General features: G+C 41.3%; 11 protein-coding genes and 5 long non-coding RNA genes across 47 annotated transcripts; 8 read left to right on the plus strand and 8 right to left on the minus strand.

Moving 5' to 3' along the window:
* The first annotated feature begins 58,962 nt into the window (after nucleotides 1-58,962).
* Nucleotides 58,963-90,560, plus strand: NAMPT (nicotinamide phosphoribosyltransferase). 2 transcript variants are annotated; one of them, XM_037388039.1, is made up of 12 exons: nucleotides 58,963-59,130; nucleotides 70,374-70,530; nucleotides 71,832-71,935; nucleotides 75,296-75,424; nucleotides 75,904-76,062; nucleotides 76,424-76,560; nucleotides 78,604-78,829; nucleotides 80,067-80,186; nucleotides 82,688-82,705; nucleotides 85,472-85,612; nucleotides 85,769-85,903; nucleotides 87,662-90,560. In XM_037388039.1, exons 1-12 carry the CDS (start codon nucleotides 59,071-59,073, stop codon nucleotides 87,773-87,775), a joined length of 1,500 nt encoding a protein of 499 aa, XP_037243936.1. In that variant the 5' UTR covers nucleotides 58,963-59,070; the 3' UTR covers nucleotides 87,776-90,560. The 2 variants fall into 2 exon arrangements, with proteins under 2 accessions (XP_037243936.1, XP_037243937.1); XM_037388040.1 differs by lacking the exon at nucleotides 82,688-82,705 and having other exon boundaries at nucleotides 58,964-59,130.
* Nucleotides 90,561-123,511: 32,951 nt separating this feature from the next.
* Nucleotides 123,512-127,386, plus strand: SYPL1 (synaptophysin like 1). The gene is made up of 5 exons (XM_037390257.1): nucleotides 123,512-123,580; nucleotides 124,324-124,442; nucleotides 125,135-125,339; nucleotides 126,213-126,401; nucleotides 127,255-127,386. The coding sequence occupies exons 1-5, from the start codon at nucleotides 123,512-123,514 to the stop codon at nucleotides 127,384-127,386; spliced, it is 714 nt and encodes a 237-aa protein (XP_037246154.1).
* A 14,762-nt stretch (nucleotides 127,387-142,148) lies between these two features.
* Nucleotides 142,149-208,848, minus strand: CDHR3 (cadherin related family member 3). Its single transcript, XM_037388272.1, has 21 exons — nucleotides 208,712-208,848; nucleotides 208,347-208,663; nucleotides 179,848-180,050; nucleotides 175,578-175,746; nucleotides 171,773-171,858; nucleotides 169,771-169,865; nucleotides 169,561-169,665; nucleotides 168,567-168,701; nucleotides 165,797-165,945; nucleotides 164,275-164,464; nucleotides 162,472-162,640; nucleotides 160,892-160,991; nucleotides 160,648-160,746; nucleotides 156,762-156,988; nucleotides 154,857-155,028; nucleotides 152,957-153,201; nucleotides 150,200-150,381; nucleotides 148,797-148,810; nucleotides 147,261-147,292; nucleotides 146,291-146,339; nucleotides 142,149-143,384 (listed from the first exon to the last, which is right to left on the minus strand). Exons 1-21 carry the CDS (start codon nucleotides 208,846-208,848, stop codon nucleotides 143,110-143,112), a joined length of 3,150 nt encoding a protein of 1,049 aa, XP_037244169.1. The 3' UTR covers nucleotides 142,149-143,109.
* On the plus strand, nucleotides 208,688-323,237 carry ATXN7L1 (ataxin 7 like 1). Of its 11 annotated transcripts, none has more exons than XM_037387944.1 (12): nucleotides 208,688-208,961; nucleotides 209,478-209,546; nucleotides 249,164-249,268; nucleotides 291,816-292,038; nucleotides 297,346-297,629; nucleotides 302,580-302,662; nucleotides 303,515-303,771; nucleotides 306,080-306,272; nucleotides 308,704-308,825; nucleotides 312,010-312,955; nucleotides 317,192-317,266; nucleotides 320,575-323,237. In XM_037387944.1, exons 1-12 carry the CDS (start codon nucleotides 208,847-208,849, stop codon nucleotides 320,614-320,616), a joined length of 2,514 nt encoding a protein of 837 aa, XP_037243841.1. In that variant the 5' UTR covers nucleotides 208,688-208,846; the 3' UTR covers nucleotides 320,617-323,237. The 11 variants fall into 11 exon arrangements, with proteins under 11 accessions (XP_037243841.1, XP_037243843.1, XP_037243842.1 ...); XM_037387945.1 differs by having other exon boundaries at nucleotides 208,847-208,961; nucleotides 320,122-323,237; XM_037387947.1 differs by lacking the exon at nucleotides 208,688-208,961 and adding an exon at nucleotides 235,795-235,847 and having other exon boundaries at nucleotides 209,304-209,546.
* An 8,812-nt stretch (nucleotides 323,238-332,049) lies between these two features.
* On the plus strand, nucleotides 332,050-333,799 carry EFCAB10 (EF-hand calcium binding domain 10). Its single transcript, XM_037387890.1, has 4 exons — nucleotides 332,050-332,167; nucleotides 332,355-332,519; nucleotides 332,777-332,861; nucleotides 333,384-333,799. The coding sequence occupies exons 1-4, from the start codon at nucleotides 332,068-332,070 to the stop codon at nucleotides 333,418-333,420; spliced, it is 387 nt and encodes a 128-aa protein (XP_037243787.1). The 5' UTR covers nucleotides 332,050-332,067; the 3' UTR covers nucleotides 333,421-333,799.
* A 209-nt stretch (nucleotides 333,800-334,008) lies between these two features.
* On the minus strand, nucleotides 334,009-346,486 carry RINT1 (RAD50 interactor 1). Of its 4 annotated transcripts, none has more exons than XM_037387878.1 (15): nucleotides 346,397-346,486; nucleotides 345,381-345,562; nucleotides 344,800-344,995; nucleotides 344,427-344,668; nucleotides 344,103-344,276; nucleotides 343,876-344,025; nucleotides 342,579-342,735; nucleotides 340,619-340,729; nucleotides 340,198-340,423; nucleotides 339,469-339,606; nucleotides 338,530-338,729; nucleotides 337,083-337,297; nucleotides 336,153-336,333; nucleotides 335,946-336,064; nucleotides 334,009-334,720 (listed from the first exon to the last, which is right to left on the minus strand). In XM_037387878.1, the coding sequence occupies exons 3-15, from the start codon at nucleotides 344,974-344,976 to the stop codon at nucleotides 334,507-334,509; spliced, it is 2,304 nt and encodes a 767-aa protein (XP_037243775.1). In that variant the 5' UTR covers nucleotides 344,977-344,995; nucleotides 345,381-345,562; nucleotides 346,397-346,486; the 3' UTR covers nucleotides 334,009-334,506. The 4 variants fall into 4 exon arrangements, with proteins under 4 accessions (XP_037243775.1, XP_037243776.1, XP_037243773.1 ...); XM_037387879.1 differs by lacking the exon at nucleotides 346,397-346,486 and adding an exon at nucleotides 345,952-346,060 and having other exon boundaries at nucleotides 344,800-344,987; XM_037387876.1 differs by lacking the exon at nucleotides 346,397-346,486 and adding an exon at nucleotides 345,952-346,060.
* Nucleotides 346,487-346,957: 471 nt separating this feature from the next.
* PUS7 (pseudouridine synthase 7) lies at nucleotides 346,958-371,505 on the minus strand. Of its 9 annotated transcripts, none has more exons than XM_037387885.1 (19): nucleotides 371,371-371,505; nucleotides 370,054-370,200; nucleotides 368,357-368,434; nucleotides 367,313-367,706; nucleotides 365,532-365,628; nucleotides 365,322-365,423; nucleotides 364,253-364,397; nucleotides 362,212-362,229; nucleotides 359,533-359,644; nucleotides 358,179-358,256; nucleotides 356,365-356,493; nucleotides 355,977-356,102; nucleotides 355,635-355,696; nucleotides 354,461-354,621; nucleotides 353,451-353,577; nucleotides 352,622-352,723; nucleotides 349,436-349,565; nucleotides 348,408-348,499; nucleotides 346,958-347,717 (listed from the first exon to the last, which is right to left on the minus strand). In XM_037387885.1, exons 4-19 carry the CDS (start codon nucleotides 367,675-367,677, stop codon nucleotides 347,581-347,583), a joined length of 1,983 nt encoding a protein of 660 aa, XP_037243782.1. In that variant the 5' UTR covers nucleotides 367,678-367,706; nucleotides 368,357-368,434; nucleotides 370,054-370,200; nucleotides 371,371-371,505; the 3' UTR covers nucleotides 346,958-347,580. The 9 variants fall into 9 exon arrangements, with proteins under 9 accessions (XP_037243782.1, XP_037243778.1, XP_037243779.1 ...); XM_037387881.1 differs by having other exon boundaries at nucleotides 367,313-367,791; XM_037387882.1 differs by having other exon boundaries at nucleotides 369,958-370,200.
* Nucleotides 371,506-392,747: 21,242 nt separating this feature from the next.
* On the plus strand, nucleotides 392,748-540,446 carry SRPK2 (SRSF protein kinase 2). 4 transcript variants are annotated; one of them, XM_037387416.1, is made up of 17 exons: nucleotides 392,748-392,886; nucleotides 392,990-393,074; nucleotides 491,050-491,201; nucleotides 498,150-498,258; nucleotides 498,813-498,900; nucleotides 499,154-499,241; nucleotides 504,588-504,694; nucleotides 510,368-510,533; nucleotides 512,611-512,636; nucleotides 514,090-514,336; nucleotides 515,306-515,794; nucleotides 520,687-520,787; nucleotides 520,889-520,996; nucleotides 530,971-531,040; nucleotides 531,749-531,841; nucleotides 532,296-532,388; nucleotides 538,787-540,446. In XM_037387416.1, exons 1-17 carry the CDS (start codon nucleotides 392,871-392,873, stop codon nucleotides 538,969-538,971), a joined length of 2,223 nt encoding a protein of 740 aa, XP_037243313.1. In that variant the 5' UTR covers nucleotides 392,748-392,870; the 3' UTR covers nucleotides 538,972-540,446. The 4 variants fall into 4 exon arrangements, with proteins under 4 accessions (XP_037243313.1, XP_037243317.1, XP_037243316.1 ...); XM_037387420.1 differs by lacking the exon at nucleotides 532,296-532,388; XM_037387419.1 differs by lacking the exon at nucleotides 531,749-531,841.
* On the minus strand, nucleotides 534,163-536,219 carry LOC119147976. The gene is made up of 2 exons (XR_005104258.1): nucleotides 535,452-536,219; nucleotides 534,163-534,480 (listed from the first exon to the last, which is right to left on the minus strand). It is a non-coding gene; the product is annotated as an uncharacterized LOC119147976 (long non-coding RNA).
* Nucleotides 536,292-542,074, minus strand: LOC119147974. Its single transcript, XR_005104256.1, has 4 exons — nucleotides 541,850-542,074; nucleotides 541,611-541,760; nucleotides 540,796-540,908; nucleotides 536,292-538,690 (listed from the first exon to the last, which is right to left on the minus strand). It is a non-coding gene; the product is annotated as an uncharacterized LOC119147974 (long non-coding RNA).
* Nucleotides 542,075-542,271: 197 nt separating this feature from the next.
* KMT2E (lysine methyltransferase 2E (inactive)) lies at nucleotides 542,272-604,864 on the minus strand. Its single transcript, XM_037387415.1, is given in 28 exon segments — nucleotides 542,272-543,980; nucleotides 543,982-544,560; nucleotides 545,434-545,525; nucleotides 545,684-545,791; nucleotides 545,893-545,981; nucleotides 548,008-548,306; nucleotides 551,279-551,845; nucleotides 553,162-553,218; nucleotides 553,333-553,586; nucleotides 554,353-554,497; nucleotides 554,678-554,932; nucleotides 556,839-557,147; nucleotides 558,152-558,316; nucleotides 560,140-560,238; nucleotides 562,317-562,578; nucleotides 564,193-564,302; nucleotides 564,527-564,644; nucleotides 565,712-565,842; nucleotides 567,272-567,484; nucleotides 569,043-569,081; nucleotides 570,311-570,483; nucleotides 575,463-575,521; nucleotides 576,460-576,540; nucleotides 578,266-578,495; nucleotides 578,828-578,939; nucleotides 586,798-586,982; nucleotides 596,660-596,719; nucleotides 604,259-604,864. Coding segments are annotated over 26 exon segments (5,553 nt in total). The 5' UTR covers nucleotides 586,869-586,982; nucleotides 596,660-596,719; nucleotides 604,259-604,864; the 3' UTR covers nucleotides 542,272-543,044.
* Nucleotides 604,865-605,506: 642 nt separating this feature from the next.
* On the plus strand, nucleotides 605,507-669,965 carry LOC119147975. Its single transcript, XR_005104257.1, has 3 exons — nucleotides 605,507-605,942; nucleotides 606,118-606,184; nucleotides 668,220-669,965. It is a non-coding gene; the product is annotated as an uncharacterized LOC119147975 (long non-coding RNA).
* Nucleotides 606,221-615,516, plus strand: LOC119147973. Of its 2 annotated transcripts, none has more exons than XR_005104254.1 (2): nucleotides 606,221-608,159; nucleotides 608,282-615,516. It is a non-coding gene; the product is annotated as an uncharacterized LOC119147973 (long non-coding RNA). The 2 variants fall into 2 exon arrangements; XR_005104255.1 differs by having other exon boundaries at nucleotides 606,221-608,042.
* LOC119147977 lies at nucleotides 631,137-642,816 on the minus strand. Its single transcript, XR_005104259.1, has 2 exons — nucleotides 635,551-642,816; nucleotides 631,137-635,366 (listed from the first exon to the last, which is right to left on the minus strand). It is a non-coding gene; the product is annotated as an uncharacterized LOC119147977 (long non-coding RNA).
* On the minus strand, nucleotides 665,082-917,244 carry LHFPL3 (LHFPL tetraspan subfamily member 3). Of its 2 annotated transcripts, XM_037387422.1 has the most exons (4): nucleotides 916,512-917,244; nucleotides 744,991-745,227; nucleotides 701,455-701,502; nucleotides 665,082-667,776 (listed from the first exon to the last, which is right to left on the minus strand). In XM_037387422.1, exons 1-3 carry the CDS (start codon nucleotides 916,978-916,980, stop codon nucleotides 701,486-701,488), a joined length of 723 nt encoding a protein of 240 aa, XP_037243319.1. In that variant the 5' UTR covers nucleotides 916,981-917,244; the 3' UTR covers nucleotides 665,082-667,776; nucleotides 701,455-701,485. The 2 variants fall into 2 exon arrangements, with proteins under 2 accessions (XP_037243319.1, XP_037243318.1); XM_037387421.1 differs by lacking the exon at nucleotides 701,455-701,502.
* Nucleotides 917,245-986,976: 69,732 nt separating this feature from the next.
* ORC5 (origin recognition complex subunit 5) lies at nucleotides 986,977-1,063,421 on the plus strand. 5 transcript variants are annotated; one of them, XM_037389548.1, is made up of 16 exons: nucleotides 986,977-987,026; nucleotides 990,133-990,316; nucleotides 991,920-992,012; nucleotides 996,016-996,213; nucleotides 999,849-999,923; nucleotides 1,002,362-1,002,473; nucleotides 1,002,831-1,002,961; nucleotides 1,005,608-1,005,656; nucleotides 1,006,216-1,006,306; nucleotides 1,008,554-1,008,606; nucleotides 1,010,765-1,010,877; nucleotides 1,014,513-1,014,560; nucleotides 1,021,319-1,021,429; nucleotides 1,058,093-1,058,205; nucleotides 1,061,775-1,061,863; nucleotides 1,063,173-1,063,421. In XM_037389548.1, exons 2-15 carry the CDS (start codon nucleotides 990,206-990,208, stop codon nucleotides 1,061,818-1,061,820), a joined length of 1,344 nt encoding a protein of 447 aa, XP_037245445.1. In that variant the 5' UTR covers nucleotides 986,977-987,026; nucleotides 990,133-990,205; the 3' UTR covers nucleotides 1,061,821-1,061,863; nucleotides 1,063,173-1,063,421. The 5 variants fall into 5 exon arrangements, with proteins under 5 accessions (XP_037245445.1, XP_037245448.1, XP_037245446.1 ...); XM_037389551.1 differs by having other exon boundaries at nucleotides 1,063,177-1,063,421; XM_037389549.1 differs by lacking the exon at nucleotides 986,977-987,026 and adding an exon at nucleotides 987,046-987,563.
* Nucleotides 1,063,422-1,088,582: the final 25,161 nt, after the last annotated feature.

The following is a 1,088,582-nucleotide window of genomic DNA, read 5'->3' on the forward strand; positions in this document are numbered from 1 at the left end:
TGTGCCAGATCCTCTGCTTGTCCATGAGTTCCTCTGCCGAAATGTGGTGCTCGCACTGCCCTGTATTTTTAGCTCCTTTATCATGAGACGGAAGAGCTGGACAGATACCAGGAAAACTAATAGCCTGACTGACTGTGCAGAGGCACAGTACATGGGAATGGCCTCTGTGTCCTGACAACTGTGCCAATACACAAGGCGAAGGAGGGAAGGACTCTTCTGAGTAATCGTCCTGTAACTGCACAAGCAAGAGGTGACAGAAGACAAAACATTTTTCCACTTGGAAATGTTATTCTTTTAGGGGCCTTACCTTCCTCCTGCAATGATGTGGTGGCAACCTGTGATAAACACGAGCAGCACAATGAGCACTAAGTCCTAGTTAGAGGGTCAGGAACAAACCTTGAGCCACAGAACAGAAATGCCTTTTTGAATGCATTTATACCAACTCCGTGCAGTGATTCGATTGGCTGACAAAAATTCTCAAGGGGTTTTAATTCCATTTTGTTTTGGTTTGGGGTTTTATTCTTTTATTTCTTGCAATCTAGCCGTTGGAAGTTGATAGCAATGGTAGGAGCTATAAAGTGTAATTATTACAGTTGCTGTTCTGATTTTGGTTTAAGTTCCTTGAAGGCAAGGCTTTTATGAGCTGCAAATCAAGGGCACGCTGGTGAGTGCTTTCCTGGCTTTCAGAGAGTGATCAGCAGTGACAGCTAAAGAACCCATCTATTATTTATCAGATTTATCATAGTTTTGAGTTTTACCCTTTATATCATGCAGGCAGTGGAGTGGAGTAATAAAACACTGCTGCATGGGAAGTGATTTAACATCACATGGATTGATCCAAAAATAAACTTGACCAGCATCCAGGTACAGGCAACACGGACACTAGAATCTTTATGGAGGAGGTGGATTGCCAAATGCTGGGGTTTCTTCATTGATTGTTCCTTATGATGTCTTTCTTTTTTTAAAAAAAATGGAACTTTTGTCCATACTGACAATCAGAAAAGGCACTTTCATTGCCTGTTTATGCAGAGGATGGTGGGCCAGCATGTGCCAGACACTACTGTTATTACCAGAAGTGCTGCACCAGCTTGAAAAAATGACCTTTCTAAGACTGATCCTGGGTTAAATTTCTACAGAAAAGCCTGGCTGCTCTGCTGTCACTCCAGGACACCCCATTTGTGGGAGCAGCATGACTCCTCTCAGCCTGGCACCCAGCGCCTGATGTGCTACACCAGGAGGTGCTGATCCATGGTAGTGCCCATAAGAAATGCCCTCAGACTCTGTAAAGTATCGTTTAAAATGCTGTTTATGAGAACTAACACTGCAAGGATAAAATAGCACAGATAATCTTCCATCCCTTTAGATGCCAGGAACCCTGAGCTGTGCACCCACACGCAGCATGCTGTGCAGACCCCTCCACTGACAGGGTTACCCCAGTTTGAGCTGGTTTAGGATTTTCTTACAAGAGAACAACTCTGTGCATCATTTCTACTGTCAAGCAGAAAGGATATTTGCATCACAAGTCCTTGCCGCACTTTTGGACAAAAGCAAGGCCACGCTAGTGGTGTAATTGCTGGCACCAAGTGGGAGCTGCCCGCAGGCTCCTGTGTTACAAGATGGTGGTGAAGTTTGTCCTGCAGCTGCAGGGTGCCCCAGCACAGGAATGCAGTGCACGAATGGAGCTCCGTGGGTCCCCAGCTCCTCTGCGCACAGTGCCCCTCTGGTCAGGCTCTGGTCAGGTGCACTGAGGCTTCCCCGCACCCTGGTCTCATACAGAAGCTGTCCCAGCCAGCAGCGCTGTACAAGGGGGTCCCGAGGGGGACCTACGGCAGCATCACAGTGCTGCACCATGATGTTATGTGCCAGTTATCCTGCATTCACACACCAGACTGCCAGCAGTGGTAATTATGGCTCAGACATATGGGCTAATCCATTGCCTCTTGCTGTGAGATCATCATCCTCACAGCACATCTTTCAGCAAACCTGGCCAGGGAGCTTTAAGACACCTGTAAAAGCCCCTCAGCAAGCAAAAACTGAACCTCAGATCAGTGTTGTCAAACTCCTGAACGTCACTAAGCAGATGTTCTTCAAACAATGTAGATGTAAGCTTAATTGATGCAAGCAACTGTGAGTGTGTTTGTGCACCAGCTGATTCATGCCGGCATATTTTTGGTTCTACAGCTACTGCAGAAAAATAGAGTCCTCATCCCCCGTGACCCCACCACTGTCATTCCTCAGGCCTCTGCCAAGGGAGTAGAAAATGCTACCAAAGCAGAAGAGCAGCCTGCCTGTTCTGTGGCACTCAGGATGCATCGGTGCGAGCGGGCGCAGCGTGTGCACAGGCTGAGCCCTCCTGCCAAAGGCAGACACTGAAGCAATGACCACAGACCTAGGGGGGAGACGTGGTGGGGCTAAGGCAGTAACCTCCCTGAGCACACGATGGATGCTGCAGGTTTCTTCTTGCTCCCTTCAGTACAAGCCAGGAAGAAAATGGGAATGTGTACAGAGGTGTACGGAGGTGCATGGGGACCCTGAGCCATGGTGCTGTGGGGCGCATGGTGGCTGGTGGGCAGCGGGGGCTGCCAGGACCACCCCTGTGTCTCTTATGGGTTGTGCTTGCAAAGCACCAGTCTCTCAGCTCAGTGCTGCACAATGGCTGCAGAGAAAATCACTTTGGCCCTCCTTACTCAGTACTTTCATGTCTGCTTGGCCAGGATAGTTTTATTTTTCTCACCTTGTAAACAGAGTTGCCTTAACCTTCACAGAGGATTATCACAAGTTACTGGGGCACATCTGGAGCATACAGTGTGGCTGCTCAGGCTTCGAAAATCAGATTATATTTCCCTTTTAAAACCTAGAGCAATGTGTTCTTGAGCCATGAGTCACTTTAACTGTGACATAATCATTTGGATCATTTATGCTCAAAAAAGAAACCCTGAGCATCAAACAACAGCAGGAGGTGGCAAGGGATGGACAAAAGCCTCCAGATGCTTCCTCCCAAGTGAAACCCAGCAGAGAGCATGTCCAGTGCCAGCAGCAAGGAGCTGCATCCTTGTACCCTGCAAGGGCAGCTGGGTGGGCTCCTGCCCAGTGGCACATGTTGCAGCTTGGAAGGAAGCACTCCAGTGTTGCAGAAACTCATGCTGACATGACATGAAAACAAATGGGCTGTGGTGCTTGCAGCCCGAATGGGGCAGTGCTTTGGAAGCAGGGGGCTTCTCCTGTGCTCCCACTGCTGCACCCATGGCTTCTACCTCCAGCCCCACAAGTGCCCAGTGCACTGCTAGCATGGCCCAACCTGTGCCAATGCCCTGCAGCAGGGCCACGGCCCCAGTGTGCGATGGGGTGGTGAGGGCTGCACTGGCACCCAGAGGCTGTCCCCCAAATGGGATCCCAGACCCTGACACAGCCCTATAGCAGTGAACGCCACCTTGGGGTGCACCAGGAAGAACAGCCTTTCACAGGGGTTAGACAAACCTGACCTGACAGTGCCTCCAGGGAGAGTTTGCAGCAGTGGGGAAGGATCGATCATGTTGGATGTGATTCAATGGCATGGAGTCGTGCTTCCCAGGGAGCTGCAGCTGACTGCTGCCCCTTCCCGTGGCCAGCTCCTGCCCTCAGCCAACAACAGAGCAAAACAATGGCCCAGCGAAATGAAACCCTGAAAACCTCTCTGCTTTCCTCACATGATTGAAATGCAGCCTGCGGTGAGGGGAAGGGGAAATCACCAGTTTGGCAGCTCTTTTTAATTAGTCAATGAGTAAGCAAGGTCCGACAATAATCTGGTGAAGGTCCCATCATTGTAGGTGGCAACCCCTGACTTACAAGTCCCCTCTTTGACTTCAGCACAGGATTTTGCACTTGTGTAACGCAGTCCTGCTGTTATACAACTAACCCCAGCCACACGTTTTCTGGTTTCACTTGTGATTCATGTCACACAGGAGCCGAAACATGCTCACTGAACAAAAGCCGCACTGCATTATTTAGGTTAAGGTTTGTAATACTCAGACCCTTGGACAGCAACAGGAATATCAAACAAATTGACAGCAGTAAATGTTTACAGGACCAAAGATCACAGAAAATCAATAAAGTCTGTGAGATGATTGTGAGCAAAAACTTCAAAACCAGAGGCAAAACTTTCCAAACTAAAGGGCCAGCAAAAGATCCATCAGTGCTGATGATGCAGTTTGCTTCTTTCCCTTGTATGTCTTGTGCAATGCCACATGTACAGCTCAGACCAAAAGCTTCTGACCCTAAAATCAGGCTTTATATCATGTGCTTCAATGAAAGGACTTGTAGTAGGCACAGGGAGCACCAGGCTGGTCCCAAAGGTGTCTGGTTTGTGGAGTGCTTTCCTGGAATTTGTGCAACAACCAAATATCGCAGGCTGGTGCTTCCTAAGCTGCCTTGTGGTCTGTAGGGCGTGGGTCCATGGGCAAATTTTTTTGGTACACAACTCCCACTTGCAGATCAATAACTTTGTGCAGTCCCAAATTCTTGTGTGAGAGTGGAGAGGTGGTGCACAGCACACCACATTTTCAGTCCCAGATGGTGCTCTAACTGCAGGCTCGTTTGTGGAATCAGAGTTAAGCTGGAACTAGATGCAGCTTGGGGCTGAGTCCCCTTGCACTGGGCTGGGGGAAAAGTGCCCATGACAAAAGGCAGGCAAAAAGGAGGCAGCATCACAAGAGGAGGTGCAGAGGTGGCCAGTCATGGCTGGAATGATGCTGGGCTAAAGGGGACTCTGGAATTGTACCTGTGGTCTCAGAGCTCAGGTGTAATCCCAGGAAGGAGGAAGACTTAATGCAAAAGGCTTGTTATGAGGCTGAGGCTGCCCAGTGCCTTTCCCAACGGATACTTCTCTGGTCTTGTGATCCCTCAGCCCAGCAACCCAGAATATCCCTGAAACAAGAAATCCTGGAAAGGAGCTTCCCATAATCACCCAAGTTAATCTTCCACTCCCCCCCTTCCTGCAGCCTGGAGTGGCTGAGCTCTTTCTCTTGCAGCATGACAAATGCAAAGAAATCCTTCTACAGAATTAAGTCGATTAATATTTAAATCAGCAGCTTTCAACCTGCAGCCCGTTAAATCCCCTGGGTACAAGGTAAGTAACCAACAAATGGGAAGCCTACTGTCAGAAAGCTTGAATTTGTCACAGGGGGATCCCACATCTGTTAGGGAAAATATCTGCACCCATAAAGGTAAAATGATCCATAGCCTCCCAGATTTGTGTTTGCCTGTGAAACATCTGATATTCCAGTGGAACGGCATTCCTATGGAGTTAGCATTTAGCCATGAGAGAAAAACAGCCAGGACTAACATTTGGAAAAGTCATGCAAGTTTTACAAATTTGTAAAAATCCATTATGCAAAACCAGTTGTGTCATGCCTGTGTCATTTAATATCACAGGGATTTAAATCTTGGCTAACCCAACTGGCCAGGCCAGTTCTTTTATAATCCTTAAGACAAAAATGCAAAGTCATGTGTATTCTGTGTGGGGCTCTATTTTTATTTCTTGCAGGCTTCTAGCTCTTTCTCCATTGCTGAACTGCTTGCATAATACATTGCAATTTTAATTCAGGGAGAAAAGCATTTTGTGGCTGCCAGTGACCCAGGAGGTAGGAAATGTTTTACCAGTGAAATAGAGCAGGTTGTTTTATTGGTGACCAAGGAAGAGGAGGAGGTTAAAGCACGTGAAGCTGTTCCTGTGTTCTAGCATTTATTAACAAGACAATGCTGGACTGTATGTGCTCTCAGGGGGATCGGTGGTCCATGCTGCAATGCACTTTCATGCTGCACAAGGAAAGCTTTGCTTAAAGCCTTTGAAGGGTGAGAGTGAGTTAAGCAGAGAATGCCATTTCACCTGGTCCCATTACACAGGGCATTCAGCATATAAAAAAGCTTTTTGGCTGTGAGCTCATCGTGCCACATCCATATTTATTGAAGATAATGCAGAATTAGACAGCACTGAATGACACTTAGCTCTTTGCAGTACGACAGCAAATAGCCTCATTGAAGTAGGCACATGCTGTTTGCCTCGGTTTGCAGATGTGAAAACTGAAGTGCAGAGGTGGGCTGCTCAAGGTGATAAATGCCATCTGGCAGGACTGCGATGAGGACCCAGTCCTGCTCTTTACTGGAGTGCCCTTGTGTGACATGTTTCCAGACTTTGTGTTATGGATCAGCTCCAGCCTTGCCGCTGAACTTTTGACCTGTCATGTGTGGCTGTAGCTCAGCAACTGGGACATCCCTGGGGGCTCAAATGGTTGCCCTCCTCTTGGCCCTGAGCATGAATTAGCCACTCTTCTGATTTCTTGCTCTCTGCAGTACTTTAAACACTGCCCCACACTGAGCTTCCTACAGAAGCATGTTCATGCTTGGAAGTTATTTAAGAAAGTGTTCAGTAGCTGTTGTTCAGAAGTGCTATAAGGGCAGCCAGGTAGGAGGCTGGATTAGCTGATCTCCTGAGATCTGCTCCCATCCTAACTGATCTTATCTGAATGGCTGAAAAACATTGACATCCTGTTTTCTGGCAGGGATTGTGCTGAGGTGCCTCAGCTGTTTATCACCTGACATCTTGTGAGAGTTGTGGTGGCTCCAGTCATTGTGCTCCAGAGCCGTCGCTGCTGGAACCAGCCTGAGGCCACCAGTGCCTTGGGATGTGTACACCAGGGTTGCTGTCGAACCAGTGGTTGATGGTTTAGCTCTTGAAGATGCTGGGCACGTGTCAGCAGCAGGTTCCTCTCAAATTAATACATAGCTGCCTAGAGTACACTTGATTTTCATGCAGCTGGCTTTCCTGGTAGCTTAGCCAAGGTGAAAACCACCAAGGAGTGAGGATATGCCTCTGCCTATGGCACAGTGCTTTTCCTGAGCTTGGAAGACACTAATCCCACTCAGCTATTAAAATACAAATTTTCCTTACAGGGTGGGGCAAGCACTTAAATAACTTGATTTGATTTATTAAAGCCTTTTAACTAACCTGTCACAAGCACTTCAGTAACCTCTGAAAAATAGCTTGGGTCACCACTGCCTTGGGATCTCCTACATTTTCGTGCCCAGGCCATACATCACATGCATATAGAGTGTATAGTATGTTCAACATGTGTGTGTGTAATTTGGTTCCCATTCTCACTATATCTGAGCACCTGCTATTGTACTTTTGAGAAGGGAAACACTATTATCCCTGTTTACAAAGAGTAAACCGAGGCACGAGGAGCCCAGTGCCCAGGTGAGGAGTGCCTGACCCTTCCCTGTCTCTCACTGGAAGTCTGATGGGCGTTGGGTAAAAAAACGCTTTTTGGGTTGTGCAGTTTAATTACTTGTCTGGGGGCACAGAGGACAGCTACAAAGAACTGAACCTAGATTTCAGACTAGCACCTCATGCACCAGATCATCCCCTATACCTCTCCCATGGAGGCAGAATTATAATGTTTGCATAAGAAAAAAAAATTGCTGTCCTTGGCAAGTACTGATTTTCTTGATTGAGTAGTTTCTCTGGTTTCATAGTTTAATTCAAATCTAAATAGGAATCCAAGTATTTCTAGCATCTTAGTAATGTGATTTTTCTACTACTGTGAGTTTTGAGTTGTCACTGCTTTGAAATTTTCTAAGTTAGAATTCTTAGACATTACACACATTTATACCTGTCACATTGCATTCTCCCACTTGCTTTTGAAAAGAAGGAATCATTAATGTGTTTTTTTCTCATGGGAAAATATGTTTTCTCTTTCCAGAATTACATTGAAATAGAGAATCAAAACTGAGCCTTCATGCTTTTTTATTCAGTAAATTGAACTATTGTACACTATTTTTCTCTCCATACTTTGTGTTAACTTATGTTTAATGCATGCCATTGTCATTTCCAAAGCTTACATTTTTCAGGGAATTTAGATGCATGTTTTTGGTCCTTTGAGGGTAACACATGATATTTCTAAAGACCTTGGTTTGCTGTCTCTTAATTCCTCTGTTCTTTGCAGGTGTCCTTTTCTGCACTTGAGAATACTTCTCATTATTCCATGGATTCCAGCTTAAAATTACATTCCTTCCCAACACCAGCTGGTTTATCGATTCCTTTGAAATGTGAGCCTGTATGCAAGGGTATGATTGACACACGACAGGTAAAATGACTTCTCCTTAGGCCCAACTCTTACTGAGAACTTGGCTGCCTCCAGGTGAGGCATTCACAAATGAAATGCAGGACTCTGCACCCTGTTGGGTGTTTATGGACCCCTCTCCCATGCACAAGAGCCCTCAGGATTGGATCCAAAACAGTCAGTGCTCCAGGCAAGCCTTGGAGAGCTGCTACGCCCAGAGCAAGGCAAGAGCTAAGCATCAGCCCCCAGGCACCTCAGCCAGGGCTGTGGGCAGGCACTGAAACAGAACAAGGTCTTAAAAAAAAAGATTGGTCAGGATGAGTTTGGTACAATGCTCTGGGTGATGCTCTGTTTGTGTTGAGAAAGGAATGTACTCTGAATAATTAGAAAAGGTTCCAATGAATGTACTCTGAATAATTAGAAAATGTAAGGTGGGCATCTGAAGGAGATAAGGAGACCATCAAGTCAGGAAATCATTGAACAAAGAAAATTGAAAGGTCTACCCACCTAGATCCCACCTATTGTGAATGGAATGATTAGGTGTCAAAATCAAATGAGTATGTATGTAAAGATGTTGTGTTACCTCTCATGAAAACTATATAAAATACCTAACTTTTCACTGAAAACTTCAGAGCTAGTTTGTCCAGTGCGAATCAGCTAGCTCCCCAGCGTTGCACGAAATAAATACCTTTGCTGCTTAAAGACAAAATTAGTCTCTGAGCAGTTACTCTGTGCCGTTTTGGCATCAGCACCTCCAGAAAGGATTTGTCAGGGTGAGTCGTCAAAGATTTTTCTTTCAAGGAACCAAGCAGGACTCACTTCTTTAAAACTGGGCTGGGGAAAATGTGGCTCATGCGGCCCCCTTCCCCTGTGATTCAGGTGATTCAGGAGTTCTTAAATACAGCAAATTAGCAATTTCTAACCATACTGCGAGGCAAATTTGATGGCACTAATCATCTGTGAACACATAAAAACATTTGCATTTTTGGTTGAAAATTTTATGTTTTAGGGATATGCTGGCATTTCTTCTAGGTGTTTAACTAAATGGTTCCTTATCAGTTTTTGCTTTGTATGTTCCTGCCTAACCCTTCCAATATTGCATGTAGTCTGTCTCTATTTCCTTCTCTTTCCATTCATATCAACCTTTTCAGAATTCCTCAGTCATCTGATGAAATTGCGATCTATTATCCACATCTATACTTTCTAAGACTAATAGGGGAACAAGTCAAGAATAGAAAGATGTGCAAACTAGCATCTTGCTGTGACTTACTGCTACAGTCCCTCCAATTTCTTATTAGACAAGGTGATTCAGGAACTGTGATTCAGGGGATAACAGGTACTTTGGTGGGAAACATCTGTCTTCTGGGATGGGCTTTTTGTTTGCTTGTTTGTTCTTAGATTTGCTGTATGAGGTTTGAATGGTGTTACCTGATAGGCTTTTCAGGTGCAAATCGGCAATGTCAGCACATGAACAAGATGACTGCAGCAATTTCAGACCTATCAGCCTGACCCTGGGAATGTATCTGGAAATGTATCTACTAAGGTGCACTCACAAAGGTGAGTTGAGGTATCTGTGTCTATGACTACAAAAATTACTCCCCCACCCGAACCTACCCAGGGAAGTACCACAGATACCACTATCCCTGACCTGCAAGCTCTGTCTGCGTGTAGAGCAGCAGGTCCATGCAGCTCCTCCCTGTCTCAGACATTGCACCTGCCCAGGGAGGGTTTGTTCACATTTGTTGGGCAGTCCGGTCTGGTTGGCCTTTTTGAGGCTGAATCCTTCTTATCCTCACCCTCCTGGTGATGCTTCACCGATCTCCATGAAATTATGAAGTCACTTAGCAGCCAGGTACTTAAAGCACGGAGTTGGGCTGACCCAGCGAGCAGCCAAACACCCACAAAGCCACTCACTCATTCCCCCTTCCCCAAGACAGGGGAGAGAATAGGAAGAACAAAAGCAAAAAAACTTGTGGGTTGAGATAAGGGCAGTTTAATAGAATGAGGAAAAAAACCCAGAAGTGATGCAAAGGAAATCACTCGCTACCTCCCACAAGCAGACTGATGTCCAGCCAGTCTCTGAGCAACAGCTCCCTTAGAAGCCCCAAACCTCCCCTTCTTCCTCCTGTCCCTAGTTTTATTGCTGACATGACATTGTACAGTACGGAATACCCCTTTGGCCAGTTCAGATCAGCTGTCCCAGCTGTGTTCCCTCCCTGCCTCTGGCCCACTGCCAGCCTACTCGCCGCAGGGAAGCAGAGTGGGGGAAAGAGAAAGCCTTAACGTTGTGCAAGCACGGTTCAGCAATAACTAATACATTGGTGTGCTATCGACACTGGTTTAGCCACAAATCCAAACTGCAGCACCGTACAGGCTGCTGTGAAGAAAGTTGACTCCATCCCAGCCAGACCCAGTCCAAGCACCTGCCTGGGACAGAGAGGGAAGGCCAAGTCCTGCTCCCCACACTTGCTCCTGCACTTTATCCGAAGGCTTGGCAGGCTATCACACAGGGGCCAGCCTGGGCAATAAGGAGAAGAAACTGGGGCTTCCCTGCCTGGCTCAGTGTAAGGACCACCAGACCAGTGCCAGCCACTTGTGTCTTTGGTCCTCTGACATCCCCAGCATGTCTGATACCCGCTTTTACACTGTCAGCTTCAGTGCAAGGGTATGTTCCCGACCTGCCAGCGGTCTCCCTGGCTCCTGGAAGATGTGCTTTCAAATCCTCTTCTGGCACAAGAGGCAACTCAATTTACCACATTTACCTTAGGTAAAAGAGGCTGGTATTCAGTATTTCTGCATTTAATGAGACGCCTGATGCTGTTAGTGTGTGCTAGCTGCATTATGAGGGTACTGGACAGAGTCAGCCCCCAGTTGTCCAGTCTGGAGCCATGTCTGCATCTTACCCTGAACACAGGCATGGAGCAGCTCCTCCTGACAGCCTGGGGCCGCTCCAGCCTCCCCTGGGAGTAAGCTGGAGGCCCCGAGAAATTTAAAAACCAGTATTTGTGTGCCTCAGCATGGTGCTAAGCAGAAGTCTTCAGACCCACAGATATGAACAGAATTGGAGTTTCAGCTTATAGCTCCTCCAGCTCACTTGGTCTGTGATGCCACTTCTCCACTCCCTCCACTGAGCCACGGCACATTACCCATGCTCACAAGCACTCCTTCAGAAAATGTCTGAAAAAACAGTGGTCCATTTCTTTCTATTCTTTCTTTAAATATCCACAATAATCTCTAGGCTTTAAGCAGCTAGTGCCCTAAAAGCATGTGTTCATCCGTATGCTCTATTAAAGACCATAAGCAAGATATAGGGAAATTTTCAGCTTGAAATAAAATGCGTAGTTACAATTGCCTTAGTTCTTTCTGGATCTCTTGGTGCTTCATAATGCATCTGAGCATCCTACATCCACAAGGATAAAAAAGACAATTCATAGGCACATTAATTGTTACCAATAGTAATATAATCTGACTGTCATGGAATCAAGACTCAAATAAAAATCCCAATGTCTGGAAATCAGCTCTGTTGTTTATAATACCTTCTGTTAGAGCTATAATGAGGCAGAAAGGTGAGGAGGAGGTCCGAAGCTGTATTTCATAGACTATCAAATCGCAAGATGGAGCCAGATTCATCCACATAAATATTTATATTAGAGAGACAAAGCTGCAGCAAATTCTTGGCTGATGTGAAGAGGCTTCAGATGATGTGAATTTTTATGGCTTGTGCTTTCCAGCAGGGCTGTGACAATTCACATCAGCAGAGGAGCTGCTACTCTATAATTAGCCAAATCCTTGCAACAGGGACTGCTGTCACCTTCCCATCAACCCTGCTCTCCACACACAGTTGCTATTTAACCAGTCACAGAAATGCTGCTTATCAGAGCATCTCGGCAGTGCACCAAACAAAAGATTATCTAGAACTCAGGCTCACTGTCAGACAGGCAGAGCCACAGACAACAGCCGAATTAATTCAGGATCTTTAGTTATGTCAAAAGATCAAAGATCAGCAGATCACAGGACACAGTTTCTTTCACAAAATGCTGGATGCAGGAGTTGGACTGAAGTTGCTCCTGAGCTGTCACCTCCGGGTTATGGCAAGGGAGGCAGCATGGGAGGGAGTCAGACAAGCTCACCCATGGGGGAGCAGGGAGAGCACAGGCATCTGCTTCTGACTGCAGCCTGGGTTGCTCCTGCACACGCCAGGGTCTCTGAAATTGGTTTTTATCCTGAGCGTTACATCCAGCAAAGATGCCTGTTAATACAGACAAAATAACAGAAGGATTACTGGGGTGATGAGGTCTTGGCCAAATGCCCTTTATTACATTTTTCCTGGGGCAGCGGGGGGAAAGGACAAGCTTTCCTGGCCTCGCTGCAATGTGGGAGAACTTGGGTTGACCTGCACGGCTCAGTGTGGTGCAGTGCTTGCAGCTTCCCTGGTAGGCCAGCAGCCCTGCCCTGTCCATTGTAGCCTGGTGCAAAAATAGGCCAGAAGGGGCTTTCCTGGAGGTTGCACAGTCCCATCAAATGCCCAGGCAATGCCAGAGTTTAGCTGAGGAAAGTGCCTGCGATATTAGAGAAAGACATGGACAAGGCAAGTAATTAGAAACTGGAAACCAGAAAGGTCACGACATTCCTTTGTATAAAGTGAACATAAAGCCCATGCCCAATCCACTTGCAACCCTCATTATCCAAGCAAAAACAGGGACTCGCCACAGGCCAAGGAGTGGCCTGCACTGGGGTTGACCCTCCAGCTCACCTTCCAAATCACAGACCCACATCTGGGGTCACAGCAGTGCCTGTGGATGCTCCATGGGGGTTCCCCTGCTCTGGGACATCCATGCGTGGCTGGGCACCATGGACGGGAGCTGGTTTCTGCACAGCATCCCTCAGCTCAACTTCTGGCACGAGCTTGCTGAGGCTGTGGTCTGCCACACCTGGTGCCCTGATCGGACTGTTCAGGCAAGGACCACAGTGCCCTGCCCCAGCATTTCCATGCTGATCTGCGCTGAGCAGACTCGGTGCAGCTCCACACAGCCCTTACTCAGACCAGGGGTTTAACTGGTCACCTCATACTCCTCGCCAAGCTCCAGGGAAGGCTCTTTCTTCGGGACATAAGTGCTATTTCAAAGAAATGCTGCCCTTCAGGAAAATCACAAGTGGGTGTTTTGTTTCCAGGAGTGACTTTTCCCAAGGCTTTTGCAGTGGCACTGCCTGTGTGGGCTCCCACACCAGCCTGCTCTCTGGAACCCAGGCTGATGCTTTTTTTGGAAGTTTACACAGAATTCGATTGCTCTTGTTCTGCAGTGTGACTGTGTATTTCTACTTCTGGCCTGGAAGATTTGCAGAGTCAGGGCAACCCCTGCGACATTGTCCTGAGGGATGTCTGCATACAGCATCCCCCCACTGCCCCACCTGGAAGCTGCCCCGGCCACTTCTCCAGTTAAATGCTTGAACCCTCCTGAGAAGAGAACCTCAAGATGCCTTCGCATACTAGCACAGATCACGGAAGTATTAGTTAAGCATCCTCAACTTCTTAAAAACAAGGTAAAGGCAGTGGGGTAGGAGACGTTCCCCTTGGCATTACAGCAATATGAAGAGTTATATCCCGTTATATCCCGTTACTCTCGTCTCTGACTCCACCTTCTCACAACACTTCTGTGACCGCCTCTTTGGCAAACAGGTATTACCTAACCCTTAAGCAAACACCACTCAGTTTATCAAAGTGTAGTTGAAAAGGTAAATTGCTTTATGATTATGACTTTCCACCACCTGTTCCTGCGTGATTTGATTGCAGAAGCTCCAGAAAACTACAGACAGAATTTCCAGATTATTCTTAGAGAGGATATATATAAATGTGTGTGTGGAGTATGTGTGTGTATTTGTTTATATGAATGAATATATGTATATACACACACACGTTTTGCTTATTGTCTTTTATGTGTGTATGACTACAGAGAGAAAGACAGCAAAATGGGTGGGGACCAACTTCCCTCAGCCCTGTCCATGCAGTGAGCTGTGTCCTTGCTTCCCTCCATCTGCCTCCATGCTCATGTGTCACAGCTGCTACCATACGCATGGTGCTCCTGCTCACTGCCAGGATGCAGATGTTGTAGCAACTTCAGTTCATGCCACCACTCCTCTGTGTGCCCTCAGATGTGCTGCACAGCCCAGGGCAGCCTGGGCAGCAGATGGAGCCTTCCCAGGGATCTCCTCCCCTGCCAGGGTGATGCACAGACCCAAAGCAGGGCAGACGTGAGGCTTCACTCAGCCCCTGTGCTCTCTGCCCTGGGGACAGGAGGGGCATTAGCCCACAGGCTGTGCCTCTCATCCCCATGAGACCGCTCCCCTTGCACACAATGAAGGCATCAACACCTTCCCATCATGGCTAGTGCATTTCCACACCCATTCCGAGTACGAACAAGCAACTGCTAGGCAAAAATAGGATCTCAGTTGCTGTGGGGCTCTCAACACTTTGCTGCAGTCATTGACATTGCCAAAGCATCACTGCCCACAGTGAGGATATCACCACAATCCCCAGCTGCAGCCCAGTCTGGTCAGCCCTCTGCCAAACAACAGCTTGGAATGTGCGAGACCAGTGCCAGGCCCTGCTGAGGTCTGGAAGACATCAGTGCACTGCTGGGGTGTCCAGTCCCTGACTTTGGTAGCCTGCTGTGCTTGCTTCTGGGTGTGGTGGTGACTGGTGGGGGGCAGCTCCTGTCTGGGGGGCAGGAAGAAAGACCCCAATGGGTCACAGCCATGATGGTTGTGAATCTGGCCCACACCATTCCTCTTCCCTGTGAGGTCCCTCAGGCTGTGACGGGGATATGGGGATCATCACAGGCTGCCCATAATGACAGGGAACTGCCGGGAGTTTCTCTGGCTTCAAAAGCTCCACCACACCCATCCTAAGTGGTCTTCTGGACATCATCGAGGACCCTACCCTCCTAGTCACCCTTCTGTGACCCTGCCCAGACCCCACTGTGGGAGCAGGGTGCTTATAAGCTGGGGAGGCCACCAGGACACAGCTGGAGCAGGGGTGCCTGTTTGCTGGGGTACGTGAAAGGCTTGGAGCCCATTTTGTGTCTACAACTTCAGTGGAAGCTGCTGTGCAGAGGGATGCGGAGGGAAATGGGGAATGGCTGTGGTGGCCTTGGCTGGCTGCACCACCAGGCTGACCAGCAGTCTGGCCAGAACAGCTGCCAGTGAGAAAGCCCTAGGACCACTGTATGTAACCAGGGATTTTGGCAGCCCCAGTCCATGGGAACCTTGCTTTGGGGGTCTGCAGGGCAGGGCTGAACTGCATTTCATGGTGATGCAGGCTGGAATGGGGTCCTGGGCTGTGGGCAAGGCAGGTAGGAAAGGATGAGGCCATGGTGCCTTTCCGCTGCCTGCTGCCTCAGAGGCATTCCTGGTTCTGCCCTCTGCATCAGACAGGGTCTGTCAGACCTCAAAAAGTTCCGTTTTTTTCTTGATTTCATTACTTTAGGCTTGCCACATATGGTGTGAGTTGTGCTGCTCCTCAAGTCTCAGCAGTACCTTGTATGAGCTTTGGGTGGGAGCTCAGTTCATCGAGTGCTTGATGCTTCAGGTCCCTTAATTAACAACCTGTCCGTCTTCAATAATATTGGAAGAACTGGTACAGTGATCCACTAATAGATAATTAAAGGAAGATAATAGGATTAGTGTTGCATAACTTAGATTTATGAAAGATACTACATTCTCATTTTAAAAGTAATGTTAAATTAGTTTGAGAAGTTCGGTTGATAAACATGATGCAATTAGAGCAATACGCTTAGACTTGTGTAAGGAAGATTGCTTAATCTTGTATTCTGACTGAGATAGAAGATAAGACAAAATTGACACTGAATCTTTGTTTTTTTCAGGAGAGATCCAGAAGAAAATAATCATTATTGACAGTGTTGGAGGAATTAGTAAAAATACTGGCAGAAGCAAATAGTAAGTATTTCAGTCTGGTAAAATATGATAAAACATCTCTAGGAACAAAAAAAATGCAGGTCATGTTTGCCTAATAAGGTGTTCTGTCTTGCAGAGCAATAATTCTGGAAGAGATTAGGGCTTACTGGTAGATAATCAGTTGTAATGAAATTGCAGAATGATGTTGGGACCTTCAGAGCCAACGCTGCTCTTGAATGTAGCCCCCAGCTTGTCACTGGGCATGAGCTCAGTAGCGTTTGCTGCCTCCACATTTGGCACAGGTGCAGCTGGAATATGATGTCCAGTCCTGCACTTTGTGCTCCAGAGGGATATAAAAAACATCAGAGAAAGTTCAGCACAGACTAATACCGTCTGAAGGCCTGAAGAACCTCTTACTGGAGACACAAACTACTTGTCCTCTCTAAATGGTCTGTAAGAACCTGGTAAAAGTTTTTGATGTTACAGATAAAGATACAACAGCATTCTTGATTTAAAGTTGATAGGTAAGTTTAAGTGAGAAATACAATATAATTATTTTCACTAATGAGTGAAAAAAAAATATTTCACTCATGACTAAATTGTCATCGATTTGCCATCCCTGAAGAAGTTTTCAGTCAGTGTTTCTCTGAAGGATACCTTCAGATTCACCTGTAGTTACTGGAATTGAATCAAGGGCTACTTTGGGGGAATTAGGTAAGGACTCAGACAAATGATCTCTCCTGGCCTGACGGTTAGAGGTAATCGCACAGCTCAGCCCTATGCAAACCTGAAAATCAAAGTCTGAGTTCAGTATCTTTTCATGCACTGCCGCACAATGTTCAACATCTTGGCAAATGCCAGGGAGGAACAGAATTTGTGCTAGTGACTGCAGGGCAGCCAACACACTCCTTCCCTTTGGGGAGCTCCAGTGCTTGTGGTACCTGCTGTGTCCCAGCTGCTGGCTCGGTGGCTCTCAGTATGCACCTGAGCAGCAGAACAGAATTTTATGGCGCATTTAAGACATATCAGATGTAAACTACAGAATCCCATTTCCTATGTACCTTTGTGAATGCTATTCTAATCTCCAAGCCTGTGTAGTGGAATTGCAGAGTAAATCATGACTGGTAAGCTTGCATGAAGCCACCTGTGTGAATACCCACCTCATTGCTCTGTGAGGCCGTGGGGAAGGCTTGCCTGGAACCTGCAGTTCTGACCCTCCTTCTCCAGGACCTTAAAGCTGACGTGAGGGGCATCTCTACTCACTCAGGGGGAACTCTGCCAGCTGCCATTCTCTGATGGAAAGCTGGATAGGAGACCAGATCTAGCAGCCAGTGCCAGTGTCTGAGGGCCAGCTGACAAATGTGGCGATGCATGCTAAGCCCCTTGCTCCAGCACATCGCACCAGCTATCGGTTCAGTCCCCATTGCCAGCAGCCGATGAACACCTACACTTTTACTTCATCCCTTGTCAATGTGGGTTGTATCATGCTCCCATCTGATTGCATTAAGAGCAAATGGATGTGAAGCTCCAATCTTCAAAGCTTCTCATGGATTAGGAGTGGCTTTAAGGCAAAGCTTTGTGATCGTCACCTGCTTCAACCTTGGGTTGCCACATCACCAGCAGTGTCTGTCGGTACTTGCAGCCTTGTACGCAACAGTTTACCCAGCAGACTGTAAACAAACATTTGTCAAGAAGATGGTGTGTGGCTCTGCACAGCTCGCACGAACAGTCTGGCTGCTTTATTATGTCCTTCTCCTGGAAACTCCAGTACCACTGGAATTTAAAAGAATGCTGTGATTATGTGTGTGTGTATACATAGACAGATACCCATATGCATATAGGGAGAGCTGAGGATATAAAATGTATATACTACAGACTACAAATATATAATATAAATAATGTAATTATGAAGCAATAGAGTATATTTATATAAACATATATATGAACACACACACATATATATATATGTATTGTGTTGTATGGAAAGAGTTAGAGTCTGTGAGTACAATCGCCGCACACATGCCCATCACTTCTTCTTAGCCCCTTCAGCTGGTGTGAACCCAGAGCTGATAAAGGGCACTCAGCCCACAGCTCAGGCATGGAAGCTCCTCATTCTGCTCAGTGCAGTGCTGTCAGCAGCCCCATGAGCTGCTGAATCCTGTCCTTTCAATGCCCAGCAATTTAGCCTGGGCGGACTCATTTCTGGTGGGATAAGATTCTGAGGTCGGCTGAGACTAAAAGCTAACCTCGGGGCTAGATTTGCACAAGCAGTCTAGACACAGGAGCTTTCTCCCCTGCAAGGACTCTCTCTGCAGGCACTTCATTTTTTTCCTTTTAATTATTCTTTTGAGAAGATTAAAGCTTTGAAGAATTTTTAGAATAAGGAGCAAAAACTAAAAGTCTGCCACTTTGTGTGACTGTGTTTAACAAAATTCTCTATTTTGACTTTGAATGCTAATTTAAAAGCAAGCAGCCAAGAGCACAGGGCGTTTCTGATTATTCTGTGCTGTTACAGGCAAGAAGGTTCAGGAATGAGAACGACAAACCAGATGTCATGACTATTACTTGAAACTCTTCTTTCAACGGTCACATACGTTAGGAGTCTGGATCAGTGAGGAATGCTAGCTGCTTCTACAGGTTTCTTGCTTTTATATTCTTTCAATAGGACTGTATATCCAAATACAGCAGTATCTCCTTTCCCAGCTCAGACCATTAGAGCTTTGTAAATATATATGTTCATCCCATTTCTTGGTTTGGATTGCATCACCACTTTTAGCAAGGTGCAAAAGTTATTTTTGTGTAGCTTTTTTTTGTGTTGTATTTGTGCAGCTCTATGGAATCCAAGAGTAATTCTTCCAAGGCTTTTTATCTGGTGCATTAAATAAAAAGCTAGATGTGAACTGCTTCAGTAACATGGCTTGGTTTATTGACTATGCAATGGCAATACAGTTGACAGACCTTTACTTGACAAACTAAAAAATCTCTGCTGTCTCATTCTCCATATTTGAGTAAACATCAGATCCCACCTTAGAAGCAGAGTTAAAAGTCAAACCTTTGCGGGACATGTGATGCTTTATTTTGTATTTTACACCACGCTACAAATTATGTCTTCAAATGACTTCTTGACTTGTGTAAACACAGAAAAACAAGCCATACATAGCGACATGGTTAAAAAGGCACCCAAGATGGTTTTGTAACTCCTCCTTGACTGGTCTTAAGAGACTTGTGCGGTACAAGCTATTTTTAACTGTCTCTTACTGTGTAAGGATGAACACTGCAAGCACAAAGAAGTGTGTGTCTTCTCTGCAAGACCTGTGCCTGCTGCGTAGGTGCACCTGCTGGAGCTGTCCTTTTGTCAGGCAGGCACAAGGGATGCAGAGGTATTTTTAGTCTTTGTACATACATATTTTCCCCTTCTAATCCTTGAAGGACAGTATTCTGGGGCAAGGACTATGTCATCCAGTGAGTCACAGGAATCACCTGTAGGACAGTTTATTGCTTCCAGCCAGTGCAGCTTGCCAGAAGCACAAACATCCTTTGTTTCCCAGCAGTTCTCAGCAGCTCAGCCCCCTCCTCATAGTGAATGCTGTCCCTTGGTATTTCATCAGAAATGGTCCTCAGACATGCTTTCTCCCACTATTGTTTTATAAAAGTCTCTTCAGTTCTTGTGTCAGGGATTCAACCTTCCTGTTAAAGGTATCGCTGAAGTGACATTTCTGCAATATTCTGCTTTCCCTACGTCTGTCCCAGCTCAGAGCAGGTGTCACTCCATGGTTACAACAGGTTTGCTTGTTTATACTTTGGTGCTGTCCTCAAGGCTTTCTCCCCAGGCCAGCTCAGGCTCTGGAGAAGGAGCACATCACACACAAAGCTGTCCCTAGTGGATACCCCATCATCCTTCCCTCTGCAGCCGAGGTGGTGCTGGGCTGCCAGTGCACACAAGGGCCAGAGGAGTGTTTCACACAATGTCCTAATGCCCAATAACTGGCTTATTAAGCAGGGCAGCCATCCCTCCACCCATGCTACTCCTACAGCTGTTGTCCTCAGTTCCTCCAGTCCCTGTCTCCTCCAGCCAGCAGGCATTTTCACTCTGCCCATCAAATCCACCCCAGTGGATGCTAAATCCCCCCCTTTTTTGTTTGTTTCTCTACTTCTCAGACTATGTTATTGTGGGTGGAAAACAATCTTCTACATCCCCCTCTGCCCTTCCCAGTTGGATTTCTTTCCGTCTGCTCCTTTTGGTTGCCAGGTTGCCATCCCGGGCTTATTAGTTCCCTCTCCTCTCCTTTTCTTGCACCTGTCTGCAAAAGTACTTCATCTGATTTACATCATTCTTGAAGGTACTGATTTTGCCTGCAAAGAAGATGCCAAGTGAGACTTCTGCACAGCTTGTGTCAGAATGTGATTTAAACAATGACTGCCTTTTCTTGGCACCAGGTGATGCTTCATGGGACTGAGCTTTTGAATGCAGAGCTTGGAAGGATGAAATATAGCACTAACCTTTAAGGCATCTCCAGAAACTCAAAACGTGTCACTGATCAAATGTCAAGAGCAGTACTCTTAAAATATTTTATCTGGGCTATATGATTTGAAAACCCAAGCACTTTGCTACATGTGTTAATTGACGATGTATCACTGAATCAAATCATTTTTGTAATGATTATTTCTTATGCATTATTCTCCTGATTCTCCATATGCGTACTTTTAGGTGTTATATTTTTTAAATGAATTATATTTATTTGAAAATATGATGAGGGATATGTGCACGCCTGTACTATATGGCTTTGGACTCAGCCATTTGAGTCTGTATAAACAGAAAAATGGCAAAGCTTGATTTAAAAGTACTTTGAAATGTTTCTCTTCTGAGAAACCCTAAATCACTCAGAGTAACCATAGGGATCGAGAGCCATGTTCAGAACCTGCTTCAAGAACTCCTCAAGACCAGGGTCAAAAGCCAGAACTCCTTTGTCACCAAGCTGTACTGACCTTGGTAAGGTCAGGGAAGAGATCATACGACATGCTGCTACTCCGGGAAAAATGCACTTGATGATCAGAAGGTGTCCGTGTTCCTGAATGGTTGTATCAAGTATCAGTGTATAATCAGATTATCAGCCCTTGTATGGTCCTAAACTAGCAGATCAGGTGTGTGTATATGCTGACCTTAAGCCTGGGCAATTGGTTTTGCTTTTATTGGGCTATAGGTGCATGAAGTTAAGCAAATGTGTGATTGGAGTCTTCACAGGAGTATGGCAAGGAGTATGGCAAGGCCTTAATTCCAAAATTGGGTTAATGCAAGTGGGTCCTTGAGCCCCCATTGAAATTGGATCTTCAGCTGCTTCTGCACGTTCACACTTTTGTTGTACAACTTCTGCTACTGCTGTAGGTAAAAGCACTGTTCGCATGAGCAAAGTTCAGCACAGATTTCACCTGGCAGAGGGCAGGAATTGAAAAATGAGTTTACCTTGATAACACCATCTTCAAATCAACAGCAGCTGAGAATGCAACATTTTCTGAAAGGGTTCACTATTGAATATCTAGGATATTTGCAAAACTGCGTTTCAATCAACTACTGGATCCAATGGTTAACCCAGATGTCTGTGCGGCAGGCTGCTGTAATTTCCACCATCCTCTTATGGTCTCATTCTTGGACTTTTTAGGTTCCTTACATCCAACAGCTCAAACTACAATTAGCACTGACTGTACCCTTTCTGGGTATAGCTCTGAGGCTCTTGGTGATCTCCTTAGGACCAAAAGGATGGCAAGGATTTACCAGAAGTGAGCTGGGTTTATACTGATCATAAAAGATTTCCCAAGAGAGCTTACAAAAAAACTGAATTTCATGCATGTGTTTTATAGACATCCTGATAGTCCTTTAAAGCTCATCAGTTTAATACCAGCGATGGGGTGGCAAACAACTCGTATCAAGGAACTGATGATAAAACTGGGACAGCACAGCTTTGAAGGAAGGCATCCAGCTGACAGGTCAACAGAGAAAAGGTAATTTGAAGAAAAGTTCACCACTGCCTTGTCATCAACAGGAATTCATGCATTCAACCTATAACAACATCAAGTCCTCTCAGACTGGTTGCTTCTCCAAAGCCTGCAGAGACAGAAAAAGTAAATAGCCATATTACACAGAAGAAACACAACAGGCAACAGTGCATGTATATATATCTATATGTGTCTGTGTCTGAATGCATTGCATGCATAACAAAATGTATATAATGCATATGCAAACATAACAGATTTGGAAACACTGGAATGCAGCAAGCATTCTAGTAGAGCCTTATCACGTGTCATTTATGCATGTGCTAAGCTTTATGTACACACCTAGGTTGTTTACTCTGCAGTTCTTGAAGCAGAATTGGAATTTACAGTAGTAAAAAGCTATGCTTCTAAAATATTCATGTAAACATTTTACTTAAAACATTTAGGGGTCAGTCAGGCTTCTAGAAATAAAAGCAAATCAAAACCCCAAAAGAAACTAGTGTGGTTTTCTGGTGTCCTTTATGGCTGTGTTTTTCCTTCATTTCTAATTACAGGGAAAAAAAATATCACTAAATGTTCCTAAACCCCAAGTTTAAACCTCTCCTGTAGTCCCCAAGATTCTGCTTCCATGTGGATGACTCAATCTGATCACAGTGTTGCTTGAAAAGCAATTCTTGAGATTCATCTTGAACAGTTATGGCTGCTTCTGTGTTTTACATTCATCGAATTCTGTTCTGAATGCAGTGTGAACACCCTTTTCAAATGGATTTTGCAAAGGGTTTGGGGAAAGTTTTCCTAAGACAATCTTCTCCCTCACCTTTCTCTTTGCCACATGAGCAGGGCACATTTTTTGTGGTGGTTAAACTAATTTGCAGAGATGGGCCTGTAACATGTAAACTGTAATAGCCAACATTTAATTTCCTGGCGGAAGCATTCCTCATGAAAAACTGGCAATGCTTTGGCATATTTTTGGGAAGAAGAAAGAGAGGGGATAGAAGTGAACAGAAGGTAAAAAGGGAGGGATTTTATTTCTTTTTAATAGTGCTGCCAGTAACCATGTGCATCCAGTTTCACCTAATCATGTTCTTTTTTATTGTCCCCCACTGGACTTTTTCTCTGCCAGATTATGGAGATCTGAAATGTATCTGGTGGTCTGCAGTGACTGTACGAGATACCCACTACCCCAGCAGTCTCAGGCCAGATGTTAAAGAAACTTTCTGCTCTACAGAACACATACCAACTTGTATTTTCTCACTTTGTCTTTACCTGTGTTAAATGCAGATGTTGAATGAAGGCCCCTGATTACCAACCACTTGTATTCTGCCTGCTGCAAAAGCAGCTTCGTGTCCTTTCACAGCAGAAGCGCTGATAACATGCAGTAAGCACAGCCAGCATCATTGAGATGACGGACAGGAGAAGCTTTAAAAGCTTTGTTGAGGGACAGAAACCATATAAAATAAGGGTGATTTTCCACATATACCCAGCACAATAGCTCAGAAGGTCAGGAATGGATCTCACTGGCTATTTTTACCTGCCAGGACTAGTGCTGACTGCCACAATACCTTAATGCTTCACCTTCCCAAGGACACCAAGCCTGAAGGCTCCCAAAATTTACTGTTTTACCGTTGAGTACGAACATAAACAGTAACCCAAAAGCAGCTGACACACTACAAAGCCACACTGTTTATGGGGTAATAATGTACACTGTACCCATATCCAACACATTCCCATGGAACACTGGTTTCATAGCATACACTGCCATTCATGGGATCTCCATCAGCAAATCTCTGAAAGTGATCCACTGACTTGGGAAGCCACAGGAGGGCAAAATGAATAGAAACCACATTTCCTGTGGGTGAAAATCAGGAGAAAACCATTGAGGAAGCGGCAGTGTGTGGAGCTCACTGTTGTGCTCCCACGTGTCTGTTCAGTTGCCTTGTCCCCAGTGAGCCCTGGATACAGCCCCCAAAGTGGTCCATGGGAAAACAAAACCAAGAAAACCTGACACCCCCCTTTATGCAAAATCAGTTTTCTCCAGAGCATCTCGCAAGTAACACTTTGTCCTGTTTTCTCTGAACCTTAAGCAAGGGGTTCTCCTGAAGGAGGAGTTACCCCCTATGCCCACTCTCAGATTTCTGTTCCCTGTCTTATCAGCTATAAAGCTATTCTAAAAGTCATTTTAGCAATTATTTTAAAGCTGAAACAATACAGCTTTTTTTTTTTATCCTTCTCATCTTGCTAGGAAACACTTTTAATTTTTTTTTCTGACTCAAACTGGCTATTAGGCAGGGTTTCAGTATTGCTGGTGAAACTCATCCCTCCTCAGCTGCCCGAGGTTTTATTTGTGGCACCCTAACAACCATATCAGGTTCTTTTCATCTCAGACTCTCATCCCATGGTGCTCCTCATTATTGTTTCAAAAAATACTTTTACACAACAGTTGTGGAGGGCCAGAAAGTTATTACCGTCTTCCACCAATCTTGCCAAAGAGATTTATCTGTCATGACCAGGAAGCCAATGGCAGAAGGACTGAGACAATCCAGGTCCTCCACGTCCTATCTACCATCCCATAGGAGCAGTCTTAGTTTCCAGCAGACCCATCCCCACCCTGTACTTGTCACAAAACTTCTGTACAGACAGTTTTGGGTATTCAAACACCCTCTACCAGCCTGCCAAATCCTTCTGTCAAGCACTGCCTGGAATGAGGCAGGCAACCCAACAGCAGCAATCACATATGATCACATCAGAGAAGTTTATCACGGTGAATCCACACATAGTTTGAAATAATTGGGCTTTTGCAGACATGGTCTACAAGTAGAGGAGTCTCCAGCTAGAGATGGTACTGGGGTCAGATTCGTGGATTACGCCAAAGCCTCCTTCCACACCAGTCTCTGTGACTAAGCAGCTAGGGAATATGGAATTTAATCTGTAGCCTCAGGAAATTCTGTTTGCCTTTAAAGAGGCTTAGACTCCAGCTCACAGTCTGCAGCATGTAACCTGCAGTGAATATAGTGCAACACAAATGCATGCAGAGAAATAAGGGAGCACTGAGAGGACAGCACCATGGGAGTTGCTTTCAGACCTTTTCTGGGAAACCAGCAGGACCAAGTGCCTCTCTGAGGAGCCCGTACTGGTGTACACACACAGCAGGAATTACAAGATCTGTGATCTGACTGGGATCACGGAGACATGGTGTGGCAGCTCACCAACTGAAGTGCTGCCATGGATGAATACTGGCTCTCCAGGAAGGACAGGCTGAGAAAGCAAGGAAGGGGTTTGCCCTTTATGTGCAAGAGCAGGGGCAATGCGCAGAGCTCTGCCTGGGGTGGATGGTGCCAGCTGAAAGCTTATGCGTTAGGGTTAGAGGGCCAACTACTGTGGGCAATGGTGTGGTGGGCGTCTGCTACAGACCACCTGATCAGGAAGAGCATTTCCCACTGGTCTCAGGGGCCTGTGATTCTTGAGGGCAAATCTCACCAGTAAAGACCAAGGTAAAGTGACCACTGTTTATCTTGATGGTATCAAGGCTTTAGGCACTGTCTCCCAAAACATTCTTATAAACAAACCAATGAAGATGATAAACCAATGACTAGATAAATGCACAGTGAGGTGTGGATCAGTGGCACAAAGTCCAACCAGAGGCCATTCACTTGTGGGGTACCCCAGGGGTCAATACTGGGGCTAATACTGTTTAACATCTTCGTTAATGACCTGGATGATAAGACAGTGCCCTCTCAGCAATCTGGCAGACAGTTTAAAACTGGGAGAAGTAGCTGATGCCCCAGACTGGCTTGCTGCTGTTTAAAGAGCCCTGCACAGGCTGGAGAAACAAGCAGACAGGAACCTTATGAAGCTCAACACCTTCATAACACCTTGAACAGGGAAACACCAAGTCCATCACCTGGGCAGGAATGCCTTCAGGCAGCAAAGCAGGCAGGAGGTCAACTGACTGGAAAGCAGCTTTGCAGAAAAGGACCTGGGGGTCCTGGTGAAGAAGCTGGCCATGAACCAGCAATCTGCTCTTGCAGCAAAGGAGGCCACAGCCTCCTGGCTGCATTAGGCACAGCATCACCAGCATCAGCAGGTTGAAAGGGGTGATCCTTCCCCTCTGCTTACCACTGGTGTCTTGCATCTCAGTCTGGGCTCCCCAGTACAAGGCAGGCATGCACATACTGCAGTGAGTTCAGCAAAGGGTCATGAAAATGATTAAGGGACTGGAGGATCTGACACACAAGGAGAGGCTGAGAGCTGGGACTGTTCAGCCTGGGAAGAGAAGGCTCAAGGAGATCTTATCAGCATGTATGTATAAAGACCTGATAGGGTGAGCAAAGACAATAGAAACGGACCCTTCTCTGTGGTGCCTAGTGAGAGAAAGAGAAGAAATAGGTGTGAACTGAAACACAAAATTACACTTGAACACAAAAAAAGCCCAACACTTTTACTGTGAAGATGTTCAGACAACAGTGCAGGTTGCCCAGAGAGCACGTGGGATTTCCATTGTAAGAGATTTTCAAAAGTGCCCTGGACACAGCCCTGAGCAGCCTGCTGTAGCTGATCCTGCTATGAGCAGCGGGGCTGGACTATGTGATCTCCAGAGGTGCCTTCAAACCTTATCCATGCTGTGACTCTGCAGCCGTATGGTATTTCTTGTAGGTGCCTGCTCTGATCCTCAGCTCCTGGCTCATAGCACAGGTAGTTGACGAGCAGCCTGTCCCTTTTTCAGTTCACCTAAGCAGGCATCAGTGCCAGTGGCACCACTCACATTAATACAGAGATAGGATGGCTAAGGAGCTTAATGCCCAACTCCTGCAGCTGCCCCTGCTCAGGGACAGGAATATCCACAGTGCCAGAGCAGTAACCTTCTGAATCATTCCAGCCCAAATGCTCAAGAGTATGTCAGAGCATTTGTCTGTTTTGGACTGATGCAAGGAGAATGGCTTATTACACTGATAGAAAGAAAGAAGTTCTTTAACCTTTTAGCCAAGCTCTCTTTCAGCTGTTGAGATAAGGTGGACTAAATCCAGCGGAACTGTGAGTTTCCTTTTATTAGTGATAAAATCTAAGCTGTTTGAAACATCAGGGGGATTTAATAGGCTTAACAGAGACCCCTAAATTCCTCAGAAGGCCTGTGAACTTGGAGTCCAGATCTACAAGAGCTAGGAAGCACCTGGCACCTTATCAGCAGTCAGCTCAGCAGCCTTCAGAGAATGGAAATCACCTTTTTGTTCAGCTTCCCTTGGTAGCTTGCCAACCTTCTTGTTACTCACTAAGTCAACTGTCTCTAGAAAATATGCTTTCTGGTCTAAGCCACAGGATTCAAAACACAGCTTAATAATAAGCAGCAAGTTAATGGGAATTATATGGTATCGTAACATCTCAATGGGTGGAGGCAGTTCTGCTCCTTGACTGCACAATGTCCTAACCAGTCAATGAGTTTTGCTTGGTGGTGCCATTGCCCTGCAGGCACAGTGTGCTTCTCATCAAGCTGTCTGGCCTCTTCCCTTCTGGAAGGCAGCAGGCAGGCAGGGATACAGAGGGGTAGTATGGAGGAAAGGCCTGAGGAGAGAAAAGCCAAGTAACAGGAGTAGGTGGATGAGCAGTTAGCAAACAACCCCAGAGCCATGAAACTTCCTTAGCAGTTTTCTCAGAGCAGTTGAAGCATTCCCCCCCCCACACACACACTGCAGCACTCTCCAAACTAGCCAGGTGCAACAAGGTCTTTCACCACCTCATACCAGCATACTCTCCATGCCAGTCCCTCTGCTACCTTCTCCTAGTCTCACCTCATCCAGAGCCCACTCTCTTTTCCTCAGCTGCTCTCCCTTCATTGGCTGCCCAACCTCTTAAAAGAACCAGCCACAGCTGCACCTTATCTACATCGGCCAACCCACAGCTGTATATTATCAATGATAATTAACCCAGCTTCATTCTTCTACACCCCCCAAATTAGCCTCATTGTGACCCTGGGTGTTTCTGTTCGTGTGGCTGAAGTTTGCTGAAGCTGCTTTTCCAATAAGGTCATTTTAATAAACACAAATACTCCCTGTGAACCACTACAATTGGTACTGTCTGAAGAGACGTAGGATAAAATGCTCTTGCACTAGTAACTAATACTGAACTATAATCACAGCTATCACTAAGTCTTCTCCCTTCCCCTTCAAAAAATCTCAAATTTACATTTATTCTATCGGCACCCATGCCCAGTCACTGAAGAAGCTGTAACATAAGAAGAGCTGCCAAAGCTGTGGCCAAGGCCCAGTCAGAGACTCCCATGATACACGCTACGAGGGATGGGAGAAAAAAGAAATACAAGGGCAAAGGAAGTGGTATTCCCAAGTACATTCCTTTCTCTGAAATGTTAAATATTTTGCAGTTGCTTTGACCATTTGTGGAGTGCTCTCCATTAAATATCATCATTTGCTATCCCATTAATCACAGCAAGTGAATTAGTAAATAGCTGTGATGAATGTAAGATATGTGTCAGCAAGCACTAATAATTTTTTTCTAAACAAAACTCTGTCTAGCTCTAGAGAAAATACTCCCAAAAAAAGTCTGCATGCTCACAGATCTAAGCAAAATGTGCATGAGAATCCAGGACTTGACTGGTTCTCCCATGTCTGGCTGATTTCTGATTCTTCGCTCTTTTAATTTCAAGTAGCAATGTGAGTTTGCTTATTCTGCAGCACAGAGTGTATTGGCTGTGTCATTCCACTTGAATAGCCCTTTCGTCTGAAACGCAGCTTATGTTCCCTTTAGCATGACAAATAGCACACTTCATCTCCCCCTGGAGCCTGGAAAATTGGAGATGAGATTGGCAGTGCAATATAGGGAGAGATGTCCTCGAAAGAGAGGCAGTGGAGACAAAACCATTTGGCCTGAGTAGAAATAATCACTGGCACTTCCAGCCAGTCTTCTGATTTCAATCTGTATTTCAATGTAAAATTACTTTCATCACGTTTGTACAGCACCTAGCATAATTGCATCCTAATCTTGACTGTGGGTTTCTGGCACTGCAGTAAACCAGACGTTGAGCTTATAAAAAAAATACACAATCAATCACATGCCCTCAGCATAAATTAAATCCAGGCATGGGTCTTTGTACAACTTCAGCTTTGTACATTAAAAAAATAACATTGTGTCCAGAAGAAAACTTTTCTCAACTAATCCTGCATTTTAGAGCCAGCAAAGCTGGGGGTTTCTTTTTAAAAGATATAACATGCAGGTGGTCTACCATTTGCTGTGGGTACATAAAAGGAGTATTACACAGATAGCGAAGGAGGAATGGATGGATCTGGCAGATGGCATCATGTTCAGGGTTAGCCAAATCCCCTCTCAGGCACAGAAGCCCAGATGGCCAAGCAGAAACGCTTTCTGCCACAAACCCTTTGCGTGCCTTTGTGGCATTTCTGCGCTGGGAGGGGAAGCATGTCAATTCACAACCTTGCTGCAATAAAACAAAACTGGATGTATTTTGGCAAATATGTTCATTCTCAGGTCCCTCTTGGCCCCAAAACTTTCCTCCCCTCATCTGAGCCTCTGCCTGGTTGGAGTGCTAATTACAGCTCCTGCATGCTGTTAAAGGTGGTTATCACTGATTTTGAAAGCCAGTTTTGCAAAAAGGGGCAAAACCTCCCTCCTGGCAAGTTTCTGGCCATGCACGTCTAAAATCAGTAAGGTCTGTCTGAGAATCTGGTATTGCAGAGAGTGGGTGGATGCAGCTGCTAAAGGAATCCAGCAAAGGTGACTGGTGCTGATGGAAGTGCTTTGCAAAATGCTCAGCACATCCCATTTGTCTTGACATTGCTCTTCAGCTTGTGGGATTTCAAAAAATCTGCTTTGCTCAAACTCACTGGAGGTTTGAAGTACACAGTTACCCAATAAATTCTCACCACTTGTCTCACAAATGACATGGCAGGACATTTAAGGTGTCGAGACCTTGTGACCAGCTCCTGCCTGCTGCTTTTCATGCTCAGCCCCAGTTGCCACACACTTGTCTCCTCAAACTTGAAGGCACCCCGTGAAACCCCAACTGAGGGCTGTTGCACAGGCATAGTGACCTTCCAACCCTGTGCATCCTCTGCCAGGGCACTATGGTGTCATGGCCAGTGCTGGCACATGCACTGGCCATGGTTAGCCCAACAGTGGAATAAGGCTTGGAGAGATATTAGTGAGGGCTACAGACCCCATTCTCACCAATGTATCCCCAAGCTGCCCCTGCCTGATGCATTTGGTGAATTCTCAATACATGCAGAGAGAGTGCACAGGGACTGGATGGGGGAGGAGGAATAGGAGGAAGAAAAGTCAAAAATGGCAGAAAGAAGTAGGGCAGGACAAGGAGGGCAGAAGCAGGGCTTGGCTCAGAGGTAAGTGGAGGAAGCATCATACAGCTTGGATGAGAAGAGAGGGTGAATTACCAATTATCTTTAATCTCCCCTTCTCTTCTGCCTTTCTTGAAACCTGACGTTGCCTCCATACCATTTACAGACATGCTTAACACCTTGCACAAGCCTGCTCCCTCACATAGGTTTTCCTTTTCTCTCCTCGTCCCCAGTCCTCCCTCCTGACTGCCAGAGCCTGTGGCTGCTCCCTTGGTGCCTGCTCCATCCCCAGCTGAAGGAGCCCAGCTGTGAAGTCACTTGAGCTGGGATGTCATCTTGTCCTCCTCTACACACATGTCCTCTCGTGATTCCCTAAATGCCTGTAAAAATCTGATAGCTCCTGTTCAGGACAATGACTCCTTTATCATGAAAGCCCTCAACTCCAGCACATCCTTCCTCTTCCTTCCTGAAAAACCTCTCCTACCATAAATTTTTTGCCTTGTGCACACATTTGTGCCAGGGAACAGCCCCTCTACCATGCTTGCTGTGGTTTACGAGCAGAGGTGATGCCCCTAAGCCAGTTATCCCTTGGCTGTCAGGCCAGCTGGGCCAGCAGGTGCTGTGCTGCAGCCTTCACAGCTGATCATGGATGGGGTGGGCAGTCCACTCCATGGCGCCCGGCTGCTCATACTACCTCCTTTCAAGCCACAGCAGGCTTCTCCATGTTACACCCAAGCTGTAGTCTCCAGCAAAGAACAAATCCAAGCCAGAACCAAGGCCTAAGCACCAGTTTGTAGTAACTATATCATCTGAAAGGTCCTTGGCCAGCCAAGGTGCGGGCTGGCTTGAGCCTGGCTCCTTGCAGGCTGTTTGGATGCAGCCATCTGTATTGGTGATGAGCAAGTTTGGCTGTATAGACACAAGCTGAACCATGCCAGGGGGCCTCTGGGCCAGAGAACGGGGTTTTATTTCCTAGAACAAACATAGCCTCCACATCAGGAAAGCCTTCAGTGTAGCCTGCAAACTCTTGGAAGCAAGATACACACAACAGCCTCTTCAGCAAAGTGTGATGGATATAGTATGACTTGACTTTTTGCAGGTTACAAGCAACTTTGTTCCAGGGTTGAGTCAAGGCAGTGTAAAAGCTCTCCCAAAACCTCAGTGATTGTTGCATGCTCAGGTTTCATATTCAGCATTTTATTACTTTGGCATAAGCACCTTCCATGCCATGGAAAGGAATTCTGCATCTCCATAACACCAAGCAATGACTTTGCTCCCATCATCGGTTAAACTACTGTTGCTGCTCCTTCTGCCACCTCCGTTTCTGCATCTCTTCCCATCCCATAGACAGTCCCAGGTCAGACTGTCAGACTCTGGCAGATCCTAACAGATTCTGACTGCCAGGGGTGTCAGGATTAAGTCTAACTTTAGTGTTTAGGTTGCTGAGACAGTAAAATACTGAATGGAAAGTTCAGCGTGTCTCTGAGAAGGTGGGCTTTGAAAGGGCACATGGTTCCAGCAGCCTGGGCAGGCTCTAGCCAGCCAGAAGCATGTGAGGGGAAGAAGGATGGCAGCTCACGTTCCACTGTTCCCTAGCTATGGCAAGAGCAGTATTAGCTGGAAGGTTGCATCTCTGGGAGAGTCATGGAACAAGCCTGCAGTTTGCTCTTGTGCAAGGATGTGTATTAAAAAGAGACACCCCCATTTTGCTCTTGAAGTACCTAACTGAGCAGGTGGAGCACGAACGTCAACAGGGTGTTGAGAAATGGCGAGTTGTTGAAAGGAGAGGTAGTGTTTGCTAGCTTGATGGAACGAAGAAAAACAATTCTTAATTTATTCCTGTCTTTGAAACTCAAGGGCCTAGAAAAGCTGGGCGTAACCTTTATGAGCTCTTAAAGCTGACTGTGATTTCCCAGGGCTCCAGGAGAGGACATGGTATTGCTCACCAGCAGTCTGACAAGCAGCCATGACATACCACTGAGACAGCATGCATCCTGGCTGCTTCTCCCAAGCCCTTTGGTGTCCCTGCCTCCTGTCAGGGCCTGTCAGCCCGTGCTGAGCCCCACGAGCCCATGGCTCAGCACAACACTGCCACCAGCATTTCCGTGCTGCTGCAGCATGGGCTGGCCTTGACTCCTGTTTACTTGTTAGCATGAGAAAGGGAGGGGGTACTGCTATATTTGAAAAATAAGAAGTTGGTTTCTTCCACACCATTTCATTGTTCCAGCTCCTGATTCGGTTCCAGGAGCTTGTCACCCCTCAGCAGGGATGGCCCTGTGACAGAAACAAAGTCTCTTTGTTTGCTGTGGATCCCTGGGCAATTCTGGGACCCAACTCCCACTGAACTGCTTTCAAATGCTTTTTCCGGCAGTAAGCTTTGAGGTGGTTCCATTTCATCCCACTTCTTCAGGGAGTTATCCTGCATAAAAATGCTGTAGCTCTTTCCCCGACAGGTCCTTAAGATATATTATAACTATATTTCATACAGCTGCAAAGAGTCTGGCAGCATTAAATTCAGATGGAGCCATTTGTCACCAGAGGTTAGCAAGGATGAACATAATTTAATAACATGACAAAATTCTTGTTCTGTTTTTGCTGGAACCCCAAAGCTGTGGGCAAGAACATTTCAGGCCTGAGATCCAGACCTTGTTGCCCCTAAGTAATGGTGGGCACAGCCTTGGGGGCACTGCTGGAAAGAAATACTGACATATGATGCTAGTCTGACAAATCTGGGGGGATCTGTTATTTTCTGAAACTTCTGCATCTATTTCATTTTGTGCTGATCAAGAAAGCTCTGAGCTGAGACCAGATGGTACTGATTTGCACAGTGTTACTGCTGGTTGAAACTAAACAGTGCTGCACTTCTTTCACACAGACAGCTATTAAACTGGCAGTGATTATTATTTATTCATTGGTAATTTCAGTGATGTTCAGTTGGGAGTGAAACCACACTCAGCTGGGCACTATTCACTTACACACACAGGGAGTTACAGTTCTTTGTCCCCAGAAACCTAAGCCTGAAGTGAAAACCCCAGATGCAGAGTGCCCTGACCTCAGGCTGTTATCAAATACTTCACTATTTCAAAACCCATTTCTCAGCAAGATGGTTCCTCTTTTTTCCTCCCCAGCGTGAAGAGGCGAGATGTCGTATTACAGCAACTGCTGACTGGACTGGCTGAGAAGACACCCTCTGAGGCACCGCCGAGGTGGCCTGGGGTTGCTGCTTCTCTTTTCTGCATCAAGACATGCTCTGCCACGTTAACACCAGACTAGGCCACCTGCACCCATCTGAGAGCTGTTGGATTTTGTAAAACAGCCTAAACTGTGGACACTGGGAGATGTGGCCCTTGGGCGGCTTTTTTCTCCTCATGGAGGAAAAAGGAAACTGCATGAGGCAGCACTGGCTACAGAAATGTTTCCCTGAAGCAATTCTTGGCAAGCCCTTCTCGAAGTCTGTATTAAAACTGCTGATTTTTGAACACTATGATCCAGCAGAGCTTAGGGGACCTCAGAAGCTCAGTGTCCCATGTGGCAGGCCTGGGGCAGGGCCTAGACAATTCTTGGGGATGGGGGAAAACGGCACTTTGGAAGAACAAGGTATCTCTGGGGGCCTGGAGAGCCCAAGAAACAAGGCATCAATGCAACCCCCATTTACCTTTGTGAAAGAAATCAGCAGAGGGTGGTCTCAAGAGGTTTTGTGAGGCCACCTTGCTTTCCCTGTTACCCTTGACTCCTTGATGAATGTACCTGCTGTGCTCCAGCACGTGACAACATGCAGATAGTGAAATCCACTGATGGCAAACATCAAGATGAAAAAAAGCTTAATGTAACGGTTGCCATAATAATTTACACCCTATTAGAATTTGTTGTAAGGCTGTCTTGCTACAAGTGTGACAGAGGCCAGTGATACCCTTAAAATGGTAGAGCTAAGCCATAGGTTTGGATGGTAGAGCTAAGCCATAGGTTTGGATAAATAAAAACTTATCTGCAGCACTGATTGATTGCTTTGGACAATATTACAAATTTTCCTGGGAAGTTTTATGATCCAGAATGAATTGGAAGTTTGTTCAGTCTGAATAAATTCTTTCAGTCTGTAATCCAAGAACAGAGATTTCCAAATTCTAAAACCAGGAAGATACCCTGGAGTGGCAGGAGCTGTCAGACTGAAGTTCTAAGTCTGCCCCATAGTTACACTTGTGGCACAGCTAGGTACAAGCCCAGCACACTTCAGTCCTTAATTCCCTGGGTGGCCCAGGAACACCCCAGCCTGTTATCAGTACAGATGAGATGGTAGGGCTGGTTTGAGACAACAGACTGCCTTGAAAGCAGGTCTGAACTCCTTGGCACCTCCATAATTAATTGACACAGGAGATCTCCAGATGGGAATTTTGCACAGTTATACATATTCCCCCTGGTAGCTCTTGCTGTAGCTCCTCTCCTTTGCATGCCTAAATGTGTATATGTTGATTAATACCCTGGGTGGAGTGTCCCTGATACTCCCATACATCTCTGCTCCTTCAGCAGTTGCAGAAGGGATCAAGTTGTTTGTAGATAAGACATTTGCAAACAGTCAGTACAAACAGTTCCTGCCGATGCAAAAATACTCATGTAGGACAGTCTTTTGTGCACAGTTAAGATATTTAAACCAGTTTGGTATGTAGCTGTCATGGACAAAACAGTTCAGAGCTGGGAAATTTTACTTGAGTTCATTTATTGCCAGACCACACAAGCTTCTGATCCCTGATTTGGATACCAAGGGAAAGATGAACACAAACAGCTAGACAAACATTGACGTGAAACTCCATCATCCCTCCTTCCCAGCCTCAACTTCCCTTACTTTTGCCACAGTTACCAGTCTGTCACAGCTCCTCTGGTGATGGGATATGCGGTGTAGGATGCATGTGATGGCTTTCTGCTGCCTGGCACGTAACTTCTTCTGCCAGGCTGCATTTTGTGGTTCATTACACTCTTTGTGTAATGGTTTCTGCTGCACCGTACATCATGGCCTCTGCTGCTCTCTTCCTCAGTGTCCCTGCTGTGGCATGGGTCACCCATAGGTGTGTTTTTTCACCATGTAGTTTTCACCTATTTCAGGGCAGGCTGGAACCATTTTCAGCAGATGGCAGGTCATGGGCTCGCCCCAGGCAGGTCACCGCTGTAAACCAATGCTACATACAGCCTGCAACACCTGCCCACTGCAGCAGGTACGGTCACAGGGATGGATTATGCCTGGTCATGCAGGACGGTGGGACGGCTTGCAACCCAGAACTTGTACAAGCACTGTAGTGGGCACTCCTGTTGGCACGGGACAATGAGCAACCATTCTGAGAAATCTGATTCCCCATGTGAGAGTTAGCTTATGATAAGATTGAAAAGTAATGGTTTTGTTTTAAACAAACACTCAGTCATTGAGTGTCTACTCAACATTGGGCTGCATGAGACATGGTTATTAAAGTACCTTCATAGCACTCCCTCTGAAAGCTACACAGCTCAGTGGCTCAGTATATCACCAAAAGCATGGACATGAGGTTTAACTCTGCCTATCAGCAGTTGGCTCACTTCAGTTAGGAGCTGTAGCAACCGCCTCAGAAGTACAGCCAAAGATTATCAGAACTGAGTTTTTTGTTTATGCTGCCAAATGCAGGGAGTCTGAAAAGTGGCTGGCTGTCCACTTCTCAGAAAGCATTGCGAAGGAGGAAACCTGACAGCCCCATGTCTGCCAAGTAGTGGTCCTACTTTAGGATGAGTTTTGGTCCTATGATTGCCGTGTGCACACGTGTGTGTGTAATGGGGAATCTGCTGAACTGGCAGAATGGAAGTCAAAGCCCTACTCACAGTCAGGCGTCATGTAGCTAACTAACCTCTGTATGCTTTAAATAGAGATCTGGGACCACCGAGGCTTGCATAAAGCGTCTCAAACAATTCCTCTGTGTAGTCACACTATGAAATGGGGAAACTCTCCTCGTATCATGTAAGAGCTGTACAGGCCTGCTCCAGCTGTGCCCATTTTGGGAAAGGATTAAGAGAGGCTTAAGTGTGTGGGGCAGCCTGCACAGTTTGTACATTTGGGTGGACTCTATCCTTCTTGCTTCTGCTGGCTGACTTGGAGGTTTCATGCTTGGTAGTTTTTCACACCAGTGCTGCTCTGTCTGAAGGTACAACAATTGCTGTAATTCTTCATTGGTCTAAATAATTTCTGACAGCTTTATTTGTACTTAGCTAAATTTATAAAGAACAATGTCAACTCTGGTAGCAGTTATAAAGTCCTCAAATATGCTCAGATATTGCTGTCCATAATGAGTGCACTGTGAAACCTAAAGATTCTTTTCAAAATACACTTTTAAATTAAGACAGCCATGGCAGCTTCTCAGGGAATGCTGTTTGCAGTGGCCAGGCACTTAATTTTAATGCTGATCCCTAATCCTACTTCAAGTAAATCAAAAATGGAAATAAAATTGTGCTATTACACAATTTCCAAGGCAGTCAGTTCTGCTGTCAACAGATGCAGTGGCTGAAGATCCCCTTAATCACAGACACAGGTTGTCTGAGAGATACGCCCCTGGATAAAAGAACAAATAAAACTTCTGAGTCACAGACATGTTCTACTGTAATATTAGATGTTGCAGACTGTGAAAATGTCACCATTAGTACAAGTTCTGGCCCCTCATCAGGCAGAAAAAATATACATAGGTCAGTTAATCTGCCACATACCGTATTCTTTTTTACTGTTATGGCAATAGTATCTCCATTGAATTCCTATGTGTAATTTATCTCAGAATAGTTAGGAGAATAAATATATATTTATAAAAAAAAATTAAATCTATGTTTAAAAAAAAAAGTATCTCTTTTTTATATGTGGATCTCACTACTCTGGACAGTTGCAAACTTCTACAGTCACACCACAAAGTTTTCTCAGAAGCACTCACAAATTCCCCAGGGTAATTACTGTCACTCCATGTGTATCTTTCATCTGTCAGATATAGTAGATTGAGATACAGTCTGCCAAATGATCAATGCCTGTTTTCTCAAATCCCTTTAAAGATGCTCAACCTTTAACTGTTCTTCTCAGACACCAGATGAAAGCAGCATTTAGCCATTCAGCAACTGAGTTTTGCTCCATATATTCTCCCAAGGCCAAGAGAATGGAGATTCCTTGAGGATATATGAAGGTGATATCTGACAATGCATTCTCAGCTGACAGGTACTTCAGCACATAGTAAATAGCTGGAATAAAACCAAGTATTTTGGGGGGAGTTGTATAAAGACTAATCTGATTCAGAATTCCTGTGCAAATGTTGATAGGTGAAACAGCATAAGATAATTTTAAATACAGGCTGTCTTCCTCATTCCTTTCTGCACTCTCTTTCTTTTATTTTTTAACTTAAACTTTTGTCTTTGAATTCCCAGATCACATTTTTCCTTACACATGATTATATATGTAAAAAGCTGGAAACTGATGGGTTGTTTAATTTCAGTGTATGCATATGGGCTGCACTAAAGCCCATGTGAGTTACTATATTCCTGCTGAAAGCCTTGGAAACAGCAAAGGGCAGTATGTTACCGGAACTTGTGAAAGGCTGCAGCTGTCTATTTAATTAGTCTGAGATTGCATTTTTTTGGAGTCAGTTAAGATAAGAAGCTGTGAGCTGCAGACTGCTAGCTGACAAGGCTGTCATACCATGGCTTCAAGGGATTTGAACCTCTGCATTCACAGAAGAAGCAAAGCATTTTCAAGGCTGCATACAGGCAATGCCCTGTTATAAAAGAACACTGTGTAGGAGGAGCCCTTACCGTCATCATCCCCAAAACCCCAATAATTTTCTCGAAGAGACTGAGTGTCCAACCTTATGTAGATACTTCTCTGCTTAGTACCTTATCACTGCAAGTACTACGTACAGATTGATTGTATGCCTGTTGTAAGGCATGTGCTGCAAAAGGTCTGGCTCAGATTTTGCTTGTTGCATAACTTCCCCACTACGGAGTTATCTGTATCTCAAAGCAGGTTTCAAGCAATTGTCAGGTCTCTCAGTGTTATGGAAAACAAACGTTCAGCTAAACGTCCTTGCTGGGTAAGTCTGCAGTAAGGGTTTACTATGTGTTCTGGAGTGAACTATGGGGCCCAAACTGCTGCTGTCAAATTGCTGTGTCTCGCTGGTGGTTAATGGGAGATTGGGGATTGTTATTTTGGTCTGAATCACTGCCCAGATCGGGCAGGTCTCCGCTGCACAGTGGCTCAAGAGCCCTTCCATGAGCACTGCACCCGAATGCTGTGGACACCTCTAATGCACACCACAAACCTCATTTATCTGCTGCACATGGGTCTTGTCAATGTCTTTAGTGGCACAGCATTTAGAAGTTGCAACAAGGTCCCTATAGGATAAGTGACTTCTCCAGGACAAAAAGTGACACTGAGGCCTCTGGAGCAGAAGTATGAAGAAAGTGTTCTAATGGCAGAAAACTCTTGGGCTTTGATAGTTACTCCACAGAAAAAGAAAACTCTGGGGCTGGAGGCTCACAAAGCATGCTCTTGAATGGTCTTAAAGGCTTTGCCAATCCTGTTGCCTCAATTTGGACTGCTGGTGCTGCTCTGTTAGGAGTGGCTGCTCTGCTACCCAGTTCCAGTATGGTCAATAGGCACACATTTAGGGGAAATGATGTTCCCACTGCAGACCAGGTGTGAGTCAACAGACCAGTTCTGATTCAGGGTCCCTGGCAGGATAGGGTCACCAGTCTCCATTTACCTCTAGGCCCTGGGCAGAAGGACAAGCCATGGCAGCATGGCAGCAGCCTGTGTCTCTCCACCTGAGAATCCTGTGGAGAGAACATGCGTATCAATCCTGTCTGATTGCAGGTGAAGATTCTGAAAATGCACACTACAATGCACTGCTCACACCTGCTCCCTGCAGTGCTCTCAGTGACTGCAAAGGACTGAGAAGCCTCAGAGACTTGTTCATTTGTTGCCCGTGTTGTAAGAGGATTAGGCCATTGAGTGGCAAGGTTCTTTCAACACATTCAGCTCAGCAGCAACCTATGCTTCAGATCGCAGAGAGGAGTTGAGCAAGCACAGGCAAGGGGAGGGAAGAGTCAGTTTATGCACAGTACATGAAGTACATCATGGTAGATGTCCTCTTCTGCTGGGAATTAGACAACTCTAATTAGTGAGTGAACTGAGCACCTCTTGCTGATTCAGGCAGTCCTCTAGGAAGGTGAATGATGCCTTCAAATATAGAGACAAAGCCCTTCCCACACTTGCTCTTCACCTGCTGTATGCTATGCTGTGACCCATCCAGACCCAGAAGTGGTCTGGTCCAGCATGTTTCTGAACACTTTAACCAACCATTATTGGCAGTCAGGTGGGGATTTGGCTTTTACAAAGACAGGATATTATCTGAGGATTGAAGACTGCTGGGGAGTGACAGAATTGGGACCAGAGCATCTTTGTCAAAGGGCTGGCCATCCTGGTAAGAAGGACTTTAGACCAGAAAGATTGGGAAATGCAGGTTATGACCCACAGTTAGGTGAGGCAACAGAGGCTGGTAGTGGAAAGCAAACGATGCAGGTGGGTGGGAACAAGAAAGATGTCACAAACAATAGGACAGGGCAAAAGGACACCCATCTCAAATGCATGTCCACAGCCTGAAAAACAAGCATGAAGACCTAGAGCACTACATGCAGAACTGCAACATCACTGTAACAACTGATACGTGGTGGCACAGCTTGTATGACAGCAGTAATGTGAGGGATGGATAGAAGCTCTTCAGGAATGATAGGAGGGAAGAGGACAAGAGAGTTGTCCTCTATGTGAAGAGGCAGCTTGGACATACGGAGCTCTCCTATGGGATAGATGACATGCAAGTTGAGAGTTTATGGGTCAGGATCAGAAGACAAGCCAATAAAGACTGTATTGTGGTGGGACTTTGTAACAGACCACCCGATCAAGGTGAGAAAGTGGATTGAAGTCTTCTTGTAACATAGAAGTCTCTGGATCACAGACTTCTTAATACTTGTGGGGGGGTTCAGCCTCTCTGACATCTGCTGGAAGGGCCACACAGCAGGATGTAAACAATACAGGAGAATTTTGGAGGATGCCAGTGGTAAATTCTTTCCACAGGAACTGAATGGGCCAAACAAGGGTAACATACAGCTGGATCTGATATTCACAAAGGAGGAAGAATTAGTTGTGAATGTGATTTTATCAGTGGCAACCTTGGCTGTACTGACCATGAAATAGCAGGGCTCGAGATCCTGAGGAGAGTGAAGAAGGCAAGTAGGAGAGTACAGACCCTGGAATTTAAGACAGAAAACTGTGGCTTTTTCAGGCAACTGAAAAAAAATGTAGAATCCCATGGGAAACAGCTCTGAAGTGTGAAGTAGCTCAGGAAAGCTGCCAAGGCTCTAAGTACAGCATCCTCCAAGCACAAGTGCAATATGCAGGATGTCAAGTAGACTTATCAGGAGACTGGACAGTGTAAATAGGGAACTCATGACTGAGCCCCAGTGCAATCAAACAGCATACAGGAGGTTGGGAGCAGGGACAGGCAACAAACGAGGAATTTAGAAAGATTGTGCAGGCCCACAGGGATAGTTAAGAAAGCCAAGTTCAAGTGGAGTTGAAATCTGAAAAAGATGTGAAGGGTAATAATAGTAGAGCTTCTACTACTATAGTAGTAGTAGAAACCTGAAAAAAGAAAATATGGGACCGTTGCTGAATGGGGTAGGCTATTTAGTAACAGTGGACACAGAAAAAGCTGAGGTATAGAGCGCCTTCTTTGCCTCAGCCTTCGCTTACAAAGTCTCCTGGACATCTGGGTTGAAAAGCAGGGTTTAAGGAGAAGAACTACCAGCAATCAAGTCAAAGATGATTTGCTAGATTTCAGTCCACTCAATTCCATGGGACTAGACAGGCTGCATCCAATAATGCTGAGAGAACTGGTCAATACTGTAGTGAGACCATTGTAATTTTTGAAAGGTTGAGGAAAGTCCCCAACTAGTGGAGAAAGGCCACTGTTACACCCATCTTCAAAAGGGCATGGTCAGCCTCACTACAATCCCTTAACAAGTCATGGAGCAAGGCCTCTTGGAGCACATGTCTGGGCAGGTGAGTGAGAAGATGGTGATTTGGAACAGTCAGCATGGTCTTTACAAAGGGAAAATCATATCTAACCAATCTGACTGCCTTCTATGATAAAATGACTAGATTTGTGGTGAGGGGAGAGAAGTGGCTGCCCCTCGCTTTGAGTTTAGCAATGTTTTTGATGCACTGTCTCACAATAATCTTGTACCCAAGTTGGGATGTTACAATCTGGATAACTGGACAACTAGACGGAAAAAGCTGGTTGGATGGTTCGGCTCAGTGGTTAACGGGTAGTAGTATGCCTGTAGGCAAGTAACAAGCGGAGTACTGCAGGGGTCTATCATTCGACTTACCCTGTTCATTAACTTTACCAGTCACCTGAAGGAGGCACTGTCATAGAGTTTGCAGATGACACCAAATTGACAGAGAAGGAGGGAGAAATAGACAGTATGCTCAAGGGCATAGCAGCTATTCAGAGAGACCTAGCCAGCTTAGAGGAATGGACCAGCAAGAACCTTCTGAAAATCCACAGGGAGACATGAAAAGTCCTGCACCTGCAGCAAGGAGAACTGCCTGCAACTATGCAAGTTGGGCACTGTTTGGCTGGAGAGCAGCTTTGCTGAACCCAGAGGTCTGGGCAGACAACAAGCTGAACATAGGTCAATAGCGTGCCCTGGCAGCAAAGGCTGGCAGCCTCTGGGGTGTAATAACAGGGGCAGCACAAGCAGAATGAGCAAAGTGACTGGCATTCATTAGACCACATCTGAAATATCACATCTGAAATTCCACATCCAGTTTAGGGCCCTCCACTAATGATGTTGATCACTTGGACTAAGTTCAGTGAAGGTTCAGGGTGATCAAGGGGCTGCTGCACATGCCCCATGACGAGAGGCTGAGCTTCTATAGCCTGGAGAAGACAAGGTTCTAAGTGATCCATGGCAGAAAAGTAAAAGATAACAGGCATAAACTGAAATAAAAGAACTAGTATCAGACTGGGTATTGAGGACAACTTTTTTCAGCCTAAGGGCAATTAAGCATTAGAACGGATTGTCCAGAGAAGTTGTGGAGCCTCCATCCTCTAAGAATTTTAAGACCCAACTGGATAAAGCCCTGAGTAACACAGTCTGATCCCATAGATGACTCTAATACCTCCTGAGGTCCCTTCTAACCTGAAAAATCCTATGATTCTATAAACTTCATGGAGTTCTCATTGCTGTGCCCATTGCCAGTGAGCATGGCTACACACCATGGATTCTGTGTTCAGCTAGGGAACAGAACAGTAGGTTCTAATGGCTTTCAGTGGAAGTTATCTCCAACATACACTGGTCTCATGCTGACTTACAATTGTCTGTGCACCCTGGGGCTCAATTGTCTGAAGCATTAAGAGGTTCCTATCTTGCTTTATTTTACCAGAAAATACCTATTTCTTTCAGCCTTTTCCCCCTTCTTGTAGCATACTGCTGGAATGGTTCTGCTGATGACTGCTTGGACTCTTGGGAATGCCAGTGTAGCCTGACAATGGGCAGGCATTTTCCAAGGCTAGTGGAAGATGGAGAAGGAACACTGTAGCCCAGGAAGCTGGAAAAGGAAAAAGGAAGACATGCAAAAGGCAGCGCTGCACTGATTTTTCCCATGTAAGGAGAGCAAATGTAACTGCAGTAGCACTTTGCCAGTAACACCATGACTGGCAGGAAATGAAAGCGGATGCTGTTCAGAGCAATTCTTCCTCACAGAACTGCAATCACAATGTACACAACCAGCACAATTACTGCATTATGGTCTTAACCAGAGCGACTGATGTGATGCAGCTGCCGTCTCTGTAGAAGTCTTCTCCAGCTGATACCAAACAAGGGAAACTCCTGTTCAACAAACCCACGACACTCGACTGTCTGTAAGTGGTCTACAACAGTGAGAATGCTGGGACAGCTTTGGAAAATGTTTGCACTCACAGTCTGTTGCACTCATGCCCCCTTCCCCCTTCTCTTAGGGTTGAAGCAACTGTACAAAGCAAACCAATCACCAGTGTTAGGCTTCTGGGTAATCAAGAACCACGGCATGAAGACTGAGGATGGCAGTGACAGAGGAAGGACGCTCTTTACTGTTTCCATTGGATGGACTTTATCTAGATCACTGTTCTTGCCTTCAGATGGGAATGACAAGCCAGTGTCTCAGGTTTCCTCTCCCGTGACAGGCCTTATATAAAGGCCAAACAACATGTGGCACCACAACGAACTCCTAGTCAAAGTTTTCATCTTAATCATCTTAAGTGAGATCATTTTTGACAAGCCATTGACCATTGACTGACTAAACCTCAAATCAATATGCTGCTAATAAGCATCCCCTTCTTGCTAGGATGCTAGGAAATCCTTCTGGCAGCAAAACCTGACTCCCTTCTCCCAGCATAGCCTCACATAAACAATGTCATTTCTAGACCTCACGTCTTCCTTCTGTAGGAGGATGCAGTCTGGGACATTTACGTCTGTTTGAGGAGAATGAAAAAGCAAAAAGTACAGCAGAAAACCCCAGAAGGGATAATAGCGAACAGCAACCAAATGCAGTGCCCATGCCAGTGGACCCCAGCTGCTGAGTGGAGGGCTTCTTGGAGCTACAATACAGGCCATGGAGGAACATCAACAAAGTGATTAGAGAATGAAGTACACACAGTGACAAGGGCACCACAAAAACTCTTCCAGATGACTATGTGGAATTGAAAATTCAAGGGCTAAACACAATTAAATGCTGTAAACTGTTCTGAATCCAGAGCCTGGGACCAAGTCTTTCCCCATAAAAACCCAGTGGACATTTAAAAAATGGTTACAAATTTGTATGTCTTAATTTCCCAATTTATTAAATGAAAATAATAATTTACCTATTTGATATATTTCATAGGCTTCATTCCTTCAATGATCAAAGAGCTCTAAGATCTTAGGAGGGCAGACTGCTATAGAAGCATAAAACATACTCTTTTTGATTACCATCTCATTGATCAAAATGTCTCATATATTTGGAAATTCTCCCTGAATTGAAGTGACTTTTCAAAACCACACAGCAGTGTTTGACTACATGCGAAAAATAACCTGAAGACCTCTGTTCCAATTAAGCTGAAGAAATGGGAAATTTATTCAAAATGCTGGATTAAAATTACTTTTAAAAAATCTGTAAGGCTCTGTAAGATAAAAACACAAAAAAATCACAGAGTATAAATTCTTCCTATCACAGATCTCTTTGGGCTTCTGATCTGACTACAGGAGACAGAAAAATGTAAAATTACGGTTCTTGGAGAAATAACCTATTAAAAAAAAAACTGTGTGAAGTACATAAGAAGGCATTTACCAAGGAATGTTTGTAATCAACATTCCATGAAAGAAAGGTATGTTTTCCAAATCTAACCGCATTAATGGCTTTATCAAAACCTTCCAACGGTTTTTACATGACAATATAGTGATGTGGGCACTTCATTTCATTCTATAATGCAAGACCTTCTGATAACAGCATAAATAATCAGTGACTGATACTTGTAAAGTAAAAATGCAGTCTATTTAATAATAGAATATACTTTTCATCTTGTCCACTGGCTAGTCCATAGAAGATAGGAATCTACTACTGCTCCTGATAGTGTTTTTAATACTGAGAAACCCAGTCCTTGTGAGTTTAATCAGATTAAATGCAAGAAGCTCAATATTGATATGATACATGGTCACACTGATGTGACATACAGCAGTTTTATTCATTATTTGAAAATCTGTTTTTATCCAATATGTTAAAAGAAATTTGTTAATGGTACAGGTCTTAATTGGTCTTTGAAGGATTTAATTGTCATTATTTAGCCAAACTGGACATGGATCAGAAAAAAAGACATTTTAAATTGTTGTGCTAATGAGTCTTTTGCCTTTGTTGAATCAGAGTTCATATGTGATAATCCACTTTACTTAAACCAGAAGAGGGGAAACTTTAATCTTAAATATGCCTAATTCCACAATCTTACACCTGTTTTACATAGCAGTAATTACTACTGATTTCAATATGCTTATGCCTATTTTATATCAATGTAGCAGTGAATGAAACAAGCCCCAAACATTTTAATTTGACTCCTCTCAACCTTCCTTATTCACACAGCTAAGTTGTATGTAATCAGTACATATGAAACAAGTAAAAATTTATGCTCCATCACTGTCTTTAAAAATTGAAGCACCTGTACTTGCACAATCGGCACTGAGTGCCAGGTAGAGCCACACAGACCTGAGCTGTAGAAGATTAAAGCACCTCAATTGCACTGCCTCTATGTTAACTGCTAGGTGTTGCTCCCAAAATGTTAAGTGAAGTCCAGGTTTTCCCTAGGCATTTTTAATCTAAAGTATTAAATCTGTGCAGGAAGTCACTATGACTTTCTAGATAACCCAGCTGAAGATCAGAAATTTCAGAAGATAAAATATAACATAGTCTTTTACACATTAATAAATCACAGTAGCATTCGCAGAAGTACTCACAGGTGTTTTGGAAGTTCTTGGCTCCTTATGACAAATTTACAGAATTTAAAATCTTTCTCAAAAGGTGTGCAGAAATATCTACATGGGAAAAGACTTCGCTAGGCATTGCTTATACAGACCCACTGCACCATCACGTGCTGACCTCCTGAACCAGAACTGTTCTAAATTACTTTCACCTGAAGTTGACAGAAGAAATAGTGACTACAGCAATTGCTAGAAGGTATTTACAGAGCTTGTGGTGTCCTTCCAAGTGGGACACCTACAGCTGCAATCTACATTCCCCGTTCTGATGGGTCTTTCAATCAGCTCAGTTGAAGAAAGTCATCAAGAAGGCAGCTATCTTCATGAAGAGGTCACTATCTGTGCACAGTAAAAGGGCAACAGCTGATTCATGTACTGCCCTTTAGCCACCTTTTTTCACTGTTGGCATAGTATTCAGGGTCTTCCGTAATCTCTGGTTGTGATGACAGGTACCATCACTTCCTTGGTACCCAACAGCCAACATCATCGGAACAACAGTGCTGCATTATCTAAACAACTGGTTGGGGCATTTTCTGACTTAACAGGTAGGAAAGACTGAGTAGGTAGAACTAACAAATCTCATGAATATGTATAGGATTTAAAGAGTTTCTTATTGAAAAGAGAAGTTAAAATAAAACCTTATCCTGCTTGTTTCCAACACTTCTGTCAGGCTAGAGCATGCTCAGGCTTCCAGGAAACCCCAGTGGATGACCCAGCTTTATTTAGTGCTCTGACAGAAAATGGGAAGCCCAGAAAGCCTGCAGCCATTGGTTTCAAAGCTTCCAGGTTCAATCACTCTTCCCAGGGCTTCCAGTCTCCCAGTTCCTTTCATTCCACTCAGCTCCAAGAAGAGCATCCAACTTGTGCACTGCAGCTGAGGCAGGTGTCTTGAAGCTGAGGAAGACTGTTTTTAAGAATGTATTTGGTGTTTATAATAAAACAATTATTAGTAAATTCTTCCATATCAAATATTGACATTTCTACTTCTGTTACTAACACAAAGAATTTTCACTGCATACACACGTTTCCCACAAAGCAGATATTTCTTATTTCAACCAGCTCTGCTCCCAGTTATTTTATGTATTTATCATTATGATAAGACAGAGAAGTACAACCATCCTCATGTTACAAGGAAGGAACAGGCAGCAAGATACACCATCACAAGATGGTGATAACAGCTTGCAGGTAAGCAAGGGAGGTCCAGGTGGTAAGTAGGTGTGACAAAGTGAGGGAGCAAGAGACCCCTTGGGACGGATAAAACAGGTGCAAAGGGGCCACCCAAATGCATGTACACAAATACATGTAGCTAGAGAAACAGGAGCAGCTAGAGCTCTGCATCTGGATACAAAGCTATGACATCATTGGAATCACTCAGACATGAGACCAGTCATATCACCAGAGTTCTGGGAGGGATGGATGGATAGATGGATGGATGGATGGATGGATGGATGGATGGACGGACGGACGGACGGACGGATGGATGGATGGATGGACAGACGGACAGATGGAAGAAAGGCTTTCAAGGATGATGACAGGAAAACCAAAGCTGAGCTAGAGTTGAAACTTGCAAAGAACATCGGGGACAACAAGAGCTCCTACAGCTATGTTAGCATTGAAAGAAAGCATTAAAATAAAAATGTGGCCTGCTGCTGAATGGGGTGGGTAATTTAGTGACAGTGGGCACAGATAAGGCTGAGGTACTCAATGCTTCCTTTACCTCAGCCTTTCCCAACAAGGGCTGTTGTGTCTAGAGAGGGGAGCAAAGGAGAACTCTCTTCCTGGAAGAGGTTTGAGGCAAGTATCTCTTAAGAAATCTTGACTCGTCCAATGTGATCAGATCACACATGCCCCATGAGGTGAGGCTGAGCTTGTTTAGCCTGGAGAAGCATTTAGGGAGCACCTAACAGCAGCCTTACAGTGCCTACAAGCAGGCTGAAACACAGAAGGTTCCAGCTGGATATAAGGTGGGGTGGGCAGGGAGGGGGCGGTGGGGGGATATGTCTCGAGACACTGAAGAAACTCTGTCCTTTAAATTTTCAAGACCTGACACAACAAAGCCCTGAACAACATGATCTGAATTCCTTATTGACCTGCTTTGAGCAGCAGGCCAGACCAGAGCTCTTCCAAGGCCTCCTCCAATCTGGACAGCTCTATGAATTACCACAGAGCATTTGAGTTGCCTGAGGTCCATCAGGAAATGGTGGGAAAAGAAACGGACTCAGGATTTGCCAAGACTTCAGCTCACCTTTTTCCCTTCCTGATGCATTTCCGCTCCCACCAGCTCAAAATAACAAAAAGGTTTTAGAGACTACACATACACCATTGCATCCAGGGATATCCCTAATTCCCAGGTCTGAATCTGGAACCATACCACCTCCTGACTGCATCTGGAGCTCTCATATCACCTTTATGAGGCTGGAAGTTCATAGCCATCCTCCTTGCCCTAACCCAGCCTTGCACACTAATGTGCATACTAAATGATCTCAGGTACATCTCCTGGAAAGCTGAGATGCTAGAAGAGATGCTAAACTGGACAACAAGCAGCCAGAACACCACTGTTCCAGTGTGACTCAACACATAGATTAGGACACAACTCCTCTGCGGTTTCCTGATCTAGTGGAATTCCTGAGAACTCTCCCATAGCCATGACTCATAGGAGGGGTGGGGAAGATTGCTCCAGCACTGTTTGCATAAACAAAGATGACTGACCATTTCTTCTACATACATATTCTCACTGTTGTCTTCTGGATCATTTATTTTCAATCTTTAATTCCACTCTCACTCTTTTCCATTGCTCCATGCTAGTCAGTGGACTCTCATTGTCCCCTGAATATTTGTCTTTGGGAATAAAAGTTTTGACCCCTCAGTATTTCAGCACCAAATAGAACATTGTTTCTTAAGCTACACACTCAGACATCCCCCCTGCACATTTCCATCTCACATTTCCAGTGTTGCATTTCCATTCTCTCTGTAAAAGAGAACTTTGGGATTAATATATATTGCACAACACTTGTCAGTCAATTGTTATTTAAATCTCAGAAGTCTTCTAAATTTAAATCTTTTAATTGGAATCAAGTTGTTATCAAATGGCAGATCTTTGTGACAGTATAAGTTAGGTTACTGGATAATACAAAACCACCAAAAAATATCAAGTGACACAGAAATAAATCCTCTTAAGAGGAATATGGATTAATTTCCACTACTATGATCAGTTTATAAAAGAGAGAAAACATCACCATGTAAACCATAGAAGAAGGTATCTGCAGAGAAAAAGTGCATCAAATACCTTCTGCTTCTCCAGCAAGAAGAAACTCCTGCCAGAAGCAGCAAAGTGGGTGCTTTAGATAAAAAGACAAAATAAACAAGAAAATGAAAATGTTAAGGAAGGGACTGGTTCCTTTTATATATATATATATATGTATATCTCCTTATATATAATTAATTAAATATAGTAAAATTAACAGAGACTATAGAAAGGTTTGCATTTCCTTTGACACCAAGGATTGTCACTACCTAACTATTCACCTCACCGGGTTCATTGGATCACAAATTTCCCAAAATACTTGTGGAATGAATATTACTCACTACCTGATAAGCTAAAGATTATCTAATTTTCATGTTTAAAAAGTAATATTGCAGCAGATCTCATTATTGTTTCATCCCAACTTCAGTGCTGTTTTGACACAAAAATCACACTTCTAAAAATTAGCAATGTCTAATCTCACTTCTGTTACTCCCCACTAACTCTCCCTCTCCGCTAACCTTGAGATCTTAGGATCAAATTTACAGAGAAAGAAATATAAAAGACACCTTGCTAATGATCCCAGAGGAAGGACTAGCTATAAACAACTGTGGATTTCAGGGGTGTGGTTTAATTATTTGGTTCATTTGTTGAGAGCACTGAGGAAGAAATGAGACTATAGGCAGGAACTGAATTCAGGGAGCCTGGCAACCCAGGAGGCGAAGACAAACTGGCAAGAAAACACCGTGTGCAGGGGGCCATGCTGGAAATCAGTTCAGTGCAACTTATCAGATTGACAAACTCTCCTAATGTCGCCAAAGTGAAAGGGTAAAGCCAGACCCTACAGGTATCTGCTAGGTGGGTGCGATCCAAATCCAATAGCTTAAACTGGGATCCCACATTGATTCCTGATGCAGCACAAGCTGTTACACAGTATGCCTGCCATCTCTCTTCCTGCTAGGCTCAGGCAGCTTTTCCCTCCACTTCTCAGCACCTCCTGTGGTGCCTCATAATTTGAGGTTATGTGTTTTTTTAATTTATGCATCAGTCTGATCTGGATTGAAATGGATGCATAAAGTTCATCCCTGTCTCCTCTTCTCCTGCCACAGTAGGCTCCAATCTCCAGTTTTCATTTTGTGTGTAATTACAAAGCACTACATTAAAATTGGGACAAAGGTGAATAAAGTAGAATTTAACAGAAAGAAAAAAAAAAAACAACACAAAACTAAATCCAAACATACCATTCTACCATTCATAAAACTCTGTATAATGTAGTAGGTGCCTATTTGTTTAGCCCAAAGACCTTCATGGTGGCTATCGGTTTGCTTCTGTGCAAGCCCACAGCCTAACTGTTTTGGTGCCTACCTCTCTTCAGCCCATCAGCATCCACAAACCATCCCTCTGCTTATATCCAGCAAGCATTTCTAGGCCATGTTTTGTGCACACTAATGGGATTAAGCTCTTTGCAAAAGGCAGCTGCAATCTTTTTCTGTGCAGAGAGTGAGAGCAGAAAACTGCCCACACATTTCACCAGCAGCATGGCAGAAAGGGGCAGCGCGGATGCTCCCAGCCCACACCCTCTGGCACAGCTCCCCGACCAGCCTACCGAGGGCTGGGTGCTGTGTGTAGAACTGACAATGGATTGGGTCTGAAAGGGAGCAGAAGAAGCCTTCATCTGAGTTACACCGTAAGGATTGTGGGGCACTGCTCTAGGAGGGTGTCTGCTGCTCCAGTGACTCTGCATTTCACGTCCATCAGCACACAGAGATCCTGGGAAGCACAGTGCCCTGTGCACAGTGCAAATATTATGTAAAACCACTTTAAAAACAAACAACCAAACAAACTTCATCTCAGAGATTTCTGTTTGAGACATCAGAAAGAACTCCAGCTCCGCAAACAAGTGCATCCACACATTACTTCATCGCTTCTGCAATTACTCACCAAACATGCTGATTTTAATCCTGCTCGAGTCAATAAACTGGCAGCACCCTAAATTTAATCCCCTGAGGTAGTTTTTGCTGGTTATGAGTTTAGGCTAATAGTCTAAATTGAACTCTCTTCCCTTCATTGTTACCTTTGGAAGCAATAAAATACCAACCTAAACATAAATTTCCATGAGGATTTCCCCGGTTTCAAAGGTGTCCTCCTAGACAGCTCTATTCCACGTCTGCGCAAGAGAAGCACAGGCCACGGCACAGTCCAGCAGCAGTTTGCATGCACCAGCACTGGGTGAGCAGAAATGATCCTGAATCTGTCTGCCGGGTTTTCTCACCCACAGCTAGGATGACTTAGCACAACAGCCAGGCATCCGGCATCCTTACAAGTACCACAGCCCCAGCCACAGTTACAAGCACCCCCAACTGGCTAAAATGGTCTTAATTTCTCTCCTGGTCAAACCATAATCTGTGATGGACTGTTAGCAAAACGGACAACACTTGGGGCTCTGCCTTGATCCCTTTATAATCTAAATATTCACACTCCTCAGGAACAGCAGGAGCAAGGTCTTTGCCTGATAAAGCTCCCAGTTCTCCTTTAGAAAGGGTGCAAGGGGAAAAATCACACGTTTCTTTAAACTTGCAGTGTGACAAATTTTGTAACCTTGTGATATTTTTTTGCCAGAAAGCTGTCTGTTCAGTACAGCTTGCCCTCCGTAGCATTCTTTCAGAGAGCATAAATAATTTTGTCCTTTTTTTGCCTCTTTAAAGAAACAGTATTCAAGATCCTGAGCATACTAAAGACAGCAGCAGCTCAGAGTGCTCGCTGGAAAAGCACTGCACGTTACAGGATCAGGCCTAAAGTAGAAAGTGTCTGAGCGTGTTAACACAACCCCAAAGAAAAGACAGTTCAGGGCTGAAGTTCATATGAGGAGACTGGTCGATGTCATCAGCTGTGAAACTGCAACTCTAGCTGATGGGTGTTCCAAAATGCTGAAGGTCTGGCCCTCTACTGCTTTTTACAAATGTGTTGATTTACCTTGTTTTGCTTCACATATTGTCAGGCAAAAACATCATGAATATTACAGAAACCGGGCCATTACTACATATACTAAATATGTATAACCTCTCATTTTGTCTACACAGTGAAAACAGAAATTCCGGGCAATCAGTGTTTCTGGGGGGTTCCAGGTTTTTTCTTTTCTTCCTGGGTAGGCAGAAATCAAATTAAGATAAATGTAACTTTCAGCGTGCTAGAACAAACATGGAGACTTAGATCATTAGAAAGTCATCTTCTGCCTTTTCACTTTTCAAACTAGACAACTGTCATTTGGCCCTCAGACGTAACTGTGGCAGCATGGTTGAACCTTTGCATGTTCTGCCAGCTCAGTGGTGCAGCGGGTGTTGTCAACCTTGTATTTTTACCTAGACACACAACTGTATGTCTCTCTCTCATATTTGAATACATACTGTGTATTGTGAAATACTCAGAAAAACCCAATCAGTTTAGCTTCAGGTCTCTTATCCTTCCACCGTACAAAGCTCCATCATGCCCCGCAGAGACCGTGGTTGCTGTTGTTACTGTGTTAGTGCAGAGGCTCTGGCTGGAATCCGTCCTCACCCACATCAGGTGATAAAACAAACACGGAACGAGAAATGGTCTCAGCTCCAGAGGACTCACTATTTATTGTTTTACTCTGGAGCAGTAAAACTGATTAAATTAGAAATGTTACTCTAGACAAATGGCAGTAAAATCTTCACACTATGTCATAACATCATATATTCTCCATTGGCCAAACACTGCTGAAGAAACTATTTAGAAGTGCTTCTGAATCCTGAAATAGATTTATGAGAAGTATTTCACTCTTCTTCCTGTAAAAGCCAAATGCATTCACCATGATGAACTCTATTTGCCCAAGCTGAGCCTCAGGGCACTGTAATGAAGAAGAGGAGATTTGGGTTGGGAGACAAAGAAAATATTTTGTGCTTACTTGATTTAAAAGAAAAAGAAATCCAGCTGTTTGAATGTCTGGGGACCATGATGTGTGGGCAAAGGCAGGTGATCCAGTCTAATATTCATGTCAGCTCCCTTCTTGCACTGCCTCCCACACTCCACAGCCATCACTTAACAAGCTGTATGGGGTTATTTCAGTTGCACATCAATTATGCCATGGACACACTCTGTATAGCTCAGAGGTAATTAATACAAAGTTTATTGGCTCAGGTGCAGCACTGCACAAACAAGGTTTAACAGCTTTTGGTGTCAGTTCAGAACTGGGAGCAGTTTGGCCATTTTTATGTGATCTGGAACATGAAGATTAACTGACCTTGTGACCCAACTGTCAAAACACTGACCCAAACCAGCCAGACACTGTATATCTGGGCCACGGTACAAAACCAGGAAAACTCAGAAATGCTGCACCAGCACCTTTAACTTCATGGAGCTATGTTAGATTCAGCAACCTCCTGCCCACGAAGGTTGTTCTTGGTCCAAGCTGGTGCTAGACAGATGCACTCAAAATATCCATTCGTAACACTTGCTTGCCATCCAACTCACGAGGAATCTTAAGCATCAAAAAAAACCACAGAGCAGATCCACCTGAGTGGCTCTTTGTGGAGGGAGCCTCAGGACTAAGCCAAAGCTGGTAAACTGTGCTGGATCCACAGCACCTACGCAGAACCAGTCAGGCATCTCTGTAACACATGGAACTTCTGGGTGTCCTGTGGGATTCATCCACCTGTGTGACAGCATTTTCAACTTATGTCAGCTTCACATCACTCTGAACAATGAAGCAACTGAATTTTTGTTACTCTCTGAAGAACATGCAAAAACCTCAGTACTGGTTATGCAATGCATGCCAAGAAATAAAACATTATGTGCTGCGATACAAAGCCATAATCATAATCTGAAATTCACCTCTTCCAAAAATCAAGGCAAAAGCCTCACAGCACGTCTAGAAAGCTCGTAATCCAACTCTCAGCAGAAATACATGCACTGACTTCCAAAGCTAAGACCTAATGGCAAGATACAGTTCTTAAGAAGGTATAAAGAAAAAATGACTGGCTGTGACTCACGCTTAGAAGCACAAAAACTGACAAAACCTTTGAAGGTTAGCTGTGCTGAGGTGTGAATCTTACTGACCCAGGTCCTGCAGTCATATAAACACCTCTTGGTAGCTGGAGTTCAGGAAAGAGATGCTATGCCATGGACTGAACAGGAATTTCAGCAGACAGTCCACCAAGCCACAAAATATTAGGGTTTACATATATCTATATATGGTTTACATATATATATATATATACACACACGTGCACAGACAAAAGATCTAAATATCAAATTAGATATAATCTAGTGCGACTGATCACCAGAAGACTGCTATCTCCTGTAAACAGAATCTTGAACTGGATTGAACCTTGTCCTATATACTGCATAGACAAAGCAATTCCTCTGATTTTTCATACATATTATAGTCATTTATTTATACAGTCTGCACAGGACATAATTTTTAAAGACAGACTTCTACACAAGCCTTTGAATGACTATGAGGCAGAAATACTAGGCTTGCTTCATTCACTGAGTATGATGCGGCAGGATTTTTTTATTCAAGCCTATGCAAAATAATCTACCTCTCCGTGACTCCTTGCGATTGGGATACTGTTTAACAGGACTATTCATGGATACTGTTTAGCAATGAGAATTAAATTCTTGAGCCCACTAAAATCTACTTAGGTGATCTTAACCAATTATGCACTGATTAACTCTGGAGTCCCAGCCAGGTATTCAAGGAGAAAGAAGGCTACAAGAACACAGAGGAAACGCTGAGATGCTGCAGAATGTTGTTGGATGGGAAGCTTTAGGAAGGATGAAAGGAGATTTAGGAGACTTAGACTTGAATAAAAGTCTACAGGCTCCACTCTGTTTTCCTCCTGGCTCCACAGTGAAGAATTGTATGCACCGAGGTGGAGAGTGACAGATGCCTGATGAACTCCAGCAACACCAGCCTGGCTGTCAGGCACCGAGGGACTTGTTGCCAATCACTGTAAGCTTAAAGCCCAACATAAGCACTAGTTGCACCAAACCTAAAGCACAAGGGAGTACAGCTAAAATACTGCTCTTTTGCCAGCATATTTGAACAGAAAAATAACAGCATGAAGAGATAATGTTGACATTTAATCTGTCAATATGCCTTGGAATGATCATACAGATACAGGGAGCACAGGGGATTGGTTCGGGCTCCGAATTAACAACCAAAAGAACCAGAAAGACTTTAGGAGTGGAAATTCACACTCTGTGCGTAACCACGTTCAGTTACATAGATCTTCTGTGCAACTGTGACAGGACTCTCATGGCTAGATGAAATAAAGTTTTGCAACAGTGATCAAAGAACGGATATAATGTAATATTGATCTTAATTTGGTTGTCCTTGTATACCTCCTAAGACATCAACCTGAGGATATATTTGCAGGATAGCTTTCCCCCATACACAGCAGCAGGCTACACTATAGACTTCATATACATAAAATGCTGACTGGAGAGTTCTGCTATGCACAATATCACTTATTTATCAGAAATCCCTGGGAAACAAAACGTGTCCCTGGATTAATATGAATTTATTAAAGCTACCGTTAAGAGATTTGTTTGTTAAAAATATCTGAATGAGTACCTCTAAAAATCTCTCTCATGCCAAAGGAAAATGTTAGAAGGCAATTATTGAAGAACCCCAACATTATCAGCAGGCCAAATGGTATCAGAAACAATTTAGCTGAACTTGTATTTAAACTGAAGAACATGATTTCTTGGTGTGGTTCCATGTGAAAAGAGAAGCCAAGCCCCACATCCATTACAAATCCTGATTTCAATAAGCCAGATGAACAGTTCAAAGTCACTTTCACAGATAATAGATGACAAATGCAGCACAGGAACTGAGTTATTTGAGATTCCTAGGTTTATTTCTCTTCTACCATTTTAACTATACTCACACCATCTACTGCTGCAAGAGTTGTATTTAATTTTGTCCCAACTTAAAATATGTTCTTTTCACCAGCAAACTGTGATTTAATACAGTTCTGTTTAGCATAATACCATTTTCTATTAATACTCCAGTGTCCTAACTTTACAATATTTCATTACAGATACAGCTTTAGATATGTTCATATGAGCTAAATTAAACCATTATTCAAGTTCTGGCACGTCTTAAGATACAAGAAAGAGCCAGCAGGAGGAGGAGGAAGATGCTGACAAAAATTCTGTCTGAGCAAACCATCATCAATTATTCTACTGAAGGCTTGAAGATATATCTGGATAATTCTGTAGCAAGAAATGTCATTTTTTTGAAAAACCAACAAGCCCTGTAGTATTTCCCTGACTTTTCTAACTTCTTGCAACAGTTAAGATAAAAGACTGATCTGATCAAATTTATTTATTTTTTTCTTTTTACTAATCTGCCTTATATTAAAATAGACTTTCCAAGCAAAAAATAAGATTCAACCTTTGCAGCAGAGAAATTTCTCCATGAAAAACACACAAATAAATGATGTGGTAAGTGGGAAAATTCTGATGTAAATGACATCACAGAAGAAAGTTTTGGGACCAAACAAGGGAGATTTATATATCATTTCAAATTATCCCATAATCATATTGTCGCATTAATAGGACACACCACAAAAGGAATCCTTGGAAGGAATTAAGGAGAAGTCAAGCCCAGAGAACTTCAGAAAAATCATTTTATGTTTAAGGAGGATATGGGAAAAGGTAGAGCAGCTTTCTAGACTAGCAAGTAAATAGCACTTTAAGTTAAGTTTTGCTAAGGGAAGAAAGCAGACTGGGTTGACTATGCAGCAAGAAAAGAAAAAGAGGTAAGAAGGGAAAGAGCTATAGAAAGCCCTGAGAAAGAAAACTGAGAATTCAACTTTTTTTTTTTTTTTTTTTTTTTCCTGTAATGGGGAATTAATGGTAAGAACATAACTTGGTGACAAGGAGCAGAGTTAGTTGCAAGTTCACAGTGGATAACAGCAATAACAGCTGTCACGGTTTACCTTTTTAAAAAAAAAACCAACAGCAAATAACTTTAATACTTAGAAGTTGTAATTAAATAAAAGACCTGGAACTTCTCTCACATTAAATGGCATAAAGTAAGAGCACGCTGAAGTCAACAGGGGCACACAAGGGTGACTGAAAGAAGCTGCACTGAAAACAGTGCAATTATGGATCTGCCAGGACTGACATACAATCAAGTCCAAAATATCTGGATCCCCATTCCTGATCTTACTCTGTGCAATTTTCTTGGATTGTCACGTTTCTATGAAAACCTAACTGGTGAAAGCCATCTTTTCCGAATCATCCTAATGAAGTTTTCAGTTATACGCTTTTGGGTTTGGATTTGTATGTCATCAAACATCAACCTAAGTGTTGATTTGCGAATGGTTTTACGGAAAAGGCCAATTATGGAGCTTCTTTCTAACGTAGCACCAATCGGTAGTGTTGTTAATATTTCATGTTCTTTTTCTATATATCTACTTAGTACAAACTAAGCAGCCCATCTTCCTGTCACGGACGAGCCACTATTACACCCGAAGCCCCGTTTGCCACGCGCTCCCTCCAAGCGCAGCACTCCGCCGTCACAGGATCACATGTAACTCAAACACCTCCAGCATTTACACCACCAGACTTCAGCGACGGTGGCCACAAGGAAAGCTGTCGGAAGGCGTATGTCTCTTTGTACGTCGTCTACTGGACAGCACCTGCTCCAAAGAGGGTATAAGTCAGTGAAGCAGCATCGTGTTCTCGCAGGCGGCCGGGGGTGCCGGGACCAGGCCCGCAGGCCGGCGCTCCGGGGACAGCGGCAGGCCCGGCCGGGCAGCGCCTGGCTGCGCGGGCACACCGCGCTCCCTCCACTCAGCAGCTCCAGCCCCGCTCCGGGCGCTCTCGGCCTTCCCCGTCTTCCCAGTCCTGTCGCTCCCGCCTCTTCCCCCCAGCGTATGCACCCGTCTCCCGGCCCCTCCTCACCGCGGCGCCCGCGGGCCCAGACCCCGCCGGCAGCCGGCCTCGCCCGGGGCCCTGCCCGCCTCACTCTCGGGGGGGGGGGGGGGGGGCGGCCGCTAAACCCCCTCTCCCGGGCTCCGTCCCGCCTAGCGGGGGCCCTGCACCCCACGGCACAGGCGAGGCCAGGCCGCCGGGCGGCCGCCCTGCCCTCGCTTCAGCGTTCGGTCGCCTGCGGCTGCCGGCACCCTCCCCCGCGGGAGACAGCTGCGGCGAGCCCCAGGCCGAGGCAGCCCGGTGCGGCTCTGCGCCCCTCACAGTCCGGGAGAGCGGGGAGGCGGGCGGGGAGGCGGCCCTACCTCCCGGCTGCCGTGCCCCCGGCACCGCGGTGGCCCGGGGCACGGCACCTCGGGGCACGCCCGCCCAGGACCGGCCCCCCGCGGAAGCCGAAGCCGCCGCCCACCCTTTCCCGTAACCTCCGCCCGCAGGCGCTGGCCGCGGAGAATCGAAACCGAACCCCCCCTCGCCCCCGGCAGCTGCCCCCTCCCCGCCCGTTCTGCCGAGCACGCCGCCGCGCTGCTGGCCAATAGCGACAGAGCGCGCACCGCCCGCGCAGTGACGTCACCGGGACGGCCCCGCCCCTCCTGCCCTCCGCCCGGAATCCAATGAAAGCGAACGTGCGGCACGGGGCATCTTCCCGCCCCCCCAACGTCACAGCCAACTCCTCCCTTCCCCTGCACCGACCGGGCGGCGGGCCCAATCAGAGCCTGCCTGGGGCTCTGGCCCCGCCCATCCGGGCAGTGACCTCACGGCCCCTCCTTCGACGGCGGAGACGTGCGGCCAATCAGCGGGGCGGGCGGCCGCGCGAGCCCCGCCCCCCAGGCGTAATCCCCTTGTCCCCGCCTCGCCACCGTCTCCCCTTTCTCCTCTCTCCCCCCGCACCGAACGCCTGGCGGCGGCGGGTGGCGGCGTAGCCTAGTCCTGTCCGTGCTGGCGGCGGCGCCTCCTGGGGCTGGGCGACATGGAGTGCGCTGCGGCGGGGGCCGAGTTCAACATCCTCCTCGCTACCGACTCCTACAAGGTGGGCGCGGGCACGGCGGCCGGGAGGGGGTCACCTCTGTGGGCGCCCCTGCACTGCCGCACCGGACCCGCCGGGCCTGGCGCCGAGGCTTCTCCATCCTCGGGGCGCCGGGCCAGGCCGGCCCCGTCGCCACCGCTCCCTCCCCCTGCCCGCCTGGCCGGCCCTGGGAGGGCCCCCCCCGCCCCCCCCCCCCGCCTGAGGGGGTGCTCTGCCTCGGGGCGGCGCGAAGGGGCACCACGGAGGGAGGCCTGGCCGGGTGCTGCCCTCGCTGCCCCGCGCCGCCGAGGGGGCGGCCGGGCCCGCTGCCCTCCTCCCTCCTCCCCGCGGGGTGCCCGGGTTCGCTGGCGGTTGGGGAGAACAGAAAGTGAAAGTGGGCAGGGGGTGCGCCGCCGTCCCACCGCCCTGCCGGCGCGGCGCGGGGCCGCCATGGCGAGCACGCTGAGGGCGGGGGGGGGGGCCGCCGCCGAGCATCGTCTGCTGCCCGCCGGGGAGGGGAGCGGGCGCGCTCGCCGCCTCGGCGGCAGCCGGCGAAACTGTAACTCGCTTCTTTTTTTTTTCTGGTGGTTTTTTTTGGTTTTTCTCGCGTTTCGCTTCTCCCTGGGGGGAGAAAGGGTGCTGGTGGCTGGGTGCCCGCCGGTTAGTGCCCGGCTGCGATACAGGCCGCTTCCAGGACCCGGCTGCCTGACCCGGCGCGCCGGTAGCCCGCTGCTTGGGTCCCGCTCCTTGCGGTGCCGGGTGTGCCGGGCAGGGCGATCCGGCAGAGCCAGGGCATCGTAGTCCTTCGACGACCGCCCTCTTCCGTGAAATCACTTAAGAATCGGGGTGCTTGGCGCCGCGGCCAGGTACAGTCGCGCTGTCCGCCCCCCGACCCAGCGGCCCCCGCCGTGCCCCGCAGCCGGGTGTGCGGGGTGCCCCGGGCACGCCCGCCGCTGCGCAGCCTTGCGGTACCGTGAGCGCCCGCTTCCCGGGCAGCGGGCAGAGCCGGCGAGGGGTCCCCGACCCTGGTGGGACAGATGTGTCTCCTAGACTGAAAAACTTTCTTCCTTCCGGAGCTGCCCTGCGGTGTCAGAGAGGTTGGTGCCCTGAACAAACCACAGCGACGGACCCGATTGTCGTTATGCAGCGTGTATTATGTTACAGCTCTCTGACCACTCGCGTGGGTTTCAGCAGGGAGGGTACTTCTAGATAAGGAGTCGAAAAAAGCAAATACGATGTTGTGGCCGGGTCTCCTTACTGTCTAACTACCAAAATACCGGCCTCGGTACATGCTCCAGCTGCTGACTTGTGCTGTACACCTTTCCTGGCTCCTCCCGCTGTGATGTTGTTATTGTACGATGTTACAGGGTGCTTTTTTGGTAAAGAAATCCTTAACGTTTATTGTTGCTGTTTGTGGGAATGTGTGTTGGAAGACTGGAAGATGCTGTTAAATCTTAGAGTGGCTCAGGCGAAGCATCTGAGTGCTGCTGTTGAGGGCTAACGAAACTGCTTTCAGTAAGGGCTTAATCTAGCTGCAGTGATGTTTAAGAACTATGTTTAAGTGTTCGTTATCAAACCTGTTCGAATCTGGAAGATCCACTTTTCTTCTATGGCTGAGACTAATCACATTAAATACTGTAGGCCTGGCTTGAAACGGTGTCTTATTTTAAATCTAATTTGCACACTACTTCTAAATTCACGGGATTGTGCTCTAGGGTTAGTGGTAGTGAGCAGCACTGGAGTGACAGGTGACCAGTTTGCTTCTGTTTTGTAGATTATTCCAGGAGTGGTAGAAATCTTAAAAGGCCCAAGTTTTCTGTTTCTCTTCCAGCTTAAATCTGAAATTGGGTGAGGTTTTCTGTGGCAGCTAGGAGCATTTTGTGTTGTATTAAAAACAGTTGGGATTGTCTGTTTTGCTTTGTTAGGACTGCTCAAATTGTTTCTCTTCCTGTATGCTTTTTTCCAAATCTTAGGAACTTCAGACTCTTTGAAAAATGCTGAAACAAGTAGCTTCTTTTATCCTGTTAGGTAACATAAGCAAACATCGCTTATCTTCTCCTTTGGATGATACTCTCGTTTTCTAATCAATGAAACACTGAAAAAGTTCTGGTATCTCAGGGTCATATCTGTCAGAACTCATTAGTTTGAGTTAGCTCCAGTGTCCTAGTTCACAGTTGCTACAGTTGGAAATTTGGGTAGAGAGAAAACTGGTTGCTGGTTTAGTGCCTATAAAAACTCAGAAACAAAGTAGTTTGGTAGGCAAAGATTTGTCTGTTGACAGTTAACCCTGCCTCCCATTCCTCTAAACATTTTCCTGTCTGTGTGTACATCACAGGACATTTCCTCTTAAGTCATAGAAGATTATCAAATTCTTGCTTTCAAACTCTTACAAGCTGTTCCTGAAAAACAACTGGGTGTCATGCTAATTTCTAGCATACCGGATATTTTTAGATAGGAATAGTTCCCGTCAGGTGAATTTCAGAGACTTGCTACACCCTGGACCTAAGCACTGAGCTGCCGTTAAGAACTGGGGCTTAGTGAATTGTACAAATGCTCCAGGATTTTGAGGCCAGGCTTCAAATTGTGCAGTTTATCTCTAACCCCCCATAACAAGATAAACATTTTGACATCAGTTAGGTTTTTTTCTTCCGGTGTACTTTGATGCATATGCTTAAGCTTCTCCAAATCCCCTACCAGTGTAATTCCTTCTGTGTGCTGGATGTTATATGCCATCCCCTCAGACTCTGGGCATAGGCATATGGTATGGGGTGTGTGTATCTTGCTGGTAAATAATAGCAGTCTTTAGTTCTTTGGATCATCAGACTTTGAAGAGATTCATCAGAGCGGCGTTAGCTGGGGAAGCTCTTTGTGTGGATGTCCAGTGTAGCAATAACACTTCTAATAGTAAAGTCTTCTGCTGGTGACTCAGTATTGCTGAAAAAGGGAAGCACTTGTGGTCAGAACTGTTGTTGGTAGAAAGCTGCAAGTGAGGGGGATCAGCAGGCTCCTTGAAGCTCACTGTTCATGCTGCGTGATGTCTTACTCTCGTGTCTATACCAAGAAGTCCCTGCAGTCTTGCCCCTCTGTGACAGCGAGGGTGCTGTTTGCTTGAGAAGTGCAGTGAGTGAGGGCGTCTGCCCTTCAGTTCCTCACTCGTGTGATGTTGTTGACACACCACCTCTGCATTGTCTTTCTGTTCGATTCCCAACGCTCTGTTTACCCATATTTGTTTATTTCTACGCAGGCAAGAAATCCTCCAGGGTATGTGTAGTCTGAAGCTGTACTGAGAGGATCAGCTTAGCAGAGCTGTGGTGCCGTTCAGTCGGAAGATACCAGTGACTGGCGTATACCAGCCCTGGGTGGATGGGCCATGAGCTGCAGGCGTGAAAGGGCTATCCAGATGAGAACTGAACCTTGTTCGCTGCAGTGATGATAGCTTATTTTGCTTTTACCAGTGAGGTGTATTGCTGTTGCTTAGAATGTTTCGTAATTAACCTGATAGTCATAATAAGCTGTCATGCAATTACCCCATAGGAGGACCTGAACTGTAAATGAGATCTGCTTCAGAATTCAGTTCTTTCCGGACCCTTCAAGGAAGCCTGAAAGATACATTTTAACGCTCAATGCCTTACGTGTTGAATTTTATGTATTTGTCACTTTGAATTCTTTTATTTCACATGGATGTAGGAGAGCACTTCTGAAACACTTCATGTGAGTGTGTGTTAATTCCAGGCTCTGGCAGCCTGTATATTCTTTATTTAGAAGGCTAGAGGTATGCAAAGAAGAGACATGAGTACTCTTTAGCTTATTGATTTTGAGTAGTACATAATGACTACAAAATACTCCTTTCAGTAGCCCATATATGTGTGTATATTTATTTTTTTAATTAAAGTCTTGTGATTGAGGGGTTGAATGTGTTCTCTTACCTTCTGTAATTCTGTCAGTGGAAAAGCATTGGAAACTTACGCTTCAGCACTCCTCATAAGAAGCAGTCTGCGCTCCATCTAGGTTCATTATCTTCCAAGTCTTGATTTGCAGTCACACAGTCCTGTGACAAACCCCCAGTCATCGTTGTTCTAAGGGAACACTGCAACTGTACAGAATTCAGCCAGTTTTTAAATTAATAGAAAGTAACCCCTCCCAGAATCATTGCAGCTCTCACTGCTCAAAAGATAAATGTTTTTCTTTTTTCATTAAGGAACAGGAAACTTGTAGCAGTATGTGAAGTGGTACGGCTGACTGTTCACAAATGTGTAAGCAGTAAACATAAGGCATTTTGTCATCTTTATTACGATAATTTTGGATGCAAAACCATGCTGGTTTTGACTGGGGTGGAGTTAATTTTCTCCATAGTAGCTAGTACGGGGCTGTGCTCTGGATTTGTGCTGGAGACAGTGTGATAACACAGGGATGTTTTCGTTGCTGCTGAACAGCGCTTGCACAGAGCCAAGGGCTTTTCTGCCCCTCACCCCACCCCAGCAGCGAGTGGGCTGGGGGGGGCACAAGGAGCTGGGAGGGGACACAGCCAGGACAGCTGGCCCCAACTGACCAAGGGGATAGCCCAGACCATATGACATCATGCCCAGCATACAAACCTGGGGGAAGGAGGAGCTGGAAGGCAATATTCAGAGTGATGGCGTTTGTCAGCCCAAGTCACCGTTTGGTGTGATGGAGCCCTCAGTGCCTGGAGGTGGCTGAGCCTGCCTGCACGTGGGAAGTGGTGAGTGAGTTCCCTGCTTTGCTTGTGTGCACGGCTTTTGCTTTACCTGTTAAACTGTCTTTATCTCAACCCACGAGTTTTCTCACTTTTCCCCTTCCAGTTCTGTCCCCCATCCCACAGGGAGAGTGGTGAGTGAAGGCTGTGTGGGGCTTAGTTGCCAGCTGGAGTTAAACCATAAGAAAAACACACCAGAATTTTTAGTGGTAAAGAAACCTGCCATAAAGTGTTACCTTGTGTTTTTCTGAGTAATTTAGAATACATTCAGTTCTGGTGCATATACATGACCTTGTTTTTTTAATGAGTGTGGATGTGGTCGCTTACAGCATCTCTGCTGATAATGTGCAGCTTCCATAGGAATTCAGTTGCATGCATGTACTTTCCTTAGTTTAGTACTGACTGAGCTCTTAACTTTTCTTTCCTCATCCCTGGTCCTCTTATTTTTCAGTACACATACAAGAGATGACGGTTGAACTGGAATACAGAGACATTAAAAGTGGTACAGGATTAACCTTCAGTCATAACCTGCATTAGCTTATCCCTGTCATCTCATAAGATCAGATACCTCCTGATATTCCCACTTTAGTTCTCAAACATTATCTTAATCTGTATTTGCTTCACTTCACACAGAAACACACACCCTTTTTAATAAGGGGGTCTGGATTCTTTCTGAGGCTACTTTTGTAATTTGAAGCTCATGTATAACCAAAATAGTAAGGTTATACTTGTCTCTTATTTTTTTACTTACTTCAAGTGTCTTGCACTTTACCTGCTATTGTTGGATGCCCTTTTTGTGGAATTATTAAAAGATTGATTCTTCTGATGTTTCCTCTTCCGTTCAAATAAGCTTATAATTTTACCACGCTGACTTCTGGTTTGGTTTTCATTTCCACGTTTGTTTGTGTTGAGTATTCCTTTTGTGATTGCTTTGAAAGCTACAACAGCATCCTTGTTGAATATAACTGCTAGTCACAGTCGTGGTTGGTTGTTTTCCTGAAGGGGGTCAGCACTACCTTATAACTGCTGTCAGTTATGTCTCATCCCAGTGAGGCGTATCTGATAAGGCATTCCCTTTGTTCCCAAGTACCGGTTCACCTCCTCGCTGTTGTTAACGATGTTGTTTTCCGTATAGGTTGTTGGCAGCCTTTGCTTGTAATCGCTCCATTGGCTAAACCTCGTAAAGGTTTAGGTAAAGCAGTGTTTCAATGACCTCTTTCCACAATGTTTTAAAATAATCATGGGGATCTTAGAGGTGATTTGCAGCATTCTCCCCGGTGTAAATGCCAGAAGCACCACTGTGGTAAAATAAGCTAAATTGTACGTGGGGGTGAGGATCTCTTCCAGCACCAGCGAGCCATTCTGACACTGCACCCCACAGCCAAGGCTCTCATTTTCGCTTGTCACATCAACTAGGCTGCGGTCAATTCTCACCTATGCTGGAAAGGCTGTAGCTCACTTCAGTGTACAGGCAGGCTCGTAGGACAGTGACTGACCCATACCTGGGCCCAGTGACTTGCTGCAGACCTGAAGTGCTCTTGCTGAGTGGCCCAGCTATGAGCTTCCAGGGATATGCTGCTTCTGGCCTGTCTTCCACCTGTCCCTCTGATTCTTCATGTTTGTGAAGTACCATGGGTTCAGTAGCTGGGTTCTGTACATGGGTTGCATAAAGATTTTTCAGAATGGCTCCAGAAAGTTCAAATTCTGTCACAGTTGAACTGTTAACATCGTATCAACTGTAGGCAAGATCCTGCTGCCTAAACACTTGGGGACTGCTTTTCTTCACCATAGGCAGGGCTTGGAAGCATCTTTCTGGTGGTTCATGTTAGCACCCATCTGAGCCAGGTGAGCCCCAGGAATAAATCACTGACGGAGAATTTGGCCATGCCTGACCTCTCTACTCATGTCGGACTTGCTTTTCTCATGTTTTCAAGTGGTTGAGTTATATAGACTCAGTCTTTCAAAGGAACTTAATTGCAGTTTCTTGTCCAACGGTGCTTGTAGATTAGAAGATTATTTGGCTTTTATGCCAAAGGTTTTCTTATCTAGCCTATAAAAATACAGCCTTTACCTTAGTCATTCCTGTTTTGTGATGAATACCTGTTAAATCCTTTTTCTTAGAATTTAACTGTTAATGTTTGGGGTGGTTTTTGGGTTGGTTGATCTAAATGCAACTTGTGCTTCATGGTTTTCCTGTTTTCCTCAAATGGCTGGCTTGGTTTTAGTTAAGGAGATGTAGTTGTTGTGGAAGTGTTCTTTGTTCAGATATACCCTTATTTGGATTAAATTTAATAAGAAGATATCACAACTGGAATAAAAGTGCTCTATTTCAGTCATAGTACATAACCTTGTTGCAGGTGGTTGTTCCAAGGCTGTTTGTCATACTTTTTGTAGACAAAACCTAAACCACAGCCTTTGAACTGACTATCAAAAAGCATTTGAAGATATTTTGGGGTTTTGTTTTCTTGTAAGGGTCTCTTAATCCCAGTAGGGTCTTTGGGGTTTTGTTTTTGGTTTTTTGTTGGGTTTTGTTTTTACCCCTACTGACTTTATAGTCACTCCTGCCTACCAAGAGCTTGTCTGCACATGTCCTGCATCTGTCATCCCCTAACAGAAAGTACAAATTTATCAATACTCTCTTGATCTGTAAAACATAAAATACACTTCAAATATTTTACATTGTCACTGGTTGTTCCTTCTCTTCTTTAGAATACAGAAAGATGAAAACTTCATCTGACAACAAGGAAAGTCCAGGCGTTTTTTGAAGCATCATTTTCATTGTCCAAGTGCCTTGTAGTTGTTGTGTTGGGTTTTTGTTTGTTTTTTTTTTTTTAATTTGGTTGATTTGTTGTCCCTGGCATTCTTTGTGAACTGCTCCTGCTCCCTAGAGTTTGATCCTTTTTCAGACTGTTTTAACCACCAGGCATTTCACTACATGCCAGACCTCCCAGCCATCACTGTGGTGGATGGGTATTATTTCCCCGTGTCATAGTAGTCCAGAACTGCCAGCTAACGGTCAGAGCTGCTGTGATGTTTTGCAGGCAGATGCTCCTGACAGGTACAGTGCCCTCCCTGACAGCTTGAAAGCAAAACAGACAGTCAGATAAGTGAACAGGGGACGCCATGTCGTGGGCTTAACTTTTCACATACCTATACAGCATGCCTGTAGTAAGCCATGCTTAGCAAGTGTGGTGTCTTTAAATAGTGAGTTGTCTGCAAGAAGCCTTGTGGACACCCAAGGCGTGTTTCAGCTTTATAGATAAAACTAATAGTGTTGAGGAATGTCAAAAGAAGCACAAGTTATTTAAAATTGCAGTTGTAAAGTTTGCTTAGATCTAAATATCTTAATTGCCAGGGATGTGTATTTTTCACTGTTTAAATAGATTCTAATGTGTGAAGAATATAATTGAATCTTACACCTATAACTGTTGTAAAAGTAGTTCATGGGCTCTTTCAAGTACTTGAAGCAATTTAATTGATAAAATGACATTTTTACCATGCACAGAATTTTTATTTAGATTTGAGTCCCTAGAAATAACTGTGCTCTGGACATTAGCTGGTATGTATTTTCAGGTTAATATCTAATCTAATGTCAGAAAAATTAGCTAAACCTGTAATTTCATGTTTGAGGAAACCTGAGTGGGTTTTTTGGTAGGTAATCTGGAGGAGCAGTTTCCCCAGGTATGCTACATAAAGAATAAATCTGGTTGTTAGCATTCCAGCCTGATTTCAGCCCTCCAATTCTGATTTGCAGCCAGAGCACAGTGTGTTGTGATCATACTTCAAAGTAGAGCCAGAATGGGAGGTCCCTAAAAACCTTTGTATTTAAACACCTTAGGAAACGGTGGCACCAACTCAGTGTGTGCACTGCACACCTTCAGCTAATTTGGGTCTGTAACCCATTTGACAGAGAGAAGCTTTTAGCTGGAGGAGATGCTATGAACTGCAAAAGTAAAAAAAAAAAAAAATAATTAAAAGATAGTAGCTGAAGATCAAGCAAATTTTCATCATAACATAGGTGTTGGCTTGAGCAACCTGCCCATACTTAGTAAGCTGGATGATTAATTTTTTTAAAGAAATCTGAGTGGGCAGTCTCATGCAGATGTAGTTTTCTTTGTTTTGCTTGAACTGTTGTAGTAGAACAGTGTTACAGTAGTTTGCTCTGGAGCTTCTCTCAGGGAATTCAGATACCAGTTTGGGGAATTGTTCTTGGGCCACCTGCTACATGTACTGGAAGCTGGTGGGCTCTGCGAGCATTTACTCTGAAATCATGGAGCTGGAGCATGCCAGTAGGATGAAGAACAAAAACAAAAGTTGAACAGAGTTCCCGGGTGATACAATCACATCACAAAGATTCACCAACTTAAAGTCCAGTCCCAGTCACAAAACACAGCAAAATTTTTTCATCTAGTTGTTGTAACGGACTGAAGTGGCAAGCGTGCAAAGCGAGGAGTTTCTACTCACCATGCCCCATGGTGAATGGACCTGCTCGTGATCTGTTCCATGCTCTTTTTCTTGGAGTCCATTTAATGCAATTTTTTTGTAAGGGTGTTGGGGGGGTGGCATCCTTATTGCCCTTAGAAAGACATGTCAGCCAGCGTATTTTTGACTGCTCCAAGGTAAGGGTGGAGGAGGTTGTGTGGGGGTGTGTTTTGGTTTTGTTTCTTTGGTTTCCTTTAAAAACACTATGATATCCTGAGGAGAGTTTTCTGTGAGCTGGCAGTATGGTTTACTTTTTTGGAAGCTCTGTGTAGAACTAGGAAAGGACATGTTGTAATTTGTGGAGTGAGAAATTTAATAGCTAGAACTAGATCTAAAAGCCAGGTTTTGTCTTTGGGACTAACATTGCTACTGTTCAGCGTTTGGCGTGCAAGTGCCGGTGGAATCGGAACAGGAAAGGTGTGTGCTGTGTGAAGTAAAGGCAGAAAACCTGCAATGACAAGCTTGGGTTTTGTTTGATTGGCCTTGAAAACTTGATGCTGTTAAAGACGATGGAAAGATCTGCAAATTTACCTTTTTGTTATTTGAAGGTTTTCTTGCAGCATTGGAAACACAAGCGTAGCAGCGTTGTGCTGGTATAGGAGAAGGAAAAAATTCACTTGAGCAGTCTAGTTTGTTGACCAAACTGAGGGAAATACTAGGGATAAATGGTATCTGAGAGGAAAAAGAAAACTGTATTTTTAAAACACTTTAATATACAGTTTTAGCAATATAGGTATGGGAAAACCTTCAGATCTTTTATTTTGAATGTGTCAGGGATACATTTAAAAAAACAGGATGACAAGGAAGAAATGGTAAAACTGTTTTCTAATTCCTCGTGATATCACAAATAAAATATTTAAGGTGATTTGGAGTAAGAAGTAACAGCAAAAGACTATATGTTAGAGCATGACTGCCTTGTAAATATGGGGGTTTGCAAAAAATTCAGACGTGACTTTTACACCTTTTTGGGTTTTGTTCTGATGTATGATGGCACTTTACTTGGCTGTAGGAAGAGTTTTCCATTATGAAACATACAGACTTGTTCACAGACTTTTCATCATAATTTAAGAAAACTTTTCATAGCTTCACCTTTGGGAATGCCTTAAGCTGATTTATGTATCTTGTAATTTAAATATCGGTAGTCTGAAGTTAATGTCATTGTGTAATCTTTTTGTTTAATATGGAATTACGGACTTTGCATGGAGTTTGCCTTTTACACATTAGGAGATAAAATCTTGCAGGTTTAAGTTGTTAATATTTAGAGTGTACTTGCTTCAAATGATGCATTACTCTAAGTTTCTGGGTAGACTGACTATCAGTAGCTTAAAAAAAAGCTGCTATGGTTGAATCCAGCATAACACTGTATGTAGTCCATGCTTACAGGCTGCAACTTTTCTGCTTCCTTCACACTGATCGTGAACTTCCCTAAGGATTGGGAGAAGACCTCTGCCTAGCAAACTTACAAAACCAGTAATGCTGTTAAGCTGGTTTTGATGTAACCAGGGCTTGAGAAGCCCACTGTGCTCACAGTGAACGAGACGCCTGGGTAAAGGCCATTGCCAATGCCTCCTGGAGTCTGGATGGCTTTTATTTAAACTATGTTAATATGGCCTTCAAAACTTGAATCGAATACAAGCAGGTACTTCCACTTTGGTAGTGGCAGGCGATTTTGTGCTTCCCGTAGCTGTTTGATTTGGCCAAAGCGCGGGAGAGCAAAAACTGACCCGGCGTGTTGGTGCTCAGGGCTGCTCCTAAAATCCTGCCCAGTGGCTTTCCTGGTTAATGAAAGTGAAGTCATCAGGGGAGTGGAAGAGCTGACCGTGAAGATTACTCCAAGGGGAAAATGTTGACACAGAAGGAAAAATAAGATAAGGAAGAGAGTCTTTTGAACTGCAAATTGAAGGTGGCTGGAAAAGGAGAAATCCCCTAAGTATTGTCTAGAATGTGAATGGGATAAATAATAATAATCCAGAAGAACTGTGGGTTACTCTAAGCTGTAACGTACAAACATGATTTCTCTTGTGCTTTCTAGTGATGTCTTGAGCTCTTACTGAAGTTTTTCTTAATGTAGGTTACACACTACAAGCAATATCCACCTAACACAAGCAAAGTATATTCCTACTTTGAATGTCGTGAAAAGAAGACTGAAAATTCCAAATTAAGGAAAGTGAAATATGAAGAAACTGTTTTTTATGGTTTGCAGTACATTCTGAACAAATACTTAAAAGGTAACTGTCTCAAATTCCAGTAAAACTTTACCTGTAAATAAATACCATAGTATTTCTCAAGCCTGGAGTGTCGTAGTTGAAACAACTCTAGGTTATCTTCATACAGTGTAGGTGGTGACACGCATAAGACCTTATTTATTTGATTCTTAAAATGAGATGCCCACCCTCGTAAAATGATATTGACTGTTTAATTCAGATACCTCTCTACTATGTTATTTATGCCAACGGTTTATTAAAAATCAAGAGGTGTTTATATCCCAACTTCAGTGGGCTAAAATGAATGGAAATCGAGCAAGACTGTGCATACAATCACAAGAAGATCAGAGATTCAAGGGAAAATACATTTTGTGTTTTGAATTTAAATTTTAGTCTGTATTTACTGGCTTATTTACTGTGTAAACTAGTAACGGTTTTAATTTCCCCTAAATTTTGGTTGCCACTCAGCTTAGATCATGGAATATGGCAGCTATGTGTGAAAGTGTTTTCAACATTGACAACTTCAAGAGTAACATCTGAAAATTCCTTGGTGCCATTTAATGTGGTGTTTGCTTTTTTGCATTATGTGCAAATATCACCTGTTCTGGCCTAAATGCGAGTTGCCTTCTGCCAAGCTTTAGAAGGAAAGCTTTAGTCATAGGGCTTTCATAGCTTTGTCTTGATCCAGAATCTGTAAATCTCTGCCAGTTTTGCCAAAGATTGGAATTCCACTATAATCAAAACACTGGATAATCTTGTTTCTTTTCTCTTTAGCAATCTGAAGATTGTTCTCTAATGTTGATTTCCAGTAGATGCTTGATCCTACAGCAGTAGCAATGCTTATTCAAATAACGTGGTTACTCTTGTCAGTTCCTATCGCAAAGTGGTCAAACAAAGACTGGTTGTAAGGCTTCTCCACGGGAATTCTCCCTGGAGCAGCGTAGCTTAACCCTTGTGCTAGTGTGGCTATGTCTTGTTGCATGTGCCAGCTTGCACAGTCATCACATTCCTCTGGGAAAAGCACTGCTAATAAAACTCTTGACAGGTTGTTGTCTGTCATAAAAAAGTAATAATCTCAAATTGTTCCTGAGTCACCCGCAAACCACAAGTGTATTTTGTCCTGGTGGTTTTCCTGAGCATCTTAATCTATATAATAAATGAAAGTAAAATTTGGTTTTCACATAGCTGGTATACTGCATTTGACATGTTTTCCATCTTTTTGTGGGAGGCAAAGACTTTTCTGTGTCTGAACCTTTTTGTTATTTATTTTATAATTTGATGACTATCTTAAGTTTCTAAGCTTTCACCTGTTTTTGAAACCACAGGTAAAGTGGTGACCAAAGAGAAAATCAAGGAAGCCAAAGAAGTATATAGGGAGCATTTTCAAGATGATGTCTTCAACGAAAAGGGATGGAACTATATTCTGGAGGTAAGAATTTATGAAAACAGTATGAGATCATAATGAAGGATTTATGAATCAACTGTAGAATAAATAGAGCAGTCTCTCCTTTTAACTGTGATAGTAAAGACTGGATAAATTTAGCTTTTTATGTTTAGTGTACAGGGAGTAGCAGCTGTCAAAGAATAATCATATAATTGTAATTCCGTAGAGAAAAGTAATTTTCATCCTTTCAGATGCCAAATACGGCTTTGCAGGTAATAAGGATTTATGGCTGTCGTCAGCCAGCTAGTCTTAAGTGGGGGCTTGGTGGCAAGTCTCCGTATGTAATATAGTGCTTAGTGGTTGCTTGCATCATTTACATTGCTTTCTGTAACTAATCATAACCATTTTTATTCTAATGCAGAAAGCCGTACAACCTCTTGCATGTGTAAATAGTTCCAGAAAATACATGTTTTGTTAAATTCCTAAATTTTTCAGAGATACTCAAATTGAACTTTGTTATGAAATACAAGGCTTGAGCACTTCTGACACACAAATACTTCCAAATTAAGTCTTTCCACAATTATCCTCTTTCCCTTTTGTTTAAAAAGGTGTCAGTCTTCAGGTAATTGCAAACATCTTTTCTCGAGAAAAGCAGCAGATTCAGACTAGTAGCATTCATCAGAGCTGTTCTAATCTCGGCAGATTAATTAAATGCTAAGTTTCATTGTGGGTTCTAGTGAATGGATATTTTTGGCATTTGAAAACACAGGTTTTAGTTCTTTGCATTTATTTTTCCCTGGATACCCTGACTGTATGCATTTTATGGTGGCATCTGTCTATGCGTGTCATCGTGCAACCAGGGTGGACCATAGGGTGTGCAAGAGAAAAGTGACTTTCAGTTAAATGTTGCAAATGGCAGCAAGGTAAATAAAGCTGCTATTTACTAAGAGAGTGAGAGGTGTCTAGAGGACTTGCATCTATTTCAAATAAGTACAGATGTGAATTCAATCCATATTTGTCTTCAAGCTACATTATGCTTTGTGAACTGCTCTCATCTGTGTTTAAAGTAATCTTGATCCCTCTTTGGCTAAACTGAATTAATACACTTCTAATGCTGCATGTCTGTCCATGCTGAGTTTTAATGTGGTTTAACTAATTCCGTTCAACTTTTGGTTTAGTGAAGGGAAGCCTTCATCCATACCCCCAGTATACACTGTTTATTCCCTTGTCGGATTTTCTTGGTAAAATCGTGCATATGTAGAAACAAACACAGCTTCCACTTCTTGATCTTAGGTGCTGATGGCTCTCAAACTGGAGGTGTATGTACCCTTTGGGTCTCTGTATGCCCTTATATACCCTGCTTCTGCTCACTGAATTCCTGCATATATTTACATACCTACCACTGCTCGCTCTCTGGCTCTGTTACCTAATGTGTAGTGTTAGGTAAAGTGGAGGGAGCAGTAGCTGTATGAATGAAGTGCAAAAATGAATTTGAAAAGTACATGCATGAATTTGTACTGAGAGTAAATGAATGAGTAAATACTGATAGGGTGAAGGGGTGGAAGAAAGAAACAGACAGCCTGGAGAATGAGGGGGTCGTGTAGAGGCTGGAAGTTGGCAGAAATTGATGATGAGTGATAGAGATGTAAGCCCTAAATGATACAAGTTGACTTTACCTAAAAATTTCGAAAAGGGCTATAATACAGTGCTGTGCATGACCATACTGCTTTTTTTTCTGTGGATAAAATCAACACCTATGGCAACTTTGAAATCTGTTTTGTTTTTTCACTTAACTATACTTTTGTCTTTGTTGTATCATTAATAAATTATTTTGAGCCTTTTTGAGGGCTTCATTGGCATTTGTTAATCCAGAGCTGACATCTCCAAGTCTGCTGACTAAACCCTGTGTGGTATATAAACACAGTTTGCTTCAGTATATCACCCTTTCAAAGAAACTTTTAAACCATAGTGTAGAAGAGACTTCTAACATGTCTTGAGCGCTGGAGAATATTTTGACGCTGCTTATGAATCTGTGTAATATCTCTGAATTAATGCAATTTTTGTTGCCTTTAAAGGATATCTTATGAGAAGTTTCCTGACAAAAAAAAATTAATACACCAAACATTTTGAGTATTATCAGTTTAGCTTGCAAAGTTCTAAAGTTCTTTCAGCAAGTTATAATTAGTCTTTTAGAGTTGCTGTTTGCAACTTACTTTTTCAAAAGGCATATTTCACACAATATTTAGTCCTTCAGGGGTGAAAGACTGACTTTGACAAAAGAACGATGCTTCAAGATGAGTTTTCATGATAAATGAGTAGTTGATATGACAAAATACTCTCTAAAATAGTTATTAAATGGATCCTGGCCTAATAAACTAACAAAGCACACATCTATACTAAGCAAAACTAGGGGTTTTGTTGAAGGCCTAGTGTCCTGGTTTTGGCCTCGGCAGAGTTAATTTTCTTCCTAGTACCTAATGCAGTGTTGTGTTTTGGGCTTAATATGAAAATAATGTTGATAACACACTGATGTTTTTGGTTGTTGCTAAGCAGTGCTTACACTAAGTCAGGGGCTTTTCAGCTTCTCAGGCCCTGCCAGCAGAAGGCTGGGGGGGCCCAAGGAGCTGGGAGGGGACAGGACTGGCACAGCTGACCCCAGCTGACCAAAGGGATAGCCCAGACCACATGTCATGCCAGTATATAAACTGGGGAGAAAGCCGGCCAGGAGGCACTGCTCAGGAGCTGCCTAGGCATCCGTTTGCAACGGTGGTGGTTGGCAATGGCATTGTGTGTTACTTGTTTTGTATATTCTAATTCTTTTTATATCATTATTATTATTGTTCCTTTCCAGTCCTATTAAAGAGTCTTCATCTCAACCCACGAGTTTTCTCTCTTTTACTCTTCCAGTCCTCTCCCCCATCTCGCTGGGCAGGGGGCAGTGAGCGAGCAGCTGCATGGGGCTTAGTTGCCGGCTGGGGTTAAACCATGGCACTTAGATAATACAGCTAAACTTTTTTCAGCTTACTCCATGTGAAAGTGCTGAAGAAAACTGAGTTGCAAATATTTCTTGTTCTGCAGGTAGAACTTGTGGCTTTTTATACAATATTTAAGCCTTCCTGACTCAGTTTGCAGAAGGAATACAACTGATAACCATCATTTGGTTTGATAAAAGAGACTATTTTTTAAGTTACAGGATTTTCCTCCTTTTTTGATAGATGCAGATTTTGTTTGTTTACTTGGGCTTGTGGGTGTGCAAACAAACAAAATTATTTTTAAGGTTAAAAAATGAAGAAAACAAAAGCTTTATTGATAAACTTGTAGCCTGACTTTTATCCGTTGCAGTCAATAAAAGAGGTAGGTCCTAATCTTTCCTGTTGTCTAACAACATGACTATTTCTTACACAGAAGTACGATGGCCATCTTCCTATAGAAATAAAGGCTGTTCCTGAGGGCTCTGTAATTCCCAGAGGAAATGTTCTTTTCACAGTAGAAAACACAGATCCAGAGTGCTACTGGCTCACAAATTGGATTGAGGTCAGTTTTGAAAGTTAACATGTTTTTTCTAAGTAAATATTAATGCACTTAAAGGCTGAATCCTTTATTGGTTTAAGGGGAATCTGGCAGCTTTAATTTTCGCCTTTAAGTAAGCCTGGGTTCTGTTTTTAGTGCTTTTACATAGACCTTTCCCCCCTAGCTGGCAAGAGACTGTAGTAACTTTACAGGAAATGCACAACAGTACTTTCATCCACAAGGAAAGGAGGATGAGGAACAGGGCGTTGTGTGTCTTGTAGCTCAGGAGCTGTAACTCCTGAGGTGGCAAATATCTGGCCTACCTTATAAAGGTGTTATAAAGGCTAATTACTTCAGCCCTAAAGCAAACTGTTGAAGGCATCGGTACTTTCTGAGTGGGCGGTGAAAATAAATAGATCTTTTTGTGCCTGGTTAAATGCCAAGTGGGGATTTTTATTAGGTGTATGTTTGCTTAGGAATTAATGTGATGTGTTTTGTTTTAGACTATTCTTGTGCAGTCGTGGTATCCAATAACAGTGGCTACAAACTCTAGAGAGCAGAAAAAGATTTTGGCCAAATATTTGCTAGAGACTTCTGGCAGCTTAGAAGGACTGGAGTATAAACTGCATGACTTCGGTTACAGAGGAGTTTCTTCCCAAGAGGTGATACTACTTATCTCATAGTTGGAGAAGTGTAATTGTTCTTAACCATAAAGGACTGTAGTGTGCATCTGTTAACAGTTGTGTCCCTGTTCAGCAGTGAAACTGTGAATGGGGAGAGCATGCTGTGTTTGGACTTATGGGGGGGGGGGGGGCAGGGGGTAGATCTGTGCCTGAACTGTGAGCGCTAGGCTGGGAGAGCTTTTTTCTATATGGAAGCTGTCCTTCCTGTGTAAATGCATGAAGAGGGGGTTGGTGAAATGGGAACAGTGGCAGAGTTTTGCTGCTACAAACTAGTGCTAGGTGGTGACTGGGTTTAGGCTTCTATGCTTGGTGTGGCAGCTGGAAGTTGCATCTTTTTCAGACTGCAGGAATAGGAGCTTCAGCTCATTTGGTGAACTTCAAAGGAACAGACACTGTAGCAGGAATTGCATTAATTAAAAAGTACTATGGTACAAAAGATCCGGTTCCAGGATATTCTGTTCCAGCTGCTGAACACAGGTAAGATATTGGGCTATTAAACCCTTTTTAAAAATAGCTTAACAAAATGTACTTTTTTTCTTATCTGTCTTTGTATGCAGAAATATTAAACTGTTTCACTTATACAGTAGTAACTGTGACTGATCCAATTGTTGAGGCAGAAGTTCAATACTGATGCCTGTGTGTGTTCTAGGGGCACAAGAGTGGCACGATTGTTCTTAACCATAAATGTGTTTTTAAATGTTTTTAAGTATAACCTTCTTATCAGTGTCTAAGTAAATTTGAATTATTCTTTTTAGAATTAACTTGAAGGCCTACTGATTAAAGTAGATATTGAGGATTTGTGTTGTGAACTTAAATTTTGTTTTAAACAAAAAATTATAAAATTAAAAAAGCATAGTAGTTGCAATTCTGGACTCTCCCCACATCATGTTTTCCCTCCAGAAGTTCCTTTAAAGATTTCCATCCGCATAACTAATTCAGCCAATGGTAAATCCTTGATCTCGAAGAATTGTGAGAGTGTTCTTGGGAGTAACTGATCTCAAACACATTGAGATGAAGAGCTCTCATTTTTTATATCCAAATCCTGTACAAGGTCAGGAGTGAATGCAAATCGTTGGACTTCATTTGCATGTCTGCATACTGGAATGAACAGTAGATAAAGGAAGGGACAGTTATGCTTTTCTTAGAGTACAAAATCTGGTGCTTTTAAATAGTGAGTATTTTCACTTACTTTTGCAAGACAGATACTGGAAAGTCTTACACGAATAGCCCTTAGAGGATAGTGATCATCTTTAAAGGAATACTGCTTCATGTAGCTCTGGACCATTGCTGTAGTGCTGTTCTAGAACTCCTGCATCAGTAGAAATTACAGATGTTGTCTGGAACATCTTCTCTTGGCTTAGCTTAATACTAGTTAAATCCAGAAATGATGGCCCAAGCAACTATAAAATTCTTTGTAATGAAAGCAAACACACGGAGTCAAGAGAACAAGCGTCTTTTGCATAGCATGTTGAAATGGTGGCATAAGAACAGATGGCTTAAACTGCCCTAACTAAAGTTTGCATTGCCAAACACAGGCTGCAGTCACACCTTTCCAAGTTAGTACACAAAAAGGGGTCTTGTGCAAGAGACCAAAATTTTTCCAGAATTGTTCTACTGTTCCACAGCCACCAATGTGAGTTGGTGTGAGTGTGGTGCTCACCTCTGGTGTGCCACCAGGGTTATGCCTTGGACTTCCCCAACCTCTTTGGAAGAAATTTTGGTTTGTCTCTTCACTACTGTGACGACCTGGGGCTTGTCCACACAGTAGTTCATGCTAGCATTTTACAGTAAAAATCCAATGCCCACAAGCTCTTACTACACACCTGTTCTTTGTGTGAGGGTGTTTCTAGGTGTTCACACACAGGTTTAAGTCACTTAAACTGGTCTGTGGTGGCCTCATACAAAACAGCTACTGCCAATCCACTGGCATTCCATAACTTACTACCTCTTAGCAACTCTGGTTTACATGCTTGTTTGTACCCTTCTACCAAGGGTAATGCCCTGAGGTTCCTCTCAAAGAATGTTTGTATGAGTGAGGATAATAGTTTTATAGCACTGTTAAAACAGAAAAGGCATTGTGTTTCCTTCTACGACTTTTCTGCCATATGCTGCTAGTTCCCTGCTTCCCATTTTGCAGTCTGAAGTTGCCAGAGCAGATGTTCTGTACTTGTATCTGTAGTTCCCCACTGTCTGAATTTCAGGTTTAAAAGAGAAACTCTCTCCCAAATGTTTAAAAAAAAAAAAAAAAGAAAGTAAAAGAAACAAACCACATTTATATGTGAAAGGAGTTTCATGTGTCAAGTGTTTGTCTGAGTTGCCAAAGATAAATCCAGGGTGCTGTTTATTTACTATATAGCATATTTATTATCCGTGCAACACAGGGCTGATAAGACAGCATAAGCTATGTACTTGTAATCATGTTGCCTATTGTTATCTTGAACTGTGCTGGTAGGAAATATAGAATGTGTGATTTAACATATAAATGCTGCTCTAATACGGATTTTTCAATTGGCTTTACAGTACCATAACGGCTTGGGGGAAAGATCATGAAAAAGATGCTTTTGAACACATAGTGACACAGTTTTCTTCAGTGCCTGTATCTGTGGTTAGTGACAGCTATGACATTTACAATGCTTGTGAAAGAATATGGGGTGATGACTTAAGGCATATAATTGAAGCCCGAAGTCCAGAGGCACCGCTTATCATTAGACCAGATTCTGGGAATCCTCTTGACACTGTTTTAAAGGTAATCCTTGTTTAAGTCATTTGTATATAAGATTGGGAAGGGCAATTGTTTGTTTTGTAGTGACTGGCTAACAAACGTAGGAGACATAATGCTCTAACTTGCTACACGTAGTGTATAGTCAATGCTGGGCAATTTTGACCTATGAAAAAATGTAAACATTTACCTCATCTCAATATAGATATGGAAACTTTTGCAGTCTGAACAGTTTGATCTTTTTCATCAAACCCATTCTTGCATACCATCCTTGAAGCTTTTACAACAGTAACTAACCAGTTCTGCTGGTCTAACAATGCCGGAATGATTCTATAAAGAGAAACTTTCATCGCTTAAATAAAATGGGAAACAACTTGAGTATTAATAAATGGCAGGCCAGTAAGACTTATTACCAATGAGTTTAGGTATCTTGGCATCCTGTTTTAATGTAATTCAATGTTTTATGCTACAAATACAAGTTTAGCACTCTTCTCCCTTTTGTAAGATGTGCATTTAGGTCAGTGGCATGTGACCTCCAAGCTGAAAGATGCTTCTCACCACATAGCTCTTTAGAGAGCATAATGATTGTTGCAGTTCTGTAGTAAAAGCTTTGGATACCTCTGAATTTGAGTAGCTGTCAGCACTATTCTAATAGAAAGTAGGGGAGATTTTAGTTGTGTTGGTACTCAAATCAGATCCATACAGCTTCAACACTTTTTTCTTCGGGACAAGTGACATATCCCAAATAGGAACTTTGAATAATCTTTATCAGAACTGATAAGAAAAACTTGTAACTGAAGTGTTTAGTTTAAATTATTGGTCGCTAACAAAACCGAAGAAAAGTAAAAGCCTCATCTAACACCTTAAGGGATGTCAAAAGAAGAGCAGAACCTTCAGCTGACGCATTTAACAGCAAAAACTTACAGCAACCAAAGAGGGAGAAGAGGGAGGCATGGTTTTGATTAGCTCTTTGGGTACAAGTTCGTAGAGGCCATATGGTCTGTGACTGCTTTAATCTGATGGCTTCCCCCACAATGGTTGGCATGCTTTTTGTTTGTGTGCTGCTGTGGACAGATTTAGAACAGGATATGTGGATTTATTTATGAGTTGGTTTGTTTGCTTTTTTGCTGGTTTTGAGTGTTTTGGGTTGGTTGGGGTTTTTTTGAGAGAGAGCGAGCATGACTCAGTGTGGAAATCGTGTTTCTGTTTTGGAATGGCAGGTTTTTATTTTTATTTTGAACTGTCTCCCTTCTCTTTTCAACAGGTCTTGGAGATCTTGGGGAAGAAGTTTCCCATTACGGAGAATTCGAAAGGCTACAAGTTGCTGCCACCATATCTCAGAGTTATTCAGGGGGATGGTGTGGATATCAACACATTGCAGGAGGTAGGAGATCCTGTTCATGTGTCAGGGTGACACTGATAATGCTGATATTTAATCTGGACTCTGTTACCACTAGTCAGATGCTGCAGCAGAGACTGCTGACCCCACCCTGCCCCTTCATTCCAGATGCTGGCAGCTATATCCTCACATGTTAAACAAATTCATTAAAACTCCACAGGGAATTTTTAAGATTCATAAAAAAACTGAAAGGCATTTCCTAATCCCCCTGTTGTAACTCTTCTCCTCCCACTGTCTCTCCTTTTGTTTGCTTTCATCCTGCTTGTCAAATCTAATTCAAATCAAAATCTGGCAGTGTTTGGTCCTTTCATTGATATCTCAGGCATACTGTGTGATTGCTGTGCTATAGCAACAGTAGTAATTAACGGGTTTGGCTCATTAGTTATGTACCATCTGAAGTGTGCTTGCACTCAAATATTGAAGGTGTAGTTTTGAAGAAGACCTTTTTTAAAAACAAGGGTAAGGGTTCATTGATTTTTGGAGAGTGGAATAAGGATTGGTGAAAGCCCAGGCAACATGTATAACAGGTTAGACTGTAGTCTGAGTTAAAAGTCCAATTTCGTCAAGGCCAAAATTGGCTATTTAGTACATGCTGCATGCTTGAAACTAGTTATAAATTCACCACTATTGACTAGATGGAGATCCTAGGTAATATAATGTGGCTGCGAAGGTACAGACTGCAGTAACTGCAGATGACAGAGGAGGACGACTTGGCTTTTATTAGGTTTGTCCTGTATCATTCATCTTCAGCTGTATTAGAGTTCAAAAACAGAAAGAAGTTGAATAAACTTAAGATTAATTTAACTTGATTTTATTGACACTTGTCTTAGCTTTCTAGACTGACACATCCTTAGATTCTTCTTAACAAAGTTGGCTTTTGCCGGTTCTCAAAATTAGAAGCAAGAGAGCCATCAGGCTTGTTCTTTAGTCTGAAACTGCCTATCTGACATGGGCACCCATGTGAACCTCAACAACAGAACTCAGATTTGTCACTTGGATCCTTGGAAAGCAGTTAATACTGAGATTGTTACCCGACATGCGTTATGGTTTTGCTCCTCCTCCAATAGCCTTTAAAGCAAATTTTATTTTACTTTTTTTTTGTCCCATGTGGCTTTTTGAGACTGTACAACCGTGCTAATGAGTTTAACTGAACACAAGCAAGAGAGGCTAATAGCTGGAAAGAAAGTTTTCACTCAATACTAGGGGAAAAGGGCTTTATTTTTTAAAAAACTTTTGCTTGTTCCTAACAACCATTTGTCAGGACTGATGCCTGTATTAGGCAAAGTAGGCTGTCACTGAGACTTTCATGAGTCGTAACAGGAACGAAACTGGACTATTAATTCGTTCTTGTATGGAACTCAGTGGTTGCTTTCTGTAAGTTATACTGGATGCTTATATAACATTGATTGTAATCAAAATATTAAAACTAGTATTTAAAATTTTTTCATTAGAACTAGAAATGCAATGCTCTCAAAGTTCTAAATAGAGCAGGAAAATAATTCCTGTAGCGAATGGGAAAGGATGACGTAGAAGGAGCAATTCTTTGTTCAGATGATCTGCCTGTTTTACGTGTTTTCCTCATTGAACTGTAACTGATTACAGAGGGAAAAGGCTTCCTGTAGAAGAAGAGAGCTGAAGATGTAGTTCCACAAGATGTGCAGAGCAGACATAACTCACTGTTGCCTAGTGGCTGCCTTCTCATCTCTTCCTGACTCTGTAACCTTGCTGCACACATCATGTCAGCTTTGGGCATTGAACTGCCAGTCATTAAACTGATTTAGCCCACACATGTAGCAGCAAACTCTTTCAGCTGAAAGCAATCAATTTTGTGGTTTAATGAATTTAATTTGGCCCAAAAAAGGGGCCAGTACTCACTAGCACCATACAGGACAGGGAATAAACTGTCATTTTGAACTGGGAGAAGCAGTCAGGAAGGGAAGAGACACTTCTCATTTGACAGCAGCAAGTTATGTTGGAGCAAAAAGATTGTGATCTTGCAGCCTAATTTTAGTTATGTTTAAATTTCATGGATCTCTATCTTCTTTTATCAGCAAAACCAAGTTTACCATGCTGCCTTTTGGAAGACAGGGTAATAGCTTGCCGTTTAAAAAAATGAACCAACCACACAAAACCAACCCAACCCCAAAAAACAACACCCCAAAACCAATCCAAACCTGAAGTATAATTCATCCTTTTTAAAAAGGATTTTACGTGAACAAATATGAATATTGTTGTGGCAGTCTTTTCGCGCCCCCCCACCCCCCACTTATAGCCTGTGCAAGTGATTGTTCTAATTATTCCATATCAGCCTTATGTTGTAGGTGTGATTTATTGTTACGGATCACATGAAAGGTAATGGGTACAATAGGAAGATCTAGATGAGTAATGACCAATCAGTCTCATGTAATGATCCAAACTAGCTGAAACAACAATATAGAAAACAACTTGGAGTATAAACTGGATTTTAAAATTCTTTGTTTTAATAGGGGATGCTGGTAGAACAGGTAAGGAACATTTTCTGACTTTCTTTTAGCATTTTCACTTTTAAAAATCATTACAATCTGCTAATCCACAATTTACTACACTTTCAAAGGATTTTCTTTGAACATTCAATTTCCAGGTGTCTTCAAATTTTTACACAAAGAAAATCCTCTAATCTGGAGTCACAGTTGGTGTATCTAATCATGCTCATAATGGTCAGAGGAAGCTGGTCAAAATCTTGACATCTGAACTGTTCTGCCTGTATAGGTTTGAAAGTGCGAGGCAAGAAATTGTTCTGTGTTGTTTCCCTTTGGGGGAGGCTTGAGTTGTTTCAGATCTCCCCCTTTTCTTCTTCCCTGTTACTGCTGCTGTTTGCCGTATTTTCCCCATACCTAAGAAGCTGTTACCTAGTCCTCTGCTGCACGTCACTGGTAGTCAGAGCTGTCTTTCAACTTAGTCTCAATTTCCCTTCCCTTCCACCCTCACCAGCCAAAGATCAGTCTGAGTAAGGAAATCCCTTGGGAGAGAGTGGAAAGGTGGAAGCCAGCTCTTCACCCAGGGTGAGTGAGGAGTTGTGCCTGTGGCCCGAGATGAACAAGCCATCTGTAAATGAGAGCAGGAACACTAGCTGAAAAGGGGTTCACGTTTCTTCTCACACAGGCAAGAAGGTTAAGGGGCCATGGCCCACCTACGCTGTACTTGGGCTAGCAGCTGTTAGCCTACAAGTATCGGTGAACATCAAGTCTAAGCATAGTGTACCTTACTAGGATGTTGTTGATACCAGGTAGTTTGCGCTGCATCTTGTGGGCATGTTCAAGCAAGTTCAGTGTCAGACCTGATCTAGAAAACTGGATAAGGAAAGGAGTAGAATGCTGGCTTAGGCTTGGCCAGCAGTTCCTGTGGCTTCAGGCTTGGTCAGCATCTTGACAGAACTTGCTCAGAGTCCGGGTGGAGTTTACATACATTTACCCCTTCAAAAGGCAGTGCAGGTAAGCAGGGTGTGTATCCGAGCCCAGTCAAGTCTGGTTCCTTACGGTACTACAGGGCCTTATGCTTAAGTAGAGGGTATGCAAAATCCTTTTCCTTACCCTTTCTTTGTCATCTTCAGTTACTTCTGAGATGCTTAATTAATTTCAATCCTTTCTCCTCCCTGAGTACCCCTGACTGGTTCCAGGAGAACCTAATCACCTGAAAATACAGATTCCTTTTGTGCATGGTCACTGTCTGAAAGGGTGTGATGATTACTGCTAAAATCAATAGGATTGACACATATCAAGGAGGTATTTGTTCAGGCTACAAAGCTTCCAAAAGGTTCTCTTAAGTGAAGGCCATGGTGCTAGGGCCTGAGATTCTTTTGCTTGGCTTCTTAGATGAGGCTGAGTAAGCTGGTACCATTAGAATGATGAAAACTTATCAGTGAGATCTCTACTAGGGAGCAATCTGCTAAAAAAGTAGTGGGGAGGTGTTCAGAGCATACCCTGAAAATGTTACGGCTCTGCAGTCCACCTCCCCTGTTGGCTGGCCTCTGTAGGCATTCAGGCTGAGAGTATCCATGAAGAGACTGTATGTGACTAACTGGGTAAACAAAATACTAGTATGCTCTTTTATTTACGGTAGCTACCCATTTGCCACTGCCTTAGTTGGAATAATCTCTTTTTCTTTTTTTCCTTTTTTTTTTTTAATGAATGAACCTTTAATTTTGACTTAGCTGTCACCTAAAAAAAAAAAAATGGCTTGTCATCAGAGCTCCTGTAATGGTGCTGTTCGGTGTTACTGTGGCATTTCTTTTTGGTGCAGGAGGCTGAGATCGCACAAAGGATTACCACATTTCTGGCTGTGTTGAGCTCTGAAACTGCACTGTTCCGCATAGATCATGTCCTTCCATTCTGCCTCTCACCTTCCTTTTTTCTGGATGGATGGGATTTTGTTATTTCAACTGCTCTGAAGTTTTCTCACCCACTCTTGTTAGTAAAACGTTTAGGGGATAGGACTTTAAAGATGCCCTTATTGGGGCTATAGCAATCATTTCAGGCTGTCATAAAAGTAACAGGCCAGGGGAACAGATTTTGACCATTTATGAGCATGACAAAACTAGCACCCATTACTTCAGGCTAGAGGATGTCATGTTTGGCTGGACAGAATGAAGGTGGGGGGACATACTCTAGTAAGTTTTAACTTGACTGTTGGGAGCAGTGTAGCTCACATTGATCTGTACCTGCCTGAGGAGGTGGCAAAGTGAACTCTTTGAGCAGCTGTATGTATTTCCATTTCCCATCTTCAAAACTGCTAATCTGATTAATTCTAGTCAGTGTAGTTTTTCAGGAGAATTGCTCTGTTGAAGTCACTGGTCAAAGTGAATAACAACTCTCTGGAACGGATGAGCAAGATGACTGCATTGTTTCAGGATACACGCTATGCTTTGAGGTCTTCCCATAATTCAGAGAAACTGGAGGGCTCTGAAGTAGCCCACGAAGTCTCTTTATTTTCTTTAAAGTTTTCATTGTCTGGGCATTACATTACTGTGCTGCCCTAGTGTGGGAAGTATGTATGTTGGCATGGTAATAGTTTTACAGCACAAGCTTTCTGTAATTGTGCCATGCTGGAATCACAAATAAAAAGGCAAACAGCGAGCCAAGTATTGACAGAATTGTTACATACATCTCCTGGAAACTGAATGTTAGTTGGTTTAATTGTCTGTAAAAGCATCTTGTTTAAGTAGTATAATATTTTTATTGAAAAATGGCATGGCCTAGAACTATGCTTTGTCATAATTTTCTTTTTCTTATCAGATTGTGGAAGGAATGAAGAAGAATAAATGGAGCATTGAGAATATTGCCTTTGGATCTGGTGGAGCTTTGTTGCAGAAACTAACCAGAGATCTCTTAAACTGTTCCTTCAAATGTAGTTATGTGGTGACCAACGGTCTCGGGGTATGTTTTTGTACAACTTCTACTACTCTGTTTTCAGTAGAGGCCTCCCTACTTAAAAATCTGTTTGATGTTTCCTGTTACATTACCATCATCCACATTAGGTACACAAGCCCCACAAAGCCCTTTCCTTTTGAAAAAATACTCTTTTCATTTTAGGTAAATGTCTTCAAGGATCCAGTTGCTGATCCGAACAAAAGGTCAAAGAAAGGACGACTGTCACTGCATAGGACACCTGCTGGAGATTATGTGACACTTGAAGAAGGCAAGGGAGATCTCGAAGAGTATGGGCAGGTATGGATTTCCAAAATGCATTGCATCATTCTCATACAAAAATAGACTTGAGAAAAAAGCAGGTTGTAACTTAATATCATAATTTAATTCTTACTGTCTTTTTGTTCAGCTCCCGTCTTACTACTACTGAAGTGCACCTAGTGCCAAATTCAGTAACAGCAGAATGTTAGAATGTCAGTAGAACATTCAGGCTTTACAACTAGAGAACTTTTGCTTATGTTTGTCTTGAGAACATTGCTGCTTTTTTCAAAAACTAATGTCTCAACGTTGCAGAATATATACTAACAAAGAAGTTCTTTATGGGCTGTATCGCACAATTTGAGTAGTGACCTGACTTGCAGGTGGGGGAGGGACAGGCACAACTAAAATTTGTTTCTACTTCCCCATTGAGATTTTTAAATAGTTCCTTCGGGTGTTAATGCTCTGTACATGGAGTAGTTGCCCAGTTTTGAAAGACTTTAAACTAGAAATCTAATTTCCCTGGTATAATTGCAAAGCCAGATACTATTTCAGTAAGATAAGCACAAATTTTATGCTGATCTCAGGCCTTCAGTTTGATATCTCTTACATTTTCAGCATGCAAGCAATTAAATGTTTAACTGCATGTTGAGCCTCTTCCTGAAATAAGAGGTTGGAAAATAAGTGATAAATTGCACTTCAGGCTTTAGAAGCAGGAAATTTCTTGAGTTTTCTGTTATACAGAAGCATATTTCTGTGCTACTAGGCAGAGGGATACTACTAGGCATACTGTTCTTTGAAACAGTAAGCATAAAACTGAGATGTCTCTGAGAAATTTCAAGACAGAAAACAACAACCAGAGTTGTATACACTGTACGATAGTATTATAAAGATAATGTGGTCTGGATGCAACAATAAGAAAAGACTGACAAAGTTGTATATACAAGTACACACGTGCTGAACATTCATATATACATATATATATATGTATGTAGAGAGGGAGGGACCTAATGGTGAGAAATCTCTTCAAAACAAATCACAAGACTTTGGCTCTGAAGTTAGGCAATATACATTTACTAATTTTTTGAAAGATGAAGTAAGTAATTTTCCCAAATTTCTGTCCTGGGATATTAGAGGGGGTTGTTTGTGTGCAGGTTCTGGGGCTCCCTGGAAAGTGACAGGGTAACGTACACTCTTTTGTGGGCCCATTTCCCTAAAGCCGCAGGTCCTTGCAACAGGTCATCAAGCACAGCAACTGCTCAGCACGGCTTCTGTGCTAATTTTCTGTACAAAGCTGTACTTACTGATCTTGCAGTGTGCTGTTGGCAAGCACTTCTTGAGCCACTGTTTTACAAAATATATGTGCAAAGGGGACTGTGAAGAGAGATACATTTTTATTTATTTTTTTTACTTCTCCCCCCGTAGTTGCTCAAGAGGAAATAAAGATGTCGTTTAAAGCTTTGTAATAGAATTGTATTTAATTGGTGGAGTGGTTTTTTTTACTAGCTGCTCTAGCAAGGTGTATTTAGCGTGTGTGTATTTGGCTTTGGCCAGATGTGGTCACTTTAGGAACTACTCACCGCAAAGCTTCTGTCTGCACACAAGATTGCCTAAATTCCCTTCTTCTGTCTTACTGTTAGTGAAAGGTGTCAGGAGAAGCTGTAAAGATTTGGTATCTTGACGGTTTAAAGCTCTGCTCTTACACAGCTTGATGCGGGTGCTCGCTGTTGAGCTCGTGTAACCTGTGTTGTTTGTTCATTTGCCAAATCACCCTCACTAAAACAGTGGTGTTTCTTGCAGGATCTCCTTCATACAGTATTTAAGAATGGAAAGGTAACGAAATCATACTCATTTGATGAAGTAAGACAAAATGCCAGGCTGAAGAACAGTGAACTAGAAACGGCGTCTCACTAAGTTTCATTCCATGTCTCTGTGTGTGTGTGTGTGTAACAAGTACGTACTGCATAGCTACTGGGTTTATTGTACAGATTTGTCTGTTAGTGTTTTATGACATTGTAGCCAAATTATTTGTTGGTTTATGGACATACTGCCCTATCTTTTGCCAGTCTTTAGAAAAGATGAAATCAGGAAATGGTACTTACATTGTAAAACATATTTAATGCTACAGTGTGCTTTTTAGGGCCCTTTGCCGGTAGTGATTCAATCTGGTATTGATCTTTTCACAAATGAGACAGAGCTGAGAAACTTTTTTATATATAACAGAATATCACAAAATGGATTTACATAAAATTATCATAATTGCTTTATGTTTATATTTAACTTGTATTTTTGTACAAACAAGATTGTGTAAAATATATTTAAAGTTTCAATAATTAAGTCTTTCCAACTTTTCATGATTTTTATGAGCACAGACTTTCAAGAAAATATTAGGGGGGGGATCCATTGCCTTTTGTCCATTAATCAGCAAATAAAACATGGCCTTAAAGTTTGTTGTGACATTGTACCATTTGATGACTAAATCAGGACTTGTTTCTCCTTAAGATCCCATAGAATTGCTCACCTCACCGTTTCTTGTAGTTGTCTGTATTAGTAAATCTGCGTTAAAGAAAATTACTGTTCTTACTAGAAGGTTTAGGTACTACAGACCTTGCCGGCGCGGTAAGGTATGTAAATGAAATGCCAAATTTGAAAGGATTCTCTACTGCAACTTACCTTGCCAAGTCTATCCCACTTGGCATATGCACCTCAATATTTTAAGAGTAAAGTTTTTAAGAGATCTCCTCTTCCACTATAGAATATATGTGTAAAATACTGAAATATGGAAGCGGTGTATTTTAAAGTAACTACACTTCTGGGTTTATTTTTCATATACTGTAAGTGACATGACTTTAAAGCAAAATACTGGACTGGGTAGTGCACTTTTTTACTTTTTTGTATTTTTTTCATTGATTTGCCTTTTGTCAGACTGGATGTTAAATTGTAAAAATGTTTAACTATTTTTGTTAACAACTTTAATAAAACTTTATGCTAGCCAAACTCCTACATGAATGGCAGACCTGTTTCCCCTTCTCGCCCTGCCTCACTGGGGTGAGGAGGGGCTTTTCTTCTGCAGAGGGTAACTGTAAAACAATGTGTTTGAGAGAGACTTTTGAACTGTCTGCACTTGATTGTATTTGCTCTCTGCGTATGCTTGATTTGAATATCTGCTGGAAGACAAAACTGTTAAGGATTTTTTTGAGAAGCTATGTAGTAACCTCTGAAATGTTCGATAGTACTGTAGGATGGCTCTCGCTAGAAAAGTACCTCCCTTAAAAAAACAACAGCAAAAGCAAATGGCTCCTGCGTTATGTTGGTGATCAGCTATCAGCCAATAGCTCAATATACTGGTGTAATTAATGTTTTTAATTAGTAAATGATGTTCCAGAAAAATGTTAGGGGTCATCTAAAATAATTTCAGCCTATATCATTTTATAAAATGTGCTTTTAAAGGAAGATTGAAAAGCCATACTTCATTGTTCTTATTCTCTTGCCAAAAAGGGCCACATCAAAGCACCCACAGTATTTCCAGGGTTTGTGGTTAAGACATTTATGCCCAGTCTGAATAGTTCTTGTTAATAACAACTTGTTTTCCACTTGTAGTGTATGTAATTATACATTTAAGTGATGTATTGTTTTAAAGATAGTGCTTTAGTAAGACTCTAAATGCTGACCTTTCACACTGAGGAACTGCCTTCCTTTTGCTGTTAATGATATTGTTTGTATTTGGCCAGGAAAGGTTTGAAATCTGGACCTAGGATCAGTAGCAGGTAAACAGTACAGAGCCTATTTCACTCCTCCACATGTGTACTAGGGAATTTTATGATGTATGGTTTAAAAAAACAATAAAGTAAATGCTGCTTTCATTCTGTACCAATAAAAATTTTGATAACTATTGACTACCCATAACTGATATTTTTGTACTTGAGAACTAAGAATATACTGTGGAAGCACTGTGTTCTTGTGTACCATGAAATACATTAGTAATTGTTCGGTATTGTCTAAAACTTTTAAGAGTTGAAGCAACTTGTGCATGTCACCTTCAGAAGCTGTCGCATCACTCATTTTCTTAAATGTTAGTATCTTAAAAGAAGAAAAAAAAAAAAAAGAACACCTGGTGCTATTCAGACCTGAATACATGTCTCTGTGTTTGGCGGTTTGATATTCTGGGCATCAAGGGGTTGACAGAAATTACTGCAGTGCTTGAACCATAAAATATCCTGATTCTTCCACATGAAAGCAGGCAGCATGTTTGTTTGCTTTAAATTACTAGATTTGTAGTCATTGATATATTTTAATTATCCCCATTTCATAATATAATACAGTATTTGTATTTAAAAATAGGAATTGGGAGTTTTGTGTTTAAGACTCTTATTTGTAACCATATTTAGCATAAGAAATGGATTTTATAAGACTATTTTTTTTTCTTCAGCTGCATGATTATGAAAGGATGCTTTTTTGGTACTTCGAAAGATCTGAGGAGAGAACAGAAGAGTACTTAACTGTTGGTTTGCCAAAATCGGAACAAAGCTTAAACAGCTGGGTTTTTTTCTTAAAGGTTTTTACATTCCTTCTTAACCTGTTTAGTGAAGAATAAATATTCCTCACTTAAATCCTGTGTTAAAAGTAATTTTAATGTACTTGACATCAACTACCAGTATGTAATACACATGGAAATAAAGTTTAGTTCTGGCAGTGAAAATGATAGCCATCTGACTGTGTCTTGAAGTTGTGATGTTGGGCATCCGATTTCCTTCCTGTGCTCTTTGTTGCTGAACACGGAGCAGAGCGGTGCTGTCATTGCAGCGCTCTGTAGGGAGCTGCTCAGTTGGCTTGCATGCAGTTTGTGATTAGATGATTGAATTTAAGCAGCTCAGTTCTAGAGAGGGGAAAATGGGCTCTTTTTTTGCTTTATTGCCCCCCTCCCCCCCCCCCCTTTTTTTTTTTTTTTGCAGGGTTGTGTGTGAGCACATTGGTGCTTCAGCATCTTGCCTGTTTGTGCTTGAAAATGAAGCACTTGTAATTGAGCTTGATACAAGGAATTATCCTTTTTTTATATATATTTGACATAATCCTTTCTCAAATAAAGATGCATTATTTCAATTTTACCTCTAAAGCCACTAAAAATGCTTGATTAAAAGCAAATTAACCAAAGATGTTTCAGCCAGCCTTCAGTTCACTTCAGTATCTGTCAAAAAATGTCAGCTCTTCATCAGAGAGAACATCTCATGTCCCTTTGGACAGGATTTTCGTAACATTTTAACTTGCAGAGGGTATGTTACAAACACACATCCACACCAACAGCATTTGTAAGGCAGCTAGTGTAAAGATTATTTATTGTTATTTGTTGCTGGTCTCTTCAGGTTGTACCATAATGTAAAAAGGGGCTCTTGTAGCCTACAATAATGGCATTTTAGCACTTGAATTTAAAGTCTCTGTTACGTTATCTTTACAGAGAACACGCACAGCTTAAGCGGTAGGCAGGCCTCTTCCTCTTCCCCATGCTGGTAAGATCCTCCATCTACAACACTGGCTTTTCTCACTCTAGCCAGCCTTGGTGTAAGTGACTGTGGGCTCCCGGGTCATCACACAAAGGAGTCTGCAGGGAAATTCCAAGCCTCAGGCTGTGCAGGAGAAGGCAAGAGACTCACAAATGTGTCTCTTCCCACATCCTCCAATTTACTGTAATAAATAAAATAGTATCTGTGCTGAGCTGCCCGAGGCAGGAACTGTTAAGGATTCATTTGAGCAATAGTAATTGCATCTTTGCCTGGTACTTATGGGGGGTTTTGTCCACGAGAGCCCTATCGGGGTCCTCTAGGTGCACGCCTCTGTGAAACTTGTAACACCTGAAAGAAAGATGACCCTCTTCTCTTACACCTGGTGGATGAAAGCACCTGATGTGGAGAGCTGCATGCCTTCTAAATAACCCAATGATCGGAAATAAGGGAATGCTGAGACTGAAGATGCTCTGTGAAGTAACAGTTACTGAAATTGCAGTTGTTAACCAGGGATGATACTCGTTCCCCAGCCCCTGCTGTTTTACTAGTAACACAGCTGACCTTGTTAATGAGTTTAAACCATGCTTCACAGTTATTGAAATATGTTTGGTTTTACTTTATGATAAAGGATGAAAAGCAGTTGGCAACAGAGCATTTTGAAAAAGTATTTTCCTGTGGCATGGTGTGTTGTTGAAAAGTGCCCTGACTCCTGCTGTAACATAATCCAGAGCAATTCAAAGGGTAGGGGAGTGAAGTCAGCAGGATTCTTCTTGGGCAACATATTCTGTTCCATATAATTTCCTTACTAATCTTTATATGAGTACTCCTAGCTGCTTTTTTAATCGAATTTCTAGAATTTTCTGTTTATGGTGAGGTTTCCTGGAATCAGAACTGCAGTCCTCTCTCCTGACCCTGGCTGGTGTGGAGAGGTCTCTTAAGGATGGATAGAGAGCCATCATGCCTCCAGCAAGGTTTTTACTTCCCTCTTACAAAACTCAAGGGCAAGTTTATTGTTTGTTTACCTTTAAGCCAAAAAATGAAAATATTTGGGTTGTATAACTCCTTTTCCCCCAGCAATTTAGACTGTCTCTAAATCAATTCAAGCTGTTTCAAGATCACAAGATACATTTACTCAAGCATACTGTAATTTATCAAGATACATAACTATTTACATTTTCATACACTTCATTGATTAATATTGGTCTATGAGATCTGAGGATCTGATTTTTTGTAGTTGTTCCAATGCTTGTGTCAAGTAAACATACTATGTAGCCAGTTAATTATAGATTACTGAAAATGGCTTCAGAATTTTCTATAACTACAGTACTTAAGAAATTGAAGTGTGTAGATAAAGAATGCATGGACAGATCTAAGGGCTTGACATTTTTACTACTTTGTCAGTTTAGGTTAAAGCTTTCACATCAGCTTTTACACAAAAGGAGATGAGGTAGCTTATTTTATAATGACTGAGTATTCATATCACCAAATTATTAATAAAAGTGACATGCATATCAGGCTGACTGTATGGTCTCCAAACCTTCCATCTTCTAAAGTAAAGTGAAGAACATCACTCTCAAGTGTCTTCTTTTCCCACAAAAGGGAGAAGGTAAAAAAGGCTGTTTTCTCAGCCCATTTTGGATGTGGTTTCCTCAGCTCTCTGGCTAAAGAGCAAGGCTGGTGTGCTCTTCGCTTTCCAAGAAGTTTTCCCTATTCCAGACGATGCTGCCCTATTTTAAGCATAAGGAATTGTGGCTTGCTGTTGGATGTGGCAGAAGGCTGGCATACCCTGGCAATTGCAGAGGGTGATCTCTGGGTGACATGGCTTTGGGTAGAGGTACGCCTGTAAGTCACAGAAAGGTCAGAGCATGACGACTGATCTCCCCCTGGTGAGGGGGCCTCCCTGTCACTTCTGTTTCAGCTGAGCAGGTTCAACAGGTTCAAGTCCATCCTGTAATCTGCTGTGCAAATGTGGAGGCTGCTCAGCCGAAGCAGAGGGTTGCAGTGTCCCTGTGATAACAAAGCAGGGGTCTGTTAACGTGCCCTGGTCTCACCTTCATCCGTTTTTCAAGGTTTGTAGCTACTTGTTAAGCCAAATGCCAGTGACAAACTTCATTAAAGCTACTGTTCTTTCCACACGCTGGTTTTTGCAGCCTCACCACCACAGCACTAGTACTTGAAGACCATTATTTGCTTTTATTGCAACAATAAATCTCCAGAAGATAAAAAGGAAGATTTCACCTCTGTACGAGGTTTTGCAAATCTTTACACCTTCGGACACAAGCAAATAGATTCGCACACTAAAACCAAAAGAGAAAGCTGTCCTTTTGCTGCCTTTCATGTCCTGAGCTGTGACCATGAAAATGTTAATAGAGATGTGAGGATTTGGCAAAACAATGGATTTGTTCTCTTAAAAATTGGTTTCCTTATAAAAGCCATATACTAAAACATACACTTATAATCTTTATTGTAATTCATAAACCATAGATGAATACTCAAACACTTTAGCTTGGTTTCTGCGGGTGCTTTTTGACTCCCCGGTCCCAGCCAGGTGCCAGGCAGTTTCCAGACGGTTAATCCCATCGGACAGAGAGGCCACGCGGGCACACAGCAAGGCAAAGTACTCAAGTGCATAGAGAGCACAATGCTGGGCCTTGTGTCTGCTGGGCAAGTCCAGCGCTACTTGAAATAACCCCATCATGGACCCCCGAAGGACAAAATGCATTTGCAGTGGGTTTGGTGAGCCTAATTCTGCTCCAGCTCTACTTATAGCCTCGAGGCTATTCCTGTGGCTGGTTTGTTGTAAGAAAGCACACAAGTGTTGGATCCCTGGTCTGATTTTCACAGCCTGTACTGTGATTAGGCAAGACTTGGAAAGAGTTTCATTAGTTTCTTCCCTGTTAAAATACGGTCCTGCCCAAAGGTGTTTTGAGGCAAGAACCTATATGGTGTGGTGTAGGCCAGCATGAGAAGAGGGAGTGACTTTGCAGGTTGTGCTATGATTGTAAATAATAATTCCTTCCCAAGTCAATTGTTTAGATATACATACTGTCTCCAAGATGGTTGTTACAGTGCTGCAGCAAAGGCAAGGGTATGGAGATGCGTGTTGGCTAAGGCTGCTTCTGGTTCTTTTCCAACTGGCTTTCTTTACTACTCTCTTAAAATGTAGTTTGGAAAGTACCACTCTCACCAAGCAGCCACATGTAATTTTCCTACAATGCGGTAAAGCTCTGTGTTACAGTCTCTGTTCTTGCCTAACAGTTGAATTGCTTGGGTTTCTTTTTGTTTGGTTGGTTTTAGTGCTATTGAGCTTTGCACTGACATTTTTGTGAAGCTGTTTTTGATAACCCCAGGATTTTGTATTTAAGTGGTAGTAGATGAATCATAACACATCACTTCATGCGTGAGGTTAGGGTTATTTTTTCCTGTACTCATCAGTTTATGTTTATGCTAAATTTCATCTCCCATTTTAATTTGCAGTCACTGTGTTTCATAAGGTCCTTTTGCAATTCTTCACAATGAACTCCCATCTTTATTACCCCGAGTAACCAGCACCTCCAGCAAACTGTCACCTACCTACTCATCCTTCTCTAGATTGTTTAATAACATGTTGAGCAGCATGAGTTCCGGCACAGATCACTTAAGTGGAGTTTCACACTGTGAAAGCTGAGGGGGTTTCCTTCTGTGCTTTCTATCTGTTAACATCGTACCCATGTAAGGATCTCCTTTCACGTCTCAAAACTTCTTAGCTTCCTTCAAGACTTGATTACGAACCTTGTTGAATGTCTTTTTGAAATTAAAGTAGGTTATATTAAAAGGGTCTCATCCACAAAGCCGTTGACTCCTTCAAAGGGCTTCAAAGAAAGTGACTTTCTCTTGCACATGTCATCCAGAGTCTTCCCCAGGAGCTTAAATTCATTCCTTCCACTGTAATTACAAAGTTAAGTTTGTCTACCTTCATCATCCAGCCCCTCGGTCTTTCTGTGCCTTTGTCCACAAGACCAGTTCAAAATTTGCAAAATCTGGCTCCAGACAACTCAGGGAATTTGTGAAACTGAATCTTGTTCTCCTGCTGTCTTTGCCATGTTGCAATGCAGTCCTCAGCGATGAATGGCACAATGCCGACATTGTGCTGACATTCACCTATTCACCAATGCTATTCGTGTGCTGACAGTCACCTATTTCAGTGGAGTAGCTTGGGATAAGAAAATCAGCTGGGTATTAGGACAAATCTATTCACCAGGTCTGAAGTAAAGAGACACAGTTGTCAAGTGACAGACCAGCTTGTGGGAGGCTCGGCACCTGGTGATGCCTCTCAGGGACTTGCACAAACAGGAAAGCTGGACATTATGAAAGAGACAGCCTCACCAGCCTCTTCACGAGGAATTTGATGTGGACTAGAGGCAGGGAGAACCTAGTCTGCACAGTGCTCGTCCTTGGACTCCAGAGAAGTTCTTGTATTCCACAAGGGACTCTGGACTAAACCAGACTCCAGAGCACTTCTGAACAAAGTGCCGTTTGCTTTAGAATCCCATGCAAGGCTCTGTGGACATGTCTCATGTCCGAAAAAAATAGTTATATAAACCTGGTCATCTCTGTCCTTGAAATGAGGGTATATTGAAACCACTGAGGTGCCTCTGGCATATTTGGTGGGCATGAAGTGAGCACGGGCAACTGGTATTTTACATATGTTGACTGTACAGGGATCAATGCCTGTAAGTGTATGTACATACATGTATATTTTACATACACTAAGATGCAAATCTCTCTGTCTATAAATAGACAGATGTATATAGATGTGTATATATTCTATCTATAGAAGGATATGTCCATAAAGACTAAAGACATTCTAATATATTTCATGGACTATGATCTTTCACAGACTCGGTACAGGGATCCTTGCCCTATTTCTTCCCGACGGCTTCATTTTATACACAGAAGCGTTGTGTAAGCAGCCTTTTCAGCTACCACCTGTCTGGCAGCTTATGCTGAAATGATCATCTATGATTACTCCTAAATCTGTCTCTGAATTAGTGCTTGCCAAGACAGTCTGCATGTCTGCCTCTGGTGTTGTGTAAGTTGGTATTTATCTACCTGCCAGTGGACGTCATGTGACTGTGACCAGGCAAGACTGGTTTTCGGTTTTTGTAGCAGTCACCTGTCTTTATCCCTCTTTATTACCCTTCAGTTTACATGTCTTCCACAGACTTAATCAGCAGAAGTTTTATGGCATTGTCTAGTTCACTGATGAACAAACTGAATTGTGGCAAAAAGACCCCCGCCCTTTGGCACCGCTGCTAAAAATGGTTGTGTTTGTTGGTGACTCCCAAAGATCAATATTTTGATATCAGTGGAAGAACTAGTTCTTAATCCATCTAGTTAATTACCTGGCAATTACCTGTAAATAAATAAAACCAAATGTGGTGCTGTACTAATGCCTTGGAGGAATTAACATTGCATTAGGATGGTTTTCTTTATTCAACAGACCTGCAATCCCATCAATAAAAAGACACCAGCCTTATTTAATTCCCTTCATTACTACTTATTAAAGTTCTCTGAACTGAAAGGTTAAGGACGATGTCCCTTTAGGTTTGAGCAGAAAGTACTGCCAGCCAAATCCTGGCATCTACTGCAATTCCTAACAATGAAAGGAAATACCTTTAGCCAAGGAATGTGCTGGGAATATTTGGCTGGAGAAAGCGGCCCTGGAGGAGAAGTGAGACCTGTGTGTTATCTAGGTAAAGTCACAGGAGAAGTAGAAACCATCACGCTGGGGACTGTCCTGCCTCGCACAGCCCAGACCTGGCAGCTCATCCATCCCTGGGCAAATGTCTGCATTGGACCAGCTTGCTGAGCCACAGGGCTTGGGCTCCACCTCAGCACCAGGGGGCTCCTGGGTGAGGGGAGGTCCCAGGTGATGCAGGACAGGGCACTTTGAAGCACTCAACACCTGGACAGAACCAGCAGATGATGGTGCAGCTTGCACCTATGTTTCTATGAGATTAAAACCTGTGTACTTTGGTGATAAAGAAGGTGGAAGATAGCTGTGGTGGACCTAAATCAAGTTGATGATACATCCCCAACACTCTGCTCCAGCAACATTTAAAGGCTTCTGAAATGAACATAAATGTAGTGTTCCCCCATGTTTATGTGCCAGAAGTCACCACAAAACAGTGAGCAATGCTGATGAGGTAGGAAAAGAGTAAAGGAACAACATTTTTAAGGGAGAGCACAACTTCTTGAGATACACATGGTCCAGGGCAGGCTGGTGATACATCCTCTCCAGTGGAAAGGGCAGCCTCTAGCCCTTGTTATGCCAATGCTTGTCATACACACAAGAAGGCCCAGGGCATTTGTGTTTCAAAACTGAGTTCCAGGTCAGCCTGGCTGCAAGCTCGAGGACAGCAGAAGTCGCACAGACCAAGGCAGTCTGTAGGGAAATGGCTGCTTCGAGTATGCCAGATCCCTCTGTCTGCAGCTAAGAAAAGCCAGAGGGACGGACACTGCTGAGGGCATCCTGTTAAGCACAGGTGAGGACTGTATAGCTCTCACTAGTGACCTTTCAGCTTCCAAAACCTTGGCTGTAATTTGCAGAAATGCATTTTGCCTTTGCCATCACACCTGTGCAAGTGGAGGTGGGAGGGAAGGAACTGAACTGGAGCCAGCTGAGCACCCTTTGAGCACGCTGCTTCTCTGGAAGTGTCAAGCTGAAGCCAAGAAGCACAGCCAGGCCGTCTGGGACCCTACAGTGAGTCCTTTCCATCAGCAGTTGCTGCCCAGATGCTGCTCTCAGGAGGGACCCCTCTGTCCCCGCAGCCCAGCACCCTCTGGAGTGACTCCATTCCCAGCTCCAGGTAAGTTCCAAAGGTGAGTGAGCAGCCTCAGGACAAAACTACATCTGGTCTTCAGGCAGCAGCAGGCTTCTGGTGAAAACTATTCACCCGTCTTGTGTTTATTTCCCCTGGGGAGAGGCCCGCTGTCTCAGGACAGTGTGTGATGTTTTTCTCTCCTGTTGGTGCAGGCTGGGGACCAGGCACCCCCGGGTGATGGGCAGGTGTTGGCAGCGCCAGTGGCCCACAGGAGATGCGCTATACCTCTCCCTCACTCATTGATGCTTCCTTCTGATTAAGGTCCTCGCTGATAGGCTTGATGTCAGCTCAGTACCAGTCAGGAAAGGGCAGAAGACAACTCCAGAAAGGAAAAATTATTTCAGAAGTGGAAGAATCCAGGGTTCTCTGATGCTTTTCTCTGCTGGGTGAATAACAAACTACCTGGCCACAGCATTTGTAACTAGACTCTTCTCCATATTTTTAGCAACTGATCTATGAGATCATTTTTCTATTTTCAGTTGTTTGTGACTTGGGACTTTTCTGCTGGGAACATGCTGAGCAGGAAGGACCATATACCCTTACCTTCCAGCAAGGGGCTGAGCAGACCCTATGCACCCAGCAAAGGATACTAATTTTCTGAGCAATTTACCTCCCTGGAGCATCAGCAATCCAGGGCATCAACAACAGTTTTGGAAATGCCCTCCATATTGTTCCTCCGAGATGCATGAGAATAAGCATGTACCCAGGAAAAGTCCAGACAGTCCTCGTTAAACTGACCTGAACACTTCCATAAGCATGCAGAGTCTGTCTGTAAACCTGGATGTCATCTCTGGTGCCCCACTGGCAAGTGAACAGTGTCTTGCTTAAAGCAAGAAATGTAATTCCCACGCATGCCTTTCGGTGACTCAGCGGTTTCAGTGCCAAGGGTCACACAACAGATCATATACTCTGAGTATCCTACACCATTCCCAGTATTAACACAGTGCTTGCTACAAACACCTAGATCTGGTAGCTGGACACCACTAGCAGGCCCTGCTATCAGAAAAGGGCAGCTTCATCATCCCCCACTTGCCTGCTCCTCTCCTGCCTGCCCTACTGCGTTACACGCAATGTGCCTTACATCATCTCTTACCTCAAAGGACAAAGGGATCCAGACCCTGAGCGCTGCTGTTCATTCATAAATGAGTAAGGACACAGTAACTAGTTGACTGAGCAATAAGCCACAGCTATAACTTTACACCAAGCCAGCAAAATTACCTGCAGGATCCCCCTAATGCCACCTGTTTTGTGCTAAAACCGCAGCTTTCTTTATCTATGCCAGAACTTTAACACCCATTAAACAGAGACAAGCTCTTGCAAATGGGGCAAGGCTCAGAAGAGGCAAGTTACCTGGTCTGTCTGCAAGTGGCATGGTCCCAGCAGTGTAGGGACACAGGGCTGATGGCCACAGCTGGGCACGCTCCTGCCTGGTGTGTCAGACACAGCCTCAGCCACTTGCTCCCATGGCTAACAGCTCCCCCTCCAAATTTGTTTCACATTGTAGAAGTGATTTCTTGGTAGCAGCATCCTCCTGGCACCACATCTCACGAACCCAAGTCCCCCGTAATGTCACCTTTTCTCCCCAGGTGGCTATGTATGGACATGCATCAGCCACTCCCTGTCCTCTCTTTGGCAAGATAATTAACCTCCCACTGCAAAGTGCTTCATAAAGAGGAGTTTATGCCCCTTCCCCAGCAAACCTGCACCACATCAACAACCCTCCAAAAGCCCCCGCAGTAACTGCCACCTGGGTGGCAGCAGTGCCATCATCCCCTCAGCTCAGGGTGCCCCCCCCGCCGGCTGGTGTCTCACAGCAGGGCGCTAGGACTTGGCTCACACCCCAATCGCACTGCGCCCATGTGCTGGGTGGGTGAGCACTGCTGACCTTTAAGACCTTGGCACAGCAGCAGGTTTGTCAGCCAGGATGAAATTCTGGCTCTGGAAAACTGAGAGTAAATCCAGGCGCAGAAGATCTCGATTTTGCCTGAGCAGACCCCTACGTTCAAGGTAATCTGTGGGATTTTTGCACATTAGGAGCCTTGGCAGGGCTCCGCTAATGGAAGCACAGGCACCAACGTGGTGACCCTGTGTGGAGCCACAGGACACGGGAGCTCCTTGCAGCCTGATGGCCACCACCGACCTCTGTGAGCCAGCAAGCACAAGATGTCTCAGCTTTGGGACTTCAGCGTTTCCACAGCTTCAGGTTCACCAGCTCAGCTGCAGAAGTTTTAAGCTACTTATTTACTTTTCCTGTGGTGCTTCAAATGTATAAAGTTCTTATAGAAGTACAAAATGGCACTTCTACTACCAAAAGGGGATTGTTTATCAGGTTTTATTTCCTTTCAAGTTAGAGGAGGAGTGGAAGAAAATATGAACTTTTTTTTCTCTGAGAAAACAAACTGACCTTTGAGTGTTATGAAAGTCTTTATACAATAATTTGGGCAAAGAGAACTGGAATTTCTCCTGTGAGGCATATTTTTCCTTTAAAAATGTCAGTTTGCTAAAACCAGAACAGTTTGCAGAAAGGCTCGCTTTCAGTGAATCTGCCCATTTGATAGCTGGTTAGAAAAGTTTTGAAACTGCTGAAATGCTGAGTTTGTCAGCATAACTCTTCAAATATGAAGTTTGTCTACAGTTGGAGTTTAAAAAAATTAGAATTAAAAAAATAGAAAAAATCAACAATAATAAACAATAGAATTGAACTAAAAAATAACTGTTTTTGCATTATTTAAAACCAAAATGTTTAAACAGACCTAAACCAAAACACATGGTGACCATCAGTTTACAACAGCTTTGAAATTTGGGTTTCTGGGGAGTGGAACATTCACCCCATCCCAGGAGGAGACTGGTAAGCAGCCCTGGCAGGAAAGCTGCAGGGTATATGGGCACCAGGGCCGTGAGGCTTCATGCCTGTGCTTTAGGATAAACTGCTGACCTTGCGCAATGGCATCGCTTTCTTTACAGGTATCTCTTCCAAAATGGGCTGACCCTGACCTGTGGCTGTGACCATGGTCATGCAAAGCACGAACTCTGCCTTTGTTCAGGCCAGCACACAGCCAGTAACTCCTCTGAAGAGCTGTGCACAAAATAAATATGTCTAGCACCCTGATGCAAATATAATGTTAGTTAGAAATCAGGAAGCCCCTTCTGACTGATGAGTAGATTCTCCCAGTGGCTCGGAGGTGGGACACAGCCACTGCATGGTTTGCCTGAGCCCACAGGCAGCATGGGGAGGGATGAGGTGATGTAGAGTTGCCCTTATTTCTATTTATTTTACTGATCTGCCCCTATTTGACGGGTTTTTCAGTTTTCAGAATAGCACAGGTTCCAAGCAACAGGTGCAGCATTTCTGGCTCTCTCCCTCTTCACCAAAGGCAGTGCAAGACATCTAATGAAAAGAAGAAGAAACATTAAGCTAAAGGCACATGTTGGTCTTACTAACCAACACTAACTAACCTTAGAAGGCTTATTACTGTTCTGCTGCTACTTTTTACCTCAAAAAGGAAGTACTCTGGGCTGGAACTACTGTGAGACATGTTTAGAGCAAGATAAGAGTCCAGTCAAGATCCTGCCCTCCATTAAAGGTATTTTTGTTCAGGAAATATATTGGTAACCACTGGTGGGTGGGGGAAACCAAAGCAGATGATTAAAAATAGGTGAGTAAACTGTCTTTCTTTTTACTCTTTTTTTTCCCACCTGCTTTCTGCACCAGAGAAAGCACACAAAACCAGATACATTAATTCTAATTTTGGGAAAAGTGGGGGGTTTAAGGCTAAAACAGAAAAGGAAGACTTCATCTTGAAACAACACCCGCCAGAGCCTGCACTGGCAAGGTGCTAATGCGCTTCCCGCCTGGGTGAAATGATGCTGCCTTTGGCCTTGAGCCCCATGGCACACCAAAGGCATGAAACTATGGCTCATCATAGATAACTTTTATTGTGGCTTAGGGCCAAAAAGGCAAAAATAATGACTTATATTTGCACAGCACATTTCATAATCCACTGGGGTTGCAACTGAGCAGGTTGTGTGCAGCTGTGCCCTTCTCATTCAAATTCCTGAGTGCCAAATTAATGCGCTGGTTTGTGCTTGTTAGAGAAGACACTAAGTGGCCTGTCTTTCCTCTTTGTTGCTTGATAATGCATCCTGCTGCAAGTCACCCTGAGAGCTGCTGCTGTTGATTTTTATCCTCCTAGGGCTGAAACAACACTTTAATACCAGGCAGTGTATAATCAGTACAAACCTGCCCTTGCTCAGGTCCCCAGCTGGAGCAAGAGATGTATCTGTTTGAAAGCCAGAAAGACAAAACCATGTGCTCTCTCAGCTGTTCATCTCCAAACTGCTCTTTCTGGCAGCTGGGCATGAGGCTTCTTCATCTGGAATTAATGTCTATGTCTGCTCTTCAAAAAATCACCCATCACTTATTTTTTTGCCTCCTTGCTGCTTAGCCTAACATTTTCCTGAATAGCCAGGAATAAAGTGGCCTTGTGGGCTTTTTTAAGTTCACAGAGCTATAGGTGAATAACAATACCCAAGAATCAAAAGCATTATGTTTAAATGTGTCTAATAAATACAATGAAGAGAGAGAGAAGTCTGAAGGCTTTTCTACACCTGAAACAGATAATTCAAGGGTCATGAAAGATTCACTGCGATAAAAAAGGTAAGTCCCTGGAGCTTTTGGAATAAATCTGGTCCAAACCCAAAGAGAGTCAACCAGGGATGCCTTTAATAAATGTTTAATTAATCAATCATTGGATCATGCAGTTCCTAATTATCTTCTAATAGGCATTTTACCCAGTAATTAGTTTATCTACGCACTGAGCTCACACCAAAGGCCAGCGTCCTCCTCCCGCTGGGCAATATTGGTGATGAATGCTTGTCAACAGTCCTCATAGCCCCTGGAACAGCCATGCTGGCTCAGCACCCAGAGCTTAGCTCAGAGAGTCACCCCAAATCACAGTGCCCAAACGGCCAGATCAGGTGGGTGCCTGTACCTGCAGGCAGGGTTTGAGGGGTGGCTGGGGATCCAACATCCCCCACAGCGGGCAGAGGGATGCATCCTCCCACCAAGACCTGGGGTGATGCAGTAGCTTCCCTTTTCACCTGGGATTTTGCTGGCAATGGGAAATCTCTGTCTCCCAGCTCCTGCTGGCATTGTCTATGGGAGTTGCAGGGGCAGGATTTGGCTGGGCTGTTGGAAGTTTATCCTCACCCTCCAGGAGCCACAAAGCTCCCAGGGTAGCCAGTGGAGTGATGGGAGGGGTGAAACCCGAACCATGGGCACCCCAACTTGGGCCTGGGGGTCCTTCAGCCACCTGCAGTGCAGTGGCAGGAGCTCAGAGGAGCAGTGCAGCCTGAATAATGCCATTTTCCAGCCCAAAATAATGCCACTGAAGCCAAGTCAATGTCAGCTTGTGTTCTACATATTTATGGGTTGTTCTGCCCATGTCTGGTGCGGAAGAAATAATAACAGTTGTACACTAGACTGATGCGGTCCTTTTGGGCTTGGGCTTCACTGTGCCAGGCAGGAAGCCCAGCCCCGCTCCTGCCCAGCAGCCACCCCAGCACCCAGCCTGAGAGAGGAGCCTGACCCCAGCTTTGCAGAGCACCACCTGCCTCCTGGGGTGTCTAGTGCAGTCCCACATCCATCCCATGCTGTAGTCCCCATTCAAATAGCAATAGCATGAAACTGTATTTTATTTAACTCAGTTTTGCTTTCTATAAAAATACAGTAAGAAAGATTATTTCACCAACCAAACTGGGGGAATCCATTACATAACTATCAGAAAGCCCTGTGCAGCTTTCTGAACTACTCTGTTGTTAGATGGAACTGGTTTCTTTTGAGGACTATCTTTATTTTGACTATTTATTTAAAATATTTCAACTAACAACCAAACTAGTATAAAAAATGTTGCCTTGACTCCAGACCCAACCTAGAAGCTTTAAGGTTGATTTGCTTTAGGTTTCTGAGACCAGAAATCAGTGCTGGGCTTGCAGAGGATGCTCAGCTGCAGCCCTGTGGCACAGGCACAGTGTAACATCACACCTTTGCCTCTTGAGCATAATGCCACCTGAACACAGGCTGTGCCCCTTCCCTGCCTGCTTGATTTTTTGGGGCATTTTCTCTTGGTAGGTCTGTAAGGCCTTCCTCAGGGAAATACTTTGTAACCTCTACTAATCACGAAAATAATTAGGTAGAAACCCACATAGGAACCCTCTAGTTAGGATCTAGAAATGCATCTTGCCAAAAGCCAGAGCTGACATCTCCTGGAGCAAAAGGCTGGGTTTTTCCTTCTCAAAGGACAACAAAATATGAGGACGTCCCCACCAGTGCAATCCCGGGTCTGTGCTGCAACCACTGCAGTGAAGCCTTCATGCTCAGCGGTGGATTCATGCTCAGGCTGGCATTGGTTGCTGGAGGCTGTGTGTGACCTGCTGGAGTAATCCCATGTGCACAACAGCTCGGACATGTCTTTTGACATAAAGGTGACAACTTCATGGCTCGGCTGAGCAGTATGTTGGAGCTAGGTTGCTTGTCTGACTTGGCACTATGGGATGGGATTGTGTAGTGGGAAAAGTCAGTATCAATTAATTTCAGCATTTTTAGCTCCAGCTTCAGTTATGTGAAGGGCCGTCTCATTCTGTGAGTAGTTCTTCACATCCCATCATGGTTCAAGCCGGTTTCTTACCTGCCTCTTCACTCCTGTGCTGGGGCGCTTGTGGGCGGGAGGGTAGGGGATGGTATCTCCCTCCCTCTGTGTTCTCAGCCTGGGTAACTGGTCCCCAGCTGACAGCCAGCTCGTGGGGACACTGTCACTGCTGTCCTCACCATGGGGTTCCTGTGTGGCAGCACAGATGACCGCACATCAAGTGCACAAGACTGTCCCCACGTCATGCACATCACCATGTTATCCGTTACCACTGCTACAGTGTGACCGCTGGTCTCTCACTGATTGCATTTCTTTTTAATGAAAGTAGATGGACTTCAAAGCCCCAGAGGAGTGATTTCAGGTAGGGGAGGGTCAAAGTGTAGCTCAGTCTTGCTGGGCAACTTCATAAGCTGAATTTGACAGTGATTAGATAGAAATGCACGGATGTGCCTCTGCTCCAGGAGACACGTGTCCACCGATCCAGGTAGTCAGTGGCTACAACCTGTCTTGTCTGCAAGGGGATGCAAACAAATTTTCTATGGCTGGACAGAGCAGAGAGATGCATGCTTGTGGTGGGCATAGTTGCAGGGAGGGATTTCATGAAGATCCCAGTGCTGGCAAGGAGCCACCAGGACAAGTGCAGGGGTTGTAGCAGCCTCCTGGACAAGAAGCCAGCACAGGTTGGTCACTGCCCATAATTTCAACGAGGCTACTATGGCATGTACAGGCTTAATGTGAGAGCACAGGTATAGCTGGAAGGGATTCAAGGAAAGAAGAAGATACCATGTAGACAAACAGAAACAAACAGGAGTTTTTTCAAGGAAAGACCTACTTTTTAAACAAGAACGGGAAACCCTGGAGGAGTTGGGGATGCTGCTGCTGCTTCATCCTTTGACTCCACGAACAAGGCAGGGATCTGCAAAGCAGTTGCCAAACCCCTGAGAGTGTGAGTCCAAGGCATGTGGCAGCTACAGAGGCACCATTTCAGCTCAAGGCTTTGTCCCCCAGGGCCCGAAAACCCCCGAGGGTGGCTGTGGCTGACTCTGGTTTCATACAAATCACTATAAATCAGACATAGGTCCCATCAGGTTCGTAAATGCACATTACTGCTGTCTGTACCTCATTGCTCAGTCTCTTGTATGCCGTTTCACAAGGAATCCCCAACTCTGGTGCAGGTCTCCTTTTCCACACATTTAAAAGAAGGTGAATTAACCTGAGCCTGTTAGTATGTCAACCAAGTTGAAACATTTGCAGGTAAAACATAAAGCTCAGGTTGATAATGGCAACTGGAAACCTTGCTAGAGCAAGATGTAGCATCTGGAAACAAAACAGCTGGGGATGCACAACAGGCTATTGAGCTGGTTTGGGGGGAAGGGGATGTACATGAGGCTATTGAGCTGGTTTGATGGGAAGCATTGATTTTCCTCTATAGTCAAATGCTGCCACACAGCTTCGCAAATTCTCCCTGCTCCCACTTCATTCAAAAGTTAAAAATGGACTGCAGTGCTGGAGAAAGGGTTGATGAAACAATAGCTCTTTTTGTCTTTTCTTCCTCAGCAACACAGGGAGAACAAATTGCAAGGGAAAAAGAAGAAAAAAGTATGTATCTGCCAAGATGAGTCTCGTCCTTTTTGCCAGTGGGCTGAGCAGAGTACGTAGCGTCTTTCTCAGAGGAATCACAACTGCAGTGAAAACTACAACTGAGTCAACTCTGGTGCCAGGAAATCCCCAGTTTTCCCACATGAGATGACCAAGGAAGATTTTTGGTCACTGAAGACTGTTACCCTTTTCCCCAAAGGCAGCACAGGAGTTAAGAGTGTAAGCAGCTGCCCTCAAGTAACAGGACTATAAATCTCTGTCTCAAGGGCAATGAAAATGAAACTGCCTCAAGTGCTATTGGAAAATCCCTCCTTGTTTTTTACTGGATTCAGCCACACAGAATTAAATCACTGTTTTTTCCTTACTCAGGGCTGTGCAGCTTGTAGATAAAGGAAGACAAATGTAGTCATCTATGGCATCTTGCTTGGTTGATGCTCTTGTGCACAGGGGCTGTATAAAACCACCTTCCAGAGTGAGGCGACAACTCATCCATACAGGAACCAGGCCCTGTTTTTGTTGAACTTAGTTTTTTTCTTTCATGTATGGAATACCTGACATCAACATCGTTGTGATAGCAGCTGCACAAGGAAATACATTACTTCCTCTCTGAGTGTGTTCCATCACTCAACATTTTATTTTTGCACTAAACCACAACCGGGTATGTCACCCTATTCTGTGCCCCACTATCCCCTGCCACCGGAAAGGCACTAGAAAAGCATCATGGAGGCAAAATGTGCCACAAAAGGCCCGTTCAGTATTTGCGTCAAATGCCTTCCCCACAAACGTGATGCCGAGGCAGTTTTCTGGACTTACAGAGTAGCCGAGGGCTTTTCTTGCAGCATATGCCCCTTCCTCCCAAAGCTGTCAACCTAAATGGGGACAAGAAATCCAATCCTTAGCAAGACCTGCAGTCCAAACTTGCTCCAGAACCCAGAAGACAATGAAATCCTCTCTCTGGCTGTGCAAATAATGGAGAAAAACCCAAAACATTGACAAGCTTCTTATTGCTTTTCCTTTCCTTAGCAATAATTCCTTAGCAATAAATCCTTAGCAATAATAAGACAAAAGAGATAACTTGTATCCTAAAAGAACTAGGTTCTGCTTGGGTGCAATGCCGTTGATGTCTACGAGAAGGCTATCAGCAAGGGCGTTTGGGTGTTTTACCCCAACACAGAAATGCAGAAAACACACTGCTAGCTGACTGCAAAATTCATAAGCACTCCCTGCTCCCTCGCAAGCTTTTGCACAAGCTCAGGCTCAAACTGATGTGCCCTTGCACCAGCTGGAGCAGGAGGCAGCAGCTGGGTGCAACGTGACCTCCTCTGCCCAAAGCAGCTTTTGCAGCAAGAAAGTCATTAATGACTTTGCAGCAGCATGGGGCAGTTCTGGGGGCTCTGCTGCCTCCAGCCCTGGCTCCCCACAGGCTCCTGGACAATCTTCTGCATTCTCTGAGTGTCTGAGATGAATCCCATGCTGAGGGCTGATTTTCTTAATATGGCAGCTGAGTTCAAATAAACCGCATTTTATTCACATACAGCTGAAAGATTTTGTTGGTTCCAAAATGTCATGTTCTCCGTCTGATCAGGTTTGAATCTATTCTCATTATTAAATAAAGAAAATTTCAGAATAAAACATGTTTTCAAAATGAAAAACTACAGCATTTTAATTGAAAATATGTAAAATGGAAGTCTTATTTCTATACATGTATATTATATATATGTAACATTAATAAAAATATGTCATATCTTTTTCTTTTCTGTATATATATCATACCCTTATATTCACCCCAAAGACACTTTCTGAATTAGATACAATTTCTTGTCAACACAGGAGAACTTTGAGGGGAATAAGCCATTTATCAGAAATAAAAAAAAAAAAAAAGAAGAAAAAAACCCCAAACAAATCCCGACCCAGTCCCTTTTCTAGATCTGCAATTTTGCTTCCATTCATATTGCAGTCACCAGTAGGGCTGTTGGCTCTTCCGAATGCACCTGAGTGAAATTCAATCTAGTCCTGAGGTCAACTTGAATGTCAGCATTGCCTAGATGGGAGAGGTCTTACTTGAGCGGTAAGTGATCTACAGAGTTGTGCTGGTTCATTGCACGGGGCTGAATGCGACCTTTAGATTGCTCCTTCAGCTCATCCGAGACTTTGTACATTATCTTTGGGACATTAAGCACAGCAGGATGAGCTCTCTGGGGAAATTCGGCAGTGTTGCCAGCACTCTGATGTCTGGTCCTGTGGGACGCAATGTACTTCTATCTCCGGCTTCTGGAGTCATATGAATATGTGAGGATCTCAGCTTTCAAGACATTGAAAAGTAGGTTTCTAGCTATTGAGACTGCAGAGAAAAGCTGGCAAATGTCACCTCCTAAAGGTAAAGAATCAGAAGACAAATGACAAAGAATCAGCTGTAGCAAAAAACTGATTTTTAAGCCAACTGCATGGCTTAAAACCAGCACGTTTTTGAGGACCAACTATCAACTTTTGAATAGTTGGAATAAGAAATATCATTAAATTCATGAAGAAAGAAAAAAATGATCCTTGCTTTTTCCTTCTTCTCTCCCTGCCCTTCTTCCTTCTTTTCTAAGGCTCTAGCCTATTGCTTACAGTCCTTGATGCTTCTCGGTCCAGACATGCCATTGGAGGAGGATGCTGCTAACCAGTCAGATGAAGTGTGATTACTGGGAATTTTCCAGGATTACAAAATGTTTTCCTTGCATCTGCCAAAGCTAACAGCAGCAGCAGTCGCTGAACACGTGCCACTGGAAAATCACAAGCAGGCTGGCTGCCAAGTATGCAGAGCTCTTTGGACAGAAGCATGTCAGGGTCTTGTGAGTGTGAAAGGACATTGCCATGTCTGAGCTGGCAAGGCAACGCTCCGGGCTGGCCTCGGGCACGTGACAGCCCATGACTGTGTTCCCAGCCAGGAGGGCTGGGGCTGAGCCAGGTGCTGCCTGCAGAGATGCACTGCGAGCTGCTGGGCTTCACATCGCAGCAAGCCTTGTGCAAGGACTGTCCGTTTGCCATCAGAAGAGCACATTTATTTTTAATGGAACAGTTTAAGTGGAAGCAAAGTGGTCAGCATGGAATAAACAATCTCGGCTAATGGCATGCTGACATTCAGTCACAGTTCAGTGGGGACATCTCCAGCACCCCTTGAATCTTGTGCCAAGCCATCAAATCCCTCTCATTCAGCAATGCGCATTTGCCAAAAAAAGGCTAAAAAGAAATCTATTGAGGAGTTAGTCTACTGTGAGCACATGAAGAGGATCATCACCAGTTGGTGTGGAGAATTTTAAATTTATACTGCCCACATATGTCCACACTAGATCAGACCTGGAACCTGTCTGGCTCTGTAGCCTGTTCCATGGCAGTGCCCCAAACTAGGGGAAAGATACCTAAAACTATGGAAGTCTTTCTTCCAGCCTCACATGAGTTGTGACATGCGGGATTTGGTGAGGGAGTCCATTTGCCAGTGGCACTGTAGCAAAAAAGGAGCTCTTTTGTACAACTCTGAATCCCATGGCTACAGTAATGTCTCATCCAGAAAAAAGCTGGTGGGAAAGGATGCATGCATGTAACTTAGAGAGATCATAATTTTTCACAGAATCACAGAATGCTGTGGGTTGGAGAGGACCTTTAAAGATCATCTGATAGTCCAATTCCCCTGCCATGGGCGAGGACATCTTTCACTCGATCAGGTTGCTCAAAGCCCTGTCCAGTCTGACCATGAACACTGGGTGACCTGTTGCAGTGTGTTACCACCCTCATTGTAAAAATTTCTTCCTTATACCCTGTTTTGGTAGTATCTGTCCAGGTGAGAACCTCATCTTATGTATACAGAGAAACAGGAACACACACCTCTGTATACAATTGCTCTCATTTGGGTTGATTTCTACTTTCATGCTTTTGCACTGAAGCCTAATTCTTCAATTAAAGCTATCTATTTCCATGGGACATGTCCAATGGCATCCACATTTTTAGGATATGACTTCCAAGGAGTTATTCTTGATTTATATCATCTTAATGAAAAAATCGAATGAAGCTCCATCTTATAGAAGGTTTTGTCAAAACACTTAGGCCCTAAATTCTGCATTCCGTTAACAATATGCATTTTAATCAGGTACTTGAAATTCATATCTTAATGTAGATTATGTGTGCAATATGTTATGTGCCAAGCCTATATATACCTCTGTGAGGAGCTCAAAAAAACCCCTCAAATCCTCTCTCTTGGATGTTAACAGGCAAGCATGGAGAAGGTAGAATTTTTAGGCACTATGTATAACCAAGAATTTGGTGTACGCTCACAGAAGTGATCAAAGGGGGCAGTAACAGTGGATTTATGCCTTTGCGGAACCAGCCAAGCTGGGACAGCCTCACAGTTTGCTGCCTGTGGCCCTCAGAGGTTTTTCCAGCTTTATGTTTCACTAACACGCACAACCGAAATGCTGCCTGGGGGCAACAGATCAGCAGGACTGATTAAACCAACTACTGGAAAAATCCCCAGGAAGCTCGTCAAAACATAGCATCTCCAGCACTGAAACACAAGCTGTGTTAGTTCCTAGAACCCACTCCTGGGTTTGGTTGGTTTAAATGGTATGTTCATACAGACACAGACATGCAGCCAGCCCGTGATCCTGAGATGACAGCGCAACAGGTTATCTCTTACAGCACAGCAGAGCTGGAGGCATTAAAGCGCTGTGCACAGGTAAGGCACATCCTGCTGGCTGTGCTCTACTGACATGCAGGTATTTGCTGAAGGGCACATTACAATGACAGGGGCACCAGTATGTATAAATGACTCCAGAGCAACCACATAATTAGGCAACCTAGACTTTCCTTCTAAGCTTTCAGTTCTTCAAAATTTTCTCTGAGTAAAGGGCTCATCTGTGAATATGATGAATGGCTCATGAAATGGCTTGTACAGCAGGATGCTTACAATAAAATGGGTTTGGAGCAGACAAGGCAGCATTATTATTCCCCTGCCTGCCTGGCTTCTTGCCAGCCTCCTGCCGCCTTCTATCTCCCATCACAGGAGGCTGGAAAAATTCTCCCAGAATTGGTTAACATGAGAGAGATCCTATGAAAAAAGGATACAGTATGAAGGAGGGAGGTGATGGTTGAAGGGAGAAATCAGGATTGCAAGGGCTGACGCAAGCGTTAAGCACCTGGAGAGGTGGAAGAGCAATGAGAGTCACCACAACAGGGAGCAAGAAGGAAATCCCAGGCAACAACTTCTCTATGTACGCTCCAGCTCTTCCCCAAAAATGCTGCTCCTATATGAGAAAATTCAAGAGTGGCAAGGACAGCCACCTGCCCTGGAGGACTGTTGGTCAGCAAACGGGTGAAGCATTCCAGGGCAGGAACTAGACACATGGACCAGCTCTCAATTATCAGGCACAGTTTAGGAGTGAGCATGGTCCAGAGATCATTCCCACCCAGTCCTGCAGCCACCATGGTTTGGAGGTTAAGGCTTTATGAGTGGAGAGTCAGATAACGCCATGTCAGCTGGCCTCCATGTCCAGGAGGGTCCCTGGCCATGTTTAATTTACTGCAGCTGAAGCATCTGGGAAACTAAGGTTTTCTTCTGTATTTTATACTACATTTTACACTGCGTTTATACTGCCAACCACCACAGCCTTATGGCTGTGGAAAGATAAGAATTTTTAAAAACTGGACTGGAAAAACCTTTAAAGCAAACCTTTAACCTGATTTTTAAAAATCTTTCTGTGAGGGCCAGTTGTTTCTACAGCCCAAGTATCTGAAGGCTCAGACTTGTCAGGTAGCCTATAGGAGACCCTTTTCTTCTGGTTTCTCTGTGATATTGCTTTCCTAGGATAATTTGGCAACATTGCAACATCTTTCTCAACTGCTATCCTCGTTTGTTCCATTTTCTGCCAAAAATTGTGCTCCTGTTGAAGCTCACAGTCTGACTGCCCAAATTTATTCCCTGACTGGATGCAGCAAGCAAAGGCCAGAGGCCAGGGGTCACTGTGTGCCTACTTGGTTTGTCTCTGCTAAATGTCAAGCGCTGAAGCGGTCTTGGAGGAAAGATGTTAAACATGTAGCTACCAAATTACAGTGCCAAGAGTATGGTTTGCTTTTTCCATGCGAAGTTGGACTTGGCCAAACTCTTGGCTTGCATCGAGGAGAGACCTCACCCTTGCATTTGGAAGGCTATGAACTTTTAGGCTAAGGATTTATGAACTATTTTCTTTCATTGAGTAGCATTTGCTTTTAATGACATCAAGGAAGGCTTTTTTATTTACATAGATTGCTTGAGACTTGTTTGATTTGTGTTTTGTTTTCTAGAAAATTTAATCCAGTCAGATAATAACTGAATTAACTACATAGCAACACTTTAATTTTATTATGCCCTCTATTTCAGTCTTCACTTCTCATTGCCATTTCCATGTTATTTAACCCATGTGTATTTTTGCAATTTGTGATGTAAAAGATACGATCTACCTAGTGTATTTCATTGCTTCCAAATGCTTAACAGATTCTTTAAGAATTTCTATTGTCTCTCCTTTGGCAGACAAATAATACCTGCCTGACCATCTGTATTTGTGTACAGTTATCCCACCCAAGTACACAAGACTTCCTTTCTCACCATTTAGAATGAGAAATATTTGTACTGTTGAATAGATTAATTTTTATTTTATGGCCTGATGTCCATGACCCGGATTTGAGTTATAAACTGGTCATGTGTCAGGGCTCATTATCCACTGATTACATAAGCTATTGTTACCAGGATAAATTTAGAATTCATCTGAAAATCACAATTAATCATTTGACCAGCTCTACAAATAAGGTCAGCCAACATCTACTGTCTCTAAGTTCATGTATATTTTAGAATATCTTCTGTGGTTTAGCTGCCTTGATTTGTGTTATAATCAGATATATCTAATTACAGATTCAAATTGCTATGTATAGTTAGCTTACTAACTCAAGTGTGTTGGCATGTCTTTTAAAGACTATCATATTCTAAATATGTGCATAGACAATAAAGTAGCAAGATCTGAAATAATTACTATTTATATCCTTCCATTGTTTGCTCAAAACCCAGTATTTCATATTCAGATATTGTTTTCAAGATGATTAAGCTGACTCCTAAAATGTTTTTCCTAAAATGTTTTTGTTTTTTCAAGTCCAATAATGCTTCAGGACTATTTCCATCTGGTAGTAATAGTCCTGTTTATTCTGGAACATCTTGGTTTATATTATGCCTCTGTGTCACAAAATCTATTGAAATCATGCAAAACACCAATCTTTCTGCCAAAGTCAATAAAATTACTACTTGTTGAAGAAAACAGTAAACAACAGAACTTTTTAATGATGTCATTAACACATCCTTTGTCAACAGTTGGGAAATCTGGAACCTTCAAGAAAAATAAATAATAAAAAAATAATTAATTCAGCTTAGTTGTACAATTAATTACACATAAACTTCTAATGAGATTTGGCTAGAAATGCAAACAATTTTTGTAGCAGCATTAGCTGCACAGCAGCATAGCAGCTGTAGTTCAGCATGTAGCGTTGGTGCTGCATTTTATCCATCCATCTCATAAATGGACACATTTTAAAGCTTTTTTAATTCTGAGAGTCAGTACGCTCCAACAGGCCCTTTGCAACTGGTCTATAGACCTCAGCTGGTCTTGAATCCAGTTCAGGAGTCTGATTCAGTACATTTTGGGGGCTCCCAAGGGATTTTGTCCTACCCTACATTTTCTGCTGGGAACCAATTTCTCCTGTTCTTTGTGTTCAGAACATTCCTGGGATGTCACCCCAAACTACCTCTTGCTTTGTGCCAACACAAGCTTTTGTGCATCCATTTGGTACAAAAAAAAAGAACCTACTCATGAGTTTATTTTTTGCCCTGATCAGTTCAAATGTGTGACAGTATAAACTTCCGCTGAAAACAGTGCAGCCATGGATGAAGTATGTTTATTTAACAGTCAGTGCCAACGAAGCAGCACATAAAGCACTAGAAAACAGAGTGGTAGGCTGAAGTCCAGTGGACAGATATTGCCAGAAAATGGGGTGGTATGGTCAAAACTGAACTTGCTATGTTAGTTCTCAGACTGCTGTCAGAAAATGAAGAGAGGGGGAGAGGGAGGGGTTTTCTGATTTGTAGATTCATCAAAAAGTCAATTAATAATAGCATTACAGAGGTGTGTTTTCCATAGTGTACAGGTCACATGTAGTACTAAATGCTAAGCTTTCATGAGACCAATGTATATTCAGGGATCCTACTGATAACCCACACCAAGCTCAAGCGGTCTGGCTGCAGCACAAAGTATGTTCTATCACCTTTCCTCCATGATTTCCACTTTAAATCAGCATCTATGGTATTCTTAATGTCTTCCCTTCATCCAATCAATTCTGTTGGGTTTCACAGATGACAAACATAAATTAATAATAATTTATTAAACGAATAATAAGCCCCTTATCCTGAAAATGGGTATTTCCACAGAGTGCACTATCACAACAGGCCACTAGATGGTAGAACAGGATTCTGTCTGCACAGTGCTGTAGCCACTCAGAGCTCCCAGAAAAAACCCTTCCAGTAAGAAACTAAATTAATTCTGGTGGAAGATTCATAAGTCTAGAAAGTAATTTAGAGTTTTTATTGCAAGTGCATACATCATATTCTTCGTCCCTTACAGTTAATTGTTATGTTCCAGAAATGTCTTCAGCAATGACTTCCCAACGTGTATTTACAGAACAAGGCACATAACAGAATACTTACTGTAGAGGGCAAGTCCCGCAGCTACCTAGTTAAAACCTACAAAGCTATGAACTATGAAAATTAAGCCACAGGATTCGTTTGTGGATTTTGATCCCCCATGGAAATCACACTGCCTGGGAGACATGCAGTTACGAGAAACTTTTGCTCTGAAGCATCCTTCAGAGGAGCTACTGCCTCTGTGGCAAGGACTGCTCCCTCTTGCCCTTTGGAAATGTACACAAAAATGTGGGGGGTAAGGGACATGACTGCCTGCCTTTCGGTGGCTTCCACAGAGATCAAGGAGAGTAACAAGAATTTTTACACATGCAACAGTAGAAAATTGAAATTCAAGGCAGAAGGGTACTAATAAGCAACATAATAGTTCAGAAGTAACTGTCCTGCTATGAGTGAAATGTTTACCATTTATTTTAAAATTTTTGATATGGTGTCTCAGAGAAAATCTAACTTTTATTATCCACAGACCTTAAAACCTGCTTGGATATGATAGAAGAATGGTACATGCAATGAAATATGTCTCAAGGACTTTTAGTAGAGGACAACATTAAACAGTGATTTCCAGCGCCTTGGAGAAAAAAGCAGAGGGGTGCCTCAGAAATCAGGGAAAGGAACAACATCACTTGGCATTGTTATTAGAAATCCAAAAGAGAAATAAATGGAATAATAAATATACTACCAGGTCTAAAGAAGGAATATCTATCTAAAACATCAGAGCACACAAGCAAATAAAATGATACAGATACTAGAAAACAAACAGATAGCTAACAGAATGGACAAAAAATATGCAGCCTATTTACATCACAAGAAACTACCTGTAGACAGCTATTTGGCAGGTGAGATTTATTTAATATGGGAGGAAGAAAAGCATTTTCCCCACCTGCAGTTTCCAAAGTTATGACAGACCTACTGAATAGACAGCATTGTGGACAGAGTGGTACCATGCAACGGTGTGTCCCCTGCCAGATAAGCATTAACTTAATCATCCACTCTTTCTCTATCTATAAACACAGAGCTCAGGACTTCCCTGAATTAATCCTTGTTTGGACTGTGTAGGGGATTAGGATGGGAAAAGAACATCATGTATCATCAAGGTTTTTTCCACTGCTATCACAAGCAACAATATTGCAAATACTCTAAACTCCCTCTTAAAACAACTTCCAGTGTTTGCCTTCTGTTGGAAGACATTTCCAGAATCTCAGACTTAGACTTTATGTTCAGCATAAATTATATTCTTTGATTATATGCAGTGATCCCTGTGGTAAAACAGTCTTAATATAAATCTCTGCCTTCCCTAGGTCTACTCCCTCATGAACTTCAAGTCAGCAGTAATAACTTCAGTTACCCTTCCTTTTGCTAAGCTAAATCACCCAAGTTCTTTCAGTCTGAGAAAATGAGCTCTCCGTGACCCCTAATCATCCAGGTAGTTTGAATTAATCTTTCACAAGCATTAGTAAATGAGACCGCTGTGTAATGCTCCAGAGGAGGCTCACTCGCTCCTTGCACAGGGGCAGTAGTGTTTTGCTGTCTCCATCGGAGACACGTATCCCCAGGGCAGGCAAGAATCCCACTGGTCTCTCCCACAGTCTCGTCAGACACCATGAGGCCAGCTATATAAACCCACAGATTGTCCTTCTTTTTATTTTCCAAAGAATGGGATTCGGTAAACTGATAAATTTTTAATATTTAATATTTTATATTATTAAGAATGCAATATTCATTAATTAAAATATTTATTTTCAGTTTAGAGCTGTCAGTTACCTAGTTTCTAATTAAGTCTGTGTTTCACATCAGTTTCATATCCTTCTGGAGTCATCAAGTACCAGGTCAAATACCTTGTAGAACCTGGAAGCAGTTACAGTGACAATTATTATTGGCCCCAACCTTTGATCACCACTGGTTATTCATCAGCTAATCAGCAAAAACTAACTCCCACATGACTGTGTAGCTTGACATTAACTATATTGTTCTAATTTAATTCTCTATCAGTATGGTTCTGCATCAGTCAGCCCATATTTTTCTTAGGTATAGTGATAAATGGATAAGCCTATAATGCCGTAACACCTGACATCTGGATCTTGACCACCAATTTAAAGATGATGGGCAATTATTGTTCATATTAAGACAGTTCCTTTACCAGCCCTGGCCAAACACGGCTGCTGAGTATTGACAACTGATACAAAAGCTTTAGCAGATGTAACTCAACACTATCCTGAGCTCTGCTGGAGTGGAAAGGATTTATTACACAATTAGCGTATTGATACTTTGCTGCTTTTTCCCAAATACACAAAATAGTATTGCCCATTCCTGCATTTTTTTTTCCTTTTTATTCCCCCCCCCCGCCCCGGTTGATTTCCATCATTTATGTCTATTCACTTTGCTATAATGTCTTCCTTCTGCGTTTCAAAAATGCATTGCTGTTGTCTGCAGGGCTGTACATATACCGGTCCCTTGGTCCATTTGCTTTCTTATCACTTTTCTGCCATAGGCTGCCTCCTAATTTATATTCATTATTACCAAGTTCTCCCTGCTCCCATTTGTTATGTAATTTTTATACTTCTGTCGCTTTCTCCCTAAGCCAAACTGGTTTTCTAAGCAAAATAACTCTCTTTTTCTGTAGCGGGATATTTTTGTCCTCTTAAACAGTATACCTGCTTAAATTCTTCCTTGCAAAGATTTGGTTCAGAATTGGTTTTAGCTTATGAAATTAGCCCTGTGGAAGTACTAGCTATATTTAAAGTGTTTGATATCACTTTGGAATGCCATCCACTAGCAAAAATGTTCCAAAATACTTTTAAACCCAGTGGAGACATAAGTTATATGGAGTGAAAAATTAAGAGCCTTTTCCAATTTTGCATTAATGAGCCCACAGCTAGAACATTGTATATAGTTCAGAGTACACCCAAAGCAGACATCTAACAACTGAAAAGACTTGGGGAAGTAAAAAAAAAAAAAAATCAATCAGGGCTAGGAGCATTTTTGAAGAAAGTTTTAAATAGTGAAATGCTTTTAACTGACTGACAAGTGGAAAAGGAGAGGAATCAAACAAGTGCCTATATGCATTTTTAGGGAGATACATTGCCTACAGGGTGTAAGTAGAAGATGGGGAATAAGGAAGACAGAGAAAGAAAATACTGAAATATATTGGATGGGGGGCAAGGAGTTTCTTGGTTCATTTAAAATGAACCAAGTCTTTATATGCCACATGTATGGAACAGTTCTTGGGCATGAAGGATGTGGAGATGATGAGCAAATAGATATTCCATCTTCTATCTTGGTCTGTCCCTTTTTTGTATTCTTATTCTACTCCTTAAAGGCACTGGCTATTCAGGCAGCTAAGCTAATCAAGGTGGCTTGAACCCTCAGTATCGTACTGCTTGTCTGGACTGTGGAGGTTTTTTTGCGAGCTTCATGTAGTATATGGAGAGTAGGGGCATAGATATTCTCCCACAGGATATGTTTTCCTGGATTGGACACTGCTCATTTAAATCTGTGACAGACCCGTAGAAGATCAAAGGACATTTCACCAACTGCTTTAGAGATACCACCATGAAACACAGCAAAAACACTGTCAGTTCCACAGACTCCTCCACTGGACTTTGATCCTGCAAGACATGCACAGCCCAAACTAAAGCACATTTTAGTTGTGCCATTGCAATATCCCCACAAAAGAGACACTAGAAGACTTGCACAGCTCTACTGCAGTCTTGTTCCCTAGTTTGCATCCACTGTTCAGCTCCATTGCATTTAAGAAGGATTAATTTCATCACCAAAATCACAGCTTACTCAGTTACAGTTCTCCCCTTGTAACATCACTCAATGACATATCTTATGAAGTCAAATCATAAATTCATTATAACTGAAGTAACTAACTTCATTGTCTTAAACCTTATCCTGGAGGTACTCGGGTACCATCTGCTAAGCATATCTAAAGCATGCCCAAGGCAACAGGATGAAGGCTCAGGCAGAATCAGCTCTGCCCCTGCCGTACTACAGGGCTGATGGCACCACAGAGCAATGCACTTGCAGGAGATGGAACTGTTTCAAGGCTGTGTCCAAGACCACACCAGAGCACACACAGGAAGCCCGAACGCTCACAGATCTTGTCACCTTCACTTGGAAATGCAAGGTGTCATCATTCTGCAGACTGGTGGTTTAGGCTCCTCTTACCACCTTGGGGGCTGCCGTTCCTATGATACCCTGCTGCAATTTCCAACAGTATTGAGAGGTTGTAGCAGCCTCCTTTGAGGAGGGGCTGATCATTTTGATCTCACACAAACTGCGTGAGAACATTAGACCCTTCTGCCAATGTTTTGCACACATCTGGGAGTGCTCTGCTCCATGACAAAACTAAGAAATACAACGTTTTAAAAATTAAATTTAGCATGTGCTTGATGATACCTGTATGCTCTGCTAGAGCCATGGGAGGCTTGAGCACTTGCAGAATGGCCCCATTCTGCCAAGGAAAGCTCCACAGGTATGCATGCATGTGCTCATACCCTTCAGTGCACTCTGTACCAAGTGTAGTTTGTACCCATAAATGCATATTCTTGGAGATTTCCAATAGACAAGCCAACTAGTCATAATTTCTAAATTAGTTACTAATCTGCAAGTTGATCTTAACAGCGAGCTCATACACTAACAACTACCTTAGTAGTGATGCTAGCAAGCTTGCAGTTACATCAGATTTAAAAGCTGTTTGCAGATACTGAGATTAATAGAATCAGTAATAATAATTAATTGTATTTTGAAGTATCAATGGTGTAATGTTTATGTAATAAAGAACCTATTTTATTAATTTTTAAGAGTTTTTATAACCCTTAAGGACTTGCATGTCAAAATTTGACAACTGGGGAATGACCATATTTTGTGTGTGCAGTCCATGGCATGCTCACAAGCACAAACAAGAACAAAGTGTCAGGGAGGAGGCTGCCAGACTGGGCAGCAGCTGTATTTGTAACATAGCAGTGAAAGAAAAAGCCATCCTTTCCACAGATTTAAACTTGGACTACCTCCAGGAGCCCATAGCAGCAGGCAGATCTCAGCATCTCTCTTGCTTGTTGTCAAGCTAGGGTCGAAAATCCTCCTTGAACAGAGAGGCAAACTGCGTGAGAACATTAGACCCTTCTGCCAATGTTTTGCAGCAGTGCAGCCCCAGGCCGGCTGAAAGGCTGATGCTTTGCTGCTGTTCTCATATGTAGTCCCCAACCTGGAAGCTTCCCTATGCATTCCCACCCTTGGCTGGCCTCCCATGACTTATTCACTGTAGTAACATCTGTCACAAAGCAAACTCAGCCAATATTGCCCACCAGCCTCCATATCCCTGACCATTCCTTCCTTATCTGTCAGTATCAAGTCCATAGAGCACCTCACCTCATCAGCTCTTCCATCACCCGTGCGAGTGAGCTATCACTGCAGTCCAGAAAACTCCTGGATTGCTTGTGCCCTGCTGCGTTGACCTTCCAGCAGGTGCTTAAAGTTCCTCTCGGGAACCAGAGCCACCTTCTGGTTATCTGAAGGTCTCCTCTACTTCTTCCTGATTAGGTAGCTTGTAGTAGACAGCCACAGTAGCATCACTCATGTTGTTCTGCCCTCTAATGCTAGCCCATAAACTCTCAGCTGGCTCCTCATTCATCATTTCTTCTGCTCTCTCACCCATCTTGGTTTGTCCCTCTTAAGGAGCCTTTATCCAACCATGGCAACACTCCAGTCACATGAACTATACGATGCTGTCTCCATGACCCAAATGAGATTATAGCCCTGCAATTACACACAGATCTCCAGTTCCTCCTGTCTATTCCCATGCTACATGTGTTACTATACAGGCACTTTAGACAGTCACTCTTTCATGCTGACTTCCCAGAAGAGAGAGCTTGCACCACCACATTGTTCTGTAGGCACTTCCTTACATGCGTACGTACACTTGGAGGGGAAGTTCTGCCCTGTTTTCTTTTTTTAAAGTCTCCCCTTCAAATCATGTCATCCTGTGCACTTTGCTTACCAAACCAGTCCACCACTTCCTCACTTAATGTGGGTCATCATCTCTTCCCCTGATGCCCAATCAATCACTCCTAGTTTAAAGCTCTCCTCAGCAGATTAGCCAGCCTGTTGGAAAAGATGCTTTTGCCCTACTTGGTCAAGTGGATCCCATCTTTTCGTAATAATCTTGAGTTCTCAGAGAGGGTTCCATGGTGATAAAAGCTGAATCCCTGTTGTTGACACCAGCTGCGCAAATAATAATTGATCTGCAGGATCTTTTCACTTCTCCCCAAGCCCTTCTTCCTCACTGGAAAAACTGAGGAGAAAACCACCTGGGCCCCCAAGACATTGACCACAACTCCAGAACAACGCAGCAGTCATGCTTGAAATGTTCTGGGTCTCCCCTGGCAGTATTGTTGGTACTCACATGGAAGAGCAGCAGCAATTAATAGTTTGAAGCTTGTCTCTCACAGCATCCTGGATCCAAGTCCCTGGTGAGCAGCAAACCTCAGGCTCAGCTGGCACAGAAGCTTCATTGGAGAAAACTCCCCACCCTTTTTCTGCTACCAGGGTACTGACTCCATTCTATAGCTGCAGACCTACAGCTGCAGCCATCCTTCTGGTGCCAGGAGCCACAAGCTTCCAGCCTTCACGGTCATGGCAGCCTCCATTTCCTAGCCGCATGGGCACAGACTCCACCTGCCCCTCCTATAGGAATGCGGTGGATTCCATTTCCTGGAGTTGCAGGATCTCAGAGAAGATCCAGTTGATCCCTTTCTCACCATCTCTGATGCTGTGTAGGCTGCTGACCTCCTCCCACAGCTCCTGGTGACACACACCTTTCACCTATGCACGCATCCTGCAGGCAAGGAGCCTGTGTGCCATAGCCCCAGCAAGAGGCCCCAGGCACTCCTCTGCAGCCCCAGGACTGGGGAGCTGTACCATCCCTCAGCAGCTCAGTCTGAGCCAAGGCCTCTGATGCACCAGGGACAGCTGATCCAGACAGTGCTGGGGACCGTGACCTGCAGCACACCACCACCACTGAGCATGCATATGCTGCTCTGCAAAGGCCCGCTTCTGCACAAATGGCTGTACCTGCTAACTATACGCGGGAGCTGCACTCCAAGCCAGCTCTTCCATTGGCATACCCTCAACACCTGCTGTAAGGCTGCCTGAAGCCATGACAGGGCTCAGCTGGGACAAAACCTCCCAGCACCCTTTGGCCAGGAGCAGCTCATAGAGCTTGCCAGAAGCTGCTAGATCAGTTGGATCTAGCTAGAGCAGCCACAGCCTCCCTTCCCAAGAGCAGCACCAGACTCCCTCGTGTTCCTCAGTGGGTTCCCAGGAGTCCCCCTGCAATCCCAGAAGAAGCTTTTAGAAGATCTTGAAGCAAAGCCAGGAAACTGTGCTGTCCAGTCAGGGCGGAGGGCGGTGGCCAGCCCCTCACACAGGCCTCAAATCTTCTTCAGCATGAGTTTTAGCTCTTCGGTTTCACTGAAGGTTAATGTATGAACAACAGAGCACAATCACAAAAAAGATTTAAAGCTTAAAAAATTAAATGCTGATGATGACATTTCAGCAAACTTCCACTGTGCGTGAATTGTCAATTTGCTAGGAAAATCACTAAGCCCAAAGCCAAGGTATGGCACAGGCGATGCTCTGAAGAGTGCCAGCCTCTGCTGCCAGCCTCTGCTGCTGTCCCTGCTGTGAGGCTTGGCCACGGGGACATGCAGTCCCCACAGTGAGCCCTTGCTGCAGCCAGCCGCAGCCCCGCAGCCCCCACAGTCAGCCCTCGCTGCAGACCCACAGCCCCTCAGCCTGCCAGGGGAGGAGGGGCATCCCACTGCTGCCTTGTGCCACAAAATGGCTGACACCGTTTCTTCCTGTGACAGGTACCGCTCTGCTTCCCCACCCACAGACAAGTCCTCGGTGGCAGTAGCCCCCACAGCCAGCCCTCACTGCAGCCCCGCAGCCCCCACAGCCAGCCCTCATCGCAGCCCTGCAGCCCCTCAGCCTGCCGGGGGAGGAGGAGCGTCCCACACATTTGCTGCCTCATGCCACAAAATGGCTGACACCGTTCCTTCCTTGACAGTACTGCACCACTTCCCCCACGCACAGACAAGGTCCTTGGTGGCAGTAGCGCCCGCCCTGCACTGAAGAGCCCCAGATGAGGTCACGGAGGGTAGGCCAGCTCCTCTGCGAGATGAGCGGGTATGGCAGGGCAGAGCACAGCAACCAGCCCTACAGGGAGGTGGCTGTGGAGAGGCAGGTGGTGGTGTGAGTCCTTGCTGGCTGCTCTGGTGTCTCCCAGGATGGATGGCTTGAGGCTGGACTTTGGCTTGCTGCTGGAGCCTTTGGGCTTTATTAAAGTCCTCGAGTGGGTGAGTAGGGGTGGGGAGGTGTGAGGGGGACTTTGTTCTCTTTGTGGGGCTGTTTCTTCCCCTTTGCTAGGCCTGGCTTTGCTCTGTGCCTCAGTTGGGTAAGCCTGGAGAGGTGTGTGCTAATGGGCTGCCTGCCCCCTGCCTGGTGTTGCTGATGGTGGGTGTTCAACACCAGACTGCTCTTCAGCCAAGCCCTCTGACAGGGAGGGAGAAAACAGTTCTGCGGATACATAAAATCTACGTTAGTTACTGTTAGTTAGTCTGTCATACTGACTTGTGCTGTTGTGTGTTGTGATTGTTGGGGGTTTAGGGTTTTGCTAGGGAACAAAGGGAAAACAAGAGCTAGAGGGTCAAGCTGGTATGGATTACTCTGAGCATGTACCTTCTAGCTACTCCAATCTACAGTTGTAGATGTTTGGGACTCCTAAAAATACTTCTCTTACCCACCACAAGAGGTACTGTGCTGGCTTTTAGTATTAAAAAACAAACAAAAACTTCTGCAGTAGAGCTAAGAAATATAAACAAGAAGAACTTTCAAATGGGCTCTTGCTAGAGGTATTGCTCATGTTTGTGGATTATAGAAACTCAATGTTTTCATTAGTTCTTGACATCACTTCATACTTCAGCATTGCTAACTCTGTCCCCATTTCTTGCCCTCTTTAGCTGTTTCAGCTAAATACTGAGTTTATTTCCTTTGAGCTCTAGAGGTGTGGACTAACATGTCTATGTATCAATTCCTATAGATTTTTTCCATCTTTACTTTTGCCACGTGTGGAGGCTTTCAAGGTGAAACTACCCTTCTAGTTTCCTGCAAAGATGTGGTAAACAAAACAGTTACAGCTGCTTTTGCTTATCCATTCAGGTGAGTATGAGCTCTTCAGTTGTCACTCATATGCTAATTATTTATTATTCAGTCATTCCCCATCTGTCTCCCTTTGAATATGTACCTACTGTATATATCTGAATGAATGTGTGAAACCTTTGATTTGCTCTGTAGTAGCAATAAATAAATATTTAGTCATAATTGTTCAAAGCATTGTAGTTGTCAGTGCCCTATAGAAAGAAGTAGGTAGAAATGGCAACAGGCTGTATTACTGCTTTGTATCGTTCCACCTTAAGCTCCATTATAGCAGTGCATGAATGCTACAGAAGGTAATTAATAAGCAAAGCAACACAATTAATTGTAACAGCCTATTTCTTCATCAATTTTTAGCTGCTTTGGAAGCCCTAATAAGATTATTTTGGATGTGCTGTTATAATATTTTTGTTCAAAGATGGACTAGACAATACTCCTCCATCTGACCCCCTCTCCCCCAAGCCTCAGGGCTATTTAGCCACTTAGCGGGAACGAGCTACACCTGCACATCGTCCATGTCAATCAACCCACTGCCTTCATTCCTCTACATATAGCTGATACCTTCTACAAATATAAATTGCCTTTTGGACTAAACTTACTGAACTAGAATGCTGAAGCATTGTTATTGGAAGTATGACTACATGAAGTTTCCCCTATGTAGTAAACCCTTAACTACATGAAGGATGTAATCTTTGCAGGTTGAATACTGTTGTATTTAGTGCACCAGACCCAAAACATTGCGGTGGTACTTGGACTGATGTCTATCTCAAGGGCAACTTCTCCTCTTATGCACAATTCTTTGTTACACTTGCAGTGTTGGTATTCCTCTACTGCATTGCTGCACTTGTGGTATATATTGGATATAAGCATGTGTATCGGCAAAATAACAAGCTTCCGCTAACTGTAAGTAATACTAAGGTATCTTGATGTTTTGGCTTTGAAACCAGAAAGAGATGAGAAACACTGTTAACACAAGACTATCTGAATAACTTATGAATATTCAGTAGTTCCAAAGGCTAGATGGAGTGTGAACACAAGTATCTCAGTCTAGTCACTACAGCACTCAAGCAGAAAAGGGGACCCAAAGCCCTTGAACATCCATGGCATCGTACCATATGCAGTTATTGGAGCAGAGTGGAATGAAGTTCCACCTCCTCAGGCAAACGGTGTCTTCAACACAACTTTTCTTTTGTATTATGAATTTAAATATAGAATTGTTCCATAGGCAGAACCTCCTCTGTTAGTCTCTGGGAATTTTCCCTGTGTAGAGCACCTGCTGTGCAGACACAATTGGCAGAGGGAAATAGTTATCTTGTACATTTTAGTCACCTTAAATACCAAAGCCCTGATCCTCGAATGAGAAATTTCAGAGCGTGCCCAGAAACAGACCTAGTGAGCAGATTGAAATCCTCTGTCCTATCTCCTCTACCACCCCCACTTTACTAAACTTTGACTTAAATTTTTGTAACATAAGTTAATATAAATTCATATAATCAGAAATTTGTTTCTAAAATAAGATGCCTAGCACTTGATTTCTTACTAAGGATAAAATTGCTTATGCTTGATAGGTGCAAAAGGCATACAGTTTTGTAGCTGATTATCAACACAGAATATAACTTGTGTTGTAATTACAACATGGTTAACAGCTAAATTTGCTTGTGGTCAGTAACGCTGATGCAGTTATTTCGGAGATATAATTGATACTGTCTCTGCTTTGCTCTCTTATGTTACATTCATGCAAAAATTTTTCACCTAATAATGAGTATTCTTCCGCAGGACTTCACTATCACTGTCATAACAGCCTTTCTGTGGCTCTTCAGTACCTTTGCTTGGGCAAAGGCACTTGCTGACATCAAAATGTCCACAGGGGCCAGCATTATTCCAGGAATTGAATCTTGCAAAGCACTAGGAACAACTTGTCGTTTTGCTTCTGTGACCAGCATGGGAACTCTGAATGTGTCTGTGGTATGTACGCCTTCTGCCATATGGGTACAGTAAACATGTAGAAAATAGCCAATGGCACCTGAGAGCCCTGTTCTACTGATTGCATGTGTTGCTTTATGTGTTAAGATTGGTTTATGGGTTATCAGTCATTCAGGCCCATTAATGCTGTGGTAAAACACTGACCAGACTTCTTTTTCAGAAGGAAATAACTTCAAAGAAATTAAGAGAAAGAACTTGTAGGATCTGTCCCTAGAGCTCTTAGATGCAGCATTTCTAGACATATTTGAGTCTGTTATTTCTGACTGTATGCAAAATAAAATATTGCTGAGCCACCCAAGTGGTTTGACTGATATAAGTAAGGAGGAAACACTATGCTTCCTGCTTTGTCTTTTGGTGTTGAACCTAGCTTTTTAGTCAGCTGTGAGCACTTCTACACATCAAATGGAAGCTCCTTGTAATACAATGATATAAAGCTCATGTTCACAGGAAGAACTCCTCACAGCAGGGCAAATGAGGCTTATTGTATGATCTTCCTAGTGATTCCTGCTTTTCAAAACTCTGGCTGTTATTCGTTGGCCCGGTAGTAGTTAATCACATGCTCTGGATGTACATATGCAGACATGCCAAGTGACTGAAAAGAGCTTGTCTAATTCCATACCAAGGATAGAGTATGATGACTATCTGACTTCCAAAGAAGTCCGTTAAAATGTCTTGTAATACTCTAAAGCATGTGGGAATGTCTTTCCAAATCAAAGGGGTGCTAAAGATAGCAATTTTTTCTGGTTTGCCTTGAGGTCATATTCTGTCTTTTTTAAAAAACAAACAAACAAACAAACAAAAACAACTTAATCTCACATTTTTTCTTAACCTACAGGTGTTTGGCTTCCTTAATACGGTTTTATGGGTAGTAAATATTTGGTTTATGTACAAGGACAACAACCTGCACAACCAATCAAACAGAATTTCTCGAAGTCAAGGAACATATCCAGCTCAAACAGGAGTATAAAACCAAGGAGATAATTTGAAGGGCTTCAACTTTTACGTCACGCTGCCACAGAGCATGGAGCCATTATGATTTATTTCAATAATAACTAATAATACTTTGAATAAACTTCTGTTTTCTATGATGGTTTGACATAAGGTCTCGGATAATCCAAGTGTTTAGTTACCTTGAAATATATTATGCCTTTTGAAATTTTGCAGCTTTTTATTACAGTTCTTGATGAGCAAAATGTTGAAGCAATCTGGATGCTGACCCTTCCAGGTTCTTAAATTAGCCTCATAGGAGGGATGGGTGAGAAGCAACTGCATCTGGGTTAGAACTAAAGAAGTTGCAATAATAACAAGCCTTGGCTGAAAAAACAAAAAATAAATGCAGCTAGGGCATGTGAAAAAGCAGTTCAGCTTCTTTCTATCACTGATACCTTGCAAGAGCCATCAGAGTTGAACTCGTAGCTCTGTCAGCATTTTAGCCACCACATGTAGGTTTCTGGATATTCCATTCAGATTATTGTATCAAATCTGCTGACAAGCCTGTCTGGAAGGACACTACTTCTGTGTTTAATATGCTGTTACAGTGGCTTGGGACAATTTCTGAACAAGAAGGTAGCTTATAGTTCCACTGTAAGCTTGTTTAACAGAGTTGAGTGTGTATATGTGTGCAATAGATGACTTGAAAACTTGGAGAGAGGAAAAAAAGTAACGTATGGCCTAAAACTCATACAAGTACTGTAGAAATCAAAGCTGATATATTCTAAATGCTAGTGTCTGGGCTTCTCACATTCCTTGTGAGGTGCATGAACAATGCTTCTGTGTGAAAGTACGTAACTGGAAATATCTTAATATAACTGTCTTCATTTATGTTGTTCAGCTTATTCAGTAGGAGCGGTATTTGGCTTTTGTCACGTGGACTTCTTTATTAAGATATCTGACTCTGAATTGCAAAAAAAAAACCAAGCTGTTGGGTGTTTTTTGATCTAAACTGTGATGACAATAGACTTAAGTGTACATATAACAAATCCTAATTGTTCAGTGTGCCAGAGCTACTGATTTTCTGATAGTAAACCTCCAGTCCAAAGAGTATAATAAAATAAGTATGACTGTTGCTGAAAGAATGTGCCTTGCATCCTTACTGCTGGAACAGCAATGCAAGTGTATTGGCTTTGTAGCTTCTGGAACATGGCTCTAGCTATTGCCGTCCTTCCTAGCTGAATGAGTTATCTGTGCTAAAGAAGGGTTTTTACACTGATGCCTCGGGGGTTTTTGTAGAGAGGACTATATCACTCCTGCAGACTAGAGCTGCACTTCAGACACTTCTTTCTGTCAGCCCAAAGTGGGGGCTTTTATTACTGTCCGAAATTTCATTTGAATATCCTTCTGGAACAGCTAAGTGCAGTGTTGAGGTGTCTTTTTCTAAAAGCATGCTCTTCTGTTTCTTCTCTGTTCCTGGATAAAGGATTTGAAAGCAATGAGTTTCTGCTGTTTCTTAAGGACAATACTATCTGTGTTACTGCCATGAGAAAGCAGGCTTGCCTTTTCTCAGTGCTTACCTAAGTACCAAGTATTACAAAGGCCTCTTGAGGGAAGGTAAGAGAAAAGCAGTACTCTGTTCCAGCACTTGCACCAAAAGTATGGCACTCAAAAATCATAATGCTGTCTTCTCAGGACCTTCCCTCTGTGTCCTGGACCTTCTGCAACCCAAGAGGCAATTCTCAGCAGGAGAAGACTAGGGCATAGGGTTTAGGAAGGACAGTACCATTCTTGTATTCAGAAGTGAGATATGAAACCAGTTACTTCTATTATGGGTTTGTTTGGGTTTGTTTTGTTAGCAACACTGTGTTATGATCTAGACCAGGGGTCCTCAAACTACGGCCCGCAGGCCGGATACGGCTCCCCAGGGTCCTCAATCCGGCCCCCCCCACCGGGGGTTGGGGGGGAAACCAAGCAGCCGCAGATGACTGCCTGCCACTGCATCTGTGCGCTGGCCCCCTGGTTAAAAAGTTTGAGGACCCCTGAATTCTAGAGAGCTGATGAAACTGCCAAATGGCTTGACAATGGAGTGGGTTTTTAGGTTCACACTCAAAGGTCTTTAAGCAGATCTGTGTTAATGGAGCGACTGACCCGGTGCCCTCTACATTCTTGCATGAGTAGATGTGTTATGTGAGTGGCCTAGGGCATGTGCGTTCTTCTAGTAGTCCCATGCTGTTTGCACTTCCTTTGCTATCAGAAAATGAATTATGGTTGAGTAGTCTTCTGTCATTTCGGTGGTCTGAACTAGTCTTGAAGCTTCGCTGGAAGTATTGATGATAAAAGATGAATGTGATCTTTTCTTTCATCTCTGCTACCAGGCTCTACACACCAGAACTGCATTGAGCTTTAAATGTAGTGTAACTTTTGTGGAAAGGCTGTGTATATAGCAATTACAATGCTTTGGTGTTAGCTAACATAAAATACAAATCTTTTATTGAAATTTAAAGAACTGAGGCAGTTGATGATAAATACAAGGAAGTGTTATTTCGAAGTGTTCTTGTGCTAGCTGTTCTCCTGCCTCTCAAGAACCTCTGTCAGCAATTACTTTTGTGGTGTCCTTTCTGACCTCTTTGTTTGCATCAGTTCCATGTTCCAAATAGTAACTTTAAACCTTAAATCCTCATTCCTCCTTGAAGCGAGTTCACTTATTGCTGAATGCTGCCCTGAATTCACAGTTGTCACAGATGGCTTGTTTTGCAAGTTATACCTGTACCACTATGAGTAGTTGGGAAGAGCAGGACAGAGAAGAGATGGCCGAAGAGAATTACTTTGTTGCTGTGCATAGGACTGTTTTGTTGGGGTTTTTTTTCCCTTCTTTCTTTTTTCTGGGCAAGCCAAAACTATTGGACCTTCTCTGTTGCACTCTTCTGAACAGAACTATAGACACCTGAAATAAAAAGCTCTGTGCTGTTTCATCACGGTGAACTATGATAGGATCACTGGTACAACGTTACAAAGATCAGTATCTAGATGTTTTGGTAGTTCTGTTATGATATTTTAAACTTCAAAGCTAGACCTGAAGCAAATTGTTTGCCACCTGATCAAAGTTAGCAATGCTTTGAGAGGGAGGTTGTATCAAGTTTTTTTCAGAGGTCCCTTCTTTGTAATGTTTGGAGGTTTTTTTCCTAATTTAGGATAAACTTCTATGAATTTTCATATTGCTTAAGGTTTTTACTATAATATCTATAATTTTTTCAGGTTTTGGGGTTTTAAGGTCACACATGATGTGGCTAAAACACTTTATTAAAACTGTGTTCCTATTTAGTATGTGCTTACCTACCAAATGAAGCTCCGGTTCTATGACAAACTGACTTTGTCACAAATAGCCTTGTTAGTCATTAGGGTGGCTTAGTTACAAAATGGTAATTTTGTGTAGTCTTGCACACATGATAGTAGGAATGAATTAGATCAGTATATGCTTCACTGGTGGCTCAGATCTAGGCAACAACTGAAACTAAAACTGAGTTGGAAAGCTTAGCACACTATGATTGAGTATTTCAACAAAAACTTAAATTTCATATGCACTCAAAGAGACCACCTTGTTTTCCATAGGGCTAAAACTTTCCCTTACACTTCTTGTAGATGAAACCAGTGTGCCCCATCCCCAGAGTGCTTTCCTTCGGAAGACATGGAGACAAGATATGGCAGGCAGGACTATAGCTGGTAAAATACAGATCAACACATCTGTGGTTATGTTTATAGAAATTCAAGCTGCATATGTGTCTGTTCTACACAGCTAAATGTTAACAGCATTCTAGCTCTGCAGGCTAAGGTGAACATGATGTGTAGTCCACAGCAAGCAAGATCTTAAAAAGGAAAAATAACCACATGTGTACTTCTGGCTCATTAGGAGAAGACTTGTTTTCCTTTGCATGGGGGAGACTGATGCAGAACACTGCTGGCTTTGACGTCTGCTAGAGTCCTGCAGCTGAGATGAAATGGAAAGCATCATGCAGCAGCAACAAGCAGCTGCTCTCATTTACCCTGGACACCCACAACGGGCTGAGCAGCCTTTGCCTTTGAATTGACATCCCATGCATGCTGACAGCACCGAAATACTCTGTGCCTTATTTACCCACGGGAGATGGGGGCGGGGGGGGGTGGGGGGGGTGGGCAGAAGACACTTTGGCTAATTTACCAGCTTTATCTTGACTGCACAAGAATCACCACTGCTATCAGGAGATGCAGTGTGCTTGATCCCGCTGTACTGAGGGAACAAAGGGCCTGGAAATCTGCCAGATCTCTATAGGTGAGGTATCCTCAGCTGGCAACAGTCTCCCTTGCAGCCATCAATGGAGTAAGCTCATAAAAATCCTTGTATACTGTGTGATTTCTTCTGGTCGCAGGCTATAGTTATGCAGCTCTAGCAGGTGAAATGAATTATGATACCTGGTGGGACGCTAGAGAGAGGGATTGTAATTAGAAACCCATGGCTGGAACAAAGGCTGGATGGTGACAGTGAGGGAAAATGAAGCTGAGTCAGTATAGGATAGCAATAGGGAGCTCCATGGTGGAGAACAAAATCCGCCAGCATCAGGAGGTGTTTAAGGAACAGAGCACTCTGTGGTTTAGGGTGCTGTGACCAGTGATCTGAAGATCAGGCCTCTGTGACAATGCTGAGAAATACTGCGTGTGCCGACCCCCAGGAGTGTCCCTGCTATGGGAGCTGGTGTGGTATTGGTGGTAGCTGACAGCTTTGCCACCAGCCTGCAGGAGAAGTCATATGAAACTCAAGCACAAGAGAGATCTGAATGTCAGATCCCTGGTAGCCAGCGCAGGAAGTGCTGAATGGAGTCACTTTGGGATCTGTATTGCTGTGGTCACTATGGCTCCAGTGAGCAAACCCGTCTCAAATGCAGGCTGGAGCTAGGATGCTGAAATGCCAGCTGGCAGGGCAGCAGTATTAACACCTTTTACTGTACTAGAGCTGAACAGTGTTTTGTGATGTGCAGCAAATTCACTGGGGCTTTGGCTCTGTTTGTGCACCTCCTGTTGCTAGCAGCAGGCGCGGGTGTATAGCTGTCACTGAAAGCAAGAAAAGAGGATAGGTGCCGCCTTGATGTAGAGAGCAGTGAGACTGGGCTCATCACCTGTTTGAGTACACAGGGAAGCTGCAGCCTCTTCATTTTTCCCTATCCTTTAGTGCTGAGCAGCCCATAAAGACGGGGAACTTGGCCATGCTGTGCTGCACTATGCTGGTTTGGCTGTCTGCCCTGCTACAAACTCCTGGGGAGCTGACAACATATCTCACTCTTGGAAGCTGTCTTAAGATAGTCCCTGATGTTTCCATAAATGCCTGAATCGAGCAAGTTGTGACTGCCCATCAGATCATCTACTTTTATTCTTGTGGCAGTACTTAAGTGTTTGTTCCTAGAAGATTTGCTGTATAGCCCAAAACAAAGTTGTCACAAAGTCAGAGGCCAGTTTTTGCTGCTTAGTCACGTTTAAATATTAACCAGAATAATGAATTTATTCAAAAGAATGCTGCAGGGTAGGAGTGTGTTCGTTCTACTCTTAAATACTAGTGAATGAGGCAGTTTCTTTCAAGGTTAAGAACAAGTCTGTGTATGTGAGAAACAACTATTCAGAGCTGTATTTTAAAGCCTGACTCAAATATGGAATCCCTTTTCTGTCTTGTCAAGTGAATCTATGTGTACCCTTAATAACATTGCCCTCCTACAGACACTCAGTATTTAGAGCAGAGAAAAAGAAATGAAAATTTGACCTGTGTTTTTTAGAAGCTTTCCTTGTACTTTTCAGTTGCGACTGCCAAAAACTTGCCTGCGCTCAGTAGCACTCTCTTCTGGATATTTCATTCTTCATCTTGAGTCAGGGAGGAAGTAATATCGAGCTGGGTTGTGCCATTGTTAAAATTTGTGTCCGTGTGGACACAGTCAAAGATTTTTGCCCTTCATTTCAGGGCAAGCACTCTAGGGGCTAGAGAAATATGTGCTAACCTTGACTGTACTTTTCTTGCCTTCTTTCCTTAAGAAAATCTGCCTTAGCCAGATTATATTTTACTGTGGATCCTGCTTGGCTGACACCACTTCTTCCTCCTTGACCAAACCCATAATACTCAGTAAGATTTCAAATTATTTTTCTAGGTATTTAGGTAGGTTCCCTCTCATTCTGCTACATCGGTGCTTGTTGTGAATTGTGGGGATATATTTGGGCAAGCAGTTCTCAATCTATCCCCTGTTCAAGGATTGCTGTTGCTGCCAGAAGAGCTGCAGGTACCTATGCCCCATCAGCAATGCGTGGTTTTACTTGCTATTACATCCTACCAATATTTGAGCAATTCCACATTTATTCATAAAATGTGCTCTGTCTTTTCTTGGCTTGTGGCTTAACGTTGATGCTCCCAACTACGTTTTCTTACCTGTCTGTGCAGCAATTTGCATTAATGCAGTCCTTGAGGAGGCTGTATGCTGATCCTTTACTCACAATCTGAGTTAAACCTGGTGTTAGCACAAACTCTGATCAATTTACCTTTTATTTCATTTTAATTCAAAGTTTAGAGTAGTTTCTAAAAGGACCACACTCTAGTCCACAGTTGTGCTTGCTTTCTTGGCCCAAGATCAGCAGCTATGTGTCTCAAATAGCCTCTGATATTTATTGTATCGTAAAGCAGCAGTAATCTTACCTGCTGCACTCCCCTGCCTTGGGATGGTAATCTATCTGGTGTTATACATGCTGCTGCTTCCAGCTCCTTTTTTCTTTTCCCATTTATACATATCATCCCCCTAAATCATCTCCCTCTGGTGACTTCAAATCTAATTCTCTACCACTTTCTGCAGATACAGCAGCTCTTTTTAATTTTTGCATCCTGATCTGCTTTTGCAAGCTTCTAATTTTAGCTTCACATTTAATACGTTCAGGTTCCCTTGGAGCTCTCCTTTGCTCTAGGGTGAATGGCTGCACTGTGCATGTTAATCCTTCTGCTGGATTCTGCCGCTTTCTGCTTCTGTGGCTTTTCTTTCCCTTTTTTCTGAATTGAAAATACTGTATTTCACTATTACCTTCTTGAATCACTAGACTGTACTCCTTTTCAAATGTCTTAGCATTTTCTTTTAAACCAGTTTTCAGGTTAAAGCAGTCATTTTCTGCTTTTACTCTGGCTCTATTAGCACAAAATGTTTTAGCTGCTCCCACAGCAGTCACAGTAATACAGAAACTGTATCCTCAAGTTTCACTTTATAAGCTCTACATTAACTAGGGAACACTGCCTCTGTATCATCCCTGGTCCTATGAGCTGAAATGACACACCCTTTCATGGAGAGGTGCCTGTAGCCTGGATGATCCTGGGGTTTTTTTGTTGTTGATTCTCTTATATTGCTCAGACCTTCAGCTGGATAAGTTGGTATCATCTGAGTGGCATTAGTGGTTTGTCAGGGTCACTGCCTGCAGTGGCATAAAGTCTGTTGTCCAGCAAAGAAACAAAACCTGGGCAAACTATAAAGGACAGATGCTGGGTAACTAATTAAAAACAAAACATTTTTTCTGGTACCATACAACAACCTAGCCTGAACACAGCAAAAGGAGTCTCTGATGCCTTCAGATGGAAATTGGACTATTCTTACACAAGGGCTTCAAGGAGTATTGCATCTCGGGAGCCTTCCCTCTCTAAAGGGGCCAGTGTTGTCTCTGGGTTCTTTATCTACATGGTGTGCTTCTAGCACTCCTGGAACAAGTCATGTTTACACTATGGAAACAGCCTGCAGTTCAACTGAACATTTCATTTTGTTGAGATAGCCAGCAAAAAAAAAAAAAAAAAAAAATCCTGATCAGAAGTGGAAAAGGACACAATATGCTAATAACAAATCCGAAGCAGAAAAAGAGATACAGTCCCTCAAGCTGTGGAAGCCTAGAGCTGAACTCGGGGTTATCAGAGGTTTCCAGCAGTGACTGTGGCATGCAAGGCATCTTCATGACAGTGTACAAGCAATGACCCCAGGTACAGCGCCAGCAGTACCCCTGGAGAGGACTCATGCAGAAATGGGCGTGGTACTGGTAGGATCTTGTCCTGGAAGGCAACAAATGCAGGTAGATCAAGCAGTTACCATTAGAGAAGAAATGCTAGTAGTGTATAAACAGTATGTGCTAGTAGAGGAGATGAGGGTGATTATTTTTAGCTTTAGTTTCCACAGAGACTGTGCATCGAAAGTAATGAGAAAGGACTGGCAGGCACAGGAGGCTGTGAGGTTTGCACTCAGCTCCATGAGGAGCATCTTGAGGATGAAGCTAGACCAAGAAATGAATTTGAGAAATGCATTACTAAAGCAAAAAAGCCAAAGGGCCCACATTCCCATCCTTGTCCTGAGGCCCTGAAAGCTCTTAATCAAGTAGTTGAATTTTTAACTCTACTGATCGTCTGGTTATAGATGCAGCCAATGTGGGCACTTCAGAGTTTTCAACCTTGCTGGAAATAGAGCAGGATTGCTGGAAACTTGGAAGATCTCTGCTTTCTCCTTCAGAAGACTATGAACCTATTCTCCCATGTGCTGGGCAGTTACTTGTATGGATCTACAGCAAATGCAATAGGGCTTCAGTCTGGAGTGACAGTTTTACCTGCCATGCATCAGTGTTGGTGCCCCAAAACCGGCAGAACTGAGAAGGATCAGTCTCTTCAGGATTAGTCCCTTGGGGTACTGTTCAGTCGCAACCATGTGTCGTGACCTACAGGTAGCAAAGCCAAAAGGACAGCGAACCTTCCACACAGCAGTGTGATTGCAGCTAAATTCTGGCTGGAGGTACCCTGGGGCTGGCTGCTGCTTTGTTTTGCTAAGTGGGTAAGTTCATACTCTTTAACTCGGGGGGGGGGGGGGGGGGGGGGGGGGGGGGCGCGGAGGGAGCTTCTGGTTCACTGATGGGGCAGGATCTCTTCAGGAGCATGTAAGAACATGGTATTGATTCAGCCTTCGCTGTGCATGAAGAAATCCCTGGGAGCATCCACCTTTGTCCTGACTTACCTGTCAGAACCTGAAATGTTGTTATTTTAGTTCTGTGTTGATTGTTTGAGCTGGCTGCCTGACGCTAAACACAACAGTGATGGGGAGAGGGAACAAAAGGGTATGAAGCCTGGAGGGCACACTAAAGCGGGTTAGCTGTCAGCTGTCCCATGGAGACTATCCACCCGGTGCAGACAGCCAGGGAGGGTTACACCAACACTTTGCTCACTTCCCCCATCCCTCTCATCCCCTCCAGAGCCAGTGGGGTAGGTAGGACCTCAAAACACATCCTGGCATCAGGCAAAGTAGTGGGGGAAATTCCTCACCGAGGCTGATATGTCACTGTTGGACACCATCTGGACTCTGGTCTCTCTAGGCAGGCTAGGAAGTGCATGCTCAGGCAACTGGGGAAGCTTTTGGGGTGGTGATTGACAGACAGAAGTGCCCAGCTCCTTCAGGCACTTGCAGAGCTGGGTAGCAGCTGAACAGGTGAGGCTGCACATCTAGATTTTATTTCTTGCCTTTTAAGCTTTGAAAGCAAACAAATACTGTTGTCTCTCAGTGTAGGGAATAGGAAATAATAGGAAATACCTTCTGACAGAAGGTCGCTGGCAGAAACTGGTGTCTACTCTGAGATCTCTGAATGCTGTCACTTTTCTGAACTGCTTTTTTTTCTCTGGAATTTTAGGGGTGTCTGATCTCATAAGTGCTTCTGCCACAGGCTGCACGCCCTGGTGCCTGTAAGGCTGTTCCAGAGCAAGTGCATTAGATAGTTAGCCCTGGCTGCTGGCAGTTAATGGGGAAAGCTCAGCCTCCCCTGTAGATGTCAGAGGGGCTGTGTTGATTGCATGAAGTGGGAAGCCGTGGTTAGGCTGGATATTGCAGGGAGGAGCATTCAAGAAATTCAGTGTGAAAATGGGTTTAATATGATTCCTTATCACTTTGCTGTCCATGCCGTGCAGAGAAATGCCAGAGCATCCTTCCCTGCCTGCTGGTTGCACCTAGTCTGGATATAAAGACTAGTTGATGAAGACACAGGATGGATGCTCCTGTACATAAACAGTAAGGAACGGGTTGCCTTTGGTGTGGCGAAAGGAAAAGCTCAAGGAAAACACAAAACAGGGCACTTCATGATTCCAGAAGCTTGACCCAGCGTGCTCTGCAAGAAAATTAATCCCATAATGGGATCTTTCTGTGTACGTCTGCACTGCTACGATGCCTCACGACCCGGCTCTCCTCCCTCGTTTTCCCCCAACGTACTTGTTCCTTCTGCCTTGGCTCTCTCTCCTGGGCCCCCGCACACGCCGCCCCGCCCCGCCCCGCGGGGAGCCCCGCCGGCCGGGCGTGCCGGACCGGCCACGGCAGCGGGAGGGGCCGCCGGGGGTCAGTGTTGCTCCGCGGCAGCGGCGGGGCCGCGCTGCTGCGGGGCGGGGGGGTCGGCCCGGGGCGGGGGGCGGGGCAGCACCGCGCCTCGGTTTCTCCGTCCGAAATGCAGCGCTGTCACCCGCCTCCCTCTGCGCCAGCGGTGCCGGGGGCCCTGGAGAGAGTTTTCAGCTGACTAGTCACTGACCCGATGGCAGAGACCCCTCCCTTTGCTCTTGCTTTTAGTAATTACGGGAGAGATGGCCAGAGCAAGGGGGGATCGGGCCAGCAGAGAGGTTGCTGATGCTTCCCCTTCCCCCGGCGTCCACGTGCTGTCCTGGCAGCCTGCCTGGCCCCTGTCGGTTGCGGTGCCCAGAGCTCCGCTAAGCGTGCGGATCTGGCAGCACGCAGCCTGCCAGCTCTGCTGCCTGCGCCCGCCAGCTCCCCGGGGTTCGTGTGCAGCGGGCTGTGCTCAGCCCCTCGGGAAACAGCCGGCTGTCACAGCCTGCTGGCAGGGCACTGGGGAGTGAGTCCAGTGCAGACACCTGGGCAGGACAGGCTGTGCTGGGCCCAGTGGGACTAATCCAGGCAGGTCCTGTGCAAACGCAGCGCTGCTTGCTCCTGTGTGCGTGGCCCCAGCTAGCATCTGCCAGAAGGAATGGAAGATCAGGCACAACCGCATGGCTGGACCCAGCCTTGCCTTGCCTGTGTCATTTACCAACTGCTTTTTTCAAGCCCTGAAGTTAAGCAAGGACCTTGCCTCAAAATCAAATCTCAGGGGGTCTATTGACCTGTGGCAGCTGGAATTTTGTACCAGAGAAGTGTGGAGCAGTGGCATCCCAGAATCACATTCAAAGAAATATCTATTCATCTATTTTGTTATCAAGTGTGTCTTTCAGTCAGGACTATGGAGTTTGCTGCGAAAACCTGCAGAAGCTTGTGCGTGTAGTCCTCACTGGCCTGGCCTGGCCCATGCTTTTCTACTCGGCTGCTTTGAAGCACATCCCAATACATGCTTCTAGATGCAAAATGACCACAAAGACAGGTCCCAGAAAGAAGCCTGCAGACCTTGGAGCACTAACAAATCATGGGTGGTGCCCCCATCTCCTCCTGGGATCGGAGCAGGCAGCAGCAGGGCCAGGCTGATCTCCATGCTCAGCTCCACGCTGATTTTCAGCTTCCTCGGGCACTGGTGCAGCAGCACTGACATGCCCTCACCTGAACAACTGGGGCTGAGACTCAGCTGGGCTGCCTTTGTGTGTATGGTGTGTGGGCATCGATACCTGATCAAGTCAGCCAGAAAGAGCTGCTTGTAGGGCACAGTTCACCTGATCTGTTCTAGATAGGTGTGTACTTTGCAGTCAGTCATCCCCAAAGTCTCCTCCTCCCCACTGATGACATGGGGAGCTTGCAGCGTCTGGCTCAGACAAGGTGTGTGCAGGTGAAGCCCAGTGAGCACTGAGCCTGTGTCCAGCCTTTCAGCTGGAGCCTGGCAAAGGGCCGTTGTGGTTGGGGATCTCAGACAACTGATCAACTGGGGCATGTACAAGGTGTCGTCATCACTGCTTTGCTGTTAAAATGTTATATCCATTTTGGTGTTGCAATCTGGGTCTCGTAAAATAACATGGCAGCTGCATCCTTTGCTCAGGAGGAGGAGGATTGTTCCCCTTGTCTGACCTCCCTTCTCTGAGGGAGTTCAAGCCCCATCTCCTGCTCCTAGTGGGCAGGCACAAAGTGGCAGCCTCCCGGCCAGTCCTTTGCCATCTCTAGAGCTGAAACGGTTCTCCTGTGTAGGTCTTTTGGAAACCATGGACAAATACGGTACCAGCACTCTTACATGCCTTGATATAAATGAAGTTATGTGGCCAGAAGCTGAGACTTCTGATGTTTATTGCAAGTGCTATTTATAATACCAACATGAAAGCAGAGCACTTACATGTTAGAAGTACATTCACTTTGGAGAAAAGCACAAGAAAATACCAGTAATACGATCACGCATGAACTGCTGGGGGAACCAGATCTAGTCAGGAAACATGACCTGCGCTTTTCCGTAATCACTCTTGAAACTTCCAGAGCAACGTTAACCCAAAGGTCTCAAAGCACTTCAGGGGTGTCATAGGCAGGGACACAGCAATCAAAAGCTGTGGCAGAACTCGCAATGATTTTTGGAGACTATGGATAAAATTAATGCATAACTTGTAACAGACAACTGGCAGTCAGGAACTGTTGCCCTCAGCCACTCTCTGAACCAGACACCTTTCTTCCTCTTCTAGCTTCAGCTTATTGGTGTCATCATGCTAAAAAAATGGCACTGAAGTTCACACCTTGTGACTATATGCACAGAGGCTAACAGAGCTGTTGAAGACTAGAGAGGCTGTTCTCATAATCCAGTCTGACCCTCTACAGCACACAGCAGCTGTTCTTGACTTCTAAAGTCTTCAAACGATGGAAAGGCCTCACAGTCTTAGCTAATTGTTCTAATAATTAAATGCTTTTAATGTCTACAGCCTGCACTTAATCCCTGCTCTCAGTCCATCTAGTGCCAGTTTTCAACACTGAACCTGTGTTCTCAAAGACACTTCTGAATGAAAAAAAAAAAAAGCACAAAAGCTGGTTTAGCAATTAGATGAGGTTTCTAACATTTAAACCTGTACTGCACAGCGTAAGTATTATAATCTATATTTTATGAAACATGTATCTTTTACATATATTCAAAGCATTTTTTCACATATTGTTCCATACAATGTGCAATAAATGTACATCTAGGTCGGTCAGTTCTGTCTTTGCTTTTGCTCTACCAAGGACAGGCCAAAGAAATGAATGGCCGTGAGACCTGAATTAATTATTGATTCCTTCACAGGGAGGAAAGTCATTAGTAGTAGGGGCAGCTGATAGGAAAACTGTGCTGCTTTTGCATAAAGCTGATGCTCCAGTAAAGCCTTGTTATTCCTTGATTTTGTAGGTCCCGAGCAAGGAAAGTAGTCTTGTGCATGGCCAAAATAAGGTCTTACAGTGAAAATCAGGAAGAAGAATTAGTTAGAGCTGGAGATCAGCATTGCACATGTTGAAGCAGCAGTGTGAGTAAGGAAGGATGTAGCTGTGCTTTATGGTCAGCACACCTGTTTCCCCAGGCATGAGGTTGCATCAGATTCACAATATGCCTTATCTTGCCTGAACCTGTCCCCAGAAAGGCCGAGTACACCAATTAAACTCACCTCAACTGGATGGAGGCATCCTGGGCAGCGTTAGCTTTTGGATCTGGCAGCTCTTAGATCCATGGTGCCTCTTTGCAGAGCTGTCGGTTGTTCAGAGGTTAAAGTATGTGAGCATCACAGTGGGGGTAGTTGCTTTTCTCTCAGCTGTTGACCAGCTGTGGGACACTATGGCACCAGCAGCGTTGGCTGTGAAAATGTGTTTGCATACATGGATGTTCAGAGCATGCTGTGATACTGTGTTACGCTGCTGTTGGGTTTGGGTTTTTTCCTGAGAAGAAAGGAAAGAACTTCGTGCAGTTCAGCAGCAGGAACAGTAGTAAAGAAAGATGAGATTTCATCCATTTCTTTCCAGGTTTCCTGGCTGAAACTACACCCTGTCTCTGCCTCCCCTTAAAAAAGGGTAATTATTTCTTCATCTGAAAGTAGAATGAGAGGAATCAAGGCAGCAGAGCAGCTGCCCTAAAGAAATGCCCAGGAAAATAAATGCAAAAGACTGTGTGTCTTCCTGCCATGAAAAGAATGCAGCTATCTTCTTTGGGTAATGAAGATTTAATGTTTGTAGGTGCCAGGCGTGCCTGTGGGTAGCTTGGGGTCAGACTGATAGAAAGATCAGTTATAGCAGCACTACCAGTTACTGTAGAATTTCTTCATGTCACCAGAGAATCACCTGCATCGAAACTGAACATACTGTATTTACAGCAAATGAATGCAAACAATGGTGGGTTGGAGCTCTGAACGTGTGGCTAGCCTTGTTGGTGCTGGAGGGTCAAACAGCACTGTAGCAACCACCACAGGCACAGTAAACTGATAACATGCTCCGAGAGTACAAATCACTCCTTCCTGTCTCTATCAGTGTGGTGTTCATGACACGCTGGGTTTCTGGTTACATGATGAAATGGCATTTGACTGAAGACGTTTGGTGTTTGTAAGGGAAGTTGTTTTTGAGCCAAACTGCTCCCTCAGAGCACAGCAAAGCGTTGTAGCACCGTGATGGGTGGTTTTGTAAAGCACTGGATCTGCAGTGAAATTAGCCTGGACATCTCCATCCAGGTCCTCTGTTGTAACATAAAAATCAATGTATGTGACAGATTGGATAAAATCTTCCTTGATTATTCCTGCTCATCTTAGACTGAGTATTTTCTTTTGCCACCTGATATCAATCCCTTGCTACCAGAAAAACTTTTTGTAATCCAGAAAGGAAAGAAGCCAAGACATGGAGTATAAAGTCATCATTTATAATTAATTTTCTTCAAATTAAAATAATTTTCTGAAATCTTGTAGGGTTTGCTTGGTTTATGTCAGGTTTTTAGATAGCACAGACATTATACATTGCCACACAGAAAAGATTATTTTACCCCATGTGTTTGCTGTCATTATTCTTTTGAGTGTGTTCCACTTGATTCTGTAAAACATTAAATATGCCAGAGGAAATACCAAAGGTGAAGATACTGAATGCTGCTAGTGTTACAAAAGATAAATAAGCTGAAAGCATTGACATGACAGCCTGAGATACCATAACAAGCTGTGGGCTTTCTCCACTCCAAAATTGCTTTCAAGCCATGGTCTTTTCTACAGCAAGCTGGGAGGGTGAGGAAGGGCTGAAATAAAATACTCAATGAAAAGAAAATATTTTTACCCTGATGTGCTTTTCACCCATTCTGCTGCTCAGCAGGGACAGGACATCCCATTCACTGGTAAGAAAGCATGTCTGTGTGGATGCTGCCCTCCCCAAAGGCAGTCGGAGGATGTGGCCGTGTTGGTCTCGGGGTGCAGAGCTCTTCCAGGAGGAAACCTCCAGTGGCTGTAGCCCAGGGGCAGAGGGCAGCAGATGCTTCTGTCTGTGACCCCGCTTTTATTTCTTCTTCTCCCCCTTTTATGGTTTCCCCTTCTCTCCCATTCTTACCTGCACCTGCCAAAGGTAAGTCTGGCTTCATCCTGCCTTTTGGTTCCAAGTTTACACAGCAATAGCCACTTCATGTTTTGCAGCTGAGATATATATAGAGAAAATCACATCTGATTCTGGCTGTTCAGAGTAAGGGTCATTTAGGAGGTACCTTGGAGTCTCATGCACTCTGTTTTAAGGCTGGCTTAATAGCAATGCAGTGTTCATTTTGGGAAAGGAGGTCAGTATCTGCCTTGGGGGGCTAGCGAGGATAACCCCTTGTCCTCAGACTCTTATTTCTGTTTTTGTAATCTCAGCCCATCCTGGCCTGGTATTTCTGATTGCCCTGCTGAGGGCTTGGCATCTAGTTTTGTCCCTGCAGCCGACTCTTTCCCCTTCTCTGAAGGTTCTTTTTTGCTTGGTGTCTCTGCTCTGTCTGTAGCTTGGCCACTACCGTCTGCAGCACTGGATCTTGCTTGTGCAGCCAGCACCGGCTGAAGGGGCTCAGTGCTCTTCTTCCACCTCCGGGCCCCTGACCGCGTATTGAATTCATACATTTTGCCAGTAACTTGCAAGGGAAAAAGACAACCAATTAATAGAATTTAGCAGATTAAGTATGCTTTAGCAGATTAAGACATGACAGTTCTCCTCAGGATGGGGTTGAAATGAGAGATGTGAAGCACCTGGAAAATCAGCTGCATTGGGGAGGTAGCCCCGACAGGGAAAGTCTCCTTTCCACAAGTGAGCATGGGAACCTGGGTGTCATGGTGGCCACTCAGGGGAAATGCTATTCTATCAGTATAAAAACTGGCTCTGCAGTCCAGGGAATAGGAATATTCAAAACATTCCTGTTCCAAAACCCAGGGCCTTCTTATCACCCTATACCTCTTTCCAAGTTACGGCTACCATGGGTTAACATGGGCAGTTTAACACACACATCCATAGTCCTTAGCTGTTAGGACTTACTGTCCCAAAACTTTTGCCTTTAGCCATGCTGAACAAGGCCATTGTGTATGTCTGTGCCTATTTTGCCAAGTAGTTGCCTACCTGAGGTAGAAAAACCTGCTAGGAGCACATACATCTTCCACACCATGTCAGGTTGTCTATGTTGACCCAAGATGTTGAGATCTGGGATCCCCAACAAATTTTGCCTGTATGCATTGCTTCTTCATTTGTACAAAATGCTTTGCTCCAGGCTTGCTGTGCACACTGTCATTAACAGAGTGAAATACTATGCATTTTCTGTTTGTGCAAGTGCATGCATATAAAACTATTATATCTATAATACATATGTATTTACTATATATAAGTATTTCATATATATATAAAACACATATATATTTATTTAAAAAAAATGTGGGTTGTTTAGCACACATGGCTACCTTTCCTTGTTAAAAAGATTTTTGGCCACCATCAGATTTTATGGGCAATTTCCACTTGTACTTTAAAAGCAAGTACCTTCTCCTTCAGTTCATTTACTACCTAGAGATAGGTGGAAAAATTGCCATGCATCCAGCATGATTGTCTCACAGTCTAAATCACTGTCTCTAGAGAATCAGGAGCTATAGTGGCATTTCTTGTAATTAAACATTATTAATATGAGACAAACAAAAGACTATTAAGGCTTGGAAAGAAATGGTGGTTACTACATGTTACTACATGTTACAGTTTGTATCAGAACTAATGGTTTCTGACACATTAACACAATTTGAGCAATTAAAGATGAAACTGGGTCTCTTTACATGTTATTTTTTCCGACTGCTTACAAGGCAGGCATGTTAAAGCAGCCCAGAACAGGAAACTGCTCCTGACCATTCCTCCTAATCATATTCAACAGATGATGTCCTGGGAATTATTAAATGTCATTTCCAAACCACCAGCACTTGTTCCTCTAGGATCTGGGGTGGGCCATGGAGGGGGGGAGGGGAGGAGTGGGGAGCACACATTTATCTGCCAACACCACAAAGCTGTGTAACAGCTTAATGCAAGTGAGGCATGACACAGACAATATGGTGGGCGGTTTGGATGGGCTTAGATACCCTTAAGTCGGGTATGGTCAGGTTTGTTGAGGAGGGGAGCCACCATCTGTCCTGCAAAAACACCACGAAGCAACTCTTGCAGCGGCCTAGGGAACATCCATGTTTAATGTATTATGAATACAGTTACACAGGGAAATAGCAAGGACTTTGGAGCCCATCCCTAGAGATCTCTCTATAAATAGCAGGTGGGCTTGGAACTGGACCAAACTGGCCTTGAACAGTCTTGTGGATGGGCTTAATTGCACAGTAGGGTCCCATTTGTTTGCCCAAACTCTACTGAAGTCCCCATGCCCCTAATGCTTCCCATTAGCTCATGGCACCCGACAGCTCTGAACCAGCTAATAAGAAACACAAGGTACAGACACTTGGATGGAAATTTGGCTAGATGAATCCAAGCCTTGAAACAAGCCTGCTTTCTTCTGGATAATTTTTAGACTTATTGTTTCAGACCTATTTTCAGATCTATTTGTTAAAGACCTCTTTTGATTGACTGCCACATTTTGCCAGCCCTGCCTCTCCATGCTGGGGCCCTCAGCCATCAGAGACAGGGGTGGGCACCCTAATGCCAGGCTAAGCATCATGGCGCGGGGCTCAGGCAGGGGCTGTGGTTCAGAGGGACTGAGGTAATGCACATCAACCCTTAGAAAAAAAAAAAATCTTCTGTAATGAACCCTGCTGCAGAGCACAGTGGCCATCACTTGAGGAAGGGTATAAGCAGTATACCTCCTCGGTCATCCTGGCTTTCCTAGCTTTTGTCTTAATTTCACTTTTCCCAGCTGGTTAATCAGATATGCACAGTGCTAGCATAGCTGGAGCCTGGCAACACACTTGGTAGCTGATGCCAACAAAACTGTATCTAAAAGTGAATGGTCTTCCCTTTCCTCCCCAACAAGCAATGCTTGAGCCTTAGATAAACGGCAGCAATGCACTGTTGCTGCAAGGGAGGAAGTTTGTGCAGGAGCGAGCAACTCACCCACCCACCCTGCAGCCAGGGAGAGGTTTAAGAGGCAAAGTTGGTACCTCTGTGGCTGCTGGCCATTTGCTGGCCAACGGCAGCACATTCATCTCTGGGTCATTTCCCAGACATGGGAATGGTGAAACCACATAGCTGTAACAGCACCAGAGCAGGAGGCTTGCAGCGAATTCCTTCTCCCCTCACTCCTTCTTACACCAGATCCATATATTCAGGTTTAGCAGAGTGGTGAATAATCTGGCCATTGGATGTGTGCTGTCAAGGGCCATAGGTATATTCTACCATCAGAAGTGTTACTAGGGCACTGCCTTGATTTTCACTATCTGTGAAATACAGCTCCCATTCTCCTTGGAAACAGCAAACCTGAAATATGAAAAGCAAATGCCAAACCATATTTAAATCAACTAATCTAGTTTTTTTCCAGCCAGGCATTCATATCCACTGTTAATTGCTTTTTATTACCTGGGTCTCTGGCTTCTCCATCAAAGGCAGTGTTTAGCTTTGTCATTGTCTGTGAAGAGAGATAAAATGTAAAATGAATCCTGTGAATTAGTTAAGTAAGAAAGAGCAGCAGTGACTTGGAAACCGTGACCTACATGGATGAAGTTGGATTTGTATGACCTGCACATTGCATTCCTGTAGGCTGGGTTTAATCAGAACTGGCAACAAAAGCCATTTGTGGTGTAGGGTGTTGGCACTAGATGTTCACAGAAGACTTAATAAGGTCTGACATGCTAAATGCCTCCACGTGTGTAACCACAATAGGGTCACCTCCACTCAGAGGAGGCTTGGTAATCCCCTCTCTGAAAAACTTGCGGAGGGAGAGTACACTAATGAAAGTGCCTCGCAGTCTTTATGCTATTATGGCTATGAAAAAGGAAGGAGCCCCAAGAACTAGAAGCAAAGAAATATATATTACAGTGGAAGTAACTGTGGCATTTTGCTGCAAATAGCTCATCAAGACCAAACTCTACAGCTTGGATACACTTGTGTACCTTACTGGTTGCACTCATGTGGGTCAGGGTTAACTGCACAGGTTAGTAGTGTCTCAGCAATGCAACATTGCCATCAGTGAAGCTCGGGCACTTGTCATCCTGCCTCTGTGGCTGCAGTGAGCCTCCTTGTCAATGCTCTGGGCACAGCCTCTCTGGCCTCCTACATAGGGGGCTGCAGAGATTCTAGAAAATTCAGCACTTAAAAGCAAAGCGGCCACAGCGCAGGTAAGCACCCCTCACCTCAATGTTGTCTCCAAATACAGAAGCTACTTGGGGCACTGAAGTGTTTTGCATTTGGGGGCAATCCTTTTTTCCTCACCTATCATTTGTACACTGTCTTTGGGAAACAGACACCTCTCATAGAAAGGGTCCTACAATCATATTGCATGGTGGGGCTGGGCAAAACTGCATTTTGTTTTGAGGACAGCAGTACTTACCACAACTACTTCTTTCCTAGGTTTCTTCTTTTCTACAGGAAGGAAGATGCACATTGTAAAGGACCAGATTTTTTCTCACAGTGACTATAGACACTAAAGCCAAGACTTCCTCAAACAAACATTCTTGGTACTCAGCTTCTGAGACAACTCAGATGAGCCTTATTTCTTTTCAAAGGCTGATCCCTCAAACTATTTGAAAAGCAAACTCCTTCATAGTATTTTGGAGTGAGAGTCCAAACTTGTCAATGAGTAATCAAAAGTTTAGCCTTGAAAAGACTTATTCCTTCAGTAATGAATAAATAACAATGGCTTCTTTAACAAATTTCCCTTTCTAAATAATATGAACAGATATAGAAATTCACCCTTGGGGATATTTGAACTACAAATGTAGATTATTCTTTCTCCATGAATGTTTGTAGCGGCAAAGTTTGTGCAATCAAACATGCACTTGGAGACAAAACAGGGAAGTGCTGCAGATCCAGTCAAGTAAAATTCAGATCGAAGTACCATTTGGTTATGTGTGTTACCACACCATTAACTCATTCCACATGTAAACAAATAGAGCAGCACTGCCATGGGCATCTCGACAGCATGGATCTGTTGATGATACTCAGCTAGTTGCTGTGATTTCTTCTTGCTCGCTCCTTGCCAATTTGTTGAATGGCCTCTCTTTGAAGAACTGTATGCCTGGCCATGAATGGGCTTTACAGCTTCGTGTGCAATACTCTGAAGTGCTGCAGATGGGTCTCAACCTGAGCACTGATGGGAACCCTGTTCTGTCTGGCCTTTGCTGCCCACCATTTGGAACTAGATTTTCAGAAAGCACCAAGCATCCATTTTTCTGAAAACCAGCCAATGCTGAAATGTCTCAAATTGGGCACCCAAGACAACAGCTAATTTTGTTGGGTTTTGTTAGTCATGTGTTTTTTTCAAGCTGGGAGATACTGAGTGAGGAGAGGGAGTTATAAAAGCGGGGTCTTACTGAGCCCATATGAGCCGTGCTTGCTGGCAGAAAGCTAATGGGACTAAAAAGAACAAGACTGCTTAAAAATCCACTTTCTTTTAATGTACAACTTATGCCCCTGCTAAGTTATAGAAACCTCTTTTAAAAGCAGCAATACTTTAAAAATAAATCTTCAGGTACATAAAGTAATGGTGTCAAGGGAGCAAATGAAGGGATCAGAGAACAGGGAATTAGAGTGGAGAGGACTGTTGAAGGTGCCGTGGAGGGATGGGATTATTTTTTAACAGATAGCATGTGAATTGCATGTGAAAAGCACAGTACTTCTTTAGCATCCACACCAGAATACCAGGCTACTCTGAATTTGGAGTTTACCTAATAGTTAGTAGATTTGAAGACCAAAAGGACCATGAAATCACTTAGGCATGCCTCCCATACTCAGCCAGGTTTATTTAATCTCAGTGCTCTTGTACTGGGTCAAATTTATTTGTCTAGAAATGGATTTACAAATTTTATACTGAATCATAAACAAGGTCTTGTTGTGAAGTATTAAAATAAAGAAAAGAGGTACATACCTGGAGCATTTATCCTGTAATGAAAAAAAGATTAAAAGTGTAATTAACGAATGTCATACTTTTGCCTACATAAAAACATCATGCTTTCTTCTCTTTCATTTGGCAAAAAGGATGTGTTTCCTTGCGTTCTGGCATTTGCTTGATTTGTTTGGTTTCTGGTTTTGCTTTCACTGAAGGCCTGCATCATTTAATTCTGCTCTCAAAAAAGAAAACAGACCTGAGCATTGCTCTAACACCTCTCCAAGAAGGGTTGATATTAAAAATAAAGTCTTATTGATGACAGCATGATGGATTTATATAATCTGGAAAAATATATTTTCAAATATTATCACCTTGTTCCATGCTTGGAGGAAGGTCAATTTTTTGGATCTGATGTGCTCAGTTAATACCTTTTCAAATATCTGAAATGTTGTAAATGTTTTTGAAAATATATAAATTGCTTTTTAATGGGAGAGCCTGGCTTCCGATGAATCACTTGGCCTATTAATAAATAAAAACAATAGCCAAGCTATATGCTGCTAGATTCATTTGTCATTTTTATCACAAATTGCTAAATTCCTTGCACAAACCATTTCAATTATAATCACAGTCATATATTACCTCTTTATATTGACTATAATTTCTAAACTTAGGTCCAAATCCTGAGAATACTTATAAAAATCCTTTTTTTAATATCTCAGTCCACTTAAAGAGCTGCTTATCTTTGTTTTGTGAAGTAAAAAGTCAATTCAGGGGCAGTCTGGCTCCAGCCTGCTGCGAAGGCAGCCAGCAGGGATCTGTGCTGCTTCCCACAGTGAACCAGAGCCAGTCCCAGGTGCTTCCGTGGCTTTTGCCAAGCAGGAGCACTTAGAGGTACCATGAAGCTTTATGGGCCACAGCCTTGCAACGGGCTTGGGTAAAAACTCCAGGAAATCTGCAGAAGTTCTGCCGGAACACAGCATTTGGCATGAGCACCAAGGTTTGGAAAGGACTCTGGGATCCATAGCTGAAAGGGAGGAAAATACATCCAGTAACTACCTAGATGGGAGCTCCCTTGGAGCGGGAGCCAAACACAACCTAAAAACATTTGTGGTTTTGGTCAGCACAGTCAGGTACAGCCTCTGACTGTGCCTCATGAGCATAGCTGCCTTTAGAGGGTCATAATTGTTAATTCCACTATTAACTTCAGCTAATGCTAGTGTTAGTAAATCCATGAAAAAAAATTACATGGAAATTTTTCCTTAATTTCATATCATTAACACCAAATATCACTGTAGCTGGTAATAGCATTTACCAGAGTGAAGGACAGACCACTATAAAATATTCAAAGCATAGATTTCATCACAGCTGAAAGGCCTGAGTTATCTCTGTCATTGCCATGTGCTGCTGGGTATGTCCCCAGCATGACATTTGGGAGGACTCACGGAGCCACGCCATCTGCTTTGCTTGCCGGAGGGCAGCGGGTGCGGACCCACGTCACCAGCAGGAACCCTAGGTACCCCAGCAGTCCCAGGAGCAGCAAACCGTCGAGGGTGATGATGAATGGCACGTACCACGCTGATTCAGAGTAGATGTTTTCCCTTTTTGTCACAACAGTGAAGCCAGGCTTTTAAAACAAGATAGGAAAAGATCCTCAGTGCTGCATACTTGTAAGGTTACTGACACAAATAGCACCTTTCATCTGGTTGAACTTCTGCACTGAAGCACCTGGCCCAAACTTGCCCTGGGGCTCTGCAGATGATGGGCAGAGGGAGATAGTGTCTGCTGGAGACAGTGATTCATCCCATGTACTTGCCTGTTGACTGCCAAGGCAGCTCAGATGACTGAGATGGACCATGGAGGTCCTGAGGCAACCAAAGGCAGGTGAAATGGAGCCCACCCACGATGCAAAAAAGAGGTTCCAGATTACGTTTCAATGTCTTATATTAAAATAAGCATGTGATGGCGAGGTTTAAAAGCCTCAGGTTGCCTGAGAAGCTGCGAGCACACTGTCGAGGGTGAGCAAGTTCAGGGAATACTGCCATTACCAAGATAATGGTTTCTTGTTACCTAAGGCAAAACTGGAAGTAGGTCATCTTCACTGCAGTGATCGTTCCGCTCGCTTCATAAGAGGAGCTAAACCCCAAGGAATTGGGTTATTGTATAGAAAGAAATGAAACTCCTTTTCCCCCCCTGTGACTTGTTCCAAAAGGGAAAACGCAGACTTCCTGAGCAGTTGCAGTCTCCCACATCTTCCCAAGTGCCAGGAGACAAGTCTCTGATCTGGCACGTCACTTGGTGCTACCAACTCATTCATTAAGGTCCCATCATGAAACTATCCTCACATAGATCAGAAATTAATTCTCTCTACCTGGGTCATCATCTAGTGTGGTACTATTAGTTTTGATTGTCTACTGAAGTTTTTTATTTCATTTTCTGTAAGACATTTGTAATCACATTGCGTATGGAATTTAGTAGTGTATCTATTTCTTTCCTGTTTAAGGATACCTTTAGAATAACCTATTTAGCCTTGCATAGAAGATATATCCAATCCTTAGAGTAACTCTCAGATAGTCTCAAGATCACCACTACCACTCCAACCTCGCTGGGACTGAAGTCACAAGTGACTTTTTGTGACGGGGCTTCTTTTCTACACTACCAGCCTTCCAGCACCTGATTCATCAAGTTGCTGCACTGAACACATGTAAGGAGTAGTGATAGGAGAAGCTGCTGTAATGGAAGTGCTCTTCTGGAAAATAGACTGAAAGTGGAAGGCTGATACCTCTGGGGAGGCAGATTTAACGCGGTGGTATGTGGTCTAGACTGTTTGTATTTGTGGTAAAGCACGGGAAAGAAATACACAAGTTTTGTTATTCAGCTTAACTTTTCATTTCCACAGCAAGTAAAGGGAGGAGAAGGCTGTGAGAAAACCATTTATACCCTCCCAACAGAGCATTAGATAATAACAGGGTTATTAATCAGTCTGCAAGTTTGGATTTAAGCTTTTTCAGAGCAAAGGGTCCAGACTTGCTTATGCTATTTGCAGGATACTCTGGTTCTGGCTCAGTTACCAGTAGCCCCTGGCAGATCCAGACCATTTTACAGTGAATAGCTCTTCTACCCCTTCACCAGCATACTCATATTTTCATTCCTGCATGCAAGAGAAAAAAGGGTAATGCCACCTGCAGACAGGCAGAAAATGGATAGACTCCAGATGATGGAAAGATGGTGCAGCAGGGATGGAGGTGGCAACCAGCACAAGGATGGGGACAGGCTGTGCCACTTCTGCAGGCAGGACAAAAGCAAGATGTCCTCATGTCCTGCATGAGCTTGACGGAAATCAGCTCCAAAATGGAACTGGTGAGCCAGAGCTTGCCTGGGATGGCCATGCGGAGGACTAGACTATATTGCTGGCACACAAGCCCACAGCTCCTCAGGCTGTGCACAGCCAGATGCCACTCTGGCTGCCAAAAGTTGTGCAAGCCTCCCCAGCTCAGCTATGGACCACCATGCGGGCAGGGAGCTTAAGAAAGACCCATCCCACCTCTCTGGATTTGCTGTCTGAAACCTGCTGAAACCTCAGCAACATGCTGAGGCTGTGCACAACTGCTTCGGTTCCTGACAGGCAGCTCAAATTTTTGTATGACTGTGGTCATATAAAGGTATGGGAAAAGCTCCTTCCAAGTGATTAAGATTTGTTGTTATTGTTGTTGCTCATTTCAACTTTAGTAGCCACAGTTTAATGTGTCCCACTGCTAAAGAAGCACATAGAAGTGCAAGGCACTTGAGGGACTGAATAGCTATGAATAAAAAGTGCAAAATGCATGAGGTAATTTCAAGGTTCTAGGCAAAGGTTAACCCCTACTCTTTCCTTATTAACAAAGCTGCCAAAATCTTTAACTTTCCAGTTGCGTGGTAATGGCAGCATGCCTGGTCCTTTGGCTACTTGCCCTTTTTGTTTTAGAAACTAAAATATAAAATGTATGTTATGACTCTGTAGCTGGGACCAGTCCTTCATGACACTAAGCACATCAACCCCCTTTGACTTCAACATAAGAGCACAAGGCTCAGCAGTTCCCAGGGCTGGGCCCACTGAAGGTTTTTGCTTTCCTTTTGCATACACCTACTCTCTTTTCTTCACTTCTGTGGAGATTAGTCCATAAAATAAATGCAGAACTGAACATAAACTTCACTGAACTTACTGTTGTGGTAATGACTGTAGTTGGGTTTGGAATAACTCTGATGCTTAAAGTCAGCATCCCAGTTTTAATTGGGTGTGTAGTTTTGTCCCTGGCAGATAGTAAATTGTCGTCTGTTATATAGACGCGCAGTCTATAAATCCAGTTTGTGTCAAGTCCGCTCTCATAGTCAAACCTTGATGCAAGAATCAATCGAGATGTGTTGGAGCCAGCACTTGGTGAAAAGGTGAAATGATTGTTCACGTTGCCTGCAAAAAAACATTGAAATGCCCAAACGTTTACTTTAATCCCACATTAACGTAAATGAGTGGAACAAGCAAAAAGATCAGTTTCTGTTGACAATTTGCTATGGATCGCTGTACACCTGTACAGCGAAATGGTATCATTGTACCATCTACATGTACATGTATGCTTGTACCGTTGACAAGAATGGCTCCTCGATCTTCCTGGTACCAGATACAATAATTTAAAACAATATAGTCAAAAAAACATTAAGATATAGAATAAGGCCCTCTATGGCGACACAGCTGAGAGGAAGCTATGGAAAGACTTCAGAGCCTTAAGGCACACAAGAGGTCATCTGGATGACCTGCCCTTACAGCTTGAAGAGCACCCAGAAGCAGCAGCACTCGCCCAGGGTGAGGGCCCTATGCTGCTGCAGGGCTCATTCCACTTCTGGGCTATCCCTGGAGAGACCCCTTGGCCACATGGACACCTCCAGTGTCTTCAGAGGCCCCTCCAGCCCCTCTCCATGGCTCCTCTCTCCTGTCAAGAGGCAGAGGCCTTTGAACATGTCCCCCAGAAGAGAGCTAATGCCTCGGAGACATTCATTGCCTCGAGGGCTTTGTCTGCCCTGGGGGGGCGGGGAGGGGGGGCATTGGTGATGCTGGCTCCCCAGCCCTCATTTTCAGTTGGGATAGCTGGAGAGCTGCCAGCAGCCTGGGCTGCAGGTGGGCTAGCCCCAGCTCTTAGGCTCTGGACAAACATACAAGAGATCAGAGACATGAAAATGCACCAAATGTGCTTTGGTTTTGCTCTTGTTGCCCCATAGAGCTCCAGAGTTGAAGTGCCCTTGAAGGCCATGTCTATCGTACAATCCAAACCAGTCCATGGCTGCTCTGTGGCTCAGAGGCCAGCTGCATGGCACAGCTAACATCTGCACAGTCAAAACTGGACCTGCAGGCAGACCTTGATTTACTAATACAGACACAGCCCTTGTATGGGTTCATGTGTAAATACCACTGCTGCAGAACTCTCCTGCAGCATTAAGGGGCTGCAATAGGACACAAGTTCTCTCTTTTTATTCTCTCAGAAGTCACCTCAGCAGCAAAAAAAAGGAATTGCCCTAAGAGAGTGTGCTCCCTTTTTTGTGACGCTCTCATCCCATACCATTACAGTTCTCCAAGTGGATGCAGCTGATCATTAAGTTCAAACATACATTCTTAAAAGGGGCTTTTAATGCATACAGCATGGACCTAGGATGTGCAGGTTTGCTCAGTTGTTTTGAACTGTGTACCAGCATCTAAAGATGAGGTATGCAGAGTTACAGAACCCACCATCTTTTCTCAAGATTTATTCAGCTGTAATTGGAAGGGAAATTTGACCCTGCATATCATTCCAGCTCATTCTTCTGAAGTCCTTGTCAACTGTGTAATTAATTGCCAATTAATTAACATGGTAGGCAATCCAGTCTTGCAAGGGAATTGTTCTAGGTGGTAGCACCAGTAGGCAACTTGTGGAGATACAATTATTTTGCTAAGTAGCAAAGTAATGATGTGCAGAACTTGTGGATCACAACGAGTAGCACATAAACTGTGCTAGATTTTTATTTACAAATCAAAGTGAATCATCAGCATTCACTAATTTTTGCACTGCTCCCAGCTCATACACCATGACACAGTACCTTTGTTGATGAAGTAACGGAAAGACCTGGGATCAGAATCGCGATCTTGACATTCAATCCTGAAGCCATTAATATTGGTCCCAACAGCTAAGCTGACTGGAATTTGAAATGAATAGAATCTGGGTGAACAAATTGGTTCTTCATCATTTACTTCCAAAACATTGACAGTTACCTGAAAGAAAAGAGAATAGGAAGCTTAAGGCCCTCCACTGTGCTGAGCCAGGGTTTTATTAACTTCAGAAACTGTTTGGCTTTGCCCATTTTGCTCTTTTGATCAACAGCAGCTGAAGAGCAATGAACCTTCCTTCCAATCTAGTTTCTACCAGAAAATGTCTGTGATCATTTCACCTTCAATTCTTCTTGTGATCAGCACTCTTTTGGGAACAGGTTCCTTAATTTGAACCATCTTCCCAAACTGTGGAGTTTTCAAGCTGATGTGTCTGACTATTTGAATCACTTGAATTGTGTCATAGTTAGAATGAGAAATAATAATAGTAGCATGTATTCATTAAACTTCATTTCAAACCTCTCAAATTGCTCCACAGTCATTAGTTAGACTTCTTAGCATATTTAATAATAATTCAGTGCATGACCCATGGAAGAAAGGAAAACTCCTTATAGACTGCTCCCAGTGAGAGAGAAACGCTTGCAACGGCCTTCTGCATGACTGTGAGCACCCTGGGTAGCACCAGATGTGCTTAATGTCAGCTGGGATTAGCTGGCTGAGAGAAAAAGGTTGCCCTTCTCATAGCTCTTTCCTGTAATGTCTGGTGGTCTTTAACAGGCAACAGATAAACTTGTCATCATTAAAAGCTACTGATGCTGAATTTTCATTAATCATCACCTTGAAATATTATAGGTGATAAAGAGGTTTAATTACCTCCCACTTAGCATCTCTATGGGTGGTTCTTGGCTGGAAGAGAAAGCAAATCTAGCACTTGTACACCACCCCACCCCCCACCCCAACAAATGTTCAAAAATCAAATGCAAGGCAGTCATGAGGGAGAAGACGTGAAAAGGAGTAAAAAGAAGTATGTGAAGGATACCAGGATTCTTCGAAATAATTGACTATAAAATACCTTTGTGGGTAAATCGTCTCTATTTTTTCTTCTGAATAAAATGGGTCTGGGCAGCAAACTTGAGCACAACCCTGCTGTTTAACGTTATCATGGTCCTCAGACATGCTCTTGGCTCCTGCCAGATAGCATCATCAGGGAAAAAACTAGACCACGGTCAGGGGAAGGCACGTGTAAGGGTCCATCTCCAGTAAGCCGTGTGGACACAGCTGTACTGGGCTGGGCCCTCTGACATTATCCCAAGAGGCTGTCCAAGCCCTCATCCCATCCCCAAGGTATGCAGCACATCCTCTCTGTCCAACCTCATGAAAACACAACTGGTGGGCTGCAAAATGATTCTCACATTACTTTGGGCACTTTGCAGTGAAAAAACATCACATACAAAATGAAAAATGTATTTGAGAGCCAAGGGGCAGTATACGGGCTCCAAAAAGGGCTTAGTACTAAGCATGACTACAATAAGGTTGTGCTACCTGGCCTCAAGACCCTGTCATTTTTCTATTTTCTGGTACATATGTAGCCATAAAGAATATTTTAAATGGTCTAGAGCACAGAAAACAATTTCACTGCCCAGATGAAATAGAAAAAATAAAGACTGAGAAACAAAAACCAGAGTTAAAAATATAAAAATATTACTTTAATCCTTTCTGAAAGAAATAAAAAAGACTGAGTGAACACCACCTCTTTCATCTGACTAATACACTGCTCTGTGCAGAGGTGGACTTGCCTTTTACTGACCAAAGTGCTTTGCCCAGTATCTCACCATTCTTGCCAGGCAGAAGAGAGAAAAATGTAGATAAAGTGGGAGAAGTAGAGTGGATTTACTCACAGATGCTGTTGCAGTCTTCTCTTGGTCTGAGGCCTGGACTGTGAGGATGTGTTTCTGAGTTGATTCATAGTCTAATCTAGCTAAAAGCTTCACATCTCCTTTGGTTGGGCTGATCCAGAAGATATTTGTGTAATCCCTGGTGCCTTCTCCAGATATAATGGAATAAGTGATGACACTGGGTGGCCTGTCCTTGTCTCTGGCATTCACTCTTCCAATGCTGGATCCAACTGAGAGACAGAAAATCCATATTTCATTAACATTTTAAGGAAAACGAAGTACAGAGTATGTGTTCCAACAGAGTATGTGTCCAGAGTATGTATGTATGGAAGAGCATGTTCACTCTTCCAATGCTGGATCCAACTGAAAGACAAAAAATCCAGAATTCATTAACATTTTAAGGAAAAGGAAGTACAGAGCATGTGTTCCAACTAAAACTTGATAAAACTGAACTAAAGATTTGTTTTAGAGTTTTTCACCTCAAAAAACAAAAGCAAAGGTGTGAGCAATACCAGTTCGCCATGCTGTTGTATGGCTCCCCCATGTTTGGGCTTGCCCACTATAGCAATAAATACCAAAACACAAGTAGCCTACAGCAAACCACAATAGAAGTGCTCTGGTGGTGAGGACCACCCCAAGCCCTGCACCAACATGCACAAACTCCCACCTTGTGGCAGCCTGAGCGCTGGCTTGGTTGAAGGAACAAGGCTCTTTGTCTGCTCTGAAAAGTAATTGCTGCTGTTCCTTCCCAGGTGTTTGTTTTCAAAACAACAATTCAGAGCATGATCCATGGAAGTTTTGAATTACCTTCATGCCGAGCATTTATGAAGCAAACTACAAATGGCAGTGCTGTCACTGTAAGAACAAAGATGGAACTGTGCACACCTATCTCTTGATTCAATGCTAAGTGGATCCACATGAACTGGGGATATACAGGATGAATATTCCACATGCACGGAGTAAGACAGAAGGAGGGTGTAAATGAAATGAAAGGTTGGGGTTTTTTTGTTGGTTTTTTTTATTTCCTGACCCCATGAACTCCAGCAAACTTGGCTCCTGTTTGGTACAGCAATAGCAAGCACCCTATTAATGTCAACTCAACCCAAAACAAAAGGCAGTCGAGTCAGAAAAAACATGTTATTTCTCTTGATAGTCTCAGTATCCAGAAAAGTTCTGTGGCTGACACAGAGAGATTTACAGACACATCCATGTCACAGATGGGTTTGAAGTGTTATATTATGAAGAAACATGTCAGTGGCATGCGGAGACACATGCAGGATAGGAAATGCTACAAAATTCACCACATCATGCCCACTGAGAAACAATGAAGAAAGCCAAGCTGCATCCATGCACCATAGAAATAAAAGCTGGGCAAGAACAGGCTGCTGAGCAATGCGAGATGCTGGTATAAACACCTGAAGGTGTCCTGTGACTGCTGGGTGGCTGTCCTGTGCCTCCTCATACCCCCTTAGCCTTCCTTTCCTGACAGTTTGGCTCCTGCAGAAGCCAGGGCTGCCAGGGTTTCTCTGCCAGGCAGAACCCCCTGGAAGCCAGACCCCCTACTCCAGTCTCCCCCGTCTCTCCAGCTCCCTCCCAGGCCATGCCTCCCCACACCAGCTGCAGCTTTGCCATACTCAGCAGTGCCTGATGTCAGCTTCTCTACAGAGCAGGCAGGAGTGATTTTTGCAGACCTGTGGGCCTTGGCAAGATCCTCCTGACCAAAAAAGGAAGAAAACAGATTGATGAGTGTGAGGGCTGGAAACATGGGCTTGGTCCTTTGCCCATGGCAAGGGAGAGGAGGTTGTGGGCAGGATGGCAGGGCTACTTGAAGCATTTCCTCCCCACCACCCCCTGCCTCCTGGCTTAGGCAAATGGACACAGAAACACTATAGAGCCCACAGGTCTGCTGACCATAGCCACAGCTGCCTTCACCTGTGCTTTAAGCCTGCCCTGACCATAATAATTTGATGAATTCAAGCAGATACTAGATTAGCTGGCTGCTAAACCTCTTGGAGTTCCATGGGCAGCTTCACCATGTCTCACTGAGATGCAGTGGTGCATTTGGACATTCTCCTTGGTCATGTGGCCATTGGGGCAGGTCTGTGAGTAACAGCAGCCTGGGGCAGTGTTGGGTGTGTTGGGGGACAGGGCTGCCACTCAAAGGGGCCCAGCATGCTGGAGCTACTGGCCAACAGGACTCATGGAGCTCAGCACAGGCAAACGCAAAGTCCTGCATCTGGGCCAGAACAAGCCCATTCATCAGTGCAGGCTGAGACGGACTGAGCAGGCAGCAGCTCGGCAGGGCTGGGCCCCAGGCCCTGGGGGACAGGTTCTACATGCCCCACCAGGGCACCCTTGGGGAAATGGGGACTCCATCCTGGGTTGCATTAACAAGTATGTTACCAGCACATGCTGGGAAATGACTAATCCACTCTGCTCACCCCTCATAAAGCTACCTGTGACCAGTTTGGGGGCCCAGGTATGAGAGATATGTTAAAAAAACTGGAGAAAGGCTGGGGAGGGTTGAGCAGAGGATGCAGGAGGAGAAGCTGGTGGGGCTGGGTTTCTTCAGGCTGCAGAAGGGAAGGCAAAAGGGGGATTTAATTGCTGTGCTTCACTACCTAAGCACAAGAATACAGAAAACCAAGATACACTCTTCTCAGAAGGAGACAGTGAAAGGACAATAGAGAACAGACACAAGCCACAACATAGGAAATTATAGCTGGGTACAAGGTAAAATTATCTGGGATTAAGATTGCTTAGATGGAACAGGGGCTCAGAGAGGTTGTGGAGTCGCCATCCTTGGAAATTTTCAAAACACAACTGGATGAGGCCCCAAGCAAGCTGGTCTAGCTTTGAAATTAGCCTCTCTTTGAGCACAAGTTGGACTTGAGACCCCCAGAGATCCCTTACGCCTTAATATTTTTTATGACCCTAGGAAGTTCAGAATGAGGGTCAAGATTTATCCAGCATATATCTAACGTACCTCTCAATTTTTCTTCAGCAAAGAGAATAAAGCCAGTAAGTGAGGTCCTGGGGCAGAAGGCCTGTGTTTGGTACCTCGGGTCATGTGAGGGAGAGACTGAAAGCTAGGGAAAATGCCATTCCTGTGCAAACTCCTCTGTGCACCGAGCAGCACAGCACAGAGCTGGCTGGTGGTCACACCTGGCACACAAGGATTACCAAGGAGGCAAGGTGCTATGTCATTCCTCTGCAAACACATGAGATGCAGGACTCAGCAGGGGACAGGAAGGGTGCTGAGGTGAGAGTCAAGCATGTGAATACTTTCAACAAATGCAGTTTTAAGGCCATGTTTGCAGCTGCTGGTCCTGGGCTGTTGCAGTAGTGGGAGGGACCCTGGCTCCAGGCAGAAGATGCTGCTCTGACTGCCATCTGGCTGAGCACAGACTCCCCATCTGAGCATTCCTATCCCACCCCATCTTCACAGCACCCAGTGCACCCAAGGTGAGCTGGGTCTAAGGGGACAGGGTGCTGGCCATCCTGTACCACGCCTGGGCCAAGGAAGTCCTCACTCATTTGTGTCAGTCTATAATGGTGTCTTTGCACCACTGCAGTCCCTCCAAAAGGTTAATTTAGCAAGAACAGAAAGATGGTCTAAAACAAGGCAGCTGAGTTCAGTTCCTGGCTCTGTCACAGATTTCTTGTGCAATTGCTGAATTTGTCTGTGTCTCAGCTTCCATCTGTACAATTGGAGTTGTTGCCAGTTTTGTCTATTTAAGGGTAGTAGGTGGCTGTATAGAGAGACCCTGGTTGAACTGGAACTTCCAGACATTCTCCTCATTCAAATATATGAAAATCCATTTAGAGCAAAAAGGTAACTACCAACATGACAACACTATTTCTATCATGCCAGTGCTACTTACTGTACCTTTAGTAGTTTCTGGAACATTAAATACATATGATAAATTACTGAAGACAGGAAAAAATTCATTCACTGGCTTTATCCTGATGTAAATGTAGATGATATCTGGAAATATAACAGAAGATTAAATCATAGTTAAGTATGGCTGTGAAATTTTCTCATGCATATATTCAAAATACATATGGTATTCCTCTCTCCATGCTGTTACAGCACAGGAAAATATCAAAGGAAGTGTAAAAGGGATACTTGCTTGAGTAGGTAGGACAGGCAATATCTTGCACTCTGACAGTCAAACAATAAACTTCAACTCCTATATTAGCTGGGCTTTCTAAATCAATACTTTCAGTCATCTAAATTAAAAAGAAACACAATTGTATTTACACTTCCTTATATAAAGTCACTATACACATGATGGCAATTACTTTTTTCAGCTTCCTGTGTGATCTACCCCTTGGATATATAGAATTGCTCTATAGGAGTAATATAGGCTATTAATCAATTACAGGATTGAATTACATATTCACACTCTGGTGTTTCTTGGAAATTCAAAACTCTTTCCTTCTGCCAACACAATTTCTTCCCCTTAAGTGCAAGAAGTTTTATCATTTGGACCATAAAGTCTTGTCCTTTTACCTAGTTAGTTCAAAGCTCATGTAATGAGCTGGCTATTTACTCTGCCCTTTGTGGGCTCAACAAGAATCTGCTATTGCTAAATAGTAATAGTTACTCCTTGAGCTCATGCCTGCAGACATGTATTAAAGGTACTGGGTTCAGCCACAAGTGTTTATCCAGGAACCAAGTTGTTACTAAGTGGTGGCTCACACAGATTTAAATCCTAATCTCCTGAACTCTCTATCCTTCTGTAGAAGCCTCATAAACTTTGGGGCAGCAGGACTAAAGCATAGGCATCCACTGTTGATCATCTACAGGGAAATTCCTGGAGGAACAGGACACTTCAGATAGCCTGTTACATTATACACACATGGTGATTGAAGGGCTAACAACAATCATATCCTGTACAGCAATGAAATTGGCAGATGAAGCAGCTATGGGCAGTGCTCATTGACACATATACCTCTGATCAAACATTAAAGCAAGCCATAAAAATAATTTTACTTCCCTTGTAGCCCTATTGTCTTTTAGACAGAATGCCTATTTTTTGTTATGTTTCCCTTTTTCTGTAGTTGCCCACAGTTCTTTTCAAAGCAAAGAATCAACCACTATTGCACATGTCCAGCAACTGGTGGGGGTTCTGGCCCATGCAAATATGCCTGCGGCTACTAGTATAAGGAACCCATAGTTTAACAATCAGAATCACACAGGTTCAAATCCCACCACACTTTTGTGAAAATTTAGCAATCAAAGTTGTTTTACAATTCTGACCAACGAAGCTGAGAAGTAGTTACTGTGTGTGGGATTTCTCAAGTATTTCAATTGTTGGTGCTGAATAGCAAGGACCTTCCACAGTCTGGCATGAATAAATGGGTATGAAATAGCATCAGATTTCTCTGTTTATCTATATCAAAGCTGGTACTTCTCACTCCCTAAAAAAGGGTATTTTTTTTCAATCACATCTAGCACATTTATTTAAAACTGGAGAAAACAGTTCTCTGTTCATCGAATTCTGTACAATCTATAGAAAGCATCCTATCAAAGGCTATGTAGTTCACATCCAGTCAAAACAGTCATTATCACATCATACCCACTGTGACATGAACTACAGTAATTCTTCGTTTGTCTTGTACAGACAATGAATTCAAAGAACTTACAATATTTCATAAGTTGACTTATGACACGGGACAATCTAACATAAAGCCACAGATGACTGACCACAAGTCTTCCAGACACAGTAGATTCCAGAGCGAAGTTATTGCTTCCAAAACCAGATAATCCAGTGAATTTAAATTGATTGTTTGATGGATCAACATCAATATCTTTACAGTAATTTCTAAGATCAAGAAGAAATGTCCCAGCAGTCATATTTTCATTTGCCTCTTTCCTGTTTAAAACAAACACATTTCCCATCAGAGCAACTTATATTTCTCCTCTTGAACTTTTCACATATCACATGCCAAAACATTGACTTCCATTTATTTACTAAGTGAAATCCTAGAACTAAACAGGCAATAGTTGATGAAGCAACGCAGAATCTGATCCATAAGCCGTGGTGGACAACAGCCCTGTACAATGGGCAGGGCAGAAATATTTAACTAGATCTGAACCATAAACCTGAAACTCAGCTAAACTTCAGAAGCTGCCACAAGAACTTAATGTTCAAGATTAGCTTAGTTAACAGCTAGTATTTTTTTTAAATATCTTTACAACACTCATTTCTTCAGTATGTTATGAAGTCCTCCTGCTAAGAAGCTCATTCTTTTCCCCTTAACTAATAGCTGGACCATTCTGCTGTTTTGTGAAACTAGCATTTCTGGCCCTGCTGTTGATAGTGACGGTCCCTGTGATGCACGTGATGGAACTAGGGGCAGAGGGTGTCAATTATATTTTTTTAAATCAAGAGAATTAAATAAATTAAAAAAGAAGAACCAGCTGAAATACCACTAAGCCCTGATTTTGTTCCCTTGTGCAATCTCTGTAAGACTAGTTCTTTATTTGATCACATTTTTTCCCTGAAGATTTTTGCCTCCTTCAGATCAAAATTTAAGCTCACTAGATAACAAACAGACTGTTGTGTTATTGTCATGGATGTTGTAACTAAGCAGCACCCTGAAGAATTGGATTCAATTCCTGCTAGTATGTAAAAGTATGTGATTTAAGTGCAAGACATTTCTCTTAGATAGCGTGCAAGCAATTTAAACAGATACTAACTGGGAAATCCTCATTGCATAAGTTCTTGGCCCAAGATGCTGGGGTTTTACCTACAGGACCATAAACTACCATAAGTACACCTGAAGAACTGCACTATGCAATGTGGTGTACCTTGAAAGCTCACAGCTCAGGCACATCAAACACTTCAGGTGGACAATTTTTACTTCGGTCTTTCTATGACACTCTTCATCTGTAAAACGGAGTTAATGTTATGCCCTCATCTGCAAATATAAACTACTCAATCATCACAAAGGTCTCAGAACATTCATAGTCATAGCAAAGTCCATGACTAAGTTACTGTGTGCAGAGGACACTTATAAGAAGAGGTGATCTGAACTCTGAAGACCTTACAGATTGCATTAGACAAAACCATGCAGGTCACCAGAGAGAAATTCAGAAGAGAAGATCAGGAAGTTTAAAATAAAATTCCAGAACTGACTGGCAAGCTTTCCTTGTTGAATAATTCCCCACGGTTTAACATAAAGTAAGAAAGGAGGAGCCTGGACCTGTATAGGTCAGAAAAGTGACTCTATAACACATCCTAAGGGTTTAGATATCTGAAAGAAATAGAAATAAATAAGCTGACTATACACAGATATTTTTAGTCCAAATTTCCAGTTTGAATATGTCAGGAAATTGAGTTTCATGCCCTAAGACACTTAGAGTGAACACCAGACTTTAAAATCTGATGATAAATGTCCATTCAAACCTCTTGCTGTAGGTCTGGGGACCCTAACTGATGTGCCCTAGACAGCACACTGGTCTGGGGCAACAAGGCAGCACTAAGGCAATGAAAAGCCTCAATACCTGAAGGTAGAAGGATTGCATTCTGGTGGGTTGTCATTGATATCCTCAATAATGACTGTGATTTCAATTTCACTGGTGTGACCACTGCTGGGACTGTCCTCCACCCAGACTATCAATGAGATGTTAGGATGGAGCCGCAGAGGAATGGCATCTCGGTTGATTCTCCCAGTCACCTGCAGTGTTCCTGTTGCTGGGCAAAAAGCAGCCAGAAGTTAGATGTTCTCCAAGAGGGAAAATAACAAACACTCATGCTGTACCTGCAAGAGGACAAGGTAGCTCGGCAGGCAGGTAGCAGAATAAAAAGTCTTCTATTCTGTGCAAATCATGGCTAGTTCAGTCATTTTTTAAAATGATACAAAATGGCTCTGAAAGGTCTGTGTAAGACTTCCACGGATAGATACCCATTGCTCAAAAATATGCCATAGGTGGCCTCAGCAGAGGGCTTGGAAAGCAGTTAGATCTCCCTTATGTTCTCAAAGAGCTAGCGCAAATCAGAGTTGAGTGCACTCAGAGCATCAAGGAGAATGAGCTGCTAATGCCTGTGCTGTCATTGCTCTCCAAGCTAGTAAGGCCGCTTCACTTTCTACTGTTCAAGCATCCTTCAGCACCTCTAAATCTACTCACACATCAACAGAGCAGCTCTTAGCTGTGACAGATTCCACCAAGTACTCTGGTCAGTCATTCACTTCACATATTTTTTTTTCACTTCTGCTAGCCTCTGTTCAAAAAGAGATTTTAATGGCACAGCACAATACTATTCCCAGAGCACAAAGGAGGTAAAGGAACAGTGTGTATGTCCTCTGCCTTTTGGACTGTAATTGAGGGAGAGGGTGGCAATACATGGCCAAAGGGCATAGGGAATCCAAAGCATTTAAGGGTCATCCTGATCCCCCACAGCACTGTGTTGTGTGGAATCTCTTACAGCTGTGATAAGCAGTTCTAAAGCAACAGCAGATAAGGAGCAAAGCAGTCACTGAATGTCAGCCCTGGAGCAGAAACCTCAGGGCACTAGTGTACGCACCCCCAGAGAGCATGAGGAGACAGGACCAGCATGAGAAAGAGGACTCTTTTGGATGGCCTTGTCTGAGGAGGATCATGAATCAAACAATGAAGCTGAGGTGCAGATTTGCTGTGCATCTCAATGCTGGAGCAGATTTCAGGCAGGACAGAGGACATTATGCTTTATGTGCAGCTGTTTCAAGAGCCCCAGAAGGGTCATTGCAGTCCTCGGAGATTAAAAAGAAGACAGCTAATCTTACTACCACTGAAGGGACCTTCACCCTCCAGGCACAAATCAATATTTGTCAAGAAGTCACCTTTGGTCTACTTTCTTCAAGATGTCTTACTGAATCTTGGTCAGCTGACCAAAGAATTTGACCCTAATAATGTATTGAGCATTTCTTATTTCTAGGGGCAGCCACAAAATAAAGTAAGTAAAATTAAAACCAAGGCAAAAATGTTTTCGCCAAAGTAGCCACCCTCTTTTTTTGGGTGCCAGAATGCACATTTTTGTTTGTCTTACATGGATTTATGGAGAAATATCTGTCAGAAGACTGGATGCTGTAGAAAAGTCTGCTGGGAGAGTCTTCATCATCAGGATCTTTAGCTGTTATATTGGCAACAACAGTACCTGGGCTTTGCTCCTCTGGAATCCTGTAGATTCTTTGTTTTCTACAAGATAAAATAAAAATCAGCAAAGCGCACATCTGTGTTTGCAAGGGCAACTGATTACAGACTTAGCTGAGCAGCCAATTGTAGCAGCAGAGCCATAGCCATGCTTGGCTCAGAGAAGGCTATTTGCAAGTCAGGGTAAATGTCCCAGTCACTGGTTCTGCCAGCTGGACGTGTAGCAATAGCTGAACCGGTATGTGGTCATAAAGGATGACATAGCCACACAAATAAGTGTCCTTCCCCTGAAACTTTTTCACAGAAAACCCAATTTGACTTTCACGGAACCATGGAAGTTGAAGATGGAAGAGGCTGTTAAGTCATTCAGTCCATCTCCCTACAGAGCCACCAGCTTGTAAAGCCACTTGCTTTACTTCCTTCATTTTGCAAGAGGAAAACAAAACCAGATGCAGTAATGTAATTAATTATCTTTTGGAATGAATTCTGGAGGCCTTTTGGGGACAACAGTATTACTAAAAATCTGAGTTGCCCCTGCAGTAGGTGGAGGCAGGGAGGAGCACTTCTGTGGGTGCCCAACAGATGAACATGTTCCAAACTCCCAGCAACATCTGTCTGTCTGATTCATTTTACATACAGAAAATGGTTCTTTACTGCTGTTTGGTATGTCACTGCTTCCAAATTTCCCATGACTTAAGTGAATTTTCTATCTCAGATAGAGTATGGCAGGCAGTTGTGCAGGATTGTTTACAATGGTTGCAGTTGCATGTTCACATGGGTACTCAGGTATGCAATTATGGTACTTAATGTATAAGCAAACCACATGCAAAAGCAGGCATGGGCAAGCACAGTAATTGTGCAAGGATTTTATGAAGGCTGAAACACATACAAACATCTGCTTCAGGAAATCAAAGGGACTTCAAGGTGCTCAAGAGTTCAGAAAAGCATTAGGAGTATGTTTCAAAATTGACTCCTTTTTGCACGTTTTAAACTTCCTATGCCACCACTAAGCTAATGGCCTAGTCTATAGTTCCCATTATAGGAAAGCATGAGCCCTCCATTGTCCTCTGAAAACCAACATCACAGGGCACTTAGCAATTGGAGCAGAGAACTGCAGAGACAGAAGATCCCATGGCTCTGGGTCTTCACTTGCAATTTTAAAAATGGTTAAGAAAACACAGTATCTTCAACTGCTTTTTCAGATCCTACGAAAAGAGGCAAACATACAGGAGGGAAATCACATAGGGTTTTCCCAGTAAATATACCTAACTTACAGCCAGAAGTAAACAAGGAGTTTGTGAAAGCTGTGGAATCAGTGTATTTATTTTTTTTTACTAAGTTTCTATCTCACTTCACTCTTGGCATTGTATCTCTTCCTTGTTCCCCTGTTGCTTTTGGAGTCACTCAGAAACAAAACAAATAGCAACAGATCTCCTTCACTGCTACCAAAAATGCCACCCCAGAATGACTCTCTGATCACTGGGGAATACGGGAGGGACAGATCTAACTGGTTTTGGCTTGAAGTACGGAACTCCCTATGCCCACAGGGACCACAACTCTGTCCTCTCCGTGGACAGTAAACTCACCACAGCTCCACCTTCACAGCCTTACCAGCCCTCCTGCACCCTGCATGGGCCATTGTCCTGTCCCCACCAGATCTTTTGGGCCAAAGCTGGACTTTATTGAATACAACCCCATAGCACTAAGTACTAGTACAGCTGGGAAGGAGTTGGGGGCCACTTCCTCCGCAGCTATGTCTGGGCTGTGCCCTGTTGTCCATCTGTCTGCCACCTGTCAGTGGCTTTTTACAGGATGGTTCAAGCAGACATTTTAAACAGTGCAAAGTAGTTGCAAAGGAAGCATGTGTTTGCTTTCTTGTCTTCTCTTTGTTTTCCTGACTCCACAAGTCTTCATTGATTTTAACAGCCAGAAATTCAAAAGGCTGAATGCCAATGTAGTGTTGTGAACACCAAAACCAGATGTGCTTGCATATACTATGGGAACAGTTAAAAAGACCCTTTGAAACTCTGTTCTTGACAGCTTTGATCAGGAGAAAATAAAGAAGGTTTGCTAACTCATCAAGTTTCCCCAGCTCCCATCCCAGCACTAATTATTATAGCATCAGAAAGTACATAGCCCCAGCCTGCAGCACACATTTTAGCAGGGGAGAGGCCATACATGTGCATACTGAGGACAGATCATGAACTGTAACTTGAAGTTCTTTACAAACTGAGCTTCTCTTTTTGGTCTGTAGTGTCAATCTAAAAGGGAGAAGATTCAAATACCAGGACTTATTTGTGCCATATGATAACTGAATCTTGGACCTTAGGTGTTATGGATGCTCAAGTCACTGCAACTTTCATTAATTCAAACAAGTAGATAAATGTTTGAAAGAGTTCCTTTAGCATTCCAGACGTAAGGATAAATACATAGAAATAGCAACATTTGGAGGAAATAATCAGTCTAGAACACAATGTGCAAATGTTGACACTGGGAGGAGGGTTCTTCCTGCTTGTAGTAGTACAGAAACGTGGAGAAAGCTGTTAACCTTATTGATTATTGCAGACATGAGGTTAAAGTATTAATTAAGTAACAACAACAAAAACAATCCATCTCTGTTTCTAACACTTTATTCTTCTGTTTCTTCAGATTCTCCACCACTTTACCTAGCAAGGTCCAGATCCTTGGCCTCAGCCCAGGAACCATGCATTGTTCTGCCTCCACAAAACACCCAGAAGATTGCTCCAAACAAGTGGCTGAAAACCTCTTGGCATGACCCAGGTGCTACACTGTCTTCTCCTCTGCATAGATGGCAGGAGAGCAGACATGATAAATATTCTCAGCAGGAACCTTATAGAGACTCAGGATCAGAAGACATAAAGAAAGTGTCTTGAATCCCTTCAGAGCCTCATGCAAGTGACAGAGATACATCATCAGAATTGGATCGACTGTAATAACTGTCAAGCTCCTGCTTCAGAAACAATCACCCATCATGCTTTTCACAACAGCCTGCTGGTGTATATTCTGTAATCATGTATATTCTTTCCCTTTTTTCCAAATTTTCAACAATATTCCTGATTCCAACTAAAACCCCATTAATCTTCAAAATCTATTTCTGTGTATTATGACACAATTCCCTGCTTATGACACAGAAAGAGACAACGGTGTTTCAAAGATCACCAGAATCGTTTACAAGTGTGTCTGGGAAGAAGAGGAAGGCAGATCAAAAGTGAGACCTTTTTATGTCTAGACATTTCTGCATGAATAAACACTATTATGGTGAAATGCACATCTGCATGAGAGGTAAATTCTATATGATTGTATTCACACAGGGTAACATTCATCTCTTTGTCTGAACTTGTCCAAAGGTCTTTGCATAGCTTTAACCTCTCTAAATGCTAACAAATACAACAAGCTTGTTTGGCTGTTCTTAGTATGAAGGCAGAGCCTGGAAAACTTGAAACTATTAAGAATATAAAAAAGAATAAAAGAGGGAAATGAGGGCAAAGCTTTCCAGTATAAAAACAGGAATCATAACAAAATTAAAATACTGTTTTCAGTAGTATTTTGTTGTTATATTTACTTGCCCTTATGTTGGTGCCAAAGCAGTAAACTGGGAAAACATCTACGTTTCAAGTACAATGGAAGTTTTTCACTCACGTGGTAAAATAAGGTCTTTCATCATTGATATTAATTATATTTATGTTCACTGTTTTAGTCGTGTTGAGTCCATCTGGATCTGTTGCTGTTATATTTAAAAGGTAACTGTTAAATAAGAAAACAAAACACAAATCATGCTGTGGCTATACAGGAAAACATTTCTCTGCCTACTGTAAGCTAACAGACCACATGAATAAAATACACTCTCACCAATGTGGATCTTTCTCATAATCAAATTCTTTTGTGGAAAAAATGGCTCCACTTTCCAAGACCAAGAATGGCACTGATGCAGGGAGCAGTGAATACTGAAATGAAGAAAGCAAGGAGTTAGTCTTTGTAACTTTAAATATCCCTCCATTCACTCTTTGCCTTGTAGAACAGGCCAAGTTATAGTACAGCATTTGCCTCAAACTTTGTGTAATGAAACATGCTGACATACAGATGCCAGCACAAGCCCTGATCATCTGAGCTGAAGCAGCTCAGACTTGGTTGTAAGTGCTTTGCCTGCCAGCGAGCGGAGAGTCAGCCACTGAGCTGCATTAAAGCCCACGCTATACCTCTGTGAGCTCCAGGTCTGCAATGAGAATTTAACATAAAGGCCAGCCAGCAGAGCCACAGCGCCATAGGCAAAAATCAGCTTTATGGTGTCAGCAGAGTACATCCATAAAGAAGAGAGAGAAGAATCAGTGAGGCTGGATTTGGGGGACATAAGAGCTATGGAGGAGGCAATGAAGTTTGCGGGTCCGGATGATGGGAGAGGGCAAGAAGGAGAGAGTGGACTTTCACAGAGTACATGAGGGTTGTGAGAGTGAAGCATGTTCACAACAGCCCAGCGTTAACACGGCTGCCCAGCAGCAGCATGTAGCAGCAGCTGCTCTGGACAGTACACAACACAAACGGGTACAACAGCAGCGCGCAGATGTGGGAAGGACTAGAGTACCCCAACACTGTACACGGTAGGGTGGAAGCCAGCACCCTCCTCCCTGTGGCCATGAGGTAGCTACTACATACCCACCATGTCCTCCCCTGCTATCTTCCACATGCCAAGCCATCACCAATAAGCCCTCAAGGACATTTCCTTTGCTAGTGCAGATGCTAATACTACCCATAAAGTCTGAAGTATGCAACATCAGAGGGTCATGCACCATACAAGTAATCTGCAAAATCCACAGAGCAGATCTGTCCAGGGGATGCAACTGCTCTGGTGTTACCTTTTGGGAAAAAAACAGGAGGTACAGAGAGTTGAGTGAAACGACTTGCCTCCTGCAATGATAGATTTAATTGAAATTGCTTTAAAAAAGTGGCTAGGTGATCACAATTCTTTTAACAATTTTTTGCCAGTTGAACTTTTTAAACTCCCTCTCTGGATTATTATTTTACCTGTTGCCCAGCATTTCTGTATTTGCAGCTTCTTATCATGCCTGAGATTCATCAGGGGTTAGAAGGCGCATGGAACTCCCTGCTATTGCTTTCAGAAACAAATCAGAGCTAAACCCCCAGGCCTCTGCTTCCTTCCTCACCATCTCAGGTCGGTGGTTTAACTGGGCAAAGCCTGAGGATGGACTTCAAGTTAATTGCTCTCTTGAATAATGCTACACTACTCAGGCATCTTGAACTCCATTTCTTGAATGTGCTGTCTTTTACAAAGCCAAAGCCAATAAAGCAAAGCCACAACACAATTCTTAGGTAAGTGCAGTTACTTACCACTTTCCAGAAATTTTTGCTGATACCAAGAGTATTTTTAGATCAGCTAACATTTTCTTAACGTTTGCCCTGGGATTGTCAAAAAGCTGAGATTCAGTTGCCTTGTAAGTGACTTCCTTACTGTCTCATTTAAAAGAATTTATATTTTGATACAGAAGGTTAAAATTTTTAATTTACTTTTAGTCACTCTCAATTACAAGAAATGTTTTGCAAGCTATGTTACAAAAAAAAAAAAAGACAATTTCTACTGTATCTCTGATTAACTATATCAAACTCTGCCTTAAATATCCCTTAATTTTGGAGGGCTAAGAACTCAAAAAACAATTTGTGTCCAAACACTGAGGCTGGGTTTACTTAGTTTATTATTGAAAATTGTTCTTTTTTCCTGACTAAACCTTTTCCTGTGTTCCTGATAAGGAAGGAAGTTGTTGAAAGATGCTGGCAATTAGCATTTCAGATACAGTGGATTCTATCATCTCTGGGGTTTTTTTTCTTTAATACAACTTACTTTGAGATCAGCATTTTCAGGATCAGCTGCATCAACTTGGTAAATGTGTTCTGGAGGTGTTCCTTCCAAGACATAGATCATTACAGCTGCATGGATAGAAGAGTACTCGGTGTTAATTGGGTAAGAATAAAGGACACAGCAGTAAACGTACTGATACCCTGAAGCTGTCCAGATGAATTATTGCCTATTGCATCTTCTCACTTCACAATTCCAAAATCAACACAAAGAGCACAAACACAAGATAAAAAGAAAACAATTGCAGGTCTGTAAACAGGCAAACATCACCATGAGTTGCAATATTAACTGTGCCCATGAGTTGCAATATTAATTGTGCCTTCAGGAGAAAGACTGATCTTTACATACAGCCTATTTTGAGCTGCTCACAGGGTATGGAATGAAATGATGCATTTGGGCTACATCTGTGTCTTTATGTGCTGGTTTTGGCTGGGATAGTTAATTTTCTCCATAGTAGCTACTAGTATGGGGCTGTGCTTTGGATTTGTGCTGGAAACAATATTGATAAAGCTGAGATGTTTTCTTTCCACTGAGCAGCACTTGCACGAAGCCAAAGGCTTTTCTGCCCCTCACCTCACCAGCGAGTGCGCTGGAAGGGCACAAGGAGTTGGAGGGGACACAGCCAGGACAGCTGACCCCAACTGACCAAAGGATAGCTCAGACCATATGACATTGTGCCCAGCATACAAACCTGGGGGAAGAAGGAGCAAGGGGGGTACGTTTGGAGTCACGGCTTGTCTGCCCAAGTCTCCATTATGCATAATGAAGCCCTGCTTGTCTGGAGATGGCTGAACCTGCCTGCCCATGGGAAGTGGTGAATGAATTCCTTGTTTTGCTTTGCTTGTGTGTGCAGCTTTTGCTTTAATTATTAAATTGTCTTTATCTCAACCCATGAGTTTTCTCACTTTTAGTCTTCTGATTCCCCCATCGCACCTGGAGGGGAGTGAGTGAGTGGCTGCATTGGGCTTAGATGCCAGCTGGGGTTAAACCACAACACACTTTACTATGCTGATTGGAAGAACATAGTCCTGTACTGGGTCCTCATCACCACCCCCTCCCTGTTCACCCCCTGCACCCTGCCAGGAGAGCTCAGAGACTTTACTCTTCATTTCTGCTTTTCCTTTACACCTGCGAGTTAAATGAATAGTGAAAGGTCTGCTCTGACTTAAATTCTTGCCTTATTAAGGGTGCTAATTCAGTGCAAAGTGTATTTCTTCCCATGCCAGTAATTCTCACATTTGGGCTATCCTGTACTGGGCCACTGGCAATAGGCTTATCTCTCCTTAGGTAGAGCAATTAATAGAATGTCATGGTTTAACCCCAACCAGCAACTAAGTGCCACACGGTTGCTCACTTACTTCCCTCCCCACCCACCCCCCACCAGTGGTGAGATGAGGAGAATGAGAAAGAATGTAAAACCCATGGGTTGAGCTAAAAACAGTTTAATAATTGAAATAAAATGAAATGTAATTATATTAATAATAAAAAATAATTGTAATGAAAAGGGAGTCAGCAAAAAGAGAGAGAGAAATAACCCACCCCAAAACCCAAGTGATGCACAGTACAACTGCTCACTACGCACTGACTGATGCCCAGCCAGTCCCCCAGCAGCAATCAGCACCCCTGGCCAGCTCCCCCGGCCAGCTCCCCCCAGTTTATATACTGCGCATGGTGTTCTGTGGTATGGAATATCCCTTTGGCTACTTTGGGTCAGCTGTCCTGGCTGTGCTCCTTCCCAGCTTCTTGAGCACCTCCTTCCTCCTCACTGGCAGAGCATGGGAAAATGCAAAATCCTTGACTTAGGCTAAGCACTACTTAGCAACAACGAAAACATCAGCATGTTACCATTATTCTCATGCTAAATCCAAGGCACAGCACTGTACCAGCTACTAGGAAGAAAATTAACTCTATACCAGCTGAAACCAGGACACAGAACAACATATCTTTAGATCACATTATTTGCTTTATGCCCTTTTGTGTCTGCTGGACCTGCTATTTCTGGACTATTAATTTCCACTGTGACCCCTGATGACTGCTGCTTCTCATCACAGCAGTGGGAATCCCAGGGAAGCATAATGAGTTGTTGCCAGAGGACAACAATATTAATATAAAGTTTAATGAGAGGGAGATGCTTTTTCATAACCAGCGAATGCGCAATTAGTGTCTAATTGTGGCTGGTACTGTTAACTAAAGCCACACAGTTAGACAGATCAGACATCTGTGCTTGCCAATTAATGGCAGCTCTAGCTGAGAGTTAAGCTGATGCACTTATTTGTAACAAGCTCCCACGTAAAGTGTGTTTCATGCTGTGCCGATCCCCTGAAGTGTCACATTTAATTATTATTAGATTCCAGCAGCACCCATGATATGCAAGACACCAGCTATAGTGAGAAGATGACACAGCCTCTTCCCTCAGGGAAGCTAATTTGCTTTACAAACTAAGTAGTGTATGGAAGCAAGAGTGTCAACGTGCTTAGGAGGCATTAGTGAAGCAGGCTGAATTTGAGTGGACCTGGTCCGAAACCGTCCAGGCAGACAAGCCGTGCCCTCTGCAGCCGCACACAAAAATCAAGACTGCAGCCCTGCTGACCACACCAAGGGCTGCGAATCCAGCCTACATAATTCCAGCTGCTAGTCCAGACCTGGAGGGGGGGTCAGCAGCCAGCTCCGAATACCTCCCATGAACAGATCACAGTTTGATATTTTCAGATTTAAAAAAAAAAAGAATATTGAATTATTGAATGCTCTTCAGTACAGTGCTGTTAGAATATCAAGACTTCAAACAGGCTCTCAGTACCTTGTGAAATAATAGGAACATATTTTTACTCACTGCCTGAACTGTTCTGTCTGTGTGTGAATACATAATAAATACATCACTATACTCTGTCACCTCATGGTACAACTTTTCCAGGTCCCTCTCATTAGTAAATGAACAAAACGAGATTGCTCAGAGAGTAAGACAATTATTTCCTATCCTATTGATGGCATTGTCCCTTGTATTAAGTACTGCATGGCATGCAAATCCTGCACTGACAACAGCTGGTGTCCAGACTCTCCAGCCTCATTCCTAAGGCTACTGCATGCTCCTCCCCAATGCACCTTTGCCTGTGGTCTGAAAGTAAACCTGGTTAACACCATCTGCCCCATGCAGGAGAAAGAACTCTTTGATTCTACATTTGCACCACCATAGATCATAATCTCTGAGATCACGCTCTTCAAACTGATTTTCCGCTTAATTTCTCATGTGCAGATGCAAATGAAAAATGCAGGTGTAAAACATTGGCAGAGCAGTGTTTTTACTGTTTTCCCTCAGAAATTCTTGCATGTACACAACATACACTTATTTAAATGTGTCTTGCTTTTCCAAATCAGTAACATTTTCAACAAACTACTGAAACATACTCAACAGTTATATCCCCACCAAACATCAAGTTTCTAATACATACAGCTAGGTAGGTATTCATCTTACAAAAAAAAAGAACATGTATACTTAATTGTACAAAAAACATCTTTTTTTTTCTTTTAATTCTTCAGGTGCTTCAAAATGGTCAAATCATTTTTGGTCAAAACTTCAAGAAAACTAAAAGGGCACTTCTTCCAGAGATGAAGTATACCAAATATTTGTGTAAAATAAAGCTCTGATAAAAACAGTGTACCCTTCCTCCCCTGTTTTTCTAAAGGAAAATGCTCAGACCACTTTAACTACATTCACTGTATGCAGCTACATGGGTTTTTAATCTGATGTCATCTTTTCAAATATTGTTCTTTTCAAATACTACCATTATCTTACTTTGAATTGCCATATTTCCTCGAAACACAGGACGCTCATTTTTATCTATTACTTGGACAGTGAGTATGTTAAGGTCAGTTCTTCCAGATGTGTCTTCAACAAAAATTTCTAAATCAAACCTCTTTGGCATAGTTTCATAATCTAGAACAGGGTTTCCAGTGGTAACAACCTGAAAAGAAAAAAAAAATACCATTAGCACATGATGCAAAAGATGTAAGTTATAGTCTATATGAATGAAATCAAGTAAAGTGACACTTTCCATCAGTAAATGGTAATTTAGGTCACCTTCTACTTGCTGGCACATTTCTTGCCAGTGGCAGAAACGTGAGAAAAACAGAGTGGAAAGCCCAAAATGTTGTGGCTTCATAGAGCAACTCAAGGACCTCCTGTGTGAAGGACAGTTTGAGGAGGAGAAAGCCTGGAAGGAGCTGTCCTGCCTCACAGGCAATACTTTGCCTTACAGGTCAGGACTACACTTCGCAAGTACTTCTCTGTGCCAAGTCTTCACCTTTCCACACCAAGCTCCAGAAGCAGTTGAGGTGTGACGAGGCTGAAAACTGGGAGGAAGCCCTTCAGGACACAAGGGCAGCTTCACTATTTCTGTGAGTCAGGAGCATGAAAGGGAAGACCTTTTACTTGCAATAAGGGGAGAGCGGGGGGCAGGAAACAGTATAGTCTAGCAGGTAGCAGCCCCTGCCTTGTATAAGGTGTGTCTGGGAGAAGACTTGCAGGAAACCACAGGACGAAGGGAGCTGCAAAAGCACACTGTACGAGAGAGGGACCATAACTGTTTGGTGAAAATGCCAAACTCATTAAAAAACAACTTAAGCCTTAAGTTTTACAAGATTGATAAGGCAAATATTTGCTTTGTTTGTTTTTTTAATGCTTCCAGCTTTGCATATTGCCTCAACACAGAATATGTACAAGCACAAGACTGACACTCCATGAAAAAACATTAAATACATTCCTTTTGGAATTAGGATGAGTCCCAAGCAACAGCAGGATGCTGAAAGTTGCGTGCCTCAATCTTCACTGCTGAAGCTAATAAAGAAACAAGAACTTCCCTTTCTTGGACAAGAAAGGAAAATGTGACTGTCAAATTTGCTGTGTAGCTAAAAAACTGTGAAGCTTGAACACAGTAGCAGGGTGCTGTGGAAATGGAGAAGAGTTGAGGCTCAGAAGTATGTGTGACAAGGAGTGTGTCAGTGTATTCACAATACTGCAGAATGGAGGAGCCTGGAGATGATGCAGGAGAACAACAAAACAAATCCTTGATTTTAGATGAGATGCCATGGCCAGAGGACAAAAGTGATTTCAGCACAATTAGGAGTCAGAAGTCAAAACAGAGCCAATTAATAAAGACAGTTGGAGGAGAGTGAACAGGAACACAAACATTTTATGCCTTCTGGTATGTAAAACAGGTGCTCTCTGGAACCTCATGGATCTTTCTGTTATAGTACAGGAGAAAAAACCTGTGTCCTGGATGGTCTCCTTCTCTCCTATATTGCACAAATAGCAGTTTCCCATAAAAGTGATGCTAACTCAGAAAAAAACATTCTACAAAAGCTTGTAACACCAGTGGGAAGGTTGATCTCCAAAATAAATGTTTGCTGGAGAACTAAATACAGTAAACAGATGCAATTAATTCAAAATGAGAAACTGTCCAATTCTAAGCAGAAATTATGTGCTCTGGGGATTACCCCTCCAGTTCACAGCCAAATATTTTTATTGGTGGTGTAACTACATCCAGACTGCCTAATTATGCATCTTCTATCCTCCTTTATAGAGACCTTGCAAGTGAAGATGTGACTCTAGATGGCCTCTTTCTAGATTGCTTTTGAGAACAGCTTGCCACTGGCATAGGCTGTGAGCCACAGTTCACCTCTCCTCCAGGTAGGAGCAATGCCTACTGATAATGGCAACACTGTACACACTTGAAGCAGCTGCACACTTCATGAAAGGGGATCTAGAGTCACCCCATAACTGTCTACCCCTCATTCCACCTGAGAATTTCACTGCTCCCTGCTCCCCCCTTCACTCCCACGATGCAGAGAGAGCACCACTAACAGCATCAAGGCAGCCGCAGGCAGCAGTATGTTTTCATGCATTCAACATATCTTCTGCCCACGGGATTCTTCAAACAAGAGTAAAGTGAGGAGGAATGGGCAGGGCTCAGATCTCAGAAACTGTGACGTTCTCAGAATCTCAAAATATATCGGAAATTGTGATATTGCCTTGGCTTGCTGCAACAGGAGAAAATGTGCTTCATAAATACAGAAGAGCCTGTGCTAACAGGTACTTAGCTCATCTGCAAACCTCATAATTCATACATGAAATACTGTCTTTTTCTATATCTTAGCAAAGATTTAATGGCAGTAGGTAGAGCTGAAGTATCTCATTTTGGATCACATCACTTTTGCAGAATGTTGTACAGATCTGCCACAACACAGAATAAATAATCAGAAGTAGCAATCCTCATCACATAAATGAACCAAGAATACTTGTGTATTTATCCTTGTCTTATGAGTTGTAATTAGCACTCAGCTGCTAATTTGCAGAATTTGTATGTAGCTTGCTTTATTATTTTCTTATGACTGATATTCACTGGCCCAACTTCTTTGTTCTAGTTCCTCAAGTGAGATTAAAACCCCTGTAAACAGCTACAGTGTAAGCAAGGCATACAAGGGCTCACAGGCCATTCTGGTAATGGGGCTGTGGTATGAAATTAATATAAATTGGTGCTTTGGAAGACAGTCTCCAGCCTACACTTTCTTGGCCATTCATTTCCATTATTGTGTCACACTCTGCACTGTGCTTGAACAAGAATTTCTCTATCATGCCTGCCATTAAAAAAAATCAAGAAGAGACCTTTTATCTATTTGCAGACTTATTTTCCCTCCAGATTAATTTCTCAGTCCCACTCAACAAGCAGCAACATAAACTGCTTGTGCTGCACAGCATAGAGAAGGCATGGGACAGGAGCAAACAGGTATAAGAAAGGGCTATGTTTTGCAGCAGAATGGATAGCTTTGATTCAAAATGCCAAAATACAGCCTAGGGAGTCCCACATTACAAATTCTCTGTCAGCAAAGCCATCTAAAGGTATGTATCCATTTCCTTCTGCCTGTTACATCCCCTCAGCTGACCCAGTTCAGCTGTTTGTGCAGCCACATCCTATGCTTCACATGTGAAAGAAGGCTTTTCTGAGAGTTTTTTTTAACCATTTCACTGATCTGGCTGGGGAGCAGGTAAAGAACCAGCAGAGCTGGCACAACCAAGCTTTGTACTGTGCTGGGAGGGAGCAGTGGAACAGCAGCAGCTCCTTGAAGGCAGGTTGAACCAGTGAGCTGCAATTACCTGTGGTCACAGTCTTACTTTTCCCAAATTTCCCCCCCAGAAACACCAGCAAAGACAACAAGAAAAGAGCCCTTGTATCAGTTCTGTGAAAACCTGAAATTTCTTGGAAACACCCAGAAAAATGTATTCAAATTAACTGTTTAAGACTCTGCTCAGTGCCTGTCTGTATCTTTTAAAGACACTGTCACTGTTCAGGCTCAAACACACAAGCAAGTTACAATGGTATAACAAGTTATGTGCCTGAACACTCATTGCTAGTGACAAATGTGAGCTAATACTTGCTAATTTATCCAGAAATGAAAATTAGCCTGAAGTAAAAGGAATTGCTTTGCATTTGCCATAGGACAAGAGCATGCAATAAACAGAAAGAGATCACAGATGGGTGGAAGTGTGGTAACTTCTTACCTCAAGATAACTTCCTCATGTGTCACAGCCTTCATTCAGAATCAAATATGATTTTGACCTGACTCAGCTTACTTTATTTTGGAAGCGAGTCAAATTCATTTTAATTCTAGGTGAGAGTGACCCAACAGAAGCTGCATGTAGTTTAACTAAAGCATTTTAAATTCATGGTGACTTTATATAAATTGAAAAACTATGGACAAATCCTTAAAAGAGAAGTAGGTCCTATATGTCCTTCTCCACCTCTTATTTTCCAAAAATCACATTTTTTCTATCATGGAATCAATGGAATTATTGTGATATGTGGGTTTTGTCTAGATGCAATTAAAAATTATAATCACTATTGCTATTCATTTGTCATATCCATTACAGCATGTCCAAATACTACCACAGTCTGCATTTGCAACTCTTTTCTGATTAAATCATAAGGCACTGTGCTCTCGGTGCTTAGTAATCCAGGAAACATCAGCCTACATGACCAAACATTGTTCAAGCTAAAGGTAAAACTCACCCTGTATTCAAGACCTCCTCTTGATTCAATATCAAAAGCCTCTGTAAGTGGATTTGAATTTACTATGGTAGGAAGTATTGCAACGCCTTCAGAAGACAATGGAGAAACAGTTACGTTAAAGGTATAAACTGAAACACCAGCTGCTGCATTTTCTTCGACGGTGCTTGTTGCAGGTAAGCCCTTAAGCAACTGGGTTCTTCTTCCTGCAAGATGAAAATGAATGTAAAATTACTTCTGGGAATCTTAGGCTAGCAGGAGCACACAGCTTGTGCCAAAAGCTGCCATTATTAATGCACAAAACAGCCCGATTCTCTTCTTGCTTATGAATGGTGGCATTGCACAGTAGTAAATCCAGTGCTAATGGCAGAAGAATCAGTCTTTTATCTAATTCAGTACTATACTGCTGTCATCTACAGTGGCTGTTGTTAAAGTAGCATTGTTACTGCATCATTTGCCTTCATAGATGCCTTTATACAGAAGCAAAGAAATGGAACATGTTTCTGTTATTTCATTTCACCCCCTCTACTAATTGCTGCCTCTGTGCACTAATCACATCAAAAAGCACCTTGAATCACACTGACCTGGATGTTAAAGAAGCAATCTTTTTTTGTGAATTACACCATCTGCAGTGCCCATTTCTTCCATTTTCCCTCTTATTCTTTCTAGGATAGCTCTGTGCACGCCTGGCTCATGGGTAGTGTGAGTCAGCAATAACTTTGGGGGTTGTGCTGTTGTGTCTTCTGCTTTGAGCATGGAAGAGCAACCTCCAGTCCTTGGAGGAGATGCAGGCCCACAAAAGCACCCTATGGTTCAAAACTGCCTGGAAGCAGCATGGACTGCTGTGGCATCCAACAGCTTTGCATGAGCTCCTTGCTTCTCGGTCAGACCTCTGGACTTCCCAAACCAAAATCTTTGCTTCCTTTCTCATTTAGCTTCTGGGGTTTGTTATTTTAACAAATAGTAACATAATATTTTAACAAATTTATCTCATAAAGAATGTCTAGAAAACATAAATCAGGACAGCTTGTAGGGCATGGCCTGAAACATCTTGGTAACCTCACATCCCTGAACTGGCAATTTACCTCAATGTGAGACCATGGCAGGGCTGACCATTGCTTAGGGGAGCTTCGCTGGCTTGTCCAAAACACTTGCCAAGAAAGGCGGCTGTGTTCAGTCAAACTCCCTACACACTGTGTGTGAAGAGGGACGCAGATACTTCTCACACAGCTTGACCAGGCTGTTCATATACCAGCTATTACTGTAGCCAAAACTCCATGAAGTTTTTATTTTTACTGGGCAGCTGCAAGGTAAAAGACTGCTACAGGAACTAGTCTGAGGCCATTAGGGCTGCAACATGCTTATGCTTGGATGCTCAGCCTCAGCCTGGAGCTTGGGAATGTAATGCCAAAGGGCAAGCTTCTGCTTTGCAACACCTCTGTGGTGTGGGACAGAACCATCTCTCTTTGCCCCTCCTCATGTAGCTGGTGACTGACTGATGACCCACATCAGCTACCACAGAGGCATTCTAATTGCCATTCCTCCAGGGGCAGCAGGCCTTTTAATCTGGAGTGGAAGAGTTCAGCTCCAATGCTTTCCAATGACATTAGAAGAAGCCTTAGTGACATTTTTTCCCAAACTATCAAAAAATCTTCTTTCCTTACATCCCTAGAAAAATTTTGGAGCATTTTAGTGATAGCCCACATATGGCCTTTGTGTGATAGACATTGCTCCTGTTACTGGCCTCTTAAATAACTGTTCCCTATACGATCAGAGAAGACCTAGGATCCCAGTGCCTTTGCTATATGAGAAGCAAACCCAGTAGCAGTAGATGAGTCCCCAAGACAAAGCATGGAGTCCCACGGTCTCCATTCTTCTCACATCCTACCCCAGGAGGCACCTGTCCTTGGAGCATTTCCTGGAGTGCTTAGAGTGGCATGACTCCATCAGACACCCCCAGTTCTTTCTCTTGCAGTCTGCATTGTGGGGAGAAGGAGGGAACATGGCAGGTGTTGTTCATGTAACCAGCTGTACGAGGCTGTGGTGAGAGAGTTCGCCTCTGGGAAGGCCTCTTCTGAGCACAGGGCCTCACCAGTAAGAGGCAGAACTGAGGCACTTCCCCGGAGCCTCTCCACAGCTGCATGGAAGTTCCCATGCTCCCACACCCCAGATACATCAGGTCCATGGATCACTGATCTGGTTGGGATTACTCTGGCATTTATGGAAAAAAAGGCCTTGGGGATGCTCTGCAGGTAGGTGAGGTACAGGCTGGGATGTGGGAGACTGTGAGGTGGGAACTGCCTGTAGGAGCTAGTCTGAACAGGTCACACTGACACTGGTAGGACTGAGTTCAGCTGAGCTGTTACTGATTTATGTCAGTGGAAGCAAGACCCAGTGAAGGACCGAGTTTTTATCAATGTCCTTACAGATTCTGGAAAACATCATCAATAAAAATCACCTATGCAAATGAGACTGGGCTGAGACGCACTTTGGGGGATACATTTCCTTAAGCGGAGCTGAACTTTGAATATAATCTCTTGTGGAGAGTACCTGATGAATCCAGTTCCCTCAACAAGCCACAGTTCATTAATGGAAACCATTCATAAAATCAATGAAATTATTTGTAAAATTTAGAGATGTAGAAAGAAAAGAGTTGCCATTTTTATATTATCTCTAAAGATTTCATTGGCTGTTTATTCAGGATTTGTCTTTCTAAATCACAAATTCTTATTTCTTGCTCTTTATTTTCAACTGAAGTTTTTGGTACTGCATCTCAATGGCAACTTCTTCTTCCAACTGATTTTACAAAAGCTCTCCTTCCATATTCACAAGTCCTTGCCTACCTCCTTACTTCGGAGAACAAAACATGCCTGAAGCAATTTAACACATTATTTATCAGAATTACCAACCCCACACATTGACAAATGCTAAGTCTAAGACAAAGCAACCATAAGACTGGCTTTGAGAAGTATATATATATATTTAAGTCTTATTTATCTGTGATCTGTTAGTCTTCACAATGTGCTTGAGTCACACCTTCAAGCTTTTCTCTCTCCACAACCATGCAGGTTAGAAAAGTGCTGTTTTTCAGGGAAAGCTGAGATTCATATGCAGTGTCCTGCTCAGTGTTTTGGGACATCAGGAAAACAGCCAAATACGGACAGGTTCCTGAGGGCTGGCAGAACTATTTCAGTTCCTTGAGAGCAAACTGACCCTCCCTGAGCAGCTACCTTACTACAAGTAACACCAAGTGCTCCATGAGCCACACAGACTGCAGTCTGAAGATCTACCTTCAGTTGCTAATGTGCACATATTCATACTGGCTAATCTCCCACGTTTTTAGACTGGGCAAAGACAGTGATACTACCCTACTAATATTCTCCACATGTTTTCCTGTTTGGTCTTGTTTGGTTGCTTGTTTTACTTCATCAAAAAGAAATGTTATCAATATCTGGAAGATGATTATTGGAGTATTAATATTAGATACTGTTTCTTGGAGAGCTGTCCTCCTTTCCCACTCCAACACTGTCACACTGAGCAGTGGTAATTGCACATGAAGTGCCTCATCCAGCAAGGAGTTCTATTCCCTTCTTCATTATACTGCTGTAACCACAGAGCTCAATCTATTTCAGTAGGAAAATAATTGTTACTTGATTTTTTCCATCCGTGTCTGATCCCTAAATATGTATTATAAAGCTCCCAAGAGAAAGTATAACAGCCAACAGTGTTCTAATTTTAGCAGCATAATGAAATCATGTTCTTACCAGATACTACTGCCAGCGAAATGAGGAGAAGGAGCATGCTCTTCATCGTCTTTATGACCCTGTCCTTCATGTTCCCAGGATGCAAACTGAAGGAAGATCATGGTATGTTTTCCCTAGTTTACATTAGCTCCACCTAACTGCTTTCTCTTTTTCATGTTGTAGAGTGAGAAACAAAACAAAGGACCCGTGTCTCTAAGGGAGTTTCTAAACACTGTCACCTTGTTTGCTTGTCAGAAAACTGCTCCTTGCTGACACTCCATCCACAGACCTGGGCCACACTTGAGAAAACAATCATTAATAGGTCTTTCACTGCAATTATTTTATTTATTGAAGCATTATGAAAAGAATCAAGTATGTTCTAATCTGAAAATACCATGCTGCTTTCATCACTGGCAAATTAGGTGCTCTCTTCACACACCAGAATCAAATACTCATGCTTTTTTACTTAAACCAAGAACCTGAAGTTTTCTCATTTCTATGGCTATCAGAGAATTACTCAGGCCACATACACTGCATGCCTGGAGGTGAGATAGCAGCACACATACATGATGAAGTTAGCTTTGCTGTAGCTGTCTCAGGACCCGCATAGACTACTATGCAAAGTGCAGTGTCTCCCTTAGATTAGGCATTTAGCTAGCTAGCCCACAATACACCAGTGAAATGTTTTTGGTGTTGTTTTGTGGGTTTTTTTAATATTTAAGGGTAGTCCTAGCATTTTTTTGTCGAGCATAGTATAGAGGTGACACTAATACATGAACTGGATGCAATATCTGGTGCATCAGTATCAACTCAGAATAATTTAGCTTGGAAGGGACCTTTGGAGGTCACCTAGTCAAACCCTGCTCAAAGCAGGCTTAATTAGATCAGGTTGCTCAGGGATTCATGTAGTTGATTCTCAAACACCTCCACACAAACTTAACAGCTCTACTAAGAGGCAGATTTTAGAGATTCAGGTTTAACACAGCTCTAGAGAAACCACACTGATTTGTGAGCTAAGCTAACATCTCTAGATGGTTCTGTATCACATTCTGTGGCTGTCCCAGTGAAAGCTGACAGTAGTTTAGAGAGCTCTGTCCTGTGCTCCTGTGTTTTGTGTAGTATGAGCATGTTAATTGAACATGCTGAACATGAATAGCTAGTTTAACACTGGAGCAGGCATTGCCTATGCTTGCTGCGTGCGTATCTTAAACTACTATACACATGTGCCCTGGAGGATTCACTGATACAATGAAACTGGAAAACATACATCAGTGAAGCCTACTGATAGGAACTGAGCCATACCTACATATCTGATACTGGTTTGGGGAATCATAAGAAAAGTTTATTTCATGGTTGATCTGCATCTATTTAAAAGTGCTTCTAGGGTCTTGCCAAGTTCAGATCCAACCTGGGTTTAAAGTGAATGTGGCCACATCATATCATCTGGGAGCACATACTGCATCAACCTGTAGTACAGAGGAAGCTGGTCTTCCGCTGGCCCAGGAAGTGTGTGCCTACACTTTATGTTAGTAAAAAAATTACGGAAAATCCCACCCTCAAATGACCTAGTTATGCTGATAAGATATTAATGTAAATATATTTATACTGGCAAAAGGTCTAACCAGTCCTCTTACCTATCAGATCATTGGCTACCCCTTCATATGAATTTCCTGGGTCCACAAAGAAGCTTTTGATCTTACCAGACATCTCACAAAGATGAGCTCTGTGTGCACAGGCATGAACCAGGCTTGTATAATAAGCCTGTGATCTTTTACTAATTATCAGAGCACTGTAAAACTGCTGCTAGCTTTATTCCCTCCTTTTAGTTGCAATATACAATCTATCCCATTATTCTGTTGATTCTTTTAATATTGAAAGAACTACGGGAACATCTGGACTAAGTTTTAAAGTAGGCAGTCTTTTAGATACGTGTTTAAATTTGTTTAGCATCTAGCTTGAGTGATAGGACTGTTTCCATCCTTCTCCATAACTCAGAGATTACAAATTTTGTCCTTTATTTTCTTTCTCTTACTTCTTAGGCTGGGGTTTTGGGGGAATCACTTTTGTGTGGGGTTTTTTGTTGTTTGTTTTTTCTGTAAATACATTTTCTATCTTATTTGTTTTGTCCTTCCTTCATCTGAGAATGTACACAGATCTACTTTCAGTAAGAGTTCAACGTCCATACATATAAAGCAGACTTTCCTCTGCACATCTTGTGATAGAGACATCATAGGGGGATATGGGAGACAGCAAAGACATCTGGAACACACATGTGCTTGAAATGCTGCCATTCCCCAGCTTCACCTGGAAGTGTAACAGATAATTGTTTCAGGTGCTATGTGAATACCCATGGAGTGGTTAAGTTCTGTTTTCTCTCTGAGTGTGTCTCCAGGGCTTTCAAGTAGTTCCTGTTAAGCCTCATGGTTCAAGCATGTTGTGAGAAGAGACCATAGAGGTGACCAGGGAGACCGGGGGTAGAGCCAAGAGGAGCACACAGTGAGGGAGGAGAGCATGGAGGGCAGCTCATACAGGTGGAGTGAGTGAGCAGACAGGGCTCTGGCTCCTTCTTTTTCCTTCAGTCACTGCCAGTACCTCTCAATGCCTCCTATAGATCCCTCTTTTCTTATATCCCTCTGCTGAGTGGATTTCTGTGGTTCTCTGATTCATTCTGCCAGCCTATAAGGAATAAAGTGAAAAAGCAGCCAGAGTTAAAAAAGAGCCCCAAACAGGTTGAAAATCAAGTAGAAATAAATATATGCATATCATCAAGTACAGAGCTGGTTAGGAACAGATGAGTTAGGAGAAGGTGAGCAAGGCAGAAGTTCCCTGGTGAGACTAGCAACAGTAACTCTGCCGCTGCAGGAAGGTCAGGAATGAGCTTCCTGGGAATTTAAGGCAGCTGGATGAAGAGAGGTCAAGGCAGTGCAAGCAAGAATACACCCAGGGAGTTTGCAGGCAAAACAGAGGGAAGAAAAATTAATTGGAGCAAATGAAAAAGTCAAGGAACAATCTGGATTTTTAATCATTCCTTGGTTTTCAAGATTATTTGAAATCAGGGCATTTTAGAGTAGTGCAGAGAAAATGTACTTCTGAAGAAATGTCTTCTGGATTATCAGGTAAGGTGGAGAATGTGAGAAAGATGCTATATCTGCCAAGAAGTTAAATAATCTTCATTTCAAGAGAAAGACCAACAGATCAGAGTGCAAGAGACTGCACTGGTCTTAGGTTGGGGTGCAGAGAGAAAGAACATGGAAGTGAGGGATGTCGGGTGGGACTGAGCAGAACTGATGTGCAAGCTTTCAATTGCCTGTCCTCAGAAAAGTAAGGGATTTTAACAGAGGCCAGCCTCAGACAAGTAGCCTTGCATAACAAAATGTGCAGGTTCAGGACATTAATCTTTTTTCTATGCATTTAATTCTCAATTGGCTTCCAGTCTGTCAACAGGAAAGAAATGTTCTCTCTTCAAACACATCAGAGGTTCAAGACAATTTCCCCATTAATGGCTATTTCAGCCAGAGTAGTGGCTCTCTTCTTAGCCAACTCACATGAAAGGAAACATTTTGCTCTTCTGTGGTAATTACTCACCAAAAATTGAGCAGCCTAAGGAGAATTTTCACACACTGGTTCCAGCCTCAGTTCAAGCATATTTATTATTGTTATTTTATGAATTAAATCACCTAGACTGTCAGGTTTTATTTTCATCTCCTTTTTCTTTAAACAGTACAGCTTCTCCATCCACTGCCTTGGTAACCTTTCCTAACATATTAAAACAGTACCTTAGCATCCTACACCAAAAACTTATGTACCATTTAATTTGATTTCTCAGCTAAAAGCTTCCTCTGTACTATTTGTGATTGAAAAAAGCAAACTAAAAGTCATGAGTACTACCCACGCTACCTTAATCTCACCTAAAGCAATCCCATCTTAGCAAGGTTAGTAACCCATACAATTAAGCAAAAAAGTCCCAGACAGATCTCTGGGCCATCTATTTTCTAGCACTGACTTGCAGACACATAAACCCACTAGTCACCTCCTTGATAATTAACTTGAGATGTCTGCTAATAAGAATTTATTCCATCACACCAAGAGCTTTTTCTGGGATCCAGGTTTAAGTAAAGAATAGTCTAGAACAGGGGTCCTCAAACTACAGCCCGCGGGCCGGATATGGCCCCCCAGGGTCCTCAATCCAGCCCCCGGTATTTACAGAACGCCCCCGCCCCCCTCCCCCGCTGGGGGCTGGGGGGGGGGAAACCAAGCAGCCGCAGATGACTGCCTGCCACTGCATCTGCATGCCAGCCCCCTGGTTAAAAAGTTTGAGGACCCCTGGTCTAGAATCTGGGTAAGTACACACAGAAGCCCCAAAGCACTGCTGTTGTCAGTGCTGACAAGTTCCTCCCATTGCTCCAGCAGTTATACACCTAAGGGATGAAAGGATTTGTCGGAGAAGGAGGAATCCCGGGCGTCTGTCTTTTGCCACAAAGAATCTGAGCACTTATTTTAGAAGGACTGAGAATATGTAAGGCATTAAGAAGGGGAGATGGTTCTGGTACTTCCCATTCCCTCCACTCTATCTTGACAAATGTGGACTGAGGCAGATAGAAGATTACAAGGATGTAAGTTCAAGAAAGCTCCAGATGTACTTGAATCCTCCCTACACAGAGGTCAAGTGACTTCTCCAAGGCCATACTCCAGAAAAGCCAAAGTTCTCACTCCCAATCTCAGTCACGATGAGTGTAAAAAGCACACTGTTGCCGAATGTTTTTCTCTTTGAGAAGTTCTTGTACTGCTTAAAAATACTTCATTTTTCTTCTGCAATTAACACAACATGAAAGTCAGTGAAATACAAGCTTCAAATATTCATTCACCTGTGCAAAAGTAGACTATATCAGCAACTACTTCGTGTTTTATGGTTCAAGATCAAAAATATGGGGTGGTGTAGAACATTCAATACCTACGAGAAATTATGCCACTTGTCCACACCATTTACATATGTCACTTGAATTTTAATCGTGTGATTTGTCTTCAAAAAAACAGTTGTGCAAGTAATTATTCAGTGAAAAAATGTGTTTAGGCCAATGAAGTCTTCTTCCTGAGTTTAGTAGATATTGGATCAGGACCAAGACCCATGTGGCAATACTTTGTACCTCATGATACAGTATTTACTGCATATTACAAGTTTGTTTGTTATTGTAATTGCTTGGCCACCTGACCTGATTGGTAAATACATAAACAAGGATGTGAAGTAGCAAATTATGCAAATGCAACAAGAAAGAATGCTCTGGGCAAATATGGGTACAGAAACTCTGAGTTTGCTATGTACACAGCATGATGCACTTCACTTAGTCAAGTATTTTAATGTATCACAAAGAGTTCCTTGAACAGGCTTTTGCATCATGCAACATACTCTATTTTATCTATTTTATCATCAAAAGGCATCTGACTATATTTTGCAAAAGCAACCTTGCATTTTAGCACAAATAAAATATTTTCTATTGACTTTGGGAAAAAAAACCCAAACCCAAACCAGTATACAATTAACAAAAAAAGCGTCTCTGAGCAAAGGGTGAGTGCTCGGAGGGTGGAGTTTCACTTGGAGATGGACAGGTTTTTACACCTCAGTTCCTCCATTCTTTGAACTGGAGGAGTGAGAATGATTCACTACTTCCTAACAGTGTGAAAATTTGTTTGTTTATGGTTTCAACAGCTGTGAGCTATTCAACTGGGCTCTCTAACTCTCCCAGGGACCAGAGAAGGGGCGTGTGATGAGAGAAGGGCATGTAGATACACTCTAGTTTTGCTTGGGCTGCCAAGGCTGTGGCAGGGACTGACCTGTGCCAGGCCCCTGGGGCACCATGCTGTGTGACAGTCATCTTGTTCACTTCCAGCCCCTCTCAATGGCTGCATCCCCAGAGACACTGGTCAGAAGTAGCTCTGTGCTCTCCTGTGGGATTCTTTAATTTTTTAATCAGATGTAGCACACAAAACTAGCAAATCTCTACCTCAGGTTCTTGCTTTATACCTGATTCTGCTCTTCCCTGATCCTCATCCTTTTCTGGCTTATTGCTCCAGGGCTCCAATGAGCTTTGCCTTAAGTCCCAAAAGGTGCTGAATTTACTCATTTCTCCTTGGCAGATCATAGCCCAACAGCAGCCCATACCTGGAAGAGTAACATTCTCCTCCAGGTATTGGCATGGCAAAGCCAGTGAGGAAAAAAGTACTGCATATACCTCCTACCATAGGCTTCCCCTGGGGGAAAAGTGGCTTCTTCCCTCCTCTGTGGCTGAACCTGACATCTAGAAGACATGTGTAAGGGAGTAAAGAGGGATGTTTCACTCTCTTCGCCATTTGTTTCACAGTATAAGCTGCAGTCTAACTGTTGGACTGAACTGTCTGAAAGAGGACAATACTCTTTTCTGCAGGACTTTAAATAACTGCGAGGTCACTGCTCAAGGCTCTGTACTTCTGGTGTTCCTGTGAGCTTCTGCCCCATCAAATGACTACCCATCAGCTGACTGATGGCAACTGCAGCATGCATAGTCTCAGTCCTTCCACTACTATGGATCAGAGAGCATGCAGCTGTTTGATACCACCTGAGGATTTAGTGTATCATTTTTGTTTCTGCTCCGTTCACATACTTAGCAATAGTCAATGCAGTAGTACCACAATTTACTCAGCTACATGAGGACATGAGGACAGAGATTTGTGAGGCAGAGGATTAAAGCTGGGGCTTTATGAGCCCCATATGTATCTCATACATATGAAGTATGAGACAGTGAAGGGGCTTGGTGGAGAAAAGGTTGGATCTCTGCTGGGAAAGTTGGGGAGTGAAAGAAAGAAAAGGTTGGGCATGTGAAGCTGGGGTCTTGGTCTGAGGACATGGAGATGTGCAGTAACAGGATGAGGGAGGCAGTGTATGTGGTTTTGAGTTTTTCACTCTAAGAATCATGTGGCAGAACAGCTGTGACAGCACAGACGTAGGTTTATAAATTGGAAAAAAGGCTGAGTGGTGGGGTGAATGGCAAGTGGCAGGCATCTGCTTGAAGAGGAGGCTTTGGTGGTCCTATGACAGTGAGGGAACAAAACCCCCAGCTTTTCCACAATAATTTCTGTTTCTAACTCAATACCTTGCCTGGGACGTACATTGTCTAAAGCCATCCTTGGAATCTTTCCACATTTGGGTAACACTACTATTTCATCTAGGCTACTGGAAAATAATTTTAATAATCCTGATCTCACAAAGATCAATGACAAGCCTGATTTTGAAAGAAGCAGTTTCAACAGACCTGGGCCTGAATAAAGTTGTCTGAAGGCAAACAAAATCTTAATCATGCAAAGAAGACAGATGCAATATTCACCGCTGGCTCTGTTCCTTGCTGCCTGTAAGCTCTGTGACTAGAGAAAGCCTTTAGAAGTATCACACAGGGATAGGGCCAAAATAAACCGGGTGCAGACACAGAATCACTTTTTTACAGTTGCTGAGTTTAGGTTATGCTTATTTTATCTGACAGCAAACACGAGTGAAAAAAATAAGCCACTTATAAGTGACATGAGGCAACATTATATCTGAGTAATGACTTGACTGAGTCAGCCACCAGAGTAATAAGCAAAAGGCAGCAGGAAAGCAGTGCCATAGCCTGGATGTAGATACTTCTTGCCTGTGTATTTGAGCATCAACATCATGGAACAGCCTGAGACCACAGGAGCTTTCTTAATGAAACAGAAGACAACACACAGTAAGCACACTGTCCAACAAATATTTTGACAGAGAGCTGCAAAGCTCTAAAGGTAGGTGGATAGATGCATCGAGAGAAAAAGCCTCTGCAGTCCAGATTGACCTCATTCACATAAAACCCGGCTGTTACAATATGAGCTACATGGGTGATAACAAGTAAACAAGGTCAGAATATGTCCCATTGCTGTGTATGGCTCCCCTGTCCATTTCTGGAGCTGAGGGAATATTGCCATCTAGTGCCACACAGAAATCCAGCTGTCCAAACAGAAAAGTGCCATTTAATTCATGTAGGTGATGGTTACAAAGCATACTAAAAACCAGGGACATTATGTGCCAGGGACATCATTTTGGTCAATATCTTTGCCAAGCTTGTTATTGAAAATGGTACATTTTCTCCTTTAAAAAAATGACACTGTGTTGAGGGAACTAAGTAATAACACTTTGGAGGACATACCCTGTTCACAGTTGTTCAGAGGTCGCCAAAAAAGTGCAAAAGTACTTACATAGTACTTTAGCAAGTAGCAGTCAGAATGATGAGATGCTGTTGAGGATGGGTTTTATCTTACCTACCTTGAATTAACTAAACCACTGACCTGTATATGTTAATGTTATACAGTCACCCTAGGCTTCTTTTGGAAACAAAGAGGCACTACTAGGGCACAACTGGTGTCACCAACTTTAGCCATCGCCTTTAGGATGGGAAGCCCTGTACTTTTGAAACATCTGTTTCTCCACAGTGACAATCTGAAGTTCAGATCCCTCCAACCCCTAGTGCCTGTCTCTCTCTACCATTTTTAACTAGGTAGGCAATAATTTTGATGACCTGTTGGTGGAAAAATAAATATCACTTTCAGAGTCCTAAACCCCATGATTGTAGTTGTGTGATTCTCATTCGGGTGCAGGGGGGCACATGTACTCACACAAGAGTTCCCACTGACCTCAGTGGAAACAAGCGCTGGTCTGTAACATACTGCATTCGCTGCTAGGCAGGCACACCAGACCATAATATATTTTATATTCACCTCTGTGTGCAACAACATTATGAACTTCCTCACATTGTCTTGCCCAAAAGAGCTCTTAGGGGTGACAGAGCAGTTCAGTTTCCCTCAGTCAAGACCCTGCTGAGCCAGAGATGAGGGGTTTTTTTAATCAGTGCGTATGTTTGAGATACTTTTAACGAAGTCATCAACTCACTTATCTATCCTTCCAAATACGTGCCAGATTATAACAATTTTTAGTCATTGCCCATCTGGAGCAGATTCAAACCAGTGGTTGATTTTCAAAAGCAATTTGAAAATCAAAATCAATTAGGCAATCAAATCTTCCAGCTGCAAACAATGTCCAGATTTTCAAGCCAACCATGTGATGTTTATATATGTTGTCTTAAAATTACTTATGTCCCACCAGTACCTCTAAGTTAATTGTCATGTTATTGCTTGTGGTTGTGACTTTCCCACTATTTCTACCCACTAACCATGTAAATAAAAGGATTCACAGAGAGAATCAGAATCAATAATGTAAAAGAGTATTAATTTTCAGCCTGAGAAGGGTTAGAATATTTGAGACATCCACCATTCCATTTTCTTTTAAATAGCACGACTCAAAGTTAAGCAAAAGGCTGCTAAATTCATTTGTTTATATTTTAAAAATTCATTATTTCACATCATCAAATATAAATTCTTACAGGGGATTTTCTCCTTTTCTACGCTGTTTTTAAATATGCTGCAAAAAATGAGTATCACAGGTTCCCCCAAATGAGGAATTACTTAGGTAATAAAATGTCTCACAACAATAGTAGTGTATAAAGTTACTGATGTCAAACACTGTCAGTAATTTTTAGGGGTATTTTCTTTGCTTTAGAGGGGCAGTCACTTAGCAAAGTCCTTACATGTGATATTAGAAAAGAAGTAGCATATATACACTGTCCTGAGTGTCAATAAATAATGTTGAATTAAAATTCCATCTAAAAAGGAAACTGAAAAGCAAGGACGGTAGATTTATAAATACACTTTAAAGCACCTAGAAAGGTGACTTTATAAACCCCTCACTCTATCATCTCAGTTCCCCATAACTAAGATTAGCTAAAAAAAATCTAAGCTAACAGCTTCCAGAAATAAATACCAAGAAGCTAGCAGCATATTCTGGAATTCTCCCATACCTCTTAGTCCATGGGGACACAGACTGACCTTTCAGATGCAACATAAACCCAGCTGATTTCCTCAGGCTTTTGCCTGAGATGAAGGCTAGCTCAGACAGTCTGGGTGTTCCAGGCAGGCAGGAAAGGATTACTAACGTTAGCTCAATATCTTAATTGCTGTGCTTAAGAGGCTGCATACTTGCCTACAGCTGGATCCAGCACAGAGAGAAAGCACTCACTGACTTCACCGGGATCTGGATCAGCCTTTTAGGTTTGAGGGAGCTGGGGATGTGTCAGGATGGACATTTTACCTGCTGGTACAAACTGTCATGACCCACTGACATTTGCATTAGCTGAGCCTTTACTGCAGGACATGTGCAGCTTTATGAAGCTATGACATAAGATAAATTCACAAATTGTTTTCCTGTGCTAAGGAGCTGCAGTGACATGACATGCCAAATCTCTTTAAGAATGAAGAGATGGACACCCCAAAATGTTCACACAACCAGTAGTCCAGTTGGATGGACAATCTTAATGCAAAGAAAGGTAATGTCCATGCATGTTTAACAACAACACCTATGTATCTTTTGTGTTAATTGACACTAATGGCAGACAGTGGGGTTTAGCCATTTTGCTTTACTGATATTTGCAAACCTCTGAGACTGTTTCCTAGCATAAACCATTTTCCTGGACATAGGCATTTTTCTTGACAAAACCAGCCTAAGCTGTACAGTCCACTTAGTTGTTTCATCTCAGCCTGGGGTAGCCCAGGCTAACATGTCCGCACAAATGCTGGTGTTGCCGCACAGGGAACTGAATCTATGAATTGATGCTGGGTAAGAAGTGAGCAAGTGGATGACACAGCCAGGAACAAATAGCCAGGAAACAGGGGGTCTGGGCAACTGCCTGTGGAACCACAGCCTAAAACACTCCATTTGTGTCCAGAGGATGTGGAGTAATGATGATCCAGGCTGTGGGTACACCATAAATGGGTTTTACAGATCCTGAAACCTCTAATGTTGTTCCTGGTTTGTGAATACAGAAATTTAGCTTTGCTTCTGTTAAAAAAAAAAAAAAAAAGCTAAACATTACACTATTAGATTTTTCTGTTGAATTTAATGCTCTGGGAAGTATCAGAGGGGCAGTCACCATGTCCCAGCTAAATGGTTTGTAGCAAATTACTTTATATTCTTAAGCAAAAAGAATTTAATCAAGTGTCAGAAACAAACTACATCTTGACAGATTCACAGGGCTGCTGCTGTTTCAATGAATTTGTTGCCAGATTTGTTTACAAAACTTCTTTTTCAGGGATGGGTGAACTTCCTGGAATTTGCCAATCTTTTGAATAAATATTGTGGAGGATTTGTAAAATGAGAATTAATTAGACTTTTCCTCTGAGAGTAAACCAGGCATTTTCTCAGTGTAAAAAATTGCTTGCAAACAAAGGGAAGTATTTTGGTGACGGGTAGAGAGGCAAGGAAACCTAGGCACTCCCTTTCTTTTCCAAAAAAATTCTGGGATATAAGAACTATGACTAATACAGGAACTGTAATTTATACATTAGACTTGATGTATAACTTTTTAACCTTCTTTACACTTCTGAACTGAGCTCAATACATTTGACTTCAGCTTTCAAATTCCTCAGTTTTTTTATTTTTCTATGAGTCTTTTTCCTTTGGCCGCTTCTGTACAATAGGTGGCAGATACGTTCATTTCTGGATGTGGGGCTTTTTGATATTGACTCCTGTATATGACTTGTGTTTCTGTAACGAAGGCCTCTGAGTGTTAGTTTGGACAGGGGGTATCACCATCTCAGACAAAGAAATAAGCTTACTGTCATCATCCTTTCATTCTGCTGGGATATCTGAAAAGGATCAGATAATGAAATGCTCATCCTAGCCAGGGAGAAACAAGTATTTGTATTCCACCTTTTCCCTCACTGCAGGTTGTTTCTTTTGGTGGGATTTTCAGGGGAGTAGATGTTATTGTTTTAAGCGATCATGAGGAAAATATTCTTCATTCATGAAAAAGCAACCCTTCTGCTCTTTCATGTATAAAGTCAAGAAACAGTCGCTAAAGATCTCATCTATTACAATGATTTTGCTGTGGCTCCATTGGAGAGGAATTTCAAAGATGGTAACTGTTCTAATAGAGACAAACAATCCTCTCATTTAAACTAAAAAGAAATATTTTTTTTTTGGTCAAATGCCACTAACATGAGAAATTAGTCTTTGACAAAAGTCTTCACTGCCACTTCACATTTGGAAGATACTGTTTCTGACAAAGCCAGTGGCAGACGTCCGTCTGGCAACAGAAGTCTGCCAATGGCAGCAACAACTTGAGGTACACCAACATCACTGTCCAGGTGAACTAAGCACATGGGTTGTTGGCAGTTACCACAGATAAGTTACAAAAGAGTTCACAGACTTCACAGAAGACACAGGATTTTAAAAGCATGTGGCACTCAGGCAAACATCTTTGATTCTTTAGGTATCAGATCAGGAATATTGATTCTTCCCAGTTACCTTTCCCTAAAAAACTTCCAGCTTTTGAAGTTATCATGACTAGTCTTGAGGTCTGATCAGTCAGAGTTACCAGACACTGCTGCTGTCCTAACTAAATTAAACTCCACTGGGTCCACCCTTCCAAAGCCTTGCTGGGTGCTTTTAAGCAGTGTTTCCCATGGTCATATGCATGAAGCTGTATGTTGGCAGGATGGATAAGCATCTCCGTTTTAAAGACAGCCTCAAGCTTTTGCTTAAAGAGGCTAACACTGCCACTAACAACTAGGAAATCCTGGCAGATAGTCCACATGAATATCTCCTTCTATATTTGCACCATGTCAAGCACACTATCAGCACTGAATAAATAATAATCATAGAAACCTGGAGTCAGCCAGAAAATAGCTGTGAATGAGACATTCATATTTCAAAACTTGAAACTGCAAAATTATCTTGTTATGATTCTAGGAAAACTGTTCTTTTCCTTTTCACTGTTGTTTTCTTTTCCTAAAGGAGAAGAAATGCTACCCCAAAAAAAAGGTTCTTTGTCCTCTATTACAGAATTACACATCTGAAGTGTCCTTAATAGATAAAGGAGCTTCAAGGAAAATAACAAAGAACAGTCCTGATTTTAAATTGATAGAATCCATTTCTAACTGGGAAAAAAAAATTAGGAATGGAATGCAAATGTATTATATGGGAGAAAGAGAGAGAGCAGCTGAAAAAGGGTTTTACCCGATAATCTTGCTCTTGATAATGTCTGGACAAAGTCAACTTTTTTCTAAATATGATTGAAACTCCATGTTAAAAGAGATTTATATGAGTCATAAATCTTTGAAACACTGAGCAATATTCATAGGGAATTCAGTGTCCAGCTCTATAAAAATAATAATATTAAAGGGCAAATCCCTTTGGTAAAACAAGTTGAATTTGGTAACTTATTTAGTTCAGACACTTGACAAACATTTAGGGTTGCACTTTCTTCCCAAAAGAATCAATTATGTCACCTTTTCTGTTGAGGTGTAGGGCTACTGTAGCATACTAAGGGTATTTCAAGACTGTGTTTTTATGGTTACAGATAAGAAGAAACAGATTCTTAAGGTACATTGAAATCTGCTTTTATAATTGCTGCCAGGGATACATGTACAAACATTTTTTTCATGTATTGGTCATATTTAATGGAAATATAAAAAGATGTGAGGAATGCCTCAGTATAATCAAATTGCAATTAAGTTAGTCCAGAAGTATTTGTCAAAAGATATAATGGCAAGGATTATAAAGGAGAAGACTAAACTGAAAACACAGAATGCCAAAAATCACCATCTGCTGATATGATGGAGTATCATGCTCAAAGCTGTTAAGGTGTTACTAGAGCTGTTGTATGTTACAACATTAAACAGTTAATTGGAGTTCATGGATTTTAAGTAAAAGGACTGGGGACTGTTTTTTACCATAGCAACCACAAAAAAGAAATCTCTTAAAGCTTGTATGCAATGTGCACCAACAAAAAAGCAAAGAAAATAAATATATTTGGAATTCAGCATTTAAACTATAATTATTTGGAGGAATTCCTCTTTCCAAATTTACATTCAGAGTATCCTGGAGAGAATAAGACATTCATTCCAAAATTACCAAAAGTCTTTCCAAAGGGACAAGAAGATGTATTAAATTCTGTACCTTATCTCACTAACAACTGTTAAGATGACTCCTGCTGCTTAGGTAAACAGAGTAGGGAAGTGAATGGGTAGAAAAGAAAGGAAAACTTCTATCATCTCACTGATGTGTGGCCACTTGTGCTGCAGGCAGGGTGTGGGTATAAACGAATCAGTCAAGATCACATGTGTACCTATTGTAAACTGTTGTTTACCTTTTGCCACTCCAACCATTTCTGTTGTGTGCTGAGGTTAGCCTATATGTGCTCTTTTAGCATGAGAAGCAAGTTACGGTGACATTTCTGATTGTTTAATCCCAGGTCAGTTCAAGTTAGAGAGAAGGACAGGAAAAAAAGGAAAGTAAAAGACAACAGTGACATCATCATCATCACCATTCCTTAAATATTAACACATGACATTTTGATACCAATGGAACTTATTATCCATGCTCCCTTTTGAAACAAATTGCTGATGAGTTCAACCATCTTTCCAGCATAGTTCAGTTTTGATGGAATAGTTATTTTGATGTATGATTCTTCTGAAGCCTTTGCAAAGGCTGGATAGCTGTAGGGGCAGCAGATCAGAGAGGCAGCCCAGCAAATTACCTGAAGCAGTGATCTAAAAGGTGAGACTGGCAGGTGAAGAGCAAGAAGGAGCAAGAAAGATGGACGTCCTGCTGATTGTTTTACCCAGAGGATACACTGAGGGCAGCAGACAACAGGAAGGATTGTATTTCATCAGCCCCGAACTAACTAAAGATTTGAGTAAGGAAATGTTCCTAGAACATCTATTTTAACTGGTGAAAACAATTGCATCTGTGGTATCTGCCAACTCTCATAATTGTCTGCTGTTGTTTTAAACGTGTGTATGGGAAATTTTGCAAAATCTAGGACCAATAATCCCATGGCTGACACAGCATGCTCTTAGACTCTTACACCACAAATGCAGCGTGAGAACAGAACAGAACAGTTGGCTGCATTAAGATTCAGATTGACTGAGGGGATTCTGTAGGCTGATGTAAAAATTTCCACAGGCAAAAATATTAAACCCTGCATAAATGGAAGAATTCACCCACATGAGCACTTTCAGGACCTAGAGATGGCCTTCAAGTTTTCCCCCTGCAAACACAGAATACACATGTTCGTGGTTCCATGCACCCGTAAGTTCTCCAAACAAGACCATTTTCTAACCCCTCCAATGTAGACTCATCTCTCTATTTCAAGGAATTTGTACTGTACTGCTATTAAATGTTGTGTTTATCAAGGGACAGGTGTTAGGTCTTTTCACCACCTTAACTCACTGTTTCCATACAGCCTCTGACTTCCTATCTGTATTTGTTTATAACAGCATGACATAAGTTCTGATCCATTGGTTAAGAACAACTTTAGAAATATTTAACAGTGCCCAATTCTACTGTGACACAAACATAAATTCCATAAAATGCCACTGTTTATGCTACTAATACATTTGACTTGGCTGTACTGATTATGATCATTATGATGGTGGGTGTGGGCACAGAAAAAAGGCTCCACTATTCTTGTAAACGGAAGAGTAGACACCTCTTGCCAGCCAAAATATGTTTAGACAGATAATCTTCCTTGAGATTTTTCAGTCCGCTGTACATAAAGTATACTGATTTTGGTAGCTTTCCAAAAGATAAACTATACAGTCCACTACACATAAAGTATTCTGATTTTTTGTGGCTTTTCACAGGCTACAATCGTAACGGTATTTTGAAGTCACTAATAGGTGCAATGGCCAGAGAAAAATAACATTCTTAGCACAGAAGGAAAAACAAGCACTGTCTTATCAGATTATTATAGTCCTTGAATGTAAATATGAATACAATTAAAAAAGTAATAGCTCAGATTTATTATATGCAGAATAAGACTCCAATTCCACACAAGGAGGAAGAGGAGTTTGTGTTTAGTAAATGGTTTGAATTTAAATATGTTTAATTGATCTATTATTATTGTATATTTTTCAGCAGAATTAAACATAGAGAAAATTCACAGATGCCCACTGTCTCGTAAAGGAAAAACATTTTTTTTTTATCTGTCGATTACAAGATTTGGAAAACAACAGACAGTTCTGGCTATAATCTTGCATCAAACAGGTATCTGAACTACAAAATACTCAAATGCTGATTTTATAATGATTTTTAGTGTGGTTTTTTTCTCCTAAACCAGTATTTCTCACTTTTCATTGGTCTTGCAACTTTTGCATATATCAAATGTCACATGCTGATTATCTACAAAACCAGACAATTCAACACACAGAGCTGCATCACTGGAGGTTATTAGCCAGTTAAAATATTTGTTGGCCTTAGACATACAAAGATTTTCTTAATCTAAACCTGCAAAGTTGCAATCTTAGCTCCTAGGCATTTCAGAAGTGTGCACCCTTTACAGGCAACATGGGATATTTTTAATAAAGTCTCAACTTTTACTTTGTCTTCTTGACTAGCTATGTTTTTCCTTCTAACCCCAGAGAATCATTAGTACTTTGTGCTTATACTTTGTCTGCTTGAAGGAAATAGTGCCTTAGGAACACTCATCAAACTACAGGTTTCCAATAAATAGACTATCAAAGGACAACATATTTACATCATTAAGAGGAGGATTTAATTCAAAAATTCATTAGATCTGTGAGACTGTACCTGAGGCCTATCCAGATCTGTTCTTTGCAGCCATGTTGCCTTTGTAAAATGTCTGGTGAAGTCTGATGACAGAAGTGCAAGGTAGCCTGTGAGACGTTTTGAAGGATGGCAGTATCAAAACATCTGTGAAACAACCTCCTATTGCATGTAAGCCAATGCTTAAATATCAAGCAGATTTTTTACTTCAGGTGCCATTAACTGTCAGGCACGTCGCTCACTATACCCAAATTCCTGCTAAGGCCTTGGAGATCCATTTGGGCTGAGTACAGAATTCGCAGTGCTTATCAGAATACACTATCTTTGACTCTTCCAGGTTGGGATGGGGATCTTCTCAGGACAAAGCTCCTCACAAACTTAGCATGGCAATGTGAGGAGCTACAAGAGACTTCTCTGTACAATAGATGAGACACAATTGATTTCTGGCACTCCACTTCCAGCCTCAGCCAGAAATACAAGACGAACAGGCTTGCTTTCTTCTGTGATTTCAACATGTCTGCTTCCTGTACAAGCTGGAAAGAGGACATACCATAACAACTGTCAAAACATTTCAGGACCTCAAGCAATGTGTGATTGGAGCCAGCTTCTGGAAGCAGTGAGTGCTTGGGGAGCTGTGCAAGCGGGCTGAGCCCTCACTGTCGACTTGCCTCGCTATCCGGCTATCGACGGATTTAGGGCCCAAACGTGACCTCCACCAAAGGCATCACTGCGACCTCTTGTCTGGGCAGCCCCAAACTTCCAGAGCCAGGCTGAAGTAAAATTCAACTGTCTCCCAAATGCCAAGGGGCAGTCCACCCAGGCTGAAATCTTTATTTTGCTATTCTGGCAGCCCTTGGAGTGCCTCCCCTCAGCCTACTCACACACGCCGCTTGGCCCTGTCAGGAATGAGCCTCCATTTACAGTGGGAGTCAGTGAGCCCTTGGGACGGGGGAAGCCTGTGCGACAGCACTTACAGAAAATGGCGGGAGGGGAGGCAGGCCTCTGCGCTGAGGGAAAGGGGCCTCCAGCCAGGGCTGGGGGAAGGCTGGGAAGGACTGCTGGCTGCCCAGGGAGAGGCAGAGGAGAACTGGCTGCTGAAAGAAGAGGAGAAGGAAAGAGAGCTTTCCCCCAGACAGGTGAGGAAATGTTTAAAAAGGAGAAGAGGGCAACTCTAAATGGCTTTGTGAGGAGAGAGGCAGCCCACTGGTGGGAGGTGGAGACATGACTCCACTGAGGGAGGCAGGGGAGAGGAGAGGCTCCTAACTGCAAAGCAGGGGACAAAAAGCAAAGGAAGGCATATTAAAGACACGGTAGCGTTTGGTGAGGCAGCTGGGCCCAAGTGTGAGCATGGTGGGTGAGAGGCTGGGAGCAAAAAACAGGCCCCAAGATGGTGCTTCAGCAGAGAAACCCGATGGGAGATGAAAACCTACTCTGCAGTGTTAGGGTAAAAGTGACAGAAAGAAGCAAACAAAATTCAGAAAAGTGAAGCGTCTGGAATAAAGAGGGATACAAACAGGAGAAACATGGCATCTACACTGAGAGGCAACAGAAGCAAATTGACTGCGATGCAGTAAGGGAGATGCAGAAAGTTGCTGTTGTGTGCTGCCAACACACACAGACGTGGCTGGTGAATGGCAAGTTATAATATGCATTATTCAGCAGGGCAAACTTAATTTTTAATGAAAGAATATTTCTATGCCTACCTCATGAGAAATGTTTTAAGATCTTTGGGGAGCCGTATTTTGTGTTTTTTGTTATTCACACGGGCATTGTGAGAGACCAAAGCTTACGAAAGTAGCATGCTGTTTGAATGCAGACTTGATACTGAGGTGAGGGTAACTCCATCCCCCAGTGTTCTTTATCTCTAAATCTAAAGAACTTCGCCATATCTTTAAAAAATGCAGGGAATTCCTACAACTTTCTTCGTTTCTGTCCCAAGTGGACAGTTAAGAGCCTTCCTCTAGACTCTGGATATGGCCTTCAAAGATATTATTGTTGCTGTTATTTACCAAGAAACTGTTTCAAATAAAACAGATAAATATTTAGTAAGTAAAATACAAGTGATTCACTGCACCAGTTCTAGACATGCTTAATAATTTTAAGGAGCAGTAAGAAACATGCCCTGAGGATGTTTTAAAACAATTCCCCTGTTATCTTTCCTGAATACCTGTCAATACAGGGAAACTGAATTTTAGCCTGTCAAGCACTCTGACCTGTCATTCATGTCTCACATCTTCCCAAATAGCCATACTGTTAAGAATCTACCCCTCAGTGTTCTGCAGTGAATACACTCCCCCAACTTGGTCTAATCCTCAGCTCCTTGCCCTAAGTCCACCTGATGAAGTGTTACACCAGGGACCTTGGGTAGTGTGTTTTAAGAAGTTCCAAGTTTGAGATCCATGTTTCATAAGGGTTCATACTATAGCGCTGAGACTGGATATTCAAGTGTTTGGTGGAAGTCAGGACATGGGGAATGTTCTCGAGGGAGAGAAAGTATTGGAAAGGAAGATGGGTCTGAAGTGAACTCTCAGCCACTCCTAGATGAAACCTGAAACTGTTGCATAAAATAATGAAACTGCTTTGTTTCTTACAAGCTATTAGTAAGTCCTCACATCCAGTGAAGATGCATGTCTGCACTGTACAAAGCAGTCCTATAATACATTGATACTTGGCGTTACTAGCTTTGGTATCATAAACACTCCAGCTATGGTAATACAGTACATAAGATAAATTATCCTCTTGAAAAGCAGGATAAATTATCTGCAGTACAGTGCTATGTTAATGCATTTAGACTACAACCAATACTTGAGCAAAATTGTTTAGAACAAGCTTTTAGACACTGGAATCAAAGGATGTGCAATTTATTTTTTCACAGTGCTTGCATAACTGTCTTGGGTTTGAAATGTGTAGTAACTGTTGATTTTCACCTCTAGTTCACGGCCTTTTTTTGGTAGCATTTTTACTTGAAACTTTCCAGAGTTTACTGTAATACGTTATCTTATTGTGCATTTTCTGTTCATAGATCTGTGCAATATACCGTTTAGTTATACTTTAGATTTCCCTTTTCATCTGATTAGTGCTGCTGTAGTGTTTGGAGCATTGTTTTGTTTTGTGTGAAGCAATTTGCAACACTTGTTTGAGAAATATGTTTTTGTTAGGATACAAGAGTATCTCACTTAGAATTTCTTTTTCAGTTCTCCATTTTTCTAACTGTTTCTGTTTTGAGTGCTGGCTTCTTTGGCTAAGATGGAACCAAAAGCTTAATTTAGATTTTTTTTCTTGTGCTGTTTCAGAGGACATTAAAATAGATTTCTCTACTATGAGTGTCTATTTAATACAGTTTTCTAGCTCAAGATTTCTATGATGGCATCCACATGGTGTTTGAGACACCTTCTGAAAATACGAAGAGCTTAGAAATAGTACAGAGACTGAACTTCTGGCTAGAGTGGCTCTGGGGAGCCTGGCTCATAGTGGCTTTTACATTTGGCTTGTTAAGTGCTGAGCTGACTTGTTTTAATGGCCATCCTGTACGCATCTTTTTTGCAGAAACCTAGATAGGGGGAAGAGGGTTAACTATCTGGTTTGTTTAATGAATTTAGCTGTTGACAACGATCACATAGCAGACAAGAATGCTACACCACATTATTATTTTTTTTTTAAATCAGTTTTGCCAGAGAAAGGCAGGACTATCTATCTGGTGGGTTTTGCACCTTCCCGATATAAATGCCTCTGGCATCTTTTCCTCTGAAGTGTTGTTGTAGTATTAAATAGTAACTTGATTTATCCACTGTGGAAAGAGAGAGTACAGATAGTTAATCTACAGGCTAAAATTAGCAAGAGTGTAAAAATCCACTATAAAAATAATTTGCACACAAGTCAACATATAAATTAGTTTTACACTCCTCAAAATCCTCGAGGAGGTTTGATGCTTTTGTAGTTGTGTTACCAACAGCCAGCTAGTTTGCTGGTGATTTTCACATGCAAACTCCATTGGTGACTATCTTTAAGAAAGTCTTGTGATTCATCTACGGTTCCATTCCCACCAAACTAGATACCTGCGTTCATAAAACTGTCTGCTAGGTAATAATTTCTACTATGTAAGATAAAACCACTATTGTGGTAAATCCATTGCAAAATAGGATCCTGAGAAGTACTAATGAATCTCTTGCCAAACTGCTTAAACAATAATGACTTTGTCACAAAAATATCATATGTTTATAATCTTGTTATAATAGTGAAGCCTTATACAGCTGGGGTTTTTTAATACTTTTGTAGCCCATTAAAAGCCATCTGGTGCACGTACTGCCAGGTGTACATGATTTAAAGCAGAGGGTCACAAATTTTTGTTGTTGTTATTGTGACTACACATGCATCTTCAGCAAAGTCATGTTTTCTCAGCATATGACAGCGGAGTTGATATGGAATCATGTCATTATTTCTACATGGTGACTACATACAATGTTCCTGATAGCCACATGTGAGAACTGCTAGTTTAGTTTGTTATCTTTTAACATTTAGATCCTGAAAATCATATAAAAGTTGGATGAATCTCCACATAAGCCAGAGATTGATACACAGGTTTGGACCTCTTCTAAATGTCGTAACTTTTCCTGTGCTTTTATAAAGCCCAACTCTTTAACTATAATCCTAGTAAGTAGATGTAGGACCATATGATTTTTATCTCCTGGTTACTTGGTGGAAAGCTTGCATTTGGAAATCATCTTATTAAAAGACCTGTGATATATGGATTAAAAAGATTAGAGTTCAGGTTTCATCTGTATTTTCCTGCTTATTAATTAAAGGTCTTAATTTGCTTATAGTTTACTTTTTTAATTCCATGTTATGATTGGACCACTGTAGTATTTAGAAGCTGCAACTAAGATCAAGGCTGCATTATATTGAATTCTGAAAAAACACATGGTAACAGGAAGCCTCTAGTTGGCAGTTGAAATAAAACAAGATCCATAGGGACTGGGGAGGGAAAGAAGTACCTTTTCTGACTGACTTAATTATTTTTCTATAGCAAAGTGACTTGTTCAAGGTCATAGAAGAATTAAATTTTTGTATTGGTGAGCAGGTGCAAAAGAAACAGAGAATGTTTAATCTGCACTTTCATGTGCAGTTCTTTTGCTCATTTCCTATGGAAGTAATTCTTCTATGATCATGTTTGTGCCTTTCCCTCCCTTTTTTCCTCTCCACCCATAACTTTCAGATCCATTGATTAATAAAAACAAATTTGAAAGAGGAGCAAAAGTCTTAAATAGAACTGTCTTCCTACAAACTTTGTGAAAGCAGATGCCAGGAAAAAGGAAGAAGAAACCATCTGAATGCCCTTGCTATGGTAAAGCTGCAGCCTGAGTTCACAATCACAACAGAGAACTACGGATATTCCCAACCATGGGAAAAAGTTCTATAATGTCAGATCAGCTCTCTTTGTATTTTGCTACAGGGCTGTAGAGCATAACACAGTTGTCCATGCTCCATACACTAGTTTGATTTGGTTCCAGTCCGGAGTGAAATAAGTAGTGCTCTTGGGGAAAAGCCCTAGCGCAGAATGGAGGCTACTTTTGTGCAGCTTCAGGACTTGCACCCTACAAACCAATGGACACGAACTGATCTATAGTTTCCTCAGGGATGGGGTTCATTCCTTGGTACAGACAGAGGTAGCATAGACATAATCAGAGCAGAACTTGCACTTTTGAAACAAAAGATGCTGATCGTTAGGAAGTTGGGCAAATCTGTTCTGAAGACTGTGGAACCATTTGTTTAATGATAATGTTGTTCTTGAATACATATGGCTGGGAGGAGGAAGAATTCCTTTGGGAGGGCTTTGGAAACCTTTCTCTTGAACTGTAAGTCACTGGATTGTTTCTTTTTAGGAAGGAATTGGTACATCTTGCATCTTTGATTTAATGCTAATTTTCCTTCATATGGTCTGTTTCTGTTAGAGCCTAGACTGTAGTTCTGCAGTGTGTCATGGTAAGCAGCATGTAGATTAGTGCCATGTGTTAAAGTTGGAAAGTTTCTTCACTTTTTTTGCTTGGTTTGTGGCTGCTTGTATTAAATAGTTTCCCCCTCCCCCTCCTGTTTTTTCTCAGTTGTGTGGTTAGGAATTGCTTTATTGCTTGTGTATCCTGTGGCAGTGTTTAATACTAGATGCTTGGCCATACGTACTTCCCTGAAATCTTACGTTGGTTTTCATTGATGGGGATTTCCTGGGTGCTCACATGACTTGCTTTTGTACCTTCTCTCCAGATACATGTCTTGGGTAATCACAGAAGTGTTATGACATAAGCTGTGCAGTGTAACTTCTTTAATTATGAGACTGTTTGTCCGCCGTAAAGACTTTTGTTCAACTATCCTGCAGTGAATTTGAGCACAAGTGCCAAACATGGTTGACTATTAAGTTCATGTCATTTATCATTCCTTCTAAGGAATTCCATCTTGCTATTCCTAACCAAAGAGTTTTATGTGTAGTGAGCAAAGTTTTCATCCTCAACATAAGCACTTTATGTCTATTCTTTATTTTTTCTTCCTCACTGATGATTATGTCTCCTTGTAATTAAAAACATCAATCATATCCATTCCCAGCTGAATTTTGCTAGACTAAGTCAAGCTCTTCTCATATGATAGACTCTTAATTCCTTTGATCATTCTGATAACCCTTTCCACACTTTTTTGTAGGAAGATTAATTTAAACTGGTGGCTAGAACTGTACTTAATATTCCAGGATAGGTCTTGCCTGGGCTGCATATTATACCATGACTAACCTTTCTGCTTCTGGAAATTCCCTGTGTAATGTATCTAAGGTCACGCATCTTACGGCTGCTTCACACTGGTTGCTAATAAGCCTGCTGCCATTGACTGGTTCTCTTTTCAGGCATACTTTGGTGAGCTTTCTGCCTCTCTCTTTTAATTGCGCTCCTGTAGTTTCTTGTAGCTAATGTTACACAACTGGAGACACTCTGGCCAGGCCATAGGGTATGACAGCTTTTAGGCTTGCCTCTGGGTATTACAGATAGGACTTGTATATTCCAGCTACTTTTTGAAAGAGGTGGAGTGTGAATGCTGTCTGTATTTAATACTGCATCCGTTGACAGGATATATAAAGCAAAGGGTTTGTCCTTTGCCCCAGATGTTTATCCATTTTAGCACTGCAAAGAGCCCAGTTCTAATGAAACTGTAAGAAATTTACTTAAATTGATTGTAGACTGTACTACCACGTACCTTTCTGCAGGCAGCAGTGCTGACTTCAGCAACTCCTGTCCTGCCCTTCTGACCACTGCTCCAACCCTTGAGGGAGCCCTAAATGCTGTTCTTTTTTCCTGAGTCTAGATTAATTCCATGCTCTGCTTCAGTGTTGTCCCACCACGGTTTGAACCAGCAAAAAGTGAATGGTGACAAAGGGCCTTAAATGAGAGGCTGGGAAGAGAGGTAGGACGGGGAAGGGACCACATACAGTCCACACCACCACTCTGAGAAGTGTCTGTTGAACCACAAACTTCAATATCAGTACTCCTGCTGGGGCTGTACAGCTGTCTGAAAGATGCTGCATGTGGAGTCAGTGAGGCTGCTTAAATGAAACCAGGTCCTTCACCAGTGAGTGGTGTTTATGTTTGGCTTGATAGGTGTGAGCTGGAGCAATGTGCTTATGCCCTAACTCCTTAGCCAAATTAGGTATATCGAGTACAGAAATCTTCACGGTAGTGTTATCTTCTATTCTTATCTCAATAAATAAGCCAGAAATGACACGGTCCTGAAATTACATTAGAAGCATGTACATCCCATAGGTTATGTATTGCGAGATGGAAACCTTGGCATTATTGGAGAGGCGCGGGACCTGTGAGTTCAGAGCTGCTGTACTGCAGCCTAAAACATCAAAACAAGAGAAAACCCATTTGCAAACAGACGCAGCCCGTACTCACACACAGATTAGGTAGTATTTGGACAACAAAATGGCTGTGGTTGTGGTTATAGGTGATCCACAGGAGCGCAGCTGGAAGGGGTCGGGAGGAGGGGGAGCCGCTCCACCGCAGTCCGGGCCCGTTTCCGGGCCGCGGGGGCCGTGCCGCAATTACCGAAAGCGCGTCCCAGGGACTTACTGCGGGGCGCTGCGAGACGCGGGGCACACAACCCCCGGGCGCGCAACCCAGCGGCTGCCTTCCCGGCGAGGCTCTTCGGCCGCCGGCACCGCTCCGCTCCGCTCCACGGGGCGGCGGCGGCGGCTCCGCCGGGCCCGGCCGGGCCGGGCCGGGCTGGGCCGCGCCAGGCCGGGCCGGGCGGCGACAATGCGCGGGGCCGCGGAGCGCGGCGCGCAGCCGGCGCGGGGCCGGCGCCCCCCTCGGGGCGGGCGGCAGGCCCGGCTGCCGGCGGCGTCGCGGGGCGCGGCGCGCAGGCGCGGGGGGCGCGGGCATGCGCGCTGGGCGGCGGGGAGCCCGATCTGATAGGGAGCAGGGGCTGACACTACCCCCGTGTGGGCGGCGGAACGTCCCGAGGATGACGTGCGGCGTTCTCGAATCCCGTGTCTCGCTCGCTCGCTCGCCGCCGCCGCCGCCGAAGGAAACGGGAAAAGCAACAAGGAGGCAGGAGCAGGCGCGGCGCCATGGCGGCCCTGGAGCGGCCCGTGCCCAGTCCCGAGGCGTTCCTGGGCCAGCCCTGGGCCGCCTGGGTGCGGGAGGCCGCCCCCCCGCACGCGCACGGCGCCGCCCCCCCGCACAGTAAGGGCAGGGACCGGCCCGCGGCTCGGCACGCCGCTCCCCTCCCCCGGAGCGCACGCACGGCGGCGGGGCCAGGGGCCGGGGGCCCGGCCGGGCCGCCCCCCCTCCCCCCCTCCCCGGGGCCGCGCCGCGCGGCGGGAGGTGCCGCCCCCCCGGGCGCTCAGCTGACGCGCCGAGCCCCCGGTGCCATGTGTGCGGGAGGCGCTGGCGCACGCCGTGCTGTGCCGTGCCGCTGCCCCGCGGCGCGGGCTCCGCCGCTGGGCCGGCGCCGCGGTGGGGGAAGGGGGCGAGGGGGAGGATGCGCGGAGGGGCCGGAGGATGCTGCGGGGGGGGCCGGAGGGTGCTGCCGCGGGGGGCCCGGCGGTTCCGCTCCCTGGCAGATGCTCCGACCATTGTGCTTTTGCTGTTGCAAATAGAAACACTGCTCACCTCCTCACCTCTCCTCCTCCCCCCGCCAAACAATAAATGCACACCTCTGGGCCCTCGGCGCTTCCTGACTCTGCTTCTCTTCTGCAGGTGTAGATCTAGAAGAGACTGGAAAGGAGGGTGGAAAAAGCAGGGAGGTTATGAGGCTTAATAAAGAAGGTAAGTGGATAGTGCTGGCACACCTCTCTACCTGTCTGTCTCTTGGTGGCTGTGGATGACTGTGGTTTGGCCTTGACAGGGTAGCCTAATAGCCTATGGATCTCTCTGCCGTGAAGAATGTTTCAGGGTTGGATACACACAGATGACTGTCACTGTGTCAACTTCTTTTGAAGTATGGGTATAACAGGTGTATGCGTGCGACTGACAGACGTGGTAAAAGATAAGGCAATTTTAAGTCAAAAGACAACTACACATCAGTGGCCATATTGGATTTTTTTTGAGAAACCTGCCCCTTGGTGCAATGTTTCACATGCTTCTGTGTGAAGATAAGCATATAAACCTGTGCATCAACTTTAAATGTTTTATTATTGTTAGTGACTAGAGTGAAAAACATTTTCATTCACGGAGAGAAGCGGTCTGTTGCGATCTTTGAGTTCATTCAGTTTAGCTCAAGTCGCATTTTGTTCTTTCATTCTCACTGCTGAGTGTGACTTACAGTCAACTGAGTGAGTAACGTCTAATATTATCTTACGTTAGGCCAAGCCATGCATATTGTGCAAAACCAAATATAATAGGTCATTTGGGCCACAAGGTTTTCTTGTACCATAAGTATGAACAGGCAAATTCCACGCTAATGGTATTTGCTCACATGCCATACCTGACACAGTTCTGTCAGTTGCAAAAGGAGAAACTTCAGTGTTGAGCTTAGGCACATCTAATTTACACATTTTGTTTATTTTGTGCATGGCGACATCATGCTGGGGTAACACCTGATGCAACTAGTGAAATGGTTTGGGATATATATTTTTCTGTAGCTTTCTGTTTGTTTCCGGTTTGTTAAGAAAGCAGTATACATTACAGCCTTTCTGTAATGAGAAGTATTTCTTGTGAAGTCGGTTTAACAGTCCCATCAGAGTGAAACTTCGGTGTGACTTACTCATGCTGAGAAAAAAACCACTATTACCTGTAATGTCATAATATATATTCTGAAATGATGTTAAGTTTCTCGTTATATTATAGTTGTCGTTACACGTGCGTTCAATTTTGAGCATCTTGGCAGCTTAAATGAATTGTATGTTTTCTAAACAAGCTCTTGAAAAAAGAATGAATTAATCAGTAACGTAGATTTGTGTGGTAAACTATAAAATTGCACAGAGTACACATTAAATAAAATTATTTAAAATATCCTAAAACCTCCCTTTTGAAAGACCTTTATAGAGATGCCAAGCTTGATTGTATTCCTGTCTTCATTCTTACATGCCTGAACCTATCTTATTTTGCCAGCCCCAAAATAAGTGAGAGGCAGAACTGGGGTTTTCATGTAGTATATTTATAGGTAAAAGATTCAAGGCTCAAAGAACTTGTACGTCTTATCAGTAATGTTGAATGTACATTTGTTTCTGAATTAATCGGAACAAAAATCTTGCTACTAGAGCTTGGCCTTAATAAGGAGCTTAATTTGTTGAGGTAAAATACTTTGCACCTAGAAGTTCTTGGACACTAATTCCTACTATAAGCTTACTTGAGATATAAAGATTGAAGCACATCCCTGCTCCTTAGTCATAGATAATATGCAGATTGTTTCCTAGAAAGATTCGGTTTAGATTATCAGCTCTAATCTCTCATTGTTTGTTTTTGGGGGGGGTTAGAGACTCTGTCAAAGGAGCTCTATTTAAACTCGCTGTCCAGAAAAATTATTTCCAAACAAAGTGTGATGTCATTGCTGACAGTGACAGGTGTGAAGCACTCTACTAGCTTTTATAGTACTTATGTTGTAATATGGTTTAAAAAGCCCAAACTGACTGTTATATTTAGAAAATAAAAAGCTTTAGGAATTTTATTGCTTCTGAGTAGTAACTTGCTTTGGATCACTTAGAAAGAACTTTCACAGTTTGAATAAATTAGTACGTGTTGAAATATTTCTACTGTATTCACTTCAGCAGTCTGTTAATAGAGGTGTTTTCACTGCACCCATCTGTGTGTCTGAACACCCACTGTAAATCTTCCTTGAGCCTCACTGTCCTTATTAATAAAGGTGGAGAAAAATTTGAATAGTTAGATTGGTTTGCAGAAAATATTGCTCACGTACTTGTGGAAATGCTTGTGCGCTTATTCTGATCTTGCACGCATCTGTCATGTGACATGTTGGCATTTTTGCCTGCTTTGGTCATAGACAAGGGTTGTGGCCATGGTAGGTCTTAATACCAGACCCAATGCATTTTATTTTGCAATCTTATCTGAATTGCACCACCACTTCTTATGACGTTTGTGGTGCCAGAAGATTGTAAGCCGTGTTTTAGAAAAATAAGACTTTACTTGTATAAGGTAACAGGAGGATGACAGATGGACAGGACTTTTAAGTATCAAAAACTACTGTCCTGATTCATAAAGACAGTGTAAAATGTGATCTCACTGCATTTACTTCTTGTAATATTTTTCTGCTTAATAATGTCAACTTCAGTTGATAACAACCAGATTTACATGGCTGTTCCCTTGAAAGCAGTTAAGCAAGGAACCTTTTTAGACTAGTGAAACTGTGTGTGGAGAACCTGGTTGAGGGAGGGGCTGGGAAGATGGTGGTCTCCTCTGGACCATGATAAGGTGTTCCACTTCACTTTTGTAGAAGAAAATTATATCAGATGTCAAAAAGTGCTTCCAGCTAGCTTCATCCTTGCGTTGCTGCCTCCTTTCTAGGTGTGCCCGATATGTGTTTAGAGTGGTGCGCTGCTCTTCCGCCTCCTGTTGACCCAGGCAGGGACCCAGGAGGCAGCGTTCCCCTGTGGTAGTGGGGAGAAGCACTGCCAAACCTCTGCCTGCCAAAGTGGTTGGTACTTCTTAGTGCATGTCTGAGCAAAGGGGTCGCAGTCTGGCTATGCTGTTCATTTCTGCAATGCAAGAGATGCACTGAGGCCATGTGCCCCATCTTTAGGGCAGAAATAAAGATGTAGAAATACTGCTTGCTGCTTTCCTTTATTCTACAGCGTATATGTAGGCAGCACAGAGGGAGAGAAATTTCCTGAACGTTTGTTCAGTTTTGTAGACAGAATTGCTTTTTGCATGCTAATACTTACTTTATGTTTTCCTTTAGCAAATGCAGTATGGCCGTGGTTGACTTCTACTGGCATGTAGATTTGTGGAGAAGGGATTAGAAAGTTGCAAGTGTTCACAGAAAATGAAAAATTTTATGCATAAGTGTTTGTGCCAGGAAAAAAAAAATATCTGCTTATCTAATCAGGAAACAGAAACAGTATTGTGTAACTTATCTGACAAATCACTACCAACCAACTGGCTTAGCTAAAAGAGGGGTTATCAGAATTAGAACAGCATTTAGAATTTATATTGAATTTTAAAAAGTTGAATGGCATATTTGAAGAATTGAAGATTTTCTTGTAGATAGCATGCATACTACAAGGAGTCTATATTTATTTGACAGTTTATGTCCTCTAAAAAGTCACAGTAACTGTATGCCTGAGATAGATCCGTCATAACCTGTAACTGATTTTAGATTGATTTTTGGAGGCATGTGTTTTACTTTATACAATACTTAAGAAAGTAATAGAATAACGAGATTTTTTGGTTTTATGTGCAGATCTCTTATTAATAATCGGTTAGTAAATGTCCAAGCATTAAGTGATTATTTCTAGGTAGGCAGAGGCTGTAAAGAAGCAAAAGATACCCTGTGTTATCTTCATCAACTACAGCAGGGTTAAATATGACCTATGGGATTCAGATCTATATTTGAGTATTTGGTGTTGTACTCAACTTCAGTTTCACAGTTCAGTGGGTTTGTATTATTAAGGTTTCAATCTGATGTGTGTGTTTTGTCGTAGATAATCTTCTCACTAACTGTACTGATTCATTATTGTTTAACGTTAAGGATGTATGTGAAAAATTCTATTTTCTTTTTCTCATGTTGTGTTAAAATTAAGAGATTATCTATCATAATTGCGCAGCCCCAAACTTGACCATTTTGCTTGATGATTACACATGCAAATCACATGTTTTAAATCTCTTGGATAGTTGTTTACAATATATTTTTCCTATTTTGACTTCCCACATAAATATCTGATGGAAAGCTTTTTGGTAAATTCTTTGGCAACATCAGAACAAAATTAAAGGGATACTGATTAGTTTTGCTTTCAGTGTTTTTTTTTATTCTTCAGAAAAATATCTTGAAGATTTTATCATTCTTTGTGGAAAAATAAGTTAAGGAGGTTGGGCGATGGTAGGGAACACTTCTATAGGAAAGAAAGGATGTAGCATACAGTATTCTACTTTTTGAAAGGCAAGAGGAAGAGAACTAAAATTATTTATGAGATTGTGAAAGAAGAAAAGACGAGATAAAACCAGCTGGTTAATGTAAGCATGGGGATTCGAGTTGATCTTTTCTTTCAACTTTTTTGTTTTGTTCTGTTCACTAGTGGTTTGCCAACAGTGCTGTTTGTCTCCTTTAAAAACATACCAAACAAAGGCTTAAGAATAAAACATTCTTGGTTTTCTTAGCAAACTTCATCTTTCACCTTTTTGTGGTGGTAGGGGATGCTGGAAAGGGTTGAGAGGGAAGAGAAATTATAATAATGTTTTAAACACATACCCCAAAAGAAAGAGGTGAGGTTATTGAATTAGACCACCTTAGTTAGTGATTTGGAGTTGGTTTTGGTTTTGCAGTGAGCAGAAGAGAGGGGTGAATGTTGTATAATTTTTTCTCTTCACTGTAAGCTAATAATGTGTTCCATAGATACTGGTTCTTAAAACAGATGTCGTATTCAGGTGGACCTTGATGAGTGAAAGAACTGAGAATTATCAGGGTACAAAATTGTGGCTGTTGTCAAGAGAAACTTTTTCTTACCATTCTTGTCTCTCTGCTGGGAACAAGAATAGTGAGCAAAGGTCCCCAGGTGGGGTTTCTTTAGGATGAGAAATGAGAGTGGGATTCAATTCTGGTGTTCATTCTGGTATTTAAATGCCTGATCAGCTCACACATGATATCTGATGCCAAATATTTTTATTTTTTTTCCCCCATGGACAGCTTCTGCAAGGGGGTGGCGTGGCTTCTGGTTGTGGCTGTCACCTCATTTAATGTGTCTTAAGGAATGGTGACAGAGGAAGAATGAAACATTATGTATGTTAGTGCCCAGAAATTTAGTCAGAATTGTAGTTTATCCTCATAGTTATTTTCTGAAACCTGTCCTTTAGTTCATCAACCCACACACTGGATGAAAAGAGTGGAGTAATGATAAGGCTTTCTGATCAGGCATTCTGTGTTTTGAATCAGGATTTTGGTTTTTTTAATATGTATCTAAAACTGTTGTTCTATAAATTACTTCTTTAAAAATTCTGGTTTTGTTATGTGGCACATACTTTGATGGAGTTCAGGTGATGTTTCTCTCAGCATGTCTGCAACAGTTACTCTGAAGAGGTTAGATCTCCTGTAGGCTAAGGTACCTCTTTTGATCATTGATGAGGAATCTGTGTATGACTTTTTGTCAGCTGATAGCACTGTCACTAAGGATCTGTCTTTGACATTCTTTCTACTTGTAAATTACAAGCAGACTTGAGAAAGAGGGAAGTGATGTGTTTACTGGAGTGTACCCCAAGCCCTTCTGTCACCATGGAAAGTGAAATGACTCCTTGTGTGTGTTTCCTTGTTGATCTGCCTCTGTATGTGGTTAATAGTTTATAGATGAAATATATGTTTCCACATATAAACGAAGATGACTCCAAGACTTGAACCATTTCCGCTGTGAAAGGAGTAATTTCCTGGAAATGGCCTTTTCTAGCTAATTAAAAATTAGGACATTATCAGGTTCTGTTTTGCCTTTAGGGCAAAAAATGTTAGCCATTTGAGCAAGGCTGAGGTGTATGAGATGGAAGCAGTGGAAAATCCTGTAGAAAACATTTTTCAAGTCACATTTTATGTTCTGTACACAGAAAGCATAAGTTTCTGGTAGTCCCAATGAAAGTTCAGATTTACAACACTGCATGCATTACTGAGAAAGATCACCTTTAGTAAAAATAGTGTATTGGTATGAGTACTTCTTAGAGAGTTAACTCCACCATAAGGTTATATGAGTGCCATGATAACTTGTTAGGAGTAATTTTGGAATAACTAGCAAGAAAGATTTTCAGTTTATGTGGCGTGGGTTAAGTTACTGCATCTTTCTGTCTTCCAAGTTCAACTTAGTGCAGAAGTTCTCCAGCTTGTCCTTGAAAAAGCTTATTCAGGAGTTAATGGTGCAGAATGCCAGGTGAAGCCGGTGTCTCTAGGTAATTTATATGTCAAAAAACCTCTGGCAAATGCTGTCGTGACACAGTAATGGGGCTTGACAGAGGTCTTTCAGCAAGTTTATAGCAAGAAGTCTTTGATGGTTCTCTTGCTGGATGAGAAAGAGATGCTATGGGGGTAAAATTTTTTATTTATTTTTTTTATTTATACCATTTTTTTATTGTAGTCCTGTGCAACTGTCTAAGCAAACTCAAAATGGAGATGGAATCCAGCACAGTTACTTAGGACTGATAGGGGGCAATGGAAAAACACCTATTGCATACATCATTTCTCACTTTCTCTTTTTTGTGTCACTTTCTATGGTTGAATGTTGATGATTTTAAGGGATTGGTGTTATCATATCTTTTTGTATGGCATATTAAAAGCTATGCTTGAAAGCCACTGATGTTGCTAGAAAAGTGAGCTTTCTGATTACTCTTGGTCTTGCACTCAATAGAACTAGTGATGCCTTCCTTCTGAAATGTTGTGTATGTTATTCAGCAATTTCCTTTCAGATTTAACTAAGCTGTATTAATAACACAGCCCTTAAGCCTGAAACATCTTCCTATTTATCTGCCTTCTTGACAGCAGTTAGAATTTAGAATTGTTTGCTCTTCCTGCTTTTTGGTTTCAGCATGCAGGTATTTATAAAATGTGTAGTGTTTAGCAAAAAAGTGGAATTTTCCCAGATCAGAAAGAGCATCAGCCAGAAGCAGCAAAGAGCTTGAAGACAAAAGTTTTAGTATCTGCACAACTGTTGTTACCAGTGTATGTCTAGTGCAGTTTCACTTAATCCTCAGGCCTCTCCTGAATAATCTGTAAAACGGAAGCAGTTGTATTGTGACAGAGCTGTGCACAGTACACAAGGGGTTTAGGCTTGCTTCCCTTTCCGCTCCCTTGGAGCAGGTGTTCAGCAGAAGAGACAGAAGGGTGACTGATGAGTAACATCAAGACCTAAGAATGACTGGCAAAGGGCAAGAGTTCATGGGGTTTGATTCTCTGTGGTGATCATTGCTGTGCTCTTTGTTTTGTTTTGTTTATAATTTTTTCTAATATACAGTGTTTGATTTTTTTTTTTTTTCCTTTCCAGCCATTCTTTCTCTTCCTTTTCCTACTGCAGGGGCTAGACGTAGCAGGCAGGCAGAGACTGGGAAACTGCAGTTATATTTGTATTGAACATTAATAACATCGTATAAGTAATAGTTGTTGACAAGTTTGTTGGGTCAAAAGTGTCTTCTCTAGCAAGACACAGCAGGATGGGACTGGATCTCTCTAGTGGCAGAATAAGGTGACTTCAGCTTGTCGTTGTTCTGAGCTGAAATGGTCAGAATGGAAGCAGAGATTTACAGAAGTGTAATTCATCATGTGTGTTCATCTTTGAATCTCTGATAGGTATTCTGTCCTCAAGTGGCCTTTAGGCTGGCCCCATGTGATTGTCCAGATTAGATAGATTATCAGATGATAGTTAGCCTATTCAGTTATTTTTTAAGATGCTCTTAGTTATGTCTCATGCAGACAGGATGTTACTGATGATTTAAATCTGAAAAGTTTGTTGGACCCACACCACCACAACAACCACTGACAGAGCAAAAACCTTGTTTGCTTGGGGCTGATAATGGGAGACATTCAGAGGACAATGATCTGGGTGAATATAGGTAATTTTATCTGTTACTGCCATGATTAGGGAGGCAGTATTATTATTTGCATGATCCTAATGCCTAGCAGCCCCATCAGAGACTAAATACTACCAAGCAGAGTACCAGTGCAGAGAGGTTGTGTTGTGAAATTATTGTGCTGCAGAGAACTAGTTTTTTAATATGTGACGAAGCAGGAGTTTTAATGTTGACACACAGAAGCACTTAGTTGCTCAACATGACAGGTGGTAGACTCTAGCCTAAACTGTGGCTTTCTTAGAACTGTGGCAAGGAAAGATTTAAGGTGATGTTCGAAGGGCAGTGAAGCAGTTTTGCAAGAGCTTGGAAGGTATACTTACTCGTGTCCAAGTTGGCCTGAATGAGGACACAGACTGGTTGGTAAAAGCTTAGTAAATGGATACTGAATCACGAGCCAACTAGAAATGTGAGCAAATATTGTGATAGCAAGTAGGATGTGGACAGTATAGTGTAGGTAAGATAGAGGAGCCTGGAAAGCAAACACGAGTAGTTTCCAGTGTTTAGAGTTGGAATGGAGGATTAGGATTGTGCAGAGAGAGTAATGGTAGATTGATATGACAGTATAGAAGAAAGAACTTCTGGAGCAGTGTGAACGACAAGGATAATGTTTGTCAAGATGAACAAGAAGAGAATTTTAGTAACTAATGTGAGGTGAAGGCCCAGACAAACCTTTAGCTCTGAAGGTGTTTAGAGAAGACTTTGTCCTACAGATCCAAGACAAGAAGAATTACTTAGATATAGATGTAGCCTGAATGAACAGATCAAGAGATGACATAGTATTTCTTATCTGAATGATGGGCAAGGTGATAATGCTGTCCACAATGATCAAGAGAGGAGGTGGAGAGAAGAGGGTGGGAGAGGAGACATCTAAGTTCTGTTCTAGCAGTATTGAGCTGAAGCTGACAGTTACTCAGTGAAAAGAGGTGTCAAAAAGACAGACTGAGATTTTTCTGTTTAGTCATAAATCTACTCTATTTGAGATCTGCCTCCTTAGGAGCTGAGTTTGTGTATGAAATTCCCAGACATAAGGGAAGGGGCAAAAGATGTAGCTCAGTGGAGCCCTTCTAGAAGACAAAGGAGGATAAGGAGCCTCCCGGTAACCTGTGAGGGAGTTGATACAGGGAGGAAGGGAAACAGGAGAGGGTAGAGTCGTGGAAGTGAGAAAAGAATCAATGCTTCAAAAGGAGAAATGCATTTAATTTTTATGAAGAATGCACAAGGATTATGTGTGATGGAAATTATTAAGCTATTTTGATGTTGCAATAGTGAAAGACTTTAGACATTTTAGTGAAAATAGTTTCAGTGTAGTGCAGGGGACAGCTGAAGGGAATTCAGACTAAAGTTAGAGGCAAATTAAAAGTGTAATTTGTTATAAAATAGTTCATAATGTGTTTAAAGGTGAAAGAAGGATAGAAAAAGAAACAGTGTAGTTAGAGAAGCTAGGGGTCAGAAGTAGATTTCCAAATATATGAAAGACTGATTGGCTGTCCCATTGCTCCATCAGAGCAAGAGGGGAAAAGGAGAAGTGAGGTATGGGGTGATGTGAGTGAGGCAAGTGGAAAGTGGGATAGATGTGTTTCATATCTATGGTGCGAGGAAGAAGGGAGAGCTCTAAGGGGGAGAAAGAGAGTGGGAAGAGAGAAGGTGAAATTATTATTATGTTTCCTGGCTTTCTCTTGCAATAAATATTTGCATTCTATTGTGGAGAAAGAAATGGATACAAGAGAAAAGGTTTGAGGAGTGAGTCAAAAGTAGGAGGAAAAAAGGCTGAAATAGCAGGTGTGGGTTCAGCTCAACTGGAAGAATGGCACAGCTTAGTAAGCAGCAGGAGAGAAAGAGAGAGAAAGAGAGAATGTGCAATAACCTCATTTCCAGACTGGTTACCCTTTCCACTGCAAATTCTAGGACAGGCAAAAATAAAGCGAAAGAAGTGGATATTTAAGATGAGCATGGGTTCAGGATTAGTAGAGTTGGGCCTAGTTGTGGAAAGGAGAAGCAAAACCATAAAGGGTGGAAACAAAACAGGCAAAAAATGTTGTGTCAGTGTGAAAGAGGGTGGAGTCCTGGGTATCGGAAATAATGGGATGTGAATAATGAACAGTGCTGAGAGAGTAAATTGGTGCCATTCAGTATATGCCAGGTCAGCCTTTGAGTCACATTCTTGGATGAAAGATTCTTTGGAGATTACTGGAGTGAAGACTCCTGGCAGTTTGTGCTCTCTGACAACTTCATGCTTGAATCCATAACGCACCTTTAAGAAAGTTCAAAACCTTGAAGAGAAGCAGCATTTTGGAGAAGTCCAGAGGATATTGCCTTTTCTCCAAGGAGAGAGAAGAGTGTGTAGACCATGGCTGTGGCAGCAGGGTGCCTTAGTGACTGGTCATATCTATCACATTGCATGATGGACATGAAAGTACTTTGCTTGCTGGTTTATAGCTCAGTCATTCTGTTCTTTGCAGTGCATTGTAAGTAGATAATAAGTCTACATGATCATATACTGATATTGACCTGTGCTTCATGCTTCCAGAGCCAAGACAAGGCCATAATGGGATTACATTATCATGGACTGGGCCCCAGCTAGTGTCTACTGTGCAGGGTGTATCAGCAGAGCTTGAGTGCAGTGCTGCGGTAAACATGGTTGTATGGCTTTTGCTTGTCTTGCAGGACAAAACAAGCTTGTTTCTGTCTACATGCTATGGGCAGGCATGCTTTATGATACAGCACTTCCCACCCCCCCCACCCCCCCCGCCCGAGAAAGCAGGACTTCGTTATTTTTGAGGTTTTTTATAGAATGGCTGTCATTCATAATGCAGGCTTCTCAGTATTTAAGAAATTATCTCAGGTTTTTACATCTCTCTACTAAATCTAAACATCTGTCTAAGGAAAGAGCCAGGAAGAGGAGAATGCTGCGAGATAGAGTTGTTCACTCATGCACAAAGGATTGAGCTGATCCTTTGAGCTGGAAGGTTTTATCCATTACCTTGCCTGCTTTTACTAAGCAACTTTCTGCCTGTCCCTGTATGTTACTACTGTTCAGTCATCCCAACAGCTTACATACATTGTATTGCAGAGTTCCTGAGGAAAAAAAGGAAAGGAAAAAAAAGTCTTCAGATTTTCACTTCAGGGTCTCTCGGGGGTTTTTGTGCACTATCATAAAGTTTGTGGTTCTAATCTGTATTCATGCTTGTTTTATTTTTGGCTTTTTAGAAGACTTGAAGAACCTTGGGCAAATACACTAAGAAACTGAATGCATGACAATGGGAAAACATAAGGAGAAATAGGAGAAAAAATGTTTTAGCTCTTGAAATTATGGTGAGCTGTGTGTATAGCACTTTCAATAGAGTCTTTGTACATTCTGAGCTTGGTGTAAGTTTTCTTCAGCTACACTCATAACTCAGGACACGCTGGGTGTGAACATTACCAAGACTTGTAGGTATTTAAACTTTGAAAGAGGTAATGTAGCTTTACATATTTTGGGGTTTTGTGTTCACCAGAAAAAGCTATTCTTGACTGCATTACAGAAGGAAGGAGTGGTACAAGTTTTATTTTGCAGCATTTATTATTGTTTCCAGCCTTCTACCAACACTGTCAGATAACTGTCATTATTCTGACTGTTTTCCAAGTTCTTTGGCAAATCAAAGCTATTGTAAACCTTTATCACTTCCTGGAAGTTAAGAGTGAATCCTGAATGTGAGTTTTTGTGGGGTTTGGTTTTTCTTGGGTTTGTTTTTTTTTTAAATTTTTTGTTATTAAGTATATATTTGGAAAAGTTGTGAAGAGATGCACAACGTGTTCAAATGATGCAACGTGTGTAGAAGTGGTAGCTTCTAAAAACCAGGAAGGTATGGTCTATATCTCAGAGAGCTTACAATGCACTTCAAACAAAACCATAAGCAGTGTATGTTACAAAGACAAAAATCAGTCTATGAATGTTGAGAAATTTAATGCAGGCAGCTATTTTAAAGGAGGAATTTGAAGGAGATGGAGAATAATTAGTTGACGTGGAGGAAGGAGGCATCAAAGCTAATAGTATAGCACACAGGAAAGCAGTGTACAGAACAGATTTCTAGTGAAAGCAGTTTATTTGTAAAAATAAACTCTCCCTGTTTTGTTAATACTGTCTTACTGTCTTGGAGATGGAAAGCGAAACTAATTGTAATTGTCAAACTGCAAAAATAACATAAATATTGAAAGATAAATCTTAATCTTCCCTAACCATGCCCTCTGTCCTCCAAGTACTTAAAACACTCCCTTTCTTATTAGGTTTCAACCTCATCTATTCTTTTGAATGGTGCCCTAGTTTTGATACTGGGCAAAAAGTGAAGAGAAACTAACACATTATGTATGGAACATTGGTCATTCTTCCATACTCCTCCTCCTTCCTCTGTATTAGTACTTTTATGCCTATTTGTTTGTATATTACAGAATTGGAGAGTAAATGACATGTGAAATTCTAAGCAGCTTTGACTCTTGTTATGAACTTTCAGCCTTAGAGTGAGTCCTGTTGTGTCCGAATTCCTCTGAAGATTGAATTTTTCTGGTGCACCATGTGCAAGCATAGAGTGCTATGAAAACAATACATAGAACAAGTGCTTTTAAAAGCTTGTTTGTTTTAACGCTGAATTTGTGAGACTTTCCCTGTATTTAAAATCATCTATTAAAACTGTTTTGAGTAGTAATCGGGACAGTGTGTTTATATACAGGCAAAGGGTATAAAATGTGATTCATGCCTACAGCCCACCTATCGGTGTGAGGAGAGAGGCAGAGAGAGCAAGTGGATGGGAAGAAATAATGAGAATAAACAAGCTGACTACTGATAATGTTTATAGATCACCTTTCATTAGAAAAAGACCCAAAGTGTTCTACCAGATATGTGCAAAAATTAATCCATTTATCACTGAAAGGGGGCAGGAGTGTCTCTGAACATAGGTATGGCTGCTGCTTAAAGCTTTATCCTACCTGCACTGGAATTAAATGAAAGAAGGCTGAAAGCCTACTGTGTACTGATAGGGTGTAATCCAGTCCTCACTGAAATATATTATTGCATGATTATTTGGAAAGGAAAGGAACAATACCCTATTTCTAGATTACACAGAGAATACAGGTACATAGAATGAATTTATTTGCAAACAACAGCAAAAGTAAAATGACAAAAGCATGTTACTTTTCCCTGTGAGAGGTCATGGCATGCTTTATTGACTAGCAATCGTTTCCTGGTTTCCAAAATACGATGCTCCCATATTTTGCTCATTAAAATTAAGCAGTGATCAAAGAGTGCCATTTTTTCAAAATACATCGTTGTGGTTAATCTTTCTATCAAAGAAAGGTTATCCAAACCAAGCTTACAAAAATAGGCCAGTTTTTATGGCAAAAAATCACAGTCCTTCACTATATTTTAGCAAGTCACCACAAATACTAGTAGGGTGGGTTTCTATCATTTTAAAATTACTTAGAAGTAGAATTTGATGTTACTGCTCCAAAAGCTAGATTGCTTGCTCCTTTCCTGTGCAAACATCACTAGCAGCATCTTTCCTGCACCTGCCCTGCCAATGGGGACCATGTATACTTTATGAGATATGATCTTGTCTCTATTTTGATTTTTTTTGGGGGAGGCAGTTTGCTTTTTGTTTCTGTTTGTGGAAATGTCATCCTAGATACTTCGTGATTTTACTTGGGTTCTTTTTTCATCCAGCATAGGAAGGGAAACTAGCTGGTGATACAGTAATAATTGAAGATTATAACTGGCAATTAATTTTCACTACATGAGTAGATTTATAACATTAGCAAATCCTCCATGACTAGCCTGCAGCTCTGCCTTTTGTCTGGTAGAACACTGCCTCTAGCCTGAAGCAATCTTTCGTTGTGCCCACTGGATTTTGCTGAAAGTAAAATCTACTGTGGCCACCCAGCACCTTAAGAGGTGAATAATACACAAGTGAGCATCAGAATGCCATGTGCAGAATAGGTTGGAAGTGGTGAATTTATTCAATGAAATAGTTTGAAGAGGTAGCTTTAAATTGGGTAACCATTACATGATTACAATGTAATCTTTTTCTCTGCGGTTTTTCTCTTGTTAAATGTAGACACTGAATTCATAGGATCTTATGCAGTTGAGGTTAAAAAAATAAATGTTTTTCTTTATAACAAGTGGAAGTACATTTGTTCATGATCTGTTCTGAATTTGTTGTATTAGGAAGAACTATCTAGAATATAAGTAGGGATGGAAGAATTACCTTAGAGAGTTGATTAAGTATTACTCTCTGTGCAAAGCAGTCTTGAAGAAGGCTGAATATGCATGACCTGGAGAGTAGGAAGGAAGTGAATACTACTACTTTTTATACAGCTTTACTGAAATGCTGTATCACAGTTATGATGAGCACATCAGGTGTCAGGAAAAGTGGAAGGAGTTCTAAAAAATCTACCTTAATTTGAGGTCTGGATAATCAGCTTTAGAATGGAAGATTTAAGAAGCTCAGTCTATTTAGTTTATCAACAGACGGTAGAGGCTACCTGATAAGTCTATAAGTACTTAGACAGGGTGAAGGTATCTGACAGTTAGATGGTTCTTTGTCAGCTAGATTAAGGGGATTCTCATGGCTGAAAGCTGAAGCTAGATCAGTTCAGAGTAGAAATAAGGTGCAGTTTTCTAATGATACAATTAAATAGGAACAGCTTATCAAGGGATGTAGAGGCTCTCTGTCGCACAAAACACTCGCATAAGGCTCTATGCTTTCCCAGGAAGCACCTGGTTCTCTAGCCAGCCAGAAGGCTTGGGTTTGAAGCTAGAATAATATGGAATTCTATGTCCTGTTGTAACATAGAGATTCAGTACAGATCATAGGGAAGATTTTTGTTCTTAATTCCTGTCTTCCCTAAGATTTCACAATTTTTTTAAATGCTGCTTTTGTTAAAACTTTTTTTGTCCTGGTTTTACAAAAGAAATAGCGGGAATCTTTTGAAGCACTTGCATAATTTAGTTTGCCTCTTTGTAAAATCATCACCAGTCTGAAAGTGTCACCTTTTCTCTTGGTTATGCCCACAGTAAGGCCTATCAATGCTGATTTAAGGTACCATTCAACTTACATGAGAGATGTTGTGTATGTGGGGTTAAAGGAAACACATAAGCTACTTTCAGTGTAGACATACTTCCAGAGGTTTCCACAGCATTGGTGGTCTTGTAACTCTTGTAAGTACTATATACAAAATAAGTGGAAAGCAAAAGAAGTCAGCATAAATTGACATTCTAAAAAAGAAAACGTGCAATATTGGATTTGATTTCATGAAATCATTGTGTTTTGGGCCTACAGACTGAACAAAACCTAAAGAATTTCAGGACTGCAGAACAGGTGTGGGGTTTTTGTTGTTTTTTTGTTTGGTTTGGTTTGTGGTTTGTTTTTTGATGAGTTCCCCCACCCACCCACCCCCCAGTCAGGAAAGGCTAAAACTGTGAACTGGAAGATGAGATTTGCTTCAAATGTGTGTCAGTGTGTGTTCTGTTCTAGAACCATGTGAATTCTCTGTGTGTGAGCTTGGGCTGTTTTGGTCAGGAATGTGCAGGGTCACACATGTGCTGCCTTGTGGTACCATGAGGGGATTCTAAAGGTCCAGTGAATCTAAATCTTCTTAGTTCCTTGTTGTTGCCTGTGACAAGGTGGCACAGCTTGATAAGTGTCTGATCCATCAGTTCTTAGCTGAGTAGTTACAAAATATTTGGAAGTCTACACTTGGAGTTGCCTTTAGTGTGTTACTTGTGTAGTGCGCTGGACTGAATGTTTGGACTGAGTGTCCCTGTCATGGCCCTCTCACTGTGTAGATCCCTTTATCCACAATTTCACAAATGTTACATTGGGCCAGGATCTGCCTATTAGGCCAGTATTCTTTGCAGAATACTAACAACCATGCTATCAATCAAGCAGATGATTGGTCTACTTAACCTTTCCAGCATCATTTAATCCATACCTGCATTCAGGTAAATTGTATTTGAGACTATGGCAAATGCAACAACAAATGATTATATTTGCTTTGATCTAGGGCACTGAAAAGGGTAATTTCTAATCTGAAAGCAGGAGTTTTAAGGAGACTGATACCCTGCAGTGGAGACAGATTCATTAAAAACTGAAGGAAGTGGTCAGATAAAGTTACTCTACCTGCACAGTGTGACTGGTCAAGGCAGTGGATTGATGGGCTGTGTGTTAGGCAGAGCTATCTCACTATTATTATCAGATAAAGGTCTTTTAAAAACTCCATTGTACTGTAGAAAGCTTAAGGTTTCACCTTCCTTTGAGGTAGTGTTCCTCATGGCTATTATTCAAGCTGGAAGCTAATAGCACCACACTTCTTATTTCACTTACCTTCTACAAGAACAAAGTACATGTTGAAAAAAATCATGCTCTAGATTGTCATGCCACAGTCTCAAAGTCTAAATGGATCAGAACCATCATCTTCCAAAAGTTGTGCTTGCTTCAGGAGAAATGAGCTGCAGAGCTTCAGAACCTGTATGATGTTCTGAACCTTCAGAACATATAGCATATGATGGCACAAAACCGTTCTGAGTATTTCCCTGGCTTTTTCTGTCAGTATCCTGCCTACCAAAAGGCAGGGCATCTTAAACCACGTGTTTCCATCTGATGTCTGTTGATCATGAGGAAGCCCTTCTTCTCTTTCCCACTCCCATTACTAAAATGTCAAGGTGTGCTTCTGCAGGAGACAAATGACAGCAATCACTTGCAGCGGAAAAGTTCCTGTCCTGAACAGCAGCAATGTGACGAAGCCCATTAGCTCTTGCTGAGCAGTATGTACTTGATATGGCACATAAGTCAGATGCCAGCTCCAGGAGACGAGTACTTCATCTCTGTGCATCCGGTTGAACTGGAACTCTACTTTCTTACTGCCAGTCACCTGCTGAGAGTGAGCCACACTGACCTGTCAGGAGGAAATAATGTTACCTGTGCTGTAGTGACTCTTCAGGATGCCATGGGCAGGGTATTTTCCACAGTGTGGACTTGGAAGTGTGGAACTGAAATACTTTGTACTGATGCGGGAGCTTAGGGATGCAGAGAGCTAGTGCACAATCCTGACAGTTGTATCAGGCCATCTTTTAAATTGTGTGCTGGATAAACTAGCAACAAAGTGTAGCACAAATACACGTTTGCAGTCTGGAAAAGATATAAAGCACACCAAAAGGTTAGCATGAACAAGATGAAGGATGCCACTGCAGTATGGCCATATTTATATGCTGAAAATCTACAGGCAGATACCCTAAAAATATATGTATGTATATACATATATTCATATATTTAGAAAATTCTCTGTAATCACATTTGCTTTTGGGTTTTGAGATTTTTCTTAAGTATCTGGTGATTCAAAATGACCCTCTTGCAAGGCATAAGTTATGTTCCTTCATCTGATCTTACAAATTTTATACAGTGTGCTGGAGTTCTTTTGTCTAAATGAAAGCTGGTTTTAATCTGGATATGTGGGATAATGTTTGTCTTATTTGGCTATTCATGTTGTAATAATTTGAAAATTTACAGGAAATAAGTAGTTAGTCTCTTGAGTTTCTTATTTTGTTTCAGCTGTCTCTTTTATAGCAACTGGTTTTATCTATAAAAAGTATATATTACATACTCGTAAGTGTTCTTAAGTGGAACTAGTGTTTGGGAGTTGGTCAATGTGGCTGTATTGTATAGCCAGTATTTTGAGATGATCCTTGTCCATTGTCAGTATTTTAGGTGGACTGTTTCTTTTGCTAGGAATGGCTTCGTGGGAATTCTCTCAGTGATAATTGCAGCAAAAGCAACATTTACAAAAGAGCAAAAGTCTGAACCTTGGGTTTGTATAGATACAAAGTTCCATGTGGATACTGCTTTGAAAGAAGTCTAGTGCTTAAACAGTGTTCACTGCCAGTGTTGAATCTGTTGTCTCTTGCAGGTGTTGGGAACAGTTTGCTTTTGTCTGCATTAGCATCCAGACTGTTTCTGCCCAGATCAGGCAAGCTGTAGTTGACATCTGCTGTCAGTTGAAGATTGCTGACAGGCCTTGGTGTGTAGAGGTCTTCCCCTGTGGCCTGGGGACTGAGAGTCTGGCTGGGCATGTGTTACTTTCATTTGGTGTTACTGACGCGTTTCTCTCTGCTGATCACCTCCTTTAGGAGTGTAACAGTAAATGGAGGCAAAGGGGGTTCAGAAGAAAGTGAGTTCTCTGATGTCCTAGAATACCTGTAGTCTGGAGATTTTTGTTGTATAAAGGCAAATAAGGTAAACATGATGCTTCTACATTTAAAAAGTGTAGCCTTCTTTTAAGGATATTGTGGGTTTTATTTTGGTTTGACTTAACGATTTACCCTTTCAGAACCAAAGAACACAGTTTTAATGCTTTAGTAACACACTTTTCTAAAGCACTTGGCAGGCTGCTTAATAAATTAAGCCTCTCAAGCTTTCTGTGAAGTGTCACAGATGGAGAAACAGAAACATGGAGAGGCCAAGTGACTTGCTCCAAACGTATACAATAAATCTCCGGTTGTGTTGCTAGAGTAGTTTGCTGAAATGCGTCTTCATTTGGAGATTGTATGGGGCTGAAGTAAAAAAAATAAAATAAATTGCTGCGTGTAATGGCAGCACATGGCGAGTTTTCAACCATATTCCCCAAAAGATCTGTATCTTATTATTTACATTGTATCTAGTTGCATCCGTACAGAGGCTCCATCCCTTTTTGCCTCACTTTGGGTAACAATTGATACTTTTCTGAAAAGCAGGGGGATGGAGGACCATGTACATATGTAGGAACATGGAAACTGAGAGGAGCCACAGCTTTACGCTGCTACTGGCAAGTTTTAATTCTTCTTTTGTTTGAGGAGAGGAAAAACTGCTTTTCTGTATCTCTTCAGAAAGTGCCAATCTTACTGGGCTATCTTAGGGGGTAAAAAAATTGTCATCAGTATAGTTGAACTTTCCTGTCGTTGTTGTTTTCTTGTGTTTGATATTTTGCTATACTTGCAGTCAAACAAAGTCAGGTGCTTAGCAAAAACTACATTCTGTCCAGACAGCACTGCAAACCTTGCCTTGGAATTTATTATTTATACAGGAATATCTGTGGACTGCGTTCTACTATCCAGTGTATTGAAACCTCAGATAGCTTTGAATTGTGGGGGAGTTTTTGCTCAGAATTTGTGCTTAGATCCTAGGAGACTACAGAGTAGCAATTGGATGCTACAGTATATGTTCCATGGCTTGAATGAGGCTTTCCGTCACTTGAGCAGGTATCAGTTCATTATTTTCTCTTTATGAGAGCATACTGACTCAAGAGTGCTGCTATGGAGTTGGTTCATTCAGAGAGATATTTTGCAGCAAGGAACTTGCTGTTGTATGTGATACCTTCTTTTACTTGGTTTTGAGTTGCTCCTGACATTTTCTGCCATAGGTTTGTTTTTAATTAGAGGGGTTTGGGCAGGTGAAAGGGCACAGGGGGCTAGAGGTGAGAGGAAATTACCCTTGAGAAGGATAGGGAAGAGGAGCTGGGGGGATTTCACACAGTGGTAGAGTTCTGGGAGCATATCTTCTTAAGTTTCAGGTGATGTGTCCTTGCTAATAGTGTGCCCTCTTGCCTAATTTGCTTTATGTGTAAGTGCTTCAGATATGCCTAATGGGAATACTATGGGAGTTTGCAGATTACCAGAATCTGTTTGAAGGAATCAAGAAGAGTGGTAAATGATTAAATTTTTGTTTGGTTGAAGTGTTCCTAGTTTTGATGGTGTGTCGGTTACTGATGGCTTACAGTTCCTTTAGTATGTGTGTTCAGTGCTCTGCACAGCAAAATAGAGGACAAAGTTTTCATTAACAGCAGGATAGCTCCCATTATGAATAATCTTGCTTACCTTATGTGTCCAAGATCTTTCCTAAAAGTTCAGAATATTGACTGTTTTGAAAATGAGAACACTTCTTTTTCATTTGTGTTCGGAGATTGTAAAATCTAGTCATCTTCTGAATGTAATTGAAAGCCACACAGTCAAATCAATGCATTTCATTTTTAAGGGGATCCTTTTATCCTTGTATGCAGATGTCATGATGATAATATAGTAATCTGGTCATTAAAATATGTTTAGGCCTTGGCAAAGCTCTGCAACATTAATAAAGTGAAATGCAATCCCAGTGTGTGAAATACAGTTGATGACAGAACTGGAAAAAATAGTCCTGTATTATTTACATAAATTTTAATGTATTTTTTTGCAAAGAAGAAATATTCACATGGGAGGAATGCTTTAATTTGTTTTTGCATAGCATATCTGTTTGGTGGAATTGTAGCAGAGAGGATCTTATTTGTATTTTCATCAGTGGTTTTGCAACATGTTTGACATTTTGTGATCCTCTGTTTCCACACAGGAATAAAAGTCCTTGTCAGGTTATTGATACATGCAGTTGTAAAGCACTTGTGAATTATCTTGGAATGTAAACAGTGATTGTGAACTGGCCATGAATATGTTATTCTAATAAGAATTGGGCCATGTTGTGATAATTAACTGGGCATGAATGATTACTAGCAATTTTTATTGTATTATAATTTGTTTTTCATGATTGCTCCCTTTTTTTCTCCACCCCCACCCCCACCCTCTTTCTTTGGTTTGTTTTTTTTTCCTCCTTTCTTTCACAAGGGGGAAGGTTGTCACCTCTTAATTTCTGGTAGCCACCCTCTTGATACTGAACCAAAATAACTGTGATAGACAAATAGCCAGCTTCTAAGCTGTAAGTGGGTAGATAGTTGCAACATTCTCCTTGCTGTAAAATATAACTCTAGATGAAACTAAATCTTCTCACTTCACGTACGTGCTGTTATAGACTAAGATTTTGAATTTAGGTTTGGATCTTAGTTATGCCCATGTTTTCCATTGAAATTGTTAGTGCATTGTTGTATTTAATCGCTGATGACTTTGATAATGTTAGCTGTAAAATTCAGCTAGTGCATTAAATGGAAACTGCTTCCACTTAAGCGTTAAAGAAATAGAATTGTAATTAGCAAGTTCTGATTTGTGTTCATGAAGAGTTTAGTATGCTACAGTTAGAAAGAAAAAAATTATCTCTTTTTTGTTATTCACTAACCTAAAACTATGTTGAGAAAATGTAATATTACAAAATTTTTAATGGCTAAAGAGATGTTGCAAGTGTCCTTCAAGTATCGCAAATACAGGTGATGAGTGAAAAATTTATAAAGGAGTGTTTCAGACATTAAAGAAACTCATCAAATCAGTAAAGAAATTTATATGTAAGGTATCCAGACTGCCTTAACTCCTACTGTATACTCATGTAGCAACTATGCATCCTAGTAACTTAGAGTATGTGCTTCCCCATAGATAGTGTTGGGGTTTTTTTCAGCTCTTGTAGGCTTTTTATATTGCAGAAGCGTGTTATAACCAAAACAGAGTTCAGTTTTACAAACTACAAAGATTCCGGACTCTGATGCTTGCAATTGAGATACAGGGTTTAAAGTCTTTGGACTCTGTTTAAGTATCAAATGGTATACTGCACTTGAACTTGGAGACTTGAAAGAGCAAATGTACTCTGAGGTATGAAACAGGTTTAGGAATCCTCTGCCCAATACTTTGGAGATGCTTCATATTTTAATATTGTGGAAGAAAACGTATTCTGGGCTTAAGAGTTCTACTTAGGCAGAGGCTTTCTATCACAAATCCTGTTTAAAAGGACTGTTTAGTCTTTCTGCTCTGATAACTACAGAATATCCTTTCTGTTGGAAAGTTGTTGGAAAACATACCTATGATGATCTCAGAAACAGAATGGTATCTAATTGCTGAGTAGTTGAATAGATCATTTACAGAACCTTCATTAACAGGGAGTTTACCTTAGCAAGTGGTGTCTTATGCCAGTCAGATACAGCACGTCTATCAAACAGGAGATTGAGAAGGAAGGTGCACATCACTAACTTAGAGGTTTTGTGAGTGATGGATGCTCCACATATGTACCTTACAGATGTATATGGTCATTCCTTGTACTGTGCTGAGTGGGGTGTTAGTGCATACTGCATTTTTTTCTATACTCAGATATGTAGCCTCCTTAACAAAGAATTTCACGGCCTCTTTTGGTTAGAATAGGGATTCTGTCTGACACTATATTCATTTACCCTTCATTAAATCCGTGTACCACGTTAATCTCTCACCCAACTGCTGCCAAGAGCCCTGAGGCAGGTACCTTCCACAGGTCTGGTGCTGCAACAGCATACACAGTGCAGTCCTGCGCTGAACTATGTTGCATCCCTCAAGATATGTATGTATGTACCTCTTTCACAATAAAGTAGCTTCAGCTCACACAAGCAGCTCCAGAGGTTGCTTCTGATCCTCGATACATTTCCACTTGGAGGACATGCAAACAATTCTCAGTGGACAGATATTTGCTCACATGGCTGCTATACTGTATTTAGGCTATTTTCTGTTAGGTTTTTTGGGGTTTGGATTGTGGGTTGGGTTTGGGTGGTTGGTTTTTTTTTTTTCAGAAGCTGAATTTTGTTGAACTCAGTCTTCTGGAAAAGTGGCTTTTTCCAGATGAGATGTTGTGATAGGAATTAGCTGTCACTCATGCCATTGTAATTACACTTAAACTTGCAGATGAGGTGTTAACATATATTAAGATACAAGTTATAATGGATATACTTCTTTTCGTGTATGATGCTTTTCATCAGTAAATTTGAAAGTATTTAATTAGGAGTTACAATGTACATAATTGCTCCTGATGTACAAGGAAAGACAGTAAGAATTCAAGAAATCTGGCTAAAAGTTTTCCCAGTAGGCAATGAAGGAATGCGGGGTTTGACGACTCCTCTGTCCACTGACAGGTCTGTTGGATTGTGAGGTAATTAGTAAAAGCCCTCCAAGGACCCATACTGTTACAGTAAATGGGGGTAAAATTTGTTCCTTGTAATAGTGTGGAGGATATTTTTGTTTAATGGGTTTGGTGAAAAGGTCTCTTAAGTGGTCTCTGTCCATGAATCTTGATGACGTTTTATTGCTTTATGATGCTGGAGTGTACCTTAAATGCATGAGACAAGGCAGTGCATTTTTGCTTCTCTATTTCCTTTTTCTTCTCTCTATTCAAGGCGCTATCACCGCTGAAGACAAGTGTGTGCCAGGGAATTGACAGTGTCTCTGAAAACTTGTGTCTTGGACTCTATCTAGGAAACCTCTTATTCCACTGATCCTACAATTAGGTAAATCATGGAGTACTAGTAGCCACAGCAGACTTGAAGAAAAGCTGAAAAAAAGTGGATTCTAAACACATGAAGAATCAGTCTTTAAACAGAACTGTTTTGTTGTTTGGTATTTTTAACAATTACAGAGCTAGCACAACACTGTAATGCTGGCTGAAATAAATTAGTAAATGCTTTGCTACACCCAAATCCTCAGAATAGTATAATGCTGGAAGGGAGATGCCTTCTAAGCAAAGTTGACTGGCATCGGGCTGCAGCATAAGAAGTGTTAAGTGGTCTGCTCATGTCGGTGAGCTGTTAGGTGGATGAGATTATCTGGGACGCTGGGTGCTGGTGAAAGCATGGATTCTGGGATGAGGTCATGTCAGCAAATGTTGCTGCTGACCTTTTGCATGTTTGTGTGAAGAACCTGAGACAGTCAATGAGCAGACCCATTTTCGGCAGCTTGCTTTAATCTCGGTGCAGTTTTCTTTGTGTGTTTTCCTAGGATGTTCTTAGCTCCCCAGTAAAAATGGCTGAGCCATTTGAATCCTAATCTCAGTCAGGTGTCAACAGTAATGAAGCTGCAGGTACCCACTGCAAGGGAACTGGGCTCAAGCGCCTGCATTGAGAAGCCAACTTCCTACCTTCATGGTCAGATGGCTTCAGTCAGCGTAGCACATCTCAAGATCTGAATCAGCCCGCTGATTTTTGATTACATTCAATGGTCTTGCTTTAAAAAGAAAGACTTTCCAAGCCTCAGAAATGCTACCTTGTGGTATTCGAGTTACCTTCTGAATTACTAGCCAAGTGCTGATAAGTTATTGCTGCAGTGAAAAAATGGAAAGTGAGGTCACGTTCTGAAGAAGAGTGAGCTGGAAAGATCCTTGCAGTAGTCATATACTTAAGACTATAATTAGGAAAAAACAGTTGTCTTTCTGTATTTTGAGTAGTTCATTCCCCAAAAGCCACAGTTTTCTCCTGTCCAGGAAACAAACAAACCAGCTCCAAAGAAAACTAAAGCTTTTCCAAGTCTCTGTTTAAGAATGTGAAAATTAAATCGTTTCATAATTTTTTCGTTTGTTAAACAGCAAGAATTACATAGGTGCAGGTCAGAATATGACTTGTGCAGTATTCAGTATGGCAGAAATTGAAACAGAACAATAACATGATTGAACTAATAAACTGCTGCTTTCTTTCATTGAAAGAGCCCCATTAATAGCTTTTATTGTATTAGTGAGTATGTCTTTGAGTGATGATATTAAACTGGTGATTTGTATTATGAATAGGTACTGTGCAGCATAACAACTGCAGATTTTTATATTTTTTTTGACAGATAAAAATAATGTGTCTTCCGTTGCTTTTTAATTTCTTTTGCTTTTTCAGTACTACTGTATGGGCAGGTTTCTTTAGACTTGCTCTGTAAATTTTTTGAAAGATGTCAGAACTGAAATATCCTGATATTTCAGTGGTGAAATACTTACAGTTTCTTTTGCTTATTCCTTAGTTGGTAAAAACTCCTCAAGTTTCTTAAGGCCTTTTTTGCCTGATGTAGCAACAACAACAAAAAAATTCTCATTTTTCTTTCATCTAGTGGCAGTGAATCTCATGAGTATGTCTTGGTAGCGGAGTTTGTGCCTTCATAGGGTGATTGCTTTAACCGCAGAGCTTTATTTTGAGGCTTTAAATTGTGATTGATCCTGCACCTGTGACAAACTGTAACTTAATTAGTAGCACCCCTGGAAGAAGGAGGGAGCAGAAAGGAAGGGAATACCTCTGAATGCAGCATGTACATGTGCTTAAGGATGTTCATATTGAGGATTTGATGGACACTTCAGTGGCATACAGACTTGCACTGACCTAAGCTGTTTGTGACTGTGTTCTTCTTTAGGGTTGTGTCTCTTGGAAGCAAGAACACTCCCTGAGGTGTGCAGCAAGCTCTTGGCATGGGCTCAGTTAGTCGAGCAAAACTGTGCTTTTATCTCTTGCAATACGGAAGAGACTACTGTACCAGTGCAAAGTGCTGCATTGCCAGACTAGTTTTTCTATACTTAACATGTTTAACCAGGAGGAGCATATTCCTATACTGGAAAATGTGGTGTACATGTAACTGTACTGTATAAATCTCAGTGTAAGAGCTGATGATGTATGTATGCTTTTTCAGACAGTAGAAGTATTTGACTGATTGTACTTGCAAGGATAATTATTCCCTTGAGAGGAGAATTCTTAAAACAAGAGAGCTATTTTCTGGAGTTGTATGTTAGTGGAACTAAAGACTTCAATCTGCAGGAAATATTAATGTCTGTTTTACTGTTTTGCCGAAGTGGCCTTAGGATGAAGTTTTGGTATGTTTGGATTTTGGTTAAAAAGTTTCTCATTCATATTTCCATATCCTGTTACCCATTAATGAACTTTTTCTCATATTTTTCTTTGGCATAAAGTCCCCTAACTGAAAAAAAAGTGCAGTTGAGCATTTTAAGTGGTACCTCAATCTGCAGGCCAACAAGGAAGAGAATAAAATCAATTTCATTTGGAATTGTGTGAAGGAAAAAGATGATTGTACTGAAAGTCTATGTGTCTGTCATAGAAGTTACTTTCAAGTTACGTGAGAGGCAATATTCCTGGAGAGGTGCTGTTATAAGTGTAGGAGGCAATACAGAAGAAGCACAGAGAATTGGCGTAAGAATTATTTGTGTCCTTTTAGACAATGTTTTCATTTAATACCCAGCAGTTGATTAAGAACAAGCCGATACTTTCCATCTTGAGTGAGAAGAGAGTTGTTAAATTAAAAAAAATAATAATCTTATGTTCTTGCCCTTGACTTTTATTGAGGGGAGAAGTGAAGTGACAAAATAGAAACACCTTTGGCAATGGACGTGGGGATTGCAAAAAGCTAGGCAATTATTGGGGGGGAAGGAAAAAAAAAAAATAGAAATTGATATACATGGCTGCATAGAAAGTGCCCTCTTCAATTCGTTCAGTCAGGTTTTGAATGTTGAAGATTGTTTTGCTTGTAAAATGCATGTGTTGTAAATGTCATGGCTAATTAGTTTCAGAGGGTGCTTCTGATTGCTTTGAGATGCAAAGTATTTAGATATTTAGTTATGTTTGACTTTTTTTTTAGCTATGCTTTTGAAGAACTGACAGACCCAGAAACTGAAGTTGACTATAGAGCAGGTAAACAGCAAATTCCCTCATAGTATCTTATGATGTGATTTGCTGAAGACGAGTTCCCTTTCTGTTATAGTGTACCAGTGATGTCGTGGATCTGTCTGTGATTATTTCTGTTGGCAACCTTATTCTGAACAAACTTAGGTATACAGTGGTCACCAAATATTTAACGGACAGTACTACTAGTGATTTGCTTTGAAGTAGCAACTTAGTAGTGAAAGATGATATACACCAAACATGCTCTATTACTGGATATAGCATCTTTTTCTTAGGTCTACTGAAGCAACAGGGGTTTTCCTTACTTGGCATTAAGAAATAGTGACTTGACTGTAAAACTGTACAGAACACTTTGGGAGGTGAGGAACTGGATTTGAGTTTTCTATGGACTTTCTGGTGGCTGAGTTGTGGAGTATAAAGAAATACTGACTTTCCTCAGCAGCAATGGATACTATGACAGCAGTAAAGGCACCCATAACAGCACTTGATGAAATGGGAACAACATGTAGGTCCACTCTTCCTGTACATTGACAAGCAATGAGATACTTAGCATTTTCAAAATTACATAGGTGAGATTAGGGATTTTGTTTTTGTCAATATTTTTTGCTCATTTACTCAATATTTTCTCTCATAGAAAAATTAGAAGAGTATATTCATTAGCCATTGTCTGAGAAATATTTTCCTGATGATGCTATCTTTATTAAACTTTTATTATAAAAACAATAATAATCTTGTTATTAAAGAGCTGAGCTAAAAAGCTGTGAAAATTTTCATTTTATAGGACTTCTAGTAACACATGTTCTTATTCAAAAAAGCGGGATTTCTATAAAAAATGCGTAGCAAAAGTTTTGTTTGAAAATGTCAACAAAGACGAATATATGCTGCAATTATATATGCCCCTTGGATATGAAAACACTCCTTTAAACATTATTAAGACTTCTTTAATAAATCTTTGTGATAGCATCCCAATTGTCACACACCACTTCTAAAACATACTGAAAGTTATCTTATTCATTGCTTGTTCTATAGTCATAGTGAGGTCCCAGCCAAAATGAAGGGCCCCATTGTGGCCACAGTGTATGGACAAATAGTAAGAGAATACTGAAAGGCTGCAATCTAAACAGGCAGGGCAAACAAAGAGCATATTATCCTGATTTTAGAGATGGGATACTGAGGCACAGAAAAATCTAATCGGGGTCATGCAAGAATGTTGTTCAGGAGCCAGGAATTAAGCCAGCTCTCTGCTTTAGTCCAGTTGTACTGCCTTAAACCAGAGTTGCTCTTCTGCAGAAGATAATACAGCTTTGCAGGCTAGCAGCATGTGAGTGCCAGTTGTGTCTTGCTGAGTGTTTATGAAGAAAACACCAGTTGGAGGATTAAATTCTGTTTCATGGCAGTCTGCACAGAAGAAATAGGAGTGAAGGGTTGTTTCGGTCATGGGTTTTTTCTCCTGAGGACTGCTTTACTACATAGATAACATTTTGTTGTTAGTGTTCATTAATAAGGAAATGAAAGAAGAAAAAGTGCAATCCTTGTAGTATGTCATTACTGGTATTCCAAATGATGGGATTACTAAAATAAAGTATTACAAATTAGTTGTATTTAAAAGATTTCTGGGGGATTGTTCCACATTTCAGTATTCAACATTTCCTTAATGTAAGATCATTGAAGATGTGGCTTTAGCAAATGGGGGAAAAAAACCTTAGTACTCACTCTGACCCACTGTAAACATAGTCTGTAGCACAGTTGTCCTGTTGTGCAGTTTACAGATGGGTTATTAATTTATTTTATCAAGTATTTATTTTCATTTGCACAATGGGAAGCTTCAGGTCTTTGCCCTAAGTCCATGTAGAAGCCCTGCTGGTTTGAAATCAAATAATAGCATAGCTACATCATTAGTAAATACTTATTGATTATAGTGAACACTTAGGATTATTGTGCTATGATATAGAAGACAAATTGACAGTATTTTATGCTGTCTTCTCACCTCTTCAGCCAGCCACAATCAGAAGTGATATTTATGGTGAACTAAGAACTAAATTTCTCTGGTTACTCTGGCTCATCCTCAGCTATTTTAATAGCCTCACAGGATTTTTGTTCTCTGAGGTAGTCAGCTAGCAATTGTCAACTAAATTTGAACATTAGAAGATATTTGCAAGATTTGCTTTGCAGTAGAGAAAGACCTGCGTTTTTTCCAGTATGAAATTTCTTGCATTTTTCTTTCTTTTAAAAAGTCTTAATTGGTTTCCCATAAGGAGGAAATGTCTTACGCACATGGAACAGGTTCTTGGAGTAGATGCTGCTGCTGGTCCCACTGCAGTAGCACTTGCCACTGGTATGCGAGACTTAAGTATTTTTAACTGTGTCCAGTTCTTCTTTTAGCTTGGAAAGCTGAAGTCTTCTGTTTACAAAGTCAGGAGGTTGCGATAACAGTTGCAGCTTTCCCCTAGTTTCCTGTCACAACAGCAAGGTTGTACTTTGTGAATTTCTTGTGTTCCTAAGCTGAAGTTAAACATGCCCGTTCTCAACCTTTTATCTTTTGTTTCAACTGCTGTGTTCTGATGATCACTATACTCTGGCCTAAGCTTTGCTGCTTATGTAAGTAGCACCAAATGGGATCAAACCAAGTGCTGACCAAGAAGCTCAGAAAGAAAAGAGATCAGCCTTTTAACAAAAGGAACAGGGAAGCTTTGTAACAACCTGGATCTAAAGAGAAGCGTCAGACTGCTAGGCAGGGTGTTAGCAGTGTTCTTCCAACTAAATCTGCCTTCCGGGAGCAAGACTAAGGCAGATCCAGCTCTGCTGGTACCAGTCTGTAACCTGCATTAATACAGACTCTGTAATAAACCACAATGCCTTGTATATAGACAACTTCCTGAAAGAATAGTTGTTCTCTGTTACCATAAAATAGGTGTGTTTTCCCATCTGTCAAGCAGAACTGTCTCCTTCAAATTCTGCACGTTTTGCTTTGAAGGACCTGAAATGCCTTTTTTTTCCATTCCCTCAACTACCATTTGCCTTGTTGTCTGAATTGGTGCCAATCTTGGCGGTCTTGGCAATCACCTATGTTAGGATAGATAGACTTTGTAGAGCTGTGGAGGTATGAAGAAGAAGGTCTTAATCACAGATAAAAGGGAAGAAGTCTCATTCCTCGTTAGCATTCTTAGCCAGACTCTTGGTAGGAGTATTTGAATGGCCCGTCTTTCCAGCAAGAGATTCCCTCATTTTCACTGATACTGTGTTTTCACCTTTGGCTCTAGACAGACTAATATAATTGGATTTTCAGGGCTCTAATGACTTGCAGAAGTCCAGTATGCTTTTCTGAAACCTGTTAACATCTCAGGCTCCAAAAAGGATTGATCACTCCACGAATGAAGGACAGCAATACCAAGTTACTGCCCTGTGACAATTATCAGCTGCTGAAATGCCAAAGGTGAAAGCTGAGAAGGAGTCCTGGTTGAGTACTTTTGTAGCTTAGTAATATGCTGTCCTGAAGATTTCCAGACATAAGCGAGATGAAATTTGTAGCTGGAGGTGATATCTTTAATTAGAACAACTGCAGTGGGCAGGGAAAATAGACACATTTTGGGGCATCCATCTCCTTAAAGCCCAAAAGCCAGATCTAACTGTTTACCTGTTGGTCTAAGTGAAGATACTGTCTATATTTACATGACTCTTCTAGCTTGCTTTTAAACACATGAAAGCCTATTTCTTCCTTGTATTTTGCTCACCTTGATTTTTGAGGAAAAATTCAAAAAGAACCCATATATTTCAACCAGCATTTCATATATCTCCAGGTCTTCACTTTACTCAGTATTGTTATGTTGTTGCCTTGCCTCTTTAGTTTATTTGGCTAGGCATCAGAAAGCTTTGACCATCTTATGCCAGAAAATCAAAAGCTGAAACACTATTTCTGTGAGTTATTGTAATTAACTTGTAGACCTGTTATGTCTTCCTGTGTCGAGGTGTGCTCTCCCAGCAGAGAGGCTGACAGAGTCCACCTGCTGTAGAAGTCTCTGGGAAAGTATGTATGTGGTGCAACCCTCTAACTATTGCTACAGGTCAAACATCAAATTCAGGAGAGCCATACATCAATCTGAGCTGAAATTTAGTCCCATCATCCATGAAGGATACTACTTGTGCTGACAAGTCTCATTTGCAGTGAGACTTCTCTTGATATATGTTCAAGGAAGAAAGAATTGTTCTGTTGCTATATAGTAGTTCATGGAGACACTCTACTCAAGGTGCATGATGCTTACTTTGAATTATGAGGGAAATGAAGATGATTTCCAGCCATTCCTTCCCTTATGCCTGCCTATGGGAAATTGAGAAATTTGAACTCTTATCCAGAGACTGATAATCCTCCTGCACATTCCCTATCCTTTGTATGCACAGCTGTGTGCAGCCATGCTCACTGTACAGGGTTTTGGATAGTGATGTATGTGAGCATCTAAGAGAAATCCACTGTTTCTGAAGGGTGAGAAAGTCTCCTGATCAGGACTTCTTTGCCATGCTTTCCATACTCAGGAGTCAGGATAGTTATTCTCTATGTTCTACAAACAGGGTGTCACCTCTGCTTCTGGATATGGAGTGTGTAGTCTGGATCCTTATAAATAATGTATCTTTTAATGTTTCCTTGCCCTCAGTAGTTTAATTTTTGCTGTCATTTAATAATACTGTTGCTGTCCTGAAGATTTCCAGACATAAGCGAGATGAAATTTGTAGCTGGAGGTGATATCTTTAATTAGAACAACTGTAGTGGGCAGGGAAAATAGACACATTTTGGGGCATCCATCTCCTTAAAGCCCAAAAGCCAGATCTAACTGTTTACCTGTTGGTCTAAGTGAAGATACTGTCTATATTTACATGACTCTTCTAGCTTGCTTTTAAATACATGAAAGCCTATTTCTTCCTTGTATTTTGCTCACCTTGATTTTTGAGGCATGTTATTTAACTGAGGTGTAGAAGAAGGTTTGGGGTTCATTTTTCTTTTGTTTCTGACTTTGGACCTTAATATGCTTAACTGGTATCTATTTTACTGCATAACGGGATTTTTTTCCAGGTAGTGACTTTATACAATTTTACAATAGTAGACTTTGTAAGCAGTTGCTTTAGCTCCTGGAAGATGATGTTATATGTAAAATGGGAGGCAACTCAAAATCCAGGTTCATGAGAAGGATGCTCCTTGAGATGATTTCCCTGAAGTGTAATCTAATAATGAAAGAGAAACGTAAGAATAGTTACAATTTTGTAGGCAATAGTTTCATGTTACCAGAGTTGTTACAATTGCCTCGTGTTCATGTTATGATTACACTTACCTAGTTAAAACTGAGTATTATGTAATCCAGTTATGTCCATTTCAATTACAAGCATGTGTTTTATTGCCTGTCACCCTGCTAAAACTGTATTTTGCCTTGCCTTTCAGCCTTGTTCCACTTCCCAAATTCTTCCTTGCAGACTTGCAGGAGAAGGGCTGGTGCAGACCATGGCCAAGGCAGTGAACGGTCTGTCTCTGCTCTTGCTGTCCCTTTCCAGGACCATCCCCTGTCATTCCAGCCCTTAGCTGCAGCAGCCAAATGCTAATGTTCACTAACTTCGTTAATATATTTTAGCAGCTTTAATGTCTGTATTTGCCTTGTAGTTTAAACTCTGATGATAAAAAACTAAAAAGAAGGTGTTAACCAGAATTCTCATAACCATCCAAACAGATCTCAGTGTTATATGACGCTCTCTTAATGTGCACTCTTTTCTTAGCAGTATTACCTACATCCTTTACATCAGAAATGAGGCGGCTCTTTGACTGAAGGACAGGCAGGTAAAGCCAGTGTGTTCAGGAACTGAAAAGGTAAAAGTTAATCTGTCTGGTTACACTGCACAAAATAACTGAGAAGTTAAGTGGTGAAGTGAGAACCTGGGTTTGAAGATTAGTTCAGTAATCTGAAGTGTTAGAAACAAAGAATTATGTAAAAGGAGATTTTATGCTTCTGAGTGTTGTTATACAGTACAGATCAATGAACTTGTTTACTGCTATCTTTAATTGAGGGACAGGTAGCCTTATTCTTAGAAAGTTTCTTTTGGAGCCACGTGTATTCCCTTAATATTGCATACATAATCTGTGTGACAGATTTCAGTGGGAGCTAGAGAGGCACCACTGCTCCACAGTGGTTTTAACTGATCTTGATCCTGTTGGTCCTGCTCTCCAGTTCTGGGCTCTCCATTTCCTTCCCCTCACTTAACGCTAGCCTTCATCAGGTTCTGCAGTAGGGCAACTCATGAAATTAAACTGTAAGAAAACCTTTACCTGTTTTTTGTCCTTCCTGTTGTTACTTTGCTCCTGGTTCAGAGCAAACTATTGTCTCTAATTTGACTCCTTGTATAATCAGTTAATTGACAGTACAAGCACAAGGGAGGGGCAAAAATACGAAGTTTGGCGTCAAAAAGGACCATACCAGTGCCTAACTGATCAGTTTAAATTCTTGTGATGCTGCACAAAATTGCAAACCAGCATTTGTTTTCAGTGTCATACAGGGTTAAAGAAAGAAGATTGTTACAGGAGAAATTAAATGCCTTTGCAAACACAGAAGAGTAGCTGAGCATTTACTAGGTTTTTTGGTGTTGGAAGCTCTATTTGAGTTGTGTACAGAGATTGAAATAAAGACTCCATACCATAATCAGATGAGCTGTCTTCTGCCTGCTCCAAGGAGTAAGGGGCTGTATGCCTCCATATAAACAAGTTGTAAGAACTAGGTTTTTCAAGGAGAAAAACCTTACGTTAGCTACTGTCTTATCCTCTAGATGTCTTAGATGTAAAAAGCTGAGATTTCTTGGTGTCATGAGGCATACTTTCTAGACCTGTGAGTTGTGGGTTTTCTCCTCCAGTATTCTTATGATGCATTAGTCTGCTAGCCCAGGCAGTTCTGGTCCTGTGTTGCCAAATTATTTTAGACTGGAATGGCAGATAGCCTACATAAATTAATAAAAGTCTTCCAAATTGTAGAAGAAAAGCTTTGTCATGTTTTCCCATGTTTATTTCTTTTTTCTTTTTATTTAATATATAGTGTCTTGTGCAAAAACTAGTGTCAATGACGTGTAGTTTACTTTATAATCCCTTCCACACATGTTGTTACAAAAGGTATGCGAATACTCTTAATCTGCAATATTCATTTAGATCAGTAATTCCCAATCATGAACTTTTCTGGTTTTCTCTTCTGTTACGGGTCTTTGGGAATGGAAGGCATCACTTCCATCTTCAGTAGTTTCAAAGCACCTAGATAAAACAGTGTAGTACAAAAGCTTTCCAAGTCATTGGGAGTAGTATTTCCTGTATGAACGGTAATTAATGAAAAATTCCCAACATTCTTTAGGATTGCCAGCATCCTTATGCTTGCTGTAACCTAGGAGGCAGCATACCATTCAGAGTTACTGGTCTGATTTAAAAGGTGTCATGACCTTGACTCTTTACCGCCCTGACTCTTGTTAAATGTATTTACTGTTTTTTCCCTGCATTTTTTTTTTCTTTGTCACTATTGTGTTTCATTTATTATTGTTGTTGTTGAAAAGTCCAGTATTTCTGTTCTCATTAATTACTTGATTTTTTTAGCATGCAGAATCTTTAGTTCCTTGTATTAACATCCAAAGGATATCTATCAGTCAGGACTTATGACAGTTGTGTTTGGCCCTATGTTAGTTCTGTCCTGAATATTTTAATTTTACTTTTTTCCTCAATTTCTTGATTACTTCATCCATGACCTGCATTTTTTTCATCAGAAAAGAAATGAGCTTGAGCATTCCTTCATGGTTCTGATCCTGAAGTTAGCTGTGATTTCAGCAGGGTCTTGGAGTAAATGACATCCAGTAATCTCTTTTAGCTTAAACTCTTCTGTGATTAATTGCAGCTGTGACTCTGCCATTTTCAGGGGTAAAATGCAATTTATACTGGCTAACTAATTGCTGAAACAACCTACTAATTTTTGTGTAAAAAAAGGAAAACTAAAGGAAAACCATACTTGGGGGAGAATAAAGTTAAATGGAAAGTGTGTGACATTTATTTCTAAGATAAGACTATCGTGTCTATGCAAGCATGTTTAACTGCTTTCTGAGTAATACCCTGAAGATGTCTTTTTATTGTTTCAGCTTCAAGTTTCAATTCGGCATTCAAATTACTTATTTTTTAAAGTAATCTAATGCACTGAAAGATTTTGTGCTTGCCTCCATTTTTGATTGATGGATCAATTTGTCACTTCTATGGAACAAGAGGGAGATATTGAGCACATTTCTAGACACAGAGTTTAAAAATCTGTATCTCCAGGAGCTGGAGAAACCATGTGGATTTGGTTTTGTCCACTGCCATTGCCTTTTTTTGTAACTTTGCTTTGTTAATTTTAAGCTAGTGTTGAATAGTCCTCCTCTCTCCCCTCCTCCCTCTCCTTCTCTCTGTTTACACATAAACATCACTAATTTTCAAAGCAGACTTTGTGTGTATATTTAGTGGAGCAACAGAGATTTATGAGAAAGTTTAAAGTGTGTATAATTTATAGCAAAAGATCACAATTAAAAATTTAATTTCCCACACAATATTATGAGGCCTTACTGTTTGACAACGCCAATTCTTCAGTGGCAGAATGTTTTGGATTGTTTCTAGTGTGTGTTTTATTATACAGTTGGATGTAAATTATTATGAATTATATAATAATAGAGAATGAACATCATATAAGTCATCTGGCTTTGATTATTGCTAAAAATAGTTCCTTTGTGTGTTTTATTGGAGAAGATAAGTCATATCTGACACCTGAATTTTTGTGTTTGTGCCACAATTTGCAAGAAGCAACATTTTCTTTTGTTTCTATGGTATTTGTGTTTTTAATGCACATTTTACCAAGCCGATGTCTTATAAAACTGTCATATGGCTACAGCTGTCTTTTTATTTGCAAATGTTAGTAATATAAAAACTATAAGCAGAAGTTATATTTTTTACAAGTGCCATAGCAAAGTATACACAAAGTAATACTTGGTTTAAGATTTTAATCTAGGAAGGTCGTATTTCTTACACTCAGCATTCACTGTCTCTGATTTCCACCTATCTTGCATATTTTTCATATGATATGGGACACTCTCACATCCTGTTAGTCAAATAGCTCATTTTCAAGCAAGACCTTTGTCAGTGTGCAGTATCAAAAGGCATGAGTGGCCAAAAGATTTCATTGTCAGGGGAGGATGATTCAGTACTGCGGGGAGTGGGGTGTGTATAAGCAGCACTTCTGCAAAGTGTGTACATACTGGAAAATGAGTTATCAGTTCTCTCTTGCCATCAAGACTCTTCTTTGAATCCATCAAAAACATCATCCAGTGAAACGAGGTAACTGCGATGGGGGCTGTGGACTGCTTTTACTTACCAGAAGGGCTTTTACTTACCAGCTCTTCCTGTCCAGACTTCTAGGTGTCTGTATTTACACATAAGGAACAATCTGGTCACAAGCAGTGGTAGAGATCACCATGCTAGTCTGGGGTGAGTCATGCAGACCTTGGTCACTTTGTTTCCCTGTTAGGGGAGACCCAAGTTTTGGTAGAAAATAAATATTCTTTGCAGTTGCTCTTCAGTCCTTCCCTGTTCTTTTTGTACTTTAATAATTATTTCAGTACTGTTTGATAGATGTTCACCTTATCCACCAGTTATCTGCTGTCTTCCTCAGTGGTCTTGCCTTTTCCTATGAAGAAGTCTTTCCTCAGCTAACTTTGGAGAAAGACGTTTTCTCCTCCAAAATTAATCTTTTCTGAAAAGCTTATCACCATTGCATATTCACACATGCAGGGAGGTGTGATTGTTGCCTTTAGCAGACAAATTCTTTGGAGAGGCCATTGTCTTTTTTGCTACACGTACAAGGTCTAGATTGTCAAGTGGCTGTAATCTGATCTAGGAATGATAGCAGTGTCCAGAATAACCCTACAGTCGTGGTCCCTTTGAGTAGGACATGGTAACATTGACCTACTCTTATTAAAAACAAGAAAACATGTATCAAAAGATACATATAGTTAGTTATATTTTCTGCTTGCTTTTTCATTTCAGCTTTCCTTGTTTTCTTCATTGTAAATTCTCTGATCTGGATTGCATTTGTAATATTGTTATGCCTAGTAAAGTGTGTCCCCAGTTGGAATTTCTAGTGCAATATTAATGCTCCATACAGTTTTAATTAAAAAGTAATTTATATATACTCTTATATATACTGTGTGTGCTTACAAATCATGACTTTAATCATGAAAACTGGTTTGTGCCTATCTTGTTAACACTGATGAACTAATAGAATTAGTTAAACCTGCTTGGACTTGGTGAATTTTCCTTTCTTACAAACCTCTGCGTAGTGAGGCTTTTAAGGAATCCAGTCTGAAAGGTAGTGTTTAAGTTTTTTAGCTGTTCAGATTCAACAGTAATGATTTATTTCTGTATTGTGATTTCTATTTCTGGTTTCCAACCTGTGGTCTTGTGTCCTTGAGATTCTTGGATTAATTTAAGTGGACTTTTAACAGGTAGCTAATAACTTCAGTTCATATCAGAAGACTCACAATTAAAATAGATGCTTGCACCTCCACTGGGCTGTTCCTAGGCATCTGCAAAATGAAAAAACTTCCAAAGCACTGTTTCAGGATGTCACTTACTCTGCATCTGTGCATCATTTTGATGCTTTGTATCTCACAGACATTTTGGTGCGTTCTCCTACACATCTGTAGGATGTTTCTTTGCATGTCAACTTCTGCCACCTCGGTATCATAAAATCTTAAATGGTGCTGTTTACCTGTTAGGTGTGGTGCAGTTTGCCAGGGTTGTGCAGAGAGCTTGTAAGTACGGGGACTTTTCCTTCATTGCTCTGTCTCCTTGACAGTGCCTGTGAAAATGTAGATGATTTTGTGATCCTGTGAACTAACCTGATTTCTTATTCCATCTATGTCCTTGGATAGATTTCTCCAGTATTAATACCTTCTGTGTTTTCATAAGTTACTCCCTGCAGCCAGGCTTCATAAAGACTCAGACCCAGCCAGACTTCATAAGCCTCTAGAACTGGGCATGTTTGAAAGACTAGTAGTATACAGAGCTGTGAAGGCTGAATGGACTTCAGGAATATAAAATGAAAAAAAGTTGTAACTCTTGTGTTTGTAATGTGCAAAGTCTGGATGTTTTCTTAAGAAGATTGCCACCAGACCATTCAAACAACAGAAAAACATGTTTTTAAGTTGAGTTGTTTTAACCATTTTTGAAGTATTTCATAACTGTAATTAAATATATGTTTTCAAGCTGAGACTGTGTGTCAATTTATACCTGGAAGAAATACTTTACGTTGTGGAGTTTACAATGCTGTTAGTGGAAATCTGTAAGTTCTGATCAAAAATATCCTTGGCTAAGAATTGCCAATGTGAAGTGATTTTTAAGATCACTGACTTACGAAATTAAAACAAGAAATAAAATGAACAGGCCAGAGGAGTGCCTGCTTAGGGTTTTGTTTGTTTGTTTTAGCAGTAGGGAGGATTTTATTTGTTCTTAACTGTGCAGTTTTGGCTTCATCAGTACTAATGCTAACTACACCAAGAAGTTACCAAAGAAGTTTATATCTCACCATTGCTGTTCCTTTAAATGTATGTTGAAGTGTTGATGGTATTCATTTGGGTGTAAGGTATTTAAAGGCTTGGTTAATTGAAGACCAGCACTGCAAAGGGGTCATGATGGGTTAACCTTTCAACTGGATTTCATAGCTTGGTATGAGCAGTAACATAGAGAGAGACTTTTGGTTTTCAGGGGATAAAGGAATGATTCTCGTCATATCAGACTACAAAATATCTGTGGGTTTGTGGTGCTGATTTGTGCCCAAGGATGCTTGAACAAACTTGTTTGGATCTACTTGTGAATACTACCTGAACTACCGTGAGAGGGCTCCTCTGTGAGGTTTTCAGGGACACTTTGCACCTCATCATGCCAAGGTCAGGGCAGAATTACTTACAAAAATAGTTCTAGGGCCAAAATGTTTGCTGTGGTTAAGAACTAATGAAATAAGGTATCTGCTTGAATGTCTTTTTGAAAGAAAACACTGTTTTTAAAGAAAAATAAGACTAATTGGAGAAGTAGGATTTAGTCATTGACGTTTATCAATTTGCGTGCATGCTGTTGTGCATCTTTGTCTTCATTCAGGGTCTTCCAGTTTTTCCTCCTGTTTATAAGGCCCTAGGTTGGTATTTCAGTCTGAGTCAGAAACCACATTCTCAGTGCTGAATAACACTGGAATGCCATTTTATGACATCTTTAAATAAAGATGTCACTGCCTTGTTCTGAGAGGTAGTGCAATCTGTGCAGCCAATACTCTGCATGGGTTTACTAATGCAGCAACACTTTTGTTAACAACACTTTGTATGGTGACATGGTCACACTGAAGTGCATGAAAGTGACTGGAGTTTCTGCCTTCTAAGCTGAGCTGTGGTGGATGAGTATGTGTGCTTGTTTTTAACTTACAGCAATGCAGAGTGAAACAAGTTACCTCAATTGTAATGTTAGAGCTCTGAGGCCTTCAGTAGTAATTTAAGCCTATTTTAATCTGTGTTTGTAATGGCTTAAGAATGCATGTATTGCATTATGTGTTTCAGCTGAGAGGGACAAGTGCCTGTCATCATCTGACTGTACCCATCTTTTGATTTAATGAAATTCCTCGTGCTGTCACTGAGAAATACCTCATTAATCAACTTTGTCTCTCCCCAGAGCTTTTGTTGGGGAAACAAACAGCAGGGCATTTGATCTACATGGAATCAGAAATTTCATGTCATGACATATTTGGTTCAAAACAGGGATGACATTCCTAACTGCATTTTGAGCTGTAGGATTGTTGACCTTGGTTACTATAACTGGCTTTTAAACAGGAGATTTCTCTAGCGATCTGTAGTCAAGTTTGGAATATTGTAACGTGGAGCATAACCTGGGCACCATGTTTCCTAAAAGGATCTTTAGGCAGAGATTTTAAAAAACTTATTCTTTTACTGTTTCAACAGTTGACCGGTTCAGAAATGCTTATTCTACTTCTTGGCAGTGAGTGTTAAGACAAAGGTGTTGCTGCCTGTGTTCTGACTCAGACTGAGGGATGAGGCTGCAGCATTAGTATAGGACCTTGAAACCCAGAAGAGGAAAAAAAATATCTCTTTAACATAGTAAGAAGCTCTTATGGAGCAGTGTATAAATTTGTTTTGTATAAATTAATATAACAGTAGTGGCCCTACAGTATTTTCCTTTTTTTTTTCTTAATACATATTTAAAGCATAATTTCTAATTCTTGTATATATTTTTAACTTTCCCACAGATATGCACTTATTTGGCCATTATCCAGCTCATGATGATTTCTATCTTGTAGTGTGCAATATCTGCAATCAGGTAGTCAAGCCACAGGTTTTCCAGTCACACTGCGGTAAGTGAATGTTTTCTTTCCTGAATTACAGTGCCAAATTGGCGTATGGCTCTCTTAAGAATCACTGCATACGATCATGACAGAGGCATTGCAGATACACTTTTCTGGTTATCTTATGTTCTTTCCACAGAAAATAGCAGCAATGCCTTCAAATAAGCGTATTTCCTGTAGAGGAAGTTAAATTAGTTGTTCTAGAAGCTGGGCTTTTCAAGTTGAATTTGTTATACTAAATTAATGTATTACAACAAATAAATCCTGTTAGTTAAATACTAGCTAGGCTAAAACTATTATGATGTTAACATTGGATTGTCTTTTATCAAAGCTGTAAAGTGAGGATTGTAATACTGTTCTACGTTAACTACAAGTTGGATGTTATGGATTGTTTTCTGATGGGATTTATGCATGGGTGTATATAGGGTTTATTTTTATATTTATCATAGGGCTTCATTTTTTACATAATTGGCATGTTGAGTCATGTTTCTTAAGATTCTCTTGAAAAATGTTCATTTGAGAAGCTGCAGAAATGTGCAGATATTTATTTCTCAATTAGTGTGACAGCAGCAAGGTGACAATTTTTATGTTGATTATTTGTAAGCAGAACTACTTTAGTTAGAAATTTTTGCTATTGATTAACAAACTACTTTGAAATATTCTTGAAAAACTTCATCCCAAGGTCAGCTTTATTTATTACTTGTCCAGTGCTTTATTTGTTGTTTGTCCAGTGGTTTGTTTCTGTGGTGGTTTGGTTGGGGTTTTTTTGTTTGTTTGTTTTGGTTTTCTTTTTAAAGAATTGTAGAGTGTGACTGGAATGGCTAGCTTTTGCATAAGGTTTAATCAAATTAATTTGAAGGTGATTGCATAATAATGAAAGACAGCTAGTATTGAGGATGGAATCGATTAAATACATTAAGGGGAGAAAAAAAAAGATTTTCCTTGCCTACAGACAACAAATAAACATAAATCCTGTGGTCCTTTCAGTCTTCTTGACAGCAAAGCAAGTCAGTAAATGGAAAATGTAAGTGGGATGAGCAGAAAATGTAAAAAGTTTATTTACTTTTAAAGAGATATTACCAAAACTTTACCTTGGGTTTTTGTGAATAGACTGCTAACAACCAAACAGGAGTAACTAACTGCATTCATGCTAATGAGAGGCAGTTGTACGACTCACCACTACCTTTGGCCTGGACTGAAATAATTGTGCAAAAATGGTCCTAGTAGAATGTAGCATTTATATCCAGTGAATAAGAAAAGATCTGGAAGTATTAATGTAGTGAGATAAGAACTTACTAATTTAATGGTAGGGGCAGGTGTTAATTTCAGTGTTTTAACAAGCTGTCCTGCTATTATTTTCAAAATTTGTTTCTTGCCCTTAGTCATATATGGCTTCTTCCTGCCCAGCTTCAGGTATCTTATGCTTCTTTCACTGATAGAAGAGCATCTCTGCGTATGGTCATAGGTACAGTGGGTACCATAAACATTGAACTGGTGCATTAATAAAGCTCCGCTACAGAACAGAGGAACCTATATAACACCTTGCCATAGTCTTCCATAGTTGTGCTGGTTCCGACATGACGTTCTGGTTTCGAGAGCAGATGAAAGTTGGTCCTGTTTTCATGTAGGAGGCATATAGAATGGTGTTTTTTCTAGTGTCAGTAAATTAATCCATGTTAGAAGGAACTTTCTGAGCTTTTTCGAAGTAACAGGTTACCATCAGTGTATATTGCCTGTAAACTGCAAAGATCATGTGAGTCACTGCCCTTTTTTCTTCTTCTCTTTTCTCCATTACTCCATTTCTTATTCAATTCCTTTTACTTCATCTTCATTATAGCAATCCTGTTACACTGAAAATTGGGCATTAAATTCTGAATTGCTTGATTTAACAGCCTAAGGTCAACAAAGACTTTAAAAAAATAAAAAAAAAGTAGACTGTGTTAAGAGAAATGGAGAATACTGAAAATAATTGACCAAAAGTGCTACCTTTTGAAGATTGTACTTAATCTAGTCAGACTTGTTTCAGAAAAGGTTTACTGGAATATTGCTGAAAGGCCTGTGGAAGAACTTTAAATATATAGATAACATTTTCTGCTTTAAAGAAAAAGCAGTAAAGGTGAAGGTGCTGTACTAGAATGATATAAAAGAAGTTTTACAAGAGAGAAAGTTTCTTGGAGATCCTGAGAACTATTGTAAAATGACTAATAATTTATTTTAAAAAAAATTATCAATTATCTGTTCAAAGTACTCATATAAGTGACATGCATCTACTAACATGTAGTTGTTTTCATAAGAAATTAGTAAGATATAAAGAAGAGCTATACATGGATCTTCTTAATTGATCTGTAGTTGCATTACATGGTGAGAAAATGGTAAAAATCTTGCATTAGAGAAGATTAACTGTGAGCTGCTTGTGGCTGAATAATCGCTCACTGGATAAGTTATGTTACCAGTAGTCCATTGAGAAAGGTCTAGAGAAGGCTTCGTTTGAGATGCTTGTTCTGGCTGCACTAGGCTCTTCTGTGAAACAGGAATGTTTAATTTTCACATTTATTTAGTGTTTTATCACCTGTTGAACACAATTTGGTGGATCAGTTTTTGTTAGGTTAGTTAGGCCATCCAGCAGTATACCTGTAAATTCAGTGATGCTGAACATACCTGTCAATAGACTCTGAGGTGGTTTAGACTATCGTATGTATGATAAACCACATTATTTTACATGTCTTGAACTGCAGCTGTAAAGTTGTAACAAAGACAGTGGAATGAGAAAACATTAGAAGCCACTACTGGTTTTTTGGCTCTTGAAGGCTGCGACATGGGGAGTCTTTATTGCTACTGACAAGGACTTGTAGAGATCTATCCCAGAATCTCCCACAAAGTGTGGTTTGTTACTAATATCCCTGGTAAGATCCAGTCCATAGTCTCTCAGTAAGGATTTAGGTCTGTGCCAGATGCGTGCTTTATGTTTCTAGGTTCCCTGCATTGTAACTGGAAGGTCTTGGCTTTTTGAAACAGCACTGGAATGCTTAGTTTAGCAAACGTTTTTGTAACACTGCTCTTGAGCCCTTACTGGTATTTGCCTTCCTCCAGAGTGTAAGAAGGCCCACTGTTTCATTTGTCTCTAATTTCAGACCTGTGGCAGCCATCCTTGATGGCTCTGGGAAGTTGTGAAGGTTATAGAGGGAGATGTTGTTACTTAACTTTTAAGGGTTTGATTCCTGGAGTATCAAGCAGAAAAAGAGAAAAATCTGGTTGTGGTTCAGGCTTTTTTTAATGGGAGGCAATGAACGCATCATACAACCTTAGACCGGTAGAAATCAGGAAGGTAAAAGAAGACATCTGGCTAATTAGAGGGCTAGCTTGCTGGACTTCGGAGTCTTTGTAATAAAAACAGTGTAAAGCTCAGTGTTGCAAAGTAGTAGATCTGTTCTAGCCTCTTAAGTTAGAGAAATACTGAATTATTTTTAAGAGCAGTTTCACATCCCTTTATCTGTGGGATAAACATTTATATCCATTTGTAAGGATTAAACCGTTCATGTACATATGGTGTAAGCCCAACTGAAAGAGAGACTTACTGTTATAGGCTGCTGGATAAACCATATAAATCAAATAATATCTTGAGGTCATTCAGTATTATTGTGCACTTAGAAAATAATATATCATAATGTCATCAACAATAGGGTTGAAATACTGTTGTTTGCTTCTGAAGCTAGTTCTTTTGAGTAACTTGTTGCAGTGGTACAAGATGTGAACATGTAGTTGTATTTATTTCTCTGTAAAATAGTTTGAAATGAGCAGTCAATCTAGTTATGCAGCTAGGAGCATTTCTAAGTGTACTTGGCATGTGGGGAATTTTAGTTTCGAGATTTTGTTCTCAGATTCCAACTTCAGTGAAGATACTGAGCACTTCTTGGGACACCAGAAATGTTGTGGTTTAGTATCTCTCAATACCATAATGTTCTTGCTGTTTGTTTGGAGGTTTTTGTCCAATATATCTGTTTTCTAGGAGGTTTTTAGGGTGGCAGCCTATGCTGAGCTCTGTCCATATGACTTCGGTTAACTCCAGTTCTGTGACAGTCTGTCTTTTACTTAAGATGGGACCCGTACCATTTCCCAGTTGTTTGTATTTTCCTTTGGCCTGGAAGAGAGTAAAGCTTCATATTCTTATACTGTGTTGCCCTTTACTAGACTAAAGAGCATCAGATGCAGTTCTGGTTTTGGTTGGTGTTTTGAGGTTTTTTTTTTAATGTTCCATATGATAATAGGCTTGTTAACTTTGCTCTTTTCCTGTTGAAAGGAGAATCTCTCCTAAAAGGTAGCTCTGGCACAGTGAAGAACAAGCACTGTACATATAGAGAGCTTGTCAAAACTTCTTTACTTCCTCTAATATGAGGAAATAAATTAATTATGGGAAAGTGTTAAAAGTGGGGGGAAGAGGTGAACTATCAAGCTAAATAATGCAGCTTGGTTAAACAATAACTGCAGTATAATCATCAAAGAAGGTTTCCAAACATACTGTGGAACAGTTTCCAAAACTGTGGAGGGTATCTTAATGAACTCAATAGTTAAGATCCCCATTTGATGCAGTTGTAGCATACAGAGGAGAACAAATTTCCTTCGTCAAGGAGAAATGACCATGAAGATCTCTTCTTTTGCTGATTTATTTATTGGAGGTTCATTGCTGTCTATCCTGCCTGTCTCTGAGGTTATTCTAACAGGTTTCTAATTAAGAAGTAGAAGTTCTTATTCCTTAAAAAAAGAAAAAAACCTACACTTGTTTTTCATTACTTCCAAGTTATAAATCCTTGGATGGACATCCTTGTGTTCTCATGAAGGTTGGAAAAGGATATTTCCTTTTTATTCTTCTGTTTGGCTGTATAAGCATCATTTAAAAGAAAAACAAACTAGAAAGCAATGGAGTACTGAAGAATCTAAATAAATTATTTTCATGTTCATATCATAATAAGTTTCCTAAGAGAGGTTATATGTTTTTAATCACTCAGACTAAGTATTGTACATTGTACTGGTTGTATGTTACGATCTAATGAACCACGAATGAAGACAAAAAGGCTGAGCTTACTGTATGAATAAGAATTATTTGCTTTCTTAACACTAGCTGGAACATTACTAGCTGGCATCTTTTTTTGCATAAGGATTTTGATACAGGCAGGAATCACTGTCACATTTGATGGATTAGTCTCAGTTTTTATATTATTTTCAATTATTCAATGCCTTGTTTTTTATTAAATACAGCTGTTCAGGGTTCTGTAATTGTTAATATTTTATCCATTGCATTTGGCCTTTTAGCAGGGGGAGTGCTCTTGTGCCCTTCAAAACAATGGCATTTTGAGTGATTCTCCTTCTGTTACTGAGATTTTCATTTTTCACAGCCTTGTCAAAACTTGTTATATGATATCATTATTGATTGAATAACTTTCTGGTTGTTACATGGTTAGGCTTCACTGCATAAAAGAATTAGAATAATGAAAATTACCCTTGTTCCTCCTGCTTTTTGTTAAATATGGAAATAGTACCAGCTAGACTTACAAGAATCCCAGTTTTCTTTTGGTGGGGTGGGAGGAGAAGTAATTGAATGTTCTGTATGTACCTTATTTATTTGTATATTTTTACTTGTGTAATTGCCTAGGATACACTGATTTTGTCTGTAACTTTCATTTCCATTACTTTAAATTGGAACCCCCTAGTAGCTGAAAGCATACAAAAAATTCCCTTCAGCTTTACAGTCTTTCTATCAGAAATCTTTTTCTTGAGACCAAAGTACAGCCAGTGGCGTAAACCTCTTGTCTCCTATCTGCAATGAAAATCTAAGCTGTAGTTCCTGCAATTGTACATTCAGGTTATGTGGGTCTGTTGTGTCCATATCATTGCAAGTTCTCCAAACCCAGTGTAATGGCAGTCACTGTGAAACTGCAGTCACAAGCCATCTTTTGCACCGTTCCCATAGAACTTCAGTACATTGCTGTATGAACAATCCAGGTAGAATGAATATTACCTTTGAAGAGGCAAAACTAGAACAGCACTCCTTTGAATTAATCTTTTCCCCTACATGTTCTTGAAGTGTCATATTTTTAGACTGTCAGCAATTCTTGAGATTCTGGATAGGTACAGAAATGCAAAGTATGTCTTTGTTTACTCCTTGGAGAGACCAGCGCTATATCCTAACTGCTGGTGGACTCTGGCCAGATACAAAAAAGCACTTTGATTCATAAAAGGTAATCGATTGGCATTTTAATACTTGATTCAAATGAAGCAATAAATAAAAATCCATCTTAGCCGCTTGTGTGTGAGAAAGTGTTGGTCACCTCATTGTTGGCTACTGTGTTCATCCAGGGCTGCAAACAGCTTGGGGTTTTTTTTTGATATGTACCTTGGAGAGACATCAGTGAAAGATACTTTTACAAGGCCATGTTCATTCAAGAAAATAAAAAAAAAAATCCTACCTTCTCTGTAATTACTTGTCCAGGAAGCAAGAGGTTTGGATTGAGTAGCCTTGCAACATAGGAGCTATTCTCTCATCTTCCACCCCCTAGGAGAGGAAAATATCCTAACCACCAGGCACACCATAACCTAGGCTAAAACAGGGAGTAGTACCAGGACCAAGGGATGGGGTGTGATAGGATCTGAAAAATGTGCAGCTGTTGCTTAGAGCAACAGCAAATGTAATGTGTCTTCACCCTGCAGGTTGCTGAGATCTCACAAGGCTAGGAGGAGTTTGTTGTGTTTTCTTTTCTTAGTCTAGCATATGAATCAAAAGTGGAGCTGCATTCAGACTTACTGACCTGCCTGCTTAGAAATAAGTAGCAGGATATTTGATAGAGTTGGCTTTTTTTATGTTTCTACTCTCATCCCACTACTTAAACTGCTTCATCTTTGTTGTTACTAATTCATCATCAGTGACAGACCTAAAACAGCGAAGTTCAGATGTAGAAATATATGTGATACAGGGAGAGTTAGAAGGTCAATGATTCGTGTAAGTAGGAAGCTGACAACGTCCCATAGATAAATACTGCAGTTCAAAAATTAATCCTAGATTGATGTGTCAATTGAAAAATTCTTCATTCAAAAGATGCTTTGAATGAGAAAGCATCAATATTTTGGCAGCGTTGAATCTTAAAGGGTTGGGCATTGGGGAGCAGTGAATATTTAACAGAAGAAAATGTGTTAAGTTGTGCCTTTACAGTGCCTTGACTGTGCTGTAATTTTACAATGCTGATTTAAATAAATTGATATAGGAAGTAGATTGAAAGAGTAATAATGACACCAGGCTTTTCAGTGCACTGGAAGTGTATTGTTCCAGTTTATAGATAATTCCTATCATTATAAATTAGCTTATCTCTTTTGCATAGTGTATTCATTGATAGTATTTGATTAGTGAACCCTTTTGTATTTTTTTTTTTTTTACTTCATATAAATTGTGGTAAATGATGCAGTATGTACTTGAACTGAGTGTTGTTGTCATGGCATTGATGAGAGATACATATTACTTGTAATTTCTTTCAGTCAAGTTTTTAATAGAGATGTAGTTTTAAATAGCAACCAGTAAGGATTTCTTTTAAGGAGCGTCCATTAATAGAACTCAGCTGCTGAAGGTTGGCTGTAGCATTAGGCTTAAGTTTAATCTCCTACATACTATAATTTACAGGGCTGCGTTTAGTGCATCATTCTTCCAGCTGCTTCACTGGTAGAGGGATGGGGATTGTGATAGGGAGGGAGAAGTGAAAGGTACAGTGAAAATTTTCCATCATAACATGTAAAAATCTGGCAAAATTAAAAATAATAGTATTTGACTTGAGGTTTTCCGTAGCTTGTCTTACCTGGTCTGAATAAGGTGGATGTCTTCCATCTTGGAGAAGGCAAGTTTTTAAAAATAATTTTTAAAAAAGACTTTGTGGTCCTGTTCCTAGATAAAGTGCAAAACAGACTTAAGAGCTTCTTGAATTCACTGTTTGGAAGTGTTTTGGTGAGTAAAAGATAAGTAAGAACAAATGCTTTTTTATATCAAATTGTGATGCACTGTAAAGAAAAGAAATTTGAAGTGGAATCTGAATTTGCCAAAGGCCCTAATAAGTAGTAATTGTTTCTTCACTGTATTGAAAAGTATGGAAGTGTTAAGAGCAAGTCTCTTCTCTCTGTTATCTCTTTGTTTATCCTGCATGTGATCAGGCAAGGAAGATGTGGGGTTTTTGAGGGTGGGGTGTAGGTTTTTTTGGTAGTGCAGTGTTTCACTCTGCATGTGTTACAGAAGGTAATTAACATTTGGATTAGTCACTACTGAAGATCATAGGTTCCACTCCAAGTCTGTAGACGTCTTGTCTGAATATAGCCCTGCCCATTGACCATGACTTTGGGTAGTTGTCTAAACATTTTGGGTTGTTCATTTTCTGACTGTTGCAATTTCTACTATGTAACTGAGTAGCAATTTCTTCCAAAGCGTATTACAAGTTTAGGAATTTCTTACTCTCCTTGTACTAAGATTTTTGCTATAAGCTGGCTTATAAAGTTGATTCTTGTCCCATTGACTGTTGGCTTTTCACAAAGGGGACAGCAGCAATTTTTGGGTAGTGTCTTCTCCAGCAGCTGAACGTCTTCTCTGCCGTGAGTTGCGGTTGCTGAGTCTGCATGTGAGGTGGCAGGTGGGGCTGAAGGTGCATTCAGAGCTCCCTTGAAAGCTGGAGAACTGGGCCTGGGAGGAGGTTGGATGACCACAGAACATAGCGCTGGCCCTCACGGCTGCCAAGATTAGCTACCTTATGTACAATGGTGTGCGGAAAGAAGACTGGAGTGGCAGTTTGCTATTTTCCGGAAGTACTAGTTCTGATAGTCTCAAAACCTGCTTTCCAACAATGTTTCTGTTGCTTTTCTAATATCTGCAGGCCACTTGGGTGCAGTTGGGAAGACAAAAGTCCCTGGACAATACAGGAAGATAATAGGATAGTCATATGTTCTGTTTCACAGAGGTGCAATAGAGACCAACTGAGGTAAAGACCGAGCTGTAGTTCAAGAGCCTTATGTTTTTTTCAGGTTGGAAGTAGTGACATTAAATGCCTTTCATGAAGAAATAATTTTTTTATTTAGTATTTTTAAAATCCCTTGTATTTTAGTAGAGGGGAATCTCAACTGTTATAAGCTAGCTAGTACAAGGCTGGCAAATCTGTTTTAGGTATTATTCCACAATTTTAACCCAGATTTTGTACACCACCTTAATTTTTAAAATATTCCTTCTTCTTTATTTTAATATGATTTTTTTTCGTCTAGTATGCAAGTATGTTTGTTACAGCTGCATGTTTAAAGTCTAGTGAGTTCTGTTTATTTCATTGTAATAGCAGTACACAACCTAGTACCTGACTAGTGCCAAACCTATTCAAAACATTTTATTTGCATGCATAAAATACTGTACTTAAAATTCTCATCATTTCAAATATAGCTGAAGCTCTGTGTGTTTCCCATTTCACAGTCCTGTAGTGATTCATATAATTACCTTAATAGCTTATTGCTTTTCTATTTAACTGGTGATATTAATGTAATAATTGTCACATTAAATGCTAAAATATTGAATTAGGCCTTGTTCTAAAATATATTTTATTACAGATAGGTTAGATACACTGTAGGCTTCTGTTTTCAAAATAAAATTTTTTGCATTCATCTAGATAGGTTAAGGAAACTATATTTTACAAGATGTAATGAAAGAATTGTTTAAAATGTTAGGCAGATGATAATGGGCAACTTGTTCACCTCACTGTGTGTATATCTTGATATCGATTCAATTTCAAATACTTGATTTAGCTTCCTGCACCAAAACCTCGCTATTCTTAAGATGCCTAAATAAAATGCATGTAACTTGCCTCATTAGCTATTTATGTTTGTGAGACTAGTAATGCTGTTATTTCCCAGAACACTAATCAAAAGAAAATGTTCCCGGTTAACATCCACCCCCCCCCCCCCCCTTTTTTTTTTAGGACAGGCTTCTTGTTTCTGTGAAATACACTTATCATGCCTAGCATCTGCTCTGCAACTAGTGAAGTATAACTAATACCATACTTACATAAAATATCAAGCGTTGCATATGAGAAATGTGCAAGCATTAATGTATCATTTGATAAGCCTGCTTTCTATTTGTTCCCTGTGTTGTATAAAGTATTCTTTTCATGAGTATATCATCAATGTTGTGCTTTCCTAATTGTGTAACTAGAGAGTTTTAATATTTTTTTAAATGTAGTTTCAGGTTTGAGATCGGTGATTGAATAATTGTTTCTATTTTTTTAATTTAATTTGTTAGAAGAAAGATTGGCAGGGAGGAGTCTCATTTTTGGTGCTGCTTTTACCTCAAAATACTGAAGCAGGAATACATCTGTGCAAGCTGAAACATGGGCCAGTGGCTGGCCAACAATACTTAAAAGGTCTACATTGATTATAGGTGTTTCAGGTTGCTTTAGTGTGTGTTTGATGGTGATCAGATTGCGTGAACGGTGCAGACTGATGCATCCTCACGTGTACTTTAAGCTTGCAGTAGTGTTATGTATGTCCAAATGAGTCTAAAGACAAGTGTCTCTCAATTCTGTGACTATAGGTAGATGAAAATTGTAAGGTATGAGTAAAAATAATGCTTTTGAATTTGACTAGGACAACAAAGGATTAGTTTGCTGTTTAAATAAATATTTTTGTCACTGTCTAATGCCAGGTGCATTTAGTGGGAATGGTGAACTGAGCAGTAAAGCTTTTCAGCATTTCTATATGGGCAGGAAAGGCATAGTCAGGACCAGACAGTTAAGGCTGTGGAGAAGAGCACAGTGCAGAACTGTGTGATTAGTAAGATGGGTATAGAAATGGTACAGCAAAAAAATGGAACCTTGAAAAGTCTGGTGTTTGTCGTTGTTGACTCAGTGGTTTTTTTTTTTTAACATAATGGAAACTCGAGAGCTGTGGGGTCCTATGGAAAGGATTCTCAAAACTCAGCTATATGCTGTGTGACAAAATACCTCTTTTTTTGGTTTGTTCTTGAACCAGCAACAATCAATCATTTCCTGTCCACCTTCATAATAAATGTGCATCATAACCCTCCTCTGTAGTCACACATCCAGTTTGACAAGTTCAAATCTGTCTAATTGTCTCTCTTGCAGAGACTCTCCATGTCTTTGCTATGTATTTTTGACTCTTGCCCAACTCTTCTAAACCATTTTTGAAAGGAGGGGAGCAGTGGTATGATGTGCTATATTCTTTGCCTAACATTTGGTTTGCCTTTGTGACCACTAGAGATGATTGAGATGATAACTTTATAGAACTGTTACAAGACCAGTTTCTCATTACCGTGTAAGAATAATTCAGAGATCATAATTTTGTATGTAAAGTCAAGATTGTTTTCTTCCATGTCTGTCACTTTACATTTCTGTACATTGAATTTCATTTACTATTTTATTACACCATTCAGTAATGTTAGGTCTCTTTGCAATCTATTGATTTTCATCTTTAGTACTCTTGAGTAATTATATACAAAAGATCTTGTTCTCTCACCCATCGCTTTCTTTTTTGGATCACTTCTGAATATGTTGAATAGTTCAGGCGCTAATGCAGTCTCTTGCTGCATGCCACTGCTGAAATTCTCCTTGAGGACCATTTTTATCCTCTTTTCCTTGCTCTGTAAGTAGTTTCTTAGCCTTTGGGTGGGGGTTGCAACTCTCCTTCCTGTCTCACAGACTGTGTCAGTTGGATTTTCCCTTGTCCCTTGTCCACACATTGCTTTATGCTTTCCAGGGTGTTTGTGACTCGTATGTCTTCCACAAAACTACACTGACTTTCCCCCAATACATTGTACATATCTGTATGTACACTAACTTGGTTCCTTCTTAGGGCTTCTACCCCTCTGGCTTGGATACACTGCAAACTTGCTACTCTATTTGTTTGTGCTCCCACAGATGTCCACGTAGCTTTCTGATCTTTAGGTTCAAGGTGGTTTTCAGTGGGAGGCTTTGCTTTCTTTTTAACAGCTTAGTAACTGCATCTGTGGCTTCTGGGGAGCTCCTGAATGAATACAGATGGTCTGGCTCTGTCAAACCACTTTGCAGCCTCCTCTGCCACTGCTCAGTTGGAGACAGGATCTCCAAGTCCTCTGGAGCTTCTGGACCATGAAGGTCACTTTTGTCAGGACTAGAAAAGAAACAAAGCTTTATTTACACATATGTGTCTATGTGCATTTCTGTATGTATACATACATATCAGCTGATCAATCAGTTGCACCCTGAATGCAATTGTAGCCTTAATTCTAGAACGACTACTAGGGAGTGGTTCATTGCCATTTCCTGGGTAGATGCATTTGGAAAATATGGGATTTTTTTTTTTTCTATATCTTGCTGAAGAAGAAAACACACAGGTTTTTCATGTTAAAGAAATGACTTTAGTGTTACAAATTTTTCTCTCATTTTCTTATCAAAATAAATTTCATGCCTCTAGAGGTGAAATGTTGTACTTGGCCTGAGGTAAAAATCTTTCTTTTAGGAGACTGAAGAAAAAAACCAGAAGATGTTTAAGTCTAGGTCTGTAAAATGATTTCTGATCCTTTAGCCACTAGTGTGGAGATTAGAACAGTTAATATGCAATGTGGGACATTCTCTTTACCCTTTTCTTACCTAATCTGAGGGGAGTTGAATCAAGAGCACCTTAAGAAGGCTACCAGTGTTGATGGGTGTTTGTAGTCACCCATGTGGACAGTGTGGTTCTTTCCATTAATAAATGCTAATGGGAACTGGGGTGTTTCATCTGACAGGGAGTGATGGAACAGCTCTTCTTGCAAGGCTTTGCCTGCTTCTCCAGTGTGTTTTATATGGGAAAAAATGGAAAGGATTGAGAGAGGCCCAGAGTTACTTGCAGGCTGAGGGGGTTGGTGCTTTTGCTACTGGAAGACACAAGTTCAAGTCCACAGTGACTGCTTCTCTCTTTTTCATGTTTATATTTTGCTTAAAATAACTAAATAGCTGTTGCTCAGACTAAGAGAGAGTGTATCCCTAACTCTGACAAATAAAATGTTCACTTGGGATCCAATCTTTGGTTCAGGAAGTGTATTTATAAAAGGTTGAAATAATTTCATTGGGAGGGAGGGAGAGCAATCACCCTCAACACCCTTTATAATACTTTGCCCTCATAGTCAGGGCTGTCTTCTGCAGAGGGGAAGATTTGGGTTCAGATTGATTACAGAAAGTTGAGTGCTTTAATCAGGGAAGTGGTCATCTAACTGGGGTTCACCACCTTTCTTTTGAGACCTAACATTTAAATGGCTTTTTAATAAAAAAAATTTACAAATACATAGTACTTTGTCAGTCAGAATTTTAAAAACAAATCCACTCTCTGAACCAAGCCAAAGTAGCTGGTCATATAAAAGAAGTAAAGCCAGCCACAGAATTGTCAGAGAATTGTAAATTGATAGTTCGGGGGGGCGGGGGGGAAGAGCCATAGTAATACCAGCTCCTCTATTTGTTGGATCAGTTATAACTACTGATGTGTTCTGAATATAAAATAATTTTGAGGACAGTCATGATGCTCAGACAGCAGTTCCCAGCAGTAGGTTGGTTGACAAAGCCTGAGTGTTCCCTTATGGTTTGTCTTTCTCATTGCTGCACAGCTCATGTCCAGTAGGTCTGGTGGCTGTGGAGAGCTATGGACTGTGCACGCGCTGAGTTAAATATTCCTTAATACGTGACATGATAATACCTCAGATGCCCCGTAACATTTTACCTCTCAAGGTCAGGTTTTTTTTTCCTTGCAAAGAGGTAAAAAACGGCGTGGGGGGAGGGTAGGGTGGGGTGGGGCTGGGGGTGCAGACACAAACCAGAAACCCCAGCCCTTTATATTTTTCCCCCAAGGGCAGAAGGAGGGTGTTACAACCCCAGTGTAACAGTTTGTATTTCCTAGCTTGGAGTCCTGGGAGTCATGAAAACTTAGTCTAGTGTCTGTTTATTAGACTTGGGAAGAACTGGAATGTTTGGGGTTTTTTTTTCTCTTCCATGGTGCAGATCCCTACTGTTCCATAAGCCTTATCGGGCAGACTGGGAATAAATCAGATCAAAATTAGCCTGTCTTTCTATTTGAAAAGGGGCAAGAATGAAAGGTCAGTGGCAGTGTTGCAGTGAGGGACATGCTTTGCAGGGTTTGGGGGTTATTTAAGGGAACTAGGAAGAGAGGCAGGTTGGGATATTTTCATATCCGGTCCATGCTATGTTCACAGCTTTCATTTTGTTTTTATAAACTAGAGAAACAAAACCACAAATAGTGGACTACCATGTCTCACAGGCATTAGTAGTTTTGAGATCACTATGTTACCTATTCAGTCATTCCCCAATTTTGGGGATCTTGGAAACAGCTGAAAAGATTGTATCTTACAGTTAGCATGGGCGAAATGAAGATCCTGCCTGTGCATGCTCTGAGGTCATTACTTTTCAACACTTTGTGCCAGTGTTGTAGAGAGGCATAAGGGAACAAACCTGAATTGTTGCTTCTTCCCAAATTTGAGGATGCCCAGTCATTTTGAACCTGTAAGTATCCTGTTTGTTCTTCGTGTGATGAAAAGTCAAAATACAAAGGCAGATTTGGAAATGCAAGCAGGAAAAGGTGGAGTGCCTTTCTCCCTTGCGTTTCTGAGATCTGTGTCAGTGGAACCTGGCAAAGTTGGCTTCGGTCTCTTCTGCTTTGCTTTCATCCGCAGAGAGGGATTCAAGTTACTCAGTAGCCCCTGTGCTAGGACAAGTTTATTTCCAGTTGCTTATCATGTGATGCAGTTATATGAAGGAATTACAAAGTTGTTGCCAGCATTTGCACCAGAAGCACTGTTTAAGCAGGCAACTTAGATTTGGTTTTGTTTTTTAACACGTAGGTATGGATGTGATAATTCTAGTTAGTATCACTGAGAAGAAGCAAAGTTCAACTAAATGGTACATAAAGCTTCAAGCGTCACGGTTTCAAGAGAGCTATAGAAACAAATACATTCCACTGAACACTTAAATTCAGCTAGCTGGGTGCAAGATTTTATTTTAACCATTCATTATTCGTTGATTTTTTTGTTCCATAGTTCCATTTTATAAAAAAAGGTTTTCAGCTTTTAAGCTGTTTTTGTTTAAAGTCATTTTAGTAGAATTGCCTTGTGTCTTATTTTGAGTTGTTTGGGTTTTTTTTAATTTTGACATTTAATGTAGGGTTGGATTGGTTGGAATTTTTTTTGTTTTGGGTTTGTTGTTTTTTTCCCTCAAAACATAGATACAACAGAAAAAAGAGAAAACAATGTAATTATTTTCTTTAGTGCTTAAGGAAAGTTAGAATATCTGTTGGAAAGTCCTGATTAATGGCAAGACAATGTACGTACGCCAGCTCTGACTCTCTGTAGTCAAAGTTGCATAATATCAACTGTTAAGTAAAACAGGTGATGCTTTGATGTGTTCATGATCTAACAAAAGTAATCTCTGCTGCTGCAGCCTATCACACCTTTACTGTGCAGCCTTTCCTTCTTTAGCTTTGGCAGATACAAACTGTACTCCACTCAGATCTACCCAAACAGGATTTTGAGGGGTCCACTAGTACTTTCATTTTTTTGAAACCTCTTTTATGAGAAAATCTTCTTGAAAAGGTATTACATCCTTCTTAGTTCCAATTAACATAATCATCTGAAACTTCTGTGTGTGTCTGTATAAGAGTCGGCTAACTGAAGGTCTGACCTGGGCATTTAATGTCTGTGAAGGAAATTAATGCATAAAGTGTGGCTTAACTCAGCTTTGTAAAGCATGCCTTTGGAGTTACATTGGATGCCAAAGTAGCATTTTCTTTATGGTAGTCTTGTATTTTTTTTGTAAATGTAGAGTCATCATTTTTTGTTCTTATGTGGCTGTATAGCATCTGCTTTAAAAATGTAAGTTAACTTATAAAATATAAGTTATAAGCTATTTCATCACAAGTAAACTTACTGGGCAGTCCAGACAACAAAGATCTGAAGGTGCTCCTTCAAATAAGTATTCTATCTTTTCTAAAATTGGATGTAATACCAATATGGTGTCTTTTGTTTGATACCCATGTGTCTGTGAAGCTTATAGAATTGATGTTTGTTTTACTGCCAGTACAAAAAATATTAAGTAAGCATTGGGGAGTTGTGACACAGGAAGGGGTCAGACCCTTGCTTCATTCAAAGAGGAAGCTGCTGGCTCCTCGGTGTTTGTGTTGCAAATTGTGCTGGGCATTTAAAGACTATTTCACCCAGCTTCCCACCCCCGCCCCAAATTAGGATTCTTTTTTGTTAGTGCAATTCACATAAGACCTTTACACCTGGTGAGACAGCATCACTATTGACCTAAGCTGGTTTTACCAGTTAAGCTTTGCCATCCTCATTTTTCTATTATGCTTCACTTTAAAGCTCAGCTTCAGCTGAACCACACAGATCAGTCCCAATTGTTTTTTTAAAATGTTCTATTTAATGGTTAGTTTGGGGAAGGTCAGTTTGTTCTTAAATAATTCAACCCTCCAAGTTGAAGTAGGACCACAGATAGAGCACAAGCATGTTACATCGCGCAGGTATAGCTGGCTTCTTTGAGATCCACTTGGTTAGCAAGATGTATACTGGTGGTCTTCGGGAGAAATGGTTTTGGGGCTCTGAGTCCGCAAAATTTTTGCCAAGAACTTACATTAAGTTTTCTAAGATTTAATAAAGTTGAGTGGCCACATTGCTGCGCTAGTGCTGTTCCTTGCACACTCAGGTGTGGTCACCATAATGTTAGCTGGTGCTACTTTTTGTAGGTAGCTGATGCTACCTTAGAGACTGCAGTTGAGTGTATTAAGTCTCTGATTCAAATCACTTGAAGATACTTACATTGTCTATTTTTGTTGACTAAAAAATAAAGTATACCTATTTGCAAAAACTAAACTCTGCTTTTTTAACTAAGAACAAGAAGTTTAATTAGATCATTCAGAAATATGCATAAGAAGTGTTGCTGGGTGGAGCTGTAGTAATTAATAATTTGTGTAAGTTGAAGAATGACAGCTATGCTGAGTATTGTATAGGAAGCTGTGCTGTGGCCTAAAATAACTTTTGTGTGTTGATTTCTCTGTAAAAGGGATGAATGCTGATATCTTGGGAATCTATTATTACAAAAAAGTAAGATTTTATCATGTGGGCTTTGCACACGCTGTCATGGTACAGCATGGAGACCTAGGCTTACCTGTCTTTAGGTGAAGACAGTATAGACATCTATATGTGAGGTAGTTATTCAATATTGGCTTTATCTAAGTGAAAGCAAAGGGAATTTTCATATAATTACACTGACATTTAGCAGCTTATTTTAATTACACAAAAAAATACTACAGGAGGAAAGGCTGAGCAAGTTATTTTATTGCCTTGTATTTTCACCACGATATGAGTATCTCTGCTTTACCTTCCCTGCAAGCATTCCTTGGTATGCAGTGCTTCCCCCACACTGTGGGACTCAGCTGGGTGAACAGTGCCTCTCCCCATTAGTCATTGTTGCCTTCTCTACACTGCGTGCATGAAAGTAATTCTTTAAAGCAGTTGCTCATGGTTCATTTTTTAAAGATTATTTCATAATACACCATTGCAGTAGTACCTTCTTGTAGGCATGGACCAGATCTTGGTCACTAAGCATAAGCAGGTTTATGTGGAATAAAAAGATACATTGCAAATAAATCACTACTTATTTCCTTTAGTTTCAAAACTGTTTGACTTTTGCCATTCAAACACAGCTTCCATTCACATGTTTGGGAAGCTTTTGAAAGCATATGAATGGTAATTTTCCCAGTTTTTCTGAAAGTTAAGTAGTTCCAACAGTGTCTGCAGCTGGCTGCCTAATAAAAATAACTTGCATTCCTAGAAACATTAGATTGTATTGATGGCAAAAATGACTACACAATTTTAAAATATAACCTACATTAAAATATGTTTTGTCTTAGTTGATATTAATCTAAAGTAATAAAAACACAACATCACTGCAGTTAATCTTTTAATGTGGAGTAGCCACTTACAGCAAAGTTCTCATATTGTAGCAGTTTCCTTTTTAGCTTTGATTGCAATCCATCTATTCTTACATTATCAAAAGGCTTCCTGAAGTTTGTTGCTTGAATTGATCTCTTTCCTTAATGTGTGGAATATTCATGTAGTGTTGGCAAGAAATGCAATAACCTCTTCACTTGTGGTACAAATGAACATTTAGATCTTCACACCTAGCAGTCTTACACTGTCTTTCATGCTGTTTTTTCTTTTGACCAGTAACCTAGTTTTATGTATTCCATGCTGACTTACTGGTTTTAGTATAGTGAAACTTTCTTTTGACGTGGAACTTAGTTTTAATGTAGTGGGATTTATTTTTTTAAACTCTCAATTTAACTAAAAAAGTGTTCTTTTAATTAATTGAGAGAGGATAAACAGTGCAACTTATATTTCCAATTCATCTTTTATTTGAAAATTTTGGGGCAAATTAAAAATACAAAATGTTTTTATTGTAAAGTTTAAGTTCTAGAGAATTTTCAGTGGCAGGATTAGATTTTTTTTGGAATGAAATGTATTGGTCTCACAAGTAAGGTACTAATGTTACTTACTAGTATTGAGTCCCAAGTCTAGCAAGGTGCACTGAGTATAGAAGCGTTATAAAAAATTCCATGTGCCTCTGTATTACTTCTCTAATAGTCTTTTCTTAGATATGTAAAAGTCACTGATGGCATAGGTCTGCGTGTCCAGTAGGCTCAGCAGCTCTAAGTTATTCTAGTGTTTTATTCTTGAAAATGAAGCACACTGTTTTGTGGTGATACACAATGAATTAAGAGTTTTTCTCCTTTTGTATCCAGTTCTTTACATTTCACAGAATATTACTGTATGACTAGTTACTTATTCTTCCCACATTTGTCATGTCCTCTCCTCTGTATGAAGGCCATTACTGAAGGCAGCTAGTTAAGACCAGCCAGTGTGGTGCAACTAAGTATCAGACAATTGATGCCAGACTGTCAGCGCTTGCCATTGTTTCCCAAAATAACATTGTTATAAAGAGGACAGCAGTCAGTGATGTTTTGCGGGAATAAACTGTTGAGTGTCAATGGTAAACATTGGTAGATTGGAAGAAGGCAGTACGGGTTGGAGGCTCAGCTGTGAGAGCAGCCCCAGGTCACAAGGTGCAGTGATGCTCTTCTCCAGCAAGGATTGATCACCGAGTGACAGCAGCGGTCCTTGTAAAATAAGCAAGAACCTGCTTTGACAGCAGCAAAACCTTCAGCAGCTTTACAATGTTATTAGCTCTCCAGGATGTTTTCTCTGTTGGTGTCATCAGTGCCCTTTTTACAGCTCTGTTGGCTATCACTGTGCCAGGTTGTCGCTCATTGGGCATCTAATGGGCACCTGAATTAAACTAATAGCATGCTGCTGCATAGGTGGCAGAACCGACCCCTCTCATCTCACCCTTCCTACCCGGTCTTGGGGTCCTCTTCTTGACCTGCAGTGCTTCCACTGCTCATCTTGCCCTGTAGTGACACTATTCAACTTGCTATTGAATGAAAGGAGAAAGCTCTTTACTTTGATATTTTTTTTTCTTGTTGTTACACACCTTTCCCCCCTTTCTTTGGTTAGTTTTCAGCTGGTTTAGCAAGCTAAGCTCACCCAGCAGGGTGGCAGTGAATGCTAGAGACAGTGGCAAGGAAAAAGCAGGGAGAGTGCATGGTTGAGTAGCACTTACAGAGGCAACAGCAGCAGCAATTAATTATTAAATCAGCTCTGCCTGTCTTATCTAAACTACAATCTTAAAAGCGTATCTTTTGAAAAGGACACCTGACCTTGAAGATGAAAGAATTACTGTTTGAATTAATCTGAAAGTGTTATTTTTCAGGGCTATGCTGTTTGGCTTTGAGGGGTGGGGGTTTTGGTAGTTGGTGTCTACAGACTGTTGATGTATCTAAGAATTGATGGTTGTGTGCTGTTTTTTCCCCAAAAAGGCATGCTCATCTCTAACAGGAATTTGCAGCCCTAAAGGGAGATGTGGTAGGGAGTAAATTTTAATGTGTGGAGTAACCCTGTTAATATTATAAAAAGACACAGGAAGTCCAGAAAGGCAACTCTAAAACTCCACATATGCTGACTGAATAGGATTAAAGTAAAAGTTGTAAATTATAGAAAATTAGAATTAAATGGGGAAAAATGGGGAGGACTGCTGGACTGTGTAACCAGGACATTGCCTTTTGCAGCACTAAATTCAGGAGGGAAGAGCTAACAGATTAAATACAAGTTTGCGCAAGAACCTTATGAATTTTACTTATGGATTGCTTTTATTGTATAATATCTGAGCAAATGTATTTAATGACACAAAGGCTGGGGATCAGAACAAAAGAAGTTAGGACATTTTTAGGTTTAAAACTTCTAAAATGTATTTTTTAATCATAAAAGTAAAATTTTATAATAACCATTATGTGGGAAAAAAATTCTGTAAGTCTGAGGTGGTACATGTAGTCACAGAGCAAATAATGGAAAAAAAGCTTTGATTTGTGATTCAGGAATTAAAATATCATAATAAAACCTGTATTCCTTCCATGCATGCAGGTGTCTTTAAAATGTTTTCTGAGTGTACTTTTGTATGTACAGATAAATCCACTCTGGACTATTTTTCATAAGTCAATATTGAGGTACATGTCAGCAAACAATTAAATACTGGTTTCATGGTTTAAATCAACTTCTATGCAACTTGCAGTAGATTTTTGCAGTACTGTCAAACCATGCATGCCCACAGGACATGAAAATTAAGTGAATTTAATTTAAATCTATATCACTAAATCTAATGTGAGAGTAAAAGACTAACTGAAATAAAACAATAATTAGTTGATTTAAGTCATTAAGAGATAGCAACTAGGACCTAGGATTGTGGAATTTCACAGCGAAAATGTTAACAATGGGGTGCTTGTGAAGATGTATGCAGCATTGCACACATCAAGCAACAAATTTGCTCGTTTCTGTTAAGTGATTAAAGGATACATTTGAGACCTTTTCCATGTAACACCTTAAGGAAGCAATATGTGTATGAGGACAAAGGAAAGCACTACAATGTACAGCAGCATTGCTCCCGTAAGAAATACTATTTTTGCATATTTTATTTGTGCGTTCATTACCTCATTGTGTATCATTTACCATGTAAAACTTCTTTAAAAATATTCAAAAGCTTTCAGAATAGAGCAGTGGAAAAAAGTTGTATGATAGAAGTACTGAAGGATCTGTTGTCTCCGTGAGCTTGCTTGAAGAATTGCAGATTTAAGTGTTGGAGAACGAATGTTTGTTCCTTGTTGGATTAGTTTCATCAGCTGTCCTAGAAGCATGTAAGTGTGATGCTGCACTTGTGGTTTTACTGCTGAGCTCCATGGCACTGGTGAGGTGCTCAAATGTTTGATACCATCATTTATAAGCAATTGAGAAGAAGGAATGGTTTTTATGTGATTGTCTTTCCAAAACGTAGCTAGAATTAATAGTGTACAGTGTGATCACTTCTTGATAGTTCAACTTGCTTAGATAATTTAGGTTAAAAGTTTTACAGCAAGAAAACTTCAACTCAAAATGGAAACAAAATTTTGTTCTTAATTTTGTTGTTACAATGCTTTATTTTTAATAAGAGAAACTTATCTGTAAGGAAGCCCTAGGAATCATGACCAAGAAAGAGAAATCCTAGATTTCTAGAAATGCTAGACATTAAATAAGCATTTTCGGAAAAGATTATGTTTTTCCTAAGAAAGCAGATGGTAGCTTGTCTTTTCTTACGCTGTTACAGTATTTGAAGCTGTTTTTAAAATGTCACTTGTATGAGTATTGACATCTAAATGGGCAACACCACCTTGACCTGGATGAAGAATGAAAATGGAGAGAACTATGTGTGTCATACATCTCTGTATGGGAAGGATGGGGCAAACCTCATGCAAGGACTGACTGCTATCAAGTGAAAGGGACTGGAGTAGCTTCCTTGCTTGAAATACGGGCAGATCTCAGATGCATGGATTGGGCAAGCAGAAACACATGGAGTATCCAGGGTATGGATATATCTCAGGCCTTCTAGGATTTCCTAGAAATAATAGTCTAATTTATGGATTTAGGAGTGAACTGTGCAGAACTAAGGCACTCCTCAGTTAAACCTCTGTTCATTGCTTTTCATTTCCAAGAGGTTAAACAAGAAGCTAGAATGCCGTGGCCTTTCTGGAGCAGCTGCTGTGAAAATTCAGGACTGCTGAGGCATCAGTCTGATCTGTAGGGTAACCTAAGCATAACTGAGTATCTGTCAAGCAGCACTTATTAGTCAGGCTTTGTACTTTTCCTCAGTACAACAACAGTTGTTTGATTTATTTATGAAGGTCTATGATGCTTTAAGAGTAGCAGGGGTGTTTTATAGGCCACAAAGAACTTCACAGAGCACGTTTCTGAAACTGGATCAGATACTTGACCTGTTGGAGTTGTTGAGTCAGGATCCTTGGAATTCATAGAAATCGGGGGGCCCTCTCCTGTTTCCTGCTAAATATGGTTTAGATGAAATATCTGTTGGTACTTTTTACCCAGCCATCTGCGGAGTTTTAAGAGACTCTTCTGAAATTATCTCTGCAGGCAAAACCAGTACAATTTTGGCTTTCCCCAGTGCACTGACTTGCACTTCTCTTGACACCCCTCTTCTGTCCTTTGGTGTTGAAATATCCGTGGCATTGAAACATAAACCTGATTTGGGGCTCAGAGTGGGTTTAATATGCAATTACAGAAAACCCAGAAAGACTTCATACAGCTGCTACTCAAATATATGTACTGGTATTTTGTTTCTCTGTCAGGTTAGATTTTTTGCCTGAAGTCTGTTCTGTTGTTTTTGCTGGTGCTGAATTGCTGAAGCTGTAGCCTTGTTTCTAGGTGGGGAAAAAGACCCCTGCATGTTGACCTACCTAGCAGTATGAGAAAACAAAATTAAATTTGGCACTATTTTAGGCCCACACAGCTTTAGCAAGAAACATGTATACTCCCAGCAGATTGGACTCTTGTTTCTGCATTTTAAAGTTTTAGTCCCAGAACACATTCCAGACTAGGCAGTCTCCGTGTACTGGGTACTAAGAAATGTTCCCAGGTTCAAGTAGCTTAAATGTGCAGGCTGTCTGATAGTGCCAGTGTCCATCAGGAAAGCACTTAATATTTATATTTGGAACCTCCTATTGAAAATTCTGTCGGAATATTCTTCTGATGCACAGCACACAAAAGTTGCTATAAAGTGCTGCTGGCGTATCACTTGATTTTTTCAGTGTGGACAAACCCAGATCCATCAGTCCACAACTAACTACAGAAATTAGATGTTTTCTTTTCAAGATAGGATATCAGGGTGTTTTTAAGACTAACTCGGTGCTGACATCAGGTAAGTTAATGTCTATATCAAGACATAAATAGGCAGTTTCCTTGATGTTTTTATGTAGTACTACTATTACCAGAGCCACATTCATAGTCTGAAAAAAAGCAGGTTACAAAGGAATCGCTATTAGGTGCTCCTTATTTCTTAGTCACTTAATTAAAGCCTGTGAGATGAGCAAAGAGAGTGATCCTTTACCAAAAAAATCCTTCCCACCTACCCCACCCCCCATATTACCTACAATGAATTGTACTTCTGTTGGTTTGTTTTGTTCTCCACCTTTTTCCAGATTGTGTTCTGTAGCTAAAACTTATGTATTAAGATTCTAGAGTTAGAAAATAATTAATTGCTGTGCAATATTTTCTCTGTATGATTGAGTGCAGAACTTGTCTATCATTAGCACAAACTGTCTCTGTTAGCATCATATTGTATGAAGAAAACTATTTACAAGAAGTTAATCTATAAGGTTCTATATAATCTGTAAGTAACACATTCATCTGTGGTCTTCATCTCAACTGTGAAGTCCTCTTCTATTTAAATAAGCTTTCTGATACTGTTGATAAGTTCCTCTTTTTTTTAGATTGAAAATGAAAGCGTTGGTTATCACTTCCTGAAACATTTAGTTCAGGCAATCTATTGATGGATCACTTGAGATGCCTTATATTAAGACAGAGAAAACGGTCAATATCCTAATTGTACCTTAAACAAAAGCTAATGTTAGCTTTGCTTTTCAGGAGATGCATTTTTATTTTCAGATAGCAAAAGGATTATTTTGAATTTACTTCTGCTAGGTTGTTTGCATGGTTGCTATGCATACACCACCACCACCCCCCCCCCAGTTCTGGTATGTTTTTTTGTTTAAGTAGTTAACCCTTCTTTAGCATTACCCTTTGTTATATTTTAAACATTCAGAACCACACAATGACTTAATGGCCATTCAAGACCCGTGATAATGACCTTTATCACGTACTCATGTGAGGCAGCAGTCAGCACTCGCTTTGCAGCAGCCTTGCAATCCTGTGGATCCCCAGGATTATGTGTTACAGCATACTCCACAGGCATGAACCTGAGATGCACAAATAGGTATTAGCAGTGTCTAACATCCTAGCCAGCTTTGCTGGAGCTTTTTATGGGCATAAATTTTTGCTGGATTTTTTTTCAAGTCAGTTTTAAACTTTTAACTATTTGTCTTATTATTTATTTACATGTTGCTATTACTTAGCTATTCTTTCTGTACCTATTTCTTGTTTCTCTTCTGCTTATTTCTGCTTCAGTATGTTATTTTTTTTCATTATTTTTTTGCTTCAGTGATTGCCTCTTCTGTGAGGCATGTATACCTGTAGTGGATACTTTCTTACACAGAAATCCTGGGGAGGGACTCAGGATAATTTTGCTTATACGTGTGCTTATGCCCCAAACATACAATCTGTTTTATTTTTTACTTCAAGCCTCATGTTCAAATTAAATTAAAAAAAAAAAACAACCCCCCCAAAAAAACCAAAACAAAACACAAACCAACAGGTTATGTACCTTGAAAGATCTGTTGGCTAAATTTCTGGGCTCCATTTTAGGTCCAGTTGGGTCAGCATGTCTTCTACCCTATTAAAACTGCTGCCAGAAGGACTCGCAGTGCCCGCTGAAGAGCTTACTTACCGTAACTAATTTTTGACAGTGCTGGTTCCATGTTTTCACACTCCCCATCCGCTTTCTCTCTTCTTCCAAGGCCTCAGGCAGAGGATTTTGTGATTAAGAAAGAAACTGGAATAAATTGGGGCCATTCCTGCTCTACTGGGATCCCAGCGGAGTCAGGGAGGGTGCACAGCCAGGGAATGCAGCACTCTAGAGAACATCTTCCAGCTTAATTTCCTGGGGAACACTGCTCCACGCACATGTGCAAATGTACAGAATTTAATCCTAAAACATTTGTAAGTACCTTATGATTTGAGCTTATATTTGTTGGTATGTTTCATGTTGGACACAGCTGTGAGAATAAATTTGCGTTTAAACTTGGGTCCTATGCTGGTGTCCTGCAAACTGTTGAGTTTGGCTGGTTTTAGTGGACAAGCCAACAACTGCTCAGCTGCGAGAGATGTTGCGTGTTTGTGGGGGGAGCCGAGGGGCTGCCCTTTCAGATGCGGTTGAAACAAATTTGTTGTAATGGCATCGGGTAAGGCTTAAACACACTTGCATTCCACATCTTGAGAGTGATGCTGAAGGATTCCCAGCTACTGGTGAACCCACCATTTCCCGCAGCAGTCGGCTGCCTGAGGGCGGCATTAACACACGGAGTTGTGCCGCAGCAGAGCTCAGCTTGCTGATGTAGCTTTTTATTTTGGGTGGTGACACCACAGCTTGGAAATCTGTGTGAGTGTGGAGTACTTTTAAGAATTAAAATAGGTGATAAAGAGTTTAGTGTTTACCCAGGAGCTGACTGTAACAGGATCTTAGTTCTGGGTCTGCTTGGACACCGCTGGGTAAAAATCAAAGATAATCAGAATCTCAGAAGCTGAATTTTTAATTACCGGTTACCATGCATTATTCCATGGATTTTAGCAAGTGCTAGATTCTGAGAGAGGCAGACGGAGCACGTAACCTTACTGTAGAGTGGCTGAAGCTGTGGTATGGTGGGCTCGTCATCTGCTCGAAGGGCTTGCTTTCTGTAAGCCCGCCTAAACTCCCTGAGGAGTTTGACAACTTTTCAGGCGAAGAATGAAGGGATAAATGAAACGGGGGTTTCACGATGAAAATTTTTGCATTTACTGTGCCAATCCCGAGCTTTTCCTGCTCGTCGAGTTGAACAGGGACGTCAAAAAAAAAAAAAAATTTAAAAAAGAGCCTCGCGGGAGCATGCGTCAGTAAGTAACGCCTCTTGTTTCCGGAGCGCGGGCGGGCGGCGGGCCCGGGAGGGGGAGCTGCGGGGCCGTGCACCGGGGCAGGGCGCTGCGCGGAGGGGGGTGAACGTCAGCGTGGGCCGCCCCAGACCCCGGGTGGGTTTGTTGCCGCTGAGGACCAGCGGCTCAAGAAAGCTGCTGTAGGAGCCGCACGAGGCTATAGGGCACGAGTGTTCCTGGAGGGGAACACCCGCACTTGTAGATAGCTGCGTAATGCGCAGGCAGGTGGTTGGCAGCAAGAGACTTACCCAGGCGAGGCGAGAGGCGGAAGGGTGCGAGGGTACCGCCGGGGGTACCGCTGCGGCTCCCGCCCTGCACCGGGAGGTTTCTCCTGGGCCGAGCTTGGTGCAGGAAAGCTAAGTGCAGCGCTGGCCGGCCTGCCTGCCTGTGGCAATGCCTCCTGTGGAGTGAAGACCTTTTAAAACCGGCCTAATAGTTTATAATAACGTAAGCAAGCAAATCAGAAGTACAAATATGAAGGGGGCAAGAATAGTCATTCATTACTTTAGCTTTGGTTTTAGTATTTTAGAACAGGAAGTGCCAATACTGGAACTTAAAGCATAACCAGAACTTTGACCCTTGCTTATCTGTACTGTGACTTATTTTTTTTCCCCCCAACTATATTGGCATGTTGTTGTGCAAATAGGATAGCTCGTGTTGCTTACAGTCTTAGAATCTAATACAGTCTGTGATTTTTATTTTTATATGCAGAAACTACACAAATTACTGCAAAGATCTTTAACTTGAGAGCAGATGCTAAGCTCACAAACTAATTAGCGAGATCTAACTAGAAAGTTAGCTAGACCCATATATGCAAAGAAGTTACCATGTTTTCTCCCTTATGCGTGGTATGTGTTTGTATGTCCTATGTTTTGCTCTGCCACATACATTTTACAAGTGAGAATGTGGTAAACAAAAAATAGTGCAAACTGCATCTGATTACATTGGTAATAGGTAGTAGTTTAGAATTATATAATTCACATGGTGTTTCTTTAATTTGATTAATAACATGACAGTGGTAGCAAAGCAGTTTAAACACAATGTGCCACTGTAATGGGAAACTGCTGACTCTTGAATTAGAAGCTGTCAACTTTTTTATGGACTCTTTTATATATATTCCATAGAGCTTTTCAAATAAAGAACAAGGCAATTGTTGAGCATTTGCTTTTGGAAGCTTTGATATGGTTCTAGATATGTACGTTTAAATGAAAAGGAAAGGAGTACTTTCATGATACTGAACTATTCTTTACATATATTTGATTTCTCTCAGAGGAAAAGAGGGAGAGGGATTACCTGCAATCTCTAAGGGCTATATAGTATCAGGTTTAATGTCAGCATTACTGCTTTACCTCTGCTATGCTGTAGTATGAATTACAGCCGATTTGCTGTGTGCATGGATTACAGCCTCCCTCTATTTGTACTAATGAACTTAGAAGGAGAAAAACTGAAAGTTCTGTATCTCCATTACATTATTTTTTAAATGGTTATAACTATGAAATCTAAGTAACACCAGAGTTTTCAGGGGAAAAAAGAAAACCTACTTATTTACCTGAAACCAGTGGTATGTGATGTGTTAGCTCTCTAAATTTGGCTGTTAAATGAGCTCTGATTTCTGTGAAGATGAAAATGTCCTGAGGTATCTGACCAGTATTGCTTTATATTTAATTAAAATACAAAAGCAGTATAGAATAATTTGTGTTAAACTCGCTGTGTAACAGATTTTGACAGGTAATTATGAAGAAGACAGAAGTCATACAAAAGTAGTCCATATCACTACAGTATTTAATAATTTTACGGTTAACCAAAGGGGGGGGGGGTGGGGCATGGAAGATTTGTGCCTGGTAACCTGGTATAAAATAATTAAAAAGAGAGAGAGATCCCTGATACAGGATGAATCAGGGTTGCTTGCAAAAGCAGATTCTGTAAGCCTATTTCAATATACTGAATCTACGAGGCTGCATCTGGGTGCAGCAATACATGCTGTACTTGCAGGACGGGAGCAGCCTATTCTAGGAAGCAGTTACTGAAAGACTCAAGCTTATATTACGCAGTGTGCCTGGTCTCTATGCCTACACTGTAATTCAGCCATAGATTAATACCAGGTTGAAGCCAAAGGTAAGCCAGGAATGTTTTGAAAGGGAGGAAGAGCAGAAATAGAATTTGTGTATCTGATCTGTGGTACGACCGCAGCCGTAACACACGAGGCCTGATGCCAGCTGCCATGCTTTGCTCTGGGGCCTTCAGGACATAAAATTTCACTGTCTTTTTGCAAGCGCCACCTCTGAAGTTCTCTGAAAGTCTTTCACGGTCTGTTGCTAATCAGGTTCCTGGCTAGGATTGATATCTTGAGGTGGGGGGAGCAGTAATGTAGCAGGAAGTTTATAAGTGCAGTTCACTTGTATGTGCTTGACAGACAGGCAGCCAATTTACCTGGAAGTTACAGGCTGAAATTTGCTGTGGCAGTGGCCCCCAGGAAGGGGAAATATATTGGGTGTCTTTCCTCAAACCTTCTATCAACTGAGACTTTCAACAGGACAGTGAGGTAGTGCAGTGGTTTTGCATTTATGGTCTTTCCTAGTTTGATGGGGCTTAGCGGGGAAAGGAGGGGAGTGTTGACCTAATTTTGTTACAGTAGATAAGAGGTGAAAACTTCTAAACCTTTGGTTGATTTGACTTGTTGAATGTTTAATAGTCTTTTGCTCCTGGTTGTTTACAGTAATTGAGCCCTTTCCCTTCTAGTGCTTGTGCTGCTGTCCTCATTTAGTATGTATTCCAAGATAAATACCATACAGGAGACCTGCAAATACTCTACAGCAGAAGATATGTTTCTGGTTTTGTTTGCCGAATGTTACACCTTCCAAAACATGTTATCCACTAACACTGAGAATAAACTTCATGTCCTAAGATGAAACAGTGGAGAAAGACTATAAACCTCTAACTTCCACTGCTGCCACCTTTTAGGCAATAGCCATTTAGGAATCTGAAATGTAAGGAGAAATAATAACTAAAACTGCTAGAGTTCTCTGATAAGTAATACCTATCACAGTGAAATTTGGTTTTGAACTATTGTTTTTCTTGAATTACTTGTTTTTCAGACCTTAAGCAACCTGGGAAATGAAAGCATTTGGGGCTAGGGAGGAAGAAAGGAGGGGTAATAAGGTTGTAGCATTTGGACCTGCAGATTTCCTCGAGTGTTACAATGGTGTTCTGTTGGGATATGTCTGCCTCATCCTGTGCTTTGTGACCCTTCATTTCTTGCTGTCACTCGAAACTACTTGAGCAGTTCTCTGCTACGCATTGTGCTCTTCATTGTAAATAAACCTTTTTCTCTCAGTATTTAGATACAGTAGGCAAATCCCAGGGGTGATAGTTCAGGCATGGTTAGTTTTGGTTCACTTGTTAGCCATTGCTGGTTAAATCTGCTGTACTGTCTAGCTACCAATTGGCAGACTCAGCAAAAAGCTTTAGAAAAGACTTGCTCTGTGATCCATTTGCCAAATAGAGAGTTTAGTTCCTCCTCTGTAATCAAGCTGGAGTCAGCTGATTATAGCTGAGATTTTTCATGCCAGTATCCTTTTCGTTGTCCTTTCCCTGCCTCTTTGGTCAAGTGACTCCCATTGCTGGAAGAAAATAAACTGAATCTCAAACTCCTCCAATTTAGAAGTATCTCTTGTTATCTTTAAACAGTAGGATTTCTATCAACTATAGCAGCAGCAGTCTGATGAGGAGGGACAACTTCCAGAAGAGTCTAAAGAGCATAAAGTCTCTTCTGGAGTTTGCTATCTCCTGACAGATGGAAAAAGGTTTCAGCCCTTCAGCATGAACACAGATATTCTGATTCAGAGGAAGCAATTGGCAGGTATGAAATACAATGTTGGATTTTTTTCCATTTCCCTCCCTGTCTACCTTTTTATTTCACTGTCAGTTTCACTTTTGGCATTGTGGCCAGGAAAACAGCTTCAAGCTGGATTGGTATTGTCTGTTGCTGTGTTTTCCTTACAGTTAGGAAAGCACTTGTGTTTTAAGCTTTCCCTTATTTAGAATATCTGGTTTAAATGACTTAACTGTAACACATAATCTCAAGTGACCTCACAGCCCAGTCCCTCTGCACGGAGGCCATCCCAGCTGTATTTGGGTTTATTAGTGTTTGCAATGCTGGCTGGTGCCTGGCTCCTGCATTGTCACAAGTATCTTGTGCTTGTCTGCACCGAGCTCCCCGGCTCCCTGACGTCCAGGCAGAGGACGCAGCCCTGACGCAGCATGGCAGGAATGTATGCAGCCAGCTCGGGCTTGACACTGTGCCTGAGTTAATAAAAATTCTTGGGACCCAAAGCACGGAGGTAACTTGTCTCGAGCCAGTTGCCATTTTCACCAGTGCTCTTGCCTTTGGAAATGCCATACAGACACAACTGAAGAGCCTTATTTTAGGTTTTAAAAGAAGGACTTCAGCCTTAATGCTGAAAAAAAGTTGTTGCATAATTTCTGGACCCATGCTGTCCCTAGAAGTATAGGAACATTTGCACCGAGCTGCACCTAGGCTAATGAGCCCAGCTGGAGCTGATTTGTTTCTGCATCTCTGGTACAGATAATCTGACCATGGATAATTGAGTGTTGACTCTATAAATAACCCACTTTGAAATCCTTGTCTTAAAATTATTTTCTCTTCTTCCTGTTTGCTTCCAGTCTTACTCTCTCTGTAATCATTTCTTGGCTGACCAAAGGCTACTCTCATCTCTTGACAAACAGATGTACTATTCACTCTTCCCACCTGAAATGACATGTTACACCAAGCATGGGTGAAGCCAGGTTCTAGCACACTACAAAAAGCCAGCTAAGCCCTGGTAGGAAATAACCATCCTAATATGTTTTACTTATGCTCCAATTGACCTGGTGGTTTAAATAAAAAACCACTGATACATGTCAAACATTTGATACCTTGGAAAGTTGTTTATTGCATGCTTGTTCTCAAGAACATATCTCATGGTTGCATATCTCATAGTTAAGTGTCTTCAGGTAAAACTGATACCTTCATATGGACTTGCTTGCAAGTTGGACTTCTAATGATCTTGGTTTGTTTGCTTACTGTCCATGTTAAAACTCACAAGAATTCTTCTGAGTTGAGCTGTGCCTGGTTTAAATGAGAACTGAGGGTTTTCCCCCAGTGAGCTTATGTAAGTAATTATAGAAAGTAATTAGAGTGCCTCATAGGAAAAAATATCCTGTGTCATCACCTGATGAGAATCTACACATCTATTTTTTTCCTAAAAGTTGTTTGTTGTTTTTTTTTTTTTTTTAAATATAATATGTGTCTGCTTCTGAGAAGTTGCATAGGAAGTCGGAACCACCTGCACAGGGTGACAGGTTGTTCAAGGCATTGGAAGTGGTAGGAGGGAAAGCTGTGCCACAGTGCGGTTCATGCACCTTTGTAGGTAGTTGTAATGGAAATCTTGTGTCTCCCCTGTGCCACTTCTGCCACACTGATTCATGACGGAGGCAGCATAAGTGGGTTAGCAAACTTGGAATGTCTTAAATTCAGATCTGCACTCTAATCACTGTGTGGCCTTGGAAAACACCTTTCTTCACACACTGACCATGCTTCACAACATTTTGGAAGTCTCAATTTGCTATTAATTTTATAGTAGATTGAAAAAACTGAGTAAAGGGCCATTTGAAAGAAAACTTCTATATAGGTAAAACAGACATTTAAAATTATAAGTATAAAACACTCTCTCCCCTGCAGGGAGCGAAGGGAAAGCTTTTACAGTTTATCCAAAACAAGTAATTTGTAATACATTTATATTTGTTACAGTGAGGAATGGTTAAGAGGTGCATTCAGAGGCAGAACATGAAGTAGTTAACACTTGGACTCTCAGATGTTGATTTGCATCAATTTCATTCATGTGCAGTTAGGTCCAAGTCTCTTTGTTTTGCACAGTTAGAAGTCATAAATGATGCAAGTTAAAGTAGAAACTGTCTTTTTAGATCTTAAGTTGCATGTAACTATAGAACTAAAGAGATTTTTAAGGGAGAAGAACAGGTAAAAAATGCCATATAAACCCAGTTCTGTATTTGGGTATGTCCTTCGGTGTTGTCTGGTTCAGTTTTGTTGTGTAGAAGGTTCAGCTTGGTGGTTTGTTTGTAGGAGCTGGAAACATGACCAGGTGACCTCTGCAGAAATTATTTTGCACATCTGCTTTGGAGGGTGTGTATTAGGGGGTTATCACTTGTGGGTATTACTGCAGCATTCTAAATAACAGATTTTATTATCTATGGCAAATAATGTGCATGAAAGATGAGTGAGCTGATTTATTTAAAATGTCTGGATTGAGGAAATATTCTGCACTGACAGTTATGCTGCTTTTGTAGCAGGGTTTGATAAAGCAAATTGAAACTTAAATACAAGCTCATTCAATTGTCAAAACAAAACAGTGTCCTTTGTTGGGCAGATCTTTTGGGTTACCTGGATTTTCAAAAGATGTCAGAATATTCCAAGGGGATTAATTTGATGCCTGGGAATACCCATGAGAAGTGGCCAACACAGAAAAAGCAAGTAAAAAAAATTAATATAGAAATTTTAACTTGAGTTTCCTGAAATAATTATTGTAACAATGTTACTACTAGTAGTAGTAATAATAATAGCAATAAGGCTTATGTGATTATACCAATTTTGTCTAAGAATTTTTAACTCTTTGCTGATTTGGTCCAAAAATACGAAGTTTCAGCAATCTTTTGAAAATTAGCAACTGTGAAGAGACACCCTAACTAATGTGCCCCAGGGGAACAGTATTTCTTGTGGCAGTAGCAGGCTTGTACTGACAGTTGTTACATATATACCTACAGACCAGACAAAGCTTATGCTGTCTCTTTCTTTGGGGGGTGGGGGGGGTGGGGCGGAGTGGAGCAAAAAACTGGAAACAGGGTGAAATGGGGCGGGTGCTGGGGGGCAGTGAAACTCAGGTTAACAGAGATGGAGCAAATTTAGGGATCAAACCCATGGATTTTTAGAAAAACATTTTTCATTATTTCTGAGCTTAGAAAACAGCTTGTTAAGAAATACATTGTTTTACCAGATGCTTGTTTTGGAACCTAAGCAACAGTTAGAGCTGAAAAAGCCAGAAGGTTTAAACAATAGATCGTATAAAAGTCCTGCAAAGCTATTATTCTGGGCTGATTTCAGTAAAGTTACTGGGTTTGTACAAGTTTCTTCTAAGGAATGATGAAACGAGCTGATGATGTGTTATCTTGATATTGAATAAAATCTGACATGATACTATGCACAAAAACAGATTGAGAACATAAGTCTCCTAAAATCGGTAGCTTGTTTTCTCCGAGTTGTGGTACAGCATTGTTTTTTGCCAAATCACCTCAACAGTCCCACCTCACTCTTCTATGGCTTATCTTTTCTTATCTGTAAAAAAAAAAAAAAAAAAAAAAAAAAAAAAAAAGGAAAGGAAAAAAGCAGTTATATGTTTGGATTAAGTAAAGCTTTAAAGAAGTATAAGTTTTCTGTAATAGTTTTATGATTGATAAGGGGATACATCCAGTGAGTTCCTAAACCAATAATATGCACGAATTACTTTTGTTACTGTATTGTAAATATTGTTAAAGATGGAAATAGAGATACAGTGAAATATTTTACTTGATAAGTATAAGTAAATAAAAATATGTATCATCAGATGACCTTGAATGTGAAAGATCTCCCTGAGGCCGGAGGGAACAGGCCTTTTTGTTACACAGTATGTGAGAGGATGGCAATGCTAAATTTTCCCCTTTGTGTCTGGGTATTTGGAGGAATGAATAGGTGAGTTGCTTTTAAATTTATATAATTGATAAACTAGAGTGCTGTTCCTCTTGTAGTTCAGTGTTAAATGTGAAGATGCTTTTTTTTCTTACATCCAACAAATAGCCAAATAAAAAAATTCTGAGTTGTCAGTGGTGTTTACCTTTGCTTGAAGGGAAGTACCGTTGCTTGATTGCTAGAAATATTTTGGCATTCACCTAATGTATCTGCCCTAATTTTAGGGCTGATAATATTCTTTGCTGTGAGAACAAAAATGGAGGAAATACCATTACCACTGGTCAGCGGGTAGTAAGATACCAGTGCAGAGGAACCCGTGCAAAAGTATTGTGAGGGTTGGCCTTGTGGTATAAGCCCTGGACACGAGTTATGGGATGGTATTGACCTCAGACACTCCCAGACACATCAGAGTGGCTCACTAGTTTCATGATGGACAACCAGAGCATCTCCTCCAGCAGAAAGGGAAATTTCTGTGCTTAAGCTTTCCTTGCTTTGCTTTGGTGGAGTGTCACTCAAGAAAGGGTGTGCCTGGGATTTGCTTGCTCTGTTACTTTGGTTTTGCCCAGGGATTTTTGGCATTGCTGAGCAGAGAAATGCGTATGACTTATAGCTGAAAATTGTTAGTTTTTCTGCAGTAGCAGTGCATCAGGTGGCAAATGCTGATTATGCATGTGGAATTGTGTCATCACAGGAATTGATGAATTCCTACTTAAATCTCAAACTCTTTTTTTTTTTTTTAATCAAGTTAATACCCTAAATCATTAATATCCCCTTCTATAGCTGAAGAAACAGGCCTTGACATCCAAGTTAAATCTAGGTCTTCCAGCTCAGTGATGTGAAGACTGACGTTGTCACCAGGGCAAGGTATTCACTCTTCCATCATTTTCCTGTCTCTCTGATACATCAGTGATACTTTGGAGCTTTGTCTTTAGATCTCAAAATCCTTCCAAAAGAAGCAGACAAGTACCCAGCAGCTTCATTTTACATTTAGTGTAATTTATCACACTATTTGAAGCATATTTTTGCCGTGCTGGGTTTCCGTTTGACCCTTTGGTGGTGGGTGTTTTTTTTGTCTACCGAAGAGGAATGGAGGTATTTTGGGAAATGCTGACTGTGTGGCTTTTTATGGAATTCAGCCATTTTTAAAAGTAATTTAGTGACATTCTAGAGATTATTCCTCCTGTCTCTCATAATTACCCTGTCAAATGCCAAGTTATCCCATAAATAAAAGATTTTTCAGGAAAACAGCAGGTTCATCCTACTGTGTTAAATACAAGTGCCCTCCTCCTTTCCTGAATCAAGAAAGAAAAAAAATAATGCAGTATCTTCCTCTAAATATACACTTGTGTGTTTTGCTGCTTTTAATTTTGTACTTTGTTCATTTCTGCAGTTACTTGAGTTGTATCAACGATTATAAAAAAAAAAAAAAAAAAAACCCACACCACCGCAGCCGTTTTCAGCTCTTGTTGTTCTTGGCACGGGATCAGTTCTGGTGTCCAACTGGTAGGACCTGAAACTTGGTGCTTAACAAGTGCCTGTAGTCAAAACAGTTGGTGTGTGCGAGCGCTGATCTGGTATTTGCTGCAGCAGGTCATCTGCCTGATTTTTTACCGTGTGCAGAATACCTAATCACGTTGCTGTGTTTCTCTGACGGCATCTGTGGCAATGTGAATCGTTTCACGTTCCAAAAGTACATGTTTACAGTCGTCGTAGAATCAGATTAAGTTGGCAGCCTGCTCTTCTCTGTAAGTGGCTCAGTTTACATTTCTTCTTCTAGCAGGATGTTTTGCATAATTTTGCTGATCCTACTCACTTGTAGACTTTGTGAAATGGAGACTCATTTTAGTGGGTTTATGTCAGAAAGCAAAGCTTGTGTTTATTGTAAATAAACACCAGTAGAACAGTGGTTATTTTAGCACTTGATAATTTCCCAATTATGTCATTTGACCTGGAATGAAGCTTGCAATTGTCGAGCTGCATTTTATGCAGCGGATCAGTCTGGGGGTTTGAGCTGGCAGTTTATTTCCTTTGTCAGTTTACAAGAAGTATCAAAATGAAACCGACTGTGCTGTTTCCTTTCCAGTGCGCAGCGCAAGAAGGGTGGAACGGTTTGCAGATATTATTTCCAAACTTTTTCAGCTGGAATTGGAATAGTGTTTTGTCAAAAAAGCTGGTAAAGTTATCCTTCAGTCTTGCAATGTTATGCTGTAGTTTGCTAGCATTGAATCCAAGTTTATTTTTGCTTAACCTCACGTACTGGGTTTTGTTAGAGTTTTTCAGACTGTGGCTGCAAAATGAAAGTGCTTACAAGGTGTTTATGAACTCTTGTTATGAACCAGCTGCCAGTTACTGCAGGATGACACATTTCTGCAAGCAGTCTAAGTTGTTCAGTTTTCTGGTCGCTGGCTGTCGCTTTTCGGGCATGTATGGGTTTTTTTCTGTTTTGGTTTTATTAGAATTTATGCCAAGTACGTTTGCAAACTTTGAACTGGGATCAGTACAAGGTGGCAGGTTTCACTTACTATTTACTGAAATTGTAAGTATACATTGCTCAATGTTGCATAGTGAAGGGCTGTGCAACAAAACACCTCAGGATGTACTGTAAATAGAAAAACTGTAATTTGCGCATAGGTGGTGTATGGAGTTACCGTAAGTAACATCTTCATGAACAGGACTGTTGTATGTTACTGGAAGAGAGTCACGTTGTGGATGAGATGCTAAATTTCATTACCATCTGCTTAAATATTGTAAAATGGACAATAACAAACAGTATTCGTATTGTGTTAAGGGCAGTCGGATCAGTTACTTTATGCTATTTTAAGTAAAAGGGCTATGAACTCAAGGATTATGATGAACACAAGCTTAAAAAGAGTTCTATTATTTCTGTAAATGTAATGTTTACTAACAGCAAATAACATTTTTACCTTTCTGGGTTTTAGCAATTATTTTTGTTTGGTTTTGCCAAGTGCAATACCAGGCTATAATCCATAACAATACGTCTCTGGGTGATTTGTGGGTCAACCTAAAATTGATTTTTGCTTTAGGCCTCTTGTACGCAGGAAGTCGGATCGTGCTGAACGAGAGTAATGTTTCAAAATGACTGGTGCTGACAAAGTTCTACTGTTTCTCTTCTGACAACGTTAGAGGGATTTTTTTTCTTTTGTTTCAGCTACTAAATTACTGAAAAACCAAAGGTATATCTTTCTCTACGCTCAAGCTGTATCATGACTTTTCTCCTTTGCAGTCTTCTGTGTCTCACCGACGGAGAAGACACTAACTGTGAGCAAAATCTGTTCACTTGATTTGATCAAGTTTGAGTAGCGCATGTTGGGTAAGAATAGATGTAAGTGAGATATACTAAGAAATGTTTTTTGTTTGCAGTCTAGATTAGAGATACCTGCAGTTTCAGGATCATAGAAAGATCTTTTTGGGTACAAAACTACTGCAATCCACCTGGAAACACACAGTTGGCATATTTTACAGGCAGCGTTATTTACTGTTGTGTCTTTGTAAGGTTTGCTGTGAGTTAAGGGGAGTGCCTGATCTTGTGTAAGAGAGTCAAGGCAAAAATACGAAAAGAGACTTTCTACTCGGAATGTGGGTTTGCCTTTCTTTTCCCACATGCTGTGCTTGTGGCTCTGGAGCTCATGTTGCCTCTCTATTGCTTTGCTTTTTTGCTGATGATTAGAAGGAGATGTGGCGTTTCCTGCAAAACAGCTGCTAGTATTCCCTGGTGACCTGTCAGAGAGGATTCAGTGGAATTACAGATTCAAAAGCAGACCTAGAGGACTTTGGCAGCTGCAGCAGAGGTTTTGGGGAAAGGTGGGGGGGTTGCATTGTGTATGATGCAGGAAGGAGGATTAGAAATGGAGTACAAGGGCATGGGAGAGAAGCTCTGGAGATTCAGGGACTGTTAAGTCTCCAACAACATAAGGACTTCACATCTACAAACAATTCAGATTTGGCTGAGAAAGTTGGACTATATCCATGTTTCCATAGGACGTGGAGAATCTCCTGGAATAGTTTAAGATTGTTCGCAATGCTACTGATGCAGAGTTTGCAATGTGCGTTAGCATGGTATGTAGCGTTGGGCTTTTAGGCTCTTGCACAAACTAGAAAAAATAACAGATATTGATCTGAAATTGATTCTTTAGAAAGTGCAGTTAATTCCATGAGAGAGTGTTAAACTTTCCTCTGAGATTAATGTCATTAATACATTAACTGGTTGACAGCAGAAGTCACATGTTGCTTGTCCCTTGCTGCAACGGCTGCCCTAAGACAGCTGAGCGGTTGCAGAAGGATTAATGCAGTAATGAGGATTGTAACTTTGCTTGTGTTAGCTCTGCTCTTGGATTTGACAGCAGCTGCTATTTAGAAACAAAACAGAGTATGTGTTTTTATTTATGTGGAGTGGAAACATCCATTTGGAAGTATTTAAATGAACCAGAAAAGTTCTTTTTCATATTTTAAGCTTCAGCACACATTCATAGTGTTGCAGGCTTCTGCATAAACTGATATGCATGTAGAATTTAGGTTAGTATCTTATAAGTGATAACTGGTTTTCTAGTTGCCTTGCTGGCTTTTTATGTTTTTCAGGGGCCCAGATTTTCATTCTACTTCAGGTTCATTTATGTCCAGTAACTATGCCACTTCTGTACGTGAACAGGGACAGCCAATGTCTACAGCTGTGTGTGTACAAGTTCACCTGCCCTGCTAGATCTAATCTGTCTACACATGAAATGCAAACAAGCGTAGAAATTTTTACACAGATGGCTGGCTGTCTTCTGAATGTGTTAGTATGTGAATACCTAATTTTATAACAAGTATTTGATGTGCAAATGTCTTTCATTCACATATTATTACATAGGCTATACAATAGCAGATTTCTATATTGTGTGTAAGTCCTTGTATATATGTAAAATATGAATAGACAAATAAGTAGAAATTTAAAAAAATAATAAAAGTGACCAGGAAACTCGGTTTGATAGAGGATCACCACCACCCTGGTTTAAGCAGCCAATTTTGACAGCTGACAGCCTTCTTGCTTTGTCATATATTCCCATTATTTCTTTTTGAAACTTATTGCCAATGTTTAAAGCTGATTCACTACCACATACGTAGTAAGGAAGGAGGAAGCAAGAGGCAACCTAATAGTTCTTGAGAAGGAATATATCAATATCTATTTACAAGTTACGCCCCCACCAGTGAGATTTGTCTATAAGTTTTCACAGCTTCAGCAGGTTTGACCTCCTCCGGCTGTGCTTGCCCAGCTCAAACAGTGGTTTTCTGCCTCCTTGGAGGGAGTTACGCTTCCGGTTCTCCACTGTGGCCCTACCTGCAAGGTATTACTGCCATCTTCTCCTGCTGACACTGAAGTGATGTTAACATGTGACTGAACATGCAGACTTTACCCATCTGAGCAGTGTCTGAGAGCACTGATGGTTGTGTGGTGCTGGCTATTTACATTCTTCCTCCTGTTATAACTTTACAGTGGTCATAATTTCCATTTCGCTTCTAGGAAATTTCAAGAGAAGCTGGGTAATGCTGATAATTCTCAAATATGTATCAGACACTGTCTAAAAGGTAGAAGCTTTCTGTAGCCATCTTTTGGGGGAAGAGGGGAGTTTCAGGAGGTAAACGGAAACACCAAATAGTGCAGTTGGTTCTGACACGAGAATGACCGCCAATCTGACACACTCATAAAATAAGTAATCTTGTAATCTTTTCCTTTCCTATCTTTTAAGTAAACATTTATTTAAAGTAGTGGGATGCACTTTATTATATTATCATATCCCAACACTGCCTCTTCCACCATTTTCTATGTTACAGTAAAAAATACAAAGTTAATATACTGGTTTGCTCTTGGAAGTTAATAAATTGGGAAAGCTATCTAGGGAAAAGCACCAAATTGTTTAGCTTGACTAAAACTCCAGTGTAAAGAGACTGTGAAGAAATAACTTGCTATGGCATGTGATACTTAGATGACTTTAAACTATAATTTTAGATGGTCAGTATCTTGAACATCCATCTTTCCAGAAGATTAATTTTGATAACAGTAGTGTATTTTACTTCCAGATATATCCATAGGAATGACATCGGTGACCACAGTTTAGTAGAAGGCAGTCAGTCTTGAGAAAACCAGCCGCTAGCTGATGTGAAGATTGGCGTAATTAATCCTGAATTTATATAATTTGTGTATGGAAATCATGCTTTTTCCCAAGTTTCTTGTTGTATACAGCTTGGTTTTGTTGGTTACGTTGCAGTTCCTTTTTATCAGTCCCCAAGTAATTAATGGGAAAGTTACAAATTTTTATTAAGCTAATTTAAATCAAGTAGCTGCTGAGAAGGTTGGCGAATCCTGAAACAGTGACTATTATTTAATGAAATGGATACTCTTTGAGTGGATCTCTGCATTTCAGAGGCAGATGCGTAGCTTACATAGTTGTTGCCACAGATGTGAGGTGAAATGAATGTAAATTAACTGCATCCTGCAAAGGACTTTTAAAGGCAGAGGCTGCACACTAAGGTGTGTGTTGGGGTGAAAACTGGCAAACGACAGGTGGCATTTGGGGGGTGAAGGGAGACACTTTCTATTTTAAAAAAATTAAGACCGTTTTGTTCTTCAGTTGCAGGAGAATCTAGAGGGAATTTCAGCATTTGTAATTAAAGCTGTGAATATGAAGATGCAGGAGTTCATGACCTTTAATAGAAAATGCCTTTATTTAGTCATTGGAGATAGAAACAGCTTGGAATATTCTTTAAATTTTTTTTTAAGTATTTCTCTTTGTTCTTGAGGTATTCGCCTTTTGCAAATTAATCATGGATGAATCCTTCTGCTACTGGCAAGTTTTTACTTGTGAGGATGCCAGACAAATTGTCATGTTTTGATTCTCTGTGGGAAAATTTTTCTTAGTTATCCTTGAAATATCAAACTAGCGAGCACAGGGTTGATGATGTAAATACAAAATCTTCCCTTGCAGCAGCAGGTTGCTGTTGCTTCCTTAACCTGCTGTTGGCTGACGGGGCAAGGCTGTGCAAGTGCAGAGAGTAGCACCCACTTGGATTCTTCAAGTTAAGCGCTGAATGCTTTAGATGAGGAAAAATTGCTGCGTGTTGAAGGAGAAACTCCAGCTTGTCCAAAGTTCTCAGTCCATGATGACATTGCACTTGCTACGTTTGACTACTGTGTCAGTACCAGAGGTACCTGGCTGATCCCTGCCGCCGTGGAGGCTCTTAGTGCCAGGGCGGCCGCAAGCCGGAGTCAGCTGCTGCTGAGCCATGGCCCTGCTGACTGGAAAATTCCTCTTCCCCCGGGCTGCCCGTGCTGCCTGCTGCCTCTGGGGGTAGCACTGGAGTGAAGGCATTGGGGAAAGAGTGTTCCCACAAATGGGGGGGAACAGGACTGTTAAGGATTTATAGCACCCCTCAGCCAAAACCAATTCCTGTCTCTTGTAATATTTTGTAGTTGTGCCTAAGTTCCCAGCACCAAGCCTGTTGTTTGCAGCACGCTGTGATCTAGCGGCTGGCCAAGAACCAGCACTTTTCCCCTGGAGAAGTATATAATTTGTAAAGTATGGCCAAATACCTTCTTAAAGCCATCTTTTTATTTAACAATATCAGGGATGGGACATTCAAATTTGAACAAATAATAATAATAATAACCAAACGCAAGCAATTTTACTGAAGTCTGTCTGTCCTGAAGCCTATTCTCCTGTTGCAGGGTCAGCATGGCCTTGCTTTTTGCAGTACTTAAGAGGTGTCTCATGTGAGCGTGAGCAGTGCTTACACGAGGGCCTGACCTCTAAAGTTTGTAACTGATACAGAAACTTCTGCTTTTTTGCACTTGCTATTTGCTCTCTGTCGAAAAAATTAAACTTTCACCTTGATTGGAGCCTGGAGATAGCCTCCAAGCTACGAACCAGGCAGAGCCTGCCTCTCTGGAAGGGCTGGGAGAAGCAGACCTTTCGCTACTTCTCAGTCTTCTGGTTGTTTTCCATATAGCTTCCCATATAGCCATAAAGGAAACTGCCCAATAACCGGCTCACATGAATTCATCATAAACCATTATAGAAGCAATCTGATGTCTGTCACAGAGTATTTCACCAAGTCATTTGAGCTGTTGTTACGTACTGTCCTCTTTCTTCTTTACATGAAAGAGCTGGGATACCTAGTATACCTCACACAGATGCTGGTAGTTGCTAATTACGTAAAAAAAATGGTTTGAGGAAATTTCTCCTTGGTGAAATTTTCTGGTAGATTACTAGCATTTATTTTACCAGGTTTTACATTGTTCAGAGCACTTTGCAGAGTTAATTTTGTTTAATTACAATTTGGTTTGATTGTAATTCACAACAGCAATGAACTGGTGTTCTTTGGAGTGATGAAATCATTGTAACTAGCATAGAGAGGAACAGTTTCCTCTTCTCTTTTTTTTTTCTTTTAGCCTATGAAATGCTGTAAAGTTTATTATTTTTCCATTACAGAACGAAGACACGGTTCAATGTGTAAACCTTCCCCTTCTCCAGCTTCTCCAGCCTGCAATTCCAGGACATCCCTCGTACAGATGAAACCGAAATCCTGTATCAGCGGCCATAACCCTGTCAGCAGCAACTCAAAGCCATTCAAAACGCCCAAAGACAATCTACTTACCTCCAGCAGCAAACAGCACACAGTCTTTCCTTCAAAAGTATCACGGGATAAACCATGGTGAGTACCAAAATAATAGTTACAAAGATGTTGGCGTTTAAAAAATGATAAGTATTTCTATGTATAGTTCACAATCATAAAAAAAATCCATATTCTAATCTAACCTAAGTTGACACTTTAAGCCTCTATGCTTCCTAAGGGAGGAAACAGGGATGTTTTAAATAATAAAAAAATATATATAGGAAGAGGAAAAAGGACTGGATTACTTTTCTGATGTTTCGTCAAGTTTCTGCTTTTCAAAAATGCATATAGCGAGTGAGATATTGACCCAGTTTGCTGTCTTTAAGGTCCATCTTCCATTACAGTATCAGCGCTTAAAACTGATGCTTTTAAACAGTAGGATAATTTTTGCAGAATTCTTAATCCTGGGTTAACTGATGGTTATGAAAACTTACTGGTTATAGTCATTTCTCTTCAACAACAGCTGCTGTTGGAGTTCTTTCTGTATGTTGATATTGTTTGATGCCTTATAAGAAGACAGAAGAAAATTCTGGCTGCAAAAATCACTATTTTGGGGGCATCTTACATCATGTACTGTGATATATATACACATATAGGCTTTGAGACTGCCAGGCCCATCCTCCCGTGACTGTGATGATGGCAGCAAAGTTGCAAAAATGTAAATGAGAGCAGAACTGGGTCACTACTTTATCTCAAAAGAAATTGTTTTGTCTTTAGTTATCTACAGAAAAGATGCTTTGTGATTAGGTCACTAGGTTGGTGACTTGAGATCTGGGTTCAGTTCCTGGTTCTGCACAGGCTACTGTTACACTTAAGTCTCCTCAGCCTCAGTTGCATGTCTGTGAACTTGAGATAGTAAGACTTCCTTCTTCTGAAGTTTTATCTACTTACTGTGTAAAGATCTTTCCCTTTTATTAATAATATCTAGCATAAGAAGGTCATGATTTTAGGTAGAGTTTCTGAACACAACTCCCTTAAAGCAGCAAATAATCTATTGCAAACCATTCACTCCTGAGACAAAGCATAAACTCAAATTACGTTACAGTAATAGCTTCTATTTTCTGCTTGAAACATACAATTTCAAAGAGAGCAGCTTCTGCCTAGCTGTAGAATTTACCTTGCACCGGAACAAACTTGATCAAAATCTAATCTTCCTATAAATCTGAACCCACCATCTCTATAAGCATGATCAGCATTGTGGACAATAATGGTATATAATTTTGAAAACAGAAAATCTGGATGTTTACATTACACACAGATGAGGTAGAGGCTCTTCTAGTTAAGGTGTGCCTCATTTATTATTTTAAGAAAAATTATTGACTGAATAGTGACTTTTTGTTCTTAATTGTTGCAGAGGAATTTTATGTGAGAGGATTTTTTTTTTATAGTCTAACTAAAAGGAAAGCAGAAAGGACTTTGGAGTGTTAACGCTATTGACTGTAAACCTGTTTCCCATCCTAGTGTTACAGACAGCAACTTACATATCCACATTTCAGCATACTAACTGAATCTATAAACGATATCTTCCGTTCTGGCAGCAGATGGCATTCTGTCAGTCAGGAAAAGCTGGAAGGGAGCAAAATAACTGAGCATTTCCACCAATCCCTTTTCCTATTATTGGGAACATCCCAAGTGTTTACTCATGATTAACGAGGTAGATTTAGCCATTGAAAACTCTTGTTTTAACTGCTCTGTTAATACTTTGGCAATGAATTATGTCATAGTTGTACCTGTGAATTACCCAATTCTTGCAGATCTGCTAGGAGGTAATACTGTGGCTGTGTTTACCAGTGGGGAAAAATGAGACACATGGTAGTTGAAGATACTATATTCATCACTAACAAATCATGAACAGGCTTAAGTGGAGATCAGTGAAACTGTCTTTCAAAATTTAGTGTTAAGTACCCTTAGATTACATAACTTGTTAAAGACTAAAATCAGCCTGATAATCATCACAGGTTAAATAGAGCTGACAGCTGTTACGGAAGAAAGTGTGTGTTCCTATTCCATTAGTGGATTATAATTTTTATTCAGAATTCTAGAAAATATTCAGTAGGTCTGGTTTTCTTAAAGGAGAAATTATTCAAAAGTGCAAATAGGATCATGTATCCAAGTGTGTTGTGGTTTACAAATTAGCTTAATTCAGGAATTGTCACTTGTAGTGATTGCTTCCCAAACCTGGAATAACCTTTGCACTTGCCCAATTCTTTCATACAGTATATCTTACAAATTTTAGCTGTTACAATTAGTAGTAGTATTTCAGCAATGGCTTCTGCAACAGCATGGCCCAGTAGATCTGTTATTATACCTGCCTTTATGTAGACCCAACTCCTCCATTGTTTAATTCATTGTAGTTTTGGTTGAGCCATCATCTTAAACATTGACCAAGTAGCTCTTTCTCTTCTTCACACCCTGTGTTGTTCTAAGATGTGCTGCAGAGGTTCAGGTTGCTCCTCAATGAATGCTGTAAAAAGCATGATCGGAATGATCAGATTAAAGAGATCTGGAACTGTTTCACTTTTGTAGCTGCTGTTTTAATACTTCTCTTCTTGTAGTTGGAATGTGAAGGATTATTGTGAATACATCATCCAGAAATATCTGTCAGCTCTGATTTTTTTTTTTTTCCCTACATCTCTCTAACGTTGCTATTAATACAGCAGTGCTTAGAGACTGGAGCAGTGCTGGAGCACTACTGCGCTGTGCACAAGATAAATGTAAACCATCATTTGCTGAAGCTTGCAGTTCAGGTAGTAAGTGGTATAGCAAAAGGGTAGAAAATAGAAGAAGGCAAAGACAGATCTTAGAAACTGGGCATGAAGATTTGTTCATGTTTTTATGTAGTAAACTACTTGATCTACAGTAAAAAAAAATCTCCTATTTTCAGCAAATGTAATGGCCATCTGTTTAAAAGCAGAAAAAAAATAATTCCTACCCTAAGATATTATAATTTGTCTGTCATTTAACTTAATAAATTCAGAGCAGTTTAAAAAAGTAGAGGGTCTTCTGTCTTTCATAGCTCCGTGCTTGCATTCATTGAAATATTTGATGCAATTTTGGTTTTGTGAGTAATTTTTTTTTTTTTTTTTTTTTTTTTTGCTTGGTTACTGGCCAGCAGTCTACATTTTACTGCAGTCGAATCTGTATTCTGACTAGCTGGTGTTGTGTTTGTGGTACCATTGGATATGGAAGTTTCATGTAATTTAGTTCCAGCTCCAAAATATGTCTTGGTGTCTCAGTCTTCTTTTTAGTTCTGTATACCTATGTTTATATCAAGGTTTGTACATTTTGTTATGTTAAAATACCCTTAGAACAAAGAGTAACAACTTGCCAGTATGGGAGGGTCTGCTCCAGCCACGTGTGCCGCACTTCCTTGGATCATCTTCAGCAGCTATGGAGAAACAGAGGTTTTGTAGTATCCCAGGAAGGTCAAAACTTGAGTTATTTTGGACCTGCTTCCGATGTTTCCCACGGGTGACCCATGCAGAATGCCATCTCAAAGTCATCTTTTTCTGGCTGTTAACACCTGTTAACCATTCTTTCCATAGGAAAATGCAGCAAAGGTGCCATTTTTTAGACACAAAAAAGGACTGAAATTATGCGAGACTTGTGAAAGGGGGGGAAGCCCCAAACCGTACAGTGATGTGCAGACAGGCAAATATTGCCTGTCTTGGGACACTGACAACGGTGGGGTCCTGGCAAGCAACTCTGCTTACCTGAACTGCAACATGCCAGCGTGCCTAAGAATATAAACTGATTTAACAGCAGTTGTGTGTTTAACAAATGTCACGTGCATAACACACTTGTAGAAGCTCTGCACTACCATGCAGAATTACTGCAGTGATGTGCAGGAAGCAGATTGTACTTTCAGTACAGTTTGCTAAGGAGAAATTTTGCACTCCTTGTAAATACATTTAATTTTACCTTTAAGCGTATACATCAAGTTAAACCTTTAAGAGAATAATAGATTAAAGAATCCCCAAGTTTTAAGAAGTTTTTCTGTGTAGGACAGCCTCTTTGACAGCCACCTTTATGCTGGGGATTAAAATTACCGAGGTTACTTTAGTCGTGTGCAGTTCAGAAAGGAAAATACAGGAATACTGTTAAGCACACTCTCATGCTTCTAGATGAAGAATTTGTTTTACCTTTTAAACATCACCATTGCATTTTCATTTAAGAAAACTTGTGTTTCTTTTGATTGCTCAGTGTGGAATGATAGTCTGAAAATTGTCATTAGCATGATCTGTGTGTGAATTTGCTTATGAGGCAGACAGTCAACTATTTGGCAAAAGCAATTCTTCAGGCAGTGTATGGAAAGAACTGAATAAGTGAGATGTTTTCATTCATGGCCTCCAATGAAAGGGACATTTGGGCTTAAAGCTCTGAGAATATAGGTTTTTAAATTAATACTTTTTCTTTGGGCTTGTTTCAGTAAGAATGGGTGTATAATTTGTATATTCTATATTAACAGGTAGACACAAGACATCCAATTCTGGGGCAATTGAGTAGGTAAAAATCAGCTATTGTTGTCGGGTATTTCCTCATGCAGATAGGAGACGGAAATGTTGAAATAATGTTGGAACTGAAAATAATTTGTCTCAATCTTTTTTTGCTGCCAAATGAAGAAGGTAACATTTGTTAGTGTCACAAATATGCTGTGGTGGTAGTTAAGTTAGGAGAAGTTAGTGGAGACTTTATTCTGAAAAGGGCCAACTAAGCTAATAATGGTATTGGGAATTTTTATTTTTTTAAGTTTGTAAGATTTTATTAAAAATACATTTCAGTAATGCTTGATTCATCAAGAATTTTAATACTTTTAAAGGGTCGTTTCACTGTTAAGATTTCTAGGCTTGAAATCTCTTCTCTCCTTGTTTCCAAACTTGTATGTCATTCAGACACGTCTGATCAAATGAATTATTTTTGTGTTTGTTTAAAAATACTAGTATTCGTTAGAAAACTATTTTGTTATCATGGTGAGTTTAGTACAGCATACGCATACCTGCTATGTGCTTATGTTAAAGGTATGAGACTGTATGTGTAAGAGGGTATGTCTTGCTTAATAGCAAAAACTTATTTTGCTTATGAATAGTAGGGGATTGGATCTTAAAAAAATACAATGGTTCATTTTCATAATTCTCTACATTGCCAGGCTTTACAGATGCCTGGTTTTGTAAACATTTGATTGTACAAAAATAGGCAATAATGGTACTAACATTTTCATTTTGGTGTGATCTTAAGGTATAGTGTAACTTGCATGGTAATTTTTATATCTGCAGAAGGGGATAAAGTAACTGTAAGTCTTTGGTACAGAAAATATGATGAAGATTTTTTTTTCCTTTGGTTTTGCAGCGTTCCTGTTCCAGTAGTCAGTCTAGAGAAAATTCCTAACCTAGTGAAGGCAGATGGTGCCAATGTTAAAATGAATTCTGCAACCACTACCACCATCACCTCCTCCTCAGCCTCTTCATCCACCATACCTGCTCCAACTTTGGTTAAATCTGGTTTGACATCCAAGTCAGTGCCACCATCACCAGAAAAGATTCTGAATGGCAAAGGAATTGTAGCTCCATCAATAGACAAGAAACACCAAAATGGCACTAAAAGCAGTAACAAGCCTTACAAAAGACTTTCAGGTGAGTGATGTAGTTAATCTTTTGAGGTGGTCCATCTGTCCTATAGCTCAGAAATAATGTACTAATAAAATGCTGTAGCCTGGTTTTGGTTTGTTTGGGGGTTTTTGGTTGGTTGGTTGGTTTTTATACTGTTAAGATGCCAGTTTGCACTTACGGGAAAAAAAAAAGCTTTCACATTCTTAGCTTGTGTAAAATATTTTCAAAGTACATATTCTGTTTAGCTTGAAATAAAAGTGTTTAATGCATTTCTTAACTGGTCAACAGGCCAAATACAAATTTTTAAGGAAGTAAATTCAGTAAAACAGAAAGGCAGAAGGCTTCCTCAAGTCATTATGTCATTTGGGTCTGTTTACAATGAAAGAAAATGTGCCTTTGTTGGGTGGCTTCAGTATAGTCATGATCAGGTTGAACAGTTGAAGTTTAAGACATTGGATTATCCACCAAGTCGTGATTGTTTAAACAATCTTTTTATTGGATTTAAATACTAGAAAATTCTAAGAAGATACAGGAAATGCTGGGGAATTCTTAAAAATCATAATTCCCCTCCACCCCTCTCCCTCTGTGATTCACACATGAGTGAAGACGGTGGTAGCATGGGGGATCTTGATCTTCCTCAGAAAGGTCAGGATGGTGGGGTTGAGGGGGTGACATTAAATGTGGAAATGCCCTGGATGGCCTTAGGCAGGGCAGTATCGGGGGATGTAGGTCCCAGTGCCACCGAAACATGGAACACCCCATCATGGGAGGGCAGAAGCTCCGTCAGAGAGGTTGCCTTCTATTGCAAGAATTATTTTCTATGGAGTTCCCCAGAGGTGACTCATGCCAGCTGTTGGGCAGTGAGTAGAGAATTTGCCCCCTAAAGCTCAAAACGTTTTTGTTCTGAATGAAAAGAAACAAAGTGTTTTGAGGGATGGTATTTATTTATTTATTTTAAAGCAAAAGTAACTGACTCAACTTTACAGCTTCAGAAGCTGTGCGGGGTCTATTCATCAGCTGGCAGCACTTTGTGATTTGAGCAGGAACTTCTCGTGTGTGCTGAAAGGCTAATTTTGCTAATGGCAGCATGATCCGCATTAGATCGTCAGTTTGGCAGAAAGTTAGTTCATGTGATTTCTAAATGTGCACTAGTTATGAACCAAGTATAAGTTGTACAAGATAAATGCTTTAATTTCCAGTTAATGAGTGTGCCCTATTTTTTGACTGAATATCAGGTTTGTTTTTTTCATTTTCTCAAATTTGGCAGCTAGCCGATGGTACTGCTACCTTGGCTTGATTCCAGACCAGCGTGAGGTGTTTGCTAGGGCTGTGTGGGGTATGGAACAACGCCATTGCCTTAAAGGATTCAGGACACTGATTGCTTTCTTAACTAGTTAAAGCTGGCGTATAAGAAAACAGAACTGCTGTTCATTTATAGCATTCCACAAAATGAAAAGATATTACAAGAACGTAGCTGATACATACAAGAAAAGGCTTTTAAACCTTAGATTTCACTTGCTAAGATCAATTTGTTATTCTAATAAAACCTCTCTGTATTTCACAGTTCATTTAAAATACTGGTTTCTTTTCACCTATTGTTTGCTTTAGTGTTTAGATGCTTAATTTAGCTAATCAATTCTGAATTCGTACTTAAGCAATTGAAAATGTTACTGTTTGAGATACTTGTTTTCCTCACATCACCGTGTACCATGGCAGGGCTGTAGGTGATACTCATACCTTTCTTGTACAAGTGCTTGCTGGAATGTGTTCATAAAAGAGGTTCATTTCTGTAGGCCCTTCCTTCAGCTTGCTTGCTTTTTCTCTGGAGGTGACTCCATCGCTGTTCTGTCTCTAAGGTGTCACCTAGCCTTCTAGGCTAGGGAACGTTTCACTGGTGGAAATTTCTGCACAGGACTGTTTGGGCACTCCGATAGGTGTTAATGTACCTTTATATGGTTAAGAAATCCACAGAATTTACACTTTTGTTTTTTACAGCTCCTGTGTCACTACCAGATTTAGAGTCTGGTTAGTCTTGCTTCTACTGCCTCATGCATTGATGCAGCAATGCAATAATTTAGCAATGATGCAAATAGAAGTCCTGAGAGCACTGCAGATGAATTGCCTGTAGATTGTGTGTCACTATGATGGATTCCCCTCCATTGTTATACAGGACTGCAAAGGCTGAGAAAAAGATCTTGGAAGGTCAATGAGATTATTATTTTAGATATCCTATAAATTTAATTCATTTCACATTAAAAGAATGAGACAGTGGATAAAGTTTTTAGGTTTCCCTCAGTCTGCTGCTGTGGATCTGTACAGCTGTTAATTTTTGAAGCTCCTTAATAAATCTGGCCAGTTTACATCTGTTTTCTTTTATTTATAGCAACCGCCACTCTCTCTCACACCATTTCCCTGACTGTGGCTGAAGTTTGGGTTTTTTTCTTTGCTGAGAGCTGGTGGTTGTTTGGGTGATGAATGAACCTGCCCTCTTTTCAGGAGCACTGTCGTTGGTGAGAGAGAGGAAACAGCCTGTGGAACCACAAAAGACAGCCTGTAGCTGCCCAGCATAAGTGGATCAGTGTTTTCTAGTAGCAAACTGAAAAAAAAAAAAAAAAAAATAAATTCTCTAAATCTTCCCTAGTTCTTGTTCTCTTTGGGGTGAAGTTAAAGAATGCAGATGCCCAGTTTACACCAAGAATGTCTGTTGGGTTGCAAACAAGAGTTTGAGACCCTTCAGTTTTGACCCTTCCTCCTCTTACGGTGAGGTTATAATGAATGCTTTTTACTCATCCACCAAACATGAAGAAGTGGGATTCATTCTGGAAAAGCAACTTTCTCAAGCTGTGGCTGTGCACAGGAGTCTAGGGCTTCTCACACTGCACATTTCCTAGTACAGAGATAGTCAGAAACTGCATTTCGTTACTGATAAGCAGGTGATAATCTTCATTTAATGTGTTGCCCAAATCAGGCATGTCTGTAGCTGGCAATTAGATGGTCACAATTTCTCTGGAACAGCCATGCACGCTTCAGCCAGAAGTGGTTCTCTGTTTGTTTAGTATTTTCTGTTTCTCAGGGAAAGCATGTTGTTTTTTTCAGTAGATGGTGGAGGCTTTCACTTTTTCTAACTGTAATTCCTTATGTTGATTTGACCACTGTATGTTATCCTAATAATTGGCTTTGTTATCATCAGTCCTGCAAGCCCTGCTTGGTTGGGACACTCTTCCTGACAAGGAACAATCTGGATGCTCCTGAAGGGACCACTTTTGATTTTTGATCCCTGTTGGTCCAAAGCAGTCCTCACTCAGTAACTTTCAGAACACGTTCCACACCCTTATGATTACCCTCAGGATTTTTCATTTGAAGGTGTATCTTTAAGTCCATATAGCCTATTTAGATTGGGGTTTAACTTGCGTTGAAGGTCTTTAGATGGGTGATTCAGGAAACTGTGATAGGAATAACATACACTCAAAAACTGGGAGTAGTTAACTCCTTTAGTTTGTGAACATGCATTTTCATCCATTAAGTAGAAAAGAATGTTTATTACATTTAGTCATACACAGCTACTTTTCTGTTGTGCTGTAAAGGCCACAGAAACTATAACTACTTGTGACAGATTTCAGTCCCATTGTAGATTTCACCAAAAAAACAGTGCCAACTGTTTTTTCCAAGCTCACTTTTTGACATGTCTCTGCTAATAGGTCGATAACATAACTGTTTAATGTTTGCTTTATCCTTTTTAAGTCCATATAGCAGAATACATAAAACTGCTAGTAACTGTGACATCTGGACGACAGTTGTTGTCTGATGTAGGCTGCTTGGACTCACGTTTCTTCTTCCAGCTGTTCTGCTTCCTGTGATGCTGTCATAACATTGTAACATAGCTGTGAATTGCTGTCTTCATCTTAGCTCTGATTTGTTTGTTGATAAAAATTTTTAGATCCTCAGCTTAAGTTGTATTTGAGTACAGGATGTTTGTTGTATCTGAATGTAACACCACTGTATAGTTAAAACAGGCTTTGGCAAATAGTTTATATTCCACTATCAAACAAAAGCAAACCAGGCTGCCAGTTAAACATACAATGTCAAGGTATATAAAGATAATGGTAGATTTTTTTTGGTGGCATAAACTAAAAAGTGTATGTCCACAGTTTTGTTACAGCTCTGTAGTGCAAACTCTTAAAATTATATTAACATAACCTAAAGGAGGTGATGGTATCTGTGCTATATAAATACTAAAATATTAATGGAAATGAAATATGAAAATATAGCATATTAAATATTAATGCACTTTTAATCATGAGTAGAACTCCTGTAAATGCCTTTTTTTCATAATCCCTGCAAACATTAAACTCCATGCCTCCATTCACTTAGGGAAATAAGAACTAATGTACATGGTATTCTTACAGAGATTTTGGGGACAGATTTTAGAGAAATTTTGTTTTTAAAATGTCACTAGTAGTCTTGCGTTTGCTTTGAGATACCACGGGTTGTTTTTTTGGGTATGTCAAAGAAAGGTTGTTCAAAGCACTTGTGATATCTAGTTACCATGTGCCTGAGCCAGACGCAGATGCTGGGTTTGCAGATGCTGTGTTTCACAGCCTCAGAGGCGGCCAGCCTTACAGGGGGGGTTGAACTCCTTGTGCGTCTTTATTTGGCTTGGTCCTGTGTTTGGGCCACTCTGAGTACAGCTCGGTAAGCAGACATATTTCTATGAAGTCTGTGACTGAAAGCCTGCTCTAAATAGTATGAAACATGCTGCGCTTTTTTTTTTTGTGCCTTTTTTTTTTTTTTTGTCCTTATAACTGTATGAGTTATGCACATGGCACTGTTATGGGGCGCTGGGGTTGGGATCAGTGGTTCTGGTTGAGCCTGGCTGAATTAAGCGCTATCAGGCAAAAATTATAGCTACTCTGTTTAAAATTTCTGTAATAATCTATTTTTTCTCCTTTTTCTACCCACCCCCCCATCAAACAGAAAGAGAATTTGACCCAAATAAACACTGTGGAGTACTGGATCCTGAAACAAAGAAACCTTGCACAAGATCGCTCACCTGCAAGGTATTTTTCTTAGAAGATAAAATATCAGATGCTTTGTTTATAGTTTAAATCCTACCACAGTAGTTTGAGAGGTCATACCTGCTCCTGTCTTACAGACAATGGGTATGGTATTCAGACACTGTCTTCAGGTAATTCTTTTGAGTAATTCTGTTTCTTTGAATCAGAGCATCTGCATTATTCCACTGATATTTCTAAAAAGATTTTTTTTCCGTGTCATTTTATTATGCAAAAAGCATTAACGTTTCATGTAGAAGCACAAGTGTTATTTTAAATGCTCCTTTTTTGGTTCACGTGTGCAACAGTGTTGAAGTATAGTAAATTTTTAGTAAAAAATTCACATGATTTTTGTGTAATAAATTACTTGGAGGCTGCCCTTGTGATAGTAATGTCTCATGTCAAAAAAGAAGCAGCAATGTAAGATGTTATAATGAACATTTGTACGTGTATGTGCTTCCTGTCAGTAGAGATGATCAGTTAAATACGCTTTAAAATGTATTCATGTTTTTGAAGCCAATGAAGTCACTTTTTCATTGTAAGTTAAGAGCTACAATGATGTTACTTCATAATATTTTAAAACTATTGGAATTATATTTTCTGTCTTGGAAAAGGTAAGTCAGTAGACTCTTATTGTATGAAAACTGTTGCAAAAAGTAATTTTAGCCTTGATGTTGGCATTTTTTAAGAATGACTTCATAAATTATCAATGCTGGGATAACAGCTTTATTTCCATAACTGTGGCTAAAGTTGTTTGAAGTAGATTCTATCTTTTAGAGTTGTGGTGTATCGGAAGTATAGAGGACTCATAAACAATGTCATGCACACACAAATGCTTTTTAACCACCCTATTTTTAGACTCATTCACTTAATCATCGACGAGCAGTTCCAGGCCGTAAAAAACAGTTTGACATCCTTCTAGCTGAACACAAAGCTCGATCCAGGGAAAAAGAAGTTGCAAAAGACAAAGAGCATCCACCATCTGCAAGGGAAAGCTATCAGAGCCAGCCCACACCAGCACAAGACTCTCTGTCAGGATCTTCAGTGAACTCTGGGCAAGAATCTAAAGTAACATCTCCTGCAAAATCTAGACCACCAAATTCTGTACTTCCAAGGTAAGCAATTCGCCAGTGTGGAATGTTGCATTCTGATGGTACTGTAAGAAATGTCTTTAGTCTTTCCTGCAGCTCATTTTACAAGCATTCAGTTCCTCTTTAGGCAATTGCATGATAAAACATATTAATGTAAGAGTTTCTGCTGTCCATAGAAGACAGATTATGCTTGTATTAACCTAAATCTGTCCAGGGTAGGCTGTGGTCTGATTGGGAATGAGGGAAGGAGTGGTGTCCACCCTCAGCTCAGAATCTCAGACTAACTGCATTTTGGGGTAAAATGGTCAGTAATAATTAGGGAAGTTTATGTTCAAGCTATTATGGCACATTTGGGAATAAAAGTCTGTTTGAATGAATCGGAATAGGTGTCGGTGGAGAAATTCTGCACATTTATGTAGAATTTTTCTCTGCAAATACTTCACCAGTTATAGCAATGGAATGTCTTGGGGGGAAAAAAAAAAATAAATATGAAATTTAGTGTAAATGACAATGTAAGCAGCTAAGGTTTGAAACTGTCCATAGCATGCCTTTACTCATTTCAAAGATTTTTCTTAGAAAGGACAAAACCAGTCTTCAGAAAGGCAATGCAAACTTGTAAAGACATCACTTTAGAAAAACTAGTATGAGGTACTGGATCTACTGAATTGTAATTATCCGCTGATAAACTTCCCTTATGTTTTGTTTGTTTGGGGCGGGGGTTGGTACTAGTTTTGGCTGCAGTAGATAGAGCTAAACTAGTTGGGTTTGTTCATATTTCTTTTGTTTCATATTTCTTTCCTTTGCAGAAGCCTTAGTCAGGATTAGGTGCCAATTTTGGGGCTTTTGTAGTAAGATACTCCCTATTTCAAACAACAAAAATCTGTTGTTATTTGCTATCTCAAGTCTCACAGAGACTGCCATTTCCACTGTTTTCTTTGTGTTCATCAAGCCATAATGAAATTTTATTCATGCAGTGGCAGAGGTGGGCCTTACAGGGTTTGAGTGAAAGGACAACAATAGAGTACCTGCAGATGAGTTGGTGAGAAGTCTGCATAATTCTCAGAAAAGGAGTGACCTTACACAGTCCTTACATAGAGAGGAGCACAGAGGGACAGGCAGATGTTGGTTTTGGTAGGTGTTATAGTCTGGAATTACAAGTGTTACAGCAAAACTGGAACGCGATTTAGTGAGATTCAGCTGAAGAAATTGCAAAGGCAGTGGTACATGAGGAGGAAGATTTTAGCAGTCATGCATTGTGTTTGTACAGTCTACACTTTGGTTTCTGCTGCAGTGCCTCTGTCTGTCGTCCTGTGTTTTTGCAAGCAGCCATGCCAGAGGAAAGCCTTGCTACTTCTCTGCTGAGAGCCAGCAAGCCTGCAGCTGTGCTGCTGGAAGAAGTTATGCGAGTGCTCCCTGCTCTGCTGAGGCAGAACTTGCTGGTTTACTGATGGTGACTTGGCTTGACCTGTCTGGCTTTTCCTGAAGGCAGGAAGCACTCGCACAATCTATCCCTTGCAACAGCAACTGCAGCAGTTATTTCTAGCTGACGGACACTGGTGAGCCATCCCTGCTGAGTTCAGAAGAGGGCAGCTGTCTGCAGTCTATGACTGCTCTGTCCTGATAGCATAAATTCATGAAATGGAAGATCTTCAGATTTTTCTCAATGTGAACGTCTCCTCCAACCTCCGAGGTCCACATACATTCTTGGTTGTACAGACTGTTAACTGAGAATCTTTTTCCTACCCCACTTCTGATCTCCAGGCTGCTTTTGAAAGGCAGAGCACCATCACACCCTGTAGCGCAGAGGCATTCCCACTTTGTTTTATTGGATTTTAGACAAAGGTAAAGAAAACTTACATGCTATAAGAGGTCCTCCCAGTCCTCCAATTACTAATTAGCTGTAGAGGGTGTCAGCTAAACACTCTTTTGTTATATTTAGTACGCTAATTTCAGCGGGATTTTGGTATGAAATAAAATTTCATAACTGGACCTTTGAGGTTAATCAAGTAGCAGAGTAATGGTGCAATGTGAGAAGATTTTACACATCTGATTTTTGTTTGCGTTTTTACTATACGTTGCCTCTCTCAAGATCCGAAACTCAACATCATGGCAAATTTAAAATTTCCAGCAATAAAAAGGTGCTTCTTCTAATGTTAACTTGATGGTAACCCATGATATATTCCTGACAAGACCAAGTGTCAGCTATTCTGTATCTTTTACTGTCTTCTTTATATGATCATTTCTGGTATAATTTACTTTGATGCTTGACTCCAGCAGGTAGGTTTGCAGAGCCTTTGAACACTGATGATTTCGATGTATATTCTCCTTCTAGACCGTCATCTGCAAATAGCATAAACAGCAACAGTTCTTCAAACCACAGTGGGTACGTACCAGAACTGCCACTGCCTTCCATGGGAGGAGATTTAACGAGCAGATTGTCCAGTGATGAAGGAGAAGCGGATGGAGCTGAAGAATCTGAGAAATTAGACTGTCATTTTTCTGGACACCATCCCAGACCTCTTGGGGTATGTGTCTGTCTCTGGCATGCCTTGCTGTTATTCTTATGTAATTCAAGAAGGGAGGGAAAAAAAAAAGTAATTCAGTAAAAATGTAAGGAATGAGGACCTTGTATTATGAAAAGTGTATTCTAAAGAGAACACATACATTTAACAGAAAATTGTATGGATGGGATAGGGTAGGAGGAGAAGACTGGTCAATGCATGTGGCAAACAGGTTGCAGGACAAGATGTGCAGCAGAAAACCAGAAGTTCTAGTTTCAGATTTTCCTCTCAGTAGACTGCAACTCAGGTGTAATTCTGTTAAACTGAGCAAAGTTGCATTGTTTTAAATGTGATGTGAACAGATAATCTCTTTGTTGTCATAGTTCTTACGAAACTGTACCTTGCAATTGGTTATGGCTCTGAAAATCATACGGCAGCAAAGGGCTATTACAGTGCTTTGTCAAGTATTGTCTGGTTTGAAGCTCTAATTAAATATCATTTATGCAAATGGATGTGGACTTAAAACCTACTGCTTCATTCATCCGAAAGTGGAAAGTCTAGAGCACGGCATAGCCCATCTGCTCTGGAGGTGGCTGAAGCATGCGCTTCTCTGGCAGCTGGTTTGGTCTCTCTCTGGTGTTAGTGAGAAATTGCGCTGTAAGTAGTAAGAGCTGCCTTGTGGCATTATGTCTGCAGTGTGAATTTGTTTACACTGTACAAAGCAAGAAGCAATGGGAGAACTCTTGAACTTCTAAGCAGTTGGTTCTCATCAAAATTGAGCCAAGGAATAAAACTAATGAAGACTTCGCTTATGTGTTTTCCATATGATGTACAGAATGAAACAGTGTGATAACTGTAACATTGTCCGTATTCCCTAGAGCAAAAGAGAACTTGTTACTGTCAGACACCAGGAAGAAGTAGCTGAACGTGAAATAACTGTCAGATGAAATTCTGAATTTGGTTCTTATACAGAAAATAAGAGTTATTATAGTCTATATTATGATATGCAGGTACCTCCTGCTTACTTGGTACTCTTGTATTTTACTGTGGTTTTGCTGACTGCTTCTCTATGAATTAAGAACTAAAAGCTCGCTGCATGTGTGTCCACACAAGTTAAAAAAACAATCAAAGTGCAGCCAATTCTTGTGCAGGCATCATCAGTGAGGCACGGCTGTCAACAGCCGTTTTGGTTTAGGATCCTAGTGCTGTTTCAAGGCAAATCCCACTGGCTCATCCGTTCTTGGAAGATCTTAGCATCTCTCAATTGAAGCAGTTAACTGAAAGTGCAACTGTTCTTAGTCCGTATCAACATGAATTCGGAAAAGACTGGGTAAATCGCCTCCAGCACAGTTGATGGTAACTTGCTGCATTTCCTGCTGAGGTGGACTGTTTTCCTTACCAAGTCCCTCTCCCAGCTAAGTGGTGGTAATTGATGGGGAAAGGGCAGTAGCTTCTTAAACTACCTCTTAGTGGTAACTGATCTGTGTCACTGGGAGGTGAGGCTAGTTTATCAACTTAAGTGGCGCTTTTAATTAACCTATTTAACCTTGTTGTGAAACAGACTTAAGATAAACAGTTACAGTCACCTCTCACTGTCCATTAAGCTGAAAAGTATTTTAAAAGGATGCTTTCCTGCTGCATTGGTAGCTTCTGCCCTCCGTCAGGATTTGTGACTTTCTCCCTGCACAATGGAGAGTTGTCTTGTTTTCTGAGGGTGATTTATAACAGGTTTCTCTCCCACAAATAGGTGTTGCAGCAGTTTTCTATGTAACGTGCGATCAGTAAGGCTTGAGCCCAAGAAAGGGTAGATTCTTGATCACACCATTGCAGTGTAGTAGGACTTTGCAGGAAGTTCTCCAGAGGAAGCAGCGCAAATACTCCTGAGCTCCGCAGAATTCTCAAAATACTTACTATTCCTCTAGATGCTTTTCATACACCGTGAAGAGTGTATCCAGTGTTCTGTTATAGCACAAGTGCCATGGATGATAATTAATTTTTTTACTGAAACATCACTGGTTTGTTTGTTTATTAAATAAGATACTAAAGAATGCTCCCATTGCACCTTTTTCCTCTTCAGTTAGTTTTATTCCTGTTACAGTATTACAAGATTTAATGTGCACAGAATGGTGTAACTGTCTTTCTGAGGCAATAAGAGTATTATTAGCCAGAACCACTTCCTTAACAGTACCTCAGCATTTATGTTCTTTCCCTGGCACACGTTGGTGCCTGATAGTAAACTGACTTGTTAGTGAAGTATGAAGTATACTTCACACTAACCTAAACATTATGCACATATTTAATATATCATGCAAAAAGTATTTATGCTGCAGATAGTGAAAAACACCTTTTATATGCATGATACAAATTACAAAGGTGTTCCTTGATCTATAAATGATAATTATTTTATAACATATCATTTTTTTATAAAGAACATTGAAATATCCTTTCTTTTCAGTTTTGTTCATATGGCAGTCGCTTAATGGGAAGAGGCTACTATGTTTTTGACAGAAGATGGGACCATTTTCGATTCGCACTAAACTCCATGGTAGAAAAACACTTGAACTCACAGATGTGGAAGTAAGTGGTATTTTTACACTTGGTGGGCAGTTTAGCATTTTTAGTTCTGTAAAACTTCTAAATAAAACACTCCAAGGGAAGCGTTTGTAAGTACCTCTGTATTAAGGCATAGCACTAATATGAGTACAAATTTTATCTTTTCTGTTAAGGAATATACAGCACAACAGAACGATCTCCTATTGTGATGTAAATTTCTGCCAGATTTAGGACTTTTTTTAGTCCTTCTGATCTGGGAGGAATAATTCCGTAGTTCTGTTAGCATTACTTAAAAGCATTAAAGCTCAGAGCTTTCTGATTTTGGAGATATGTTTTGATATCATATTATTTTATAACACAGGTTAGATTTTGCCTAGGTTTTTATACTCGTATCACCCATTCAGACTTCGCTCTGTAAGACGCATGTGTTGTAAGATAAGGAACTCAGTACACATTTGCCTGTGCCTAAGATGGAATATGATAGTTTTTTAGTCCATAGCACCCTTACTGGCTTTGGGGTCTTAAAATTCTGATGATTATTACTCACTGTTGAAGCACCTCTGTATCACGTATGCAGGTTCCAAGCACTATAGGTTTTGGCTACACAGATACATTAAAATAGACTGCACTTCTAAAAAAGATGCTACTTCTTTCTGATTTAAAAAAAAATATTTGAAAAGCTCATGGCATGTGCAGATAGGATTGATTTTTTGGGGAGTATTCTGCTACAGGATATGCATTCTTCTTCCAATGTAACGACACTAAAGTGCAGTGTTTCATGTCACTGTTTATCATCAGGATTGTGTTATATTCATTGGATGCCAGCCATTAGATAAACAAGGTTTGATTTTTATTTAAATATATTTTTGAAACACTAAAGCTTGGCTTGTCTGACTAACCTGGTAACTTGATAACAGTGCTACTGTGCTGGGAGACATAGTTTGGAAGTGGTTGGGTTTGCCATAAAAGGGTCAGTTTCATGTCTGTTTAGAGACAGATCACACTTGATCTGCGAGGGGTTCCTCTCTTCTGCTTTGTAAATTTGGCTGTTAACTAGTGCCTGTCACCTTCCACAAATAAAACTGTAATTTGGTTTCCTTAAATAGGAAGATTAAAACATGTTATCTATGGGCTTTGTTTGTCAGGAGAAAAGATACTTGGGCACCTGAGAAAATGTGTCACTAGTACCACTACTATCATGAAAACCAAAAAAAACCCTCTATAGTAGTTATATGATACAAGAAATGAACAGGCCTCGTCCTGCTCCCACTAAATCCAGTTGTAAATGTTTTCCCAAATTCTAGCTGTTGGTGTAATCTCTAATATTTTAATGAATTCCATCCATACTTACTTGTCTGTATAACACAGGAAGCTCACAGTGCTTAACCCCTGCTGTATTCTTCTATTGTCCTCAACCCTCCTCTGGACTGATCTTTTCCCATCTTCTCCAAGCAGTGGTATGCGTAAAGCTGTTACTTTATAACCGGTGCTAGTGCAGCTCTGTAGCTGTGGCTAGAGGTACAGGGATGCAAGACCATGTTTTGAGCATGATAGTAACATTTACAAAGTACTTTTCATCCCTGTTTCTCAAAGTACTTCACAAAGGTGTTTAAGAGTTATTTGCACCTCTTTAAAAATAAACCAAGGAATGGATCTAATAAGCCGCTTTGTTTGTGCAGCGAGTCGCAGGCAGTAGGACTTCCTCATTTCTGGCGGCATGGACTGTATGTAATCCCTTATGTAATTGTGCCATAAACAGTGTTCTGTCTGACAGTCTCCATAGGAGGAATACCGGAAGAGAACACTTGTAATTCGGATTTGATTTATGATAAAACAGCACACCTGGTGCTGCTCTTTTATCATACTTCTTTGAGGGCAAGAGTAGGCCTTTAAAAACTGAAAAGATGTCAATAATGAGGATAACAAGGGCAGTGTTATGGTGATGTGCAGCTTCTTAACAAAGAGAAATAGGATTAAACTGTGAATTAACTTTTAGTCTAAATAATGAGAAAAGCTCACATGATAATTTTCCAAGAGACATCATAGAATTCTGGTTCTTTGTTAACACTGCACTAGATAAAATAATAGAAGATGGCTGAATAGGAAGGAGCTTGAATACATTCTACTAATTTCACAGGTAATATTATTAGATTTTATTCTCAGAATAGTATTCAACTAGTTATAAAGCTTATAAAATAGTTTAATTTTTTTGTCAAATTTTCAGTATCAGTGAAATTAATCACTTAGTTAATCGCTTCTAAGCAGCTCTCAAATGAGCTGTTGGGAATAGCACTGCATTTGGAAAAGGATGAGCTTTCCTCCTTTCCTCTTCAAGCTCAGTGATTAAGTGCTTCACAGCTCCCCAAACAGGCTCATTTACTGCCCTCATCAAGTCTAACCTGTGACTTTAGGTTGATATTGAAACTGTCCCACAACTTGAACTTTCAAGCAAAACATATGCAATGAATGAAACATGGTGACTGGAGTATTTATAGATTCCCACCATCAGGCATTTTATTTGCTTTTTTTAATTGGTAAAATAGGAGAGGAAAAATGGAAATTAAATTTGTAAGAAAGTGATTAAACTGTAACACTGCACTTAATTGCTACATGGGGCACTTGTGCTGAAACGGAGCTCAGTTCTGGTTTAACAGAGTTACACAGTTTAGGGCTTGTGTGCCATAACAGAAGTTTATAGGGAAAATTATGCTGCAAAAGTCTTTACCTAATCATCTTCTGTTGGGTCTCTGCTGCCTTCACAGATTTAATGTGCCTCATTTCAAAATTAATTCTTAGGAAAATACACTTCGTAATCCAGCTTTCCTGAATCTTTGCAATATTAAAACACATGTGGTTTGCATTTTGTTGTATTAAATCCCAAAGAACCTCATAACGGAATTGCAAGTTTAAAAAGAGGGAAAAAAATCACAAGTAAAAGCATTTTTAAGCTGTTGTAGAATGCAGAGCTGATTTTGAACGGTGAATATTAAAATACATGTGATTGGTAGAATAGGACTCAAAATTAGAATGAACTAGATTTGCCGCCTTTAATAAGTTGGTCCTTCCCAGAAATTGTTTCCTATCTGCATTGTTTGGATGGATTTTTTTATGTATCTGAATCTCTTCTTTTCTCTTTTTTCTTCTTTTTTCTTTTCTCTTTTTTTCTTCTTTTTTTCTTTCTGTTTGTTTTTTTTTATTATTTATTTAGGAAAATTCCTCCTGCGGCAGATAGTCCCATGCCTTCTCCAGCAGCACATGTCTCCACTCCTTTTCCAGCATCAGTCTTACAGCCTTTCAGCAACCCCAGTGGGGTGTATATTCCTTCAACACCTATCAGTTCAAGAATCACTTCTTCTTCTTACATAATGACATCAGCCATGTTATCAAATGCAGCCTTTGTGACAACGTCAGATACGAATTCCATTATGTCGCACACTACAGCTTTTCCTCATGTGGCTGCAAGTCTAAGTATCATGGACTCAACTTTTAAGGCGCCATCAGCTGTGTCACCAGTGCCAGCAGTCATCCCTTCCCCATCCCACAAGCCATCCAAAACAAAAACCAGCAAATCCTCAAAAGTGAAAGACCTGTCATCTCGGAGTGATGAGTCGTCAAGTAACAAAAAGAAAAAGCCGCAGTCGTCGTCCTCGTCGTCCTCATTATCTTTACAGACATCTTCCTCATCTTCATTTTCAGGGTCCCACAAAAAGAACTGTGTCCTGAATCCCAGTTCAACTTTGAACTCCTATCAGGCTACATCTTCCTATAACAGTATGTCTGTGCACAATACAAATAACGGAACAAGCCCACTCAGTGCCAAATCGGAGCCCTCAGGACGGACTTCATTATCCAGTAGTTCAACAGACTCAGTGAAACATATGAGCATGGTAGTAAGCAGTATTGACTCTTCTAATCTGTCTGTATCTTCTCTTGTGCACCACTCAGGGGACCATTCCCTGGGAGCACATAATGCAGTGTCTTCTCTACCCCTTTCTTTTGACAAATCAGAAGGAAAAAAGCGTAAAAACTCTAGTTCTAGTAGCAAAGCCTGTAAAATCACTAAAATGCCTGGTATGAATAGTGTTCATAGAAAGAGCACTGCCAACCTTATTTCTGCGGTGCCAGATCCTACAAGCAGCTCCATCTCTCGGCAGGTAAGGGACTCTTCCAGTTATTTTTTTGCAGGTCATGTCTGACTTACTTGAAATATTTCATGCGTTCTGGAAGGAAAATGCTATGTTTGCTTCAGATGGTTTTACTTCACACAACTTACTTTCTAGTCTAATACAGAAACATATCTGTATTTGTTTTGTACCAAGCATAGAAAGATGTTTTGATAGTTATATATATCTCTACTTTCTTAAAATATTTTTATGATATTTTTTTTATTCGATTAATACAGTAGCCATTTGTATCTCTGAAAGTAAAATTTACTGCCCAGAATGGATAAATAATTTTTAGCAATTAATTTTTTATCTTAATTCTCATCTCTCTGAAATAAATTGTGTCATTAAAACAGGAAGATAAGAGTCAGCATTTCTGTTTGTTTCTTTTCCCAAACTTGTTGCTGATTCATTTCTTAGTATTATGCAAGTCCCCTGATTTCTCTTTTATGCAAAACACTTACATCTACCCTTCCTCTGGAGAGAGTCTGAGATGCCTGACCTCAGATGCTGTTTCCTGTTTGAAACTGAAAAAATTAAGAAATTAAGATCTCAACCAGATGACCTTTAGTGGACATTTCGTTGTCTTCTTTACTGTGAATGTGTTCAGAATATTGAAGTCAGTGCAACAGATGAGGTTACACACTCTTCATTTCATTGTCACTAGCAATAGAGCTTTGACTTCCCTTTCAGTGATGCTATATAAGGAAAAAAGTGTATGTGAAGTAGAATTTGGTGGGGAAACTGCCAATATGGTCTTTATAATGATCTACTGTTCCATTCTGCTGCCTTGTCCAGTGCTGTGCAGTGCACAGAAAACAAAGCTTGGCCCTGTAGCCTGGAAGACAAAACCATAGAAAATAGAATACCTTAGAAAATCCGGAGAAGGTAGCTTAGGAATTTTTTTTGTTTGTTTGTGAAACTCTCATTTCCTAAAGATATTGCACATCAAATAGATCTGGAATGGAGAGGGTAAGATCTTGGGCAAGGCAATCCGTATGTAATAGCAGACAGAAATGGGAGTGGAAGAAAAGAATAAATGAATTCTAAAACTGGTATAGTAGACAGAATGAAGGTTTCAAAGAGTGGCTTAGCAGGTGTATATTCTCTTTCCTTCTTCCAGCAGAGGTGCAACTGAGATGACTTGTTTGGCTTTGAAAAATGGGTAGTGGCACATTCTTTCTGTTTTAAGCCTTTTAAATGTGTCCTGCAATCCTAGCTAATCTTTAAGTCACTGAAGTCAGTGGAGGATACTGTAAATTCTTCATTCTGTCATACATCTGATTTTTGAAATATGTATGTGCCAAAAAAAGATTAAATTAGCCTGAGATACATGATCTCAAATGGGAAGAAGTAGTAAGTACAAATTGGTACGTCAGTACAAACATTGGTAGTAGGAAATGGACTGTATCATCCTTTCACAGAACACAGACTATCTGTAGCTAGTGCAGTCTGAGGAAGTCTTACAGATAGACGCAGGAGGTTCTGAGTTCAGATTTCAGTTCCCGTAGTGATTAGATCTGCTCCTGTGGGACATCCTTATTCCAGTTTGTGATGTATTTAAGCATGTTGCACAGTAATAGAAGTAAATAAATCACAAAGAATCAATCAGAGGTCTTTTCTGATTATTTGTAAATATGTAATTCACGCTAGTATTTTTTTCCGTAAGTAAAAGATTAAATATATGTAAAGAGTATAATGATATCCTGATTTTTAAACATAATGTTTTTATACACATGTACAAGTGCGTATACATATACATGTATACATGCATATATGTGTGTGTATATATGTAAAAGTTGGTCACACTTTCCTTTTATACTGCTGGTCTTTGGAGCTACACTAGTAATCAAAAATAGGAGGTAAAGTGGAGTTGATTGTATTTCAGATGTCTGGCTGGGAGCCAGTTGTCTCTGTGACAAGGATACTGAATTGTATGCAATACAAAACAGACGTTTCCTACTGCTTATTTGTGCTATAAATACATGAAATTTGTACCCACTTAAGCATATGGGTCAAATAATATTACGTACTCTACATGTGAATATTAAAGCTCTGGAGAATACAATACTTGAAATCACTTTTAAGCTGTGCTGTTTTGACTTGCTGTGTTCTAGAAATGCAATCGAGGTAAAAATTCCACACAAAACAAAATCAGTATTACTTAAAATCTTGCTCCTGTTCCCTGATGTAATAGGGCAAATTAAGAGACTAGGAACATAGAAAAAAAAGTCAAGTGACTGGTGATAGGCTGAGGGGGGTTTATTGTGGTTTTTTTTTCTATTTTAATTAAAGTCTGGCCTGCAGATAGTAACTGAAAGTGTTAACCATTGGGTTTTGAAGTACACTTTATTTTTTAAAGGCGGGGGGGAGGGGGGGAAGATTCGGGTCTTGGCCTCACCCCAGTCCTTGTGATCCTTTTGATACGGCGTTGCCATCATTAAAGACCCAACACAACTGGAAATCAGTCTTTCTTATTTTCACTTTTTCACTGAGCGCTGCAACTGTTTGGTCTGTCTGAATTACCCTTCTGTCCTGGCGCGCTGCCTTTCCAGGTCTGAATGAAGCCAGGGTGGTAAAGCAGCTCAAAGCCGACCACAGTGCCGCAAGCTGTGTTGCTCCTTGCTTTGTCTTACGTAGAGAGGCAGTCTGGTAGCTGCAGGAGCGCTGAGTGAATGAAAGCCCAAAGAAGTGCCGTGTTCCCTCTCAAGATTCTAGGATCTCAGCAAGTCGATTTCCTAGTAGCTGTTTTTCCACTGAGAAGATGGACATGTATTTTATTACGGAAGGGTTTTATGAGTGTTAGAATGGTGGATGTAGGGAAGACAGATGTGCAGGTGTGTCATGGTGTTCTGAGTAGCTAGGAAAGGTTTTACAAGATTGTGTATCTTTAGTCAAGATTTGTATACTGAAGGAAAGCACGTTGCTACTGAGAGAACAGCTGTGGCATGCAAAACAAGCTAAAGGGAACAGGATGGGCAGAGGCTGATCCTTTTAGTCCTTGCGCACCATGGGGGCTGCCCTCAGAACTGGCTGTAAACAACAACTTTAAACATTTCTTCTGGATAGAATGTGCGCCGAGAGCACTGTTTCAAGCAGTCACTGTGTGAAAAAGGGCAGATATGGAGAGGGAGACAAAGGCTACCTTTCACTATACATGTGAAATGGCAAAATAACAAAAAATGTTGCAGAAGGGAAGGAGAAAACCCATGTTGGTGAAAACCCTGCCAGCCAATGTCACAGTCCCACCTATTCAGTAAGGAACTTGCAGCTGCATTTCTCACTTTAGAAGACAGGTCCTTGCTTCCTCTCCATCACATGATTAAAGCTGACATTACTTGAAGTTCGTTGACCTTGTGAATAACTATTCAAACTCCAGTCATCTGCCATTTGCAGGCAGGTGTCCATGGTTAATTTTTATTACCCTTGTAACCCCTGAGGAACTACTCTTGACTCAACAGCTGTCTCCCCTTTTCTATCGCAACAAGCATCTACGCTATGTTTATGGGTCATTGTAGAAGACCCGAAGACAGACTGCCCTTGCAGAGTGCTGTAATCTCTCAGGCACTGAAAATACGACGATTAAATATTGCAATATTTTAACTAAGTACTTTTAAAATGCATATAGGTGTACTATCAATTTGCACTCATTCCCAAACAAATTTGCTGATGCAGTAAGTGGAAACAATTGCAATTTTAAACCTGGAGTTTGAGTCTTCTGGTTAACACTTGCTTTATTGAGCAAAAATAAATGAAGACTCTACATGAAAGAAAATGGGTAACTCGGGGCATGCTATGGTGCTTGGCCACTTGCTTTAAACTCCCCAGGAGTGGGAAGGTCCCCTGGGGAGGAGACTGTGACCTTGAGCGCTCTGTGCTCTCTCAGTTGCTGACTAGCTGTTCTGAGTCACTGCAGTAACCAGAGGAACTAGCATTTCAGTCTAGAGGGGTGTGGGTTTACAATCTCTGTTCTCTCAGTAACTGTTCCTTACACTGTTTTCTGACCTCTCATACTATCTGTGTGCCTTTTAAGCGTTAGTTTAAAGTGTACAGGCTCCAAGACCTAATTACAATTCTATCCGAAGTGTATTTTTTGCAATAGCAAAATACCTGTTCCAAATGCAAAGCAATTAGTGTGACTTTACACAGGAAAGGGAAGGCCATTACCAGCATCTGTGTTCAACTGACAAATATGCCTCTCAATACTGCTCAATTAATGTCTTTCAGATTGGAAAAAATAGCAGTGTAGCTTTGTCACAATCCAGTCCTTCGAGTACATCAAATCCAGTACACAACAGACAAGTAAGTTGCTTTTAAAAAAGTGTACTTAAGTAGTCTGTAAGTGGTTTTGAAAGATATTATACTGTAAAACCTTAAAACACAATTTCTTTATTAATACAATTCTTTAGAGAAGGTGTCTTTCAGTGAACTAATACTAGATTTCTCCTCTCACCTAATTCTTTTTCCAGCTATTTTCCCATCTGAGATTTATGAATAAAAAGCTTTTACTGGTTTTTCACCACCTGTAATACACCTCAGGTTAGCTTATGTTGGCCACTGGCTGTTGCTTTGGTCGTACAAACTCAGCAGCAGCGGGAACTGTCTGCAGAGGATCCAGCTAAGCTGATCTGGTTTTTCTATCTAACTTGTCCTGCTGAGCGAGATGGCACAGCAGAGTCCCCAGCCTGGCATAGGAAGGACAGCATTTAAAAATAGACCAGAAGTGAAAGCAGCAAAGGGAGGACAGAAACAGGACAGAGAAGACAGGGCACTTGAATATTTAGAGAAACTAATCTGAAAGCATAACTAAGCTAAACGTAATCTGAGTTCTTCTTAAGACTGCGAGAAATCCTTATCACTCCCGCCATACAGGGGTGGCATATCCATCACACAGACTAATAATAATTGTATAATTATAATAAATACTGTAACTCAGCTTTTTTGTGAGGACAGGTGCTTGACCTGTGATCCAGCCCCCATCTGTCTGGAAGACTGAGGGGCTAGTCTGTGTTTTTTAATATGGCCCCTACTGTTTGACTCTCCAAGTTGAGTAGTTTATCAAGAATTCATTGTCGAGATCCTTGGTGTGAAAAGGTTTCCCACCTCAGCAAGGTGTAACAGCCACAAGCAAACAAAAAATTCAGAGGATTTTTCTGTACAACCAGTCAGTATTTTAGAATTCTGTTATGTATTGTGTGTAAATTATACAGAAGTAGTTATTTCAGATGGCTGTGTGGCTTAGTGTCTGCTGTGTAGACACAGCAAAAAAAATAGTAATGATTGTAATAATGATAACTCACAACTGTATCCCCATTAAAAATATTCTGAATCACTCACATCTTGAGATGAACTGCCAAACAGTAATTTTTTTTTTCTCGTGGCGCTGAATGCAATGCAGTATATGTAGGGAAGAACTACTCTGAGGGGAATAAAGTGGAAAGTTTCTTCATACCTCTAGGGACTGGCATTTTCCTGTGTGAGACACTGTCATCCAGCTGCCAGTAACAAACATGGGATAAAGCTGTTCTGAAGTGCAAGACTTCTTGCTTTAACCTCCTGCGCCTGTATTAGTATAAAATACACACTACTCAAGGGACAGAGCTTGTTAGGATCTGTTGCCTAGATCCCATGGGGAAAACCTAACAGTACAAAGCATTGATTTTGTGGCAGCCTTATGTAAACAGAGGCTATCGCTGAGCTTTTCAGCTGCTTGTTCCCAAAGTTTTTATCAAAAGTAGAAGTGTTTGTTTTAAGCCCCACAAACTCTTTATTGTAAAAAATATGTTTCTGTTAGTTTGGTAGTTGAATAGAGAGCCCAGAATACAAATACAAAAGAAAACTGAAATAAAAACTTTTTTAAAAACTCTTAACACAGAATTTAGTATTTGGAACCATGAATAATGATTACCTATCTAATAGATGTTTGTCACTGTCAAAATAATTCTGAGCTGCTTTGTTGACAGCTTTCATCTCCAGTCTAGCAACTGAATAGTCTCTAAAGAAATTTTAGTCTTAAACTGTGCTATAATATTTCTTTATGAAGGTGTTATTAATCAGGTAACAATAAGTGGATCTGCAAATATATGCTGTGTCAGTAAAGCTACTACTGGGGGAGGCTGAGCTCTCTTGTTCTTAATGTTAGTGGTGTTATAACCGTGATAATCAGGGAGTCCAGGCAAAACCAGGTCTGTAGGCAGAGACAATCTCAGCTGTATTCTGGGGTTTATAGTTGGAAAAATCAGGCAAGTTTTCATGAATACAAGTCAGGACAACAGACTTTTAACAATGCAGTTTGAAGCAGAATTGCAGCCATCAAGCTAAATGTGCATGTGGAGCAGTTACTGATGGCCTCCGCCGTGCTACCCGGCCAGGCAACCCGTCGGGGTCATCTGCTGGCGCAGAGAAGTTGTTAGAAGGGGGTGGCCGTCTCTCAAGAGAAGGGAGAAAGGTCCTGAACTGCACACGGGGCTGAGTGACTGGGTGAGAAGGCGTTTGGGAAACGTGGTAGGCTGAAAACCCAGTCTGGTGGGAACCTGGGCTCACCTGTGTGCAGCCCTCCGGAGGCGGCGAGCTGCCCGCTCACCCTCTGAAGGTGGCCACTTGGAGCTGAGGGGACACGCAGCAGTGCTGTGACAGCCACCTGCCACTGGGAAACGGCTGTTTCTCATTATGGACTTGGGAGATACAGGTGGGCTGTGGCGGTTTGGATTTCACACAAGTAGCTTCTTTCGGTCACTCCTACATTTGGGGAAGTACACTGCACTGCTGGGCGCTCCCCTGGGCGGCCGCCCCACCGCCAGGACCACTGCCGGGCCTGGCTGTTCCCTCCCAGCGCGTTCAACTCAAGTCAGGGTAAACTCAGACAAATTGTTCTCAATTCATGTTTCATTTGAATGTTGCTGCATCTATTTGAGACCTGAATGGGGGCTTGTATACATAAAAGCATGCCTGTTTTTCCAACTGTCGTAGCTTTAATAAAAAATACATCACTTTTCTTTACAAAACCTACATGTTTGTTAACAAACATTAATGGAATCGTAGTTTTACAGTCAGATTATTTGTGCCTGTTAATACAAATGATGTATTAAAAGCTTGTTTTCTCCAGATTTTATACTTGTTCTAGGTTTATAACTAATCAAGTGTTTTTGTCTTCATAGTGCTTTTAGGTGCCTGAATGTGTTAACACTTCAAGACCTCAGTATGCGGTGGTTTTTAAATACTGAGTAACTAGATCATTTTATTAAGGGAAGGTGACAACGTGTATGCTGTGTGGGGATTCCTTGTGCATGAAAACATGCTGTGTAGAGGAAACGATTCTTCAGAGTTGTCGTCTAATTGCTGCTCCTTGTTTGTAATGATACCCCAAGTTAATGAACATAAGATTCACCAAAGCTTACTAAAATCAGACGGTCCCAAAAGGAAGTACGATGTTTATTGAAAGCAGTTCCTTCTCTTAAAGGTCTAATGTAATCAGTAAACAGGGAGGGAATTTAGTTCAGGGACTTGAAATACATTCTGGCTTTGAGTTCTGTCAGATGCAGATGTTATTAAACTATTATATACTGAAAGACATTTTGTGATTTTGAACCTGGCTCTGGTTTCTCTTTTAGAAGACATCAAACCGGACTGGTAGAATAAGGACTCTTCCATAACAAGGAAAAGGAACCAGCCTATAATCTCTAGCTCTCAGCAGCCCTACTCCACAGGGTTTTTCTTTTCTATGTCCTGCAGATGGATTTAACCTTTTATGAATTTGTGGTTTTAAACAGAATTAAATTTACAGAAAACTGTAATAGTGATTTGTTTAGTTTTTCACTTGTATTTGCCACTGATCTGTGTGTTCTGCTTGGTTATGTTTCATGCCTTTTTAAAGCTGTTAGCGTTGCAATGCTCCCTTTGTTTCCTTACCAGAACACAGAGGACATTCCAAAAAAAATAAAAATAAAAAAAAAGAATCCAGATCATGATTTGAATTTATTTCAAGGATCTCCAAATTTTTTCATTAACTAAAAATTACAGTAATTCTGTGTTTAAGCTTGTCCTATGGATAAAAATTGAGTGCATTTCTTAGTAACTTGCAAACAGCTGGGGCACTGCAACTTTAGGGACTAATCCTGACTGGTGCTCTGTACCTACAGCATTTAATAATTTCAGTGGGAATTCTGAGTGTTCAGCCTTTTCCAGGATCAGGCTCTTAAGAAATCTATACTTCAATCAATGCATAGAGGATTTTTGCACCAAACTGTAATTAATGTTATCACGGGCTCAACGTGTAAAATCCCCATATCTCGGTGGATTTCTAGACCCTTAAGATCATAGCACTTGATAACTCCAGAAAGCAGTTTGGGTTTGCAAGGACAGGAGTTGAGCAGATTGGCTTGCATTAATAGAATTGCACTGACAGTGTTTCTTATAGGATTACTGAATAATTTTTTAAATAAAATATAGATTTTATAATCGGGAAGCCAATACTAGGTACTGGAACAGTAGTACAGAGGAGTTAATTTTTATTTCTACAGTGTTAAAAGTGCACTTATATGCTGGTTTATTTACATCTTGGGGAAAGGCGAGAGACTGCAAATAGGGAGATTATTACTACTTTCTTTTTTAAAAAAAGAAGGCTTAAGGCAAATTTTAAGACTAAAAATGTTTAAGCAATTATAAACAAGGCTAGACCCTTTGAAAAAAGTTTAGAAATATTCTTAAAATAAATTTTTATAGTGTTAATTTTGTAATAATTTATGTTTTGCTATACTTCAGAGCTAACTGACCGGTATAGTTTCAGAAACAGTATGAAACTTAGGAAAGTTTAAGCAATGTTTATATTTTTAAAATGTTCTTTGAATTATGTTTTTATTGTACATTTCTTCAGACTGAAAAATGTGTACATATCTTTGTTATTTTTGCACAATTTTTGTCTTGTTCAGTTTTAGGAGCAGTACTATGATTTTTTTAATTTATTTTGAGTTATGAAACTGCAGGAGTTTAAAAATCTCAGTAACAAAGTCATCCTCTGTAATCAATGAACTGCTATTTCTAGTTGTTGAGGGAAAACAGTGGTTGTGAGATTCAGTGGTTGCTTCTGAGAAATACTGCTAATCAATGACTGAAGGAGCAATTTTGTAGTTTTAGGAAGCTTTAGCTCTTTCCATGCATCTTTTAATTGGAAAGCTGGAATATGGAGCCTGTCCTTTGAATGCTGCTTAAATTTTTTTTTCAACTGGCTTACACCTGACAGCATTTCAGGAAAGTTAAGCATGAAGTAAAATCCCACAGTGTTCTTTCATCATCAAAGAATCATTATTTAATTATACGTATCAAAAATTTCAGCCTGAAAAGTGAAATGGAAGTAGACATTTGAAAAAAAATGGATACAAACTGGACCAGCCTATAATGCATTATTAGTGTAGCATTCACTCAGTAGTTCTTTTTCTTCCCCGTTTGCCTGAAAATCTTGTGATTTGTTTCCAGCAATAGAGGCTCAGAAGCTTTGGTTGTTCCACATACGCAATGCATAGGCCCGTCAGCCATAAAAAGCGACTTGGATAACTTGTATGCCTTCTTTTGTATTGATGTAACAATTGTAAATAGTGCTGATCGACCTTTGTAGAGAATAGTTTATACAGCATATTCTATTATTGCTGATTCTCAGTGAACTATTGTTTTAAAAAAAAGAAGAAAAAAAGAAATTTTTCTATTTACACCTTATATTTTGTTATGCTGTTGACCCATGGCACTTTAACAAAACTCTGTGGGTTTTGCATAGCTGGTCAGTCATGGGATATATTAAATAACTGTTGTTGCACAGAAATGAATTTGCACCTGCTATATTGTGCTTTCCTACTACAGATTTTAGAACCTTTTCCAGAAGACTTTTGAAGAAAGCATGTCCAATCATTCTAAGAAAAAAAAAATGCCATACTTGTACAGCCAATTTCTTTTCTACAATCCATATTTTGTAACACTAAGTATTTTCATTCTTTGTCCTGCACCTTTATGTATTAGCAGTATCAGATAGAATTCATTCCATGCTTGTGATAATTGTAAGCAGAATAAATGTCTAAAGTAGGTGTAAATAGTAAATTCTATGGCTTACAGTTTAAAAAAGGAAAAACAGAACAAACACGTATCTGATTGATACTGCCATGGTTCAACACCAGGCCTGGAGATATTCTCTAGTGAGCGATTGTATTTTTTGGTTTTTTTGCTTTATTATTATTTTTTTTTTGTAACATGGCTTTGTAAATAAAATAATTTATATGTTTGTAAGAAACAGATGGGTTTTGTCATTATTTATCTTTGCAAAGCAAAAGTGGTGTGTATTGCAAGACTGCCCTTTTTCTTCCCAGAGGCTGAAACGCGCGGTGTGGACAGCCAGCACTGAGAATTCGACCAGTAGTTTGAAAGACCTGCCCAGCTCTCTGTACAGGGCTGAACTTCTCTGGGATTATTTCTGGCGCTCATGTCTGAAGTATTTCTCTATTTACGTGTCAGGACACGTGTGACAATCAGCTACTGCGGTTTTTGCATCGATAAATCCTTTTTAAATTTCTTTGCTTAGCTGAATGCATTTTCTCATTCCTTATCAGTGTAAGAATTAACTTTGTTACAGCTGCTCGATTTACGAATTCTCACTTCAATAAGCAGTACAAATTTATAACCAGTCTTTTTATCACTGTTAATACTAAAAATGCAACTTTTATCTAGGCATTAAGATTCTTGTTCTGTGTAAAGCGTGTTCCAATTACAGATCAAATGAGACTTAAATTGTTCATTTGGCTTGTCAGCTCTGCAGAGAGGATGGCAGTTTTTTCTCTCTCAGCAAACCTCTTCTGCAAATCTGAGGAAGATGTACTTTTTTTTGCTCCTTTTATGAAGTATCTGGAAACTTAGTCTTGGAGATACTGTAGGGAGGATGCTTACAATTACGGTATAATCTTTTTTAAAAACAAGGCATTTGGACTGCAAATTGCATTTTTGTATGCACACACTCAGAACTGGCAGAGGATATAAAAAGCAGGCCTGTGTTAAGGAAACGGTAATCGAAGGATGAAAATTTTACCCTCTGGGTAAACAACTTTGATGTCTTGCATGTTCCGATACCTGCCGCAAAAGCTACAGTTTAACTTCCTCTTTACTGTCCAATTCATGCCTTGGTCTCAGCTGCTTATATGTTGAAACCTTTGTTTATTTTAATCTTGAGTTTGTCTTTTCTAGTATAGAAAACCTGAATGTCATGAAGTAACAGTAGACACTGAAGTTTGATCTGATAGAATGGTCACCATGTATGGCCAAAGAGTGACATTGTGTTTGTAGGATGCTTTGCTATTTCTAGCAGGCATTTAGAAATCAAAGATACGGCCAAGAAAATGCAATATTGCAGCCATGAGTTATTAGTTGCTTGCCATCATTGCCCGTGGCCAGCAAAGGCCAAAGACCAGTGAATTTGTTTTCCAGATGTGAATCTGAGTAATTTTTTAGGACTAGCGTGTTGATTAGAATGATGTACAAGCTGTTCTCTATTTGGAGTTGGGTTTCCCCACCCTTTTTTTGGTTATACAGCAAGTATTTTGCTTGTAGAGCACTCTTGCTTGTATTATCTAACATGATCTTAATTACCACTAGTTTCAGAGGGAAGTAGATCACACTGTAACTTTTTATTTATTTCACTCCAGTTTTTATGCTTGTTTTTACCACAGAACTATTCATTTTAAAAGAAAGTCATTGCTGTTGCAGCCAGTATCTGTCTTACTCTTCCAAATCTGTCAGGATTCACAACTGGAAGAAATGCCAAATAGTGATTCCAGAAATATTTGGAGGAGATTCGTACAACAGATTCAGACTTCAGAACACAAGAATATTTATTTCATGCAGATTTTTATGCTGTTCTGCTCCTGGAGTACCTCTTGAAAGCTACTAGTCAAAACGAGTACTTTTAAAACATACTTTCCTACGTAGCAGAAAGGTAAAGCTGGTAATTAAGCAGCGGGTCCCTGTCCGCTCTTCAGCTGGAGGATCCATGGTGGATGGTATGCGCACTCTTGTTCTCATTTTGTAACGCATCACAAGTGACATGGGTTGGATTCTGTCACAAGTGACATGGGTTGGATTCTGTTGGGGGGGTGGGCACGGTGTTTACGGCTGACCTGCGGAAATATTTACATCTAGTCTGTGATCTGCCCTCCTACGGAAGGGAGAAGGGAAGCTTCCCCAGTTTAGGGGAACCTTGCCAGAAGTAACGGTCAGGATCCAGGAGAACTTGATTTGAGGGGAGGGACACCAGTGAGGGTTCAAGATGGTGCACAACATTCAGCTGCCCCTTTGCAGATTTCCCAAACCTGAAAGATTTAGCGCTGCGATTGAATCTGGATTTGGTTGACTTGGAGCAGTTACTAACGTGGTTGATGCGACACCACAAGAGACTGGTTTTTCAGAAAAGATGCCTGGCATGAACAAAGTGTATTTATAGAGGGCGACAGATGTAGAGGCCCGTTGGGGTAGATACAGTGCATGGGCCTGATGAACTCGTGAGTACGACCCTGTGAGTCCTGTGTCTGTCAGCTGGTTTCCAGCCTGGCCCGTGCTGAGGCAGAGGAGGAAATGTTGACAAGAGTAAGCATCGCTGCAGAAGAGAAAAACCATCACCCCCTCCCAGTGGCAAATTTACTCGGTGTTGATTTGGACAGCTGTGTCACAGGTGAGTACACAGGTCACCGGGAAAGGATTGCTTGGGCTCCAACTTTTAGCCTTTCCCACCACAGCTTCAGAATATATAGGCTTGTCACCTTAGTTCTGAAGATATTCTCAACAGCCTATGCAAGAAACTTTCCCTTCTGGTCAGCTCTAGTCTTAAATTGCAACTACTTGCCTTTTTCTTTAGTTTTGTTTTGATGCATAATCAATTGGAGTTTTGTGGTGTGTTTTGGGAGGGTTTTGTTTGGCTGTTGTTTTTTTTAAAAAAAAATCTTGAGTTACTCCTTCCTTGTTAATTCTCTTCAAGGATTTGTATCTGAAACACATAGCCTGAACAGTAATACCAACACACTGGGCTCGCTGCTTCGTTATCGATGGAGGCACCACGGTGCAGAAAGCTGGTTTTCCCTCGTGTTATTTTGCAGTGTTTCTAAGGCCTACACAGCTTCATGTCCTGAGCGTGGATGCTTCCAAAAAAAAAAGGGAAAAAAAAATGGGAAACACACACACACCTTCCCCCCCCCCGCCAGTCATTTAAAGGGAAATGGTCCATTTGTGCTCCTTCAACTAGAATAAGCCAAGTGCATGTTTGCTCCTGGAGCACATAATGGACTCTGCATCAGGCCTTTCACTTGTAACAGATGCTTGTCTGATGCCTCTTCTACTTTGCCCCCAGCATATTACAGGGCCACACTCCCTGACCCAAACTCCTTTCATCTGCGGTTAAATACCAATGAAGCCTGAAAGATACTAGCTTCTCCATCTCGAGCTTCTGTCCAGACTGGCCTTCAAAATGCCTTAGGAGGTTGCCAAGAAAGGAAAAGGAGAAAGAAACTGAAGCACAAAGCAAGTGGGTCAGCACTGTAATGAACCTCTGGCTCCAGTTCGCATGCCCTGACTTCAGGGGACATCGTGCCAATGCCCATGAGGGAGGTCACGAGTAGATCAGAGCCAGGCTCTGCACTGCTGCACAGTGGGAGGGTGAGAAGCAACGGACGTAAGTTGGTAGAAAAGTGGTTCAGACTGGATGCAAGGGAAAACCTGCCTGCCACGGAGACAGGCAAGCGTTAGAACAAGTCGCTTAGAGAGACGGGTGCAAGCCCCAGCTTTCGAGGTTTTATTTTAAACCCAAACTGGATAAAGCTCTAAGCAACCTGGTCTGACCTCAGAGCTGACCCTGCTTTGAGCAGGAAGCTGGACTACAGACCTCCTGTCCTACGACCCAAATGTGAAGAAAGCAACAATGATGATCTAACTCCTCTCTCAAGGACTCATCTTGTAGGGTCATTTTCTCAGAAACACTCCCTAGGGCCTTCTAGGGTGTTTTCCTAATGCCAAACCCCCTTCATTGCTTGGTCTTTATGTTATTCATTAACCAGTTTTTTTGGTAGCTGTAATTCCCACTCAGAGCTCATGTCACCCAAGACCTTATCACTGGCTTTTCTCACTCCACTGTGTCTTTCCTAGATACATACTTTACTGGATTTTTTTTTCCAAAGCTGTCCTTGAGATATAGCACAGTTTACTTTGAATACACTTACCTGCTTTGTTTCTAAAACTGCATAGGATGAGGCAGAGAAACTACTGTCCACCTTAAGTCTTGTATTTTTACGTTCATAGAACCAAGCACTTAATTAACGTTCTCCAAGAATGTTAATCTTTTCTTCAGAGGAATCATGACCGTCTAAGGACGGCTAACTGTGTAACAAACTAGATGGCATTATCTTCTAAACCGACTGTCCCCAGTGATCAGCACATCCTCTATTACAGCACATGCAGTACTGCAGCTTATACGAAGAGCACATCTATTCTTGACACCTATGGGAAAACCACCTACATGGGCATTAACCTTCATCAAATATTGATGCCTCCAGAAGCGCTGGATTTGGTAGAGCACGGTTGACATCGGTAAATCCTCCAAGACCTCTTCCTGGTAACTGTGCTTTTATAGGGTACTGACTAAAGTGACTAGTGTTAGAACAGACATGTGGACTTACAGTCAAATACAGGAAAAGACAGAGGTTGCTCATCAGTAACGTGAGTCTTTGGAGACACATAACCCACACGTAGTTTTGCTTCCTAACTGCATGCCCAGCCTTTCTGTTGTTTAAAATGTCTCTTTTGGGACTGGGGCAGGGGGTCAGAGAAACTAAGACAATGGAGATGGATCTCTGATCTCCACCACCCTGTGTAGTGTGAACTCGCTTTACAGATACTGCTAGAATAAAAGCATCTGTGGTCTTCAGAGCTATGGGCTCAGAGCCACACTTGAACAGACAAATACAGTATGCATCTCAAAGAATGACGGCTTCAGCAGGATAACTTCTTTTTTCCCTTTGCCTTTAGCAAGAGTCCCACTGTAGTTCTAGGAAATCAGTTTCTTGGGTTTTCAGCCAACTGGGTAGCGGCCAGTTCTGTAAAAAAGCAAAATCTCCTGATATTAAACTAGTCTTTTTGAGACCTATTTTTACTCCTTTTTGACTTGGAAACAGTAACTGGAAGTATTTTTCTAATTCCCGATATTTAATTTTCCCCAGTATATGATTTCTGATGGCAGGTTCAGTCTGTATTTTGCAGTTGACTAAAAAAAACCAACCAAACACCATTATTCACAGCTTAGCCTTACAACTGCAGGCTCTTGTTCTTGTGGAGGGGACTGGGGTGGCAATGTGGTGCATGCACGCCTGATCCAGGCTACTTCTGTAGGACATCAAGGACAATTTCTTGACAGAAGAGCTCAACAAGAGCTGAGCCGGGCTATGCTAGACACGCTAGTCACACATAAGGAAGGGTTGGCTGGGAACACTGACATTGGTGGCAGCCTTGGCAGCGGTGACTACAAGATAGCAAACCTTAAGATTCTGAGGGAAGTGAAGAAGATAAATAGTTGAATTGCAGCCCTGGAGTTTAGGAGGGCAGGCTTTGACTTCTGCAGGCATTTTGTTGGCAGAATCCCACACAATACTGCCCTGAAGGGCCCAGGGGTGCTAGCTGAAGCACAGGAACAGTCCACTCTGATACGCAGGAGGCTGAGCAAACATGGGAGAAGCCCAGGATGGCTGAATGAGGAACTCCTGACTGAAATAAAACCCAAAAGGTGAATATACAGACTGTGGAAGCAGGGGTGGGCTGCCCTGGAGGAATAAAGAAATGCTGCCTAGGCATGAAACAGAACTGGGAAAGCCAAAGCTCAGCTGCAGTTGGAATTAGGGAGGGATGTGAAGGACGCTTTTTGTACATTAACATGGAAGGAAGACTAAGTAAAATGTGGGCCCCACTATGTGGGGCAGGTAACCTAGTGACAAAGGACATGGAAATGACCAAGGTATATTTGGTGCTGCCTTTGCTTCAGGTTTTAACTAGAGACGTCTGCGCTCTGATCTTTGGGCAGAGTCCAGGGAGTGGGGAGTGAGGTACTACCCACATAAGAGGAAGCCTGAGTTCGGGAGTACTTACCTTGGATCCATACCAGGCTATGGGAAAAGCTGGGCTCGATTCAAGGGTGCAGGCTGGTATCATTATAAGGCTGCTATCATCCTTGAAAAATCACGGTGAACAGGGTACAGGGCTTCTAAGGACTGGGAAAAGGCAAATGTGATGCCCAGTTTCAAGAAAGACCCAGGGAACTACAGGCTGCTCAGCCCAGCCTCAATCCCTGGTAGATTACGGAACAAACTTTCCTAGAAGCCATGTCCAGGCAACATGAATTTCCCAAGGAGAAACTACACTGAGCAGCCTGCTTGCCTTCTGTGGTGACACGGCTGCCTGCCGGTACTGAGCAGAGAGCAGCGAATGGTGTTTCCTTTGACCTTAGCAAGGCTTTTGGCACGGTGTGCTTTTGTGTATTCTTACAAGGATTCAAGGCACGGACTGTGAGGTGGGTGGAAGATCAGCTCTACCGCACGACTCACGAGGGCTGAGGTTAGCCACTTGAAGTCTGGTTGGTTGGTTGTTACTAGTGACGTACCTCAGGGGTGACCGCTGAGCTAAATAATGCTGAAGGATTTCATTACCATCCTGAAAGTTGGGATGGGTTGCAGATTCATGGATAACGACAGATTGTGGGGTAGGGAGGTGACTGATACAGGGCAGGGCTGCCCTTCAGAGGGAGCTCAACAGGCTAGAAACAGCCCGACAGGAACCTCATTAGGTTCATCAGTGACAACTGCAGAGCCCTACACCTAGGAGGGAGGCGTAACCCCATGTCATCGAACAAGCCGGGTGCTGACTGGCAAGAAACCCACTTAGCAGGAAAAAGGGCCCGTGGGCAAGCTGAGCACGAGCCAGTAAGGGGCCTGGCGGTGCTGAAAGCTAACAGCGGCCTGAGCTGCCGCAGTGAGGATGTAGGCAGCAGTCAGAGGGAACTGACTGTCACCCTCTGTTTTGGCACTTGTGAGACCACATTTGCAGAACCGTGTCCAGTCTGGGGCCCACTACACACTACACAAGCAGCAGCACATATATTCAAGTGAGGCCACTGGAGCGTTGCCAAGATGATCAGTAGCTAAAGCATATGATGTGTAAGCATATGCTAAAAAAAAAAAGGTTTGTTCAGTTTTAAGACAAGAAGATTAAGGAGGGGAGAGGGGTCCGAGTGCTGTCATCAGCAACAAGATGGGTGATTGCAGAAAAGGAAATTTATTCAAGAAAATAAACTGTGCCTGCTTAACAGTGAAATAGAATTAAAAAAAATATTTTGAGTTGTAAATGAAATTAGGGTTTGCTGGCTTAGTGATTCTTTTGAACCATTCCTTAGAGAAATACACTTCAATCTGTAGTTCCTGTGTTTATTCTTAAAATTTCAGCCTTTGACATATGTATTTCATACTGATTATCTTTGTTGACTCCTAAAGGAGACACTTCATTTGCCAAATGCTGTTTTCCTTCTCCCAAACACTGATTTACCTGCCTTTCTCTCCAGTCTTTCATTTGCTCCTTCCTTCCCTGTCAATCTCCCTATCCTTAGATTCTCATTTTCACAAAAACATTTGCCATGTCTCTCTTTCTCCTCTGCTGACCAGCTCAGTCTCCTTTTTTGTATTTCTCCGCACTTCAGTCTACACTTTCTCCCATCACTTTTTAGCAAAAAACTTTGCTAGTGCTCTGCAAACTCCACTGAAAGGTGTAGAAAAGTCAAATGCAGGAATGGATTCAGTAACCATGAATTTTATTCCCTAGGAAAAGAAAGTTTCTGTTGCTGCTGGTAGCTGTTGAGGGGGGTAGCTGTTATGAACCTACAGCTCCTCTAGCCCCAGTTAAGAGTTGAAGCAGGTAGCATAACCATTTTAAAATAGTAAAGAATACAGAACAGAGCATGGCTGTACAATCTCTGCAGTTTTGGATGCTGCTTTTCTCCCACTCTTTCTCTAAGGAAAAAGAAGGTGAATTCTATTAATGTCTTGCGATATTTTAGTTTTGGCAAATAGTTAAGTATATATAGTGATCGACTTTCACAGGAATACTATTTTTCTTTACTATATGCTCAATTATCATTATCTATTTTTATTTGATGGCAGATGGTTATGTCTGTAGATTTGCTTGTATTTTCCTTTTTTCTTTAGTGGGACACTTCATTATCTTTCTCCTACTCACATTGGGTAGTACCATAAAAAGGTTCTTTGGTGTCTCTTCTCCGTTGGCACAGGCAATGCTGCAAGCCTCAATAACGATTTAAAAACGTAACCTTTCTTACTCGTAGCTGCTCATCACCGATTTTTGCATACCCTGGAAGTACTGAGCACACACGATCACGTCCCACTAGGTGGCATCTGGACATTTTGCTATCCTCTCGCATTTAGTAGGAATAACCAAGACCATCTTTAGTAAGGGAGTCCGGGTGGCAGGCGATGTACGGCAAAGGCAGCGAAGGGTGCCGGCCGCTTTACTGCACATGGGAAGCGATGTGGCTGGCACCCAGAAGCCTTGCGTGAACGTTAAGAACCATCGCGTGTAACTTGCTTTCCCCACGAATTAATGCAACTGCGGTGCAAAACTCGGCTGGCAGTGATGATTTTCCTGTTCTAGTGCTAACGTGATGACATCCGGGCAAGTTAATTTTTGCTTCCTACTTTCTACCCACCGAGGTAACCCAGGTGCCGCGCCTCACGCCCCGAGCTGCCCGAGGGAGCGCCCCGGAGCCCCGGCCAGCGGCCGCTGTCCCTCCCGCCCAGCCCCCACGTCCCTTTGCCCGCTGCATTTTCTTCCTCGAGGGCTTCCCCCTCCTCCGCCTGCTCCTCCTCGCACGGGCAGCGCCCACTCCCGCCCCTCCGGCTCCCCGAGCCCGTCCCGCCGCGCTCACCTCAGGCAGCTCCCGGCGGGGCGGCGACGCCTGACGGCCGGCGCGCGGCGCGGCGGGGCGGGGCGGGGCGGGGCGGGGCGGGGCGGGGCGCGCGGTCTCCCAGCAGCGCGGGATGGCGGCGGGCGAGCAGCAGGGCCGCGAGTACCTGCGGCGCCACCGGATCCCGGAGCTGCTGCAGCGCCTCGGCGCGCTGCTGCTCTACCACCGCCCCGGTGCGGCGCCGCGGGCCGGGCGGGGCCGGGCCGGGCAGGGCGGGACGCCCCGTCGCGGCCTGGGCAGGTTTAGAGCCCGGCCGCTCGGCGCGGGGAGCGGGGTGGCCAGGCGTGGGGGAGGCGATCCCGCGCCCCTCGGGCGCCAGCTGAGGCCCCGTGTCCGTGGGTGACTGTGCCTTCGTTGCAGAACGGCCGCGCGAGTTCCTGATCCAGGCGCTGGAGAGGGTGAAGGCGGCGGAGCGGGCCGAGGGGGAGTACCCTTACCTCATGGACGAGGCCAACCTGGCCGCCATGTTCAGCCTGCTGGATGTCGTGGGCCAAGGCTGCATAAGGCCGGCACAGTACAGAGAAGGTGGGTCTCCCCCGGGCAGCAGGTCATACGGAAAGGGTTTGTAATTGGTTTGCACAGTTATTAAAATAGTTTCAAAGCCATGCATATGTATACTTCATAAAAGTATCCATACATCTGCTGCTGCGCAGCTTGGAGAATTGAAAAAGTTACATGTTTTTCAGTTGCATGTGTTTACCTTTTACATCTGTCTAAGCCACTTTGATGTTAGATCGATGTTTCAAAGACTTGCATAGGAAATCCTCTTCCCTTAACTTCAGCTCTTAAAACTTTGGGACTTAGCACCGATGGTCTGCAGTTCGGCGATGACGTGACTATCACACTGGACGTATTCAAGGAGGAAGTGTAAGTCTAATTGAGAGGGAAGTTTTGGGTGGGGGGATATGCACAGGAGATATTTTACTGAGATTTATTTTTTTATTATTTATAAAACTACATAATTCAAGGACTTGCTGACTTAAGCTTAACCCCTTTACTTTGCACTGCAAGATTTAACAAGGTCCGTTACTGCCCGACCTTGCTTGGCTTGCTGTAGCCTGAGCCAAACTCGGCATTTTCCTCCACCACCTCACTTTCAGGGTCCGCTCAAAGCAGAGCGCCCAGGTTACCGACCCCTCCGGTCAGACAGAGTCATCAGGTAGCCCAGGGGTTCCAGTACTCATCTAGAAACACGGAATACTGGAGCAGTGCTGTCTTTTTGCCAGAGGTAGTACCACAGCTGTAGATTAACCTAGCTCACTTACAACTTCTCATGGCCAAGGTATATAGGTGCTACAACCAGTTTTTTGGTAACTGTTGCTAACACTGAAAGGTAAAGAACTAATTACCCTCATTATCTAACTAGAAATATATTTTTTTTTGTCTTAGGAAGAAAAAAATGCGGGAAAGCTGGACTGTGTATTAGTTTGAGCAGTGGTCTGCTATATATAGGTGAAAAATAGGCATCTTGCTCAATTCTTGTCAGCTGTGGATAACTGATTTTAAGCAGCCCTCTCTTTTTCTCATTTCCCCACATCCCGTCATTTGAGCAATCAGCTGAAAAGGACAAATGAAAGAACTTGGTCATGTTCGCCAGGCACTGGAGGTGTATCTTTTAAGAATTGTTTTTCTGAATATTATTAGATTGGGGGGTGGGGGGGGGGCTGTGTGGAATACAGATCTCTTTTTACAGAACTAAAGTAGTGTTTTCGAATTTCCTCCTTTAGTTTGTATCCTACAGTAAGGGGTTGTTACTTGTTAGCTTGTTACTATTGAATAAATTTAAGAGTTGAACTATTTCTGAAGCTGTTTTTAGTTTGTTGGGCTTGTGCCATAGTGCTGTAGGGGTGTGTTTCATTCTTTTTTAAAGGGAAGACCAACTTCAGCAAGTTACAACAAATGTCCACAGTTAAAGAAGGGTAGCACGTCCAAGTAAAATGCTGTTTTCTTACTTACAGTCATTATGCAGTTTTTAAGGAGAAACTTTAAACAAAAATTAGGAGAGACTCTAGTACACAGAAGAAAAAAAATAGTGTGTTTTCTTTATTCAAAGTGACATATTCCTTCATTCTTTCCTTCTGTGTCTTGTTTATACACATTTCAATAAAGAATACCCATTACTTGGGGCTTAAAGATGTAAAAAATCTGTGCTTCAATGAAGGTGGACCTGTTCATACAAAAGAGTTGCCCATATTGTATACGGGTGTGTTTACATACTCTCTATTTCTTAGAACATTACCCAGCACACAACATTGACAAGGCAGATGTATTCATTAGAGGTGAAGACAGTTTTAGCTTCCAAATGCAGCAGCAAGGGGGCTGCACACAAGTCAGGAGTGTTTTGAAATTTTTCTAAAACCGTATACAGTAAGGTATAAGACTAGATTAAACCAATCATTCAGCATAGAGTATTGAAAAAACCTACACAAGTATTAATACTTATTTCAAACAAAAGCAAAGCAAATAAGTAATCTAGACCAAGTTACTGTATTAACCATTCCTGAAGAAGTCTTTATTTTCCTGTATTTGGCCAACTAGCTCTCAAATTGAGAAGAATCTCAACATCTTTTTGAGCTAATTTATAAACTCCAAGTTCGTTTAGTGCTGCTGTTGCGGATGGTTGGTTTGGCTTTAACGTGTCACTTTCTGAAGCTGACTGTAGTACATCCTTCAGAAGCAAGGCAGAGCCAACATTCAGGTTCAGGATAATGCAGGCTTCTTTTATGCTAAAAGAGAAAGTTAAATAGATTAACACAAGAAGTGTGCATGAGATGCACTTAATTTTGTGCACAAGTGATCAACAAAAAACACTCCATGGACTTCTGAAAGGGATCAGAAGTGTTGGACTCAAAGGTACTGCTCAGATCAAGGCAAACAGTATACTTGTTCTTACTGTCTAAGCCTTTTCCCTTATGTATGTGTATTTCATAAGCATCAGTATTTTGCCTCCCAGTGCCTGGCATGGCTTTTGCTTCTTAAGTTTTCACCACTATTAAAAATACAGAATAGGATTTACCACTTAATCTGTCTGGCTTTCCCTAACTACACTTTTCCCCTAAGAATTAGATAATTCTTATTCAGTATATTTTAAGAGCACAGTTTAACAGACAGTTGTTAGAATCTGAACATTTTCCCTAATTAATTTCATTAGGGAGGAAACAGATACCCTGTCTTTTTGTCACACTGTTTCTAGTCTAAGTATGACAGACAGCCACGTGCCCATTATGCATTATTTATGGCTCCTTTGTGCATCCGTTCTTCCTCTTATGCTGGGAATAATACGTGTGTATCCGTTACCTTTATGAAGGTCATGTGCTCAAAAAAAAGCCTTAAACCTGAAGATAACTACATCAATATTCCAATTAAAAAATGCCAATATATAATCTTTGTCTTCAACTGTTCAAGACTGAATGCCATGCTCCATGTTGGTTTAAAAATATTAAGATTTCTGCCCCAATTAGTCCAGGAGTTTAACAGTAGATTCTTTGGAAGACTGTGGGCTATTTAAAAAAAGACTAACCACAAAGAAGGTAGCTGCTTCTCATCAATGACAGCAACTAGACTGCTATGCAAGGCAATTCTGAATGGGAAGACAGTGTAAAGTAGTCTTTCTTCTAACAATGAAGTTTACTGTGTTCTAACTGTATCTTTGAGAGTTTTATTGGCCCCAGTTTTAGAAGTCTGTGCTACTTCTATTCCTTCTGTAAGTTAATTTATCTGGATATCCTGCCTGCACAAAATACTCCGGAACACATGGCACAGTCTGGTGCTGTCTGAATACGTGCTGCTGAGTCAAAGCTTTCCTAGTTGTAAACACTGGAAGCATAAATGATCCACTCGTTTTAAATGTATCAAAACTCACTGTGAAAAAAAATTGGTGATTTGTAAGACACCTGTATTCATCCAGACGTTCACTTTTGAGATACCCATAGATGAGGTTTGCCTACTTACTGCTTGAAGTAGTTTTCTGGCCTCTTGCAGTAGTGTGAAAATAAAGGGAACAGATTTCTAGCCATGTCAAACTGGAGTTGTGCTGCTCCTCCTTCGTTGAAATGATTTGCCATAATTATCTACAAACACAACGAGATGCATCTACTGTTGAAGCCAGTCACTGACACCCACACTGTATTGCAAAGGTCACATTTTGCTGATACCTACTTCCTGATATATGTATATATCCACCTTCTCTGCAAGCATTTGCCAGAAAATTTTGAACAGCGAGTGACAGAGCTGCTGTTCTAGTTGTAGCAAGCGGTCTCGTAGGGTCAACAACATCGGGCAAGCTGTGCTTGATAAAGACATTACTGCTTGCTCTGCTTGAGATGGTAAAGATAACCACCTGAAAGAAATTTTCACACTGAAGTCATCATAATGAAATTATTCATATGACAACTGAAGTCAAAGTTACCCTTTAAAAAGAAAAACCCTACCCATTTACAATGGTTCAGAGAGAGTTCTTCCCCATTTCAAATCTAAAAGTAATCGCAGTCTAATGCTATGTTTAAATTTCCTTTAATATTAAATCTCATGCTTTAGTTATAAACCTCTGAACATGCCATTCAAAGAAACCCATCTAATTTACAAAATCACTGAGTAGTTGTATTCCTTTTATGAAGTACGTCAGAAATTCTACTCAGGAGCAAGCATTCAAGAAGCCCTGAGTCTGTGAAGACAGAACAGTCATTACAGGGCATTCTGCATTAACTTTATTAATACTACACGAAGAAAGTAATTCTTCTCCAAAATAGAGTGATCCAGAATTCTTCCTAGGATTTTTAAGATAACGCACTCACTAATTGTGGAAGTACTTTAGAAAATATAGGATTGAAATAGTCTTATATAAATATATACAAAAAACTATACACAGCCTTATATATAACATATATATAACCTTTTTTTTATATATATATGTATATATAGCCTTATATATAATAAGTGTTAAGAAAATTTTCCAAAACTTACTACTCTGCATCATTCCTATTCAGGAAAATAATTTTGCCTATTGGCTATTCCTGCCTTTATTTACCTCAGTATTTTTAAAAGGAAATAATATTGTAACATGGGAAGAGAGTAAACAGACAAAATCACCTCTCTTTTTTGTACAGCTTTGCAGCATCTTTGACCTCTTTGAAGACATGATCTACTTGACGAGTCAGCATGTCATGTTTCAGACGTTCCAGGAGGTTAATCATTTCATCAAAGACAGAACTCTCCATGGAAGCCAGCTGCCCGAGCTGCAGTTGACTCACAGCACTACTTTCTGCACAAACCTCCAGCTCGGCCTGCTGTAGCTGCAAGAAGAACTAGAGAAACAATCAGATGTGAGTACTACAAAAAATCATTGCCATTTGACGTTTTCTTTGGTGCTGTAACAGGCACGGTTCTAGAAAACACTCTCCTGACACATTTATAAACTTAACATTTTAAAGATTTAAAAAATGCTTGCTTGTCTTTCCCCATGGTCCCGATTTAGTGAAAAACAAAAGAGAGTGGTTTAATACTAGTGATGGAACTGACATGGGTTCCAGATACAACAACAGATAGGTAATGGGAATACATCTAAAGAAATACTAAAAAGGTATTTTAAGATTGACAGCAGAATGCTTTAAAAAACCAAACCAAACTGATTTTGACCTTTTTGATGTTTGCAAAAGTAAACTAGAATCTTTAGTTGTTTTAGAAATAATCATTCATTAAATCATAAATTTGCTGGGCTGGTAACAGCAAGAAAATAGTTTAATGTGACATAGTGGTAACAACTTCTTGGTTTTGCTTTTAAGCAGATCAAGACACTTAGGTAGCCACAGCTATACAACATGATAGCAGCTTCTTATCAAATCAAGACTATTCTCTGCTAGAGCCACACTTCCCTGTGAAGACAAAAAAGATTTGGAGGCTGCCCATCTTGCACGCAATACCTATTTCTACACACTTTACATGTAGCAGTTTTTATGACATTGTGTACCAATAACCATAGAAAAGCTGAAATGCTGCAGAACAGCCATGCTGCCACAAGGTTACTATATAGGAAAAAAAAATAACTAATTCCCAATATCCTGTTATCAGTGAGTGGCTTTTCTGAGCAACACCTAAACCAGGTTGCAACGCAGATACCCATGCCAAATCCATTTAAACTAACCTGCTATGGGACTAGTTCAAGCATTGTGCATAGGCCACTGCACGCACTTTAACACTGATGCCATTAACACTGGCTCACAGAGCTCCAAAATCAACTCACTTTTTACAATACAAAGCATGTAAAGGAGACTACTTTTTTGTCTGTTCAGATTATTCCACTCCCCAGGCTGTCTCTGCAGTTCCCTGTAAAGTTTCTAATTAATGCAGCTTACATCTCAAACAATAATCTGTCCTTATTTACACATCTTTTATTAAATCTGAATTTACATCTCAATCTATATTTCTTAGTAATTAGTTCTTCTGAATACACTTAAACAGTGCTGAAAATAAAACATCTGATATCAAACAAACATTCAAAGTCCATTTCTTAATTATTTTAAGTAAAATAATTACTTACTACATTGTCAGCCCAGTCTGCCAACACCGTTGCTATATAGTTAACAGCGTTAAGGATTGCACAGTATCGGAATCCTAAGGAAGCTCTAGTCTCTTCCTTCATTACTTGAGTTAATCGTATCCTGAAATCATCAACTAACTCCTTCTGTAAGCCCAGGAACTGTAGTTTTCTGGAATCTGTTGGAAGATTCTTATACCGGTCTGGAAAGACGTTAATAGTGTTGTTAGGTTTTCCAACACCAAAGAAAAGCTATTCAAAAAGAAACATTACCGTCATCTTACTACACAACCTTACACCTATGAGAACATCGTACAGTATTTAAAACAGGTGGCATATTTTAATGGTTTCAGGGAAGCTACTCAATGCAAAAGCTAAACACGTAAAGAAACTTCATCCTCCCCCCTCCTGCTTCCACTAGTATTTTGTATTGTAATACCTGAAGCAACGTCATTACACCACACCATCCAGTGCAGCCCCTGGAGCGTACTCACAGAGTAAGGCAACATCGTGGAATACACAATTAAGTGTCTCCTGAAAACTTACTTGCTCTTACTTGTTCTGTTCCAAGAAAGCAGACTTGACTTTATAGCTTCTAAATTGTCGCAGATTTGAAAGGAATAGTAGGATTTTTTTATAACTGCATTGTAACAAATTATGTTCCCTCAGTTATGAATGGGTTTTAATATGCTAAATATCAAATGTATTTTTTTAATTATTATTTTGTAAACATGCCACTAGCTCAAGACTGAATAGTGTCTTGACTTGGTGTCCAAAATACAAAAAGAACAGGAAAGCTTTTATTAAATTGCAAACATCCCAACTTCGCAACATTGTTTGGTGACTACTGCTGACAATGGATATTTAGGAAAGAAATCTGTTAGCTGAAGGGTTTTTACTATTCATTACAAACAAGAGCAATGCCCATACGTTAACATTTACCTGTTATAACTAACAACAGAGTCATAAAAGTTTCAGCGCAGTCTGGGACTTTCATTTCATCTACATCAGTGATATCTTTGTATTGTGATATCCACGCAGCCTCTGATGAAAGCATCGAGTCCATTTTCTGAAGAGCAACTGAGATGTACAAAACTTGTAAACTGTTTAAGTTTTTAATTAAAAAAAAAATCTAACAAAATCCCTTCTAAAATACAGAAAGATAAAAGCCTTAACTCTAGTAAGTTAAATTTACATTTTCAGGTTATAAAACTACTGATGACTGGCTTCATACGAAACCAGCTTCAATATATCTGCATTTGCAATGCTGTTAACAGCTACGACAGAATTGTTTGGGGATTTTGTTGTTTTTTTAACAGTTGGCTTGCTCCTTTCCAATATATTTCCTCTTCATTTCTCAAAAATTAATACCTTTCCTCTATTTCAATTTAAAGTCCACCCTTGTCTGCACACACATAAATATAACATTTCTCTAAAAATAAGTCTACTGAATCACATGCAGCTTAGGGACAAGAGTCCTACAAAGTACAGAAGCACTATTAAGAGTCTAACCAATCTTCCACCAAAATAATCAGAGTATAAAAATACGCACATCTTAGTAGTAGCCCTGTCCAAGTGACTCATCCTATTTGAGAATGCTATTCATATAAGTATACACATACTTTCTGATTGTGCAATATAAAAGACAACAAAATCAAATGGAAGTCTTACATTTTTTTTCCACTGTTAGCCACCTTTGGAAGCAGGATTCTTCTGACAGAATATGCATGCAGCTGGGAAGGCTGCTGAGATAACCATGAACACTGTATAACTCTCTCTCAAATAGAAGTACCTCATCCACAAGGTGACAAAAGAGCGTATCATCATACAACAGGCATGGAATATCAGCAGCCAGCTTCTCCAAAATCAGCATTACTAGAGCACGAGAGAATTCAAGCTTTTGAAAGAAAAAAAGTGAATAAAATGTCAGAAACAGGAAGTATTAACATATGCAAACATGTACATAACAAACCGCTACAAGACTGAGTTAAGTATTACCAAATTACTTTGTGAAATCAGTGGAAGTGGGCTCACACAAGTATCTACCAGAAGTTGATTGTATTCATATATGTAAAACCATGAAAGTGCTTACCCCAGCATTCACTGAAGATCCTGCCTTGTCCAGTATTGGCTGGATTTTGTCATCAAGGAACTTTGCATGATTTCCAATCCACATCAGTACTTGCGTTAAATACCACTCAGGCTTATATAAAAAAGAAAATAAAGTATTAAATGCATCCAACAACATTTGTTCAAGTGCTACTAGCATCTTAAGACAAACATCTAAAATCACCAGTCTCTTCCCTTGACTTCTCTCGATCTCAGATTACACAAGTCTTTCACTGTGTTTTACTTAGCTTTGATTTTCATAAAAGCAGTATCAGAGAAGTATTTCTGGATTTCAGTTGCCTTAAATGCACCAATTAATCTGTTTCTTCTCAGGCAAAAGCTCCATTTTTTATCTCCCCTTCTCTACTGCTTTCTCAGACGTGAGGTCCCCTTCGCTGCTTCATGTACTTCCTCCTGTTCTTCTCTGTGGTCTTTATTTCTTGGTACAGCAAAAAGGATGTACTCCTGAAAAAATTCTTCCCAGTAGCTCCATTCTGTCATTGTACCCAACCTCAGCCCCACCTTCCCCCAGGAGGTGGGGAATGTATCACCTTCTCATTTCACATTTTAATGCCTTTAAGTTTTTGCAGTTTCCATACCTAAAGATACGGTCTGTGGTTTTTGATGAACGCTTCTTTCAGCGTTAGTGCAAGTGGAAGCAGTTCCTATCCTCCTCACTCCCAATAGCTGAAGAACCTTCTGTTGAACTGCACTCACATTCTCCAGATCTTGTGCATGTTTCTCACATCTGTATTAATTTTCACTTGTCTACTGAATTTCATCACGTTTGGGGTTGGGGTTTTTTGACCCTCCCTCTGCAACTCGCCAAGATCACTGTGAACTCTGAACCTGTCCTCTGAAATACTTGTAATCCCTTCCAGGTTGATGTCTTTCAAATATTTCACATGGCTATTTTCTTTACACCATTACCCAAGGTATTATTAAAAAAAACAACGACCAAACCATAACGAAAAAAACAACCCAAAATTGAGCAAAGTGCTGTTGGAATACCTTTCTGATCTGACACTAGATTACCTGTAAACTTATCTTCACAAGTTTTTTTAGAAAAACAGTTGTTCACCTATTCTTGTTCACAGATTTCAACTCTTAAACGTAATTTTCCTGTTTGCTTCTGAAATTATTTTGTTCATATCTATAAAACCTCTCCCCCACTAATACACATAACATTATTTTTAAAAGCACCATAGTAGCAAATGTCACGATTGCAAACATATTCACATTTACCTGAGATTGTCAATACAAGCACACAGACTTGTGCAACTAAACTGTTACAATCAGCTCTCGAACTCTGCTCCAGATGTACTGCAGCAGCATTAATGCATTGAAACCTGCTCCAATCATTACTCTCAAATAAAAATCCTCAGTCTTTGAAGATAACACAGACAAAAAATGACTCAGTTTCTAACTGGTAAACTGGATATCTCTTGTACGTCAATTAAAAAATTTAACCCAGAAAACTATGTAACAGTGCCTTTAGGCTAATCACATTTTATCTAGTAACAGCAGAATCCATCATTTTCAGTTACATGAAGGCAGCAAAAGACAATGCCAAAAATCAAAGTCACAGCTTTGTACAGCCTTTGAGTTCAAGCGATAAGGAACAGTGCATTTTCATGCAGACAGAGGAAATATATCAAAACTTCTGAAATTATGGGAATCAGTCTAAGATTGTAGTAACGCTTTCTAAAGGATCTGGGCAAGGGAGAAATATTGCCTGGCCCAGAGAAAATGCTTGTGCCTCTGGAAAGTCTCCAAGTGCTATTTTGATGTCTGTCCACACTTAGGTAGGTACAAGAACTGCACAGTTTTGAAGAACCTTAATTTCAGAAAGGAAAGTGTTAAAGCTATCCAATTTAAATACAGTAATCTATCTCTTGCTTTAAAAAGCAATTAACCCCCCGCAAAACTGCTTTCTCCCATACCTTGTTTAAAACATTGGTTTGTTTATTTCCAGTGAAATGATACTTGAATCTTTTCTGAAGAGGATTCAGCATGATCTGTATTGGAAGGATAATGGGTGGCGATGGGGGTAAAGAGTACTTTTCTGGAAATTGTTTAGGTGTGGTTAACAGTTCATCTCTAAGTTTGACAGTTAAGGATGAATTTAAGTGTGGAATTCTCCCAACATCATCATTTCAATAGCATGGGTTTATAAAAATGAACATTTCTTAGTTTTACCTCATTGGCTGAAGGCAGCATTATGCAATCAATACAATTCCTCAAATATGAAGAATACTCAAAATATTTCCATTCATATAAAATTTAATACAACTCAGGCTGCTAAGGATTATTTATTCAATCGCAATACAAGTCACTTAAGTCAGTCTGATTTAGGAAACTCGTATCATTAAAAAAAAACAACACAGAAAACCACCATTGTCAGTACCACACACGGGCTGTCCAAGAGACACACTCATATTTGTTAAAAGAAGGATAAAAGACTCATGAGATTAATAAATACAAAACATGATCTCCCATTTTCATGTACCTGATTTAAGTGACCCTGTCTGTCAGGCCAAAATTGTTACCAGCTCAGAGCTGTGTAGAATGGTCTTGTATCTTCCCACTCCATGCCTTTAAAAAAAGCAGCCACAATCACTCCAGGAAAAATTGTTTGGTTGAGCTTTAGCTCTGCTTTGTTTAACTCACAAAAATAACCCCAGAGGAACAGAACGAGCAGCAGTGCCTTCTGATTAACCTCAAAGGCAGACGACTATTGCACAATGAAAAGCCTTCTCTAGTCACCCCTTTTTACAAAGTCTCCTTCTGAAACATTATCTTTAGCTTTCCCTCTTTTCCTTCTGGGATGGGACGCATCAAGGTGATTATGGCTGATTTCAAAAAAGGCTATGAAAGGAAGAGCGTTAACTGTGTAAAATAAAATATACATCACTATTTTTTTTACTAACACGAGTAATCTTACCGAAGTGTATGTAAGGCCTGATCCTCATGAAACCTGAACTGTCAGCTACTGTGAGATGACTAGATCTCATGTCTTGGAGGTAGGAAACTTTGCTACTGCCAGAAACGGCAACTTTAGCACCTGGCATTTTTTAAACAAACAAAAAAATTCATTCTAATGTTAACACAAAGTAACATAACTTCAAATTATCTTCTGTCTTTAGGGAGAACAAAATTTTAAATAATTCTCCTTGAGAACGTGCATCTCTGACATTTGTTATTCTTACTGAAGTACATGACAATTATTTAAAAGGATACGAGGTTTGCAATTTCAGAAGCTGACAAAACAACATCTCCAAATTGTTGTATACATCAGGAGCACTGGCTGGTGCAGCAAGGCCGAATGCCTGAGACTGTGGTGGCCCCACAAATGGCCAGCGGAGCTGGGTTAGTACCTCTTCAAAGTCACTGCAACACAAAATAAGCAATTTAACTCGAATCTACAGTACAACCCAAAGATGAGAGAGTGACAGTACATCTCTTACCTCGACAATTTGTCTTTAAGAATTTTATGCCAGAATTTAACAGTGGATCTCACAAAAGCAAGAAGATGAGAACAAGATGATTCCTGAAGTTTAATATCTAGTTCTGCCATGAACGCTAGAGTACTGGCTGCCTCTGGAACATTGTTGGTCATCAGATATTGCTGAATGCTATCACTATAAAATACAAGTCAAGACCAAAAACTTATTAAAGGTAACAGAAAAAAAATCATTTGTATATTGAGAAATTAAGATGAAACTATTGTCACAATGGGACAATCTAGGTTACCAGTCTCAGAACACAGATGCAGTACTCCGGAACTTTACCTTAACTCTTCTATTCGTGAAATCCATTTAAGATAGGCCAGGTGTCGTTCAATCTCTTCCACTTGACTAATTAGTACATGGAGATCCTCCATGCATGGCTGTGCTTTCAGTAAGTGGCTACTGACTGAAACAGACAGAAGAGCTTCTTCCTCTAGAAGCCGACCCAGAGACTTTTTAGAATCTTCTGCATTCTTTAAAGCATTCTGTATTCTTTTAGGAACTTCCGATGAAACTGTAAGTACCTACATTCACAGAGAAATATGAAGTCTGCCATCTGAGATATTAACACATTGCTTTAATTTGGTTAAACATACTTAATCAGTCATACAGCATATATAGAAAAAGAAAGAAAAAAAAAAAAAAAGATGCTTACCTGTTCTTCTAACTGCTTTTTATTTTCAGATAGCTTATCAATAAGGCTGTCTAGCTTCCTAAGAGAATCATAGTCATTTCCAACTTCTCTTTCCACAAATTCAGAAACATAGTATGGGATATCACAATGATCTAGGTCTCTAGTGACTTCTTTCTTTCCAACAGCAACAGCTGCCATGTTTTCTTTCTCTGCAATACTGATCATACAATTTTTAATTAGTCACCACTAAGCACAAAAAAACTATTGATCTACTGAGCTTATGAAAAGCCGGCCCGTTCAATTTAAACTGAAACTTAAAGCAGTATATTTCTTGAATGTCATATTTAAGTGAGACAATTTGGTGGCCTAAGTCTTAGCTGATAAAACCTTGCTTACACATCCAACTGGTAATTTATCATATGTTAATAATTACAAAAGAGAAGTATGCCTGTCAATTTCAACCTTCCCTGACAGTATGAATTTCATTAAAAACAGTTCAGTACATATGTAGTTTCTACATATGTAATACAGAAATCTTAATGAGGAATACTGGAAAAGTGGTTTTGCAAAATACAAAGGAAGATAACAATATTCTGCTTTACCTCTTTGCACAGTTTAGGATGCTCCAGAGATATCAACTGATGACTGACTTATACTAGCAAAGGATCCGCTCAAGTCTTGCGATGATTTGTAGAGTAAAATCATCATTGAGAAAACCCACGCAGTTTAACAGAAAAGGCACTTGCTGATCTACACATTTGGCAGCATCCGGAGAAAACCAGACCTGAAATTGAGAGGATCACGTACCGTGAAACAAAAAAAGGCAACAATGACAACTGTTTGGCTAGTTCAGTTCTCAGCTTTTTAGTATCACTCTCAAAAGTGATAAATGAAAATCATACACTTGTACTTTATCTGCTACAAGTTTTCATTAACTAAAAAAACCCCAAACTATTAGGCATACGACAGGAAAGAGTGAGAAAACGGTGCAGTTGCTGAGCCAAAGTTGGAGAAGCAGCAGCGAGCAGCCAGTAGAACAAACTGGGAGACCAAGGCTGTTGCTGACAAAGAAATGAATTAAAAAAAAAAAAGAGTAGTAAAACGCACCATGCGGTTCGCAGCAAGGAAAACAAGTAATACCGCACCAGACTGCTGCCCAAGCGCTGCTCTTACCAGAGAAAAAGATGAAGACACGGGAGGCGAGAGGCACGGGACACTGCAGCACCCCCCGGCCACCCCCCCGCTGGCGCACGCAGCCCCGCACCCACCCCCGCCACAGGGCCGCGCCGTTCCACGGGGCGCTGGGAGGCCCCGGGGAGGCCGCTGCCGCCCGCGGCCCCGGCGGCTGGCCCAAGCCCCCTCCCCCGCCGGCCGCCAGCGCCCCGCCGCGCCCCTCTCCGCCCGCTCCGGGCTCTGCCCCCGGGGCGGCGCTTTCCCGCGCGGCGCCCAGCGGGGCTGGGGTGACGCACCCGGCGGGACAGGCCCGCCTTTCCCCCGGCCGGCCGGCCGACCCCCGCGGGGCTCCCGCCCGCCGGAGGGACAGCTGCTGCGGCAGGGCCCGGCAGAGCCCCGCGGCAGGGCCGGCCCGCCCGGCTGACAGCACCGCCGCCTCCCTCACCCGCCGCCTCCCTCGGCGGCCCCGCGGGCGCCCTGACACGTTCGTGGGCGGGGCCGGAGAGCGCAGGGCGCACGCGCACTGCCCCCCCGCCCGGGTGAGGGGCCCGGCCGCCGCCAGCAGCGCGCATGCGGGGGGTGCCCGCTCGCTGCCGGTGGCCCCGCAGCCGGCGGTACCGCCCCGGGCAGCGAGCGGCCGCGCCCCAAGGGAGGGCTCCGCTCCGCTGAGGGCGGGGCGCAGCGGGTTCCGTTCCGTGCGGGAAGCGCGGCCCCGCCGCTTCGGGAGGCGCCAGCGCCGCGGGAACCGCGCCCTGCCCTGAGGTACCTGGCGGGTGCGGAAGGCGCAGGGGCAGCGCCGCCCGCGGCATCGGCCAGCCCTCTGCCGTTCGCCGGCCTTCAGCAACACTGTAGGCGCTGTATTTGCTTTGCGAAGAGGCTGGAAACGCAAAGTCTTTTTAGACAGCTTTATAATAATATTTTTTTCCCCCCTACCAGAAGCCCGGCTCATCCCCTGCCGGCCATGCACCGGCAAGATGCGTAAAGGAAGCAGGTCCTGGTAACACGCTTAGACTTTCCAGTCAATTTATTTTCAGTACCCATTCTTTGGTACAGGTATTAGTAAAGCTGGAAAATACGCGGAAGTATTTTCTCAATGAAAAGGCCAACTAATTAAAACAGCTGTACATCCTTACAGCACATAAAAAGCCTTGCTAACGTAACCCTCTACCGCATCAGTGCAAATGCTATGTGATATAAGTGTTCATGGATATCTTGATTTTGTCGTAACTCATTCTCCCAAGCTGTAAAGTAATGTATTTGAAGAGACTTAAAGGTGTGCTGAACTCCAGAAAATACTCAGTGCTTGCCCTCCACGCCCCCCCCCCCCCAAAAAAAAAAAAAAAAAAAGCAAAGCTAAACATTCTTCCAGGTCTGAAACTTCCACGCCTATTTCTCAAAGATGCACCCGTGTTACAGCTCAAGCAACTTACTCATTCATTAAAAACCACCAGTCACTAAGATCTCTATTATATTACAGTCTTGCAAATGACTACTGAAGTTAAACGCTAGCGCTGATAAAAACTTAAAAAAATACAAATCTCTCGCTACCAATCTTTTAAGATTTGTACAGAACATGGAAATAGGAAAACACTTTATATATGTTAAAATCAAGTAATTTTTGCAGTTCATTCAGCGTAACCAGGTGGTATTCAGCTGTGTCTGATTTTTTATGCTTGTGTCCATTTTCAAAACTTCTCGAATCGCCATGGTAGCATAAGTGGATGGGGGAAGGGAGAACTCCATCTTTAGTGCCCTGAATTTACCATCTATCACAAGGGGTAAGAGAAGACACAAAGCAAGAAAAAGTTATTAAAGCCGTAAGCATTGCTTATTCCAGATGCCATCTTGACTTAAGTTTTCCACAACCAACCCCCCCCAACCCATAAAGCAAAACAATCGCCGCCACCACACTCCAATTTACAGTCCATTGTGGAATCTCATGAAACATCTTTCTAACATTTTTTCTCAGCAGGTAGTAGTATTTTGCAGGTTTTCTTCTTTTAAAAGCAAAATAAACTTTTTTCCTTTCAAAACTGAATTCCTAGCCTCTTCAATTTCTCTGGAAAGCAGTGTCAAAAAGACCTTGTGACCAGAGTTCTATAAAAAAAATTCCATTGGATTCTGTTAAGTATTTGAGTAGTCTCTTGTGTTCAGCACAGATAACACATGCTCAACCATACAGACAATTTGTGGCTTAATTGCACCTTCAAGCATTTCAGACATTTACTGCTAAGCATTTGCTCAATTTTACAGATGCCTATAAGAAAGTATAACAGTCAATACAGACACTCTTGACAAATAAGGGTCCTCATTTAGACACCTAACTTTAGATATCTTTAATACCATTGCTTGAAAGTCTAGTTAAATTTAAGCTCTTCCTTTAAAGAGCTTTCAGTATGTAGCTCTTCAAAGCAACAGTCAGCTTTTTGCAAACACCAGCAGCAAAACAAACTTACCTGTAGGAAGAACTGGTAATTGTTTTCCTTCCAGTTTATCCAAATCTGTAGTAAATAACGGGATTCTGGGATCGTCATATGCAACGATGTCCCTTTATAATATACATAAGATTTTGAAATTATTATTTTTTATTATTTACAATAACATTTATATATTTTGTTATTTTATGTAAGTTTATATTTTAATTTAGTAGTAGTATTTATTATTATTTATCATTATTCCAATTCAGCAGTTACAACCAAAATGAAATTGACTTTCTAACAAAATAAGGTAAGGTGGCGTCTATGGTGCAGTAACTGGTAAAGCTTTATGTAGAAGACTTGCCTCTGTTTCATGATTATTTTAAAAAATAAAAAAATTAATGAGAAGTTTCTTTGCGTAACTCATCTGTTTTCCCTCTTGGGCTGTCAGGATTTCCAGCTATACAAGATGTACAGTTTATGAAATTAAAATGAAGTGTAAACATTTGTATTTTTGTCTCAGTCCTACCCCCCCCTTTTTTTTTTCTTCTGTGCATCAGTGATCAAGTCTTTCTGCACACCTGTACAGTCACCTGTTTAAAAGGTATTTATCCAGTTGTCATATGACAACTAGGTTTTATCTCTATCAACAGTGATTTAGTAGGTTTAAGTGACACAAATCTTTCTGATTGATAGACAGGTAATTTGAGACCAACTTTCTCACAGCAAGACTACAAAAAAACCCTGTTTTGAATATTATCTATCATGGTTTCAACAGAAATAATTATCTATGAAGTGTTCAGGCAAGCCCTTGCAAGGAGCGTACAACTAGATAGGTGTCTTAACACTCAGCCTTCACAGAAAGGACCATGGAAGAAATAAGGTTAGGTTCAACTTCAGCTAGCTGCATAAAAACCACAAGGGAGATGCACAGAGATTCCTCCCTACTTATGCTCCAGTCCATATGTATGTCCTGTGGGTCCATCTAATAGTTCTTGTACTTAGTCATCCCACATATACTCTGTGTTGTCAATTCAAGTGTAATTTCCTTTATCCTCCTTCCTTACCAATTGACATTCTGAGGTCGAATGATAATCTTCCTGTATGCTCCAGAAAGTGAATAATCTCTGATCTTATGCCTCATGTTGTTGATATCAAGATTGTCAGCTAGTAGCATTTCCTTATAGGCCTCACCAACTGCAAGAGAGGAAAATATTTAAAAGCGGAGAGCGTAGTGCAACTGATTGAAACAGCCTGTTTTCATGGATAGTTCCTTCCTTTATATTTAGTAGCTTCCAGCACATATGGGATGTCACACAGAAGTGTAAAATAAATTACTGCAAATATTATTACCTACAATATTTGCTTCTACAACCTGATTAGTACAGGCAGTAACCAAGGAAGAATCTTAGTAAATCCAAATTTCATCAAAACCCAACATTTACAAAATTATTTTATTGACATCTCATACATGTGTTCAGTTATCTAAACTTCTTAAGATCATCTCAGGTATTGGGGGGAGGGGGGGGAGGCCAGACTACCTATTGCTCTATCTTTGAAAAAGCAGCAGAGTGAAATGACTTGAGAGCCCTCTGAAGAAATAGCTGGCAGGGACCTTTAAGTACACTGCCAACAGAAGAAGTAATTATATTACAGTCTTGTATCCTGAAGTGAGCATGCACACTTAGGGAAGGCAACGGAAATACAGGAATATACTGCAGCTAAAATGCTGTCTGGTGCTTTTGATTTGCAGTGCAATTGCCAGCATTACTTCATGCGGTTGGGAATTTTAAACAGGAATAATTTAGGCTTACTGTGGGCAAATCCCAGTATAAATACATTCAATGTAAAAAATTGCACCTTTTCTTTCCACTTTCTTTTAACTCAGTGTGGTTCAGAGTCACACCTCATCAACGAACAGATCTTTACCTTTCAGTGTTTCAGAGATGGGGGATAAATGGGATCCTAGTTCTAGGACTTAGCTCCGACAGGCAGAGTCTCAAGAGACTTGACTCTTTTAAGGACAAACAAGTACAGGAGCAGTTCAACCCCAAAGTGAGGAAAACAAGTATATGTATTAGGAGACTGGTTTGGCTAAGTAGGGAACTCATGACTCGGCTCATACACAAGGTCACATACAGTAGGTGAAAGCAAGGGCCAACTACAGAGAAGGAACACACAAACATTGTCCAGGCACATTGGGACGGCGCTAGGAAAGCCAAAGCTCAACTAGAGTTGAAATCAGCAGCAGACATCAAGAGCAACGAGAGTTAAACTGCGACATCAGTAATGAAAGACAACAACAAGGAGAATGTTGGTCTTCTGCTAAGCAGGGCAGCTGGTCTAGTGATAGACATAAGGCTGAAGGTCTCAGTGCCTCCTTTGCCTCAGTCTTGACCAGAAAGGTCTCCCGGGCCTCTGATCTTAGAGACAAGGTTCAGGGAAGAGAGGGACTACCAGTAGTGGAAGAAGATACAGGCTGAGAAAGCTGGCTCACATCATGGTAAAGCTTTTCTCTACCATCTCTGAAAGATTGTGGAGCTCTGGGGAGGACCCAGGTGACTGCAATCATCTTCAAAACAGGCAAGAAAGATCATCTAGGGAATTACAGACCAGTCAGATTCACTTTGGTCCCCAGGAAAAATAACAGAGCTAATCCTCTTGGAACATGTTTCTGGGCACACAATGAGAATAATAATGAGCATGGTTTTACCAAAGGGGAAAAAAAAAAAAAAAAGAAAAATTCAAAAAAACCCACCAACCTTACTTTCTTCTGTGATTAAATAATTATTACACCTGTAGATGAGGGGAGAGCAGTAACTGTTGCCCATCTTGCCTTTAGCAAGTCTGTTGACATGTTCCCACAGCATCCTTGTATCCAAGGTTAGAACGTTACAGTGGGTGGAGTACTAGATGAGTCAAGAACTGTCTGGCTCATCATCTCAAAGGGAAGTCACTACTGGTTTGAGCTCGTTACAAGCAGAATTCTTCAAGAACTGCGATGTCCCCTGTTAAACACCTTTATTAGCATATGTGGAGGAGGAGCTGGAATTCACCCCAACAAGTTGACGGACAAAATCAAGCCAGAGTGGCAGTCGATACACTCAAAGGCAGGACTGCAACTCAGAGGGACCTAGGCTAAAGGAATGGGCCAAGAGGAACCTCATGAAATTCAACAAGGACCAAGTATTGTACCTGTGAATGATTAACTCCTTGCAATAGTACAGGCTAGGGGGCAACTCCGCTGACGGTCACCTAGCACTCCCGGTGGGAAGGAGACTTAACAGAGCACCCTGGCAGCGACAAAAGCTAATAGCAACAGCTTAGGCAGTAGCTACACCAAGAAAAACCTTACTGCCCCTTACTGGCACTCATGAGACTGCGCTAAGAATAGTGTGTTCAGCACAAAGGAGATGCTGATAAACTCGAATGAGTCCAACGGAGGACCACCCCAATGGCCAGGGGTTGTAGCCCATACCCTGGGAGGACAGTCTGAGAGAAGCTTCTTTAACTTTGAGAAGAGAAAACTTAGAAGAGAACTTAAGAGACTTTTTGTTCTTGAAAGTTTCAGATAATGCCCTGAGCAATCTGGCCTGAACATAGCACTGACCTTGCTTTGACCAGAAGGCTGGACCAGATGGCCTCCTGAGGTCCTTTCCAACAGAAATGATTCTACAACTCTATGCCTTAACAACAACATCATGTTCTATGCAATAATTATAGATCACTCGACCTATTCCGTTAAAAACCATTTACATCCAATACTGTATATACAGGAAATGAAAGATATGCTTTATTTTTAATTTTTAAAACATTCATATTGGTTAATATTAAATTAAACAGATCTGGTTCTTAGTTTCCTAACTTCAAGCATTTGCTTGGGTTACAAATTCTAGAAGTTTGGTTTGTTTTCCAATTTAAAAATCAAATGCATACACTTTTCAATTAACACGTCACCATTTTCTTCCCCTTGTGCTGAGATAAATAATTTTGCCTCAGTAAAAAATTCGTTTCTTTAGAAAAGCTACTAGCTAAAATGAAATACGGAATAGATTTATGTTCACTGAAACAAATTACAATGCAGACTATTACCATCACAATGGGAGAGGCTGACAGTAACGTAACAGAGATTTAAAATAGTGTATTGTTTTCATGGTCGCCAAGGTTGCATAGATCTAATCTTCCTTTTAAGAATCATCTTCAAGCAGACTTACATTTGCAGAGGAAGTATGTAAGTGAACAGTAAGACTTACTTTTATGCTTTGGATAAATAACATCAAATCCAGGCAATGGCATCACTACATCATGGATAGTGTAGTTTTCAACATCTCCTTCTTCAATATGAACAGCTGTGGCTACAATCAGGACAGAAAAATGAACAGTTACCAGTACGGATGCCTGTGACAGTTAACGTTAGCTAAATTTAAAATGAATCATTTGATTGAAGCAAGCCTACTTTGAGAGGGATAACTACTGTGTTTTATCTCCACTTAATAGACAACATATCCAAGAAAAGAAGTAACAGTCTTCAAGGCTGCCAGTTACCAGAATAATCACAGCCTGATTTCCAGTGACTTTGAAAGCTGAATGAAGTAAGGTTTGCTAGGTCAAGGGTCCCCTTACCAGGCATCAGGCGTACGTGAAGGAGAAATACTGTGGATATTCTCACCCCAGGGAACTGCTGGAGCAAATCCAGATGAGGACAGTTTTAACAGTGCTTCACAAGATACTAATGCAAATAAAAACTTCTGGGATTAAAACACTCATAACATCCTTTGACAGTTCTCCATAGCTCAATTAAGTTGGAGTTCATCCTTGAGAACAATTAGTCCTTCGTAGTCTATTTTCCCTACCCAGCTACTTGGAAAAAAAGCAAACCAACAGCTCATGGAAGTGTAATACCTAACTTCAGATTCCTTGCAAAATTTGACTAAAACTGGCCAATGGATTCAGAAATCACTAGACCAAAATGCTTGAGGAGAAGAAAATATGTAAGCAATATCACATAAACAGATATGTGCCTTGTTTTCCCAGCAATTTGAACTACACAGCACCACTGGCTCTTTGCTTGGCTGATTTTACCTCCTTTAAGTGTGAGATCTCCTGGTACAGCTCTAAGCCCATACTCCTCTATTCTCTTGCTCACCATATTATTCCACACATAACTCTGGTAGCTATGAATATACATTAAACGATTATTTCTTGGTATCTACAGGAAAAGAGAAAAAAAAAAAGAAACATTAGAAAGATGTATTTTTAGGTGTTTTTTTTTTTAATCCATCATAACAAAAGGCATATATTTGAAACATTACTTCTTCAGCAACAAGACTAATACAATTTCTTGGTACACAGATTTAATTTTTATTCATTATTTGGCAAAAGGGTAAGTGAAGAAGTAATTCTTTTACACTTTTGAAATCCACACAAAAAACCCCCTGGGCTTAAATCTGAAAAAAAAAAAAAAAAAAAAAAAAAAAAAAGCTTTCATTTATTTTATGCAACAGCTCATCAAACACTTGGGGCTACGATCAAACACTGAATTCATACTAAACCTCCTGAAATCTTAGGCAAACTTTGCAGATGTGAAAGCACAGTGTTATTCTAATTATCTTCTTTGTAAACAAGACATTATTCCTTGGCTCCTACAATGGGCCCAGTAGTTTGCTGGTGATGAGGTATTTTCTCCAAAGACTTGATCTTGATTACAGTATTTGAAAATGACAGTGAATCCACCACCTCTATGCCAAGCTGATTAATTAGTGCACTATCAGTTTGATTTATATTTCTAAAGCAACAGAAAAATCCTGAAACTGAGCTTCTGCACAATTCGCAGCTCTGTATTATACATGATTACTAAGTATAACTGTGTTGCTTCCAATGTACCAGAGAGATTGTTGTATAAATTGCAAAGCTCATTATGCATATATTAGTTAAAGATGTTGTCGGTCACCATGCAGCAGTACTTCAAGCAAAAAAGCAGGATAAAGATTTAACCTTCCACTCACCAAGCATCTATAGGTCCCTTTCAAATTCATCATATCATCAAAAGAATGTTTATTTAAGTAAATACCCCACAGCACTTTTACACTCACTATGCCAAATGCAGAGATTATGTTCTTCATTCCATACTTTAAGAGTCCACGCAGAAGCTGTCCTTCCACGCACCTTTTTACGGGTAGTTTCTTGAGGGCTGCTGCTGGATCTTTAGTCTTTGCCCATTCCTCTCTGCATTTTACTAAGTATCCCTTTTCAGCTAGAATGAGGATGTAAAACAGAAATATTTTAACTACGCACCAAAAAAGCATCCATCTCACCTTCTGTTAAAGCAGCTGAAAAATGTAAAAGCTTCAGTCATGGTAATTATACCGATAAACATGATCACAGAGTAGTTGGGGCTGGAAGGCCTGACGCGGAGACTGAGCAGACGGTAAGTATTCAGGTTCCTTTTCACCCCCACTGCAAGAAACCGCACAGCAAGGAAAGAGAAGCAGAAAGGCAGACAGTCTGAAGACAGCTCTCCATTGCTTAACTGGCTCTAGCGTGTTGTCCTGCTTTCAGCTGCAATAGAGTCAATTCTTTTCCTAGTAGCTGGTGCAGTGCTGTTTTGGGTTTGGTGTGAGCATAGCGTTGGTAAGATTCTGACGTTTTTAGTTGTTGGTAAGTAATGTTTATATTAAGTCGAGGACATTTTTAAGGCAAGGTGTTCCAGAAAGAAGGCTGGGGGAGCACAAGAAACTGGGAGGGGACACAGCCAGGACAGGTGACCCAAACTAGCCAAAGGGATATTCCATACCATAGAATGCCATGCTGAGTACATAAAGCTGGGGGAAGAAGGAGGAAGGGGGAGCTGTTTGGAGTGATGGTGTTTGTCTTCCCAAGGAACTGTTAGGTGTGACGGAGCCCTGCGTGCCTGGAGGTGGCTGAACACCTGCCTGCCCATGGGAAGAGGTGAACAAATTCCTTATTTTGCTCTGCTTGCCTGTGTGGCTTTTGCTTTACCTATTAAACTGTCTTTATCTCAGCCCACGAGTTTTCTCACTTCAGCTCTTCCGATTCTCTCCCCCATTACACCAGGAGGGGAGTGAGTGAGCGGCTGTGTGGGACTTAGCTGCTGGCTGGGGTTAAACCACAACACGTGTACAAAGCTGTTCTCACAAACATACTTTCAAATTAAAAGAATCAAAATCTGAAAGTGTTGTTCCTGAACAGACAATTCTTGGAGGAGGACAAGCAGAAACACTTTGCATATCATTTTTCAGTCCTTACCTCCTGGTCGTGGTTTTAATATCAAATCCATTACTTCGTTCCAATTGTTCTGTAGAATAGCTCTAAGATTCAAACAGGAAAGTGTATTAATAACAGACTAAATATATTTTAAGGAGATTTAGCCAACTTATTAAAAAAAATTAGTGTTTTGATTTATGCAAGATTAAAAGTAGTGGTATTATGCAAGATATCGGCTGAAGCAAGTTCAGAAACAAGTTACTTCTTGAATCTAAAATTAAAACTGGCACATGCAATATGCTAGAAAAAGTTCCCAAAAATACATTAGAAGTATACAGGGATAAAAATAAAATTAAAAAAAAAAGGGATGAAGACAACACATACTTGCCAATTTGATATGTGGGAACAGCTGTGGTTCCAAATCTTTGCATTCCATAGTAATTAATGAATCCAATTTCCCTGAGAGAATGCATTGCTTGCTCTATCTGGTCATCAGTTCCTGTTATGTTTCTAGCATTTAAAAAACAAGCAAACAAAAAAGTTATAGACAGGTTACTAAGGGTTTAAACTATTTGGTGATCCCCCTAATATTAAAGCTCAACATCAACATTACATAGCACATATCAAATTCAACAGATTCCTGCCAATTGAAGGACTTTCCTTCTTTTTTGTAACACAAGATGCACTGGTATCTCTTACCCATTTAAAGAAAAAAAAGAAAAAGAAAATAAAATTTCTAACAGAACTGTCTAAATACATACTAACATATTACCTGAGAACAACAGTGAAATGGTTCCCTTGCAGTTCTCCTAATTTCAGTGGATGGTTCTTGTAACTGAAATTTCCTAATTTGAAGTTCATCAAACATTTATTCAAATGAGCAAGTCTTTGTGCAGTGATTCTAAAAAGAAACAGACCACAGTGACCAACCTATGCTTAGAAAAGTAGATTATTAAATAACTATAGAAATGCTGGTATTTCAAACCAAAAAGCAGTGAGTCTAGTTTCCCCAATTTTCTATTGTTGCCTTTTCAAAGTATTTTAATGAAAAATCTAAAATAAAAGAACCGGTAACTATTATGGCTATGCATATAAGAGAAAATGTATACCATGACAAAGACTGTTAGTACTGTCTTTTCACATCTCTGTTACAGTATGCACTCAAAAAGAAGTATGTTGCAATATTGACGTATACTGTAGCCCCTAAGCTGAACTCTGCTTTACTGGAGTAACTACACCATGAATACACGCCAGTTAGCACAGCCAGAAACACAGAGTTAAGTAATTAGCCACTGTGTAAGCTTAGTGCAGATGAAGGAATAGGAAATCCTATCTGTCATTTTTGTTGCTAGTACTTTTGGAAGCATACTCTGTTTTTTGCATCACCAAGCTGCTCTTTGACACTTCCACTAAAACTTGTACCAGGATAGACAAGTTTATCAACTAGCATGGGCAGCGTGCTCGGCTCAGAGCGGGCTGATAAATGGTGATCTCTCCTCTCCTGTGCCATCCTTCTCCAACGCTGCACAGGAGAGTTGGGTACTGTGGCACTACAGAACAGACACCACAAATCAGTATGCTCCCCGCCCCCCATAATCAATGCTTACAATACACTGAAGCTCATGGACACAACATGAAATGCGATCATGTTAAAAGTAAACGGAACAGCACCTGAGATGGCTACACCACACCACAAGTTTAACTAACGGACATCACTTTGCAAACTTGCCTTGCAGCAACAAGAATCTGGGGCTTCTCACAATACACAAATTACTAATTCCTTTTATATGTGCAAACATATGCACATGCAAACGACTGGGAGGAAAAATAAGAACAATTTAGTGAATGCCCTCCATTTAACAAGAATTTGATCAAATTTCTGGCTCTCAAACCTTGGAATTCCTCACTTGAGCAATGCGGTTTTAAAAGGGCTGTAAATAGTAGTCAAGGTAGAATATTCCAGCAAGCTAACAGAAATCACAATGTATGACTGCAAGGCATCCATCATTCTCACTTATGGATGTAACACTAATTTCAAGTGACCAGAAACCATACAATTATCTTGGAATATGACTAAATAGATGTTATTTTCTCTTAATAGGGGACTTATGGGAGTAGGTTAAGGCAGGAAAAATTCCTCTTAATTTTGCCCCTTCTGGCTGCTCACAGATAAGCAAAGGCAGCAGTTATCCTTCTCTGGAGCTGTTCAGAGAGTTCAGTGAGAAAGAAAATAGGATTCCAGCTGGAGGAAGGGGGAAACAAAAGTCAGGAAGGAAATGGGACATAGTTTTCACCGCGTCATTCTGTTTTTCTGCTGTTGCACGGGAGCCACGCAGACAATTTGGCCCGCTGCTTCAGCCAAATACATGTATCTAGGCTGTGACTCGGAGCACCACTGACTGAAAATACTAGCAGTCGCCATGGAATAAAAAAGGATTATAGCACCTTCATTAATACAGGTGCTTTACAAGACCAGGACCTTCATCAGCCATCTGTGTCACATGCATACCGAGTCTTCGAGGTATTTACTGAAATATTCAAGCTACCATGGTAGAAGTGCAAATACTCCAGTATACTTTCACTTACCTGAGAACAGCGATCTCTTGAACTGTTATAGCCCTTTTATCCTTAGTTCCCATATAGGAAAATATGTTTGGCTTCACTCTTAAAAGCAACAGGAACAGATATTACGTATATTAAAATAGCCACAGATCAAACATAATTTCAGCATAATTACCTAGAATTATTAATCTTCTATATTAAACCCAGAAAACACGCATATATTCCCCAGAACCAGGCTACAATGTGACATATGTTGACATTTTCTAATCTCAACTATAAGTACATAAAACACAGGGAAATTTCTCTGGTTTAATTATATGTAGACAGATTCACTTTTACCATAACTGTGCTTTCATAACATAAGCTCTGAAGTACTTCTTTCTGTATATCCATTCAATGCACAAATGCACAGCCACCACTAATGTCACTAGAAATTCAGGTCCATTTCTTCCTTAAACTTCAAATAACATGTCTGTTTGAAATCCATGCATTCACATTATGTGAGAATATGAGACGTTAATTTAAAATTTGATCCATTTCTTTCCTTGAGAGGAAAACCACCTTTCCTTTCCACTCTGTACTTTGCAGCCTGTGTTGCACAGGGAGTATTTCCAGTTATTCCAGCTATGGGCACCAGGGGGTTGCAGGATTGCCATTACATACGTTTTTCCACCAAACTATGCTCCTACCATTCTGTTCTCAAATACAAATACTAGTAGTATACTGGTTAAAGTCTAGATTACAAACATTTATTTATGGACAGGAAGAGTGAAGGAAAAAGGAGGGAAAAAGCAGGGAAGTTTCCCTACAAGTAGATCACTGATCTGACCCAATTTTAAAATAGCCCTTCCTCTACAATTCTGTGTGTTAACATCATGCCTTTGGCAAATCATTTTGTTGCTGCACTTGATGGGGTGAAAGGAACTAAGACTGTGTTGCCATGGAGAAATTAATACATGGAACAACAGTTTGTGAACTGTAACTGCGTAGGAACTGATCAACATATTATCGCAACAATATCTGACAGGTTCGTAACATACTTGCATATATTCACACACTGGGAAAAAGCCGGCTTTTACTTCAAGTTACACACATTGAGGCTTTGGAGCTGCCAAGCCTTTCTCAGATCAATTGTGGACCTTCTTCCTTTGAAGTAGCAAAGTACTTTTACATTTCCTGGGATCATTTTGTTCCGTTCTAACCTCCTTCCAAAACTTGCGAGTTTCAAATTTGATATTCTAGAATAACTTTTTTTTAAAACACTAGCTACAAATTAGGCAATAGTAATCATTTGTGTTGGTCATACATAATTCTGAAGCATAACATTCACAGTAACACAAAATATACAGGGGGAGGACTGCATGCTAGCCAGCCTTACCGTAAAAATTTGGATAGGACGTTAATAGCATCCATAGTATCCTTGTTCTCCTTGTACAGTACAAAGTGGCAGTAGCTTCCCCTAGATTTTGGCCAAGAGTGTTTTCTTGGATCTTTAAAAACAAAAGGTTAAAATTTGTAAAGTGTCATTTTTAAAAAATGTAATTAATATCTTTGCCATTGCAGCTACACTTAAAACAAATATGTAAGAGTAAATTTCTGCTAATTCCCATCTGTTTTAAAAAAAAAAATAAATGGACAAAGTGAGTTACTGACAGCAAAAGCTGCAAAGCACATTGAAAAAGACCTTCTCCCCTTCCACTGGGCTGGAAACTTCTCTTTAATCAATTCTGTCACCCAGAAAATCTTCAATGAAATGGTGACAGTTCCTTTGTCATTACATTACCTAAAAATAGACCCTAGCCATTTAACTGCCATATTGCCTGATTAAATTTCTCAAAAACATTATCATTACACTGACTTTCAGCAATAAAAGCCACTCTACAATTCATCTGCTGCCTTCTGTAATTAACAGATGAGGACCATTGGAGCCCTATTTGCTGGAAGACTACAATTATTATAGTACCAACATATTTATTTCTGTAGGATTTTTTTTCCGTGTGTCATGCAGAAGCATGGTCATCTATAAGAGCCTACAAAAAGTGTTCGCACAAAAGATTACTCCAAGGTGAATTGTTTTTAAAAGTCCTGTGAGAGAGAGAAATCTGGCACAACACAGACATTAACAAATAATTAAAGCCAGATACTGTGCCATGTTCAGAGAAGGCCAGAGGGTGAGGTAACTTCAGCTCCTGCAGACTAACAACTGAATTACAATTCTGTACAATGACCTGGCATTTTCTAGAGAAGGAAGAAAACTGTCAAGGTATTTGTCAAGCTTTTGTTGCACATAAAAGCCTCCAGAGATAAAACTTCCCTTTTACAATCATCCGCTGTTGATGGCACTATTGAGAAGGCGGGCTGATTCTACACAGGCTTAGCAACCAATTTTGAGGTGCTTTGTTTATAAATTCTTTGTCTTTATAACAAAACTAAGGATTTATTTTGTTTTAAATAAGAAGTCCCTTATCTCTTGGTGGCCACCAAGCAGACGTTCCTGTTTTTGTACAAAAAGGGCTTAAGCATCTTTCATAACAGCAAAAGCTAACTGAAAAAGCCAGTCCTATTCCAGTATATAAACACCAATGCAGGAAGAAACTTCCTGGGAAATTTTGCTCTTTTTGTTCAAGTAAGTTTAAAAAAGCCCAGATATCCCACACAGACAGTGAGCATCTTTAATTTTCAGGGAACTTTTTGGTAAAAGATAATTCTTCCTGCTTTTTTTGAGACACTGCCATCCGCACAAGCACTTCTGCAAAACTGATTTTGGATGTTACAGTATAAAATACTATACATGTAGGTTTTAATCACTTACAAATTATTGCAACGCTTGTCTTGTACCATCAGTTTCTAAGGAAAGCCCCCCTTATGGAGTTTCCTAGGACCTAAACTGAGCAGTACGGTCCAAAGCCTGTTAAGAGAACTCGTGCTCCTGCTGGTCTCCCTTCTGAGCCACGACTGCTCTCACACAGTCAGTGAAACACCGCATTCCGCTTGAAAAAGCAAGGTCCTCCCTGAAGAACTCCGTGATTTAAAGGGAAGAGAGGAACACAGAGCGTGATTCACAAGGGAAGTCTTCTCCAGCTGGAATCGCTCTTTAAATTTAAACTAATCCATCTTGCACATGGTCATTTCAACACCCTTCAATAAGTGAGCCCTATCTGGGTTAGGCTAAAAGGATGCTATAGACCAGGGGTCCTCAAACTTTTTAACCGGGGGGCCGGCACGCGGATGCAGTGGCAGGCAGTCATCTGCGGCTGCTTGGTTTCCCCCCCCAGCCCCTGGCAGGGGCGGGGCAGGGGGGTCTGTAAATACCGGGGGCCGGATTGAGGACCCTGGGGGGCTGTATCCGGCCCGCGGGCCGTAGTTTGAGGACATCTGCTATAGATGCTATATATACTAATGGGCTCCTCATGCTTTGGGCATCACAGCCATGTGCCTATCCACCTCACTGCCAGCCATGCTGAGTACTGGGAGGCTGCAGCTACAGTCCCAGTATTTAACGACTCCTCATCCAGTACTTTGAAGTATTCAACTGGGCAGGTGGACCAGAGGGATGGTTTACAGTCCTTACTGCTATGTTTGAGTCACATTGCCTTTTTTTTGACAGTAAAAAAATTATTTCCAAGCCCTTTTTCCAACCTTTTGCTGCAATTTGAGGACTCTTTTTTAATATCGGGATGTATGATATATACTTTTAAAGTTGTATAAATACAGATAGTGGTGTCTGAAACGCAAGGCTGAAGGGCAAAGGCTTGGCTTAATGAAATCAATGGAAAATTTACCATAGATGTCAAACAGTATTGTCAAAACTGATAATTTACATCACTTATTACTGGCAAACTTTCTCTGCACTGAATGACTACTGCCTATACTGCACTAGGAAGAAAAAAGGAAACACAAGCCCAATTCTTGGTGTTTTGGGAAATTTTAAGCATTACTTATGTGTAGGGGTTTTTAAAGAATTATTTGTTACTAGTTTGGCCAGTCTTGTTGCTATTTAGGAGGTCGTAATGGTTGGCATTTCATTTTGTTAGCATGAAATGTCAACATCTCTTACCTGTTGCAGTTCTGACCTCTGTCCCAATGCATAGCATAAAGAGCACAAAAGAGTAGTGTTTAATTTTTAGACTGTCGAAGGGTTTTTAGAGGTGAACATGCGGGTTTATGGTTATGGGATTGTTTATGCTTTAGGGAGCATCCAACAGTTAGGTGGTGGATGACAGCAATTTAGACAGTTATGCAATGGAATCGTGCAGAGGCAAACGGTGAACATATGGAAAGCTTCAGTCGGAGATGCAACAAACTTCATTTGTGGACAATGATGAAACAGCAGTTTACTGACAATTTAGTAAGACAGTATTTTAAGTATTCTGGGTGTAAACTTACTATAGACACAAAGCAGCTTCTCATTTTAGATTTTAGGAAAGTGTTTTTGGTAATCTTTTACATTATCAACAAAATAATCAGATACCTAGATATCTCAGCTAATATTTGAATATTCTACACTTCTAAAATGTTTCTTGCTTGGGAAACCTGCTCAGGACTAAGACGTGTTAGCAGCTATACACACGGAAGATAAATATAATCCTGACCACGAAGAACTTGCACTCTTAAATCCTACATTCATAAGCATTTACGCACACAGTCACTGAAACTGCACACATCTTCACCAACGTGCACCAGTGTCTGTAGCTCCAAAACTTAGGAATCGAGGTTTAAATAGATGATGCTTCTCTGCATCACAAGATGGTGCTTCATATAATGTTTTACTCCTAGAGACACATCACTAAATTCTTTTCAGTGTATTTCAAATGCTTGAATTCCTTCATATGGTATCTCTTAAATCAGACTGGTCAGCTTAGTAACAACCACTGGAGTGTAACAATGGTTAAAGAATAGAAGCAGCAGAAGGGAAAGGTGGGGGTAAAACCATTACAAACCAACAGAGAACAAAACTGGCTGAGGAGAATTTTGTGCTGATAAGTATACATAACCCATGCATAAAGCATGCAAATGTACAGATTTTCTAAACATGGTTAAACAAGATACACAAACACATTATAATTGTACCAGTAACAGTGTAACATTCCCATATTTACTTAGAACAAGCCTTAAAAACTAACTAAATTTAAATGGATATGGTGTTATTTCCAATTTTACATTATCTCCTTATCCCATCTCCATCTTTAAAATGGAAGGGCTAGATTTACATACTCTCATTTGTAGTAGGTTGAAATGACATAGGAATACAATCAGTTTAAACCAAATCAAACCTTAATAAGTTTTGTTAAATGTGCAACATTCTGCATATAGACAATTCTCTTAACTTACAGTAGCAACAAATGTTAAAACATTAAAAGATGTAGAATATCTGAATTTACCCCCAGTAACCCAATCAGTATTCAGCAAGATTGAGGTGGATAACACTTCATTTTGAAAATCCTTCATTACTTTGTGATTAACAATGAATAAAGATTTTTCATTCATTATAAATTCATAATTTATATATAAAAATAATTCATAATAAAGACAATAAAATTTTTCTGCAAATATAATTGGTCTTGGAAGCAGAAGTAGCCTTAAAGATCACGATAAATATATTATGATTATAGAAATCTATAACCTTGGGAAAACAAATAGGTGCTTGTCTCTACTCAAGTCACTGAGAATTTTGTCATGATTTTCAAGACAGTCAGGATTACACTGACTGTCAGTCTAATGTATGCATTTCAGCTACAATCTCTTACTTCCACAATGCACACTTATGCATCCAGGTAATTTCATGAAAGCTAAGTGCAAACAACACTGATAATGAAGCCCCTATTTTGCCCGTTTCCACTGAAATAGCAAAAGATCCTCTCACTTTAACACCATTGTATTTGAGGAATGATTTCGAAAGACAAACAAGTAGAAATTCAAATTTAAGACACTCCTTGTGTCCTTCATCATTTTAGATGTACAGCATCAGTTGCAAAGAGGAAAAAGCAAACCAGGCTGCCTTAGGAGGTGCACTCCATTTGAAGTACTTGCTAACGATTTTTAGCTTTGAGATGATTCTAGCATTTACTTTACCCAACAGCTGCGCGACTGAAACTCACTTGCCAGTGCTTTTTTCCCAGCAGCATGATAAGCAATAATGTATTTTTTTCCATCTCGATCTTCTGTTTTAGTCTCCAGTCCAGGAAACAAGGACTTTACAGCCTGATGGATAACTGTTCTTTTTTCTTTGGTGTCTTCAATTACCTGTGTTAATATACACACATGTAGAAACCAAATAAAGTAATACAAAAGGGGAAGGATTCTCTCAGAGTTGAATTTTCCATGTTTAAAGAAAACCTACCAAATCACACTAAAGTACTGAATAAGTATGCTTTTAAAAGCCTAGCCTACTTACTAAAATCAGTTTGAAAAAAATAAGTAACTTTGCTACAAATCCCAGTCTCAACATTCACAAAATAAAATTCTCAAAATTTATTCCCCTTTTCTGTGCTTAATAAAATCCCCTCTTCTAATGACAACTCTGGCAAAACAAAGGTATTCTATGTACATTAAAGGAAAGGAAAAAAAAAAAGCTAGGTACAATTATTTAATGTGTGAATGCTTATTTGAAATTACCAGATTTAATCCTACTCATCTCTGTGTCCCAAATTTAGCCCAACAATTATTCTTCAAGTATATGGAGTATTTAGATGTTTAAAAATACCAAGTTTTAATACCATTTTGTACCTTCTTATTTTTCTTGTTACAGAAGAGCGTATTTATTTTCTTTTCTATTAAATCACTAAACACTGACCTTGAAAATAGGTCTTTCATCAGGATGGATGTTTTATTTAATCCTTCTTGCACAATTATTCTATAAAATACTACTAGACAGAAAACCAAAATACTGCCAGAAAATTTTAACACCACATAAATTAAGACATGTACGTGAGTTCACGTGTACAGTCCCACTGAAATCAAAATGACAACTCATGTGAGCAAACTTGAGAGTATCTGTTAAGGCTTTACAAAATTAAACCCTAAACTGAAAATATTTCTGTACCACCTGCTGCATCATGTTCAAACTGCTCTTATACCTTACATGCGCTAGGAAGCGCACACCTTCCATGCACTCACTCTCTCACCCCCTTCCCCCCCACCCAACTTTATATCATTTATTAATTTTACCTCTATGGCAACACTAGTTTCCTTATTCTTAAGAAGCTGGAGCTCCTCTAAACGCTGCTTGTCTTCGTCTGACAAAACTGTAAATGTTTCTTCTGACGGGTCCTAACACACATTTGAAGGAGGAAAACAAACATCCAGTAACCCTGACAGAACAACTTCCAGCCTCTTGATGCTTTTGCTTAAGGAGCATAGCCATTACCGAATCTTTACCTCAACATTTACCTCATCATCCACGGGAACAGAAAAGTCATCTAAATGGCTCACACGTCCATCTTTGCCTATTTCATGGACAACAAAGTCCGAGTATCTGATAGGAAGAAACACGCATTATATTTTTAATTAAAGAAATAAAAATCCCATACCACATAAAGTCCTTTCAAAAGAAGCTATTTTGTTAGCAGAATTCACTCAAGAATTCTGATTTCACATAATTCAATTCACATGGAAGAAACTTCAAGAATTCTGATTTCACATAATTCAATTCACATGGAAGAAACTTCAGCCATGATAAAGCTGTACCTATTCCCTCCCCTCAGGACAGCACAAGAACACAGAAGGAATTCTGGCCCATCTAAGATACTCAGCAGACTTCTTTGCAAATAGCCAAACACCTGCTGAAGTTATTTCGAGTCATTTTCTCAGTAGCTTGCAGAGATCAGTAATGCATATCCTCAATCCCAGTCATTACTGACAATTAAGACTCTACTTTATTGCTACAATGAGAACAAATGCATTAACTCCATCACTTCAAATAACATGCAGAATAAAGTGCCCGTTAGCTGCTCTAAGGAAAGCAGGACAAATCCAGCTCTGTTACATATATTCAATTATAGAGAACATCTGCCAAATAAACAGTTACTCTGCATACTCTATGACGGCAAGAATTTGACGGTGACAATGGAGCACAGTCAATCTGTGTTGCAATTGCTAAATGATTTTTAAGTAGCAATTGCTTGTAAAGGAAAAAAAAAAAAAAAGAAGAAAGTCCTCAGAACATAAATGTTGAAAGAGAAGTAAAACTTCACCATAAGAATGCTTCTACTCTATCTCCCCCAAGATCCCATTTGCCACACCTCTGTGCAGCCACAGCCATATATCATACTGGTAGAATTCCTTCCTGAGGAGTGTTACGTGTCCTCTCTCATTATCTGCAGCTGTCTAGACATGCTAGCGACTGGTACCATAAAAATGCCAGGACTAAATTAACAATAGGTGTTATAAACTAAGATTGAAGAAAAACTGTAAGCCAACAAACACTTCTACCACTCAGCTACCTTTGGCCACCTCAGCCCAAAACTGGCAGACTACCAAGGAGGTTCAGCGCAGACTGTGTTTTGTATTTGCATTCTGTTTTATCCAAAGATGTTATTTAATTTAAAAAAAACAGAAGTTTCATTTAGAAAAAAAAAGCTACTAAAATCCAAACATCTTATTAAGTATAGAAAGCAAAATTCCACATCCCGAGTTACAAAACATAAAAGGAAATTTTATAAGTGTCATTACAACTGATCAGACTATAATTTAAAGCCTAACGGACCAGCTGACAATATACGTGTTTGAAGACATTAGCATGAGAGTCAGGGAAAAGCAAAGAAGAACCAAAGAGGGACGATTTCAACACTGTTCTCCAGCGCATCTTGTATCTGCACTGAAGAGTGGTACAAAAGGTGGATGACTGTGTAAGGTTTTATGCTGTGTGCTGCTGCCAGAGAGCAAGACAAATGGCAAAGGTCAGTGTAATCATGTATTTCTAGACATACACAGCTTCTTTCTTTAGAGCTCTATTTGACAGGGTAAAAAGGAGAAAAAAAAAATAAATCTAGAAAAGTCCCAAATGAAACCTTTCTTCCAGTCTCAGCGCTAGGAAAAGAAAGTAATGAACCTCCCAAGTGGCTACATACAATCCAGTGCATCCTGCAAGTTAGAAAAGGAAAATGAAGAACAGCTGCTTAACACGAGGAATTAATATACATAACAAGACAAAGAGTTACCTCTCTTTTAAGATTCCAGAAAACCCTTTATGACAGCTAACAAATTTAGTTATGCCAACATCACTTTCCGTCAGTCCATGCTTCATCATGTCTGCAAAGCTCTCTGGATCTCCATCTTCATCACTGTCCTCTAGTTCCTCATCTTCCTGCTCCTCACTTTCCTCATTGAGCGGTATTTCATTTTTCGTGTCCTCAAGCAGAGATTTGTCAGGTTGTTCTGTTACAGTCTCAATGCTCTGCCCAGAGTCGTTCCCTGTCTTAGACTTCTCTACGATCTTCTGTCTTTTGATTTCGTCTGCATTGGCCACATCATCCTCAGAGCGAGGACGTTTCAAGGATACACTACTCATTTCTACAGTTTCCATGTTTAAGGCACAGTGTGGGACAGAAAGCCCTGAGGAGCAAGAAGAATGGCTTATTTCCTGTCTGCTTAAGAGCAATATCAACACATAGTCTCTTCACTCCAAGGACTCTGCCCCCTGCAACAGTTCAGGAAAACCACATAACTTTCTGCATTTTTCAGTTAAACATCAAGTAAAGATTTTGCACAGCTAGAAACAGTATGTACTTGGGAAGAGAGAAGGGAGATGTTAAGAGGGCTTGATACACACACAAGGCAGCATGCACACTAGGCTACAGAACAGCAGGATTCAACACTACGCCGACCATTTACCACCATCATCATTCTTGCCAACTCCTGGCACAGCTGACAGCCTCTGCTGTCAATAGCAATTTAGTGCCTCAGAAACTTTTTGTTCCCAAGCCTTCTGTTAAACATGACTACTCTCAATTATTCCTTTTTTCTATCAAGATTCCTTCTTACAAGGGCTGAGAGAGGATGGCTAGATTCTCCCAAGCTTGCAATCTCATCTCTTCCTTTTCTAAGTTCATCTCTTCTAACACACACAGTCCCAGAACATAAGGTGGCAGCAATTCAGACCAAAAGATAAAAGGCGTGAGAGAGCAAAACTGGGCTACAAATGAGTGGGACAAAAAAAAAACCAAGGAAGTGAAATGATCTCTGAGAAGAACAGGACTACTCACGCTGGTGGAGCAGAGCTCTGACTCTTCCCTGGCAACCTGAGCTGCCACCTTTGCATTAGCAGAGCTGTACCTTCAGATCTGAAAAAGAGGAAAACTAACTCTTTGAGAAAGTTTGAGACAAAAAATCCCAACTGAAAACGTGTACGAACATGATCGTTACAGAAACCAGCTGGCCAAACCCAGGTATCAGCAGTTGTATAGGAGGAGACACAACTACTCAGATGGACAAGTTAGTAACAAATGCAATTGTAAAAGTGCTACCAACCTATGGACATGACACAATATTGCTATTTAGCAAGCCACAGCACAGAAGTTTGGTTTTATTTCTATGTTTATGAAAGTAGACTGGAGTTCCTGTAATTAAGGCATTGACAGGACCTCTCTCCCAGCATCACCCAGCCAGCACACCAGCGTACTGGGAATAAACCACAGGTTCTGGTAACAGTGGGTTGCACGGGAAGAGGCCATCAACTGTCCTGTGCTGGTCATGGCCAGTTCCAGCTGGCTCCATAATAGACCAAACCCACCACCTGCCAAAACTCTAGCTCGTCAGATGAGCACACGGTACCTCTGCTCCAGCTTATTTAAGAAAGGGAGGAGCCGCCAGGGGCATAAAGTGCAACGGGAAGCATGAGGGAGGTGTGTGCCAGCGTGCTAAAAAAAGACATGGGGGGAAGCACAGGGAAGGGGACAATTGTTAGGGACACAGCTGGAGATGCACTCTTAGAAGGATGCTCTCCACACCAGAGCATGAACACCTCTGAAGGTACTGCGGCCTTGGAGGTGCCCATGTTGGGGCAGGGATGCCCTTGAGGGCACTGTGGCCCATGGAGGGGCCTACCTGGGAGCAGCAGAAATGAGAAAGAAGCAGCAGCAGAAAGAAACCTCCCTGCATCAGCCCTGCCCTCCCACACTACTACTGCCTCACCCAAGGGAGGGAGTGTAACCTGTGGGGACAGCCAGGGAAGGGGAGGTGTCTGGAGTGAAGCTGAGCCTGGGGAAGCGGGAGGAAAGGAGTTTTCCCCAAGTGTTTAACTGGTGGCGTTCTTTGTATTTCACTAGCCAAATCAGTAATTAAGAGTTCGCGATAACTGGCAATAAATTCATTTCCCCAAGTCAAGACAAGTTTGCCTGCAACAACAGGCAAGTTTGTAAGTTAATAGGATTCAACTGATACTAGGAAATTAATCTAGGTACAAAGCAGTATTTTAGAGCCACACACATCATCCTGTACTGTTTCTACAGCCACTGCGTTGCATATTCTATTTCATTTTAAAGGGTATGTTTTTAAAGGAAGACTCATTATTAACTTGATAATCACCATGTGCTGAGCTATTAACTATCTGTTACCAGTTAGCTGTTAGCCACTGCTGTTTTACTGCCTGGACTTTCCCTTGTAGAGGTCACAAATTTAGGTAAAGAGGCAGAAACAACTGTTTTAGAAACACCTCAAATGCTTTGCTCAAATGAAGAACTGAAAACAGCACTAGAAAAAAGACCAGGCAAAAGGGAAATGAGAACAGACTTATAGAAAAGCATATGTATTGCCGGAAGACAAAACACATGCAGAAGAGAGCAGAACGATTACCAAACCAATATACCTTCAAGCAGACAGCACCAACTTGTTTGTGCTCAAATAAAGATCCTTCTTTAAAAAGAAAAAATAAAATAAATCACAGCCAACAGAAGCAATTCACCATCATTTCCAGATTCTTCTCCTATGTAGCCAAATTTAAAGAGCCCAGGTTATAAAGCACTGGTATGGAAAAGGCTTCTAGATGGCTTATGAATGTCTTCGTCTGGCGACCAAACACCGCTTGGCACAGGAAAATCCTCCGAGACACCTGTCGAAGGAGGTAATGAGACAAATCCCATGTTTCTAAAATAAAATTGCAATACCTAGTTACTGAATGACACAAGCCGTTAGAAGAATTCAACGCTGGCCACAAATACTCTGAAGCTGTTAGATCAGGCCCGTTCCCACAGCAGAGGAATGCCTCGCATGCACAAAGTCCCGTCCTGTGCCAAACAGTGGCTGTCACCGGGAAAGTTTCTGCAGGACAGTTACTCGAAGAAGCAAGCCAAAGCGTGCCCGGCAGCGCATGCCCCCGTGGAGCGGCTGTGGCACGCTGCATCACACCTGCGCAGGCCACTGCCGAGGCGCCTGCAATTTTTTGACGGCTGCTCAACCATCTCGGTCCCTTTCCCAGCAAACAGGTGCTTCCGTAACAGCCAGAATCTGCACCAACGGCAACTCCGCAGCAGTTTCAACAGAGACCATGTCTCAGCAGAAGCTGAATTTGCCGTTGCCAATGCAGGGCTGGATTCCCCCCAGCACGTAACGCTGCGCGATGGTGGGGGCGCCCGGCAGGGCCCGGGCTGGGGGCACGGGGCGCGTCCCGCTCCGGCGGGTGCAGGGCCGGGCGGGAGGGAGCGCGGCCGCCGAGCCGGCTTCCACGGCACCGGGCAGCCGGGACCCAGCGGCGCCGCCGGGCGGGCGCGGTGAGGCAGCAGCCGCTTCAGGCGGGCGCAGCAGGCGGCGGCGGACCCGCCTGGGGGCGGGCCGGGGCGGCACGGCGCGGCGCGGGGGAGCGGGCCAAGCGGCCGCGGCAGGCAGCGCTCGGCCGGGCCGGGGAGCGGCGGTAGGTCCCGCGGGCCGGCTCCGCCGCCGCCAGCCCCGGGGCGGCCGGGGCCAGCGAAGGGGCCGGGGCGGGCGGGAGGAGCGGGGGAAGCAGGAGAACAGGGCTGCCGGGGGGCTCCGGCACCACGCGGCCGCCCGCCGCGGGAGCCCCGAGCGGGCCGGGGAGAGCCCGGCGCAGGCGCGGGGAGGGGGCAGCTGCGCCGCGGCTCAGCCCCGGCCCCCGCCGCCCCGGCCCCGCGCCCCAGCCTGGGGGCGGGAGTCAGCCCCGCCGCGGAGGCCGCGGCTCCCGCCCGGCCGCTGAGGAGCCCTGGCGGCCGCGGTGCCGGGGGAGGGCGCGCCGCCGGGCGGGAGCAGAGGACGGGGTGCCACTTACCCGCACGCCGGCACGGGAGGACGGGCCGGGCGCCAGCGCCGCGGGGAACGAGGAGGCGGCCGGAGGGAGCGGCGCGGGCCCGCCCCAGCTCCGCGTGTGCGGAGGCGGCCTCCTGCCTGCGCCCGCCCCCGGCCGGCCCCGTCGCAGCAGCGGCCCGGCCCAGCGGCGGCCAGCGCGCCCGCCCGCCGCCGCAGCCATTTGCCGGCGGCAGCGCCGCCGCTCCGCGGGACGGGGCTCGGCCGCGCCGCCCGGAGGGAAAGGCGGTGAATAACGCCCGGCGCTGCCCCGGGGCCAGCGGGGCGCCCGGCCACGGAGCTGTCGTGGTTAATTACAGCGTTCCCCGGGGCGCCCGGCGGGCGTGACGGCTCGCAGAGGGGGAGGGGGCGGTGGCGGTGCCCGCCAGGGGTCCCGCACGGTATCCGGTGCCTCAGGCCTGCCGGAGTTTCCTTTGACAGCAAACAGCTTAAAGCATCTAGGAGCGGCAGGCAGAACTTTAAAACTAGCGCAAACCAGGCTGGATCTGCATTGCTAGTCTTTTCTGACGTTGTCAGAACTTTGTCTTCTACCCCCTGTTGTATTTCTAAGCGGTGGTGCAAGGAGCGTCTTTTCATTAACTTCTACATGCACGATTTGTCTTTGCTTTTAAGCCCCTCTGTGTTGTATCTTAACCCTAGCCAGCCTCGGGCCTCCCCTTTGCCAGGCTACCAGCACCACGCCTCAGTTTCTCATGCTTCTCGCTCTCTGGTTGCATTCTGTTCATCATGGTCCCTTGTGATGAGGCTCACAACCGCTGTGCACGCACGGGAGACTTCTTTTCTCATCCCGTATACTTTCTTATTCTACCCCGGGAGGGGAGGTAACGCAATGGAGTGCTTTGGTTTGGATTAAAAAGTCCCAGGTATGCATGCATTGGTCTATAGCTTATAAAAGACCTCATCAAGGAAATGCATGTTGTGGTTAGAAAGGGAAGAGCATAGACTTGTGGCTATCCTTACTTCTGAGCGGGGATGGATCCACAGAGATTTATCAAGTACGAACGGGATCAAAGCTTTGTCTGTTAGAGCATTAGTTCCCACCCTCCATCCACCCTTAACGCTTGGAACTTCAATAACCTGCTAGAAACCAGCAGGAGTATCAGGGGTGGGTTTAATGTGCTTCTGTGAACAGGCCAACAGCGGACTGGGAACAGCGATATAGACATTGGCTATCAACAAAGCGGAGTATGGGACTTCCAAAGACTGTAGCATCACCGAGGAATCCAGAGCTAGGCCTGCTGCTGTTCAGCTCCCAGGCTGTCTTGGGGCGGGGGGGGGCATACAAAAAGAGCTATACGTTGTTTAAACATTTCTGTCATCCGACCAGTTACTGGAGCCCCGGTATGTGGATGTGAAAGTAATTCCTTCACCTCTCCCGGGCAAAGGCATATTGTCTGGCTGAAAATATCCAGCTGGGGGGATCCTTCTGCAAGACTTCTACTGTGTTCTACCATGCATCGGTCCAATGTTTTTTTCTCATGTAACGTTTTGCTTCTTTTCTCGTGTGCAGGGGAAGTTCCCTAAAATACTTATTTTTCCTCCTCCAAATTCCTACATTAAGTGCCTTCCTGTCTATAAAATCCTTGTCAGGTAGCTTGTATGTTACAACCTGTGCTTTGTATGATAATTGCCCTACTGTTAGTTCTCCCTATTGACTATGTTCATCTATCATCCACTACCATCAGCTCGGATAAAATTTGGAGTGGTATGAAGTGCCTCACACAGTGAAGAGCCAGCATTTTGAAGGACCTGCAGGTGCTACCACAAGGCGAATAGCTATTAAGATCATTACTATGCATTTCTCAAGTTTTCTAATATATTCAGCAAAATTTCTTACTCCTGTCTCAATACCAGTAAGCAACCTCCAACAAAAGAATTATTTGGCTATGTCTGAGAATCTACAGGCATAATCCTTGAGACCATCCTTCATGTGGTTCAGGGGCTGGAAGGAAGGGATTTCTTGTTCTGCTTCTGAGATAAAACTGAGCCATCCTGGCAAGCAGAGAACATCAGTACTTGAAAGACGGCATGCTCAGTCACCTGCCGTTACGGTCTACCCCTAACATGGTTTGCACGTGTGGGCTAGCAAAGGGCACACAGTCATCACCACTTTCTCTTTCCATTAATCAAGTGTTCCTTTTACGTACAGAAGTATACTGTAAAATATAATAAAAAGATAATGATATGGCTGCAACTTCAGCATCATTTTTTCCCTCCAGTTGGTTTAACAATTAAAAATACTCCATTATAAATGGTCTGATATACCTGTCAGGTGCTATCATTAAAATACAGTCTCAACTCAAATGTGAGTGTCAGTACATTCCCACAGAAACTTGATTTAATGCAACATGAAGGAGGTTTGTTTTGCAGGAAAAAAATATGATCGACCATAGTGATGGCCTTTAATAAGTTTGTAACGTCTTCCTACTCTCAGGCTCCCCAGGAGAGGAAATCGGGGTAGCTCGTATTGGCAGATGGGAGCATAAACCTGGCTAGGAAAAGAACACAGGTGACAAGCATGTTGAGTCAATCTCCTCCAAAGATGCCCCTTGAAAACCCAAAGGTATGAAGCTGAGCTGTTCCCACTGCATAGAAAAAACATAAAATAGAGCAGCAATAACTGCACTCACTCTTCTTCAGTTTTATGCCTCCCAGGGGAACAAACAGGCAGATAAGTTGTAATTTTACACCTCTTTGCACTAGCTGCACTTAACTGGTCTGATTTTTACCTGTCATTAATAGCACCACAGAGAATCAAAATGAAAGAACTATTAAAAGCTTAATGTATTTTTCATATGCAAGTTGTTTGCATTTCTAATGCCCATTTTGAAGGCTTGCCTTAAGCAAATAGTGGAAGTGATAATTTTTTGCTGTGCAAAACCTAAAAGTACAGTATTATTTAAAAAATGGAGAGGTTTGGAGATAGAGAACTTAATGCATAAGGTAAGTAATTGCAGTGAGGAGATTCTTTGAAGAACGTAGAAAACAGCCCAAAAAGAATCATACAGGTTTCCAAAATAATGACAAAAAATGTTTTTCAGAGAACACATTATCAAGGTTTGTATCACTTTAATAAGCTATCATCTTCAAGTTGATTCTTCCCCTTTTCCTTTCCGCCATTCTTTTTTTAAAACGAAAAGCTGCTTATTTTTTAGATTCATCTCTCCAAATCCCTTGGTCAATTAGCCTGCAACAGGAGGAAGGTGGAAAAGCATCTTTTCTAGCCAGAGAATGAGAATTTTAGACAGAGAGGACTGTGGGTTTTTTGACCAGGTTTGTTCCTCTCTAAAAAATTAATGATATAAAGGTAGCTGTAAACAAATCATCAGGCACTGTGCTGAACTGTGTAATTTTAAATTAAGAATGTGTGTGACCATTGAAGATTAAGTAAAACCTTAACCATAGGACTGGCAGGTAACTGTGAAATATGTTTTCTTGTTGTACCTTTGTTTACTGTTAGAAGTTTGATTCAGGGATCTTGCAAAGCTTTGCAGCAGTGTAGACAAGACAGGATGTTGTCGCCCACATATCAAGTATATTTGAGTGGCAGCATTTAATTTTTGTGATGACAGTAAAGAACAAGTATTACAAGAAATAGGAATCTGAGCTGGGGGAATAATTATGTATTTCTGCACCCACCCACAGTTATCTTGGAAGGCCTTTCACCTCCAAAGTCTGAAAGACCTTTCAGTGTGTTTGGGCTGGTGCCACTTGCATGGGAGGAGGAAAACAGCTGAGACAGGATGAAGAGCCTGAAGTATGAGCTGCCAGCAGGGCTGGCTGCACCTGCTCCTCTCCCAAGGGCCACGAAAGAGCAAGGATGCTGAGCGGTGCTGAGCGGGACCGACTCCTGCAGCAAAGCTCTTGCCTCATACCCAGGAGGAAAGGCGAAGCCTGCGAAGGTGGAGGGAGAAAATGAGCTATCCTGGCAGCTTGTGCTGCTCAAGCGCTGGCCTGCAGGGTAGCAGTGTGCTCTTCATATGCCTGCCTGCCTTGCCTGTGCCTACGGTCACATTGGGTTTTTCATGAAATTTTTTGCTGCCTTTGATCACTGTTACTGGTGGGAAATTTTGTCCCCTATTAAATTCCTGGTAAAATGCCTGTTGTCCTCAGTACAACTGGATCTGGTCACTAAAAACACTTTGGAAGCCACAGCATTCATGTCAAAGATGGAGAGACATGAAACTGAAATGCATTATGGAAATACCTGTGGTATTTTTTTACTCATAGCTGTGAATGACTTTAACTCATTCCCCATCATCCATACAGAAAATCCTGCTATCTACATTTGGTTAACTTCTAGGCTGTAGCCACACTGTAGTATTCCCTTTTTAAATGCCTAATTCCTCATGTAGTTTTGGACAATAAAATCCAGAATACAGGCAATCCTCCACCTTTCTATCACCCTTCTCTTTCCTGCTGCTTGGAGATACTATTGATCCTTCATTCACTTACAGAGTTGTCCAAACTGATTAGCATTGGCAAAAGTAATCTCTGGGTCGTCCTGGCTACTTGATAAAAGGAGCACAACTGACTTCAGGCTACTGTCTAGAATGAGTACAGTAAACACTCATGATTCTAAATAGGAAGTAGATAATAGGAACATACTTCACCACAGTGTCCTTTCACAGCAGCTTGTTTAGCTGGGCATTCACTGGGCCAGTGCATTGGTACTGGGAGCGCACAAATTAAGCTCTCTTACGCAGGTAAGGACAAGGACCAAAATCCTGGAAACAGCCCAGCAAAGTTTGCCTGTTATATGGAGCGAGAGACACTTGCCAATTTTTAATCATCGAGCTTAGTGACTTGGCCTGACAACATTTTTCTGTCAGGGAAATTATTTACAGGCAGTTGGAAGGTCTGTAAGGAGGTCAGGAGGCTGGCTCAGTGGCAAAACTAGAGTACGCCTTTCCGTGACCCCGGACTCTCAGGTACCGGCTTGGTGGTTAGCTGGGAACATGGACTATTTTCTAAGAGCAACCACCTTCACTGTAATTTTCATTGTACAAAACTACTTTGTAATTGTTAAATAAGTGCAGTGTTAGGGAGGATTCTGCTTTGATTCTAAGCTTGGCTGTGGGGCACAGTGGAAGGCCTATAGTGGGCTGATGCAGTGGTTTGCTTGATTCTGTTTTGCATGTCAGACACTTGCCAATGTTGCTGATAAACAGCAGAGGGAAAAGAAATATGAAAAAGTTCTAAACCAAGTGATAAAATAGAATATTCATTTTGTATTTCTGCTGCCAGACAGTCAGGCAATCTGTGGAGTTACTACAAGGTTTAAAATGTTGAGAGAAGAATTTCAAATATGATTTTTAGTATCCGGATTACCTCTGAACCTAAACTCTAATATAGCTTTTCACCAAAATGAGATGTTAAGTGGGAAATACTATACATAGACTCTTCTGTTAAAAAACACTTATTTCTGCAGAAAGGCACCCAAAACCTGTACTGTTTGTGCTACTCTGTTTCTGTGGAAACTGTCTTGGAGTGGAGTGAGAAAAACGGGTGAGGGAAGGAGTGGTGAAGTGTTTCTGGCTGAAGTCCTGTTGGCCAGTCAGAGTTTCAGCCAGGGTAAGTCAGACAAGGAAGCCCTCAGTGTTGAAGTTCAGTTTTCTTCCCTCTTCCCCTTAACCTGTGGCAAGGGAGAAGTCTGGTTCAGCAGACACCATTCAAAAAGTGGTTAAGCAATTTATCTGAGTTTTCCCCCTGATTTTTACTCATATTGAAGAGGTGATATTTGCAGATCTTTTTGCAACAATAATTTTAGCCAATCAGTAATGTCAGTCAATAGCTACCTGAAGTGGTGGGAAAAGGTTTGCTCTGAATTGAGCCTTCCATTGAAAGACACGTTGCACAGTCACTGGTCTCTGAAAAGCACCATTGTATCCTTGAAAGGACACTCTCCTCTTCCAAAATTGGAAAGACACCTTTTTATCATCCTGGGGTTCCAAAATATGCATGTTTTTGATTAATTGCTCTGAAAGGCAGACAGCCTTGACTAATAAACTCAGATTTTTGATTTCTGTTCCCTGGTAATTGTTTCACTGACAGTCATACTGCTTTCTCTTAGAGTAAGATACCTTTCTTAAAAATAGTATCTATATTAATGAAGTAATATATTATTAATTTTTTCTATTGTTAATATTTGCCTACTATCTGTGGATGTAAGTCAGGGTAAAAATTCTGACATGATACGGTTGTGATTGATGGCCTTATTCTGTAGAAGGGGTGGTGGTGGTGGTGTCTCTGTTTCTACCACACACACCCAAAAAATGACTGGACTGTCGCTGCTGTCTGAGGCTCCAGGCTGGACAGCTTGGGCATTTTACTGTCTAGCCTCAGTACAAACATGCTGCCACAGAAGACCATATGGAAATGTGAAGCATATAACGTAATTGTCCAAAGTTCAGTAGAGAATTCTGAATTACTGCAGGAAAAGAAGGAATGGAAAAAGCAGCTTGCAAGAATGGAGATTATGGGCAAAAGGTAACTAAGGAAATTACATTATCTTTTCAAAATCAGGTATAAGTGTGTGCAGACCCAGGAATTTCAGAATAATTTCTTACAGGTGGAAGCTAAAGGGAAGGGTTAAAATCACATAGACAGTAGCTGTGCGCGTTCAGGCCTCTGCGTGGAGCAGTGAATACCCACTACTTGCTCTGCTGCTGCTTCAGCTTCTTTGTAACTCTTCAAGTCTCTCTCTAATCGCTATGCAAGGGAGTTAGCAGTCAAACAGGAAGAGAATTAGCTGGACCAATTCAGGGAACCCTGCAGCCCTTTTTCCCTTTGTATGCCTGTAGTGTGTTGTGCTGTGCATGAAAGAAGTGGGAAGGAAAAAGAGAAAAAAGCAGAAAGCCGGCAGTTGGTATCAGGCACTGGTGCTGCCTTCATTCTTTTGTGTATTAATGTTTTCAGAAATGTTTAAAAAAAAACCTTGACTTGCAGTTCAGCCTAACTTTTCAGTTTTATTTGATTTGTAAGCCATTCTGCATTTTAGAAAAGTGTTTATTGTTTATAGTTGGCAGGTCTGATAGCACTCCTCTTTAGGTTATTCGGGCTTTGAGTTTGACAGCTTAAGAAATATCTGTTTGTTGAAGTGCTTATTGCTGTTCACCCATTTGTAATGAATAGGAAGATCAGGCCACACAAAGACATTATCGATACGGTCAGAACGTGACAGAAACAAATACATTGAAGCAACAGTCCATTGACCCAAGTTATGTAGTGCAGAAAAGTGATCACATTTATATCAATATATGCTTTAGGAGACAAATTAGCCTTTTATTTACTGTAATCCGTAAAATTCAGCAGGCACAAAACAGGTGGCATTAATCAGCAGCTATTTGGCTCTACACTCCTCCCTACAACAGGGTCTGGAACTGCCCTTTATGAACTGAGAAAGTGTGAAAAGCTCTCTCCAGTGCATTATACAAGTCCCATTTCAAAATCACGACAGCCAACCTAAGTAAACAACCTCCACAAGAAACACCGTGGCTCACTGCTGCACTGCAGCATCACACAGCAGCCACAGGTGGCCAACGGTCAACAACTTCCCCTCTTTGCATCGGTCCATTAAGTTTTCATGCCACTGTTAGTCATCACTGACCTACAAATAATAATTCCACTCATCATCCTGGTGTTTGTTTTCCTGCTACAGAAATACAGTTGAGGACAGAGTGGCAGTTACAACATGGATTATCTTGTACAAATGCACTGTATTTCTGATGCTTTCTCTCTTGCTGACAACCATGCAGTCTAATAAACTACAAAAGCTTCTTCCCACATCTTGAAGCATCCCTCTACACAGCTGTTCAATCACATACTCACTTAGGATACAAGCAGAAGAGATCCCTCAAAAAAAAAAAAAATCCATAGTAAGTGTGTCTTTCTATAAAATGCATTTATGTAATGTGTGGGCAGCAGCAGCACCCTCTAGCAGCGTACAGTATTTGCCATTGATATGATACTGAGAAAAAAATGCCCTACAGCACACTGCAGACAGATTTTTAAAAGGGTTCTGCTCCAGGTAGGTTGAGGAAATCTGAATAGGCTCCAGGTAGTTAAAGGTAATCAGCTCACAGTGCTGTACCCAAGTCAAAAGAATTTAGGTTCAGGATTTTTCATAACTTTTACAAAAACCACAGACATGACAAGGGCAAGCTGCATGAATATCACCCTGCTCAATAACAGCTTATTGATATAAGCATGCTCCATTTTTCTCAGCAAGGCTTGCCATATAAATACACACTCAAAAGCAGGCAGCAATTGAAACTGTGCCTTAAGCAAAGTTGCAGCTCAGACTAATAAACCCTTGATTTACTTTAAAGAACAAGATGCCAAATTCTGGTTTTCTAGTCTAAGACTGGAGAGTTCACATAACTGACATAGAGACAGTTGTACTTTCTGAGCATGGTGTCCCTGCCCATGGCAGGGGGGTTGGAAATAAATGATCTTTAAGGTCCCTTCCAACCCAAACCATTCTATGCTTCTGTGATTCTAAGAATACCCACAAGAGACCTGTATTTATGTGACTTCAAATATATTTGGACACGCTGATAAAAATGTGAACAGAATTTAAACATTGGGAAGAATGCAGTTCAACTACTCCACAAAAGAATAAATGAGAAGATCTGAACCTGGTGTAAATGAGAAAGTATTATCTTAGAATCATAACCCTGCAATTTCTTTTGCATCCCTCAGTCAGAATCAAGATGTAAGGTTCAATGCCCATTTTAAAACCTCTGTTGCTTCTAATCACAGCTGTTCATTAGCTGAAAATAAATGTGAAAACAATTGAACCAATTTCTGAGCACTCAACATCAAATCTGTAAAGCCAGAACTCTATGATTTGCAAATCATGTTTTCTCAAGTTTGAGAAAGATATGGAAATCCAAAGACAGTGTCCAAATTACTCAATCATTTATAACAATCTCTTCTAATTTTAAATATGATTCAGGTTCAGACTGGAAAAGGTTCTGCACTGAGAGGTGGTTGGTCACCAGAAAAGGCTCCCCAGGGAAGTGGTCATGGCACTGAGCCTGTCAGAGTTCAAGGAGCACCTGGACAATGCTCTTAGTCCTATGGTTTCAGTTTAGGTAGTCCTGTGAGGAGCAGGGAGTTAGACCTGATGATCCTTATGGGTCCCTTCCAACTTGAGATACTCTATGATTCTAAGTTCAACGGATACATTTTAAAGAAAAGATGTAGAAACCCCAGCCAGAAATCCCATTTTTAAACAACTTTGGCAATTAAGATGCAGATAGATTCCATTTAAAAGTACTAAGAAGATGCTGGCCTATGAAACCACTACTTTGTTTCATGAGTAGCAAAACCAGTGAAGGTCGTTTTTGCATAAATTCATATCCTGTGGTCCCTACATCTTGGCACCATAATGCCATGAAAATACTTTCCCAGTCTTTCTGTCTGCCTCCTGCACTTCTTTCCAATACCCTTAGCTCCCTTCCGTATCTCAAACACCTTTTTCCCACCTTGTAATATTTCTAGTTCATTTGTACAGCATTCTAGATGCCACCTTTGTCCTCTGTTTGCGCCTTTTCAGCTTGTTGCTGGACAACAGTAGAATGGGTTGACTTACTGGTGAGGATGTAGCAAGTCTTGCCAAATAGAGTAGAAGGCTCTGCTGAGTTCTACTTCCCTTGCCTTCAATGGAGACATTAATAGTGTCTACCCTTAGTATTCTCATAGTAACTTCAAGACTTTTAACCTTCTGCCAGCTTCATTTGAAATTGGACAATGAATTAAAAAAATATGAGATGGGGATCAATCCTTCATACAAAACTTGTTTTCTTAGTAAATATGCTAACAAAATATTAATACAAATCCTAATTGAAATAAAACAAACCAGGAGTAAAAGAGCAATTAAAGTAGCTTTAGGGATGATTCAGTTAGATATTTCAAATAGAGTGTTAGATTGCTTGCACTCAGACAAATAAATAATTTTCCACTTCAGAAAAAAAAGCTTAATATTATCATTTAGAAAGAGGTTAAATGAGTTATGAGATGAGTAAGTTACTTAGAGTTAAAACTTTAAGAACCTAACTAAAAGTTTCTGACATTTGCAAATGTGCTGGTGCTAGCATTTCTTGACATTTTAAAATGACTGTGTTGTGAGCTGTAGTACTTATGCGGGGGAGAACAATTTGACATATATGTCCATTTAGGTTCAACACTTTTGGTCCTACCAAAGGACGATTTTCCAATTTAATTAAATACTGCTTGAATAAAAATCTATATCTGTGGTTAAGTGAGTATCTGGTCTTCATTAATAGATGTCTTTGTTTTATTGCTTAGAAAACAAATAGAAATGCAGCATGATAACAAACATGAAAAGATAGCTCTTTTGCAAAGTTTTCAGACATTGCAAACATAAATTGTTAGGGTACCATAACCTCATTAATTAAATTAAACCCTCCTTAAAGGAAGAATGTAGTAAAAATGGAGATGTTTTTAAATCTAAGTGCTTAAATATATATATGGGGGCAGAGGTCAAGCCTAGAAAGCACCCACAAAAGTAACTCTTCAGAAACAGGAGATTAATGATATGCTACTTCAAGAAAAACAGGGAAAGAATCTGAAATATCTCAGCTCTTTTACTTTCTGCTGGGGAGGCATCGTTAAGCAGTGATCAAATTTAGAAAAAAATAATTTTTATACACAAGGTATTCAACTAACTCATTATTAATCTAAAACAATCTAAACTTTCTCAAGTCTGGTCTAAACTGCAGAACTGTTGTGCTGCACAATATACCTTAACCCTGGTCCCTTAGTTCCTCCAGACTGGAGACCAGAGCAAAGTGCAGTACAGCTGCTTTTTGGCTTCATGTCCAGTTCTTATTGCACCCATCAAAACCAGGTGGTGGAGAAGGTTGTGTGGCTGGATTTCATTTCAATGTAAGGCTGAGAAATAGCTGGGGATTCTGGGTGCTGAGTTTCAGATTGACTCAGTGCTCTACAGGCCAATGAGACTGTAATGTATTGCCATGTGGCAGACTGTAATTTACAATCTAAGATAACAGAAATAGTTCTCAGCTCTGCAGATCCTGTGTAACTACAGCTTGTATTAACAAATTGAAGCTAACTTTAGCTAGCTGGCTGGCATTTATCCAGCAGTGTAGCATGCTGATTTTCTAAGTTACTAATTCATTCATTCAATAATTTAGCACAGAATAACCACAGGTCACCAATAACAGGCTGCTGCTGTAGTACCCAGGCTGGCTCATTTAAAGCTAACATAGACCTGCTTATGCAAGTTGCAGCTGTACCTTTGTCTGCAGTGGACGTTTAAAAAAAAATAATCAGGAAGGCACTTTGATCCTGACAACGAAAAAGTAAAATTACTAGGCTATGATGAAAAGCTGAACCATTTTTTCTCAGAGGGAGAACTTCAGAGTTACATAAGGCCACTGATGTCCAAAAATAGGACAGGAAAGGAAACATGACTTATACTTTCATACCTTGCTATGTCTTCCTGAAAAAGTCATATTAGGAAAGGTTCTTGAAGTCCCCTGAGTCTAGTCTTACCTGTATAGCTAAGGAGATAAATTAAAGTCATGTTTTGCTTACTTGGTATCCCTCTCACCTATCTTGTGGTGTGAACATGAATTACAGCATGTGCACTGGATATTATTCCGTGGGCCTGCACAACTCTATTGATTTCTATTTTTGTCTGTCTATTTACTTTATTTTCCATTTACTTCCAGAGCATGAGATTCAAGTCCCTGTTTTCACATTGCTTTCTCCATCTCTGTACAGCTATTTCATTGAAGCAATGCAAAAAGAGACTCTGTGGGACAGCTGTGTTCCAGCATGCTGTGAGCTAGCTGGAGACTTGCACAACCACCTAGCGGTCCTCTGCGGTGAGCACAGCGAAGAAGGTAAATCTGGATGGGACATTCTTACAAATGATTACTTTTTGTAAGTTTGAGGAGGAAAGGATCAAGCAGGGAGTAATTCATGCCAGAAAGAGAAAATAAAATGCACCTACAGGCACATTCACACTGGACAGCTTTTGAGGAAGGCAGTTTGTTTCAGACAAGTTAGATTGGGGCAAAAAGGGCCGTATTGCAAGAAATTCCTGCAGCACAGGTAGTGAAGTGGTCACCTACATATGGAGCAGGCCTCAAAAACAACCAGATGGACAGAGACCATGGATTTATCAAAGGATGGACTCATGTAGAAACAGAAGTGATGACAGAGGCACCGGGTAGAAGGTCTGTTTGTAATGGATAGGGTTACACCCATCACCACAGTATAATCTATGCAGATAATAGCATGGGGGACAGCAGACGGCACAGTATGACCCTTCCTTTAGTCAACGATGGGTCTTGTATTACTCCCCTGTCTCCTTTTCCCCCTTGGGCCCCTTATTCTACTGGGTATGTGCACATATGATCCAATATAAATTCCAACTGGGGAAAATGTACTTATGCGATTAACAATTTACTCTAGCCATGGTTTAACTGGTAACTATTAAACTTATTCAAAGCTGGGATTAGATGCGTAGCAAGAACCAAGTGCCTTTCTTTTTACCTATACCTACTGAATTCTGTGAGTGTTGTACAGTTACTGGCATTAAAGCACTGCTCCAGAAAGTGTCCATGGTAAGTCCCACTTGTATTAAGTGAAGAAATAATTTTGTGCTTGCAATGTTTGGTTCCCTGTCACTTTTAGTTTACAGTATGCTTTCCAGCCAAAAAGGTAAGAATCAGATTTATTTTTAGCTAGCCTTGGCATCCTAATTCAATACTCAACTGTAAATTTTCCCCATTCCTGCTTGATGAATCTTACAAATGATTGAAATATGAGAAAATCACAGTAGTCAGTGACATTGCTGGAGAGTGCTAACTTCCTGTATCTGTTCTACAGCTTATTGGCTCTCTCCATGCAGTGGTTTGCTAATCGCTCACCAGTTTATAATAGTCTTCTACCAGACGCCAGGAAAAATTATTTCTTCTTCCAGTCTGGGACTTCCAACTGATTAATATATTCTCATGGCATTTCTGTTTGAAACCGTAACTGGTAAACATCCCTTTTATCTGATGGTCCCAGTCCCTCAGAAAGAGCCTCCTAACCGTCATGATTTCTGTGTAAGAATGCATTAATATGAAATACTGTAGGCTCTGTAGACTGGAAGCATGGGATATAACTTTTTAAACAGAAAAGAGAGATGAAACTAAAGCACAGTAAGCACATAAAATATTGATTTAAGGCTTAGTATGATACAAAATGCTACAGGGTTAATACTTTTTTTCTTGGCTTCTTTCTGTGGGCAAAATCAGATACATATTTGGTAAAAAGGACCCTGATGCAGCAAAGACGTAAAAACACCCAACAAAACCAAAACCAAACCAACAAAGATTCAAGTATAACCTGCTGCAAATAAGCCTTGGGTGCAGGCCGAATGTGCATCTAGAGTTCCACTGAAAAAAGAGCTGGGAAGAAGGAAAAAGTGGTTGCTAATAATTTAGAGAATAACTGGAAAGTTAGGATACACAAGTTATAAAATCAAGTGTAGTTTCTTGAGTTGCTCTTTCCTTTCATGTCCAATAGGCTGCAGCCCCCACATCTTTACCAGGTTGTATGTGATATACAGGGGACACATATTTCACATCATCAGGTGCTTCAGCTGCCTAAGAAAACCCGGATTTTAAAGGGTAATGGTCAACCGTAAACTCCTGAAATGGAAGACCACCTGGACAGATGCACTTCTTTTACATGAGGACCAGACTGGCTTTGGAGAAAAGGAGAATAGTACACTTGCAAGGCAGATTTCCATTACAATTGAGATTATTGTTAATTTCACTGCAAATAAGATTTTTTGCGTATTTTCTTATTTGCAGGTAGATTCCCAGTACCATTTCATATGGTACTTTAGTTTGTACCAGAATTCTTGATCTTGAACTATGTGTTATTTTGAGGAAAGAAGAGACAAGGAGCTTTATTCAAAGTTTTGAACAGGGCAGACAAATATGCTGTAACCAGAACAGTATTACATAAATCAGTATGTGGATTAAACCATTGACAACATCATATTTCCACATGGATTTCAACTACAATTCAAAGGAAGAGACAGAAAAGGTACATTCTGTTCTCCTGGATTTTCAGTGATGAGAGGCATGCTGTAAGTGTATGCGCTGGATTTAGCAGGGTATTGAGTTCACAGTGTCATTTCTTGCTTCTGTCCTCATAGAAATGGTACAGTGCATTCAGAAACGGTACAGTTCATTGTTCCATTGAATGCAAATAGTGTCGAGTACATTCGTAAACAAATAGATTCCGATGTATCCTACCATCAACTAATCAGATGTGCATGCTATTACCATTTTGCAGCTGGTTCTTGCCATTATGCTTTTTCTGCTCTTTTTGCAGTTGTGTTCTTACTTTAAGAATAATGCATAAATTAGGACAGAGGAGGAGATTTTAGGGAATGGATTTATATGCCCATTGTAACTAGTGTTTGAAGGGAATAAACCCCCTTATTTTCCAAACAGGCTAAAGTCAGGTATCTGGACAAAGAAGAAATCATTGTCCTACACTGGATTTCTTCTTCACTGGGAATTGAAATAGCCATAATCCTTTAGTTTCGTTATTAATCCCTCTCTGTATCAGGGCAGCTCAGCTAGTAAAGTATGGAGTGTTCTGGAAGGTGGGTAAAAATCCTGATACTTAGAAGTTACTCTAAATAGATGGACATACTGTTTGAATGCAGTTTTACAGTGTAGCTATCTTAAAGACCTGGCTTGAGAAAATACTGCAATGAAGACATACTCTTTGCTGACGATATTTACATTCTTAATGTTTGTTATAATATTTTTCAGCTCTGAAGGCAAAAGCATGGAATATTTCCTACCACAGTCATTTGTGTTACTACAATGAATGGCAAAGTGGGTGTAAAACATGATTAAATCAAACCCAAAAGATCAAGCCCACTGAATTCATTTCTAAGAAACAGTGCACAAGGCCAAATTGCAATGGATTAATTCTCTGTGCTTTGAATGAACATAGCTGACTGTTTATAATATTTTCACTGTTATTTGGTGTTATGCATCTTATAGTAGGAGCATAGGGAATTTCATGTGCCTAGAGGTGGACAATCGGTCTTTATTCAGTTCTTTGAAAGTAACAAGGTTCATTTATGAGTGGTCTTTGTGAAGGATGTAAAGAAATACTGGTTGGCTAACAAGCCAAGCCAGTTCTACTTTTATTATAACAATTAGCCGTAACATTTTCTGCTTTTAAAAAATTCATTTGCTATTTTACATGCTATAGATATGGCATAGACATATCCAGATAGGATGAAACTGAATGGCTGGTTCACACATGTTATGAACCAGGCTGGTAATGCCTATGACTATTGAAGCTGGCTGACATTTCACTTTGTAAGATCCAGTTACTGTTAACTTTTTAAATTTTAATCATATGGGATGAACTATGCCATGCTGAGTAATGAAATAATCCATAATTTTTAAGGAATGTTGTTTTGATCATATTAAAAGAATTCTGAGACACTTCTTGGAAATACCCCTCTAGCACAGTAGCTCCTTGGATCCGGTATGTGGACAAGACTAAGCCAAAGTGGCACTGTTCTGTGCCTTAATAGTAAACAACAGTGTACTGATAACTGTAGCTGCTAATGCATGTTGCCTGTGTAACTGAGCCATCCTTTACCCAAATTGTTGCTTCCTACAAAACAGGACATGCTTACTCTGCTGTCAAGAAGTTCTTGAACTGCACCCAGACAAACCAGTTTGGCCAGTGCTTCTTTACTGGCCATTCCCCTAACAGAAGTTTATTTCAGAATCCATTGTAACCTGAAAGTTTGTAAATGAATACCAGTTCTTACTGAGATGCAGTAGGGTAATGGCTGTTAATTTCCCAGAAAGGTGTTGGCAAGGGCGTTGTAGCGATGTCACACTGAAGGATGTGTGAAGAAAGGACATCTGGGGCACTACTGACATAACATGGCATCATCCTACTAGTCAGCTGGTGTCTGATTTTTCTGAAGGCTGTGAAAACATCTTGGATCAAGCAGAAGTACAGAGGAGGTTGTGGAGAAGAAAGAAGCTTTATTTTTATTTATTTTCAATTTATTTATATTTATTTTCAATTGCTTCTGTTGGAAGAAGGGTTCGCCGGAGTCAAGAAGACGCTCAATATGAGTTATGCATCTTGCTCAACTTTATCAGTTTCTAACACTACTTATATAGAACCGATACACATGCATATTCGTAAAGCAGAAATATAATTGGTTAGTAGTCTCTAAACGCGCACGGTTCTCACACCCCTAATTATCATGACTAAAATAAGCATTCTATCCATGTAGCTAATTGTGTTGCTGTGCTTCAGCCTTGTAGTTTGTTACTCCCTATATTCCCATACCGGTCCCTACCTTTCTTGGCCCTGCACCTGCTTTCCCAGCAGCTGTAGCTTGTTACAGCCACGGCCTGTTGGCACAAATAATTACTTGGTCTCAGGATTCAAGAATAGCTCAGGGCTACCTTTCTTGTTAACTTCAGCACAGCAACTTCAGCACAATTCTGATTACAGGCCTATTCTAATACCAGGCCTGGACTGTGCATATCTTCAGAGATTCTAAAGCCATGCTTCTGCAGCCATTCTTCTGCATGCTTCCTCTTACATTAAGCTTGAATTTACAGTTTTTCCCTTTTGTTTTCATTGTGACTATTGCAGTCCAAGCCAAGCGAAGGGGAAAGTGGGTAAGTCCTGCATCTGATTTCTTATGGGTTCTCACCTTACTGGTTGGCAATCCCTAACTTCAAGTAGGAAGCTGAGAGTTCATAGAAAGAGGCCTTAATATCAAAGATGTGCCTTTGCAATCTCTGTGAAAATCTTCTCAAATTCAGCCAAATTATGAGACTTTGTAAAACAGCCTTTTGCATATGTTGGATAGAGACATGTGAGGGTTTAATACTTAAGTCTCAAAATATTCCACGCTCACTTAGCAGATAAATCTCTCATACACATGACCAGACTGCATAGCTGCCATTCAGAGAGAAATAGCAGGCATGAGTCCAAACCATCAGAGTTCATCATTGCTGAAGAACTTTCCCTATAATTGCTTGTGTTGTGTTTTATCAGGAAACTGAGAGCAGTCACTAATCTTTCAGTGATCCTCTTTTCCCTTGCTGACCCTTAATCAGTATGAAGGAAGAAACCATCCAATTTAGAGAGAAAAAAAGGCAATAGATTGGAACAAGGGATGAGGAAGGTTGAGATGAGAAGGGCAAGCTGGGTAATGAGCTGGGAATCAGCAGAGGGGCCTTATGAAGAAATTTAAGACAAGGAGCCAGGAAACTGGAGGAAGTTTGATTGAAAGGGTGTTTTGGAGCCTGCTGGAAGTAATGGGGGAAGCTAGAATGAGTCATTCTGGAAATCTGGGTACTAGAACAAATATTATCATAACAATATTGCCACAGTCTGTTTTAATCCTATTTCAGATCTCAGTTAAGTCATGCCAGTTCATGCCCTATTTTAGACTTTGTATAATACATATCTGGGTTGATGTAACTATTTCTGGGTATAGGTAAATCTTTAATTTCATGTCAAATTGGTGTTAAACTGGTCTGCTTTGTCCTTTATATCTTTCTTCTTTTATTAGTAATCCCAATTGACTTGATAAACAAGAATTCTCTACCAACATTAACTCTGTGCAGCTGGCATACACTGTACCATTTTCTAGATGAAGAAAATGAGTCAGGTGAATCATGTAATTTGCTTTAAGAAGAGCACAGTAAATCACTGAATGAGCCAGGAATCTAAATTCAGGAATTTCTGACCTGTTTTTTCTGGAAATCCCAACTCATGCTTCCTGCTATTTTTTCTTGTTACACTACTGAGATAGCAAACCTACTTTTCTCGTTTAATATGTACATTGCTCCCACTAACATTAAGTGGCTATACTCAAGCAGCGATGAGCCTCCTGACTTTAAAAGCAAAAGCAAACCCAGCTTACTAGTTACCGTTGCTTAATACTTCCTGTCTTCAAGTTTGTTGTCTGTGTTGCTGAAAACCAAGCTCAGAATTGTCCTCTTTGCTTTGTTTACATGCTGAAGGGGGGGAAAAAAAGCACATTGGTAGCCAGAAAAATTTTTAAGTGAACAAGAGAAGAACAGACTCATTGTTTGTATGCCTACACAAGTGTATCACTTAAAGAAATGCAGAATGGGGGTGGGAACTGAAGGAACAAGAGACAAGCATGAAAGGCGAGAGGATGAGAAGGCTGGACTTGCATATTAATGAGAAGTCTCCTTTAATTGGGAATTTCCTTTCACTACATTGTTCTTTTTCCACCACCCATCGGTTTTTTTTTCTTCCTCTGCCTTATGTGTTATTTCTCATTTGTTCCATTCTGTTCAAGCAACATGAAGTTGGCTCATATCCTGATTTCTCAGAAAGTGCAGTTCAGAGAGCATGCTACGACACAGTGGGAAAAGCAGTGCTGAAAGGAACTGGTACAGAGATCAGGGCAAAAGCTTCTAACATCCCTTTGCTGAAGGAAGAATTTAAAATTATTCTCAGAAGGACGACAATATCGTGTTTACAGGATTGCTGCTAGGTAACTTTTTATTCCGTACAAATGCGTTCCATTCACATCTGAAAAATTAATGTATTTTTGTGTAAGTGGGTTATCAAAGCTAGATGAAAGGGAAACAAACCAAACACCTGTGGGGTGTCAGGTGACTGGTCCAAACTATTATAAACAGGTAAAAATGTAATTACATAATTTGATAATTTCTCCTTCTTCTCCCCTGATGTTTGCACTTAAGATCACCTAAATTTGCTGTTGTTCCTGCTTTCTGGGTATGTCATGTAACCTAAATCTCACAGTGTCCTTCCCCACAGCAAATGAGCTCTGTGGTAACCCTTGTAGTAAGACACCTGTTCCCATATTATGTTCAAAGAGAGACAGCCAGAAACAGATAATTCTGACCCACTCCACTGTTCTTTATTTATGTTGTATACTGATTTTACAAATGCTTTCTTTTGCTATTTAGTCTGTCTTCTCTCTTGACTCATAATTTATTTTTGGAACAGTGAAGTTACATGCAATAAGAGATATATTGAAATAAAGATGGAGAATTTCACAGAAATGTGTGGGTTCAAATAAACATAATCCAGGGTAGATCCATTCTTACCCACCACATATCTTGAATTATTTCTATAATATTTTGAATTTTCACTTAATGTTTATGTTCTCAGGAAGGGAGTTATACTCTCAAGAGTCTGAGAAATAAGGTGGGGGTTGTTTTTTCTTTTCTGAAACACATCTAGCCTCTACCGGCCTTCATTTACTCTCCAATTACTTAATTGCACATGGTAATTCTCTATACATCCATATAGTCTCGGTGATTTGTTTGCATTTCTGCATAAGCATTCTCTGACAGGGGGTGGGGTGGGGGGGAGGCAGGGCAGGGAATAAAACAAAACCCAGGAAGAATACAGTCCCAAATATGTGTCTATTAGAATTGAAAGAAATTGACTGTGTAGTATAAAGCCACCTGGTCCTAACATAATTCCCTTTCTGTGCACTAGCAGATTGTTCCCTTGCCCTGATTATGTTGCTGACATTATGCTCATGAGGGAAATTCCTTCCTGACTCCAGATTTGGCGAATTTATAATCCTGTTGATGTAAGCAAAGCTCACTCTACCTGTCTAAGACCCAATTGTCCAATCCGTCCTACATAGAAACCTCCTGTTGAAGTCCATAGAATTGCACAGGAGTAGCTGAAAATACGATTGGGATGCTGATATGGTTTCTGCTCTCTAGGCATAGCTACAAGGTAATGTTAAGCCAGCACTGCCCCGACAAAGAAAAAAGCAGTCTCACCATTTTCTCCATCATCAGCTGCTTGTCTCTACCATTCTCTGTCCAGGCACAAGTATTCATGCAGGAGCACAATTTAACCAATACCGTTAAAATTAGTCTGGAAACAAAGGGTAAATCTGTCATCTGCTTTTTAACATTCCACTATTACTAATTTTCACACCCCTAAACTTTCTCAGCAGAAAGCCTTTAAAATTTCATAACAGTGTTCTGTTTCTTGATCTATCACACCGAATTATCACTCAAAGACTAACCACAACAAGGGAGACGTAACATACCAATATTGCACATTACCAGAGTTGTAGCTTATACTGAAAATGTTTGTTTATGAGGGAGGATAGGACACAACTTGTTTTGATTTAGAAATGCAGCTGCGGTGCCTTGTAAGAGCTATAGTTTAGGAACTTCATGGTCCTATTTTTTTCCGTTCACTAGCTTCTCTAGTCAAGACAAAAAAGCATACATTGGGGCACCTCCTCGTTGTCTAGCTTTGTCTGTTTGCCTCCCACTCCTAAACTGAATTAACCATAACTAGGGATTTGATTTCCTGTCTAGCTGAAATCTCAGTGATCCAATTACTTAAGACCTGCAATTACTGCTAGTTCCCTTCACTCTCGTATGTTGACCACAGCTGCTTTTAGATCTTCATCCTTATGGATTCTTTGTCTTGCTATTTTGGGAGACAGTTGTGCCTCCAGATTTAATGGCTGTCCCCTGTAATCTTTCAGTTACTATGCCTTTCAATTCCAGTCCCACATGAAGGTAAGCCAGGCAAGCCTCACACTCATACCGGACTTTTTGATATGACCCAGATCATTTTCTGCACCAGGTGACCGACACAAGGTTTCAGTCATAAATGCTGTCAAAAGCTGAGCCATGCTCTGCACAGCCCAAGTCAGAAGCAACAGTTTTCAACAGGTCAGGACTAGGCCAAACCAGAGTAATGCCCAGTGCTGGGAGCAACAAGACATCATCGGCTGGGAAAAAAACATTGCCCAGAGTTGTCCATCAGTGAGAAGCAAGTAACTTAGTGACAATCAGAATTAAGGAAATCTAATTTCTCTGGATTTGTGTCATGAGGTTAATTGGTTGTGGCACCTAACCCCACACAAGTCTGGGGACAAACGAAAGCAGGTCTCACCCCAGCTGCCGGCGGGGAGGTAGGCTGCCGCCCTCCTCTTGTCACAGCACCCAGCAGGGCGGGTCACTCCGCCACTCCGACCTGAGCACAGATTTTCGCAAAAATAATTTCCAGTCGGTCGCACGACCTGAACGAGCCCACCTGGGCGGCAGCCGCAGACCCGCGGGAGGGCGAGAGCCGCCCGCTGTACCACCGGGCCGGGCGTTGCTGCCCGCTCCGCGCCTCAGGTGCGCTGCCGCCAGGCCCGCGCCGCCACCTGCCGCCGCCCCACCCCCGCCTTTCCGGCCGCGGCCCCGCCGGCAGCGCTGCGCCTGCGCACTTGGCGGCGGCGCGGGGCGGGCGGCGCGGGTGGTGGCAGTTGCCGATGCTGCCGGCCGGTGCCCGGTGCGCGGTCGCGACTGGAGGCGGCGGGGCCGGGGCGCGGTGTGCCCGCCGAGGAGTGTGAGGCGCGGGACGATGAACTCGCGCAAAGGTACGGTGCTGTGCCGGGCTGCGGGGCGGGAGCGGTGGGGCGGGGGGGCTGCGCGGCCGCCGCCGCTCACGCCGGCTCCCGGCTGTTCTATTCTCCCCGGCAGTGCTGGCCCTGCAGGCCCGCAGGCGGCGGCCCAAGCAGTCCGCGGCGGCCGGCAGGAGGGACAAGCACCCGCCGCCCCACAAAAAGTGAGTACGGGGACCCCCTCGACCAGCCGGGGCGGGGCCTCCCCCCCGGGACGGCGTCGTTGTCCGCCCTTCCCTCACGCTGCCCTCAGGCCGCCCCGTACCGCCTGCCGGGGCACTCCAGCTGCCCGGCCCCGCTGCCCCCCCGCGGCCCCGGCCCCCTCGCTTGCCTTCGGGGGGAGCTGCCCCGCTCCCGCCGCCGCCGGGACAGGCGGCAGCTCCCCTGGCAGGACGCACCCCCCGGCTCGCCCCGCACCGCGCCGGGGCCGGGCCGTCCCGCGGGGAGCAGCGCCCCGGCCCCCCGGGGATCGTCCCCGGCCCTGGCCCCGGGCTCAGCCTCCCTCGGGCCGGCCTTCCTCCCCCGTGGGAAGGCCGGTCGCTGCGGGCTCGCCTCTGAGGAAGCCCTGTTGGTCGGTCGGGGACCTGCACAGGCTCGGTCCTTAAATCCCGCGTGTCCCTTTCGAGTCACCCTCCGATTCTCTCATCTTCGTGGTCTTCTTTCTCTCCTTGGGCTGTCTGCGCTGAGATCTCTTTCTGGAGGCGCTGTCCCATCCATAGGCAGCACTTTCAGCATTCTTGGAACTGCCTGATACACCCGTCCTGCTGTCTGCCTCCTGCGCTGTAGCGTCAGGTTATTTCCCGTTCCCAGATGTGTCTAACTGACAGCAATGCCGATGCCAGTATTATTTTGTTGTTGTTTAAATCTCTGTTGGTCTCCCAGAAACAGGCAGAAGTCATGATCTGTTTTTTTTTTTTTCCCTGTCTTCCTCTAACTTTTCATGTTCTTATCACTGTCCAGTTCATCTTTTCTCGTTCTCACAATACCTGTTTTCACTGAACCATGTGGGAACATTCTTCCATCTCTATAGTGTTCCCACTTTAACTGCTCTTTCCTAGGATAATGTGGCTTTGGACTCCTCCCTATTTTATTTTTTCTCCTCATAGGATTATGTGCTTCTCTCACTAACTTCAACTGTATTTTGTTTAGTGGGACTTTACTGCCGACTCATTAAGTCACCAACAGACTCTTGTCTTTGTTGTTTGGGGATCTAGGCTGCCTGCTTTGTTCTGACAGGGAAACATATGTCCTGATGTTTCTTGTCCCCCTCTCCTCCTAGTTGGCCAGTCTGGGAAGTTCACTCAAATCCTCTAGTCTGGATGAGCTGGGAAGCAGGGTGTAGTGGATGATTTGATATATATGTGAAGGGGTAAAGATGCTGCTGTGTGCTATGGCAAATGATTCAAGGGCAAGGTTTTTTTCTTTCTGATTTCTATAGAAAGAAATAATAATACATCCCTGACCCTGGAGGTTGGTTGTTTATTTTTTTTTTAGTTAGGATGAATGGGCTTTTTTTCCCCTTTAAGGTGGGTAAAAATAATGTAGGATGAAGTGCTGGTGTAGTGGTCATAAGGCTTTGACAGCTAACTTTTGTTCACATCCTGCTCTGCTACTGCTGTTTCCTCCAGTGTTGTATGAAAGCAGCATTATGCTATCAGTTGTGTGAGTTTGAAGTTACTGTAATGGAAATAAATTTTATGTGCAAGATTGGATTGGTTCCCTTGTTTACAAAAACCTTTTGGAAAGTCAGTTTGTAACATTACATGGATTTGTTTTGCCACTTTGAAAACATAAATAGGTTAAATTTCATTTTAACTCTAGGTTCAGAATTTTGTAGCTTTCAGTTAAGTCTTAACCACAAGGTTATTAATAAACTTCTGCTCTACTTAGATGATACAGCATTTAATACACTTAGTGGGGCTGCCTTGCTGAATGACTTTGTCAAAAGTTTGCTTTCACAAACACTTAGGAGGTACAGAACTGGTACTCTTTTTGTGTTTGCTGAAGAAACTGGCTATGGTTAAGTCAGGGTGCACAGTCAGTAGCTGGCCTTTTGCCATACTGAGTCGGCATTTCCAGATGCAATGGCCCAATCTGTTCAGTTGCCTCGGGAAACAGTGGTTTTGCTACGGTAGACAACAGAGCCATCATTTCTCTTCTGCTGCGTATGTTTTCTCTTCTCTTCATACCACTTGTATGCTATGGAGACCTCCTACTCTGTTTTATGCTTCTTTAGGAAAGGGAAACTCCTTTCAATTTTTTAACACTCCTTGCATATGGCTAAATAGTTTAGGCTCCCAAAATAATGCCAGCATTAAACATTATTTCAGAAGACAATCTCAACAAAAGTATCTCTTTTGTCCTGTTCGTAGCTTTGCTTTAAATTCAACTGTACAGCATATACTAGTCTGTTAGAGCTGTACAGATTCTGCAAAGCACATCAAATGCTCAGTAGCTGCAACTGAAAATGTTGATTTGAGGGGTGGAAATTCTATACCGTAAATTCCCTGTAGTGAAATTGTTAACCATGTAAAAATGGTTACTTGGTTTTGAACCCAGAGCTAGTTGGGGTTTTTGGTTGGTTGTTTTTGTTTTTTTTTTTGAACTGTCATTCTTGGAGGTCTCTTCTCTGCCAGGTCCGTAGCTTTATGGAGCAACTTCCATTGTTGCTGGTAACAATGTGCTTCAAAGGAACGGCAGGATTCCTTTTCTGGAATTGGCTAGGAGAGTTATATTGCATCTTACTTGCAGGGTTTTGTTTGAAGAATATTAAGATGATGACACAAGACGAAGAAAAAATTACAGTGCTTTTTAATGCTGAATAGCTTTTTTCTGTTATGACCTTAATTGCCACAGAAAGCTGTGAGATCAGTCTTACTAACTGCTCAATGTTGATGTCTTAAGTCAATGATGAGAACTGGTGGAGGTGAAACCCTATTTTTCTATGTAATAGGGTGGAAAAATAAGAAAGTAAAAGTTAAGTGGCTCGTGTTCTGAAGAGAAAGCACTTTGTTTTGAATCAAGACTGTATCTAAAATTGCGTGTAATAATAAAAGCTACTTGGTATTGCCTTACTTTGAATTCAATCATCCAGGCTACTGAAAAAGAATAATATATCACTATTTAAAGGTGACAGCACTTGATTTTGGTTATAATAGATGGACTTGCATGCAATATGTACAAACTTCTTGATGGTGTCTGAAACATGCTTTGTGTCTACGTCAGTGAGTCAGTGTGTGTGAAAAAGAGAGACTGGAAGGCATCCACGCAATCTTTTTTGATGGCCATAGATAATCTATATATAGGGCAAAAGGAAAACCTGGGGAGAAGAAGCCGGTTTTCATGGCTATGCTAAATATTCAACTTTTTGATTGCTGCCTTACAACATGAATCTTCTGAAATGAAGTTTGTAGTCAATTTTCAAGCATTTTCTGGAACAGCTGTGGAAGTAAATGTCTCTAAGCTAGAAATTCCATTAAGGAAATAGAAATGTGGGACAATGAGAAAATTATATCAGAACATTGTGTTGGTTTAAACTCTTCCATTTCCTCATTTAGAGAAGAACTGCTGGTCCTGTTGAGGAAAAGACACAGGAGATTTGTTTTATTAGTTTACTCTTCAGAGACCAGGATTTTTTATTTAAAATATGTTTTTTGTTTTAAATTCCATTCATGATTTCAAGATTACAGTCTTTGAGGGTTGTCATCTTTTAATCCAGAAAGCTAATGGCAAAGGTGAACTACTTTTGGATTAATTAGTGAACTGTAGGGTGGTAGTGGAAACTGCACATGCTTCTTGTAAGCATACCTGAATTCACTGATTTTTTTGTCTTACTAATGTCTGTGGCAAAACAGTAAATCTGTACCTCTACTGAAAACTGTTTTCATTTGGTCTCCGGCTGTGATTGCATAAGACAATGAGCTTTAGACAGTAAGCCTTATCTAGCTTCCCTTTCCTGTCTTCTCGTGTGAAAACGCTACTAGATTTGCTGCTAAGCACACAAACATATATACATACATATTTATACATTATAATGTATATAGAAGTTAAAAGTAATTTTAATCCTTGTTTAAAGGAAGCCTGGGTCTAGGTATGGATGAGGAAGACTAGCAAGTTAGTGTACAGGGAATATTACAAAAGTGTTTCAATGCTTCCTCGAGTGTGTTTGTTATGCTTAGACAAAATGTCACAAAAGCTTTTAAAGAGGAGGACTAGGAAGGATTCAGAAGGATAGTATCCAAAATTATGGCAATATCTAATGAAAGCAAATGAAGTGACATTAGTTCTCTATAGAAGAGTGGGATAGGGCTCTTAAAAATGAAACCATAACTAGTAGCAATTGTATTCATCATCATTCCCTTTTCTTACTGATTAATCCTGTTGTAATTCTGCCCAACTCTTACCTTTGTAATTTAGCCTGTACTTTAATAATCGATAGCTAATTCTGTTCTAATTGCTTATGGGGACTTTGGGAATGTCCCCCGTTTTGCTAGGTTGTTTTTAAAAGAAAAATACCCAACCTTTTATTAATATTTGAAGGGGGGGGGGGGGGGAAATCTTCTTTCTACCTGTCTTAACAATTCCTGGTGTTCATATCTTTAAAATACTGTTGGTCTCAGCCTTCATATATTTGAAATGATAACCCTTGCTTTCTGGTTTTCCTAGTGACAAATTTTTTTGCTTGTTTTAAGACCCTTACTCTTGTTTTCTCATTTTTCACTTTTGATCTGTTAACAGTTAGAGCACACTGTAGGAGAGATGGTTCTATTTAAAGCTGACAGAGCTTTGGTAGTAATCTTTGTCCTGTGCCCTCCTTTTTGCCTTAGTAATATGCCTTTTAGGATGAGCTCTGCTTTTGGGAACTGTTGTGTTAGAATGGATCTCTGACAATGTGCAGAAGGTATGTGGAGAAATGACTGGAAAGCTAAGCATAGTGTAATAAAGCACATGTTACAGAGGAGATCTGCAACAGTCTGTGTCTGTTTAAACCTCTGATAACCATAGGAAAGGTTTTTGTATTTTACAGAAGATGTTACGAACAAACTTTTTGGCTAAGAAAAGGTGGTCTACTAAGTTTCAAAGCGAATCTCTGTAAATGTCGTAACTTTTTTGTGTTATATGTGTACTGGTTTTAATTTAACCTATGTATTTAGAAATCCTGTGATTAAACCAGTACATATCTCTGAATACCACATATTCTGATTCTGTCTAGCAAAGCAGCTGGGAGATGTTTCACTTTTAGATTAAGGTCCTGCGTAATGAAGTAATGTTCTGCTAGGGAGTCTCTTTGGAATTTAATGCTAAAGGAGTTGTATCTTGAACTTGTTAGTTAAAGGCAAATGACAGAATAGACTCTGGTGAAATAATGCTTCTTGACAGACTTAGTGCCTTACTGTTTTTCCCTCAACAGAAGTTATTTGATTAAAAGTCAATAATTTGAATGTAGGAGACTAAACGAATCAAGGGCTTCAGTTGCCTTGAGCTATTGTCAATGTGTAGTTTGCAGTTTTCTAAAATGAAAGGGAGAATTCCATAGTAAGAGGTCAATTATATTTTCCTGTCTCTGAGGAAAAAATTTACTATGTCTGCTGCAGTGATAAAGGTCAGGGCTGTCTAGGTCCAATATCTGCACCTTTAATTCTGATATTTAAAATCAGTTGTTAACTGATTTTCAAACTGTACTAAAATTGCACTGTTCTCATATTCATGGTTCTAATGAAATTTCTCTCTTGGGACATCTTTTTTTTTTTTTTTCTTTGTATTGATGTGTTTCTTCTAGTCTTCCTTCTCACCACAATAATTTGTCAGTAATAGTTGTGCTTGCCTCCCACTCATTATTCTCCTGCTGTTGCTCATCTATACATGACGTTATTCCTTCATAAACTGAGACATATATGTTTGTATAAAAACCATTATAGAAGAGGTTTTTGGGTAGTTGGATGGAGCCTGGAGATGGGTGTAACGGAAGCGCTGTTTCTGTCACTGGTTGCCTGAAAGGTTGCTGCGTAAGGGGAACAAATGCATGACTGAGCTGTACCTTCAAGAAAGAAGGCACAGTCAATAGAGGAAGGGTGCCTTCTCTCTTTTCCAGAGTGCTTAGGAAAGACAGAACTCTGAATTCCTTTCCAAGACCTTCAGAGGGCTGGGCTTTGGTTGAGGTTTGTCCTGCGGAATGGTGGCAGTTCTGTGGGCTGGGCGCACTCTGTTGTGCTGTGCGGGGCTGTGGAAGTGCGACAGGTCAGCTGATTTTATTCCTTTCTCCTGCCAGAGTCAGAGTACCCAGTGGTCACTTACCACCTTTGGTGAGGGACAGTTGGGTAGTTTGAAATCATGTATCCTGTAGAAACAAAAAAGTAGAACACTGAATCCTAGAACAAAATAAGGCAAAAATTATTAAAATCCAAGTAGAAAGTAATTAAAAGAATGCCAGTTCAGTGCAGCTAAGGCTGTAGTTAAGTAGGGTACATAGCAAGACAACTTTCTTTAAACCGGATTTTTTTAGTGGCTATTTTAATGTTTGAAAGCTAATTACAAAATATTTGAAATTAATTGTGCTTCTGTATAAGTTGTGTTTTATATTTGTGCTTAAGTCACATCTTACCATCTCAAAGAAGATGAAGTAGAACTAGATATTGATCAAAAAAGGAAGCAGTAGAGGTAATTGAGGATGTTGGACTGCTTCATTTATGACTAGTGCTTTTCAGATATGTAAACGTGGTTAAGGAGCTTTTTGACATGCTTGAAAGATCATTACTGGTATAGAAGAGAATGAATAACTTGCCTTTCTTCATTACAAAACAACGCTATCTGAAGAGTGACTTTAATGCAAAAATAAATGATACTTTTCGTACAGTACAAATAGTGGAAAGTGGCTTTGGATGAGACTGGACACTAGAACCATCAGTAGTTTTTAAGTATACTACTGTCAGTGCAGTTTGACTTTCCAAGCCATGTTTGCTCAAGCCCTGTCATCTTAAGTTTGTCCTAATGCAGAGTGACCCACTTGTATACTCGTCTCTAAACATGTGTTTCTGGCACCTAGGAGTATAATGCTGGCCTAGGTATGTGTTTGATCTAATTAGTGTGGCAGCTCTTAGATTTGTAAGGCCACCTTGGGAAATCACTTGCAACATCTGATAGTATGCGTAAGCCTGACAGTATTTGTAAGCCTAGATCGAAATGGGGCTTGAGTGGTCTAACTTGTGGCATTCCCGTACCTGGCTCAGGAAGGAGCTGTGAAACTGCAGTTAGCTACTAAATTCGACTCTACAGTGAATCAGTAGAGGTGTGTGTTTGAGAAGAGCTTTCATAAACTCCAGAACAGTAAGGTAATGACGAAGGGGTGGGGAGGCATGCCAAGGAGTGCAAAATACCTAAGGAATGGGTGTGCCTGAAATGCTGCCGTTCCTGTAGGTGTTGATGCCATCTGCAGGTCTGAGTTTAATGCCAAAATGAGCCTGGGATTTAAAGTCGTGAATCTTAAGAATTTGCTTTATTTCCTCTGGAGCTGTGAATAACTAGCTTGTGTTTTAAAGTTTTGTGTCTTGTGCTTATGTAATAGCTCAATAATTCACTCACCTGTCAAGAATTAGATGCCTGAGGAATTTCAAGCTTATTATTACAACTGGCCATGTGCTAGTGTCAGTCACAGGATTATAGGCCATGCTGGTCCAGTAGCTTTACATCTCTTGTGTGAAATAATCAAGAGCAACAGACTGATGGTGTTTTTGGGCAAGCGATTAAAAGGGAAACATTGCTATCAAGTTTCTGTGATACGCAGGTATCAGCATGCTGGTTGACTGTAGCCAAGTAACTCTGAGTTACAAAACAAACACATATGGTGATTTGGTCAGAGTGAAGCCATTTGATTTTTCTTTTTGGCATAGCAGTTACAATTCAGCATTTTTATGAAAGAGGGAGTCCTGAGGAGATCAAAGGCTTAAATTTTCTTTCAAGTTCCCTTTCCTAGTGACACAAGGCATGGTATGACAGATCAGTGTTGCCAGAATCTGTTCCCAGGTGAATGTGTTAAAATTTTAGCAGTGTCAGGGAAACTTGGAAAAGACCAGGAGCTTCATGATACATGAATAGGAATCATCTTTACAGATAATATCTGAAAAAAACATTTTACTTTCATTTTGTTGTGTTTAAGGTAGTCTGTTGCTTGGGGCAACCTGTTTTGTATATTAATAACAGCGCAAGTTGGTGTCCAATTCCATGATACTGGTCCTAGACATTTAATCAAATTCTATTCAGATGCTACTAGAGCATTGCCTCTCTTTTTTAATGTCAATTAGAGAGTTTCATTTGTTTGTTTCTTTGTTTCCCAGAAATGTTTGCTATATAGCAATTGGTATGTCATGACTTGTGTCAAGAGTGTTGAGAAGATGATACACAACAAGTCTGGTAGTTGCTTCCAGCACTGTGCATTTTATGGAGTCGCTCTGTAGTCAGGGATGAGCAGTCCTGGGAACTGGGAGCTTTGTGGTGGACTCATTGCTGTTGTGGGCAGATGTAATCTGGGCACACCCGCCAGTCAAGGCTCTTGGAGAAGCTGGATGTGAAAACACTATGTGTGAATCTCAAGTTGACTTAAAATGTGAGATATACTGTGGTAACCTCAGCCTAGCTCTTTATAGCTCTTTTAGATCACCAGATAACTGTTTGATAACTACTTTGGTCGTCACTATGGATCAGTTACTTTCAAGTATTGCATTCTGTCCTGGTTTCAGCTGGGATAGAGTTAATTTTTGTCTTAGTAGCTGGTGCAGGGCTGTGTTTTGGGTTTGGTGTGAGAACAATGTTGATAACACAGGATGTTTTTAGTTGTTGCTGGGTAATATTTATACTAAGCCAAGGACTTTTCAGTTGCTCAGGCCTTGCCAGTGGGAGGGGACACAGCCAAGACAGGTGACCTGAACCAGCCAAAGGGATATTCCATACTATGGGATGTCATGCTCAGTATATAAACTGGGGGGAGTTGGCTGGGGCTGGTGATCGCTGCTCAGGTAGCAGCAGGGCATTGGTCAGCGGGTGGTGAGCAGTTGTATTTTCCATCACTTTTTTTTTTCTGCCTTCCCTTTGGATTTTATTCCTCTCCTCTTCTCCCCCCTTTTCATTATAACTGTTTTGGGTTTTTTTCCTCCTATTTTTATTTTAGTTTTTAAATTGCTTTTATCTCAACTCTCAAGTTTTACATTCCTTTCTGATTCTCCTTCCCATCCCTCTGGGGGGTGGGGAGTGAGTGAGTGAGTGGCTGTGTGGTACTTCATTTCTGGCTGGGGTTAAATTGTGGCACATTCTCACTGCTATTCGAAGTTGTTTAGTAATTCCAGCATCTAGAAACTAGGTTAAAACTATTTATTCAATAGACAATACCTGTTTTTCCCCAGTTACCCCCAAAAAATAATTGTTGAGAACTGATTAGTTTATCTAAACAGGTTGCAACAAAGCTGGCAAACTTTCTGCATATTATATAGGAAACATGGAGCAGAAAATCGTATTATTTCTCCTGTTCTTATTATTGAGACATAGAATAACTGTATTCTCTAATGTTTATTTCTGAAGCCAGAAAAATCAGTTTTGTGTAATGAGAATATTTGTCTTGGGAATAAAGGTGTTAGTCTTTTAAAGTAATCGTTTTGATCTAATTTTGTGTTTCCAAAATGACTCTAACTAGCTTGTGTCTCACAAGGTGCCATACATTGTCCTAATTGTAGCATTACAAAAACTTGAGATAAAGTGTAAGTAGACCAGACTCCCTTCTCCTCCACTTGTACTTTCTCTGTGGTAGCAGGCTGGTGAAAACAGAGTATTTTTAATAACTGCAACTAAAAAGAACATTGAAATAAACCACAACTGAATATGCATATTGAAGTGAAAGCACTTACAGATTTATTCTGAGACTTTTGTTGTTTGTTATAGTTTTTTCCATACATCAGTGCTGGTGTGCAGAATTCATATTTGTAGATCATTGGTGATTAACTGAGAATGTAGTTGGGATAGTAGAATTGGGAAAGATCAACAAATTAAATTTATTTTGGGCATAACATTTCACTGAACCAAATGCTTTGTTTTGATTTTCATTTGTTGTTTGGAATAAACAGGCTTTTATGGAAACCTTCATCTATCTTGGGATTCATAGGAAAGAACATGACAATTTAAGGCTAATCAGGTGCAATGGTAAGTCTGGTTTTAAGACACATGTTGCTGACCTGCTGACTGTTATGGCCAAAGGTGATGAGTTTGAAACTACCAGGTGAATTTGATAGAGAAATTTTGGTGATAATTTGATCAGTCATTCTTTCTGGTAAATTAGATGTTCTCTTTCCCTTCTAGTCCATTGGAAGTCTTGACCAGCAGTTGCATATCTGGCTTGTGGGCTTTCCTGCTTCTCTTTTGCTACTTTTTTTAAATGTCACAGTCCCCAGGTGTTGCTGACTTCCCTTGTAAGAAGGCCTTGAGCCTTCCATTTAAGTTTCATGTTTGCTGTGCTTGGACTATTGTTTTGAAAGAGAATTAACTCTCTCCCAGTTGAAACCAGGACAACTGTTCTGCGTCTTCTGCCAGCTTCTCTGGCCTTGGATTAGCCACCACCAGTGCCCATCACAGCAACATGGCTAAGTGCACAAAGATAAGCGTGCTGGAGCTGTCATGATATTGCAGGAAGATGGGAACAATGTATAAAATCAAAGCTCATTGCTTTGGAGTCACCAGGGATGCAGTTCTGGAGAGTGCAAGGGTAAGTGTTTGGTACAACCAAAACTGGAACTACCTCATCACGTGCAACTTAAAAGTGTGTTGAAGTTGTGAATTCAAAGTAGTTTAAAGGAGAAAAAAAAAAAAAGAGAGGAGGGAAGTTACTTTTTTCTCCCACAGAAAACTGTTGACCTTGTATGTAATAATTCTGATAGGACACAACTTGTGACAATGTAACATAGTTTTCTGGTATTCCTTGTTTTTAGGACAGCTTGCTGAAATACTAACATGCTGTGACTGGGGGACTGCGTAGGGAAGGTGTAAATAAAGTATCTTTGGATGTGGTAACAGTTCATTAATACCACAGCATACCAGACATTTTAAATATTTTAATATTTCTATAATAGACTAATTATGGCATATAGTACATTATGATAGTACTGTGTTAACATACATTTTGTGAAGATCTGAAAATAGTTAAAATTCTAGGCCTCTCAATGGCTTTGCCTGATATTCTCTTTGCAGATGAGGAAAAAGGAGCACACATTAGTTTAACTCAGGGTATAAAAAGGAGGAATTCACTCTTCTAATTGTGCCATATCTGAATCAAAGAATTTATGTCTTTGCATTGTTGTTCCCACTGTAAAATATTTAATCGACATTTTAGATATGTCAAGCAGTAAAGTCACCTTAAAAATAAAACTATGAAAAAGGTAAAAGAAGGTGCTCTCCTGACCAAAAATTTAAGTGATGGCAAAAAGTGACCTTTCCAGTTTATTTGTGAGATTTGTAAGATTGCTGAAAATGACTTTTTGTGATCTCTTCAAGATGTGGGGAGGGAAACCTCACTTAATTTTTCTGGAAGACATATGTTTAAGCAGAAGAGTGTGACCAAGTTTTTAAATCGGAAAGTAACATTATGTATGTTGACAGTGTTTCTTTTAAATCCAAACAAATACATGATTAATTATGACAAAAATAATGGAAACAGTGCAAGTGTTACCAAAAACCTAAAAAACCAAACCAGACCAAATGGGACCTCATTAGTATCAGGACATGATGGAAAAAATGCAGAGAACTTGCTTGTCCGATTAGTTTACTGAGAGTGTTTTTAAGACATTGTGATGTTCATACGCAAGGGCGATGGAACTGAATGTGTGCCAGCTTCTTCCTAATTGCAGTTCACACCCTGAGGTGTTAAGCAGAATTGAAACTACGCATGGTTTAAATTAATGCGTTAAACTCTGAACTGTGGTGCACCAGGCACTGACATGTTTGATTTAGCAATGATTGCTACAAAGCAGCAATCTCTAGCAGGAAGATGAGTTGATAGCAGAGTCTGTTTTTCAAAACTGCTTCTCAGAATTTGTTGCACAGCAATATTTTAGTTTTGATGCCTTGAATTTTACATCAGTAATAAAGATGCTGTTTTAAAATCACATTGCAGTGATAAGATGATTTTATTGTTTTTCAGTGTTTGTATCCTTAATCAGTTTTTTTCTCCACAGTTGATTCAGTGTCAACTCTGCCGATATTTTATTTTTAAGAAAATGTATATGCTATACTTTATGTAGTGGATTGGTATAGGGAATAAAAAATGTTTATGTACGTGTATGTAGATAAAATACTGTCTTTACATAAGAAACTTAATTTGGGAGTCTTTAAATACCATGCAAGCTCAGTACATAGTCTCTCAACATTCTACGAAGGTAAGCAGTCTAACAGCCAGGCATGAAGTGTGCAATCTCATAGTGTTTCAGGGGTGGCTGAAAACAACAAAGTAGAAAAATGGGTTCCCTCTTACTTCTTCACCTAGTAATACTGCCTGCCTTCATGGGTTTTCTTCTTGTGGTGTTCTTATCAAAGCATGACAATGTTGGAAGCAAGTGAAATAAAAAGGAACAAGTTGTTTTCTTTCTGTTGTAAGATGATAGGGTTTCCTTCAAACTGAATTACCATAGATAATGTGGAATTAAAAATCAAATCAAGAATTAAAAGCATCTTCACCCCATTTCCCAGAATAGAATTTAAATTTTGCTTTTGTCAGCAGCAATGGAAAGCAGCAAAGCCCAGATTTGATGCCAATAAATGTATACCTAGAATATGAGAATGAAAAGTGAGCAAGCATTTGATGATGTTTCCTTATTTAAGCAGATGAATTTGGAGGAAGGAAATAGAAGACAGGGCAGAAGCTGAGTAAGAGGACCATTACTTTAGCAGAAAAGGGAAAGTGATTTACAATGTAGGATTTCACTGGAAAAAACTTGTATGCACATTTTGCGTGAGCAAACACCGAAAATGCTTAAATAAGTCTGAAAATTGGAATCTGGGACTTAGTGAGGTGAAGAGAGCATGTCTCTGAGTGTGTGTGTGTGTGGTGGTCATATATATATATATATATATATATATATACACATAAAAAAGTAAAATTGCCTGATACTTTCCTTCCTAGTAACGCATTGTTTGTTGTCTTCAGAGGATGATAAACTAATGTCATTCTGAACTCACTGTTTACTTTGTGGAGACTGGTAGGGAGGGAATCCTGTGACTATTCCAGCTGCATACTTTCTCAGCCTGAAGTTCTTCACTGCTTATCTCCCGTGTTTGCAGCATGGTCCTCACCCACCTGCTGCTGAGGTGTTGTACTAATGCAGCTTGGACCTGTGTGTTTCTGCTGAGGCTAAATAGCTACAATGGATCTGTCCATACCGACTCTCCTTCCAGATCTTAGAGTCTCTTCTCACTGCTTTGTTGCATACAGGTTTTATATAGATTGCTTGATTTTGTTATGCTCAAAGTTTTGTTATAAGCAGAAGGAATGATCACTTTTTGCAGAGTCAAGAATTTTCAGTTTAGTAAGTCTTTATGGTCCGATCAAAGAATTAGTGATAGTTGAGTTACAGTGATACTAGTATTTGTTTCAAATTGTTGCGTACAGTCAAAATGATGAATATGCAAGGTTTGTAGTATCTGCTCTTTCTCTGGTGCTATCCCCACTCTTCTAAGGTGAATGGTTTCATTTGGGAGGAGGGAGAGAGATGGCTGGTCGTCAGCCTTCTGAGCCCCCACTGGGATATCTATGAGGTTGATGTTGGTAGCTTCTTCCTCCCCATTCCAGAATCCACTTGGGTAATTTTTTGTGTTTCTATAAGTTACTATTCCTGTGCTGCCTTGTAAATCCATGTCACAATCCATGTCAATCCATCCAGATTTACTATATAATGGTATATTTTACATACGTTTGATACTTGTTCTTTGTTCCCTCTGTGAGTGGCTTTGCCCAGCTCCAGGTTGCATTGGTGCAGTGGCTCCCAGGCCATTGGTGAGGTGTTTGTAGCCCTGGGCCTCTGTATCATCCTGTGACTTCCTGGTCCTTTACAGTTGTTCCATGTCTTTACCCCCTTGTACTGCTTTTTATTACAGTGTATTAAATAGTTCACTTTACATAGAATAATTGTTATATTAGTTCCAGATATATGTATAACAATAGGTGCTACATCATACAACTGTAAAAAGCTAAGCTATAGATAAACCAGAGTAGGTAATAGTTGTTTGATCAGTAGACTGTGTTCAATGCTAAGACAAATCTCCAGGCAGGCCAAGATATGTTCAGACAGAGCCTGGTAAGTCCCAAGGCTTGTGTTATGAGCTTCACACAAAGCCTGTGGCCCATTACAAACCATGGCAACACCATACTTAGGAGTCTGTGGTGAGAAGCAATCACTGCTCTTCATTCAGGCAAACTGGATGCAACTATGTTGGATTTATAAAATTGCTGCCATGCTCTGAACCTTGCTGGTGCTCGGGTGATTTCAGAGCTTGCAAGAGGCAGCTAGGGAGTGACAGGCCCTAAGTTCAGGGCTGATCTGGTGATTCCTAAGTGAAGTGGTGTTTCTGGACCTTTTTCCAGGAAAATAGATGACCTTGGAATTCAAAAGGTGCTACTTAAATCAGCACATCAGAGGGAATATGTGCAAGTAGCATTCCTACTGCAAGCAGAAATTATATCAGAGAAAGGAACTCTGTACATTTGAAAAATCTTAAGGGAATTAGCTTTGAGTTAAAATTCAAGTACAATCTGCTTTGCTTTCACAGAAAGTCTGTCAGGTTTTCAACTATTTTATTAATATTTTGAAATTATTTCCTTTCTGGGAACTGAAGTAGTAGATAGTGGGAAAATCCTGGCTCGTTGGAAAGTTGTCATTTGCAAATTGGCTTTGTAAAGACCTTTGAAGGCCAAATCTTGTTAAAGTAGTATCTTAAAATATTGGTGGTTTGCAGGGTAGCTTTTGGTTTTATTTGCGTTTCATAGAATCATAGAATGGTTTGGGTTGGAAGGGACTATAAAGACTATAGTTGGAACTATAGTTCCAACCCCCCAGCCATGGGCAGGGACACCTGCCACTAGACCAGGTTGCTCAAAGCCCCATCCAGCCTGGCCTGGAACACTGCCAGGGATGGGGCAGCCACAGCTTCTCTGGGCCAAGCAATATTGCCACCTGTTTGAAAATTTTAATTTTTCATTAAAAGGCAAATGATTTTTTTATTAGAAATAGTGTCATAGAAGCAGAAAGAATTAGTGACATACAGTCTTGTCAATCAGCTGTTACTAATGCTGCATAATAAGCATTTGAATTTCCACAAGATACTGAAGCTGGCTGTAATCTGAACAAAGAACAGGGCTATCTGTAACAGTAGGACTCTTATGTGTGTGTGTTGGTTTGGATCAGAATGAAATAGCAATGGAAAAGCTGCATAAATTCTGAGAACTTCTTGTCCAGTTTGGTCTCGTCTCTTTTAGAACTAAGCCAAACTTGCTAGCAGAAATGTTCTGGAAGGTTTTTTTCTCTTATATTAGGTAAACTAGGACTTGGTCTGCATTTTGTTTCCTGTATTTAGGGTACTTAGATTATCTTGCCTTTAAACATGTAAGAGAAACCTACAATAAACAAAAGACCAGCCAGATGGTAAATACCTTCCTCTTCTCTGTTTTGTATCTGAGAGAGTGAAAGAAATAAGCTTTAAAAATAGATTATAGTAATGGTACTTTTTCTCTGAGATTATGTGTTTGGGCAATTTTTCACTGTTGGGCTATTACATAAACAAAACTATTTGATGATACTGTTTTATTTTGCCCTTAGAAACAGTTTTATTTTAAAAAGAATGTGCTGTCTTGGGCTTAATCCTGTAAGTAGTCCCTGGCCATTTCCTTTGTTTTGGGTGGAGAGCAGAATTAGATTTTTCTGTATTGGTGGGGAAAAAAAAATCTGATGGGTTTTCTCAAACTTACTGTAGATGTTCATGTTCTCATGCTGGCTTTTATGATTATTTAATATTGTTGAAACAAGCCGCTAGGTGGCAATATCAATTAAAAAAAATCCAAGAAGTGCAGTTAAAGCTGTCCTCTAAAATGGGACACTAAGCAGTAGGTTTGATTAAAGTGAAAATATTAAACTTTCTTGCATGTAAAGTTGTTCTGATCTAGAGAGAAGGTGTTCTGCAAAAGCACTTGGCGACTGTGGGTGACTGAGGACAGCTGGGTGTATTCGCTTGGATACAGAGGAAACATTTTCACTTTCATATGTTGGCAATATATATTACACGTTTGAAAACGTGAATTATTACCATATTACTACTTGGTGAAACTTGTTTTAGCCTGCCAGTTAGAAGGAACTTATTGGGATTATATCAGTAATAAATCCTCACTGGTGTGAATGTAAATGAGTTAATGTAAAATCAGTATGAATTTACTTATGGCTGTGGATAGACTTATGAAATAGTGAATATGTCTGTTACAAATAGACACTTGTTAATGGATGTACTGATTATATCTTCTTTGGTGGAGGTGCCACTGCACAGCACACAGGCTGTGTTTGTACATGGGATAGAAGATTGAAGAGACTTGTCATTAAATAGCTTGTGATTGCAGTCTGCTTCCTGCACAGCTTAGCACATACGAGACCCGTAATCTTAGGTCACAGGACTTGTCTCATCAGAGGTATTTTGTCCTTTTATTTAGATACTTATATCCTTTTTCAGCATGTTTATTGAAGATGCTGTTGCTAATGTTCCTGCTTAGGAACTATTCAAGTTTATTTCACAGTCCTGTATGGGTTATTACTTTGGGAATACGTGTAATGAAATTGCTGGCATGCATTAACAGTGGCATTTCTACTTGAGTGCAGTTTTAGTGGAGATATCTGCCTGCTCCATCATGCCTGTACCACTCCACATGCATTTTTGAAACATCTCTGTAATATGCTGTTCTCTTGTTAGATTTAATTGGAGCGCGATGGCCTAGCCCTCTTCCTGGGAGCTTTAGTACTTTGAGCTTTATTCCCAATGCCTTGTGCTGACATGGATGGGTAAGTTGCTAACCCTGCTGTGATTCTTGGGTATTTTTGAGAAGGTAATGATTTCTCTTGCTTTAACTCTTGGTCTTTATTTGGTCAGGTTTTATATGGAAGGGGAACATGAGACAAAATGAGTTGGGAAATGCTCTTAAAGGTTTTTAGACTCAGATCTGGAGTCCAATGCTGACTTTCTTGCTGTGTTTTTCCTCTTAGTGGTATTCATTGTTGCATGTTTCTGTAGGTGAAGTATCCTGCTTGTATTTGAGATGGTCTGTGTTAAGCAAGTTTCTGCCTTGGACTATGTTATATATTAGAATATATTTTCTGTCATCATGTCAATTTTGAATCCTGGTGGTATTTCTTCTTCTATTATAAAGAAATACCTGTACTTCTCTTAGCCTTCCTTTTTCTCAGGGTTTATTGTAGCCAGAAATAATGCTGTGTCATTTCTGCTTAACAGCTTTTCTTCCAGGTGTGCCATGTACTTTGCACAGTGGGTGTCTGTGCCCTCATGGCATTCTTGTTCTGAGTGTGTTGCGTCTGTGATAGCATGGTGTCCATGTTACCACAGGGTAACTGTACCTGTGCCTTTCTGAATGTTTCTCCTTTAAAACTTTTCTATCATTTTTCTGTAATTTCCACCTTGCTGTAGCTCCCTTGCCTCTTCCAGCAGCTCCTGGTTCTGTAGGGACCAGGACAGCAGACATGACACAAACTGAACACTCGGTGTCCATCGTGCTTTGCTTGTTCTGGCTTCTTTTCTGATGTTTGAATGGTCCTTCATTAGATTTTTTTTTTTTTTTTTCCCATCTGAGGGATCCCTTTAAGAATGAGTCCTGAACACCATTGTTCCTGTAGAAACTGGGTCTTCTGTTACTTCAACTTGGGTTAGTCACTAAGCAGGTCCCTGATCACGTTCATGTCTGGGAGAGCGTTTTTCTTCTTTGGAAACAGAATCCTTGAATAGGTTAGCGCCCGCCCCCCCCCCCCCCCCCCCCCCCCCCCCGACAACAACAACAAACCAACAGTTGCCTGCTTGAAACACCTGCCTCAGCAAGTATCCTGTCAGGATTGGTGCTCTGTAGATAGCCTTGCATTTTTGTCCAAGGCACATCAGAAAGTGGGAGGTTTTGTGGGATGTCTGGGGTTTTTTTTGTCTGCCTCACATGCTGCAAATGTTAGCTCTTTTATCTCCTATTTAATCTGATTTTAATATTTTTTTGCAGTACTTTCTAGTTTAAAGCTTATAGGCTGCAAATGCTTTTCATTTTTTTTTCCCCCCATGCAAATAACAATTTTGTTGTTTTCTCTTCTGCTTCTTGAAGATAGAGTAAATTCTTTTGGTATGCACTTGGTTTATGTCTCCCAGTGATTCAACAAAACGGTACCTGGTTCTGTGTCTAGCAGCAATGCAGCCCTGGTGAGCAGGGACTGCAGGCTGCTTCTGTTGTAAGGGAGATGGGGCTTCTGAAGAAGAGAAGACCTTGTGAAAGCAGTAGAGGTTGAACACTCAGTATCCAAGCGAATTGATCCATTTTTTCTTTAAAATCACCAGAAGTGCTTAAAATAGTTTACTGCTTCTTCCTGTACCTTATTATTTGTGCTCAAGGAGATGCTACCAGTATGTGTGCCTTTGTGGACCCTGGTAAATAAAAAGTCTTTGTGGTTCATCTGTGTTCCAGTGGGTCCTGGCAGGGAAAAACTATTTGCAGTGACTTTGCAGAACTATAAGAAACAGAAAGTTGACTGTAAGTGTTGGTTTGAGAAATTTTGCAGGATGTCAGTGGTCTTGGCTCCAAAATCTTCTGAGTTCATCTGCCTCCTGTGTGGATTTTCATTCTTCTTCAGTACTACATGCTTTTGAGAAATGGGATCAGCAAAGCCCTGATCTATTTTTGGTAGCTGCAATACAAAAACATTCCTTTGTGTGTGGCAAAGCTATTTTCCCTACTTGCTGCTGCTTTGAAAAAGAAGAGCAAATGCAATGCAGTTTGGCTGCAGGGAATTATATGACTCATTTAGTAAATAGTGAACACAAAGAAAACTAGTGTTTCTATTGTGTTGCATTTTTTTTGCTGTATGTTTCTGTTCTCTCAGATTTTAATAGGGAAATTATCCAAGTAGCCTAGGCCCAAGATGTTATTCTAAGAGATAACAGAGTTGTACACTACAAAATCTAGGTATTCCCATTAAGTTAAAATTGCTTTCCATTTGTGTCCATGTATTTGTTTGTTTACAGGTTATGTGTTGAATTTTACTTCATTTCTACTGCAATAAAAGGTGACTACTCTGTCAAACATGAATAAAGTTTGAAATATAAAGAGCTGTGTAAATGATAGACAATGTCTACAGGGTTAAAATTGAAATTTTAGCTGGCAAAACACCCAGTTATGCTATGAGTAAATTGAACATAAAGACAAACTCAGATAGTGAAGGGGAGTGAGTTCAACCACCAAAAATCCCAAAAGCTTCTTCTTTTAGAACTTTAGTACATTTAATTTTTTTTTCCTGTTTAATCTTTCCACAAATGTTTAGGAGTCCTGTGGAAGCAAGTGGGACACTGTCCATCGGTTAGCTGAGTTGTAGTACTAACTGATGAGCAATAACTCAGCTGCATGCTTGGGCTGACTTTTTCTCCTACTTCATTTGCATTGCATGAACAATAAAATCAGTCAAAAATGCGCTATTTAAAATGCTTCACTGAAGTAGCTATTTAGTATTTTATTAGGATCACGGTGAGTATATAAAACAATACAACTGTCCTTGTAACTGTCATGATATTGTACCAAGCATGATTTTTCTCACTTGAAGAATGAGAAACTTAAGTAATATCCTACTTTGAGGTAGGTGAAGGATCCCACCTGTGGTCCTGTTCATATTTTCTGTGAGCTCTGTCCTTTTCTACAGTGATTTTTTTTCTTTGAACAAAACTTTTCTTTTTATTCTTTAGTATAGGAATTATATTTTGTTTTGGTGGATTTAAGAGCTGAGAGCACACTGGCTTATGTTTTTGTCTAAAATAGTCTATCAAGTAGAAGAGGTCTTATTTCTTCATGCTGTGGTATGTTTAAAATTCTATTCTGATTTGCTTTAAACTGTATTACTAACGAAACTAATCTCTGTGTTAGCATGTTGAGAGGCTAGGATGAGCTTTATGTGTTAATAAAGCCCTTGATGTGCATATGAATCAGGCATAGATTGGAAGTAGTAGTAAGCACTAAAATATATATTTTTGTAATTACTAAATACAGGTAGTGTTCCAAGAAGCCAAGAGAGCTTCAAGATCTTCCAGGGACCTGACAGGCTTTGCAAGCAGCTACCTTTTTTTAGGCCAGTCCTTATGCCAAATCAGAAGGAGATATGGGTCTGAAAGACAAACCTTCTTGAAAATGTGTGAGAACTGCCTGCTGGGCAGGGAGTGTTGGACTTCACACCCCTGGTTTGGGCAGGGGACCGAGTTTTGCCCTCCTGTGTTACGATGGCGTGTCAGAGGAGTATTGGAGAAGCTTGCAGTAACTGGAGTAAGAAAGTAGTGGGGGAAAAAAGGTTCAAAACATAGGAAATCGGGATCTGTTAATTATGCAACTAATTTATGGCAACTTTCTTGCTATTACTCATTATTGCAAGTATTTCAACCCATTTCAATTTGATTTATTTTATGAACATACTTGAAATCTTTATATATAATAATTATAAAATTTAATTGAAACCAATTTATTATAATAAGTATGATTACTTGTAAAAAATAGTGTAGGAAGTAAAGGAAAAAGGATACTTCTGTCATCTTATTTAAATTGTGGGCATGGTTAAATAAAAGTTTTTCCTAAAATCAGCATAAATACTAAGCAGAATTATCATTAAAAAAGCACACTCCTGGATGACCTTGTCATCAGTTTTCCTGCTGAAAGTGTGCTTTGAGCATAACATGTGCTTCCTTGTACTTCCAAAGGTATGAGGAAAATTGTGGAATTATGCTTTATAGCAAGAGTAAGTTCCCTGTATTACAGTAGTCTTCATAATCCTGGTGTTGCATTTTTACATTTCAGTGAGGAGGTGTGGAAGCTATTGCATGATATAAATACCTAGCTTGAACATTTGACTTGAGTTTGGAACATGAGATTTTTATGGTTTTCATGTTCATCTAAGTGTGAAGGCAGTTTTGCTTGGGTTTTGTCTGTGAGAACTGCTTTGTGCTTAGCTTATCTGACTTCAGTTAATACTGTTCGGAGAAATTCTTAGGCTTTTTTCCTTCAGTTTTCAATCTAAAGGGAATTTAGGTGGTGACTCCATTAGTCTGCAAGAATTGCTAAAATTGGGGTTGACTTGTCAGACTTGAGGTGCTGCCATTTGGGTTCCATTTACATTTGCTATTTCATAAACAGATGCATTTTTTAGTAACACACCTATACTAATATGCAGTTTTTAATGGAGGATTTGAATTTAACTTACACAAAACACTGGAAAAGAGCTGATTTTGATCAATAGCAGTGGGTCTGTTTGTCGCAGTACCCATTCAGTGATTTTTTTGACCTGGCCTGCTGTCTGGTTGCAGCTTTGACCCAACTGTGCTGTAGATTTGCCTTGTGCTTGAGGGGGAGCTGTGCAGCTTTGGAGTTTATTTTTATAGAATCATTTAGGTTGGAAAAGACCTTTACAGTCATCAAGCCCAGCCAATAACCCAGGACTTGAAAGTCCATCACTAAACCATGTTGCTAAGCACTACATCTACACTTTTTTAAATACCTCCAGGAGTGGTGATTCCACCAACTCCCTGGGCAGCCTGTTCCAATGCTTGACCACCCTTTCCGTGAAGAAATTTTTCCTAATATCCAATATAAACCTCCCCTGGCACTACTGGAGGCCGTTTCCTCTTGTCCTGTTGCTTGTTATCTGGGAGAGGAGACCAACCCCCGCTGCCTACAGCCTCCTGTCAGGGAGCTGCAGAGAGCAGTAAGGTCCCACCTAGAAGCCTCCTCCTCTCCAGGCTGAACAACCCCAGTTCCCTCAGCTTCTCTTTGTAGGATGTGTGCTCCAGACCCTTCACCAGCTGCGTTGCCCTTCTCTGGACACGGTCCAGTGCCTAGTGTCTTTCTTGCAGTGAGGGGCCCAAATCTGACCCCAGTGTTTGGCGTGCGGCCTCACCAGTGCCCAGTGCAGGGGGACGGTCACTGCCCTGGCCCTGCTGGCCACACTGTTTCAGATACCAGCCAGGACGCTGCTGGCCTTCTGGCCCCCCGGGCACACGGCTGGCTCCTGCCCAGGGCTGTCACCCAGCCCCCCCAGGCCCTTCCCCCCAGGCAGTTCCCAGCCCCCTGCCCCAGCCCGTCGCTGCGCGGGGCTGGTGTGACCCAGGGGCAGGACCCGGCACTGAGCCCTGTTGAACCTCCTACAAGTGGCCTCGGCCCATCGGCCCGGCCTGCCCAGCCCCCTCTGCAGAGCCCCCTGCCCTCCCGCAGGTCAGCACTGCCCCCAGCTCGGTGTCACCTGCAAACCGACCGAGGGTGCACTCGGTCCCCTCATCCAGATCGTTGATGAAGACATTAAACAGGGCTGGCCCCAGCACGGAGCCCTGAGCAGCACCTGTGACCGGCCGCCAGCAGGATGTAACCCCGTTCCCCACCGCTCTGGGCTCGGCCAGCCAGCCAGCTTCTGACCCAGCACAGAGTGCACCCGCCTGAGCCATGAGCAGCCAGATTCTCCAGGAGAATGCTGTGGGAATGGTGTCAAAGGCTTTACTAAGGTCCAGGCAGACAACATCCACAGCCTTTCCTCATCCACTAGGCAGGTCACCTTATCATAGACAGAGATCAGGTTTGTCAAGCAGGACCTGCCTTTCATAACCCCACGCTGGCTGGGCCTGATCCCCTGGTTGTCCTGCACATGTCACGTGGTGGCACTCAGGATGTTCTGCTCCATAACCTTCCTGGCACTGAGGTCAGGCTGGCAGGCCTGTAGTTCCCCAGATCCTCCTTCCTGCCCTTCTTGTAGATTGGCGTCATACTGGCTAACCTCCAGTCTGCTGGGACTTCCCCAGTTAGCTGGGACTGTTGGTAAATGATAGAGTGAAATGCTGCTGTACTTGAGATGTGCTGCTTTGGAAAATAGGCTTTTGTGTTCTGCAAACCCAGAGCTTCTGTCTTAACAGGGTTTTGTGACTTTTGGTTGCATTTGTGATTCACTGCTGGGCTATGGTGGGATGCTGTAGAAAGCAAAGCTTATGGGAACTCTCATCACTGTGGTTTTAAACCCAAAACTTAAAGCAAGTATTAATTATTCCTATACTGCTTTATTTTTTGCTCTGACTATGAGTCTGTCTGAATATTTTAACTGCAATGATGAGAGGAGTATGGATTTGCTTTATAGACATGGTGTTTCAGGACTGCAATATACATTATAGTCCGGAGGGGTATATTTTCAGAGAGAACCATAGGTTTCTGTTTTATGCTGTTCTTTAGCTTGTGCAGTATTATTTAACAATGCATAGAGAAGTGACTAGTATGAGCGAAGCTAATATTGTGTTATTTAAATTTTTGAATACCTCTAGGATGATGTCATTGCCTTAGATGTGGCATTTTGCACTTACACTGAGGTGAAAAGTACCGAGTGGGCAGAAGTGGTTGAAAGGCTTATATTCATTTGTGTGACAAGAGCAATCAAAGTGCTAGTCTTACTATATCAAACTAAAATACCAAAAAATACAATAGGACACAGCTTAATTTTAATACCAGAAGAACAGGGAGAGAAAGCTAATTTTACTCTAAATAAATTAGATCACTGAGGAGGCTGCTTGGGAATTACTTAAAAAAAAGTAATCATAGAAATTGGTATATTAAATTTTTCTGGGTCAGATTTGGGGAATGAAGTTTTAAACCAGGCATTAGGGCATTTATTCATATTATTTGTGAAGAGTTCAATGGAGATATAAACCCAAAGCAACTAGGAATACTTAGCTACTTATTTAGGCAATGATGGGGGGGGGGGAAATCTGACTTATAAAGGAGAACCTTACAGTAGCTTTTAGTGAGCTGAAACATGCATAATTAAAATATTCAGTCATGGTGGATTATTCCAGTATGAGACTACTTCTGAATTTGCTTCAGTATTTGATTGTGATACTGCTGGTGATGAACTGGAATCAAGACCTTTAGTAATTTAATAGATCCAGTATAAGGAGGTGAATATGATTAGATTTATAATCTCAGTGGTGTTGCACTGATTTTTAGGTACTTGCAGCAATGCAGATATTTGAATCAAGTGTTCTTGAATCACAATTTTAAAGACATCAGTAAATCAGACTTTTATTTTGCATAAGACCTACATTCAGTTTTGGTTTGGATGCTTCATGTTGCTAATTTGTGATGTTACCTGTAGCACACTGATATTCGAAGTAGAACAAACTGGTTTTTTGTAATAATTTACACTAGGTAAATTCAAAGCCTTTAGGAAAGGTCACATAGGAATATAACCCCAGATTTACCAAAGCTTTAGGCTCCTAGTTTCCGTTTCAGTGACACGTCAGAGATACCTTAGAACAGCATTTTTTAGGTAGGCAAAGGAGACCTTTCATTTCCATCTCAGACATCAGCTGGTGGGGCTGTTCGAACAAATTCTTTGTTCATGTGCATCTCACAGTTATTGCTGTCTTAGGCACTCAGAATATTTGTATGGTCAGATTCTCTGTCAGAGCAGGGATTACTTGTCAGATCTAAAGCAAATCAAAATTAAGATGGTGTGTTTAATACTTGTGATATTTTAAACAGGACAAATATTTTTTTTAATCCCTTAAAGTGATGTTTCTGTGTACTACAGAATTTCCCATAGCAGAATTGTTTGTCAGACTCATTTGTGGACTGACAAATGTTTTATGTATCTTTTATTGTATGTGTTTTAGAAATTATTTTCTCCTTTTGCCTACTCATGATACTTGTGTTAGAGATGACTGAGGATGTTTGAAGTTCATCTATGTAGCAGTATCTTTACCTTAACTGTACAGTTATAGACCTGGAGTCCTAATATATCATAGGTGAAAGCAAGCTTTTCCAGTGCTTCAGTAAGAAAATAATTAGCTAACTAATAGCCTGTAGGTAAAGGGAAAAGATAAATTCCTGTAAATGTTCTGAAGATGTTTAAATTCAGAGGAGTATTTGATTTTTAGTCTGCCCTCCAAGAGAAAAAAAATTCCTTTGAGCCTCATTACTTCCAAGTTTTTATCTGAAAGATCTCCCTGTGGGCATTGATTTCAGCTTTCGGAACACAGGCCACTAGTATAAGGAAGACTCAGTTGCGCAAGGATTGCATGGTGTTACGCACGTGTTTGAAATCCCTTTGACAAATGGTTATGATATGTTTTAGAGCAGCTGCACTTTTGTGTGCTCTTAGCTGCTTCCTGCCCCTTCCTGTGACTCTGCAAAGGTGAAAAAGTATGAAAACCAAACCCAAAAGAATCTCTTAACTGAATCAGCAGTTAGCAATGTAAAGTCATGTGCACTCTTAGAAATTCTTCATCCTGTTTGAGGCTGAATTGTAAACTGTTCACATCGTGACACTACTGAATGGCATCCACAGGCTGGTATTGACTAGGCAGTTGCTAAGCACAGTTGTAGTGATTTGGCCAGGGAACATTCCAAGGCTCAGTGTCTTGTCTAGGGACTTTCTGCTTCAATCCTGACTGGTTTCTAGCTTTGTCAAAATCTGTATTGTCATCTTAAACAGAAAGAAAAAACCCAAGCATGTTGCCAGATAAGAGATGCATTAAGCTGTTGTGTATTGTATATGTGTTCTTTGTTTTAGCTTTGAGGGTGATGTCTCTTTTTTTTTTTTTTTTTTGTTTCATTTTTCTTCCTATAAATGTATTCCATTCTGCAGGAGTTTAAACCTGGTGTAGTAACTTGTATTTTAGATCATGATAAGCTCTGTAATAGTTTCCTGTAAATAATACTGAACATGGTGATAGCTCACCACCTGCCAGCCGTCCAACAGAGAAAAATACTTTGCATTCTCTTAAATTATCCTCTTAGTAGGTTTTATATTCTTTCATTTGCCTCCTCCTAGGAAGTAATTTCAAGCGAAGGGCTCGGGAGGCCCTGCTGGACATTCGTCACTCAGGCTAACTCATGAATTCCCTCATCAGTAACAGCAGCTCTGAATTTTGAGGTGTGTCTTTCCCATATGGAAAAATATCTCAAGCACAAACGCAAGTCTGGGGATTGCTTGTGATCCCTTTCTTTGAAGAGAATTATAATTCTTCTTCATTATTATATTCTTGGATTGTAGTGATTAAATGTACAGTTGTTCACTTATTTTTAAGTAAATGCAATAGGTATTGCTTTGAAAATGAATGCCCTTAAGTGTGGTCCTGCATGTTTTGATCAGTGATCTACAAATATGAAAGGATTATCCTGTGAAACCCTATCCCATTAGGGTTTAGAATTTATATTTTTGCCTTTTTAGTTACCTTCTTTATTTTTAATGGGATTAAATACCCTGCTCAGTTAAAAAGCTCATCAAAGGGGTGAGTCATTCTAAGGTTCAGGCTTGTATACAGACTACATGTGAACGTAAAGCCAGCAGAATCTACATAAAGTTTTTGAAATAAATATTGCAGGTGTCCCTAAAACTTTGATATTTCTGACGGCTGCACTTAAAACTCAACAGTTTGATAATTTAATTCTACATAATTTTTCTCACTTCCAGTTAGTTTCATGGAACTTGTTTTAATCAGTTGCCTTGATGCTAGAAAAGCGAGGAACTTGAACTGTGTTCTCCTGATGATAAGGAGAGTTGGAGCCATCTCATCCATGTGTTGATGACTATTACAACTTGAGGTCTTCAGAGATTGTTCTCAGCAGGTAGCATGTATGACAGCGATAATGCTACAAGATCATTAGACTCCATTAATGTAATTTGACTTAATTTGAAATAGGGCTTTCTGCTCAAGAATGAGAAGCAATCGGTAGACAAAAAAAAAGTTTTGTTCTTTGTTGTTTATTAGATGCTATTTGTTTCTAGAAAATCATTAAGTGTATGCCCTTTGATTTTTATACATATATATGTAAAGCTGTTGTTAAGCATTTGTCTTGTGTGAATTGGCAAGCCATATGCAGTTAGAAATGCTGCATGCAAAGTTTGTCCTTGAAGTAGTGTTTAGAGCCCTCTTCTCTTAGGTAGAGAAATTTATGGTAGCATTGGACGTTGAAAGTTGACTCAGAGTAAAAGCTGTCTCTATATACATTTACAGAGTAAATGTATCTCTAGTGCCATCAAAGAATCAAGAGAAGAGACGTGTAACTGTCTTTTGGAGAGCTAGTTGAGTAATTTAATATCTTCTGTAGTTTGGGATCAACTGTAGAAAGGAAATGTTGATTGGTCGTGTGATATTGTTGATAATTACTAGCAGTGACACTGTGCAGTTACCATTTCATGAAACAGAAATGTGTGAATCAAGAAAGACATTAGAATATAAACATACTGTAGCAGTCTCTCCATATTGCTGCATACTTGGAGGCAAAAAGCAGATATAGATTGTGTTAAATGTATGCACCAGTGTTTTAAAGGTTAAACAGTATTACTGAGATATCACTAGTAACCTACCATGCAGGCATATAGTTCAGTAAATACAGAGTTCAGGTGAGATTTAGAAGAAATGTACATTTTATTTAAGAGGTCGGTGTAGTTTTGTCATCCTGATGACATCATACAACAACTGAGAGGAAGGTATTTTAAAGTATATGGTTCTAGAAGACACAATAATTTAGTTCATAATATTTTCATATTCCTGCTCTGAGGCATTACAGCAAAGAGGTTACCAACCCTTTCTCCTTCAAGATTCTGTATTTTCCATAATATTAATTAAAGCACAGAACACTGTGCTGCTAAAGATACCAACTTGCAGATACAACTGTGTTAGACTACCAGTTTATGTGATGTTAATATGGAATCATAAAAGCTCTTTTAAAAAAATAAATTAACAAAAAAAAAGGCTGGAGTGCTTGATGTTATGCTATCACTGAAGATACAAAATGCAGAAGAGCATCTTAATTGAGGCTGGGAGCAATAAAAATATATTTATATGCTAAAAGGCAGCTTCTCGAGTGGGTAGGACCAATTTATGTGAGAAAAAAATACGTATGCCATAGCCAGCCAGCCTGATTACTGCAGGATCATCCGTTTGAGTCCTTCCAAGAAGCATGTGGAATGTATTATATTTCTTATTTTGATCAAAGTACCCTTTTTAAATTTTTTCATCAACTTTAGTGGTTAAGCTGATCCAGCTCTTTTTTTTTTTTCATTGTTATCTGCACTTGCCCACTGTGTTCCTCCCTCATGTGCAAATCTGATTGCATTGTCTGTCTCTTCATATCTGTCAACATTGTAAGCCTTGCCCACTCATTCCTTATCTCCTGTAAATGCTCCATTCTTCCTCCTGTGGTGTTCCTTTTCCTCTAAATACCCTTCATCACCAGCATTTGTAGCAGCTTCAGTCTTCTCCTTAGCCATTTCTGCCATCATACCCATAAAGACTTGGGATGATGGATATGGTTGGCAATTGCATTACTCTAATTATAAACATTGCCTGTGTAGATACATTTATAAATGCTTTTATCTCCCCATACCTGCCTTTTCTTCTCCCATGGTATTCTCCTCATATTCTTAGTCTGTAAACTTCATTCAGGGAAGCAGTCTTGTCTCTGTGTTTTTGTATGGAACAGTATGTTCTAACCCTAACTGAGGCTAATGTAATGTAAACACTATAAGAATACTTTGTTGTTATGTAAGATGTTCTGGCTGGTGTAAATAGGAGCCTCATCATTCACTATGAGCTCTGGGTCTGATAACAGTGTTGGAGCTAGAATGTGGAAAACTGGATTTCTAGGAGGCTTTGAGGTCTGTCAGAAATGCTCCATGGCTATGATGCTGAAGGAGATAAAAATAAGGACTTGGCTTGAAAATGTATCTTAAAACAGCTTTAATATCGTAATGTGGATATGTATTTGGAGCATACTTATCCTAGCATTTCTTTGTAAAGGTCCAAAAAATACCTAAAAATGTTCAAAGGAAGAAACCTACATGGTTTTATTTGGAAGGCAGTATGACAGCCCTCAAAAGGGAGACTTTGATCTGAGCATCTCCCTGACAGTTGTCACTCTCCACAGTCACTGGGGGGGGAAAAAAAAAAAAGTTTGTCAACTATGTCAGTAAAACAGAAATGTATCCTGATACTGGGCATGATCGTAGTTTTTTGAGGAAATGCATACAGTATCTGAGATGAAAGAAAAGCATCATGGGTGCCAAGTGTCCTCTACAGCATTTGCTTACAAAGAGAGGCAAGGCAGTATTATAATCAATCTGCCTTGAGGAATGCTGAATGAAAAAGATGACTAATGATTTTTTTTAAACAGTAAAGCAAACTGTTAAGTAACAGATTACTAGAGGGATTTAGTGTTAAACACAGACTGCAAAAAAATGTTGATTTCAGCCCTTTTTCCACTCCACCATACTGCTGAAACTTTTCATTAAGGGTTAACTTGTGTTTTGTCAACATGAGTCTTACAGGGCAGAACTTAGGTCAGTGATAAAAAAAGTCCTCCTCTTTCAGAGAGCTGGTGTAGCTCTATTGTTACAGGAAGGCTGGAATGGCTCTTGTCTCAGCATTGGAAACCTGTGATGAAACCTGCTGTGAGATCTTCAAAGCTGGAAAACACTGAACTGACTGAGAGGGTCAGACAAATTGAATTGAATAATGCTTGATAAGTAGCAATCTTTCCAGGCCGCTGTGTGGGGTATATAGCTTTGTGTTGAAAAATTGAAAACACAACTATTCACCGCATTTGTTTTCCTAGTTGCTACATAGCCATTTACATATTCTTTTCAAATTCAGTAGAAGGTCTCTGGTTTTTGAGCTAGTCACAGCAATGCCACAGTGTAACAAAGCTATTTGAGAAAATGAACTCTGCCAGATAGAAGCTGCCAAAAATTTGCTTTGTTTTTAATCTGTATTTATGATTTTTCTCCAGACTTTACTAAAGGATTGATCTTAATCTCCAGGTCATATTCAGATTTTGGCAGAAGTGTGTCTCTGATTTTATACTGCTGTGACTACATAATCTGTACCGTCTTTGAGGAAAGAGAATATCCTTTTAAAATTCTCTTAATAATGTTCCCACAGAATCTAAAGGAAACTAGTATGAAACATGTTTTCTCTGAGCATGTTCTTTCTGAGTGGATCTCAAGAGGTTAACACGCAGCTTAAAACATACAGACTATCTGGTGTACAAAAATAGTCTAAGGGCAAGGCAAAAAAAAAAAAAAAAAGGAATCATTGACATGATTTAAGAACATACTCACAATTGAGGAAGGAAAGATGAGTAAAGGCCTGCCGGAGGGCATAAACTGGGATTGTGGTTAATAACACCATGTGTGAGTAATACATGCAGATCGCAGGTTTGCTTTTGGCATGTGTTAGCAGCTGGTGATGTGCAGGGTTTTATCTGGCCTTGTATGGCCTAAGTGCAGTTATATTTTATAGCCTCATACTTGTGTCAGTTTTAGCCTCTCCAAAAACCTTTTAAGTGGCAAAGGGCCAAATCTTGGCTGTAAACTTTGAAACCTTTAAAGCAAAATTTGTGAAACTGGCAGCTATCCGGAATATGTGATTGTGGTGGGTGTCCCAAGGACAAGAGGGAGGAGGAAGGTCCTCTTCAAAGCATACTGATGAAAGCGAGAGCTTTGCATGACAAGAGGTGTTGAGAAACCAGTTTAAGCCAAAAGTTCTTGCTTGAGGAAAGACCTTAAGAACAAAGAAATATAACTCTAAGCAGTGACAGAAAACATGCCAATATTGCCCTGGCTTTCAAACAAAAGTAGTCAGTAAAGGAAACCTCGACAGAAGAGCTAAAATAGGCTCTGCCCCAATTGCTTCTATACTGAGACTGTGCAAGTAGGACCAAGTGGTCAAGGCTACTACCCAATAGTTAGGCACTTCTGGTACTTTGTAACCTTGTAGTGACTAAGAATCCCATGCCTGTGTGAGCCCTTTGCTATTTCAGGCCATTTTGTAAAACACTGATATCCTCATCTCAGAGAGGTAAAAGTAAAAAAAAAATAATGAAGTAGAGGGAAACAAATCATCCTCCAGTTGACTGTGTTTTGTGGGTGCTGTGCCAGAAATGCACAGGAAGTAGTTGGAATATGGTTGTGTTTTATTTATTTTAAAAATCTGATTAACAGTATCTCATAAGACTGTACTTTCTTGGACACTCAATAGGTGTACACTGTTGTCAAGAGTGTAACGTAGGGGTATTTGAGCTTGCTTTGGTACCAACTGTATGCATGGCAGTATGCAAGATGTGAGCCTACCCTCCTTGGTGCTGTCACTAGATGGCCTCTGGTTAGCTTCTTTAAAGAAGTTTAGATGTTCTGACACTGTAGGTTAATTGGCAGAATAAAATAACTTACACTTTGTGACGTGGTTGAATATTAAAAGCGAGCTACTTTTGGGTGATATTTTCACTTTAATCATCACACTTTCGGCTTGAATTTTAACTGTATATTACCTATATTTTAAACCATCTGCACGATTTATTTCAGTATAAACATTTATAATAAAAGTGGTAAGTCAGAACTGAAAGATTGTGTGTATCTGCACTCTGGGACAGATTTTGCTGCACAGCAGAAGGTGTTATCTTTGTTCATGGGCCTGTTTCCCTCTTGTCTGTTGCTTGGATTGTGGAAGTTTCATTTTTATTCTATCATTCAGCCACCTTCTAGTACACTTCTTAAGTTAGAGCCTTAGTTCAATGAATGGTTACAGGACTAAGCCTTCTATTGTATAACTGTTCTGTTCAGTCACTTTTCAATTGCTGCTTGCTAAAATATGCCCTACTGTAAGATAAATAAGTCCTCAATGAGTAGGAATTTGAGGATTCTGTTTCTTGAACCTGCTGTGTGTCTAAATCCTTGTCTTTTGACACTAATTCACACGTTCATACATTAACTCATAATGAGGTATTAGTGTCAAAGTTTATAAAAAGAATATAAAATGCACAACTGAGTTGAAAAGGGTCAGTAATGGTTGCTATAATGGTGGCAATATCCATATTCTTTCAGAGCCCAGCCCTGGCTGCAGAACACGGGCTGCTTGGCCATATCTGCTTTAGAGTGCTTGCACTCTGGCAACAATATAGTGGCTGCATTGATGGCTCTTTTGTCGTGCTGGTGACAATAATAATATATTTATCCCCACTGAAATTTTAAATTCTTTAGGTCAGTAAATAAAAATACTGATTCTGCAGTGGTCCTTAGTATATCTATCCCAAGTTTTAAGAGTTTGGATGGATAACTGGAAGTTTCGTACGCACAGAGATTTGGAGCAACATAGGGCTGGAAGTGTTCTTATAGTCCCCTATGTATCTCTTAATTCACAAATATATCTACTTAAACTTACCCCGTGTAACTTTATCAGCCTAAGCAGAGTTAAATCACTACTTAAATTTCCCCGTGCTGTTGTGTACTTTATTGTTTATCTTGCCATAATACTTATTTCTAAAATTTTTAGCCTCTGTGTTACTTTGCAGAAATATGAATGTGACATGAGAGTGAATGAAATACAGCAGAAACTTGTTTGGTTTTCCCTGTCTATTTTTTTAAAAATTATTTTTCTCAGCCAACATGCCTGTGCACTCTTCTTTCAGTTTTTTTTTAAACTCGTAACTGCTTCACTTTTTCTCCACTGGTGTTCTCCCTGATTTGTTGTGCCTTTCCTGTCTTCAAACTTTGTCATATCAATGTTCTTTCTAAGGTAGAAGAAATGTTAGTATGATTGATTACTTGCTTTTACATAGCGGGGTTTATGTGCTAATGTAGCTATAGTAGTAGCTGCTCCTAACCTTTATCATATGTGGAATGCAATGAATAATAGCAATTTAAAAAACATTTTTGAACATCTGAGATTTTCCACTGTAAAACAAACAAAAAACCCATCAAAGCCACAGCCTTCCATCCCTGTTTATACCTTATGGAAGGAAAGTGAGTTGGTGTAATTAATATACAAAGGGTGATGTTAAATGATATTTTAATCCCACATTAAATCAAATTAAATGGGAATTGGTAACTAAATAGGTGAAGATTGTATGCGTTGATACAGCTACCTGCATCACTGAGGATGAGATTCACCCTGACCTCTTGTGGATGTCTGCAGTTCATCTGGTTACCCAGACTTCATTATTATCACGAAGAGCCACTGGCCCTTGGGGGGATGCACCTTGTTTGGGATTAGATTAACCAACTAACAAGATTAACTCTGTCCTGAACTTCCCATTTCCCCATTTATGGCAAAAGGAGCCTATGATAACTCAGAGGTAGACACTAACAGGTAGAGTTCATTTAAGCTGTCTAAAAGTTAGTGATCGAAAATTGTTATCATGCCTCTTCAGTCAGTGGAACTTGTCACCATAGGAAAGCAATTTCTTCTCTCTTCAAAATTAATGCTGATGTCCTCAATGATCTCCATAGTACGCTAGGGATTTATACACTACAAATGCTGGGTTTGGTAGTTTCTGAAACTGTTCCAGCTAGAATTTTAAGAGGATGTTTGGACATAGCCAAGTGTAATATAATTTAATTTACAAATTCTTACACACTTCTTCTAGATCTGGCCTTTTCTTTATCTAGTCAACTTGTGTGCTTTTGTGAAGCAGATTAACAAAGGAAGAAAATAATTGTAATAATTATCCTTGGGGGATAAAACAAGTCTGAATATTTTATCACTTTCAGTCACTTTTCTTGTTGATATTTCTAAGTGAAAATAAACCAGGGTGATGTTAAGTCTTGCTGTTGTATTATTGTTGGACGAGTGGTTTGATGACTCATGTTGATTGGGAGTTTTTCCAATTTTAACATAACAATTGGGGTTGTTGCGTATTTTTAAAAAATAAAAAAAAAGCAAGCTCTTCTCCCTAGTCTTCTGTTAAAATAAGTATGAAAAATAACAGCAAAATTAAACAAAAATCTGGAAAAGAACCTGTTTCTAAATGCATATTTTACTTTTTTCTGTTCGTGATGTCATTCTGCTGCTTTATTCACAATTTTTTTTATGGGCAAAAGCGGAATTTCTTATGTAAATAAGCAGATGCTACAGGTTCTCTAAATATACTTTGGACTCCTTTAAAATAGGTGTACTCAATTTATCCTATTTTCCCATATATAGGAACCTCCAAAACATAGTTTTAATTGTAAAGTGCTGGATACAACTCATGGACCTGCCACTACCTCAGCTGCTCTTGTCATTGCTTAGTTGCTTCTTGGAGGAGGAGTGGTGCAAAGGTGCAGGGAGTAGTAACCTGCTTACTGTCATGTCCCTTTTTTTGGGAGGAAAGGAAGGATGTATTGTTTTCCGTTATATATTCTGGTGTATTGTGTAGACAGTGCAGAGGAGAGCACACGTTGATCTTCCTTAAAATATTCAAAGTGGTCTTGCCTTGCTTCTTCTAACCAACCACACATCAGCTCATTTAAGTTGAGCACATTTGCTGCATTCAGTGTTTTCCCTTGCAAGATTTAGTCTTTGTCTTTTTTTAGTTTGCTTTTCTTCCTACACTCTCCTGAGCTTTCTCATAATTCTTTGTCTGTATTCAGCTACCTATTTTCACCTTGGTAACATACCTTTGCTCCCTTTCAATGTTATTCCCTTCTCCTAGAATTTTTACTTTATTTTTCTCCTGCTTGATTTTTCTCTGCTCTCAGTGATTTCTGCTAATTTTATTTTGCTCCCTTGTCTCCCAACTTTTTCTCATCTCTTTTCTTTCCTCTAGTTCTTAATTAATATTTGAAGGTAAATTGGTGATTCTTACACCTTAACAAAATGACATTGTTTAGAGTTGTCTTGTAAGATTGGCTTTTCTTCTGCTGCTTATTACTTCATTTTTTTCTTTCCTTTTTATGCATATATAAAAGTATCTCATTATGGTTGTTAAACATCAGGAGCAAACAATGATTATATAAATCTATTTATATTCTAGATTTCCTGTAAGTAGGGTGAAGTAGTAGTGGCATTTAAAAATACATAAAATCTTTGAAGTGTGTTTCCTTCACCGTAAGGGAGCCAGGATGGCATGATCATCGGTAGGCTTTGTCTGGGCTAGACTTGCCAGTCCTGTTGAAACTTGAATGATCTGATTTTCAAGCACATATCTTCTATGACTGTAAACTTAGATACTTTAGAAAATAATGAACAGGATAGTGAAACTGGAAGAGAATTCAGATAATTTAGCTTCCAGTGCTCTTTCATGAGGTTTTTTATTTTATTTAATGTAGTTTTAATTTTCCCCCTGTGTTTATAAAAAGGGGAATGCTCTAAAGATGGACCCTTTCTCTGAGCCCTCAGCAAAACCTGAAGTAGTAGGTAGACTATTACCTGCCAATCTGTTTTTTCTTTCCATTTTCTTTTTCCTTTTGTGTCTTTATGACTATCTGCATTGGTCTATTTTTTTAAAACAGCGTTTCTTTTGGTTCTGGTAGGGTTTTTTCTTTTATGAAAGACATAACTGACACTATTGGCAATCTGTTCAACATTGTGTATTGTTTAAATGTTGCTCTAACGGCTGCCAAAATTAGGACGATGTTGCTGAGATCCTAAATTTGTAGATGCTTCTTGCCAACAGTGAAGTCAAGGTGTTTTGTTCGGCTCACGTAGGCAAGAAAAAATGGAAATGTATAGGAGTTCTAACTTTATGGTTTGAAGAAGAAATCGGGTGGGTATGGACATGTGTAGGTGACATAATTTGATGACTCATCAGATGCTAGCCACTGGGGCTGAGACCTGGAGAGGAATCTAGTAGGGTTGCAGGGGAGGAGAAGGCTGAGTGACGTACTGCTACGCTTTTAGCAGCATCGCTCAACAGAATCAGCTTCATACAATGTCGGAGAAGATGGGAGGTAACGAAGGACCATGACTTGCTACTGAATGATGGTCACTACACATTTGCAGAGTGAATAGTAGTGATGATTTACGACCTACATCACTATTTCTTCACTGCAGAAGAAACTACTTGTAGCCAGCTTTTAGACAAAGCAATACTGGGTTTTTCCTGTGATTGCTGAGTAAGTGATGGGGAAGTCAGATGGAGGAGGGGTGAGGGTGTGAAAAGAAAAAAGGTAGAGCTGAAAAAAATATCTTGAAAGTCTTAACGTTCAAGAGGTAGGCTTGCAGACCAGCAAAGCACACATGGAATTTTTCATCAGCAATAGCTGATGATGATATGATTTTAGATGAGACATTAATAGGGAAAAAAAAAAAAAAAAGGCAGCCAAGATGTAAATAGCTTTACTGATTGCAATATCAGATGTCATGTCTGGACAGACCTCTGCTTTATATAAATACCTCCACTTTTGTGGTTAGTTTTAATTCCCTCCTTTCCTATGGAAAAATTTTGTCTCTAGCGGCCAGAATTTTTTGAGATAACATTTTAAAAATCTTTTCTATTTATTTTTTTTCTCAAATCTTGCAGTAAAAGTTTGTAGATATTTCTCCAGATTCTTTTCCAATCATTTATTGTTGTTGCATATGTATAATGTTGCTTTTAAAAAAAATAATACCAACATCTCACTTCTTAAAAGAACAGAGCAAAAGCAAAGGGATATTTTGACATGTGTTTGCATGTCTGTGTGTTGTATGTTTTATCTATAAATTCAAAAATGTTTCTGATGGAAGTCTTCAGGACGAGAAGACTTTCATAGCACTCTGTTAACTGGAAGCACCTCATATTTTTTCTTTTCATTTTTGTGAGTATAGTATGTTCTTGCTCTGTATATTCAATGATAGGTATTTAGTATGTATATGTATTATTCTGTAGTTACTCTCAGACTTCACAGAGACAGGCATCTGAAGCATTAAAGGTATTTCTGTTCCTTGGAAAAAAGAAAGTGTAAATAGATAAATGTCCTTTACTTGAAGATTTTGGCTGAGTGCCAAGTTATCAGTGTTAGGGTGTTTAACATTTGTATCAGTTTAAATAAATACTTTCTAGTGTTACTAGTACTACGTCTATGTTACTAGTACTATGTCCAGTCATAGCTAGGGAGAAGCCCAACAGAAAAATCCCCAGTGTCTTTTCATGCTGCTATGTAAATCCAGGACACTGGCAATTAAAGAGTGAAAATGGTGTTATGAGAAATACACCTGAAATATAATTAGAAGGTTCCTCCTTTCGTGGGCACTGCATGCATGTTTAAAATTTGTCATCACTACAATTTTACCTCCACTAATAATTTTCAACTGTTTCTAAAAGCTTGATCTACAACTTGATCAAGTTGTAATTTAAGAGTAGGTAGATCTATTTAGTTAGCTAAAATAATATTATACAATAATAAAAAAGCGCTATATTAACAGGGAATCAGAGCTGTTCTTAGGTACAATTGTTACAGATTTATTGTTGCCACTGGTCGTCTGTTACGATAGATAATGATTTCCTTCTGTGCAATATGTTGGTGGTTTTTGCTTTCATTGGCAATAGTTATGGTAGCACGGAGGCAGATCCATGTAGGAGAAGCAGGTATGATTACAGTTAGCACACGTGCACTTCAGATGATGGAAAGTGATGATGGGTTCACTTTGTTTCTTCAGCCAGCTGTGTGCTTCGCTTCAGTGATAGCAAAGGCATTGTGTGCAGGTGCCATGATCCAAAACCTTTTCTTTGCAGTAACTGATGCTGGTCTGACAGGCTCTAGCAGAGGATTTTGGTGTCCTTCAGGAGTTTGTTTTGGTCCTTCAGTTGTCTCTTCAACAAGAAACAAACTACAAAGAGCATATTGAAGGACGGCTAGCTGGTGGAATATGGAATTTCAAGGTCTGTTGTAATATTGGGAAGGTTGTTGTGAGACAAAGCCTTAATACTTCGCTCCAAGGTGCCAGTGAGTCCCAGAACATAGACTACACATGGTGGACATCGACAGGCTTATTTACACAGGAGTTGTACAGTGTCGAAATGAAGAAGCCGTAGGTAAAACCAGAAGGAATATTGGATGTTGTTTGGTGAATGTGGCATAATACAGTTGACCATCAGTATCTTGGTTTTGGCAGTTTTAATGACTGCTGAGGATGCTTCTCCTGCTGTCTTTCACAGATGCTCTCATTCCTTCTTCATGTAAAAACACTTGTTTCTGCCTTTTCCCCCCTCATCTCCTTCCTTGTAAACAATAAAGAACATCTTAACTGAAGTTTGACAGAGACAACTTGGAAATCCTCCCCTGTGTTCCTGAAGAGTTATGCTTTGTGTAAGGTGATCACCATGTGGGACCCATGTACCAGTGGGGCACGACTCACTGCTAAAGCAGAGAGGTTTTTGGCTTGCTTTATGCTCAGGATGGCACATACTTTTTCGATGGAGCTTCTTCTGAGAACTGTTTGTCCTCTTATAAGGCCAGGAAAGGAGAAACAAGACCCATATCTTGTTCTAGAGGAACAGAGCTGAGAATATCATCTTTAGAGCTGAGAATTCAAGGAGTATAAGAGCCTGATGATCTGCTGGATAAGAAATGTTGAAATCCTTGCAAGAATATTTGCAAAAGTCAGTTATGTAGATATTGTGGTGGTGATTGCACTATAAAAACTTGGACAGAACATACTGAAAAACATCCTGTGAATAACCTGTCAAAATATTTCAGTTTAAAAGTATTTCTACTATAAGGATTTCTAAATGTAAAACTTCTAACAAAAAGTAAAAACATAAAGCTTTTTAGAATAGTGGATGATAATAAAAACTGAGGCTAATGGGAAATTCTAACCTGGACTTTAAGGTTATAACATGTATTCAATGATTGTGACCCAGTTTAATCCTTTTGGGTAAATCATGTAGCTTCATCTCCTAGGAGAGGCAGGAATCAGAGCGTGTGCAAGATTTTATGAGTCATTGCTTTAGTCTTCAAAAGGTAACATACTCTTGACTCATTTGGATGAATAGAAACCTGTTTTTTCTTAAGACTGGAATTTAATTTGTCTTTCCGCAACATAAAAGCAATTTATTTTTTTGTTGAATTTTGAAGAAAAAGCACATAACAAATGAGTGGAAAAATAATAGTATTTGAAGATTTGAATAGCACTTAAAGCATTTAGACCAATTGTAGACTTGAAAGAAAATGCTGTTATTGAAAGAATCCTAACATAGTAACAATTGTACACTAGATTGTAGAAGGAATATATTAGAAATATTTCAGACTAGAAACCAGAAATTATCCATTCTGTCTAGTGAGTTAAGATAGTAAAGATAGTAGAAGTGATGTAGTTTGAGGGTGGGAAAAAATTAACACTCCATCATTATGCCAGAGGTTGAATTTCTTTCAGCTTTGGCAGAAAAGCTGATCAGTCACACTCAGCAAACCATTTGGGTCACCCTAGACAAGGTTTGGAAAACACATCTAATCGTTTATTGTGTTTTAACAAACAGTAATAGCTTCTTAAATCACTCTGTCTTTAGCTACCTTATGTACAACTGTTCCCATATGAAGATGTATTTTGCCTAAGAATGGGTACAATTGGCAGCTGATTTTAAAAAAAGAACAGGAGGATACATTTTAACGTACTTAGTAATTATTATATTTTTTTTGTGGATAAACTTCTACAGATAAACTTTCTGCTTTCCAGCAATTCTAAGGAACATTCTCAACTCTGTCCCTGTCCCCTCCAAACAAAACCCTTCTTGTGAAGGTTAAATACATATAAATAATAAAGTTAATATGACATAAATGATATAAACACTTTAATATAAATAATGTTGGTACACATAAATAATATGAAGACATATAAATAATTGGAAAATAACAGGCACAGTCAAATTTAGGGTTAAAAATGTTTTCTTTGGTGTGCTTTACTGGTATTTAATCTGATAGGTAGTTATGCAAGTTTAAATTTTGTGGGTTTTTTTTCTTTGAAGAATGGCTTTTTGTACAACCACAGATTTTCCAAACAAACATTGGGCAGACTTGGTTATTAGGCTGAGATGAGAGGAGGGAGGGAAAAGCAACAACTTGGTGTTAGGCGTGCATCTGGTACAGCGAATGCTGCCAGACCCAGGAGAACTACCAGAATGAAGAATTCCTCTAATGTCATCTTTGTGTTCCAGTAAGCACTTCATTAATGAATAGTACAGTCTGGCAAAAGATCAAATGCCAGATTAAGTCAACAAGGCTTAGTTAAAGTTAGGTGGGTGACTTAAAAGAAATTCAAATGCATAGTTCCATTTAACTGTAGTTCTGTTTCCCTGGGTTTATAATGGGCCATATTTAGAGTAACAGTAGGATATCTTAATGCTTTTCTTAAGTGCTCAATGCTTTCTCAAGTTTATTTACAAACTTCCTTCAAAGATTTCCATATATAAACATAAACAAGAAACTCAAGAGTTTGACTCTATTAAAAATTCTTCAGAGGTATTAAGTATGTGACTTTGGCTTTATATTTTATATATTTGGAAACTAAATATTTTAACAAGTAAAAGGCAAATTAATCTAAGTATTTTGTATGCTTTTTCCCCTTTTTGAGAAGCAGAAGCAAAGTTGACTGTATGGTGGATGTTCTCATGCTTCTGGTTTCCACCCCAAGATCTGCACTTTGTGTTTCCTTCCTACCATGTTTCATTCCTTTGTGTATCTTGTGTATTTCCGTGTCCTCCTCATTATGAAGATTCAGTGAAACAAAGTTTTAAAATGATAGTATAGTGTTGCTGTTTTTCTTGAATAAAATGGCATTGTTCAGTAAGTTCTCAGTGAATAATCTTCCATTTTCCTTTACGAAAACAAGGCAACAGCGAGCATTAAAGATACACACTGTCTTTCAGATTGGCTTTGGCCTCCATTTGTGTTAATGAGAACAGTACTAAACTAGCAGTGTCATCTGGGTGAAAGATGTCTGTCTGAGAATTAGGGTAGACTTCTCTCTTGGGTACTAATGGGGGGTGGCAGCCATTTTAAAGGAAAACAGAATATTTTGTAAAAATATTGTTTTTCAACCTCAGATCAGGTGTGGAAAACTCAATTTGGAAAGATAACAGTGATATTACTATGAATATATTCTTCAAAGTACCTGAGCAGATGATTCCAGTAGAGTTTTAAGTGTATCAGAGAATTGAAAAAGCAGTGTTTCTGTTATCTCTGAGGTCAGTAGGAGATCACGTAACCTATAGTTTCCTTAAAAAAAAAAAAAAAAAAAAAAAAAAAGATTAGGTATTGTTAACATTAAGTCCTCATGAGGTACTTGTAAATACTGAGTAAATTCATCTTCCCCTTTATACAAGGGAAAAATGAAATACTGTTTTTCCTCTTTATTTCTAGAATATTTTTTTTCCCTGGAGGTACTGGCTCCTATTATGTATACCTGCCAAGCTGAGTATGAGTGGGACCCAGCTTTAGCTGGTGCCTGTGTGTGGACTCGTGCAGTGTATACAAATAAAGGATCTGTGCTCCACCTCGTGTCTTATATCCAGTCTCTACTACTTGTGTGTGTGATGGAGCAGTGTTTTTTAAAACATACTTTTACATTCAGAACAGTAGCTAAAACACGAGTCTTACATAAATGTTTAAAATGCTATGCATTTTGATACTACTGACTTTCTTTTTTTTTTTTTTTTTGCACCCCTCTAGGAAAGGAGGATGTTAGCTTTATCAGTTTGAAGTAAATGGGTTTTTAAAATGGTGATTTTAATATTGCAAGTACAGCATAACCTTAAAAGTTCTATTGTAATTTGCTCATGCCCTGAGCAGAAATATTATTTAGGATACTGAAGAGGAATAATACTAAAAATATTAATGTAATCTCTCCAACAGAAGATTGCAAACAGCTGGTTTTCTGTCAGTTACTCTTCAATGAGGCAGTCACTGGCTTGTGTTTCTGCATTGCTGTGACTATTATGCATGAGACCTGAAGAAGTCCATAAAGCTACTATTTTTTTCCTTGCTTCAAAAGCTCAGTAACATCTGGAAGAACTGTTTCTTTTAGGGTAATTATACTCTTTGTGCTTCCATACTATACCCTTTATTATTCACATGTTGATCAGATTTAGGATTGCTCTGTTTGTGCCATTTTGAAACCCCTGGTACCAGAGCCTGTCATTCCAGCAGTTCATTTTGTAGGACTATTTCTTATTTTAAAAGTACACTAATTAAAAGAGATGAAGGAGCAAACCTTTCAAGTTTTGTGTAAATCTGCCTGATTTTGTCCTGTGTTACCCAGTGCCTCATCAGGAGAATTTTGATTTATTAGCTTTCTTTTGTACTGTGTAGGATGTCACTTGTACAACAGCCATCCACAGCTCTAAACATAGATCTGTCCACATAAAATCATGTTAGTAATACCTAAGTTCCTATGTGCATTTCATAGTTCCAAGGCTGAAAGTTTACTTAGAATGGGTCATTTGGTTAATTTGCTTTGCATAATATTTTTAGGTCTGTCTATAGGATTTGGGAAGCAGGATTCTTTATTTTACCAGTAACATTTGGGAGTCCAGTCAATTTACAGCATAGTGAGTGTTGTAATAGGCAAAATGTAAGATCCAAGCAGCTGTAGCACTAATATGATGTAAAGAAGGAAGAGACAACAGAATAGACGAGGATGGATATTGATGGGGAAGGAGGTGTTTGAAGATACTGTAGAAGAAAGACTAAAAGCATCTTGAGCTTGTGTTCTAACATACATGCTGCGCAGAAAATGGAAGAAAAGCACTGAACCTGCTAGTTTATATCAGGCTAGATTAACAAAACATGTGGATGAGCCTACTTATTAATTAAAAACTAAGTATATTTTTTGCATATTTTTAGTATAATTTTTATTTTAAAAGAGACGTATGGAATTTTGTATGGCAGGGCTTTACGTGGCAATAAATTGAAGCTAGTATGTTTAGCTACTACTTTGTCTCTTACCTTGCTCCCACAAGGGGAAAAAAAAAGCTGTATTAATTGCATTCTGGAACAGCGGTTCTCTGCCCTGGATAAATTTAATACATGTACTGTCAGTAAGATATTTTGATCTTCGCTGACGAACGTGTTGTAGACCATTGAGATAATGTTTGCAATAGACATGATTAAGTTTGTAGTGAAACAGTGACTTTTGTCAGTTGATTTTGAAATAGTGGTGACTGATATTTACCTATATGTCATAGGAACAATTTATGCAGTGTTGTATACCTTGTCCACATTTTTCCATCTGTGCTTAAGCCGTGGCTAGTTGGTGGGGTTTTTTTCCTTTTGTTGTGGAGAATTCTTGGCTTTTTTTTCTTACTGGTAAAAACAAACAAAACTACAGGCTAGACCTGCTCCCCTGTACTTTTTTCTAGATTATATATTCCTCAGATGTTCTCAATTCTGATATCAGATTTTTTTTCTTCTTTCACATTATTGAAATAAAATAGCTTCCTTTCTTTGGCTTGTCTGGAGAGTTTCTTCCCTTATTCCTTTCTGAGATAGTTCGTTCTAGTTTTGTTGTGGAAACATTGTTCCTTCGAGCCTTTGGCATGATGCTCTCTTACACATCCCCTTTGAGTTTAGAAACTGCCAGCTTTGCTTTGTAGGGCTCTCCTCTCTTTTTCCAAGTGTCTGGTCTCCTCTTTTTTTGGCAGAGTGAATGATCTCTCTCTAAAGGAGATCCCTTCCCATTTTGGCTTTTTCTGATGCTTTTCTCTCTGATCTAACCCACAACCTACAGGTGGACACCTCAGAGGAGACAAATAACTAGGCTAAGAAAAAAAAAATAATTTTGAGCACAGATTCCACTAAAATGTTAGTCTCTAGTTTGCTTTGGTTTTTTTTTTAAAAAAAATCGTGATGATTATGAAGCCATTTTGGGCAGTGCAGAGACTTCCTGAGCTCGTTTTTTGTTTTCATTCAATCGTAGCTTGAATAGTGTGGCTTTAGAGACTTAGTGTATCTGCTTCGCTCAGGTCTTGGATGAGAGCCAGTTGTCTGCCACTTGATCTGTACACAACGTAAAATTACTCAAAGTGGGCTGATAAAGTACATGGAATGGTTGAGGAGTTGGTGGCAATGATACTGCTGCCCATACCTGGATGTATTGTTATTTTGTAGCTTGGAAAACGTATTGTATTAGTTGCTGCTTTGGGATTTGCAGGCACAAATTTTCTTTTTTTTTTCAGCCAGAGTGTTGTCATCTATTTGTCTGGATGTGGTTCTACGTACAGTGCCATCTTTGTTGCCTCTGAAATAAGGACAGTCCAAAAATCTCAGTGAGAACATAAGTGCTTTCTCACAAAGTAGAGGTTCTCTGTACGTCTGTGTGCTGTTCAATACAACTATCTAATTAACGCATAAAAGTCATTAAAGGTGGTGTTCTTTGAATCCATAATGGGGTTTGGTCCTAAATTGCCCAGCATTTCCCTCTCTGCCACAGCACTTGAGGTGAACCAAAAGTGTTAGTTCTCTGTGTTATGTTGGAGGGGCTCGAACCAAGAGGTGTTCAAGAAGAGCTGCTCTGCTGTAAAACTTTTAATTCTTTTTTTTTTACTTGACGTTTTACAAATATTGCTATAATTTGCATTCTTCTGGGCTGTGAATGCTGGTTGAGTGGGTGGTAGGGTAACCGTAATTTGGAAGGTTTTTTTATTTTTTTATTTGGACTTGGAATGCAATTTATATGTTCTAATAAATTCTGTAAATGAGCCCAGATTTCTGGATATGTAATTTATAAATAATCAAAATAAGTGATAACATCGCTGTTTCTGCAGCTGTTTTTGTCTTACGGCCTAAAAGGCACATTGTGTAAAACTCATCTGTCTTATTTTGGTGATTTTATTTCCATGATCAATTTTGTGTCAGGAGTGATAATGGTGGTACCAGCCTGATCTTGGGGTGCAGTATGGGTATGTAAAGGTACAGACTGGCTTTTCAAAATGAGCAAAATGGGTCCACTTTCAAAAGTCTCAGCAGAGACAAAAGACAGGTAAATCCCAAATAAGAAAATATTTTAAATTGACAAGAGAGAAGTAGAGAGGGAAAAGAAAGAAAAACTCCACAACCTTGTAATGGAAGTGTTACTGAATTGTGGAATGGAACACTCATTAATGATGCTAGATTTTTTTTTTTCTTTGAAGTCTCATTTTATTTAAATTACTCATCACTATATTAAATAGATCCTTGTTGCCAAAAGTAAAACTAAAACTGACTTATGTGCTGGAATACCATCAGAGATAAATGTCTTTGCATCTCTTAGAACATCCAGGGACTTTGTTTGCAGTGAAGTAACTTACATCTTAGATTTTATTTTTAACATCTTGTTGTGTGTTAGCAATAACGTGTAAGTGTAATAATCTCTAGGCATCCATTGAAAGGCCTGTCTGGAGGCTTGCTTATGGAATGGATCAGTTGATCGCTTTAATCCAAGCTCTGTGGATTTTGTTTTGTCATAAAATCCTGCCTTGTTAATACCTGTTTATATAATCCATTTTAAATTCTAACAGGGTTAAGAATCTTCAGAAGGAATTAAAAAAATTGCTGGATTATGAGATCGAGGAGCATACTCAGTCAGTCAGCGTCAAGGATTTTCGGTAGGGAAAATGAACTTCAGTTTGCATCTCCAAATAATCAGTTTTATCTCTGTCTAAAAGTGGGGGTAAGCAACTGAGAGCTGCCTTCTAACATTGCTTCATACAGAAGGGGGCAGGGGGCGGCGGGGGGGGGGAGAGAGTGGAGCAGAATTAGGGTGCTAAAGGGATAAGCTTTCTCCACAATGCTGTCCAAACCTTTAGTCTTCTCCATCCTACAAAAATTACTGTGGTGTAGCTTTTAGTACTGATAACACAAATGTGTTATCACAATGTGTAACAAAGCATCCTGTTCTTGTTGAACCATAGCAGGTCACAGTATGAAGAGAGGAATCCATAAGGAATTGCAGGTATGCTGGTCCTTAAGAAAAAAGTACATATACTTTGTTTTAACCTCTGTAATATGAAGTAGTCTATGTTCAGTGACTTGTCAGTTTTTTTCCTGAATTTTCTTAAAGGCAGTCTCTTTCAGAGAGGTCTTTTTGCAGTGTTCTGAATACCTGGTTGAGTCCTGCAGTAGATGTTTTTGATCACACTGTGCCACTGTTCTTTGGTCTATTTGATCTTTTGCACTGCCTTCATACAGTTCAAACATAAATTTGTTGGAAAGCACTGTCTTATGATAACCCAGTATGTTACGACGGAGGGAAGACACAGTCGCTCAATATGAGTGATCAGCAGACTTCGTTTATTGTCCCTTACAGTCACCTTTTATGCCTTGTTATAATTAGCTCATACATATTACAAAAGTTAAGCTCATTATTGGTTAGTTGCCTAAATACCAAGCCCGCCCCTAGTTTCTCTTCTGTAGTTATCTGTTCCCACCTGCAACATTCTTTTCCCACCAAAATCTTCCTGTTATTGTGTAACAAGAACAGCCAAAGACAGTTATTTTTGCTTTACTTCAGATAAGCTGAGAGCGATGTGCATTTTTGTCCAGCCAGCTGGACTATGTCTATGTGACCCTTTTCAGCTAGCCAGTGATCCACACCAGTATTACAGGGTTAGCCTTCCCCTACTTGTTTAAAACAATCTTTGAAATAAGTAACAATATATCCAGTGCATTGCATAATTTGTATGATCAGCACCGATGTCATATACTGCACTAAAAATCTGGTTTAAATTAACAGTGTGATTCTATAGTTTAAAACGAAGGGGTAGTAAAGCTGTTTGTGGAGCCTTTATGCAGGATAACATAGGTCTTAATGACATACCAGATTTAGTTTTTTACTGTAACATTGAGTGGGTCTTTCAGTGATTGGGTGGATATTCAGTGTTTTCCATTCTTAGCTACTGTACAGCTATAAGTTACTTAATAGCTATTTTTGAGATTGCACTGAGTACAAAATGAGACAGTTTGATGTTTATCATGTTGGTTTTTAACTGAAAAAAAGCCAGTACTCCAGGGAGTTTAGTTGATGCTGTCATCTCCTCTTCATGGCTCGAGAGCTGAGGCACAGAGGGAAAGATGCACATGGCCTAAGCGAGAACTGCTATGGACTTTCAGTAATGAGGTCCAAGACACAAGAGCAGCAAGCTGATCTTGAGCATGCTGCAGCTCTGGAGCTGCCCAGAACCTGGGAGATTTCCAGCCATCAGCCTGGATGTTCCTGCGGCAGCTGAACTTGTGCCTGTGTTGGAACGTGGGCAGAGAAGGCTCCCGGGAGCACCTGCTGCCTGGGATGGGCAGCGGTGAAGGAAGGTTTGCATGGCCCTTGCAGTCATGCACTTGAGCCAGTTGTGGACATACTGACGTTGCAAAGATACGTTTGAAAGCTCTGAGAAGCATCTGCTTTGTATGTGAGAACTGAGATTCTTCTTGGAGGTTTCTCTGGGCAGTGTGTTTTGGTAAAATTTGGTTTAAAAAAACCAAACAAAACCAAGCAATATTTGTTTCTCTTCCGTTCGCAGAAATTGCTGAGGGTTTGTGTCTGAAATGTGTGTCAAGAAAGAAAATAAGTCGGGTTTAAGCTCTGCTGTCGTAGCATGGCTAATCCCAAATAGCTGAAGTTTACCTCGGTTGTGAACAAGTGGACAGCATCTTAACCTCGCACAGGTCTTACCAGGATGTCCATAGGTTTCCTGCGAGGATGGGGTCTAAAATGATGCTCGCATCCGTGACATTATTCTTTGGGGGGTTTTGGGTCACAGACGTCTGGACTCCGGAGCTCCTGGTGCATTCGTTTTTCGGCAGCCTCTCGGTTCTGCTGTGACAGGATCTGGTGGAAGCGAGGGACGGAGGGCGCGAGGGTGCGAGGTGCCCCCTGCGGCGGCCGGCGGGGCGCCCGTGCCGGGGGGCGCTGCCGGGTGGTTCCTGGCGCAGCCGTGAGGCCGCGGCGCCGTCAGCCGGGTGGGTGGTTCCGCTTCGCTGTTACAAGTGCTAGGTTGGTAATCGCGAGACATTTTTTTTTTTTTAAATTGAAATACTACTTTTCAGAGTCTATTTGGAGGAAATCAGAGGCAGGGCATTGAAAAAATAAAACCCGGGTGTGCGTAGCGTTTTCCACGTCCGATTTCTGACCCGTGTATGCAAGTAGTGATTTAATACTTCATTCTTTGTGACAAAAATGATTCAAAGAGCCATATTTTTCAGGGCTTTTGATCTGGAGGTTTTCGAGGGTGCCCGGTACAGTTTAGATAACTAACCGGGGACAGAATCCGTGCCATAAATCCTTTGTTTCGGGGTTTTCTCCCCTCAGAAGCTCCCCTGGGCGCCCCCGCTGGCGGCCAGCGCGCTGAGACTGGCCCGGTGACCGCGCGGGCTCCCGCCGCGGAGAGGCGCCCCCCTCCCCCCCCCGCCCGCGGAATGGTTCCGCCCGCCGCCGTGCCCAGTCATGTGCGCGGGCCGGGCCGGCCCGCCGCCTCCCGCCGCCTCCCGCCCCGTCCCCTCAGAGCGCGGCTGGGCCGGCCCTCGCACAGGCACCGTGGCTCCTGCGGCCTCCTCCCGAACAAAAGGGCTTAGGCAAAGAACAGCGTTTGGTTAATAAGACTTTTGGAAAGCGAGAGCAGGCGGTCTCGGTTGTGAATATTTTCTGATTTTTCCAGAAATCAAGCAGAAGACTGAGCTGCTGATGTCAGTTAACTCTGAGAAGTCGTCCTCTTCAGAAAGGTACGGCTGCATCTCTTGCATGAACGGTTCATGGTGTAGCATTGCCAAGCAGCGGCGCAGGGCTTTTTGCTTTTCCTTGTCAAGTTTGCTAGCATTGTTTACGTATTGCATGCTGGTTATTGTACCGTATCCATCGAACCTCTCTTTTTGGTTAAGCTTTGTGCGTTTTTGCAGAGATTTATCGATTTCTTTTCCCTTAACGAAGCCTACGGGGCTGCAGCATGCAGATCATGCTACAGCAGGCTGCTGGTGTGTGTGCTGGTGTTGTAGACCTCGCTCCTTTCCACTGTCATGCAAACAGCATCTCGATTTCTAAATCCGTTTTTAAAGACCTCGCGGTTCTGTTGTGTTGCAGGAAACCGTTCCACGGTTGCAAAGGGTTCTTTTCAGTGTAAATGCATAGGAAATATAACTTGGTGAAGCGTTTCGTGTCCTGTTATGTGGAAAGGGAGTGTCCTTTGCAAAGTAGCTCAGGAATCGCAAATCCCCCAATTAGTCACATTCTGTAAGATAGATGTGATCCTTGTTCAAGTCTGTGCTAGGAAATGGAGCAGTCGCTGCATGCAGTAATGGTTCATGCCTGCAGGTAAGGACAAAATGACTCAGAAGTGTTTTTAAAGCAATTATTTTATCTGTCAATCAGATTATTGCGATTTCAAGTAGCTGCTTCGTTTTAAAGAAATATTTTGAGGTACTAAATGCATGTTAAGTTTTCTGACATGAAATAACCTCCTGGTGATTATTTTGTGGATTTTAAATGATGCAGCCCTGCTGCTCACTTCTGTTTTGCTTGCAACGGAATTTTAGGAGAGATTTTTATTTTCAGAATTGCTTAAATCCAGAGCGACATAATGTCATTTTTTCCCCCCACATTATTTACAGTAATCGTTTTGGCTGTATGCAGAAGACCATCTGAATGCTCTATTTTGCCATTTTAATATTGGACGTTGATAAAAAAAATATCTTAATTTTAAGCACTCAAACTCTATGTTTAGCTGTAATTATTATCTAAAGTACATTTTATTGAATGGCTCAGTAGAGAAAGACGTGGTAATGCACTGAAAGCTATCTTAAGGAAACAGGCTAAAGGACATCTTTCAATATGAACGAGTGCTCTTGGCATGCATGGTTTTAAAAAACAAAATGAGCAGTTTAATTTGATTTATAAGTATATTTGTGTAAGATACGTAGAAGCAAACTGCATTGCCTTTCACCAGTTGTAGTATAACAAAATATCAGCAATGAGAGATACAGAAAATGGTGGGGGGGAATGGGTTGTTAAGTCACCTTTCCAAAATGGAGAAATATAAGAAGAGCTTTGAGAGATATTTTATTTATTTATTTATTCCAAATTAAAAATCATGAAGGGAAACGTTGTTTATTTATTTACCTCAATCCCACCCTGATGCCTAAAATTTTTAAATACAAGACTAATAAAATGGTGGTGGTAACAGAGAGGATGATGGGGTGAAAATAGTAAAGGAAACAGGTGTTAATTTGATTTTTGGAAAGGCTTTTGTTGGCATTGCTGTGAGGAAATTTGGTGTAGAATATAGACATTTATTTTATCACTGTGAATGTTGTGCAACACCCTAATACTGATCAGTCTGTTTTTGAGCAAAACATGCTCGTAGTTGAACTAATGGTAGTCCTAGATGAGTAGGTCCCTGTAAAGGATTGTAACACAGAATTAGGAAAAGATACATTTGTCTGAGATCCGTTTAAATGCCGTTCATCAAACAGTAAGCTTTTAAAAGAGCACGATGCACATTATCTTGCAATAAAGATTAAAATGTGAATGTTGTATATGCACATAGTTTTCTTTTGAGGATTTAAATATGTGGTACTGTTCACCTGGGGATGTATATGACACATCAGCTGCACAATTTATGTAGTCAGTTATAAATGAAAGTAACTTTTATTATCTGAGGGTTTTTTTAAAATAACCACATTCTTTTCACTTATCTAAAAATAGACTGAATTTTTTTGCAAGCTGTTACGAAACAGTGCTGTCTGTCCTATTAGCTGCCAGTTCCTTTCAAGGCCCTTTCAAAATCACTGTATAAGATTTTTTTAAGGAAAAAAAAAATTACAGTGTGTCTGAACTGCTAAACTGTCCTCAGTCTGCTCTACAGCAAAATTGTGGTGTGTATTCATACCGTACAGGCATGAAAATATGCATGTTTTTGACAGACAGATAGGGAATTCATACTTGCATATTTTTTTATCGCCAGTATTTACCCTTGCTCTGAGTGGTTGGGCTTTTTGAGAAGCCTGAGTTCTCTGGGTGGAAGTGCTGGGTGGAAGATCTGAAATAGTCCATGGCTTGTTTCTTGTTTTCCACACTAGCGAAGGCTGCTAGACAGTGCTTGCATAGCAGGAGGGGAGGGGAGAGGAGGTGCTTTTTTGCATTTACAGAAACTGATGAATAGAAAAGAATAACAGAAAATAATTAGGTAATAATAAAGGTAATAGAAAAGAAATGAGAGAGAAGCCCGTTACTTACCTCTTTCTTTGGTTTGTCTTTTGTAAGGCAGTTTACTGTTTGTATGTTTTCCTGCTCACTTGGCAAGTTCAACATGTTGTCCTATCCTAGAGGAAAAAACTGTTGAGAAGGAAGCTGGAATATAATGGATAGTTTGGCCGTTATGGAAGCTCAATATGTTAGAAATCCTACAGTGTTCTCTTAGGATAGTCAGTTGTAAAGTTTTCAAGAGGCATTTGGGAGACATTGGCAAGAAAGTGAGATGAACCCTTTTGCTGAGGTTCCTTTGAGATGCTAAAGGCATTGCAGCCTTGAAAAATAAATTTAATACAAACCTGAGACATCTTTCTTAGAAATTCATCCTTCCTTTCCCCTTACCCCTCCCCCTTCCCCCCAAAAAAAACCCTGTAATTGCAGATGGTGGGGACAAGGTATCTGTGTTTTGGTGTGTTATGGGATATTTCATTAAGCAGACACAATCAGACAGCATCTATAAGTCCTACATTTCTGAGCAGTTAATGCTGCCCATGTGTGCATTAGCAGCCTACGACAAAGTCCTCATTCCGTGTTGATAAGGTAACCTGGGTAACTGCAGATGCCTGTGTTCCTGGTCGGTTACAGTGGATCAGGTAACCTACTGAAGCTTGTTACACTGAATTGATTTGTTTGGATGTCTGAGCTTTAAGCATACCATCGTAATGTTTTCCTGCAGCATGCTTACAATGTGACACGCACCTTGTTTCTTTATCTAATAAGTAGTAATTTAACTGCCATGTACCCCCATGTTCTTTATATTTCAGCGGAGGCTGAATGAGGTTACTTCTCCAAGCCTCACAAATGTCATTGGAAAGGAAGTAGCAGCAGCCAGACGGAGGAGGATGTCTCTCAAGAACCCTCCAAGAAACCAAAAAATACTTTCATTTCTGTTGTATGACTGCATGATCTTCTCGTGTACAGTATAGTCAACACTTTGAGCTGTACAGATTTTCTTTTCTGCCTTTTTAAGGGCTTTGTGGAACTCCTTGCAAGTTGCAGTTTCATTTTGAAAAAAGTCAGTTCTTCTACTTGGATCACTTTTCTACTCTTTAGGCTGTAAACCTAATGTATATACCGTTTTTCTTTTCCATACTTTAGGATACAGAACTTGGCATTTTTTTAGCTCTGATTTTGGATTCTAATTTTATGTCATCGTAGCAATGCAGTTTGACCACAGGGTACTTACTGGTAAAGGTTATTAGCAAGGCTGAGAAGTCTGAAGTATTTGACCTGCTCTTTTCCCATCTTATTGCAGAGGCTGCATATGCACCTTTCTTTAAAATGAATTTCTGCTTCAGTGTGTTGTTTTGTTTTTTTAAAAAAAAAATTAATAGCAGCCACACATGACCAGTCTTAAGTAGATAACTAGTGTGTGTATAATTAAATTTTCTTGATTTTGAGGGTTTTTATAAAAAGCAGTCGAGGGAAGATACTTTCAAAGGGCAGTAGGACAGCAAAGCTTTTGTTATTCAAAGTGTAGAAGTCTTTGGAGTGGGATGGTACAGGCCAGGTTTAAGGACAAATGTTGTATTTGTTGGCTTTTGGGGTTTTTTTTAGCCTTGGGCTATGTATACCCCTCTCTTTGTAATTTATCATGGTGGAGCAAGTTGATGTTTCTCGGTGCTTTTACGTGGTTTCTTCGTCAGGTCATGCCAGGAATGCAGTCAGGGATAAAGTAAAGGAGGAAGAAATCTAAAATGAGGAGGAAGAATAAAGATGGAGATTGAGTAGTCTGCTTCCTTTTCTAAGAGGCCTAATGTTAGTTGCTGTAAGAGGCATTGTGAAACAAGGTAGGATGCTGAAGGATTCCTTCAGGTTTAGGAACGTGGGATTTTTTTGCTCTGTTTTTTTGTGAGTCTGTGTGTGTTTCGGGTTTTTTTTTTTTTTTACTTTAATTATGGATGCACTTCTAGTATAGAAATAAAACATGTTTAAAAGTAGAACCATCAGCTCACAACATTCAGTACGAGCTGACATTGCAGTTTTGGAATAAATGTAAGATAATAGGGCATTATAAGATAATAATTCTACTCTTATTTATGTAACACTGAAACAAAAAATAATTATCGGAATAATGCAACTATTTCATCAATTCCACTAACTTAAAACACGTTTTTTAAAATGCCATCTCTTCTTTAGCTGCCTTCCTGGTTTGTTTGTTTTTTGGTTGGTTTTGTTTGTTGTTTTTTAAGTGCAAAAGAAATATTGCCTAGCTTTCGTTTCAGGACAGTACAAATTTAGTTGTCATGCAACTTCAGTTTTTCAGTTTTGTTTAAAATAATATATGATAGCAATAAGCAGTGTATATTTTTCCCTTCTTTCAAAATTGCAAGCTAATACTGCTATTTTTTAGATTTATCTCAGAAGTAGGGAGGAAATCATCCTATCTTAATGTGGGCCCTAAGTTATTTGTCCAGGGAGGCACTTGATTCTACCACCAAACCGTTTGGTGATGGTGTGCCTGTATAGCTCTCATAGACTAGATACTTAATTTTAGATTACTAAAACTGGACCAAAATGAATGCTGTTTTGTGTATTTTTCATATTAAAGCTTTCATAGGCTGATTATTTTAGCATGCAAGGCTTTTAATTGAAGTATGAAAGGGATGTAGAGACAGGAATGCTGCAACGTGTCGTTGTGCTTGTGTAGAAAAAAAAAAAAGGCAATGTCCTATATAGAGGCAGCCACTTGTGGAACAGCTTTTTCACTCAAAGTGATGTTTTTAGGGGACACTGCACTCTTTAGAGCTGATAGTGCCTGTATCAGTTCATCAATAGACTTTGAAAAGTTTTAAAATTTGAAGTGTGTTTTCTTTTTCAGTGATACTTTGTTTATTTCTGTGTCTGTTGGGGATTTCTGTATGTAAGAAAATAATGTACTTTGATACTAAATTTAACGACAAGTGAAATGTATCATTAGTATCCCTGCTGTTCAGATGATCTGAGCACTACTTGATTTTTCCCCCCCCTTTTTTATCTTTCATCATGCAGCTATTTGTGAGATACTTATTACAGAGTTGCTAATATACCTTCTGAAAACACAAATCTCGGGTTTTTTTTGGCACTTTTGTTGGAACTAAAATGAGAGAACTTTGGGAAAGGGAGAGACTGAAGTTGGTGGGGGCTCGTACGAGATTTTACTATGTGAGAACTGTTCACTGGAAACCAATTCTAGCAATCTGATGATGATTAGAACACAGTTTATAGCTTAAAAAGAAATAAAAAATTGAATACTATGACTTGAACAATATACTTTCTAATGTAAACCTATGTATTCCAATTCCACTTCAGGGTAAAATGTCAGCGAAAAAGTAATGGGTCATTTTAAGCAAAGCCTTTTGTATTATAAATATGTCTGTTTCATGATTTGAAACTTTTACCTAATCACTGTCTTAATCATGATTTCATTAAAACGTCTACTCCAGGCTCCTAGGCAGATGCTAAGGGAACGTTACCTGATAGGTTGCATAAAACAATGTATACCTATGCCGGATGACTGCATTTCTGTTGTTACTGTGCTGTGTTACAGGATAAATTGATTTGTGATTTTCTGCATCTTCACATTATACATTTACAAGTGAATAATAAAATATTTACATGTTCATATAATTCGGTAAACTTACGCAATGTGATATATATTTTTCGTTGATCTGCAATTGATGTAGTTACCAAGAGACGCTAAGCAACAGGTTAAGCAAAACGTATGCCAATTTAAGCATTCTGGTTTGTTGCATATTTTGTGTATTATAAGCATATTATCAGGAAATTGTGGCTTCTTTCAGCTTGTGAGTTGCTGTGAATCTTGCCATACAGTTCAGAGAATATACATGAGTCTTACCGTTTGACTGAAAAATACCTTTTCTGTCCAAATGTCGTTGTGACCAGAAGGTTTTTTACTTGTTCTGTTTTTAGGAGTTTTACACTCCTAAGCCAGTATCTGCCCCAGGTGCTTCTGTATTTTCTTCAAGACTCACCGTTATGCATGGGTAAAGTCTCTGGCAAAATCCAGGCAGTCACTGTTAACCTTAAAAACAAATATGAAAGCCATCTCATGTAGGATGGCTCCCAAACTCATGCTGCTGATTGTGACTAGATGGATAGTGAATTGCTATTTCCCTTTCTTTTCCTTCACTCTTTTCCTCTAACTCTTTAAAGCTCCAGTTGTGAAACAAATGTATGCAGCTCCAAGCTGTGCCTGTTACATATGCTATAAATGAGGGAGTGCCAGTTCTTTACCAAGTTTGTCTACACGGCTTTCCTCGTCTGATTATAGCTTTAGGTCAGTCAGGCTGGTTGATTACATCTCTTCCATGACTGGACAGTGTTCAAGACCAGAACCGCATCCCATGTAGATGTTCTGTTTGTATGAAATTTTGGCCACTGTGTTTAATAGTGTGTTCAGAAGGCATTTTACATAACTTCTCTGTACTGATAAATATGTCCTAATTCTAACTTTATCGTGTCTGCTAAAACAACTGATGATTGTAAATTGGTGATATCCTCATTTACTGAAAGAACGTATCTCTTCAAAGCTTGAGAAACATCTATATTTTAATGTTGTGCTGGTTAATCTTGAAAACTTCTTTTCCAAAACCTGGAGCAGCATAATTCTGTGGAAGGGAGGAGAATTTCTTAATGCTGCTTCTTACTTGGCAAAATATCATTGGAGTAACATGAAACATTTTGAGAATTCAGTGCTTTGTTTTCGTGAAGCAACTTCCTATGCCCCAAATCTACTGGGATGTTCTCAGCCTTCCTAAGAAGGCAAAGACTTGTCCTCACTTTGCTCATTACTACAATGCGTGGGGATAGGGTAATGTATTATCATTTTAGGGGCAAAGAAGGCCCTATTAGTACAGAAACTTCTTAAGCTACATGTTTGCTCTGTGTTGTCAAAACTTAAATATTAGCAGTAGTTCTGGCAGAAACTGAGAGAATGGCTTTTGTCATTAATACTACTATAAAGAACCAGTATTATTTTCTTTTCTAACTACTGTATCAAAACATCAAGCGGTGATTTATATATATATATATATATATAATTTTTTTTTTTTGTGGAGGTGGAAAATGAGTGTGAAATTCTTACAGGTTTTAGCAGATACCTGTTTTGTTATTCTGTATCCAGCATCAGGACCTGCAGATTCTCATTGTCTGTCATCCTCAGCTGCTATGGCCACTATCCACAGAAGCATTCAGTTCCTGCTATGCCCACATACCAAAGAGACCTATCAACCTCTGTTTATTCCATGCCATGAACTAGAATGGAAGATGTTTGGAATTAGCTCTGCTCTTTATGAATCCTTCTATAAAAGGATTACCTTAGCCATAGGAGACCACGTGTGGTGGTTTCCTCAGAGTGGTGCTTTGTCATCCCCAGTATGACAGCATAAAGTCCTTCTGACGGCTCCTATTACTTATTTGACAAGAATCAGGAATTTCCACTGCTGCTTGGTGTCTTAGCTATGAGAAATGTCTGCTTCTGAGAAGACTAATACAGGTTTGGATCAAGACTTCCCTAAGAGATGTGAAAAAGATGATGAACCACAGTGATTCTGAAGTATATTTTTATCAATTAAAATGTGTAATTCTAATATAATACAAATAAGAGTACAAACAGTCTTTATATACTTAGTTTGAAGTCCCGCTTGGCTTCTTCCCAGGTAATTAATATTTCAGAGTATTAGTCTAGAAAGCTAAACAAAAAAGTTACAGCCTTTCTCAGAATGCTTGTGTTTCACAACAGAAGTGAGAGAATGCAGATCTTACAAAGAAATTACCAGTGATCAAGGAAGAAGTCTTCCTCTTTCTCACAAGTACTCTTGATATCTGTGGGTGGAGTACTGAGATGATGAATTGGCATCGACCCTATTCCTTGGGCACCCTAGCCGTAGTATGCTGCCAGAGAATGCATCATTTTTTTTTTTTTTGTGCCTACCACTAGTATTTAAAGGTCTGTTGCTTTTAATGGAAATCTGTTACAAGTTTCTCTAAGGAAAACTTATTAAATATGTTCTTGTAAGTTAATTTTCATCGACTTTGTTTCATCTGTATTTTTGCTTTATTTGTGTTACTCTTGCTTTATAATAACGTACAGTTGAGTCCTGACTTAAAAACACATAGGAAAGATCCGGTCAAGATTCCTTTCAAATGTGTTTAGCACATAGCAATTTCAAGGGCTATTAAAAGAACCAGAGGACGTCCAACTGAAGTAGAATGATGCCTGAGAATGCTAATACATTTTTTTACTGTCATTTAAATACTCAGTGGTTTACAACATGCCTTAGCAAAACTGCATGGTGTGTGTTCCAGTAGATGCCAGGACAGCTTAAGCAGGTATAGGCTACAGTGAGCTAGAATCTAAGGCGGATTTGTACACTTCACCTTCAAAGTGTCACTGATAGCTTTGCTAAGAAGCTTGCTAAAGGTGGGTGTCCTTTTAGCCATGCCAGTTGTTAGAGGTATCCAAATGTGGAGGGGTTTGGGTCCCGGGGGCATATCTTCTGTCCCAGCTTAAATAGGTAAGCACAAGACTGCTGCAGTTCTGTGTCCCCAGGGCCAGCCAGTAATGAGACTGAGTGCTTATTCCCAATAGGTGTGCGTGCATGTGCACACGCTCACATACAGAACGTGCATACGCAGCTGTCCACACAGATCAACAGAGGCTCAAACCAGCGCTTTTATTGGCACCCACGTAAACATACACAGAGCACTCAAGCAAGAACTGCACGGACAGCCCAGTCCTTTTCCTCTTTCCAGTTCTTCAGGATGGAAGTCCACTAGTGGAATTTTTGGAGAAACTCACATGCTATATGGGGGTCCTCCTAGTAGCAGTTTTTAAATGGTGTTTGTAGTTGCTGAAGCCTTGACCTATTGGTGTCCCCTGGTTATTGGCACCAAGACCTCTGAGCCCCTGATGTTTGTCCAGTTGCTGGTACTTAGACATCTTATCTAACTGCTGAACAGTCTAGCTTGAAGTTGGCTTGAGTTTGCATGTATGCGCTCAGAATAGAAAGTGCATCCCCAAAGAAGACAGAAATAGGGTTTAATGACAATATGGGATAGACTGTCATGATCAAGGGCAGGGTTCGGTCAGACAATTGCAGTGACCAGCCTTCAGTTTGTACTGGACGTGTCCCATTTATAATTTTTCCCTGCAGTTTTCCCATACTTGTTTTTCGCTTACCCACCTTTTCCCCTGTCTTTCTCCACCTCAGGTGCCTCCCCCTAAACATTTCACATCTTGCCATATTCTCACAGTCCCACAGTAAGATTTACACAATCCCGGAAATGTTCTTCCTCTGCATCCTGTAATGTCACATGCCTTTTAAGGGAATAACCTTTAGTTTTCAAGGTGTTTCTGGGGAGGGAGTTTTCTCCTTGACTCATCTTGGTGGGTTTCACACTGGAGAAATATGGTCTAATTAATGGTCATGTGAGTAGCTGATTCAGGTGGTCCATTTTCACTGATGAGGTTGTTAGGATTTCTCTACATATTGTTTCTAGTGATCCTTGCTGGATCAGTTTCTGTTATGATTAGCCTTTGATCAGATAACCTAACACTGGTCTCCCAGGGGCCTAGCAGTACCTGGCAAAGGCAAAGCTGGATCTAGATTTGTTTGGATTTTTAGCCATCTGACAGGGGTATCCAAAAGATTGAGATCAGCTGAGGAAACCAAATGCACAAATCCTTTCCTACTACTTCTGAGTCTCATGGAAACATAGTACAACAGAGTTTTGCCTACTACTTCATTCCTATCCAGTTTATAGACCTATGTTTCTGGAAAGGAAAAGTGAGGTATCTTCTTACAATGTGTTAAATATATACTCAGTGCTTCAGACTTAACACCTGCTGGAGGTGTTAGGTTCATACCTCTAATGAAAGCAAAGCTCAGCAAGGATCACAAGCAAGTGGTGCTACTTACTCTGCTGAACTTGTCTTCTGTGTGCTTGTTGCAAAACCTGTTTGAGATAAGATAGCACAGGGATGCATAATAATAGGAAGGAGTTCTGGAGCATAAACCGACTAAGGCTAGACATCCTACCTCTGTGTGTTCTGGTCCAGAAGGCAGCTGTCTGATAATAGCAAAAAAAACCAAAACCAAAAACAAAACTTCTTTGGCCAGTTTAAAGAAGGCAAAAAGCAATCATACATCATTGTTTAGAAAGGGAGTAATGTCTCCCAGGTGGACAAGAAGGCCAGTTATTTGTTAATTTGACCTGCAGGCATCAAGATATTGCTCAATTCCTTTGCAAAGTAGCTGAGCAGGCAAAAACCACAGACCCACAATGTGTATTAGCCAATATTTGGCTATCTGACATCTGTATTCAGAAAACCTGGCGTGTATTATTTCTACTATAAGAGCCCGAGAGCTAACTAATACTTGAGTCTTTGCCAAGTTGCTTCTTTCAGGAAGAGAAATAGATGGTGATTTGAGGGTTGTGAGATTTTTGTGTGTGTGCAGTCCTGTTTATTTACAAAGCATGTAAACAGAGCTCTGTTTGCTTGAGCGGAATTGAAACAAAGTGCAACAAGCAGCTATTTTGCTGATGTGTCTGCCTGTCTAGCAAGTACTGCAGTAAAAAAAACCCCAACCCTTAAAACTCTAAAAAACAACACCCAAACCCGCCCCACACAGCATGCTCTCCTGAGATCACAGGCACAGCATTTTTTGCTGTCTTTTTTTCTGCTTAAGAGACATGTATAACTGCAACAGTTTCCCCCAACTCCTTTAATTTCATAATTGTGATTTATAAAATCTTAATCCTTCACACATGTTATAGACTGACTGCTGACTGGATTTGATGGATAAGTACTTTGGACAATGTTTTTCTTTTTTCATTTTTTTTTTTTTTTTTTACAGCTGTTGTGTAAAAGGCCTAATGTTCCTCCTTTACTTAGACTAAAAAGAGGGTATTCAGCCCAACCATCAGCCTTGATTGCAAGCCAAATACAGAGTTCTTTAGAGAGCAACTTGATCACAGACATTATTTTTTTTAGGATAACAATGCCATGCCTAAAATACAACTTTCAAAATAAGTCTTTATGCACTCTATAATACCTTTATTCATTTTCTGGACTCCACAGTTTGTTCCCAGGTCACGTTGCATGGCATCTGAGGACTCCTGCCCTATACTGCAAATAGCAGTAGTCAGGCCTTTCCCATGGACAGGTGTGAACTGCTTTAGGATCTGTCTTCCTAGGCTTCTGCCAGGTCTTCACTGGACTTCTCTAGGGCAAGAGTGTTTAGATGTAGTCTGTCATGGGTTTTTTATTGTTGTTTGTTTTGTTTTGTTTTTCTTCTTCTTCTAAATGATTGCTTTTTTCTCTAGAAAGCCTGACTCTAGGTTACCACATGATGCTTCATCACTGTGCTCCATTGGTCTAACCCTGTATGAGTCAGCTGGAGCTGATATAAGCGTTGTCTTTCTTAACTCCCGAAAGTTTCTGGGACTCACAACTTCCTGGCTCTCTAAACTTCTAAGACCTCCTCCTTTTGTCCACAACTAGCAGTTCATGTGTGTATTGTTGCCCGGAAAAAGTAATCCAAGATTGAATTGCAGTGGAGTTTTATATGCAAATAATGCAACAGGAGGTTTATTCCAGAGCTTTCCCTTTACACACCCCACCCCTCCTTTACACCCCCCCACCCCCCACCCCCCCCAGTCCTCATTCTTGTTGTCCCTCTTTGTGTTTAGGTACCATCTGCTTACAGTCATCTGTTGTGTTTGCTTTCTTACCCCTGCCTTTGATTTTGTGCAGGTTATTTGAAAATTTAAAGTACTGATGCATTGAAAGAGATACAGATTACATGAAGTGGAATTTAAAGACATGAGAATATGGTACTACAGTTGCTTCTGTGTGTGTATATATGATGAACATTCCGTAATTCAGTTATCGACTTGTAATGGCTAGAGTTCACAAGAGAAATAATAGGCTTTATTGTGATATAGCAAAAAAATGGTCTAAGTATATACTGAAGGACAAAAACATTAACAGGATTAACATATATTGAACATTGGTTAAATAATAGCAGTATCTGTTTTTAGCAAGATCTTGATTTTAGCAAGACTTTTGGTGTTTTCTGCCATGACATCTTAATTGACAAACCGAGAAAGTCTGGGCTAGGTAGGTAGACAGTGAAGTGGGTTGAAATCCGACTGAACTGTTGGGCATAAGGGGCTGCGGTCAGAGACATAAAGTCCAGCTGGAGGCCAGTCACTAGTGATGTACTCCAGCAGTCATCCTTTACTGGGGCCAATACTGTTTAGTATCTTCATTAAAGATCTGGCTGATGGGACAGAGTGTACCCTTAGCAAGTTTGCATGATACATAACTAGGAGGAGTGATTAACGCACCAGAAGGTTGTGCTACTATTTAGAGGGACCTCAGCAGGCTGGAGAAATGGGCTGATACAAACTTCCTGAAGTTCGACATAGGGAAGTGCCTAGTCCTGCACCTGAGTGGGAATAACCCCATGCAGTGCCAACCAGCTGGAAAGTAGCTTTGCAGGAAAGGACCTGGTAGACATTGAACATGAGCCAGCAAAGCATGAGGCAGTGTTGCTGGCAAGTCAAAGGTGGTGATCTTCTTTTCCCTCTGCTTAGCCCCTGGTAAGACACACTGGAGTGCTGTGTCCAGTGCTGGGCTCCCCAGTGCAAGAGAGCTCTCGAGGGACATAGTGGATCAGGTCCACTGAAGGGCCACAAAGGCGGTGATAGGCTTGGAGCCCCTACAATACGAGAAGAGGCTGAGAGAGGTGGGGTGGTTCAACCTGGAGAAGAGAAGGTTCAAGGGGATCTTACCAGTGTGTAAGTAAATACCTGATGGGTGGGTGTAAAGAAGACAGACTTCTCAGTGGTGCCTAGTGACCAGGGAAGAGGCAGAAGGCACAAACTGAAATACAGCAAACTCCATTCAAATATAAGAAAAACATTTTATTGTGAGGGTAGTTGAACACTGACACAGGTTGCCCAAAGGGATTGTGGAATCTCCATCTTTGCAGATATTCTAAACCAACCTGGACATGACCTTGAGCAACGTGGTCAAGATGATCCTGCTTTGAGCAGTCAGATGGGACCGAATATCTTCCAGCCCCACTGTTCTGTGAGTGGGTAGAAACAGAGTATTTGGACAAAGCTTGCTTTCTGAAATTCAGCTAAAACTGTAACAGGAAAGGCACTGTGTTATGTAACCCTGGCCGGCAACCAAGCACCTGCAACCCCTTGCTCACTCACCCCCCCACTTGGAGGGGTGGGGAGGAGAATCGGAGAGAAATGTAAAACTCAAGGGTTGAAATTAAGAGCAATTTAATAATTTAAACAGAATTAAAAGGTAAGAAAACCATAACAATAATAACAACAAAAATAATAACAACAGTTATAATGGAAAGGTGGGGAAAAGGATAAAAAGGAAAAGGGAGAAAGGAAAACAAATGATGCACAGTACAGCTGCCCACCACCCGCTGACTGATGCTTAACCAGTCCCTGAGCAACAATTCCGCCCAACCCTCCAAGTTTATATACAAAGCATGACATCCCATGGTATGGAATACCTCTTTGGCTGGTTCGGGTCAGCTGTCCTGGCTGCCCCGTACCAGTTTCCCGTGGCCCTCCAGCCCTCCCACTGGCAGGGCCCAAGAAACTGAAAAGTCCTTGACTTAGTATAAACATTACCCAGCAACAACCAAAATCATCTGTGGGTTATCAACATTCTTCTCACATCAGAGCCAAAACACAGCACTGTACTAGCTACTAAGAAGAAAGTTAACTCCATCCCAGCCAAAACCAGGACAGGCACACACTAGAGTTCTTAAAAGCCATTACTTTTTTTTTTTTTTTTTAAATTTGTATTTCTGACTTCTATACTTAAACTGTAATCCTAAGACTGGTTACTTCTTTAGTTGGTCATAATTTTTCACTGTTGAAAGCACCATTTTCAGTAGTCAAGTCGTTCACGTGAGAGCACATAGCTTTTCTTTGATGCTGTTCTATGTATGCTTGTTTATTGGCCATAGAGCCAAACCCTGTAAAAAAAAAAGCCTGTCCAAAAGATGTTTTGGTCCAGTTCTATCTCTCTGGCAATGTTTCCCCTTCTACAGTATCTGGGGCTTCACTAGCTGTACAATACTAATTCTTTGTCTTTTCCGCTCTTTCTAGAATGTGCTTTGTTATTTGGTGTTTAGCTGTTTTGCATCTAGGGAAGGGATTGGATCTCAGATCTATAGGGAGATGTTTTACAGTGGATATAAGACATAGGTAATCAATGAGGGAGGTGTGTGTTTGTTGTTCATCATCTGTCCTGGATATTTCAGAGGCATATATTATTCCTGCATTTTAATTTCTGATGCTCTGAGTTTTCATAGTTAATTTTGCTTTTCACCTATGAAACATTCAGCAGACTCTAAAATAAGATTTAGGTTGGGAGGGGGGGTGTTTACTTATTTATGATAAATTCATGGCCTTATTTGTGACAGAGAAAGCTTTTTATTGAATTAATGATGTGATAAATTAACTCCTTCAACACATGTGACTAATATACTTGTGATATGCCAAGTAATACAGAAACTTTCCCTTTTCTTGGGCAATCACATCTTTATTCATTGGTAACAAAACTATTATTTTGGTTTCTGTGGAAGCTGCTGTGAGGTAATAACTGGGCAAACTGGAACAATTTCTTTATAATTAATCACCTAGAGTTATCTTTACCTGTGTCTTGTCTCTTTTAAGTTGGTACCAGCCCATTCTAAGTACTGGAATGCAAACTGCAGATACTTCAAATTACAGAAAAAAAAATGGACATTTAGCGCATTGTGTAGCTCATTGGTAAGAGTTCGGCAATGAAACTTTTTTATAAAAACAGTGGAGAATATGGGATAAATATTTAGTGTTCTGTCTTTAAATGAATTGAGACCTTTTATTATAAATAGAGATGGGTAAAAACTAATCGAGTGTAATGCAGTTACTGTCAGCGTGGATGCTGGTGCGCAAAGATTTAACTTGTAAAATACATTACATTGCATTTTTGTTAGGATAGACACATTGTAACAATTAGTGGGCTACAGCTATTTTTATACAAACGTAAACCTCAGTGATTTATACTGTGCATACCGCAAATGTTTGGTACTGTCAACCAGAATGCTGTCTCTTGTTTTTAGCCCCACCTGTGTGTATTTTGTGTCCACTGTTAATTTGTTTCTTACCTTGAATTGGATAGGAAGATCACAGGCTACAGCATATCAACTTATGTTGCAGCTTTTCAAGTAGTGCTGGTAGCCTGCTGTAAGACCTAGATACTGAAGAATCAGTAGGCAATCAAGAAAGAAAGTAGTTCTTGCTTAGTAAAAGGGATTTTTTTTTTTTCAAAGCAGGATTATGTGGAATTCTGAGAAAGATAATGACAGGATTTTCATATTCAGTCTGTCTGCAGAGTTCAGTCACAGACTGCTTTGGGGGATTATGAAAAGTATTTATTTTTGACTGTAATAAGGTTTATATTGATTAAAAATAATGTTGAGATGATAAACTAAAAGTTATGTTCTGGAGCATGCCTTTGCACTAAGACTTATTTTTAAAGCCATATGTAAATGGATCACAGTGAGTGGTTTAATTGATTAAAGGAGGGAAGGTATTGATACATCTAATTTTAAAATTGTTGGGGTTTTTTTTCCCAAGTAACCTAGTCCTTTGTTTAATCAGCTCTTCCTGAGATGGGAATCAAAGTTTTGTAATTTAAAATGTAAGTGAAGATTGAAAGTCCTAAAATATCTTTCTGGTTGTTTTTTGGCATGTTTGTTAACTGTTGTTAGCATTCAATCCTATAATTTCATAGTAATGCAAAAGTCTGCTTTCAATTACAGTGTTATTTCACTGCATGTAATAGAAATTGCTAGAACTTCAGTGAAATACAGATTGGCTTCCTTGTGCCAGATTGGAGAATTTAAATTGCTGTTGTGTAGAGGTGTGGGTGATGTTGACAAAGTGTCAGTGCAGGTGATTTGTTAGGAGTGAATCACTAACTGGATATGAAAGTGAAAACTTGACAGTTTGTAAGTCAGCTTTTATTTTGTATGTAGATTTGACTTCAAAATGCAAATGTTAAGAGGAGTTACTAGGAGTCATGAAATGCACTATTTATATTAAACTTAAGGGGCAAAAAATGTTATGAAATATGGGGAAGAGAGAGTAATATTTATACTATTGTAATAACTGTATCTTTTGTCAGTGTCTTTTCCTAGTTTTATGGGCTTCATGCTAGTAAAGTTTGGCAAACATGTCTAGATATTGCTAATTACTGTTCCAGTGTTGCTGACATGACTAGTTTAATTTTTCCCAACATCCGTTGAATATACTGTGTTTTGCTTAAGTCATATTGTGCATTGCTTAGGGTTTCTGGTTTTTTTTTTTAAGTTTTAGTCAATTGTACGTTGTTGTATCAGCATACTTCAGAACAGCCCAAACTCCTGTTGAACTGGAATCCATAAACATAATTAAGTGATGGTGGTGTTATGATGTAATTAGGTTCATTAATGGTATAAACACAAAAGGGAAATGTTTTATTCACAGGAGATGCTAACTTCTCTTTAATTGGAGATGCTAACTTCTCTTCAATTGTGTGGTTGTGATTTGTCTATTTAAAAGTTTTCTTTTAAATGATTTGATTTTCTCTAAGACTGGGATTCTTAGTGTGAAAGATGCATATGTGTGTTTCTTCCAAACAGAGATGACTAGTGGAAAGACATGATATGAATACACTCTGAAGAGAAGGATTTTTTTTTCCCAGGTTTTTACTTTTTAGAAGAAATGAGACTTCAGTTTTGAGAAATTATGTTTAATGGTTTCCTATAAAGCATAAATATAAAGGCACATGTAAATGCAATATTATCTTTGAAAATGTTTTAACATATTTAACTTCATTGAGTATTTCTTGCCTTTTTTTTTTTTTTTTAACAAAATAGTGCTCAATTTAAAAATTCACCTGGACTTCACTTGCAGTTGTTTTTGAGTGACTCTTAACACCTCAGTATTGTTTTGTTGACTTTTTATATTGTAGTTATACCTGCAGTCTGCAGACATTAAAGCATTAGTTAAAAGAAACAGATACTGTCTGAGGCTGGTAAAACTCTGATTTCAATGAGCTGTATTAATTTGTACCCACATTGATTGTAAGTACCTATCTCCATCTTGCACTTCTGTTTCTAGCTTACTTAGGTTGATGATTATCACATCCTTGCCTGAGGAAAGCTTGATGTATCTTCCTCCAGGACTCATCAATAACTGTATTTGAATTGTCCTTAGGGTTTTAGGCAGAGCACCAAAAGTCATTACTCTCCCTTAGGACCTGATTGTGCCGTGTCTGAAGTGATGCCAGCCTATGACAGTCAAAGCAAAAGGCCTGTGTTTGATTATCAAATGCTGTTGTATTCATACTGCTTTAACTTCTAGGCCATTTTGTTCATTCTTGCAGCCAGCGTAATTTTTAAGTCTCCATGTTGTGTGTGAGGATCCATGTTACGGATCAGAGAGAAACTAAGGCATGGTTGTGATGATTCTTTAGTATTTTTAACATACTTTGATTTACCTTTTGATGTAGCTCGTGCTGTCTTGGAATTTTTTGATGTTACAAGAGGAAATAGTAGCTGTTCTCAAGCTTTTAGCAGGTGCTTGCTGTGTGTGTCTGCACGCCCTCAATGAGCTGAGCAGGCAAGTATGAAGACTGCTCAGTTAATGTGGCAGTGCTGCTGCCCTGCTTGGGTCTGTGTAGGAGGGAATCAGTCTCACAGTAGTACCTGGATTAAAGACAGATTAATTCTGGGTGCAGTATTAGTTGAGCACATCCTTTTTCTCTTCACTTTCCTACAGGAAAGCTGACTTCTGGCACAGAAACAAGTGTCTAGAGAGCTAGCGATATCTTATACTGTCCTAGATGTCTTCTAAGTGAGTATTTCCAGGATTTCTGCTTGGCACATTCTGTAACAGGATTTTGGTACTGGTAACATGATAAACTTACCCCGATTACCTTCGCTTCTCACTGCAAGGGGTAAATGCCTCTTTTGTAAGGTTCCGTGAGAAGGGCTGACCTGAGCCTAACAGTTTTGCAACTGAAAAAATTGGTCCTGCCACGGCTTTTTGACTTGTGCCAGTCTTCCTCTCCCCTCTGCCACCCACCCCCACTCCCACCCCCCAAGTAGTTCACCTCAATGAGTTAGTTCACTGGGGCATCAGGTAAGTGCCAGAGCCTACATGCTGGATGGGAGCAGAGAACGTGGGAGCCAGGCAGTAATTGCATATACCACATTCACCACGAGCTATCGAGGTGTGTTTTTGGTGTGTGGCTGGTTTTTGTTCTTTTTTTACGTAGCATAACATTAATGTTTACATTTTGAAACTTCACCTAAGATTCTCTTGTGCTTGTTCTAAGTCAGCCTTAACACTTCAGCATAGTTTTGTGGACATTTTTTATAGTAGTCCCCACTATTGTAGCTGCAGTTTGCAAAAAGTAAAACATTAGCTAAAAGAAAATGTTGCAATTAAACTTTTAAGATTTAACAGAAATTCTGACAAAAAGGAATATGTTGATCTAGATGAATGCTCGTTTGTTTTATACTGTAAGAATGTGGCATGTCTTTCACTGTATTTAGTAATCAAATGTTTAATAGAGTTTATGCATAATACACCGCGTAACTGAGTTATTTAGTAATCCTTCTAATGTCTTAACTGATACGTGGGTAGACATTTCTTTTAATCTTAATGATTAGATAGTGAGATTTTCAGACTAGCTTGGGTGTTGTGGGTTAATGTACATTAAAATGAAGTATTCTTGGGTACGAGGTTTTCACTGAGTAATTACAAAGTCAGCCATCACTTGAAGGAGGAAGAGCTCACCTACAAAGCACAGGCTCATTTGCTCTTGTAGAGCCTTACTACCCAACTCCTTCCAGTTTGGGGGGGATGAAGGTTGAGACTTTCAGGTTTTTTTTTTGCTGGATCCTAGGTGTCTGATAGGAACATCATGAGCATGGTATTTATCACCTCTCTCCAAAACTGGTTAGGATGGCTGGCTATCCCTTGCATTTTGACAGTTTCTATTTTTACAGTCTGTCTTCAGCATTAATTAATCCAGCATTTTTCTTATCTTCTATTTCACAGATCAACAGCTACAATTAATCTGTGTGGTCTAAGGCATTTAATTTCTTGTCTCAGGAGTTCTTACTAACAGCAGTGCAACTCTTAGTCTTTGAAAGCATTTGGGTTGTTTGACACAGTTTTGGGAATACAGGCATTGATATTTTAAAAAACTGTGTAAAGTGCAACAGTGCCATCACTGTTTGGGGACATATATTTGGGGACACATTGTGTATTTGGGGAACCGTAATTATAATCCTCCAGAACAGAGACTTCATTCTTGAAAGGGGAAGGAGGGATGATGATAACCTCTATCATCCCATGTTGGCTATGGAAGTCAAGTGAGATTTCCTTTTGTAGTTTAGTTTAGCTGTAGGTTAGTTACTAGCATAGCATTTCATCTATGAAGACTGCATGTACAGCACACCTTCTGTGATGCACTGCCTCTGTACTTCTAAAAATGAAATTATTGCTAAGGCAAGGCATTGGCAATCCTGTTAGAGTTCATATCAAGTAGTGATGTTTTCACAATTTAACATCCTCCTTGGCGTACCATGCATAGCAACAAATAGTTACTTGTGAAATGAGAAAAGGTGTTCTTATCTGTAATCAATACTACAGGTTTTTTAGACCAGTCTTGGAGAGGGGAAAAATTTTCTAAATACTAACCCTAGTTCAACAGCAACATTTTAAGAAAAGTTTTCTGAATGGAAAGGGAAAAAACCCCAAAACCAAACCCCACCAAAAATCCTGTAGAAAATTATCCTCTGTGTGTGTTTACTCATTTCAGTGATCTGGGTGCATGAGCCAGGAGCTGGAGATCTAAATGCCATCAAAGACTCATTTGAAACGTGAAAGCACCCATTATATACTGTAACAACCGTTTCACATTCATTGTACCCAAAACCTTTTATGTTGCTTTTGCAGGAAAGATGTTTAAGCTTTAAAGTTAGAACAGTACCTAACCAGATCGTGCTAGTGTGAAAAGACATTTGATCTAAGGCTCAGTAACCCCAGGAGACAGGGCTACCCTGTTGATAGTCCTGTTTGGAGGTAGGAAAAGAACATTTAGAATTCACCAAGCCTTCGACAAGGTGACTTAAGGAGAGTGACGGCATTTGCCCTCTCTGGGACAGTTTAAAAAGAGGGACCTGAGAAACTGTAGTTCAAGTATCAGTGACTAAAAATATTGCATCATTTGGTTTCATTCTGAGAAGAAAGGCAACACCTGGCAAAGGAAACCTGTCAATACTTTAAAACCTGGGAGCTTTCTACCTCTGGTAAACTATCTCACCTCAAAATAGAGATAATACCCATAAAATTTTCACTCGTGTACAGATTCTCTACTTTATTAAAGTCAATCTGTTAAAAAATGCTTTGTTTCTTTATCGTAATTTACAATAGAGTGTCACGTTAATCAGGTCAGTAAGGCTTAGTTACGATGATGGTGAGACCTGTGTAGAATGCTAATGGTTTTTCAATACAAGGCCATCTATACTGCATAGACAGAGTGTAAGATTCATGTGTTTATGTGTGTGTGTATGTATATATATTTTTTTTTTCAGTATTGTTACAGGAGAAATGTTGAGGTGAATCACTCAGGCTTATTGTAACCTCAGAGTTCTCTTCTTCATGGGAAGTCTGTAATGAGCCACATGTATTTTTCCTTTAAGGCATTTGTACTGTAGGTGTTACTTAATAGTTTTTAAGGTTCTGTGTAAAATTCCATGGAGGAGATACTTCATATTGAAAATAAACATCAAGAGCACAGTTTTGCATTTGGCTTAAGCCTACATTTGAAGTCTTACCTTATCCCTAGCACTTGCTTCTTCTGTTCTTCAGTGCTAGCACTGGTGCTTTTGATGCAGTCAGTTGGATCGAGGTTTGATCAGCCTGAAAATTGCTACAGAGGATGGGAGGAGGTTTTCATCTGGATTAAGGAGTTAGCATAGCAGCATGAGCACAGATGCAGGCAGAAGAAATGCCTGGGAAATAATCAGAAGGCAGGACAGTCCCTCTCACTGGAAGCATCAACTTGGATCAGCCTAAGTCAATTGTGAAGCTTCACTCTGACAGTTTCTAAAGAGGTAATTCTAATAAATAACACTCAGAAGATATACCGGGTAACAGCAAATCCAGGAGCTCATATAACTCAAATCCAAGAGCTCAAACAGCTGATCCATCTTCTGTGCAGTCTTGTCCATATCATCTTATCCCTTGATTTGCACTCACTTTACAACTTGTCCCATTATGCTTCAGCGTGTTAGAACAGCCTCCAAAAGAAGTGAATAAACAAGTACTAGAGTTGGTGGAAAGGAAAGGGCAGGACTGCATGCCCGTGACTATGAGAGAGGAGCATGACTGACTCTTAGACAGTGACAGGGAGCTCTCAGGTTGACACTGTACATACGACTGAACCACAGATCCACTCTGAGTCCCAGGAAAGGAAAAAAGTGGGGAGATTAACTCCCTGCTGCCAAAAAAAAGGAAGGAAGGGAAGATGATGATGATTTACTCTTTCTTCTGCTGTGCATGTTCATCATCTGTTGTTTATTCCATACCTTATACTTGCATCAGCTGTATCAATCACGGCTCTTCTGTGTGCTACTTTTAACTTAAGACAGAAATGTTAAGCAGCTCGATATGCTTTGGGGATTTTTTCCTGGATTTAGCAGGAAAGGAGTGTGCAGCTGGAGGCAGGTAAAAAAAAAAAAATGGAGTAGGGTGCGTGACCTTCTGCTGTTGTAATGTTAGTACTGATAGTACTGATTTGCTCTAGGCAGTAAAATGGAGGGATTGCTGAAAAATGTCAGAACTCTACAAGAGGGAGGTAATGTACATGATAGTGTAATAAATGTAAAATGAAGCTCATGGGGGAAAAACCTTTACAACTAGTGATGGGATCTAGTTGCATTTATTAATATTGGAGGAGTACTGGGTCCATGGAAGTCACAGCTCAGTGCTGTGACGTGGATTGATGGGCCTGTAAGTAGGATGTTGGGGACTATCAGGAAAGGAGTCATGGTTAGTGGGTAAATAAGTGGTGTCTCATGCTTTAAATATGGCACTCAGTGCCTGCTCGCCATTTTGGAAAAAATGTAATGATTGAGAGAAGTGACATGGAATTTATAAAATTGTGAGTGACATGAAAAGAGTGAGTAAGAAATATTTTTTCACTGTTTCTTCCAATACGGGAAACTTGGAGGCAGTTTCTGTACAAACAAAAGGAAATTATTCTTCAAATGTGGGCAGTTAAGTGTGTGGAAGTCCTTGCCACGGGATGTTAATGTTACATTTTCATCAGTTCAAGAGCCACTGAACAAGTTTGTAGAAAAATACTTCACTGAAGACTTAAATACAAAGATCCCATTTGTGGCCCAGGAAGTCCTTATGGCAAATTGTTGCAGACTGAGCCAGTGTTTGGCTGTTGTCATGTGTTTGATCTTTCCTGTGCTCTTCCCAAGATGCCCACTTTCAGCCACTGTCAGGAGTAGGATAACGGACTAGATGCAACTTTGATCTGACTTTGGCCATTCTTCTGCTAGCAGAACTCAAAGTAGCTATGTGTATTGTCAAGATAAGTTTTATTTTTGAGAAGATTGAATTGTAATGTGTAAGTGGCCCAGTTAAATCTAGGCTTTTTCTTCCTGAGGGCTAATGGACCATACTTGGCACTGATCACTTTTGACTCTTAAAAAATATATATTTTTGAAGGTAGAAATACGCAACTGTTGATTATTGTTGTTCTACCTGTAGAGAAACAAGTTGGGCTGTTTTATATTAAAATCACAGACATTTGGTTAAATCACATATACAAGTATGGAGTGTTGCCATTTCATGGGAAGTTTTTAAAGAACTTGGGCAATATAGATGACTGAACAAAGTCTCAGATCTGTAGATAAGAAAAAATGAATGTGTGTGGGTTTGGAAGTGGTCAGTAGTATGTAGTAAAAATCACAAACTCGGTGTTCTTTTCCTAGAAAATAATTCTGTAATAGTCCTTATTGTGAAGACTGTTTAGAAATGGTGAATAGTAAGTTGTTGAAGCCGTTTCAGGTGCTAAGCAAAAGGCCATAACTATTTTCTTCCTAATTGTTGCTAATTTGAACATGCCACGTACAGAATAAAGAAGAAATAAACTTGTACCTTGATTTTGAAATGTATACAGAAATTATGAAGGTGTTCTGGACTGTTCCCCTCCTACTCTCCAAAATGTTTTTGATACTCTTATCCAGCTTTTAACATCTTTTAAATAGAATTTCTAGTCTGGTATCTTCTGTGTTTTGCTGGAGGTTTTTTTGCATGAGTCACATGTGCATTAGTAGTTCTCACTGTTTTAATTACAGTGGCAGAGTTGTTGAATCCATATCAAGGCAGACTGAGGTGGAGGGGACAAAACAGAATAAAACCTCACATCTCATCTTGATTCTTAGGTTAATCATCCAGAGTGTCTCAAAAGTCATAATCACATAATTCTTTTAACCACCTACAGAATCTTCTAACATAGATAGATGGTAGTTCAATGTCTAAAGTAAGAACAAGCAAGAAAAATATTTGAATTCCAAAATGAAAATTTACAGGTTTTCAAACTTCACAAGGAACTTGTAAAAGGAGGATAGATATGTAATCACACATCTTCCTGTTTTTAAAGGGGGTTTTGACTTTTTTTTTTTTTAAGGCAATAGACTTGTAAGCATGTGCGAGGCAATTTTTGGTGACAGTAGCAAGGTAATTAGGGTATACATGAGGTAGATGCAAAGTCATGGGGTTCACACAAAACAGGAAAAACCTTTTCAGTACTTACCTGTTTTTGTGGTTGCTTTATGTATATATGGTATAGATTTTATATGTATTTTTATAGAAACAGAAGGACTGGAAGTACATATTGAATCAGTGAAGTCATGACAGTGTTTTGGAGTCCTTTTTTCATGTGTAGAGAACCAAAGCCAGAACTTTTTGTTTGAACAGTTACTGAATTAACCTCAAGGCTAAATATTAATAGATTTAGGTTGCGCACCTGATTTTTTAATTGTTTTAAAAATTAAAGCCTTTAACAATTTAGCAGGTTTTTTTCTTCTCTGTATTCAGTCTTCTGCTTCTAGGACCATTGAGAAGTTTTAAGCTACCATATGGCCTGTTCCTACAGATAAATGGGGTCCATAGGACCATTGAGAAGTTTTAAGCTACCATATGGCCTGTTCCTACAGATAAATGGGGTCCATTTTTAATTTAAATAGATTCAGCTGCTGCCTTCCTGTTTCCTTAACTGGTGCGTGAATTCCATTCTCTGATGTGTACATATGGTAACCGGCATTACATCCACCTTGTCATTTGTGTGTGCTTCAGGTCTTTGTGATGATTTCCCAGCTTAGTTTCCATCTCTCTCACAGCAATTTGACTGGAGTCTTGCAAGTTAACTTCAGTCTTTGTTTGCTGTGTACCCACACACGAATTTATTTACTGAAAGCTATGAGCTGTTGTCAGCGATGCTGTGTTTATCCAGAGCTTTAGCAATATTTTTAAATGCTGAAAATCACCCTTGTATAAAAATTAAGTTATACCTCTCCATTTTTGTAGCAAAATGAGAAGGCACTTTTATAGAGTTAATAATGAAATTTTGTCACTGTTCAGATCAGTGATATTCTAATTATATTTTCCATGGAAAATACTGGTTTATTCTACTCACTCATCTTTTTTTTTAATGCCTAAAAAGTTTCTTTAAAGAAAAAAAAAAAGATTGCTGTAAACTTTTAACTAAATAATATTCCTTGAAATCTTCACATTTTTTTAATACTCTGGAAAAGATGTATTATTAATGCAAGCCATTTTAGAGTCTGTAAAGGCAAAACCAGTATCTCAAAAAATTATGAAGTTATAACTTTATTAAGGCGTTCTTGAACCCAGGCTTGTTTGGGAATCTGGGTTTAAAAAATTTATAAATGAGATGTAGCATACTAACTAAAAGAAGGCCTCAGTGAGCTTGTGTAGAAACCACCATGCAAAGCTTTGCTATTTGGTGTGTCCGTTACTGTGGGAATTGTGTGAGTGCCAGCTGTGCCTCTTGCACTCTTTCTCTGCACTTAATAGGTACATAGATTATGTGCTTCCTTTTTGTCCTCTCTTGGAAAGGGAAGTCAAAGTGTAGTAAAGCGCAAAACTGAGTTGTAGTTGCCTTGCACATCGCTTCCATTTTTCTCAAGTCTGGATCCTTATAGTCTGCTAAAAATTAAGAGTTCCCTTTCACCACTATGTATGTGCAGCATGTGCTACTTGAATATTACACCCACTTGTCAGTCTATTTTTTAATATTTTTTTTTAATCTGAATGACAGTTCATGAGCAGTGCTCAAGAGTAAGATTGTATTCAGCCAGACCAATTTGCAGTTTTGAAGGTGGGTGCTGTAACAGGGATTTAGGCTACTGTGTAAGTTGTGTAACTGTGGACTGCAGTTTCTTCTGCCAAAAGGGAGGAAAAAAACCCTCATAAAAAACATGTTTTAATTCATTGTGTTTCATTAGACTGTTTTTCTCAGAAAATCCAAGGGTTTTTTTGTCATGTTTTTTACACAGACTGTTCTACAGTGTTATTACAAAGAGCCTCCTCTCGAAGTCAGCCTGTTGACTGTCAGGCCCTGCAAGTGATGCTTTATTTTCACAAGAACTCTTTTGATTTTGTAGAGAGTACAATATATTGGCAAGTGACTTAAGCTCTAGGCTTTCTTGGATATTAGTGCACAGACATTCGGTAACTCTGTCAATGTCCAAAAAATGCAGTGATCCTGTTTCTGATGAGAGCTTTTTTTAAGATCTAAATACAAAATGAGAGTCTAAATGGGATGCCTTCACATTATCTTTGAGTAATCTTCTTTTCTTCAGTAGGTTCTCTCCCCTTATTTCTTAATTTTAGAAGGGAAAGAATCCATCATACAAACCGTAGGTCCTTCAAAAGCCCTCAGCTTTTTATGTTCAAAGGTGGCAACTCCACTTTCCTGCTAAAGCTCCCTGGTTGTGCTGACAAGGCTGCCACTGTCTGTAATGGTTCGACCTTAGTGCATGGCTAGGGGTATAATGACAGGACTTTAAGGGGACTTCAGAGTGCAGTGAGGTGAGCACCCTTAGCTGCACTGTCAGTGTGTAGCCCTGGCAGGCTGTGCCATCGTACCGAGGGACAGCTGTGCCTGCAGCTGGCTGTACTCAGCAGTGTGTACCTGCTCAGGCACTTTCGCACATACCAGGCATGGTCTTCTAAAATTTCTGGGACCCAGTGCCAGAGAGGAGCACGGAGATCTCACCCTTTGGAAGGCTGGTGGATGTGCTGGTGAGCAGGGAACGGAGCTGAGCCCAAGGGCAGCGACAGACACGTGGCAGCCAGCCTGCTGGAGCGGTCTTCCTGTAGTGAACGTGGTGGTGGTGTTCTGGGGCAGTTGTCACTGAGGAAGTGTTGAAGAGCACCTAATGGAGAAACAGAGACGAAGTCAGATTGTGAGCCTTTATCTGGGGGTTTGGGTTCTGTGTGTGCAGAAGGGTCATTTAGAACTACACCTAACTGTTCAGTCCATCATCTGGGAGGATACAGGGTTGTCGAGAGGGTGGTTTTCTGAAATAACTTTGCTGTGCAAACCATTAACATTGCCAAATACCTTATGCTTTTACCAGACCAAATGAGTTAGAAAAAGTATTTGGGCTCAGAGCTTTTTCCTCAGCTCTAACAAAAACCAGTTTACTGTCAATCTTGATGGAAAAACTCCAAGCCTGCAATTCATTCACAGTATCAAGAGCTGTTTGTTAAAAGATTGTTGCTGTTCTTGGTAAGCTTTCTTTCCTTATGTCTTTAGGCCTTTACAGCTTTAACACCACTGTGGTGTACTTGCCAGTGAAAATTGAGTCCTATAATAAATGCTGGGTGACTTTGTTTTGCATCGTGTGAAGTTTGACCATCCATTTAAAGTTCTCATAAAATTCTCAAAAACATTCTTCATCCCACCATTCTTGTCCTGTTTTAACTACCTAATTGTGATGCTTCCAAAGTGTTGGAGATTAGGTGGAAAAGGTAAAGGAGATAAAAAGTTGAGCTGTTTGTGTTATGATTTAGATTTAAGCCTTTTTGAAGCATGGCCTATCATGGCCTTGGAAGTTAAGTTTGCAGAAGAGTGTGTCCACATCTATAAGCTTTTGGTGTGGATTAGACTCTGTATTCAGACATGTTTTGATTTAACTACAGTCCCTATCCTGCAAGGATTGAGGGCACATTCGGCTGGTTTGGAAGCAGACTTGCAAAACTGTCACTTGCTGTTCTATTCATACACTCTTGCAGCAGTAGTTTTTAAAATTTGCTGTCCTTTTTGCATGCTTATTTTTGGAGGCTAGTTCTGCAAAACATGACCTCCTTTGGTTTGGACTGGTTATTGAGCTGTAAAAGTGGGATCTTCAGTGTATTTTTAAGAAAAGATTTTTTTAAAATTAGTTGCTATTTTCAATTTTATTATTTTATATTTCTCCAAAGACTTACATTCCAGATCTATTTTCAGTATTTTGATTTAAATGGAAAATATGGATGAACACTTTGTTTGTAGCCACATTGTGTCGTTTTGACCGTAAGCATTTAACTTCTTGCATAGGATTTTGTTCAGTCTTTATAGTCACTGATGCAGCAGTATCCTTTAGTGACACTTGTAAGTGTCCTTTTCATTTCCATTGCGGTGATTTTTAGCTTGTAGAAGGTGAAATTATGAGTTTTACTTAAGCTCATGCAATTACACAGTAAAGAAAAAAAATGCAACAAAAATCTTCTGTGAAGTTTTAAATTTAGCAAATTTATGTGGGTCATTTGGGGGTAGTTCTAAACCTTACTTGATCCTAGGTAGAAGAATGAACAGAAGAACTGTTATTTTATTTTCAGCCATAAGCTAAATAAAACTACTGTGTTTCTAGTACCTGTGCTTTTTAGGTAGGTTGCTTGGTAAATTTGGGGGTTTTAGCAAGGATTTTAACGTTTTAATCAGTTTGTTAATTTTTAGAATTGATCCTTCACATGAGTGAATTAGTTCCCATAAGTGAATTTCTTCCAGTCTCTTTCACAGAGCAGAGTAATTTAAGTGAAACAACAAAACAAAAAGCCACCTCCCCCCCTGCCCCTCCTCCAAAACCAAACCAGAAAACCACCCAAGATTCAGAGCATTGCAGGCATTGTAAGGATTTCTCTTAAGTCTATATCCATAAACCTTTTTTAGGCATGAAATCATATGCTCAGTTATTTAGCCTTGCAGAACTGTCACAAGCTGAAGGGAAAAAATAATCTAGAAACTCATTTCACATATGTTGCTATGGCAATATTCTCTTCTGCATTAAAAAATACGGCTTTGCAAGTCTTATCCCTTCCCTTGTTTCTGTCCTGGGTCTTCCACCATTGGAAATGGAGACAGGGCAGTCAGCACCTGCCTCTCAGGTGGTAACTCAGTTTACAATGGTTACATGAGCAGGAGAGTGCTACAGTTTGAGCTTGCTCTGGGGTGTAGTCAAATGTAGCACAAAGAGTACATGCATCCAGGTTCTGACTTGCTCTAAAGAATTAATTAGGAAAACCAAACCATAACTCAAAAAGAATTAATAAAACTAAGTATAGCATGGGATGTAACACAGTGTAACAAGCAAGTTGTGTTTTCCAGTTTTTCCTAAAGAACATTCCTGCACAAATATGCAGCCTGACCACTACATTTGAGTTTTAAATTTAAAAGAAAATCCTTCCTGAGCCAGATACTTACATACAAATAACAAGTAAGCTGAAGAAAATTGAAAGCTTTGCATTTCCCTCAGACCTGTTTTCAGATATTTTTTTGTGTTTCTTAGAGGATATCTGGAATAATGTCTCGCAGTATGATTCTTAAAGCCCTCTTCCTCAGCATTCATGTGACCCTAAAATCCTAGATTTGTTTTGTGAGTAACAAATAAGGTTTTTATTTCATTGTGGAGTCTGTCTACATATGTTTTACATTGCACATTAATTGCAATGCAAATTACTGCCGTATTTCTTTAAAATTGTAGCAGCAGTTTTGCTCACGTGGCTTCTTGTCCCTGAGAATTCCCTTGACCTGAATAAAATTCTGTTGCAAAACTTAAGGATGCTCATGTCATCTGTAAAATGAGTATGATTATCTTTTGCTTTCATTATATCTGACAGAACTGTGCTAAAACTCTTCTTGAGCCTAGAAATTGTGGTGGCTGCATATCAAATCTGTTTTTTGAAAAGGAAAAAACCCCTCCAAACCCGAAATTATGTCTTTTGAAGCATCTGTGTTGGTGTCATGCATGCTACATTGCTTGTATGTGTGTATTCCGACATCTTCATTTCATTACAGTACCCAGAATGGTACTGTATTCTGATCCTTCCTTTACACATTGTTGATGAAGCTTTTAGGAGCCATGTTATGCAAATTACTCTTCCATAGGCCGTTGTTGAGAAATAATAAATAATAAAATGATAAAGGCCAGCTCTCTTATGCAGTCATGGTTGTGTTGAATGCAATGGATATTGGAAAAGTTCAGGAAATGTTTACTGAAACGTTTTATCCCTGTTTAGAGTTTACTGACTTTTCATTTGAAGAACTTTGAACCTAATATGTGCCACTTACTATTTTGTTTTCTTTTTGATTTGCATGCTCTGATGCAAATGCAAAGACTGTCTTTGGTAAGGTGATATAGACACCGACATTAACCTGAGTAAAAGGAAAGTAGGAGATTCAGTGCTGCAAGGGGAAGATGCCTTGGCTATCTTAGGAACCAGTAAGTCTGTTCTTTAGCTATTAAATAGCAGCATCACAGTAAGGGTACTGAAAGAATCCATAGTGCTGTAGAGGATGCCAAAAGAGAACCTCTGTCTTTGGTGGCAGTGGCATTGGCTGCTCTCGTGTGGTCCTAGTCACAGCCCATTGCATCCTTGCTCCTATCATTTCACTGTTACTTGGAGTAACTGCGACATGGATGTATTAACGTAAAAGTCACAGTTGCATTTAATTCTGTAAGAATAATTTTGTATTTAATATAACACCATTCAGCAAATCAAATATTTATGTAACTTAACCAGTCTATACCTTGCCGAATGGGAGGGAGTGCTTAATTATTGTCTAGTTCTGACATTTCCTTTGTTTAGGAAGATTGTGGTTTACTGTCATAGGGGTAATGCGTCGAAGCCTTTCTTTGGGCAGGGGCTGTGGTAGCTGTAGTTCTCAGTCACAATTCAAAACCTGGCAAGAATATATGAGTTAAGTCACATTTCTGACGTGTCTGTTTTCCTTTAATTGATTGAAATACTTTTCTTAGCGAAGTCAGAAGATACACAGGAAATAAATGAATGTATCTTTCTGTTTATATCTTACGACTGTTTTCTGCTCTCGTGGGGATAGGTCAACTGAAGGCTGTGTGTGGGGAGGCTGAAGTTGTCAGTGAGCAAAGCCTTGAAGATGAATGGGAAAGTTTTTCCCTCAGCTGTCTTTTTTCCTAGCTTAGATTTAGTATTTCGCTCTGCAGATTGAAAAAGAAACCCCGAAAACCACGGAGCTTAAAACCCACTCTATAATAATAATTTTGCTTCTGGTCATTGAAGATCTGATTATTAGGCAATATTTTTGGAAAGCATTTCAGCTATGTGTAATTAACGTGTGTTAGCACATATAAGATAGTGTGGCGCTATTTCCAGTGGGACCTGACAGTAAGAAAAATAACTTTAAAGCAAAGTCAGAACAGACTGCCTGAGGTTTACCTTGAAATTTAAGTGCAAACTAATATTTTACATTTAAAAAGCAGTTTTCACTTAAGGATTTTTTCCTGTTCACTTTGTTGTATTTATTGTATTTATTATGGTGATCTTAGCCTTCTGCCCAGTTGATCTTAAAATTCCTAATACTGTTGACAAATGCGTGCGTTGTCCATGTGCAGTGGGAGATACACCTTTTGTGGAAGCTAGAATTGAGAATCGTGCTGAATGTCAGACTATTTGAACAAAGATCACTGTAGAACTAGAGTTCTCATTTGCTCAAATGACTATTTTCAAACTAGAATTGTTTCATTATTCATTTTTATAGATCTTAATGATTCATAAAAATAGTTTACTTTTTATTTAATTATAGCCATAGGTAAATAATAGACATCTCTGAAAATAGCATTTTTTCTGTGCAGAAATAGCTGAAGGGAAAACGATTTATTTTTTACATTACTGGGTTAAGTTGCAGCCTGCTACTATTCTGTAGGGGTTTTATTTGAATATATTCTTACCAGTTGAAAAATAATGAAGTTAGTTATAAAGGCCAGGTCTTCTATGCAATCATGAAGTGAAAATGAAACATACTACAATATAAAATTTAATAAAACTTCAATATATTGTCCTGCTACAAACATATGGAAGATTTTGACCAATTTATAAATTGCCTGAAGCAACTACTGTCTTCTCTAGACTACATAGTCAAAATCTGCTTTAAGGTTGGAACTGTCTGAGCAGATTCTAGGCTTTTGCAAATAGATAGCAATTAAGCCCATGCCATTGGTTTTAAAATTGTTCTTATTTATCTTTAGCTGTTGTCACTATGATATTTTCAGTTCATCTGTTTCCGGAGAAGCATTGTCCTTGACCAAACCTTAACTTTGTAACATGTTCAGTTCATTTTACTTGTGTTCTGGGAGTGTAAACTGAGTTATCACTGAAATTTAAATAGGCCCATATCTCAGTTGTAATCGTCCCCCCTAGTGATAAAAAGCAAAATTATTTTAATCAAGTTTGTTCACTTATAATATAGCACTCATCATTTATTTGAAATTAAATACCTGTTTTTACTACTTACCTGATGTGTGAATTGCCCCCCTTTTTTACCATTGTTCTAAAGGGAGTTGAAGTCAACTAGGTTTTTAATAGTCTCCTCAACTTTCTAAATTAGGTAGGGATATTTTGTCGTCTTATACAGCTTCAGAACTGTAGTAGTGAGCACTCTCCTCTTTAAGTTTAGTCTGTAGTATCTAGTATTTTCACGTTGATACTTTCTTCCTGTCAGTGACAATTACTTCTTTTCTAAACTTGAATTTCGGTGGATGTGATGGCTGCTTTGAAGTCATAGGTTGTATTGATAAACTGTATATGTTCTTTTCAAGACAGATGTAGTATCTTTGAGCCAGGGATAAAATTATCTTAAAGAACATGTCATCTTTGCATTATTATGCAAAGTGTATGTTTTATGGGGCTGTCTGATGTTAACTAAAGCAGAGCAAGAGTCTTTGTGTTTGACTTTGGTAAATATTTTTAATTTCAGGTCTCTCTACAATTCTGGAATCTCATTTACTTAAATTTCATGAGGTACATAATGATTTTTATTTAAAATGATAGTTTAAAAGGAAATGTCATTTCCTTTTAGAGCTACTGATTAATCTACGTCTATTGAAAGGGGTAGTAACTCATACCATAATCACAATCTTATTAGACAATAATTAGACAATTCTGGGGAGTCGCAGTGATATGAGCTAGTCATAGACCTAGGATGTTAAAAACAAGAAAAAGCCTGCAATCAAAAGTAGTTCTTTGTTTTCCAGAATCATAGAGGTTTAGGTTGGAAAAAACCCTTAAGATCATCTAGTCCAGCCGTTAACCCAGCACTGCCAACTCCACCGCTAAACCATGACCCTAAGTGCCACTTCTGCATGTCTTTGAAATACCTCCAGGGATGGTGAATCAATGACTTCCCTGGGCAGCCTGTTCCAATGTTTGACCACCCTTTCAGTGAAGAAATTTTTCCTAATATCAAGTCTAAACCTCCCCTGGTGCGACTAGAAGCTGTTGCCTGTTGTCCTATCATTTGATATCTGGGAGAAGTGACTGACCTGCAGCTGTAGCTGCAGCCTCCTGTCAGGGAGCTGCAGAGAGCAGTAAGGTCCCCCCCCGAGCCCCCTCCTCTCCAGGCTGAACAGCCCCAGGTCCCCCAGCTGCTCCTTACCAGACTTGTGCCCCAGACCCTTCACCAGCTGCGTTGCCCCTCTCTGGACACGCTCCAGCCCCTCAACGTCCCTCCTGAAGTGAGGGGCCCAAAGCTGAACCCCGTGTTCGAGGTGCGGCCTCACCAGTGCCCGGTACAGAGGGACGGTCACTGCCCTGGTCCTGCAGGCAAAGATGCAAACCAGATTATTTTGGTTATATTATCTGGTTGAAAGCATATGCATTTCTTTTTTTTTTTTTTTTTTTTTATCTTGGTGGCTCTTGGTCAAGAAGGTACATCAAGCCTAGTTTACAATATTCATATTGGCATTTTGGATGTCAAAATGGCAAATGAGATTCATCCTCAATAAATGTTGACGTGATACACATTGAAAATAATAACTTAGTATATAAAATAATAGATTCTGAGGTGATAATCATAATTTAGGGAACTACCATTGAAGTAGGTGTTTCATAGAAGCATTAGCTTTGTGTTCAATAGTGATTAAAAAAGGCAAATACATGATTAGGAACAAAGAAGGAGATGACACAGTAGAAAATATTATGCCAAAACATAAGCCTGTCACGCATCACCTATGGAATACTGTGTACAAAGGGTACAGCATGACAGGGTTGGGCGAAGAGTGAAGGGGGAGGATCTTGGATTATGGAGCAGCTTTCCTGTGAGGAAAGACAAAATTGAGTAGGACTCTTTGAGGCTGAAAAACAGATGGCAGAAGGAGATACAGTAGATGTCTATTAAATTGTGTGCTGGGGAGGGTGACTGCAGAATGACTGTTAGTAGGCACTTCTGGTATGAGACTCAAAAGATGTCAGTTGAAGCTGTGAGAGGGCAGATGCAGAACAAACACAAGAAGATGATCTTCTGGAAAAGCTGTCAGTGTGCTCTGGAATTTCATGCCATAGTATGTGGATGTTACAAGTTTCTATTGCTCAAGGGGGAACTGGATAGACTTGTGGAATAAATATCAGGTGGGAGTTACTAAATACATAGGGCTCCCATCTGGTGGCCTCTGAGCTGCCATTTGTTGGAGACTGCTTGGGGGAGGAAGGATCCCTGTGTGCTTAGCTTGCTCTTGTGCTTTTCCTTGGATATCTGTACATGTTTTTTCTAAATATATGATACTGGCCTATGTGGATCTTTGATATGTCCTAGAAGGGCACTTCTAATATCGTTGCATTCTTCTTAGGTCTGCTCCTTTTCCATGGGATTTCTGTCTCAAGAGGGAGAATTCATTCTAGTTAGTGTTTGTAACAAAGTATTTTATTTGGAAGAAAGGCTATGTAGGTGAGAATGAGGGTAAGACTTGACTCCAGTAGTATTACCTATTACTAGATAAACTTTGGCTATTGGCTTATGGCATATGAAAGAACTATAGATCATTGAAATAAGTATTATGTCTTAGGTCACGTAGATCATGGATTTGAACGTGCCTTTGAGAGTCCTTCCCAGGCTGTCTACGTGGAGAGAGAGATAGAGAGTGAGTGTGTGTGTGTGTGTCTGTTTCTCCCGCTTTCATATTTCAGAATTCTTCCAGACAAAAAAAATACTTAAGACCTGTAGTTCTTTTCAAATGTTACCTTTGAAAAAGTGTTCTGAGAAAGTCTAACAGAGGTGAGGAAAATTAGAGTTTAGTTTTTCCTTCTGTGTGTAAGAGTCTTTGCAGCATTTACTGCCCCTTTAAATTGACTTGAAAGGTCATTTAGTTTTCCATTCTGTCATTTTACAGTAAGCTAATAAAGTTGTTTTGGTATTGAAAATGTTTTTTGAGCATTAACCATTGGGTTGTTTGCCAAATTTGAATGTGTCTCCTGATCTCATGCCTGGTGTTGAAGACTGAGCACTGGTGGTGGAGTCTCATCTTTGGAGATAGTCAATATAAGTTGTCTGGACATGGTTCTGGGCAACTGGCTGTAGGTGGCCCTGCTGGAGCATCAAGGGGGTTAGACCAAGCAACGTCCAGAGGTCCCTTCCAGCCTCAACCCTTCTGTGATTCTGTGAAGGCTAACTGTGTGGGCATACATAGCTAGTATTCAGGGAAAAAAAAAAAAACCAACACACCACAAAAACCACCAGTATTGCAGGGCGGTATTTTTACTGCAATATTTTTACAGGAAATTTGTTTGAAGGGGTTGGGAGAGAAGAGAAGACATGCCGCCCTGTTAAAAGAAGGTTACTGAAGGTTAGGTTGGTTTTTCATTGTTTCAAATTCTGTTATAAAAAAGCCTTTATAGTCTATCATAGCTTTTTGAGGGTAAGGCAAAGGTGTTGTCTTGCTCTTAAGGGAATAAATTCTAGATTTTTCACAGTGGAATTCAAGAACACAAGATTTTATTTACTTTTTGAGTACAGAGCTTGCCTGTCTTTTTGATTGAAAACTAGAGAGAGAAAAGAATACATTGAATTCTGCATATGTGCATTTTCCTGTGCTATGATTTTGAGGCTAGTAATAGAAATATACATTGAATGTCTGGTAGAAGTGAGTCTGAGTATTCTTTAAGCCGCTTCAGCCAGTCTGCAGGCCTCCAATGAAATCATAAACATAGTATATATGTTCTCGGTTGCATATTATATAAATATTACTTAAGCTCTTTTCTTGCTTACATGGAACCTATATTGGCAGTAGAAATCAGGGCCAGTTTCCATGGCAATGCGATGGCACTGGGAGAAAGGCTGATGCTGTGCAGTGGTTGGTATTTTTATGCAAGGGAAGAGATGCAGACCTACATTTTTAGATAGGAAATGTATTTCAAGACACACAAACATTTAAAAAAAATTATAAACCTTTTGAAAAGGTAGATCTGTATAACAACGGAAATTAAAACCTATTGTTTGCTGTTTGCAATAGAAAATTAATTTTTATTTGTATTTAACATTACAGGACAGCACTGTTAAAAATATACACGATTAGTACTGCTATATTTGCATGGAGATAGCATGGAGTCTTCTGTACTGAGGACAGAGTAGTTTTGTGCTGGGGAAAACCAGGGACGAAATAGACTGAGTTTTAGCTTAATCTCCTAGCCTTTTTGGTCTAGCCTTTTCACCTTTTGAACTCTTAAACATTTTCATGGACATCTTTGAGGACTTCCAGAAAAATCTTGGGGTTTTTTATGGCAATCCTATCCCACTAGTTTTCTTTAGGTTTTCAAAATACAATCCTGGCTTGTTTGTTCTTTCAATCCTCTGTTACCCTTCAGTGGTACTTGGTATACCTTTTCCTACGTCTTGCATGATCATAGGGATGGAGAAGGCTCTGACACTGATTTCCTTGTTTTTATTCCCCCCTCCTCTATCACCAAGAGTGGTGAGGAACAGTGGTGAGGCCCCTTGTCCCTCCTATTTTCTGGAGACTGTCCAGTAGTTCTGCACAATTGCTCCTCCTTGTATATTTTTGATTGCCGTTTGTGTATTAGGTGTCATCATTATTTGTTGAAGGAATGGCTGTAGCTGATACACAGATACCTAAGGGAAATTCAGATGAAGTTGAAAGTATTATGGACATTATTTTACAAACTGTCTTCCATGTACTTGTACAGATTGCTGATAGGGATAGACTGGGACATCAGGGGATGTGTGGTGAGGTGAAGAACTTGAAGGTTGTGTTTAATACAAAAAAAGGCTGTTCCTTATACTTCCCTAGAAGTTGTATTTCTAAGGAATTAAATCTACATTGATGAAATCTTCAGGTAGCTATTTTCCTTTGTTATTGATGAAGAAGTTAGGAGTGAGGAAGGCATGATTTAAAGTTTGCAGGGGCCTTTCTAGAAATGCTACGTTTTCTTTTGGGTAGCAGGAGTCATTGAGGGAAGGGATTTCTACAGCTGGCAGTTTCTCTTTTATTTTTGATGGGATTATGGTGAAGCTTTACTCATCTCTTTGCATTTCTCTGTGCCTCCTACACTGCAAAGTACTTGCTCTGCCTCAGTGAAGTGGGACGTTCTGAGAAGTCAGAACCTTCTGAGAAGATGAACCTAGCTGGAAGCAGTATTTTTCCCAAGTGTGAAGGGCTCTGTTCGTCTCAATGAATCATCATCTCCCTTTCCCAACCCCTAGCACTATACAGTTACTCTGTATCTGGTGTTGCCTAGCAGTAATTCATCAAATGTCTGAAGGGAACTGATTTATCCTAACTGGGATTCTTGTAGAAATTCAAGTAGATAAAATGTTCACAGAGGAATATTAGCCTCTTCCCTATGTCTGGCACCCACACTATCTATCAGGATTAAGCTCAAAGGCATTTTACAACTGTCCAAGGCAAGGCTTGGCTGCCTTGTCGTGCTGATGATTTAAAGATGTCTCACTTCATAGCGGAGTATCTTCATCCCATCCTGCAATCAGCATGTGTTTCGGCTGTCATCTTTTCAGAGGTTTAGCAAATCAAAGGCTCTAAGTGATAGCCCATGTGCACAGTGGCACTGACTGCATATACTCATCTTCATTCAGGAGTAGAAAAATAACTTTGCTTCTGCAGTAACTATAGGTACATAAGGTGACACGAACCTGGTATGCTTTCAGTTCCTTTCAGCTCTGTCTCTTGAGGCAAGGGAGTTCAGTTCTTTAAGTTTCCTTCAGCTCTTTTCCATCCATTATTGCTGATAGTCAACATAGCTTCTTGAAGACTTCCTTGAGGCTTGTCAGATAACTGAGCGAATGCCAGAGTAGACTTCAGCTGGCATTTGCACAGACTCAGCTTAGCAAAAGTCAAGGCAATACATTGCAAACATATGTGGTGTGTCTTAGTTTTAGCATCAGTAAGATCAGAAGCTTTGCCACCACCATAACATCTTAATGTTTCCATTTTCAGCAGCAGTAAACTTAGAAAGTTCCTTGAACCTCAGTTTCTGCTTGTAGTATGTTGTGGGTTTGCAGTCATGATGTCACTGTCCTTTACTGTCATTAGGACTCAGCACCAGAGTGTTTCTGACCTTTACTGTGCCACGCCAATTATCCTAGACATTTGACTCTTGAAACTTGGAATTGGCAAGTTCTTCAGTTTTGCAGACAGCTCTGTGTAGCGATTAGGTGCAGACACCATTGTTCCTCCCTGAGAAACCCTGAGATGGGGTTACTCATGGATAAGAGGTGAACTGGAGGTGATAGCCTCCTGGTAGTAATAGTTGCTGTCCACTTCTTGCTGTAATCTGGGTTCAGAATTTACCTTTGCAAGATGAGCTTCCTTTCCTGAGGCGTGCTATTTTTCCGACCTGGTAGAGCTTCAGTCAGTATTGTGGTATCAAGGCATAAGGATAGATCTCCCTCTAGGAGGCAGGTGCATGGTGCATCTTTACAGTTCCATCTTCTCTACAAGGGAGAATATTCATCTGGGATACCACGACAGCTGGGATTCCTTGAGTGCTTTTCCACCATGGATGAGACTGTCTCTTGCTGTTAGGAATATTCCAATAAGTGAGTCATCCGGCATCCATGCTGTGAGGTAAAGCTTGCCAAGGCTGAGATGAGTCAGATGGTCTGATAACCCTTATTTTCAGACTTGCTGACACAAAAGAGATTCTGAAAACCTCATCAGGAATCGTCACAGTATATTTGGTATCCAAAACTGCCTCATCCAAGCCAGCTGAACCAGCTGGGCTGGGCTCTAAGATACTGAAGTGACTTCCCTAACTCTTCTGAAATGGCTGCTGCTTTTTGAAGATCCAGTCAAATGAAAGTACCTTTACTTGCAAGCTTCAAAAAAAAAATGGAGAGCTCCAAAATGGGCCCTAGAACCCACAAGACAAATGTTCGATGGGGATAAGGGATCGAAGGGCATTTCCCGGGGAATGTTGAATAGGCAACTTGGCACACAGAGGAATCTTACGGACTGAGGAATAGTGACCTCTGCACTAAGGGAGCTTGTGACAGGAGAGGACACAGAATGCAGTGGCTTTCAGAAATATGTTGTGAAATTTGCATAAAATAAATAAAAGGCACCATGTTCTATAAGGTGGTTAGGCCAGACATCAACTGTAAATTTTGCATTAAAAAGTATGCAAAGTAAAGTGAAAAAGCTTATAGAGATTTACGCACTTTAAAAAAGAGATATTTTTCTCTCAGGAATTAAAGGTACTGTTTTCTTCTAGATAATTTATGAAACAATTACCCAAATAAAAACTGCTTCCTTGTGTCTGAACAGTAATGGTTGCTACTGCCTCTATTGAGAAAAGACAAAAAAGATGAACTAAAGTGTCATGAATTGCATGGTGTATTACTTGAGAAGATGATGAAGGCCTCATTGTGTCAGTCTTATTACAGTGTGAAAGTTCTGATATTGGAGATGAAAAACCTGTCTCTTCTGGACTGTTCAGAGCTAAAGAGTGACCATGTTCTTGATTCCTTTTCTTTTCACCCCTATGAAACTGCTGCTCCAGAGCTGTCTCCCAGGTTCAGGAAAGCTCAGTAAAGCCAGGGTGCAGGTCTAATCAGACCAGCAAAAGCATGCCATGTTTGTGCTTACTGGCAGCTTGTTTCTTGGTCCTGGTCAATGTCCAGGTTTCAAAATAAAAGTTCTTGCTTATGATAATCCTAGAAATAGAAGCATGGATGCTAAAATTTTGTTCACTTCCAAGTATAAGTGCAGCCCTCAAAGTATTTGAGGCTGTATTTTAAACCCAGCTGCTTGCTGTTCATCTGTATTTCGGTGAGAATGAGTTTTCGTGAAAGACATCTCTGTTCCATTTTCTCACTTTCAACTGCTGCTAGACTTTGCAATGTCTTTGCTGCTTTTATGTATTTCAGTTATGAAAATGGATACTTAAATAAACATGACCGATCAATATATAGAAAGAAACTCAAAGCAGGCATTTTGTATATTGTACTTCTTTACTTATATATCGTTACGTATATACTTACGTACTTACATATGGGTACTTATATACCCCAAATGGAAGAATTTTAGTAACTTTTGAACACAACATGTTTTTGAATGATAGTTATATTTGCAACTTAAGTCTGGTATTTAAGATAAAAAGTTTTAAGTTACTGCTGTTTAACTTCGTTTTATTATTTGACACTGCGCTGCAAGCATGGGTTCTTTCACAGAATGCCACTACAAACTGTGAAGAGTTTTGTTAAAATTCTTGTAAAGTTATATGGTTACTATAGATGTTACTAGCATTTTTGAAGTTTGGGAGGGTGTTTGTGTGCTCAATCCTTCATTTTGGAAGAAAGTCTGTTAGTGAAAAGGAGTTAGGATTGTTAATGTAAATAAAACGCTCATTGCAGGTTAACAAGGTGAAGTTTGGTATCAACAGAGTTCCAACTGTGGCATTCAGAATTTATCACTGCAGTAATGCTTAGTATTTGCTGCAGACAAGGTTCCTCTAAACTTCTTGGGTTCCTCTAATTGTTTTATTCATGCAGCCTTGTTCCTTCAGGCTCTTCCCCTGCCAGCTGGGTGTCTCGGTGTGTGTTCCATCCAAAGGAAAGGCTTGTCTGCCTACCCTTTTCTCATTGCTTGTAGGCTTGAGTTCCAAGACATAATCCAGAGCATGATGAATTTGCACTAACTGGGTGGATGGGTCTTCCAAACATTAACTAAGCGCTGAGATGAAAAACGCTTTTCTGCATTGAAATGATCACGTGAAGTCAGGATTACGTTTTAGCAGGGTGGTTTTTGGTGAGGGATAAAGGCAAGAGGTACTCTGCTGCTAACTGCTTTTGAAATTAAGTGAAGGGTTACAATTTCACTATTCCTATGAAGTTTTTCTACTAGGCTGTTAAATAGGTAAAAAAGGGTGCAAAACACTGCATTTGTTGATCTGGTCCTTATTTTGCTTAAGACTATCACAGTTGTCTTCATATGGTTTCCAACGCTTATAAATATACTTCCTTGTAGTGTATGTATGTTTATATTAACTCTAAGGAAGTTGTTGGCTTGTACTGATAAACAAAGGCTTAAATTCCATATTTCATAATTTAGTTATGAATTCATATTTGAGTCCACCTTTTACTTCAAAGGGTCGTTGACTTAAGTGATTTTGATGCCAAATTAAGTTAAATCTTAAGTTTTCCAGGGGCAGATAGGGCTGTTGGAGAGCAAGGGGTGCTTCTTCCCCCTCCCCTTCAAAACTTGCAGATTTGTTGCTAGTGGCAACAGTAAGATACTGAAGCAACAGCAGCATGTTTTCTGGTTATGTCTTCTTAATAGAAAGATTAGAAACACTGTAATTTAACACACCAAAGATAAAGTCAGACATTAAATACTATAACAATGTAACACACCAAAAAGAAAGTAAAAAAATAATTTCCATTTATACACTTCTGAGTCATTCTGTTAAAAGTAATCCATCACTCAGCTTAACTATAGCAGGAGGAAAAAGAAGTCAAAGCAAATTGTGGCTACTTTTGTTTTGGTGTGCCAGTGTTTCCTGTCAGGTCTTCTAATCGGTCAGAAGCAGAGGTGCGTGTGCAGGGAGACGGAGGAAGGAGCCATGCAGCGTGAGAAAGGACTGCAAGAGGATTTGGAGAAGGTGAAGCTCCGTATGTGGTGTATGAGACTGGCTTGTTTTTTAACTAGGCTTCTATCATTACATTGGAGTGATATTCCTTATCTGACTGACTTCAGGGTGGAGGTTTCATTTTGGCATGTTAGGATGCGTGTATAAGAAACTATGTATTCTCCGTTGATTAGTACATATTCCACAAAGTTAGGATGGCTGTTTCTCCTCTTCGGCTTTTAGGAATTTGTGCCTTTTTAAAAAAATTCTAGTAACTTTTTCATCCTTTGTAACACTTTACTGATGGCTGGAAATATGGGCAAAATGTAAGCTGCTGAGTGTACAGCTAGGTGTTTTCTTTTTGGATCACCAGCTGGGTCTGCTCTTTCTTTTTTAACTGTTGACTTTTTTCCTCTGCAAGCCTGTAATGGGTGACTGGTCTGGAAAGTAGAACTCTGCAAGAAAAACAGTATTTGAGGAGGAAAACATAATACCTTGGCAAGTTCAGAAAAGATTGAAGCTTTGTGGATAGATTTGGCTTCTGGTTTGCTGTCTTAAGAACATTTTAACAGAATTGTATGTGTTTGAGAATAAAATTTCATTTGGGACTGACTTGCAGAGTTTGAAACCAGTTATTTCTGGGAACTTGGTGTAAATCCATGCCAGAGAAAGCCCAAAAGAGCTACCTCCTCTAACGTCTACAAACCTGACAGACCTTACTGCTACATCTTACTTGTGATTTGATATAATGGCAGGCTGCTACGGGTTCCCTTCAACTCTGCCCTTAGCAATGTGTTCCTCCTGCTCACTTTGCCTCTGATGTGGCTGCAGAGCGAGGGGGCCCGGTTCATGGGTTCGCTACCCGTTGTGGCTGTGTAATTGCTAGACCTAGCGCTGAGGCACGGGAGAAGCTCTATGGAGACGAGCAGAGAATGGGAAGGATCTCTCTTTGCACCAGCACTCTGCTGCTAGGCTGGTGTGGTGGCATGGTAAGACTGCAGTACTAGCTGCTTGAAATGGTATTGATTTATAGTACTTGTAGTTCAGAATGGAAGAAGGCAGAGTTCCTTGGCTTTTTGCTTTGAGTTTGGATATATGTTGAAGCCCAAGGTTGCCTCCAAAAGGCTAGTAAGCTGGGTGGGAATGAAAAATTCATTCTCTGTCTTGCTGTTTGTTTGAGGTTACAGAATCTACCATGTCTCAGCCTGCTCTATTCCAGGAGCGGTTTCCACTGGTGCTTCGATTAATGTTTGATGGTATGATGGTATTTCTCGAAGGAATGTTAAGTCTCAGGAGGAATGATGATTTTGTTTGATAATGACCAAATGTAGAAACTGTTTCATGCTTGTGACTTGCCAACAGTCTCTCTTATTATGCATGGATTTTCTAGAATTGGAAATTGTAGTATAGTTCTGCACTAGAATAAAACACATATAGCATCTTTCATGTAAAGCAAAGCTGTCTCTGGAAGTTGACATTAATAATTTCTTGAAGTTAGTTAAAAACATGTCTCCTTATGCTGCTCTGTTTCCTTCTGGATTTATAGACTTTGTTTCTACAAACAGTAAGATGACCTCTGGCATAATTTAAAAAACCTATAGTATTACAAATAAATCATAATAGCTCTAAAATTTTAAATTATTCAGAATTATAACCAGTTTAAAATCTTACTTGAAATATACAGTATCATTTTGTTCCTTGAAGAAGAACTTCAGGGTTGTTTTGATCTTTCTTTGTTTTTATTGCTTGTTGTATGTGTGTGGGTTTATTTAGAAAGCCTTCATTTAAGGCTGCCTCCAGTTCAAAGAGCTCACTGTTAGAAGACACCTGTCTAATTAAGCTAAATCTGCATTTGGGAAAAAGAACAGGCAAGAGTTCAACTGGTAAAGCAGACACCATTTGAACAAATGAGAGAGAGATATCCTAATAACTGAGTCCTTAAGCAATTAGTAACAGCTGGAAGAAACTTGCGTATAGAGATTTCAGGCTTTGCTCTACAGTACCTGTGAGCCTTGCTTGGGAGCATGAAAGATTTGCCTTCTGGAGCTGGAGGGAGGCATAGCTGGAGCTCCTTCCAGATGGACCCACACCCACTCATAGATTTCCTAAAGCTCACATCTCTTAGGAGGTTTAGAGCACATTTCTTCTGATGTTTGCCCTCCCCCTGCCTCCTGTTTTGGAGGGTTTTTTTTGTTGTTTTTTTCTTTTTTTGGGTTTTTTTTTTATCCTTTTTAATTTGAAATTCCCCAAAGAGCCTCTGCAGACAGGTTGGGAGTCTAGTAACATCATTAGAATACAGTTTATTCCAAATTTTATTTTATTAAATAGATGGAGTCCTTTTAACTTCTTTTTACTTGTATTTTCTCTTAGCAAAAAATTTTTCTGGCTGCATTGATCTGAAAGTCTAAAGAGTTTTGTTTTTCCCTTAGATCGAAGTAATTCTTTGCTTATCGCTACCAGTTTCTGCCTCCTTCCTTTTTTTTGTTTTTACCATTTGACTGAAGTCTGTTCTCCTTATGAGACAACGCTCTCCTAAGTTGGGAGAATCAGGTGAAGGTTTTAGCTACATTCAAGGTAAAGTTTTGTTTACCTAAAAGTAGTCTTTAGGTTAATAAATTCAGTAGCTCACCATGCCTAGAGGACAGTGCTCATAGTGTTCCTCCTGTTATATGCCTGTTCCCCTTGGAGAACATCATGAAGATTTCTCCAAGTAATCTTGTTGTATAGCAGTCTTGCCTGCAATCTGTTATTACCCATTACTTGATAATAACAATAAACACATGTTTTTTTGTCTGCGTGGGGTTTTTGGATAAAGAGGCCTGAAGTCTGTTTTGGTTTTCAGTAATGGAAGTCATTCATTTGTTGAGGAAAAGGAAGGAATGTCTGAAGGTGAAGTGACTACGTGAGGTCAGACCCAAGGTGTGTCAACACAAGCGGTTGCCTGTGGAAGGGTGCAGGGTTGGGCGCGATACACTGAATACTTTGCCAAATTCAGTGATCTGGGGCTGATACGCTTCGTGACTCAAAGGTGGCTTAGTATTAGTTATGGGTTGATTTTTCTTCTGTGAGTTATCTCTGAACCCTGTTTGAACTTAGGTAACTCCTCTTATCCATGATACCCAAGGAAAAAAGGTGGCTTTAGTTTTTAACATCATGTTGTATTTTTTTTCTTTAGATTTTTTGTCAACTTGGCTCAATTTACATGGGGAGAGGCAGTGTACAGTCATTTCCTATTTGCTTTCTCAATGCCTCTCAGGATTTTATAGATGTCTGCTATCTGTTTTCCTGACTGAAGTGTTCTGGTGTGTTCAGATGCTTCCCATATGGAAGGCATTTCATGTTTTTAATCACCCTTGCTGCTATTGTTTTGCCTTTTCTAGAACAGAAGAACAGCAAACAACCCCACAACATCAACAACAAAAAACCTGAACAGTTCTTCCTGAATTTCTAATGATAGAATTTTTCCAGCATTTTCAGGTTGTAATGTTACAGAGATTGCTTTTACTGTTGGGCGTTCCCTGTTTGGAACATGGAGCAGTATGTTCATTAAGTTGTCAGTAATTCTGTATTTCTTAGGGTGGGCAATCAGCGTTCTGGCATATTTTGCTTCAAGTTCACCGCAGAAGAGAAATGCTTCAACTTTTACTTTGTCTTTTACTAAGCATTCCCTCTAAGACCAGGGTAAAAATAGGATTCTGTTGCGTTTTGATTGGACTCTGCGGTAAATCTATTTTTGTCCATTTAAAACAGATTAATTAAAAGATAAGATATCCTGGCTAGTGTTTGTTATTGTTTGTAATGCTACTTTCAGTACAGCTCTGAGATGTGTCATTGTAGCCTGTGGAGATGGTCAGTTCTCTGCATACCTACTGACAGAATACTGTGAGTCTAGAGATGGTGTGTCATCTTCTTCTATTAATTGTTTATGCTCGGATGGTGATGAATCTAGTAGTGATAGTATCTAGTAGTGATAGACCCCAGAGTAGCAAATGATTACTTCATAAAAAAGAAAAACAGATTTAGTTATGTTACATAATGCATATCATAGCATGCATCTTTTTAGGAAATAAGAAAGAGTAATAACCTGAAATAATGCAGTTGTTGAATAGCTTATGTTATGGTAGGTTTTGACAGTTATGTTTCTGAAAAGGAAATGGAGGTGAGCATGCATGTGTATTACTCACAGTGTTCTTAACGGCTGAACTTTTAATGCCAAAGATGTTTTAAAGTCCACTTTGAAGAAAAAATAATTCACATTTTAGCAAATTCTATACTGGAAAAATGCAATCTAAGCTGAATAATGTATATATTCATGCCATATATTGTAAAGGAAGGTATTGTGGAAACATTCATCATAGCTTCTCTTTCCAATTCAACACAAGGACTACTAAAAAATGGCAAAATCTGATTTCTTTCATCAACTCATGTCCTACCTAACTCTGAAATTGTGTACTGGCAGAAGAGCAACTATCAGTGATGCCAGGATGTGTTATTTGACTTGCAGGCAGAATTTAAGCAGCCAGGTCAAGTGTTAAAGATTTGATCTTTACATATACCCCAGAAATGTGACCGTGAACAAAACATAAGAACAGTGCTAAGAATCTCTCACTAAAAATCCGAAACTGAAGCAAAAAATGGCAAAATAAGCCAGTAATGCAGAATTAGCAGACTGATGTAACCCAGTAGCATTTCTTTCCTTCACCCTTCTTCATGTACTAGTATTTGATTGCTTCGAAAGGTGCAAGCAAAACTAAAAGGGCAAATGAAAGTTCTTCCTGACTTTAAAACAGTGTTTTGCTATTCACAGATAAAATCATAACTAACTCCATAAGGAAATAAAGTAGATGTCCACAAAGGACAATAAGACAACACTCAATAACAAATACAACTAGGATTGGAGACAGGAAAAAACCCTTTTCAAAATAAAACTAAATATAGTAGTATGAGAAAGTAGAGCTGCTTCTGAGTCTTTTTTTAATCTGTTTCCCTAGGAATAAATTCAGATATTGGCTGTTTTGAAATCTAAAGTTGTACACTTCTTCCTCTCTTGAAGAGAGATTCTTGGTGTTCCTTGATGTTTATTTCAAAATGAGTGACAAAATGTGTGATTCTCAATTCCAGAAATATTTCCAGTTCTCTTTAAAGCATCATCTTTATCGTGTGCAGAAATAGACCAAGTAGTTGCTATCTTAAAGACAAAATTGACACAGCTTCAATGGATTTTTGAACTTAGGACCCCTGTGCCACATTGCCCTAACCTACCCTAGGTTTTCCAATATTTGTACCATCTTATGTGATCAACAACATAGAAACTTGAGGTCAGAATGAAGTAAACCGATGGTACTGTCCAAAATAATGAGTCCAAGCACTGATGAACGTGCCTCTGTTACCTGGCACACTGCTTTCAGATCCATTTATGAAGTTCAGGCTCTTTTGCTCTCCTTTATCTTTCTTGCTCATCATTAGTATTATTAATTTTTGAGTGTTCGTTGTTCTTGATCTGTGTATCCAAAATGGCCTGTGCCCAGCAGGTGAGGTTTCAAGGTTTATAATGTAGACTGTTACACATGATTTGTTTGGTTAAAGCTTTTTGCCAACATCAGACTGGGTGTGGGGGCCATCGGCTTGCTGACACTGTGAAACCAGGCTACTGGAGGGCCACTAATCTATCATGTAGTAAGATTAACTGGCCAGAGAACGTGCTGTACCTTCCTTTTGCTATATCGGTTTGGTTTCCTTGCAATGTACAATATAGAGACATCTGTTGGGAACAAAAGAGGAAAGATAAAGGCAAGAAAAGCGTAATTTATGTAAGTAGAAGCACATGCAAACATATTTATTGTTTATCCTACAAATGGATCCCTTCTCTCTCTTCTGCTCTATCCTAAGCTTTACGCAGTTAAAAATTACATAAATTTATTTATTATAAGATTTCTTATTATTACTTAAACATTAATAAATTAGTTTAAAATATTTCTTTTTAAATCTGACCATATACTGAAGGAACAGAAGAATGCTGTTATCTGGAAGGGGTAGCAGGCAGATAAATTTGGTATGTGCAACTTCCAGTGATGTCCTTTAAAGCAAAAGCATAATAGCAGCTGCTGTGCAGGCGGTGCATGTTGCCAGTGGAATTTATTTCTGACAAACTGTGTACTCTTAGACTCCAAATGCTTTGTCTGTCTTGAACAATCACAGTGTGTAAATGGGAGGAATTATAAAGAGGAGGACTATAGGGGTGGGACAAACAAATGCAGGTTTTACTCATGATCAAGGAAGTATTTGAATTTGAATTATAGGACCTGAAGAAATAGCAAATTACTGATTTCTTTTTATTATTGTATGAATGACAAATTACTGTTAATACAGTATTTTTCAGATGGCTTAGATTTGAAGTAGTTACAAAGGCATATTATGGAAACCTTTGTTGGCATAAATGCTTTAAGTTAATTTGCAAATTTATTTTGCAAGCTGTCATTTGGCAAATATATATTTTTTAATTTTATGAAGTATGAATATGAAAAATAAGTGTCAAACTGTTTGGAGAAGGCTTTCTTAATTATTTGATAAACAGGTATACTTCAACCCCAGATTTAATTTTTTATGTGTATTGAAAATATTCAGAATTTGGAAATTTAATTTGTAGGTGTTTAGCAATACCAAGTACAGCCTGTCTCAGAATAGGATCTAAAACATATCATTTTTTTGGGTTTTTTTTTTTCTAAACTGGTGATGCAATGCAAGTTGGAAAACCATGTCTTGGTTGGCAGTGTTTGGTTTTGGTGATTTTTGTTTTGTTTTGTTTTTCGGTTGGTACATATTAAAGCATGCTGTGTGAGTTCTAGGAGTGCGTCATAGGCTACCTAGGAAGATTAATTTTTCTCTCTTACTTCCTAATAGCTGATTTCAGTATTTTGTATACTGATAGAGCTTTCCGTGTTCTTCAGCAGCAGCTACAGATGAGAAGTGCATTAAGTCGTCTGGTTTGGGTCAGTGTTGCTAGAAGATTGTTTCTTGCTGTGTATTAACAAGATCTTTCTTCCTTCCTCTATCACCTTTTGAATAACTTGATATTCTCTGAAAAATATTTCTTCTCAATCATGCTCAGGAAGATAAGTCGAACATATTACTTGCTCATCAGAAATTCTAAAAGCTTGTCTGTATCTGATAATATACTTCATCTGTCTTTTGCAAGCTGTTCCAGCAAGTAAGTCCAAGTTTACTTGAGACCTGCTTTTGGTCTGGTCAGGTGCATCCCTAGGGTCCCACAGGTGACAGGAAAGATGACAGTGAGAATAGAAGTGAGATGCATTGCTAGTATTTTTCAAGGCGTTTTTTCCTCCCCCTGTTACCCCTGTGTGGAAGCTCTTTACTAAATACGCTGTCTTTCATTTTCAGGCCAGAGCCTCAACAGAAAGCTCCCTCTGCACCTCCACCTCCACCCCCGCCCCCACCTCCGCCCTTGCCGGAGCCTACACCACCAGAGCCAGAGGAGGAGATTTTAGGGTCTGATGATGAGGAGCAAGAGGATCCCGCAGATTACTGTAAAGGTGTGTGCAATTCAGCAGTGTCGATGGGCATAAGCATTGTTGCACAAGCCTTAACACTGGCTCTTGTGAGGCTTTTAAAAACCTGATCTTTAATTACAGAATTTATTTATACAAGAATTATGAACAACTGTGTATTTCAGGTCCAGATGCACAACTGTCTTCAGCTTTCCTTTTTCGCTTAGCCATAGCCTGCTTATACGTTTTGCAATAAGTGTATGAATACCGCATCTCTGTTTTCTTCCTGATGTCCTAGTTAGAACAATAGTGAAGAAACTTTTCTTGATTGATGTTAGTTACAAGAGAAACAAAACCACCCAAACAAAAACAAACAACCCCTCCCATGCTCCAAAAAGTTCTAAAATGCCTTGATGTTTTTAACAACATCAACTACATTTATTTTTTAACTTGTATTTTTCCCCTTCTTGTCTCACCTGCACCAGCCTATGTTACATGCTTCTTTTTCATGTTGTTTTTCAGAGCCCTCAGTGTTGTCTGAAGCTCTCTACATCCTTGGTTTAGCTCTTGATTTCTGGAATTCTTGTAGTTGCTTGTATTCATTTTGTAAATGTCATTAAGTGCAAGAAAACATGAAAGTGCAGTACAATAGCATGAATACTTATGTTTGTTTTAATGTCGCTGCTAAAGTTGCAAGTCTCTTCCCATTAGTGTAAAACGTATAGTGTACTTACATGAAAACCCAAAGTTGATAGACTCGTTATTTATAATTTATCTATCATATTAGATTTCAAGGATATGAATTTACTTTAGGAAACATCAGAGTTTTATCGCTTCAGATTAATGTTTTTGAACAGCCAAAAACCACTGCATGCACACTGACTATATGTTATGCTGTATTCCTCATACCAAGAAATGCTTTCTCAGTCAGATATGATGATGTCTTCTTAATCAGAAGTTTCTGCGTAAGCCTGGACATTTTAAGTATCCCCTCTCCCATCCTGGAAGAAGTGTTTTGTATTTTCAGCTTTAACAGTTGAAATTATTCTTCAAAATACTGCATTTTGGTGTAAGAAGTTTTATTAATATGTGATATTTCAAATGTTTAGGTGGCTTACAGATACCAATAGTGAAAAACAAACAGTAAACTCAAACTAAATGAAGTCTGCAGCAGGGAAAAGGAAAACGTGTTGCTAAAGCATGTTTGTATTTTTTTAAAGAAATATTTCTGTTACAGCACATTTGTTCCTTAAGATAACTTTTGGTATCTGTAACATCTTCCATCAGTGAGTAAGGATTTGTTGTTTAAACATCTGTTTACTTCTAAACATCTCTATTTCCTTGAGATTAAGTGTTTCAAGGCCCCCACTTAATTCTTCCCTGAAGTAAGGGCTGCATTTAATTTCAAACAATCCATTGTTGTCTGTGTTCCAGTATCTCTTGCAAAATGTCACCATCTGGAGAAGCTAGATCACAAAACAAATGAAAAAACAGTCTAAGTATACAGCCTGCTTATAAGTTACCTGTTTAACTGAAGTCTCTGTGACTATAAGCAGGTCAGTAGTGAGGTCTGTGTGCTTTTACAATGAGCTGCATGTTATGCTGAGAATACTTCCAAGTTTCCTGAAAAATTAAAGGCGACTTCTGTACACTAAGGGTTCTTCAGAATTCTTCTGGTTTTGGAGCTCTGAACTGGGGGAAGTGTGTTAAAGATGGTTGAAGCTTTGCTTCATTTAGATGTCATAATCATTATTTGTTTATGCGAGAACAGTGTTTTTGTTGCTTCAGTAGATGGTTTATTTACCTATTTTCTGACCGTAATTTCCTGTAAGACTGATCAGTACATTTCCTGCTTTTGGTCTGCTGGGCTTGAACTGAAGGAAGGTCACCATAAAAATCTAAATTGAATGGCCAGATTGGGATGATCTGGGGCCGTGTGGACTTTCTGTTTTTTTATATTCGGTATGGGGAATGAGTAAGTTACTTGGAAAAGAATTCCAGGGATGGCTTTTAGATATGTTATTTCCATTTTTTTGTGAGGTGTTTTATTAGTTTGAATATGTTTTTCTATTTTGGGTAGCCTTACCTGTATTTACAGTGTGGAAGATAAATATTTGGAAATTATCACATATTATTGGAGTGTCTCTTTTCTTCCTAATTTTATCTCCAAAATGTCAATCTCCCAGGACCTTTGAGTGAGACACAGAGCATACTTCATCTGTTCTCAACCCTGATCTGAAATCTCATAGGAGGGCAGTTTTGATGAGAGAGTATATAGTTAATTTTTTTAATGAATTCCACATTTTACCTGTTACTGTACTTCCCATTGCCAGGGTATTTTTGTTACTAATTTTTTTTATCTCAGATTTTTAAGAATATGTTACTATGTGCTGGGCTTACACCTTCACCACATTACATGGTGTTTAGTAAATAGTCATAATAGTATTTTCAAGCAAGAAACAGGATTAGTTTCAGGTAGTACCTGATGTGAAAGAGAAAACTAACAGCCATCAGTGTAAAGCAGACTGACCTCGGTTCCCCCTGGGCATCCTCCAGGGCCTCTTTAAATCTGTGAAATGACTTCTGTTGGTGTCACTGAATTTACATCAAATGCTTTTCAAATCTTCATTTGTTTAAGGAACGAAAATATCAGAAGTCTAACTATGTGATTTTTGAAGGGGTATTTAGGCAGTAAAGCTAGGATTTTTTTCTTTTCTGAAAAGCCTTGAAACACTTGGAGATTTTTTTCAAGAGCCTGTTGTGTCATGGGTGTAATTGGAATTCTTTGCTTCTCTGATCATCATCTTTGCCCCCTAGAGATGTCTCCCATTCATCCAGTTCACAAAGGGAATAATTCCCTATACAAACATAGAACTAGCCAGCTACAATTACCAATACATTCAGGAGACATTTAGGAATAATGATCTCATTTTTCTGACCCTCTTTCTTGAGTACATGTAGCTGGCTAGCTAGCTGTGAGACTTTTTCTGCGTGTGTTGCAGTGAATAGGACAACAGGTTTTTTTGTAACATTATCAGCAGTGCCGCTTACACATTGTGTATTTTCAAATACCAGTACTGTTTTTCCAAAAGCACATAATTTTTCTCAACCCGTTAACTTCGCATAGATGCTTTCTTTTTACTACTATCTAGAAATACTTCCTGTGTGATGAAGAGCTTAATTACATTCATCATAGGATGACACCAGTTTTTAAAATGCATTTAACTAAGCATGTTGTTACCTGGTTGTCCACAGCCTATAAATGAGTATGTTGCTGACATGAATAATCAAGGAGTTCTGTGTGCAGGAACGGTAATCGATTATTTCCAAGACTGCTTATGTTGTGGCTTAGGACAGTAGAAAGTATCTTGTGAAGTGTGTATATATATGTATATATGCTCAGAGAATATGCTAGAGCTATTGGTATCTGTAGCATATGCTGGTGTATTGCTATAATTAGTTATGACAGTACTGTAGGGACTAAAATAACTTTGCGTTTACATATATAGTATTGTTATTCTTGCAGTACGTAGATTTTACTAAAATAACTTGGCAACCCCCAGTTTATTAACATGCCTTTAGTGTCTTTGACTGATTTCCTCCATAGGGTGTTCTCTTTCCTGTCTCTGATGGGAAAAAAACAATCCCAAATTTTTTATATTTTTGACCCTTTGAAGCTATCTGCAGAGTGGCACTCATAAAGCATTTATTTACTTAAAGTATTCTTAGAAATAATGTTTACCTGCATTAAAATTCTTCATAGTTGAGTGTTATGCTGTTAACATGTTAAAAAAGCAAATACTTTGTCTAGAAGTAGTTTTTTTGCACTAAACGTTTTATATACTTGAAGGCTCAATTAGCACCATTCTAGCAGTGCAAAAGGCTGCATGAATTTTGAGTGTTTTCATAATACATCTGAAGCCATACAACTGTTAAGGAATGATTTAATACGACAAGATATTGAAGAAAATAGTAAAACATTCCAGAAGTATTTGTATTGTTGAATTTTAAAACCTGTTTGCAAGCTGTGGAGAGGTGTTAAAACTGCATGTTAAATACTTTTCAGTTTTTCTAATTACATCTGTTTGCAAAGGAATAATGATTATACAGAGAATAAAGTCTACTTCTCACTGTTCTCATGCAATGATACATGCTGGACAGAACTCAAATTGGAAGAAATGATACTGTGATAATGATTATGTGGAACTGTTTTGAGTAATTCTTGCTGTCAGGTCAGCAGACTTGATTAATTTCACAAATGCAAACCTTTTCAGTAATGGAAAGGTAAAATTGCTGCATGTTCTCTTAACCTTCCACTCACATCTGTCACTTTGTCATCCTGGGTAGAGTTCTATCGATTTACCAAAGAGTAATAATACTTTTTTCTTTTCTTTTTTTTTTTTTTTAAACCAGTCAATAGCTGTCTTTAAATATGATTATATTTATCCAGATTTTAAAATATTTTAATCAGCTGTTACTGCAAGGATGGTTAAATAGCCAAATTAAAATTTAGTTTTGTTTTTAATGGTTCTCTCAGTATGGATTTGTGTATATGAGTTTATTCAGAAAAATTGCTGTGATAATGAAGCTGCAGTAGACTTGGGCTTTATGTTGGTTATTGCCGTTTCTTACTGCAAATGAAGTGGACAGCATAACAGTCGACAATTCTAAGTCAGTGTCCCCCACTCCTTTCCTGGAGTGTAAATCCAGTCAGGTGTTCCAAAAGTGATCTGACTTTTCTTTGGGAAGTAAGTTCCCACTTGGCAACGTTGCATGTTCTTACTGAGGCTGACACAATTCAGCAGTGGAAATGAAGGTACCTTTTTAGGTTGCAAGGTTAGCTGTCCTGGCAGCTTTCCATGGGCTTTTCCTTCCCAGTGATGGAGGGGAGGGGGGGGTCTTTCCCCAAGGAGGGGTCCCTGGGACTTAGTCCTAGGCTGGTTCTGTATGTCTCAGTCTTCCTGTAATGCCCTGTACTGCTCCTGAACTAGGGCCTTTTTTCTTTGCTGTATTTTAACTGAAAACATTGGTGTCTGTATACCTACTGGTTTGTGAAATTACATGTTGTATGTGATTGTAAGTATACAGTTATTATAGGTTAAAAGTTTAAAGGTTGTTCTCATATCTGGGTGCAAAATGTCATGGGAAAGAAGAAACTTCAGCACCTTGCCTGCTAGGCTGGCGGAGCCGACTGCTCTGTGTGCCTGTGCATGCTGCCGATGCACAGCAGACTCGTTTCTGTGCCTGGTGAACATGCTTGGCCCTCTGGAGTGGTATAAACTGGGAGGCAGGTGGGCAGGGAGGTACATGCACTCAATGCTGTGTATAGCAGAGACTTACACTGCCCATCTCAAATCATCGCTTTCGCTTGGTTCAGACGGGCCCCTGCTGTGACAAAGAACTTGAGTGCTGCTTCCCTGATGTTCTGGGCCAAGCTGTCTGAGTCACTGCCAGCAGCGTAACGTGTGGGAGCCTGGGCAGCTACAACCCTGTCAGATGGGTCAGCTTTTGGTTGAGGCTGTGAGCAAACCAGCAAGTGTCTGCTAAGCCTGAAGTTACACCTTAACATACAATTACCGAAGCTGTGTGTGTTTTAGAGTTTCCGTTTAGACATACAAACTTCTAAAGCAATACATTATTTAAGAATTACTGTTCTGTTGAATGTCTAACCTTTATCATTCAATCGTATGACTATTAAATTTATTAATCTGCTCTGGAAGCATTTGAGAAAAGTACACAAACTACTGAACTTCTGTTGAAGACAAAATATGTTATTAGCAAAGAAAAGATCCAAATATATCCAGAAGCGATGTCACTGTTCCACAGGTAAAAAAGGAGATAAGAGAGAAGTCCATGTTTTAAATCCAAGGAATTAAGTGATAAGTTCACATTGTTGTCTTAACTGGGCACCAGTTCTAACAAGATTTTAATGGGATTTCAAAACAAATATAGCAAATTAGACATAATGATCTGAGGTTTTCCTAATTTTAAGTGAAATAATTGGTAACTGAGGATCCTGCCAAAGGACAGTTGGGTGTGACATTGTGAAGGACCAGAAAGAACCAAAGAAGTGATTCCTTGACAGCTGCTCTGAGTTGGCTGCTGGTGGTGTGCTGGAGGGTTGCATGGTGCAGCTTTATTATTTGTTTGCAATTTGGGCAAAATTGTACATGTTATTATTAGCGTGTTAAATACGGAATAATAATCTTGTGTGATCACTGTTTTCCTCTATGTTTCACTGGGAGGAAGCATGCCTCTTAAAATATGAAGGAGTTAAAAAGCTTCGTTACACTCCTCACACTAGCTAGAAACCTAAGCTCCAGCCTGCTCTGTCCTGTTGTCTTCCTGTCAAGGGGGCTTTTGAGGACCTGTGTAGTGGTGTAAGTTAGGACTGCAGACTTCAGTAATTAAAAAACAGTTCAAGCCCATAGTTGCCTGCTCTCTCTTCCTCACTGCAAAAACAGACATGAGAAAAATGCATTGCTGCTGTGGGTGAGGAGCAAGCAGAAGAGCATCAATACAGTCTGCGTGGTTCGTAACATTTTCTCAGGAAGTATTTTATTGCTGCCTTTATTAGTAGAAAGCAAATGGGAATTAAAACAATCTCTGTTGAGATACTGCAATCATCCAAAATATGTTGACTGGAGAGGCTTCAAATATGATAAAGAAATAATGTAGATCTTTCCTATACTCTCTGTGAAGTGGAAGATAAGCCTGGGGAAATAGAGAACAGATGGTTATATTGCCACAAATAAAAGCCGTCAAGAGAGAAGGGTGAATGAACCCTACAGTAGTTACAGGACGTGAGATTTTTTTCCCTCCAGGCCAAGTAGGGCACAATGCTTAACATCAGAGTAGAATTTTCTTTAGGTTTCCTATTTATAGAGCAGGACAATTTGAAGAGAAAGATTTCTACTACAAGAATTACTTGAAAACCTGGGAATTATTGTTTGTTTTCTGAATATTCTTTTTCTACTCATTTTTTCATGAAAGGAGGCTATCATCCAGTGAAAATTGGTGATCTTTTCAATGGCCGATATCATGTTATTAGAAAGTTAGGATGGGGACACTTCTCTACGGTCTGGCTATGCTGGGATATGCAGTAAGAAAACTATTTCCATTCATTTTTTTTCTTAATATGTTATATTATTTTGTTTGCAGTAACTTACGTTTTCCATGCATGATAAAGTTATGTAAATGTTTACTATCTTTTTATGCAGAAAAATGTCTGCAGTCTTACTTTGCTCTTGGTTGAGGGTATAGTTTATAAAAGCTCTCAGAAATAAGTGTAATTCTGTTTTCTTTTACAAATTATCTTTGCTTACTGAATGTGCATGTTGTCTTGAACATGTGAGAGTAAGCTGATTTTTTATTTCTGCTGTATCCATCTTTAATGAAAAAATATAATTATACCTTGATTGAATGATAAAAGTGTAACCAAATTCCTCTTTTAAAGACATTAGCATCAAGGAGACAAAATATCCAATAAATCGACTGTTAACACAGTATGGTTGAAAGTGGGTTTTAAGTGTAATTTCAGTGTTTTCTGTCAGACTACATTAGGTTATGAAATACTCTATTTAAAATTTCCCAGTATTTAAAGTATGTCTGTTTTAGCTCAGAGGATTTGTTGTAAATTTTTTTATTCTTTTCAAGGGGGAAAAGGTTTGTTGCAATGAAAGTTGTAAAAAGTGCCCAGCATTATACAGAGACAGCCTTGGATGAAATAAAGCTGCTTAAATGTGTAAGTATCATTCATGCAATGCAGTGCTCAATACCAGTAATAATAGTAATAATGAATGAAAAAAAAAAACCTAGCAGAATATTGGTTTTAAACTCTTTTTACGTTTGTGGTTTTTTTCCTGGATAGCTGGCTTATTATTCTGAATGATTTCTGAATCTCCAGAATATTGTTTAACTTCATGTGGAAAGGTAATTAATTAGTATTTTAAAGTGAATTTTCTCCTAAAATGTTACTGTTTACATTCTTGGTTTAGGTTCGTGAAAGTGACCCTAATGATCCCAACAAGGATATGGTTGTACAGCTAATTGATGACTTCAAAATTTCTGGAATGAATGGAATTCGTATCCTTTTGAAAACATGGCATCTTCATTAAAAATGGTTTACTGATATAAGTAAGAGTTCAGTTCTGGTTTTCTTTCTAGTTGGTCTTACTTTAAATATGTAGCATAGAAACTTGAAAATATATGTAGATGCAAAGAGTAGTCCAGTGTATAAACGCACTCACTGGAGTGGAAGTTGTTTAGCGTTTCCAAACACAATGCAAAACAACAAAAAATTCCTCTGAATCTTGTCATGGTCTGCTAGAACTAGAGGCAGTTTAGTTAAAACTGGAGTTTACTGAAAAGATTTTTAATAACCGAGGCTTACAGGAAATATGTTTTGCTCTAGACTAGTAAAGGGAAAGAAAGCATCAGTGTCACAAAGAAGCTGGTTTCTGTTTTCTTGTGGAAAATGTGAGGGCATGGAGATTCTTCTTTTGTTTATGTGATCCTCTTTTGGCCACGTGTTAACCTGTTTTTTGGCAAAGGTATTTAAACTTTTGTCTTTGAATGCTTCCTTAAAAAAAAAAAAGGAGACAAAGTAAAATATGACTGAATATTGTTCTCAAGGAAGTCTAAATATGTTTGATTTTAGAGTTGAGCTGAAGTGAGTTATCCTTGCTAATTGTATTAGATATTTTAGCAGCTTATTATATTACTGTGCTTTCATTTACTGTTACAGCTGGTATTTATGGGTATGCTTGTTGTGTCTTGGAGCCCTGATAATAGACCTCATCATTCATGGTGTCGCACTACCAGACAAAGAGACAGTTCCTGCTTTAGAGCGCTTAACACTAAGTCGCTTTTGGTGATGTGCCTGCAATCTTCAATGGATCAGGTTAAGATGCTCTTCACCAACTCTCATCCTCTAGGAGAGGAATCTAGGAGGTAACTGTCAGGAAACCTAAATGCCCACTAGAAAGCATCTTTTCAGGGAGATGTGTGCAAGCGGTTTTCATCCCATCCATCTGCCTCTTGACATTAGTTATGGAGCCTTTGGATCTGTGATAAGTGAGAATGCGGGCAGGGGGGTGACGACAAGTATTCTCGGTTATAGAATGACATCTTAACTACATTGTTTGTCCCATTTTGATTTGTTTCCTCATTGCTTCAGTGGTCCACTACCATGGTAGAAAGTAGGTGAAGTTAGTGCAGTCTTTTTTCCTAGGTTTTATCATCAAATCAAAATGAATTAAAATAAACCATATAGTTGCCAGTAGTCATTTCAACCTGGATATAAATGGTTTGTGATCAAGGAAATTGCTTAACACAGTGAGGTGAATAACCCGGGTTAGGGTTTCTTGGTGCTGCTGTTGTACTACAAAACCCAGGTTTTAATTTATGACTTAAGATGCTTATTAAGAATTGTTTTATAAATATCTGTTTTGTCTAACTAGGTTCACAAAAAATTAATCCAACCAAAGCATTTTGAGTTTTCAGCTGACAGCTGTATGACTGAAAAATAATTAAGTTTATTTATAGAAATCAGAAATCTGACTTACTGTTTTCATTGTAAAACATATGTAAAAAAAAATACAAAACAGGGAATAAGAAAATGCATTCATAACTATACATAGAAATAACTCTTTTATCTATTTAACAGAGCAGTTTCCCACTAGTATTCTTCAATTATTGCTATGTATGTATACATCTTTATTAAGGGTAAGAGCCATTTCAAAGTTTGAAGAGTAAATTTGGTTAGTGATAATATTTTGAAAGCATGTCCAAACTTTTATCTTTTTGAAATATAGCACTTAAGTTGACAAAGCCAAAAGGAGACCACGTACTAGTGAAGAAAAAAAAAGGGTTCAAATAGCTTTGTGTTAGCAGATTAAAACTGGACAGCTGATACTGATTCATTCTATTTCAGTGTTACTTTCATGTTGAAAAGTGGCAGTACAGAAGTTGTTTTATGTGGAAGGCAAATGTTCCTTCCTGAGAAGTGCATTTTTCAGAAAGCTACAGTAGACAGGATGAGCTGTACTGGACTCAAATTTAAGTTACAACTGGAAGTCTGTTGAAGTCATAGCCATCAGTGAAAATATGGTAACAAGTATCTTATACTTCAAGTTTTCCTGTGAACAGCTTGTGCGTCCTGAGTTGCGTTGCTTATTTGAGCAGTGGTTGGTTGCATTGATTATTTAATCAACTCCTTTTTACCTTCTAGGGAAAATAATCTTTGGTGCAGGTTCTTTTGGGAGGGAGCAGGTAACTGACTTCAACATTTTGCTGCTATTTCTTGCCATTTTAAAAATGCCTTATTAGTGCTACGGTAGTGTTATTGATTTGAACAGGATGAGAGAAATACAGTACTTTGAGAGTTTTTCCATGCTTTGCTGTTTCCAGCTTCCTTTGAGCACGTCTCTATATATCTGTTCCTTGACTGTAAATTAAAACAACATATGCTTCATAGAGGCTTGATTATTGGCTATGGAATGCATTTAAAAGTTAAAGCAAGACAGAAGAGAGGTGGGTGAATCCTTTGGATGGCTAATACCACAAAATGTCATGGAGCTTCCAAACAGGGAAACTTGTCAGGAACGATGTAGCACAGAGATGGGAATGTGCGGAGCCATTGGCCTGCACTGTGTGTCTGGAAACAGTCATCTTTCTCCTAGGAGCTGAAATAAGCGTTGATACACAGAGGGATTTTAACAACGTGTTATGCTACAGTAGACTGATAATTTTTTAACTACTTGTACATTTTAAAAAGGTTGTAATTATGATTTTTTTCATGAAATAATGGAATTCCTGAAATCAGGCACTTTGGTGTTTTTAGTAAGTGTAGATTATTATGTTTGTCTGCGCTGGATATTTATGAGAGCCTTAAATATTTATTTGAGTGTAGCATTTTTTTAATAAAAGATTCAGATTGTCACATAATGAAACAAGCGTTTGGAGAGACAAGTTAAATGAAGATGGGAACATTCCTGACAGAATCAGACATTATAATAATTGTAATAATTTATCTCCAAAGAATATACAGCACTAATTAAATACCATAGAGCTGAAATGCTGCTAATAGAGTAGCAACTGAGGTACGTCCAGTAGTGTTCTATGATGGTACCAGAGCCTTATTTCATGTAGCTTAATTAGTCTGCTGAGTGGGCTTCAGGTTTATTTTTGCAGGAGGACTTTTTGGACACACTCATCTATCAGGATGTTGGTGCTGTAGGAACATCCTGGGGCTTGCAAGGCTGCTTTCCTAATAGTTAACTCACAGCTTTTCCCAAACTCTTTGTTGTGCGCAGTCTGGCTTACAGTTAATGTTTTTCAAGTCAGGACAGTAGATCGGACAGCAGTCACATTTTTGCATACCTACTCTAAACATTGAGCCTCCTGTATGTCTTCTTCCCATCCCAGTTGACTCCCCAGTACTGAACATGTCTTGAGTTTGTCTGAGTCCTCCCAGCAAAACGTTGCAATCTTTTTTTTTCAGGTAAACATCCCTTCTTTCTTGTGGCCCTCTGTCTCTGTGTGCCTCTGCCTTCCTCCTTGCCTGTTCCTTCTCTGTGTCCTCCCCTTGCCTCTCCGCTGTTCACTTTCCTACACATCTTTCTCTTCTGGTTACTGGCAACCCTTAGCACTTCTCCAAGTGCAAGGAATGGCGGGAATGTGCACTGGAGAGTCTGCGGCAGCAGTGGTCTGAAGGACTGTGGGCGGGTGTCCTAAATTTCGTTTCTGAATGCTGCAGTGTCTTGCCTTTCTGAAATCTGTGTTGCTGTAGCGTTCCTGTAGCAGTGCAACTTCAGCGCATGGGCTAAGTTAATAAGCCCTACAGAGCTAACGTGCTCTGCTCATCCTTTTTGATGGCTGTGTGCTTTACTAGTGACTTCTGTTCATTGGATGCTTGTGTGCTAAAGTAACCAAGACTGTTTCCTCTTCTGAATGGAACAGTTTTATAATATTGTGAGTAGACTTGGTTGGTATGATTGGGAAATGACTATTCACTGTTTCCTCTAATGCAGGAGTTAAAGAACATGAAGTGAGAGGAACGGGTAGCAGCAATCAAAATGTTACAGTTCTTTATGTTGTGCTTTGAACAGCCTTGAGACCCTCTAGTTTTGATCTAACTCCAACATAGGGGATGCAGACTTTAAAACTTCAGTTTATGCATATAGGTAGGTACTTGAGAAGAATGTAAATGATAGACCGATAGACAAAGTAAGTCTCCTTTTGACACAAGTTAAGTCATGGACTCTTAAGATCACTGCTAAAACTCTAGTTAATAAAACTTAGAGAAGCTGGGTAAGATTTCTCCCCTAACAGTGTAGTTCCTTATGAACGGTCTCTGAGATACAGTCTAATCTCATCCATTGAGATTTTCCTGCAGTATCTCTCAATAAGTTAATTTTCTGTTATTTGTATTACATTATTCTTTGCAACGTTGCAGTGTCATATAATTAAGATTTTGAACATTCTTTCTGATTCTAGCGACGTTAAGGTCATTCCAAGCTCATGACTATGCTGAGTTAATCCTCAGACAAGTAGTATGATTTCTTGCTGTAATGTTGTGGATCTTTAAACTTAAATTAGCTTGAATATCTGAGTATTTTTTGCAATAGAAAAATAACCTACCCAGGTATATTAACTGTAGAATCTCTCTCTATATAAAAGGGGAAGCCTTTGAACCACAAATCACTGGAAGTTCCTACATCTTGTTTTTTCCTAATGCTCTTCCCTTGTCATCTACTATTGGCCTCTGTTGGCGGCCAATAATAGATGCTGGGTCAAATTAGATTTTTTGGCATTGTGTATTTTGCATATTGTTTCTGAGTTCTTTATATTCTTTGTTCCTGACTTTTTTGGTGATTGCCTTTATTCTCTGCAGTTAAAACTGTAGGTGGTAAGGGAGCCATTCTCTTACTACTTTAGTCTTTGTTGTCAAGTATTCTCAATTGAGCCTAATCAAAAAGATGTTTAGCACAGTTCATTTTCGAAAACACTGTTGCTGCAGACTTTTGTTGTTAAAACCTTCTATTCATATAATTTAAAATTTATTAGAAACTAGAGATAATAGGCCAAATCAGTACTTTCAGCTATTTCAAAGACAACAAAAATGAATGTTATTTTTACAGTTACCTGTTTCATTGTTCACCCTAATGCTACTGTTAACGTGTAGAAATAGCTGACAAGAATTGCATAATTAAATTTTTTTATTTTAATTTGTTCTGCATTCGGGCACTGTTCCTTGATATGTTTATATATGATTGAACTGTAGTACCAAAGCATATACCATGTTCTGCTCATTTTAGGGGGAACTGTTTTCCCTCTAAACAGTGTGATGATTGCTTTAGCCAGTACACAAACATTTGTGTTGATCTCATCAACAAGTTTATTTGGAAGTTATCCTTAATTAAATCCCAGATGTCTGCATGGTCTTTGAAGTGCTTGGACATCATCTCCTAAAATGGATAATCAAGTCCAATTATCAAGGCCTTCCCATCCGTTGTGTAAAGAGTATAATTCGACAGGTAAGACCTGTTAATGTTTTAATTGGGTTTTTCTACCGTTGTTGACTGTTTGAAGGTTAGAATTATGGTATTTCTGCACTTTTACTAATAAATACCTAGGATAAGGATAGTATTATTGGTAATGCCAAGGAGGGGTGTGGGGTTGCAAGAGCATCTTTCTGGATATCCTGTATTTCTGCATGCTGGGGTTTGGTTTTGGGGTGGTGGTGGTGGTGTGTTTGGTTTGGTTTTTTAATCAAGTTTTCTCACTGATCAGAGAGTTTCCTGAGCTGCTTTAGAAATTAAAAAGTTAGATCTAAGGATTTTCATATTCGGTTGCAGTTTTGGTTGACACATCATGCTTCTTAATAAGATCTGGATAAAACATCAAAACAGTGGGAAATAATATATTATCATTATAAAACCGAACAAAAATTGTATCTGACTCTGAAAAAGAGGTTCTAAAGGAAAAACTGTTCTTTGAAAAATTGTTGTCTGTCTGTATTTAAGTTTTTGTAAAATCAGAGAGTTAACAAGATGAAACAGTTCAGAATATTTCACTGGGATTTGTTCTTTCTAAATATGTTCTTTTGATATACTGTGAAAATCAAATTGCTGAGAGGTGATCTTAAGGAGAAATAGTGTCTCAGCAAGGAAAACTCTTAGCTATATCTCCGTGGTTTTGTATATACTATTAATCTATTCACAGTTAATACCTACAAACCAAGTATTTTGGCACTTAGAGGCAATTTGTATTGCCTTTCATCAACTTTACTTCTGTTTTATTCATAAGCGATCTGTTAATTGGTTAGTTTCTTTGTAATTATTATTGTATGTCAACTGGTGAATATCAACCTATCACCTCTTCAATGAGAATTAGCTAAATAACCTGATTGATGCAGTTGTTAGTATATAGTTGCAATTTTAGGTCCGTTAAGTTCTGTACAACTAGGTGTCTCAGAAATAAGGAGCTGTAGTAATGCAGTGCTCCAGCCAAACTGAGCTGCCTGCTAAGAAATGGGAATGTGTGTATTTGTATTATATGTACATACAAATATCCACCGTTTTCAGTAAATGTCATTTTTTTTGTTTGGAATGTTTTTGCTTTGGTTGCACTGTTTTTTGGCCAAAACTTGAGAAATTACAATTAAATTTCTTGATACACTGGGTTAAGCAGCAAAGTCGGGTTTAGGAGCTCCCTATGGCAGTGTACTGTTACCTCAATTACACTGCTTGTAAACCAGACCTCTGAATGGGTCCAGGCTGAAAACAACCCCTTTTTGGAAGGAAGGTGAGAACTTCTGAGCCCAGCTTCACAGCATCTTTGCCAACAGGCTCCTGTAACCTGGCAGGGAAGAACTAATAAAAGGCTAATAAAAGGGGAAACTTTTAATCTCTTCAGCACAGGTAGAGTAATGGCAGCTGGATTTCTCTCGTCGATACGTGGAGATAGGACAAGAAGCAATGTACACAATTTAGAAACAGAAATTCTAGTTATGTATTAGGAAGAAATTCTTTGTTGTGAGGGTGGTCAGGCACTGGAACAGGTTGTCTGCAGTGTGGCCTCTGAGCAGGCTGCTTTGACATTAGATACAGTTTTGAGGCTATTATGACTTAGACGGGGAGGCTTTAAATCGCACAGTCTTCCAACCTACACTACGCTTTGGATGTCAGCAAAGGTAAGAATTCCAAGTAATTCAAACACTTGATACCTGAAAAAAGAGGAGTAGGTTAGTCCTGAAAGATTAAAAAGGTTTAATTTCTGTGAGGTTGAAGTGAACTGTTTGGACTAGTGAGACTATCATAAACTGGTACGACTTCGAGGTTGTTCATCTCGTTAAAGATGATGTAGATCCTTATTCTTTCTTCTACTCAAGCAAGGCTTGTGCTACACGTGTACTAAAAACTTTTCATATTCAAGTTTCATAAATAATTATCGCACTGCTGTTACTGTACAGCAGACAATTTTATTTCAAAAAGTACTATAATTCCATGCTACAATTGAAAAGGAATTTTTATGCTATGACTTGGAAAATACTTTTTTCGATTTTTGAGTACTTTTGAACATTGGGACAAAATGTTTTTGGTTTTTTTTAAATGCAGCTGATAGTTAAGTTTCTTAATAAGAATTTTTATTTTGGTTTCAAGCAGGTTTTTTTTTCCCCTGGGTTAGATTTCTATGAACTGTCATGCAAGAGAAGACCTTGTAGAATTTAAAAAAGGGTTAGTTGCTACAGTTCCTTCTTTGCGGTGGATGTGGTTGGAAGTGCCCATTTATTTCGTTCTGGAATCCTTACTTTGGGTTGTAAAACATACAGTCTCAGTCTCTTTTGAGAGGATCGAAACTAACGCTGAAGCAAACATTGTGTATTTGATCAACGAAAATTCTCACTTTTGCTTTGATCTACAATACAGTAAATAATCTGTTTAATGAGGTAATATGATGTGGCTCGTTGAATAAAAAGAAAAGAAGCGAATATTAATTAGAAACTGCTAATAATTAGTTTCTTTGTGAAAGTAACCATGTGACCTTCACAAGGGAAAAAATACAGCCTTCTAATTTACATTTTTGATTGTAGTAACAGACTGTCATGATTTTTCAGACTCACAGTACATTACCCGTTTAATTTTTTTCCCCTTTTTCAGTGGACAAGTAAATAAAAACTTAGGAGTGTTTTCCCTGTTCTCCCATCATCTCAGGGCATGGTACAAAGCATGCCCATGTAGTATACGTTTCCTTACCGGTTTAATGGTATAATGTACTTCCAGTTTTTAGCATTAGGCAGTCTGGTCCACATTTTAAGACAGCTGAGAACATTCTTTCTAATTTTAAATTTCTAGCAGAATGGTCCTTTATGGTAAATCATGGAGCTGGTTTGGATTCTAAAAAAAAAAAAAAAAAAAAAAAAAAAAAAGACTCTTCAGCCAAATTAAAGACAAAGCTGTAAGCTGTTACCCTAACATTGTTATTTAAAAGGAGAAAGACTATATTTTTAAAGTGGGAGATATCGGATCTAGGTTCACATAAATTCCACTTCTGCATATCACAGTGGAACAGATATTTTTTCTTCTGAATGTTTATGGCTTTCAGTGTACTCTGGAATCTTTTTTTTCTTGGCCTCAGAATTACAGATAGTCAGTGATAATTTGTAAGATGGTGTGTAGTGTAGTGGGTCGAGGAAGAGACTATTATAATCCATCTTTATGTTGCTGTTGCTGTTAATGCCTCTTAAAATTTGAAGTCACTTAACCACTACCTACCCTCCAATCTTTATTTAACATTTCTTACTTTGAGACATACTGTATGTTCTTTCAGTTGCTTTGCCAAGTAGTCAAGCATATTTTGGATCTGTAGGAAAAAAATCCAAATTATCAAGGACGCAGCAGTTTCTAGGTGCACCGTTGGAACTGACACTGAGTCCAGCTGGAGTGAACATACAGGTTTTATATAGGCTTATAAAGAAAGCTTTTCAGAATGATTGCTGTTCTAGTCTATCTCTAGAGCTGGAGAAAGCAGTGCCACGCATTTCTAGGATACGTTAGCCTGAGTGTAAATATATGTATGGTACTGCTCTTCTCTTGAGCTACCTTGTGTGCTGAATGGATGTACCAGTTCTGGTACTAGCTCAGGACTGGATGGTGGACTAATGTCGTTGTGCTCTGTTACTGGTATTTTGAACCAACACATTTTGCTTCTAAAGTTCACCCTAGCTAGTTATGTCTTAAAGGATCCTGAGAGCAAAGAGCTTGCTAGTTTATTTATAATAAATATACCTAGAGTGGCAGAATGTTTTCGTACCTGGAGCTCATGAGTCTGGAGGTCTGTTTCATGCTGTAGAATGTTCTCTAAAAATAGAAGTCTTTTAAGTGGGATCAGCTAGATTACTGCTTTTTTTTATCATTCTTGCTGATATTTTTTTTACAGTATTTCTGTGGATTAACATAGCAATAGCTTAGTTTACACTGTTACATTATTCTATACTGAATAATTGTAATGATTGGCTTCCCTAGGTCTTACCTAAAATACAGTAATTTCTGTGATTTTACAAGTATTTGTGTTCCATTTAGGTTTGAGAATTTTTTTCATTGTGTAAAAAAACAGGTTTTAATTTATATCCTAGAATGCATTTTCAAGTCTTTAGATATGCACGTTTGACATGAGCTAGCAGAAGTTAGCCTGCAGAAAGTATGAAAGGCTAGTGGAAAAATACATGTGACAAATCCAGGTGGACAAATCCTTATGTGGAATCACATTAAAAGCTGAATTACTGTTGGCATTCTAAGGAAAGCTACAGTTAGCATTTCATCTCAACAACACAATTCCCTTTTTGTCTTTTTTTTTTTTTTAATAATCAGTTGTAAGACGGTTATTCACAAACCAGACTTCAGGTATAGTGTGTACTATTTGCAGTGTTATTTTTCAAAAAAACAGTCACAGAATCACAGAATGGTCAGGGTTGCAGGGGATGTCTGGAGATCATCTAGTCCACCGCCCTGCTAAAGCAGGTCATACAGAATCGTGTCCAGGTGGGTTTGGATATCTCCAGAGAAGGAGACTCCACAGCCTCTCTGGGCAGTCTGTTCCAGTGCTCTGTCACCCTCAAACTGAAGAAGTTCTTCCTCCTATGCAGGTGGAACTCCCTGCGCTGCAGTTTGTGCCCATTGCCCCTTGTCCTGTCGCTGGGCACCACTGAAAAGAGCCTGGCCCCGTCCTCTCGACACTCAACCTTGAGATACTTGTATGCATGAATAAGATCCCCTCTCAGTCTGCTCTTCTTCAGGGTACACAGTCCCAGCTCTCTCAGCCTTCCCTTAGAATGGAGGTGCTCCAGTGCCCTCATCTTCTTCACAGCCCTGTGCTGGCCCCTCCCCAGTAGCTCCCTGTCTCCCTGTAACTGGGATGCCCAGCACTGGACACAGCACTCCAGGTGCAGCCTCACCAGGGCAGAGCAGAGGGGCAGGATCCCCTCCCTCGCCCTGCTGGCCACGCTCCTCCTGATGCCCCCCAGGACCCATTGGCCTCCTTGGCCACCAGGGCACACTGCTGGCTCATGGGCAACTTGCTGCCCACCGGGGCTCCCAGGTCCTTCTCCACAGAGCTGCCTCCCAGCAGGTCAGCCCCAGCCTGTACTGGTGCATGGGGTTATTCCTCCCCAGGTGCAGGACCTTGCTCTTGCCTTTGTGGAACTTCCTTAGGTTCCTCTCTGGCCTGTCCAGGTCTCGCTGAATGGCAACTCAGCCTTCAGGTGTATCAGCCACTCCTCCCAGTTCTGTATCACCAGGAAACTTGCTGAGGGTGCACTCAGTCCCTTCATCCAGGTCACTGATGAACAAGTTGAACAAGACCGGACCCAGTACCAGTGACAATCAGCCTTTCTGACTAAGCAACCAAATTCCTTTTTTAAACGAAGTTACATCAGTTTTTTTTACACATGTGCAGATCAGCTGAAGAGCTGAAATGAAACTTGAGAAATGAAAGTCTGACAGCAGGTTGCTGTCATCAAGACAATTAATCTAGCCAGTGTCTTACTCATGAAAGTCTCAATAGCTGGGTTTATGAGCTAAATAAATTATCCTGTCAGGCCACATATGGACTGCAGGCAATTGGTTGAACATCTCGGTACTAATAATAAATACATTCAGCTTGGACTGGATAATTAAAATAAATTTTAAAAAAATTCCTTCTGTAATTAGGTACTTCAAGGTCTAGATTATCTACACAGCAAGTGCAAGATCATTCATACAGATATAAAGCCAGAAAACATTTTGATGTGTGTGGATGATGCCTATGTTCGTAGAATGGCTGCTGAAGCAACTGAGTGGCAGAAAGCTGGTGCTCCTCCCCCCTCTGGTTCAGCAGGTATGATAGTATATTTAAATGCATGTAGTAAAGTTCCTTCAGTATATTAACATGAACAATATTTTGTTTAATGAACATTAACATTTTAAATATTTGCATGTGAAAAATACATGTCTAGTTAATTCTTACTCATGCTCTGGGAACCATCAGGAAAATGCTTTTTTCTTGGTTTTACGGGTTCAAGTTTTCGGGATCCCCAGATACAGAGAAAGATTTATTGGCGTAAACTTACTCTCTTCCCACCCTACAAGCTTTAATGGCTGGGTTATAGCCGCATTGAAGCCTTGCATCTCTAATATTTACAGTAATTAATAATCTTATCTAAATTATGTGTCTAGTCCCGCTACAAGTTCATCAGCATCCTTGTGAAATTATGTGCCTTCTTGTCAGTTATGACTTATTCTCAGAACACAATGAAAAGTCTTAGAGTCCTTAGGTTTTCACCCTTGAAAATGGAATTTATTGTACCTAACTGAATTTGTGATAAGCCCTTTTCCCTAGCACTGTATGTGAAATCTTTTATAATAAACTTGCCAAGAGTTTAAAGACGAAATGTACATTATGTTTTGCTAGGAGAAGCCAAGGTAAAGAACTTCACAGCAGTCAGTAAAGACAAACAAGGAGGACGTGTGGCTTTTCTAGTCATCTTTAGTACCACAGTTGCTATTTATTTGCCAATCAAACACATAAGCTACAAGCAGTGGAGAAATAAGGTTTAAATACCTTTGTAATATTGTCAGAAATCTTATCACAGATTAAAATCTCTGAGGTCTAATAAAAATACTTGCTATATCAGGAACAAATACTGTGGTCAAAATTCATAAATATTTCACAGTATTATATATGTTAAGATGCAAAATCATATAAATCCTTAATATATTGTATTGAGTTTAAATACATAGCTAAAGAGTGTATGTTATTTGTGTGGGAGGTAACTTGATTTTGTTCGTGCAACCTTTATATTGCTTCCTGACATTAAAATAAATATTATTTTAAGGAATATATTGCTGGAGTTCTTATCACACTTTGTTCTTAGCAAATTGTAAGTGAATCTTTGGCTTTCTACACAGGAGTTGAAGATGTGTTTTCTTTACAGCATTTCAAGAACAGGTTCTGCATAATTTTCCTTTTTAAAGCAATGACGGTACTCAAGTTTAAGAATCTTTTTGAAAAATTTGCCCTTTCAGTGACATAGAAGCATTTTTTTCACTGAACTTAGCAGCAGGAACTGAACGTATAAAAGAACTGTGAAGGCTCATCTGTCTAAATTTTTTATTTTGCATTTGTTAATTGCCATATGCATGTGTGTTTGAAGAGGTTTGTGAGAGGTTTTCTTCCCCCATTCAGTTCCTCTTCCTCGCTTCCACTTTGCCTCTGTCTCCTGTATTTGGTTGTTTCTATTGGTTTTGATTGTTTGGGGGTGGTGTTGTGTGTCATGTGGCTTTTATTACTGTTGTGTGCATTTTCACAGTTAGTTTTGTATTCTTATCAGACCTAGTCATTGATGGTACCCTTCTGAGAGATTCTTAGGAGGAGTTCCATGCTGGAGGTGCTTTTTCTGTGGTGGTGTGTTTTTGACATAGGCACCTCTTCATGCCTCCAGTCCTAGCAATCAAACTACTTTGTTTCAGAATGAAGGAAATGTGAATATTTGACTTTTCTGTTGAGTGCAACACAGTAGTCGTCTTTGATACTTCCTGAACTATTTAAAATCTATCTATACCTGCCCAGTCAGCTGGCTACATACGTTTAATCTGTGACAACTCTGCAGTCATTTAATGTTTTCTGTCCACTCTTTACTGATTCAGACATTCCTTTCTGACTCATTAACTCTCCCTCAGTCACAACAGAGTGACTAGAAATTGGTGCTAGCTCCATCTGATTCCAGATGCTCGGATGGAGGCATCAGACGATTTCAGGCAGCAGGTGCTTATAAAGAGCAAAAAATCTGGCTTAAAAACCAAAAAATCACAGCCTTATATTTAGTTAAGAATATTTTTACATGATTACTGCTTTCTGCTTTTATAGAGTTGTTTTTGTAAAAATATATCTTTAACATTTTATTTTTCTTTTTTAGTGAGTACAGCTCCACAACAAAAGCCTGTAAGTATTGTTATGTAATTCAAATTAACTATCTTATTTTCTGTGGTTCTGTAGGTGTTAGTACCTATTAGACTGTTGGTAGCCTCTACCATTTTTAAAAGCTTCCTTTGAATAAACCTTTATCTTTCAAAGAATGCTTTTCTTCTAATGTCTCGGCCTTACAAAGTTTAGGCACAGTATTGCTCTGATGGGAGCTCTCATAGATGTACTGTTCTATAGCTATGACAAAGGAAGTTAAGCATTGCCGTTTTCATCTCTCGAGGAATAATCCATTCTTTTCAAATCCTGACAAAAATGGGTGCATGCAGTAAGTATCATGCATTGCAATAGCTTAAGAACTTCAAGGCCTTAATCTTCAAGGCCTTAAAAGACAGGGCTTTTTAATGAGTTTTTAAAGATCTTTTTGCTGTATACATAAAGCAAATAGCCACTGATAATACAGCTGTTTAGAAATATCTGAGGTCAAACCTGCTTTCTGTGTGTACAGAATCTATATCATTTCAATGGGCGTACGACGCAGATGAAATATAATAGGACTGTCAAATTAACTGTCTTGTTTTGACTGGCCTATAGCTTCTGTTGAAGAGAACAGGATTTACAGATAGATCTTTGAGAAAATAGTATTTCCCTTTGTTCCTAGTACTTTATTTTTGAATTGAGGATTACTTACTGTGATACCTAAACAATGAATTAAAACTGGATGGATGTCATTTATCAAATAGTAAAAACAGCAGTCAGATCTCAGTTAAAATATGAGAAAGTGTTTCGGTCCTAGCTCAGATGTGTTGATTTTTTTTTTTCTTGTTATTGCACCTGAGTGTTTCGATCCTTACGTTATATAAAATGTGAAACTTTTCATAATGGCCATCTGTTGTTTGTGAATCGTATGTTCTGGGCCAGAAGTGAATAATAAAAATGCTCTCCTTTCACAAGGAAATAAACACAGGGTTTATTTAAATTCTTTACTGTTTTCAGTCCCTTTAGTTTTGTCATATATTTTTCTCAGCATACTTTTGCTAGTCATTACCTGCATTATACAGAGAAAAATCATGTATAGAATTAATGTGTAAACAACTAGATATGATAGCAGACTGTCTTCTACATACAGGATCACCTGTTAGTCTAGATTGAAGTTCAATATTATTTTGCCTAGTTGAGATTATAGGAATTTTACTGTGACATCTTCGATGTATTTTGCTCTTGTATCTAATAAACAACCATGTAAAAGCATGTATAACTATGTACAATTTTGGTAACTTTATTTGCCTCATTTAACCCTACGTCATTCTTGATTTGATGTAAAATGGAAAAAGCAATGTATTTACTATATTAATTGCCATCCAGTATTTTCAAGTAAAACGTAATCATACTGCAGGTGAATTCGGTGTAAGATGCCTTGAGAATGAGGTGGTTTTTTCCCCTTTGTTTTCTTTTGCTTGTATTAATATTTCAGATTGGAAAAATATCCAAAAACAAAAAGAAAAAACTGAAGAAAAAACAGAAGAGACAAGCTGAGCTGTTAGAAAAACGCCTGCAGGAAATAGAAGAACTAGAGCGAGAAGCTGAAAGGAAAAAAATAGAAGAAAATGTAACCTCAGCTGTGCCATCAAATGAACAAGAAGATGAGTACCACCCAGAGGTGAAACTAAAAACAGCTGATATAGAAGAGGTAGTAGATGAAGAACCTGGTAACGATGATGGTTAGTATTACCTGCTTTTATTGACCCTGAATTTACTGTTTCAGAGGGGAAAGTAATTGCAGCATTACATCTGGTGCAATGAACAAAATCTCCATACTGTCCTAGATCATTAAGTTTCATTTCCTCCTGTAGGTAAAATGGTAACTACAAAGTCTAGAAAGGGAAAGAAAAGCCAATCCTACTATAGAAGTGAAGAAAAACATGGATAGCGATCTAGCTATCAAATCCCACAAAAGAGCACAGAAAGTTCAGCAGAACAGTCAGTTGTCATACCACATTAAGTGGCATAGCCAAGTATCTTGGTGAGATAGAAGAAAAACGATGAAGTTGTATTCTGTAACATTAATGTACTTAGAGTCATCATTGCTTTCGTCTTTTCTTGTTAAATGTTTGTTGTAATGATCTATCAGGTAATAATAATGGCAGGTTTGTCACTAAATTTTTTTTAAATGTCTTCTTAAAATTCTTATTTAGCCTTTGTGATTTGGAGCAGAATTGTTGTGGGCCAGTTCTATTCTGGCTTCCCTGGGTTTTCTTGTCAACTCTCTCTGATTCTGATTAAAACGTAACTACTGAGACTGTTGTTTGGTTTGTTTAGTTTTGTTCTGCTCTTACTGCGTATTTTCCTGCTTCTATGATGACTCCCTGTTCGACACAGATTGAATTACAGATTTGTAAAGCTTGCTTTCAGGACATCATATACCTTCCCTTCATAACATTCTTCTCTGCTGAATTGTTCCCTTCTGAACCACTTCCCATTATTTAGTTTTTTCCCACAGCCTTATTCTTTCTTTCGCCTTTAATTTAGGTTTTAAATGCTTTGCATATTGCAGTATTTCAAATCAGTCTTTCCTTGTGTGATATGTCAGGAGTCAACTAGTCAACTAAAGATTTAAGAATTATGAATGCCTAATTTAAAAATGGTATATTGATGTATAATCTAATGTGTTGATCGTTGAAATTTTCCAGGTGAAGCAGAAGATCAGGATGAGAAAGAAGACACAGAGAAAGAAAACACTGAAAAAGATGATGATGTTGAGCAGGAACTTGTCAACACTGACCCTACAGACCCTAAGTGGATAGAATCCCCCAAAACAAATGGCCATATTGTGAACGGCCCATTCCTATTGGAACAACAGATTGAAGATGAAGATGAGGAAGAAGAGGAGTATCCAAACCCAGAGGAGTATAATCTTGATGAGCCAAATGCAAAAAGTGATTACTCTTATAGCAGCTCCTATGAACAGTTTAATGGTGAATTGCCAAATGGACGTCATAAAATTCCCGAGTCACAGTTCTCTGAATTTTCAGCCTCAGTGTTCTCTGGGGCTCTAGAATCTGTAGCTTGTGGTTCTGCTGTTTCTGAAGGATCAACTGTAACCGAAAGAGAGGAGAGCAGCCCATCTCACGACAGGAGCAGAACAGTTTCAGCTTCAAGCACTGGGGATTTGCCAAAAAGTGAGTATTCCTCTTTAAGTGCAGTACACCATGCTTGAAGTCTCTTGGAGCTGTAGGTGATATCTTTTGTAGAATGAGTAGTTAAACCTTACATATGTGTTTTACCTGTGGTCAGTGACACATATATGCAGATTTTACTTTTTATTTGTTTGGGGATTTTTGATGAAAAATCAATACCAAGCCTTATGGGTCAGCTGTCACACACTTCTTTCAGTAACACAGAAGGACCTTTCAGTAACCACCAAGAACTCTTTACCACACCATTTCCCTGACTTTGAATGCTAGGTCTAGCACTTCTCAGTGATGGTGATTTTTCTGTACCTACAGGTGAAGTGTTTTAAACATTTTGAGTTTCTGGGTGTGTGTCAAACCTACTCATGTCCGGGCCTGCTTCGTGCTTGAGTCTGAAGAGTGCCCACTGAAAAGATGGTGCCTGTGTGCCAGCCTCTGCAGGCAGAGGAATCTGTGCAGCCTGCTCCCAGATGCTCTCTTTCCTAGGCACTCCCCAGACTTGGGGAGGGAGCTGGATCATGGGGTCAGATTAACCATAGCTAGGGCTGGGTTACAGCTGCAGCCCGCTACTGGGAAGCCTTTTTGCATTGCTGGCTGACTTCATGTTCTTGGTTATGTCTACACTGAATATTTTGCTCATTGAATCATACATTGTACAAATGCAAAATCTCAGTTATGATTATTTTAAACTTGGTATTTCATCTGTAAAGACTTTTGGCAAAAAGGCAGAGCAGATATCTAGAAATGGAGAAGAGGTGCGTAAGTTAGTTTGGTCCAAAAGCGTTCTGGTGAATTTTGACCTCCTAGGACCAGGTTTCAAGGAAAAGCAAATGTATTAGTTTTGAATGGCTTTTATAAATACAGGGGGGAAAGAACACTTTTGATTTGAGTCGATGGAAGACTTTTGTCTAGTAGCATGTATTACATTAAAAAAAAAAAAAGGCAGCCACTAAGTGCAATAGAAAAAGCCAGTAGTTAAGAAAAAAATGTGATTGTATAATTAAAGGCAATAGCTTAGCTAAGTTTACTTTAAGTGAATTGGATATTTTTCTTGCATTCAAACTTGGGAGTTTGATTGATGCAGCTTGAAACACAATGCGAAAGCATTCTTGTTAAAGTCAAACGAATTTCCATCTTAAATTTTAAGAGGAACACAGAACTGTGATTTTGAACGTGCACACGCACTGAACTTGTTTTTAAGGGTATTAAGCAAGTTACTGTAGATGAAATATTCACATTGACAGATAAGTCTACACAGGAAAGAGGAAAGAAAGTTTATAGTTGCAAGTAGGCATTATTCCCATAGTTTAAGGGGAGAAGGTGATCATGAGATCATGTAATCTGACTTCCTTTTATAACAAGCCAGAAATACACCATCTATTAAGCCCAGTAACCTTTGTTTTTGGCTTAAAACATATTTTCTAAAAAGATACCTGATCTTTATTTGGACAAATGAAATGATAAAAAATCTAGTGTGGCTGAAGTGTGTTCCACTGGTCTCTACTCAGAATTGTTTCAGAAGAACTATAGCAAGTTTGGATTTGTCTAGCCGCAGCTTCTATTTGTTACTTCTTGTTTTATCTTTTCTCAGTCATATTAAAAAATTCTGTGATATGCTGTGTAGTCATTCATTAATGGTTCTTTTCTGTTTGAAACTGTTCCTGTCTTAGCCTTTTACTAAAACTTAGCAAGATGAAGTCTTTGTCTCTACAAGGCATGTTGCCAACCCTCAACTCGTTATGGTTTTTCTATATTCGGCATGGTTTTGGACATTTAAATTCTGGCCACCAGAGCTGCTCAGATCCAGACCTTTTGCCTGTAAATCCTGTTTCTTGAAGACATGGAAGGTGAAATCTTTGTTTCATTGCAAAGAGCTGGATTTTTGCCATTAAATTAAATAGCTTCAGTGTATTACACATAGGTTTTATTTATAGTGCCTGTGGCTAAATGATAAATATATGGGTTTCAGCTTCAATGAAGAAAATACTGAGAGACTAAATGTGTAAGTGGATAGAAAAAAAAAAAGAGATGGCTTAGGGAGAAGATCACTAAGCCTGCCATCAGCATTGTCCCAGATGGAATTACTGAATTTAAATAGTGATGTGTTGAAAAGTACGGTCAAGTGTATTTGTTGGTTTAAGACTTTAGAAGAACAATTCACACAGTTTATTAGAGTCTGACAGGTAACGGAATCTGCAGGTAGGCAAGAAATGTGAAGTAAAATACAACTGAGTAGAGCTGTATTTCTGGAAAATGTCAAGATCCAGACAAATAAGTCTTCCAGTCCATCTCCTTATACTTTGTAGTCCCTGAAACCATGTACAGGAGGTTGCTAGATGCTTTATAGCCTCTTCCTTTGTGCTGCTGACAGTATATAGGCAGAAAGCCTCTGCTGCTGGTTTCCTGGGGTGATGTGTAAAATCCTCATGCCTCCAGAGAGTAAAGCTGGTTTTGTCATCATGGGAGCAGCTTATCTCCATAGCTGGAGAAACAAACCTGCTTTATTCCTCCTTGATATTATCTCACCAGGAGCAATTTACAGACCTTTTGTACAAAGAAAGAAGAAAGATAGTAAATGCATCCATAGCTCACTTCTTCTGCAGAAGGAGGAAAAGCTAAACATTATTAATGGCACCACTGATGATGTTGGGTTAAAGAGTAATAAAACAGATTAAGGTATTTAGAAAGAAGAAAGATACAAGAGTTGCAGGCTACTCAGTATTTTTAAAAGGTGCTACTTTTTCACTATAACTTTAGTGCCCTTTTCTTGTATAGAAGTAGACTTTTATTTGTTCCTCTCTGTCTAGGCATTGTTATACATTATTAAGTAACATGGTCTCACTTGATTTTTTCAGGATACTTGCCTCAGTCAGTGCACAGACCAATTTGTGTTCAGTGGATGAACAGCTATTAAGTTTTTATCTTTTTCAAGTTTTCACCGTGTGACCAAATGCCCCTAAGACAGATCTATTAATTTGCTCATGACTCTTCTCCTCATTTCAGTGTTTGAATGTTTACTAAGTATACTGTTGTGCTGAGACTGTGAGAAGAGGAGGCGATACTTCTATTTTACGGAACTAGGACACACAAAAATGAAAATCAGAAATGCTCACTAATTTTGTGCTCAGAATGAGCTCCTTTGGATGTTTTTTTTTTGAGAGTACTTACGAGAAGTATGCTCCTTTTGACTGCACTTTCACTTGTGATTGATGCATGTTTGTCAAATTCAAAATTGAAGGTCTCATATTCATGTCTCGGAAAATATGGGACATAAACTGCATGAGTTCCTGAGAAAAGCAGATGTGTAGGCACTTGCCTATTACTGTGTGAGGGGTCCCTCTGTTACAAGAAGGTTGAAGAAAGCTGTTTCCTAACGTCATATTCGCATGTCTTGCTGATGAGGCCTTTTTCCCTCTTCATACCGCATTATTTACTTCAGTCCTTCACCTTCAACAAATGTGTGGGAAGGATTTATCTAGCACTATCTTTCTTTTTTATTACCTTTTTGCCAGGGCTACTGAATTGAGAAAGGTCCTGTTATTTCTTGAATAATGCATGTGACGGTGTTTCTAAAAAAATTCAACTGTACGGTGCAGCACACTCATAAGGGAAGACGTTAATATTCCTGTCTTCTAAATGCTGGATTGCAACCTTACTGTCTCAGTGTATTTTACTTTTACGCCCTGAGTTGGTGCTTTTTTTAAGCTGGAGTCTTGGACTCTGTTCCAGCTTTTTTAGAGGACTGTTTTGTTGAGGTCACTGTTCCTTCTGTCTTCTGCTGTTCAGTCTTGTCTTATCTTTCCTTCTCTCCCTGGTGGATCCTGCCACTTTCTTTTCTGGTTGGCCCATATTTCAGTGCCCTGATGGTCCATTCAGGCTTGCTGTCCCAGCAGCTGAAGATCCTCATCTGATTTTAGTCACTCTGAACTCACCATTAGACATCCTGTATTTTTTCTCCTTGTCCCATGCCTGGTGTATTTTCCTCTTCCAATTCTTACTTCAGTTTAACAGATCATTGTATCCCACTGGAGTCCCAGGCGCCTTTTGGATCTAATAAGTCATTCACCAGTTTCCAATTTAGTCTTTTTAGCTTTAGGGCAAGGAAACTGAAATCAATCCTCTACTGCTATATGATCTGTGATACCTGGTTTTATCTTCCATGTTCAAGTCAATCTTCTTTCTTTCCAGTGCAGTTTAGGAGCTAGCAGGTGGTATGTCAAAACAAATAAAAGTGGCAGTCTTTCACTGTCATATGTTAGGGTCATCAGTGTCCCGAGAGCCTCTAAAGATTGCAGGATTAATTAGTTCTGCCCTTTTAATCTGAATCATGCTCAATGCAAGTAGGACCTTCAGAGAACTTTGGTTCAATGCTGAATTATTTGTGAAATCAGTGACAGTCCCCTAGTCTCCCAAATTAGCCGTGGTTTTGTGAGTTGTCTTCCCTTTGGGACAGATTTTTTTTTAAAAAAGATAAATTATTTACCTTAGCCAAAAGTGGAAGTGTAGGATTTATTTTCTCAACCGAACTGTTCCAATAACTTATCTTTCATGTGGATTTCTTGGGAGTCTGAGTTTTAACATTTTCTGTCTGTTATTGGAAATACATGTGCTGTTTTTGCTTACAAGATCCTCTGGATATTCTAATAATAGTAATTCGGCAGTTAAAGAATGCAAAAATTTGCACTTGAAATGTGTAAGGATATTTATACATCAAGGTAAGAAACCCTATTTATGTTGTTCTAATTTCTTGTAACATTCAGCAAACTATTTTGATGCCTTTAATGTATTACAGAACTGGATGAAATGTCAAGGCAAAACTGCTTAGAGATATTGAATAGGGTGCTCAAAATACTAACTGTTCTGCATTTTGCTTGTGTTAGCAAAAACTCGTGCTGCTGACTTACTGGTAAATCCACTGGACCCAAGAAATGCAGATAAAATTAGAGTTAAAATTGCTGACCTGGGGAATGCCTGCTGGGTGGTAAGTATAACTACATCATTTTAGCTGTTTAGCCTTCACTATTTAGAATAGGCCTTTTAATTAATTTTTTTTTTGCATTAATGTGGTTCTTTCTATTTTAGCATAAACACTTCACAGAAGACATCCAGACAAGACAATATAGATCCATAGAGGTTTTAATAGGAGCAGGTTACAGTACACCTGCTGATATCTGGAGTACAGCATGTATGGTAAGAACAATACAATGTGTATTTTACAAGAATAAATCTCCTAAAACCAGTTGTTTATTTAGTGAGGAAACCTGGCAAGGATGGTTCTGACATTTTCACACAAATACATTATCATAAATTATGTCATATCAGATAGCTGCTGATGATTTTCCCCCTTTATTTCAGTTTCTCAAGCATTTGTAATCAAAAGGAATTATTTTGTAGGGCATTTCTAGTTTTCATTTGATGCATTTTAAACTTTTAGTTAAAAACATTCACATTTGGAGGGAAATACATATGTATTTTAAATGAAAAAAATCTAACTGCAGTAGTACAACTGCATGTTTCCCTCCCATCTTAGAATCTATGTGACTGTTTTCTGTGTTTCCATTCCTTTTTCTTGCATAAAGTAGCAGATAGTGAAATAATTTAAAATTCTTGCCAAGTGCAGAAAAAACGTTCATCAAATTAGGCTTGCAAATCACAGCTTTACGTTCTAAACTTTGAAAATAATTTAGTTTATTAGTAAAATTTGTAGTAACATTCTGCAGAATCCGTTTTAACACAGTAAAACTGAAATTACAGATTTTTAAAAAAATCTTTAAAGAATAGAAAAAGTAAAAACTTAATCATTCAACTGTTTGGTTTGTAGTATCTATTTGAGGACAAATAAGCTATATGCATCTTCTCATTAAAGATAGTTTTGGAAATACATTTAGAAATATCTTTGTCTATTTTGAAAGTGAAAACTTATTCAAATCTTTATATTTTACAAATACATGTCTGAAAAGAGTAAGTGTGTGAGGAGGAGGAGAAGACTCAAATACTAGACACAGTTTGCAGGCGTGGGTGATGAGAAGAATTGCAGAGCTCAGAGGGAGAGGAGGAGGACTGAAAGGAACATAAAATCCTACAGATATTATAAGCTCAACAAGCCATGTGTTGGAAGTAACTAACCCATAAGTAAAACCGCAAGTATATTTTCTCTGGAGTTTAATACTAGCTTTTACTTGGTACACAGAAAAGAACATCCATTTCCAAATTTACTTTTCCATTTTGGAGCAAAATGTAGAATTTTTCTATTGCATTGAAAACAAAGCAGAGAAAATATTCCACAGTTTTGATCCTTAATTCTTTGAATGATTCTTCTCTTAACTAACTACAAAATTATTATAGAGGCTTTTTGTTCCTTTCGCTTGATACTTGGTAAACCTCAGTTGAACTTTGATACCTTCTTATGATATTGAATACCCTAGAGTTATCTTTCTTTACAGTTGTACCTATCCCCTGCTAATTTTATAGGGTCTTGTAGCTAAAGCCACATAAAAAAGGCTGAAGTCTATCTAGGATTGTGTTTAAAGAAAGTGGGGTACTTCACAGCAATATCACACCTCGGGAATATTGTCTTACAATACACAGGATTGTTCAGCCCCTTACAATTTACATTTTTTCCATGTTACATAAGTGCTTTCTTCATGTGAGTCCTTTCTCAGACTCAAGGGGAAAAAAAAAGCCTAAAGCATTTCTCCCGCTAGGGGTATCATAAAGTATCATAAGATCAGATTCACAACTATTTATGAAATTTCAGTATCTTAATGCAAAATCTATACTTTTGCTTTTTCGTTATGTAAGCTTTAAAGATAGTAAAGCATTTGAAGCAGAAATACTGGAATTATGTCTTCTGCCACAGACCTTTGGGGTTTTGCCCTTAAAAATGCAGTAGAAATTTTATAATCTTACAGCACTGATATACAATTGTTGAATTCAGTTGTTGTCATTGTATAGTCATGTAAAAAGTGGGGTTCGGTCTCTGAAGCTCACTCCAAAAATTTGTTGTTTCAAACCCCCTCGGGATCTGCTTTCATCCTGTGTGGTTGAGAAAACAGGTCAAAGCGCTGTGAGTGCTGATCCTGTATCAGATGGAAAACAGCTCTGAGGTAGGGATTGACTTGAAGACCTGAGCAGCTTTTTCTGCAGAGGACTTCTAAGAGAGATTAATGGCCAGGGAAGCATTCCTGGTGTGGAACTGCAAACTCCCAATTAACTTATTTAGGCTGTCTTCAAAAATTATGATTTGATTCTCTCCAATCCCTAACACAGCCAAGAACGGTGAAGTACCAAAGTGTCTTAATGCCCTTGTAGTCCCACTGGCTTTGTCAAGTCTGGAATCCTTGTGGTACCTAGATGTGGTTCAGAAAATGCATTTCTGGGTTATCTTGCTCTTGGTTTGTATGTAATTTTACTTTATATTTTATATTTATAGTATCTATTTTTATATAAATTATATATTTAATAATGGCTTTATTCCATAACCTTTACTGTTACTTGTGTTTTCAAAAGGACTGTCTGCTAGAGCAGGAGCTGTTGTTTATTTTCAGCCAAAATAAAGCTCAGATACCCTGTTAGCCATGTTGTCCCAGACTCTTAAAGGAGAGCAAGGAGACTTCTTTGTTGTGTTGCTTTGCTTGTACAAGTTCAAAGTCATTAAGGACGTTTTTGGAAGCAGTGCTATGCGAAACCAATGCTCCAGCAGTATTGCCATGACTTTCTTCTTCGCGAGTTTCTGTCCTTCCATACTTCACCCAGTGTGACAGTGGGCACACGTGACGTAGTGTCCTACCAGCTGACTCTGTATTGGTTGCATATGGTATTTCTAATGTCCTCCTTTTCTAAATTTTTTTTGTTTTGAAAAAGTTTGTCAGTTATGGGGTAGCTGTATGTCATTATGTGACCTAAGTCTGAGGCTGTGTCCAGGTTAGGTAAGCAATTGTTCTGATTGTCTCCACCTGTCAGAAATACCGTGTTTGTGAATGGGTAGGCAGGGTGCCATGGGGCTTTGCATTGGGAGCCACGTTACAGTACTGCAGATGCTGTCCTTCATTGTGATTATGATTTTGACCTTGGATGAGCTTCCTCTCCTCCTTTTCTCTACTGAATGTTGATTCACATATTGCAAAAATGTGTGCCTAATACGAATGATATGTATTAATGTGAATGCAGAGTCTAGTAAGGTAGTATCAAAGCAAAGATGAGATGTTGTGCTTTTAAAACCCTTGCACACAACTGAATCACCAAGTTATTTCTCTGAACCTGCACTGAAAGAGGGTTCAAAATATTTTGACCTCATTTGGATGGAATTGTGTGCAAATACATCTTACAGATCCGTGTGTACCCACAAGCTTCAGATTGGAGATTTCTGACCAGTACTCTCACAGAGACTTATCCAGGTGTGCTCTTCACTCTTCCATCTGTGTAGCTCTTGCTGACAGAAGACCTGCTGGTTCAGAGTTGTGGTCAGGTTCTTCATCTCAGTGGGCATTGTTTAAGTTTCACAACACGGCTGCCAAACTCTGCTAAAAGGGCTGGCTCACAAGTAGTCCAGAACACTCTGCGTACTAGTAAACAGGCACGCGTGTCGTGTCTGTGTGGAGTGTGCTCCTCGCCTGGGCTCTGTTAATATGGCTTTGGCTTCATCCTCCGTGGTTTTGATGCAGCTTCCAGGAAAGAAATCCTGGTTTATTTGTATGGGAGTAGCCATTCTGATGAGGATTACTTGTGCTGGAAGCGTACATGAATAGAATCACGTAAGGACTCTACCCAAATAGCAAAAGAGGGAGAAATAACTCGGTGATAATGACCTTACAGTTCTGTTTCTTTTGGTGTTAGGTCAGTGAATTAGTAGCGTTGCAAGCCAGCAGCCTGCGAGCTAAATGTTCTAGTTTTTGATGATCTGGCAGGGCCCAGTTCTTGTGCCCCTTAACTTTGAATCAGACTTAAAGGATGAGGGTGAATATCCTCAGGCAAGCACCAGTCCTGTGCGCAGGTGATCTGAGTCTCAGAGTCTTTAAGAAAAAGAAGAAAAAAAAAGAAGGCAGGGGAGAAAAGAGGATGATACAGATCTTTGGAGGCTTGTAATCAGTGTGTGTGTGGTGTGCTGTGAGCCTAATGAAAGAAGTGAGATGCCAGTGGCTCTTCCGGAGTGCAATATAGACTTGTTTGCTTGGTCTGTGCTCAGCAAAGAATGCAACAAAGTGTAACTTCAGGTTTTTTCCCCCAGCTTTGGTGACCTTCCTCTGAGTGTTGCACAGTGCCCTTTCTTTTTCTTTTAGCAGTGTGGCCTATTTAAGTGGGATACTCAGTTTTTGTTATGGAAGGCTAGACGCTGGGAATGTCTCTCCACATTTATTAAATTCTAGAAAATTCTAATTTCCCCTGCTGTGCTAAACCCTATTTTAGTTCAGCCAACAGGGAGGTGCATCTCTCATTTTCACTCAAAAAAGGGAACAGATTTGGAGCCAACAGTGCCTTTGACAGGCTTGAAACCAGCCTTGATCGTTTAATTTTATCAGGCTGAATTTCCACGTTTGCAGTATTGAGAGGGCTGCTTTCTGTGGAGCAGAAACTGAATAGGCACTGCATGCTTTAGGATTTCCTAAATCTCAAAAATGATGGAACACAGCACTCCACTGCTGTTGCCAAGAAATCCTGGCAAGATAAGGGAGTTAGTACTGGCAGAGGGCATCCCGTTGTATTGCTCCTGGATATGACTGCAAGCACCGTAATTCCACTGCTTTTCCTTGTTTATGCTCTTTGGATTGGAAACCGGAAAAACACCTGAAATGATGAGTCTTATCATCTGAGTTTTGTTGTTCATTATGTACAGCCTTGTTTGAGCTGCAGGGAGATGACTGTGTCATGAGCTAGGACATTAACAAGACTATTTTTTCAACACTTATCTGAGGTGGCTTTTGTGGTGAGTTGTGATTCCTGAAATAGCTTCTTTTTATAATAAGAACTAGCAAGTAGATCATAGCTGTAGATCAGCCGGAGGTCAAAGAAGGCAAAAATTGTACTTGGTGGTTTTACCTACCCAAAGAGAATACAAACGATGAAAGAGAATACTGCTGGGGTGAAAGTGAAAGTGGTCAGGCAAACAGCTTTAAAAATTAGGGAGATGCTGCTACAAGATAAGCGAGCTTACAGCGGTGTTTTTTATTATGAGATTTCTGTGCTTGTGAGAGAACTTGGAGGGACAGAATGAAGAATGAGCAGAATATAGTAACTTACGATGTCAAAATTAAACCTACATGTAAGTGCTTGTAGTTCAGCCCCCAGTTTACTACTTTGCGTGATGTCCTGTAATGTGGGGTGGAGAGGTAACTGTCCTTAACCACTCTTCCTGTGTTTAAGCGGGGGGAAAAATGATTGTGTCTCCATGGGATCATGAGTATCATCATGTTAGTATGTGTGAGTGGCACATACCAAAGGTGTGATGACAAGCCTCAGTCTGCACAGAAGCAGTATTTTTAGGAAAAATGGAAAATCAGAAATCTGCTTGAGAGAAAAGAAGTTGTTGAAGTCAGTATGCACATATTTTTCAGTAGGCAGATCCAGTGGAAAATGCTGTATTAATCACTGTACACCCTTTTTGAAGGTGGTGGGTGGACAGCCCGAAGCATTCAAAAGAAAATAATTTTCAAAAGAAACTGACTTTCCAAAGCAACAACTCAGCATGTGCGCGATTCCAAGACTGGAGTACAGCAAATAATAGAAACCTGTTTCTTTTTCAAGCATCCCATGCATGTCGGTGTTGTGTATAACTGGCCTTTCTCACCATGCAGTAACCATGCAAAATGTCCTTTGATTTTCTTCCCATTGCCTGGCCTAGGAAGATGTCCATGGGAGAACAGACTTGTCAGTTGGTATGCATATCTCAAAAAGCTTTTCCCTCTTCTTTCCACGCTCCCACTTACCTGTGGAACAGCATTCTTAAAACTAAGCCTATTTTTGAAACGGTTACAATCTTCTCATTCACAGCTCTTCATTTCAGCTGGGGCGGAGAAACTCTGGGCAAGAGCCAGATCTCAACTGTCAAAATAATAATTCTGGCCTATAGCTTTTCCTTTTTCGGCTGGGGTTTCATAAGAGGAATTCAGGGAGGCTGATGCAGTCCAAGTGAATTGTTCTTCCAGTCCTCTCCCAGACAGCTTTCCCTAGGCGTGCATCCATTTTCAGTCACCAGATTGAGTACACAGCTGTCACACGGTGAAAATGTAGCTATTTCCAATTGTGTGATTAGACACGGATCCACAGTATATGGTAGCGATGCCAACAGTTCAGTGTTGTGGTAGGTTCGTATAGAATTGTGTGGCAGAAAAGGAATCGTAGCCTCTCCAGAGCCTACAGAAGCGACAGTGTGACCATGTATATGAAAGGGTCTCCATCTGCAGATGGAGAAAAACAGTCTAGACTGTTTTCCTGCGATAACCCTAGGAGAGTGATAAGTAGCAATTGCCAGTACAGTCAGTAAGGATGGATGATTGCCTTGCGCTTTTGTGCCATATGTTGTGTGCTGTATCTCATTTGTTATCTCCATATAATAATTGAAATGCTGATTTCTGTTGAGGTAAATGTCAACGTTAAGTAAAAAAGATCATAGTATTTCAAAGTTGGAAGTTTCTGTCAAGAAACTAGTTTTTATAAATGAATACTTTCAAAGGGAAATCGGGTAAGTAAATGTGGTTAATCTGTATTTGTATTTGCATCAAAGAAATAATAGCCAAATTTAAGTTGAAAGAGATCACTACTAGTCTGCCTCCTGCTTGAACCAAGGTTAATGTCAAGGTTAGATGAGGTTGCTCAGAGCCTCATCCAGCTGAGCAATCCATCTGTCAGGATGGCATTTCCGCAGCCTTTCTGAGCAGCCAGTCTCACTGAAGGATTTTTTTCTTCTTGTCTGGTTGGAATTTCCCATCTCGCTTTGTGTCTGTTGGCCTTTCATTGAGAAGAGCGTATCTTGGTCTTCTCTGTTACTGCCTTTCAGACAGTGGAGTGCAGCAATTACATCCCTCCTTCTTCTCCCCTTCTCCAACCTGAACAAACACGGCCCCACCAGCCTCTCCTCCTGCATCCTCTGCCCAGCCCCCTAATCTCTTAGAAGTCCTTCCTGGTCTATCGCCACTTTGGCAGGGTCTCTCTCATACTGGTGGCCCCAAACTGGTTCACTGAGGGGAAGGAGAAGTCGTGTCCCACCGAGGGCTGGTAACATGCTTGTTACATACAGCCCGGTGCGTGTTTGTCCTCCGTTGCCACAAGAGTGCACTGCTGGCCTGTGTTCACCTTGCTGTCCATCAAGGGTCTCCACCTCCTGATTTTATCACGGAGTGACTTAGGAATTGGAGCAGTTTTACAGTTGTGCCTGCAGTTGGGTGCGAAGTGTCAGTAAGCACTGAAGAGTGCTCGGGGAATCCAAAGCAGCAGTGCATTGCCAGAAGCGTAGCTCGGAGTGCGGGCAGCAGAGTGCTCTTCTTTCGGTGGCACTGACTCATTAACAGGACTGTGCGCACTTTCTGGTCTTTCTGGCACTTCGGGCCTTTGGACATCAGCCTAAAGAGCAGAAGAATGCCGATTGATACAATCCAGAGGTGTCATTGTCCTTCTTATGGCTATGTATGTGCTTATTAATGCTGATTCTTTTAAGTTATGGTAAAAACCTAGCTCAAGAATTTATTCTTTTTTACGAGACCCGATTGATTTCATTTACCTTGTGCTATGTAGCCAATCCATCCTGTAAATATCTAGAAACCTATTAGTAGGTTGCTACAGATGAACCTGTGAGGCGTTGTCCTGCATGAATGCGAAGAAGTATTATTGCAGATATTTATTGCAGCACCCAAAAAGCAAGGCTGTCTCTGGGCTGTCCATGTGTGCATCCGAGTCAGAAGATTTTTTTTCATTCTTGGTGCAGAGACCTTTAAAGAGAGTCAGGAAATGGAGTGTCTGAGATGCTGTGGCTCCAGCCCACTGGGCATGGAGTCAAAGCTACACACAAAGGAAGAAAGCAGCGGTATCATCATTTTGAAAAGCTTTAGTTTCTCTTCAGCAAAAAGGTGGTACAAGTATCCCAAATCTGTTAGCGTTTGCAGCTCTTACTATATACAAACTGATCTGATATTCAGTGTATCATAGTGGTATGCCTACTTCTTGTGGTTCTCTATGAACAGTTTTGACCATTTTTCCAACTTAATCTTTGTAGTCCCACAGAGACATGTCAAGCTATTAATACTTCATTTCTTGGGACAGAAGCTGTATTCTTCTGGAGTCTACCTTTGTGGCTAAATTCAACCACGTTTCCATTGTTCTCCAGGAACCTGTGTTAATTACAGCAGTGAGTTTCTCAGTGTCCTCAGAAATCGGCCCCATCAGCATGGTCCAGCTCTTCCAGCGAATATATTGCCGTGAGATACAGAGGGGACTCTTGGGGCTTCTCAGTCTTATCTCAAGAGAATAACAATATTCTCCACGTTGTGTTAGAGACCTCTACCAGTGATCTCTTCTCGCCACTCTAAAAATTTCTTTGGTCCAAATACCTGGTAATTTATTAAAGTCCTTCATATATATTTTTTTTTTCTTTAAGCTGTAAAATGAAAACTTGATCCAAGAGTAGAGTAAGAAAAAGAATGGATGACTTCTTACCAGTGATGGTGACTTTAGAAGCTAAAGGTCCACTCATAGGATCAGTGTCAACAAGGGGCATTCTTGCTTTCTTGGCTGCCGTGTGTGATGGCAATGAATTATTTTGGCTGTAGCCCACTTGGATGGCACTGCAGTTCCCAGCTTGAAAAAGCCAAGTGCCCATAAATAGTCTAAATTTGCAGGTGATTTAACAACTCCAGACTACAAATTGGAACAGAAGCATGTATATTTTTAGGAGACAAATATTTTGTAGTAAATGTTCTAACAGAGTGAAATCCCATCCCAGAAATGTGCCAGGAAGTTCTGCCTGTTTTTTGGAATGATTTTCTGGATCAGATCTTTTCCCTGGTTTTGGAGATGGAAAATAGTTTGAGTAAACCACCTGGAAAGAATTAGATTCCTGTGGTTTCTTGGGTAATTGGTGATCCAGAACAGAAAGAGAAGAGTTTTAACAAATTAGGCTAGGTGAATCCATGATTGTGCACAAGTATGGGCTGTCATAGTTTTTTCAGTGCTTTGTGACATTTAATGTGCATTACACCCATGAAGAGAAACTCAGTTTTGTCCTGACCTAACATAGGGGTTAGCATCCCGTCGAAGTGTTGCAGTGTCCCGAAAGAATCAGTCATCATGGTGTGTGCTCTGGATTCCTTCATCAATGTCAGTCTCACTATTTTACCCCGTGATTGCAGTATTTACTTTGATGACTTCTGATTCAACAAAAATACTTTTTTAAAAAAAACTTTCCAGATTTAGAGTCATCAAGGAACCTTACCCTGTTTTCTAATTTCAAGTGATTAATTGTAGTTCTAAATGGGGTTTTTTTCTGATTCTTTTTTTATTTCTGATTCTGATTTTTTTTTTTTATTTCGGTCCCCACCATGCAAGCTGACGGATAATTAGCCTTCAGTTAGAAATGTAGCTGTTTTTCATATATTTAGAAATACCTCTCTCTCAGCTTCATTAACTTACACATATTTAACACGATCAACAAGACGGCACATTGGTAGGTAAAACACGTTTAATATCAGCTTACACCGGTGCCCCCTTCACACCTCCTGCAGCCGATCGGTGCGGAATCGCTTCCTCTGCTGCCAGGTGCTGTTCGCTGTCTCCCGGGAAGTGCTCCTTGGTCAGCTGGTGGAGCTCCAGGGCTTGCCGGGGAAGGGACTGCAGTTCCACACTCCTTGTCCGTCTCCTTTGTTCATCCTGGTTGAGTAGGTGGGGACGCTTGGGGCTCGGGTGTGCTGCCCGTGTCCAAACCTCCAGCCTCTGGTAGTGACGGGGGCGCTCGGGGCTGAACGGGGGCTCTTTCCTGAGCCGGGGCTCGTGCTGTCGCTGCACTGCGGGAATGACGGTCCCCAGGTAAGTGGCCTGTCCTCAGTCTCAGATCCACTTGTAGCCCTTGAACTTCGAATGTTAATTCCCTCTTGGTTCTCAGATAGTTGTGACGTTTTGCTGACATCTTAAGATTAGAAATTACTTCTGAAATACCCATAAATATGTCTGTTATATTATAGGCTTTTGAGCTTGCGACTGGAGATTATTTGTTTGAACCACACTCTGGTGAAGACTATTCCAGGGATGAAGGTATGAATCTTTTGAGCTGTTGTATGAGTTTGTACGTATTTTCACACTCCTCTTAAATTTCCAGTGAGCTTAGAGTGGAGTTAAGTTTTGTATTTGAGTGAACTGTTCATACACATTGTTTTCAGAATATAAATATGATTTTTTTCTTTTTAGTTTTAAGTTCCATCACTAGCAGTGGGTGGGCAAAAACTGCCTTCTGCAGATACTCATCTACTTAACAACTGCCTGAAGGAATTAAACTGCCCTTCTTGTAAGATTGCATATGTGTGGAAACCTGATTGAGAATAACAACATTTTAGTTTAGAAAAGAAACGACAGATCTGAAGTTTATAGTATTTTCTCTTTATAAGAGTGACACTGGAATAATGTCTACGTTGTGTATTTTTATTTGAATTGGGCAAATACTAATTTTTTTTTAAAATCAGAATTAACTCCTGCTTCCATCTGTATACCTGTCCATTTTCATGCTTGTTTGCTTGTAAATGCTCTTTGCAGTGGTAATGTGGGCATCATTCATTGTTCCTAAATGCTACTAATGATGCCAGAGCTCTGCTGATCCTGGAAACCTCTGCATGGATTTGCTGCAAACATTGTTGATTTGAAACTATTTCTGATTTTTTACTAATTCCAGTTTCTTTCCTCTTCTTTTTTATCCCATCCTTTCCCTGCCCCTTCCACTCCCGTATCCTTTTTTTCTCTCCCTCATAGACCACATAGCACACATCATAGAGCTGCTAGGCAATATCCCAAGGCACTTTGCTCTATCTGGAAAATATTCTCGGGAATTCTTCAATCGCAGAGGTAGTACCTCTTCTTTTTGAAAGGTGCCGTGATGCAGACAGAAGTGGAATTGCTGTTGCTGGTTGTAGATGTCCCACTGAGGAACATTTCCTGAAATCACGCAACAAAAATTTCTTTTGGAAAAACAAAACATGCAGGAATCTGTGACAAAATTTTATAAATTTTTTTTTTTTTTTTTTTTTTTTTTTTTTTAGCTAAAAGTTCTGGAAATATTGGTACATTTTAAATTACATAGCAAAACTTGTTTGTAGCAGCTGATACTCAAATGTTGTTTTCAGAAGGAAGTTTTGCTGAAAGCATCTTTCCAAATTAGCCACTGAACAGTGTGCACGTATCTTTTTTTACCAGGATCAATCTATTTCTGTCTGTACCGGGCCAGTGTTAGTGTGTGCATGCAATGTACTGATTAAACTGTTGTATGTTTCTGTTTTGCTGGCAATGTTCTCCAATGCAGACCACATAGCATTGATCATTGAACTGCTGGGAAAAATCCCTCGAAAATACGCTATGTTGGGGAAATATTCCAAGGAGTTTTTCACCAAAAAAGGTAACGGTATTTATGCAACACTAATTTAAAGCATAGCACTATCCAAAAGGAGAATATGTTCATTTATGGGTAGTGAAGAAATATATCCGTTTAAATGGAGAGCTCATATTAAAGAAGAATTTTGGTGTAAACTTGGCTTTCTGAGAAAAGCCATGATTTGCAGTATTCATTTCAATATTACATTTAAAATTCATTTTGGGATGTACTCAACAAAGTGTGGATGATAACAAATGTCTGTGTGAAGTTGTTGTCCAGTGTTCATGTAAATGTACGGAATGGAGCGATGCATAGCTTGCAATGCGATGGAAAATCACCTGTCAGCTACTTTTGCTCGTGCATAGTGGTCCAGCATATGCCACTGACAAGGATTAACCAAGGTGGGAAGGGAATATTGCCCAGGGGGCAGTAGGCACGCAGCTGCATGTAGTCAGTCGTCACGCACTCGGAACTTCCCTGAAGGGACAGCATGCAGAAAAGATCGCTGTGTGACAACAGTGGTGGAGAAAGCTGCTCTGCTGTGCTCCGTGCTGTCGCACTTCAGACGCTCCGAATTACTGTAATGCCTTAGTGCCACAGCCGTAGGTGATGAGTTAGCTTGTTTGGCGTTGTACAGAAGTGCAGCCCCTCTAAAATTGTCAATTGATACAAGAAAGTAAGTAATCTGAACAAATGCGCTGGGCCTTGCAGTTCTTTTACAAATTTGTACTTTGTCTTTGTTCAGGCTGCCCTTTAAGACAGGTTTTTGACACGTGAAGGAGCGTGGTGATGCTTCAAGAGTCTTTTGGCCCCTCAATATATTGAGACAACACTGTGTTGTATGGAGGGACATGGTATCTCAGGAGCATCCCCTTCTGTGGTGGGGGAACTGCGGGGGCTGTTGGCTGCAGCTGATGAGCACGCTTTCTTGCTGAACAGTGCTGTGGCTTCTTTCTTGCCCGTGCCTGAGCGTGCAGCTCGTTGGCAGCGCTGGTGCCAGCCAGCTGCGTTGGGCACGTGTGGTGCCGGGGCAGCAGTGGCAGCAGCACTGTGCTCTGAGAGGCTGGGACCATGGGCCAGGATACAGTCCAGTGATTCATTCCTCCCTTGCGTGAGAGCGGGCTGGCGTGTGCGTGGGTATTTCTGGTACAGCAGGGACCTCTGCATGTCTTCATCGCCTTAAGGAGGATGTAATGGCATTAAACAGTGTGAAGAAGGGCAGCAGTGGTGATCAAGGGGATGGTGCAACTGCCGTTTGGGGGAGTCTAGAATACCTGTGGCTTTTTGCGTGGAGGGGAGAGTGTTGCCGGAGGAATAATAAAGGTTTACAAAATCAGGAAGTTAGTGGATAAGCTGAAGACGGCTGCAGTTTTCCAGCACCTGCCACGTGAGGGCTGGGAGACACCCAGTGAAAGTTGCGGGGGTGGCTTGAAAATAAGTCCTTCCCTGCGCAGCGGCGAGCTTCAGGAGCCCGCTGCCACAGGGCTCGCAGAGAGCGGCCTTAGCAGCAGCAGCCTGGAAAAGAGACTCATGTCGACCGAGATGAGCAAGCTCAGGGCTGAGAGGCCCACACTGTATAAAGCAGTAAAAGAGGTGGGCAGGGGGCAGCCTCTGGCACCCCCCGCCATAGGAATTGCAGCTGCTGGAGCGTGGGCAGGGCCTTCGGGAAGGCTCCTTGCCCGCCCTCCCTGCCTCTGCCCGCCGCCCCCGTCAGCGGCAGGTACTGAATTAGAAAGACCACCCAGCCTGACCCCCCTTAAAGCATATCTCACGTTCCCGCTTTTCACTTTACACCAGGTGGGTTGGCATTTTTTTAATGATGTCGTAGAACCTTAAAATGACCTAACACAATAACCACAGCGTCTGCGGCGCACAGAAGAGGGTAGTTTGTAAAATTCCCATGAGGTGAAGAGTTCCACGTGCTTCCATGATATCTTCCGCTGCTAAGTGCCGCTGTTGTCCTGTAGGGCCTGTACGTCACTGACATTCCTCAGAGGCGTCGTCTCCCTTGGCTCTGGGTGGGATTTAAGCACTTTGAAAGACTTGGTTCAGCTGCCACACAAAATGTAAATGCAAGTTTGCTGTGGAAGCTTAAGTAGACTGGATCCCATCTGTTCTGCTCAAAACAGAAAATCTCAAATGCGGGCTGGAGGCGTAATAGCCCAAGCTGCATTTTCAGATCATACCAGTTATTCTACTGTTACAAGTCAGGAAAACTGAAACGCTTTGTGGAGGGAAAATGGAGGTGGTGGGTTTCCTGCTCGCTTGAGATTTTTTTCATAGAATTGGGCACCAGATATCCATTTCTTTTTTCCTGGCCACCTCAGTACTGCCAGCCTCTCTGGTGCCCACGGGAGGGTTCTGTGTTTGATGGGCTGGCAGGGAACGATACAATTCATAAGTTGGCCAGCAAGCATTTTGTACTCATCTGCTTATGACCTGAGCACTTGAGATCAGAAGCCATGCAGTACAGGCCTGGGGCTTCTGCAAAAATTTCATGCTGCGGTGTAGAAGTGGGCTTAGAAATGTAACTGTAGGCTCCTGTTTTGAAAACATGAGCCTTGGGTGAAAATCGAGGAATTACGATTTCGGTGTTGCTCCTGTCCCTAGGCAAGTTCAACCTCAGAGACAAACTTGAAATATTTGAGTTGCCACTGAAGTCATAGGCACAAAAGGAAAGGTGTTACCAACTAACGAGTTTACAGGATTAAGTCCCTTCTTCTCAGTAAAATAGGAGGGTGCATTTAAAAAAGGAAAAGCATTTATAAGTTACTGCTTAGTCACTATAACACAAATGCTCACATACTTTTTATAGGGTCTCATCCTGACTGAGCCGCATAATAACTCCAGTGAGTCCTTTTTTCCAGTGCCTTCATGAAAGCTGTTTTGTCTGTAGAAATGATTAATATGTTTTGGCACTAAAACTTTAAAACGCTTTTATGTTTGCTAGGCTGTGGACCCTTTTAGTTTTCTTCTGGTATTTCCTAGCCCTGTTTCCTTGTGACCTAAACCTGTGTGAGATGCCGGCTAGGTGCTGGCTTTGCCCATTGGAAGTTGTACCAAGGAAAAACACTGCTGCTTACTTACCATGCTGGAAGAAAGGAGAGGGCTCTCCTCCACTTCCCTCTCTTCCACCTCAGTACTGTGGGGCCTCGCCAGCAGTTCCTGTATTAGTTCTGAGGAGCGTGTCTTCTAAATACATACTAGCAGATGATATCCCCCTGCTGCTTCCCCAGTCCTTCATGTCATCCTTTTCTTACTGTTCAGTAATCCATATCCCTCTTGTGCGGTGACACAGCTTTGTCTTTGACAAATTCCATAGTCTAACTCTGTTTCTTTGTACTGCAGTCATCAAAGAAAGCTTTAAAATAGCATCTTCCCCCCACCCCCGGCCCTTCAGAAATTTCTTTAATAATTTGTCTGACTTAACATTCCATTTTTCAGAAGGTCTGTCGCTGCCTCCGCTTTGGCCACAGGGGTTTTACAGTTCTGACAACTCTGCTGTCCTCTCAGGATATTTCCTGGGTGCTTCACTATCAAACATCTAAATAAAGAGCTTCTGTTAGGAATCTTTCACTTACTGTTACGGTTTTAGCATTTCTTTGAAAGTCCATGTGAATGGCCCGAGTGGTGTCAGGCTGGTGGGCCTTGTGCTTGTCATGTGGCACGTGGTGGCACTCGGGATGTTCTGTTCCATAACCTTCCTGGCACTGAGGTCAGGCTGGCAGGCCTGTGGTTCCCTGGATCCTTCTTCCTGCCCCTCCTGTAGATGGGTGTCACACTGGCTAACCTCCAGTCTGCTGGGACCTCCCCAGTTAGCTGGGACTGTTGGTAAATGATGGAGAGCAGCTTGGCGAGCCCCTCCCCCAGCTCCCTCAGTGCCCTCGGGTAGATCCTGTTCAGCCCCATAGACTTGTGTGTGTCCAAGTGGAGCAGCAGGTCACTGACCAAGTTCCTTCCTGTCCTGGGCTGTGGGGACCTCATTCTGCTCCTCGTCATCCCTGTCTTCCAGCTCAGGGGGCTGAGTAACCTGAAGGTAACTGGTCTTGGTATTAAACTGAGGCAAAGAAGCATTAGGTACCTCAGCCTTTTCCTTGTCCTTTGTGGCAATGTTCTCCCCCGCATCCAGTAAGGATGCAGATTATCCTTGGCCCTCTGTTTGTTTCTAATGTATTTGTAAAAACATTTTTAGTTATCTTTTATGGCAGCGGCCAGCCTGAGTTCCAGCTGGGCTTTCGCCTCTCTAATCTTCACCCTGCGTAACTGTGCAACATCCTTGTAGTCCTCCAGAGCTGCCTGCCCCTTCTTCCAAAGGTGGTAAACTCTTTTTCCCCCGAGTTCCACCCACAGCTCTCTGTTCAGCCAGGCTGGTCTTCCTCACCAACTCGTCTTTTGGCACATAGGGATGGCCTGATCCTGCACCTTTGAGACTTCCTTCCTGAAGAATGTCCAGCCTGCCTGGACCCCGTGGCCCTTCAGGGCTGCCTCCCACAGGACTCTGTCAACCAGGATCCTAAACAGGCCAAAGCTGGCCCTCTGCAATTCCATGCTGGCTGCTCTGCTGACCCCCCTCCTTGCTTCTCCCAGAACCAAACCCTCTGTCATACCATGTTCGCTATGCCCCAGGTATCTTCCGACCACACATCGCCCACCAGCCCTTCCCCGTTTGCTGACAGCAGGCCCAGTGGGGCATCTCCCCGGGCTGGCTCGCTGACCAGCTGTGGCAGGCAGTTCTCTTCCGCGTACTCCAGGAACCTCCGTGGCCGTTTCCCGCCCGCTGTGCTGTGTTTCCAGCAGGCGTGCGGTAGGTTGGAGTCCCCCACGAGAACGAGGGCTAGTGACACGCGCCCAGAGCACAGCCTTTTTGTGTTTGACTCGAGGGTACTGATGGGACATGCCCGTACTGGAAATGTACGGACACAGGCCGGCAGGAATCACTTCTGCTTTCATTCTTCTCGACCTCGGCACCCCTCCCACCCTGTGAGATGGGAAGAGGACAGTGGGCGAGCTGTAGGAAGCACATCTTGACTTTCTATTACCAGCAGGTCTCTTCTTTTTCTCTTGTGAGTGATTGACCATATGCACACTTGCTTTTTGGGGATCTTTAAGATAGCACCCAGGGAGCTTCTTTTTCCAAGTGTTGCGCCTTGCCTAGAACCTTCTGCTATGGCCCGAGGCAGCAGAATTGTGTCCTGCTGGCCCTGTGGTCCTTTTAATCTGTGGCATTCAGATGCTCCCCCTCTCAGGGTCAGTCTGAAGACATGGTTTTTTTCTCCTGCTTTGGAACTTTTGCAGCCACAGGGATGTGTAGAAACTCAGACCTGCAAGCTGATGTCTGATGGCATTTTATGGGCAGTAGATTACAGCCAGGGACGACAATTATGTTGCCAAACCACTTGGCTTAAAAATAGTATGGCTCGTGTACCCCCATACTGGACGGTGCAGCGTGCTTGTGAAGCTGTGGGTGTTGGGCGAGAGCCATCACACTCCAGCAGTTCAGGGGACACGCAGGCTCACCACTGTCAGGGTCTCCGAAGTGATTTTTGTAGCATCGCATAGAGACCGCCTGGCTCTGACATATGCCTGGGAAGAAGGGAGATGGCGGGGGAGGAGGCAGGAGAGTCTTTTTCCCCATCGCTGGATGACCTGTGGATAAACCTGGATAACACTGCTGGTCTGAATGGCAGAAGGGTTCTCGCCTCCTTCATTTGTTTTGGTCTGAATCACATTGCCGGGGTGGCCAGATGCCCTCCCTTGATGGAACTCGAGTGCTGCAGCTGCTGCCACCGCTTGTGTGGGTGGTTGGTTGAAGGAGACATAGCCAAAGCGGGCGCTTCCTTCTGTGGAGGGCTTCAGACCCAGCTTCTTGGGGGTGTTTGTCTGAGGGATGGAGCAGAATCTCCAAGTGCCAAACCTCTGTGCTGGGCCTGGTTTGGAACGGATGGCTGCTCGGCTGCGTTGCCTGCAGCTGCCATGCAGCGGGGCAGTGGCCTCTCGGTGGTTGCCGAGACCTCCAGCTTAGGGCTGCAGCAGTGTGCGTAAAGTCTGGGTTTGTTGGCTGCTTAAGAAGGGAAGGCCTGCCGTGGTTTTTTGTCTACGGCGTGAGCGTGTGTGTGCATGAGAGCCTGTGTGTGCGGGAGACGGCATGAAGCCAAAAGGAAGCATCAGAAATGATGTGTACCGTGGAGTCCAGGTGTAACGTACGGTTTGCTGTAGGACTGATTTCTTGGTTTTGACGTCGGCCATCCTCGTCTCCTCTGAGGACCTCGAGCAAGCTTGCCCTGTGCTGCCCTTCCTCAATAACGATTCTCAGCCTGGTCAAGGTGCTGTGAATGCAGAGTGGGAGAAAAACGGAACAGGGATTAGTCGCTACTAGGGCTAACGGGGTCCTTTTCTAATGCCACTACTATTTCTGTTTGCAGGAGAACTGCGACACATTACCAAGCTGAAACCTTGGAGTCTTTTTGATGTGCTTGTGGAGAAGTATGGTTGGCCTCACGAAGATGCTGCACAGTTTACAGATTTCCTGATTCCCATGCTAGAAATGGTCCCAGAGAAACGTGCTTCAGCTGGAGAATGCCTTAGGCATCCGTGGCTGAATTCTTAGCAGAGTCTCCCAGCTGTAAAAAAAGCCAGCAACCACTTTCCAATGCATTGGACCTAAATGGTGACTGTCACAAATTCTTTAGCAGGATCACACGTGAGCTGGCTTCAATCCTCAGACCTTTATTTTGCTTGAGGTACTGTTTGACATTTTGCTTTTTGTGCACTGTGTTCTTGGGGAAGGGTAGTCTTTTTGTCTTCAGCTAGTAGTTTACTCACCCACTTTCTTCAGAAAACACTTAACGTGTCTTTAAGCATTGTTTCTTGTGTTGTGTGGCATTCAGATGTCAGATTTTTGAACAAAGGAAACTTCCCCCCCAATGTGTTTTGGCAAGTTTTGTAACTATTTATGAAAAAAAAAAATATTTTAGCTGATGCATATTATATAATTTACGAGTGTAAGAAATTTATCAAGTCAGAACTGAGTTACGGCGAGGAATTGTACAATTTTATCTTCTGGCAAAGGGACGTCATTCTTGTATTATAGTGTATGTAAATGCACCCTGTAAATGTTTATTTCCATTTAAATATGGGACTGGGGACTCAATTTCAGAGTAAAGCGACTAAGTTTTAGAGAGCTTTATAGCAAACCAATTGCATGTAGTGGACTTTAAACTGCTTTAAGGAATTGTGTAAACTTTCTATTCTGTAGCAGTTCCCGTTCATTGGATTTTAAAAAAAGTGGCTCTGGTTTACAGGATTTCATTCCCCAAATGGCACTTTAAAGGAAGGCTAGACTTCTTTCTAATAAAGTATGCATTACCATTTAGCACTCCCTTTTAGAACTTTTGCCTATTTTAAGTGCTTTTAAGAAAAGAAAAATAGCAATTTCCCTTACAATGTGATAGTGAAGACATGGTACCATATGGTGTTGCCTTTTTGTAAGCACTGTAAGTTGTACTATACCTTAAGAAAAAAGAAAATTAAAAGTAGAGCATGAGAACCATTCTCTGTGTAGAATTCCTGATCTTTTATAATAAAAGTGTGTGCTTGGCATCAGTTAAGGAAGGATATAGCTGCAGCTACTTACAGTGCAGCGGGTAAAATAATCCAAGAAACGAGATCATGCTCATTCCATTCATAGCTTTACATGTTTCTAAAACAAATTGCACTAGCTTTCTTCTTTCCCATCATTAGACATACGACTACCCGTTGTAAGATGCACGCAACAATTACTTGTTTCCTAGGAAAAAAAAAAAAAGCAAGCTGCATAGGCTGAAGCTTATAGGCAATACAGATTTTAGAATGTACAGTACGGAGGTGTGTTTTGGCCTCTTAGAAGTCAGTGGGATGAATGTAAGCTTACTTCTGATCTTCATGTAACTATGGTGCCACTTTTTTCTTGACTTTTGTCCATATGAAATTTATTCACATGCCTTTGCAATAACTAGATTGTGAGAAGATAGCCCCATGCTGTAACAATAACCAGTTGTTTGAGGTGCTTGCAGTTGTCTAATTAAAGTGGTTTGTTTTTTCAGACATTGTGCTGGTCATTGGAATCTTTGGTAGCCATGGCAACAGCGGGGCCGAGTTGTGGTGATGGGGCGGGGGGGCTGCCTTAGCTAGGCCCAAGAGAAAAAACAGCTTTTGTGTTAATTCATAAAATACGTCACCTGGTGTAAACCAGAGCGTCCTGAAGGGTAGTATGGCCCCAGGGGCGGTATGTAAGCGGGTGCTAGGTGAGACGTGACAAACCCCCAAGGAAGTATTTCATACAAGGTGTTTAACTACTGCGGACAAGCCGGCGATTACCCCGTCCCCGGTAGGCTGGTGCAGCCGCGCTTCCACAAAGAAACTGCAAGGCCACCCCAGCGTGACACACACGCACCGGTCGGGAGGAACTGGTCCACGTGCCGAGGCCCCGCCAGCAGCTGGGTTTCAGGACCGCGTGCCTTCACCCTCCACACCCTGAGCACTTCACACTGGAACCGCTTTTAATGGCTGCAAGGAAGACACGGGTTGAGGACAATGCCACAATGGACTCCAGAGCTAGAGGTAAACGTTACGTTCATCTTCACACCTGGCCTAGCCCCCAGTAGTGCTTAGTTGCTGCAGCTAATTAGAAGCCTGTTCTTGAATACATAGAAAATCCTCGCGCTTGCGTCTAGCGCAGTTCAAATGCGAGCCAGGCAAGGCGAGTAACTGCAGCACCTCTGCCCTTCGCCTGGCCATGGCGATACAGGGGACTCTGGGACCTCGCGCGGCACCAGTCCTGTTCCACAACAGCAGCTGCTCATGCTGCTGTAAGACCGCACCCCCCGTACAGTGTGTATTTTACACTTTCTTGTATTTGAGACTATTACTGACATCCGTCATGGAGGAATGGAAGGGGGCAGGGGGCAGGACAACCAGATTTGAATGTTGGGCTACAGCGGGCGATGCAGTTTCGTCAAAATCGGTGCCTGAGCAGTCAGGGTGGGGTGGGTTGTTCTGCTGCGGTCAATGGCCTAATCCTGTTCTGCTTCGTGCTAGTACAGAACGGGGTACTCCATGCAACGCCTGTTTTGCATAGACAGCGGTTGCTCAGGGAAGTATTTGTACCGTACTATTTTTACTAACTACTTCTTTGAATAATGGGAGGCAAATCAGAATTTAAAGCAGCCCCTGCCCATTTTTTTTTCCTATGTTAAAAAGAATTACCACCTTTTCCAGTGTGTAGGAACGGCCAATTCCCATCCAGTTTCAGGTTTTCTTTGGTTCCGAGGCGGAGCCACTGAGCAGTTTGGTTATGACAGCGGTCACTGCTGAGACGTGAGGACACTGTCACCCACCAGTTACGGAATAACTCTGCACCTGATAAGTAAGTGCAACAGCTCTTCAGCAGCAGGAATATACCCCTCCCTTTAAAAGTACACTGCTCTATAGTTGGTAACGTTCCATACCCTGTTGCAGCACCGCTCACTCAGCTCTCCGCAGTCTGCACTAACAGGAGGGGCTGAAATCCGCCAGAGGAGGCAAACAGGTGGTGCTGCAGCGCCTGTAACCAAGGGCAGAGCGACACGTCTAGTACAGCTTTAGTGCACAACAGCGCTGGTATACGAACAGCGCTACCCACCGATTAACCCACTGGTAAAGCGACACCGGACCCCGCTGTGCTTAAGAGTGATTTTTCCTCACCTCTACGTTCCGGAGGTGAAATAACCCCCCCTCCTCCAGCCAGTTCCACATCTGTCCACGCTACAGCAATAAAGCACAGCTGGAAACTGCAGGGAAGTGAACAGCCTCACAGAGAGGGGCCAGGCTGTGTGTTTTACACACTTGAGGCCACTTCCCTGAAGACATACCACCCTTTTAGGACAAGCAGTTAAAACTGACATAATCGTGATTTATTAACATGAATTAAAATGCCCAACCAGTGCTGCAATGTGACAGTATATTAAAAAAAATTAAAGATCATATACTGTACTACTTTCACAAAGATCACACTTTTTTTTTTTTTGCAAAAGAGACTTATTATATACAATACTATATCAAATGAAAGAAGCTTTAAGCAATTGTACAAGCAAAAAGAAATACAGTATTTACAGCACTCATTGGAGACATTAGAAACAGTCTATACATTAAATTACAATTCCTGCAAATAACTGATGAAACAAAAAGCCATGTCCACACCAAAACTATAAAAATTTGTATTGCATTGTTTTCTATCTCTATGCACACGAAGAACTGTTGACAGAAGAAAATGGGAAAAAAAAAACTGTTAGTGCCATCACTTAGCCTGTGTACTTATTTAATTACATATGTATAAAAGTAATATAGAAAACATTCACTAAATGAATTTAACTGCAACAATAAAATTTTAAAGATTATGCAGCATCAAACCTACTGCCAGAAAAAACCGCTGGAATGTCCACTTACAAAATAAAAAGAAATACCTAATACTGGCTTAACAGCACATTTTCAGGAATTTTAAAAAGCAAAAAATGGAAAGAATACAATGAAAGAGCACTGGTGTTCTGCTTTTATACAAAGTATCATGTACAAGCTTTAAAAAGTACCTTGAATAGGTACATACGAAATATACACAGGTTATATTACAGAACATTTTAAAAATGTTTAGAATTAAAGGGATCTGTTCTAATGCCACCCTGAACCATGGTAATTGTTCTGAAAAGTGGGCGGCACCTGTGCTCTGTGAATGGGGATCTGTCCAGGCACAGGGGACGCCTGCTGCTGCCCTTGCACTCCGTGGGGAAGGGTTACGGAGCCGGGGTGAGGGCAGAACCCCGAAGCAGTGGGTGTTGCAATACTGTTTGGTCCTTGAGGTTGGAGGTGAGGACCCTGACCGGGGAGTGGACAATGAGGTCCTGTTCCAGCAGGCTGATGTTGAGGTCCAGGTCCTAACGTTGTGTGATGTGGGGCTTGTGAGGAATAAGAGGACACGCTCGCGTGAGCGGCTGAAGGAAAATGGGGGGGTCCTTGATGAGATGGGTGGTGTAACCCTTGTGCTGATGCTGGGTGATGCCCCGAGCCTATAACAGTGGAGGGGGGGGGTGGAGGAGGGGGAGGTGCAGAGTTTACAACATGCTGGTGTTGTGCTTGCAAACCTTGGTGTCCCGCTGAAGGATGGGGAGGTTGGTGGTGGGGGAGAGGACCTGGTGGCGGAGGCGGCGGTGGCAAATGGTGACCAGCAGCCTGAGAATGAATGTGCGATCCAGGCGCTACTGCCATGGCATGAACTGGACCGACGACGTGTGCTACGGAGTGCTGCTGATGGGTACTTTGCTGCTGTACAAGGTGAGGGCCTGGAGCAGGTGGTGGCGGAGGAGGAGGTGGAGCGGCAGACGCTGATGCCTGGTGATGAATACTGGGGTTCTGAGAAGGCAAAAAATGCCCTGCCGTTACGTGGTGTCCCGGCACCGTCTGCTGACCCGCAGTGCCGGGAAGTGCTTGATTTGGTCCAGATGAAAAGACAGTCTGTTGGGGGATGCTGCCCTTCAGCTGACTGTAACTCTGAAAGTTTCCAGAGGGCTGCTGGCTTTGATAGTACGTAGAAGAAGGGGGTGGGGGGGGGCGGGGGAGGTGGTGCATTGCTGTTCAAATTTTGTTGGTTAAACTGGCTGTAAGAAGCTGAAGATTGTCCTGAAGTTGGCTGAGTAAACAGGGGTCCGCTAGGCTGCTGCTGATTCCCAGGCGGAAGGGTTGCTGCCGCCGGATAGAAGTTGCGGTGTGTTTCCCTCTGGGGCGTTCCAACTTGAGGTGACTGTGGATGATGAGGTCTGTACGGAGATCCCAGCTGCTGCGAGTGAGGCTTTGGTGAAAGATAACCATGCTGCACGGGCGCGTGGGGCGTAGAGGACTTGGGAGGATTTTCGACGTGAGGTGAAGGGGGGCAATGCAGCTTCAAAGGTGCAGAAGGCAACTTCTGTGAATGTGAAAGTTGCTCAGCAGAACTGCGCAGGTGTGATTGAGATGGATGGTTTTTTGAAAGTGCTTGGACGTTGTTTGTCAGCTGTTTTTGTTGCAGCTCGGATTTTGGATGGTTCGCACATTCGGCCTCGGGTGCATTAGCTGCAGTTTCCCAGTGCGAATCCGGTTTTGTGGGTGTTTTCCCAAGTGACTGCGTTGAAACTACAGGACTCGGTGAAGAGGGCTGAAATGAAGAGAAAGTCAGTCAGTGCAAAACATTCCGAATATTCAACTACACCCGTGTTAGAATGAAAAGAACTTCCTAGAATATTCTTTCCCTCTGACCGTGAAAAGAAGTGTTGAGGCACAGTAACAATAGAAAGCTTGAACTTAGCAAGACACCATTTTTAGCAAGGATAGATCAATCATTGGTCAAAGACTAGCAAGTGTATTTTAAAGTAGTAACAGAAATACGACCCATCAGGTCAAAGTCAGAATCTGTTATTCCAAGTTTTAGATTTCTGAGTCTGTGAGAAAGAATTCCAGACGAGACCATTTACAAAAATAACGCCATTTTTAGAGTGATTTAACATCTTAAAACTGGCATAGCACAAGCAGGTAAGACTAACCGTTACAACCTGAATTACTTCATTTAATACCGTACAGGCAGCTACTCAACATCTTTCTTCCTATCAGTACCTCTACTCCGGCAGTGCCAAACCCTGACGGGGCAAGGGCAAACTCCTGTTAAGCTATGAAGTACATAAAGCCTGTTACTGCTGTCAGTTCTGACTGCCAGTTCTTCACCATTCACCCTGCAGAGCTGTGGCGACACTGAATCCACCGATACAATCTCTTCCACGTCTACAGAACGCAAGATCACCTATGAATGCTTACACAGAAACCAACTTCTTAGCATGTATGGAGTACCACAACTATTCTTACCGATGTTCACCTATGTTAAGTTACCGCACAGCCAGACGAACATGCGCGTATGTAACCTTAGTAGTAAATCATGAGGTTAAGTTTAAGATAGAGACGTACATACATACTCATATGCATATTATACAACAGATGTCTGCGCAAACACACGCGCGCCTGCATACGCTGTGCATACCTTGCTTGCTTTTGATGGACTCTTACACGTCCTTTGCGAAGTATCTGGGGACGGACATTCAGAAGTAGGCTCTGGATTTTCCGAATCAGGTTCTACAGACATAAAGCAGAGACAAATATCAAAGTGGGAAAATCAAGTCTTTCACAAAGATGGTCAAGCACTTTATATTTGACTTTAAAAGAGCTACTGATGTTATTGTAAGAGACTATTCAGTATGTCAAGTGTCACACAAGGTCATCTGCTTACTGACCTTTCATAAATTCAGGGAAAGAAGGGACCTTAAGCTGCAACTGGGAAATGAGATTTGAATGAGATGAAGGTGGAGACGGTAAACATGGGCTACAAGGTGATTCTCCCCCTACAGATGAAGCAGACCCAAACACAGTATTAGAATGATTACTGACTACCACAGGGGAACTGGTTAGATTTATCTACCTTCGACATGATAAATCAACTCACCACTGTCTTTGTCTTTCCTGTGATCACTGAGAAGTAAAGCCCTCTGATAACTTCGTTCTCTCACTTGTTCCACAGAGGTTGATGCAGTCCTAGAAGAGACAAGCGTAATTTAAAATTTAAGAGAATGTACTTCCGCAGACCAAATTTAGGACAATGTATATGCAAATACTGGGTCAGAGAAAATTTACAGTGTTACCTGGCTCTTACATGCAGTCAACTAGTTGTACATAACTGGGATTTATTAAGTAATTTGTATCTATTTTCTCCCAATTTTCAATATACTGATTTCCTGCCACCTTGTTACATTAAAAGAACTCACATTTCCTCTTAATAGGGAAACAACATCTGTAAATCTCTGGGGTTTGGGTTATTTTTTCTCCTTCTCTGACCCACGAAAAGTGAAAAACTACATTTAAAAAAAATAAAAGTTGCAGGTACTACTTCATATTCTCCATTTGTAGAAAACTGTCTTCTTCCAAAGCTGGAAATGTGGGGTTTTTTTGTTTTGTTGTAGTTTAAGAAACTGCTCTTTAATAGTGGATCTGTAATTATAAATACTTCACAACTACAAATACACTCCGTTTATGCTTCTACTAACTTGCCAGATAGTGTGTAAGAAATTAAGCGTCATATCTGCTTTCTATAGTCAATTACGTCTAACAACCAGATCAAGAACACCATAAACAACAGCACTCTGTAAATCTCTTCTTTTTCTTTCAGGCAAAACCATACAGCATTGCTTTACAATACTGTTGTACTGAAATTTTGGTGCTGCTGTCTACAGGATTACTCCAAAAACTTGCTGATAAATTCTTCCCCCTTTAGCCTGTTCCCACATTCTTTGCTTACAATACAATACACTAGCTTCTGCACAGTGAACTTTCAGCCCCTTTTCAGTGAAACTTTGAAGATTCCACTTACATTCTCTCTACAACTGGCTCTACAAAATCCTTCCATTCTGGAACAGCTGGAGCATCTGAGCAGGAGGATGTTCCAACTCCTCAGCCCACGTTCATCCCCAGTACTGTTAGGCCTTCTCTACAGCGTAAAGAACATCTGCAGGGTATATTTTGTGCTAATAACATTTTTGGAGACAGCATCACCACAGCTGACCTTAAGGCTACCAAAAACGCAGTGGAAAATGTTGTGCAATGTTTATACAGACTGAAGTCATTCCCTCGCATCCCCCTTCACCGTGTCTGTCTGCCCAGGATTTCTGGTTGGTGGGGTATCTGGTGTGACATCCAACAGAGCACGTGCTCTGCACACAGGGGAACCATTTAATGATCACAAACAACGATCCCAGTATCACCACACACTCTCTACCTGGGCAGAAGGAGCCGTTAGGCAGACTGCATGCAGCCCTGCACACTGCATTTAAGCAGCAGCAAGCAACCACCACAAACACATTCCCCCCAGATCACTGAAAAACAAATATCCTGAAGTCTTCTGTAAGCTTTTCCTAATCAATACAGACTATTTTCCTGTTCCACCCTTCCTCCCTACAGTACTTTTGGAAAGGTTTTGAGATTTAAGATGAAAAAATATTCTCTTCAGCCCACAGACAAAGCAGTGGAGATATAAGGGCATGAGAGCAGAGCCAAGGCCATGCTGAGAAAAACTAAAACCCAAACCAACTAAAAATCTCTCACAGCATCCTCTCCATCCTGCTGCTGCTTATCTCTCCTCCACACACCCTAGCAAGCACACCCAGCCCAGCTTGTGCAATGGTGGAAGGAGCACGCCTACTCACCGATGCCATTTTCTATAAAATTAAAACTGTACTTTACCTACATTGAGTTTATAATCTACAGAACTAGGCAACTTGTTTTGCTTAAACCAATACCTATTTTGCTCTCAGAAAATAAAAAAGCAAAGCACAATGAAAATAAGCTAACCAGTATCTTATGGGTAATTTTCCATCTATTTTAGTCTTTATGAGGTATCTGCTGTATTTCTGAGGAAAGAGGTAAGATAACTCTACTAATCTTAAAAAGAGCCCTCCAATTAGTAATCTGCAACTGTACCCTTACCTATGAAAACTAGATTTCAAATAGAAAAGACTTAGAATTAAGTAATTCTTCAGCACTTTAGTCCTACAGTTTTATGGCTTACCACTGAACTTCTGGTTCATTCTTTTCGCTGGAAGAAGATTCTTTAATTGCACAGTTGTTGCTGTTGTCTTCTGGGGCTGCATTATAAACAGTAGTTGGCAGTGGTAAAGGTAGGCTTGCAGCGGTATCAGTTTGCTCCCCGTTTTCACCACTGTTGTTAAACCCATCATTAGCACCGTTGTTACTAATATTTCCTCCACCAGCAGCATGAGGAGATACAGTAACCAGAGGGAAGTTTTCTGTCTTTGAGCCGCTTTTTCTAGCTTCTCGTTGTCTCTTACGGTATTCTAATAAAGATACCTAGGGAGAAAAAAAAAAAAAAAAAATCACAAACATTAGAAGGGAAGTTGACTTGTTCCCTTCCTCACCGTTTCTTTCGGTAAGACATACCATTTACTTGGTTCTAAAAGAAAAGGGATAAATTAATTGAAGATACTTCACCACATCTGCAGTGAATTTCTGGAGTACTGAGCTACTACCAATGACTGTAAGGATGATGTAAAAGTTTCTGCCAAGAGAAAGAAGTATGCATTTTGCCTCAGAAAAGAAACGGGCAATGACGCAGGTCAGCAAAAGGTTTGCTGCCGAAGTCATACGGTTGGTTGAAGCTACAGGGCACTTCACAGGCCTCCCCTGGAACTGCACCATTAGAATACTGATACAGTAAAGCTCATCTGAAGAGATTTCACACTGTGCTCAGTCTGACTCCCTTGTATGAAAAACCCGCTGTGCTTCTGCTTCACTCTTGATGCATGCATCAAAGGACTCTAAGCTCTTCATACATTTTTCTTTAATATATAGAATTCACAACTTGAAATTTCATTCTTTTCCCAGTTTATTTTGAATTTCTGTCTTTACTGCACTTTAAAAGAGACTGATTAAGAACATACTTTAAAGCTAAATTCCAAGTCAAGTTTATTACCAAAACCAGTAACACACAAAGGCAAGAGTGGTTTCTAATTTATACATATTTTTTTATATAAAATCACTACATAAAGCTTCCATAGAATAGAAAAGTTTAAATGTTTAGTAAGTTCTCTTCAGTGAGAAAAATAACTTTCAACAGTTTTCCCTATGTATCTTCAGGATTTCAAGCAGAAAGCTGAAATACTGACCTTCAGACCTACTTTATTCAGTAATGACACTGGTTTGGTGGAAATGACATTTGATGTCTTTCAATATTTTTCTCTAGTTATCAACAACCTACTCAGAACCATATAGAACCCAAAACAAGAAACTAAGGAGCAATAATGAAAAAAATTCATATTTAACTGGCTTAGTCCTCGATAAAAGTGGACATCCATCTCTACACAGAGAGAACTAAGGCAGTCTGCTTTGTCTAAAGTCCTAGGGCTTTGTGTTTGTTCACTTTCAAACAGATCTACCCACTAGAAGACTCAGCTACAGGTCAGGATAAAACCAGTTAAAAATACTTTATTTTTAGTAAAAGAAAGTTTTGGTTAAGAACTGCTCTTGTTTTCAAACAATTTCCACATCACATGACTGGGATCCCTTGAAGAATACTGCTTTAAAGCAAACCTGGATGTTAAGAATGCATGAAATTATGCAATGTGGCCACAATGTACAGGACCATACCAAAATGTGATCAGCTTGTACAATGGTGAGAGAAAATAGAGCAGCAAATGCCCATAGACATGTTGAAATCTGGAAAATCTCCTTTAATAACTGCATTAAGTACATTGTCTTACATGATCCTAGGCAAAGGGTTTTATTATTCTACTAAAATTCTTGTATTCTCAGCTTCTCCTTAGGCGAGATTCCCCCCACCCCTTTTTACACTGTAAAAAGCTGCCCTCCCCCCCCCCCCCTTTTTTTTGGCGTCTTGTCTCTTCAGAAAGCCTAAACCCCATTCTTTCAGGGGTACAGATACAGTCTTCTCTGACTGTTCCTTCAAACAGAGACTTTTAGACAGCAATCCTGGGCAGCTTGTGTGTGGTGTGTGTCAGGAGGTAGCCACACTTTTTTTCATTTGAGGATTAGCACAGCATAAACCCTCAGCAGTAACAACCTGGAAGAATCCACAATTGTCAGTGCTTCAGTAACCCTCCCTCCTGTTCCTTGCTAAGTGCTGCTGGGATTTGAAAAGAAATTAATTTAACCTTCAAAGAAGAAGGAAGCTACAGAAATTTTGGCTTTTCTGGTTTTTTGGCTTTCTTTGCCAGAAGTAACACACAGAGGATCTGTAAAATTTTCAAGGCCAGGATCAGGTAAGAACAGAGCTCCTACCATCTTGCTTCAGTTACATCTCTGCTTGAAGCACAGTAAATGAAAACCCAATTCTGATGGAGAACTTCTGAAGAACCATGAGTGCTCCCTAGCAGGATGCCCCCAGAGCACAGGGAAGAAGGTGTGTCAGGGGGTTTCAGTGGGACCAAAAAACCAAAACCCCTTTCCGCATACATGTGCATACACAGAACACACACCACCCCCTCATCATTATTTCCATAAAGAAAATAAATCACATCTTTCAAACAAGAAAGATTACTCAGTCTGTTATGACACAGAACTGGCCAGCTGTTGCATTAGAGAGACTATCGTCTTCCATGTTTGTCATCCTTCTTTTCTGCAAGGAGCAAAGGTAGACTCTGCTTTCCTGTACAATTCGACAAGGACAGTTATGCAGAGTAGCTTCCAGTTCTGGTTCAAGCTGCCCATGACCACACAACTTGCCTACAAGAACCATTTTGAGAGCAGCAGACTTAGATTGTGCTTATTTTTCAAACACAATATTTTATAAAAAAAGAAATTAAGCCAAGAAGATTTCTTGGAACCTAGGATTTCTGTGTAGTTCTAACAGTGAAGCCATGACACCTTAAGTATATAAAAATGGGCTTTTTAAAGCATCAGTATCATACATATGTTAGTGCAATTTCTTGCTGTAATTCATAACAAATGTTCGCAGTACATGATCGCTCTGATACTAGCATATATTCTGTATAACAGAATATTGTAATACTTGGTGGCATAAGCAACCTTTTTCAGACCACAAAAGCGATTATTTATTGAGCAATTCATTTAAGACTCATATGAAATAAAGGTGAATGTGTATCTATTACTTGGAAAAATTAATTTACTACTGGGTATATGCAGCTTTACTCTTTGCTCTTCATTACTGCCCCTGAATAATGTCTACTATATTACAGTACCTAAAGATAAGCCATGAGCTGTTTTTTATTTTATGTTTCTTTCCGTTAAAGAAATATCATTAGCAGACTATGTAACACAGACCAAATGATTCTTAAAATTATAACCTTTTTCTTTTGTGGAGGATTCTGGGGTGTGCAATTTCCATCCATCAAGTTGTCGTTATTGACAGTCCTTCCAAAGCCAGATGAAATTCCATCTTCTGAAGTACAAAAAACAGATGCTTCCATGAACATGCCTCTAGCATCGTCTTGAATCAGGCACTTTGACTCGTTTATTCTGAATCCACCTCCTACCTCCAACTGATGTGAAGGGGTCAAGTCCCTCAAATTAGAATTCATTGAGAAATTTACACCTGTCCTGTCGGGACTTTTTACCCAGGAAGAATAAATTGTGCCCCGGCCACAATGAGCAGTTTCTAATTGGCTGTTTGAATCAGTCCTATCATGTGTGGGGGCTTCCAGGTTTTTATGCAGTGCACTTTGCTCAATTACTTCGAGTCCCAGCTGCTGGAGGTCTGATACAGATTCCATTTCTCCAGTGCACTGCCGTGTGACATCAGTCCTATTCCTTGGACTGGAATATCCAATAGTCTTTATTTCTTGCAGGCCCATTTCTGTCAGGTTGGAATTTCTGAAAGAATTCAGTGCTAGAATCGATGCTCTGTCATACCCCTGTGTGAAGAAAAAGCATGTCAACTATTTTTTCACACTCCAACAAAATGGCAACTATTCTGATACTCAGTTGTGCCTTTAAGTGGGATTAAAGGCCTTCCAGTAACCATGAATTTGTCTGGTTTAAAAAAAAAATTCTACAGCCAGACACTTACTTCTATTATTACTATATATCATGTAAAAGCATTTTAATAAAATGCATGTTAACCAAAGTCAAAATAAACTTTAAAAGCCAGGTTTTCTTTTATAACTCAAAGAGGAAGGGGAGGAGCTTCAACAGGAGCAAGTCCCCAGCCAAGAAATTACAAAGCATTTGCTTCAGTTGAACATAAAAAGGATCCTCAGGGTCAAAATATTCATTTGGGGGGTGGGGAGGAAAACATACTCTAAAATTTTGAGACAATATTCAAATCAGTACTCTGTAGAGAGAGAAAAAAAATTAAGTTAAAGAAACTACTTTTGTACTTCTTAAAACTGTACTCAGCACATATCCATGGTTGGAAGCAGCTTTTCTCAATCACCATGCTTTAATGTTTTCATAAATCGTTTTAAAATTCTTTGTATTACAAAGCAAAGTTCCTAAGTAAAACCTCTCTATTTGAGTCAGATAAACATTAAAACATTCAGTTACAATAGTTTGGAAGCAATTGTTATATTCAGTCAACAGCTACGATCGCATGAAAAACTTTGTGTATTTCAACAGTTAAGATTTTAACCTAACACACACCCCCCTACATTATGTGCTGAACTCCCAGGGGAGACTATCCAGATCATTCATTTACACAGCTGGCCAGAAGTGAAAGTCTCCAGCGTTGGGACACAGACACATCCATCCCCCAGGCTGGGAGTACTTGGGCACATTCCAGCAGCACTTGCTGCTCCTGAACTAATCCACCCACATCCATTTATTACCTTTCTGCTCTGCTCTCTCACTCTGAGCATAATTAGGCTTAATAAAAACCATTACAAGATACTGGGGTAACAAGGAGAAATGTTAATTCAGATTTAACTACAGGCTGAAAAGCACAAGCATTGTTTTTCTGTTCTTATCTATAAATTGCAGTAGTTACTCCTTTCTATGACAGCCATCAGGATTTTTAAGTAGATAGAGAGAAAGGGGAGAGAGAAACATTTAAAACACAAAATGAAACAGGTGAAGTGGACATACAGAGTAGTAAGCAAATAAAACCTGCATAGAAGTTACCCGTTACATTCCAGGAAACCTGCAATGCCTGGTGAAGAGCATTTACTAAGAAAGATGCAGTCATACAGGTGAAATCAAGATACCCTTTGCAGTTTTTGGCAAATATCCTTACCTCTTGACTGTAAGCTCGCCTTTTTATTTCTGGGGAACTGTCAGGTGAGGAAATATTCTACATGAATAAGAAGAAATTGCAAGTCAGTTCTAGCAGGAGTACCAATAGTGATTTACACTAGAATATCTAAACACATTCTCTGAACGTGCTGAAATTCACTATAAATCTTACCTCAAAGTGCATGGTATTTCCATGTATACACGGAGTTACAGGAGTAACTGGTGAATATATGGGTTTGTAACCATTTCTACAAGCTTCATCTTCTGGTTTTATCCTAGGTGGAGTAGCAAACAATGATGCCTCGGAGACAGTGATGTCAGCATGAGTCGGTGTGGCATATGGAGAAGGAGTTGGTGTGGAGGTTTCTGAGAATGCAGACTCCAACAGCTGATACAGTCTTCGTTTTTTTAGTGGTGTGGTTAGATCTGTGTGTTAAAATTAGAGAACAGATAGAAGAGGTCTAGATATAGTGATCACTTACAACTGTTTAAGTACCTGATGTAATGAATTAAATATGGATGAAGAATTCCATATGAAAGAATCAGTAAGATTACAAAAACCTCTTAAGGGCAGGCTTCCTGAAAAAATACACTCTTAAGAGCTTACAGTTACATCAAAACCTGAAACTTGTGTGCTAGGATGATGGCAAGAACTGTCTCTGTTTCCAGAATAGGTAAAGTCAACTTCCTTGCATTTTTAAGACTGTTCAGCTAAAAAGTGGAAATTCCAAGTTCAGGACTGTGCACAGGAATTATCTCATAAACTCCATATCCTTACGGAAGTGTATTTAGTTTTTAGCATGTTCCCATTTTTCATTTTGCCTACAAGATTACACAGCTTTTCCTCTGTGTGCAACAGGCCAACTGAATTTAGAAGGAATTCTAAATATACAGAACAGCACAGAAAATGAATTTATAATCTAATCTCTTAATACCCATAGTCAAAAATGGCAGTCTTTTGTGGACTGTAAACACTATGAGATACAGTGGTTACTTATGTAGTATCAATTATACATTCAAAGGGGACAAAATCCCAACCACTACGTAACTAAGCATTTCTTTCAAGGAAAGTATCAGGAAATAGTGCAAATACCCCTGGAATTTTCATTAACTCATCACTTTAAAAAACAGAGTCCTCCACATTTCACTACGGTGACATAGCTCTTATGTACCATACTAATAAAAGCTTCACCTGTTAAGGAACAGCTGTCGTTCAGTAATAAAGGACTTTTATTTTCACCATTGATGGCTGGACTTCTAGATCTCTCTTGTGATGGTGAATTAAATCTATCAATTATTGTTGAATTTTCTTCTTCCAAAGCCTGCTTCAACCAACGCTGTAATAAACCAAGTTCAAATCAGTGACTTTAAGAGATTAACAATAAATGTTTCAAAACACATTACACGTGACAGAATTGGTTTGCCAATCTAGCTTTTTTCTGCCTGAATTTGTGCTAGCAAACAAAGACTTTTTTAATTAATATGGGATGGGGAACCATAATGAAGGGAAGCATTACCTTCTTACAAGAGCCAGTAATGTTTTCCACAGGTTCTTTTTTCCTCCTCTTTTCTGAAAGGAATGGTGAAGTAAAACGAATATAGTGCTTTGGAGTTGAATATACATGTGGACTGTAAGTGAGACCTGGTAAAGAATTCAGTTGAGTAGCCAGAACTTCAGGGTCTGTAGTTATGCGTAGAGGCCTTTCTGATAGACTGTCTGTAGGCTTCCCTGTTTTATCACTCTTTTCACTTAACCATTCACTGACCAAGTGCTAAACAGAGAGAAAGAAAAAATTAGTGGTTTATGAGTGCTTTTATAAGTGGCTTTTAGGAATTGTTTAGTTTAATTATTCACCTAGTCAACTGTTACACAACCCAGAAAACAGCTAGTTTCCAGGCTGCAAATTTAAGAATACATAGGGCAAGAATGAGGACAGCTTTAGCAAAGTAATGGGGACAGGAGAAGGAATCACTATAAATTTGCTCTACATGCCGAAGTTTTGGGGGTTTTGCTTTTTGGGTTTGATTTGTTTGTTGTAAACTAACATCTAGTTCTTTTATTTAAGTCTCACTGAATATACAAGAGCCCAGATCAACTATACTTACAGTATAAATTTAGTAACAGAATTCCAAGACAAATTTTAAACTTATGCCCAAGCACCTAAGCTGAGGAGTAGTAATGTAACATTAATAGAACAAAGTTAAAGTAAACTCCTCAGACTTCTGTACTGTCAGGACTGTGCTTCAGTCAACATGTCAGGCAGATGCCTTGAACATTATTCACTATTGTAGTTATATTAAGTTACAACACATTTACTAAGGCACACCTGTTCAAAAAGAGGAATTCTCTCCTAGCTAGTTCAGGGGGTTTTAAAAACATGCCAGTGGATTTTGGTTCCTATTAACAGATACAGACTAACCTCCTAAATTTTACGATGTTTAAATAAAGCTAAGGACATCCAAACCCAGCACATTAAATATATTATTATAATCTGTATTAAAGCCTTCATATCATACTAATATTTGAAGTTGCTAGTCTTTTACAAACCTATTTATATTTATTAATTCATTTTTAAAGCAGGATTTTGTCCACACATGGTACACTGGGTACAATACAAGAAGGCATTTCATAGGCATTTATCCTCAATACTATGAAACAGCAAAAAAGTGCAGTGAAACTCAGACTTCTGTATCTTCCTTCTTTTTTGCTATGCCATACATAAAAAGGAAAAAAGATTCTCGTCTCCATTCTCACAAGAATTTAATAACGATGCAATAAGCAGTGTTACAGGATGACTCAGGTGCCTCGTGGGGAAAATAAATAAATATTTAAGTTAAGTATGTTTGGGGGGGTTAAGATCAAACCATCTTGAAATTGTTACTGTTTATTTCGGAAGAAGTTTCAACCTATGACTTCCTCTCCTCCTTCCCCTCCACAGAATAGTTTTCAGAACTTGTAAAGCACACTGAAAAAAAGTCACTTTTGAGTGCAGTCTGTAGAATTTTAAAGCAGTAAGTTTTACTACTTTATTCACACTTGCTGATTTTAAGATTTTTTTCAAGTGTCTTTAAATGTTGAGGCATTTCTTAAAGCCTTCTGCAATGCACTCCAATAATAAAAAAATTAAAACAAAGTACTAAAGAATCGTCCTTCCAAACATGCAGATAAATCTGAGTGTTTAAATCCATTCACTTTAGAAAAAGACATCTCCGAAGTATTAGAAGTTAATGATTTCCTTTAAGATACTGTTTGCTACCATTAAAATACTTTCTAAAGCATATGATGAACAAAGAAAGGAAACTCAACTTTTTATTTCTGTTCTTTTCCTCTTAAATTAACCACTTAGTATACGTATCAAAAACGTAATTTATTTCAGCCCATTTAGAAAGTACTTCCCTTAGAAAACAGTTGTTCTAAAAGTGTTCTGAAAGATGTATTTTGGAAGTCTCTTAAAATCAAAAATAACTTCTACCAATGGATCTTGCACATACCTTTTTTAATGTCTTAATTTATTACCAGTGAGTAGCTAAAAAAAAAATCACATAATAGTGATTTAAAGAAACAAGTCAAAGGTTCTTTTTTAAAAATCTATATATAGTTGCATACTGATGCAGCAACCTATAGGTTTTTTTTTTTTAAAAGTCCATCCTCTTTTCCCCATCCCTTCGGAGACATACCTTCTTTGTTTTAGGATACTTAGTAGGGCATTTACTAAGTGCTGGAGCTTCTGTTTCAGTAACCATTTCTGTAACAACAGTTTCTGTTTCAGGCTCAGCTACCAGTGCAGCATTCTCAGTTTCATGATGTTGTGAAGTTACTTCCACGTCAGGAGAAGATGGCTGGATATCTGAACACATGCTGACAGTTCTGTGTCGTCTACGCTGCTGCCCAATGTGAGTTCTACTCCGTGAGAAGCTTTTCCTCTGTTTAGCTCTATTAACTTTGGCTGGGGTAGGCTTGGTGGCAGTTTCTTCTTTTGCTGGTTCCTGGTACAAAACAGAAGTCTAGTAAACAGACCCCATACACATGAAAGCTACATTATCTTCTTAAAACAAAATGTCAGTTCCCCCTTCCTTTACAGGTCTAAAAAGTCTTTATCCCATTTTAATTGTTAGAACGAAAATACTTCAGCGATAATATTTCTATCCTAATTCAAGGCAAACTGCAATACTTCCTGTATTTTCCTCCCAAGCACCTGCTATACCATTGGCAGAGTATTCATGCACACCTGTCAGTGGTTAGATCACCACAGATTTGTGTAAAGAACTGCCATACCACATTCATTCATCCATAAGGTAGAAATCAGCTACTTACAACATTATCTCTTCCCATCCAATATCCTTTCTGCAATTTATAGTTTACTACGCGTTTAGCACTGTCAAGTACCTTTTGTGACAGCATGCTGACAGAAATTACCCAGGTAAACAACCTGACCTGAGAACCCGCAGGAGTATTTGCAAGTAAGAAGCATACCAGCATCCAGCAACAGAGTAAAAAACTGTTTATGAAACATTAAGTATCATCTGCAAGAACTCAGAACAAACTACACCTTAATAACCCCTTGCCTTTAAAAGAAAAGAAAGGATTATAATCTACTCCTGAGTAAGCCACTGAAGCAGCAAGTTGTTCTCCACTGGTTACGGAGGGTGCCTAAGGAAATGCACCTCCTGTGACTGAAGTCAACATTGGTAAATGCCTCCTATCCTGAACTTCTAAGAGAGACTGCATTACAGAGCTGGTGTGCATGTGTCCATGTTCGCATAAACTACTGTAACTAGAATTCCTCAAACGAATTCTATACATATTTTCTTGGGGAAAAAAATGAGCTAATGGAATATAATGTCAAAGAGCTATACAGATTTTGATCAAGTATCTTTGAGTTCAGAGGGGGGAAAAATGGCATATATCTTAGGAAGCACAGCTCAACATCCAAACCGATAAAATATGCCATGTTAAAAACTAGCTTTAAAATAAAGTTCCAGATAACTACCTGAATAAATTCAGTGTCATTGAGAATCTGTGCTTCCTTGCATTCTGATTTAACCTCAGTTTTTGCTGTGCTGATTCTTTCCAAAGCCTGTTCTCTTCTCTTTTCTCTTTTTTCTAGTCTGGCAAAAGCTTGCAGGATAGCTTCCATTTTCCGTTCTTCTCTTGTCTGATGGATTTAATAATAATCATGATAAAGTTTCAGTCAATCTTTCACATATGTAAATACATACATACTCTCTCCGCCGCCCCCCCCCCCCCCCAAGTAGTTCAGAACATGTTCAGTGTATGTTGACATGGATATCAATTTCAGCAGAAGCTCTCAAAGGAAAGGGAGATGTTACAGTGACTGCAATTATTACAGAGTTCTGAAGAAAGGCTGGCATTCATACCAGCCTTGACAAACAACAAGATTGTCCTGCTTTGGATTTAAGATTAAGAATTACTAAAAATATAATTTACTAGTAAATCACTCACCTAAAAGCATAAAAATAACATGTAGCTCTGAGCCACTTACTTGCATGTAGTCAAAAACAATAAAATGCTAACGATGAGAAAGATATGAAATACTAATACATGTATGAAGCAACAGAAAGCATTACCCCCTGACCCAATTTTCCAAGTGTCACAAGCTACATCAAAACATATAATCAACATCCAAGAATCACCATTTCAAAACAAGGTAACGTACGGTCACACAGAGAAGCTAGTTTTCTGTCTATCTGTAATTCAGGTTCTAGTGCTGCATAGAGGCAGATTCCATCTGCACAGAGCTCTGCTAAGACAATACAGAGGTGGCAGAACTGGGGGCTTTATTATAAATTTTTTTTTATATAACATCTGTAGCTCAACAGTGCATTGACAGCAACGATGTGTTTGTATCAAAGAAGGAATACCTGCAAACGTATCGGTCATATAAGCGAATGATTTTGTTCTGGCAATTTTGTTTTGCAACTCAACCTGCCTCTGCTTGGTAAAATACGAACTTGCAACTATTCACCATCCTCATAACAGTGCTAGAGTACTAATTACAACTTTACTACAGCAACTCTGCTGTAGCGAAGTTCCACAGAGAGCTTCATTTTATTAAGACGTGCCAACAAAAAAAAAAAAAGCCAGCACATACTCTGGAGCAAAACTAACACATCCAACAGTGTGATGAGAATCATTCCTCAAAACCACGACGAGACACCATTGTTTGATAGTATCACAGCTCATGCTGTCACTCTTCAGGTCTTGTATTAAAATATACATTTTACTTGAGCAGATTTTATTTTCTGATGTCTAATAAACACGTCTCATCAATTTTGATACTGACAAGACTGCAGAAAATACTGACCAAAAGGAATGTATGCCCCTAGCCCCTTCATTTTCTTATTAAGTTCTGGGCAGACGCAGACAGTTTTGGTGCCACCTTGAACTCTACTTATCAGAAGTTCTGTGAGCATGAACAATAAAATGAAAGTTCCAAGTATTAGTATTTCATTAAATAACTTGGCTAAGATTTTAACTAGTAATTTCAGTATCTCAAATTTTGAACACCTAACAGAATTCTAAAATGCCAGTTCCGTAACATTGTGCTACCAACCTCTCAAAATTAGGACTTCTGAGGATTTGGAAGATGGGAACTCAAATAATTAGTAAGGCAAAAATCCTGACCCCAATGCTATCTATAAAAATGGCCACTACAAATAACAAGCAATAATAAAGAGCAAAGAAATCTAGATTTTCTACAATATTTTTTAAAAGGCAATAAAAAAATTACACACATTTGAAGATAAAAGCAGGCTTCTGTCACAAAGCAATGATCAAGCCACATTAAATGCTATCAAATAGCAAGCCTTGCATTTTAAGTTGAAGTTCATGTGAGGATCTGACTTCATATACACTCACATTCTACAAGCCTACAAAAAGGTAGTAATTAGCATGAGAAGAGCAGGTGTCACTAAGACTTAATGACAACTTTAGGCAGCTACTTGCTTCCCAACTTACCATCTTCCTTTTCCTTTCTGCAATCTGCTCCTCTGATTCCATTTCTACTTCATTGCTAATGGGAGTTTTTTCTTCTATATCATCAATAAAGTCTGGCTCCTGAAAGACAGAAATGACTGCTTTACAGAAGCCCTACTAATCTTGCAAACCAGGGAAAACTAAAAGCTGCACAGAACTAAGAATCCTCAGATCACTACGTCAAAAGTAACCAAGCCAATAAATGAAGACAAAAATGTAAAAAAACCTAACAACCACTTGTACCTTTGTATAAACCTGTAAACATAATCAGCTGACTAGATCTTTTCCATTCTGAGCATCTGTATCTTTTTTTCAGCATACTGATCTTATTGAAATTTTGGGGATCCATGCCCACTCCCCCACCCCATCAACCAACAACAACAAAAAATAATCAGAATTAAACCTCCAAACCAACAGAAACTTCTGGGCACTAACACGGCCACTGTCCTAGCCACTTTATAATCAGTTAAAGAATTATGAGCTTTACATTACATACCCATGAAAAAAAAAAAAAATTATTGAAATAGAATAAAATCTGTTTTACTGAAATAGAGTAAGTGCCAAAGGAGACGTTAACAATTACACAGAAGTTCTTTTCAGCTAAGAACTGTTCTATTAAGGTCAGATTTTCAATTTTAAGTCTCACTACACAATACAACAGTGCCATACCATAAGGAAACACAAGAGTTAGCTAACTAATAATGGTTTTCTGTTAAAAAACCCCAAAACAACAACAAAACCAAACTAAAAACCACACACACAAAAACCCCAATTAAAAAACTGACCCAAACCCAACCATGAAACAGTAACTTTGAAAAGAGTTAAGTGTTCATTAGTCCTATATGCAATTTCACTTTTACATAAAAGGTTTTTTTAGTATTTGTCTTGAAAGTACATTTATAGTTTCCCCATACTCCTTCTTTGGTTAGCATTACGTATTTTACCCCAGGAAAAAAAATCTGATGACTGGCTTCTGTGTTTACACACACATTTTAACAGCTTTATTCTCACAATTCCTACCATTTCAAGCTCAGTTTTGAAAAACAATAGTTCTCCTGTGACTGTTCTATATAAGCACTGTATAGTACATTAAAAGCTCAGAAGAAGATACCAGTTATCACTTGTTAAAAACAAAAAAACACCCAAACAATTTTTTTAAAAATCAATTAAGATGATAAAAGTTTAAGCGTTGCCTCTCTGGAGATCATAATTTCTAACAGTCACATGCCATGCCTTCTGGACTTCCAAGCACTTTTAAGCTATTTAGCTACTAAAACCCCAGAAAAATTTAATAATTTTATGAAAACTGAGTGTCACTATGTTCAATTTCATCTTATTTCCTTTACTCCTAAGTAATGTTAGAAGAACCAGGAAATGGCTCCCTCCCAGAATAACTCCTTCCTCTCTATCCCAAAGCATCATCAAAAACCATCATGTAAGGGAAAAAAAAAAAAAAAAATCACCACCCTCAAAAAGAAAGAGAAGATTGATAGTTACTAAGGTAGCCATCTGCTCATGTTAATAATCTGTCTGCAAAATTATGTTAATAATTAATCTCACAGACCTCTCAATATTTCTTTTGAAATGACATATTAAAAGAAAGACTAATACAAAATTTATTACCATGGTATATTACCAGGTGGCTTTACTATACTATCTACCTATTATCCAGTTATTTAGCTTCAACACACACCATCCTCCTCCCAACGCCCCGAACTATTTAATAGAGCTGCAGAGCTCTATTTAACAAGAGCTCCAGCAAACACTTAATACTGTGGGTTGAAGTTTTATTTTTTATAGGGCAGGGCTACTTATTGCTGAGTTTAAAATACTACTCTGAGTAACATATGCAACTAAGCTAAAGGCACTTCAGGATGGACTGGGAGCTCCTCAAAGTGTGAACATGAGGCTTTTACATTAGAGATCCTCCAAGAAATTCAGAGGAAACATTATAGTTAAAACTGGTATGGAAACCAACATATCAAATATTAAGGAAAACTGAGAATAGTATAAAAAAAAATTCTAAAGAATTTATCCATCCTTAGGATTTCTGATAAATCTCCATACCCCTTTTCAGAACTTTTCAAATTCCTTTAGTAACTACAAATGGAGAGTATTTGTATTTAGCTTTTCTTTCTGATCATCTTTTGTATGAATACCTGATTATTAGAAATGGACAGCCTGAGGGGAGAGAGCTTCCTCTGTTTATTATCTGCAATTTTCATTTTGGTGGCTGCTCCCTCACAGTCCAATGTGATGTTCTGATTTTGAGTCTCTTTTTCTCTTGAAATATCTTTCTCCTTCTTGCCCTTTTTCCTTCTGGTTTCATATCCAGTGTTGATGTTTTCTGTAGGCTCCGAACGTCTGAGAACTGGACATTCAGGATTTTCTTTGAGGCAAGCACAATCCACTTTGTATTTACTAGAAGTAATTAAATGCAAGAAGGCATATTTTGATTAGGCTGTACAGCAATGAGACTTTTCAATACTAATTTACACAAGCAGGCACATTTCACATTAAACATTTGCTATTATGCAAGTTAACCATATAAAAAGCAGCTGACTCATTTGCACCAAGATATACAATACCACTGTAATTCAAAAAAACATATACTGGTTAACAGAATTTGGGGCTGTTTGCCACATGAAATTCCTTTAAATTCAAGGTTAGTATTTGCTTAAAAGATGGAAGACATCTAAAACCTTGGTATATCCTGGATGGAAATATAGCTACCACATTAAAGAGATCAAGATATGCATCAAAGGCACAATGTTCTTGCTTTACACAAAGACAGCAGACAATTCACAGAACAAGCACACCGGCAAGAATTCAGAGGCACTTCGTACAATTTTAAATTCCACTTGGGTACGTAGGAATGTTATTCAAACACATTCAACTTACACAGGCTTCAGCTGCAGGTACTAAACACAATTACTACATACTTCTAAAAGGAGAAATAACCGCCCAAAAAAACCCCTACCAATCAGGCAGTTTTTCAGGTTGTCTTCATGTGAGGCATGTAGGAGTGTCTACAACACCTGAGAGTGTAAGGTGACTTAAGCTCAACCGAACCCAAACTGATTAATACAAATAGTACTCTTTGGACATAAATACTTCAGGTCCAGAAGTAGTGAAGGCATGACCACACAGCATCCAAGCTGAACTACGAGCAGACCACAGAAAAGCGCATTACCTTGGTGTTGCAAAACAACTGGACTGCTTCTGTACACAACCAAGTGCACATATAAAAATAAGCTCTCCATTGCCTCAGTTTCCAAGGTTAGTGTTAGCCTAGGGGTTCCTGCACTATGCACCTATACCCTAGAACATTTCCTACGAGCCAAGAGAAACCATTACTAGATCGTACCACTCAAAGGCCTTACTTTGCCATCAGATTTCAAAGAGTTTGAATAACAGTCCCTATATACGTGAACAGAACTTCGTGAATTATTTCCTTTACCATTTCAAAACAATGCTTACAATGTCAACAGTTTACTAGAGCTTTCCCCAATTTATCAACGGAGCAGCAGTTATATTCAGGAAGACGTGTAACAGGTTATAGAATCTAAGGCACTAAGCATTCAGTGTATGTGAACACTCTTAATCATATATCAAACACAACTTATAACTAAATTCCACAGACACTGTCTTCCTGAAGTTATGCTACAGAGGCACTCTGCAATAAATAGGGCATTACTGTATAATTCTACATTTTCTTCCCTCTACTCTCCCCACACTATGGGACACCTACACACAATGAATTCTCATAGTACATCTTTATTCATATTCACCTAAGTTCGCACGTTTTCCACATCATTTACAAGTAACTGCAACATTGCTGAAAACGGCAACAGATACGCAGTAAATACAAATACCAAAGAAACCCTGCCCACACACACTCTGTTCATTGTAAATACAGTGCTTAAGGAGCTCTGTGTTATTAGAGCATGCAAGAAAGCAAATGATGTAAGAACAAAGCCACTCTGAACTGCAATGCAGTAGATGTATTTTAGAACAGCATGCTCAAATACTTACCAATTTCCATAATCAAAATCAAATGCTATAGTAATCTCTGCTCCCTTTGGAATGTTATGGATGGAGTAAATATAAAGATGAATTGTTCCATCTTCAATTACGTGCCTCACCTACATTCAAGAGAACATAACTATATTATAATGAAATCATGAAGTACTTTGGGAAGTGGTTTTTGTTTTCGGGGGGGTGGGGGTGTTTGGTTGTCTGTTTGGGGGTTTTTTTTAAGTGCCTGTATAGAAATTACAGGGATTGCTCAAATTATCAGTTGGGACACTCAAGGAAAAGGAGACTTCTAAGTAAATAAAGCCTACTTTACCTTTATGTATATGCTCACCTCTGCATTTGGCGTACATGAACGCCTGATGAATCGAGCTTCATTTCCAAAAGTCCTTGCATCAACACACATTTCTAGCCCATGGAATTTGGAGTAAAACAAAACAAATGGGTATGGCCTGAAAAAGATGCAAGAAAACCAGGGGTTTATAATTTTTAAACATGTTACGTATCACTTACTCTTCACATCAGTTAGTTTTGTAACATGATGTTTGGCATGCTACACCAAATTTGTGGGTTAATCCGAGAATGACATGTTTGTAATTTAAGCTTCAGGACTGTAACTGGTACATTCTCTAGTTCTCAGAATACTCAAAGTCAGAGTTACAGCCCTGAATATAATTCTTCTGCAAAGGATCTAAAGGGAGGAACAATAACATGACAAGCACTTAATGTGGAAGAAAAAAGGTTAAGATTTTTCATCTTTCTTAAGCTTTTCTTATGGCACCTCCTAGAAGGAAACTCAGGTAGAGATTTAGGTGCCTCAGAGTCATCCAAAAAAAAATATTAACACCTCCACATCCCTGCCTAACATCTGCAGTATCACTAGCACCCAACCCTCCTCAAGAAAAGGGGCATCTAAACACTTTGCTAATGTGTGCTTTAAGTTCTTCTATTACAAGTGTCAAGGAATCCCTCCATCTTTACAGAGCAAAACTTCTGCGTTTTATCTCCTCCAATAGTATTGCATGTCTGTGCAGTTAATGCCAGCACTGAAACTGATCCACAGGAAGAAGCAGCAGCCATGCATAGCTCAGGAACTTAACCAACTAGAGAACTCCAGCAGCAAAATCTGCCCCCAGTTGACCTGTGTCCAATTCCATTCTCAGCCTGATGGGTTTAAAATCTAGTTCTCTCACAAAAGAGAACATCTTTGCCATTACCTTCTGAATTATTTTAGGATGGTAGAACCTGCCAATCTCTGGTTTAAGGTCACAACTACCCCACTGAGAATGCAGGATCCTGTAACCAGGGAAGAACAAAGAAAAACGAAACCAACTCCTGAACAGATCTGTAAGGATATCCGGAAGAGAAGGGGGAGACCAGATTCCAACTGCAATTATTTTAAATCACATAACATTAAAATGCAAGACACTGCTGGCAACCAAGACCCAGCTGTACTTAAGGCAAGAGTTTGGGAAAACAGCATTTTAATGGTTACCTTATTAAAATATTTGGAACAGACCTTTTAAAGAAATATCCATTAGCTTCGAATTGTTCTCTCAGCATGAACTTCCCTCTGTATTCAATAATAAGTGCATCAGGAGGCAAGTCTTTGGCGGCTTTTAAAATTTTCTTGTTTTTTTGCACGTAACTCTATAAAGACAGAAGTTAATTTATGGAGTATCATTTTCAACTATTTTTCCATTATTGTTAACAGCAGATTATACTTTCACAACTACTGAACAATTCTGCATGAAAACACCCTCCTTTCTGTAATTAAACCTCCAGACTGATTTCGTCAAACTGCCCTGTTCCCCTGCCAACAGAACTAGTTATGAATTTAGATTCAAGGGATGCTTTAGCCCTAGTTCTCCAGCACATGCCTGAAAATCAAAAGACACTCATGTTCTCACAATTCAAGCACTACATCCCCTAGTGCACTTAACTCCCATCACTACTAGCATGAACTGCTGCATTGTTTCACATAACACTTTCAGAAGGCTTTAATTCCTTCAAACAAAAGAAAACATGCAGGCATAAAAGGACGTTCATGATTCATTCAAGGAAAAATAGACTAGAAAAAACAACAAGAGTAAAAAAAAGAATCCTGAGAGTTTCCAAATTTATTTTCATGTCTTTAGGTGGAAGGACGGCTTTTACTTAAAAACCAGTACATACCCTGACAATTAGTGAACTCACACCTCTCAAAACTGTCATCACCAATCAAAAAGGAAATGGCCTTTACGTAGGCAAAAGGCTCTCTAAGCAGGGATATTCCTCTAAGGAGGGTGTCCCATACGCCATGATGGTCTTTGAGGAAAAGAAGCGAAGATGCTTCCATTAATCTGCTACAGTAACTACTCCTCGAGATTTCTTCTACAAAATGCTAAGATCTGTTACATGGCTCTGATTTGAAGCTGGTTAAGTAATTGATATTAAGGATAGGAAAAACACATCACACAGTTTCTTCATGAACTAGAAATTACAGGATCACATGAGTTTAAAAAAAGAAAAAAGAAAATCAGTATCAAGTATGACCTACCACCAGAAATAGCCTTCATGAACAAGTAAATGAAATTCTATCCTGAGTACCTGAACATCCAGAACACTTACCACACCTTAAGAAAGATGTGAACAATTAACATGTTGATATACACAGCAGGAAAAAAAGATTCCAACTTTAATGCTTCTATCTATTCTAATCACTCCTGATACTCCTCACAGAGCAGAGAAACAACAGCAAAGTTTACTGTGTAATGTCCACCACAAAAGACAGTCCAAGGACAACTCAGTGTTCACACTCAGACTAACACCTTAGCTATTTTTGTAAGAGCTGATATGGAAGTGTAAATAACCAGAGGTGACACAGGATGTATAAAAATCAATTACAAATACTGAAAAAGCTGTTAAAACTCTAATGCTTAGATCTGGTGAGACTAGATACAGAAAATGAATGTGAAGTTGTGTCACATGTATGCCCTCCTGCCCTTTTTTTTTTTTTTTCCTTTCAGGCTTCTAAACAGTTATCTTTGTCATGGCACGAAACCAGCATGCAGTAACACAACATGGCACAGCTCATTACCTCTACTGGAGGCTTGAAAATCAGATTGCTGGTGCTGACATCTTTTTTGTCATTTCCATTGCCTAATCTCAGAGCTATTTTTTGTGCCTCCCTCTGGACACCCTCACTGTACTGGTTATTATTTGCTTCTTCATAACGATCCATCCACGCCTTGATTTTAGTTTCCCATCCGAAGTTTGAACTGTCAGTAGGATCAATCTCTGGAGCAGAGCCCTAGAAATTAAAAGCGGTCAGATATTACAAGGTAAGAAAAAGATACTAAAATTTAAAAAAACCCAAGTCTACAACAAGACACATAACGAAGGGCAAAGGTGCGCCATGGGTTCAAGGTTTGGGTTTTTTTAAAAAAAGTCTGGTATAAAATTCTGCATTACTCACAAGCACTGAGTTGAATTCAGTAGCATTACATTTGTCCTTTTAGGAATTGCATCATTTCATAAATACTGCCCAAATTCAGGAATACATTCCCCCTTTCAATATGTATTCTAGCTTTTAGTGGGATGAGAATAGAAACTGACATTGCTTCCTCCCACAGCTGCACTGCATCATGAATCTAGGAGGGCTGGAGTTGGAGGGCCAGATCTCCCTGCCTACTCAACTTTCCTGAACATATGCAAAAGAACTCTAGCTTCCATTCTGTAATAAACAGATCTGATTTTCCCCTTTCAACTTCACATCTTACATCTACTACATTAAGGTTGTGACTCTAGTGTTACAGGCTTTGCACAGATCATTTTTCTCCCCTTATCTGGTCCTCACTAAACAATTTTCTTCTGCGGTGCTTCAGATCCTTCCACTTTTAAAGAAAGTGCCATAGTACCTCCAAGACCTCACAAGCAGCAGCCAGGCTGCAGCCAACCAATGCTCCTTACGGACAGCAGCAGCAAACCAATGCTCCCTTTTCTAGCCACCTGAGCAGAGACACTATTAAACATAATAAAACAGCAAGCAGTTCAGCAGTTCAATTTACCTGTTCAGATTTCTTTTGTTCATCAAGAGAACCATACACACAAACAACATTTTAAAAAGTATGATGCTAAGAAAACCATGAAAAAAGCAATGGAACCTTACAAGCACCATATTCAAAAAGCACAGAATAGATTTTCTTCCCCAGTTGTGTCTTCACTATTTGCAAGTCACATCTTATAAAGCTGAAATGTAAATTGTGTCCCACTTGTTTCTATATATCCTAAGGATGAATAAACTATGGGAGATACCTAGTTTCAAACCATGCATATTTTTATCTCACAGACAATTTAAGGACTGCTATAACACTTAAATATTACAAAGCAGACATCCCAACATGATTCCTTAAACTATGCCAGCACTAGTGAGTAGAGTCCCACCAGATGAATACATGGAGGTATGACAGAGCAGAACCGCTAGTTTAGCTTTGAAATGCAATATAGCCACTTCGTTCTTTTGCTGCTTAGAGCTATGAAAGGCTGAAGCTACCAAGTTCAAATAAGATGTGCACTCAAATTTACTCCCTTGCATAGCAAAAACAAGCCCTAATTCCTCCACTGGCTCTTGAAAACCAAGCATTCCCAGAATAAAAATTTACACTATACTATTTCAGTTAGCTTCCCAGGACATAAAGATGTAGTGCTCATACCTTAATTTAAAATTACTACAACGTGTATGTAGCACATTTCTTACTGAGAGTATTTTAGTGCTTAATGTGTAGCCCCAACTGCACTCTTGATGCTTCGTGTTATTTAAGTAAGGTACAATTAAGGTTTAAAACAAAACCCAAACAAAATCATGTTACCTTTACTCGTGAAGATTTCCTGGATCCTTCTCGAAATGCCTGAAACAAAAGTAAGTATTTATTTTCTTTGGAGGACATGCAAAAATCTCTTAAGTAATTCAAAATCTATTAATGTATTAACAGCTTTTCAATAAAACATGGAAGGCAACAACAGAACAAACTACATTGAAATCCCAAGGCGGCAACAGGTTACATCTCACAACACATGTTCTAAAAACCCATTCAGCATTCTAAGCTAAGTACACACTGGATGTCAGAGCTAGTCATCCAGGTACCACTACCTTTCTCCCCTGTTACAGTATCACTCTAGAATTTCAGAACTCAAGGCAAAGAAACTAAAAAGATACTTACAGAATACCCCATGCCCATCACATAAACCTGTAAATTGCCCACTCACGATTTATGGAAAGAGGGGAAAGGGAAGCAGGTGTCACAGACATCCCATAACATTAACTTCTGAAAAAAGTTTGTAATTCTACAACAGAATCTTAATTCTTTCAAACATCTCACACAATGTTGGGAGGTAACAGAAGAATGCGATAGTAAATTTACATTCGGAACTATTCATTCAAAGGAAACATTTTAGTCAAGATTTCCAAAGAGGTATCAATAACTAATTCTGACTTAAATTTTAAGTTATCATCCAAGCCAGTGAAACTGAACTGCAGAAAGGAACTGGTTAAGTTTAGGAAATCCCATGCACTTTACTTCTTCAATATATTTGTCTTCACATGTGTTACATTGTTTACACCTATAGCTAAATAGTATAATGTCAATATCCTTTTTACTCAAGTAGTTCAGTAGCTAACTTTCTGACAGTACAGTTCCACACAATTTCAACCCAAATAAATCGGCACGAAGTCACATCAGGACAACTGACAGCAAGTATTTCTGAACCTAAAAGAACCCCAACTGAAAACTTTCAGACAGAGAATCCTTCTTTGGGCACCCAAAGCTTGCTCTGCCCAATCTGTAACTATACCTAGTGGTCCAGTAAACACAATTCCTCCTTACAAATTCTGCCTCAGTTGTAAAATTGAACTTTCATGGCTAGTACACATTAACTTGAATTAAGAGCAAGGGTGCGGGGAACAGATAGGGAGGACTGTATCATTTACCGCGGAGTATTACATTTCAAGCTAAACCCAGGTAGTAAAACATTATTAGTAATAATAGCCTGATTTTTAAAACCAGTGTCTCTTGGTAAGAGATGTCACATAGCTATAACCTGTAACAGAGTTATAAAAGGAGAAATTACATTCACTTACTTTTTTACATTTTGCTATGTTCTGTTCTTTCTCTCCACTTTTTTTCCTTTTCTTATCATTGACTTTTGTAACTCTTGTAGGAGTTAAAGTAATTGTAGTTGGTGTATGTTGAAAAGCAGTATACAGTTCCACAGGAACCTCATCACCACTCTCTGTTGCGCTGGTATCCCCATCTTTAAAACAAAGAACATCCTGTAAACAATCAAATACTGCAGAAAGAACATTCACTAGTTACTCTACGCCTGCTTTTAAAATATAAAAATGCATACTGACAAACGCTTCAAGCACTCACATGCAAAATTCACCCACAGTTGCAACAGCATGAAAATGAATGACCAATGAGAAGCTGGTAATTAACAGACGTTTGTTTGTAACGCCAAATAAGTAAAAGATACCAGATTAATTCCTTCCAAAGAATGGAATTACATTATCATATTCAATTATAAACAAAATTAGAATCAGAACAAAAATGGTTAAAAAAAACCTAACTCATTCATTTATATATAGCTTTTACTTGTAATATAGCTTTAGAATTCTTTCAGATGACTGTATTCTAGATGGGATTAAAATTAATGACTGCCCAGCATTTCTTGTAAAGCCCTATTAATCAGTCACATGTAAGTCATAATCAACTATTTCAGCTGCAATTCTCAGCATCAAGTGCCTTTTTCAGGGTAAATATGTCAGTTTAGCCAAAAGCCTTCTCTTCTCAAAATCCCACAGCAGTAACATTCCACTACTCAGCAAAGAGAAATGTGAAGTTTATTTTGTTAAAACAAGATCATACACAAACTGACAAGATATTTTTTCTTTGTGCTGTGCACCCACAGACCTAAAAGCCAAAGCCTGAAATTTAGCATACATCAGCATTTATGTCAGACAAATACATTTCCTGACCTGGAACAGGATTACCCTAGTTCTGTCAAGACAAAAGGCTGTGAAGTATGGGGATGATTGGAAGAGAGATGGTGCGCACAGACAGGAAACTGCTGTTCACATGTCCTCAGTACAGGCTTCTTGGATTTTAGCAGCTTTTCCAAATATTCTGCCTTCAGTAAATACATTTTACACTAAGCAAGACTTTTTCTGAAACTGCATAAAAGCAGGCTTTACAAATACTTCATGTGAGAGCAGAGAAAGCACTTCTTCTGTGCTCAGAAGGATGTTGCCTTAATCAGTGCACTCAAGCCCTAATTCTTGAAACCTTCTTTACTAAATAAAGAACTCCAGCTACTGGTTACTCTGGATTTTCCTTGCTCACAACATTCCTTAACAGGATTCTTCTGTGCATAGTAACCAATCCAATTTTACCATCTTGGTTGTTCTTTTGAACAATTTATTAGGTATATAATTATACTTAATATATTAGGAACCAATGATGTTTTCTGGAAGTGTTTATCTCTGCTGGGACTATTTTCTGAACTAGCATTAAAAGAACCACATAGAAAGAAGAAATGTCTAATCAAAGAAGAACGAAGAGCAGAATAACTAATGACCGAGAAATCACACCCAAGGCCCTCTTGAAATTGTCAGTGTTTGTAGTACATACACTAGTGCCTACAGAACCATTATGTCACGGCAAAACACCACCACCCCCCAACACAGTCTTCCTTAGGGAAGCAACATTTCAAAATTGTTGTCTACACTGTGTCCTAACTTACTGTAAAGAATAATTACCTAAACTGAACATATAATTACAGAGTTGTTTTGAGACACTCCTTCCTAACCTACATAACCTGCTTTCACTGTAAAGAGCCTCAGTAGAGCACACTAAGGGAAGATTTTGCATCTTGGAAGGCAAGATACAAACTCTACAAATTTCGTAAGAAGTTATGGGCCCAGACTCATTTCCCCATAAGCAGCAAGTGATTTCATCAGCACCAATTTCAAGACCAGACAGCTTGAAGAAACATCCTTGAACAAGTTACACATGTAGATCCTGTATCTTTAGAACAAAATAAACACCACACCACACACACACCCCCTGCAACAAAATAAAAAAAATGAAGGCCAAAAGATCCAGGATACTGCTGAGTAGGGGCTTAACAAAGGTGCTCACTCCACTGAACCACAGCAAGTAATCCAATGCACAGTAAGCCGCAACAGAATTACACCTTCATCCCAGAACAAAAAAACAAAACAAAACAAAAAACAACAAAACCAACACCACCACATACAACCACAGGCCCCAGAACAACAGGCTACAAATGCTGCCAGGAAAAAAGGTGATGTGGTTACGCATAAAAGCGCAAGACTTTCACAAAATTTTGTATTGTGAAACGTTCACTTAAAAGCCCTTTTCTTGAGGCAAACCAACTGATCTACTTCTTGCTTCCCACTGTTTACATTTGGATGCAACATGGCTAAAACAGCTATCTTCAGAAATCTTAACAATAAAAACTATTACACCATAAAGTACACTCATATCTAAGTGAAAAGTCCCACTATACATAAACCTAAAGAAAAAAAATACATACATATATACACACACTCCTACTCATCAAAAACCAACCAAACAGTCTAATCTTACCTTTAATCAAACACCTGTAACTTATTGCTAAGTAAGTTACAAGTAACATTCTGCAGCTGTTGAATACTTAAAAACATTGAACAGATACATCAAAACAGATGCCACTTTTGCTTTTCCTATTTGGAATCATTATGAAAACTGGCCAGTTCTACTAGTGTCTCAGGGTAGACAGTCCATACTCAGAATTACTTTAAGTCTGGTTGAAACATATATTATCAGTCAACATACAAGAAGTGCATTTAAGCCAAGTAAATGTACTAGCTAAATAAAACCAAACAAAAATAATAAATAAATCATAAATAAATATAATAAAAATTAAAAAATAAAAATTAAGTAGAGATGTAAGCATACATTCGACATTATGTATTATAAATCACAGTAATTATACTGCACCAGCTAAGTCTTAAGACTAATTTTTTACATTTTTTTACTCTGTTTTGATACTTAAGATTTACCATTTATTATCTCTTTTCCTACTGAATGCATAGAACAGATTTAAAAGACTGATCATTAGGATTAAGGAGGGCTGAACACTAACTTCAAAGGTAAAATCTCTTCAGCTCCTGCTAAGATTTTGACTATCTCTTCCTTTAAGTTTATAGTAAATAACCACATAGTGTGGCTACAAATCCTAACAGATGACTTAAATAGCTCGGGTCATCAAATTCCCCTATCCTGGATGTAAATTCAGGTTCATCCTCACAATACATCACACCGCTTAGCAAACTCATTAACTCCAAATGCATTATAAATGTACTTGTTCTATTATTTTAATAGAATCAGCAAAAATAAATTCCAACATTCCGAAAAAAAATAATAATCTGTATTATCTACCCGGTCAACAAAAGCTTTACAAAGTTAAGTCTGGTTTTGTTGAAACAAAACAAAAATTATCATGGTTTTCTAAGTCAGTCATTAATGCCTTTAAGGGACTTAATGCAGCTTAGCAGTGATTAGCAGAAAGCACTGACTGCACCGAGAAGCGCTATTAAGCCCCACACGCTTCTAGGCTACATCATACTTCAGAACCTTCTGAAGGCATATGAAGTAGGCAGCAGGACCTTGTCTACATGTTTTTTTAAAAAGAAATCTTAATGCACACACTCTTGCACATACCCCAGTATTTCAAAGACATGATCTGAAAGTAAAGCACGTTAAATTTAGGAGGATGACTTCCTCCCAAATTATGACTTTTTAAGAGCTTGAAAGCACCACCTGTCAATCAGGAAACCAACAACACATTTTCATATCATAATCACTTAGGTTGGAAAGACCTTTGAGACCATCAAGTCCAACTGTTAACCCAGCACTGCCAAGTCCACCGCTAAAGCATGTCCCTAAGCACCACATCTACTTGTATTTTAAACATCCCCAGGCATGGTGATTCCACCACCTCCCTGGGCAGCCCATTCCAATGCTTCACCACCCTTTCAGTGAAGGAAAGTTTCCTAATATCCAGTCTAAACCTCCCCGGCACAGCTTGAGGCCATTTCCTCCTGTCCTGTCACTTGTTACCTGGGAGAAAAGACTGACCCCCACCTGCCTACAGCCTCCTGTCAGGGAGCTGCTGAGAGCAGTAAGGTCCCTCCTGAGCCTCCTCTTCTGCAGGCTGAACAGCCCCAGTTCACTCAGCCGCTCCTCACAAGACTTGTGCTCCAGACCCTTCCCCAGCTTCACTGTCCTCTGGACACGCTCCAGCACCTCAACATCCCTCTTGTAGTGAGGGCCGAAAAGGGAACAGAATATTTGAGGTATGGCCTCACTAGTGCTGAGTACAGGGGGACAGTCACTTCCCTTGTCCTACTGGCCACACTGTTTCTGATAGAAGCTAGGATGCCGTTGGCCTTCTCGGCCACCTGGGCACACTACTGGACAGAACTCCTGACAAGTCAGGCCAGCTGGGTTTTGACATTCTACAAACAGCAGGAGAGCTAATTTCATAAAATATAGAGACTGAAATAAGTACTTCCAATACACATTTCATCTAGTTATCAAAAGCCAAAAAAAATCTCAAAACATCATGCAATTGTATTATCCAAGGTTAGCAATTTTTGTCAAACAAACCCAAAACCATACAAATATACACCCCTAAATCTAGAGCAAACCAATAAGAATCAGGATTCCCTCTCAAAACTATGATAGATTGTTTTAAATCTCAATTATGTAATTTTTAGAGACAGGAATATCACCTGCAATGGAGTCATTTTAAGAGATTAGTATAAGGAAATGAGTAGTCTACACTATGAAAGAATAAAAATTACAGAGCTGTGAAATATTTTTTTCTTCCACCTTATCTTCAGTAGCTTACTCAAAGGAGTCTTGTTATTATAAAAGCCACATTCATTATTATGAAACTTTAACAATGTTCAAACAGGTTGAAGATTGAATCCACTGTGATAAGAAAAAAGGCAGTAGTGGCAACTAGCAAAACTCATGGGACTGCAATGGTTCTGATATAATGTTATCTTAGTAACAATGAAGTCGATAAAAAAATCAGTTGATTTACTGAACCTTATCTACTGAAGACTATCAAAATTGCAGGAACCATGTACACACTCTTAAATCTATAGTTGATGTAATTTTAGAAATTTTACTAAGGAAAAATCTTTGAACTTTGCTCACCTGACATATTTTCCCTTTTCCTTCGTTGCAACAGCACTGCCCTTTCTTTATCTAAACTCCTGAAATTAGAAAAGAGATTTTATTCCATTCCTCACACTTACATATCAATTTATTAAAACAAACCTTTTCATAGTTACCATTTTCCATTGACTATTACAGAACAAAACCAGCTGCATGTTTAGATACTTAGAAAAACATCAGTTGTGCACTGTTCCATTCTATTTTAATGCAAAGCACAGGCATACAAGTATCCAAATCACTTCAAATATAATGAAAACTTGATAGCACAGAAGACAGACTGACAGTCCGCAGATTACAGGTAAGCAGGCATTAAACCATTTTCCTGCAGATTCTACACAATTGTCACAATACGATACAAATACTCTACAACAAGGTCCAAACTATTGTCAAAAATAAAAAATTAATTTATTGGGAATTAAAATATTCTGCACATGTCTTTATTCACTGTTTAATTAACAATCTGTAATGTAAGTAACAAGTAGCACTTTATGTCACAGGACAACGATGATGTCAGGTATTATCTACCTACCACACAGTCAGAACAAAATGCCTTCCTTGTCATGTCATGACTAAGTTTGAGGGCAGGCATACAAATACATACTCGTTTCGGAGCAAGAAATCCTTGAAGTGAGGTCTGCAGCATATTGGAATGGGGCCATAAAAACAAAAGACACTGAAAACTACTGGTAGGGCAGCTGACCTGAAAACACCATTGTTAAGGGTTCTCAATGTATGACAGCCATGAAACAAATATGGAATGGCCCGTCTATGTATCAGTCTGCCTGAGAAAAGATCCAGGAATCACCGCTGTTTTGCTGAGTGCTGCCTCACGAGGTGAAACAATAACTACTGTGAACAAGGGAAAAGTAAGATCACCTCCATCAAAAAGTTAAGCTTTTCCCTGTCGATTGTTCCAGTACCTCCCCTTTTTATAGTCTCTAGTTATTTAGAGTTCACAATCAACCAAACTACTCACCTTGGTTGACAACGTTCACACAGATATATGTCAGGAATATGCTGCCTGTCAATCCCCATACAGTCAATGTGCTGCCAGACGCTTTAAAAAATAAAACCAAAAACTTTTAATTTTCAGTACAATTTTTAAAATCGTGTGCATAATACAGACACACACACACACACACACACACACAAAGAGTGCGAGACAGTCTTTTTTTTCATCATGATCTTTACTCAGATTGAATACTGCCTAAAACTACATCTCAATCACTGTCTTCGCCACCACTCTGCTAGCTGATTTTCTATTCCACTGATCACTGTAATTCCAATCTTGTTGCTGTCTCCCGGTGTCTCTCTGCTTCTTTAGACTCATTTCCCTCTTGGAAATTTTTCTCTAACACTGGAAATAAAAAATGGCAAATTATCACAATAGAGAACAAGATCGAGACAAATACCCTCAGCAACAAGACTTATGCTTTACATTGTAACAGGAGCATTGTTTTTAAACAAAAGGATTCCATTTCCTTTTATAAATATATGCATAAAATACTATTTTTATTTTTCTATATGAAAATATATACAAATATATGGTTTTATTTACTTGTATGTTTTGACAGAACATATAAACATATGGATTGCATACACACACCCCACATGACTGGTAGCACTGCCACGCAGCATAGGAAGAGCTTTAACTGGTTCCCACAATCTGGGAAGGGAGGGTGCTTGCTGGACTGAAAGCTAACCTAGGACAGTAGTTTCTGCTCATTCCCACATTGCTAGAAGGAACTGGGATGCAGAAATCATTATCTTCCCACATGTGAATTTATCACAACTCTCTTGAACTCCTCACAAAGAATCTCTTCTTCAAAATAAGCAGACCCTACCCAAGTGCTGATTGTTACTCATTATTGATGGTCCTTGATTCTGATAACATTTTCCCTCATATTGAAGCTTATTAAGATGTTCTTTCAGCAATGGAGCTACAAGCAAGCTTGTTACGTAAGCAGATGGAATCATGCAGCTCAAATTACTGTTTTAATTACCTCTAACCATCATTTTAGAAATACACAACGATCTAAAATTCAGCAGCATTTGTTAAACACATTGAATGTAAAAATACAGGTTAATACTGAGTAAAGTCCAGAAACATAAGACTTGTTCCCAAGTCATTTTTTCGAAGTCCGATAGCACCTGCTTACTTTACTATGACAAGCAGGTGCTTAAGCATGAACACAGAAGTTTAAACATTTAACTTCAGCTTCTCCAGTAAGAATCTAGGTTAGTCCTTCCATAGTTAATGCAATTCTTAAAACTATGTCCTTTGAAAATTAAGAGTTCTTATCAGAAAGATCATGCACAGAGAAACCAGTATGTGAGAAATTTCTTTCAGATTATTTTGCATCCTGCAAGTTACTTGATTTACATATACATAACTTACAAAGATGCTCTGCTACTCAGTATATGCAGATTAAGAACCAACCCCTAGGCCTTTATTTTACCATACTAACAAATAACTTGGACAAAATTCCAAAGTGATCTCCTTTTTAAGAGAGGAAAAAGATACTCTTACTAAACAACAAGGCACAAGTCAAGGCATGAACAAATTAACACAAGTAGTCAAGGCAGACTGGAAACAAGTATAAAACACTCACTGGCCTTAACCAACCAACCAACAAGCCATACAACCTTCAAACACTGCTTTGATGGAAGGAAACTTCCTATGACTCAACATAATTAAAACACCATTTAATTACATTTCCTTTCAATGCAGCTTTAACTTTTAAGTAATTTTTACCTTTTAAATTATTTTAGTATTCGTTACCTGCATTTGTCACAACAGATCATATATCCATCATCATGTGTAAAGCCACAAATGCATCTGGTAATATCAGTTCCATAGCTTCCATCCTCTGACGTACTGATGGTAGTAGCACTGGAGGTTTCATCAAAGTTGGGAGTGGTAAATATGCCTACTTCATTCTTGCTTATAAGCACTGATGGAGGAGGAGAAGCTGGAGGCGTTGGAGGAGGCCGAGCACCATAGTTATGGTCCTAGATGTTTGTTGAAAGATAGTTATAGCTCTTAAATGTTCATATGCTGATGGTTATTAAAGCCAGAGTGTAAAAATTCACTCTGTAAAGAACTTCAGAGACTTATTTTTATTAATAGTTTAAAATCTAGTCATTCTTGTTTTCTACCTCCTCAACATGTTTTTACATGTAAATGCATTGTGTTCTGCATTCTACTTCTAACCAACCATCTTGAGCCAACCTACCCAACTCCCAGTAAGATATAAAAATGTAAGCATGAATCAGTTTTTGCAGTTAAGAACAGCAGATTTTACATAACCCATTTTATACAGAATATTTAGCATGAAACTTACTGCATAGGGCAAACCAATGTAACTGTGTGAATGCGAGCTGCTGGTATACAACTGGTGCGGATAACTGTTCGATTTTTCAACTACCACAGGGCTAGCTTCTACAGATTCTGGTCTGCAAGGCAAAAGACAGAAGAAATGCAATTATGTACTTTGTATTAATAAATTATAGGTATTTCTTGCACAACTTATCATTAATTGCCTGCTGATCCTGTTTTAAAGGAGCATACAAAAGGGGAGGGAGGAAACAACCCCTGCCCCCAACAGCTCCCTCAAAAAACCCACAAAACTAACCAGAAAAAAAAAAGGAAACCCAACCTCCTCCTTTCATTTAAAATGAAGCTTCCAGAGTGGCAGAACTCAGACCTCTATAGAGCTAGAACTTTTTCTCCAAAAAAAAAAAAAAAAAAAAAGGCACATGCTGAATCACTGGAACAGGAAAGCATGTTAGAACACTTCATCAGGGAGTCATCAGTCTGTACACCCAAGTCTAGAGAGTTGTAACAGAGGCTGCAGAAAGGACTTCAGCTTAATTATGACAAAAGATAGAAGCAGTAGTTCAGAGAGCTGCAGACCAGATACAGCCCTGCACTACCACCAATCCCACCCAATTCTGCAATGACATCTAGTGGCGACGTTCACACGCCACCAGCACGAACCAGCCCACAAGGCAGCAGAGCACTGTTTCTACAAACAGGAATCCCAACTAGGGAAAAATTAAAGGCAGCGTATGCATTTATCTTTAAAGGGAAAAAAAAAAAAAAGAGATAAAAAATTGCAAGAGGTGGTTTTGGAGTGAAAGGCAGTGTCTTTTTAATATATAAATTATGGTTTTATATGCACTAAACCATGCCACCAAAGACAAGAAAGATAAAGGAATACCAAAATAGGAAGATCTTTTAAAGCACTAGTATACCTTCACCACCTTTCCTCAGCAGTAACATTCACGTGTGCATGCAAGCACACACATGACTGAGACACACTTGTGGTCAGTAAATTCTAGTTTTTTCATTGCATCATAAGATTCAATCACACTAGGACAAACTTCTAAATGGACCCAGTAACTTTTTCTTTCTCTTTTTTCTTTTCTTTTTTTTTTTACATTTTTTTTCTTTTTTTTTAACATTGGAAGGCAGGGGAATATATCAATACCTAAAACAGAAGTGGCTTTTGACTTGCATCTCAAATCAAGCCCGTTTCACTTTTCCCATTTGCAGTTTTATTATGTATGAAGTCTACTTCCCCTCAGAAATATCTCAATAATTCCTTGAATTGATTTTTTAATGAAGTTGGTATTTCTGAATCTTAAGTTAAAATAGATACCAGGTTTTTTTCTTAAGACGTTGAGATACTAAATAGAGGCTTTTTTGTTACGCTGTGAAGTGATACTAGTTTGATTTAAAAGGACACCAGCAACTTAGATTTGTTGGTAACACTTTCTGTAAGAGTATAATTAATCATTAGCTTTCTGAAAATAACATACAGTATTTTCACATCGACTTGAAAGTGTCCTACTAATGTTTTTGATGGCCCACTTCTTACTGGCTTTTCCCCATGTGAGGTTACTACACAATAAAAGAAACACTAGTTAAAAAACACTATTGGGTGAAGACTTTGGTTTCTAGAGTCCAAAGAAAAAACATCTTTTTAAAAACATTCATGTCTAACAGTCACCAGCTGCATTTTTTTCTAGTGAGCAAACACGCAAGTGCACAAATCAAAGTACTGATGTTAGAAATACAACTTCTGACTGGCATTAGACAAAAACCAACTCTGATGACACTTGCCCTTCGTTGCCTTCTAAACGCAGAAAAATCTGTATTTACTCTCTTACACCACTTCTCAACTGAAAATAATTTTATTCAGAGCTTGTTGGAACTATCTTCTAGAAGCAGCCCAGAATTTACCAGGTTCATTTAACCCATGACTGTAAGAAAATCCATACAAAGTTGGAAAAGCTGTGCCTTTCCAACAGATTTGCCATTATGCATTTACTGACATGATGATTTATGCAGTAATCATACACCATTAATGTCATGCAGTTAATCCCTCTAATGATCTAGCCAATCAAAATGCCAATGAACGAGGCATTTACCTATCTATCCATCATAGCTAGGACAGAAATTATGGTTCAAGAGGGTCTTGACCACTGTATTCCTTCTACTGCTATACTTCAACATTTACTGAATGGGACAAGCAGCAGCACAGCTACTCTTATCTACGACACATTCAGTGCTCAACCTCAGTCTTGTTTGCTTCACTATACCGAAAATAACTCAGTTTTCAGAGCAGGAAGGCTTACTGATACAGAACAGTGTGCAGAATTCAGGTATAATCCATCCTTCAACAATGCCACAATTAATTTAGGAGAATTTCCTTCATTAAAAATAAATATTAACACGACCTAAATACCAGCTACTTAAATATGGGAGAATTCAGTGAAAGATACCAGAATGGCAATGTCCTAAAAAAAGAGGTCATGCGTTATTTCATCTACTGACTACAAAAATTAAAAAGGTGTGGCAAGACAATACACTCCCTGAATCCATTTCTACCTACTCCAGCAATTTATAAACCACTTAAGAGAAACCAAGTTTAGTATTTAGAGGCATAACAGCTGTGGGAAGCAGAAGTATTAATCTTCCAAAACCAAAATACTTAAAATAAATGTATTTACCCCCAACCATTTTAACACTTATAGACCAGATTCAGAGTACAGGGTTAAAAGCAAAAAGCACAGCTTCATCTGAGCAAGGAAAGCCAGAAAAAGGGTGGGAGAAAATTACGCAACGCAAAGGCAATTAAACCTTTGTATTATAAGTTTTAACAAATACAAAATTAGAGCAGAATCAGCTTTCAGAAAAACTTTTTTTCAAATGTGTATCCAGGGGAGCCACAGGTACTTCTTATAACAGATAATCACCAGAGCTTTGAATGTAACTCACTGTTCCATTTACCCACTCAAATGCTAGACCAGGGTGGGCAATACTGTGCAGAAGAGAAGAGAAATATGGGAAGGACATGGTGGAACATTTACTGAAGCTAGGAATTAATCATCACAGGTTTCCTTTACAGTCAATAGAAAAGTGATATTCATCCCATAAGCAGTACAGAATGACTATGATTTCTCACACAACTACAGAAAACCTTCTAGCTTTGGCAGACAGGTCTGCCAACGCTTTAATATGCCCTGCACTGAACTCCTTGTTCCCTGCCTTCCACCCACCATGTGCATGACCCTCACCTTAAAGAGAAAACATACACCTCTATACTATCATTTGTCCAAAGGTCAAGGCCTTGCTCTTAGATAAGCATCTCAAAAATCAAGTTTTGTGAAGGAATACCCCTTGGTAAACTATTTCATTGTACAGCTGATTAAAGCATGAGATAGCACTTAATTTAAAAATGGCTTTGTAAGAAATTTTGTACTCAAGTAGCAAGGCACTAACTACTGTATTATAGACACCTACCCTAATCTCACCATTGGCATTCTTAAGAGCATCCCAAAAATCAAGTTTTCAGGAAGAAAAAGCATAAGCGTTCAGATCTGAAATACTATGAGGTTTCCCTTCTTGTATTTTTGAACATAAGCCAGTTCTTTAACAGACTGAGGTACTAAGCTTGTCAGCCTTCTGAGCACACCACATTTTTCAGCTTCACCTCAAGCAAATGCACACTTAAGTGTCTAACTAAGGGAGATATTTATGGCATTTTTAGTTTTATCAAAACTGAAATGTCAGTATTACAATATAGTGTATTTGAAGTTAGACCAAAATCTTAGTATTATGCCCCAAGATAAACAAATTACCATGATAAACTGACCATGATATCTTGCTAAAACATCACATGTATTTGTTAAGTTTTTCAGTTAGCAATTCGAAACTGCAAAATATTCACAAGGAACAAAGTAAAAAGCACCACAAAAAAACCTTCTCCCATGCTCTTGGGCTGCAATGACTCAAGATGTTCATATGAAAATAGGAACATAATATTTTCTCAAATTAATCAAAAAAAGCAAAGATACCCATATTTTTTAAAACCCCCTAAAATAATTTTCATTTTGCAAGTGAAACTCCTCATGTTCTGGCTCATTTCCTACCGTTCATATTTCAAATTTCAAACCGAAAAAGTTCTGCGTGTAGCCAGCAGATGGCATTAGTGAGAAATGAAATAAAACACATGGAATCAGATCGTTTACAAAACTCCATGCAAGCCTATAGTTAACCTGTATTAAGGGAATCGGCTATCAAGCATTCTAAGCAATAGTAATTTCTACTTTAAGAAGTTTCATCTCCCCCACCTCATTCCTTTTAAATACTGTTTTGTTTCTGACCATGTAGTAAGGAAGAAAACAAAAAAAGACCCCAGCAAGCAGTTTGACTAATACCTGAAATACAATCAGTCCTTCGAATTTGGGGCCATCAACCACTTCTATAAAAATGTACATTCTCAAATGGGAAATAAAATCTCATTAAAACTAAAACTTTCAAAGGCAGGTGCCAAAAGCAAATCCAAGCTTTAGGTTATGAGAACTTAGCTAGTAATACTTCCTGATAACATTTGCCAGAACTCCAAATGAAACCTCTTGCTTCCAAGCATGTTTCAGCAGCATCAATCTGCCATACACCAGTTTGACAGATCTCATTTTCAAGGAGTTCAGGTTTGTTGTCCTGTTGCACCAGCAGCCCTGAGCAGTATCTGGCTGAAGGTCAGCTCAGATAAAGGAATGTATTTTGTATGAAAACCAGTATTTTCTATTTCAAGACACTTCACCTAATCAAAAACGTGATGGGCTTCGCTATCTAGACCACAAAGAACCGGGTACTACTACTCTACCACAGAGTGGGTTCTGCTACCTAAGCATTTCATAGCAGGTCCTAAAACTATAAGCTGACCAGATACTGGTGTACAAACAGGCAAGCTTCCCATTGTCTTAAAATACTTTAAAAAACAGTAATAAAAAAAATAATCCCTGTTTCAGAAACAGTCATGGGAGGGTAGTTTTCATTTAAGACTACAATAATGTTCATAAACTTTTCTCCTGGACATTGAGCTCAATAGAATGACCCATATACTGTGGTTGTTGGATTCATTATACAGGCCTTCTCTCTACAAAACATATGCAGATATTAAAGAGGAGAGCAGTACCATCAATGGCATTTCCCAGTGCGCAACTTATACTCATGCTCTAAGCTAGACTAATGCTCTCTTCTCAAGTCAGGAAGTGCATTCTAAACCTTCCAAAATGGCTGGCTGTGCTTACTGTTATAAGGTCTTTAACAGTAAGAAGTCATGCATATTCATCTTCAGTAAGCCCCTTACAAATGGAGGCAAAATACTTGTGTGTTCCGACTACTATGGCACTACAAAAATAATCCACCGCTGGAGAGCTCACTTAGGTACAAATAACAAGAGACAGACTATTTCAACCAATTTTTGAGACATTCAAACTTTTTAATAGGAGTTATTCTCCACAAAGCTATTCCCTACAATTATTAAAATATGTGAAACTATGCAATCACATTAAGTACCCTTACTTGTAACTTTTTAACAGGCTTATCCCTTAGTTTGAAGCATAAGGGAAAAATCTCCAAGCACTAAGAGACTGCACTAAGGTAAGAGTTTCCCTACATGATCAGGTTTGCCATACCCCCATGCTTCAGCAACTGATGAAGCAGTATCAGACCTATCAGTCACAGCGAAGAAACTCCAACTCCTCCCTCTTGGGAAAACCCCAGAACTTGCTAAAAGACAATCTATGATTACTATCAATACAATTGATATCCAGCACACTACCCTTTGGAAGAAAACATACAAAACCCATGTAAATCTGTGTAAGCTGGTAGGTTAGGGACACACCTTTGTGTCACGCTTCTTTAGACAGTGACATGGCTTTTAAGTCAGCATAAGTCAATCATGCAACTACACATTTTTCAGCGTAAGTTTGGCAGAGATGATAAGAACTAATCTAATTGGCAACAGTCACTTAATATCTGAGGAAAAGCAGTTCCTAACTGGGTTGCTATGCCACAGTATCAAGCAAATAACACAATTAACTATCTTGTTTATACTAACAACTATATTTATTTATTTTAACTTCAGCATAACATGCTCTGTCTGCAAGGAATGTCAGTAACCTCAGGTATCATGACCTTCTCCAAACATAAAAGAAAACCACAGGAAAAGATAATGGGAAGAGCTGTGAATGGGTCACTCAAGTTAAAAAATATCCTGCACCAAGAAAACCTGTGTTCATGATATGAGAGATCAACAAAAACTTTAAAAAACTGATATGACAAGAAGCTTCAAATTGCAAATGCTTGATTTTTTTCAGATGAACGGCACAAAGTTAGAATAGCCTCATATATAAGTGAAAGCATAGGAGAGAGACAGCCCTTTTAAGAACTGTTCACGAGTTCTGCTTAAAATGCATAATGATTCCTTCAAAGTCTGGAAGGAAAGCCATTTGCTCCTTAAATGGAATAATATTACTTAGCACACACTCTCCAGCAAAGACTGTGTATAAACTATTTAAATTCCTGTTAGTTATTCAATGCATCCATTAAATGAAGGACCACTTTATGAAGTTTATTTTTGATCTATGAAAAATTTCAAACATGTATGTAAAATAAGTCTAATTGATTGTTTCAGTATCTAAACCAAGCACATTATTTTTGTGGTAACCAAAGATGGGGAAAGCCTTTAACATTACCACAGAAAGGTTCAGAGGAAGGCAAAGAGTAACACCAAACCAAAAAACAAATCCCAAAAAGTCAATTTAATATAAATGATGAATTTAACATTTTTAGTTAGATCTAAGACATGAACTGGGCATTTTTTCTGTATGTGTATGTAAAGTAGTAGTCAAGGTTGACTGTGGCTTATACAAACTCTCTTCATCTTTAAACTTTAGAATCTTTTGACACACATCTCTTCCCAAGAAACTCATCGTCATATATTCCATTAATGCAAAAGCAACAGAAAAATGGAGGAAAAAAAACCTGTCTGAAATATATAGACATCAAGGGAATCATGTACCTATGTACACTGGTGAAAGTTACAATACCGCCTTGGTCCTTCACCTCTCCAAGAACCAAGCTGTCCAAAATGCTATTTCTCCTCTCGTAACATTCAACAGCCAGCTTGATACTATACACATGGAAAGATGTATGTCTGACAGAAAAAACCTCCAGTCAGAGATGAACGCTAGCCTATCAATACTCTACAGATACAGACACCACTAGAGGGGAAAAAAAAACCACCCACAAAAAACCCCAACACACCAAAACCCACAAACAATCCCCTCCCAAAACAAATGAAAAACCACAAAACACCCCCACCTGCCCCTCACCCGCTGCCAAACACAGAAATCCACTATGGCTTATTTAATGCAAAGGAAGAGTTTCTTGAATTCAGGATTTCATTAGCTCTTTGTAATCCTTTATATAAAGTTACTAACTGAAATGAATTATTAACAAGTGAATTTCTGCTAGCTCTTCAATATAAAATAACTTTGGGAAGACATAGCATTAGACAATTAAGCGAAGTCTTCAACCTTCATAAAGGCATCTTTGTCTTAATTACTACCACTTTCTTGCAGTTTGCCACACCAAATGAGTTCACCTTTCCAACATGGGAAATCAAAATATTTTTTTCATAGAGTTAAAAGGCAAAGTATTCTAAGCAACAAGAGCAAAACTGGCAGCATCTGTATTTCTCAGTCTGATAAGCAAGGAAAATATGCATTGGTATAACAGTTTAGCTTCTCTTCTTTGCTCTCCCCAAAGAGGAATAAACTGACTTCAGAATCAAGTGACAGTTATTTAAGTATTGGGAGTCTGCTTCGTTTTATTGAATCCTAAATCCTCTCCACTGGTATAAAAAAAAAAAAAAAACACAAGTCACTGGGGAAAAAAATAAATTTAAAAGCAGCACTGAAAAGGAAAACTTACAAATTATGTTCACATACTTACTCTGAGCCTGCAGCCATTTCCAAATAAGAAGTATCTGCTGTGTCAACCCCCAATGGGATCACTATGCTCATGACGTTCGTTTCTGATAAATTCGATTACTACGGAGTCCTATGCATTGGTATCCAAAACACTGGGGCATGCCAGCCACAGTGCTCATTGCAAACATCTAAGTGCATCCACAAACCCTGTTAAAAGAAGAAAAGAAAAAAAAAAAAAAAAAAAAAAGGCAGAAGACTGGGTCAGTTCATTTTAAAACCAGGCAATTCTACATCACAAAGAAAAAAAATAATCACTGTTGCAGTAATTTCATTAGTTTTATTTTGCAGAAGCAAAGAGAAAATATTCAATCATCTTTAAAAGTTAACTTCAAATACACTTATTCTAAGCATGTGATGATGCCTGAAATATTACAAACTGACAAAAATATCATCATTTAAATTAGCGATGAAAATATTCACATTCAGGGAGGTGACAAAGACTGACTTTAAGGCAGACTTACTAGATGTAAAGTACATTTGCTTACTGCTCTATGTTGTCTGAGCTCAACTGCTGTACATTTGAATAGAAGCCTGGTTACAGAATTTTTCAAGTATTTCTTAGGTCACTTTTGTTTTGCACTTTAAAAAACAAACAAAAAAATCCCACCACACACAACTTTCAGTATCTACAATACAAACCAAGGATGTCAAAAGAAAAGTGTCACAGCTTCCATTCGGTATTTTTTAAACCAAAATCATTCTAATGATTCACAATAATGGCATGAAACAATTTCCACCTCATTTCAATAGATCACCATCAGAAGATACTATACCCATCAGGTGCCAATTTTACAAGACTTTTTTCTTAAGTAGTAAACCAAAAAGAATCGGAAGTAGTTTAATTGTAGAGCAAAGCTACAGTCTGCTTGACTCACACAAGTCAATACACCAATCCTACCTGTATGGCAGTTACTGCTAGTCTCCCACTCCTCTTGCCAAGTAGGACAGAACACTCAACCAAGTATGAGAGGTACACAGCACCTCAGATACCTGTGTTCACAGATTAGTAAACTGATGCATTTTTATAGCCTAATATACACAAGGTATTCCACCGGTGACTAGATAATTGAAGGAAAATACCCCCATCTTCAATATTTGCATAATAAGTAACTGCAAACTCCTTCCAAAATGTCAAAATTGCAAGAACAGAGACCACTTTGCATGAAGCACATACAGTGCCTAATACACTCCTCCCACCTGACAGAAGTGTAGTATCTTAGCTGCAGTTTACAAAAGCCCAACAGTTTTGAGATCAACTTATTTTAACACACTCACCCTTGCCAAACACTAGATTGCAAACAAAAAAAGTAACGAGCCTCCAGTGAAAAATTGGAGGACTCCAGGAAAACATTGTGGACTTAAATCTGAATTTGCTCTTCGTATCGATAAAGCTGGCATCTTCAGGATGATAAGTGGCATCAACAGGGCATTTCTAAGGTATGAACTGGCAGCAAATCTTCATCTAACTTCTTAAATTTTATCTCACTACTGAAGGCTGGCAATTAACATCAAACATCTTGGCATGCTCTTAAAGTGCCTAAACCTTCTACAGTTCATACTCCCTCTAGACAGCAGAGGTTGTGTTTTGGTCCCATTACACGAGTAACAAAATACAATGAACTGGAAAGCAATCAGGCCAACTAGCTGTTGGGGTATCTTGCTTTCCTCATTTAAACACTGAGCATTTTCTTAATGAATACCACAACTGTTAAATGCATAAAATTAAGGAAAACACACACTATTTTCAAGAATAAGCAGCAAGAAATACATGTTACACCAAAAGCAGGTATAGAGTTTTAGTAGCAGGCATAAAAGAAACCCCAAGCACCTCTTACAGTTTAAGTGAGCACTCATTCTGCCACCATATAGTTTACTCATAGGGTAGAACCTTGAATGGCCTCATCTACAACTTACAGGAAACATCAGTTTATCATTTAGTTCTCTTCTGAAAAAGTAAAACATTTATATTAATTTCTACCCAATAATTGAAAGGAAACCATCAACTTCTTTAGTACAGGTAAATTGGCTATCACAGGCTAAAGGTTGTTCCACTACCAACGGCAGTTTCACCGACGCTAACAAATCATTAGCATAACAGAGATTTTATTTTATGCTTATTATAGAATTCTGAAGAACAGTTTCAGTGTGTTTCAAAGTAGGTCTGAAAGACATACTGCCTGAGATCATCAAGATCTGCACTTACACATTTTTTGCACTTAAAACTGTTCCTGGTGGTGGTGTGATTTTTCTTAATCGAGTGTTCTTGAAACGCTTCTGACCAAGCAAAGGAACAACTGGAAACTTCCATACACAAAAATGCCCAGGAGACTGATGGAAGTGAAGAACCTGCCTTCGACAGTTGCCTCATGGGCTAGCACATCTACAAACTTATATAAAGCAACTAAGGTTACCCAATCATCACATATTCAAGTGACCTTCATTGGCAACACAGAAAGATGTTGTTACCAAATCTGAAAATCAAGTGAAATTTGGGGATGCTTTTTTCTTTTGATGTGGAAAAAGAAAAGAGCTATGTATAGGCAGGCTATTAATTGCTAATGCATGGCACAATAGATGCCATTATCTCTGACCAAGCAAATACATCACCACTCTTGTAAGAAAAAAAAAAGGGGGGGGGGGGGGGAGGAACAACAGAGCCAAGACAAACTTCTTACCCTACTGTCAGCTGTTGAAATACATCCTTAGTCAGAATTCACCCACAAATTCTGAGACTAATCTATGCCAAGTAAAATCAAAGACTTTGGCAAAACAGTGTTAAACAGTTGTTTCATCTAAAAGGAAGCAGAACATGATTGTAATGCTACCTCATCATTTTTTACCACCTTAAGATTTCAGGTCTTGACAACACACACATGCACAAAACCCTCGAATGCTTTTCCTCTGCCTATAGTTAAGTATGGAAGAATGTAGGCAGTCACCAGCTCGCAATACCTACACAGACAAGTTATTTCAAACAAACACAGCTCACTATTTGAGTAGCCACCCTCAACCAATTCTTGCAATAGGGCAGAATAGGGGTAGGGGGAGACGCAGGATAAAGTCATTACACTATGCTCACTTATTAACAGAACTGTGACCTTATAGGCCATCCAATGACGAACACACAGTGATGTCAGACCTGGGATGAAGGAAAATAATTATCTTCTGTCATGTCAGAACCAGAAGTATTGCCATGACACACTAAAATATTGTCATTTATTGGATTATACTACAAAAATTTGAAAGTTCGGAACAGAAAATAACGTAACCCTGGAGAACTTTCTTCCTTCTCCATCTTAAAAAGTGACTGCTTATCCTTTGAAGCTTGGTATTTTAGATGAGTCATAAAATACTATCTGCTATCATAATATGGTACTTCCCAATCTCTGCAAGTACCCATCTATTTCAGGCCTCTGACAACCTGTCACCCGTGGCCTTCTAAGAAACTGTTTTCATAGGTGCACTTCCTTTAAATAACTGGCCAGAAGGACTGGAAGGAAGGGTGCTGAGAAGTTGTCTTCCTACAATCCAAGCAGATTATACACAATTTAATATTTAAGAAAGTCTGTCTTCAAGCACTATGATAATTCGAAAGTCAGCAAGATCATGCTGGTTTCTCTGGTTAATTTCAAAGTCATATAGTTAAAAGGCACTACGTAAAAACTGTCCTCCAGCGTTCAACGATCAACTCTTTATTGGGCAAAGTTGCTCACGTACTGTAGCTTAATCTCGGCATCAGAGGACCTCCCATTTTGTTAGGGCCCACTATTCTTTCAGTGATAAGACACTGTAAGCTTTGACAAAATTTTGGCCATTCCTTAAGATCCGTAAGATTTTCTGCATTATCACCCTACCAGCCCAGCTTTCCATATTAAAACACATTCCTTATTTGAAGAATTTTTGCTTTTATTTAGGTGCAGTTAAAAAAAGCTTATCTTGCCTTAATAATGTAATTTTCATCTTAAAAAACAAAAACACTTCTTGTTCAACCTGGTTAAAGCATTTATCTTGCACGAAATCAACCTCCTGCAAGAAACTTACCACACTTCTACCATTCAGTCACATTGGTTTACATTTTCTCTGGCAGTGTTTTTTTCCCTCTAGAAAATACATAGGAGCTTTTTGACTTAATAGCCATATCAAGTCTACAATATTTGAAGCTTCACCATACTTCTCATCATCCATTTTATGATACCACAATCATTTTTTTAAATTAATCATGCTCTAGCAGAAGTATAAGAGCACAATACATTGCAAATTACTCATTTGTGTGACTCCATACAAATGACATCACTTAAGCACTAAACAACAGAAAATAACTTGCATATTATTCCTGAGGTATTCCACTTACACAACATTATTCTGTGGTCTAACAAAGACTACATTTCCTTTCTGTCATCCTTGTAAGATCAAATTTTGACAGCAGAATTAAAAACTTTTTCACTGGTACACAGAGGAAGGAAATAAAAAATATATAGAGGGCTCAACTCTTAAATCAGAAGGTAAATGGGTAATCTTAAACTAAATCTGTATTTTTTAACCTAATCCTACAGGGTCCAAACATTCAAAACTAAATCCAGTTGCTATGATCAAATGCTGGCAAAAAAGAACACCCAAGTCTACTTTATCAGCATGTCTTTTTTTCTCTCCTTCCACCTGCTTCTTCTAAGACCATCAAAAGCTATACAGAACAGTTTCAGAAAACAAGGAGATGACAGATCACCCAGACAGAAACTACACTTGAAAAATAAGAACTTGAAGTCTAGCCAAACTGTTCAGATGACTCCAACAAGATTTCATAACCCCAGCTATCAATCATCCTCTAAGTGTCAAGAGTCCAGATAAATTCTTCCACGGCATTTTCCATGTAATATTTTGCATCTTTCGACTTTTTTCTCAGGTAGGAAAGTATTTTTTTAAAAAAGCATTTAACTAATTTTACTTGCCTTTTCTTTTACAGATTCAGAAACTGGGATCCCAGTACTTAGATTCAAACAGAAAGTAAGGATCTAAATCTGATCAGAGAACTGCAACTTACCTTTACTTTTATTAATCATGAAGTATGTTTTTCAAACGAGAAGAAACCGAACAGCACTTGCTGTACTGGGAAAGGTACAACTCACATAGTTACGTGCTATACTGGTAGCTCACCTCTGCAAGACGTTTAATCTTTTTCAAGAAAGGAGAGGGAATATTAAATAGGATTAAGTATCCTGCTACAACCTATGCTATATGTGTAAGAACACTAAAGCTCTTATCTGGGTGCACAGATAAAAAACTTTTCACAAAAATCAAAGATAAGAGATGGTGGCAGCACCAGTAACAAATTTTTTGCCTTAATCATAAAAGAAATCCTGAAAAGAAATTAATATGATAATATGACATACTTACTGTAACAAGGTGGTGGGATTTTGTTTGGCTTGGGTTGGTTTTTTTTTAATCCACATTTATCCCTAATGCTAAAAAACCAAAGGGCTGGGGAGGGGGGGGGGGGGGGGGGGGAAATCAATGAAATCTGTTGTTAGTATTCTTAGTACATCTGACAGCCTTTCACACAGTGTCACTGCTCCTTGTCTTTCCTTCCCTATAAATCAATTTCCAGATTCTGTTGTCATGTGATAGGTACTAAAGACAAAAAGTATTTAGAAGTCGGGGGGGGGGGAAAAATCCACTACAAAAAGGAACAGAATTCAAACTACGTGCAATACAACACTTGTTTTCCGATTTACAGAGGGACCTCAGTGAAATCATGAATTAAGCTTACAACTGAATTATTTCCTAGCTCGAATCTAAGAATGTTCCACATAAACAAAACACTACACTAATTTTAGTAAGCTGATCGCTAAATCAGTTCAAGTTTCTCACATCACTAAGTATTAAAAAAAATAGTATTTTTGTTCCTGTTTATTACCTCAGTATACACCTGAAGTTCTTCAGTATTTTTTATCTAGCAATTGCCTCCATTGGTCACCACCCACTGACAATTACAACGTGAGGAGGGGGGGGGGGAGCAGGGGGGAAAGTAGTTACATAGTTTAGATGTTTCAAGACTTGGGGCTTTCATCACAGAATGCCTCTGCAGAGAGGATTACCAGGCCCTCCCAGAGCAAAAATTTAAGAAAGAAAAATCTAATTATAATTAGATTAGCCTGTAATTCTGTGTGTTTAATGAGAGGAAACAGTGCTGGTTTATGATTAAAAAATTATTTAGATTTTATACTGATGCATGCAACTTTACCTCAAAGTCCTTTGCTAATGTCACTGCAGAAGGATTAATCACATTAACCAAATTACCATCTCTATAGTGTGCTTGCTCTGCATCTTCACAAAGTCTACATACAAAATACATATGAGGTAAAAAAATTAATCAAACCTTCTAACCTATGTACAAATGCCAACTGTCTTTCCTTAATAGAAAAAAAAATGTAACTTTAAATATACCACAAAATATGTAAAAGGTGAAAGTGATAATTTACCCATATTTAGTAAACTGAGTAACTGAAACACCTGAGAATAATTAGCACTCTTGAACATCTGAAAAGTTACAGCCTGTGTTTCCCAACTTATGGAGAAACAGGCAGTTCAACCCATGTTTAAGCAGAGCTTATTTCCCCTGAGCAAAAGTACAGAAGCAGCTCTCTTTTGCTAAAGTAAGAGTACTGATTAACCCACTGCCTCACATCCTTTAAATAAAAGAAAAAAATTAGTAACAATTTCCTGGAGCAATATTTAAGTATCAGAATACACACAGTACACATAATGATTCATTTTTAACGGATGTGTACAAATCCAAGGGAATTAACTTGAAGCTTGCTGGAACAAAACAGATGAAACTGCTGAAAGAAAGTGATCTGTACAGGCAATTTTCCACTTGTGCGTGGAGCAAGGAAGAGGAATGATAGAGAAGAGTCATCAGATTTACAGATAAAAATGATTAAGACGTAAAATACAAAAACCAGTCACATGACAGTCTTGAGTCAAGCAAGACCTTTCAGTTCAACCAGCACATCATGCTAATCTCGTTGTAACTTCAATTTGAATGTAACAGCAATCTATCTGTACTCACACAGCACTAAGCTCAAACCAAAACCCCAGCTTTTGTTTGCTCCCAATAGAAAATTCATGCTACTGTGGGTCCCTGTCAGCTCCACAGGATCATTCTGAAGTTAGTAACTAGAGTCTCACATCTCAACAGGGTCTTTCAGGCAAGATGCAAAGACTTCCAAGATCATACTACTGCTTTCAGACCTCTGCTGATTCCTGCTGAACTTGGCATTAGTTGTTGTATTATACAAGTCATCTCAGGTAATACAGATGACCAACAGGTAGCATTCCATCCAATTTCCTTACCACACCAGGAAGAACAGTCTACAAGGTGTGCTGATGCCTTCCTTCCCCTTTAAAAATGCTTTCTTTATAAGGGGAAGTGCATAAAAGCATGTTTGAAGTGCTGGTACTCAATACAGCATGCAGGAACACAGCTATGTATCTTAAAATTGAAACACACCAAGTCTACTACATACATTGGAAAAAGGGAGAAATAGAATTTAGAGGACAAATGCTTAAAAACATCTTTATGCATAAATTGCCATTTACTGAGCATGCAATCAATCTAAACATTCTTCTCCCCCCCCCCCCCCCGATTACATCATATGTGTATACACATTTTGCAATCGTTAACAAAAGCAATTCTTGTCATGCCTTCCTTCAGATTTACAGGCCAACAATTTTAACTTGTGGTCATGGGAAACACCGTTCCCACAAAGAAATCCACAAGAGCATACCTAAGAGAAGTTGGTAACACCTATGCTCTGGTACTATTATACAGGAGAAACTTCTAAGTAAAAATGCTGTGTGTTATAGTCCACAAATCCAGTGTGAAAACTGCTGTCCTGACCTACCGTAGAGCCAACAAACTGAGCTTTCCTACTTGGCTTCCCTGCCTACTATTTTCTTTTTTTTACTTTTTTTAAAAAATTTGGTTTTAATTGGAGGAGGGGGTTTACAGGGAGAAGAAAACACTAATAAGATCTTACTAAAAAAAAACCCTATGTGTTTTGGTAAACTTTTGCTTTCCACTACTGCTCTAACCACTCTCATCTTCTCTATACAACAGTTAGGTTATCTGGAGAACTAGGGATACAAACTGACATTTTAATGATATACTCTAGATATCCTTCCAATAGTGTACTACTCTGTGCACACACATGTGTGTATATGCATATATGTATGTATCTACACACAAATCCGGAGTAAATGTATGTAGCATACACATGCGGCATAAAAACATGTATCAAAATAATCTGAGTATTTATGTATTACTGGCTGTTTCTAAGGAGATAACACATCCTTAATCAGACCTAGAAGCAGAATACATGAATAAATGACTAATATTACCCACAAGGAAGTTCCTTCTCTGTTTCCCCCAGCATGCTGCACCATGGTATAGATTTTGCTAAGTGATTAGGAGGGATATCCAACTTCCAAATGTTCATACTGCAACTGCAGTGGTGTAAGTATGCAGGCTTAGAAACATAAACTATGAGTCCAAATTCAGACCTTGGCTACTGTTTGAGGCTCTCTATGGTAACCTAACAGGTAAGTTAGCAGTCTACTTCAAATTTGTGCCAAGACAAAAAAAGGTAATAGGTAAAATAAGACAGAGTAGGCATACTCAAATATAATACACAAATTAGGACTCAGTAATGACTAACTCCTGCAAATCACACAGAAGAAATACCTTACTCAAAGAAATCTGGTTTCCTAAGTGTTTTGAGTTTGTGCCCAAACATTCCCACTGACCTAATATTCTCTATATCCTTCTCATAGCAGTATCTTCCTCCCCATCACAGTATTAACTGGTCCTGGCCTTATAAGCCCCTCAATAACCTCCTATGCCATCCACACTGACCTACACATTGTCAGTAGTCAGGTCGATCTCACCTACTTTTTAGGTGCCCTGCCAACCAGCCAAAAAAAAAAGAAAAAAAAAGTACCTGTTACAGCTGGTTTGGAGTTACACACACAACAGGTAATGGCTAAATCATTACGCTTCCTCTCCCTACTTCTCCCAGCATACTAGTCATAGCTGCCCCTTTCCATCCCCTTTTGGATTTTCATTAAGCTTCAGAAATCTCAAGGATACCAAGTTCCTAACCATCAAATTTTTGGTTTTTAAGTTATCAGTTGTACTGAGAGACACCTAGTGATCATTAGACCAACTTACTTAAGAAACGGTGCTATTACAGCCAAACTACTACCGGGTAAGGCTCCTCCTCCTACTTTGCTTTTAGTCTAGTGCCAAGATAGAGTAAGAACAAGCATGGTGAAATAAGGAGTTCATCAGCATACTTATGAACATTCCAATACAATAAATACGGGGCTTTACATTCAACAAAGACCTCAGGCATGTTTGGAATGACAGCCAAACTTCATGAATTGGTCTCAAGTTTGGGATCTGGAACAAAGAAGAAAAAAACCTGCCTCCTCCATGGTATCCAAGATTCATGTGTAAAAAACTTGAGTTCCTACCATGTATGTATCAGTTCTTCAGTACAGCTCATTATATGCATTACACCAACTCCAGTCATTGGAAAGCAAGCTGCCCTTTTAAGTATAAACCTAGGAACAGTCTGTCAGCCAACCAAGTTTCTGCCACACGGAAGAGGTAGTTTCCACCGGCCATAGGCTATCTTCCCTTTACTATCTGGTCCAAGAGTGCTGCTTTTGCGTATTGCTGAAGAAGTGATAGAAAGCACAGAAAGCGATTTCTCTTCCTCAAATATTTATGCCATCCCGTTAGAACATGGAAGATTTCCCCTTACCTCTTCTCTCTCTTCACTCCTCCTTTTCTTCTCTCAGTGGAAGTTAGACAAAGTATGAGACTAGGAATAGAAAAAGAATGAGTGGTAGAAAGAAATAAAAGTAAATGCACTTACAGAAAGAGTAAAGATTAGCTTATTGAACAGAAATCTATCAAAGAAGCAGTAAGCAGAGTTATAGAGAAAAATACATTTCCAGATTTTGGGTTTTATATTTACAGAAATCAACCCCCAAACCTGAAAATTAACTGCCAATTACTTGATGTCTCTATGTTTACTGAACACCTGCCATACTTCTTAAAATATACCACAAACAAAAAGGCCTATCCATTCAAAAATTACCAATTATTTCAGCTGGAGAATCAAGGAATTCTAAAATACAGGCGTAGCAAATGAAGAAGAGCAAAGAGAAAAAATTACTTTTTGATAGCAGTATTGTTTGTAACTTTAAGTATGCATCAGCTACCTAGCATTACCGTGTTACACTGTATCACTGCAAGACCTAAAATTCCTTTAAATAGGAATTCAAAGGTTAAGGAAACAAATGAAGTAATTCACCAATAAACAGATCTTGGCTTTAAGTCACTTTTTTCTATCAGATGTTTTATTGCAAACTTTTTTCTCCATCTATCAGAAAGTGGTAAATAACTGTTGGTTAAATTTACACAAAATGCCTGTATGCAACTTACCAATTATTCTCCAAGAAAACATTATTCACACCCATTACTTTAAGTCATTATTCTTGACAAACATTTCAAAATACAAAGAGTACTCTCTAAGTTATGTCTGCAACTGTAAGGGTTTATTTATTTTTTTATTAAATTTAACAGTGTGTCATATGGTACTTCTGCCACTGGAAAGTCTAAATTCTAAGGCCCAAAATTCCTCTGGAGAAGTAGTAAGGCTTGGCTGGGGGGGAAAAGCGGAACTGGAGCATCTGGCTACAAATACACATTGGTATTGCCTTCAACTGCCTAAACATTTGGTGGCTTCATGACATCAAATAAAATAGTTTTTTTTTTCTATGCTGCTTAATAAGACTTAGGACTCTACTATAATTATTAGGTACCTGCCACATAAGAAGTATATTCTTTTGACTTATTTGAAGTCTGACATTTCAGCTAAGCAAATTTTTATTTTGTTATGTTTCTACTTAGGTAGATTCCAAAGCCTAGTTCCCCATTTTATCATTTGACTTACATGAACTGTACAGCAGTGCTTCTACTTTTACTTGTAGAAGCAGTTTGTAGACATTCACTTAATTGTTACACTTACGCCCAGGAATCAAAACAAAAGCAAGTCAGAAAGTTGCACCCTTTCAAACAGAGACTTTCTAGCAGTTAGAACTTTTTTACATAATTTTAATCACAGTTCAACCTGGACTGTACTTCTTGGTAACAACCTGGCAGTATTTCAATGCTCTTTACTAAAATTTTGGGAGGAAGAGTGCAAGAAAGGGTGAGGGAACAGATGGAGGGGACTATGTCATGTTCAAGGACAGCCAAAAAGTACAGAAGTTTAAGTATCAAAAGACCTTTCCTACTTTGAAGAAAACAAAAAAACATTTCAATTGCAATTATCTTGCAAAACTATATTGACTGATTTGTATTAAGAAATTTACATTCCATGCATTTGTAACTGTACTTCTGTGCTTTCCAAGGGTATCTCAGTATGTATTCTTAATTGCAAAAACAAAGATATGAAATAGATAATCTTAAAATAAACACAAAAACAATGATGGTCTGCCCAGCAATAGAAGCACAAAACACAGCTTTTAACTTTCAATACTACTGCCACACAGATGCAGGTGGACGCGGGTGGGGGGGGAGCGGGAAGATGCAGTTTGTATTTTATTTGTCTTCCAGTACAGAAGATATGATTGGAAAGAGACAGTGGAGAATGAACAGAATTTAGAAAACACTAGTCATTCATGAAAACCCTGCAATTAAAGACCAAGATTCACATCAAGAGTTTCTACCCCAAGCAAAGAGCAATTAGCTATGTCACTTGGTAAAGCATCTGAGGGAGGAACTTTATCCTTATAACTAGTAAAATAACTACTGTATTGTTTATCACATATATATATTCACATTTCCTTCACAGTTATAGAACAATAGGTTTGGAAACTAAATGAGAGGTATGATCTCTCTATACCTTCCTCAAAAGTTATAAATAAATTGCTGTAATTCTCAGGTCTTCACCTTCAGTTTAAGTAGAATCTACTAAAAACATTGGAAAACTGTCTTTAAACAAATGGTTAAAATAGGATTAGCTGTCTAGACTTGGAATATCATCTGTCTTGTGATACAGTTTTAAACACAGCCCCATTACAACCGTAACAATTAGGAGTTAGCTCATTTTGACTACTCAAGGCAAGTTAAGAGCATCACCCACTGTTAAAGAAAAAAGTATCTTTAGACCTAGTCAAGTAAGGAGACTTAGAGAGTAATGAACACCAAACTGACTAAAATATTTGAAGCTCCTCAGGGTAAGATTCAAACCTGCTGTTCTGTATAAATTTAAAATTCTCACTTCATGAACACAGGATATTAATTTCTATGAATAATACAATAACCAATGGGCAACCAATTATAGGTCCTCCTTCTTAAAATGTACTATAAGGTACAATAGTGTCATTAAAATCCTAGTCTTATCATCTTGTCTTTCAACTTGATGACAACTTATTTTTGAGATAAAGACATAAAGGTGAATGATTAGCTAGACTACAACGGCATAAAACAATACACAAAACTACAAATGAGAATAAAATTTTTAAAAGCTTCTTTAAACCTCAGCTTGCACTACGACATTTTATTATCTACCCCTACTGACAAATGTTAACTTAAAATTAAATTCTAAAACTAGGAACAATACTATTTTGGCATTCCTACACTTAGGTGAGGCTTGCAAAGGACCAGCAGTTCTGTAAATGAGGCTGTTTTACAACCCTGCATCTCCATCTAAGCAGTGTAAGAACTTTCACATGAAAGGAGAGCTAGCACTCTTTCAATAAAATATGCAAAACTAACAAACACATCCTACTTGCACAGATGCACTGTGTGCTATTTCAACATATTCTTCATCTGTACTTTTAAAAATCTTAACTTGAGCAGACACTGTGACTTACCATAGTTCTTAAATATTTTAATTTAAAAAAATAAAGCACTTAAGTATTTTTAAAAATATATATGTTTTACAACAAAACGGTCCTCAAATGTTTACAGATAACCTTCATTATTAAAACCTTTCAACAAACAGCACAGCTTAAAATCTTGGCTGTTTCATTAATACCACATCGAGATTTGTAAGAGGAAAGAAAAATAATCTCAGTGCTTCCCAGTAAGTATATGAAACCTTGACAAGGTTTCTTTTAAATAACTTGTTTGTTATTCCTTAAAGGTAACAACAGTTTTGTCTTTGAACACAACTATAGCAGGGGGGCTTTGTAGTATGAAGACCATCAGCAGAATTTTGAATCCTCAGAAAAATTAGGTTAACTTCTGTGGGTATGATTCTTTGGTTAATAAGAAAATGTGAACACTGATGTAGTTAGAAATATTCATCTTGCACCATTCAAAAAACCCACTACAATTAGCATTTCAAATAATCCAGAATTCGGAATAATAAAAAAAAATCTTTCTTCTTTTCCTTAATCCACATTATACATAAGGTAATTTTTTTTTTAAACCAGAGATGCCTTAACTTCCATTCTTAGCAATAAATCAAAACTACTGTTTGCACAGTGGAAACATTTATGCACTGTACCTGTTCCAAAAACACTGTCCAACAAAATTTGCTTTTGAGATTCACAAATGCTCATTTGTATGGAAGTCACTAGGCCAATAACATAGATGGACTTCTTTAGGATCTCTCTAGAAGTCTGAATTGGTTTTTATATTTTTTATCTTCTCCGCTCTACATCCCCTCATTCAATTTTGTTAGAATGTTAGACAAAAACAGCACAATACTTTCATTAAGCCTTTATTTACATTAATCTATTTAGAACAATGCCACAATTTCACAATTACGTACACCACTCCTTAACTGAGTCCCACAAATAATCCTTAACTTAGGACTTAAATAGACTCACCCAAGTCCACATATAAAATAATTATTAGCATGCACACAAAGAAAGACTGTCCTTAAATCAAACTGAGATCAGGACTAGAGAGACACTACAGCCTTCAGTATGACACCCATTTCTGCATTTCTTATGCTTTCCAACAGAATAAAGAGTTGTGTGCTAAAACTTTACCAAAGACATGAGATAATGCAACTCCTAAAAGTAATCTGAATTTTACTGCTAAGAGAAACTTCCCCTAGATATAGTCTAAAAAGCCTGTATTATTTCCCCTCCGAAATTTCCCAGATGGCAAAAAAGCTCACCCAAAAGGCTAAGTGACAGTTAAGCAGATTTTTTTTCCTTCAGATATGGAAAGCCTGAAGATACATAAACGGTTTTAGAACTACAGTCTACAAATTACAGTGCATTTGTAACACAACGTTTGTAAATCAGAAATGCCTCTTGAAAAAAAAGAAAAAAAAAAGGCAATTCAGATTTCAAATCTTCCCTCTATCAAGAGGTGTTCATTAATCTGTAGGGGACATTTCATTTTTCATGAATATACTTCAACATATCAACATCAATGGAGTTAAATACAAATTTTTCTTTGTAACATTGTCTCCTTAAATCACAAATCTGTTTTTATAAATGGAGAAACTGAGTCACAAAGGCAAAATGACTCACTACAACTCATACATGGGCAACTCCGGAAAATCTCAAAATTCCAGACTCTTCATGCATAAAATTTGTAATCTTTAAGATAAGCTGAAAATTTTGAATATTTCAATCTTTGTGTTTATTTCACACCCACCCACCCTATGTTTTTTGTTAAGTGTACAATTTTTTTTTAATTTTCATCTTGAATCAGATGCCTGCTTGAGAACATGACTGAGGCCATAAAGTTCGACTGCAGAACTGTGTAGCCCTCTAAGTCGTAACGTTAAAAAAATTACTCACAAGAACAGAAGCTTTAAACCTAGAGAACAAAAGGAAAACATTTCCCGAAAGGCCTATACATACATTCTTTCGAATCTTATTCAGGTACTTTTAAATATACAGAGTAAGACATGGTTTATTAAAAATATCAAATCTATATAAATAAGGAAGGTATGATGGAAGCATGCAATACTGGACTATTAACGCATCACTTGGTGGTTGGAATCACTCAGCCTTTGGCCTCAAAACACATGAAAGGCATGCATTAACAACACACTAAATGTTTTACTATCTCATTGTTCAACTTCAGGTATACCTTAAACCATGTATTGGTGCTTCTAAATGCTACCTAAATTAAAATTCTTTAGAGATTGCAGACAGTTTTGCCACTTCAATACCTCACTTTTGATTGTTTAAATCCAGAAGGTTCCAAAGCTATACTAGCACAGGAATTCATACCTCGTTAAACCAAGGACAAGATTAAAGACAGGCATCAAAAACAAAAAAGTGAAAAATTACTATTTTGTTGTTGTTGCTTAAACCACAGAGTCTGTAGCCTCCACAGTTTGTATCAGAGTACACTACACCAACTACCAAATAATAAATCCTTGTGACCTCCCTTCCCCCCACTCAAACATATTTATAGTGGTGATACTAAAAGGTTCATATTTCAATTAGGAAAAAAATTAGAGGTTAGGCACCGCACTTTCCCTCAGTATTTGTATGTGTATCACCACATATACAATTCATACAGCAATATACAAAATAAATTGAAGAAAAAATGTAATACCAAGATCACATGGTGACAGAAGAAATTCCACATCTTAATAAAGTAACAGGTTATAAATTCGCATGCATTATATCTGCAAGTATTAAATTCTTTTAGCATTCTCAAACTATAAATACATGGAATTACTACCCTGATGCCCAGCAGAGGTATTTCCTGGAAGGTGAACTTGATGTTCACAAATGTGATTCCACAAAGAACTTGGCTGTTTTAGTGATCTTTGATAAATATTACCGGGTTTATGTCGTTAATAGGATGGACAGAAGTACAGTACCCATCACAAACGCAGGGGGTTTTCCTAATTATTAAACCGACATACATATTACCTTACAGCAACCTAAACACACCCCTCAAAGAAGCTGCTTGAGTCTGTTGCCTCTTTCCACCCCCCTTTTCCCCGACAAGAGTGGTCTCGTTCACTTGCCTTTCACACACATAACCAATAAAATTAATCAGCTGGAACACAGCATTTTTAAATCGCAGTAAAGTCAAGAGATGTTTTGTACGTTATTTGAAGGGAACAGTCTTTTCATTTAAACATAGTAAGACTCTAATACGCTGCAGACAAACGCACTGCATGGGGTGTGGAGGACCCGAGCTGATTAGATTACCACAACATCAGCCTGAGGCCGCCATTTTTAGAATCTCTAAAGGACAAAAGAGGGAAATTAAAAAATTTGCTCCACATTTTTTGAAAAGTAACTTTAAAAGTATAGTGATAATAATCAATTAATCATGCATTACAAGTACAGCCATGGGTATATCTTGCTTTTCTCTGATCTGAGCCCTGAGTAACAAAAACGTTTCGTTATTATTCCTTTAAGGTACTGTAAATAAACAGACTAAAACATTCCTAAATCTAGATGCAGCACAAAACTTCTGCTTTTAAAGACACGCAGTATGTACCGTTTTAGGGACCTCAGGGCTTTTAGCCACCGCACATTCCCTAATGGCTGAGTATGGGGGAATACAGGACCTTTATAATCAAGCTATATTATGTTTCTCTACCCTATTTAGTACTACACAGTGAACCGTTTGTTTCCCTCCCCCCCCCCATGTCTACAGCAATAGGGTCTACCCCACCGATCTTTATTTATTTGAGAATGAAATATGCCACCCAAGGAACACGAACACTGGCTGCAGAAACTAAAGCAAGAAAGGGATGCACCAATATAACTACTTACACCCTCAAGAAAGGGGGTGGAGAGAATGATCCCCTTTTAAATTGGCACAAACTCTTCAGGACTGCTTTCCGTTCGTCCAGGTTACACCACGAAGCAGAGGTATTAGCAGGGAGGGAGGAAAGGAGGCGGGGGTGTGGAAGGCAGAGAGATTAGGCCTATAACGAGCCATTTTAGTACCACAAAGCAAAAATACACAGGATGGAGGAAAAGAATAGATTTCCCTAAGCTTCATAAAACTCAATACGCAGTCCCAGTAACACACAAACCCCTTCTGAAAACCACCAGTCTAAGGAACTGTACGTTGTCACATAATAGCCCCTTTTGGCTCTTTTTCCAAGCATAATGCATAAATCTGGCGTAACTGCCAAAAAATTCTCCTCAGCTCCTCCAGTTACAGTAACCCGCCATATTCACAAGATATAGCGACAGCCTGCCATTTTTTAACCAAACCCCACAAAAGGAAAAACAAATTCAAGACAACTTAAACAGAATTTAAACGCATTTCAGGGTGGGAAGGAGTTATACTCGCACCGAGGGTAATGAGACGTTCCCGTCGCATTTCACTCCCCTTCTGCCACCCCCCTCCCCACAGCACCCACAGCAGAATACGCTGGTAATAACCGAAGACTCACCTGTAATGGTCACAGGCCAAGCAGCAGGACCCCTCGGCTGAGCCCCTTCTCTATCCCAACCAAAACAATGCAACAGCCCCACTGCGGATATTCCTACCCTAGGCAGGACTCAACCCTCAGCAGGCTTCTGGTAAAAGAAAGAAAAGGGAAAGAAAGGAAAGAAGACCCCCCCCTCCCCCCAAACCTAACTCAGCGCGCAGAACCCTACAAGGACCAGCTCGGAAGCGCCTTTGCCTTGGGACCTATGTACAAACCCCGCTGCCACCGCTGCTCCCGTGTCTCCCTCCTTTCAGCCTCCTACGCTCCCTTCTATGTCACTGCCTCTCTCTGGGAAAATGGCGTCCGCTCTCCCCTCCCTCCCACTGCACGGGGCTCACCCGCCCCGCCTGGCAGGGGCAGGGTTACCAAGGCGAAGCCAAACAGCCGCCATTTTGCTTACGGGCTGGGAGCGCAGTCTGCGCCCGCCGAGCCCTCAGTGTCCATTTTGCAACAGCGCTTTGCACGTTACACTGAACGGCTCGGGTCTGGGCGCGGCCGAGACACCAGACTGCGGCAGGGGCTGGACAGGGGGGCTGTGAGGAGGTGTGGAGAGAAGTAGGGCAGCGGAGGAGGGGCGGCTGCAGCTGGGGCTGCTGCCGGGGGCGATGCGCAGCCCCGGAGGCGCAGACCGCGGGGGAGGGGCAGGGGCTCCGTCCCAGGCTGTTGCGGGACCAAACGCGGGCGGGAGGATGTCTGACTCAGAACTGCATCCTCTGAGGCAAACACGCCAAAATTCCCTCCCCGGCTGCCCCCCCCGCCGCCTCGGCCTCCTCCTCGCGGCCGGCGTTACTCTCAGCATACCTGTTCTTTATGAATCTCAGCCTGAGGGATAAATTTTTGCCACAAAGCAGGCAAAAAAAGCCGGGTAGACCCGCCGGGTCTAGCACAAGCAGAGGACCTTACTTGAGGGGCGGGGAAGAAACGGGAGTGGGAGCTGTGCCTGAGACCCGTTCAGGGCAACGTGGAGGTTTTGACTGAACCTCTGCTGCCAGTAAGGCACTCGAGGCTGAGAAGCTTCCCCAAGGCGTTTTAGGGCTCGTATAAGGCAAGTGGGAGACAGCGTTTTTTCTTAAAGCGAGTGGGACAGCACTAACTGAAGGCGTTTCTTTTCTGCCGGGAACGAGACGAGCAGTGAACGAGCTCCTCTTAGTTTAGAAGAACTAAAGGGAGTTTCCCCTTTAGGGAACGGCACTTGGGGAGCAGGTACGGTCTGCTTTTGTCCGGACCAGCGGGAGCTGGCAAAGCTCGCGCAGTGTTTCAAGGCAGACGCAGCCTCTGCCGTTTGTACCGGCCTCCTCTTCCTTCCACCATGTCCCCTCCCAGCTCCTGCTCAGCCCGCACACCGCCCTGCCTCCCCTGCCCGGCTTCAGCCCCTCCAGCGATATGGCTGATTGAGGGAGGGGAGGCGGCGGCTGGGGTTTCATTCGACGCCCACCAGGGGCTGAGCGAGCCTCCTTCAGTGCGCAAACTCGGGGCACCAGATAAAAGCTGGGCTGGCAGCTCTTACCCTGCCTCGATGGAGCCGCCACAATCGGGTGACCGGAGAAGCAGTTAGCAGCAGCGCCATAGACTAGCGTCCCCCACACCTTGGGCAGAGAGAGTTTGGGGCTCTAAAGAGCTGCTGCTGCGGCAGGAGGGAGCCGAGGTGAAGGGAATCCGCTAGCTGGTTGGACGCAGAGGAGGCGGCTGTAACGGGGCATTGAGTCTGAGGGAGGAGGGGGGCGATTAAACGTCTTGTGACCACGGCGGAGTCTATGGGTATTTTTTCCTGTCTAACTCTTCTGTGCGTGTGTCTCTTGTTTCTTTCTCTCTCTCCTTAGGGCGCTTGGCTGGGGCTGCTCGCTCGGGTTCTGCCTGTTATTGCGCGAAATGGCGGCTGCCGTCTTGGTGGGTTTGGTTGTCGGTTTTTTGTGTAGGTTTTTTTTTTTTTTTTTTTCTTCCCCTCCTATTCCCCTCCCCCCACTTGTGCCTTGGCTGCGGCCCCGCAACGAACCGCGGCGGCGACTGAGTCAGGAGGGGGGAGGGAGCTGCGCGGGAGCCAATAGCCGGGCTGGCCGGGCTTGCCCGGCGCGCCCTGATTGGCTGACGCTGACATCATCCTGCAGCAGGGGCAGCCGCAGCTGGGCTGGGTTGGGGAGCTGCCGGGGGAGGCTGGTGCAAAGGGAGAAAACGGGCGCCATGATCCCAGCGAGAGGGAGGACTTCACGGGCGGGGGATCCTTGAAGAGTCGGTGAAAAGGAAAGCAGGACCAGGCCTTGGCTTCTCCTTCCCAAACAGTGCCGGGGTTGTGAGGAGAGGAGCGGGAGAAGAGCAACTCGTGCTTGCTTTTGTAACTGCGTCAGTACAAGATGGCGCAGGGTCTCCCTGGAGAGGGAAGGGAGTTGCACGTCCGCCGGAGGTCATGTGACCGCGTTGCATTCTTGTGGGGTTTGGCTGCAGACCAAGCTGGCTGAGGCGGCGGCGGCGGCCCGGGAGAGTCCGTGCTTCCCACCCCCTCCTCCCCGCACTGTGCCGTCGGTGCCGCGTTGGTTCCCATTTCCCTTCCCCCATTAACCTTCTGCACGAGGGTGTAGCTGCCGCCGAGGAAGGTTCTCGCTTCTTTCCTCATTCTCCACCCCTCTCCAGGGTGTAGCTGCTCTCGGGGGAAGCTTTCCATTCCGCCCCCTCTTTGCGTAAGGCTTTACCCATCGCAAGGGAAAGTTCCCCCGGGCGCCCACTCGCTCCGCCCGAGCGTGGGAGCAGGCGGTGCGCGGCTCTGCGCCGGGCCCCCGCGGCGGCCGGCCCTACTAACGTAAATGCCACCCGCTCTCGCTCGGCTTCCCCTCCTCGTGTACGAGAGCCCTGTTACCTGTAAGTTAGGTTCCCCGGAATTGTGCAAAGAGTCGGTTTCGGCGATGTTTAAATGACCTCATTAAAACAGCTGGCGAAAACGTACAGGCTTATGCGGAGTTGCTCTGATGAGGAGGTCGTCGCCTTTCTAGTGTTGTTTTGCCGGGGTGGGGGGCCGGAGGGAAAAATCTGGAAGCTATTAATAATTTTATTCTATTTGAACAGAGCTTCGTTACGGAAAAATGGATCGATATGCTTTTATTTGTACGTTGTTGGATCCTGTTGTAGGGCTTGAGCAGCTTTTCTGTGGGGTAACGTGTGTATGACAAGGTTAGGCCGCGGGTGGCCTGTGTCTTAACACCACGATGTAAGTATATATACGTGGTACAAATGAAAACTATGGGATGTGAATATGGTGAATATGCCCCGATGTCTTTCAGAGGTTCATTGGAAAATGAATTTGTCACACAGGTCTGGGTAGGCTTGGAAGCTTGGCAGATACATTCTCTGGGTTTTTTTTTATTTCAGTCTTCTGTTACGGGGAAGTGAAAAATGTGTATTTTCCAATCCTAACGCTTTTTTGTTTTCTTCAAGGACTGCAACTGGTGTTACTGTTTGGGTGGGGTTCTCGTGTTTTCAGAGCAATTCAGTGCTAGTTCACATGTTCTTGTGTGGCAGGGTGTAAATTTAGCCTCTGCATCTTACCCAACGAACAAATTAACAGTTAAAATTGCTGATGCTTTAAGTGTGATGGCTTGTTCCATTTAGAAGTTTCGTAACACACTGTTCTTAGTCTGTTCCCAGAGAGATGTGAATATTTTTTTCTTCTCCCCCCACAGTGGTGACCTGGTGGGGAATAAAACTTGAGTATTTGGTGAATATGTTGTGTGAGAACTACTGGAATGAAAGTAACTGGGTATATGACTAATATAGAAGATTCCTATATAATCGACGCTACTTAATATGTGTTACATAAGTAATATGGTGGGGTGGAGTCATTACATAAGAACTGACTGGGGACTTGGGAACTACTGTAAGTAGTCCATATTGGTTGCAGATACAGCCTGCAGGGCATCTGTGTGGTTGGGGGGGAGCAGAGAGGGGTAGAAGAACAGGATTGGAAGCATCTAATAGTGCTACATTTTTCCCTTGTAGGTTATATAAAGGATACCAGGAAAGAAATGGAGGAGATGCTAATTAAGGATGACACAGTGTGGAGTTATTGAAAGTTTGGAGTCTCATGTGAGCCTAGCTTTTAGGATATAAGCTCTGCTTCCCAAAAGAACAGGATCCCCCCCTGCCTCCCCCTGGCTTTTGGAGTGTCACATGGTGGCTGTCAGCTGAGTATCACACCAACCAATTTTCTTCTGTGCAGACTACTATAGAGAGCAGGATTCTTGAGTCCAACAGGTCGTGAGTTACTGGAAATGGTGTTAGAAGGAGGCAGTTGGTTTGGTGACCAAACATTTAAGTGACTGGATTATTGATTCTTTTTGTGTAGGCATAGTATGACACAAAGTAAATAAATACTCCCTTTGTAATGGAAGCTTCCAGAGTGGCTTTCAGCGTACAATGGTTCTTTTGATACAGATCAGATTTATTTGGGACCTGATGTTGTAAATAATTCCTTGAAGATGTGTTAAATGAAGAATGTTAGTTCAAACTAAAGATCTGGAAAAAAACATTCCTATTTTATTAGTACTTGCATTTAGGCATGTATTATACAAAATGGGGAGTAGTTGCCTACCTCCCTACAGGGGAGCAGTTCAAATGCTTATGTTACAGAGTAGTTTATATATAATACCTGGAAATCAGAAGCTTAACTGTGACAGCTAGAGCTTTTAATTCTTAAAGCACCCTTTTAGGTAGTTCATGTTAATACTATTTTTTTTCTTGAAAACCAAGTGACCTGCTGTAGAAGTTCTCTGTGTAAGTGGTAGCTTATTGCAGCAGCACTTGAGTTGTCTCTGATTTTATGAAGCTGTAGCAATGAAGGCAAGTTTTAATGAGCACGTAATACTTTATTGTTTGCCTGTTCAAGATTGTTTTACTAGCTGTTCTCAGGGAAGCGGTTACCTTCAAAGAAGCAGTAGTTGCAGCAGTGTTGTAGTGCAGTCTCAAACAATGTCTGATGCATTCTGAATTAGTTCTGCTGCAGGAGATGAGTGAAAAAACAAACGGGCTAACTACTTTGAGACAGAAACTTCACGTAAGGGGATTTGTCCAGAGGCCGGTCTGGTGCAGACTATGCCTTCATCTAGAAGGCGGGGGGAAGGAAAGGAGCTGTAGGAGAGGGAGACTGGGTAAAAACCAGGCAGGTAGCTTGTTTTTATGGTAGATACCACAGAGAGAAACAATTTCTACTGAACTATAATTCTTTCCTTTTAATAAGGGTACTTCAATTGGCTGAATGTTCTCCAGCAGTTAGACTTGTGGTTTTAACCTGCCGTGATGGCCTGTCTGTGCATGTGGTCTGTGCCTATGCTAAGACCTGTTATTTAAACACTGTTGTTTACCTTCAGCCTTATGAAGGGACTGACAGGAGTTCAAGGGTATTCAGGGGAGAAAGGAGGGTGATACGAACAGTGTAATAGATCTGAGTATGCATTAATGCCATAGTTTAAACAGTTGAGGTGGTAGCTCATGCTGAAAGATGATCCTGCACCTATTCCTAGCTGTTCATTCTTGCTGTGGCACCACACCTTTTTTAATGGTGTGTGGGATCACATGGGAAGAGAAGAATGGATCTAGCATAAGCATAGTTGTAATGGATGGTTTTCTAATGTGAATGTTCATTATGTGGCTTCACAAGCACTCCTGCTTGAACAGGAGTAGGAAGAAGCACCTGCAGGGAGAATGGAGGTGTGCAGGTTTTAACCTTTAGTGAAATTAGGTGTGCATTTTCTCAGCAGAGATGCAGTTCTTAGGGAATTTTGAGAGGCAACTCTTAAGGCACTTGGCTAGTGCAGCCAAAATTGCTGCTTAAGGAGTCCAGCACTGAAAGTTTGAAACTTAATTTAAGAGTATGTAAGGCACCGCTAGATTAACCTACAGTTGTACGTGGCAAGATCACTTCATATTCACTGAAATACTAGCCTACAAAAAGAAGTGAAACGCTGTTTCTTCTCAACTGTAGCCTAGTTAAGTGTTCACAGGATTTTGGACTTCAAGGAGCTTATTTTATTGGAACAGGGTAAGACTTGAATAGGCTGGCTTCTTCCAGAAGTGGCTGATAATGTAGCAATTGGGGGGTATTGAGTGAATAATTACTTTTACTTCATGAGTTCTGAGCTAATCTTAAGATAAAATAAAACAAAAAACCAAAAAACAACCACCTTTGGGCACAGTGGTCACTAGTCAAATGAATATGCATTATTTGCATGTAGTATAAGAGCAGGTGCAGTGACTGATTAATTTATCCACCTGGATGTGTAAAGGCTGTTCAAGGCTTGAGCAGCAGGACAGGACAGGAACTTCCTTTGCACAGTACTTCAGCCTTTGTGTTATGAGTAGCTTCTCTGGAAAAGTTTGAACTAGTAAGGTTTTTCTCCAGAAGGAGAACAAGTTATTGGCTGGTTCTACAATTCTTAACAGTTGAGTTCCTCACTTATAGGAGCAAGTTTAAAGCTGTTGTGTGCCCTACTAATCCCAGGATTAGTGGGAATTTGCACCAAGTCCAGCTCACTGGTATGACCTTTGTGTAGTGAAGTGGGGCAGTGGTTTGTTTTCTCCGTCTAGCATGACCTTGTTTTTTGAAGTAGAGTCTCTGAACTTCTGGCTACTTTGAAGAGCAGCATTAAGCTGTGTAGTTACTCTCCTAAGTGAGGTAATACTGTGACTGACTTGATCGTAATACACCACTAGCCCTGAAGGCCTGTCAATAACAGTTCTTTGATGAAGATGCTGGAAATAACTGGCAGGTGAATGGTTCCTCCATCAGTGCTAAGATGCAGACAAATGGTGGTTCTTGAGGATCTCCAGGAAGAAAATGGGGAGAAATAATTCTAGTTTGAGAGTTGTGCTGTGTCAGAGTCAGGAAGTTACTGAATTGTGGGCTCCAGCATCCTGGAATGGCAGCTGGAGGTGGTCCTGCTACAGAGAAAACAGGTAGTTGTGTTGCTTGTAAGCTTGGAAACAAAAAACACCTTCAGCTGCTCTGTTTGTGTGGTTATTAAGGAACCTCTTTTGTCCAGCGCTTATCTGTGCTGAAACTTACTGTTGTGACTTGTCTGGAGGGAGCTTTTTAATGGAGTAGGGAACAATCACAGGCTCAACAAATAACCACAGGAGTTCAGAAAATTTAAGTATGGGAGCACTGTCTGGTGGTTTGTTAATGATGCGCAGTCATACGGTAGTTTGTACTTAAAAGTAGAAGTGCAGTTTTGAGTGCAGTAGTGTTTCCTGTCTTGAAAGGCTTCACTGCCGTAGTCCTCAATGTGGCGTATTAGGGCTCAAACAGTTTCAGAAATCTGGCAATAGAATGGTATACCCGGAATGGGTAGCTTTCTGACATTGAGTACCGCTGGCAACAATAACGGGTTTGTTTGCTGCAAACTTCGGTAGATTGGTAACTAATGAAGCTTTGTATTAGTGGAGTTCAGTTCTTAGTATCTGATCGACAGAAATTAGTACCTGCCTTTCTGTCCTGTTGGTTGTCACAAGTACAGATCTTTGATAGCTGCTCAATCCAGTGCAGTATAGCAGTACAGTTGCTATAGACCAACCAGATACAAGTTCACAACTACCCTGTGTGGTAGGTCTGGGTGTGTCAAAATTAGTGGGGAGGGCACAAGCAGAACTTCAGCTGAAGAGCTGTCACTAATTCCTGGGCTAAACTCCCTCTTTTCCTTGCTTCCCATGTCCCTGCCTTTCCTTATCAGGTTGGATGATTGTCATGTGATTCCCCAAATTTATGTGAAGTTTGAAACAACAACAAAACAACCCCAAAACTGGAGGTGCAGAGCTGTGCTGCTTTATTAGTGCAGGCAGAGCAATCCCCTGAAGAGACTGTGAGACTGTAGCTAGTTGTGAGACTGAGATAGTAATTTAGCCTCTAACCTAAGGGGTCTTTTACCAGCTTTATTCCCTAGTAAGTGCTAAACTGTAACGGTTGTGCTGCTTCATTTTGGGTCATGGTGTTTGTGACCCAGTGTTGCTGGGCTGATGATAAGTTGCTTGATGTAGTTCTGTTTGCTGAGACATGGTTAGTTGTCTCAAATTCCATCTAGAAGAACTATGGGCTTTCTAATTAGAAAACTTTATAAGAGCATGTTAATGTCATCGTCATAGCTATCCTGATTTACAAGCCTACTTTTCTCAAAATGAAACTATTGCTTTTATCAGAGGGTTGCTGCACTTTGAATTCATCTCCAAAGCTGTGTTCTGTTACCCCAGCATTCATATGCTGGAGCAAGCTCATAAGCTTATAAAGGCATGCTGGGCAGCTGTCAGATCCTATTTTTAAACTGTTTCTGAGAAACACTTCTGTCTCCTATCTCTGCACAAGCATAGGGAAGACTATACTTTTATGTAGGAGCCACAGTGTCTGGGTACAGCTAACAGCAATTTTTGAACTTGTCTCCTCTTCAGAGATAGTGAAGTTGAATCTGCACTGACTTCTCCTGGGGAGGGGAAATGACTAGGAAGTAGCAGCAGTCGGCTATTGAGTCCTTAGCTTGATAGACCATAAAAGATACAGGTCTGTGGTGCTTGACAGACTAGTCACTTTAATAGGAATCCTGATTGCTAGTGTGAAAGCATCTGCTTTGTTTCACTTGATGGAGTACAAGAAGAGTTGAGAGCTGGAATGCTTTGATATCTCTCCTGGTGTATCTTAAGCATAGTGCCTTTGTTTAATGACTTGCTACTGATTTGCAGTAACCTATTTACTACAATTGTGTGATTTATTTTTTTCCCCACGAATTTCCACTGACATTGGAAGGTTGCACAAAAATGCAGCTGGGTTCTGTATGTAAGTAGGACTAGTATTTTAAGGCTTTTTGTTCATGTGTTCAAGATCACGCGCTTCAGACTAGGCCTGAAATACAAACACTGAATATGGGTGTTAACGTACTCTTGCTATACTAGGGAGAGAATTCCAAAACTGAAGGACTGCTTCAGAGAATATATATTATGTAGCTTTGGGCAAAAGTAAAGAATACTAATGAAGTTTTTAGACTTGGTTTTGTTTGTCTTTTAAAACTGACAGGCAGGGATATTTCAAACTGGGCTAAGTACTGTGAATAGGAAGAAAAAAATTGTGCTGCTGTATGATGAATTGTACAGTGAAAAATCAGCATACGTCTTAGCTTTTTCAAGAGACTGACTGACTCCTGAACCACTGCAGTTGCTAGTGTAGACCTAATCAATGGGAGGGAATCATTGTTTCAAAGCATTATTGGGACTGTACCCTGAAGGCTGTGGCTAAGGCTGTGCTACTTGTATGAGTTGGCATAGCAGGGTCTTTTGGGTTTTTTTGTGTGATGTTTTTTCCTAGAACAGGCACGCTGCTCCTCTGTGCTTTCCTGCAGATTGTGCATTACAGATACTGTCCTTGGAAGTGCAGCTGTTAGCCAAATTGGTTTGTGTTCTGTTTCAGTGGTATGACTGCTTAATAATACTATTCCCATTTAAATAAATTGGCGTAGTTAACAGATACCAAGGCAAAGAGCAGCTATCTAAATTTTGCTTTGTAGGCCAAGTGTTAGTGCTTACATGAGGGGGGAGAACTTAGTATTGGACCTGTTGTAACTCCATCCTACAGTTACCAAAGCAAGGTAATCCCTTTGAAGGGTATGATACCTTCTGCACTTGATCTCTTGTTTAAGTCTGTTTGCTTAAACACACCCTTTAATTTCAATAGTGCAGTGATACTACAACATGTTCTAGAACTGTTTCCTTGTTTAAAACAAAAAAAAAAAAAAAAACAACTTAACTCCACACACTTCTGTAACCTAGCAGGAACACTAATACACTTGTGTCCTCTTCTGTTCAGTTTGATGGCTCTGCCTTTACCTTGTCTGATCAGAACTATAGGTTTATGTCTTAAATGTCACATGTGACTAGTCCTCAGTTCTTTTAATGTATTTTGTAAATGGCATTTCACAAGTAGGCAGAGATTGAGCAGTCTACAAATGCTGCTATCTCAAGTGACTTGCTGGAAGGTGCTTGTGCATGTCTGTAGATGCTGCATAAAGCTTGGATTTTTTTTCATGTAGACAGCTGATGTATTTAAGAGGAAGTATCTTGCTCTGGGTGCCTCCTCTTCTTGCTTGAATGTTCTTGAGCAACAATTACATGTTGATTGCACTCAGTACAAGTAAACTCTACATCCTGTTTAGAACAGGATGTACATATTAACAAGTGTAAAACATCTGTTGCATCTTTCTAGAAATAGCATGTTGCAGTCCTGGATATTTCAGCTTCACAGCTGCTCAAAAGCCATTCTGTATTTCAAATCTGAAGTGTTTAAGGGATGTCTGAAGTAACAGTTTAAAACAGGTAGTGGGTTTTTCTTACATGATGCAAGAATAAGTATTGCTTTGGGATTGGTACTCTTTACCGTTCTGCATCATCAGTCCCCACTACAGTAGTAAGCCATAAAAGAGCAAAAAGAAAACTGAACTGGGTGACCAAAAAGGTAGGTCCAGTAGACCTTTTTTTTTCTTTTATGTGATTATCTAAGGTTCTTGGTAGAATCTGAATTTTGGACATTCCAAGTTGTGTGCACTGGAGTGAAGGAAAGATTTCTTTACAGCTTAGAAACACTTTTACTGTAGCTCATAAGCCAAAATCTTGTAAGTGTCATATGGAAAATAAAGATGAGATGCTTTGTTAAACACATTTGCTTTTCCCTTACACAAGTGTTAATGTAAGCTTTGATTTTTTTAAAAAATAGTTTTTTGAGCCCCATTAAGCAGGAGCATGTCTGACTTGGAATAGCTTTTTTGAAATTCCCTCAGTATCAAATACTTAATGCTCAACTGAAAATGGTCGAAGGGGACTCCTGGCCTTTCTAACTGTGGCAAGAAAAAGTGTTAAATACATTCTTGTGTAAACAAACTTCATAACGTACCTGAGATCCATTTAGTCTGTTTCAATAACTGTTCTTCAGTATATGTGAACTAAACCAGTCAAAACACAGAATATCAATATATGTGAATGACCATGCTTGCAATTACAGGTGACCAAAGGGGGGATGATTGAGGCCTCCAGAAGTAACTGTAGATCTTCAGGGTCAGGGATCAAGGAATAGATGGCTTGAAGCAAAGGGTGTATTCTGGATGTGAACTGGAGGATGGTTCCTAGATAAGTATTCTCATCAGCATTTGCAGGTTTTCTAAGCTGTTCTTCACTTAAAAAAAAAAAAAAAAGTTGGGGGGGGGGGCGGGGCGGGGAATCCTGAATCAAGTACATTATCATGAGAGGTCCTGCCCCTAGCTGCAGCAAAAGGATGGACTGTGAGAAGGAAACCTGACTGAAATTTGGCTGTCTTGGTTGGAAAATAAGCAGGCCTAACCTGTAGTTCTTGAATAGCAGACAACTTCTAAGTAGCTCAAGGTTATGTCTAGGGTAGATCATAGAAATGATGAAAACAGAGGCATATTTAACTGCAGAGTTCTGAAAGACCACTTTAGAGGGGGATCTTCTGTATGTGAATAACATCCCTATTTCAAGCACTTGTAGGATGCAGCACATGGTTGTGAGCCTAGTTTTTTTTCCATTCATTTTATGGAGCTTGTGGAGGGAAACACAGATTGGACTTATATTTAACTATAACTTCCTTCCTGTTGGGAACTCATGTCTGATACATTACGGATTTCTGGCCATGTGGTATATACTTTGGTTTCCTGCCCATATATGAAATTTGAGTAAGCTTTGGAGTCGCCAGGGGGAGAGGGTCGCTGGAAGCCATCTTATTGTGGGATTAGACCAGGGGTTCTCAAACTACGGCCCGCGGGCTGGATACAGCCCCCCAGGGTCTTCAATCCAGCCCCCAGTATTTACAGAACTGCCACCCCCATCCCCCTGCCAGGGGCTGGGGGGGGAAACCAAGCAGCCGCAGATGACTGCCTGCCACTGCATCTGTGTGCCGGCCCCCTGGTTAAAAAGTTTGAGGACCCCTTGATTAGAAAGTCAATCATTGACTCCTTCCCTAGCTTTCTGGGTGAGTACAGCTAGGTGTACTATGCTATTATCATGGTCAGTGGGTAGTATGTATAAGCTAACAGTATAGCATGCGAGACCCATTTAAGCTTTTTCACCCTCAAACTTAAGGACTCTTACTTTCAAAACTCAACATGGTTTTGCTATATCTGAATGGCACCCTGTTATTTCTAAACATTGAAAGAAAATGACTGGGCTTGGAGGCTAGCTTGAAGAATAGCAATTTTATACCTAAATTTCCACCTGCCTACTAGAATTCTCCAAAATCAGCTCACAGGTTTCCTATGCAATAAATGGATATTGTGAAGTACATAAAGAAGCTGTGGAAGCAAGCTGCAGAGTGAGGAAGACTGCTCAAGAATGGGCAGCACAGCAAAGAAGGTGCTAATCTTTATCTGCCTTTCACTTTTAATCCTCTTTTGAAACTTAACATTCATGCCAGATCTCCTTTTGTAGCTTTCTGAAAGAAGAGGTTCTGACCACCAAATTGGTAGTCTTGTTAAAATGCAGGAGAAATGAAATGAAGTTGTCTGTAAGGATGCCTCCAACGTCCTGCAGATGCTTTGTATGATTTAAATTTGTGTGGCATAAATAAATCTCACAGTTTTTTTACAATTCTCAATTACTAGGAATTTAGGTGTTTATAGGTGGAAGTAGAAAGAACATGATTTATTATACTGTCATGGAAAATCTGTCTAATGGCAGCTGGCTCTATGTAATAGTTTTCTAACTTTTGTGTAACGTATGTGATCTTCTAGCTTATTTACCCATGCTGTTTGTACTAACCAGGTTATCTCCAGTACATTGTACTCAGCTTTATAAATATTGAGGTGTTTGTTTCTTTTGTTTCCTAATGTGAAACTGTTAAATGTGCTGTTTTTTCATGATGGAACAAGAGGCGCTTGAAGGGGGAAGCTAGTTGCTTGAGTTGACAATGGTCTTGTAGCTTGTAGTTGTTACTTAACGGACTTCTAAGATAATGGCAGGGGGAAAAAAAAGCTGTAGTTTAAAACAACAGCTGGCAACAGGCTAATGTCTACCCTCAGAAAAGTAAACTTTCCTGCCACAATCTCCTGATCTGTTTGGATAATGATAAAAAGATACTGGGCAAAAACCAAGAGTTCTGTGACTGTTTGCCCAGAGTATAAATATTTCAGGCTTTATTGAGTGCTTGTGTGGCTTAAACGTTGCAGCAATACTGTCTTGATTATTTTTAGGTTTGGGGAGCAGGAAGAGTTCTTGTTTCCTGTCTTCCCCTCCCCCCAGAATTTTGGGTATCTTTGGCAAGGGTAAGAAAAGTAGTAACCCTGATCTGCTGATCTGGTTTATGAGCTCCAATTGAACAAGGTCATTATGCTTGGTAACCCCCACCCCCCGCAGCCTTTGAGGGTTGGGGTGTGTAGTACTGTAGTTAACATTTTACTACTCTGACAGCATTATTTTTTTTTTCCCCACAACACAAAGGCATCAAGCCTCTCGACTGAAAGAAGAATGCAGCTGTTACTTGTATATGGATAATCCTGAAACATGGCTATTAAAGCTGGTAGAATTACTTCTCTAGTTGCTGTCATGGGAACTTTGATGGTATGCAAAGCATGACTTAACACGAGAAATCAGTGAAACCGAATACTCTAGTGCCTCTTAGTCATTATAACATGAATATATTTAGGTAATAATTATTAATGTCTTCACATTAGCTGCCACTTCTCTTCTTATCCATAGGTACAAATTACTTGTTGTGGTAGGTTTGGTATGTATCCATACTATAAAGCAAAGGAATGTAATAACTTGGTAAGAGTACCTGTCTATTTAGAGCTATGCCAGACTGCTGCCACTTAACAAAATAGAAAGACCCAAAAAAACCCCCACCCAAACCCAGACAAACCCTAAATTGCTACCTTGGTCCACAGAGGCATAAAGAGATTCATAGCAGTGCTTTGGATTTTCTTCTAAGGAAGAAATGCGAAAAAATGCATATGGTCCTGGTTACTGGTACTGTAAAAATTGTGTAAGACCAGTTTTCTTGTTGCATGAGTTTACTGGCAGCAGTATACAGGTGCTGAATTTGTGAAGAAAAGCATCTGGGGCTATTATGTGGGTCTCACTATATTTGCAATCAATGTTCATATACCCTTAGTGTAAGTAATCTTTCTTCCTGTCAAAAATCAGTCTGCAGCAATCCACTTAAAAGTATGAAGCTTCTTGGCACTGTGAAGCGAGTGCAGAACAGGCCTAGAATCACTCAGGCAAAAAGCAGATAAATACTAGTTTTGGCATGCAGAAGTGTCCCCATGTGTGGAGCAAAGATAGAAACAGCAGGCTTGTCCTAGCATGCTCTTCCAGCAGCTACACAGACATGTCACTACAGTGTAGAACTGTGCTTTTCCTCCAGTATTCTATGTAAACGTTCCACATGTTTAGCAATGGGGGTCATGCTCTGGGGATGTTCGTTTGCAATTTTGTCTGGGGTTTTGTTTCATTTAAAGTTAAGATTTTAGAAATCTGAACAGATCTCAGCTGCTTACTGGGATTCTTCCTGCTGAAGCAAAATTCATGCTGGTATTAGCTGCTTTGGAAAACTATGCATGAAAGGATACTGTTTGAGAATACAATTTTGAAAATCTTGAGCTTTGGGAGAAAAAAAATGGAGTGTCTGACAGAGACTTGCAACCTCTTGCATCACTACTGAGGCCCAGACAGTAAAACCTTAATCCCCTGATGTCTGAATCATGGTCATTCAGTTCAAAAGACATAGCAGTATGGTCACTTGACTAGTGAGAAAGTTTAGCATTTCCATTTGCTGTCAAATACTTTTTTTTATTTTGTAGATAAAAATCAAGATTTTTGCTGCTAGTGAAACTTATTTAAACTTGGTAACTCTGCAGGCTTCTATGGTTTGCTTTGCAGCTTCATCCAAAGCATTCTCATTTTCTTACAGTAATGTAATATGAAACTAGTAATAAACTTAACTGAGTGCTTAGGTAGTTAGGGGTAGTTCTACAAATCTCCATCAAAAGATAAAAAGGAACCATTTGTAGCTGAACGGTATATAAACATAAGCTAAAGCAGTGAATCACATGAAGGACAGTGGCTTAAGTCAATGTATGCTCCCTTCAAACAGTAGGGTCTATGAACTGCATGTAAGCCCTTTGTGGACATTGAAAGATTAGAATGTAAACAGGGCAGTAGCACCCATTGTTCTTGATATGTTTTTAATTTTCCTAAATCCCAATTATAAAGTTGCAGGTAGTAGAGTTGCGGGGGAGGGGGGGAGAATCATGCCCCAGTTCTTGGGTTTTATGCTTTAGAGTAAAGCCTCCTGCTGCTTGTTTGAGAACTTGCCAGAAAGTTTGTCCAAGTTGTGATCCTTTCATGGGAAAAGAGTGTCTCTAAGTAGTGGGCGTGGTTTAAGAAGCTTACATTTCAAAATGAGCCTTTCGTAATTCCTGATGCTAGTCAGATTATACATACCTCAGACGTGTGAAACGTGATTTAGCCATGTATAACATAGCCTGTTCACATGTATCTCGTAGAGGCTGAGAACGTTAACTAGATCTGGAAGGCTTGGGTAAATTCTTCATATAGTGGTCACTCTGGACTTTTGAGCTGAGTGTATGAGAATGTATTACTGTTAATTGCTTATAATTACACTAACATTTGAGCAGAAAGGAAGAAATGGCTTGGTTAAAGCTTTTTGTTGTTATTGAAAGATCAATAATAAGAAGCAAGTGGTGGCTGAGAGACAGACGGACACAACAAGGCTAAGGGGAGTGAATTAAGATGAAATTAAGGACTTCCAGGAATGAAGGCAGCACTGAGAGCTAGAGATGGGGGTGGGAACTGGTGAGATGAGTGAATATCAAATGGGCAAGAGTGGTGAGCTAGTCCAGGAGTAAGAGAAGGGCGTATGGGGAAGAGAGCCATCTTTAGCAACGGTGGAAGAAAAGGAAGCCTTATGTGAGGACCTGCTGAAACTGAATGGCTGTTAGCTAATGACATCTGCCATCAAGAAGTCAGTGCTGAAGTAAAGACTTACTTTACCGGACACTGGATCTGGAAGCACAGGACTGACAAAAACAGCACTGAGGCAACTGATGGGGTTGTTAGCTTGGCCTAAGGGCTGGAGGAGTCATGGAGGTGTTGCAGCTAGTTGGAAGAAAGAATAACTAGTTGGAAAGTAACCCAACAAAGTAAAAAGTAATTAGCAGTAGGACCATGTTGATGGTGACTGAAGGAGTTCAATGCAGTATTGGAACCCTGCCAGCTTAATGAGCCCTGACTAGGAAGTGGTATGTCAGGGCCTGTTGTGGGTGCGAGAGGCAATACTGGCTTGAGATGTTCTCCTATAGTTGTTCTTCACCACTCCTACCTATGGGTTATTCTGATACCAGAGCGTAGTGCTCCATCACCTCAGTTGTGTTGATAATTTGTGAGAGTATGCTGTGAACGCAGGATCGGTCTGCTTAATGAGTTTGCTTTCTCCCGCCCCTGAGTTTAATTTTTGAACTGGGGCTTGGTTGTGGTTCAAAGATCCATCAAAATGGAGGGGCAACTATTGTATGATGTGAAACAAAATCCCTCCAGGCCTGTGTTGTGGTAGAAACACCTCTTCCTTCCTTTTTTTTTTTTTTTACATTTCTGTTTGAACAGTGTAAGTGAATTTGCAAAGCATGTCAGTGCTTTATGTCAGGGGCATAGGTAACTAGAAACTATTAACTGGTGAGCCATGAAAAATTTGGCTAGAGGAGTTTTGTTGCATAGGAAGTCTAAGGCAGAGAGGGGGCAAAGTCTCATTAAAGGCATATTGTTAAATATTAGCATGAGATGCTTTTAGCTGTGGGCTCATTAATTTGTCACAATTTAACAAAACTATTCCTGCAGGAGATGACGCAGGGATCTTTTACTGATACATGATGAGAAATAAATTAGGCAACAGTATGCAGCCTGTAATTATAAGCTTTATAGAGCAAGGGGGTCCGGTGGCCCAGACAGTTTGTTCTGACGTTTTTCAGCTTTCCCCTGCTTGATTTCGTAATGTTGCAAAATAGAGATGAGTAGAACTGGATTTTCTGCAAGTGTTTTCTTCTGACCATCAAACACTTCTCATTCTTATTTCATAGATGAAAACAATGCAATTAAAAGAATGATCCTAATGACAGAGCAAGTCTTACTTTCACAGACCTTTTTCTCCTGCCCTCCCCCTTGCCTTTCCATGGCAACTCCAGTACCTCCCGAGTTACTAGTAATGCTGGCAGAGACTAATGTTTACAACTCAGTCTTTTTTGAATACAGGCTTCAGTTGTCTTTAGCAAATTAAAACCAGATGGGAACTGCAGGGAGCAGAATGGAATTTTTAATTCTGTTTTGTGGCTTGTGATGTTAACAAAACTCTGGATATTGTCATTGTTATTTTACCTAGAAGATGGCTTGTGCCTTCCTCCTGTCCAGTCACTGTACTGTGCAGTCATCTTCCAGTGTGCTGGGGTATCTGCCATAAGTCTTCACTGAGATACATTGCTTTACTTCCACTACAGTCACAGACTGGTATAAGCATATTACATTGATCATATTTTTTTTTTTCAAGTAAAAGGGTCAAGTCTCTTTTCTCCCTTAAACTACAATAGCATTAACTACGCTAAAGGAATACTTGGTGGAATTGGAAGGGGGAGACGGACTCAGTCACCCAAAACTTCAGTGGTCCTAGGATCTGTAATGCAGAAGGTACAAGGATTTTTTCATGCAGTTAATGCTGTGCTTTTTATGTTGGTTGGTGCCATCTCAGAGGAAAAGACTCAACATGTTGAATCACAGAAATGTTGCTTCCTGCTGGGGTTTGGGATTTCCTTGCAGCTCTCCCCTCCATAGCTGCAGGAGCTGTTTTTGCATAGTCTGTGAGCTCAGGCAGGAACTTGCTGGAGATGAAGACAGAAGCCAAACAGTTTTGCACAGAATGTAATAGTTTCTGACTCAGATTGTGTAGTAATTGTCAAAATATCATAGGGTGCGGTAGGAACTGCTGCATGTAATGTTGCTGAGGATTTATCCCTTCACAATTTGCCTAAACTAACGTATGCTAATCTCAGTTAACGTATGGAAATGGGGGTAGATTTCTCCAGGTTTTCTAGCCATTTGAAACCTGATAGTATGCAAAGATAAATTCCAGTATGCTGGAGTACTGGGACTTTTTTCCCCAGTTGCTCAATCAACTTCCATTCTTCCCCATTTCCCACAGAAAGAAAGAAAAGCTACTTGCAGAAGAAAAAGCTGTGGCTTCAGAAACATTAACTCAGAAAACTGAGCACTGGAAATATGATAAAGTTACAAATTACTATCTGGCTTCACTAGGAATTAAAAATATATAACGCTGGGAGTTACAGTAGTAAGTTGATAACGAGTTTTTTTGAAATACATACCTGCTTCATTCAGCTGTTTGCTTCCTAGGCGAGAAGTACTCCTAACAGTTTGTTACAGTACTGAATTTTAGTGTCAGATATGACTTGTGTTTTTACTATGAACACAGACTTTTAAGAGAATTCATATGAACTCCTTCAGTAACTGCTCTTGATAAACCAGGTTTTACAGCTTCAAGAGGCAAACCGAAAAGGGGGGTAGTCAATTTTTTAGGCAGGTAACTCTGATAAACTAAATCTTTAAAAGGAAGAACATAGCCAGTACTTGTTATCACTTCAGTTAAGTCTTGCACTTCTGTAAGGTGATGACATGCTTTCCAATGCTTAGAAATGTTAGCCTGCTGTTTAGTGTGAAGCATGTTCTTCAGAGACCCCACTTCAAGGCCCACTCTAAAGACTCTAGTGCCTTTATTCTGCTGTCTGCACCATACAGCACAGGCATTTGTGATGGAAATACTTTTGCAGTGGAAGTTCTTTCCTTTTTTCAGGCACTCTATTAGATTTATATAGGAATGCTTTTGAAATAAGTAGGAAAACTGTTGCTTAGGCTTTCTGAATGTGGAATAGCATGAAACAGTACATTAGTCCTGTATGTACTTTTTTCGTATGCTGCTTCAGATTTGCTGGGGGTTTTTATCTAACAGTGCCAGAGGAGAGCTCTGAAGGAAGCCATTTCCCTCTCATATTTTAACCTCTGCTATACATGGTCCAGTCCTTGTACAGCAGACAGTTTCTTGTCATGGAATATCTTTTGGTGCTGCTTGGAGGAAGGGGAAAGAGTTGGTCTTAATGGAGTGTCTGGATTAAGGGACTTCAGTGGACTGCCAGAATTTGTTAAATCTGGTGTCTTGGAGCCTCTAGAAAAGCCTAGTTCACAGGATAATCTGAATGTGTTTCACTTTGTAAGTCCCTTCCAAGTGCGTTCAATGAAAATGTTTCCAGTGCCTTTGAGTTTTCATCTCTGGGTATTAGTGATCCTAGGATCTAAACTAGCACCTAAAGCACTACCAGAAATACAATTCCTCACTCCATTTTAAATAAGTGAAGCTTCCATCCCCTAGTATAGCTCCTGCTGGAATAAAAAGGGCTATATATTTTAACTGGATAAAGGCCCACGTACCTTATTTTAGATAGTAAGATATTTTTTTTCCAAACAGTTTTTAATGAAAATTTCCCTTAATGGTGAATGACAGCCACGCAAACTAATGTCAGACTGTGTGTGTGTGTGTGTGTGACTGTTAAAGGAAGAACATGTTTTCAGAGTGTGGTTTTTGGACTTCCAGACTGATTACACAAGCTCAAGAAGGCTCACCCCACATCCTGTGTAGAAAACCAGCTCACAGAAATGCCCATTGTTCTTCAGGATTGTAAGTCACTGTATTATCTGCCTGCCACCTTTTCCAAAGTACTACATGGAAAATACTAATGCAAAGGAATCACAGCAGCTTAACAGGTGCTTGGTCCTGCCAGGTACTGAGCACTCTGCTCTTACTGGAATAGAGGGAGGGCGGGGATTAAAACTTAGGCTCCCTGGCTAGAGAACAAAGGTTTTGTGTTGGTAAAAGGAGCTGAGAGTGTTTTATTAGTTATGTGAATCAATTGATAATTGATGTACTTTAAGCCTGAAAGTTGTTTGTATGCAGCCGTGCCAGTACTTACTGTCTTGGGGGTGAAGTTACACAGTATGTGGTTTGCTTCAAGCATGGTGAATTTTCTTTGACGCTGCTTCACTTCGGCTCAGTCTTTACTGCAAAAAGAAAGGATGGGGTATCTGGATCTAAGACCTCACCAAAGAGATAGGGGTGGTTAGTGTTTCTGAATCAACTCAGACTTATTGGCAAGTTATGTGCTATTTCATTTGCAAGTTAATGGACCTAGCCATAAAGAAGGGAGCTATCAAGCCAGAAATGGTAGAACTTGTTCACTCTCCCTTTTTCTTTCCTTTTTCTTTTAAGCTGTTTCACCTACACTATCATCTTGGAGCTTATTTTTTAGGAAGCTGAGGTGCTATTTTTCATGTTCCATTTTCAAATGGGAACAGTGTGTTTCAAGGTGAATTTTAAAACCTTCATATTACAGTTTTCTTACTTTACAAGAGGTACAATTTACATTTCTTGCCTGGAGTTCAGTACCTGCTTAAGACCAAAACTTTTGTTATGATAATACAGATATAGCTAAGCAGAAGGCTGCCGTGAGAGTGTTTGAGGCTGTATCCTGCTTTTCTGCAGTGCTTTGAAAGGAATCGCCTCCCTTTAGTCTGCCAGTCTCCTGCCGGGAGCATTCCCAAACATGTGGCCCATAAAATGGGATTATAGGGAAGGCGTTCAAGTAAACAGAAGTTCCCTCAGGATGAGATTTGCTTTTTCATGTGGAGCTCGTCTGTGTCTTACCCTGATGCTGCAGCCTTGTTCCCTAGCCAGGGACAATGTCTCTTGATGACCCCAAGGGTGTGAGAGCACCAAGGCCATCCCCGTGTTTTGGGGATAGTCTCCTCCTGGGCTGGTTGGCACAGTAGAGTCCCCTTTGCAGTGTTTTTGAAAAGACACACCCAGTTACAAGTTAAGGGAAAATAATCCTTTCTGTGTCTCTTCAGTGGCTCTTCTGTAGCACAATAAGTGACCGGTCCCATGATGTGGCTATAGCTGCCAAAAATCTGCAGTGAACATGCAGCTGTATCTGTCATTAACTGTACAGTATTGCTGAAATGACCTAGTGCTTTCATGAATTGCGTTCAAGGGTATGTAGCTGCCTAAAGCTAAAAACGTTTGTGCTTCTATGAGCACATGGTTATCTTGGTAGATAATAGGGTATTTCTATGATTGTGTGGTCCTGTCTGGCCTATTCTGTTAAAAGTGCACAACCTGGGATGGGCTCAGCGTGCAGTTCAGGTACTTCAAGAGTTCTTCATTAAGACTGTGTTGTATTACCAGCCTCAGTGTGGAGTGCTTCCAGACCTGCTTGCTGCCTCCGGTCCTGGCCTTGGCAATTCAGGCTGTCATTGTTGCTCCGCACGATTATGTTACATGGGGTATTACGGTGCAAAGCTGTCAGGCTTGGGTTCCTTTCTCTATGTCTCTTTGGGGTTTCTTTCATATTTTTAGGAAACTCATCTCAGATGGCTTTTGTCCTACCTTTCCAGTCGATGCTAGTCACTGGGGTAATGGTTCGGATGGTAGTGGTCCCCTTATGCCAGTAGTGAGGCTTCAGATGCTGATGGCCTTGTCTTGGCTTCCTAGAGGTACTTTTGTCCACAGGGCAAAACTACAGATGTAAATACTCTCCTTAAAATAACAGGAATTGATAAATTCACGTGACTGTGCTCCAGACTGGCCGGCTTTAGTCACGTTGTTGATGTGCTCCTGGGTGTGAGTCATGTGATGGAAGACTGCCCCGCTGCCTTTGAGACATTCAGTGTTAGGCTTGCTGCCGTTACCTTTCTTCAGAGGTGACTCTGAACAGGAACTGTTAAAACTTCTCGTAACTGGTCTTGGTGTGAAGCTTTGAACAAATAACTGAAAATTCTCAGTGCTGCTATCTGAAGAAACATAACCCAGAAACTATCTTTTTTGGTTTTGCTCCTGGTACTAAGTAGTAGAGAACAGCCCTGGGAACAGGGAAGCCAACCCAGTCCCTGCTGCTGTCAAAAGCAGTGAATTCATTCATTCATTCATGTACCCCCTATCGTAGCTGAAGCAAAGAATTGTTTGCTATGGGTTCTAAATCAGCAGTTGTTACTTTCTCTTGTTGGTTGGTTTCTTTTCAAAGTATTTACAATGGGGAGCGCATTTACAAAATTAAGGGAGGTAAATTCAGGGCCTGTAGCTTATACCACAAGTGACTGCACTAAGGAGTAATGTCATTGTCACAGCAGTATGCAGCATTCATTTCTAGAGGGTCTTCTGCCCTGGTCTGTAGGGATGTATAAATGAGACAAAGCAGGCCACCTTCATTTGATAAGTCTGCTGATAAGACTAGTGGTTATTCAAAGACTGCTTAATGCTATTTAAGGTTGGGATTTTTTTGGGAGGTCTCTGATTTCTGGGTGTATTTTGTACAGAAGCCTATTTAAAGTGGGGGCTGAATTAATCTGTCAATCTTGCTACGTAAACCAGTGATACTTTCATCACATTTCAACTGTCTGAGAGTTAAAAACCAAGATTATTAAATAATTTTTTCCAGGATTTCATGGGATTAATTATATTTTTAATACCTCTAGGTTTATGGGATTTCATGCTGAATTATGAGAGGATGTAACAACATACTTAATTACTGTATTTTCCAAACATTAGGTAGGTAGATACAACAGCAGGGAGCCGAAAATGTCTTGTGAATGGCAGCAGCGTGTGTCTGTATTTTATTTAATGATTTCTGCGTGGGGTTGCTTATGTTGTAGAAAAAGTCAGTTTATGAACAAGCTTTTGAGGGAGAGGAAAATGTTGCTAAGGCTGCAGTATTTTGTATTATGCTGTACAGATTCTGTATCATAAATAAAAGAAGCAGAGCCATATATCCATGCTTTCAGCTTCAAAAATTCTGCAGTTGGTAGTGATTTAAATTAACATGATTTGTATGGGAAACCACTTTTAGAAACTTTAGGAGATTGGAGGTGTTTTCAGTGAGTGACCTCTCAAATGTTGCATGGTGCAGAAGTATCTGCTCCAACTGCCGTGAGCTGTGCCCCATCATTAGTCCTGCAGTATTGAAATTGAAGCCTGCAAACTGGGGCATAATAAGTCAAATCAATATAATTGCTCAGTAAGAGTTGTAAACTCCAATCAGATGTCCATACAGGGGTCTTTACTAATTCACTTCAATTTGTTCAGTAACATAGTGCATCGTTCAGTGATTCAGCCAAGCAGGTTGCATACCCCAGTCTGTGTGAGCTTCCTTCCCTCCCCAGTCCACCTATATACCAGCACTGGCAGGCAGGTGAACTTGCAGTAAGCTGGGTCAGCAGAAAAAAACTTGGGTTTCTTGCAGTGGCTTATTGATGCCAGTGTAGCTCCATGAACAGCTTGATTGTGGGGTCAATTGAGTGCCCAGGCAAGAGAAGCAGGAGGGGGAGCGTGCTGGTTTGGCAGCAGTCAGTAATCAGATTGGCTGTATGGTTTCAGGAAGTCATATCTGTAAGTTACATGCACATGCATAACTGTGGAAAGCTGTGGTTGTCAAAGGCAACAGAATACCACCTTTCTCCTGGATGCTGCTGCTCTTTGTCAGCTGCTTGATAGAGTGGCAGGTCACAAACTTGGCTGCCTATGAGTTTCTGGGATCTTTCTAGAAATTTCTAGGATTGATGGAGAGAAGTCTTACGGATGAAGTGTGGTTCAGATCACTCTCTTTGTATGTTTACATTAATCCACAATTAAATGGGTGACTCTTGAGTGACTATAAAGAAGTTTAGGCTCAGACTTGAGCAGCTACAGTTAGGCAGGTGAGCCATGCTGAAGGAGACTGAAGACCTCAGTACAATTCTATGGAAAATGAAGGAATCCACATAGTAAAAAGACAAATGCAAGAATGGCTAACCAAGATAATGGTAATGAACTAGTATAAGGGGGGGAGGTGGGGGTGTGGTGTGGTGTGGGAGGGGGCAGGTTTACAAATACCAGCTGGTTTATCGGGATCATCAGACTGATGTCAAAGTACTGAATTCAGTTTGTGGACTGGGATAGGACATTAGAAGGACACCATCACCTTGTGGGGAGGGGGAATATTCATTTTTCCTAGTAAAGTATAAAGGCCCTGAGCAGTGGCTGAGGACCTGTTTTTATTACAAGTGACACTAGTGATTACTAAAACTGGAAGAAGTTAGATGAACCAAACCTTTTTTTTTTTTTCTCCTCCTTTTCTGTTTAGTGCTGTCGTTAGTGTTCTTGGCAGCACTTCATAGATACTTTCTCGGTGGTTTTTATGCTTGGTTGCACTTCCTGTCTCATGTATTAGCATAATGATGTCATTCTCACACATGCTGCTGGGGGGGGCATGATGGTGTGCTCTGCCTGAAGCTCTGCAAGAAAGCCTTTCTTGCTCCCCTATGAGAAGACTTTGTGTCTGCTCTGACAGCTGAAATCCAAACGGAAGGTCCCTTTTTTGAGCCTTCTCTGTATGGAACTGGGGGGCAGAGCTGGAGGAAGAGGTGACGCGATGGGAGAGGTACCTTCCTCGTTCTGTCTTCTGTAGAAAGAACTGTCTTCAGGATTTACAGGACTGTCTGTCTTCACCTAGTGTGGGTGAGCTGCTGGAGCCTGCATAACTCTGTCTGTGCCTCCATAGCCCGAATGGAGCTATAGAAGAGAAGGATAGGGAAGATACTTATTCCTAAAGCAAACAAAGCAATGAAAAGGGGGAACAGGAGCTTCAGACATGTCCCTGCCTCTCTGGCCAGGCAGTGCTGGTCACAGCAGGAAAGCACCGAGGAGGTCCCACTTGCACAGTGCTCCTTTTGTGGACCAGGAGAGCAGCAGGGTTCGTTTCTCTGGTTCTCCTGTGTGTCCCAAGAATGTAGCAGGGATGGATCCGTTTCTCCTTGGGGGTGTTGCTGCAGGAGAGGGAGGAGCATGGCTGCCAGGAGGGAGCTGGTGGCCCCAGCACCCCTGGGGAGCAGCCTCGGCCTGCTGCTCTTCCTGCTTCCTCAGGTTGTCTGGTCTGCACCAGGCCAGACTCCACTGTGTAAGCAGTGATTATGCAGAAAGCTTTGAAGTTACAGGAATGGGCGTCTTAAAATTAACTTGGAAAAACTTCTGGAAGATTTCTTGTCCCCTTAAATCTGGCTGAAAGGGGCTCTTCCAGTGTGAGTCAGCTGCAGCTGTAGAGTAACCTTGTGCAGAGCCTTCCTCCCCTCTGCTGAATGGAGCTGTCAGAGTGCCCGAAGCCAGGGCAGGGAGAAAAATACCCGATTCATTTCCTGACGAGGTATGCATGGGAGAATTCCCCACAGGGCCACTGGTGGGGGTTTGTGGCTTTTGTGGTGGGGTTTTTTTGTTGGTTGTTTTTTTTTTACAGTCACTTGGCTCCACATAAGCAACATTATGCAGCTTCAAGCTCCCACCCGGAGGACTGAAGCACCCCAAGCCCATCCCCAGGAAGCAGACAATAGTGTTGATATGCCTGTTGCTGCAGAGGAAGTGGCTTCTGTTACAACCAGCAAGCAATCTGCCAAAGTCCACGGTTTGGGTGGTTGCCAGGCTAAATGTGACATAAAATTATTTAACCTTTTTGGCTTTTGTCTTACTGTTCTCTGGAGATGTTTCTCCTGCTTCCTACCATTTAAATCTCATGTATGGCAGGGGTGGTTTTCCCTCACAAAAGTTAATGCGGGCTTGCATTTAGGAAACCCAGGAGTTGCTAACAGAGAATCAAGTCTTCATTTAGTAGACAACAAAAATACTCTAAAATGCTTTCAGCAGGATAGCAAAACTGAGGCTAAACCGTATGCAGCTGTGGTGTTGCTCAGGGATTTATTGTGCCCCTTCCCATTCCCCCCCTCAACCGCAATCATTTTTTTATATGAATTTGACATTGGGAATATGACATATTATTGCAGAAAAGACTGTGAAAGTCAGACTTCAGATATCTGAGGCATGAGGCGCCCTCTTGTGCTGTTTCTCTGAGAGCATTGCAAGGCAAGCAGCTCTCCAGGAGCAGAGGCTGAGAGGAGATCCAGCCTCGCTTTTAGTTTGTGGGGAGACTGGTGTGTGCTTGAGCACCTACATTGTGATCCAGTGCAGTTCTGATGTGTAGGAGTTAACTTGTTGATGGGTTCGCAAACTTCAGTCCAGCTATACAATGCAGCCATTCAAAATGAAGCTCTGAACAGAAAAAAAATTAACTCATGTATTCCAAAAGACAAAAATAAGATTTAGATTCACTTAAAGGTAGCTATGTTTGCAAACTATTAAATTTCTCTGATAGGCCAGATTTTAATTTGAATTTCAAACTCCACCGACTGCTAACATGATGCAAGTTTAGATTTTACTTGGTTTAGACTATGCTGTATGTTCATAATCATTCACTTCCTTGCGCTGCATAGTATCAGGAAAATGTGCTGCTACCTCCTTGGAAGTCAAACTCTAGGTTTAGTTTTATTAAGTCTAGTTCATAAATACTTTCTCAGATTGCTCACTGCAAATGTCTGAAAATACCTCATTTCTCCAGATACCAGGCTACAAATAAAAGCACAAACTCCAGAGTAAGAGTAATTAATTTACAGTGAACTAATTAGCTATGACACCTCTGAAAACATGAGCCTTTGGTGGCTTGCTGCCTAAAGAAATAAATTCCACTGGTTCTTATATGTTCAAATTGTTCAAAGGACACAAATACCATATTATTTTCTGGCCTGATGCAAAGTCCCAAACTTTCTGATACCTCTAAAATGCAAACACAACTAAGCATAATGTGCAGCAAGCTCTTAGCCTTGCCAGCATTCTTCTGTCTTACTGGCTCTCCAGGGATTAAAGATGTTGCTTATTTCAGGTTTATTGACCCAGAGCAGTTTTAGACTGGGCTACCTGCCATTCTGTGATGACATTTCTAGCAAAATAGCAGTTTCTGTCAATGGTACCTCTCAGCGTGAAAGCTCCTGAGGGTTACGATTGTTTCATAGAGCAGTAACTAGAATATAGAAGAATGGTTGTGCTGGCCCTGGCCAAGATGCATGTAGCTGATACTGATGCTGCCTCCAGCAGACACCGTAAGTGGATGCCTTGATAAAAGCCTAAGAACAGAGCAGGTATAAATCCTTCTTCCTTTATTGCTGTCCCAGCCTCCAACCATTTTCACAACCTGAGCTGAATATGGGGTTTGTGCATTTAACAAACCTTGACAAATTGCATTTCCAAGATTGTCCATTCTTCCACTGAGCTAGTATTAAACTTTACTGTTCACAGCATCCTTGTGATGTCTGTTGAGCGCTGAGCTGAAACTGTATGAGACTTGTATTGTAACCCAAATATCTCACTTCTCGGTGCTAATGGTGAGGTCTGGCCACATACATGGGCATGCATATGTGAAGTTAAATTGCTTTTGTGCATATGCATACCTTTACATTTCTCTATATGGAATTCTGTCTGCCATTTTATTGCCTACTGACTGGTTCTTTGTCCAGTCTGTTGTGTCTCACTCTCACCATCCTCAATAATTCGTATTATCAGTAAGCTCTGTCATATTCTTGTTCACCCCCTTTTCCAGGTGTGCTGTACCAGACAGCTCCACATTAGGTCTCTAGGGAACCACAGTGATGAATTTGGTCCAGTGTGGGTTCTGACTGTCTTGTCTCCCATTTCTGATCTTAGCAATTATTTACGCTAGAAGGATCTTCCCTCTTAAGCCATGGCTGCTTTGTTTCCTTAAGTCTTGTTGAGGAACATGGTTGAAAGCTTTCTGGAAACTCAGATACACTTAACAAGCAAACCATCCCCATTTTTGTGGCTGCTGAGCCATTCCAGGAAGTCTCATAGTGCTTGATAGAGATTTCAATTTACAAAAACCCCTGTGGGCTCTCCCAAAGTGTATCATGTTTATCTGTTTAATAATTCTGTTCCTTCTTATAGTTTCTACTACTTGCTCATTAGTGAAGGATTATGGTTCTGCTGATAAATAGTATGACTTGGGCAATGTGACTGTTTTGTAGTACTTCTCTACATTCTCTGCAGAATGTCACAAAAATGCCGTGACATGGTGTGTCTGTAAAGGGCAAGTAATGTCTGTGAAATACTTTCAAACAAAAAATGCTGTGGAAATCCACAGAATTAATGTTGCTGTGTAAGTTAATAGGAGTTACTACTTGTAGCAGCAAAAGAGTGGATACAACAAAATGGATCAAATCAGGGTTTTGTATGTATTTTGAAGTTATTAAGTTATTTGCATGTACTTGATGGCGTACTTGAATCTGACCTGGTAAAGACTAGAAATTGCTTTTGTCCACAGGTAGATCAGGGTCTGAGCTGAAAACTTCTCACGCTTGAGCTGGAGCAGTTTCAGGGGAATCGGGTATAAGGATTGTTTCCAGCAGAGCAGGTCCAACCCTTGGAAGTTTTCAGTCTGCTCTGGGGGCCATCTGTTATGAGTAGTTAATTTGTTCAGTATGAAGGACCATTTCATGACCGTACCTGATGCTGTGTGAAAAATAATCCAGACAGGTATTTGGGAATCTGCAGAGTACTAGAAGGGGGGGTGAAAAGTGCCCTTTCTTTGCCCAGTACAGTCTTTGTGCTTCCTTTTTCCTTTCCTGAAGAAGATAAAGGCTCCAAGCAGAGGTGAAGAAACAATTTACCTGCATAGTTGGATCTTCAGTAAGGTGTTGGGTGAAGCTCTTTGAAAGGCACACAACTTCACTTGTGTGGTTTGCATAGCTGAAATAGCTAATGTAAATTAATTCAGAGACAAATCTCCTTAGCAAAGTCAGCCATTCCTGAGCACAGAATGTTGTCATTAATAATTTGAGCAAAGTGTGTGGTCGTTGTTGTTCTTCCATTAAACCTACCTACTTTAAAATACCAACAAAAGGCTCCTTGTGGCTGTGCAGCTTAACCTCAGTCTTTGAAAACCTGACAGTGCCAGGTCTGATGTAGCTGCTGGTAAAAGGTCATTTGCTGATTTAGTCCTAAACTACCCAATGAAAGAAAGCAAAATATGAGAAGGGGGGGAAAAATACTCAAATCCAGCAACTTGGGAGTAAATGATCATCTTAGTTTTACTAAGCATTTGAATTACTGCTCAGTGAATAATGTAGTAACGGTTTCCAGAAGACTGGCAGTTACATTTTCATGTTTTGATAAAACAAAGAAGTGCAAGTATTGGCATAGGCCTGCTAGGTCTGTGGATTGGAATGTGTGCATGGAGCACATATAAGAACTGATACTGCTGACATACAAGGGCAACACATACTTTGTAAAAGGCTGAATCCAAACTGATGCTTCACGTCCTGTTAATGTGCTGTTTCACAGTAAGTGTGTGTGTGTATGCTTTTCCCTAAAATACACAATAGTAAGCATGACATAATTAAAAAGTAACTTTATCTTGCATTTACAGGAAGAAGGGAGGGGGCAGGTAAGAGTGTGTACATAGATACTCCTTGCAGAGTTGCTGGCTTGTGGTTACTAGCTTGTGCATCCATCCTTACACAGCATTGCAGCAGTTAACTCCTGCCTTTTAAAAAAAATGGTTTAAATCCATCAAAAATACTTTCCTGGACATCTAGGGGCCGGCCAGCTCTGAGCTCTGACTATTGCCACATTTGCTTTTGCGTGCAAGATCATCTTTCCAGATAAGCATGAATAGAGTTGAAATGAATCTATCAATAATCAGTGGAAAGGATGTCATAATGTTAAGTCTGATACTGTAAAAAAAAAAAAAAAAAAAAGTCCTTGAAAACATGTGTTTGGAAAGGAACTGCTTTATTCTTAACATAGCTGCAGGTCTGGCTGAAGAGGTGTGGGAATTAGCTGAACAGACTCCTCTGCTGGCAAGGAGAGCTAGGAGGCTGTATGTTAACGATACGAGACTGACTCTTCATTTTAAAATCCCTTTGGGTAAAGGAAGGTAAATTTTTTTTTTTTTTTTTGGTTGCTGAAACGGATTGTGAGGCAAAGCCACGTTCAGGAAGAAAAAAATAAGCATTTACTGGAAATAAAATCTTTAAAGTCAGATGGAATATGGTGTCATACAAGGTTTGCGATTTCTTTTAGTTTGTCGTAATCTGTTAGATTCATCTGAATAAATACAGCTAAGACAAGATACATGAACTGGGAGGTGGGGAAAAAGAGATGGCTGAAGATGAAGCACACGTTTTTAATTAATTGCTAATTCTGTGATTTGGATCTGCTTATAATTAAGTTAAACTATTTGCAATTGAATTTTTCTTTGTAGTATTTGTTGCAGTGCAGGTTAGGTGTGGTACTGTGCTGAGTCTAAGGAAAGGGCAAACGGAAATACTCCCTTGTCCTGCGAATGCTGCCATCCCTATGAGGACTCCTATGACTATTAACAGGCACTTTTCCCAAAATCTGCTTTCTTAGGGCATCGGTTATGCGAAACTTACAAAGCTATCTGTAATGGTGCCCTCTGGTGACTCCAAAATTTTTTACACTAGAATGAAATAAAAAGATGGAATTTGGCCTGCTACTGTGAAAGTACCCTGGCAAGTTGGACTGTTTGTTAAAGATTAATGAACAAATGAGAGCTCCTAGACCTCAGCCAGGCAATATACACAAGCTACACCCATGCAGAAGTCCAGGACTAACTCAAAGTGTTGTAGGAGCAGAGCGGTAATGAATAAGACAATCTTTTATTCTAACCATGCAAGTAATCTCTTGTATGTTCACAATAAAAAGAAACCTGGCCTTTGGCACTGCAAACCGATCATTTATTTTCTAATGCATAAAGATAAAAGAATTAAAAGGTGAAACAAAAAAATCTCTTACTGTGTTTGTCTTGATGCAAGGAATGGGGAGGATATTTAATTGATTTTATGAAATCTTAGAAATAAACCAGCTATGCCAAAGAATGTCTTTTGTATATTCTATAGCCATGTGGCTCTGGAAGCTGTTCTCAATGCACTGTTTCTTCTCCTGGATATTGCTTTTTATATGCACAATCTGTCTGCAGCATTTAATGCTCTACATTTACTGCCCATCATTTCTCACCATACTGACATACGTGACCTTCTTCATTGCACTGACTCTAGTGCCCACATGGCCCTTCGTGGTGTTCTGGTTGAAAAGAACTCTTCTGTTTGCAGGGTTGTGTTATTTTATAGCCAGATCTGTGGTCATGTAATCACTAGTGTGGACAGAAGGGAGTAGGTAAGTATGTGTGGCCGGGGATGGATGGAATAGGTGTGGGCACCTCCTTCAATATCACTTCTGTTTTCAGTCATGACTAGGAAGCTATGTCCTCATCAATATGGATGCCACACTGGTGAGGTAATGAGAGTATCGCACTCCAAGGCAATTAAACCAATAGAAAACCATTGACAAGCAGATACAAGCAAGATAATGGATAGGGAGTAAAAAGGGGGGCGGGGAGGAATAAAATAAAATCTGTATTAATAACTTTGTATTAAGTGTGAACTATTACCTAATGATTTAATCATTATTTACTGAATTTCCAAATTAGGTACATCCTCCCAGTAGCTGTTATCAGGCCAAGTACCTCCTCTGCTTTTAAGCACTATTCCCCCATGCCAAGCTTAGGAGAGGATGTGTCTCCTCCTATTCATGTCCTTTGCAAAACAGCCCCGTGGGCACAGTGTAGATCAACTGGCTTTTATGCATATATTCTCTAAGAAAAACTAAAGGAGTAAACAAAATACTTGTTTTTACAAGATGCCTACTTTGATCATAAATGTTAAGATCAGGAGGTATGAGTATGATTTTATTCTCACTTCCCAAATAATGCAATCAGTAGAACCTTTGCTAACTTTTTCATTAAGTCAGTAATTTCCCTTTCAATTACAGTCTGTATTTTATGAGAATACCTAGTCTTGATTTTACAGGCCATGTAGTATCTGTGGAAGGGTTTGTGCTCTCATTTTAAGGTGTAATAATACATCAGGGAATGATTGTTCTTCAGTATTTGCAGTGTTTCAGTGTACACATGTTGCAGTCACACAGTGCTTCCTCCTGGCTTGGAGTTGGCTGGGTCCTTCTAGTGGGAGGATAAACCCATTGATAAATTCATACATCTTTAGTGCAGCACTGTATTTCTGAACATTGCAGGAAGGCATAAAAATGAGTACTTACCTCAGTAACCATGCTCAGCCTTCCATTTCTAGCTAAGCTGATGTGTCAAAGAGCCTCGCCTTCTGTCCTGGTTGAAATTGGAGCTGTTCACTCTGCTGGGCTGCTGATTTTTCTTTTTCACAAAGGCTCATGTGCCTCAGACGGTTATCTCCAAGCTCCCGCTACCATTGCAAATCTGTGTCCCTGCTGCTGTACTTGGACAGTGACTTCTGCTGTGCCCAACCATCTTTCTCCATAAAGGAACTTGCTGTTCGCTTTAGCCTGAACGAAGGGGTTAGGCATGAGACTTGCTGCCCTGTGCTTCATCAGCCTGTGACTGATCAAGGATGTGTGTGATGTCTCATGTTTCCCACGGTCTGACAGCATTTGGGTTTATAAAAAGCAGTGGAAGGAGACCTGGTGAGTTTTGGTTTGGTTGCCTGAGTAGTTGTAGAATACTGTCCATTCATACATGTCTGCTCAGCTGTATGGGAGATCAGTTACACAATCTATATACAAGATGAGAAATGCATATAACGGAGCTGATACGATTATCATGCCGTTAATTGGTCTTTGCTTTCATTTTTCCAGCCTTCTCTAATAAATCATTCTGGCTTAGTACCTGTGTTACCCCAAATCTGGGTTCTTCAGCCGGTGTGCAAGAGCCGACCCACACGCAGTAGAGATACTTGTTTATTGCATGTCTGCGCAGAGATGGGTGCTGGGTGGTAAATCCACAAAGCTAGCACACCTCTCAACACATAGTAAAACTTTTATACACTTTGAACAATTGTTAACAATTACATTTAGTCACGCTTGCTTCTTACAAGCCTTGTCTCCATTTAAAGGTACAGTGTTTGGGGTGGGGTTTTTTTCCTGCATATGTTCTGTGGGGAAAGGACTTTGTTAGTAGGGGGCTCTGTTGCTCAAGGGGTGATGTGGTTCAAATAATCTGTTTGGTGTCATTAACCAATTCATTCTTGAGCTTATCTTGCAACCCAGCTTAACATATTTAAGTGTCTGTTCCTTCTCCTGAGGACATGATTTGTTAACTGTTCATAATATAACTAACATCCTATGTTTTTCAAATTTCTTTCTTGGTTTTCACTATAGATACTTACATTTCCCCCCTCCCCCCCCTTTTTTTTTTGTAAAGTAAATAATTCTTTTATCACCTGGAGTAACATCTAGGAAAGGAACGTGTATTCTGCAAGGATTTGGGGGACAGCTCTGAAACTCATAAGCACTTGGACGTAACTGTGCATCTTGCATACTACTTTCCTTATCCTAGGCAAAGAGAATTGGAATGCAGCATTGGGAAAACTAGTGTAAGAATTGCTGGTATATAGATACCTCCTTGAGAGAGGCTGCTGAAAGGAGATTTTTTGCCTCTGTTGTGAATTAGATAACTAGCCCTCTTGCCTGTTCTGAAAATTGTTCAAGTTTGTCTTTATTGTGTCAGTCTCCCCTCTGCTGTTACTTGCCTGGTCTGCCTGTGGCTTGTGTTTTCATACTTGCTCATAGCAGAATTGGGTTGGTTTTCACAACTGCTTCAACCACGCTGGAGAAGTTTCTTACACCAGTGAAAGAGCTGCTGCTATAGACCATCATCCTGGGCAAAAGCAACAGTAACGTGCCCCAGGACAGGACACAAAAACACCTTCATTAGCTGAAGCTGCTGCGCAAAATCAGGTCTACACAGCGCACTTCTCTCTGATCTAGGAACTTTGAACAGAAGGGTGTTAGCTACAGTAGAGGAGGTTTAGAAATACAGAGAAAAATCACACCTCAAGATAGATGAGAGGGAGTCTCCGGTCAGACAACTCCTCCACTGACATGTTGGGGCAAATGGCTCAGCTCTGCAGTGGAGAATAATGTCCCCAGTGCTGCTTTCCTGGAAGCACTTTCACCTGGAGGTTTCTTGCTCACAAATTAATTTGCTTATGAAAACTCATCAGCTCACAGAGCCTGGGGTGGCACAGCTGCAGGCAGATGGCACTTGGAGGGGGTGGGGTGGGGGTGGGGGGTGAGGGTGCACAGCTGTAAGCAACTGTAATTAAGACCTGAGGAATTTTCCAATGTAACTACAGTGGTAATTGTCAGGATTTATGGAGTCACTAAGGGTTAGTTGTTCTCAGCCCTGAGAGTTTTGCAAGTTTGTAATCATACTATCTTATCAGGAATGAAGCACACGAGGCATATTAAAGGAGGCACAGGATCTATGGAGTAAATAAGGGTTAGTTGTTCTCAGCCCTGAGAGTTTTGCAAGTTTGTAATCATTCTATCTTATCAGGAATGAAACACGAGGCATATTAAAGGAGGCAGCAGCTGCTATTCACTGGTGATTTGTTACAGAAAAAGGCTTCCAGATAGGTCTGGCAGTAGTCAACTGACCTGTAATTTGAAGACTGGGGGAATCATTAGAAAAAGGAAGCAGAGCGAAGCAGAACGCCCAGCCTGGTGGTTCCTGTGAACTTAGCTGGAACTTCAGCTGCTATCGCAAGTGAGACCCTGACTGTCTGAATCTCCTGAACCGTGCAGGTCTGTACTGAAAGTCACCCTTCTGGGAAAAGACATGCATATTTCTGCCAGAATAGTTTTATGCACTGCTTTTTTCCTTCCAAGACATCAGGCTTATCAATAGCACTGATACGAAGGTTTCCTTACTATCGGACGTTATCTCTCAGCTTCTTATTTTATTTAAGGGTAATCTGGCTGGAGAAATCAGTTGTTGCAGAGAATGGCTCAGTTACTTGCAGGTACTGAGGCCAAATCCTTAACTCCTATAGACAAGTTTTGCCCAATTCTGGCAGTACAAACTAGTTTTAAGCCTGGTTTGAAATGGCTGGTGTTCCTAGAAGTCCTCTGATTACATATGGCAGCAGGCTAAAGAGAAAAATAAAAGGCCCCATCCCAAGAGGTACCTGCTTGCAGGAGCCCGGCTGGCAAGCGTTATGTAGGAGAAGCAGTCTGCACCTGGGAGCTGACTTTACATGTGAAACGGGAAATTATTGAGCGTCTGGAGTATCTGCTTTATTTGCTGTCAGCTTTCCAGTCTCCTGAACAAGATAAACATGGTGACACATGGAGGTTGTGGGTCCGTGTGCTGGCATTGTGAACACTCCTGCATAGAAGAAGGGGGAGAAGCAGAGTCATTAAAGCATCCCACTGTGCAGCCAGATGTGCAAGTTCATGTCTTAATTTGTTAGCCCCTCCCCAACCCAGATGAAAGAGGTCTTTTGGGATTAGTTTTATGTCCAAGCAAACCAGGTGGTAAATTAACCTCTTCCTTCCATGATGGGGTTAACTGCAGCAATGGAAGTATCTTAGCCAAGTTCACCTGACAGACTGCTCTGATCTAACAAACCTTTGAACTATTCTGCTTGGATTCATTCAAACTTGTATGTTGGTATAGAGAAGCAGGGGTCTGATCCCACATACCCTTAGGATGCTGCTTTACTTCCCAGGACTGACCTCTCTTACAGTAATACTTTCAACATGTCAGCAGCTTCAGCGTGAGGCACAAACTCAACGTGATGTGCTAGCTGTGCGATCAAAGGCACGCTCCTTCTTCCTGGCTCTGACACGTACACCTTGAGGAATATCTGATTTATGCACGTGGTAAGATACCAGCATGCATTGAGTAAGTATACTCAAAAAAGGCTTTTCAGTAACTGTCGCATAAGGAAAAAATTTAGCTTGTCCTTTTGAAATATCTTGGTACTGGATACAAGAACTATTTATTAGGGAGACTTTAAAGTAGGATGAAAGTAAGAAATCCTATGAGAAAAAGTTGTTTGTTTCTTACATTTTCTCCACCCTTCTTTCACCCTGGACTGTTCCGTATGGTTAGAAGGAAAAACCCTTTCAATTTAAAATATCATCAGATGGAGCAAAAGGAAAGCTGAACTTGCCCCAGGAAGCATTCCCACACTGGAATGTTTTAGATGTTCCAGCCCCAGAGCTTTGGGTACAGGGAAAGTACAAGTAGTGAGATGTCCATGCTGTCTGTGGAGGGGTGGATCAGAGAGTGTCTCATGCCTTGGGTGCTTCAGGGAACTATCTGGCAGAGCAGAAGTCATCCTGCAATGTGATGATGCGGGGACTTCGATGGCAATACCAGCTCACAGACTTCTTTCTCCCTCCGTGCTATGGGACACTGTACTGGATGAACACAATTCCCTACAAACAGCACTGAAGACCAGAACACTTGGGGGGCAGGGTGGGGTTGTCTTTTAAAGCCAGAGAAGCCCAACACTGGTCTGATTCACAGCACGACCCCGCAAGTGGTTGCACGCAGGTGACTGCCCTCGCTCATCAGTGGTGTGGTGAAGGGCGCACTTGCTGAGTAAGGTCCTCAGTCTAAGCCTGTAGATGTGCTGGGGTAGGCTCTGCTCCAGCTTCAGCTCCATCAAATCATGACCCGTGAGACTGAATGAAGATGACTTCTGGTACGTTGTTTGCTCAGGGTGATTACTGGGAACTGCAGGGCCCACGGGCAAGACCGGGGGGAGGGGTGCCTAGCTGTGAAGTGGGCACCTAACCTGCATTCAGTGCTATTAAGACCAAGGGGCTTGTCTTAGGATTCCTGGGAAATACAGTATCACAAAATGTAGTGTCTCTGTGCTTCAGAGCAACTGAGGAGGCTTAGAGGAATTGTAGGTAATAATTTGCCCAAGCTCCATCAAAGCTGCTTAGTGAATGTAGTTTGTCTCCTATTGGAATAATACTGTCACAACACTCTGTTCAGTAACGGGACTTTGAGGACAGTTTAAATGCAACAAAGATGGAAATGTAGTCTATTAAACAGCTCTAAATTTCTCCTGTCCTACTGGACGAGAGAGGAGACCAACCGTTTCAGGTACCATAAGACTAGGTGAGAGAGAACTACCTCAAGTTTTGTGACATAAATCTGGATTTCTAACAGTCTGCTTAAAAAAAGAAAATAGTTAGGCTTTTCATCTTACTCTAACAAGTCAACTGTGACTAAAAGCAATTACCTAAAAGCTTATTTTTCTATGACATTAAATAATTAAAAGGAAAATAAAAGAAACTGCATGCCAACATTTGTTATGATTTCATTAGGATCCAGGTAGATCTCATTTATTTGGGGGCTCTGTTTCCAAGATGAGAAGCAAATGAATCTCATCTGACAGACAATTGAGTTATAAAGGCTTTACATGAGAAATGTTCTCCAACGGAATGTAAACAAGACATCTTGTTTAATAAGGTTAGACGTAAAATAAGGAGCTAAATTATGACCAGACTCATCAACCAGCAACACGTAGCTAGACCTGAAATGGGACAAGTTAGCATGCAGTAAAGCTAAAGGTTTAAATTAACCCTAGCGGTTTACCCTCTGGGCAGTGGAACTAGGAGTTAGAGGAAATAAGTTTATAAACCATAGAAGTAATATGACTCTGTGCAGCAAGTTGTAAAGACTTGCATTTCTCCCAAAGACTTACAGATATTTGCAGTGTTAAATAGCACTGTAGTTACAAAATCTTGCATGAAAAACCCAAGGAAACTATAGCATAAATGTAGTAATTGAGACTTAAAGTTTATGTTCTGGGAACTGGCAGAAACCTCGCAAGCACCAGATTTGTGTAGCAGAATGGTGAAAGGGCATCCCTGCTAAATTCCGTGTGGAAAGCGCTAAGCAAACAAACAGTTCCAAAATAGGTAGGTGGGATTGCTCTTCACAGTGCTGGGATTTACTGCCCTGTTGTCCAAGTGACTCAGCTGAAACTGCCCACAATATACCAGGCATACTTCATTGTCAATACATTTTGCCTTTCCTCTCCAAGGCTATGTGACCTTAATTCACTTAAATTTCTAAAATGGTGGGGTCAGGTGGTTCTGATAGCAGCACTGCACTTTCCATATCCAAATATGATGCAGGCTTATCTGCATATTCAGGAGGGCAGTGTGTCATCACCTTGTATCAACATTTTCTTGGTTGATACACTACTGTCAGACTGAGCTCTTTCTGTTCTGTATGTGACACTACCAGTTGCTAGATGACCTTGAAACTGATTCCCAAACACAGAAAAGCACCTATTTGAAGACATGATACTTCATTAAGTCATCAATTAACCAATTAATCCTGTTTGCCCGTACTGTGGTAGAGCAAATGGACCTTTTTAATTCAAAGGTGGATTAGGGCAACATGGGTTTTGTGAAAATAAAAACACAAGGTTTCCACATCTATATTTGGCATCTGTACCTAGCAGGAGGATATCCCCTGATGCTGTAGTCCACCACTCTTTTTGACAGAACACAGGCTGTCCTTCCTGCCTTTTTATCTAGAATATTACTTACCTTAAATATTGAATCAAGACTTGTGCAATCACTTCACATGAGTTCTTGTAATCTCAAACGGAGATTAAAATCCAACCCAATGCATAGAATTGCAGTAACTTGTTTATAGAACAGCTGGTATCAGCTGTTTCAGAAGAACGTTTAAGAAGCCTCTTAGAGGAAAAATACAAAATAAGCTTGAATTCTGCCTCTGAGCATTTAGTGGGGGACTGGGCTCTGAAGCATAGTGGTTCTCTGTATAATGTACTTTAACGTATAATTCCCTGCATTTATCTCTGGTTTAGCCAACTAATTCATTCTCATATAAACACCTTACTATGCTCTTTAAGATGAAGCAAAACATACCATTGCTCTTTATTAAGTCTCCTTATGCACTTTGGACATCCTATAATGCCAAAACAGCTGCTCTTTTATGTTGGATGATCTTAGAAACCATGTTAAGCACATAATTCATTTAAAAAATGGCTCCTGAAGTACTTGACCACTTTTATAAATGCAGGCTAAAGTGTGTTCTTTCCAAACAAACTGTCCTGAAACTTGGGGTTTGGGTTGCGGATTGGCAAGACAAAACAGGACAACCTCTGTGCTTTGCAAGGGTTCCTGTTCCTGGCAGGGATAAGAAAGAGGCCCTCCCTGGGGCAAGTAGCCAGGATGAGACAGGACCTGACAGCTAGCAGGGAAAGAAACCTGTAAATTGAATGCCACTAGTGCGAGCAAGCCAAGTTATAGGAACTGTGGGGATTATGTGGGGCTGCAGGAGGAAAACGGGTGGCTGAATGTTGAGTTATGGGAGGAAGTTAAAAAAAAAACCCAACCTATTTTGTAGGACACAGAATGGTACAAAAGAACTATTGGACCCCAGGCTAACATATTTCAAACCATTTCTCTACTGACAGCATGTCATAACCAGACCAGAACACAACACAACTATAAATAACAGTAGGAAACCTACCTACATCATGCCAAGACAGTGAGTCAGTGTTAGTCATTTGGTGCTTTTTTTTTAATAATTGGGGGATTTGCCCAAATCCTACTGAAAATCGCTCCTCTCCCGGCTCTGTAATACCAGGGGGTATTTGGTTTATACATATATTTTCTCAGATTTCATGCCATCAGTTTGCCTGCCCACAGCATTTAACAAACATCTTAGCATCCTTATTAAAAATGGAACTTGTTTATTAAAATAAATTCCCTCAGAAGTTTTCAGCGAAGTGTCTCAGCCCTATGCAAAGCGCAGTTAGCACACAGGGCAGGAAGCTGTGTGGAGACAAGGGAAAATGTGCTCTTTCGGTGACCTTAATTCCCTTCATCTTTATACCTTTGCAACTGGTAGTGTACAGAAAGGATGTTTGATATGCATGCATATGCATATGATATGCTGCATATCAGCAGCATACTGATATGGCAGCTCCTTTTGCTATTAAAAGTACAGTGTGCGAAAGACAGTGAAGACTCAGCCCTTCTTACATTCTTTAGCTATTTTTTACATTTCAGGGGTTTAAAGCACTTCTAAAATTTATAGTAACTGATTAAATAACTAACAATGTATTTAATAATTCAACCCATTGTTAAGCTTAAGTATTTCTGTTTCTCAGTATTCAGTGCTTTCAACATACATGCTACCATTTGAAGTGAAATAGAAATAGAGGGTTGTGCTAGAAGACCCATCAACCAACACTTGTAACTTATTTCAAAGGATTAATCATGCCTCAATTATAAACAGCCTTTCCTAATGGGTAACTGCTTTCTGTGGTGTTGATGCTTCTTCTTTTGAAAGCAAAGTCACATGTGTGGAGAGCTACCCGTGGGACAGAGCAGAGCCCAGAGGGAGCACAGGGTACCATGGGCCATTGTTCTGCGGTGGCTGGTCTGTGTTCCTAGGGGCTGGTTTCTGGAGAAACAAAGCAAGGTGTAAGTTAATAACATACTTTATAGGTCAGCTGCAAACCTCTTTTGTCCCAAATGTGGAGAAAGCCAGGTGGGCTGTTTCATATATAAAGAGGTATCTTACAGGAGGGGAAGTTTGGTCACACTAATTGATGAAATTGGATTTTTTAAGACCGAGGTTGATCTGAGAAATTCACAAATAACGTATCTCTACAGGAATGTTTTCTCTGTGTTAAGAACAGTGAACTAACAGGGTCACCTCCCACTGAATTCAGGGTCAAACCTCATCTCTGTAGGCTTCACGGTCCAGTAGGGAGGTAAATTTGGGTGGACAAGTGTCCTGTGTCAAACTAAACAGTATCAGGGAGCTTTCTTGTGGAGAGGAGCTAAGCTGGCTATACCGGCACAGTGGTTCCTAGCCTGGTTTTAGCCTGAGGCAAAGATGGTCTCCCAAATGAGGCTGGGGTAAGATTTGGGAATTGGCATGTGCCAGGTCCCCTTCCCAGTGGGCAGCCTGGGTGAAGCCACACTGCTTTGGGGGCTGAGACTACAATAGTAAGAGCGTGGGCTGTTGTCTGGCAGAGAATGGTCTCAACAAGTTTAATTTACTTTAATAAGTTAATTTTAATTTGCATACATGGAGCTGTGGAGTGTGGGTGAAACCTCAGAGGGACAGGTGTTGCAGCTGCTTTGGCTTTCCTCCTGCCCCAGGGGATTCAGATCTCCTTGGAGTACATGGATGCTCTGCAGCTGCACAGGACCAGTCTCCTGCCCAGATAACTCTCTGGATCTCAGGTACTTCAGCATAGTGCGGTAGCAGTAGAAGAGGTGTGAAGAAGCAGGGTAACCACTGCAGGAGTTGTCCCAACACCCAAATGCATTGGCGTTGCCCTGCGGTGCTGGGTTGCTGCAGGAGGCCCCTGCTGCAGATCAGCTTCTGGGAGGGAAGGGAAACCTTTCTGCCAGGAGCAGGACCTCACGTAGAGACTTGCTGTCCTGTTTCCATCTACTGTAAGTCAGATGCCGACGACTGATGAAAACCACTCGTCAGGCGTATCTCTGTGTTACTGGCAGGCAGCGGGGTGGCTACCAGCTTGATAAACCCATCACTACTGACCCACACGGGCTGGTAGAATGGGAAAGATGGCAGTACCTGTGGCTGCACAGCCTCCTTAAGCACATGAACTGTTTGCCAGGGGCAAAACGCCCATCTGCCTCCCTCAGCTGTACCATTGCAGTGGCTGTTTTGAGGCAAGACAGAGAAGTCTGCTGAGGACCAGCATCGCTTGTGTAAACAAACATGCTTACAGGCAGGCACTGGGGCCTGCCCTTTCAGAAAACAAGATGATTGGAAAGATAAGGTACAGGCATGGTCTTGAAAGAGCAGGGTTTGCTAAGAATGCTCAGCCTCATTAAGGAGGTTTTGTGGGTTAAAGCATGTTTGAGCTGGTAAAAATAAATGAGGGGTGGGCCCTGATGCCCAGGCAAACACCTGAAATGGCTGCACTCCTAGGGCAAGGTCTTGCAGCTGACAGAGCTCCTGCAGTGCTAAGCTGCCAAGCAGAAATTGCTTAAAATGCTTTAATTAAACCACAGAGGGGAGTGGGAGAAGGCAGGTGTTTCTCAGGGAGAGCATCTTGTGGCGGTTCCTTGCAGGACTTGACTGAAGCACATCAGAGAGTGGTGGTTCCTTCAGGTGGGAGCTCCCACCCAAGCGCCAGCCTTTGGCACCTTCCTGCAAAGAAGCACAAATATGCAAAGATGTTACAAAAACACCCTACCCACAGGAATGGGGTTGGGGGCCTGGTTACTGCCCCCTTGCCATGGCAGCCCCTGTTCCTGCTGTGGCAGGAGCCCGGCTTGGCTTGCGGGCTGTCCCCACTGCCTCCAGCCCCTGCTCTCTGTCAAGCATTTTTCACATGCTTCATTTTTCCCTTGATGTTAATCCTGTTGAATTGATGTAAAGTGGGTATCGAGGAGGCACAAACAAGTTCTTGGCAGAAATCCCTTGAGTTCCCGCTCAACCATTCCCTGCTGTGGGTAAAAGGAACACCAGGAGATGCAAGAAGGAGATTTTCTAAGCTAATTATTTACTGGTTTATAGACTTTCGCTTATTTCAGACTAGCAGGTTTGATAAGGAAACCTGGAGCTTCAGTGAAAGCAATTAGTATGAATTCTATGAGATATTACTGAGCAATTATGTCATTATTTATTTCCCGTAAAGCAACAGGCTACTGAGAGCATTTTATGTTGTCTGTTTGTAAATTATTTGTGTCAGGGTGGATGCGGCCACTAGGAGGATGGCAAGTAGGAGTGGGAACACTATGAAGACATTCCCTGTGGTAGTACAAGGATGTACACTTCTCCCCATCTTGTCCACTGTCTGGTATATCTTCCCTTGCTTTTGTTCTGTGGTATTAATAACAGCAATGATCCTCAGAGCAGGTTTGTATTGGTATTAACACTGGCCTGGGAAGACCTCGGGAGGAGGACAAGAGTGTCCTGGATTAATGCCATGCTGGGTAGGCAAGGGGACAGACCATGGGGCAGATTTGTGCATCAGCCCTAGCCGGCTGACAGGTGGGTGGAGGTGTCCATGTTGATCAACATTGAAGAAGTCAGTGGAAGAAGAAGCAAAGTTTGTGTTTCCCTCTGCTTGGCAAGTTGGTTTCCCTTTCCAGTTTATAACGCTTCCTGCCAGGCATGAAATTGAATCCCTTTGTATGCGGGAATAATTCATCCACCTCAAACCAATTCCCGTCCACTTTGAAAATGAAATCTGAGAACTACTAAAAATAATCAGTAAAAGGGCAAGAAATAATCCACTGCTTTGTCTAGAGAGAAATACTTTCTGACTTGGTCATAAGCAAATAATTATCCTTGCTGGAACTGGCGAAGAGTTTAACATATCTGGAGTGCATAGCTGACCCTGTCTTGGGGAAAGTGGTGGCCTGGGATACTTTTTGAGGTCCTTTCCAGGAAAGATTTTAAGAATAATCCTATAGAAATTATTAAGGAAGCCTTTCCTTTCAGTGGGGAATGATTTATAATTTGGCTTTTTTCTGGAACTCCTGAATGTTTGGACGCTCCAGAAATTTTCAAGGCCAGTGTTGAATTGTTACAAGTCTCAGAAGCATTGTGAATTACAAAGACCAATGATCTGAGGATGAATGGGTAATGTGCTTTCTAAAATGCCTTTGTCCAAACAAATACTTCAAATCTGTGAGTACCAGTACAGCGAGAAAGTGAAGTAGAAAGGAAAATTCTATGCACAAAATACTGTTCAGCTTGACATTGGGAAAAACCAGTGTACTTCAGAATGAGCAAAACCATCTGAAGCAAACAGGTTATTCCTTTGGGAGAATACCTAAAGTCTTCTGTAATGGAAAAAAAGGCATTTTAAGTCTTGGGGAATATATGTAAGTTGATAGGAACCACCAAAAACATCCCCAGTATGGGATGCAGGGAAGAAATAAACACTAGGGCCTCTCAAGACACCTTTGTAGTGATGCAAATCTGTACCAGTGAAACCAGGATTGCCACAGACTGGACTGACCCTACCATCAGTTTCAACACGTCCACTTAGGGCTTTAATTCCAGAGTTTCTTGAAGCTCAAGTGGACTGAATGGAAAAAAAAGAAGTCTTGTCTTTCCTGCACTCTTCCCCTGTGTGACTGAACCTTAGCTGGCTAATTCTTTGCAGCTGCCCAGGCAGAAAGCCAGGCCCTTCAGGTGGCAGGTTATGGGCAGAACAGGAGAAGGAGTTCTGGCATCCTCACAAACAGGACACCCTTGGGCAGGGGAAAGCCCAGAAAATAACAAAGTGCCCAGTACTGCACCCCCACATGGGCTTTTTAAGAGCCAAGATAAGGAGCATCCAGTGAGGTGGTAGAACCATCACAATGGGACTCCAGGAGGCAGGCCGTGGAGAAGAAGGACATGGCTTGACTCTGCTCTTTTCAGCCAGGAGACATGGTTTTATGTATTTTACATAGGAGCAGAAAGTAGGGACCTTTGATGCACATGCACACTAAGATCAGTATTGAGGTTAAAAACCTCTGCTGTAGTCCTGCCACTCCATGTCATCCCTCCATCCTCTCTCACTTGTGCTGACTAAACCTCTATTCCTCTGCAGTATGAGTTCTCCTCTCCAAAGCTGGGGATGGGTGGGTTCTGCTTGAAAAGAGTTCGAACCTTTCTGATTTCTTTGCTTCATTATTATAGTTCTCCTCAAACAAATGCTCTCTGATGGAGTCAGTCTTTCGCACAGTGCCTTCCCTTCCCCTAACAGATTCCGTCTCATGGAATCCTAGAATGATAGAACATTTTGGGTTGGAAGGGACCTTTAAAGGTCACCTAGTCCAGTCCCCCTGCAATGAGCAGGAACATCCTCAGCTAGATCAGGTTGCTCAGAGCCCCATCCAACCTGACCATGAATGTTTCCAGCGATGGGGCATCTACCACCTCTCTGGGTAACCTGTTTCACCACTCTCATTATAAAAAAAAGCCTTCCCAATATCTAGTCTGAATCTACGCTCTTTTAGTTTAAAACCATTACCCCTTGTCCTATCGCTACAGGCCCTTCTTTTTGTCCCTATTTTTCTTATAAGCCCCCTTTAGGTACTGAAGGCTGCTATAAGGCCTCCCTGGAGCCTTCTCTTCTCCAGGCTGAACAACCCCAACTCTCTCAGCCTTTCCTTGCAGGAGAGATGTTCCATCCCTCTGATTTTTGTGGCCTCCTCTGGAGCTGCTCTGATAGGTCTACGTCTTTCCTGTGCCCAGGACTCCAGGTGGGCTCTCACCAGAGCAGAGCAGAGGGGCTGAGTCACCTCCCTCCACCTGCTGGCCGCGCTTCTTGTGATGCAGCCCAGGCTATGGCTGGCTCTCTGGGCAGCAAGCGCACATTGTCAGGCCATGTTGAGCTTTTCATCCACCAGCACCCCCAGGTCCTTCTCCTCAGGGCTGTTCTCAATGCCTTCATCCTCCAGCCTGTACTGATACTGGGGGTTGCCCCAACCCAGGTGCAGGACCTTACACGTGGCCTTGTTGAACCTCTTGATGTTCACATGGGCCCACTTCCTCAGCTTGTCCAGATCCCTCTGGATGGCATCATGTCCCTCAGGTGTGTTGACTGCAACACTCAGCCTGGTGTCATCTGCAAACTTGCTGAGGGTGCACTTGATCCCACTGTCTGTCATTGATGAAGATGTTAAAGAGCAACGGTCCCAATAGGGACCCCTGAGGGACATCTGGACATTGAGCCATTGATCACTACCCTCTGGATGCCACCATCCAACCAGTTCCTCCTCCGCTGACCAGTGCATCCATCTAATTCATATCTCTCCAACTTAGCGAGAAGGATGTTGTGGGGAACTGTGTCAAAGGCTTTACACAAGTCCAGATGGACGGCATCTGTAGCTCTTCCCTTGTCCACTGATATAGTCACTCCATCATAGAAGGCCACTAGGTTGGTCAGGCAGGACTTGCCCTTGGTGAAGCCATGCTGGCTGTCTTGAATCGCCTCCCTGTCCCCCATGTGCCTTAGCATAGTTTCTAGAAGGATCTGCTCCATGATCTTCCCGGGCATGGGGTGAGGCTGACAGGTCGGCAGTTCCCAGGGCCCTCCTTTCTACCCCTTTTAAAAATGGGTGCAACGTTTCCCTTTTTCCAGTCAGCAGGGACTTCACCTGACTGCCGTGACTTTTCAAATATCACGGAGAGTGACTTGGCAACTACATCAGCCAATTCCCTCAGGACTCTGGGATGCATCTCGTCAGGTCCCGTAGACTGAGGTATGTTCAGGTTCCTCAGGTGGTCACGAACCTGATCTTTTTCAGCAGGAGGGACTTTGCTCCCCCAGCCGCCGTCTCGCGGTCCCTCCACTTGAGAGCTGTGGGAAGAGAGGTTGCTGGTGAAGACTGACGCAAAAAAGTTGTGGAGTACCTCAGCCTTCTCCTCGTGCCTTGTTACCGGTTTGCCAGCCTTGCTCACCGGGGGAGGTATGCTTCATCTGACCTTGCTTTTCTGGCTGACCTACCTGTAGAAGCCCTTCTTGTTGTTCTTTGCGTCCCTCGCCAAGTTCGGCTCCAGCTGCGCCTTGGCCTTCATAACCACATCCCCGCACAGCTGTGCGGCACCCCTGTGCTCTTCCCGGGATGCCTGTCCCTGCTTCCACTGCCTGCGCATCGCCTCCTTGCCCTTTGCCCAGCAGGCCTCAGCTCTGCCATGCCGGTCTCTTGCCTTCCTTTCCTGGTTTCTTACACCTGGGGATCGAGAGCTCTTGCGCTATATGGGAAGTGTTCTTAAAGATGTGCCAGCTCTGTCCTGCTCCCTTGTCCCTGAGGGCAGTTTCCCAGAAGTCCTGTTGACTAACTCCTTAGCTGGAAGTTTGCTTCCCTAAACTTCAGGGTCCTGACTTTGCTCTTTGCCTGACCTGTATCCCTCAGGACTGCGAACTGCAGCAGTGCATGGTCACTGCAGCCCGGGCTGCCTCCAGCTCTGATGTCACCATCAGCTCACTTGCGCTGGGGACCAACGGGTGCGGTATCGTGTCCCCTCTGGTAGGGCTGCCATTACCTGGCCTAAGAAGTTATCCTTAATGCGCTTCCTGGATCGCCTGCAGCTCGCCACGCTACTGCTCCAGCGGATTCGGGGTGGCTGAAGGCCCCCAGCAGGACGAGAGCCTGCGAGCGCGATGCTGCTGTGGCGGCGGTGGGAAGGCTTCGTCAGTGGCTCCGCTTGGTGGGGCGGCCTGCAGGGAGCACCAGCCACACGGTTCCCTTCCTTCCCTCGGTCTCTGATTCTTACCCATAAAGTTTCAACCTGCTCGTGGCTGTTCTTCTCCCTATGGGATAGATTCTACTTCTGCACACCTGCTTGGATGCAGGAGCTCACCTGAAACTAATCCAATTGAAAACTTCTCATGCATCTCACTCATGTCTGAACATCAAGAAATTATCTTTGTTCATCAGCACAATGCAAATATCTAACTGAATTATTTAACTTTTATTCTGAATGCCATCTTCAGGTTTGGTTTCCAAATACGTAGGGGGCACCATCAATCAGATGGGATTAGTGCAGATTATTTGATGTCTGGGGCTCTCAGATAAAAACAATAAGCTAATAGTAGTGTCATCCTTAAAAGCTAGGGTTATTCCCTGAAAGATTTTATCTAAAAATATCCCAAACTGAGATCATTATTTCTACTCTGTGCTGTCATATGTCAGGCATACATTTTAAATGCCCAGAAAATCTGAAGAGATATGTGAAATGTAGAGGATTTAGAAACGATTGAATGAAAAAGCATTATCTGTGTCAGCTGCAATAGAGCTGCTGCTCTGTTGCGATTACTGGGATTGAGCTGAGGTAACCTGTCTCTCAGTCTTTTACTCAACATCAGTAGCAACAGGAGAGTGACAGTAGGTTGGATTAGAGGACCTTTAAAGGTCCCTTCCAACCCAAACTATTCTAGGATTCTGTGATTCAGACAGGGATGCTGGTCAGCACTGGCTGACACCCAAACCCTGCCCCAGAGCAGGCAAGCTCCCCGCACGGGTGGCTGGGGCTGTGCAGCAGGAAGGAGCTGTTGTTTCCTGCTCATTTTGCAAGCTGTTGTTCTGCTTAAAATGTGAGGCCAAAAGGAGAGGGATTGGGAAAGCAAAGGTCTGGTTGGAAAGTTTCAAATGCCTTCATGTTTTCATTGCTTATGAAGGAGTAAGCTTGCCCTTGTCAAGTAAGTGACCTGGAGATTTATGTTTACACCATCAGGACTGCCTGTCAGCAGTCAAGGTCTTAGTGTTATTTCTTATATGAAAGCAAAAGCCTGTCCTCCTGCAGGGAGCGTCAGCGGTCCCTTCTGCCATCCGCAGTGGGACTCAATGCACCCGTCATTTGGGCAAGGCTGTGCTGGGTTTGGGGAGGTGAGGTCTGCAGGCTCTGGCCAAGGGCTGCAGGGTGAAAAGGACCTCACTGAAAACTGGTCTGCTCAAATCTCACTCTGACAAAACAGCCCATCCCATCCTGTAGAGACTTTTACTGAAAATTCTTGAAGTAATCGCAGAGGAAATGACGGGAACGCAGGCCTCCCTTCCCGCCCAGGCCAGACACTCCCTGGCTCTTTTTCCCTCCAGCCCGCTTGACACACCGGTGTCCCAGGGGAAGGGCCAGGGCTTGACCTGCGTCATGCTAAGGGCAGGCTGAGGCGGGAGGGAGGAGGGATTGCAGCAACATGCCTGATGCTGTGCTCTGCTCCTCATAGGATTATGGAAATGTAGGGTCAAGTTCACAGCTTGCAGCAGCAGGAGAGGGAAGAACAGAGCAATTCCTCTGGCCTTAGTGACATTTCACTTATTTATACCAGCTGCAAATCTTATCTGGAGTCTTGAGTGACTTTAGTGTGGCTTTCCTTGTTTGCATTTAAGAAGGCATTCAATTAACAGAAGTGCTGCATGCTGAAATGCTGCTTTATGAGGGGGCAGGGCTGAACAGGTTAAAAATATATAGGACTTGGATTATATTACTTCCTATGAAACAGTTTCCAGCTCTGCTGTCCCAGACCATGCATCTCCTCCCTTATCGGTGGATTAGATATAAAGAAACCACTCTCACTGTTTTTATCAAGAAGGTGAGGCTGTTGTGTGTGAGTTTTTAGCTTGTGGTTTACAACGTGTCGGTTCCTGGTGAGACATAGTCTGAACGCAGCACTGGTTTTGTACCTTTGCAAACCGCTGAACATCACAAGAGGATGATAAGGAATATGCTGTACGTGCGCTGCTGGCCCTCCATCCTGTCTGTCTTCCTTGGATGATCCCAAAGATTATTTTGTGTGCCACATTCCTCTATTACACACCTTTTCTTCAATGCCCTTTTTTTCTGGGTGTGCATTAATCTACTCCTGTCCTATGGCAGCTACAGAGGGGCAATGTGTTGGTAGGTTGCAGTGTGCCTCCGTGTGCACACAGAGTGGTCATTGGTCTGCAGGTACAGTCCTGGGCTGGGAAAGTGATGCTCTTGGGAGCTGTGTTCCTAACTCCCTTAGATTCATCCAAAAAAAGCCCCCAGCTTCTAATTTGTAGACTTGTACAGACTTGGTGACAGCAGGACACAAGCATGAAACCTGAGAAAACAAGGTGTGCTGTGCAGAGATGTTGCAAGATTTGGTGGCTAGAGTAGGTTCTCCCTTCCTCCAGTCTTCTGGATGTTGCTGCCACCACCTCCCACTTGGTCAGCTTCACAGATGGTCACCCCTCATCCTGGGTGGTGGCAACAGCCAGCAGGACGTCTCCTGTACCTTCGCACAGCTCTGAGATTCAGAAAGCTGCTTCAGACTCTGGAGAAAGCGTGTGAAGCCTGTTCAGCCTGTACAGAGAAGCTGACGTTGCCCCAAGGCAGGGAAGGGACACAGAAACCACCAAGTGATCTGGCCAGCCATGGGAAGAGTCACGGAAAGGAAGAAGTGAGCAGACTTCGCCCTGGTCTTTGGGCATCTGCAGTCGCTCTGAGGCTGTAAACCTCTCATGGCAGGAACTGTCATCTCCTATGAGGCACAGTGGGTGGTTTAGGCCACATAAAATACATGTAAATCCCAGTCCAGTCCAGACTGTAAAACTGGTTTAAAGTAAAAACAGATTCAGGCACTTCTCAGGCTGCAGGCAGACATAAGCTCTGGGATGTCGCAGCTGCCCCGGCCCCATGACACAGCTCCCCGTTCCGGTTAATGTGGTGGCCAGCTGGGGAAGAGCCAGCGGCAGCAGCACGGTGACGTCTGGCAGGGCAGTGACAGCTGGGGCAGGAATGGAAACCTCGGGCTGGCACCGCTCCCCGCACAGTGCTGCCCTGTCTGCCACATTTTCGGTTGAAGCCCGATGAAGACATGACCCCGTCTCAGCTGTCTGTCGCAGCTGCGATGCCAGGGATGCCCTCAGATATGCTGTCAGGCCAGGGCAGGCGCTGCAGGGACTTGCTAATCCCCTCCAGGAAAGTTCCTGCGGCTTATTTCAAATACCCAGTTTAAACTGGTTAATCCGTGCGGGTCGGTCTGTCTGGCAGGGCCGGCAGCGCGCTGACACATGCGCTGCTGTGGGTGAAGGTCTGCTTTCGCTCCGGGGCAGTGACGAGGAGCGGCTGGTTCTGCCTCTCCCCAGTCAGACCTCTGCCTGCAGCTCTGAAAGCCTTTCATCCGAGTCCTCTGCAGTGTTGGGCCGTTTCCCCTGCAGTTTTTAGTGCTTCTTCTCCTTCCTTAGTTTAAAACGGGACTTCTGTTGTTCGCCTGGTGAGACTAGTAAAAACCCAGGAGGATATTAATCTTAAATTTCCCCTTTACATCTTATTATACACCTGGGTAACGAAGTAATTTATCCTGAAGAAGCAGATGGGTTGAGAATGTCACCATTCCCAAATTCCACAGCACAACTAACAGATGCCATTTTAACCATGACCTGTGTTTTGCTGTAGCCCAGTTCATATCTCACTCGGGAGAAATTGGAGGAAGTTGTGCAGAGCGAAAGGGTGCAGCTCGGCTTTCCATTGTTTTCACTGCTCCTGCTCATACACAACACAGAAAACCAAGGGGGAAGTATCCTTTCACTGGGACTTACTCCCGTGCTCTTGTGAACCTGGAGTTCAATCAAGCATTGATAAAATGGAAACTGAACTGAGGGAACACTGAATGCATTGAGGGAAAGATGGTGCTTGGTGTGCAGTGCATGCGCTTCAAGCTCGGCTAAAATTATTTTGCTTCTTCTGACTTGTTAACATTTAAGTAATTTCACTAGCATCTATATATAAATAACTTTACATGGCAAAAAACATCAACCTTGAATCTGCAACTCTTTCTTTGCTCAGGAAGATTCAGCTAAAACTGGGATTATTTTCATATAAATTTAATTAAACTTGGAAATAACTTTTTTTTTTGCCAGTCATATAATGTTAATTATCCTACATTCACATAATATATCTTATGTCAGCTGAAAGCCAGACCACTTTGTGGGCTGTTTGGAGGGTGTTGGTAAATTAACTGTGATTAGTTCCCTTCGTCCAGTTTAAGTTGCTTTTCCTGAGCTATGACTCCTCTCCTCCCTCCTAACTCTGTCTGTGACTCTTCCTCTCCTTCCTAACTCCTCTGCTGTTAATGCTCTCAGAGGAGTCATTAGACAGTCCCTGGGCCAGGTCCTGCTTGTATACTCATCCTAATTGCCAATTTTTGACAGTCACCTGACTTTTTATACGTAAGTGGCAAACTCCCTTCTGTGAGCCCCGTGGTGGGCTCAGCAGGCCCTGGCAGCGAGGCAGAGGGAAGAGATAGGGGCAAGTCTTCCTTGAACAACAGCAGGAAGATCTGCTAAAGCCTGTCTGTCAGGGCTGCCTGGGATTTACGTGCAACGATACACAGTCTCTATACACATACCATTGTGCTCAGAAATGCCTCAGCCAAGGCCAAACGTTGCTTTGCTGAAGATCTTGATTCAAACCTTGAAACGGAGGCAGCTTGCCATGTACTAATAATGGATGACCCTCCTACTTACACATTTTTGTCGTACTTCTCTATCTGAATAGCTTCAGCTTCCAAGTGCGTGGAAGGCTTTGTTGTCGGATTAAAAACCTCGGTAGTCAAAGTCATCTTTCTTCCCTTTCATGGGCACCATTTACAGCTGCCTCATCTGTGTCTGACTCATCTGCTGCACCAGCGCATTGCTTTCAGTACAGTCCTGAGTATAGAGTCAGGTAGAGGTGGGAAATTTGGGAAGCTGCAGGCAGAAGTATGGATGCAGGTGGTGTTGTCTTAAGTGGAACTGCCCTTTCCACAGATAAATGAGTGATCCTGCTGTGTCTACGCAGCATTAGGCAGATCCAGTGTCCCACCTAATGGCCCCACTTGTCTGGTGCAGTCTGTGCATATTAAGTAGTCTTAGTGGTCACACAAAGATGGACTTCACAACATGTGTCCTTCAAGTCTGATATACCTGGGGTGCTTTGGACCTCCTGTGCAAGTGCTGGGTGGGTTGTTCAGACTATGCACAGTAAGTAAGTGTCATCAATGGGATCAGGATGCACCAGATTGCACACACAGTCGTGATGTAGGTTTCTTGAACAAAATATGTCCATCTGCTGCGGGCTTCCTTTTCAGTCCCCATATTGGTGCTCCCCGATGCATTTTGGCGCTGGTAATCATGTGGCCGTAGCGTGGGTTGAACCAGCTCAGTGGTGCAGCTTACTGTGGAGATACACAAGTACTAGTGCTGACACAGGAGAGGTGATGGGAGCAGGCAGGGGAGGGCAGGACTGCTCCTCTTGGCAGTAGCATGTGCTTAGATTGACATACTCCGACCATGACACCGCGTTCTCAGTGATTTGTCTGTGATTTTAGCATGTTGGGCAGCTCAGGCAAAACTATTGGTGGGGCTCATGCTTAGATGAAGCTGCACAAGACCTGAGGCCAGTGGACAAATTCCTCTGCTTCTGTCTGGTAAAGACAGCATAACCAGGATACTGGGACAACTGGTAGTTCTGATGGAGCTGGCCTGGCCACAGCGTGGGCTAATCCCTGCATGCAACAAGAAAGAACCAGGACCACCAAGACCACATGGCTGGGCCTATGGGGAGAGAGAAATTGCACCCGATTTGAGTAATGCATCTGCTAATTTTCTCCTAGTTAAAATTACCAAGCGGTCACAAGAAAAGGATCATACTGATCTTTCACAGCTGTAGCATAGTAAGTAAATACTTTTTTCTAGTAACATATCTGCTCCTTAACTCAGGAGGTGAATTCCTGGGTCCTGATGCTCAAGCCCTATTGATTCTCTGTCCCATCCTTCTGTGATAACCCCCAGATCTTTGTCTTTGAATGGGCCTTCACTTGACATTGACTGGCTCTGGGGGCTTGGAGGTATTGGGCTTCTCATCTAGCTACTACAATCTGCAAGCAATTAATCTTGGTCTGGACTGTACGGGGGCTCTGGTCTACTCTGTCTTCATAAATACTTCTCCTCCCTTGACCTTTTGGAATGATCATTCAGTCTGTAAAGTTTCACTTCGCTTCCTGTTGTATTCAATAAATTCCTTTGCTTAAAAAGTCTCTTGTTGATACAAACCATCTGGCATCTGGAGGGGAGGAGAAGACAAAGGAAAGACAAGTTGAGTGCTGGATTGCGGGTCAGAAGCCTCATCTGTAAAATCCTAACGTAGAAATATGCTGAAAAAGGAGGGAACAGGAGCAACAACTGGGAAAACGTCTGCTTCAGGCGGTTGTTTCCTGGCACGATGCCCAGCAGCCACCGCATCAGGCGGCTCAGACCGGGAGCTTGTTTTCGTTGCTGCATGCTAATTTGTTTTCTGGCCTGGGACGACATCTGGCTGACATGTTCCTTTCCACACCCCAGGAAAAGTGCGCTTTTTAGCTGGTTACTGCAGTACTTGGCATTAAAATACAGTGAATCAGGCTACAAAGTAGCACAGGTTTGGCTTAAAAATAATGAGGCTTAAGTACTGTTGAGCTTTGAGTTCTTTTTGTTTGCCTTCTGGCTTAGAAACCTTCAGAATACGTGATATGCATGTCTTCCTGCTTTTCAGCATGACTGTGCGTGCTCAGAAGTCACTTTAAAAATGGAAAAAAAAAAAAACCAAACCAACAAAAACTACATAAGCAACAAAACAAACATAATACATCCTTACCTTTTTATTGAGAAGTCCAGAGTAAATTATTTGGGCTTTCAGAATAACGTCAGTTATCAGAAACTCAATTAAAAAAATAGGATAACTGGCAATATTCTTGCTAAGAAAGTAGAAGGGAGATAAGGGGACAAGAAAATCAGAGAAACAGGAAGGAAAACTTATTACCTTGAAAAGATGGCTTAAGCCCAAGAAGAAACAGGGGCCATGATGGTGTAACACTCACAGAGATGTCTCCAGATTTTGAGTGCTTTCCCTGTGTCTGGAAGGATTTCTTCCACCAGCAAAGAAGAAGTCCTAGGTGAACAGAATTCATGGTCTGGAAACAGACACCGCTGATTGTTACACTGATCTTCTACATCACCACACCAGCTTGTGTGCACCTACATCCACCAAGGTGGATCGAAGCACAAGGAATTTGTGCTTGGCTTCTTTCACATCCTTCTGGATTTCAACAGCAGCTTTGCATAACAATGTGCTTCAGTTTTCATTGATAACTTGTTGCAAATCTTCCTATCTACTGCTGAAAAATAGTTTTCATAAAACCTGGTATTTTTATACAACATGAAACTGAGGTACTGCATGCTGGCAGAGTTTAATTTACTGCCTGGGCTGCAGGCACGGGTCTTGTCGTCACATGTTAGTTCAACCTGACTTTTCCTGGCTGGGGAATTCTGCAGCAAACACAGCTACAAGTGTGAGGGCTACAGACCACTAATTTCTTTTTTGGTCTGTGTGCGTTTATTACTTCTCAACACAGTAATAAAACTTTCTGGGTTTAGCTCTTACAGGTAAGATGAACAAGCTTAGGTGAAATATTTCCATTCCAACTACAGCAAGAATATAATTCAGTACCAACGACAAGTTAGCACTATAAATATATTAAAATCTGACTGCCTAGGAGTTAAAAATGTACTGTAAGAAGAGTGGAATGGTTTCCCTTGAGAGTGGGGCCGCACACCTAGCAGCTGCTCTGATACCACTTATCAGTGTCTCCTGGTTGATATTTACTTAAATATCGACTCATTCATGAGGCTAATTAAGCACTGTAGCAGGTTGCCCAGAAATACCGTGTGCTCTTCACCACTGATGTTTATAAGCCTAGGTAGAGCCCTGTCCCTGAGGAGCAGGAGGAGGTTGGACTAGAGGCTTCCCAAGGCCCCTCCGAGTGTCCCTGCGATGCTGTGACTCCAGGCCTCTCAGGCATGGATATCAGATTTTAAGATTTTTCCATGGATTTTCCAGTCTGTAAAAGCTTATCCCAGCCTCTTCATCCCTCCATAATTCTTGTAAAAAGGAGAAAACCCCATGCCACTGAAAAGCAGTAAAACAGGCTGTGTTTGTGAGGTTTTCATGAGTGCCGAGTACAGATATTAGTATTTTGCTCTTCTACTTTGGAGGAGCCTGTAAGGGTAGAGAAGCAGCAAAGAGGGGAAGAAATATAAGGGCATGTTTTATTTGGTAAGGTGACAGCTGGAGATGTGGCCTCCGTGTTGGAACAGGAGCACAGTCCAAAGACAATTAACTGGCAAACAGAATATTGCCTGGCGTGGTAGTTCCTCGGAGCCCAGCGCGGAGCAGTGACTCCTGTCTTACAAAAGCAGCAGGCAGGGTCATGCAGTTGGCTTAAATAGATGCAATGTCATTTTCTTTTACAAACTCATTTTGGAGACCTGTTATCTAAGGCCTCTGAGAAGACCATCAGGTGCTTTGGTGTGAAATGCATGGGACAGATGTGTGTGGTCGTACTCTTCTTATAATTTTGGGAGCTTCTCTGCTAGAAACCCTGTCCGAATGCCAGTGTTGGCTTTGGACTTTTTCCAGTTTGCTTCTCTGGGCATTGCCACATGCCCAGCCTTTTCCTTCCTCAGGCAGTGCCCAAGTAGGATGGTTCCGCCACCAGTTCCTATTCCCCAGACACTCCCTTGGTGTTACCAGGGAGTGGTAGGGGCCTGGGAATGTCTCTTCGGGATTGTGGGAAGAAGGACTCATTGCTGCTGATATGCTTGCCACAGCCTGGCGGTCTCGCTGCACCTTCACAGAACACTTTTGCTCATGGCTAATGTATTAATGGCTTCTAGAGTCCCTGCTTCTTTCTCTTGGATTAGGGGCTTTAGCTGCTCAGAGCCTTCAACCCAGTAATCCATAATCTCATCAGATTTTAGTATGCTCAGAGCAGACGCTATCTAGGATGGCCTAAATCTGATATCCTGTTCCTTTAGGGACCATCAATTTTCCCTGTTCTGTCACCTTTGAAGATGGTCATGAGTCTCCTATTGCATGACCATAGCTCACCAGTGCTACATTGAGTATTGTCTCAGAGTCGTTTTTTCAGTAGCCTCATTAACCTCTGGTCTTCCAACAGGAGCAATTTGGAGGAATGCTGGCTGGTTATGCTTATCTTCTGGTACAGGGGTTTGACTTAAGCTACCTAACTTTTCCATTCTTTCTGATGCCTGCTACTTGTGCTCTTCCATCCCTCCATTTCATGCTCTCAAACACCACTTAGGGCCTTGATACAGGCCCTCCTGCCCAGTTTATGCTGGAGGTGAGAGTGGATCTTAAAGGCTGTGGGATTTAGGAAGGACTCTTTGGCATGGCAATAGGGGACTCTCTTCTTCAGGGCTCGCATTCAGCTCTCCCGGTCCTGATTCCTCTTTTCTGCTATGCCTTCCTACAATTCACATTGCTCTGTGGGTGGGCTCAACCCCTGCACTACTTCTGTAGTTTTGGTGTCCTGTCTGTTTCTCAGAGGTGGTCTGCACCCTGCTGAGTCATCATGTTCCTCGGGGAGTGGGGCTCTGTGTCCAAATTATTCTGCTCTGCAGGATTTAGATTTTCAGATATGATCAACAGATTATTTATTTCTAGCTAAGGAGCTAGCCATCATGAAAGCATCCCCCAGCCTTTTCAGGTGATGGAAAGTCGTCCTGCTGGTTACTTCACGTTAAGCTGTATAATCACAGCAGACCATCCCTTTCCCTCAAACCAGCTTTAAGCATCATGTTTTCTGGGTAAGGGATTCAATGGATTGGACAGAACATCTGAGTAGGGAAAAACAGGGAGAAAAGGAGGGAGAGGGAAGCAAACAGTGGGTATTAACAGCTCTTGGGAAAGGGGGTATAGGAATGCACTGAGTCCCAGAAGAAGACGTGTTTCTGGAACAATGATTTTCAGTCTGAGGATGCGCAGGTGGCTTTTAGGAGATATACAAAAGATCACTTGTTGAAAATAAGTTCCATATTCTGTAGGGTCATGTGTGTATATGAAATCTGGGAAGGGATCTCAAAAATTTGTGTGGGATCCACAAACTGGAAAAAGTAGAAGGCTGCTAAATATTCTTTAATAAAGTGATGCGACTACAGTGAAATGAGAGAGAAGCTGTATATACCATCACTGCAAGTCTGAATTAGTCATACGCCAAGAGGGAAGACAATGTCATCATCACCCACGTGCTCCTTGTGAGGGTAGAGAATTAGCGTCTGTCCTATCTGGGAAATGCAGGAACCTGTCCCTGGGAAGCACTGGGCTGTACAGCTCTGGAAAACGCTTTTAAAACATTAGGCAAAGTTCTCATCCACATGTACAGAGATGAAGCTAATGTTCTCTTCAGTCTTTAGAAATTCAAATATAAGTGTAGAAATTCTCAAATTTGATAGTTGTCCAGTGCGGGTTAATGCACTGACGGTTTTGCCTCTTGATTTTTGCCCTGCTCCTGGGAGGCACAGGAGGTTATGTGTCCGCTGGTTGTGTTACTTCATCTCTGTGAACCCAAATGCACAGCTGCCCTTTGGGTGGCCCGCTGCCGCAGCGGCTGGCCGTTAGGTGGCAGCACAGATATACTCAATAGCCATCGCTGCCCGGGGCTGCTCCACCGAAACCCCGCCATTGCGCTCAGCATCCCCAGCGTATCTTGTGGCTGAAGAATTTTCACATTACTTAACGCAAAATTAATTAAAATTTGTAAATGGGGAATTTCGTATTATATTACAGCAGATTAAAAAAAAAAACAACCAACAACCAACCAAACAACCCACAACATAAAACCCCACAGCAGTGACATGTATTAAGCTGGAAGCTCTTTCAGAATTTCTGAATGATTGTATTCCTTATCCTTCTGAAGCATACATGGAATTCAGCTATACTGACTAAACCAGCTCCTTCCTTGATGCCAGATATAGCAGCTGATAGCCTAAAAGCTCTTCCAGAAAACTTCCTTGTTTTGATGCCACCGACCACCTCAGCTCATTGCCTGAAGCATGTAACATTTTACATTATTTTCAATTGCCATTTGAGAAACTCAACAAATACAGCAAGTGCTTAATTGAGCCTCAGAATATTCCAGTGGCACTACAACTAATTTCATTTTATTAATGGAAAAAAAAATGAAGCAAACAGAGAGGACTCTCACCTAGCTCATTACTAATTTTGCAGTGTGTTGGCATAAAGCCAGATAAAGGAGAATCAAGGTGCTAATTGCATGCCTGTAAGCCTAATATTTGTGCTGACATCCCAGTGCTTTACCTGGTACATTGCAAGAAGGCCATGTTTGAGAATCGTCAAAGTAATGAGGTGCCTGATCTTCTCTACGGCAGAGCCAAACTTATACCTTTCTGTGTTAAAACCCGAAGGCCAGATCCTAAGTCTGTATAACTGGTAATGTAACTGACATTCCAGAGCATCTTCTGGAGTTAAACTGATAGGATTACTACATGTTTAAAAAAAAAACAATCCCACGAAGAGACATCAGTCTAGCATATAGGATTTTGGCAACCTTTATTTCAGTTTTTTCCCTACGAAAAAGCAAGGTAATAGATTAAAAATTATTATTAACAATTATGAATACATAATTCATTTTCCTTATTAACAGTTCTTACAGCTATATTGGGCTAATATAAAGCTAACTTGTGCTTGACAAAACCAGGAGTAATAATCCATATTGTTACGCTAATTTGAAACCAGTTTGTGGAGGTAAATTCCCCAGCCCCAGCTCCTAGCTTTTTGGAGCATCTTTCCTTCCAGGCTGTTTTCCCAGGTGACTGAGCTGATGTTCAAACTTGGAGGCTGGTCTTACACCAGTGGTCTTGGGAAATGTTTTGCAGCAATTTTTGGAACCGCTTCAAAAGGAGGGGAGCTTTTTAGTGTCTCGGAGGCCATTAGGGGCCACAACTCCTCCTGGGAGCTGGTGAGCACAGTGTGCCTGCTTACACTTTATTCCCCAGAAATTTCTCTCTTGCACAGGCAATACTTCCCTTGTCACCTTGTGAAGTGGAAAAGCTATGTAACTGCCCACAGCGGTGTTACAAGACTATCTCAAAGAAGGGAAGGATATAGCAGTTTACTTTTTAAAATGCAAAAGGCATTTCAGAAGGCAGTATGAAGTAACACAAAGCAAAAATTTAAGAGAGGCATATGGGTAATAGAAAGTGTCACGGCAGTATCTGATCACTGCAAGCCTTGGCTTTTTGTATTTGGCAGCATGGGACTAACGTTGTTTGATATAAAGGGTAGAGCATGAATTTTTAAAGTACATATTCTACTTTCTGCAGAATTTTGAGTCTTCCATGAAAGTCTGTTCTCAAAATATTAATGTAAGCCAATGAGGATCACAGATCAAGGTGGAATGGCTGCAATGCGTGCAGGTACTGCACGCTACTCCAACAGCAGACAAAGATGCTCCCTTCTGCACAGAGCTCCTTGGAAAGGAGAAATGTGTAAACCACTAGGGTTTAGCACATGGGGAAAAAACCTATGTTGCTTTCTGGCACTGCCTGAGAAGCTACTCAGCATATGGCTGGCTTTCCAATGTATAAACTAGTCAGGACAAATGTGGTGTTGTGGTGTTTTGGGTTTTTTTTTTTGTTTGTTTTGGTTTTGTTTTTTTTAATTTAATTTTTCTAGTTCTTACTGCATTTCAAATCCTCAGAATATCAGCTGAAACTACTAAAACTTTTAAATGTTTGAAGGACATCAGACTAGAGTGAAAATGGACAGAAAGCTGCTGGGCCCAGCATTACCTTTTCCTACCTAGAAGAGGGGAAGCTGGATGGTGTGAGGGAAGCTGATCCATTGTCAAAATATAGCAGATTTGCCTGGGAGTTTGGGAATAATTAGACCCTGGTCACAATCATTTCTAGATCATCACCAAACACGGATACCACTGCATCAGCATCACGGAGGCAAATCCAGCGTCTATTTGACAAGAAAGTACTTACCTCTTGTTGGTGCAAACTCTGGGATGATGCACATCTGGGACAGCCCCTGACAGCTCCAGTGTAACTTCATGTAGTGAAATTAGGGGGAATCAGTTCCTGAGCTTTACTGTGTCCACTTGAGATATTTAGGAATAACTGAAAGGCATTGCCTATAAAAATGAACAGGACTTCAGCATCCTACAAACCTGGCAGTTCTCTATTTAACTATAATTAATTCCTAAATAATTTGCACTTTTCTCTTACTATAAACTAAGTTTTATAAAAAAAAAAAGTGATCAGGAACTTTATATTGTTGCCTATATATGTGTATATATATATATATAGTCAGGTTTGAGAGGGTGGAGATGACTTAGCAACAAAGTTCTTACACTGTGAATTTGATCCATGCATGCAAATCCCTGCATACATTAAGGCATCAGATTTTCCTTGGACTTTACATACCTCAGGGATCTGTGTAGGTACAAGTGTATAGGAGGTGGCCAGGCTTGTGTTTAGGAGGAGGACAGTAATCCCAATAACAGCAGCTGTTACCACAGATGAGCTGGAGAAAAGCACTATCACACTTTATTTTAGTATGCTACAAAATTCATTGTTGAACTTTATTAGGTACTTTAATACCAAGCATACTTTAAAGTAACAAAAATTATTGTTGTTATTACTTTTTACAGAAAATCAAGTATTTCAACAGTTTTCTTTACAGTTTGTTGACTTAAAAAAAATTACAGTTGACAAGTTACAATGGAGTGGGATGGGAAAGCGGTAACATTTAAAAAGGTAAAACATACTGTTCATACTGAGTCAACATTTAGTGATGTACATCCTGGTATGTCTTTCCTTCTGACTGTGTACATATTCACTGAGCTGCCCTGGCAGGGTTGCAAGGTCTTGTGATGACACTTTTTTTGCAATGTTTGTGTATATTTAGAAAGGGATTTTACATTACACAGTCACCATGACGCAAAACTTAGTGTCCGTAATAAAATAATACCATACAGAGAAACCCTGTTTCAGTGATTTCTGTTGCAGCAAAAGTGCCATGACTGCAATAATGTGGAATAGAGGTAAACCTAAGGAGCAAATGAAGAGGGTGATAAGATAGCACATCCAGATAGCAAACCCTTTCACAGGCTTTTGAGGTGAGAGTGTGGCAGTGAATGAAGACAGGCTTCACTGAGACGTGATTTAACAGGGACTCCTGAAGGCATCTGGCCCTTAAGGATGTGCATTTTCCAGCTGACACTGGCTGGACTAATGACAGATTTAAAAACCTGTCTGAAGTGGGACCTTAATGAGTTTATGAAGCCTCATGTGTAAACTACTTCCACCCCCTTTAGGTCAGTAGCAGGTACTGGGAATATGTTTATGGTGGCTGATAATTTGGATGGGGTTTCTGACCAGCTCTAACACTGGTGTTGTAGAAGTCAGGGGAGACTCCTAGACACAGTGACAAGGACAGACTTGTATTAAAACAACGTATTTGTTTAAAAAATGCTGCCCAGATTCACACATAAGTTTAATTGGTAGATACCCATATCAGCGTTCAGTCTCTAAGACAAGCAGTGCCACACTGGGACCTTGGTAGCTAGGTAGAAGAGTCATCTAGTTCCCTGTATTTATTTATTGACAGTTTGCTTAAAGATAATTTTTTTTGTTCAAAAATAAAATAAATTTTCTGAGATTCATGCACTAAAATCTGGAATAATTTGTACTGTACAGCCAATGGTTAAAGAACAGTTTTAACTCATATTTTGCTCATGTCTTCAGCATATTGTGTTATTTGGGATCAACATTAGCATTGAATTATTATTTTAGCCATTTTCCTCACAAGCCAAAGAATGAAGCAACAGGCTTAAAAAAATCTGAAGAAAATAGCGTTGCAGGGTCCGTTTGGGCTGGATTCAGCTGCAATACGCAGAAGAGGGCAGAAAAAATGTGGGGAGCAGCGTGCTCCTGCCCAGTCCTGAGCCAGGAGGAGACCCATGCCACGCTGGGAGGTATCGGAGTGGAGCAGAGGACCTGGGGTCCCTGCTTCCCTCCGTTGCTCTGTGCCTGGCACTTGGCATCCAGGCCTTTTGCTGTGGGGTCTTTCTTGAAAACTCTCGGCCTCCCCCTGTTTTGCTGCTCAGGGGCTTCTGGAAATGAGGCTGTCCTCTGGGGAGCCACCCACCGAGCCCTGCAAAGGGAAGCACCAGCCCCACCGGTGCTCCAGGGCTCTGTGCACCCAGACCTCACATAGCTATTTGCAGTGTGTATTTGCTTATGAGTCTCTTCATTTATGTATTGAATTTAAGGCCTAAAGGGATCCTTGGATCACCTCGCCTGATTGGCATTAGCACGGACCAGAGGGTGTCACTCAGCGGTTAGATGGCAGAACAAGGGAAAAAAACAGAAATGCCCTTGCAGTGAGCAGCTCTGTATTATATTTAAGGGGTAAATTACTTTCTCCTATTAAAAAAAGAAATCGAGTGCTTTTATTTTGTCACTTCAAAAACTAACAATTCTATGTGCCTCGGGAAATTATAGTACTATGATATTCAGTCAGACATACCTTACAGTTTATATGCTTCATAGAACTAGAATATAGGTCAGAAATAATTTTTCAGTGTTAAGTTTGTTACAGACATAGATTAATTGGAACACATATGCAGTAAAAATTGAGAAGCTTTACAGTTTTAGTCAACTTATTATACAGTGAAGTAAATGAAGTGCAGCAATGTAGCAGTAGAAGTTATGCTTTTTCCACTAGGTGATGGAAACATTCAGTCTATTTATAAATGCTAATTTAAGAGAGATGTTCTAACAGCTTCTTGGCTACTGGTATAGGAATAGCCTGGAGTTAACTGCCTCTCTACTGTGAAAGGTTTTAAAGCTTTTTGCTTTCCATCAGAATAAAAAAAATGACATTTACAAACCTCTTCAATGCATATATATTACATATGTTTATCTAGCAACAACTACACCCCTTTTAATTTATTCCCCAAATGTGACTTTTCATGCATGTCTTCTGGATGCTGTATTCAGCAACAGTTTCTAATGAGCTGGTGTGTAATCCATGATTGCATTTCTCTTCTGAAAATCACTTCCATGTCTGGTTGATCTACGTTTAGAAGGTGGTGCTTACCCATCACGCGTTTTTGCACTCATCAGCGTTCTTCTCTGTTAGAGGCCCTTTCCCAAGCTTCTTCTCATTTTAATGTTGATGTACAAAAGCTGTTATTCGTTTTGTTTTGTGCTCATTCTAGTGAGGATTGGCTTAGTAGGACTGTGCAAAACAGAGAGAAGAAAGAAGCTGGTTTACTGCCAGCAAACATAAAGTTGTTCATGCTGTGCTTGGCTCAGGGCAAGACTCTGATCAATATTCTAATACACTTCATTATTTGCATTTCCATTTATCATGAAAAATGACAAGTTTAATCTTCAGATACGACAAAGATTTGTAATCTGGAATTCTTAAAAATCAGGTTTCATCAGCTATTTGACACGAGAAGTCAAAAATAATGAGATTATTTCATCTAAAGTTTGAACAATATGAAAATAAAGCTACAATGTGTGTGGGGCAAGAACGACATTTGCTACGTGAGTACCATGAATTGAGTTAAAATCCTGACATTTCCTGTTCCATATTAATAACTTCTTTCATTTTGCTGACCACACAATCCACATTTGTAAACAGCATGAAATAACACCTTGTGTTACTTTTTGCAGGAGCAGACCCCAATGAGGACAGAGATGTTTTCAATGCAAACGCTTCCTTAAAAACTAATTTTCACCCATCCAGTTTCCATGTACCGTAAACAGGCGCGTACGCAGGAGAGTGGACACCGGCTGCGGTGGCACTGCAAACGGGGCAACCAAGGCTCCCCTCTCCTCACTGGAGGTCACTGTCCATAAGTTGGTGCCGCAGAGGGCAATGCACCGGAACAGGAGCTTAATGAGAATGTATATGTGCAAGTACCTATGTATACAGAAATGTAAAAACCTGACTGGTCCAGCGTTTGGCATTGATCAGAAGGCTTTTGCACCAAATGACATCTTCAAATTCACCATTAGCTGAACTCTCCTGGATCACTCAGACCAAACGGTGAAGTCATTTGGCAGGCAGCCTCCCCGCTGTGTCCTGTGAAAGGCTCCCTGGTCAGAGGTCCCACAAGCCCGAAGACTGGGGGAGAAGACAGCCACCCTCATCACAACCCCACTGCCTTCATCGTAATGCAGAGGCCTCTGCAGGAGACTGCTGGAATGCAGAACTCAGGGGAAATCACAATAAGAATGAATTTCATTGTGAAATGGTGGTGAACTAAGAGTTTCAGCACTAGAAACTCTTAAAAATGTTACTGTAAGAAGACTGAAATATTGAATCCCCCCCCTCCGTTAGATGGAGCAGTCACCTTCTCCCATTCCCACCAATTCCTCACCCGCCTTGACACTCACGGTCACCTTGTCCTTCTGCTGATTCACTTGCAGATGTCAGGGAAAGTGACACCCCAGAGCAGGATGCCCAGACCTGAGAGCTCAGGATGGTGGTACCATGACCCAAGGAGCGCACTGGTGGCTAATCCTTCTGCCACGGACCCTGGATGCCTGCTTCCCCCATCAACTTCCAACAAATCGACGCTTTACAAGCAAAGTTTGTTTTAGAAAAAAATTCCTGACTTGTTATGGCCCACAAGCGTTCAGCACGTATCTGTAGTCCACATACATTTTACAAAGAAGGCACTTTTAATTGATGTTGCTGAGATTAGAAAGTAGCAAATAAGCTATGCGAGAAACAGAAGGTGAGCTAAGGGGGGCCCTGCAGAACACAAATGGATCAGTTTTGCTTTCGTCAGGAAATGAATATGCAGTATGGCATTGACTGTGGTAAAAACACTTTTATGACACAAGTATGTAATAGGGATGGTAGTTTCCAACTGAAAAGAAAACTTGCCACTGAGAGCTCCATGAGCTTTCTTTATCCTTTTGAAATGTGGCAAAAATGAAGGACAAAGAATGGATGAGAAATGCACATATTTGTGATAAATATAATCTATTAAAAATGGTCTGTTGGGAATTTTGGTGCATTTTATTAATATGATTACTAATTTAATTGATATGGTAATTATTAATATAGGTAAGTAGTGCTACTCAATAAAAGAAAGAAAAAGTGCTTAAGCCTCCAGTCTGTGTATTTGCTAAGTGAGATATTTTGTGAGCCTCTTAAACAATGGTTGGTGAGACTGAAATCCAGGGAAAGCCAAAGTTGCATGGTGAGGAGCACGTGCCCTGATACTCCTAGGAACAATTTATAGTTAATAGAACTGAATGAGCCATTTCTTTCAATTATTTTTAATCATAATCTCAAGTACCTGTGTTATTCAAATCCTTAACAGTGCTTACTGGATTTCCAGTGGTACTCAGTGTTTCAGTTGTAACATACTAAAACCTCTTGGTTTTTTTGACAAATTTGCACACAGGTGTTGTACACATGGAAATGAAAATTAATAAATGCCAGAGATGCCTAGCTGATAAGGCAGAAATAAGTCATTCACATCCAACATCCCTCAGTCTGCTTTGTATCACATCATAGGCTTTTGACTCCTTGAAGTTTCTTTTCTCAGAGCTACTTTACAACCCTTTTCTAGTGCTGTTGCCTAGTAATCAGTTAATGAAAGCACTTTTCGTGAAAGCTGTATTACCCAAACCATCTAGGTGCTCTGCTGTTAAGTTCTCTATTTAAAGCCTTGAAAGGCTGCCTGTTGGGCTGACATCCTGACAACATGGTTATTATTGGTATTTGACCTGTTCAATTAGGGCAGTCTCTTCTGTTTGACTGCAGAGCTGGGGTACAGTCAACCTGGAGGCATTTGCAGCATTTTTGTGTTTATGTACATTAGCAGAGAGAGGCCATTGATAGTTCTTTGTTTTGAAGATGAATCATGGGAGACTTCCAGGTTGCTCCCTGCCAAGGTATAAAGCACGTACCAAATTTCAGATAGTCCCTTACCTGCTGTTACTGTAAAGGCAGTCAGATGGGTAGTAAATATACAGAAAAAGGCAGACCCTCTAGGTCTGAATACGCAGTCTCTCTGAAAGTCTTAACACTTTACACCATTAATTGTCACCAGCTATATTTATGCAACTTTCTTTACCATTTACTTGACTAGCACCTAGAAAATAACCTTTCCAAGAGTTAATCTTTTGTCGCTGTCTCCAAACACACACAAACACCAAACTAGAGAGCAACATTCATGGTGACACCACAGCTGGTGCTATTCTGAAACCACATCAGCTGGCAGAAACCCATGGGCTAATGAAGCACCAGAGATTTCTTCCCAGTGTCTCCACAGTATTCCTCTAGCCTAGAGAGTGACATTCTCTTCTCTTGAATGCTGGCGCTGGGTTTGGTGCGTGGGAGGAGATGAAGGAGGAGGGAAACATTGTGCTGAAGGTCTGCAATTGAAAACAGACTTCTGATGCACCCTGCATAACACTGCTGCCCAGGCAGTAGGCCAAAAATTTTGGACAAGTTCAGTTTTAATGAGGTGCTTGGAGTTTTCGCCTTTCTGCTTGTGAGCTGGGTCAGCCCTCATAACCACAGGTAGATGGTTTCGTTGTTTATGTTAGGGTTGGTGCAATGCTAAGTGTGTTAAAGCTCCACTTCTCGCTATTGCATCCCTAAATTCAAATAGCAACATACATTCAGGGCCTGGGCAACATCCAGATGCGTGTAATTAAAAGGCATGAAAGTAGGTAGATGCCCAGTTGCATGAGGCAACTCATGTTCCTGTCTTCTCTTATTTCTTAGGATATTCCCTTTACACATATAAAACCTATCTGAGTGGCTTGGAGGAATGATTTTGTTTTCCATGTGATGAGACAGGAATAATCCATATTCCCATTTGCCTCTGAATGTGTATTTCCACTTGCCCACCTGCCATGGGTGCCTTTTCCCCTCTTGATGCACTACACATCCTTTGCCCTGGCTTCATTGAGGGGTGCTTGTGGAGAGCCATCCTGGGGCAAATACTGTGCTCTCAATAAACAGCCATATGCCAACTCAGGTCCTCTCCAAACTCTTAAGAGCCCTGGTGATCCAAGCTGAAAGTCTAGCATGTGTTTTGGAGATGCTGCCCACAGATCATCCTGGAAATAGCTGTGTGGCCAGGAGGTGGGTGAGTTGTGCTCCCTGGTCCCTACCCCTGCACTGCTGTTCAAACACAGTAGTGAGAGAACAAGGCTGCCTTATGGAGATGGAAGGAAGAATGGAGAGAAATTCCATAACTGTTTGGCTAGCAGCCCTCTTTCAGTGCTTTAATTGTTCAACATCTTCTCAAGACATGATAAATGACCTGCCCACACCAGCGCTGCCTGAGCACGTTTCCTTCTTCCTCCTGGCAAACCAGCGGGCAGGATCCGGCAACTGTCTGCTCTGCTGTCACTCACAGCTACCAAAGGTGACCTGAGAGGGGAAGGGTTAAAGAGAGTACACAGCAAACCTTGGGGAGTTAGGAAAACTTTACAAAACTTTGGGGTGGAAATTAGGTGATGGTTTGGTCTTTATGGCATTAGAGGAGAAGCTCGTCTCAGCAGAAGGGTGTGCGAGCTGGCTCTTCTGCCGCAGCACTTCCTTGCAATAAAATAGAATTGCATCACATAAAAACCGACAAGGTTTTAACTGATTCGGTATGCAAGCCCCGTGAAACCAGAGCTGTGTGGAATGGTGGGGCTTATTCTATCTGTCAGGTGGTATTTCATGCACCCTGTTAGTGGCAGCAGCTGAACTCCTGGGCACGGGCTGTAGGAAGTGTTTTAGGGCTGTAGGAAATGGTTTCAAGAGCATTCAAGAATTTTCTGGATGTCTGTCAAAGGTGGCCCAGGCTGTTTTGAGGGCAGGAGGCTCAGTTCATGCCTGCACAAGGGCATTTCTAGCATCTGGGAGGGCGGTTTCAGGGCTGCAAAGGTGGTGATGGTCCGAGTTAATCATGGAACAGACAGAATGCTCTATTATTGGACATCTTCCACAAAGAAACAGAAAAATTGCTGAAGGATCCAGTCAGATCAATTTTGCCAGGTTTCCAGTATCCCTGTATGACATACAGACGGACAGATATTTGCCATCAACAACTCATATACTGTCATTCACAAGAAAAAAACCCAGCGCTTTGGCAGACCTAAAGCTACACTCCTTGCACACTTCATGCTTCTCATGACTGCCCTGCTGTCTAGGTCCTGCTTTTCCCTGCCACACTCTGGCCAATTCTTGTAGTTTTAAAATCCAGTTTATTCTTACATTGTTTTTTCTGCCTTTTTCTGTTGCTCTGTGTGGAGACTGACACATGGCAGGAAGAAACGGCTGTCAGTTCAGAGGCTGTTTGGTTCTAGGCAGTTTGCTATGGGAGGAGAAGAGCGACACAGCAGGGAAATATTATCTTCTATGTTTTCTTTTATTTCTCCAGACAGAAAGTTTTTTGAAGCTGTTATGTGAGTAAGAAAAAGTCTTACTTTTTCTTGACAACTTGTGGTTGTCAAGACAAATCAATTAAAAAAAAAAAAAAAAAAGGACTAAGCAATGAAGTCTGATCACCTTGTGTGGAGTAGGGAAAGGAGAGATTTATTTGGAAATTAGTTGTGTACTAGGACTGCCTTCATGGACGAGCAAATGGCTTTGCAGAAGGTGGGTCTAAGATTTCAACCCCAGCCTGGGAGGGGTCAGTAAAATAAGCTGAACAGCTTAAAGGCTCACCAGCCTGGGTGTAGGAATGCAAAGAGTGGGCCAGCCTGGTGGGAAGGCGTGAGCCAAGCTATGTGTGGCAGTCAGCTTGGCTGCTCTTGCCAGCGACACCATGCCTGGGGGAGCAGGTGAATTTCGACTGCAAACCCTGAGAACCAGGGTTAGAGCAGCCTAAAGAAGGCAGCACATCAGAGCCTGGCAATTTTCTTATTTCTGCAAGATCCTCCTTCAGCTGCACCTAAATATAACCTGGTGGCACTGACGGGCCCCGAAACGCCAAATCTGGGCAGGATTCAAGCTTCCCTGCCACCCTTCCTAATCCCTGGCTCAGGTGGCTTTCCTCTGGTTTGAATGTGGCTCCAAGAAGAGAACATATGTGTATGTGTTGGTGAGAAAGGCAGGAGGAGAGTGACAGGCAGAGGGAAGAGAGACCTATCCAAGGATGGAGCAAGTCATCATCCCCGTCATCTGCTGGCACCAGTCTGGGTTGATGGGAACAGGGCTCCCTCAGGTGATGGCTCTACTACCCACGCCTTGCCACCAACAGCTTTTGGGTCCCTCAGCTGGACAGCTTGGTGTACCTCCGGAGAAGGCACAACTGCCCCTCTGCTACCATCACACACAGCACAGCGTGCCCTGAACGAGGGAGGAGGTTGTGTGTCTGCTCAAGGTGGGTACTGAAACACTGAAATGTAGTGATGAGATCCCAGAACAGTGGGCAGTGTTTTCTTCCATTTCAGTATTTGCTCTGTGCCTGTCAAGAAAAGGAAGATTTTTATCATAGTGAGCAAACACAGCAAAAAGCCTCCTATTCTTTCTTCTAAAGAGTTTTCTTTTACTGTGGAGCACCACAGAGATGCTCCTTCCTCCGGTGGTCCCTTTCCAGAAGGCTCATCAATTTGTCTTTTGTACTTGGTGATGTTTCTGGCAAGTTTGGGATGGGAGTCACGTCTCAGGATAGGTTTGCTGGCATGGGAGATCTAGTATGTTGTTGGAAGGACTGGAGGGAGACTGAAATGCCTTCATCAATAACGTCTTTCACATGAAGTAGCTTCCTGCTCCACGGAGTTGTAGGCTCAAGTCAAGCAAAATCAGTTACTTGTTGTTCATCTATTTTTATTTCCTCCGTGTGGTTTGCTGCAGTCTTTCTTTACCCAGATGGTCTAATAAATTGCTGTCACTAAACAGGAGTCCCTGAACAGCGATTCCTAAACTCTTCCTGTTCTTTAACTGTTTAATGAGAAAATATTTTACTTTCTTTATATTCTGCACATTTGCTGGAGTTGTTTTTCAGTTTCTCCCCTGGAACCCAGAGGATCCATAGATATTTTTGTTTGTTTCACCAGCCTTCAAGCTGCGTGATCAGACTGCTCAGAAAGGTCTCCATCGTCTTTAAAAACTGTTACCAACTTTGATCTGTGTGTGTTTGCTGAGAGCCCCTCTGAGGGTCCAGCCATGTCAGTGGAGGTAACTTGAAAAGGTCCTGGGCAGATTGGCCAGACAATGTTTGCATTATCATTGTGTCCTCTTACCTTTTTCCATTTTGTTAATAAGGGTTTGTATCTAGCTTTATTAGCTTTACATCTTCCAGGAGTTTTCTTGTGCTGGGCAATGTCAGAAGTTGACATTGGCACATCTTTGGTCTGGGAAAACAGATCTTGTTGATCCATTGATCCAAAGCTCTGCTTGTCCAGGCTGTGCCACCCGGGCCAGCGTGGGCTGCAGGGGGCTATGAGCACGCCCGAGCTGGGGACAGCCCGCCACCGATGGAAGCGCTGATGGAAGCGTGGTGCTCCGGCGTCACGTTGGTTCCAGCCTGCATTTCTGTGCAGCAGAGAGTAGGAGTTTGGCCCTGGGAGAAAGCCAAGATATCGAGGCAGATTCTTGAAGGTGCCAGCCAGGATGTCTGCATAAGGAAACTGCTACGATGGGGCTTATTTTAGCAATGTGACAGAAACAGAGTTCTGCTCTTTTTTTTCAACAGATTGGATTTCTCCAAATGATTTCCCGATTCATATAATGTGATTTTACTCATAACAGAAAGAACAAGAGCCATGACAGTTCTCTGGCCATTCTGGCATGTTACAATGGCATTTCTGTGAACGGAATTTCCTGAAATAATTTGCTGATTTTTAATTATAACATAATAACTAAAACATCTACAACAAGTTCAATTTAAACATCTCAGAAAATGTAAAAAATATCAATGCTGGTGAACCTTAAATGCTGCAGAATAATGAAAACTTTTGAACTTTCTTTGTGTGAAATGAATTTCCCTGTTCTCCAGCCAGTGCCAAAGCTGTGTGACCTGGGAGCATGGCACAAATCCCACCTGATTCCCTGCTGTACAAAGGCACATCCAGGGGTTTCCAGAAGTTTTCCAGACTTTCTCTTTGTAGGGACTTGTGCTGGTGGGAAGAGAAAATCTGGTAAGTGGGCTGGGCTGGGGCTGGGAGTGTGGGGGAAGGGTTCCAGGGCTGGAGGCCTTCATCCAGAGCGCCTCTGGGGCAGGGGCTGACCAAACCAAGGCGGTGGGTCCTTCGCCCTGACCGCAAACTCTTCATGGAATGGGTGGCTGCTGTTAATGTTGGGTCTCAATCAAAACCTGCTAATGAGCTGCAAACATTGATCCCATTTTTGCCTCTGAGAAAGATACAGGTGCCAAGTTACATGTTTATGGGAAACAGAAAGATAACAATCTGGAGAAGCTTTTTAGTCTGAGATTTCAAAACTGTGGATTACCTTACCTGAGCACAAGAATATAAATTAACTGGCTATATACTCTCTAGGAAAATAGGAAATATTTGGGACTGTGCCTAAGGCCCATGATAATTTCCAAGGTTATAAGTTTACATGTCAAACTACTGAAAAAAAATCTCTTGCATTTAGGTGATACTCAGCTAGAACAGAGGCTAGATTTTGGACATGGCAAAGCCAGGGTCTAAGGAGAGGGCGAGGTTTTTGGTGACCACCATCCATCATGGAAACCTGCCTGATGGGTGGCAAGGAGTGTGTTGGATGCTTATGGTTCTAAAGGCATTGTTTCAGACATCTTCCCTTTCCAGCTGTCCCACAGGATTACTGCAAAACTGATTTATGCAGGCTTTGGACAAGATATAAGGATTTATTATTGCTATTAATATATATTATTCCCTTAAACATTTTTCTGAGTTGCTGTAGAAGTGTTAAGTGCACTCTTGCAAAAGAAGAAGAGGAGATTCCTTCCCTGAAGAGCTTTCAGCACAGAAGGCAGACTGTGATTAGCAGTGCAGAGAAAAAAAACCACAAACATCACAGAGAAGAAAGTGGAAAGCTGTGTTATGAAATTGCCAGCTGAAAAGCATGCAGGAAGACAGGCTGGTTAGCAGCAGCCCTGAATGACAGGTGTGGTACAGTGTCCTGCTTGTGCTCTTTCTCCTCTGGGTTAGAACAGGAAGGTGATGACCTGGTGTATTCAGCAAGCCCTGAAGCTTTAGCCATACGAGGCTCAGCAACTGCTGTGCACAGGAAACGGCAATGCCAACAAAAAGAGCATCACTCCTAGCACTGCCTTCCTCCTGTCTGAGGGAGCCAGTCCTTGGAGGGAAGCTGTTGGCTCCCACCTCTTCCCACTTCCCACAGGAGCCCTGCAGACGCAGGTGTTCCCTGTATGCCACCCTCTGCATCCAGAATCGCTTCATCTCCCTAGTGCCATGTCACAGCTGTTTTCTGCTCTTCCCACTGTCCCATTTCTGCATGCTGCTGCACTCCCCACACACAGTCCCTCCTGGTGATGGCTCTGGTACGTAATGCCCTCACAAAAGAGACTAAGTAAATAACTCTTTGGGTAATCAGTCTGTAAGCATCTCAATACATCCAGTGTTTTCTGGCCCTGTCCTTGAGGCCTGTCAATATGAAGGTGTGAATACAGAAGCCTTAACCATATGAACTTCACTTGTAACCTGTGGTGTCTCTTGCAGGAGTGAGAAGACCATCAGCGGTCTGAAGGGCAGCTCTTTCTACAAGCTCCAGCTCTCCAGCAGAGCCTTCTCTAACACTCAGATGTGGCATCCATGTGGCACTATAAATAACCCATCTTATTGCCTCCTCTGGAATGATCACACCTCATACAGTGTAAGATCAGCTCCAGAGTTTAGGAGCTTTGGTGGCTTCTTCATCCATCCCAGTAACGAATTGGCTGGATGGTCACACTCAAAGAGTTGCAGTCAGTGGCTCAATGTCCAAGTGGAGACTGGTGACGAGTGGTATTTCTCAGGGGTCCCTACTGGGATAGATGCTGCTCAACACCTTTGTTGGTGACGTGGTCAGTGAGATTGAGTGCACCCTCAGCAAGTCTGCAGACGACCCCAGGCTGAGTGTTGCTATCGGCACACCTGAGGGACATGATGCCATCCAGAGGGATCTGGACAAACTGAGGAAGTGGGCCCACGTGAACATCATGAGGTTCAACAAGGCCACGTGCAAGGTCCTGCACCTGGGTTGGGGCAACCCCCAGTACCAATGCAGGCTGGGGATAGAATATATTGAGAGCAGCCCTGAGGAGAAGGACCTGGGGGTGCTGGTGGACAAAAAGCTCAACATGGCCTGACAATGTGCGTTTGCTGCCCAGAGACCCAGCCATAGCCTGGGCTGCATCGGAAGAACTGTGGCCAGCAGGTCGAGGGAGGCCCACCTGGAGCACTGTGCTCAGCTCTGAGGCCCCCAGCACAGGGACATGGACATGTTGGACCAAGTCCAGAGGAGGCCACAAATATTATCAGAGGGCTGGAGCATCCCTCCTGTGGAGACAGGCTGAGAGCTGGGGTTGTCCAGCCTGGAGAAGAGAAGGCTCCGGGGAGACCTTATAGTGGCCTTCAGTCTTAAAGGGGCCAACAAGAAAGGTAAAGAGGGACTTTTTACAAGGGCCTGTAGTGACAGGGCAAGGGGGAATGGCTTTAACCTAAAAGAAGGTTGATTCAGAGTAGATATAAGGAAGACATTCTGCGCTGTGGGGCTGCTGAGGCACTGGCACAGGTTGCCCAGAGAAGCTGTGGCTGCCCCAGCCCTGGCAGTGTTCCAGGCCAGGCTGGATGGGGCTTTGAGCAACCTGGTCCAGTGGCAGGTGTCCCTGCCCATGGCTGGGGGGTTGGAACTGGATGGTCTTTATGGTCCCTTCCAACCCAAACCATTCTATGATTCTTTCCCCCTTCCCACCTACACCTAATTCACACACAGCGCACATGAATGCACACTTTTCCATTATTTTGGAAATTCCCACCAATAAGAATAAGGCAATTCTTGTGTAAATGCCACCTTTCTATGTAAGGAAGGCATTGTAAGAGCAAGAGACAGCAGGGTGGTCTCAAGAAGCAACCAGTCTGGAGGAAAACACTAATGGGGTTGTGGGGGGGGGGGGGGGGAACCCCACCCCACGCCCTCAAACCAAAAAAGTTTCATGAGGATCCCTCAAAGCTCAGTCACCCCTTCCTCAGAGACAGTAACATTTCAGAACAACCCATTAGATAAAGAACAGACTGATACAGATCTACTCAGAAATGAAACTCACCTGTAAAAAAGCAGGGAGTTAGACAAAGGGAAAACCAGTGTGGCCTGCGCAGTTACACCTGCAGCAGCACTCCCCGAGGAGCCGTGCAGCGATGCCTTTCGTTCCACCTACAGCCTTCAGGGATGTGTGTGTGGGGAGGTTAATGCACTGTCCTGCTGTGTAGCTCTAGCAAAGCTCTAATAAAGGCTCCTACCCTCCTACCCCCTTATCAAATGATTTTTGTCCATCCTTCCCTCTCATTTTCTGCCATCGCGGTATGGCCAGGTCAGTGGTGGGAGCACAGGGGACCCTGCACGTACCCTCAGCGCTGGCATGCTCAGGGACCTGTTGCTGGCCATGCTGGGCTACCAGGGCTCGGGGCTGTGCTGGGAGCCCCTTGCCTCCGACAGACCCCAGCAGCGTCAACTTTTCAGTGCAGGTGCCGCCTGTGTTTGGTATCCGGCACCAACTGAGACACCTCCTTGGTGCTTAAATAATAATGATGGATTTCTGCTCTGGAGTGATAGCTTGTGTTGTGCGGCTGGGTTAATGCATGTCAGCTGTCATCGTCCTTGTCAGCCACTGCTGTCAGTGAGCTGAGATAAGTAAATCTGTGATGATGCATATCCCAGAGAGAGCAGGGATTAAATATTTCATCGTTTCAGACACTGAAACGTCTCCTAATTTGCAGTCCTTTTCTAGCGGTCACATCCTCTCAGATCGCTGCAGCCCTGGGGGAGAGCGCAGGCTGCCTGGCTTCTGGGACTGCAGGGCAGGGGATTGCCGGCAGCAAAGTCCGTGCAGCTGGGGCGAGCCAAGCTGCTGCTTCAGTCCTGGCAAATTTAACAATAAGCAGAAACTCAAGGAAAAATAAAAACCTCTATTTTTTCTGATGTGCCTGATTAAGGCAGTTGAGCTTTTGTTACGCAGAGCAGGGAGAGGTGGCCTAGCACCCACCTTGGGCTGTCTCTGGGACATGCTGCTGAGCATCTGGTGCCATGGGCTGAGCATCTGCTGTGGTGGGGTGGCTCACTCCATGTGGGCAACACTATGGAGAGCATCAGCCATGGTTGTAGTTAGGTAAAGGTGGTTGTTTCGTGGTGCTCCCAAAGTGGTGGGTCACCAAACCCTGGAGATGAGCTTGGTGGTCATTCCTACATCCTACGTCCCCTGCAGCACCATGTGTCTGTTCTGTTCTCCGAGGTTTTTCTCACAACCCATTGCTAGTAAAGTTCCATATTATTATTGACTGCTTGAAGACAGGGAAAAATGCCATCATTTAGATTTCTTCACTCTCCTGGGCTTTCCTGGTACTGCCTGTAGGAGCTCTATATTGGAGGGTTTTTCAGTGCAAAATACCAATTTATTGATACTGACGTTTTCTCAGGTCCTTCTTGTTTTTATCACATCAAAGCAGTTATTCTAGGGGGATGTGGAAAATGAAAGCAAGTGCTCTGGTAAACAAGGTCTTGCCTACTTTGGAAACTGGCTTTTTTAGAGTAACTACCTAGAGAACCAAATAAAAATGAAAATGTCTCCTTCTCCGTTCCACACCAGAAGGGAGAGAAGACCTGTCCTGTCAATGCTGCTCATGAAATGAAGTCCTTGTTTTCCAGAAAGCCTTAATGAGCCACAAACCTTCACAAACCAGGGAGACATACAAACACGAGCTTCTGAAAAGCCTGATTTCTTTCTTATTTCCTTCACATTTCCTGAGAGCTAGGGGTTTTCTTTGCAACTATGATGAACAGAAGGGTTTTGGTGGTTGGTTGGTTGTTGGTTTTGGGGTTTTTTTTTTTGAAAGCTGAGATTCAAGTGTAGCATGTGACTCAGAGTTGGGACTTGGGAAAAAAATAGCATGAGCAGTTGTGACAGTTCTAAACCTGTAGGTAACTGCACAGGCATTTCATCTTCATCCTTTCCTCCTCTTTATTTAATCTAATCTCCTCCCTTTGCTGTGCTTTTTATCTGGACAACAGATACACAGTATCGTCCATATGGGTACGTTCCTAGGTCTGTGGTTCTGCTGACTCTGGTATCTGAGGTCTGAGTAGCTGGAGCCCACCAGAAAACAAGAAGACAAGTGTTGAGGCTTTGCAAGTGGACCTTTCTGCTTCCCTGTTATGTGAAGTGACCAAGTCAGTATTCTTCTGCGCATTGCTAAGTAGCAGCATTTCTGTGGGTTTTTTTTTCATGCAAGAAAAATGTAGTTTGTGCTGTCTTAGATAAAACCAGCATATTTTATGAGATGCATTTCCCTCAGGCCTCAGGGAATAGAATTTGTTCTGTAATAAGAGACCAATGTGTTTTAATTGCTTGTTGTAGACTATTACCTGTTAAATTTGTCTGAGACTGTGACACCAGCAAAAACCGTCTTTTCTGTTTTGCTTCTTTCTACTTTAGAGCTGTCAAATAATTTCAATATCTAAGGATAAAACATGACAGATGACTCAAATATGTGGCAGGTCATAAAATACTGATCCTTCATGTTACCTGCTAATGGAACACACATTACCATGGGTAAATCTTTAACTGGGATTCCTGACTTCTGGTTGTTATAACACTAGTTTAGCTTGCAGTCTAAAATTATGAAGTAATGGGTTTTGTCCCAGAAAATGTTAAAGCCTGTCAATAAGGCATCAGATTTACTTGTCTTAAACTAGTGCTTTTTATCTAGACTCCCAGCCATGTTTTCTGTTACAACCTACATCTGCTGGAAACCCTTTTGGACCTTTCTATTTCCTTTTTGACTCAGCAGAGCCAACTCGGCTTGTAAGATCATACGATAATGAGAAGCACTGTGGATCTGTCAAGGATTTCCCATTGGGATTTTCTTTCCCAAGTTAAGAACCTTCTCTTGATTACATATGAAAGAAATAAATCATGTTTACTAGATTATCTTTTAGGACTTTGGAATTTTCTGCTAAGCTTATAATTATCAGCTTTTTTTGGGTAATTTTCAACTAGCAATGACTCAGACTTTCTTGTCTGGTCCTCCATGAAAACTGTCCTTTTTGCTAAATGAAGGCAGCATTTGCTGACTAGAGCTCAGTGGATAAGATCCTTTGGCAGCAAGAAGGAGACAGTGCCCTACTTGAACCTACCTTTCAAGCAAAATGCTGGAAAATAGTGTTCAAAATTAGATTTGTAATCTCTGTTGAGCAGGGGCTGTGTCTCACACTAGTTTAGGAGCCAGAAAACAACCTCAATGCTTCTGGAGTGGAATGGTGGCAGCTGCCAGCCCTCCTGACTTGAGCCTGTAAGAGCAGATTTGTGTCACACCTTCTCTTCTAAAGCACTTCCTTGTCTGTGACTTCAAACTTCTCACAGGAAAGTTAACATTGTTCCTCTTACAAGGAGCCCTTTCTAGTGTGGTTACCATGTAACTGTGTGCTTTCAATGCAAAATTATCCAGGGCCAGGTGAGCCCCAGTGCAACGACCCATTGGAGACCAGCAGACATTCAGCCCTGAGAGTAGGAGGTCTTGGAGTCTGCCACTGCCCCTGCTGTTGTTGAGGAGAAGATCCCTCCTCTCCGTAAATCCTATGTCTGAGAAACTCACTGGCCCACAGGTGCCAAACTGGGTCCCTGCTCCAGGTGGGATGAATGGTGCAGAGCAGCAGATGTGCTTTAGGCTATTTTATTGGAAGCTGAAGGACATATCCTCTGTGTGGCTTGGGAGAGCTGGGCGAGCTCTTCCATGCTGCACCGTGAAACTATTCCCAGGGCAAATCCAGCCCCAGGAGTGCTGAGAATCACAGGACAACACCTGCAAGCAAAAATACAACGCCTTGGAGGGGACAGCAGGAGTCCAGCGCAGCTTTGCAGCTGGGTTGCTCCCAGGCATCATTTGCCACACCTAGGAGATTTTGGTGGTGCAGTTAGACCTTGTGAGCATGTCTCTCCGGTTTTAGGGCATCTTTGTGTAACCAAATTATCACTAGAACCAGCACTTTCACAATACTTCACCCACAAATTAAAATGAGGTGAGAAGACCAGCCCCTGTATCACAGCGGCCTCATCAATGCTGGATGAAGTGAAAGAAAATCTACTGAAAGTATAGCACAAGTATTTGATGCACACTGGTTGGTGTAGCTCCTGTGTGCTTGGAAGGTTATCTGTTTTCCACTTCTTATATAAGCCTGTTTACTAAAAGACTTGAACCGTCCCTGCAAATCTTGTCTGTGGTATTCACCTTTGAGGCTACGATCTGAAAAACATTCTCACAGCATTTAGGAAACACTATTTAAGTAGACTGCTAAGAAAATACATGAAAAACTTGATGGAAAAACATATTGTTAGAGTGGTGATTAGCAACTCACTGTCCAGCTGAAGGACTGCATTTATTAGTTTCATAGGAATCTCTCTTAGGTCTGATGTTGTTAAAATATTTTCATTAACCATTTGGATAGTGGAATAGAGGATCTCCAATGGAATAGAGGATGTCATCTGCCATTTGTAGCCCACACTTCTCCAGGAGGGGCTGCAAGTGTGTTGTAACAGAAACAGTATTCAACATATATAATGAATTAGAGAAATGGCCTTAAAAAATAGGACACATTAAATAGCAATATGTACATGGGCAGAAGAAGGAGTTGTACCAAACATAAGTTAGGGACCAACTGACCACATGAGTCCATGGGGCCCCTTCTGTTGTGAAAAAGGACAAATGTGCAAGCAGGAAAATGTATCTGCAAGATGTGCAAAGCAGCTCTGCCAGGCTACTCAGCAAGGGCTCAGCTGTGTGGTTCGATTTTTGGCACTAGACTATGAGAGAGAAGTGGACCTACTGGGTAAAGACAAGAGCAGAGTGACAAGAGTGATCAGAAGCCTTGGAAATCTTAATGCAAGAGAAAATATGGGCAATTGAACTGTTTAGTCTAGAGGAAAGCAGACTTACCAGACATAACACTCTGAACTATGAAAAAAAGCTGCTGCAAAAGGGAAGGGAATAAATCATTCTCTCTGGGGATGTGACAAGTAATGGGCTTAAAGTGCAGCCAGGGAAATTTCGCTTAGACAATAGGAAAAGCCTGCCTGGGATAAAGCCTGCTGGCCAGCAGAGCAGCTACTGGGAGAGGAGTGGGAGCCCCAGAGCGCTCCCCCCACCAAAATGCCCCCACTCCCTGCAGCCAGGCACAGCTGGAGGCACATAAAAAACCTGTATTGCACCCACTGACATCCCACAGGGAGAGAGGAGAAGAAAAATGCCCTGTCTCCATCTTACAACCCTTGCCCCACAGGAGGTACGACAGCCCCTTGGAGAGGCTGCAGTGCAGAGGCTATTTGTAAGCCAGGGCTCAGGTGGCAAGGGGTGACTTGCTGTTTGCAGTTCCCCCAGCTGGAGGGACTAACCTCCACAGGGACATCACGTTTTCTCCCCAGGTGACTTACACAAAGGGCATTTCCACTGATCAGGGAAAGAAAGATTCCCCAGCCCTTATCTCTGTGCCAACTGATCAGTTTATTTTTAACAGCAAGCTGCCATTAGCATTTGTTTGCTAAAAATAAACGTATTTCAAATGCAATTCATTACCTAGCGCATTAGGGTAAAGGCAATTTATGCTTCAGTCAAGAAGAAATATTTTTAAGAGCTAAATTGGTTCATGCAAATATCTGTGGCTTGTACTCAGTGTGTGTGGTACCAGCGGAGATGGGGCTCGGATTTCAGTCGATTGACGGGATAGATCACAAAATTCAGAAAGCTGTTGAGAAGCTTGGTGCAGTATCCTATTTTAACTTAATTAAAAACATGATCGCAATTATGCAACAGAAAAACAAAAGAGAGGTGTGGGGTGTTAGAAACAGTTCTCCCTTACAGCTGCACCACAGCAGAATTGTAACAAATGGGCAGACATGTTTTTTGGGGAAGGGTATTCTTTATTATATTGACCATAATGGCTTCCTAAAACCTAAACATAATTGCTTCTTGCTCACAGAACGGGGAAATATTACAAGGACATAGCTTTGAATCAGAATATGCCAGTGCATAAGGATTTTGAAGTGGGTTTAGATGAGCTGCTGAGCCAGGAGCTGGACGGTGAAGTCTGTTGAACCTGTCCTTCATGAAGCGCCTAGTCCCCTTTTGTTATTTAAGAAATAATTTCAGCTCCCAGAATGTTTTGTGGAAATAAAGTATTTCACGCAAAGCTTGCTAGTTTTGATGACACTTTTAGCAGGATTTCTAGGGCATGTGGGGAATTACTGCTGTGAACCAAGGTTCACAAGTACGAACTGAACCTGAGGCTCACATGTCCCTCTCTCCTTTCCGTTAGAATTCAGAACAGAAATAACATACCATAAACAAATAAAAAAAATGATAAAAAGACAAAATCAACTCAAAGTCTTCAGGTTATCTGGGGGAAAAGCAAAGCTTTTCTTTCCAGCCAGTGCTAATGAGCAGGAGGCAGCAGGTCATGCAAAATCGGGACGGTGTGATTTTACCCACTAGAGGGGACTGCTGCACCTAGAGTTACCCGCTTACTCCCACCAGTACTGGTAATTTCAAAATCACTGGCATTACCAAGAAAATTAATTAGTGTTACTTGTAACATAATGCAAAACAGTGTAAAATTGGAATAGGCCTGAAACCATTACTAAATGTTCAAAATGAAAAAATATTAACTTCTTCGGTTTAGGATCCTTCATTAAACAGTATTTTGAAGTTACCAGACTTCGCTTAAAAAGCGATTAAAATCTACTAGTTTATCTGAAAATTGTGAGCTTTTTTCCTACAGTTTTGCAACACACAGATGAAATACTTCAAACTAAAGCCCAGTCTGTTTAACCTCAGAAACTTTATCTATAAAACACTCGTGATGGTTCACAGTAATTTGTGTTAAATGTGAAAAAGCCAACATCTTGCTGTCCCAACAGAGTTTGGTGGCAGGATCCTTAGCTAATTGCAATCACCTGAAACAAAATGCAGAGAGGCAGGTAAGAGCCCAGGTGTGCTTCCCACCTCCGAAGTGCTGCTGGGGGAATGCCACAGCTGATGGGACAAAGGAAGCTCTGAACGTGGGAGGAAAGCAAGCTCCGATTTCTTCTCATGGACTCTTATTTATACGGTTTTGGTACTTCAGCAGTTCATAGGTGCTTTTTTCACCAGAAACATCCACCAAAGTAGCACAAGTTACAGCACATGTGCAGTTATTGAGGTTTTAGATTCCAGGGATGGGGAGTGAGTTAGCACTGGTTCCCACTGGCAAGGGTGGTTTTGGGATTGGCGGTCCCAAGACTCGGGTTTGAAGCTGGCTGCTCCTGCCACTAGGCTTTGTTTTACACAGCTTTAATTGTATCAGCTCTTATTGAGGGACTAAGACAGCATTGCTGAGAGATGCTCCCCTCCCACTGCGATGCAGCCATAGGTGGGGTGTGCTGCAACACCTCCCCTGCTGCAGTGCTGACCCCGCGGGGGGACCAGTTTGCACCCCTGCCCACCACTGCACCACCTCTCTGGCAATTCCAGCCCACTGGAGAGACAGACATTGATTCTTGATCCTGAAGTAACTCCTGTGGGCCCAACCGGACGGCAGGTTGCTGCTGTCAGAAACCTCTTCTTCCTCCCTTTACCCCTTATTTTCTTCCCTCCCTCCACAGGCAACAGGCACTTTTCTCCCACTCTTAAGGTTTTTGCTTCCTATACTCATCACAAGTTTCAATCTCCTCTGCCCTTTTCTACTTTCCATTCTCTTCTTTTTTATTCCAAGAAGAGAAAAGGAGGGAGCACTGGCATCCCAATTATTTATATGTAAATATTTTCTCTACTTTTGTCCTGATTTAGCAAAACTTGGAGTCCTCCAGGAGCAGGCAAGAGTCCCTTCTATTCCCATCAGGCATCCTTGCAACTTCATTCCTGGCTAGCAAAGCAGTTTACAAGACCAATGGAAAACTGACATTCTTTTATCCCTGCTGCAAAACTTGTTTCTTAATTATGTCCCCAATTCTAAAATGTTTATGCGGCCTTAATCCTCCTAATACATAGCATTTAATATGTATAAAAAGCCTCCTATGTACATCATCTCAGCACAGAATTTCAGTTGCTGGAAAGGCTGAGAACGAATTAAAAAGGGAGCCCTGTGCATGGCAATGAGGTCATTTTGACAGGCTGACTTAATTTTAAATAATAAGGAAGTAATTTCCACCCCACTAAATGCCTGCATTTTCCTGCAAAAATAAACCACTATAGTCAGAAAGATACTCTTGAGAAATGTCTCTCATAGAGATAAGTAAACCAGATAGCAATTAAAAAAGTAAATAAATCATAATTACAATAGTAAAAGGTAGTACTAAGTATTAACGCACTTCAAGCCCAGCTGCTTTGATTGAGTTCTGCTTTATTCCATTAGCTTTATAATCAGAAAAATATCATCATCTGAAGATACGTAGATTTGAGCACAAATACCTCCAGCAGCTAGATATAGCTGTTGTAAGGACACAGTCACAACTGCCTGATGCAAAGAAAAGACCATGAGGAAATAAAAGACATGGGAAGATGTAGAGAAAGAGATCCCTACACCACCACCACTGCCCCAAAACTTCGCGGCTTGAAAATGTAATGTGCTCTGGATGGTCATGTGGAGGACGTGGTTTGCTTTTGTTGAAGCACGTCCAGAAGAATCGATGGTGCTCCCTGTGAGAATCAAGACACTATAATACTCATCAAGAACCGAGAGGGTGATGTTCATCTCTCTCTTCTAGAAGGGAGGATTCATTTCTGTACCCCAGACCAGCCAGGAAAGTTTTCCCATCACCAGCCTGGGAACACAACAGGGCACATGGCACTCCAGTGAGGAAGGTTTGCACCAGGGCATCTGGGTCCACCCTAGCACCAGACTGTAGACTTCACTGTTTAATGAATTATGCACAGGCAGACCTGGTGGAGCCATGACCAGTGCTCCCATACCCTGGGGAGGGCTCTAACCGCCAGACACCTTCCACATCTCTCCTGCACAGCACCGGCAGGGGATCTAGGTCATGGGTGTCTGTGTTTGTATCCATTCCCCTCTTCTCCACCTCTGGGCTGGGGTGTAGGGACCTCTCCTGCGATCTGGACAAAAAAGACCACCTTTTCATCCAACAGCATGGTGGTTTGAACATCCACCCACAAGGTGGGAGATCCTGGTAGAGCTCTAATCCTTGCAATAGCTGCTTGACTGCAAAGTCTTCTCTAAAATGCAGCTTTCTTTGTCCTATAAGTGAAACTGGGAGAAATGGAATAAAAAAACAAGATCAAGGATGACATTGTAGCCTGGTGATGGGGGCACTAAGCTGTTGAAAAGGTGATCTGACTTCCACTCTCTTCTTCCATTAATATTTAATAGTCATTAAATTAAAAGTCAGGGATGTGTAGGATTAACTACAGGTCAGCATCCTCATACTTATGTCTGAATGAATGAGATAGTGTTAGTATGGATGGAAATAAGCTATTAGCAATGAGTGCGGCCAGTATGTCATTAACAGGCATGAATTTAAATGATTTAAACGCTGTCCCTGAGAAACCAAAACAATGAAATTGCTGCTCCAGCCCAGAGACCCACACAAACGTTGCACCAGTGCCGAAACCTCCTCCAGCACAGATGCTCACCGAGATCTGAAACAGTTTGGCACAAATCAGCCCTTTCTGTGGATTTGCTCAAGGGACTTGCGAGAGACTGACACTGCTGATCACTGAGAAAACAGCTGTAAACAGCTTTTCATGCACTCAGAGCAGCGATCACAAAACAGCAGCCTTTGAAGGATGCTGTAACTGAGCCACCTGCACTGCCAGCAGAGGAGGTGAGTGCCTTGCGCAGGAGGATGCCAGGCTCCTGCGGCACCAAGCTGTCAGGCTCAGGTTTAGTTCGCAGAGTCTAATAGGCTGATGGCCAAAGCCACGGGAGTGTCCTCCTGCCTCCCCCCAGCCCGACCCTGTCACCAAGGCATGGAAAAGCCGCAGCCCAACTTCTCTGCTGCAGTTCCGATTTCAGGTGCAACCTGGGAACGTCATTGATTGCAGCTGTTAGTGCAGGATTTCCTCATCCTTTCCATGCTCATTAAAATGAAAAGCAGTCTAATCCCAAGCAGCCCTCCCACATCTGGAGGAACCACACGTGAAGGCTCTGATGGGCAGCTTGTCCCCTCATCCCATGGGCAGATTGTCCCCTTGTCCCTCAGCGGAGGGAGGTGGGCTTGTTTGCCATCTTCCCTGGCGCAGGAAGGGCTTCCCTCCAGAGGGATGCCTGCTGCACTTGACCGGGCAGCTCAGATCTCAAGCACCTTCTTTTCCCACAGTTGCTAAGAAACCACAACAGTCGTCTCAGCTGCTGAAACAACTGTTTAGTATATTTTTTCCTCTGTTTGTCTCATTGTGGGCAACAACAGCTTTAAGCCTCTCAGGACATTCCCTGCGCTCCTCGTGAAGAGCTGGGCAAGCATGATGCTGGGGAGGAGGGTTTGTCCTCAGTAGCTTTCGCAGGAGGACTCCAATTGCACTGGTTGGTTCCATACGTGGCCATCAGGAAGTTCTTAAACTGTCTGCAGGAGTCTCAGAGAAGCTTATTCACAGGAGTCATTCAAGAGCTGTTTCAGCTGCCCTTACAGCTGGTGTTGGTGCATCCACCTGAGTCACCAGTAGCTCCAGCTACGGCTTTGATGAAACCTGTTGTCCAGCTCCTGCCCTACATCAGTGTTGCAAATGACCCTGTTTATCCCTTTGTAGGCCTGGCTCTGGCTAGTGTTTTGCCCACGGCCATCTGCAGGGTCCCGGGCAGAAGGGACGATGCCAACTGTCCTGCAGAATTATGGCTCTCCTTGCTGGAGCGCCATCAGGGAAAAGACCATGTGCACACCCTTTACAGCTGAGAGCCAGCCAGGGAGCCACTGAAGAACATAACCCCACAGGAGGTTATACCTGCTGGGAACACCACCCGGGAGGAAACTCCCACCTGTATTTAGCTGCAAGAACAGAAACAAGTGAGAAAAGAGTCTTGGGCAAAGGGCAGGGAGCTGACCTCCGGTCAAAGCAAAGGTAGGTTTCCAGATCCACTTTGTGTAGTAGTAGCTCAAGGCATTTGCCTCCGGTTGAACAGGACCAGGAGGCTGATGGTAAACCTCAGGGAATAATCTCCCCGGCAGAAATGACTCCGAGAACTTCACTTCTTTATTTCTCTGTCATGTAAGGATTTTTCAAAGTTCAGCTGCACGCTCAATATCAATAGTAGGTCCAACTCTGCAGAGACCTGTGGTGTCTTGGAAATGTCACCTATCAAGATACACAAATAAAGCTAAACCAACCTCAAAATATTAACTACTCTGTGTATTTTCTAATGGATTGCCATTCAACTGGATTCCCATTCCTGGCACAACGCCTGTACATTCTGCTGGTTCCCCAGTGGGCTCGGGTTGTTTTTATGAAGTGGTTACGTGTTGTACTTCGCTCATGTGAAACCTCCTCCTTCCTGATGGAGCTGGGGCTCTGGTAGAGAGTTACAACCTTTTGTCCTGCAGCCTTGGTGGAAACTGGTTGTTGTATCAGCTTGTATATTTTGTAACTCCAGCAAATAAATCTGGATGTTGTGCACCTCAGTAAAACAGAGATCTCTGCTGCGTGAGAAAAAAGTGACACAGCGCTGGCAGCAAGAGGGAGCTGGGCTGAGCTTTTGAACTAAGGATGCTCTGCTGAGCCAGCACTCCGGGGAGCTCCTGCTCTGTGATGGGGGGGTGGGGAGCTAAGGAGGCGTTATTGTAATTGCATAAATATTGTAATGAGACAAATACAGGGTTGGTGGGAACATGAGGGCATGCGAAGGGCAGGTTGCATAGGAGCCAGGGTGGCAGTGCTCCCTGGGGGAACAGGCATTCCTCAGGAGCAGGTAGGTGGGAAAACACAGTTCTCCCTCTTCTGTGTCAGGTCAGACCAGAGGTCTGCTCACCCTGTTCCTTTTTTCTGACAGTGGCCAGCAGTGGATATGCAGGGCAGCGGAGGATGGGGAAAGCCATAGGGATGTTTCCCCAGGATATTGTACCATTCACCAAAATTTGCAGCGTGGGGCCTTCAGGAGCCCAACAGGCGTCATTGCACATAAGCACCTTGCAAGTCTTTCTTCCATGAATATATCCAGCTGTTTCGTGAACCCTTTTAGCACGTACAGTCTCAGAGGGGCAACTACAGGCAAGTGAAGTCCAGGTCACACAGACATTGCTGCTTGCCTGGCCTGAACCCTCAGCCCAAGGCACTGTGCCAACCCCTAAACCACCTTCGTCTCCTGAGGGTGAATCAGCATTGACCTCACTTCAAACTCCCCAGCAGGCAACGTTCACCCAGTCAGTCATTAATTTTTCAGGTGGGGTGTGTGGCTTCGGATTTAAAAGGAAAAAAAGGCTGTTCCCTCAATCCCAACAGCATGGCTGACAGTGATCTTGTGCGTGCCCCACGCTAAAGCAGAGAGGGAGGGTGTCTGCGGGTCATGGAAACAGTTTGCTGCACCTTCTGGTAGTATCACTGATGGTGAGGAAAAACAGGAACATGAGGATTTCTGATTAGCTGGGTAAATGGCCAAGTTGCCTAATTGGGTTCCTCCAGACAGCTGCTATCCTTAGCAAGAAACATGACTGTATTACTCTATAATGGCACAGTGTTTAACAAATCCTGCCAAAGGAATATATGGTCCCTGTTTTTCTATTCCTTTGAGCAAAATATTCCTGTTTTTTCCAAGATGTTTCTATCAGACAATGTTTAAAAACATATTTGACTGACTGACTGGTTTATTGTTCCTGAAAAGAGGCTGGAACAAGCCTTCAGGATGCTCTAATTAGAAAACCAGCTTCTATCCCAACAGGTGGTAAGAGGAGACTGCCATACCCTGCACATCGCTAGGATGAAGTGTTTTAAACCAACTTGGATGATTTTTTTGTGTTACATTTTCTACCTGGGAAATGACATAGGCTATTTGCTGCACTGATACGAACCCCCAGACCAGCACTGGGATGTTACTACCTGGTTCACAGGCTTTTCAAGGGAGTCTGAGTGCAGCCTGTGCTTTTGTTGATGCAGGTAGTCTATAAATACTGCCTGTTGCCTTTCATACAACATGGTCAACAAAGGTTATGTGAAGGAGGCAGTTTTTGTAGGACTCAGTAAACTTTACTATTGTCAGTGACAGAGTTGCCTTTAAAGCTGATGAAAAGCTGTGCACTTTTGTAAGCCTCTGGACCAAGAGCACGGACCCTAGGCATGTAAACTACAAGTTAATTAAATTCTAAGCATGTGAATGGAGCATCATAATATTTTATACGGGCTATAATTAATTAGACATAAAATGTACAAGCAATGCAGTTAAGTTACAACTTGCACATATTTGGCAACATTATTGAAAACCTATTACAAATGGCTTGACAACTGGCAAAATGGAATTAGCCCTTTCAAACCCTCTAATTTTGGATGTCATTTCTGTAGCAACTTCATCTTTCAGAAAAAAGCCCAAATATCCAGACTTTAAAAACTTAACCCTTTTAAGTCTAGTGCGGGGTACCCAAAATCATGAACCACCAACACCTGTAAGTACTCTGGGTCACAGACTTGAACGAACCACTCTTGTGCATGCTTCCTTAAATCATCAGTATAAAATAGCTGTACTCATTTTTTGTGTATTAACTTTGATATGTAATTGAGAAGTCTATTCACCACTCTACAGTGATCTATTTAATCACAACTAATTATTGCTATTGAGAAATCTTTGTGGCATCTCTGATCTTTCTAACTTATTATGAACATTGTCTTTAATCTGAAAATGCACATATTAATTACAAACTACTTCAGAGATGGCTGCTGTCAGGCAAATAATTTTTTGTAAACCAGCTGAAATAAGCTGCTCAGGGAAATTGTGGGGGATACAGTAAATAATTTTAAGCCTCATATCTGGCTTAAGAACCAAATACAAGGTTGAGATGAATGCATATCCTCTGGATGGTGGGTACTAAACTCTGCTCAATACAGTCTACTCAGTATCTTATGGTTATACTGTCACTTTCTTTTAATTTTCCCTCTGGGAAAAAAAAAAAATTATCTGGACATAGACATCCTGAGACACTTTCCTGATCCAAATTTCATTCATAAATTCCTTTTCATTTTTGAGAGGGATCTTTTCTTCAATATAATTTTAATGTATTGCTAGGTCTTTTAGAGACATAATACTCTCCATTCCACATAATTTAGAATGGAGGCAGGAAACACGCAGGGCCTGTGTCTCCCTCCCCCCCCCCCCCCCAAAAAAAAAAGGATGTTTTCAAGCCAATATGAGCTGTGGGTCCCCTGCTACAAAAACAAATGACAGGTGAAGGCTGGCTCTTGTTTACTTCGAGGTAAATTCAAGCAAGGCTAACTTTGGCAGGAGCATGGCATTGATTTCTCCTCCAGCTGCTCCACACATATTTTGTCTCCACAGAGGACCGTAGAGCAAGTGAGTTACTGCATGTGTATCATCAAAGGCAGTACCTCAACGCCAGAGGCAGGAGTAGGTGGGAGTCCAAAGGATGACTTAAATATAGCACAGACAAGCCGGATTTCCCGAAAATGGCTCAAACCCATAGAAAACTTGAAGATTGGTATGGTTTGAAAGTCTCTCTGGTGTCACTGCGGGAGGAGGTTTTGTGTTGCAGGAGGCCTGAGATGGGGGAAGGAGGGACCATGAAGAGGAAAGGGAAATGAGTAATCTGGAGGAAAGGAGGAGATAATCAGGAAAAGCCATAGGAGTAGTTTTATGGCAACTTTCGAAAGGTTGGACCATGATCTTGACAAAGAGGAGGAAGGTGAAGCAGTGAAAGTATTTAGTGTGGTTTGCTAAGGAATCGAAGCAAGGAATTGATTTGAGCTGTGACGTTTTGAGGGAAGACATCGTGAGGATCAAGAGGGCCAGAACAGAGAAGGTCACAGATACTGAGGATGAAGCTATCAGGGACTTACTGTGGGAACAAATAATAATAGATAGTTTTGCAGGACAATCTTGAGGGAATGTCAGCAGGATTAAATAACAGCATCAGTCTGGAAAGAAGAGGGAAGATGGTGATAATGTTTAAAATAACACTGAGGGTGTGTGCTGCCTGGATGCAGAAGCTAATAGGCTTCCCAACTACAATCAGACAGGGTAGGCATGCGAGGTAAGATATGGGGGTCAGTTTTAACTACAGCTGTATAGTTAATGAAACTAACTGGCATTACTGTTCTGGAAAGTGGAGATCTGCCTGCAGAAGAGAGAGGGAGGTATTTTTTTTAAAAAAAGAGGCAAAGAAGGAGACTCCAAGGAAATGAATGATGTTTCCAGAAGCTGACATTGCTAAGGAGAAGGATTTAAAAAGAGCATGGACAACAGCTGCACTGAAACATGTAAGGGAAGAAAGGCACAAAATAGACTTTGGCAGTATAAAGGACAGAGATGAGGGATGTAGGGATAAGGCAAGGCTGTCTGGAAAGCTATCCAGCATCCTGATTTTCAGCCTGGTTGTGTTGGGTCTGGCTGAGCCCTGTAGCAGCCCTCCTAGTGCTGTGCTTTGATTCGGTAGCTAAAAAGGTGGTGCTAAAACTCCAGGGTTCTGGCTGCTGCTGAGCAGGGCTCGCGCAGCACCAAGGCTGCCTCTCCAGCCTTCCCCCCCTCAGCAGCAGGACGGGGGTGGGAAAGATCTTGGGAGGGGACACAGCCAGGACAGATGGCCCAAACTGACCAAAGGATTCCATACCATATGACATCTGCTTAGATATAAAAGCTAAAAGAAAGGAGGAGGGAGAAGGGGCATTAACTATTTATGACATTTGTCTTCCAGAGCAACCACTACGCGTACTGAAGCCCTGCTTCCCGGGAAGTGGCTGAACATCCCCTGCTGATGAGAAGTAGAGAATAACAGATTTTGGGTTTTTTTGCTTCTGTATGCGTGACTTCTGCTATCGTTTCATTAAACTGTCTTTATCCTGATCCACAACATTTTTTTCATCTTATTTTCTCCCCCTCGACCTTCTCCCATTCTGCTGAGGAGTGGAGTGCTGGAGCAGCTTGGTGGGCACCTAGCATCCAGCCAAGGTCAACCCACCACACTGGTGCAGCTCCCCCATGTACAGGTACTCTTGCCCTGTTCAGAAATGTTGCCTAGGCAGCATTTTAGTATTTTTGATATTTGCTGCAAAAGTTTTGCAGGTTGGAGGTGCACGTGGGCAGATCCACTCACTGTGAGATGCATGCTCCCTTGGTCCAATCTGTATCGCACACTGATGCCATGAGTACGTGCCTGGGATGTGTCAGACCTGGAGGTCACAGTGCCTGTGAACACGCCTGTATCCAGGAGAAACATCCCCTTTCTCTGCTCTTAACAAATGTCCCTTTCCCACATATCTGGGCAGAATCAAATTTTACAAACCAAAAGGATTATGTGCTGGATATTGCATGTACCATTGATTGTACGTAACTATGCACCTCTGATCTCAACCAGGGACCATCTGACCCACTGATTTTGGGGTGGTTGGGTGTGCCATGTCCTTGAGTCAGGCATCTAAAGTCTGTTCCACAGGGTTTATATGATATTCAGCCAGAGGCGAGCATGCTCCACACAGAGATACGCTATTGATAGCGAGATGTAATGACTTAGATGAAATCATTACTTATCCTTCCAGTAAGTTGTGTCCTGATTTAGTAACAAATTCCATTTGTAGATCATATTGTCTCCGGTGAGTCTGCTTTACAACAGCAGTGCAAACAAATTAAAAAAGTTTTGATACGCTTTTATCAAAGATCTGTCCCTAGTGTCCTTTGATTTACTTCTTGAGATCTCCTCTGGCACGAACTGGATGGAAGCAATATTTTCTCCCCCTCAAAGCTGATCTGAGCTTAAGCACCTCTGAGAATATATCAGCTTTGCCTTCAGAGCTGGCTTCAGGCATTCTGGAGAATGACTGCCCTCCCCTTAATATATAACAGGCTGAGGATAGCTGTATGCCTTCATTTCAGGAAATTGCTTTTTTTATGCATTTCCTTGGCATCCAGATGGTGGTGCCCTGCGTGTCCCGAGCCAACACCAAAATGAAAAAAAACCCTGCTGCCCTTTCTTGCTGGTTGACAAAGGGTGCTACAGAGGTACCTGGTCTCCTTGCCTTTAACCACCCTTCCCTCTCTGGTGAGTACCAAAATCAAACAACAGATCTCATTTGTCAGCAGGGAAAGATTTTTGCATTTTGCGATTTTTATAATTCTGTCACAGAGATTAGGGATGGGAATAACCTCGTAATTACCCTTTACACCACTCCAAGTCAGTTGAAGATGGTTCTCTACAGCAGGAGGTATGGTTTCCAGTGCACATTTTGGTATGAAACAAATCTGGAACGGGGAAATCACTGGTTCCATGGGCATCAGTATAGTCTTTTCTATCTCTAGTCTTCCAGAGGATCACTTTCTGCTGAAAATGCTGTCATGAAGAAGATGAGCATTTGTGCTCATAGTGCCAACGTGATTATCAGTGGGACTACAAAAGGGAAATGTATCTTAAGAAATAAGAAAATGCTCCTAAAGATGAGCGTGTAGAATGACTGGAAAATCCAGAATAGCCATTTGTCAGGAAGACAAGTAAAGGGGCATGTACAACAGCATCAGTCAGTTCTAGCTCAGCTCACGGATAATAACTTCCCAGGTTAATACATTGACGGGTTGTAAAATGCTACTACAGGTTTCTGCCTGCTAAATTCTTTAGGTAGTCTGAATGCCAACAACACACAGCAAATGCAACCCTTAAGACAGTGGATGACTTCTGATCCTTTGGGTAGGTTTGAGGATGAGTCATTCGGACCTGGTTCCAAAGCACAGTGGTCCCCATGGGACTGAGAGCATCCACTTGATGCAGGAGTCCCTGGGGTAGGGCAGGCTTTAGGGTTGCAGATACCAGCACAGCCAGAACATGTGGGGTTCAGACACAAACCCAGCCAAGCTGTCTTCCATGGCGAGCATGAGAGAGAGACCCTGTTCTTGTCTTTGTCCTGCTTCAGCTCTTCATGGTCTGCCTGATGGCTGTTGGCCAGCCTTGGAAAAGATTGGCATTTTGGGGCCTCGTGATGCAGAAAGGTTGGCCAGCCCTAGTGAAGGATTGTAACTGTGCTCTGCTGAAGGAAGGAAAGTTTGAGGTTGGCTGAGCTTTTCAATGTCTTTGATAAAGACCCTACAATTTTCACACGTCAGCAAGTTGGATAGTCTTTGGGCAAGGGAGGCATTGGTATTCCACTGGGCAGATTTCGCTTTCTCAGTCGTCCCATGGGCTTTCAGGAGCAAGTTGGTCTGTGGCCATCAGCCAGCAAAACACTTAGATGAGAGCACACCTCTCAGTCCATGGATCATCCTGCTGAATTTGTTAGGGCTCCTTACACACTTCCAGGAAACAATGTGCTTTGCTGGGTTGGGTCCAGCTTCTCTCTCATGTCCCCATTTGTGTAAAACTCCTTCATATCCCTTGAAGCCATATTGATATGCTGGATGGGCTATGGACACTGCCTGGGAATGCACTGCTTGCTTGAGTCGCAGCCACACTTCTGAAAATGAGTAAGTAGGGTATGCTTTTGCTTAAAGTTAAAAAGCACTGTTCTGGGTTACAAGCAATATGAGCATCAGGAAAAGGAGAGCTGTGCCTACGCACTGTTCTGGTGAGAAACACATGTACTCATCTTTACTCCCCAAATAATAACACTTTGAGCTCAAAGTTGGCAATGCTGGAAGTGATCACACGTGGCTGAAAACAGCAGGTGGGAGCGGAAGAAGATATGGAGTGTGTACCTTTTTTGTCATGGAGGGATCACAGAACCCCAAAGGTGGCACTGCAACAGCAGCTTGGGCAAGCATGACGGGATGAGGCAAGTGGAAATGTTGGGATAGAAGACCTTGTGGAGATGACAGAGACCAGCATACATATCTAGCAGCAAAGGACTGCCAGGGTTTAGGGCATGAGACAAAAAACGTCCTGATGAGGGCATGGCTAGCTTCACGGTGCAGAGAATATCTAAACACAGGGAACAGAGGAACCCAAAGAGTAGGCAAGTGAGCTGGCAGTGATAATTTCAGAGAGCACTGGCTTTTGCTTAATGCTGCTGTTGGGCAGATGAAGCAGCAGGCAGTAGCAGTGTTGACAGATTCACAGCCACCCAGCATCACTGTGAGGAGCTATGTCCCTGCCTGGGAAGCGCAGAGGGTTTCATGGTAAATCCCAAGGCATGTGTTCCTGTTAATGAAAGAGGAGAGATGTTGGAAATAAGTCTCCTAATCAGACATGGTCAGAGATGGGTGTGGCTGAAGGTTGAATGAAACTGTAGGAGACCATTTTGATCAATGATGGCAATCTGTGATTAATTTTCTGAGGATTTAACCTTCATGGGAGGGATAAAACTGCACCGTAGGTCATTAGAAAAACTAGTCCCATCATTTGCTCAGAACGATATAAGTGGAGAAGGTAACTTGCAGGATTTGGTGAAGGATGGATGCTCTGAGGCTCAAAGAGGAAGGCAGCCAAGACAACATGGTTTGCAGAAGAACACATGAGAGCATGATCCAGTGGGCCATGGCAGCTGGCTCTGTGGCCAGTGCTGGAGTTGGCTGAGTATGTAATAGCTTACGCTAACAGGCAGGAGCAGTGTGCGTGGACTTACACCCTTGTGTGTATGTGTGCAAGAGGGAGATGGTGACCTGCAGTGGTTCTTCAAGTCTGTCTTCTCTTACCGGCAGATTTGTGTCCTGGTGTCAGCCACTTACACATGCGCATAATTTAGAACAGTGATTAAATTTTGTGGCTGAGGCTGTTAACATCATTTAAAATAACAGAATCATATGAAAACACGGCAGGAGATAACTTCAGGAGGTCATGCAGACCACTGCTTGTCCCAAGGTAGGCTAATTGCACCAGTGTCACTTCCGATGTGTTTGAATAATTTGTCCCTGAGGCTCTCCAACACTGGAAACTCACAGTACCCTTACGGAATTGTTTCTGGGTTCACTTTCCTCACTGCTGAAAAGGCTGTGGGATTTTTGTCATATCTGATTTGAATATTTCTTTCTGGAATTTGAAACATGCTTGCAGGTGCTATTATCCATATACAGGCACTGAAAACCAAGAATAGTCACTTGTTTATGGACTGCTCCCTCCCACTTGTAAACTAAGAGAGCTGAGCTGGAGATGTCCCTGCCATGCAAGGGAAATCAGTGGGGAAAACAGGCTTCTTCCAGCAGCACCAGCCTGGCAGAGACCAGAGATGGTTAAGTAAGGACATCAGTGTGAAACAGCAGGTTATACAAGTGAATAGACTGAAACATTGCATGGCTCAGCAGTTCTCTGCCAGATACAAGGGTCTGAGAGACGGCTGGTTGCAGCAGTGGGGGTCAGAGAGTTGAGAGGAGGGAGTAGCAACCTGGGGAATTAGCCCAATTCAGGGAATCTGAACTTTGGACTAAGAGTAGTTTAGGGGAAGAAAACAGGAGCAAAAATGCTTAATTGGGTGCTTTGGGAGGATGGACTATTTCTTGTCACAGTGGCACAGTGCAGCAAGACTCAGGCAAACTCAGGATCCTTAAGTGGTGCTAGAGATGGATCTGTGAGTTGGCCCCTATCAAAAATGATCTGTGGGACATCCATTTACCATGCGCAATGGGACGTCCATTTACCATGCACAACAACTGTGGGTAGATGTTGGCTGTTGTTTTGTTTTGCTGTGCAGGAATGCAGAAGGTGGGTCTTCTAACAGCAAGGGGAGGAGGTGGGAGGCTATGGGGTGGTCCAGCTCTGCGTGTCTGTCATGGCTCCAGCTTCCCTGAGGAGACGTATTTCTTGGGGAGTGAAGGGGCTCAGCTTAAGAAGGAGCATGGTGACTTTTTGGCAGGTGGGAACAGCGACCTATGGTGGTGCTCCTGCCTCGGGGCGTCAGTTGAGTATCAGAGGCTCTGAGTGCTGGTGGGAACTCACCAAGGAGGAGGAGGCAGGAAAATCCCAAACCCATTACTGACTCCCTTTCTTTTCAGCAACCCATCCCCAGCACTAACCGTATCTGAAAATACAGCTTCCAGGCTTCCTTTGCAATGAAAGCTTCTTTCAAAAAACAACCTTGCTCTGTAGAGACTTATTTTGCCAGCCCTATTTTTCCCTAGCTTTGAGTTCACTATTGACGTTAATTAGGACTTCCTTAGCCTCATTAGCCTGGTGTTTTCCTTTGTTACTGAGAACGGTGAAGGTGACCTTGCTTGCCATGTGGATTTTCTCAGCTCTGACAGTCTAATCATTAATGTCTTAGGAACAGAGGTAGGGTTCTTACACGGGAAACTTGAGAACAGCTATAAAAACATCATGTAGACAGCTGTCAGTGTCAGCTGGCGTAGTTCCAGTAATTCAGAACTAGATGTGTTTCTGATAAACCATCCTGTTCTCACACAACACATGCTGTAACTCCACACGTATTACACACATTGGGTGCAATGGAGTAAAGAGATATTTTTGATGCATGACAAGAAAATACAGCAAATACCTACACATGTAGCTCCGTTGCACGTGGCTGAACTGGGTATACTGAGAGTAACAACCAGCATTTGATAATCTCCATTTTATTATCCAGAAAAGTGGAACAGTGACCGGCGCACTGATCTCTGGTGATCTGGTTTCAAATCATAGCTTACAGCATAGCAAAAGATATTTTGGTGGCTTCATGCTACTCCCCACCCATACAGCCAGGAAATCACAGAATCATTGACAACTCTAAGTAGGAAGGGACTTCTGGAAGTCATGTATTCCAATTCCCTGCTCAGAGCAGATCCAACCAAAGCAGGTTGCTCAGAATAATGTCCAGGGTAAAGTTCTGAGTACCTCCAAGGAGGGAGATGACACTACTTTGCTGGGCAATCTGGTCAATATCTGACCAGCCTCATATAGCAAAACCTACAGTGTGCTTAAAATATGAGTGGCAATCCCAGGTGAACAGAAATCCAGGCAGGGAATAACTGAGTTCTGCCTCCCAACACCAGGCAGCAGAAGAAGACCTCTATGTTTCAAGATGCTGTGATTGGTCTCACCTTCATAAGCATTACATACACTACGGTTAAAAGAAGTATATAAACACAGGAGAACATCGCATTTGCCCATAGTAGTCTCTTTTAAACAGTACTGTGAAACATAACATTTTTAATTCCAATGTGTCATCTGTCACACGAAGTTTGAGAACAGAAGCGTCGTCACAAAGCATTCCCATTGCAAAGGCACAGAGGTGGGTAGCAGAGCCATACGCAGCAGCCAGCTGCACCGGTGCCAGGCTTGACTTCTAAACAAGGCAGACGGGGAGCTGATGCTTTCCACCGGCAAGCACAGAAGAAGGGTCGAGACTGTTTCTGACCCATCTGAATTGCACACTTCAACATTTCTACAGTGTATTTCTAAACAGCCGTATCCAATGGGGCCCTGATCCTCGTAGGTACTTCTGAACATAAGAATAACATACACAGCTTGCAGATTTGCCACTAGCAGCTGCCACAAGCTCCTGAAAAACGTGGACTATTAAGACTATACAAAACCAAAGCTGGGAATATAAATATCAAACGAAATGCTTACATGTTGCTGAACATGCTGCCTAACATCAGAAACACGAGACAACAGCAGAAAGCCATGCAACAATCTATTTTGGCAGAAGCGCGCAAACATTTCACAGCTTGTCTCCTGGATGCCATGCGCACACTTACATTAGTCAGTGTCACACTACCTTAACTTGTTTTAAGCATTTCCATCATCTGTGAGGTAGGGAGGGAAAAACAAAATAGTTAAGGTAAAATCAAATGAGATCTTGCACATCGTAGTATAATTTGTAAACAATTTCATTATTGGCTGTAGTGTGGAGAGTGCCAATGGTTCAGGCTTCTGCCTCAATGTATCCAACAGGGAACTTTCTGAAAGCCAGGTGAGCGATTCGATGGGTTACTAAGAGATAGATGAAAAAACCAGGATTAACAGAGGAGAAAGAGTGACAGAACATGAATAAACACATAAAAAAGCAAAGAATTTTTGTTTTACTGTGGGTTTTTTGCCGTCACGACAGAATCAAAACTCCCAGTAACACCTTTTGATCAGTGGGCAATTCTAAACACTACGTTAATCTGGCTACTTCAAAAACATTTGAAAACAGATGCAAAATTAAAAAACAAACAACCACAGATCAGAACAATCAATGAGATCAGAGATAAAACTACATCAGTTATCATCTCAGTATGTATGGATCTACAGAGGTCTTTCTTCTAGATAAGAAATTACAGTAATAAAATGAAAATAACACATGCACATCTTGGTGACACATTGCTCATCATTTTTTATCATCCTTCCAGAATCATAGGTATCCTTTGAAAGACCCAGTCTACAAATCCTTATACACACAAACTGTCCTAACAGCTTAGATGTGAAAGGCAGCCACGTGTTGCGCTTTTAATTACGTACCCACAGAAGCCTGCTCTGGTGAGACCTTATGCCCACGATGCCCTGAGAAAGCCCAGGGGAACCTAAAGGTACTTTGGATCTCAAAGGGCTGTATCTTCAGTCACCCACTCCTATAATTTATTGTGAATTTACAGTACTTTGTGTAAGTGTATAAACCTTTCATGTCTGATGAGGACAGATACTGAAAGTCACCTGCAAGCTGAAAAATTTGTATCCAGAAAAAATCTTTACTTGCACATCTATATGTTATACTGCTGAACAGCTAAAAATCCATAACAAGCATGGAAGGAACAAGAGTCTCTCCTGAGGGAGTGGCAGAGTAAACAATTGGTCTAAACTTGTGCTCTGCCAGAGAAGCCTCAAAGGAGATGCTAAAACAGATACAATTTGAGACACTACCTTAAAGCAGTAATTTCTTAACTAAGAACACAGAGCAATGGTTCCATTATTGCTTGAAAACTGTTTTGAAAAGAATTTAAGAACTTCAAAGTGGATTTGATGTATAAATCACAAACAGCCAAAATAACATCAGAGTTGTGTTTTCTAGCTAGGTCTAATGTAGAAGCACTGTAAAATACAGCAGAGAAATTAGACACAGTAGCTGGAAATATTTAACTGCATTGATTAACTGATTGGCATGTCAGTGGTGAAAATATATTACCTTTTCTAAAGATTCACAGTAGGCAGTAAGAAAAACAGATATATGTTGGTATCTGTGTGTGTGTGTGTGTGTATATACATTTTTTTTAAAAAAAAGAATTTGCTGCATTTCTTTTTTTCTTGGAAGCTGCGACTGTTCGTATCCTGGTACTGGAGTGCCTCCATGGACTTGCCTCCTACCATTATTTCAGCAATGAAACATGGAACAGAAGTGCTGAAGAACACGCACACTGGTTGAGTACTGAGATACAAAGCAAAGCGGCTGTCTTACAATGCTGGGGGAAAATGAAGTAAAATAGCTTATTAAACAAGTGATACTGACATAATTTTACTTTTTTCCCCTATTTTATTTTGATCCTTCTGCATTGCACGAGCCAACGATCAGAAATTTGTAGGGACGTAATTGTGCTTGGCTCCCTGCCTCCCTCTGGCACATTGCGGCTACGTGGAACCGATGCTGTTTCGTGCGGATTAGGCGGCAGTCGCTACCTTTCAGCAGCATTACACCAACTGGAGACACTTGCGAAATACCCTAGGAAAACTGAGACCCTATTCAAGTGCTGACGAAGGCTTCCACGCTCCCCATGCTCTGCCTTTCCTCGGACAAGGGAGCTTTCCCCAGCATCGCCTGAGGATGTCCCTGCCTGTCCTGCCCCCCAGCCATGCCATCCCTGCAGCCACCAAGGGCTGAGGGACATGCACTCTCACCCCTGGGATGCTGGGGAGAAGACCCAGGCGAGCTCAAGTGCTTGTCACCTGTCCCATGCGCCTTGGTTTAGGCTCACCATCCCCAAGGAGATGAAGGGTTCGTTATCACCCAGTTAGTGTAAAACATACAGAAGTAAAGCAAATCTCCCCATTCAAACCTCTTGGGGAATCTGCACCAGTTTATTGTCCTGGGCAACACCTCCTCTCCACAGGAGACTCTCCTGCCATCCTCTTTGGTCAAGGACTGTTTCGCCTCCATACAAAAGTAAGTATCATGTAGCCATAGTAGGGATAGTTTCTGGCCCTCAACTGGTTAATAAGCAATGGTTTCCTTTGGTCAGAGGTAAAACTCTTGTCCTTCCTTGAGTTCCCCCTTGGCATCTTTCCTTGAGGGACATACCTTTCATGAACCTTACTTTCTTCACCCCAAAATACACATACAATATAGGTTTCTAAGCAGGTGAAGTGTATGTAGCTGGTGGCTGTCTCCTTGTTGTGGTTTAACCCCAGCCAGCAACTAAGTACCACACAGCTGCTTGCTCACAGCCCTCCCCCAGAGGAATGAGGAGGAGATTTGGGGAAAAAGGTAGAACCTTTTCTGAGATAAGAACAGCTTAATAATTAAAACAAAAAGCAAGGAGAAGGAGAGGGAGAGAGAAATTAATCCAAAAGGGAAAAACTCCAAGCGATGCCCAGTACAATTGCTCACCACTCACTGACCGATGCCCAGCCAGTCCCCGAGCAGTGATCAGCACCTCCCTGCTAACCCCTCTCCCACTTTATGTACTAAGCATGGCATTCTGTGGTATGGAATATCCCTTCAGCTAGTTCGGGTCAGCTGTCCTGGCTGTGTCCCCTCCAACCTTCTTGAGCACCTGCTCACTGCCAGAGCATGGGAAACTTGACAAGTCCTTGATTTAAAGTAAGCACTACTTAGCAACAACTAAAACATCAGTGTGTTATCGAGACTGTTCTCATACTAAATCCAAAATAAAGCACTGTACCAGTTATGAGGAAGAAGGTTAACCCTATTCCAGTCAAAACCAGGACGCTCCTGAACAAGACCAGCCATTAGAATGACCTAGCGCTTCATGGTGAACTGGGAAGACCAATCCCCAACCTATTTCCCTTGGTAAATCATGACAATGTGCATGAGACACTGGCAGGCCTGGGGCCATCTGGGCTTATGCACACATCCATGTTTCAGTTGGGATCAGGAGAACATTTCTGAGGTGAATTTCCCATTTACTGTGCTTGTTGCAGCTGACAATGGGCAATTGTGGGGCCAAGTGGGAGCTTGCCTGGAATAACATCCTCTTTCCACCACGCCACTGGCACGGACATAGGGCCCCCGCACAAGCCGGGTCACCCTGCAGCCCTGCTCCGACTCTTAATGCAGACATTGCCTGAGTAAATCCCGCTGACTTGATTGATCCTGTTCAAATCAATGCGATTGTTTGTACAAGCAAAGTTGATAGATCCGGCCCTCAGTGGCATTTATCCACCGTATTATCTGACATACAAATCAGCTGCTTGGGGCAGCAGTAACTGCTTTGTTACCACTGTGAATTTAGGAAAAATCTATTAAAGTCAATGAAGAAAGTACATATTTACAGTGCAATAACTGGTATCAGCATTTGACTGGTTTTATTTAGATGTGTAGAGCAGCATGGAGGTAGTTTAAAGAGGTTCTTCTGTCTTTTGGCCTCCTCGAATTTTGGGCTATAGGAAGAAATAATCAAGTCCATTATAATCCCTTTCTTCCAAAATATCATATGCATGGGTGAATGATGCATTTGGTTATATAGCTGCAAATCTGCATATTGCTGTTTGTGCCCAGTGACAAAATATTCTTTTAGCTTTTGTAACGATTACAGTAAAATTCTCCATGATGTATATCTCCAGAAGTAGTATTTTAATCTAAAAAATACTGATGACATCTTGCCTATGGCAATGAACAGGTGTTAATACAACAGTAAAGTGTGTCCTGTATTCTTAATTAGTCTCCATTGATTAAACATGCAGATTATTTACAAAAAGTGTAACGCAACAGAAAGGAAGAATAATAACTAATGCAATGGCTGTATTCCCAGGATCACATGCAATTCATCTTTACTAAGCTAGCTGAGCCTCTATAATCTCAAGGCATTTATGAAATAATAGGGAGAGAGCTTTAGGTTAAGCATATTTAGTATAAAAAGTATTTGATTAATTTGTTTCTTATGATGAAATTCTCCTGTTCTTGAGGGAAAAGGAAAGTGCTCACTCAATGAATTAAAGCCACAGAGACATCTTGCAGTAAGATGCAAGAAGCCTTGTCAGATCACTAATAGAAACAATCTTTATGACACTGAGATGTTGTAGCTTATAATTAAACATCACAGTCCAGCCCCTGTAACCTGTATCATGCTTACATGCCCTATTTTACACGTCACAGCAATTAGTGAAACATAAAGTATATATTTAGACAAAGGCTTCCGTCTGGAGCTGGTGATGTAGTGACTCAGCAAGGCATCATCAGAAGGTATTTGCTAGCGCTAAGTCTTTGCACACCTCTGTGGGGGCTAGACCTGTCAGATTAATACAAGGGGCTATTTTTGTAACATCCAGAAAATTTCTGCTGTACATCAAACTGCACTAGCTGCTTATTTTAGATGACAGCAATTCATACATTTGTCTTGAACAATATAGTCTTTAGCACTTTTTGGGTACGTACATCTCCTAAAAAAAGAGACTTTCCTGTGAAGCATTTTGTAGAAGAAGGGCTTCCAAATTGAGATCATCAGAGAGATTTTCATCGGGTGCTTCAAACGTGCCAGTGAATTAAGAGCGCCTGTACCGAAGGTAAGTAGCAGTCATGGCGACAGGCTGCCTGGGTATCAAGGAGTACTCCGAGCACATAATTTGGGACAACATGAGCATCTGGATTCATGACCTGCTCTCTTCTGCTGAGCTGTGGTTTGGCCCTGGGCAGTGCTGAGTGCCCCCTGAAAGAAGCCATGGTCTTCAGCCAATCTAGTCTTTTATTTATAGCGTTTATTTTTTTCTCCCAGCAATGGAAATCTCACTTCCCTCCTTCCCATCCACTCAGTTGTTTTCGTTCTGGAAAATAACTTTCCTGAAAGCCACTGTTTCCCCTGCAGGTGTTGATGCTGGATCACATGAATGTGACACACACAGCCTGCTGCTAGCAGAGGGGCTGTATTTACTTTCTCTCGGCTGCCCTTAAATCTGCCCATGGTGTTTGGAGGGCTAGTCTGAGCCCATGAGCTGAGCAGTTTGCCCTGACTTGTGTCCCCTTCCATGTCCCTGAGCTGACGGGGCAGATCCTAACTGAGACTGTGTGAAGCAGTGGGAAACATCTGTGAGATCCCAGCTGTATCCCCAAGGTCAGAATCAAGGACTTTGAGCAGCTTCTAGAGAGATAATGGAACTTATACCAAAGCCAGGTGATTTCACCAAAGATGTCATCATTAACACTTGGCTTTCACAGTGTGCTCCTCGTGTGTAGTAAATCTCAGAAGGATATTGTCAAGGAGGTCGCTGTTATTAACTCTAATGGCACAGTGAAGTGACTTGGAAAAGGTGACACCAGAGCCAACAAAGGCACTGAAATAGAAGTGGGCTTTCCTGAGTCATGGTCTGACTCCCAGCCCTCCTTGCTCCTGCTGCTCCGATGCCACCAGAGCTGCCCTCCCTCTATCGTTTGCTGTCGCCCTTCTGCGGTCCCCGATCAGCTGCCCAGCCTCGCTCACCAAAGCACTTACCAAAGTGCCTTAATTGGCATATGCTCCCAGGTCTTGCTTGGCAAAATGTAGCTGTGTCTGTACTTTTCTAAATGGGGATGGATTAATTGCATGCTTAAAAGCTTTGCTGGATGGAGACCTGCACTCTAGAGCCAGACCTACCTTCATTGCTGGAGCCTGCAGGGAAGAGGAGAAGACATTTTTCTCCTTCTCACATGCTGGCTGGGAAAGGGACAGGCAAGAGAAGCACAGAAAGCACTGACTTGGTTTCTGCAGCAGAGCAGGCAGTACGCTGCTGTCAGCACAGCAGGAACTGGAGCATGAGGCCCTGAGCACCTGCCTGGATCCCGGAGCACCCCAGGGGAGGCTAATAGCAAGGCTGAGCAGAGAAGTGTACCACATCTTAGTAGTTCTGTCATATTTTCTAATAAAAATATTTGGAGAAAAGGTTTCCCTATTGATTTTGTCAAAAAAACTCACCCAAACCCCAACAACATTTTTTTATACAGGCAGCTATTAATAGTAGTGATAATATTAGTTGTACACTAGGATAACTAGTAGTAATAATAACAATAATAGCCTGTATAAAAAACACTGTTGGGTTTCTAGTAAGAATTGGGTATTAGTAATAATAATACTTCCCTTTAGGTAGCGCTTTTGTGTGCAAAACATATTAGGGATGGTATCTAAGTTGCAAAACACAGGGGTGCTAGAACCCCCATTACCTAAGCCATTAAACATTTTTAAACTATGGAACAAAAGCACCACATTGTCCCTATTATTATAAGAACACAGCATTTAACACCCTATTGAAAATAAAAACCATACTTCCTTCATCTTTTCCTGACTGAAGCTTACTTCCATTGTCTTCTCAGAGAAGCAATGAAGTTTGGACTTAATCTGTTTAATTCCACCTTTAGTTTTCATCCCTTTATGTTATTATTGTCAATGCATGATTTTTAAAAGATCTGTCCCCAAAGTTATTTCCCCCATCCAAAGGTTTGGTTTTGCTTCTGAGGTGTATATCATGTATAGTAAAGTTACCTGTGTAATCGAGGAGAAAGATCTCTTTGCTGAATCACTATAGTCAGTGGGAGTTTTAATATTTATCTCTACGGCAGCTGAGTGAGGTCCCTTTTAGTTTCTTTCCCTATTAAGTTGCTGCTTTTGTTTTGGGTCTCCCTAGACTCCCAGCATCACTCATGGCAGCAAGCAGAGGGTTCTCACCGTGACAGCTGTAACAATCACTGGGCTTTTTTTGGTTCAGCAGCAGAACCAGGAAAAAAAAGATTTCTGTCAACCTTCCAAAATGCAATGCTGAAAAATTTAATTTAATTTCAGATCAGCAAAATACAATTTGAGGGACGTGGTATGAAAGTAGAGGAAAAAAAGCCTGGTATCACAAAGTGGGAGAGGCAGGTATGGCAGCTATTCTTCCCTGACCTGGTACTCAAAGGAAAAGACAATCATTGAGGTCAAACCCACACTCTGCTACATGCAGGGATTTGAGCCAAAGCCCTTCTTTTAGTAGAGATGTTCCCTAGCTCCAGCCAGAGGTCACCAGAAATAAGATGTTCTCCAGCTCTCCTGGTGTGGCTATTTTACTTTTCGTTGCAGCAGTTGAGAGAGGGGGAAGAATGTGTGTTTGAATGACTGCAGCCTGGTACAGCCTTTGGTTGAGGCACAGCACCATTGGGATTTAGCTTGGTGGGAATGGCCATTGAAGCCATTTAAATCCAATTAAACTATATTGAAAGAAGAGATTTCAGACACATTCCCCAAAAATTCTGTGCAGTGTGATGGATGAGCACTGAAGAAGGGCAGAGGTGGCTCCTCGCTCCCAGGATAGGGAGGGCTGGAGCCACATCCTCCAGCAACATCAGTATACCTGGGAAGGAAGAGGGAAACTGCCACCAAGGTCCAAACTATCAGATAAAACTAGTGCTGAATTTGACCAAATTAATAAAGAACTGTTATGACCCCAAATTGCATTTCTTAACTAATAACTAAAAATGTTGCTGCTAAATACCGCTCAGCACCTCTGAGCAATAGCCATGCACATTGAAACCACCACTTTCCATGACAGCCCATGCCCGTGAGCTCTCCCTGCACATGCAGGAGGGCTGCTGGTGAATCCTGCGGCTCCACCAACACGGTGGTCAAGACAGTATCACAATCTCAACAGCCTCCCTGCAGTCTCCTCGCCACTGTGAGCCAGCCCCAGCCTAAAGGATCTGTACATCAGTGCTACTTCACTAAGCCTGCTGGTTTAGGTTAGAAGGTCCTAGGGCTGTATGTCAGCTCTCTTGTACATGTTATTATTTTTCTATCTAAATCTTCTTTAAATTATGGGCACTTATTTCAGTAAGTGTGGCTGTTGATTTACAGTTTGTACTTTGTACACTTTCTGTAGTGAAGCATAAAATTGAAAGGCTTATGTCAAATTCATTCATACATGGACATGTTCAAGAACAAATTAATTTTAAAGCACTTAGAGGGTATATAATGTTTCTATGCCATGCTTTACAAATCTATAGAGTAATTTATTAACATAAAGTCTACTTTAGAAGAGAGCTACAGCAGAACAGATAGCAGAGCTATTTCAATCTAAAATATCCCAGTGCTACACTCCCCCAGATATCTGCAATTCAGATCTGATCAGAATCGTGAGTAATCAGTTTCTAAAGCAAAATTATTATACAAGGAAAAGCTCTCAGTGCAATGCCCTCTTGCAAAACCAGGCTATTCTAGGACAAATTAATTTTTCTAACCATCAGTATGCAACACACTAGATAAGGGGTCAGATTTGGATCTCAAACTAGTATAAATCAGGAATCACAGTTATGCAGGACCAGAATAAACTCATTTAGATGAATATTGGATAAATGCCATGTGTAACTGTAGTACCAGGGCCATTGTAATTAACTTCAAGAGTTTCCAACCCATGAGAACAGCTGTCTTCCAGCTGACTTTACTGTTGCCATCCTTCTCCTCCGGATGGCACAGCTAATGGAGCGTGCCCCTGCACAGGGCAAGTGCATCCCCTGTGCCATCTGAGTCCAGGTTCTTTGAACATCCTTCCAGCGCTTTGTGTTTCAGAGGGTCACCAGCTTTTTGTGTGTTTTCTTCAGCAGCAGCTGGGAACTGCCAACACTGCTCAGCACCTTGCTGCACAGGGCCAGGGGACCCAGAAACCATGTGGACCACCTCCCTTTTGTCACAGCCAAGCTCCTTCTCTCCTTACAGCATCACCCCTGCAAATTCCCCCACACCGAGCACTTATCACTAGCAAATGTAGTAGGCAATCATCAAAAATGCTCAAAGAGAAGTGGTGACCCAAATTCAACCCTGGGATGAGCAGCTTCAGTTCCTCTGAAATTGCAGGCTGGCACAGACAGGAACAAGTGCTGAGTCTAACGAGCTGACAGCCAGCTGGTGTATCACAGCTACTCCTGCTCCATCCTGGCATCCTCGTGTCTGCATTTTTTCAGGGGCATTCCTGCTCTCTCTGCAAGCAGCAATTTACTGTACTAAGAGTACAAGGAGTAAAATACACAGCAATGGCTGCAAAGTGCTGCCATGCTCCTTTTCCCACTACTCATCCTGCTTGGCTTGTGTATGGCACCTGGGTAGCTAACTATATAATTTGGACACAGGTAGTGCATTGCCTCATCTCCTCAGGAGAAATGGAGACACAACCAGAATTTAGAGTGACTTCTAAAAGGTGCATATTTCAAAAGCAAAATTGCAACATAAAGCATTCGGAGAAACCATAAACCAAGTACCACCTATGTGCAGAAGGGGGAAGGAAAGTATCATTCTTTGTTAACAGCCGGTAGCTGCAGACCAAAGGGTCTAACTCAAAGCATCCGTTCCTGCTCCTTTCATCCGAGGGAGGAAGCCCTAGTTTCAGTTCCCCCATGCAGTGAACTTGGAGACATTTACAAAAAGTGGAACAGCTTCCACAGCGCAGGGTGATAAAGGTCACCCCAGCACAGCTGGGCAGGTAACTGGTCAGGACAGCACAGCCATGGTAATCCCAGGGAGAAACCTGCCTGTGGGTGATGGGACTGTCCTTCCACACAGACAGGCAGGCCAGGGCATCACCCTGGGGCTGCGCGGATGCTGTCGCAGGAAGGAGGAGCTGCACCTTGCCCTCCTTCTGCTGAATGCTGGGACCAGGTTTCTCAAAAGTAGCTAGTGATACTGGGTGCATTACACCCCTCGCACAGGAATGGATTTTGTTGGACATTCATTTTCTGAAAGTCAGTTGAAACTGAGCCCCCCAGAAGTCCTTTGGATAAGGTTAGTCACCGCCAGCCTCCTGCACCGCCTCCTTCCCTGCAGCCCCACAGCAGTCGCGTCGCTGGCACGGGTGAAGGGATAAAAGCTCTTATTCCAGCAGGAAAGGCTGAAAAAGGAAGAGCTGTTAGTCTGAAATTCTGCAGTGAAAGAGGATGATTTCAAAGGAACTCAAGGAAAACTCGCACCCAGCTCGCTGGGAATGCCTTAGGTCTAGACTTCACCTATTTCTTTGCAGAAAGCCAGTTAGTGCTGCAGCCTTACAACTGCTTTAAATGAAGGGACTCCTATAATTTGCTTTATCATTGGAGGGCAATGGCTGGCAGCCAGGGAGTGCGGGAAGCAGTGGGGTGCTGGAGGAGACCCTGGTACAGCCCCGTTGGAGCCAGTGCCCCGCTGCATCAGGGAGGCAGTGGTACCGACTACCGGGCTGCCTGCCATGCTGTTCGCTGGGTGTTTTGCACACTCCTGTTTGCAGTTGCTAATAAATACCCTCAATGTTAATAATTTGGGCTGGAATCTTCTGTGACTTCTTTCTGCCTCAGGTTGCTTTTTTTGTGGTTTTTTTTTTTTTCCTTTAAAGTTTCAGCACAGCAGTTCAGCAGTTTTTGAGAACCTGTACCATTGCCTAAAGGAGTTCCTGACTCTGAGAGGAGACAAAATACATCAGCTTTCCTGTGGCTGTCACAGTAATACTCAAACATTAAATAAATGGTATTTGGATGCAGTTTTTCTGAATTTGATTGTGAAAATCACTCATGAAGACCTTTATAACTAAATGTCAGTATATACCTATCCCACCATTGCTGTGCTGGTGCAGAGTGCCCTGGGGCTGTTCGTGCCCTGTGGGTTAGATTCACAGAGTGGTCATACTATCATGCAACGATACTATAGCACCCACTTTTCAGAAATCACACTCCTCAAGCATTCACAAAGCAGGATATAAAAGGTAGGCAGCTTGCAGTGTGAGGGGAGAGATAGGTTCCTTAGCTTGGGATGCAGAAAAGCCAATACAGCACAGAAGGATTGTCTGTGCTAGAAGACAGAAAACATAAAAGCCAGGATGCATTTGAAATGCAAGCCTGCTGAGCTCTGCACAAAATGCAGAGGAAATACTCAGCTTTTCCTTGCTGGTAGAAAGCTTCTACTCAAGAGCATTTCTATGGACCCCTGCTGTTTCCTACCCTTGTACTCCAGGAAGGCACTTATTGTCTTCCCTTCTACTGTACTAAATCTTCCCAGCTGGCTCTCACAAAATCTGCTGGGACATCTCACAGCTCCCCTGGGACCTCTGCAGGGCCAGGAGGGGATGAAGCCTTGATCCTTGGTGGTGGTACTCATTCCTAGCCCAGGCTGCCTCCTTTAGCCATGTGCATCTTCAGATTTGCAGTGTGCTGGCTGGGATTTTGGATAGGAGAGAATGCTCCCTGGACATCACCAAGTCTCCCTCCCACACCTCAATAAATATTTCCTACAGGTAGGTCCTCCCTTCGTGTGGGTAAGGGAATCATTATTAAGTAAATGCTGTATTTGCCCAGAAAAATGCTCATTAACAAATTACAGTTGTTTCTCTCTAACACTGTCATAACTTTCTCAGTGAATTGATGTGGAGGAGTTCCTTGAACTGCCTCTTTAATTGCGCTGCTAATGAGATAGGTAGGGCGCCAGGGTAAATAAGCACACGAGGGTTCTCTGCTACTATGGCTGGAGATTGCCTCCAGCTGCCGAACTAACAGCCACAGTGAATTCCGCAGCACAGACAAACATTTTGCTACTGCACCAGATTTCAAGATGGCTTATAAAAAGCATGGATTTACACAATACAAAAGACTTCTTAAGGTGTTTGGCTTGATATTGCAGGGTATAACATCAGCACTATGTAGAGTTAATAAAGCGTGTAGGACAGAGATATGAAGAACTGCTTTCCCTGAGTGTTTGACAACGAGCCACCATCATTAAACAGGGGTGTTCCTAGTAGGGATGTGCAGAGCTTGTTCCTAAACCTTAAACTGTTCAACAACAGTGCAGACACTGCATCAGATCACAGCTGATACAATCTGTAGCTTGCACAAGAACTGATGTTATGTTTAAACCGTGAAGAGAAGGCAGCCATACATACAAGACCTGTTGCTTGGTCAGTCGTGTAGAGGAACGAAGGCAGGTTAATTATCATTGATAATATACAGCTGTGGGCTGGCTTCAGGGGCGGTGGCTTGGCCGATGCAGGTAAGGTGCAGCTGTGGCTGGTTCTGTTAAGTGGTTGAGAGCCAAAGAAGAGAGAGCAGCTGAGGAAGAGAGAGGAGGGAGGAAGAAGAAGAGAGACAGAGGGCCCTGAATGAGGAGAGACTAGGAGAAAGCAGCAGAGGGACTGGCGTGAAGTGTATGTTGGTATGTGATTGTAAAAGACCTTGTTGCAGCTGGCTAGTTTGGAGAGTGCCATGACAAATTGGATCTGCTGTTTTTAAGTACAGCCACCTTTTAAGAGCTTAAGTCTGCAGAAGAAGAAATAATGGCTGCTCTAGTTAAGTGTGCTTTTTATTTTATTTTTTTTTTTCCTCTAAAGGATTTAGAGGCCAAACAAGAAGAAACCTCAAGTTCTCTAATAGCTGAGAAGGCTAGAGACTTTGGGTGGCTAACCAGGGGATGACTGAGACAGAGGCAGGAGCTGAGGCTGGCAGGCGTGTACTATCTGCGTTCTCAGTATCCACCTATCACCGAGGATGCTGAAAAACTGGGAAAGATGCAGAGAAGACCTGCAAAAGTGGCTAAGGAATAGAGAAGGCACCTAATAGGGAGAGAGAGCGCTATTTGTCTAGCTTATCAAAAAGAGGATTGAAAGGTTTTCACAGGGAGGAAAAAGCTTTTTAATCTGGTGGAAAAGGATGAATGGTTGAAAGCTGAAACCAGATATATCTGAAGAGGAAATCAGGCAAAACACGTTCATAGTGAGGGTTGGAAACAAGCTGCTGAGGGGTCTGCAGTGCTGATGAATATGTCACAATGCTTTTCTGAGAGAGAAAAATGTACACGTGCTATGTTTTATTTCTGTCCATCCCAATGCAGGCAGAACAGGGTGAGATTTCAAGCGCTGTGATAAAGCCTAGTTGTCTCTTCCAGCTTTGAGCTCTGGGACCCTGTACATCTGGAGGTGCATAGCGGTGTGCATGTCAGCTGGGGGTCTGTGCAGGGAGAAGGAGCCCCTGTTGTCACTCTCTCCCCTTCCAACAGGATCATCATGCCAGGAACCAGTGCTGGAACTTAATCCTAAAAGCCTGCCTGGCTGTTTCCAAAATCCCTTGCAGCACAAACCCCTTGCTTGTCTGACCTCACTGAAACTCTTCCTAACAAGCAGAGGGGACAGCAGGGTGTTGCAGGGGTGACTACACCGGCTCGCACCTGTCCCCAGCAGGGAAGGTGGCTTGGGGTGCTGAGCCAGGCTGACATGACTCTGGTGGGTGATGCCTTCCTCAGGGGGATTATTCAGGAGAACAACCCGTCTCCTCATTCTGAAAGAGTTTTCTGTCTGAAACTCAATACTCTTTCTTAACTGAAATTGTTATCTTCCCCCCGCCTCCTCTCTCCATTTCTCCATCTTCCACAGACAGAAACAATTTTTTCCCCAGTGGAGCAACAACATCCTTCAAATGCCTACTGGAAAGCTTCAGTTTCACTTAGTTGGTGAACTTAGCTGTGCACACTCTGTGAATCAGCCCTGCACCCTGTTCTAGCTATGCTCTGCTGCAGCTGTGCCTTTACATCTAGCAAATGGCTTTCTATATAATTATAATATTTTTCAGTCCATGGCAGGATTGAACTTAACAGGGCTAAAAGGCTCAAAATAAGGTGGGTATGATGTCACCTGTGGCAAAACAATAACCCCCACCTTCTTTGAAGTGGACTGCAGCAATTTTTTATTCCTTTAAATTGTCAGTCTCATGGCAAGATGCTGGCAAAAATTAACTCCCACACTTGGCTTTGCAAGAGGAAGGTGACTGCATCATGGACAGTGTCTCAGGCTTTCATAAATTTATCTTTGACAAAATGCATCTCTTTAGTGAGAGAAGAGCTATGCTGGAAATAAGCAGGGAATGCTAACACCCTGTCATGGTGCTTGTAGACTTTTTCAGGATGGAGACTCCTTTAGTCAACTAAAGAATTTATCAAAATGTCCATACACTTCCTATAGAAGAGCAAAAATCTGAACAGTGCTAGTAATGGTGGAGCAGCCCTTGGAGAAGAAAGACATGTAGACTGTGGTTGAATTTGCAGTGCCTTGCAATATCCCAGACTGCATGTCTGGGACCCTTGAGGATTCAGCCCTTGGAAAGAGTAACTTTCCTTTGGCTCATGGATAGTTCCCTAATAGTAATCTCCGCTGACAAGCTGCAGATCACCCAAGGATGCTCAGCAGAAAATTGCCTGGTCTCATAATGATATAGTAAGAAACTTAAGATCCTGCTCTCTTCCCAGCCCACACTCCTTCCTCCAGGACCCCTTGTATTTTCTTCCCATGACTTCCAGGAAATGCAGCTGCTGTAGCTGCTCCTGGGAGGTACAAGGGAAAAAGCTCTTCCTTGAGCAGTAAGCAGTATCACTCACTAATGTGTTTAGCACAGGAGTATTTCCTCCTTTTTTTTTTTTTTTTTTTTTTTTCCTTTAGCAGGCAGAGAGGGGTAAGAGGGGTAACAAATGGCACAACTAATGAGTCAGTTATGTGTTTTCAAAAGGATGGAGAATGAGTTATTTGACAGAAAACTGAAAGGCTTGATTGCAGACTCCGTTGTGAGCCTCTACCAGTTTGGCTGTGGTATAATCCATTGACTTTTCAATAATTGTCTTAATTAAACAATAAGAACTGAAGGGCAAATTAGACCTAAAGTCCACATTTACGGGCAATTAAAAGCATAGCATTCTGGCTGGTAGAGATGAACATTTAAATCAGCTGATTTAACAACAACTAAACAAAACCTTGCTAACTTGTACAATAAGAAAATCAATAGAGAGATCAGGATAAAATACCTCAAATTGACAAAGAGAGACAGAGAAGTGGAAATTAATGAAAATTACCAAAAAAATCTAAACACAAATCCCAATAGTTTTCACATAAAAGAGGCTTCTAGGGCAGCCACTCCACAGTAGAGGAAAGCAAAACTTATGAAGACATTAATCAAGGAACAAGCGAAAAGAAAATGAGATGCTTCGGGGCACAGAGATGACAGAAAGCATATCTGTGGCAATAAGGGATGATGGAAATCACACAGAGGGAAATAAAACAAAGGATACAAGAGGAAAGGATGCAAGAGCTGCAGAACACCTGCTCTGACAATACAGTCATTTGCTCTCACTAAAAGAGAAAATCAATAAACTCTGCGTAGGAAGAAAAGCTTATTAAATCATTGACTGTCCAACTGGATATTCTTGTTGGCAAACACATTGCTCTGTGTGATGGATGGACATCAGGGTCAAGAGGTCCTTCACTGAAGTGATCAGGCTTCGTAAAATCTAGATTTGCAAGCAGCCGGGGAGGTGGAGCCCCAGTGACACTGCTGCTGGGTGATTTCTGTTTGCTGCAACATTGTGAGATTGGATTTCAATTGAGGGAGAAGCAGGAGGGACTCTTGCAGCGCTGGCCCAGGTATGCTGGATCCGCGCACGCCTGTGACCAGCCATGCTGCAGCATCTGCCCCTGGAGCAGTGGTGGCCAGTGGCCACAGTGGTCTGCTCTGGGTCACCAGCGCTGGTGGCTCACTCCCTCACCCTGGTCTCCCAACACGAAGCCTGGCGGTAGAAATGGAATGAAACCACAACACTAATTCTTTGTGTGAAGACATGCCCTAGCCCATCATCACCGAAGGACTTGTGAACCCTACAGTCCCAAGGCTTTGGGTGGGAAGGGACCTTCAAAGATGATCCAGTCCAACCCCGCTGCCATGGGCAGGGACATGTTTCACCAGGTCAGGTTGCTGAAGGTTGCTTTGTTTGGCACATACTGAAGCAACAATAAAATGCCTTCTTCAAAGACACCCTGTGTTTCTCCCGCTGTCAGGCAGAAAGTTGTAGCTTGATTTCGTTTTTGCTCTCCCTTTGGCTGTTACTAGCAGGTCCCTGGTCCCATCAGCACCAGCCCATCGCTTCCCTATGCCCCCTACCCCATCACCTCCCCAGGCTTTCCCCATGGGTCAGTGGCTTCTCCTCTGCCCTGCGGCATTACTGAAGATGAAATGCAGAGCTCGCTTGCTCACCTGATGAGAGCAAGAGAGGGAAAGCAAAGGGACTTCCCAGGGAGAGCAGCGGACTATAAGGCTTCAGGAATGTGTATTTCATCCACAACTGTGCAGCCGAGCAGACAAGCCTGAGGCACAAAGAAACCAAGGTCCTACAGGACGGGGTCACAGACCCAACGCCCCAGCCTCCCCTCCGACACAGCACCTTCTTCTGAACCGAGGTGACAGGATTGTACCCCAGGGGAGCTCAAACATGTTCCAGTGTACCTGCAGCCCCCTCACTGCATGGCTCTGTGCATGGTGGCGTGGAGTCCGGTAGAGATCTGGAGATGGCAGCCATGGAAATGTCACTTCCCACAGCTACTCCTGTAGCTTCCCTCCTGCCGTGTTTCTTTGCCAGCATAACTTACACTGGCAGTCAGATTTCTGTGTCTACCCAACACAAAGCATTTGCATTTTATTAAGCACTTCTCACATTAAAAAATGCTTTCAGATTTTCTTTTTGGAGTAGTTACTTCTTTAATTTTCTAACCATACTAATTACTTTTTCCTTTTGCAGGGGAGATGTGTGTGTTCTGCCTCTCAGGGGCGAGGCTGAGGTCCTGGATGCTCATTTTAGATGGCCCTTGAGGACCGGCTGTCAGTGTCTGTAAATCCCAAGCTCCCAAACACTGTAAGTTTACTGCTTGGATTGGGATCTACCCAATTTGACCTTGATGAGCAAAATGTTTTTCTGCTTTTTGTTTTAGAGCTTTGGGTTGGAGAAAGCACAAAGTGGTTTTCTTTCTTTTCCTGGAATATGAAGTGCTGGATCAGGCTCATAATCACTTGGGGTGACTCCTGCTTCAGTTTGGTCTGAGGAACACCAGGGGATCAAACTAAGCGTTGGCTCTTTGATTATTAAAAAATTATTTAGAGATGTTTTCTCCTTCCCAAATTCATGTCAAGAAAGTCTTGTTTGTTGCCTGTAAATTGTGGAGAATTTTTACATTCCAGTGCATTTTCTTCTGAATCCTGACAGATTAAAAGAAAATCAAAATGATTATGTACATTAATAATAGAATACACACATAAAGATAACCTTGAGGTGTCTAAACTTTATCCATATTCCTCTATCTTGCTGTTAGCTTTTGTATGTGAATGGATTAAAAACAAGAAAAATACTGTGAACTAAATTTACATGTAAATCTTTTTGTCTAAAAAAGAAAAATAGTTCGTATCAATGAATCACTGATGATTTGTAAGGAGTCTTTGTTTTCCACCATAAAAAAAAAAAATCTATCTGCAAGGAATGAATTTCTAACCTTAAATAGTTGATACTATTCAAATTAGTTACAGCTTAGCAAAACTCTTTCTTCCTCAAGTCATAAATTATTTGTTTTTCTAACAGAAAGCAAAGCTTGATTTTATTTTTCTGTGCTCACACAGTATCATCCCCTTGATATTACATTATGTTTATTTAGAAAAAGAAATGAAAATTTTTCTTTTGTTTCTTCTGGAAAAAAACATATTTGGGGAAAAGAGAAAATCAACAATGCTTGTATCACAGTTGGCAGGAGTCGCTACAGGAAAAAATATCTCCATTTACCATTTTTTCATTTCTTCTGCATTTTTAGTTGTGTTTAGAAGCAATGCTAACTATGATCTGAGCATACGTTGAACCATGAAAACCAGTGAAAAGCAGAAAGGTCAGTGGTGGGCTGTCTCCTATGTCAGGCAGCCTTGCCAATGTCTGCTGTGAGATTTAATGGTCGGCTTGCTCAAGTACCAAATTTCCTCAGGTATATTCAGCCATCTGGAGCTTTCTACAAGAGTCACACACTGAGAAAGCACATCACATGCAGTGGAGTGGCTGGGAACTCTGTCTGAGGTAACCTGTTGAAACCAAACCAAGTGCCAGACATGTGGTTTGAGGAACCTGTTTTCCAAATTTAGGTATGTGACTGAGATGCACAAAATCTATCCACAGGGAGCCAGAATTTTTCCAATTATTTGCCTACTGATACAGGTAAAATCAATTAGGGTTGTATTAAACTACCTTAGTTAGTAGGTGGAATATATCAGGGGGGGCAATTTCTCTGGAATTTGATTGATGTGATGCCAGGTAGGAAGTTTGCTTTGTAAAGCTATGGGAAGCTTAACTGTTCAGCTTGCTATCTGGTCTAGTTATAGATACAGAATATTTAGTAGATTATTTGAACCTTTGAAGAAATTGTACTGGGGTGCTCAGGAACTAAAAAGGTCAAGAATCTCATTTTAATGTAATCAGTGCAATCACACAGATGCATCTGGTCTGATCTCAGCCTGGTGTAGTTGCTGCCCCCTATGCAGGGTACAGTAAGTCAGTGGAGAAAGAAGTTCTTCAGACGATTTCTTTGCAGCAATACTGTATGAAAATAATTTGAGCTATCACTTCCAGAATGAAAAATAATCTAATTTTGGGGGGGAAGCAGAACTGACACTGATAGACGAACAGGTGGCGGGGGGGGGGGGGGGGGGGGGGGGGGGGGCAAGAACGGGTGTTAATCCTATTGCTGCATCCAAGCCAAGAGAGAACCTTATCCTCCAGCACTGATGACTTAGCGGAGGGCAGATATTTAAGGAAAGGTCCTGCTCCGTTTAGTTAAAAAATTGGCTCTAGGAATTCAGTTTGCATGAGGGATGCAGGATTGAGCCCTTGGTTACAGCTGCAAGGTGTTATAAACTCCCCTAATCCCTCTCCTGTCCCCTGGAAAAACCCCACAGCAAACAGGAATCCCCAAACGAAGCACTGCATTTCTCATTTGAAGAACTGCTATTTGAAATCTTTAATTTTTCAGGGTTTTTTTTGTAACAATATATTATCAGATATATTTGATGTCTAATTTAACTTGGTTTCTACATGTCAATAAGTATATGAAATGTCTTCGTCTTTCAGTGAGGCAGATGCAACCACAAAATCTTGCTCTTTGGCTTGATTTCCAACTACCTGTCACATTTGTTTTTCTAAATCAAGGCCGGCCTGCTAAAAATGCTTAATAATTCAATTTTCAATGCCTATTGCCCTTGCCCAAAAGGCTAACTTTTTCATCTCACTAGGAGCCCTGCAGAGGAAAAGACTCTGAAAACTGCCAAGGTCAAGAGGAATTCCAGATTAAGGTTTATGTTGTGCTGATATTTAAGTAAACAAAGGTAAATTCCAGCAAGAGGGATGAATTTAGAGCACATGCAGTGTGTATTTACTGCAGTGAGGTAGAGCTGGAATGGAAATCTTCTCCTCCTATTGCCAGGAGGGACTGAGCAGGAGCAATGCAAGAGGATGTGGAGGAAGCTTTAGCAGAAGGTGCTGGCATGGGTGATGAAACAGCAAAGCAGGAAAAGCCCCAGTAGCAGAGACTACTGCAGTGTGTGGAGCATTCACAGAACCTTCCAGAGCCTGTCTTCAAGCTGGGGTCCAGGGTTACATCTACTCCAGTAAACGAAAACTATCCTCCTCTCCAGTCCTGAGGGCAAGAAGCATAGCAGGGTGTCCTCAGCCCTGCCTCTCTCCAATCCTCTCCAGTTCCCAAAATGACCTCCTCCCTAACACGTAAGGGCTCTAGGCAATGTTATCTCCCAAAGCTTGTCCCAGATATTACTATCCAGAGCAAATCAAAGCTGGGTCAGAGAATGCACCCACAGTACGCTAACAGCCTGGACAGTAGCAGACAGTGCTTCAGCCCTTGTTTGTGTACAAATGATTAATACAGATGTAGCCAGGGAGCCCAAACTGGATGTGGAGGATGTGTCTGCCCTTCACTGTTGGAAGAGTTGGATGATACACTTTTGTATTTCAGTTTCATTTACACTGGGAGGAAGGTTGTAATGTTTATTAACTGTTTAAAAAACAGGAATCTAATCAAAATCAGCCCTCCAGGCCCCTTTAAAAGTCACAGGGTGAAAATAGGTATATCCAGATTGTAGTTCATCCCCAGAACACTGTGGATATCTCGTATCCACTTGGAAATCTCAAATGGCTGTGGGCACTTAAACATGGGCACCTGATGCGCATCCCATGAAGGATGCGTTGACTCTGCACTCTGCTCTCCATTGACAAGTGCTGACTACACCTCCCCTGATACAAGAGCTCAGGCATCTATGTACAGGTGTCTTCTGAATCTGAATCCCACCCAAACTGTGCTAGTGGCTGTGTTGTCACTGGCCATGCTATTGCAGAACAGACATACTGGGGATGCAAGGCATAACCAAACGAAGATATGTCTATGCTGCAGCTATCTGATAATGTGATTGCAGCTTGTAATCAAAGATAAACAGGGATAGCTGTGGCCTATCTGTTACATAGCAAGGCTTACAGCAGTGGCAGGTGCAATGATGTAGGCATCATTCACTAGTATTATGCAGCATCCAGGTGCTTTAATTTATGGGTACATTTAGCCTGTGCTACCACTTCTCCATTGCTGTGCCTGTACAAGCTAGCCTGATGCTAGCTCTGCCCTGCTGTGCGGAGTTTGCTTGCAGCTCTGCTCAGGTCAAACAGGGAAAGGAGCAGAGCTGACCATGCTGGGTGTGTGAAGCAATGGCCAAGAGAGATACAGCTTTAATCAGCTTGCTAGTGTGATGTGCCTGAAACCAGCGTACTGGTTCTGTATCTATACCATGTCACGTTTTGCCCTCTGAGCCTTGCCTGAACTTACAGGGGATGTACCTTAGTCATCATGAGAAAAATACAGGAGTGTCTTCTGAAGTTCATTAAAATGTGATTGAACTGTGAGAACTGAACAGGAAAAAGGAACAGCTTCTTGAACAGAGCAGCCCTGCTGTTCAGGGAAATAGAAGTAAAGCCCTGAAAGGAGTGGGAGATACATACAGGGAGACACTGATACAGATATTTTAAAATAACCATACGGAATGAATGGAGAACGAAACTGCAAACAGAACACATTTACATGAAGCTGAACAAAACCAGGGAAGTTCGACTCACTATCTTTATCTTGTGTGAAGGTTTTATTGTGCCTTCAGGATAAAAAGGAGCTCGAAAGGGTTATATATCTCATGAAACACATCTGCTGAGCTTCTAATGGTTATGCTGCAGGTAGAAGATGTTGCTTATCAAAGCCTAAATAATGTTCTCGCTTTCACGTATAAAGAGGAACTGTAAAGTCTGGGAGTGGGATTTCCCAAAGCAGGCTCATGCCAGAAAAATACCTACTCATTCCCTGCTGGCAGGGCTGGCAGCCTATGACTAATTCTGCATCAGTCAGGCTACTGATCTGCTGTTAATCTATACACAAATTCTGTCAGTGCATTAATATCCCTTAGTGCTTAGACAGAAAGAAAGCAAAATATAGACAAACCAAATAAATTATTGTTTTCTATGCATTGTCTATGGTAGTGATCATAATGAGACTGTTCCTTGGCAATGTTTGGGATAAATGAGCCGGTCACATTCCTTTTCATTTTGGGAATGTCCTAGGGCCTGGAATAGTTTCAGGTGAGTTTAGTGCTTACAGAAAATAGTACATTGACAGCCTTGAAAAATTAAGTCTTTGTTTCCAAAGAGCAGAAGCATGCCCAGTAGAAACAGATTTCTCTGCAATTTTCCAACAATAGGCTGCCAGATATTCTCTGGAAAGTGGGATTTTCCATGCAGGACAGATCCCGTGCCTCTTGTTAACAGCAGAAGGGACATCCTTGTGCCTTCTGCTGACCTCCCCCAACAGTGCAAGGTGGTCGCCACACTTCTCACCGTAGGGCACCCAGGCAGCTCACGACAGAGTGGATGTACATGCATACCTGTGCTTGTGCTCTGTCACCCACGCAATGGCCTCCAGCATGTTCCCTTGCCAAACCCAACTGCAGTGGAGCTGCCACCAGCACCCCAGCCTTGTCTCTGTCTTCCCCATCTCCTCTGGTGGCCCTGAACCCCACAGACTCTCTGTTTTCTGTCCAGATCTCTCGGTACAGCCCTGCTCTGTAACAGCCCTGCTCTCTGTACATGTTCACAACCATCCTATTTGGTTCCACCCCGTGACAGATAGGGCTGGATTCAATCCGGTGAATCAGCAGCCTGACTCGCCATTAACAACACACCTTTTCCAGGTTCTCAAGACACTGGCACCACATCTTGGCTGTAATTCTTTTGCTATAGAGCAACCATGCTAGAAGGCATTACAAAATTCTGCTCCAGGTACATGGAGCACAAAATTGTTCTTTTTAACATTTACCCGTGCTGTTCCACTTCCCGTTCATCCAAGAGTAAAACAGCTCTGAGGGGGTTCTCAGAGGACCCAGTGGGGTATCATACCATGAATTTGGCAGGTTTGCCTGCTACCCCTAGATGGTTTGTTGTTAGTCAGTTGCCTCAGTGGGTTTAAAAATATTTTAATTGATTCAAATATATTCACAACATTTCTGTAATGGTTTTTAATTGTGTAATTAGTGTAAAGACATATAATCATGTAATGAGGCTGTGTAATTACAACATGTAATAATGTAGTGCTGTTACACACATCCTTTTTAAACAAAGTGGGGGAAAAGCATGCTTGTAACTCCAACATCATAACTGTGAGTCCCAGAGTGTCTGTATATATTTCCTTACATATATCCTGGTTTTCCTTGTGCAATCACGGAAGTTTAAATACAGAAATATATGCTATTATAAGGCTGCCAGGCAGACACCAAATATTTTTGGAAATCAGCTCAATTAAATTGTGTGGTGCCAACATTAAACGGTTGTGCTCAGGCTGGCATATCTAAAGGCAGCTGTTGAGGAAAGAGGAGGTAAATTAGCAGATGATGTGATTGCAAAGCGCACTTAATTCCTGCATGGATGCCCTCGCTGCAAAGGATAACAGTGCTTTATCACGTGGCCTAACTCTCCTTACAGTGGAATTGCATGATGGCCTGATCCATCTCTCCTTGAGGTCAGTGGAAAAGCTCCCAGTGGCTTCAGCAGGGCAGGCTCACACTCCCTGCGAGGCTGATCCCACTCCGTGAAAGGCTTTAAGGCTCCTTGTACACATGGGAAATCGGTGCCTTATTCTGCTCCCCTCTGCCCCTGCTCTGGTAAAGTCATCCTTAGTTTCAGGGGTGTAAGGCACTTGGCTTCATGTACTTTTCTAAACAAGGCAACATGTCTCAAAAAGAAAGAGTTTGCTGCTGTTAAGTTTCATCAGCTCCCAAGTAGATCAGACATGCTGTTCCATCACAATGAAAAGCTGTTTACAATCCACAGAATTAAAGTACAATAGGATTAATAGTCAGTAATTACTGACTCGTGTCAGGTGAATGACTCCAGTGTTCATCTATATTTTACTCATTTTAAGAAAAGGATGGTAAATCCCCAAGCCAGGCAGATGTTGCAGGTTTGCACATGAGACATCCTTCACCCCCAGCTGTGGAAACAATACCGTACCTGTCACTGTTTTTGTATAGAATTAATGAACAGTTTGCAAAATGTATCACATCCTCAATAGTTGATGGACATGTTAATAATGCCTTATTTATATTTTGCAGAATCATGACCCAATTTCATTCACACATTGGCACTGCAGTTAACTAGAGTGAATATAGCATTTAATGCAAACAGGTGCCAATGCTGGAAGGCTTCTGTGTGGTTACCTGAGCGGAAAACCCCTCCTAATGGTGCTTCGGATGAAATAGCACAGCTGGCTAATACCTCCTTTCCAATATGTACAGATCACTTCAGGATGCACCAGTCTTTTCAAAGGGTCTGAGGTATTTCAAGGCCAGCAAGCAGCCATGTCAATCTAACACCTTGTTGCCATCCAGAGGTGGTTTGACTTTCCCTCCCTCCTCTCCTTCCTGAACCCGCAGATTCTGTGTTGTGCAGCAACAGTGTGGGTGCTGCTGGAGCTTGTGGGACATCCCTGTGATCTGATCTGATCACTAACGCAACAGGAATTTTTCTTCCTCTGAGCTCCAGCAGGCAGCCTGGCAGCCATAAGGCAGAAGGATGGAGCTTGCCCCTGGGGGCAGAGGCTCAAAGTGAGGAAGGCAACTGGATCGCCTTCATCTGGCAGTGATGAGCTGTTGGATCAGCTCCCATGCAATGCACATCATGAGTATGTGCATCCAAGGAGAGCATCCAAAACACCCTACTGTGCCACAAGACACTATATATTCTAATGGAGACTAAAAGTGCGTATACAAAAGATAAACAGACTTACCATCAAATACCCTTATTTTAGTTCGATTACTACAATTGAAATCTTACTTTTGTGTTGCTACTATGTTGGAAAAAAGCTGCTTCTCCTCTCCCCAAAGTGACAGTAATAGTGGTTTAGATAAAAAGCCAGGCTGCCATACATTGCAAATGATCTGTTTCTAACCATTTCATACTTTTTTGTTACTTAGGAAGATGTGGATGGAATGATACATATTATAATGCTCTTTCAGACCGTTAAAGATTGAGTTTTCCAGTGCTACTAAAATGTTACCCATGCAGACAACCTGCAAGGAAATCCAGGTGAATACGTTTGCAGGGAACTCTACTAGCACAAGATGCTCATGCCCCTCTGCTCATGGAGCATGAGCATCCCTAGGGCTGCGTGGTGGTTTAACCCCGGCTGGTGTCCGTGCCCCCCAGGCGGGCAGGGGAGCCACCCCCAGCCAGGCCCGCGGGGGTCCGGGCAGGGAGATCGCTCTGGGGGCCGGGGCCGGGGCTGCGGCCGGTCCCTCCCCCGCCGCCTCCGCCGCCCCGGCCCCCTCCGGGGGAGGCTCCTCACACGCCGCCCGGCTCCAGCCCGGGCCCTCCCGCGGGAGACGCTCCTCCAGGCCCTTCTCCAGCGGGAGCCGTTCCCGCGGGGGGGCTGCAGCTCTGCCCGGGCCGCTCCTGCGCGGGGCCCTCCCGCGGGGCGCAGCCCCTCAGGCACAGGCTGCTCCAGCCCGGGCCCCCCGCCCCCGGGGGCACCGGCCCTGCCCGCAGCCCGGCCCCGGCCGGGGCTCCGCTCCCCGCTGCCGGGAGCTGCTCCGGCGCGGCGCGGCGCGGCGCGGGCTGCCCGCCCCCGGGGGCACGGCCCCCTCCGGGCACCCCCTGCCCCGGCCCGGGGTCCCCCCCGCTGCGATCTGTCCCCCCGGGGGCGCCGCCGCCGTGGCTGAGGGCTCGGCCTTGCCCAGCGGCGGGGCCGCCTTGGAGCCGGCTGGCACGGGCTGGCGGGCAGGGGGGGCTGCGGGCACCTGCGCACAGCGGCCGCCCCGCCGCCGCCGCACACGCCTGGCGCACCAACGCCGTACAGGCTGGAGGCACCTCCTGGTGGGGCAGCTCCATCCGTAACTGATCTGGGGACAGAAGCAGCTGCTTGTGGAGAAACCCAGCCACTTCTCCGCCTGACAAACTGGCTTGGACCAAATACCTGCTGGAAAACTGCATGGAAACCACTGCATAGTCAATTGGGAGAGTGGGGAAAACTTCTGCAAACAAGTGTTTTATTCAGCGAATTTAACTCCCTGTTTTCTGCTAGTGTTTTCTGTGGTAACAGGGTTTGGTTTCCACACATTTGCTGTTCACAGCTCAACCTGCTTGTTCTGCCTGTGCCGTTCTGAGCTGCTTCGTCTTCTGCTCACTGCTCGTTTGTTCTGGGAGGATGGTTCATAAATTCATGTGGTATCTTCTTCCTGATCAAATATCTGAAACTTTTGGAGAGAAGAGGAAAAAATCAAAGATTTCTAACAAGCGAGGTGAAGCCACGCAGAGAAATCCTCTGCAGGACATGCAACTTCTTTGGTCACACTTTCTTGGAATTTGCTGTGAGTTAGCCAGTTGCTGATATGAATGCTTGTAGCAAACAAAGACCGAGATATCAAAGCAACTGCATGAGTTTTATTTGTATGTATCTTGGTGAAAGCTTCTTACTGCCAATCTCCAGCAACTCAGCCAGAACAGTTGCTACAGCAGCTGAAGTTTCTCCTGGCAATAACTCAATGCACATGGGTCCTGCTGAACCTGCTGATCAATGAGACAGAGTTTTTTCCCCTGTACAGTACAGATTTGGGGGCTGCTGCTTGCATAAGCAAAAAAAGCAAAAGCCCTGAGCCGACCAGAGCGCAGAGGAGCCTGGTGCAGCATTAATGAGAGCGTGGCATTAATGAGAGCAGCGCTCAGCTCTGGCTGGATCCTGCCTGGCAGCCGGGAGCATGGCAGCCGCCTGCCAAGCTGCTCGGCACCGCGAGGAGCAGATGTCACCTTGTCCCCCCCAGCATCGTTGTCCTTCCATCACATCCTGCCCTGCTCGCTATATATAGACACACCTCACCCCCTGCATTTGCCAGAGAAATGCAAGTTGGTTTGGGACATACAGCTGCGCCGTGCAGACGCAATGCCTGCAATGCCACTTGGTCTTCTCCATCTGAGTAGGATGAGATTTGTGCTGTTCCCTCTCTGGCTCTCCCTTACGTTGTTTGAACAAAACAGCACCTTCTTTCAGCTTCCTCAGTTTGATGAAAGTTATTTTTAGCAAATTCTTTTTTACAGTAATATGCACTTTTATTGATCCTTATGAGGAATTCCAACCATTTTAGATGTGTTAATTGAAAAAGCCTTATAGAAGATGCTGGAGGCAAGCAACAGTGCTGGAGCCTCTGCAGAACAGATGGGGAAACTGAGGCACAGAATAGTTATGTGCTTTTTCCAAAGTCCCACAGAACTGGAAACAGTCTTTTCACTGTCCACGCCTCTCTTCTGGCCTCAAGGTGAGGACAGATTCTAGCCTCCTCTTGTTCTGCTTTTTGGGTGCTTTTGAGCAAAAATACAGTGCTCATTTTTAATCCAGCCAACTGTAGTTATTCCAGCACTGAATTACTTCTTCCTTTCCTGCACCTAACTGTACTTCTTTTGATTGCAGAGGGTGAGACAAGCCCTTGATGAGGCAGACTGGGTAGTGATGCTGGGGGACACTTGGTGTTTGTTCATCACACAAAATGACACAACTCAGAGCACCCTGTGCAGCTGCCTCTGCCTGAAAGGGGGGATGCAGCTGTGACGGGGCTATTTCTCTGCTCAAGGCCATAAATTCTGCACACCAACAGGGTTTCTTATCTTAGGCAGTGCTGCAATAACACAGCTATGAGACTGTGAAGACCTGAGCCAGGCTCTGCCCTGTGTCTGCGTGGGTTGCTGTGAGCTTAGGGAATTTGTGCATTGTGCTCCATTAGGCGATACACACACGGCCAAAGACAAAAATACCTAAAATGCTCCTTTCCAGATGGAAACAGCATCTCAGCAACATCCAGAGGGAAATGACCAACAGAAATTGACATGCAGAGACCAAACCAGCAGCTCAAAGCACGTTCTCTTGGCACGAGGTGCTGTGTGGATATTAGCTGAGTCCTAAACCCAATACGGCTGTGTCAGCTCAACCCTGTGCTGACGTGCGTCGCCTCTGGGCCCAGTGCTGGTATGGAGCCATGCTGCTGCAGCTGCTTCCAGGCCTGGAGTGAACAGTGTCCCTTAAGGGCCAGTACCTCCAAACCCATCACGTTGCCACAGTGATGCTGTGACCTCCTTCCCTCTCAAGCTAAGGGAGGCACGTGCATGGAAGAATATGCTGCCACAGGCCAAGTTTAGATGTACCTAATGCTCTCCTAAAACTGTCTCAGCATGCAAAGTAACTGAATTAAGATTCTTCCCTTGGGTACCATCAACTTTGCATTCTACCCATCTTTTTTTTTGGATGTTTTGAACTGGCAGTTACAATCTGACTCCGGGTTGATCTCTAGGTTTAGCCAGCTGGACAGAGGATAATGAGGTTCTTGTTTCAGGAGAAGAAAACTGTCTTCAGTTTTGTTAGAACAAAGATTACAGACTTGATTCAGATCTTGCTCACACTGCTGTGAGAGTTGAAGTAGTTTGTTGCAGCCACAGCAGAGATCAGGAGATGGAGGTTTATCATAGGCGTTCACTCCACTGGCAAAAGTCCACTCATGCCCCACACTGTCTGTTGGAGGTGCTGGGTGTGGGTTCAGCCTAAAAGGTGACTGAAGCTGGGACGGAGCTGCCAGATGTAGTATACCCTTGTGCAGTGCTGGTGAGGCTGCATGCTAATGGCACATGCTTATATCCCACGTTTTCATCAGTTATAACAAGAGAAACACTGCATCTTCAAAACGCTGAATTTCCCAGACCAGCTCTTCTCTCTCTTTTTAAAGGAAATTGCTGCAAAGTGTTGATCAACAGTTATTTGTGAATATAGCTTTTTGCTTATCTACAGACCACTTGTACTGTGGGCATTGCTTGCCTACTGCTCATTAGAAGTAGTTAGTATGTGTTTTCTGGAAGCTAGAAGAATTTCCCCAGAAATTCTGAATTCTGAATTGCCCGTGGTCCATTCAGTTTGTCAGCTGCAGCAAATGTCATGTCTTCAATCAGTATTGTAGACTTCCTCTCACGAACCAGGTATCATAAGCCCTGGTAGCACTTGGCACATTCAAACTGTAATCTGTAGATGAGAATTGATTATTTTGTATGCACCGACCTTCAGGAAAGTTTCTTACAGAGGCTGCTGAAATGATAGCATCTCCTAGGAAGATTATCATCAGTGGAGGCAGGTTGGTTGGTTCTACCTTGTTTATCTTTGGCTGAACAAGGGAACAAATTCTCCGAAGCACAGCCTGAGATCTTATCAGCCAGAACTTAATAGGCAGCACCGGTTCCCCAGCACGTTTTGTGAGCTGTCCCCACAGCAGAGCTCTGGATGAAAGGTACTGGCCATGCCTGCGTTGCAAATATTTTTAAGTATGGCTGTTCGGTAAATAACCAATTTTTCAGTTCAATGGCTGAAGCAAGCAGTGGAAAATAATAGTTTGGGGCTAAACTGAAACAGAATTTTTCAGTTTCTTTTGAAAAAATGGGGTTCCCACTACTTCCTATGGTATCTTTTTTTCTAAAGTTAAACCAAAATATTTCATTAAATACTTTGTGAGTTATTTAGATACTTGAATAACCTTTTTCTTGGTCAGTTTTAAATAAGCCTAATGTTGCATGAGTGGTACAAGGAATCAGTGAAGCCCGGCTTTCAGTGCCCCCCTCCTCCTACACGGCCAGAGTACAACGACCCAGCTCCTTTGGCACAGCCCCATGACACTTCCATAGCAATACCCTGTCTGCTTTTCCATTCATGCACCTTCTGTCTATGATACCTGTGTTTCTCACGTCCTTGGTTCCTTCACTAGTACTTCCAGCTCCCTTCACACCCCAGACCTTTCCAAATTCCCATGCTTCCCACATGCTCCCAGATGTCTCTTACAGCTTCTCTCCTACAGGACTCTTGGCTTCATTCCACTTTCCCTACACTTTTTTATATATCTCTCTCTATATCTACATATATACACACACAAACATATATGTACAGAAATACTGCTTGCCTTGTTTCCTATGTACTCTAGCTGACTTTACTGAGCATGACAGATGATCAAGAAAAGGCCGACAGTGCAGAATATCTGAAATGAGATTTGTGCTGACTTGGTCAGCTAAAGTGCTGTTAAGCACTGAATCTCCTGGCTTTCTCAGTGAGTTCACTAGCTAATGCTCTCTTTTTATCCAGCCACTGATCTTCAGAATACTTTTGGGAGTTTGACATTTTTACAGTGTTAGCCTTTGTTAAATTTTGTTGAAATTGGACAACACGTTTGAAAGTTATTAGGGAGAAGAACTGATAAACAGGTGGGCAGATGAGCAATGTAGTTTCATAAAGAAATTATTTTGATGGAGAAGTAAGAAATTTTTGCCTTCAGTTATCAAAATAAGATGTATTAACATAAAAAAAAAAATCCAACTAAAGCAAAGCATTAAATTCAACAGCCATCCATTAAAAGGCTTTGTTTCTTGAAATACTCTTGCTCATTGCAATTGCAGTTTGTCAAAAAAGGCTCTTTAACTAGGTTTGGGTTGATTTGACATCTAGCTGGTACACATCATGCCATAAGGAATCATGGCAACATTGCTGAAACTAAAGTCCAATTTCTGAATATATTGATTGTTGTTGAAAAAGTCCTTCTATTTCTCTGAGGACAGGAAAATACAACAATCAGAAATGTCATCCTTGCTACCAACTCTGAAAGTATATGAATTTAACTCCAGGACTTGGACAAGTTGCAACTCTGAACAGTTGAACTCAGAACTCTGAACTACATACAGTTCCTTTACTTGTGTTATCCAAATGTGTAGTGCAGCGTGCAAGCGCATGACCTGCCACTGTAGTGCCAAGACTGGTTTGCCTGTCATCGTCTTTTTAAAAGCAACAATATTCATGCAGTCCTGGAAGGACGGGAGGGCCATCTATTCATTGCTGTAAGGCAAAATTTCTTTCTTTAAATGAGAATGCAAGTTAAAAATCAGATTACCCAAATTGGACAGTGTAGCACAAAAGGAGGACTATTTTTATCTTAAATATCTCATTATGTTCCTTGGGAATTGGGAGCTAATCTTTCACCAGAAAATGGCAGACAAAGCAAAACTGTAATCACTGGAGACTGAATTTCTTAAAAACCTAGAGAAAGAAGTGTCAAATACTAGGTTAATTCACTTCACTAATTCAATAAGATTCAAATGGCAAAGTAGACTGGGAATGCCAAGAGACTGCTGTATTTTCCAAGGCAGATACAAACCATCCTTTTGACTTTTGGCTCTACCATATAGCCCTGCCAAAGTGCATCAGCTCTCTCCTAAGATATTCACACCGCACCCATCTCCATCATGTGCCCAGTCTGAAGTCTGTAAGGACAGAGAGCTTTGGCTGGAACTCTTTTTTGGAGAAAAAGAAAAGTTTACCACCTCTGGAAGAAGGGTCAGGCAACTCAGGAGGCCTATAAGAATGTCATGAGGTTACACAGGGAGATTAGATAGGTGAAAGCCCAGTTAGAACTCAGGCTGGCTACTGACATAAAAGGTAACAAAAAATATTTTTACAAATGCACTAGAAACAAAAGGAGAGTCAAGGATAATCTCCATCCTTTATTGGATGTGGGGCGGTGCATGATATATACTAGATTGACAATCTGATTTTCAGAGATTTCAGAGGCATGTCTAGGTGAATTCCGATTCTGGAGTTAGGTAAGCCATAGCTAAAGTTAGGAGTTTAGTGATGAAGGCATCCAAAAGTAAGTATGTTCTCCATTCATTTCTGAGTCTCCCTAGTTAGAATGTTTGCTAGGACAGGGTTAAGATATATGTATTTTTTTTGTTATTGGCATCCATCTACTATTAGTTGAGCAGAAACCAACATTTTTTTACATACTTCAGCCATCAGGCATCCTCCAAATTTAATTTTCAGTCAGTTTTCATCAAATATGCGCTATATTTTAGTCAATGATCTAGAAATGAAAAGTACCAAGTATCTCAAACTGTCAAAGCTAGCCAGTTCACAAATTCCACTCTTGGAAAAAAGGCACAAAACATTAACTAGACTGGACAAGTGATAAATTGCTGCATTCTTTTCCTGTAAAAAAAAATGGAATTGGTCAATGCAGCAGGCTTTGATCTGAGTGATAGGTATAACAGCCCATGTATACTTATTACATGATAACATTCACCTCCTCTCCCCAAGCAGGCTGAGTGACAATGCCATTTCTAATGCTTTTACTGTTAAAGTTTAGAAAGTGATACTAGACATACGTTAAAAAAACCCAACCAACCAACCAACCAAAAATCCCTTTAACTTCTGGTTTTCATCTGCTTAAATGATGATATAATATTTTTTCTGTAATTATGAACATATAAACTATGAACACCTTATCCTGGGATTATGAAAGCTGAAGGGCTGAAATAAAAGCAAAATAAAAGAGATTTGCTTAGCAAATGGGAAATAAATACATGCTGTACGAAAAGAGAGGGGAGAAAGGCAGGGAAAAGCAAGAAAGAAGAACCAAGGTGGAACTGAGGCACAGCCCAGGAAACCTGACGGGAAAAGAAAATGGAACTTTTAATATTGTTTATAATAAAACCCTAGTTTGAAAGAGATTATACTTTCTCTCTCTGCAATGTTTTGCATAAGAGTCTTAATTTATGTCAGAAGAAAACGTTAACTATAGGTCTAGACAAACACAGGCTGATAACTGTGATTTTGATGGAATGCAGAGCTTTAGAAAATATTCTGAAGAATAACGGGACAAAATGTAATGTGGGTTTAGCATGGAGAGATGGTACTGGACTAACCTGTCAGGTTTTCAGTGTTATATTAAAAAAGAATCTAAGTAGTAAATATAGTGCCATAGCGGGGACTGACATCACTGGCTACCAGAATCTCTCCCAGTGCTTACCCCATTTCCCTACCGTGGTAACTGTTCCTGTGCTCCCAGTGCTCTGAAGGGTCCTGCATGTTCCCAATATTCATACATGTACAAATATCTGTGTTTCAAGGCTTGGAAGAGCACTCTACAGAAGGCACTCTGTGAAGTGATAAGCACAAAAGCTGAGAGGATGGCACCACTGAAAGCATGTGTGCTCACATTCATAGGCATAAAGTAACGATTTAGGTGGAAAGAGAAAGACTATGAAGATGCCACTAACCCTTTCAGGCAAACCAACAGGACCCAGACTGCTGGTTGTTCTGTTTTCCTGCTGGAACTCACAGCACCGTTCAGGACTCCCTTCCTGGACTTCTCTTTATATTTCTTTCTAAGTCAGATCTAGTCTTTGCCTAGAAATGGGGAGAATTGGTCCCTTCCAAAGCAGACAGCCTGTGAGAGCCAGAGACCCAAGCACTGGCCCTTGGACTTCCTCTCTGCACCCAGCTCCAGCTTCTCCAGCGGTTCCCAGATTGTTCTTTCAAAAACACTTTCCATAGTACAGAGGATAAAGGTCAATATTATCCTATCCACAGATGTTTTTTGAGGCTGAAATTGGGTGAGCACATATGCTGCGTCTACCTGCAAGGACATTAACTGCACTGAAAAGCAATGGATGGGCTTGAGCTGGACTTAGGGAAGAAGGTGGCACCTTGGCAAATTGTGATCAGGATCTTATATTTGTGTCTGAGTATGACTTTACTACCTCTAACCTTTGTGAGAACTGCTTGACAGATGAGCACACACAGCCTCAGATGCCAGCTGCTCACTAGCATATAAATGATTGATCAGTGTATAAACCTGCTGATCTTCTGGCATCATTGTAAACACACAACTTCTAATCATTTCAGAGCCCTTTTAGGGAATTATTTAAGATAAGCTTGTCAGTCCTCTTCAGGACAACAGTTGGGCTGATGGTTATATGGGAAGATATATTGTATTTAATAACATGTCATCTTTGTCCATATGGGCTAAGAATTAACATCTACAGAGCAGGAGGAAGCATACTTCTAAAACTGCAGCAGAACAATGGAGGGCAGTTTTGCTCTTTAGATAGCTATTGCCTCTGCTTTCGAAGTGCTGAGGCCACGTGACACTAAAAGCTCAGAGGTTTTCAACTATCGTTTTAAATTCAACAATTAAATGCTGCAGGCTAGATCTGAAAGGGCACAGAAATGCAGCCTTAACGCTGATACAAATTTTTATTCTCCCAAGAAAAGTTGCTCCTTAACCATTTGGCATTACTTCTGTCCATGTTGCCAAATCCAGCATTTCCATTAAAGATGCAAGTACTGTGTTTTTGTCACTGTCTTCCTAAGTACGTCACTTTTATACTTTGCCAGCATGGCTTCTGTACCAAATTCCTATCAACTCTTTGACGATGTTTTCTTCTCCTTAACATTTGAAACCCATCGAATGATTTCTAGTAGACTTGCACTTTTTCTAGTAGACCAATATTTGTCTCAGGATATATGATGCCTGAACTTTATTGCTTTTTCAGAGTTTTATTTGCAAGGGGTCAGCCACTTGTTATTGTCAGTGCTATGATAATTTTTCAAAGGAAATGTAAATGTATTTGATACATGACAAACATGAAAACACCTGAAAAATTTTGCTTGAAACTGTGCTCAAGGATTAGCGTAAGATTCATAACAGTTTACAAAGCGTATGAGTTGCTCTAATGAATTCAGTTTACTCCCACCCTCTAAAATTTTTACTGATTTCACAGGATGAAAAAAAAAACCAACCACAACTGCATAATCATGTCCAACATGCCCAGCGGAAAAACTTTGAGGATTTTGGTTCAATAATCTATCAAAAAATTAAAAGAATAGTAGTAAACATTTTGTATAAGGTGAGCTGATTTTAGCTATGTCAATCTGATTTTGTTTCTGAATGTGGTCTTTTTGAAGTCACCACTAAATAAGCCAAGGAACTAAAATATGTGGGTGCCCTAGTCTGGACCTGTCCCAGGGCCAGGGTTCCCAGGGATCCAGGGAGAGGTCAGCGGGAACAACAGACTAGAGTCCACCAAGCTTGTCGTTCAGGAGAAGACGAGGGGCTCAACAGAAAGTACTTACCAACTGTGGAAGTGCTCCAGAAGTAACATGAACAGTTTTAAGGTTCTAGAATAAAGCCATATACTAATGACTGGCTAAATAGAGAGAATCTACACTGCCAGCATCCAACAGGTTAACTTTTACTTGTTACTGTGTAAGTGGTCTTGGATGTCACTTGTAACAGAAACCAGGAAGAGACAGATATCTCAAATATCTCATTAGGTATGACTTACATGCCTCATTGAATATAACTTTGGGAAACAGGGCTGTTTGCCTTGCTGTCATTTGGATTTTTTGGTAGCTCCTTTATTCTAGAGCTACTGACAACACTGTTGTATGTCCAGAAAGGAAGAGGTTACCTGCATTTTTTTTCCAGGTGGTTTTTTTTTTTTTGCAGATAGAAAATGATCCTGGCTTTATGAAACTGCTGAAGAAGAGTCACAAAAAATTCACTGTAGAAATGAGGTAATGAAAGTAATGACATTTTAAATCATGAGAAAGAATTCCAAGAAAATTACTGGAACTTGCTTCAAGAAGGAGCAGTTACACCTCAGTTCTACAGGCTTCCTCTGTGTGTGAGGACAAGGCAAGTTGGTATGAACAGCCCAGGCAGCTCTCTCAAGTGGCAGGATGGCTGGGCAGCAGAAATGTCCTCTAGATCAGCCGTTCCCAGTCACAGTCCAGATTCTTGGCGCAAACCTGCCTTCATTATTTAGTCTGCATTAACACTTTGCCCAAAAACATTCATGCAAGAGCTGCTGAGTCATGAGCTCACCCATTCTCTGCTGTTCCTCCTACAAACGTGGCTCCTGTCAATAGGGAAGAAGGTGTGGATAGTGGGGTGTGATAATCTTTGTGTGTGACCAGCCCTACCTGGAATGAAACACGTCAGCTACTTCCCTTCTATACATCTATGTATTGTGAAATATCCTTTTTTTTTTTTTTTTTTTTTTTTCCCAAACTTCAAAACACCGTTTCTAATGCAGCTACTAGCAATGACATAGTTGGACTCGTTGCCTTCTAACTCAGTAAATATGGTCTTGCTTGTAACAGGCCATAGGCTTCCTTTTAAGTAAACACCACGGGTCTCCAGATCTGTCCAGGCTTTGTATGGACTTGTCTTGACCAGCCCGGAGAACTGTCTGTAGCTTGTAACAGCACTGTCTAATGACTTCATTCCCCATTCCCATGGATCATGCTACTCCACTTGGTAATGTTCAACCCCTCTGTGGCTTGCTGCCCTACAGAATTTTTGGCTGAGCACACAGCCCATACAATGCACTGAGTTCCCTATACCGCTTAAGAAGCATTTTTTGAGGCTGCCTAGCTTTTTGCTACCAGCATGCCTTAATTCCCCATACTTGGCTCCTCAGATCATGAGCTCATTAAACAGAACGATAACTTCTTTCACCGAGATACTGCATGGCACTCCTTACAGAGTGTAGCAGCAAGTGGGATCCATCTTTCTAAGAGACAGAAAGCAGTTCACTATGTTTTTCCTTCATTAATCAGTGGGGAACTAGGACTCTTTATTCATGGTCTCCAACTTCTTCAGTTAAGTAATTAATGCATATGTTTATGACTAGTTTTACTTTCTCATTACAGAAAGTAGAGCTGGAAAGGAACTGTTGGATCAGCTGATGTATCAATCAGCTCTGCTGCAAGATTGACCTTTATTTAATAAGTTATTTTAATCAGCTTTAAACTTTTAGTTTTGATGCCTCATTTGCCTTCCCTTAAGAGTATCATCATTTAGCGCATTGCTAAAGTAGTTCCCTGATAAAACACTTTTATTAGGGTTTAGTCTTGGAATATATACTTTAATAATAATTCCACCACATTTACCTTTTCTAATTCACCTTTCATGGCTGAACCACAATATACCTTATCAACAAGGTTAGTCTCATTCCTCCCCATTTAAAAGACAGAGAAATGGAGAAATTAAATGTTAGATCCAAGCTCATTAAGAGAACCGGGAATCAAACTCAGCTATTCAGAACACCTCTCCAGGGCTTTTGCCTTACTGCCACTCAATACCAGTAGAAAAATCTAAGCACCTTCTCACATGCATATGCATGTGCTTCTCACATGCTTGTAAACATGAAAGTAGACATTTTCAAAAGGGTGATCTGGAAGTGCCTTCTAAGCCTGTATCAAAGAACCTCAACTTCTGGTCTCACTTCTCAGTTTCTTCCCTTCAGTTTCTACTAAAATGTCCAAAATACTTTGATCTTCTGCCTGCCTTAGTTTGAGGATGTTCTCTCCTCAAGTTGGAGGTGCTCAGGCTTCCAGCCTTCTCTTAACAGCATGCTGTAGACGGCTGTGGAGGGGGGAGCCCAAAAATCCAGTGGCTGGAGCTGTTGGATACCTTGGGCATAGATCCTACAGCAGTGCTATGAGAATCTTCATCCTGGAGAGATTCAGTTTCCTCTGACACCAAACACAACAAAATCTCCATGTTTATCTTTGTGTTTTCTCTCTTAAAAATATTATTTATATAGTTGAAATCATAGGCAAATGGTTGCCATGATCTAAAGAAGGAAATTTTGGGGAAAAAATTTTATAAAAACATCTGCTATTTTGGCTTCTAGTTGCAGGTTTCTAGATTAAATGTGTCTTGTACTACCTGCCTACTGTTCTTGTACTCAGAGCTTCTTGTAGCTCATTGTGGAGGTGATACCTGAAGGAAAATAGGTTGCAATTAAACAAAGAAATAAACAACTGGAGCTAATTGCAGTGATGCTATGATAGATGAAGGACTTGTCAGTTGAAACTGAAAGAGAACATGTGAGCTTTTCACAGCTGTGACAAGCTGTTCTTGGCTGACATGGCAGAGAATCATGTTTAGAAGCTAGAAATGAAGCCCGGGAATTCCCAGCCTGGAACCTATGGCTGTAGGCTTCAAAGAAGAGCCTGATTTTGCTTTTGAAAAGCAGGGTACTTAAATACTTCTCCCCTGAGGCAAGAACATAAACCTTTTGACCCAGTTCCACTTTCCTCTGGCCAGCTGCAGCCTGGCAAGTGCATGTGGTGGGCTGTCTATAGCAATCCATCACAGAACACTCCCCAGTGAGTTTCTTCCACATTTCCCTTCTCAAATGGAAATTCAAGTGGCCAAGCTGGTTCTGAGTTCAAAGTCACCGTAAGTGATTTGAACATGGAGCCACACACCGAGGCAGCAGGAGGTTGAAGTGGGTGACTCTTGAACCCTTCAGAAAGGAAGGATCGGAGGAGAGTAGCAGACATGAAGAGCAATACCAGTCTGAAAAAGGGGAGACAGTAACAAATCCTGCGTTTTATTTTTGAAAGTATTTTTAGTTTTGAAAAGTACATGCTCACTGACATGAAAAGGTGCTTTTTGTGTTTCAGGAGGAGTCAGAGAGTACACAACTTTACAAAAAAGCGACTATATAAATTTATTGGTTAGAGAACATGGATATACATGGTGTTCTGACAGGATTTGTACTCTATTACTACTGGGGCTATATGTGAAAACTTAAATCAGGTACCAATACTCATGTTTATTTACCTAGCTTTGAACATCTTAGCCTGAATGTTTGTGAGCGTATGCCAGGAGAATGACATGCTGATAAGCAGGGCTTTGCAATTTTGCAGCGGTTTTGCACGTGTTGTGGTCTGAGCTATTCTTTTGAAGAATGACAGCTGATGCACACTCTGTCATGTAGTTCTTTGATGGGACAAGAGTGCTGCTGCCCCCCTGTCACTCAGCTTCAGATACTAGGGCTTTTGCAGATGGTTTTCTGTTGCAGCAGCAACCACGTGGGTAGACTGTTCTTGTTTACAGAAGATGTTTCTCTAGCCAAAGATGCACAAATCTCTGTGCAAGACTATTTTTTTTCTTTTACAGAAAACTGCTTTGTCACCAAGAAGCAACTTTACCTGAGCTTCTATCTTTAAATGTGTTTATTCTGCAGTGACTGCAGCTCAGGCAGATGTATGGAGCCAGCCTTCAACAACCTGGATCAGGCCCTGACAATACTGCTATGGAGAATAATGAGGGTGTAAATGTCAACCAACTGTCAAGTCCCGGGTTGGGCAGCTTTCTGCAACATCATTGTTGGGAGCAATGTGGTATAGTTTGAGTCCACGTGAGCTGCAATCACTGCAAGGTAGATGAATCCTTCAAATCTCCTGTCTAGCTCCCAGCTCCTTTTATCTGTTTTGGCCCTGGGCTTGTAACTCCAGGAAATCTTTTGTGCAAATTGCTTATCTGTGACCATATGGGCCCCAACAATGAGTCAATTGTTAAACATAAACACCTTGTGAAGCTGTTCTACCCATCAGAAAACCCACAGCTGTCCACAAAGTGCATCACCCACCTGCTCTGACTGCTAAGGATAGTTTCTTCTAAACTTGTATTTTTCACTCATAATGCAGACAATATTACCACTTTCTACCATAAAAGTAATTGCCTTGCACTCTCAATTTCTTTTGGAAACTTCTCGTTTGGTCTCTTCACGCTTTGGCCAGAACTTTAATTCTATGTCATTAAGACATTACAGTTAAAAATGTTAAATTATGTCATTACACAGCACATCCAGGTTTATGTGTGATGTTGATGGCTCACTCAAAATGGCATTGATGAAGCTTAAAGCTAAGATGGATTCTAACTATTTGTTATCACCCTGCACGCCATTAGTTTAATAACATACAGGCCTTCAAAAGTCATTACCATTAGTTCCTATAAATTAAAGAAAACCATGTAATACTGTTCTCTCCCCTCCTTTTGCTAGTGGCATAAACATAATAGGAAAGTCTTTGTAAAATACCTTTTTTCTTCAAAAGATGATTTTTTAAATGAGAAAGGGACAGATTGTTGTGTAAAATTTGCATGATTAGGAAACTGCATTAAATAGATTATGACCTGAAGAAAGTCTGCTAAATTTGAATTATATTTCTCAGATGTGAAACCTGCATGGTAGTTTACTCTTACACCTAAGCAAATAAGAAATGAGTAAGCACTATTTTTATCATGTAGTGAAAAAAGGAAACTTTCTTTTATGGCAAAAATACATCCATCTTCTGCCACGAATAATTTTAACAGTCAAATTCCTTACTTACAAGCATTCATTAACCTATGGAAAAATACAGAACTGTAATCATCAAAAGCACAGAGCAGGTGGACACTTCAGCATAGTAAGTCTACAGAGAAGTACAGCTTGCTCTTTTTCTGTCATCTTCTCACCTTTTTACCGTCTTGTTGCTGCTTATACTTTTAACTGTTTCCTTTCACCAATGCTCAGAAACAGCTGTGCCGGGTACTCGCACAGCCACCGCAGGCTCTCATTAATGAGCCTGTGGGAGCTGATCTGCAATGAAGCCTCCAGACAGAACTATTACCTGATTAAGAAAACATCTGCCCAGCTGATCATTGGCTAGTCATTTCTTGTTCTTGAAGGATTTTCCACACACATGAACTCTGTTGTGACTCTTATACTTAATTTATTGTTTCTTCCCCTCCGCTGAGCTACCACAGAATGATATCTACGTGCATGGGACTAATGCCCTTGCAGCAGAGGAAGAGCTGCCAGGGCAAGCGGAGGTTCCTCTCAGGTACAGTGTTGGTTGCTCCCCAGGCAGACTCTTCCAAAAAGCAATGATGGAGCCATGACTGTCCCTTAAAGGAACACCTTAGCCATCCCAGGACATCCCTTGGCCATCCCAGGCCTGTGACCAAAGGGCATCCCCACCACCAAGGGGAAGGAGTCCCTGAGGTTCCACCCAACAGACAGCCCTGACAATCCAGCCACATTTTTTTGCCCCTTGGAAGACAGCAGCAGCACAGGCACTCCTCCTTGAGAAAGGGATGCTCCTCATCCATACCTGCCAATCTAGTAGCAGGAGCCAGCACAAGCCTGGAGACAGATCTCACATAGATGAGGAGGAGGAAGAAGTGATGGGGGGTGTTTAATCTTCATGGTTACTGGTTATGAGGGCTTTGACTTCACATTGTAAGAGTAGCTTGGGAGGCTGAGGATGGTATTGCTTATATCCTTAGTCTTATTTTCTTGTCTATACGAGAGGCATGCTAATGATATTTGCATATTTCAGTATTTTCCCATCCTGACCATTTCCCAGAGGCGCACGGATACCCTTCATGTGGACTAATGCTGCAGTATCTCTTAACCTGAAAGGGGATAAGGGGATGTAGTTTATGGGGTAAGTGTCAAAGCTCTCATGCATGTGCAGTGTGTGCCAGGGGTGCAGACTGGAGGTTGTTTGGTGCCAGCTCAAGGACAAGCATTGGCCCTAACATTCTACCAGCTTCTTCATCATTATGGTGTAAGTAATCAACACCTCCTCTAACCACAGACCACTGCCCCAAACTGATCACCTGAGCATGCAGCCAGTGACCACCAGGATTACAAAACTTGCCTCATAATTCTGGCCACATGAACCCAAAATCTTCCTCCTAAACATCGTTAAATAACTTCCAACTGCAAAAATACGTGAACACTACCTACACATTCCAGTGCATATTTCAGAGTGCAAACTTTTTGGCAGGAACCTCTCCTTGCTTTGCAGGGACCATGCTCCAGAGCCCTGCTCCATCAGCACGGTGTTGGGGATGGCAAACTGCAGCCTGGCCAGTAGAGATCGGAGACCACAGGAGGGAATTAAGTGCTCCTGCCTTGTTGCTTACTAGGTTGCAAGCAGGCTTTTCTAGTGTCCAAAAGGCCAGAAGAAGGACTGATCTCTGGCCAGCAAAGGGGAGAGCTGGTGCTCTGCTGGCACTGGTACCTGCCATGTCCCCATGCCACCCCTGCCACCGCTGTATTCTCCTGGGACTCCTCTGGGGCTACAGCTGTGCCTGGCAGCAACACATGTAGGTGCAGAAAAGCCAGGGAGCTGCAGGGGAATTTAGACTTGCCCTGTCATTCCTTAGCAGAAGCTTTTTGGGACAAGAGGGGAGAGGATGTCTTTTTTAGAAGGCAAGTTGCCGTTTTCTCTTTTCATTTGAAAGATAAGTTTAAAAAGTGGTGAACATCAGGCTTGACTGGGCAGGGGAAAGTGGGGTGGGTCCCTTTTTGTTGAGTTCTGATTTGCTTTGTAGCTAGTGGTATGGTATGTTTCTGTGTTTAATCAAGGAAAATTAGCTGTTGAATGATTTTGTCTGACATGCTGAGGACCAAATGTTCTGGCAGGAGCTTGTGCCAGCGATGTGAGAGGTGATGAGTCTCCAGAAGCTGTTTTTTGCTCATAAGGTGCCAAAACAGATGAGGTTTTTTGATACAAGTAGTTGTCGGGTTCATGAGCTTTGTATGGTATAGACAAATCAGACACGGTGCTGATGCCAAAAACACTTGTGGCATAGCTGTGAATGCCCTTCTGGTAAGTATTTTAAGTTTCAAATGCAGATGAGTATTATCCTTACAGAAAAGGGCTACAGGGACAGTTCTTGAAACCGATGGCCTCAGTTTACCTGCAGAACAGATGTACACATGCAATTGCAAGCAACACACACTTTCTTTAACCCACAACATTAGCAGGCTCTAACAAGGTCTGGAATTGTGTGTGAAGTTCAATCTTCAAGTCCATTTATCTTTGGGCTGAGTGTGCTGACTGTCTGCGATTCAGCAAGCTGGGGCCACTGTACTGGTGCTTTCAGATATACGGATAATGGTTCTTCTGGAGCAGGACTGAGGCCAGCTATTTTTGTACAACACAGGCTGCCAAACAGCTTTTGATTTCCAATCCAGTGGTGAAGGGCTCCTAATATCTTTGCTATTATTAGAAGCAGCCTACAAAATTGCATAGGTGGTGGATGTGCTGAATGCAGAATCCTGCACTAGAGGACACTCGGTGAAACTAGTAGGGGATCACTTTGAAACAGATAAAATAAAGTACTTCTTTAGCAGTCAGTAGTGAGCCTCAGGAACTTGCTGCCACACAGCACTGCAGAAGCCAACAGTTATCAGCAGCTTCAGAAAGGATTAGACAGATCCAGGGACAACAGGCCCATTACAAAGACAAGGCAATGTGCCCTCTGTGGTATCTGTCACGTCAGATACACAGCTGTGGGTGCTGGGGGAGCAAAAGGGGAAGGGGCCCCAGAAATCAGCCAGGCTTGCACACACTCACCCAACAGCATCTCCCCTCTCGCAACTGCATGACCAACTGCTGGCCTGAGCCAGTTTCATGTTCTAAATCTAGAAATGTGTTTTATCCCCAACTCACTGCATGAATATTCAGTTACTACAGCATCCTAGATTCCCATGAGCTGACTAATGAGCTCAAAGCAACACAATCAAACGAGAACTAGGATTCCTCTTCACTGCTGGCTCTGATCCTTAGTCCACTGGTGCTTGGCTGTATAGGCAGCCCCGTTACATAGCTCACAGCCCATCTCCCAAGCCAACACTCCCCCCCCTTACTGTGTACTGTGCTAACACAAATGCCGCATTACAGCCATTCACATTATAATGCAAAATCCTAAAGGAACCAAATGAACAAATTTTGCATGGGGTACAGAAAAAGATGGAAATTGTGAAACTTAAATGCTAATGAAATAATGTACAAGTGAGTAACACAAAACCAATACCATCTACAGCTCTAAATACTATTAAGAAAGTCATGCATAGTACAGCAATTATGGCAATTTCGAGCATTCTTAGACTTTGGAGGCTGAAAAACAAAACTTCCTCTGCCCCTTGCACTTCTTCTTTCCCAGCAACTTAGGAAGCAAGCCAGCATGCCAACTTTGAAGTATAAAATAAAATGAAACCAATAATTGATTTTAAGCAAATGCCCCCTAGGCCACCCAATAATAGTGTTTCTAAAAGCAGTCCTACCTTTGTTTTCCAACTTGAGCTCCTCTGCTAGCAAGCTGTCTTGTCTGTTGCCAAGCACAAATGCCAGAAATGAGAGGATCAGGGCATCCAAGATTCCAATAATCGCCAGGATATATGCCCAGCGGACTGAACAAGCCCCCAGCGTGTACTTGTCTGTCTTTTCACCACACATCCGTTTTACCTCATCTGAATCCCAGCCATCAGGAAAAATCATACAACCCAGGACGAGACAGGCAGCTTGGAGAAAAAAGAAAAGGAGAACAATGGGATAATGAGACCAAACTTTCGTTTTGATGAGAACCTACAGAGTTATCATTAAAGCAACACACTTTTTCATTCTGAGCTTCAAAGCTAGGTTACTTAAAAACAAGTCACAGGATTATATGCTGTGATTAAGTATGTAATATAAAAACCTAAGATCCAACATCAATTGAGCACCTTGCTTAAAACCCCAGTCCTGAATCCCCAGCCAGCTTCTGTACTAGTGCAATCACATTTTCCTAGTGAGACTGATTTCTTCACTGTAATAAGAAACACTCACACAAAACAAAAGGGGAAAACAATTAATAACCTGGATATTCAGAGGAAACACTGGTTACTAACAAACCAGAGGAAAATAGAGGAAAAAAACTACTTTTCATTTCTGGTAAACAAAGTAACACAGATAGGTAACACACGTAGGTAATAGCGTGAGGGTTTGGTTGGGTTTTTTTTGTCAGTTGGCAGTACTCCTTTAACTGAAATACATTTTATGCATCAACGGGTTTGTACTCCTCAAAAACACAAGTAATGACATTGTTCTGCAAAGAAAAATAAGCTGTCAACATTGCTGTCAACTGCTGATCTGGTTTACCTGAGGAATCACCACATGACATCTCAAACATGAAAAAGCACTGATCTTTTTAACACCAAGAGAAATGAAAAGCCTCTACCTGCATGGAGAGCCAGCCGACATCAACCATCAGCTGCTCTGGGTAGGGGCAGCCGTACCATGGCGGGGACAGAGGCAGAGGGTGAACGTTCAGGTGCTCATCCATCAGCCTGTGTGACTGCTAAAAGGCTGAGCTTAATTTTTAAGTAGCAGAAATTTGGTTTTGCACTTGGTTCCCAGGGAAAATGCCCTGCTGTGGGACAGCAGGTAGTGTCACGGGCCAATGTGGTTCTTGTGGAGCAAGCAAGATGGTGTGACAAGGTTTTTTTTTCCAAAAGTAACGTGCTCCATCACCCGGAGCAGAGTCAATCTTGCCCACTGGTCAGCAGTTGCTGTGATGTCCCCTGCCTGGATGGTGCCAGTGTGAGGGCTGAGCACGCACGGCTACTTGTGCCTGGCTACTCACATCTTGGGTGGGACATGTGTGCTCTTGGGCAAGAAGACCCCAAGCGTGGCCCCTGCTGGGTTCTGGGGCATGGTCATAGTCCTTGCCCCAGCATCTTACCAGCCGGGGTTTGGCCACAGCCTTGGGCTAGCCCATGACTTGCTGTTCAGACACGTCCTGTGGTCTGTGGGGAGCAGCCCTCTCTTCCTACTGGACTGTGTGCCTTGCAGTGGAGGGCACCATGACAGGGATGCAGCACCAGGGCTTCTGTCCCTGAGAGGATATGATGTGTCCTGAGGTGGTGATAGATTATTACAGAAACACACCCAAAAAAGCAAACCCATGCACTGAATGAATCTTCACTGACTTGGTCCCCACTGAGTCTCTACCTGAGAAAATCCACGGGCTGAGAAAACATGCCAATATGGCAATCTCATAGGACTGGACCAGATGTACTTCTGCACAGGACCTGGCTTCCCACTGCCTGCAGGGACTGTCACCAGGCACAGCTGAAGGAGCACAGAAAAGCACAACTTGTACCTTGTCATTTGCTTTTGGACAATGTCTTTCCCTGGGAAACCCCCATGTGGGTTGGCCCTCCTGTGAGGGGGGTGAGGGACCAGGTGGTCTCCAGAGGTCCCATCCGACCTGAACTGGTTTTCAGCAGGGAGGTGGCATGTTGGTAACAGGGGACCGAGCAGTTGGGTACCCATGGCACATTTCCTATCAGAGCAATGAGAACAGTGCACAGACACACTTCAGTGCAGCCCTTGGTCATGCTGACGGACTCGTTGCCTTCACTGAAGCAAACAACGTGAGTGCAGCACTAGCCAGGGAAATGGCAGAGGGTTGGCTTCAGTAGGGGAGGACAGGACATAAAAATTAAGTAGAACATGAACATTCTAAAAATAAACCAAGAAAATTCTAAAAATAAAGATGATGTTGAATGAGTTCATTGCTCAGGTTTTATTGCATTTAGGAGAATTAGAAAATCCATATGCTCTCAGTAACTGTCTGTACCGCCTTTTCTAACTTGGAACCAAGTGTATTTCCAGCATTAGCTCTTCTTAGTATAGCTGATGAGATACGACGGATCCTAAACCATCTTTTATAAGTTTTAATGTTATATTGGTGCATTGTGCTCTAAATTGCAGGTATATGTGCTAATTGAAAAGAATACATTGTGTGGCTTTTGGGCTTTTAAACAGTTGTTGAGCCAGACCTCTGTTTGGAAACCACAGTTTATACACCGAGTAGCCTGTGCAACCGACAGCTGCCATCGCTGTGGGAATTGCAACAAGCTCTTGTCTTTTCTGGACAACCATAAGCACTGTAATTTTACATATCTCTAATGCCCACAAAACAAAACCACACCTGCACTGAATCAATATGATGAAATCCTGGAAGAAAGATGTGAAAACAGCTCAGGAATGGCAGTTTCTTTCCGACAGCTACACAATTGCTGTAGACAAAGCCTTGAAAGCAGGTCTGCAGAAAGCACCTGATGTAGAACAAAAGCTGCACCTGAGGCATTCGACAAATTCTTCCTAAGCAGTTAATTTTTGTGAAAATATAACAGCTTATAACACTTTCAAGGACAATAAGGCTTAGAAATAAGGACAATTAGATAAGGTCTGATTTACTCAGAACATGCAGGTTTGGCAAATTGTAAGTTGCCTACTGCCTGCCTTAACTCATTTACACAATTTCACCAGATCTTCCAAAGATCTTAGAGACCAACTGTACAATAATTTGCTTTCTTGAGCTCACTACACACACTTACAGAAAGAGTATTTCTCACAGTCAACACATAAGCATTGCCCTCACACTTGTGAGGGACTCCACTGAAACGGTGCAGCAAATCTGCGTATGTCTGGTGGTCATGAAAATGTCCACGTTTACCTAGGTAACCGGTGACAAAAGTTAGATTTACTATATAACAGCAACTACCAAAGCCAGTTTACTTTTATTAATTGTCCTCAAAATGAGAGGAAGCTTAACGATCAGTTAATGAACAATAGATGTGGAATTTTTCTGCTAATTGTGCAAGAATAATTAGCAAATACCAATGTCTCTGTGTTTTTTTTATTACATAGCACAGCAGACATATGTTCTTAGTATTTCCTAAACATAATTTCACTTTGTTCTTTCCTACCTAGTTAACTAAAAATATAAGTCCTTATTTCAGGAACTCAGTGTACAGCTTTCCAGCTGTATTCCTCAGATTTCCAATCAACTCATCTTTCCTGAATTCTGTTCCTGCACGCTTTGATATACTTGCTTAACTTTCTGGAGTCATTCTGTTGATTGCAGTTGGACTTCTCTCGGTAATAAGACACAGAGGTAAATGGTGGCTGAACTAGATCCCTTTGCATAAAGGCAGATATCAAAGAGGGGATATAATTATTTTCTCCTTTCTCTCTACAGTTTAGATACTTTCTACTAAACGACTGCTTGGTCAACATCTTCAGATGCAGGAATCGTAACTTACCTGTAGAGGTTAACAGAAGTAGGATTAGTCAGCCCCAAGTCTTGCCTTGCTGAGGGAATATTTTGCACTAAATGCCTTTAAGAATACGGACTTGCTCAAAAATATAAAACAGGTAATGATTCATCTATCAGCTACCAGACCAAAAAGACAGGTATAAAAACCACCTACAGATCTACTTTGTATTGCTAGAAATTTTTACCTTTTAATCCTTCTGAAAAGGATTAGATTTTTCTCTAGAAGGAAATTACTTCCAGTTTTATACAAATTTGAAAAATGGAAACCATTTTATGCAATTTCAGTGAAACTGCTAAGAGATGATTTTATAACACAGACATGGGTCCCATATCTTTTTCTGAACTTCCACTGTCCCTAATGGCAACGTGACTGAAATGGAAATGTAACAAAGGCTACCACTGTTTTACTACTACTATCCAATATATATATTCTAATAAACTGAGAAACTTTTGCATTTGGAAAGCTCACCTATTGAATGAAAAGCCTTAAATCATCAGTTCCTACAGTCTTTTTGATTCAAGTGAGGAAAAAGTTAAATCTATATTGGTCGAAGGCAGTCTTCTGTGTGTGAGCTGAATGCACTGGATTAACGCCATCTCGCTGAGCCTGCAGACAGCCCAGCCTAGGACCTCTGCAGCTAATCAAGAGCTTTCATGAGAAGCAGCAGGAGGAAATTGATAAATGACTGATTAGTGTCACTGACACCATTCAGAACTATTCGGGCAACTGTAAAACTTACAAGAATCATATCCATATTGTTTTCCCTTTGGTTGCTTAGGAAAGCTCCTGGCAGGGCTAGGGCTTTTGTAACGATGGCCCTGGGCATCCTCCAGTCCTGCCTCTAATTTTCTTACAATACATGGGGTAATAAATTGTTTCTCCTGCATACTGGGAGTCTGGTGAAGCTTTTCAAGCTTTTAAAAAAATGATTAATAAATAGTAGTTAAACATGCCTGATACATATTACTTCTCTTCTTTTTTATCATATGAACAGCTAACAGAAACTGTCACATGGTTTTCCTTTAGGGCTCTGAGTGACAAGACAAATTATTCATACTAAGAGTGGGAGTCCAGGATTTTACCTCCTCGGACAAAAGGATGCAGATACAACACTTTTAGAAACTGGAAACAGGCACTGAATTGTTGCTGGCAGTGACAGACTTGTGACTCTGACCAAGCTAATATTATCACAGCCTGTGCTCTGTGCATGAGCTCAAATGGTAATTAGCAAGCAAGTAGTTCATGATCCTATGGTTGTGCCAAATATGGTGACAGATTAATATTATATCATTGCATGGAATGAGGTTCTATTTATAAAAAGGCTGACTGTTATACAGGAAACCAGTGCTGAGAAATTCCTGCTGGCAAGACTCCTCTCTCATCTTCATTCTTTTCCTGAAAACACACCCAATTTGCTTGAATGTAGAGCATGACGATGGCAAGTTTCCTGACAAAAGAGTCAAAAAAACTGTATGGGAATTGTACTGACCAGCCATTTTCTTTCCACACCCACACGTGCAAGAGCCTCCAAATTTCCACAGTTCCAAAACCTGAAAGATTCTTTGCTTTCAGGTTTTTTTCTAAATGATATTTACAAAGCCAGTGACCCATTAAACTCCAATAAATTGAACAGAGATTTTGCCAGCCATGTTGGTGGGGTGAACTTCTAGGACAGAGTGAAACGAAAGGTGAGTCTGGCAGGGGACATTCATCAGGACTACAGTCTTGTACCTGGGAAAGAAAGAATGAGGGGAGGTGGCTGAAGACACGGGGTCAAATACAGTCCTGAGTGAACACAGAGGCTGCACATCCATGCAGCTGAGACTGATCTGAGTGATGTGGACTGTGCTTATGAGTGGGATAATAATGCTCTGTGTTTACATTTATGTTCTGGCTTGGAGCAAATGTGCAGTTTTGAAGCAAATGCACTGATTCTCTCCATTTACTGCTTCCATTCACAGAAACAGTTCTCGTGCATATAAAACAGATCAGAAGTTCCTTTCCAAAAGTTCTTCGGTGCTGGATGAGGATCTTAACATTCTGACTCAATGTGTGGGCTTCATCACCACAAAACCTGTGCCTAGTCTCCTAGGCTCTTGAACCATGCAGAGCTTCCTTAACACCTGAAATGGTTCTTGTGAAATACAAAGAGGCAAATGCCATATGACTGACCTTTTGATGCCAAATCTGGTAAGAATATATATATCTACACACATGTATCAAGAGATATGTGTATTTCCCACACTGATTTTAAGAGAAAGAAAAAAAGACCAAATATTCAGTGACTGGACGGCAAAGAGAAAGAAAATAATTCTGTGAAAAGTGGTAGTGAGGTAGGTGCTACAATAAGGGAGAGATGACTCGCCATAACCTGGCTGAGCTGACAGATACCTGAAAGATTTTTATGCCTGCTAGTTATGCTTAGACAGCAAAATGGAAGTGTTTTATCAGCTGCTGCAAGGTGTGAAGCTGGATAACAGAAATATGGTTGACCAATAGCCACTCCCAAAGACAAGCACTAAAGAGCATGAATTGTTCAGAAAGATGGAAACAACTGGGAAAGTGAAGTTATATGTGAGGAATGTGTTAAGCTGTAAATATGTAGAAAAGAATCACCAAGACAGTGCAAGGTACTTCAGTTAAGATCGCTTGGGGGAAGAACTGTAAGAGAAATTTTACTGCACTAAGGGGACCTGTTTTAGACCTCAAGTGTTGGATTTACGTATGGGTAGAGATTTCTTTGATATGACAGAGACAGAGATTCCATGAGGGGTTGTATCATCATGGGAGCATTTAACTTCCAAGTGTTAATCATTAGCCACGGTAATTAAACTTTGAGATTAATGCAGTTCTATGAATAAATTAGTACAACAACTATCTTAAGCATAAAGATAATGTAAGAGTATCATAGATTTTTATGAGTGTGTGGCAGGTGACTCACAACGTGCATCCCTATGACTCCTTGCAAAAGACCACAACTTCTGCTGTTCCAACCATGGTTATATGCCATAGGTATTTATAGTGCCTTGTCCAGAAAAAATTTGGAAACCAGGGACTATTAATGGATGCAGGCCTAATCACTGTGTGGGCAAAAAATGTCTAGAAATGTCATGACAATGAATTGCTAACAGCTATAGCAGAGGTAGATGACTAACTGATGAAAAATGGGTAAACTGAAATTGTATATGACAAGAGATAAAAATACTTCTTCACAATGAAGCAGGTATGGGAGGTTGTATAGCTAGACCCCCACAGGAAAGTATGTGTCAAAAGTTACCTTTACACTGTATCGCCTCCTGTGATGTCCACTGGCCCTGGGATCTAAGAACTTTTTTTCTTCTGATTTTTCTGTTTGAAATGTCTAAAATAACATGGAAACTGTGTCACAGCCCACCAGAGTTTTTCCTAACATGTCTTTGTATCACGGAATGTGTGTTACGAGCTCTGTGTGTCAGCTGAAGGTCCGTGCCCAGAGATCACGGATATGACAAAGGTGCTTGCGAATGCATGTGCTCAGAGGGAGACTACCTGGGAGTCAACTGACATGAAGCCAGGTTGTTTGATGATGTGGGGATATCCAAAAGCCACTTTCCTCATATGCTAGAGTCTCCTGAAAAAGAAATGTATAAGTAATGCGTGAACTCCTTGTTTATATTGCATCTTTGGTTTTTGCCAGATCACAGCCATCGAATGTAATTTTGGCTTGGCTTTGCTTGGTAACAACACTTACCGTTGGAAGTGTTTGTTTTGAATGCTGTCACAGAGTGTTACAGCTTTCTAATGTAATGTTAACTTCTCTTTGTAGAACCTGGTCTTTAGCCAAGCGTTATCAAACCATAGCATACTGAAATGTACTGGATTTAGCTAATGAATAAACTCAATATAAACACAGCATCAGCTGCAGCAGACAGGCTGGAGAATAGGTGCTCTTTGTTATGAATGGCGTAGGCTAGACATTGCTTGAGATTTATACAGCTGATGTTTCATCACAAGTTACTGATCCGAGCAGTGAAGCTATTTTAAATACGGTTTTGGTAAAGAGAAGCAAGACCTGAAAATAATCTTACCATTGGTGGCCATGAGTCAATTCAGTTTAAATAAAATGAACAGGAATAAAAATGGTGCTGAAACTGGGTTTTAAAAAATGCATATTTCAGAGGGACAAACTTTGATAATCTAAAGAAACTAGTCAACTACACTGAAGAGGTCCATACTTAATTGTGGGGAATGCCTTGAATTTCTTTCAAAGATACACATTTTCTGAAGTAGCTTGACAAAGATGAATAAAATTCCAGGGGTACTTTCAGCTTTGTCTGAATAAGTAGCAAATTCTGTTCACTTCTACCCTCATTACCTATCACCCCAGGAAAGATGTGAGCAAAGACCTTAGAAATGACAGGAAAAGGGACTAGTTAGCAAAGAAAGACACATTTTGGAGATTAGATAATGCAGGTCTAAAAGCTTGCCAAAACTCAATCTGTGCTAAATCTTTCAAGACAAATTGAAACAAAAAGTCAAATAACCTTCAATTAGGTTAACAAAAAAAGAAGAAGAAAAGCAGACACAGAGTGAGGCTGGGTCTAGGACCTAATTCTTTATCTCATTTTTCAGTGAGGAGGATGACAGAGAACAGGGGGACAATGCCCTGACAGCTGGGCATGAACATTTGGAAATGGGAACTCCTGCCTCCAAGCCCATAGCAAACCTGAAATGATCATCATGTGCTCAAGGTGAAGGAATGGACCCTCCAATCCCAAATACTGAAATAACCAACCCATCAAACTGCAAAGCTGGTAGGAAGGTTTTAAAAACAAATTTATTGTTGAGATACTGGCGAACAGTATGTGCTACATAATTTTTAGAAAAAAAAAAAAAAAACAAATTTGAGAATTGAAAAGTAATTGGAGCAAACACTCACCTATCCATTCTTAGACCTCAGTTCTTTGAATAATTATTGAAGGAAAGAATAATTGAAGACATGGAAAAAAATACGAAGTGGGGTGATGGTCCTGACAGCTGGGAAGCAGTGACTTTATAAAAAGCTAAGCAACACGCTATTCAGAAAGCATTAGATACTGTGTCTTATAGAAACATTTATTAACCTGGAGAATACAGAGATTAGCATGAGAATTTAAGGTGCTTGTTCATGGGGAGCTGACATTTTTTGCTTGAAGGAAAAGTCTTGAGTTGTTTTGAGCATACATTGGGCACCTCAAGGACCAGCCTGAGTATCAATCATTTAGTGTTTTCATTAGAAGCTTTGGCAAGAGTAGAGGTTTGGTAGTAAAATCCACTGACGGGAGGCACTAACAATGCAGAAGACTAGTGGGACAAATGGTAAAGAAGAGAAAACATGAAAGTATATTGATCAGCCTTTGGAGGACCTTGAGTCACTAGTAAAATGCACCCATGAAAAAGGTAAACATGAGAACTAGCAACACCAGGGAAAACTTTTTCAGCATAATGTAATCACTAGAGCCATCTGGTGCTGTTGGTTTCTAATCTTTAGAAGAGTGATGTTTGGAACAACCAGTTAATGAGAGCAAGATTATTTTAAGATGTAATGTGGTACTTTAGGAAAAGTATTGCATGATGCTGTAAGTGGCCATGATAAGGGGATTAGATTTGATGATTTAGTAGGTGGTTTCTAGGCCTATGTTCTTATGAGGGGGCTGAGAGATAAACATATTTGAAATTAATAAAGAAGGATATCTGAGGGAATAGCAGCCAAAGAACTAGGAGCTAGATAGCAATACAGAAAGCTAAGATCATAAATAGTGTTGTCTACATCAAACCAAGAAAATCTAGCAGAATAAATGAGGGTACGAGGCATAGAAGGAGGTCACTACTGGGGTCTCTCACTGTGGTCTTTACGGAAATTTGCCTTTTCTCATCTTTATTAAAGGTTTGACAGTGTGATGGCAATGAAAGAGGAGAGGCATGAAGTTATTTTCTTTTTTTTTGCCAGTCCTCATCCAAGCTATCCTGACTTCCCTGCCAAACATCAAGCAAGTACAACAGCCTGGTTTTATACTTGGGAAGTAATGTCTCCGGCTTGTTTCTGCAGCTACTGCAACTGCAAGCAATTCTAAACATGCTGGTGAGCGGGGAGTCTGGAAATGCACCAGCCGCCATTTTCAGGATAAACATGGGAGGGTTCTGCAGGCTTCCGAGGTAGAAGCAAGATGCAGAAGCAAAAGATATTCATAGAAAAAAGGGATTTCTACAACTAACTTTATAGTAGAGTCCACAATAAATATCACTGTGTAATCTTTTGCTTCTGAAAACTAGCAACTTCACAGCCAGTAAGTACTCGCTTGCAAAAAAGGAGTCAAAAACCTCTAAAACCCCATGTAATATCACCTAGAAAATAGATCTGCATGCCTTATAGTGCTGGTGCACTGTGGAATTTTATGATTACTTTGTATAAACACAAGAGAATGGACCCAAAGAGGGAGAACAGCAATTTAACTGGAAGGGCAGTCTTGGCACTGGAACAAACGGATATAAAACGTCCAGGAATACATCTAGGCTATAAAGTAGAAGGCAGTTTTGAATTGTCAGGGGAGAGGTTCTGGCACAAAATCAGTAGCTGTAGCCAGGCCGAAAAGTTTTAAGTTGTCCAAGTTCATACTGTTAAATAGTAATTAAAGATGGAGTTTGGTCATTGTATTAAAAATGTATTAGGATATGTTTCTCTGTGAGGCTAAATTCAGCTACTTCGGGCCTTTAAGATAACTGCAGGAACTTAAAAGTCTTACACCATGTTTCTTCAGACTTCAGAAACCTGAGGTCAACACTGTTGTCAGCATAGGAACTTTGCAGTAGCTGCAGAGCTGAACACGAGGACAACGCAAACAGCACCCAATTGAGCCTTAGGGAAGGCGCAACACTGAGAGGCAAACTCCAGGCTTGGGCACCATGGCCATTTTGCTGAAAAGCTTCAGATTTATTTTCCTTTGACCACAGATTTATCAAAACTCTTTATCTGAATAAACCCTGCCCTGTATTGTAGTCAGCAAAGCTTCTTGCTGACTGTTTTTCCTCCTGTGGTTACACATTGTAAACTCATGGAGTTCACAGCCAGCAAGATTTCCCTACGCAGTTCCTGAACTCCATCCACACTACTTCAACCCTTGACTGCAGGGGTTTGCCTGCATCCCACCTGGTACATGCCACGGAGCACACTAACAGCAGTAGTGCATTAGCAATGCATTAAAGAATCAGCCCCCACACGCTACGGCTTCAGAGAACATCTGGTATGATGTTCTGGTTGCGTTCACAGTTTCATTTACATGACTCCTTACAGGTATTTGACAGTCACGGTTGGAAATTATTGGAAAATGGCGTAACTCACCCATCCAGTACCTGAAATAGCATGGGTCAGTGGCCAACAACTGAGCGAGCGATTTCAAAATAGCCACCAAGAATTCAACCAACTGTTATCTGACCTCCGCTTTGCTGCCACAAAAGGAACCCAAACGATAAGTACACTTGCAAAAGGAAATGAAATAAAAAAGGTGAGAGAGGACTTTTCTTAAATTTGCTGTGCCTCTCCTACACCTTTGCGGGCAGAACGCTGACTCAGCACCCGGGTGGCAGATGGGGAGCAGTGAAATACCTGCAGTACAGACAGCTGCCAGGCAGATGCCTCTGCCTGCTCTTGGTCACTGGCCAGCTGGAGAAATCTTGCCTATGGAAGCTGATTGAGAGATTCAAGAAGTTGTTTGGCAGTGGGTGTGATAAATAGGCACTGGTAAGATTTCTCTGCTGTAAGCTGCGGCGCAGGCTTATGGTCACTCTACGTTCCCTGCCAAAGCATGGCTACAATTCTCAGAATATAATGCATCATGATATGGGAATGTGACTTAATGCTGAAACGAGAAGCAGTTTAAGATCTGCAATTTATAGGCATTTCATCCCCCGACTGCAGGCATGACATTCCCTTTGCCCTCACTCTGAGCTTTGTGTTTCCCACGTATTTAGTAGAGAAAATGAAGGTTCAGAGGGAGTGACTGAAGTCACGAAGAAAGATGACGTGAAGGACCAGGGAACATTCTGTCATAAGCAAGGAAAAAAAGAAGTAACTGAATGCATTGTGGGAGAAAGTGGAAGGCTCTTGTTTCTCTTGTTTTTTGTAAAGCATTAATGTTTTGCTAGAGATTGCCTGCAGCTGACTAAATGCCATGCTTTCCTTGACAAACGGGAACCGTACTCACCCTCTCTGAGACATTGGCTCACCCTCCAAGTATTAAAATCTGTTCAGGATTCCCCAGTTTCCTCAGGGCTGGGCATCCCTCCATGTACTCTGCCAGAGGGCTCCAGCTAGCTCTGTGTGGGAAGATCCAGCTCCAGACTGGTCTCATTCCCCCTTTTAAAATCAGCAGCCTTCCCAAAGCCAGCCTGCACACAGCTCCCCACCTCCTCTGAGGGAGTGGACCCACGCTTGTACCTCAGAGTGGTTTGTGGGACAGGAAAAAGTGAGACAGGGTTTGAAGCACCTTTATGCTGCAGGCAAGTGCCACATGATGCAGGCAATGCAAAGCCAAAGACCTGCAGAAGGGAGGACCTTAATATGTGGAGGGGATGGGCGGCTGGGAGGCAGTAATATGGAGCGGTCTCCGCTTAAAATAAGTGAGAGGTGGAGGCAGGAGGCAGCCCTATTCTGGAGATGGAAATGGTTTAGGTTTAACTAAAGTCATTGCAATCATTTAAATCTGATTTCCAAAGCAGTTCTAGCTGATATTGCAAATGGACTGGCACAGAGGCAAGACGAGTTCTGAACGGATGATAAAGGCATCGACTTTTGTATAGTTCCTTTCAGTGCCCCTGAGGCGCACGCATACATCTTTATGCCTGCACAGCTTGTCATGTGCTATTCTTCACTTATCTCTGCTATAGCTCTGCCTGATCTCCTAACAGCTTTGCTCGGCAGAAGAGAAATGGACAATAGGCCCTGAGACCGCTCGGCTGCATTGCTTCTTCATTAAAGTTGACATCTGGCAGCGAGACTTCGCTGCCTTTCAGGAGCTGATGTCTCATTGAAGCTAAAAGCAGCAGAGGCATCAGCAGTGGCAATGTCTCTCCCACCAAGAGTTTCTGCTCTGGATGGTGGGAGAGAGCCCTGGGGAATGAGACCAGGAACACTGGTGATGTTTTTCTCCTTTGTCTTTTTCCTGTTAAAGGGGAGACTACCCTTTTACCTAGGGCTAAGCACATGAGATTGCTCAGCCTCCTAAACTCAGTGCTTTTGACATGCCAGAGTTGAGAAAATTTTAAAATTTTGACAAAAAGTGGAAGGAATCTGAACTAATTTAAGAATATCTTCTTATATCTATACTGGCAAGCACATCTCATCTTCCATTTGCTATGAAGTCTGTTTGATCAATAATATGTCCTATTTTGTTCAGTATAACTGCAACAGTCCTTGCCTTGGTGCTCTGGCAATCCTGACTCTCCTACCAGTTACTAACTGGAAGGGTTAATTTTGGAATTTCTTTTGACTTCTACAGAATTACATTTCTGTGCCTTTATTATTTTTAGTTTTGCTGGTTAACCCCAAGATTTGCACTATACAGCAAGTTTACCTGTATAGTTGTCAGCAAAACCTTGTGTGCACGCACATGCCATTTCAAGTCCTGTCTAGGTTTATGATATCAAGTTGTAATACCTTTTTGAACATTTCTGTAAGTCCAGCACATGCACTGTTGCAGTGCTGCAATGCCTCTGAAGTAAAGTAACCCTTAGTACTTCCAGCATGGCAAACAACCATGCTGGTGCTGATTTTCAGCCCTAATGTCCAGAAGTCACAGAAAGTAGGTCCCCTTCCATTTAAAATGACTGGCATATGCCTATTAACGTACTACTGCTGGTGATTTCTGCCTTAGAGATGCCTATTCAGGCACTGAAAGGACTGGAAAAATGCAAGGCACAGCAGCGATGCAAGGCAAAGGGAAAATCTGACAGTCCCACCAAAATCAAGGAGACTGACATGGGCTGCTGGGAAAGCTGGGTACCTGCAAAGTTGGCTACGAAGCTTGAGGGCTTGCTAGGTGACCTCTGAAACCCCAGAAGTACATGCTGCCCACCAGCTCATTAAGAAGGATGAACCAGGAGATACGATATTTCCAAAGGGAGTAAGAGGACTATAACTGAGCTGGATCCAGAGATAGAGCCAGAGGAAAGAGGAGTTTAGTTGGGATTGCAATAACTGTCTCTTCTTTCAAAAATGTTCATAGGTCCTGGACTCCATGTCCTTTTTCCAGCACTCTATAAATAAATAATGACTGAAAAATTGTATAATAGAAGTGTTTTCTAAAGCAACTGGTTTACTTTAACTCTTTGGGTGGGCACCAGAAAAAAAGAGAAGAAATTCCACTGGCAACTCAAAATGTTCCTGAATGCATCAGGCAGTAAGTGTTTCTATCACTACATTGCAAGCAGCTGAAATACTACAGTGTAACAGATATTTGAGCACTCTAATAAATGTACAGAAAATATAATGTGTACCTTGAGAACAATCCAGTATCTCATCATTCAGACTACTTGAATTTTATAAATAAATGTTTTGAGGAAATATGTACTTCAAGACCTCCGCCCCTCAGAATCACCACTGGCTATAGTTGTTAGCAATCTTTAATGTATTATTCCTACCTCTATTACCAGTGACACCTGTGAATTCATTTCTCAGTCTCACAGGACTATTTCTTTGGAGATGGTACTACAAAGTGATGGGGCTGAGAGCTCCTGACCTCTAGCTTCTAATACCAATTCCAAACAAGTGTATTGGAAGTAAATCTAATTTACTTCAGAGTTCATGACAGTTTCTTTATAAAAGTTTGTTTAGACTGAGGAGGCACCTTCCTCAATCTGCTGACAAACACCCTAACCCTGATGATAAAGACATGGGCATATGGAAAACATGTTCTTTAATTCTCTCCAAAAGTCCAAGTTCAGACTCTGACGGAAAGGAGAGGTTGGAGTGCTTGGTCCAGGGGATGCACAGGAACTCCAGAAATGCACAGGGAAGCGCACCAAGATGCTACCCAACTCCTGAGACATCAAATACAGAGACTGTAAAATCAAACTTCCTTAAAACCTGTACAGTAGCAGTCATTCCACATGGACACTATCGATTTGGGATTGAAGACACAACACCATGTCACAATTTGCCTCTCATTAAGGCCAAGAAAAATAGAGATTGCAGAGATAACTTGTAATTCATGCTGCAACAGTAGCCAATACTTTGCGCTTTCAGTTTTGCATGGTATAAAATATTGTATAATGTTTGTCCTTGAAAACTGGCATTTGACATCTCAAAGTCCCTGAATAAGTCCATCAGGTTCATAGAAATGTACTAACAGTGTGCTTATAATACCCAGCCAAGGCAAATACAGTCTATTCAGGAATGGCACAAATTAACTCAAAGTGTATGGAGAGGGCTGCTGGTGAGGCACTCAGCTTCTCAGCACCTCAACTACCTTGCTGCTGAGCCCCTCAAAATCAGTCTTTCCTCTTAGCCTTTCTACTATGAGAATAACGCTTCCCATCCTGGCTCACAACATAAAGATACACCATACAGCCTTAATAATATAAATCTCTGATTCACATTCATTGAACCATGACCAGCTCAATGTTCTCAGCCTAATGAGAACCACATTTAGCATTCGTCCATGCAACTGCCCAGACAACACTGAACTTTATTCTTAGTCAAGTCTGAAAGGCACACCAAGCCACAGATGCAAAGAGCGTTTCGGGCTCCTTGGAGCACAACTGGTACTGCTACCCCCCTCACTCTGACCATACTGCTCTGAAGAAACATTCTTGTTTGCAATGCTGCCTTTTTAAAAATTCATCTCTCCAGACCACTCCGTGGTGTACTGATAAATAAGAGCCGCCTCACTGACCAGAGAAGTTATATTGACCTTGCCCAGTTGTTAAACTGGACAATAACAACAATGTATTTTTTATTTGGGTTCATTGCTAGAATTATTTATGGTTAGCAAGAAAGTGCTATGTTAAATTGTTCTAATAGCGTAACCATGGGAACAAGATAATAAAGTGCTGACAGAAATTTGGTGGAAGTAATTTGTGTATCCAAGAATTACATTGCCGTGTGTTAACTTACGCACTCCTGAAAATAAATGCATGAATTAGCTAAAATGCACAATTAAGGACTGGTTCTTTGGAGCTTTCCCTTGTGTGACATTGGGGCTCCTGCGATGTCCCTGCACTAGCCTGGGGGTACCTTGCTTCTGCCTAGCAGGGCAAATAATTGTCCTTATTTTACCAATAAGAAAAGTAGTATTTTCTTTCTGCTGAAGCAAACCAGTATTTCTGTAGTGATACCCTCGTGGCTAGTCAGAAACAAACCGAAGAAATGTAATAATTCCTATTGAATATAACCAACCTGACCTGACAGTGAGATCTTTCTGGCAGATCCTATGCACAACCGTACTCACAGTCTTATGCAGAAAGACCCACTAATGGCCTCACTTACTTGGATTTCAGCTTCTCTCATAGATTTGCTGCCCCTACATCCTTTGCCAGCCAAGGCTGCCAGCTAATGCCTTCCCTCTTACCAGTGCCACAGTACCTCTCCTTTCTGGCAGTACCGAGTGAAACATTTTTTCTGAAACTTTTCTTGCCAATAGAGTGCAGCAGGCCAGTGTGAACATTGTAAACGTTCAGGCTGACCATTGTGAACTCGACCAAACAAAACCCAAAGGCATTTCTGTGAAAAACCGTAAGTGCTCAATTATCATTGAGAATCCCTCCAAAAATAAAGTGCATTTTCATCGGAGGTAGAAAAGATGTAATTTGAGGTTTATTGCCGGTTGGTTTTTCTTGCCAAGTTTGCCAGTGCCTGGCTCAAGAAAGAAATGCCACTTTTCACACACAAATGCTCTGCAGCCCCTGCTGAGTCTTCCTGATGTGCCCGATGGCCTGGTCCCACCTGCTGAGGCTTGGTTCATAAACACGTGCTCCACTCCAGCACTTGCAGCTGGGAAGCAAATGCCTGTAGCAAGCTGACAATGTCCATGCTCTGTGCTTTCTGCATAAGCACTTCTCAGTGCTGCATAGGCAGATGCTGTAACAGTTACGGGAGTTGCATAAAACGCATCATCTGTCCCAAATATAAAAGAGAGAGGAGAGCTCAGCTGATGCAGCTGCAGAGATTTAAGCTGATCAGTAGCACAGAGTGCTGACGGAGCAGTGGGAGCTTTGCTGGGACAGCTTTCTGGGTAAAAATCCCAGCATGACAAGGGGAGCTAAATGTACACAGCTCCTAGGTGAAAGGCAAGGCTGGAAATGGTCCTCTTAACAGTTTCTACTGTAGACATTGCTTGGGGCAAAAATTTCATTTAGATATCCCTCAGCCTCTCCTTTCGCTTGCCTTTCCACTTCTCATAGCCCCAGCAGAAACCAGGCAACCTCCAACTGTGTTTGAATGGTAATGCCATTCATTCTTCTCAAATGCCTATATACTTTTAAAATAATTCTTGCTACTTTTGCCTAACCTGCTGACCCTTCCTGGTCATTCAGTTATCCATATAATGGTTTATAATTCTGTCATATATCCTGCTTTTTCTTCTTCCGTGCATGCTTGCTGATGCAAGGTCTGACTACTTTGTTTTCATATTGACAAGACATACAGTATTTTTTGTTGTGATTTCCCTCCTCTCCTGCATCTTATCCATCAGCACATCTCTCATCCTCTTACATTTGTTTTATAGATTACAGTTTTCTTCTTCACCTTCTCTCACACCTTTGGCATCTTCCTAATCTTTATTAGGAAACTAGTAAGATTAAGGTTATCACTGCTCAGACAGTTATCACGTCACCTACCATCTGTTGCTCAGGGTATTTTTTCTGTCTGCCAACCCTCCTTCCACACAGCACACAATGGATAGATTTTATACATTGTCTGCAGCACAACAGACAGATTATATCCAAGATACAACATTTTCCAACATATTTGTCTGAATTGGGAAAGTGGAAAAACCTCTCTCAGAGATGCGTGACATTATGAAATATTTTGGGTACCTGTATCTTATCTGTGAAGGCTGAGACACCCGTGCAGTCTCCAGCGTGAATGAATGCTTGCTGAAGACTCACTTAATCTATGTCTCATGGATGTCACCCGGATGAAAAACTGTGATTTAAACTCAACAAGCCAGGATCCTCTCATGTCCCCTCCCTGTACAGGCACATCGGTACCGAAAGAGCCCTGTCTGTGAATAACCATCCATTTAATCACAAGGTTGGTAGATGAGCCTGGCTGCTGTCCAGATGACTGAAGATGGCTGTTCCCATCTCTACGATGGAAGTTTCTCCAGAGATTTCCTGGGAGCAGTGCTGGTATCCCATAGAGCATTCATTGCAAGAGCACCTTGATTTTAATCCCAAACTGCCCTCATAAAACAAAGAGTGCAAGTGTAATGTGCCCTGATATTGAATCAGGCAGGTAGGAGCATTGGCCGGCTGCAGCTTCCACGGCTTCCACAATTAGTGTAGCAAGATCTCCATCCCCTCAAAGAAGCTGAATGAGGACATAAAAATGAACAGTTTGCCGCAGTTTTGGTGTGAACACCTACACACTGGTGAGGACTCAAGATGCAAGAGATTTAATAGGGACTACAGTGACCAAACCTAGAGTATGGGAGGGTGGGAGTAAGAAGTGGCATCTGATGGTCTTCCCAACTTTGGGAAGTGCTCCTGAGCTCTCATCTCTTTCCTCTCAGTCTTCCATTCTGTTCTCTTGTTCTTCTGATGATGCCAAAATGGCACAGAGTAACTGCTCAGAGACGAATTTTGTCTTTAAGCAGCAAAGGTGTTTATTTTGTGCAACGCTGGGGAGCTAGCCGATTCGCACCGGACAAACTAGCTCCAAGGTTTTCAGTGAAAAGTCAGGTAATTTATAGTTTTCCTGAGAGGCTACAACATCTTTACATACATATTCATTTGATTTTGACACCTAATCATTCTATTCATAATAGGAGGGATCTAGGTGGAAGAAATCTTTCAGCTTTCTTTGTTCCACGATTTCCTGACTCATGGTCTCCTTATCTCCTTCAGGTGCCCACCTTATCTTTTCTAATTATTCAGGGTACTTTCCTTTAACATCGTCAGTGGAACCTTTTCTAATTATTCAGAGTACATTACTTTCTCAACACAAACAGAGCATCACCCAGAGCATTGTACCAAACTCATCCTGACTAATCTTTTTAAGACCTTGTTCTGTTTCACTGTTTAAATGATAACTCTCCAACCTCTCTGAAATGAATTGCCCCACTTCTCAGTTGAATGCTTCCATATGCTTCCTGCAGGTATTTCCCAGTCTTCTCCTTCCTGTTGTCTTCCTCCTTGAACATGTCAGCAACATTTGCAGGCTGATTGCTGCTTTGGTCCTGTCAGTCACTCAGGCACATTCCTGCTTTCCCTTTCTAGTGAGCTGCAGATGCATATTTTTTCAAAAATCTCAAATCTTCCTGCTGGGACCTGGGTTTAGTTGGCTTTACTTAAGAGTTTGCAGGGCTTTATCTGTATCTTTATCTGTCCTTAGTTTGCATTATTAATGCATCAAAATCCTCACAAACCAGTAACAAATATAAGTGCTAAAGACTTCTCTAACAGTTTCTGTTAATGTTGCATTTTAATTCTTTTTGTTCAAAATATTAGTGCAGGAACCCAGAGGGACCTCACTGGCTCACTCACCTTGATGGTGAGAAGAGGTCCTGCAGTGACATCCCTCTTCCAGTGCTGCATTGTCACAGCTCTGTCACTTGCAGTAATGCATCTAACCCCTACAAAGCAACAGCCCTTTGCTGATACAGAACTTCTTAGTAATAGGCTCTGTACCACTTGGAGATAAGGTCTGTAAGCTTCCATTTGAATAAATGACACTACTGATGCTATTTTTTAAAGGAAAATATTTTCTTTTGGCAGTAAATAAGTATATATTATTCAGGTGCCCACCACCACTATTTGACTGGTTTAACTCCTTTGAAAATCAGCTAGAATGGGTAACTCAAATACCTCTAGCCTTCTGGTCCTCCACCTATCTGTGTGTGGACAACTGAGGAAGACAGAGTGATCAAAAAGCTCAGAAGAACCTAACAATATAAACCCAGGTGCACCAGGTTAGCTGTTTCTCTCCATATCATTGTCCTCATTCCCATCTCCCCACACCCTGTCCCCAGCAGCAGGCAGCAGAACAGAGCAAGCATGGCACAAACTGGCAGCAGCATTTCCCTGGGGCATTCTGCCAGTCTCAGACAACCTGCAGTTCAGTGGAGGTATCTCTATACTTAGTGAGATTTCATGAATTTTTCCTTCCTCAATTAATTTGTCCAGCTGGTTCTTGTAAACTTTCAGTGGCCACAATGTCCTGAGGTAAAGAGTTCCACAGTTTTGTTACCCATTAGATGACAATAATAATAATAATAATAATAATATGTTTACATTTTTCACCTGCTAGCTTCATTTAATGGTTCCTAATTCCTGTACTAGAAACTACAGTGGACAATACCCTTCTAATCAGACTTACCCATGTACTGCCTGCTTTTATATAGACCCTTCCCTTGTCTTATCATGTCTTTGCAAGGATGGAGAGTCCTGGCCTCTTCAGTCTGTCCTGGTATGGAAGAGGTTTGCTGTCTCTGCTCATCTCTGCTGCCCCTGTCTGAGCGTTTTCAGAGCTGCTCTGCTGAGTTATATTTTCTGTTTCTAAAATCCATGATGGTTGTTCCCAATATTTATGTTTACCAATGTGGCCACTAATTCAAAACTTCTACCTCTTTGCCCAGTACAGCCACCAACATACTGTTCTACAGCTCCTTCTTTCTCCTCCGAACTCTTTGAAAACTGGTACCAAATTAACCATCTCCCAGCCCCTGGTACCAAGGCAATTTTAAATTTAAATTAAACAAGAGGTTAGACAATGCTGTTGAAATGTCAAATACTTCATCCCTAAATTCCTTTAAAACTCTCTGGCCTACCTGTTACTGTCAATCCTGCTGATATGTTATCATTAATTCTGTCTATTTATTCCATGAACTTTGCTATCTCCATTTCCGTTAGGAACTAAGAGCATCCGACAAGTCTCCTGGAAAGAAGGTTTTCTGTGTGGGAACCTCCTCAAACTCCTCCAAAGTAACTGAGTGTACAGAAGAATTATTTTAAGTTCTTTTCCTAGAATATCCCTGTTTTCTCAGAGACTTTTATCAGAGACTTCTCAGAGACTTTATACTTTGATCATCTTCCTGGACTTCTGGCAGATTTCCTCCTGATGTTTTTTTCCAGAAGGATTAGTAGTTGTTATGCCTTTTACTAGCTGTTCCTCAAATGGTGGTTTTTTTGTTCTGCCTCATTATGCTTGAATTCAAAGTCAAATTGCCAGGGTTTTAAGTTGTCTTTTTTTCTCCCAGGCTCCACCATTTGCAGATTACAGCTGTAGGTCTCATTCTGAAGGAAATATTTGAACTTGGTAAGGGCCCGGTGCTCCGTTTGTTCTTATGAACAGCCAAAGTAAAGATTTGCAAACTCAGATGCTGTTGAGCATTTGCATCCCCCAAGATACACACATAAGAAAAATTAGTAAATCTACTACCCCAAACCCTGCTATAGGAGATGTAATATTTTAGCCCACAATTGCTGCATTTTATCTCTGCTGACGCAGCAGTCGTAAATTCTGTGAGACATGTTAATAAGTGAAGCGTTTATCTTGGAGTATGAGCGAGACTATGTATTTGCTCCTGCTGGAGAAAAATCACAATGCCTTCGAATGTCACCTGTGGCTGAGCGCCCCTGGGAATGCTGCGTGATAGCACCGTGGGGCCTGACAGCATCCTTCACTTCCCGCACCGTTACGCACCAGCGCTGTCAGCGCTCCCCGCTTCACTGCGAATCTCACAGCGTTTTAAAACAGTTACCTCAACGTGGAAGATTTTGATGGGTTCTTAAAAAGAAGAATTGAGAGTACACCTGAAGGTTGGCACGCGGATAAAATAATTACAAGTAAATTAAAACAAATCCACTGCTTCAGTCTGCTGCTGGGACCCGATCTGGGGCCAGTGCACACAGGAGCCTGTGCCCAGCCTGGTTTTCCACAGAGAGCTGTGAACTAGGGGTTCAGCCCAGATGCTCACCACCCGCAGGACAGCACTTCTGATACAGTGTCGTGGTTTAGCCTCAGATGGCAACTCACCACCACGCAGCAGCTCACCCCCTCTCCCTCCCCTGGTGGGGTGGGAGAATTGGTGGAATGAGTAAAACTCCAGGATTGAGATAAAAACAATTTAACAGTTGAAATAAACCCAAATGTAGTAGTAGTAATAATAATAGCAATAACTATAATATAATATAATAATAATAATAATAGCAACAAGAATTGTAATGAAAAGGAGAGAGAGGAATAAGATCCAAAAGGAAAAAAACCAAATAAACAAAACCCCAACAAGTGATGCCCAGTACAGTTGCTCACCCCCTGCTGACCGATGCCCAGCCAGTCCCCCAGCAGTGATCGGCACCTCCCAGCCAGCTCCCCCCAGTTTATGTACTGGGCATGACTTGCTATGGTATGGAATATCCCTTTGGCTGGTTCGGGCAGCTGTCCTGGCTGTGTCCCCTCCCAGTGTCCCGTGCCCCCCCAGCCCTCTCGCTGGCAGGGCCCCAGAAACTGAAAAGTCCCTGGCTTCCTATAAAGGTTATTTAGCAATCTCAGTGTATTATCAACATTATTCTCATACTAAATCCGAAACACAGCACAGTACCAGGTACTGAAGAGAAAATTAACTTCATCCCAGCTGAAACCAGGACACACTGTTAGCATCATTCCTTCTCCAGGTGGTAGGACCTGGCAGTCACATTGTAAGATCTGCTCTACATACGACATCTTGTTCCTAAATCCCACCCTTGAGTAGACAGGGAAACCTTCAGGGCACCATTGTTTTGCACCCCAAACCCTGACATCTATGGTAGGAAACTTTCTGGATCCAGCACAGACATATCATCTAAGGACCAGGCTTCAGCCCTGCCCTGCCAAAGCTGGCCTGGAGGCACAGCCCCTCCTCGGGGTGGGCAGACCCTCCCGCATCGCTGCGGTGACCAGCTGGTGCAGCATGCTGGTGCCGGCACACAGGGATGCTTGGCAGGAGAGGAACAAAGAACCGCTTTATCAGAGCTTCACGCTCAACCACATGAAATTCACTCTTCTTTTCAAACACGGCAGACCTGAGCAGACTAATTTCGGGCGCCACCCGTAACACTGTTTCTAAAGCTTTTATGTGAGGAGAAGTGTTTGAACACATGCCTTTTTCCTTTCTGCAATACTCACCAGCCTTCTCTGTCAGACTTCTAATTTGACATATTTAAACACCCTGATAGGTTAATAATAGTGTCTAGGATCATAATGCTTGTAACAGCTTCAAACTCCAGGCAACACTTTCAGATGTATCAGTACATTTTACTTACTATGTAGATAATATTGTATAATTTTCTCAGGGAAGATTTGTATTATAGCTGACACTGATGAAATACATGCAAGATATCTAAGGTTTGCAAAACATATGCACAAGACCTGAAAAGCTGCAAGCATGAATATCATCAAAACATTCTTTCCCCTGTACACTCCAGGTGATACTAACTGCTCAGACTGTGCTTCACAGTGTGACACTCTAGTACTTCAGTATATTTGGCTGGGAAGGAACTTAGTAAGTAAAGCCACATACAAACACCTCCTTCAACATCAAAGGCTGCAGCTGAGATTAGATTTTTCTATGTAAATGCATTGTAGAGAAAGGCAACATGCATAAGCTAGCCTGAAGTACTGAGAGTACTGTCTGTCAAAATAAAGAAATAAGGATTTTATTTTAAACTGGATAAATATTTTATCGAAAAGTACCTGGGTGTAGTTTCCCCTGGATGTATATTCACCATGGGCCTATCTCTGCTTCTGCTAAGTCAAGTGCAGAATTGATTAAATGGCACCAGGGTCAGTCCCTCTGCTCACTTGTGAAGAAATAAGGACTTTGTTTCATAAACTTCATATAAAAATTGCTACAAGATAAAATTTATTCAGGTCCCTTCACTCAAAAATATTCAAGGTGAACAGTTACTCATGGGGACACATAGGACATTTCTGGTATTTCAGCATTCAGGTTCAAGCTGCAGAAATACAATCCTGGTCTTTAACACCGCAGCTTCAAAGGCTCTAATGTGAGCAAATTCATCCCCACCCTTGTGGCCTCCCCCAGCCCACGCAGGGACACTAGAAACTTTTGAGATGCATTTGTTCCATACGTGGAGGGTTGGCTATAGCCATAGCCTATGGTGGGAGATACACAGCTCCGCAGCTGCGTGAGTCCTCCTCACTCCATGACCCCGAGTGGATCTGTACCTAGTAGAATTAAGGGGGGCAACCAGAGGGAACAACGCCTTTAAATCTTTGCCCTCGATCTGCTGACACGGTAACTACCTGTATTCAGCAGAGACTCAATGTAGATGTTCACTATGGTCCTTTGGCTTTTTAAAAACTCATGGAAAATTAGGTATGGAAAGATAAACATTTGCAGCTGGTGATTTTAAGCACATTGGGTTTGGGTGCTTCAAACACTCAGTCAGGTCTGGTTAAGCAGCCAAACTCCACAGCTTTCTAAGAGGTTCTTGCTTATAATATTACCAAATAACATTGGCATAATTCAGGATTTTTTTAGCTCCATTCCGTAATTCACTCTGACACATGTATGAACAACCAGCACTCACGCTGGCAATGTGCACAGAGAATAAGATGGCCAAATTGAACTGTTTACGCTCCGTGGAGATGTGGTCAATACAGTCAGCAGAGTCTAGGTGGCAATTCACTCATCAATCGTATTCCAGGTGAGCTGCATAGCTCCCCAGGTTCTACTGACTCTATTGACCACATCTCCAGTAGCTATACTGGGAGTTACTGGGCGCGGAATGCACATGTAGCCCTCCATGTATAGACATCTAAATTGAAGTATTAATTTGCAAACTGAATCCTGCCCTGTGCCCTGGTTTTATTAATGCTGGCATTTGAGCAAAAGAGGGACCAACACAGCTCTGACTATGTCTGGGACAGAACTAAATTTTGGCCAAGATGATAAACTAGAATACACTCCTGCACATTATCTGAAGCAAGTCACAAGTGATTTTTAATTAGACTTTTTGAAATATTATACACGCGCAGTGAATTGGAAGATACATTAATTTTCTCCCAGGGTGTATTACCATTTTTTTCCGAACTAGTATTTCTGAAGTCTTTCTTCTGGTCTGTCTAACATAATGTTTCTGCAGTGTAAATGCAAACTGCATGAAGTGCCGTGAAGAAAGCCATAAAGTGCTAACCGTAGGTGAGAAAGGCCACAGTACCCATGCACTACTAACAGCTCTCTCTTTAATTAGAAATTTATTCATCACTCTAAGAGGTTTTATCATTCTTCTCTTCCATCTCCCACTCCATGGTCTAGGGATTTATTTTCCTTTGCTGCAGAAATAATAAGCCAGGCAGCAAAGGTAGACATTTACTATTGTGAAAGAAAATAAATACTTTGGCTCCAGCTGTGTTAAATAGGTTAACTCTGCTCTGTTAAACAAACTGTGTATAGATGAACCAGGGTTTGGATGCTCTTACACTCTTGCTAGATCATGAATATCCTAATGTGTAACTATAATCATATTAGAAAGGATTTTGACCTTATTTCATTTGCAGTTCTTACCTTATAGCATTGTATTTTTTTATGGCTTACAATTTCTGAATGAATAATTGTTCAGCACGTCTATTTATAAAAAAGGATTAAAAGTAAAGCCTACTTAAGCCTTCTTAAACACAAGTCCCTTTATATCTTTAGATTTTTCAGTTCCCTCAGCATATATGTTTCCAAAGTACGTGAGTTTCCATTTATACACCAACCATAGAGAAAATCTGAACTCACACAGTGCAGTCACACTGGAGTTAGTCTCATATTTTAAATAGAATAATGAATGTGCAATAAATTTGATATAATGTTAACAGAATCCAGGCCACAGAAAAATGATCTGCCTGGAAGAACTTACAAGACAGATAGCTTTAGAGATAGAGGATGGCAGTTCGTCTTACTCAGCCAAGGGATATTTCAGATACTTTTACTCAAAAATTGTTTTTCTTTTTCTGGTCAAAGTCCTCTTCAGCTACAGGTAGATACCTCAGAGGGGTTTAGGCAACACGCAGCTTTCCATCACAAACAGCTGTGTAATAAACTGCGTGCTTATACTGGTGTGTTAGGTTTACATCTTGTGCTCATGGGAAGCGGTGTCGATTTAACCAGATTTTAATATTTGATTCGGCTAAGCCAATATTTCTAATATAGAAACACTGTTTTGGTACAGTATGTCTGAAAAGGAAAACTTTATTGTAGGCACTGGCCCCATGTTTTTGCAGTATTTTGTCCCTGATAGAGTGAAGATGTACATTAGTGTGAGATTTATTCTATTATCCTTCAGCCTTCTTAAAATGCTCAGTATGGCCCCCAAATTACTATTTTCTTCCGGATAAGTAATCCAAACACTTAAATGCAAATGCTCTCTGTCTGGTAATTCTAAATCCAGAAATATTGTAAAAATTGGAGAGAAATTGTTTTTGAATTTTGGATTCTCTTTCTTTTGATCTTCCTCCCCTGCCTGAGAGTCATTCATATAACTGTGTTTTCTCTTTAATTAGTACCAATCCATTCATGGTATCTCAGACACATTACATGCACATGTTGAAGGAAATTTAAACAATAGAGCACAATGCACTGAAACTGCAAGCGAGGTAAGGCACACCAGATGTGGAGCCCATAACCAGATCTCCTAATGCTTTTTGAGTTTACACTCTCAAAAGTGTAACTTTCCTCTGATACAATTTTGTTTATTTCAAATGGAAAATTATGAATAGAAAGTGATGTTTGTCTGTGAGCAATGCAATGGCAACTCCCAGGAGCAGGACCTAAACGAAAAAAAGCATATAAATGCCAATCTGAATAGACATCCCCCTGCTGGGAGTAGTTTGGGAAATCATTTTAAAAAATGTAATTATACACTCATCACATTAGTGCCGCTTTCCCATTAAAAGATACATTTTCTGTACACAATTCTTTTAGATTGTGAGTGATGTTTTGTTTTCCAGTTGGAAGAAATTATTTATCTAAGCAACAAATTGTGTCATCCAGTTTGTCAAACTGTTGCTAGTTATTAACTGCAACATGATGGTTTTGACTGTAATTCAGAACTAGAAAATTAAAGATGGAATTCAAGCAACATCTCTAACTCACTGAACATAACACACAGTGATCCTGAGCTACTAAAGGCAAGTTACTACAGGCAGTGTTTTGCCTATAGCACCTACACACCAGCATACACATAGCTCTGCCTGTGATATACGTGTGATGTATGTCTACTGAAATGGTAAATTTAACCTGTAGATTTAAGGATTAATGTTCCTTAATCAAAGTGTTGTTCAGTGGGGTATTACTGGCATTGATGCATTACAGTGTAATGATGTCACTACAGCTTAACACATAAAAGTACATCCTGGTGTCATCGATATATCCATCTGGTGTATTTATTGCTCAAGACATCTAGTCTTACAATGTGAGATTATGAGAAGTCTGAACAAATTAAAGAGCTGTGTATTCCTTGCAAATAATTCAAAATATTTGCATATAGATGTTTCAGTTAATGCTGTAATGGAAATAAAAAAACCCAGCTACATAATGTGTTTGCAGGGGGATGACACATATTTCCAGTTTGTGACCTCTAGTGGGAATAACCGATGAACTCGGCCTCAGAAGTCACTCTTAAATTTACTTGCATTAGCACTTTCCAAACAGTTTTTTGCCAAAATGTTCTACAACTCATAAAGCCTACCAAGCAACAGACGTTTTCTCTAGCATTCATTTAACTACCTCCAGGTACTATATTTTTTTGTACAGAAAATGCAAACCTGTGCCAGGTTTGCTCTTTGATTAAAAAAAAAACAAAAAACAAACAAAAAAAACCAAACCAAAAAACAACCAAAAGCAAATTTAGACATCTACCGCACTGCGTGACGAGCTTTTCCCCCTGGCTGCCAAGGAAAATGAAAATCAGTCTCTGGCCCAACAAGGGTGGATCCAGACTGAGTTTTGTCCTTGAATTCAAGATTGCTGCCTCACCGTGCAGCGTGCTGCTAGGATCAAGTGTGATGATTGTTTACTGCATGTTATTAAGCTGTTGATTAGACTGGGGGAATTGACGATTGAGAATTGTACATAAGTCAGTTCAAATGAGCTAAGCGTCACTTGATTAAACAGCAAAATCTAAACACACTGTGTGGGGAATAGAAAAATAGTGGGTTTCCCTGGTGTCGATTCATCAAATTCAAAGCTTGTGAAATATGTAGTAGTTAGCAGTATAGAATATACTCTCACTTTCATTATTTGTGATAGAACATTGTAATGGAAAGATACTCCTGCTGATTCAAAGAGTTGGACTGCACATGGTTTACTACCCAAGACAAGGCAGAGAGATGGTAGAAGGGAAAGCTGATAAAGGTAAGGGTGGCAACAAAGCGATGATGGGATAGTTCAGTGGGGCATGAAGATATTATCACATTTGTTTGCCTGAATTTCTTTCACTTTCCATAGGGAGGATGACAGGGATGAGTGCTCAGGAGGGCCCTGAGTGAGGAAGGGAAAAGCTGAACTGTTGACAAATCCTTTGGCCTTTGAGAGTGCAGAGGGCGAGTGGGCTGCTGGAAAGAGACTGGAATGGGTAGACTGGGAAGGAGGAGGAATGAGAGACTGTCTTTGACAGAGGAGGCTTTGCTGGAGAGATGGAGGGAAGACGGGTAAAAGAAACTCAGAAAGCGTAGCCAGGAGGAGGTATGTGGGAGAAAAGAAAAACAGTAAAAAGTATGCTGCCATGAGGGTAGTCCTCAAGAACAGCAAAAGGTAAGTAAAACAGTCATGGGAATATCCTGGCAATATCATGGCTCAATTTTTAAGCCGATGGGGAATCCCATTTCAAACTGAATAGCAAAATAATGGCCCTTACTATCAATCTTTCTGGAAGCTGAGTCGCCACTTGGCACTTTTCAGCATTATGCACTCTTGGCCCTTATTTAACCCATGTATTATCATTTCTGCACAGATGATTCTGTCATTTATTTTTCTATCCTGTCTTATTAATTTCCATAGTTACAGAATTGAAATGATAACTGCTCAAGAAAATTGCAGTAGAGTCTGTAAATCGTGTTGACGTTCAACTATTTCAAACTTGCAAAATATTAACATTCAGGTTAGAGTGAGAAATTGGTATATGGGCAGTGCTTTAAGTAATCATGTCCTGGAATGATGCTGAATTCAGAGAATTCAACAGGAATGATGTGCATACAGATATATCAGAGGATAATTTGAGAATACTCTACAAACAGTTGTGTGGGTTCATCATTATTTTGCGTGTCAGTTTCCAGGTAAGTGCTGTGAACTGAAAATGCTGGTTAGTATTTAATCCGGTGACATTAAAAATACAGGCTAAAAGTTTTTTGGGGGAGCAGCAGAACTAGGCAATTTTTTTTATGGCTTTGTGTCCCATATCACTAGCTCTCAGGTGCAATACCTCAGTATATCCAAGTCTCTTACTCCTCCTCTTCAAATTCCCCAAGCGTAAGGAGATCTCCTTACTCCCCTATCCCCTAAATGCTGACCAGATATAAAGCAGCAGAGGCCGTAACTGGTTCGTAGCTCCATGCATTGTTATTGACTTACCAGTCCATCGGCTGCCAGCAGCCAATCACGAGGTCAAACTGATAACCACCGAGCTCTCATTCCCATTTTTCATCCAGTGAATATACTAATTCGGGACTCTTCTGTCAAACTAGTTGGTGTCAGACCTCTCAGGAAGATATGACATTTGGGTCTCTTCTGTTAGATGCGTCTGAAGTACACATCGATAATAAAATTTCTGAGAAGGACGTGACAGATAGGAAGACAGCTTGATCTCATACGCCTCATTTCAAGGGGAAACCAGGCTAAAAATCTTGTTATACCAAAGAGTCCATAGGGTATTTTTGTTAAATATCACACAAAGCTAAACTGAAAGCTCTCTGTAGCTCTTGCTTTATGCGGCATGTCTAATCAATTTCATGTGTTTCTCACAGGGTCGGATGATGTCGATAAGCTGAATCTGAGAGCCTAGCTGAGCACTTGCAGAGGGACGCAAATCCGAAGGTGTCTGGATGAATCACCCTATAAGTACCTTTCTCTCTCCCTCCAGTAATTACTAGGGGAGAGTCATCTACACAGTATAACTAGGTAAAAAGTAAAAATCTCATCCAAATTGACTTGTGTGACTAAATTTCAAATATTTAGAAAGTGTCTTTAATGTACAGAAGGCCATGTAAGTGTTAAGAAAGAAAATATATTATCCAAATTTATTTGGTGTAACCTTTTGTTCTATTACTTTTTAGGTTATTTTCACCAGTAAGGCTCTCATCCTGCCACCTAGGTGGGTACAACTCACCGGCTGCCTCTTGAAGACTATGAGCTACTGACATGAGAGATTGCTCCCAGAGACTCTTTTGTTTTTACTACGGTTGTTCTTCCCATTCCTTCAGCTCTCCAGCTGCAGCTTCCTCTTAAAATAGTTGCACTTAAATACATTCAGCCACAAATACATACATAAACTGGGCAACGTCTGAAGGAACTTCAACCCAGCATGGCTGGTCATAGGTAGGTTACTCAATTCCACTGTGCAAACTGCACTGGGGAGAAAAATAGTGACTCTTAATCAGAAATGCTCTCTTTATACTGGCCTGGCCAGGGATGTTGCATAGTTGCTTTGTAAGTTATTTGTTAGGAAGCACATCCACACTTCTTCCAAGGTCTGTGCAGGCAGGCTGGTAATGCGCAGTAGAAGAAAGGACAGAGTTTCCCCGACTATGCTGATGTAGCAAGCTTCAAGATGGAGAGAAAAGCAATACAAGTCATCGGTGTGGACGTATGCCCGGGGATGTTTGCTCTGCTGAGGGGCAGAGATGATGAGCCTGGGAATAGCGCTGTACTGACGTGGCTGTGACTTACAGAGCCAGACACGACATCTGTGCAGCACCATGCTGTGCTGTACAGCTGAGCTCGAGCGGAGCTATCTCAGGTGTCTGTAACATGCAAGTGCTTGCACATGTCCATACCCTTTGACCACCTTCAGAGCAGGGGTTTCACTTTAACTGCTAGGATGGGCAGCTGACTTTTCACTGTGGTATCTTCTGAGAGATCAGCCTTTTGCTTAGGAGAAAGGAGCTGTCTGTTAGTTAAAGATTCTCAACTCCTGATCCATCAAACAGAAAATCTTCCTATTTCTGAATGGAACAATTTTATTTAAGCCTAAAACCCCCCAATCATTAGTCAATAACCCCATACCAGGCCTGGATTTTGGAAAACCAAAAGTGTTTCCTAATCCAGAAAGCTCACCTTGCACTCTTTTAGGTAAGAAAAAAAATCCCCAAATGACAACACATTCTTTGAAAGACCATTCATCTTAATTTATACTTCTTCTGCAACCAGCTGTCAAAGACAGGACACCACGCACCAGGAAATTACATTTTGGTCTGAAATGGCAGTTTCTGTGCCTCTGTAACAGACATATGCCAGGATAGAACATGCTAGGTAATGTTGGTGTCAGAACATCATACAGTATTTGATAAAACAGAAGAGATTAATTTCGGACTTTTGCAGGATTATGTAACATAATTGGGTAAAACTCATAATAAACTGCCTCCAAGCACAAAAAAAAGGTTCCTGTCCAAAGGAATGCTATCATGGAAGCATGACGGAAAGACCCACACAGTGCCAACATTTAAGGATGCTTACTTCCAAACCATTCTCATCCAGTGCTGGAGTAGATGTTGCAAAATTCTCTGTGTAGCCGCTTTTCATGGTCCAAGTGGAATGAAAGGCAATGCATGTTAGGCATACGTTATGAGAGGGAAGAAGGAATGTAATTTGCAATATTTTCAGCTGTAACCTTCTAAAACAGGATGGTCTAAATGCAGCCTCTGGGCAAGAGAAATGATTGCATCCACACCAGCACTCGAAGGTGCAGTGGGGTCGAAGTAAAAATGTGAGAAGGTGTTTAATCCTGCAGTCTGTCCCCATTGCTTTTGCATGGCTGGCAAAGGGGATTCTGAAACTGTTCCCTAACCATCGCAGCCTGCAGTACTACAGGTAAGAAAGCTGCCACCATTTATTCGTTGCTGAAGCTGAAGCAGCAATAAAGAATGTGCCTTATGACCACCAAAGGTAAAATTTTCCTATGTATTCAGAATATCCAATTGCTTTGCTTAAGATTACAAAGATGTAAATCAAATATTCATCAAATTTTATACAAAACCTGTATCTTTGGTAACCAAGCACAGTATGTTTTCCCAGTTTCACTCCTCTGTTGATTAAGAAGTACTCCTCTGTGCTGGTTCTGACTGGGATAGACAATTTTCTCCATAGTAGCTAGTATGGGGCTGTGCTCTGGATTTGTGCTGGAGACAGTGTGATAACACAGGGATGTTTTCGTTGCCGCTGAACAGCGCTTGCACAGAGCCAAGGGCTTTTCTGCCCCTCACCCCACCCCACCAGCGAGTGGGCTGGGGGGGCACAAGGAGCTGGGAGGGGACACAGCCAGGACAGCTGGCCCCAACTGACCAAGGGGATAGCCCAGACCATATGACATCATGCCCAGCATACAAACCTGGGGGAAGGAGGAGCTGGGAAGGGACGTTCGGAGTGATGGCGTTTGTTGGGCCAAGTCACCGTTTGGTGTGATGGAGCCCTCCGTGCCTGGAGGTGGCTGAGCCTGCCTGCCCGTGGGAAGTTGTGAATGAGTTCCCTGCTTTGCTTTACTTGCACATGTGGCTTTTGCTTTACCTATCAACCTGTCTTTATGCCAATCTATGAGTTCTCTCACCTTTACGCTTCTGATTCTCCCCCCCATCCTACTGGGAGGGGAGTGAGTGAGCAGCTGCGTGGGGCTTAGTTGCCAGCCAGGGTTAAACCATGACATCCTCTGTCTGTTTCAAAATTACAAACATGCACGTAGTGTAAATGTTACCATTTTTATGTAAGTTAATAAGAATATGTTGTTTTTACTCACACAAAAGCTCATCCGTCCCCTCTAACCTTTACCACAGCCCAAAAGCAATAAGACATTGTGTTTAACATCAGAAATTCGCACCTGAATAACATAAAGTCACTGTAACCAGGGAAACTGAACAGTGGCACAGACAGGTTTTCATTTAAGCGTGGATGGGGGAAGAATTAATATGATTATTAGAGGATACCGGCTTTTGAACAACAGCAGTTCACTGTAACTTCAGCATCATTTTTATTTTGGTGGCAAGGAAGAATTCTGTGTCTAGGAAGAAGTATTCAAAGAAAGGTGAGTATTTTGGCAAGGGCTGTACCAAGTTTCTGAATGGATCAGATTTGCTATAGGTGAAAATGCCTTTGTCACAAACCATGACGGATGATATCCTTGTCTGGCAAGCACGCAGTGACAATGCTCACAGCAGAGTCCCCTGCCAACAGACACAAGAGTTGGGCTGTGGACAGCATTACCATGAGCTGTTTTCCTTCCTCTCTGCAGCTCTCAACTGCAACTGAATCATAAGAATATATTTAAATATATGTGTATTGTTCTTGGCAGCCCCTTTTAGAGCCGGCAGTGCAGGGAAGGATGGAAGCCCTGGTCTGACAGCAGTTTCAAGAGCGTTGTCCATAGCTGGTGGTGCTCTCCTGTGACAAACACGTGCATAGGCAACAATGCCAGCAGCAGTTTGACAACCAGAAAAGCAGGATTAGGAAAACCAGTGAATACTATTTGCATATTATTTCAGCCTCCTCTCACCGAAAAAAGCAGGTTCTTCCCCAGTGATCTGCTGGTGTCAGGATGGGGAGATGCCCCCCCCGCCCCCCCCAGCAGTTTGTGCCTCTCTGAGGGCTGACCCAGGTGGCCACGTCTGCTCTCCTTCTGCCACAGGCTGCTGTCACCCATTTCACACTTCCCAGTCGTCGGCTTGTGGAGGGCACTTGAGCCTGGGCATGACGGCTCTGTGTGCTGCTGGGGCTCAGCAGTAGCCTTTTGCCAGAAACTGATGCTGTTTGGCAGAAACCAGAGCTTCTTGTGCAGTTCTTGGCACCATGAGACAACACCAGCAAGGATGCCCCTGCTCAGGGGCATCCGTCCTGCCTCACATGAAGCATCTAGGAGCACAGCTTCTCATCTAAGCCCGTTGCCTGTGACTCTGTGAAAAGAAAGAAGCAAATCTGGCAAATGACTCATCTTGCACAGCTCAGGTACTAATCTCAGCATGGCAAGATTAATTCCTTGGAGGTACTAAGCTTCACTCTCTCTATTAACTCTTGAGGAAGCCTAGAAAACCAACTTACACTAAATCAACATTCTAAAAGTAAAGCCCAGTGAGATGGCTTTGGGCACTAAGCAAAATATCAGCTATTTAAGTCACAGTGAATATGCAGTATTTACAAGGCTATACAGAGGGCTCCCACAACCTTCACATTATGGTTGCCCTTCTGGGACATTTTCTTGCCAAAAGCTGCTCTTTCAGTAAGGCTGGTCAGTTTGGTGGTATGAGGAAGCCACCAGTCTATAATTTAGTAACCTTTCTAAAGAATGAAATACATATGGTGAAGCCTTTCTGCTTCATTTTGCTCTTTATTAGATGGGAGAACAGCAGCTGCATGTCTGCTTGTCAGTACATGACTGTAATATTTATATCACCTCAGAGGACAGCAGAAGAGCAAATGCTTCCTAGATAAACCAGATATTCCTCTATAAACACCCGAATATTGAAATGTTCAGACTTTGAATTTTCCAAAGAAGCCAAATGTTTGTGTTAACATTAAAAACAGAGAAAGAGTTATATGGATAAAAAAGGTTTTAGACAGGGCATAGGAAGAAAGAAGCTTAGATTTTATCTTTTTATTTTTTATCTGTGACCTTTTTTAAATGTGGGACCAGAGAGGAGAGAAGGAATTAGAGAATAAGGGCAGAGACCCTGGCCTTGAAAAGGAAGCCATGAATTATAGAATGGAGTCTTGGACATTTCCTCATCTAAACTGGCTCCTGGGGGCTCCAGTCCCAGTGGGAACCTTTAATTACTATATAAAATCAAGTAATATTAATTGACTATTTAGAGTATGTATTTACTTGCTGTGAACATCCATGCCAGTAAAACTTCATCACTCAAATGTTTATGAAAAGCAAACACTGGGTGCAAGTCAGCCCCAACTGAATTAGTTATTTGAAAGTATAAATTGATCAGAAAGAATTTTTCTGTGATGTTTGACTAATTTTTATTAACTGGAATAAGTCTAAACTTTTCTTAGGAAGGCAAATTCTCAGTATGTCCTTCCCTATCCAGCTGAGGTTTTGTAAGGGTAACATGCCAATACAAGATCTAAATCTTGAAAAAGCTCTTTAGAAGTAAGAAAGGGTTTTTAGTCCCTAATGCAGAAGTACATCTAGGTAAATTGCTTATTTTTAGATTCCTATGTTTTAAAAGAAATGAGGAGATGCAAAACGTCTTTTCCTCTCCCATGCGGCCAACTAACAGGGGTATTCCTCGCTAACAGTACCCCTTGAAATATTTTGCAGAGGTAATTAGAGAAAAAGGTCTCTGGAGACTTACATTCAGTAATTCTCCAGATTTTCAACAACTAAAACCTTGAAAGTATCCACTTTTTTTACCAAGTTGTTAATTTTTCTATCAAAACGCCCTAAAAGTAGAGCAACAGCTGTGCAATTTGCCATTGAAAAGATTTTTTATCTGAATTAGTTACTTTTTTTCCTTCATTTCTCTTGTCTGTTAATTACACCGACAAAATCCAGCAACCGTTCAGAGCTGCTGAGTCCCTGGGAGCACTTGCGTTACCTCTGTTAGCTTTCCATCAGGCTTCATGATGACATTTATTCATCCAGAAACTGTTAACTGCGGATTATTGAGCTGAACCTTTTAGACTGGCGTGTCTCTGGGAGAATTCAGCGTATGTATTCACTCACCCAGGCCACACATTAGCCCTCACTTTATTTTCTGTTCCAGCTTCATGTACAAAACTGCACCTCACACTTTCAGATGTCTGCATTTGAAAGAGAGAAATTCAGTAAGGATCAAACCTATGGTATCCTCATAAGGAAGTCCTGGGTTGGTGCCGCACTATCCCCATCGATAAATCTTTCTGTGTGGTGTGTGTGGCTCACGTCGCGCTGCTTTTATGATGGCTCCATATTGACTTGAGCAAACTGTCATGCATTTAACTTCAGCAGAGAAAACCAATTATTTTTTTCCCCAAAATAAAAACTGTATTCAGAGGCTACAAGATTATTACAGGAGCCAGAGGACCGGTAGCTCTGTTGCAGGTAGCAATCTCTCTCACACTCGGGAAGCAAATGAGCCTTCTGAAAGCGAGCTTTCGATCTGGCTAGCACAAGCGCAGCACCTTTCAGTGTCACTCCAATCACCCAGCTAAATGGAGAGAGCGCGGAAAATTATTTAAGAGGGGAAAAAAAAAAAAGATCTGAAGTAACAACTCTATGCATGTTGATCTGTTTTCTGATACCACAAAAATATCAGAGCGTAGGCTGGGGTGCAGGTAACAGTGTTTCCTATTCGTCATGCACTACCAGTGCTGCAGCGCTGAGAGAAGCCTGGTGACTCGGAATACACACAGCCCAGTGCGGCACATGGTTTACAGACAAGCAGCCAGGACCCTGGGGACTCAGAGTTTACTTCATACCACGTAGAGCCGAAGACACAATGTAAGCTGGAGGATTTATCTCCCGATCCTTATTCCTTCAAGTGGTAACTTCAATACCAGGTTTGCTAAACAGGCGATGCAATTCTGAATGCCACTGCTCACCTTGTGTAATCAGGTTGAATACCATCTAAGTAGACAACAACTATTCTGCTAGAGATTTCAGTGATCACCTTCACAGACTCCCATAAAATCTGGAATTATACTAGGAAGTATCGAATACATCCATTCACGAGTGATGGATTCTATGGCTGGAATCACTTTAAAAGAGTCACTAAGACCTTGAAGCAGAAGCAGGCATATATTAACCAGCAGATTTTCCTACCAGACAGGGTCATATAGGACCACTCAGGTGGTGCAGAAGCACAGACCGAATTACAAACCAAAACCAAACTGATCTGAGTTTTGGATCAAAAAAAACAAAACCAAAAAGATCTGAGATTTCACAGACTGAATATCTAGCCTTACAAGTCTTCCTGTATGGAGGATGCTTATTCTAGTCTGGGCTTCAATCTGGAAGACAACTGGGGAGACAGCTTAAAGCATCTGGAGATACCTGCAAGTGATACGTTTTTTGCTAATAATCACAGACACACAATACAAAATTGTGCTGCTTCTAGTCAAAACAAAACACAGATTTTCATCCCACGATTGCTACTTAGAACTCGGAGCTGACTTTTTTCTCACAAACCATCCCATTAACCTGAACAGTGCTATTTATATCTCTGCAATGCTTACTAATGTGAGTAACAGTTGCTGGATTAGGCCATGTGTTTGGAGTGCGATTTTTATTTTGGGTGTGTGGGAGCAGAGTCCTGAGATTACACAGACATGCTGGTGTGAAATGCTGAGGAAAGAGCATCTGCTGAGCCCTGTGAAAAGCAGATAAAGCAATAAGGGAGAGAGAGAGAGAGAGAGAGAGAGAGGATGAATGGGCTGAACGATAAAATAGTCTCATAACAAGCCCCAGACATTTGAATATTTATTTTGAATTATTCTGGTTTTGATAGCCCCCAAAGAGCACTTTTAAGTGCTTAATTTGCTTTGCTCCATTGATTTTAATTAATCTTGCCCTAGGCTTTCAAACTTGATGAGCATGGAGAACTTAGGGGTGAAAAAAAATAAAGCAGCCTGCTTCTTTACTGTATAATATTCCTTAACTGCTTCACAGCATGGGCAACCGTGGTGCAGATGTGGCAGACCTGGACATGAGTACTCATCATGCCATTGGCACCATCCTTGTAGGTAGGGATACTACCTTCACGGGCTGAATTTAAAGCAGAAGACAAATATCTAATGCCAAAGGCTTCTGAATGGATGGAGCTGATCCAGTTCCTCATCCAGCCAACAAAACAGCAAATACCTGCCTGCAGGCTCTGCGTCAGAGGCATGAGGCAATCACAGAATCATAGAACGATAGAGTGGTTTGGGTTGGAAGGGACATTTAAAGGTCATCTAGTCCAATCCCCCTCCGATAAGCAGGGACACCTTCAGCTAGATCAGGTTGCTCAGAGCCCCATCCAACCTGACCTTGAGTGCTTCCAGGGATGGAGCATTTACCGTGGTATATAGGCAACCTGTTCCAGTGCGTTTCACCACCCTCATTGTAAAAAATTCCTTCCTTATATCTAGTCTGAATCTACGCTCTTTTAGTTTAAAACCATTACCCCTTGTCCTATCGGTACAGGCCCTGCTAAGAAGTTTCCCCCCATTTTTCTTATAAGCCCCCTTTAAGTACCAGCAGGCTGCAACAAGGTCTCTCTGGAGCCTTCTCTTCTCCAGGCTGAACAACCCCAACTCTCTCAGCCTTTCCTCGCAGGAGAGATGTTCCATCTCTCTGATCATTTTTGTGGCCTCCTCTGGAGCTGCTCCGACAGGTCCATGTCTTTCCTGTGCCCAGGATTCCAGAGCTGGATGCAGCACTGTAGGTACACCCAAAGTGATGGGCAGCTCTGACAGCAACAGCTGTATCTAACAGCTCCCACTGCTCAGTCAGCTGGCACAGAGAAGCAAGACCACCCTGCACTGCCAAGAACAAGTATTTCTTTCCACAGGCAAGTCTCCACAGGGTCCCAGAGTTACACTGGGTACAAAGAAATCACACATCTATATAGTGAAAGGCTCCTGCAAGCACAGAGGCATACTTAAAAAGAAACCAGAGAGACGACCTACAGGAAGCACATGAGCTTTTGTACCACACAAGAAGAGATGCTTTTGCATTTGGAACGAAGGATAAGCGATAAAAGAAAAATTATAGGATCCTTTGTTCTCCCTGGAATGACTGACCCAAGGCATGCCCTTCAGTGAGACATCTCCTGGAGTCATTTAAAGGGACCAATAACAACTGGTGATGACTGCAGCCTAGGGAGAGTGGCACTGCCATCAAGTTTACCTAATGAAGATGAATTTCATTATTGCCAGGTTGAGTGGTTTTAAACCAGGTGTTAAACAGCTGTGTGATTCAAAGATCTTGTTCCAGAGTTACTAGATTTGAGGTTTAAGAGGCATTTTCTTCCAGCAATTTCAATTAAAGAGACAGAAATTCCGGAGAGACTGGGACCTTCTGCCCAAAAGTGCAGTGCTGCCACTGTGCACGGGGTGCACAATGGGACCAGAGACTGCAGTGAAGACATGGTGTTTTCATGCATTCCTAACTGAGCAGAAAAAATATCAATCAGGTGATCAGTTTTCCATCACCTCTGCCAAACTCTGGATGTGGACATACCACCTCTTCTTGATTCAGCTGAGAGCAGCAACCCCCAAAAAGCCCCTGGTCCCTCAGCATCCCTCCACTGAGTCCCAGGGGGAACGCAGGACCATCACCTCCTGGCAGCACCACAGGAGGGATGCTCCAGCAGGACCAGGCTCTAGCAAGAAGCCCCAGCCCAGCCCATCATGTAGGAGGACCGTAAGGTCAGTCATCAACTGGGATTTATTCTTTGTCCTCCTAAAGGGAAAGACAGTGACCAGCATGAACTAATCAGTGATTAAACTGTTACTCAGAAGCTGTAATTTGACATTTGTGACTTCTCTGATTACTACTGTCTCATTCTGCATCTCTATTGCCTTTCTGGGGAAGGTTATTAGAAGGCCGTATGTTTTAGATAATAATTAGTTAAATCTCCTGCCAATGAATAAGCAACCTCAGTTCTAACATCTGTAATTCTGAATGTGGCTATCTGGATAAATGAGCCTAAAAAAAGAGAGAAAAAATAATTTGCTTTAGCGAAGGAAGGTATTGTTAATGTATACCCACAAGAGACTTGAAAAAACCTCCCGCAAATAGATGAAAGTAATTCATTAAGAACATTAATCAGTTTTGGACTATCACACACTGTCGTAATCAATCATTTTAATTAAAAGGAACCATGCATTCTCTCCCTGTCTTTTACCTCTGCCCATCTTTGCACATACAGCTGATCAAAGACGTCATATTTCAAAGATGCTGAATACAGTTCCTGTAGTCTTCATTAAAGCATTTCACAAAGCAACAATATCCTCTGTTTGCACTGAAGTACTCGCCTTCTTGGCGAACCTTTTGCTTTTGCTCTGAAGGAAACAATCAGATTCCAGTTCCTGTGCTCTGTGTAAGGGAAGAGAAAAGACCCAACTGCCTTACAACAAGGTGTACTGGCTCATCCATGTTTCTCAGGGAGAAACTTGGCTTTCCAAGCACACCTAGACAGGTGTCACTGCTCAGTAACTGTCTTTCCTCCATCCCCCCTGGAGAGTGGGACCCTGAAGAGGGTCTCCATTCTTCCCAGTACCTTTTCTTCAACAGCTGCCAATAGCAGACCCCAGGGAAAGGAAGGGAAGACTGCACAGGGAAAATATATAGGGATATTTCGCCACTCTGCAGCATGTTGTAGGTCAGGGACTTCTTGAGCCAGAGGCAGCGTTTGATGGCTGCAACGGATTTTTCATGCCATGCATTTCTCCAGTCCCTTTTTGAATCACGTAATGAGCAGAGACAAATTTTTCCTTTTCAATATCAGCTGTTTTGCTTTCTATCATGCTAAAATTATAGGAAAGAATGAAACATTTTGGTTCTTCTAATAAGCAAGGAAACAGTTTTGTTACACTCATCAATGCATTGCAGCCTTCTGAGATCAAAGAATGCTGCTACTTTCCTTTTAGGAGCACAAGGAAGAACAAAAAAAAATTACATTGAAAATGCATTTGTAAAAAAGCTGTATCCTCCTTTCCTAAAGCTGATGTTGGTATTTCAATACCTGCCGGTTAGCTGGTATCTGCCTCTGTATGATCAGCATGAAGTTTCAAAGGATGTCTGGCTTCAACAATATCTAATATTGATTTAATTTAAGATAAAGACAAGGCTGTAAACGTGAGAATCAGTCAACAAGAAAGGCATAAGTCAAATGTTGTGGCAGAGAAGATTTTTCAGTTGTCCTTTTCTTGAGTACAAGGAACAAAAGGGAAATGGTTTGGTCACAACTGTGTTTCTTGCATTCCTTAAACTGCTGCTCAGGGAGAGGGGCTCGGAGGGATTTTTCCATTTTTCACCATCCTATGAGATAGCGGATAGGAACAGTAGTATCTGACAGGGTTCAACAGCACTTTCAAAAAGCCACTGGCATAGTTCTGTTTGAGAAGGTAAGTAAATCATGGTGTGAAAGATAAGCAGTGATGTGGCCTGCAGACACTGCAGGGACGGAACAGATGCATCAATAAAGGGTCGCTTCTCTACATGACGGAACGTTACACTTGAGCGTGTTGAAGTCCCAAACGGAAACTAGTTGTGCTAATTATATTTATATATGACCTAAGAGAACTAGAGAAAAGACAAGGAAAAATAAAAAACAAAACCCCAACTTCTTTAGATTAATTGAAACTAGAAAAAATAGAAGGAAGTCCTCAAGAGAGTCCTGATGAAGTGATGTGACAGCTAGGACACAGACACACGTGTAGGAAATGGTCTGAATAACTCCTCTGTATTACTACTTCGGAAATGTAACGCAGCCACAAAGGAAAAAAGACCTGTGCCCGTGCTCAGTATGAGCTGCTGCTTACAGAAACAGCCAAAATATTGGGATGCACAAGGAACAGGACAGACAGTTCTTAACTTGTAAAGTCCCAAGGTAAACAAAATGCTCACCTTTGCCTTTAACTGTGTGTCTGTTCTGAGCTTCGTATCTCAAAAGAATAGAGTTCAAACAGAAAGAGTTCAGAAAGGAATAGTGCAAATACTAATTAATGTACATAGGGCAATAAAGGTAGAAAATAATTCCTGTATCAGAGACAAACTGAAAAGCCTGTGACTGTAGAGAGCAAGTGAACAAAATTGAATATACTGAACATTGTTCTCTGCCCTGTCATAAGTCAAAAGCCAAGTAACATTTCAAGTATTTGGAAGGCAGCATTCATCTACATCTGAGATAATGTCTTCTTTTTAATTAGAAAACAAAATGGCTCAATAACCCTGGATGTCCTTATTTCAAGCTACGAAGTAACAAGAGCCTTACAGAATTAACAAAAGGATCAAACAATGACAAAGCTAGTAGCACACACTTTATTAGGTAAAATAAAATGGAAATATAAATGTCTATCTGTCTTTCTAAGCTAGCCATTAGCTTGACCACTGTAAGATTTTTAGTTTCAGGGGTGCTAGAAATATACACAACAAAGTGGTGTACGATGCAGACACAATGGACCGAGCAGACTCGTGCTTCTGCAGCGCAGTGCAGCACGTCCTGAGCTTCCCCGTCTGACATAGGTGCAGTCCAGCCAAACCAGTGCAGTGCTTTGCCTAAAGAAAAGCGTGCTAATGCTGGCTTCACACAGCCATGCTGAATCTGGTTGCAAGCACTGAAGACCACCAAGCACTGCTGTGCCACCCTCTCCACACCGTCTCTCTGCTGTGCTGCACCTCACTGTAGGCACATGCACCCAAGGCTACCCGATGGACCGGGCTGACATCTAGCCTTATGTCGCACGGTGCTTCCTGCATTTCCAAATAGAAATCCACACTCTGTTGACAGCACCCCTACCGCTGGACACAGAGACAGCGGTCAGACTCAATTGTTACGGACACAATCTGAACAAGTCCAATTCCCCAGCTCCACTCTTCCATTTTGCCACTTTACTGTTTATTTCCCTAATCAAAAATAAACAGCACTCCTCACTGCTGCAGTCCTCACTGTAACACAGCCAAAATATTTTTCCATTTAATTCTGTGTTCTAAAAACTCACTGATTTCAAATGATCACACTTGGGGCTTCCTCTAAGAGAACCACACAGCATTTGCAGCCTGCAGAAACCAGCCTGTCTCTGGACAACCTAAAAGACTTGTAAGATGGGAATTCAAGTGAAAACAAGAATTACTGTAAGAAAACAGATGGTGAAGACTGACAGCTGTTTCATTGTTTTGACAAAAATACCTTGTGGATGACCTGAACATTTGTTTTGGACCGCAGTATTGGCTTGAGAATGGGTGAGCTATATTGGAAATGAGCTCTTACAGAAACTTTTAATCCATCTTTTATTTTAAAAGAAACATGATCGCCGATTTTCGTTTAAAGAGACTTAAGACATAGTTACGCTATGGAAATGGGCTGGCTGGCTTAAAGGGACTTTGCATGAAGTGTACCACTTTAATATTTATGAGACTGTTCCCAGGTTTGCTAAAGTGCAAGTATACATCTCTTTTTATTGCATGAGCCACAATATTTAGAGTTAGTTAAAAGTAATTTATTCACACTAACTCTAATGTGAACAAACTATTCTAAAACAATCCAGCCAGGAAAATCTCAGTGAAAAATATCCCAACTTCTCCCATGCAAATAGCTGGTCCATCCATACTCCCAGCCCTGCAGCACACACAGGTGATGGCCCTCTTGGCACTGTTCCACGTCAGAACATTTAAGCTGTCTATTGAGATAGCTCTCTTAGGAAATCTCTGAGAGCCTTGCTCTTCAGTTCTCAATTTTACTGTTTCTTTGTTTGCCAATGCAATAATTACTAGAATTGATAATAGAAAAATAGTTGGCAGACCTTGAAAAATGATGCATTTTATCAGTCAAGTTTGCCCACCGACAATTTATGGACGGAGTTTTACTGGAGTTGTGCAACAAAATTAATAGCATAGGTACAGTTTCTACCATAAAAATCTTCCTTTTCGCAGGATACTTTGTATTTTTTGCAATGTCTTCTCTTTTTCTCCCTCTCCCCACGCACCATTTTTGGGCTGGCAGTTGGCCAAAGGCATCCAAGAATGAATTGCACTGTTGCGGCATTTAAATTATATCAATACTGAAATGCAGAATAGAGTCCTTTTCTATTTTATCTCTAAATTGAATGCTTTCACAGAGAGGCACTGTTATCTGCATTACAATTTGAGAGCTACATTAGTAAATCTTGAATGCTCTGAATTAGAGTATTCAACTTGTGAGATGGATGGTTGAGCTCACCACAAAAAATGTATTAAGCTGGGGATACGGCTTCATTTGGAGAGAACATGCATTTTGAAGAATATCTGATTCAGAAACCAAGCCTAAATTTCTAGGGGAACCCACGTCCAGATGAATGTTACCCCCTTACTTTTTAAGTAAATCTTTTTAGATTTTCCTGTCTAAAAATTATGCCTCCAGGTACCATTTCCCTGTCAGATGGGCCATTATGTAAATTCCAACTTTTACACAATCGTTGGAGCAGTCTGAAAATGCCTGGCTGTGGAGAAGGTTCCCGTCTCTTTTACAACACACTGTAAGTGCACCAGTAATGCTGCAAGCATATTGATGGGGCGTGCAGCGGCTGAACTGTTCTATGGGTTTGGAGAAATGCGTTAAATCTTCTGAGACGTACCTCAGAGGCTTTATACTTAGGACTTCAGTGACACAGCAACCCCTCAGCACCCACAGTCGCCCATGGACCCTTCTGGCCTTTAACCAACCTACAAGTTTTTAGGTTTCTGAGCTGCTGCAGCTGCCACATGCATCCTTGGGGTATGCCTGGAAGCGTTCCCTGCTTGCGAGGTTGGGAACAGCAAGGAAAAAAGTCCCCCACCTTCAGAAAACACACAGAGCAAACAAGTGCATTTCAAAGCTGTGCTTGTGGAAAATTTAAAAAGACCATGATGATCAAATTGTGTGATTACCCTGCGATAACCGAGCCTGGTTTTGGGAAACACGTGTTCTGAAAGCGGTCTGTATTTTCTTTTGTCCGATGTAGGTGGTATTTGCTGGCAAATATCTAAAGGGAAGCCCTTTCCCATAAAAACCAGCACAGAAAGACTATTTACCTCACTTGGGCTTATATTATTGCTATGAGCCAGCTGGTAGTGTGAAAAAAAAGTATTCCCTCAATTAAGAAAATCAGGTCAGAAATAGTTATTAAAAAAAATAAAAAAGTCCTTTACCACTAAAATTTAACTTTGTTCAGGAAACTGATATAAGTTATCTTACTAGTATAAAATATGCCTCCACTACCAAAATTATTTGATAAAGCTGACCCAGAAACCCCTCTGTGCATAACAAAGTCCTTCGTTCAAAGCAGCTTGAAAAAGACCAGAGGGCTCTGTGGAGAAAAACCAAGCCAGGCTATGTTTGCAACCTCGTAACAAGGTGGATTTGAGAAGAACCCCAGAGAGATCCAGCCACGGCTGGAGATGGATCAAAAGCACCTGCAGCACAAGGCGCCTGCTTCCGCGTGGCCGCAGGGAGGTCAGGGCTGAGGCTGGGGTCCCACCCACGCCAGGGCAGGGGACAGCCACAACCTGGTGCTCAGCGGGGGACCACCAGCTCTGCACCTGACCCCAGGCAGGAATGGCAAGGGACACTCGGTATTTTTAGCCATTTCCTTCAGTTATTACATGCCTGTTGCTGGTTTTCCTGTCTCAGTAGCTCCTTGTGCCAGAGAAGCCGTGGTGCCCTCAGTGCTGCACTCCGGCACAGTGCCCGGGCAGAGCAGACACGGTGCTCCCGTGGCCATCGGCCTCCAGCAGCGCGGTTCAAAACCAGGCTGCAGCTCACCCTCCTGAAATCAGGTATTGTTGCCAGTGCATGAGACTGTGTCAAAAGTTCAAAACATCCCTCCTTTGGACCTGTGGAGAACATAGGAATACAGAACCTTTCCCCTTTTGCTTGAAAAATGCCTATCTCCTGGAAGGGTTCGTGTCTGCTTTTCACTTTAATGAAAAAAAAAAAAAAAAAAAGAACCTTTTTTATTGAATCCTGTCTGCTGGTGATGCCCATTAGGGAACCTGTTAGAGGTTTCGTCTGAAGGCTTGATCTGTTTGATCCCGACTCTGTGGGGATGAGGAACAGGTTATATCACTCTGATGTGAAGGAGACAGTATGGGATCACATTCATGCACTGCCTAATCTTCCTGTAACCAGAAACCTTGCCTGCAATTTTTTGCACAACATCAGATATGGATTTCTTTCCCCAAACAAATCTATGGAGCCATCTCCTAGCAGAAAGAGATAGCCCCTGCCAGGGCAGGGTTACAAGCTGTACACCTTCTCAAAGACCTCCAGCCTCCCCTCCCCTCTATCTGTTAGAGCCAGCAGCTAAAAAGTAGTATTTTCAGTTGCTCGTACCAGTGAGTCATGCAGGAGCCAGAACAAGAGGCTGCTTGTCTCACAGGTTTGCACACTCATTTTCCTGTATGTTTACTGTATACAAAAAGTGCAGCTTTCTGTAATGCATCCCTGATACAGCTGAGCATGTGATACCACCCATGAAGTATCTGCCAGAAGCTCTTGCACTTCTCTTTCTCTTCCTGCTAGATGCCTGTCAGCTGTGGCACTTCTAGCCCAAGTGGGAACTGATAGCATTGCCTGTGAAAGCACACGGAGGATGTGACACATCATTATTTATTCTCATTATTTCTTTTATTTAACTCACTGCCACTATGGGGCTGATGCTGCCTGAGCCCATTCCTGCCCATAGCAGAAAGCTGAAGTAATGTTTATTTAATTATGCAGCAGATAAATGTTATCCAGGGAGAAGCACTGGCCCTTTCAGCACCTGGATGCAGGAGTCTGCACTTGTGTCTTGTATATATAGGAGACTTATAGTCTCCTATAAGCAGCGGGACAGCCTTTAGCTGGCTGCTGGAGTACTGGAGGCAGATGCTAAGCCTGCAGCAGAGCTCAGCTGGTTTGTTATCCTGTACTCCCCTTGCAGTCCCTGGAGAGAGGGAGAGAGCACTCTGGGGAATCACTCTGAAACCCTGTGTTCACAAAGAGCGTGGGCAGAGGCTTCTAGGGCAGCTGCAGGTCTTTAAGGTATAATTTCGCAGCACTTCATGCTGTGTCTTGTAGGACATACTCTATTATTTGACCCTCATACCTCTGACAGGGAGAGCAGGACATCCCCCATTTCTTTTCAGCATGTGGCCTCAACAGACCCAGCAAAGGCTTTGGGCTTTTCTCCTCATTGGATCCCCTGTTCTGGTGCACTGTGTGCAGGGGATCATTCCCCACACACTCTGTGAATCTCAACCTGGAAACCAGCTCTGATTTTATCCATTAACTTCCCTGCTGAGTTTGTCCCTGTGCTTCTGCTTTCAAAGGGGCAGTATTTGTTGCTTCCGGAAATATTTCAACTTGCATTTCTCAGCATTCAAAGGAGCTTTGTCTCTCCTCACTCACATTAGCTATGCCTGAAAAGCTTCAAGAAACCATTGCCCCCCAGCTACTTTCTGCTGCACTGGATCCCCACCAGGCAGCTGGAGTTGTATGTCTCTTCACTGAAGGTACCAGGCCATGGTGTCAATTAAATACACGTGGTCTGAGGATCCCTGGCCACTCTCCCTGGTGGTGGTGATGTTCCAGAGCCCTTGATGGGTGAAGAGTGACAGATGACAGTCACATAATTTTCCAGCTGATGCACAGGTCCAAAGCACAGGTGCACTTGCCATCCATTGTGCTGTGGCCACAGGAGAGGAGCAGTTTCCAGGAAGGATCGGGGGAGTAAAGGGGGACCACAAAATGTTCCTGTGAGGTCTCCAGAAGAGCATATCATATATGGGGGTGAAGCAGGAGCCCTCCTTTTGCCTTTGCCTGGTTCCTTGTTTTGGGTGCACAGCAGGGGAGCAGAACTGATGGGAAAATCACCTCCTACAGCAAACAGGATGCTTGTATATAGGCAGATCCAAAACTGAAGCAAATCTTTGTTCTGGGCTGTTAATGCAAGGACTGATTAATTTTCTGTCATTACAATAGCATACGTAGGAAATAGATAGGCATGGGGCTAAGAATTGGTTATGAATCTCTGACTGAAATTTCTAGAATATCAGTATTTTTTAGGGGTGCCACCAGCAACACTGCAGTAAAAAAGATCTGAAATTGTACCTAAAAGCTTGAAAATGCTTTTTCAAGCAGGACAGGTATAGGGCAGCAGAGAAATGCAGCAATGAGAATAAGTGAACACAATGTTCTAATGAACACATGTTCTAATGAAGACAATGACTAATAAGGAAGCACCATGGCCCAGAGAGGTAAAATATCAACAGAATATAAAGTGAGATGAAGGTGATGGCACTGTATGTAACAAAAGCCAACTGATCTCCAGGAACTTTTTTTTAAATATTTCTTGGGATCCATCTCACCAAAAATCATAATTGCTGTTACGATTGGTTTGTCCAAAACCTGTTTGCTTCCTCCTCTCAACAGCCTTACTGAAGCCAACAAATTTTCTTGGATGACTGCAGAGAGCACAACTTCTTTTTAAATCAATAAATTATATAGCATAGAATCCTGCTTTCTAAACAGTACTAATTAAATGCTTCCAGCTCCACAAAATATATGTAACCTCCATTTGAATGGATTCTGTCAAATGTGAATCTGTTTTGGTTGATTATTGCTTGAGAAATTAATGTAAAATTAAGAAGCTAGTCTCTACTTTCCTTTCCCTGCCGTGGTTCCTGATGATTTACTCAAGCCACAGGTGCCTGCTGTGCATATACTTACTCATAGCAAACTGAACTTCACCCCTGCAGCTGTGTGGTGGGGTCCATTCGCCCTGCTGTCAGCATACCCAAGGTAGCTTTACTGGCTGACAGGAAAATTCAATTCAGATTTGAGCCAAACCTGCTCAAAATACTCAAGCCTGCACTACTCCCTGTGCTTCTGCAGCTACCCTGCCTTCAGGACCCCTGGTAAGGGTTACATCAAGCTCAGGTGTGTCCCAGTAGGCACATCTGCAGCTAGGACAAGAGCATCAATGTACCTGAAGAAAAAGGATGTTGTAGATGTAGAAGAACCTCTGAGCTACTAGGAATGAGATGCATTGCACAAGTCTGACAGTTTGGGGGAATATCTTGTATCGTTTATTTATTTTTGTCTTTTTTCTTCTTAAAATAGAAACTACTACTTTGCTTAGCAGCTTTATGAAAACACACTTCCATGTTCACACATAGTACACAACCATTTTCTTATAAAAATGGTTTTCTTCATTACTTTGATTTCACAAGAAATCTCTTCTCTTTGTGTAGAGGATCAGAAAGACAGAACTTCTTTCCAGTGTAGCTGACACTTATTTTACAGTTCAGGGCTGAGAAACCACAGAGTAAAATGTATTCAGATTGAAGTATGAGAAGGCATCCCTCTTGATCTTATTTTGGCTAGGATCAAGAACACCCAACAGGTTAATGACACCTGTGGCATTTATAAAGCTGGAGTACTAGAGAGACTTTTGCCTCCAGCACTTGTTCCTGCTGCTATAAAATTTATATGCTCTATATCTTACCTGGACCAGAAGGTCTCTGCTCTTGCAACATTTACAAGCTTTCCGGGAATGCCAGCCAGGGAGTGAGGACCTCTGAAATATTCCAGAAACCACTGAAAATCCAGAGACATAGACCAAGAAATTTGCAATTCTTATGACCTTCTTTGCATAGGAAATAGATTTCCATCAATATAGTATAGAGGACTTCCTATATGGGAATACCTAACTGAAATTAGCCCAACAATCTCACTCTAAAATAGTAAAAGGCTCGAGTCTAACATAACAAACCATAGTTATTAGATGTAGCTAGCTTTGAGGTAAGATTTCTGTTGCCTTTCCTCCATCTATTAGTAGCAACATAAAAAGGTGAAGGTTTACGATGCTTTTGCCAAAGGTGGAAATCTCAGGTATGCGTTAGGGATCGTAAATGATGAAAAATGATATTGAGTAGCTTTGACATTCCTCCACATCCTTCCTGACTAGAAGAAAAATTTACAATGAAGTAATTTGATTTTGATGTATGTTCAGGTAGATTTGCCATAACTGGCACGACAACAAAAAAAATATCCTTATAATCTTAAGTGGGAAAGATTTTTGCCTCTTTGCAGTAAGACTGGTGAAGCACAGTCATAAAGAGAACATTAAAAAGCAACGCCCAGGTCTGTCACAGCCCTGCATACACCGCGTGATTCAGTGTCAGAGGCAACACTGAAGGAATGGCAGGCAGCGTTCTGAAACCTGTCCGGACTGAGAAACCTGTGAAGTGACGGATGCCCAGCAGAGAGAAATAAATTAAAACCTAAACCACTTCTTGGTTTACTGCAAGCCAACTCATGAAGAAAATCCAAAGTTTACACAGAGTATTCTCTTAAATAATGTTTTTAAATATTTAGATTAATTTTTTAAATTGAATTGAATATTACATTGGGCTTCCGATGTGATCCAAAGGAAGAAAAAGTCTGACTACATTAGGGGACAAAAAACTTCAGATGAATAAAGTTGTACCTCCTCAATTAGGAGCTGTGGCATGTTGGGGCAGCCTCTATGTATGTATACATATACATATGCATATACATATGCATATGCATACGCATATACATACGCATATACATACACATACACATATACATATACATACACATATACAGGGATGTAGGCTCAGACTAAGAACAGAAATGCAACCACGCAGCAAGGATGATTAATCCTAAGGAGAAGCTTATCAGCTGCAGCCTCATCTTCCCTGACATTGAGGAATGGAAGCAGGACTGAGAACACATCCAGCAGGTGAGCTGGGGTGCTAATTCTACAAGACGTCAGCAGATTCACAGTGGGGAGAGACACCTTCAAAGTCCTCAGCCTGGAAAAGGGTGATGGGGGTAGAAGACATTTAGAGATATGAAGGAAGGGCAAGCTTAAGTGAAGCATTGCCTCCTGCTACTCATCTCTGTGCTAAAAAAGTATCTAGAGGTATAGTCTCCAAAGGGTCTGGCTGCAAATCACTTAGGAAAGCCAGATGAGTCCCCACCAGCCGCTGAGCAACATCCTGCAGGTCAGCAGCAGCTGCCGCTGGAGGAGGGAGCGTGGTCAGGCTCCAGTGAAGCTACACAGCTCTGCCCTGAGAAGCCTGGTAAAACGGGCCATGGCTTTCTACATCTTCAGTGATCCTATCTCATTTATGTATTTCCACCTTCCAGTGGACCTGGGAAATACTCCTGGAGACCAGGTCCTGGTTATTCTCACATCCCTCTGGACTGCACCAGGAAGCATACTTACACGGGACCTCATCTTCCCTCTGCTGCCACTAATTTCCCATCTAGTTCCAACCATACCAGGCAAAAGAGGAAGGTCTCAAAGAGAATCAAGATCCTACAGACTCCCTAGAAAGCTGTGGACTACACAGAGGAGAAACCGTGGTTCAGACACCCACAGCCTTACCCCAGTCACTTGTCAGTCTCAGCTGAGATGTGCAGTCAAATGGTTGCTTGCAAGTTGCTGTCAAATTACTCTGCAGGAGGAGACTGTACGTATATGCAGGGACAGCAGAAAATCTCACTGTAATTCAGTCATAAAGCCCATCAAGCAAGAGACATAAATCTGTAGGAAACTAGGCTTTGTTAGAACAGGTGCTTGCAAAACTGTTTGTTAGCAAATGCAGTATTCTATCCGTTCTCTACATGTTGTTAATCATCTCTGTGTGAATGTTTATTTTCTGCCTGAATCTACAGACCTAAACAGTAACTCAAAATGCACAGGATGAAGTGATAACCTCAGCATTGCATGCTCCTCCTGATGGTGTAGTGAAGACTAAACTCCTTAGTCAGGGTAACCCAGCTGGCTTTTCTTCCCATACTGGCTCAAATGGGAGTTTCGTCTACGCAGGATTAACACTAACAGCCAGTGAAAGCATTAGTAGCTCTGCAACTGCACAGGGCAGTTTAGCCCTGGGTTTAAGTTATCAAAACCCGTGAGCGTGTTCTTAAATGTGTGCTTAGGAGTTCTGCTAAACGAGGTTATGATCTTGAACTATAACCTAAAAAATTTGCTATTCAAACAGTTTAAAAAAAAAATACAGGTTTACTCAGATTATGGGGAGCTTTGGTTGAACTAACAACTAAGGTTTACATCTTACTTTACAAAGAAACATACAACTTGTGCTACTTGTCATTGGGCTTGGATTTATCTGAAAGGACATTCCTTGCCTGTGAAAGCCTGTAATTTATTTGGGGACAACTCCTAAAATAGTAATGAACACAAAATTCCTATTGGCTTAAAAAATCAACGTTTTTAACTGCTTCATATCAAATACTCAATGATTTTGCTGTTGATCACTGGTTGACTACCGATGCCTTCTGAAAGGCCAGAAATTAAAGGTTTCATATTCACAAGCAAACTGTTTGCAAAGAGAAAGGAAGATTTCAGGGAAATCAGGAGAGGGTCATTGCAAAGTCAGAGGAAAATTCATGAGGTCATGATTTTGAATGTCAAGTAAAATGGGAACACTAAAATGTCAGATAACCCCTTTTTCAGACTGGGGAGATTAATTCCTTATGTAGACTCATTCAGCTCAGTAGGAATAGTCCTGGTATAAGGTAGTGTTTCCCCCAGTTATGAGTATCATAATCACAATTGTTAGTTATATATGAATTTCTGTAAAAAGAATGGGTATTTTCCCTTCCCCCAGACTTTTGAAAAGCTGTCGAAAGGTATTTTATCTGTCCATTAGATCCCATCACAGCCCAATTACATCAAATTGCAGATAGTTTTTTCATGATTGCATTGAAATAGAGGTCCAGTGTGATAACTTGAAAACAAACTGAAAATGTAGGATGAGCACAAAATGTACAGTTTCACATATTAAGTAAAATTTAAATCATGCACGTACACGATTAAAGTTTCTTAGGATATAGCTTAGGATCTTGCCAGGTTCCTCCTAAGTCAAAGAATTTAAACTCCTTACGTTCTCTGTCATTTAAATGGGAATTTTAAACAGCCTGAAACAAAAATATTTCATCATTAGACTATCAGCTGCAGACTGGAATGAAAGGATTTGTTTCTGCATCACAAGACTTGCACTGGGTTCTGTGCAAAGCTTTATGTTTTGGATAACTGTGTCTCTCAAGGCCTGAAGGTCAGATGTACAGTATTTCTCCGTATTTCAGAGAACTATGCTTTGCCCTCTTGGAAGCATGAGAAGGTAGAATTGCTACCAATTACAAGCTGAAACATCTGTGACTCCATAGGAAAAAGACTCATAAAAGTAATTTGTAGATGTCCTAAAATGTATTCATTATGGCGCTAATTTATTTTGAATGTAAGCCACAAAAAAAAAAAATATTTAAAATAGAAATCCAGGATTTTGTAAGATATTCTTATTTACACATGTTAAGTATTCATACATTGCTTCTCTAACATATGCCTTCACTGTTTTCTTGACCAAAATAACGATTATATATGTGTACATAAAAAAAAATTCTAGTTGACAACGTGAATAAATTTCACTGAATATCCATAACTTCTGGGAATGTTCAAAGGAAGCCATTAACTTCTTTCTAAAAGAATAGCTTGCCATTAATTTTGTGCTAGATGTGCAAAGGGACACCACAGCTAAAAAAGGATGCAACTGTAGAAATGAATTTTTGTGTGTTATTTCTCTGTTAGAGATTCCAGCTGTGCCTTTTGCCAATAATAGACCTGAAAGTTGACAGAAATGCGTTAGACACAACAGAAACGCATCATTATAGAAAAGCCTAGGAAAAGGAGATATAACAAATTACACGAGCTAATTCTGAGCAGCCTGGAGTCCCAGCGGATCCTGTGAAAAATGAGGCATATGGATTGACAATACAGGCAGTAGAATGTCTCTCTCCAGAAATGAAGGCTCGATCCAGCTCTCAACCATTTTTATGTAATGGAGGAGTTTCTTTAGTGAGGCCAACTTGTGTAAAACACTAGTGAGACCTAGATTAGAATAATGGGGCAAATGTCCTTCGGTTAATTACTGCACTTTGTAGGATGTATGGCAACCCATGTTGGTGTGGTTACTACAATACAACGATGCTGCGGTGAATTGAGGTCTGGGGCTTCCGCTGGCCCCTGGGCAGCAAGGACGGGCCAAGGGAAAGCAGGCACCGGCCACTGACAGGAGTAGGGAACACAACTCGTTTCCCACACAGGACGGGGCTGATGCTTTTACCCTGCCAGGAGAAGTTCTGTGATCACAAACGTGAAGGAGAGAAGCTCATTTCTTCTCTGGTACAGAAAAAAACAGGCTAGGAAAGATGGAACAGATTACTCGGGATGATTCAGAAAGAGTAGGGCGGGTTCTTGGGGAAGGGCAGTTTTCTCTTTAATCCCTCATTTTACTGCCTGTTTTTGACATAAGATGAAACAAATTTATCCTTTGGCAGCTTATGTTGCGAGGTCTCCTACGCTGAAGAGGAACTAGAGAAAGGAGCAAGGGGAAAAACACACTAATAACTCCAGAGCCGCCCAGGCAGAAATGCAAACTAATAAAAATGATGATGATGTTTATAACAATATGATATGTGAAATAACTACAGCTGACATATGATCTATTGATTAAAGTCTTTCATATGACAGGATGTCAGCCAGCAGAAATAGGAAATCAATACCTCATTTAACAGCAAAGAACGACTCAGCCTCCTCCAGGCCAAAGAGAGACTGGGATGTTTGAGCAGAGACTATGAATTTATTTGATCTATTTTTATGAAAAAGAAAGGATTAGTTATACTAAATAATGTGTTTCCCTGAATTCAGCAGGGAGGGGGGTTTGTCAGGTAGCTTATGAGCAATTAGTCATTATATCAAATAACAGCTGTGTTCATGCATTTCAATGCATGTTTCTGGGATGCCAGGATTTTTGGATAAACCAGTGTATTTCAAAGACCACGGATTCCAATAAACATGGATTTAAGTACATGTAACAAAGGCAGGAAAGGTGGTGTTTTCAAGGTTTGTATATTATTCACATATTTGCCACAGAATGTAGATTCTACCCCAGAAGTTGGATGTCTGCCACTGGGAGTTGCCAAGCCTCCCTGATGGAGGGATGCTCATTTTCCACACCGGACTTAAGCACAATCCTGTGGGGAGGAGCAGATGGGTGTGCATCATTGTTCCTGTTGGTCTCCCAGGTCACAAGAGTTTTCTGATCCATGTTACCAGACATGCACACTATGGGGAGTTCCTTGCCCCATTCATTTTATTTTTTTGAGGCAAGTACTTTAGTTCTAGGGTTTTTCCTCTAAAAAATAGTCTCCATTCCTAAAAATGAATCTTTGGTGGAAACAGAACTAGAAATAACTCATGCATTTGTAATGGGACAATAGTATAGCACAGAAACACATGATCAATGGATGTGGTAGACTACCGCATGACATTTTTATAACCTGGCTGCATACAAAAGATCTACTGCTTTGTGAGTCCAAAGTTACCGAGATTCATGAAGGACCCAAAAGGAGATAATTCTATGGATGGCGGGTTGTGATCTGTGGACAGCTTATAAGGAGTCATACTTGCCTTATTTCTCTTTCTAAGAAGAGAATAAAGTGATAAAAAAGGCATGAATACAACAAAGCAGTTTGTAAAAGTTTGTGGGAAAGCTCTTCACTGCAGCAGAAATATCGCATTTTCATGCATACAAACGACAAGTGATCTGCAGAGAAAACTGATTCTCTACAGTTTCACAGGAAAAAGGGGTTATATGTGTAGTCTGACAAGGGAAGGTTTACTGTGAGCACTCTTTCCATCCAGTACGTCCCCTGCTTTTTTTTCCTGCTACCCTACAGCTGGCTCTTTCTTGTCAGTCCTGAAGGAAAAGACCCTTCAAAGGCACACTGGTTACCTGGGTGCATGTGTGAAAACGCAACACACAGGGACATGAAAAATGGGCACCTCAACAGTACCGAGGTCTGGGTGCTCATCCCTGGAATGGAACTGTGGTTACCTTGTTTATATTCATTATTTTTATTCTTATAGTTATTTTAATTAATTTATAATATTTTTCAATAATTCATATAAATATTATATTTATTTTTTTATCTTTGCCCTTACCACTGAATCTCACCATAGTGTAACTATTGCTATTTCAGCTGCCAGGATGGTGGCACTTTGGCTTCTTGTCAATAAGAAGGGATTCAGGGAGGGATCGAAGCATTTCCACCACATTCCTCTTTTTCTGTGTACATCTCCACCCTGAACCCAGAGCTCTTCCCCCCAAAAAAGCCAAATTCCAATTGTTTCTTTTCAAGAACTGGAATTAATGCTTTTTCTTTACTCTGCTAAATAGTCTATACCTCGTTTTAGCAAATGTACTGAGTATTTGAGAACTTACATTCAGGTGGGTTTTATTTAAGGTATGATTTACTACCAATACAATGGTCCCCTGACAACACACTGCTGTAAATAATATTTTCCTGCAGTCATGTTGACAATATCCGTGAAGAGCCAAAGATCAAAAGATCAAAAATACTAAATAACCTGTTAATAAAAAATACTGGAGCTACAATTGACTGGCAATGTATTTTGGGGAAATCCACACAGGCTAAACCCTGCCTGTTCTCTACTTTAAATAGGCACCCATCTCCAGAGCAATGCATTGTTCACAAAAAAATAAATTAAAAAACAGACTACAGAGAATTAATTAATCCGTAACTTCAATATGCAGAGATGAGGATAAAAGCTCAGTATTATGCAAGCATACATTTTTATTCTGCTCATTTTTGTAGCGTGCCCAACAAACAGCTGACTTATTCTTGATTTAAGCAAAAAAATATATAAATGTGAGCTCACATTCTTGGCTTGATTTTAAAGTTTCCTATTGATGTAACTTTTCTATAACCATCACTACCAAGTATGACTATATTCACTTCCCAAATAATTTGCCTGCAGTTCTGCTGGGCTCCTTGGAAATGCGAAAACATTTGGGCAAGTGCTGTAGCACCTGAGAGCCCAGCACCACCACACACTGCCCCAAAGGTGTCCCTGGTGGCACAAGGGCAGTGGTTCCTTCCAGCATCTCACCAGAGCTCGGACCTCTGCAGAAACATTCATGTCCCTGGCCACCATCAAGTGTTCCCCATGCTCAGGTCTCCAAGCCTGAGCTGGCAGGGCCTTGTGGCTGGGGAAGTCCAGCCACACCTTCACCACCGACGCACGATCTTCTTCCCACTCCAGAAACTGGGACATTAAGTGAAATACAGCACTGCCCAGTGAGCAGCTATCTTATCCTTAAGGTTCTTGGTGACTTTCTAGGATTGTTCTTGAAACTATATGGTTTAAATATTTCATGCTGTAATGCAGCATACCAGCTGACATCTCAGGAAGAATTTTTGAACTGGTATAAATTAATTATCCCTCATACCCACAGATCATACCTTCTGCAAGCTTGGACAATTTGTCTGTTAACTACCGGCTAAAAGCTACTTCATTTTTCCCTTCAAAAGCTATTTTTCAGTTAATATTGTGCATGAATAAGGTTTTTTAGTATTATTTTCCATAGATCAAGGATTTTATTTAAGATTCCTTTAAGCTTAAGTCTCAAACACCGAAGCTAGATATTAATACTAGAATGTAGTTTCCGATTTCAACCTCAGGCGGCAGGAGAAACAGAGTAGCACGGGAAAGCAGATGTTTTCTATTAGATTTATTTTTTTAAGAAGGGACAGCTGAGGAAAGGGTGGAGAGGTGACCCTCTCCATCAAGAAATGGATAGATTGTGAAGAGCTGTCTCTGCAGAACAGCCACGAGCAGGTTGAAACTTTATGGGTAAGAATCAGAGACCGAGGGAAGGAAGGGAACCGTGTGGCTGGTGCTCCCTGCAGGCCGCCCCACCAAGCGGAGCCACTGACGAAGCCTTCCCACCGCCGCCACAGCAGCATCGCGCTCGCAGGCTCTCGTCCTGCTGGAGGCCTTCAGCCACCCCGAATCCGCTGGAGCAGTAGCGCGGCGAGCTGCAGGCGATCCAGGAAGCGCATTAAGGATAACTTCTTAGGCCAGGTAATGGCAGCCCTACCAGAGGGGACACGATACCGCACCCGTTGGTCCCCAGCGCAAGTGAGCTGATGGTGACATCAGAGCTGGAGGCAGCCCGGGCTGCAGTGACCATGCACTGCTGCAGTTCGCAGTCCTGAGGGATACAGGTCAGGCAAAGAGCAAAGTCAGGACCCTGAAGTTTAGGGAAGCAAACTTCCAGCTAAGGAGTTAGTCAACAGGACTTCTGGGAAACTGCCCTCAGGGACAAGGGAGCAGGACAGAGCTGGCACATCTTTAAGAACACTTCCCATATAGCGCAAGAGCTCTCGATCCCCAGGTGTAAGAAACCAGGAAAGGAAGGCAAGAGACCGGCATGGCAGAGCTGAGGCCTGCTGGGCAAAGGGCAAGGAGGCGATGCGCAGGCAGTGGAAGCAGGGACAGGCATCCCCGGAAGAGCACAGGGGTGCCGCACAGCTGTGCGGGGATGTGGTTATGAAGGCCAAGGCGCAGCTGGAGCCGAACTTGGCAAGGGACGCAAAGAACAACAAGAAGGGCTTCTACAGGTAGGTCAGCCAGAAAAGCAAGGTCAGACGAAGCATACCTCCCCCGGTGAGCAAGGCTGGCAAACCGGGAACAAGGCACGAGGAGAAGGCTGAGGTACTCCACAACTTTTTTGCGTCAGTCTTCACCAGCAACCTCTCTTCCCACAGCTCTCAAGTGGAGGGACCGCGAGACGGCGGCTGGGGGAGCAAAGTCCCTCCTGCTGAAAAAGATCAGGTTCGTGACCACCTGAGGAACCTGAACATACCTCAGTCTACGGGACCTGACGAGATGCATCCCAGAGTCCTGAGGGAATTGGCTGATGTAGTTGCCAAGTCACTCTCCGTGATATTTGAAAAGTCACGGCAGTCAGGTGAAGTCCCTGCTGACTGGAAAAAGGGAAACGTTGCACCCATTTTTAAAAGGGGTAGAAAGGAGGGCCCTGGGAACTGCCGACCTGTCAGCCTCACCCCATGCCTGGGAAGATCATGGAGCAGATCCTTCTAGAAACTATGCTAAGGCACATGGGGGACAGGGAGGCGATTCAAGACAGCCAGCATGGCTTCACCAAGGGCAAGTCTTGCCTGACCAACCTAGTGGCCTTCTATGATGGAGTGACTATATCAGTGGACAAGGCAAGAGCTATAGATGCCGTCCATCTGGACTTGTGTAAAGCCTTTGACACAGTTCCCCACAACATCCTTCTCGCTAAGTTGGAGAGATATGAATTAGATGGATGCACTGGTCAGCGGAGGAGGAACTGGTTGGATGGTGGCATCCAGAGGGTAGTGATCAATGGCTCAATGTCCAGATGTCCCTCAGGGGTCCCTATTGGGACCGTTGCTCTTTAACATCTTCATCAATGACAGACAGTGGGATCAAGTGCACCCTCAGCAAGTTTGCAGATGACACCAGGCTGAGTGTTGCAGTCAACACACCTGAGGGACATGATGCCATCCAGAGGGATCTGGACAAGCTGAGGAAGTGGGCCCATGTGAACATCAAGAGGTTCAACAAGGCCACGTGTAAGGTCCTGCACCTGGGTTGGGGCAACCCCCAGTATCAGTACAGGCTGGAGGATGAAGGCATTGAGAACAGCCCTGAGGAGAAGGACCTGGGGGTGCTGGTGGATGAAAAGCTCAACATGGCCTGACAACAATGTGTGCTTACAGCCCAGAGAGCCAGCCATAGCCTGGGCTGCATCTAAAGAAGCATGGCCAGCAGGTCGAGGGAGGTGACTGTGCCCCTCCACTTTGGTGAGAGCCCACCTACAGTTCTGCATCCAGCTCTGGGGCCCCGGGCACAGGAAAGACATGGACCTGTTGGAGCGGCTCCAGAGGAGGGCCTCAAAAACGATCAGGGGGATGGAACATCTCTCCTGCGAGGAAAGGCTGAGAGAATTGGGGTTGTTCAGCCTGGAGAAGAGAAGGCTCCAGAGAGACCTTGTTGCAGCCTGCTGGTACTTAAAGGGGGCTTATAAGAAAAATGGGGGGAAACTTCTTAGCAGGGCCTGTACCGATAGGACAAGGGGTAATGGTTTTAAACTAAAAGAGCATAGATTCAGACTAGATATTAGGAAGGCTTTTTTTATGATGAGGGTAGTGAAACCTCAAAAAAAAAAAAAAAAAAAAAAGAGGTTGCCCAGAGCGGTGGTAGTTCAAGGTCAGGTTGGGCGGGGCTCTGAGCAACCTGCTCTAGCTGAAGATGTTCCTGCTCATTGCAGGAGGACTGGACTAGGTGACCTTTAAAGGTTCCTTCCAACACAAAATGTTCTATCATTCTGTGACTGTGACTGATGCCAGAAGGTACATGTATCATATGGCATGAAAACTAACTTCCTGGGTTCCGCAAGGAGAAAGGCAGCAGAAGCAGCTGCTCACAGACTGCAGATGGCACTGGGCAAGCACAGGGCTGGGATCAAACACTGGATGAAAATGAGAAATGGGAAGGTACAAAGCTTATGGGTTTTGCTTTTATTACACACCCTGCCCTGGGCAAGGCTGAAATGCACTGGTAAGTGTCTGAAGAACTTGCACCGTGTTATACAAAGTGTACATGCTGTCACAGCCATGCAGAAGTCAGAAATGAAACTGAGAAACTAAGAAACCCAAGGTCCATGTCTGCACAGACAAACTCCCCTTTGGGGCCCTACCAGCACGCCTGAGCTTTAATAACCCTGCAATATTCTGCTGAGCAGAGGCTTCCAGCTGTGGCACTGGCTTTCTACGATGCTAGAAAACTTCGTGCTAATCATTAAACACTGTTAAGGCTGGAGTTGGATGGGTTTTCTCATAAGAGATGTTAAGGGTCCTTTTCCAGTCCCAGCTCAACAGGGGAATTAGCCAAGCACCCCCAGGGACTCGTAAGCCCTGGGGCATTACAGTCTGCACAGAGCTGCTATTTGCCACCCTGTAACAAGCTGGGATGCACAGCAGCTCTCCCCTGAGAGATGGAGAGGGCACGAGTGAGAAACACGTGGCCAAGGGCATCATTACCTTTGGCGTTTTCTAAAAAGCTCATGCAATGTCAGCACTTAAAGCTATAAAGCGATCTCAGAAAGCTTTGCTCATTTATTACCCAAATCAGTAACATGTTTTTTCTCAGGCAGAAGTAAATGACTGTCAGATTTTTTTCTTTCCCATGATCAGAACAAAGGGCTGTTGAGAAGAATTTGGGGTGGGGGCTGGTGAACCTCCTCAGCAAAATTGTAAGGCTGATTTTAATGTATTGCTAACACAAGCAGTGAGGAATGAAAGGTGTTATGTTGAGCACTTTTACTACAGAGCACTGAACTCTGAAGCCTGCCTTAAAGCTAGTAAATCTGATCTTTGGTTCTATGACACAGATATGAAATGGGGGAAGCCTATCAGCTGCATGGCAGCTGCTGTGACTTCTCTGTGCACTCCACCAAAGTGCTTTGCTTCAGGAAAAGCACCAACTGGCCAGCAGTAAATAAAAGATGGGCGGACATAATTTCTTGTACTTCAATGCTTTTTTTCCAATGACACAACAAGGGATGCTCGTATTAAGTCATCTCACACCCTGCAATAGCATCTGGACCAGAACAACAAACTGGCCTGCATGCACACTGCAGCACAGCCTCCTTCACACCTTCACTGCTGCAAAACAGTGCTGGGAATGATGTGATGGGAATGGGGGAGAGGGAAGGAGGCATTTCTAACTGGTTTGAAGCCTATTTAGGGATGAAGCATCACAAATCTGAATTCGATTTAGATTTTTGGCTAAAACTATTTCCAGGCTCAGTTTTTTACACAAAACTTTGTTGCCTACAGCCAGTCTCAGTCTAGGTAAAAGACTACTGGAAAATGGTTTGAAAGAAGATCTTGACTAGTCTTAAAAAGAGTCCTTCAAAGCAAGTTCTTAGATTTGATAGCTGCAACAACAAAATTTTTATTTGGGAAATCTTCTTGTATCTTTCAGATGAAATCAGTACAGAAGAGGGAGTTAACCTCTACCCATATAACCTGTGTGTCACACAAAACATTGATACCTAGTTTAAAAACAACTATCTACTTATGCTGAACATGTTCTCTAATCACAGAACCTCCAAGAATATTTGCACACTTTTTCGTTTTCCAAATGTCAAGATCACTAAGGCATTAACTGTAACATTTTATAATTACATCATTTTTGCTTCTTAGTGGTTCATAAAAAAACCGCTTACACCACGGGATATTTTTTTTTTTTGCCAGATTGTGAGATCAAACACAGCCAAACCAATTATCTACACTTCTCAAATGACAAACATGCAAACAAAAATATTTGCAGCAAAGCAAGGGAAGTGCCAAATTTCTTTGTAATGCATTGGAAAAACAAGGGTTGCAGTATTTTTAAGTGCTTTGATTAAAAGTTATAACTCTCAGCGGGACAATATGTCAGGCGTTATTGCAAGGTCAGCTCTGCTGAATGAAGCTGAACCATGTTCAGCTTCTGATTTTGCAGAAATGTATGTCCTTATGTCACTACTTGGGACAACTGCAGTACAAAGCCATCATATGATGTGCTCAATTTGTCCTTCAGTCGCTTCATAAAGCAGCAAGAACAGCCCCAGGAAGGCACAGCCACACTGTGAGACTCACTGAAGAGTTGGGAGAAGCTCTTGAGCTTTCCCTTGGGAATATGCTTGCAGGACAAAAACAGCAGCAGCAGAGTGATCCTCCCAGGAGGCATCTGGAGAGCAAAGCAGCCTCTAGCAGTGAACCTGAGTTGCAACGATGGCATATTGTCACAAGTGGATATAGCTTCATGATTCAGTACAGACTGGGGCAGAGAGGCTGGAACGCTGCCTGGGGGGAAGGGCCTGGGGGTGCTGGGTGACAGCCGCTGGGCAGGAGCCAGCAGTGTGCACAGGGGGGCAAGAAGGCCAATAGTGTCCTGGCTTGTGTCAGAAATCGTGTGGCCAGCAGGACCAGGGCAGTGATCGTCCCCCTGTACTGGACACTGGTGAGGCCACAGCTCAAACACTGGGTTCAGCTTTGGGCCCCTCACTACAAGAGGGATGTTGAGGTGCTGGAGCGTGTCCCGAGAGGGGCAACGCAGCTGGTGAAGGGTCTGGGGCACAAGTCTGGTGAGGAGCAGCTTGAGGGACCTGGGGCTGTTCAGCCTGGAGACGAGGGGGCTCAGGGGGGACCTTACTGCTCTCTGCAGCTCCCTGACAGGAGGCTGTAGGCAGGTGGGGGTCGGTCTCTTCTCCCAGATAACAAGTGACAGGACAAGAAGAAATGGCCTTAAATTGTGCCAGGGGAAATTTATATTGGTTATTAGGAAACATTTCTTCCCTGAAAGGGTGGTCAAGCATTGGAACAGGCTGCCCAGGGAAACGGTTGAGCCACCATCCCTGGAGGTATTTAAAAGATGTGTAGATGTGGTGCTTAGGGGCATGGTTTAGTGGTGGACTTAGTGTTAGGTTAACAGTTGGACTTGATCTGAAAGGTCTCTGTAACCTAAATGATTCTATGATTCTATTCTGATTCTGCAACTGCAGTGAAGGATCCATCCACGATCAACTTGGGCCTCTGGAAATCTCCAGTGTCACTGCAACTCCCTGGCTGCTGCAGGTTGGGTACTGCTGATCTGAAGAGTGCAGTATATATATAGTTATGCAGAAACATAATTTGTATCCTTACAGTCCAATTGCAGAATTGCATTGCTATGTAAAGAGGCTCTCTGCAGGGGGCTTGGCAGGCACACTTGATAGTCCCTTCATAGATGCAAAATAAGCATCTGAATGGCTGATACGCAGTGAAGCTTGAAATGTGAAAACAGCACACAAAAAGTTCAATATGCAATTAACCATAAAAGCAACACTGCCTCAGTTTTCAGAAGCATTTATAATATGACGCCTGAGCAGATTTAGTAGTATGGAAAAGACAGCAACTGACAACATCTCTCAGAGGAACAGAACAAACACAGGTGTATTTAAGTATTAATGGGACAAAAATGGTAAGTGGGAAATAAATGATCAACATGGTCAAGATTTTCCAAAATTGACTGTAATTTTGAAGATATTTGGGGTTGTCAAGTTGTAATAGAGGCCTGTTTTCCAGAAAGCACTGAGTAGCCTTCCTCTGACAGCAATGTCACTGCACGCTACCTCAGATGGAGCACTCGGAAACTGTGACAGCCTCAGTGACAGCGGTTTTTGATGCCAGTCACCAGAAGGAAGAGGTGCTTGGAGGCAATGGTCTCGGGTCACATGAACACTCAGCTCCAGGTTTGCTGGCACACAGACGGCCCTGCTGCCTATTTTGGGGAGACCCAAGTGCAGCCTGAGCTTACCCAGATTCAGTTTAAGTGGCAGCACATTGTATTAATTTTTAAGAAAGTCCGTTCAAAATTGTTCCATTTCTTTATCAGCAAAAGAACTAAGAACTGCGTGGGAAAGGACAGTTAAACCTCTGCTCTTGCCAAGTATTTGATCCTTTCTAAAATGGGGGGGGGGGGGGGGGGGCGCGGGGGGGAATATGCATGCAGAATAGAGAAAATCAAAAAGGTGAAGAGCCCCAGGGTGAGAGAAATTTGTGGAAAAGCTTCTTTGAGTCACGATAGAAAGACTGACAGCTTCAAACTTTGTGAGATAATCCAGATTAATCCCTGTTCATCTTCTCTCTTCCTTTTCTTCCCTTCCTTCACCTCTCTCAACCCTCCACCTCCTCTATAGCATAGCTCATGCCTCAAATTTATCCTTTACTTCAAATTCTCACACATGCGAGTTTATTTCACTCTTCTGAATGGAGGCAAATGAATTTTATTTTCATGGCTCACTCTTCCAACGCCTTCTGCACGGTCTGATACATTAATTCAGATTATCATTCTGTGCACTTTTTGCATTAATTCTCAACTGACTGACCCTCTTCATCTGTAATTATTACCATGAAGGTTTTGAATATCATTAAACTCTTCTCACAGGCTGCATTAACTTTAAAAGGTAATTTGATTAATTCTGCAAGCCACTGATAGATGGAGATTTAACGCCTCATGGAATTTCTGCATTATCAGTATTTTGCAGCAACTAGATCTGAAAGATAAACAAAATCCTTGGAGACCAGATGAAAAAGGTTAGTTGTTTTTGTGAAAGATTTTAAGTAATTTTGTTAAGCTTTAAAAACAGTGTTCTAAATTGTTTTTCCCCGAATTACAAACAGATCATTCCTTTACGTTCCCCTGTAGTACTGATTTAATAACTTTTCATTTCTGTGAAATGCATATATTTCCAGAGCTCAGCCAAAGGTTCTTCACTTGGGAAAACACAATGACTGTGAGGCAGCAAAAGTTATCAAATGATAAATTGTAGAACAATATAGCCTGCCAAAATAGTCAACATGTAAAGACTTCACCTAACTTCAAAACTTCTTGGAGACCAAAAAGGCATGCTAATGCAGTTTCAGTGACTGGAGTCACACAGAGCTGATGCTAGCGTGTTTAAATAAAAGTGCTGGAGGATGGTAATGGTGTAAAAGACGGTGTGTAGTGTTACTGAGCAGCAATGTGTTGCATTATCAGGTAATAATTCTCTAGCAGAGATTTCCAGCTTCTCTGCAGGCATGTCTGATGGCTGTACTGGCAAGCAGCTCTTTTCTGTGTGTATTACTTCAAGGGTAGCAGACAGTAATATTCATTAAAATTTCATAAATGTTAATAAAGGCTCAAATTACAGATTAGAGTAGGGAATTAGGGCTACATGCTTCCTTGCATGGCATATATTGAAGGACAGTGAAAACAGAAATGCCCCAAGGAACAAGCATTAATGGAGAGGCAGCATCTGTAGAAACCATCCTTCTGGCCCATGCCAGAGCATACCATCTCCGAAGGCAAACTGCTAACCCAGTGAGGCAGAGCTGCTGGAGAAAGGATGAATTGAAGGGATGGCTACTCCACAGGGAAGTGCAAATGTATCCCAGTCTCCACTGTATAGGAAAGAAAAACCCATTCCGCACTGTGACAGACGCTAATAAGCAGACTTACAAACAGGGTGAGCTGGTGCTAGGCAGTTGCAGGAGCAAAAGTGTCTAGTCAGCCCCCAGAAAAATGTCCCTAACTGTGCAGGCATAGAAGGATTTCTCCAAAGGCTGGAAGGTGCTCCTCTGCCATGCTCCCATCCCTCTGCCATCACCCTTTCTCCCAGCAGGGTGGCACAGAGCAGGCTGTTGAATGGCTGTAGATCTATCTCGGCATGCAGCTGGTTATGGAGGCAATGTTCGTTGGTTTTTTTACTCTAGAGAATCTTTCTGAATCTGAGATTGCTTTTTAAGGCTAGATCCTGCAGGTGCAAATATACTCTTCAGTATGTCAGCCAGTTGTAACAGGCACGTGGCCAGCAGGCTGGAAGACAACTCTCTGAGGAGCATGCTGTTGTTGTATTTATTTCATATGAAATCTCTGGCTATTAATTGCAATGACCTCCAATGATCTCTTAAAGTGAAACATCTAATTAATGAGTCAAGTAAACAGTAGTTAAAGCTACAGCAACACAAGGAAACCAAACTGCTGGGGTACAGGCACATGCACCAGCCTGTTATTGTCCATAATTTTTCACTGTTCAATTCCTGGCATGGTTTTTACAATGACCCTCTGCTTTTCTCCCGTACAATGCTTAGGAAAGGCTGAGGGCTTAGCATGCCAACGCCACTTCAGGTAGGCTATTGGCTGTGGTCTGGTAGATTACGTATATGTTTGTAAGGCATGTCCAGCCAGTTGGCCACATGGCTGCAGAATGGTCCTTGGCTCATTTTAGTTATCAAGACAGTTTCAATGATGGGAGGATGCAATAAAGGGAAAGGGTGATCACATTTGAAGGGACGATGACTACAGAAAGATCCTCCCAGCCTACACTTCATGATTTTGCAGTTCTGGTATCCCAAATGAATGATATTTTTTTTAATTGAACTGTCTCTGAAAGAACACAACTGCTTTCCTTCTCCCCAAAAACTTGCTCCTTTGGCCCAGCAGAATTTGTGGTTTTGCCAGTAAATTGCAGTACGCTTCATGGAATTAAAGTCCTAGGAAAGAACTGCTGGGCAGGTCTAAATACCACATCTGTAGTTGTATTTGAACTACTTACCGAAGACCTCAACTAGGACTCCAGATAAAACACGAGAAAAACAAGAGACCAGAAGAAATAAAGTGCTGTGTTTGAGATCTGGTAGTAAGTACATACTTGACTGTTTCACGCCACAGGTAGCAGAAAAGAATCGTGATACTCTCAAGCGCTGCAATCCTACTAAACACAGAAGACATTGAGTTTTCAGAGGGCTGTAGTTGTGGGGCTGGTCTTCCTCTCTCCCCATATCAGGGACCTGAAGGCATCCCCTTCTCTGCTGGGGTTTGGTTGCTTTGGTTCAGAGTAAGGTTAGAGGGGCTGTAGGTGTCCAGCTTCAAAGAGAGCTGCAGGAAACTTTAGCACGGGTCCCTCCACTTTGCTCAGGAGTTGCATTTAAGCTGAAGCTCCCACCCCTGGTCTCTGTCCAAGCTACACTGCAGGAAAGCCTGCAACCTGTCCCACAGCTAGGCTGGGTACAACAGTGAGAATGCCCCTGTGCTGCTGAAGTGGTCCTGAAGGGGATGAAAAAGGTGCATAGGGAATGATTTCCTTCTGTTTCTAGTAACACAACAACTATGAAGAACACAGTGAGATTGCCAAGCAGGACATTTATAGCAAATAAAAGAAACGATTATTTTCCCCCTACAAAATGAGTATTTGAACTGTGAATGCAACACTGCAGAATGCTGTAAAAAAATAAACACATAAATTAGAAAATGGACTAGACAAATCAATTTACAGAGGATAAATTCATACTTATATTCCAGGCAGCTGGATTAGATGGTTGTTGTAGGTCCCTTCCAACTTACATATCCTATCCCATCCTATCCTACCCTACCCTATCCTACTCTATGCTACCCTTCTCTACTCTACTCTACCCTACTCTGCTAAGTTGTTTTACTTTTTTTTTTTTTTTTTTTTTTCTGCTACAGAACTTGGGGGGTGAAATCAGCCCAAAATCTGGTTGTCATATTTATGTTGAACAATTATTCAGTAATAACAGGGATTCACAGACACAACTTATTGTGTTAGCTTTTTTGGATAATAAGTATAATTTCTTCCTCCAAAACTGGCACATCTGCGTATGAACCAAGGTTTGTCTAAGAAAAAGTCCTGGTGGAGCAAGTGCCAACCACCTGGCAGAGCACAAGGTAACAGGGCTGATTAAATGCTGGGATGCTTGCCCTGTGGGTCTGCAATGTGAAGGTTCCACTCCAGCAAACAGACCCACACTAAAACCTTTGACGGTGCAAGTTCAGTAAGATCCAAGGCTTTCTGTGCACTTGCTAGTTGGCCATAGAAACAGCTTCACCCATAGTTACAGTTTGTATGTTCAAATTGCTCTCTATCTACTATCTCTACAAGTTGTAGAGCCAATTAAACATCTGCTAATGAGCCCTATTGTTAGATCAATGCAGAGAAATTGATCTACAGAAATAAGTCAGGACTTCTCACCTGTCAACTGGCTTTGTTCTCAGCTCAGAAGACAGCTCAATATTCACTCTAAATGTATAGACACGTCAGTTGCCATAAAGCAGTGTATTAAAATGCATCATCATACTTCATGTATTGTGTGTACCTCACTCTAAACAGACATGGTGTTATTTCTGCTTCCTGACTGGACCTGTTTAAATTGTGACATAATAGATAACGCACAAAAACCTTCAGAGGCAAATTTTTGGATAAATAACACTGCTTTGTTTGATAAAATAGATTTTTAATTAATATGTTTTAGATCATTAATTTTCTGTATCAGTGCAGTCAAAAGGACCTAAGTCTTTTCCAGGCCTGTGCTTCTATTATTCTGCAACATATTCCTGTATCAATTAAGTCTTGGAAACAGCAACCTGTCAGACATTAACAGACAAAAATATCTACAGCAAATTAGCACAAATAGAACATCGTTAACGTAATTAAACTTTAATGTTGTTTGAAATTCCTAATTTTTTAAAATGTACACACGGTGAGCTTTGTAGCATTCCTACTGGGTATACAGCTTATACAGAAATATGAGGCTCTTCAGTTCTCCTGAACAACTCTGGGTTATATTCATAAGATTTGATTTATCAACAAATAGATTAATGACTGAAAACAATAAGGTCTTATTTCCAGTGCCAATCAGTCTCCTTTTTTTTGCCAGCTCAACTGTATATACACATATATACTTTTTGCAATCTTCAGCAGCAGTGGAACTCAAATTACACTGCAACAATGATTTCCCTTGAACACAGAGGGAAAGCAAATGTAAGAAGTTCAAAATGAAACAGCAAAATGCTGCTTCTGATACACATTTCATAAGGGTTTGTATTACAAGTGGGCTGGAGCGTGACAGCAAGAGGACAGAGAAGAAAGGCCACCTGCAGAAGATGCCGCAGCAGCGGCCGTTCTGCTGTCACAGGGCTGGTGGGACCCATGGTGACATTGCAGAGCCCACCCTGTGACTATTCCCCTCTCACAGCATATACCTCCTCTCTTATATTCACCTTTTTATCTCTTTCCTTTCCAGTAAATCAAAACAGAGACTTTTCAATTCACCTGTTATTACTTTCTGCATTTCTAAAGCCCTTACTACTGGCTGGGTTACCTCAATGAACGTCACATAAATTAATCACGCATCAGTTTCTCCCCAGTCACCATACGGTGTTGGTTAGAAAAGGCAGTTTATAATTCTCTCCACAGCACTGGCATCAGCTGGCTGGCAATGAATCCTTCCCTTAAAAACCCTTCAAGTATTTTTTTTTTTTTTAATACTGTACCATGCGTTAAGGGCACTGCAATACTGTATTTATACAACTTTAAAACATTTGAATGTGGAATTCACAACAGATGGCTTTTTGTAATGGAAGATAAATGAGCAAGAACTGATTTTAATATTATGCGTTGAATATACGTACGGGAAGGACTGGGCAATGGCAGCATCACACAACCCATAATAATTTTTAATGTATTTTGTGATCACTTTGCAGTCAACACCAAAATCCAAGCTACCATACACTCAAGGGATGCAAAACTGACATAGAAAATCCCTTTCAAAAATTTGTGTCCAGATGGGAAAGCAAAATAAACCAGGTTCCTGAGGTACAATACTTTCCCTAATCTCTCTTAAAGTGGAAGAAATCTCATCTAAAGTAAGATTTTTTAAGCAGGTTTGGATACAAAGGAGATACATGTAACTGCTGAGAGAGCCAGAAGCAGGAAAATGAGCAGAATGTTGGTAACGAAGCATTTATGCAGCAACTGCACTGTGCCATGAAACAAGCACAGGTCTTAATTAGAAAAACATCTTCATCCATGACCACTTTAAAATTTGTGAGATTATTTACAAATAACTCAAATATTCAGAATATGCTGTTTGTTGAAATCTATTTTTCACCCCATTGGTTTTGAAAGCTCTTGTACTGTAAAAAGCAAGGAGATACTTGTTGCACTTCACTACCAGAGTCCATGAAAAAAATGTATGGATACAAATACCTTCAGCATTAGGCATTTGGAAAACAAGAGCTTCAAGTTGTCTCCATAAGAGAGACCTTATCAAGGGAGTCACCAGGACTGACTAGACCCCAAAACATTTCTATCCCTGACCTAAGTCATACACAGACCCTGTGGAAATACATGCAGCAAATTCCCTCAGGTTAGAATTTGGGTGCATTAAGGGATGCCTGGATTTAGACATCATCTAATGTAAAAGGTAAGTGGCTCCATTTATCTCTGCTGGGATAGCTGATTCTCTCCGTTCCACCTGGCTGCTCATGACCTTTTTCATCTTAACTACAGAGATAGATTCTGATGGGCCACAAACTGGTCCAACAACCCCTAAAAGCTCTTAGTCTATACCACAGCAAAGAATGCTATTAAGCTTAACCTGTCTCTTCTGAACATTAGATATGCACACAAGCCAGCAAAAATGAACAAAATACAAGAAAATGAACAAAATACAATGACCACAGAGGAAGTTTGTTCCAAACATAACCCAGCTAGCAGAAAGAGGCAGTGAAAGTGATGGAGAAGACATGATGATAGACATATGGGTGTTGCACCCTGTCACACCTCTCTCTTCACATTTTTGTTGCTTTGGATGATATCATGCTTCACAAAATAGGGCACTTTCTTACTTGGGAGCAACAATTTTTGTCCCAGAAACTTAAGAAAAGGACTGCCTTTGATTTTGTTCTGCACCTTGTTACCTTTTGCTGTGGTTACAAGTCAGGTACTGATATTTCTTAATCCATGGCTAAATTTAATAACTGTTGTCCCTTCATACTCAGAAGCAGAATAGCAAAGGTACAGTTCCTTGATTCCAGATCTTTGGGCCTCAGAGCATTAATGTCGGTATCTAAAAATCTATAGCTTTTTGAAGATAAATGCATTCCATTTTGTCAGCATTTTGCCAGCTTTTTCAATGCACTGACACCAAACTTATTTTCCTTAACAAAGTCTTTGCCAGGATGGAAATCAGTATTCAGCACTCAGAAAAGCACAACAGCTTGCTGAGTCTCCTGACAATAAAGGAAAGCACAAAAGTCGTATTTTTATTAGTTGTATCTTTACGACAGCATTTAAATACACAGGTGAATTCCTAGTATATAAACAAGTATTTATTACTAACACAATAAAATATTTATAGCATTGAAAACTCGTTCAAGAACCTAGAAAATATCCTAAGCTTCAATATCAGGGAGCTTGTAAATGAATGTATAAATAGAGAAATTATGCCTTAATTTAAATGCATTCCTAATCCATATGTTCCACAGTTTTAAAACAATTTTGAAAATTGAGAGAATATTTTAATAATTTGAAAAGTCTTCCTGATTATTTTTTTTTAATTTATCTCCTTACATTTTTGCTGTAAATCTTGCACAGGTGAGTTGCTCCACAAATTACGTTAGACTGCTCACATGGTTTCTTGGCTGGCAAAGTTTGACAAAGCTAAAGAATAAATGGATACCTTGGATCAGATATGGAACATACGCAGCTTGTGTTAAAAGTCATGTAATCTTTGTTATCCTGGTTTTTTTGCAAGAGGAGCAGAATTTTAAACATGCCCATTTTGAAGACATGCCCATTTTGAACGGGAAAATAGCTGGGTTTTGCACTCTTGCTAAAACTTCCTACACACATGTAGTTGTGGTTGCCACTAAATGTTCTTGCTGCAGGATCAAACTTTTGTAAAAATAAAGAGGCTGGCACAGGTAGCAGTTTCAGCTATCTTAGATATTTAAGCATGATGTTAGCTAAAGGAATTCATCACTTCATCTTCTGAACATGAGGCCAAACTGGGAAGTCCTTGCAGAGGTCTCCCACTGAGGGGGTTCTCAGTTGCCATTAAGACAGCTGCAGAAATAAGGCAGGTGCTGGTGAAGTTCAGGACAACCTGTCTGGGGAAGGACCAAGGCAGAAAAGGATGGAAGGTCTTGGGAAATGTTCTTGTGCCTGGGCTGGTACACGGCACCAAGACGGCAGCGGGGAAGGTGAAAGCAGAGCTGCTGTTTACCAAAGCCCACCACATCAGCAGACATTCAGTACAGGCACTGGGAAGTAAGAGCAAGCCCTCTTTCTGCAGAGGAGGCTGTGGGAGCACAGAGCACAGCGAGTTTTCAAATGGATTAGACAGGACTATTAGTGGATGGGGAAGGGGAGTAGGCAGGGGATGCTGGCAGAGTGCAAGGCAATGGCTGGAGAAAATGGCTGTGCTCGTGTGCTCTCCCCAGGTCCTTTTGCCACTGCAGAGTTCAGATGATGGGGTGATACTGGACCCTTCTTCTGCCTAGGATGTATTTCATATGTTTTATATTTTCACACTTGAGATGTCAGAGTGAAATGCTACTGAGCAGAAGAAAAATAAATCACAGCCTTAAAAAACCTAACTGGAGTTAGAAACCACAGAAAACAGCCTGGATAGTCAGAAATTTTGTGTGAGAGCACCATTTACCAAAGCTCGTGAGTTGTGAGTGCAGATGAACAGCACAGCTGGCCTTGGCGGGAAACTGCTCCTGCAGCTACCTCATCCCATGTGCCGTGGGGTTACTAATACAGACATCTTGTTCACTCACAGGGGACCACCAGCATATCAGTTACAGGAGATAAGACAGAAAAAACACTTTTCACTGCAAGAGAAACCACACTGCAAAACGGCTTTCTACAGCCCTGAAAATCTACCTTGGGCTACTGCCAGGTTTAAGGAACCTCTGACCCATCTATGTCTCTTCTGCTGTCTGTTCACACTCAAGCCCAGTGCAAAGGCACTACACGCATCCTCAGGGATGTTTGATGCAGCTGGAGGGGGAGCACAGCCAGTGCATGTGGTTTCCTCTCTGAATCAGGGAGAGGGAAAGGCACGAAAGCTGTGCTGAAGCCATCCTGCCCCAGCTGCTTAGCCCACACCACCTCGACAGCACAGGCTGGGGATGCTGCTTTGGCCCTAGGTCATGCCATTCCCTCAACTCTGCCTGGGCTGTGCCTGGAGAGCTTCGTTGCCAGTGGCTGGAAAGCAGGCAGAGAATGGCATGGTGCAGGAGGGAAGTGCATGGCGCAGGCAGTACCAAGCTCACCTTCACCAGGCATGGGGTAGTGGCAGTGCCCAGCTGGCTCGCGAGTGGGTTTCTCCCTTGCTTATTAAATCTTCTCCTCTGTGCAAGTTACCCTCAGAAAACAATGGAAAACCTCCTGGAAGAGGGCACCAATGCCAGCCTTGAAGGACAATGCCTTCCTACTCCTGTTGCCCTCCATGGCTTCAGCTGCCTTCTCAGCATAGTGGAGACTGGCTTTGCCCTCAGTGCAGTAAGGGTAGACTTTCTCTTTTATTGTAGTAATAGTATTAGCAATATATATATGCTGAGGAGAGAACGTTGTCAACTATATATCATGCATGGGATCTTCACTGGGAAAGGCATTTTGATTGGGTTTAAATAATTCTTTATACTCTGAATATTACCTGTTCAGAAAGAATGACCATAATCCCAATTTTCTTCCTGACTGATCTCTTAAATAGCTTCTACTATTATGCTAAAGCTGCCCAGGTGGCACTTGAGCATTTTGAAGGCTTTTAAAAGCAACATGCCCTGTTCCCAGGGAAAAGCACCACCAGAGAGTGGTGCAGGGCTGAGGAAAGCCTCATACCAGCTCAGAAAAGGTCAAGATATTCTTTTACCCACTCTTTCCCGATGGCAAAGGAATGGGTTCCTGTATTCAGCTGCAAATAGAAAAATCTGGATGGATCCCTCCAGCAAGCTCAACACCTCCCTGCTTCAGCAAGCACTGGGATGGGAGGTTGGGCAGCTGCAGAGATGCAGAGATCAAAAATTCTCAGTTTAAGGGAGAATTTAACAGAAGCCCACATCGATCCGGTGACATTTGGTTTCTTACTGTGTTAGATGTAAGACAGGTGGAGACAGGTGGTGGATCTCGTGGTGTGAGGCTGTTTCATCCAGCTCCACGTTTTCTCTTTGCACAAGGCGGAGAGCCCAGGTCTGCTCCCTGGTGCCAGGAGCAGCCGGCCAGCAAATGCCGCCAGGCAGTCTGTGGGGACGCGCAATTACACTCCCCGACACAAAGCTGAAGAAATGATAACGAAAGAAGCTTGTGGCTTTTCAACTGCCTTTGAGGGATAAAAGCCAAGAATCATCATTTTTTCTGCATAGAGTGCCTGTGTTCAGAAGAATAATGCTGCAATCTTTCTTTGCTTTCAGCTCTGAGCTAATTATCCTGTCCCCTCTCCTCTTTGCAAGGTTGCCTTTGCCGTGTATTTTATTAAAAAATGAGTTGGAGCAGTTTCTGCTGCATCGCTTGGGAGTTTATCACCCTATCTCTGGGACTCCCACAGAAAGGCAAACTTCAGGGGAACTGGAACTGTCCCGAGATTTCTGCATCCAAGGCCAATACCAAAATGCCCCACAGATGGGAAGGGTGACAGTTCAAACCACGGTGACCAGACGATACAACCAAGATTAGTGAACACAGTTAGGAGGTTGATCCGGAGCACATGTCATCAGTCTGCCTTCCAGAGCACAAATGTGAAGAGCATGAGGTCCTTCAGGGAGGAGATTTGCTTCAGCCAGAAGGTGTGAAGGCAGGTCAGCTGCAACATCTCTGGGCAGCTTCAAGAGGGTATCACAGACTGCCAAGACTGAACAGGACTGCAGAGCATGAGTCGACACTTTGGGGGTGTTGATACCAGGGCTGCCCAGGGCTATGCTGATTTTTCCCACAGGCACGAGATCACCTTTTAACTTCAGCTGAGAATTAAACCTGGGGAGCCCTGTCTCTGATCACAAGGCAGAGTCCTTGGCAAGGACTCACCCTGGCCAAGACACATCCTGAGCAGCTCAGACACCGGCCAGAGAGAGACAATTAGTACTCTTTGGCCTGTTTCTCTCCATGGATTACAGGGAGCAGGTGATTTAGACAACTATATCCAGTTCAGCACAAGACAGGCAAGGCAAATCTTTCTTTTTATCAGGATGTCTTAAAAAAATCTAACTTGACAGCACTAAGGCACTTGATGAAATATATTGTCTCATTGCTTTTTGTACCCCTCTGAATACATTCATCTGCTGTATTGTATTGTATTATACCTGGCCGCCTTCATGCTCTGTGTTTGTGCATTACTCGGTTCTCTGCTGCGTGATTAGAACTCCTCTGAACAACAGCAAAGCCAATGAATAATAACAGGTTGTGGCAGGAACACAGCATTTTACCAGGTTAGAAATTACTGATCACTGGGAGCATCTTTTTAGGTATGTTTAGAGCTGAGCTCTCTGAAGGCTTTGGGTGAACCTATGGTAAGTATAAACTTCCCTGTTGCTGACTTTTGCCCTCTCCAGAAGTATAGCATGATTAATTCTCTCCAGACAGCTCAGAGGCCTTAAAACCACCTTTAAAAAGCTCCAAGGGACAGGGCAGCAAGAGGCATGTTCACCCTTGCTGTCACCTTGCTAGGTAAAAAGGGGACAGGTTTTGCTGCTGAAGCACACCTGTGAGGCTCTCTTCACTGCTCCCACTGCTGGGAGGGCTGGGTGGCAGTGCAAGAGCAAAGCAGACCTCTGGATCTTTGAGGATTTTGATGCTTCTCTTTACAGCTTTAATTTCTGTCTGGGCACTTAGGAGTCCCAGGCCAGCCTAGAGCTCTTCTTGTGATTGAAGATGCTGTAATATACTTGTCATCCTTCCGGCTTAAAAGCATCTCTGAAGTTATGCAACTGATCTTTACACTTCTAAAGTCAACTGGGAGCTAAAATCTTACGAAGTATGGCATATCCATTTGTATTAAAGAGAAATTATGTATGCTTTTAAGTCCACTTTTTGTTAAGTGTAGAATTTATCAGCTGGCCATATCTGTATTACTCCTTTTTTTTTTTTACAGATAAACTTCCTTTTTTACTTCTCAGAATATATACCACTCTTTATTTTTTTACTAACTCAGTAGCAGTTAGTAAACTGTATGTTATCAGACAGCTGAACATTATTTGAGCCTCAGAACAGCCCTGTAAATTTTTTTATTCTTGGGAAATGCTTTGATATTGAAGTCTGTGGTCAGAAGTAAAGTCTGACCATAGTAAAATATAATGTACAGAATAAAATGGAACCCAAGGAAAAGTGAAAAACAGGGTTCTGGGAAGGGAAAATAACTGAAACTGCAAGCGTAAGTCACAGGAATGAATGAACAGATGGGGGGAAAAGCTGATCAAAAGCCTTGAATAGGACAATGTTTTCCTTCCATTTCCACCCTGCACAAATCAATTTATTGCAGCTGAGTTGTTCAAGTGTTAGATTTGCCCTGGAACATTTCTGACCTCGCTGGGCTGCCAATTTCACTGTCTTTTTGTCACACTCCTGCAGCAAACACATATACAGAGATTCAAAAGGATTTTTCATATTGCAGAAATACCTGAAAAACCTTAAGAAACAAGACTTAAGAATAATTGTAAGGCATGGGCTTCCTTCACCTAGCCCTCAACATCAAGCACGTACTCCAGCATAAATACCATCACAATTTGAGGAGCACCACCTTGCCTGTTTTAATTTCCCATGCTCCCTCCCATCGCACGCTTCCCCAGCTCTTGCATCTAGTGTTAAACCTCAATTTTTTGCCTACCTACAGGACCAAGCAGCCAGCAGGTTTGTGCAGTGGGGTACAACCCAGCTGGGTGGCTTATATATTACTGCAGTGCAGTGCAATAGTTATTTTTGAAGATAAAAAGCTACATGTCTCTAAATTTTTGCTTCAGCTGTTGGGATGCTCTGCCTACATAGAAAAGTTACCCACAAAGTTACAGGGTTTTTGTATATCTCCTGGAAAGGCAGGCCAGGCTGTTTCCAGGCAGTAGTACTACAGCTGATGGAATGGCTGTAGGAAATGGCCAGAAACTCTCTGCAAGGATCAAATGGTCCTCGAAGCCTGAGTACCATTTCATTACAGGCACTCAGCAAGATGGAAATCAAGAGGAAAGTTTCATCTAAGTCTCATCGTAATTCAGCGATGTGGAACTTAAGTGTGCCTACAAAATTAACTTTGTACCTTTGCCTTTGCAAGGTCCTTCTTCAATTTGCCCAGTTCCCCTATTTTCTTAACATTTTCCATTTGCTTCTGTGTCCTTTCTTCACCCTTTCGTTTTCTTCTTGACTCCTGTATGCCTCTCCTCACACTCCCATGGGAACTAGGTATCTATTCACTTTGAAGAAATATACATTTCAGACTGGTTTTGATGGGATAAATTCTGAATCGATTGAGACCTGTGGAAAACTGCATAAAAGCAAAGAGGTTTCTAAAAAAATTAGACAGAGCAGGAAGCAGCTATGATCCTCTACCCTGGGAGCACAGATTACACCTGCCAGGGGAAGTCCCTCATGCTCTGCACAGAGTTGCCTTCGCTCGTTAAATTGGATCTGAATTTAGGGTGATTCTTCGTATAGAGACTTAACAAAGTCCACACACAGAAGTTGGCAAAGGACAAGGAAATTTGACGGCAGTATCTGATAAAATGGTTGAAGAATTTGTTTCTCTGTAAATGTAGTGCTGAACTAGAGGGAAAATAATGTTGTCTTTCCTGATTTCAACCTCTTACAGAGAAACTGTACTCTGTTGTACATTAAGGTACTCTCATCCTCTTCTCTTTAAAGCAAAGACTGTTTCCACAGAAAGAAGTGGCTCCTTGGGAGAGATGAAATATGTTTTGAGTCTGTACAGTGTTAAGCATGTAATGCCTTGTGTGTCCTTCCTTTTGCAAGGCATTGCAGAGGAACTGGAGATATGTGACTCCGGGTTTTGGACCCAGTTGCCTGGATCAGGCACCCTAAATGGTAGGCACGGCAGCACTTAACCAGTAAATGCCTCCTCCTCTTCTGGATCTAGTCCAAATCCTTCATTGCAGTTGCTTCTTCCAGTATTGGAAAAGTTTCTTCTAAGATTAACATTTATCACTTGCAAAAGTTCAGCCTTTGAAGAGTGGTGATATGCACTACTCTAATGCCACGTGCTTTTTTCATGTTGCAAGAATAATTAACGAGTGACATGCCTCTGAATTTTGGCAACCAATCTAGACAATTTCAAAGATGAATCACACTCCTGTACGAAAGGTGAAAGACTAAATTTTCTGCTATCGGTCCCGTAAAGAATATGCCTTTACTGTGCCAAAAATACCCAACTAAAAGCTTAAAATAAAAATAGATTTTAAAATAAGTGTTAGGTCTGCCCACAGGTCAGCGTTGATGCTATTTCAAAGGCCTAGGAGACCAGCCCTTCACGCTCCTCATGCTGAGTAGCAGGGAGGTGGAGGCTTTCAACATGCCTTCAAAAGGCAAAACCACGAGTGGCCCCTGGCCAGTGATATGTCCTGGCTGGTAGAGCACATCAGAAATCTGCCTTTCATCCAGGGACTGCTTCATGGCATCAGCCTATGGAGAGCACTGCAGGCACCACACTGGAGCTCCTCTGGGTGAAGTCAATTCTCCTTTCACTACTGCAAAGCAACACGGCCTCAACAGTGATGGTGGTTGGTGGTTCACTCTTGCCCTCCTGAAGATAAGAAATCTGGGACTAAGTCATCTACACTGGAATTTCTGGCAAGTTCTTGAGCATTTGCATGTCTGGATTCAAGGATTACAGCATTATCACTTATCATGGAGAAAACCAGCCAAGACCAATGGGATCTCTTGGAAACCGTAGAAGCAGATGTATGCATGAAGGTGTGGTACAACCCTGCGGTCCAGTCACTTCACTCGTTGCAGCACAAACTAGCAGGCTGCAACAAGGCTTTTACCATTGTCAGATTCTACTGTCTGTGCTGTATCTCCTTCCTCCAGAGGCCAGACCACACTGCTTCACTGCCATCTGACCACCTCTCCCCCAAGCCTCAGGGCTATTTAACTACTTAGTGGGAATGAGCTACATCTGCACATCATCCATGTCAATCAACCCACTGCCTCCGAGGCAAGGCCACAGCTGCATGCCATCAATGCCAATCAACCCACTGCCTTCATTCCTCTACATTCACTCACATAGGTTTTGTGTATCTCCCATTTTGCACATAAGATGGCATGAAACCGCTCAACACTGTCAATGCTGGAGCCATTCTTGACATGTTTCTGGCTCCAGAGAACCTATGCATTAAAAACTCAGGTGTCAACAGACAGATCCATACAAAAAGATGAGACAGGACAGAGAGGTTCACACTCTTGGACCTAGTTACTGAGATTCTGCCTGAACTGCCTAAGCTGCCTCTGGGTTTTATGTGACCATGGATCTACATGTAGCAAAGCTACTTTAAGCCACGCACAAAGTGAGAGAAAGGAAGCTTTTGCTGCACAGAGAAAGGGCAGGGGACACAGAGGACAAAGGGAGAGGGTAAGGAACCAGCTCAAGGAGATGACATGTATACAAGAGAGACTCCAGTGATCTGAGAACGCTATAAGCTGTACAAGTGGGACCTGAATATCATTGAGGACTCCAGCCTAAGCTAAAAGGATGCATTAAGGAATCAGTGGGAGAGATATTTATAAACGGTATTATGTCCAGATCTCTTACATTAGCTCAGGTGAAGGGTAAACAGCAGGTCAGGTAAAACTGGTTTTACTCACAAGGCAAGCTTTGCTCGAACATACACCAACTAGAAAACAGTAGGTACATGGTTATTCAGAGCATAAACTAAAAACTGCTCTACTGACTGGAAAGGACTGAGGCCTTTCCAGAAACCAGCACTCCAGATATTCCGCACTGCCACATTTGCCAAAGATGTAAAATATTACAATGCAAAGCTGAAAATAGTTTTCCCAGTAAATGCTTGCTCTGCCTCTCCCATAGTTCTGGATTTGTCTGCAAACTGTCGTTCCCATTACATTTTCCTTCTGCTATTTGTGAATGCAATACACAGAACGCATGGCATGGCTATACTGCTGCAAATCATTTTTAAAGATAGACTGATCAAAATCTCTGGCTTATTCTGATCAAAATCTCTGGCTTATTTCTACTGAGGGCTTGTTGGTTTTTTTTTTTTTGCCTATCACTTTGGCCAGCCAAACTGAGTCACATGGGGAATTTGAAACTGAAATCGCGTGCATAAGACCAAATACTTTTTGGACCTCCTTCTCCCCATGCAAATTGCCAGATTACACCACACTACTGCCCACTTCATCTAAATCTTGTTGCCAGTAATGCTAAATACCAGATGTTTAGGGATGACCTACAAGAAGGCAGTTATGAGGTGGTATTTCTCCTGGGAAGCTTTCCTCCTGGTACTGAAAACAAGTCCTGAAACTTGCGAATTTACAGTTTCCCAACAGTTTGTTGTTAGTCTTAACTTGTTAAGTCCTACTATTCCAAGTGTCATCCATATAAACATACAGTCTGGTTTTAGATCTTACTAAACTCTTGGCTTCAACAATTTTTAATGGCATGGGAATGTCAAGTCTTACTGCTTACAGTGGAAAAATGTATTTCCTAGTTTCTCTTTTGAATCCCCTTCTTTCAGGTTCATTGGTTCATTGACTATGGCCTTCTGCCTGCCATTCCAACTCCTTGGTATTATTCCTATTTTACTCCTTTTTATTGTGATGCCTACTCTTAAATAAATGACCCTTATAATCTTTACCTTCATATGAGGTTTTCCTCCAATTGCCTTTGACAAGCCGATCTCCCAAAGGTTGTCAAGGACAGTTTCTACTGCACTAACTTGCTCTTGGGCCATGCAGTGACCACTTAACGGTCTGGCAAGGTGTACCACCATCTCTTTCAGGGGGTTTGTCTCTCAGAACCACAGATCATGTACTGAACCTGCATCATACTTGTATCCACTAGGAATGGGGTTAGATCCATGGTTTCAGGCTGAATTAATCAGAGCACAATCATGTCACTTTACATGCCCTTTGGAAAAATAATGTGATTCTTTGTAGGAAAGCAAACCCTAGTGCTAGGTAGGTGGCTGCTTTTCTGTATGTTATACACCACCAGTGATGAATGGCACTGTGTTATCTAATACTATCAGTAGACAATAATGAAAAAAGTAAGAAAAGACCTTTCCTCAAATGAAAGCCAGTGGAAGCTATTGGTAGCTTTTAAGTGCTATCTCTTGTTTTACATCTGTTTGTTGCTCTTTTTTAAATGGTAAATGAGAGAAAGAGATTTCTGGAAATATTTTTACCAATTCTCATCATTGTTATTCCCAACAGCAATAATGATACACTAAACTGATTCTTTGACGAAAAGGAAGGGGCAGGAAAAAGCTGAGTGAGGATAGTGTCCAGATGCTAGATATAATTTTAGCTTCACAAGCTATAAGCCTGTTTAAGTTTTTGTAAGACTGGTAATTACACTCTAAAGAAACTATTGTGAATCTAGCATCGAATCTTTTCACTTGGCAATAACCGCTACAAAATGTGTCAAGAATGTTGAATACCATAACCAGAACTTGGGGCTAATGAGCTGCAAATGCATGTTTTCCTTTGGCAAATTTCTACATAAAGGCAAACTAACTTTCTCAGAAATATTTTGCTGGTACCTGTTTCTTTATCCAGCCTTTATAAAACATACAAATTGGTAGACAATAAACTGTAGTTTCTTCTTTAACAGCTATCATATATAACACCCGGAATTTCAGTGCTGGGATGAAGGGGGATTAGTTGCTCTAATAAAAAGTTTAGGATTTCTGAATTCTTTCAGAACAAATAATTTGAAATGTCTCCTTCAAAATGGTATTTCTTCCAAGACTTGCACTGTTCTTTGCATTTTCTGCTACCTCTCATGGTCCAGTTGCTCTTGAACTTTACAAATTCATTGGTACCTTTCGTTTTGAGGACTCTCTGGTTTCCTGTGACACCTTAATTATTCTGCTGGTCTGAACCAGGATTACTGAGGAGCCTGGGAAGAAGCAGGCTTTAGCTGAATCTGAGCACTTACTACTTGTCAAAATACTCTGTAATCCCTGGTAGGATTACTTTCTGCAGCCTTTCCTTGCTGCTAAATGACAAACAAATAAAATTTGCTATTTCAATACAGCATGAGATGTTCTTACACTTTTAATAGATCTGAGGCAATATTTGACAAAGATACCAGAAGGTTAAACCCAGTGAAGAAGTTGCTTTTTGAAGAAAAAAAGCAAGGGTACGTCAAGTTTGTGGTAAACTTAATCCTGGACCCCTAAGAGTTTCTAGCAGGAAGGCCACAACAGGTGTGACTGTTTCATGGAGAGATTTTTCTGATCTCGCAGCAGGAATGTGTCTTTGCAATGGTCAGAAAAAGCTCTCCAGCTTCTGCATGCTGGTAATCATGGCCCACACTAACTCAATGCCAGAAAAAATGTCAGTGAGCATCCATAATAGCTTAAGAGATCTTTAAAAAAGCAGTCCAGGATGGATGTTTTGGGTGAAATTTTCGGTGTGGCAGACTCAATCTGAGAAGACTGGAGGGTGAAATCATGGATTCATAGCTATCAGTGGGGTTTTGCCATTTGACTACAGTGGAGCTGGGATTTCAGCAAACAGCTGATTTCACTAGGAAAAGACAAGTCCTGACATACAGACAGGTTACTCACGTGATGGTGCCTTACTGAGCTGCGGGGTTATTTCCCCTGCATCAACACCTGCATGACACTCATGACCAGATGTGCTGACTTTCTAGCAACTAAACTCTGGATCAAGAGAGGCACACTAAGATTTATGCCTCAAAATGCTTCACAAGATTCCGAAGGGGTTATAAAAGCAGCACTATAATTTTATGTCAAACAAGTGCTGTCATGAAGCCCTGATGACTTCCCTGTTTTTCTGATAACTTGTAACAGTGACGGACGTAATACAAAAATACAAATACCTGCTCCTTTGCAATCACATTCAGCATATTTTCCTGGCTACTTTTATCTCCCCGAATATTATAAATGCATTTTTTAAGGTATTTTTTAGCTGTTTTGATTTAGGGACATTTTACTATTAGTAATTTTGTAGGATTTCAGGCTGAGTTATATATTAAATATATTACATTTTATGTATCTATATCCAGTATATATTCCTGGATCATTTCACTGTTGGCTAGTCTAAGGAATACTGTCAGTAGGCATGCTGTACCTACTCTGGTTCAGGTATTCTTCTGGTGGGATCTCAGTGCTTGCAAACACCCCTTCCCAAAGTACTTTGCTAGTATCTGCACCTGTATGTACGGCTTGTCTTTCCCTGTATTAGCACCTTCACCATGTCTCACTTTGTAAATTCTGCATACAAAAGAATTACAGAATTTCTTCCCATGTTTTTTCCCAGGAATGCTCTTCTCAGTCCTCAAGTGCTTGTGCTTCACAGCAGCCATTTCCAGACCCTTCATTCATTTTCCAAGATCTGCTCCACACCACTGTGCTATTCAATTTGGTTCATGACAGCACACGCCAGATGATATTGGCACAGTAAATCTTGGGATAACTAACACCTAGTTCTTACAATTTTTCCTGCCTCTGTTTTTTTAGCCATGCATTAACAAAACCACTGTAGCTTCTGGCTTTGTTCAAGAGCTCAGCTAAAGGAGCTCGGACTGCACAGCATACTGAATACAGACTCCAGGCGCACACTTGTGACATACTCAGTTCATATGCTTTATAATTATTCATACGCTTGCACTAATGCAAGCCACAGATTTTTCCTTGCTAAGTTTGAATTATCTCCATTTTCCTGTTGCTAAGCTTGAGCCAACCTCTTCTCCTGTAGAGGGGGGAAGCAAAATGTGTGAACTGCATCCTCAGTATATTATTTTGCATTAAAAAAACAACTAACCAAATATTATTCCTTCCCAACAGCCTTTAAATCATAAAAAAACATAGCACCACTGAAGGATAAACTTATGAAATTCCTTAGATAATTCTCATCACGCCTTTTAAATTTGGATCTGAAGCATCTAAATCTTTAGAACACCCAGCAGTGCCTGTGAACTTCTCAGACTGCTCCTGGTCGGGGTCAGGCTTGCTCCCAACACCTCTAATAGCCAGAGTTAACTGAAAGATCACCAGAGGTTGCCAACAACTGGGAAAAAGCAGATTGCACACATTTGCAAAAAAGGCAAAGGTCATTGTGGGGAACTACAGGGCAGTTAGCCCCACTTTGGAAAATCATGAAGCAAGTCCTCTGGGAACACATTTCTGTGCACATGAAGAAGGTGGTGGTGACTGGGAACAGCCAGTATGGATTTACCCAGGACAAATCATACCTGACTAATCTGATGGCCGTGTATATTAAAATAACTGGGCTTGTGGGCAAGGGGGGAACAAGGGATGCCATTTACCTTGACTGCAGCAAAGCTTTCAACACCATTTCCCGTAATATTCTTGTATCCAAGCAGATACAAGATGGATGGACAGCTATATAAGAAACTAACTGGTTGTGTGGTGGGGCTCAAGAGGGCAGTAGTTAATGAGTTGCACTCTACCTGGGCACCTGTGACAAGGAGGGTAACACAGGGGTCTGTCCTGGAACACAACCCGTTCAACATCTTCGCCAATGATCTGAAGGAGGCAACAGAGTGCCCTTTGGTCAGATTTGCAGGAGACACCAAACTGGGTGACCAGTTGACACGGTCAAAAGTAGGACTGCCATTAAGAGGGACCCAAACAGGATGAATCTTCTCAAATTTAACCTGGACAAATGCAAAGTCCTGCATCTGGGAAGGAGGAAAACCTTGCAGTGATACAAGCTAAGGACTGACTGGCAGAGAAGCAGCTCTGTAGGAAAGGTCCTGGGGTCCTGGCAGACAGCAAGCTGCACAGGAGCCAGCAACAGCAGAGAAGGCCAAAGCATCGTGGGCTGAATTAACAGGAGCACAGCCAGCAAAACAAGTGATTATTTCCCTCTGCTCAGCACTTACCAGTCCACATGGGGAACATGCTCTCCCGTTTGAGACTTCCTTAAAAGAAGAATGGCATAGGCAAACTGGAGTTCAGCAGGGGCCACCAAGTTGGCTGGGGCTGGAACAATTGCTCTGTGAGAAGCTGAGGACCTGGGGCTTGTTCAGTCTGAGGAAGACTCAGCATCGGGGGATATGACAGCAGCTGCCCAGTGTCTATGAGGAGGCCATCGAGGAGACAGAGCCAGGCTCCACACAGCAGGGCATATAGGAAGACAAGAGGCAACAGGCATAAGCTGAAACATAACAAGTTCAGATTGGATATAAAGAAAAACTTTTTCCTCATGAAGATATCAAGTAGTAGGGCAGGCTGCCCAGGGGCGTCACACAGTCCACGGGAGGTTTCCAAGACCTCACTGGATAAAGCCCTGAGCAACCTTGTCTACCCCACAGCTGGACCTGCCTGAAGCAGGTTGGAGTAGAGACCTGCTAAAGGTCCCTTCCAGCCTCAACAATCACGTTTCATCCTCTTGGATGAATTGCTACTGAATGTAGCACCGCAGCATCTGAAGATAGAAATCTTTATTACATGATTGGAAATACTCAAACACGGGTGGTTTGGATGGAGCAGGGAACTGGGAACAAGGGGCAGCGTGTAAGGGCCCACTGCCCCCGCACTGCCGGGTGCCTCCTGTGCAGAGAGACACGGGGCACTTCGCACGGGAGCTACAGCCCGAAAAGGGAATGAAGAGTTTACACCGGCTACGGTTTGTTTGTACCCAGGTTCCCTTCTCATTGTGGTAATGTACGGCGTTGGTGCGCCAGGCGTGTGCGGCGGCGGCGGGGCGGCCGCTGTGCGCAGGTGCCCGCAGCCCCCCCTGCCCGCCAGCCCGTGCCAGCCGGCTCCAAGGCGGCCCCGCCGCTGGGCAAGGCCGAGCCCTCAGCCACGGCGGCGGCGCCCCCGGGGGGACAGATCGCAGCGGGGGGGACCCCGGGCCGGGGCAGGGGGTGCCCGGAGGGGGCCGTGCCCCCGGGGGCGGGCAGCCCGCGCCGCGCCGCGCCGGAGCAGCTCCCGGCAGCGGGGAGCGGAGCCCCGGCCGGGGCCGGGCTGCGGGCAGGGCCGGTGCCCCCGGGGGCGGGGGGCCCGGGCTGGAGCAGCCTGTGCCTGAGGGGCTGCGCCCCGCGGGAGGGCCCCGCGCAGGAGCGGCCCGGGCAGAGCTGCAGCCCCCCCGCGGGAAGGGCTCCCGCTGGAGAAGGGCCTGGAGGAGCGTCTCCCGCGGGAGGGCCCGGGCTGGAGCCGGGCGGCGTGTGAGGAGCCTCCCCCGGAGGGGGCCGGGGCGGCGGAGGCGGCGGGGGAGGGACCGGCCGCAGCCCCGGCCCCCAGAGCGATCTCCCTGCCCGGACCCCCGCGGGCCTGGCTGGGGGTGGCTCCCCTGCCCGCCTGGGGGGCACGGACACCAGCCGGGGCCAACCCACCACAGGGAATAAGCCCTGACAGGGTTACTCATGGTTCATTGCATCAGTGAGTTGGCTTAGATGGCTGCCAGTGTGGATCTAAGAATATCTGCCCTAAATTTTTTTTAGCACTCCAAATACTACAAACACTTAGCCCAGTTGCTTTCCAAAGGGATTATTTTTCTCCACTGAAAAGCAGCCAGCTCCACAAAGCTGCTTGAACTCAGTTATGGCCTGAGCCAAGTTGATTTTTAACATTAAATGTTTCTAAATTGCTTTGGGGTCCACAGATGACAGTTCTTACGAATTTGCAAAGAAGGGTTTAACTCTGCAAACACCCACATCACACAAGCAGTTCTTACTCAATGATATTGCCTCTAATTTTCAGTGGGACCATGGATTTTTTGTGTGAATATGAAGTATCACAGTACCTGCCAGCCAACTCCAAACATTTCAAAAACACAAGACAGTCCCATGAAAAATAATGACAGCTTGAAAACTATGAGATTTGAAAGATTCTTTTAACAGGCTGATTTTCTATTGATAACTGCACTTTTCAGGTTGACTTTTGAAGCACCACCTTTAAAATAAAAATGATAATATCTTCATTTTAAAAAAAACCTACAAGTTGGATTTGTGACGACTTGCACCTCCCAGAAAAGGAGACTCGGGACAAGTAAGACAGCAACTTACGTGCTGGTCACACAACCAGCATCTAGCTCAGGATAAAGGCCTGTTTTCTTGAAGAGAGAAAGGAAAGGTCTTTGAGAGAGGGGCTGATCTCCACCAGAACTGGTTAGGTTCAGACCACTCCTGACACACGCATATCTTGGACTTGTTGTCAGGATCATCCAGCGATGGAGATACTACAGTCTTCCGCAGCAAACTCCCCCAGAGCTTTAGTATTTTAAAACAAAACCTAATTCTCCATGTCCTTCTATTTAAGCAAATTACTTTTTATCCAGTGTACAGGGAATATGGAGAGTCTCATCGCTGGGAGAGGCAGCAGAACAGATTTCTGGTGTGAAGACAGACATGTCTTCTATCAACCATCTTTTCTTTGGACTAAACAACCAGTTTTCTCTCAAGCTTTCCTACTACACCACATTTTCTAAATCTCTGATTAGTCTTACTGTTTACCTTTGCTGCTCTCCAATGTGATCCACTTGTTTCTGGAAGTGCAGTGCCCAAATCTTGACTGATTACTCCAGCTGAATTTTCACTTGTTCTCAGTGGAACATTTCTTTTGTTATTTATTTAATGTCTTATATGTATCATGGCTCTGCATTCTGCAATGGCGGTTGCTTTTTTTTTTGGAGAAGGATGACACTGCTGACCCATGTTCTGCTTGAGATCCACTGCATCTCTTTCACCATTCTCTGCCACCCAGAGGATGCTACTGCCACATTTATAGACTATGTGTGTAACAAAGTCTCAGTTAAGCAGGATCTTACCAGTGCTCAGTGCTTTGCACCAGCTGCTGCTGCTGTGTACAGCAGTGCTATGGAGCTTGGAAAATATGCAGACTTGTTACTGTAGTTGAGCAACTGGATCATGCACTGACAAGCCAGATGTGTGTAGTTTATGAGAAGACTGACAGAGGTTTACAGACACATATATCACTGCGTGGAGGGACATGCACTTGGGGAATGTTCAAACATGAAGACAAACTGGATGAGCCAAACAGCGGCTACTGGCAGGAGATTGTATGCATTGCATATGGATAACAACGTTACCCGGTTTAAGAGAGAAACGCATGATACAACATACACTGAACTCGTTAGACACAGAGGAAGGGAAGCTGTGGATGGGGTTGGTTTTGTTTCAGACTGCTGAACATTTGGGCTCAGTGCATTCTGGTCAGTCTCCTGCAGAGAATCAAGCTCAGCCATGGTGTATGGATGACGAAATAAATCCAAGTGATAGGTTCAGTGCCAAGTCAGGTTTTTTTGTGAGCAGACAGGTACCCTGTTAAGAAGAACTGAATTAGAAAGAGGACCTGGAGGAGGAACCTGTGCCTGGAGAGTGAGCAACGTGCTGTGCAATTGGTGGCCAATGGGTGAGGGAGGCTGGGAAAAAAGTTACAGAAACTTGCCGAGTAGCATGCTACACTATTTCAGAATTTTGTCCCAATCTGGGAGATAGATCATTTTTAATTCTAAACCTGCCATCCAGCTCCTTTGTCACATGTAGATTTTTAATAAGCAGCCTCCTCAGTCTCCCATTCATATCACTGAGCAGCGTTAGGCTCAGGATGACTTTGTGGAGTTTCTTGTTGGAAATTAATCCATGGTCTTCATCCTGTGAGCATGGCTATCGCAGCCAGTGCTCACCTACCACAGTTTCCCCTAGACAAGATTTCCCTTTCCAGCTTGCTTGGAGATTCCCATGTGAGAAGACACCGAAAGCCTTGTGACATCCCTTGCTCTCCCTTTGTCCCCAAAGTCTCCTGCCCTTGTTCTAGGAGGGAATTTTATTTTTTGACAATTTGTTCTAGACAAATTGATGTTGGCTTTTTTCTGACACTGTATTACCCCTCCATAATCCATTCTAAACACAGTGAAGAACTTTATAAATACATAGATGAATTAAATATTTCCTGTCTAATCTTTAATGCAGTCTACTCACAGTTCATGAAAACATTTACGCAGAGACACACTATTGTGTTTTCCTGATCCTTTCCATGTAAATGTTTAACATAGCTGTTCCCTGAACAAATTAAAAAAGGTAATTCCCTGCAAATGAAGTAAGAAGCTGAGACTTAATTTGTGAGGCCAGTCACTCACAGAAAAACCTGGAACATTCTTTTCCAGAGGCTAAGGCAGCTCTGGCTCCAAAAATTACAGCTCTGATTTTGCCCCCAAACTCCTTTCAACATTTATTCAAGTATTGAAAAAAATTTTAAATAACATCAAGTACTGCATTATACAGCAAGGTCCATAAATCTTTCTAGTGAACTTCAAGAGTTTCATAAGTCTATTTGGAAAGTACATAGGAAATATTTAATTAAGCCATTAATTTATTTATAAAACATTAAAAAGGGTCATAGGTAGTTTATGGGCATGTAATAAAGAGATTATTAAGTGTTAAAGCGTACTTATCAAATCAATCTAATCTCCAAAGAGAAGGTTTAATTAGCATTTCTACAAATTCTCCTGCCCTCACTGCCATTACATTGCAAATGTTACACTTTTCAGCAAGCCTAGGAGAAGACACAGTACTCTTTCTTGAGCATTTGTACTACAGCAATAATTCATGGTTTGGATGCCAGGACACTGGGACTTTGATTAATATAACAACGTGTTTTATGGTATCCCTGGCAGAAGCTACGAGAGATCACAATTTATACTGAAAAGTGAAGTCAGAATTCTTATTCAGAGCAGAAGGTTTCAAGATAAATGATACACTACCCTACAGGCTTCGCGCAATGGTTATTGATTGTATTTTATTAGGGAGCGGCGTAACTTAACCTTAAGAAATACTGCATACATTCAAGATGCAATTTATTAGGTGGTTTACATATCAAAGAAAAAAATTTCCCACTAGCACTCAGATATTAAAATAGCGCTCAGAAACCACATCCACACATACACTGTCCCCCGGATGCTCCTTATGTGGGACTGGGAGAAGAACTGCCCCAGGAGGTGAGATTTCATCCAATCTCCCCAGAGGGGTCGCAGGAGTGGGAGGATCTGTCCTCCAGCCCTCCACTATTAGCCCATGGGAAGGGGAAAGTTTCCCACCAGACTTCTGCCACGGACAGGCACTTTCAAACCAAAACAAATCGCAGGACTCTCTCCAACTTTCAAACCATTATTTTCTTAAACACAGGAGGTATTTTTGTTTCACAGAATAACACAAATGATAATGATGTACTTTTTTTTTCCACAAAAGCAGCTGAATAGCATTATGTCACTGCCAAAGAGCTGGGGAGTCAATGAAAACCAACACAGAGTATCATAAATTACTGTTTATTGCTAGACAAATGACGGTCTTTGAAAACAGACCTACTTGTATGGTTAAAGCTTAAAACAGTGTTTATGGTAGCAATTTAAACTCTTAAAATAATATGGTTTAAAAATAAAAAGACCCACTGTAATGTGCCTCAGCTGCATTTCTGCAGAATAGTCTTAAATCGTTCCAATGACTTAATGCAGTCTGTAATTTATCAGCCCAAATAAGTCAGGTTTGTCAACCACAGAGAGAGATATATGTAATTGTTAAATTATGTAAACTTCATGTATATTATGAACTCTTCATATATCAAATTGCTGCCTTTAATAAGTTGCTTCCTATATGCAAAGAGTGTACTGATTACATGTATCTGAATTTTTTTCTTCAAGTCCAATGTATTTTTGCAAAGTCTGGCAATATGAGTGATCAAAACAGGCCTTGGAGTAAATGTCGTAAATTGGAAGGGAAGAAAGAAAAAAATTATGAACCTGTTGTAGTATATCAAGCTGCACATGAAAAGCTCACCCATGTATGCAGTGAACATAAGAGAACTTCCAGAGAAGGCAGCAGTGCTGATGTATCTCTGCCCACACAGACACACTGCAACATCATACTCCTCCTCGGATTTTGGTTATATAAATATTACTATTGAGAACTTTAATAGCATTTTCCTTCCTGCATTTCTTTACAGGCACTACTTAATCTACCCATCAGACCAGATGAAGCATTATTAGCTGTTAATCTGGACATAATTATCAATAATAGTCCATTAACATACAAGAGGTGAGAAGCAGAACTGGAAGATCCTGGTGGGATCCAGGTGATCCGGAGTGCTCTCAAGAACATTGAGAGGGTGCCAGATTGCCAGAGGGCAACTTTGGAGATCCATATCTCGGGGGTAGCTTGCAATTCTACTGTCACAGATAGACAGTCATGATGGTGCCAAAACCCTTGGCATCACTCATTTGATGCTTGCATTCAGGCTGGGCACGAGGGTGGGACCCAAGTGTGCCTCCTGTAAGAAATGTGATAATCTGTGTGGATCACCGTTTTGCAAACAGGGCAGTGTCACAGTACATTGCCTGTATTAGAGAAAGGATTTCCAAGCGTGCCATAACAAGTGACTATGAAATTCAGCCTATGTGAGAACCAGTTTGCCCTTTTTAATGTTGATCAGTAGCTTGAAAAGGTATTATTTGCTAGTATCTTGGGAACAGAAAGGGTGTATTTTTCGTGGAAAAACTCAGTGGTCAATAAAGCTATTACTCACTTATTCACAAATACAGACTTAAATGCTACCAACAGGGACCTCTGCCTTTGTTCCACAGCCCAACACATTAAAAGGAAAACTCATCCCTTTTCTTTGTGAATATACCAAATAATTTTGGGGGACAGAAAAAAATAACAATGCCCTCTATGAAGGAAGAGGAAGAAGTTGTCCATGCCACTGTTCAGCAGAGTTCTCCATCCAGCCTTGCAGGACAGTTGAACTATAACAGGAATATAGAGTCACAGAATAATTTAGGTTGGGATGGACATCTGGAGGTCCTCCGAGCCAATCACCTACTCAGAGCAGGATCACTTTCAAGCTTAAACTCTTCAAGACCTTGAACAGCAAAATCTCATACCTCTCCAAGGATGGAGACTCAACAACATTTCTGGCTCCTGCTCCAATGTCCGACAACTCTGTCAAGAATTATTTCCATGTATCTTCTCAGATTTTTCCTTGCTACACATTGTGTCCACTGCCATTCATTCTTTTCCTGTGTGCCTCAGGAAAATCTGGCCCTTTCTACAACCTCCTGACGTTAGCTGAAGACAAGAATTACAACTCTCCTTAGCCTTTTCTTCTCCAGCCTGAACACAACCCGTTTAGTCTCTCCTCATATGCCATGTGCTCCAGCCCTCTAGCCATCCTGCTGGCTAACCACTGGACTCACTCCAGTACATCAATGCCAACATCTCTCTCTGGCACTGGAGCTCCACCTTGGACACAGCGTAACAAATGAGACCTCAGGAATGCTGAATATAGGGTGATAATCAGGGCCCTCTCCTCATGCTAACACAGCCCAGGACCCATGTGGCCTTTCCCACCCCAAGGGCACCCTGATGATGCACAAGCAGGAGATGGCTGACCACTAACTGGGAGGGCTGGGCTACAGCTGAACCTGTGGCCCATGGACAACTGTTAATCCACAAGCTCCCCTGCAGTTTTGCCAGCATGGAACCACTCTCAAATGTGACCAGCATGGTTCAACAAACTAGCTGTCATCACCTGATAAGACCTGTACAATTTGGGAACCTGGAGGCTACCACATGGACTCAAAACTTTGCAAAGCAGCTGTGCAGCACCACTGCACCACAACCTGGCTTCATCCCTCTCCACACGCCTGCCCAGCTCAGGTGCTCCAGTGGAGAAGTAGCAAGGGCTTTGCCTGCAGGAGAGCACTGCTGGTTGAGCTCTTGTTTCTACTTAGGCAGAACAAGTCCACTCTTTGGGGTCAAGAACCTGCTTGCCTTGCACAAAGCAACCACTGGAGTTGCTCGAAGTGCTAAGAAATTCAGGTCAAAACAGCTTCATAAATCTATACAGACACACGCCCATAAATTTATCCCTATGACATGAGTGACTAAACAAGATATGAACCTCCATTTTACCTTTTTCTCCATATTGCACATCCTTTTTTCCTGCTGCAAATCATTATGCATCCAGGCTTTTTTCCATGTTTCATGCTATAATGTTTGAACACCAGATTTCATTGAAAAAGAGAACAAATTTCCATTTGGTATTATGAAATACAATAGAATAAATAATTTCTGTTGTAATAACGAGTTCTTACCAAAGTTTCCTTTGTGGATAAAATGTATTACAGAATTTTAGGAAACACTTAATTTGATTAACAGTCTTCTACATTAATCCTTTGCTCAGTCACTCTTGAGAGCTGCATTAATTTAACAGAAGCTTTGCCAGGCTGCCTGCATGGACATGGATCAATATCCCAGAAGGCAACCATGCATAAGCTTTGATTTGTGACTTTATGATCAAGTAAGAAAGTCCATCCAATATGAATACTAATTGAAATACCCTAACTGTTATGCCTACTTTTCTGGAGTGTGGCATTTAAAACTGAGCTGTCAAAAGAGGCTGCCATCTCCTATTACACTTTTGATAAGGCTTTTGACTACAAATATGTTGAAAAGTATTTTAAGACTTTGATACTGTCCCAAGTTTTAGGTACACAGATTACTCAATCCTGGAGGCCATCCTCGATTTTCTAGTACGCACAGCAATACTGCACAGCCATACTCCTCTGCAAAAACCGCATCTCCATGAAGCCAGCACTACTTTCTACGTGAGGGGAAGTAAGTGGGGCTATGAACCTGCCTCTTCCAAGATCCCTGCTGAACACCTTCCCCAGAAGTAAGGGCAGAGCTGCAACCACGTAAGGACAAATCAAATTACCTTTCGTGTTTCTCAGTGAATCAATGAGCTGCTCGGCAGTCAAACAGAGATTTTCTTCCTTCAAAACCCAACCTTTTCAGCATAAACAAACACAAATGTACATTCACACAGCCAGAACAACATGACTGGGGCTGCAGGGTCTATAACTGCTAAATTTAACCCTGCAAGCCCATCATGAAGAGTTCAAACCAACACCGCTAGGTTAAGCAAATAGTTAGGAAAGGAAAAATAGATGGTGGTTATAAAAACAGAAGGGAAAATTAAGGGATGAAATTAAAGAAGACCTGATGGTTGCAGAAGAGTATTTAACTCCTTTACTGGAAAAAGCCTTGGGGAATATTTCAAAACAAAGATTAGTGTTACAGACACTGTGCTTGGGATTTAATTATTCAAGGTGACCTCTCTATAACTAGCACCTATTCAGTATTAAACTGTATTTCTTTGATATGGTTAATGGCTGATATAAGGACAACTATTACTATGGACATTTTCTGGAAGGAGAGGGAACAGGGTGCAGGAGTATGGAAATCTGAATTCACGTCTTGCAGACTTCTGCTGAAGAGTTTTCCTGTTTTCTGCCAATTTAGTACACATGGGAACTTAAGGTGAAGCATAATGCATGTTTTAACATACTACTCCAAAATCCAAATATTAAAATTAACTAGTTTGTTGAAAGACTACTTTCACAGTACAAACTGTCTGTCCCACTGGTCTTCTGGACAGGACAAGTGGATTCACTATCCTGTCCAGAACCAGGAAGAAGGTTTAAGGATAACTTCATCTGTTGCTTTGTCTCTTGGGACTTTTCCATACTGAAACTGTTCAGACAATTTAAGCGGAGGTATGTTTAAATCACTTAGACTCATGCAAATTCCCATGTGAAGATATATTACTCCGATTCTCATCACTTTATTTTACACGTGAAGCAGTTTAGGACATTAATTAGGTGCAACTAAAGCTTTCAAGTAGCTACAGTTTTCTTCTGTGCTTTTTTCTGTTTCTCTCCTCCATCTTTCCTTTGCAATTTTGACTACCTGGTAGTGATTCTATCTGGGTTTTTTATTCCTACTGTCATCTTTGGATTCAAAACTTCAATTCCATCACTTTTTCAGTTGCCCATGCCAGGTTCATTTTCCCTTGTGACCGTTTTTCTCTGAGCTAAGTGCTTTCTCTCTGGCTGGCCAACCTCAACCTCCAGTTTTCTTTCATTGCTTCTTCAAGGTGAATTTTGCCTTCATATTACATCTCTTTGTTCCATCTCCATACATCAGCTTAGTGAGTAATAGACAACTGACATTTGTCTCAGTCAGCTGTCTCATTGCTGCTTTGAACTGACCACCAGACCAGCTCCAATCCTCCTATATATCCTATACAGACAGGACTAGACTGATACCTAGAGAGGAAAGTGGTCAGTAAGCTGAGCTTCACGGGCTAAGATCCTACTTATAGCTGAGGAAGATACTCATAACAGAGAAGAGGGAGACCAGGGCATGCAGCAGGATTTGCAAACCAGATACCTGTATGAAGAGATTTCTTGTGATTTATTCCAGAAAAGTGAAACCTGAGTGTTTACAAAGCTCTGCAATCACTTGACTCTGCATTTCAGTTGACTGTCTTTAACTGCTCTATTTCTAGCTCTCTGAGCATGCCCAACTTTTTAATGTGGAATAGATAATTTGATCCATTAAGTTTTATTAGCAGATTTGGGTGAATGCTGCTAAGCTCAGGAATAAAACTAGCACAAAGATGGGCTGGTAGGTTGTGGTTCTGGTAGATAGCATGGAAATTTCATACAGTTTACTTCCTGAATCACCAAACACTACAGCTTTCTGGCAGTGCTCTCTAAAACAACTTGATCATCCATGCAAAAAGAGTCAGATTCTCCTCTACACTTTTTGCTAGTGAAAAAGTCCTGGGATCTACTGGAAAGCAGCACCATTATATCATGTTGTTTCTTACCCCAGGACATGATCACTCTATACAGCATCCTCTGGCAATCTGTGGTGATGAGCACACGAACAGCTAGTGGAGGCGAATCCTACCTTTCCTGTTTGCAACAGGTCAACAGGAAAGAAACACAAATGTCTGTGCGTGAGACCGCGGTGTGCTTGTACCTGACTATCCTTCATTTTAACACTACCACACTGTGGTTTCACAGTTCCTTTCGTTTAAATCCATCTTGTACTGAGACCGCAAAGAAGCTCCTCTTTGGTGCCCTTCAGACAGATCTAGCTGCTGCTGCTGGAGACCAGTTCCCTGGTGGCACCTGTAACCAAGCAGCTAGTCGTGCTGAGAGGGACTGGAAAGCACCCAAGGAAAGCTTCTGTTTCTAGATGCATAGAACTTTATAAACACAAGACACTCTGACAAAAGCACAAAAGAAACCACAAAATAAAGTGACTCTCTTCTAATCCACGCAAACTACTGTTAGCATGGACGAAAGCAGCTGTGGGAACGAAACCTACCTGCAGTGTAAAAGGGAGCCCACTGGTGTTAGTGGTCACTGAGGCTTGACTCCCCAGGTCTCTTCCCTCTGTCATCACCACTTCCTTTTTTTAACATCATATAAGAAACCCCCAATCATACCAAAGATTCTTGGAGCAACTAAAACCAGCACATAAAAGAAAGCTTCTTCCAGGGACCCTCAGACTAAGGTTTGGGCTAGGTTAGCCTATCTGGAGAGCCTTCAATAAGCATGAAGGCAATGCTGCGCAGAGGCAGAGAAACAGATCCTGTATAACGGATCCAGGCCATCTAATATTCAGCATGGAGAATATCATGGCATCAATCACATCTTCAGAGCAGTAATAAAACAGAAAAGCCTGCTGGCATGTTGGACTGGATATTTAAACTCTGATGAAACTCCATTCCTTGCCATCTAATACACAGTTGGGACATGGAAGGAAGAATACCTGGGATCATTCTCTCAGTATAAATGGGTTGAAACATATCAAAGTATTGTAAGTTTTAAAATGTTAATGGAACATAACACGGAAAGCTGTTTGAGCTTTCCATCTCTTGGGATGGGAGCTAGGACTATGGGTGAGCACCTAAATGAGTGAGGAGCAGTGCAGCACCCCACCAGGTAAGCAGCACCGTTCTCACATCTTTGGGCCAATCAAGCACTAACGAGAGAATAAAGACATTTTAAAAGGGTATTTTCCATGGAGTGGCCTGGATTGACAGTAATGTGTATTTTCAGAAAACAGCTTTTTGAAACCACTTACACATGTTTAGGTTTGGAAATCAGCTATGGAGCCTGCACATTGTGAAATACAATGGATGTTTGTACCAACTGTAATTGTCTATTTATTTGCATGCCACTGAGTATCATCAGACACTCAGACAGCCCACAGTGCAAGGCTGGGAAGACAATACAACATCAAAACCAAGTCAACTCACATGATACACTGCAAACTAAAATAAACCGAACATGAAGTTTTAAACCAGAAGGGAGGGTCAGCTTGTAGAGCTCACAAAAGTCAAAGAGCTTTTGGGATATTTCTAATTACTGTAAGAAATTACATGCTAAGAACATATTTGCTCATTCAGCTCACTCAACAGGTGTTTATAGTAGGCAATCAAGGTAATCAACACAAACAAAACCGCTTCCAGCTCCTGTTTTGGTCATGTCAGGTCAGTACCATCCAGGAAGAGGCAAATGCCACTGAAACTAATACCTCCACCAGCTGGATTAGCAGATTATTTAGCAGCTTCCTCAGAGATTTCAAAGCTAGAACTGGTCCTGCTTGTTCACTGCCAGGCTCTGAGAAAGAGAAGTAAATAACACACCAGCAGATCTGACATCCAACCTGCTATGCTCCTGCTCACCCACCTAAGGTGGATGCCTGTGATGTTACTCCTTACACAAGGAACCACTTCAACTGACAAGTCTCCCTTCCACAGCTACTGATGCTGGAGTTAACAGTGTTTTCTTCCAAGCTGTACTGCACACAGGCTGGGGCGCCTTCCCTTTAAAATAAATATACCTGTCACTGCTTCTGTCTTGCAGGGAGAATAAATGCTTTCAGCAGGAAATTTCTTGTATTTGGTTTCAGACCTCAGGGCAATATTTTTCTACAGCATCTGAACTTTAGATGTTTTGGTGGGTTTTTTAACTGGGAGGAAGGGACATGGAAAGACATCTTTTGAATGCTGAAAAAAAAATATTTTCACAACCTTTTGAAAGGCAACAGCTCTGAAACTTGAGCTAAGAAATCAAATTCTTCCAGAGAACAAAGTAAATTCTTCAATTCAGTTAAAAATACCACTTAATCCTCTTTCCTTTTTGTACAAGAGCCAGCCTCCTTCACTGATTTCACTTACATAACATTTAATTGGCAATATATTTTTCACACAGACATGGTTTGCTAGTTGTGATAGCAGGTGATTTGGTTAACTGCATTTATTCATGAATCTTTAAAGTGTTTTTTTCTTGTAATCAATTTATTCATCCACTATTGCTATATTAAATATTTTTTTGCATCATTCACTCTGCTGTACATTGGAAGTTCTCCAAGGGATTTTCTTTTTCTTTAAGGCAAAAAATATTTTTTTATGAAGTGAAGAATCATTCATGTTGTTATTGAATTTGCAGCAGCTGTAGTAGTATCCTCCCACTTTCTCTGCTGGATAACAGGAGCTCACTGTTTTCAAACCCACGAACGAAACCTGGGGGAATACCAACATTTTCATGAGGAATGTCTACCAGAGATCAGATAGGGAAGTGCAGCATGCAAAACCCCAAAATGCTCATTGGGGAAGGTGAAGGTGCCCTTGCTTATCCACATGGAAGCGTATAAAAGCATAGCCATGAAAGGTGCCTCTTGTTACAAGCCTGTGGCTTTGCTTTTTCTTCTCCAGTGTTGCAAAAATGCTTGTTTGTCCCCAAGTAACGTTTTTTGGTTGTAATGGAGAGAAACAAGTATTTCCACATGATGAAAATACTAATACTCAAGTCTGTAGGAAGTCATAATGGGAGGAGGTTCCTAAAAAGATAAAGTAGTAACTCCAATTTCAGCATTAGACCAGCTGAGAAGTGCTAAGCTGCCTCATTTTTCTTTTCTTAAGTCAACAGTTCTTGCCACTATTGTTTTTCATTAATATTTGTCTTGTGGAGCCTCATTAGTCTGAAAACTCAGCTTCTCTCATTTTAAAGTTTGTTTCCCTCTGAGAAGTAGTAAAAGTAAATATCAGTTCAAAAGCAAGGGTAATTTATTTTTAAAGTTATTAAAAATTGAGTATTACAAATATAATCTTATTACTTTAAGCAGTGTAGTAATTTTAAGTTCCTCAGGGTTAGGCTTAGCAGTCCCCTGAATAAAGGTATTTCTAGTAGAAAAAGATATTTATTGGTGTGTGATTCATCAAGGCACTAATTTTTCAAATGCACAGAAAAATAAATCCCTAGAACTATTTAGTAGTGAAGTTTTATAATAAGTTATTTCATTCAACAATAAATGCAGCTATATGTTTAAATGCTATCAAAAGGAAGACAGATAACTCGCATTACTACATACTGTCATGATCTTGGTTTGGTCCCTAGAATACACAAGTCTGTTGTGTAGCTGGAAACTGAAATCACTGCAGTCATGGAGCCTGTGCTGCCTCTTCAATAGGATTGTTTATAAGGAGAAGGGGGTGGCAGAGAAAACACTAGATTTTTTGCAACAGCATTATGCAGTAATATCATGTAACACCCCGGTTCAAATGGGGACCTCTGTCAAGTAAATAAAAATGTTTTGGTTGCACACAGAACATTGTATTTGACACAACAGGGCAATTTTACCAGGCTGTGGATGTCATTACAGCAGGATCACTTCTTGGCTTTTCCAGTATGATTTCATACTCTTAAGTCCTCCCAAGCAGTTTTAAATCCCATGGAACAAACTCCTTAGCTTCCCCTGCCTGGGGCCTTGGTGCTCAGGATTATTTCCTGAGATGCTGAACTCCATCACCTGGGGGAGAACCCTGGGAGACCCCTGCTTCCCCCACTGTATGTAAACATTCACAGCTGGGCAGGGGTGATGAAGGGCTGAGCCCCACACTGCATTACTGCTGTATTTGGTGCATCTGCTGGGGAGTAAGGGGCAAGTTATGCATCACCTGTAATGCAGAACCACGGCTTTGGCATCATAGCAGTGAAGCCCCCCCCACCAGACCCCTGAGATCACCTGACAACATTCAAAAAGATAACAAAATGCCCAGTATGGATAAAAAAGCCTCAGCTTAGATTTCATTGTTATTAAATATTGTATGGAAATAGCACTCAGATTGTTTGGTCTTATCTGTCTATACTGGCTTCTTGGAGATACCAGAACAGCATCTAATGCTTATTTCTCCCACCGTCTGCTAACTATGAGTTTCTCCTTTAATCACTGAAATGGTAGGCTCTTTTTGCATCCTCCTATTGTTCAGGGAGCTAGACAATTCACTTCCAGCAAACACAAACCCAGTAATATGCATTTTAGGGGTGAAATTACATCTTCCATGTTCTGCAGTTACTATGGTTACCATCCCACAGCAACCCTGCATGCATGGCTAAAAGAAACAGTGCAAAAAGAAATGTCCACATTAAAAACAAAAGGAGAATCCCGACCTAAAAAAATACAAAGTACCAGTTGAGGAATCTAAAAGACTTATTTTCCACATTGACAAAGGAAGAGGGATATGTCCATGGTCTTGTTGATAAGCTCCCTTATTTAAGCTTTAAATGCTGGAGTAGATTTTTGTCCCATCTAGAACTGGGAAGATGAATGAAACGTGGTCTACCCTCATGCTCCAGAAATCAGCCAGTGTCAGCGCATCCCTGGGAAGGGGAGGACGGCTGTTGCTGTTTTACCAGTCAGAAGCTAACACCACGGGGCCACAAACCACAACAGTATTCAGGCTCCTGAGGCCAGCCTGGGCAGGCAGCCTGTCTTCCTCACAGGGGTTAGTGGGAGGTCAGGGGTTATAGTGACAGTGGGAAGCTCGAGCCCTGTTATGGATTGGGCCCACAGCAACAGAAGGACTAGGTGGCTACAGCTGACTTTTGTTGAAGTGATGTGTCTCAGCCCACGGATGCAATATTCAACATCAGGCCAAAGCCTAAGAGGTGCCTGCATCTGGAGCTGTCCCCCATAGTTCTGGCAGACTAACACAGCTTAGTTCCTCCTTTGGACCCAAGCATGACCAAGACCCTCAACAGACCCTCCCATGCCAGGCCCGGAAGGAGGTGGATGCAAACTTCTCTGAATGCACCTGACCAATCCTGCTGGGAGAGATCCCTGTACAGCAGATGTCCAGACACCTTCCCAATGAATGTGGCTAATGTTGGTGGAGCCAGGGACATCCCTGACCTCTTCCCCATCCTGAAACATCACAGGTGACAGCACTAGTCCAGGTCATGAAAGACCTGGAAGCCCCATGAGAGTGATAGAAATCAAGCCCTCAGCAGGCCAGAGGTGCTCCACCCCATGGGGAACACTGGTACCTGGCAGAAGGTAACTGGAGACTGACTGGAGCAGAGAGCATGAGCAAAATGAAATCTGTCTCTCTGCCTGTCCAGGAGGAGGAGCCCCAAGTTCTCACTTTTCCACAATGGCTAAGGATTTATATCACCATAACCACAGTGGAGGAGGTGGGAAGCTTTCCTCTGAGGTGAGAAATGCGAGTCTGATTGCCCCCCAGGCTGACTGGACACTTACACCACTCTCAGACTCTCACCCACAAACCACAGCATCCTTTGATGAACATTTACATCCTGCTTCCAGGCAAAGACATCACTAACTGAAAGCCACAACAGCTGTGATTCGAAGAAAGACCTTAGGATTCAATATGACTATTTCAGCAACTGAGCAACTAAACAAGAGAGAACTATGCCAGTGGCATCACCAGGCAAGTGAATAAGCCACCCTTCTTATGGTACAAATGTACAGCCATTTGGCATGGGAGAATTCAGAATAAGTATAAGTTTGAGAAATGCTGCTGTCAGCAAAATTAAAAGCATGCAAACAGTGAGTGGAGGGGAAAGACTGGGGTCCTCCTGCATACCAGGAGGGACACACAAGCAGGACCTGCGTTCTCCTGACTCACAGTCTGGCTGCAGTGACAGATGCTGGGTTTCACTGCACACTGGCATGATGGCAACTTCTACTTCTGGTGTAGGGTAATAGTCTACTTAGAGTGGTGATGCTGTGGAATAATCCAATTTACGTGAAACCTAGCAGCTAGCCTAGTCATAGAAGGCGATGGTGTTACTACCCTGCACCTTCTTACTCTTGCTTTTTGTATGTGGACATCATTATATCACAATCTTCAGTGTTTCCACTGAAAAGAAATGCAAACTGAATACCACAGCCTTATGATATAGAAAAAGAGTTCCTAATTATTTTATTCTATGTTTGTTGATTTGAGATTGCAGCACCAAGAAGGTCATTTCATTTCAGGATCACCTTATTCTATCTGGTCTACAAAGGTTGACTGAAAGCAGAGCAACATCTGAATGGCAAGTTCTTTCTTCAGTGTGTATCTCAGAGGAAAAGTACAATTTCAAGAACAAATGACAGCAAGGTAAATCCCCATTCTTCATTAACAAATGATTGGCATGGGGTGTTGTGAAATGTAAGGGAATAGAACAGAAGTGTGAAAAAGCATCCTGAATTCCCCAACACTTCGCTGCTGTGTCCTTAGGGCATTTCGAGACCTACCTTGGAAAAAAGCTTTGCATAATAATCACTGCTATGATTAGAGCAGTATTTTACATTATATAATAGGTACAATTCACCTGATAAGCATTGCAAGAGGAATTACTTGCAATTAAAGTTTCAAAATGTTCCAGGCTTTAAGGACTTCTCCCTCTCAGCCTAACAGAACAGCCCCATCAGTTTCCTCAGCAGTCCCTCAGTAAAACTCACTTTAAAGCAAGAAATTCTGTGAAATTCCCTCTAAATGATGACAAATTCATAACAGCAATAATACCAGTGGCTCCAGGGCTATAAGCAGCTCACCAGTGAAGCATTACTGGTCAAATGACTGCAGCCTGGAAGCTGAGCAAAACTGGTTTTAGGAGTGACAAGATGAACAAAGACCAAGCATTTACCATATGCGAGAGACACAATCAATTTGGATCTAACATGGACTTGCAAGCCAGTGAAGAAATGGCAAGTTGCAGTACGTTTGTAAAGACAAAAAACAATCCCAAGAGGATTCTAGGAGGAAACATCAACATCATGCAACTTGGGATGCTGAGGATGCCCTGTACCCCAAAACTGAAGCTATTGACAGTGGAACCCAGCAAACCAATGGAAGGATGAGCACAACACCAGAGCAACTGATGGGTATTAGAAAGTTTTGTGCATATATAATTTTAACAATTTGGACTTGTGTTCATTGTGATCATTGTAAGTGGAGTAATAATAACTCTTTCATTAGGCTATTAAGACTTTGACTAAATTCTTGGCTTTAGATCTACTGTGTTTTCCCTTTGCACCCAGCAAGATTTCAAGATTAACAAGCTGGTAGGATTTCAAACAACCTATTCTGTAGCTTGGATGCCACAAATTAGTAACAGTCATCCTGAGGATACACTGCAAGCTAAGTGAAACATGCACCTCTAACACCACAGATATGCTCTCTTGGGGAAATCAGGCATTGCTTTCCATGAGTTCAGGTTCCCAAGCTGCAGATAGACACAGACAACACTGATATCAGGGTACTAAAACAATACATATGCCTGAAATACTAAAAGCTAACAATTTGATGCTTCTTTTTGTATATAGAAGGCGGCAAAAAGCAATGAGATAATTCAGGGCCCCTCCTCTTCTCACTCTTACTGATTTATATTTGGCTGAACTGTATTTAGAATTATTTATGTTCCATATATAGTTGTCCATAAAAAATAAGTATGTCCTTTGAGTCCTAAATCAACTTCAAATACTACGGCAGATTTAATCATAATGTATAGTTTTACAACCTCCACTATGTACTTAACTTGAATTGTTCTTTTTTTCTTTTTAGCCGCATTTATTCTACTAATTTAAAAGCCAGTAAGCAAGATGAAGTATTCATGGCAGTAAACTGTAATTCTGAAGTCATTAGAGAATAGTTAGTGCTCAATACAAATGCTAATGTGGTTTAAACTTGATATAACCTTTCTAGATTTAAGTCATCACCAAATAAAATGTTAATAAAAACTTCTGGGCTGTATCTAGGTTTCTTTTTGCATTAGTAACCTTGCTATTACAGAATGAACAATAACCAAAAATCTGCTTTTCTGAAAGAATAGTTTCCAGTATAGCAAGTAACAGTAAGAGGACAAAAGTTTGAGAAATCCTCTTTCATATGAATTATGAATGCAAAAGAGACACTGTATTTCTGAACAACAGCAACATCAGCAGGCAAATACTACTAAATACTGTTGAGAAATCCACAATTACAAAATTGAAGCAAATTTGGCCATAAGTAACATATCACTCCATCAGTGACACTTCCTTACCAGATTTGTAACCATTTGTGCAGCCTTTAATCTCCAGCAAAATCCTGACCATCCAACTGCATATGCAAACTTCATGTGTTTAATATGTTTACTGTCCTTGTTTCAGTTTAGTTTTTAAGGGAGAGTGACAAAGTACTTCTGTGAAAGAACACATCCCACAGGAGCAAATATCCTACGCAGTTTGGCAAACTTCTGAGCTCAGCAACCCACAGTTAGGGAAATCCACCCATTTCTATCTCTGCCCATCCTATTACAAAAGCAGCCCACATTTCAGTTATGCCACAATGTGCAATGTTTTATGAAATAAAATGTCCATGAATTTACAAACCAAACAAACCACAGGCACCTCCCAATGTGTTTTACTGCTGGATGTGCTGCATCTGGTGGTCTCAACCTGCAGCCCACATCATCCCTGGAGCAGCTGTCCTCAGAGTGGGGATGGGCTTGGTGGGTCCTCCAGTGTGCTGTCAGCCAGAGACATGCTTGCCAAGCCAGCCTGGGAGCAAGAGCCATGCTCAGCTTTGGGAATTGTAAATTCAGCCTGATAGATCAGACAAGGAAGAGTGGAAAGGAGAGAGACCAAAGTAGACTTGAGGAACATCATCTCCAAGGACTATTTCTTTCTTTTTCACATGTAAGCACCTTCCCTGCCTGGAGGATCTTATGTGCTCATTTTGGTGCCATCAGCTGCCATTTCTGATGGTAGCAGGGCTGTCTCGCCCCACAGCGTCCAGGCCAGCTGACAACAATACCATGCAAAAGCTAACCAAGAGCTGAACAGCAAACTTTTGTCTGAAAGTGGTGTTAGCACCCCTTCCTCCAGTGCCAGCTGAAGAGGGCAAGCATGTTGTTTAGTTAGGGAAGGAGAGCACTCACAGATGGACCCCACTAGGACAACACTGATGCTGAACACTTGCTATCTAGGTACGACATTAGGCAGGGCATTTTGCTACTTCGGAAGGGAAAAGGTTGGGCATTTTAAACCTGTGGCATCCCATATCCAGTCTCCTCATCCTCAGCAGCAACCTCCACATGGTGGGAAGTCGGCTGTGGAGGACATCTCCCAGTGACTCTGGACTGCCCTTCCCCAGTTCCCAGGTGGAGCTTAGACACAAGCACCCTGCTTGCCATGGCCCTAGTGTATGGAAACAGGACTGTGCTGTGAGGTTTAATTACCTAACCACAGAAATAATTTTGCCTCGTTAACTGAAAATCGCCATAGCTTTCTCTAGAATGAAAAAGCCTGAAATATAGAAGCAGGGGCTCCAACACAAATACTAGTTTGTATACACAGTTTGCCTCCTCATCACATTATGAATATAATCCCAGGCACTCAGGATATTTTGTTTGCTTTGGTGAACAGATACAGACCCGCATGTCTAATGTTTTTTATGATAAACTATACAGGCATAATTCTTTCTGCAGGCCCAGCAAAAATAATCTTGGATACTTTGAATGAGTATGACTGTGCACACAAAAAAACCCTAAACTACAACCAGCCACAACACAGTCAGAATACAAGACCCAGGGAATAGATGTGGGTAGTAAAGTGAAGGGGGGTCATAAGCATTTCTTTGAGAGGCTAGTGCTATACCAGAGAGAGGAGTGTGGCTCTGTAATACATGGATGATTGCAGGGGAGAAGAAATGGTCAGATCAGTGGAAGGATAGAAGTATCGGGAATGACATTACAGGATCAATAAAATCTTCCTCCACCTCCCACACAGCAAATTGCCTGCAGTGCTACACGAAACTGCTGAGATCAATTTCTCAAGTTTTGCATTGGCTGCTGAAATCTGGGAGACAGGCTGAGTTTTTGCTCACCAAATCCACTAATGTAATTAACAGAGCAATGGAGTAAATAAGAATAAATCCTAAAAAAATATCAAATTGCATCTTATCTATATACAGTTTTGAATTAACATATTATTACTAGATTGACATACTGTTATTATTGCAATAGCACTCCTAGGGCTCCAGTCTGCCAAGGACGCATTGGCTGGTGTACGACAGAAGAGAGAGATGAAGGGTTGTCTTCATTATCAATTAGCTGAATATGGAGTTTGTACAACCATGGCAAATCCTTTGCGCAAAATCATTCTGCCAGTCAATACACTACTTGCTAGTGTGAGCAATCATGTATGGACATAGTTTTTTCCATGTTTTCTTAATTCTACAGATGACAGTTTTTATTGTCATAAAGGCAAACTACTGCAGCATGCATTGAGCAGCATCATTAACCATCAGGAAGAAGTCAGGATTCCCCCATGAGGAAGTGTTTTCCCTTAAAATGCACTATTTAATTGCACTCAAAACTGAAAAATAGAGTGGTTTCCTTTTGCAGCATTTGTTAGTGTAATTCTGAGACATCTGTCTGAAAACAGGACTCCATTTCACTGCTTCTTGTTCAACAAAGATATTTGATTAGCAGGAACTATGTTGCTCTTGTGAAACTTAAAGCTATATTTGAAATTAGGACCTTTTTTATTAGTATGCATTAAAATCTGTTATTGATCTCCTAGAGGTGCTAATAGAAGTGTCTTTTGTAATACAAAACCAAATTAGATTCTGATCAGGTTCAAAGTGTTCAATCAAAGACTACCTAGCAGCATTTTTAAATGAAATGCAGTTTGTGTTTGGCATTTCAGATAAGCTATTTGATTGAAAGTCAAGAAGAATGCCTAACAATGTAGCATCTCTCTTCCTTTGCTGGGCATCTAAAATGCATCTAGCATTCAACTGCTACATAATTGTTGACATATTGTTTTGTTCAGTCCAGAGCACTTTGACATTTAATGCATACTACAGTGGCTAACTTAAAAGGGACCACTGCAGTACATTAGTCATAAAGAGGTTAGGTTTGAAAAATTCAGCAAATTTTTTTTAAGCTAAAGACTGGCATGTTCATTAACAGAATGCAAATGTGTAATGCATCACTTCTACTGATCATATTACAATAATACTAGTCTTCATAGAGAAGTGATAAGATAGGTGAAGATACAGTACAGTGACCTTTTGAGACCTCAGGTAAGTTCAGGGATTCACTGTGCAAGGTGCTATACATGGGGCCCAAAGAGATGGACCTTGTCCTGAGGAGTTCGCAACTTATACTTGAAAAGAGAGATGTAAGGCAGATAGGATATTTCTATCATATCCACAAAGCCAATTCCAAATAGGGATATTTTCACCTCCCCTAATTCCATACTCAAGTATAGACTCTTACAATTATAGAATCATTTAGGTTGGAAAAGACTTAAGATCAAGATTTAAGATCCAATATTAAGATGAAGCTAATACTGCTAAGTCCACCACTAAACCACGTAAACTGCTCCGTACAGTGAACAGAGAGATATACTTTTGAGGATGCAGTTCAGCTGATCTCCGCTTTGCAGAAAGCCAGCTTTAGTAGAAAAACCAGTCACCTACTTTTGCCAGACCTCCTGTCTTCCCAGAGGTGGAGAGCCTGCTCTGCAGGCGTGCAAGGTGTGGGAGCGCCATCCTCCACCAGCACACACATGGGCACTCACCTCAGGCATAGACACAGCTCTCTTCTCTCTTCGAAATCAATGGGTTCACCCCAGGGTGAAAACCAGAGCCCAGAGACCCCAGGACGGTAAGCAATTGTGAAACCACGCTGAGGTAGCGGAGACCAGAATCCAGCCCTTTGGGATGCTCTTTGCTTCATCTAAACTGAAGAGATTTTAAACAAGTCATCTTTGCAATAGATCTACTTACAGAACAGCACAAAGCCTCCAGGCCGTTGAAACGTTGCAGCATTGAAAGGCTGCAGCTCTGATGGGTGGCTGCTGCACGCAGGAACTACTGCAGCCAAATAATGGTCTCAGTGGTTTGATCTGTTTATTCAGATTTAGATTAACTCAACCCCCAAAAAATGCTTATGTGGTGTTATAGCTAAAAAATAAAATTAAACAGTAAGTGACATGAAAATACCTCCTGGTCAAGGAAACGCTCAAGCCCCAGTGCATGCCAGGTCCCCTCTGCCAGAGCCAGCTGACAGGGGCAAGGACATCTCCTGCATTGCAGGAGTGCAGCTCCCCTGCCAGCCACCAGGCTCAGGCTACTGTATCTCAACAAATTCTGGTTCCCCTAGACCCCTTGTCGTGCTCAGATTTTACCACCCTTTTTACAGTAAGTGGCAATTAAAAGTGTGGGTTGCAAGCGACATTAAACTCAGCATACCTCTATTCAGACTCATCCCTCCAGCCTGGATTTTGCCCACTTTCTAAGGTCTTCCAGAGTATTTCTGCTACCTCCCACCATTCCCAACTTCCCAACTACACAGCAAAACTCTTAAGAAAATGACATGAGCTCTCTGGCTGATTCACTAGCATTCACTTAAATTATGATTACTGGCAAATAATGCCAGCTGTGTCTGCATACTTCATTACTTGCTCCCTGCTGGGCTTAGCAGCTCTCTAATGCCCCCCTTCCTCCAGTTAGTTCCCAGGCAGGTAGTGGCTGGGCTGGGGGCCAGGGGGACACATTTGTTGCATGGTCCACAGCACCTTTCTCCTCTCCAGCCTTCTGGAGACACAGCTGCAAGAGCACTCAGCCTGCGTGGAGCAAGCTAAGAAAGACCAGGCACTCCAGGTGCTGCCACACACCAAGAATTACAAATCAAAAACTGAAAGAGAAGGAAATGTGTCTCATGCCAGCTGTTACTGGGGCCATGTCACCCCCACACACACACCCCTGGCTGGTAAAGTGCAAAGGAGGGAAACGGAAGAAAATACAGGTCCATAACTGGTGCATAGCATTTTTTCCCTGTTGCCCTCTAATTTAACATGCAAAAGTAAAAAAAAAATAGATCACCATAACTGCCCCACCAACACATTACCTACATCAGTCCTCTTTCACCATTACCTTTTAAAATGTTCCAGGATGAGAGGAAAGCTAAACGACAGTGATTGCTGCAAGCCCCACAAAAGTCTAAGCATCAAGAGGTTTTCTTTACAGGTGAAATACTTGGCCTGTACTGCACTGAAACTGGGGGTGGGGGTGGAGCAGCATCAGCCCCTGCATCCAGGCGGTGAGAGAAACAAGCCAAGGTCACCTCACCCTGCCCGAGCAGCGCACAAGATGGTGCCAAGCCTTGCTGCAGAGGGATGCCACAGCACACCAGGTGCCAGCCTTGCTGCCCATGAGATCGCCTGGAAAACACAGCAGGGTGGGATCTCCTCAGTAGCTGAAGGTCACTAAATGCAAGACAATGCAAGATGCCTCACCTGTACCCTTGCTTCCCTGCTGGGACAGCAGTGTGAGCTGGGAATGCCGGGACTGGATTTCCAAGCATGGCAGTGAACCAGGGAAAGAAAAGCCCTGTACTTCCCAGCAGACCACTGAATGGGGCTTTTCACAAGCCTAATCAAAAACTGAAATCAAGATGTACCAGTTTTACTTGTTGGTGGGTTTTTTTACCTAAAAGTCAACAATTCACCACCTGGTAATAACCTCCATTATTGCACAAAAGCACATGGCTTACCACATCATGCTGGCGTTACTCTGTGTATAGGCAGAAGGCTAAACTCACCCTTCAGCTAACTGCATCAAAGCTGGTTACTCCAGGATCAAGTTTTACCCAGTTACAGACTTAGATCATAACTTCTGATGATGGCATCAATCCTAGGTAATAAATGGTGCTCACACGGAAAAAACTTACCCATTTAAGTTTACAACAGCACCCCTCCAACTGGAAATGGCAGGCCGCTGAAGTTTTGATATTTCAACATTTTCAATTAGTTGACATACTAGTAATTTTCTTGGTATCATCCTAAGCAATAATACATATTGTGACTGAATTAATTTGGCAAGCTGCCAATGACTAATTAGGAAAAAGTTAATTATGTACTTGTCACAAAACGCACCCTATTTATGGCAAAATGTGTTGACTTTAAGTCAATCTTGATATTTAAAACAAATTAAAAGTTAGCACAGAGTGTCAGTATTTATGTTAAGGACAAACTGTCCGCAGGGGAAAACAGAAGAGGGAAAGAGATGGCTGCAAGCCCCAGCTGGAGGCAGATGGGGTGGGGTGAAGCATCCCATCGCCTTCTCCCAAACTGCTTTGTGGACTGCCAGCATGGCAGAGAAGGGAGCCCAGGAGGGGCAGCCACTTGCCATCGGACACCACCACCAACAAGACAGCAATAGCTGAAAAGATGCAGATAAATTCCAGCATATGCCAGTTGTGCCTTTACAATGAAACCTGAGAGTAAACCTCTGGGTTACCAGGGGACTTCCAGAAAGACTCACTTTGGGGCTCAATCTCATTAAAGACTGTAACCAAAAGGATGGTAATAATTTGCCAATGATACCTAGTTAGGGGGAGTTCTGTCAATTCAGAAGGGAACTGGGATTGCACACAGTAATAACCTGTTGACATTGAGGTCTGAACTAACAGAAATGGATGCAAATCAATTGTGCAAAGTGCAAGGCCATACCGCTAGGGACTAATAATGAGCATTTCTGGCATAAACAGAGCTCATCATCTGGAAATGGTAGAGGACAGACACTGCTAGATATCCAGAACCACTGCAAACCACCAACATGAGACAGAAATGACAGAAGAGATCCTACAACATACCAGAAATATTGCTACAGAGACAGGGAAGCATTAACAGCATTGCACAAAAACGGTGAGAGCTCCCCCACAATATTCTGTATTAAATTATAGCATGCTTATATGTTTAAGAAGGATGACCTCAAAGTGGAACAAGAACAGAGATGGGACATTTATGATGCTATGGAAGATCTGACTTACAAGAGAAGACTAGAACAGAGTTTGTTGGGATGGCAAGGGGTAGTAGAGAGCAGATTATGATTATTCAATATAAACACAGTATCAGGGTAAGAATTTGCATATTTATTATCAGGGAGGAAAAAGAGCTGGTGAAGTTAAAGGACAATAAGAAAACAAACATGTATAGGTCTATTGCTAACATTTATATCAAAAGTAAGAAGGACACTTCTAATCAACATATGAACTGAGCAGTGAGGCCACTAATCTAACTACTTCCAAGATAGAAGGTGACACAGATACAGGAGAAGCTGTATGAGACTACTAACAGCAACCATGGAGGCTGGAAGCCCTTTGGAGCATCTTTTGGTCCCTGAGCTCCACTGTGAGCTTGAGCAAAAAGCTCCAGTGAGACTTTTCCTATGTAACCTCCTGCAGATGCTACTTGGTCTTTAAAAAATTATGATTCCACACAAAGAAGTTGTCTTGCAGATTTTTTTCTGAAGGAGCAGAAACCCCAGATTTTGGTGAGTGTTATTTTATCCAATTTAGTCATGTCTTCCCTACACCAAATGCAGCAAATCAACTGGTTCCACCTCACACCGAGGTGACCTAAGTAGGCCAAAACACCACTAATTTATCTACAAAGGATTATTTAGCATTCCTTTCTGGAACTATTTGCAACAATGGTATACCCAAAGGTATACAAACATCATAGGAATGGTAAAAACTTTACCTTAGATCATCAGCTTTTATCCTAACTTCATAACCCTGAAAATTCTCCACTGTCTATAACTAGGCAATAAATATCTCCTAGTGACAGAGACAAGTAGCTCTATTTGAAATTTTTCAAACTTGGTACCAGAAAAGTGTAATTTACAGACTGTTGTTATTATTATTACTAATACAAAGCATGGTTCTTTTTCACATGGTTATATGAAACAAACTTATCAACTTTAACTTCATTATAGAATACATGTCTTTCTGTCTATATTGCCTCCAGAATGAGAGCTAAAACAACATTATAGGCATTAAATCATCAAATCAGAAAAATGCATCAGCATCTCGTGTTGTTACGCGAGGTACTACACACTACAATTTACAAGGTAATAGGCCTATTCATCATTGCCACATCATTCATTCCAGTTTCTCTGCTCAGATGATGCAGGGCAGGAATTCTGATGGACTATTTGTCCTTAAGAATAAAACACGGCTTGAAAGTAAGACACTTCACCTGCTGTTCCACATCTCTGAAATACGATTCTTGTGTTAGCAGAATGGATCAGAAGTACTAAATATGCTGTTCACAATGTTACGAAATCAAAGGTTGCATCCAAACCCCTTCTTTTCTAAATTCACTGTATCAAACCGGGATAAGGATCGCACAGACACCTGTGTATCTTTGCATTTCCCAACTGCCTTGCTTCAGCAACATGATAATCCATGGGTTAATAGAGGACTGTGCACCTAGATTCAAATCTCTGCTACAGCCCAATCATCCCATATTACCTTAGAGAGATCTCTTAAGCTAAAGAAAATTATGTGCTTACATACCTTCAGCAATCTACCTTGAGGCTACAGTAACCTAGTCTACAACACCTGACTATGTCTACACAGACCCTGCTCTTCTCTTCACTAACTGGGGCTGAAGATGAGTAAGAATTGAGGCATGTGGATATTATGGAAATGAGACTATAAAAAAGTCTTTTAGCAATAATTTTTAACGCAGTGGCAAATGCATATGCTGCTCTATGACATTAAGGGTTGGCCTTCACATGACTCTCACTGCAAGGAAATGCTCTTGCCTTCAATGTCCTCCAGTAGAGATTTTACTCCCACCTCTTTCTAATTTTTCCAGAGGGTTCTTTTAATCACAATGCACAAGATAACTGAAGCTGAAGGGATCCCACAAGAAGAGAACAAGCTTTAGACAACAGTCTATTTTTTTTTAATTAAGATCTTGTTCAGTTGCTCTCATTTCAACAGTCGATGAGGTAAAGGCAGCTGAAGTGCACGGGTACAAGGTGCAATCTTCACCTCAGCCACCAACACAAAAACATGCTGCACCTAGAGACAACCATCAGCAGGAACAGGAACTGAAATCCTGCTGCACCCCACACCGCTTTCCACATCAGCCCACACACCAGGCAGCCCCCCATTAACCTGCTGACTCCAGACCCTACTTTTCTGTGCCCAGCGTCCACACATTTCCCGTCTTCTCAGTGTTTCCTAAATAATGACAAATCAAAAGCATTGTAATGCTCCCCTGCTTTCATGGTGTTACATTCACAGGTTCTTTGGCCTGATCACTAAATCAGTGCCACAAGCCAACATGTCTTTGCTAGCTAGAGAAGCCCAGAAGTGATTGTGGCTACTGCAGGTACCTGGCTGTGGGACGCAGGACTGTAGCACGATCCCCACACTGCACAGCATGCAATGCTTAATTCCGTCCAGAAATATAATGTGAAATCTTCATTTCATGGTCTGTGGCATTTCAGGTTTTTCTTTCAACTTTAAATACACTTATTTCACAAAGCACAAAAGCAAACTTCCATTCATAATCCTCCACCTCACAACCTCCCACTGCAACCTGCAAATCAAGCTGAACCCTCTTTGCCATGAGCCACCATCTACCACATTTTAAGGAGCAACATGAGCTTTCTCCCCCTCCGATTCTCTTGGTGGCTTCTCAGAGTGCGACATCTCTCCTTCTCCAGGCAGACCGACCCAGTCTTTTCTCTTAAAGCAAGAAATGGCTTACCTGTTGTAAAAGAAACGTGACTGCCATACTCCAGGCTGGAAAAAGTCAGTTTGGTCACCCTGACTGCATCTGGGGACACCTGCTCCCATGCTGATGCTGCTTTAAAGTTGCCCATATGCTGCAGGTTGAGCCCAAAGCAGTTAGAGCCTCACACATGGCACCACTTGTCGCAGCACAAGCAAGCTAGCAAACTGCAATAAGGCTTTACCGTGGGTCAGAGCCTACTGTCCATGCTGTTTTTCCCATCCTCCTGAGGCCAGACCACTCTGCTCCTTACCTCTGCTATATCTGGGTTCTTCCTTCTTCAGGCTCCTCCTTCATCTAGCATCTCCTCTCCTGCACTCCTCAGTGCTCTTTAACGACTTAGCAGGAATGAGCTACAGCTGCACATCATCCATGTCAATCAACCCACTGCCTTCACAGCAAGGCCACAGCTGCATATTATCAATGTTAATCAACGCACTGCCTTCATTTCTCTGCACCCGCATTGCACACATCCTCTTCCAAATCCTCCCCAGCTCACTCACAAACATTCATTAAAATGGGCACATACAGCTGTCAGTGAGGATCCGAATTTTTCAAGCTATTGTTCAGAACAATTTGTGTTCTTCCAGTATGGTGACTACAAGACGAGAGACAATTCATGTGTTGTAGCTCCTGTTATGGCATGATCTTCCCAAAGCTGTGAGACAGAGCAGTTGCTGTAAATCATACTACTTCCAGCACCTGCCGCGTGGTACAGGCAGCTGATGTCAGTGCTGTTGCGTGGATGTAAATGAGGGCAGAATGAGATGCTGTGGTTGCTGCCACGATCCCTGACAAGCCAGCAGGTGCCTGAAGGAGGGAGAAGCGCTCACATGTCACGGGTTTGCTTTGGGCTGGCATTGGCATATGCTGACAAGAAGCAAGATGACTGGAAGACGGAAGGACTGTAGCGCACACTCATGCCTGACAAGCTCCGGGATAGACAGGAGCATTGCACTATGGAAACTGGGTGTCCTAACAAGTGCACCCCCCAATGACTTGATGTCCCTCAGGCACCCCATCCTCCCCTCACTGCCAACAGTGGTTTGAAGGCACAAGCTGGCCAGGCAACAGCAAGTTAGCTCCATGCTGTGGTCTGATGAGAAATCTCAGGCCAGTAGATAAACAATCCACATTTTTCAAATGATATGCCCAAATAAGTATTTATTTGATGAACACTGCTGAAGAGCATTTTGCACTATCAGCTAAACAGCAGTAAATCAGGCTAATTATGGAGCCATCATATTTACTGTTTTATGAGCTCACCAGCGAACAAGACAGACCTGCCGCAAGATTAAAAATCACAATTTGGCCATAAACCGCTGCTAATCTTTGACTCCATCTATACATACTCAGAACCATTTCAGTGGAACACAGAAAGGAGAACTGTGAGAGGATGGACTGATAATTATTTCTCCTTAATTAGGATTTGATCTTTTGTGCATTAGGGGGATGAAAACAAGCCCAAATACACACACTCCTATTCATTCAGTAATTCTAAATGACATAGAATTAAAAGCAGAGCGGTGAATCCCTTACTCAGTATGCACACACAATTCCCATCACGGATAATGGTTATTTTGCTGTGACCAGCATGTGTTTTGAATGTTTAATTTCCACCATAGGCTTCTATTCAATTAGATATATTGGCAGCAAGCCTTACACACTAAGAAGGAGGAAGGTGAACCAGAGGTTAAAAAAAAATAAAATAATTGCCTATGGAGCGTCTTCCAGAACAGCAACATCTATGCCCCTCTCCCATCAATTTAAGAAAGCAGACTTTAGTCCTTCGTTATTTTTACATGTAACTTAGGTGCAACCGTGGCTGTTACCAAGACCAGTAGCAAAGTGGGGCAAAATAACAGAAGATTGGCGAGGAGGAGTGTAAACACACTCAAGTGACTTGCAGCTGGGGTGTCAAAAAACACATATATAATACTAATTGTTTGGCCTTGTGTGCTGGACAAATAGAACACCTCTCCTTAGGTAACAGAGACTTGTGATCGACTTAGAGGCACCCTATTCAACATGCTTGAGATTCCTGCCCTGCTGTGGGAAAGATCAAAGCACAGTGGTAAATTACACCTGTGTGAATCCCTGAAATACAGGCAACACCAGCAGGTTCAATGATCCTCTAGCACGGATAGAATTTCACAGTGCCTGGGTGCCTCTGCCTGGGTGCTGCTTCAGGGATCCCCTGGTTGGCGAGGTAACAAAGATTTATTTACTCTTTACATTTCATCTGTGGTTTTGTGGTTGTTCCTGCATCCTGCTTGTGCCAGCTCACACGCAAAGGGAGGAATCACTCCCATGTGCCATGCTGTCATCAATGCAAAATGCCACGCTGAGGTGCACTGCTCCTTGTTTGAGGGTCTGTTGTGAAGTGAAACTGGTAAGTAGTGCCACCAGCTTGCCCGAAGGTGTCTGAGGACTCTGGTCATGAAGCTGTACCCCTCCATCCCTTCCTCCAGGGCAGCCCGTGGAGAACATGTGCAGCCTCCAACTTGTAATGACAACCACTAAGTGAAGAGAGTTTCTTAACAAATTAAAGCTCGCTTTTTTTCCCATGCCCTTTGGTTGCTGAGAAGCTGAAGTTTGCTAATCGCCACTGAAGCACAAAGGTTTTTTCTTTGCTGGAAATACAAGGTTTGCTACAGAAATGCAGTGTCCGCACAGTGGATTGACAATAGTTTTCCAAATGATAGATTAAGTTCCTCTTAACTCTACCAGGACTAATCACACTGGGCTCCTTGCTGTCATAAATCAAAAGAAGTATAGCTAGGCGCTGTGGGAAGTGGCTGTGGCTGCATGTCCCACCCAGGTAAGCTGGGAGGCAGGGGGATGCCAGGACCTCGGGGCGGAGGGGGGCACCTCTGCAGAGTGGGAGAGGCACGCTGCCCCTGAGCTCACAGCAGAGAAAACCAAAAAATACCCTGGTTTTATCTGCTTTGCCGGACATTTCTACAGGGTGATGCTGCAGCTGAAATAGTGAGTTTGTGATTTTCTGAGCTGAGCCATTACATGAAACCGGAGACTTTCAAAAGGGGAAAGAAATACCTGTCACAAAAGCTCCAAAGTCAACAAAAGTACACAAAGAGGAGTGATCCTGCTGGAAGGTATCTGTAATTCCCTTTGATAGCTGACGATACGACATGATTTGGGCAAGGGTGTCCCTGAATTTTAAATGGCATTTTCTGACTTCTCTGATGGACTCTTGTTATTTTTGATACAAAATGCAAGCTCACAGTGAAATCACGCTTCTCATCCTTGTGCAGCCCATCCAGCTGAACTTTACCAGCTGAGAAAAGCTAACAGGATTTTACCCTCTGGCAAAACACCTCCAAATATTTAAGAATATAAATGCTGACTCCCCTCATCCTGTATCAAAAGCAGGCATAAAACCCAGATTGGACAGAAATTAATCAATAAAACTAAAGAAAGCTCTAGACACAGCCTGAGCAGGAAAAATAAGCCCTTTCAAGTCAAGGTGATCACTGATTAAATAAACAGTGAACAGAGCTGATGAACCAGGCCCGTACATTCACTCCCTGGGCATCCTGGAAGGTATGTCCAAGGAGAGAGAGAATAAAGTGAAAAGGAAAAACAAGACAAAAAGGGATCTCATTACAGCCAATGATGGGTATACACAACTGCCAGCTATCACACGGGGAAAAAAGCAGAATGCTGGCTGCAATCGGCTTTATTGTGCCTTGAAGTCAAACTGGGTGCCTCCTCTCAGCCTGCCGGCACCTCTCCGAGAGCAGACTCCACAGGATGCACAAACAAACCAGGCTGGGGATGAGGATGTCTGCCAGATTAGTGCCCCCCCCTGTGCGGAGCCCTGTACCCCTCACCCCTCTGCACACTCATGGAGGGTGTGGGGGTGTGGGGGTGTGTGGGGGTGTGGGTTGGGGTGGGAATGTGTGGGGGGGTGGGGGGGAGGGTGTGTGTGTGCGTGTGTGTCTGTGTGTGTGTCCCTGCCCCATCATGGCAGAAAGACCCCTGGCTGGGACTCCTTTGAGCCACCTATTTCATGTGCATCAGCAGCACTCCGGTCATCATTCAAGTGACAGACTGAACCAGGCCTGAGAAGTGCCATCCTGCACTGTGTGAAGGGATGGCAGCAGCAATAGTAGGTGATTAACTTTGCTGTAATTTCTCTTATTTATACTCCACTGGAAGTACACATCAACGTATCTGCTCCATCAGCCACTATGTAGCACAGCCCATTTGTGCACTGACAAGCGCAAAAGGCAGCAGCACCTGCCACGTGCCTCCACTTGCACAGCCAGTCCCTTGTGGTGCTGGGGTGCAGCCCTGACCAGGTTAGCACCAGCAGGGCTGCAGGGGTGTCTGCTCTGCTGCAGTGACGAGGGGGAAAAAGAGAGAAGTCTGCGCCTGCAAATGCTAGCCACACTAATCCCAGCCTGTGAAAGCCCGTTCTCCCAGAACGAAAGCCTGGTGTAGTGCTACACTGCATTATGGTTAATAGGCTGGTGTTCATTTTCTCACTTCATTTTTGATATTTGCTGAAGACGCCTTAGAATTTATACATATTTTCCCAACCACAGCATTCTTCCTCATTTGAGGAGTATTGGTTCATGGTCCTGACAGACCTAACGGCACACTGCTTCCTTTTGTAGCCTTCTCCTAGACACCAAATCAGGTACATCATCATCAGAAAGTTGCCCATGCGGGGGCTCTAAACTCTACACCCTCTCCTAAAAAAAATCAAAGGCAGCTTTTCAGTATCTGGCCTGCAAGAAAGTATTTCACTGGTTCTCATAGAAGTTGATAAGAAAGCAAAAATTAATCATTTCTTGATCATTTGACCTCACATTGTGTTAACTTTATTGGCTATCTTGGTAAAAAAGTGTGGGCTCTTGAACAAGAATTAGCTGGAGAATGCTACAAGCCCAATTTCCACACGAGTGAATGTGAGGACACCGGAGCCATTGCTCTGACTGCATTTGGGGGAGCAGGCACTTACACGCTCGAATGCAAGAAATCCCAGCCTGGCCTTGCAGACCTGGAGGCTGCTGTCAGACCCCACTCACTGCTGGGGGATGCTGCTCCCCGTGACAAGCTACCTGCTGCCCAAACACAGCGCACGCTGCCAAAGAAGGGATCTCTTGTGCACCCACCGACACAAAACATGGGTATACAGGTGTTTGCTCTTGAGTACAAGAAACAAAAAAGAAGGAGCAGATGGAAATTACCCAGGGGTATGGAATTACGATGGGTCTTCCTGCTGTCTAGAGCAAAGTCCTTCATGTGCTATCATTTACACAGGTAACCTCACTGGAGTTATTTGCAATAAGCACTCAGTAAAATGGACTGGATTTGGTTACTGACAGAATTTGATCAAGTCAAATAAACCATTTTCATAGGCAAGTAAGACAAATCAGTAAACATTTGACTTCCTTTTATGAGAACAGTGATAAATCCCTCTATCAAACATAATATACTCTGTACATTTCTCTGCAACAAACTGTAAGTGTTGTTTTTGTGAACATTTCATAGGATTACATGATCACCACAGCCTGAGTCAGCAGAAAGATCTGGTAGGAACGATCTGATAAGAAATTAGATGGATGAATTATGCAAAAGACAAGTTCTGTAAAAAATCCTCCATATGCTCTGTAAATGTTGATAGCTTGGCAAATAATTTCAAAGATAAGGAGCTTCCCTCTGCTTTTGAATATTTATGGTGTGGAAGAAATACTTGTTTGACACAGGGAATCAGGATATGAACACAACAGCATCTTTCCTCTATTCCTTTAGCCCTGGGAAAACTCCAGATATGCAGGGCTGACTCCTCCAGCTGCATCAGCCTGTGAACCAGAAGAGAACAGGGGATACAAGGAACAGTGCTAGAAACCCCAACCAAAAACAAATTTTCAAGGCTGTTGGATTGGGATCTTAACATGGTATTTTGCATGAGTACTGACACAAAGAAAAATGCTGTGTTCGGATATAGCTATACAGAACCTGTCATGTTCTCAGCACATTTTACATTATGAATACAAAAATTAGCACATTTTGTGCTATACACAAAGAAATGTCAAGTAGGTAACCTAAAATCTCAAATGACAAAATCAGTAACTCCAATTTAAAGAGTAGTGAGTATAATAAAACTTTACAGGATTCCGATGTCACTGTATTTGACCAGCCCTGGTAAAATGCTACTACCTCTGAATTTCAGAACAGAAAGTTAACTATTACGGACAACAGTATCTACCACCAGGCTGATACAAAGCCCATTAAGATACACCATCTGTGCAAACGTCTGTCCCTGAGCACATTTTATTTAAAAGATAAAAATAATGGGCATGATATGAGAAAACCTAAGAAATAATTAGGAGTTGAAACGTGGTTTTATATAGGAATGAACATTCTAAAATAAAAGTATTGAGAAATATACATACGACCATGGTTAATACAAGGAAGAGCACAGAAACCTTGCATTGTAAATCAGCCCCCTTGTGATAAAACCTCTTTCTGAGCAAGAAGGATTCTTCAATGTCATGGTTAAGTCATAGCTCCTGCAAGTGAATGGCAGTGATATACCAGCCAGGAAGTGGCAATAAGTTCCCCCACCACAAAAGATAACACCATGTCCTGATGCAAAGATAAGACATTCAATGTATAATTTTGAAAGGGTGTTGACCAACTGTTTTTTTCATACTACAGCTAACAAAGGGTGGGGTGGCATTCAGGGCAAGCACAGCAGTCTGCTTACATCAACTGTAAGGTCAAGACCAAGGACCGAAGTTTTAAAATTACATCTTTTTAGTAAGAATACTATTTAGTAAGAATACTTTAGTAAGAATACTATAAAACTAAGGTTTTGGTAACCTGAGAGTAAAAAAACATCGCTGCTTTTTTATTTTTTAAAGCTCAGTACCTTTATTGCAGGTATGGTTCAAATAGTATTTTCACATGTGTAAGTGCCAGAGCATTGAGACACACTTACCGCACAGATTATAATCAATACACTAATTAACGCTAATCTGCTCCCATGCTTTGGCTGAGTAATTTTTCTTCCTGCTGGGAGACCTGCAGACCTCAGTGCAACCACAGAGGAGGGCTGCACAATGAATCCCCAAGCACAACATGGCTTGGCAGATTGCTGTCTGCTAAAGCTAACCTGCTGTCAGCTAAGGCAAACAACAGGCAAATGTGCAACATGAGGGCAGCCACCCCCTCAGCAGCACCTTCCTCTGGCTCAAACATCCTAGCACTGCATGAGAGTTCAGGTATTAAGACAACATCATATGATGCAGTAGCTGGTATTGTAAAAGGTGGAACAGTCTAAGAAAACCATTTTCCTTTCCACTGCCTGTTTTCTGACTGCACGGTGCCCCCAGCGAAGTGTTGGGCCATGCAGTCCCACCATGCAGATGTCCTCTGGCAGTGGTGGGGCTTCCAGATGTAGTGGCAATAGTGCTGTCCCCATGGGCATTTCAAATGGAACCAGTTAACTATTTTAATGATATTCAGTTTCCTTTGGAAACCAACCAAGACCAAGACAAACCCCTCTATCTGCAAAGGACAGCATGACAGAGAGACAGCAGAAGGAGGGAAGATGCTCTCACAGGAGTTTGCTTCTGCACCTTCTCCCTATCAGCAGCACAGGGTTTGCTTTCCCATTGCACAGATTCAGGTCCCAGCTCACAGGTGGACACATTTCACTAAAGACTCTGAAAAAACTCCAGTCTCCTACTTCGGCTTTGTTCCGGGCTGACCTTCGTGCCGTGGCTGCAGTCCTGCCCCTGGCCGGGGCACTGAGCCGCCGGGCAAGGACAGCCCTGGCAGGGGCACTTCCATGGATAACATCCTCAGTAAATGGCCACACAGCTTCAGGGGAAGAGCAGCAGAGCTATTTCATCTTTTTAACCTCATTTCTGTGGGTCTGCGAGAAGCTCAGCACACATTCCCCATAGTCCTGCCCTTGTTCATCTATTTTTCCTCTAGGCTCACAGTCTCCAGCAAAGCAGGCGAGTGCCTAGCTTCCCACTGACATCTGTGTCCCCTCAGACGAAACCACTGCCACCCCGCACTGGCCTGGGACCTGCCGGCTGCCCGGTACCCCAGCTGGAGGAAACCAGCACGCACAGGCCAGCCTGCGGGATGCGGAGCTCTGAAGCCCTATGTGATGCGATGCTGGTGGGTCCCCCCGTCACATCAGCAATGTCCAGCCGATGGGGATGTACAGCCAGGACAGCGGGAAGGGAAGAAAGCGGGATGTCTTCTTGAAGACATTAGGTTTGGACGTCTGTATCTATTGATTATGAATGAATGTAACAAAGGCTTCGTCTTCTACTTACATCAGAGAGCAAGAAGAACTTCTAATTTGAAGCGAGACTTTGATATTTGCAAAATTGAATATATAAGCGAGGACTTCTAGTAAAGTTTCTCTAGCAGAAAACTTCACCAATTTTCTAATTTGTTTATATTTTTGGTGGATGATGGAGAAAAAAATATTGATTGACAGGCCCAGAGATAAGTGGAGAAATGCTCAGACAGTAATAACTTACGAATGCTACTTTCAGGTAACATTTCCCCACTTATCAAGTCTCTCATATTTCCAAATGAATGAGGTAATGTTAAAATCCTCTGCAATCAGAAAATTGTTTTCCATATAAACCACATGCTATCTTTCTGCCTGCCTGTGATGTGCCCTGATTGTTAACGTTCTGTAAGCCACAAAGCTATATATTCTCCTTCTTAGTTTTTTCAAGATTTCAAATAATCTGCTCCACATGCCACCAAGGATTTTAAGAGGCCCTTGTGCCGTTGACACTGTTCTTCATATGTGAGGACATAAACTTTCAGGCAACCAGAAGAAAACTCCTGTTGTTCCAGTATTTTCAGTAGGTAGTACACAGGCAGCTCAGGTAATTAAAAGCTTGTGAGCCTGACAGCAATCCCAGAGAAAATAATGAAATGGCTGAGAGGGGCTTGATTAATAAGGAAATAAAGATGGCTAATATAATTACTGCCAATCAACACACGCTTAGAGCAAGCAGATTTTGTCAAACTAATTTGACTTTATATGGGGTTTCAAGTTGCTAAAAGTAACCATGATGGTGTAACAGGCTTCTAAAGGCTACTTTAGATGATGCTTACTACATGATGTTTTGATTACCCTGTGTAATATAAAAATCAACATGACATACATTAGAAGGATTAAAATTTAAGTAATTGATCATTTATTAGGGAATTGTTCTTGAACATGGGTTTCCAGCGGGATTCTAAAGCCACTGGTCCGTAGCCCTACTCTTCTTTACATTTTATCACTGATCTCCAACAAAACACAAAATCATTACTAATAAAGTTGGCCGATGGGACAAAGATTGGAGGAGTGGCTGAAATATGAGGACACAGAGCCAGCGGTACAGAGGGGAATGGATTGCTTTGGGAACCAGCACAACCAACTGACATCAATTCCAACAGCACCAAAGACCATGCAGAGAGGGCTCTATTCTCAGAAAAAAACAAATCTGAAAAGAGCTGGGGTTTACTGAGGGGTTTTCAGCTGAATAGGCATTTGTGTAAGATGTTCTGCTAAAAGAATGGATGTGATCCCTGTATATGGAAATACTGGATGGGGTACCTGGTGTTCACCTTAGTGGTTGGTACTGAAATACTGTGTCCAGCTTTGATGCCCGCAGTTCAAGACAGATGTTGAGTAGTCAGAGGGAGTTCAGAAAAGAGCCAAAAGAACGATGAAAGAGTTGGAAAACATGGTTCCCGTGAAAAAGTTCAAGGTGTTCAAGATATTTAAGAGCAAAAAGTATCTGCTTGTAGCCCATGATGCACCATGTCAAACACAAACTGGATTTAGAGGGTTCCTCAGTGTGGCGAACAGACCCAAGAACTGGAAACTGAATCAGAAGCAACCATTCGGACATATGGTGTATACTTTCTATAGGGAGGATGATTTCCAGTTCTTTGACAAATGTTGCATCATTAGAAACTAAACACTTCACAGGATTTTTCTCTGAAAGATATGTATGTCCTGTTTCAAACTTAACTCATTTGAGAAAAACATGAGGCCTCTCTTAGCCAGGAGTTTAGATGAGCTCATTATACTGTGTTCTGGGAGCCTGAAAACCTGCCACTCCACAAATGTGTCTACTTACCAGATAAAAATGCAGCAGCAATGCAAATTTCCCTTGGAAAAAAAATTTATTTTTTTCCTGTTCTACTTCTCCTGGAAAAGTTTATTTTTCCAGTTAAAAAGCCTTTTCAACTAACATCCTTCTTTTTCACTCCTTCCCAAAGTTTTAAGTAGGTGACAGCTGTAGACTACTGATTCTGAATCCCAAAGTCGAAAAGGCAGCAAAGTCCTGATGAAAGAGGCTACCAAAAACATAACCTTCAGGATTCACAGGCAGACAAAGGAAAGGGATGCTGTAGACAAGCGACCTCAGTCCTGACCCCTGCTCCCAGACTTTCTGCAGAAAGTCTGTTCTCCTAAACAAGGCTGGATATGCTGATAAATGCACATCTTAAAGCTTTACGTTATTACAGAGCTTGGCCAGATTTATATTGATAACTTAGGGATGAAATTGTTTTCACCAGTACTCTTTCTCCTTGCCTTATGCTTTATGTGTATGTGTATATTTATAGCAAACCTATACTTTAAATGATCTTTAGCAGCTGAAATAATTACCCCAAAACACTGTATCACTAGACAAATCAGTGAAGTGGCGAAAAAAAAATCACTAAAATTTGCTACATAATCTGCAGAAACTGAGCAGAGTAACAGATGGCTCACAGTACTTTCTCCAATTAATGGCTAAAGAGCAATAGCTTACTTGGGGGCAAATGACACTTTCCATTTAAACTTGGGAGTATTTTTAGGCAATAATTTAGGGGAAATTCCAGCAGGCAATCAACAACTGTTATGACCCTTAATATTTCAGGACTTGATCCTCAAAAAGGCCAAACCCTGGCCTGCCTCTCAGGATGACATCTTTATTTTATGCTAAGTCCTGTTCCTTGCTCCCATTAAAGTTACTCCAAACCCAAAAGCATGAGATAAAAAAGGTGGCGAGGAAAGATATAAATAATACGTGCAGTGCAGAATAAATTCACGTCTAAATTACAGGCCAAGGGAAAAAACAGCTTCTGCAGAAGGCTCATCACATCCACTGCCTTCCCTTTCATATCTATTTTCTACCTTCATTCCCAGACTATTTACTGTTTAATAACTCATTCAAGGTCTTGCTTGAATGCTTTGATGCTTCTCGATTGAATAGATTTTCTTTGGAACATAGTCCCTGAGCTGTATGCATTACATTTGCTATGAAATACATTTTGACCAATACATTCTCTTAAAAAAACCCACAAACTCCCACAATTTTCAGCTAGAGTTTTTCAAGACCATCTCTGACTTCAGCACACCAAAATTTAACAAAATGGTCATTGTGGGGATAAAGATAAACTCCTATTAAGGTATCTCTGATATAATTTCATTTATGCCACCAAGTTTTATTTTACATCCAGGCTTCTAGATGTTCCTTACTTTTTATGAGTAAAAACACTCTAAAAACATCTAGCAGAATTGTGCAGTCCCCATACAAACAAATCTCTCAGTTGAAAAAATTAAGAATTTGATCTGTGCTGTGACAGTAAGATCACAGCCTGGTAATGACTTATTTGTGACACTGTTACTGATGTCTTCATTTTATCAAGCTTGACTCCTACTGTGATTAAGGTTTTGTTTCTACTGTTTCCAATGCAAGGAGATTTTATCCACCTTAATTATTCCTAAAGATTTTCACTTTCACCACATTGAATTTCTGAACATTCAATGGCTGTTTATTTTGTTTCTGATCCATTTCTCAAAGACACTAGAAAGTGCATTTTTCTAAAGATTTTTTTTCCCTTTCACTTTTCAGTCCCTCCTGGATGGTGTAAATATTTTTCTTCTATATTGATGTTTTTCCTTTTTTCCTTCAACAGATGCTGATTATTTTACTAGAGTTAACTGAAACAGACTCCTCTTTTTTTTTTTTTTTTTTTTTTTTAGCAGTTCAGTGCATATATTGCTATTATGGACCAACGGCCTTGCCCACCAGCATTATTAATGCAAGCAAAGCTACAGGAAAATTCTTTGTTAGTTAAATTGTTATTTTAGTTAAAGATAATAGTTTCTGTTGAAACCTTTAGTCTTGTGTATTCCCTTGTGAATTATAATGCTAATTATCCCTAGGTATAATAATAAGGTTTTAGGCTTGCAACGTCAAGCATCCCATAGATGGGAAATGCCAAACCCAAGATAGGCACAGATGCCCCATTTCAGCTTCTTGGCACCATTTTAACACCAATAATGGCAGTCATTAAACATAACGATATCTTAAACATCCAGCAACAGCATAATATATTCAGCGACAGTCCTGCGCTTCTGTACAGATTAGGATGCTATCGAGTATTCTTTATAGAAAGGGTAATAAATCTCACCAGAATTTGCTGTTTGCCCTGTTGACGCTGCAGTCCATCGAGAGTCACCCTGCCCGCTCAAGGCTGGTGGGCGAGCGAGGGCTGCTGAGCTAACCCTGCCCACAGGGTGCGACCTGGGGAGAAGCCCAGCACGCTCCCTCTGATCCCGCAGAGGTCAACAGGGGCTGATGTAGCATAACCCACTACAAATGTTGGTCTTTAAAGAGTGAAAGCAAGAGCTTGCATTTCCTCTTCCAGAAGCTTTAGAGAGAGATGCTCAACAGATGTATGTAACAAGTTTTACTAAGCGAAGTAAAGGCCTAAATGTTGCACCGTGTTAATGAGAGCAGGAGAACAAGCTGCACAACTGTAGAAAGAGTTTGAGAAGTTCTTTGCGGGGTTTTTTGGGTTTTTTGGGTTTTTTTGTCTGTGGCCAATCACGGATGCAGAGAAAACTACTGTGAGTTCTTACACCATACTTCATGGCTGAACACCAATAACCGTGCCGACATTCCGAGCAGAGTACTTGAGTACTTCATCAGCTGCAGTGGCTGTAAGGAACACATTCAGAAACCTGGAAGGACTGAGCTAGGAATGAACAAGAACGGCGTGCAAAGCCCTGCTGCAGCGTGAGCAGGTGAAAACATGCAGCCAGTGGTTCGGTTCGCTGCACAGCACGCACAGCAAGAAAACTCCACCAGAAGCAAACTCAACAAAGAGGCTTTGTGAGGCTGATCCTCTTTAATTTTTCAGGATAGAATTTCAAGCCCAATTACAAATAAATCCTACTTATTCTGGATTCTCACCAAAATCATCCACAGGAAACCTGTAAAGGCAGAGCAGAATTGGAAACCTCACACACCATTAGGTGTCTTGATTTACTCTTTAACTGAGGGCACCACAGCTTCTGTAGTGGCTGCTGTGCCCATGTACCTCAGGCCTCATCGTAAGCACATCCGTTTTGTTTAACACAAATAAGCTCTGCTTGGGGTCCTACCTACTCAAAAGCAATGTCTAAGCAGACTGTTGCAGCATATGCCTATATTAAAGTAACACAGCAAATATAATGAGTTCAACAAACAACAGTATTATCTCCTTTAACCAGAGATGACTATAGAGTTACCGTAATTTATATGGTCATTTACTTCAAACAAAGGCTGTGGCTCATAAATCACACCTACCACCCTGCGATCTACCCAGCCACTTTGCAACCCAATGTCTATAAGGCAATTACAGTGTAAACTCATGGACTCAAAAAGACATTTTAGAAAAACGGAGGTGCCACAGTCTGGAATTCGGAGAAGTTTTACTACCACTATCCAAACAGCTGCTTACTCATTCCTAACCCAGGTGATGAATTTTCTTTCTCCTTAAATGATTATCTGCATTAACTGAATGCTGATTAAATGCTTTCCAAAGGACAATGATTTTCTTGGAAACAGGCATTCTTCTTTATTTCAGACATGACTATTAAAACAGAAGATATTAATCCTAATTCGGTTTGCAGTCTCCTTCTTACAACCTCCTTTTCTACTTTCCAGGTAGAAATCTTAAGAGCTGCCAAAACCACATGGAAAAGCCAAAGACATGAGGCAGACAATTCATATGTAGAGTATGTTATCTGCCCAGCCAATGTATATATATTTTATTCTAGACAGTAGGTTTCCTTCTTGTGATCACTTCAGAAAAGGAGGAATACTCAGGAAGCAGCCTGTTAAATAATGTACATATATACTTAAAAAATCGGTTTTGTAGTAGCTTATGTATTATGAGATGAAACTTTTGAACTCTGACTTCCTCCTCCATCAGTACAAGCGATAGTATTTCTAAGAAATGTCTACTTTATAGCTCAATACTTGGCTAAAACTAAAATTGTCCCAGAAAGGAGATGATACAGAAGATGCAACTTACGTAAAATGAAGTAAAATGTCATCTAAATGTAAGGTCACTTTGTGTTACACTTCAATTTCAGATCATTTAGCAGACACACAAGATCTCTTTCTTTTTCCCACTAGTTGCTCTATTAACTAGGCAAATAAAAAAGTTTTTAAAGGATCACCTTTACTCTTTTTCCCTTTAAAGCAGCCCTTTGCTAGAAAATTGGATCTCAGACTGAGTATAAAACATTTAGCTACGGCTATGCCGGGGGCCACAGACAGAAATATTTAATTTAAAATCAGCCTCTCAAGGAAGTCAAAGGCCCTCGCTGCACCAAGAGAATAACGTGAAGGCTGATCTGTTTTTTTCTGATCTGGTTATAAGGTTACAGGTCAATATGTGTTATATATTATCTGAAAAGTGGCTCCAAGAAATAGTTATGTTTGCAGTCTAAAGCATTTGGTGGGGGATTTACCTGTTCAAATATAGGCTTCAATGTGGTGAGTAGGTACATCTGAGTTGATGCCTAGACTTCATTTAAAGGTAATAACAAAAGGAGGCAATGGAAAAAGACACTTCTGAGGTGTCTGAGCAGATGTTTATCTCACCTGAAAACAGGGCAAAGCAACTTCTCTCTCTTACATAGCTATAAAGGAAGCTTCAGGTGTAGATATCTACCTTGGATATGTCTTAAGATCCAAGTTGCCTCCCTGCAGTCACAAGGCCAGTAGCCCTTCTCTCCAGCATGCAGTGTGATTTTATTTTTTATTATTATTATTATTATTATTATTATTATTATTATTATTATTATTATTATTATTGAGACACTGGTAATAAAAAGCATTCTCATCTGTGGCATTATTTTCCTATGAGTCATCTGATAGTAAGACAGTGCATGCTTCTAGATGAGCATCTTTGTCAGAACATTAACCAAGACCTGGTGTAATTAGGTCTGTAATTTTACAGACTGTTACTGTACAGAAGTAGTCCTGGGCTTTTCCCAAATTTCAAACTGTTACAACCCTTTCCGTCTCTGTTTAAGCTAATGACTTCTCTAATGCAATTGCAACTTTCTTGAGGCTGACAGAACTCAAAAATTTACATTTTAAATACTCCAGTAGATTTTCTCTTTCACAATACATACACATTCGTGAGGAACCACGAAAGGCAGATTTAAATAGATCGACAACGTCTTATAACATGCCTTTCAGTTATTATTTAACAAATTTCTTCCTCATGATTTCTCCCTCCCAGTAGATAAGCTAGAATTTTATCAGCTTTGACACCCTCGTCACAAAAGGTGGTTCACCTAGTTTTATTTGCTGCACTTTTCAGTCAGTATATCTAAGTTTTTCCATTACATTTATGTGACTTGAACTGCTTTTGATTCTTGTGAAGAATCTTCTATCTTTATATGTCTTTTCAAAGGCAAATAATTATTTCAATCTGTTTTTTCCTCCTTCCTACATTATCAAAAGTATCATGAGGTAGTTCTCTTCAACTGCTACTTTGGACCCTTCTTTTGGGAATTTCTGTCTTCAGAAACACCATTAACAATCCAGTATTTCCTGTATTTTCCTTCCCTTGTGACTTGAAGAAGTCAACAAATGGATGTAATACAATGAAATAATATTATTACTCCCCTTGTAGATGTTTGTGCTCTAGAAACATAAAAGATATCCTGGAACAGGACTATTACCAATTCAAGCAACATGCAGCCTTTTTTTCAGGATGGATCTGGATGCTTTGTAAATATTTCTAGCCTATATTGTGCTGTAGAATTAAGGAGAAATAAGAATCATCAAAATAAAATTTGCCTTATTTTCTGTAATTTTTTGAAGGAAGGTGAGAGGGAGGGAGAGTGTAAATGCATCCAACCAAGCATTTTATTGATCTCCACTGATGAAAAGAAAGCAAAATGTAAGGTTACTTCCATTATTTCTCCCTTTTTTATTTCTCCTCGTTCTGACTAGAAATTCTGTTCTGCTTCTGAGAAAGCTGCAACAATGAAAGGTCCACTAGAAATGCCAAAAAGCTTCATTAGGTGCCATTTTTAGTTCTCTAGGCTTTTTTTTTTTCCTCTTGGCTGTAAACAAAATATTCTTGACTATCTGTTGATACAGTATTTGCCACATTATGGTGGAAAATAGCACATATTCAAGACATTTAATGATCTTATGGATCTTTGCTACTCTAGCTGTTACTTTATAAGAAGTATGCACAATAATAAATACCACTGAACGTCCGAACCATCCAACATATTATTATTTTGCTGAATTTCAAAATCTATTGCATGTAAATTTTCTACTTGGTAAATATACAATGTCTAAGTAATTCCCTCCTTTCCTGGATGCCCAAGGTGCAAGCACTCGTGTTCTGTTTTTCGCACCATTTCAAATGAAGTTGATATTTTTAAAAAACTAGACTATAACTTCTAGATATTACTAGTTTACCTCTCTATCACATGACAATTCTGATTTAGCGTCTTCAGAATGCTTATCAGCAGCCTGTCACCTACACCTGGCTATTTTGTGCTCTTATCAATAATCTTCTTTTGAAAAATACTACTAATAAGTAGATATTGACTTCTGCTGAGATGAATATCAAGATTTATTGAATGCAGTGTAAATATTTACCAAAGCAACCTGCAGTCAATAATTTCTTTGTGAAACAATAACTCTTGATGTTCACGGAAATACAAAGACAATCCCGTGCATGTGCATTAAATTCTCACTAACCTGCACTGCAGTAGACTGTAAACCTTCCCATAAAGTAGATTTCCAAAAAATAGGTATCACAAGTTCTGTACACAACAGTACAATACTTAATTCTCCTTTAACTGAAAAGGAATCTTACTGAGGAGGAAAGGATTAATAAAAAGGTAAAGAGATTTTACAAGGAGCTGCTCTGTTCCCATTTCCTCAACGTAAGTTTTTCAGAAACAAAGCAAAATGAATATTCTGTTGCTGGACAGAGTAACTTTTACCTCCACTCATCCTGTCTATAGCCACACTTCCAACACAAACACATACTTTACTCTGTTTTTTGCCTCTGTCCACAATTTCTCTGGTAATCAAAAAAAATCTATAAAATCTTCTAAGAATTAGAATCTGCCCTTAGCAAAGCTGAAAATTTTCAGCACAATCCTTGAAATAACAGAATTCCCTATTATAGATTATTTGTGTAACAGAATTTTTGCATGAGAGTCACATTGCAGTATCATGCCCGATAACACCTTTCTTCCACCACCAGTCTTTCCATATGAATTACATCTGAAAGAAAATGATGGCAAGAAACTTCAAAGAATAGTATTTTTTAAATAGAACATCCTACAAGGTGAATCACACTTGAGGGGGAAAAAATAAACCTTTTCTCCCAGCCTCTGATTCAAACACTTCCACGGAGCTCAGCAGGACCAACCGAGGTGGGGGGGGGGGGGGGGGGGGGGGGGGGCGGGGGCGGGGGGGCGGGGGGGGGGGGAGGTTTGTGCACACGCACACGCTAATTTGCCTGTGCAAACAGATGTTCCAGATCTTTGTATTAATTAACTTGGCCATGGCAGTCACTTACTGACTCACTGCTGGAATGCTTACAGCCATTAGAGTAAGCCAGAAAAGGTATGACAATGTTTAGATAAATTATCTCATCCTTGGCTAAAACAGCCTCTTCTGAACTGCTACCACTGCCACCTGAAATATCCTTGTTTAATACAATCCCTTCAGCCGTCATGATGAGCCCAGATTGTCATGATGAACTCCAGATTGTTCATAGAGAGCCTGATTATCACTTTTGTCAGCTTTGTGTTAAGGCAGCTTTTCTGATTTCAGTTTGGTACCTCTGGTTTTATACCAGGCTGAGCAAGACTCCAGCCTGTGGTTTGTACCCATCACTAAACCCCCAGTGCTGTTCACATTTTTATTCTTTCAGTCTCTCAAAGTCTCCAGACTAAGAGAACAAAACACGTTACCTTCATTGGCCTCTTCTTACATCTCATCATTTACTGTGCCATCTCATTTATATTCAGACCTTCTAATTTATATCCTGATGTACTACCTGACTTTTCCTGCATTCTGAAAGAAATCTATCCACCCACTTCTTTATATTCATCTTCTTTGAATCAGTAGACAAGTCACTTCCAGAAAAAATTATCTACAGAGCCTACTATGTGTCTTTAGATACTTTCTCCCCTTCATCCACCTTGTTGGTACTCTTACCACCTCCGCTGCAACTCTCAATGTAAAATACTTCTTCCCTTTGACTTGGGGAGAGGATGTTTTGCCCACTTGTCAACTCACACTTGGCCTTCAAATAGAGCTGTCCCAACAGCCACTGTTGGTGGTGCCAGCTTTCAAGATGTGGTTTGAGTCTCTCAAGTTAATTAAAGAGAAGAGTATCTTCAAAGTGGGTTAAAGTTCATTGAAATCAGGACGGTTAGCTACCATCATCCACGTCATAAAAGATGACAGAGAAATACATTTCTGGTTAAAATCCCGGCACAGTGCATAGCAAGTATTCAAACGTTCTGAAAGAAATAACAATGCTGAGTATTTTGGGGTGCAGGGACGTATGTGCGTGTGTAGGGGACTGCATGGCCACGCATGTTAAGGCAAACTGTACAGGTGAAGAAACAGGAGGGCATCCCACAGAAACAACCCCAGGGTATGGCCACATTGGACAACGCAAGTAAAAGGAGAGCTCCGATAAGAACTTCCAACTGCAAACAGTAAGCAAAGCAAAGACACCTGTCTATCTACTGCAGACTAAGAGTTCCTCCTGTATATGGAAACAGACTTTGGTTGATCTGGAATTTGCTAATAGAGATGAGCTATAGCAAGAAGGTTAGAAAATACATCACAAAATTCAGCTCTGGGAAGAAATCAGATACTCAAGAAAGAATGGAAGAGAGTCACGGGATGCCCATTTGGGCCCCTCGAAGGATTTATGCTTTAGGAGGAGACTGAATGATGCAGGTTGGGATCCCACCCTTTCTGTCAGTTATGCAGCTAGCTCCCGTATGTGAGAGGCACAGGGTCCAGCCAGACAGATTTAAGTACATGGAAAAATGCTCTAAACCAGAACTGTCTAGGAAGAACTAAGAAGGCTAAAGGATGCAGAAAACTTGCCCAGTAGCACTGAGAATTTATAGGATGAAATGCCAGTGAATCAGCATGAACTTTATCAGCTGGGCTTGGACATACTGGTGAGCACCAGAAAACAGAGGCCTCTGAGAGGACATTCAATATTTCCTTGTAATAGCATCCCATAATAGGAAGGCAGCACTGGTGAGAAAGACCAGCTGCCACAAGCCCTGTAAGCACAACTTTGTGTTTAGTATGTACAAAGTCAAAGAAAGACTCATATTTAGTAGACAAAAAAGAAGCTAAAAGTCACTTCTAAGCCAAAGAGAATAGAGACCTGGTAGAAAAATTATAGGAACTCATTTAGCTAATGCCTGCACAGTCAAAAAATAGCTAGAAAAATAAGAACAATTTATGCATAACAAAAGAGACGTCCTTATTACCAAAGTCCCTCTTCTGTTTAGGAAGCAGGTGGTTAAGTGGAGGAAGATAGGGCACTAACGATGAGATACATGAGAATCACCGAGACAGTTGTTATTTTGTATTGTAAAAAACAAAAAAGAGGGAAGAAAAAAGGAAAGATGTGGGTCAGATGAAACAAATTATACACAGTCAGCAAATTGTTCTTCACTCAAGGGAAGAACCCATGTAATAGTTATTCACTACTGGGATAGTTTCCGGAGGTAAAAAGACAGGCTAGAGCATCTTTGGGACCTAGACTGTTGGGGAGTTTGAGGGTGCTACTGCCTTTTAGGTGAAGAGAACAGGGACACATTTTTGCTGTGAAGATGATGAAGGATCATGAAAGATGGAAGAAAAGCTGAAAAAAAACCCCAAACCAGTTACCCTGACTGGTGTAAAGGAATACTATGGGCGAGAAAGACGAGAAGCTTAAGCTTCAAGAGACTTCATGACTAAATACTGACCGTGAAGAGTACCTATGATGGCCAAAGCTCCAGTCCAGCAGCTTTCCAGACAAGGAACCAATGAGATATGGCTTATGTGCCATACTTCCTTCCCTTGGAAAGCGAGGCACTTCAGTCCTACCCCACTGTGGGTTTAAGATGCAGCCAGGATATGCACCAAGAGCTAAAAGCTCTTTATGTCATTTAAGACACAACCTACAGGCCTTTTTCCAGCATAGAGGTCTAAGATGCTTCTGGTTAATAACCAGGAATCATTCTCCCAATCCCATTCACTTTGCCTGCAGAGGGGCAGCAAGGGAATGACACCAAAGGACACCAACCCTTCTCCCTCTACAAGAGTGAGAAGTATTCCTAGTCAGTGAGGAAATGCGTAACTGAGTTTAACCAGTCTCTGGGCTCATCTAGAGCTCTGGTTAAGAAAAAATATGGTAAAATCAGATCAGAAGTGGAGAAAAGGTACAAAAGCTTGGACAGATAATCTTCCCTTCCAACCTCAGTTATTCTATTAGTCCATGAAAATTAATTTAATTTGAAATTATTCTTATCCATTATTACAGAGAGATGATAACCTAACTCTGCAGCAGGTTCAACCAAGAGAGATATGAGAATGGGTTTTGGCAAGGTGAAGTGGACAGAAAAGATAGAGGAAACTGTTTTCACAGCTGAACGCAGGCTGCAGCAATGTATGGTGACCCCTGGCTTGGGCAGTGTACCTGCCCCATCTGTCAGTCCTACAGAGGTAGTATTACCTGGTCTGCCTCTCTCAGCTCCTATGTTACCTGCAGATGATATCCTAAGGCCAGCTGAAAAAAGGTTTCTGCAAGAAGTTAAATATTTAAAATCCATCTGAGATGGACTGACAACTGCTCATTTCGAACTAAAGCCAAAGGACTGAGAGTTGTTCCAAAGCCTGGAAGTTTACTGGAGGCATGTTATCATCAGAACAAAAATTTCCATCAGCATAAAGAAAGGAGGCTGTGCACTGAATGGGCCAGCTCCCTAAATGTTCACAGATACACAGAGTTTTGTAGGATTCTATTCCTATTATAGAACATTCTTTTTTAAAAAAATAAATTATCATTATTGTGAAACTCGGTGGTTTGGGTGAGAAGCAGATTCTGCATCAGCAGACTGCGGTTTGCCACTTTCAGAGCTACAAAGACTCCTGTAACGGTCCATGTTGTGGCTTACCCGTATTTCCTATTCTTCTCATGCTGGATGGAGTAAGCTAGTATTAGTTTGGGAACTGGCAACAATTTGGAAATGTACTGACACAAACACATGCTGAGTTGAAGTGGATGGCAGCTGGTTACAGAAAAAAAGTAATTCTACAGAGGAAAATCATGGCACAACCTGCAACAAACCCCTGACAGTGGGGACAGTCACAGACTGTTTGCAGCTTGGCTTGCAGAGGAGGCAGTTTCTGAATCACAACCGAACATCCACCCAAACACCATCTCCAACAGAATCTGCAAACCTGAGGAGTGATTTGCTGTATAGTTGGAAAAACTGTACCACTGTGATTGTGCAGCCTCACACAAGAAAGCAATGTTGATGCCTTGTCAGATAGCCTTGTTGAAGTGATAGATTGCAAATGCTGTCCTAAGTAGGAAACCAAAACCTCAAAACCTGATTTCTCAAAGGAGCAAGCATACTCAGGAAAAAAATTACTGTCTTCTCTCAACCTGTAATCTGCAGAAAAGGAAATATTGCTGATTTATCCACTGGTGATAAAGTAGGAATGGAAGAATGGATGCCAGAGCACCTGAATGCTTCCTATGTAGAGGGGCTTCAACTTCATGACTGCAGAGGAAATGGACAAAATACAAGTGCAACCGCCTCCTCTCTTCTCACACGACCATGAACATATTTCATAATTCTAAAACCACTGAAAATTTGGGGATTTTTAGAGGGAATTCTATGAGAGGACGGCCTCTGATAAAATGAGCCAAATGAGGGACACTCAGACGGTGACTTCAACAGGGTTCTGCACAGGACAAGGGCCCCAAGCTGAAACCAGCGCTTTGTCTCCACGACAAAGCTGTTACTAGCCCGGTTCAGCTTTCACAATGAAGTACCACAGTCTGTGCCACAACTCCACCATCCCCTGGCCCTGCGGTCGGACCAGAAAAGGAATCTTTCACTTCTCTGGAGGCTGGGAGAAAAATAAGCAGGGAGTGAATGTACCTACAGAGGCTTCAGTGGTCTGGGCTGTTTGGATTCACTACCAGAAATCATCTGGCAGACAGAACCTGTCAGCATATTAATGCCACTTCTCATGTTTTGAACTATTTCTCTGGTTTCCGTTCAGCAAATTGTTCATGGTATCACCCTTCCAGACCCAGTGGGCAATGATGGCAAGTAAAGAAAGAGCCCTAATTACCATGTCTCGATCAAACTTTGCAGAAAGTGGCAACATTAGCCACCGTTTTGCCTTTTAGACAGAGGGCAGAGATTGGCTATCACTAGCCCTAATGAGCTTATCTGCAAGGGTGCACACAGGGGCTAGGATGACCTGGGCAGAACAGCTCTGCTGAGCGCTGTTCTGGACAGGGACATGTGCAATAAGGAAATAAGAAAGCGAGAGCTCAGCTGGAGAGGCAGTGACACATCCCAAAACAGACTGAAGAAGATGACCTACTCAGTCCTAGATTTTGCCTGTGTACTCAGATCTGAAGGGCTGGCATTTTTACATTAGTAATTTCCTTGGCATCCTTTCCTTCTTGGTTCAGAAAAACTGCTCCAAGTACATGGAATTTTTGTTCTGTTATTTCTACAATGTCTGAATCTCACATCTTGCCCTCATTAACCCAAGCCTTGTTAGAGGTCAAAGCAATTTAGTTTTATTTATATTTAAAATTTGAATTCTTGAACAAAAGATCTTATGTCCACCCATTTGGAGAAAAAAAAATATGCAAGGATCCAGTCCTCCCCTGGCATACCTGTATTCAGTGCCCATCAACAGGCCTTGTTCCTGGATTCCCTTCAAATTAATAAAGAAGAGCATCTTAGAAAGCAGTGGGAAGGAATTATACATGGTTATTCACTTGGCTTTTTACTGAAACCTGAGCTGGGGTGTTCTTTTTTTGGGAAACCTCACCTTTTACCACTGCAATGCTCTGGAACAAAATGAACAAAATATCTGTTCCGCATTAAAGAACTGTGTTCTTTAAAGAAATCCTCATCAACTGAATTCATCAGCTCCCTAAAGGTATGTTTTCAGCCATGACACTCAAGGTTATTTTCTGAGGATATAATTTCTGGGTTAGCATTTCTAGTTTCTGCCTACTCAGACAGCCAGATCTTTTCACTAAAAGGATGGAAACTGTATTCACAATCATGATCAACTCCACTGTGAAATACATATCCACAAACTGAGCAGTTTTATCTTCCTGACCAGCATGTACCTTGAGATAGGCATCAGCTCAGATGAATTTCAGCAAATGTGCTCTAGAGACGATGCAACTAAAACCTCTCTGAACGGTGATTTGGTGTGAGTAACAACCAGCACACAGAGCACTTTGGAAACGATTACAGTTTCCCAAAAAACAGCAGCAAGAGTTTGAAGGTTACACAAGTCTTCTCAATGGGAAATAGAAATAGTGACAAATATCAATTGCCATTTATTTTAAACAGCAATCCAGGTGGTGCAGCTGGCAGGAGCCTTCCCCGGGGATGGGGAGCACCCATGAGTGCCCCCAGAATGTGCTCCCAAGACTCGATGTCATCCCCCAGGAGAGTTATCTGAAGAGCCCAGCTTGTGAGCTGCAGCTATGTTTGATTTAGGAGCAGGGACGTGCAGACTGGCACCATCTGCCATGGGTGCTGGTGCGCTCTGTACCCCCCTCTCCTCCTCCCTGGGGTCTAGCTGCTCTGTTTGAGGTCTGCTCCAGCACACTGCACCAACATGATTCTCGGTACGACTGCTGTGAAAACAGCTCAGCTGCGGGAAAGGGCTGTGTTGAGAAGCTGAGAAGGCTTGGCTCAGGAGCTGTGTTTTGGCTTAGACCTCTCCCTTTCGCCTTTGCTGGGATATACTCTAGGGACGGGAGCACCTGGCCACGTGCCATGCGAGCCACACTGATGGACTTCCCTGCCTGACCTTCCCAGCTGCCTCCTCACCGCGGACGTGCCTGGTGGTTACTGATGGGTGGCTGACCCTGGTCATCCTCCCTTCACCCACTATATGGATTCCGCTGTTCCAGGTTTCAGATCTACTGTGTTGGCAACAGAACATTTAGTTTGCAAGGTATTTTGAAATCTTTAGAAATAAATTGTGTTTGACAACTGTATAAATGGAATTAGCAATGTGGCAAACTGCATATCTTCATGGACTGCTCTGACGAGGAAAAGAACATGGGCTTTAAGAGGGAGAGGCATCATTTCTGCTTTCAAACATTTCACTCAAGCATCAGAGCACTTGTGCATCCAGAGATGGTAAATTCTGAAGGCCTTTTATGTGCTTTCAGAAAACTGCACCTACAAAAATCCTGAAGATTCCTTCAAGTTATCTGAAAATACTTACACAGTACCTGGATATGACACCAAAGATACAAACCTTTTCCTGAACTCTCAAAAGGTCATGACAAAGATTATTATTTATATAAATATGTATCCTTTCCACCTGTCTAGTACTTACTTGGTACAGGACATGTAGAATTATGTTCAGATTTAAAATAACAGGAGCTTACTATCTAAAGCACTCACTGATTCTTTTTGTTGTCTTCCAGATTATTCTAATTATTTTTAAAAATTCAAGCATGTCTGCGTATACAATTTTTACATAAAATTACCTAAGTCATGAATTGTCTGTAACTAAAGATACCCCACCTCAGCTGCAGAATGTTATTTGGCCCTAGGAGCAGAAATTATGGTCACAATTTTAGAAGTTGTAATGAAGTATTAGAATGATCTTTCCCTTTCTAATATTAGATCACATCACGTACTTCAAAAGCAGCAAGTAATTAAACTGTAGCTTCCTTTATTAGATAACTTATTTTAAGCCAGCCAACAAATCACTAGCTCTGGCAAAAATAAAAATGACCTGTCTTTTAACTTCCTAACTCTGGACTTGTCTAGAAAAACAAATCCTGTGCAAAAACCTTTTTTAACTTACCTAATTTTTAACTTAACTACCATTGAATTACCTGTGTGTAGCTGAAAAGCTAATCTCCCATACTCCTACACACAGATCTGGTGTGCGTTAGAGTCAGTCTGGGACCAAACACCCAAAAGCGTGTTTATCATGGCACTTCTCTCTCCACGGCCCTCAGGGTTGGGTGGCTTCCTCAGGTGGGCTCCCTTCTGACTAGCAGGCTCCTCTTTTCACTGGCTTGATCTCTGTAGTCATCAGCATCTTTGAACAGCACCTCAGCAATGCTATGGCCAATGTCACTCAGTCTGCTTCCATCACTCCTTGCTCTGTATATGCATTAGGCACGAAATCAAACATGTTGCACAAGCAACTTCAGCACCTGTTCTAGATTTCTGTGAAACAGAGATTTTCCTGTCCAATTCTTTTCCAGCATCCTTGTTCCCTAAGAGTCTATTCCAAATTTTCTTCACTGAATTTTTCTGCTTCTGTATCTTTTTTTTTTTTTTAATCCAGAATGTTGCTGTCATCTCAAATTTATCTTGCTAAATACTTCTGTTTTCAATTCTAAGACTCCCACCCACCACCACTTACAGGTAGAAAAGATTAATTCAGATGAGTAATAAACATACACCACATGTACCTTCTGAGCTCTTTACTGTTTGCAGAAATGTTTATTTGCCACAAAGACCAACACAATATACAGAAAACTCATCAGTTTCATTTGAATTGTTAATAAAATCAACTGTTAAATGCTGATCTTTCACACAAAGAAAGCTGGATAGATTAAAATGTCCCTTTTAATCTCTATTCAACTTCAAAATGCCTCTGTACGTGAGTGACAAAAATTAGCTGTATTCAGTAAAAGCAGTAGGGAAGGGTTAAACGAAGAAAACTCTTGTTCACTTTGGCCTCTCATTGCCTGACTAGAGCTTATGCTACCTACCACTACTCAGGTTCTCAGGTCAAGCGATAAAGTAGGCAATCATGTAAATGACTGCAGTACAGACCTTTTCTCCCATCTGCCTGCAAACAGAGAAAAAGAAAAATCAAGTTAAAAGCAATCACTGTTATTTCAGCCATCTAATTTATCTGGAGCCTCTCACATCTCACCATGGTTTCAGTGATCTTACCTACTTCAAATATAGTCTCCGGAAAAGAGCAGGGAGTGAAATAAGCTCCAAGGACTGTCAATGAGCACAGGAAGTTGCATTGTCCTGTCATAAGTGAGCCTTGATGAAGATGTCAGTTTGCAAGTAGCATGACATTCCAAGAGAAAAATAAAGCTACAAGGCTTTTAAAACACTTTCTGCAGCTCAACAAAGGAACCCATAAATGCCTATCATTACCCTACACCATCTCACAACAGAAATAGATTCAAATTGTTTTGATATAAAAAGATACAAATAATTAAAAGGAGAAAAGAACAGTTGTAAGCAGGGAAGCGCAAAGTTGCAGCATTGACAACACGAATGTACACATTAATAAATTGGCGCATTCTGGCTTTTTATGGTCACATATGTGAAATTCAAAAGTCCCTGTTCAGAATTTGGTCTCGTAGATTCAGATCTTGCTTAGCCAAAGAACAAATGGACCCACAGTCTGGAGAAGACAGGAAAGGTCAAGAGAGAAGTGGAGGCTTGGGGAGGCAATGCTCCCTTATCAACAGTCAGCGGCAGCTCATGAGCAAAGCTGGGACAAGCATCCCTCACCCATGGGCTTTCAACAACCCACTGCAGCAGATGCAGTGCAGGCTAATGGCAGAGATAGTCTCTAAGACAGCCAGACCCAAAATTGGTCAAAGATTTCAACCCAACAGCAAAAGTTTTGCAATGGACTGTGGTCAAGAGTGAATGCTGGACACTGGCAAGCTGAGCTCAGTTAAGCATTAGCTGTTTCACAGTTGGTGAGGTCTTTGCTTCAGTGAGAAACTCCCCTCGCAAAGCAAAGCCTCGCAATGGTTGTTTCACCATAAGGGCTGGATTTAGGGTTCTCTACACACTGATGAAGTTCGACCTCATGGGCTTTCACTGCAGCCACTGTTTCCCCTTGATAAACACTGAACGAGAGTGAGACAAAGAGGCAATCACCAGTTTGCCCAGGCATCCCTGAAGACAGACTTTATAAAATTACCTAACTTGCAAAGAGAATCCCACCCTGAACACTGTGGCCCATGGACAAACTGTTGGGTCTGGATTAGCCATAGCAAAGAAACTTGCGAAAGCAAACTTTTGCAATCCATTTCTGCAGCAGGGTTACTGCTGTCACACCTAGCCCTTTGTAAGTCAATACAAATGGTTTAGAGGTCTCCTGTCAAAAGTTCTTATGCAAAGTTAAAAATAATCCTATGCAGAATGTTTGTGATTAAGGCACCATCCTTTGGCTATATAGCAGATTACCTGCTCCCTCTGTAAGAGTACAGTCTTCCCTTTGAGCCCCCCCTTAGACTAATTTCTACACTGACATATACAAGAAACATAGTAAAGCAATGACGATGAAAGAAAGAAACCATTAAAATACTTTTAAAAGAGCCACCCTTGAAAATATATTCTATCCCTCCCCCTTATCTGCCACCTGCTGACCTAAGAAAGCAAACTATTTGGGTTAGGTACTGCTTGTACAGGACCTACCACACTGTTGGTGTTACTGAAACAGAAGAAATCAATCAGTCAAGCTGGGTTTTGTAACACTGCCTTGCGTTAAACCTTGATAGGTCTGCAGGTTGCAACCCAACAGATTGGTCACCAGTCAGCTAAATTGATGAACTGCATTGAGAACTTCAGGACTTGCCTCCACAGGACAGAGTAAGATGTTCTATGGTTACCAGATCAGTGGCATCAAAGTTAGCTTAATATGTGGGCCACATAATCAGGCCAGCATTCATAGGAACACCAAATTCATCACATTTTCAAATGGCCTGGGAAATGAGAGTGCATTCCAATTAAATTTCCTGTATCAGTATTCAGCCAAACAGAATGATCTGAACCGCTAAGGATTGTTCGGCTCCTGTACATCTTTTAAAGCCTTCCACCTGATCTATTTCTCAAGCATATGCAGTCGTAATAAATGAACAAAATAGAAAATTCATAAAACCAAACATAGTCCCTTATGCACCAATAGATAGCTGTTACTTTGGAGCTCCTTAGAGCCACCCTTTAGTGCATCTATTATGTCAGCACTCATTATAGTATTTTTATCTGGAATAGATATTAATGTAAATGGAAAAGCACTGACTGAAACCGAAAATACTATCTAACAAGTTACAGTAATAAGGACCGAATTAATCACTGAAAAACAAGCCAAACATACTAATAATATGGATATGACCTTATGACACAGCCACAGCCACAAAAGCATAAAGGAAAAAACATTCCTCTTTACAGCTAATCTGACTACATTGCCATCTATCTTACGATATGGAAAAGCTTCAAAAAACAGCTAAAGGCTGTAGCATTTAGTCATATAATTACAGGTAACGTTACTCTTTCACTATGGTTAAGGAAATTAATTTTCAATAAGGAAAGCACCCACATTACAATTTTTTTTTTCCTTCAGAAGGTGACAGTCATGGGATGTTAGACAGACAAAATATGGGTTATAGCAAGGTTTCATTATTATCCTCATCCAGAAAAGGGCAGTGCAATACACTACAATAACAACCCAAGAAATACTCTGAATTCTTACAGGGGCCAGGATGGACAGATAATAGTTTTGGAAAAGTGTATGGGAATGCATGGTCTTTAATAAGGACTCATTCATGTATTAATGAGAACTGGTACTAAAGGGCTTCCTGTAAGTTATGAGGCAGGGGGGGGAAGGATCCAAACACAATTAAGGAACAACCATTGACAAAAAGCCTTTGGCCTTTTTCATTTATTTATTTGGCCTATTTATTCCCTCCATAAGAGGCAAACACAACAACAGCCTTAAGACTTGGTTCTGTCAAGCTGCACAGCAGGGAAGTGCATGCAAGATGATTTCTCCTCCTTTCCCAACTTACCAGCGAGCGACACGCAGGATTGCTCCCTGCCTGCAATGCAGAGGTAGGAACACGGCTGGAGGTGGCACGGCAGGGGCAGGGGTCTGCCCGGGACCCTGCCCCACCACATCGGGCTCAGCCGCCCCAGCAGCGTAACACACGCAGTGGCTCAGCAAGTGACATCTCAGAGACTCCCGTGCACTGCCACGAGTGACTCCCTTTTGAAGGCGAAGGGGAAAGCAACAGTTTACACTGGCTTTCAGCACTGCAGGATGGTCTTGTGTGTGCGGTTACCCTGGGAAGGGACCTAAAGGACACCCACTCCTCATGGCGATGTCACCAAAACCTTTCTGAAGATTTCCACAAAAGGGAGAGACATCCTGGGACAGCCAACAGGGTGACTATCAGGGCATCCTCCTGGGCAGGAAGAAACTTCTAACATTTAGGTGTTTAGGCTTTCTGATTCAAGATTTGATAGTGGGTGTTCGGCTCCTCAGACAATGGGCTACTCCAAGTATTCCCCTCATAATTCCTGCCCTAGATGGGAGACACCACTCCCACTACCTTCAGTTTTTGCTGGAACTGAACATGCTCCTACATGTGGTTTTGATGACTGCAAATAAGCACTTTCTAATGAAAAATCTTTTTGTTAAAATTTCCAATCAGCTATATGGATGATCTTGGAATTACACCATGAAAACAGAAACAACCAAATTTTCCCAAGATGTTTCCTCTGATGGATTTGGAAATGTCTTTGCACCCATTACTTCTGAACCAATCTTGCAACTAAATCCTATAAACAAACACTGCAAATGTCTCCTTATTGCTGTTTATCACTGGATAAAGCAACTGCAAACCTTTTACAATGTGAACCGGTAGTAGCCAAAGCCAGAATGGGTGTGATTCATGTAAATCAACAGCTCCCAGCCATATCATTATGGGCTGGGGACGTGAGACCCAGCATTACTAGCAAGCATCTAGGAAATGCAGAAAAGCTGAGAAGTGTCACCTCTTAATGAGTCTCTCACCAAGCAGCAGGACAGATGCCCTAACAAATTGTCTACTTGTGCAGATAGGACACCATTAATGGGAAGGTCCATATGATTGTGTAACACTTGCCTATTTAGAAGTTCAGAGGAATGCAGCATGCATTATTTATTTAGTTGTGCTACATGGTAATTAGCAGGGCTGGAGACTGGAGCATAGTCAGTTAAGAGGTTAAATGTGCTCTGCCAGAACACTGCTAACCCCCAGCAACCTGCCTTGAGCTGTCAGCACCATTGGAAAGTGCTCTGTTACCTACTACAGTGAAGTTGGGTAGCCATGAGGGTTTTTTTAAATAAACTCTTCTTTTTCTTTAAACAGACTTCTAAAATTTAACAGAAAAAAAATAATACACATGTCCTAACGTAAATATTCTGTGGGCTTTTTTGCATGACCTTTTGTCACTTTCGGGATTTGCAGGAAATGGAATATATTGGAAATGGAGTCAGGAAAAACAATCAATTTTTGGTTTGGAAATCAGGTCTTCCTTAGATAAGCCAGCATTTTGCATAACACTTTTAAATGCTGCGAACTGCAGAAAAACTCTTGCTCACTGAAGAGTTCAGGTATTTTTATAAAGCACAAGCAATTACTGTTGCACTTGTTCTCTGGCATCTCAGCTGGACAGACCTGACAGCCAGGTAGCTCACCGACAACAGCAGACAGAGGAATGAGGACACAGATACCGTCCGTGAAAGCAGGGTGAATCACATACATAGGCAGGATGAATGACTGGATTGGCACCAGGGTGATGACTGGAGAATTTTGGCAGCCAAACAGGGTGCAGATAAAGGCTGTGTTTTCAGGATGTGTTGAACTATAACACGAGAAAAGTTCGGTTTGCTATGACCGATATGGCGGGACAGGACCTCCCAGCATCCTTCCATCTATGAAAACTTTGCTTTGCATTCGCCTTTCCTGCTGGGAAGCTCACATCAATGGAAAAACTGTCCCACAACTGCAATTAAAGTTTGTTTATACTGCAAACAACAATCAGAGGCTGAGATGCTTGTCCTAGACAGTTATATCACAATAGTGACCTGAGTACACTGACTTTTGTGTAGTCTGATCCTTGCTGCTTCTTGTCAAGAGGAAAGTACTGCTTTCAGCAGCCAAGCCAAGCCAGGCACCTTGATCTCATGCTTCAGGCTTGAGTGCAGCCCTGCCCCTGAAGGACTGCTAAGTCACATCACCCTAAGAAAAGATGGACAAGAGCAGAAATGGAAAAAAGACCTCTGACTTTGCAGACAGTCCAGCTGCTGTTGCCTCATTCCTCCTAGAAAGCAAGAGGGCAGAAGCCATAGGTAGATTCTGAGGTCCATGAACTTTGGGTTTTGTGGTTAGAAGCCCAGCAGGTGCTGCACCACAGAGTATCTTTTTCCTAACCCATCTCATCTGTTGACTAGCTTCAAAGCTTATCAAAATAATCTTAAGCTGACAAGCTACTTATAAAGCTTCCTTCTTCACCTCCAGGTCTTAGGGATGGGAACTCCAGCTCATCTTGCCATAAGCACAACCGGCCTCTGCCCTCTCACAGCCCTTTGCTCCAAGGCATTTTGTGCAGGTGCCTGTTCCCTTACACCCTCTCAGCTACATGGCAGCAGAGTGAACTAGATCCATCCTGCCCCTGCTCAATCCTCCAGAGTTTCTGCCCCAAGTCCCTCCTTACAGCCCGCCGCCTATGCAAAGCCTTTAGTAGGAATGGAAAAACCACACACTTCAATGGTGTTCTCCAATCCAGATCTGAACTAGAAAGAAACTGGAAAAGAAACAGTAACTGCAGTAAAACTAGTACAATTAAAAGTTTTGAAATATGAATTGGTTAGGAATCTGATGAACTGGCAGGAGAATCGTTTTCTTTCTCTTTTTTTTTTTCCCCTTTAATTCAAACCTGAATTAATTCAGGGAAGCCCTGTGGGCCACATTAACCAGAAGGTCAGGCCAAGTGTTCGAAGCGGTCCCTTTGTCCTTATAGTTTGTGAAGATCAATGGAGATGGAATTTCCAGATGGAAGAAAAGGCACTTCACTCTCTGGGCCAGACTAGCACACAGACCAACCTGAAGACCAGTGCCCAACGTCTTAGCCACAAGAAAGGCACTTTTCCCTTCCTACTGCAGTCTTGCGCTATTCTGCAGGCTCTCATGCTCAGCTAGAGGTCAGGCCCTTCAAATAGACAGTGTGCTGCTTTTTCAGTCCCTGTGCATCAGTCTCCTACAGACCACACTACAGAGGGGTCCCCGACTCCCGGCATGCCCACGAGAGGACTGTCATTTGAGAGAGTTCACAGTAAATAGGTTTTTCATGACATAGTTTTACTGTAAGGTTATCATCAGCTGCATCACAGCACTGCAACTTCAGACAAACCTGGATTCATCTCCATTTATAAGTCATGGAAAGAATATGATGGAAAAGGTCATTCAATACTAAATAACATGCCACTGAACATACAACACAGAATTTTTGGCTAATCTAGGCTGTATTTTCATGTCAATGTCACCGGCTGTGTTCTAGCTAATACAGTGTCAGCCTTCCCATTCAATCAGTTCTAACTCTGCATGAAGCTCCATTCAGAGGAATGCCTGGCAGTCACAGCAGGGGTAATCTGGTTATTGAGAGACTAGCGTTATAGGCTACAGACCTGGACATTATCACAGCTTTCCCAAGCAACCTTGACCCAGCCTCAGAAAAACAGCATCTTCAGACTCAGACTCTTGGAGTCTAAACTGCTGGTGTAAGTTTCTCTGAACCTCCGTTTTCTACTCATTAAGTAGCAGCAGAGCTGCCCTTCTCCTGCTGGGGTTAAGATGCTCCACTCGTGGATGTTTGCAAAGTGCTGCAACACTCTCAGATCAGAGAGCAAAGCAAGGGTGAGAAACCTTTTTCTTCCTGAGGCCCAAACAGGCTTTTAGCAGGTTACATATTAACCTCTTGTTCTCCAACAATTCCCAAGGAAACCCAAGCAATGTGGCACGACCTACATGGAATGAATCTCCAGGTTAAATTCAAATGCATCCCAACTACAAAGCAGCATGATGTGACTTACTAAGCACTTTTAGAAATGTTAACTATGGCATTTCCATAGCAGACCTAGGTAGTAAGTAATCTGCACAGCTGACTTAAAGAAGTAAACTATATGATGTGCTCAAAGCCACAATGAGTACTTTTGCAAAGTATCAAAATTGCAATTCTAAACTAGGAAATCCTGACTTTCACCTCACCGTTTGATCTGAGTAGGTTGCCTTCCACTCAAGAGCTGAAACTCCACAGGCAAGCAATTTTTCATTCCTACACAAATTGCTTTAACTATTTTTAGGTCTGATGAGTAGAATAAATATCATTAAGAATTGTTCAGGAATCTTTAGAATTGCTTCCTAACTAAAAAAAGAGATCTTTTTCACAAAAATATATTCTCTAGTCATCCATCCATAAAAGCAGATACCTTCTGATATCGTAATGAAAAAAATACTGAGTTAACCAGGTTAGGAAAGCTGATACTGTACATTTATGGCAGCTCTTCAGTATAAAAACTTCTAGCAGGCAGGAGTACAGTGGACCAGAGATGGACTGGATTAGAGCCAAGTTGTGCTACAGTGACATAAAGAGACCAAGCAATTAGAAATGAGGACCGTGGAGCAAGATGATATGTAATTACCACCAATATCTCTCAGCAAAGTTTGGTAGAACATTCTTTAAAAACACCTCAGCTCAATCCATCTGTGCCCCATACCATGGGTATCCCAAAAAGGAAACAGTACAGCTGCATTCACACAGCACCACGTTCTGTGTACTCACCCTGAAAGAATCTAGGGACTGCTCCACCATGCGACCAGCAACGTCACAGGCCTGCTTTTCCTCCATGCACATGTGCCTTCTGCCTTACCTGCATGTTTGATACCATCTGTGTTTTCGTTTCATCCAGGTTATCTCAACAACCTCCCCACTACCTGGCATAACTAAGAGTTTGCCAGAATAATGTCTTCTCCTGCTCAGCTGACTGTAAGAAATAAAATTCAGAACATTATTTGACTACAGTGCCAGGAGGAGCTCATGGCAGATGTAAGCCTACAACTGGAAGCTTCCCTGACCACCACCACCAAAAGGAGGACCCTTCCCCTCCGGAAACACTCCTTATCCTGACAGGCAGTAAGTTCCTGTAACTGGTGCTCAACTCAGCAAAAGCTGCCCTCTTGGGCGTTTGCCACAAATCCTTTTGGCCAAATGGCAAAACAGAGTCAAAAGAGAGACAAGACTTTTGGGGAAATAAAAATGGGATGATAGATCTAGGGAACCAAAAGTTCAGGGAGAAAGCAAGACATGAGATGCTGCCCTCACTGCGTCTCTGACACAGCTGCTTAGGCTGGAAGGGATAACGCTGGTGTTTCCAATGCCCAGAATGCCAGCGCTGGAGCCAGATGGCCATTGCAATACATCCCACAGACAGAACAGAGCAGCTAAGGGGCTCGCTCACGCTGCAGGTTGCACCTGCTCTGCTGTCAGCCATCATTAGCCATCTGTAATGAGCAAAATGCGACAATACGATAATGGAGACAGGTTACGGAGGCAGTAGAAGATAAAAACTAATTAAGTGTTCTGATCACAACTTCTTTTGCAGTATGACTCTGAGTACCCAAAGAGAAGCATGCGCTTCTCAGAAACCAGGAGTCGTCACTGCTCTGATGAGCTCCCAGGTGTGAGTTCTAGCAAAATTGGCCAATTATCAAAAGAGAGAACACAAATCCCTTGGTCACTCTGCAAGACACATAGGTATTTCTATACATACTTATTTTGATAGTTAATTAACTGAGACTTACACCCCATGCTTAAGAATGCCCTTCACAGTGGCGCTGCAGCAAAGTCAGTATGGTCAGGTATAATGCATCAGCAAACACTCGGCATTCCTTCAGGAAATGGAGATCCCCAGTCGACCCCAAAAATACCCTTCCTAGGGACTGAAAAGAAGCAGAGACAGCACTGTCTTCACCTCTCTCATTAACCTGAAGCTCAAATGTGCATGCTTCAAGGAACTGTTCAACATCTTCTGTATTTTTACACCTTTCATAAAAATCGACCACAGCTTTCCATCTCTGGACAGGGTGTTTGGCTGGACCACACTCACAAAGGATTTCTAGTCTTGAAGTCACACAGCTGTTTCATCACTTTGTCCAGTGATTCTCCTTCAACATAAACCAGTGTGAAGAGTAATCCCCAGCAAATGCTGGCTGTAGCAGGGGATTTTCTGCTCCACTACTTCTGAACATCTCCAAGCAAATATTGGACAAATTGCACAAGAAAGGGGTCAGTGCCATCGTGAATATTTCATCTAGACAGAACAACAAAATCCAGCTTAGAGAATAGAAAGAGAGAAAAATCATTTATCAATTATTCTTTTACTCAATAGTACTTATTCTTCAATAAAACACTGCAGAGTGATTTCTCTCAACATCCAGTCTTGGCAAACTATTTTTGAAACTGAAAATCTCATTCTGCCTTTTTTTTTTTAAATTCCTGCCTAGATTCCTAGGAATTTTATGATGAAGAAGTAAGCCTTGCAGATTATTAGAAATTATACAATTAAGATTTTAAATACCTACAAGAGCTGATTTTTTTGTACTAAACTTTGCTTTTACAGACAATCATTGCACAGCCAAATTTATCTCTCTTAGACAGGTGTTTTTCCAGTTTCTAACACTCCCCTACGTGCTAGAATTTAACTGTCATAAATTTTCTTGTAGACACATTCCCTTCTGCCATTTTCCTGTCCTCCACGTAAATAAACCTTTTTTTAAAAAAAAAAATAGGCTCATCAGCCAGCCCTGTCATTTTACCTAGATTTCAACATTTTTGTCTCACCAACTGCTTTTCCTACTTAGGTTAAAATCTACTCCTCCTCCCTAAAAAAGTACATTTGCAACTCTTTACCACTGAAGCTCAGGCTGCAGTTTCTAGGGTAATTGTTATTTTTTCCCCAGTGTTGCTCACTCTCAGAATTTCACCAAGTATCTCAGACGTTTTGTGACTTACCAAAGAGCTGGTTCTTGGAGATCTACGAGTCACAAGAATGTCACGTTAACCTCCAGAGTTGTAGACCAAACTCTGGAAAGGAGAATCTGAAAAGGTATGACTCTAAATGGCAATTAGTCCTTACCAACTTTGGGTATTTGGGTTTTGTGATGTCTTTTTATGCAGACTTTTGATTCTAGGAGGTCTTGACTCATGACTACTCATGGGTAGTTGACTCATGGTTAGTTTACGATCAGATTTAAGAATTCAAGTAACAGCAGTGGTTGCACCCGAGTTCTCACTGCTGCCAATTCTGCTTCCCACGATGTGATCCATTCTCAGCCTTCGTGACTGCAGTGTGCTCCACTCCCACCTCTGACCCCTCATCCTCACCACATCACTGCCACCACTTCCCGGGGACTGTGAAGACCAAGCTGCATTTCAGAAGTGCCTATCTGCCATGGCAGTTCAGTCACTGAAGCTATGGCCCTTCACTCCTTTCAAGCTCAACCACTTGCAGAACCACTGGCCCTATAAAGGGCTGTGCCAGAATCATACCAGTTTGATTAGACACAGACAACAACAGTGCAGAGCAAGAAGCTGGATTCTATTCTGGACTCTGCTATTGACGTACAACACAAGAGTGGGCAGACAGCAAAGCATTTTGTCCTCACATGCCGAGGCCGAAAAAACTAGGAGAGTGATAACCATGCCTATCCTTATGTACAAAGTATTTTGAAACAGTTGAAAGCCACTATATAAATGCTAACTATATATTATTAGATATTGCTCCTACTTTAGGGCATTTTTTCATTCACAGATGTTATGCACAAACCATTTACTATATCAGCCACAACTGTATTTTTAAAATCATAGGATATATGGAGAAGATAAACTCAGTAGCCATCTCCTGGGAAGGGAAAAGAATGATTCTGACTCTGGCAGCAAACACTTACTGCATCTCATTACCATTTCTAGCAGGGTAAAGGAACAAATATTAGCATACTTGGGCTCGGTACAGCAATAGCTTGGTAAAATTCTATGGTGTATGTTATCCAGTAAAGCAGACTAATGGACCTGTCTAGCCTTAAAGTCTGTAGATCTGTGAATTAATTTTATGAAAAGAAAAAGTCTCCCGAAGCACTTCCAAGATTCAAACCAAGATGCTAATGGTCAGGCAATCCTCTGACTGGTACTTCATACTGGAATATGCCATGGCCCACTGAAAGAATAAATAATCTCTGTTAAAAATACTTGCAAAGGAGCAACAGATACACTTTGTTGGGACTAAAGGTTCATCTAGCCTGGAATGACATTCCCAACAGCAGACAATATCAGACACTTAAAAGCAAGTTGAATGTGAAGCATTCTTCCCCCATCACACCTTCCTTACTGACACCCATCTCCTCCCCAGAGGGTGATCCATGCAGACCAGCAAGTTCAATAGCCATCACTGGATCACTTCTCTCTTTAATTGTCTAATCCTTTTCTGAAGCAACCTGTGCTTCTGCTTTCCACATCCTTTGGCAACAAACTGGAGCTATCACCCTGTATCCCCACACCAGCATCACAGTACTGGGCTCTGCACCCTGCAGGGATGGGGAGAAGGACCAGCCTCAGTGGTTCCTGGTGGTGGTACTCCCAAGCCATCTTCCTGTGCCCTACAGTAAAAGCAGAAGGAGGCTGAACTTGCTATGCAGCATGTCCAAACCACAATCTGGGATAATTTTCTGCTGTTCAGTTCTCCGACCTAAAACACAACTAACCAACAGAAACAGAATATTGCACTGAAGAGCTGAGGAGCTTTCAAGGAAGCAACATAAGAACATGCCCTCCTTCCATTTCTAGTGAGCTGCCCTTTCTGTGGGACATCCATACCTTCACTTCCCCACTTCATGGGAAAACTCACAGATGACAAGATCAAGTCACCTGGGGGTGAAATGAAGGCTGACAGAAAGCTGTAACAGTCACAATAACCCCCAAGGGATGGGTACAAGCTGGGTTAATGCGCAGCCTTCTGCCAGGAAGAGCACCTCCTCATGTACCTCTTCATGGATACTCTTACAGAGTTCTCGTCCCCCTGCCATTTGTCAGCAACCATGTTTGCATAACCTGAGCTAGATGCTACAGTCATCCCCGTGACTCCCTGAACAAGGGTGCCTACCCTGTACAGTCACTATAGCTAAATGAATCGGGGCAGCACCCTGTAACAAGCCCTCATGAGTTCCTCTGGGCATGAACACTTTATTCTCATGCATTTTAGGCCATAAATTGGAGATGACAGCAAAGTAATCAGGAGAGGATCATGCTGTGCCTCCTAATTCTCATGGGCCTCCACTGATTATATAGGAGAAATCCAAGCAGACATGAAATTAAATCACTTCCCTTATGTTGGACTAGCCGAAGCTGTTCCTTAAATGACAGATTGCTAACAGCTCCCTTAATGACATCACCCAATATGTCATAAAATTTGCTGCCAACACTATGGATTTTTCTTCCCCTAGCCAGAAGCATTCCCTGGCCGTGGAGCAGAAGATTCATCGACAAAAATGTGGCTCAAGAAATAACCTATAAAGGGTTCTCAGTGCATAAGGCAAGTACCACCCAAAACCACACTGAAGAATAAAATTATCCTTCTTGGCACTGCTTTCCTGGAACAGTGCCCCACATCAGATTTCTCCTAAGTGTTTGTGATTGAAATTATCCATCCACCATCTCTGCAGGTAGCACTAAAACTCACAGCTCAGGAATAGTATCCATATCTTTGTCAGATTACCACCCTTGGGTGAAAACTGGTTTTCTTCTTACTATTTTTGTGCTTTTTGGAAGGAAACTCCAAGGTATTAGCATCAGAGAAGTAACAGATATACTTGCAGTACAATAGCAAGGATTATTTACCTGGAGTTTCACTATTATCCCTTTACTTCCAGGCTCACACCAGTTTTTCTGTAAGAACTTCAAGTGATAACCAGAGCATACACAGCACGAACTACCTTTGAGAATTTCTAAGAGGCAATTTGCAGGTTCTTCTCTGTTCTTCAGACAGAAGAAATCTAGCTTGCAGCAATGCACCACAAATGACTACCCATTTGCTCTTAAAATGTGGAACCCACTTACGCAGCCATCAACCATGACTGCGCAAAGGGTGCTTAATTACCCATTCCTGTAATTCTGTGCTACCTGCATTTTCTCATGAGTATGCCTTACGTGAGAACGAGCTCAGGTGCACAGACTGTTTTCAAAAAGGGCAAATATATTTCTAAGAATAATAACTTCAGTCAGTGGAGCCAAGAGCGAAGAAGGAAAAAAATCCTCCTTCTTTATTGAGACTTAAACTAAATTCTGATTTATAGCTGAGAGCACTGGAAGTCTCCAAGATTTGGTCCTTCTGATGAAGGTGAGGTTGCCCTCTCCACCCAGATGCAGAAAATCAGTGTTGGCTGCTGCTCCTCTAAGTCACTCTGTAAACAGCTCTGCCTCTCTGTGTATGCTGTCTTTCCTGCATGCCACCATCTATCCTCTCAAAGCAGTGACAGTTGAACAACCAGAACACATGGAGGAAGAAGGAAAAAGTGAAATGCTAAATCTTGTGGGAACTTAAAGCTAGTGCGCTCATCTGCAATGGTACCAGGATGTGGCTTGAGTATCTTTGGTAACTCCTTAGGTATCAACTGTACTTCTGTTCCCTGCAGGAATTCTTGCCAACAGTATGCTGGGGATGCTAAAAACCAGTGGTCTGAACAATCTGTCATTCATGTAAGTTCAGAAGAGAATCACTGCGGTGGCACTCGCTGGCACTGTGAGTAAATGAGCCATCAGCTATGTATCTGGATATGCTGCTGTTCTTTTCTGAAAGAAAAAGCAAGTCAAAAAGGAAGTGTAACACTCTGCTGAATGCTGAAGTGACCAAATAAATAGGATTAGCTAAACCTTGCTTATCTGTCAGTCATTCCTCCCTGTACGAAAGCAGTGCTCTCAAGCCTGCCCATGACGATCACAGCCTCAGTACCTGGGTTCCTGAACTGATGCATTTCAAGCTATGTCATCTGCTTACGTATGCAGTCATTTTGGTTTTGTCATCCAAGAGAAAAAACCTGGTTTGGCCAAATGTCTTCCATCACGTGTACTTCCAGTGCATGGAATGAAAGGCTAAAATAATCCCCATGCATTTTGTTCTCAAATTCAGAACCACACTGCCATGACTGCAAAGTGACAGATGTCAAACGCAGGCTGAGTACCTCATTAATGCAGAGATAAACACACAGAATATGTTGTTTGGAATCACAACCCAGTGTGTTTATATACGTATGCCACTATTTATCGTCCTACAGATGGTTGCTCACAGTGATGTACATCTACAAATATGTTTAATTTTGCTTTTTCCTATTCTAGGTAATTACCATTTTTCCTTGTTTACACTGACTACTACTAAGATGGCCCAGAGACGTCTGGGGTGAGGGGTCATGTTGCACAAAGCAGACCCAGAATCTGCATGCAATCAGTTCTTTGCAGTAATAAAGCCTATGACCGTAGAGTATTTTCTAAGGAATTATCTCACTCTCATTTTACAGTCGGGAAAACTCAGAAAGGTGAAATGACTTACCCAAGGTTGCACAGCAGGTTCTGTTCAGTACAGAGTTGTTGCAAATTGGGTAGCTCATCTGCTCATGCTACTCACACCACTCAAACAAAATTCAAACCATAATTATTATTTTTACTGCAATATGCACGGCAGTCAAGGCTGGAGGCCACAATCAGGATTCAGCTTATGTTGGGCTCTGTTCAAACATCAAATCAAATCCAGTCCCTGCTCCAGGGGGCTTGCAGTCTCAGTAGGGACATAATTCTGTGGGAACACAAAACGCAGCGGAAAGGGATGGAAGGAGAGAGGGACAGATAGAAAGCAGTAACCTGAATGTAAGGTTTCACATTGTTTTGGATAACTGTGAAGTCTAGAAGCTATTATTATTTAAATTATTTAGGTGGGTAAGAAATATAAGCGCATTACTGACAGCCACCTGTCTAGTTACTTAGATAGCAGTTTATCTTCATAATCTTAATTGCACAAGCACTTTACTTTCACTCCTATGGTCTTTGATTACACTGACAGACAGCAACTGGATCCTACTATTCCCTCCTTCGGGAGACTGACTCACACTGCACTAACCCCATACTTACAGTACACTGTACTTTACAAAAAGTGGTATTATGCTTAGGTTTACACCTCCCTCTCTAATCTGCTGCTAGGACAATTCTTGCTGTAGACCTTTTTATACAGCATGTGCTTACACATTTTTACAGCACATCACATTGTGGTACACTAACTATAAGCTAATGAAATCACTTCATTCACGCTAACTTTCACTAAGCACTGCAGTAATATAGTATCTACTAACTCCCACCTTGCTGTCTGTCACGGAATCCAAATGTGGCTCCATGTTAGCAGTACGTTATGAACCAAATGACCATATAGCTATTTCTCTTTAAAAGACTTAACTGGGTATAATATAAGAATTAATAGCTCCTCTAATACTGAATGGCATAGACACAGTGGGATTATTTGCAAGAGTAAGACTGCTCAGTACCACATCAGGATTGCTGAATGGTCCTTAGAAGTTAACCCTTTAGTTTTCTGGTATGGATCTGCTACTCCATTATTTATTATAATGTATGTGTTTGTATAAATAATGAAAAAGGATATACAGGAAATATTTGATTGATACCCAGATGGGTGAGTATTTTTTCTGGATTTCAATTAAGCCAAGCATTTAAAACATGCTTCCAACCCATCAAAGCATGTGCTTAAATTCTTTGCTCAGCTGATGGATTCTGTTGAAACCAATGGGCAGCATCTTTTCACTGACGCTAACAGATTCTAGATCAGCACAATAGGACCATAATGTACTCTAGAAGAGCTTGAGAAATCACAATTTAAATACACTATTTTACAGAACAAAAGAATGTGCATTCATTTACAATGACCTTCCTTGCTCCTATTCTCAACTGGCTAAATCCACATACAAATTAATGACTTATCACAATGTCTGTTGAGGATACAGCATCAAAAACTAAGGCACTGCAGAACCTACATAAAAAATACTAATGCAATTTCATTTTACACTACTAAAATTATGTAGTTTTTCAGAAAATTATGTTAGGTACACATTACTTCCTGCATTTATTCCTCTCTGACAGGGATGACTGAAGCTCAGCAGAACTGAGGTATTTACTTTAAATGATTAGAACCTGACTTTTAGTGCTATGATAAATGGAAGCAATAAATAACAATAGCTTTGTTTAGCAACTGTCAATACCTATTTTGCAGCTCTTCATACACTAGCCACTAATCTTCAGCATCAGGTAATTCAAATTCCTTTATCATATTTCTGATTCATTTATGACACTGCAGCTTTATTTTAATCCCAGGCAAAAGCCTACTAAGAAGGAACTATGACATTACATGGCTAATTTAAAACAAAATACTTGTTTAATCATTCCTATACTCAACTTTATAATCCAATGGATGGAAGCATAGCCTGTATCTACATCAGCAAGTTATGTATTGCAACAAAGTGGACCTAAAAAGTGAAACAGTTCTTAGGACCTAATATCCACAATGTGTGCGTTCCAGAGGTTTCACTCTGGACGAGCCCTAGGCTGGTCTCGTGGAAGGCACACACATCAGTGGTAGAAGTGCATCAGGTGTACTCCTGGATGACATCTGGTTCAGTTTATTTAGAAAGAAACCCAGTTTGCACATCCCAAGACTGTTCCACCAAGTGAATCAAAGTGTAGTAAGCTGGGCAACCAGAAGATCAACTTTAAAAATGCACTCCTAACCAGAACTAAAACACTTATACAGTTAGTCCCATGGATGATCCTCTTGCAGACCACTGGCCAAAGCAGGCAGTTTTAGCTGGCTGCATAGGCACTTGGTCAACTCCAGGATCTCTGAATGCTTAACCAGATGACAGAACAGCCATGCCATGCAGGCATGGTGGCTCTGTTCAGAACAGCTCATATCCAGGGCTAATTAGGTGCCTGAGACCAGGATGGCTTCATAGCCACAGAGGGTCGGATTAATCTCCAGACTGAGAAACCTAAATGAAAGTGGTTTAAGTTTTAAGTTAAGGCAACTTAAGAGTAGAAGCTAGGGTTTGATTCGCTTGCCATCATGTTGGTGCCTAATACCACTTGAGCTCTTCTACCACTCATGAGACATCTGTGTGTGGATGATGGAGAACCTCTGGAAGGCCTGTATCCTCCTGGAAAAGCAGTCACAGGTCAGACAGGATCTTTGAGGCACTTTAAGCACAGACACCTGGATGTAGGCAACTGCTTGATGGCCTGGCCTCCACAGACTGACATAATAACCTAATGTCCAAAAAGTGGGATCTTTACGCAGGTATGCAAGCCAATACACACAGTGTTGAGGTATTTCTTTTATTACAAGTCTGTGCAAAGTTGGCAGCTAGGTGGCATTCCACAAAGCTAGCTCAAAACTCAGACGAAGAATAATATCTATACAGTCTAGTTATACATACGTATTTTCCAAACTCTACCTGAAAGATATTATTGGTAATTGGTTATACACTATAGTTTTCTAGTGGTCTATATATCTCTTCCTTTGATTTAAAGTTACAATGTATTTTCAATTCACCTGTCGGGGGGCAGGTGTGGGTGTCTTCTAGTCCTGAATTGAGTTGGCAATCGCAATCTCCCCCTGCCACTGTTACATTTGTTCTAGTTACTGTGAATTCTGCTGACTTTACATGGTGTGGCAACCTTCCAGTCAGACAACCTTCTTTGCAGCAAGTGTTTCCTTTATCAGTCCTTGAAGTCCCTCGCTTTAGTTCCTCCTTTATGCAGGTCGTTAGTGCACAGAATAGGCCTGTATTTGTAAGTTATCACTAAGACGAACACTCATGGATTCACTGCAGAAACACTTGCCTGGCCTTGCCAGGGCCAGGTGAGTTCTGCCAGGGCCGATGGTGACACCATCCTACCGCAGTCTAAGCCAGACGTGTGTAGCCAGGTGTTTCACTGCATGTTCTCTGGCACAACTCCGCTGTTGTATCTATGCTTACCCATTGCCTGATGTAGTTTATAGTAAAATAGAGCTGTCTGTAGAAGTGTGCTTTGCATTTGGTTCAGACTTGATTTGGGAAAAAGCAGCCCCAGGGAATAAAAAAATTACGTGCCTTGGGAAGAGACAAAAATGCAGTTACCACTTCCCAGACAACCTTACTTTTGCCTCAGCACAATTCCTCCAGAATACCACACAATTAAAACTAAATGAAATGTTGTGCTATATGTTTAACACTCAGCTATTAAATATACCATCTTAGGTTGACATAGACACTCACTGAATTCAGTAAGGCTACATGTAAACCCAGATACTTGTATCTGCAGATGTGTCCCTGAGGGTGTGAAATCCCAAACAGGCATTTTTAAGTATGCATACTGCATGAGATAGCTTTCATAGAGAAGTGCAAGATCAAAAGTGTTTCATTTGAAGTTCAGGGTGTGCCTTACATACAGTTGTTTGATGCACTGAACACTTGTTTATCCCGTTGCCAAAGTGCTCCCTCCTCTCTCTCCCTCTCAAACTGCCACAGGAGGCAGGAAAGGCGGCAGCATGGACAGAACACGGAACTCAGTGCTGCTCCGCATCCCAGTGTGCATGAGCAAGGACCACTTGTTGAGCCTTTTCTTTCTACAATATCCAATGCATTTGACATAAAGTTATTCACACAAAAAATGCAGCATCCAGTAGCATATCAACAAGAGGAAGAGATTTTATATGTTTCTTAGCTGTTTAGAAAGGTTCTTTACGTAGCAGCATGGCATCACAAAATAATTAGGTGCATGGAGAGATAACAAGCAACAAATTATCAGGGAAACATCCTTAGCAAAACTAGATCTCACATTAGTCATAGAACTGACAATTTGTAAACTGTTTTTCCTGAAACCTTGGTCTTTTAGAATATTTTAAAGATTCATTTTTCAACCACTCTCACTTTTAAACATCAGTATTTAGCTGACATAACTTAAATTTTCTAAAAGGAAATTAAATATCCAAGTCACATGAAAATGTTGACTGCAAAGGGAAAATGTGAAGCACATTAACCACAGCAGCTGTTGTTGACACTTTTACAGTTTTGCTGGGAATTTAAGGACCAAACCTTGCTTGTTTGTTTGGTCAGAATGCCAAATGGAATGGCAGAATGGAGCCCCACTTGACTGATCTACATATTTTGGTCACTGTCTATTTTTAATCCTAGAAGGCACCAAGAATAGGAGTGATAATGTTTTAAAAAACAGAACAAATGGGAGTAGAATAGAAAAGAGCATTCACCTAGATGTTCTGAGAAATGAGAAGGGAACAAGGCATGCTGTTACAAACACTGCATTCTGTAATCTCTTTCAGGCACTCAATCTGTTTCCAATGTACAGCTCAGTATTTTACCAAATCTACTCCCTTTAGAAAGTTGTTACAGAACCTTACTGCTTTAATAGTTAGAATCCTTCTTTTAATTTCCAGGCTGAAGTGATTTGTATCCAGACAATACTCGTCTGTTCTTGTGCCACTGTTACCCACAAGTTTAAAGTCATTACTTTTCATTCGATGGGCCATGGACTCAGGAGGTATTCATAAACCACTTCTGAGATTTTTAAAGTGTCATGACGCAAAGTAGGCCTAACAGGTTGTACTTTGCTCTAACAATGCAACAGGGCATGTAGCATCATCTTTGGAAAAAGTCTGGGAATCAAATCAAATAGAAGTGAAAAGCACGGGCTTAAACAATTCTTTTCCCTTCCTCTTGTTTTTCAGCCTTCCATGCATTTTCAGACAGCAGTCATGGACATCTTATCAAACTTCCTCTTTCTACATTAAAGTAACCAAGCCTTCCTAGTTTTCTCCTTGCAAGAAACATCACCTGGTTTTCCTTTTTTGCAGCTACTGCCGTCTCAGTCAGGATTAGACATCAGTGTCCAGAATTCTACATGAATTATCACTGTGTATTACATAACAATGTCAACATTGCCCTAAATCAGCTAGAAATAGTTCATGAAATATGTGCCAAGATCACATATGCCCTCTTCACAGCCACATTACATTGACATCCCGTTGTCATCCTTTGGTGAACAGATGTACTTAGGCCCTCTCTTCACCCATTACCCATCCTCAGCTGCATGGACTTATGCTCTGCACCAGTGAGTCCATGCCACCACTATCACCTTGCTCCTCCAGGTTGGCAAAGAGTGAAGCATCAGCTTGGGAATGGCTGTTGGTGAACCAGCTGATGCCACACTACCTAATGTATCCATTCAAATACAAATGCCTGACATCAACTAAATGCAAGCAATTGTTGCTGGTAACCCATCAGCATGTTTGGACTATTCTGGACCATATTTTTCTAGTATAATGACCATGAATTGCACTTTAAACCTTTTTATTTTACTGATGTTCTAATATAACTTCACCAGTAATAGGAAGGCTAAATAGTAAGACACAGAAACCAAGTAATAATTAACTTTCTTTAGAGGAATATAAAGCTACAAGGATGACTAGTTTTATTTTCATGGGAAGTCTTAATATTTCTCTCATGGAATTAATCTTAAAACATTGAATTAACTCTTTATGAAGCCACACTGAATGTCTCTCCGGTAAAGACTCAATGCGTAACAGTTTTATAGTGTTCAAAAACGTATTAGACAAGCTGAAGGTACCTGGGGGAAATTTGATTTTGAAACATGCAGTCCACATCTGAGAGAAGACTCATTTAGATGCGTGGACAACATTTTCCCATGTCTAGGTGAAAAACTTTTTTGTGGCTTGTTCTACATTTCTGATCGTTTCTTCCTCTTGCCAAAGGTTACAAACCTTTTTCTTTTTCAAGGTCATTACTAAGCCTAGTTTCAAAGCTAACTACACTTCATGCCAATTTCTCATCCACAGGGTTTTTTATGGTTAATTTAAACAAAGAAAATCACAACTGAACGCTATGGCACTGAATTGCAGTTATAAATTGGTTTAAATTAAAGGACTAAATCCCATGTCACATTCACATTCCTGCACGGGTACTTCTTGAGCTCCTCATTTTGAGGCTTTGCTACGTAGTGGTTATGTTTACACGGATAAATTAAGTAGCGCCAGGGAGCACTCCCAGGCATTGAAACGCAACTGTCTACGCTATTAAATTGTTAGAATTGTCCCACAGCATGTGTCACGGGAGTGTTTTCAGTCTGTTCCAACTAACAATCTTCCAAAATATTGCCAGGGCACAGTCTGCAAGTCAGGACATGCCAGGAATGGTTCCCCATAGGCAGTGTGAGTCCGGTGACCCAGTTTGAGAAGGTAAAAAAATGTAATAGTATGGACACTGGCCAGCGTTCCAGCTGACTGTGCACCAGAGGGTGGTTCTGGACATGCTTACTTTGCAGATACAGGCCCAGCCACTGCTTCCCTCTGTTGGGCACTGGGAAGCTGAGGAGATGACTTGATACGGAAATGTCTGAGCCTAACTTTGAAGACTTAATCTCCAAGAAGGATGGGATCATTTATGTAGGTGTTTCACGCTTACATGCTGGCACCTGGGCTGTTGCAAAACAACCTTCTCCTAAAGAGACTTTATGTTACATAGAACTGAGGAACACTGGCTTTTCTACAGCCACTCCAGAAGCCTGTTACTGCAGAGAAAGAGGCAGGAGGTCAGATAGGAGGTAAACACACTGCTTCTAGCCCACCCTCCTCCCCTCCCTGCATAAATCTTCCCTGATCTTAAGAGACCATGTCCGATTTCATTCACACTTCTGCTGCACACAAAGTCCATCACAACAAAGTACTGTAGGGAGAGGTTGCGGAGGTGCAGTCTAGCACAGCACTGCAAGACACATTCTGGCCATGTTCATCGCACAAGGTGTCTCACCTTATTCAATGAACTTCTATAAGTAAGGTGCATGACTTTTGACTTAGAGCAGTAAACACAAGAACCTCCAAAGGTTTCACAAGTAGCATTTTCTAAACCTCTAAACTCAGAATGTTTGTCTTTGACCCTGCAAGTACAACATGTCTAGCTTTCTTCTCTATAAACTTTTCCTTTCTGAAAGACAATCAGAAAAATAAGGAAAGTAGAATGTGTGACAACTCATCAACTGTTTGTAATAATTTATTTTAAACCATTTATTCGGTAGCTCTCTCCTTCTGATGCACTCTCAATTACTTGATTGAATAATTCTCTGAAATATTCTCTGAAATAGCACATGATGTGCTTGTGTCAAAGTGGCTCTCCACAGAGGCCATCAGCTACCTTTTAAAATCAATGAAATTCATAAATTTGCATCTGGCTTCTCAAGGAGAAAATAAAGCAACCTTTTCCCCTGGTACGTATGACCTACTCATTCTAAGGCCAGCTTTTTTCAAGTCTGCACTATCTCTGAATGCCAACATGAAGACAGATAATATCTTCCTTAGAACAGATAGATCTTGAAGTCTATTATATTCCCCTTCTTAAAGATTCCAGCTGTAATTCTCTCTTAGTAATTGGGATTTGCACACTGTTCCACACAGTAATGCATATTCTAGCTATTCACTCTGTCATGCTGCCACTGCATTTTTTAACAATGCTGATAGCAACTGATGTTATCAAATTCTGCAGACTTTTCAGGCTCTTCGCTTGCTCATGTCTTTTTTCCATTTCACCATTTCTGAGCAAAAATGTTTTTATTTTTTCCTTTGTGATGCCTCACTACTGTGACCCTGCCATTCCTCACAGCTGGATCTTGTTAGTTTCAAATATTGAGTCCACACTGCCTGATCACACCATAGATTTTCTGTTCTGATATGTTTGCTCTCTTCATGTTTGCAAGATCAAAGCTAATGCTGTTTATGACACACTGCTCAAAAGGTTCACTTCTCAAAAAAGGTAGAATAACCTTAGTGTTTGAAACCTATCCTTCCTTTTATACCATGCCTTCTACTGCCACTAATATCCATATGTTTCTCCTCTTCTGGCTTCATTTTCCCATATAGCCATTTTCTTCATTAAACTTTTAGAAGGAATTTTTGAAAGAACTCAGCAGCAGACATATCTATGCCAGTGATGCCCCTTCAGGTGCAAGAAAGCAGAACTGTGCCAACATCAGCTGCTTTCCAAAAGCTCACCCCCATTTCTCTTTCCCAATGGTATTCAAGTTCTCAGCGCCCCACATTTCTATAGGTGATATACCCCTCTTCTGAATTCCCTCTCAGCTTCCTTCTCAACTCCCATACATCTTTTTTTCAGTGAACTGGAATTTGGCCTCAAATTGCCTAAATAACTTCATATATTTCCTTTTATATCTTACTATTCTGTTATCTTAGTGTTTTTCAAACAGTGGGCCACAGCCCCCAGGATGTTCATAAAAGGCAATTGTCAGAGTTATAAGATGCTGAAATCTTTATTACACTCTAAAACAAAAGAAAATATAACTTCTTTATTCCCAACACACCTTTATCCTTCAAAAACAAGTTTTGCTATCAAAATCTCAAATCACTCATACAAATAAATGATATACACTTCTTACGTGATACATTTTAGCCAGGTTCCCTCTGGTATCAAGACTGATGCAGCTGTGTGACTTTAAGCCTGATGACCAACTTCAAACAAATTTGACTGATGCTACAAGCCTCCAAGATACTAAAATTCTGCAAGTTTTGTGAAAAAGCTGGCTCCTGGGCAGAGCAGAAAGTATTCCTAATTCCCACTAGTGGAAAGACAGGGATAGTTTATCCTTTAACAAATCTAGGTGGCAGCTTGAGGACATCAAATCAACACACAAACAGCTTTCTGCCAGCTCTAACACATGCTGTGTCCTTGTCAACTACACAGATGAAGAGCGTGTGAGGAGTCAGACAATTTAGCTACTGAAGGCAAGGGATGACGGGATGCAGGAAAGAACTTTTAATACTGTGGGCACAGGGTATTTTGGGGAAGAAATTACTTTCGGAGGGGACACTGAGGCACATTTCCTTCATTTCCACTGTTCACAGGACACACCTTTAACCTTCATTTTTATAGCCAAAGCATGAAATACATCAAAATGTTTACTTCAAATAAAATAACAAAACTTCCAGTTCTTCATCTTTCCAACCTACCCAGCTAACCTTCCAACTCACATTAGAACACGGGCACTTCCAGTACGCATCACAGCCAGCATGACAGTAGCAGAGTGCAGGCTACCATGGGGCACTCCCACCCTAAGGATGAGGAACCCTGGGAACCTCTATTAAGCCTGATGGGAAACTTTCCTCTGGAGCTGAACGGACAGAAAATCATACTGGCAGCATGATTTCTCCACTAGGAAAAAGAAGCACATGCACCAGGGCCCACTCAATTTAGGAAATGTCCTTATAGGCTTGATGAGACAGTCTATTTGTTAGCAAGGAGAGCACTCAGCTCTTTCCCTGCTCCCTGCCCACCTGCCCAACTCCAGCACCCCATTTCACCAAGACGCAGAGGCAATCCTCATTTTATCATGGTCAGAGCCCTCAGCATCCCTAATTTTTCAGAATTTTCTCCACCAAAGGTCCAGCTCCCATTATTGCTCACAGACCACTAAATAACCTCAGTTACCTCACCCTGCGGGTGGGGTGGGGGTTGTTAACATTCTTATTAAAGTCAGCATCAATGCTGAAATGCAGTTCAAAATTCTGGTTGATGTTCCTGGATTTGCCCTCCTCTCCCTTTGGCCTCCCATGTGCCTCTCGCTTTACAGCTGAGGTACATGTTGGGAACAAAAGCTGGCAGCCGCATTGGTTAAGGTCCTTTGCTTCTGGTGAGTTAGGCCATGCCTCTTAGAAAGAGGCAGCCAATCTTATGTAAAGGCTTCAAGTGAAGAAGCAATCACTGTAAAGATAATTAACAAATTAAATTTAACAGGTTAAAAATGTATATACCTCATGGCTCATGCAAGTTTGTGTAACTTCAGCTTCCAGACATAGCATCTGTCAAGTTAAGGAGCACAGCATGACTTGAAATCTCCCCCTGTAGGTCCTGATATACCATAATCTGTCAAATTCTAATCTTCTTTTGAATAGCAAGAAAATTCATCCTTTTAGGTCTTCTTCTTTCATTTATTTAAACCAGTCCTGAAATCCTATCTCCTTTATACTTGAAAGGGAGTCTTGACAGATGTTTGTCCTGGACAGAGTGGGCATGGGAACCACTGTGGTAACAGCAGTCCCATTGTTTGCGCACACATTTAGGGGCCACATCGGACTTCTTAAGTGCAGCACTGCAGTGAGAGCTCACACGCAGACACACATCTACGACAGCCTCTAATTTCTCTTCTAAATAACTGTTTTCCATAACACGTAACTTCGGTAATTCTCCCATCAGTAGGATGTCTCCTACATTTTGATCCCCAGAAGCCTTACGCTGCATTTGATGTATTACAATACAGGCTGTTGAAGCAAGCCTAGGTTATTATGACATCCAAATCTGTCTATGGAATTAGCTATCCTTACTGTAATTTATTAAACAAATAACTATAATTTATTAAACAAATAATTTTTGTACCACCTCCAAAGTTCAGCAGCTGTAAATGTATATTATTCTCCCAACTGATTTTTAAAGACACTGAGGCTACAGGCAAGCGCCTTGCCTGACCCCACCAGACATCCTGCTCAAACACTGGTGCAAGACTGGTTTTTCATCCAGCCTTCTGGAATTTACCCCTATACCAAGATCTGACAAACAGCAGTAACAAAGGCTCTGAGAGCATCAAGGTCAAGGCATTTAAGACTTACATAAAAGTCACCTGGTCCTGCAGACTGATTTCAAGTCAAACAACACAGCTGCAATGAGGAATTCCACCTTCTCATTCTGAAACAATTCCCTGTTTTAAATGAATTTTTAACTGTGGCATGTAATAACCTCTCCAAAGAACTGGCAATTGAGTAATATGGAACCAGTTTTAAAAACTGGTTTCAAACAGGTCCAGGTAAAACCTGGGGAACCACAGAAAGACTGATATCTGCACCATGTACATCAGCAACAACAGAGTTATGTTGGCACATGCACAAACATGGCATATTTGTGTGACAAAAGGGAGTAAGGTAGGACCAACACACCTATTTTAAGTAATTTTTTACAAAACTACCAGAGCTCTCCAAAGAAGTAGAAAATAATGCGATCTGTGGAAATTTTCATTAACAAAGCCCACTTGGACTTCCAAAAGACATTTGATAAATCTGTCATTCATAAGTCTTAAAAAAACTAAACTCCCAGAGGATAAAAATAAATGTCCTTGCAAGGATAAATAATTAGAAACAGATGGTAGGAGAATACTGACAATTTCCCAGGCGGAGAGAGGTCAACGGTGGAGTCCTGCAGGGATCTGTGCTGGAACCTGGGAGCTGCTCGCTTATTTATAAATGAACTGGAAAACAAGGTAAATGGTGAGATGACAAAGTTTGCTGCTGATGTTCATTCAGGGTAGCTAAGATAAGGGAAGACTATGAAGAAAGACTTTACAAAACTGAGCGACTAGGCAATAAAAAGGCAAATTAAAGTCAATGTAGATAAATAAATACAAAGTCATTTCCTTGAGGGGAAAATACCTAACTGCACAGTGATGTACTCCAAGGTGACTATTACCACTTCAGGACTAAGATCTTGGGGTGGTAATAGGTAGTTCCATAAAAAAATCAGCTCACCGTTCACTAACAGTGAAAAAGTGAGTATTAAAAATTACTAGGAAAGGAACAAAGAATGAAAGAGAGATTATTATTATGCCATTGTATAAATGGCTGGTTTGCCTGTCTTGAATGAAGTTCTCATCCCATCGCCTCTGAAAGGATACAGCAGGCTGGAAACGGCTGCGGGCAGGGCAGCAGGGATGACCACAGGCCTGGTACAACCTAACAACCAAGGAATGACTAAGAAGCCAAAGATTCATCAAGTCTCAAAAACAGGTAGCAGGGAATACAGCAAAGGTGTATTCAAGGACCAGCACAGGGAAGGTGTCTGGGAACACCCTGCTCACAGCCTCTTCCAAAACATGAGCTGGGGGATCAAATTAAATGGGCAGGTACAAGGTTTAAAACATAAAAACCCACTACTGAATCTTCACATAAGACGTATTAAGCTGTGGAACTCCTTGCTTTGGAGCACTGTAAACACTGTAAGTTTACACAGGTTCAAAAAGTGACCAAAGTAATGAAAAAGAAATTAATTCCAGCAAGAGCTTTTAAATGCCAAGACTTATCTTAGCAAATCCCTGAACACAAGTGCTGGAGGACAGAGAGTAGTGAAGGCAAAATGAGCTTTCAAAGCTTTGATGCTTCTGTGGGCTTATGTGACAGACCACTGTTGGAGATCACTGGGCCTGTGGTTTGACAAAGTACAGAGGTTTTATGTCGTTTTGTTCAACTGTCCTCTTACTGTGGCATGGGCTTAGCCGTGTCCTGAAAAATATGTACATTGGTTTCATCCTACTTGTCCACGGGATGCTTCTATGCCTTTCTTTTGCTTACTTTACTTTTCTTTCCTGTAACTTGCAACATCCTAGCAAAGACAAAAGTAATGACATGTCTAATAATGAAAAAAATCACAATAACAGAACTGAAGCATTTAATTTATTTAACTTACAAAGGAATAAATCTCAAGAAATGTCTTTGTAAGGTTTCTTGCAAACTTTAGATGCAGGGTAATAAAGAACAATAATACCTCATTTCTAACTTTCACTAAGTGTGTTCATGCAGCTGCTCAGATTTGGTAAGTGTACGTGCAAGTGTTTGTACATGATTTTGAAACTGCAGAAGGGGAGACTAGAGGCTGGAGAACAAGGCTGCCAACACTGGCTCTCAAGATATCAAGTGTACCCTGACTGCATTATGCACGTGAAACAGAAAAAGCAGTCTAAGTCATGGCAAAATCGTAAGGGAGTCTAATGTTGTCCTCACGTACACATAGGAAACTGCTTTTTTCCTAGGATTTTTCTGCTTGATCATGTCATAGACATGATTAGACAGCAAGGAGGCCTGAAAATGTGTATGTCCAAGATATTGTTTATTTTTTCCCTGTTTAAAAAACATCTCTTCAAAACAAGAGCTATATCATGCTGACAATTTATAATGACTCATGCAGGACAGAATGTGAACAAAATCTTTTTCTTTTAAAGAAATTAGCTCCTAAGCGTTCATCTGCAATCCTAAATCAAGCATGATCCCAGGTCAAAAAAAAAATGCTTCTTAGAAGATTTAAATTAAATTTTAAGTATTATATGAACTGTGATGAATGCTAATACTACTAAGGTACATAATAGCAAGCAAAATCAAAGTTATACTAACACACTTGCTTATTTCACTACTTCAAGTTCAATTTTATTCCTGTACTACAAAGAACTACACACATATGTAGATGACATTACTATATTATTATCTGTGAGATAAGCACCTTAAGCTTATTATTGCCTATTACTTATCCTCTCAAAACAGTAGAATAATAACAAAAGTAGGTCATATAGCTCATAGAAAACCTAGCAGAACTCATTATAACTCTCTTGTCCTGCACAATTTTTTCTAAGGTTTCCTTCTGTCCCACCACCGATGCTTTCTTCTTCAAAGGGTGTAACCCAAACCGATACGGATTTTCTGGTAGTTTCCTCTCCCTTTGAGGAAACTTTTTTGAGGTAATTAACAGTCAGGGAAATGCTGAATTAAGGTACAACTTTCAGCAAAACAACAAATTCAGGTTCTTTCAACACCCAACATTGTTCTAGCTCTTCCAGGGCATTTACATACAAACCAGGAAAGATGGCCAATAACCACTTGGCTATACATGTATTCCCCTATTATTTTAATTTTGGAGGTAAGCAGTCTGAAAAGTGATTCTACTGCTGACATAAAACTCCTGATGTTGAATGTTAATGCCAACAGTGCATCTACCAGCTTTGGAGATGACAAAAATTCTGTGTTAATTGCCTGAAAACGTATCTTCGGTGTCATACCTGCACATATGCAGCATGCTATAGACTGGTAGGGCTCCCACAGATCAGCTGCATGCAGTGGTTTCTAAACGTTTTTATTATTAATCATTATTCACCTGTGCAGAAATGCAGTAAAGGAATCAGATTCATTTTTATATACCTTGCACTATCTTCTTGGTATGAAGCAGTGGAACCATATAAATAAAACACCATTATCTCTGGTGCTGGAAAATGTAAGGGATTTGGAAACTGTGCTGTCCTACTGCATACTGGGCATGAACAAAACAGGCTGAGGATGCACCAAACCAGTGAATATTCATGCCACCTTTTACCAGCGGAGCCATAAGGAGAGGAGACAGCTGAAAGCAAAAGTCCTTAACCGAGCAGAGGAGACGTCAGTGGTGCAAAGATGAAACAGTTTGCTCTGCCTGGAGCCAAGTGACATGACTGTGTACAATTAATAAGATCATACCAGAATGCATGTTACTGAACAAAGTAGCCACCAGCATCAAAGAGGATTCCCATTGCAGAGATAATGAGCCCAAACCTAGCCTGACTGGAATTGAGAGAAAATCTACCAACCTCAAATGACTGCAGATCAATCCCCAAGTGATAAAGAAAGAAACCATAAACATGAGTGATGGAAACAGCATAAATATATATATATAACAACACATAAAACCAGCATCACAGAGAGAAATGGTTAAAGCTGTTTAATCCAAACCAGAAATTTCCACTAAGCCTCATGGACTAGGTGGCAAATTGAATAATGCTGAAGCTGCTCAGCAAACAACTCAGAAGAATTATTGCTCGGAAACTGAAATGAATATAGGTCAATTCAAAAGTGATTGTGAGCCCATTTTGGAGATATTTTGCTCAGTTTCCCTAACAGCTTATTCCTGCAAAGACAAAACTTCTCAATTTCAGGGTTTTATCAGGAGGACAAGCAAGAAGGTATGCTTTGATTTTAGACTTTTTTTTTTTCAAATTATTGAAGAATTAATCTTTACTATCTTGCTAAAATTGATTTTGTTACTATCTCAAGTCTACAGACCATTCTCTTCTCCTCCTCTGCCTCCCAGCTGCACACAAATCACCCGTTCTCTACTAACTCAGAGGGGAAGCTGTGTTGGGAATGCAGAAAGGGATGTCCTGGTGTTCTCCCTCCTTATCATGCGCTTTCCCCAGGGAGACACTGGATGTGATGGGGAAAGTAAGAAGACCTTCGGAGGCAAAACCAGCAACCAAAAGGAATTCTTTCTTACACTCCTAACGTACAGAGAAGAATACACCTTGCACAGGCGGAACGGACCCCAACCAAAACTCACGCATGTAACACCCAATGACCTCGGCTGCCCTTCCAGTTGGCCAGCAAAAGCCCTCGCCATCCCCTCCCGCTGAACTGGAGCGGGCTCTGCCTGGACCAGGGGGCCACCCGGGCTCAGGACTAACCTTCAACAGGCGCTGAGTTAAATTCACCCACCGCCGCGCCCTCGAAGCGTCCCCCACGGCCCCCACTGCCATTTTCTCCCGACCTTTAGCGACAGACCAAGCGCCGGAGGACAGCCTGGGGCTGCCACTGCCCGCCAGCCCTGCCCGCAGCTGCCTGATGCTCACGGGTCGGTTCCCGGCCCGAAGCCGGACAATTTCTCCGGGCACCCCCGCTCCCCGGGGCGGTGCCGAGGGGCGGAGGCTGCGCCTGACCTGGGCCCGCGGCCGGTGCCCACCCGGGCGGTGGGGCGGCCCCAGGCGGCCCCCGGCACCGCGCCGCAGCGCTGCCGGTGCCGGCCCCGCCGCCCCGCCAGCCCCCGCCGCTGCCCCGCCACCCGCTCCCGGCCCCGCCGCCGCCGCAAGTTTCTCCAGAGCCGCCCGTGCCCCCGGCGGCGCCGGGCAGGGCCGGGCAGCGCAGGGCGGCGCGGAGACACCCCCCCCGAGCCGGGGCCGCTGCCCCTCACTCACCCGAGGTCAGCTGCATCCAGGCACAGATCTTGTAGACGGTGGCTGTGTTGCAGAAGAAGAAGAGGATGAAGCAGACGATGCAGGCGATGATGAGCATCATCGAGAGCCCGATGAAGAAGGAAGCAGCTTTGAAGGCTCCCGAGGGCAGACTGGAGAAGTCTGTGAAGCTGCCCCGGCAGGTGAGTTCCCGGCTGAAGCCGTTGCCGATGCAGTAGTGGAAGAGCCCGAAGTAGCCCGCCTGCGGCGTGTCCACGCCGTCCCCGATCCAGTAGGGCTGGATGAAGCACACCACGTTGACGATGGCAAAGCAGATGGTGAAGATGGCCCAGAGCACGCCGATGGCCCGCGAGTTCCGCACGTAGTTGGTGTGGTAGATCTTGGCCGCCTCCTGAGCCGGGAGCATCCCCGCTGCTGCCGCTCCTGACGAGCCTGCTCCTGTCGCCGCCGTCCCTGCAGCCGCTCCGGGCATCCTCGCCGAGAAGATCCCCCCTCCCCTTCCTCCTCCTCCTCTCCTCCTCCTCCTCCTCCTTCGCCTCCTCCTCCCTGCTCGCTCCGCTCGACGCGACGCGCTCCGCCGCCGCCGCTGCGTGCGAGAGCCGGCGAGCCCCTCCGCCGGGCTTCAGCGGCTCGGCGCCAGCAGCAGCAGCCGCGGCGGCAGCACCAACACGGCCCGCCGCCGCCTATCGGGGCGCAGCGCTGCCGGCCGCCGCGCACCGCCCGCCCCGCAGCCCGCCCTCCCGCCGCCGCCCGCGGCTCCCCGCCGCGCCGGGCGCCAGCCGCCGCCCGCCACGGGGCCCGCCGCGGGGCCGGGGGCGCCCCGCCGCCCTGCGCAACCGCCGCCCGCCAGCGGGGGGCTGGGGGGTCGCCGGAGCGCCGTGCCTGAGGAGAGGCGGCGGCGGGGCCGCTGGCGCCCTGTCGCCGGGCGGGCGGCGGGAAAGGCGAGCCCTGTGGGCGGCGGGGGCGCCGCGGCCTCCCCTCAGCGCCGCCGGCGTCGGGCTCCTGGGGCGCCGCTCCCGGGCGGGGCAGCGGCTGCCCGGCTGAGCGGCTCCCGGCGCCGCGCATGCTGCGTGTCCGGGGAGGCACGTTCTGGCAGCGGGTTTTAAAGTTGAAAACCCGTGTGTGGGGTTTGCCCCTTCCTTCACAGAACACCCGTCAGTCTGCAGCGGGGGGCTCTCCCTGCCGAGCCCCCTGGGTTGGGGACAGCAGCGGCCTCCGGCCCTGCCACCGGTGCAGCCCGAGGTGCTTGTCTCCCGCTTGAAGCAAACCTCCGCGGGGGCAAAGCCTGGAGCCTGGGGGCGCAGGAATCATCGGGGGCAGCTCCTCACCTCAGGAGGTGGGGTGGCAGCTGCGGGGAAGACCCCGCTGTGAGCACGGAGCAGCCGCGGGGCCGCGGTGGCGGCTCTCGGTGCGAGTGGGTGAGGTGGCGACGAGCAGCTGCGCTCCGGTCGAGCGACTTTGGCTGGGCGCTGGGTGTGCTGAGCATGTTGGCATGCAGCAGCGGTTAGCGTATATTAATGAGCAATTAGCAGCTGGTAATAATCATTCCTATGCCAGCTACGCTTGCGTTCGCAGTCACTGACCTCTGCGCCGGGCCTGAGTTAATAGCGGTAATTGATGGCGCATACACAGAGCGCCCGGGGAGCTGTCCCCTGCCGGGACGTGCTCGCAGCCGGAGCGCGGGGAGGCTGGGGGCAGGGGGCCGCCCGGGGCCGGCAGGGGGCCGCCCGGTGCAGGCAGGGGGCCGCCCGGTGCAGGCAGGGGCCGCTCGGTGCAGGCAGGGGGCCGCTCGGTGCAGGCAGGGGGCCGCCCGGTGCAGGCAGGGGGCCGCCCGGTGCAGGCAGGGGCCGCTCGGTGCAGGCAGGGGGCCGCCCGGGGCCGGCAGGGGGCCGCTCGGTGCAGGCAGGGGCCGCTCGGTGCAGGCAGGGGGCCGCCCGGTGCAGGCAGGGGCCGCTCGGTGCAGGCAGGGGGCCGCCCGAGGCCGGCAGGGGCCGCCCGGTGCAGGCAGGGGCCGCCCGGCGGTGCGTACCGGTGCTCGCCAGTCCCGGGAGGATGGAGGGTCGCGTGGAAATTACTCCCGGCGCTCTTAAGGATCTTTAATCCGTTTCGAAGTTTCGTTTCTGCCCCATGACTGCCAAAAACCAGGCGCAGCTCAGCAGGGCCGGCACGCCGGCCCTCCCCGAGTTTGCCACAGAGGGGCTAGGAAGGGGCAGCACCTGCCAACGGGTTTCCAGGCCCCCGCGCCATTTCTGGGGACAGTCAGAGCTTCAGGAGCTGCTGCCGAGGGGTGAGAGCAGGAGGGAGCCGCCTCAGAGCATAGCCTTGCCGCAACTGCCCTGCATGCGGGAGCGCTCCCCTCTGCGGGGGCAGTGGGGTGGCACGCATGGCGCAGGCTCGCTCAGACACAGGCGGCGGGGGTGGCGTGGACCCCATGTACTCAAGCTTGCCTCACTTTCTTAGGGAGGTGGGTTCGAGTGTGCAAAGTACAGCTGAAATTCCTGGCCATTCCCACCCAGTGTGGTGCGTGCAACACTGACAGGGGTGCCCCTGCATGCTCCACTGCCTCAGCATGCTCCTGCTGCAGCTGCTGCGCGTGACCGGACTGCTCATACACCACCTTCGGAGAGGGACTGCACTCCTTCCAGAGGGACTGCACTCCTTCCAGCCTCCAGCAGCAGGAGGAGTCGTGGCCTTCCCCTTCAGTGCTCGGTCCTGTTTCCTCCAGGATGAGGCCAGCTGGACCCCAGGGCTTGGTGCGGGATGCCTGCCTTCCCTGTCCTCTAAGGGGCCACAGGGGATGGAGATTAAGACAATACAAGCCAGACTTAAAAGGCTCTGGCCTGAAGTGGCCAGAGACAATTTAGGGATGGAAGTCGGAGTGAGGGCTGGGCAAGAAGTCCCGAGAGATCAGAAAGAGAGGAGGTAGTGGGGAAGGTGGCCTTCCCAAGGGTGAAGCGGCAACGTTGTCAGCTCCTCAGAAAAGGAGGAATACGTATCAGTCATCAGCAACATTCGAGCTGCTTCAGGGACATCAGTGTACCACAAAGGAACCACAGCAGAAAGCCTGTCTTTTATATGAAGTGTGCACCTGAGGTCTCAAGAGATGGGACAGAGGGGAGTGGAAAGACTGAGTGCATGAGCATACATGAGAGAAGCCAGAGGACTGAGAACTGCTAAGGATATATGCTAGCTTACATGCTAACAGCTGGGCCAAATGGGAGGTTTAGGGGTAGCGGGCCTGTGAATGTGCACACAAGGAAGATGAAACCTGGAATTGGTCTGGCAGGAGGAAGAGATACAGACCTGGGAAGGAGCCAGAAGAGGAGAAATGAGGTGCTCTGCAGGAGAAATCGGCCAAGGGAGCTGAGGAGGCCAAAATAACTGAGACTGGAGGAGAAGCCAGTGAAAGGGAATCAGGCTGGGGTAGGGAAATGTGGAAGCCAGACTGGGCATGAAAGAAAAAGGCCAGAAGCAGGGGAAGAAACTAGGATTCTGCTGACAAGCTGAGTAAAAGAGTGTGGGAAAGAAGACAAGGTTGCCTGTGTCCAGGCAGTGGCTGGTTTGGTTGTCCTAGGATATCCTGCCTGGCCTCCAGCACCAAAAAGATTTCACATGGACTCTTAAGTGATACCCAGTAGTCCTTCAGTTTAGCGCATCAAAAATGGGAAAGTGGTACTAGCTGTCTGGTTTTTGGAGCACCTGAGTCACTCCAGTTGTGTCCCTCTCTAGAGCTTTGAATCCTCTAGTCTTACTCTTTGCTATCACAAATTTCTTCAGAATATACAAAAACAAGCTCAAGAGGCATTCTGATGCTTCTTACCACAATTACATGTGTGCTTCAGAGTATTAGAAAATATCACGTCTCTATGAGATAAAAGGATGGTGTATTCTGGACAGAACAGTGAAAAGGCAGCTGGGCCCTCTTTTCTCAAAGCAGAGCTCCTATGGATTTTGGTTGCAGCAGTTCCGCAAATGAGGCCTCAGAAGGAGATGTACTGAGTCGCTGCTCATCTATAAAAAGTTGTAAGCATCTTGCCTAGTAACATCACAGAAGAATTCTGTGGCAGAAGCAGGGATAGTCTCCAGCTCTTCTGGACAGCTTTCATCATCTTAATCCTCAGAAGATTATCCTTTCTCTCAACAGCCCTGTTGTACCTCCACTATTTTTCTCCCTGAGAATTAACTGCGTCCCAGCCCTGTGGCTGCCATCTAGTCTCATCTAAAAAAGTCTGAGTCTTAAGCCAGGATTTTCACCAAAAGCTTCTTCAACAGGTGAAACAGGATTCTCATCATCCTGATCTTTCCGGACAGCAGATGCAGTCTCATGCACCTGATAAGGTAGGATCCTGTTCACCAATTAGCAAATGAGCATGTGACACAGAACAAAGGGGATATAAATCAAGTGGCATAGACAGCTCATTTTTGGCACATACTTTTCAGTACTGGATTTTACAACCACAACATTGTTTTTAAAAAACATTCTTGTGTGCACAGGTGGTTAAAAATAGGCACATTTAAAGACAACATAGATAATCTTTAAAAATACACTTTGTGCCCCAAATTGGCCTTGACCATACTGTTGATCATTTTTTCTGACCACAGATGTGCTCATTTTTGTATGTATAGATCATTACACAAAACACTACATAAAAACTTATTATTTGGTTAGTGTTTCTAATCCCAGCATTTCTCTTTGGAACTAGCCAATTTTTTGCAGTGGTGGAGCTGCAGTGGAGAACTGCTTAAACATTTTTGGTGTGCTGTGTGGAAGGCCTGTATGTTGTACTGGGGAAACCCTTGGATACGGTGGGTAAGAACAACAGATGAATGCAGTTCCTGGGCCATGGCTGATGCCTGGCAAGAAATGTACACCTGGGAAATCATTGGTATTCACGTGGTGGGAAACTAAGAGAAAGACAGTGAGGAGATGGAGTAAATGCATGGTTGGAGAAGAGTCAGCAAGAGAGAGGACTTACACAAAAAAGAAAGAAGCGTCTGAGGAGGGAATGAGGTAGTAAGAAGTTATGTGTTAAAGAATAAATAGCAATAAAGGTGTCTGAAAATGAATGATCCATTTTGGTAGGGCTGGACCCTGCTAGGGTGACAGTCGAAGGAACTGGGAAGACCTGTTGAGCACATGAGAACATGATCACACAGACAGAGGCAAACTTCCATGGGAGGGAGATGCCCCTGTTCAGGCACATGACTCCCTCTTGCCCACCCCTCTGAGTGGTTTCCCCCATCTGACCCTCTTAAAATGCAGCTCTGCCTCAGAGGCTTTCCCTTCTTCACCTCACAGAGGGGTCTAGGTGCCAGATGGCTTTACATATCTGTCACTGCATGTAAGAGTACATGAACTGCTCTACCTTTCTGGGACTTACCTCCCGGGTTTCTGTGGTATCACTCACTGGCTATCACGTTCACCCAATGCCTATCAACAACTGGTAATTTCACTCTGAACCCACTTAAATAGCTACACGGAACTCTTTAAAACCCTTTAACACAACTGATATGGATATGTCCAACAAACAAATTCATCCAATTTGGACTGACCTAGATCCTGAGGCTGGAAGAGGTGGAAGGCAAGCCATGGTAGTCTTGATGCTGCTCCAGCTTGTGTCCAAGGGTATGTGGGGCATTTAAAGCAGAAGCTGAAAAAGCAGAAAGTCTCCACTCTGCTTCCCTATTTCCTACACTTAGTGTGAGCTGAAGCTGGGACAATGCTAAAGGGACAAGCAGCAATTTTTGTGCCATGGCCAAGATAACCTGAGCATGTTTTGGGCTTGAGTACAGCTTAACCAGGTGCCAGCACTGATAGGTAGCATCTTAAAACATGTCAGCCCAGATCAATTTTTCCCTTGTCCCATGTTGTCTGTAGCCAGCTGCAAACAGTCGCTGGCTGTGTTTGCCCAGAGCAGCAGTGATTCCCAGTAAGCCCAGGACTGGGCAGTGGAGGGAGTGCTGGGAGCCCCGGTACCCTGGTGTGCAGCCCCATCGCCACAGCAACCCACAGCCTCTCCACCTGGTGTGCAGCCCCATCGCTACATTAACCCACAGCCTCTCCACCGATGAGCTCTTGCTGTCTATCAAAAAGCATTAACTTTTACATTATGTCTTTTTTTTTTTTTTACTAGTTTCTGCACATTTTGGTTTTCTTTCCTGCTGGGGTCCGGCCACACTGGTGAAATGTTCCTTCCCAGAGAGTGGGAAATGGCATTTCTTTCTGTTTCTGTAGTGTTTACAACTGTGGGAGAAGCACAGCAAAGGACTAGCTAGAATTACCATTATCAGTATTGGTGAAACTGCTGTTGCTGTCACTGTTTCAGTCAGAAATGGTCCAATTTAGGCCTACCTTAAAAATTAGAAAGTTGATAACTTAGAAGATTTGGCCCACTTCTCTTGAATTTAGTCCTGCTCTTGGTGATAGCAGATGGGGAGTCCTGTAAGGCACCCATAAAGCAGGGCAGAGCCAGGAAGCACAGTGAGGCCCTGCTGGAGCCGCATCCCAAGCAGGCTGCAGGACTTGATGTCCTAAAGCACTGGGAAATGGAGTGCAATCATTAGGAAAAAGCCACATATTGCAAAGTCTACCCTGAATCAAGGTAGTTGGCTGCAAATGACAGGAGTCCACTTCAGCAGGCAGAGAGGGGGCTAGCAGGAGAGTGGTGGTTTGACAAGGAGCAGTGGCTGCAGTGAGGCAGAAGGGATGTGAGGAAGGTAGAGAAATACCTGGGTTGTATGTGGAAGCAAATATTGAAAGGAAGAAAATATTCCACCAGCCTTTAAAAGAAATAAAAGCATGGGAAAGGGATTAAGTTGCAGGTTCCTCAGTGACAGCAGAAGATTGTACTTTATAACCCAGGATAGATTCACCTGAGAAAAAGCGGGATGAGCAGTGGCTGTTGAAGGGGAAAGCGGGTGGGAGTACAGATGAACCGGGTGAAGTAAGTAGAGGGAAAAAGGGAACATAATTAAGATCCATGGCAAAGAAGAAGAGATCTTAGTTCACTCTGATGCACAGCTTGGCTAAGACCTGCTTCAGCTTCCTTCCCTCAGCCTCTCTAACTTGGAGGAGATGCAGAACGACTCTGAAACACACTAGCTAAAATAAAACTTCATGGGCCACTTGGGAGCTGGGGATTTAAACTTTCCAGTCCCTGCCCACCAAGAAAGGCTTCCTCTCGGGGCCTGCCAAGCTCTGAAGGGCATTCCACATGGCCCAGGGCAGCCTCTAGGGCTTCTCTGAGCGAGTGGTCTTGCTCCCAACAATAACCACACAGCTCAGCGCTGCCTCACTAGCGTAGCCTGCTTGTCAGTGCTGCTAATAAACCCAGACAGAGCTTTCAGGTGGGTTGCTGTGTTGTGCTGTTCAGAGACACCATCAGCGACTCCTGAGATGATGGAAATTTCACCTGTCTTGCTGTGGCAGCTGTTTGTCAGAGGGTCGGTAGATTCAATACAAAAGGCACTGTGAAATGCTGTGCTGCAGGCTATATATTGCTTTTCTTCAAAGATAGCTGTACAGTTAAGGCTTGTGTCTAGACATGTTTTTCATATAATAACAGCTTAGTTAAGATATGTCTCCTAGACTGGAATTCATATGGAGAAAGACATATATTTCTCTAGACTAGTCCGGTTTAAAATAAGTACACAAACTCTCCTGCCAACAAGATGCGTTTTAGGTTTTCTTTCCAGATCCCCAAGCATTGTGTAGGTGGCTGCAACTTTACTAGCATGATCATTCAGTCGTTTGAATAAGGATTATATGATTTAAACATAACATTGATGAGACTTTCAAAAATTATACCTGCCAGTACTGAAGTCCCTTCTTTGCCCTTAAGAAGTTAATAGTACTGCAGCCAGGAGGTAACTTACTATATTTTCAGGTAATTTTTTTCACAGTGGAGAATGACAAAAAACATTTTACCTCATGCTGGATAAAAAAATTATGCTTTGAGTAGATTAACATTCTAATTCAATTAAATATATGGTACATTTATTTCCAAATATTTCTTCCCGAGAGGTTAAACAACAGACCAGTGAGGATGCAGCAAGAGAAGGACCTTCTGATCTCCAGTAAGTCAGAAGCTGGCCAGTTACTTTACCCTAGTGACAAGCCAATTAGGATGCTGCATAGTGTTTCTGCTTGTTTCTAATTTTAGAGCTATACAATGGGGAGGCCAAAGTAGGTGATATTAACTCCCTGGCATTGATCTGCTAGAATCATAGTCCTCCTGCAACCTAATACATTTTCAGGAAAAGCAGGAAAATTACCACTCTTCTAGTGTAGGTATTGGGGAGTATGCAGACCTTTCTAACATGCAGAACCTGATCAATACTTGGATAGAAGAATCTGCAAGGGAAGCTTGAGAGCTGCAGAGAGTGATTTTGATGCTGCACAAGATGATATTCTAGCATAAAGTGAGCATTCACCCTGGCATTACACAACACAGCACAACTAAATCTGCTGTGTTTCCAGGAGGATTTATGGTAAAATGTTTAAACATACCTAAGTGATCTGCCAGTAAATCAGCATCTTGACTTGGAGCAAACTGGGGAAGGAGATTAAATGGAAAAAGTATGGAATTTCTCTCTTTCAGAGTATCTCTGTGGCATAATGCAGTGCCACTCAGGGGTATCATAGCTACTGCAAGCAGTGTGGTCACATTAGCAAGATGCTAATATGATTAACTAGCCCTGATGACAAGCAGGTTATACTAACCTGGGCGCACCATCATGCTTATGTACTTAACTGCTTAAGTCTCCAGAGTGCTTGCAGCTCACTTAGGTTAATATAATCTCATGACTTAATAAGCATATAACCTATTTAATTGTTCAAGCCATTAATAACAGTATTGACAAACAGCAAACCCGAGGCAGACTCTTGTGGAACTGCTAAAGATACACACATCCAATATAGCTGTGAGCTACAAGTTACTACTTTTTAAAGGGTTCCTTGCCACCTACCTATGCATTCACCTTCCAGGAGCTTCACCTAAACAACCTTTTCTCATCTGGCTATGAAAATGTTACATAAGAGAGCACTAAAAGCCTTAAAGATATAGCACACCTATATCTTTGTCTTCATCTACAAGACAAGTTATCCTGTAATAGAACAGAATAAATTAAAATTGACAAGATTTTTCCTTGATAATCCCATCTTAGCTGTTACTCATCCCTGTTTTATCTTCCATGTATTCATAAAAAAAACATTGTTTATTTCCATAGTAGGAATTAAAGCTTGGCGGACTGATCTGTAACGCCTTCAGTTCTATTCTCCATGTTCATACTCCTCCCTCATCTTTTTCTAAACACAGACACTATATTTGTGTTTTTATAATCTTTCTAATACTCTAAAACTTCTCATCCCCCATGCATACCATGGTATTGTCTCAGCCTCTTGCCTGTTAAGATTTAGAGTTCCCTCAGTAATTTCCATGGGCTCCCTTGATCAACAAACCCATATAAGTGGTCTTTAACCTATTCCTATGCCTATTCCACACCTGGAGTTTTACTTCTTTGTAATGATGATAATATATGATCAAATTTAGCATGATGAAGCAACACCCCCACCCCTCCAAATTTCAGTCCTCGTGTCATCTGTTATAAATTTTCCCTTTCCACTGAGAAGTAAAACACCTTCTGTAGTGTCTTAGTCCTTCTCCTGATGCTAATGGACTTCTGGAACATCTCCTTGGTTTTAAGCCCAGGCTGTCCTTTCAATAAATGTTTACTTCCTGCTTAAATGATCTTTGGCTCAAAAATGTTTCTAAACTGATTTTTCATCTTAATGGTGATAATAAGGTAAACAACTGTTGAGTGGAGCCAACACTTAAATAGCTCTCAAAAACATATCAAGAGTTTCACCGTGGCAAATTGGCAATATTACACACTGTGCATAAAACAAGTGTGCGTACAATGATGGGGAAAACAGATGCAGATGGCCACTAACATGAAGAGGTTAATGAAAACAATGAGCAGTAAACATAGGATTTTACTAGTAAATGTTTTATCCAACATATTTCTTGCCAATTAAATGGCAATAGGAAGGAAGGGCAATAGCATTCTGATTTCATTGAAGAACATGATACTGTGTTTTGTAGTGTCTTGTCCAAATTATTCTAAATTACTTGGATGGGCTCATTACAATGTGTACTGAAAACCTTTTGAAAGACAATGAAAATAATCAAAACCAACATTTAACCACGTTGGAGCAATACTTAGTCACATACCCAGTGGATCCTTGTTAGATACAATTTTAATTAATAGCTTCATTATCTGAAGGAGGCAATAAACATCATGTTAATGAAACTTACAGTAGAGGCTAACTAGTTATAATCACGACTAACAGTAGAAAAATTTAAGGGGAATGTATATGAATGAAAATATCAGCAAAGATCATCTGGGGAAAACCACAAGTTAGTATTATCTGGTGAAAGTAAGAGTCTCCATAAAAGAGGAGAAAGCTGTGCAGAGCAGTATGTTGGAAGAGAGGCACTTATTTATAGTGAATAGAATTGTGAGTATAATTGATTTTTCTGTTTGGTGGCCAAACTGGAAATAAATTAGGGAAAACTAATATCCAGTCAGATACATTACTGGCTTTTCACATATTTTTACCATTTATTAACACTAAACATTGACCAATTTTAGAGTGAAGCAGTATTAGATAACAAAACCAAGACCATTTCATTTTGAAAATATTGAAACAGAGCACTTCTGGTTTGGTTTTTTTTCCCCTGGTACTATTACTCAAAATGAATTTCTCAATATGTGAATTGATTTTTGATTCATAATGTGTCTTTTTGAGAAATGAATGTAATAGACTCATTTGCAAAACACAGATTGTAATAATTCACCAAGAATGCCCTGCCTCCACACCAACAACTTGTGCTTGGTCTTTAGGGTATGTATTTCGGAGAACATCTCACAGTTTGGGAGCTCTCCTTGTCAAACTACAGGTCCCGTTTGGTCTTGCAAAAGTCCTGTAGAAGTCACTGTGGGCTGGAGCCCCACCTGACAGTGCTGGCTTGGTCGTTGCCAGCCACCAGGGATGGGGAAGATGAGAGAAAGTGATCAAGGGCCATCAGCATCATACAGGTCTTCACTGCTGTGCCATGGGGGTTTTTAGAACAGGGCCACGTAGGATGCCTCTCTGCAGAAGCCCGCAGTTGGCAGAGGCCAGAGCAACCTCAGCCTGCAACACCTCTGCCCCTGCCACCACCATGGGAAATGCCCTGGCCAAGGAGATGTAAAGTGCTGGCGTGCCTGTGCTGGGGAGACCTGGCAGAGTAAGGCTGCCTTCAGGCATTGGCTGTTTCAAATGTTGCAGCTCATAAATGAAAAGAATTCTGAGTAAAAAATAATGTGATTGTTTCCTTTGTAGTGTTCCTTGCTGTGCCTCGCCTGCGGGGCCCAGAGCTAAGGACAGTAACCCGTCTGAAGTTGAGTGTGGGTCTTGAAATCAAGATGCTACACTGGAATGTTAGGTCTGTTCTGCAGATTTACTTGCCCAGGAAAGTGTCTAGGGACAGCCTGTTGCAAGACCCCAAACAAGATTTAGGATATCACATAATGGTAATTATTTGTCCAGATTCAGCTTCCAGGTATTATATATTTTCTTATATATGACAGAACTGTAATGCATCAGAGGCTGTCTTCTTCCTACATAAGGACCTTGATCAAGTTACTTCTTACTCATTGAAAAGCTGTCAGAGATGCTTAATCACTGTAATATGCACTTCCCAGATTTTGGATTACTCGCCCAGCTCATTTCCAAACCTTTGCCAATTTATCGATAATCGTTTGACTTTTGAGATGGAAAAAACATTGAGGCTGGCCCACAACATCACTAACTATGGAAATACAGAAGGAATGACAGAAAAAGTGAAGCATCTGGCTCAGGACCACTCAGCTGTTTGGCATCACGGGAGTGAATGCTCCCAGACTTGCTCAGGCCAAGGGCTCCATTTCAAAGAGGCTAAAATGTTCTTGCTTCCCAGTCCAGCCCTGCAGCAGCAGTCTTATCATCAGCGCTCCTGTTCAGTTGATTGAGCTGCCCTGACCCATGAATATTTCCAGTCCTGTTTATCCTAATACAATGCCCCAGCCTTCACAGGCAGAACTGCAATCTCTGTTTACAGACACATTAACCTTTGTCTGGCTCTGTTAAAACAAGTCATGTAAAACCCCATCTCTGTCAAAGGCAGCAAGTCTTGTCATTGGCTGCAGTAGGTTTTATTTGTTCGGGGTTTTTGTTGTTTTCTTCCCCCTGCACTATGTATTCAGTTTACAGAGTGGTCCAGAATCACATTATGTAAGTTCTCCTAATGATTTACTATTCTGCTACTGCATGAATTTTTACAAACATTATTAGCCAGTTCCTATTTTTATTTCAAAAAAAAAAAAAAAAAAAAAAAGAACAACAGTACTGGGCCATCACTGTGAGAGCTTTTCAGACAGCTTCTTCTATTAAGTATTCTCTTTAAGAAATACCCCATAAAACATACCAAGTTACTTTTTAATCCACTAAGTACTTGCAATATTGATATTGGATAGTGTTAATTTTTAAATCAAAATGTCACACAATAGGAAGTTAAATGCTGTATGGTATTCTCACTCTGACAAACTAATCTGATAAAACCCTATTCTTCTGTAACTTACAGGTTACATCCTTTTGCTAGAAATCACTAACATTGACTGACACACTTGCTGACCATTCGTTCAGCATGATTAAAAAATGCCATATCTATTTTGAACAGTGTTTCTATTTTTCCAGGATCTGTAAAGAAAAATTAATGTTAATGGTTTGCAGAGTTTGCTGCTCTAAGTATGTGCTCAGTTATCTCAAGAATGTTACAAAAGCTTCGCAACAAGTATAATTAAATCCCAACTCTTCTACAGAGCAGACAGACCTGGAGTTAAAGACCTCACTACAAATCACTTCAAATTATTTGTAGACAGCCCTTTCTGTACAGAGCTTGCTTGGATTTTCCTCTCCTTCAGTCTGCTCCCAGGGATGCCAGGTGCACAACAAGGCATAGGGAACTGTGAAGTCCCACAGTATGATCTTCTCCTGGACTTACCACATTCTCTATCCATGCTTTAGGTCGAACTCTGCATCCACAGTCTGCTCCACCAAGGTCAATATTGGCCATGGGACTGATTTTTGTGCCCAGAGGTAATAAAAGTGAGAAGTTTGAAATCACAGAATAATTCAGCTCATAAATGCGATATAACCTTATTGAACTGCCCCGTTTGCAGAAAACAAAGTGAGAAAAATAGCAAACGTATAATAAACATCTAAATATAGATGATAATTGTAAGGAATTAAGCATAAGTAAGATTCCATCTCAGCCTTGAATTTTTAGGATTTTTTCTTTCAAATGTTATTGAAATTGATGTAATCTTTTAGCACGTTTCAGCATAATTACATTTCTAGAGGAGACAGCTCCTGACTTTTTATTCTTTTCCTGTACATTCTGCAAAATTGTAAGCATACTATGTTGTTAAAAGGGGGAGACATGACAGTGCCTGGGGTGCCAATGTTCTCTGCAGGAGTCTGAATACAACCATTTGCCCACTTCTGCAGGAGTTTGAAAAAGGTTGTTTGCTAACCTGTGCATTACAAATCCTTTGCAAACCGTTATATCAGCTACATTTATGTAGGTGAAGAAGGTGTGCCTTCCTTTCTCTTGAGACATTTATGAATAAATTCTTTTGCTTAAAGTGGATGGAGGTGTTTATCTAATACATCCTGGCTCCTCTGAGCTGGTTCAAAGGGCAGCAGTGCTGAGTGCTGCTGTGCTCTCAGCTCTGTCCCTACCTTTGGGGCTGATGAGCCACACTGGCGGCCGCAGCCTGCCCTCCACAGCTGCAGGGCCAGAGATGGCCATTGCTTCAGGCAGACTGTCAGACCTGCTGCAAAGATGCAGCCACTTTCATAAGCAGTTACGGGTGTTTTGTTGCCCTAGGTAACACCTCATCCCTTCTGTTTGGCAAACCTGACCCAGCTGACAGCTTCACTGCAGATTGTCGTCCCTCTTCTGTATTCAGTGGTGTGCATTGCAGGGCAGCCAGAGCCTACTCTTCTGGGTTTTGCTCTTTTTTTGAGGTTGGTGTCCTTGTCTGCATATTTGCTTTTCCTTGTTCTAGGATATTTTTACTCTTTTCCAGGGCTGCACTTTCTGTTCTATATCCTTTTCCTGCTACCAAACTTCCTCCCAGCCATCTGGATGCTCAGCAAAAGCGTTGCCTGAAAAGTGGGTGTCCTCACCCCAGGACACAGTTGGTCTCAACAAGCACTTTCGTGACTTCCCACCCTCAGTCGTAGTGGCACATCCTGTGCTGCCTCAGTGGCAGCCAGTAAGTGACAGCGACAGTGGCACCATCCTAGGAAACAGCAGTTGGCAAGCTGGGGGAGGACAGGGAGGCTGCAGGCTTCTCATAATAAGCAGAACTTAAACTGTCCCTTAGGTACGCAGGGGAAGGAGTAAGCTGTGCCTTTGAACCTACCTAACTGCTCAATAGTTACATTTTCCTTGCCACCTGGAGAATTGTCTGATTCCCTTATTGCTCTCATGTTTTTCCTCCAGCTCTTGAATTGCCTCATACTGAGGAATCCTTACCCTTGACTGCCTGTGCAGGGTGAATGAAGCACGCTTCTGAGGTGGTGTTCTGGGTAGTGCTGCAGCAGAAAGCCACCATGCTCCAAGCAGAGCCATGCACAGAGTCCTGGCCTTTTCCACCTTGCAGACCCATAAACTTTTCCCAGGGAAGGTACAAAGCTGGTGTAGCAAGTTTTAATATACCAATCATAGACTCACTTTTCTTTGTCACTTTTTGCAGACACCTCAGAAACAGTCCATGGTCCAGTGGTTACCAGCAGGTGACAGTCCAGCCTCATCAGGCTGTGATTTATCTAGCATTTACCTTTCAGGAGAAAGCAGAAATCTACTGGTGGAACCCAGTCTTCACCATGCTAAACATCCTGCTTACGCCTCCTAAGACACAGCTGCTGCCCCACCAAATGTGGGCCATTTGCCTTACTCAAAAGCCCACATGTGGTTGCCTCAAGCTTGCAGAACTCTGGTCACTCCAGGACTCAGTAGCTCATGTGCTGCTAGCTCCTGGAGCATGACATAGGTCTAATGCTGCCCACAGAAGTTGTGTTTAGGAGCATGCAGATCTGCTGAGCTGGATTTTGCATATATGAATCCCTGAATCCAAGAAAAATTTAGTTGACCAGGATGTTTCCCCCCACCCTTGGGTTTTTTGGTTTTTTTTGCTGTTGTCCAGAGAAGCAGAGCAGGGAATATCACATAGAGATCTGCCTGCAGAGAGATTTCCTTACAGTCTTTTTGTCTGCTGCCTCTTCTTTGCTCTTTTGCATGGACAGTGTATGATATTATTTGGCCGTCAAGCAGAGGTTGAAACACTTCCTACAGGAATTCAGTGGTTAGATCTTCTTTTCTCAGTGTGAAGTATGTCCTTGTTCCCTGAGTGAGATGATGTTTAAATATTTCATCTTGCGTGAGAAGGTTACTGAATCTCCTCTGGTTACTCCTTACTTGTTTTGTACAGCGTGACTCCTGAAACAAAATTGTTGCAGGCTTTTTATTTCAATTTTAATACATTTCTATATCAAAGCAAAGTAAACCCCTAAAAACTCCTTTGTAAGAGTCCCAAAGAAGAGAAAATACCTGCTGCAGCTGTTCAAAGATATGCTTAGACAAATGGCCCAAAAAAAGAGACTGTTCTTAGTTCCTCCATATCACATGAAAGCGAAACATGATAATATTTGCTAGTCAGAAGTAAATTCAAGTCTATAGCAAGTATAGAGTGAAAAAGCCCATTTTCTTCTGAAGTGATGCATTTCTTCCTGATGGGAAAGAAGAACAATGCTGGAATGGCTGTGGACATTAGACTAGGTTCTTGGCACCACTCAGGTACAACTCCAGCACGTTGACAGTGACTCCCCTGAACTTTGAAGCGCTTGATCAAACTCAGCTGTATGTTTAAAAAGCCTCATTGATACAAAAGCAGTGAGCAGCTTCCAAGCAGGAGTTCAGTTCATTCTCTGCAGCCTTCTTAGATGTGCATCACTGCGTGAATTTTCCCTGCTTTTCCAGAGCCCATATGCATGGGAAGTTGGTGTAACTCTGGTTCTCAGTGAGTGGCTGTCTAGATGCCTCCCTCGACCGTCTGCAAGCACTATGTGTCTGTGAGCGTGCAGGTTAATTGTGATATGAGCGCAGGGTAGTTAGCACCTCACAGGAGCTGTAATCTCTCCAGGACAGGGGGGACAGGAGCTGCCATCACTAGCAGAACTGCCTGTCTTTGCTGAAGGACTTGCACATTCAACCCTTCCGCATGCTTCTCACAATCTCAACATGATAGTCTGTCACTGAACAGGCTAATAGTTGTTTAGTATGATAATGACAAGTCTCTTAAACACTACTGAAACAGATGCATTTTTGCAGGCTGGCTCAGTCTCTAAACATTGCTTCTTTCTATATGGCAAATGTACACTCAAGGGTCAGTATTTTAATTTTGCATTTTGTATGGGACCAATTTTTTTGAGTGGTTTCCATCATAACAGCTCTAAACCACCTGAGCATTTGAATCCTTACCTATTCTTGTCATATGCCTTAACACCAGAGACAAAAAGGAGTGGCATCTCCCCCCCCCCCCCGGGTTGTCATAAAATTTCCTATCTGTCTGGACAAATAAGAAATAGAAGCTCTTTTTTTTTTACATTTGCAAAATGTCATCCCAAGGTAAAATTGAATGAAAACCTTGAAGGCATTAAAATATGAAAGAAGAAGAGTAATGTCACTATATTAGATTTGTAGGACTAGCAGCATTAACTGTATTATGCCAACAAAAGAAACTAATTCTCCATAAAGCCGTTTTCCTAGGATCACTTCCAGGGACAGAGACCATGGTCTTTAAAAGTCCTACTCAGAGAACTGTACATTATAATAATGTAGTGGTTAGATGTTCTTGAGACAGACAAAGCATTAAGTCCATGTAACAATTTCTTATGGGAGTCGGACCAGCCTTCAACACGTCTGAAAAAAAAATGCAGTTGCATCTATATGATACTCAATTTAGTAATATACAACATTTCATTTTACAAATTTAAGTTATAAATAATCTAAATCACATAGGAATGATGGAAAACATCTCTATAGATGTGATTTTGGGATGCACATGCAGAAAAAAATCAAGTGAAGAGTATTTGGAGGTCATGCAACTGGTATGTGTAACACTAGTACCCCAGGTAATGGAGAATATTAATTAATTACAAATGGTTCACATAAAGATCAGAACAGCAGTGAAAGGAGAAAACATGCTTTAACCTGAAAGACCCCGCATTCCAAATCCATCTGATTAGCAAAGATGAGGCTACAAGAGGACTCAATCAATCCACACATATATTCACAAAATAAACTTGGTAATAAATGTCTTCTTACCATTAGACAAATGCAGATGATGATTCACTGGCTAGAAACTGAAGTCAGATAAATTCCAGCGACATATAAGCTCTTAAAAGCAGTGGCAGAATTTGAGAGTTGCTCTTGTGATTCCCACATGCAAGGAACCCTGCAGATAATGAATTGAGGTCATTCTAGAAAATGTTCTCTCAAGTGCTTTTCATTCAAGGAGATCTGGCCTGAACTATGCGGGTCAAGTAACTCCCACCCTGTTTTGTAATGGCTTGAGGTTCACATACTCTTTCCCAAAGAATGCAGCCACCTTCAAACGCATCTTAATTTTTAATGCACGCTTATATGTGCTTGAACATTTGAAATGACATTGTTAGATTTATTTGTATTAAATAATCTTCAGGACCACGGTGCCATGGTTTCCCTTCGTATTCCTCACTGAGAACACCTGCCAGTGGTGGTTCTCACCTCATTGCAGCACATGCTGCTGCAAGCCCGCAAACCCAAACTTTCCAGACGGTGAGCAAAACATCCCATTTTTTGTAATTGCCAGACCTGCTCCCCTTCAGCAGGTGCCTGCAAGGTGAGCTCTCCCTGAATTCATCTCCTCTGAAGCAATGCATGCACTACAGATTTGCTGGATTCACCTCAACTTGAGAAGCTCAGGAAGTTTTCTGTTGAAACAAGCTATGTGGAAAAGCGAAGGTTAAATTCCTCATTACAAACCAAGTTCTGGAAGGGAAACAACAAACAATAAAAGCAACTTCCAGTCTACTTGTCACTGTGAGATTTCTCTGGGGCACAGAAGCCAAGGAAGCAAATCAGCAGTGCTCAGCTCCTTCAGAGTTATCCTAAGGAATCAGCATCTCTCTTGCATTTCTGTCCCCCCAGTGACAGTGACAGTTGTCGGGTTGCCTCTTGAGTGCAAATGAAGTATCAAATAATTTCCTGGGGACTTCAGTTCCCCTTCCTCCTTATCTTCTAATTTAGGGGAACTTAACCATGTCACAGCTTTGATTAGCTCTTCTCTGTGAGAATGCAAACATCGTCAGGCTCATCTGGGACCAGGATGCCTCTCTCTGCAGTCTCCTTGCAACATTGATTCCTTATCTGTGCTTTACCCCCCCAGGCAGCTGGATGTGCAATGGATGTCTTTCATGTTAAAAGATCTTATAAATCATAGCTGATAAGAAAGTGTTAATTGTGCAATGCCCTGGGTAGGCTTGCAGTGTGTGAAGCTTTGCTGGCTTTTTGCAAAAATAACACCTGACATATTTGTTGTAGAGATAACCAATTCGCCATTCAGAACATCTCTCGCCACTGCTTTACCCTTCTTAGGCAGTGTTCACCATTTTTAGGGGATTTGACCACCACAGATAGTCTGCAAAGTATCTCTACGTAATATTAGAGAAGGCTTTGGTACATACACTGAAACTATATTTGGGGTCCAGTTGCCCACACCTAGGTGCTGTGGACTATTGAACATCGCCTAGAGAATATAGTTTCACCTCCCACTGCCATCTCAGAAAGGTCTTCTAAAAGTCTCAACTAGTGTTTGCCCCCATGTTTCTGATACCATAGGATATTTTACAACCTATTTGTAGGAAACCAAATATAGACCCCATAATGTTTGTTGCTGCAGAAGAAGCCAAAGCAGGTATCTCTTTTCAGAAATACATGGAAATCCAAGTACCTTTCTAAAGAAATTCATTCCAGTGACTAACACCAACCTCACAGAAACTTTACTGTAGACTTTTACCCTGCAGACATTATGAATACTTTCAGTGACTTCTATACCTGAGCAGAGAAGTGTTCAGCTTGTAAGAAAAAGTACTTTTCCTATTCAATAGGTTTGCTAATTCAGTCAGGAGTCTGACAGTTAATGTGTTCTCTGGAACTGCCTCCGCAGAAGCAGTAGTGAGGATGAGTGGCTGTGTTAGACCCTAGATCTGAGTCTATAAACACCAGCAACACAAGTGTTGCTGGAACTCCAGCTTATTTCTGTTTAATGCAGAAGCTATATGCTTTTAAAACTGAAAAAAACTGACATTCTGATCCTGAACAATTATGTACTGCTTCACCAGCATTACAGTTGGAGTAGCTCTGAGTCACTTTTAAGGGCCCTGATTCATACTCAACAATTCTACACCAAAACAATCAGAAGTATGTCAAAACACGGGCTTGATCTTGACAAGCACTTCAACTGCTTTACGCCTTGAAGATAGTATAAAATTTCCATTAAGTCAATCTTGGTAGGAGAAATCTTTGGTAGCATATAGGCACTAAGTGGGCTTCCGTGTTATTCCCCCTCCTCAGGCACCATTTGGAGCATGGCTATGAGACACCAATCCCCATGATTTTGTGGAATCCATTGATTTAAGTGATTGTAGCTGTGGGGATCATCAGGGCCTGCTTTCATTTCAGGTAGTTTTTAGGCTACTCTGAATTGTCATAGGAGATGATACTAATACCTCTGGAGGTAACCTTATCTAACATCTGCTTAAAGTTGTGCTGTCACTGCCCTCAGCAGCAGCCAGGAACTGCAGCCAAGTCCTCAGTCTGCAGAGTGAGTGATGGTAAAGTCAGAAGCAGAGCAAATAATGAGGAATAATGCAATCTGCTTCCAGAGGACATGGATCATTAGGTTGATTAGACCAGCAGATGGTAAAGGAAATTCAGTGTAGAATTCTGTAAAATAATTAGTCCAAGATTGAGGAAACAGCCCAAGAAATTGGTGCTAAATGAAACAATCAAATAAGACCGGGAGCTTGTATGAAAGCAATATTGGAATTTTCATGCCCACTAATGCCTCAGAAAGAAAAATACAACTAATGTACCAATAAAAGACAAACTATAAAAAGGCGATCCTTTTTCTGGATAAGACACTTGTGAAGCACTATTTCAAATACTGAGCACTACATCAGTCCCTGCACACACTGACAGTTCATTATTACTTTGCAGTGGGTACAGGCTAGATCAACAAAGATTGCACTAGCTCTGCAAAACAGGACATAAAGAAAAGTTAAAGGAGCTGTGTTTCTTTCTATTAAAGAGGCTTCAAGGGGACATAGTGAGAGTATTTTCAAGTTAAGAACTAGATCAATAAAGTCAATGTAGATAAGGGTTTTAAACAAGTATGGGATTAAGACTATTTTTCAGTAGGACTGGAACAGGGTACACATTATAGTAAAAGGGTAATGTACAAAATGAGTTATAGGAGAGGCTTGTTGGTATCTGAACTGTAACATCACCATACCCAAACAAAGTAGAATTAATTGTCTGGTCTTGTGAATAGTAAATAGGTAATGAAAAAACAGCCAAGACTGGTCTTTTTCTCTTGTTAGTATATACAAAAGTCCTCTTGATGGTTAATGATTTTGTTAACTGATACTGCACTACTTACCCTGATGAATCTGAACTCCATAGGCTTGGAGCAGAACCCAGGGATCAGAGTTACTGGGATCCTGTTCCGGATTTGCCCAGACTGAATGACCTTGTAAATGTGAACACAAAGCAACTCAACTTCTTTGGCTGCTGACCACTTTGCAAAGTGCTCCGATGTAATTCAATAAAAGGCACTAAAATAGTGTTAATTGTAAATTAATTTTTGTGCTGGATTTCTTACTAGTGAAAGAGAGAGCTAGCCAATTTCTCTGATAAAACCTTGAACACTCCCTCATACTTTTCACAGGAACTTGTTTCTGCCTGTAATAAAGGAAATAATTCGTATGTTATATTCCCACTGCTGTCACCATCTCTACTGAATGTCATCTCAAAGTGGCTAAATCACACAAAAATGAACAAAAAGTTCATAGCATTTTCCCAAGCCACAGAGCAACACTTGTGACCTACTCTTTAATAAGGAAAGACGACACACCTCTGTTTTACAGTTTTTTCTTATTTTACCACTGGTTGAAGTAGGACTGACTGGCGCGCAAGTCACTCACACCACACAGCACTCCAAGTGTGCATGCCAGCACCTCCCCAGGTACTGCCACAGCACAAGTACCTTTTGTATTTGCCTTTTTAAATTTGCATCCTGGGGCTTCAGATCTCCTGCCTCCTCTGTATCGCTGGAGATGGGATGCATCAATGAGCAATGCCCTACAGATCATTTCACTGTCAAGTTCCCTCCCCCTATCCTAGCAAGGGCTGAATATGGCATGTGTGAGTGTAGTCAGGAGCATGAGGTCTGTATGAGACCAACAACCACTGAAGCTTTGGGACCAATGTTAACAGAAGTAGAAGCAGTGCTTGGTAGGATCTGGTCTATAACAGATTCTGCTTTGAACAGCATCAGTAAGATAATTAGATGGCTGGGACAAATATATGGGGTGTACCTTGCACTTGTCTGATGCTCAGTAGGTGTATAAAGGAAATGTCGTGTATGCTGGAAGAAGGATAGAATAATGCTGCGTTGGTGCAAATCTAGGAGGATGAGGTGCTTAAGCAGGCCCCGTGCAGCTTCACAGCAATGATCCCAAGCATTCTGGAGCATGATTTTGTGCCTGCTGGAGGTAGGCAAGAGGACTGCAACTGAAGGCAGCTGTGAGCAAGGGATGATGAAAAGGGAAAGTTTCTTGCAAACTGCCCTTCACTGATCATGATCTTGTCCTCATTTTGCAAAACTGCAATCCTGTTAAGGTTGTTGGATGCTTTGTGGTGCCACGCAGGCAAGATACTTTTCAAAATACTCTTAATCGACCAGAGCCGGGCAATGATGAACAGGGCATAGCCGGGTTTCTGATCCTGTGGGCTGATCTGCTCTGGCTTTGCCTTGATTAAAAATATCCCGATGTAATTTATTGAAGACAAGACAGATTGACAGGCCCAGGATTTAATTAAACTAGCTTTAAGTCAGTTTTGAATTCTCAGCTCGCACTTAGGTGGCACAAAGGCACAAATTCAGGAAGGAACAGAATCTGCCTAGCAAAGGTGGACATACTCACCCCAGTAATATTTCATGGAATTTCCCTCCTTTCCTCTCTTTGTACTTATTGTCACATTTTTCATTCTTGGAAGCCAGGTTATTCAGTGGGGAGCATGGAGCCAAAGTGAGGGCTACATGTGTGTATAATGCATGCGCATAAGTGGATCTTCAAGGTTGTTTCTTCTGTTGTCTGTCTGAATTTGCAGGTTAATGTAAAGTAGGCTTTCCCACTTTGTTCTTTAAGTAGGTTTTGCCATCCTCAATTCCTTTTGGAATTAACTTTGAAGTTATGGAAAATAATTTTATAAAAGCAGTATTAGCAAAAATTAAATGGAGGACTTGAGGTCTGTTCAGAGGAAAATCCTTTCCATTTCTGCAGCATTTTCAATATTATCTGCATGCCCTCACTTGTGTTATTTGCAGTAGGATTATCACTGAAGACTGGGGAGGTTTAGGTAAAGAAACAACCCGCATAAAGAAATAAATCACTTTACACACACTTCTTTAAAAAAATGGTGAAATCTTGTGGTAGCAGAGTTGGAATTTCTCCTGTTCAGTTTTTGCTTCTGTTGTGGGTTCCATGACTGTGAGATTTCATCCTTTAAGACTTTTATGCGATTTTGTTTTGCATAAGCATATTTCATTTTATATTATGTGAACCAAATTCAGGCTTGGTGAGCTATATGCTGTTCCTTTTGAAGTCACTGGGCTATTAACTCTCATGGAAATGAGTAGTGAAACTAGATTTTTGTCTTCATCTCAGAATCGAATCTCTGCATTAAAGAAAATAAATAATTAATTCCAGAAACAACTAATAATGAAATCATGCAAGCAGTTCAAATTCTTTGATTTATTCCTTGGACATTAAAAGAGCCTAAACCCTGATTTTGGTAGATCAGGTTTTCACAGCGTTTTGCATCAGTCTCATTACTGAAGGTTTGTGTGCTTGCAATAGAATTTGCATCTTAAAAGTTCTGAACAGAAATGCAGATAGTAATTTTCCCAGCTACTTGCAAGAATGGTCTTATGATCCCCAGAAGTCAATTATTTGTTCACCTTTATATGGAGGGTTGAATAGGAAAAAATATCCTCTCGTAATAAACCATCTTCTGGATTTTGTCTGGATTTAGAAAAGCTAATAATTAAAAGAAAATGCACTGGATAATGTTGCAGACTGTAACCTTCAGAACTGTCCCTTCTGAAGATTTCCTATCACTGCCATGGTCATGCTCCAGGTTAGGAAGGCTCCTTAAAACCTTAAAACCAGTTGTAGTTCCCAGAAGTGAGCAGTCACCCAGCACAGCCACCCATCACAGCCACAGCGTGCTCTTCTGCAAGCTGCAGCAGCCACCTGAGTGGCTCCCAGAAGGGCATGGGCAAAGGAGCCCATGGATTCCTGCTGGGATGTTCACCCAGAAGCCCAAGGACATCTGCTTACATGTCTTCTCCTTCACTCCTTAGTCTGCAGTACTCAGTGCCCCACAAAGAAAAGGGAATGAAGTGGCGGGAGAAAGAGAGGACTTCACCTCCTGAGTACCCAGATCTTCAAATCCACATGGATGATCCCACACCTTTTGGGTATGGTGGGATGATGCCCCCACACCTTCTCCACAATGAACAGAGTCTCCAGTGCCAATGGATGGATATCCCCTTTGTAATTTCCAGCACTCTGCAGCACTCCGAAAATATTTTATTGTAGAAAGTTGAAGGAAATGTAGAACTAATAGAAACAGTATTTCTAATAATATTTAGCATAATTAAATAATACAAGGAATCATTCCTATTCATGTTGAATACAACCCAAACCTTTTAATTCACCTGAAGTTACTGAAATGTTGCTTTGGCCCAGAGCTCATAATTTTTCTGCCTCAAAGCCCAGTTTGGCTTTGGTGTGCTACAGCCTCTGTAAAGCCAGACTGAGACAGAATAAAAGATGAAGTAATCTTCCAATCAGCCATGCATCATAATTACTTTTAGTACTGCCATCTTCTGTAATTAATACAAACTGCAAATGAAGTTGCTCACAATTCCCGCTGTGAGAGAGGAGAGCAACACTGATGTCATGCCTCCTAGAAGGATTACATTATGAGGAACTGATGTGGAAAGATGTCATAAATAATTTATTTTTCAAGAAATAAAATGCTGTAAGATTCGGAGTAAAAAATTGTGTAGCTTTGGCTCTTAACTATCTTCATACTTACCTGCGCTCTTATATAACTGCCCTTTGAAATGCGTTTTTACACATTTTGTGATCATGACTGTAAACGAAGAATTTTTTTGGCTTGAGGCATACAGAGTGGAGGGGCTGGAGGTGGGGTGTGTGCCATTGCTGTTGTTCTGGTTCCTGAGGAAAAGGAAAGAGTAGTACCCTTAGGCACTCTGCCTCTAACAATACCAAGCTGTCTGTTGTGATTCACTGAGGAATAATTGCTTGGGGATGTTTCAAATCTAGTTTTTAAGTGAAGGATGCAAAATTACTTCTTAGGGGAGATGGAATGAGTCTAGCTGACACTTTAATATGTTTATTAAAAGGCATGTGAGGCAGGTGAAGCAGTAATAAATATCCATGCAGAGAAAGGCCATGCATATCTGTGGGATGCGATCCAGTTAAAAGCATCTTTGAAAAATAAGTGAAGATTCATTGGTTTCTCCAAAGTTTTATTTCTGATTTATTACTGAGACATTTTTGAAAATTACTATCTTTGATAAAGTGACACAAGCTGAAGGGAAATATATACAAACCAATTTTATTTCTAACTTTAATCTCCATATGTCTGGAAAAGTGCTTGAAGAAACATTTTGATCTCTCTGCCTTTCGGTGAAGTGTAATCTGTTTTAGGTTTGAGTAGTTTTGACCTAGTGCTGGCGCCTTCTCCACACCCCTTTCCTCAAACAAATGAATTACTTTCCCCTGTGGCTAGAAAACAGTAAAAAGAGCAGAGGTTCCATTTATTTTTATAAGGTGTCATGCATACAAAACCTTAGGAAGCACAATAATTGCAGCAAGGGAAAATGTAAAATGTAGCAGTATAAAATCAGAGGAGATAGGGGGCCATAAACTAGGGGACGCTTTGGTAGGAGGAAGGCAGGGTGTGGGGCACAGCCTGCAAGGCTGTAAGCAAGATAGAGTGGAGGACTTTGGCTGCAATTTTGAAAGAGATGATGTGTTAATAAAGGAGGTATATAACAGCCTGCAAAATGATTGTTTGTAGCTGGTGTGACAGCAGCAGTGAACCCTGTAATGGGAAAAGAAGATCCAAGGTTACTTGGTTCAGGTTCAGGCTGGTCTGAGGACTAAGGAGAGCCACCACATGGAGGTCAGTGGGAATAACTAGCAATATGCAGAGACCACCCATTAGCCCCGTTAAGGGACTTTGGGATGATTAGGCTGGTTTTGCAGATGATAGGAAGTCAAGAGAGGTCTTTTGAGAGAGGAACAAAACTATACTGATAGGACTTGCAATAGTCCAGGCAGAAGATGGAAGTGTGTACAGATGCACAACAGGGAGCCAGCGCAAGTGGTTTATTAGGAGGCAGATTAATGGGAAATTGTGCAAAATGCAGCAACTAGGAGGGTAAAGACCAGTTTCCAGGCGAGGGGACTCCAGAATGGTAGGCTTTTCTTAAGATGTGGGAAGAGATGATTTAGAAAGGTGATGGATGGATGAGACAAGAGTGTGACTATGGGGGTTTCTCTTGCCAAATGTACCGTTTCTTTCTGGGTGATGAACTCAGGGAAGCAAACCCATCCCACCTTGCAGTGAGATTAGTGTGGGAGAGGGAACAGACTTACCTGAAGAAGATTTCAAACCGGCTAGTGTCAGCAAGTGGTAATGAGAAGTGGAGGTGATAATAGATGCTATGATAAGCAATCTGTCCAGGTGGAAGGACATGAGAAAGAGACTACATTTTTTGATCTGCAACAACCACTTTGTACCATGCTAATGCAACTGAAAAGGAGAATTAAATGTCCTCTGTATGAAGCAGTCACTTTCAGAGAAGACCAAAATTTTGTGAGGGACAAAAGCAGATTTGAGTATGGCACTTGAGTCATCGGTATGGAATTCAGACTAATAGAAAACCAACCGTATTACTGTATAAATAATGAAAAATGGTGCACTTCCAGCTGGAGCATTACATAGTGCCAGGAAGGCCTGTTAGCTGGTGGAAATGCCCTTTGACCAGCCTGAGAAAAGTCTCACAGTGAAGTTCTCGTACCCAGAATAGGATGTGTTGGGATGCGGTGCTACATCAGGAAGCTGGAAGGATGTAAGAATACTTCCCTGTTGTCCTGGAGGTGCTGGATAATTTAGTTAGGATGCGGCAGTAACACAAACTCACTAGTAAGGTGGCTTGCTTGGAGTCACATCTTGGTGCTCTTCTGTGTTTGGCAGCGTCTGATAATAGGTAAAGGGAGATGAACTGGTCCCTCATCCCTTGACACAGTGGAGACAGGGCACACAGGCAAAGTGCAGTGTGATCCACTAAGTGTCAACATGCTTCTGCAGATAAAGCTCACATTCCAGCTGCAATCCCCCTATCAGCTGATAGCACCTGCTCCCACAGCAGAAGACCTCTCAGTGCTAGAAATCTTTGGTAGCATTCATTAGGCTTAACTGCCCAGTTAAACTTTTCCATCTTCCGTTAGTTGAAGTATTTTGCTCGCTTTTGGCAATTCCATTCCATCTTTTGCTTTGGGGAGGACTGCAAGCAGCCAAACCAAAAACCCATTCCAACACTGAAACAAGTGACTATAAGCTATCTCTAAGCTGCAGATGGCACACTTATGTACTACACACTGCAGCTATAACTACAGCAACGAGCTTCCTCTGACCTAATACTTTGTAAAAATCAGTACCCACTGCAAAATCAGAAGATCTGGTGTTGTGTTCTGCTTCTGTGGACCCTGATTTTTATTCTGCATGTACATGGCCCTTTGTACACAGCATGCACATTTGCTACAGAGTCAGGTGCTATGGCAATTTCAAAATCGTATTTTCTTCTGAATTAACAAGACATATGTGCTCTACCTTATGTGAGTGAAAGCTGGCAGGGATTCAAAGATACAGTCACTCATCCCTGGGGATTCCCTGTAAATGCTTGTCTTGGTGAGCTGGGCTGCTACAGCCGTTATCCAAGGAAGTGGCACTCCAGATGGATTACCTCTGTGGACGTCAGCGGTACAATTGGATTAAGTAAGCTGTCTGCACACCTGCTTATTTCACTTACAGGCTCCTGGCATTAAATGACCCAGACATGTCCTAAAATATTTTTCCTCACCATTAGACTCAGCCACCAACTTGCATTTCCAGGTGGAGAGGGCAGCATGACCTGCAGCCCCCAGTGCTGAGGTCAGCAGAGGAGCACAGAGTAGGTAGGATGTGGGGACAGGTGGCCGGAGCTCTGTCACCTGGTACAATCTCCAGCATTCAAAAGCAACACGCATAGAGTCTGGGTCAAGAATGGCATCCCAAATATTTAACAACCCTTTTCAGAAGGTGGATGAATAACCTTCCTGTAAACAATTAACTGAAGGATGCTTTACTGAAGACACACAGGCCAACACTTCTTCCTGTTCTTCTCTTCTGTAGCATTTCCCTTTCTTCCACAGTGTTTCTAAAAATGCTTAGGTTACAGAAAATCTACAGCTCTCCTTTAACAAGAACTACATCTCTAACACAGATGGTACCCCTGGTTTCTGGATTGCTTTTTTCCCCCACAAACACTTCTGCTCCCCTACTTCCTTTTTTTGTGCCAGACTTTCTGCAAGCTTTATTGCTCTCTCTCTTTCTTGGGGGCATATCTTTCTTCCTCCAAAAGGAAGATGTATCAGGGTCTCTAATTTATCTTTTGTTCCACCAAACACTCTCTTTACTCACTTTTACTACTCTCTTTTTCTCTTCCTGACCTCTATTTCTCTGGCAGTTCTTCCTCCAATACCTGCCTTCCACTCTCTTCCAAACTAGTGAATGAACTCCTGTTTTTAATTCCTTACTGTCTTACTTCTCCTTCATTCTCTTTCCTCTGTTCCCATCTCCCTTCATTATCTATTAAGAGGAGGTCTGAAAACGTGGGGAAGCCCATTATGTCCTTTTTAAACTGCAAAACAATGCCTGTGTATTCATATTGAGGAGAGCCACTGCAGTGTATCAGATAATCATGATGCTGGGAGCAAAGAGATACTAAAAAAGTCATTGACTACATTGCTAATTCTGTAATATTAGTAATAAAATTGGATGTTAACGATTGGAAGACAATGTGCAGGTTTACGCTGAGTACACATGGACTAATCCACTTACATCCAGACAGAGTGTATCTGGCAGTTGTAGAAAGGCATGGACATTAACTGTGTGCAGCGGTAATTTTTGGATCAAATAGGCAGATAGCAGAGGTGTTAGCATCTTCTCAGAACTACCTCCCTGTCCAGTAAGAAGCCCATACAGTTCTGGGAAAGGACTTTCTCCAGAGTGACATTTGCAGAGTGATCAAGCCAGAACAGGGAGAGGTCCCAAACAAAAGATGGTTGCATGTGGGCAGAAAGTAGGCAGAAAGTTAGAAGAAAAGGGCAAAGGTGGAATCTGCAAGGTAGTACACATGATGCTTGAACTGTGAAGAAGTTTCAGGAATGGTAGGGAGGAGATGGAAAATGAGTCCACAACTTACCACATCTTACTGAAATTATCCCCTATGTTTATGGTATTTGTTCTGGACCATAAATATGAGATCAATCAAACTGGGCTGCCACTAACACTGTGGTAAATACACAGGGTTTTGAAATTGAATAGAAAATCCAAAGAAATTTTACACTGAAAGGAATGCTAATGGCCATATGAGACAGCAAGTTGTGACTGCAGTAGGGTTACTTCATGGTTTCATGCCTGTGAGTCAGAGAAACAGCCCAGGTAATGCAGCTGATGTTCTGAGTAAGACTGAACATCTTCCATCATTGAACACCTGAAGTCTGGCCTCAGCCAACCTGGAAGCAAATTCAGGTGCTCTGAAACCAAGTGCCTACTAGAGCTCCCCTGTGGGACATCATCACATCGCAGATACAGAAGGTAGATGTCACCATTTCTGATGCTGTATTGGGAATACAAGTGATGCTGTAAGAGGACTCTCTTATTTTTCATTTCCATCAGCTGGGCCCAAATCAGAATGAGCGCTGCTGCTGGGTGTTCTGCCAAGGCAGCTCTCTGTGGCCATGGTTGTATCTCAGAGCCTGTGCTCAAAGTGATGCTGTTTGTTCAGGCAGATCTGAAGTCACCTGCCCCACTCAGGAAGCAGGGAGGGCTCAGCCATCCCATGCACACAAGGACTTTGCCCGTTTGGGCTGCGTGCAAGCACTTACAGCAAAGCAACCTGCACCCATCTCACCAGCACAGGCTCTGGGGGACTTGAGCGCCTACAGTTTCAAAAATACAAACAGCTAATGAGACTTTCTGTTTCCTGCTTTCAAGTCTGTAGGTGAAACAGAATGACACATTTGTGAAGACTTCGAGGGAAAGCCAAAGCAGAATAAATAGCTGTTACCAGTGGTCTTAAAAGGAAAAAAAAAAAAAAAAAAAGAAGAAGATATTTTTAGCAATTTGAATGTTTCTTGCTTCTACCAAGAAGTACTGTATCATTGACGTCAATTGTACTCTTTTTTTTAAAAAAAACTTTCACCGTGTCCCTGTCAAGAAACTTCTAAAAATGCCTGACTTCTGATCTTACCCGTGGGAAGTAACAGGATTAGAACCATCTCTCTTACTGTCTCCCTACAGCTAATTGTGTGAAAAATTACTTCAGCATAAGCAAAACTGATCAACTATTCAAGTACTACACTTCAAGATCAAACATGAATATGGGTTAACATGAGAGAGCGCTCTGAAGTTTATATGAATATGCCCCACAGTGGATGTCAAAACATTTTATAAACCAAACTTGAGTAGTGCACCCAGAGCCACAGTGCCCCAAAATGCCTTCATCTTCTGATTCAGACTCTCATGATTCTCTCTAGTCTCCTGGCTGCTTTAGGCAGAGCATCGCCAGCAGTCAAGGGGGTGATCCTCTTCCTCTCAGTCCTGGTGAGACACAGCTAGAGTGCTGGGCCTGGTTCTGGGCTCCTCAGTACAAGAGTAACATGGGCATACCGGGGCAAGTCCAGTGAAGGGCCACAAAGGTACTGAAAGAACTGGAGCATCTCTCCTAAGAGAAAAGGCTGAGAGAACTGGGAGTGTTCAGCCTGGAGAAGAGAGAGTTAAGGGGGATCTCATCAATGTGTATAAATACTGATGGGGGAGAGCAAAGAAGATGGAGTCAAGCTCTTCTCAGTGGTGTCTAGTGACAGAACAAGAAGCAATGCGCACAGAAAATCACGTATCGATATTGGAAAAAGCCCCAAAATTGTATACTTTGAGGGTGACTGAGCACTTGCACATGTTGCCCACAGAAGTTGTGGGGACTCTGTCCTTGGAGATATTCAAAACTTGGCTGAACACAGCAGACTACCCTGCTTTTGAACAGGAGGCTGGAGCAGATGATGTCCAGAGGTCCTTGCCAACCCCAGCTATTTGGTGATTTGGTGACTTTAAGATTCTGCAGCTCACAGATAATTTTTTTTTGCATTTTTAATAGTCTAAGTTAGAAAAAGAAAGGTAGCATATAAATGGGTATCACATAAATGACAGCAAAATACTGCAAATGCTTGGCAAAGGATAAAACCATGGTATTTTTAGAGACAAATCATTTTGCCAGCTGCATTTGGCATTAAAAAGGGCTATGTTAGCTGGGTGTCATAATTTCATGGTTCTTTCTCAAGTGAACAGAAGTAATTCCAGTCCAAGCCTCCATCTGGAAACCTAAGGCTTTCCCCTATCTGAGTGGCGATTTTAAACTGGTTTTAAGCAAACAGAACTTCAAGAAAGGAGGAACATAGAAAATTTTACAAAGCCAATTGATAAAATAATAATACTTAGTCAAACCTCCACTGAAGTGGGTAGCAGTTCAAGTCAACTTTGAATCGCCTGATGCTGGCAGTGAGCAGCCTCCCACTGCCTCCCTGTATCTCGTCTCAAGCATCTCAAGGACACTTCTTCCTTACTTAGTCATGGTGACAGCAGTGACTTTCTGACCCTCTGGGACTCCAGACCAGCAGACACAGAGAAGTGAGTAACAACAGTCATGGAGTATGCCACATCTGGCAGGTGGTTTGCTTAGTGCTCTGAACATGTTTCGCCGTGAGCTCTATGCACGCAACCAACACAGTAAACTTCTTTGGCAGGTATGTGCTGGACATCTTCATAGAGAGTGGAAGCCATCAAAACAGTGTTAAGTGGCATCAATGGACCTTTGATCATGTTTTAATGTAGTGTTTCTCAGCCTATTGAATGGAAGACCACTGAATCTGAAAAGAATCCCCAGACCATCCTGTACAGTGTTGCTGTAACTATTCCTTTGCAGTCAGCTAAAAGCTGGTTGCATTGTGAATGCCCAACTATTGATTTTCTTCTGCACCATTCTGTTTGCTTCCTTGCGTATACACCAATTTTGTTGTAGAAGGCTGGTTTCGTAAGTCTACCTTGTGTTTTTACAAACAGATGAAAAAAAGTACACTATGCTGCAAAGGAAGTTGTTCTTGGGCTGATGGTTTCAATGACCCCTGCAATCAGGGAGGGACATCTGCCTATTGCATGGGGGCTCAACGCATTCTGAGTTCTACTTCAGAGCAACAAACAAAAGAGTCAACATTTGGATTCTTCATTCATGATCTGATGTGACTAATCAAAACTCCAAAATAAAGAAACAGGCCTTGAAAGCCATGAATTCTTAAAAAGAAGATTGTTTGTTTGGGTTTTTAATTATTATTTGGCCATACACGCTCTATGTGAAGCAACCAGCTTTTCCAACTCTCCTGAAATTATTCGGAAAGAGGAGCTGACCTTTTACTGCTGCAGAAATCCTTGCCATTACACACACTTGCCACATCTTTCACTTTGGTGTCAAACTCCTGTTTTCACCAGAAAACTGCCACTTTACCAGCAGCATACCAGTTTTTGGGTACCTGGCGTTCTGGGCAACCAGCCACCTGGGTGATTCACATCCTGGGTGAATCAGTGCTGCATAGGGAAGCCATCCTCAAGCCATCCTCCCAGCTATGAATGCCAAACAGCTTCCTTAACAGCTCTCATTGCCAGCTCCTCTCACAAGAAGTGGGCATTTGAGGCACAAAGGGGACTTCTCCCCATACCCAGTCAATACTTGTGAGAGGCTTGGTATTTATTGTTTTACAGCTAAACTGGCTCCAGCTCCCACTGCAATCCATGGCGTGCAAAAGGAATTGCAAGAATTGTTTTGTTGTTCTTAAAATGTAAAAAATAACCCCTTGGCTGTCATTCTTCTGGAGTTTTCCACTATCTGAACCATTCAAAAAGTTCTGTATAACCATTTAGTATATGCATAGTATTTTTCTGTATGTGCATAATACATATTTATTTCTTTCTCTATATGTAAAGAATCAAAAACCAAAGTAGCACTTAAGCCATCTCTATATTAGCCCCTACCAACCAATTCCATATTTCTCATTATTTAGTTTTATTTTGTGCAACAGCCTGTGCCATCTAGTCGCTTGTTTTTTGTGAGCTATTGATGCCCCAGGTACTGTCCCTGCTGTGATGGATGTCAGCTATCTATAGGCAAAGTGCGAGCATTGATTTGTGTGCAGATGAATGAGCTGTGCAGGAGCGGGGATCGTTGGCAGTGTGTCTGTGCAAGGTGTAGAGACTTCCCTGTGAGAGCTTTCCATGTGCATGGCATGTACAGTAGTGCAGATCCCAGTCTCAGAAACCTGCAAGGCCTGGCTGCAGCCTTCCACCCCATGGTTAGTGGGGCAATACTTCTTCCTTTTTTTCCCTCCTTGCCTCTTCATGTGATCCACATTTGAGGTGAAACCAGCTAACCAATCTGCTACACTACATCAAGGTCCCATATCCCCAACATACAAGGGTCAAGTCTATATGCACATATGAGAACAAGCTCTCCTACCCTTTCTGGACACATACCTATTGAGGATTCCTGCCTCTCCGGTGTAGGGATGTAGGTTTTTATGTAGGTTTTGCTCACCAAGCTCTTCCACGTCAGCTTCAGGCTGATTTAGCCAATCCCTAATTAATCCCTGGCATCCAAAGGATGCAACTGTGCCCTGCAAGGATGAGGCCTCCACAAGGAGGGTCTCATGGACATGTGTTTGCATTGTTGGTGTTTGTTAAGGACCATCAGATCTAATGCATTCCGACATCCCACAGTAAGTCCTTTTAGCAAAGTCCCCCTTGGTTTGCATAGCACTGCAGAGTGACATTCTTCTGATGAAAGCCTTAGAGGGTTCTGCAAGAGGGGCAATTGCTGAATTGTTCACCTGTGATGGGCTTAGGAGGGGATGATTCCCATGGGCTGGGCTGTCTGGGTTCCTCTGATCACCGTCTGGCCTTGTTGTGTATTTGGGTTAGCAGTTAACCAGATTTCCCCACAGTATTAGCTGGGAATCGTCAGCTAAGGGAAGTCCAAGCTTCCTGACCATCATTAAAACACTGAACTGCTAGCTGCCATTCTAGCCCAGGGCTGAAGAAAGCCAGTTGGCTTCACTAGCAGAAATATTCTAATGTGAGGAAGGAAGTGGCCTAAGCTCAGGTCTTGACCCTCTAGGTAGCACGTATGCTACCAACATTTGAATGCCTGAGGCTGTTTTCTCCTATGTGCTTCGAAGATCTCTTAGCAGGTCTTAAGGTCTTGCATCTCCCTTGATTCCATGTCAAGCTGCTCCAGTGTAAGACAACATCTCATTTCTGAGAAACCTTTTGGCACAGTAACCCATGTTGCATGCTCAAGAGATCCCTGAAGCTGTGTCCTGGTTTCAGCTGGGATAGAGTTAATTTTCTTCTCAGTAGCTAGTGCAGGGCTGTGCTTTGGATTTGCTGTGAGAATAATGTTTATAACACAGAGACGTTTGTGGTCGTTGCTAGGTAATATTGATATTAAGTCAAGGACTTTGCACTTTCTCAGTCCCTGCCAGCAAGAGGGCTGGGGAGCCATGGGAAACTGGGAGGGGACACAGCCAGGACAGCTGCCCGAACCAGCCAAAGGGGTATTCCATACCATAGCACATCATGCTCAGTATATAAGCTGGGGGAAGAAGAGGGAACAGGGGATGTTTGCCATTATGGTGTTTGTCTTACCAAGTAACTGTTACGTATGATGGAGCCCCGCTTGCCTGGAGACGGCTGAGCACCTGCCTGCTGATAGGTAGTGAATTAATTCCTTGCTTTGCTCTGCTTGTGTGTGTGGCTTTTGTTTTACCTATTAAATTGCCTTTATCTGAACCCACAAATTTTCTCACTTTTACTCTTCTGATTCTCTCCCCAGCTGCATGGGGCTTGCAAACCATGATAAGCTGCGAGACTGGAGTTTTAGTTAATATTAAGATGTTTGCAAAATTGTGTAATTATGGAATCAGCTAAGAAGAGAGGTTACCACACCCAGGCAGAACAGCCAGGCAATGCATCGACACAGCAAGAAAGGTCTGTGCTGGCCAGCCCAGGACATGGCATTGGTTAGCCTTATGTTCCTGTCAGTATGCAGAACATCTCAAGACCAACTCACATACTTAACACCATCAGAAATCTCAAAAAGCACCAGAAAACCTATCCACACACACTGTTTACATCAGCAAGTGTAGTGGGTTGGAAATTGAAACTGCCAGCCTTCTCATGGAGAGACTCTCCAAAGATCTTCTCACCACTAACTTTGACTGATGCTGTTGCCTTCAGAAAGGCTGCAGAAAACATTTCCTGGAAACCTAAAGGAGTGTATTTGACTTTTACTGATGCAGGAAATCTTGTTTATTTCCTGGAATGCTATATGTAATGGCCAGAATTTGCCATTGTCACTGACTTTTCTTTATTGTTCTTTGCTTTACGGATAGTCATCTGGATTCATGTATTTATCCAGACTGTAAGCATCTACAGGAAATGACCCCAGTCCCTTTGTAGTCAATAGAGTTGATCATGATTGATACCATCCTAAAGTAGAAGCTTACTTCTTATTAGATTAATCACACCACTACACTAATTAACTGGCACTGACTAGATCACCATTGGCTCTAGCGGGATCATAGATGGTTGGCCATATGTGGACACATACAAATCCCATTGAGATTTCCCTATTTTCATCACAGGTTTTTACTGGCCACACTGTCAAAGCTGACAAGAGAGAACCTCTAGTTCACCTGTTTGCAATGCACACTGTCTCTTGTCTTTCCTTGACTTTCAAGCCGTGTTCCCTTCACAACAGTTTGGCCCTCTGTCTGCATGACTGGGCTGTCTTGGACTTGGTGAAGGTAGACCTCATTGTCTTTTCCATTGTGGTGGAACAAGACAAGGTCTGCTGCAGTTTTTGAACGATATCCTCTTTCTGTTGTTTTCCTCGGCTCCAGCTGACCTTCGTGCTTCTTTTTCATTCCTCACCCTCCAGCCTCAAGCCTACTGCAGCTCCTGAAGTCATTTGTGACCCAGCTGCATCTGTTGGTGTGCACAGGTGTCAATGCCCATTGACGTATCAGTTTTCTTTAATGTAAATTCTGTCTGTTTCCTTGCATATGTTTTGCCATGTTGATGTTAAATGTGGGGTCTGATGCTTCAGCTTCAGTGGGGCCACAACTGCAGCTGAGTAACACACATGCAGTTGTCTGTGGTTGAACTCGATGACATGGTTGGACTCAGTGATCTTAAAGGTCTTTTCCAAACTAAATGATTCTGTGCAGTGCAGCAGCCATTCCTCCTCTTATACCTCATGTGCTTCTCTCTTGAGTCTGAGGGGACCACGAGGGAGATTTCAGCCCACACCATCGGTTTGCAGGCAGTGCTCTGTGGGCAGCAAGGCCATCCAAAGCAATCTGTAGCTCCCCTGGAGTCATGTCTCATTTGCTGTGTTTACAATTCAGAATTCTGTAAGGAGTCGGCCTATCTGGATTTTTGAGTGTTAAGACAGCAGCCTAGGTTACACTGTTGGAGTACTGTTACTTTACATGTATGGTGTTGGCAAATACAGGCCCATATATTTGGCCATAATGTAGAACAATAAGGAATCAGGCAGAGAGCTCATTTTTCTCTCCTGACCCTTTCACACCCATTTCTACTGACTCATCTTCCTCTGCTTTCCAGCAGTCATTCTTTGCCTTCTCCACCATATTTATCACTCTTTTTTTCAATGCAGTTTCCCGTTTGATTTCCTTTTACAGAAACATGTGTACCCTGACATCGTAGATAACTACCACAATTCCAGCTGTCTGAGCACTGATTTTTCTGTCTCTGAACTTGTGAACCATATTAAAAATTCAGGATTTATTGCAGTTGTTTCAGGAATTCCTAACAGACAGATGAGCATGATTTCAGAGGAAATAATTCTTCTGTAGTCATCCTGTCCTGTATTCCCCTTGGCACTCCTTGGGCTTGAGAATATTAAAAGTGGAAGAAAAATGGCTCACAGTTAAAGCAGATTAATGAGACTGCATGTCTTTTTGGCACACATGGAAACCACATGCAATTGAATACCAGTACCTTCTCATTAGTGCTAAGCAAATCTATTTTGAGATTATTCCTCTTGGAGGAACTGTGTGAACACCACAGCCAGCCTCCTAAACCCATAAAGATATTTCACTACTTATCACTTGCTTTCATGGTACTGGTAGACAGGTTTGCAATTACCTTGGATTGCCTCCAGAGAGTGTGGCAGGGGGGTGTATGCCCATATCAAAGGGTTAACTCTGTGTGTGACTGTTGTATTGGGTTGCAGACAGCTCCTCAGCTGGGGAAGGTGACTGGCACTTCACTAAATGACTGTCACAGGTGTCCTTCAGCAGGTAAGGGAGGACAATTGTCTCTCCTCCGTTGGCCTGCTCCTGTGGGACACGGTTTTCCCTGGTCTTGTAGGGAGGATCAGGAGTAAACCTCAGGGTGGAAGCAGCAGCATCCCATTCCCAGGCTTGTGTTCCCCTCTTGCCAGGTGATCGTTGGGAAGGTAGGAAGCTCAAGTCCAACCAGAGCACTGAAAAAGCCCACCTAAGTGCCCAGGAGGTATGGTCAGGAGATCTTGGGTGCTGACTTGAGGTCTTGGGCTGGCTCTTTGAGAGAACCACCGGCAAGAGCTTTGAGCACATGAGCACCATATCTAGAGCCAGCCACTAACAGACTGAATGTGTCAGCCACGTGCTCATTCTGCCTTGCAGTGATTTGCTGAGATGAGGGCTTTTCTCAGGGAATGAACCCACATTTCTAGGGCAATTCCAAGTGAATAGTTCTGTGCCTGCTCTCTCCCGGTGATGACTGAGGAATGAGGAGCTCTTTTCCTCAAGTGTTTTCTACTGATGAGCCTAAATTACTCCTCTCTGAGCCCTCTGTGGCCGTCACAGGACTGACAGCTACCTCCAAGACTGGATCAGACTTGATTTGATTGAGTTGAGGGGAGAGGGAAGGAGGACCCGAACTGCACGTGTGCTGCGTGACACCTTACCTGACTGCTCTGTTAAGGGATGTTCCATCAGCTGCACAATCCCCTCTATCCCTGCTAGTTCAGAGTTAACATGAACAATTCTGTGCCATATAATCACCTCATTTACTGCAGCAGAGGCATTCCCTAGGTCTGACTGTGCCGACGAGATGATATTCAAAACACACAGTTAGGTGGGATCTCTGTGACACTTGGCACAGGAATTGCCAAGGGAATGCTCTTTGGTTTTGTCAACAAAAAAATCGGAGTTTACTGAAATGAATTTATTTCATCAAATTTGTAACTATCATAAATAACCATTTTGATCAGAAAAATTATCATCAATCAAAGCTATGTCTAATTTCTACATGTGGTTTGTATCAAGTGCTTGAAAAATGATTGCTTTTCAGCTAGAAATTAATTTGAGGCATGTGATAGATTTGAAATGTTGATTAGCGCAAAGGTAGCAGGTGCCTCTTTGCCCTTGCTGTACCCTGCTCTGTTAACTGCAATGGTTCAGGCTTTCTGCTGTTTCTACAGACTGAATTAACACCACCTTACCCCACTGAGGCAAGATTCTGAAAAGGGGAGCATGGAAAGAAGAAGCCATCCTGTGTTGCTCATGGTGGGGGTGGACAGAGGCGCTTCTGGGAGGTGGGAGTATGGACACTGCTGGGCAGATCTGGGGCTCCAGTTTTTCTTGCAAAGAGAAGAGGGTGTTTTATCCTCTCCTTCACTGTCCCCTGTCCCACTCCACATTCACTGTTGTAACTGCTGACAGGTAAATGGAGGAAAACAGTAGTGAGTTTGAATCTCCACTTTTGGGCTATATTGGCATGACTCAGTACTATCAGTGACATCTGTATTGTTTGATGATTACAGCTGCAGATGTCTTACCAGTTTCTGTTTAGATTTACTTTTAATCATAATGGGTATCTTGTCTGACAAGGGTCCCAGTGGCTGTGTATGGCACATTTGAGCTTTCTGTGTTAAAAAAGAACAAAGACAGCAGAGAAACAAAGAGCAGGGAGACAAACCCAGGACAGGGCAAGGGAGACACCAGCAACCGTATTAGGCCAAACTGTAAGGAGAAGAAAGTCAGTCCTTGGACACAGCAATCACTATGGAGTTGAATAAGGCTCATGTAGGAGACATTTGCTGAATGTGGTGGCCATCCCAGTATTCAACTCATCTTGCACTTTTAAATCAATCTCCCAAGAGTTAAGCTTTTGTATTGTTGTCAGACTGATCATCAGATATGTGTGCGTTGTATTACTAAGCCATCTTTGTGCTGCCTATGAAACATCACCAGGCTGCATCCCTTCCTAAGAGGGGAGGATTTTCAATTGGTTTGACTTCTCAGGGCTGGATTATTGCAATTCTTTGTTTGCAGGAGTTACCGACTGTGTTATCTCCTGAATGCAGCTGATTCAGGATGCAGCAGCTCACAGTCTTCTGGGCGCTTTGTTGTTTCAACATAATGTTCCCATTTTAAAGTCTCTGTGCTGGCTTCTGGTGAAATTTTGTGTCAAGTTTGAAGTCCTGCTACTAGTGTAGAATATGTTTAACATTACACCAGTTCCTTTTGCTGTCTGATAGCATGTTCCTCACTGCTCAGCAAGATCCTAATTATTATTGTAAAGCTATGCGGAAGGAGAGAGCATCTGCTCCCTGAAGGGTGTTTGGTCAAGGACCTTCCCAATGCAAAAGGGGTGATAAGAAAAGGAGGAAGCCACAAGCAAGAGGGCAAAGAGACCCAAACCTAAACTGATACAGAAAGCAGCGATGGGAGTCAGTCACACTGACTGTTAAGGATATGTGGATATAATAATTTTTATTGTTAAGGTTATCTTGTCAAATGGGATTATAAGGAAAAAGGGATAGCATTAAACCAAACAGACAGAGACCCAAATCTGGCAGATAAATGCAATGGAGCAAAAGACAAGAAACCAACCTTGATGTGAGCACCCAGCAAGGCAGCCTGGTTAGAAGGGGAATATTACTAAACACAAGGAATTGTCTGTTGAAAAAAATACTGATGGGGAAAGGCCTGACTGCCTGGAGCTGCAAGCTTGGTAAGGCAACCAGAAACAGCCTTGAAAAGTGCTGCTGGTGTCTTGGAAGTGCAGTCAGGGTACCTACAAACTGGAGACCTGGGAAAGGGCAGGCAAAATCATTGTCCCTCCTCTCATCTGTGTGATGTACTTACACTCCCTGCACATCACATCCATTTCTTGTGTTTGGTACTGACCCAGCATCTAAAACTGCAACAGCTGAAGTACTGTGGGGGTACTCATTTGTCACTATCCTAAAATACCTCAGGATGTCTCAGCTTGTTCTAACTTTCTGCCTTCCTTCTGCTTTTTTGGTTTTGTTATTCTTTTGCCACTTTAATGATATCAAAAGTTATCAAAAGGTAACTCTGAAAAACATTTAGAAGGGAAACATCAAAATTACTCCCCTGCTTCTCCACGTCTATCAGCAATTAATTCTGATTCTATAGTGTGCTGCCTGGTTTTGCCATAGCTCCTTCATTTATGCAGCAGTACCCAATGTTTATGAGCAATGACACAGGCCTGTGACACTGGGCTGCTGAAATCAACCCAACCTGCATGCATCCACCCAAGTGCAGAAGAAGCTGAGATCCTATGGAAAGCTCAGAATGATGCACTCAGAGCAGTCATTCAGACTTTGCCATGTGTGAAATATCTTTTTATCAGAGACACCTCCATCCCCCTCCCCAAGCCCTACCAAAATACCTGCAAATGTTGAAGCAAATGACAGGTGACCTCAGCACTCTGGGCAAACGATCCTCCCTTGCCTTCAGTACCACATAACTGATGAAATGGAGGCTGAGCCTTTTCTTTCTAAATTGCATAATTTTCCTAAATTTCTTCCTTCTCTTTGTGGGGGGAAGTATCAAAGTCATTTTGCGTGTTTGCAAATACTTCTAAGCAGCATGGGGTTAATGCTCCTTGAAGTGTTGAGGCACAAAAACTTGAACTGTTGTTACTGGAGAACCAGCAAGAAAGTTGAGAATAGTTGAGGATACACTAGGACTGTGTCTAAACACATGGGTATAGTGTCTTGCTGGTGAACAAGTGATTTAATACTCAGAAAGATGTTCCCCTTTTGAGTTACTCAGTTCTTCGGATTACTACAGAAACACAACCAATCTTTTCAGAGGCCTGGTCTGGAAGGGGAAAGACATTGATGTCTGGGGAGAAAGAAATAGCTGAATGCTCTATATTGCCTTAAAAACTGGCCAATGGTTTTATTATGTTTCAAACTTATCTTAAGATGATTCTTAATGCCTAGCAAATGACTGTCTCCCATTCCTTACGGACCTCTTTGCTGTGGTTGTCTGAAATAGATAGATGATTATTTATTATATTTAAAAGTTATTTGGCTTTTTGTCCTAGCCAGAACAGAAAACAGTATTCTGTGTTTGAATGTGTATTGCTTGTATAAAAGATCTAAGATTAGAAGCCAAAAGGTGAAAAATGATGTCAGTAGTCTGAGACAGAAGAGTAGCTTATACCCTTGAATGCACTAAACCCAAAACAAACCAGTGGTGGCATTGCTGGTTTTGTTGTTGTTGGTTTGTTGTTTTTTTTAACCGCCTGCTAAAAACCAGAAATTTGGGGTTGGATTCCTAAACCCAATGGAAATTAAAATCCAGCCCTGCACCACAGAGGCAGCAGAGCTGAGCGGGGCAGGTACTCTTCCCCCCATCCCTGCATCCCTCTCACAAAACCCTTCAGCCTCTCCAGTCCAGTTGTCAATCGCAGACTGTTCCTTCCAAATTCCTCTCCTAATTTGAGTTACCAGAGAAGCGGACTTATTTCCCTGTGAATTATACACCACGGACCAGGGCTGGATGCCTTGGTAGAAGCTAGGTTTTTGCTAATGTCAGTAAATGTCAGTAAACTTCTTATGGATCAGTTCTAGAGGAGGCAATACTAGATCATTCAGCTGTCTCCTCTTCATACTCTGGATTTTCTCTCTTTCCCCTTGCATTCTCAACTATTTGAAAATAATTCGGGTTATTTTAAAAAAATAATCTTTAAGTAGCTTGACCCCCTTGCCAGATATCCTCTTTTCTGTTCTTTGCTGTTGCTTTACCATCTCTTGCTTTCTCCCCCCAGGATGTAAGGAGGAATTAAAAAGAAAAACTTTGAATTGTTTTAATTTGACTTTTAGCTGCGTATTTATGCTTCTGCTAGGTACAATGATTTAGCTCATAAATCACTGTTCCCCTTTGTATTTAGGGGAATTCCACTGTGCTGTGTGTGATCATGTATGTCTTGGAGATGATTTGCCAAATAAATATAGATGACATAATTACAAACACACACTGTTACCCAATCCAGTCACCACTATAACCAAAGGAGAAAGTATTTCCCATTTTATGGATGTATATTCCATAACCTCTGAATGTGAGGGCTTGAGACAATCCAGGATTGTTGCCCTTGGAGCAGTAACAGGCCTTGGTCAGGTACAGAAATCCTAACCAATAGCAGATAGCAATGGGAAGCTGGGCTGCCCTCTAAACTAAACTTGTATCTATTTCTTAGGTCTTGCCAAAACTGGGATTCACACGATGTTACCCATACTGACTTAAGTACAGCAATATATCCTCTTCATGTGGAAATGGTGGTTTTCAGTATCCCCAGGGAAATAACGATTCTGGCAGAATAGGCACCCACACATCCAGAATATGCATCAACAGTATGTTTCTAGTGATGAAACCACATCAGTATGAAAGAAAATCACACCGGTCCAGTTCTAAGTCTTTCTGATGTAATTGCCTTGGGAAGTGAAAGCAATGGAAGACAAACTATACACTAAATATTTTCTGACAGGAAAGATTTCTAATCATTCAGGAGAAGAGACAGGCATCACCATCTCAGATTATGCAGTTTCTGAGTAATCACAACAACCCACCAGGGACAAGAAGTCATTTCCCTGAGATAGGCACCTGAACATCTTTTCATCATTTAGCATGTACACTACATTTCCAGATTTATCTGGTGAAGAATGCTAATGAACTTTCTGGACTACTTGTATCCTACGACTCCGACAACTGTGGTTTTGTATTAAGTAATGTGGCATATTAATTCATAATTTCCATAGGATCACCCCAAAGAAGATGACAGTTTAACTACAAGAGCTGTTATAAAAAGATGTTGGATGCAAAAAATCCTCTTCCAATCTCCCTAAAATCTACAGTGACCATGCAGGTAAGTGAGAGGAGATCTGGGGGCACAGGCACCTCTTTGTGTGTTCTTGTGTAGGAAGATGCAAATACATTTCTTCTCTGAGCCCAGAGGCAGCCCTGCACCGTGCTGGCACAGCACTGCACCAAAGAATATGCGGCTCTCTCTTAGCAGGGGGTGTGTTGTGGGGGATAAACCTTATCTTAACTGTGGCTGTGCAGTTTCTGCTTGGACACAGATCAGCATGGCTTGCAAAATTCACGCTTTATGCACATGGCATGAGCACTGAGCAGCACAAGAAGAATAGAGCCTGATTTCCTGACCCGGGGTCCATACTCCAGCTGATAAACCACACTGCCTCTTCTATGAGGCCTTTGGTCACACTGAGAAAAATAATAAAAATACTTGGAGTTTATTATATTGGTTATAGAAAGACAGTTTGCTTTAGCACTGAGGCACATTATTCTTTAAGTAGTAAATATCTATGGGGAGGCAACCTGAGTATGGAGAAATGGATTACTTAAAGCTTTCCAAAACAATTGGACTCAAACAGCGAGAAGAGTTCTAGGAAGAAAATCAACTAATAAATTATAGCAATTCCACACTAGAGCAGGTAAGGAGAGATGGTATTTCTTACCAATAGAGACAAGGCTTGTGTGGAGAAGTTACCTCTCCATTTGACTGCCTGATGCAGCTGGAAACAGAGAAAAGAGCTTTCATGCATGAAAGCCCTTTGGGTAAGATGAAAAGCACACCCCTTTTTTCCCAACTTTCTGCTGGTCTAATAAGATGTTACCACCCCCTCAAAGGCCCACCTTGCATGTATTTTTAAATCATCACAGATGTGACTCCTATTTAAACAACCCTTTTCTTGAACAATTTACATCAAAGTCTACCGAACACAAGAGAGCCTTTCTTAAGCCTCAGACAATGGAGCTGCAACTTCTCAGGCCTCGGCAGCCTTTGCACTGAAGAAAGACAAAACAGCTTTATTTTCTTCTTCAGACAGAGAAAACAGCAACTGCTACTTCTGAATATTTGAGCCTGGGTTACAGGGAAACTTTTGTATTTCATGTTCTGGCCTACTATCAGAGATGGAAAAGAGGGGTCCAAATGGGCCTGCTTGTTTGACATCAGTAATCCAAGGATGTTTTTCCCTTCCTGGCTGCTGGCTGTGCTCTGTGAGTGGGAACCAGAGCTCTGTATGAATCGGACTCGCTAAAAGCCATGCAAACATGGGTGTGATGACATTTACTAGACTGAAAGTTCAGCAAAGTGAAATAAAATAGGGGAAGCACTGACTTTCTTGCATGTCCTTCAGCAGAAAGTTAAGGTGAGGCTCAAAACATCAGATTCCAGAGTTTCTGGATCAATAACTGTAGGTTAAAATGCTATTGCATCAATTGCACAAATGAACCAAACTGCTGCAGCCCAAATCCCAGCCAGCTGGCTGTACAGCTCTAAGGCTCCTGGGATGAACTTTGTTAAAGTCTTCATGTACCTCTTGAAGATTTTACCAGTCAACATGCCTTTCTGTATAGTAGCAGTTAGTGAATCATATTATGCATTTTGCAAACTGTTATTGCTCTCTTCAGATTACAATGAAACAAAGTCAGCCTTTCCGCAAATTAATGTCCTTGTTCAAAGGCATTTCAACTGCCTTTTGGCCTAACCCAAGATTCAAAAAGAAAGATTTGCATAACTGAAGCATACTTGGAACTTACATTAAAAATATGGATTACTTATGATTTCGGTATTATTTTCTTCTGTATTCCTCTGAGGATGAAGATAAAACATCTGCATAAACATGCATAAAAAGGCAATTTTTTTGACTCACATACACAAAATTCATTAGCAGGTAGGATGGCAGTGACTTCCCTGGCAAAATAACCTACAAAACACACTGATATAAAAATTAGTGTAAGAAAATTCCTTTAGAAATGTTCAAAATTCTTCATGGTTAAATAGTAAATAATGAATATTTCCTTGTAGCTGCAGTATGTGTTACAGCTTTAAATTATTAAATGTGCAGCAGCAGTGATCAAAAGCCTCCTTCATTAATAACTTCTCATCGATTACTCTTGTACAGGTTTAGGAACTACTGTGCATCTGACCACATAGGCAGCATGGGCTCAGTGGGGCTGCTGCATCCCTGATGCGTCATAAATACGTTGCACAGAAATATGCAAGACCTAACTGCACTCTCCCATCTCATCATGCAGTTGTACCACCTACCCTTCATCTGGATCGCAGCTCTGTTGCTTATGACTAGTGCTATCTGTGCTCAGCTAAGGATCAAGCTTGCAGAGAGATGGCCGATACATGATACAAAATGTCTGGGGCATGTACAGAATATTCCAAAACTCAGCAGGCTTCCTATCATGTCTTCTCCTCAAAACTCACTCTTACTATCAAGCTTTAGTGAACCTCTCTAAATACAGGACACTATTGCCTTTTTGGAGATTAGGAACCACCAGCCTTCAGGGTGATCTAGTGCCCTGTCGGTGGCCAGTCCACCTTAAAACGTGGCCTTCCTGACCTTGCAGTGCAGGAAAGCAACAAGAAATACTATCCTCAGTGAGGTCCTGAGTGATCAGTTATGCAAAAATCCTGATAAAGGATGGACACTTCCCACGCTCATTGTAAACACATAGGGATGTTGGTTTGACTGCCCTGAATTCTAAGTATTTTTAGCTGGAGCTCCTGAGCTGCAGGGTGTTTGACTGCAGTTGGCACTGATATAGGGAAATCTGGAAAATCCTTTGATTCCAAGATTAAATTTGGAGAAACTTTATTAGGGCTTTTATGGTTAGCTGAAAACAGATTGAAATAAAAGTGAGATGCTGTTTATTGTTACAGGAACCAAAATATGAGGAGTTAAGAGAATGGCGAAGGCAGACTCAAGTAGATGTTAATTCCTTGTGCTGAGACAAACGTTACTGACAGGCAGTACAGAACTCAGAAGAAATACAAAAAGCTTACCAGTGGAAAGCATTCTGGTATCTTCCCTGCTACTAGTGGGGAACTTGAATGACTTAAGGTTTGTTTGATGTTTTCTGAAAGTGTCTTCAGATTTCTTTAGACTTCTTAAAAACAAAGTGTGTCGGGGCCCCTCCAGCAGTATTAGATAATATACAGATGTTGAGACAAAAATCTTGTAGCATGGACTCTTCATAAATTTCAGTATAGAGGTTGGATTAAGTTAGACTTAAAATGACCATTAAAATGTTGTCATTATACTCACATTTCAGTCTCTGTTTATGTTCTCTGTGCTCATTGCTCTGTGTTGCTAAAAATATATTCAAAATACCAGGTTGCTGATGATTTGTGGCTGTTGCAGAGACTGGTGAATTATGTGCTGCTGAGCATTACAGGTTTTTTGTGAGACCTGCTTTTTCTAGGAATGTAGTGGAAAGTGGTCATGGATTTTATTATAGAGATGATCTGGGTAAGATGATCCCTGTAAAAAATTGCTGTATATAAAAAAGATAGATACCTTATTCCTGTGGTGACAAGCAAGTAAATCTGCTGTCAGGTTCTCTTGCTTGTTTGGGCACTCAAAGAGAGCTTCCTACAGCTGTGGTGAAGACAGTTTCATTTTGGCTAAGTTGCCATAGGGATTCTGCAGCTGGAGCTGTAGGAGAGCAGGTTGTCACTTGTCATTAGCTTTGTTTTGATCCTGTGGGCCAGGATGTATCTCAGATACTGCCCGGTTAGCTCCTCTGCTCCTGACTTGGGGAAGGATGGCTGCTGAGGACAGCCTGTGAGCTGGAATATGTTTACTCAATTCCTGCCTCTGTTCGAGCTCACCTGGTCATTTGTGCCTTATCAAAGACTCAAAGTAAGAAACGACAAAGCTGTCATAAAGATTAGTCAGTCAGTGTACTTGAAATAAGGAATCCATCACAGCCAGGCTATGGTGTCTCATTGCCAGGACCCGCTCTCATTTAAGGCCATGCAGTGCATTGGAAGAGCAAAGAGGCCAAGGGATGATTGAAGTACTGTACTTGGTGTCCACCGGTTGTAAGGGATGCTAGTACATCTTTATATTATTTGAATAACTGCTTATTCTTAAGGTAGACTTAAATTTTGCTTCCAAGTACGCTCCAAGATAGGTTTCCCTCTCCCATGCCTGGTGAGAAGTATGCCTACATGATCTAGGAGACAGGCATATGAACCACTGAAAGAGACATGACATGTAATTAAACAAGAATGGTTGGGCTTGCTTTTTATCTCACTCATTTCAGTTCATTTTAATAGTGTCTGACACTCAGCGCTTTGTGTGTATCTCCAGAGACTGGAATGGATGTGCTGGACATAGTCCGGACAACAAAACTTGGAACTAAAGAAATGCCTGTGTGGCAGAGAAATCCCAAAGAAGACAGGCTAAACTGCAAGTATTTTGTCATGAAACTAATGCTTAGTTAATTACTCTACTTAGACTGTGCCCAGTCCAAGTCTATGTGGATAGATGAGTAAACCCAGAGCATGGTGTGGGGTTTTGGCATGTAGTGCACTGCTCTGAGTGATATAAACAACACTATTTTCAAAGTTCCTCTTATATTGATGCTATACTGAACTCCTGTGAAATAGCCCCCTCTTCTTCTAAAGCTGATTTAAAGAATCAGTCACCAATATGCGAGCTGAGGATATCTTCATTCGGCAGTGCTGGGTGCATGGGGGTCGCCCCACCAAAGTCATGCACACCTAGGGGACTTTTCAGTCCCTTCTTTATACAGGCTACTCATACCTATCCATTAATTTTCTGGGAAATTGTTTACATATTCATTACAATTCTGGGAACTCATTTACATATCTCATGCCTGTGCAATATCCTTGAGGAGTGGTCGTCTGGGGGTCTTCAGGATGAAGATCCTGAGTCTTCCTCCAGTTAACTTTTTACCTCTTGTCTCTGCACAGACTCTGTTCCTCACTAAACTAGTGACCATGATTTAAAGTCCTTGTCTTTGCCACATTGCATAGACAACAAGAACTTAGGACCAGATGGCCTTCTTAAAGATAACAAAAACCCAAGGACTTAGCAATTAGTACATCCTTTATGTCAACAATAAGGGTCTTTGGACGTTTCCCAACTTTTAGATAAACATATTATTCTTTAGATAAGTGGTACATCATTCATCATTCCCACCTTTTCTAGTAACTTTTGCAAATCCTTTTGCAACTACAGAAAATCATCGTTCCCTATGATAATTCCTTGGCAACACCAAATGAAACATCGAAGTGATATACATATTAGTATTACTAAAATTACTACTATAATTGTTATAACAAAAGTGTGTTTTAGCCATTCTAGGTTAGGCAACCACGAGGTTAGTTTATTCCGTATTTCTTTAAAATCCCATGATAAATCATCTTTGGCAATTTCATGTAAAACCCTTGTCTGTTTACTCTAAGTCAGTGGAAACCCTTCCACTTTGATCTATGTACATACAACAACTAGTATTAATAACTGTACATAATCCTCCTTGAGCTGCTAATAATAAATCTAAAGCCATTCTATTTTGCAATACTACTTGTGACAAACTAGATACCTCTCTTTGTTGAGCCTTTATTGCATCAATCGTTCTATTTTCTAAGTTTTCTATTATTGCTGATACATTAACTATGGTCTTTTCCAACTCACTTACTCCCAACCATGGGATAAACCATTGGGCAAAGCTATGAAAAGCACTCAGTCTTTTTATCAGGGGGTTTTCAACATCTCGTCTAACTTTCCGAACATGATTTCTCAGGTACCCTTTTGATAAGAAATCATGCAAAGTCATATTAGGAACTACTGCTCCCAATGTACATGTCCCCATCCAATTTTCTGGTAAAACATTTCAGGCTGTATCATTACTACAAGCTGTAGAATTAACAAAAAATGAGGTACCAATACGTAAAGTCGTATTACAGACCATTTGAACCCTTACATAATTACAGAATTACAATCTAATTTTCCTAGTCCTCTGGGTGGATTACATCTTTGTACACATGTATAGTATGATTTCTGAATCTCAGGACTATTTATCTCCAATTTCAGAATTTCATCATTTTCAGTATCCCAAGCAGTATTTTCCCAAAGATTTATCCAGGATTGATTCTTAGGCAATGGGATTCCAATTAACAATACACCTTTTCCCCCATGTTCAGGCATATGAGTACATATCCAACAGCCAGTCTTATTCAAAGACTGAGAGATGCCTTGTACCAATGATAAATGTACATTTTTGTTCCATAAGGTTAAATTCAAATTTGGCAACAGTCCCATTATAATCACAATCTGAAGAACCATAGTCCCGTGGGTCCTGCCTGGACGACGGCCCATGATTTCTCAGGAGCCTTCTTTATCCACGAGTAATGTATCCAGGATGGTTGTTCTCTTATCTTAACGGCAGTAAAGGTCATCAACAATACTTGATACGGTCCTTCCCACTTTTCTTCCAAAGGTTTTCCTGAAAAAGTCCTTACATATACATAGTCACCGGGTTTAAAAGAATGGATCTAATGGTCTAATCCTCTGGCCCTAGTCCCCAGAACTTGTTTATTTATATTTTGTAATTGTCTCTGGAGGGCCTTCATATATTCACATAAATATCCTTCCCCTAACTGAATTAAATCTCCCGCAAATTGCAATTGGTAAGGCTTCCCGTATAATATCTCAAAAGGGCTCAAATTTTCCTTTGTTCTAGGTTTCGTTCGTATTCTTAATAATGCCAAGGGAAGAGATTGTGGCCAAGTTAAGTTTGTCTCCTGTCCTATTTTAGCTATTGTTTGATTAAATGATTCATTTTTTCAACCTGTCCACTTGCTTGGGGCCTATAAGGAGTGTGTAACTGCCAATCTATTCCTAGTATTGTACTCACTAGTTGTACTATTTTAGCACAAAAGTGTGAGCCTCGATCAGAAGAGATTGTTGTCAGGACCCCAAAGCAGGGGATAATCTCGTTCAACAATCCTTTAGTTACCTCTTTTGCCTTATTTGTTTGACAAGGAAAGGCTTCTGGCCAACCTGAAAACATATCAGTCATAACTAATAAATATCGATACCCCCCTTTTCTTGGGAGTTCTGAAAAGTCAACTTGCCACTGATGTCCTGGATAATACCCTCTGCTAATGACTCCCAGTTTTATCCTATTTGCTACATTGTGGTTATTGCGTAGACAAATTTCACATTGCTGAGATACCTGTTTTATTGTAGTATATAAATTGCACCCTATTAGTTTCTGGTTTAAACTTTCAAAAACGATCTCTGCTTCTAGCTGTTCCAACAAGTCCCAACCTAATAAAGACTTTGGGGATCCTGGTAAATATAAAAATTTTGTATTCCCATCTCTTTTCCCAATTTATATTTCAGTGGTTTTAAAAAGAAGGCTTTTTCTTGTTGGCCAGTAGCCCCTACAACGGTTACAAACTCTTTATCTTCTGGTGTCAATTTCTGATTTAACACTGAATAAGAGGCCCCCATATCTATTAAAAAGTCTATTTCCTGTTCTATATTCCCTAGCTTTATTTTAACCAGTGGATCTGCTAGGGCAGATTCCCCTGTTTCCCTTCATTGATCAGGGGTAATGCTAGCTGTAACAGGCTGAGTTCCACTTAACTTAGGACATTGTCCTTTCCAATGACGTATTTCTTTGCAGTAGGCACGCTGTTCTGATCTTAAGGGCTGTCGAAGTCCTCGTCTTCCAGTTCCCCAACCTCTTCCTCGGAGGGGATCTTCTTGTTTTCTCAATGCAGCTACAGTGGCTGCAGAAATGGTTTTTCCTAATTTCTGTCTCTCATCCCCTTCTCTATTTCGGAATGTTCTCCAAGCCCCCTCTACCAGTTTCTCCAAATACCTTATCTCTGGTTCTTTCAATTTCTGAAGTTTCTTCCTTATATCCTCAGTAGATTGTCCTAGAAACAATGAAACCAACTGTTGTCTGCCCCCCTCAGGTGAAGGATCTAAGGTGGTGTATTTTCACATAGCTGTTCTTAATCGATCAAGAAGCTCCGTAGGGGTTTCAGTTTGTCCTTGTTTTACAGTATACAAGCTTGACCAATTTACCGATTTTGGTATTGCATTTTCAATGCCAATTTTTATCCATTCCTGATATCTCTTTAGCAATCGATAATCATTATAACCCCATTTAGGATCTGTTCTTGGCACATGAACATCAACTGCACCCGGTAGAGCCCCAGCCATTGTCTGAATTTGGACCTGAGTCCGAGCAGTTTTAACTACTAATTGTTTTTCAGTTTCAGTTAACGCATCTAGCATTAAATCTGTATCTTTCCAATCTGTATCTAGATTTTTAACAATTGGCTCAAATCTCTTAGCAATTCCTTCGGGATCATCTCCATACCCTTTTACTGCTTCTTTCCAAGAATCCAAATCATTCGTTGTAAAGGGTACTTTAGTCCTAGCCAGACCAGCAGCCCCTATAGCTTGTCGTAAGGGGGCCTGAATTACTAGCCCAACCTTACTTCAGGTACGAGCTGTTATTGGAGTAAAACCTAAATCCTTTGAGCTCGATTCACCACTTGCTCCTTCAGTACCTGCCTCTTCACTTACATTATTTTCTGGTTGTACCAGAGGCAAAGGTGGAGCAAAAACAAAATCCTCCATCCTTTCCTCTGGTTCATTCAATTTTATACATCTCTGCCCAATACTACATGCCGAACAGCATCTCTTCATCGTCGTGTGCTACCCTTCTGATCCTTCTCTCTTGCTAACGCTAGAGGGTCTTGTGGAGCTAAATTAATACCGCAACTCTTTTGCCACTCGGAGTGATTCCTCAGAGTGAAAAACATGTCTGCATACGTTACTTCATCCCATTTTCCTTCCCGCCTTAAGAATAACATTAATTGCCACAAAGTATTATAATTCAGTGTCCCATTTAAGGGCCACTTTTCCCCATCTCCTCTAACTTATACAGGGGCCACCACTGATTGCAATACTTAATCAGGGTTTTCTTATTTACGCTTCCTCCAGGTTGTCCTCCTATTTCCTTCCAATGGCTCAAAACACATCCTAAAGGGCTCTTTCTTAATATTCCACTGCTGTTTCCACCCCATAACACCTTAACTGTTATCCCAACCACAAATCACTTTAATCTCACTTACAGCTCTCTCTTTCTTATCCCAAGGAGTCCAAACCTTACAATTGGGGCATTCAATTTCTTGCCCCCACTGTATATACAATATTTCTTTACACCATATACACTTTAAAACGTATAGAGGTTTACACTCACCCTTCGGATGCTTAAGACAGTATTCACACACCCACATTTATATCACACCCAATACAGAAATTCCTTTACATTTGCAACATAACACGAGCAAAACAAGTAATATCAAGCCTATGACTATCAAGCCTATATATATGGATTGACTCCAAATCATCAAAAGTATCTAGTCTTCAGACAAAAAAACCACAAATCATCTACATTAGCTTAATATTGAAACAAACACCAAATCAAATGTATACCTGGAGTGCTAGCTACCCGGCATATGCCATCCCGCATAAGTATATAACAGTCTTATGTCTTACGGATAGCTTTACAAACAGACCGGTCCCCAAAACCAGAAGTATTCCCAAATACTATATTTGAATAAAGATAATACCTGTTGCTTAGTAGGATGGAGTCCTTGTCTGCTCCTGCGGTGATCCAGATGAGACGACGAGCCCCTCCGGGAAAATCCTGGGGGTACCCTGGTTCAAACCATTGTGAAAGGAGGCAAAAAAGGTGGAAGGCAGGAGATGGGGAATCCAGTCCAGGTCGTTGGATGAAGGGAAGGAGAAGAAATGGCACTGATGCTAATCAATGAGTTTAGTCTCTTGCAGAGAACATCCTATAAAACCCAAGGACAGTTAATAGTTTTAACACTTAATGGAAACAGTAACACACCCTCTGGTGAATTCAATGATTCAGACAGTGTGAAGCAGCCCCATTTGTCTGCCCCAGAACAGGCTGCGCCCCTCCCTTCCCTTTCAATTCTAATTAAGACCTGCATTTGTAAGGAAGATAGGCTGGAATCCAAATTTAAGTTTCCTAATTTTGCCATCAGTAAGGAGCTGTATGAGCTTCTTTCAGAGCCCTTCCCTTTGCAGGAATAGCTGATAGTAGTTACAGCCTAAGTGATAACAGCAGAAGCGTGAATATTAGTCTTTCTCATACTGCACATAGTTCATGCTGGCTTCCTTCACATGAATTTTAGCAACTGATGCAGTACATTAAAAAATCAGATGTTTTTCCCTGAGGCTATCATATGCAGTAATTAAATCAAACGCGCACGGGAGTTACGCAGGGGGGTTGACAATACATTTAAACCCACTGTGCTTCAAATACAGGGTGATGCACATCAGTTCAGGCTGATCATTTTTTTCCAGCAGAGGTTTGTTCCAGTGCAGGTTGCTCAATTCTACAAAGATTTAGGCATCCTGGTGGCATTTAAGCATATGCTTTACATTAAGTATGTGAATAGATGTAGTTCATTTCAGTGTAATACCCATTTACTTAAAATGAAGCATATGCTTGCTCGTTTGCTAGTCTGTAGCCAGCTTTCCTAGGATGAAGCCCTAGGACAAGGAGAAAGGAACAAGAAAGAGCTTTTATGCCCCCTGAACAGGCTGAGCAGCATTCAAAGCAGAGGCAGACTGTGCTCAGCTAGAGCTCTGCTCCGCAGCATGGGGCCACTGAAAGGCAATGTAGCTGCAGTTTGAAGAAAAGAGGATGAAGAGCATCCCAGAGCCTGGAGCAATCTGGGCTGAATCTCTTTTCTTCCATCCAGTTAGCATGAGATCACTTTGGATGAGCCAGCTGAGCTAAATGCTTGGAAGCTGGTGTGAGTAGGGCTTTGGTCATCACTAAATGGTGCTGCATGTGGTCTTGTCCGGGTCTGTTAATGGAGACCACACTGCAAGCCCACAAATGCCAAATAGTTGCTAAGTGGGCTATCGAGAACCTGATTGCAATGTAAATCATACAATAGAAGTGTTGGAGAATTTCTTTCTTCTCCCTGCCTAAATGCGACTCAAGTGAAAGATCACAGTTTAAAACCTGACTCGCAAATAAATACCTTTCTGCTTCAACATAAGGCTTTGGAGGTGAAACATAGAGTTGGGGTAACAGAGGGAGCTCCCAAAGGAATTTAGTATCAAGGCAATTAATCTGAATTTTGTCTTAGAGATGCACTGGAAAGCAAAAGTGCTTTCTTGAATAAAGGCCTAGTTACGTGATAAAATTCATCTTTATTTAGGACAACACTAACAAAGGCTGAGCGAAATTCCTTCACTTTTTCTGAGTTGGAGCTGTAGATACAGATTCCTTGTGTTAGCAGTTAGACTAGATGGAGTCACTATCCCACACAGCTTTGAAGCTGTGAATTGAAGCTCTTAAAGAAATAGTATGAGCTGGTTTCCAAAAGGTTTTTAAGCGTTTGAGGTTACTAAGGAAGCCACAAGGGCCAAACTGGCAGTCTCCACCACAGAGGAATGGGAAAAAAGGTTACAGACAGGAGGAAATTTTATTTTTCTGTTCTGTGACTGGTGTTCCCTGGTGGCCATGTGTACTGTGGGCCCTGAAATGAAGCTGAGCTGGGGGTGCTGGACAGGGACATTAGGATGCTCTTCAAACCTGTTTTGAATAACCCTGCTTCCATTCTCCACAGACACATTTTTGGCAGCATGTAAGCACTGCCAAACCCTGCAAAGTACTGAAGCAGGGGTCAGCAGCAGGGGACTTAGCTTTTACTCTAAAGATACAGATTCCCTAATTATTTCTGCTTGCTTCCCCATGGCTTCTTATAATGCTTGCGGAGTTTCAGAATAGTGCTACTAAGAAATGGACTCCACCTGTGTTGCAGATTAAAGTTTTACTGAACTTTTCTATATTTTGTGTTTGTGAAACAGTAAGTTATAGAAAGATCTTCATTTTAAAGAGTTAACCTCCATGTTAGCTATGCTGCTTGTTATCCAAGATTGTCTTACTTGAAGTTCCTATTCTATAGACCATAATAACCTTAGTCCTTAATCTTTAGACCATAACCAAAGCATCTAGGTTCTATTGTGTATAGGTTGAATTATTGGACAACTTGGCAAGGCAGATATCTAGCCGTCCAACCTGGCAACAAAACTTACTTTTAAGGTGTCCTGAAGTGAACTACCTTCTTTATAATACTAAAAACCACACCCATAGGTCAAGACGACCCTTGCCCAGGTGAAGACCCTTCCCCTGCACGAGCGTAGTAACAGAAGAGGATGGCACAGCAGATATTATATGCAAATTACTAACCAATCACTGTACCTGGGAGTGTACAACCTTGTAATTTTTGTGCATAAATGTAAGGGTGAAACCTGCATAGGTGTGCTTGATTTGTGGAGACACCACCGAGCACCCAGCACTGCAATAAAGGAGTGCCTGCTGCTTAACACTGCATTGGTGTTCAGAGGTTGGATTCCCGATTTCAGTGATGCCTGGACTGAGCGCTGGCTAACAATTCCACTTCTGTTTTATGATCCATAATAATGTATATTTTGGGTAGGAGCATCAGGCATGAAGCAGAGTCTCTTTTTCTTTTTAACCTTCTGCTACCTTCTGGGAATATGCAGCTATTTATAATCCTGCCAGATGTTCCAAGGAGGCTTTTTTGCAGCATGTGTTCTTCCTCCATCGATAACTCTGCATGTAGAGTGTGGGAGCATCCCTGCAATCTGTATCAAGTTTTCTTATTTCTTGATTTATCTCTTACTGTCATGGAGTCAAGCGTGTTCTTTTAAGCCAGTGCTGTTCATGCAGTGACTGTGAAGGACAGGAGAAGGCTCAGGCTCCCCAGTGCAGTAGCTCATGGTGCCAGGAGTCTAAGCAGCTTCATTTTCACTGCTACAGCACTAGTCCAGCTTCATATGATGCTGCAACACAAACAGAAACTTCCCTTTCCCCAAACAGCATCGTGTTCTCAGGCAGGAAGGGTGAAAAAAAGTGATTTCTGGACTCACCAGCTACTTTTAATACACTTGCTGCATTGCAGATGATGAAGCCAGTTAGTATTATGTGGCTGCAAGTACCTAATCTGTGCAGGCTCATGAAATCTGTTCATTCACAATCTTCATGCTCTTTTCATTTAACACAGACTTCTCATGTGAGCTAAAACTTCATTTTAAAATCAGCTTTTGACAAAAAATGCCAGTGAGAAATGGACTGGTTGGTGTATCACGAGAGGCATCTGTGTCTCAGCGTTTCCCAGAAGGTCTCCCCAGTTACCCGTTGCTTTGTGCAATGCCTCAGCATGCAGTTTTGCAGTTCAAGTAATACATAAGACAGTTCTTTTTGAAACGTAAGAAGCAAAGAAGTGGCTCTTCTGGTAGGTGAAATGGGTCAGCCATGTCTTTCAAATATTTCTAAGTGTTGGGTTAAATTCAGAAAGTTCACAAAAGAGCAAATCATAATTCACATTTTTCATATATGGTCCAGTGATAGGAGATGATTTGGAATACTTACAATTCAGGGTGCCCAACATGAAACATTAGTGAATATTTAGACATTTCTGAGAATTCAGTTTTTCTAGAATGTTACAGAAAAGTGCCACATATCCATTTTTTCCCCCTTTTTTTTTTCTTTTTAAATCCAGACCGTGCTGATTATTTGGTGATACCAAAGCACATGGTAATTCAGCACAACTGAGTTTTTCTCTCCCTTCAATCAATGTAATACAGTAACATCACTGACATAGAAGATTAGCAAATTGCCACAGCATTCTTCTGAATTGCATTTTCATTTAAAAAATTATAAATCTTGTATAACAAGATTAGGATTTAAGTTCACTCCTGTGCAGACAGACCATGTTCTCCTGCAGGATTATCACTGTGACTGTACTACTACAGCACTAGCCATGAAGAAGCAAAGCTTTTGAAGGACCACAGAGAGAGGTGAGCAAACTTGAAAATAAATTGCATGATAGAAACTTTTAAAACTCCATTAACTGAGACAATTTACATATAACAAATATATACTTAACGGAAGTTATTTGTTGCTAATTCTCACAACACCTAAAGGAAGTGGTTATGAAAATCCAAGGCTTCTTCCATATTTTGCTTTGTTGCTATTGTGAGAATCTGGAGCTTAAAATTTAAGTGCCTTATAAATAAGTTTAATGAGATGCAGGAAAAGGAATCTTACAAATTCAACTGAAATCATATAATTGACCATGTGATCAAGTCTCACTGGAGGCTAGAAAAAGCAATCGCATGTGATCTGGTTATTAAACTTGTAAATCTATTCTTATAAATGCTACGATGTGCTAGTATACATTAGTCATATCAAACTGACAACATAATTCATTAAACCTTTGAAGAAAGCTCTCAAACTCAAAAAGAATTAATGAAAAATATAAAGTAACATTTTACTAAGTTACAGCTTTTTACTTCATTCCTTACATGGATGAGCTGGACTTATTCATAAACTGCACTGACACGTATTGTGATGCAAATTTGAAAAAAAAAAACTTTGGCTGGCAAAATAATTACAGTGTCCTGTTGGCCTGAAGGTGTAACAGCATGGAAATCTGCTTCAGGAAGCCAGAAAGTGAGCTTTCTCCTGATAGATGATTACAGACACTTTGGTAGCTAACTCCGGTGGTGAAGGTTTAATCCTTGCCTATTCTCAGACACAGCAGCAGCCACCACGTTTGAAGACACAGGCGCTGGGCATAGATAAGAACCTGGGACAATTCTTTGCTGGGAACATCAAGTCACTGGCCACATGTATCACTGCAGGGCATCAGGGTGAGACAAGACAGCCCTTGCCCCACTGTTATCCCTTTTCAGAAAGATGATAATATTACACCTTTCTTCTTTGAAAATGACTGATACATCTCTTGTCAAATCTGTCTGAGTCACACTTGTGCCTCTTGTTTGATTATTCCTGATTTAGTGTTTTCTAGGTCAAGGCTATTTCACTGCCACTATGTGAGCTGTCACCAAAATGAGTTATATCTTCAATTACAGAAACACATGGGATATCACACCTTTTGTTCATACTTGATGTGGAAATGTTGTCAAGATTTAGTTGATCCTTACATGTTTCATTTCACCCTGAACTCCAGAAGAAAACTAGCATACTTCATCATACAATAACAGCATTTTGCTGGATGGCTTTCCACTTCTTTGTTCTAGAACTGGCATCTCTGTTTCTGGGAGACACTTTTGTTAGCGTTAGGAACTGTTTTACTAGATGCCAAGGATATATTCATACCTATCACAGCAACTCCTGCACATTCTTATTTCTCATCTGATGCTCGCATCTCCAGGACTCTCCATCACAGCCCTGTTTCACCACTCTGCCCAGCGTTCGCACTTGGCAAGCTCCCACTTTCTGCCTCCAAATATTCTTGTCTGCTACTCCCTAGAACCCCTCTGCTCTCCTCCTCCAGGGCCTGTTGCTGCCATCCATGCTGTTCCCCTCTGGGCTGCTGGGCTATTCCTGATTCAGACAGTAATTTGCACATTAGAAGATACATAGTAGGCATAGCAGACCGTAGGATGTCTGCCACTGCTATACATCTTTTGCAGGAAGATGGAGACAGGAAAAGCAGCAAAGATATCTCTCTGATTACTAACTTCCACTGGAAGTAACAAAAACATAGCAACAAAGTGTATGAAATATATAAGGCTTCTGGAGTATTCTGTGAACATGTGACAACCCACCAGGACATACAATGTCTGCAGTGCTGGGCATTTCTTCCATGCCTGGATTCAAGAATTGCTGATGAAGCTGGGCTTTACTTGCCATGGCAGTCTTGGTAACAATGACAACTTAAAAATGAACAACTTTGACATATCAGTTTCTGAATTATGCTGGGTTGGAGTAGCGGTCAGCTTTCCTTTTGAGCCATAGCTGTATTTTGATCAAGATTAATTCAATATCGTGACTTGATTTATAAATAATTGATGCATCTGTTACACCGTTTTGCTTTTGATCTTTTCAGAATGAAGTAGAATTCAACACATGTAGTGTCTTGAGACATGTAAACAAAACTGTAGTACCGGCAGAACACATATTGACACAAAGGCAGGGCTTGGCAGCATTACTAGTTTCACAGAGAGAACAGTTACTGTACTTCGGAAGTTTGAAATCATCAGCTGAAATGTCCTCAAATGAAAACTGTTTTTACTCATAGTTGAGAGAATTATTCTTGATAGAGTATCAGCAGACAATTTTTTTTTCTTTTAATTCTTCTGATCTTCTGTACGAAATACAAATTTTGCTCCCATCTCTATTTCAGCTCAGCAATACTAACTCTTTCTCTCTTCAAGTCAGTCCTCTTTTGTACAGAAGTAAAAATCACAGCCTCTCACATGAGTCCTCAGTGACTAAAAGTCATGCTGAGCTAAAAGGGTCTAAACAGAGTTCTTAACCTGCCTGGACTCTCCCCCTCTTTCTGGACTTTCTGGGACAACACTGCCATCCTGCTGGTCACCTGTAACCCAGGCACCACCATGGATCTCTGTTCTGAAATGATGTCTCTGTTCAGCACAGGACTTTTGCACATATAGCCCATCACCACACACACATCTCCACACTCTTTTAACACGAAATGTTGCCTGCATCTCTGATCAGGTGTCATGCTCTCAACCAAAATTGTCCTTCCAATCAGGACCACCTACACTTAAAAAGTTTTTTATAAATTTTCTTAAATACCAGCACAGCTACCTCTTTCCAATTCCTTCCTTAACACTGCCTTTTGTTATTATATATACCAAGGGGGGGGGCGGGGAAGGAATAATTAGGCTTCTGCTACATTATGATTATGGCTTGTTCCGGTGATCAGCTTGATCTGTCTCCAGTTTGTCCGTCTCCAGTTTTTTGGACTGCAATCTCACACATACACATAGGAACAGAATATATAGGTCATAATCATGAAGTATGTGATTATATCTTGAAATTAAGTAATATACAAAGATTCTGGGGGATTGTGGGGGAGAGTAATCAAAACTAGCCTGTTGATTGTGAACTTCTTGCACACAGCTATAAAATAAGGGGCCAACAACTGCTGGACCTACAAATGGGGAATACCAAACAAAAGCTTGAAGGTGCAATATGATGCTCAGTATATGGTATCGGTGAAATACTGCATGTATATTCAGAATTTATTTTTAAATACTCAGTTTTAACTATTAAAAGAATAATAAGCAAAGATGCTGTTTGCATGTCACAAGCACAGGGTATGCCTGACTACAAAAACATGCTAGTAAGTAAAGAGAAGAGAAAACATTTCTAAGTGCAGAAATTCTCAAAGGCAGCACAGATTTTTCTTTAGATAAAAGCTGAGTATAGGTTGTATGGGTTAAGTACTAGAATGCTTTGAGAAAAACTACAGTTGTTAAAAATATTGATGAAGTAGCTAAAAGACATGAAGAAGAGAGAAGTCAGTCCTACATGGTCATTTATTGCTACCCAAAGGGTACTGTAAGGAAAAAATACCAAGGTTTGTACAGCTTTTCTCTCCAAATCATGTATTATTTATTGTAGATGAAAGAAAGCACAACACACTGGTGATAAATTCAATGAAAGATCTACTACCTAAAACTATCTTGCATTCCTTTGCTTATCACTTAACAAACAGACACCTTTTTATTAATATAGTGAATTAGAAATGGGAGACTGATACATTGTTACTCTTAGTCTTGTGGGTTAATTGCTTTCATTTTATGAGTAAATTATTTCAGCTCACTACAAACAGCAAACCAATTTTTTGCTTACTGTCATTAGCACTAATCAATAATTAATTAGGATTATTAAAAATTGTTAGCATGGAAATTTTCTCCTCTGCACTTATTTAAATGTCAACTTTATTTTGCTGGGAGGTTGGCATAAGACTGAGACAGCTGCACGGTCATGGAAAATAAGCTGCAGAAAAAGTTCAAGCTGAGAAGTAGATAGGATTTCTTATTAGTCTCAGTAAGCTGTCTATCTGCCCAGGGTGAAATTCAGCTTTTTTTTTTACTTTTATAGATTAAAATTGTGATATTAAAGTTTAGTCCACAAATGTGATGACTCAGTTGCTGCTTCCTCCTGCAGCCTCGATATTTAGTTGATTTTCTATTTAAAGATTAAATTCATTTTCAATTCTACATTGACAAAAATGTGTTGGGATCTATCTCTCATAATTTACTGGAAGCTAGCAAAAAAAACCCCACAGGAATGATATTACTGTGGCTATGAAAGCAACTGACTCAACCACTTTTAAAATAATACCAAGCCCAGATGAAAGAAAACTGGCTCACAGTGGATGCTTCAGCAGTTACATGTCCAATTTAAGGAAAGGAAAAGTCTCCCAACAGATTGTGCTCCCTGGGATTGTGATTCCTGCATCGCAGATGATGTCATGGGAGATTAAAAAAAAAACACTTTAAAGTTTCTAGGACGTCATGTCCCAGCACAGAAGGCTCTGTAACTGGGTAAAGTTGTAAACCAAGACTGTCAGCAATCTCTGTTTAAGGTACCCGAGGATATGGGCAAAGATAAAAGCAGCGTGTTACTTCTTGGCACTATGGGGAGTTTAATATAGGTGAAAACAACTTCAGGTTTGCTTTAATTTACACTGGGATCTAGAAAGCTCCTGATGAGCCTACAGCTGAGGGAATGCAGTTAACCTAGAATTAATGATGGAGTTAATGAAAGTGTTACGAGTCTCTAACAAAGTGTCTGTGTAAACTGCCTGTGGTGGTACCCCAGTGGAAACCACGTGATTCAGTCGATGTGATGTGCAGCCCTTACCCCGCCCCAGCACTGCTACATGTATCTGCATTGGAGTAGTAATGACCAGATGCCATGGTTTTGGTTCAAATGACCAATGAGAAATTGGGATTACAGGTTTTTCTTATAAAAAAATGCATATAGAGTGACATTAGTCATTAGCTACTCTCCCCACCTGGATCTGCATATTTAGTTTTGGTTCGTTTCATGTTAATCGAGGTGCCTTACCTTGCTGCCAGTCCACTGAACAGGCATGTCTTTTTCCATGTCGTATCTTAGGAGTGAGAGAATGGCAATTCCTTTTTAAAGTAAAACATGGCCACCAAACATGTTTTTTAGAAGTGCCAGTGTCCCACTTCAATACTCTGAACTATCACAAGCTTTAACGGGCAGAACTATTCCTTTTTAGTACACTCCTGACACATACACACATGAATACATACTCACATACGTGTATATACTCATATGCTCATAGTATAAATACGAGTGGTATAATAATTGCCTTTGATTAACTTCTGAGACAATGCTACACTGGGCTGAATGAAAGAGAGAATTAAAACACTGACCTACAACTGAAAAATACATTTTCACTGTTAAAAAGTACATTCCCTGTCTGTAGGCCAATGCTTTGGCAGAGCACAAGTCCCCACCAAACAGCTTACAACCTCTGTCTTTGTACATAACACAGCACTCTGGCATTTTCCCTGTTCCAGGCAACAGTGATGTGGGCTGAGTCGCATTACATTGACTGGTTGCATCATCCCATTTTTATGGCTATAGCAAGGATATCCTCACATGATACTCAGCTTCCACCTGTGTCACGTGGTTCAGCTTTCACACGTTACATTTCTAGCAACTTCAGACATTAAAACAACGTGTGAAGCTATCTTCATCAATTGCGAATGGGTGATCTTCCTTTACAACGATGTGGTACCTTGTCAATATTTCCACTACCAGATTAGTAGGAGAATATGCATGGAGTCATGTTAACTATGTTTGGAGAAACCTGGCAAACGTTGCTGCATTTCACAGCAGAAACTTGGGAATTCCCATCAGCGAGCCATATAGACCAGGAAGACTTGGAGACGCAGGTTACCACCCTAACTTCTGCCAGAAAGTATTGCAGAGCAAAAAGTACTGCAGTATTGTGAAAGGGAAACATCTCCAACCATGGCAATCAGTTCAGATACAGCTTTGCTTCAAGGCTTCTCTGGTGCATGGTGGGGTACAAACTCAAAGAGGAATGTTTCCTTTGGTGGGGGCATTCCTGCTTGTTTTCAATAAACTTCTACATAGCTAGTACATAAATACAGGAATTGTTCTATAGATACATTTGAAATTGGCAAGTGGATAAAAAAATGAAATTGGCAGGAACGGCTGGGCTGATGGTGACACTCACACATGTATGCAACGCAAAACCGGACTGTAAAGTGAGCTGTATTAGGAAATTTTATTACCTCTCTGTGACACCAAACGGCTGAGCAATATGTCTTCATCTCATTTCACTGATGGGCACATCGGTAAGTACTCTACTGCAGATCTGGAGCAGTAATTTTCCCTGGGCAGTTGCATACTTTGATATTTTAGGAAGTAAGCAAAGTAAGGCATTACAAATAATGTCATGAAATGGAACATTCCTTTAATTTATGACTCATTAATATGCAGATATATGCTTAGTCTTTTGAAACTTTGCAATGAAAATCATAACAAAATAGAATTGGGGAAATATGACAGCAAGAAGACTCACTTCCATCTTCACAGGTTAGCTGAGACAAGTATTTCCTTTTTTGAACTACAGATAACAATATTTAGGTAGCCAAATGGCTGCTTAGTGGCAGATGCAGAATAACAAAGGTCTTTTCAGATAAAGGTGACTGTATTCTAACACATAACTAGAGAAATCTCTAGATGCTTGCTGGTGATTTGCTTAAATTTTGCATGCCATAAAAACTATGCTTTATACTGATTCTGAAAGAGGATTGGTAAGTCACTAACATGTCCAATGCAGTCTCACAAAAAAAAGTACATTTTTCTGCAGCACATACATAAATTCCAGCTATGGAAACTCATTAAGTCCAAACTCAGATGCTTAATTAATTCAGTCTAAGTTCAGGCATTTAGGCAAGTAAACCAAGAATTTCCAGGTAGAACTAACTTCAGGTAGAACTGGCATCACTTTGGTATGACTTTCATAACCTGAATATATATTGATAAATAAAAGGGCTTGGTTACATATATGTAGTGACATTCATCTCCCTTAGACCTCCTGATTTGTAAACAGCATAACGTAACTTACAAAAACTTGGCAGTTTTGTATGCAAAAATGATACACTTTTGGTAAAGCATTCTCTGTGAGGGGTATGTACATTACTGCAATCTGCTACATACCTTCTTAAGAGAAATACACATACTAATTAATACACTGATTTAACTGAGGATGTTGGTGCTAGGACATCATTTTCCCAGAAAAATAAAATGGAAAATAAACAGTGTCTAAAATTAATTGAAATGTAATTGAAAATTAAACTATCTACAGTGTGAATTGACTTTGTTTATTGGGAGTTTGTAAATTTATTTTCTCTCCTCACCTTTAATAGATTGGTCCCCTTGAGGCCTGAATTCTAAGTAATATGTTATGATACTATGCGACAGGCTTAGCTGTCACTGAAACTTAGCAGTGTTTGACTACGGTAATATTTTTATCAAATCTTGTTTGGAGATCTCAAACTTTAGATGGTTTGTCATATTTCTGTCTGCAAAATCCTCTACATTAGATACTATGGGAGTATTTCATCCAAAGAATTACTGTTTTTCATATTAATGAGTTATAAATGAGAGCTTAATTACCACTAATTGCTTGAAAATCCACTGTCAGTGATTATAATCACGAACGATTAGATTGTTAAACATTCATCTTTGTCTATCTTTAGCAAAATTAATGAGAAATTAGGGATCAGATCCTCAGTTTCTGGTCCTACAGCTAAGTGCCAGTGGATGAGAAGCGCGGCTGGCCGTGAGCAGTGCCAGGTCACCTCTGCTGTTACCCCCTGGCAGCAGCACAGGGGCTGACTGGGAGATAGCAAAAGACGTGAAAGGAATATATTGCACTCCTGCAATCTACAGCCCACAGAAACGTCTCCAGGGACTACTTTTCCTGATGGAACTCTGAGTCCTTCGGTCCAAATCTTCCGTTAGAAAGCCTAACTTGTTCCTTGTTTCAATATGGTATCGGGAGAGCCCATACCCTGAGGGCACCGAACAACTTCTTGCAGTTACAAGTGCAATGTGGGCACAGACTGATTGATCTACCTCTCTGTGACTTCACTTGACATTAAGTAATAATTGTTAGGCTTCTGGTGGGCATTTAAAATGTGTTTGTTATGCACCTGGCCACCTTCCTACAGCTGGTGCATAGAGCTACTACCTTCCCCAGAACGGCCTGCAGCAGAGTAGATGTATTTCAGATAGACCAGAGTTATCTGGTGCAACATACTTTTGCCCTTCAAATGTACTTTCAGTATGTATTTAAATATGCATTTTTTAAACAACCCACTTGCAAAATGATACCAATTGGACTGTCAGGTTTCCATCTGCATAAACATTACAGAGTTTGCTTTTATTAGTGTATTTTACTGAAGTTTGTGAACCTCCTTATTGCAGTATTTACTTAAAATATTTATTTGCTTTGTTACAACCTTGTCCTTTAGTTTAAGCAGCTCTTCACCCCTTTGTTGTCTATTCTTCAGAAAAGTTCACATCCCACCCTTATTTAGGATGTGTCAGATAACCATTAGCAGATAAAGCTGAAACCATTGTAGAAATTACTGCAGTTATCTTTTCTTTTTCATTGTTTAAGGTTAGTTCCTCTACCACAGTGTGCACAATGAACCAGTTGAAATCTCTTCATCCACTTCAAAGAAAAATCACTCAGTTTGTACTTTAAATAATCTCCACCTGGGAACTGGAGTTAAATGGATGACTTGTGTAGAGGCAGATCATGAGACTACCTTGTAGCGATGTAGTGATGACACTGGCTTGGCTGAAAGAGCTGTATCATCCAACAAGGCAGAAAACTTGGTTGCAGTAATTTCTTAACCACCTCAATGACGCTTTTAAGAGAACATCTTTCCAGACCAGTAATTTCTTATCTCCCTGCTCTTTGTCAGAGCCCTGTTCTGCACCTCTGTCAGCTTGAATTGACTTTTTTTGAATAGGAAGAGACTGCTATATAATAATCCACACGCAGTCTCAATAGCATCCTGCACAATGGCATTTCTGGTAAAATGTGTCTTGGAAAGACTGAGAGAAGTAAAAAAATAAAGCATATATTCTATGTACATAATTCTCTCACTATAGTTCCACATTCTTACATAATCTACATAGAATATGTAAGTTTTCTATACACAGTTCTATGTATGTATGTACGTATAGTACTACATGTATAAATTGAAGAATCTAATCCTGTAACTCACTTAGAGCACACGTTTGTAAGCTTAAGGAATGAGGAATTCCAGTGATTTGAATGAGATGAGTGTACTACATTTTATACTTAACAGATTGTTGCTGAACTGGAGCTATGGATAAGAAAACTTAAATGAAAATTAATCACTACTTGTACTGAAAATAAGTTTGACAAACAAAAAAGTATTAATATAAAATACCTGACTATAAACACAATGTGAAAGGATTCTTTTCTGCTGTTATATGCAAGTTTCAAACCTCAGTTTACTGTTTGCTTTCTCATTTTGAATGTATTTGATATGTAAGCAACTCATAGTCAGAATAAGATGAAGACATCTGACAGCTTAGTATAAAGAAATCATTTAAAGCTGTGCAGAAATGCATATTCAGTAACAACATAAATTAAAATTGAGGTTGATGAAAGATGTAAACTAAAACGTCATACACACCACATAACCAGCCAGATACTTAGGCATGAATCCTATCTCTAGCAACTGCTACTTAAAAGAGTTTTGACCTCCTGAATGAAAATAAAAAAACACACTTACTAAATTTAAACAGTTTTACTGGAAAGTAGAGATTTCCTATAGGAATATATGGACACATATGTTAAATTCAACAAAGGCAAGTGCAAGGTCCTGCACCTGGGGAGGAATAACCCCATGCACCAGTACAGGCTGGGGCTGACCTGCTGGGAGGCAGCTCTGTGGAGAAGGACCTGGGAGCCCCGGTGGGCAGCAAGTTGCCCATGAGCCAGCAGTGTGCCCTGGTGGCCAAGGAGGCCAATGGGTCCTGGGGGGCATCAGGAGGAGCGTGGCCAGCAGGGCGAGGGAGGGGATCCTGCCCCTCTGCTCTGCCCTGGTGAGGCTGCACCTGGAGTGCTGTGTCCGGTGCTGGGCTCCCCAGTTACAGAGAGACAGGGAGCTACTGGGGAGGGGCCAGCACAGGGCTGTGAAGAAGATGAGGGCACTGGAGCACCTCCCTGATGAGGAAAGGCTGAGAGAACTGGGACTGTTTCGCCTGGAGAGAAGACTGAGAGGGGATCCTATCCATGCATACAAATATCTCAAAGGTGGGTGCCAAGAGGACGGGGCCAGGCTCTTTTCAGTGGTGCCCAGCGACAGGACAAGGGGCAATGGGCACAGACTGCAGCACAGGGAGTTCCACCTGAAAACTTTACCCTGAGGGTGACAGAGCACTGGAACAGGCCACCCAGAGAGGCTGTGGAGTCTCCTTCTCTCGCGGCGTTCAAACCCCACCTAGATGTAACTCTGTGCAACCTGCTCTGGGAGGAGCTGCTTTTGCAGGGGTTAGACTAGATGATCTCCAGAGGCCCCTTCCAACCCCAACCATTCTGTCACAGTGATTCTGTGACACTGATAGGCCTGAGAAACTGGACAGAACTGTTCAACAGTCTTCAGTAACAGCTTTTCATCTACAAATTTAAGAGTCCAGGATTCTGTATTACTTACTTCAGGTCAGTCCTGCAAAAACAGCATTATAGTCCCTCCATTTCCATCAATACCCATATTCTTAATAATTTTAAATTACTAAAGCTATACATATATTTATTTTTCATTTTTTACCTCATTATAATAATGGTGCCACTTTGGATTAATAAGCAGAATTATTACTGGGTATTTTGTTTGAATTCCAGACTTGAAGCTAAATGAGACAGTAGTGGTGGTCCCACTCAGTTAATAAGCAGGCTTTCGGAAGCAAGGCTGCAATTACTGAAGTAGCTATTTTTTGGTTTGGTCTAATTTCAGCTGGACTGGTTCCCTGAGCTAGCTCTCTTCATAACCACCCAAATCCTAGACCAGAAAATGAGTAGAAGTGGGGGTTGAACAGGGAGAGCGAGACTCTCCTCTTCAAGGCAATACGGATTTATGTTGTGTTGAAGTGACCCTAGGAGGGACTACAGCCTCACAGAGTCACTAAAGTGAAAACTACTTTTTTAAAGACTGATCTATCATTTTAGGATTCTTGCTCAACTCAAAGCCAAATTTCAGATTTGCTCAGTAGTAATCCATAGAAGATGCAAATTCTGAACCTCACTAAGAACTGCTTCCAAAGTATTTAATTTCAGCTCCCACACAGCCTATACAAAATGTGGATTTTCTGAGACTCCTTGCAGTTATTATATTTCGTTTTTTTTTCTGAAAGATGGCCTATCTGTACACAGAGAAATCTGCCCCAACAGATTCCACGGTTTCAAAAGCTAGAAAAAAGTATTTCACTCTGTTGGAAAGCATATGCCTTGATATGATGCTTTAAAATGTACCTATAATTCCAAATTAAGATTTTTTAACAAGAAGTGGACTAAATTAGTCTACTACATACTAAAACTTCTGCTCACTTATATGCAAATCCAGTAACATTAAAACCAATTTCATTTTACTAGTATGCTTTGGCAAAACTGTGATGAATAACAGGCCATTTGAAAAAACAAGGCTGTATACAAACTGGTATATATAAACATAAATCCGAATCAGCTGCATCTTTTTCTGCTACTCTTTCCCTAATTCCATTCAGAATAGTTTTGGTCCATTAATTTACAATATATAGCTAAATCTGAAACTCTGTTTAGGCCAAGCTATGATGATTGTGCATGCACCCGTATGTATATAAACAGAAAACCTGACTGGTAAAAAGAAACCATGCCTGATTCACACAACTTTTATTATTTAAATATTTCACCCAGCTTAGACCCCAGAGAGAGAATATCACTTTAGCCTTCATAGCCCAGGATGCAGTAGTCATTTATCCCTCTAATACGAAGTGCAACAATTATGCATAATATAACTTTAACTGTAATTTGGACGTATTGTTGTGCATTTTAGAGTGCCATTCGCAAAATTTGACCAGAGCGAAGGCTCCACTGTTGCAGATTGTCTTAGTGATTTACTGAATCTTTCTATATTTTGTGTTTGTGAAACAGTTAGTTATAGAAAGATCTTCATTTTAAAGAGTTAACCTCCACGTTAGCTATGCTGCTTGTTATCCAAGACTGTCTTACTTGAAGTTCCTATTCTATAGACCATAATAACTTTAGTCCTTAATCTTTAGACCATAACCAGAGCGTCTAGGTTCTATTGTGTATAGGTTGAGTTACTGGACAACTCGGCAAGGCAGATATCTAGCCGTCCAACCTGGCAACAAAACTTACTTTTAAGGTGTCCTGAATACTAAATTTTTTTTAAAATTATTTTTATTTATATTATAAATTTTTATAATACTAAAAAATACATCCATAGGTCAAGACAACCCTTGCCCAGGTGAAGAACCTTCCCCTGCGCAAGCGTAGTAACAGAAGAGGATGGCACAGCAGATATTATATGCAAATTACTAACCAATCACTGTACCTGGGAGTGTACAACCTTGTAATTTTTGTGCATAAATGTAAGGGTGAAACCTGCATAGGTGTGCTTGATTTGTGGAGACACCACCGAGCACCCAGCACTGCAATAAAGGAGTGCGGGCTGCTTAACACTGCATTGGTGTTCAGAGGTTGGATTCCCGATTTCAGTGACACCACAGCCATGCCTTTAAGCTGTGTTCTGTGTTGGTATGTATCAATTACGCACACAATTTCTCGATGGCTTTCTTTCAGTCGCTTCTCTACCTGTAACATTTATTTTCCCGGTGTGCAGAGGGGACAGGCCCAAGGCCTCCTGCCTCCTCCTGCCAGCCCCTCACGCCAGGCACCCTGCAGCCCACACCCAGCCCTGCACGAACAGCCACCACGGCCACCGCACCCCACTCCGTGTCCCCTAAAGGCCGTCCTGTGTCCCCTACAGGAGGTGGCTGGAGTTCAACATAGCCACTGCCGCACCTGCCACCTCCTCCTGGCTCCAGGCCCCAGGTCCAGGCCTGACCCCCGGGGGCAGCGCGGCCCCCCTCCCAGCGACACTCGGCTCCCTACGGCAACACCACCACCTCTCCCCGGCGGAACTGCTGCCAAGCAGCCTAAAACGCAGCTCCAGACACCTACGCCCAGGGACGTCCCCGTGGGACAAGATGCCACCTCAGCACCGGGACTCCCGAACCGCCCACCAGCCCCGCCCCTCCCCTCCCCGCGCCGCCCGGGCCGCCCGCCCCGCGGCCTACGGCGCCTGCGTGCGGGCCCCGCACCTGCGCACTGCCGGGGGGCGGGGCTGGGCGAGCCCGGCGCGCGGGCAGCGTGAGGGCGGGAAGATGAGGTAAGCTGCCGAGCGTGGTGGGGTAGGCGGCCGGTTCCGGGCTGTCTGGCTTCTGGCAGTCGAGCTGGGGGAGAGGAGGGGAGTGAGGTGAAGGGGCAGACCGGCTCCTGTTGCGCTCCGGTTGGGAATCGGTGCGGGGCCGCACGCGGGGGTGAGGAGCCCGGAGTCCGCTTCCCCCCCGGCCTGCCGGCGTCAGAGCCGCCCCCCGGACCGAGACTCGCCCTCGGCCTCTCAGACGAGTGGCTGAAGGAGCTCTTAGCCCGGGCTTCGTGGAGCGGGTCGGCGTTGTGGAGGCTGAGGGTCGTCATTTGCCCACAGCCCGGGCACGCCGGTGCTGACGGTGACCTAGTGGGGCCAGGGTGCTTATGGGGCCTGAGGGGAAGCAGAACCGAGCGAGTCTCTCCAGCTAAACTGTGGAAACACACGCTAAATCTAGGCGTTTTAGGACCAGTGAACCGAGACAAGTCCTAAATCATCAAATCCAACCATGAAATCTGACTTGTGCTTTTGGTATCCTTACTTGGACTTAGCTGGAAAGTAAGTACTTTTTGTCCCTCCTGATCAGTCTGGAATGACATGTACAACCTTGGTACAACCTTTCTTGGTCAGGAACATCCTGAATTCAAGCTTCGGCTGATGCTAGTCCTTGCATCAGCATTGTCATTTAATCTAAATTGTTTTGTGAATATGTTGCTCTAAACATTCTTTCTCATGTGAACTCTAGGATGGGATCCCTTTGAAGACTGAGATACCAACATAGTCAGTGGAAGCATGGGTTTTCATCCAGTGGCTTAAAAGCGTTTAGTATAAGTTTAGATGTGCTGGGATGTTTGGGAAGCAAAGAGCACTGGCAGATACGGTGTCATCAACAGGCAATTTGTGCTTTTTTTGGAGTGCAGTTGGGCAGCAGGGTAGAGAAGCTGAAGTACCTTATGACTTTAGATGCATTTAGAACACTGAGTCATGTAGTCAGTGGAGCAAAAGATTTTTTTTTTTCTTCAATCCACACAAAGTTTTCAGCCTTTTCTAAAACTTTCCGTCCTTGTTTGTTCTCTGTTTTGGAGGCTACTGTCAGAATTTTTTTCTTTGCATCCTTGATATTTATTCCTAGATCAGTTTTAGAGATCAACCTTAATCAAGCTATTCAGTATTTTGTATCTTCATTCCATTTTGAATAGATACTGTGGACGGGTGGGTGGATCTGTTCAAAGCTGATCTGATAAAATGAGCCAAGGCTATTTGTATGATTTTAGGGGAGGTAATTTGCCTGATACATATGATTATGCATTTGGTTTTTGATAGCCGCATTATTTTGATTTCTCGTATTTACTCTGTGTCCTGGTTTCGGCTGGAATAGAGTTAATTTTCTTCTCAGTAGCTGGTGCAGGGGTGTGCTTTGGATTTGGTGTGAGAATAATGTTGATAACAGATGTTTTTAGTTGTTGCTGGGTAATGTTTACACTAAGTCCAGGCCTTGCCGGAAGGAAGGCTGGAGGGGACACAGCCAGGACAGCTGACTCAAACTAGCCAAAGGGATATTCCGTACTGTAGAACATCATGCTGAGTATATAAACTGGGAGGAGTTGATGACCAGCTGTTTGGTAGTTAGTTACCCGCTGGGGTTAAACCATACAGTATGTGATTTACTTGTTTATTTTCCAAGTTGCTTCACACTTACAATTTCTTGATGTCTAACTGTGTGTGATGCTTAAAAATGTGTAATTTGAAGTACTGAAGTACTATACTGGCATTACTTCTGTTACTGGGGTTATCCATTTTTTCCTCACTAATTCCACTTGGTTTTCTATTGATGATTCTACAATCCTGATTTTTACTTCAGAAAACTCTGAAGGTGAGGTATAAAAATACACACACCCACACGCACACACCCTATTTCCTCAAATGTATTTATGGAAATACTTAATAGAGATTGGTCCCCAAATGAACTCTTAGTATACCATTTTCCGTAACTACATTTGTATTTATGAACCTCATTGTAGCCCAATAGCTCCCCTGTCAGTGCAACCCAATATTGCTTTTTTTCTTCAGAAAAGTTTGTTTTCCATGTCCAGTGCTATTTCTGGTCTCCTTGTGCTAACTTAATCTTTTATCATGTGGCATTGTACTTATGCCCAGTATAACAAGTTTGGCTGCAAATACGTTTAAATGTGTTTGGAGTGCTTTGTTTATTATCTTTGTCTTGATAACTTTCAGATATTCCTATCTGCTGATGAGATATCTTTATTGTGCTACCTAAAGTACCAAACTTTCTTTTTGGCTGTCAAGTTATTGTTACATTTGACCAAGTCAGGATTCAGCTCTCGAGGTTACTTGATTTCTCTGCATGTTATCCTACATTTGTCTGTAGCTGTACCATCTTTCCAGCAGTTTTAGAAGCTGTGGACAAAGTAGTAGTGCCTTTGACTGAGGTTTTTTTCCCATGTTCTGCCTTCCCAGTGTTTGGACAATCAAGACTCCCAGTCTTTCTTGACTAGTCCTTGTCTAAAAGGGAGACTGTTTTTAATTACAGCTTTTAACTGGTTTGTGTTCCTGCTCTTTTAAAAGAGTATTTCCAGTCTTTACCATCAGCTGAATTTTCTTCATATGTCTCTGCTGCTTTTAAGCTGGGGTGAGCATTTCTGTTAACGTCTGAAGAGTTACTATATTGTCATCCTCATCTTTCCTTCTGCCCTACCTTTTCTCTGTTACTTGTAAATCCTAGTTTATTGGCTGTCCAGGGAGGTGATGATCTGTGACTAATCTACTTTCCTCATTTTACTCCCTTGCTACTTTTAAATGTATATAAAACCAGAACTAAATATGTATTTCTCCAGTTAACTAAACTACAACAATTCTTTGTTATATTGATTTGCTCATACCCTGTATACCTTTCCCTTTTTTATTTGATTTTTTAAATTCTGTTGTGAAAATGTCTGTATAATGCATTACATAGTAACATTCAATTTTGATGAGGTCTTTTAAGCCTATCATAATGATACCATTATCCTGAGCTAGAATGTCTTTTTAGATTTTATGTCAATTTTTGTTCATTTTTCTCCGTTATGTATATGACAGCAAGTGATAATTAAACCCTTTTATTTTCCAGATCACTTTCTCTCTTGTCTCTGCACCTTAAATGGGACATGCATGTTTAGGTAACTAACTACAGGAACATCAAAATGCCTAACCTTGAACATCCAGCGTACCCAGCAGCTACACTGCTTCACTTGGAAAGTTTGGTGCCTTGTCGAGAATCCCAAGTGTCCATGTTGCTGTCAATATTTGGAGAGGTAGTGCTTTTTATGTTGTACGTTTCAGTAGAACAAAGACATTCTGTTGTCTCAGAGGGGAGAGTAGAAATTTAAGGGCATTTTTGTGATGTCACGATGAACATATTTTGGTTGTGTCTTTGGGATTTGTTCTTCTTTGTTCGTTTGTTTTGTTATTCATCTTTAACGTTAGTGTTTGACAGATAAATTCTAGTAAGGTTGAAGATTGAAAGCTGTTTTGCAGCTGTAAGGACCCAAACAAGCTTAGAGCAGTTTGTGCCTTGCTGTCGATGAAGGCTGATTTCGCTCCAGCTCTGTTCCATCTTTGTCATTTAGTAGCAGGAAGTAAGTCTGTCTGCTTCCGTGTTCTAGAGTTCTGATGTTTGGTGGGGTTTTTTTTCAGTGGCAATGTAGAAATTATGTCTGTTTTTGAGCTGTTAATCTAACATCTACGTGCCTGAATTCGAAGTACATGAAATTGGTCTGATTCTTAGTTCTGTTGCTGACCATAAGGTGGAAATCACTGGCTTGTTAATTGATTCTGTTAATGCTAGGAAAAGCTGTGGTAAAAAGTAATGGAGATTTTTATCTGCAAACTTAAAGGCGATTGGTGTATCCATTTACATTCAGTTAACAAAATGAAAATTAGTATCTCTTTCTGGTTCTGCCTTTAATTATAGATAATAATTACATCACATTACAATATTTAAGTTTTATGTATTTATTACAAGCATAGTGGCAACAAGTCATCTTAAAAAAAAAAAGGTACTTAAATTCCTCTTAAATATGTAGGTTAGAGTATCCGCATGTCTTGCACAACAGTGCCTTCATCTTGGATTAATTGAATATTATTGTTTTTCATTAAATTTTTGTCAAATTTATTTTTTATTCATTTTTAAGTCAATGTACAAGATTCTTAAAAGTGAGAAAAGCACAAACATAAATACCTGTTCAGAATGAAATAGAAAGAATGAGTTGTTCTCCTTGCATCTTAAAAAAAAATCCATGAAATACACAGCATCAGTACCATTAGATAAATGAGTTATTATATCAAATATTGCCTTGTGAGAGAAGAGTGGGCTCCTTTACCATCTCCTCCATCAAACCATTTAATTCTTTTCTGTTTGGTGCTAATGGAAAGAAACAGAGTTTGTAGTGTTTGCAGAAGTTATAACGACGTAAAACTTGCAATTTGTGCTTACTGAGATTTTGTGTTAGTTAACAAAAACAAACCAACAAAAACATAGACCAAGTAAGAAAAGCAGCTGGTTCTTAATTCAAATTAGTTTTCTTGTCTGTCCGTCTCCGTCCTGCTCTCCACCCCTCCCCCCCCCCCCCCCCCAAAAAAAAAAATAAATATATAGTGGTTATAACAGTTTCACCAGTATTTTTGTATGATACTTGATTCTTGGGACTTATCCTCCCAGCATTTCAGTGAAGATGAAACATAAATCTTGATCACGCTGATTCCATAATAATTGGCATATTTTATATTTAATGTCTCAGTTTAAAAGATAACTTTTCTTCTGGAGAGAAACTTTGTTGATAAATCTTACATCTGTTGAATGAAAAAAGAATTGAAATGGCAGCAGTGGTTTTTTTCTTTTTTTTTTTTTTTCCTTAGCGTCAGCAGTTTAGTCTTCCATCCATCTTTATCTATGGACATACATCTAGTGGAAAGACTTACGTGATGCGAACTCTTCTAAACACCTTACAGGTAAGAATTTTCACAATGGCGATTGAATTTAGAATTTATTTGTAACAGATGATCCCTCAAACTAGCTTCCACTTGAAATGGTTTGTTTCCTCAGCCATTTCTGCCTTCTCAGTTCTTCTCCACTTACTGTTTGATGAATGTGTTGCTGTTCTCACTATGCACTTGGTATGTACGACTTCATTTAACCCTGAGATGCCATATAAATCATAATAACTTTTCTAAGAAAGTTTGAAAAAGAAAAAAAGAAGCCCAGTTTTGTTTAGCTTATTCCCTTGACTTTAACCTGAAATAGCTTCAGTGACAAGTACTCTTATGATGATTACAATTCAATCTGAGTCACTGATAGTGTACCTTTTTTGAATCTTCTTGTTATTCTCCTTTATTTTATTTAAAAATTTAAACTAATTTATTCGTATGTGAAAAGAGTGAGCAAGCATATGAAGAACAGTGAGAAGAATTTGCAGTAGTGGAATTCTGTTCTATTTGTGTTGACACACATCCAAATGAAATTAATAGAGTTTATGATCTGTGTAAATGTCAGCCTAAAAGCTTAAACAATAAAGTTGTTAAAAGCATTCAAAGCAAACGTACAAGCTATACATGTTTGCTTTAAAAAAACCCACACCTGAGTCTGAAATGGTGAAAATCACTGGCTGGATACCAGGCAGCTGCCATTCTTTCTGATATCGATAGTTATTTTTGCAGACTTGAGGTGAATGTTGTATTCATTGCAGTAAATTTGGTTGGTTGTGATCATCCTTCTTACAGAAGCAGGAAAATCTGAAACTCTGAAAAAAGAAACAGTGCAGGAGTTCTAAAATGTTGGAGCAATGTTGCATAGGAACAATTGATTTAATTCCTGAACAATTAACAGTTATTCTTTTGCTTAATGAATCGGCTATACATGGGAAAAGTGTACTGATAGCCCTTTTTAGCATTATATTTTCCAAACCTGTTTAAAAATACAAATTTTGTGCACTTTATTCTAGATCCTCCAAACACGTCTTGATATGCATTGTAAGTTAGAAACCCTAATAAACAGGATGCCATTCACGGTTTCTAATGTAATAAAATCAGTTATCCAGGTGTGTTTGTGTTTACTAAGCTTGGCATTACCAGGTCTTTTGCGGTGAATTGGATCTTATTCTCCTATGCCAGCATTATTGTTGTTTTCCTCCTTGTCTTGGTTTAACCCCAGCTGGTATTTAAGAACCCCCTCACCCAGGGAGGTCGGGAGGAGAATTGGAAAGGAACGTGAAACTTGAGGTTGAGATAAGAACAATGTAATAATTGAAATAAAAGAACAACAATAATAATAGTTATAAAGAAAAAGAGGGAGAAGGGTAGCGGAATGAAATCCAGAGGGAAGGGGGGAAAGGTAACTAGTGACATACAATACAACTGCTCACTACCCACTGACTAATGCCCAGCCAGTCCCCAAGCAGCTGCCCCCGCCCCCCCCCCCCCCCCCCCAAGTTTATATACTGAGCATGACATCCCATGGTATGGAATGTCTCTTTGGGTGGTTCGGGTCAGCTGACCTGGCTGTGTCCCCTCCCAGTTTCCTGTGCCCTTCCAGCCCTCCCACCCCTGAAGTCTGAGAAACTAAGAAGTCCCCAACCACACTGTTCCCACACCAAATCCAAACCACAGCACTGCACTAGCCACCAAGAAGAAACTGAACTCTATCCCAGCTGAAACCAGGCTACTCCTGTACGAGCATCACTTTCAGAAGTGTTAGGACTGTATGTTCTTTTTCAGCTTCACCATCTAACATAAACTTCCTTTGGATTCCTGCTCTTAGAAACCGGTGTGGGAGTAGGCAGGAAGTAGGTCAAGGAGGACTGGTAAGACAGATCATGGAATATATGAAGTGGAAACTACTGAGAATTCATTATACAGTTTTGGTTTTGGAGCCTCGCATTCCTAGGGTGCTAGGACTACAAACACTCTTTCTCTCAACTGTTACGGAAGAAAACTAATACTGTCTACTAGGGGATGAGTTATATCCTTGATTAATACTGGAGTTGCTATGGGTTACTAAACTGTAGCAGGAACTTTGTTATGAATGAACTTCAGTTGCCAGGGCTGCAGGCAGAGAAAGCTACTTTTTAAACTTCATGTGAGAATCTGAACTAGGTGTGGGTTGTCATGGCTGAATGCATGTTTCTTACAAAAATAGTTATCTTGAAGAATGATGTAGAGAGGTATGGCCTTAAGTCCTTTTCAGTCCCTCTCTAGTCACTGCTGGCAGAAGACTTCCAAGCACTAGATTCTTGGCACTTTTGTGGCCCTTCTTTTTCCGTTAGCAAGTGTGTATGTTCATGCTAGTTTTATTCGTTGTTCTAATTTTTCCCAAAACATATTTTAAAGTCCTCCTAAGGTGAAGGGTATCATTACAGAAATTTCCATCTAAACATGTAAATACCTATGTTTTTGTCATTCATGAACTTCAGGGATTTAAATCCAATGACAGGTGCTACCTTCACACCTAAACCGTACATCTCCGCTTAGATGTTCTCATAGCCCTGATACTTTTGGCTTGTCCCGAGTCCGCTTAACACATATCTGCAGGACTGGGTTTTATGCAAAAATCTCCTTCATTAAAAATTTTGCAGAGGGAGAAAGGTGGAAGATGGTGGTTAATGATCCCCTTCCATGCAGTAGCCTTTGGTGCAATGCTCCTTAGGCTGTGCTGCCCACTTGCAACATACCCAAAGATGTGGCTAGACCTTGGAAATCAATAGGGTTGAAGCAGCAACTGTTTCTGTAGAACTTGCTATTGCCAAGTATAGGTGTCTCCTACATAATGTGGTGGTGTGAATCATATCTGAGGCACCCGGCTTTCCTTTTGCTGTAGAGGTGCAACACTTTGCATAGGTGTTATGGAGATATAACTCCTTTCTTTTAGTAGTGTTCAAAATAACAAAAAGCTTTTTATTACATGATGTTTGAGTGGATTGCCAGCATATACCCACACGTTCCCACATCTGCTGAATTATATGCCATATTTTGTATTTTAAGTAGTAACACTGGAATGAAGTACTTAGATTTTTTTGTTGTTGTTTTGTTATAGACACACACATTCCTGTATCAGAAGTTTAGTTTTTCAGGTAGTGCGTATGTATCCCAGTGATTAATGTTTTACAGAGGTTTTAACGTTCAGTGTGAAAAAGAGCATATGCCTTACCAGAGAGTATGAAGCTATGCAAATAATCTATTTCTTAAAGATAGAGTTGCTAGAAAATTGTTTTTTGCCTTATGTGTGTTTGAATACTGGTACTATGTTGTAGTCTATAGTGTCTTCTATTTCTAGAAAAATGATCTTAACTTTTCAATATTACTAAATTGGTACTTACAAGTACGTTTTATGGATTGCCATTAAATGTATCTCATACTCTGTTTTTTTCACATGCTCTTTGCTCTAAAAAGATTCGGTTTTCTAAAAATGTTCTGCACAAGCAGGCCAATTACACGTCTGATACAGGAACTTACACTTTATCATTTGTATGCAGCGAATGCCAAAAATACTGGAGTAATTTTGGGCAACGTGCTTCTAGATTATTTTCCTTGTAGCGTAAGTTTGAGAAGTTCATGCTATCTAGACACCGTAGTTTGTAATGGACTATTTTACGATACTGTGATGTGTTAAAATTGTCTTAACTATTCTGTAAACTAAGTGCTGTTTGGTTTTCTTTTTACATATCGCTCACAATTTTTAAATACAGTTATAAGATATACTGTGTGTTTCAGTTTTTAAGCATAATTAGAAGATATACTGTTCTGTATGAGCATTCATCAGATTTATATTCACTTTGTGATATATAATATTTTGACTAGGTACATAAGTAATCACTCTTCGTTGCCAGTTTTTTTGGTGCTCTGTATTCTGTTGGCACGGTGTGGTTTCTTCAGTTGTCTCACCTGGAAAAGAAAACTGATTCTGGAGTATTTACACTGAAAAAGCCAAATAATGTTGTATCTTTCTTTTTATCCTATTCAGCTTCCTCATGTATTTGTGAACTGTGTGGAATACTTTTCTTCACGACTTCTTTTAGAAGAAATTCTCATCCAGTTGCAAAGCTATTCTTCTAAGATAGAACAGACTTCTCATGTGCCTTGTGATAGTTTAAATGACTTTGTACGTCTGTTTAAACAAGTTGTTGCGAGTCAAGAGCTTCAAGATCAAACATTATACATTGTAAGTAATGTAATTTTAATGTTCCATTTCTGTTAAGGTGGTGTGAGTAATTGTTATCAATACTACATATGTGAAACCTGCATTTTAGAGCACTTTTCACAAAATTTTTGTGTGGGCCTCATTCAGAATCTATTGACTGGTTTATCATTTCTGTTGCTTTACTGACTTCAGATGAGGTTCTGTAGTTTTCCTGATTTTAGAACTTTTTTCTGCAGAAAACCTGTATAGTGTAGCTAATACTGAACATAAATCAATAAATCACACTGCATATTTAAATTGAGTATGTAATAGTATTACAAAATCTTTACATATAGAGAGCCTGTATTTGTTTTATGAGTAAGTCATGCTTATCTGTTTCTTTGTGAAGATAGCTTCACAAATGAGAAAGCAAAGGTGGAAAGCAGGGCAGAAGTGAATTACAGAGTGCGCAAATTACAAGAATTGATTGGTTAGAATAGGTTCAAGTTAGAAGTTGGTATTAAGGAACTAATATGCATAATTTCCTCTGTAAAAGTGCTGTTGAGATCTTACGTCTTCAGCTACGCTTGTGGTCCTCAGAGACAAGAACTGTAGTTTTAAAATTAAGATGGAAAAAAAGGCAACGAAAAATTTGATGACATACTCAAGTGGAATAAACAGGCAGACTGCATGAAAAATAATCGGAATTTAGATCACAAATATGATTGAATCAGTGTAGTACTAGAACACTGGGGTTTGGTTTTGGGTTTGGTTTTACTCTGTGATAATCTTAACTATATAAAGGATTCAAAATTTGCAGACATTTGCAACAGCATTTATTATGCCAAGAGATGAGTGTAGAAACAAATTTTAGGCATACAAAAGGTCTGAAGAAAGGACATAGACTCCTCAAAACTATTTTTTCTCAGCTCTTATTTGGTTGAAAAAAATCAATTCTCTTAAAAATTTGAATGCCATAGTATTACTAATGCATTTTATATGCATTGTGGACCTTCAAAACACGTGGACTGAAACTTCAGCCCAGCAGCAGGAGTAAAGAGGTTTTAAAAGAGGTGAAATTATTTAAGAAAACCTGAAAGTGGTTCAGGATTGAAAGCTTAATGACCCTGGGTAATCACTCTGCATGTTTCTCAGAGCAATCAATGGGCACACTGCTTTGGCTTTTTTGCAGTCAAACAAGAAATTCGTAATTACACTGAACTAAATGACACTTAATTACATAACATAATTATACTTCATTCTGTTTCACAAGTTATAGTTCAGTAAGTTTTATTTCCATTCAAAAATAGTTGACTGCTGTGTTAAATAACTTCATATTATGTTTAGTGGAAACAGTGCTATCTCATAGTTTTCTCCAGCTCATAAGGTTAATAAATTTGACATACTTCTTAAAAATTGGAGGAAGAAAAAATGCACCAGTACTTATAATAGGTAAGAAGTTATACATAGATAATTCATTTTAATTTACTGTTACAAAAGTGGTATTGGCAGCCTTCAACAATTCCATAAGAACAAAATTTAGTGCGAAAATAACCTTTAGGGAATTAAAAAAAATAATTTATATAGCAAAATGTTACTTTCAGGTTAAAAATTGCATTAAAAAACTGTTCTACATCAGTAAAGAATGCTTCATGAGTTATATGAAAACTAGTATCACTCAGAAAACTAGAGAAAACAATGGTTATGGAAAGCAAACCATTAAATACCTGGAAAGGTTCAATTGTATTACGTAAATAGTTGCTGAATCGGAAGAATTCAGTATTAAATTAGTATTTCAGTTCCGTTCTGCATGGGAACAGACAGGAATGGGGGAAAATCAATTCATGTGTATTAACCTGTGTCATCTGGATTTAGTGTAGAGTGGTTGAAATTGAGACTGATGGAAGACCAGCATGCTGGTAACATAAACTGGCAATGCTAATTTAGTTTATTTCATTTTGGTAGTAAATAATGCGATATTTCAGCCCAATTAACTGGGAGCCAATTAAGATAAATGTTTACTTACAGTGAAAGGTTTCTAAAGGTTTCTCTTAACCCAAGCATGGATACTGATTTTGTGTGATTACTTGTGAAAAATGAATTTATTCATTTTGACTGTCTGAAAAATTGGAGCAAGTATAACTTGTAGTTATTCATACTTTTACAGTATTTAGCACGTTACAGAAGTAACAAGCTGCTGTCAATGGACAGTCCTAAAAGGTATAGTTTTTTTTAAAATGCTGAAGGGTGACAAATTATATTAAAACTAAAGAATAAGCCATGGATTTATAGGTCTGCGGGCAGACTGTTTCTGTGAACCACTTGACATACTCTGCAAGCCAGGGTCACAGTGTATTGTATCTGCTGTAAGTAGAAACTCTAGGGTTTTTTCTGTTTAGCTAAAAAGTAAGATCTACTGAGGTCAAGATCTTAAAGCTTTGTGTTGGGTAGCTACATGTCAGTGGATCCAATAAGCAGTATTTTATTAGTAAAAATATGTAGCGTCTATTTGGCTGGGACCTAAAGTGGTCTTCACTCTTGAAGTTATTTATTATATGAACCAAATGCAATTGTCAGTATAAAATCATATGTTTTATTGCTGTTTTAATAAATTCCAAGAAGTATGAACTATTAATGCAGATACTGCTCTTTCAGGGTTTTTTTCCTGCACAGTGTGATTTTGAAATACCATTTTCATAAACTGTTTCTTGGTTGTCCACATAAAATTCTTTTTCTTACTGTGGGCAGCAGAAATGATAGGTATCTTGCATTTCCTCCCCTCATCAAAATATTAGAAGGATAAAAAAATACATTTTATAGGGACCTATAGATTCTCTTTCAACAGCAGTAAGTCAAAAGAAGTAATGAATTTCAGAATTTAGATTCATATTGAGAGTAGTAAATAGAACACGAAAGAAATATATTTCTATTATCTTTTTTCATTCCTGTCAAGATTTTAATTGTACTGGGAATAATGTATTTTTTTTGCCAAAGGATAAACTTGCATGTTTTCATGCTCCTATTTCTTCTCTAGGTTCCAAAATGTTAATTAAGCTTTACATATGCTACATATCTGTTACTGCTATGTGAGGTTTACGTACAGTACAATAAATCCTCTAAATTTCTAGGCTACAAACTATGGCAAGAAAAGTTTCTCTCAAAATTCAGTTGTGTGAATTCCAGATAGCTAACTTTTTGAAAATATCAGCTCTTACTTGTTTCTGAAAAATAATTTCATAGTGGGAAAAGATAGCTCTCCTGCAGTAAACATGTTTATACAGTGCTATAGTACTACACATAATTTTGAAATATTAGAAGGATTTTGAATAAAAATTGAGATTTCAATGGTGGTTAATGCTATCATGGCTTTGTCAGTGGTTTTCTTGACTGATATGTACTTAAATTTTAATTCTTAACTGCCCTAAGGCATGCGAATGTTGTTTGCCTGGGGATTGAATCTTGTTTTTAAAGGATGGCAGTGCTGCTTGGTCTTCCTGGAAGCACACCTGAAGCAATAATCTCTCCAAAGTTGCTGGTTTAAGGAGTCTTGATACTTATGTGGTTTCTGCTGTCTAAGAGCCTCTGGTGAAAAGTTTCCAACAGCTATGAATTGATTTTAAGTCCATGTAAGAGTGGAAGTTGACATTGTCTATATAATGTCATCGTTTTGTTAAAAGGTACTGGACAGAGCAGAACAGCTGAGGGAAATGGAAGCAAACATCCTGCCAGCATTTCTTCGGCTTCAAGAGTTGGTAAGTTTCTGAAAAAAAAAAAAACCAGCCATGTGAGTCCTGCATATTGAAAGTAACTAAACACATGGTATCTGTCCATCTAGGCTTGCAAAATTAATTTTACCCCACCCCCCACCCCAGTAATCACCTGGCAGTGGTCAAAACTAGAAACCAAACCAGAATGTAAATGTTGGCAGGTTTTTCTTAATTCTTTTTAAGAATTCTGTTTTAATAGTATCTTGTTTTATGATATCTGATCTGTTGTAGATTCTTTTGAGGCTGGTGTCAGATATATAGCTGTCTTTTCTGTAATTTTTTTTTGTTTTTAAGAAGAATTTTTATACTTTTTAAATAAAGTTCTGTAGTAATTGGCGAAAAAAAATCTCAAGCACGCTGTAATCTGTAAGGAGAAGCTTCAACATAGCTCCTGTCAGCTTGGTGCAAATAAATAAATAAACCCCCTTTTAGAGTTTGTCAGATGTTTGTGTGGGAATCCAAGGTCTGCTTTTGAGTCGGCTGCTGATTCAGAGAGCCCAGCCACATTGAAGGAATTCAGCATTGGAATTGTGAATTTTCAATTTGTGAAACATTTGTTTTCCTCAAGTTTCTCCAGTGTGAAACTTCAGAACACTATGCAGTGGTCAGCTTGGGGATGGTCAGTAGACCACCAGCTATTTAATTGTTGCTGGAGCTGCACAGCTGCAGCTGTGAACGTACTTTATGTTGGCAGAGAGTTTGTACACTGCTATGCCACAGTATGTTTCTGATTGGAGTAAACCATTGCATCTTTCTCTCCCTTCTGTAGTATCAAAGCTTATGCCTTGGAATAGGGAAAAATGGTGCATCCTCTGAAAAGAAATTGAGGACAAAACCAGAAGATGGTGGTACTTTGAAATATCTGAACATCTGAATAGCTGAAATGATACTTATTATCTCAAGATTTTTGTGTGGTACTCTTAATCTTCTGGTGACACTGATTTCTCTATTTGCTGAATGAAGACTTGATTCACAGCTGTGTTCTTAATGCTGGCAGCTGGTGTGTTTTCTGGCTCTTCTTGTCAGTTCTTACCATGTTCTGGATTTTGCTGCCCCAGAAGTAGAAACAACCTGGCAGAGACGGGAGGAAACCTTGGGCCTATGATTGCTGTTCAGGAACCAAAAAGGCTTAAATTCTGGACTGAGGCTTTGTAAAACTCTTGTGCAGCTGATGTTGCAAAGAAATGTTGTAGGAGCAAATCTACTACATCACTTCCTTTCCTGGAGTGAAGGGAGGCAAGAAACTTCATCAGTGTTGAAAGACTTCATGGAACTGGTGAAGAATGGATTATGGGATGCCTGATTTCCATGAAGATTATGGTGGGAAGTTTTTCATGTTGGAAGGCCTGTCAGGAGCTAAACTAAAAATACTCTAGCACTTTTATCAGCTAAAATACTAGGAAGTCTGGGAGAGGAATACAACTGAAAGAAATCTATGGAAAGATGAACTTTTGTTAGAAGAAAAAAATGTTCCATAAAACCAGGGAAAGAATAAACAGTAAAGAATATCGGTGGGTGCCACATTGGCAAGAAGTAGAAAGAGTAAACAAAAGAAGATTCTACTTGAATTTCAGGGAAGGGGAATAGCATTTTAACTTTTATTTCAAGTCATTCATATCTCATATTAAGCATTGTAATTTGATCAGGTTACTTCCTTTTATTTTCTTGAGGCACCTCGATAGTTTTGAAGTGTCTTTCTTGAAAAATTATATTTAAAAACATCTTTTGTTATGCAGGATTTTTAGTACGGTTACAAAAAACTTGCAAAAAGGAAGAATGATGCATCAGTTAGCTTCATATTAAGAAGCTGATACATTGCAGGGTTATCAAAATAAGGATATTTTTTTTTTAATGTGAAGCATGTTGTTGTCTATTGACCAAAACATCAAACTCAAGGCAAATAAATTGTCAATAAAAAATCAGTGAAAAAGAATGTATTATTATGTTGCAGCCATTGTTGGTAAGGTACACAGTTAATACTGGTTTTTTTGTTCTGGGATTTTTTTGTTTATTTTACAAATAAGCTGGTCATTAAAAACAAAGTACTATATAGCTTGATTTCAGACGAAAACTGAGTGGTTTTTTGCTTTTTAACTTTTTCTTTTTGTTCTGAAAGTCTGGGTTTATTTACCAAAGTAAAATGCTGTCTTAACTGTGGGAGTAAGGCAGGAATCTGCTTGGTATTGTCTAGTACCAGAGCTCTATCACCCCACAAAGCTTACATGTCAGTGAAATGGCAAGGGATGCAGAAAAATCTCATGTAATTATGAAAATCTGCAAATGAGCTTCTTGATTAGGCCAGCTGAAGCTTTATTTCTGTGCCAGTAATTTGTATTGAGCTGTAAATTTGATGATTTTTGTGGGACAGAAAACTCACAATAATAATTCTTCTCATTTTCATTCTCAATTTCTTCTCTCTGTAGACTGACAGAAATGTGACAGTTGTTCTGCTCAGTGAAATAGTATGGGAACTGTTCCGTCCAAGTATTGGATGCTTTGAGCCATTCACCTTGTATTTTCCTGATTACAGCATAGGTAAATAATTCTTTAATCTGCTTTTTGGGGAGTCAATAATACTTTGTCAAACAACATCCAAATGTTCTTTCTGTGTTTATCAGTATGCCTTTTACAGAATCCAGAATATGTAATATTCCTGGGATGTAAAAGCCTGTATTCACACAACCTCTAAAAGATTTGTCTGTTTCCACTTGCCAAAACACTTCAAAGTAACATTTGGTTCCCTTAGATTTGCTGATTCTTTTAATCAGCGTAGTTTTTTGTGGATTTTGGTTTTTTTAGTGATGATTACAGTTTGGTTTTCCACTTAACTTGTAAAATGCAGTCAGTTTATTGTTAGCTTTAGATAAGCAAAACTTATTTTTGTTTAAACAGGACACCTGCAGAAGATCTTGTCTCAGAATCATCCCCCAGAATATTCTGCGGATTTCTATGCTGCATATATCAATATTCTGCTTGGTGTCTTCTATATGGTCTGTAGGGACCTGAAAGAACTTCAGCATCTGGTGAGATGAGCTCCTTTAGATTTGTTACTTTGTTTTGGGGTACTTTTTGCCAAATGAGCTCTGAAAGTCTAGATTTATTTTTGAATAAGGACAAACAGAAAATCATGGCATCATAGAATGGTTTGGGTTGGAAGGGACCTTTAAAGGTCATCCATTCCAACACCCCTGCAATGAGCGGGGCCATCTGCAGCTAGATCAGGTTGCTCAGAGCCCCTGCCAACCTGACCTTGAATGTTTTCAGGGATGGGGCATCTACCACCTCCCTGGGCAACTTGTTCCAGTGTTTCACCACCCTCACCATAAAAGATTGCTTCCTTATCTAGTCTGAATCTACCCTCTTTAAGTATGTGCTAGCTGAAAATGCAGTTTCGCTGAAAGTCCATAAAGAAGGCTGCAATTGTTTTGGTGGCTGTAAAGGGTTTCCATTACTATGTACTTTTCCAGTCAGAGGAGACAATAGCTGCACTAACAAGATGCCAGTCTGCATGGGGTTCACCCAGCCTAGAACATCTGTTTTGGTTTTTGAGCTCAAGCTGTTCCTTTATATCAGAGAGTGACTAGGAAGACTAGGCTACCTATTTTTACCTGTTGGGATAAGAAGGTAGATGTGATTAAACCTTTTATTCCTACTAATAAATACAGCAGAATCGATTGCTGCAATTGCAGCAGTTTTTGAGGAACAACTCCATTACTTGGTTAATGATTTTTTTGTTTGCAGTTCAGTCAGAGGTAGTAATAGTTACAATTTTACTTTTTCAAGCAGTGATAAGCCTCACAGTGCTGCTTCTCTTCAAGTCATTTTTACATGTGCTTATGTGAATTTGCTCTTATTCCTGCCTTCTTGCTTGCATGGACATCTGTAATCCCTAAATAGCCTTCTGTTGTATTCATTTTCTGGACTATAGAGTGGAATGCCAGAACAGGTGCTTTCAACATTTGAAGAATGCAGGTCTCAGCATGTCCATTCTCAAGTTCTATTGTTTCCTGTGTTTATTAAATGTAACTTGCCACCAACGTTCTTTATACTTCTACTTTATGGGAAATTTAAGTTCAAATTTGAAATATTTTCCTATATTATTCAGGAATGTAAAATTTTCACTTGATTTGCCTCCTGTGGAGGGTTTTAAGGTAAACTGCTACAAGCCAGATCTGCAGCACAGTTTTACAGAAACATAGCATATTAATATGACTCAAAGGCCTAGAGAAGCGAGGAGTGACATAAATGTTTTCACTGTCTTTGTTTTGGAATTAAGAATAAAATAGTTAAGTCAAAGTTCCTGCAGTATAGTCATGCCTGAGGGAACAAAAATAAACTGAAGGTGTTTGGTAAAAGGAGTTTCAACCATATATCAATTGAAGAACAAACTAACAGAAGAAAAATAAAAGATTACTTGATGGTGACCTTTGCATAAGAAAAGCTGAACAGCAATAACAATTATTAGCTGACCAGATTATTATTTAAATAACTACTTTGTACAAGGAAATTTTACAAGTTTGAAGGGATCAGTGGTTATGGCCGGTGAACAAAGCAGTGCTGGTGAGAGAATCTGAACGTCCTGCCTGCATTTCCATCAGCACCATGTAGCTAAACTTCAGCTGAACTTACCTGTTAACTATAAAGGTTTTATATTTAAATGAGATGGCTGACACCTGATGGAGGTGCAAATAGAAACTAGGGTCACAGTTCTTCTAGACATGTGCTTGAGCGATTCTGCTTAACAGAACGATTTCATTAGCTTTAGATGTAGTGTTTGTGTGTGTGTGAAATACTAACATTATGAAAAGATTTATGTAACTGGACCATAAATTATTGTGCTTGACAGGTCTCTTCTGTAGAAGGTAATGACAGACACATACAACCCTCTGCGGGCTTCTGAACAACTCCGTAGTGGCTAATAGAGACGCTAAATGTGTATTTTACTATGCATGATTATTAATGAATACATTCTGGAATGATTTTAGATTTAGATGTGGAAGTTACTGCATTGAGTTCTGTATACTAGCACAGAGATTTAATAAGGTGCAATAGGACAATAGGAGCAAGAAATGTGAGGATTGTTATTTTACAAAATTCTGTGTGATACTGATTTAACCACTGTAGAAAAAAATCTAGATGACAACATTGTCAAAATTCTCTCAATCTTACCTTAAGCAAAAGGATATAGTTTGAATATGGAATGTGTTAGCAGGGTCGGTTTATATTTGGGGGTTTTGTTTGTTTGTTTGAGTTTTTTAAAGTAATTTTGGTTTGTGTGTGTGGTCTACTTTTCCACATGCTGAACTGCTCCTGGAATGGAAAGTTTTATGTGAAAATGGAGTAAAAAAAGTTAATTAAGACATTTTTATTGCATTTATAATGTTTAATTACTATTTTTTGTAAAAAACCCGATGCAACCTCTGAGTACAGTAAACAGATTTTGCTGAGATCAAAACCAAGTAACCTGTGATAGATGACTTCTGCTTGTGTTTTAATCTACAGAAGTATTGTGATGTTTTACAGTATAACATTTGGAAGTAAGCAGCATAATTAGTAACAAAAATAATTCATTGCTTTTGCAAAGTAATGAATTATGCTGCTTGTTATATTCTGTAGCTAAATCAAATATATTTAAATTTTTAATATGTTGTACTTTTTACTTTCTGTAGGCAGTGCTCAATTTTTCTAAATACTGTGAACCAGTGGTCAGAGGAGAAGGTAAGTTTATGTCTTTAGGTTGAGAGGGTGTATGAGAGTACAGGTGCCTTCCTGTGGGTTTTGTGGAGGACTTTGCTTTGATCTTCATTGTGTTGTGACCATTTCTCTGGTCACGATGGCCATACTTATTCCAGTTGCACCCAGTAGGCAACATTTGCAGCGGAAGCAGTAGATGGCATTTGTGGGTGGTGTTTTACGGAAATGAGATGGAAATACTGTGAAAACTTGCTTCCCCCCTATAAATCTTCTTCCTTACTCAACCACCAGGACTTCTGCGAAGTAATGGGATAAGTAATTTCTCTGTCAAGGCTAAAAGGAGAAATGAAAGTGGGGGTTCTGCCACACTGTCCCAGAGTATCTCAGAATACCCACAGAGAAACAGCCTTGCATGGTAGCGTGTGCTTACAAATGGATGATGATGGTGCATCATCCGAATACAGCATTTCAGAGTCAGGGTGTTAGACTTACACCTTGCCTGTGGTTATTCAGGTGTCAGAGGTAAGACTTGTAGTGTTGTGTGAGTTAAACGTCTAACAGAGCTGATTCTGGCTTGATGCAGCAAATGAACGTGACACCCGCAAGCTCTGGAAAAATATTGAACCTCATTTGAAGAAGGCAATGCAGACTGTTTATCTCCGAGAAATATCCAGGTAATTTGGGGAGCGAGGGTTTGTTTTGTTGATGTTGCTGTTTTTAACAAGCTTCCTCTCTGAATATTTGATGATAATAAAAGTATTACGTTTCGTGGCATTTTTTTTTCTTGCTAGGTAGAATCTTTTTAATTTGTATTTCTTTCTTGCCATATAATGTTAGAAATAGGGCATCTCAGGAGGAAATTTTTAAACAAAACAGTATTTGCAGCATATAAAATATTTAAGTAAATCAGTGGCAGCAAGCTGTGTTCTGTTTTCACTGATGGTCATGCAGGTATATCCATTTTCTGTCATACATGAAGCTCCCAGGCATGGGAACCCATCCTCAGAATGTACAGGCACATTTTAAAGCACACTTGTAAAGTTGATTTGGCAGATCCTCACTGTACCAAGGGTGGATGGAAGCTTCAAAATTCTTATGAGACATTACAGGTTTTGAACATAGGTGTTCCTTATCTTTATTTACTGGAGCTAGATTTGTACATTTGCTGTGCTTTCTGACCCCTTATTTTCTTGTCCAAGGGCAAAATTTTCCTTATATGGAATTGCCATTTTTGACAGCATTAAAAGCTGGTGTCCTGCTAACAGACGGAGTTTCTTGTGGGTATGGTTTTGGATTCCTTGTTTATTTCTTATGTTGCCAGACTGCTAGAAGAAAGATGGTGGTGTTCATTTTCAATGGCAATAATCACCTCTGATTTAATGTCTTCTCTGTCTTTAAGATGATTCTGATGTTATACCATGTAAATAGAGATAATTCAGTAGTGTTTTATTTCTTTACCTTTATACAAACATAGTGATTTCTTTCCTTTGAATGTCATTGAGGCCATAGAGTATTCTGGTAACAGAACTTTGGTGTGTAGCAGAAGTCTTTGCTAAATGTTTTGGAAAAGTGATCATTCCTTCAAAAAGAAAATGGATTTTACCCCGTATAAGCTAGACTTCACTGTACCATGAGGCATTATTCTGTTTGCCTCAGGTATGTATTTATACTCAGTATTGATCTTCATTACACACTCTACTCAGGATCATCCTGACTTCTTAGGTTGTGTAATTGCCTGCTCTAATTAGAGTGTAAGATAAGATTATTATATAAAATAGCTTATGAATTGTTTCCAAATAGCTGATTTCCTTCTTTACTGTTCTCTTTGATTATAAATTTGAGCTTTACTGGTTTTTTATTGGAAATTTCAGCTTTCTGCATAATAGTTCTAGGATTTACCTTTGTGTGCCAGTAAATGCTTGAGGAATTAAAATGACCTCATCAATTTTTCTGGCCACAGAACTGTAATTACTCTCAGCTTTTCTTCAAGTTGTAAGTTAAAGCAATAGAACTTTGCTATCGGCTGTTGTAATCCCTGAACTGAGATCAAAATGAAACTACTTTTTTCTACCTGTAAAATGGACATTGGATAAAAACTTTGCTTGTTGATAATTTGGTTGATAATTCATTATAATTTGAGTATTACATTAGCTCTCATTAAACTGTTTTCATGAGTTTTATGGCTTATGGCTGATAAATACTGTTCATAAACATCTTAAAAAACTCAAAACAGAAAAGCACTGGCGCTTTACGAAACCTGGGTGGTTTTTTTATCCCCTTGTGGTATACAAAATTATCTAAAATCACAACATTTTTAATATAATTTCTTAAGGGAATTTTAAGGTGAAATTTTTTGCTATTGTTTAGGAAAACACCAAACTATTTGCAGACATTTTTCACTGACAAAATGTTCCATCTGGATGTCTTGAAAGTTTTTAAGTAAAGAATGAATATTGCTTTGTTTTTTTCCATAGGCTTCAAAATTGCATTATGAAGTAATTACAGTGTTGTTCTCACTAGCATAAACAGTTACTACACAAATAAAAAATATATTCAAAACTATCAGTATTTTTTCTTTTTATCCAATTCTGCATTGTTCTTGAAACTTAGAATACTATTGCTGTTTGCTTAGTGGTGATAATAAGATGGAAAGAAGTTGTTGTTTTACAGTTAGCTTGTACTGACTTTTATACTTTAATATAACATTACTTTCTGCAGTTTTTTCAAATACATATAGTCTGCACATTATTGAAACTTATGTGCAACGTAGTAAGACTTGCACTAATTTTTAATTAGTTTCTTACTGACTGTATCCTAGCCAGTGTAATGAAATTAAAATATATATATACCAAGCAGGTAGTTTTCTCTAAAAGACTTAACAAATACTTTGTCTTTATATATTTGCATTATTTGTCTTTTAGCTCACAGTGGGAGAGCTTCCAGCGTGGCAGTGGAGAACCTGGGCAGTTGAAAGGTATTGGATACAGTAACTCTGTAATGTGAAATGTATACTTTTCCCTTTGACTTGGTGGTTATTATCTGAGAACATGTGAATAAAATTATATAGCTGAAGGTACCTGTTAGCATTCAGTTACAGTTCAGGGTAATCATGTTTTTTTGAGAAATGGTGTTCTACAAAGGACTATTTCCCCCCCTAGCATATATCCTGGTAGTAATCTTTTCTAAGGTCCTTTGTGGGTAAAAGCAGATTTCTTTAAATCAGTATTTCTTATGTAAGAATGGATGAGGACTGAGCTGACCCCTGATGGTCAGACCTCCATGTGCCAACTGTCAGAATTGTCTGAGTGGGGAGAAGGGAATATTATACCTGGTGTATTACACTGGATTAACATGTTCCTAAACAAAACAACTGTGCTGTGTCCTGATTTCTTGGCAAAGAGAAATACCAGAATTGCAAGAATCCTTTCTGTTTTTTCATTAAAGGAGTAAATGTTTGTTGATTTTATACTTTAGACAGGCTTGAAAGTTGAATCTCAATATATCTGTCAGCTGTCATTCACAATTTAGGAAGAAATACTGAAGCATTTTCCTGGTATGTCAGTCAGTCACGGTCTTTTGACCAGTTTGTAGTTTGGGAACACTTAATCCATATTATTTATCATGACAAATAATTTCTTCTTTAGATAGCAGGTAAAATTGCAATTATCTTAAGACAATTTAAGCGGCTGTGATCAAACTGTTTCCTGTATTTGCATTATGATCAGAAATTTTTTGACATTGTTGATGAAAGGAATTTCATTCAAAGTGTTCTTAGTAAACTCCCTCCTTCTGTGCCTGGATGGTCATGAAAAACTTTTGCACCTGAGAACCCAAAAAAGGGAGGCTTTATTGAAAATGCATTTTGTAATATTTTTAGGTATATGTAGAAGGAAAAATTGCCTTATTGGTAAGAAGCATTTGATAATAACATGCTTAGAAAGCAATTATAATAAATTTTACTGTAGATGTAAATAACCATATAATTCAGTGCACGATGCAATATTGCCAGGTCAAGAATGGTGTAGAAACAGATATTTCTGTATTAAAGTAAATTTATTTGGTGTTGGATTTTGTAATTAACATGCAGCACAAAGCAGTCTCTTGATTGTAAATGAAACTAAAACTGCTGTCCTTTTGTGCCCACATGAGAGGAAATTGTTACTAGCTGTCATCTAGGATGCTTCTCATCACACTGGGGGCTCTGAATCTTAACTTCTAATGTTTGATTCCTTGATCTTTATTTGCTGATGCTTGTGAATTAAGCATAAGGGTACAGGTACTTCACAGAACAAGATACCATTGAAGTGAAAATCTGTAAGCAAAGAAGGCACAAGAGAGACCCTTTAGTGGTCTCCATAGTTAGACAACTGATGAAGTAAGGTGGTTTGATCGTCCTACTTATATGCATTATCTGTGTGAAAGAAGCAACTACGTTTACAAAAGCAGGAGAACGTAAAGGGAAAAAATACAAAGTAAAAGTAAAAAGAGGGAAGGAAAATACTAGACTGTAGTTCTTGTGCCATTTAATGTGTGAGACTTTATATACATGGTAGCAAGCTAGGTCAACTGGATCAATTTTAAAAGTTTGAAACCATTTTCTGTAGCAAATAAAACATTGGCTAAAAATTGTGAGATGCTGAACTATTTCTCAGAAGTGCAGCACGGCTTCTTTACCATGTCATCCCTATTCCTGGCTGAGCTGTCTGGCACAGTCTGGAGCACCCTCAAGGTTGGATCTTGGAGGAAAGCTTTGCCATTATATTTGAACATATTTCTTCATCTGCCCTGTTTGCCAGAAAAAAATAATCTTAAATGAAAGTATCCTGGGATTTTTTTTTTTTTTTTTTTTTAGGGAGATCACACCTTATGATTTATGAATCTTCAATGGTTCAGTTAAAATTTCTGAGATGAATTCATAAGGAGTCCAGAATGTTAGTTTTGTTTAGCTTTGTGCCATTTCTTGGCCCTTGACTGATACTATGTCTGTGATAATGGAGTTGAGAAAGTAGCCATACTCATTTAGCTACAGGAGTAGAGCAGGAGATAAGGAAGAGTGCAAGCAAGTCTAATTTGAAGTTTGTGGATGGTCAGACTGGTTTCAGTGACTCATAAACTGTTTGTTTATTTTATAGGACTTTCTGCACATACACATGTGGAACTTCCTTATTACTCCAAATTTCTTCTAATAGCTGCTTACCTTGCCTCCTACAATCCTGTTAGAACAGATAAAAGGTTCTTTCTTAAGGTAATGAGATTTTTTCTTAGTGCTGCTTGTGGTATTCCTGCATACTGCATTTCCTTGTTTAAAACCCTTCAACTGTTCTGTTTCTCTGTGTGCGTCATTTGATTTGATCAGAAGTTTTTCTGTAGATCACATGTTGTGATTGGTAACGATCACTTCGTCGTTACTAATGGCAAATAAATCCAACTTCTTCATGCCACAATGTGTAACACTGTTATATAACACAGGTATTGTTCTTTGCTTTTGTAAGTTGGTACAGCTCCCTTTGGTAAAGATTTTAGTGGAGTACTTGCAGTGTCCTTAGGTATAAGCCACACTGAAATTTCCAGAGTAAGATACAAACCATAACCGCCTTTAGCCTTTTATGAGGTAAAATGGCGTAGGGCATTGTTAACTTACACAATTTTAAGCTTCTGAAACAGAAATGTAAAATGGTTGCTTTTGTAGAAGATGTGGTTCTATTAGCTGGCACATGTTGTATTGAAATGATGGTAGTGCATGTTTTGGGGTGAATATATTAATCCTCACTACCAAATAATGAGCTAAACCCTGTTTTCTCTAAGTTATTGCCATGTACAAGTTGAATTTTTTTTTCTTCTCTTTTTCTTTGGGCTATGTTGTGGTCATGCCACAAACAAATGCTATGGTGCCGTAGTTTGTAATCTGTCTCTTTCTTACCCAGGATCTTTATGCTCCTCAAGCCTGCCTCATTGTGTTGTTTTGGGGGTCTTTATATGACAAAACATAGGCAGGAAGACAGCTATCGGAAAAGTGATTGGGCAATTATGCCTTCTATGCATTTTACCAATGCCAAGGTTTTCTAGATTATTACAGTGTGTTTTAATGTATGCATGTGTGTATGTATGGTATTCATGATAGAAGGTTTGAACAACTGAGAAAATGGGAGCAAGACAAATCTGTACAAGTGTGCTTGCTTCCTTCTTCCCTCTTGAAAAAAAAATTGTAGAATCATGTTTTGAAAAGTTCCTGCAGTTCCTAGTGATGATATACTAGCAAGTTTTTAGTTTAAATATGGGTTTTGTGTTTCTGTTATGATCTTACTTTGAAAGCTGTAGCTGTTTCACCCTTCTGTCTAGTCCTTTCCTGAGAAGAATGGAGGCTTACTTGTAGTAAGTGCAGATTGACAAGTTTTCTTTAAGGGCAACCTTTGTTCTTTTCACTTGGCCAAAGCAATTTCTTTGTGAGAGATTTATTTGCTGAAGAAGTGGTTTTGCCCAGATTTTTCCATATCGATCTTGGAAATCAAAGAAACGGGAAAGCTGACAACAGTCAAGTCAGTAAAGCGTGTTATCAAAAAGTGCCATATCTTTCTTGTTTGTGTTCACTGACCAGCCTTGTCAATTACATTTTTTTTTTTGTTTCTCCTTTTTTAGTATCTCTGAAGTTAATTTCCACTCTTGCACCTGAACTGTAGTAAACTTGTGCACAAAAAGCATGACCTTCTATGGTTTTTGAAGCAGGGACTATGACGGTGTTTCAATCTCTGTTATTAAGTATTTTTGCTAAAAATTGGTGAATCAGGAGACCTTACGGTTGTTGCTACATGTATCATCGGATAGCAGTTAGCCCTTCATCAGGTGCTAAGGTGAATTTCAGAAACAGCTGCATCTCAAAGCCCAACAAAGTAAATGCTTTTCGGGAGTGGGGTGGGGGGGTGGGTGTTGTTCAAGCTGAATGTTTTCATGAGTCATGTGGCCTGTGAAAATAGAATTAGTTTTATCAGATTTATAATGAGATTCAGAGTAGACTACAGAAAAGTCTTCTGGAGTGATTTGACTAAGGAGTGCTAGACAGCAAAAGGGCTGCAAACAAAGAGATGGTCATTGAGCTGCTAATGTGCACTACTAGTACAGGTGCTAGCCTATACACTGCACTGCTGGTACAGGTGCTAGCATATACTACAGCTAAAGATAAAGTCACAGGTTGTGGCAGCCTGGAATGCTAACAGACTGATAAAGCGATGAAGCAGTAATTGACAGCGCTGCTGTTAGTTATGTGAAAATTTAAGAGCTTTGCAGTAGATGGAGAGAATAATTTGAAGCTGGTTTTGAAAGGTAGTCTTTAAAACAAAAAAGTATAGCAATCTATATAAAGTCTTCCTTTTATCATTTTAAAGAAACCAGGATTAAAAGCTAACTGAAAATTAGTCCTGAATTTCTTACGTTTCTTTGTGCTTGCGTAGAAATAGGGCACCTGCATACTTGCTTTGAAACACTTTTGATATAACTTAAATACACCATATGGACATCCCAGCATAACCTTTAAAATGCACGAATGCAGTATGTTGTGATCCATCACTAAAATGCCATATAATGTCAGGCTTGATCACTTTCCCTTCCAAAAGGTCTCTGTTACCACTGCAGCCTTCTTTTCAAAGGCATGATAAAAAGATTACTTTGCTGTCTCTAAGTATGTGTGATATGTATCATTGAATGAACTACTTTTTTTTTCTAATCTAGCACATGATGTAAAGGAAACTTAAAGCCCTGTCTAATATTAAGCTCTTCAGAAGTCAGTCAAGAAGAGGCACAGTTACTGAGATCGTCTTGACGTGGCTGAGTAGTGAGGTCCACAAACACTAAGTACAAGATTTTAAACATGATAATGAGAAGTTAATTCCTTCATTTGAGATATTTTTTTCCCTTATTCATTGACCATGCTTGTAAGGTATACTTAGTAATAAGGTATATTTCTGAAGGCAGTGGAAAAATTCAACAGGCGAGAATTTTTTTTCAGATATTTTGAGAAATAGCACTTAACTGTTTTTAAAGAATATTATATATGTACCTCTCCACTAGTTTTATACATCATTTACATGTCATCCTTCATGGCTGTCTTTGTGTTTTTAAATTTTTTGTTTTTACACGTTCATTTGTAACATCTTGTTTACTGTATTTCTGTCCTTGTCTTGCCTTCACTTTTTCAGCTGAGATCCAAACCCACTTGATACTCTGGATAGTCCTTCCTTTCTTAAGGCTACTTTAAAACTGTGCCTTTTTAAATGATGTTTCCCTGCAGCCTTTTCGCTTTGTCGTTCAGCTCCTGCACCTTGAGCTGTCTTTGTATTTCATTGATTTAGTTCCTGCTTGTCATTCTGCCAACTTGTGTACCATCCAAATTTTAAAATGGAGCAGATAAAAGGTGAAAATTCAGATGGATTTTATGCATGGATACATTTTAAAAATGAAGTGGCAATCATTTAAACTTGTCTGGAAAGAGAAATGAAACATCTGTCTTTTTCATTAGATGATTGAGGATAGGAGTAGGATGGTGGCATGAAGTCATATTAAAAACAAATTTTTACTGCCTCTTTTCATCAGTCCCTGATCAGATCAGAAAAAAAAAGTCACACATGTCACCAAAAAAATATTCTTGTGTTGTTTTTTGGCTTGGCACCGCTTGCAACACAATGAAGCAAGAAGTAAGGCAAGTATAATTTTAAGGCTTCTAGTAAGAAGGATTGCTAGTAATACTGGAGGTGTAGTAAAGAAGCAGACCCAGACTAGTGTACTACCATATGTAACGTGTCTGTCCTTTGTTCACGGTTTTGATTCTCTTTGCTATAGAAGCGGCATAAAATAACTGACATATAATATTTTCTCATCTGTTGTTTACAGCATCATGGGAAAATTAGGAAGACCAACTTTATGAAGAAACAGGAAAAGGTATGTATTTTACCTTTCTAAGCTGAGCTTGGCAACAAATATTTTTTCTGCTGTACTGCTGGATGTATACTTTATTTTACCTCACTGTTTACTTTAGATACAACAGAATTGCATAAATAACAATTATTATTGTATTTGTTTCGTATGTTACAAATTTCTGTATGATACACACATTTTTATTTCACTGAAAGGTAAATGTAGCATGAATTTGCTTCCTAAAGCTATATTTTTGTGTATAACAAAAAGTGCTTAAAAAAGGTAGTTGAAGGACATAATATAGGGAAGAGCCAGATATTGGAATTTCTGTCAAAGATATTAGAGTAATAGGTGGTTAGTAGCTTTGAAAGTCGAGTCACTTTAATTCCCAGTGATGCAGTGAGGTATAACACCTTAAGTTTGTGTGTTGAGGCTTGGAAACTTTGCACTTCTGTCTGTTGTTAAGGATCCGTCAGACTATTAACTGACCTTTTCATGATTATAAATAGCTAAACTTAATTGATTTCAGTGGAGCTATACCAGTTTTTACTGACAGAGGCTTGATATGCTAGGAAAAATAAATACCTGTATGTATATTTATAACTAATGTAAAAAGACAATTCAAATTTTAACATTGGTAACTTGACTTATTTTTAAACAAATCTATAAATAATGAGCAGTGCAGACAGCACTGAATTCCTACTGAAATAATAGTTATATCCTTTTCTTCTCTAAACTACAGGCAGTATAAATAATATGAGAAAAAATTTAATATGATATGTTGCCTAATAATCCTTGGCTTCTGATCCTGCCTATAGCCTTTTCCCTAATTTTTCTCCTGCCCTTGCAAGAAGAGAGTCCTTGGCTGTCCAAAGACTTTTTCCAAGTTCTCTTATTTCTGTAGGAGCACAGTTTTTGCATGTGAAAGTGTAAGTGAGCATACTTTTAGTTCAGCAGTATGAAGTGTTTCACTTTTAGGTAGATATTTATGTGAATTTAAGAATTTTGAAGTCTCTGAATGCATGTGCCCTGTACATGTAGACCTCATGTGTTTTGTCCCTGGCACATGAACTCACAAGAACTTCCAGAGCATTTAATGATTTTCAGGACTGCTATGTTCTTGAAATAGCTCCACATCTTAATTAGTTGATAAATATTTTTCAGGAGAAGGAATAATTATTTTATGTTACACCAAAATCATCTTCTTTCTTTGCATCCTCTGCAGGAAAGGTGTTTTTTTATTTTTTGTTGGCAATAGATTTCCAACTTGGATGATGAGATGGGAACAGCTAGGAACATAAAAGGAATGGGAAAATAGAGATTTGATGAAGAAATTCTGAGGTCACGATCACCTTAACTGTACTGTAGAGCTTGTTCTCTTGTGTCATTGTTTATGTTAAATGGGCTTGTATCTGAGATTGCTACTTGGTGTTCAGAAGTGCCCACATTAACGATAAATTGGTTTTCATTTTATTATTGTTCCTGCAGCAAACTAAATGCTACTGACTAGGTACAAAACCAGAACAGATGGAGATACTAAGGAAAGAACTGTAAATGAGGGTAACTCAAATGTAATGTAAACAAAATTAATGGTCAAAAAGATGAGTAAGATTTCAGTTACTTCTTTGATTAGATTAATTCTAGTTTTGTAGACTTTATATTAGCCTGCAACCTAAGCACTGAACTATTACACTGAAAGTGTGATTGTACTTGTGTGAGCTAAAGAAGCTTGGTTTATTGTTCAGCTGTAATAACTTGCATGATCAGGAAGAACTTATAAGAATGCAAATGAAGAGAATTACAGCTTTGTAATCCTGGTAAATATAGTTAACAGAAAATATCTCTTGAATTGACAGTGTCACAAAACTTTGATTGTGTGACATAAACTGGAGTGTGTCTTAGGGATTAATGAATAGGAAAGGAACTTTGTGGCACTTCAAGTAACTTTGCTTCTAGTTACAGCGCACCAATTCTCTGCTTATGGTGTCACTTCAGGGGTAAGGACCCTTTTTGCTATAAGTATTGATGCCAGAAACTGAAAGTGCTTGTAGGTTCATAGCAGAGTCTGGTTTTGACAGTTTTTGAGGCAGGGTAGCTGTGATAGTAGGGAACAGGACTCAGTGCCTGGGAGGATCTTCCAGACCTATCTATGTTCCTTTTCCTATACTGTAACCTTTATAAATATTGGTACAGATACACAATCACCCAGATGTAAACTTTGTATATTTTGGTACTATGATTCTATAGTGAGGGAAACTGAAATACAGGGGTAAAGGATTACTCTTCTGGTTTCAGCTGGGATGGAGTTAATTTTCTTCTCAGTAGCTGGTGCAGTGCTGTGTTTTGAGTTTGGTGTGAAAATAATGTTGATAACATCTTTTTAGTTGTTGCTAGGTAATGTTTATATTAAGTCAAGGACTTCAGTTTCTCAGGCCTTGCCAGCAAGCGGACTGAAGAGGCACAATCAACTGGGAGGGGACACAGCCAGGTCAGCTAACCTAAACTAGGCAAAGGGCTATTCCATACCATAGAGATGCTGGGTGTATCCACTAGGAGGGTAGGCCAGGGCTAGCTGGTGGCTGCTTAGGACTTAGGGACTGGCTGGGCATCGGTCACCAGGTGGTGAGCAATTGTGCTGGGCGTCACTTGTTTGCTTTTTTTTCCCCTTCCCTTTGGATTTTATTCCTCTCCCCTTCTCGCTCCTTTACATTATTATTATATTAGATCTTATTTATTTTGTATCAATTATTAAATTGCTCTTATCTCAATCCACAAGTTGTACATTTTTCTTGATTTTCCTCCCCATCCTGTTGCAGAGTGGTGGTGTGTGGCATGAGTGAGTGGCTGTGTGGTACTTAGTTTCTGGCTGGGGTTAAACTGTGACAATTACATTATGTAGTGTTACAAATAAAGGCTGATTTGCTTCAGTTGGTGTGTCAGTATACCTTCCCTCAGAGAAGCTTGTCTAAAGACCAATTTACAGATCAGATTCACGTAACTCCAAGTGGGTACCTGCATCTAAGCTAGTATCTTTTTATAGCAGAGCTAGTCAATGCAGTCATTGGAGTGTAGGGTGTGATTAGTCTCATACTAAAGTAGGTTATACGTTCAGTTAGATGAATTGCACCATAAATTGTATTGATTAGACTTTTTACTGGCTATAATGGGAACGTAGAAAACTAGTTTGGCTGTACATACCTACTTGGCAGGAAGCTAACGTTAGATGAAATAAACCCTTAAAAGTTTAGATACAGCCAGGCTAAATATCTTTTGATTCTTAACTCTGTTCAGTCCAGAGGCTGTGGGTTTTTTATTAGAAAAATAAATCTTGTGAATGAGGGAAAATACTGTCCTTATTCTATTAGTTGCTTTGTTGCTGATAACAGCACAATTTGTTGGGTTTCTTTGCATGGTTGCCCTGGAACAGTGTTTTTCCAGTTTAGTGACAAGTGAGAGATCTTCCTGGTGAAGCTACTTTTGCAGGAGTATGATTTTTCAGATGTCAGCCTGTCAGAAGATCAAATGTGTTGGTGTGATGATTTTTTTTTAATTGGAAAAAAAGTTTGTCTAGTATATCTGCTTCAACTTCAGTCTAGGTTTTGTTTTGTATCAGAATTCCTAGCTTACAACTTAAGATGCTTTATTTGTATGGCAACCAGGGAAGTTCAGAAATGCTTTGAGCTAAAAAAGTGAGAAGTGTAGTTTTGTCTTTTCAGCGTGTGCTAAAAAGGTTGAAAATTCAGCCAACTGATGCTAAGGACTTTCTCCCTTCTGTGCAGGTAATTTAGTTTGTGTTAAGCTTTTACCTTTTAAAGAATGCTTTTGGTTCTCATTCTTGTTTGTGAAATTCTGGAATGCCTATACATGGTTTGCAGTTGTGGGACGATGAAAGACTTAGGCCAGTTGAACAGTGGGAACATGAAACTCTTGACACAGTACAGGAAAAGCACAAGCACAGATAGTGGCAACTGGGGAAAAGTCTTTTTTGAACCATTAGGCAAGCGTATTGCCAAGGGGGAAAGATGATAGAGGGTGGTAGAGGACAGACAGAATTAATTAGATGGCTACAAAACTTTTTGAAGACAGTTTCTAAATGTGAAAGTTGTCTTTGTTTTTAACTGAGCTGAGGGATCCCTTGGATTTTATAAATACTGTTCTATACAGTATTATGCCTTAGCTCCTTGCAGAAGACTTGTAAAATTGTTATTCTATACTATGTTCTGTTTGGAGGACTTTCTAAACCATTCCTGTTCTTCCAGGAATTTATTTCTCTCAAAGAAATAAAAATGAAGTGCTTCTTCAAGAAATTATACTTTCTTGGAATTAACTCTTCTGGCTTTTCCAAACGATAGCATTTCTCTCAAATAATTTGAAAGTTCAAACCAGTATTCTGTCTAAGCAGAGAGCTGGTAATATTAAGAGCAAGAAACCTGTGAAGCAACTTTATGCTAAACACAGCTTCAGAAAGCAAACATGCTAAGTATGCTTGCTAGCTGCTTGGAGTGCGCAGTTTTTAATTACTGTGTGTTTGACTTCCCTGTTGATAATAAAGAGTATGTTTCACATAACTGGCATGTTTAGAAGCAGAAGGGCAGGGAATTGTACAGTTCATAACTTACACCATACCTGCATTCTAACTGAGAGTGCTGTGCTGAAGTTTTGACTACGTTTCCATTATTTTTCACATTTATTTCTTTGTTAGCCAAGAGGTAGCTTTGGGGACACTTCCTAGATTTGAAAATCTAGAATATGTATTGGAAATACTTTTTTGTTTTGCTGAAGAAATGAGTGGTTGTGTTTTATTGATGACTAACAGCACAGAGTTGCTGGTGGGTTATTTGAGAGATGTTCTTTCCCAGAAGCATTTTGAAACAAAGTTTATTTTGAAATTTCTCTTTAATCTTGGCTGCTGTGCTAGTAAGAATAAATCAATGTACACTGCAAAAAAGGAAACTGGATGTCAAAGTAGAGAGAATGAAATACAACCTTAAAAGGAAACAAGTATTTTCCTTGTCAGAACTTTTGACAGTCTGGGTCATAAATAAATCTCTGTAGTCCTAACAATGCTTCCTGAGTTGTAATACTGCCCAGCTCTGCCTTATGAAATGTTCTCCTTTTTGTAAAATTGGTTATTTTAAAAGTATTTAACAACGAAAAATCAGGAACTCCTATTTCTGTTCATTCAACTGAATTTGGTGTTACTACATGCAATAACCTGAAATGCCCAAGATGTCCATCAGTGTCAGCTGAGGTGTGAAGATGAAGAGGGTGGTGTAAAAGAAGGATAAGGGACAGAATAGCTTTGTAAATGCAAAGTGGGGTAAATATGCTGTGTTCTGATAACGTTTGTCTGTAGCTGGTAGGTAGCTCTTAATACAGCAGCTCTTACCAGCAAAGGAGCTGACCTTGTGCTCAGCCAGCTGAACTCTCTATTTTAGCCAGCTGAACTTGTGGGAGGCAGATTCATGCTGGGCCTTCACACTCAACGCTCTTTGGGCTGCATCTTGAATACACAGTCCAGTGTTGCCCCCTTCCAGTACAAGGCACACATCAATAAACTGGAACAAGTTCATCAGAGAGGTATCAAAATGGTCAGAGGCTGGAGCACTTGCCCTGCGAGGAGAGGCAGAGGGAATTACAGTTGTTCAAGTTGGAGAAGGGAGGCCCAAAAGTAGCCTGTCCTGTATATGCAGAGATCATAAAGACTATATGATACAATGGTGGATAGTGAGAAACAATGAGTGTAATTATACTGGATATAAGGAAAACCTTTTTCCTTCTGAGGACAGCCAGGCAGTGACATGGGTTCTCTAGCAGAATCACCTAGAGCAGGTTGCTCAGGACCATGTCTAGCTGGGTTTTGAATATTTGTAATGATGGAGACTCCACAACCTTGTCTTGGGCAGTAAGTTGTAGTGCCCTCAGGTAAAAAAGCTTTTTTTCCTGTGTTTAGATACAATTTCCTGCATTACAGCTGGTGCCCATTGCCAAATTATTCTACTCGTGTTCTAGACCATAAGGCTGTTTTTCAGAGTAGTTTAGTATGACGTTTAAGATAAGAAACTCTTGTTATGACTTTGCATTTCTGTGAGAGGAAGAGAAAAGGTTTTGGCTAAAGTGATTCAAAGAAAGTGGGTACATTGATACTTTAGCAGAATCTTCTCTTTTTATGTTTTTTTCAAATGCAAATTCCAGTAAAATCTTCAGTCTTCAGTAACCAAAACGGTTGATGGTTTTATAGATTCATAAAAAGTATAGTTCTGTTGTGGGCAGTTCTGTGTAGGTGATAGTGTATTATAGACAGACTGTAGATAATTATTCTAAACCTTTAAAATTTTTCACTAGCTGGAAATTCTGTGTGCTTTTAAGAAGCCTAACTTGTCTTGCTGTTGAGAAACTGAAGAAAACTGTGTATCTTGAGAATGCCATAAAATATAGTCTGTCTTCTTTAATCTTTAGAATGGGCAAAGTAACTAAATATGACAAGTAAATTTATAAACGTAGTGACAGGAAAGTTGGCATCAGATCCTCTGTTATAGCTCAAAAATGTTCTGATTTCTTGTGCAGTTTGAACTCTTGCCATGTTAAATAGAGGTCTATGTCTGTATCTTTATCTTGATCAATAAGCATGTATTCAGTGTTCTCCATAATATGTAAGTAGGCTGTATGAAAGACTACTGTGAATTATAGTGCCTCCCCAGAGGCTAAAAAGATGTGAGAATAACCCCCGGTGGTGCCCCACGGAAGATCTATTGGATTGACAAGTCTTGTTTCTGTTGCAGACCAGCAATCACCTCCTTGGGCCAAAGCCATTTCCCCTGGACAGATTGTTAGCAATATTGTACAGTATTGTGGACAACAGAGTTCCTCCAACTGCAAATATATTTTCCCAGGTGGGTGTGTGCTTACTTTCTTTATTTCCTTTTTACTGCCTGGAATTTTTGAAAAGGTTTTACATTGTTTTTTGTGAGTTGTCATTCTAATTAAATGTAATGAGAAAATAACCACAACAGTAATTGGAATTGAAGGCTCAGAGTAGTATTTATCTGCATTACTAACTATGAATTCAAGACTTCATCTGTGTAATGGTCTGAAACCTTCTAATAGCAAACTTTCTTCTGATCCCAGGCTGTGATCTGCGCTGATTAGGTCCTTGGCTTCTCATTGAAGCCTGTTAGCCTGCTTGCGTTTCAAGTGAAGTATATAAATGTTCACTGTCCTATGGCCAAACTTAGTTCCTTTGTAACATGTTACAACAATGTAGTGGTGAAGAAAGAGCAGAGGGAAGAATAAGGTGCTATTTGCGGGCGAAAGGTGTGTGTTTGTGACGCATGTATCTGTAGGGATAATGTTTTCCATGGACCAGCTTTTAAGAGCCTTACAGAGGAGAGCGGGTATCCTGTTTCGCTAGATGGCAGCATAACTATAGAGTTGAGTGGAATTAAGTAAATCTGGAGTTTTCTCTAGTGCTCTGAGTTTGTCAAGTGTAAATACCTATTCTGTATAAGTAAAGATGGCTTTCTGTTGTCAATGTGATTTTTAGATCTTTCATCTCCACCTCAGAAGATCTCAGTTTCTGTCCTGCTTTCCAGTTGTGCTTAACTTGCAGAAATGTTTTCTACCTTTCCTTGTTAGGTCTCAAATTTAACCAAGGATTATTTGAATCTGATGTCTGTGTCCGTGTAAAGTTAGGAAACATATGCTCAAGATACTTAATTTTGCTACGGCTTTAATCATTACTGTTCAGTGTTCACACAAATGTTTGGCAAAATTAGTTTCCCAACTTTGTATAATAACTAACCATAAATATACATACTGTAAAATCAGGCAATAGAGAAGCTAGAGGATTGTAGTACTGGTTTATTCAGTGCTATGTGAATATCTTAATAGTGATGCGGACCAGGGTGCTTTACAGACGCTGTAGGGAACTCACACCTTCACATGATGTTTTCTCTCAAGCTCCTTTAAAGGTTATTATATGATCTGGGGCATGAGAAATTATTAGACAACAACCTCCAAAATCTGTTAATACAAGCATTTACTTTTTTTTGTAATTAGATGAGTGATTTTTCAGTCTACAGTCTGTACCCCTTGGGAGGTCAATGGATTAGCTCTCAGAGGTGTTCAGGAAGTGGCTGAAAAAATCAGGTTTAGATGTTTATGCATCCTCTGCTTGTTTCTTGCCTATCTTGTCATCTGGCACCTCAGTAATTCACTGTGCTTTCAGAAGGAACCCTAACTCTGTTAGTATTTCAAAGCTATGTGAAATTTCCTATGGGTGAGTGCCATATGAAGGGACACCAGAGATTGTTGAAGCAGGCGGTTTCTGACAGACTGGATGATGGCTGCAGCCTTGTAGCTACTTGTAGCAACTTTGGAGTACAAAGAATACAGGGACCTTAGTGTTCATTAAAATGCATACATTTGGCTGGCTATATTTATTCACTTTTTGGGGGGCCAGTGTCAGATGTAGCACGAGGTAATTGCTTTTTTATGGGCATTGTGTTGGTTCTTTAATTCATGGTACTGTGAAGTCTGTTGATCAGGTCTGTTCGTCAAGGTATCGCTCACGCCTCTTTCCTTACAGGACACTGGTTCTGTGTTTTGTTCTGGTTTGTGCATTTTTTGATTTAAGACATGAAGTGTTGAAGCTGAAACTCAGGGTACTGAGGCAAAAGGCGATTGTCTTGTTTAATGATGTTAGTTTATCAATGATTGATCTAGGTTTAGTTCAGTAAGGAATGGAGTCATGTTGAGCCTTAAGGAAATTCAGAAGAAAGTAAGATACAATTCATGTTCAGATTGGTTTCACTTGTCCTGTAAACCTACTGATGGTTCACCATGTAGGTACTTCTTGTTTCAAGCCTTTCTCTCTCTCTCATCAATGCCTTTCTGTCTTTCTCTCCCTGCCCCTGGCTCTGGCTCTGTGGTGCACTCGTGTGCACTCTGCTTTTCTTTCTTTCTTCAAGTGTTAGAAGACTCTTGTCACTATGATCTTTAAACTACATTTCATTTTTGAGATGGAAAGAGGGCAACCTTTAAGGCATAAAATGAAAGAACAGGCAAGAAGCAAAACAATGGATTGTCCAACTGCAACTATGAAATTTACAGTTTTGCCTGAATTTTGACAATCTCCAGGAGCAAATTTCAGCGCAATTTACTCAAGTAATGTGAAAAGGAATGATTATGACAAAACTGGGAGCACTACATAGTAAAACTTTGTGTGTAGGATTCACTGTATAGTCTCTTTGGCTATCAAAACTATCTTGGTATACTTAAGTTGTGAATATCTTGTATAACAGTTTTACAGTGTATTCTCAAAATGTCTATGTCTGCGTATTTGACATGCACTCCAGGTGAGAGAACAAATGTCATTATTTCAATGCACAGTTAAGTAGAACTGAAGACATAGTTTGTACATGGAGTGTCGTTCCTCCTGACACTAAATTGCAGAATGAAACAATTCAAGTTTTTCACTCTTAATTTATAGTGTACACTAGATGGCAGTGTTATCAAAGAATAGCTGTATGCAGATTAAGCTATAAAGATATATATATTTAAAAGAAAGATGTAAAAAGATTGTATTAAACCTTAACCAGGTTAGGAGGGGCAAAGAAATCGAAACTAAATCTGTTTATACAGAAATAAAATGTCATAAATTATTTTAAAGTATTTTTAATTATGAAAACGATTTTTGCATTCAATTTAATTAAAAAATCTTGAAGTGTTTAATGTAAACTAACATAAAATACAACAGAATTTGAAGTAGACTTCGTAAGTAGTTTAATCTAGGCGTAATATGTAATTGCAATTTTTTCTTCTTGAATAGTTTAAAACAATTTATATTCCACTGATTTTTGCCACTAGTTATTCTGTAAATGTATTTTTTTGAATCGGGTAAATATGTAGGAGCTGGGTTATCCTTAGCAGTATTGATGACATTTACGTATTACTGTTAGATACCACAAGCTTTTATTTTCTTGTTTGTGTGTACAGCATGGAAATCATTCTTGAATTGTGCAGAAGTTTAACATGTTCTAAATCAAATATTTGGCTTCTTAACTAATTCAACATTAATTTTATGTGCTCTTTAATTTGTAAACTGAACGGCTGTACATGAACCAAATACTTATTAATTCTCCCCATGTACTGTCAGAAAATAGCATGCCTTGGCTTTAAAGTTGATCAACAATCTCAGTCAAGATTCAAGAAGGACCAGCAGCTGCTTTAAGATCTGTCATGCTGCTGATTTTGTGATATTTCTTATTGCTTCTTGTTTCTGTGCATAATTTCTATTCACATGAAAATTCTGGTTATTAGCTTTTCAAAAGCAGATTTTTTATGCTAATAAGCAGCAAAATTTCAATTTTCTGTTTAATGCTAGGGTTTATTGAAAATGTTTCAATTTTACTAAATAGAATTTCAACTTAAAATTTGAATCTTAATCTAACTTTTGCCTTTTAATGTTAATTAGTCCTTAAAATGGTCTCATAGGTTTTTTTAAACAAAAAGTTAACATGTTCCTTTCAGAAGCATGATCTTTGTGTAAGAGACTAAGTTTTTCGTGCTCTGACTTCTTGGTGTAATTGGGTTATATGAGAAAGAATTGGGCTCATTCACTTTGTTTTTCCTTGTTAAGTAGTACAGGGCAGTGGCATCGGGATAAAAAAAACAAATGTAAATTTCCACTTCTGCAAATGAAAATTTTTTCAGTTATCCCCTTAAAGTTGCAATTTCTCTTGGTTTTGCGTGATTTTTTTAAAATAAAATTGTCATACACCTAGTGAGAATTGTTTGAGAGGAAGTTAAAGTAAGATTTTTTTTTTTTATTTTGTTTTAGACTACTGATTTCAGTACATATGTAGATATAGGTCTGTATTCACTTGGGAAATTTTCAGTGCTTTTTTTCGTGCAGAACATTCACTGTTTTTCTTAGTAGTTCTAATTTGTCATGATGCTGTTTTTTAACACGTTGTGTGTTACTGTAACATGTCACTGAATTTGTTTGTTTGAATTTATTTGCTTGGTTTTTAAACCAGGAGATAACAGAGGTTAAAACACTATGGATTTCTGCAGCCCTTTCGGAGCACGAGATCTTTAAACGTTTTTCTTCAGATGCACTTTTGTGTAATAATTTAACAGGTTGGAGATGATATTGCCACCACTACTGGGCAGTTACGTTCTGTGCATGGGGCAGAACTCGTGCAGTCGATGGCCTGGTTAATACATGGCTAGGCTGAGCATGTGGCTGAAGTATTTTTAAAAGATAAAACTATTTTTAATGGTGAAAAAATGCAAATGTACTTTCACACAATGCTAAAGAGTGCAGCTCTGGGGTATGCAGTCTGCATCCTACCACAGCAGATAAATCATAGGCTCTCCTTACCTAGGCACAGCAGTTGATGTCTTTTCAGGCTTAGGGAGCAGCCAGGAGTATGATTTGTGTGTACACATGGACCCACTGTGCAGAATATGAAATGTGCATTGTGCCCAAGTGCAAATAGTACAGAATGGAGGGATACAAAGAAACTTTATAATGCCTATCTCAAGTGCATTTGGGAAAGGTTCTGAGATTTTACTAGTTCTGATTTGTAGAAGAGTAGTATTTCATTTCAGGTTTCCCACATTTAGAAATACAACATTATTCTTTTTATAAAAATGTGCCTTAGTATAGGACATGAGTGAATTTATGCATGAAATACCATGCAAGAATTATCAGCACCAATTTAAATTAAGTCAGCTCATTTTACATTGAAGGGGACAAGGGCTGTTAATTTCATATCACAACCAGTGAGCAAGCAGATGTTGTTACAGTTAGGGTTTACAAGCCAAAATTAACCAATACTTTTTCCTTTACCAAAATGTTGTTTTCAATTACTTCTTCAAATCATTTCAGTTCTCCTAACCGTTTTTCATTTTTAGATGTTTTAACTTGCTTCTGCTTTCTTGTGAAATACGCTTTTCATAAAAAGGCTTGACTTAGATATACTTGTAGTTTTGAGTTATGGTATTATATATTTTAGGTAAAATGGAATCAAACCCTTTGTCTTGCATGCTATTGGTATTTTATTCCAGTTAATATATCCCTGAATGTTTGGAAAGACATCTGTGCGGAGAGGCGTGATAACTCCTCAGAATACACTAATAGCTGAAAGTTAGCGAGTAGGTAACTGATCAGTAACTTCAATTCTGGTTGCATTTTCACTCTAATGCATTAGACTGTTAGGTCAAAGTTTGGTGTCTACATTCAGAATCGGGTTTGGTTTTACTGTTACTCACGTTCAGTGAATATATTTGGATAGCTGTATAGATATTCTTTTCTGATTATAGTGCATTTGGAAACAGAGAATTCTACAGAGGTTGTATGGTGACACGTCAGGTATCTTACACATCATAGTCTACATCTGGTTTATTAGATATTTCTTATCTGTTTGATAGGATCTAAGAAAAGCACCAGAATTTCCCTACAAGTACTACAAATTCCTAAAACTAATGTGGTTATAAATGTGTAAGAATTTGGAATGAAGGTTAGCAATTTAGAATTTTTCCAGTCTGGCAAAATGATAAACAGCGTTGCAAACTGTTGGCTACAGAGCAAAAGCTTTTTATCTGAAGTTAGAAAAAGCCTGAAGATACAAGATTTAGCATAGTGTGTTAAGTGCCAATATGATATGGTTCTGTTAGAAATACACAAAACCACTGATGTATAGCATGCTTCCAGCTGGAGAGAGCCAGAGGAATGTTATTTACTTTAATTAAAGGGGAGGGGGGGGCGGCTTTTGGGGCAGGTTTGGTTTTTTTCTTGCTTTCTTGTCTGCATTACATGGATGGGTGAAGGAATAGCTAGTATTATATATGTAAACTGGAACAGTATGTGGCAATTTACCTGCAAGATTTCTATGTCCCTGTTATGTTAGAAGCATAGTTTGTATCTTGCTTTTAGAGATGAGAATTTGGTATTTAAACTACCTTTTTTTTTTTTCTTTTTGTAAATTGCCAGCTATGGTAAAATTCTGATTAAGAGATTGGAAAGATGTCTGGTTGCGTTTGCTTTTATTATGGTGCAGCCTTTCTGGATACCAGATATCTACACCACGATTGTAGTGCTGTGGTAGTGCATTATGTTAGATCCCCTTGATGCAGCAACTTTGAAAGTCATCTATGAGAGTTAACTTCGTCAACAGGTTTTTTACAAATGGAAAATGCTGTAATTGCTTCTACAAGCTCAGATTGTGTTAGTGTTTGAAAATGCTAGGTTTTCCATTCTACACTTGACAACTCTTGGCAGAATGAGAGTTACTCATTTTTGCTAGATCAGCTGTTCCTGTATTGTGTTCCAGCTTTCCTTGTTGTTGCAGGGACTGCTCATAGGAACTTTTTATATCTGGCCAGACTAGAGTGTTTAACATTAATAGAATAATCTCTATTGAAAAGTGAGCAGGTAGGTGAGCTTCCAGAGGAAAAGATCTTGTTAAAAATGTGTCTTATGCTATGCTGTTCCCTAAGAGGCCTTATTAGAAAACAGAATGAAGATGAGTGGGAGACTTTTATGTTAGAGTGTGTGAAAAATACAGAGTAGGCTCTTGTACTGGTTATATGTCTGTAAGTAAGTTGGTTTTGTCATTAGGCTTTTTGAAAACAAGCAATATGCTGGAAAAATGAAAGTTCCTGCTGATTCTGCTTCTTCTCTGAAACCACTTTCCTTTGCTTCCCTTTTACTGTGAAAGTTCTTAAGCGTTGTGCTTGTCTTTTTTCTGGATAACCAGGTAGTGTCACTGCTAAAATTTTGCCTGAAATAATTCAGAATTTTGTAGCAAATATTAGTTGTGTAAGTGTGTGGGTCACCTTCTTGGTAGAATACATTTCTGTCCTTTTCTCAGATGAGTTTAGCATTCAGAACTTCATTATGGAAGTTTATGTTGTGGTGAGATTTCCTGTTTTCTTGTTGAAAGATTTACTTCGAGAAAAAAAAATGGAACTAGGTGTTAAAAGGTCATCTTTTCTCTTTTTTTTTTTCTTCTTTTTTTTTTCTTCATGAGAAGTATTAAGATTTATGGTATACCTCTCTATCTAGTCTGTCAGAAGACCTTTGCTTCATAGCCTTCCAGTGACAGGAATGATTGAATATAAACTGTAGGCTCTGGGGTTATCTCATTCTCATTACTGGTCCAAATAAACTTCCCCTTTTCTTTCAGTGTGAGTGGAGATATGTAGACACATCTTGCCAGCACAGAATATTTGTTAGTCTTATATAAATGTTGTATGTAACATATTATTTTATATATCTATATAGATACATAGTTTGTATATGCAGGTTTACTGTACAAACAGGTTTGTAATGCAGCCTTTTGATCCTGTGGCTTCATGGTTGCCCATACCTAAAAGATTTTTTTAAATTGTTAGAACAGCTTTCTTAGTGGTTGGCAAATTTGTAGCTGCAGGTTTTTGATAAGATTGTATTATTATTTTTGTATTTGATCCTAATGGCTATATGCTTTTATAGGTGTGTTACACATCAGATGCTTTATTTGCTGGATCTGTCTATTGATTAGAAAGTGCAGTAATGTATTGATCAGTACTCTGTTGATTTTCAGTAGGTTTGGAAAGATGATGATAAGAGGTAATAAATAACTCTTATTTTCTCATTTTCTGTTATTGGTCACTGGACTAATCTGGCAGAAATTCATGAGCTGAAATGGGAACTTAATGTGATGCACAGCATGGTGACATAGTTAGCACTTTAGCACTGACTATGGCAGCTTGAGAGCGCCTGCTGTTAAGCACAAGGAAAGGAGAAAACATTACTTTTAACCAAATAGCTGACTGTGGTTTTTTTAAGTCTCAGCATGGCTGTGAATAAAAATAAAAGTATTTTTAGTTCAAGTAGTACTTTCTAATTAAAATTGTGAAAATACTAATATGCTTGATTTCTTCTAGTTTTAGTTGATACAGAAAAGATCTTTTAGGAAAACTAATTATGTTTGAGCTATGTTATATTGTTTGACCTAGTTTGATGATGTTTTCACTTTTTGGAGTATACTGTTAATACAGCTTTACAATCTCTGGGGAGGCTTTCTTAATCAAATTCTGTTCTATTCTATTAGAGTTCGTTCTTTTCAGTAATTTAAGGTAGAAAACTTACCTTATTTCTGCGAAGAGCTTCTGTGAAGTGCCCGGCTTGGCACTTAATCTGTGTCTTAAAAGCACTTAATGTATTTATGAAGACAAATTGTTGTGAATTATTGAAAACCAGTTTTATGGAAGAAATTTTGGTTATGAAAGGGAAAGGCTATTGAGAGAGAGGGAATAAACTCAATCTCATCTGAAGTCCTTATCAGGAAGATAAAGGGAATCCCTAAATTTGTTGTCATTTTTATGTAGAAAAACCAACTTATTTCAAAACTGTAATTCTATTTAATCTTTTTTCATTTTAGTAGCATCTCCCTGAGAATTTGTAGAGTCACATAAACCAGGAAGTAGGTATACAATAAGGTTTTCTAAAACAGATTTACAATAAATTTATACTTCACAATTATAATAAAATAAAAAAAATGTGATTTTGGGTTAAGGTATGCAAGTTTGCTACGGTAATGATGAAGTTTTGTATGCTCTGTGAATCTGGTAATAACTTTCACAAACAATTCTTATGGCCCTGTGAACTTAATGTTATGTATTCCTTTGTGCCCTTCACATGTCTTAGATTGCATGCTATGTAACATAGGGAATGTGTTGCATCAACCAACAGTTTCTTTAACTTCTGTTCTCTCAGCACGTTATTTGTAAACAATATTTGAAGCTTCAAATTTTAACTTATCTATGAAATGTGTTAGTGTATAAAATAAGTAAATATGGATACATGAAAGATGAAAGGGAGTTTTCCCCCCTTCCAAACTGTCTTTTCCATCCTTTTTCTTTAAATTCCTATTTAGAAATTGGTTTCATGTAGTTAATGGAAGTAACATAATTTAATAGTCCAGGAAAAAATTCACACTGTGTTTACATCAAGCAGTTGCAGCTGAAGCTTGTTAGTGATTGCCTTCCAGATTTAAAAAAAAAATAATTCTTCACTGTGGTACACGAACTGCTATTGTTTGGAGACAAATAATCGGCTCATCCCCTCTTTAGGGAAGAACAAAGAATATAATAGTACATCTGCTTCATCTGTTAAGATAGCAAAGATTAATTAAGCAAGTGCTGCACAACCTCTCTTGATAACATATATATCTAAAACCAGCCTGTATATTACAAATTCTGTAATCACTTTGCTTTAACCATTTAGTGTATGCACATAATCTATTCCAGAATCACTGGCTATTCATAGAAATAAGTTAGGACACAATACTGAAATAAGGTAAATTAGAGAATTGGGGTAGAGTTCATGGGTTTTCCTGCAAATCTCTTGATTTAAGATGATATGACTGGAAAGATGATACAAGACTACAAAGAACCTGTTGAGTCCTCAGGTGACATCATTAACACTTCATAAATTTTATGTGTCTTTTCCTGAAAAATAACTTTGCTGATTTCTCTGACAGTTTGGATCACAGTCTGTTTCGGGGAATGAACCAACTCTTTATTGAACATTTGTATAGAACCTGGTTCAGTGAAGTACAGTTTCAGAACTAGAACTACTCATTGTGGTCAAATAGTTACATTGAGTGTCCCCATTTTTTCGCTTCCCTGGTGGGTAGAACTAACATCTAATTCCATGTTTAAGACTACTCAAGACCGATTTTACCTGCTTTTCTTTTTTCTGCCATTGTCTTTTAGCCTAAATAGCTTTACTTGCTCCTTGGTGTTTGCTTCAGCAGAGTTGTAAGCACGCAGATATCCTCTCAATATCTTAATTTTGCAGGCCTTCACTTGCTAAGTATGTCTTTTACTTCCTGGCACATACAGCAATGAATGTAACCGCAACTTCAGTAATAGAATGAAAGATGGTCAGAATTACTGGTTGAAGAGTTGACTGTAATTTTATATTCTTTTTAGTCATATGTTCCCTGCCCTCCTCTCCCTGCCTAAGATGCTTTTACATCTCCCTACCTAGACTACGTTCTCTTTAGGTACTTACACCATACCTGTCACTTCAATACAGATGATTTTGCTGTATCGCATGTGAAATAAATTTTTAGCATTGTATCTGTACTAGGGACCCCTTCCAGGTTTTGATGAGGTTGGAAAGCACGAGGCTGTGTACATGTACAATGTTAGAGCACAAGGTAGCAAAATGGTACATTAAAGAATATGTTGGATCACTTTGGTGAATACTTGTAGTTTCTGCCCTGCCAGCTGCAGTCAGTTCTAGCTACTGACTTTCCATTTGAAATCTCTCCTCCCCCAAAGACTCTGCTGCTTTCTGTGTTCATTGCATAGGGGGTAGTGGGGCTTGCCACAGTATCTTGGACAAAAGAAGCAGCTGCATTACAGTTAATTTGAAAGCGAGGATTTCAAAATATGAAGCTTGTTGACAAAAGAATGCCTCTTGATAGATGGGTAGTTAATTGATGTAGTCTCTCAATCTATGGAAAAGAAAACTGGAAGATATTTGGGGGAGCAATGTGGAAAACTAATAGCAGGACATGAGTAAATCTCACAAAAAGTTTACATTCATAGTAAACATTGTACTTAGTGCTCATTTAAAATATGGAGGGTGATAGAATAAGCTGAAACAAATCCTACAGTACCTCAGACTTGGAAAAGCTTGATCCAGAAAAGTATGTTTTTAGAAAAAGTCCTGTGATTTGGCTAATCAACAGGTGAATCTGCCATGAAATTGATGATGATTATTTTAAAGGTTGAAAATGGTGCTGAATATCTGAAGGTGTATTGGGTACTGCACAAAGGTTTCTGTCCTTACCACCTTACCATTTAATTTCTCACATGAGGTGAGGGAGGGTGGACAACAGAAGAAATAGTGTGATTATTTAGGATGAGATTGGTTCTAGCTATATATGTGTCTGCACAGTAAAAGTGTATCTCAGGGATTCACTTAGTGTGCTTTTCTAGTTAATGGAGAGAAATAGGCATGCAGAGATCATTCAATGCACCCTGATATAGACATGAGCATCTAAAACTACTCCATTCATGAAAAGTTTTAAAATCTGTACTAGGTTACAGTGAACCATGTCCTGATGTACTGATTTTGTGTCATCAACTAGAAATGGAGTCAGCACAGCCTCAGATGCAAATGTTTACATTGTAGCTATCTAAAGCTATTCTATCCTGAAGGACTAAAAGATGTTTTCTCAGTAATTTTTCTTCATACTGACCAAAAGTTGTTTTCTCAGTGATTATGCTGAATTGCTTGTAAAACAAACGGAAAAGCTCAGCATCTAATATCCTTTCTGGGATGTTGTATTCCATGTCAGAACACTTGCAGAATAGGGGAAATAATTGATTTGTTCACCTTCCCACTTACTCCTCCTGTGGATTATATTGGCCAGTTATGCTGAATTGTATACTTGGGAAGAGCATGCCCAGGGTTGCATTGCATGGCTTGCAAGCTGGTGTTGGCCTTCCCGTCCCTTTTTGCTGGACTCATTTTGACTTATTCCTGAAAGCAAGTGCTGAAACCCTGTCTTTTCAGTGACAAGGTTTTCCTTGAAATAAGTAGAAGCTTATTTTGCAGAATTCTGTAATGATGATCTGTCATCCTTGAAAGTGGAATGTGAACTGTATGTGTTTGAACTGTATTTCTATAACAGCAGCTACAGGACAGCTCAGTGTCATGTGGAAAACACTGAGACTGATCTTTTCCCATGTGAGAAAACAAAATACATCAAGAAAGGTAGGATATTCTGCCTTTCTTGTTTGAAATAGGAAGAGGCAAAGTGTAACCTCTGCAAGTGGAATTCATAGATTAAGTACAAAAAAATCAAAGGCTACTCAGTTACTTACGTTTCAGGAAGTGTTTTAGAGGTAAAATTGAAAAATACAACTTAAATTATCCAGAGTGGATTTTTGGGCACAGCATAACTGAAATTAAAATTGAAATATTTGAAGATGGATCTAGTTTGGATGAGCAGATGCTGATCCGTATGTGTTTCATTAACATGTGACAGGACAGCTTTAACTTCATTCAGATCAACATCCATTACCCAGCTGTTACCCGTGTAGAGGAAGGTCTTTAAAAAACCCCAACATGATGACAACAAAAATCCCAGTACCAAAAGTTCTGTATTTTTATCTTCAAGTTACTGTTTTGTCTTCCAACTAACATTTATTTCTGAATATGGTTATAATTTTATATATGTTGCCATTTCTAACAGGATATGTTCTTAGGTCTCCATAGCAATTTGCATAGAACATTGAGAGGTGTCTTTCAGTTTGTATGTCTTTACGTACTTTTTTTTCTTCCTGGCCTGCTTACCTTCCAGAAAGGTTTCTTGAAATAAAAGGAAGAGTGGGAAATTTATCATCCTTTATGAATGTATTAAAACATTCCAGTATGAGGAGTAGAATATAGAGACAGAACATCTGTGTCGTCTGAAATGGTCTGAATTCGGACTTTGGTTAGTAGTGAGCTTAAAAAAAATAGGAGCAGTTGTAGCTGAAGTATTTATTAAAAGGCATAGACAGAGACTATGAAGACCCAAGCTGATCTGCTTTAATAATTGAAGAGTGCTGGATATGTTGTAGACCATCTGTGACCTACATAAAACGAACAAGAGGGCATTCCATGTTCTAGATATCTAGGCAAGAAATAAGAATGTCAAAAGATGAACTAACAAATCATATACATAAAAAATAAAATAATTGCTATAGTTGATCAGGGGTAAACAGATTGACTTAAGAGATTACCACACAGACATGAGAAGAAAACTGAAGATTGTTGTTACAAAATTATCTTTTCCAGCCTTTTTTTATTTATTACAAGCATATGGCCCAGGAAGACTTCTTGCAACAGATATTTTCTAGCCTGGAGTGGCCTCTAATGGATGTGTAACGCTGATGGTGTAGAGAAAAGCTTTTTAAGAATTTGTGTGACTGTAGCACTTGTGAAAGATGCTAGACTGACAGTCTAGAAAACTGGGAAACTGAAGTAATCTGTTTTGATTCACTGAACAGGTATCGCAGGGGCACATCAATGGCATCATCTCTCTGTATGGCTTATTAATTGTATCCTGAAAAATCTATCTTTTGTTTTCACCTGACTGCCTATTAGTTAATAGTGACAGGGGATTGCCATTTAACTTCATCCTGGATACTTAGCTCTTACAAATGAACTTCTGACATAGCTAAGCTTTTTGTTTAAATTATCAATTTGTATCATAAAATGCAATAGGCTACCAGTAGAAGTAGTGAGTGGGGAAGGATGCATAACTGGGAAAATGTGGTGACTGACTGACTGGAGCTGTTGTATGGGTAGGCTGATCTGCTGGTCAACACATGGTTAGCCTGCCTTTTTCCTTCCCTCCTAGACAAAGCAAAAAGCATTGGGACCTTGCTGGTTTTAATGTTGTAGTAGGCATTTCACAGGACTAGCTTGTGGAGTGCTATTTGACCATTTAATTTAGCATGTTTTTCGTGCAACCATGAGCAGAACTAGACCACTTGGTAACTGGGAGAAGTAAAGAGGGTATAGGTGGAGAATTAGCATGGCAGTATCTCCGTAGCAGAAAAGAATTCTACTTCTATCACTGCTATGATCAAATTAACACCTGCTCAAACCAATCTCTTATTCTCATCTCCCATACCGAAAATACCCAGATTTTAATTCTATTCCACATCTGGAATTCACTTCAGTGAGCCCAACTGCCATCCGATGGGAGCAAAGCCATCTCAGTCTGGCTCAGGTGAGGCTTTTGTAACTTTATATTGTGCTCAGACACTGGGGATAGCTTGGTGTGTTGGAGTGGTCAGGAAGGAAGGTAGCAAACATGATAGGAATCCTCAATACTATAGGAGATAAAAAATTACGTTTGAATTCTTGATTTAATTTTCTTGTTAGTGAAAGTGTCAATGCATTTGCTAAAAAAGAAAAATACAAAGAAAAAGCATGAATTATCTGTACTCTGAAAAGCAAAGGTGTGTCAAACTGATTGCGCAAAGGTGATGCTGTTTAAACCCTGGAAAAACAGAATCAAACATAAAAATGAGTAATGTAAACAATTTGAATTTATTAGGCACTTATGTTTTTCATATTTTTAGTAAGATAAAATGTTGGTCAGTAGTGCAGGTGGTAATATTTTTTTCTGGGGTTGTTTGACATGAACAGAGGAGGAATTTTAGCCATATATTTTATTAGAAAAAAACCAAACCCAAAACCAAAAAAACCAAACCTCAAAAACCTACACACATCATTGAAAAGTCAGGATGAAGTGGTAAATTCAAGCTAGCATACATAAGTGGAAATGACCTGAAATAAAGCTGTTCAGAGAAAGGAAAATTATTGAAAGTAGTAACACTTAAAAGAAGATGGAGGCTTGAAGAGTGGAAAAAATTAAAGGCTAGAAGGGAATGACTTGTGAAGAAAGATTAAAGGAAATGAACATGCGTAATTATTACTTATAGCTATCTGTGTGCTTGGTGATGTTCAGATGAAGAGAGATGATCCCTACATTAATGTGGCTAAATAGCTACCAGGGGATGATGAAAATGTCTGAAAGTATTTATAGGCTTCAAATGCTAAGAAAGGATTCATTTGGAGGAGTCCAAAGAGGTCTAAGTAGGAGTAATGAACTAAGATGAGGGGAATCTTCACTTTGAATACCATAGAAAAAACCTTCCTATTGGGGATGTTAAAGTGTGTAATAGTCTCCCCTGAAGTTTTAGTGGAATGCCTAACTGCTTGAGCTATTGCAAATTATAGTGGACAAAGGATTCAGACATAAACTGGAGGAAAGAATTTTGCATTGGAGGGAGGAGAGTGAAGATAGATACTAGATCTCTTCCATCTCTAATTTCTATGATCTCACATGGTATAAATTGACAAAATAAGGCTCATGGTACACTAGTGAAACATAATTTATGTAAATTTCCTTTAGAACAGGCATTAACCTTGATCCTTACTTGAGTTCTGCATTAAGCCTTGTCTTTGATACAGTCATCATCATTAAAACTGAATATTTCATGATTTAACTCCCTCTGCCTCATGAGTGGAACAATACTCTTATCTGTATTACCTATAAAAGTGCTATCCATGTAAAGTATCTATTGCATCAGATGATAATCTTGCTTAAGGTCACATTCATATGAATAAAAGTACTGAAACACAGGGGTTTAATTTGTTTAAAAATAATTAACTCTTATTTTACAACCAAATGTTAAAACAGTAGTTGAGCAACTTTTCTTGCATGTTGAATTAGCAAATGTTGTACTAATAAATACCATATTCTTCTGGAAAAAGAAATAAACTTGCATGAATGAGGAAAAAAGTAAGTATTGGCAGATGTGATGTGTGTCATGTAACTGTCAATCACTGTCATCTTCATAATACTTTTAATTGAATCTGCTTAGGTAGTAAGAGAAAAGCTGCTCATTTTGATGTTCAATCCTAATACCTTTTGAATAGGAAGAAGCAGGAATTGGAAACCAGGGACATAGAAGTTGGCCCATGTATTCTTCATCTTCTGTGGTTTTTGCTTTTGTTTTTTAATTTTTTGTTGTTTTGTAGCAATGTTAGAACAAACAAACAAGCACTGTTCTGGAGAAATACTGGATCTAGCCCTATGCTCCAGACACATGATCATGTGGGTACATGGAAGACTCATCCTTAATATAGGGGTACTCTGTAGTTGAAGTCACTGATGCAGTACCGGCATCTTCAGGTTGCCCACTGTTTGTAAATGGAGACATTTAAAAAATGACACTTTCCAGCTTCTAAAAAGATGTGCAAGTACTTGTCTTAGTTATTTTGTAATACTTGAACATTTTCTTTAATTGTATCTTTACATTGTTTAGTATGTAATCATAGTTGAGTATGTTATATGAAATGACACAGATATTGACCTCATCAACTCTAAAACTGATTGATAGGCCAGGAAACTTTGATTGCTCTAGGAATCTAGAGTAAGAGTTCAAGGAAAAGGATGTGATATTAAGTGACAATACTTAATAAATACATTAAAAATATAATCAACTAGTCTTGAACTGTAGAAGGCAAGCAAACATTTGAGTATCTGTCTGGAAAGCCATTTAATTTATGTTGAAATAGGCTATCATCTTCCAAAATTCCTTAATTCTTTGTTGAATTTAAGGTGACAGACAATGCAGCTGCAATAAATCCTGGTGTCTGGACTGCCTCTTTACTGAGTAGCTGACTTTAGTGATAATTTCATTTGTGTCACTGGAATCTTTGGTTATGTCAAGTATTTGGATGACCCAATGTAAGTCACCAGTGTTTTTTCTTCCGTATGTGTTTAACCTCTTGATTAAATAAGATTTGCCAGTTGCTTTCATCAGTATGTTAGATACTTTTTTTTTTTCATTGTCTCAGCTTTTTCTTTGTCCGATCTTAAATACGGAGTTGCAGCTGTGGTAAGCCGGACATCCATAAACATATATACTGCTATCTTTCCATTCTGAGCGCAAGGAATGTAGCAGTGGGTATTTATTGTGAATAATAGTCATATAATTGAAATGGTAAAATGTGTATTTTGGGGCACAGCTGCCTTCCTGTCAGTCTGTTACATTATTGGATTCTCGTCTTACAGACAACCTGGGGAGAAAATTTGGAAAATTGAATAAATTTATTTGTTAGGGGAAAAAAACAGACAGTGAATAGTTGTTAATACCATATTGTATCTTTAGTCCTGCCGCTAGTTCTTTTTAGGAGAATTTTAACACCTGATCACACTGAAGAAAATGAAACTCTCATAGCACCGTTTCCAAGCTCTGTGCCTGCATCATCTGTGACATTCTCAAATACAGCATTTAACAGTTAAGAACTTGAGAATTACTGGTGCTGTGTGTGTCCCTAGCACCAGAGGATGTAGCGTGGCTGGTTCCAGGGAACCCTAAGGGTTAAATGCAGTTAAGCCTTTCCCCAGCTTTCTGGGAACCTGGCAGTGGCTTTCTTTCAGTTGCTTTGTGATGGGAGGAACAATACCTGAATTCAGCCTTGGGTTGTGTTGGAGAGGGGGAAGGATTCAGGTTATAGTGTCAGAGGCAGCAGTTGCACTCAGGCAGTACTAGCAAGTGCTTCACCCTGTGGCTGAAAAAAGTGGAATGTTAACAAGGCAAGTCTCAGATAAGACCATGTGTATGTAGGGTTTTGTTGTTTTTTAATCCATTTCTCTCTGCTTGTGGCTTTCTTTTTAGTTAAATTAATCATGCTGTTTTGAATGGGCTGCATTCTGCCACTGGGAACTGTAACTCGGGCTCTGGCTGGTGATGAGCCAGCCTAAAAGCAGGGAGACACGTTTTTTTGTGTGTGTGGTTTGCACTCAAGCGGAAGTGCGAGAGTCTTGTCACTTGAAGAAAATAAGCATTTAGAGACTAAAAGCTAAGCCCTGAACCTAGATAACGATGACTATTCTCTGAAAAATCTAACAGTGAGGTATCATTTCATTAGTCAACTGAATGGAAATTACATTGCTGAATTAATAATTAACAGTTTATTTGTGAAGCAGACATTAATAGCCACTGACTGCATTTCATCCTGGATTTCTTCAACAAGCTACTACTAGTAAAGACCACCAGGAAGGTTTGGTCAGAGGAGACTGCATGCGAATCTCATACTTGTTTCAGTTTTCTGGTTTTTCTTCTTTCTTTTAAGGAAGGATTTGGTTTATATCTTTTTTTTTTAAAAAAAAAAAATTAAACAAAAAAGGCCAAAACTCCTGCACCACAACAAAAAAGAACCCCAAACCACCATTACAAAACAAACTTGAAATAGGATAAATATGTCAGTATTTAGTTACTGAGTTCTTGTACATTCCTCCACATTCAAACATTGTTTTGTTTGGAGCACAGAAGTACTGTCTAAGTTGTTGAGGATAAATCTGATAAGGCTATCTCACCCAAGTATTTAGTATGTTTGAATGTGATGATCTTTAGTATGTGCCTTATAGTCACAGTATCTGCTTTTCAGAGTGCTACTTCATTTCTTATCTTCTCGCATGGTTACCTAAGGAAACACACTTGATCGCCTATCTGTGAGTTCTTTCACCCTGTTTATATCCATCACACCCATTTTAAGCTTATCTAGTTCTGGCTGAAAATGACAGGCACAAATTTCAAAGACACTCAGTCTTACACATCTAATGGAAATTGGTGTCTGTGTTCATACCCTCTGTTCAGGAGATTCTTCAGCACATGTGCAGGTTGGGGTTTTTTTTTGTTTGACTTGGTGCTGGCAATTTAGCAAGGGCCTAACCAAGACCCAGGCACCAGGGTGTGGAGCATCTTGTGCTGAAAAGGAGGGGAGGAGGAGGAGCAGAAGGTGTGTGGGGTGTAAAGGAATGTAATGAGCAACTGGAAGGAGTTGCCTCTCTAGTCAACACTGGTGAGTACCACAGCTGGAGTATAGCGTCCAGTTCGGGGCTCTGCAGTACAAGAGAGACATGGATATACTGGAGAGAGTCCACTGAAGGGCCACAGAGGTGATGGACTGGAGCATCTGTGAGGAAAGGCTGAGAGAGATAGGACTGTTCAGCCTGGAGAGGAGAAGGCTCAGGGGGATCTGATCAGTGTATATGAGTACCTGAAGGGAATGTGCAACAAAGACAGAGCCAGGCTCTTTCCAGTGGTGCCTGGTGACAGATCCAGAGGCAACAGGCACACTGAAACACAGGAGGTGCCATCTGAACATTAGGAAGCACTTTTTTACTGTGAGGGTGACCGAGCACTGGTACAGGTTGCCCAAAGTGGTGGTAGAGTCTCCATCCTTGGAGATACTCAAAAGTTGTGTGGACATGGTCCTGGGCAGCCTGGTCTAGGTGGCCCTGGTTGAGCAGGGGGCTGGACCAGCTGACCTCCAGAGATCCCTGCCAACTTCAGCCATCTGTGATTCTGAATTGTGAGTGGGATAGAAGTAACTGAGATTGTAAGAGACACGGGCAGAGGGGTGTTTCAGATTTTTGCATTGGGAAAGACCTATTGATGAAAGTCTTCCTCGCAAAACTAGTTCTTATTTAAGTAGTTAAGTATTAAACATTTTATCACTTATGTATAATCATGTTAAGCATTTTTAATATACTGAAGTTCTGTACCCCAGATCTTACAGCTTTTGTACAAAACAAAAGTCGAAGAAGCAGAGCTTCTGGCCAGAGGGACTAGTATTTCAGATACTGTCCCAATCGATGATAGGTATTTTTTGTAACATGCTGATGGTTTTATGAACTTGCTTTAAGTCAGATTATAAGGCTTTCAGAATATAGCAGTCCAGAAAAATATTGCTTTATAGTTATATAGCAATGTTTTTACTTCTAATGGTGTTAGGTTTTTTTGAAGTAACAGATTTTGTCATCCCTTTCAGGCAAAAATTGTGGTTATTGTTCCTGCCTTTACGGTTATGGTGCTTGAATGGTCATGATTAATTTGAAATATAGCAGGCTTTGTATAAAACTTTTCAAGTAGCATGTGGGCTAAGCCTTCCTGTGAGCAACCAACCAAGCCATGCATACACAGCAAAAATAAACTGCAGCATGACGGCTTTTGTTAGGTGAATTTGTTCTAATCGTTCAGTTGCTTGTTAAATACTTCATATGCCCGGCTAGTTCCCAAATGGTCACTTACTTTCTTTTCTTTTTTTTTTTTTTTAAAAAAAAAAAAAAAAAAATAGGCTCCGCTGCCTCTGTGTGAATTATGCTTGAACTGGGAAGAAAAGTATCCATACAACAGGTGCTGTTAAACGGAAAACTTAAATTATTGTAAAATGAGACATTATTTATATCTTTTCTACAGTTAAAATGCTCTTGGGATTTAACTGTTCAACTGCTGTATAGGAAACACATCTCTAGTGGTTTTGCTTTTATGCTTCTTGAAATGGAAAGCAGCTAGTTGATATTTATGAAGTGAAATCCTGGTATTGGTTGTTGATGACTTTGGGGGAAGACAGAAGGCAGCTAAGAGTAGCCTTTTTTTATATGGAATCATAAGTTTTACCAGTTCAACTACTGGAATTATATTCCCATTTTCTCTAAAACCTTCATAGGGAGGTATTGAATACATTTAGTAGTATAGACGTATGTGTGTATTTCTGAAGGACACATCATTACAGTCTATAATTCAAAAAGAATTCTTTATCAAGATGAGCTGTATTTGGATGATTTGGAGAGTTCCAGCTCTATGAAGACAGCTTGCTGAAATAAGGTTTTGCACAGCCTGCATTGTATGTTCATGAATGTGTGCACATGTAAATTATTCCTAGTAACTGAGGAAATCTACCAAGAAATAGCCAAAACTAGCTGCATTCTTTGTTGCTGAAGCTGGATAAGAATAGTTTTGTCTCTACTCCTTAAGTTGTTTGGGATTGTAAATAAACCCAAAAAAGTGTGGAAGGTCTGTGGCAAATAGAGATGTTTTTAAACAACAGTTCCAAGTCACTTCTTTAAGGTGACCTTTTAAAAACAAGAATTTAATGTATCCCAAACATTATTTTGGCTATCCTCTGTGAATACAAGATTAAATTTGCTCTTTAACGTTTTATATCGGACAGGCAGATCCGCTCCAAATGAAGTAAAAAAGATAAAAATGACTTTAAGAATAATTTATCCATCTAATATGTACATGTGATTAGTTTTATCTCATGGACTGCAGGATAATACTGTTAGTTTTTGTAAAGCAGTTTTGTGGAAATCATTGACTGCTTTACTAGGAATGTGATTTTCTTGACAGAGTCACATAAATGTTTGTTGATATCTGTAACTATCTATATGCTATTTTATTTCTCTTTGAGAAGAGTGAGTTTTGTATAATACATATTCACTACTTGAAAAACCTCCCCCACTGCTTCCAAAATGTCAAAGCTGAGCACAGGGATTTAGCCATACAACTTCTATTGAGATTAATTGGATTTGTATGGCTAAATCCATGCAGTTCTTCTGAAAATATTGCAGCCCCTTGTATATAAAATAAAAAAAAAAATGTTCACAAACATAATATCACAAAGAATATTTGGACAGAACAGTAAAATCAGGTTTAATTTATGTTTGGAGATGAATAACTCCTGGTTTACTATAAATGTAAGGGTTCCTGTTTAAGTATACTGAGTGAATACTAAGCATGTGCTGTGCTTGCCTTAGGGCTTCATTTTTTTTAAATGTGTGAAGCATTTACATAGGAGTCTTCTGTACTTAACTCAGGAGGGGGAAGAGTATTTCTGATTCATTAATCCTTTTTTCTTTTTGTAAGTAACTGGGTCCTTCACATCATGCACTCAAGAGGTGTAAAATATACAAAGAAGTGGGAGGGACAAGCAAAATGATGCCTGGCTTGCTATAAGGTATAAATTCAAAATCTATCTCTCTTTGCAAGAAGAAAAATAGCAAGGGGAAAAAGGGCAGCACTAAATTTACTGCATGTGCTTGCATGATATGCAGGTTTGGGATAATTATTTTCTCTCTTGTTCAATAAAGTGAGTTGTTACCATGGTAGCGTTCATATTGCACAATTTCTCTGTTATAAAATAAATTGAGAACAGTTTTAGAGACAGAAAAGTCTTTATATAAATGGTTGTTCTAGTTTTGTGGGGGTTTTTTTGGTTGTGTGTTTTGGGGTTTTGTTTTTTTGGTTGGTGGTTGTTTTCTTTTTTGTGATGCAAATTTGATCTTAGAAATGCAGTGTCAGAGATTAGGGTCTTAAAATTATTTTTGAGGTGATGAAGTCTTGGTACGCTTTCCAGATAAAATTAGTTAAGTTTTAACAATGTGTAGTGCTTTTGTAAGACAAGATGTGCAAGGACAGAGAGAGCTTTGGGAAATTAGTTTTGAACACTGGTTAAGTTGGAGGAGATCTGCACTGCTACTTTCAAGAATGTTACTTCATAGAACCATGGAATGGTTTGGGTTGGAAGGGACCTTAATGCCCATCTAGTTCCAACCCCCCAGCCATGGGCAGGGACACCTGCCACTGGACCAGGTTACTCTGAGCCCCATCCAACCTGGCCTGGAACACTTCCAGGGCTGGGGCAGCCACAGCTTCTCTGGGCAACCTGTGCCAGTGCCTCACCACTCTCACATTGAAGAATTTCTTCCTTGTATCTAATGTAAATTTACCTTCTTTCAATTTAAAGCCATTCCCCCTAGTCCTATCACTGCATGCCCTTGTGAGAAGTCCCTCTGCAGCTTTCTTGTAGGCCCCCCTTTAGGTACTGGAAGGCTGATATAAGCAGCTTGGAGCTGTAAGGTCTCCCTGGAGCTTTCTTTTCTCCAGGCTGAATAACCCCAACTCAGCTTGTCTCCACAGGAGAGGTTCTCCAGCCCTCTGATGATCTTTGTGGCCCTCCTCTGGACTCGGTCCAACAGGTCCATGTCCTTCTTGGGGGGCCCACAGCTGGATGCAGTACTGCAGGTGGGGTCTCACAAGGGCAGAGCAGAGCGACAGAATCACCTCCCTTGACCTGCTGGCCATGCTTCTTTTGATGTACCCCAGGATTCAGTTATCTTTCTGGGCTGCAAGTACACGTTCATTGGGTCATGTTGAGCTTTTTGCACCACCAAGTCCTTCTCCTTGGGGCTGATCATAATCCATTCTCCACCCAGCCTGTATTTGTGCCTGGGATTGCCCCAGCCCAGGTGCAGGGCTTTGCACATGGCCTTGTTGAACTTCATGAGGTTTGCATGCACCCATCTCTGAAGGCTGTCAAGGTCCCTCTGGATGGCATCCCTTCCCTCCACTGTGTTGACTGCACCACACAGCTTGGTATCATTGGCAAACTTGCTGAGGTTGTACTCGATCCCACTGTCCATCTCATCGACCAACAGTGGTCCCAATACCAACCCCTGAAGAACACCGCTTGTCACTGGTCTTCTCTTGGACATTGAGCCATTGATTGCAGCTCTTTGAGTGCAACCATCCAGCCAGTTGGTTATCCACCAAGCAGTCCATCCATCAAATACCATGTCTCTGCAATTTAGAGACAAGGATGTCATGCAGAAAATCATACGCTTTGCACAAGTTCAGGTACAAAATTGAATGTGGCCGTTAAGTACAGGCTGCCAGGCACCTTAGAGGTCTAGTCTGGATGTCTAATCCAACAACTCCTGGCAGTAACTACCTTGCATGTGTTCTGGTTTTAATGTGTTGTCTCATACAAGATATGTTGACAACTCCTTGAAAAGCAGGTGAGTCTTCAGTGGCAGAGGGGAAGACCCCCAGGGTAAGTGTTGTCAACCAGAGCATACCCTAGATGACATTTTGGTCTCTGCTGCTTGAGCTTCTCTTGTTGAGGAATAGCAGACTGATAACAATACTTCCTGATCAGTCGGTTATTTGGTAGAGCTTTTTTTAACATTTATTGACTGCAGTGCAGATTCTGCTATGGACTTTTTAAAGTATACTTGGGCTATACTTTTGTTTCTGCTTACCAAAAAGTTTCCAGAAGATAGCCGTGGGAGCTACTTATCTATTATGTAAAGTTGATGTGAAAGGCCTCCAAGGAGATGAAAAAGTGTTCAGGATATAGTAGAGTTGATTGGAATGACAAGCAGCTTTTCATCAGACCCTACTAGTGTCTTTGCGAACTCGTATCTGTTTCCCCTCTGTTTCTTCAGTTGGTTTTTCTCCTGTGTTTTCTCACTACAGCAGGCAATATCCCTGTTAGTTGGAGGGTGACTGTCTTTCATCCATGAGATCAAAAGAATTTGTTGATTGCTTGATTCTTTCCTGCTTTTTTGCACCTTTCCATTCATTTCTTGTATGGATTTTTCAGAGTTTGGTGATCAATATAGTACTTCTGGGGGGATTAAACCTTTTTATGGTGATTTTATTTTAACATTCCAAAATAATTCAGATTTATAATGACTCAATGTTACAGAAAAGTCTTGACACAATGATTATGGAAAAAATACAGTGACTATCACAACAATCAACTGCAAAAAACAAGCTAATTAGTCATGGAAACCTGAGAAATTGTTTCTTGGTTGCATTGTATTCCACCGAAACTAAAATAGCATGCCTTGTGTAGGTTCTTTAATGTTTTTAATCCATTTCTGAATTATGTGGAAATTGCCTTGTACAGCACATTACTATTTTAGACTCTGCTTCTCCATAAATGATCTGTGGTTATGTAGGAGCGATATAGTGTTTACCAGCTACACAAATTTTAAAACAATATATATAGCAAGATGTTCTTAGGAAGCTATGGAGGGGTTGTGTCTTTGAATGTTTCAGTCTATCTAAATGGTGTTATTCTTGAATGCAGTAAAGTCAGGAGAAATACTTATTGGCTGCATACCATCACTAAGCAATTCTTCCCTCTTGCAGGAACACATACTTAAGTCACTTTTCCAAAGAGCAAACCAATTCTGGTGGATTTCTTGAAGTGTAGTAGTATTCAATACAAAATTTTTCTCTTCCCTCATTCCAACCTGACCATTCCCTTCCCACTTGCCTACAGATACAGTATATTCATTGGTTGCCTTGGTTGGCTGCTAATTTTTTACCCAATATGTGCTTGCCAAACCTGTGAGTGTCAGAAACTGGTTTTTTTCAGGTTAGAAAAGCCAAGTGATACATGTTACAACTAGCAGAATTTCACAGTTGCATTAAAGGGTGACAGAAACTACATAAAAAAAGTGTTGTCTTTGAAGAACAGAGTTTTTCATTCCCAATTAATTGCTGACAGATGATGTTCCACGCTGACAGATGATGTTCCAATACTCTTTATCTGATAAAACCAAATATAACTGAATAAAAGATGGAAAACTGGTAGTTTTGACCGCTTTACAGGATCATCCGTACAGGAGGTATAAAGATATTAATAGATATATTTTGCGATCGCATCTTAACGTATTTAATGGGTCATTGAGCCTAAATTTTTAATATTTAATGACTTACCATTTCATGGATGACTGAAAGCTTTACTTTCTGTAGAAAGACTAACAAAAATGGATGTTATAAATTTATAGCCTCTGTTGTAGTGTGCCCAAACTTAAATTGTAGTTACAGATTTTTTTTAAAGAATAAACCCAAAATTTCTCAGGGTAGGTTACAACCATCAGCTTTGTGCTGTTAAGTGGAGTTTTTCATTGGTTTTTGAAGCAACTAGAGGGATCAATTGACTTCCTGAGTAACAGTCTTCATCCTGGTCTTTGTCCTGCTACTGGCAGGGCCAGAATGCCATAGATACTCTGATTCAGAGCAAGCAGAATATTCTCCTTGAGCGTCAGTATTGCTGGCATGCTTGGGGGAGATTCCAGATCTGACCATGTCCCACTGCTAAGAACAGTGACTTTGCAGAGTCCTGTCTTTGTGCTGCATGGTGACAGTCGGCCATCCTGGAATTGGGACTTGCGTTCATCTTGGGTGTTTTCTCTGTTCTGCCTAATGCTACCTATGAAGAAAGATACAGGAATATGTTAAACTTAAATGTCCTCATTTTGTTAGGGAAGATTTTGAACAGAAGTGGAACTGTTCCTCTCAATTGCTGTTGTACAAGAACTTTGTTTGTAACTGTTGGTTTGTCCAGGATCCAAAATTATGTATGAAATCAAATTCTATTTACTACATTATAGGAAAGGAAATCAGATCTTTTTTTTTTAATCTCCCCTATTTGGTGCTGTAAAACCTAGTGTGACTCAATGCTGTATATGCAGCTCTTGCTGAGAGCTAGACAGTGGTGGTGTTTCTAATTTCTTGGTGTTTATGAGTAGCTTCATAATGAATTTCTCTCATCTGTTGATTAGGTGCATTAACATCACAATTCAACCATCTTTCTAGCTCCAGTTTGACAATACAAGAACAACATGAGATATCACCTTCCAATAGGTCATATCCATATCTGTGAACAATTTTATACATAATTACTTGAAGTCCCAGAAATGAAGGTTACCAGAAGCCAGTCATGTATGTTGGGGAATTTTCCCTTGCCTACAATTTTATTGTACTGTTTCCTAAGCATCCTTTGGCGTCTTTTCAAGAGACAGCATGTTGGACCAGGAGGGATCTTTGTTTTGTACCAGTATGATGTACTTTAGTGACTGATACAAGTTGCTTCTATTTTTATTTTTGTTACTATTTACTCCTATTATAGAACCACTAAAATGTGCAGTTTTATGTAGTCACAATGAATATGGTGTTGATTGCAGTCTTCTGCAGTGCTTCTCCTGAGCAGTTGGGATGCAGCGTGGTACTGTGGGGAGTGTAAAGATACAAAATAAATGTATCTTTAAATTGTTATTTTTCAGTGCAGACTCCCACTTCAGACTACAATGTATTTTACCATTTGTCTAGCCTTTTGGTTAAAATGTCTGATTTTCATACTTAGAAGTATTTGGGTTAAATCTTTCTGAAGTGGTTGTTTTAATTAAAAATTCTTACTATCATGTTTCTTTATACAAGGTTTGGATCAATATTCTTTTAACACTTAATTATCATAATCATCCAAAATTAGACTGCAGTTAAGACATGTTGGAAATCTTCAGGCATCTGATTATGGGAATTTTTTAATTTCATGATTTCTGCTCATAGCATATACAGAGTACCGATTTTTGTCCTCATGACAGGTTAGAAATCCTTATTACTTTAATTTTGTTGAGTACAAACTAATAATTGCAAACAAACCTCTTTCACATAGCAGTAGAAGGCTAGTAACTCTGTGTACACAGTTCTGTATTTTACTTAGCATAAAAAAATTTAGAGACTTCTTGTAAATGTTTCAAGACCTGTCAGTATCACAGATGCTTGGTAGTATTTTTCAGGTTACTTTTTTCTGTTTGTGATGGAACTCGTCTTGCAATATCTAGAAATACTGCCATTGTGGGACAGAAGTGTTATAAATGAAGGACAAAAAGAAGCAGGTGAAAATTTTCTAGAGTTGGGCATTTAAGGTTATGCTTGGCCAGCTGCACAGAGGTTTGCTTCTGCAAAACCAGCTTTGTGTTGCCTTCCTCATCTTCTAAGAAATGCTTGGAACCTGAGACTTCTGATGCAGAAATTAATCAGGGGGTGGCAGAAGGATACTTCTGTTGGCTAGCTATTGCCTGTGCCTTGAAAAATAGCCAGCCTTTGTCTGGTGTCCACTTTATGAAGCTACATGACTTAAGTAATCAAATTAACTGTAAACATCATTCCCCAAGTGTTTTTTTGACCATCTGTTACCATCTTCCGTTGCTCTGATTTTGAAGTATGAAATAGAAAGGCAGGTACTTTTGAATTATCTGTCTACAACTCGTTTCTGTAGTCCTCCTCCTAAGGAGTACCTCTCCTGGGTTGTTATGGAGTAAATTAGATGCATGCACCTCCAACAGATTGCAAGTACATTCAAATCTCGGTTTTGCATGTTTTGGAGGATCATAATAAACTCCCCTGTGATCAGTTCCAGGGCTCTTGACAAATTTCTGAAAATATTTCCAAATATATCATCGGGTACAGAAAAGAATTTGATCCTCTCAGAAAATACCACATTAAGCAAATTTCTAGCATGCCTTTCAGGGCATTATAAAGTACTTCAATTGATCCTCAAGGTGAGGGAACTGACTCAGAAATACTGATTTATCCATGCATTACTCTTAGGGTTTTTTATATTTTTCTTTTAAATTGATGAGCAGTGAAGCACAGATTGTTGTTAATTGCTGTTGATTTTCAATTTTCTTCTTAGGCAAATTGATTAATGCTGAAGTAAATGTGCTAAGAGAAAAAAAGAGGCTTTTTCCTAATTTCTATATTGAATAAAAATAATGAACAAAAAGCAAACTCATTGATACTTTGAAAGATTCCTTTAATAATAGTCCCAAACCAAATAAATTATTGAACTACTTCTAAAAAGTGATGTTGTTGTAACAGTGAGTGGGTAGGGCTAATCTGTGCAAATGTTTTTGAGATACTGAGTTTTCCAGATGATGGGGGAAGCTGGATTTTCATATTTCTCTTTTTTTAATTATTTTTTTTAAGACTGCAGAGTATGGGAAGAATACAGTCATTAATAGTGAGAGCACCCTTGCAGATACCCAAGAGAGAGGTGAAGGGGAAACACAAAGTTGTAGGATGTAGAAGATGCAGATGATATACTTTAGTGAATGCATTATAACGGCCACATTAAATCAGGCCAAAACTGGGCTTACTCACTGTTCTACTTCTTAGAAGACAGTAAAACTGTCTGACTACTTCTGATTAATATCAGACTTGCAGGAAAAATAGATGACTGGCAAACAGAGGATGAGTTTATTCTAGTATACGTTACATCTTATTACCCATGGCTTAAATGCTTGCCACGGAGTCGATGTTCCTTGCATTTAGCAGCCTGTGGTTGTATTTCCTTCCATGAATGTGTTCAGTTGCTTTTGTAACTCCACAAAACCCCCTACCACTGCACGGACTTTTCAGTGGCAAAGTATGTGACAGATTAACTACAAATTTGGATGAAGAAATACCTCCTTCTGAGTTCTTGTTTGCTTTTTTAAATTGCCTGTTTAGTTTCCTGGGATGTTTGTTGGATCTTGTTTCGGTGTCCTCATTTCAAAAAACTATGGGGTTGGGTTTTTTTGGAAAATACTCAGTTCGGGAAGAGATGATGTGAGGCATAATGAGAAAGTACAAAGGAGAAATGAAAGAACGCTGCACTGATGAGTCAAGATTTGCACTTAGTCAGAGTCTCTGAACAAAAAAACCCTAGAAGACAGACTGCTAATCGAAGAGAGTCATTCTAAAGTATGAATATGAGTTCTAGAGCAAGGTGGGAAAGTGTCTCCTCAAAGGAGGAAAATACATTAGTTTCACTTGTGGCTCTTCTCTTCAATTTCAAGAAAGCAAACTGCAGGAGAATGTAGAAATAAGGCAGCATCTAGTATGCAGAAGAAGGGTGTTCTGTGGTCTGAAAGACAGGAGAGGGTGGGGTCATGCAGAAGGGGAGGAGGGGAAGGTCCTGATATTGAAAAGATGCACATTTATCCCTTGAACCAGTCTGTGAAGTTGACAGCGTTTTTTGTCAGATATCATTTAGTATAAATGGGACACAAAAAAAAAGTAAGACTGAGTGGAATAAGACAGAAGTGGTGAACACTTACAGACGGGAAAATACCGTATGAGAATCACTCTAATGACCTTTATGGTGGAAAGTGAAAGAATCTTGCAGTGTAAGATTAACTATTGTATGCAAAGGGTTTAGTATGCTTTTCTGCTATGAAGCCATGCAAGAAATATTGTGAGGGTGGTGAGCATGATACAAATTCAGTGGGTTTAACAGCATGAAATTCAAGGTCATATTCAAGGTCGTTCTTAAAACAGAGGGATCATCTTTTAGAAACTAAAGGAAGTTTTGGCTGTCTTAATAATTCGACTGATCCACCAATATGATGAAGCTTAGAAAAGCCAAAAGGGTAACTTGTTTAAATCTGTAAATCATACAGATTTACCTTGTGTGAAGACAGAGGAGACTGAAGACAGAGAGGCAGAGTAAAAAATAAAAAAAGATATCACTAAAATTTAAGAGTGTATTCAAATAAATAGGTCTTGAATAAAATTACTTAAGAAAATGAAGCAATTTTTCCTATCTGTGTATCAGTAAGATTCTGAAAAAAGTTTTCTGTGGGAGTCATTGTGCTGGAGGGAAAAATCTTCTTGTTTTCCTGATAAAATTTAGTGCATTCATGAAAAAGATGGTAGGACATGATGGCTTCAGTGACATGGACTGATCTCAATCCACTAGATTATTCATTGTACTCAAGACTGAAAGTACGCACATTGCATGATAATGCCCAGGGGAAAACGTTATACAAATCTTCCCTGCCAGACTGTCAAGAGTGCTTCCTAGTAACAGCTAATCATCCCTAACATCATGATAGAACAAACATTTCCAAATCCTTAAATGGGTGTACAAATTAAAAAAATAAAAATAACAATCTGTTAACCTAAGCAACATGAGTTTTTAAAGGATAAATGGTAGCAGACAGAAGTAGTAATTGATTTCCTTCCCCACATTCCCCCCACCCCATAGTAATTAAACATTTAGTGACTATAACATTGTCTCATCTGGAATTTGTCAACATATTTATGTCTTGAAAGTTTGTTCAAGTTAATAATTAATGTTAGATTTTGACCCAGTCTGATGAAGGCTTCTGCTAAAATATTGTCAACATGTTGATGAGATGCAGAAATTACCTAAAAATTGGGAATTGTGGTATGTACTACTGCAGATAAAGAAATAACACGCAAGGCCCTAGAGAGTCAATGCAAAATAGTGAAGTCACATTTATGTGTGAGACATGTAGAAAATGACTAATACAGGACAAAAACACCAAATGCAAACATTCATAGAAGGCGGCGGCTTGCAGAGCAGGCTGGATCACTGTAGTATCCTATACAGCCACCTATGTGCATGTTACCAAATGAGGGGCACAGAGTACTGTCCGTGGAGCACCACCAAGGCTGTGGCTGGGAGATGCCCCTGCCTGTTAGTGGCTGTTAACGTCAAAAACATTTTGACTGCATTCATAAGATAGTTTCACAAAGCACTAGATGAATTTAAGCTGAGAAAAAGGTAAAGTATTTAGCTGAAGCATATAGTAGTGAATGCTTTTAAGTGCACACTGGGAGGCCATAAGCAGTTTGGAGGGGTGTCCCTTCTGTTGTATTTTTTTAATGCATTAGAAGCCTTGTACAAAACATAAGTCAGAATCAAAACCTGATTATTAAAATCTTAAGTGTTTAGAAAAGTTGATTTATTTTTAATAATTTTTATTAAAACAGTTTTGATCAATCGCTGACTTAAATACATATAATTGTAGTGTTCTTCTAACGAGACTGACACGATATACTGAGCATACTCTAGCTATAATTTTGAGTGAAATTGTTTTGAGTAGGTTTTGGTTTATGCTCACGTAATTTATACTAGGGTCATTGAATTTAACTCCAGGAGACTATTGCGGCAGTAATTTTGACTGAAATGTGTTTTCTAAACGGCGTCTGGTTTTCAAACTACCTTGTTGCATAGCAGTGGTTTTAGCATGGGTGTGAACATAATTCTTGGCAGTGGTGAGTTTTGAACACGTGCAGTGAGCTGCATGTTTGCTTTGAGCTGTGTGATGATGGTGCTGCAAAGTGCTAGGGTGTGTATACATTTTAGCAGGACTGTGAAAGAATGTAGTACTGTTGTCTCATGGTAATGAATAAGGAAAGTTCTTAATTTCTTGGTAGGTTTGAAGTTCAGAATCAAAAAGCTGTGGGTGAAAGTATGCCTGACTGAAGAGTTACAATTAACATTGTACCTTGGGCAAGATAATTGGCAATTATAGACTGTGGAGATGAAAAATACCTTGCTGATCATCTGGTATGTCTCTGCCAGTTTGAAATTGTTCCTGCTAGTGTATTTCATTAGTATTTTCCTAGTCCAGTTTAAAATGTACCACTTGGTGAGATTTCAATCACATCTCTGAGGAAACAGTTCCCGCCCCCCCTCAAAAAAATCCCGCCACCCCCCACCCCCCCCCCCCGCCAGTAATCAGCATCATTTTCTCTGTTTAGTTTTGTCCTCTGAATCTGTCACACACTTTGTTCAGACTCTTTCCTGTGGCAGTCAATCATTGCTTACACAAACTAGCCATGTGTTTCCCTGTATCTCAGGTCCTAATTCTGCTCATGTTTTGCACCTCCATGAATGTTTTCTGGCTTTTCATGGTGTCCTTGGGAAGAGCCTGGCCTTTCTCAGCAGACAGCCCTCACTTCTGGAATCCTTCTTGCTTCCATGCAGCCGTGTGCTGACAAAGCCAGTCTTTGTGTCTGCTCGGGGAATGATGCAAAGCCCATCTGTTAGTCCAGCCTGGTAGGAAAAAAGCAGCCTTTAAGGATGGCTTGTGCATTGCTTTTTTGTTCAGTGTCCATATTTGACCAGTGAATCTCTAGAAGCAACCTCAGTGGTTGTTGTGGTTTAACCTCAGCTGGCAACTAAGTACCATACAGTTGCTCGCTGACGGCCCCCTCCCCAGTGGGATGGGGAGGAGAACTGGAAAAAAGTTAAAACCCATGGGTTGAGATGAGAACAGTTTAATAATTAAAATAAAATATAAAAATAATAGTGGTAGTAGTAATAATTGTAATGAAAAGAGAGAGACAAAAAAAGAGAGAAATAAAAAGAAAGACAAGTGATGCACAATATAATTGCTTACCACCCGCCAACCAATGCGCAGCCAGGTCCCAAGCTTTCTGCAACAGGTTTCTCACACAAATATATTTAAAAGAAAGCTCAGTCATGGCTTATTTTTAAACATACATGTGACACCTGTTCCTTCGCATCTTTCAGATCAGTAACTTCTATTCAGCTTTTCTTGTTGTTCCTGTAGAAAATTCAATTTACTTCCTAACTTCTGCTGGTATTAAATCATTACCAGATCTAACTTTACTTTTATGAATAGCTTTAGAATATTTCTTCCAACTGTAACGTCTTTTGTTCAAAAGATTCTCAATAAGTATTCTTATGTCACCCACACAGTTTTTCTGGCTTGCTTCTAGTCTGTTCTTGCCAGATGTTTTTTCCCAAGCTTTTGTGATAATGAAATGGAGCCACTGTACCCATGGTATTAATAAAAAACCAAAACCCAAAACAAAACAAAAACTTTGAAGTTAGGGGTTTTTTTTGCTAAGAAGTGCAATTTGTTTGACATTGCATTCATATTTTTCCCAGTTGTTTAAAACTTTTTGATGTATCTTCATTTAAGAACAGATTGCCTCCATAGTTTTGCAACACCTGAACTTCTAAAGTGGTAACATTTTTTCAATGCTTAAGTTGCAGGGTGGCATTTGGACCTTAAGAATTAACATGAAAATTGCTGATTTTTTAAATTTTGCTACAAACACACTGTCTTAAGCCCAGTTTATTCTACTGTACCCTGCTTTACCAGGTTAACGCCCTAAGTAGGCACAGATGCAATTTTATGCAAAATAGCTCAGTGCCAGAAGCAGTTAGAGTGAAAATTAGGTCTGGTAATTTCTTCCTCCACTACCCCCATCCCAGTTAGCTGCTACAAGTTCAGTAGATGCATGAAATCTTGTGGCAGGAGGGAATTGAATCTTCTGTGTCTTAGAAGACTTAACCATTTGGTGGAGACAATTGTCTTATTTTTATTAATGAGGTCTAGACAGATAGGTTCAGCGCAAAATATTTGAGGACCTTAATAATCCAACATCTACCACAATTGAATCTTTTCTTCCAATAAAGCAATTTATTGCAGAAAATATGCGTGTTGTGCAATTCTGTGACTGACTCAGCAGCAGGAAAATCCGGCTGTATTGTATAGAGCAGGAAAAAATGAAGAAGTCATTGCTGTGGGGTGGCAGAGTTCTCTCGTTGGTTTTGATTCTTCCTGAACCTGTTGAAAAAGCTGTGCAAACAGAGCTCCAGCCTGCTTCCCCCTCAGCATGCAGGCGTTTAGATTTGTCCTTCCACGATCTCTGCCTTTCTCCATGTACAGGCTAGACATCTGTAATTAAGTTTTGAATTCTGCTCCAAAGACTCACAAGTTTGGTATTTTAGCTTCCAACATTTGCCTGTCTGTAGGGGAGCTGGTTCCTATTTACTCCTCTTAGGTGGTTGGAGATAAAACTGTTTCTTACCTGCATGAATTTAAAATGGCGATTCTTTCTATAAAAAGATTGTCTTTTTAAGCAGTCTCAGTGTCAGGGCTCACTGTTTAGCACTCACATCCCTGTGGTGATATTTTAAATCTAAATAAACAGAGGATTTGTGAAAGAAATTAGTAAAGGGTTGCAGTTTGCTAAGTGATTTTGTGTTACTCTGATGATCAATAACATCATTTGTCTTGTAATATTGTATATTGAGTCTTTAGAGTGAGTCAAAAACATCAATGAAACTTAGCGTGTAGTCTGCTATTTCAGATTTATGGAGTCAGCCTTTAGTAAGGAATTTTATGTTGATGACTTTGTTACATATGTAGCATTTGGTGCCAGTTGGAAAAGAAAATGGTTGCAATTTGTTGTTAAAAGTATTGCTGGAGCATTTGTAATGCAGCAGCAAGGTCACTTTTACATCCCACTTAAAACCGAGATGGGTGCTACTCCAAACTAGGCTTTTGCTGTGCTCGTTGGGAGCTTTTAGGAGCCTCCTGGCATTCCTTCGCTGGCGATTTCTGAATGAGGCCAGCGGCAAGTATGTATTGCAGAAGTGATTCACTAGGTATGGTGCACTGGGATGTAAACTAGCAATTGTTATATAGCAGTTGACTCCATAATGCTTCTGCACTGTCTAAATAAGGACTTCATTGAATGAAGAATGTAGAAAAATGTGCTCTCAAACTCATGAATATTTGAAGAAAATAAACACCTAACAAGTTTGAGTTTGTTCCTAATTCAGTGATACATTCCAGTGATTCATGAATGGGCTTTTGAGCCATTTACTTTATATTGACAGCATTCAAGAAAACTGAACTCAATGCTAACAATTTGTAAATCACGTGCTACTCTTTAATGTAATTTATAGATCTGAATTAAGTAAATGGAATTTGTCTTTGTGAATAAGAGTAGACCAGTATTCCTTAACCATACTCCAAAGACTTTGCAGAATGATGGCATCCAAACTACTGTTGCCTTATGCCACTTAAAAGATAGTTAAGCACAGGCTGTTAGGAAAATTGCCTCATTCTTGGTGACCATAATCTTTTCTGTTCTCTATAGGTAGGTGTCTTTTATATATATATATGTGTGTGTGTGTGTGTGTGTGTATATATATATATATATGTATATATATATATATATGTGTGTGTGTGTGTGTGTGTGTATATATATATATATATGTATATATATATATATATGTGTGTGTGTGTGTGTGTGTGTATATATATATATATATCCACTTAAGGGAAAACTAATAATGATTCCTGTCTCCTGCAAGCACTGTCACAAATTTGAAGACCCAAGTTCACTGTCAGCAAAAGAGTAGGGTTATTACTGAGTTAGATTTTTTGTTGTTGTTGTTATTAATGCTGGAACAAACTTGCCGTTGCTTTTTATAGTAATGTGCTTCCTTGAAAGTTTAAAGTGACAGTCTCTCTCCTGATACATTTATTCTTCAGAAATTCCTTACTATGCTGTTATCATTACACAGAGGTAGGTCATGGTTGGCTGGTTTCTCTTTAAAAGTAGAGCTGTGGTCAGATACCAGTTCTTCATAGAGTGTAACTTCGTTGCCTTGAATTGTCGCTGGCATCTATAGCAAAGGCCAGGGAAAATTTTTCTTATTTTCTGCTTTTGCATCTTTCTTTCCTCTGGGAGCTGGGAGGAGGTAGGGAGACAGTGGAATTGCCATGGCTTTTTTTCCTAACTGAGGCAGAACAGACGGGCTGTGCTCAACAGTGACATCCCATGACTGCACATTAGTGATACCACAGTCATCATCTGAAGGAACAAAGATAGTGAAAAATACTCTGGTACATTGCTATTTTGGTAAAATAATCTGTGCCTCTGTCAAGATGCTGTATGTGTGTTTATAGGCTAATTTGTCTCCTTTCAGTCCTTGCTCTTCTAAAGCACACAATCTTCCAGCCTTTCCTTTCCAACCTTCAAATTCTTTTTTTGTCTGGAGTAGAGTGATACATCCATCTGTTCAAAATATGGTATGAGCTGGCACAGTAATATCCAGCTTCTGAGTGTGAAAGTTCAAGAGGAGGTCGTCAGGTGTAAAGGAAAGTAAATCAAAGTCTCTCCTGGTTGGCAGGAAGAGATTTGGAAAATGTTCAGCTCATGCCTATTATTTCTGTTTCCTGCATCACCTTTCTCTGTACTGGGTTTGCGTGACAAGGTTTTAGTAGTGGGGCGGCCGCTGTGTGCAGGTGCCCACAGCCCCCCTGCCCGCGAGGAGCCTCCCTGACCGGAAAGGCAGAGGCAGCAGGGGAGGGACCAGCCGCAGCCCCATCCCCATCCCCTTGCACCCCTCGAGGCAGGGAGATACACTGGGGCTGAGGCTGAGCCTGGGAAGAAGCAAAGGGTTGGAGGGAAGGTGTTTTTAAGATTTGCATTTTATTTCTCATTACCCTACTCTGATTTGATTGGTAATAAATTAATTTTCCCCCGAGTTGAGTCTGTTTTGCGCATGACAGTAATTGCTGAGTGATCTCCCTGCCCTTCACTCAACCCACGAGCCTTTCATCGTATTTTCTCTCCCCTGTCTAGTTGAGGAGTAGTAGAGTGGCTTTGGTGAGCACCAGGCATCCAGCCAGGGTCAACCCACTACAGTCTCTCCAATTAGAACTCCAGGATAACTCGATATGAGGGATGCAGGGTTTAGCCTATGCCTGTCACTTCCCGTGCTGAAAATGTAATGGTGAAAATGTATATGTATGTTCCCGGGTTTGCTAGCTGCGGAACTATATGAAAAACAGTGAACAAGTGTGAGTGGCTTCCAAAAGAATTATGGGAATGATGCCAAATGGGAAAAAAAATATAAAGATTGGGCACTGCTATTCACCTTGGCAAAAATTACTAACATTATTCATGTCTGTTGTTTGTAGATCACCTCTCTTGTGACTCTCCAGCTGTTATCCATGGTTGGTCATAATGACCAGCTTGATGGACCACAATATAAATGTACTGTATCTCTGGACTTCATCAGAGCTATTGCCCGGTGAGTCTGTTAGAGATCGTTTACTGTTCTATGTGCTGACTTGAAAAACACTTCACACCCAGTATTTGCTCAATGTATAGCTCTCTGCAGACCACAGTAGAAATCTATTAATGTTTTCGAAGAATTAGTGAATGAATCACATTATTTATGAGAAGTGTTGAACTTGAGGTAAGTATAGTGCAATCCTGTTTGAAAAAAATTGTTGCAGTGGCAGTATGTGTTACAGTAACATACTGTCTTTGTGCTTAATAAAGGTCAAGGACTTCATGTGAAAATACCACTCAAAAATGTCAGTCCATTTCATTACCAAAAGGCACATTATGGTGTTTGAATCTGAAATGTTGTACGTATGATACAAAACCTACATAGGTTATAAGAATTCTTCCACATAGTCTGTCTTGTGTGATCTGTAGTTAATACAAACTAATTCAGTAAATGAATGTGCGTGGCTCATCTGCTCCGTTCATTCAGAACTTTCAGTTTTGGAGTCTGAGAACAGTTCCAGGTCTATCAAGAGAGATTGTGATAAATTACAGGCAGAAATGCATGCAATGCATAGGCAACAATCAAACCTATATCTCATTTTTATGAAATGCCAACAGCATTACCTCACACCTGTTGCTGCAGCCAGCTTATTAGCAGGTCTTGGATAAGGAAGCTATAGCTAGAACAGAGCCCAGAAATGACATGTGGCGAAAAGGAGGAGAAACATTCTCAAGGCCAACTCCTCTCTGTAATGTGGGACTTCAGAGGAACCTGTGGTGTGGACTGTATCCCATAACATCAGTGCCCATGTTGCTGTCCTGAGCTGTTAAATGTCCGATAGCCTTGTCAGTAAACCCCACAGACATGCTAATTTCAGTTTGCAGTTGGACGGGCCATAGAATGAAAATTCATCTGGTTCAGGCCTGCATGACTTCATTGTGTCAATTTGCTGTTCCCAGCAATAAAGTCACTTGTGAATGATGCCCTGAAAAAGCTCCCACTGGTACCATGTACAGCAGACCATCTGCTCAGCAACATGGATCATTGTGTATACAAACATCCCTAAATTCTTGTTCTGCTCTAACTCCTACGGTGAATAGAGAGATGAGTTCATAAACTCTGTACTGACTATGAGGGGCCTTGGATTAAGATACTTGAAATGATGGCCCTCTCCTTGCAACTTTAACATCCTTAGAAGTTTCATTGATTCCATTAAAGTTGCCAGAAGATAGATATAGCCAGAAAACGGGACCAAAACTTGTGCTATACAGCTCACATTTACTGGAGAAAGTGGTTGTTGGAGATGCTACCACTTTAAACCTCAGTGCACCGTATAGTGCTGTGGCTGGCTTTCCTTTAGGTCAGGTGTGTGTGTGTATATGTGTATCTCTCTCTCTCTCTCTCCTGACTGACTTTCCCTACATTTTATAAGGAAGAAAGCAGTTCTTTAGTTCTTTCCCCCCCCCCCCCCCCCCCCCTCCAAGTAGTTTGGAAGTGTTTATATGCTGCCTAGGTAGGGCCATTCAAGTGACCTGACAGATTGTAAAGTTGGCCTGTTCTACTTTTCTCCTGTTTCCCACTTTTTTTTTCTTTCTTGATTTGTTCCTTTGTTACACTTCTTTTGTTAAGTATCTTTCCAGCCCACAGTCTTTGTGAAATCTTCAAGGAGGACAATCCATAAAGATACAAGGTTTCATGAACCCATGATAAATGGGCTTCCCCCTTGTCTTGATGGGGCTAGCTACAGGGCAAAGGCGTTATCTTCTGTGCTTTAAGAAATTTCATTTTCCAGCTGTGCTATAGTCTTGCCAGCTGCCTGTAGCTTTTAACGACTCAGGGGTGAGATTACATTTATTGCAGAGGAATAACTACTTTGCCATTTCAACCAAAATACACGTCAAGTAAGCAGTCCCGTCCCCTGATTCTTTTTTCTTTATTACTGTAATAGTACTAAAATAAGTTTGTTAGTCAATAAAATCTTCAGATACCTCAGCCTTGTTACCATCACAGCCTTGCTACTGTAGCGTATTTCCTAATGGAAGGCTGAAAAGTGCAAAGAGCAAGACAGAAAATGCATGCTTCCTCCCCTCCCCACCACCATTCAAGCTGTTCAGATTGTCATTTCATTTTCTGTATGTTGTAAGCAAAAGTGAAGTATGGATTATAAACAAAACCAAGACAAAAGCCACCTGGTTTTGGAAAAAAGTGAAACACTTTTGTCTCTTCCCGGTGGCTTTTAGTGTGATAACAACTGGCCATGTACATTCTGTCTGTTCAGTACCACAGAACCTCATGTCTGCCTCTATTCTGTTGCATACATTCAGTCTTCGCAGACAGATTCCCATGCTTTTTACCATCTAGTATTTACACATTTTAAATTTCTGTTTTGAGAATTTCAGCCCTAAGTTCATAAGTTTTCTGTAGCTGAAGTAGGGATCTCTTAATGTTTATTGAACGTAAAGGAACTTTTCATATAGTCTCTAATGAACCCAGTTGTTATGACAGGACAATTGTGCTTCATTTAGTTGATAAGGTCAACATTTGTTAGAGTGTGTGATTTTGTTTCTGTGGTAACTAAAGTACTTTCTTGAGTGACACAATGTCATGTGAGTCTTAACAGTGGCAGTTAATTTCTTTAAATTTGTCTCTGAATTACAAGTAGACTCAAACACAGTATTTCTTGTTATATATCTTGGGGTTTTCTGAACTTTTTCTTTGCCCAATACGATGTTTTATAGAAACTTTTTGAAAAGTGGGTTACAGGATGGCGTGTGAACAGAGAATATTAAATGATTGCAGTCTAACAAATAAGACGTTCAGCCAGTTAATCTCACTTAGCATTGTGAGCGGTTATTTTTGCATCATTGAATACTTAAAAAACTTTTAATTTTATACTTGTCATTACATGCAGTAATTTGCATTATTTATTCAAACAGTAAACCCCAAAGTCTGAGTGTTAGATTGTATAGCAGAATGAGTTTAGAGACAAAAAAATAATTATATGTTTTATTCTACTGTTGTTTCATTCTGCCTGTCATTAAAGTACAAAAGTATACATTAAAATCTTCTGTCCCATTGAGTGCCATTTTTGGATTTTTCAAATTTAGCTGTGAACATGGGTCAACTAGTGTCAAAACTGAAAGAACATAGACTGCAAATGAGTACAGATGAAGGAGTAGTACATGGTAAAACAGGTGGTTTGAAAGATGAACAAAACATTCAATAGCATAAAAAGATTGCTGCTTTGCATCACCAACTCAAGTATTGTATTTACCATATGAAAATGTAATCTTACTAACTTTGATACATCTTTACTGCCTAATGATCAAAGTAAGAATCTTCCGGTTTTTTACTAGAAAGCTGCTTTATTTCTTTTTCAGAATCCTACAGACTTTAAGTAATCAGAAGATAGGTATTGTAAATAATATTAGAAGTTAAAAATTCATTCATCCTTGATTGCATTTCTTTTTGGGATATTGCTTAATTTTGATTATGCAGAATGTCCCACGTGTGCGTCTCCAAACAGGTTAAAGTCTTAGCACTGCTAAGATGATTGCTCTAATATACTGTGTTTTTGTTTATAGGACCGTGAACTTCGACATAATAAAGTACTTGTACGATTTCTTGTGAAAACAAGCTTCACAGCCATATGGACACTGTGACAATGACTAAGGCAAGCTGTGTTCATCTCTCTACTTAGCTGGCCAGAAAGAAGAGTATTTTGGCTCTTTTGGATTTGTCCAAACAGGTGCTATCCCAGCATGGAACCTGATGAAAATACTCTGATTGGTCTGGGTGGATCTGAGCAGAGGACTATTTACCAGGGACCCTGGAGTATTTGGAAGCAATGTGTTAATTATAAACAGCAGGGTTTGAGCACAATCTGTTCTACTCTTAATGATGTTATCTTAACACTGAAATTGCCTGAAACCCATTTACTTAGGACTGCATTTTGCTCTATGAACTCTCCCCAGTGCTTTGAACATGGCAGCAGCCCTTGTTTGTATGCCCAGTCTTTTCACTTCCTCTCCGCAGGAATCTTTGCGATTGCCTGCCAAAGCAGCTTTTCCTGAGGCCACCATTTTAGAAGAGTGGAGTAGCAAAATACAATAAGCATAAGAACATACTTAAAATCAAGCTGGTATAAATTCTTCTTTCTCTAAAGTCATTTGTAGGCAGACTGCTACACTGTTATATGGAGATCATGATGATAGGAAACTCCCAACTAATCACCATACTGTCTTTTTTTCAGACCATTCATAAATGTTGACTATGAATCTATTTTTACAGAGCTTTGTTTTAGAAAGTCATTGATTCTGAAAGTTTTATCCTGATGTCAAACTTGAAAGTTTTTATTTTAGTTTAAACATTTTATAGTCCTGCACTCATCCAGTTCTATTAAGTGTTAATTGTAATGCCGTTTGGAATGAATATAGTTTAAGATACACACTGTGTAATGGGCTTTGTAACGGGATGTGTCCTGTAGAGGAGGAGGACACAGCTGCCTTTCCATCAGAAAGGGACAAATGCAACAGGTGACAGAGTATTCCTGTAGCAGTTCCCCGGAAGAAGTGGAATAGTGACTAATCAGTGTGGTGTTAGAACATAAAACTTTGGAAATACATGATGGCATACACTACAGTCATATGTGTCTCCAGTTTACCAGTAGAGGATTCCCAACTGCCACTGCCTTTATGGGTATTAAAATCCCCTGGTCCAGTTTGGGATTATTGTCATCATGGATCTGAAGATGAAAACTCCAGGTCCCCCAGCCTGTTACTCAGATGTTTTACTCCTGAATGCTAGCCGTTGACTGTTTGACCGTACAAGGCCACGGCATGTCTTATGTTGACCATTACACTTTTTCCAAGGAAAAATCATTCTTTCCCCTCCCTGCTCTGATACTGGAGGTTGTCAAATACCCTGAATATCTGTAACTTTTTCTTTTTTTCTCTTCTTTTGCTCCAATTGTGGGTGTGTAGCCAGGCTACTGGATTCAGACCCAGATGAATGAGTTCCAGGTGAATCTAAGTGACAAAAGCATCTTTCTGGCCGAGCTGCCGATTCCCCCCTCAGGAGAGTGTGAAAGGGCAGCGATGAGTCATCTCCGCGATCCCTTTTCCTTCCTACCGCTGAGCTGCATCAAACCCTGCACCTGTCCATGAGGTGGCAACGTTTGTCACACTTACTGAACTGCTTGGATGCAAATACATAATATTTCAAAATGCTTACTACCTGCTTTTGTTTTTACTAATAGATATGTACATAAGGTGAACTTTGGGCTAAACTTTACAGCACCTTCCCCTTTTGGATTTAGTGCTGGGCTGAGCTCAGCTTTTGTGAATCTCCTGGGGCTGAAAGTTGAAGGAGGAAGGTTTGAGGTGTTCGTACCTAAACTAGTCCATGTAAAGCAACGGCAACACATCGTGGGTTTTTGTGATATCTGATCTGGATTAGAGTTAGATATGTGAAACATGATGGGACTGATAGTCATTTATTAATTGCTACAACTCTTGAATCACAGAATTTCGAAAACTCTGCAGCCAACCTTATTTACAGGTTTGAGCGAAGTGGGGCAGGGCAGTACTGCTGGGGAGGGACAGTGCCAGCTGGTGAAGTTCCTGCTTAGTCGTAGTCAAGGTGGCTGAAAGCCTTGGCACCTACTGAGCAGAAGTAAGCAGCTCTTCTTGGGGAAGCTTTACTGTCAACAAGTTGTGGATATCACACTTCCACCCAACCTGCATGAAAATATGTTCATGTTCCAGATGCACGCATGAAGAGAATAGGAGAGCACAGAACTCTGCCTTGCGGGTAGCCCTGTGTGACGATGTGCATGCTGGTGGTTGGCCCCGGCCGGTGTCCCGGCGCCCCCCAGCCGCCCTGTCCGTGCCCCCCAGGCGGGCAGGGGAGCCACCCCCAGCCAGGCCCGCGGGGGTCCGGGCAGGGAGATCGCTCTGGGGGCCGGGGCCGGGGCTGCGGCCGGTCCCTCCCCCGCCGCCTCCGCCGCCCCGGCCCCCTCCGGGGGAGGCTCCTCACACGCCGCCCGGCTCCAGCCCGGGCCCTCCCGCGGGAGACGCTCCTCCAGGCCCTTCTCCAGCGGGAGCCCTTCCCGCGGGGGGGCTGCAGCTCTGCCCGGGCCGCTCCTGCGCGGGGCCCTCCCGCGGGGCGCAGCCCCTCAGGCACAGGCTGCTCCAGCCCGGGCCCCCCGCCCCCGGGGGCACCGGCCCTGCCCGCAGCCCGGCCCCGGCCGGGGCTCCGCTCCCCGCTGCCGGGAGCTGCTCCGGCGCGGCGCGGCGCGGCGCGGGCTGCCCGCCCCCGGGGGCACGGCCCCCTCCGGGCACCCCCTGCCCCGGCCCGGGGTCCCCCCCGCTGCGATCTGTCCCCCCGGGGGCGCCGCCGCCGTGGCTGAGGGCTCGGCCTTGCCCAGCGGCGGGGCCGCCTTGGAGCCGGCTGGCACGGGCTGGCGGGCAGGGGGGGCTGCGGGCACCTGCGCACAGCGGCCGCCCCGCCGCCGCCGCACACGCCTGGCGCACCAACCTGATGCGGTTGCACAGTAAATTTGGTCATGTTAGAGAAATTTTCAGATCACGTTTGTATCTTTCCTATGGGAAAGAAATTAAGGGTTTTATTACTGGTTGCCTTAGTACATGGCTGTTTCAGGAATATTTCTAATGCTGCTTATGATGGGGATTGACAAGAGATGCAAACTCGAAGGTTTCAAACAGAAAAAGAAGAACCGAGCAGAACGGTCTTTTGATCTACTATAACAGCCAATTGGCCCAAGGTCAGTATTGTAGGGTTAAATAAATTCCAGAATCTTATTTTTCCAACAGTGTGAATCCATAAACACACACAGTTGCTTGTAACAGTACTTGTTGGAATATACTGTATTATTTGTTTTAATGTAAAATTCAATTGTTTGTTAGAAATGAGGTTATAAATATGGATAAGTGATTTTTCTTTTCACCGTTGCCATAGCTTTTCTAGAAAGAGATGAAGGCCAGAACCGGTTCAAGACTTAATTGCCTATAGCTGCTAGACAGGCAGTATAGATGGAAAGGACTAAATACACTATGTTCCAGAACTGATGTTTAGTATATGTCTTGGCAATATTTGAATGAAGAACAAAAATCAGTCATGTAAGTTCAGGTTTAGGTTGCAGCTGAGAAAACATCCCTTTTGCATTGTGTCAATAGTGCTGTCTTGGTTGTCCCACCTTTTCAGTAGCCTCATCACTACCACATAGTGGTACAGACCCTCAAAACTACCCAGCCCCAAATTTGGAGCACAGTGTATAAAAGACATGAAATAAGGGTCTTAGAAAATAAGCACTGAGAAAACAGGATACAGCTGGTATTTTTTTTAGTGTAATTTCTCCTGTAGTACCCTGGTGATCATTTCCAGTGTAAATCCAAAGGATGAGGATACGAATTTTCATGTAACGTAGTTAATTCGAGTGAAATGAGGTTAACTGGAGAAGGAATAGTATCTGAGGATCCATTAGACAAAACCACTGTCCTTGCACCACATGCACTTTTGTGACCTTTTTGAAAAAGTCCTATCAGTGATACAAAATTTAAAGCTGAATCAGCAGAGTATGAGAATGAACAAGGTGACTGAAGTGCGGATGATTGATGTAGGCTATAACTATGCTGATGATGAATAGTAGGATTTATTCTGACAAACTAGAAACACTTCTATATACCCATGTCAATGACTTTATAAATTACTGCTGAGTTTCTTACTAGGTACCCCAGCAATACTCTGTTCTGTGACCCGGCTTTTGTGGCTGAGGTGTGGCCTCCTTTAGCCTCCGTGGGGCTGGGATCTCACCCCTTCTACAGTTGGTTTTAAGAAGTGTGCCAGCGATGCAGAGCAAGACAGTTGTTCAACTAATCAGAAATTCCTCAGTAATTTAGTGCAGAAGTATGTATTTAAAAAATACCCGAGAATGTTTTCATAATTACTGTGTCACAAAACGTTATAATACTGTAAAAATTACAGACTTCTAGTGCCTTTCCCCAGTGGCTGATCCAGACATCAACAGGAGCTGGAGCTTGTTCTTACAAGGAGAAAGTAATGGAGAAATGCAGCTATCATCAGTTGCAAAGAAATTAGTGCCCTTGAATAGCTCTGATTTCATCAACAGCTGCATTTTCATACATATAACGTGGAGATTTTATTTTTTGAAAAGGCTTGCAAGGGTGCAACCATGTGGAGTATAGGAGGAGACTTGTTCTTTTTTTGACAGTGATTTACCTCACTGGTTCTCCCGGAACCTGCTGCTTGCACCATAACAATCCCCCTAGCTGTTGTGTGGGGTTTTGTGCGAGTTGAAGTATATTGGTTATTCGAGCACTTTCTAAGTTCTGGTGCTTCTATACACTGTGATCTACACGGGTGAGAATACGTCCATCTCTACCATTAGTTAATTTTTTTCCGGTATACACCAATTAGTTTTGCCCAAGACCATTCAGGTGCTATCTACTCCCCTCCTAACTGCAACAGCCAGCCATGCCAGGAGAATAGTGTGAAGGGCAGGATTCTCAGCAGGAACGTAGGAGATACTATATGTCTGTGTCCTGTGAGCAAAATGTACACAGTTGAGTATCCCAGGATTAGATATTCCCTCTGCACTTGTGTTGGCAGAGATGGCAGGCAAGAGTGAGAAACAGCAAGTACTTGAGGGCTGCCTGGAGGTCGGCATACTGTGTATTTTAGTCAGCCCAAGATAATTTTGAAGCAGAAGATTTACTCCATCCAGTAGTAAATGCTGCCTGAGGTGACAGTAACTTCTCCAGTTTTCTCAACAACAGAACAACATAACTTACAAAAGAGCTTTATCATTGCTGGTAAATATGCATTGGGATAAAGATACAACTTGATTAGCAAGTCTAATGGTACACAATACCAAATTTTTATGTGTTTGTAGATCCTGGAACGGCTCCACTAGAATATGGAGTGGGAGATTAATAGCAAAAACAGTGTGTTTTTTATCTCAGCTTCTGTGTGACGTGTCTTCTACCTGACTACAGGCAGATTTGTATAAACTATACAATACTCAGATGGAGATAAACGTGGAGTAAGCTCAGGTTTACTTTTAGATTCTTTATTTTTGCGTGTGTTTATTAAAACCATCAAAAATAAGTCTGAAAACAATACAGAAATAATTTGTGTATGCTAGCAGAGTTGAAACTGCAGAAGGACAACCTTTATCACGATTGCCTGAAAATTATATGTGGGGATATCTTCAAAAAGCAACAGCTGAATGGCAGTGTCTCTGCTAGAACAGAAAGTGGAAAAACATCATACTGCTTGTTATTGGATATTAGCAATATAGCAGCAATATATTTGAATAACTAAGGATCTAGGCTTCCAATATCAAGAAGCTTAGAGGGTATGGTATTGAAGTAAGACCAAGAGTGTCAAGCAGCCTGTGACCAGCAGTGTTTCCATGCTGTTTATTTTGAACAAGTGAATGACCATCTCTAAGCAAGGTGGCCTTGGAGAGCGAACAGGATGTACAAAGTACTATAGGTAGACTTAATGTTTGAAGTGGTGCAGTGTATTGTACTTACAGCACCTCCTCCTCCATCAGTGACCAATACCAGTACCCCTTTTTCCCAAAGCAGCAGAAGTATCTCTCACTCTTCCTTTCGTTTGGTTCAAGCATTGGTTTTGAGCAGGCAGTTACTTCATTTGGTTACAAAGTGTTGCCACTGGTGTTGTGCTCGTCAAAAAGGATTTGTTGTACAGCTCTTCCAAGGGAGTTACCACCACCAGACAGCAAAATACTGAAAGAAGATACATGTTCACTACCTAGTGTTTGGGTACTGTTTTGCAACTAGTATGGAAAGGGGCTGGACTTTCCTTTGAGGTGAAGTGGGGATGAACTTCTCTTTTGATACATACCTTTGATGTTTTGAAGCATCCAGAACTCTACCAGGCTTCTGTACTCCCTTCTTTTTCTTCTTGTACCCTCCTGCTACAATTCTGTGTATTTTTTGAAATGGCTCTTGTGGAGAGCTGCTCTACAGGCACGGTGGGCTCTGGGTTTACACCTCAGAAGGGATCTCCCACAAGGTAGCAGAGCAGGAAGGCTGCTGCTGCTCCTCTCCCCCCTGGTGCCGGTGTGTGTTGTTCAAATAACGTGTTGCCACGTACTGTCTTCTGTCCTGCCAGCACTTTTGGATATCAAGGGGGGTGTGTGTGTCTGTCGGGTACTTGAGGGCAGGTGTTCACCTTCGGCAAGGGTCTTTTCTGAATTCTGGTTAAATATGTTGGACCATGAATGCTGTATAGCCAGTCCTTTTGTTCTTGGTGTTTGTTTTTCATATTTGTTTGATTTTGATAAAATGCTGATGCAAAGCCAATGTCAATGACAGACCTGGTGCAGTAGGTCTTGTTCATAAGGAGCACAGCAAAGGTGCAGTTTTGCTTGAATTCATTCAGCACATATGTTCTGTTTTCCCAGCACATACAGATTTTCTACAGAACAGGATTTCTAATATGCAGATACATCCTGCATTCAATTCTTACTCAGGGAAATATGTGCTACTTGTTATTTCATGTACTTCATTCTGATATTTCAGTTCAGAGGAATAAGATAGGACCGGTAGGGCTGGGAAATAGAGCTTCACTAGCAGATTTTTTGTAGTTCAGCAGCTGAGCACTTCCTCTGTCTTCATGTAGGTAATGAGGACTTTCACACAAGTACTTCCTAAATCCTGGGTCTCAGAGAACAGCTGGAAAGTGAGAACAGCAGAGTGAGGTACGTAACCTCTCATTAAGACAACCTTGCCAGATGAGGGAGCATGTTTCTACAAAATTCAACAAAAGAAGAAAGGGCCCAAGAGACAGTGATGGAGAGGAAAGTTGTTTACCACTCTGGTCACAAAAGCCCTGATTATATTCTTGCTGTTCTCATTGTTTCTCTTTAGTTAAAGAGTTTTTACAGTATTGATGATGGTGCTCTTTCTCCCTCTCTCCCATTTCCATCAGTACAATCCCAGCTCCTTTTTTGCTTCCTGCCCCATTGCACTCAGTGCACTGAACGTTCCCATCTGTGCCAGTAGTTTGTGTGGGGAACCAAGTGCCCTGTCTGTCTGTGATGCTGCCCTGGATGCCAGCCTCGGTGTAGGCATCCCGGAGCAACTCTGCTGGCTGACTTCAATAGCAGAGAGTGGTTGGTTCGCCTGGCAGACTGTGGGATCTTCAGCAACAAACCTGAAAAAGAAAGACGTGATGTGACTAAGTGAAAAATCTACAAGGGGAGCAAATGATGTTACTCGCACACAATTACAGCGGTCCCTGAATTCTGGCTACATGGCTGAATACCCATCTCATTTTCTCACAGTTATGTTTTCTATGCCATTTTTGATTATTCCTTAAGGATGCCAATCATTAGAAACAACAGATCGCTAGGAGTCCTGCTTGAACTTAGGAGAGCATTTCATGTTGAGATTTGGGAATCTGGAGGGGAAATGAGAAGAACAACAAAACAAAAGTGCGCGGTTTCTCCACCGATGTCAACCAACCTGTGGCTCCTGGCTCCTGGGGAGGGGAGCTTCCTCCCCTATCAACATGGGCTCTTTCACTTGACTTGACCTGGGCTTGGGGCATGTGCAGGAGCCTTAAAGAGCTTCTTCAGTGCCGCTTTTTACTGGTAGAACATACCTGGAGGCATTGTTGAAGAGACATGTTTATTTATCCTGAGCATGTTGTTTTCTAATGACTTAGAGATCTTTAAACAAAATCTCATCTAATTTCAAGAGTGAGGTGGGTTGGGGTTTTTTGGTTGATTATAGGAAAAGTAAATACACTTGTGCAAATAGTCACAGTTACTTTCTGCAAAGTTTTGTCCTCAGCTATACCTCTGTCATTCACCATCCACATTTAAAATGAAAGTAGACTGGTTTGGGGCTTTTGTTTTTAAATGGAATAACTGTGCACATAACCTGGCTTGAAACTTGGTTCCACTTTTCCTTTTGCTCCTCCTGATCTAATCTTAAATGCTTCCTCCAAAGCACAGAACTGACAGAACTTGTCGTTGAAGCAATCACATTTTTGATGTCAGTATCGCAAAATAAAACATTTGCTTTAGTTTTCAGTGATATAATTAACTAGATTTTGCTACAATTCCTTTACCCTCGGAATGGAAACTAGTATTGCAGACATACCCACTATAGAAATACTGAGCTGAAACTCTTAAATCTTTGGCAACATTCTGAATAGCTAAAGTTTTTATCATGAAACAAACAAATAATCTTCATTATAGTCACTGATACTCATGCCAGCAATAAATCTGAATAGTAAGTATCTTAAACTAACTGTTATCTGTGTATCTCTTCATGCAGCTATAAATACTTTCAGTGGTAGCCGTTTACTTTCTCCCATGCACTTTCTTCTTTGAAAGTCAGACCTCTGAAGAGACTGAAGCCAAATCCTCTGATTCATTTGGGATGTATTTGCAGAAATAAATTAATCTCTTTACTAAAATAAAAAGTGGGGAAGTAGGGGATTAGACTGGAATCTCAGACTGCTCTGTAGTGAGTAGTTTGTGACATCTATAAGCTGTCTCATGCCTTGGAAGCCTTCACACTACAGGAGACAAAACTCCTGATTTCAGAAAGACACATAAAAAATGTGTGGCTGGTTTATATTTTCCTAGGATGGCACAATTTCATTAATTTCTGGTGTGGAAGGCAATTAAATCTCCGAGTATGGACAGCTGTTTTCCATCAGTAGCTAAAGGATAGCTCATCCATCAGAAAAGACAGTGCTATCCCTGCACATTCACAGTCAAAAAGATGTGGAGATACTGGAGGAAGTCAGGTGATACTGTGTTTGGTCTGCTGTTTCCATCTCAATTTCCTTTCCTGGGAAAGCGAGGGTGGTGATAGAGCACAGTAAGATCATGAATATCAAATGAAACTCTCAGTAAGGCACGGGTTTCTGATGATCCGAGGTCTGTGGCTGCCTGTAGAGGTCCTTTTGAGTCTCCTTTGGAGATGTCACCTTTGGTGCCTCCCAGAATATGGGACCAGTTAGAGGAGCGGGAGAGGACACCTTTTCCTGCCTTCGTGCCAAGATGCTGCTGTTTCGCTTTCAGCTAAGAAGGACAAGAAATCTGTGGAGCAGAACAGCTGGGCTTACAGGTTTGGTCACAAGGATCCAGACTGGTTACACGGATCACAGTGTGGAACGGACCTACTCTTCCTTCATCTTGTTTAAATCACAGAAGAGAACCAGTCTCAACAGGGATTGGGCTAATCCTTTTTACTGTTTGTGTCAAACAGTCCTTGCTCATTAAAAGCTGGAATTTCTTTTTGCATGAAATGAGTAAGTCAGCATAGGCTGCTTACCCAGTTCCAAGTCTGGCTGCTGAGAAAGTCATTCTTTTATTTTATTTTTAGTAGGTTAAGGAACATCATTTTTATGCTAACCTTTTTTCTTTTGAATTCTTTTCTACAGATGCCTTCCAGGAATCTTTGGATGTTCGATATGTTACTATAGATATATAGTAAAATTTTGACAGATTTCTTACTGCTCAAAACCTGCGGTTCCCTGCAGAGACCTTTTCTTCACTGTAGCCTTATTGCCAAGTTGTCAGAGCATTAATTAAACTAGAAGAATAAGGCATTGCATGTCATTTCCTATACTGGATGCCTTCATGTCAGGGACATATCTCCATGGCAAGAACCTGTATATAAACAAAAAATAAGCCTGGCAACAGTACAAAAGCCCATGCAGGCTTTTAAGTGAAAAATGTGGCAAAATAAAATACAGAATTTAAAGCAAAGTATTTCTAGGGAAAACGAAGAGTTTGCTAAGTACCTCATTCCTTAAAGCACAAATGTGATGATTTTGTTTGGCTACCGTGTGTATTCTGATGTTATTTTTAATCTCCGTATTTAAGATACTGATTGGCTCAAACCTTAAAGGGTTTCTCATTCTAAAAAACTTCCTTCATTATAGGTAGACTGAATATTCCTTAGTGGGATTACAGATTCTCTGTGCGAGCACATAAAATTGTGTACAGTAAAACTTTATTCCATATAAACTACTAATAATTTCCATATGTTTCATTTTGCTGCATGGATCAAAATGTCTTCTTTTCATATAATATGCATCACCTCTCAGTTTTATGTACATTTACTTTGCTGTTTAGAAGCCAAAGAATACAGCACACATGTTGATGCTCTGCCTCAATAAAACGAATAGATGCTGAAACTGTAATTGCAGTCTGCTGCTTGCTAACCCTGCAGGCAGAGCCACGGTGTCAGAGAAACAGGAGTATTTCTCATTCTTACTCACATTCTCAGGGCTGTGGTTCTTTGTGACTCCACAAAACAAACTTGATCATTCACTGCCAAGTTTAAAGAAAACCAAGAAATATTTTCAAGACTGAAAAGAAAAAATTGTGTTATAGTGACTAGAGATGGTATCCAGAGGATAAAAGTCATGAACACACAGGGGTCTTCCCTTTCTTGCCATGTACAGAGCAATTTCTGATGGGTTACATACAGAGGCTCTTCACATAGGAGGAACACTTCAACTGGTTGTACCTGGTTGTGCAACTGAGGCTTGGGACAAGTGGGACATCCATCAATTACAGGTTTGGTCATGGCCCCGGCTGAAGCACCTGAGTGTGAGCTTCTGTGCTACTGAAAAGGGAAGGGATCTGGAGAACACTGGTTGTAGCTTACCCCTCAGCAGAACATGGGAGCATCGGCAGCATCTCAACATGTCATTCAAAACATTTGCAAGCTTACAAGGTTCTTGCTGCTGTGAGGAAGCTGGATTAACTCAGTGCACGTGTTTCTGGGCTGGAGCTGCATGGCTGCTCTCCACGAGCAACCTTCAGTCCTCCTCCAGGAGCTCCGTGCCCAAGGTGGGTGACGTGGCCAGAGGTTCCGGTGTCTCCAGTGTGACTTGTTGTAGACAGGCAGATGCAGTGGCTTTGCTGCCAGGAGCATATGCAGGACGTTCCCCTTCTCTCCGTGCCTTGACTGGCTGTTGCCGGTATTTTGGATGTGTGTGCAGAAGCACGGTGTGGGTGCCGGTCTTGGAGTTACACTTCAGCAGAGCAGTTTCACCCTTGTGCTACTGCACAAACCCTTCCCGGATGAATCCTGTACAATGGCTCTCGTGAGCCCGACTGGCTGTTTGCTGGGGGGTCAGTGCACAGGCGTTTTGCATCTCGGGCAGCATCTGAGGCTGTACCTGGAAGCCTAGCGGTGACCAGAGCGTGTCCCCAGGACCTGGGACCACCCCTGAAGGCATGGGTGAGAGGGCTCCTTCTTCAGCGTGAAGGGTCACCACTTTGGACGGGCGGGGGTAGTCAGGAGCTTGAGTGAGCGCTGGGCACCCCAGGTGAGAGTGGGAAAGTTAAAGTGCCGCTGCGTTTGGCCATGCTCACGCCTCCTCTTAGTGTCAGAGTGATGCTGTCAGCCTCCAGCTTAGCAGAGGCTGCATTTCCAGCACAGCTGCTGCTGCAGAGTGAATCTCCCTGTGGCTGCCAGCAAGATGCGTGGAGGGGCTTGTGGTGTTTCCCCGTGCACCTCTGCCTGGGGCAAGGGGCAGCGCCGAGATGTCTCGCACAACTGTGGCGAGGCTCGGTGTCCTCCCCGGTTCCCTCCCCGCCATCCCCTCCACTAAAGCATCCTCATCATTACTTAAGCAATTGGATGCCTCCTCTTTTTTTAAAAAATAAAAAAGTCTCTAAAAATTATTCTTTAAAATTTCTGATGAATAGCGTTATTCCCCTAAGAGAGGAACACTCTAGATTGCTTAGCTGCAAACATCTTTTATTCATGAGCAGCATACACCATACATTCACTCCCTCGCTCAAGTCTCAGGCATTTTCAGGCAGAAGAAAGCACATCTTCAGCGTTGTAGGCTTTTGAACAATCAGAAAATGTATAATGAAGTGGCAATACCTCTCAGAGGCAATAACCTACTGAAATATTACAAGCCTTTATAGTCAGTGGGCATTTTAAAGCCTTAACTTGTAACCAACAGAACTTTGTTATGAAATGATTACTTCTGTGTACACACTCGGAGCTGTCTGTACTTCTCCAAAGGATGATGAAGTGCCATCTTTACCCTTTAGATGCTGCAGAACTTTTTTCCTTCCCACTGTGTGTATGGAGTGAATCCTAAATGATAAACTGCGTCAGTCTGAGGGTTGCTTCTTCTCACAAAGTGCTTGGTTTTTAACTTACAAGGCCTTTAACATAATTTTCCCCAGCACGCCCAGTGATTCCCTTTCCCATTGTTTGCTGTAAGTCCCAAGGAGAGGCATACACAAGTTTTGTAACCTGCCATTTCCCCTCTCAGGTCTTTTTTTAAAAACACCGGTGAAATAGAAAGCCTGGGGGTGTGCAAAAGTTGGTCTCTTCAACTAATTTAATACATTTCTTTGTGAAGAAATGAAGCAGCATCACAGGTGAAAAGTCTGTAGGAAAACCTGCTGCTTCAGCCTAACTTGCCGGGGTTGGCTACTGAGGGTATTTGGCCATTGGGAGAATTAGTTCATTGTTGCTGGAGTTTTAGCTTTGATTTCTCATTATAAGTTTTTAAAATTCTGAGGATTAACAGCATTTGAGGGGCAGATCCATAGACTTTATGTGACTCCAGTAGGTTTTGGAGAGGGGTCTAGATACACCTGAGGTTAATGATAGAGCCTACCTCTGCGTCTTGATCCCTGGAAATGGAATTGACCTTCTCACAGCTCAATTAGGGATAAGTTTATATAAAAATATCTTAATGTTCAACCCCAATCTCCTTTGCATGCCCTGGTTCAGCTGGCCTGTGAATACTTAGCAAAAGGAGACAAGACATTTGCTCAAATGTTCATAGTAAGCAGCCTAGCAGGGGTGGCTCTAACTGGGGCAGACTGGGAAGCTCGGACTGGCTCTGCAGAGCTGAGCAAGGATTTCTGCTTTTCACCTTTGGTACTCGGTTACCATTACTCCAACTTTTACATTTAGCAGTACTTTCACAGCTGCATGGGTTTTGAAGGTGGTGTTTCTCTTCCAGCTATAGTTTCTCCATCAAGGGTAAGCCAACCCCTTGAGCCCAGCAAGTGCAATTTTTACTCCTGGTGGAGGAACACAGGAGAAGGCTCAGATGAGAGCTGGGCAAATAAATACAGTGTCTGGGGCAATACCAGCTTTTCTGGGCACCCACAGACTCAGCACTCCTGATCCTCATGGTCTGTGCAAGGCTGGAGAGCAAAGCCCCAGCTGAGTGTCTCCAAGCCTCCACCAGTCGTTCCCCACCATAAAAGGGCTCAGTCCGGCACGACTCGGTGAGTTATCCCCCCTTGCCAACGGGTCTGGTCCTCTCTCTCCTCAGCCACCCTCTGCTGTGTCCTTCTACCATTTGCTTTGTACCAGTTCCAGAGCTGGTCTTGCCCTGCTGTGAGCCAAAAACTAACTCAGCTAAAAAACTGGAGAACTTTTTGCCATGTTTCTGGGAGGGACAGGGAAGGGTGTGCTTTGGTAGCCACAAGTCATTAGTATCAGCTCATCTGCCTCCAAACCTGCACCCTAAATGTATGCAGCCTCTGCTGTTCCCTTGTAGACAGACGTTCCTTGCATTTGGCCAGTGGCACAGCTTGCACTCTTCTAGCCAGTGCCTATAGATGGAAATGCCGTTTAAGAAATGGTGTTTAAAATGAATTATCTTCTTAGTGTTGCAGAGGAGGGACTCTGCAGTCACACTTGGGGTATCTTCTAAGGAGTTGTGGACAAGTTTCTGCTGTAGCTGTACATATGACATTGCCAAACAGAGAACACCAAAGTTATTAAACCTGCCCTTTTCATGAGCTTGGAATTCATTGGCAACTTTCTTTTTTCTTTTTTTTTTTTTTTTAAATCACACTCTAATCTTTCAGAGAACAGAGCCTCTGCTTAGAGATGCTGTTCCAAGGAGAATCAGCCACCATATGAGGTGTCCTCTTGATTTATAGCTGCAGCAGCCTGAATTTCATATAACATGATAATATCCTATAAAGTCTCAGAGCTCTACACTGCACAGATAACTGGTTGAGCAGTATGCGAAGTCAGGACATGATAAAAATGTCTTTCCTTCAGCATGAAATGATGCTATTTGGGATGCCATGCTTCTTGGATGTGGGAGCAGTAATACCATTAGCAGTCATCAACAATAAACGACACTGTTGTAGATATCCTTTTGCTAAAGGTGACATAGAGAAGCTATTAGGAAGCAGCCTAGCTGGCATGCTGAAGTTTCACCTGCTATTTCTTTGCAGATTTTCTCTGCAGATATCTGCCCATTTGCAGATTACTTTAAAATCACTATAAATAAGGGGACATCTACTTCACTTGGTTGTTATTTCAAGCCACCAGTTGTACTTCAGCATTGATTCAAGGGATTCCCTCCCAGGTCTCGGGGCTTTCTCCTGGAGGGTCCTGGTCCACGGTGTTCTCCTCTGAGAGACCCTCTAGGCGCAGAAGAGCAGGACAGTTTGTGGTTACAGTAATGAGTGCACCTATGGGGATGGGTGGCAAAGAACAGCAGCAAAACCTGCTGTAAATTACCTGCAAGATCTCAAGAAAGGTAGACAAGTAACACCTGATTGACAGTGCCAAGCAAACAGATGAGTTTTCATCATCTTCACACCTAGCCCATCCTTCCCAGCAATGGCATACTTTTTGATTACACTATGTTATTTTACAGCTAGTATGAAATATTTAGGGCTTTAAATTTACATAGTCATAAGGCACACCACTGTGCAGTACATCTTGCAGTTCAAATGTAGGAGCTGTATAATTACATACTCCCACAAAATTTTATTAGTGGGGGAAACATAATTTTATTCCAGCACATTGTTGAAAGTTATTTCTGTAAAGAAATGATAGGAAGAATTTCTTTAATTAAGTAGAACTGTAAAGGAATGAATTGGGTTATCCCTCTTCAGACTTCATGTGCTGGGATTGCAGCTGTGCTTAGACTGGCCCTTTGCCTTCCTGGGCCCCAAGTGCTGGTTAACCCAGTACGGCACAGCATGCTGAGAAGGCAAGTGTTGATGCTGCTGCTCACTACTCGGCCCATCCATACCTTAGATTTATGCATATCCACTCGCTTTTGTCCTCTGTTAGCAACCTAAAGGAACTGCTGCTGACTGCCGAGATACGGCTGTACTTCACCCTCACAGCGTTTCTTGACCAGCTACAGGACTCCTAACTGTCCATAGTCCCAGGCACAGGTAAGCACTTCACAGGCACAGACTTGTCCTGGTAAGATGGTTACCAAAGTGTCCCATCTACTTTTTCCTTGGAGATGAGTTATTACACGGCAAGCCTGAGCTTTCACCACAACAGATGGGCTGGTGCACCTCCGCAGGGGGGTCCCTTCCCATCAGGCAATCTTCACCTCTGATGCTGGGTGCTTTTGACCCCTGTTTGCAGTCAGTTGTTCACCTGAATTCACCCAGATTCACTTCTCCTCCTGTATTTCCTTTCTCCCCTAACTTTGCTTATTTTCCCCAAATTTCCCTATCTTCCCACACGTATAAACATAACCTCCAGCACCTAACACCAGTCATTGGATGATGGATTGGGGATCATTGCCTAAGAGAAGTGCTAGTGCCCACCCCATAGGTGCCCACCTCTTTCACTTCAGCACCTCCCTCATGCAGGAAGGGATGTAGCAGAGGAAGGTGGACAGCATTTGGACAGTATGAAGATGATCTGGGGGAAGACCACAGAGGGAAAATACTTAGACAGTCTCCCCATGACCAAAGGGAGAGATGGAAACAATAGTTTTACAGAGAGAGAGGTCCCGCTGCGTTCTTACGATGCACATTTTTATCCTTTTACACATCCACTTTTTCCCTGGCCGTGGTCACCTTTTCTCACTAGTCACTAGCCCTGATGTGAGTGAATTGCTTTCTCTTTTGGGAGATGGATGTTTCACACTCCTCTTGGCTGGGAACCAGAGGAGGCCTCGCAGCTCCTCACACAGCACCCCACATCAGCACCTTCTCTACGGGCTAGTTTACTTTGCTAAACCTTGCACTGGACACCTTATATGTTGACACAATGAATTCCTATAGAGTGGCTTTTCAAAATGACATTTTTGTAAGATCAGTCATTGCCAATCATTTAAAAATACACATGGGATCAAAGTTCTGTTTACTCCAGGTTTAATAATTACCTTAGTGATGCAAAGCCGAGCCCAGTGACACGATAAACCTTCCTGTCCACTTTGACATCCTGTAGGTTGAGGTGATGTTGACTGATGACTCCAGTCACTGTTTACAAATATTGGCCTGGGAGGTCGTTACAGATCACAATAAATGATGTTATCAGGAAAGTGAAGATGGAGGAATCCTACAAAACTGACCCTAATGTAATGAAAATATGCTCAAATTTAAACAGGTGGTGGAGCTAAGCATCTCCTTCAGGCTTTTGCTCCACTGTGATCTATCAGTGGAAGGATATACATTTATCTGAGCCTAAGGATTCATCACGGTACAGTTTTTAAATGCAACCTACAGAGCACTAACAAGAGGTGAAACCAGGGTCACTATTTAACTCACAGATCAATAAATCTTTTCCATCCTTGAACTGTAATGTCAAATTCCATTGCCTAAAAATTCCTCACCCAATACTCCTATGTATATCCATTACAGTTATATTTTCCTCTCAGGGTACAAAAAGCACATACGTAGCCTCAACTACACAGCTGTATGTGCAAGTTCTTTTACTTGCAGGTAAAAGCACACTCTAATTTCAATATCTATAAATAAGTAAATACATTATGATTAATTTTAAATATCTGTAGGTTTCACACAGCCAATGCAGTAATTATTCTTTAACTATTCAGTTTCTTAATCAAAATAAAATCTTTCCCTAAACTCCTTATTCACAGTGACAACACAACGTTAACATCTTTGTAATTCAGATAAGCAAGATCTTCTCTAAGAAATTCAGGGGGAAAATATGCAACCTGACAGAACAGCATGAATCTCCCATAGGAGAATCCTAGAAGGAAGTGTCTACTTACTTCAGAGTAAAACCAAAGGAAGCCATTAAAAAGGAGCACATTGTCTAAAATGTGTTGAAATGAGACATGTATTTATTCTCTCCCCGAGGTAAAAACCTGTACAACTTTGGGTTTACAACCCATAAATTATCAAGTCATTTCTCACTTGTGGAATAAATAGCATCTGAGAGCGTCTGCATCCACACATCAGCTGAAGCTGGAGAGAGCTAAATTTACAAAACATTGAATCAGGAGGTATGTGAGACTTAGTAAACAGCACGAAATCCAGTGCCTCTGACAAGGAATATTATAGCTAATCAGCAGGTTTTCAACTTTTCAAGAAGTTTCTGCCAGAGTTCATGGGGTGCTCGGAGCCCCTCTGTGAAGCTCAATGGAAGAGGGAGCACACTCCAAAGAGGTAGATGGGTGTAGAGGATGGAGGAGCTGAGCAGGCTGCCAAGACCTAGTCTGGGCAGCAGCTCTTGGTTGGACCACACTTGGGACCACCGAGTGAAGATGGGAAGGTGACGGGTGCCTGAGGTTACCTGAATTCCTGGCTGAGCTGTGCCTTTCCTCCCTGCTCCCCTCCCAAAGCCCACCCATCCTGGCAGCTATCCCGTGTGTAAGTCAATATTCGGAAAAGAGCGGCAGAGCCAGAGTTCTCCCACTTGCTCCACGCTTCAGTGGTGAGGTGGGTGCCCAGCTCTTGTGGAGTCCCAGGCTTGAAAGCCTTGACAGGAAAAGCACAAACCGAAGGGTTTCAGCACAGGGAGTCCAGGAGCCTCAGCCCATGTCCCTTCCAGTTATTAACCCCTCATGAAACCTTTTGGATACATTGTTTTTTGAGGAAAGATTTCTGCATTGGAACAAGCACCCCTGCCACCCAGACTGCAGGGCATAGAGGAAAGGGCTTGCACCTTGCCACGGTGCTGGGGTCGGCATTCGAACGGCAGGGCAGGTCTGAGAGCCAGCGCTGGTGTCAGCATCTCACAGGGGGCTTCTGGCTCCTGCAGAAACTTGGCTCAGCCTGGTGGTGGTCCACAGTGATGCTTTGTCCTGGAGCAGGACTCGGATATGGCCAGGATAGACCCTGGAGCTGGGAGCTCTCTGACCCCACAGCGAGGCCCAGCTGGAGCATCGGGTGTGGATCTGCCTGAACTTCTGTTTGTCAGGAATTACCTGCTGCCTTCTTCATTAATGAACTCCTTGCCTCATTGTGTATTTTTAAGGGCAAGTGTCCAGAGGCTGGACCACACGATGTGTCTTCCCGGTGCTGAAGATGCATCTGCTCTGGACAAACCCCAAATGGTTTTGCCTGTGGAGGATTAAGCTGGATCTCATCCTGTGGCGGTTCACAGGGTCAGTGCTGGGCCTCCGAGGAGGCACAAACCAGGCCAAGAGCATCAGCTCAGAATGTAAACATGAGCAAACACGGGCGAACAAATTACAGAGGGGAAAAAGAAACCGACAAAGATGAATGTGGCAGATGAAAAGTAACCAAGTGTGTTAACATGGGGTCAGACAAAGACTTAAAAAATCTTGTACTCAGGATATTAAAATTGCACTCCCTGGTGTGTACCTACCTGCATCTCTTTTCTAAACATTATTTCTGCTACATTTGCCTTGAATTAAGAAAGAGGCTTTTCATCTTTGAAGCAGTCAGACCTGCAATTACACCAACCCAAGTTTTGCATCAAGTAATATTTTTTCCTGCCTTAAACACATTTTGTGCTTAAAATGAACTTGTTAAATAGTCTGTCATCTTGCATTTCCTTCTCTAAAGATGCAGACAACACCTGAATAGTTAATGAGCTGCAGTGCAGTTTAATCAGAGTGGGAAAAACACTATTTCAAACAAAGAAGAAAGTAATTCCCCCTGTTTCTGCTGTGGCCTCTGGCTCCCTGCACCAGTCACTGGTCACCAGGTCACCCTGCACGTGCTGTCCATCGCGCACCCCTGAGCCACCCTGCCTGAGCCCCAAAGGCCGCACACACATTTTGGGCAGCTGGTGCTCCCCATCACCTGGCTTCACAAGCAGATACTTGGGCCAGCGGGAAGTTGGAAGCCAAGGGCAGGGTGCTGCCACCAGCCATGGCCCCACAAGCCCGGTGCTGTTTGGGCTGTGCAGTCCCAGCATTTCAGCCCAAGCAGCTGGATGCTTGACTCACCTAGTAAGTAATTTTACTAGGACATGGTTGTACCAGTATATAAGAGCATTGCTGTGCCTTCAGTCGTAGTCCTGAGCCCAGAAATTTTGCTCAGAGCGGTCACCACCCACAGCAGCAAACATCTTTGGAGCTGTACACAGGAGAGCATGGTGCAGAGATGTGCCAAGTGTAATGTTATTAAAATAGCTTTTGTTCCAATACATTGAGCACATAGAAGGAAAAATATTACCTATTTGTTGGGTTGGAAGTTTCCCTTTGTATAAAATATGAATAACATTTCTTACCTGTGTTTGTGAGATACTTTGTCCCTGGGTACAGAGCCTATACACAGCCACAACATTGTCGTTATTTATTACTTTCCTTAAGCACCTGGAGTTATGAAAGCGTACTTTTACTTTGATCCTTCACAGACCCAGTAGCCTGCAGGAAGAATACAATTAATCAACGGTTTCGTTATGTGTGTCACTGTAACAGAGGGCAGGAATGAGATACAGCATTCCTCTGCCACCTGGGAGCATCCTCTACCCAGCAGCATGAAGGCAGCTGGAAACATCCTCTCAGTGGGTGAAGTGCATGAAAATGTGAAGAAATAAAGTGGTGACTGTAGCTGGGAAGTAGCCGTTAAGGAAATTTAACTCAGCTGACTGCAATGAGTAAAGATGTCATCAATAGTTCCTGGTACTGGCTGGTGAGATATTGGATATGTGATTTCCGAAATCCAGCTCCCTTAGCACATTGCTATATTAAATCTGTTGTTGCTTTTGTTGCTTTATCCCCAAAGAATATGAGAAAGGTGAATTGCTGACTTTCCACAGCTTGCTCCAGCTGCAAATGGAGCTTCAGCTCCTCAGGGCTTCAGCTCATGGGCAGTGAAGCAAACAGCAACGGCAGTTGAAGATGGAGCTGTCTCCCACCTGCCTGCCAGAGGTTACTGCTGCTCTAATGGTGTCAGCAACAGAAAATATCTGCCCGAGTCAGCTCAAGCTGAGGCATGACAGTGGAGCAGCAAAGATGTAGATGCTGAATCAGCTCTGGTTTGGAGCTTGGAGGGACATTGGCAGCAGCACGGGGATGGGGCAGGGCAGGGGCCGCTGGAGCTGCTCCTGCAGGACTCACTTAAGCTGCTATGCCAAAACCCACAGGCACTTTCTGTGCTTCTTGCCCCAAGATTATGTTTTGTTGGCCAATAATCTTCAAAAAAGGGAGAAACTCAATATTGTAACCTTGCTATTACCCACACGAAAGGTCAATCTTTCTGAGCCTGATGTTAATTCCATCATTGATAGGGCTGGGCTTTAGTAAACACAAACTAGTACTAAATCAAGCTGAGGCATCTTGCTTAAAAGCCGCTATTATACCCAAAAGAATTAAAATCCCCAAAACTGAGTGGAAGTGACATGAGGCGCACAGGGAGCAAACTGCAGTGCCTGTGGTTCAGTAGTCCTTGCTGCGTGTGTCAGGAACCGTGTATTTGCAAGTCTGCATTTTTAGTGTGGGGGGAAGAAAATATAATAAACAATAGAGTGCCATGGGATGGAATAACACAGCCGGGCAGGGTCCCCATGACTCATGCCCAGAAGATCTTTCCTCAGGAGTGGGAGTCATAATAATCTACAACAAACTATTGTAACCCGCTGAATGTCACAAGTGTCTCTGAAACCTCGTTATCTTCCCGTAGCAATGATTTTTCTAAATACGTGACACTGTGTGTTATTTTGCTCCATGCCAAACACATTTAAAGGCATTACCTTGACTCCCCTTTCATAGGTTCAGCTGAACCGCACATTTCTCTTTCTCTCTCCTCTGGCCCCCTCCCCAGTACCGGGCGACGCTCTCTTCACTTCCAGGAGAAATGACAGCAGCATTCTGCTGCTTGGAACAATGTTCTGGTTTATCTCCAGGAGACAACAGTAGGTGGTTTACTTTTTGGCATTTCTGTCTCTTTTTGTTACTTTTCCAGGCCATTTGCCAAAGGGAGGAAAAAAAAAAAAAAAAGAATGCCACGCTTTGCATTTCTATATCTTCTTCCATTCGAGGCTCCTAGAAGATTTGACAAACATCCTTTGATTTCGAGCCAGGGTACTGGTGGGCGGACACAGCCACTCCAGCCCCACCAAGCAAATACTCCCCTGCCTGCTCCCTGGGTCGCTGGGAGGTGGGACATGGGCGTCCAGCTGCAGGAGAGCAGCAGATGTGCAGCCACAGCAGGGCAAACGCAAAGGCAGCAGCAGCCTGAGTGGTGTTCCCACCTCCTGCACACCAGAGCCACGGTGACCTCACACCTGATGGTGGTACTGGTGGTACCTCTGCAGAACCTTCTTCTTCCATAAAAAGCCTACTAGGAGTCGATGGGTCAGATGGCCGTTGCTCTCTCCCGCAGCCCCGGTGCCATGGGTGGCCACCCATGGGGCTGGTGGCAGAGTGACCCCACCAGCAACCTGTGCAGCCACACCTGCAGCCACCTGGGAGCGGCACCCATGCCTAGAAACCCAGGATTTCCAGCTCTGCAGTGAGGAATTAAGTCTGTGTGTACAGCTAACGAAGATAACTCCTTTCCTCTTATCTTATTGGAAGGAGGAGCAAGGGAAAGGCCAAGAAATTAGCCAGATAGTGTTGCTAGGAGCAGTGCCCTGAGCCCCCTGCAATGGCTGATAAAACCACGTCGTGACCACGAAGTGGCAGAGACAACACTGTGACCCCAACCCTACCTGAGAGCAGGAGGTGGAGGATATTTAAGTTACTAAGCTGCAAACTCCAGCCTCCCCGGGTCACTTTAGAGACATCACCTGCCTCCTCCTTATGGACAGGAGCCGGTGACACATCCTTGAAGTGGCAGACATCCTTCCAGAATGGATTTTGGAGAGAAAATTGAAGAGAAAAAAGTCCAGACCCCTGAGAATTTCTTCCAAAGAGCTGAATTGTCCCAGGGAGAAGATCGTGGTAGAGCAGCCACTGTGACAGTATGATCACATGGGCCAGGGGCAGGACAGGGGCTTTCCTCCAGTGGCTCAGGCTCCCTCTTCCTAAGGGGCAGGAAGGATGGTGTTTGAAGCACTGACATTGAATGGGCAAACCGAAGTCAAGAGTAACTCCCCTGCTCGCCACACCCATGGCCCTGCAGACACCCAAGGGCAGCGGGACATCCCCCGGAGCAGCAGGCACCCAGCAGCACCCTGGCTCTGCAAGGGAGTGGAGCAGAGGAGCTGCCCCTCTGCACCAGTCAGGGTGGGCACAGGCTGGGGTGCACCAGCCAGCTGTGTGTCTTCTGCCACATCTTTTGGTGAAAAGCAGTGGGCATGGGTGTCTGTAGGCATTGTGTTGCCAGATACTGCCTTGCCAAAGGACCAGGTGCTGCAGGGATGCACAGGCACCCAGGCTGGTCATGTATTTTTACTGTAGAAGGAGCTGCCATGGAAAAAGCAGACCTGGACTGGCACATTGACTGGCAGAAGTTCCTGTACAGGTACATGAAGCTGAGCAATAGAGCTGCACTGGAGCTACCAAAGTCCCGTGTCGGGCTGGGGCATCCTGGGGGGCTTCAGCTGAACTTTGAGAAATGCAATGATGAGCAGGGATTTACAGGTACATGCTAGGATTTGTTCTGACTCAATAAACACCCATCAGAATTCTTTAAACCTGTTATGAGTCAGCACATGATGACCCAGCAGCGTATTTTAAGACACCAGTTTCACAGGTTCATCCCCTCCCCTCCGTGGCAGCTCTCCAAGAGCCTGTTTAGTTTTCCGAGCGTGGCATCTTTTCAGACCATTGTGCATCATGTCATACAAGAAACAGGAGGGTCCGCACCTGCCAGGGATGCTGCTCTTTGAGGAGTGCTTCTTGATGGGTTACCGCCGTGTGGAGGGCTGAGCAGGGAGTTCGCTGGGACTTACAGAGGTTGATCTGCTCAGCTTATTGAATGGATGGATAAGAGGAGACTTCTTCATAGCTGATGTGCCTTCACGGGGAGATACCTCTGCTGTGACTTGGCTCTGATATCTAGCACTGGTGGAGCAAAGTCTAACACGGGGAAAGGAAAGACAATTGTTTTTAAAATGAAAATACCTGCTACAGGTCAAATTGTTAAAAAAGTGCCCTTACATCATCCTGAAGAGCAAGCGATAGAGCTTCTGGTGCTGGAAATCTTTACGACCTTATCAAGTGAGGTTGTAGCTTGGCCCGAAAGCCCTGATCTGGAGTTGAGCGTTCCTGGCAAAGCCCAATGATCCAGCCTACCAGGCACTGGGATGATGTCAGGAGCATCCTTCCACTTAAAAGCTGGTGAAGCAGACTCCTCATTTTACCAAGATCACTCAATATCATCACTGTAGAGGGAGCTTAGCAGCACTGCAGTCACCCTCTAACCCAGTATGCTCACACCCCGAGCAGACTGCCTGTCTGGGGCCACCCGGTATGGTCTCGTGTTAAAGCTGAGGACACCGAGATGTGGAGGGGCAGATTTCCCCAAGGGAAGCCAGGGGCTGGGATGGGAGCCTGACAGTTTTCTTGCAATGACCGGATCGCTCCTTAGCAGTATAGCAATGATTCCTCTTGAGGATAAAAATGCTGTGGTCTCATCTATACTTCATGTTATACAAGAGTTTCTCATCAACAACCACTCCGAGCAGTTTCTCAATGGCCTTCTTAAAAGGAGCTGGGAGGAATATTTGACTCATAAGGGATGAATTTTAGATTTCTGGTGGAGGATTTGGAATAATGAAAAATATCTGATTATTCTATAGTATTTTGGCTTATCCTAATGCTTTTCTTCGCTGCTAATACGAATTAAGTTTTTTTTAAATTAACCTATAAGCCTGATTTTCCAAGCAGTCCTATTTTGGTTGAAAAAGTAATTTTGTGGGTCAAAACTGAAGTGGAGGTACCATTCCTAACCTCCTTATTGCATTCACATGGTCACACTTTATGCTGGCCCCATGTTTTATGGTCCTGACTTATTTCTTGGATAAGGCTTGCTCTGAAAACCAACTAATTCTACAATCTAAAAGCAGATGAAATTCAATACAAGTAGTATAACTGTGCAGCTGTCAGGATGCAAGGCTCTGATGAGGTATTTTCAATAAATGAGGAGTGCTGGGAAGAAGAAAGAAGTTGCCACCGGTTTGTTTTCTGTTCCTAGTTTTTCATCACGGCGTCAGACTCTTCACATCACCTGTGTTGTTACCCCCATGTGTTACCTTCAGGCTCGGCCCCACACGTGGCCGGGTTTGGGGGTCCCTGAAGCTGTGGCAGAGGCAGCTCCTTGCCCGGTGTGTGCCTCCGTGGGCTGGCCTCGCTGCTGGTGATGCCCGGCTGCCCCTGGCGGGTGCCAAACCACCCGCAGACCCCACGAGGGCACACACACGTGCGGTCCCTTCGTGCTGCCTAAGCACCCCCCAGGGCTGTGCAAAGCCCCCTTACTGGCACCCTTTATCCCTTGCGCCCCTCTCCCTCGTTGCCCAGCCAGCCTCTGCTGCAGGGCTGCCACCGGGAGCCTGCTCACGTCAAAAGCCAGTGCCAGGCTCCCACTCCCATGTCAAAGAATGCTCTTCAACCACAAAAAAATCCAAAACAAAACAAAAAACAAACAAAAAATCCCAACCACCAAACCCAAGAAACTTGAGTTTAGTGCATAAATGCAGCGACCCAATCACTGAGGGTGACCAACACATTGACCCCTGTGTCGGTGAGCTGAGAAACAAATCTGAGAATTCAGTGGCCCCGGTGACCGAGTCTCACATAAGTTATGAGCTGTGACACCCCCGTGTATGTCCCGCGCGGGGCGGCGGGTCAGGGAGCGTGGGGGCGGTGGGATGGATGCTGCAGCCTGACCACTGCCCGGGGTCGCCCTCCTCTGCGCACCCAGCCCGTGAGGGCAGCTCCCAGCTTGTCCTCAATGTTTGCATCCATCTGTGGCTATTTTAAAGAGCTGTGATGAAACTACTATTCAGTTTTTGTTCAGCTCGTGTTTGCACCCGCAGCGAGAAAGTTTTTGTGGAAGGCAGTAGGCAAACAAAAGAAATCCTTGCAAAATGCTTGCAGCCCCATGGGCTGCAGTTGTGTGCCGTAGATAAAAGTGTTGAATCTTGGATCTCCATGCACAGGTCCACTGACAGTCACACAACCAGTGTATTTTAGATACATTTTAAACGCAGAGATGACAAGAGAAAGCCCTCAAAACCCACATTAAAATGTATTTCCAGCTCTCTGCAAGTTTTGTGATTGTTAAATGAAAGAGAAGGAGTAACTTTTCCAGGTCTCTGAAAGTTTAATCACCATTAAATAAAGAAGAAATATCTTTTACAGACTTCCTCAGGATTTACGTCCCACTTTTCTTCACAAAGTAAACTATTAAAACTGTCCTGGCCTGTTAGCCCTGTGTACCTTGCATCCTTGGGGTTATTCAAGTTAGAATAGCAAAGCACAGAGATAAATTAGGCAGTAAAATGAACTAAGACTTTCTTTTGTGGCCACTAACATTTAAAAAATTCTTCAGATAAAGATTACTCACGATAAATATTTGCAAGTTAATGAAAGCCTTGGAAACTTCAGTATGTGGATATAGCATGAGTAAATACCCAGCATTTCTTCATGGCAATCCAGAGCAGCAAATGGATAGTGGGAAACAACTGTCATGGACATGAATACTTGTTGCACGAGATGCCTCTTTATGTAAGACGTGTTTCTTTAAAGTACATTGAAAATCAGATTTACAAAACAAGATCAAACATTAGAATTGTATGACCAGAGTCAGGTGGAATTTTCCTAAATATATTTAACTACACCCCTAATGCGGTGCTAATAGGGCACAGCGGCACAGTGGATTGGAAACAGAAAAAAAAAATATTCTTATGCCTCTGTTGCATCCAAAATCGTACATTAAAGGAAAGATCATCCAAATTAGGAACACATAAAAGCAAGAACCATAATGACTGTTGCATATTTGTCTTCAGCAATTTTTATTTTTATGCATAATAGATATTCAGAGTAATTTTAAACTCAAAGTCCCTCCCACTACCTCTACTTTCTTTTCTAAGCATGAGCAAGTTTATTTTCTGTAAGAGATTTAAATCTTTAAAGCAATATCATAAAAATAAAATACATAAGGTACTGAAGCATAAAACCTTTTTGCCCTTTGAAAGTATTCATCATTAAACTCTGTTATTAAGCCAGACAATAGAAAGTTGTTAATACATGTTCCTTGGTTT

This window comes from Falco rusticolus, chromosome 5, assembly GCF_015220075.1.
Source record: "Falco rusticolus isolate bFalRus1 chromosome 5, bFalRus1.pri, whole genome shotgun sequence".
NCBI classification, from domain to species: domain Eukaryota; kingdom Metazoa; phylum Chordata; class Aves; order Falconiformes; family Falconidae; genus Falco; species Falco rusticolus.

Excerpts from the sequence above, each read along its gene's own strand:
- NAMPT (XM_037388039.1), top strand. The coding sequence starts at position 59,071 with ATGGAGTGCGCTGCGGCGGGGGCCGAGTTCAACATCCTCCTCGCTACC. Across the intron at positions 76,063-76,423 it reads GAGGAGTTTCTTCCCAAGAG|ACTGCAGGAATAGGAGCTTC; the intron begins GTGATACTACTT and ends CATCTTTTTCAG. Across the intron at positions 85,904-87,661 it reads ATCTCGAAGAGTATGGGCAG|GATCTCCTTCATACAGTATT; the intron begins GTATGGATTTCC and ends TGTTTCTTGCAG.
- SYPL1 (XM_037390257.1), top strand. The coding sequence starts at position 123,512 with ATGGATGGCTTGAGGCTGGACTTTGGCTTGCTGCTGGAGCCTTTGGGC. Across the intron at positions 123,581-124,323 it reads TTATTAAAGTCCTCGAGTGG|ATTTTTTCCATCTTTACTTT; the intron begins GTGAGTAGGGGT and ends CAATTCCTATAG. Across the intron at positions 126,402-127,254 it reads GAACTCTGAATGTGTCTGTG|GTGTTTGGCTTCCTTAATAC; the intron begins GTATGTACGCCT and ends CTTAACCTACAG.
- ATXN7L1 (XM_037387944.1), top strand. The coding sequence starts at position 208,847 with ATGGCGGCCCTGGAGCGGCCCGTGCCCAGTCCCGAGGCGTTCCTGGGC. Across the intron at positions 302,663-303,514 it reads CAAGATCGCTCACCTGCAAG|ACTCATTCACTTAATCATCG; the intron begins GTATTTTTCTTA and ends CCCTATTTTTAG. Across the intron at positions 306,273-308,703 it reads ACCATCCCAGACCTCTTGGG|TTTTGTTCATATGGCAGTCG; the intron begins GTATGTGTCTGT and ends CTTTCTTTTCAG.
- CDHR3 (XM_037388272.1), bottom strand. The coding sequence starts at position 208,848 with ATGGCGCCGCGCCTGCTCCTGCCTCCTTGTTGCTTTTCCCGTTTCCTT. Across the intron at positions 208,664-208,711 it reads GTTCCGCCGCCCACACGGGG|CGCGCATGCCCGCGCCCCCC; the intron begins GTAGTGTCAGCC and ends CCCGCCGCCCAG. Across the intron at positions 153,202-154,856 it reads CCGTTACTTCATCAACAAAG|GCAACGTGAACAATCATTTC; the intron begins GTACTGTGTCAT and ends GTTTTTTTGCAG.
- EFCAB10 (XM_037387890.1), top strand. The coding sequence starts at position 332,068 with ATGGCGGCGGGCGAGCAGCAGGGCCGCGAGTACCTGCGGCGCCACCGG. Across the intron at positions 332,168-332,354 it reads GCTGCTCTACCACCGCCCCG|AACGGCCGCGCGAGTTCCTG; the intron begins GTGCGGCGCCGC and ends CCTTCGTTGCAG. Across the intron at positions 332,862-333,383 it reads GACGTATTCAAGGAGGAAGT|GAAGAAAAAAATGCGGGAAA; the intron begins GTAAGTCTAATT and ends TTTTTGTCTTAG.
- RINT1 (XM_037387878.1), bottom strand. The coding sequence starts at position 344,976 with ATGGCAGCTGTTGCTGTTGGAAAGAAAGAAGTCACTAGAGACCTAGAT. Across the intron at positions 340,730-342,578 it reads AAACCAATGTTTTAAACAAG|CCTGAGTGGTATTTAACGCA; the intron begins GTATGGGAGAAA and ends TTTTTATATAAG. Across the intron at positions 336,065-336,152 it reads ATATATACATATATCAGGAA|ATAATTATGGCAAATCATTT; the intron begins GTAGGTATCAGC and ends TTGTGTTTGTAG.
- PUS7 (XM_037387886.1), bottom strand. The coding sequence starts at position 367,677 with ATGGAAACTGTAGAAATGAGTAGTGTATCCTTGAAACGTCCTCGCTCT. Across the intron at positions 364,398-365,321 it reads AAACTAGTGTTGCCATAGAG|GTAATTGAAGACACCAAAGA; the intron begins GTAAAATTAATA and ends ATATTAACACAG. Across the intron at positions 354,622-355,634 it reads ATTAAAACCACGACCAGGAG|CTGAAAAGGGATACTTAGTA; the intron begins GTAAGGACTGAA and ends TCCTCATTCTAG.
- SRPK2 (XM_037387416.1), top strand. Across the intron at positions 499,242-504,587 it reads TTCTGGAATGAATGGAATTC|ATGTCTGCATGGTCTTTGAA; the intron begins GTATCCTTTTGA and ends ATTAAATCCCAG. Across the intron at positions 532,389-538,786 it reads GGAGTTTTTCACCAAAAAAG|GAGAACTGCGACACATTACC; the intron begins GTAACGGTATTT and ends TTCTGTTTGCAG.
- LHFPL3 (XM_037387421.1), bottom strand. The coding sequence starts at position 916,980 with ATGCCCGGAGCGGCTGCAGGGACGGCGGCGACAGGAGCAGGCTCGTCA. Across the intron at positions 745,228-916,511 it reads CTGGATGCAGCTGACCTCGG|CTGCCTGTCTCGTCCTGGGT; the intron begins GTGAGTGAGGGG and ends TTTTTCTCCAAG. Across the intron at positions 667,777-744,990 it reads GCTCAAGTTGGAAAACAAAG|TCCTACTAAGCCAATCCTCA; the intron begins GTAGGACTGCTT and ends TGTTTTGCACAG.
- ORC5 (XM_037389552.1), top strand. The coding sequence starts at position 990,206 with ATGCCTAACCTTGAACATCCAGCGTACCCAGCAGCTACACTGCTTCAC. Across the intron at positions 990,317-991,919 it reads TGCTGTCAATATTTGGAGAG|CGTCAGCAGTTTAGTCTTCC; the intron begins GTAGTGCTTTTT and ends TTTTTTCCTTAG. Across the intron at positions 1,005,657-1,006,215 it reads ACCAGTGGTCAGAGGAGAAG|CAAATGAACGTGACACCCGC; the intron begins GTAAGTTTATGT and ends GGCTTGATGCAG.